General features: G+C 40.3%; 1 protein-coding gene across 29 annotated transcripts; it reads left to right on the top strand.

Moving 5' to 3' along the window:
* Positions 1 to 279,676: 279,676 nt before the first annotated feature.
* Positions 279,677 to 1,066,523, top strand: CELF2 (CUGBP Elav-like family member 2). Of its 29 annotated transcripts, none has more exons than XM_019738197.2 (15): positions 279,677 to 279,847; positions 468,198 to 468,235; positions 675,683 to 675,718; positions 906,146 to 906,342; positions 954,964 to 955,046; positions 985,118 to 985,166; positions 993,272 to 993,406; positions 1,001,734 to 1,001,813; positions 1,005,916 to 1,006,074; positions 1,009,511 to 1,009,574; positions 1,018,818 to 1,018,952; positions 1,043,884 to 1,044,003; positions 1,050,703 to 1,050,900; positions 1,055,496 to 1,055,639; positions 1,058,765 to 1,066,523. In XM_019738197.2, the coding sequence occupies exons 4-15, from the start codon at positions 906,165 to 906,167 to the stop codon at positions 1,058,890 to 1,058,892; spliced, it is 1,473 nt and encodes a 490-aa protein (XP_019593756.1). In that variant the 5' UTR covers positions 279,677 to 279,847; positions 468,198 to 468,235; positions 675,683 to 675,718; positions 906,146 to 906,164; the 3' UTR covers positions 1,058,893 to 1,066,523. The 29 variants fall into 29 exon arrangements, with proteins under 29 accessions (XP_019593756.1, XP_019593760.1, XP_019593746.1 ...); XM_019738201.2 differs by having other exon boundaries at positions 279,680 to 279,847; positions 1,050,721 to 1,050,900; XM_019738190.2 differs by lacking the exons at positions 279,677 to 279,847; positions 468,198 to 468,235 and adding an exon at positions 569,354 to 569,543 and having other exon boundaries at positions 1,050,721 to 1,050,900; positions 1,058,765 to 1,058,935; positions 1,060,280 to 1,066,523.
* Positions 1,066,524 to 1,153,433: the final 86,910 nt, after the last annotated feature.

Here is a 1,153,433-nt window from a genome sequence, read left to right as displayed (position 1 = left end):
GGGACCTGTAGTTTATTTAGAAATGCCTCCGAGTGAGAGGAAGGTCATGCACATAGCAGGCAAGTCCTCCATCCCTGCTATCTCCAGACCAACTTGCAGTTTATACACTTCGGGCGCTTAGTTTATGTGATGCCTGGATTGCCTTAAACATTCTTGTATATTTTATCCTTTGTCAATTAATTCATTTTGTAGTTAATAAAACTAAGGGGCACAGAAGAATTACAAAATATTCAAGTCATTAAGCCAACTGAGACCAAAATGCACTAGAGTACTTGGTCCCATTAATTTTTCACTAGGTCAAGACAAAAACAAAACAAAACAACAAACAAAAAAATCAAACAAAAAAACCCTAATACTTTTTAATTATTTGCTTAGCAGTCAGACCTATGCTTGAAGTAGAAAATACAATATTTATAGTTTCTTGGAGTTAAGAAAGGAGGTACTTATTTTTTGTTTCCGGTCAGGCAGTTCATTTTCCTGGGAGAATTCTAAAGTCAAATTCCATCTAAAATATTATTAACTTACTGGTTGGTTCTGAAAAATAAGTTCTTAAGTAATTTGACTCAGAGCATGTTCTCTTGACAGAGTGCTGACCCCTGACCAAAGGTGGTTACCTACTCAAATTCCTGGTGCTCACAAGCTTAAATGCAGGCTCCCTTTTCTTTTGAGCCTATTGTTCCCTGTGTCACAAGAATTGGGTATTTTATTCTCTAACAAGTTAGGCCATCAAATAAAATTCTGAAATTTTTTTCTTTTCCTTTTTCTAACACAAGTCCTTCTTTTTCTATTGTTAGTTTTGTCACTTTTCTAGCATTAGTTTTTTTGTGTGTGTTTTTTGTTCAGGCTGTCTTCTTTCCATCACAAAATTTAAAGCCTTTCTCACATAGCTGAATTTCTCCATGCTTCTGAATGGTCTGTATTGCATTCCCGCTTTCATTCTAACCCTAGATGTAAAGTACACAAGCATTTCTCGCATTATTGGTCAAAAATTAATCTAACTTGGGAATATCAGATATGTTTGTGTATAAAATTATTAAAATTCAAAGTATAGCTTCAATGGTGTAAATAAATTCAAATTTATGGCTTTGTTACATTTAGTGAGCTATACAAATGTGTATCTAGTGTGAATTTGGAAGTAAAAATACTTCAACAATCCTTTCTTCAATTACTTAGACCTTCCTATTTTCTTTTTACACTACATAATAAAACCATTGAGAATAATTTGTGTTACAGTATCTTTAAAAATATGCTGGTTGTTTACTATCTTTTAAAACCATTAATCCTTTTCTATCTTAAATGGCTTAAGATCATGAAGAGGGAAACATCAGAGGTATCTGGTCCTGAATATAGTCAGAAAATGTTCCTCCATTTAATTTAACCATCCTGAATTTTCTACAATAGTCATAAAAGACATCAGCCTCAGTCTCTGGGACCAGATTTTTTATCCCAACGTCCAGAAAGTACCTATTAATTTAAAAAAGAATGGTTAAATGATGTAAATATTTTCCCTCAATTATGGCATAGAGTGACAAGAGTGAGAAGTCAATAGCAAGACAGCCTTACCAGAAACATACAGAAAGAATAATCTTAACACAGAAACCATACCTTCCGCATTGCAATCTGGAACGAGGAAGGGTTGCCTGTTTTCACCATGGTTATTCTATATTATACTTACAAATTTACAAAATGTTATAAAACATGAAAATGAGATTGAAATAGTAATTTTAGAGACAAAACTGGCATTTCTATGATTGTACACATATAGACAATTCACTATTGGGCGAACTATTTTCAAAGAGAATTCCATAAGTTACAAGATCAATGTAAAATAACCAATTGTTCTCTGTATTCCAACAAATCAGTTAGACATATAATAGTAAAAAGCACAGTCATAACAATAACAAAATTATAACATACAAAAGGATAAGCATATCAAGAAATGAACCAGACCTTTATAAAAAACACATATTATGACTACGAGTTATGGAAGAACATCTGAATATGTGGAGAGAATGCTCAGAATTGGAAGACTTGACATTTAAAAGATGTCATCTTTTCAAAATAATCTGGGAATGCAATACAATTCAATTCAAAATTTTCAAAAATAATTTTTCATTAACTTGAAAAGCCAACTTAAAAATTTGTATGGGATGTTAAATATTTAAACTAGCCAAGAATACTTTGGAAAAAAATGGCAAGGCAATTCTTGCTCTATCAGATATGAAAATGCATTATAAAGCTATGTGTGATAGAAGTGTGTAGTATTTTTTGCAGAAGTAGCCAAGTATATCTCAGGACTAAAATAGGTAGTCTATAAATAGATGCCTATACGTGTATGTGTGCGTGTGTATATGTAAATTTGGAATATGAAAATAATGCCATGAAATTACTAAGGAAGAATGACTGAGTCAATAAAGGGTATTAGACAATGGACCATTTAGTGTGAGATAAAGACTTAATTTTATGGCTTGTTTTCCAAAAATGAAACTAAATTTCAGTTAAATTTAAACATTAAAATAAAGAATTCAAAATAAATAAGAAAAATAAAACTATAAAATTGTTATGAATACAATATGGGATATCCAGAATATAAAATCAATAAGGAAAAGATTGGTACTTTTTTTTCATTCTTAGTCATCCCCAATCAATTTGCATTTGATAGCATCAAAATAGAAACATCCCTGTAACATAATATGCCATAAATAAAATTAAAATAAGGGACAAGCTGAGAGAAAATATTTATAACATATAAAAGAGAGGTAAAATATTGCAAATATATAAATTAGTAAACTTATATTTGTTAATTATGGATACAAGATATATAAATTAATAAAAATGTTAAATAATACAGCAGAATACATGGGAAATATATGTAAGGCAAATAATAGATAATAAAACCGTCAAAAAGAATTTTTAATCAGCTAATCACCAAGGAAATGCAAGAACCATATAAAGTATCAACTCACAAATAAATTAACATTTGCAGAAATTGAGAATAAATGAAGTTTTGTGGAAATAAATCCGTATTATGGAATGCTATGCAGCAGTTTTAAAGAGTGAAGTAGTTCTGTGCATATAGACATGAAAAGATCACAAGGGCAAATAATTTAATCTAAAACCAGTCAGATTCAATATACATATTCTTGATGATTTTTTTCTTCTGCTATGTTATATTGGAAGTATGAACAAAAAAATGCAGAAACTCAGAGGGCGATTTTTAACTCTAGAGGACTGCAGAAGCTATGACCTCATAGCCCTTTGCTAAAATATGAGTGAATATTTGACAGAAAGTGGTGAATAGGACTTCAAGTGAGAGACCATACTCTGAATCCAAACTCTTTGTAATTGCTTCCTTAATCTTCCCTGTCAGTTCTGCTATCTCATCCATAATCAATCCCCAACTGCCATCCCCTCGCAGGTTATGCTCTTTCATGCCTTCTTGCCTTATACCAATCTATTCCCCTCTACTTAGCATACCCCTCCATTCTCCCATCTGTCTCTCCCTTCCTATTTGCCTGGTTAATTCCCTCTTCTACGCTGAGCTAGGGCACCATTTTCTTTATAAAGCCTTCCTTGAACCCCATCAACTCTCTATATATTTTCTTAGCACCTCATGCTTCTTTTTTCATAGACTTTATTCTACTGTTTGAGATCCAGAATCAAAATGGATTAAAGAGTGATTTAAAAAAAAAAATCAGTAAAATGTTGCTAATAAAAATAAATTAAACTCACCATGCTCACCATGTGCATGGTTGTGTGTTTCAATGAACAAATCTAGAAAGTGAAATATTAATAAAATAAGCTGAATAGTTCTGTAAAACTCACATTAATTATGCAAATGATGTCATGTCAGAATTAGTATAGGAACATTATTGGCCGCCTAACTTACCACTTGTAGTAACCCTACATAGGGCACATATCTTTGATAGACACACATAGTTGTAAAGTTTTTTGTTTGTTTGTTTTTACCTTTTCTGGAAATCCTGGTAGACTGCTAATCTCCTCCTCTCATTATGTTTACAAATGTCAAAAACAAAACAAAACAAACAAAAAACCCAGGAAATTTATAAGGTAAAACTTACAGATTTGCAATGTCAAACACAACAATTTTTAAAATAGTGATATTCTCCCTTGGGCATGAGACTGCAAAATGGAGGATAAAAAATGTCCCACAAATTTAAAACAAATGAATAACAGGTCAGTATATTTTTTTTCTCTTGTTATCAAGACTTGAAAAAAAGTGAAATCTATTGCTGAATTTAAGGAAAATAAAGAAAGCCATATAACTTTGATCATCCGTGAAGAAAAAAATATTGAACATATGTAATAATCTATGTAATAAAACTAATATAATTATCATAGCATTTTATTGCCACTTAGTAAGGAATGATCTAACTAAGCAAAGGGATTTCAGAGCCCAAGTGAATAGAGACTATAGGTGACAAGGCAAACAAGAAAACTACATAAAAGAAAGTAAAAGCAAATTTGAATATGTTGGAATGGCTTATTTATTCCAGGCACTATCAGGCACTTTCAGTTTCCTTATTCAATTTAATGTAGGTTGAGATTTAGATTATTGAGACACAAATGCAATCTATGTGGACTAGGGTCATTGTCATCAGTTAAGAGTTTCGATACATGTGATACCTAAACTCTGCCAATGTAATACTGGCTCCCTCCTCCCTCATGCCATTTTTTATAAGGAATAGACTAAAACTCAGATCTCCACCACCCAAGAAATAGCCACCAACTGCTGAAGCACAACACCATTGTCTAAATTTAGGTGATTACATACAAATCATATTTTGGGCCCATCATGTTATACCTCAAAGCACTTGTGTTTGTTTAATGTGGTGGAGGTTTCAGTGTACCCTTTAGATGTCTCAATTAATACATCATTAACATAGAAACCTTTCAATCCAGACAGATAGGAAATTAACATGCTGCTAAATGAATTACATCTATTATTTAGTTTAAAAAACAACAACAACAACAAAAGACTAACAGTTCCAGAACAGTGGTTTCAAAGAGTTACATATTGATTTCTATTGTTAAAGTGAATTCCAATATACAAAATACTAACTCAACAAAAATCGATAACCTGTTCCACTTAACAGTGCGCCTTTAAAAACATCATTCAGCTTTTCAAAGATTGGACATTTAATTCAGGACACATTCCTAATAGTCCCTGCCTTAGTTAAGAGGACACAATACAAATTGGCAGAATAAATAGGGAGATTCTAACAGTGATGTTTGTACATTCTGAGATCTAGTCATTAGGCTAATTCTGATAGTGAAGGAATAAATAAAGACTATGCAAAGCTAATGTTTTCTTTCATTCCCAAATTCCAAGGTATGTGAAAGTGTCAACACTTAATATGAAATAGATTTGTCAATTTGGGGGGAAGCTAAAGTTTCTTAAGACAAAAGAGTTTTCTTTATTATTTGACTATCAAAACACCAGAGAATTTGATAGCCCCTGCCTCAGGAGAAACTTCACTCACATTATGAAATTACTTACAACCCTACCTGGTTCTGGTCTCATCTGCAAAAGAATCATGTCCATCGCCTAACTCTGTAGAACAAAATTAAATAAGATTTGTTTTTCATTAAGCCCTTCTCCTTAACCAAGACATTATGCAAATAAAAGTTGTTAATAGAGAAATTCTTTAATGTCACTAGTAATTATGTATGCATAATCAGAAATAGTTACTTTAGTTTCACAATATATCTGAAATGTCGTTTAGTACTTAATATGAAGTATAATTTAGAATGTTTATTTTCAGTAATTATTCAAGAAATTCAGTTTTTAAAAACCATCACCATTTCACAAATGTGAAAACACATGGTCCTTTTTTTCTCTTCCAACTCTGGTTCCTTTCCTTAAAGAATTGAAACAGGAGAATGTAATCACTCCTAAAGGAAATGTGCTTTATTTTTATCTACTCAATAGTATAAAAATTCTTTCAATTTTTCTCCTGCAAGGAAAATTTAATGAGGCATATGTGCTGGTTTCCATAGTATTTCAGAGGATTGTTAGCTGAAGGCAAAAAGATGTATACCAAAACAAAAAACAAATCAAACAACAACAACAAAAAAAAAACACCTTGCAATAAGAGAAAAACTTTACTTTTCAAATAAATTCCATAGGGTATTAATTACTCATTTATAATCTGTAAGACAATGTCAACCATTTTGGATGTTATTTAAAGATCAGCTTTTTTCCTGAAAAACAAAACAAGGCAAACAAACAAACAGAAAGCCACAAGAATTTAATCTTGTAACACAATCTGTCGTTACAAAATTCAAAAATACCTCATCTTAGTAACAGACAGAAATTCAGTCTGCATAAGCTACTATATACATTGGAAAAAAAAAGGGGGATAAACTCCATTTACATTGTCTTTGATTTAATAACTAGTATGCTGAGCTTTTTTGTGTTTCAGAAATTTTGAGCACCATGTTCTATTAACTTTAAACTCAGACAGTTGCAAATCTAATCATACTTGAGGGAGATTGTTCTAGAAGCCATCAGCCAACATATATTAAACTCCTGAGGCTCTCCTTTATCTGCAAAATATATATTGGTGATTTGCTTTGTAATTTTGTTTTATAAGTATCTTGATGGGGTGTGAAGTTTGAAAGACAAAGCGATTAATCCAAAGATTCCTATAACCATTTATGCAGCAGTATTATAATATCACATTCATAACTTGTGATGCTGATTAAATACTATTCCATTAATATCCCCAATCTCTCTTTTACTATTTTGGATTGAACGAGTAAGAGGTCACATGTAAGTGGGGCAGAGCAGGTCTTAAACTCACATGTGCCTGACATCATAGGTCCTACTTTAGCATCTCTGCAAAAGAAATATGAAGCATGAGAAATGTTATGTTGATAATGGCAATTCAGTACATTGCCAATGGATAAAATATAAAAAACAAAACAAAAAGAGCATAAATCATTAGAATATATCAATTTGATGAGGCAGTATGCTCTGGTAGAAAGCACCCTAAATTGAAGTTAAAAGAAGTTAGTTTTTAATCTTAAATCTGTCATTTTGTAGAAATACGAAGACTTGAGCCTCAGTTTCCTCATTTGTAAAATGGTAATGGATTGGATGGATGAATTGGTTGACATCTTATGTGCCTTTAACTTCAGGCTAATATAAATTATGGGGGATGGGATGTGGAAGGAAGTGGTCAGTAGGTGTTATCTTTTGGGTTGTTGAATAGTTAGCTGTGAACTCAAAGGTTAGGACAGAAAAAGAGACTATAGAAAAAGAAAGCTAAACACAAAGTGGAATGTTACACCTTGACCTTTTCCTGTGTGCAGTCCGAACACCTCAAAGTCAGAAGGAGAGGAACTGAAGACTGGCTGGCTCACCACTTAGACCTTGTTTGTAAAGTTGGCAGCTACAGCACAGAGCAGGCATCCAAAGACATCGGATTCACTGGAGGTAATGCTTCCAGGGGTGGGTGTTAAAACCAGAGAAACAGGAGTTAAGGTGGTAAAAACAGGTTCCAATCAAGAACTATTGCAATAGGGGGAAAGAGATGTAAGTATACAACTGGGCTCAATTCCAAATACAACAGAAGCAAGTGGAAATCTATAGAGAAGGAACAGAGTGAATGGTTTGGTGGATGGGAAATTGCTAACAGGAGACACTGAAAGTAGGGGGGAATTCTAGCTAAAATGACTTAACAAGAGTCTTGCTGAAGGCAGGCCGGGGTGATTGATCAGACATCATCTGGGGGATATTTGATTAGATATCAAGGTGGTGGAAGATGATCAGATATCAAGGGCGGTGGTTGTCCATATGCTGTCTTAGCAGGATTCTTGCTAAAACTGAGCTATGCAGATCAGCAGTGATGGGAGTCAAGATGGAGGTCTAGTAGTTGAGGAAAGGGTCCAGAAGAGCCTGACTAAAGCTGAGTCAAAGAGATTGTCTGTCAGTGTGTGCAAAAGGACACAGAAGGACAAGAGTCACTAAGGTAAGTCCCCACAACAAGGATAATTCCAGCCTCAGAATAGAGACGGAAATTGTTTTAAGAATGAAAAACAAACAAACAAACAAAAAACCTTAAGCCAATATGTAGGTCTATTAATACACAACAAATATATAGGTGTGTATTTCTGCTGTTATTTTTTATTTTTTCCCTAGCAGAAGAAACAAAATTTTTTGTGGGCTTTACAACCCTGTCGATCTTACGCATTTAAACGAATGTCCTTCTTAAAAATTCAGATTTGAGAAGCTCTCTGTAGAAAAGACCAGTGCCCATTTGAATATTTCATGTTTGTTTTTTTGTTTTTCTCAGGCTAAGATTTTCTTGGTTAGTTGAAATCTTCTGAGGAAAAAAGACAGAGAAAAACTTATTCAACTAAAGTGTTAAATATTCTTGACTATGTAGAGTTAGCAACCTCTCGGCATGGGTTGAGCTGAATTTCAAAACCATTGTCATTCCTGAGACAACCTGTAGTTTTAAATGACTAGGCTGTCAGCCTTTCAGCTCTTTGCATTTCCCTTTTCTGCTTTAGTGAATAGTAACAATTACATTGCAAACAGCATGTTATTTCCAACTGTTTTTTTTTTTTTTGACAGAAATCTTTGTGTTACAAATATTGCAAACTATGATTCATTTTTTATGTAAATCTTAATGGTAGGGTTTTTTTTAAGGCTTCAATAAATTTGGTCTTTAAAATAATATTGACTTATCTTTATCACTAAAAAAAAGCTTGATGAACAGAAGGGTTTGTATAGATTTGGAGACAATTTTTAACATTTGTTAGGTTCACAATGTCTAACAATTGTTAGGTTCACATGGCAAGATTTTCTAATGGTTAGAATTCACTGATTGGGGGAAGTGATGCAATTTAGAAAAGGGAACCAGGGGAATTATACGTTATTTTTTCAAAGAACTTGTTGTCATGTCCCCATTCTTAAAAGGGATCGATTGATTTGTCTTAGATGTAACCAACTGAAAATATTTCTGAGAGAAGACAGACTTTAAAAATGAAGAAAGAATTTTTGTGTTATAAAGTGCAAAAAGCTTGGGGATGGCACTGGGATAAGTCAGACCCTTGAAGATGTTTATCTTTCAAGCTGATTTAAACTTTTAGCAGCTACTGATCTTTCAAGGTCTGAGGAGGAACCAGTAGGATCAAAACCTATGTTCTGATTTTTAAAAATACTCTTAAATATCTAAAACAGACGTTTCTTAGCACAAAGGCATTGTATCTAGCTTTTGTAGCACTATGTATGTAGTCATTTATATATACCAATTTGTGTATGTGTGTATTTATATATGTGTATATATGTGTGTGTATACACATACATATGTGTATATATATACATATGTGTGTGTGCATGTATATATATAATGAGGACATTGGATTGGATGTGCTGTAAGGTTTTTCTATGTCTAGCATTTTTGTGGTTCTAGTAACTGTTTACGGAGCACTAAGTATGCACAAGGTCTTTGCAAAGCAGGATAAGTGAATGGTGGATACATATGTTTCAGCCATTGACCACGAGGGCCTACGGTTCCCCTCATCTTGACTAAACTTGAGACAGGTTTCTTCAGGACTATAGGTCCCTGACTTCACTTTGGTTAGAGCTTTTACTTTAGGAAACTTGCCACTGTAAATTCTTTCTCTGCCCTTTTGAGATGTAAATCTTCTTCCAGCCTCTTTCAGTTTTATAACCCAAGAATGCCTGTCTTAAGGACCTAGAAACCATCTTTTCGAAATGTAATTATCACAAAAGATAACACCCCTAATTCCCAATCTCTGTGGGAGAGTAGGTGCCTAACTTTTGTCCAGGAAAGAAATTCCAGACCTAAACAAAGGTTTGTTTAAAGAGTTTATTTGAGCCAAAGGCTGAGAGCCAGCCCTGGAAGCAAGATCTCAAAGGACTGAGAAAATGCTCCCAGGAAGAGCACTTTTGCAGTTTATTTTCTGCATGAGAATCACAGGAGAAGATGTTAAAGAAGGTTACATGAAATCCATTGGTGGTAGATTACCGGAGGCAGGAGAAAGTAAAGTGAAGCAGGCTCTAGGATTAGGTAGGTAGTAGTATGGAGAGATACACATTTATTTTGCATTGGTGAGTGCTGGATAGTTAACATTTAACGTACAAGCTTACAGAGGTGTGCAAGTAGAAGATAACAATGAGGAATCTTGGGATCGTCCCCCACCACTGATGTGGGTGATGTTGGATCTGCCGGCAGTTTCTGAGTGTGGGCCGGGATCGTGTCTCATGAAGCCGAAGAATGGAAACACGGACCAGGGAGAGGCAAAGAGTTTTAAAAAGAGGATAGTTTATTAGAGGCAGGAGAAGAGGTTGCAGCTCCCGAGCCAGGAGGGGGTCCCGAATGGGGGTGCCCCCATGACTGAGGCAAAAGCTCTTACTTTTATACCTTCCCTTGCCTGCTTGGGGAAGGGGAGCTGTTTGAAGAAAGGAACTTGTTTGAAGAAGGGAACTGGCGCCTTCTAATGAAATTCGTCTACCAGGTTTGTTCTGCTTGCCCATCCTAAAGGAATTAGCAAAGTAACCCACTCTTATCTATCAGATCTGCTCCGTTTGTCAGGCCAAAATTAATTTTATGATTAACCTCAAGGACTTGTTACATTATGTCCTGGAGCAAAGGAGTGATTTCAAAACCTGAAGTTTTAGGATATGGCTGTCTTTGTTTATTCCACCAGGGACCTCCCTGTCTACCTAGGGACATGCTAACTCTCCTGTATCGCCACCACCCGCCATACTGGGGTGTTTACCTCTGGAGGTTTGGAGAAGAGATCGTTCTGACATTTTAAGTGTGTTATTCTAGATGCAAAGAACAATGGGCACGTCTTGCTCAAGGTGAACATAAGTATGTAGGCCTTAGGACATGACTTCCCATTATAGCCTGTTCAGTTAGGAATTTTATCATCAAAACAGCCCACGTAGTTACATTCAGTTACTGAGCTTGTCGGGTCTGCCATGCAGGCCCCTTTTTGTTCACACTTTGATAAGTGACAATTAGCAAACATAGATGGTCTCATCTTGTTGACTATCCTCACCCCTAATATTCTCCAGTATTTCCTTTCCACTTTTCCCAATGCTTAAAAATCCTCCCACCTTTTGTTTCAGTGGAGTTGCATTCAGTCTCAATCCCTTATTTCAGTATTCTTGAATGAGGTCATCCTTGCCGTTTTAATTCTGCCCCATGTAGTTTTTCTTTGACTCCCTCAAGGAATACAAAATCTAGGTGAATAAAAGTCACGTGTATAATTAACTTAATATGAAACAGGAGTCTTATGGACTTGTTATTACAGGAAAAGTGACCCAGGCATTCAAAAAAGAGAGATTTCACTTTGTAATCACAGATACAAAATTTACAATAAACATATAATCAATATGATTAACTTGAATTTTAATTCATCACAATGTATTTTTATTTCATCATATATACCTACTTTGTTTCCAAAATGATTTAAAGTGACCATAATGCATTGTAATTATATTAATAAATATACATTGAATTCTGAATAGTTAATAATTTCCTAAACTTAATAAAAATTCAGTCATCAGCATCTGTCTGAAACACTTATTATAAACTCTTTACACCTTTAAATTATGATTCTAATATCACAATTCAGTCAGTGTTTTCAAATTATCAACCCTTAGATCATCCTTTTCGTTGTACCCTATATTAAATTGCCACCAAATCTTATTGTTTCTTAGGTAAGCCTTTCTTCACTTAACCATCTGAGAGCGGAACCATCTGTAACTATGTAGTTTATTGTCAACATTAGCATGATACACTATCCTACTGCATGCATTGATATGCCTTTATTATTTCAGGGAACACTTATCCAGGTAGATGCAGAGTTGCAAATAATGGTATTTCAGAAATCTCCCCAAATCCATTTATTAAACACTAGAGGACTTGAAGAAGTTCTCAGGGCAATAGAGTTTTCAACTAAGATCATCAAAGACTGCTATGAAATCCTCTCATGACTTTGTCCATCAATCCGTCAATCCGACACTATATGTGAGAACTTTACTCAAGTTCTATCAGCAGTGCCCCCAACCACTGAGAGACCTATCTTTTCCAGTCATCACCCGCCAACCAAAACCCTCATTAGTATTCTGCATTTCTCTTTCCTCTTCTAAGAAGCTACTAAGAATCTTTTGGAGGAAATCATCTCTGAGACAGCAGTCAGCGATCCACTTAGCTTTGCTTTCTAAGCAGATTGATTGGATGGCGTTTGGGGGGAATCTACACTCAGTACCATGAAGGGCCAGGTCTTCATCAGTGCTTCCTGGACCTGGACTCCTGTTGTAGCTGCTGAAATAATCTGATTTTCAGCTTTTCATCTCTCCAAGATACTCTGCACACTACAGCTAGACGTATGACACAAGAGATTAGAACTTCAGCCACCAGATAAAATCCGTTTTACTGTCTGACTTGAAACATCTCTCAGGCTCCTTGTTCAGGTAGATGTTATTGTCTAGCATTTCCCCACAGTCAAGCTCAGTCTTAACTGGAAGACTCTATTCAATGTTCTGCCTCTGTTCTCCTCCTCATTTTCTGACTTTTCTGCGCCATTTCCTCTCTACCCCTATTTGTATAAATACTACTCAAATTTCAAACTTAATTCAATTCATAGTTCAACTAATAAATCATTCTTTATTTTATCTGTTTTCATTTTCTATGATCTGGACTCTACCCATTTTGAAAGTCCGATGTACAAATCATTCTTGTCCCACAGTTGGCCCGAATTTTCCCTACATGTGTTGCTCATCTCAGCTCTTTCTGCCCAAACGATTGGTTCCTTGCTGGCATCAATGAAGCTTTGTATTCCTTTTAAATTTTCTATGAGAAACTAGCAAAGTGCTTGGAAATACTAAACACATGCCTATATCCCCAAACAACTTCCTGACCCTTACCCTGTTTCCCCGAAAATAAGACCTAGCTGGACAATCAGCTCTAATGCGTCTTTTGGAGCAAAAATTAATATAAGACAGGAATAATATTATATCATATTAGATTAGATTAGATTAGGTTAGATTAGATTAGATTAGATTAGACCAGGTCTTATATTATAGTAAAATAAGACCAGATCTTATATTAGTTTTTGCTCCAAAAGACGCATTAGAGCTGATTGTCTGGCTAGGTCTTATTTTCAGGGAAACACGGTACCTGCTTGCACCTTCAGCATTGCCCAGTTGAACTCTCGGTACTGACTATACAAAAGATAACGCATGTTGACTTATAGTGCTGGTGACCTGGTCTCACCTGCTTTGTCATGCAGGTTAATATTAGGTTGGTGCAAGAGTAATTGCGGTTTAAAAAGATAAAAATAATTGCAAAAACAGCAATTACTTTTGTACCAACCTATATTATCAGATCCCCGAATGATGCAGAAGTAGGTAGTTCCAAAACTTATTATTTAACTGTCTTTTTCAGACTTTCTAATAATCTTTGTAGCAGCATTATACAATAAACTGCATGTATTTAAAGTGAACAGTGTGATAAGTTTTAACACCTGTATAAGAGGCCTGTCAATTAAGTTCGCAAACTTGTTGGAAGGATGTTGCTAACCTTTTTTGATATCAGACGGATTATTCATGATGAATTTGTACCAACTAGACAAACAGTTAACCAAGTTTACTATTTGGATGTGCTGAAAAGGCTGCATGAAAAAGTTAGACGACCTGAACTTTTCGCCAACAATTCATGGCTCTTGCATCACGACAATGCACCAGCTCACAGGGCACTGTCTGTGAGGGAGTTTTTAGCCAGTAAACAAATAACTGTATTGGAACACCCTCCCTACTCACCTGATCTGGCGCCCAATTACTTCTTTCTTTACCTGAAGATAAAGGAAATATTGAAAGGAAGACATTTTGATGACATTCAGGTCATCAAGTGTAATACGATGACAGCTCTGATGGCCATTCCAGAAAATGAGTTCCAAAACTGTTTTGAAGGGTGGACGGGGCACTGGGGTGGATGCATAGCTGCCCAAGAGGAGTATTTCGAAGGTGACCATAGTGATATTCAGCAATGAGGTGTGTAGCACTTTTTCTAGGATGAGTTCCTGAACTTAGTTGTCATACCTCATACATCTTTGAAACCATCACTGTAACAAAATAATAAACATATCTATCTCTCTAAAAGTTCCCTGATGCCCTTTTGTAATCCTTCTCTACCACTTTTCCCATCCTCATGCAACTGTTGATCTGCCTTTTGTAACTGTAGATTGGTTGCATTTCTTAACATTTTATACAAATGGATTCAAAGAGCATATTCCTTTTTGGGGGGCGGTTAGCGTCTTTCAGTCTGCATAATTATTTTGAGTTTCATTCATTTTGTTTCATGTACCAAGAGCTTACTATTTTTTACTTAGAAGTACCATAGATGTTTATGTCGTTTATTGATGTGCCAGTTTGTTTTATCATTGACCTGTTGGTACACACTTTTGCATTATTTGCAATGTTGAGCTTTTTCAATTTAAGCTGCTTTGAACACTCTTGTGAAAGTCTTTTTATGGACATATGCTTTCATTTCTCTTGGGTAAATAACGAGGCGAAGAATGGTCCAATCATCTGGTTAGTGCATGTTTAATGTTTAAGGAAATACCACATTATTTTCCAAAGTAGTTGTATCATTTTACATTCCCACAAGTAGTATACAAGAGGTCCAGTTCCTCCAAATTCTCACCAACAGAAACTTGGTATGATCACCGTTTTAACTTTAGCCCTTCTCTTTGATGTTTAGTGTTATCTCATTGTGATTTTAATTTACATTTTCTCAATGACTAATAAGTTGAACATCTTTAGAAGCATTTATTTGCAACTCATATCCTTGGTGCAGTGTCTGTACAAGACTTTTTCGTATTTCTAATTGAATTCTTGACATTATTGTTGAGGCTTGAGAACTTTATATATATTCTGGTTGCAACATCTTTATCACATGTGATTTGCAAGCATCTTTTCCCAGTCTGTAAGTTATCTTTTTATCCCCTTAAGCATGTCATTCAAAACCCCATCTATTTTAATTTTGAAAAAGTCCAATTCATCCTTTTTTTAAAAAAAAAATTGTTGAAAATCCTATTATTTCTCCACTGAACTGCATTCGTACCTTTGTCAAAATGACAGTACGTGTGTTGGTCCGTTTCTAGAAGCTTTATTCTATTATATTGATCTCTTTACAGCAATGCCACACTCTCCAGACTACTGTAGCTTCTTAATAAATCTTGAAGTCAGATAGTATATTTCCTCCAACTGTATTACTGGTTTTCAAATTTGTGTTGGCTATTCTAGTCTATTTTCATTAATGAATGAATTTTATTATTCCTTTGTAAAATATTCTACAAAAACTTACTGAAATTGTGAGTGAACTGATAGATCAATTTGGAGAGAATTGACATATTAACACTAAATTTTCTTATTTATAAATATAGCTTTTCTCTCTATTTACTGAAGTCATGTTTATTTTCATTCAGCAAGATTTTTTAATTTTAGTGCTCATGCTCTTTATATCTTCATGAAATTTATTCAAGAGTATCATATTTTTAATACTATTTTAGGTAGCATTTAACATTTTTTATTTCAAGATGTTTGTTGCTAGTATATAGGAATACAAATAATTTTCCATATTATGTAGCTTACAACCTTGTAAAGACATTTATTAGTTCTCATGGCTGTTTTTGTGATTCTGTAGATTTTTTCTGCATACCGTAGATGACCATGTCATCTGCAAACAAGAAGAGTTTAAATATTTCTTTTCCACACAAGATATTTTTCAATTATTTTCTTGTTTGCACTGGCTGGAACTAGAAGTGGCAAGAGTGCCTTGCTCCTAATATTAGCTCATATGCAGTCTTTCACCATTAGATGTATTGTTTGCCACTATTCCTAGTTTGCTGAGAATTTTTATCAAAAATAGATACTGGATTTTGTCAAAATTTTTTTTCTGTCCTCTAGATATGTTCACGTGGTTTTTATTTCTTAATCTTTTAATATTTTGAATATTGATCAGTTTTGGAGTGTTAAACCAAACTTGTATATTTGGGATACACTCCCCATTTAGCATGATGTATATTATCATTTTTATATATTGTTGGATTTGATATGTTATGATTTGTTAAAAATTTTGCATCTATGTTCATGAGTGATATTGGCCTGTAATTCCTTTTCTTGTCATGTTTTTGTCTGGTTTTGGTGTTAGAGTAATGCTGGCTTTATCAAATAAGTTGAGAAATGTTGTCCTCAATTTTCTGGAAGTATTTGTGTAAAATTTGTATCATTCTTTCCTTAAAAGTTCAGTAGAATTCATAAGTGAAACCATGTGTGTCTGCAGTTTTCTTTGTTGGAAGAGTTTTGAACTATAAATTCAGTTCCTTTAAAACACATGGGGATTTTGTGAATGTCTGTTGCTTCTTGATTGAGCTTTCATAGTTAGAGGCATTCAAGGAATTTTTCCATTTCATCTGTGTTGTCAATGTTATTACCATGGAATTGTTCATAATACTTGATAATTATCATTTTTGTATCTACAGACTCTGTAGGGATGTCACCACTCTCACTCCTGATACTGATAATATGTCTATTCTCCCTGTATTTTCCACATGGAAGTTAATTATTTTTATTGATCTTACTAAAGAACCAGCTTTTGGTTTTATTCATTTTTCTCTGTTTTTCTGTTTTCTATTTAATTGACTTCTGCCCTGATATTTACTACTTCCTTTATCTCTTTGATTGGGATTGCATATACCTTTACTTGTGGTTTTAATTTGCTTTCTGGCAGAAGCTGAGAATATTGCTTTGAAATTTTTTTTTCGTTTTTTTTACTATGTATGTTTTGCTTTTATTTTTTGGCTTCAAAATACGTTCTAATTTTTATGTTGATTTTTTACTTCTAATTTTTTGAAGAAGTTTGTTATTTAGATTCCAGATATTTCAAATTTTCAAGTTTTCTTCCTGTTATTTATTTCTAGTTTAATTTCATTGTGGTCAGATGACATATTTTATATGATTTGAGTACTTTTACATTTGCTGAGACTTATCTTATGGACCAGACTATTTTGTTTTTAGTACATATTCCATGTGCATTTGAAAAAGTACATTGATTTTTGTATTCGTTGATCTGTTACTTTTAGTTGGAATAGTCTGAAACTGCCAAACAGGTCAACCTAGTTATTGTTCAAGCCTTCTGTATTATTACCTATTGTCTGTATATGATAATAAGTTGTCCCGATGTTTAAATATTCATTCCTTTCTCAAAGAGCATCTTGGTGGCTTCCAAATTTTGCCAATTATGACCAAAATTGCTGTAAACATCCACATACAAGTTTGTGTGGACATACATTTTAACTCATTTGGGTACATATAAGGAGGATGATTGCTGGATCATATGGTAAGATTATATTTATTTTTTTTAAGAAACCACCAAACTGTCTTCCAAAGTGGCTATACTACGTTTCATTCCTACCACCATGAATGAGAGTTCCTGTTGCTCCACATCCTTGTCAGCATGTAGTGTTGTCATTGTTTCCGGTCTCAGATATTCTGCTAAGTGTGTGGCAGTTTCTTGTTTTAATTTGCCATTTTCTATGATATGTAATATGGATCATATTTTCATATGGATGCTTAATCATTTGTATAATATCTTTGGTGAAGCATCTGTTCAGATCTTTTGTTCATATATATATATATATATATATATATATATATATATATATATATCAGATATATATAGTCTGATTGCCTTCCCATTCTCTTTGTTCATTCTCTTTTAAAGAGGTTAAATAATCATAAATATACCCTTTTATATTTACCAATGTAATTACTAATTGTGATGCTCTTCGTTTCTTTGTATAGATCTATCATTTTCCTTCTACCGTTATCCTTTCATACAGTGTACCTCTTCTGGTGTTTAATTCTTTTAGCTTTTGTAGGTCTAAAAACTACTTATTTTGCCTTTATCGCTAAATGAATTTGTATTGGGTATTGAAATCTAGGCTGACAAGTTTTTTGTTTGTTTGTTTGTTTGTTTGTTTTAATCCCTTCAGTTCTTTGAATTTGTCACTCCACGGTCGGTTGACATTCATTGTTTCTGATGAGACATCTGCTATTATTCTGATATATATTTTTTGGGAATCGGGGGGGTCATTGAATTTTTGAATCTGTGCAATGATTGTGTTTCTTAAATTTGGAAATTTCGGTTTTTATTTCTTAAAATATTTTTTGAGGCTCTTTTTCCTTCATAGACTCAAATTAATCTGCATGAAGTTATCTCACAAATAATTGTTTTCTTCTTTGTTTTAGTCTTTTTCATCTCTATATTTTGTTTTGTATAATTTTTATTTTATAGTTCAAGTTTACTAATTTATTGTAATGTATAATATACTATTAATGCTTCCTGTGTATTTTTCATCTCAGACATTGTAGTTTTCATCTGTAAATGTCAAATTTCCTCCCCTCTCTTCCATGGCTCTCTTTAATATTCTCAATCATTTTCCTAGTTTTCTGACCATATTAAATACAGTATAACTATTTTGATGTCCTTGTCTACTTAATCTGTCATCTGTGCCATTTCTGAGTTAGTTTTTATGGACTGTCACTTCTCTTAATTATAAAAATTTGAATGTCTAATCATGTTTAAATTGATTTTACTCATTATGTGTTAAATATCTTTTCATTACTATAAATATTCTTGAGAATTTTGGGGGAGATATTGTTATGTTGCTATGAAATTAATCCTTTCAGGTCTTGCTTATCCATGTTTGTTGCATGGGACCAGAGCAGTATTTTTCCAGGATTTGCTTTGTCCACTACTGAAGCAAAGCTTTTCTGAGTGCTCTATGTGATACTCTGTGAATTATGAGGTTTTTTTTACTCTGGACTGTAGGAAAAGAAATTATTCTTAGCCATGTTTGAGCCCTATAAACTGTTCCTTTTCATCCTTTTACTGGCAGTTTTTCCAGCCACAGTTCATGTTTTCACATGGATTCACTGGTCAGTATTCAAATGAACATTTGAGGGGATACTCTGCAGATTTTCAGAGATTTCTCTCTATGTGCACCTCTCTCACTGTATCTTGTGAATTTTAGACTCCTGTCCTAAGCAGAATTGCAGCTTTATTACTTCCCAAAAGAGGCCTGTGGGCACTGCCATGATTCCCCACATAATGTCCTGGCCTGGAAACTATCACTTGGCAATTCACTGAGGAATGCAAGCGCTTATTTCAGTTGTTTCTTGTTTCTCATGAATCATTGTTCTCCGCTGCCTAATGAGTAGCTTCTTTAAATCACTTTTCATATAATTTGGCCATTTATTTTCAGTTGTCTTTAAGATAAAGTGGGAGGTATAGTTTGGCCTGGGACTTTATCTGGGTTGGAAGCATAAATGCCCCTCTCATTTTTAAAGCCAGTACAAGTTGTGTTTCTGTCATTCCATGCTAATTATCTTGTTTTGGGTTTTACTGAGTTTGAATATAGACATAAACAGAAAATACTGAAATTCTTAAAATACAACATCTAAACATACTTTACTCTCAAATTGTAGGGGGTAAGAGGTGGGAGATGAGGGTAAGGGGGATCAAATATATGGTGATGGAAGGAGAACTGACTCTGGGTGGTGAATACACAGTGTGATATATAGATGATGTAATACAGAATTGTACACTTGAAACCTATGTAACTTTACTAACCATTGTCACCCCAACAAACTTTAATGTAAAAAAATGTATAATAGCCAAAATCCAGTCACCTAGTCTTTTTAAAATAAGCATATATGTGTGCCCTAAAACAATTACTTAAAGCAAATTTCAGGTACTTGTTTTTGTTTCTTTTTATATGTAACATTTTTAAAAATAATTTGCCTGCAGGGTTTTGCAGTGCTATCGGTATTTACTGAAGAGTAAGTCAGTTGTTTTTCGTTGACTGGGACAATATTTGTCCAGTCCTCTCAAGACTAATGCTTTTTGAGGCCCTTTCCAGGATCTTTTACATTCTGTAATACAAAAGTTTGCCTTTGTTGATATGTTTTATACCCTCACATATGATTATTCTTTGCATTAACAACGCTAATACACTTTTTTAAGATTTTGTGTAGGTCTACATAAAACAAATAATTCCAAAGTTTTACCTTAAATTGTTAAACTTCCTTGTCAATAGTCACATTAATATTGTTATTGGACTTGTAAATATACTAACGATAGAGGAGGTAATTAGAAAGTCAATGTCCAGAAGTATCTTCCAATAATTAAAATATAAAAACCCAAAACACTCTTTACTTTTAATAGATACTGACTTATACAGAATAACAGTCAATGCTTAAGGGTATTTTGATTGCCAAGCAGCTCTACTTACAACCAAATCAGCTTCATTGATTTATTATTCCTTCCTTCCCTCCTTCCTGCCTTCCTGCTTTCCTTCTACCTCCCTCTCTCTCCCTCCCTCCCCCCACTTTTTTTCTTCCTCTCCTTTTTTTTCTACCTATTATTTAGGGGGATATTGGGATAATGATGCTGAATTATAATGATAAGTGATAATAGTAAAGTGTTACCTAGTAGATTTGCATTCTAACACAAATAAAAGTGGAAAAAGTGGGAAAGATTTACTTTAGATGTTTTCTCCCTTTTTTTTCAATTGATAGCACAAGGAATGGTTTTAGATTTCTATAGGTGTATGTCTCACAAATAAATGCACAGTGAAATAAATAAAAAGCAATTATTCATATAATTGAGGCCTTAAAACTCCCAGTTTTATCCGATATTTGAGATAAAAAATAGCTCATAAATTGTTTTTGTTTAAATTATTGAGATCTATGTCTCATCTGCACCATGCTTTTTTTTTTTTAATTAAATTTATTGAGGTGACAATTGTTAGTAAAATTACATAGATTTCAGGTGTACAATTCTGTATTACAGATTTCAATTAGTGTACAATTAGATTTCAGGTGTACAATTCTGTATCTATAAATCCCATTGTGTGTTCATCACCCAGAGTCAGTTCTCCTTCCATCACCATATATTCGATCCCCCTTACCCTCATCTCCCACCCCCCACCCCCCTTACCCTCTGGCAACTGCACCATGCTTTTGTGTACAAATATATCTTGATTATTTCTCAGGGTCCCCTTTCACTCTGGTCAGATTGAAGTTTTCTAATTGATTTGACTGTTGACCTCATAATTGCACTTACATATTTATACCCCAACAGTTATCAGGTACTAAAAGAAACTTTGACAAATGACAACTATGAAAACTTTTCCTTCTTGAATAGTGGCTAAGCTGAAACAGACTTGTGGATTTAATTATGTCTATACGTGAGGGGTGTGTGTGTGTGTGTGTGTGTGTGTGTGTGTGTGTGTGTATCTATATAGAGAGTATCCAGCTTTATACTTTTTCAAGTTTTCATCCACCAAGCAGCTTTGTGAGCAGATGCTGTTTATTATATCTTTGCCTTCTCCAAGTTGATGTTAATTTTAGAAGTCAATGTGAAACATTAACTCTGAAAGCTAAAAGCCTTTGTCAAATTAAATGTGGCAAAGAAGACATCAGAATATTAAAAGGTCTTTTGGAAATGTATATGTTCCTTGGTTCTTATATAGTCTTCTTTCTGCAAAAATCTATATTTATGCATGTTCCTTGTTTACTTCCTTAGAAATCTATAAAATATATCTATATCCATCAGTCTGACAAATGTATTACCTTATACACCAAAGGCGAATTTTATCAGGAGAATTTTAATGGCCTAGAGCTATTGAAAATAGCTGGTGACATAACATTTCTTTTGTTATTGCTGTGACACTTACACACACTCACACATGCACACATGACACGTGCACACACGCACGCATATTGGAAATCAACACTCATCTCCCTTCCCTTCAGGAGCTCTCCTCTGCTACCAGAGGCTGGAAGCTGGCTGGAAACTATATGTTCCAGAATTCTCAGTAGCAGTGTTCTCATTTAGATTCCACCAATAAGGTCATGTGTCCAAGTTTTGAAAGTAGAAGAGAAGCAAAAGTTATTATTGTGGATACATGGGTCTTTCAGATGACAGACATGAAATTTAGCCAGTGGTTTCCTGGCATTCTATCACAATCGTGCTGAAGGCAGTTGATTCTTGATTTTCCCTTATTGTTGTAATTTTCTGATTTCCTTAAAGCTACTGATGAATTTCCCTGACCTTCACTTCCCCAGACTTTCAAACATTCTGACCCCTAATTCCCTCTATTAAATCTTACTTTGCATCAAAAATATAAGCTTTCTCCTATCTGGTAAGTGATTTCTCAGTTTTTCTACCCCTTTCCATCTCATCTGTTGTGCTTTGTTTATAGAAATAATTCCTAATTTCATCAAAGATTGAGTTATTTTCTGGGTCTCAAACTTTTAAAAATTATTCATGTTAGCAATGATCTGTTATTCAAAAGGTACCTGAATACCAGCTTTTTTAAATAAAAAGCATAAATCCTTTCAGCACTTACTGTATTCATTAAGGCTCACATAGAATAAATGAAGTAGTAAATCAAGTAACTATCTCAATAAGTACCAAGGGAATTTATGAAGAAAAGAGAAATTAGTGTGCTCAATACACAGTCAGGGGACAGTGCAGAGGACAGCTGGCACTCAAACTGGACTCTTGATAAAAATACTTATTGTGTAGGTAGAGAGAAGGAAGGGCATGAAAAGTGGAAAACAAGATATGAGCAAAGACTTGGAACTAGAAATAATTGTAGCAAGTGAGAAGTAGTGACAATGAGATGGAATGACATGTAAATGCTGGTCCAGTTAGAAACGTGAGCGCAAGATTACTGATGGCTTCATTTAGAGCCAAAGAAAGGGAATCCAGAAACATCAGAGTTTGCCCCTGTCATAGGCAGAATTTCAAGTGGGAAACTCATTTATTTTTTAGCTGATAGCTTGTGGTATTTTTAGCCACATGCATGAAATACATAGTTTTATTTATTTCTGCAACAGTGAAAACATCACAATAGTGTTCTAATGATTGCAGAACATAAAAACAGAAAACTTCTGGCTCTTGGCTATAACTACTAATTCTGATACTTCAGTCCTGTAATCGCCATCCAGCTGGTACCTGGTAAGCCTGTTCACACACAGGTATGTATCTGCCCGACCCTTGCCCAACTTTGTATCTCTTAGTGTACATCTTCTTTTTGTCACTCATTCATGATGTGTTTTAGACATGTAGTCTTGTGTAGTTTCTTTGTTGTAGGTAATTACTTGTAAATTATATCTAAACTAAATCAAATCTATTTGCTTTCTGGCCATTTCCGGGGCTTTCCTACTTCTAAAGCTTTTGTTGAGTTATTTCTTTTATTTATTTATTTATTTATTTATTTATTTATTTATTTATTTATTTATTATATGATGGTCTCTTTCCTCACTTGGCCCACAATTCTTGGGAATTATTATGTAATGTGCAAACAGAGTCGCAGAGTTAGGAGAAGTAAATGTATTTCAGTGTACAATGGTTTCTTAGAATCAGGAGTTATAGCATATATCTTCCCCATTCATAGTATATATCTACATATGTATGTACGTACATGTACATATGTATCCATGTATACACACATCATAACTCTGTATGCATGTATACATATATTTATGCATGTCTATAAACATGTATATATAAATGTGATGTGTGAAGACACATAGTAAGGACATTAGAACATAGCCTCAGTTCTGCCACTGATTGCTAATTCAGTGGTTCTTTAACTGCACAGAGAATTCCATGGTGTCGTTACATCATACCTGTTGGAAGACACAATATGCCCCGTGAGGATCTTTTTATTAGAATGAGTTTCTATAGAAAATTACTTTAACCAGAGATCTTTCTTTCAACATATAAAGAAAGTCAAACAGCCAAACCCTAGAGAGGAAGAGCTGCACCCCCTCGCTTCTACACTACAAAAGAAATGTGTACCTGGACAAAGAGACTCCAATGCACGATGCTTATAATTTGCAGAGAAAACATAGTATGTCCACAGTTTATCTCTAGTTCAGTTGTAAAACAGATTTGGAGTTTTGTTTTTTTCCTCCCACTTTTGCTTCACTTCCCTGTCTTTGGGAAGTTCCTTTTGACATATTTTAACAAGTGTTTTCATAGTAATAGGGAAAGCTGGGATGTTCATGGCAGACCTACTACTTGCCATTCTGGGGCGATTCATCAATACGTCAAAACACTGTAGGGAGAAATAGAAACACAGCCCGCAATCTGCTCGCCCCACTCATCTAGTCCCCATCCCAACTTCAACTCAGAAAAAAATAAATAAAAAGATTTTGCTCAGGAGTTTTCTTTTCTTTCATTCAGCCAATGTACCCTTAATGACACCTCATTGATTTTGTAATGTTTAATTTAAAGGCACAGTCAGGCTAGTACATAATCTTGTATTGAATAAAGATTGGGTTATTTATATGGCAAAGCACCACATTAAATGTAAAAGTTCCAATTGACTAATAAGTACATAATTCAAGCCAAATCACATTAGGGGAACCCGTGTAGGCTCCAGCACAAAAACATCCCAAGGGACTGTGGGGAGAATAGCTTTGCATTTAAATCAAACCTACCCAAATTATACAGCTCTAATTGTTTGGATTTTTAGGAAGAACTTACCTCCCTGTGAGAATTGATTTGTGCCTCTTGACCAGAGAAGGGAGGTACTCCCGCTTTGTTTTTTGGGCCTATAACTCATTTCTTCAAATTATTAAGGGGCAATAATAAAGCCTTTATCATCCAGTTAGTCAGGGTATTAATGAAACAGGTATACAAAGTGCTGAGCTTACTGCCTGACACACCACACTCAATAGATGGCTGTCATTCATTTTCTTCTTCTTTATTCATTCGTTCAACAGATAATTACTGAGTGTCTACTTACTGCTGGGCCTTGGGCTCCAGGCAAACAACATTGATTACAATAGACAAATTCCAGGCTCTAGATAGATAGATAGGAAAGGGGTGGAGGGCCATAAATATCATATATACATATGATTGTTGTTATAGCAAATATATATATTGTTGCTATAACAACAATAACTATATATAATTATATACATAGTTGTTATAGTTATAGTTATAGTTATAGTTATAGTTATAGTTATAGTTATAGTTATAGTTATAGTTATAGTTAATGTTGTTTTTATAGCATTTTCATTACCTGACATAAAACATAAAGCAAAAAAAGAATCAGAGTGCTGGGTGGTGGTGCACTGCTATTTTTAAGGGGCCGTTAGGGAAGCCTTCACCATGACAGTGATGATTAAGCAGAGACCTGAAGAATGGGAGGGAGGGAGTTCAGCAAATGCCTGGGGAAGAGCAGGCCAGGTAGATAGAAAAGAAATGCAAAGGCCCTGAAGCTGGACACTGCTTTCTTGCTTGGAGTTCAAGTCCAAGTCAAATCCACGTCAGAGGGATGAAGGGGGAGAAGGAAAAACGGAAGGAAGGCTTTTTTTTTTTAAAGGCAGACATTGAATTCACAAGTAGCTACGAAATATTGGACACTGACTACATGCTAGATATAGTCCTAAATGTATTTTATGTATCAGCAAATGTAATCCCCACAATAAACTATACATTGGTGGTGAGCAACAACCATATAATCAGTCAGATGTCATAAATTATTAAACAGGTAGATTGATAATATGTAATAAACAGTAATCTAAATATGTGTTCATTTACATGAATGTCAACTACTTCTTTTCATATTTTTGATGGTCGCTAAATAATTGTCAGACTCACAGAAGGCATCATGATTTCACCCATATACTTGCCAAAGCCTCTCATGTCACCCTGCCTTCATCCGTCCAAGTCAGGGCATCCTTTTCCCAATGAACACTTCAAGGTAGACGTTCTAAGACAGAATGGACTCATATTCCACATAGCTAAAATAAAATCATCGACTTTCACTCTAAGCTCTTCCCCTGTTCAGCTTTCATAATTTGTAAGAGAGATAAAAGGCTCCAGTTTTTCAGGTCCCCAGAATCATCCCTGTCACATTGTTTCCCACTCTTCCTTCTCCGTTTCCCCCGGGTGAATCCCGGCACACACAATGGTTTGCTCCTTCTATCGGTTCTTCACACTCTCTCTCTGAGCCAGTCTTTCCTCACCAACCTCACAGCCAGTAGCCAAGCCCAAGATTATTTCCATTTGTTACCTTGTAAATCATTATACTCATAACCTCTAAAGACAAACTGGTTCTAATTTATTAATAATCTATTCAATAAAAATAACAGCTTCCGATTTTCTAGTGAATCGTATGTGAACTCTTTACTCATTATTCTGTCAGCAGGGAGTGTTAATTTTGCTTTTAGTTTCAGCAGTAGTTACAAAGATAGGGGGTTATACTGGGTCATGACATAAAGAGCTTTGATTCTTAAACTGATAACTGACAGCAGGGTGCAAGCTGAATGGACATCATGAGAGACGGAGCAGAAGGAATCGTCAGGACCCTGTTGTAAAAGTTCTGGTATCAAGTGAGATTTTCTAATTTAGTAACCACATAATTATTATGCACCTTTTACATGGCTCACAGTTTACTTTGATCAGTTCCAAATGGCAAGTCTGGGTCTCTTACCTTGAAATTTACATTTTTGTTCACGACAGTGCTTGTCACCATACTACGCTCACCTTATGCGTTCAGTAAATCGATTGTTGTGGTTCTGTCATAAATTAACCTTTCGCAAATATTTTAGACTCTTGCTGGATTAGATCTTCTCTAAGCTCCCATATACCGCAAAAAATCTACAGTTACACCTTGAGACAATAAACTGAAAATTCCCCAAAGATTGTGTTCTGAATGTATTCTCTCAAGAATGGTTCATATGGGCAAATATTAAGTATCCACCAACAGACGATTAGCTAAATAAATGATGGCACATTTAGTGACTATACAGTATCTAGTAACTGACATTCATTACTGAATGCAACACAGTTTATCAATCACGTATAGCATGACCTCATGTATGGAAGGATGTTAACCACAGAGCAAATTTGAGTAATCTCTGGAAGGAAGAATTTCAGATAAATTCTAATTTCCTCTCTATATTTTCTTTATTGTTTGATTATTTTTGCAGCGTTCCTGAATCATTTTTGAATTCAGATAAAAAAGCTATTCTAAATGTTGGAAAAAGTAAAATTGACTATATTAGATTATCAAAATAAACATAAAATATAACCCTATGATTATGTAAATGAATGTGCTATACCTCTAGGTATTTCAAACTATCCTTAAATTATCTATACTCGGAACAAAAATTCCATTTCATTCAAATATTAGAGCATTCTAATGGTAGAAGGGAGAATGTGTAATGCAAATATTTGTCTCCTATCATGATTATAGCTTTCTTGTCTGAATTTTTAAAACACTGCAGTCATTTTCCAAGGAGATGCAATAAGTCAACGAGGGAAAATCTGGTTCTCAATATACTAATCTCGCACTTCTTTTTATTTATTGGTCATAAGACGCAATTAGCACATTAGGAAGATCTCCTTGGGTTTCTCATGTGAAAATGTGAGCTGCTTTATTTCTTCCTTCTGCCTTATTAAATAAAAACTGCAAAAGACTCAGAATTATTGCACCTGAATCCAATCGGCAGAGCCCTTTTTGGTTTCAAAGTGGAACGGTTTAGCTTTTCAGTCTCTCCTGCTTGAAAATTCTGTATTCCCAATTTAGAATGTCAAAAAGCTATGCCTAATTATTATCATAGCAACGATAATAACACCAATTATGATTCTTAAGAGAACTGAAGAGACAAAAGTACAGATAAGACTCACAAAGACAAGATAGGAGAAAAAAAAGTACTTTCAAATGTTAGAAACCTGAACCTTCACAGACTTTTCCTCTTGGCAAGAATGTCAATTAACAATATATGAAAGGATCAAATTATCCCCATTAAATCTCCTGGAGATGGGGGAGCCATCCTTTGAATCATCATGGTTATTCCCACTCCTGAGGAGCACTGCCAGCTTCCTGATTGTAGCTGTCAAAACCCCATCTTCTTCCCACTTCAAAATTTAGCTAAATAAATAAATAAATAAATAAATAAATAAATAAATAAATAACCAAATGAATGAATGAATGAATGAATGAATGAATGAATAATAAATAAATAAATAAATAAATAAATAAATAAAGTCAGCAGCAACTCTAAGGAGATTAAAGTTATACTAGGAAGTATATTATTCAATCAAGAGAATTTATCTTTGGCTAACTCTATGGAAGCTAGTAAAAATTACAGATAAACCATGATTTGTAGGTAAATGCCTTCATCTACAAATGTACATAAACATGGTTCTTTTCCATTTTATTTCTAAAGACAAGACAACTTGTATTGTGCTGCATTAGTAGTAAAACACAGGGAAAATCATCTAGATTGTACTTTTAATCCATTCCTCAAATATTTGATAAATCAGTAAGGAATAGTTTTTTTGTTTTGTTTTTTAATTTCAAAATTGTACCTTGTATTTCATGTCAATTACAGTGATCAAAACAGGGTTGGGTTTAATTTACAATCTATTAAGCCTGCAAAAAAAGATTCATCTTCAACCAATTCTGTACTAGAGTCTAAATAGTAGGTAAGATCACATAAAATGTGAAAACAATTAGCTTGTTGAAACAGTGGACTATATTATCAGGAATGAAAAAAAAAATTTCTTATCCTTTTTCTGTAGGAAGAAACTAATTTCCTTTTTCTGTTTCCTATTTCTGTAGGAAGACAACTAATTTCCTCAGATGGTTTGAAGAAATTGCCATACTAGAATGACCCATTAGAGAGGACAGATTATGTAAAAACTAGTGGAAATGTGAATCCCTTTGTTTTAGTCAGGCCAGGCTGCTATAGCAAAGTGCTACAGACTGGGTGGTTTACAAACAATGAAACTATTTCTCACAGTTCTGGAGGCTGGAAGTCTGAGATCGAGGTACCAGCTAGGTGGGATTCTGACAATTGCCCTCTTCTGGTCCCAGACTGCTGACTTTTATCATAGCCTCTGTGGGGAGAGAGTCCCAGAGAGCAGTTTCCAGGCTCTCAGCCTCACGTGGAAAGCTGCTGGCAGGGGTAATAGATGGCCGTCAGCTGTGGCTAGTTGGCTATCAGCTGTAACCAGTTAGCCAATTAGCCACTGATATAACTGTCACGGCTGCTTTGGTTGGTGAGTCGGTCGGTTGGCAGTCAGAGAATTGGACAGCAGGATGCAGGTCGTGTGGATCCAGCCTCCAGTGAGACTATAGTGGTATGACTCCCCTACCTATGGCTCCGTGGGTATTCCTTTTTGGCTTAGCCATATCCTGTGTTCTTGTGTGGGGAGCGGGAGCAGAGACCCCTCAGGCCACCTCATATGACAGCCTCACACGGTCAGAAGCGCAAGCCAGCTTTCTGACCTCTTATAAGGGCACTAATCCCATCCAGGATGGCTCCACTTTCATGACCTACGCATCACACAAAGACCCCCACTTCCAAATACCATCATATTGTGGAGGTAGGATTTCAACATAGAAATTTTTGGGGGTGGAGAGACAGAGATGTACACTTCATAACACTCTTTAACTCAGTTTTTGGAATGAGGTGAAAAATAAATGAATGAATGAACTGGTAAGAATTTGCTGCCTCTAACAAGAACATTCATCATGGGAAGCCATGAACACACATGCAGATATAGAGTCCAGCCTCACTGTAAAAGACTAAGTAGCTAATTTAGGCAAAAATTGGGCTACTTCTCTGCTATTGAAGCTGCGATGATTTCCATCCCATTTTCTATCGACACTGGGTGCCTTCTGAAAATAACGCCAAGGGATTGATTGTGCTGCCATATGGCTGAGATCCAGGACTTTCTGAGTGTCACCCAAAGGAGGTTGCCGAGGACCCAGCCCTGGGCATCTCTCTCTCTCTCTCTCTCTCTCTCTCTCTCTCTCAATCTCTCTCTCTCCCCCTGCTTCTTCACTCCCCCACATACCCACCCTCCTATCACTTTCTCTCAAATGTTCTGTAGCTGTCAGGTTTCTTTTATAGAAATAAGTGAAATTATAATGAGACAAGAATTAGACGTGCTGGAGATGAAAAGAAAGACTTTAAGGAAATAAAAGGAAGAAGGAATCACTGCACTCTTTGAAAGCCTTAAAGAGGAGGAAGGCGATAGAAGAAGGGGCTTATCCTGCCCAGGAAGCTCTCTCCTTGCACGCTGAACTTTCAAACTGCCTCTGATCATTTCCCAGGCAGCTGGTGCTGAATTAAACTAGGTCCAAACAAAACTTCACTGAGGGGCTGAAAAAAGCTGAGACCCCAGGAGTCTCCTCCTTGCCTGATGGGCCATCATCTCTGACATGTCAGTCATGATTTCTGACCTCTTCAGGAAGTGTTTCATGGAGAACAGATGCTGTGGTTATGTGGGACATATAAGTCTTAAGGTGTAAAGTATAGCGTGATGACTATTGTTAATAAGACTATATTTTATTCATAAGGAGAGTAAATTTCAGGTGTTCTCACCACACACACACACACACACACACACACACACACACGAGCTAATTAACATGTCCATTCCTTCACACATTTACCTTTTAATGTATATGTATATTTAAAAAGAATGCCATACTCCTTAAATGCATACAATCCTTATTTAAATTTTTAAAATACATTTTTAATTTAAAAAAAGAGCAAGAACAGACACTGTCCCACTTCCTGATTTATGTAACCTAGCCAGGTAGTTGGTTTGTTGTACTCAAAGAGGATCGTCTCGTCCCACTTGATAACTGAAATTGCTCTTTTCCACACCCATAGAATGTGAGTTTTAGAGCTTTAAAAGAACTTAGAGATAATAATCATAAGAGCAAGCATTTGTATAATGCTCTATACTTTACAAGATGCATTCATCTTTATCCCTTTGAGGTTTTTCCCCCAACCACCTTATAACTTTGTGACGTTATAACCATTTTACAGATGACAAAATGATCAAAGTCCCATTGTTAATAAGTGGTGGAGTCAGATCTGGAACTTAAGACTTCCAGTTTAAAATATCCCATTCTATAGGTGATACAGTTTAGGCTCAAAAACTTTGTGATTTGCACAAGACCGCATTTAAAGGCATTGCAACGGTAGATGGAACTAGGGTTCATGGGAGATACTTGGACAGGACATAGAAACTTGGAATTCATGATAGTCAGAAAGAAATTGAATCTAGAGGAAAGGATAAAACTACCCAATGAGAGTGGATTGAGAAAAGAAATGGTTTTAGTATTCACGGCTGGGAAATGATAGCATTTAAGGTATGGGCAGGAGGTCATGCCTTTGAAGAAGAATGAGAAGAAATAGTCAGACGACTGGGTAAACTGGAAAAGAGTTTTTATCTGCAATCATTAATTAAAAAAATATGAAAATTAAATTTCAGTAGCTCATTTGGTAGCAAAACCTGACCTGAACTGACATGAGGAAGACATGTTTTAATTGAATTCCATGTTTTTTTCTTGGTTTATCATTCTGAAGAGCCACACCTGGAAAAGCACCTAGGACTGGAATAATGAACTATAATTTTATGCCATTCCAACCTATTCATCTTATGTGCCAATCAAACTAGAGTCAAGTAGGTTGTGATTGTTTTGGCCACTCTGCCTCTGTCACGAACTGGGTGAGGACACTGCCCTCAGCAGTTCCCGTAGCAAAAGTATTGTTTTGTGTGTATTTGTCTCTTCCTAGCTGAGCTCCTTGCTGAAGAGATCAAATGGCCATTGCTGAAGGTAGCCCTTCCAACTCTACACATAGAAACTCAGGAAATGAACTTGGGCAGGGTTGAGATACCGCTGAGCCTACTGTGAAGTTGACTTGAGCCCGTACTTTATTTATCGAACGACTCCTTTGAGTCTCTCACCCTGAAGCGTAGGTTATAGTAGTAACCTGGATCCCCAGAAAGGAATATTAGCTCAGAGACACACCAACAGCTCTGACTGAATATTTTCCTTATCCCAGTATCCAGTTATCCTGGGTGCTACAAAGCCCTTACTTAGTTGCTGGTACTTTCATCTTTTACTCTGGGCTTGTGAACTGACTGACATCAGAATTAAGCGAGGGGTTGTGACTTCAGTGAGTTCTTGTAAGCCAGGCCATTCTTTGGCCAACCTAGAATTTTCTCATTACATAAATCTTGTAGAAAACCCTTGAAGTGGGTGAGGGGGCGTTCTACATCTCTTTGATCCTGTGCAGCCCATGAGCATGCGGTTACATGTGGGCACGTGCTGGGCCGCTGCCTGTCCTGTCACCATACACCCCTATCTCTGCCAACTTAGTGCCAGTGTTTGGCTTCCACCACCCCAGGTCTTGCTATCCCCTCTGAAATCCAGAGAACCCATTTTAGCAGCAAATTTTCCCACTCCTCAGCAGCCAAGAGCTGCCAAATGCAGCCATCAAGCTGTTCCCTAAGGTCTGGCTTGCGACCCTCATTTCTCACAAGTACTTCTCAAAGACTTGAAATAGTTCCATCTCTTAGGTCCTTTCAGGGGCCACAGAGTGATCTCAGATGTGTGGGGAGATGGCAGTGATAGGCCCATTCTAGCACCCCTTTCTCTGTGGATGTTTGGGTCATTACTCCTGTCCTATTCCAAAAGATTTCTGGCATATTGTCTTCACTGAGACAGTTTGAAAGAGAAGGGAATCAGAGCAGGTGATCTAAGTGAAGAAGAGGAAAAGGGAGGGGGCAATTTTGAAGGTTTTCGTGAAAAAAATGGGACCACATGGGTCATTACCAGGCCTGTGCCCTTTCTTCAGTGAAAGGACATCAGAGGCAGGCTGTCTTAGTTTATTAACTTAGTTTTTTCTAAGGAGACACACATAGGGCTAGTAAGTATTTGGTATCCTCAATGGATATTTTAACACCCCCTCCTCTATGTGACAAAATAATTTTCCGTAATAACCGTGGAATAACCAGTATAGTAACTATTTTTGTTCAGTCTTTTCTTGTAAGATAAACAATTAACAATCGAAATAAAGAATACATTTCTGTTTTAAAGATATTTAAATTCAGCAAAAGAGTCCGTCCATGAACTAAAATTTAGACTTACTAAGCAAAACTGTTGCTATCTCACAGTTGGCTTGTGTCATTCTTGCAAACAGTAAACACAAATGAAAACTTGGGTGACTGCACAGACAGAATCAATGGAACTGGTTAGTCCCCTTGCTTTTGCAATCACGGTGCCATCATATTTATCCAAATCTATGGTTTAAGTGCAGAAATATGTAATATCACAGGGTTATTTGGGATATAAATTGGGATATATATTGGGATATAAATTGAAATAAGCTTGAACAACTCCAAATTTTTTCATATGTGCTTTTTTTTTCTTTTTTTTTTAAATTTAATTAAATTTATTGGGGTGACTATAAACCAAAAACAACAAAAGAACAAGACAAACAAATGAGAAACAGAAACTCATATGTGCTTTTGAAACACATATATGTGGATGAGTCTGTCTATGTCAGGTGCTATTTATGTGTGGGTACTCAGAATTTCCTTCCAGGGAAAACGCAATGCTTATTAAAGGATAAGTAACAATGTATGAAATTAAAGCTTATATATTATTAACATTCAGTGGTAGTAATTGTCTCAAACTTAGACTAACAAAAGATGTTATCAGAATGGAATATTTTATCACTGACATTGTTTAGAACTTTTGATGAATGGTAATAATAAAAAGCAGACCAAGTTTTAGTAAGTTTTATTATAGCTGTTAATTTTCTTAAACTATCTTCCTATTGTTTGAAACCAGGCAGACTGACCTCACCAGCCTGCCCTTGGTACGTTAGTGGCTATGCAATAGTTCTGTGGTAGGGAAAAGAAAGATTTTATAAGCCTTTTAACCCCTAGGAATGAGGAAACACGTTTTCTTTTTTTTTTCAGTTAGTATATGTGGCTGGATTGTGAAGACCAAAGTGAAAGTAGTAGAGTTGTAGTTTTAAATGATTAATCCGTGGCAGGGAGGAAGTGTGGATGGGGACAAGCTCGGGGAGGTCTCTCCTGACCCAGCAGTGCTGTGATTATATGAATCAGTTTCCTAAGTCTGGTGTCAGCAAGCACCCCAACTAATAGACCTAAAACGGGGTTTTCCTCAGGGTCTCTATCAGTTTGCCACCTATCAAGGTAGGTGACATCTGCCTCCATTTTCACCCTGAACTTCCTTTCTGGGGCTGTTCCTCAGCTGGGTGGGGAAACCTGGTTCTATTTACGGGCTGGGAGTGGGTCAGAAACACCATCACTGTTCCATCCAGGATTCAACTAACCATGAGTAGACTCAGCTCTGTCTACTCCAGTTAGCGCACTGGGTCACCAATCCCTGATTGATGGATCTCTATTGGTACATTCAACCTGATCCAAGATAAGACTTTACCCTCTTAACTTGGGTTTGAATGGGTTTCCACATACATTCCCCATATATTGGTGGAAAGGAGGGGGGGAATATATATATATATATATATATATATATATATATATATATATATATATATATGTATGTATGTATATATATATATATATATATATATATATATATATATATATATATATATATAGTCATTCAATTTGGAGGATTTGTCAGCTTTGTCCTCCCAGGATAAGGTTTGCATTTGTGCCACTCCTGACACACCTGTGATCTGGTCCTCATCAGTAGTCTTGACACAGTGAGCTGGTTACCACCAGGGCAGGAACAGAACTGGTGTCCCCTGCAGGTGACCATGAATAAGATATTCCCCAGTCTTTGGAAGGATAGACGAGCCACTCCAGATGAGGGAAAGGCTGCTGCTCATTTCACAAAGAGAATTAATGGGTGTTTGTTTGGGAGCTGCCAGTGATGGGGACAAGAATCCTTCAGGGAACTCGGAATTTTCTCGCGCTTTCCCTAGGATACCATTCCAATTCTCAAGGTCATACACTTCCCTAGTAAGTGTCCTAAAATTCTCACGACAGACCTTGTGAGACTGTAAATTTGAGTGAGTTTATAGCCATGGAGTCCATTGGATCCACCTTTCTGGGGCAGCAAGTAGAAAGCTATGTCATCCCCCGTGTGTCAAGAAACGAGAGATTCTCTTAACACAGTGATAATTTTTTTTTTTTTTTTTTTTTAGCACAGTCGTAGAAATTCAATCTATAACTCATTTGGTGGACTTAGGAACTTCAGATTTGCAGTCCTTTTTCTTTAGCTTCTCAACACTGTTAGAAAGAGCCACTCACACCCACAGTCCTTGAATTCAACTATCCCTTCCTGGCACGGTCCACTCAGTTCCCTGAATCTTCACCTTCAATGGCACTTCATTCCAGGTGACTGCAGGTGATAATTAAATGATTTCTTCACCAGTGCTTGCCATGCACTGCTAAGGTCGGATTCCCTCATACTGGCTGATTTTTATTGCCTGCTTCTCTAACCAAGCTAGAAAACCAATTCCAGCTCTCTTCCGTAATAGTTTGTTATGTGCAACCACACCCAGAACCAATTTCTGTGTCAGTCCAAAAAGAGTTTTAGTTGCTAGCAACCATTCCAACTTGGATGATTCAAGCAGAAAATAAAGGTTTCAAAAGGCTGTTAGGATAGTCACAGAATTACTGGGAATGCTGGAGGGTCAGGCAGAGGAAATCAGGGAACACAGAGGGACTCTTGATGAAAACAATGACCAGGCCCATGCTTGTGGGACAGACTTGTGGCCTTCTCTGAGCACAGGACACCAGAGCATGCTCTGTGGGAACTCCCAGCTCAGACCTTGGAAGCCTCTGCTGGCGCCTCTACCCCTAATAGATCTTGGCAGTATTTCGAGTTCCAAAGTCAAAGAATGTCAGTTGGTCTAATCTAGAATATGTGCTCGTGGTCCTCTGTCCACAACCTTATTTGGCATTGACCTAAAGAAGCTGAGAAACCAATAAATTTCAGTTCTTAGTTTCTACAGCAGGAGGCAACTTCTGCTTCCCACCAGAGGAACTCTGTAAATGTCAGGAAGAGGGCTGACAAAAATCAGCCAATGTTTATTATGCCCTCATTCTCAGTACCAACCCCACTGGCCACCTTCTTTCTTTCTCTTGAATATTCCTAGCTCTTTTTCTTCTTATGATCTCCACTGAGGATTCTCTTCCCCAGATCTTCCTATGACTGACATCTCCTTATCATTCATGCCCCGCCTTAAATGTTGTCTCCTCAAATGGTCTTCCTCAGCTGCCCCGTCTAAAGGAACAAGTGTCACTGCCCTCGCCCATCTCCATCAATCCCACTCTACCCCATTATTACTCGGATTTCTCTCTTGCATGCCTTCTCACTATCGGTAACTATCTCTCTTAGGTGTTTAAGTGCTTATTTCCTATCCTTCCCATCTAGAATATGTGTCATGAAATCAAAGATCTTGTCCGTGACCTCATTTGTTTTGCTTTTACCACTGAACGAATCCTTGGCATCAAGAATAGTGACTGTCACATATCAGAGTTCAATTGGTATCCGGGGGATAAATAATCAAGATTCCAGTGTGGAGTAGGCAAAGGCTCCTATGGGGAATCCGATGCCTGGGCAGAGCTGGGATGGCGGGATCTCCCACAGCTTGGGTGTGTGTTGTCGTTGGCTTTCATTCTTCCCTGGAGAGTGCTCAGGACTGGGCGTGAGTTCTGGAGCTCAGCCTGAATATAAATAATGCGTGATTGTGAGAGACTGAAAATATCAAAGACATCAGTGCTACATCTCATTTTCAGTGCACACAGATTGTTCTGCACTCACCCCTTTCTGGTCAACCGAAGCACACACACCTTTTATGTGACGTAGAGGTCCCACTGAGTAAATCTCCATTTCAGGGTATACAGAACCTTGGCAGTCTGGGGTTGAAAGGGTGAACTCTATGACATGTGCATTTACATGTGCTGGGCAATGTCACTCGTGTCAGCGTCTGTGCTTTTCCCATTCCCCTTAGCGAATGAAACGTCTTTTCTGGTGTCTCTGAGCACATCAAGAAACACAAGCCATCCTAAGATAAGCCCCACAGATTCTGAGACACCAGGCCCAACTTCCAGGTGCGACTGGAGAGGACAGTTGTCATACCCTGCTTCTGAATAGTTTACACACACATCGCTAAGTAAATGATGATGTCTTTGAAATAGTTCTGTCTTGGCTTTAGGTTCTCAAGTTAACCAGAAGGCAGGAGTGTAGTGTTCAAAGACACAGAACTAAGTCATGAACAGACGGTCTGCTCATTTCAGCCATTACCTAAATGTATGACCTTGGGCAAGTCACTTTACCAGCATGGACTACAGGATATTGAATGAAGTGATATCTAAGGACACATGGTATTGATATTCCTGTCTGGGCTCCAGGACGTGACCTCTGCATTGCTTATGTGGCGATGTCAGTGGCCACCTCTTCATGATTCTGAGATGAAACTTGGTTTGATTTGGAAAACCATCATGCCCAAATAATAGTATTTTTTTGGCATTCATTTCCTTCCCTGTGAATGATAAAGGTGATCTCTTTCTAGAGGTTTCCGCCTTCAGAGAAGTAGTGTTTATTAACTAAAATTAGGCAAACATTTTAGATTTCTGCTCTGAAACTATCTTTGTCAGTTTATAAGTAGCCAATGACATGAAGTCAGGTAATGATGATTGAAATACCCTCTAATCACTGCTTCCTTTAGTTCTACACAGGGGAGACTTGCCGTCTTCTATAGAATTTCCTTCTTTTTGTTAGCTCTGCAGAAAGCCATCTCCATTCATATTACTTTGCTTTATCAGTGATTACAGTGTAAGCCCTGATGTCACTGTGAGAAGCCCCTGGTCTGCTTTGGTTGATTACCTTCCAGGAGGAGACAGTTGAGGGCGATGTGAGCAGCTGTGGGTTTACTTTAGGCAGAAAGCAGCTGGGCCCAGCTGCCACGTTGGTAAGGAACAGAGCAGTGTGTACCACCCAAGAAGAATATGCAGTCTCCCTCAGAAATTGCTAAGGCAGAGAATGGCCTAAGACACATGTGACTAGTTCTGAGCATATGTGCTCAAATCAGAGGGAAAAAAAAAAAAATAGGGAAAAACTGCTTTCTTGTGCTAATTAGAAGTTCTTATATCATTCATGTGACTGGCAAGCCTATGTCACTTGAGATTTCTAAAATACATGTCTCTCACATATGGCGTGGGATATTTTTACCCCAAATCCACACTATCTCAAAAGGGAAGTTATAAAGATGGAACTATAGCAATATTTCTGGGGTACAAATTAGTCACTCTGAGGCAAAATCTTCCCTGTATCTCTCCTTATCCCATCCCGTGTTCACTCCACTGAGATCTGTGACCCCAATATCTGCACCCAATATTTATAATCGTTTAATTAAAATGGTCAAATTCGCTAAACATGCATCAAATGACCATTTCAATGGAGCACATGAAGGGAAGTATCCTTGCAATTAACTTGCATGCTGCAAAGTTTTCAAAATGGTGAAGCTCAGAGATTCTGTAAATTTCTACCAATTGCTGTTATTGTAAAACTAAAATCCTAAGTAGACATGAAAAGATACATTGTCCCTGCAGGCACAAATGCTTTATGAAGAAGCTGTTCAACTCAAAGCCAAGGTCACTTCCAGCATTGATATTACGTGATTACACATCTTTTCCTCAAAGCACACCGCAATTTAAAAATCTGTTCCATTTGCTGCAGAAACACAAACAGAACCCAAGCTTCTGGGTGTCACCTCCAGTTTCACTATAGTTTCCTCAAGGAGACACCTACTCACCTCTGCTAGTTTATGCCCTATAACTCAGGCAGCATACAGATAAGGCCACACCCACCCTGGAAGCCTCTGACAGCCTGTTCTCTCGCGTATGGATTTTTAAGTCACTGTTCCTCTGATATTTACCTGAATCGTCTCTTACATGTTGATAAAAAGCATGCTCCTCTGTGGACCGAAATGTAGAGTCCATTTCTCATGTCCTGGGTTCTGGGAGCAGACTCGGATGGTCTCTCAGGGGCCCCATTTAGTGGTCAGAAGGTGAAAGGCTGGCAGTTTTCCTAGCAGCACTGCAAGGAACCATGGCCACCTCCCCCATCCCATTAGGCCAGTGGGGAGATGGTATATCAAGCTGGGGAAGTGCTCTGTGCCTGATCCTGGATGCCTGAATTGACTCCAGCCCTACTGTCTGCTAGCTCAGGCAGGGGGCATGAACTCTCTGTGTTGTAATACATTGTCTAAGGCAAAAAAATGGAGATGGTAATAACAGGACTGTCTTAACGTTGGAGTGAAGATTAAGTGGGTTACAATATGACAACCTTCAAACAGTGCCTGGCACACGGTAAGCACTATATTAGTGTCCGCTATTATTGTTATGTGGTATGGCAACACTACTTAAGTTAGTCGTTCTCAAGGGCAGGTGTGACCTTTAAATTAGTACTTTATATAATGTCCACCATGAATAGACGTTTCGCTCCATTTGTACCACAACTATGTAACATTAATAGGAAAATAATCTTGCCCCACTTTACTAATGGAAAACTTGATATTTCTAACTGTAAACTATGAAGTTAAATAGAAGTAGGAAAATTTTACCAAAATTCATGTTTATTGAGTGCCAACTGGTCAGACGTAGTCACTAGTCCAAGGACAAGAGCTGAAGAAGGTATTCTGAAGTTTTATGCTCATGAGAATTGTATATTAGAAATACATAATGTCAGAAGATATTTGACATTCATGTGATAGTAACAGTTGTTTATTGTAGCTATCATGGCAGAGAAGAGAGTAAAAGGAGTAAAAATTTTTGACTGGGGCAATCAGGGAGGGCTGCACAGAGGAGGTGGTATTTTTGGATGGACTTTGGAGAAAATGTCAGACTTCTCTAGAAGAAGATGATGGCATTCGGGAGGACATATTTGGTGGCTTTTAGCTAGATTCCCTTCCATGACTAGTCTATCCTCATCAGCTAATAATGCCTGTCATTCCTGGGAGTGCTGAGACCAAGGCATGGCCAAACACACCTCTCTTAGTGTCCCAGTCATGGTGTTCCGAAGGCTTCATGGATTCATCAGGGCCATGGCTCTGGTCATAGCTCTGTCACCTAAGGGAGCAGCCGTTCCATTCTTGTAGCCCCATCTAATGCTTTCAACAAGAAGAAATATACTTACACTAACTTCAGTCCATCAAGCAACAACAAAGTGGCGGGAGGGGGGAGTGATCTCATAAGAAACATTATGTGACAGTAGCGTAACAAATTGGATAGCAAAGCCTTTAAGGTCCACCAAGCATTGCCTTTTTCAGGAATTATTTGGCTTCCATTCTTTCCTATCTAGTATCAGTGAGGCTGCCTCTGTATCTGTCTGCAGCCTTAAACTATTTGAATTTGCCACGTGATAATCCAAGAAACTACTACTAGCAGTCAGCCCTGTTGCCTGTTCAAGAGAAATGTTTATACCTGAAACATCCTGCCCATCATGGTCTTCAAAGCTTTGTTCAATTATTCCTTTTCCAACAAGCAGAAACAAAGACAGACCATTCTGGAATTATTTCTAAAACATCAAAAAAATTGTTATCCTCCTAAATTTCTGTTTTTGTGAGATATCAAGGCTAAGGCTGAGTTTCTTTAAAATAGATTCAATTCACTCTCTAATTTGTTTTGTTCCTTTGGAAATTATTCAGGAAGAAAAATGTTTTCCCTTATTTTTTCTCTTTCCATGTGAGTTTTTTTTTAAGAAATCATTTTTTTTTAGAGCAGTTTTAGGGTTACAACACAATTGAGAGGGAGATACAGAAATTTCTCATGTGCCCCTGTCCACACACATGATAGCGTCCTCTGTTATCAGCATCACTCATCAGTGTTGTACATTTTCTAGCAAGGATGAAGGTAAATTGACACATCATAATCACCAAAGGTCTGTGGTTTACCTTAAGGTTTATTCTTGGTGTTCTATGGGTTTGGAAAAATATATAATGACATATAGCTGTCATTATACTATCGTACAGAGTATGTTCACCGCCCTAAAAATCCTCTATGCTCTGCCTATTCTTCTCTCCTATGCCCCCTCCCTCAACAACCTCTGGCAACCACTCTGTTATTATTATTTCCATAGTTTGCCTTTTCCAGAATGTCATATAGTTGGAACCATATAGTATATATCACCTTTTTAGATTGGCTTATTTCACTTTTGCAGTTAATATGCATTTTAGCTTCCCCTGTGTCTTTTCATGGCTTGATAGATATTTATTTTTAGTGCTGAATAATATGCCACTGTCTACATATACCACAATTTACATGTCCATTCTCTTCCTGAAGAACATCTTGGTTGCTTCGAAGTTTTGGAAATTATGACCAAAACTGCTATAAACATCCATTACAAGTTTTTGTGTAGACATACCTTTTTAACTCATTTGGGTACATACCAAGGAGAATCCTTGATGTATCATACGGTAAGAGTATATTTAGTTTTTTTTTAAGAAACCACCAAACTGTCTTCCAAAGTGGCTGTACTGTGTCGCGTTCCCACCAGCAATGAATGAGAGTTCCTGTTGCTCCACATCTTCACCAGCATTTGGTGTTGTCAGTGTTCCACGTTTTTACTATTTTAATGGATGTATAATGATATCTGATTGTTGTTTTAATTTGCATTTCCCTGATGACAGATGATATGGAGTATCCTTTTTCCTATGCTTATTTGCCATCTGTATGTCTTCTTTGCTGAGTTATCTGTTTAGTTAATTGGCCCATTTTTTAATTGTGTTTTTGGTTTCTTACTGTTGAGTTTTAAGAGTTCTTTGTGTATTTTGGATAGCAGTCCTTCTTCAGATATATCTTTTGCAAATAATTTCTCCCAGTCTGAGGCTTGTCTTCTCATTCTCTTCATGCTGTTTTTGAAAACAGAAGTTTTTAATTTTAATGAAGTCCAACATATCCATTATTTCTTTCATGGATTATGTTTTCGGTATTGTTATCTAAAAAGGCATCACCAAACTCAAGATCATTTATGTTTTCTCCTTTGTTGTCCTCTAGGGGTTCTACAACTTTGCATTTTACATTTAGGTCTACGATCCACTTTGAGTGAATTTTGGTGTAAGGTGTAAAGTCTATGTCTGAATTCATGCTCTTGGGTGTGGATGTCCAGTTTTTCCCGCACCATTTGTTGAAGAGACTACCTTTGCTCTATTACATTACCTTTGCTCCTTTGTCAAAGATCAATCATATAAATATATTGGGGTTTTATTTATGGGATTGCTACCCTGTGCCATTGATCTTTATCTATTCTTTCACCAATACCACACTGTCTTGATTACTATAGCTTTATAGTACTTCTTAAAGTCAGATAGCCTCAGTCTTCCAGATTTGTTCTTCTCTTTCAATATCGTGTGGGTATTCTGGGTCTTTTGACTCTCCAAATAAACTTCAGAGTAAGTTTGTTGATATCCATAAAATTACTTACTGGTATTGTGATTGAGATTTCTCATGATTTTTTTGCAATGATTAAAACGGTGTTGTGCAATAGAGTAGCCACTACCCACAAGGGGCTAATGAACCCTTGAAATATACCTGGTCCAAATTAAGATATGTTGTAAGTGTAAAATACACACAGAATGTTGAAGACCAAAGGTAAAAAATAATGAAAATCTATTATTGATTTTTATGTCAATTACATGTTGGAATTACTATATTTGGTATATATTCATATAATAAAATATATTATTAAAAGTAATGTTTCCATTTCTTTTTGACTTTTTTTTTATATGGGTTCTAGAAATGTAAAATTGCCTCATGGCCCACATTATATTTATGTCGGACTGCAGTGCTTTAGAGAGCCTGAAAGAACAGCTGTACTCTGCTTTTATCACTAGTGCTCTTACCAGCTGGTTGGTTTCAACATCAAGGACAGTTTACAGAAAAATCATGTTATTATAGACCTGGATATCCTGCCAGTGTTTCTAAATAATCTAGAAGAAACCTTGGAACTCTTTTAGTTAATCCTATTTAAATTATTCTCATCCTGTGAACACATCTCAAACTCGAATCCCTGACATGTTATTAACCACGTAGACACTAAGACTGTCTAACTGAGCTTGCATCCTCAACTCTCTTCTTACTTGAGGTTTCACGCTTTGAAGTCTAAACATTTTCAAAAACTCCTTTACTCAGTCTCTCCATGTAGCTCAACATACTCAAATAATGCACTTTTAGCCAATGAGACATAGCTAAAGCCTATAGGGTATACTTTAGTAAAGGTTTTGGTTTTCTGACCAAAAAAAAGGGCAGTTGCGGCTCTTGAAATAGTCCCTTTCCCCCTTCTTTTTGTCTCCAGTGCACATGTATTACCTAACAGCTCAGCACCCAGCTGTGTCTAGGATGGAAAGGCCAAGAGAATCACACAAATCCTGTGTCTCTCTCTTTGTTGAGTCACTGAGTCAATTACAACAGTCACTCAACTTCAGATGCCCTGTAATATGTGAAAGTAATTTCTTAGTTGTATAAGCTGCTACGCATTAGGTTTCCTGTTACTTGCAGCTGAACATATTTCCAACTGATACAATGAAGCAACTAACCCTTGAGTGTCCAGATTCAGAAACTTTATGCCATCATTAGCTGCTTCCTTTTCACCAAAAAATACAGTCTGTCACTGAGCCCTGCCACTTATTCTCTTTGTTTTCTGTCCCAGGACTTCCCACCTTTTCCATCTCATTCTGCACAACATAATGCAATCCCTCAGTATACAATTCTTGGATGAAATTAGAGATGCCACTTTCCTCTTCAAACCTTTTCTAATTGATTTTACATTTCTAATAAAATGAAGGGCAAATGACCTAACATAGCAAATAATTGTGGACCTAACTCCACAATCTGTTCATGATCTACCTTTCTAGACTTTGTCCACGCTAACATACATATACTTTTTTTTATCCCATTCACATCATATTTCTTAAGAGTCTCCCTAAATACCCATGTTACTTCTCCATTTCCTTAATTATGCCTCTCTCGGTCTGGGATACTTTGCTTCTCCATGGCACTGTGGAAAGCCAGTCCATCTTTTAAAAGCCACGTGATATATATACTACCCCAGTCACATTCTCCGATTCCTCTCCAGTCAAAGGTGCTCCCACTTCTCTTGGAGCTCTTTTGGTCAGGCAAAAATTGTACTAAGGCCCAGAGACAAGCAGTAGGCTAGGTATTAGGAATGGAGCGATGAGTAATACACAGTCCCGACCATCAGTGCATCTAGATATGTGGAGGAGACAGAAAAAGATCATTTCAGTAGACAAAGGTCACTTAGCTCAACCTTAGAGGGTTGGCCTTTGAGAACGTCACGTCTGAGGTAAAATGAAGAGTTAGTAACCAAGTGAAGATGCAGACAAGGTCATTCCAGACAGAAGAAATGGTATGAGCAAAAGCCAAGAGACAAGAAACGCCATACTGGTTTTCATGAACGCTAAGGGCTTGGCTTTCCTGTCAGTCAATGAGCAAACTTGATAGAGATGAAGGGCAATTAGATGGACTACAGTGTCCTCAGATTTGTTTTTGTGGTGAAGACTTTTGTAACGCCACACCTTCCCCTATGTCAGGGCTATTAGTAATGCTTCCTTTTCACGTTTAGAAAGATACATGAAAGGCAATATGACCAGTACAAGTCATTTGGTAAAATTGTCAATCTCTCTTCCCTTTTTGCGCTCTTTCTCTGAATTCTCTATGGAATTCAGTCTCTGGTGGATATATATTATAAGAAAATAAGAAAAAAATATACAAATATGTTAATCCTTATTTACTAAACTATGCAATGATAGGCTATCTACATATGATAATGATGAGCTCCTATGGTTCAGTTCTTACACTTTCATATAAACTTGTTCTTGAGAAAAGAGTTGATTCATTGAGGTATCACTAACCATTGTAACAGATCAAGTCCAAGATGTCAGTTGGTTAGCACACTACATGTCTATTTCTAGTGTACTTAAACAAGCCAATGTGAGCCTCTCTGCCCGAGTGGTTCGGCAAGCAGTGATGCGGAGATCCCTCTCATTCTATCATGTGGTCCCATCTTTAGCACATAGTTCCCAAGATCACCTCTTTTTCATTTATCTTGCTGGTTAGAAAAAGAAAAATCCATATGGAATCTTGTGTAGATGGTCACTTCTACACACTACATCGTTTCTGCTCACCTTGCTGTATTTGGAACTCCTTTAACACAAGAGAGGTTTGGGTATGTGGTTGCATTGTGAGTCCTAGAAACATAGAAAGTGACTTTGGTGATCAGTAGACAGGTGGGCCACATGGGACGATTAATGGATAATCCCAGTGGACATGTGATGGGTTTATGCTCAAAATGTAAGGGTTTAATATCTGAGGAGAATAAAACTACATGTTATCATTGCATCACATTTTTCTTCTAAAGACATTTAATTTTATTCATTTATTGATTCACTCACTTGTTAATTTCAACAAACATCCACTGAGCATTTAACATAAGCTAGGCATAATCTCAGGAGTGATTGCAAAGAGACACATATCAGAGCTATTGATACTGAATAATTTCTCTCTCCATCTGGTAGAGCACTTGTTCCAAAGTAGGTGCTCACCTACTTTGTTCGTTTTTTTGAATTAATTATTCAATAAGTCATCAATCAAACATTACCAAATACATTGTTAAGGGCTGCAATGATTACCACAGAGGATACGAAGCTGACAATATTTTATATTGTATTGGTCTATCTAAATTCCAAAAAGCTACTCTGGGTATAGTTTGACTATTTGTTGTAGAGATAAAAACCTCATGTACTGATTTGCTTCCACTGTTCATTAATTCCTTAGCTAAATACGAAAACACCTAGAACAGTGCCAAATACCAAAGGAACACTCAATTATATGCTATTTAATGAGGGTGATGACAATAAAAGTTACAAGTCTGGAAAATGAATAGCAATGCTATGATCCCATTTTAACAAGCTGGATGGCTCTTCGACATTGCTAGGAATTGGGGCACTTTTTTCTTTTTTCCTAAAGACTATTTTCTAAAGGAAGTAGTTGTTGCCATCTAGTATGGCTGTTATAATTATTTTACTGATAATAGGTTGTTTCTGAAAGACACATGGGCATTAGTGAGGTAACCAGAAAGAGGAAAATTGTGAATGTGTGGCAAAGGAGTTTAGATTAGTTAATGTATAAGCTTACAAAGTTTTTAGAGGTAGGGTATGTCATGAGATTAACGAATCAGCAAGAAATATTTCTTCTTTGATACAATAAATGTATGCTTATACTCTCCCAAAAGATCTAAATATAGGACAAGTATACATATGACCTAAGTGAGATAGTCAACAGGCTATCTCTAGCCTCATAAACAAGGTAGACATTTCTGTGAATGCAAAGACTGCAGAAAACTGAAAACTGTAAGAGTGGCAGGTAGTGGCAGCTAGGAACTTTGCTCCTGCCAGGAACAAAGCCTGAGTGTTTCATACAATATGGCCTAATGAGATGAAGACCCGCACTTAAAGCCAGGGGTTGTAGTGGGCTTGGACAACATATAAGAAAGCCTGGAATAACTGTCACTGCATGGGTCCATGACTTCAGAGGAAACCCTGGGCTAAGGTAGGCCAGAAGACAAAAATGAATTCTGATGACAAAAAATGTGAGACAAGATAGCATCTACTCTGTGAACTGGTTTGTAAACATTTCAAGATCATTGCTGAGAAGGATCCCCAAGCCTAGTTTTTGCCTGGGGGCTACCAGCAATAAGGTAGAAATATCCAAAACTTTAGCTAACAAAGGGGATAAGGAGAAAAAAACAGACAAAATTCAAACAGTGAAGTTTTCCACTTAAAATGAATTTTTAACCCAAATTTAAAATACATAAAAAAAAATACTAAGATATAACATCACAGACTTAATCATAGGTATAGATATAATTTCAGATACAACATTTAATTTACAGAATTTGAAAAGCTTTAAAATTAAATAAGATTTTAATGCACAAAGTAATAAATGAAACAATTATTTAAAAGAAATATTTATATATAAAATAATAGTTTATTTTTTCCTTAAAAATAAGCATAGATCATGGGACAAAAACAGAAATTTTACAAGAATAAGAATTTTTTAAAAAAATTATTCGTATATTAAAAATGAAAAGCATAGTCTTTGACATTAAATATTAGATAGCATAAAACTATGTGCAAAAAGTATTCATGATTGGAAGATTCACCCAAAATTCAGCAGAAATAAAAAGAGATTAGAAATATGAAAGAGTAGTTGATTTCTGTGGAGAATAGATCAAGACGTTCCTGCACATTTGCATTGGATTTGTAGAATATGATGGTTCATTTTATGTGTCAACTGGAAAGGCTATAGTGTCCAATTGTTAGGTTAAACACCAGTATAGACATTGGTATTTTGTAAATGTGATAACATTCATGATCGGATGACTAAATAAAGCACATACTTCCATTATGTGGGTGGGCCTCACCCAGTCAGTTGAAAGCCTTTAAGAGAAAGAAAAACAGAAATGAAGGAATTCTGCCTCAAGACTGTAACAAAGAAATTCTACCTGAGTTTTCAAACTATTGTACTCCCCTGTGGATTTCAGACTCAGTACTATAATAGCAACTCTTACCTGAATTTGCCGCCTGCTACCCTGACCCATAAATTTCTGACTTGTCAGTCCCCACAATCACAGAAACCTATTCCTTACAACAAATCCCCTTCTCTCTCTGGATGTATGCTATTTGTTCTGCTTCTCCAAAGAACCATAACTGATATACACAGAATAGAGAAGATGAAATGAAACTGACATTTCAATAACATATGTACAGAATTTTCCCAGAACTTAGAGCATAAATCAGTGAAATCAATAAGGAAAAATCAACAAAACCAAAAGCTGGTTCTATGGAAAGATAAATAAAACCAATAAGCCTCTCTCTAACCAACCAAACTAGGAAAAATAAAACCACACAAATCACTCATATCAGAAATTAAGGAGGCAGCATCACAACAGATCCCATGGGCTTAAAGGGTAAAAAAGTAATATTGTGAGTAACTCCATGCCCACAAATTTGATAACCTAGATGAAATGGACCATTCCTTGAAACACACAATCTGCCAAAAATCACACAAGAAGGAATAGATATCTGAATGGCCTATAACTATTAAAGAGATTGAGTTGATAAATAACAACTTCCCAGAACAGAAAGCAGTAAGCCCAGATGGGTTCACTGGTGAATTCAACCAAACATTTAAGGAAGAAATTACGCTAGTTCTCTGAAATCTCTTCTGAAAGATGGAAGCAGAGGGAATACCTCCTAACTCACTTCTACGAGGCAGGGTTACCCTGTTACCAAAACAAGACATTGAGACTTGAATATTTTTATACCTAGCCCAATGTCACATGTGTGATAATTTCACACTCCATGTTCTTTCCAGCTACATCAGAGTCATATTTGGGATTTCTAGACATTCTTCGCTCCTGTAGCACTTTGTCTTTCTGATAGCTGAATCTCTGAGCCATGAGCCTGACCATTGTTTTACTTCTCTTGATCTGGTGTTTAACTGGGACTTGAAAACCTAACTCTGGCAGTCTGTATTTCATATGCCTCTTTCTGTTTTCTGCCTCATTGTTGCTTATACATCTGACCATGATGCAACTTAATCCAGGGTGTTTTGTTTTTTTGTTTTGTTTTAACCCCTTCAGATGGAACAATATTTGTAAAATTTAAAAAATAGGTAGCCAGAGTTAAGAGTACATTTTGTGGCCATTCAATAAAGTATTGTTGCATGCAAATGGAATTGTATTCTATTATAATATTTAGGCTTAAATAAGGAATAAAACCTTTCACCTTATTTTCATCTGTAATTTATGCCAATGATCTCAATAAGCAGTTTAAAATAAATGCTATTAAAAACTGAGGATTTTGGCATAAATATAATACCATCCTAAGAAATGTATATGTATGGTAGCTCTAAATTTAGTTAATAGATGCAACACAGAGGAGGAAATATAAATAATTGTATTTGGCACCTTTGCTAGTGTGTACTAGAGTGAGTTTTAGCATAACTCTTTTTCCTGGGAAAACATTTTTATTAGGTTAGATATGTCATTACCACTATTATTGTCACCATTAATAAATCAGAAAATAATTTCATGTAAAAGTTTCAAAGGAACTAATTACTCCTTTCTTCTTATTATTTTAAAATTCAGTGTCATTTTAAAGTGCAACCAAGTTCATGATCAAACATATAGATATCTTATAGCTCTAATTAAATACAAGCAATCTCCAATTTTTTTATTCCTCTTTTGTGGAAACACTTATCCAGTATTATGCAGTAATAACCTATATGTCACATGTCATTGCCACTTCCTTCTTTGTACTCTTTTTCAGTTATATTAAAATAAAGTAACTCAATACCATGTGTCTCATCAGAACATACATTTATTGATGAGATTTTGCTTTCCTATGATTTTTCTTAAGTCATAATCTTCAAAAGCTTCTTTGCAGTGCATACCTATTAGAATGACCTGAATGGCTTACAAAGAAAATTGACAGTATCAACTATTGTTAAAGATGCAAATCAAATGGAATTCTCATAGACTGCTGGTGGGAATGGAAAATGGTGTAGCCACTCTGGAAAACAGTTTGAGTTTCTTATAAAATTAAACATATACTCACTGTGGCCCAGCAATCCCACTGCTAGTTATTTACCCAAGAGAAATAAAAACATGTGTCCACGTAAAAAACATGCAAGTGAATATTTAGATTGGCTTGATTCATAGTTACCCCCTAAATATAAGAAACCCAAATGTTCATGAACCAGTAAATAGTGCATCTATATAATAAAATACATTCAGCAATAAAAATTAATGTACTACCAATGTATTTAATAATAGGAATACATTTCAAATGCATTATGTTAAGATAAAGAAGCCAGATTTAAAAAGTTGTATAAGTACTGTATGATTTCATTTATGACATTCTGGGGCGGGGGGCAATAATAACTGAGGAAACAAACAACAGATTGGTGATTTCCTGGAGGTAGGTCCAGGGGGAAGAGAATGACTGCAAGGGGACACAGGAGCATATTTGGGGGGATGAGGGAAATAAGGAGAGACTGATAAAAGACTACAAATGTTCAGTTATAAGATGAATATGGTCTGAGGATCTAATGTATAACATGGTGTCTATAGTTGATAATACTGAATGTGTAATTGAAATTTGCTAGAATAGAACTCAAATGTTCTCACAATGTAAATATGTGAAGTGATGAATGTATTAACTTAATTGGAGGAGTCCTTTCACAATGTATACATATATCACATTGTACACATTAAATCCTCACAGTTTATTTGTCAATTATACTTCAATAAATCTGAGACAAAAGACAGTGGACAATTTGCTTGTGCACCATACATGGCGGGTGGAGGGGTAGCTGTCGGGGCGTTTCCTTGTAATTAAAATCTTCCTCAGAAATTAAGCTCAATTTTAAATTTTGTCAAGAAAGTCACTACTGCACTGTGAAATCCATGAGGCTTTAAACTTTATTTTTGGGAAATACCTACACTAATCTAATGCAATAAGTTAAAGCAGACAACTATATACCCGTGTATGTCTTAGTGAATAACTGGGCCAGAGGAGAACATATTTATCACAGATTCATAAAAAATGACTTATATCCCTTTTTATCTCATATGTCTATGAGGTTTTTACCTCTGAGGAATTTGTAATATGCCAAGGAAGTATTGGATAGTGTTTTTCTTTTCATGAGTTCATTTTCTACCTTTTAAAATAAAGAAATTACAATAGCGATACAAGATTTGCTACTATAGCATTGCTGCTATTATGATAAATAAGAATACATATATTAGCTCTACTTATTTGTAAAAAAAAGAAAATGGCGTTAATACTATGATAGACTAACATGGCTACTGTGAAGTTCTGTATTCATGGGCACATCCTTCAAAGTGTTAAGACATAGAAGCCTTGCAAGTTACCTCCTAGGTTAAAGTCCTAAGAAACGGTCTTTCTGTTCTCATACATTCTCTTTTCTCATTTCTCTAAGATTCTGTCGAGAATCTTAGCTATACTTATTAAAGTACAAGTGATAATTGATAATTATATCAGGTAGATATCCCCTGAGGTTAAACATCACTTCAAGAAGTAACATCACTTTCAGATAATTTTAGATTTAGTGCTGTCAGTGTCTTGACACCTTACACTGAAAAGTTTACTAAACAGCTTTAAAACTGTGGCTATCGGAGCTTATAGAGACGTATGATGATGACACTAAACCGTCCACAGTTTTGCTGAATAGAAGCGTTCCTGTTTCTTCAGTAAATTCTTTTTCTTTTCCTCTACTAGAACTTTGTTACTGTATGTATTCTAGATAGTTTCATCAGATCTATTTTTCCAGTTCATCATTTTTTTTCAATATTTTAGGTATATTATATAACTGTCTATTGAGGTTTTAATTTTATTGACCATAATTTTCATTTCGTGTTTGTTCTTTTTTGATATAAATTTTGTCTTTTCATAAGTGGCTTGATTTCCCTCACGTATAATAATTTATGTCTTTGCCATTTATTTGTATTCTTTATCTAATGGTTACTTACATGAGGTTCTTGGGTTATCATCATGTTATTTCTTATGGGAGATCAATTTTAGCTAACTCTGCAGTCTGGGCTGAAGGTGTTTCCCTTATGAAAACTTTTCATTTGTTTCTACCAATTAACTCAGAGAGACTGTCAGGCTGGAGCCACTTTTTTTGTTTTTTGGAACCGCTTTTTAATCTTTTTAATGTTAATTTCCAGCCCACATTTTCCTATAACTTGCAGGTAGCACAGATTGAAACCCCAAACCTTTTTCATGGCAGGTCTAAGACCACAAATTCTCAAAACAGACCATGTTATCCCACCAAGACATCAAGCCAAGACAGTCACATTTCCTTGTTGTCTTTACTGGTGGACAGCTTTGCTAGTCTACCTTTTCATTGAGGATATAGCCATCAAAACCCCAGATGTGGGGGAGAGCTAAATGTAACTTTACCTCACCGAGGACCAAGCACTCATCTTTTGTTCCCCACAGCCATTAAAACTCTAACTCCTAGGTTGTCAAGACCAGAAATCTTCCCATGAAAGTCTCTTTACCAACCCATTTTGCTACTCTGCTTCCAGTTTTTAACCCCAGAAGATGTCCATTAATTTCATAAGAGTTTAATATGCGTCTTAATAAATGTTCTGTTTATTTAGAATTTCTCTTTGCTTTGTAATTAGAATTGTATTAGGTTATCGAGTATAAACATAATCATATACATACAAACATATCCAGTCGTAAACAAAAACATACTCTTTATTTGGGATATTCTGGTATCATTCTTATATATTTAGCTTCTCAGAGTCTGATGTCCTCCTCGGTCATCTCATGTCCTAAAACATTATTCTTTTTGACTCCAAGAAATACGTGCATCATTATTCTATGGTAGTGTAGTTTGTTTTCCTTTTTTTTTCCCTTAATTAAACTCTAGTCCATTAAAAATGTAGCATGCACAGATACTATAGCTGCATCCATAGACGTAACCAAAGGAGATGCTTTGAATACAGATGTAATGGAAATTCAGCTTCTTCATTAACATACTGCATTAGAATAATTGAGAAGTTTAACACTAATTTAAAATCTTTAATTTCTTCATCTGAAATTCAGAAAAATATACTTATAACACAGCTTGTCTGTAATGATTCAGTGTGTCTCTTAACATGTTTTTTAGAAATGCCACTCAAATTATTAATGCTAAGTATATTATTGCTGAGAAAAAAAACAAAAAAACAAGAACATGTTAAATATCAAGCTCATGATACTTGAGATAATAAGGCAGAGGCCATTCTTGGTAATTGCTGTTGAAACCAAATTGGTCAAAGTATTTATTCAGACTGTCATAATAGTGTTTTCAGTCTTTGCCGTATTTCATGATCACATTAGCCCTTAGCACAGCTATTTGAACAGAGATATATGTGCCAAATTAATGATGGTTGAGATTCAGAGACAAGAAAGGCCCACTGAGATTCACAGACATGCACTGCTGTAAGAACAGTATTACTGTGTTTCCCAAAAAATAAGACCTAGTCGGACAATCAGCTCTAATCATCTTTTGGAGCAAAAATTAATAGAAGACCTGGTCTTATTTTACTATAATATAAGGCTGGGTATAATATAATATAATATAATACAAAATACCGGGTCTTCTATTAATGTTTGCTCCAAAAGATGCATTAGAGCTGAGTTTCCTACTAGGTCTTATTTTCAGAGAAACATGGTAATAACACAGAGGTGGAAAAGTGTGGCGTGAGAGGAATGTGAGTGAAGATATCAAGTGAAGCCTCAGTGGGCACATTTGTGGCAGAGTTTAACAACATGAGCGATAATTAACTGTCTTTGCATTGCATAGGCAAAGCCAATGAGAGAATTAGCAGCATGAAGTAGAGACCCAGCTCAGGTTTCACACTTCGAAAAGACTAGGGAAATAGGTAAGAAGCATTGACAATACTTCTAGGTCATGGTTATCACTTTCAAGAGAATTAAAGAAGTATTACATAAAGGTCAAAACACAATTGACTTGGAGTGAATCTGGCAAGAACCTTGCTAAAAATTTTGGTAGACAATTCCCAGTGTAAGGTTAAAGTCTTTGTATTCCCTTTGTCAATGGCCAAATTGAACAGAAACAAAAATAGATATGAATCTTTAGCTATGTGTCAACAGAAGTGGAGGGATGAAGGGATAAAGGGCAGGACTATGTAGATACAGAAGAATTCACTGGAAGAACTCAAGGAAGTTAATCAGACAAAACACTGACTTGGTAGTGTTTGTTAGTCTTGTTGGATTTGTGCATAATCATAACACACATTTCAGTACATGGAGTTTTAATATTACAGTTAGCTCATTCAGTTTCCATCCACTTACTGGTAAAACAGGACATTTTTATTAATTCATTTTCATAATTGTGGCAAAGCAGACACTGCAGATGAATTTGTTTATTGGGTGAAATATGCTTTTGATAATAGCTATAGCTCTTTCTTATATGTTAAAACTATAGTTAGGATTACTAGATAATATAGTCTTAATAAATGGAGTGTATTTTCATTAACTATTCCTCAAGTTTTTAATTAGTATCTATTATGAGGCTGTTTCATATATTAATGTTATAAAAATCAATTTTCCTTCCACTATATCGCACAATTTATGTTTTTAAAGATCCTACCACAATTATCTTTGCATCTTATAAGTGTTTCGAATTTTTATATAAAGCTAAAGTTGTTGTATAATGGAATTACAGTTTGAAGTTATACCCAGAGCTCTCTGGAAAGTCTTTCAATCCCATAAATGTAAGTAAACAATAATCAATTTTAAAACAAATGAAGGCATGGGATCTCCATTTATTTAAATAACATGTTTTCTGTATCGTATACCAATGTGTCCTTCTCAATGGGAAAGAGAAATCTCTATCTGCATGAACCAATGTTACACTTCTTTCCTTTTTCCCATTAACTAGGAACTAAAATTTTCCTGTGAATTAGATTAATAATCTAAATGAACATTGCCATTTATATTATTAATCAAACCCTCATTTTTATTCACAATGTTTCTTGCTAGGACATCTATAAAGGCAGACCTATGAAGTGCTCAATATTTGGGAATGGAAATCCCCTAAATCCTCTTTTGACTTAGTCTGCATGTTTATTTACTTTTTTTAGATGGCCTCATATTTATTACTAAACCAATCTACTAGTGCAGAAACATATTAAGAAACAGAAAACTTATTTTTCCAATGAACCACACCCAACTGTGCAGATAGCAGCAATCTTTTTCAGTGCTATGGTAAGATCCAAGCATCCCGAACGCAGCATAGTACAAAGGTCAGGCAATGAAGTTCGCAAACTTTCTACCATATGAGCGCACAGTAGAAAGTTCTTAAACTTCATTGTCCAACTTTTTCCTATGTGCGCCATCTCATGTGACAGTCCTTGTCGACTCAGCTTGGTTCTTCTCCTGTGTCTCCTCTTGGAATTGCAGCTGATTTTATTACCGGATTTCATCCGAATCCACTGGGAATGAGCTGATTCTGCCTTTGTTTCTTGGCGAGGAGCCCCTTGATCCTGAAAGTCTCGCGAGAAGACCTGACAAGGGAAGGTCAACTGCATACATCATGGTGGTCTGTGCTTTTAGAGGGCCAGACAACCACTGTCTCAGTTACCTTTAGCTGTCTGACTGTGCACTCAAAACTATTACTGTTCTGCCTTGGTGAATGACTCTGTGACTCACACAAAGAATGTTTATACTTAAAAAAAAAACAACAGCAACAACCCGTATTTCCCCAAAAATAAGACCTAGCTGGACAATCAGCTGTAATACGTTTTTTGGAGCAAAAATTAATAATATAAGACCCAGTCTTATTTTACCATAATATAAAACTGGGTCTTATATAATGTAATGTAATGTAATGTAATGTAATGTAATGTAATGTAATGTAATGTAAATATAATATAATGATCAGGTCTTATATTAATTTTTGCTCCAAAAGATGCATTAGAGCTGGTTGTCCACCTAGGTCTTATTTTCCGGGAAACACCGTCTTTATTATAGTATGTGACTTTTAGTGTCACCAGATCTTGATTACTTGTCAGGTTTAGCAGAGACGGTAGATGTGTAGGAAATGCCAAAGAAAATGCCCAACATGATATTTCTATTTAGTTTTGGAGTCTGTTATTTGTTGGTTTTGCCATCAAAAGATAACTGGAGAGAATTGTATTGTTCTTTCTAATTATTTTCTATGCAAAGTTATATTCGATGAGATAAATTTTTCTGATTTGAAGCATAATGCACAAAATAACTTTAAGAACCCAACTTAGTTGAAAGACTGCCTTTTCCTATTTTATGTCACTGTGACAGAATACTTCTAAAAGAATAAGGATTGAACTTGTCTTTGGACTTTAAAATAAGCTACTATGCTTCAATTGAATTGTTTGAGGCAGAGTGAATTAAGCTTAATAAAGGCTTTCAAATCCTCAGTGTACAAGTAATGAGTGTACAGGAACATTCTAGTGAAGGGCAAATTTACGTTTGAAGCAACGGGCTTTTCTTCCCTTTGTGGTTTGAATTATTTTTCAATTGTTATGGTGAAAATAAAAATGCCAGAAAAAATCATGTTGTTTAGCTTGGAAGTTTGGTGTTCTGGAAACTACGGGACTGATTAGCAGAATATCTTTCCTCCTGAAGAATGTCACATACCTATATGTAGTGTATATAAAATGCAGGAATTGCCTTTCTTCATCCTCTCCACCCCTGAGAAGGAATGGTTAGGTGAGAGGGTCAAACATAATTATCTTCCTGCAAAGCTCTATTTGGAAGGTCTGGTAGAGCCCTCCTAGATGAGATTTCAGGCAGTCAGGAAGAGCTGACTCTTCCAAAATGTAATAGCAACATTTTGGTCCTAAACAAAAGCAAATAAAATGCCCTACACATGAAGGAATTACACTTAAGTGTCCTCTGCAATAATCACTACTCTTTAAAAAAATGTGAACTATGAAAATAAGACTTAACTACTTGTAACCTTAAAATGAGAATTAAGAACTTTTGTGAGAATGGTTGCAAAGGCCTATTTGCTATTTCTCCTGACATAGCTTATTGCAACATGAAACTTTTAAGAGAGGCCAGGAAAAGCTACTTTCCTCCTGCCTTGCAGGATTTTTAGCGTCACCAGATCTTGATTACTCGTCAGGTTTAGCAGAGACGGTAGATGTGTAGGAAATGCCAAAGAAAATGCCCAATATGATATTTCTATTTAGTTTTGGAGTCTGTTATTTGTTGGTTTTGCCATCAAAAGATAACTGGAGACAATTGATTTTTGAATGGAGACTTAATCTTATTCACCCTTGATCCTAAAATGTACATGCAAACCCACTGCACTTGTTATGACAGTTCTTCTACCTATGGATGACTCTTCTGGTGGGCATCAACTCACACTCTCTTCAAATCTTGTGTGGGGAATGTATAAGGTATGTTTGCATACAATTATTGATACAATCACATACATCAACGAACATATAAATAATGGAGAATTCCATTTGACTTTTGAGCCATCAAAATGGCATTATCTAATTAGTGCTAATGAATAGCTATTAAAATTTGAATGAAGGCCTAATTATCACATATATCTGTCTTTATTACCAAAACCAAGATATTTCATCCTCCAGAAGGAAAGGATAGGTGAGTCAATATTTTCCATCTTGCTGTTCCAGACCCTCTAAAATAATGATCTATCTCAGTCCTTCTTCTTTCTTTCCCCAGATACCTTCCTTCTTAAATTTAACAAAGATTGCTCAATTAACTAATAAATATAAAACAGTTTATTTGACATAGAGGAAGTACAAAAGCAAATATAAAAAGGCATGTGCTCTATAATAATTTACCTGCTATTCATGTGAAAATTTTTCTCTCCATGATGGAAAAGAGCCATGCTTACCCAGCTCTTCAGTTACCTCACATGTGTCTTATCACAAATGCCCACCCCTACATCCATGCATTTATCGTTTATTCTCCTATGAAATGGCCTAAACTTGTCTGAGTCCTGCTCTTTCAGTGCCACTTCAAGTCTCACTCTCTCTGTGAATCCTTACTTACCTGTGCCAATCATATCTTCCTCTTTTCAACAAAAATCAGTTGCTTTTGGTAGCATTCTTCTCTGCATTATTTTATCTTTTATGTGTAGACAGACCCTATCTTTACAAATTGATTATTAATTATTTACAGGAACAAATGATACTTTCTGCTTCACTGTAACTCTGACTTTTGCCTTGCAAATTTTTAACAATAAAAGAGAATTCGATAATGCAGAATTGAATCACAGAATGCAGAAAGGATGTTATTTTAAATTATATTCCCTCTTCCTTCATGTTCCATTGGTAACAGAAGTGACTCGTCGACAGATTTCAGATTCCATTGCCATATATGTGATGCTGTTTTAGTTTTACACACAATTTTTTAAAATGAACACTTAATAAGCAAATCTAAAATTTTAGTAACCTGTCACCAGGTGGTGACAAAGTCACAGTGGTGCATAGTTTGAGCAATTGCATTTGGTAAATCATAAACACACTCAAATGCATAACAACTTTACACACTTATATGCACATGTGATTTAAGATTCTATCTATTTTTGTTCTAAATTCTGAAAAGGCAAAAGTGGCCCTAAACTCAGGTTGGAAGAGAATCTCCCTTGTATTCCTACAAATCAACATTGTGTATGTACTCTTTCCCTGGCCACGTAAAATACACGATTAACATACCTGCCAGTTTCTCCTATTACTCAGCTCTCAGAGGAAGCTGAATATGTCAAAAAGGTTGGCCTCCATTTTCTCTCTCAGTTATAAATCACTGACACTTTCTGGATGCTTGTAAAAACTTTCTTTTCTATTTTTATAAATATTTTTCAAAATTAATTACAGTTGACATACAATATTATATTAGTTTCAGGTATACAGCACAGTGATTAGACATTGATATGACTTATGACGTGATGATCCTGATAAATCCAGTACTATATGACACAATGCATAGTTATTATAGTACTGCTGACTATATTCCTTATGTTGTATCCTATATTCCCACGGCTATTTGTAACTACCAATTTTTACCTCTTAATTTCCTCCCCCTTCACCCATCTTTCCAACCCTGCCCCCCAATCCAGCAACCATCAAAATCCTCTCTGTATCTATAAGCTTGTTTCTGCTGTGTCTGTTTGTTTATCCTATTCTCTAGATTCCACATATAAGTGAAATCATATGACACTTGTCCTCCTCTATCTGACTTACTCCACTCAGCACAATGCCTTCTAGCTCCATCCATGTTGTTGCAGATGGCAAAATTTTCATTCTTTTTTATGGCTAAGTAATATTCCATTGTATATATGTACCACTTCTTTATCCATTCATCCATTAATGGACACCCAGGCTGCCTCCATCTATTGGCTATTGTAAATAATGTTTTAGTGAAGATATGGATGCATATAGCCCTTCAAAGTAGTGTTTCTTTGGATAAAGTGAGATTGCAGGGTCCTTCTTTGTCCTTTGTTATAGCCTTTGTTTTAAACTACATTTTTTTACTGGTATAAGTATTGCTATCCCAGATTTTTGGTTGGTTGTTTGTTTCCATTTTCAGGAAATGTTTTTTTCCATATCTTTACTTACAGTCTTTGTGTGTGTTTTGATTTGAAGTGAGTCTCTTGTTGTCAGCATATGTAAGGATTTTGTTTCCTTATCCAATCAGCCACCCTATGTCTTTTGATTGGAACATGTAACCCATTTACATTTAAAGTTATTGTTGATAGATATGTAATTATTGTCATTTTATTGTTCACATTTTTGGTACTTTTTCTCCTCCTTCTTTTTCTTCTTCTCCTTCTCCTTCTCTTAAGAAGCCCTTAACATTTCTTTACCTTTTTCTAGTTTGAGAAACTTTATCTATCTTTCAATTCTAAATTATTGCTTTGCTGGGTAGAGTAATCTTGGCTGTAGGGCGTTGATTTTCATCACATTGAATATTTAGTACCAGTCCCTTCTTGCCTGCAAAGTTTCTGTTGAGAAATCAGCTGACAGTCTTGTGAGGGCTCCCTTATAAGTAACTATCTGCCTTTCTCTTGTTGCTATTAGGATTCTCTCTTTGTGCTTAACTTTTGGCACTTCAGGTTAGGTAAGTTTTCCATTATTATTTCTTCAAATAGATTTTCAATTCCTTGCTCTCTTTCTCTCCTTCTGTTACACCTATGATGCAAAAGTTGGTATGCTTGATGTGCTCCCAGAGACCTTTTAAGCTGTCCTCACTTTTTGGAATTTTTTCCCCCCTTCTGAATGGGTGTTTTCTGCTACCTTATCTTCCAAATTTCTTATTTGATCTTCTGTTTCTTCTAATCTATTGTTGATTCCGTCTAATGTAGTCTTCATTTTGGTTATTGTATTCTTCATTTCTAACTGGTTCTTTTTATGTTTTCTATCTCCATTTTTTTATGTTTCCTATCTCTTTGTTAAGTTCTCACTGAGATCATTGAGCATCTTTATAACCAATGTTTTGAACTATGCATGTGGTAGGTTGCTTGTTTACATTTTGCTTTAGTTCTTTTTCTGGAGCTTTGTTCTGATCTTTCATTTGGGACATGTTTCTTTGTCTCCCCATTTTGGCTGCCTCCCCATGTTTATTTCTATGTATTAGGTGGGCTGCTATGTCTCTCAAACTTAGTAGAGTGGCCTTATATAGTAGGTGTTCTGGGGGTCCCAGTGGCACAGTCTCCCTGGTCACTTGATCCAGGTGCTCAAGTGGGTTGTATGTGCCCACCTATTGTAGTTGAGCCTTGGTTGCTGTTTTCAGGTCAATGGGAAGGATTGATCCTTAGGCTGATTGGTTGTGAGGACTGGCCATGACTACAGTGGAGGAGGTGTAGTTCAAGGGCTGACCTTATAGAGCAGTACATGCTTTAGCAGAGCTCTGGTGCCAGTCCAGTCTGCCCTTTGGGTGTGTCATTTCTGGAGGTAGTTACGTGGTCCTGCAGTGTGGTCTGAAGCTGACCACAGGTGTGTTGGTTTTGGGGCCTCTTCAGATGGCCTCTGTTGCAAGCCCAGGTCAGTTGCTGCCTTTGTGCTGCCTGGGGACACTTGTTCTGAGCTGAAAAGTGAACTGCAATTAGCTGCAACTTGTGCTGGGCCTGGTGGTGCCTGGAAGAGGCTAAGCTGCAAACCAAAACTGGCTGCTGATACTACCGGGTTTGGAGATGCTCAGCAAGAGCTATAGGGCATGCCAACAGCAGATGCTGCTTGTTTGGGTTTTGTGAACCTTTGGAAGATTTCATGAAAGTCTGTATCATGAACCAAGACAGACCATTTGTATGGAAGTTATTGGAAGTGGCTTGGGTGGGTCTGCAAGTTGGATGGGGTGGGGGTGTCAGGGAATCACCAGGGTGGGGTGAATGGTGTTAACCATGTTGATGGAGACTCAGATATGGCAGCAGACTGTATGTGCACACTGGGTGGGGGAAGAGCTCAACAAAGGTACATTGAGTTCTGCCAGCACTTCTTTCTGGAAGGAAGCTGTTCCTCCAGACCTCACCCTAAAGCCAGACAATTCATTTCCTTCCCACATGTCCCTGAAGACTTTCATGCTGCTGCTCCACTTCTGAAACACAGAGTAAGTTAGTCTGTCAGTGAGTAAGTCTGTATGTGGGCCCTTTAAGAAGAGTGCCTGGGACTCTAGCATCCCTCTGTCTCACTTAGTCACAATCTGCATTGGTTTTCACAGCCAGAAGTTGTGGGGACCTTTCTTCCCAACACTGGAACCCTGGCCTGAGCAACCTGGTATGGGGCTGGGATCCCTCATTCCTCAGGGGGGACCTCCGCAGCTGAGGTATCCCTCCCAATTTTTAATCACCACAGATAGGTGTGGGACCAGCACATTCCACATCTTCACCCCTCCTACCTGTCTCAGTGTGGCTTCTTCTCTATATCCTTAGTTGTAGGACTTCTATTCAGCTAGACTTCAGGCAATTCTCAATGATGGTTGTTCTGTAGTTTACTTGTAACTTTGAGTTAGTCATGGGAGGAAGAGAGCATTGCATTACCTATGCCATCTTGACCAAAACTCTTTCCTTTTTTTTTTTAACACCAGAAGAAGACATAAAACAAGATACAACATATCTTTACTCAAATTTTCAAACAATTTTAAACTTCATAACTATTGTTTAACAATTAAAATGTGAAATTTGACCTCTGGTATAAAGGCTCTTATTCTGCAGTTTTTGTCCTACCCTTTCAAACTTACCTCCTACACTGCAGTATTACATATACTAATTAAATATGACTTCAGTTGCCATCCTCTAAACATACCCCATACTTCCCAGACTTTGCACCTTCATCCTACTGCATTCTGTATTCTTTCTCTGCCAATCAGAATCTTACTGTCATTTCAGATACCCTCAAGTGTTCTCATGTACATAAAACTTTCCATGATGTCCCCTGCGGGTTAGGATCCTTCCCCTCTTAAATGCTCATATCAGTTTGTTTATTTATGGCACTTATGGGATCTCCTTTTTGTATTTATTTTTATAGCCCTGTTTTACTTTCTGTTAAACTGAAAGCATCACTTAGCATAGACTAAGCTAACTATCTCTGTCTCTGTTCTTCTCGTAGAGCTCTCTTTATCTGGTTTCCTACTATTTATCAAACAAGATCCTACTTATCTTATTATATTATATACCATATCACTTAGTTTTTGGATTGTCTTGGGTCATAGACACAAAAACAAACCTGGGAATGATTTTAAAAATGGCTAAAATTATTAAAGCCTTCTGGGGAACAAAGAATACATCTATCAAACAGATTTTTTTTTTAAGTTTTTATATGCCAATAATATATGTAAGAATTTATTTTATCAATCACATATTTAAATATTACAATTTTTAAAGAAAAATAATTAAAATTTAAAAGTTAGAGACTTATTTGTCATGTGTGTCCACAGGTACACACACACACAGTGTAAAACTTAATCTGTTCAGATACAAGGATATACATTTTGGACAGCTATTTTTACGTTTTTTGAATGTCTCATACTAGGCAGGAAAACACAGGGAGAAAAGAGATCATTTTTTCAGGTTTTATGCTTTTCAAAATTTAATGATTTTTTTAATGAAAGTATTATATTGACAATAGTTGGTAGTTACATAGGTTTCAAGTGTACAATTCTGTAATACATCATCTATATATCATATTGTGTGTTCACCACTCAGAGTCAGTTCTCCTTCCATCACCATATAGTTGATCCTGTTTACCCTCATCAACAACCCTCCTCCCCCCTTATCCTCTGGTAACTACTAAACTATTGTCTATGTCTATCAGTTTTTGTTTCTTTGTTTCTCTTGTTCCTCTGTTGTTTTCAGTTTTATATCCCACATGTCAGTGAAATCATATCATTCTTGACTAGCTCATACAATTCAACAACAAAAAAACAATCCAATTAAAACCAAAGGGCAGAGGACGTGATTTTTTTTTTTTTTTTTTAATGAGAATTTAGAGGATATTGTGTGAAAGACCAAAGGAAACAAAGAACGGACGTGAAGAAAAAATTCGGGTGGGAAATAAGAAAGCACTAAAGTGATAGACTAGATGGAAAAATGAAAAAGAAAAGATTTTATGGAAATAAATTAGTAACTGAAGTAAATCACTAAAGGCAAGCTTAAGAAGCCTGAATTATATGTGGAAGGTAAGTGGGTGCAAATAGAATGATTCAAAGAGAAAAATTACATGAATTGAGTTGGAGAAATGTGTGATTTTATAGTAAAGCATTTTAAGTACACAAGAATGAAAGGAGAAAAAAAAGTCATATGCAGCTACAAAAAATAAAGTTCCCTTAATAAAAATGTGAACAATCACACACGGAAAATGATTCATTGCAGAATGAAGGGTGAGCCACGGATCTCTAACAATAATCTCAGTATGTTGACCTTTGTAGATTGAAGAACAAATAGGAAATGCCAACAGGGCATCCACCATCAGCACAAAGGAAAGCAAAGTTATTGTAAGAGCCAAAGATTTAAGCTACTATTGTGAAAAATCAGCTTTAAAATGACAAGAGCCACAGCACTAGAAAAACAAAACAGGAATGATTTCAAAAATGGCTAAAATTATTAAAGCCTTCTGGGGACCAAAGAATACATCTATCAAACATAGATTTTTTTTTTAAGTTTTTATGTTACCAATAATATATTTCACAATTTATTTTATCAATTACATATTTACATATTATGATAAAATTGATCTTTATTTTAATCACACCTTCTGTCTTTGTGATTCTGAGCATGCCATTTAAACTTCTATATTTTCATGTTTTTTTGTTGGTAAAATATGAGTAGTGCTGCTTATACTGATCATAATTCTTGGATGACCAGTGAGGTGAATTAGGTATCATTGAGCATAGAGCTTCAGAAGTAAGCCTTCAGTAAATTCTATTATATATTTTGGTACTTTGTAAATAATGCTTCTTACATGCTTTGTAAAGAGAGCTTTTATTTGAATATTTAACGTGTTAACTTTTTTTTTTTTAATATACTATAGTCCAACTGATATTCTCCATGACTTTTGGAGTTCAACTCAAGCTTAGAGATCAGGCTTCTTAAAAATTTAAAGGCCTGATTTCTTAAGCAATCTAGTCCATTTTCTGTAGATCTTTATTTTACTTTCACACTCCATCACAGCTCCCACACCACCACATCCAATACTTCCATTAATTATTTAGGAATGTAGAAAGAGATTTTGTCATTCAGAAATAAAGTGGTGCCAATTGAATAAAGTAGAGCCATCTAGGATACTAGAATCAACAAGCAAAATAAAGCAGAAAGAGATCAACTGGGACAATTTTTGCCTTCCAAGCTTGTATATTAGATGTTGCACCACAATGAATTACTTATTCTAGAAAACCTATGGTGTATGTGTGTTTGAACTCTTGTGAGTGCATCATGTGATTATATAAAAGTTAGGTGCTTGAAAGCCTATCACACAGCCCCATACATGAACACTAATGAAAGTGATGAGATGCTCTGTAGGTGCAGTAGTTATTACTTAGGCTCAAACAACTGACCAATAACATTACATTTATTGAACCAAAGCTTAGCAGCTGGGATACTATCTTGCATGTGCTTCAGAGATTCCAGAAACAATATTTACCTCCTTATAACTTCCTTCATTAAAAATGTTCTTTTTCCCCCCTATATGACATATGCTGGATACTCTAGATTATAATTAAGTAAGATAGAGAATAGGAATTAAACATCGTTTTGAAATTTGTGGGCCACTTAAGGGATTTCAAATAACTTCAATTCAAATGGATTTAATTCATTAAAATTACTTTCATATCCATTACTTGCATGACATGCTGATATGTGTGATAGAGTATACAGAGATAACAATCATGAATACAAATAATAATAATAGATCATAACTAGGTAGAGTTAATCAAAGGAATACTGGAAATATTTAATATCAAGAGACTGAAAGAATAAAATTATATGACCATGTTAATACATGTATATAATACTCAATTCACATTTTAAAATTTCTTAGCAAATACAGAATGAAAAGGAAATTGCTTAATTTAGTAATTATCAATCCCAAAAGTATACATCAAACTTCACGCTTAATAGTGAAAGCTTAGTGGCAGTCTCTTTAAAAACTGGATAATAAAAAGATGTCTACTATCACCATCGCTTTTCAACAATGTACTAAGAAAATCCAGCCAGCACAATGGGACAAGAAAAATTATTAAAAAGACGATAAATTGAGAGGGCAGAAGCAAAGTGTCAAGTTCCCTAAAGAGAAACATTAGGGATATTATTAGAATTAATAATTCCTGAGAGATGGGAAGACATGGGGTGAGCTTACAGCAGCCTGAAGAGAGTATACAGAAATCAAAACAAGGAGGGGGAGCCCAAGCAGATTGCAGCACTTTTCTTAGGTGAAGACATACAATTGAGAGCTCAGGTTGACCAAGGCAACTGGAGATTGCAAAGCTTTGTTCCAGACAGGAGAGAGCTACAGAAGAAGCTCAAGAGATCTGCAGAAGATTGTTCAGATAAGTAGTAATCAGTGTGTGTTTGCAAGGAAAGTATCTTAGGATGGCATAGGAACCATCCGAAGGGAGTAGACCTTCACAAGAATGGTATACACTTAAGATTCACACTTAAGTGTAATACACTTAATAGTATCATGATTAGATTTGTTTTAAATGCATAATGTATAGGGAATCACATAGAGCACTTAAAGCAGTAACTCACTAGTGAGGCAAGATTAACCTTAGACTAACTTCTTCTCTGATTCATCTGGTAAAGCTTAAAAACACACATCAAAAAGATCAAGCTATTTCCACATTCTTTTTTAAATCAATTTGACAGGAAAAAAGTAAGAAAAAAAATTAATATTAGGTTATCCAGAACATAATATGAAAAATCACAATGTCTGTCATCTATTCAAAAATTAGCAAGCACACAGAAAAGCAAAAATATATGACACAATGAGGAGAATAATAAATCAATGAAAACTAAGCCAGATTTCTTCTGCTCCAACACGTAATGAGCTTGGAAGTCACTCCAATCCTCAAAACAAGATAAAAGCTAAACAATCATGCAATCAACATGTCTTTTTAGATTCATTAGAGAACTGAGGTCACTGGGCAAATTTCTGACTCCCAATTGGAGAGATAGGTGAATACATAGAATTGCTTCTTACTAGAGCAGAAGTCTAGAAAAAGAAGCCCACCACAGGAGCCAGTACCAGGTTCATTTTACCCAGAACATCATGTCCAGCTCTCCAGAAAAAAAAAAAAAAAAAAAAAATATATATATATATATATATATATATATATATATATATATATATATATATATGACATATGAAAACAAAGAACAACACTATTTAAAAAGACAAAATCAGATTCAAATATAGCAGACATTGTGCAATTATCAGACCAAGGTTTCAAAATAACTATGATTAATATGCTAAGGTATCTAACAGAAAATGTAGACAACATGTAAGAAAAGATAAGTGATATAAGCAGAGACATGAAAACATTATAAGGAAGTATCAACACAATCACATAAATGAAGAATGTCTTTGATGCACACATTAATTAACTGCAAATAGCTAAGGTAAGAATCAGTGAACTTGAGAAGAGGTGAACAAAAACTTCCAAAATTGAAATGCAAAGAGAAAAAGATATTTAAAATTTTAAATAGACAGCCATAAAAAAGAAGGAAATCCTGACATTTGTGACAGCATGGGTGAATCTGGAGGGCATTATGCTAAGTGAAATAAGCCAGAAAGAGAAAGACAAATACTGTGGGGCAGCAGTTATATGTGAAATCTTAAATCAATCAAACAAACAAACAAACAAAAAAAACCAAGTTCTTAGAAACAAAGTTGAATGGTGGTTGCCAATGGCTGAAGGACAAGAGAGAGGGAGAAATGGGATAATGTAGGTCAAAGGCTACAAATTTTCAGTTCTAAGAAGTATAAGTTCTGAGGATCTAATATACAGTATGGAGACTACAGTGAATTATATAGTATTGTATTCCTGAAAGTTCCTGGAGTAGATCTTAAGCACTCTCCACCCAAAAAAGCAAAAACAAGCAAACAAAAAAACAAAATTTAAATATGTTAACTATGAGAGGTTATGGATGTGTTAATTATCTTGACCTTGTTAATCATTCTACAGTGTATATACATATGCACATATTATCAAATCATCAATACACTTTGAACATATACAGTTACATTTGTCAATTATTCCTCAACAAAGTTTAAAAAATTTAATATTGTAACAGAATATCCAAGAACCATGATACAATTACAAAAGCTGTAATCTACATCAAATGGAAATACCAAAAGGATAAGAAAGACAGAAAGGAACAGAAGAAATATTTGAAGGAATAATTGTTGAGAAGTCTCCAATATTAATGGTGAATATTCAAATGTAGATCCAAATGCAGAAGCTCAGAGAAGTTCAAGTAGGATAAATGCCAAAAAATATACGCTTAGGTATATCATATTTAAACGGCACAAAATCTAAATAATGAAAAAGAAATTCTTGAAAGAAATTCTGGGAGGAGGGAAACTGTACTATTGAAAATCAAGTATAAAAATTGCATTGGGCTTCTCTTCAGAATCCATACAAGCAAGAGAGTGGAGTGAAATATTTAGTGTTAGAAGAAACATAAAAAAACACCAAGTTAGAATTCTGCATCCAGTGAAATTATCCCTCAAAAATTAAGGAAAAATAATGACTTTCTAAAACACAAACATTGAGGGGATTTGTCACCCAGTGATCTACTTTGCAAGAAATATGAAAAGAAGTTCTTCTGAGAGAAGGAACTGACATACATCGGAAACTCAGCTCTACATTAAAACAGAAGAGCATTAGTGAAAGAATAAATGAAAGTAGAATAAGATCTTTAATTATCTATTCCTATAGCACTAACAGATAAATTTTGTCCAAAATGACAACAATATATTCAATGTTTTTAGCTTATGGATAATTGAAATGAATGACAATAAAGTTATATAGAAGGAAGAAAACTGGGAATACACGGTTTAGTGTTACGGTATAGTGGTACAGTGTTATTTGGAAGTGGGCTTAGATTAGTTATAAATATGTATTGGAAACACTAAGGCAACCTCTAAAATATTTTTTTTTATTGAAACCGAATATTTATTGGTTGTACAAATTTTTCTTCATCCTAACACTAACCCAGGAAAACATGTGAAGCTTCATATGTTAAACAGTGGTAAAAACAAATATATTGTAGGTGTTTCTGAGCATTAGATGAGGTTGCCTACGTGAACCACCAGATGAATGCTGGCATGTAGCAGAGACTTAAACATGAGGTGCCTCCTCCTTAACTGACCCTATACTGCCCAGGAACCTTGCATCTCTATCTTTGTCCCATGAATAATGCCTTTTTATTTTTATTATTTTTATTATTTTTATTAGTTTCAGGTGCACAAGACAAAGCAAAACTTAGACGTTTATCATTTATATCCCTCACACTGTGTGAACCCCCCTCCCCCCATCCACCCCCATGACCATCTTGTGGTTACCGACTATTTTTCAAAACCTCTCACCTTCCCCTTATCCCCACTCCCCCGCCCCTCTAGCAACCCTCTGTTTTTCCTCCATGTTTCCAAAGCTGTCTCTGATTAGTTCATTCACTTATTCTTTTCTTTAGATTCCACATATAAGTGAGATCATATGGTATTTGTCTTTCTCTTTCTGACTTATTTCACTTAACATAATGTTCTCTAGGTCCATCCATGTTGTTGCAAATGGTAAGATTTCTTTCTTCTTTATGGCTGCGTAATACTCCATTGTATAAATGTACCACAGTTTCTTAATCCAGTCATCTACTGATGGGCATTTCGGTTGTTTCCAGGTCTTGGCTATTGTGTATAGTGCTGCAATAAACATAGGAGTGCATAAAGATTTTTGAATTGGAGTTTTGGATTTCTCCGGATAGATACCTAGGAGTGGGATTGCTGGATCATAAGGTAGTTCCATTTTCAGATTTTTGAGATACCTCCAAACTGTTTTCCATAGTGGCTGCACCAATCTGCATTCCCACCAACAGTGCACCAGCGTTCCCTTTTCTCCACATCCACGCCAGCACTTGTTGTTTGTTGATTTATTGATGATAGCCATCCTGACTGGGGTGAGGTGGTATCTCATTGTGGGTTTTATTTGCATTTCTCTAATGGTTAGTGAGGTTGAACATTTCTTCATATGTCTGTTTGCCATCTGTATGTCCTTTTTAGAAAAATGTCTCTTCATGTCCTCTGCCCATTTTTTAATTGGGTTGTTTGTTTTTTTGGAGTTGAGTTGAGTGAGTTTTTTATAAATTTGTGATATTAACCCCTTATCAGATATATCATTGGCAAATATCTTTTCCCAATCAGTAGGATCCCTTTTTGTTTTATTGATGGTTTCCTTTGCTGTGAAAAAGCTTTTTAGTTTGATGTAATCCCACATGTTTATTTTTTCTCTTACTTCCTTTGCGAGGATATATGAGTAAAAATCTTACTCCGGGTAATGTCTGTGAAGTTTCTTCCTATATTTTCTTCTAGGAATTTTATGGTTTCAGATCTTACATTTAAATCTTTAAGCCATTTTGAATTTATTTTTGTATGTGGTGTAAGGAGGTGATCCAGCTTCATCTTTTTGCATGTGTCTGTCCAAGTTTCCCAGCACCATTTATTGAATAGACTGTCTTTACCCCACCGTACATTCTTGCTTCCATTGTCATAGATTAAATGGCCATATAGGCATGGATTTATTTCTGGACTCTCTATTCTGTTCCATTGATCTATGGGTCTGTTTTTATGCCAGTACCATGCTGTTTTGATTACTGTAGCCTTGTAGTATAATTTGAAGTCAGGTATTGTTATACCTCCCACTTTGTTCTTATTTCTCAAGATTGTTGAGGATATCCGGGGTCTTTTGTTATCCCATATAAATTTTAGGATTATATGTTCTATTTCTGTGAAAAATGTCGTTGGTAGTTTGATAGGAATTGCGTTGAATATGTATATTGCCTTAGGCAGTATGGACATTTTAACTATATTAATTCTTCCTATCCATGAACATGGTATGTGTTTCCATCTATTTGTATCTTCTTTCATTTCTTTCTTCAGTGTCTTATAATTTTCTGAGTACAGATCTTTTACTTCTTTGGTTAAATTTATTCCCAGGTATTTTATAGTCTTTGGAGCAATTGTAAATGGAATTGCTTTTTAATTTCTCCTTCTGATGTTTTATTATTGGTATATACAAATGCAACTGATTTCTGAATATTAATTTTGTATCCTGCTACTTTACTAAATTCATCTATCAGCTCTAATAGTTTCTTGGTGGAGTCTTTAGGGTTCTCTAAATATAGTATCATATCATCTGCATATAATGACAGTTTTACTTCCTCCTTACCGATTTGGATGCCTTTTATTTCTTTTTCTTGTCTGATTGCTGTGGCTAGAACTTCCAGCACTATGTTGAATAGAAGTGGAGAAAGTGGGCAACCTTGCCTTGTTCCTGATTTTAAGGGAATGGTTTTAGCTTTTCCCCATTGAGTATGATGTTAGCTGTGGGTCTATCATATATGGCCTTTATTATGTTGAGATATGATCCTCTATTCCCACTTTCTTAAGGGTTTTTATCATGAATGGCTGCTGAATTTTATCAAATGCTTTTTCTGCGTCAATTGATATGATCATATGATTTTTATTTTTCATTTTGTTAATGTGGTGTATCACATTAATTGATTTGGGATGTTGAACCACCCTTGCATACCAGGGATGAATCCCACTTGATCATGGTGTATGATCTTTTTAATGTATTGCTGAATTCTGTTCGCTAGTATTTTGTTGAGGATTTTTGCATCTATGTTCATTAGCGATATCGGCCTGTAGTTTTCTTTTTTGTGGTGTCTTTGTCTGATTTTGGGATCAGGGTGATAGTGGCTTCGTAAAAAGTGTTTGGGAGTCTTCCCTTCCTCTGGATTTTTTGGAAGAGTTTGAGGAGAATAGGTGACAATTCTTTTTTGAACGTTCTGTAAAATTCACCTGTAAAGCCATCTGGTCCAGGGCTTTTGTTTGTTGGGAGATTGTTGATTACTGATTCAATTTCCTTGGTGGTAATCAGTCTATTCAGGTTTTCTGTCTCCTCTTGAGTTAGCCTTGGAAGGTTGTATGCATCTAGGAAATTGTCCATTTCTTCCAGGTTGTCAAATTTGTTGGCATACAGTTGCTCATAGTAATTTCTTAAAATTTTTTGTATCTCTGCGGTGTCTGTTGTCACTTCTCCTCTTTCATTACTGATTTTATTAATTTGGGTCCTCTCTTTTTTTTAATGAGTCTGGCTAAAGGTTTGTCAATTTTGTTTATCTTCTCTAAGAACCAACTCTTGGATTCATTGATCTTTTGTATTGTTTTTCTGGTTTCTATTTCATTTATTTCCGCTCTGATCTTTATTATCTCCTTCCTTGTACTCGCTTTGGGCTTATTTTGTTGTTCTTTTTCCAGATCCCTTAAGTGTGAAGATAAACTGTTGATTAGTGATGTTTCTTGTTTCTTTAGGTAGGCCTGCAGTGCTATGAACTTCCCTCTTAGGACTGCTTTCACGGCATCCCATAGATTTTGGGTCGTTGTATTTTCATTTTCGTTTGTCTCGAGATATCTTTTGATTTCTTCCTTGATCTCCTGCTTGACCCATTCATTATTTAGTAACATATTATTCAGCCTCCATGAATTTGTGTGTCTTCCAGTTTTTTTCCTGTAGTTCATTTCTAATTTCATAGCACTGTGGTCAGAGAAGACAATTGGTATGATTTCAATTTTCTTAAATTTATCCAGACTTGCTTTGTGGCCTAACATATGGTCTATCTTGGAGAATGTTCCATGTGCGCTTGAGAAGAATGTGTATTCTGCAGCATTGGGGTGGAATGCTCTGAAAATATCGATTAAATCCAAGTGGTCCAATGTGTCATTTAAGGCTGTTGTTTCCGTATTGATTTTCTGTCTGGAAGACCTGTCCCTTGTTGTCAGAGGTGTGTTGAAGTCCCCTACTATGATAGTGTTACTGTTGATCTCTGTCTTTATGTCAGTCAATATCTGTTTTATATATTTAGGTGCTCCTATGTTGGGTGCATAGATGTTTACTAAGGTTATGTCCTCTTGTCGAATTGATCCCTTTATTATTATATAGTGCCCATCTTTGTCTTTTAATATTTTCTTCATTTTAAAGTCTATTTTGTCAGAGATAAGTATTGCAACTCCAGCTTTTTTCTCATTTCCATTTGCATGGAATATCTTACTCCAACCCTTCACTTTCAGCCTGTGTGTGTCTTTTGATCTGAGGTGAGTCTCTTGTATACAGCATATACAAGGGTCTTGCTTTCTTATCCACTCAGCCACCCTATGTCTCTTGATTGGAGCATTTAAACCATTTACATTTAAAGTGATTATTGATAAGTACATAGTTATTGCCATTTTTAAATTTGTGGTTAGATTGTTTTCATCTTTCTTCTATTTACAGAAGTCCTTTTAGTATTTCTTGCAATGCTGGCCTGGTGGTAATGAATTCCTTTAGCTTATTCTTTTCTGGGAAGCTCTTTATCTCTCCATCAATTTTAAATGATAGCCTTGCTGGATAAAGCAACCTAGGTTGTAGGCCTTTGTTTTCCATCACTTTGAGTATCTCATGCCATTCCCTCCTGGCCTTCAATGTTTCTGCAGAAAAGTCATTTGATAGTCTTATAGGAGTTCCCTTATATGTAACCCTTTGTCTTTCTCTTGCTGCTTTTAGGATTCTCTCTTTGTCTTTAATCTTTGCCATTTTAACTATAATGTGTCTTGGAGTGGACCTGTTTGGATTTATCCTGGTTGGAACTCTCTGCACTTCCTGGGCTTGTATGTTGGTTTCCTTCATCAGGTTAGGGAAATTTTCAGACATTATTACTTCAAATATGTTCTCAATCGCTTGTTTCTTCTCTTCACCTTCTGGTATACCTATGATGCACATGTTGTTGCGCTTGATGTTATCCCAGAGGTCTCTTAAACCATCTTCATTGTTTTTTATTCTTTTTTCTTTCTGTTGTTCTGTTTGGGTGATCTCTGCTAACTTGTCTTCTAAGTCGCTGATTCGATCCTCTGCTTCATCTAACCTGCTGTTAATTCCTTCAAGTGAGTTCTTTATTTCGGTGACTGTGTTCTTTAGTTCTAACTGGTTGTTCGTTATGATTTCTACATCCTTCTTGATGTCCTCTCTAAGCTCCTTAAACATTCTTATCATCAGTGTTCTGAACTCTGTCTCTGATAGTTTGGTTACCTCTGCTTCATTTAGTTCCATTTCTGGAGGTTTCTTCTGTTCTTTTATTTGGGATATGTTTCTTTGTTTCCTCATTCTGGCTGACTCTCTGTGTTTGCTTCGATGTATTAGGTAGATGCCCTGGAGTTCTTAGTTCTTGCTGGATTAGTATGTAATAAATGTCCTTTATATTTCACTTGCACTACTTCGTTCTTCTCCCCTGTGTGTGCTCCAAAAGTGACTCTTGTGTTGTGTATATTGTCCTTTTAAAGAAGATCCTTAATTGCTTTTCACTTGTGAGTAGGTGGGGTTAACTCCTAGGCTGACTAGTTGTGAGACTTGGCTCTGCCCACGCAGAGTATTCTGCTGCGTGAGGGTTGACCACTTAGATGTGGTTTGGCCTCTATGTGCCTGTAGAGAATCCCCTCTGGGTGTGTCACTTGTAGGTCAAACCCGGTAGTACTCTGGCTTGGTCTGGAGTTGGCCGCTGGGTATGTTGAATCTTGTGCCTCTTAAGCTGGGCACTGGTAGGGCAATTACAGAACAAAGCAAATCACCAAGCACAACAACAACAACAAGGAAAAAATCAAATACATTCACATGTAAAAAACAATCGACAACCCCTACTTGACACAGGCAAAGATGTCAAAGATATAAAGACAAATCAAAACAGAACAAAAAAACAGCACCAATTGTGGCTTAAGCCCACCAAGTAATCTCCAGGTTGTTCTCTGCTGTAGCACAGAGTCGTATTGTGCAGGTAGAGCCGGTCACCTGGTGCCCAGAGTGACGTTGGGGCTGCAGCTTTAGATGCGTGGGGCTGAGGGGTCTGGACAGTAGTTTTTACAAAGCCAGTGCAGTTTCTGCCCTTGCCTGCACATATGCACTCTGAGAGTAGCACCACCAGCCCTGTGTCCAGTTCTCCTGAGTCTTAGGGCACCTCTTCCCTGTATGTGTGTGTGGCGGGCGAGAGATTCCTCAGCTGCTGAAAGCTGAGAGCTGCGTCTGCCACTTACTGCTGATCCCTGGGAGTGCCTCCGCCAATGTAATTGCCCCGCCCTAGGCAGGCCAGAAAGGGTGGGGGCTGGGGATGGAAAGAGGGGTCTTCTCTTTCCCAGTCCAGCTGTGTCACACCCCACCCGCAGGCCAGAAATGGTGGTGGCTGGGGATGCAGGAGTCTCCTGTCTCCTAGGCCAGCACAAACCACACTCTTCTCAGCCTCTTCCCCAGGCCAGAGCCGCCCGCCAGTCTTCCCATAGCCCAAACCCCAAGGCTCCTCTGTAATCTGACACTGCTCTTCAGATCAGGAGCCAGTTCAAGTCTCTGGAAGGGTGGGGGTAGGATTGGAAGAGCGGGGGGAGGGGCCCAGGTGTGGAGTTTGTGTCCTTTGTCCGGCCTCAGGCTTAATTTGAGGTAGCTAAAGTTATTGCCTCAAATGCTGGATATGCTGCCTCCGCCGGTGGAGAGGTCTGCTGTGGGACGCTGAGTAAAGAGTCCGCCACCTGGCTTTTGTGTTCTCTCTTTTGTCCTGGGAACCCCTGCGTCTCTGCAGCTGGGGAGGTGGTTGCCCCGCCCTAGGCTGGCCAGAAAGGGTGGGGGCTGGGGATGGAAGGAGGGGTCTTCTCTTTCCCAGCCCCGCTGTCTTACACTCTTCCCGCAGGCCAGAAAAGGTGGTGGCTGGGGACGGAAGATTCCCCCCTCTCCCAGCCCAGCTCCTAGCCTCCTCCCTGGGCCAGAGCCTCCTGCCTGTCTTCCCAGAGCCCGGGCACCAAGGCTCCTCTGTAATCTGCCACTGCTCCTTAGTGCAGGGGCTAGATCAAGTCTCTAGAAAGGCGGGGGTAGGGTCAGAAGAGCGGAGGGAGGGGCCCTGGTATGGAGTTTGTGTCCTTTGTCTGGCCTCAGGCTTAATTGGATGTAGCTAAAGTTATAGCCTCAAATGCTGGATATGCTGCCCCTGCAGCGGGAGAAGGTCCGCTGTGAGATACAGGGCAAAGCACCCACTTCCTGGCTTCCGTGCTCTCCTCTGTCCTGGGGTAGCCTGCGTATCTGTAGCCGTGGGTGTGGGCTGGATTTTCACAGGCACAGGTGCGGAGCAGATTTCCACAACCCAGGGGTGGGGGCCGAATTTCTACAGCCACAGGTATGGACCGCGATTCCAACCCACGTCCCCACCGCCGCCGCAGGTGCGGCGTGTCTCCGCTCCGCTCCCTTCCTTCTTCCCCTGCTCACCCAATTTTTCCCACCTGTAAGTAATCACTGCGCGAGTCTGTTCGCTGTTCTGCGTGATGAGCAGAGTCCTTTGATGGGTTATAAGCTTCCTGTTTCTGATAAGATCGGATGGAGAACTCTAAAATATTTTTTTAACAAGTATAATTGATATGCTAAGAGAGGAGATTAAATAGCAGCAGATAATATGCTCCATTAAAACCAAAGGAGGTAGAAATAGAGTGAAAAACAAAAATGGAAAAAGAAACAAAGAACAAAGACAAGAAATAGAAACCAGTAATATATATTTGGGGAAATGAACTCAACTATATCAATAATCACTTTAAATGTGAATAGTCTAAATACACCAATTAAAAGGCAGATTATTAGATATCAGAGTAGATTAAAAGAAAAGATCCCTGTTATATGTTATCTACAATAACACACTTTAAATAAAAAGACACAGTTAGATTTAAAATACAGAAAGAGAATTACATGCCATGCTAATACTAATCAAAAGAAGACTGGTGTAGCTCCATTAATTTCAGACAGAGCCAACTCAGAGCAAGAATTATCAGGATAAGGAGGGGCATTGCATCGTGATAAGAAAGCCATCTCTCTCCAAGAAACTTATCAATCTTTAGTGTATGTGCCTAACAATACAGCATCACACTATGTAAGGCCAAAATTGATTGCACTGCAAAGATAACTTGATGAATGTGCCATTGTAATCAGAGACTACATTCCTTTATCAGTAACTGACATATCTAGTAGGCAGAAAATTAGTAAGGACATCGTTGAACTCAATACCATCAATCAACTGGTTATCATGGACATCTAGAGATTAATACATCCAACAACAGCAGAATACACTTTCTTCTCAAGCTCACACAAAACATTAAACGGGATAGACTACATTCTGGTACATAAAACATACCTTAAAAAGTGTAAGAATAAAGAGATTATAAAAGTATACTCTCAGATAACAATGGAATTAAGCTGGGAATCAATGAAAAAAAAGATAACTGGAAATTCCAAAATATTTGGACATTAACCCACTGCTAATTAACACATCGGTCAAAGAAATCTTGAGAGAAATTTTAAAATAATTTTGAACCAAATGGGAATGTGAATAAAATATCAAATATCTCTGATGTTGCAAAAGCAATCCTTAGAGGGAAATTTATAGCAATGAATGCGTATATTAGAAAAGGAGAAAAATCTAAAATCAATAATCTAAGCTTACATATTAATGGTCTACTAAAGAAGAGCACATTAAATACAAAGTAAGCAGAAGCAAAGAAATAATAAAACATTTAAGATAGAAATCAATGCAATTGAAAACAAGCAATAAAGAAAATCAGTGAATCCAAAAGCTGGTTCTTAAAAACAGCAATGAAGTTGATAAACTTCCAGCTGTACTTACTAAGGAAAAGAGAGAGACGGCACAAATTATTATTAGAAAAGGAAATGGAACCATCATTAATGACCCTATGGACATTAAAATGATAATAGAGTAATATTATGAACAAGTCTATGACCATAAATTCATAATCTAGATGAAAAGAACCAATGCCTTCAAAAGATACAGTCTACAAAAACTCACACTAGAAGATAAAAGCAATCTGAATAGGACTTCATCTATTTAAAAAAAAATGAATCAATAATTAGTAACCTTCCCAAATAGAAAGCACTAAGCTTAGCTGGGTTAACTGGGGAATTCTACCAAGCATTTAAGGAAATGATTATGTCATTGTTTTACAATCTGTTACAGAAAATAAAAGCTGAGGAAATGCTTCCTAAATCATTGCATAAGACCAGCATTGCCCTAATAATTCCATAATGAGATAAAGACATAAAAGAAGGAAAACTATAGAGCAATATCTCTCATGAAAATAGACGCAAATTCCTCAACAAAATATTAGTAAGTGGAATTCAACAATGTACAGAATGAGTTACACATCATGACCAAGTAAAATTTATTCCAGATATGCAAAACTGGTTCAACACTTGAAAATCAATTAATGTAATGCATCACATTAAATGGCTAAAGAAGAAAAAAAAATCACATGATCAAAAGATGCAAGAAAAAAACATTTGACAAAACCCAACACCCGTTCATGGTAAAAACCTCTCAGCAAAGTAAGAATAGATGGAACTTCCTCAACTTGATAAAGAACGTCTACAATAAGCCTACAACTAACATCAAACTTAATAATGAGAAAGTAGATGCCTCCCCGCTAACATCAGGAGCAAGAAAAGAATGTCCCCTCTCATTTCTCCTATTAAAAATCAGACTGGAAATCCTAGTAATGCAAGAAGACAATAATAGGATATAAAAGGTATACAGATTGAGAAGGAAGAAATACAACAAACTTTATTTGTAGATGACATGGCTGCCTATGTAGACAATCCCAAAGAATTAACAACAACAAATCAAACCCTCCTAAAACTAACAAGAAATTAAAACAAAGTTACAGGCTATGAAGTTAAAATACAAAAGACAGTTGATTTTTTATCTACTAGCAATGAAATTTGGATTTCAAAATTAGAAACACTACATAACTTTCATTAGAACCTAAACAATTATATAGTTAAGTATAAATCTAATGAAATATGTGCAAGATCTATATGAGGAAAACTGCAAAACTCTGATAAAAAAAAATGACGTGTTCCATATTCCTGGATAGGAAAACTCAATATTGTAAAGATATCAATTCCTCACAACTTGATAAAAATAATTTAATTGGATTTTTCACTAAAAATCCCATTAAAAATATCAGCAAGTTTTTCTATGAATATCTTCAAATTGCTTCTAAAGTTTATATGTAAATACAACTGTCCAAGAATAGGCATGGTGAACAAAATCATTGATGGCAAACAAAATCAGACAAACTCTATCTGACTTAAAAGACTTACTATAGTACTATAATAATCAAGACAGCATGGTATGGCAAAAGAATAGACAGATATGTTGATGGAACAGAATAGGGAGCCTAGATATAGGCACACAAATATAGTTGACTTATGTTGGACCAAGGAGCAAAGTATATCGATGGAGAATGGATAGTCTTTTCAACAAATACTGCTGGAACAGCTAGATATCCACATGTGAAAAAAATAGAACATAGACACAGAGCTCATACTTTTCATAAAAGTCAATTCAAAATGCGATACGTACCTAAATTAAAGCATAAAACTATAAAGCTCCTAGAATATAATATAGAACAAAATTTAGGTGATGTTAGGTTTGGCAATGATTTTTTTAGCTATAATACCAAAAGCATGATGCATAAAAGAAAATATTTATGAGTTGGACTTCATTAAAATTTAAAACTTTATAAAAAATTGTGAAAGGAATGCAAAGGCAAACCACAGACTCAGAGAAAATTTTTGCAAAACATATATCTCATAAAGGACTGGTATCCAAAATAGAAAATCAAATCAAATAAACCTCCTAAAATTCAACAATAAGAAAACAGACAATTCGATTAAACAATGGGCAACACAACTGTACAAACACATAAACATGTCACCAAAAATATGCAGATGCCAAATACACATCTGAAAAGATGTTCAACATCATATGCCATCAGGAATTACAAATTAAAAGAATGATGAAATACTACTGCACACCTCTTAGAATGGCTAAAATCTAAAACACCGACAAAACCAAATGCAGGTGAGGATTTGGAGCACCAGGAACTCTCATTCATTGTGGATAGGAATGCAAAATGGAGCAGCCACTTTGGAAGACAGTTTGGCAGTTTCTCACAAACCTCAACATGTTTCCATACAAGATGTCAATCATGCTCCTTGGTATTTACCCAGATGAGCTGAAAATTTATGTCCACACATAAACATGCACATGAAGATTCATAGCAGCTTTATTCATCGTTGCCAAACTTGGAGGTGACCAAGATGTCCTTCAGTAGGTGAATGGATAAGCAAACTGGTCAGTCCACTCAATGGAATATTATTCATATTAAAAAGAAGAGTTATCAAGCCATGAAAAGACGTGGAGGAAACTTTCGTGTATATTACTAAGGGAAAGAAGCCAATCTGAGAAGCTACATACTGTATGATTCTAAATATATGATATTCTACAAAAGATAAAACTACAGTAACAATAAAATGATCAGGGGGTTGCCAGGAGTCTGTGGAGAGGAACAGAGGGTTCAGTACTCGTATGTGGGGCACAGAGGATTTTGGGGCAGTGAAACTGTTCTCTATAACACTCTAAAGGTGGATGCTTGTCGCTATAAATTTGTCAAAACTCATAGATTGTACAATACAAGAGTGAACCCTAATGGAAACTATGGAGTTTAGTTAATAATACGCATCAATACTTTTTGCTCAGTTTTCTTTAAGTGAAAACCTGCTCTAAAAAATAGTATATTACTTTTTTAATATATATACATATATGTATATATATATATATATATATATATATATACATATATGTATATATATTTAAATTAGAGTTTATTGGGGTGACAATTGTTAGCAAAGTTACATAGATTTAAGATTCTGTAATACATTATCAGTGGTGATAGATGAGGGTAAAGGGGATCACATATATGGTGATGGAAAGAGAACTGACTCTGGGTGGTGAACACACTAAGTATATTACTTTTTTTAACTGACCCAGGAATACCATAAATGATAGGATAAGAAGACAAGAACATGAAAATAGATATTATAATTATTCTTTTTATATTTATAATGATAAAGATTGTTTTTGTCAAGTAGAAAAATAAAATTACAAAGAATTAAATTTACTGCTCTACACAAAATGCAACGTTTGAGATAAACAAATATCTTAGATGGATTAACAAAATATTAGACGCTGGAAAAGAAAAGACTAGTAAACTTGAAGATATAAATCAATCTATCCAAAATGAAACATGAAAAGACAAAACAAACAATTAAGGAGAACTTCATATATGTTAGGTACTATAATGGGGCTTAGGAAATCAGAAATAAACAAAAGAAAATTGAAAATAAAACAGGGAATGATAAAGCAATATGAAAAGATGTCTAGTGATATTTCAGTCCGAAGTTATAGCCCAAAAAGTTCCAAATACTCAATTACTTTTTACCAAGCTTTCGCTAGATACTATAGATTCCCCTGTCAAAATGTATCAACTGAGTTTTTTTTTTTTTAAAGGCACCATCACTGGGGAAGGAATTGAGCGTGTCTTATTACTTCCAGTGAGGAGGAGTCATCCATGACAGAAAGGTTTTGGCTGTGCCTCTACTGATAATAACTAATGGATATGGGAGCGGGGACAAGAAATGAAAACGAAATTGGTGATATAGACTTCAACTTCCAGAAATTGAACAAAGTCTCCTTCCCTTGCCTGTTTCAAAACTTTGATTACAAAACAGGGTCCATGTTTTTGTTTGTTGGTTTTCTATTTCATTCTTTGATATTCACTCCAGCCATTTTTTAATTGGATAGAAGCTATTCTCACAGAGACATGCTTAGTTTAGTAGCTTGAATAACATTCAGGTTCATGGTTGCTGACTCTGCTGCAATTTAAATAACTCTTTAGCAGTGTTACTCCCCCTGCTTTCTAGTGATACTGTGATCTCCTGGTGACTCATATTTCTGATAGTACTATATGAATTTTTTCAAGATTTTTATTAGAGCTGTTTTATCACTTACGATAATAGTAAAGAAAAAAAAATGACAAAAGATAAGGTCCCTAAGAACAAAATGAAAGATTTGGCAAGTTTTACATGATTACATTATTTAAGAAGATACATATCTAGGGAATATTTACTGATAAAAGAAGTGAGAAATTTATAGGATATACTAAAATTTAAGAAGTGCATGCGATGGTGTGAGTCTTACAAAGAGCTCAGATTTAAAAGAATCGTGTTAGGAAGGTCAGAGGCCAGACTATCTAAGCATTAGAAAATAGGAAAATGAATTATTTGGAGAAAGGAAATCCCCAAATGGTTAAATGTCGCCTTCTGCCAGTTGCCAAACTGAAGCTAAAATTCAGTGTTAGTATGACCCTTCAATTTCCCTTACCTCCCTGTTACCTAATTAATTATCAATTTCTTTCAGCTTCAAAAAATATTCTTTTTTAAAAAAATTCTACTGTCACAGTCATATTTCAGACCCATATTATCTGATGTAAAGCCAGTTTCTCATAACTGACCTCACTAGCCCTATGGCTTCAGAACAAGCCCCCTTATAGTTTCCACATGCATCTCTCTCAAATTCAAATCCATTATCATTTCCTCCACATAAAAATATCATAGCTAGTTCTTTTCTTTTTCCCCTTTCCTTCCCATTGACCTATGCTTCCCTTCTTGAAAATTCACTCCTAAATGCATTAGGTGGAAACCAGCATGGTGATAATGCCTGAGGGTATCAGGGCGCTGAAGAAGGGAGGGTACAGAGAGGGAGCTGAGTGGTTCTAAGGGGCTGTTGGCGGCAGCACGTGAGGCTTATTGGAGCTGTGAGGCAGCCTGCTTTGTGATGTCAGAACGGGAGAGATGAGGAAGGCATCCATGTAAAGTATCAGGCCAGGGGTGAGATGTGTGAGCCAAGACCAAGTACAGGGCTCCGGGTGGGAGGGCAATCTGTTGCATGACTTGGAACAAGGTAAGAAGATGACCCTTGGGCAAGCTGCCCACGACAGAGTTTCAAAATTCAAGAACGGTGACAGGGACTCCCCTGAGTTTCTGAGCCCAGGCAGTGTGAGGAGGACTTTATGCCCATGGGTGGTGATGGCTCATGCAGGGTGTTGGAACCACAGGAGGGTAAGGAGGATGCTGGTGGGGTTGGTGTAGGCAGGCTTGATAGCAGCAACAGCAACAACAAAAAATAAAGATTAGTATATACAGAAAGATTAATCGAATAAGTAAGTAAGGATAATGAAAGCCATGCTCCTTAATCTCAGAGAAGAGAATTACAAGAAGAGAAAGGGGTAAAAAGAAAAGAGAAAAAAACAAACAGAATGAGCCCTGTGATGCTAAATTGGAGTTACAGATGTTGGTGGAACTCAACATACATGTGTAGATAAAGAATCAAAACAAATGTGTGTAAGTATGTATGCATGGATGTATATGTAAAAATATGAAGTCTGACAATTAAGTTATGAACTCATCCTAGAAAAAGTGCTACATACCTCAATGCTGAGTATCACTATAGTCACCTTCAAAGTACTCCTCTTGGGAAGCTATGCTCCGATGCCAGCGCCTAGTCCACACTTCAAAGAAATTTTGGAACTCTTTTTCTGGCATGTTCTTCAGAGCTGTCGTCATATTACCCTTGATGTCCTGAATGTCATCAAAATGTCTTCCTTTCAATATTTTCTTTATCTTCAGGTAAAGAAAGAAGTCATTGGGGGCCAGATCAGGTGAGTAGGGCGGGTGTTCCAATACAGTTATTTGTTTACTGGCTAAAAACTCTCTCACAGACAGTTGTTGTGTGAGCTGGTGCATTGTCGTGATGCAAGAGCCATGAATTTTTGGTGAAAAGTTCAGGTCATTTTCGTCTTCCTTTTTCATGCAGCCTTTTCAGCACTTCTAAATAGTAAACTTGGTTAACTGTTTGTCCAGTTGGTACAAATTCATAATGAATAATCCCTGTGATATCAAAAAAGCTTAGTAACTTTGTTGCAACAAGTTCACAAACTTAATTGTCATATAGTCACAGGTTTCCTAGCTCTGTCCACTGAGAGAATCTAGGCGCAGCAACACCCCGATAGCTATGAGCAAACCTTGTGCTTAGATCTTGGTTAATAGACTAGGTTCCAGGTTGATTCCAGGTGTGGGGCAGGAAAATTGTAAGATGATATTAAAATATCTTGTTTCTAAAACTGTAGACGTGTGTTCTCAAAGAATGACAGGAACAAGTAACAGGACACAGGTGCCATCTTGGAGTTCCCACTGCTTGGAGCATCAAAATAATGAGAAGAAATTATAACTCACTAAATAAAACTGCATAAACTAGGACTCTGGGAACAAATTAAAATTTGATAAGGAATGGGAAATATATATGTCTGCAAATATACCTTCCTACAAAGTATGTATTGATTACATAGGCATGAAAAAGTAACTTTACGGTGGAAAGCTTTGTAGATACCACCTAAATGAAGTGATAAAGTTAGGATCACCAATTTGGGGACAAATCAAAACCACGTGTGCCACATGATAAGATGAATGAGAAGAACCATAAAACTTAAGTGAAATTTCTGTCAAGGATGTATAACCTGACTATAGTCATAAAGAGGCATCAGGGAGAACACAACTGAAAAACACTCTACACAATAATTCTTCCATGGTCTTCGAAAGGGTTAAAGTGAAGGAAATGAAGGAAAGACTGATTGTGAGAATCTAAAAAGAAATGACAACTAGATAATCCCAGACATGGTTCCCTGTAAAGGGCATTGACAAAATTTGAATGGGGTAGTGATGAATTAGTGTTAATTTCTTGATTTTTCTGACTGTATTTTCAGGAGAAAATCCTTGTTTGTAACAAAAAAATAAATAAAACTATTCAGAAACAGAAAAAAAAGTAAGTTTCAGTGACTTAAAGCTTGTGTTAGGGACATGCAATGGCCCGATTTACCTTTTTTAAACTTACTTCAAACACACATACCCTACTCTGCCACACATATCACGTATCTTCTAATACCACATTGATTTGCACATGCAGTTTTAACCTATTTTCTTTAACTTTTCTACTTTTGCTGGTTAAGGTCCACCTCAGTGGTACCTCCTGTATAAAAACTTGTATGATTCCATTAGGCACCTCACATTACTCTCTCCTTATTATACACATGCACTCTTTTTTCTTTTTAATAACAGTTAACCTGCTACTGCATTGTAGTAATTTGCTTGACTCTTTTTTTTCTCCCCTAGAACGCAAAGGTTTCTAATTGACATATTGTTATATTTCCAGCGTTCACTGCCTATAATATCTGATACATAGCATGTGCTGAAATATATTTTGAATAAATGAAGGAATATGGTGTCGACCCAAAGTGTTTCGTAGAGCTATCAGCCCTTCAATCTGCGCCAGCAATATTTTAATTAGATGAGTGTGTAGATGTTCTAGTGAACAAAGTGTGCCTGTCAACAAGCTTTTTAACGTAGATGATATTTTGTAATGTGTTTTAATACTATCCAGTGGAAGAGCATAAGGAAACTCACTGCTTTGTTTCCTGACGCGCTGCCAATGGCCGCTATCTCCCAGACTCTTCCTGCAGATAGCAGTCGAAGTTAAGAAGGGGAAAATCGGGGTTTGTAATGAAAGCATTAAATTGCATCTGCATTCTTGGGAGCTTCTTGGGGAATGCACTTACTATTTCTCCATCTGATTCTGGTGAAGCCAGTGTAAATAGTATAGCAGTTGATGGATGTACATATACACTGGCCTCAAATCTTCTGCCTGGTGCTACATGAAAAGTGGCTTCATGGGAGCAGAGCTGTTGATATTACGACACACTGCTGATTATTTTAAATAATAATGCATCATAAAAGAACTTTCATCTGACTATAGACAAATAAATCAATGATGATACAAGCAATGTGCAAAATGACAGTCACTTGATAGATTTTCCCATTGAGCCATCTGTAAAACTATTTGATTCATTGATGATAGTGTATTTAGGTTCATTAACCTAAGATTTCATTCATGGGGTGCAGTGGAATGAGCTCTCAAATTGTATGTGAATTATTGAAATATGAGTTTCTGTAAGCTCATTAATTTTCAAAAGTTATTTAGAAACCCTCAGGGGTTTCATTAAGCCCACACTGTAGCCATATCCTGTGGGAAGGGCGTAGGCACAAAGATTACTTCTATTTATATAACTTAGAGGTTTGGTGTCAGCTTTGAGTTTGAAGTCCAATTCTACTGATTATTACCAGTATGAACTAGTTAGAAAAATTCTATGTCCTGGTATCATTATCTGTAAAAATGCAGGAACTATTTATAAATTCAAATGTTGTCTGGATTAAATACAATCGAGGCAAAGCTTTAAAAGAACTGAAATGTATCCCTTATTTTGGGGGCTTCTGTAAGCTTTTATTTGCAAATGAAAAACTTTTTTTCTGTTTCTCCAATTATATTTATCTATGTAGATCTTTATCATGTGGCAAATGTATTAGTTTCCTTCTCTCTTTGTCTTTTTCTAGTGATTCTCCAGTGTGTGTGTGTGTGTGTGTGTGTGTGTGTGTGTGTGTGTGTGTGTGTATCTTCAAAGTTATAGCAACATGTTCCAATATATCTTTAAGCAGTTTAGTCAAACTCTTGACAACATATTCAAAGGGAGGGAGAGAGGGAACAGAGAAATTACCATAATGTTGATTTTGAGAAGTCTCAGAAAGGTAAATTAGTGGCATAAGAGTAAATTGTTCTGTGGCATCTATAAACCAGAAAGAAATCCATTTCTCTGCTCTAATCAGGGTCTTCATGAGTGATTTTTGGTAATAGTCTAGAAGATGAAAAGAGATCCCGTTCCCACTTGAGAATGAAATTCATAGATTGTAGTCATAGGTTGACATGATCTGTATAATTTTCCAAGTCTGTTTTTTAAAAAAATATTATTTATTAAGGCAAAGGGTATGTATCCATCAGAAAAAGCTAGGTAAGCTGTATTAAGGAACAGCCTTCAAATCTCAGTAGCTTAAAACAGTAAAAATCGATTTCTTGCTCTTGGTTTCTGATCTCATGCATAGTTTCCAGGATGGAGCCTCCACATGGTGTTTCCCTGTCATTCCCCCGTATTAACATGTGCGTGCAGTGTCTGACCCAGGAGAAGTGAACGATGAAGAATTACTCTTCGGCGCCCCATCTCACTGTGAAAACAAGTCACATGGTCACTTAACCTCAAGGGATTAGGGAAGCTCAATCTTGTGTGTCCACAAAGAGAAAAAAGTGCAAACTTGCTGAGTAGTACTAAGGATGATCATGGCGGCCATTGTAGCCTAGCTAGTCTTGCATCTTCAATGTCATCACTGACTAGTAGAATAGACAGTGTGGTATTAGATAAACCTGTTATTTGTGTAATTTTAGCACTTTATTTTATCTCTAAGTGTGATTTCAGTTGAAGTGATGGTTTCTTACGTCTAGCAATAACTCCTGAACAAAATTAGTGTTTACTTTTTCTCTGAAAGGATTGTGAATGAAATTTTTAAATTTTATTAGCTCAGTTGAGTAATCCTAAGTATAAGCTTACCGTTTTGTTTCAGACTTGAATGTTCAGTTCTAAGTCAAAGCAGCAGATAGCACCTGTGTAATGGAACACGGAGAGAGAAACTATACTGGACATGCATTCTGGAAAAATCCCCATAATCTTTTTTTTTTTCACTCTCCACTGTCATTAAACATAATAAATCGCTAAAGCATATTCTAATTTTTGGGTATTCTGCTATTTGGACAGTAATAGGAAAACAAAAGAAATCTCAAACTTTACAAAAATGTTGCCAAAACGTTTAGGGTCAACCTGATTGACAGAAACCTAGTTGAGATAATAACGTCTCATATGGAGAATATCTACTTTATTACCTAAAATATCATTTTCATGCAGAAAGCAGAAGAAAGTACATCACAGGCCTATTTGTGACAGTGTGAACACTTGAAGTGAAAAATCGTTTCTACCTGAATGTTTACCTGGATAGTTTATACCATCATAGATATTGAAAATAAAGATAAAATCTAGTTAATTGAGGCATACGTTTGTTTATCAGTATAACATCAATGCCTCTAAGAATGAATGTGATTCCTCTTTCCCACAAAATTGAATACAAACTCTTTTGTTTTAATGTCAATATGTGTGTTAAGAGATGCTTTGAGCATAGTAAAGAGAACTGAAACAAAGATGTGACTTGTTTTACAGAGAATTCATGGGTACGTAAGGCTCATCCCTGTACCCTTTAAAACACACTGACTCTGAGGAGAGAATTCTGAATTTCAAGCTCAGGAAAGCCACAATGTCTGATTGTTCATATTGTTTATTCTTCATTCTATTAAATAAACCAATATTTCTAGAATGTCAGAGGAAAGACTTGAGCACTAATATATTAAAAATAATTACATACCAGTGCAATTGTTTTTATGCTATTTTCTTATTTTTGCATATTTACAAGTTACAGTCATTGTCAATCATTTGAAAATCTTTGAAATCACTCGTACATTAATTTTGAAGTAAAACGTTCTTATAAATTCAGTGTATGTGTATAAACCAGATTGAGGATTTTACATTTGTGTGTGTGTGTGTGCGTGTGTGTGTGTGTGTGTGTGTGTGTGTGAAACCAGCTGTCTCTTGATGCACTACCAGCACTGGAAGTGGGTTTTTGAGCAGTCTTTCAATGATATGAAAGCAGTGGACCTCGGATTTAAGGAGTGATGGTAAGAAGATCAATTAAAAAGGCACCATCGCTTTGTTCTAGATATAATGTATTTTCCAAACTCATCTAACACTGCAAAGGCATTTCTCTGTCTTTTTCCACTTATTCACAGAGACACCATGGCTCAGTGGTCTGACATAACAGGCAGGAGGGTCAAGGACTGTGAGTGCTAATGTCCTACTGAAAAAAAATAAAATAATACAAATGTTGCTCTTTGGGCTTCTTAGATACCTTTAAAATGCTTCCTTAATATTGTGTTCCATTTATTCTTTCCTCTTCTGTTATTGCTCAGGTGGCATTTATCACATGGGTCATGGACACAAAAGCAAAAGCCAAGGCTGTCCCAGCGACTAAAAGACACCATCAGAATCCGTAGAGATGGCTCTCAGAGGCAGTGGCTTCCTTCTTGTTTGAGTAACACCTGGAAGATTCTCTAAATAGTTGCGAAGTAAGTACTGGCTTAATAGAAGGAATGGGGTGCAGTTAAGAAAGCTGTGATAAAAGCAATGGGTTATTTAAAAATTGAAACTATGGGGATATTTCTGTACTACTAATTTAAGATGAGGTCTGAGGAAATGACCCATTGGAGATGCCCATTTCCTTCTAGTTTCTCTAAAACTCAGAGTAAGTCAGTTCCCTTTTCAGATCATATGCAAAGGGAATATCAGTTCCCTTTTCAGATCCTACACAAATTCTAGTGTATTCTACAGAGAGATATCTGTAATCACGCATCATTTTTTTGTCTCTTTTTGTTTGATGTGGGCTTTCAGCATCCCAAATTACATGAAATTAAAAGTGAAGAAACTATTCAATAAAGGTATAAATTGAAACAGAGCCAAATAAATGCTGAATAGAAATGAGCTTCAGGGGTTTCTGACAGATCAGAGTTCGGCTTACTACTCTAATTTATAAGGCAAGGCCAAAGTACTCTCTCCCTCCAACAATTGTTATAGACAGTGGAAATTATTTACAAAACTACGACATGCATCATGTAAACATTTTCTTTCTGTTATAGTACTTTTGAAGGCCTCCTTTATGACCGTGACATATAATTAAACTCAATTGCGATCATATATATTTGCAGTCTGTTTTGGGCTAATAATGACTTTTAGCTTAAAGAATCCACAGTGAGATTTCTGGTGTGATTTCTAATGGTAGATGTCATGGGAACGAATTCTATTGTGTAAATATAAATTGCCAGTAAGAGTTTCATCATTGCAACACTATGTATTTTTTAAAAGTAAAATATTTATATGGCTCAGTCTATTTTTTTTTATTTCAAAAGAGGTTGTAGCATAATGTTGAAAGAAACTCAGATCTGAAATATTTTAGAAACTAGAAGCAATAGGAAATAGATGTGTTGTAGTAGTTTAAACTCTATGATTACCATGTTTACTTCAGCCTCCCTCAGGAAAAAAATAAATTGGTTCAGTTAAATGATAGATATGTTTTATTTACTTGGTATCTGGTCCCAGTGAAATCATACCAAATTTCGCAGCTTGGAAATTTTCTTAAATATGTTAAATTGTCCAATTTTACCTTATCAGAATAAATGCCTTACTTGTATTAGTAATAGTTCACCCAAAAAATTAATGCAGTTTTATAAAATTATACCAATATTTCGACTCTTTTTAATCAGTGAACATCTAGTGCAAAACATTTTGTCTAACTTTTTCAGGGTTGATTTCTTTTCCAGAAGTCTTAAAGCATTCAAATTATTTTTATGAACAATTTTAAAACTGCAAGCACTTCCATAGTTACAAAACAAATTTCATTGCTTAGAAATGCCTGTCATAAATCTTTGTATTGAAATTCATAGGAATGTTATAAGACAGCAGTGTTTGAAATGAATTCTTGTTAATGAAGTAATTTTATGTTGTTTGGGCCACCATTACCTTCACAGGATTGAAAACAAAATCATTGATGATAAAAAAAGTTTTAGAATAGTAAAGCATTCAACCGATATTAATTCTCTCTTTAGTCCTGGGAGGAAACTGATTAAGCAGCTCCTTATCCAATAATGTTCCAAAGGTAGTAATTCCACTGCAACATCTTAGAAATCAGAGGCATTCTATTTCAGGCTTCTTGTTTTCGAAACGGAAAACTCTGGTCTTATTGAAGTGATTAGACCAAGATTGCATAACTAATAGCTGATAAAGGACAAGAATCTAGGATTTTTTTATACCAAACCTACAGTACGATTTTCAAGTCAAGTGATGCTGAGTCCTTTGTCTGTTTCTTTTAAAAAGCATTAAAATCACTGAAAATCCTATTAGAACTAATGAAACCAAAGATAAACAATGATTTACGAGTATGTTTCATTTGTATTATAAAATATATGTGCTGCCCTTTTCAGCATTGGACATGAAATAAATTTGTTCTGATGCAGTCTGGCATGAGCATATACATTTACACACACACACACACACACACACACACACACACACACACACTCTCCAGCAAGGTTCAAGTGATTTCTTTCTCCAACTATTGTAGTAGCCTTCTTGTTGAAACTTTGTATTTAAACTCATCACACCACCCTTCCTTCTTTTCTCAGCTCCCAATCAGCCCTTTCCTCCACACTGCTTTCAATTTAATCTTTCTATAGTAAAAAAATGACCATATTTACCCTCGAATCAAAATTCTTTGAGTCTTACATGTGGCATATAAAATCCTTGCTGGTTATGGTCATTACCCTGCTCTTGAACCCAACTCTGCCCCATTCTCTCCTTGATTTTTCAAAAGAGATTTTCCATTTTGGAATAATTGTGTATTTGCATAAAAAGGGGCAACGATAGCACAACAGTTTTCATAGACCCCCCCCCCCCCAGTTTTCTCTAAGGTAAACATTTTCCTTACTTACCATGATGTAGTTAAAATTAGGAAACCAGTATTGGCACATGACTATGAACTAAACTCCGGATTTTATTCACATTGTACTAATTTTTCCCTAATGCCATTTTTCTATTCCGGAATTCAATCCAAGGTACTACATTGTATTGTCATCAAGTCTCCTTAGTCACTTCTGACAGGTTCTCCGTCTTTACTTACTTTCCTTGACCTTGACAGTTTTGAGTACTAGTCGTGTATTTTTTAGGATGCTCCTTCATATGTGTTCATCTGTTGTTTCCCGCATGATTAGGTTAGGTTATACGCCTACTTGTGGGGGAAGAATAGCAGAGATGAAGTGTCTCTGTCATGACATCATATCTGGGGGTTCATGATACCGACATGACTTGGGAAAAATCTTGGTGACTTTGTCTTCACAATAAAGTTACCATTTTTCCCTTTCCATACTTTATTTGGAAGTTGGGGTGTGTCCATGTACATCCAGGGGGGTCCCTTTTCTGGTCTACAGGAAAGACGTCTTCTACTATCTCATAACGAGGGCTGGAGAGGACGGTGATACTTTGGATCTGGGAGGGGTAAGAGGAGAATCCTTACCCCATCCCAGTACTCTGGTCCTGAGGATGAATAAGGGCCTCATTTGTTCCTATGGCTCCTCCTGGAGGAGCCCAGAGGAAATGATGCGCGTGAGCGATAGGGATGCTCCATTGGCTGCTTAGCCACATGAGGGGAAACCCAACCCAGACAAGAAATGAGGAGGGTTTGCTGCTGGCAGGGCCGAAGGGATCCAGGCTGTTTCTCTGATGAGGAGTTCCTTAACAATACAGAGAGAGGTTCACTAGTGCCCCCCTCCCCAATCACACACACACACACACACACACACACACACACACACACACCACCTCCCCGGAGACGATCCCTGAGGCAGAAGCCATCAGCACCACATGACTGAGCCAGACCACAAACTTCCTGCATGAGGCCCTCCTCCCCTGCCAAGGCTGTGTGAGCACTGCTCCAGGCTGAGCTCAGCGGACAGAATAGCCAGGCTCTAAACTTCTAAACTGATTATTGCACAGGAGTTTTGTGTTTATTTGTTTGTTTACTTTTAAAGTTTTTTAATGATTTTTTATTAAAAAAATTTAAGTGAGTATTTTAAATATTTATAAAATAGAAAATGCAATATCAGTGGACTTACTATTACCAACTACTCAAATCATCTTTGTTTTGCCATAATTGTTTGTTATTATATGCACCTCTATTTATTTCGCTTTAGTATTTGAAATAGTCCCAGACATCATGTTGATTCACCCCTAAATAACTCATAATCCATGTAAAAAACATATTTTCTTACATAGTCATAATTATTGCAATCACACCTAATAATAGTAGTTCTATAATGTCATCTAATACTTGGTTCATATTCATTTTTATTTAAAAGATGTCATTTTATAATTTTATTTTTTTATTAAAGTTATTGGGGTGACATTGGTTAGTCAAATTATATAGGTTTCAAGTGTACAAGTCTTCATCTATATAATCTGTGTGCTCACCACCCAGAGTTAGTTCTCCTTCTATCACTATATATTTGACCCCCTTTTACCCTATTATACTACTCTCTCTCCCCACTTACCCTCTGGTAACCACTAAACTGTTGTGTGTGTCTACAAATTTTTGTTTCTTTGTTTGTCTTGTTCCTTTGTTGCTTTCAGTTTTATATCCCACATATGAGTAAAGTCATATGGTTCTCAACTTTTTCTGTCTGACTTATTTCACTTAGCATAATAATCTCAAGATCCATCCATGTTGTTGCAAATGGCAGTATTTCGTCTTTTCTTATGGCAGAATAGTATTCCATTGTGTATATATACCACATCTTCTTTATCCAATCATCTATTGAAGGACATTAGTTGTTTCCAATACTTGGTCACTGCAAATAGTGCTGCAATGAACACTGGACTACATATATCTTACAGATAAATGTTTTCAGCTTTTTTGGGGTAGAGACCCTGAAGAGGGATTTCTGGGTCATATAGTAATTCTATTCTTAATTTTTTGAGGAACCTCCATACTGTATTCCATAGCAGCTATACCAATTTACATTCCCACCAACAGTGTATGAGGGTTCCTTTTTCTCCACAGCCTGTCCAATACTTGTTATTATTTGTCTTGTTGATGATAGCCATTCTAACTGGTGTGAGGTGGTATCTCATTGTGGATTTGATTTGCATTTCCTTAATAGCTAGTGAAGTTGAGCATTTTTTAATATATCTATTGGCCATTTGTATGTTTCCTTGGGAGAAGTTTCTGTTCAGGTCTTCTGCCCATTTTTAAATTGGATTGTTTCATTTTTTTGTTGTTGAGTTGTACAAGTTCTTTATATATGTTGAATATTAGCCCCCTTATTGGAGGCGTTGTTTGCAAATATCTTCTCCCATTCAGTTGGTTGCCTCTTTGTTTTGTTGCTGGTTTCTTTTGCTTTTTAGTTTCATATAGTCCCATTCATTTGTTTTAGCTCTTACTTCCCTTTCCTTTAAGGTCAAATTTGCACAGAAGTTTTAAAAATGACAGGATTGTGTGGCAACACATTTATAAAATGATTACACTTGCTTATCTATTTCCCCACCAGCCTGTTCATTCCTTGGAGTTAGAAACATATCCACAGCCTCTTTCAAGACTTCTCAACCTGGAAGGCAGTGGGCTGGTTCTTCCTCCTCTAGAAGTTTGGAAATGAGTTGAGGATTTTTTTTTTTTCCGTTTTGGTTGTCGCAGTGATTGGGGAATGCTCAAATCTTTTAGTTGGTGGGGACCAGTAATTCTAAATAGTCTACAGGATAGTGGTCTACAGTAGAGAAATGAATGAATGAATTTTAGTGATCTATTGTTTATATGATAAATGCAAACAATTTTTTCTAATAATGTGAAATATGGTTCCCAGAGCAAGTGAAAAGAGATTTTAGAATCTTTAAAACTCAAACATTACTATAATAATAAAAGCATACTTTGTATAGGACAAGAGTTAATCTACTTTACCATCCTCTATAGTCCCCTTTTAATGTGAATTTTATTAATTTGTTTACTAGAAGAAAGAGCATATTTTTAATCAACTGAAATTACAGATTTTCTTCAAGTATACCTTCTCAGAATCTCCACATAGTGTAGCTCACACATACACTGTCCTAAAATTAGAATTACTGTCCAATGTGCCCCTTTCTTTCCCATTTAACCTCTTTCTAGATGACCCTCCTTCCGCCAACACCTTCAGTGCTATCTTCAGTCATCCAACAGCTAACACTGCTATGTGGTTGCTATTAGGATCCAAATCGCAACACTGCTATGTGTTTTATTTTTGTTACCCAGTGCGCTCAGCTTATTCCAGCTGCATGATCTCGGCAGCCTCTGAGAACGCTAATTTCTCACCCTATTCTTCTTAGTGATGTGTGCCTAAGGAAGGGTGCGACTACCCAACCCTATATAAGGGACAGAGGGAGTCAAAGGTTGAGAGTGCTGCTGTTTCTTAAAAAAGTCACTGTGATCTCCTGTTAAGTGTCAATACCTTTGTCTTTTTTCTCTGCCAAATTGTGCATGTATGTGACTTCAGCTTTCTTTACAAGGAGAGCCACGACCCCCATAGGGCCTCCGTCTGTCTGCCTGGAACAGCTCACTGTGATAATAGCTCGTTAGAGGATGCGCTGACATTGATCTCAGGTCTTCACATTCAATTATGTTTTTCAACCTTGTTTACCTATACATTGAGGGACTGTGTGATGTAATAAATGGAAAAGAAATTCCCTGGGGTGTAAGATATGTTATTACATAAATGTAAACCACTGACATCTAAGGATATTCTGAAGCAGCACTTAAATAGGGAACAGTGTATTTTACATATTTCTATAATGCAAAATGTACAATAAACCTTGTATCTGACCAGTAGCTACCACCTCAAACCCAGACAAATAGGTAAACATTTGGAAATTCTTCAGAGTACTTCAAGGTCAAGTTAGCTTCCTTTCTTCCTTCACTCCCTCCCCTCCCAACCACCTCCTCCCCTCCCCTCCCTTCCTCTCTCTTCCCTTCCCCTCCCCTTCTGTCCCCACCCCTTTCTTTCCCTTGTCTTCTTTTCTTTTATCTATCAATCTATCTATCTATCTATCTATCTATCTATCTATCTATCTATCTATCATCTATCTATATATCGCTTCCTGACAGAATTAGAAAGCCTATATTCTTAGTCAAACCTGATTCAAAACATGACTAGAAATGGCATAAATACTGACATATTGGATATTTTGATTCCTAAAAGTTCCAGCTGGAAAGTCAGCAAAAAAAACACAAAACTGTTCTCTTGGCACTTCCTAAGAAATGTCACAGGTTTCAGAACAGCAGCTGAAATGGAGAAAAAAATGGGGACCCACTACCACCAAAACATAACAAAAAAGCTATTGAATTTTTTTTTTTTTTTTTTAGTTGCAGCAGGGTTGCTGTCTCACTTCCACAGGCTACAGGTTGGATAAGAACAGATTTAGGGACAGGCGGAAACTTTCTTGTCCCCTGGTTATAAAGCCAGCACCACAGGGAACATTTCGCATTGCCCTAAAACCTCTAGCCCCGCCCAGGCCCACTATATGCCCTCACCAGTGGACTTGTAGCACCACTTGGAACAGGAGGTGTGCATACAGGGCTCCCCAAACACACTTCCTTCCCCACAAGACATTGTGCTAGAAGAAGCACAGTGGTTTTGTCACAGTTCAGAAAAGCTCCTATCCCAGCCTTCTGTGCGACCGTTCTCCATGTCCCTGTCACTTACATATCTGGAATATTCTAAGAACCTATGTTTTCAATGTCCTGTCCTCATTGTTCAAAACTACCTTTGCACACAGTACATGTCACACGCTCTGATTTCTTTTACATTAGAATTTCATGCATAGTATTTATAGTAATTGATTGCCTGCGATGTTCAACTACCATTTTACTCTAAAAGCTTACCTTTGTAGTGTTGTCTCATATGTCCTCTTTTATATTGGAATTGAGGCTGTCCTCTGTGTGTGACTGTGTGTGTGTGTGTGTGTATGTGTGTATGTGTGTGTGTGTGTGTGTGTGAGTGTGTGTGTGGCTGAGTGTATGTGTGAATGTCTCTGTACCTGTGTGCATCTATGTGTTTGCATATGTGTGTGTCTATGTAGCTATGTGTGTCTGTGTATGTATTTTTGTGTGTCTGTGTATGTGAGTGTGTACCTGTGTCTGCCTCTGTGTGTGTCTGCATGTGTGTGTGTACCTATGTGTGTATGTGAGTGTGTATATCTGGTGTTCCTGTGTCTGTATGTGTGCTCATGTCCGTGTCTGTGTGTGAGTGTGTTTGTGTCTATGTGTGCATTTCTGTGTGTGCCTGTGTATGTCCATGTGTGTGTCTATATGTGTATGTGTGTATTTGTATATGTACGTGTAGGTGTATGTGGCAGGGAGTCGGGGACATTGCACTGGGGATAAGTTGTGAGAATATAGACCTCACGGAGATGTCTTAGAGGTTTTCTATATGATTATTCGGTGGCCTCAAATGTCACAGAGCTCCCCAAACAGATATTCTTCTCCAGCCAAACCCATGAACAAATGCTCAGCATGGTACTATTTTCTGTGTAGCGAAGGGGTAACGTTGCCCAGTGGGGTAAATCGTAATGAATCAGATGGCAATATAGCAGAGTGGTTTTCTTAAGAGAAAATCCTCTGTAAAATTAACACTTGTCCACAGTATAAAGACTAGCCCTCAATCCTTGCCCTAGAGGGCTATAGGAACCCTGTGTGTACATGGGCAGCTCTGAAACTCAGATAATGATCTCTCTGATATGGTAATATTGCTGCTCCCGTAGGCTCCCAGGGCGCTCGGCTAATTGTACGGTGTCAGACGGTAGGTGTGTCCGTGGTAAAATTTTGAGAGGCACATCAGTACATTTTTCTACAGCATAATAGGCCATGATTAGCCAGCCGTGTGGTGAGCTTCCCCACCGACTGTTAGCTGCGAGTGCTGAGGCCCACCTGAGCTACAGAAAAGCACAGTGGTGCGGGGGCGGGGGCGGGGGGGGAGCTGGCTGCAGCCCCCGTGTTATTCACCAGGATTAGCTGTTGCTCTGGGACAGGATGGGGTGAGGAACGATTGCAAAACCCTCCTTGCAGCCTTCTCAGATGCCTTCCTCACACTCTGGCCAGCTCTGATTTGAGCTGAGATCCCTTTGTTTGCCGGACTCACTGGGGCAGGTGGCTCTACACCAGGATGGGGTCCTATGAGACCGTCCGCCTTCTGCTCTCAAGCAGGACTGCACATAAACCACGCTGAGTCTTTGACATGCCGTGAAAGCTGGGCTGGACAGTTTTGCCACTTCTGTCCATAGACAACATTTCCCGACCTCCCAATATTATAATACCCCTACCCGTGCGTCCTTTATAAAGTTTTTTTTTTTTCTTCCCCAGATTCACTCCATGTTCTCCATTTCCAGGGTTTTGCCTCTAAACCAGGCCCTCTTGACTTCATGCCAGGATTCTAGGCCCAAGCAGTCACCTAAAGCAGGACCGACATCTGCCAGAACAGAGTGCTCTTAAAGAGCGGGTGTCAGGTCTGCCGCTGCTCAGCAACGACTCCCGCTTCTCTCCGCTGCCTCTTTCTCCCATTTCCTAAGCACAACCACTAATCCTGGCAGGCAGCACTGTTCCGCTCTTTTGCCCATGGTTTGCTGTCTTCCTGCAGTGTGTGTTTGTTCTTGCCTCTCTGGCCCACACTTGGAATACTTGCTTCTTTCTCTGTTATCTTTGGTGAAAACTACAACATGCACTAGCTACTCAAAATCTGTCTCCCTCAGCTGTCTTTCCTGACAGAATCATTTGGTTGAATTGCATGGTGTGCCCACTGCGGACAAAGTACCCCAAGGTTAAGCCCAAAGGCTCGGGCCCCAGTGAAACTCAGGCTAAAACCCTGCTCTCTTGTTAGTCTATGTCTCAGCTTTCTCATTCTTAAGATAGAGAAGACTTCACAGTATTCTTGAGAGGATTGAGGGATCGCTTACATGAAATGCTGACAAATGGTAGATAATCAAGAAGCATTGCTAATTACTATTACTGTTCTTATTGTTGAACTGGTCTTCTTATCCAAGTTTGTGTAGCACTTCTGTACATGGCTTGCCCTTACTTACTGTTCATTGATAAAGTATGCAAATGTGTAGATTCAACAATAGGGATCATACACCATCATCCCTTGACTCCTCCCCCAATACCTGCCCCCCAGATCACATAGCATCAGACTATGCTCAGGGGTCAACCTTCAGTCACTATGGAAATGACTGTCTGGTATTAACAATCCACAAACGAAAAAGCGTGTTATATTTCCATCGTCTATTCAAGAAAGACATTTTATTTCTTCATTCAGCTTACAGTATTTCTGTCTTATCTCTGTTTCCTCAGAACCTAAAAAATACATGGGAAAGAGGTGATTTGTATACTTTTTATAAAATTCAAATATTCAATATGCAATAAGCCAGACTTCTTTTTCTTTTAATCCTTTAAACTTTTTTCTTCACATCTCTAAAATTAGGATTTTAAATTTACATAAGTAAATTAAAATAAATAAATAATCCAAACCATGAATGATAAATCAACGCTTACATATTATTTTTTGTTGCTTTTTATATTCCATATTATTTTTAGGTGACCATATCATACTATTCACTATGACATAGGATTTTTTTATAACCTTGTACATGTTTGTTTGTTTGTTTGTTTTTCCTGATCTTGAGTGTATAATGTGAGCCCTCCCTACCCACAGGACTGCCACTATACCATCGTGCTTATGGGATCCCCTATTTTATGAATAAAAAGAATAGGAATAATAATAGTCACTATGAATCAAGTACTTGCTGTGTGGTAACCCCTTCACTTGTATTGTGTTACTAGGTCCTCCAAGGTGAGATTCAACATGCAAGAGGTTTATTGAGAAAATAGTTGAGAAAGATAAAGGTGGGGGGAGCCAAGAAGACAGGGCGATCATTTAGAGAGTGATGCAAGAGATTGGATAGACAAGTGTTAAACTGTAAGGTAGTTCTCAGAAACTTCAGGCAAGAATGAGGGGAGTCCTTAAGTCAAAATTGCCCCTCAGAGGTGTCTCTTGTCTTGCAGACATTGGGTCTGCATTAGCACCTTTGTTGAACACAGGATGGATCCAGAAAGTCAGTATCTGAAGCCATTAGTCAATTATGCTCCCTGCAGTGGGACATCAGAGTGTTGTATTTCTGTGGTGGCAACATGCACCAACTCACTTAATCTCACAAAAGATAAAAATCAGAAAAGTTACACAACTTACCTAAGTCAGACAGTTATCACATGACATGGCTGGATTTTAACACAGGTAGTCTGATTTCAGAGCCCATAACAGGTAGGTATGTAGGTACATAGGCGCATGGCTAGCTAGCTAGCTAGAATATATCTAAAACAAAGTAGATGTGGCAGATATCATACAATGTTATCAAATTCAAATTTTAACTGATTCTATCCCTTTTATAAATGTCATAAACCATTCATAATTTAACAAATTAGTCATAGGAAGTCATGGTCATTACCTTTGGTGAGTACCTTATACACTTCAGTATATATAGACAAAACACTGAAATATTTGGAAAGAAATTAGAATTTCATTTTTTTCTTTTGTCTTTAAAATCAGCCACTTACCTGGATGATAAATATAATAGTTCATCCTTCAAATAAATGAATAACATATGAATCTCCTGAAATGATTCTGTGTTTTTATCAACCAATTTCCTTTTGAAAATTCTTCTTTCTATGGCATGATACCCTGGGAGTACCAATAATCACCTCAGTTTTGTTTGTCCTATCTTCATTACTACTTTATGTGCTTCTGTTGGCTACTTGTATTAGTTAGGATAAACTAGGGTGAAATAACAAAGAAACCCAGACATAGAATTAGTCAGGTTGACAAAAGTCAGGTTTTCCTCCACATGGTCATACAGGGATCCAAGCTCCTTCCATCTTGTGATTACGCCTGTGGGAATAATTCATGGAGGTCCATAATCAATGGATTTTTTATGGACCAGACCTAGAAGTAGCACATATCATTCTTGCTCGCATCCCATTTGATGGTCCTAGTTCAGAAGACCACATCTAACTGCAAGGAAGACTTGGAGATGTTGTCTAGCTTTAGGCACAAAAGAGGGGTCAACAATTTTTGGCTAGCTAGCTAGTAGTTTCTGCCAAGTCATATACAAACAAGGTGTGATCAAAACTACAATGAACATTTAAATTAAAAAAAAATATTACAACAAAAGACACATTGACATTAATCCCCCTTAAAATACCTCCCCTCTCTTCGAACACACTTATCCCATCATTCTTGCCACTTTCTGAAGCAGTTCTGGAAGTCCTCTTTTATGAGTGTCTTTAGTGGCACTGTCATGGCTGACCTAATGTCCTGAATTGATTCAAAACTTTTTCCTTTCATGGTCATTTTGACTTTGAGGAAGAGCCAGAAGTCACACAGTGCCAGATCTGGTGGATAAGGTGGATGAGGACACACAGTAATGTTTTTATTTGACAGAAATTGCTGTCCCAGAAGCAGTGAGTGACAACAGAGCAGTCAGCATTGTCATAATGGAGGATGAAGTAAACACACTCACAAAAGAGGACGTCCAGAACTGCTTCATAAAGAGGCAAGAATGATGGGATAAGTGTGTTCAAAGCGAGGGGGAGTATTTTGAGGGAGATTAATGGCAATGGGTCTTTTGCTGTAGTAATCGTTTTAAACATTACTGTATTTTTCGAGCACACCTCATATAAGTTTCTTGTAATCTCTTCAGTAGTCCAAGTTAGATAGATTAAGAATGTCTTCCATCTTAATCTTCTCAGTTGTAGATAGTCCAAAGGTCTTTTTGAAGTTTCATTTAAACATATTGGTTAAAAGTTGTGTCTCTGACGCAAGCAGCCATTGCTGTCCTGGTTATCACAGCCAACTATTGCATTTGTTTGAGCAAGTTACTACAGAAAAATCTGGTTTATTTAGAAACAGTACTCATTCAAAAATGATCAAGTAAGCTTTTAGGGGAAAAAGCCTTAGCTCTCCCTTTTATTGACCATTTTTATTTTTGAGGCTGTTTGTTAAGGTTCCAATATGTTTGTGGCCCCTTCAGGATAAAGACGATCCCCTCATCCTCACCAGAACACTTTGAATGTTGTAGTTGTTATATGTGATTCAACAGAATAAACACCAGATTGAAATTTAGGAAAGAGTGGAGCTAGTTTCAGATCTGCCACTTTTTATCATGGAAAAGTAAAAAGGTGACTAATCTCTTAGCTTACATTACTTCATCTATAAATGGGAATCCTGACCCTCTGATTTCATGGACTTATGGTGGGTAAGGTATGTAAATTTGCTTTGAAAACCATGGCTCAGGTCCCAAGGGTGGCAGTCCTGGTTATATTCACGTCAGAAGATACCAGATAGCCTTTTTGGAGCTCCTAATTTGTTCGGGTTCTGTAAAAGTCACTCTAGAGTGATAAGCATGAATTAGGAGCCATAAGTTAAATGTTCAAGATAAAAGAAACCAGCACAAAAATATGATAAAAGATAAAATATAGAGGCTCAAAGAAAATATGAAAGCAATTGCAAACTAAAACAGGTTGGCAATGCTGAGAGGTACTAGAGCTAATCTTTTGATCAGTGTGGTATGGAATGAATTAGGAGAGCCTGTCTGATCGCCTCTGCTGCAGCTTGTGACCCGTGCCTGGAAATAACCGATACTGCTGGAGCTGCCAGCCCCACATCGGATTCCCTAGGTGTATCCCTTGGTTTTTACAAAGTCAGTAAGAGTTACCTTAAAGGACCCAGGCACTGGACCCTCAGAGAGAATCATCAGGACAGGGGTGAAGCAAAATTATTGATATGAAAACTATATCTTTGCTCTAACTGAAAGTCCATATATTTATAGTAAAACTTTTAAAACGTTCATAGAACTGCATGGGTTATCTGGCATTCTGATGTGTGCAATACAAGTTGCTCTGCATATGAGTTAAGAGACAATTCACACACTCACCAGAATGTGCAATAATTTGCCCTCTGAGGAAATATCAGGGAAGATCAGGGAAGTAGCCAGGATCACAAAAATAACCATTCAGGGCTGAAGGTCGACCAACTAAACAGTGCAGTAACTGGGTGATTTTATAGTTGCCGAGACACTGTCATACTGCAGGAGTGATTGTACTGTAATTATTGCTGACTTGTGCCTTTTGGGGTCCTTTAATTCTTTCATGTGTGCTCCTAAGAATTGAGTATTTGAAAGTGTGGTATCAACAGAGAAAGGCTGAAAATAACCAGAGATCTTGGGAGAAAAAATCATATTGGTTGACATTTAATAATAATTATTCATTGGTCAGTCAGGTATGAGGCTGTGGAAATCTAGAATATATATATATATATATATACACATATTAACAAAATAGAGATTTAGTTCTTACTTATTGAAAGTCCATTGGTTACTAGGATGGGATGTGGACTGTGTTCCATGTGGTTATTCAGGTACTCAGGCTGCTGAAGACTACCATTTTTCAATGCCTAGTAACATCTAACCATCTGATGTAAAGGCTTGTTTGGGATATTTTTTAGGAGTTAGAACCAAAAATATTGTCTATAATTTTCTTCTCTATCCATTCTGTTGGTCTTAACTCAATCATATGGCCACATCAAACTTCAATGTATGTTTTTAAGTATTACATATCTGTGCCCCCAGAAGGAATGAAATAGTTTTAAAGAAGAACTAATTAGGGTTTGTTTGACATAGGAATTAGTATTTATATAGTTATAGTATTATACCATTATAGATATCTTTCATCTGCTTTGAATCATTGGATTACAAATGAATTAAAATCCTGTGAATTATTTTAATCGTCACCCTTATATTTGGAAACAGAGATTTGGTGGCTACATGAATTGCCCATAACCACATACCTGGTAATTTGGGGATCTAGTACTCACATACAAGTCTTCTAACTCCAAGGCCCATTTTCTTTCTTTATACTGCCCCCTGCATTCTCCCTTGCCACGTGCTCTAATTGGAAAGCAAGAAAATCACAAGAATTAATGGATCCTGCCTTAATTTTTTTTTACAAGAATGTATGTAAATAAAGCTACTTAGAAGTAACTACAGAGCAATATATTGACAAACACAACCTAATATACTTAGAGGTCAAAAACAATGAGATTTGGTTGGATAGTTCATCTAAGGCACCACTCATATAGTATTTATTTAGTCTGAAGTCTGAGATGTCTGTCTAGGTTTTCAATAAGGTTTCTTGGAATGGAGAATGCTCTAAACATAGCTCTGGAAGCTATTTCTTGTCCTAGCTCTGAAAATGGGTTCCACCGAAGACAGTTTCCATCCCTGAGTTCTGGTATACTCTCAAACAGTCAGTCATTGAGCATGCTAAAAGAACAGTTCTGGAGGAACACACACACACACACACACACACACACACACACATGCATGCACACACACATGCACACAAAACAAACAAAAACCTCATGAGAAAAAAGGAAGTAGGTTTAATCGTTTTAGATTCAGCCAACATATATTGAGTACCTAATAGAAAACAGACACAGCAGATGATTTCACACATATTATTATGTTAGTTCAAATAAAATTATGTAGAAGCAAAATAGGATTTGTATTGTCTGGAGATATAAATTATTTATGTTATCCTTGGATCTCTTTAGTGTGGGTAAATGATATTTGGCTTTAGTATTTTTTGCTGGTTATTGCAAACTTTCCAAAAGTTGGCCTTATTTTTTAATAAAACCATAGGTCATGGAGCAGGAGAGATAGTGAAAGCACATCAGTTTACCCGCCTACCTTCAGGAAACGAGTGTCTTTCCCCTCCGCATTGAAGCTGTGGTGAGTCACGTTTGTCAGCCTGGGGATCTTCATGGTAAATGGAAGTCCTAATAAACCTCCCCTGCATCCAGCACCGATTAGCTGTAAACATCAAATGCCCATTGTGTTTTCTAAATTGTAAAACACTGTGTAGATGCGAGGTGGTATCTGGACAAATGAGACAAGCAAGGCGTGGACTGACACCGAACCTGTAAGGTGTCAGTCAGGCTGGAGGCTGTGGGAAATGGGCTCATTACTTCCAGGGCCACATGATTTTTGATCTGAACTATAATTGCTTTGTATTCAAAGGACTTGAACAGAATTTTCACAGTTTCTTTTGATCTTTCCCAAGATTAAAGTGAACAAAATATCAATCCAGAATCATTTTGCTCAGTAGATAAAAGAAGCAGCAGCGACAGCCTTCTCTATTATACTGAGCAGCTGGCCCCATGGACCATTGTTTGTTCATTGAAATCACAAAAATTTCTAGGGGCTCCAAATTAGCTCTATTTGGTAAGCACTTGAACGGGATATTTAGGACATTGAAGCCCTCCCTTCTTTTTCTGTGAATTGGTAAAATGGCGCCAATTTGTATAGGGGGCAAGTTCTAGGGATTCCTATGATACGCTTTTTGTCCTGTGACAGAAAAAGCATTAACCGCTCCCTCCACCCCTTGTATTCTCACTGCAGTTAGTGTCAGAAATCCACATCTGTGGGTCAACTTTGGGAATTCACCTCATGTTCTGGTAAGAATGAGCAAGTATCAATCTGGAACACAGAATTTTGGCTGAACAAGCGAATACTTGAGGCAAGATTTTTAAATAAATGGGGGAAAATAGCACATTGGTAAGTGTGCCCACAGTCATTGTGGCATTAGGAGCATTTTGATCAATTGAAATAACAAAAGTAATTAACTCCCACTGTGTATTACAGCCAGAATGAGCTAAATTGCCATTCTCTTGGAAGCCTCTGCCTTCCACAAACGCTGTGCAGTAGGAGACACACAGGAAAGGTCCCCGTGCTTGCACGCTGATCTCTTACAGAAACAAGAGGCCTGTAGAGCGTTCCTATAAATTTAAACACACATACAGAGGTCGGACAATTAAGTTCGAGCACTCATCCTAGAAAAAGTGCTACATACCTCATTGCTGAATATCACTATGGTCACCTTCAAAGTACTCCCCTTGGGAAGCTATGCATCCACCCCAGCGCCTAGTCCACCCTTCAAAGCAATTTTGGAACTCTTTTTCTGGAATGGCCATGAGAGCTGTCGCCGTATTACCCTTGATGTCCTGAATGTCATCAAAATGTCTTCCTTTCAATATTTCCTTTGTCTTCAGGTAAAGAAAGAAGTCACTGGGGGCCAGATCAGGTGAGAAGAGGGGGTGCTCCACTACAGTTGTTTGTTTACTGGCTAAATACTCCCTCACAGACAGTGCTGTGTGAGCTGGTGCATTGTCGTGATGCAAGAGTCATGAGTTCTCAAAAAGTTCAAGTCATCTAACTTTGTCACGCAGCCTTTTCAGCACTTCCAAATAGTAAACTTGGTTAACTACTTGTCCAGTCGGTACAAATTCATAATGAATGATTCCTCTCATATCAAAAAAGGTTAGCAACATAGTTGCAACAAGTTCAAGAACTTAATTGTCAGACCTCATATATATATTCTTGCATTCTTCCAGGAAGATTTTGGTCTCCAAGGATATTTTAAAGGCTAGGCCGATTCATACTTAGCTCTGCTGGACAACACCTTCTCTCTTAGATGTAGCATTTCCTTTGTTTGTTTGTTTATTTATTTATTTATTTATTATTATTTTTTTATTATTATTGGGGAACAGTGTGTTTTTCTAGGAGCCATCAGCTCCAAGTCAAGTCATTGTTTTCAATATAGTTGTGGAGGGTTCAGCTCACTGGCCCATGTGGGAATCAAACCGGCAACTTTGGTGTTATGAGAACTGTGCTTTAACCAACTGAGCCAACCGGCTGCTCCTCCTCCATTTTTTTAAGAGGCTTCTAGCATGTCAGTAAACAGTGTTCTTCCAAAACCTGATATTCTGGGCTGAATTGTATACCCCAAAATGTATATGTTGAAATCCAAACCCCAGTATCTCAAAACGTGTTTATATTTGGAGATAGGGTCTTCAAAGATATATTTAAGTTAAAGTGAAGGTAGTAGGGTGAGCGCCAATCCAGTAGCACTGGTGTCCTTATAAGAGGAGGTGATTAAGACACAGACATGCTGAGAAACGGACCTTGTGAGGACAAAGCGAGAGGACGGCGTCTGCAAGCCAAAGAGAGAGGCCTCAAAGAAGTCCACCCTGCCGGCACAGTAATCGGAGGCTTCCGGTCTCCAGAGTTGTGAGAGAATGAATTGATGTTGCTTAAGCTACCCACTCTGTGGCACTTTGTCATGGCAATCCTAGCCAGCCCATACACCTGAATTCCCATGAAGGACAGCATGTCTGAAGTTACCATTTTATTCTTATGTTGGAATTTTTGGCGTTACTTGAAAGACACCTTGTGTTAGATATTCAGGTTGGTGCTTAAGACGCATACGTGAAAAGGTGATGGTCTGTTCCCGTGGTATAATCAGGTTACCAGCTGGGCCTTATAGATACATACCAGGGGTGCCCAAAAAAAGGTACACATTTTAAGATTCCTCACGGGGGGGACAACTCAAGCCAGGCTGTTATGTGACAACATATATATACACACATATATATGTATATATAATATATATGTATATATATTATATGTAATATATATACACATATATATACACACATATATATGTCCGTTAAGCCAAAAATCATCATTAAATTATTAGATAGAAAGTAAATAAAAAAGAATATGAAATTTCAATTTTATTAACAAGCGAAAGACAAATTTTGCCTGGCGTCTAGTATTACATAATTGCTGTTTTAGATAATTTTTTCCATGTCTTTGGGCTTCAGTTTCCTCTCATACCCTTTCAAACTGTGATAGTCTCCGACTCCTGACTTTATGTATTTCATGAATGAGTAGTATGTTGTAAATATTAGTTTTAGGTTTGTACACTATTCTACTGCATACCTGCTAGTCTAATTGGAAGAGTGTGTTTTCTTGCTGGTTAGAAAAATACATACTTGCTGAAGACATTTAAAAAGGAGAAAGAAAAGTTACCTACACTTTCACTTCACAGAAAAAACAAACAAAGAAACAAAACTACAGTACATATTCATTTCAGGCTGTTTAAGAGTAGGTACAAATTTCTGTTTTATTTTCTCATATTGGCAGTTACAGTTGTTTTATCACAATGATTTGTAACCTGATTTTCACTGAATATTGTGTTTCCCAGATTTTCAATGTGGTGAATAGTCATTAGTGAGGCGCACCAAATATTTCTAGTTCTTCTAATTTCAGGGTTCCTGAAACATTAGGGTTTGGGTGGGGCTATAAGTTTAGTTTGGCCAGTGAAGTTTAGGTGGAAGTAACTAGTACTACTTCTGAGGAAGACCATTTAATTTCCAGAGTCTAACCCACCAAAGCTCTTTTCCTTTCTGCCACGGAGTCAGCAAGGATCAAAACAGAACCTGTTCTATTAGCCTGTGTCTTAGATTTTATTGCTACTGTAACAAACTATCACAAACTTGGTGGTTTTAAATAGGATAAATTTATTCTCTTAGAGTTCTGGAGGCCAGATGTTCTAAATGAGTCTTACAAGCCTAAACTTGAGATGTTGGCAGGGTTGTGCCTCCTTTGAAGACTCTAGGGAAGAATTCATTTCTTTACTTTTTCCAGAATCTATCGCTCCGTTCCTTGACTTGTGGCCCCTACCTTCAGGTTTAGGACCATCAGCAGCATCTTCTCTCTCTAACTTTGCTTCCTTCGACTTCTATTATACCATTCTCTTTTCTTCTGTCTGTAGACAAATCTCCATTGACTCCCTCTTACAAGAATACTGGTGATTACATTTCGGGTCCACCTGTTAATGGAAGAGCAATCTCTCCATCTCAAGATCCTTAACTTGATCACATCAACAAAGACCCTTTTCCACATAAGAAAACATTCACAGATTCTAGAGATTGGAGTCTGGATACCACTGGGGGTCATTATTCAGCCTTCCATAGTCTGTATCCCTTAGTGTGGAAAAGTGGAGCAGAACTCTCAATCATTCCACCAGAGACTTATGATGTGAGCAATATACAAGCCTGTTTTTCTATAAGCCACGAGGATTTGTTGTTTATTGTTATTGCAACATAACTTAGAACATACTGACTGATAAAGGTATAATTTAATATGCTTTGATAATTTTACTTCTAATGGCTGAATCTTTTCAAAGTCTGCCATATAACTATATCATAGTTTAGAAAATATCCCATGGGAATTCAAGTTGTGTCTAATGTGTCGATGAATATCCTAATAGATAAATCTTTATGCACATCTCCGATTACCGTGTTACAGAAAAGTTCTAAATAATGAACACCTGGATCAAAGGACATATGTACTTCTATGGATGTTCCACTGATGGTTACAGGACTTCTAGACATGTTATGCCCATTGACACCTCATCAGTAGCCTTTCAGCAGAACCATTGTTTTTCACCCTCTCTCAGGGAAGCCTTTTGAAAAAGACATAAGAATTTCAACTATTCTTTTAATTGAAGTAAATATATGGTGAGAGAAGGAGAACTGACTCTGGGAGGTGAATACACAGTGTGATGTAAAGATGATGTATTACAGAATTGTACACTTGAAACATATGTAACTTTACTAACCATTGTCATCCCCAATAAACTTTAATTTAAAGAAAATCATTTCAACTAGTTCAATAAGATAAACTTGGGAAATTGAACTGATCGATCCTATGTGAAGTTTTCCAATTCTCTTGTGGATTAGACTAAATTAGGTGGATGGTATATTCCATCCACCTAAGGTGGTTCTGTTTCTAAAGAGGCCTACCCTGATAATGTTTCGTGTATACAAAAATGTGCATAGTATTAGGATAAAGTTGGAAGGTGGGTGAATACAAAATAGAAATTGGTGAATGTATAACCTTGTTCCAATAGAGTCTGATTGAAAGAGAAACCAGAGAGAACTAGGCATACTGATCATTTTTTTATGGGGAGGGTCCTGTGTTGCAAACTGTCACCTACATTTTCAATGGCTTCTCTTCCTTGCCGACCCCTTTGGAGCTCTTGAATGCCATCCACTTTTGTTTGCAGGACTGGTTCTCTGATGGGAGGGAGAGAATTCTGTTGGGCCAATCGAGTGGTGACTTTCCCTCCACCCCATCGATCACCAGCGTTGAGCTGACAAAGCACAGCGACTCAGCCTCCATCCCAGCAGGAAATAAGCTTATCATCTGCCTGAGCACCTGATCTTCACTTGCCAGGGCAGCTGAGACAATCCAAAGAGCCCCAGGAAGGCAGATGTCGAAAACACATGCTGCCAGGTGGAGATGGCAATAATTTTTCCATAAATTGACGATTTCTGCTTCCGTTTGCCTTTCCCGTCCCTGCCACACTTTCCAGTACTATTTAGAACAGTCATTTCAGCCTTAGTCTGTTTGCTCACCTGTCCCCTTTGTCAGACCTAGTGAGCCATTTGGTGGGGATGGCAGGGGCCATCTGGGCTGTTAGAATGAGGTTCTTTTTCATCACCTACCTCTCTCTCCCATTCCAGAGTCTTTTGGCTTAAGGGAGTCAGGTGCTTCACTTTTCTGGGCCTGTTGCCACTGACTGGGTAGGTTTCAAATCTTGAGCTGGCCTTTCAGGTAGGAGAATCTATAGGGGATTATGTTTTCTTGGCAATTTCCTCTCCATTCCCAGAGTACTGAAATGTACTTGGCTGTTTCCCTTGGCTTGCTCTAATAAACCCTGCACTTGAAAGGATTAGCTCTTATCCTAAAAGTCTGGTCAACCAAGGCAAATGAAAATCTACATAATCTGAAAAGTAAGGAGTGTTGAATGGGCTGCTCTCTATTTCTTGGGAAAAATATGAATCCATGCTGAGGAGTGGAATTAAGATTATTGCACAGGGGTTTCCAGGTTTTAAAATACTATTAACAGATACTTAAGTTCATAGAACAGCCTCAATTAGGTATGGACCACTCACACTGTTTTAGGTTTTCTTGGGTCACATATACTTTCAATTTAGGTAAAAAGCAAGCTTGGAAAACCAAAGTTCTTCACTTTTGGACCAAATATAGAGGAGCCTGTTGTATAAAATTTACCACCTGGGAAAAATGATCCCCATATAACCCAGAAACTGTATGAGTTCAGGAGTATTCTACATGGATTAATTTTCTCTTTAAAAATATTGGCAAAGATCAGTACAATTAATGGTTAAATTGGAATATTTAAAATCTAAAAGATATTTGGTAGAGCAGGAGCCCCACATGAAAATAACCTTTGCAGGGAAAAGCACAATAACCCAGGTTGGAAACCTAGGTTCATGTCTTATCTCTATCTCAGGAGCAATTTTAACAAATCACTCAAAACTATACTTTCCTCTCTTCATTTATACCTAAACTAAGGGAAAATAATGTTTTTTTCTCCCTAGCTGATCGCAATATCATATGCATAAGAGTCACTAATAATTATGAAGACCATTGCAGACCATTGAAGACCATAAAAATGAGAAGAAAATGTATTAGACTGTAATAAATCTTCATTGATCTAGACAGGTTAAATTTAGAATATGGTTCAATATAAAGGGACACACTTCTGAAGTTTGCATCTGTATTAAATGAGGAAAAGTAGTTTGCTAAGGAAATTCAAAGGGGAAACAGAATCATTAGAAGAATCTATTTAAGAAATACATGCCATTGAAAGCTTTTGAGTAGTTATTTAAAAGTAAGGAATGAATATCTTCAAATTAAGTATCTATTAGCACAACCATACCTTTAAAAAGGCAATTCTTTATATGAAGTAAATTAGTAAAATAACATATTATTAGTCCTAGACATTTTTTACCTTTTTGTTGTTGTTGTTGTTGTTGTTTTCTTTTCCCATTTCTCCACCTTCATTTTAGAACTTGACTATAATGTGACCCCAAAATTATATTTTCACTTTGCATTAAAATGCAAAGAAATCATGGCTCACATCATAACAAAGGGCTACCTACAAGTGTGCAATGAATATGGTTGCAAAACAACATGTTATGATAATAAGAAAAAGGAAGCATTTGATTCTCACTAATACTTATATTTAAGTTGGACTTTGGAAATGAGTAGAATTTCAGTTACGTAGATGGGAAAAAGGGCTTTCTGAGGGGACAACATAAAAAGAAAGAATGTAAGTGCATGATGTATTAAGAAACTGCCAAATAGCTCACCATTGTTGTATAATAAGGTACAAAAATGTAAATAATCAGGGGCAACTTTGAAAAATAGAGCATGTGACATGGACCTGCTTTGGATTACATGCTATAAATTCCATCAGAATTTATCCTGATGAACATGAGAACACCTGGGTGTATTTAAGAAGAGGGATGATATAATGAAATATGTGATTTTAGAAGAGCATCAGAGTAAGACTTGAGAATGACCTCAGATGTGGAGAGGAGTTTGGGTGTTTGTATTAGGGACAGGGATCGGGAATCAGCAAGGACACATACTCCACACTTAGCTTGGGGAAGGTTAATGGTCTTCAATTCTGGCTGCAACAAAGAAGCCCTAAGATGAAGCAGTCCATCAAAACAACAACACCCAAATTTCATGTTTCCTGTATTGAGACACTGAGAAATAGTTCAGAACTTGTCTGTATAGATATAAAGGAAACTGAAAATTTAACTTGTTGGTCACTACACTTAAAGGATAAGTGGAAGAATAGTTTTTAAGTCCCCAAAGTGTATAAAATCAGAAGAAAACAGGGTTGAGGACAAATCAAAAAAGCTGGTATAAAATGGGAGGGAAAGAAGGGAAGTCAGTGAAAGAACTGTAGAAGCCATCTCCAGAAGAAAATTAAAAGGGTGAGAGGTCTGGAGTGTTATTGAAGCCAAGGAAAAAGAGAATTCAGGGAAAGAAAACATTCTCAAAACTTTCTGAGCATTAAGCCATTGATAGTTTATAAATATCAAGACATTGATGGCCTTTGAAAGCAAAATTTCAGAGGAGAGAATGAGAAGACAAAATAGATGACAGGGAACAGAGAAAACGGAGGGGTTAAATGATAAGCACCATACAGAATAGGAATTTTTCTCTTAAAAATAAAGGCAGAGAATGGAGAACTTTTATAAATGATAAAAAAAGTATCAGTGGAGAGGGTAAAACTAAAGATTGAAGAGATCAAAGATATAGTTCATGAAGGTAAGTCCCATGGAATGCAAGACTAGGTGGTTTGAAGAGTTCAAGTGCAGTTGTAAATCTTGGAAAGAAACAATTTTGGAGACAGGAAAAAGACAATATTACCGACGTTATGGAGTTTTGAAGTAACAAAAGCAATTGGAGGGATTCACATCAGTTGTACTGGTTTTTCTTCATTGAAATTGAAGCACAATCAGTGGAAAATAGTGAGAGTAGGGTGGTTTGGGCATTCAAGAAAGATTAGAAATATTCAGATTGTGAAATGGGCCTGGGAACTAACTAGGGATGAAAAGCAATATTGGACAGTAGCATCTTGAACAAAGCTGATATTGAACCACGTGACTTTTTTTGTGTTTCATTATGTGTATGAGGTCAGACAATTAAGTTTGGGAACTCATCCTAGAAAAAGTGCTACATACATCATTGCTGAATATCACTACCGTCACCTTCGAAGTACTCCCCTTGGGAAGTTATGCACCAATGCCAGCGCCTAGTCCACCCTTCAAAGCAATTTTGGAACTCTTTCTCTGGAATGGCCATCAGAGCTGTTGTTGTATTACCCTTGATGTCCTGAATGTCATCAAAATTTCTTCCTTTCAATATGTGCTTTATCTTCGGTAATGCAGAATTGTGCACCTGAAGTCTATGTAATTTTACTAACAATTGTCACCCCAATAAATTTAATAAAAAAATAAAGTCATTGGGGGCCAGATCAGGTGAGTAGGGAGGGTGTTCCAATATAGTTAATTTACTGGCTAAAAACTCCCTCACAGGCAGTGCCTTGTGAGCTGGTGCATTGTCGTGATGCAAGAGCCACGAATTGTTGTCAAAAAGTTCAGGTCGTCTAACTTTTTCACGCAGATTTTTCAGCACTTCCAAATAGTAAGTTCATTAACAGTTTGTCCAGTTTGTACAAATTCATAATGAATAATCTCTCTGATATCAAAAAAGGTTAGCAACATCGTTGCAACGAGTTCACAAACTTAGTTATCAAGCCACCTTTTGATCTTTCTCTTTTTTATAAAACTAAGACATGGTCAGCATAAGAAAGTGGAAAAAAGTGTAATACTAAAAAGAAGTGATCTTAGGACTTAGTGATCTTTTTATGTACTAATTAGTTTATACATGTGAGTGTGTGAGTGTGTGTGTGTGTGTGTAAGGGTGATTGTATATTGTAAGGGTCATGGCAGGAAAAAGGTGGCACACTGTTCAAATGTCGTAATTGGGGAAAGTTCAATAAGGGTTCATTTACAAAGATGTTGGTAGGGTAAGGAGAAAGCAAGGCGAATATGTAAGGTGTCCTTGGGATGAAGGACCCTAAAGCTAGACTCAGGTGAGGGAGGTTGGGCTGCTAAGAGGCTGAGGGACAGAACAGTAGCGAGATCTGGAGCTCCAGAGAGGGCTGTTCACCAGGAGCTCTGCTGCTTGGCAGTGAGACTGGGATTCAACCCAGGAAAGTCCATTTCCAGCAAGGCAGAAATGGGTAGGATGGATCTGGAGGGGCCAACAGACAATAAAGAATAAAATATGTTCTTTCAGGATTGGAGTTCAGCACCCCTGAAGCAGAAAGGATGAAATAGATGGCTGAATTTACCCAGTGGCTTAAATAGAGGAGGATGTGTATCGGGAAGAGCGGTAGGATTTCAGTGGGAGACAAGAGAATCTAGATTACTTCAAGAGAGCTTGAAAAACTCAGATCATAGCTCAACAGTGTTCAAAAGACAATCATTCAAGCTGGATAAGACCAGCATTTTTTTTCTTTATTATTAAATGGAGAGAGTAGCAATAAATGACTGGACCTAGAAACTCTTTCACTGGACTGGACGTTTTTCTGGAATTTTTGGAAGAAAATGTTAAAACAACTCTGGTATGAGGTCATTAAAACATCCCAGATAAAATGTAAGTAAGAAGTTGAGTATTGCTGTAGATTAGATGTACTTTTTCATATTTTTCCTTTATGAATCAAAATGTCTTACAATGGAAATAATATATTTGTTTCTTCTTCCAAAAAAATGTTTTTATATTTATGGTAACGGTTAAAATCAGAGACTTTAGCATACAGGAAGTATAGTGGTGGAGAAGTTATAAACACAAGGAAAACAAGAAAGGCTGAGGTTGACATGATAATTACTAAAACAAGCTTTCAATCACAATGCTTCTGAATATTTTTTTGGCAGGTGCTCATTGACGCAAATTGAAAGGAAAATGGAGTAAGCAGATTGCCATTTAAAACTTAATTAAATTAAGACTTAAATATCATTCCAATCTTCTAGAGTACTCAATAAACAGGGAACAAAACTAGGATATAACCAATGAAAAGAGGAACAATTAAGAATCAACTTCACTTATTTTTCAATTTATCACTTCCAACCCAAATGAGAGATGAGAAAAAGGAGATAAAGCAGTTTCTAAAGATTCTCTGGTGGCAACTTTTAAATCACACTATATTAGTGTCACTACCATCCATTGTTATAATATCCACACAACATAACTCCATAGTTTTCAGGAAACTCCGTCTTACTGATCTGTACATCTATTGGAAATGCAAAGAAACCTTGCTAGAGGTAGTCAACACATTTTGGACTTTGTTAGATTGGTATATACATTTGCTTTAGAGACCTTGCTTTGAAATCTACTTGGAATTGTGAAGTAGATGTCATCATTTTAATCTCTTTGCTTAGCCAGGTTTCCTTATCCAGTTCCAAATATTGGGAAACTAGCTGGTTTAGTGGTGGCCTTATGCAAAATCTGGTTTAGTCCATCAATGTGAACACTCGGTTATAGACTTTAAGTAGACTTCAAAGATATCCATGCCAGTCTCTAATACTCAGAGTTTAAATGACTTATGTGTAATAAAAATATAGTGAGCATCATTATAAACATTGCTTTACACAAGGCACTAGGTTTACAGAGATAAAACGTGGTCTCTCCCTGTTGACAAGTTTACATTATGATATTAGAAGCAGTTATGTAAATTTAAAAATGCCACACAGTGTACCACATGCTATAATTCCTGCAGAGTTCAAAGTGCTCCAGGAGGGTGACCACCCAGGAAGTGCCTGATGCTACCTATAATTACTTTCAGAAGCTTCTCAAATAGGATGACAGAAACTGAGTCCTGAGAACATGAGCAAAGTATGGCTTTTCGTTTCTATTTAATTCTAAGCTCTGTTTAGATTCTCTTGAATCTCTGTGTACTGATAAAATTTCTTATTCAGAGGTTAAAAGAAGTTGGTCAGAAAATTACTCCAAGAGCATTTTAATATAAATAACCCCACCTAAGCACAGGTCTACTAATAAAGGGAAATGGAGACATCTTGAGAAATTGAAATAAAAGATGATGTTATTAAATTATATTTGCCATACATGATATAAGGTAAGATGTGCTCACACAGAAAATCTGTTTCAAAAAAAAAAAGTCTGTGAGAGTAATTATGTACCAGTACAAAAGAGCTGTAATCTATTTATGGAAAGAGTGAAATTTTTCTCAGGAAGAAGCTCAGAAGTTTCTTAGAGGAAATACGTATTTCTCCTCACACAGTTTGAATTGTCCTCTTACCTACAACAGCTGAATTGCACCAGTGATGGATTGTGCTGATCCATGTCTGTCTGGGGTCAACTGAAAAGAGCATAAATTCATAAACTGAGCATCACAAGCATGTCTGCAATCTGTAAGAAATGCAATAATATGATGCCCCTATGCTAGAATCAACTATAACCTTCACCTTAATGTCCCGTGCAATCTCTTTACACTATGGTTCCAGCCGACACGAATGAGTCCCAACCAGTGGGGAAGAAGGAGTTCTCTGTGAATTATACACAATTTGCAAATTATTTTATCTACTCAGAAACTTCTGCTAATCTACCACAAGCAATGGGGGTGCATCTGCCAGTAGATAGGAATTTTTTCAAATAGTTATCAAGTGAAGGAAAAAAAAAAGTGTTGAGGATAACTGAAACCAATTGGCAAGAATAAAGAAAGTTTGAGGCATGTCCCAGGTTTAGGTTCCTGCCAAATCCATTTACTGACATTGGCAGGAAATGCAGAAGCCTCATATTCTCATACAGCGGACTTACTAGATCAAGCACTCGGATCCTTATGACACCATGGGAACTTCAAATCTTCAAGTATCCTTAACTATAAAATAGGAACAATTGGTCCGCCAGAGCTCATGAAGTAAATTCAAAATGACTATATTATTCACAATGGCCAAGACATGGAAACAACAAAAGTGTCCTTTGATAAATGATTGGATAAAGAAAATGTGGCACACACATACAATGGAATATTACTCTACCATAAGAGAAGATGAACTACTGCCATTTGCAACAACATGGATGGATCTTGAGATTATCATGCTAAGCACAATAAATGAGACAGAAAAAGTTGAGGACCATATGACTTCACTCATATGTAATGAGTGAAGTCATACGGGATGTAAGACTGAAAGCAACCAACAACAACACAAACAAACAAAGAAACAAAAACTCATAGACATAGACAACAGTGTAGTGGTTCCCAGTGGGTAAGGGGTGAGGGGAGGTGGTAGAAGAGGGTAAAGGGGGTCAAATATACGGTGATGGAAGGAGAACTGACTCTGGGTGGTGAACACACAATGTGATATAAAGATGTATAATAGAATTGTACACTTGAAACCTATATAATTGTACTAACCAATGTCACCCCAATGAATTTAATAAAAATATATTTTTTAAATGACTAGGCAGAGTGGTTTTTTATAAAAACAAATCCAAGTGCCATATAAATGCTAACTTGTCATATTAAATTTCTAGACACTACAGTGAGTGGCACTAGATAAAGGCTGAGTAGATTAGGGCCTATTTGACTTGCATTTAACTTCAAGAAAATAGAGTTTTTGAAGTAATTTTGTCTTTATACACTGTAGCTTCTAAAGAGCCATAAATCTTGTTTGTGTATCTGAGGTTCCATGAAACTCTTGATTAAAATGAAATGTATCATTTGGTTTCTGTGTTGATTCTGCTTCAACAAAGAAAGAGTAGATTCTCCACGCCACAAAAGCACATGAGATATAGTTGCACTTTTTCTAATGTAAAATTTCACTGCCTGTTGCCATGAGAAATGCAATTGTGCTTTCCTATAAAAACATAGTGGGGAAGCTTTCTAGTGTTTGGAATGAAAAGACACAACTGTGAAAGTATGAACTCAATTTTATTACTGATTATTGCAATTGGACCTATTTTATCACTATGGAGACAGTGAACATGTGTTTCAGTGCAAGACATTCAATTGTATATAATTTCTGCTCCAATAATGAGTTTATGGATTTTCTTTGTATACATTTTTAAAGTTAAGAACTAAATTTATTTGCCACATAAAGGATAGTTGCCCTGGGGAGTCTCCTGTAACCACCCTGGGAAAGAAAGAAGTGAGCTTTGTTATAAGAATCCCTTACAATGTAGGAGCTGTTTGTTTCTACAGCATAACCCCTCCTCTACTGACTAATACATCGCCATTAAACTATTTTTTCTTCTCATTAGAACAAAATGAAATCAACAGATTTAAATTATTGTCTCAATAAGGCATGCAATTTTTGTCTTGTATCCTTCAACAAGATGTAAGCAATAAAAAGAAAGATGCAAGTTTTGTTTATAATTTTTTTCCAATTAATGGTCTTTTAATATGGAGATTATGGTTGCTGTCTTCTTTGCATTTCTATAAAGTGGTTCCCAATGCTTCCCTAAAGCCCGAGTTTTAAATAGTGCCCTGGACAGAACTCTAGGGATGGCAGTAAAGCATGGGCGATCCTGCCATTTACCTCCATTCTCTATGAAAAATGTTGACATAGGACTCAAGAACCCTGTGGACAATTGAGAAATCCCACCTTCAGACAGAGAAATCAGGCAGGTTAGGCTTCAGGAGGGTGTCACCTGTGCCTTAATACAGGTATTCATAGGGTCCCTAGAATGGTTTAAAGAATGTATTTTGCCTCCCTCACTAGACAATGAAAACATCAAAGGCAATAGTATCTCATTTTTTATAGTCCCAGTTCATTGCACAGAGTAGGTATTCAGAGTCCCTAGAATGGTTTAATGCTTTGCCATCACCATTTTGAAATTCTTAGTAATTTTCAGACAAGAGACCCAGCATTTGCAATTTGCACTGGGATCTGTAGATTGTGTAGCTGGTCCTGATTTGGGGTAATATATTGTGTTGCCTAGAAAATTCTGGTCTCATTTTCATAAAAGGAAGCAACTTGTCTCCTTCTTCAGAGAGAGTAGGGAACCTCAAGTTTGATAGGTACCATGTAACTCACTTCTTCTTTGTTATTTCCAACCTCAGAAGAAGGGAAAGGAATAAAATATACCTTGCATTTGAAATACCCAAGGCCTGGAAAAATAAACACAAGTTCAGAAGCCTCCTGTTAGAGGTCAGCAGTAATCAATAGGGCTAATTGTAAAATAATGAAGATGAATTCGATAGTTATCGTTATATAAGAAAATAAGTTCATGAAAGTCTACTTTTAATGTAAGCAAAGCATTTAAAATTGTCCCTTCATTGTTTTTTAACTCCATATGGTTTTTGCTAACTGTGTAGTCTCAAAATCATGTTTTCACTTCACCAGGTAGTTCCTTCCAGTAAATAAAATGTGTTCTTCACAGGTTACAGTTGGACGTTGAATTTCACTTTGAATCATTGATATAGATCTCTGCATGTCTCATTTGCTATGACTCCTCCCCTCTCCCCCCACCCACACCCAGAATATTTTGCATTTCATTGAGTATTTTGCTTTCCTCACTAGCCAATGAAAACATCAAAGGCTATATTATCTCACTTTTTATATTCTCAGTTCATTGCACAGAGTAGGTATCAGAGACTATTCAAGTGACTGAATGAATCTTTCCACTGTCAACTTAGGAAAACTTTCAGTTAATAGGCCAGTGAAATAAATCTATGGAATTTTTTATAGTGAAACAATATGATTACCAATCTTTCTTTAATTGCTTTTTATGAATGTGCCATACATCTGTAATTAAGAATAAATCCTATTTAGTTAAAAAAAAGAATGTAATAATTTTAAAGAGAGAAAGCGGAAAATACCTACTTTAGGTATAAGAACAAAGGACAACCATCTTCCCATTAGCACCCACTAAGTAAATATTTAAGGAATGAAAGTCTGAACATAAACTATTGCCTTCACTTGGATACTAACAAAAATAATAAGCACATATAATATACCATGTGACAGAAACATTGCTAAATGTTTTATATGTATTATCTCAGCCCTAAGAAGTTAATATAACTACCCTAATATTACAAATGAGGAAAATGATATATAGAGAGATTCAGTAATTTGCCTGAGGTCACTTAGCTGATAACTGGTAGAGATAAAATTTAAATCTGGGCAGTTTATCCTCACACTCTGTAGTCTTAACCACTAGAAATAGGTTTTATTGTTGTCAAAATATTCATTCTCCTTCCCCACAGACCCACTTGTCTGGCAGGATTATATTTCTCATCAAAGTCACACTTGGTCATATGACATGCTTTGGCCAGTTAAATGAGTGGAAATGATATGTACCACTTATGAGCAGAAGATTCAAGAACTATCATGTTGTTTCTTCATCCATTTCACCCCCTCTCTTGAAGATAAGCAATGTCTTAGATTAGGGGCTGTTCCGTCATCCTAGGATGGGTCCTAGAATGAAGAGGCCAAGATAACCCATGATCAACCTCTAATGTTACAGCAAAATCATTCTTTGTTGTAAGCCACAGAAGTTTGAACAGTAGTGCTATGAACATGAGTGCACAAATACCTCTTTGAGATTCTGATTTCAATTCCTTTTGCTGTATACCCCAAAGTGCAATTGCCATATCAAAAAGTAAGCCTATTTTTAACCTTTTAAAGAACTGACATTCTGTTTTCTCTAGCAACTGCACCATTTTAATTCCTGTCAACAGTGCATAGAGATTTCCTATTTCTCCTCATCCTCAGCAACATGTACTATTTTCTAATTTTTTCACAGTAGCCATCCAAAGAAGTGTGAAGTAGTATCTTGTTGTGACTTTGATTTTGATTTCCATCATTGTTAGTGATGTTGAACATCCAATTCTGATACTACCATCCATGTATTTACAGAGAATTAAAGTGATTGAATAAATGCTTGGTGGATGGTGGGAGCCAGGTTTTTCAGTGTTAGAGTGGAAATATGCAGATAAACAAGGGAAGAAGATGAGAATGATCTATGTTGTAATAGGTTAGAGTTGGAGAGTTCAGAATGTACTCATACTTAGGTTGATATAGATACAAATGGTTACATATAGAAATATTTATACACAGGTTAGTATATCTACATATATTTTCTTGCTCGGTCAGTGAGACCCTAAAAGAAATGGCACCACACACAGTATGAACACGCATACTTAGTACTCCAATCCTGGTTTCTAATTCTAATTCTACAATAAAAAGAATGAGATTTCTTGGAGAAATGGCTGATTCCAGCACTGAAAATATGAAAATAATCCTGGAGCATCTTATTGTGGCATAAAGTAAGGAAATGCTATAAACACACATGTGCATATATGTGTGCATGTTTACACACACACACACACACACACACACACACACACACACACTGTTTGGTAGGAGTATGTCAAAGGGACCCCGGAGCCAATGAAAGAGCTCCCAATTCCCAAAGCTAGAATGGTTTGAATAACAACATAAAGTAGTATTAGATTATTATGCAAAGTATAAAGTATATATATATATATATATATATATATATATATATATATATATATATATATATATATATATATATATATATATGTATATATATGTATATATATATATATCCGTAAGTCCTTTATAATAAAAAATTAAATGGTTAAATCAATAAGTTCAGGAAAAAAGACAAATCTTCCATGCAGCATTCCAAATAATTTATATAGATCCATTACTCTCAAGAATGAAAACCTAATCCTCATTGCTTAAGTAGTGTGGACTGTGCTTATGACTTCCCTCAAAAGAGTATAGTATGTAGAGGTGAAAAAAATACAACAACAACAAAAAAAGTAACTTTCTAATGGTTTTATCAGAAAACTGACAAACCACCTGAGCCAGGTAATCAAGGTCAACACCAACAGTAATGTGTCGTATTGATAACATCTACTCTTAATATGATATAATGAAAATGGCTCTCTGTGTGAAATTCCTCCCAGTAACCCACAGCCCAGTCTAATCATAAGAAAAAAAATTGGAAAAATTCCAATAGTGGAAGGTCTTACGAAATTCTTGACCAAAACTGTCTAGATTAATTTTTTATTCATACAGGTATCCAGTCTTGTTCTAGCACCTTTTGTTGAAGAAACTACCTTTGCTCCATTGGATTATGTTTGCTTTTTGTCAAAGATCAGTTGACTATTGTGGGGACAGAGCCCCAGAAAGCAGTTTCCAGACTCTCAGCCTCACATAGAAAGGTGCTGGCTCAGGTAGTGAATGGCCATCAACTGTGATTGGATGGCCATCAGCTGTGGCTAGTTGGCCGTTAGCTGTAACCAGTGAGCCATTGGCCACTAATATAACTGCTGTGGCTACGCTAGCAGAAAAAATGGGGGCTAGCAAGTAGATGGCGGCTGGGCTGGCAAGCACGGATTGCAGTTAGGATGGCGGGTTGCGGACAGTGTGGACCCAGTCTCCAGTGAGAGAATAGTGCGGCCAGCGAGAATACACTAGTATGACTCTGTGGGGACAGAGCCCCAGAGAGTAGTTTACAGGCTCTCGGCCTCGCGTGGAGGGGTACTGGCTCGGGTGGTGGATGGCCGTCGGCTGTGGCTGATTGGCCGTCGGCTGTGGCCGGTTAGCCAATTGGCCGCTGGTGTAACTGCTGCAGCTACGAAGGACTGCCGAGGATTGCCGAGGAGCCGAAGAGCCGAGCAGAGCGGAAGAGGAGGACCGAGGAGAGTGGAAGAGGAGAGCCGAGAGAGAGGAACAGAGTCGAGAGAGTGGAGGAGAGTCGTCGGTCGGTCGGTTGGCGGAAAGGCGGACGGCAGGTCGTTATCCGGTGGGCCCAGCCGCCAGTGAGACCATAGTGGTATGACTCCCCTACCTATGGCTCCGTGGGTGTTCCTTTTCGGCCTCACCACATCCTGCGTTCTTGTGTGGGGAGCGGGAGCAGAGACCCCGCAGGCCGCCCCGCACGACACATGGCCCAGCGAGCAGGGTCTCCTGCACGACACATGGCTTAGTCGCTAGGATACGGTGCCGGCCAAAACTCTCCGAAGGGTGGTGGAGCAGTTTGTGCGTATCAACACTCAGTCTCAGGAAAACCAGGAGGAGCAGCTGCTGGAGAGATGGACCCCCGTGGAGGGGTGGAAAGACATGGATGGTTCCCCAACCAGCAAAGGCGGGAGAAAGCAAAGGACATTGCAGCCCTGTGGGCTGGGAAGTGCTTGCTGAGGCAGCCGGGATGCAGGACTTGTAGTCCCAGGAGGAAACGCTTGCTGAGTCCTCAGTGGGAAATGCGAGTGAGGTCAAGGTCGTCCCTCACCCCCAGGACAGCCCTGGTGAATGACTGTGGACTATGAGGAATTGCCTTCCATCCCTAATTTAATGGACCCTTTGACTGTTTGCTTGGGAACATACCACTATGTAGTGGAACTGGCGGATGTTTGTTTTTGTGTCTTGACTGGCCACCATAGAGAATATGTAAGCACCTTGACTATGAGCCACTGTTGTTCCAGCACGGTACCCTGAGAGGCCCAGAGAGAGTGGCACTGCCCTGAGAGCCCTGGCTGAGTCCAGGAAGCCTGGCTGTGCCCAGAGGGAGTAGCAGTGCCCTGAGAGGCCCTGGCTGTACCCAGGGAGATTGGTGGTACCCTAAGAAGTCCAGGAAGTCTGGCTGTGCCCAGAAGTACTGGTGGTGCCCTGAGAAACCCTGGCTGTGCCCAGAGAGGCTGGCTGTGTCCAGGATATTGCATTCACCTCCAGGCTCCTTACACAGGGCCCCTCGCGGAAGATGCTTGTCACGTAGATTGTGAGGTGAGAGCCTGTAGGGGTGGAGTGTGGGGACAGAGCCCCAGAAAGTAGTTCCCAGGCTCTTGGCCTCACGTGGAAAGGTGCTGGCTCAGGTAGTAAATGGCCATCAACTGTGATTGCATGGCCATCAGCTGTGGCTAGTTGGCCGTTAGCTGTAACCAGTGAGCCATTGGCCACTAATATAACTGTTGTGGCTATGCTAGCATAAAAAATGGGGGCTAGCAAGTAGATGGCGACTGGGCTGGTCTCCAGTGAGAGTATAGTGCCGCCAGCGAGAATATACTAGTATGACTCCCCTATCTATGGCTCCGTGGGTGTTCCTTTTTGGCCTCACCACATCCTGCGTTCTCTTGTGGGGAGCGGGAGCAGAGACCCCGCAGGCCGCCCTGCACGACAACTATATTTATGAGAGTCTATATTTGGACTCTCTATTCTATTCCATTGATCTGTGTGTCCTAGTCTTAGAAACTGCAATAAACAGGTCTTTAGTAATATGGTAGTGAGGTGTGTGGAGGGGGAGGGAGGCTGGAGTTCGCTAGTCCTCCAATCAGGTATCAATCTTTTAGTGAGCCTTTGCCTCTGGACTGTGAACTTCATCAGTGTTTCTTGTTTTTTCCTCCCCCCTTCGGTAGGACAGGATGGTTAGGGTGGGCTGGAGTTGGGAATTTTCCTTCTGCAGGTGTCAGCTATGCTTTGCTAACAGCTCAGCAGATTAGGTTCTGATTCATTAGTTTCACCTGAGGACAGAAGGGACGCACCCTCTGGAGTATTTCAGAATGGTTCCTTTTCACCTTCTTTGCCAGAAGCTCCGTGATGGTGGTGGTGATGGTGGATTTTTCTCCGATATTTACCTTGGGAACCTGGTCAAGCTCCTAAAGGTAAAACTCTCACTCTTCTGGGTGTCCCCTATGACTGGGTCCCTCTTGAGGTTTAACACTCCGACTTGTGTGCTCTGGGCCTCCAGCACTCCCTCATTTCCAGCTGAGGTTTTCCATCCTGCTTGTTTCTCCTTCTGAGTCTCTGCTCCAGGGAGCCAAGCGGAAGAGGAGTGTTTGCCTCTCTGTCTCTCCAATCTTGGAGGCAAGGTTTTCTACTGTGTCCTCTTTTCTCTTATATATCCAAGAATTGTTGACTTTGAAGTCTGTTTGTCTTTTGACTTGTTGTTAGGATGGAGTGGTGATTCCCAAGCTCCTCTCATGCAGAACCAGAATGTGGAAGTTAAATTGTGTGTGTGTGTGTTTAAAATCAGCTTTGCTACATGGTTTTCAAGGAATTTGATTAGGAAAGCAGCCAGTTGAATGGAAAAAAGTACTGAGATTTTGAGGCAGGCCACCTGATTTGAATGTGGCCTCAATTGTTTGCTAGTTGAATATGCTTGGATGTCTCAGATCTCAGCTTCAGATATTTAAAAAAATGAAATGAGAATATAACTTATTGGTTTGACCTATCCATCAAATGAGATCATTTATATCTAAAGGAATGTTCTGTGCCTCTTACATAGTAGGTTCTTAATATTTTTTTGGGGGGAGGGTCCACATTACATTTGGGAGAGCTTTTTTTTTAATAGATGAAAAATATGGTTAAGGTGTAATAGGAAAGTGGAAAATTATACTTTGTGACTGAAAATAATAATTAGTGGAAATGTAAAATCAAAATCCAGGGCCCCAAACCTAGTTTGAGTTCTTTAATATGTGTTTCTCCAGGACCTGAAGTGGGGAAGGAGGAATTGTTTATATTTATGAAACTTTATATACATATACATTTATTTATACTCTATATGAAACATATTAATACATATGCATGTGCACTTTCTGATAGAAATATAATTTCTTATAGACTGTATCCTAAGAAAATATGTGTAAAATAATATTCAAGGATGTTGGTTACAGTATTATTTAAAATAGCAAACATTGAAAACAACTTGACTGTTTAAGTAAATGAGGTACGAATATAAAGTGGAATACTATGAAGTTTCAAAATTATAGGGTAGTCATCATAAAGAAAAAAAATCCAGTTACAGACTGGGAGAAAACAGTCAGATTACAAAAAAGTCACATTTGTTTATATAAAGACACAGTACAAATTAATTAATTAAAAATGTTGATGGCAAACTATTTGAACACATACTTCACAACAATTGCTTTCTAAGGTGTTCAGCCTTTTTAATGGGGAAATGCAAAATAAAACCACAATGTGATACCAGCCCACACGTGTAAGAACGATTAAAATGGAAAAAAAAAAAGCCTAACAATATCAAGTGTTAGAACAGATGTAGAGTAACTATAACTCTCATACATTGCTGGTGTGAATATAAAACAGTATTAAGTCCTTAGGAAAACTGTTGGGAAGTTTCTAATAAAGTTAACCAGACATCTGTTCTAATACCCAGCAGTTACACACCCAGGTTAATATGCCCAAGAGAAATGAGTTCATATGTACACATGAACTCATGTGCAACAATATGCATAGCATTTTTACATAAAATAAAAACTAGAAATAAACCAAATGTTTATAACTAATACTACAGGAAATACATTGTGTTGTATTCGTAAAATGGAATATTATTCATCCACAATAAGGCAACAATATATTGAAACATTCAGTGGTATGGAGAGATCGCCAAACATTGTGTTCATCAAAAAAGTGCCAACTTCATGTTTTCTTTTACATGAAATTCAAAAGACAGGTAAATCTAATGTATTGGCAATAGAAATCGTGACAGTGGTTGTTGGTGTAGAGGAGTTGATTGGAAAGGATATGAAAAACCTCTGTGTTGATGGGAATTTTCTATCTCTTGATTTGATCTGAGGTTACCTGATTCATCAAACTATAACCTTGAGATTAGTGCAATTTCCAAGAAGTAAATTATATCTCATTTTTAAAAATCTACAAAGAATAAAGCATTCCCTGTAATAAAAAAACATGTGCAAAATCAGGATATCATTTAAGCAAACATTTTTGAGTGCCAGGCACTGCCAAGATAATAAGACCTCAAGGATGAACAAAAGCAGCAAAGGTTTTGTTTCCATGAAGTGGATAAATACAGATAGAGAAAGAGAGGTATGTGCTTCAAAAAGGAGAAGTAGGTAGAGGAAGAGAAAAACAAAACAAAACAAAACAAACTTAACTGTATGAACTACTAATCACAACAGTTTGTATCCTATATCATAATGGGAAGAAGGATTGACTAGTATAAGGTAATTTTTAGAAGCAATGATGATGACTTTGATCTCCCAATGTGCATCAGTTTTCTTTTCCACAACTTCTGTGCTCTCAGTTATATTCCTATTGCAACAGAATATGTATCCATTCTGCACTGTAGGGTGTTTTTTTTTTTTGTTTTTTTTTCAGATTTTGTCCAGTTTTATTGAGATAGAATTGACATATAGCTCTGTATAAGCTGTATGGTATAATAACTTGGCTTACAAATATCGTGAAATGATGGCCAACTTTAGTTAACATCCGTCATCTCATATAAATAAAAAAATAAATTTTCGTCGTAATGAGAAGTCTTAGGTCTATTTACTCTTTAACAACTTTTAAATATACCATATAGCAGTGTTAACTCCCGTCATCATACTGTAACATTACAGCCCCAGTACTTACTGATCTGTTAATTGGAAGTTTGTACCTTTTGACCTCTTTTAACCAATCCCCCCATCTCTCCAACCCCTGCCTCTGGTTACCCAAATCTGATCTCTTTGTTTATTTTTAGATTTCCGATATAAGGATAATCATACAGTATTATTCTCTGACTTATTTCACTGAGAATAATGACCTTAAGGACCATCCTTATTGCAAAAACAGGATTTCCTTATTTTTTTTTATGCCTGAATAATATCCCATTGTGTGCATGTATATATACCACATTTTCTTTATCCATTCATCCATCAATGGACACAGGTTTCGTGCTATTGAAAATAATGCTGCTGTGAACATGGGGGTTCAGTTATCTCTTTGATATTGTGTTTTTGTTTCGTTTGGATAAATACCCATAAGTAGAATTGTTGAATCACAGGATAGTTGTGTTTTTAATGCTTTATGGAACACTGTTTTCCATAGTGTCTGTACCAATTTACTACACCACCAACAGTGCACAGTGTTCCCTTTTCCAACATACTCACCAGGTTTTGTTATCCCACATCTTTGTGAAGATAGCCATTCTAACAGGTATGAGGTGATACCTCATTGTGATTTTGATTTGCGTTTCCCTAATAATTAGTGATGATTGGTATCTTTTCACATATCTGCTGGCCATTTTTATATCTTCTTGAAAAATGTCTCTTCAGGTCCTTAGCCCAAATTTTAATTGGATTAGTACGTTGTTGTTGTTTTTTTGTTATTGAGTTCTTTATGTATTTTGGATATTAATCTCTGTGGATGTATAAGATAGGGGTCCAGGTTCATTCTTTTGCTTGTGAGTATCCAATTTTCCCAGCACCATTTATTGAAAAGACAGTCTTTTCTCCCTTGAGTATTCTTGGTTCCCTTGTCAAATATTAATTGACAATATATGCATGGATTTATTTCTGGGTTCTCAATTCTTTTCCATTGATTTATGTGTCTGTTTTTTAATGCCAGCACCATGCTGTTTTGATTACTCTAGCTTTATAATATAGCCTGAAATCAGGAAGTCTGATGCCTCCAACTTTGTTCTTCTTTCTCAGGACGCTTTAGCTATTCATTATCTTTTGTTGCTCCATACAAATTTTAGGATTGTTGTTTCTACTTCTGTAAAACAAATGCTGCTGGAATCTTCAGAGGGGTTGCATTTAATCGTAGATCGCTTGGGGTAGCATAGGCATTTTAACAATATTAATTTTTCTAATCCACGAACACAGGATCTACTTATTTGTGTCTTTGATTTCTTTCACAAGTGCCTTGCAGTTTTCAGTGTACAGACCTTTCATCTCCTTGGTTAAATTTATTCCTAGTTTCTTATTTTCCATGCTATTGTAAATAGGATTATATTCTTTATTTCTTTTTCAGATAATTTGTTGTCACTATATAGAAATACTACTGATTTTTATATGTTAATTTTGTAACTTAAAACTTTAATTTGTTGATTATATCTAACAGAATTTTTTTGGTGCAGTCTTTAGGATTATTCATGCCTGAAATCATGTCATCTGCAAATAGAGAAAATTTTATTTTTTCTCCTTTAATTCTGATGTCTTTTGTTTCTTCCCTGAATTCTCTGGCTAAGACTTTCAGTACTGTATTGAAGAGGAGTAGTACAAATGACCACCTATGTCTTATTTCTTATCCTAGAGGAAAACTTTACCTGCTTTCAAAATTGAGTATAATGTTAACTGTTGAATTCTCATATATGGCCTTTATTATACTGACGTACATTCCTTCCACTCCTTCTATACCTAATTTGTTAAGAATTTTTTGTTTGTTTTGTTTTCTTTCTTTTTTGTTTTTGTTTTTTTTAACAGATATTAGATTTCGTCAAACGCTTTTTCTGTATCTATTAAGATGATCATGTGATTTCTTTCATTCCATTATGTAATATATCACATTTATTGATTTGTGCATATTGAACCATCCTTACATCCCAGCGATGAATTCTACTTGATCATGGTGTAATTACTACAGGTTTTTTCTTTGTGGCTACTATGAGGCTTACATAAAATATCTTAAAATTATAACACCCTATTTTAAGTTGATAATAACTTAACTATGGTAGCATTCCTAAGCTTACATGGTTACTTTTCTTGTCCTTCACATTGCATTGCAGTTTTAACTCCCTATTTGTAGACAGAAATTTACCAAAGAAGATACTACAAATGAAATGAGCCTCATTCCATAGAACATTATCTAGCTAAAGACTTGGGCAGTTTACAAATATTCACATGAAAAAATATATAAACCAATGTGGGTAACAGAGCTTATGAGAATCATCATAGCCGAGTTATGATGGGGGTCAGTTTTGGATTTTACTTTGTACGATAGGTATGGATAAGTTGGTAACAATATATGCAATTTTATGGTACTGTAAATATGTGAAATGCATTGTAGTTCAATTACACTTCAATAAAATTGGGGGAAGAAATCCCAAAATAATTGCCTGCAGAATGTGTCCCTTTTTGTAATTTTCACTTTAAGGTAGTCATTGTCTATATATTTATTTAGTCCCTACTGTGCTCCATAAACTGTTCTCCTTGCTGGAGATGTGGCCAAGATTGAGACAGTCCCTCCATAGGGCTCTAGCAGGGATAATCAAGACAAAGCAAGTAACTACAAAGTTGCTTAGTGCTACAAATGGGGAAAAGGGCAATTGGAGTCTACGAGTGGTGCCTGGTTAAGGCTAGCATATGGGACACATCCATGGCCAAGGAGCTATGTGTAAACAAAATCTGGAAAATGTATAGAATCGCCAGAGTTTTCCAGCTGATAGGACAGCACGATTCCTTGTGGTTATAAAGAGGATGGACTTTTTGAGGAACTCTACTAGAAGATACAGACAACAGAGAGAGAAATAACATGCGATTCTAGAAAAACAGGGCAAAAATAGATAGGGCTTTACAAACTGCATTAAGGATTTGGGTGTGTATCCTAATGGTGATAGAAATCATGCCGGACTTTAAAGTGATGCGATTAGATTTGCTATGGAGGGAGAGGCTGTGCCTACAGCACACCTCAAGTCTGGAATGGTGATCATAAATGCCATGGTGGGTCAGGCATTTATGCACGGCCCGAGATTGTGTGTCTTACAGAGACATTTTCTAGGTGGACATGGTTTTTGTGTGTTCATATATCAGAGATTCATCTTCTAGATCTCTATTTACCCACAAGTTCTCTGTTTTCCCACAACATCTGTGTCCCATTTACCAATAAGATCACCTTTTCCTTGAAGCTTTTATGCTCCTTTGCATGCCATGATCCCATGAGGGGGATAACACATTATATGTATTTACTAAAATAGTATAATGTTTTGTATTATTGGTCCTTAAAATACTTTGTTCCAGCTTCAATTGATGATGAGTGCTCTGATATACTAAGAAAGCTTGTTCATCTTCTATTTATGCCCTTTTGACTTAAACTCAGATTATGTCAGAAAAACTTGAATGGATGTCACCACCTTATAATCCTCTCACTAACCTTTGTTCTTTCCGCAAGCTTTGGAGGAAGCTGGAAAAGTCTTCTGTCCACAAACAGCTACTAGGCACTTTGTCATTTAGTCAATTACATCCACATTAAAGCTGACATGTAGAAATGGCTGCTTACTGCCAGCTCTTTCACTCTTGCCCTCCCCCGCCCCTTTTTTCCCCTCCCAGTTCCTTTCATGCATTCCAAATCATCTCATTTATAATTAGGTGGAGGTGAAAAGGGTAAATAAAAATCCAACTTGAGATGCTAATGCAGCATTGCCATTTTAGACGAGTACCAGTGATGGTCTAAAATGACGGAATGCACAATGACGGAGTTGATGGGGGAATTTTCAATACTTGCTGCCTACATTTATGTTCACATTTCAACCTTTTGTATGCTATCCCATGATGTGATCTGATATGATAGCAAAAGTTTTGCTTGCATACTAAGTATTAGAATTCTAAAAATGTATGCATGACCTCATGCATATTTAAATGTTTCAAATATGGCGTTCCATGTTATTCTTTAAGAAATAGTACATAATGACTCTTGTGTAATATTGGGGTGGATTAGTAATTGGAATATTTTGTGACACAACTTGTTAACTGTGGTTTGACTATGTATCAAATCATGCACACCCAATGTGAAGGAAATCACATAAAGAGTATTTGTTCGTTTTATCCAATGTGACGTGATTCAAAAAGTGTAGTTTATAAGAACTTTCTAATTATATTTAGAAAAGTCAGTATCACTACACTGTTTCAGTTGTTCTAAATTCAGAATATTTATCACGAGCTCTGCTTCATCCCCATAAGAATATGCGTATGTGTAAGACTGGAAACGAGAGGAAGTCCTATAGGATGAGGAAGACTTCCCCCAAAACCAACACGTGTAACTTTTTTAATTCTCCTGGGAATTTTATAACCCAGCTAAAGGTGCAATCATAAGCTTTGGTATTTGGGAAAGTTATGCTTTCCTTTTGAAAACAGGAAATAAGGTGAGTGAACTATTCCACTTGTCAAGTATTGTCTTTCCTAACTGCATTTTTAAAAATGGAATATGAATTCCAGATAAATTTGTGGATCCACTAATACATCAGGACACAGAATCAGGCCAGAAGCTTGTTTACCACCCAACCCTCCAGAGTTCCCTCCCTGACTGATAGACTTCCTCGGGTTTAGTGCCAACTCAGAATCCGGTCACCCCAAACATCCCTCTCTGAAAAGCACACTTACTCAAGCTAATGGCTGCAGGTCCCTTTTGGGAAGGAAAGGAGGGGGATTGGCAGGACACACTTGTGACAGCATAGAAGGGTAGTTCGTCAGGAAGACCTGCCATCATCCCATCATACAGAGGATGTTTGCACAGCTTCCCAAGGATGGCAGTGCTCCCCTCACCAAATATTACCCACACTTTTGTGCAAAGTGTCCTCTGAGCCCTCCCAGGAGACGGTGAGTCAGTTACACATTAGAAATCCACCCCGACGTTCCTGTTTCCTTCAGCCTTTACATTCATGCCTTTACATTATTGTAAGGAAATTGCACATTTCAACTTAATTTAATGTAGACCAAAATGGTATCCAGATTTTAGACACCTACTGTGTTTCCCCAAAAACAGGACCTAGCCAGACAATCAGCTCTAATACGTCTTTTGGAGCAAAAATTTATAAAAGATCCGGTCTTATATAAAAGTGGGAATAAAATAAAATAAATAAAATAAAATAAAATAAAAATAAAATAAAAACCGGGTCTTATATTAATTTTTGCTCCAAAAGACGCATTAGAGCTGATTGTCTGGCTAGGTCTTATTTTCGGGGAAATAGGATATGTGAGCAATTGTGAGGTCCTTTCCCACTTGCTCAAGCTAACATATAGAATCCAGAACCCCTCATAAATATACCCATATTGGTACATTTGGCCATTCTAATCTTATTTTCTCTCCACCCTAGACAGATACACTTATATGCCGTTTTTGCACATATCTGTTAATTTATGTTGATATAAACTAACCACATTGTGCAGTTTTGTTCAGTGTCTAAGTTGACTCCTCCCATCTCCCTTGGTTAGGTTGGATTTGACTGTACTGTGGGTCTGGAGGCCACGAGGGATAGTTAGTTTGAATCCGTTGGAAATAGTCATTCCCTCGCAACGGAAGGTCACTATAGCATCCTGATGTTAGGAGAAGCTACTTCCTCAGAGACAGGAAGAAAAGCAGTATCTGTTGGTGAGGAAAGCTTAAAGGGAAGTCAAGTTACTCATTCATCTCAGCCTACCTTCATTTATCTCCGTCCCATCACTCTCCTATCAATGCCCCAATGTTCACCCAAGAAGTTTGATAAGGATGAGGAATCAATGAATCACAACTTGGAGCTAAAAGAGATTATTTTATGATATACATAGAATTCCTTTTCCCAGACTCTCTTAAGTGTATCTGGAACTATTCATTTTCATTCTAGCATTTCCCCATTTCCCTGATGCAATAAAACACAGTCAGCATGCTCCACCAGTAGCAATATCACCATCACAATAGCCTTTGAAACAGTACCTCTGTTTTCTAAAATCTTCTTTTTGATAGGCACATTATTTAAAGAAACATCTGGGGCTAATGCCTTAAAAAGAAAAGCACCCGTTGTGGACATTGTAGTAGGTTTCGGTGGATAATTAGCGTAATGAAGTAAATACTAGTGTTCTCTATTCCGAAGTTACCTATCTCCGTATGCTGGGTTTTGGAAGCACATCTTTGTTAGGCACATGGCTTACAGTTCAGGATTTGCCACTAAGTAATGAGATGTCAGCTTTGAAGAGGCTCAATCTAAATTCTTTGACTAAATGTAAATATCAGAAACAGCCCAATCTAGCACATAATTCAGTTCCTTACATACTCATTATCATGCACTAATTAAAAAGTATGCTGTTATTTTGAGAGCAAAATCACAATTACATAGCTGAAAAAAGGGAGTGTAAGCAAGTGCAACTTGTGTCTCGTTACCATTCTCTGAGGTCAGTGCCCTTTGTCTTATTCCCTCCAGTTCTATTTCTGGCCAATTTAAGGCTTCAGTAGATTATAAACAGTGCATTTACTGGAAAGAAGACATTAATTTTCCTCCTTGGCATTCCTAATTATATCTGGAGTAATTCTCCATTCACAGTTGACAGCAGATGTAAGACTGGTGTGCTTGTAGTAGCCATCTCCTTATCCCATCTCTGTTTTCTTTCCATTCTTTGATGAGAAAAAAAGTCAATGCATCCTTTACTTCTTGCTGAACAATAGAAAAATGTAGGATTATGTCTGTAGACTTGATTTCTTCATGGTGGTCTATTTCAGACAAGTCTCCTAAGATCATTCTTCATAACTCATGATCCCCATCAATGCCTCTTTTATACAGGTTATTGAAGAAAATACAACATGTATCAACTACCTCCAAATAGTTTTATTCTATCAACCAAATTTCTGGCCAAAAATCATGATCAATTTGTTCCCTTAAATATTTTAAAAGTGGTTAAAAATATAATAACTTATACACAAAATAATAGAATTGCCCTATTAAAAATGGAAAATACCATGGCAAACGTTGAGGTAGGATTGTTTGAAGAAAAATCTAGAACAGACTCACTGTATGTAAGTATTATGATATTTTTTTGAATTATGACGTATTCTCTTGAATTATGAAGGAACAGTTTTCAATTATCTGTTAATCTTGTATATGATGGGTCAGCCAGTACTTAAGTAATTTAGTCTTAGAGATGAAATCATAAAACATCTTGGGTAAATTCATAGATATAGAATATTGAGAAAAGAGAAGCTATTGCAAATAAATAAATAAAGCAAAAATAAAAATACACACTAGTTAATTTTTCACTGCCAACTGTGAGATCTTTGTTATCTTTTAAAATACCTTACAAAATATGGTTTAAATGAGCTTGGAATTTCAATTTTTTCCAACATTTTTCCTGGGTTTAATTAGCATTCAGTAAAGTCCTTACACGTTTGAGTGGTTTGGTTATGGGAAATATGTTATCTTCTTCCAAATTCAGGGATATAACACCCTCTTTAAACACATTTAAATAAAATTTAAATACTTTAAAATCTGCAACCCCCAGTGTATGTTTTTAAGAGCTGTGAGTAATTTAAGAGGCTCCGTGGCTTTGTCTTGAACAGATGCGTGAGAACAATCTGAAAGGGAGTACATCTAACAGTGAAATAGCGGATGATGAAATTATGTATGTATTTATAGTACTTACATTGTTCACTAGCTCTTTATATAACTACCTTTTCACTTTGGGATTTTCTTCATGGTGCTTGTTGTGATCTTAACTGTTTGCTGTTCTTTTCTTTGGGGACAATGGGTTATTTAGTATCTCTTTTTAAAATGTGTTTAGGGGTGTGCATTTTAACAGCCTTTTTCTAGTTACATTATTTGCTTGATTTCCTCCTTGTAACATGCCTCCCTTATAAAGCAAACAAAGAAAATAATTTTAGGTTTGGATATAAGAAAGAGAATCTTGTGATATGAATGGGTATGGGACAATCCAAGAGAAGTTTTAAGTATCTTACATGGGTTTTGACAGAAATTCATGTGTTTTTTAAATTTGTCATAAAATTAATTTTAAGAAATTACTAACATAAATTAATTGTTTATATAATGATTTATAATTATTATTAAATAAATTATAAACCTTTACATTGAAGATACTATTCTCAGTGACATATGTATGTGTTATTTAATCCTCAGAGTAACTTGCGAGAGAAATGTTATTGTTCTGTTTTTTAGAGATAAATAGAGACACAGAATCCAAAATTACATGGTTAGAGCATGAAAGAACTGAGCAAGTACAGTAGCCCAATTTTGAGTGACTGAAAACTCTGTGCAATTAATGACAATCAGAACACATGAGCAGCAGATGTAAGAATTAGTTTATATTTTGCAACAGCTGTAGGTAGAAAAGGAGTCAGTGGTGAAAGTCGTAACAGAAGTAATAACAATAATAATAACCACTACACTGTTGCCATTTAGGACCAATTAATGGCCAGAAATCAATCTGGGGACTTCACATAAAGTATATTTATCTTCCTAATTACCCTGAGGAATGGCATTATTATTCCCACTCTAAGATCACAGAGTTAAAGTCAGGAAAATTAGGCATCTCATTCAGTTACATAGTGCATTACAGATGCAGGAGCCCAGCTGAGATACCGGTCCCAACTTTTATACTTAATCTCCTATCGCATTGTGAGCTGCCTTTCTTCTGAACTCGTGATTGTATCTCAGAAAATCTTCCTGCTGGAAGAGTGTTTTTGTGCTGTTGTTTTTTTAACTCCTCGGAAAATGTATTTATGCGGCGCAAATATCATTATATTTACAAACCTATTTTTCCCACTCATTTCAGTTAAAAACAAAAGCAAACAAACAAACAAACAAAAAACCCAACAGTCGGAAAATAGTGGAGAAGGGCTGACCACGGGTGTGGAAATCGTCCATGTGAGCCCCAAATCCCTTAAGGACCAACAATCTTCTCATTGGACAAGGATAAAAAGCATGATATCAGGTCACCAAAATGCTCTCACTGAAGGCCCCACCTGAAGGCAGGATTTAATAATAGGAACGCATCATGCAGGCCAAATTATGTGGTAACACCCTAGAAATACTGCAGCTACTGAGGCTCAGGATCTGAATCAAGAAGAAACAGATCATTTTTCTAAGCTTTCTTAGAGTGCTGAAGGAAAGAATCTTCAAGTTGTCATGTTAAATGTTTGGATTAAAACTCCATCAGATTGTATCTAGGAAGTTTTCCATTTTAGGTGAAAGAAAAAATATATATTAATGTGTGTGTGTGTGTGTGTGTGTGTGTGTGTGTGTGAAGTCAGCTTGGTCTACCACAACAAAACATCACAGAGTGGGCGGCTTAAACAACCGAACTTCATTTCCCACAGTTCCAGAGGCTGGAAGTCCAAGATCGAGGTGCCATTAAGGTGCATTATGTTCCAGGGACTGCCCTTGATGCACAGGTGGCTGCCATCTCTGTGCTCACATGCCTGTTCCCTGGTGTCTCCCCTTACAAGGGCACTAATCCTATCAAGAGGGCCCCAGCCTTAGGATTTCATCTCACCCTAATCACCTCCCAAAGGCCCATCTCCAAGTACCATCATATTGGGGGTTAGGTCTTAAACATATGCTTCGGGGGTTGGGGGGTCCCAAATATTGAATCCATAGTATTCTTCCTCTGGCCTCCTAAAATTGGTGTGCTCCTTACATGGAAAATACATTTATTCCATCCCAACAGCCCCAAAAGTCTTAGCTCATTCATTCAGTGTCAACTTTAAAGTCCAGAGTCTCATCTAAATATTATCTAAAATCAGATATGTTGGAGTCTTGAAATACAATTCATCCTGAGGCAAAATTTTTCTCCAGTTGTGAGCCTGTGAAACCAGATAAATTATGCACTTCCAAAATACAGAGGCAGGCCTAAGATAGACATTCCCATTCCAAAAGGGAAAAATAGAAAATATGAAAGGGTTGATGGGCCCCAAGAAAGTCTAAAACTCAGCAAGGCCAATTCTGTTAGGCCTTACGGCTAGGCTTGAGAATAATCTTCTTTGGTTGAATGCGCTGCTCTCCAGGGCCCCCGGGGAAGCAGCGTCACCCCCAGGGCTTGGCACCCTCCCATGTGGCTCTCTGAGGCCTCTGCCTAAGTGCATGAAACCAAGATGGAGGCAGCCTTGCTCCCCAGGCCTCTGAACTCTGGGCCGGTGCAGGGAGTGGTAACTCTGATGATTTGTGAGTCATCTTTGGGATTTTTTTTCCCCTTCTTGAAAGATAGCTCATAGTCACATGTGAATAGCTCTATAGTTCCATCTTGTAAAATCCACATCTAACAACTTTCTTTCATTCTGTCCCACCTTCTCTGTCCCCTTTAGTTCAAACTGGCAGTGTCTCTGCTGGTATAAGCCCATCTCTCTTCTGGGTTTATTAAATTCACTTTACACCCATGATTCTTTATCAAATTGTTTTCAACCACACCCTTAGTGTTCTGTTCAGAAGAAGTTTTCTCTATATATTATTGTATTATCATCATCATCATCATTTCGCTATATGGAGAGGCTGAGAATTTTCCAAATGTTTAAGTTCCTTTTTGCTTAACAATGTTTCTTCAGCTCATCTCTCTCTTTTCTCATTTTACTGTAAGTGGTTGGAAGGAACCAAGCTATACTGTCAATATTTTGCTTAGAAGTTTCCTGAGTTAAATATCCTATTTCATCACTCACAAGCTCTACCTTCCATAAAACATGAGAACCCCGTTTTGTCAAGTTGTTTGCCGCTTTATAACAAGGACCACTTTTCCTCCAGTTTCCAATAATGAGTTCTTCATTTGCATCTGAGACCTCACTGGAATCACCCTTAATGTCCATATTTCTACTACATATCTCAAAAATGTTTGGTCTCTACGTATTACTTGGTTCCTAAACCACTTCCACATGTTTAGGTATTCATTACAGCAGCACCCTACTTCTCAATACCAAAATCTGTCTTAGCTTAGGCTGCTAGAACAAAATACTGTGGACCGAGTGGCTTGAACAACAGAAATTCATGTCTCCCAGTTCTGAAGGCTGGAGGTGGCAGCAGGGTTGGATTCTGATGAAAGTTTCTATCCTTGGACTGTAGAGGGTTACATTCTCACTGTGTCCTATATGGTGGAAAAAGAGACTGAGTAAGCTCTCAGGTGTCTCTTCTCATAAGAGCACTAATCACATCAATTGTGTCCCTCCTCTGTGACACCATCTAAACCTAATCACCTCCCAAAGGTCTCATCTGTAAACACCATCACTTTGGGGGTCCAGGACAGAAGCATGCAGTGCATAACATGTATATATATATACACACATACATACATATATACACACACATGTGTTGATAGATCATATATTCGAACTATATATTTTGCTAACTATAGATACAGAAAGAACATTAATAGAGTCAGGTATAAAAATAGAAATGATGACACCTGCTTTCACTTTTTACTTATCTATAGCACATAAACTGTTTTTGAAACGGCTGGCAGAAGTGTTACTTTTTCTTCTGAGTGTGAAACTTAGACTTAGCACGGTGAAATCAGTCATTTCTTCCTAATCAGCATTAGAGACAGGCTGACAGCAAAAGCACCCAAAATTGAGCCCCCTCTGTCTCTTTAGAAGGGACAGCAGCACTCATAGCATAATCTTACATCTTAAATTTGACATCCACAGTAGAACCAACACTTTCAAGGTTTTTGAAGGGTGTTAGACAGTAAGTTCATTTCAAGCATGCTTCTCTGGAAGTAATTGTGAATATGTAAATATGTATACTTCTCTAATTAGGTCCACTATAGTGTTATTTATATTAGTAAAACAGTTGAGGTATCAAGGGGTAGGGGATGTTTAAATAAACCATGATGCAACAACATATCAAATGCTATGGAGTCATTAATATATTAATTTGATTTAAACAAATGAGAGAATAGAAATAGAAAAAGAAGTCGGAGGATGGGATTTTTTAAAAATGGTAAGGGGAACTCAAATATTTAATTTGCCTTCCCGCAAAATTCTCTGTGAAACGCTAGGTAATAAATTGTGTTAAAGAAAATAAAGTCATAACTACAATGGAAAATAAGGGAAGATTGGTGGAAGAACATTTCTGAAGAATTCCTAAGAACTAGAAATGATATGAGATAAGAGTCACAGAGAAGCAAGAATAGAGGGAATGAAAATCTAAAACTCATCTAGGAAGGGACCACAGTGGCTTAGGAACAGTTTCAGGTAAGCTCAAAGCTCAGATATAGGAGGTCTGACAAGGTCGTGAATCATCCTACGAAAAGTGCAACATACCTCTCTGCTGAGTATCACTATGGTCACCTTTGAAGTACTGCCCTTGGGAAACCCTGCACTGGTGCCAGCGCCTAGTTCACCCTTCAAAGCAATTTTGGAGCTCTTTTTCTGGAACGGCCATCAGAGCTGTCATCATATTATCCTTGATGTCCTTAAAGTCATCAGAATGTCTTCCTTTCAACATTTCCTGTATCTTCAGGTAAAGAAAAAAGTCATTGGGGGCCAGATCAGGTGAGTAGGGAGGGTGTTCCAATACAGTTATTTGTTTACTGGCTAAAAACTCCCTGACAGACAGTGCTGTGTGAGCTGGTACATTGTCGTGATGCAAGAGCCATGAATTGTTGGTGAAAAGTTCAGGTCGTTTTCCTCTAACTTTTTCATGCATCCTTTTCAGCGCTTCCAAATAGTAAACTTGGTTAACTCTGTCCAGTTGGTACAAGTTCATAATGAATAATCTCTCTGATATCAAAAAAGGTTAACAATATCATTGCAATAAGTTCGCAAACTTAATCCTCGTACCTGGAGCAGAAGCAGAAGGAATCACATTGAAATTAAAAGGGGAAATGAAGTCTGACGAACCATTGGTTTATTCGACCTCAAGTTGTTTTGACTGAGCAGGGAGCAAAGTGTCCACGCATGACCAAGCACCAGCTATGACTCCTGGCTACAGAGCTGCAGCAGTGCCCAGGTCACTCCAGACCCCTAGATGGGAGAAGGAGCTGTAAGTCCAGGGTGGGCTTTCCATTACAACCACCAGACACAGGCTCTTATAGTCAGAACCAACCTCAGCTAAGTCTGGAGAGACGGATTTCATAGGGAAACACAACATGGTAACCAATAATCAAAAGAACAAATACCATTAGAGGGTTAACAAAGTAGCACCCAAGCAAACAATGCTTTTACTGTTAACTGAATGCCTCAAAATAAGTTTACCTGACATCCTTCTGAGAGTTGTGTGAAATATGGAAATTTAAACATGTTTTCAAAATGAAAATCTCAGTTGAGTTGAATTGCTGAAAAGAAACAGCAATAAAATCAGTCAATGAAGTAGAATATCAAATAAAGTATTTCCCCAGCATGTAGCATATTTCTTATAAACTATACATAAAATATAAAAGAAAAATAAAGAGGCACATAGGATATATCCAGAAATTCTAGCAACCATTCAGAAACAGAATATTTTGAAAAACTAAAGTCATGTGTAGAGAGAGGTAACTATACATATTTATACATATAAAGACATAACAGAGAGACTGGAAATAAGACTTTGAAAAAAATATAATTCATAAAGATTCTGAAACTATTTTAAAAACAGCAAATGAAACTCTTGGGAATGAAAAAATAAAATGTAAAACCTCAATGACTGGGTTAAATTCCAGATAAATATAGATGACAAAAAAATTAGAAAACTGAAGTACATAACCCAAAAAGAGTATGGCTAAAAAAAGTCAAGGAAAACAAAGAGATTGGGGGAGAAAAAAAAGAGGTTAACACACAAAAAGTCAGAATAAAAAAATATGTATTTAATCAGTGTTTCAGAGGACATTTAAAAGAGAAGGGGGTATAGCAATATCTAAAATATAATAGCTAAGAATTCGCCTAGAATTATTAAAATTCACCAACCTTCAAATACTGGAATCCCAAAAAAATACAAGCAGGAAGAAAGAAAGGAAAGGGGGAAGCGAAGGAAGGAGGTAGGGGAGAGAAGAAAACTCCCAATGATCATCCCTAAGCACGTGCCGATGAAGCTGTGGAGCACGCAGGAAAGGTATTAGGTGATTGCAGTCACAGACATTGCGCTGATCACCTGCAAAGGAACGACATCAGACTGACAGCTGACAATACAACAGAAACCGTGGGAGCTAGAAGACAGTTGAATATTGTCTTCAACGTGTGCAGAACATAACTGTACGTTCCATTCTGTAACCATCAGAAGTATCTTTCAATTATGAGGGTGAAACACACGTAATTTCAAACGAAAACTGAGAGATGTTCTCTACCAGTAGAACTTCAACTTCTGGAAAGTCTAAAATGCAAAAGAATGGTGAACAAAGATGTTGGGAAATCATTAGGGAAATCAAAACAAACATTGAATCAAACAACACTTTGGAAGAAAAAAAATTATACTACAATATCATATAAATTGGGAAGTGTGTTGATTGGAGCTAAAGCTTTCTAAGGCCCTTAGTTTGGAGTGGAGTAAAGATACATAGGAAATTTATGTAAAAATTTCATCTGTTAAAATCTGTGGAAAATTGTAGCCTCCTACTGCCAAAAATAATACATAAAGGAAGGAAAATGAAACAGGAAGAAAGTTGACACAATCAGTATGGAAGAGAGCAGGAAAGAAAAGATGAGAACAATGAAAATTAAATAAAAAGGACAAGTAAAGTGAAAACTAAAGAAGAAAAATGCTTATTCAATCAGAAAAGAACACTGAAAGGAAGAACAAAAAAGGGGTTGGGGGAAGTCCGGACAAGGAACTGTTTCATGCAATGACAGAAATAAAGCCGAAATCAAATAATTGCAAATGAGTTAAATGCTCTAGAGAAAAGACAAAGATTCTCTGAACTGATTAAAAAATAACTAATTGATATTTCCAAGCACACGTTGTGGAATTTGGTTTGCTAATATTTATTTGGGGTTTTCATTTATGTTCATGAGTGATATTACTAGAATGCAGTTTTCTTTCTTCATACTCCTCTCACCTGATTTTCTTAACAAAGTTATATTAGTTACATAAAATGGGATAAGGATATGGCCCTGTTTCCTGTTCTTGGGTGTTTGTATAATAGTGGAATTATCTCTCCCTTGAATATTTGGTATAAAATGCCTAAGAAGTCATATAGACCTACAATGTTATACTGATTTTTTTGTTGTTGTTGAGGGATAAAGTTTTATCTGTGGATTGAACACGTTTAATCATCAGCCATATCTTCAGGTTTTCTATTCAGTATGCTTTGGTAACATATTTTCTAGGAAATGGCAATTTTTATCTCTTCACATTTGTCATAAGGTATATTTTTTTCATATTCTTCTTGTAAATATTTAAAACTTCTACTCTGATTAATCCTAGCTATAATCAACCCTCCCTTACATTTCTAATATTCTTTATCTCTGCTGTTTCTTGATCCCTGATTTGCCGTGCCAGAGATTTATCTACTTTATTAGTCTTTGTAAGAATTAGCTTGCTTCTTGTCGATTCTTTCTATTATATCTTTATTTTCAGTGTAATTAACTTCTGCTTGTATCTTTATAATTTCTTCAGCTTTTATTGGCTTTATTCTTTTACTGAAAGGGGAAAAAACTTAGTAAAGATAGGGAGACCTGATCTAGTCCTAGGCCTGACATTCTGCCACTCACTAGTCATTGGGGAATTATACAAAGCTGCTGGACCTGGGTATCCTCATTGCATAGGGGAGGTCTCCATCCCTTCTTCCTATGTCATCAAGTTTAGACAAGAAAAGACAAAAATTATGAATGTATGTGGTATTAATAGTTACCAGTTTAAAATACTAAGTTTGACAGCCAATTAGAATGTGCCTAAAGTTTAAGTCAGTGTCAGCTCACTTACAGAGATAATCCACCTCAAAATGCCTTGACTAAACTTTAATATTGCTTAAAACTTAAATAAAAGTCCTTTAACTACTAATTTCAAAATTAATCGTTTTATGGAGTATATATTTAAATAATTTGTACTTTTGTCTTATACCAAGGTACTATTAGATTATGTAAAATCTACAAAGGAGTTATATAAAGTTATATAGAGAGAGAATAGTCTATTTCCATTCCATAAAAGAAAATTAAATATTTGATTGATAAAGTTCGCAGCATGATGTTTTTGCACATTCCTTGAAAGATATTTTATTAAAACACCATACAAATTAAATTCTTAAATTAACATCGATACCCCTTCCTTAAGGGAAGTATATTTAAAATTAAATTTGTGTGTGATTACCTCAAACATAGCCTTATTAACAGCCACCTAGATGTTTGTGGGTTTTCATGCATTAAATTTTTGTCCCAGATTATTCACGGTTTGTTAATTGCTGTGATACTTGATGAATATTGATGGTGCGTATTGTGGAAATAATTTCCATATGAAAGGGGGTAAAAGCATTTCCTGCCCAGGAAAAACTCTAGAAATAAAAATGAAAGAATTCTAAAAGGCTGAATTTAGAATATCAGTTGATCCTGTTACTTATTTAACAGTTAAGGATTTTTTATAACTAGGCATTACAAATGTATGGAAGCCAGATTATAGCTAATTAGTTTAATGATGTCCAAAATAAATGAGTAAATTAATTGATTCATTAAGGCCCTGCTTAAATGTCTAATGTGTAGGTTAAATGTTTGCTTTATTTAAATGAGATGTTCAGGCTTTAGAAAAATCTGCTAGATTTAACTTCTGTTTCTAAAATACCATGTTCTAAGGGTGTTTATATTTTTCATTTTACATCTTTTATAGTAGATAGATTCAGCCAATACATTTGTATAGGAAAGAACTTACTCAACTAGAGGGTCTCTGTGAGCAGCATATGGTTATTATTTATCAGGCTGATGAATCCACAGAGTACTGTGTTTATCATAAGTAGTTTTGCAAATTTAATGAAACTGAAATATGTTCGATGTCTCTACTTTCACTGAATAACACATGAAATCCTCATAAATACTTGTTTTCATTTATCTCTTCAATATATATACTTTTTTAAAACCTGAGACTGGTAGATGACACTTAGCCATTCTCTCATTTAATCTTCACTTCACTGTAAATCAGTATAATCCTAACATTGCAGTGAGCAATTAAGACTTGAGAAATTAAGTTGCTCGTTGTTTTAATTCCAAGATCATCTTGTTTACGTAGCCATAACCTTCTTAGAATTATGAGTAGACTAGAAATGAAGATATTTTAAAGGTATCTCAGCTATTTCATCTAACGTAATTATAAAAACAAAGAAGGAGATTATATGATACAGTTCCAACAACCTCTTTCCTTGAAATTGGATCATACTTTCTAAGGTTCCATCCTTATAAGTACAGTACTTGTAATCGCATGTTAATTTTGCACCCTCAATTACTCCATAATACTCATGGAAGAGAGAGTTAATGGCAATGAAGGAAAAGAAAAAAAGCAGTCAGCTTGCAGGGGAGGGGGGTGGGGAGAGAACCGGTATGAAAGCCACTTCCCTGATTCTTGCATACATTTTGGCAGCAAGACACACTCTCCCAGAGCAATGCTTGACTTATGCTCCATTTGCGTTGTTTATCTTTGGTTTCTCTCCGAGGCAGCTTCCCATCAGTTCAGGTATCTCTTTACTTTTTAATCATATGTCAGTCCCTTGCCACTTAGTGTACTGTCCACTTTATCTTTTAACCAATAAAAATGAATTAGCCCTGTAAATTGTACCTAACACAGCGACCAGGTAGTTAGTCCAGGACTCAATTTCCAAGTCTAATTCTTTTCTCACAAACAAAAGTTCTTTTGAGATATCAGTCCTTTGAAGTCTAACCACATGCATTATTCTTGGTGGAAACATAACTTATACTTATTTTTTTAAAAAATAGACTATTAACACAGCTAAAAAGACTAGTACACTTTACATATCCTGAAATCATACTGGGTTTAAATAATTAAAACATTCCAAACAATTTTCTAAATTCCAAGCATATCATGCCTTGCCGCCATCATGTGGTACCAAGCCAATTACTTCAGGAAAGCCAACATTTTGCCAGCCTGCCCTGTCCCTGCCTATTGGGCATATGACCGAAGTTGTCATGTGGTAGGCAAGCCCAGAACATGGATTTCACTCTCCAAAACTGATCTGAATAGAGCCACCTCTGAGTGTTTCACTACCAACAGCAGGGACCAAAAGTGAATGTCAATACGGTAACATTCCCTGAGGCCACCAGCCAGCCACTTAGTGGCAGGATGATTACTTTCAAATACTTACTCTCACTAGAGTCACCCTAGATATGGATTTTCCTTAGCTGCTGGAATTTTTTCCTGCTGAAATCTCCATCTGTGGATATACAGAATGCCTTCATCACTGCCATAGAATCCCTTGCTTCTGACAAGGCAGCGCCATTGCTGCCTAACCAATCCAACCCTTAGTGGTTTAACAACATAGTCATTTGATGATCTTCAGTGGTGGTGTGGTTGGTTGCTCAACTGTGTAATTCTTGTGTTACAGGTGATGCCAGTTGGTACTCAGTCATTTGGCATCTCAAGGCTGGAATAGCTAAGCTGTCTGTCACTTAGGTGGTGGATGTCTCGAAGGCTGGGGTCAGCTGTCATGGCAGAGCTTCTCTCTCTCTTTTCAAAGTCTTGATTTTTTTAGGTGGTCTTTCCCCATGGTCTCTCTGTAAAGGAAGCTCAACTTCTTAGATGGCATCTCAAGACTCACAAAACCACAAAAAGAAAATGTTACCATGTGGTGCTTTTTTTTTTTTTTTTTTAAGGTTTAGACCCAGAACTACCTCAGATTGTTTAAAACATTTATGTACCGGCACAGTTTCAAGGGGAGAGAAAATAAATTTTGCCTCCTCTTTAAGGGAGTAAAGGAAAAAAAAATGTTTTTGACTTTTTAAATCCATCACAGAGAGGAAGTCATTCATGGTAGAACCAAGAGCATTTGTCTATTTTCTAAGGAGGAGCAAAGCACATGGTGTTTGAGAGTTGGGGTGCAGGAGGTGAGGAAAAGAGTAGCATGAGATGAGGCTGGCCCAGAAAACTCCATGGTCTTACAGGGCTTCTTGAGTCAGTGGGTCTTTATTATAAATGATCAGGAAGGAAGTTGCTCAAGGATTTTGATAGTGAGGTTAAAGGAATCGATTTTCACTTTGAGCAGGTCACTCTTGCTAGCATGGAAAATGGTTTCATAGGGAGCAGGGTTGGACATAGAAAGACCATTCAGCAAAATAGTGTGATAATATGGGAAAGGGATGCCGGTTTCTTAGAATAGGGTGGGGATGTGGAAATGGAGAAAAACAGGATGCTTCTAAAGATATTTAAGCAATATCATCAGCAGGCTGTTATGACTCATTAAACGAGAGGTGCCAAGTCTGTCTCAAATCACTAGTAGATGGTGACTCAATTAGCAAGACAAGAAACCTGCAGAAGGAGGTTTGGAGAAGAGTCGTCATTAGTTCTGTTTTAGATTTGTTGAGTTTAAGTTCCTCTGAGATATTCAGAAGAAAATGTTAAGCAGGCAAAAATCTAACTGGGTGTGGAGCCCAAAAGAGTGGTCTTGGGTTATAGAGTTGGTAAAATCATGAATGGTGATGGTATTCACAGCAATGGTTGTAGGGGAGGCCACTTCCTATTAGAGTAGAGGAGTGCAGAGGATGAACAAAGAGGATTTACACCCTATGCCCTGAGAGCCCAGTCATCTAAAGATTTGATGATGGGGTAGAGGGGACTTCATAGGCATTTAAAAAAGCAAAAGCCATGGAGATTAAGCTCCAAGGGAATGCGATGTCATAAATCGCATAAAGAAGATAGTGATTTAAGAATATGAGTCTAAATGATAAATGTGTAACTATTACATTGTTTTGTGTACCTGAAACTAATAAAAAAAAAAGTTAAAAAGAAGAAAGTCTAATCATCAAAGAAAAAAAAAACAAAGCAAAAAAAGAATATGAGTATGAGTCTAAGAAAATGCAAAGGATGATTTTGGGGAAGAGGGTGGAGTCATGAGAGCAGAAGTGCAGACAATTACCAGATGACAAATGGATAAATAACTGCTAGGACGTGTGTTAATACTCACCCAGATTGTGAGATTTTATCCGCTATCCCATCTAACAAGTTTGCCTGTCACAGTTTCCTGCACACTAACAGAAAACATGAAGCTTCAACAGAGATGAGCACCATGATTGTCACAACACTCACATCACTTCTCCCAGGTCCAACTCTCCCAGGTCAACGGGAAGAAGGCTGGTGACACCACCCTCACAGTAAGCCGTTTTACAGGGTCAATCCTGAGCTTAGGTTACCCAAATCTTTCTTACTGGCCAGTAAGCATGCCTATTCTTTGCTCTGAAAAGAGAACTATGTCTTCCAAGATTATTTGCTATATGACCGTTCTTGCAAAGATAGTCTGAAACAAAGTTATCTGCTCCCATGACATCCAGAAACACAGGAGACCCCTGGAGAATTATCTCTCAACTGAGGGAGCCCAAGACATTGGTAACTGGCTGAGTAAAACAGGCTTCTGGAACATTTAGTGGTGACAGTCTTCTGGGAGATTGGGGGTATTTGGACCTACTAGAATTCAATATAGTCGAAAGCTTCCCTTAATTATAATGTACACTTAAGCATTTTAATTCCTATCTGTCCACAGGGTTGTCAGCTGTAGTGAGACCAGCAGTGACTATTATCTGTAAATGCATAATGTTGGATTGTATAATAGCAGTTAAGGGCTCTGTTTCTGGAGGCAGACCACCTGGAATTTTAATGCATCTAAATTAAATATTTTTCTTTCGATAAAGAACACCAGATGAGTATTCAATTGGGAAAAAATATCTCTAATATGTGGAATAAAAATGTAATGTGTATACTCTAAAAAAAAAAAAAGTCTGCAGATCAGCAAGAAAGGTAAAGAAAGGTAACCAAAAGACACTAAGGAAAAGATGATGGTGATACAGTTTACAGAAGGAGAAACTAAATGTCCTAGAATTATTAAAAAATGATGCTTTAATGGAGTAGCAATTAACGATACAACTTAAAACAATGCGCTGTGATTTTAAACCTATTATCCTGGTAAAAATTAGAAAATCAGATGATAAGTAATAGAGAAGATGTAGAGAAACTGGAACCACAAGCACTGGTGATGGGACTAGAGAACGACGTAGCCATTCCAGAAAGCCATCTGGTGTATGATGTGCTACACTTAGCAAACCCCCTCCTAAGTAGGTACCAGAGAGAATCTCCCACAATTTCATAAAGAGACATGTATAAACAGTACTACTCTTAGGATATGTAGGGCTCAGGCAAACGTTTTTGGCAGTACCCTGGTCTGTATGTAGAATTTGATCAAGAAAGTCTATTGATGATTTAGAATAATGAGTAGAGGTATTTAATTATTTATTGTCTAACTAGTGCACGTGAATATTTTTCATTGTGTCCAAGTACCATGTCTTCTTGTTCAGATCCAACGGTCATCTCTTCATGCTCCTTGTAGTCAAACATGGCGTTTCTGGCCAATTTCTTATTTTCTCCCACAGAGAAAGGAATGACATGGTTATTACAGTTCCAAGGCTCTTTGGAGCATATTTTGTTTGTTTGTTTGAATCATACCTATTTGCCTCTGCACTTTCGTGATTTCAATTATTTAATGACGCTTCCATCATTACTCATGACACTACATTCCTCTGGTCTTCTATATATGAATACTGGTTCCCAAAGACTGTCTCAGAGGTTGTTCTTCTATTGCATTGATAATGACCACAAAGGCAAGGCTTACAGAGATTATGCAGGACACTATGAATGATAATTTCCTTGTTTTCATGTTAAATTTCAATTTCGGGATTTTTATAGTGAAAACAAATGCATAGCCAACCCCATGTCTTCTCTTGATATTTTTAGGCCATAATTACTGTATTCCTAGGGTGTTATTTTTTTTCCCAATGTTAACTATACCGTTGTAGTCCATACACTGCTCCCCATGGAGGATAGGCCAGGGCCCGTGGCTGAGTAAAAGGCCACTACCGTCTTCTCCAGGGATGTCTAGCCTCATCTGTCACTACTTAAGATGGACAAGAGAGAACATGACGTCATCATGTTGCTTGTAGGCAAGAGAAGATGCAGAGAGGAAGGACCTGTTACGATTGTGAACCAACAGTTTAGGTTACAAAGGCCCTTGGAGGAGACAGGCAAGGCCAACATTGGAGGACTTCCTGACATGCAAAGCCTGTGGAGTGACCAGTCTGGGTGCCAGCAGTGTGTGTGGGGGAGGGGAGAGCTGGATATGACACACAGGATAAAGGTTGGATGCCATCATCTCTATCACCTTAGGGAACCTTCCAAAATTAGTGTGCCAACACCATCCTGGCGACTCAGTTGCATGGAACTTGAGCCCCACAGGCTTGGGAAGACCCACAGATGTGAGTACTGGAGCTCCCTAGGGCGACTAGTTAACCCCACATTCCTGGGAGAAAATCAGAAATAGCTCCACAGGAGAGAAATGGGAACAGGATTCACACAGGTTGTTTTCCAGGCTCAGGGCACCAACCTTAGTGCCACTGCAGGCCTGTTTAGTCCCAGGCATCATAGGGGTACATTTCAGGGGAGGCAGTTCAAAGCACAGCACTGCATGCAGTTTGGGGCCCAGGGCGGGAGTCCCTGTCCCTAAATCCAAGGGCATTGCTGTGTTTGAGGGTGTTCACTGCAGTTGTGGTTTTAGAGAGTTAGAGGTAACATAAGGAGACTTGATAACTGAAATATGGTAGATGCAAGCAATGAAATATACAGTGGTCCAAACAGTTACATTTAGCAGCCTCGAGTATCAGATACCGCTGAGGGGTCACTCCCTGTTTTGTAGGTCTCACCAAGAACTCCGGTTCCTGCTGTGGCAACCACTTTTGCACTTCAGAGGGTTGTACCCAGGTGTCCCCTAACAGTTCCTGGCTTTGATCCATACAACAAACCAAGGTTTCTGTCTCCGGGGCTTCTCTGAAGCTGTGCTATGGGATGCCAGCTGTATCCTGCCAGCACACAGGCACATCAGCCCCAAAGCATGGGAAAATTAGTGCCTGTGATACCCCACTTGGCCAATGGAGGACAAAGGCCATGGATATATGAATGTGTCCACTTTGGTCCTCTGTGCAGAAAATCCTGACTGCATTTCATATAACTGCTAAGTGAGTTCCAATAGTCAAAGGCCCGTTGTAGGTAGAGTGGAGGTGATGCAGTAATGCATTCCTGCACTGACTTGCTTTCTCTGTTCGCCCTGTTGGCCCCTCATACCAACATTCTGGGATCACTCGCAAATAAACTGCCTGCACAGAATCTGGTCTCAGGCTCTCTTTCAGGAGACCCAGACTGAGACACATACACATTAAAAACAAACAAACAAACAAACAAACAAACAAACAAACAAGAGAAACAATGCTGACTGAAAAGAATAAGGAAAAAAGAGTGAGAGAAGCAGAAAGACAGAAAGAAAAAAGATGAACAGGGCTCACTCAGAGGAAGAAATTTTATGTCAAAACATAATTTTTAGCTTTGTAATGACTTTGAGGGAGAACATAACACTTAATAAGAAAAATAGGAGCGACCTAGGAGTTTCTGGATGTCATTGTCGTCTGTGCTTCTCAGTCATTCTCTGTTTACAGAGCTACCAATTCTTGCTGAAGCATCTTTCTCGTCTTTCCTGGTTTACACTCTAGCTGCTTCACAGAATAGTAGACATGCTGAATAGGGATATTGCTATCCTCCCAAGTCCAAACGATCCACCTCAACCTGTTTTATTTATTTCATCTGCTTATGTATTGTTCGCACATGACTCGCTTGCTGAAAACACCCCTTCGTGAGGTTAGGGGATAGGACAGGAAAAGAGACTTTCCATCCTAAAATTAGCAATGTTGCTTTGCTTCTTCATACATAGGCATTCTGAATTTTCTCCCAGCTTCTCTGGGTACATCAAGAACTGCTATAATTATTTTGCCAGCATTTTTCACATTTGCATTTGTTCTGCTTTTTCCTTAATGTGTGAAATGTTATCAGAAAAAAAAAAAAATCTTCAAGATACATGTGGCCTGTGCTTTGTGGTCCCCTGGGGAGATGCTCAGTGCTTTTTTGTTAAATTCCCTTACTGAGAAGGGCACGCTTAGTGGTTGATTGGGCACAAATTCTACTTTCAAGAAAATAAAAGAAACTCTGACCAAGAAAGATAAGAGGACTTCCTATATATATGTCGTGAGACACAACCAAGATGGTAAGCCACAGGATGGAAAGTACAGCACAGGGAATATAGTCAGTAATATCAGAATAACGTTGTACGGTTACAGATGGTGACTAGATGTCTCGTGGTAATCGCACGGTAAATGTCGAATCACTATGTTGTACCCCTGAAACTAATGTAATACTGTACTAATCAAATAAAGTGCCAATGGTATTGTAATAAAAATTAAAAGTAAAATAAAATACAGTCATTACAGACAATGGCTAGATTGTCCTGTTTTAATTTACCTTTGCCCCAACAAATTAGAGCCTTTTTCTGTCACCCAAAGGATGGGAAAGGAGGGCCTTTGTTTTCTGTCACAGGTGTGAACGGCGTGAGCAGGTGAGCTGAGTGTTGAAAAATCTAGGCCTCAGCAGGACTGTTTCCCAAAACAGGGGATGGGGCTGCTGTCAGCTTCACAGAGGCCTTTTAGGATGATCCCTGCTTCCTACCATTCATGTTTCTTATCCCTAAAAATTTAGTCTCATAGCTAAAATTGTATACATTTTGAAAAAAATTCCTTCAGTCCATTTAAAATTAGTTCCCCATTAAAAGGTCAGTTGCTGTAAAACTGCAGTGAGCTCGCTAGAAGTACCTCAGCCTTGCCTCATAATTTGTCCCCCCAGTAGAGAGCCAACTGGGGTTCTCAGAAAGCACAGGAGTTTGTACAAAGTACACTCCTCAATCTCATCGTGGCTGCAATGAACACTGACACATTTTTAAAATTCTGTGAGATTCTCCATGTCTACAGAAGTGGAGGTCATGATATCTATTTCCCATAGCACACAACAGACTACAGGGCCCACAGTGGAGTATCCGATTGTTCTTTCTTTCTTCTTTCCTACTACTCTCCCTGCCTTAATATTTAGGAGTTGGCGTCTCCCTTCCTATTGAGTGAAAGCCTATTTATGTTATTCATGATTTAGTTCCTTTTCTCTCCTTAATTTTTTTTCAAAAAATAAACTTTTTATTCATTACTTTTATGGGGAGGAAGGCATAGTATCTTTCCACACTAAAAAAGAATGTGTATTCAATTTTAAGAAAGTTTTAAATAGCCTATGCCTTTTTAAAACCATAAATACTGTGCAGGAGTACTGTAATAATTATAAAAATATTCCACAATACACAGATTGAAGAATGTATTATTCCTTTTTTTCCCCTCCATTTCATCTATCCTGGGACTCGACTCTCCTGTCTGAGAAAAAAATGCAACCTCTGCCGTTATCTAGTCCTTCCATTTTATGGAACAAGAATCCTGGGTTTCTACCACTAGGATAGGGCCAGGTCCCGCATCTCCAGTGTCACCCATCCTCACCATTACCTCCTGAGGCGCTGGCTCCAGCTGTCTGCCACCACAGCTACCTTGAGAGAGCCCCTCTCCCCAGGTTTCTATACTGCAGACCCCCAACGGTGCTCAGGGCCTCTGAGCTTGGTCCTTATCTGAAGTCCGGCCCCCTCCTGGGGACACTCCTAATCCCGGCTCTGACTAGAACTGACCAAACTTTGCCATGGAGGGGATGCTCTCCAAATTCTCTCTTCCAAAGGTTGGCCCACATCTATCTCTCACAATTTCGACTTTTCTCCAAAACAGAAGTCTGGATAGAGATTGTCTTTTGTGTAACCACCTATCTGTTTTTGGCCTGCTTGCAACAGGTTGATAAATCTTTGAAGACAAAGACCTCACAACTCAACAAAACATAACTATATAAGGGGGTGGGGATGTGAGATGGAAAATACCTCCCATCTTCTATCAGTCCTTTTGACCTCTTAAGCAAGGAGTCAATGCAAAAATCAGCCTTCTAATATGTTAGCTGACCCTTTTCTGAGCACTTCTTTTTTTTTTTTTTTTTTGTATCTAAATTCACCTTTATTATGTAAACAAAAATTCACTTAAAATGTAGGAAGAAAATAGTCACAGAATAAAATAACCGCTATCTGACAACTTAATTTTACCATGTAGAGCAATACTATGTGCAATACTTCTTTAGTGTGGTACTTTATTAGTATGGGAGTAGATCTTACTACATAATTTAATTTTTTTTAATCAAAATCCCTGGTAGTATTTATTTCTCAATATCTTAAAGTTGGGAAAATTAAAGGTCAGAGACTTTCAGTGATTTACCAAAGTTCACCAATCTAGTATATGAGGGAACAAACATTTAAACACAGGATTGCCTGGTTATAGAACTTGTACTCTTTTAACTGCATAATGTTATGTCACAGTCAGAGAATCGTGATGCTCATCATCCTTTTAATGTAACATTTAATGCAGAGGTATCAGTGGCAGAAAGTTCCAGATATCCTCAGCTGTGTGTCTTTTAGATTCCTTCACACTGAAACTCATAGTCAGAAACTTGGAAATATGCACTCGCTTGTTTTAGCAGACTTCACTTTAAAGCAATATGACCATAATATAGTAAAGAGAAGTATAATCAAAAGAAAGACAAAATAATAACAAATAGTTTATTTGTTCTAAAATAGTTTTCAACATCTCCCAAGAAGTGGCTAAATCATTTATAAATAGAGAATATATCTATGTGAACCACAAGTGTATATGCCATTGTCCTTTCATGGAATGGCCCACATATGATATATTTTGGTGCAGTTGCTTTGCTATTGTCACTTCTGACTTGGTTCACCATGCTGCCATGTTGATGTCTTGTCCTAATGTCTGATAAGTATAGGTCCAATGATCCAGATTATATGGAGTTCTGCGATCACCCAAGATGGTAGAACTTAAGAACGGAGTATAAAGTACTATTCAGAGACTGGAATTAGAGTACCAGTCTGTAACGTTGGTTCTACTGCCAGGTGGTATTACGTTAGATAAATTACCAAATATTTCTTAGCCTCAATTATATAATCTGTAAGGCAATGGTATCAATAACATCAAGTTCATAGAATCATGGGAGATTCAAATGGGGTAACGAATGTGATTTATCCAGGGCTCTAGTATAGTTAGATGTTAGCTACGGAAAGAAAGAACGAAGCACATGTGATCACAGCTATTCCATCAGAGACCTAAATCCTGTAGCAATTTACGTGATCAGGGATGTCCTCTTCTTTGGGCTTATGCCCTCAGTTTTAGATCAGCTTTCTCTTCTTCCTGGAGACTACCCTAGAAGTAGCTCTCCCTTAGAGCTCTGTATGGAATGCAGCTTTGTTGGATTCTTAAAGATCATGTGTAAAAGGAAGACCTGTTTTTACTGTAAAGGTGACATCTTGTCTGTTCTGAAGTGAAGTTTGTGTACTTTTAATCAAGGGTCCTTGACTTGGTCTTTCCTGACACTTTGGATGTATTGTCTGCAGCCTTTGATTAAAAGATTATAAAGGGATTTGTTCCCCCAACTCTCGCCACTGCCCCCACCAAAAAAAAAAAAAAAAAAAAGCACTAATTTTATGGTTCTCCTGAAACCGTCAGAATTTTCCTTAATTCTTAGTTCATACCATAGAGGCATGCACATTTGCTCATTATGCAAGTTTAAATGACTTACAACCCAAGTCACCTTAGGTGATACTAATAAGTTCTAGATAAGCAAGAATGAACATAAAAGTACATTAGGGGTATTTAGGGATAACTGCCCAACTGAAAGAATAACGAGGTAAATTGTGAAGGAAAGCTATAGAAAGGTTGTTAAAATAATATATCACACCTTCAATCCTTTTTAAAAATAGGTTCACCAGCTAATGAGTAGTATATCTGAACTGTGTGTGAGGAAGAAACTTTTCAGAATATTAAGCAATGGTGAACTTACTATGGTGTGGTCATGAAAGAGGGGGTTTTGTCTTCTCTAGCACCAGTCTCTACCCTAAAACTTGCAAAGTTGGTGATTAGAGATGTCAGTGAAATAATATTTCACTGTACCTAACAAGCATGAAAACCACTGAAAGCATTGACTCTTCCAGCCACATATAACTCTTCACCAAATATATGAGCCATCCTAGCCATATGGGAATTCAGACCTAAATCAAAGTGTCCAGGAGCCAAAACACCCAGAAGGGGCGTATGCTAAATGTATAATCAAAGAACACAGAGGAACCTGCCCCTTCAGGAATTCTCAGTTTGGGGGTCTGCTTTAATGCCCCTCTCAGAGCATGTTAGGAAGGGTTCAATTTCTAAGAAACAAAACGTTATTTTAGATGGTGTAAGCAGAAAGACATTTATCATTTAATGAAGTTTGAGCAGAAATGGTATTGAATGATTTAAAACTAGTTCAGAGGGTAAAGGAACAAACTCTAGTCTGAGTTTCCAGGAATGACTCCCAAAGCCACATTTCAGAACTAAATCACTAGACTGCAACTGCCTCTAGCAAAATCAGAAAGCTGTAGAACCAGGAAAATGTTAGGAAACTTCTGGATCCAGAACCACACGGGTCTCTGAGGCAGTCCACTTTACATTCATGCCCCAAGTCCAGCCTCTGTCCTCATTAAACTCCATCCAGGACTCAATGGGGAGAATCTGATTGGCAGGACCTAAAGCACCCCTGGAAACCCTAGCTGTAGGGGAAGGGAGTGTTGGAAATAGAGTTTTTAACTTGTTAGGGTCTGTGTACTAGAAACCCATCACTATGTGTATTGAATGAGCATGTTCATGGTGTCTGCCAAACTGCCATAGAAAATCCCAGACGGTCCTGAGTACGAGTGTGAGCAAAAAAGGAGTGAAACTGACATTTCTTGAGGGCAGGAAATGGTATGCAGGGAAATAGACCCACCCACATATGAGGGGGAAGATATCTCTCCTTGTAGTATTTACATAGTGCTTCTCTCTGACTTTGTCCTGTTATCAGTTTTGTGGTGGGATTTGGCTGTTTGCTCTAGCTGGGAAAAGATGACTGTAACTTCCATCCCTACTAGTAATGGCCTTCTTGGGTGGGCTGATATTCAGAAAATGGTCTTTATAAGGGATTCTTTCAGAGGTTTTTGCAGGAAAGCGTACTCGGGTACAAGAAGAGGTGGGTAAGGTGAGGCATCAAGCAGAAGCACTATCGCCGTGTAAATGTGTCTATTTCTTTTAATATTAAATGAAGCTAATCACCTTTATAATAGAAATGGAGAGCTAAAGAGCATCAAATAAGCTGGGTGATTATAATAAGAGTAGCTAACATTTGAAACAACAGAATAGTAGAGAAACATCTTATGTAAGCGTTCCATTCTAAAGGTGGCTCATAAAGGTAAAATTATGTGCAGTCAAATTAATCTTGAAAATGTTCAAATCACCTATAAAACGTAGTGCAGTGTGTGGCATATTTGTGTATAGGCCTAGAGTGGAGTTCTTATAAACCCTAGGGTTAGTATCCACTAAACTATACCAAAAGAAGAAATGAAAGGTACACTCAGATGTCTGGGTATTCAAACTACTGTGCTTTAGGGAAATTATCAAACTGTAAGGAATGAATGGAGGCCACATGGAGAACTTTAAAGTATTCCTGTTTGCCTGAAGGGATTAGTCAGATTGTTGCTTTTTAAATTAAGAATATTTCATTGTAATCAATATTACTATTTGTTATTATGAAAACTAATCAATACAGAAGAGTTAAATCTTAGAAAGGGTACAAAATCCGCTCTAAAATTATAGTGTGCTTTGGAAAGACACAACTACTTAGAATGAAGATGGAACTAAAATGTTTGGATATTATTCCCGATCTTATCATTAATACCCTTACAAGACATTCCCTTTACTTTTCCATATCATAGATTTCCCTCTGAGAAATGGGGTTATAACTGTAGCTTCAGTCACCTAATATGTTGTTACAGTGAATTTTCTAATCCTCCCGCCTACAAGACCTACTCCAACCGGGCCATTTGATGAAGCTGTCCCTCATCTTTCAATATTTAGCTCAACACTCACTTCTTTAGCTGACCTATCATCTGAATTGATCCTGTAAGACAGACTGTAATTACCTCTATTAAAGTTTGAATTCTTTATTTTAATTGTTCATTTGATTATCTTCAGTCTAGAGATTTCCTTATTATTATTAGCTGTTTTCCCATTTCTTAGTACAATGCTTGGCTAATATAAATGCTCAATGAAGGTATGTTCAAGGAATGGAAGAGAAACAGAATTGTTGGAATGAAGGGGAATATGTTTTTAAATTTCTGATTCAGTGTTGAAATCTCTTTATGATATTATGGATATATAGATTCCAGTCTTTTATATTTAATAAAATGGAAGCCCATATTCTCATACAACTTAGATTGTGACTTCTTCCTTAAGTTAAATGAATGATGCCTCCCTCTAACTTAAAAAACTACTATGTATCTCAGAAGATTTTATTGGGAATATTTTAGTTCTATTCTAGTTAACATAAGACCTTATCCCTGACCACAAGTAGCTTTTAAGTTAGTAGAGAAAACAGACGTGAAGATAAGTAATTATAACATTTATATTTATCAAACATGATATGATTTAAAAGCAAAGGTCTGTACTGTGAGAACAAAAGGTTGCCTCACGGAATTTTTTCCATGGCACACTGGGTGATGACTAGGACATTATGTGGAAACTTCTACCAGATGACATTCCAGATGTATCACAGAAGGAGAATAATAACAATTGTGTTTATTATATGCTAGGCAGTATTCTAAGCAATTTATACCATTAAATCATTTAATACTGACATAACACAGTGAGGTTGGTGCTGGGACACAAAGAAGCTAAGTAACGTGCCCACGGTCCTGCAGCTGTCATGTGGCGGGGCCAGGGTTTCCATGGTGGCAGTCTGGCACTTGACTTTGCACTCTTCATCACCATGTCACCCTGCAAGAGAGAAGCCCTTCCCCAGGGGAGCTTCTTAAACAGGAAATGTCATTTGCTTGAGTTCAGCTGTTACCTAGGCAAAAGCAAAGTAGAAAAATAATTATCTAGAACTAAATAAATACAGATTCTCTGTGTTGGAAGTTTGAATAATTGTATGAAAACAGAGATTCTCTGGAATTTGCAGATGGTGCTTGAGTGAAACGAGCAGCTATATTAACTGTCTCCCATGTAAGACCACACAGATGAGCTGGAGTAGAATCCAAGTGAGGGAATAATTATTCCCGGATGAAACAAGGCCAGACAATTACTATAGTCACATCCATCAAACGGTTGTGCCTATTGGTGGAGAAAAAGTAGGATATATATGATACACCTCACATACATATACACAATATATATAGAGATCATATCCATTGTTTTGAAAAATATTCATTGAATATTTCACAACATTAACCAACTAATAGCCCTGGAAAAGGCCAGCATACAAAATGATAATTATTTAGTAGCAGTCAAGATACTGGTACCCAGAAAGGACAGATTAAATAAGCAGCACATCTCAACTGATGCCTGAACACAATCTGTCTTCGTATGTGTTGTGCCACACATTGTGACACCACATATCACACTATGTTTATGTGATGTTATGGAAACAGAGAATTCAAGAGCCAATGGGAGCTATACAGAAAACCAATGCATTTCCTCGTCATGGTCCTTTAAATATTACATCTCCCTGAGGCCTTTCTTCTCTATCTTGATTGTTCTCTTGTCAAATAGGTTTATCCTTGATGAATATGATTTCCCAGGCTTTCACTATACTATTCATTCTACTGTTAATATATTTTCATTGACAATGTCGCCCTTCAAACAAAGCCGAATTGAACATAATACTGTACATGTGATGTATCCATGTGATTTCTGGAAGTCTGATTTGCTCATTGACCTGGAATCCCTTACCCAGTTCTGTCATTGTAGCCTGAGGTGGCATTTGCTATTGTTGTTTGATGCATTGCCAATTACAGTGTGTTGACCTTATAGTCTTTTTTATACGAATTACTATTCTGGGTCTCCTCCACTCTGGAACTTATTTCACTTTGTTAGGGTTAGCCTATTTTTCAGCTCCAGGGTGATGAGAGGGGGGTTGTTCATATTTCTTTGTGGCAATGAAATTGGTAACCTTCTCAGTTTTCAGTAATTCATAAATTTGAGTAGATCGTTATCAATTTTATCAACTTTGAGTAAATCTGTATCAACTTGATCAACTAAAAGTAGATCTGTATCAACTTGATCAACTAAAAGTAGATCCTTACCAGTAAAGTTTTACTGAAAATATCAAAACTGTGATAATTATTGCAAACGTTCTTTGAAACATTTGGAGGAAAAGCTTATTGCGAGTAAAAGGCATATTTTAGTCTATTTACATTTAATGTTATTATCAATATGGTGGTATTAATCCTACTATCTGATTATTTTCTCATTGTCCTCTCTGGTATTTATTTCTTTATTCTTTATTTTATGCTTTATTTTGGTTTATCAGATATCTTTTAGTAATTTATTACAATTCCTCTGCTGGTCATTTATTCAAACTACTTCCTTTAATTTTTTAAACTAGTTTCTTTGAGAATGCAGTCTCTCTCTCTCTCTCTCTCTCTCTCTCTCTCTCTATATATATATATATATATATATATATATATACACATATATAAATATATATGTATCTATATACACATATATACATACATATATACATATACATACATATATATGTACATACACATATAAACATACATATATGTATATATGTACATATATATGTATATATGATAGTGTATATATACATAGAGAGGGAGAGACAGAGACAGAGATATAGATCTATAGTATCTATATCTATATGTGTATAGTATCTGTATCTATATGTGTATCTAAGTATATAGACTGTATTCCTAAAGAAACAAGGTTAAAAAATTATACATCTATCTTTCTAGATACATACATATAGATAGATATGTTAGTATTATACTAAGTGATTAAGAATTTTACAACATGTAGTTCTGCTTATACAATTTCTTCTTTTATACTTTTGTATATAAACATAAATGTGTATATATATATAATATGTAGTCACCATTTCTGTAGATCATTTAATGTATTTATCATAGTTAAGAAAAAAAGCCTGCCTACAAATGAATATGTACATATATTACTTCTATATTCTGTAGGTCTATTTTTACAGACGGATTTTTCTCTTTATATATCTTCTTTAAAAATATGGATTATATCTTGTTGAGACTTTGTATTCTACTATCCTCCTCTGAAGAATCTGAAAAAAATTTATTCTGGTACAGTTAAATTGCTGCAAATCAACTTAGACTGCTAGATGTTTGGTTTTTAAACTTTTTTTAAATTAAAGTTTACTAGGGTGACATAGTTACATAGTTACTTTACTAGTAAAGTTACATAGATTTCAGGTGTACAATTCTGTAATACATCATCTTTATATCACATTGTGTTAAGGTGGGTCTGTTTGTTTTTTCCTTAATTCTAGTGTGAATACCTTAATCATTGGGTAGTATTCCTACTCCTTTTGGGATTTGAATGAAAAGCCCAAAATATTTACCAGGTCCCTCTAACTTGATGAGACCTGAATTCCTAATTCAGTCTTCTTTGTGATGCTCAGCAGTAGAAACCCCTGTCAGCTCTCTCAGCTTTAAACTACTGTTAGCCTCCTAAGCCCAATGGAGCCTTGTCTAACAAATAACACCATTCAAGGTTTGAAGAATTTGAAAGGAGTTTATATGCCAATTCTGGGGCTTCTCCCTTTGTACTTCTGTTCCTTTCAGGATCCCTCACCTCTCAATTGCCAGCCACTCTGCATCCCCAGATTTTATCCTTTTTACATCAGGCTAATCAAGCTGTGTCTTCCTATTTGATCTTGTCCATCCCTGGCTGGGAGGATTGCGGATTCCCTTTAGGGGAAAAGCTATAAGATTTGTAGTTTTGCTTTCTGTGGATTTGTTACCACCAATCAACTGCATTATGAAATATCAAATATAAAATTCCAGAAAGAAAAAAATTCATAATTGTTAAATTGTGCACTGCTCTGAGTAGCATGGTGAAATCTTGCCTAGTCCTGCTGTATGCCACCTGGGATGTGACTAATTGCATTGTCCAGTGTCTCCACTCTGTATACATTCCTCACTGCTTAGTCTTTTAGTCGCCATTTGAGTTTTTAGATCAACTGTCGCGGTTTCATAACGCTCATGTTCCAGCAACCCTTATAGTAGCCTAACTCTATGTCACAGTGCCTGTGTAATTCACCTCACTTCATCTCAACACGTAGGCATTGTATTATCTCACATCATCATAAGAAGAGTGATTACAGTACAACAAAATATTTTGAGAGAGACACCACATTCATATAACTTTGATTACAGTGTATTGTAATTGTTCTAGTTTATTATTAGTTATTGTTGTTAATCTCCTCCTGAGCCTAATTTATAAATTAGACTTTATCATAGATGTGGATGGATGGATGGATAAAATGCAGAATATATAGGGTTTGGTACTATCCGCAGTTTCAGGCATCCCCTGTGGGTCTTGGAACATATCCACTGCAGATAAGGGGGACAACTATAATACTTAGGTTTCACTCACTGTGGTTTCTCCTGTCAAGAGTTGGGCCCTCTCTTTCTACCTGATTTTGGTCACTCTTAAGTGCCTTCAAATACCTTTTTTAATATAATTGTTATCAGTAGGAAAACTAATCTAATACACGCTACTCTGCAATTACTGAAAATCAGAACCCAAAGATGTATTTAAAGCATGAATTCATTTTTATCTAAAAGAATTAATTATGTTTTTAAGAGAACAGAAGTAGATTCAGTGGAAAGATCTGGCTGTGAATCGCTGTTCTAAACTGGATCACATCTGTGACTGCAGGCAAGTTTCTTGTCTGTAAACTTCATTTTCCTCCTCTTTAAAAATGGTCCTTTTCCTAGGAATGCTGTAATTCTAAAAAAAAAAAAAAAAAAAAGGAAAAGAAAGAGTTTCTTACCCTATCCCTCAAGGGAAGAAGACTGAATTTAGTACTCTGAAGGGATATAAACACTACTGGGGAGAGGAAAGCTCTAAGAGTTAATATTGCTCCCCAGGTTTTCTAAAGTGAGTGACAGAGGTGTATGTGCTATAAGAATCTGATTCATTAAGTTCTATAAATGACAATGCATAGCCTTACTTATTTCTCCTTCCTTCCGCTTGACTTTCCCTCCTTCATAGGAAAGGGTGGGGGAAGAGGGATCCAGGTAAAAGTTGACCTCCCCAGTAATTGTAAACAGCAAGTAAAGGTGATGCTGTTGGTATATCTGCTCTCGTTTTCATTAAGTCTTCACTGAGAAATCAATTGGAGAAATAGAAATTGGTGGGGTTTTGGGAAAGCATAAGCCACAAAGAAAATTATGACAGTGAGATGCTTAATAAAATAAATAATTGTCTTTCTGTTTGGATATATTGTATAGGAGGATTAGTAGGTTAATAAAGGCCAGTAAGTATGACACATGACTGCTCTTTTGCTCAAAAACGTTGTTTTCCAACCTGTATGTTATGTGCGTTTTAGTCCTCTTAACTTGTTACTTTGAATTACTATATAGTCACTATTAGAAAATAGATTTAATAGCATTATATATAGGGGTGTGTGTGTGTGTGTGTGTGTACATATACATATATGTATAAATCATACTTATTACTAGGAGAAAATTGTACTTACAAAATGTTGGGTATTGAAGCTTATAAACTAGAATTTGAATTTGTGATAAAATTCAAATTCCTAAAGTTTTGAGGTCTCCTACTCCATGATTTTATTTATCTACATTTACACAAAGAAAACTGAAACTAAAATTGAAAAAGAAAGTGGGAACAAAGAATGTGAGTTCCCACACATTTTAGATTTGTGCTTAAGTTTGGGTAGGAAGAGGTAAGAGGACCATGGTGGGGAACCCAAGAGTGATGGCACCACTGTATTACAGGGGGATTTCATCCTTTTCATTAGCAAAAGAAAACAGCAACCATGCTACTCAACAATCTGTCCTGATAAATTGCTGTACTAAATACACTACTAAATATTGACTAGAAAGGAAGGTCCTTAGGCAGGAGAAATATACATGTGTGAAAAGATAGCAGGAAGAGAGAGAAGGAGGGAAGGAAAGAGGAAGGGGGAAGGAATAAAGAATAGAGAACAGTGGAATTATAAAACTACTGAAACACATGAAGGTGGAGTATAATTATATCATGAGACAAGGTAATGTCAAAAAAACAATAGTCTTTGTTAGCAGGCAGCTGGATGTGAATTTTGATTCTGCCTAATTCTTCATGCAATTATGAAAATTACTTTAGTTCTCTGATTTTGTAGCCTTATCATCTATAAAAATGGGAATAATATCCAAAAATCTATGTACATGTCAATGTTATTATGGGGATTAAATTAGTCAACTGGTGTGAAACAATGTGTCACAATATCATATGGTAGAATTTCAACAAGTAGAATGCAGATGAGTGAATTAAACCAGTAAGCCAAACTTCCAAATTCATTCTTATTCAGACATATGATTTTGGTACCTGTTTTTACAGAAAAGCACAACTAAAAAAAAAAAAAAAAAGAAAAAAAATATTTGATTCCACTATCTATATAGAATTGCTTTTTGTCCAATATGTAATTATCTTGTACAACACAGATATGTTACGAAAGCTATTTTAGCATTTTATGTTTTTCAATAAAGAAATTAGAATTTCAATTTCTAAATTTTAAAGAGCAGGCTGAAAGCCTCCTACTGCAAAATATATTTTTGAAATTATGTGTTTTGAAAAGGGTCAGAGCCAAAAAGACAGCTACAGTTATTAGAGTTTAAATCCTAAGTGATATTCCAGGTGGTGAAACAATACATGAGCTAATTAATTCGCTGATCCCTTTGATCAAAGCACTGGAAGGTTTAACTGCAATGTTCACTTGAGATGACCTCATGTCGACTGGAGCTACATTGCTCATTCCTTCTTTAGCTGCATTTTACTGAACATTTATTGGTCTAAACAATTTTATCCACGTGCCTTATATAACCCTGTCAACAACCCTCTAAGGCAGGCACTATTTTCTCTTCTTCACAAGAGAGGCAGCTGAGTGAGGTTCAGTAAGTTTTCCCAGAGTCACACAGCCCGGAAGAGGCAGAGCTGGATTCAGAATCAGACCTCTTGAGGATCAGAGCTCCACTAACATGTATACCCACCCCAAGTGGGAGGTCATGGAACTCTCAGTGGTTTCTGTTGGGTAATGACATCTGACTGAGCAACATACATTGTGTTTGTGCCCACTGTCCCACCCTGGCCCTTTCGGAGTTTTGTAAGTTGGAAGTATGTGAAACAGAACACAGAGGGTTGAGAAAGGAAGCCACAAAGTGACAGCCTCATGAGCATGTGAGTGTCTGTGAATGTGCTATCATCTGTGTAAATCAGGAGGGCTTCCAGCTACTGTGCTTTGGCCTCACTCATTGTTTGTGAGATAATTGTATGTATACTGATCTCAGGTGGTTTTGTTTCCACAACCACTGATAGGTGGAAGCTGGTGTCCCCTGTCCCCCAGGTTCTCTTCCCTCAGTTGTTACCTATGCACATTGACTGAAATTCCCATCTCTGCCCAGCCCCCCAGTGTCAACAGAGGGAGGGGCTTCAAAGCACCTGGTCAGATAAGGTCTCTTGAGCACATTAACCAGAGAAAGAGTTTGTCCCCTTCGTCAAACAAATGATTCCAAACAACACTCTCGTTCCATAGGCAATTAATGGTCACAATAGACACCAGGTACATTTTCCAGAGGAAAGAAGGATTTCAATCTAAATGCTGGGTAAACATTGCCTGTGTAGATGAATATACGTTGCGTTGTATCATACCCTTAACCTTTCAACACCCCCCCACACATACTTTGTGACCCCACCCTACCTCCTGTATTACTTGACAATGTCATGTTATCCAACATAATTTTGAAATGAAAGTAATACTGGACGTTTCTATAAGATGTCAGTAAATGGATGAAACAGGAAGTTGCCAATTGCCTTAAGGAAAACCATGAAGGAATAAGTTAAGAATGTTTGTGAATGTTTTATTTTATGAACGTATCCAGTTTCATTCAATCATAGCTAAATAAATTTTTTTTCTAGGCTAAACCTGTGCATAAATGATACAGTGTTGCCCTCTCAAAAATGAGTAGAGCCAAGTAAATAGGCAATTACAATGCATAGGTTCCAACCATTAAGACTGCAGCGAGCTTTGATAGCCCAGAAGAGGGGCATCTGTCTCTGACTTGAGAAGGATTAGGGACATTTTGGATAGAGTTGATGATTAAAATGAGCAGAGCAGACAAGTAGGAGATTTGCTGAGACAGAACCAATGGGAAGAAACACTATGAGGAAAAGACAGAGAATTCAGCTCGCACGTGCTGTCTTTAAGGAGTCTCAAAGACAAACTCATAATAGCTAATATTCTGCTGAGTGCTGATACTGTGTCAGACAAGTTTTAAATGTTGTCTTCAGTGATCTCAGCAGTCTGATGAAGTAGATATTTTGTATCCCCCTTTTTACAATGAGGTTGAAAACAATATTTGTGACCCATTAATGTGTTGGTGGTCATTAAAGCCATGGGAGAGTTTGAGGTTGCCCAAAGGGGACAGAAAGTGGACGAAGAAGAGGGTTTATGAAAGATCCTAAGAAATATCACAAAGAAAGCAGAAAATAAACAAGTGAAAAGAAAGTGCCATAAAATGGAAACGAAGGAAAAGTTCACATAAAGAAGATGGGAGAAGTCACCATGCCAGAGGAGCAGTCAGTGGCTGTGCAGACTGAGAGTGGTCACAGGGAGTGGGCACCATCTTGCTGGGAATTGAAGTGAGATGGAAAGTAAGGAAGTGGATGCAGTGAGGAGAAAAACAGATTATTCAAATATCAGGCTCGAACGGAGAGGAGAGACACAGCAGTACAAAAGTGGAATGTGGGCTTGGCGGCTTTGCCAATTTGTAAGCACGGTACCTATTGTAAGGTGCCTGGGGAAGCTGAAGAGGGTGAAAACTGAATCTAATCAGGGCATTGGCTTAGGCTGAACAGAGAGACATGTCTTTAGTACAGCAGGAAGGAAGGAGAGAAGGTTCCCTGTGGATATGGGTAGATTTATATATTCTACCTTTTCTGTTATAACTCCTCCTCATGTAGATTGTATTACAAAATTCAATTGAGTAATGAATTAGTCAACCAAAACTACCCCAATTCAATTGAGATTCACAGAAACATTGAGTTGTGTTTATTTGCTTCTTGTTTAGAGTCACTCACATACTAGTTAGTATTTACTTTCAGTTGCGAGGAGCATTTTAAATCAAGAGTGAGTATAAAATTAACATATTTCCCCAGCTCGTTTATTCATTTTTCCAATTTGGTCACTGTTCTTAAACATTGGGAAATGCTGTCAGGATTTCCTATCTGCATTAATCTTCAATTCAGGGTTGGGTGAAGAAGTTTGATGACTTAGAAATAACTTCGAAACAATCGTGTCTACACCATTTTGGTTCATGTATTGGAATCCTTTTCGTTCAGCATTGCCGCTGACATTATTTTCAGAACATCATATGGATTTTTCATTGAAACATCTGTGTTAACTTTTATTATCCCTGGTCTGCTTTGTAATTTTGGAAACAGATATAAAGAACTAGCAACCCAAAGCACCGTAATATAGTGGGAAGCATCCTTCATAAGTCAATTGAGGAATTTAATAATCTCTTTAGAAATAAGCTCTGAAGCTATGAGAAAAATGTGTGGGTTAAAGGCCTTCCAATTAAGAAAGGTTTCTCTGTGGATTTATAGGCTGGTGGTTCACTCTTCCTGTTCGTGTTTCCATAGCAACTGTCAGGTAGATTTTCTGCTACTTGCTAGGAAGTTGGAAATGTTGAGTCTGGTTGAGCCTTTTCAATTCAGTGAAGCTTAAATGAAATTCTTTGCAAGGAACTGGCATTTAGCTTGGGTCATTTATTCATATCTAGAAGAAAAAAATCAATTAAGTAATCAAATGTGCAAATTTTTATTGGGATTATTTTTGGTACATATTTTGTGCTGTAATCTAGTTTTAATGCCAGAGTACTAACGGTTTGAAGGGCTGCAGCTGGCCTCTTCACTATCTGATGACTGTGGCTTTAATTACAGCCCAAGACATAGGAAGGCATGCTTTTTTTCTGGTCTGCTTTTGCAAGCTATAATCACCCCTGGTGATAGTCAAAGCAAACTAGGATCCAGGAGACTCATTAGGCTGAGACACCTATACTACGTGAAATACAATACACAGCCCGTTATTCTTTTATTTTTCCTACCCCGTTGATTATTTGAATTACAGCCCGGAAAATAAATAATTTATATATCATTATTTAAATTTCTTGGGAGTACAGTATCTTCATTTACCTTTCAGATTAAACCCACTTGGGCGTCACTCATTGTGGTTTATTTCAACCCACATTGACTGATGTCTGACAGCCCTATGTAGAATGGTGTCCTTTAATCCTTTAAAAAAAAAAGAGCATGTAGTTGGGAGCACATGCCACTGCTCCTTGTGTAACATACAGTATTTGCCACACAAAGGACAGACATCTAAGGGGCATTACTTAGTGCGTTCTCTTGTTAGCATTGTTGTTCCCTGGCACAGAATCAGCAGCTTCGGCGGAAAATAAATCATGGTCCTTATTTCACACTGTGCTTCTATTTATATACCAGCTCCCCTGTGGACGTTTCTTATAAGATATATTATTACAACAATGGCTTTGAACGCATATTTCAGTTCATTTTGTTACATCCCTTTTCTCTTGTCATTTGTAGATCACACCTTTACCTATGGTAGTGATGCTTCATATTAGACACAATTGATTGTTGGTAAAATACTAATAAAACAAAGAAAGGGGGAGGAGGAAAGAGAGAAAGAGAGAAAGGGATGAGAGAAAAAAAGAGAAATTTTTTTTTTTGAAAAGTCCGAGCTGAAATGTCTTTTACTTACTTGCCTTGCCTTGTCTTATTTTCTTCTTCTTTGGTCTAGAAACTGTGCTTTCTTCGATTAAACTAAATAAAAACTTTCTGAGGAGAGCAATTGAAGGTGAAGGAAGCTCACTCTTTACTTGCTGTACTAGGAAGTGAAAATGAAGTCTCTCAGCCCTGCTCTCAACTTTATTTACTCTAAACGGTGGGCAATTTTCCCTTAAAATAAATTGTTCTTGTAGTTGCATGGCCCCGTCAGAAGGAGATACACCTACATCCTGGACCCAAGACACAGCGAAAAGTGAGGTTCTGAATGTTTGTCAGGACTTAGAGCGCTGGAGAAAGAACGGTCTCATGTCGTTATAGAAATATGCTGTGTAGATGCATAAAGGGATAAATTGTTGGACCACAGAGATCATTCTGACTCTGGGTTTGACACTTGGACACAGAGGCATTCTGGGTAAAATAATGAAGGGAGGTCACTATTGCTTTGGGCAATCAGTAAGGATTACATTTTGGCTGCAACTACTCAGGGGGAAAAAAGAGACTATCTCTACGGCTGGCGTTTGTACATTGGATCACAGCTTTCCTCCACCATCTCCTCCCAGGCAGAGGAAGTGAAACCAGACCCTGTGGCCCAGCGCCAGGCTAGGTGCCCACATGAGAGGGAGGACACACAGTCCAGCCTCACACTGCTCTGTTGCTGAGAGTGGATTTAATTACGGAGATGGGCCCTTCCAGGCCCTCCTGTTTTCCTCTAATTCAAAGTCCCTATGCCCAGTCCTCAAGGCCACGCCTGCCAGCAGCCTCCTGTCTATACTGAGCTCTCGTCTTCCGGACCTTCATTTCTGGGAAAATGGAGGTTTGTTTTGTTTGGGTTTGGTTTGTTTTTTTCTGAGTGGACCTCAGATCCACTTCCTCGGCTTCACAGTGAGACAACCTCCCCGGCGCTCCCTCCCTGCCTGCTCAGCTCTAAGCTGTTCTTCAGCTGATGGCAAGTGCCCTACTTAGCTCTGCTGAGCGGAGCCACTCAGTGGGCTAAGATGACGTTTTTCCTCCTCCTCACCCCCCCCCCCCCCCCGTTATTCTATCCAGATTTTGCTTGCTGCTATTGATGGCCGTTGCCCTAGTCTTTCTGCTGTGCCCCAGCTCATTTTTCCTTTTCTCTCTTAACACCAGTCAAGTGTCAGTTCCCTACAGCTCAGGTCACCACCACCCCTCACTCCACTGCCCTCCACCCACACAGACAAGGCTTTGTTTAAATGACATTTGGAATGTTACTTAGAATCTCTCTTTAGCCCTGGAAGCTTTCTTCTGATGTGTATTCTTTCAGAACTCTGCACACACAATTATTAGCCATGAGATCTTAGGCAAGTTACTTAAAGTCTCAGTGTCTGAGTCTCCAAAATGGGTACAATTATACATAAATCTTAAATCAGTTGTACGTAATTTAATGTAAAATTCAATAGTTAACACGTGTAAACTCTGTAGAACAGTGTGGGGCACTTAGAGAGTTCTCCATAAATATTAGCTTTTATTACTATTCTTGTGGGGATTTTTGATGGCAAAGAACCCAGGCTTTACAATCACAGATACATGTTTGAATTTCTTCTCTGCCATTTACTGCCTCTGTGAACTTGAAGATGCTTTAAAAATTCACGAAGCCTATTTCCCTTCTAGTAGAATGAGGAAAATCAGCTGCCTCCCAGGACAATTATGGGCATTAAGTGAGCAGAGTGATTTGTGGCATCCAGATGTAATGTCCATCTCACAATTTTCTCTCTTTCTTATGTTGATACACCTTTGATTAATTATTCCTTTTATCTTGTATTCCTAAAACTCTAACTCATACTCTTCCTCCATCTTTCTCCTTTCTTAAAAATGATCTCTCTTTCCTCTCTCATCCTGAGGGAGATCTATTTCCTCAATGCCACATATCTTAGAATACCGGGAGGCAAGCCCTCCAGCTCCTTCCCCCTTACGAAGCTGGAGGGCTATTTTTAGGAAGCTGCATCTAAAAGCAAACGAGCATCTCTACTCACTGGGGTAGGATGACAAGTCATGGGGCGAGCTTGTTCTACATTGGTGTGGGGGAAGGTGATTAAGAGGGGTGCCTTCTGAGCATCCCCAACCCCAAGGAGCCCACACCTGACTCCCAGCATGAAATTACCCTAATATTAGGGCCAGGAAGCACGGGGTGTTCTATGTCCATCCTACCTCAGTTCTACATTTGGAGTTTTAAAAAGTATTTTATCAGTGCTGGACGTGGTGGTCCTAATTCCCTTGTTACACTTGTAGTCTCTGAAATTGCAAAATTTGAAATCATTCTCGTCAAATCTGCCCCTTCCAGATTTGCTAACTTGAAGATCAGAGCTTTCTGCAGAAGGAAAGGCTTCCTGGCTTGGTGTGTCAGTTCCTTTCATGTAGCTCGAACTTTCAATTTGTAGCATAACCCCTGCAGCACTATGAGAAAAGATGAGATGTCTGTGACGCTGAACCACGGTCACCCCTGCCTACCATTATGTTTCCACAGGCTTTCTATAAAAAGTTGCACAACCAAGGGGTCTGAGATCTGACACCCGGAATGGCTGCAATCACTCAAAGGCACCCCTTTTCCTGTCTCTCGCTGATTGACCCCATCCCATTGTTCCTTTCAATACACAGCCCGCAACTTTAGATTTAGGGCAGTGACCAGCCATACATACAGGCTCCAAACACTTCTCACTCCTCTTTTAGATGGCTTCCCCTGTGAGTTTGGTGTTAGACTCAGAACTATGTTCCTATTTCAGCTCGGCCACTTACTGTGTGATATTATACACTTTCTCAGGGCTTTCAGATGTTTCATGCCCTATAAAATAACAAACACTAGTGACAGCTAATATCGTTGAGTACTTGCTGTCTGCCAGGTATTATTCTAAGTGTTTTCTGTGTGAATGCATGTGTACACCAATTCCTTTAAACCTCACCACAATTCTTATGAATGAGGCCCTTTTGCAAGAGAGGAAATTGAAGCCCAATCTCTCCCAGGTGGTAAATGGCCGAGCTGGGATTTGAACTCATATAGTCTTGCTCCAAAGCCCATGTGCTTAATCATAAGCTGCTTGTTTGTAATATATACTGGTACACTACAGCCAAGTGTCGTTATCCACAGTAGCTATGGTCTATAAAGACACTATGAACATGGTCCCAAATTTTTGCCTAATTCAGAGGCTCATGACTCTCCAAACTAGACAATCATTTAGTATCAGAAGTGCAAATATCTCACTTTTCCATTTAATCCCTCCTCTTTCCAGTTTCCTATTCCGTAATGGGAGGTAGTAGTCACTATATTTCACAGACTGTTGGTAAAGATCAAATTAGAAAGTGAAAAAGTACCATTAGAGAATCAAATGTTATGCAAATGTAAATTGTTTTTATTATTGTTACTGGCAAGGATAACTCACAGTGCTGATGCTCTTAAAATCAGCAGTTTACACAGGAGAATAGCGATGTATACATTTATTTTCAGACGAAAGAGTTTTGGTGTAATAAGTATTATATTTGTACAGTCACTAGTTGGAATCTATAGAGTCCAGCAACATCTTGCAGCCATTTGGCAGAGACTACGGGACAATTGGAGCAGACAGGAAGACATCCAATTTCTCATGCTGCAGTTTGAGGTTCTTGAAATTCACTGAACATGCACTTGGACCATTTTTAATGGAAATGTCATGCTGGATATTATTTATATGACCAGCCAATGCTCTTAAACACTTCTTTTCAAGTTGCCTTTGCAGCACCAATGGTCTCGATGTTAAACAGCCAGACATGCAGTCCTGCTGTGCACACACAGCAATATATTTTTCAAGCAAGAGTATGGAAGGTGGCAGTAGATAACCTTAACTCCTCCTCAGATTCAGAATTTGGTTGCCCCTCTGTTTTCAATAATAAGATGTGTGTCCTGTGGGAGGCCATTGTTTGAATAGATATGGAATGTTTCATTCCATAGATACCCATATAGGCGTTTAACCTGTATTGGTTAATGACCAGAAGGATCGCCAGTGCCTAAGTGATTTCCTAGTGGTAAGGGAGGTGTTTGGTGGAGCACACATACTCATCTGAGGCATTAGAATTCAATTTAGTGCCTTCCTGTTTCTGGAGAAGAATGTAACCACATCTGGCCATGTTGTTTAAACATTAAATGGCTCCCAATGGAAAGGAGTGATAGAATATACCATGTTTCCCCAAAAATAAGACTGGGTCTTATATTAATTTTTGCTTCAAAATACGCATTACAGCTTATGTTCAGGGGATGTCATCCTGAAAAATCACGCTAGGGCTTATTTTCCAATTAGGTATTATTTTCAGGGAAACACGGTATGTACTTCCCTGAGCCGAGAACAAGCTAGCAAAAGCCAGTCCATCACTGGGGATAACAGAACACAGAGGTTGCTCTTTGCCTCTTTTTCTTAATACTAAAGATATTGTTTCCTAGTTAATGCTATGTGGTTCTGAGATCAGTGTGCCCACCCAGCATGTGCTTCTTCCCTCAGGGAAGGTGGGTGACACAGAAATCACATGCTGAAACTACTCTCATTTGTGCCACAAGGAACAAGTGCATAGCTTCCTCTGATGACATTCTTCCTCCCGTCTCCACATTTTACACTGCCTTTCGTTCCAGGGTTCTATTCATTTTCTTTTTAAGTTTGGTTCAAAATGAGATGTCTGGTAAGAACTTTGGAAAACTTCATCCCTTCATTTAAAAGGAGCTGTCAGACAATTACACCAGAAGTAACTATCATATTAAAAACCTTAAACAGCCTGATATTTGAGCCTTTTAGGAGTTTGGCCCTCTCTTCTCAGGGAAGTTTGATGCTGGTTACTGAGGATTCAAAGGTGAGAATGACCTGTTCCTGACCTTGGGATGGTTCCACGTGAAGGCAAAGGGTAGGTTCCGTAGGTGATGGGCACTTTTCTAAAGGTTAGTAACAATCACTGTGGAAGCAGAGAGAATGGAAACCAGGCTGGTGTCCCAGGGCGGCTTCCTGGGAAAGATGTTGTCTGCATGTTAAAAGGATGAGGAAGAATTCCTCAGATGAAGAGATGAAGAAGGTGGGAAAGGAAATTCCAGGAAAGAGGACAAACAAAGGGACAGAGGTGTGAATCGTGTATAGTCAATGATAAACAGCTTGGAATTATTCAAGGACAGCAACCATCTGGAGAAGGAGGAAAGTGAGGGTGAAGGGGGAGGCAGTGGCAAAGTAAACGCCATGCACAGGCATTTCAACTTTATCTTAGGTCAGGGGCTATGTTTAAAGGGCTTGGGTGAGGACATGAGAGAATGGGAGTTTGTTGTTAAAGTCAGTGCTGCTCTGCCATCACTCTGAGGAAGATGAGCGTGAGGAGCCACGCCCAGAAGGTTGGAGGGAGTGATGGGGGGAGGGAGGGCATTGGAGGGAGAGAAAGACATACCAGTGAGGAAACTACGGTAGTTGCCCAGATAGGAGCAAATGAGGGCCTTATCTAGAGAAGCTGTAGTCAGAAAGGAGATGGAGCAATGGGTTCAGGAAATAATCAAGAGGCAAAAATCTTTATCAGTTAGAAGAAGCTTATTGGATGGTTTTGAAGGAGTGAGAAGGGAATCTTGACAGAGCGGGTATAAGATGGTCATGTTTCTGGTTTCTCTGGGTGGGTGGCACTGCCAAGTATGCAGGCAGACCAGGAAGGACAATTGTTAGGGGTGGATGGAGGCCACAACTTCAGCTGTGAAACATCCAAATGGAACCACATATGAGGGTGAAGCTCTGTTTCTAAGCTCAAGAGAAAAGCATAGAATATAATCTTAGGACACTTTTTATCACAGTGTTGTTTGATGAGTCTCCTAATTTATTATCTGCGTGTTTCAATTCAATATTTAAAGAACTAAGTTGAATTCACTGTTAACCAATATAATAATGGTATAGTTATTTCAATAGCTATAACTGCTATGTTTCCTTGAGGACTTCTTTCTTGTTTTCTTCGACAGTTAATATTTTTTTGCAATGAGGTAATTCTTGGTCATTGATTCTTTTTTATTTTTTTTTAATGTAAAACATGCTCATTTGAGACTAGGAATTATATATGACAAAGGAAAGCATTCAGCATTCAAAAGGTAATAGTCACATTTCTGAGTTTCAGATATTGTTCCCTAAAATAAATCTGACTTCCTTTCAGATCCAAATAGCAAAAACAAAATATTATTCATCCTACACTAGAAGGTTTCATATTATTTAGAAATATATGTCACTTGATGGGTTTTTGTGAATAGTTCAATGAGTTTTTATTAAGAAAGAATCTTCTATTCCCATTTTAACATATTCTTTCAAATATCTTAGATGATTGCAAAAATATTCTTCTAGACATCTATTGAAAGTTTATTGTAAAATATTTCAGCTTCTTCTTATTTTTCTTATAATAAAAAGAAAATAAGTGAATCTATATCCATTGTTGCTATGGTAACTAACATTTTATATATTGAGAAAGAACATGAACATTTCTAAATGCATTTCCATCCTTCTGATATATGTCTCTGTATATACAAGAGCATATACTTGAGGTGACTTTAAGTCCAGCCGACTCCAGCACAGTCTCTCTTGTAGCTATTCGGTACCATCATCCTCACATCGAGACAGATGCCACCAGATCTGCGTCTTCTTTAGTTTGCTGGATGTAAACTGTACACATTGTGCGTGAAGGGAACTGATCATTGTTATTTTCCTGGAATATTGGAAAACATTTCTATCAGGATATTTATGTTCCAGCTATTTATTAAATTGTATAAATATCTCAGGTTGTTTTTTTTAATAGGTTTCAAATCTGAGAATCATTGGTAAACCACCTATCTGCTGGCATCTTAGGTTGACTCTAAATCAAGCACCTTGCACATACATTCATTTATTAACACGTTGCGTACGGATCACGAGAATCTTCGTTTTTTCTGAGCCATGCGTTAAGGATGGATAACGAGAATTCTCGTTTTTACTGTTGACTCTTTTTACTTTGCACATTTTATTGAAGGAAGCTGCTTTCTGCAGTATCACACCAGGAGGGATTACTAACATCATAGGTGAGTAAATCCTAAAAAATTCCATAGAAAAATAATAAATGACATAGAAGCATTTACGCTTTATAGAGAAGAGTGCATTTTAAAGTAGTTTCTTTTAAAAACCTGCCGGAACAGAGGGGTATGAGGGATTTAAACCCCGCCGTACGCGATATGTTAACAAATATTTATGACAACTTTCTAAGTTTAGAACCTCTGCTATATTAACAACTTAGAAGAGGTAATGGTCACATACCAGATAATTATACAAGATATTGAAAACAATATGTGCCAGGATGGAAATATAAACAAGGTATCATAGGAACAGAAAAGGGTCAACTAAGCCTGAAGGCATCAGGGAAGATTTGGGGAAGAGTACGGAAGGCAATGCCTAAATCACATCTTAAAGAATGTCTTACCCTATAGGACTTTTATTACTACTATTAATAATAATGATAACAATGCTTATGTTGACAACCAAGCTAACATTACCAAGTACAGCAAAGAATACCCACTATGTATTTTCAAACTAGTTTGTGTGTGTATGTGTAGGAAAAACAGATTCAAAGCAGTTCAGTTTATACTTATTGAGCTTGTTTTATGTCGGACATTGGTACACTTTGTAAGCGGGCATTTTCCCACCAAATCGCATTGTAACACAGGGCTTTTTTGACATTTTCTCGCCAAAATTAGACTTTCCGTAAAATACTCATATCTTTCGATCTATTTGATATTTTTCTATGAAACTTTCAGTGTTTTAGTTTAAAAAGAGGTCTCTATTTATTTACTTTGCAAAATTTTTGCTGGTTCCAACTAGAGGCGATATGACGAGTTTACTCGTTTCCCACAAAAAATGTGTTCAGAGATGACTCACAAAGGGTTCACTTTTATGAAACTTAAATAACCAAACAAATGTTTGATGTAGCAGTTTCACCTCTCAGAACATATTCCAATTAAGTAGTTAAATAATCATGAACGTGTACAAAGAAGCAGTCAATAGGGTTTTCAACAAAACACTATTAGTAAAGGTGAAAAAAATACTATTACCCAAAATGTCCACACATAAGTGATTGATTAAATAAATTATAATATAAAGGATGCATTTGTTGTTATGGAGTAAACATTTTATTTATTATATATTTTTATTAAAGTATTTAATAATAATTTTGCTCATGGAATATTTTCATCAGAAAGTTTTAGTGAACTAACCAAGCCCAACAGTTATAGTGTGCTTATATTTTTTAATTTCCTAAATTCTCTGCCACTCTGAGATAACTATCATTGACACTGCCTATGTTGCATTTTGTTCTTTTCAAAATACATTTTATATGTAAAACTGAACTGAAATATGGAGGCTAAAAACATGGTGAAGAAGCAAAAGAAAACGATTTGAACATGTGGCATGCTGGAAAAGAAAGATTTAGCAATGAGTTAAGGGTCTCTTAGAAAAGGAGAATTCAGCTTGGAAGAGATTGTCACAGAACTGGTGTAAAATAGCTGGAATAAATTATAGCTGAAGAATTAGAATAAACTGGCATATAGTCTAAAGAAAACATGGCAGAAGAAGGCAAAGGCTAGCATATGAGAACAAAGGAGATTAACACATTGATTATTAATCTAAGGCTTCTGGCTTTGAAAGCCAGTGATGAGACCAAAAAACTAATCCGGAGAACCAAGCTGGAGGCTTAGGCAGAAAGGAAAAAGACTTTCTGAGGAATTGAAAACAGTGCTTATCGAGCCTCTAAAACAGTGGTGGGTAAACAACGGCCCACCTGTTTTTGTACAAGCCATGAGCTAAGAATTTTTAACTGACTGGAAAAAATCAAAAGAATATTATTTTTTCAAATGTAAAAATATAAGGTTCAAAGTTCAGTGTCAATAAAGTTTTATTGGCATACTGCCATGCTCATTTGTTTATATATCTCTGTGGCTGTTTTCCCACCACAAGGCAGAGTTAAGTAGTCACAACACATGGTCCTTAAGGCTTAAAATATGTAGTATCTGATTCTCTGCAGAAAATTTTCTGACCCCTGACCTAAATACTAAAGGAGACATGAAGGAACAGGACAATATTTAAGAAAGAAATTAAATGAGGATTGCTTTCTTGAAGTCAAGAGTAAAGGAGATCCTGAAAGGTTGTGATTGTCATTCGCGGTTTAGACAGCATGGATGATTAGAACCTTACTTTACACCCAGCCCTATTACCCACTAGCTCTTCACTAGCTCCATTTCATCCTGATGCCACAATCAATCCCACACTGTCTCTCAAGGGTCTTTTGGTTCAACCTGTCCTACTGAATCTCTAATATAATCAAGGATCTTTTAGTTTCAAGAATCAGAAATCTTCCCAGGTAACTCTAATGCAAAATCAAATTTGTGATGAAGTCATATAGTACACTTAAGGAAATGAAGTTCAACTGGACCTTATAAGAACTTGTAAGCTACCAAGTTCTGAGGCTGCCAGTTTCTCCATCCTCTTCCCTCAGGGTCTTGTATTTTCCTTTTTTCCTCCTCTCAAAGAAGACTGACTTTCCCTGTTTATTCTCTAACTTTCAAATGGCTAAAGATGGCAACCAACTCCTGGTCTCTATGGTAACCTCTCTGCCTTAGGATCTAGCACCAAAACAGGACCATCCTTCTGCAACCCTCCTCTTTCAGATTACTGGGAAGAGACTAAGATCCTTCATTCCAGCCAGTCGATTAATTGCACAGAGAAAGATGTGCACCTCTTACCTAGTCAACTATAGTGGGGTGGCTGAGTTACAGAACTCACTTCACACTTACTAGAGCCTTACATTGGGTAGATAATGATAGCTAAGGGGAGAAAATCGTAAAATATACACTACATATATACAGAAAGACCTCTCCTTCCAACTTCAGCTCAAGGCACCTCTTCTGAAAACCCTTCACTTCCTATGCAGTCTGATTTAGATGCCTTTTCTCCACACCTCTGTAGCACTTTGTTCATACCGCAAGCCTGGGCAAACTTCATTAAGGGTAAAATCGCATCTTTATCCTTTGGGTCTTTCCCACATTTCCAGCACCTAATATGTGATCAATAAAAGCACACTGAAAGGATTAATTAGTATACAAACAAATCACAAGCACTGTGTGATTAAACACAGACAAGGTTGATTAGGTAGATGAGAGATAGTGTTAGATATTTTTAAGGATGTTCAATTTTAATTAATTGGTTGTGAGCTATCCTTTATAAATCCTAAATATATATGATTTTAGAGAGGGAAAAAAGCTAGTGAAGATAAAAAATTATTTCCATAAGTTAAATTGCCCCATTGTGAGGGTAAAGCTGATTCAACACTCAAAATTCAATCAGTGTAATTTTCCTTAATAACAGACTTAAGAAAGAAAAACATAATCATCTCAGTAATTTCCAAAATCGCTCAGCAAACCAGAAGTAGAAGGGAATTTCTTTTACCTGATAAAGGGCATCTATTTAAAAATTCTATAGCTAATATATACTTAATGGGGAAATACTGAATAATTTCCCCTAAGATCAGCAAGAAGACAAAAATATCCTCTTAACACTCCTATTCAAAATCATACTGGGAGTCCTAGACAGTGTAATAGGCATATTAAAAACTTCTAAAATAATCTACGAAAACACTCAGAGAAGTAATAAGAGATTTTAGAAAAGTCACAGGATACAAAAACCAATTCTAGTATTTCTATATACTAGTATTGAAAATTTGGAATTCAAAAATTTTGAAGTGACATTTACAGTAACACCAAAATAAAGCAATACTTGGGTACAAATCTAAAAAACTAAATGCTGAATTCTACAAAAAACAATTAAATCAAAGATCTAAATAATTAGAGCAATACACCCTTGTATAAGGAATGGAAGTATCAGTAGTGTTAAAATGTCATTTCTTACCAAATTGAGCAATAGGTTTAACCCAATCCCAATGAAAATCTCATCAGGATTTTTGTGACTGTCACTGGCTAATTCTAAAATTTATACAGAAGGGTAAAAGAATTAAAATAGTGAAAAGAACTTCTGACAAATAAGTTGATCCAGAATACATAAAGAACTCTCAAAAGTCAACAAGAAAACATCACACAAACATCTCAATTTTAAAAAGTAGGTAAAATATTGAACAGACACTTCACTACAGAAGATATATACATGGCAAGGGATTGTGTAAAACAGATGCTCAAAGTCATTAGTCATTTGGGAAATGCACATTAAAACCACAATGAGATACCATTCTGAATATATAAGAATAGCTATTATCAGTACCAAAAGGCTGAAAATACCAAATTTGACAAAGGTTTGGAGCAATTGAAATTCTCACACATTCTGGTGGGAATGCAAAATTGCTCAGCAACTTTCGAAAATCGTTTGGCAATTTCTTATAAAGCTAAACATACTCTTACCATATGATCTAGCGATCCCACGCCTTACTATTCAGCCTAGAAAAGTGAAAACCTACATTCCCACACATACACACAAAAAAGTCAGTGTGAGGTCAGGATCACTCAAAGCATCATAATTTGTCAATCTTTAAATTTGATCAGAATAAAGAAAGAAAATATACAGAGTTAAATTGATAGAAAAAAAATAGTTGACTTCAAGTTTACCCTAAAAATAGTTAAGATGGAAAATTTTATGTTACGTGTATTTTACCACAGTAAAAATTGAAAATATTCAAAGATACTAATACTAAAATTCCAAAATCTCAAGTATTTTTTTATTTAAAATTAGAAATTAAAAATATTACAAAAAATAAATCTGTGTGAATGTATCGTTATGCAGTATAGCAGAAAACAAATTTAATCTGGTTTGGCCCAGTAATTAGATAAATAATATTGGTATAGTAGGTTCAAGATTAATTTTAAAATTCCCCATCCCTCACATCAGTTATATCATAAAATTGTGAGGATTGTCTACTGCATATTTCAGGAACAAATAGGCTACGAGTTGGGTCATTGTTATAGAACTGTGCACTGATTGGGACATTTTTGGCCTTACCAATACTACAATGTGTTATTCTAAAGAGCTTATGGATGCTTTGAACTGCACCCAGCTGGTTTTTGTAGAACTGAGTATGTTCCACCTGCTAGCACCCTCAGGAGGTCACTACAGTGGTTTCCTTAATGGATTATCAGTTTGCCATTAGGGTTGACAAGGCTAATATCCCACTGGGTTCTTTCGCTGACCTCAAGAGATAATAAAATGACATTCAGCAGATATTAGATGGTGAAACCTGCTGGTACTGTTAACCTTATTTTATTTTCCGGTTGCAAAGCTCACTGGATAAAAATGCCCAAGCCCCTACCCAGACTACTATAAAACAGTAAAATGGGAATGTGTTTTCTTTTGTTTTCCCCACTATCTAATGCTCTTCTCTTTAATGGTAAAACTATCCTGTACACTATTTCTCTATTTATAGCCCAGACAATTTAACTCCAGGCAGGTGGTTCTATGAAAGGTAAACAAACTTGTAACAAACCCCTACTGGTTTGTAAATGGCCAACTGTGCTGAGATGGCAGGCTGCAGGTGACTGAAGCCATCCATGGATGTTGGTCATTTACTACAGGGCTGGGGTCCCCACCGCGTCTTTGGCCAAGGAACAGCTGGTGTTCTCAGCATTTTTATATCTTCACAAAATGTGAAATCAATGGTCATGCAAACGGGTTAACAGGACCAGGTGGGTTTTTTCATCTAATATCCCAAACTCCAAAAATACCGTCGTCACTGACTTGGCCTAATGTACTTATTGATCTCTGAGCATCTTTTGGAGGATTTTGCTGAACTTTTTTGCCTTTGAAATGTGATTTGGTCCAGTCGGAGTGGCCTCAGGTGTCACAGGCCTCCTCATTTCTTCTCACACTGCCTTTTCTTTCTGTCTGCTCACCACTGGGATGAGATCTTGTATACTCTTATCTGAACGGAGTAAATAAAGAATGACAAGAATTCCTCTTGCAGGAGTAGGATTTCCGCATACCCTTTTTCAATTTCCCATTTCCATTCATGATCTCAATGGCTTTTTATACCTCTCAGATGATAAACTATTATGGATCTCCTTACCTCCTAATTAATAGAGTCTAGCACTATACTAAAGAGATATTTCGGGGCTCAGTAGTCCATCTTTTGCTATTATATGTTGGTTGCTTTCATGCAAGTCTTCTCTTCTGGTTTCTTTAAGTATCAAGAATTGCTAATGGCAACTAGTAACTTTCTAAGCTATGGCCCAATCCAATGCACAAACAACTACTGTTCATCAAGGAAAAAGAGAAATGGTCCTTGAAAAGCATACAAGGGAGAAACCGAGATAGTCAATGAAATATAGTTGGCATGTCTGGATGTGGCACAGAAACAGTACTTTGTGATAGCAAGTACATTTTTGGACATGAAAGGAAGAAGTAAACCGTGGCAAACATGGAAGAATCAATAGGATGATGGTGGAGAGTACAAAAATTTATAGCAGAAAACCAGCATCATCCGATTCCCATTTTAAGAGTACACTCTGGCAGAGGTACGGCAGCTGGGTGTGAGACAGATGGACCTGGGGTCAATAAAATGAGCTATTGGGTTGCTGTCATAATTCAGGAGAGAACATATGCTGAGAACAGTGGTGTAGGAAGATGTATCTGAAAGCTTTGAAAAATGATTATTTTATATATATATATTTTTTAATGATTATTTTATATTAGTTTTAGGTGTACAGAGCAGTGGTTTGATACATATAATCTATAAAGTGATCTCCCAACAAGTACCCCGATAAACCCATCTGACACTCTACATTGTCTTTACAACATTATTGATTATATTCCCCATACTGTATTTCACATCCTCATGACTATTTTGTGATTACTAATTTGTATTTCTTAATCCCTTCACCTTTCTCACCATCCCCCCACCCCCTCCCATCTAGCAACCATCAGTTCTCTGTATCTATAAGTCTATTTCTGTTTTGTTTGCTCGTTTATTTTGTTCTTTATAGTCCACATATAAGTGAGATTATAAGGTGTTTGTCTTTCTCATTCTGACATTTCATTTAGCACAATATCCTCTAGGTCCAATCACGTTCTTGAAAATGGTAAGATTTCATTCTTTTTTATGGCAGAGTAATATTCCATTGTATAAATGTACCACAATTTCTTTACCCAGTCATCTATTGATGGGCATTTTGGTTGTTTCCATATCTTGGCTATTGTGAATGATGCTGCAGTAAACATAAGGATGCATATATTTTTTTTCAAATTAGTGTTTTGGATTTCTTTGGATAAATACCCAAGAGTGGAATTGCTGGATCATAAGGTAGTTGTATTTTAGTTTTCTAAGGAACCTCCATACTGTTTTCCATAGTGGCTGCACCAATTTTCAGTCCCACAACACTGCATGAGGGTTCCCTTTTCTCTATATCCTCGCCAAAACTTGTTGTTTGTTGATTTATTGATGATGGCCATTCTGACAGGTGTGAGGTGGTATCTCATTGTGGTTTTTATTTGCATTTCTCTGATAATTAGTGACATTGAGCATCTTTTCATATGTCTGTTGGTCATTTGTATGTCCTCTTTGGAGAAATGTCTATTCAGGTCCTCTGCCCATATTTTAGTTGTATTGTTTATTTTTATTTATTTATTTGGTTTTGAGTTGTGTGAGTTTTTAATAAATTTTGGATATTAACCTTTTATCAGATGTATCATTGGCAAATATCTTTTCACATTCAATAGGAGTTTATGTTTATTTTATTCATGGTTTCCTTTGCTGGAAAAGAACTTTTTAGTTTGATGTATTCCCATTTCTTTCTTTTTTTTTCTTCTCACCCAAGGAGATATATCAGTAAAAATATTACTAAGAATAATGTCTGAGAGTTTACTTCCTATGTTTTCTTCTAGAAGTTTTATGGTTTCAGATTTCACATTTAAATTTTTAATCAATTTTGAGTTTATGCTTGTGTATGGTGTAAGAAAGGGTTCCAGATTCATTTTTTGCATGTGTCTGTCCAGTTTTCCCAAAACCATTTATTAAAAGACTGTCTTTACCCCCATGTAAATCCTTGCTTCCTTTGTCATAGATTAATTGACCATGTAGGTGTGGAATTATTTCTGGGCTCTCTATTCTGTTCCATTGATCTGTGTGTCTGGTTTTATGCCAATACCATGCTGTTTTGATTACTATGGCCTTATAGTATAATTTGATTATCAGGTAGCATGATACCTCCAGCTTTGTTCTTTTTTTCAGGATAGCCATGGCTATTTCGGGTCTTTTATGATTCCATTTTAGGATTATTTGTCCTAGTTCTGTGAAAAAAAAAAACATTGGTATTTTGATAGGAATTGTGTTGAATCTATATATTGCTTTGGGTATTATGGACATTTTAACTATATTAATTCTTCCTTCCATGAGCATGGTATATGTTTTCATTTATTTGTATTTTCTTTAATTTCTCTCTTCAATGTCTTATAATTTTCTGAGTACAAGTCTTGTACTTCCTTGGTTAAATTTATTCTAAGTATTTTATTTTTTTATGTAATTGTAAATGGGATTATTTTATTAATTTCTCTTTCTGAGAGTTCGTTATTGGTGTACAAAATTGCAACTGATTTCTGTATATCAATATTATATCCTGCTACATTACTACATTCGTTTATCAGTTCTAATAGTTTTTTGGTGAAATCTTTGGGGTTCTCTCTCTATATATATAGCATCATGTCATCTGCAAATAATGACAATTTTACTTCCTCCTTTCCCATTTGGATAGTGTTTATTTTTCTTCTCTGATTGTTATGGAAGAAGTTTTTTGTTTGTTTGTTTGTTTTGTTTTTGTTTTTTAAACCCTAGGTTCTCAGCTCCAAAAGCAGTCTAAATAGGTAATAGAGACAGGGACAAATCCCAGAACAAAATCTACTGTCTTTTTATTTTTGCTTAAAATTAAGATTATTATCTTGAGATGATAGAAGACAGTTTAGAAATGATATACAGAGTGAAAATCAAACAAATACTAATCAATTGTTGAGCTAGTGTAGCTCACAACAGGAGGAATTTAGGTAGGATCTAAGCTTTAAAATTGGAAGAAACTTTCTTAACTTTTAATCACCAATATTGTTGAGCAGTAGGATGGAGACATACACAGACACATAGTTTCTTGTCTATCATGACGTCTTACATTTAGACTTCTATGAATAGTATGCAAGATAGCCTCTCAATTCCACTTCATTATATTTTGAAACAGGAGGAAATTAGTTACATGTTTTCTAAAGACAGATTTTATCACACTTTTCTTCTGTTTTCCAGAGAGTAAGCTTATTTACTGATTTACGATTCTATCCCCCAATGTTAAGTTCACATTGTCCTAATGCTCTGTCTCTCTTGCTTCAAAGTGGTAGCCAGTTATGATTTCAAAAAAATATCAAGCAAACTAAAGTTTGCTTTAGTTTGGAGGTTTCATTGGATAAGCTATGGCACTACAATGCCATAATTGATAGTCACCATCTTCCTGCACTATTACGCATCCCAGTTTGCTCTTACAGTCAGTTGTATTTCTGCTGGTCTAGGTTGTTTGTTTCATGGGGTAACCCAACTCATTTGTGAAGGATCTGAGCCCCAAGTTACTGTGTACTCATTGATCTGTGGTTGTTTTAGTTAGCCATTCACATCTATCATCAGGTATGGAAGTACCAGGAGGGCCCCCAGCTACTCCTATGGACTCTAGAGATTCATGTACCTGCCCTCATTATATAGGTGTTACCCTGTATCTTCATGACAATCAGAGTCAATTTCTCTTGCCAATATAGGAATTCTTTTTTTTTTTTTTTTTCATGCCTGACTACTAGCGTGAGGAGCCCAAAATGCCTATATGGCAGTTATTGATTTAGTTTTAGTGGAATCCATCTTGTGTTCCCTGAAAGAAGTCCCTTTCCACCACAACTAGGTTTATGTTAATGTGGTACTTTATTAATTAGGTGACTTTTGAAAAGCACCTAAGGGTAGGGGCTGGTTGCTGAGAACAAACCATGTGGTTAGGGGGTTGGAACTTTCAGCCCTACCCCTCTGATTTCCAGAGAGGTGATAGGGGCTAGAGATTGAATCAGTCACCAAAGGTCAATGATTTAATCAAGCATGGCTATGTAATGAAGCTTCCATAAAACCCCAAAGGACAGTGTTTGGAGTACATCTGGGTTGCTGAACACATGGAGATGGAAGCTCCATGCGCTTTCCCCATACCTTGCCCTATGCATCTCGTCCATCCGGCTGTTCCTGACTATATCCTTTTATAGTAAACCAGTGATCTAGTAAGTAAAATGCTTCTCTGAGTTCTGTCAGTCCCTGTAGCAAATCAGTCAAACCCAAGGAGGAGGCTGTGGGAACCTGTGTCCTTTAACCAGTCTGTCAGAATTATAGGTGACAACCTGGGCTTATGATTGGCATCTGTACTTTCCAGGTAGATAGTGTCAGAACTGAGTTGAATTTTTGGACACTCAACTGGTGTATGAAAATTGTTGTTGATTGTGGGAGAAACCCAACCCCACACACATTGGAATTGGTTCCAGAATCACCTTTTAATTAGAAAGAATAATGTAAAGATAATCAAAAGATATCTAGTTATCAAAAGTTCTGGTTATTCCCCTTTCTCCATTAGACTCTGATAAACAGTCTTAGGGAAGGAACGGAAGTGCAATTGTACTCATGTACTTTCTGTGCTATTCCAGGGCCCTTTTGCTAGGGCCTCAAATTCTCTTTCCATAGATGTTGGGCTCTGGGTCTGAGAACCTTCTCATCTCTGGCATGTGAGGAAGAGATCATGATTTTCCATTGCAACAGGTGACATCTATCTTCTTCCTTGTTCTTAATTTCTTGTCATTGTTATCAATTCAAGTGGTATCCTTGTTGCTGGCCCATCTCTCACACCACAGATCTGGGCAAGTCAAGACACTGGTTGCCATTCTGAATATTCCGCATGATACAGCTATTCTATGAGTATTCACCTTGCTTCTGGTGGTTAAATTTGTCACTTGGCCTTGAGTGCTCTGGAATCCTCCCATCTCAAAGACACTAAGGCTGCTCAATTTCCAAGCAGCCTCTCCCATTATCCAGCCTGATTTACAAGGGATAGTCACCACCCAGCTTTCCCCACATATAAAATGAGATTGAAAGCAAAAAGAGGTGTGTCACTGGCTGATGTTTATTTTACAAAGACAAGATTAAAACACTTGACTGAATGTGAAGAAAGCGATTAATTGTCTGTTATAAAATGAGTTGGGAGTGCTTCTAATCCATGTCTGACATAAGGAAGAGGAAGGTCTTTAACGTGTTCCTCCCCACTGATTCTGTAAAGAAGCTACTTCTTGCTCTCTCTCTTCATTTGCTACCTGAAGAATCACGTTTTCCTTTCCAAGTAGCATCTAACTGGTAGAATATATGGTGATAAAATTGGTTAGGTATGGAGTGTGAAGGCAATGTTGATGTCGAATTTATTTAGTCCAGAACATTTCTTTTTGTACATGTAAGTGTAATTTAAACAAATCAATTCCATCTGATTAAGCTCACTTTACATGGTTAATGTACCATGGAGCGTCTTTCTTCTCTGGTGCTTTTCCCAAAGATCACAGGAAGAGCATTTAGGTGTTCATTTGGTGTGTCACCCTGATGCACACAAAATCCAATAGATTCAAAAGGAAACATTGCATAAAAATTAGTTCAGCTCCAAGTTCAAAGGCTCATCATGTACGATAAACAAAACCAAAGGAAATGATAAGATGTAGTGTCACATTTCATTTCATTTTAAATCCACTCACAACAAGGTAATACCTAATTTGCTGTAGCCTCACTGTATACTTATATGGCATAGCTTCTTAGGGAAAGAAAAAAAGCTCAAAGAAGCTGGTGTTGGCAACTACAATGTGAAGTTATAAATGATTTAGAGCAGTGGTTCTCAATCTTGGTTACCCTTTATAACCACCTGGGGAGCTGGCAAAATTCCCCATTCCCTGCCCTCACCCCAGACTAATTAATTCAGAATTTCTGGGGTTAAGAGCTGGGCATCGATAGTTCTTAAAGCTCCCCAGGTAATCCTGATGTGTGACAAAGGTTGAGAACCCATGATTTAGACAGTGATTCTTAAAGGTTCACATGTTTTAAACGACTTAGAAGGCTTGTTAAAACTCAGAATCCTGGGCTCCACCCCCAGAGTTTCTCAACCAGTAGGTCTAGGATTTGCATTTCAAACAAGTTCCCAGGTGGTGATGTTCTTGTGGCTGATCCAGGGGCCACACTTTGAAAACCACTCCTTTAGAAGAACTCATGAACCTCAAATAAGTAAATCCTATGAGATTGCCATTGATATGGTCCTAGAATGATGATAGAGGATACTGCTCAGTAATTCTATTGGGGTGGCAGGCGGTGGGCGGGTGGACAAAAACCTCTACTATGTGTGAGTTCTGTAGGAGACAGATAAATGGACATAAAGAAATAGATGCCCCAGTAATAGAAACCTGAAGTTCTATAGAAGGAAAAATTCAACAAGCATGAGACTTCAAGTATGAGTGTGGGGCTGGAGAGGATAGAGGAATACATTATTTTACAGGTAGCTTTCATTATATTAAGGGAACAAAACAAACTAGAAAATAATCTCCAATAATGAAGATGATTGTTAAAGTTTGAATTGATCTTGGAATAGATTTCATATGGTATATTTGACTATTCATGTTTTCATGTTCTGCAAATTTGAAGTGTTTCATAAACTATAACTAAGGATCAAACAGAGAAGGGACTATTTCAATTTCTTCTCCTACTGTATGCTGATACCAAGATTGGATAAAATCATCTGTATGGTGCCTATATATATTGACATGGAAACAACCAAGACATTTTGTAAAGAATTCAATCTCATATATTACATAGATATGAGACTGAATGCATAGACCTTAAACATTTACTTGTGTTTGTTTATAGGGAGGAATTTTAGAAGAACTTCAATTTTTATTTTTTCAAGTTTGTATTTTTTTATAGATAACTGCATAATGGCTTTACTTTTACATTGCAAAAACAGTAAATACAACTTTTAAGACTACATTACAAATTTGATTTAAATAAAAGATAAAAATAAACTGAGAACACAGTTGCCGACAATATTGACTGCATTTCCCAGCCCCCTTTGCAAGAAATTATGATCCTGTGTCCAAATTATGGTCCAGAAAAGGCAGGCACATGGGTCATGTGTGCCTTCCACTGAGTATATGTAAAGGAACAGGGGTATGTCTTTTCTCTCTTCCTCCCTTCCTTCCTTTTCCCATTTTTTGTTTGATTATTTTGATTTTTGTTTGTGTTTTTTATTGAGACTTCATTTTTTAAAGCAGTATAACTGAGAGTGTATAAATCTCCCATGTGCATCCTGCCCCCACACATGCATAACCTGCCCCATTATCAACATTCCCTACTAGAGTAGTACATGTGTGAGATAAACCTATATCGACACATCATAATCACTCAAAGTCTGTAGTTTACGTTGTGGTTTGTTTTTGGTGCTGTACATTCTATTGGTTTGGACAAATGTGTAATAACATGTATCCACCATTATGGTGTTATATAAAGTACTTTCACTACTCTAAAAATCTGCTGTGCTATGCTTATTCACCCCTCCCCCCATCCCTTGTCTTCTGGCAACCATTGATCTTTTTACTGTGTCCATAGTTTTGCCTTTTTCAGAATGTCATATAGTTGGAATCATACAGTATGTAGCCTTCTCCCACTGACTTCTTTCACTTAGTCATGTGCATTTAAGGTTCCTCCATGTCTTTTCATGGCTTGATAGCTCATTTCCTTTTCGTGCTGAATAATATAATAAAGGACATTTTGGTTGCTTCCAAGGTTTGGCAATTATGAAACAAGCTGCTATAAATATTCATGAGCAGATTTTTCTGTGGACATATTTTAAGCTCCTCTCAATAAATACTAAGGAATGCCATTTCTAAATTTTATAACAATAAAATACTTATAGTAATAGTAATAATAATAATAATAATAAGTTTAGTTTTGTAAGAAACCACCAAACTGTCTTCCAAACATCTGCGCCATTTTGCATCCCCACCAGCAATTAATGAAAGTTCCTGTTGTTCCACATCCTGGCCAGCATTTGGTATTGTCAATGTATTGGATTTTGACCACTGTAACACATGTATAGTAATATATCATTGTTGTTTTAATTTGCATTTCCCTGAGAAGAGATACTGTGGAGCATCTTCTCATGTGCTTATTTGCCATCCTTGTATCTTCTTTCATAAGGTATCTGTTATAGTCTTTGGCCCATTTTTTTACTGGAATTATTTTCTTATTAAATTTTAAGAGTTCTTTGTATATTTTGGATAACAGTCCTTTATCAGATGTGTCTTTTGCAAATATTTTCTCCCAGTCTGTGGCCTGTCTTCTCTTTGTCTTCATGTTGTCTTTCACAAGGAAGAAGGTTTTTATTTTAACTAAGTCCAACTTAGCCATTATTTCTTTCAAGGATAATGTCTTTGGTGTAATATCTAAAAAGGCATCATCAAACCCAAGGTCATCTACATTTTCTTCTATATTGTCTTCTAGGAATTTTATAGTTTTGTGTTGTACATTTAGGTCTATGATCCATTTTGAGTTAATTTTTTGTGAATGTTGTAAGGTCTGTTTCTGGATTCATTTTTCTGCATGTAGATATCCAGGTGTTTCAGTACCATTTGTTGAAGAGACTACCTTTGCTCTAATGTATTACCTTTGCTCCTTTGTCAAAGATCAATCAATTAATTATATGGGAGTCTGTTTCTGGGCTCTCTATTCTGTTCCAACGATCTTTGTCAATTCTCTCACTCTCTTGATTACTGCAGCTTTATAGTAAGTCTTGAAGTCAGGTAGCATCAGTCTTCCAAATTTGTTCTTCTCCTTCCATATTGTGTTGGCTATGCTGGGTCTTTTGTTTCTCCATATACACTTCAAAATTGGTTGATCAATTTACAGGAAATAATTTGGAGTTTTTTTGGGAATACGTTAAATCTAAAAAATCAAGTTTGGGAAAACCGACATCTTGACAATATTGTCTTTGTATCCATGAACATGGATATATATCTTCACTTATTTTTTTTTCATTTTGTTTGTCAAGAGTTTTATAGTTTGCCTCATATATATATGTGTATGTATATACACATATATATAATATATATATATATATATCATATTTCTTGTGGTTTATACCACTGTTTCATTGTTTTGGGTACTAATGTAAATGATAATGTGTTTTTAATTTTAAATTCTGCGTGTTTATTGCCTATGTAGGAAAGTAATTGACTTGTATCTTGTAACCTCACTAGAATTGCTTATTAGTTCCAGGAATGTTTTTGTCATTAAAAAAAAAAAAAAAATCCCACATAGATGATCATGACAAAGAAAAGATATTGTGTCTTTTTTCCCAATCTATATGCCTTGTATTTATTTATTTAATTTTTTATCATGATTATTTTTTGTCTTGATGCATTAGCTAGGACTTCCAGTATGATGTTGAAAAGCAGTGGTGAAAGGAAACATACTTTCTCTGTACCTAATCTTAGTGGGAAGGCTTCAAATTTCTGACCATTAGGTCATAATTTTCCCTGTTGGTTGTTTTAAAGATGTTCTTTATGAAGTTGAGGAAGTTCCCCTTCTATTCCCAGTGCACTAAGTGTTCTTACCATGAATAGGTGTTGGGATCTGTCAAACGCTTCTTTGGCATCTATTGAGATGATCGTGTGATTTTTGTTTTTTATCCTACTGGTGTGATGGCTTACAGTAATGGATTTTAGAATGTTAAACCAACCTTGCATTCTTATGATAAATCCTACTTGGTCATGATGTACGATTCTTTGTGTGTGTGTGTGTGTGTGTGTGTGTGTGTGTGTGTGTGTGTGTTTAGGACTTTTACCTCTATGTTCATGAAAGACATTGTTCTGTAGTTTTCTTTTCTTGTAATGTCTTACCTGGTTTTGATATTAGGGTCATGGGGGCCTCATAGAATGAGTTAGGGAATATTCCCTCTCCTATCTGCTGAAAGAGATTGTAGAAAATCAATACAGTTTATTTTTAAAATGGTTGGCAGAATTTTCCAGTGAACCAACTGGGACTGATGATCTCTCTTTTGGGAAGTTATAACTTATTGACTCAATTTCTTTAATTGGCATTGGCCTATTCACATTGTTTATTTCTTCTTGTGTGTTTTGATAAATTGTGTCTTTCAAGGAATTGATCCATATCATCTAGGTTATTAAATTTGTGAGAATATAAGTATTCATAGTATTTATTTTGTATTCTTTAAATGTCCATGTGCTAGTGTACTCTCTTTCATTTCTGAATTGATTAATTTGTGTCTATTTTTTTTTCTTAATCTGGCTACAGTCTTATCAATTTTATTGATATTTCAACAAACCGATGTCTGGTTTTATTGATTTTCCTCTACCAATTTCCTGTTTTCAATTTAACTGACTTCTAACTCTGTTTCTTATTATGCCTTTTCTTTTTACTTTGGACTTTATTTGTTATTTTTCTACTGTGCTAGGGTGGAAACTTAGATTCTTGATTTTATATCCTCTGTTCTAATGTGTGCATTCAATGCTATATATTTCACTCTAACCAGTGCTTTCACTGCATCTCATACATTTTAACAATTTGTGTTTCCATTTTCATTTAGTTCAAAATATTTTCCATGTGAGCATGAGAAGAATGTCTTTTCTGTTGTTTTTTGGATGAAGCAGTCTACAGATGTCAATTATATCTTGTTGCTTGGTGGTGGTGTTGACTTAAACCATGTCCTTACTGGTTTTCTGCCTGCCTGATCTGTTCATTTCTGAGAGAAGGCTGTTGAAGCCTCCAACTGTATACCAGATTCACCTATTTCTTTTTGCACTTCTATCACTTTTTGCCTCATGTAGTTAGGCATGCTCTGTAGTTAGGCACATACATGTTAAGGATTGCCAAGTCTTCCTGGAGAATTGAACCCTTTATCATTACATAAAGCCTTTGTTTAACCCTTATAACTTGCGTTGCTTAGAAGTCTGCTCTGTCTGAAATCAATATAGCTAGTATTGCTTTAAAAAAAATAGTATAATCATGATGCACATTTCTTCATTCATTTCCTCTTTTTAATTATTTTTTAATTAAAATATAGCTAACGTACAATATTGTATTAGTTTCAGGGGTACACAATAATTACTCAACATTTATATACCTAAAGAAGTTATCATCATGATAAGCCCAGCAACCATCTGACACTGGACCACACTATCACAATATTATTGACTATATTCCCTATGCTGTACATTACATCCCCATGACTTATTTGTTTTATACCTGGAAATTTGGACATCTTATTCCCCTTCACCCCCGCCTTTTAATTTTTCAAATACAATTGACATTCAATATTATTTTGTATTTAAGGTATACAGTATAGTGGTTAGACATTAATATAATTTAAGAAGTGATCACCTGACTAGTCTAGTACCCACCTGGAACTATACATAGCCATTACCATATTATTGACTATATTCCCTATGCTTTACTTTACAGACCTATGATTATTTTGTAATTACCACTTTTTACATCTTAATCCCTTCACCTTTTTCACCCAGCCCCCCAACTCCCTTACCATCTATCACACTGAAAGATCTAGTACCCATCTGACGCTATACATAGTTATTACAATATTATTAGCTATATTCCTTATGCTATAACGTACATCCCCATAACTACTTTGTAACAACCAATTTGTACTTAATCTCTTTCCCTTTCTTCACCCACAACTACAACCCCCTCATATCTGGCAACCATCAAAATGATTTCTGTAAGAGTTTGTTTCTGTTTTGTTTGTTTTGTTCTTTAGATTCCATATATAAACTAAATTACATTGCAATTGTCTTTCTCTCTCTGACACTCCACCCATCCATGCTGCCACAGATGGCAAGAACCAGTTCCTATCCATGGCCGAGCAATATTCCATTGTATATATGTACCACCTCCTCTTTATCCTTTCTTCCATGGACACCAGGCTGCATCCACATCTTGGCTATTGTAAGCAGTGCTGCAATGGATGTATGGATACCCACATCCCCTTGAATATCATTTGTGTTTCTTCAGATAAACACCCAGAAGTGAGATTACTGGGTCCTTCTTTGTCTCTTGCTATAGCCTTTTTAAAAAATCTATTTTATCTGATACAAGTATTGCTATTCAACTTTTTTGTGTGTTTTTTTTTTCATTTCCATTTTAGTGAAATAACTTCCCATCCCTTTACTTCTGTCTGTGTATGTCTTTTAACCTGAAGTGAATCTTTGTAGGTAGCATATGTAAGAGTTTTGTTATCTATTCATCCCTCCTGTGTCTTTTGCTTGAAACATTTAATCCATTTACCTTGAAAGTAATTGTATAGATACATAGCTTTTGCTATTTTATTATATATATTTTTTGTATTAAATAAGTGTAACATTCCTTATAATACTGGTTTGGTGGTGATGAATTCTTTTAGCTTTTTCTTGTCTGAGAACTTCTTTATCTGTCCTTCAATTTTAAATGATAGCTTTGTTGGGTAGACTTCCCTTGGTTATAGGTCATCACTTTTCATCACGTTGAATATTTTGTGCCAATTCCTTCTGGCCTGCAAAGTTTCTGTTGAGAAATCAACTGACAATCTTATAGGGACTCCCTTATAAGTTACTAGTTGCCTTTCTCTTGCAGCTTTTAAGATTCTCTGGTTTTAACCTTTGCCATTTTAATTATAATGTATCTTGGTGTGGGCCTGTTTGGGTTTATGTTGTTTGGGACTTTCTGTGCTCTCTGAACATGTATGTCTATTTCCTTGGCCAGGTTAGGAAAGTTTTCAGTCATTATTTTTTCAAATAGGTTCTCAATCCCTGCTTTCTCTCTCCTCCTTCTGGTACCCCTATGATGTGAATGTTTATATGCTTGATGTTGTCACAGAGATCTCTTAAATTATCCTCAATTTTTTTGGATTCTTTTTATTTTTTGCTGTTCTGATTGGATGTTTTCTGCTACTTGTCTTCAAAATCGCTGATTTGATCCTTTGCTTCATCTAGTCTGCTGTTGATTCCTTCTAGTGCAGCCTTCATTTCAGTTATTACTTCTCACTTCTGACTGGTTCATTTTTTATGGTTTCTGTGTCCATTTTCATGCTCGCTATCTTTCTGTTGAAGTTCTCACTAAATTCTTTGAGCATTTTTATAACCTTTGTTTTGAAGTCTGTCTATGGTAGGTTGCATGCTTCCATTTTCTTTAGTCTTTTTGTGGAGTTTCCTTCTTTCATATATATATATATATATATATATATCTCCTCATGTTGGCTGCCTGTCTGTGTTTGTTTCAATATATTAGGTAGATTTTTCTGTCTCCCAGTCTTGGCAGGTGGACTTATGTAAGTAGGTATGCTGTAGAATCCTGGCACAGTCTCCCTGGTCACCTGCTCCGGGTGCTCCAGGAGTGTCCCTTGTGTGAGTTGTGTGTATCCCCCCGTTATACTGGAGCCTTCATTGACATTGGCATGTCATTGGCCCTCAGGCTGATTGGCTGTGGGGTTTGTCCACATCCATAGCTTATGGGCTGCTGTGCAGAGGCTTACCCCACTGAGTGGGATTTGCCCCAGCAGTTTCTGGTGCCTGCTGGGATCGTGCCCCTTGTGGGGTTAACTTGGTGGTGCTCTACTGTGGTCTGAAGCCAATCTCCAAGTATGTTTATTATAGGGCTTCTTGAGAGGGGCTCCAGTGCAGGCCCAGGTCCCCCACTCCCTGTGACAGACCAGGGACTACCTGGTAGGAGTTACAAAGCAATCCATAGTTGTTCACTGCCTGTGCTAAAGGTGGAGGTATGTGGGTGAGGACACGTTGAAAATCAAGGACAGCTACAACCAGTACAGGGTCTGGGGTAACTCCAGAAAAAGCCAAGATACCCCAAGGCCTGCTGTTACATACTAGCTTCCTTAAGGTCCAGCCACTGATAAAGCCTCATACATTATGTGAGTTGGGTAAAGCTAGCTTTCAGGGAATCATAAGATTGGGAGGGTTCATGGTCACCAAGTTAATGTATACTCTGGTTTGGTGCCAGTGCTGAGCCTGGAGCTACTTAGCAAAAGTATCAGAGCACACTGAGGCCAGTAGCCACCTGCCGGGTTCCCGCGGGCTCCAATAGTTTTCTGAGAAATAGTGCAATTTGTGCAGGACTGGCTGCTCATGAGAAAGTGCCTCTGGCATTGTGTGAGTTGGGTAGGAGGGGTGGTCCCAGTGGAGCTCACCAGTCAGATTCAGATTTGTGCTGTAGTGGAAGGCTCAACACAGGAAAGATGGTGCCCACCTGCCAGCTGCATGGGAGAAGGATACCACACAGGGAAAATGTCGACTGTCCTCAAGCCCTCACTCCAAAGCAGCACACCTCAGCCTGTTCTCCATATGTTTCCAATGACACCCAAATCACTGTCCCTCTGCTGGAGTACTGAAGTGAGTGCCTGGAAGTGAGAAAGTTTGCACCCGGGCTATTTAAAAAAGAGGGTGTCTGGCTTTCCCGCAACCTTCCATCCCACCCAAATGATCAGAATCCCTATTCTTTTACACGGCCAGATGTTGTGGGAGCTCCTCTTCCCAGCACCAGTACTCCAGAGTGGGGAGACCAGCCAGTGTGGGACTGGGGTCCTTTGCTTTTCTGGGGGAAACCTCCACTGCCAATACATCCCTTCTTATTCTCAATCGCCTCATGGAGGTTTCATGTGTCCACCCTTTCTACCATTCTTGATATATCTTCTTCTTTATATTCATAGTTATAAAACTTCTGTTCATCCAGACTTCAGATGGTTCTCTAGGTTGATTGTCCTCTAATTTAGTTGCAATTTTAATGTGTTCACAGAAGGAAGCACGCATGGTGTTTATCTACTCTGCGATCTTGTATCTCCCTATTACTGCATCTATTTACTTTTATCTTTATGTGTCTTTATATTTAAAATAGGTTTCTTGTATACAACGTATATTTCAATCTTGTTTTTTGATCCAGTCTGAAAATCTGTCTTTTAATTCATGCATTTAGGCCACTGATGTTCAAAATGATTATATAATTGGATTAATATTTGCCATATTTTTATGGTTTTCTTGTTCTTTGTTCTATATTTGTCCTCCACTTTTTCCTTCCTTTTCGTGGTTTTAACTGAGCATTTTATATGATTCCATTTTCTCTTTTTTATCCATTATAAAGCATATCAGCATATCAATTTATCAAGCATATCAATTATAGTTCTTTTTGTTTGTTTGTTTGTTTTCTTTAATGGTTGCCTTAGAGTCTACTATACACAATTACAACTAATTCATGTCCATTTTCACATTATACCACTTCACAGATAGTGAAAATAACAAAATAACTTTAATTCCTTCCTCTCATTCTTTGTATTATTAGGCAGGTTAGGCTCTGGTTAACTAGTTTCCTATGAGGCCAAACCTTATTCAGGAGAACAGAGTCCTCTTAAATTCTAAAATGGTTCCTTTTCTCCTTTCCTTGATTGAAGTATGATGGGATTTTTCTCCACTATTTACTGTGACAACCTGGTTACACTCCTAGAGGTAAGTCTCACAGTATTGTGGGTGCCCCTACCCTAAGACTGGGTCCCCCTGGAATTTTTTTTTTTTTTAATTTTCAGACTTGAGCTTCCAGTAATTAGTCAATTACAAATCTGGTTGTCCTACCCTTGGAACTGGTTCCTGCAGAGATTTCTGCTCATGAATCTCTGCCTGTGTAAGCCATGACTCTCTGTTTATATCTCCAACATTGGGAGGAGCAGTTTCTCCTGTGTCTTCCCTTATCTTACTGATTCAGGAAGAGTATTTGTTTGTTTGTTTGTTTTTGTCAGTTCAACTTTCTACTTGTTGGTTAGAGTGGGTAGCGACTTCACAGGTCTTTACATTGCAAACTGGAAACTGGGAAAGGTCTTTCTTCACCCCTTCCTTTCTACAGGAATGTACATCTGATGGCTGTAGCATAGCAGCTAACTGAGCTCATGAAGGAAAAGCCACATGCTGAGGATGATAGAGATGTTCCTAGTGCCGTGGAGTGTCATTCTAGCCCTGCAGTTCCAAAATCCAGACTTCTATAACATAAGAGAAAACACTTTAATTGCTTTTAGCTACTGTTTTTTGGTGTTTGGGGTCAATTTGGGGCCCCTAAATGTTACAAAGATGAGAAATAAGGTCTATATTTCAAAACTTGGTTTCTAGAAGAATGTTGATGGTATGAACATAACATATAAGGATATCAAAACTAGGGCATGGTTTCTGGATGAGAGGATAAACATGCTATAGTTATTTCTGAAGTCTTGCTAGGACTCTGAGGATTCTATTACTGTTAACAGGGAAAAAATACACACAAACACACATACAGAGAGACAGAGAGACAAAAAAATGTATATACATTTTAAGAAAGGAGAAAAACTGTATTAAAATTGTAATACTCAACATACACCAATAACAAACGATGAATACATGTTCGACTTCTGCAGTTACAAGGGTGGTTATCATCAGCATAATTTTAATCCACTTTTTTTCCTTTCTTAAAATGTATGCATACTTTTTGGCTATAATATATACACATGCACATACCTATACAGAGGGTGACCAAAAAATGAAAAAACAAAATACAGTAAAGGACACATTGCCATTAACCCCCCTCCAAATAGAACTCCTTGCTTTGAACACAATTATCCCATCGTTCTTTCCACTTTCTGAAGCAGTTCTGGAAGTCCTCTTTTGTGAGGTCTTCAGTTGTGCTGTCATGGCTGCCTTGATGTCCTGAATCATTTTGGCTTTGGGGAAGAGCCAGAAGTTGCACGGTGCCAGATCCAGTGAATAAGGTGGATGAGGAGACACCTTAATGTTTTTATTTGACAGAAATTGCCATACCGGAAGTGATCTGTGACACGGAGCATTGTCATGGTGAAGGATGATTTATGGCACACTTTAAAATACACCTTCTGTCAACCGTAGCTCACACCCAACTGACTGCACCCAACAAGTTGAAACTTGTCACACACTGTTACTAAGGTCTGATGCTCCACTTCCCATATTGAAGATCCCTGCCTTTCCACTGGATAACACTTGGCAGCAGCATTCACCATATGTTTTGAGTCACACTTGGTGTGTGTGTGTGTGTGTGTGTGTGTGTGTGTGTGTGTGTGTGTGTGTTGCTGATATCATTGACAAGGTAAGTTGGAAGGACTCCTTTTGAAGTTGCCTTTCAGAGGCAGGAAGTGAATTACACCTCTCTGTTCATTAAACAAGATGCATTAATTCCTAAAAGGCCAGAACATTAATACAGAACAGAGGAACCTATGTCCCAGTGAAAATACGTTTAATTAGTAGAACTTCAAAAGTTACTTTTCTAGCTTTAGTTTTTCAATTTGGAGCTTTCTGAACAGCTATTACACCATCTTAACAAGAACACACAGAAAATCAATAAACTGAAAAGTTCAATGTAGTATAATATGGCTAAACTTCAAAATATTGTGCAATATTGTATTATAGTGAGCTAATCCTACCAGATTTTTTTCTTGTTACGACAATCCCTTTTAAGCATTAGAATCCTCAGATAATATAACTTTCACTTTAAAGTAAAGTCATTTCTGTACAGCAGGGAATGATCCCTTGAGGAAACTTGATCTCAAGTTCTTTTTTTTCCTAAAGTAAAATAAATGTCAGGTTAAGAATCTAGATAACCCCTGAAAAATCAGAATTCATCCACAGTGAATTTTCAGTGTGTAAAATCAAGAATTATAAAAGTGTAAAACAAAAATACATCAGGGTTATGTTTAGATTAGTAAGTAGTCTACACAATGCTGGGATAATTCTGAAGTATAGCAATATATAGATTTCCCACTTCTTTGAAAAAGAGAGATTTCTTAAATTTGAGGGAGAAGGGTTCTTTTCCGTCTTTGAATTTGGAAGTTGTCAAATGTAACTTGCCTCTTAAATGAGGATGATTACCAATTTAATTCATGGATGATGCCAAGTAACCGGAAACTCAAATGCTCTCAGTTACAAACAATTTCCTCTTGTGTTTTATATATCAGTATAACCCCTGCATTCCCCGCAAAAAAATGTTAAGTGAATATTGAACTATTCTGTTCAAAATGTTCAACTGTTTGCAAATTAGCCTACCTGCTAATGGACCAGTGTTGTGTATCTCTGGATGGTCCAGTGCCACTCAGCAGTGTGTTCCTAGACAGGAAGTGGGGCAGTGACACAGTGTTCTCCAGGTTCACCTTCTAGGATGAGTCAGGAACTAGATTTGCTCTTCCTCTTTTTGGAACTGACAGCAGAGAAAGCAGGAGGACAAAATACATAATGCATGGCATACGGTTGTCTCAGAACATGATCATCACTGGGTCTCTAATAAGTCAGGCAAGCAGAAACATCTGGAAGCTGGGTTCTGGGAAAGACAACCAGAAGAGGAAGTATGCATAATACAGCATATGCAGCTATTTCAAATTATGGAATAATTGCTAGAAGCATTCAGAAGTGTGGGTCATGTGGTTCAGAGTCAGAGGTAGTTTTCCAGGACCTGGAAAGTAGACTGGAAAGAGAAAGACAATGAATATTTTAGGAGAGAGGCTATCAGACAGGTACTCTGGAACAGGGACAAGGACAGATGCTCCTTTGAACACAAGTGGTTCAAGATGACGAATTCTCTTCCTGAAAGCCCAACATCAAAGTTGAAGTTAGCTTTGGCCTGGAAGCAATAAATGACCCCAGTGGAAACTGAGAAGTTAGAACTAAATGTGAAAACTTACTGATTATGATAAGGCCTCAAAAAAAAGGAGAAGAAGAAGGAGAAGAAGAAAGTAGAGGAGAGAGAAGAAGGAAGAGGGGCATGGAGTAGAAGAAGAGGAAGAGAAAGAGAAGGGGAAATGTGTAGTGATCCTTTATTCTGTGCAGGGCACTGTTTAAGCATTTTACCTGCATTCTTATTAAATCATCACAATTTTATTGTAGGGCATTGAGTGGTGGATCCCCCACAAGATATATCCTTTTCCCAAGCACCATGAATGTTATCGTATTTGGGAAAAAAGGTCTTTGTAATTAAGTTAATGGTGTGGAGATGAAACCATCCTGCATTGCCCAGTGGGCCTAAGTCCTTTTAAGGGACATACAGAAGAGGCAGACAGAAGGGGAGGAGGTAGTGTAACAATGGAGGTGGAGGTTGCAGTGATGCAGCCACAAGCCAAGGAATGCTGACAACCACCAGAAGAGTCAAGGAACAGACTCTCCCCTAGAGTACCTGGAAGGAGTGTGTCCCTCGTGATGCCTGGATTTTGGACTTTTGGCTTTCAGAACTGGGAACAGTTAAATTTCTGTTGTTCTAAGCCACCAGGTTTGTGGAAATTTGTTACAGCAGCTGAAGAAAATAAATATACCCATGATGTAGATATTACCATTGTCCACATTTCACAGACGAGGAAGCAAAGCCTCAGAAAGGATGGGAGAGATGCCCAAGATTAACTGGCTATCAGGAGGCAGGGCAAGGGTGGAAACCCATGCAGTCTAGCTCCAGAGCCCACATCCTCAGTCGCTACACTACATCATTGATTCACAAAACCTTGAGAGTTAGTCAGTATATAATCATATAAGGAGCTGCTTTCCTGCTTCCACCAAAGGTCAGGAAACAGTGCAGGCTGGAACTTGCAAGTTGTCAGTGACTTTAGCTGTGGGAAACTTGGCAAATAGATAAGCAAACGATGGAGGGGGTACACAAATGCTTCAATAATTAAACATGTTAGGTGCTCTTATGTTATCCTATCTGACTCACATAATCAACAAAGATTTAAAACAAACAAGCACAGCTTTAAGAATATAATATAAAGCCAGAAAATGAGTAAAAATATGAATCTAATCGAAAGGTTTTTAAATATCAAAAAGAAATTAGTTGTAGAGATTTATCATGTCCTTTGTCAGACATACAGTTTATCCTAAATATTACTGAACTGGCTCAGGAAGTGATAAAAATATCTATGTTATTTTAGTTCCAGAATAGAATTAAGATTAGAAATAAATTTCAGTAGAACTGAAACAGTTGGGAATGGATTTATGGACCACTACGATCTCAAGCTCTGATTCCAAGAGGCAGGAGCCATGAAATGAAGTAGAGTGAAGTCATGGAACATACTCGTACATTTAGCTCTGCTCTCGTCAGGGGTTACCCAGTCCCTTGAGATATTTTTCTTCTCTAATTGCTTTGCCAAAATGCCCTTGGCCACCTAACTTGTCTCTTAATCTCTTGAAATTCTGGCGTATGATCTAGGGAGTGGCAAGGGGTTACTAGTAATACTTCACAACCTGCTTTCTACAAAAATGCCCTATTTATAGCACGTGCCAATGTCTGTGGTGTAAACGTTTCCACTGTGGTCAATTTCAAGCTACCAAAATGCCACTACTGAATCTGAAATAGGGAAGGGAGACCCAATTGCACACCATTATATTGTATTTCCACATTATGGATTCAGTAGACATGAATAATCTTAAGCACATAGATAATATTAAAAGGTAGTAGAAACATTAGGAAGTGATGTTTTGAGTATTTATTACTTCTGTTTTTTATTACTATAAATTTGTATTCTTTCTTTTAAGATTTTTAATAAAAATACAGCTAATGTACAATATTATATTAGTTTCAGGAGTATACCACTGTTATACATTTATATTCCTAAAGAAGTGACCTCCGTGATAAGTCCAACAAACATCAAACATCATACTATGGTATCACAATATTATTGACTATATTCCCTATGCTGTATACTACATTCCCATGACATGTTTTGTACCTGGAAATTTGGGCCTCTTATTCCCCTTCACCTTCCCCTCACTTTTTTAATTTTTCAATTACAGTTGACGTTCAATATTATTTTATACTAATTTCAGGTGTACAGCATAGTGGTTAGACATTTATATAGTTTAAGAAGTGATTCCCCTAACTAGTCTAGTGGCCACCTGGCACTATCATAGTTATTACCATATCATTGACTATATTCCCAATGCTTTACTTTACATCCCCATGAATATTTTGTAACTACAAATTTGTACTTCATAATCCCTTCACCTTTTTCACCCTGCTCCCCAATCCCATCCCATCTATTACCCCAAAAGATCTAGTACCGATCTGACACCATTCATAGTTATTACAATATTGTTGACTATGTTCCTTATGCTATGCCCTACATCCCCATGACTACTGTGTAACAACAAATTTGTACTTCTTTTTTTTAAATTAAATTTTATTGGGGTAACAATGGTTAATAAAGCTATATAGGTTTCAGGTGTACAATTCTGTAATACATCATCTACATATCACATTGTGTGTTCATCACCCAGAGCTCCTCGTTAGTATAGTGGTTAGTATCCCTACCTGTCAAATTTGTACTTCTTAACCTCAATCCCTCCCTTTTTTCACCCACACCTCTAAACCCTCTCCCACCTGGTAACCATCAAAATGATCTTTGTGTCTATGAGTCTGTTTCTGTTTTGTTTGTACACTCATTTTGTCCTCTAGATTCCACATATAAGCAAAGTCACATCGTATCTGTCTTTCTCTGTCTTGACACTTCACTCAGCACAACATCCTCCAAGTCTATTCATGCTACCTCAGATGACAAGAACCCATTGTCTTCCATGCCCAAGCAATATTCCATTGTATATATGTATCACCTCCTCTTTATCCATTCATCCATCAATGGACATCCAGGCTGCCTCAACATCTTGGCCATTGTAAATAATGTTGCAATGAACATATGGTTGCACAAGTCCCCTCAAAGTAGCATTTTGGGTTTCTTTAGATAAATACCCAGAAGTGGGATAACTGGGTCCTTCTTTGTCTCTTGTTATAGCTTTGTTATAAAGTCTATTTTGTCTGGTATAAGTACTGCTACCCCAGCTTTTTTTTTTTTTCATTTCTGTTTTCATGAAATAATTTTTGCCATTCCTTTACTTTCCATTTGTGTGTGTCTTTCAATCTAAATGAGTCTCTCATAGGCAGCATACATAAGGGCCTTGTTTTCCTATCTATTCAGCCTTCCTATGTCTTTTAATTGGAGCATTTAATTGATTTACACTGTAAGTCATTGCTGATAGATATGTAGCTATTGCCATTTTATTATTCATAATTTTGATCTCCCCCCCCCCCATCTTAAATAAGTCCCTCTAACATTTATTACTGTTTTGGTGGTGATTAACTCCTTTAGCATTTTTTTCAGCTTGGGAGCTCTTTATCTGTCCTTCAATTTTAAATGATAGCTTTGCTGGATAAAGTACCCTTGGTTGTAAAAGGGTACTTGGTTGATAAATTGTCCTTTCTTTTTATCACATTTAATATTTTGTGCCAATCCCTCTGGCCTGCAAAGTTTCTGTTGAGAAATCAACTGACAATCTTATGGGGTCTCCTTTATAAGTTACTAGTTGCCTTTCTCTAGCTGCTTTTAGGATTCTCTGACTTTAACCTTTGACATTTTAATTATAATGTATCTTGGTGTGGGCCTGTTTGGGTTCATCTTGTCTGGGACTCTCTGCACTTTCTGGACTTGTATGTCTATTTCCTTGGCCAGGTTAGGAAAGTTTTCAGTTATTATTTCTTCAAATAGGTTCTCAATGCCTGCTTTCTCTCTCCTCCTTCTGGTATCCCTATGATGCGAATGTTGTTATATTTGTTGTTGTCCCAGAGGTCTCTTAAACTATCCTCATTTATTTGGATTATTTTTACTTTTTATTGTTCTGATTGAATGTTTTTTGCTACCTTGTCCTTCAAATCACAGATCGATCTTTGCTTTATCTAGTCTGCTGGTGATTCGTTCTAGTGTAGTCTTCATTTCAGTTATTATATTCTTCACTTCTGACTGTTTTTTTATGGTTTCTATGTTTTTGTTTTTAATGCTTGCTGTTTCTCTGTTGAAGTTCTCACTAAATTCTTTTAGCATCCACATAACTATTGTTTTGATCTCTGTCTCTAGTAGATTGCTTGCCTATCTTTCCTTAAGTTTTTTTCTGGAGTTTTCTCCTGTTCTTTCATTTGGGACATATTTCTTTGTTTCCTCATTTTGGCTGCCTCTCTGTGTTTGTTTCTATGTATTAGGTAGATTTGCTATATCTTCCAGTCTTGGCTAGGTTGACTTATGTAGTAGGTGCCTTGTGGGGCCCTGGCACATTCTCCCTGGCCACCTGCTCCAGGTGCTCCAGGAGTGTCCCTTGTGTGGATTGTGTGTGCCCTGCAGTTATAGTAGAGTCTTGATTGCTACGGGTCCGTCATTGGGTGGATTGGCCCTCAGGCTGATTGGGCGTGGGGTTTGACCACATCCACATCTTACAGGCTGCTGTGTGGGGAGCTTACCCCATTAAGTGTGATTCACCCCAGTGGGCTCCGGTGCCTGTTGAGACCACCCTTTGTTTGTGCCACTTGTGAGGCTAATTGGGCAGTGCTCTGCTATGGTCTGAAGCCTGCCTCCTAGTAGGTTGGTTCTGGGGTCTCTTGGGTGTGTGTGGGGGATTTGGTGCAGGCCCAGCTCAACCACTGCCTGTGACCTGCTGGGGAATAACTGGTAGGATCTGCAAAGCAGTCTGCAGGTGTTCTTTGCCTGTGCTGAACTTAGAGGTACATGGGAGAGGCCACACTGTGAACTGAGGATGGCTGCCACCAGTACAGGGCCTGTGATAGCCTCACAGAAAGCCAGGACACTTGGGGTCTGTTGCCACTGCCAGGTTCCTTAAGGTTCAGACTCTGATAATGCCTCATGTGGTATGGAAGTGGGGTAATGAAAGCTCCCAGGGAGTCATTATAATGGGAAGAGCTGTGGTTACCAGGTTAATGTAGATTCTGGTTTGGTGCCAGTGCTGAGCATACAGCAACTCAGCAAAAGTCTCAGAGCACACAAAGATCAGTCCCCAACTACCTGAGGCCCACGTACTCTGGCAGATTTTTTAAAGAAAGAGTGCAATGTGGGCAGGGCTGGCTGCTTGCTGAGAAAGTGCCTCTGGTATTGGGAAGGTGGGGGTTGGGGCAGGGACACAGTAGAGTCAGCAGGGTGGAGTGAATGGAGCTCATCAGGCCAATCAGATTCAGATTTGGCCATGTGGGCCCAGGCTCAACACAGCAAAGGTGGCATCCACCTGCAGGGTACACAGGAAGACCCCACACAGGGAAAATTGCAACTGTTCTCCAGCCTTGCCCCAAAACCACATACCTCCATCTGTCCCCCGTATGCCTCCGGTGCTCCCTGAGTCATTGGTCCTCCACCAGAGGCCAGGGTGAGTGCCTGTGATCAACTGAGTCTGTGCGTGGGCCCCTTAAGAAGGCATGTGAGTTTCCCATAGCCTTCTGTCCCACCCAGATGGTCCAAATCCCTAATATTTTTCAAAGCCAGATGTTGTGGGGGCTCCTCTTCCTGACACCAATACTCTGGGCTTGGCAGCCTGGGGCTAGGCTTTCTCACTCCTTCAGGGGGAACCTCCAAGGCTGAGCTGTCCCTCCCAATTCTCAACCACCACACGGAGGTTTGGGACCTGTTCCACGTCTCCACCCCTCCTACCAGTCTTCACGTGTCATCTTTATGTCCTTAGTTATAAAACTTCTGTTTTTACTTCTGGCCTGACTTCAGATGGTTCTCCAGGTTGGTTGTTCTATAATTTAGTTGTAATTTTAATTCATGGAAGGAAGTAGGCACGGTGTTTATCTTCTCTGCCATCTTGGATCTCTGCTCTTTTACTTCTGTATTTAACATAATTTATTCAATTATCTTTATGCAATTTAGTTTTTAATAATGGCTATATTTTGCAAGTATCTCCAAAAATTCCTGAAAATTTAACAATTGAGTCCCGTTGGCCAATACAAGCTGGCTCTAGCACCCTTGGGAATAGGTTATGTGTTCCTAATCATCTGTCTCTGAGCTCTTATTTCTCCTCATTAGTTCACCATCGCATGACTGCTGTCATCCCTTTGTAACCTCACTCAAAGCCCATTCTGAACACTACTTCAATTCTTTATTCTCTAAAATATGATTCATATAATTCTACATGAGTAATAGATGATTACAAATATTTGGGGATGATTGGGATTTTTATATTAGAATGTCTTATACAACTAAAAAATTAATGTTTGACTGTCTTTATTTGTGATAGTTTTGTGCCCACCCTGAGCCATGGAATTTCTCTCTGACCACCTATCTCTACAGACTTCTACTTTCTTCACCTTGAACCATAGACCACTTCCCTCTTTTTTTCTCTTGTTTATCACTAACTAAAAATTTATATTAATTTATTGTACAAGGTATATTTGTTAGCACTCTTCTCCGGTCACCTTCCAAGAAATGGCCCACAAGCCTCAAAATTTTACATCTGAAGAAGTTTATCAAAGTTGTTTCATTTTGTTTTGTTTCACATAAATGATTTTCTGTACGAGGGATCCCGGTGCTATTTGATAAATTAGTATTGCTGATCCTTGCCACGTCAACAAGCAAGGGTAAGGACCACTTCATTATCAGAAGCCATGACAGTGTGGTTCGTTAGAGACCTTAGTGGACACAACAGCAGGTAAGATATCCAGAATTAACAGGTGCCAGGGAAGATCAGCAGAAGGAAGGCAGAGCAGAAGGCAGTTGAGTTCACATAAGCCTGAGCATCCGTAAGTTCATTTCCTCAAAATGGAGACAAGATTCTCACTCAGGAAAGCACTTCTAATATGCTTCCTGTCCCATCACAAAGTAAGGGCAACCCAGCCTACAACGAAGCAAAAATAAGAGACTAGAAAAATGTGTAGTCTTTGAAAAGAGAAAATAGTCATCTTCCCCTACATGTTCATTACATGATTCTAGATGCCAAACAATTCATTCTCTTCATGGCACCCATACTACTCAGTGCAGATTATTTAATAACTCTGGACCTTCGTTTGAGGATAAAGTAGTGAAATCAAACATTCAGAACTGCTGAAATTGCCCAATTTCAGCCGCTGCCATTCATAGAGTCGGTAATATGAATGGCAACTTTAGGCATGCTGCCATTTGTCATATTAAAGTTATAAAGCCCCAAATAAACAGCACACATAACTTCTGTTGCCTTAACTATAATATACAACTAAGTCGCTGTGACATAAATAATAATATTTCTGATGTCAGAGTATAAGAAACCTAGAGTAATCCTATACTACATTAAAGTAGCTCATCACTTATAATTTAACCCAAATTCTTGTTTTCCATATTATAATTTTAACCATGCTTATCTTATGTCATTGAGATAGTACCAATTTTTGTATAAAAATAAATCAGTAGCCCTTAAGACATGTGTGTACGTTTCTGTAATCATGGAGTATTGCAGAATATAAGCACATTACCTGATTTCTGTGAAAATAATCCTCTCTTCCTGCATTTCATGTAAGAGAGGATCACACTATATTGGACAGGGCATGATAGGCATATTAGTTTGAAATCCATTCCAGGTAAAATTTCTGTTTTACTAAGCTTGGTTAAATATCAAAATTGCTACAGTGTAGTCAAACATTATCAAAATAAAAGTTGATTTCTAAGACACACTCAGGGGAGACTCTATTGTTTATTGGGTCTTATTTATTTACATAAAGCAGATGTTTACTGCACATTCCTTTTATAAACAATAACACCTCTCTACCTCTCTTTGGTTCTTATGCCAAAGGACCATATTGTGGATTTATAAACTATATTTCCTAAGAGTAAAAATACATTTGTACCTATATGGATCTAATTTTCCTCTACTTGTATTTGAATGCAGTATGAAAGATTCTAATGAAATTTAATGGTATCTAAAATGCACTCTTGGTGCTAAGTGTTATTTTTAAATGTGCCCATTATTTAAACTTGTGCCTATAAAGCACGCTTTCCATATTTGGCTCTAGATTGTGAGCTTTTTAGGGTAGGAATACATCCTATTGATCTTTGTATATAAGCAGATCTAGACATTTAACAGCTGTTCATAAATATCTGTTGAATGAACAGGATTGCAATAAGTCTGAACAGGATCCCAAATGCCAGAGCTATTTAGAAGAAAACTGAAAAATCTGGTAGGGCTACGAGGTCAAAATCAACACTGGCATGTGAGCGCGTTGGTAGAAGGGCAAAGAATAAGAGAATGTAGAAGGGGCTTTTGAGAGAAAACCTTGAAGCTGAAGGGTTGCCAAGGGGAGCAATATTAAAAGATACAACTCTCAGTTTTAGGGAATTGTCCTGTAGACCAGGCAGAAACCACAGGAGGCTGCACGACTTCTCCCCCAGGCTGGCCCATCCATGATTTCATTTATTTTCACACCTGCCAGTAACATTAGTATGTGCTCTGAAAATTTGGCCTCAAATCCTGTGGATACTTGCATCTCAGTCTCCCTTATTTATTCCCTCATACTCACATTTTTATGTTCTGTGTCCCCCTATCACGCCACAACTCTCACACGAATCATTAGTCAAGTGAAAATGAAAATATCAATGCAGTCACCAGCCTGTGAAACAACAGATTCTCTTCCCACAGGTAGTACTTTTAGTCAAAAAAAAAAAAAAAAAAAAAAAGGAAGGGAGGGAGGAATGAAGATATGGGGGGAGGAAGGAAGGAAGAGTGGGGAGAGAGGGAGAAAGGAAAAGAAAATAAATGTGTTTATTTTCTGTCTGTTTAAAGACAGAGTTTGGGGAAAAATCTAAATGTAAATAATTTTTACATCTTATCATGAGAACACATGTTAATATAAGTTTATACATAGACGTAATGTAAGAAAAGAGAATCTTACATTTGTTTTCTGCTTAATGACCAGAGATTTGTGAACACATTAAGAAATAGAACTTTTATTGCATCTTACAGCGTATTCCTGTAAGATCTCTTTAGAAATCGGATGCTGTTGATTTTCTTCTCAGACATCATGCCCACAGTTTAGGTCACTAAAAAAAAATTGAATAGCACTGATGGAATCAAGTCTAACTGAATTATCATGCACTGTTAAAAACAGATATAATCATAGAATTTTAAAATTCCTAAACATATTTCCCATCTTAAATGTAAGCAAATATGTTTTACATCTTTAATTATAGAGTGCTGATTTTTTTAATTGACATTGTTATTGATTATGGGGTAGATTTAGTAATTTTTAATTTTTAACTATGAAACTAAAGTTATAGAGTATTGATTCTCTTGAGACTTCATCTTCAATTAAATATCACTTTCATCCATATTATTTAATTCATTCAGTAAACATATATTGAAGTTTAACTCAGCATGAGAGTTACAGAGGTAAACAATATGGTTCCTGACTTGGATGAACCTACAGTCTAATGAGGAAAACAAAAGAACAGAAGACAAAGAGTACAGTCCGGAGAAGTCAGGGAACATTTCTTGGGAAGATATCATGTGGGAATGACCTCTTGTGTGTGTGTGTTAGGTGTCAGGGGTAGCAGTAGTGGTTAAAGCCAAGTGAGTACTCATGAAGGACCTTGCATGTTATGTTGTAAAGTCGCAATCATTTGACATGGTTTAAGAAGGGATTACGTTTTTGTATACTTGTATGCTCCATAGAAAGATGGCTGTGGTACCTTGTGGAGTATGAATTTGAGGTGAGCAAGAACAGTCAAGAGGACCAGTTAGGGTACCATTGAAATCTGAGTCAAATCAGTAACATCAGGAAAGAAAGAAGAGAGGGTATGTGGCAGCCATCAAGTTGCGATTGGGGTTAGTCTTCAAGAAACAACTTGATATTCAGCTGTAAGAAGTACAGCTGGCCAACTGGAATGTCTTTGAAATCTGCTACAGTGTTTGAATGGAGCTCACACTCATCCTGAGTAGCCCCAGGCAATGGTCAGCATGACTACAGCCCTGGGCTTTGGCCATTTCTGCCCAACATGGGACTCTTCTAATGGTCCGTCCCTAGTCTCAGTTCCCTACTGGGTTGACTTAGAATTTATAAGATCTACCTAGTTGTCTGAAACTCCCTGCCCAATCCTGTTTCCTCCTCCCCTTCCTTTCACGGGAGTCAGATCTGCAACACAGTCCAGTGGCTCTTCTTGTACAATTCTGCTTCATTCTCTCTTTATCTTTCACAAGTGATATACCTGAATGTGCTGCTTGCACTCATGTCTCCAGCTCAGCACCTACTTCCAGAAAAAATGAAAATAGCCACAAGGTATTTGAGAAATAATTAGAAGGTAGAATTGACAGGAGCTTTTCTTATGGCAGAGTAGTATTCCATTGTATATATATACCACTTCTTCTTTATCCATTCATATCTATCGAAGGACACTTTGGTTGTTTCCATGTCTTACCCACCATAAATAAAGCTGCAATGAACATCGAAGCACATATATCTTTATGGATAATTGTTTTCAGATTTTTTGGGTAGATACCCAGGAGAGGGATTTCTGGGTCATATGGTATTCTTAATTTTTCGAGGAACCGCCACACTGCCTTCCATAGCGGCTGCACCAGTCTGCATTCCTACCAATAAGAAAAGATGAAATAGTGCTATTTATGGCAACATGGATGGATCTTGAAATTATTAAGCTAAGAGAAGTAAGACAGAAAAAGTCGAGAACCGTATGATTTCACTGATATGTGGTATATAAAACTGAAAACAACAAAGGAACAAACAAATGAAGAAACAAAAACTCATAGACACAGACAATAGTTTGGTGGTTACCAGAGGGTATGAGGGAGGGAGTGGTAGATGAGGGGGTCAAATACGTGGTGATGGAAGAACTCACTCTGGGTGGTGAACACACAATGTGATATATAGATGATGTATTACAGAATTGTACACTTGAAACCTATGTAACTTTACTGACAGTTGTCACCCCAATAAACTTTAAAAAAAAATTGACAGGAACTTTATGTGCTGCACATAAAATAAGTCATAAGGATGATGCAAAGACAACTCAGGATCTTTACTTGGATGGTACTTCAGTTCACTGAAATATGTTTATAGGAACAAGAACAGGTCTGGATATGGTGGGTTTTAGAGATGGTGAAATTGAGATTCCTGTGGGACATGCAATATTTTGGCCCAATAAGTAATTGTATCCATAGGTTTAGAGCTCAGCAAACACTTTCAAGTCTGTCTGTATGCAATAAGGAGGCATGTCTTTTGCTCTGCAACCCTGATTGATTAATGAAGGTACAACTCTGGAATGCAGTAGTTGTACAATCCTATCATTAATTGGAGTAGTTGTGATGAATATATGTGATTATATTGTGACACACGCACATGTATTGTACAACAGAGACAGAATCCCGTAGTGCTTAGCACACAGCCTTTTCTACTCATTGTATACAAACTGGAGTAAACATTTTTGTGCCTCCATTTTGTTCTGTTTTCAATTGTAAAATGTGATCAAAATAATACTAACCTCATAGGGTTCCTATGAGAATTGAATGAGAAAACAGATGATAAGCCGTTGGAGTAGTGCCTGACATAAAGCTATTTTTCTACAAGCTATTACATGACTTTGTATCTCTTATAGTGCCTAGCAGAGTTATTTTTATATAGTCCACATGTAATACATACTTGTCAAGACAATTAATGGGATATAAGTGAAAAGAAAATAAGAATTTTGGAATTCCATGGATGAGATACCCTATGTAACAATAATTGACTTGTAAACATCAAAGTTTAATTCTAAGCCACTCTCTGCCATATCCTTTTCTGATTTCCTAGAATTCATAGCGAGAAAGAAGGTACGATGCTAAATCCTCCTTACCTCTGCATAAGAATAATGCTATTTTCAGAATCAATGTGCTCCCTCCCAAACCCCTTAGAAATTTTTGTCACACACTTCAGCCCCTCCATCAGAAATCTTAGGCTTCAAAGGAAGTAAGAAGTTGTACTTTTTTTAGTAGATTAGTAGGTGACATTCTTATAGAAATAATGAGTGAGTCCCTCACTATCAGCTCAACTAAACGCCATTTTACCTGTAAGTTTTCATTTCTGTCACAATTGATTAACTTTATCTGAGTATGTTTGCAATTCAGCACCAACTATAAGGGCTTGATTTTCATTCTAGGTCCTATATTAGGGATCCTAACTTGAATGTCAAGAAGGTTTACACATTTGACTTTGTCCCACTCTTGAAAATCCAATCACCAATTATATCAAAATCATTTTTTAATTTATATATAATTGACATACAACATTATATTAGATTCAGGTGTACAACATAATGATTTGACATATGTATATACTGTTAATCACCACAAGTAGTTATATATTTTTTCCTTGTTATGATAACTTTTAAGACCTATTCTCTTAGCAACTTCCACATATACAATACAGTATTATTACCTATAGTCACCACGTTGTACCTTACATCCCTAGGACTTATGTATCATATAACTGGTACGTTTTAAACATCTTTACCCATTTTTTCCCCACCAACTGTAGTAACTGGCAATCTTTTCTTATCTATGAATTTGGTTTCGTTTTGTCTGTTTTTTGTTTATTTGTTTTTGTTTTTAGATTTAAAATATAAGTGAGTTCACACAGTATCTATCTTTCTCTGTCTGACTTATTTCACTTAACATGATTCCTGCAAAGTTTATACATGTTGTTGCAAATGTCAGGATTTCCTTCTATTTTGTAGCTGAATAATATTTCATTATTCATTCATCCATCCATGGACACTTAGATTGCTTCCATGTCTTGACTATTGTAAATAATGCTATCATGAACGTGGGGGTGCAGATATTTTGGGGGTTAGTGTTTTTCTTTCCTTTGGATAAATACCCAGAAGTGGAATTAGTGGATTGTATGGTAGTTCTATTTTTACTTTTTTGAGGAACCCTTATACTGTTTTCTATAGTTACTGTACCAATTTGCATCCCTACCAACATTAAACAACTGTATCTTTTTCTCCTAATACTTGACAACACTTGTTATTTTGTCACAGTAAGCTGGTATCTCACTGTGGCTTTGATTGCCATATCCCTGAAGATTAGTGATGTCGAGCACCTTTTCACGTACCATGAGCCATCTGTATGTCTTCTTTGGGAAAATGTCTATTTAGATTGTCTACCCATATTTTTAATTGGATTTTTTTTCTTTTTTTTGCTATTGAGTTGTATGAGTGCTCAAATATATCTTGGACATGAGCTCCAAATCAAAAGAGATACAATTTGTCTTTTGTCCTATTCAGTAGGTTGTCTTTTCATTTTGTTGATGGTTTCCTTTGCTTGGCAGAAGCTTTTTAGTTTGATGTAGTCCATTTGTTTATTTTTGCTTTTGTTGCCTTTGCTTTTGGTGTCAAATTAAAAAAGATCACTGAGACCAATGTCAAGGATTTTGCTGCAAAGATTTTCTACTAGGAGTTTTCTGGTTTTTGGTCTTTCATTCCACTCTTTAATTTATTTTGAGTTAAATTTTGTGTATGGTAGAAGATAGTAGTCCCATTTCAGTATTTTGCATGAGACTGTCCAGTTTTTCTGACCATCATTGAAGAAACTATCCTTTCCCCATTGTATATTTTTGCTAGTTTGTCATAAATTAATTGACCATGTATGTTTGGGCTTATTTCTGGTCTCTCTTCCTGTTCCATTGATCTCTGTCTGTTTTTATATTAATACCATACCGTTTTAATTACTGTGGCTTTGTAATATAGTTTTAAATCAAGGGACATGATGACTCCAGTTCTGTTATTCCTCAAGATCACTTTGGCTATTTAGGGTCTTTTCTGGTTCCATAATATTTTTAGAATTATTTGTTCGATTTCTAGAAAATACCATTGGAATTTTGTTAGGGGTTGCATTGAATCTGTACATCACTTTGGGTAATACTACATTTTAACAATATTAATTCTTCCAACCTATGAGCACAAAATATATTTCTATTTGCATCTTTCTCAATACCTTTCATCAATGTCTTACAGTTTCAGTACACAGGCGTTCACTTCTTGATTAAATTTATACCTAGATATTTATTCTTTTGATGCAATTGTAAGAGGGATTACTTTGTTAATTTCACTTTCTAATAATTCACTATTAGTGTATAGAAATGCAACTAACTTTTGTATATGGATTTTTTATCCTACAGCTTTACTGAATTTGTTTATTAGGTCTAATAGTTTTTGGTATGTCTTTAGAATTTTCTATATGTAATATCATATCATCTGCCAACAGAGACAATTTTAATTCTTCCTTTCCAATTTGGATGCATTTTATTTATTTTTCTTTCCTATGTGCTCTGGATAGGGCTTCCAATACTATGTTGAATAAAAGTGGCAAGAATGGGCATCCTTGACTTGTAATTGATCTGAAAGGAAAAGCTTTCAGGTTTCACCATTGAGTATAAAGTTAGTTAGCTGTGGGCTTGTCATATATGGTCTTTATTATGTTGAGGTACATTCCCTCTATACCTTCCATACCCTCTTTGTTGAATGTTTTTATCATAAAATGGAAGCTGTAAGATCATAATTTCTAAATTGTCTAAACACATGATCTGACAATGATATTTTATTCCATTTAATGGTGCCTTTAAATGGTCTAAAAAAAAAGCAGTGAGGATCAAAATGGTGGCGTAAGGTGAGCCTCTGTAAATCTCCCCTGGAATTTACAACTAATCGAACAACTATAACTCCACAAAGGACTCCCTGCACAGCAGACAGGCAAGACGAAGAGGCCTAATACTGAATTCACCTAAAGGTGGGCAAATCACGTGAGCGGGGGAGGAGGGAAGGGAGAAGTGCGGAGACGGAGCCGCACAGGCGCAGGACACAGACCTAGCTCAGTGCTCCGAGCTCGCTACTTCCCAGAACTACCGCAGCTGCGGGAGAGGGAAGCACTCGGACTGCTAGGGCTCCACTTATGGCCTACAGGGCTGAGGGGGCAGCATATAACACGGCTGAACCCAACGCTCACGGCAGAGACCTCGGAGAAAAGACTGAGGGAAGAAGGCTGAAAACAGCGGTTTAAGCCCTCACTGCCAAGCAGAGAACCGAAGCCTTAGGCACTGAGACTAGACGCCCCCTCCCCACCCTCCCAGAGCTCGCCGCGCCCCCACCTGCCCGGTGCTAGAAGAGGAACAGTAGCAGTGTCAGATCAAAAGAACAGAATATTTGCTGTCCTGAGAACTGTGGACCACAGACACAGATTGGCAGCCCAACTAGTTCCGGCAAAGGGTAGGGAGCTGTGGAAGCAGGACCGGCTGTGGTGGTGGTCGCCACCATTGCTCTGGGCCACCTCTCACAATTCACCCAGCCCCTGGCACCAGCTATCTGGGCGGATTCCTGCAGGAGTAAATAGAACTCCTGAAACATACAGACTCTGAATCTGGTGCAGGAAGAGCTTTGGAACTTCAAAACCTCTCCGCATACCCACACAGACACTGCACCCTGTGACCCAGGAGAACTATTAACAGAGGAGAAGCCCATCTCCCAGGGAATCCCCCCATTGTGTGAGAATCTGGAATAGTACAGAAAAAACATAGCACTACCGTGTGAGAGAGAAAAAAAGGCTGCAGTCGGAGAGAAAATAAAACATTCTACCAACAAGTACTGGAAAACAAAAGAAAGACCTCTTCCTATCAACCTGTTGCAGAAGACACTCCTGTAGCTGTCTAGGAAGAGAAATAAGAAATCAGTAACTGCCATGAATAAACAAGGCAACTAGACAGCTCAGAAAGAAAGTGAAAAGTCTCCAGAAAAGGAACTTCAGGATATGGAAATATGTGACTAAAATGACAGAGAATTCAAGATTGCAGTTCTGAAAAAACTCAACAAGATGCAAGAAAACACAGAAAGGCAGTTTAATGAACTCAGAAACACAATCAAAGAACAACATGAGCATTTTATGAAAGAGATTGAAATTTTAAAAAAGAACCAAATAGAATTTCTGGAGATTAAGAACTCAATAGAAGAAATTAAGAATGAAATAACCAGCTTAGGTAGTAGAGTTGACCAGATGGAGGAAAGAATCAGTGACATCGAAGATAGAAACCTGGAAATGACACAGATGGAAGAAGAAAGAGACTTGAGACTTAAAAGAAATGAAAGAACTCTACAAGAACTTTCTGACTCCATCAGAAAGAGCAATATAAGAATAATGGGCATACCAGAAGGAGAAGAAAGAGAGAAGGGAACAGAGAATATATTCAAACAAATTGTCGATGAGAACTTCCCAAACTTGTGGACAGAACTGGATCCTCGAATCCAAGAAGCAAATAGAACACCTAATTACCTCAATCCCAACAGGCCTTCTCCAAGGCACATTGTATTGAAGCTGTCTAAAATCAACAACAAAGAAAGAATCCTCAAGGCAGCCAGGGAAAAGAAGATGGTAACCTACAAAGGAAAGCCCATTAGATTATCATCAGATTTTTCAGCAGAAACTCTACAAGCCAGGAGGGAGTGGAACCAAATATTCAAACTATTGAAAGAGAGAAATTATGAGCCAAGAATAATATATCCAGCAAAGATATCCTTTAGATATGAAGGAGGAATAAAGACCTTTGCAGACACACAGAAGCTGAGGGAATTTTCTAATACACGACCTGCACTACAAGAAATACTAAAGGAGGCTATTCGACCACCATCAACAGGGACAATTTGTGGCAACCAAAACATAAAAAGGGGGAGAGTAAAGGCCTGAACCAGAATATGGGAATGGAGAAAGTAAGCGTGCTGAAGAAAATGGAATACTCTAAATATCAAACTTTCTTTTACATAAACTTAAGGGTAACCACTCAAAAAAAATCCAGAACTGAAATATATACTGTAATAAAAGAAGAAACAGAGGGAAACATCATAGAATACCACCACACAGAAATAACAGACAACAACAAAAAGGCAAAGAAACAATAGAAACACAGCCTTACCAGAAAATTAAAGATGGAATGACAGGAAATCCTCACATATCAATAATCACCCTAAATGTAAATGGACTGAACTCACCAATAAAAAGGCACAGAGTAGCAGATTGGATCAAAAAACTAAACCCAACCATATGCTGTCTCCAAGAGATGCATCTCAGCTACAAAGACAAGACTCAAAGTGAAAAGGTGGAAATTGACACTCCAAGCAAATGGTACCCAGAGAAAATCAGGTGTAGCCATAATGATATCAGATGAAACAGACTTCAGGGTGAGAAATGTAACAAGAGACAAAGATGGACATTTCATAATGGTAAAGGGGACTATACAACAAGAAGACATAACAGTCATCAATATTTATGCCCCCAATCAGGGAGCATCGAAATATACCAAGCAACTACTAACAGAACTAAAGGGAGAAATTGACCAAAACACAATTATACTAGGGGACTTAAATACATCATTGACAGCTATGGATAGATCATCCAAACAGAAAATAAATAACGAAATAGCAGCCCTAAATGACACATTAGATGAAATGGACATAATTGACATATATAGAGCACTTCATCCTAAAACATCAGACTATACATTCTTTTCTAGTGTACATGGAACATTCTCAAGGATAGACCATATATTGGGACATAAAATCAGCCTCAGCAAATTTAAGAAGATTGAAATCATACCAAGCATATTCTCTGATCACAAGGCTTTGAAATTGGATATCAACTGCAAAAAGAAAGCAGGAGAAAACACAAATACATGGAGATTAAACAACATACTTTTAAAGAACGACTGGGTCAAAGAAGAAATTAGAGGAGAGATCAAAAGATACATAGAAACAAATGACAATGAAAATACATCCTACCAAGATTTTGGGGATGCAGCGAAAGCAGTTTTAAGAGGAAAAATATATATCATTACAGGCCTATCTCAGAAAGAAGAAAAACCCCAAATAAATAACCTCATGTTACACCTTAAAGAACTAGAAAAAGAAGAACAAATGAAACCCAAGGTCAGCAGAAGAAAGGAAATAACAAAAATCAGAGCAGAACTAAATGAAATAGAGAACAAAAAGACAATAGAAAAAATTAATGTGACAAAGAGCTGGTTCTTTGAAAAGATTAACAAAATTGACAAACCCTTGGCTAGACTCACTAAGATAAAAAGAGAGAAGACACTAATTCACAAAATCAGAAATGAAAAAGGGGAAGTTATCACGGACACCACAGAAATACAAAGGATCATCCAAGAATACTATGAAGGACTATATGCCACCAAATTCAATAACGTAGAAGAAATGGACAAGTTCTTAGAAACATATAGCCTTCCAAGGCTGAACCATGAAGAACTGGAAAATCTAAACAGACCGATCACCAGTAACGAAATTGAATCAGTCATCCAAAACCTTCCCAAAAGCAAAAGTCCGGGACCAGATGGCTTCACTAGTGAATTCTACCAAACCTTCAAAGAGGATCTAATACCAATCCTGCTCAAACTCTTCCAAAAAATTGAAGAAGAGATAGTACTCCCTAACTCATTTTATGAGGCCAACATTACCCTGATACCAAAACCTGGTAAGGACAACACAAAAAAAGAAAACTACAGACCAATATCTCTGATGAATACAGATGCAAAAATCCTAAACAAAATTCTAGCAAATCAAATACAACAATGCATTAGAAAGATTATTCATCACGACCAAGTGGGGTTCATCCCGGGGCACAAGGATGGTTCAACATCCGCACATCCATCAATGTGATACATCACATAAACAAAATAAAGGACAAAAATCATATGATTATATCAATTGATGCAGAAAAAGCATTTGACAAGATACAACATCCATTTATGATTAAAACACTTAATAAAATAGGTATAGAAGGAAAATACCTTAACATAATAAAGGCCATATATGACAAACCCTCAGCTAATCTCATAATTAATGGTGAAAAACTGAAGCCCTTTGCTCTACGTTCAGGAACACGACAGGGCTGTCCCCTATCACCTCTGCTTTTCAACATAGTGTTGGAAGTCCTTGCCAGAGCAATCAGGCAAGAGAAAGAAATAAAAGGCATCCAAATTGGGAATGAAGAAGTTAAATTGTCACTCTTTGCAGATGACATGATGCTATATATAGAAAACCCTAAAGACTCCACCAAAAAGCTATTAGAAACAATCAACAAATACAGTAAAGTTGCCAGCTACAAAATCAACATACAAAAGTCCATTGCATTCCTATATACTAATAATGAAATCTCAGAAAAAGAAATACAGAAAACAATTCCTTTTGGAATTGTAGCAAAAATAATAAAATACCTAGGAATAAACTTAACCAAGGATGTGAAAGACCTATATGCTGAAAACTACAAGACATTTTTGAAAGAAATTGAAGAAGACACAAAGAAATGGAAAGACATTCCATGCTCATGGATTGGAAGAATCAACATACTTAAAATGGCCATATTACCCAAAGCAATACACAGATTTAATGCAATCCCCTTCAAAATCCCAATGGCGTTTTTTTAAAGAATGGAACAAAAAATCATCAGATTTGTTTGGAACAACAAAAGACCCCAAATAGCCAAAGCAATCTTAAGAAAAAAGAACAATAATGGAGGTTTCACACTCCCTGACTTTAGCTTGTACTACAGGGCTACAATAATCAAAACAGCATGGTATTGGCAGAAAAACAGACACATAGACCAATGGAATAGAATTGAGAACCCAGAAATAAAACCACATAAATATGGACAGATAATTTTTGACAAAGAAGCAAAAAACATACAATGGAGAAAAGACAGCCTCTTCAATAAATGGTGCTGGGAGAATTGGATAGCCACGTGCAAAAGAATGAAACTGGACTGCTATCTGTCACCATGTACCAAAATTAATTCAAAATGGATCAAAGACTTAAGCATAAGACCTGACACAATAAACTGCATAGAAGAAAACATAGGTACTAAACTTATGGACCTTGGGTTCAAAGAGCGTTTTATGAATTTGACTCCAAAGGCAATGGAAGTAAAAGCTATAATAAACGAATGCGACTATATGAACCTTAAAAGCTTCTGTGCAGCAAAAGAAACCATCAACTAAATAAAGAGGCAACCAATTGAATTGGAGAAGATTTTTGCAAACAGTGTCTCTGATAAGGTGCTAATATCCAAAATATACAAGGAACTCATGCAACTCAACAACAAAAATACAAACAACCCAATTGAAAAATGGGCAGACGACCTGAAGAGACATTTTTCCAAAGAGGACATACAAATGGCAAATAGACATATGAAAAAATGCTCAACACCAGTAATCATCTGAGAAATGCAAATAAAACCACAATGAGATATCACCTCACCCCAGTCAGAATGGCTATCATCAACAAGACAAATAGTAACAAGTGTTGGAGAGGCTGTGGAGAAAAAGGAACCCTCATACACTGTTGGTGGGAATGCAGACTGGTGCAGCCATTATGGAAGGCAGTGTGGAGGTTCCTCAAAAAATTACGAATAGAATTACCATATGACCCAGCAATCCCTCTCCTGGGTATCTACCCAAAAATCTGAAAACATTTATACATAAAGACACGTGTGCTCCAATGTTCATTGCAGCTTTGTTTACGGTGGCCAAGACATGGAAACAACCAAAATGTCCTTCGATAGATGAATGGATAAAGAAGTTGTGGTATATATACACAATGGAATACTATTCGGCAGTAAGAAAAGATGATATAGGAACATTTGTGACAACATGGATGGATCTTGAGAGTATAATGCTAAGCGAAATAAGTCAGACAGAAAAAGCAGAGAACCATATGGTTTCACTGATATGTGGTATATAAACCGAAAACAACAAAAGGACAAGACAAACAAATGAGAAGCAAAACCCATAGACACAGACAATGGTTTAGTGGTTACCAGAGGGTAAGGGGGGTGGGGGGTGGGAGATGAGGGTAAGGGGGATCGAATATATGGTGATGGAAGGAGAACTGACTCTGGGTGGTGAACACACAATGGGATTAATAGACGTTGTAATAAACAATTGTACACCTGAAATCTATGTAATTTTACTAACAATTGTCACCCCAATAAATTTTTTAAAAAGCAGTGAGTATGCCAACATGTTGGAGTTTTGTGATATTTCAATTTTTAATAGAATAATCAAATAGGATATTAGAGTTGAAGCCTATTCTAGAAATTCTAAAGTAAGTGGTTGTCCTAAGTATGGGATCTATTCGCTAACAATTATCCTACAGTATTAAATCATTTTATGTGAATAAACTTAGAGCCTAAGTAAACACTTAGAGGTAAAATCTCACATTAGTACCCAGTGAATAACAATGGAAACAATAGTAGCAGAAAATAAAGGCTTTAATGTTGTTCATATAGCATATTCCCTTCAAGTAGCCCCACATTCATTCACATACCAACATTTTGCTGATTTTCTTTTAGTGGAGATATAATTTAAACTACAACTTCTGCATTGCTTTATTTCAGGCAACAGGAACATTGCAAGTTCAAATACAAAATGATTATATATTCTGAATAAAATATTGAGTCTGTTTAAAAATTCAATTTACACGATACTAACTGTAGCTATATTCTGTATTAGAGATTGTTTCCCTCTGGCATCCAGAAGCATCAAGTTCATTCTTATATGCTATTTCAGGTCAATAGAGGCTACTTAATTAGCAACTAGTTGAACTAGTAGCATTGCAAAGCAATTCTACTCTGATAGTTTTAACAACTATGATAATATCTCATACACAGTTGCTTCATAGAAATAACTAATAGTATCTGGCTCAACTTTCCACCCAGTGCTAAAATTCATTGGCAGTTGGCCATGAGGCTTCCACTTAACCTCAGTGACCGGGCCCTAACTACCTGATGAGGTTCTACAGTTTATGGTTTGACAGCTTCAGATTTTAGACAGCCCTTCAGCATTTATAGATTCACACAGTTCAGCATATCTCTTGGCAATTAACCTATGACAGAAATGAAATAATTCATAACATTAAAATGACAAGCTTTAAGTTAATCATATTAACTTAATTCCCTTTACATGTAGTATGAATTTTGTGAGAACATAAGCCTTCTCTCCCCTACTTCAAGGGTCTACGCTTACTTCTCAAAATTTTCAACAGTCAGCCCCCTGTGTTCTTGCCCCTAAACACTCAATTGCTGTTTGCCACTATTATACATAATAACCAAATTGCCTCACTCCAAATCCTTGTCCCTAGTTTGGTGGCAACAAAAGTGAAGGGTAAATTAGCTGATCAGCCACCCACATGAGCCATGGCCAAAGATGAGTGATGCTAGGGAGACCAATCTCACCCTTCATTTAAACTTGCCACTTTTCTCCTTATGCGAGCCAATTTTGGATGGGAATTATGTAAAGGAAAAAAGTGGTATATATGGAAGATGATGTGTGCTTCATGCCAATTAGTCACCCTTAATATTTCTTAGCTGGGACTTAAGTCTCAGAAATGAAGATCAAGCACACAGCATATTCCAACAAGTCCCACTGAGGCATGGGTGGCCCTGGAGCAGGTGGGTGTCTCAGGAGATCATTATCTGGCTGGAAGTACTTTAAGAAGAATGTCTATGGCAGAGATCTGAGGAGTTCACAAAATTCAAAGCAAAGTGTTTGGATCTCTATTCGAAAATGTTTGACACATGCTTCAAGGTGCAGAGGCAAGAATTACAAAGGTCCCATTTCTCAGCTTCCCCGCTTCCCTGTGGAGCTTCCACGTTGATTTCAAAGCCTTGCGAGGCTCGCATCAGCTCTGTGTGGCATGGACCCCGGCGAGAAGTGGACCAAAGCCAGGAGGAAAGAAAGGCTGAGCAGGAGAAAAGGAAAGTTCTGTGGATACATTTTAGAACAAAATAGTGATCCTTTTCTCTGACCCACATGAGTGCCAATGCAACAGATATAAGCATCCATCTATTATAAAACATGTTTATAATAGAAATTATATCATATGTATCATGTAGATATACCTGACTATGTACAGAATGAATACAATACACATACTCTTTTTTTTCTCAAAAATTTAATCTGAGGGAATTTTGGATAAGAGCAGTAAGGATATTAGAGTGCCACCGTAATACTAGTGTTTTGTTTTTTTGTGTTTTTTTTCTTACCAGTTAACCATTAATTACAATTTTTCATCAGCGAGACCACAGTGAAAGATACCATGTTATTCAAATTGATTTAGAACCTGAGTAATGGAAGCTCGGAGAGTGAGAGATTTGCTGGGGGGAAGAATGTATTCATATGCAGACTGGAGAATAGGTATATCTCTATTTCTTCTGTAAACCTTACATTTTAATTTTTACATCAGGTCTTTAATCCATGTGGCATTTATTCTTGCGTGTGCTGTGGAATGGGAATCTATTTTTCAATTTTATTTTATTTAGGTAATGATGTATCTCAAATAATTTATTAAATGACTTTCTTTACCCAGTAACGCAAAAGAGTACCTCTCATTTTAAGTTCCCATATATGCTTGGGTCCGTTTCTGGGCTCTTTACCGAGTGACATCTACTTTCTACTCCTATGTTACTACCAAACTATCTTAATTGCTAGAATTTAAAAACAAATGTTGATATATGGTTGTAACCCACACCCAAGCACCTTTCTCTTCTTCAAAGTTGGCTGGTATTTGTTTTGTCAGGGAAATTTAGGATCAGAGGGTCAAATTCCACAAAAATTCTTTGGGGATTTTACCTTAAATTACATTAAAATTATAAAATAATTTGGAGTGAGTTTACATCTATATACTAGTTCGTTTTTATATCTATTAATATATAATCAGAAGAGAATTTCCATGGATTCTAACCAGTACATCTACTGGACCACTGATGTCTGCATCACTACATTCTCTCTGTTGCAGCAGCTGAACTATCCTCGTTCCCATCTGAAGTCAGTCCTGCCCATTCCACACTCTTTTCCCTCATCAAGCACATATTTCCAGCAATCCTGTCCTTTTCTCTTACATCTCTACCAGATTAATTTCCATCAGTGTACAAAGATGATGCTATTTCTGCCATCTTCAAAAAACTGCCTTCTCTTGACCTCATTTCTCCCTCCAGCTATCAGTCCAGTTCCCTATTTTCCTACACCACAAAATTATTCAAAAGCATTGTTTCAACTTCAGTTCCTCTCCTTATCTTCCTTAAACTCCATTGAATTGGGATTTCTCATCACTCCATTAATATTACTCTTGTCAATATGACCAATGGCTGCCACACTGCTACATCCAGGTGAAGTTCTGTTTTTCTAGAAAATGGTGCAATTTACCAAATTACAAATGTGGGGGGTAAAAAAATTCATACTTGGCCTCCCACCTTCTAAGTTCTTCTAGTTAGGCTAATAATCAAATTAACAGAGATCAACAGGAGAGAATCAAATTTTAATATATGTGTACGGGGAATTCATATAACCATGACAAATTCCAAAGACACAGAGGCAAAATTGGGTATGTATGATATTTTGGACAAAGGAAGGGAGGGGCAGGCTATTAGACTTCAGAACTGAGAATTGGTGATTTACGGGTAGTTGAGGAAGAGCTGAATATGGCAGTAAAAGTATCACCAGCCAACTCAGAAACAGTGGGACACTCGGTATCCAGCTAACAGGCCTGGAGTCTTCCTGACTAATGCCAGGGTGAAGATGCTGAAGGTGATTAAGCCAAGGCTCCTTAAAGAAGCAGGTTCCTCTGTCTGAATCTCTTGGGTAGGAAAGGGCAGAAGCCCAAAGGTCCTTTGAGTCTTAGTTTTTAATAAACAGCTTAAAATCAATATCCCAAAAAGCAGTTTCAGGGTGGCAAAATTTTGGTTCCCTTCACAAATGTACTAGCATATCATTATTTAGTGTGTAAACTCCTCAATGTTTCCAACATCTGTAGAGAGTGATTTTGCCTTAATTTCTACCTTGTTCTGTGTGTGTGTGTGTGTGTGTGTGTGTGCGTGTGTGTGTGGTTTTTTTTCTTTCCTATCAGAGAATATGTTTTGTTGTTGATCTTCTTTTATCAGCTTCTACTCTTGCCTTCATTTTTTTTAGTTATACTTTCTTTGTACTCATTTTGTTATTCTTTTTCTATCTTCTTGAGATTGAGATGGAGATCCATCATTTTTCATCTTTCTTTTTTATAATGAAAATATTTGTTTCTAAAAGTTTTATATGTGGCATTTTATTACTATTATTTTCAAAATACTTTTCTAATTTTCAGTATAATTTTTTTCTATGACTCATGAGTTACTCAGACATGTACAAGGTCTGACAATTACATTTGCTAACTTGCCACCATGCGTTTATATTGGCAGCACTGTACAAACAGATCAATAAGGTTTCATAACCTTGGTATATCAGTGTCTCACAGCTGTGTCCCTGTCGATGTGTGGCTGTGTCTTGCTGAGTGGCGCTCATTATTGTTGTGTGTTTTTGTGTGCTGTCATGAGAATGTCTGAGCTTGAATTAGAGCAACGAACAAACATTAAATTTCTTGTTAAACTTGGCAAGAGTGGAATGAAATCAGGGACATGTTAGTCCAAGTTTATGTGGATAATACCATGAAGAAAATTGCAGGGTACAAATGGATTAAATGTTTTTTTTCTGAGGGGAGAGAATGCGTCACTGATGAAGAGAGGTCAGAGTGGCCAGTAACGAGCAGAGCAGAACTGACCAGAACATTGCAAAAATTCATCAAATTGTGTGTCAAAATCATCTGCTGACTGTGAGAAGCATAGAAAACCAAGTAAACATCGATAGAGAAACAGTTAGGAAAATCTGAACTGAAAATCTTGGCATGAGAAAGGTGTGTGCAAAAATGGTCCTGAAAGAGCTCTTGCATCACGACAATGCACCAGCTCACACGGCACTGTCTGTGAGGGAGTTTTTAGCCAGTAAACAAATAACTGTATTGGAACACCCCCCTATTCACCTGATCTGGCCCCCAATGACTTGTTTCTTTACCTGAAGATAAAGGAAATATTGGGAGGAAGACATTTTGATGACATTCAGGACATCAAGAGTAATATGATGCCATCTCTGATGGCCATTCCAGAAAAAGAGTTCCAAAATTGTTTTGAAGGGTCTCCTAGGCACTGGTGTTGGTGCATAGCTTCCCAAGGGGAGTACTTTGAAGGTGACCATAGTGATATTCAGCAATGAGGCATGTAGCACTTTTTCTAGGATGGTTTCGCTAATTTAATGGTCAGACCTTCGTATCTCTCACTTTCCAAATGTAAGGTTTCTCTGTTATCCTTTAAATCTTTATTTTATTGACTGGAGGTCAGAGAATATGCTCTATCTTACATAATTTCTTTGAAATTTGTTAAGACTTGCTTTATAACCTACCATATTATCAAATCCCATACAACTTTTATGTGAATTTGAATATATATTTTGAAGTATTAGGGTGCAGGAGTCTATATAAGTCACTAAAGTTTCATAATTATGACGTTCAAATTTTCTGCATTCTTATTTATTTGCTGTCTGCTTGTTCTGTCAATTACTATGAGAGTTGTATTAAAATCTCCAATTGTGAATGTGAACTTATCTTTAACCTCGTAGTTCTAGTTTTGTTTCATATTTTAGAGTCCATACCTACAAATATAGTTATAGTTTTCTGGTAAATTGGACTTTTTTTCACTACGAACTAATCCTTTTATGCCTAATAATACATTTGCTTAAAAGTTTCTTTTGGAAAGAATCTGGTACGTCTTTCTTCATCCTTTTGATTCAACCTTTCTGTATATTCTAGATATGTCTCTGCTAAGAAACTTGTCATCAGATTTTATTCATTATTGTTTTGTTTTCCAGCCTGAAGAATCTTTGGTTTTCTTTAGAGTATTCAGTCTATTTGCATTTAATATAATTAATAGTATATTTGGGTTTGTGCTTTGTTTTTTCCTCCACATGTTCAATATTTCCTTTATGCCTCTTTTTCTTTTTAATCTCTTGAGTATTTCTCTTTCTTTTTCTCTGTCTTTAGCATCATTAGATTGGAATTTTACACTTTCTTATTAAAGAACCAATTTTTTTCAGTTTATTTAATGCTGTAAGCAGAGTTCTAAGATGACCCCAATGACTCATGCGTTTGTAAGAACCCCCACATATACACTTGAATGTGGACAGGATTTGTGAATATGATGGGATGTCACTCCCTTGATTTTGTTACCTCATATGGTAAAAGGGATCTTTCAGGTGTAATGAAGGTCCGTAATTGTTTGACTTCCAGTTGCTCAAAAGGGAGATTACGCTGGAGGGGAGAAAAGAGGTGCTGACATAATGAGGTAAGCCCTCAAAAGGAAAAAGTAACAACAAAGAAAAAAAACACGCATTAATAGGAAAAGGATTTAAAAGGCAGATAACTAGCTGACTTCCCAGCAACAACAATGAAAATCAGGAGTTATTGGATCCATATCTTCAATGTGCTGAAAAAAGTCCAACTAGAATTCTATACGAGACAAAGATAGCTTTCAAAAATGAGAGAACAATAAAGAAACGAGATTTTTTAAGGGAGCAAAAAGTGAGTTTTTCACTAGAAAGTCACTAAAAGAAAATTCTGAAGTATGTGTACAAGTCAGAAGCGACCCATTCCAGGGGAATAGTATGAGATGTAAGAAAGAATAAAGAGTGAATAAAATGTAAGTGAGCTAGCAAATCTATGCATAAATGAGCTTTGACGGTATAAACCATGAAAACCACAATGTATCATGACAGTAAAAATACAACAAAATAGACTTAAACTTTGTTAAAAGTTTACATTATATAAAAGTTGCATTAGCTGGACATTAATTTTAAAATATGAGAAAATGAATATGCATTATGCTTTCTAATGCAATCACTAAATGTATTGGTTTTCTATCCCTGCATAATCAATTAGCACAAACATAGACGCTTGAAACAACACAAATTATTTCACAGTTTCCATGGGTCAGGAGTCCTGCAGGTGCTAACTCAATCCTCTGCTTAGGCTGAAATCAGGTTTGGCCAGGGCTGCAAGATCTGAAGCTCAGGGTCCCCTTTCAAACCCACTGTTTCTGGAAGAATTTAGTTCCTTGTTTTTGTAGGACTGAGGGCTTAGCTTCTGGAGGCCACCTGCCATTCCCTGACACATGGCCCTCTCTACAGAATGACAGCCAGGCAGTACTATTCCACTGCTACTTACCTACTAAAATAATTGTAAAATAATGTACAATGAACAAACAAATAGCAGGGAAAGTAAAATGAAGTTTAAAGTATTTTATTAACCCCAATAAATAGAAAAGTACAATTAAATGTTCCAATTTCTAGAAAAAGCAGCTCACAAAATTAGCAGAAAATCTGGGTAGATGTGTATATGTATTAAACATTATTAAATCTATAATTTAAATCCTTCCCAAGTTCAGATATATTCATCAATAAATTATTTCAAACACCGAAGGGAGAAATAACACCACAGTTTTCCAGAGACAATAAAAAGAGGTAACGTCTCCATTTTGTCTTGTGAGGCTAACAGAACTGTAGTGGTTGCTGTGTCACATTGATTTTTTGACTGAGTCACTGATTTTCTCCTTGATTTGAGTGTTGGCAGCTAATAGCTCTCTTGAGTCGCCCTAGAGGAATTTCTAGTGGCCAAAGAGACTACATTCTCTAAGGTCACATCACTCGAGACAACCTCATCAGAAGACTGGACTATTAAATGGTATAAAAGCTAAGCTCCCCATCCCCCCTTAGAAAATAATAATGCTGAAGGGTCATCCTGGCTCTCAACTCCTCTGGATTTCCTGGGGCCACTGTTGTGACTGTATCACAGTAAAACTTTTCCTTTCCCCACCCCCCTTACTTCCTTCAGTCCCATACAGGAGACTTTCATCTTCATGCAAATCTGTCTCAATCTTTTTCCAGGGGAATCCCATTTAAAACAATAATGTTGAAATTAAAATTTGAAAAGGACATTATAAAAAAAGACTATCACAAGCCATTACCTCTCTGTGAGTATAGACGCAAAAATCCTAAATAAAATATTAGAAGATAGATTTCAGCAGTATACAATGGGAATACCACCTCTTGACCAAGTTGAGTCCATTTCAGGAATTCACAGTTAGTTGTTTAACATTTGAAAACAATTGATATAATTCATCAAATTGACAGGAAGAAAAAGAAAAGTCATGATCATTTCAACAGATGAAGTAAAAGCCTTTGATAAAATTCAACATTCATTTAGGCCAAAAACCTCTTAACCAACCACTAACAGAAGCAGAGTTTCTTAATCTGACGGAGAGAATCTAGAAAAATCCTATAGCAAACACATATGAGGTGTAATAAAACAATATGGTGAATGTTTAAATTAAAAAAAAAACACACACACTACAGTGAAAGACACATTACCATTAACCCCCCCTCAAAATAAACCCCCTCACTTCGAGCACACTTATCCCATCATTCTTGCCACTTTCTGAAGCAGTTCTAGAAGTCCTCTTTTGTGAGTGTCTTTAGTTGTGCTGTTGTGGCTGCCTCATGTGCTGAATCCATTAAAAATGTTTTCCTTTCATGGTCATTTTGACTTTGGGGAACAGCCAGAGCTGCATAGGTCCACATCCAGTGAATAAGGTGGATGAGGACACACTGTAATGTTTTTATTGGATAGAAGTTGCTGTGTATGTGGTATGACAATTTGTGTCATATAAAAACATTACAGTGTGTCCTCATCTACCTTATTCACTGGATCTGGCACCGTGCGACTTCCGGCTCTTCCCCAAAGTCAAAATGATTCAGGACATCAAGGCAACCACAACAGCGCAACTAAAGAAACTTACGACAGAGGACTTCCAGAACTGCTTCAGAAAGTGGCAAGAATGATGGGGTAAGTGTGTTTGAAGTGAGGGGGAGTATTTTGAGGAGGATTAATGGCAATGTGTCTTTTACTGTAATATATATATATATATATTTAATTTAAACATTCACCATATATTTTGATCACACCTTGTAATTAATAGTGAAATATTGTAGAGATTTTCCTGTGGTTGGGAATGAGACAAAGAGACAAAGATAGCCTTTATTATTAGTTTTATTTAGCATTCTATTCTAGGTCTTAGCAAGTACTCTATGGCAAGAAATAAAAACAAAAATGTAAGGTAGGGGACAAAAAGGGAATATAATATTTTTGCACAGTACAAAATTGTATTTGTAAAAACAAAATATATACAAATGAAATGTTAGGATTAATAAGTGAAATCAGCAAGGTCATTGGATACAAGGCTTATATACAAGCAAAACAAAAAAATAAATTTTTAGAGTTTCAACTTATAATATCTCTAAAAAACATCAAATAAACTCAAAACATGTACAAGAATTATCCACTAAAATTTCAAAATGTTACTGAGTGCGATTAAAGAAAATCTAAATAAGTACCACTAGTATGATATTTATGGATTGGCAGACTCAATATTTCAAATTCTTCCCAAATTAATCTATAGATTCAATGTACTCCCAATCAGTCCCACAAAATTTTTCATATATCTTTTTTCTTCCTTTTTTTTTTTATGTGGAAATCGATAAGCATATTCTAAAACGTATGTAGAAGTGCAGAGAACCAAGCATTGCTAAGAAAATCTTAAAGAAGAAAGACAAACAGGAAAGTTTTATACTAACAGCTGTCAATACTTACTCTTAAATACTGTAATTAAAATAAAGCGTACCACTGGGGCAAGAACAGATACCTAGACAAATGGAACAGACCAGAGAATTCACAAGCAGATGCACATATATAGACCATTGATTTATGGCAAAGTTGACAGCTCAGTGTGGTGGGGAAAGAATAATCTCACAATAAGTGTATGGGCCAATTGGATATCTGTATGGGAAAAATGTTATGAGCCCTAACTCCTACCACATACAAAAAAATCAGTTCCAGATGGATTGTGCATGTAAATGAGAGGTAAAATATTAAAATTCTAGAAGAAAACATGGGAGAATCTCTTCATGATCTTGAACTAAGCTACGATTTCATAAACATGATACATTAAACATTAATCATGAAAGAAGAAAATTTTGATAAATTGGACTATATTAAAATTAAGAGCTTCTGTTCGAAAGACAACAGTAAGAGACAGTAACAGTAAATAGCAAACTACAGAGTGAGTAGTCAATCCTCATTATTCATGGATTTCACATTTGAGAATTTGCTTAATGAGAAAATTTATTTGTAACCCCAAATCAATACTCCCAGTGCTTTTGTGGTCATTCATAGACATGTGCAGAATGGCAAAAAGCTTGAGTCATGCAATGTACATATTCCCAACTGAGGTGAAACAAAGTGACACTTTACCTTCTTATACCTTGTTTCCCTGAAAATAAAACTTAGCCAGACAGTCATCTCTAATGCATCTTCTGGAGCAAAACTTAATGTAAGACCCAGTCTTATTTTAATGTAATATAATATAATACCCGGTCTTATTTTACTTATAGTAAAATAAGACCGGTATTATATTATATTATATTATATTATATTATATTATATTATATTATATTATTTTATTTTATTTTATTTTATATTATATTATATTATATTATATTATATTATATTATATTATATTATATTATATTATATTTATTATATTATACCTGGTCTTATATTAATTTTTGTTCCAAAAGTCGCATTAGATCTGATGGTCCAGCTAGGTCTTATTTTTGGGGAAACAGGGTAGCATCTATCCTAAGGTAAACAAGTGTGTGTTGTTGTTTTTCCAGTATATTTGTACCACATTTTTTTTTTTGCATTTTTCAGTGTTTTTGTTGTTGTTGTTGTTGTTATTTTATTCTGTCACATTTCCCCGAAACATAGTGCTGAAGTGCTGTTTGGTGTTCCTATGCACAAGAAGGCTGTTCCGTGTCTCCCATAGAAATTACATGTGTTAGAGAACTTCATAGGCATGGGTTATAGTGCTGTTGGCCATGAATTTAATGTCAAGGAATAGAATATATATATATACACACACACACACATACACACATATGTATGTATGTATATGTATATATATATAATATATATGTATATAATGTATGTTTATATATATAATATACATCAAATGAAGTGTCTTTAAACAGAAAACACATAAAATAAGGTGATACATTGATCAGTTGACAAAATGTTGTGACCAGAGGTTTACAGGAATCTAACCCTGTATTTCCCAGAATAGTCCATTATTCACTAATTCGGTGTTCACAGTGACTTTAGAAACATAATTATTGCAAATAACAATAATTGACTATACTTGTAATGCATAGGCTATATATAAGCAGTCATGTACAGACTACACAAAGAAGTCTTGTGAAACAATAAGAAAATAACAGGCAACCCAGTATAAACGTAGGCAAAAAACTGGACAGGTACTTCATGAAAAGGAATATCCAAATGGTGAATATACTTACAGAATGGTAGACTCGGATGTATATGCCTTATCTCTGCTCTGTCCCTCAGTTTCACTCATAAAAATGATAACCTACAATTTTGATAATATGAAGTTATTTTTAAATAGTGATTTTTAACTTGGTGGGCTCCTAATGCAAAGACATTGTGCTGTCTTTAGAGTAGTTTCGTCTACAAACAATGGAGGAACCATGCTTAATAAAGTCTCAACGGATACGACGAAAGATTAAACATATGACTATAATTATCCAGAGTCAATTAAATACCACTTGAGGCTATATTTTATTTATGGAGCTTAAAAAATGTTTGAAGAAATGTTTGCTGGGATTTGTATAATAACTAAATGTATAGGGTTTTAATTGAGGGTCTTAGTATTTTCTGAGAAAATAATGGGAATGATAAAATTAAATTCTTGTGCAAAAACATAAACAAACAAACAAACAAACTGAAAGATTTTAGGATTATCAAATTCTACCCTGACAGTTTTGCCAAGATCTCTGTGAATCTGCTGTGTGCTTTGCCACTGCTGGCTCTTTTCTCATGTGTTTCCCTGTATACCTCTGCCTCCTGCAAACTAACCCAAATCTGCTGCCCAGCTAAAAATGTCATCACTCCTTGAATTCTTTTGTGGTTTCTCCTCTAGGAGTAATTCCTTCAACTTTCGAGCTTCCATTGAATTTTTCAGACATTTAACCCTTTCCGTTCAGCTTGGCAATGTAGTTATTTACGTATTTATTCTATCCTCCACACTAGATTACAAGTCCCATCCAAAGTAGAGACAATGCGTAGTACCTACATGAATCCCCAAAGTACTGATCCCACACACTGACTTAAAACTTGAGAAGCATTCAATAAATATGTAACAACTTAAAGAAAATTTACATACTCTAAAATAAGTTTTAATCATTTTCTAGGGAATGAAAAATAACCAAAGGAATGTACGGAATATGTAGGACAAAAACAAACAAAAATCCCAACATAAAAAAAGAAAATAAATAGAGCAAAGTTGACCACAGCAGTTAAAGACAATGTGTGATCAGGTGAAAGAAGTTCCTATTCATTGCACCTTTCCTTCTGTATCCAGCTCTTCCTAGCTCTCCTATGCTTCTGGTTTTCCTTGTTTGACATTCACCTTTCACTCTGTCTTGGGCCACTGAGTCCAGCTTTCCCTCCCCTCACAGCCAACCGGGTTTAGGTTAAAGCCAGTTAGAGCTAAGCTTGGTTGTGGCCATGGCTGGTCCTTCAGACACGTATGCTTTCATCGTTTCCCTCACCCCCACCCTTCACCCTCACCCCCAGCCATACATTTAGTGCTACATTGGCTTCGTGAGTACCCACCCAGTGTACCATGAGACAAAACGCATTTCCTGTTTTCCTGGCTACCTTCAATGAAGCACTCTTTTTTGTTTTTGTTTTTTAATTTGGATAGGTGATTGACTGAAAAACAAGTCTAGATACCACCCACCACCTGAGGAAACTATCTACTTTGAGGAAGTCAGTTGATTATTTTAAGCCTTTAGCACAGTTTGAATCCATTTCCTCATATTTATCCCAATGGATTAACACTTTTATTTTCTGCACACAAAAATAGACATATTATTGGAAGTTTTAAGTTTTGACCTGAATGGGTCACTGGTCCGCTGGAATAGAGATAAATAACACAGCACCTGGTAGAGTGCCCGAGGCAAAGGATGATTAATGTTAGTGGGTGATGATGTTTTAAGCAATATTTTCTTTCTCCTCACTTTTGAAAGAATACACCACCTTCATGCTCTGGAGACAGCTGTTTTCCTCATGGCAACAGCTGGAGCAATGGTACCCTGTGAGCAGCCTCAGATCACTTCGTGGACCATATGTTTCCCAGGAGAAACCAGTTAGAGTCCCACTGCAAACAAAGGACACATCAAAGGAAACGACACAACAGAGAGGGCAGATAATTTAATGGAACCATCCCAATTGTTTTAAACCCAACCTCTGAAGAAAATCAGCTTTCCCTAAACTCTGTCATATGCTGATAAAGTACACATCTGATTACAGATTCATTATCGTTAGCACCGTAATTACTGAAACCATCAAAGACCTGGAAGGAATGGCTGCAGCGTCAGGGCCAGCTGGTCGGTAGGCTCAGGGGACACGCAGAGGGTAAGACACACACCCACCCTGCTTCCCGGATCACCAGATCTGGACTCTGATGGCTGACTAGGCAGTTGTCTCAGATGTGCCCATTAGTAGAAATGAGGAACCATTTAACTTAAAATGTTCAGAACAAACTTCTTATTTTCCTTTCCTCCTGTTTCCTTCCTTCTTTCTCTTATTGGTGGCACCAGCATTCACCAAGGTACATTCTGGGACATATTTAGATGCCTCCCCAACACCACCCCTCTCATTCACCGAGTTATTGAGGTTGCATCACCTAAATAGTTCTTCTTTATTCCCAGTTGCTGCCTCCTGAGTCATTTCTTATTGAATTTACTGCAAATATACACTGTCTTAACTCACTCAGGCTGCTATAACACAAATACCACAGTCTGAGTGGCTTACATAACAAACATTTATTTTTCACAGTTCTGGAGACTGGCCAGTCCAACATCAATATGGGGCAGAGTCTGCATCTGATGAGGACCCACTTCCTGGTTCATTGATATCTCGCTGTGTTCTCACATGGCAGAAAAGGTGAGAGAGCTCTCTGGGGCCTCTTATAAAGTCATTAATTCCACTCATGAGGACTCCACCCTCATGATCTAACCACCTCCTAAGGGCCCACCTCCTAAAACCACAGCATTGGGGGTTAGGACTCCAACGTATAAATTTGGGGGGACACAGACATTCATTCCAGAACACGCACGTTCATCCTCTACTTTCTTCAGTCCATTCTCCACACTTTGCCAAAAACTACTAATAATAATTCCTTTTGCTACCCTGTACAAACCATTGCACAACTTCTTTTGGCCTTAGGATAAAATCCAAGCTCTTAAGCATAATATCCAAACCCTTAATCATCTGAGTCCAACTGTCTTCCCCTGCTGAGTTCCACGATTTTAAATATTAGGCACTGCTGGCGCTAAACTACTCTCATTTCTCCAAATGGGAGACATTCCATGTTCCATACTTTTGCACACGTTTCCCTTCTGCCTGAAATACAATTTCCCTTCCCCCACCCTTGCCTAAGGAACCTCAATTTATCTCTGAGCTTATCACAGATGTCACATCTCTCAGGACCATTTCCTCATACCTCTGCCTTTACCTCTGTACATTCCTGCCCTGCTACCTGTTAACTGTGGCCTGACTTTAGTGGTTGCTCTTATCCCACTATACTGGATCATGTGCCAGCCTCCTTATCTATATAGTAAACTGCTTACTAGGAGCCAGAGACCATGTCTTGGATATTTATCACCAGCACCTCACACAGTCCATGACACATGATAGGTACAGATTAAATAGTTTGAGTGGGACTGAACTAAGCTGAATTGCAATCTGTTTGCTGAGGAAGTGCATGCAAATAAAAAGATCCAAATGCCAAGTGCAGATGAGTGTTTGCTCAAGAGAGAGCCATTGTTCTAGGCTAGGGAGAGTTGGAGGAGGCAGAACATTTGATAGCGTCAGTGTTGTATTTCATGGGCTCTTGCTTTCATTCATTCCAGTCTCCACAGAGATACAGTAAATATGGAAGTGGCTGATTCACAAATACAGAGATGGTTTCAGCAGATTCCTCTTCTGGTGTATAACATGCTCCGTAAAGTACTTGGAAAGTCACCCAATAGAGGTGTGTGTGCATGCTTCTGGGGGTGGAAGGAGGGGTCGTTTTATTCCCACAGCGGAGAAAACTACAAATTCTTCTCACATCAGTTTTTCTTCTGTTGTGATAACCACTGTTCCATCCCCACTGTGGAACATACGTTTGCATGAATGAACAAAATAATTACTATCCTGGCCTAGTACTTTCCTTTAGGTTACTTGGCCAATATCCAAAGTTAATCTAAGGAAAATACTTTGGTCCTTGTCTTGCATTGTCTGACCATGGAGGTGTACCAGAGTAACTTCTGTCAGATCCAAGGGTCAGCTTAGAAAACGGGTGGCCACTTCTGTCCCTAAAGCATAAAGACACACCTTTATGGCAGTTTGGGAAAAAACATTTTATCCCTTTTACCAGCCTTCGAGTTTTCGATGATGCTGAGTTCCAATTTCAGAGAATCGTGTTGCAAAATGAGGAATTGTAACTGGCAAAAGAAAGAAAAGAATATTTACATTTCTGAATTATTTATTTTTAACCAAAGAGCTGAATACTGGTTGGCCTTATGCAAATGTTGACGCCTGTCAACCTATAATGATGGTTCATTCAGGCACTCTCTGGTATAAAGACCTTCAGCAGAGTGAAAATGTCACAGATGTCAGCCAGGCCAGAAGGCTGCTCCCAGCTATCCCAGAAAACTGGGGGAGCTGAACACCTTGTCCAGCTCCGTTGCCCTTCCTGCCCCTGATAGCTTCTGATTTTATACATGTCCCACGGGAGCTCAGCAGTTCCTGGAACATGAGGCGAGGCGGGGAACAGGTCTGTTTTTCTTAGTCACAATGATTCAGTAGTTGATTGGGTCCGTAATGTCCAACCCCCTCCATCCTCTGGAATAAAGAAATGTGTGGCTGCCTGAGTGAAGGTCCCCAGCTGGTTTCTGCCCCCATGGCAAGGCTGTGCTCCACTGTGGTCTGAAGAGGAGGTGGGAGGATTTGAACATTTTCAGAGGAGAGGAAGTTGCTTCTGACCAGAAGCAAACACCACAGCACACAACTTGTGATTAACTAAGCTCCAGGCCCTCGTCCTTATGGGTTTGGGTTAGGGGCCCTCACCTTTTAGGAGAGGAGAACACAGACTTAACCTCTCATTTGTTCCCCTGCACCCCACAAGGCCAAGACCCAGCCTGAAAAGAAAAAACAAAAAATAACAAAATCATTGCCATCTTCACTGGAGCTCAGACTTTCCTCCCAGAAAGAAAGTCTCATACAGAGCTCTGCTAGAAAGCCTAAAATGTCCATTCTTTCATGAGCCCTCATGACTAAATTCTGCAGAAGAAAGGTGGCATAAGAGTGCCTGTACTGTTGTATGAAGTGGGGAGTTGTATGAAAGTTGAATATGTAATAGTTGCAGGCTCTGTGCAGACAGTTTTGAGAAGAGAATTTCATCCAATCTAAAAAATTATGTTGTATCATCCCCAAAAAGCTACCAGACATGGGAAGCCCTTTCCTTTTCTTCTCTGGAATTTGGTCTTACAGTCCTGCCCTTGGAGGCAAGGTCCTCTCTTTACTGCAGTTAGAACCTGCTTAGTAATTACTTATTCACTAGGAGGGGAGGCTGTGGATTTTCATGTCTGTCAAGGCTGTGCAAGACGGCAGAGACAGGACAGAGTCACCATCCTATCCCCAAATATGTCCTGCTGTTCTGGTCTTGCTCAGACTACACACAAGACGTACTCAATGGAAGGACAGTTTTCTAGTCAATGGTCAAGTAGATCTCTAAAGATAATACAGGGTAAGGCACATGTAATTTCCATGATATTAACACATATATGTATTATTTTATATACTTGTATAGTCATCTTCATTCTGGCTGCTGTCACAAAGTGGCTTATACAAAACAGATAGAGGTTTCTCACAGTTCTGGAGGCTGGAAGTCAGATGATGGTGCCAGCATGGTCCAGTCTGCTGAGGACCTTCTCCTGGGTTGCAGATAGTTGTCTTCTCATTGTGTGCTCACACAGTAGAAAGGGTAAAGGAGCCCTCTGGGGTCTCTTCTATCAGGGCTCTAATCCTATGCATGAGGGACCCACCCGCAGGACCTCATCAACCTCCCAAAGGCCCCACCTCCTAAATTTGTCACCTTGGGGACTAGGGTTTCAACATATGAATTGGGGGTGACACAATCAATCCTTAACAATAGTTATTCACATTTTTTTTCAGCTAAATAAGTTGTATTTTGCTTATTTAGTCCCTTGCATCAAGCATCGGAAGGGGGTCATACAGAGTTAGGCTTTCCAAGAAAGGTGTTCCTTTCTTATATCCAAAGGAGGGTGTTCACCAATGACCCTCCTCTCCACCAAGACCCTTCCTCCCACCACCCCTGAGATGTCTGTTTTATAAATCGCAGAGTCCTCCTTGTGCTTTCCAAAGCCTGCTCAGTTGTCCTTGCAGCAGGCGGGTGCCAATTATCTTACTTGATGACGGAGCTAGTGTACCTCAGTGCAGCCAGCAATGGATTTCCCCCACGGACACAGGCTGCTCTCACTTGACACTGGTCAGTTCCTCCTGTTAGCATCACTCGAGCTTCTGCAAATCAGAACCCACAACACTGTTGTCCTAAGGGTTGATTCTTCCCTGGGCCTGTCTTAATGTTGAAAGGACCACCACAGAGCTGCCAATGGCTCTTTCCTTCATATCCGGATTGGAAGTATGAGCTCTGATTAGATTATTTGTACTCCAAATATGACTCACATCCCCACCACATTCCCAATGAAAGGAGGATGTCTAGATTATTCTACCACATTAATTTAATACAAAAATAGATTTTTAAAAATCTGTTAGTATGTTTAAAGAATATATGCAGGGAGTGAATATATTTGAGTTTGTATACATGAGTCATATAATGAATACCATTTTTATCTTGTTAAAAGCCATGTAGGCTTGGGGATTTTAGCTAAGAACTCCTACTTTGTGGAATGTTGGATTGATATATCAAGGACATATGGACAAGCTAATTTAGAAGACAGGAATAGAGAGTCTCTGTAAGGTGGGGGATATCTAGTTCCGAAATGGAGTGGGGGTGATTAGAAAACCAGGGACATTATTGCCATTTAGTCAGAACTTAACTCTGAGGTGACTAGAGTGGGAATAGAAGTATAATCTAATGGGAGGGAATGTGTTAGCACTATTTCCCTTGGAAGAATAAATGCATAGTCAACAAGATTTTCTCCAAGTTTAAAAAGAAATGGGCCCTTCAAGGTTGAACATTTTTAATTGCAAATATAACACCAAACTCATGGTTGTGAAAGGTGACCTTAGCAAAACAGGGACTAATGTTATTCTATCACTGAATCTGGACAAAATCTTGCCTCTCTCAGAAATATCCCATGAAATTCTATAGCTGTTCTAATGCCAGATGGTCCAACTTCACCTTTTATTTCCCATTATTTATCGTTATGACATTTTTCAAGTCACTTTCATTAAAGTACAAATAAATACAAAAGTAATTGAAAACTTGGATTAGGGCTTTTTAAACTGCTGCCCTAACTCTTCATTTATTCATTGATTTACATTATGTTCAATGAATATCTTTAGTGTTCAAGGTCTATATTAGGGCTACGGGAATGGGGTGAAGGGTGCAGGAGGAAGCAAAAGGGGGTAGATACTAGACCTGCTTGTAGGTCCTTGCAACATACTGGAGGGAATTAGAGTAGAATACCAGGAATTACAATATGAGGCAGAATATCGTATGTACTACGAGAAATGCATGCAAAATACTATGGGGGTTTAGAGGATGGGTCAGTCAAGTCCAATAGTTAAAGAAGACAATACAGGATGTCTTATTTGAATTAGATCTCAAAAAGGTACCTGTTAAAAAATGCAGATCGTAGAATGGTGTGAAATAAAGCTATTAAAGCAGGAAGTGCAGGGTTATTCTATAGACCGTCATGAAGTCTACATACCCAACATAGGGAATTCTGTGTGTGATTTCTCTGTGGGGACAATCCCCAACTTTCATCAGAATCCCATACAGGGTTTATAATACATGTTTGGTTTTATGTGAATATGAAGATTATTTAATATCATCAAAATAAAATTCATGTTTTGTTCTTTGGTGAAAGAACAGCAACAACAAATCACATAAGCAGTCCATGCTTAGGAACCCCTTGTGTAGCTAATGCTGTGAGGGTAGCGAGACATTGGAGTTGTTTAATATGCAGTACACGTGTTACACTATGAACAATCAAGGCATAAAATCAACGGATAGTAGGCCAAAATGGAAACAGTTTCAACTGTTCATTTTTAAATTGAGGGGCTGGGACTCTGAGAGGTGATGGGTCTTATCATAATCACAAGGCTTGTTACTGGAGATAAGGCTAATTTTCAGAAAACCTTTCTTAAAAATATGTGGAGAATGAGCTTTATTTACTCAACAATAGGGAATCATTAAACAGTCTTTGGACAAGGAGCATATATAGAAGCTGTGTCTGGCAGAACTGCTGGTTGTATTGGAGTGGGCAGTATCTAGACTCAAGAATGCCAAGGAAAAATGTATTGCAATCGCTCAAATCCGAACTAAAGATGGTCTGAATCAGAGTGGGGGCCAAGGAAATAAAAAGGAGGTAATAGATCCAATAAACTTAATGAAGGTGAAATTCGTATTATTCATAATGGAATAGATATAAGTGGCAAGGGAGAGGTACACTCCAAGATGACTCATAGATTTCACTTTTGTAAATGGGAGATACTCCCGAAATGTGTAACTCCTGAAATATGGAGTTTCAGGAGGAAGGTAATACTCTGTTTTGGATATGATTGGTTCAATTAAAAAATTAATTATGCCAACTTCCTAACACAATTTATGGCTCTACAGTTAGTTTTCAAGAGAGATCTGACATTAGCCCAATGACAATTTTGTGGTCAGAGCTGACATCCATTTATTGGTCTGGTAACTTCCTATTGGGGTAACTACATCATGTGAAATAGCAAAAATAGAGTTAACTGGGTCTGTCTTGTGGCTATCATATAGAATAGTAGATACAGGAAAAGTCAGGATAAATAATCTTTTTATATTGCTCATAGGTTTATGAATATTTATTATAAGTATATAATAATAAATACTTAGAAATATATAAGTATTTATTATTATAAGTATAAGTAATATTTATTATTATAAGTATTATTATAAGTTTTAGACAAAGGTTCCAGCCTTTGTCTGAAACCCTAGAGCTCTGGACCAGCAGCTGGCCTGTGTCACAATTACTTTAGAGTTGCACTATTCTGAGAGCATCGAGAAATAATGAGATTTGCCTGAAAAATTATTATTATAAGTATTATAAGTACATTAATCCATATAGCTTATAAAAATCATGCTACCTATTCATTAAGTATTTAATGAGCTTCAATGATATACTAGTGACTGTAATAAGTATTTTTTAAGGGAGGGTGCAAAAAAATAGATATAGTCCCAAACCTTAAGTGACTGGTAGTTTAGTTAAGGTTGTCAGAAATAAATGCAATCACTTCTTTCCCATTGTTACCATATTTAAACCTAAAACGTTAGACACCTTGTAAAATATCCATTTCTCTTTATTATTCCCTTTTAAATCATTTGTTAGAATTTGAAGGCTGGTAAGGATCAGCTGAAAAGCCAAAACCAAATGTTGTCACTCCGGAATACAAAGACACATGCAATCTTGCTCCTTCAGCTTTGCAGTTGCTCTCCATGAAGTTGATGGTAGCCATTGGCCGCCAGAGTTAAAAATCCAGTTTCAGCCTATAAGTGTGTGTTCTGAACCCAACCATAATGCAACATAAATTCTCCTAGCATCTGATTCTTCTCAAGTTTATGTCTGGGCAAACACATAAGGTTTGACAAGTTCACTCCACCTTAAGCTCTCTAATTTCTGTTCTCTATAAAAGGTATGTTTCTTCATTATTCCTGAATTTCTACTTTAGGTCTCTCTTTCTCTGTTCACTCAGACTTTTTCACCTTCCTATCCTGTTGGCTATAAAAGTTTTACTTTTCTTTCAGTTAGATTTTTTTTTTTTTTAGGTCAGAGTGAAACTCAATGATTCGAAGTGAAACGATAAAAGCAGGATGAGTGCCAGTTACCGAGCACTCTCCTCCCACCACGCCTTTTGTCCTTCAAACTGCTGCTTTCTCTGAAGAGGTTCCAGCCTTTGTCTGAAACCCTAGAGCTCTGGACCAGCAGCTGGCATGTGTCACAATTACTTTACAGTTGCCCTATTCTGAGAGCATGGAGAAATAATGAGCTTTGCCTGAGAAATTATTATTAGCACATCTTAAAGACTTAGAGCAAGGTTTGCCTATTCTTATGCTCAAGTGTTAAATATGTTAATGGCATGGCCTGCAATGAGAATACTCTTCCTGGAAGTGTGAATGGCTGGAATAGATGGCTGGAAGTAAGAACATCTGAGCTGTGAATATATGAGGGGCCATTGTTAGAGTTGGTTGGGGAGCGGGAATGACCACTCCTTGATGGTAGGACTGAGAATAGAGGGGCATGCCTCAGGGGATGACATAAGCTTCAGAAGTAAATCATACCTGAAACTCTGTGGAACAACCCCATTATTTCAACACCCCATCTTACTGAGTTTTTCCAGCAGAGCTCCAGATGGTTAAGGCTTTCCTTCATAGGAGCAGAATGGCCTAGTGGGAAGCAGCTTTGCGAGTCTGAAACAGTGGGATATAATTACTAAAAAGTTAGTCATCTGGAGTGAGATGGCTTTAAGTTGAATCAAACTTCATTTGCTGTCACTTACTTGTTGTGTCACCTTAAGCATTACTTAACCTCTTTAAGCCAAGTTGCCCTCATCTGAGAAATGAGGGTAATAATCAGCTTTGCTTTATAAGGTTTTTGACAATTAAATGAGATAATACATTTTTAATTGCTTAGCAGAGTGCCTGGCTCTTAGCGAGTACTCAGTAATATTGTTGTTGCTATTATTATTATACATCCTGCATTTCTTATAGGATGTTCAGCTATCTCTTCATGAAACATCTCCCCTAGTGATTCAGCTCAATACACCCAACACATTGATGAATCTTTCTTCTCTGAGAATCTGCTTCTGTGTGTCATTAACACAGTGCTTTGGCACTCCAGCCATACCAACCTAAATCCTGCTGCCATGACTGTAGCATGTAACGTGATTAACTGATTGGCTCACCTGCTTTTTCTATTTCTTAGATTTGGTTATGTCTATCTCAGAGCTATATCTTCTCCAACATCACCTTCTCAAAAAGAATCAATATGTATACATTCTCCTGCCCACAGAAATTATCCTATTCTATGTCACCTTCCTCCTTTATTAATTTGACACTAACGAAGGAAAAGCAATTGGACTTTAGGAAGTATAATTAGAAAAGCAAAGCTTCTGCAAAGTCAGTATATTAGAACATATTTAATGTTTTAAATTTAAGAGCATAATTTACTATTTAGACTTATAGGAGGAAAAAAATCCCATTTTAATGATTCCTACTTTAAAAAAAAAGGGGGGGGGGAGTGTTTGTTCAAATCAATATCTAAGTCACTAATGGTGGATCACGATCCAGAAAGTTGGATCATGAAAATAACTGTTTGTTAATTCATTTGCAAACATGGATTCCACCCTAAGAGGTGTATAGAGTCTAGAAAGAGAAATCATGTGTATGTAAGTATGATATAAGATAGAAAATCAATTTTAGAAGATGTTTAGATAGAGTGCTGTGGGACCTCTGAGGAGAAAAAAATACACGCCCACTATAGAATTTGAGTCAGCTTCTTAGAAAGAGGATGAGTGGAGTCTTAAAGAATTGTGTTATGTGATTGAGGCTTGAATACTTGTTGAATATATTGCAGAGTGTAATATACACACTCAGGGAGTTTATCTATAGTTAACTGTTAAGCTCCCTTTCATTCTGGCATGCAGTATCTATTTTATTTTCATCTCTCTACCCCAAATATTCCAAAATCAACCAATGATGACCTGAGTTTTGGTTGCCTTCTTTGGTCCCTAACAAAGTCAGCAAGTTTTTTCGGTAAAAAGCCAGATAGTAAATACTTTATTCTTTGTAGTCCATACGGCTGCCACGACTCAACTCTGCTGTTGTAGCATGAAAGTAGCTACAGAAAACATTTAAGTGATCTGCATGGCTTTGTTCAAATAAAACTAAGTTTTCAAGCCATATTTGGCCTACTGGGTGAGCAAGTTTGCCAATCTCTGGTCTACAGCATAGGCTGACTGATGGATCCATCCAAAGAAAATATTTCTCTTATCTAATATTCATAGAAATGGTACTATGACAAGTAGGAATCAGCATTCCTGCTAGGCCAAATACCCAGCTGTCGAGAGCAGGAAAGGGCCTGGGATTTTACTCTACTTGCAAGGGAACTAGTTCACCAAACAGTTTCAAGGATGTTGGCATAAGACACAAGATCCCTGGGTCAGAGACAAAGGAACATTTATTATTCACAGTAATAGCAGTCAGAGTATCAGCATTTCTTGTGCCAGTTCCCCAAGCCTGAATTCCCACAGGACAACACAAAAAGATTGAGGTAATAACTGTGCACACAGTGCATTGCATTATAGGGGGAAAAAAACTGAGTCTAGAAAACACGAATCTTTTATAATAGGCAATAAACCTGCCTGACATTTGCCCCAGTGAGAGACATAAACTTTATTATACTAGACAGTAAGTATGCCAGCCCTTCGCTCTGGAGAGAGATACCATTCCTGTTTTCCAAGGCTGTTCACCATACAAATATACTTGAATAGATAATACAGGACAAAAGCAGAGAGAGCCTCTGTAAGACATGCAGAAAAGCCAGAGACTCACAGAGAATTATCTACAAAGCCCAGACTCCCAAACTATACCCATGTTTTTGCAGGTCTTGAATGCTTTGACAGAAATGCAGGGTTAAACCAAACACACTTAAATGTCCACAGAATTTATCAAAACAAGTATGAAAAACAAATCTAGAAAATGCATGGAAGCACTCTGTACCTTTTTAATTTAAGGTTCCTGCTAATCAACAACAATGATGGACATTAGCTTTCTTTCAATTCTATCTCTGGATCCATATTTCTTTAAACAGGATTACATTAAAATTAAACTATTTCAATGTCACTTATTCATACCATGACTTTTTAAAGCTTTATGCATGTGCATACAGGTTTGTATATGTGTGCACATGCATGGAAAAGTGTCCTGTGTGTAGTTAAGAGGTTACAGGAGAAAAAAGGGAAATGATATTAAACTAAAAATAAATTTTAAATAAACTGACTGGAATTTCAGACTTTTAAAATGAGAATCACCCTTTCAGAATTTTTTTATTTATTTTATTTTATTAAATTTATTGGGGTGACAATTGTTAGTAAGATTACATAGATTTCAGGTGTACAATTCTGTATTACATCATCTATAAATCCCATTGTGTGTTCATCACCCAGAGTCAGTTCTCCTTCCATCACCATATATTCCATCTCCCTTACCCTCATCTCCCACCCCCCACCCCCCTTACCCTCTGGCAGTGTCCAAGAATGAAGTAATCTATACCGTGTTTCCCCAAAAATAAGATCTAGCTGGACAATCAGCTCTAATGTGTCTTTTGGAGCAAAAATTAATGTATTTTTTTTATTTTACTATAAGACTTATTTTACTATAAGACCAGGTCTTTAATACAATACAATACAATACAATACAATACAATACAATACAATACAATACAATACAATACAATACAATACAAGACTGGGTCTTATATTAATGTTTGCTCCAAAAGATGCGTTAGAGCTGATTGTCCGGCTAGGTCTTATTTTTGGGGAAACAGGGTAATCACATTTACTTGGTTAAGAGATGACCAATGTTATTCCCAAGCTGCAGTGCTGGAAACTAGAGATAGATGCATGTAAAACTAGTTGACCAAGGGCCATAGGCAGAATTGGAACAAAGTCCTAATTTTAAATATTTGTCTGTTTGTTTGTTTTTAAACAAAAGATTTTATATATTTATCACTAAACAAAGACACATAAAAACAAATAAAACAGCCATCATTTTCCCCATAAAACATGCCCAACAATTCAGATAGTGCTGGCTGTTTCCATTTGATATGTTAAAATGGTAATGAACTTAATACAGCATAAATACATGAGCCATTCCTTATTGTCCCACCGTGGTTCTTCTCTGATGTCTCCTTTGGAGCTGTACTTGATCATACAGTTTTCATACAAATCCATGGGGAAATGGGACAATTCTGCTTTTCTTTCATAGCCAGGAATTGCTTGATCCTGAAAGTCTTGTGAAAACACATGGCAAGAGAGGAGGCCAACCGCACATGCCATGATGGCAGAGAAAGGGAGCGACGTCCAATCATTTTCTGACAGGTGACTATAAATTTGGAAACACAATGTCCAGGATATTTGATTGAAATGAAACATGGATGAATTTTGGTCTCATAGTGACTTTTTAGGCCTTTGTATATTGCTCTGACAGTATATTAGGTTCTGTGAAGGAAACAGGATGTGGGGTTACAGTCAGTCCTTGCCAAGAAGCTGTGTAACATCAGGACCCATGCACCATACACACGTATAAGCACAATACATAAACATGTGTTGGTCCACAGCAGCGTGGTCCACGACAAGCAGAATGCTAATGGCCGAGAGCTGAGAGGAAGGTGCCCTGTGCTACTCGGCTCCCTTCCAAAAACACATCTGTGCCTACTTAGAGAAATTCACTGAACACAAGGAGAAATGTGTGTGTGGGCAAAGGGCAGGCGGATGTAGGTGTGTGTATATTGTTGCTTGTAAAGACCTTTTCCTCCCTTTTTCCCCCATTCACCCTTTGGGAATCATATCCCTATAACGGTGTGACTTCAGTCATTTTTAACTTGGACATTTGGAACTGAAGACGACTGATTCATTTGACAGACACTGAATTATATCCTTTCCTGTGTGTAGGCATTTTTCAAGTGTGTCCCTGTTTATAGGTGTGGACATTAAGATTCCTGGAAAATGGTGCTGATGTGTCACTGTCACACGTCATGAAAGTGCTAGAGATGATTTGGCAGTGTGAAAAGAAAATGGTGACAGGCACCAGGTTTTAAGTTTTATTTTCACCCTGCTTGTACTTTGTTCCGCTTTTAGTAGCAGCATGGTGTCAGTCACATTTAAATCAGATGAAAACCTGAATTTTTCATATTAATTAAAGTTCAATGAATTCTTTATAAAGAATACATGAAAAGATCAGCAGTGATGGGGGTGGGGGGAAGTCACATGGGGTGGATTTTCTGCAGATTAACTGTGGCTGAGTTTAATTTCCTCCTGGGTTTTTTGGACTCATTCCAAATTTAGAAAGAGATTGACAAACAGTGTTACTTTACCCTGCATGATTTTTTATTCCTCTTGTGAAAATGAGCATAAACAAAGAGGAAGAAGAAATGCTTTCAATGAGTCATGTGGACAAATGTGTGTGTGTGTGTGTGTGTGTGTGTGTGTGTGTACTGCACAAATTTGTGCAAAAAAAAATCACTGCTCTGTAGGCATGTAACTCTAGCAGCACAAAACGAGCTATATTAAGGTCTGTGCCCCAAATCTCCCTATTTCAGTTATAACAGGTGCCCACGACTGTAGCCTAAAGATTCAATTAAATCAGTATCTGCCCAAATTACTGTAACATCACCATGTAACCAGTTAAACCCATCTGAGTTTAATTGTTTATACTCTAACTCATAAATGGAGATTTTTAAAAACTATTACATAGTAAAGACATAGATAAGAAAAATAAACACTACAGAGGTGTGTGTAGTCATATTAAAAAACTAACTTTGAACTCAAAAGAAATCCATTGCTATGACTCTGAAGGAACTGCCTGTTTCACACTCTGAAGGTTCATATGTCACTCTGATTGGGAGAGAGAGTCTTTGTTCTTGTTCTGATCTCCTTAGTTTCCACCTGTCCCCTTCCTTTTATCTGTCTTCTTCCCATTGGGTTTCCAGAAAAATCCTGACTACAGAGTATGCTGAGAGTCTCTGTGCCTTATAAACATCAGATTCCTAATGCCTATGACTTCCCACTTCAACAGTTACTGCTGTTCCAGTTGTTACCGTAGGCAGGAAGAATAGCGCTGGGACAGAGTGGGGAGAAAAGGAAAGAGGAGGAAAAGGTCAGCAGTTAAGGGCAAAAGCCCACTACAGTCTGTCCAGAACTGGATTTTGGCAGCCAAGAGGGTATCCAGGATGCCATCTTGCCACTTTAGGAGAACTTTAGCTGATTATAATACATTATAATGCTATTAGCATGGAAGCCAGGAAAATCTCCACCCCCTGTGTTGCCATGATAGTTCCAAGAGACCCATAAAAAGGACAAAAAATGCCCCTCTCGAGGAGAAGGAGTGGTCAGCAAGGACCCCCTAGGAATATCTTCAACACCATTAAATCCTGAATATTCCACCCTTTCATTTTTAGTGTAATAAATTCCCGAACCCCACTTCTCTTCCGGGCAGCAGCTCTTCTCCAGGTCTGCCCACTCTCACTATCTTGACAGTGGCCTAACCTTTTCTAATAAATCCACTACTTGCTTGGCTTATGTGGTTCATCCTTGAATTCTTTCCTGCGGCAAACACCAAGGACCTGTTTTTCAACAATATAGTCACTGCTGTGTTATTACTATTAGTAGGCCTACTTTATCTATCTGTCTAGTTATATTTGGACTGCTGATTAGAAGACATTTGTTTCTACTTAGGAAAACCTAAATTATGCTTTTAATACTTTATACTTTGCTTTTGGTACACTGTATCAATCTGTGATGGCCCTATTTTCCTACATTGAATTAATTCTTCTTGTGCTCTCATTTCAATCTTTCTCAAGGCTTTGCTTTGTGTTTGATCAGAGGGACTAATCAAAGTGGAGTTTAAGATATTCGGTCCTTAAGACCCAGTATATCTCTTGACAGTGGTTCTCCAATTATGGTGCAGGAACTGGTAATAGCACATAAAAGTAAACTAGTTATGACAGAACTTGCAAAGTCATTATTGAGGCATTACCAAAAAAATCACAGAAATATGCAATTATATTAATCTTAAAAAAAAGAAAAACAAAAACAGGTTTCTATCAAGGTGAGATTGAAAGTCTTTGATATAGTGATTGGTTGATATAAGACCTGTAAAAATTAAGAATTATAGCTCTGGTCACTGAGCACAATGTTTTCACTAGACCCACCTGCCTTCCTTACATGACCATCACATTGTCATGTTTTATTTGTATGTCTATTGCTATGTACCAGGAGGAACAATTTACCCTGTCCTTGTGCTTTTGATAAAACTGAATAACTTCCAAGGACAGTGCCTCTGTGAAGTGCCTCTCCACTAGAAACCACATCAATTTATCTCTGCTGCTTTTTGCTTTTTTTTTAATGTCCCAGACCTCCAAACAGCAGAGCAAAGGGTAAAATGCCATGTGAATATGCGTTTGAAGAGCTCTCCTAATAACAAAAAATTGTCTTCTAAATATTTTACTTTTTGATGCCTCTGCATTATTATAATAACACACCATTGAATTACCAGTGACAAATAAGTCAACTATTGGTAAGATTTAATGGAGCATGTTGATATCCACAAGATCTTTAAATTGTTGGAAGAGAGAGGGGTTTTTTAAAAACTGAATTAAATATGGTCTAATAAGTTATTTAAAAGAAAAGAAGAAGAAAAAAGAAACAAAGACAGGAAAGAGCAATAAAGTAGGAAAGGACCTTGGTAGAGCAAATGAGGAAGAAATGAGTGGTTTCTGTATCCTACAATTGTGCAACTTCTTGAAATTATTTCTTTTAAAGTCCAGTAAATAATTCATGTGATATAAAATTTGAAACATTAAATGATTAGACAAAATGAAGTTTTATGGTGTTTATCACTGGTGTATATTACTTGAGCTATACTATGCAAACCTGTTCATGCTCTCCTTCTCTTGGTTGCATCTACCTTCTGTACATCGCCATCTTGGTTAGCACTTAGTGAAACCAACAAGTAAATAATCATAACTGAATCAATTGATAAATTCTGTAGAAATAAGATGTTGTTGTTTTTTTTTCAAATATCGAGGGTCAAAATATACATTTCTAGTATAAAAATAAATTGAACTCAAGAAACAATTTTGCATGCTTACTATGTGCCTGTCACTGTTCTAGACTGGCATACCCAAAGTCAGCAAAATAAGGGTTAATCTCCAAGGAATTGTAAAATTAAAATATGTGCAGAATGGATATTTATAGTGAAAGGTTGAGCCTTTAAAAATTATGATGGTTTGTACTGATTTATATAATAAGAAATAGAATATTTCTTTTCAAAATTGTTTTTGAATGCTCAATGATAAATTTGAATAAAGCCAGCCATCATGAATGTGCTAAACTCACAATGAATCATAGCAAACAGGACACTGATGCCTTCCTTGACTTTAATAGTGAAAGACATGACTCAAATGTTTTATTTGATAATAATTGAAAACCTTGGTATTGAGCAAATTTATTTTCTGCCATGAGATATTTTTATGGAACAAATGCAATACATTTTCTGATTCATCATTCAAAGGCTATTTTCATTAATCAATTGGGAATGTACTTTTCTTTTTAACATCGCTTTGTTTTGTAAGAAAAAGGACAGAATAGAAAAATCTTCTTTATAATTGCATACGCATTTTTCTGTCTAATTGTTTGACCAAAATGAAAGTATGTTTTTATATCCTTCATGCTTTTGGTGGAGTGGAAAGCTAACTACTTCTATCTAATTTCCATCTTACTATAGACTGAATGTGTCCTCTCAAAATTTCTATATTGCAATCCTAACCCCTAAGGTGATGGTATTAGAAGATGGGGTCTTTGGGAGGCCATTAAGCCATGAGGGCAAAGCCCTCCTAAATGGGATTAGTGCCTTTATATAAGACACCCCAGAGAGCTTCCCTGGCCCCTTCAACCATGTAAGGGCACAGTGAAAAGGTTCTGTGAATCAGGACGCAGGCTCTCATCAGTCACAGAATCTACCAGAGAGTTGATCTCGAACTTCCAGCTTCTAGAAATTTGAGAAATAAATTTCTGTTGCTTGTAAGCCACCCAGTCTATGGTATTCTGTTATAGCAGTCCAAATGAACTACCATGTTTCCCTTAAAATAAGACCTAGCCAGACAATCAGCTCTAATGCATCTTTTGGAGCAAAACTTTATACAAGGCCCAGTCTTACTTTACTATAAGACCATGTCTATTATATTATATTATATTATATTATATTATATTATATTATATTATATTCCCAGTCTTATAGTAAAATAAGTAATAGAAAGTCAAAATAGATAATAATTTAAGAATCCATCCCTCCTGACAGAATACTTTATTAAAAGAAAACCAAGTATTGGGGTGACTTTCAGCTAATCTCTATAGGGGACCAGTATGTGGGTTAAGTATTTGAGAAAGGTGTATGCAAAAATGGTCCCACAGGAGCTCACCGATGTACAAAAGTAAAGGAGAGTCAAAGTTTGCCAAGAGCTTTTGGAGAGGCAAGATGATGTTTTGGGCCGTGTTTTCACTGGTGATGAAACATTAGTGTACCAATAAGACCTGGAAACAAAGCGTCAAAGTACACAATATAAGTCAGCCAATTCTCCATGACCAAAAAATTTCCATCAGTCCAAATCAAGAGTCACAACAATGTTGCTAACCTTTTTTTATAAGAGAGGGATTATTCATTATGAATTTGTACCAACTGGACAGAGTTAACCAAGTTTACTATTTGGAAGTGCTGAAAAGGCTGCATGAAAAAGTTAGAGGAAAATGACCTGAACTTTTCACCAACAATTCATGGCTCTTGCATCACGACAATGCACCAGCTCACTCGGCACTGTCTGTAAGGGAGTTTTTAGCCAGTAAACAAATAATTGTAGTGGAACACCCTCCCTACTCACCTGATCTGGCCCCCAATGACTTCTTTCTTTACCTGAAGATAAAGGAAATATTGAAGACATTTTGATGACATTCAGGACATCAAAAGTAATAGGACGACAGCTCTGATGGCCATTCCAGAAAGAGTTCCAAAGTTGCTTTGAAGAGTGGACTAGGCACTGGTGTCGGTGCATAGCTTCCCAGGGGGAGTACTTCGAAGGTGACCATAGTGATATTCAGCAATGAGGTAGGTAGCACTTTTTCTAGGATGACTTCACAAACATAATTGTCAGAGCTCATAAGACTTGTAAAATTCCTTTAAGAATGTTTAATATTAAAACAAAAAAAATCTCAATCTTTTATTCAATGAAATGTTGAAAGTCCTGTATAGAGATGTAAATATTTTGTATTGAGAATATCCACCAACATCTAGATATATGGAAAATACGTGCTGTTTAGAAAACAGGTAAACTATGAAAACTGCCATGATTTAAAAGATACTAAATAAAGAGCAAGCTTCCAGATGATTCAAATTTTATTTTTTAATTGGTACTTTTTTGGGCAATAATCAATATATGTCAAGCTTTGCATTGACTGGAAAGATACTTTTTTCCATATGTATTATATGGAATGTCATATATATATATGTAGTTTGCAAGTGACATGATTTGCTTATTTGAAAAGGGGAATATGGGAGTTTATTTTTTAAATAGTCTGGTATCTTGTAGAATTTAAGAAGAGAGATATGGTCGGGCTCATGAAAAATCAGAAGCACAATTGATATCAGAACTCTGCCTTCATCTCAACTTTTTTGCTCCTAATTTTCCTTCTCTCCCTCCCCTCTCCTCTTTCTTTGAAGGCATACTACCATTTTTTTTTTTTTTTTTTTTTTGGTTCATATGACAAGATTCATGATGACCTATAACACCCAAGCTGTTTTTCTTATAGACACCAACCATCTGGATTCTAAATTTATTTGCCTCCTGGAAGGGCTAAGCTTGAGCTAGCAGGAGTCAGACACTCTCTTTTGAACCAATCAGCTGCATCTTGGTATACTCAGGGTTATGTGTACAAAGGGATTACACCAGTACTTACGTGGATAGAGGTTGTAAATCCCCAAATTGAGGCGTAGACCTCTAGGAATAAAACCTCGTAGATGTCACTATTCTATAAATTTAAATTACTTCTACATTGCCAATCAGGGACAGTTAACTTATCCGTCTGCTCTTCCAGACCTTAAGACGTATAGGCCAATCCTACTTAACTCACCACAAATCAACAATCAGTTTAAGATGTTTTCATAGTTTGGACTTATGAAGCATTCCAACTGTACTTGGCACAAATTACTGAGTACACTTAAGGGAGCTGCCAAAATGTGCAGAGTGTCTTTGGCAGAAGAAGAAAACAGATGGTCCCATCAAATGGATCACATTCATGGGCATTAAGTTAGATTCGAAGAGAAAAGAGTGATCTCTACCTGGGGAATATACTTTAAAGGACTGAGTAGCTAAGTTATCATAAGTTTGGACATGAAGCTTCAAGAAACTGATTATGAATTTGGGCATATAGGCCAGATTCCAGATATTGACATAGTGGCACGCAGGTGTTTTGTGGTCAGAAATGCTACAGCAGAGCTTCTGAGGACTTTGGAGTGGTTGGCAGGTCACACTGACAATGAGTGAGACAAGCAGAGCCAATGGGAATAAAAACCATCAATGAGAATGACCACAAGACAAGGGAGCAGAACTTCTAAGCTCTAAGGTATGCAAGCAATATTACAGGTTTTGTCTCAAACACTAGAGAGATTTTAGAGCCTAAAGAGGACTTGGAGATCATTCTGTCTGAGCTCTGCATTTTGCAGTGAGGAAACTGAGCTCAAGCATCCAATGTCAGGTATCTAATGACAAGGATTGTGTTCTTCTTTCCATTATTAAAGACCAATTTGGGAGCTAATAATCAAAAAAGGGAAATCATCTGCTTGGAAAGACTCTTCACATGGATCCACCCAGTAATGAATGTAATGAGAGAGTCACTTGATTCATCAATGGAGGGTACTGTTGACAATCTTGGGACAGGTCTGAGCCCAATATTCCATTGATGGTTTAATGTAGTTGGTAACAATGCATGTGTGGGTACTCAGTAAAGAAGCACAGCGGCCGGAACATTAAAGGACAGACCTAACACAAGCCTCCCACTACACACTGATATGTCGTATGGAGCAGAAATGGCTGTCGACATCCATGCTTCTCTGCCATGATAGAGTCACTCTGGAAAGGAACTGCCCAGCCGGGGCCTGCATTTCCCAACTGCTTTTGCGTTATGACCGGAGTGAGAACAGAAGTGGTGTGCATCATGCTGCCTCCAGCCCAAGGGGCTAAGAAACTGCGCTTCCTCCATACTCTTCCCCCGGCGTATTGGCTGGAAGTACAGAACTCTAGGAACCTGAAGGATGATGGAGCTACAAATTGGAAGGAGCATCGGTACCTACATCACAGCAGGGAGAACTCTTTTCCATAATCCAGGAACGTCCACATTCCTCTGTTACTTGAGTAAGAAATAAACCTCGGCAGGGTTGCACTGCTGAAATACAAGGATTATTTGTAAAAACAGCTAAAATTACCCCAATTAATACAATAGATTGTTTCCCTACATGGATGCCACGTGGGCTAGATCTGAAAAATGCATGATAATAGGCCATGTTCCTAAAGGGACGTATTTGAATGAAGTAGGGTCATGAGAAGTGCGTGACGTCCAGGATTACAGGCCGGAGCATCTTCTTAATTCCACAGAGTTTCTTTAGAGCTTCAGAGATGACCTGTCTTTTTGTAAAACAGAAGATAAAGTTTTATATTAAAATAACGACTTATAATTTGAATCATGTCTTAATTCAAAGAATATTATTCTAATGAGATTTCCAATGAACTATTGGGAATTACATAGTTTTAGAAATTTCTAACTTCTCCAAATCATCTCTTTTAGGATCAAAACAGCCTGATTTGTTTGTGCCAACAACAAACATATATATATATATACACACACACACACACATATATGTGTATATATATATATACATATATATACGTATCTATATACATATATTATGACACTTAAGTATCCCAACAAGTGGAGCACAGTCTCAGGTGGTATGAATACAGTACAAGACACATAGGATATCATCTTAGGACAGTATCCTAACAATCATCTTGCTCAATTCCTTTATTTTATCGAGGAGAAAACTGGCTTTATTTTGTAATGTCAAAGAGCTAACAAATGATTTAAAAATTCTGAAACCTCTGACTTTTACTAGAAAACTAGAGAGTTTCCCACTGAGAAACACTATATCAAATTTGAATTTAGTCTCAAATCCATATTTTCTTTCAGTTATCTCTTCTCTCCTTTGTATCTCAAATTGGTTTCTTTTAGTTCCTTCTAGTGCATTCTTCATTTCAGTTATTGTGTTCTTCCCTTCTGATGGTTCCTTTTTATAGTTTCTATATTTTTGCTTTTTTGTTTGTTTGTTTTTATGCTTACTATCTCTCTGTTGACATTCTCACTAAATTCCTTGAACATCCTTATAATAATTGTGTTGAACTTTGTCTCTGGTAGGTTGCTTGCCTCCAGTTTGGTTAGTTCTTTTTCTGGAGCTTTCTCCTGTTCTTTCATTTGGGATATATTTATTTCCTCATTTTGGCTGCCTCTCTGTGTTTGTTTCTATGTATCAGGTAGATTTTCTATGTCCTCCAGTCTTGGCTGAGTGGCCGTATGTGATAGATGCCCTGTGGAGTTCTGGCACATTCTCCCTGGTCACCTGCTCTGGGTGCTCCAGGAGTTTCCCTTGTGTGGCTTTTGTGTGTCATCCTGTTATAGTAGAGCCTTTATTTCTGTTGGCATGTCAGTGGGTGGATTGGCCCTTAGGCTGACTGGCTGTGGGTTTTGGCCATGTCCACAGCTTACAGGCTGCTGTGTGCTTACCCCCACTGATGGGATTTGTCCCAGCAGACTCTGGTGCCTGTTGAGACCTCCCTTGGTGTGTGCCACTTATGGGGCTAATTGTGCAGTGCTCTGCTGTGGTCTGAAGCCCACCTCCAAGTTTGTTGGTCTGGTGACTCTTGGGAGGGGCTCTGGTGCAGGCCCAGGTCACCCACTGCCTATGACTGGCCGGGGACTACCTGGGAAGAGCTACAAATTGATCCATGTTGTTTGCTGCCTGTGCTAAACTTGAAGGAACATGAGAGAGGCCACACTGCACAGTGAAGACAGCTGCTACCAGTAAGGGACCTGAGGTAGCTCTGCAAAAAGCCAGGACACCCTGAGGCCTGCTGCCACCTGCTGGCTTCCTTCAGGTTCAGCTGCTGATAATGCCTCATGAGTACAGGAGTTGGGTGAGGCAGGATCTCACGGAGTCCCTAGAGTAGGAAGAGTTGTATTCACCAGGTTAATGTAGGTTCTGATTTGGTGCCAGTGCTGAGCCTGGAGCTACTCAGTGAAAGTCTCAGAACTCACTGAGGCCAGTGCTGCTCACCTGGGCCCACAGACTTTGATAGTTGTTCAAGAAAGAGTGTGGTGTGGGAAGGGCTGGCTGCTTGTGGAGATAGTGCCTCTGGCATTGGGGGAGTTTGGTGGAGCAGGGTCCCAGTGGAGTCAGCAGGGTAGAGAAAGCAGAGCTCACCAGACCAAACAGGTTCAGATTTGGCCATGCGTTGGAAGGCTCAACACAGGAATAATGGCACCGGCCTGTTGGCTGCATAGCAATAGGATCACACAACAGGGAAAACAGCAACTGTCCTCCATCCCTCACAGAAAAGCCACACACCTCAGTCTGACCCTGTATATCTTTGACACCCCCAGAGTCACTGGTCCTCCACTGGAGCACAGGATGAGTGCCTGGGAGTGACAGAGTTTGTATGCAGGACATTTATGAGGACATCTGGGTCTCCACAGGCTTTTGTCCCACCAGGATATTTGGAGTCCCCACTGTTTTTCACAAGCAGATGTTGTGGGGGCTCCTCTTCCCAGCACCAGTACTCCAGGCTGGGAAGCCTGGGGTGGGGCTGGTGTCCCTCGCTCTGCTGGGGGGAAACTCCAGGGCCGAGATATCCCTCATGATTCTCAACCACCACACAGAGGTTTGAGGCCAGCCTGCCTCATATGTCTGTGCCTCCTACCTCTCAACATTGGCTTTTTTATATCCTTAGTAATAAAACTTGTTGAGCCAGACTTCAGATTGTTCTCCAGGTTGATTGTTCTATAACTTAGTTTTAATTTTAATGTGTTCATAGAAGGAAGTACACACTGTGTTTATCTACTCCACCATCTTGGATCTCTAGGATTCTTGATTTTATGTCTTGTACTTAGTTTCTTAAGTTAAGAAGAATGCTAGCTACTTGTGTTCTAACCATGTCATTCAGAAAGGTATTTTTAGTGTTAAAAGAGCATGTTTGAGAATTGATAATATCACCTTCTGCATTGACAGCTCATAATTAGTTGTAGGGGAAAGAAATACTTAGTTTTCTTTTGCTTCTGAAGTGAAAGATACCATGTTAACAACATGATCCCAAGGGGAATTAAGGGAAGTAAGAGTTGTGCTTAATTCATCCTGATTATATTTTCAATCATTTTTTTTTAAAAAGATGACCACAGAGTTAATGCAGTAAAATCTGAAGAATTTTTATTTTTCAAGGAAAAAATTCTACAGTGAATTTTATGCCAGATGCTCATATTTGATTGTATAGACATTGCATAGTACCCCTTAAGGCGTGACCACATGCATGGCAGAAATAAATCACTCTGTTGACAAAATACTGGAAAAGAATTAAGATTTATAATCTCAATTATTGATCACTAAAATGACAGGAATATCATTCTCTGCCAAGAAAAATTGTGAAAAGAGGAGAGAAGCTGACAGAAGAGAAAAGAAACCATTAGAAAGGGAATTACAAAAGATACTATCAGGTCTTCTTTTTTCCTCTATATGTATAAAGAAGTGAAGATCATTTTTAGGCAAAAGAAGTAATTAATTTGCAATATCTGCTGTGGAAGCCAAATTACCCTAGAGTAAAATAAGCACCTTAGATGTGTAGTTCAGGATATATAAAACTACATTACACCAAAAATTTGCACAGTCCTTTGTGTACATGACTATATGTAGTGATTCTTAAACAGAGTAAAAACTGGATATATAATAACCGCTCATGCTGCCATCATAAAAATCGCCCTTGAGGCTTACACATACTGAATTAATGCTCTCAGCTTTAAATAGCAAGATGAGAGACCAATGAAAAAGAATTTTAAAACATTAAATAATGATACAAATCAAAATGGTTACAAATCACCCAAAGGACTCTGATTATTTTATAAACAATGGTCCTAAAACTTTCTAAATTTTTATTCAAAGTTTAAAAGTTTATTTAAAATACTAAGTATTATTTTTACCTCTATAATGACACAAAGACATAGTAAGATAAATCTGCCAGCACCAGTAATTAAGTCATTCAGTCTTCATGGGTATCTATCTGTCATTCATTGCTGTACACAGCCATATTCTTTTTAGAAATGTATGTTAAATAGACCTGTATGTTCAAAAATCCCCCAAAGATTTACAAACAAGGATGTTAATCACATTGTTATTTAAGTAATAATAAAAATTGGAAACTACTAAACATAAAATACAAAGGAATAGATAATAGCATAACATACTCATATATACATTATAATTCTAGTGTTGACATTTTTTAACTTTTGAAAAAGTTACATACACATGGTAAAAATATTAAAACACTAAAAGAAATGGGGGAATGTTCCACAGTGAAGTTAGTTTTATTTTCACTCTCACCTCCTAATTATTGTCTCTAGAGGCAACTGCTTTTATCATTCCCGAGATATTGTATATATATACCAGAATATATGTATACATATCCAACTTTTGATTTTTAAACAAATGATGGCAAACCATTCATATTGACTATTCTACAGATCGTTTTGTTTTCTTAACAATGTATCCTGAAAATCATTCAATGTAAACTCATGTAAACGTTACTCCATTCCTCATTTTAACTTTTTAAAAGTATAACATGCATAAGGAAAACTTAAAAACTCATAAGGAAACAACGTGAACTTTCAAAAAATGAACACCGCTTGGAACTCCCATGTAAGTCAAGGACCAGAAAACAACATGAATCAAAACAGCTTCTTGGACTTCCGGAAAAATGGCAGACTGAGGTGAGCCTCTGTAAAGCTCCCCTGGAATTTACAAAGAATCGAACAACAAAAACTCCACAAAGGACTCCCTGCACAGCAGACAGGCAAGACGAAGAGGCCCACTACCGACTGAAATCACCTACAGGTGGGAGATTCGCGCAAATGGAGGAAGGAGGAGAGGGAGAAGTGCGCGGAGACGGAGCCGCGGGGGCGCAGGACGCAGACCTAGCTCAGTGCGCCGAGCTCGCTGCTTCCCGGAACTACCACAGCTATGGGAGAGGGAAGAACTCGGACTGCTAGGTCCCTGTTTATGGCCCACAGGGCTGAGGGGGCAAAATATAACACGGCTGAACCCAACGCTCACGGCAGAGACCTCGGAGAAAAGACTGAGGGAAGAAGGCTGAAAACGGCGGTTTAAGCCCTCACTGCCGAGCAGAGAATGGAGCCTTAGGCACTGAGATAGCTGCCCCCTCCCTCCCCTCCCAGAGTTCGCCCCGCCCCCACCTGCCCGGTGCTAGAAGCAGAACAGTAGCAGTGTCAGATCAAAACAACAGAAAATTTGCTGTTTTGAGAACTGTGGACCGCAAACACAAATTCACAGCCCAACTAGTTCCAGCAAAGGGGAGAGAGCTGTGGAAGCAGGACCGGCTGTGGTGGTGGTCACCGCCATTGCTCTGGGCCACCTCTCACAACTAACCCCGCCCCTGACCCCACCTATCTGGGCGGATCCCTGCAGGAGTAAACAGAACTGCTGAAACATACGGGCTCTGAATCAGGAGCTGGAAGAGCTTTGGAACATCAAAAGCTCTCCGCATACCCACTGGGACACTGCGCCCTGTGACCTAGACGGACTATTAACAGAGGAGAAGCCCGTCTCCCAGGGAATCCCCCCATTGTGTGAGAAGTTGGAATAGTGCAGAGAAAACATAGCACTACCGTGTGGGAGAAGAAGAATAAGTTGCAGTTGGAGAAATAATAAAACATTCTACCAACAAGCACTGGCAAACAAAAGAAAGACCGCTTTCTATCAACCTGTTGCAGAAGTCACTCCTGTAGATGTCTAGGAAGAGAAATAGTAAACCAGTAATCGCCATGAATAACCAAGGCAACAAGATAGCTCAGAAAGAAAGTGAAAAATCTCCAGAGAAGGCACTTAAAGATACAGAAATATGTGACTTAAATGACAGAGAATTCAAGATCGCAGTTCTGAAAAAACTCAACGAAATACAAGAAAACACAGATAGGCAGTTAAATGAACTCAGAAACTCAATCAAAGAACAGCATGAGCATTTTACAAAAGAGATTGAAATCTTAAAAAAGAACCAAATAGAATTTCTGGAGATTAAGAACTCAATAGAAGAAATTAAGAATGAAATAACCAGCTTAGGTAGTAGAGTTGACCAGATGGAGGAAAGAATCAGTGACATCGAAGATAGAAACCTGGAAATGACACAAATAGAAGAAGAAAGAGACTTGAGACTTAAAAGAAATGAAAGAACTCTACAAGAACTTTCTGACTCCATCAGAAAGAGCAATATAAGAATAATGGGCATACCAGAAGGAGAAGAAAGGGAGAAAGGAACAGAGAATATATTCAAACAAATTGTCAATGAGAACTTCCCAAATTTGTGGACAGAACTGGACCCTCGAATCCAAGAAGCAAATAGAACACCTAGTTACCTCAATCCCAATAGGACTTCTCCAAAGCACATTGTATTGAAGCTGTCTAAAATCAATGACAAAGAAAGAATCCTCAAGGCAGCCAGGGAAAAGAAGATGGTAACTTTCAAAGGAAAGCCCATTAGATTATCACCAGACTTTTCAGCAGAAACTCTACAAGCCAGGAGGTAGTGGAACCAAATATTCAAGCTATTGAAAGAGAGAAATCATGAGCCAAGACTAATATACCCAGCAAAGATATCCTTTAGATATGAAGGAGAAATAAAGACATTTCAAGAAATACAGAAGCTGAGGGAATTTTCTAATACATGACCTGCACTACAAGAAATACTAAAGGAGGCTATTCGACCACCATCAACAGGGACAATTTGTGGCAACCAAAACTCAAAAAGGGGAGAGTAAAGGCCTGAACTGGAATATGGGAATGGAGAAAGTAAGCGTGCTGAAGAAAATGGAATACTCTAAATATCAAACTTTCTTTTACATAAACTTAAGGGTAACCACTCAAAAAAATCCAGAACTGAAATATATACTGAAATAAAAGAAGAAACAGAGGAAACATCATAGAATACCACCACACAGAAATAATAGACAACAACAAAAGGCAAAGAAACAATGGAGACACAGCCTTACCAGAAAACTAAAGATAGAATGACAGGAAATCCTCACATATCAATAATCACCCTAAATGTAAATGGACTGAACTCACCAATAAAAAGGCACAGAGTAGCAGATTGGATCAAAAACTAAACCCAACCATATGCTGTCTCCAAGAGACACATCTCAGCTACAAGGACAAGCATAGACTCAAAGTGAAAGGGTGGAAATTGACACTCCAAGCAAATGGTACCCAGAGAAAATCAGGTGTAGCCATAATGATATCAGATGAAACAGACTTCAAGGTGAAAAAGATAACAAGAGACAAAGATGGACATTTCATAATGGTGAAGGGACTGTACAACAAGAAGACATAACAGTCATCAATATTTATGCCCCCAATCAGGGAGCACCGAAATACACCAAGCAACTACTAACAGAACTAAAGGGAGAAATTGACCAAAACACAATTATACTAGGGGACTTAAATACATCATTGACAGCTATGGATAGATCATCCAAACAGAAAATAAATAACGAAATAGTAGCCCTAAATGACACATTAGATGAAATGGACATAATTGACATTTATAGAGCACTTCATCCTAAAACATCAGACTATACATTCTTTTCTAGTGTACATGGAACATTCTCAAGGATAGACCATATATTGGGACATAAAATCAGTCTCAACAAATTTAAGAAGATTGAAATCATACCATGCATATTCTCTGATCACAAGGCTTTGAAATTGGATATCAACTGTAAAAAGAAAGCGGGAAAAAACTCAAATACATGGAGATTAAACAACATACTTTTAAAGAAGGACTGGGTCAAAGAAGAAGTTAGAGGAAAGATCAAAAGATACATAGAAACAAATGACAATGAAAATACATCCTACCAAAATTTTTGGGATGCAGCGAAAGCAGTTTTAAGAGGGAAATTTATCTCATTACAGGCCTATCTCAAGAAACAAGAAAACTCCCAAATAAATAACCTCATGTTACACCTTAAAGAACTAGAAAAAGAAGAACAAGTAAAACCCAAGGTCAGCAGAAGAAAGGAAATAACAAAAATTAGAGCAGAACTAAATGAAATAGAGAACAAAAGGACAATAGAAAAAATTAATGTGACAAAGAGCTGGTTCTTTGAAAAGATTAACAAAATTGACAAACCCTTGGCTAGACTTACTAAGATAAAAAGAGAGAAGACACTGATTAACAAAATCAGAAACGTAAAAGGGAAGTTATCACGGACACCACAGAAATACAAAGGATCATCCAAGAATACTATGAAGGACTATATGCCACCAAATTCAACAACCTAGAAGAAATGGACAAGTTCTTAGAAACATATAGCCTTCAAGGCTGAACCATGAAGAACTGGAAAATCTAAACAGACCGATCACCAATGTGAAATTGAATCAGTCATCCAAAACCTTCCCAAAAGCAAAAGTCCGGGACCAGATGGCTTCACTAGTGAATTCTACCAAACCTTCAAAGAGGATCTAATACCAATTCTGCACAAACTCTTCCAAAAATTGAAGAAGAGACAGTACTCCCTAACTCATTTTATGAGGCCAACATTACCCTGATACCAAAACCTGGTAAGGACAGCACAAAAAAAAACTACAGACCAATATCTCTGATGAATACCGATGCAAAAATCCTAAATAAAATTCTAGCAAATCGAATACAACAATGCATTAAAAAGATTATTCATCACGACCAAGTGGGGTTCATCCCAGGGCACAAGGATGGTTCAACATCCAAATCCATCAATGTGATACATCACATAAACAAAATAAAGGACAAAAATCATATGATTATATCAATTGATGCAGAAAAAGCATTTGACAAGATACAACATCCATTTATGATTAAAACACTTAATAAAATGGGTATAGAAGGAAAATACCTTAACATAATAAAGGCCATATATGACAAGCCCTCTGCTAATCTCATAATTAATGGAGAAAAACTGAAGCCCTTTGCTCTACGTTCAGGAACACGACAGGGATGTCCCCTATCACCTCTGCTTTTCAACATAGTGTTGGAAGTCCTTGCCAGAGCAATCAGGCAAGAGAAAGAAATAAAAGGCATCCAAATTGGGAATGAAGAAGTTAAATTATCACTCTTTGCAGATGACATGATGCTATATATAGAAAACCCTAAAGACTCCACCAAAAAGCTATTAGAAACAATCAACGAATACAGTAAAGTTGCTGGCTACAAAAATCAACGCACAAAAGTCCATTGCCTTCCTATATACTAACAATGAAATCTCAGAAAAAGAAATACAAAAACAATTCTTTTTGCAATTGCAGCAAAAGAATAAAATACCTAGGAATAAACTTAACCAAGGATGTGAAAGACCTATATGCTGAAAACTATAAGACATTTTTGAAAGAAATTGAAGAAGACACAAAGAAATGGAAAGACATTCCGTGCTCATGGATTGGAAGAATCAACATAGTTAAAATGGCCATATTACCCAAAGCAATATACAGATTCAATGCAATCCCCATCAAACTCCCAATGGCATATTTTAAAGAAATAGAACAAAAATCATCAGATTTGTTTGGAACCACAAAAGACCCCGAATAGCCAAAGCAATCTTAAGGTAAAAAGAACAATAATGGAGGTATCACACTTCCTGACTTTGGCTTGTACTACAGGGCTACAATAATCAATACAGCATGGTATTGGCAGAAAAACAGACACATAGACCAATGGAATAGAATTGAGAACCCAGAAATAAAACCACATAAATATGGACAGATAATTTTTGACAAAGAAGCTAAAATCATACAATGGAGCAAAGACAGCCTCTTCAATAAATGGTGCTGGGAGAATTGGATAGCCACGTGCAAAAGAATGAAACTGGACTGCTATTTGTCACCATGTACCAAAGTTAATTCAAAATGGATCAAAGACTTAAGCATAAGACCTGACACAATAAACTGCATAGAAGAAAACATAGGTACTAAACTTATGGACCTTGGGTTCAAAGAGCATTTTATGAACTTGACTCCAAAGGCAATGGAAGTAAAAGCTAAAATAAACGAATGGGACTATATGAAACTTAAAAGCTTCTGCACAGCAAAAGAAACCATTGACAAAATAAAGAGGCCACCAACTGAATGGGAGAAGATTTTTGCAAACAGTGCCTCCGATAAGGGGCTAGTATCCAGAATATACAAGGAACTCATGCAACTCAACAACAAAAAACAAACAACCCAATTGAAAAATGGGCAGAGGACTTGAAGAGACATTTCTCCAAAGAGGACATACAAATGGCAAATAGACATATGAAAAAATGCTCAACATCACTAATCATCAGAGAAATGCAAATCAAAACCACAATGAGATATCACCTCACCCCAGTCAGAATGGCTATCATCAACAAGACAAATAGTAACAAATGTTGGAGAGGCTGTGGAGAAAAAGGAACCCTCATACACTGTTGGTGGGAATGCAGACTGGTGCAGCCGTTATGGAAGGCAGTGTGGAGGTTCCTCAAAAATTACGAATAGAATTGCCATATGACCCAGCAATCCCTCTCCTGGGTATCTACCCAAAAATCTGAAAACATTTAGAGATAAAGACACGTGTGCTCCAATGTTCATTGCAGCTTTGTTTACGGTGGCCAAGACATGGAAACAACCAAAATGTCCTTCGATAGATGAATGGATAAAGAAGTTGTGGTATATATACACAATGGAATACTATTCGGCAGTAAGAAAAGATGATATAGGAACATTTGTGACAACATGGATGGATCTTGAGAGAGTAATGCTGAGCGAAACAAGTCAGACAGAAAAAGCAGAGAACCATGTGATTTCACTGATATGTGGTATATAAACCAAAACAACAAAAGAACAAGACAAACAAATGAGAAACAGAAACTCATAGACACAGACAATAGTTTAGTGGTTGCCAGAGGGTAAGGGGCGCGGGGGGTGGGGGGTGGGAGATGAGGGTAAGGGGGATCGAATATATGGTGATGGAAGGAGAATTGACTCTGGGTGATGAACACACAATGGGATTTATAGATGATGTAATACAGAATTGTACACCTGAAATCTATGTAATTTTACTAACAATTGTCACCCCAATAAACTTAACTTAAAAAAAAATATTTAAGGGATCTCAGCAATGACAGAAAAAAAAAAAAAAAAAAGAACCATGAGGGAAATAAAACAACAACAAACACTTGTAGAGTTACAAGCAGAAGACTTGGCCATCATTTTGGTGTGGAGAGAGAGGAACATGAAGCGAGAAGATGCATGAATTCCTGAGCTATTGCAATAACTTGGCTGTCGGTAAGGGCCTGGAAGCAACCAAACTGAAACACTGGGAAAAAAAGAAGAGGAAAATAAACATGTGATAGATCCATGAGTGTGGGAATGATCTAAACGTACCAAAAGGAGAGACACTCAACAATTAGATAGGTTGAGTTTGGGGATAAATATCAGGCAGGCCTTAGCCTGGACCATCTTCTAGCCTTGCATAATTGGCCCAGAAATGGAGAAGTTATGGCCGAGGTGGAGACTATGCATGCATGAGCCCAGTGACTCTTTTTCACCAAAGCTCTTTCTCACTAAGGCTCAACTATCTTTTGCTTTTCCTGAATATCCAACTCGGTCAGCAGCAGAGACCAAACCTGAGCTCTCAATATGGTACCATCATGCAAGGAGGAGGTCAGCCAGCCCCTTGGGATAAAATCTATTACATCAGGCTCCTCCTATCCCAGAACTGACTCTTAATCAGGATATGGATTTTCCAATACTCTCTGTACTTTCGCAAGCACCACCCTCAGAGGGTTTATAGAATGCTCGGTTACTGACATACAATCCCACAGAACGAAAACTTGAAGTAAATGACCTATTTTACTGCAAAGTTGGTGTGAAAATGGACACCGATTTCCATGGATAGATAGACCTATTCCTAAGCTCTCTGTGTCGTTCCATTGGTCAATTTCTCTATCCCTCGGCCAATACCACAGTGTCTTCTGCTTTATAAAACGTTTTGATACCTTGTAAAGTAACCCTACACACATATACACATCTTATTCTTCATTAGAATTTTTTGGCAGATTTTGGCCTTTGAGTGTTCTAAATAAATTTGAGAATCAAATTATAAAGTTCCACATAATGTCATTTTAGAATCTGGATCAACTATAATTGAATCTATAAATCAATTTGAGCAAAAATTAAATATAATATTGAGCCTTCCAATTCACAAACGTATATTCATTTATTTAGAATTTTTTAGCAGCTCTCAATAAAATTCTCATATTTCTTCATTCTAGTTTTGCACAAAATTTGTTTGACTTATTTCTTTTGCCAGCTTCATTTCCCAACAGCTTTATTGTTGATAATAATTGATAAATAGATTAATTTTCATTTTCCTTATAGACAATCTTATGTAAAAGAATTTATTTATTTCTTGTTCTTATACCTCTGCATCTATTTGATTTTCAACTTTTAAGGTCTAGGGCATCCAATACAAAGCTGGAAAGATATGGTGATATTAGAATATTCCTTAAGGATTTTTTTTAAAGTTTTCACCATTAAGAATTATATTTAGTAGGCTATCTTTTATTAGATAGAAGTGCCATAGTTTTTTCTAAGAATTTTAAACATGAACCAGTGTTCAAATTATTTTTACATTTATTAAGATGATCATATAGATGTCTTTTTAAGTCTATTAATATGATGATTACTATATATACATTATGTGTGTATGTGTTGTGTATATATATGTATATATAGTGTATGTGTGAGTGTATATATATACATATATATATATATATATATATATATATATATATATATGTATATATAAGCTTAGTTAAAACTTAGTTTTATACAATATGGGATTAGGCTCTTTTACGGACTTTTAGATATATGATTACAATTGAGATTGATTTCAAGATGGTGGTGGTCTCATGGAATGGATTGGAGAGTGTTTTTACTTTTTACCTTTTTCTGGAAGAGATACAATGAAAGCAGAATGATCTTTTTTTTTTCTTCTTCTTCAAAATTTATAGAATTCATGGGCAAAATCATTGGAGCTGGGTGATGTTTTTTGAGATTAAATTTAATACTAAATTTTTCTGTGATTATAAGACTATGCTTGGTATTTCTTCTTGAGCATTCTGCAATAATTTATATTTTTCTAAGAACTTATTTGGCCCAAGTTTTCTAATTTAATGAATCAGTTTGTCCATGGTTTTCTCTATATTTTAAATCTTTCTTCTATCTCTAATTATGTCCCCTTTTGTTACCAATATTGTTCATTTACAAGTGATTTGTTGGTTTCATTATTCTTTTGAAGAAACAACTATTGAGTTTTTGAACATCTGTGGTATCTTTATGTTTTATTCTATTGGTTTATAATATTTGGTTTATTTATTGCCCTTTTTATACTTTCTTTTGGTTTATTTATCTCCTAATATAAACATTCATGACTCTCAACTTCTCTCAATTTACTATTATCACTGCATTCAGCATGTTTTGATTTATGATTTCATTTTATACCAGTATACTTTCATTTTACTCAATTCTAATTATTTATAATTTTATTGTGATTTTTTTACTGAAGTATGAGTTAGTGAGATGTGTATTTAATTTGCCAGCATAGAAATATAACAAAATCATTACATAACCTTACAATGGTAAAAGATTTTTTCAAGATGACTAAGAAAAAACATAAAGGAAAGAAACTGATAGATTTGAGTACATCCAACTTGTAAATTTCTTAATAATAAAGAGAAACTTATTTATAAGAACATTTAAGTTATTTGACAACTTGATATACTATTTACAAAATATGAGTTTCAATATCTTTAATATGTGAAAACTCTCACAAGTCAAACAGAACATAAACACCCTAAAGAAAGTGGGCAAACCACAAAAACAAATTCCCAATGAGGTAGATAGATAAATAGATAGAGCACTAATATGAAAGAAAAAGTGTTTTTTTAAATAATCTACAAATCAAATTAAAATTAGAATAATATGCAATCATTATAATTTATCAAATTAATAAACCCTTCTAAAAGTTAAAGTATCTAAAGAATTCTCATACATCAATATTTGAATGTACATTAGTTTAATTGTCCTGGAAGTAAATTTAGTAATACATGTAATATATGTCAAAATCTTGAGAATTATGTACAACTTCTAAATCAGTAATCCCTCCTTATAAATCTAACTTAAGACAAAAATAGTAATAAGGAAAATCTTATTGGCAAGCACTTCCATTATGGTATTAAAAAAACAATATGATAATTTATACATACAATTAATATTAAGACATGTTATAATATTGGACATCATATAGTCTCCCAAGCGAGGGCTCAAGTTCCTGTCTAAATGACCTCATCAATCTTGATTTTGGTTTCAGTTTATGTAGCTTTTTCCATCTTTTTACTTTCAGCTTTTTCGTTTTGTGCATATACCACTCATAATGGGGTAGAGCTGTAACTTTTGAGATACCATTCAAAATTTACCTTTTTTATGTGTAGCTTTAGTTCTTTCACACTTAGTATAATTATCATTATTTTGGAATTCCTTCCATTGCATCTCTTTTTAATTTATCTTTACTCCACTTTTGGGGGAAGAATAAGATATTGGTTCCAATAATAGATTTTGTCACCAAACTGCCTCATCCTGCATCTGCCACTTGAAATTATGTGTCACATAATAAGGGGTAGTGATAAAGCCATACTGTTGTGGTGAGGATTCAGTTAGCTAATATGTGTGAAGTGATTAAACTGTGCCTGGATTGTAGGAAGCACTATATGAATATTAGTTACAATTGTAATTCTCTTTTTGTTAAAACCTTTTCATTTTGCTTGTTTGCCTGTTTGATTTTTCATATTTTCCCTCTATTGATTTGAAATTTAAGCTCCCTGTTTCCTTTTTCTAATGACTACTGTTAAAGTTATCCATGAATATTTAACTTCATAACGGTAAAACCCCAATAAAGCCTTTCTGGAAAACAAGTTTCTATTAAGACTTTAATCACCTTTCTCCTGACATACCTACTACTTTTGTCTAACATTTAAATATTCACTTTTGATGAAAATCTTAGTAATTGGGCATTAATAATATTTTATACATACAGAATTTAATTTTATATATTTAGAATATTCTTGAATAAATAGGCTGCAGATTTCCTATTTCTTCAGTGTCAGGTAAAAGGAATTTTTCAAGAAATTAATGTTTTTATCTGATTTGTTACTGACATTGAGTTTTAGGCAGTATTCCCTTATTCTTACAAGGTCCAAAGAATAGATAGTGATACCTCCTCTTTTGTTCCTGACGTTGGTAATTTTTTATCTATTTTTCTCATCTTTTGAAATATATTAACCCATGTTTTATGGCCCAGGATATGGTATATCTGTGACTGTTCAATGTGCATTTGGAAAAAAAGTGATTCTTCAGTTACTGGGTGTAATATTCTGAGGTCAGATCTTCTGTATCCGTATTGATTTCTTGTCTACTTGTTCACCCCATTTCTGAGAGAAGAGTCAAAATCCCTGACTCTAACTTTGAATTTGTCTATTTCTTTCTGTAGTTCTGTCAGTTTTGCTTCATATTTTTTGACATTCTATTATTAGGTACATAGACATATAGGATTATATGTTTTCCTGTTGAGTTGACTTTTTTTTTCAGTATAAAATTTCCCCCTTTTATATCCCCTAATACTTCTTATCTGGAAATCTACTTAGTTTAATAGAAATTTAGCCTTTTATATGCTTTCCTATGTTTCATGATTTTCATATGCTTGATCTTTACATGGTATACCTTTGCCATCTTTTACTTTAAACCTAGTTCTGTCTTCTTTTAAAGTATATCTCATAGATTGCATTTTGTCGGTTCTTACTTTTTTATGCAGTCTCATAATCTCTACTTTTTAATCAGAGTATTTGATTCCTTTACATTTAATATAGCTATTGATATATCTGGGGTTAATTCCACCATATTTCTACTTGTTCACTATCTATCCCATCAGTTGTTGTCCTGTTGTTTCTCTTTTAATGCCTTCTTTTGGGAGACACACACACACACACACACACACATATATGTATATGTGTGTATATATATATATATATATATATATATATATATATATATACATATATATACAGAGAGAGAGAAGTATACACATTTAAGAAAGGAAATAACTGTATTAAAATTGTAATATATGCTAATACCAAAGATGAATACAAGTCATGTATTTTTTTGGCACCCTGGTATTTTCTTGCCTATTATAATGTCTAGAGAATATGCAAGAATGCTGGTTAGTGTGGAAGATCAGTTGTTAAAAGTCTGGATTATGTCTTTTTTAAAGAATGTTGAGTTTTGTTACAACAGGAAATTAATTTAATGGCATCTTTACTTGATTTTGTAGCAGCTTACTTTTTGGTTTCGTTAAGGAATGTTATAGTAACTTTGGGGGTTGGTCACCTATAAGGTATACCCAGGCTGGTGTCTCAGCTGAATGTCCTCCCATCATGACTGGGTCAGAACACCAGCATTTCCTAGATCTGTGTAGTCTTGGATCCACTCTCAGCCATGCAGCAGCCACTCTTTCTGCTAGGCAGTGCAGAATTTCACCCGCACCTTAATCAAGGAACTCATGAGTGTCTCTCCCCATTGCCTTCTCCTTTCTGGAAACCTGTCCTGCAAACTTCAGCTGCTTCAGTAGCCTTGAACTGTGTTGTCAGCCTCCTCATGTCAGTGTGACCATAATGCTCTGTTTTAACTTTACGTTTCTCTGCTGCATTTGGGAGACTCTCCCCAGGTGGAGAGCTGGAATGAATGCAGTGCTCGCCTCATGCGTTTCCCTTTTCTCAGGGATGACAATGCTGAGCTGTCAATGGGTTAATATCTGTACACAGCTGTTTGATGCATTTTACCCAGGTTTATCATTGTTCATGGCAGCAAGGCATGTCCAACAGTTAGTTCTTACATCATGGCTGGAAGATGAAGCCTCCTTTAACAATGTTTTTTCTTTTTGTCTTCATTTTGTATAATTATAGGTTTCCTTTTATTCCTTTTCTTCTTCCTGAAGCTGTGGTTTCATATTTTTCAACATAAAATAGCTGAGGAATTTTCATAGAGTAGCCCTCCAAATATTGCCCCTCATTTATCCTGTCTATTGTTACCTGCTGGGATTCTTATGATATAGATGGTAAAATCCCCTGTCCTCACCCACTATTTCAGCTGATCTAGGGAACTTGTTAGGTGGGCAATACTTTCATCCCTGAGGGATCTGGGATTTGGTTGCTTTGCCTTTGTCTTGCTGTGGATTCTGCAAGTGTCTGTTTACTCTATTGTGGACATGGAAGTAGATACTTATAAGACTTTATTCTGTAAACCAACAATACAATTATTGGTATGTACTGTGTAAAAGCTAAAAGAAATATGTAACAGAGTGTGTGTACTTAATATAACAGCAAAATAACTAGAAATGTGCAAAGATGATATGTGATAGATGTACTTTTTATAATAACCAAAAACAAACAAGAATCTGGAAACAACCTAAATATCCACAGAAGTGTAGAAAAATAATGTTATATGAACAATAAAATATTCTACATGAGTGACTATTCATTATCTACAACTGTAACATCTACATGCTATTAAAATCTAATACTAAGTGAAACAACATATTTTAGAAGACCAAATACAGCATGATACCATTTAAATAAAACTCAAAAATAAGCAGAAATAACATATTTGGGGAAGGATAGGGTGGAGGTATTCACAGCATGCCAACCCTCCTATTGAGAAGAATGTGAAAAGCCAGACACATTGTAAAAATAAAATATTTACACACACCATAGAACTGTAGAAGCAATAGGACTAAAAGGAGTCAAATTCTCAAAGGAGACAAACTTTCAGGAATGGAATGAGGGCTTGGAATAGCCACAGAGGCAGTTTGCATCAGTCTTGAGCATACAATAAAGACTAAGATCTGGCCATGACCCAGACGGAACACTGCTCCTGGGACAGGGCAATATGCAGAGATTTTGGTTATTGTCAGAGATGTCCTCATGTTCTATGATACTACCCTACAGCATCAAATATATTTATTTAAATGTTTACTGTATTTCTTACAGTACTCTGTTTTAAATAAGTTTTCACAGTTTTTTAACTGTCATTCTTGATAATTTTACTTCATCTATTGACATGCTCATTTTATTTTCCCCTTAATTCATTTAAATGTGATACAATTATTTAAATATTCCAAAGTTAAAACCTCTATTTTAGTGTACAGTTTAAGCAATGGATTGGGGATTTTTCCTGGGATCTAACATATCAGCTTTTGATTGAAATTGTTTTGCATTTATAGATTAATTTGAGGGAAATTGTCTCTCCATAACATTGTATAACTTAGATATTCATATGCCATTTTACATATTTCAATAATATTTTATAATTTAGTCCAAGAAGAGATTGTACATGTTTTGTTAAATCTATTTTTCAAGACCTCACAGTTTTGACCCAGGTAGATAAAGGGTTGTGCTTTCCACTGTTTATTGCTGTAGTATGGGAATATTCTTAATTTCTGTATATTTATTTTTGTATGAGTAACCTTGATAATATACTCTTAGTTATAACCATTTGTATGTATACTCTCTTGAGTTTCTATGTAGATAAGTATAGCATCTGAAAAAAAGAAAAAACACATTATTGAGTTTGTGTCTTCCTTCTCAAAATATTCATTGCTTATTTTTCCTCTTGTGTTAATTGTATTATCTAGAATCTCCAAGAAAATGTTGAATAACAAGTATAGTAGAAGACACTCTTGTCTTGTTTCTGACTCTAATAGGAATTCTTCCGAATAGCAATATTAAATACAATGCTCATTTAGTGATTATCAGAGGGTAAGGGGGGAGGGGGTGGTAGATGAGGGTAAAGGGGATCAAATATATGGTGATGGAAGAAGAACTGACTCTGGGTAGTGAACACACAGTGGAATTTATAGAAGATGTAATGCAGAATTGTATACCTGAAATGTATGTAACTTTACTAACAATTGTCACCCCAATAAACTTAAATTAAAAAATTTAAGACCAAAAAAAATACAATGCTCGTCATAAATTTTAGGTAAATGACATTGGCTGTACTAAGCAAGTATTATTTATTCAAAATTTGTTAGGAGATTATTTTTACTTATGAATTGGTTTAGAATTTGTTTAGATTGTTCTATTATAGGCACTAAAGATACAACTACTAACTAATTTGAGGAAAGTTGTCCACTTCTTTGTTCCCTTTGAGTGTGATAATTTCATCCCATTCCCCTAGTCCCTTCTTCATGTGGTCAGTTTTGTCTTTCTCTTCAGGATGCTACATAGACATCTTTCTTCTTGGAAGCCATCTCATTTCTCAAATCTGAGTTAAAATTATTCTTTCTTTGTCTTCCCATGTCATGCTATACTTTCCCCATTCTTACACTCATCACTCACTATTGAAGTTGTCCGGTAACTTGTCTTCACCACCCCTAGTCTCTGAGCAAATGTTGAGTCTTGTTCCCAGTTGTATTTCTAGTGACTAAGACAGTGCCTCGCATAAATTAGGTGCTTCATGTATGTATAATTGATTAGTTAATTTCTTACTATGTTTCCTATATTTGTTTTAGGGCTATGATGGAGCATTTGATTATTTATCTTTCAGCCTACAATTCCAATCGATTTGTGCTTTAATAAAGATGTTTGCCCCATTTATAACCAAAATCAGGGCCATTGTATATAAAATAAAAATGTTTGTGTTGAGAAAGTTGTATAATACACCATTCTGGGACCTCTCTGTGAGAACCTATGAGAGAACTGCCCCTCTAACTTCTCATGTCAAAGATCTGTGTTTCTCCTAAATAACCAGTTTGTTTTTTATCTTTCAGACAGTATGACACCTGAAGCTGATTGTGTTTTCTATTTCACATTATTTGGAAAGCTTAGAACCAAATTGTAGCCTAATTTCACCAAGGCTATACAACATTACAGTATCATTTTGTTCATTAATTTAATTCTTGATTTCCTTGTGTATCTGTACCCTTTTTTGCCCCTCTCCTTGATATCATTAGATTGTATTTTATGAAATTATATGTTTCCCTATAAACTACCTTAAGTCCTTTTTCAACCAATCATACTAAAATATTATCAATATGTTTATTATTGTAGGAATTCTCACCACTTCAACTTATTTAAATGCTGCTAGCAGATTTGTCTTCCAGTAACACACATATAATCATGCCTTGACCCTGCTTAAAATACTTTAGTGACTTTCCATTGCTTGTAAGATGAGATACAAACTTCTTAGAAAGTTGCACGTGGATCTTCATTGCACCTTTTCTCAGAACAAGGTTGATATATGATAATTTAAGCACATTATGTCCGCATTTGAATGAACCATTTGGAAAATAAAATTTACAAATAAGTTTCTATGACAATATGCTGGCTTACCTTCCCATCAAACTACAAAGTAAAGCATTTTCACAATAGTGTGATTGGGGGTAGACAATTCTACTTTTGTTTGTTTATTTTATTTATTCTTTGTTTTTTTTTCCACAATGATATATGTTGGACTGTATTTGGCATGATACATATTGGACTGTATTTGGCAAGGATTGGAAATTCTAGAAAGCTTGTGTCATGGTGCAGAATACGGAGAGGGAGCAAGAGAGAGCATGAAGGTATACCCATCGATTGTTCAAATGTTGTCTAAATAAATAAATAATAAAATCTTAACATGCTATGTATGCCCTATGTAGCAAAGTGTTATATATGTGGGTAAGTTAATTCAGAGTCCCGGAAAACTTTACCTGCAACCCCCAAGTTTGATTTGAAGTGGCTTTAAATTAAGTGAAAGTGATAAATTATTTCAGAAAAAGAAACAAGCAAAACTAAAGAATATCTTCAGGATTCAAATCTAATCTTCCTCATTATATATCCCCTTTGTTTTTCTTCCTACAATAAAACAGAGGAAACAAGGACTTTCTCACCTGTGGTTTAAGAAGAAATTAAGAGCTTTGTAATGAAATGCTGCATTCCTTTGCTAAAATGAGAAAGTCTTTTAAATCTACCTTACTAATAGTATCAGGAAAGATAATTATGTCAAAGAGTATAATCCCAGTTCAGACCAGTATGAAAATTACATAGTGCACTGTTAGAAGCGACATTATACATTTATAAGTGTGTGATTTCTGGAATGTTTATTTAAATACAAGGTGCATTATAGTGCACTTTGTGTTTATATACTTAGTTATCCAATGAACATTTTCTTAGACTATTAGGTGTGCCATAAATCCATCTCCTTTAAAATAAGTTATGTACTTCCCCAAAAATAAGACCTAGCCAGACCATCAGCTCTAATGCATCCTTTGGAGCAAAAATTACTATAAGACCCTGTATTATATTATATTATATTATATTATATTATATTATATTATATTACATTACATTATATTATATTTTATTATGAGACCTGGTCTTGTATTAAAATAATTAATATAAGACCCGGGCCTTATATTAATTTTTGCTCCAAAAGACGCATTAGAGCTGATGGTCTGACTAGTTCTTATTTAAGAGGAAACATAGTACTTATACAGTCCCTGTCAGATTGAACACCATATATCAGTAAGAGATAGTTATAGCATATATTATATGCATTTACATTTGCTGTCTTCTCCATCATATCACAGTTTTCTCTACACAAGATGAAAAGATTTCTAACATAAAACTTAAAATGCAATTGCATATATTCCAAATAGATTGAAAGTAGGAATCTTGAAGTCTAGTTTTTGTTGTTGTTTTGTTTTTTTAATATCTTTCATTAGTTACCTAACACCTAAACTCAAATACATTTCCAATAGGACAGCAGCAAGCCGGTTAAAGAGTTCTTATTCAATATAATTGTGTGCGGTTAACTCCATGAAATGCTGCCTCGAGCAATTCTCTTTTATCACCAATGCTATCTGGCAGCTGACCCCACCACTACAATGAAATCACTTTGCCAATAGCCTTCAACTGCTGTATCTTATTAATATTTTCTGGTGTAACCCAGTCCAGATTATAAATATTTGAAATCTTTGCAGAATTGGGTGCCCTGGAGTAGTCCAAATCATCTCTCTTGTTATCCCATCTTGTTCCACATTCCTTCTCACCTCTCATGCTACTTCTCAGTCTGTCACTTGAGCTCCTCCTCCTTTGCCACCCCAGGAAATTTTTTCATTTTTCATGGCATTCTCTTGAAGAGCTTATCATTATGTGGTTTCTATTATGGGCTCATGACTTATTATTATCATCTCTCCACTGATCACTTTCCTGAGACCTAGACCCAGATACTGTACTAGCCATCTCCTCTGCTTTCTCTAACTGGATTCTCAGATGAACGTATTCCAAACTGTCCTCACCATCACTCACAACGCAAAACTTGACCTCCGCAAGATGAATTGTGCTACTGTCCAACTTGTTATCCAAGCGAGACGTCACCCTCCTTTCGACACTGAGTGGTTCTACTGATCCTATTCTCTAAGCTCTGTCATCTGTTGTCACTTTGTCAGTAGAGGGGCTGCGATTTCCTTGGCCTTTCATCTTCACCTAAACTTTCTCAACACTGTATTTTATCAACTGATTTGCAAGGAAGTTTTGCTTCTTTCCAATATGCTCTGCAAAATTCTAGTAGCCAGTTTAGCCAGGTAATGTGCATTTTTGTGAAACGCTCTAGTTCTTTCTGCATGTCTGTACATTGGGTGTTGTCTGTTTCTGTTCCCGGTGGCTTATAGTGTTTCCTATTTATATCTCATATGTCACTATACCTATTAGAGGAGAAATGTATACTTTTGGTTTAGAAATAGGAATGGATATTTTGCCCATTATAAAATGCCATGAGATTTTGTGTATCACATGTTCCCGGCACCCCAGTAAAGGGACGTGTTGTTTAGCCATTTGAGCCTGTCACCTATGGGCTACCTTACACTTCAGAACTCTGAAAGCATAGTTCATTGCATTCAGTCACATTGACAACGATGAAAATATTCTTTCTTCTTCATTTCAACAGAGATGTTCAGAATATAAACCAACATGTGCTGCTCTGTGCATTTTTGTATATTATCTAACGTGCTCAAAGTGTGTTATATTATTCACAATGATATTGAAGTGTTTAATATTGGCATATTAGTCATAAAAATTTGTAACTGTAAAGTCAGATACCAATTTGAAAAGTCATTGCCATGTTTTTCAGCTCTACATACTTTTTCCTTCTACATATTTTTTCTTCTACGTATTTTTTCTTTTATGTATTTTCAGCTCTACCTATCTTTCTAGAAGTCTTCTTTAAAAGGAAATAATTGAGGAAAAGCCATATGAAATTACAGAACTCTTCAGGGAAATAAAATCTCTCTTCAATTAAATTGTTTGAAAAATCTATGCATAACACTTTCCAAGCTAAGGCATGGGTTGGTTTTATTGCATTTTATGCTGTGACAAAGTACCATAATTAGCACATTGGTGTAATTTACCACTGTTTCATTAAAGCTGATTGCCTAACTACCTGGGAAGTTAACATGGCTTCTTGGGTACTTGACCTGCCTTGTTTTTCAACACTACAGCTGTTTGTCAGAGTAGAGCAAAAGCATTTGCTGCCAACAGAAAAATAATCCTCATAAAATTTATAATATAAGGAAAATATGTCATTTTGCTCTTTGGCCCCTTGGCCCTTTCCATTTTTTTTTCTTTTTTATTTAAAGTTTATGGAAAGAGAACTGACTCTGGGCCCTTTCCATTTTTAATTGGTTTGGTTTTATGATGAGATCTCAAATGATAGCATGGCATTCCACTAATTATTTACCAATTTAGAAAGCTTAATTATGTTTATTTAATTTATATTGTGAATTATTTCTCTTTTGAAAATCTGACTTTAAAGAGTAAAGTCAATTAAAGTCCACTAGGTCAAGTCCATTCCTGGCTTTCAGGATTCTACAAGTTATGCAGAAATAATGAAATTTATTTAAATGGCTTGAGGTAGGGATAAGGGAAAAAATGTTTTTAAAAATACAAAAACTAAGAAGCAAAGGTAGATTTATTGCTGTCATGTCAATAGGAGTAGTTTTCAGCCACTGGCAAAGAACCATGTATATTTTATCCTGCCTTCCTTAACCAACCCACCCCCAACGACGTGACAGGACCCATCCATCAGCATGGTACTCTTATGTTAGAACAGTACGGTGAGCTAAGAAAAATTCCTTTTTTAATAGGAGAACCGATGCTATATACCATTCTAGAAGCAATGCTTCAGATCAAGAGGGAAACCTGTAGATATTGTGTACTATCTGCAGCCTTGGAGCGGCTTCAATACCAATAGCAGTCTACAGCAGCCTCCTCTGAAACATAGCATTTAGAAAACAACAATAAGGTGGTCAGCTGGCTCAGTTGGTTAGAGTGCAGTGCTCACAACACCCAGGTTGCTGGTTCGATTCCCACTTGGGCCAGTGAGCTGCGCCCTCCACTACTAGATTGAAAACAGCGACTTGATTTGGAGCTGATGGGTCCTGGAAAAACACACTGTTCCCCAATATTCCCCAATAAAAATTAAAAAAAAAAAAAGAAAAAGAAAAACAACAGCAATTTGTATTGTAAATTCTGGGTAAGCTATTCACATTCCGACAGAAGAAGGAGGGGCTTTATTATCTTTTGTAATTCCACTGCTACCAACTGACAGTATGCCGCCCATTAAGTAACCGTTTTATTTTTGTTGCTAAAATCAAAGTGGTTTTCTATAGGAGACACCTTAGGTGACATTTCAATGTAGACGGAATTTACCTCTATGATTTTTTTCAGCTATTTGCCCAATTCATAAATATGAAAATAAACATTTTGTATTTGGTTGTGAAGACTTTTTGCATTAATGTTTCATCCTTTTTAGAAGTTTCTAGTGTTATGGAGCCTTCTTCCTAGGCCTTCTGTCCTTTGAATAATTCTCAATACTATATGCTTAAAACAAAACAAACGAACAAAAAAGGTATCAAAGGAGAAATGGAAACCTTGCTAATCTTGATAGTTCTATCATTCCTGGAAATTTCAATGTTTATGAGTTAAAGCATAAGATGGGAAAGAATGTGTCTCAGAGAAGAGGAATGCAAAAGATGGCACCAAACAGATAATAATAGTAAAAACACAAAGAGTAACAATACCTATTATTGTTATACATCTTTAGCAAAAGAAAAGAGAAAAAAAAACTCAAAGCGTAATCAAACGCCATCATTGTAAACTATGGTGAATCAATTAAAATGGAAGGGAATCACAGGCAAATGCTTCCAGTAGAAAATGTAGAATACCTTTCCACTGATGATTTTTAGTTGTCAGGACAAGTGAGACCCAAACAGCAGACAGAATGGTCCCAGCATGCTTGTTGCCTTTTTTTGTTTGCACAGTAGCTGTCAATTCCAGGCTTGCAGGTAGTGGAACCCAGCGGGAAGAAGGGGCGGGACCCGACAAGGCAGCCTGAACTGAGAGCAAATTTAAATTACTGAGCCTTTTTTCCCCTTTTTTATTTTTCTACTCTGCGACAAACTGAAGATTCCAGCACGCTAATTTAACCACCCTGCTTTTTCTTCTTTGCTTTTTTTTCCCCCTGCTTCCAGGATAATTAAAAGAGAAACCTGTAAAGGCAGCATTCCTGTGAGCGAGTTGGTGCTGCAACGTGCTGGTAAGAAAACGAATTTAATTTTTTTAGATCTTTTCTTTTTTTGCTTTTCCTTTTTTAAAAGAGCTGAAGGCTTTGTCTGTCTAATGCAGTCATAAGCGTGGCTTCCCTGCCGTGAGGGGTTAGCATGTAATGAAAAGGTGTAATTGCCTGATATATGACCTCCGCGTCATACTTAGAATGGGTAATAGCAGCATTCCTGGGTACCCTGATGATGCTTCTCTCTGCGAATTGACTAGTCACCCAGTTGCAACAGGGCTAAGATTGTCGCACTACGGCAATGAGTTGTTCGTTTCAGGTTGGTGTTTCAGTGTCCTGTCAGGGAGAATTCTTAAGTTGTCCAAGTTACTCGTTTGCACGGGTGTTATAGGCTTTAATAGGTTCATGACAGACCATAACTGCTCTGTTGTTTACTCACCAAACAGGAAACACAATGATGAAACTTTTTTTTTAAAGTAACACTGTAATTATCATAGACTTCCTGAGTCCATATAATGAAACGGACTAAAGTGAGGGCTGAGTAAAGTTATTTTAATCCCTTTCATCTGAAACCAGTCAGGAGTTCATTAGACAGTTGTGGAAAGCCAAGATCATTCCGGGACCTTGAACTTGAGATGCTAACTTTATTCTTTAAAGGGACAAATTTTAATTCAACAAGTTACTTCTGTATCGCTGCCCGGGACTTGTGCTAACGATGTTCTTGCCCAGTATTCTGTTATGGAGACAAACTGAAGCTAGATGGTGTACATTTTCAGCAACCACCTATTCTCGCTGCCATTAGAACTGATCAGCTCATTTAAGACACATTTCAAAATGCATGACTGTTGACAATGACATAAAGTTCTCCAGATTAAATCTATAATCAATGTACTTCTATTCCTTCTGTGCATGTGAATTTTGTTGATGTCAATTTGCAACTAGGGTCAGTACATTTTAGACTGCATTTTGATATTATAAAGGGAAGAAAACATAGAAATTATGTCTTTCTTGCAAACCAAATGTGACATTTGAGACTATATCTGTGTGGCAAACTTTTTTTGAGCTTACCCAGATCCTAGCCTCTGAAGCTAGAAACATGGAAAGGCTTATTATGCTTGTCAATGAGTCTGCTTAGATTTGGGTCAACAACCTTAGGAACAAAAATTTTCTCTTTTTTTCTTTTTTTTTTTTATTCTTTGACCTGAAAAACACATATTAAATATCAAGGGATATTTTCTGCTGTTCTTCACTGTTATTTATAAACTGTGGTAGTTTTTGTTTTTGTTTGTTCTGGGGTTTTATTGGATAAGTAAAAATGTAATGGGAGACAGTCAAAAAGAGAAGGTCCAGTTGTCCATTAGGACCTTTTTCTAAAGAAAAACTCTCCTACGAAAGTTTGTATTGGATGCCATTTGCATCTGATAGAGAAGGTGGCATTTCATACACTGGGAACATTTGGTTTCTAGTCTCTGTAGCTATTCTTTCTAATTGTGTCATTTTCACATTTAACAGCTCTGAACTGTGACCCCACCCCCTTGGGTCCTCACCGATGCCCCCCAGATCACTTGAAATGTCTAAAAGGACCTTGGAGCATTAGAAAATGTCAATTGTTAGAATAATTTCTACCTCATACAACAAGAGATAATACTATGGATTTAATGGTTCATTTTTTTTAAACCTGTTTTTATCTACCAGTAACTGTCTATTAGGGACATTTCAGTTATAATTGGAATAAATTGTTGCCCAGTAACAAGCAAGTAACTCTGAAGCTACTTTCCATCGAATCAGTGACTAGAAATAGCTACAAAGAGCTAAATGCAAGTCAAACCGCAGCACTTGCTTTTATTTTTCTAAAGATTCATTTCTTTATAATTTTACCGTTGTACTTAAATTCTTAAAAGTTTTACTCCAGGTGCCTCTTCTGAGACTTTCTAATTGACCAGAATCCCATTTGTGAAGAATAAAAACCGAAAGACCTTTAAAAAAAAACACAAAAAACTCTTTCTGATTCAAAATAAGAATGAGAGGATAAGCAGAACCTCTCAGACTAGGAGTGTTAACAAGAGTCTGGGCTAGCAATACCATTATGTGTGAAGAACTGCTATCATCTCTTGCAGAATGTAATGTGAAATTATGGGTTTCACTATAGGACTCTGTCATTTGAACTAGTAATCAGTTCATAATTCTATAGATTGCTGCAGTTAAAATGATGCTCGCCCCCATTAATAAAATACTGAATAACACTGAAATTACTTTGGTGAGATTTTACCCTATTTTTTTTTCAATACAAAAAGAACCAGGAATAACCCCAAATTCTGATATCTAAGCATGAAGAATACCAGAATGTCTTTTCTTCCACCTCACTGAAGTGCTATGACATTACAATTTCAAAAGCAAAATTCTTTCACAATAGTTCTGCATATGCCATTTAGCTCTTACGACGTTTGGGATTAGTTTTCACCTTGTAATTGTACAAGTGTTGAAATAGAAAATACCTTATGGAGAGAGTAAACACTGTCATTTTACACACAGACATACAAACAGACAAAATAATATATCAGACAGTAATGCTTTCTGATAATATAACATTGGACATTTGTTGAACTCATTATAAATGTCCACTGGGTATCAATCATGTTAGGATCTATGGGAAACTGAAAAATGAAAAAGTCATATATTGGTCATCAGGGGAATTACCAAGTAGTAGAAGTTCAACTAGTAAACTAGAAAGTGTAATTTGATTAATTAGCCGATGATGAACTTAGCATTGTGTTAGGCTCTCGGGATCAAGAAAAATTATAACATATTGTTTCTGACCTCTTGGAACCGGCGTATTCTTTATTATATTAATATTTTCCACATTTGCTTCAGTTCCTTTTCTGTAGTCGTGTATGTGTTTTCTCTTTCTTGCATTTTTTCAAAAATTATTATTATCGATACAAATAGTCTTAATATCTGTGTTTTTATTCATTGTGAAAGAAAAGAAGCAAGAAGCACTTATTTCAATATCAGGAAATATCAATGCTAATCTGTAAATACCCACTGACTTTGTTCCTCAATCTTAGGCCTCTGTCTCCCCATCTTTACAAAAAGGAAATGGCTGCATCCAATAGTAGAATTTTTGGATTCCTCCTAGTTGACGATGGGTAACTTTCAAGGAAGAGAGGAAGGAATGTTACTTATGGCAGGTGTGGTCTAGTGGTTTAAACAAAATACAAGAGAATTATCCATGAAAAAAGTACAAGTTCTAGCCTCTGGAATTGTGCTGAGTTGGTCTGTTGTTATACAAATACCTTGATTTCATATACTCTTCTCTCTTTGTTGCCATGGTAGTGCTTACAAGACTAGAGAGAAACTGCAACAGAACAGTAAGTGTATATGTATAAAGAATGCTGTTCTGACATCTATTGAGATGCTTCCACATGTGACCCAAGAAAAAAAAGGGAGTGTCTCTCTCCTTAAAACTAAAATGTATAGCAGTGCTTTTCTTTTCTTTAATTGATGTAACGTTGGTTAATAACATTATATATTATAAATTTCAGTTATGCAAAATTATAATTTGATATCTGTATACTCTATTTTGTTCCAACACCAAAAGTCTAGTTCCCATCCATTACTATATATTTGACCCCCTTTACCCATTTCAACCTCTCCTCACCTCCCTTCCCCTCTGGTAACCACCATTCTGTTGTATCTGAATTTGTTTTTGTTTTGCTTGTTTATTTCTTTCCTTTTATGTTTGTTTGTTTTATATCCCACATATGAGTGAAATCCTATTGTTTTTTGTCTTTTTCTGCCTGACTTATTTCACTCCACATAATTCCCTCAAGATCCTTCCATGTTGTTGAAAATGGCAATATTTTATCTTTTTGATGGCAGAGTAGTATTCTAAGCAATGCTTTTCTTAAACACATAAAAACATTTTTATGTGTATGTATGTTAGTATCTACCCCTGACACATTAGAGTAATGAAATATTTTTTAAAAAGTCACAGTTTACAACCTATACATTAATAATATAAATTATATTATAAATGTAAATTTAGAATGTTTCTAATACCTAGTTCTAAAATTTTCTAATGTATCCATCTCTATTACCTGAGTGCATATATAAATACTTAGTTTTACTAAATCTCAGAATCCTTTTGTTTTCTTCCTGCCTCCCTGATTTCCTATTGTTTTTATAAAAAAGAAGATGGAGAGATACATGGGATACATATACATGAGAAACTACATTTTTTTCTTTATTCCCATCAAAATATTAATTAATTGTTTAGAAACCCTTGTTGGTGGGAGGAGGCAGAGAGATTTGCTGTTCCTAGGTTACTTCTGTTGGAAGAGGAGCAAGACGGAAGGACCTGTGATTTCTTCATTCATTCATTTATTCATTCAAAATTTCTTCTTATATGTCAGTTCTATAAAAGGCATTGATAGACACTAATTAAAGAAACATATATGGTTCTGTCCTGAAGAACCTTAAACTGTAAGACATTTTTAAACAAATGGTCACAAAATAAATAGTTACAAGTGGTGTTAAGTACTATAAAGGAAAAAGTCAAGTGTGGGATAGAAACTGGAGAGGAGACTAGTTAAAGTTGGTGGGCTCAGGGAAAGCTGTTTTAACCCAAAGACATAGCTGTTAATTCTTTCTAAAATTAGAAAAATATGTATACATATTTCTATTTTCTCATGTTTTTGGGTAGTGCAGTTAAGGAAGTTCTTTACTTACCTGGATTATTATAATAACTTCCTAACTGGCCCCATGCTTCCACGACAGTCTCTTCTTAATACAGCAGCCTGAATGATCCATTAGAAAGAGAAATCAGATTATGTCACTCTTCTAGTCAAACCACTGAAAAAAAGATGCCTTAGCAACTAGTAACAATGGTTGCCTCCAGAAAAGGAAACAGGATTCCTGGGATGCAGGGGTGAGAGAAAGGCTTGCATTTACTCCATACCCTTTTGCACCTTTGAAATTTGAAAATATTTCTGTATTACCAAATGATTAAATAAATGATTTTAAATTAATTGACATTTATAAAATCTCTTCAATGCTTTTTATTTCATTCAGAGAAAAAGTCAACTTCTTATAAGGGCATTCAATGGCTATACAAGTGTGAGTATGTAATTTTTCAGTTAAACCTGGATACTTTTGAGAGTGCAGGGCGATAATAATTATGATGAGACCGACAATATAAAATAAGGTTGTCCATGGCCAACAAGAATATACCTAACCCTGTACATCTCCCTGACCCCCTTACCGTACTCCTAATAACACCTGTATTCCAGCCACGCTCGTGGACTTATGCACAGAGCACACTAGGTATGCGCTCACCTCAGAACCTTTGCACTTACTCTCCTCTAGACCTGGATCATTCTTCTCGATAGCCATATGAATTCCTTGCTTACTTCTTTCATGCTTTGCACAAATATCACGGTCTCTGCCCACCCTATTTATAAGTACAATTCGCCCTAACCTTCCCTGGTTTATTTATCCCCATAGAACACATCACCTTCTAATATAGTATGTCATTCACTTTGTAATTTGTTCATTATTGGACTCTCTCAATTAAAATAGATGTTTTATGAAGGCAGACAGTTTGTTCTGTTTACTGATGAATTCCTAGCATGTAGGTAGACCCATCACATAACAGGTACTCAGTAAATATTTGTTTAATGAATGTTGGATGCTATCAAAAATGTTGATATCATCCTAATCAATAGACTTAGGGGTATGTTCCATGCTGGATTCCGGAAGCTGGGTCTGAGTGCAGAAGTGCAAGAAATTGTCCCAGAGTTGTGGGGAATGTCAGAAACAGAAAAGGCCTAAAACAAATAGAAGACCCCAATAAGTATCAATTCTAATGATACAGATGAAGATACAGAGATACAGAGGCATAAGACATAATCCGAGGTGATAAAATGCAATGATGGGTTTCTGGCAAATGAGGACAGTAATGGAGAGACTTCTGATGTTCTATCTCTGTACGGAATATATTGGAATGTGGGCTCTATCATCTGGAATAAGTTAGATCTTTCTTACACTTAACTGTGGCTTCGCTCAGATCTCTGGAAGACTTTCTTAAGGAACTGTAGTTGACTTGAATAGTCATGAGCTGATCTAATAAGTGATGGCCATCTAAAACAAAGTGATGTTCTAAGAAATTGGGAAGCATTTTACTGAAGATACTTTTAAAACCACATTGTACAGTATGACATTTTCTGTGTACTTTTTAAAGTAGCATTTGATTACCTATTTGTACTTTCTAATCCCTTCACCTTCTCCCCTATCCTCAAGCCCCCGTCCCGTCTAGCAACCATCAGTTTTAAATCTGTATCTCTGAGACTATTGCTGTTTTGCTTGCTCATTTATTCTGCTCTTTAGAGTCCACATATAAGTGAGATCATATGGTTCTCGTCTTTCTCAGTCTGATTTATTTCACTTAGTATAATATTCTGTAGGTCCATCCATGTTGTTGCAAATGGTAAGATTTCGTTCTTTTTTATAGCGCAGTAATACTCCATTGTATAAATGTACCACCATTTCTTTATTCAGTCATCTATTGATGAGCATTTCTGTTGTTTCCACATCTTGGCTATTGTGCATAGTGCTGCAATAAACATAGGGGTGCTAGATGGGCACTGGGCTTATCAGGGGGATCACTTTATAGATTGTGTAGATGCCTGACCACTGCGCTGTACAGCTGAAGCTGAAGAGTAGAATAATATTGAATGTCACCTATAATTAAATATATACGTATATATTCAATATATAAATATTTATATTTATATGCTGATATATGGTCATGGGATATAAAGTACAGCATAGGGAATACAGTCAATGGTACTGTAACAGCTATGTACGGTGTGGGGTGGGTAGTAGACTTGGGGGGTTATCACTTTGTGAGGGGGGTAAATGTCTAATCATTATGTTGTTCTGTACACCTGAAACTAATATAATAAAAACAGAGAAAAAAACTCACAGAACTGTATATTTAAGATGAATTTTACTATATGTACATTAAACCTCAATAAGATCTAACTAAAAAGAAAAACAAATATATAAATCAACAAACAGCAAAAACAATAATAAAAATAAAGTAGCACTTGAGCGGTACGTTCAGCATTCCTGAGGATCTACTTCATGGGATGATGTAAACCGGCCATGGAGAAATGGACAAAACAAGTTCTTTTTTCATCTTTGATTCTACTGTATTTGTATATTAAAACACCCCTTTGTTTTGCAGATGATATTAAAGGGAGGTAATGCTCTCTGAATATTCATCTCTTTAAAAGGTGATTATGAGAAAACAAAGGTGATGGCTTGCTTTTACTGGCCAGGAGATACTTTGCAGAGGTACAATTTTCTAACTATTTTTATTACGCTAGGCCTATTATCTATCTAACCCATTTAATTGAGGGTTGGAGATGAATCCCAAAAAATCTTTTTGAAAGGTATTTGGTAAGGATTTTAATCAACTAAATTGATTTGTAATTTGCATACAACACACTACACCCATGGTAGGTGCACAATTTGATGAGTTTTCACCAGTGTGTACACCTGTAAAACCACCACAGCAACCAAGATACATTTCCACCCATACAAAAGTTTCCTTCTGTCACTTTGTGTCAGCCCTATCCTCCACACCTAGCCTTTAGGCAAACACCAATTTGTTTTTGTCACAATAGATTAATTTACATTTCATAAACTTCTGTGTAAATGGAGTCATACCTACATTTACTCTTTTGTGTCCGACTTCTTTCACTCAGCGTAATGCTTTGAAATTCGTGCATTTAGTACATCAGAAGACTTTTTATTGCTGAGTGGCATTCTATTGCATGAATATGCCACTACTTGTTTATCCATTCACCTGTCCATGGACCTTTGAGTGCTTTTTTTAATTAGGGAGCTGTTATGAGCAAAGCTGTTGGAACATTCATATTCAAGGCTGTATGTGGACATAGGTGGTGTTTTCTCTCAGGTAAATACCTAGAAGTGAAAATGCTGGCTCTTATATGATAGATGTATGTTTAATTTCATAAGGAAAAATCAAGCAGTTTTCCAAAATGTGAAATTTTGTGCTTCCACAGGAATATAAGATAGTTCCAGTTGTTGAACATCTTCACCAGTTGTTGGTATTGCCAATCTTTTCCATTTTAATCATCCTGATGGGTATGTGGTGATAGTTCACTGTGGTTTTAATCACTGTTCCCCTGAGAAGTAATGATGTTGAAAAACTGTTCATGTATTTATTGCCTTATCATGAAGTATCTGTTCAAATTTTTAGTCCATTTTTTATTGTGCTATGTGTTCTCTTAATATTAAGTTGTAGGAGTTATTTTCATACGTTTTTCTTTTATGGTTCATAAATTTTACTTTCTCTGTAATAAAACTTTGCCTATCTGAAATTTTTTCACCTATGTTTTCCCTTATAAGTTTTATCATTTTAGTTTTCATTTTAATTTCTATGTTTGGTACAAGGTAAAAAAATAAGATTCCTTTTCTTTTAATATATGATTATCCATTACTGAAAAACTTACTCTTTCTCCTTTTAATTACATTGGACTATTTGCCAAAAAACAATTGACCATAGATGTGTCTATTGTTTTCTGGAATCTCTATTCTGTACCATTTAGTTGTATATCTATGCTTTACCTAATTCCACAGTGTGTTGACTACCCTAGCTAATAAGTCTTGAAAACAGACAGTGTAAGTTCTCCAACTTTGCTTTTCTTTTTCAAAAAAGTTTGGCTAATCTAACTTGTTCTCATTTCCATACACATTTTAGAACTGGCTTGTAAACATTTTCTCCAAATAAAAGGCTGCTGAAATTTTTATTAGAGTCTCATTGAATATACAATTCCATTTGTAGAAGAACTGGCATTTTAACTACATTGAGTCTTCCATCCATAAACATTTATTTAGTTGCTCTCCATTAATTTCTTTATTCCTTAGTTTCAGCGACGGATTGTAGTTTTGAATATTCAAGTATTTCACCATTTTTGTTAACTTTGTCCCTAAATATATAATGTATTTGGATGTTATTGAAGTGGAATTGTATTTTTTATTTCATTTTCAGACTTTTGTCACTGTTATATATAAATACTATTGGTTTATGTACACTGACCTCCTACACTGCTATCTTGACAAATTCCTTTATTCATTGTAGTGGGTATTTTTTACATATATGTTTCTTAGGATTTTAAAATACACTATCAACTTTGATCAAAATACTTCATCCTTTCCAATCTGTATTTTTTTTTACCCTTTTCTTAACTGATTGAATTAGCTAGGATTTTCAATAAAATGTTGAATAGAAGTAGTAAGCATAAATATCCTTGATTGGTTCCCAATCTTGGGGGAGAACATTCAGTCTTTCACCCCAGAGTATGATTTTAATTGTAGGTTTTTCATGCATACCCTTAAACTAGGACAAGAAAGCTCCTTTCTAGTCCTAGTTTGCTGAGAGTTTTTTACAATAAAAGGGTTTTGTCCTTTTATATACTGAGGATTTATTTGCTCATATCTTACCTAAGGATTTTTGTATCTCTGTTTCTGAGAGATACTGATTGGCACCTTTCATTTCTTGTAAGAACTTTGTCTAGTGTGCTCTCAGTGTAATACTGATCTCATAAAACTGATTAGGAAGTATTCCTTACTGTTTTACTTTCTGACAGATTTTGTGTAGGATTAATTTTGGGTTTTTTGTTTTGTCTTTCCTTCCTTAAATGTTTGATAGAATATTATCAGTAAGTTTTCTTGGCCTGGAGTTGTCTTTATGGGAAGACTGTTAGTTAATAAATTCAATTTCATTCATAGATACAGTTATTTAAATTTTCTGTTTCCTCTTACATTAGCTTTGGTCATTTGTGTTATTCAAGGGATTTGTATATTTCATCTGAGTCATCACAATCATTGCATTAAATGTACATCATATTCCCTTATCCTCTCAACATTATAGGGTCTTAGTAGTATCTCCTCTTTCTTTCTTAATATTAGTATTTTGTGTTTTCATCTCTTTTATAAAAAAAAATCAATGTATTAGTTTTCTACTTCTGCTACAGCAAATTGCTACAAATTCAGTGGCTTAAACAATACAAGTTTATCACTTTGTAATTCTGTACGTCATATATCTGACCCCACTCTCACAAAGCTAAAGTCAGAGTGTTAGCAGAGTCACGTTTACTTCAGGAGGCTCTGGAGGAGGCTCCATTTCTTCACTCATTTGGATCGTTGGCAAAATTCAATTCCTTGTGGTTGTAGGACTGAGATTCCTATTTCTTTTCTGGTTATTTTGGACAGTAATTCCCACCTTCTAAAAGTGACTCACATTCCTTGGCTTTTGGACATTTTCCACAATCTTCAAGCCAGAAATCGTGGGTCAAGTCACTCTTACACTTAAAATCCCCTTCCTTCTTCTTCCATCTCATCTTTTTAACCCAACTGCCAAAGGTTCTCCACTTTTAGGTCCCCATGTGATAAAACTGGGCCCACCTACATATTCTAGGATAATTTCTTCATGTCAAGGTCCATACCATGAATCCATTCATCACATGTGCAAAGTTTATCTTGCCATCTAATGTCACATTTTTATAGGCTCCAGGGATTAAAGATAGAATCTTTGGGGGGTCCATTTTTCTGCCTTCTGTTCAAGAGGCTTACATAATTGATTTGAGCCTTTTCCTCTTTTCCTAATATATACCTCTAAAACAATAAATGTGGTGGTTTCCCCCTAACCACCACATTAGCTGTATCCAAAAATTTTTAATTAATTTTATTTTTCTTATTACTTCGTTGAAAATAATTTTAACTTCTTTGTGTGTGACTGCTTCTTTTTCCCCTTTTCTTTTTTAAATTTTGAAAAGTGTGTTATTTAATTTCCAGATACTTGGAACTTTTTTATATGTATTGTTGTTGCTGATATCTAATTTAATTTCATTCTGGTCAGAGAATTAATTCAATAATATAATTTTTAAGTTTATGTCCAAACATATAGCTTTCCTTGGTGAAAATTCCATATATTCATAAAAAGAATGTGTGTTCTGCAGTTACTGGGTGCAGTGTTCTCTAATTGTCATTTGGGTTAGTAGTATTGTTCTCTTCTTGTATTTTCTTACTAATTGTTTATTTATTTGTTTTACCAGTTACTGAGGGTAGGGTAAATCTCCATCCATGATTGTAGATTTATCTATTTCTCCCCATTAGAGTCTCTTAGATTTTTGATCCATATATTTTAAATTTTTATTAGGTGTATATACACATATAATTGTTATATATTACTGTTGTGTTGACATTTTTCATCACGAAGCATCCCTCTTTTCTCACGTATTCTCTTTTGATTATTTTTTTCTTTCTTCCTTTCTTTTGTTTTAATCAGCTGTTTTTTCATTTTTATTTACTGGCTTTCTAGTTATATATCTCTGAATTATTACCCCATGGCAGCTTAGTAATTACAATATGCCTTTGAAATGTAATATTGTTAATATTGCAACATTACATTTCTATTCACCTTGTAAGCCATTATTGTCATATATATTACACTTGGATACATTATAAACTGATCAGTAAGTTGTATTTTATTTTGCTTTAAACAATCATTTTTCTTTTATAGAAATTAAGAGAAGGAAATATACTTATATAACTTGAATGCTTTTCTTTACATTATTTGTAATATTATATAATTCTGCTGGTATTTTCTCACTTTCTATTTATCTGAATGTTTTAATTTTATCTTTATTTTTTAAGTATACCTTCACAAAACATAGAATTTATTATTGACAGTGTCATTTCTCTTTCAGTACTTTTATTTTGTCATTCCAATATTACCTGGTCTCCATAATTTCTTAGAAAAAGCCATTAAATGATGGCATTTTTCACCTGTTATTCATGTGCATCTTTTCTCTGGCTGAGTTCAAAATTTTGTTATTTTTGGGTTTCAGCAATTTAACTACAATGTGTTTAGGAATGCTTTACTTTGTTTTAATCCTGTTTGAAGTTTATTAAGTTTCTTGTATCTGAATTAAATGTTTTCCACCAAATTTGGGGAAGATTCCATAGATATGTATAATGAATTTCTGCTCATTTCTCTCCCTCTCTTTTCTTGTTGGAAACTCCAATTACATGTATGATAGCCTGATTGATATTCTCCCACAGGTCTCTCAAGCTCTGTTCATCTTCCTTCAATCTTTTTTCTCTCTAACCTTCAACTTGGATAATTTGTGTTAATTCATCTTGAACATTACTGATACTTTATTCTGCTGTCACCGATCTGCTGTTGAGCCCATCTAATTAATTTTCAAAGTTTATTGAATTTTTAGTTGTCAAATTTCTATTTTTTTCCTGTAAATGTCTTTCTCTTTTGAGATTGTCTTATCTTTTTACTCATTGACTTCATACTTTCTTTAATTCTTTGAACATTTTTATAATCACTGCTTTAAAGTTTTTATCTGCTAAATACAACACTGGACCACTGAGAGTGACTTTCTATTGACTATCTTTGTTATTGTTTATGATGGGTTGCACCTTCCTATGTCTGTGTATCTGATGATTTTTGGTTGTAAACTGGACATTAAAGATAATACATTGTTGTGACAGTATGTTCTGTTGTGTTCTGAGAATTGTGCTGTTTTATTGCAATATTCAATTAATCTGCCCAGACATGGACTGCAATATGTGTGTTCTCTGTAGTAGGCAGCTATGGATTTCTGGTATGTTCTTACGGCTTCCAAATGCTAGTTTTGTTAGTCTGACCCCTTAAAAGTTTCCCCTGTGCCTGTGTAATTTGGCAACTAGGGATCTGAACAAAGATTTTACGTATATTTCAGGGCTCGCTCTTCCTATGCTTTCTTTACTTCCAGGAATTTCTTCTAAATATAATTCTATGTCACATCCTTAGGATCTCACTTCTGACACTTCAAATCCCTGAGGATTCAGCTTTTTGCTGCTATGTTTTATGTATCTGGACAATGTACTAAGCTTAAAAAAGCAGCAATACTATATATCTTCACCCATGCATCTTTTATCTTTCGAAAGTTGATTCCTCCCTGGCCTCTTTCTGCTTCATTACCAGGCCTTATAGAATTTCCCCCCACCATGCATAGTTTATTTGTCAGCCAGTCACTGGGTTTTTGGTTTCATTCCTTCACAATTATCTTGTTCTCAAGACTTCTTTTTTTACATTCCCTGGTGCTTTGCCAGCCCTGAACTCTGATTTCTGTAAATGTTTATTGACAGCGCTGTGTTTTTCCACCACCGTTTTCCTCTGCCATAGCCATGGGGATTGGGAAATAAACTATTCTTACCCTTTATAATTATTTTTCCCCAAGAATAAGTGTCCCCCAGCCTTCATCTGTTTTTTGGATACATCCCAATGTCTCTAGAACTATAAGAAGAGTCTTTTGAATGTTTTATCCATTTCTTATCATTGTTACCTGTAGGAGGGTTTGCACAACTGCTTAACTCCACTAACTTGACTGTAAGTTCCTTTTGTTGGTGAATGGATGTAGTTTCTCTTTCTGATATGTCACAGGGACTCTTTAAAAAGAAGGAAACAAACTATCCAGGGAGGTAGGACATTCTTTGACTTCTTCATGTATGTAAATTATAAACCTGCCCTTTGGTCATTACAGTCTCTTATAAAATGTTTACTATATTCACACATCACTCATTTGAAGAATTGGAAGCATTGAATTTTATGAAACAGTCTGTTAATGAAGAGTATTTTGTGAGATCATTGCCGTTGCACTTTTGGGTACTGTTGTGGTTTGTACTTTGTCCCCTGTGACGGGCCAGCCGCCACGAGTCGATCAGTACCTGAATGGGGGAGTGGGAATGAAATAAAAGACACACACAAATGCTAATGCGGCCGGTCTTCAGTCATGCTGAAGCCCTGAGTTTATTATCTCTAACCAATATATACAGTTTGAGTACGTGCAGTTAAACGAAGAAGATATGCATTATCTCAGCGAAAGTAAATCTTTCCAGCCTCAACTTTACTTTGACATAGAAGATACAAGGTCACTGAAACTCACAAAAGTAAATATCTCAAGGAGACAGAACCTACCAATTGTCCAGAAAGCCCTTAGTCTTCTGTGTCTGGGAACTGGCCGTTTCCACCACATTCCTCAGCAGACGTTAGGCGCCTCTCAGATAAGGCAGAGGCAATGTTATGGGGGCAGAAACCGAGCCAGTCTGCAAGGTTCAGGGTTGCAAGAAACCATGGCTCCCCACAGTCCCCCCCACCCCACCCCACCCCAAAAATATATTGAGGTCTTAATCCCATTACCTTACTATATGACCTTATTGGAAACAGTCATTGCAGATGGAATTGGTAAAGTTAAAATGAGACCATCTTAGTTAAGGTAGGTCCCTTATTAAGTATGACCGGTATCCTTAAGAAGATAGTGATGTGAAGACAGAGACACACAGGGAGAACATCTTGTGACGATAAAGGCAGAGATTAGAGTTATGCAGCTGCAAGCCAACGAACATCAAAGATTATTGGCAAACCACCACAAGCTAGAAGGAGGCAAGAAAGGATTTCCTTACAGGTTACAGAAGGAACATAGCCCTGCTGACACCATGAGTTTGAACTTCTAGCCTCCAGAACTGTGAGAATAAATTACTGTTATTTTCAGCCACCCAGTTTGTTTTACTTTTTTTATAACAGACCTAGGAAACTAGTAAAAGTGTCATTGCTAGATATGCACTTTGCAGGTTTTAGTAAAGATACTCATTTAGTAAAGGTAGGCACTCTTCTAGGGAAAAGTCTTAATCATGAAATCTTGTTGAAGATTGTATATGCCACAATATGTTACAGAAATGTTTGGTTGTTCTTGCTGTTCATGAGACTTCTTTTTTAATGTAATTGTTATATAAGCCTATGTTTATCGATCATATTTATTATGCATCTCAAGGGGAATAATCATTCAGTCATTGAAGGGAAAACTGAGGCTCTTTATGGTAAATTATCTGTCCAGAGTTACGTACTAAGCTCTTGGAAGAACTGAAAAAAAAAGAGAGAGAGAGAGAAGCATGCCATTTTTCACTTGCAGTGTGTCCTCTAAAATACATGAGCCATTGAACATTAAATATGTGATATTTAATACTGATTAACAATTTTAAAATTCAACATATAAAAGGGAAAGAGTTTGAACTTAGGCTGAGGATTTTATCTTAAGAACAAATTTCTTTTGTATTATTTTAAATTTTGTAACAATGCTATGTTCTACAAGATTATCAAGGAAGAGCTCTCTGGGAAAGGTAACAGATTCTAGCATGATGGAAAGAGAAGTCATAGGATATTCTGGAAAATAGTATCCAATGGCCAAAGGCATATAAAATATAAAATAGCACTATGGAAAGAACAAGTGGAAAAGAGTGAGCTATCAGCATGACTGGAGCAGAATAGCAAGGAGAAGAATGGTAGAAAAGGAGAGAGGTCATGCCCGTGAAAAGAAGTTGACAAACCTTTTCTGTAAATAACTGGGTAGTAAACATCTTAGGTTTTATTGGCGATAATATCTATGTAGCAACAACCCAGTTCTGCACTGTAGATGAATGAAGGCAGCCGTCGACAGTATGTAAATGAATAAACATGGCTGTGTTCCAGTAAAAGTTTATGGACACTGAAATTTGAATGATGTATAATGTTCAAGTGACAACCATTTTGAAATGTAAAACCATCCTTAGCCCACGGGCTGTAGAAAAACAGTATTTGCCACCCCTGCTGTGGGACATTGCAGGACATGTTGAAGATAGGCTAAAATTCTTTGCATGAGAGCAAGTCATCAGGAGGGTTTTGACCTGAGGCGTACAAAGATCCAATTTTTATTTTAAAAGATCATAGTGGCTGCTCTGTAGAGAATAACCTATTGGGGGAACACACATGGCAGCAAGGAGAATAGTTAGATTAGTCCTATAAGAGATGATGAGACAGGACAAGGATGTCAGTTCTGGATGTCTAACAGGGCACCCTGAGGACATAATTCAAAAGCAGATCTGAAAGTTTTCATCTGGGAATTGGGAATGGTGTCGCCATGGTAGAGGCCAAGAGGAGAGATGAAGAAGAAGAGGACTAAGATTTAAGGGCTGGAATGTCCAAAGGAATATTCCAGAAAAACAGTTCAGGAGGTTTCGTATTGGAAAGGACACTTATGAGCTATATTTTTTAACTCCTCCTTACAGTTACATTTCCAGAGCACTTTTCTATGAACACACAGTAATGACCACCTGATTTTGGTCGGGCACTTACTGCTATGCCCACTCTCAAAAGGAAGCAGCTGTACGTAAAAGATTTACAGAGCATGCTCAGAAGCATGCAGTGGGGCCTGTAGTCCTGTGCTCCCATGTTCTCTGAGACCTTGGGGACCATTTCTACCACACCTGTCTGTCTCTGCCTCACTCACATGTAGACATGTGACAAAGGCAACAGTATTGAGTTATCAATGTCACAAGTCAATTATTGGCAGAATTAAGCAAGCTCTTGTGTTTGGCCATTCAGAGAAAAAAACAACAGGAAAGTAATTTTCTCTTTTTGCTTCCAGATCACCTTTCAGGGTGGCATCATTATCTGAGAAGAAACAAAAATGAAGTTATATAATTTGAGGGTGTCTTTCTGGGAACAAGTGTAATTCAATCCATATCTGTGGGAAAAGGACAGAGAACCCATTGTTCTATAATATAATTAAAATATTCTTCCCCTACCTCAGAAGCTCGATATATGCTGTTCTTATAGATCATTTAAGGCCAGCTAAAAATGCTTCTGGTTACTTGTTAACACTTTGTTCAGGCCCTGTCGGTATTTTTTAATGCATAAGAGGCTTACCTTTTAAATAATGAATGCTTGCACTCCCAATTTTGTGCGGTTAAGATAAAGGATTGCATTTTTCTTTGAGTGGACATCGTCTTCCTTTTCTTCTTTTGTATGGTATTCCACTTTTAAGCTGTTTATCTTCTTCTTTTGTAGGGGTTTTGATAATTCTCTTTTATTTGTATACTGTTGCTTCTGAGTTACTTTGGCACCTGGTTCTACTACAGTTTGCTGCTTTCCAAACCAAGGCCTGCTGGGTTTTTGTGCTCTCTTGGATACCTGTTCTGAGGAAGAGAGTTGGTTAGCAAAGATCAGTAAGAAGCAATTGAAAAATACCTTAAGAAATTTCCTCAAACTCAAGAATGTCCTTGGCAAAATCCCATGATTTCAACTTGTTTCAATGCCAAACCATTCATGTTTATAAAGGAACATATTTTTTTTTTTTTTTTTTAACCCTACAGCTCTACTTTCTGATCTAAGTTTAATGCAACCCTGGTGCTCCTGATTATTTACCCAAAAGAGTTGAAAATGTATGTCTACACAAGAACCTGCACACAGATGTTACAGCATCTTTGTTCATAATTGTCAAATCTTTGAAGCAACCAAGATGCCCCTCAGGAAGTGAATGGATAAATAATACACTGTGGCCCATCCAAACAATGGAATACTATTCAGCTCTAAAAATATATGAGCTATCAAGCCATGAAAAGACATGGAGGGACTTTAAATGCAAATTACTAAGTGAAAGAAGCCGATCTGAAAATGCTACTCAGTGAGTGAGTCCAACTATATGACATTCCAGAAAAGGCAAAACTAGAGAGATAGTAAAAATATCAGTTGCTGCCAGAGGTGGGAGAGGAAGGGATGGGTAGGCAGAGCACAGAAGATTTCTAGAACAGTGAAACTACTCCCTAGGATGCTATAAATGGCTGTAGTGGTAGATACATGTCATATGAATTTAACCAAACCCATAGAATACACAGCACCAAGAGTAACCCCTAATGTAAACTGTGGACTCTAGGTGATGATTTTGTGTCAATGTAGGTTCACTGATTGTAACAAACGTACCACTCTGGTGGAGGATGATGACAGTGGGAGAAGGAGGCTGTGGGTGTGGGGAGGACAGGGGCTGTGTGGAAAATCAACATTCCTTCCTCTTACTTTTGCTGTGAACCTAAAACTGCTCTAAACAATTCAATCTTTAAAAATATAAAATTGTTAGAGGTAATGGATAACTAAAATTACAACTCTGCCCTGACTAAGTTAGTGCTTCCTCTGATTTACAGGGCTTTTGTGTGACTGCTAAAATATAATGGGTGAGTCCAGAAATATCTCATTTTTGTGGTTGCCCAAGTCATATTCACAGCTAAGTAGGTAGAGAAAATGGAAATACGTGGTGGGCATTCAGACATCCAAAATTTTGGAGGTAATCCTTTCTTAATTAAACCTCTCATCAATCACATTTGCATCCCCACCATATCATATTTTCTTGACTCAACAATTTTCTAGGGAGATGATTATCCTTACGTAATATCTCTCAGAAGTAAATATGATTAACGACCCGTATCTTGTTCTGGTGTGGGCCTTGAGCTAAAAGCGTTTTTACGTTTTTAAGGGTTGTAATTATATATATATGAATGATATGCAAGATGGAAGAAGAGAAGAAAGGAAGGCAGTGAGAAAGGAAGGAGGGAGGAAGGTAGAGGAAGTAGGAGGACAGGGAAGAGGAGAGAGAAATATGAGACAGAAACTGGATGTCCCACCACTTCTCGTTATTATCTGGCTCTTGATAAAACGTCTGCCAACCCCTGAACCATATGAGTTAAACTATTTTAGACACTATAGTATAGAATCTTTCCATGCCTCATATTATTTTAGTAAGAATATTAATAAATGTTCCCCAAGAAAAATAGATTCTGCATATAATGTGGCGGGTTATTTATGTCCTGAGAGTATCTGTAACATAACTTAATACCATGGACATAAGATTCTTTCAGAAGTTGTTTTGACTCACTGTTCTTATGGTTGAGTCATTCCCAAATATCAGGTAGAAATACAGTGGTACCTCGGTTTTTTAATGTAATCCACGAGCTCTGAAACATTTGAAAACAGCCGACAGCTGGGCCTCAGGATCTTGCACTCAGCAGAAACTGTGTGATATGTTGGACTTCTGAGTCATGTTCGAAAGCGAAGCATTTACTTCCGGGTTTACAGTGTTCATGAACCAAAATGTTCGTCAACGGAGACGTTCGAAAACCGAGGTACCCAGGTACCAGTTTTCACCCTTCAAGGAGAAAGATGGCCATCGGGTTTTCTATCCTTTGTCTGATCAATAGAAGAGTATGTTCCGCGGCATGTAAATTGCTTTTGTCAGCAAGTAAGCCAAGACTTGGATGGAAAAACTGTAGACACCAATGCTATTTAGTTCTCAATTACATTATGGGTTTCCATCCACCAAAATGTGAAATGTGGCTAATGGTAGGCTGTGTTTATTTATTAAAGCTTACAATTGCAGTTACACGTTGTCAGTATAAAATAGTATATTACCCATTTTGTACCTTTGATTTGTATCTACTGAGATTCAAATGTTTACCGAAAGATTCACTGAGGAGGAAGGACCTAATATATGCATTTCTCTTTATAGCATCTAATGCAGTTGGGGCATCATTACTATATCTATTTTTAGACGGAAAAAAATCACTTATAGAAGATAAAGCCCTCTCTAAATTTGGCAAATCTAAAAATAGAGTTGTATAGTGATTAGAGGAAAATAATTTTTCAGTTTTATTTGGACTCACCATGAATGTAGTGCATGAGAGAGAATTCTAAATAAATTATTAAATCAGAATGACAGAAGTGACTGCCATGCAGGGACAGTGGTTATAAGAAGTCAGCAGCTCATGAACACAAGTGACCATGCTTTGCTTCAGTCTCGGATTTTGATGGAAACAGACCTCTATCATTTATGACTGGGACAGTTTCAGCTTTAAAAACATTCACAATGAAGTGTTAATTACTGGCAGCAGCTGAATATTTTATCTAGTTTGGGAGCAATAAGAGGGTAGGAGCACAGGAATAGGTTATAGTAATTAGTTCTGTTTGGTATGGTTTGGCAAAACTGGAAGGATTTCTTAAACCGTTTATACCCTGCTCCTTGCCCAAGACCCCTGCCCCTTCAGCATCTCATTGGCAAGCCACTGGGGCAGCAGCAATTTTTTACATAGTTTCCGTTCTCTTCCAACAAGGACTGCCTCTCACATTCTGAAATGGATGTAGAAGTCAAGAGGTGTCCTCTTTCTACACTTCCCTCAGTCTCTATTAGAGACGATTCACCCAGATTGATTCATAAACCGCATGAAAGTGCAGGCAGGAATGACATTAGAATCGCAGTTACTTCATCAATGTGTCTGTAATTCTCACCACTAAGAACGTGCAGAGCCCTACATGTTCTAACGTGGGATCTGGATGGAAGCTGGGATTAAGAACATGATATGCAACCAAACAGATCTAGGTTTAGGTTCTAGTCCTACCAGTGGAACTTGGACAAGTTATTCAATGTCTCCAAGTTTCAGTTCATTCACTTGGCAAATAGGAATATTAATACCTCCCTCAATAGTTCATTGTGTTAAATAAATGGCAGAAAGTGTTCAATCCGGTAACTTATTGGTTCCTTAATAAATGAAATACTAAATGGAAATGATAATAATAATTATTATTGATTATTATTATTTACAATTTAACCCTGTTCACCTTTTTCTGTGCAAAGAAAGCCTAGCTGTGCATTAAATATATTAACCAAGCATTATAAGTTTCACCTATAGATCTGTTCTGGTTCCCAGGATCTCCCTTATAATTTTTGATGCCTAAAATCTTATCTGGTCCATGGAAATATAGTTCCCAGCCTTTTCTCCACTACATAATTCAATTGTGTTTAATCTTTTTAGAAAACCTTTTCCCAAGTAAAATCATATATGTATCCCCAATATATAAAATAGTCAAAAGAAGAATTACTCTAGCTTACACAGAAGTGGAGCCCAAAGCTTCACCCTACAGGCCTCTGACTAATGTTCAAAGGGCCCAGACTTCCTTCAGTCCCTTTAGAAACCCCCTGATCTAGTGGGTCCCCCTGACCTTAGCTCGTATCCTGGTTCACTGGAGAACCAGCTCTCCCATTGTCTAACTCAACTTCTTTCCTGATGCCTACAGCCCAGGCTCTGCTGCCCAGCCTTTTGTCCCTTCAGTTTGAGGGTAGGTCAGGGCAACACTGGGATACAGCCCTTATTATAGAATCCCTGAGGGTACAGATGAGGTATTTGTATTTTAACAAGCTTCCAAGTGAGTGAGATGCTACCGCATTTGAGAATCACTGCTATAAATGATTAAGAAGGTCACAGATTTCCTAACTCCTTTATAGAAGGGAACAAAGTCACTAGGAGCTTAAGCATTTGAAGATGATTGTTTAACAAATGCTTTTGAAAATGAGAATTAGAATAACTAAAATCCATATATTTTAAAGCAAACTCAAAGTGGAAAAAGAGTCATCTACATTCCAATATATCTTTCTTTTGAGAACCATTTTCTAAACATTCTGTTAGCTTATTTTTCATCCCCAAATTACATTAATCATGTTTTATTGTTTACACATCAATATTATTCAGATAATGAGGAATCTTGCCCAGTGCATTCTGAAAGGAGAAATATTTGATTGGAGTGCTTTATCCGGACCCCTTTTTGTCATTCAGTTTAAATTATCGTCTCCTTAGTGTACTTCTTGACCACTGAATCCACTGTAGCCAAAAAGTTATTTACCTTCACATCAAAATGTTAACTTTCTCTATATCACATTTTGCTCTATATGTTTATTTGTGAGATGAATTGTTTCTGTGCTTATCGGTTGTTCCCACTTCTCGAATCTGTTTCCATGAGCACAGGGACATTGTCTCATCAAGTGCCTGGCCATTTGGGCTCGTAGTAAGTATTTACTGAATGAAGAATAAATGAATAAGCTAGTTAAGAGAGCCCTGGCTTTTAACTACCATAAAGAGAATTCTTTGGGTGAGAAAAGCACAACAAAGGAAAAATTGTCTCCAAAGCTGTGGTAATCGACTTTCCTACTCTGTTTCCCCTTTTTGAGTTGAGTCATTTTAGACTCAGAGATATCCTTGTCACAGATATTCAGGAAGGACTAAAAGTTTTGCCAGTCCTTTTGCTATTTGTGTTACATATGATACTATTGGAAAATGTATAATTGGGTCACCAAGACTTGGGAAGATGAGGAAGAAGAAAAACAATGTTTTCAGAGCTCAAGATTTTGTGTGATGATTTTTTTCCCTTTTAATTGTGAATTGTCGACTCAGTTCCATAGTATGGGGGCAATCATGCAAACGTTATGCTTCATTTTCCTTCTAATAACTCAAAATAATTATTCACTGGCAGAAACACAAGCTTAGCGGCACGTGAAATAATACAGCATCAGGTCTTGTTGCATATGTAGAAGGCCCAATTTGGGCAAAAGTTATTTCTAGCAATGCATGATCCTGAATCCTCAATGCCATGTTTTGGATCTTCTTAAACTTATTAATGTGAAGAATCATTTTCCTATCTTTTTAAACAGATATAGGAGTTAGCCTCACAGGGATTGTTATCAATGGGGGAACAGTATTGATTTGCACATATACTCTGAAAAAGAATGGTGAATGGTTTGTACAGCAGACGGATATCTTTGAGGAGATGATTCCATTTTGGACATTTTCAGTCGTCTTCATACCTTTTGTTGAATGGAAGAAAATTCTGTTTGGAAGGATCATTGTTCCAGAATATCCAGATGCGTATGTTTAATTTTTGAAACATTATGTCATCATCATCACAAAGTGTGTGAAATGTGTGTTATGATTAATGTTCAGTAACAGATTTATGAAAACCACTGAATTAAAAATATGAAAAAAAAGTTTGTTAAAAACTATGGTTTTGTAACATTGATGTTCTTCTAAATGTTAATACATGTAGTCTGCAAAGGTCAAATCAATTTAAGGAACTCTGGGTTAAACAGTGTTAAAATGGTTACTTTACTGTAGGACTTCATGAAAACTTAACTATACTAATAGGCATAGCAAATGTTCAAGCCAAGTATAAAGTTTGCCTGGTTTACCAAGTCATACCAAAGACATTTTTTTTTTCAAATAACAGCGCTTTTTAAAATTTCTGTATTTTGTGACCTTTGACATCTTGGAGGTCCTTACTAATTCTTGACAGACTGCCCCTCCCAGGGCTAGCTATTAGGTTGGTGCAAAAGTAACCATGTTTTAAAAGGGTAAAAATAATTGCGAAAAACGCAATTACTTTTGCACCAACCTAATCATTTCTAAAGACAGTAAACTTTCTAGCCGTCTTTGCCCATTTGGGCTGTTATAACAAAACACCACAGACCATTTGACTTATACTCAACAGAAATGTATTGCTCACTTTTAGTTTTAGAGGCTAGAAGTCACAGACCAGGGAGCCATGGTGAGGACCTTCTTCCTGGGTCACAGCTAGTGATGTCTCCTCTGTGTCTCCTGTGTGGAAAGGGCTGAGGATCTCTCTGGGGTCTCTTTTCTAAGAACATGAACCCATTAATGAGCCTTCCAGTCTCATAACGTAAGAAGCCCCCAAAGACCTCGCCTCTTAATAACATCACTGTGTAGGTTAGGATTTCAATTAATGGTCAGGGTGACACTGATATTCAGACCATAACAGCTGCAAACATGCCTTTCATATGCAATAAGTCAGGTCTTCCTAACATCAGTTTCGATTTTTTATACATTCTACCACTAGCCCAGACCCTAGACTTGTGTTTTTCTGATGAGAGAATGAAAGGAGGACTCCAGAAAGCCTCAAATGAAATAATTCAAAATATTATATAAAAAGAATATTTCCTCCTTAATTCTACAAGTTATAAAAGTTTAGTTCTCTCAAAATAGCTTTCAGCTAACATAATTGTGACCTTTTGGTAGGTTAGGAATACAAGCCATTTTGCTATCTATATGCAACTAGCCATGTTTGCACATTTTAATGATCAAAAAGTAACTTGACTTCTAACATGTGAAGACTCTAAAAATTAAACATACCAAATAAAACACCAATGCAAATCATATGATGTCAGGAGTATAATGTCATTCTTAGTTAGTATGCCTAATTGTTAGACAGGCAGTATAGCTGCTTTTCTGAATATGGGTTTTATTTTAAAATTCTGCATTCCAAATTAATCATGAGAAAGAGGGTGTGTTCCAATGGAGACATGATCCCTTTGGTTAAATTTTTCTTTTTAGATAGCCTCTTGATGATGCTTTGTGGTAAGCCTGTACTTTATATCCCTTTATGTACTGTTTCTGATGCTACCAGGTGTTGCCCTCTGGGGACACCATGACATTTCACTGGAGCATTTGATAATAATTTTTATGTGGTCTGTTAAGGGGATTGGCCTCATATAAGAGTCAATTCTTTAAGTCCTTATTCAGTCATTGACAATAGATTTAATTATATCAACTGCCATTTCTGAGCTTTATTGCTAAGCTGAAATTCATGTTGTTACAGCGTAATCATTATGAAAATGTTAAAAGCAATGATGAGTGATGCCGAGATGCCAAGGGCCTGCATTTATAAGGTGTGGAGATCCAGAGGTTACATGTATTCATTTCCTTGTTCTACATGTGTTCTTCTCTAAAACAGTTCTACACATTCTGATGTCAGCATACCATGTTAATCTCTTCCAATCAGGTATGCAGTGGGGAGTTACCTGTGTTTGTAGAAACTTTGAAACTTGGGCTATTGCTTTTCTTTTGAACAAGTTGTTAGGTCACACTTGTGAGGGATCTGACAAATACACATAGGCTGGCATGCACATAGCAATCCTTTGGATAATTCCCCTTAAGAACTGTGAGGGAAAGGTTGTTGTTCCTCACACAGGGCGAGAACGTCATCTGTGTTCTATTTGTGGCGCCGCAGCTTTGTGTTCACAATGTTCACAGCACACCCACCTCATGAGCTGTGATGAGGACAGATCCGGCCATCTTTGCAGACTGCTTTGAGTTTACATAGCACCTCTTCCCAGAATACTCCCTGGGGTGGTGCAGCAATTGTCGCTGAAATTAACTGGATCTGTCCTGTCCACCTCCGGGAGAGGCATGAAAGTGCAAAGCCAGAAACACAGTATAATCAAGATGAAGAGAAAGCCTATCTGTGTAAAAATAAAACAAATTCTGAAGATTTCAATGTAGAGAAATACAGGAAAGCAAGTGAAAACACCCACATAATCATCAGTGTTTATGATCAGAAACTTCTAGATTCTATACTTGGCAGCCGTGTGAAGAAAGATACCATTTTAAAATGAATTAAATGCATCTAGTAGAGCATGGATGAGAATCATGGAAATGTAAAATAACAACATCTGGAAATTGAACAAACATTATAGCTTCTGCAGGCTTATTCTCTTTACTCTCCTGGAAAGGTTAGACTCCAAGGGTGTGGATAAGAGCTGGTAGTGAGGAATTGAGGGCCTAATCCTCTGTTGCTAACTTTGGACTAGATGAAGCAATAAGGAAAACAATAAGCAGATACTATGAACCCAGAAGCAAAGAACCCAGGTTTTTTCCTTTTCTGACTAATTAAGCATACATGGACATACATGTATTCACGCATACACACGCACACACATGCGTGCATGCACGCGCACACACACACACACACACGCACAAGCACAAACTTAGAAACTGGCCTGTATGATGACCTTTTAATACCACAATTTAGTTATTTGTGATGTAGAAATAGCAACTGGCAAACATCAGAGTTCAAATGAGTCTTTCATAATAAATTGTAATTTTGTCTTGTGTACAAAAGTAATGTATGCATTTCACACCACTGAATACTATTTTTATTTAATGTTTACTATCTTTATACTAGTGTTCTAAAAAAATTAAAGTAAATGCCCGCCTGAGTTAGCTGTCCCAGGGTTTGTACATGAATTTGGAAAGCTGTTGCCAGGAGGTTAAAAGCAAAAGGATCCAACAGTGATAAGGAAGAATTAGCTAGCTGAAGGTGAGTAAATGGAAAAAGGGAGCAGAGAGGACTTACAAAGAATTCAAAGCAACAAATTGATAAACAGATCAACTATGTTTTCCGCCTCTTCCTCTCCTCATGCTCTCCAATTTGAAATGAAAGTTCCCTCTCCATAGCATGTATCTGGGGATGGTTTTCATTTTGACTAGAGAATGTATAAGCATTTTCCAGTTAGAGTCGTCAGGGTGAGACTGTTTCAGGAGTGGAAAGGATTTCTCCTGTGATTTCTGGACTAGCTCTCAGCAACATGTGGGTGCTGCCCTGTCTTATTTTATCCTTTCCAGACACCCCTTCTTGGCCTACATTTTCAATTTCTATTATTATTATTATTATTATTATTATTATTATTATTATTATTGTTCATGAGTTGCCAGTGTCTCACTCACAACACAGATATAAAGTGTCAAGTGACCATGTGAGAAATCACAGTCACATAAAGGCTGGGTGGTTATTTATTGTCAGAAGCGTCCCTCTCAAAAGTCTCAGCTATTTAAAAAGCCAAACTCTTTTATTTATTTCTTTTTTTTTTTCTGATTGGTTTGCCTCTCATGGATTGGAGTGTTTCTGACGATTTGTACATTAAACCTGCAGAAATTTCAATACAAACACCACAGTACATTTGTGTTATTAACTGTGGGTAGTTTTCAACTGGCTTTTTCATTATTTCTATAACCCCACCCTTCTAGTGGATATTATGCTACTATATCTACTCTCTGAAGAAAGGAAAATGCTTTAGTTCTTTCCTTAGCTTTGGCTGTTTCATAAAGAAACAAAACATTATACTTTGATGCATATTTGAGAAGGCATTGAAATAACAATAGACTATTTAACTGATAAATTATAATGGAATCATTTAGAAATTATACATTATACCCACTTTTTTATCAAATTAATACATCATGATTAAAGGTCATCTAGTGAATACCAAATGAATTAGTAATGATGTTCTTTATGCATAACACTTTAAATTATACAAAAATATATTTGCAGCAAATAGCTCCACATAAGAATGAGAAATTGAAGTTAAGTGAGTTGCATTTGTATTACAGCAATTGCAGACTTTTATTTATGATCTTTTTAGGGCTCTATTTTCCTTTAACAATTTTTCATCGCATGGTTTCTTTCGTATAACAATGAAAACCAGTGTATTATTTATTACATAAGCAAATTTCAATAAATAGTTTGAGGGGAGAAAAATATCCCCAAAACAGTTATATTCTACTGTTTTTGAAACATTCATTTTGGTAAGTCAACTTGATGTAGCATTTATTTTTAAAAGCATTTGATGGACGTATTTTGTTATCATATTGCCTATAATACAATAAAGTGGATTTGGTAACCCTACTCCTCATTCTGAAGGAATCATATAGCCACCAAAACAAAGGACTAAACTAGTTAAATAGTTGAAAAACATGGGCCTACAGTTCGACAAACCATGCTTCGGATTTTAGGAGAGTCATTTATTCCATGTGTGACCTGGTCAGATTATCTAACGTCCTGGTGCCTCAGTTTCCACATCTGTAAGAAAGGAGCTAAACATACTTGCTTCATAGACCTGTGTTCAGCACAAATGAGATGCGGAGAATATTTATCCTTGTATCTAGATTTATTGAACACTTATTGGGTACATGGCCATATGTCATATACTACATATGCATTTTACATGTATTTTCTCATTTAATAATTGCATAATTACTAATATACCCATTTAATATATAAGAAACTGAAGAGATTAATTGTGCAATAAATGGCAGTTATTATTATTATTATTGTCTTTCTACATTGTTATTATTTTATCCATTGTCTCTCAACATAGAGATTTATTTCTATGGGAATACCATATAAAGAAACTGATCACAAAACCAAGAGGCTCTAATAGAAGAGCCCCAAATATAGGTCCAATTTCATGTGTGGGAAATTAATTAGAGTGAGGTTTCTTGTTTGCTATACCTTTTAAAAAGCAATTCCAAACACTGAGGTCTAAAAAGTTCATTATTTCAAAGATCTTCAATAAATAAATAAATAACATAACATAGACTCTGGGTGGTGAACACACAATGGGATTTATAGATGATGTAATACAGAATTGTACACCTGAAATCTATGTAATTTTACTAACAATTGTCACCCCAATAAATTTAAAAAATAAATTTAAAAAAAAGCAACTGAACAGATATATTCTTAGAAATAAGTAGTACTAACTTGAACTGGCAAATTCATGTAGATAATTAAAGTAGAATTATGTTTAATGCCAAATCTTTCAATTCTTCTTCTTTGACGCTTGGAAAAACCCACATAGTAGAGAGAATAGAGGCTTGGGGTCAAAATCCCCAACGAAGACACAGAAATGATACATCTGAACACCCTCCCTTACCAAAAGTGGCAAAATTGAGAGTAGGGAATGGTGATCATAACTAAATCAACTTCCAAGGAAAGCTGTGGGGAAGTCTTCTGTCAAATCTTCATTCAGTTATCGATAAACACAGTTCTGTATGCACCCCAAACAGCCAGCCCTGTAAAACATAACATTTCATTGATGAGTTATTTTCAAACTAACTTATTCACCAAAAATCTCCTTTATGTAACCCACACTCGGCAGAACGTGACTGTTGAAGGATAATAATTCAACCTAATAAGAATGACACCTCAACTCTGAAAAGCACCTTTCTTACAAAGAATCCAGACATGGAAGTCCTGTCATATTCTTTATCCAGAGTGACAACCAGCTCTAGGATTTCAGAATTTTAATTAGTAAAGTCTTTATATACTTATAGTGTACTGAGAAAACTTACCACTAATCATTTAAAAACTCGACACATTTTCAATGTCGGCTCACTCTAGCATTTATTGACAGTGTCCAATCACATTGTATTTTTCATGTTTCTTCACTCATTTGTTAATTCACATCATTTAATCATTTCAGATAGGGCTTCCCAAATCATGACATAATTTAATGAGGATACAGCATGTGTTAGAAATTCCCTGAATTTCATGTAAACCGGTGAAGTAAAACTAACAACTGTAGTTAAAGATTATCACCTAGACATAAGAGACCATAACTTTCTAATTTGGGGGCCATGCTTGGGATAGTCAATATTCTGAAGAAATTCTATCCTAAAGTAGACCATGAATTATTTGAGAGTCATTTGTACTAATATGTTTTCCATGGCTTGTCCTTAAAAATAGAATATGGGAAAAGTCAACAAATGGCAAGATTTCAAGAGCAAAGTTGACAAGTTCAATTCAGTAACCTCACAGAGTCTATAATTTCAGCAATGTGACTCTTTACTCCATTTATTTTCTTTAATTTTGTTTTTAATCTATATGACTATGTCCTAGATTTGGGGGGAAGGTGGGGTAGGTGTGTGTGTGTGTGTGTGTGTGTATGTGTGTTACAGTTGTCATCATTTAGAAGGAACACCCATTTTTGTAACTATTGGTACAGAGGCTCAGATGCTGGGGAGGCATACAGAGTATCTTATCACAGGATGCACGTCTTATACACCTTTGTTAATTATCTGAAAAATCACATTTGATGATTCTCCCAATAAAATGCTCTGGCATGTCATGGGGGAAAATCACTCCTGCCATATTATCAGAAAACAGAAACCATTAAAACACTTGAATATAAATCAATCGTTTATCATTTTGGGGGCTGGTATCCATTTGATATTAAGACATGGGTAACAAGAGCCTTTGCCTAATTACCAGTTAGTAGAGTGGGTCAATTTTTCCTGAATTGAACATAAGCCTATCATTAAAAGATATGGGGGAGAAAAAACACGTTAGTTAGAAATTTTGGTTTTAAGACACAGAATTGCCATGAGCAGAAATCATTTTTGTCCTTTATCACATGAAATCTGCCAGTTTCTCTAATAGGACTATTCTTCAGAAAATGTTCTTGTCTGCACCAGAAAGTTGTATTACTGTTACTTTTTTTGGACTCCATTCAGACAGACATACTAATCAGTATTCACCATGAAGTCAAGCCCGTCTTGGATGCTTTTGGAGAAGAAAAAGTGTCTTTAGAGAAATGAAAGTCCTTTCTTGTCATCCCCGAAATTATAATCCATAATCCATCTATCCAGGGAGAGATCACATATACCATAACCTGGGAATTATTCACACACACACAGGAGCACACAACTGTACATACACGTTACTGTAAAATATGCATATTATGTGGAATAAGGAGGAGGCAAAAGGGAAGGACGCAGAAACGTGTGTGTGTAGGGGGTGGCGGGGGTTACAGATCATTGCAAGGATCTGGGCTGAGACGGTGCACGTCCTCCCCGTGTCTGATCCTGTCACTGGGCTTGTCCTCATGCAGACACCAAGCAGCTGAAATTGACATGACTCGCCGAAGGGAATTTGTAAGGAAAGGCTACTTGGGAGTGAAAATAAACTTTGACTCAGATGGAAGCGTCTTAGAACTCGAGATATTTCACCTCCAAAAGATGACCTTCCAAACTGGAAATGAGAAGGCCACAAAAAAGTGCAGCATTATTACGGCAGATGGTATGAAGTTTTCATAAAATTAGTCATTATCTGCTCCCTGGTGACTATTGTAAAAAAAAAAAAAAAGAAAGAAAGAAAAAAATCAATGCTGTTTAAATGTCTGTAGGGGACAAGCTAAAGAAAACTTAAATCTGATCACAGCTGTACAACTACTTGATTCCTCCTGCTCTGAGGCAGTTTATCTTTCAAGGTTAAGGTTAGAGGAACTTGCTTGGCCAGAAGCTTCCCCAGCAGAGTAAACAAATGAGTCTAGGTCTCAATCCAGCCCCTTTCACTAACATTAGCATCTAGGCAATGTATTTTATTCAGTGAGATCCAAAAACTCCATCCAGACACATTCAATAAAGGCAGAATTGTCTTGCACAGAAATTATACTTGTTTGCACTGCTTATCCATTCTAAAATATGAGTAAATGAGGTTTCCAACCGAGTCTGTACTAGAAATGGTTTTGATTCGCTTGGTACTTTTCTGCTCTTTCTCCTTAGTATCCTTTGGAAGATAATCTTCATTGTAATCACTCTTCAAAAAATAAGTGCTGAAGGCCCTGTGTTTCCCTGAATGTGGATAACAACTGGACTATGTATCTACTCTTAGGATCTTCTCAGCTGAACTGCAAGAAGCCCGTTGCCCCAGATGTTTAGGGTGATTTTCTTGCCTTCATGATGGAGTATTTGTGAATCCTTTTGGAATGTAAATTCCTATCTCTAATCTCTGAAACAAAAGTGTGTTTTGCATTCACACACACACAAAAACCAGTGTGCTCTTTTTGCTCAGTTAAATAGGCAAGTCAGTAAAGCCACATGCTAAAAGTGATTGAGCTACCTGGGCCTTCCTAGAACTATCTCATTGTCGTTTGAGAAACATTTATGTCTCCCTTGTCTCTTGCTTCATCTACCACTTCTCAAATACATCTTAATAAATTTCTAAAAAAAAAATTGTGGTGCGTATAAGCGCATATGATCATCTTTTCATAAACATATACATAGGATCCATTTCTTCAGGTCTTCTGGTTTTTTTCCCCATTTTTTCTTAGCTTGCCCTGTCCCACTCTCTCCTCCTTTTCTTATCCCCTTGTCTCTCCTGTCCTGTCACTTCTTGTGCTACTGCATTCTCCACCCCTTCCAACGTAACTCTTGTCATAACTGAGGATTTATTCTTTCCTTAATTTTTCCCATGGCAAGGACTCATTATGGGTGATACCATTCCTTCGTGAAGCACTTCTCAAAGCCGCTCTGCAACTCATCATCTGTCCTTATCCACAGAGGACCAGCGTTAGTTCACATCTTCCTCATCTCCAAGCTGGTTACATGACACCCTAACTCCAGCCTTGCTATCTCTCATCCGTTCTCCACACAGCGGCAAGACAGTGAGCTCTCTAAACCACACGGATCTGCCTCTCACCAGCTTAAAATCCTATAAATATCAAACCTCATTTGGGCATGTAAAATTGTGCAGCTGCTGTGGAAAACATTATGGCAGTGCCTCAAAAAATTAAACATAGAATTACCGTATCATCCAGCAATTCCACTTCTAAGTACATATCCAAAGGAAACACAATCACTATCTTAAAGAAACGTCTGCTCCCATGTTCCTTGTAGCATTATTCACAGTGGCCAAAAGGTGGAAATAACCCAAGTCCATCAACCAATGAATGGATACAAGTAAACAAAATATGGTCTATACATACAATGAAAATTAGTCACTCTTAAAAAGAATTCTGACACAGGCTACAACATGGATGAATCTTGAAGACATTGTACTAAGTGAAATAAGACAGTTACAAAAGGAAAAATATTGTATTATTCCATTTATATGAGGAACCTAGAGTAGTCAAATTCATAGAGAAAAGAAAGTAGAATGTTGGTTGCCAGCGGCTGGGGTAAAGGAGAAATGGAGAGTTATTTAATATGTACAGAGTTTCACTTTTGCAAGATGAAAATAGTTCTGGAGATGGATGGTGGTGATAGTTTTACAACAATGTGAATATACTTAATGCACCAAATGTACACTTAAAAATGATTAAAACAGTAAATTGTGTTATGTATATTTTACCATGATAAATTCCATCTCATGGCCTTTAGCATAAAGGCCACATTTCTTAATAAGCCATTGGCTACTCTGTGCCCCCATCCCTCCAAACCCGGCTGATGATTTTGCTTCTGCCTGGAAAGTGCCACTGTGTCAACCTACTCTGACGGGCTCCTGACAACCCAAAGCAGAATCTATTGCTGTCTCCCTGGGGACCCAATGGCTCCCTGTTCTCAGGGGCCCTACAGCTTTACTACAGTAAAATCTCTGAGAGGTGTATGCTTGCATCTTCCACAAAAGAGAGTGAATTCCTGAAAACAGAGCAGTCTCTTGCCCAGCACAGAGCCATTGCTTCATAAACATTGAATCAGTGAATGAATTTTAATCTCATACTGTGTAGACCATTTAATAGGTAGATGCCACAAAATTAATGGCAGAGGATTATGAACTATTGGAATTAAGAATGTTTTCCTTTGAAGGTGAATTGGGTTGGAGTGAGCACTTCCATTCCTAACAACGTATGGACATTTTCTTTTGGTTGATTCCGTTACTGATTCTTTAAATATGAAGAGTGATTCTACGTCTGCGGCCATTCCCAGTCAAAGAAATGACATTGAGATCCCACAGTACCTTCCCACTTCTCTTAATCCTGGAGCCATTCACTTTCCAGTAGCTCATCCTATAAATCGGAAGATCGATACATAGAAAATCTGATAGATTTGTTTAGTTAATGTAAAAAGAAAGCAATATGTATGTGATTGGAGAATTTGACATTTTTTTCTTCAGCTCACCTTGATATACATACGTCAAACTTCCTCACCATTGTATCCTATAGGAAAGTTGTTATCATAAACTCTAAGCCAATCAACGAGGGTTTGTTTGGCACCTGTTATGTGTTCAGCCCTGCACTGGATATTGGGGAGAGGAGGAAGACGATGTAAAAGGCATAGTCCACGTTCCCAAAGAGTTTATCATCAAAATGTCACAATCACATGATTCAACTCTGGGCTTCTGGTATCCCAGACAAACATTCATATGAATTTATACATGCACTAAAATATATAAATTGCTGAATAACAATAGAGAAAAATCACACTAGGATGTATTAGGATACCATCTGCTTGAATTATTTTAAGTTAATACTGGTCTACAAGCAATCAAGGATCCAAAGCCTGCCTAGCCCCATTAAAAGAATTATCCCTTTGTAAATTAAAAGAAAAGAAAAAGTTCACATTATGTGTGGAACATTAGATAGCTATGGACCATGTTAGTAAACAGCTATGTGGCCCTAATATGTTGTATATTGAAAGGAAAATTACCCTTTCCACTCGAAAGAGTGGAAATATCTCGAAAGAGTCCCTTAACTAAGAACTAGCACAGAACTTAAGGTTACAAAAGCAATATCATCTTTTGAGGACCTCAAAGGTGTCCTGAAAATCACCTGTATTTTATTGCATGTTCCCTGTGCTTGAGTAGGCAGACTGGTCCACAACCAGAATTCCAGAATTGTTCCACTGAGCACCTCCTGATTTCTCTCCTTGTTAGGTGTGTGTGTGTGTGTGTGTGTGTGTGTGTGTGTGTGTGTGTGTGTGTGTATCAGAGGATATAGTTATCTGCTGCTGTCTGACAGTACTACAATTAAAATGACTCTAAGTGACTTTTTGGTTCAATACTTAAAGCAACATGGACTGGATCGAGAGAGAGAGAGAGAGAGAGAAAGAGAGAGAGAGAGAGAGAGAGAGAGAGAGAGAGAGAATCAGACAACAGACAGAAAGATAGACACACATGGGGACTTCTGTTTGCTGTATTCTGCAATGACTCCTTCTGTCCCAGCAAAGCAAACTCACTAATTATACATAATCCACTTTCCAAAGACTGTAGGCATTTTCCTTGTATCCACATATACCAGAAAATAGTGAATATAATCTAACTGAAATAAATTTTTTTGTTTATTTCTATTTGGTAGAGTGATATTTCAATCTGTTGGAAGTATCAACTTGTCACTCTTTAAATACTTACATTTAACATTATTATAGTAAATAGTAGTAATATATTAATCACTTAGTAACGATAACAGTGGTTAGTAACAATAATAATATATCGATCACTTTGTGTCAGACCTTGTGCTAATTATTTTACATGTGTTGCCTCATTTAATCCTTAAAAGAAAAAAAAGGCATGAGGTGGGCTTTGCCCATATCTCCATTTTACAGCTAAGGAAACTGAGGCTTGGAGAGGTTAAGTATTTTGCCCAAAGCCATACAGCTATTAAACAGAAGAATTTAGAGGGCTTCAAACTCAGATCTGTATAACTCCAAATCCTGAATTTTTTTTATAAGCCACTCCTTTCTTCTACGGTAAAACAGGTTGCTTCATTCATTCAGTAAATCCTGTTGAAAGACAATTCTATGTAAGCCTTTTATTGGCTATCTCTCACATCTGTCTACTTATTTCCATCGATACCACCCCTCTTTCAGAAGCGACCTTAATTTCTTGCCTGAACTGCAATAGTGGTCTCCTGATCAGTCTCTTCTTAGCTGTGTCTCTGATCTTCATAACTTGAAACCTTCAAGGTCTTTTGGTTGTTCTTACTGCCATCTCTGTTTCTATGTACTCTTCAGGTCCCCAGAGCCCTAGCACAGGACCTGACACATAATGGTTAGTCACTGAATATCTATTGGTGAATATGTGAATGGATGGATGGATGGATGGATGGATGGATGGATGGATGGATGCACGAATGGATGGATGGATGGGTACAAATAGGAACAGTGTATGATTCTGCCCCTAAACAAGTTACCACACAAAAGGAAAGAGAACACATGTACTTGTTCCTATACCACAAGATAGAAACTAAAAGTCTTTATTATAAACAGTACTGAAACCATCTCTCTGTGAATGCCACCTTCTTCTTTGCTCTTCTTCTCCTGCAGGATCTGGAGTGTGTATCACCCCTAATTATTGTCAGAGGCCTAGACTTTGTACCTCTGTGTAAGAGGGACGGAGGGATGACCGTGCATTGAAGGCAGGGGTCAATGGTGATGGGGGGTGAGATGGTAGGAGAAAGGAACCGGGAAAAGGAATGTCATAAAAGTTGAGAACACCACGGAGAAACTCTTGGGACATGCCTCCATTTATGAAACAAAGGGAAGGGAGCGGGGGGCAAGAGCGGAGAGGACGCAACAAAGGGACAGAGACAGAAATGGAGAGACAGTGACAGAATATAATCATTTATTCTGTTCTTACAAAAAAACTACCACAAGTCTACTATGTGCCAGGCACTAGTTAGGTGCTAAAAACACAATGAAAAACAGACAAAAATACCTGCTCGTTGACCTCAGAGCCTAATAGAAGAAAAGGACACTAAATAAGAATAAGGCAAATATACAATACGTGAAATAGTGAAAAGGGCAGCAAGGTGAAATAAATAAAGCAGGTCTGGGAGAGATGAAGTGTCCAGGATGAGGGTTTTTCAACTTCTACATAGGTCAGGGAAGACCTGGGATTACCGCTGAGTTCAAGCCTGGCAGAATAAGGAAGTCCGCCGACGCATGCCCTGTGCAGGGGCATTTCAGCCAGCAGGATGCCAGGGCATGCACGAGGTCCTGAAGGGGGGTCTGCTTGGTAAGAACTGGAAAAGTGGGGGGGTCATGTGTGGGGATGAGAGTGGAGAGTGATGGAAGACAGATGGGAGGAGCCAGCGGTGGAAGCCACCCTACAGACTGTGACTCTGGGTGAGGCCGGAAGCCCTTGGAGGGTTCTGAGCAGAGACTTGACCTGCCTTAAAGTGTAACAGAATCACTCTGGCTTTTCTGTTGAGAATAAATAGATGAGGGGCAATGGCAGAATCAAAGAGACCAAAGAGGAGACTATTACAGTAATCCAGGCAGGAGGGGAGGTGGCCCTCATGGGGATGGTGATGATGGAGGTGTAAGAAGTGCTAACATTCTAGATACATTTTGAGGAAAAGGAAACAAGGTTTGTTTATGGACTGGATGTAAGGAGAGGGAGGAAGAGGAATCAAGGATTACACCCAAGTGGCCCGAGCAAGTGGAAGATGAGAGCCGCCATTAACTGAAATGGGGAGGGCTGCAGAAGGAGCGGGTGTGTGGTCGTGTCAGCGGCTCAGGTATGGACGCGTTATGTTTGAAATGTCAATGACCTATCCAAAGGCTGACTGGGACTAGACAGTTTGCAGCCTCTTGTTAAAGAGAGCCAGGGAGAGCAGCATCCATGAGGAGGCAGAGAGAGAGTCTCAAAAGTAAGGAACTGTGGAATGGCTAACTGGTGAAATCAGGCCAAGTCTCTTGGGTTAGATTAAGGGAGAACACTCTGAGCTCAATTACTAGAGGCAGAATTCTGACTGCCAGTGGTTGAGAAAAGAGTAAGAGGCGAGAAAGAAAGCGTAGCATAAGAAGAATGCAGTTAGATGAAAGGGACTCAATAAATGCAGTGCATGATGGCTTCTAAGTTCACGAGACAATGCTTTCTTGGCAAGTGTTACTTTGCAGAGGGCAGTCAGGCTTTACTTTCCTCTTCTCTTTTTCCCATCACGGAGCTAATAGCTAATACAGAGGTACACTGTTGGAAAACACCACGTAACACAAGCCATGCAAGTGAGAGCAGTAACTCTGTAAAAAATTAGGAGGTAAGGACTTGCAGCTAAAATTTGAGTAATTCATTAAAAAGGACATTTACACATAAAATGGTGTAACACAATTAATCATCTCCTTAAAATATTTATTCACAAGATAGAGAAGATCCACAGGGAGGCGGACAAGGGTTGGAGGCAGAAGAAAGAGCTGGACAAGCATTTACTTTGACATTTTTCTAGCCCTGCCTCATTCTCCTCCACTCAAATCCAGGTGGGAAAAGTCAAACAGAGACTGCATTTTCCCTTCCCTAGCCCTTTACCACCACTGGACACCTATCAACAACTGGATCTTCCCCAGGCATTCTACCAATAAGAGAGTATTTTAAATTATTTTGGCATCTTTTAAAATAAAGATGTTCAGAAGGAAGGTTAAACTTACTGGTAATTCTCACGGGTTTATATTCTGCTCTGATAAGCTCAGGTAGTACCTAGGACAGGCAGGTCAGGTTGGAGCAATAGTGGGAAAGGAAGGAAAGAATGGTAATGTGTGTGAGTGTGAAAGGGAAACAGGATGAGATGACACTGTGAGGAAATGGAGATCCCTGCACCATTTATGGTCATATCAGGCACCAGAAGCCATGAGTAGGGCAGGAGGGAGAATGTATGGAAGTACGGCAAAATGAGTTTTCTTTTCACTTTTGCTAAGTGTAGTTTCCATGAAACATGAGGGTAAAATACAGCCTCACCATGTAAGCAAAAACAGGGGACAGCATTTCAGTAATATTATGTGAGTCATGGGAACCAAAGACTGTACATTGAAGCTTGTGACTATCTCAAGTCTCATTTGGGTATTACATAGTAGCATTTTGGGATGCTACTGTATTCACTTAGTTTCTGTTATTGCATGGCTTAGTTTCTATTACTGTACTCACTTAGTTTCTTTAATCATTTAATTGAGCTTGTAATCGAGATTGTTGTAGATTGGCATACAGTTGTAAGAAATATTATAATACAAAGAGATCCCATGCATCCTTTACTCAGTTTTCCCCAAGAGTAACATTTTGTGAAACTGTAGTACAGCGTCACAAACAGGATACTGACATTTCCATCACCCCCAGATGGCTCATGGTGCCCTTTTAAATCCACACCCCCTTCCCTGTGTCTCCTCCTAAACCCCAGACAACCATTAATGTGTTCTCTATTCCTATAAGTTTGTCATTTCAAGTAATCTTACATAAACAGAATGATAGCGTATATAACCTTTTGGGATTGGATTTTGTCACTAGCATGATTCTCTGAAGATTCTTCCAGGTTTTGGCATATAGTAATAGTTCATCCCTTTTTATTGCTGAGTAGTATTCCTTGCTCTGTGCCAAACTGTACCACAGATTCTTTAAACATTCACTCCTGAAGAACATGAGTTGTTTCCAGTTTGGGGCTATTATTAAACTTGCTATAAACATTTTTTGTGTGTGACCTTAGTCTTCACTTCTCTGTGATAAATGTACAGGAGTGCAATTGCAAGGTTGTATGATATTTATGCGTATGTACATATATTTTTAAAGAAACAGGTTAATTTTTCCAGATTGGCTGTACCATTTTACATTTCCACTAGCAATGTGTGAGTGATCCAGTTTCTTTTCATCTTTGCCAGCATTTGATTTTCTGTCTTCCTTCCTTCCTTCCTTCCTTCCTTCCTTCCTTCCTTCCTTCCTTCCTTCCTTCCTTCCTTCCTTCCTTTCTTTCGTTTGAATCATTCTGATAGGTATGTAGTGATACCCTTTGTAGTTTTAATTTGCATTTTCCTACTGGCTAATGATGTTGAACGTCTTTTCACATGCTTATTTTCACCTCCATGAAATGTCTTTTCATGGTATTTTTTGCCCACCTTAAAATTTTTTGAATTTGGGGTTGCTCTTTTTCTACTGTTGAGTTTTGAGCTTTCTTTGTATATTCTGGATAACAGTCCTTGCTCAGATATGTGCTTTGCAAAGATTTTCTCCCACTCCATAGCTTGTCTTTTCATCCTCTTAACAAGGTCTTTTACAAAACAAACGTCATTAATTTTGATAAAGTCCAGTGTGTCAGTTTTTCCTTTTATGGATCATGATTTTGGTGCTAAGTGTTAAGAATTGTTTGCCTAGCCATAGAAAATGTTCTTCTATGTTTTTCTTTAGAAGTTATATAGTTTTATGTATTACATTTAAGCTTGTGATCTATTTTGAGTCAATTTTTGTACAAGGTATGAAGCATAGGCTCAGTTTTTTGCCCATGGATGTCCAATGGTTCTAACACAATTTGTTGAAAAAATGTTTTTCCTCGATTGAATGCTGTGTCTATGTCAAAAACTGATTGGGCATATTTGTGGGGGTCTACTTCTGGATTCCCTACTATTTTGTTTCATGGATCTATGTATTGTCCATTTCTCCACCAGTATCATATAGTCTTGAATATCATAGCTATGTTATAAATCTTGTACTCAGTTAGACTTTACCTTTACACACAAAGTTTGGAATAATATTGTCTATATATAACAAAAAAACAAACAAAAAAACAACCCCTGTGGTATTGATAGGAATTGCATTTAACCTATATATCAACTTGGGGAGAATTGACATCTCTACTATGTGGAGTCATCAATCATTGATGATAGTATGTTTCTCCTTTTATTTAGATTTTTTTTAATTCTTTCATCGGCGTTGTAGTTTTTAGCATCTTAGGTCTATACATGTTTTGTTAAATCTTTCTGTAAGTATTTGAAGTTTGTTTGTTTGTTATCAATTGCAAATGGTATTGTAATTCTAATTTTGGCACCATGTTTCATTGTTCGTATTTATAAACACAAATGATTTTTAAATTTTTATCTTATATCCTATAACTTTGCTGAACTTACTAGTTCTAGGAGTTTTTTGTAGGTCCGTTTGGGTTTTCTATGTAGACCATCATGTCATTCGAAAATAGGACACTTTGTGTGTTCCATTCTGATCTGGATGTCTTTTATTTCCTCTTCTTGACTTAATGCACTGGCTACAGTTCCCGGCACTGCACAGAATAAGAATGGAGAACAGACATCTTTGCCTTGCTACTTTTCCAGGGTGGGGTGGGTGCTAAGCATTCAGTCTTTAATGATTTAGTATAAAGTTGGCTGTAGGTTGTTTGTACTGTTCTTTATGAAGTCAGGAAGTTTCCCTGTACTACTGTTTCCCAAGAATTTTATCATAAACAACTAACAAATGCCTTTCCTGCATCAGTTTGTACCATCATTTGTTTGCCTGCTAATATGGTGGATTACGTTAAGTGTTTTTCAGATAGTCAACCAGGTTTGCGTCCCTGGAATTAACTCCACTTGGTCTTGGCATAGATTTCTGTTTTACATTTTGCTGAATTTTGATTCTTGTCTGATTTCATTGTGATTGGAGAACACACTCTACATAAGTTCCCCCCACACACACACACACAGGATATGGACTATCTTGACATATGTTCCATGGGCACTTGAAAAGAATTTGTACCCTGCTTTTAATGACCAGAATATTCTATAAATGTCATTAGATCCCATTGATTGGTGATGTGGTTGAAGTCTTCTGTATCTTTGCTGATTTTTCTATCTAGTTGTCCTATCAGAGTCTTTTTTATATTTGTTTTATATATAATATCCAAAGAGTCCAGCAGAAGGAATAAGGAAAATTACATCTGCTCCAGCTATCCAAAAGCAGAAGTCCATATTCACTTATTTTTAAAAAATATTTTACTTATGAATCAATTGTTATACCTCTTGCTACGGTAAAATCAAGAAGAAAGACTTCCTCAGGGTGTCCATTTCAGCAGGAAATCATCAGTTCTTTGCCCCTGAATCTTGTGCTTTTCTGCTTTTTACCCAGTTCTCATCAAATCTTCAGGATGCTCATGTTGGGTGAGTGTGTGTGTGTGTGTGTGTGTGTGTGTGTTGTGGTGTGTGTCTGATGATAAATAATTCTGAATTTCTTCTACCAACTGATTTTGCTATGTATGAGGGTCCTCAAAAGCTTCTTCAAATAATACCAAACGTTCTTCAAATATTTATTGCTCTACAAGTAATACCAAAGTGGCATACCAGAAATCACTTGGTGGAGCTTGAATTCCAGAGACAGTCATCATACTGACTCACCCATTCCCTACCCTGCCCTAGTTTCCATTAAACAAGAGGGAAACTCTACAAGTTGGCACAGTTTAACCTTGGGAAGCATGGGTTGTAATCCTGGGCTCTGGAAGAATGCGTGGGCAGCACATCTGTCCTTCACCATACCACTCCATGTCCTATGCAGATTAAAACCATCTTCCATAATGGAGATCCAGACAAGGGATGTGCTTTGTAGACCAGACGATGGAGATTTGGGGGATGTTTGGTTTTCAGTTTATAGGATTGGCCAGAAGCAATTCACTTCTCACTTCAACTGCTTCTGCCTCAAGTTTCAAGGACTTCAACGTTATGTTATAATGAGCCCTTTTCTTTTCTTTCTTCTTTTTTCAATAGCCTGGCTGTAGTTATTTCCTGATTCTGTAGCACTCTAAGTCAAAAACATGAAAGGGAGCCTCTAAGCCTATCTCTACTAACATCTAGACATACTTCAGGGAAATCATAATTTTGAAAAGCAAAATATCCACTATGTTCTCACTGTTCCTACCACCAATTCCAAGCTGCACTGTGTTAAGTAAAGGAGTCACTTTCCCTGACCCCCTACTCACAGCCTCCCCTGTTGGGAGGGAGAGCATGCAAACCATTTGGCAAAATGCACAGGTCACACCTATATATTGTAGGACCCAGTTAACAGTCACCAATATACAAGTGAATAAGCAGCCACTTCATCTCCTAAATCAATCCCTGTCATTGCGAGGATGCTATTTTCATATGTGTTACAGTGTTTTCCTGAAAATAAGACCTAGCCAGACCGTCAGCTCTAATGTGTCTTTTGGAGCAAAAATTAATGTAAGACCCGGTCTTACATTATATAAGACCCGGTCTTATAGTAAAATAAGACCGGGTCTTATATTAATTTTTGCTTCAAAAGATGTATTTGAGCTGATGGTCTGGCTAGGTACTATTTTCAGGGAAACATGGTATAAGAAACACAGAGCATTCCTGGTTATTGTCGTTTGCCAAAATTTAAACTCTAAGTATAAATCAGATAACATAAAACAATTCTGGCCCAGGCCCCCTCTATCCCTAATTGGAAAAGATTGTTCTCAAAGTCTCAGGAGGTTTTTGCAAATGCAAAAACAAGTACATAAAAAATTAGGATTTAGGCCTGGGAGTTGGACGTTCTCGTAACTGCATAATCCAGAAGATACAGTATGCTTTAGCAAAATCCCATGTAATTACCTAGTGGGTAGGGTGGAGGAGGAGATACAAAATCTTCAAATAAGTGCATCCCCAAAACTGTGTTGAAAATGTGTGGCAAACTAAGGGACTAGGGTGGGAAACAGAGGGATTGTGGGAAGAGAAGGATGTGTAATATCAATGTGAAATTCATTTGAATGTCTTTGAATTCAATTGTCCTCCATCCAAGTGAAGGCTGACAATATAAAATAACATTTGGGGAGAAAGGTAGAAGGAAGAATAGTGCTAAAAATTAGAGCTTAGATAATATTGAGAGCCCTCACATTTAGCAGAAGTTTGAAGGAGTCAAGCCTTGTTCCTGGGGTACCATTTAATTTAGGCTATAGCGTTCTGAAGCAATACCAGATAGGTGATGTGATAAAATGGAAATAACTAGCTTTCCATAGCATTTACCATTGGTTCTATGCATTACATAGGGCATCAGGGGAAAGAACACTTGCAAAAAATAATTAAAAATTAAAATTAAAAAGAACAACTGGGGAATACTGCGTAAGTCTTGAACTAGTCCAAACTGGAACTCCAAGGAGTTGTCTGTGCTGTCTCTCACAGAGAAATCAAAAATTCATGTGTTTTGCAATTGGCAGCCAAATTGTGCATCCTGCCTCCAGCAGATAAGCCTTGACGGCTTTGCTATGCTGTCTAGCAGGTAAAAGGAAAACCACTGACCCCACTGAGCACCTCGCAATACTACTCGAACCTGAAAATACCAGATGGATTGAAAGTGACAGACCTAATAAGCAACTTCCCAAATCTGCATGAACCTAATTGCAGAAAATCCTTAGTGCAGCTGCTTCTATTTGCTTTCTCAAATCCTTAAGCCAAACAACCTAGATCAGAGAGCCTCAGCAGGCTCGAGAACTGCCCAAGCCATCTTTAATGTACTGTCGGATTTCTCTGAACCATGGCTCCAATTAGGAATTATTCAGGGAGATTTTCCAATATCCCACAGGGAGGAATGTCAGTTAGGGATATTGGTTGTGTCTAGGTCTAATTGCTTATAGTTTCAATATTTTCTTCACCTGAATTTCTTAAAAGGAAGAGAAGCATACTTTCAATTGGTGAAATAATGATCAAATGTCTTGAATCCTAAGGTAGCGATATGGTTGGGTAAGCTGAGAATATTGTTTCACTGAGAAACATGTGGTTTGTTTTGCGCTTTTTTGTTTGTTTTTGTGTGTGTGTGTTGTTTTTTGTTTGCTGTTGTGTTTTGTTTTGTTTTTGTTTTTTCAGAATTAGACACACTCAAGGATTAGAAGCTCTGTTGATCTCCTACTGTTTTACTTGCATGTTTAATTCCCCTTTTCTAAATAACTTCAGGTACTAGAAGAATAAGGAGGTGGTTGCCATGAGATGGGAAAGAATGGATTCATTCACTCAATCTTCTTTGAGTAAACTGTCCTACTTCCATCATGTCTGCTTGTGACATTCTACTATAGAAAAATGCCCAGCCTGTCCCAGGAGAAAAGCCTTCATTCTTGAGGCAATGTCTGAGACTCCCCTGCCATTCTTTGGCAGAGTTTCTTTGACATTAACTACACATCCTGCCAAGCCACTCTTTTAGCTTCGGTGCAATCTTGGAAACGTGGGACAGTACCCGCTGCAGTCCCACTGCAGAAAATCTCTATGATATCTTAAGAACACATTCCTAGAGCATTCAAGGAATTAGGTGTTGTTTTCAGTTTCCCTATAAACTAAAAATGTATACATGTTTAAGAAAGGAAAAAGCTGTATTAAAATTATACTGATGGTAACCACTTTGAGCGCCACTTGTAACTGCAGAAGTCAAATGTGGCTTGTATTCATCGTTTGTTATCAGTATATATTGAATATTACAATTTCAATACAGTTTTCTTCCTTTCTTTAAAATATGTATACATTTTTTTGGCACCCTCTGTAGTGACTTAGAAGGTGGAAGGGACACACCAGCGACCCTGCAGTCAACTTGCCAATGAACTTGATTTGGGCTATTTCTACATCAAACTTGCCAGCGAACTTGATTTGTGCTATTTCGAGCATCTGCATAGGCATTTCTACATGACCAAGGGTGAGTCTGGCTTCTGAACCTATCTGTCCTCACCCAGGCATTACACTACTAGGTGGCTTTCCCCTTTTTCTGGAAAAGAAATTATGCTTATCTGAGCCATTATTGCCTTTAATGCTAATTTATTAGATCTTTCTCGGTTGAGGCTTCATTTTAGTAACAATCCTTCTGGATGCACATTTCATCATAGTATTCGCTTCCTATTCACAAACCTTGGAGAGCTATTATCCTGAGTGAAAATTAGACATTTCCACTGATTAAAAGTCATCCTTTAATACTTGATTCAGAAGGCAATGGATTCTAGCCCCTTCTGCGACTATCTATCTAGAAAAAGTAATTCTTAGCAGAGCTTCTTTTAGGTTGTGCTGTTTGGAGATTGGTACAGAAAATATGAGACTGAGGAGAGATGTGTGTAAAATATCAAAATCTTTTAAAACTTATTTTCACCTTGACAAAAAGTTTATCTTCCCTGGGGTGATATTTTATCAATTTGTTCAGTCATTCACCAAATACTTTTCGGTACTGATAACGTGTAGGGCTGTCTTCTTGTCACTGAGTTTGAGGAGCAGTGAACGAAATAGATGTAATTCCACTCTTCTAGATGCTCATATTCTAATAGCAATGACAGAAAATAAACAGATACCTAAATAATAAATTGTCAGAGGGTGATAAGTGTCCTAAAGAAAATACAACCATAAGAGAACATGGAGGGCCAGGCGACGGAAGGAGCATTGCAGATTGTGTGCGAGGAGGTGATTTCTGAGCAGAGATCTGAATAAAGGCGTGAGCCATGCAGAGATGGGGCACAAGCCTTCTGGATGAAGGGCATAGCTAATGCAGAAGGCTTGGAGAGAGAACGAGCATGGGCATTCCCGAGCAGGAAGGCCAGCAGCACGAAGCTGCCTTGGCTAAGGGAGAGGAGTGCAGAGGAAGGGGCAGCAGCACAACGCGAAGGCCCCACAGGTCTGCGAAGGAGCGTGAGGTAGGTTCTGCAACACAAGGGTTTTCAGCCAGCGTGCCATATGATCTGTTTATAAAAGCATATTACTCTGCTGTTTGGAGAACAGTCTGCTAAGGGAAAAAGTAGAAATAAGAATAGACCCAGATAATAAGTAATAAAACTCAGAGCTTTTGGTCTGGGGGCAGTGTGTGTGTGTAGTAATCAATACAGACCTGGAACTGCTCTCCGGAGCTGGGAGACTGGTTCTCCTATGAGACCTTGGATAACGTGCCTCAGTTTCCTCGTCTATAAAACATGAATAATAATATCATCTACTTCAAGCTTTGTTGTAAGAATCAAATGAGTAAATATAAACTACTTAAACACTCTGCAGCCCACAATAAGAATCATATGAAGGCTTACTATTATTATTTTCTTTATTGAGGTCAATGCTTTGCACTTATAGTTTCTCTTTTCAAACTGATTAAAAAATTTTGCAGTGCAAGAATTATGTCATTTTCTCCTGACTAGTTTTTACGGGGCCAATAAGCGATTGCAATTGTTAGGCTTTCAATGGATAGGTATTTACTAAATTGAATTATTATAACCCCAAAACACATGGCTATTGAGACAAGTATATTCTTAAAGGACCATGAGAATCTGGCAGTTACACTCAATTTTCTGTTTGGTTATTCAACTTTTTATAAACTAACGAGCTCCTTGTTTTAGGGAATAAATAAAACAAGCACTTTAAGAAGTTTTGGTGACCAAGCAGCATGGCTCCTCTTCAGTCTCTATTCCTGTAGTAGGAACTCAGTAAATATCTCTATTTCTGATGGCCGCAACTATAGTGACAGGCTTTGGAATGCATGATACCAAATGTCAATTGTCCGTGTGGTAACATCAGGAGAAAAATGGTTTCTTTACTACCAGTGCACATTTAACACAAGACCTTCCTTCTTCTGAAAGGTCCAATGTAGATAGTGCTGGCAACTCTTAACAGGATCATTTAAAGACATTTTTGTTTCTGCTGCTTGGAAATCCCTACCCCCCTGTTCACCCACAATCATCTCTTTAGCTCCTCTTTGGAATTTTCTTTGTCATCAGAAGATGGAAAGAGCAGCTATTAGCCTTAATGAGTGGTCAAATCAGCACTCTGGCCTCCGTCTCAGTCTTAAAAGAAAACTCTTCTGATGATTTTAGCCTATTGCTTTATGAGAAGCTGCCTGTTGCTTAAAGGTGAGGTCCAACAGCTCAGTGATTCAGCTGACACAGTGGGTGTGAAAGTGGTTGTTTTCTGGAGATACTTAAGGTCACCCGGGACACCCACTCTTGCATTTATTGAGTATGGCACAGTGATAATAATCGGTGTCCATTGAAAAATTCAAGGTGAGCCTGAATAATGGACCAAATGGTGTGTGCTTTCACACCTTGACTGCCCAGGGGGCATGGGAGATTTTTGTCCCTTTATTTTTTTCTCATGGATTTGCTGTGACATATTTAAGAAATGATGTCACTCCATCAACTGTAGCAATCAGAGGGTGATGATGTCACAACCAGATCATCTTCACAGCTAGTCCTTATCATCCTGATTTGTTGAAGGAGCAGCATTTCCTTTATCCTCATATGATCAACTTCTTAAGGTCAGAAGAGTTCCCTCTTCTTTTTATTTCAAAGCTTCTTTAGTAGGAAGATGAAGTCTTCCAAACCCATAAGAGCAAATGCTTTTGTCTAATTACATGAAATCCTCCTTCTTCATTCAGGATAAAGTGGGAGAGAAAAAAACAAACAAACAAATAAAACCAAAAAAAAAAAAAAAAAGATAGAAACAAAAACAAAACAAAAAACATGGAATGCCGAAAATCAGGGTAATACAGAAATCTCAGTCTATCCTATAATTGCAAGATTGTTTGAGCAGAGCTACCCACACATAACAGAAAGTTCAAATTACAGTAAAATAGCCGAGATGATAAAGTCATTTCATCTAGAGCATGTATTATAAACCCAAATCATAAAGCATGTACTTTCTTTAAAGACTTTTAATTTTTAAAAATACAGAATTCAGATTCCACTTTGCTACAGACCGTTCCACCTTCTAACTGAGTTCCAGAGAAAGGGCAAAACTGAGGTATGTAAGCAAAGCCTCAGTTCCCTCTCTAAACAAAAACCTAGATTCTTTCTCTTGCCAGCAGACCTCCCACCTTCCATCACCTACTCAAACACCCTAAAGCCACCCACTGCCGACATTGCCTTCCTGACAGGCTCATTCACATTCTTTGCTACGGGCACAGAACCCTGAGGGCTTAAGAAGACGTTACCCCCAGGTCCTCAGGGGATATTCACAAACATGAAGTTCTCAATCCCACATACTGTGGAATGCGAGCTGGTAAAACTCAGTTTGAAATAGTGGGAAGGGAGAGATTGACAGAGCTAAATGGCCCTACTCTTGCTGTAGACTGATCCATTCATGAACGTGATTTTCCCGATTGGTCAAGTACATAAATGACCTACAGATGAGTGACAATCTAGTGGATCAAATATCGCTTTTGTTATGAATTAATAGTTATTGAGGAGCATCTTCGTGTTCAGCAAACTCTAGGTGAGGGGTGAGGTAAAGGATAAAGGAAATCACAAGACATCGTTCCTGCTCCTCAGGAACCCACTTCAAGAACATGAGCACATGAAACGACGAGCATAAGGCAGAGGAGACGATCTATGCTGGAAACTTCATGGTCCAGAAAGCTTCCCAAGGGCCGTGCCTTGAGTCCCGGCTGAGAGCAGAAGCCTAAGATGAGCCCCGGGAGAGAGTGGGATAAGCCTGTGGATTCACCACATGGTGAGGAGAGCAGCGGGGATGGTTGGAAATAGTTGGGGGCCTGGGATAATCACATTGGCCAGAGAAATGACTTTGGGGACCTGTTCCAAAGAAAACAAGTAGCCAGAGATCGTTTGATCCACGGATTAAACATAGAACTAACATAGAATCAAGAATGTGAGTGCTAATTCCTGACACTGCCAGTGTGTCACTATTTGGGGTCCTTCAAATTATTGCTCCCAGACAAATCTTACCCTCCATTTCATCAGCAAAATTGAGATGACCTCTGGATGCCTTGCAAAGCACAGCTAATTATCATTTATGACAAACAAGGAGTTACAGAAGAGATTAGGTACATATGTAATAGTGGCAAAGACCAAAATGTTTTGCCTGTGGCATTTTGACTTGAAAGGAGATCCAAAAATACAAAACAGTAAAACCCAAAACCCACCAACTATGTAGCATATTTAGTGGACAGCACTTTTCTTGCTTAGTGTTGAATGAAATAAAGGTGTATCTTAAAATCCATGCATCTTAGATTTGATAAGAGACAGCTCTGGTGAGAATATATGAGAAGGCTACAAACACAGTGAGTCTGAGCCTGAGGATTATTAGACTGGGGAAGTCAGGCCAACCAAGGAAATGAACTCAGAGTACCAAACACATGAAACACCCTCTGAGCTATCTGTAGGGACATTGAAATCTACAACAGTAACTGATCACATTTTTTTTAGACATCATGACATGTTCTCATAATCGATTCCATATATGTAACAAAACACATACACAAGCTATGTGAACTCATGAAATCACACCGTTATGACACGTACTAAACCCAGCCATACTCATACAATGAGATCATCCCAAATCCTCAATCGGAGTCCTATCATGTGTTATCTTAATTGCTTTGACCAAAAGTCATGCCTTTGAGCTGAAATCTCTCCTACTACCACACAATTTTCAAACCTTTATAGTAGTTGAACATTTATGTTTAATAATTAGGAAAAATGAACATCATTCAATCTGGTAAAAGAAAAATCAAGTGACCTTGAAAGGAGCAAACAGGATCATTTGACTGCAAAAAATCCTTTTTAGCCCAGTATCCCACTGTGCTTCACTAAGTACTCTACTATTATCGCTGTTAACTTCACTTCAAACAGTGTAGGAAAAAAATGCAGCACAGAGAAAATTCGTGACTATTCAAGGTCACAAAGCTAGACAAGCCAAGTTGGAAAGGTCTCTGGCGTCAGAATCAGGAGACTCTGGTCTCCTGTTTTGGCCACTCAGTAGCTATGTGAGCTTTGATCAGTCACACACTGGTATTCTCCTCTGGAAAGTGGCGATGCCATATTTCATGGATTCTAAGATTTCTTTTCTTTTTTCTCATTGAACATCTCTGAAATGGGGAAACATTTTAACAAGCATTGGTGTAGCATTCTTAGTGGGCAGTACTTTTCTTCCTTAGTGTTAAATGAAATAAAGGTGCGTCTTAAAATCCATGCGTCTTAGATTTGACAAGAGACAGCTCTGGTGAGCATATATGAGAAGGCTACAAACACAGTGAGTCTGAGCAGGAGGATTATTAGACTAGGAAGTCAGGCCAACCAAGGAAATGAACTCAGTGACTGGAATTTGCTTGGTGGATGAAGTTAACGTCTAAAAACTCCTCAAATCTTGGTCTAGCACTGACTTTTAGAATGCATGACTATAAACTCTGTCACCTTCAAAATAGCTGGCCATGGGTAAGAAATTGTCATCGTTCAGTCAATGCAAGCAAAGCCATTCAGAAATTTTATGTAATATATCTGAAAAGTCTATTATTAAAATCTGAATTCCATATTGTCTTCTCATTCTGATATTTTTGACAAGTGCACGTGAGGATTTTGACACTAAGGAAGTTTCTATATACTTTTACTATATATATATATCACACACACACACACACACACACACACACAGAGGGTGCCAAAAAATGTATACACATTTTATGAAAGAAAAAACTGTATTAAAATTATAATAATATATACCAATAACAAAAGATGAATACAAGTCACATTTGACTTCTGCAATTACAAGAGGTGCTCAAAGTGGTTATCATCAGCGTAATTTTAATACAGTTTTTTCTTTTCTTAAAATATGTATACATTTTTTGACACCCTGTGTGTGTGTATATATATATATATATATATATATATATATATATATATATAAATGTGTTTCTAAATTGCTACTGTTTATTTTAAGAAATAAAACATTCATCATCTTAAAATTCTGTACTTCTGTACACTGATTGCTATGTGGTAAGGGTGAGGGTGGCAGCAAATTATAGTCAATCCGGCAGCCCAGATAAACTGCAGCTGTTTTCAGTTCTGTTTCTGCGACATCCATAGTGGAATTCAAAATTTACTGAGAGCTGGCTTTTCTCATTTTTCTGGCAAAGGAATTGCTGGCTTAATTACCCTCGGGGGTCCTGTGTAAATTATGTACATAGATGTGGAAAGAGAAGATGGCAGAAAATAAATATTCAGCAGCACACAAAAAAAAAAAAAGGAAAGGAAAATTCACCTGTGCTGAGTTTGCATTTTTTTTCCCTTGACTCCTCTGAAGCTGGGAATGGGACAAGCTCCCTCCGGTCCTGGATAAATCATTAGTTCTACTACACGCCCCTCATCTCAGAAGCATCTCTCTCAGCCTAGTGCCTTCATTCGCTATGATCAAACAAGCCTGGCCTCGCTCGGATGGCTGCATTTTACTCCATTCTGCTAACCCAGTGCTGACATCCCCACCCTTTGACAGAGACCCCCATGACCTTGTACATGACCTCATTCATTGTCTAAAGCTAAAATTACTGGAGTGGTGCATGGAAACATTCGCGACTTAATTAAGGTTTAAAATAATTGATTCTTTCCCATGAAACAAGGACCAGTGACATAACAATATCTAACATTTATTGAAAGTTTGCTCTCTGCCATTTATCTCATCCAAGACTCACAGTCACTGTGGTCGTCGGCAGGCATTACTGGGCGTTTTCTTATTTGGTGACTGTATTTTGGTTCAGTTTGGATACGGGCATCCCAGGCTGAGTGTAACTGGCCTGAGGAGAAGAGGTGGAGCCAGTTTCCATCCAAACCCAGGCTGTCTGAATCTTGAGCCCACACTTTTAGCCAATTTCTGCATTTTTGCCTTCCTTTATGAAAATTCTGGGCATGAAGAAGGAATGGAGAGCATTGTAAGAAAAATGGGAAAGCTGTCAACCTTTCACAATCCTGATCTTGGTCAGCTCAGCTCGCATAATAAAAAATATAATGTTTTGACATGTGACTCTCTCCTGGCGCTCAGGCTGACACTCAGAGCCCATATTTTACACTTGAAGGCCGGATCCCATAGTCAAATTCATTGAAGACATTGGCAAGGGCTAATGACAGACTGCCTCATGAAATGAGCCCAATTTTAGGACGTGATTTTGATTGGCAGCATTAAAAGGATAGGTGAAGGGTGTAGGATGAGGGCGTAGTCTCATTCTGTGCTGAAATGCTGCCATAACTCTCAACAAGAGCTTTGAAGCTCTTCCAAAAGCAATCCCACTCTGGCAATTATGTGGGAGAGGTCTGCACTTTGCACAGAGCTCGCAATCCTGCTGAGGAGTTATGCAGTTAATGTGCTTGAAAATCCTTTATAAAATGGCATTTCCTTTACTGGCTCTCCAGGCACCCACACCTGTGGTGTGCCAGTTTCTTGTACAAATACAATGGCCTCACCGGCACTATTGTATTTCATTTCCATTGAAAAGGTGACAAGCTGTGTCATAACCACCCACTATCTCCTTGAAACCCACCCAGCTATCCAGACACCCCAGGCACAGTTAGCAGCACCTGTATGTCATTCACAGAGCAGGGTGGCTTCTCAGCAACAGCACCCAGCCCATCTTCTACCATCAGCCCAGAATGATGTTTCCCCTTGTTATAGCTTCTTCGTCTTTCTCTCTGATCTAATCCAAACTGTTGTTAGTGGTTGTGAGAAAATTATTCTTTCCGGGCTAACGGTATACCTAGAAATGGCCCTCAGACAAACATTGGGCTTTCTCCAGCCCAGACTTCACATCGACATGTGTAAATTAATTGTGACTGACGGGAACAACTGTGATAAAGGAAAAATACAATAGAAAGCAGGGGAATCTATCCACTTTTTGGTCTGCCACTGTGACCTCAGAGAAGTTACTTAGCCTCTCTGAGCTCTAGTCTCCTCATGGTTACTGGGAGAGGGTTGTACTGGAGAATGTTTATGTACTCTTTTAGTGTAATGATCCTATAATTCCAAACACTACAAGAGTAGGGGTTCTCTCTTATCATCTTGAGTTGCAAAGTATTAACCAAACCTCAGTGAAATTCTTCATTAAATACTAAACACATGCATAGACTCTGAAAGAAGCTAAATGTTTGAACCCAGTGTTGGCCCATATTTCTATCTGGTGGATGTCCCAGTAGATACAGGACATCACCAAATTGTAAAGGACAAACTGCACCGTACTCAAATGGGAAGAAGCCTTGTTTAGGGACCATCCAACTGGTGACCCAGGCCCCAAAGGTGCAGAAGAGGACAGGTTGGCTGAGAGGCTATGATCAAAGAAGTTCCATTGCTCCAGGTGGATAAGGAAGCACCTCGCCGGGAGCCCAGACACCTAAGGTGAGACAAAGGGAGCTCTTCAAGTGGACAAAAATTTGTTAGGAGTTCAATCCCAAAGGAGTTAGGAAGGGGATGAATGAGAGCCATCTTTTAGGGAAAATAAGCAGAGTTCCAGGAAGTCAATCAAACAAAAAAAATAACAAAGTAGGGTACTCTGAGGCTCTACGTGAATACCAATCTGAGGGCAGCCTGGCATGGCTATTTGAGGACATAGGCCAAGTAGTCAACTAGAAACAGAATTTAGCAAAACAGAATTTACTGCAGTGTCAGGACAGGAGTTGGCTATGTTGTTGGATTGTTTGGGGGCACGTTCTGTGTGTTCATGAAGCAGAGCCTCCGGTGATCTTGGGGACAATTGTCGTTTAAAGGGACAGGCACAGGAAGTCCTATTAAAATAGGGATTTGTGAATACCCTGGATGAATCTCCTAAGCAAATCAATACAGCCTGATGCTAGGTAAATCAGAGAAATAATTCAGACCATCAGTGAATGAGTTGGAATTTTAATAAATGACATGACCCACAACATTACTTTTGACAGCTTTTGTTATAGTGTGTAAGATGTGTCTGCATTATTACCGTTTAGGATAACCTTATAGAAGCTTTGAAACTTCACAAGTCAACAGCTAATTTGACTTCCTAGTGGGAGAAAAAGAAAAGAGAAATAATCCTGACAGATGTATCCCATGAAAGCAAAGTGCTGAAAATTAACGAATGCCTGCGATGTACCTGTCAGGTCCCATTCTCCTCAAGAAAGCCTCTGGTAGGCGAACAATTTCAGGTGGCTCCATTTGTAAAACCTACCTCCCAGGCACTGAGCGGGGCCAGACTCCAAGGCCAGTGCTGGCCTCAAAGACGAGTGAGAACGCTGAGTAGGACCTGGTTAGATTGCTTTCACTGTGTTGACTATTAAACCAGCTCAAACTCCGTTCTAGAGATACTCATGCGACATGATGGGTGAGGATGTCTGCTACCCTGGTTACTCCAGAGTGCCAGAATGGGTCTTTGTAGCCTGAAGGCAGTAAGGAGGCTTCAGTCTAGAGGAGCCCAGAACCTCTGGCTGGTTACTGCACAGAGCAGGTTAAGCAGGACAGCGGCCATGGCCCCCCCTTATTACCAGCTGAGGACATCTGCACCAGTTCCTGACTTCATTGTTCTATTATTCACTTCATGATTGGGTCTCCTAAATCTTTCAGTGCACCAGGCCAGGCAATGGACAAAATACGTGAGCCCACTTCACATTTTAAAAACAAAATGACACTATTACACGGTCCCCAGATAACTTTATAAGCATTTATGGAAAGACCTATGGAGAAACCCAAAGTTTCCACCAATTTTGGTGGCAGTAAGAAAGGGCCAAAAGAGCTGGTAGGAAAGCCCTTTCATACCTGATGCCATGTCCACCTTTCGCTGAAGTCGACAAAGGCCTGAGAAATCCCAGACCATGACCAAACACCATGGCAAGCTGTCCAGCCTGCTGGGTCAGGGTAGGCCGACTTTCCAGAACATGGTGGAATCTTTTAGATTTTGTGCTAAGCACTAGGTACCGTAAGAGCCAAATGTTCCCATTCTCCAGCGCTTGAGAGATTGTCCTCAAGCTTTCACCGGGCTAGTGATTCTGTGGAAAGCAAAATCCATGCTGAGTTTTAAGCTGCCGAGAGAAATGGACGTGCAAAGGGGAAATGAGGCCACAGTGCCGAAGGCAAGGCTAAGAGAATAGGGTGGGTGTGATATGGGGACCGCAGCCGGAAAGCCAGAGCATGATATGAGATGCAACCAGCAAAAGAAACAAAGGGCAGCCAGACAATATTTCACAAATACATTAGGAACAAGACAAAGGAGAATGCAGACCCGCTAATTAGGAGGGAGGGCAAAACAAATAGCAGATGCATCAGAAGGCTTGAGCTTTTAATACCTCTTGTGCTCTAGGCTTCACAAAAACGGTTAGCTATCATCAGAAGCTGAATATAAACCACAGTAATGAGCACATGCGGTGGGGGGGAGGGAAGTTTAAATGGAAACCAAACAGATTAGTAACTACTTAGTCAAGCTCGATGGTTTCACATCGGCCCTGACAAGCGCCACAGTGCTATGGGAATGAAACCGGCTTCTGAAATGCAAGTTCCTGTTAAAAATTCTGTTGAAGGAGTGGGAAGATTTCCGATGGCTGAGTCAGAGGCAAGCGTAGGGTCGGCACTGAGCAAGAGGAAATGAGAAGGAGCTGGAGACAAAAGCGTTGACTCCCTGAGTGACACTCAAAATGAGTGAAAGAGACAGAGTCCTCCGCCCCAAAGGAAGCATAGAAGTGAGGGAAACTCAACCGGCCAGGTGCCACTGGAGACAAGAGCTTGGGGTGAGGTCCTGGAAGTTCCACCTTCCGAAAGAGAATCGCCATTTCTTCATGAGCATGTCAGGCAATTGACCAAAGAAGGCAACAGTGGGAGCCTAGGACAGGCCTGGGAAGCCTCAGGTTGGGACTGCCATTGGGGAGGAAAGGCCCGGGAGGCTGGGTTAAGGTTCTGTGCCTTTTGGTCTCGGATTAATAATAGCTAAAAGAGTTTGCGTTCCAACTCTGTGCCATGCACTGTGCTCAGTACTTCATATACATTTTTGATTCAATATTCTCAATAACCGGACAAGATAGGTACTATTTTGGTCTGTATATTATAAATGCTAAATGTCCCTGGGCCTCACGACCTTCATGTAAATGATCTAAAGAGGTAGGGCTAGAATGGAGTGAGAAAGGCGAGTGGCTGCTCTTACCTGCTTATTTGCTCACCCGAAGATGCATTATCTACACTACCTCTTTGGTTCATTAGCTAAAGTGAAGTATGCAAAGTTAATTTGTTATATGATTTGGTCATCTACATACAACTCCCAGAGTCCTACCATGTTTCCCCAAAAATAAGACCAGGTCTTATGTTAATTTTTGCTCCAAAAGACACATTAGGGCTTATGTTCAGGGGATGTCATCCTGAAAAATCATGCTAGGGCTTCTTTTCCAGTTAGGTCTTATTTTAGGGGCAACACGATACCAAGGTGTCCACTCCATTTTAAAGCCATAAGCAGATGTGTTACTTTAACAAATAAAAAATACAAGGCTCTGGGTCGGGGGTGGGGGGTGGGAGATGAGGTTAAGGGGGATCAAATATACAATGATGGAAGGAGAACTGACTCTGGGTGATGAACACACAATGGGATTTATAGATGATGTAATACAGAATTGTACACCTGAAATCTATGTAATTTTACTAACAATTGTCACCCCAATAAATTTAATAAAATTAAAAAAAAATACAAGGCTCTGCAGACATATCCTTTTCTAACTACCAGATAACAAAGAAGAAATGAACAGGGCTAACTGGGGCACTGATGGTGTACACTTGGCTACAGTTAGTGAAATAAAATGGCCACAGTCCAGCCAGGGTCTCCCAAGAGGCAGCATCTTGGTGAGGTCACTTTTATATGGGGCTAAGGATGACAAAACAACTGTGCAAGTCCCTTGCCAAATAGTGCGAAATACTCCCAGCAATCTTTCTGTGGGGGCCCATGCTCCACACATAGTATCAGAGTCTTGGCCGACATACTTAAAAGTACTCTAATCAAGTCTTCCTGGTATCACATTGTCCATGGGCGTCAAATGAACTGTCAGTAGGATCCTTGATGAACATGGACCCAGGAAGTAGAATTCCTGGCTTGTTTTGTTTTGTTTTGTTTTTAATTTATTCATTGAACAAACATTGGGAAATGCTGGGCTCAAACAAGCAAAATAGATTTCTTTACTATATCACTTCTCAATCATTGACATGCTAATTTGAATGGTAAGTCTATAAAAAAAAAAAATTAAAATTGGATATAGCATACAGCATTTCCCAAACTCAGGGACCATTGGAATCATGTTCCCACAGAGCCTGTAACATCCTAGAGGGCACTCCACAGTCCATATTTTTGAAAAGTCAATAGCATATTCATATTGGGGAACCAAAGGTCATTAACTATACCAGTGTGTTTCTTCCTCGCATGACCTTAGCACAATGGTCAGACCTGGATTAAGGTTAGGATAGAACCGGGCAAACAGAAAAGATGCTCAATGTAAGGTCTAGACTAGAGGGCTGGAACTCTTTCAGTCTCCCCCGATGAGAATGAGGGTGGATTCTGGGGTCTCCTGCAGAACACTGTCTCCTCATGGAAGGTCAAAGAGTCCTCGTCTGGGAGATGAGCCAGGGAGGAGATAACAGCCAACAGTGACCTGACAGATAAACCCTGACAGAGTCCTACTGTCCGATTTCCATTTTTGCCTGCACCGTGCAGTTACTTCAGATCATTGAGTTGTAACGCAATTTATTGCATTACAGCATTCTTTAGCAACACTCCAGGCTTGACTGTACATATATCTTTCAGTGGATATCTGGAAACATTTTAGATACTTAACTACATGGATTTAAACCATTTCTAATGGTGGATTAATCTGCAGATAGCCCCTTACATCCATTGTACTCCAACTTCTGTTGATTAACAGTCAGAAGTTGACTTGTCCCCAGAATTTTGAGGCATCTTACTGGAGTGCTATATACATTTAACTATAAGTTGCTGGGAAGCCAGTGAAAACTTGTTAACTTAGTATAAAACCAGCATAGGAGACCCCCTCATCCTCTGCCACCAAAGCTTCCATTTCCAGTGTCAAAATAAGAAGTTGGTCCTTGAAGTTGGGTCAGGGGCATCATGGAGTTATCTGACCTCCATTCAGTATTCATCAACTCAACAAATATTTATGGAACACAATTCTTCATTAGTACTAGGAATGCAACATGCAAAACAGACATAGTCTCTGCTCTCACACAGCTGATGGTCCAGGTACAAGCCCTGTAGTGGAGCTGTGCAGGCGTGAGGTCGGAGCCTCCCATGCTATAGCCGGGGAGTTACCCAGTTTCCATCCATTACGCGAATGATTTCGTACTTCAATCTGGTTGCTCACACCAAACAATGAGAGCATCATAGACCTATGAGTGGCACCGTCCACCTTGCAATGCAAGTCCTGCAGCCAGCAAAGTTGCTACAACCCTGCATTTCTATAGGTAAACTGTAAGTGTTAACGATGCAGACAGATTTAGATTCAATTTTGCACAAACAGAAGTAATTTCAGTTTACCTGTCTATTAGCAGGAAAGCTTTCAGTGCATGAAGTCTTCTATAGACAGTTGGTAGTTAAAATGATAAGAAATATGGAGAGATCAAAATAAAATAAAATGGGAGGAGTAAGAAAGAACTAGAGTGGCAAAGTATATGGGGACCCGCAAGAGACATTTTCTCTTGAGCTAAATGCGTTTCTCAGCGGGCAAAGCCATTGAGAAGTTTGAAAGACTATGTTTCTCTCTCTCTCTCTCTCTCTCTCTCTCTCTCTCTCTCTCTCTCTCTCTCTCTCTGTCTCTCTGTCTCTCTCTCTCTCTCTCTCTCTCTCTCTCTCCCTCTCCCTCACTTCCTCCCTATCTCCCTCCATTCCTCCCTCCCTCCCTCCTTCCCTCCCTGTATGTGTTTGTGTGTTGTGTGTGTCTATATGTGTGTACGTAAATCTAAAGGAAAAATAATCTTCTAGGGGATTCAGAGAGCTTGAGGCTGCCGTCAGTCACCGCTTAGTGTGAACACAAGACAGACACACTGGAACAGGTGCTCAATCGTTATTAACACAGTCACAGACTTGGTGACTGTGGCCATTTGTATACACATGAAACTGCCAAGTGCATTGAAGGCAATTCACGACCTTAATTTTAAGTTGCATCAAAGGAGAATTTGCTTTCAGAAATACCCATTTAGGAGACAGTCTTGAGGAGTGATAGAATTCTCTCACTGATACCTTCCAGAATGGGTAAATGGCTTTTTTAGGAGATTGCAAACACTGTCTTGTATTTTCTATCATATCACAACAGTATTTAGATAATGCTTCATACTCTGTTTGAGGATGTGAGTATATACGTTCCAGCCAATAAATTACCAAGGTTGTCTTAAAACTTTGGATGAAACGTAAGAGTTTTTGTTTAGAAATATAGGCTGTATATTTTTGGAGAAGTGGGGCAATATCTAGCACTTATTTAGATAAATGCCCAGAGACCTAGAAAAATTTCATATACATAGTAAAGGTAAGTCCTTGTGTGTGTGAATATGTCTATATCCTTGATAGCATTGTCCTAGCCCTAACAAGGTTCTGAAAGGGTACTGTATTTCTAAGTTGCTCAGCTCTTTTTTAATAAAAATCTTTTAAAGATTTGCTTAATGGGTATGTTAGGTTTTTAATCTGGTTATTAACCAAGTATATACCTCTTTCTTTTCCAACTATCACCACAAAGATACTGTAGAATAAAAAATAATAGACTGTCACATGCAAAACAATATTCTAATTAAAAAAAAAAATCACTGTGATGAACTACATGAAATTCCCCCCTGAAGATCTCTTTTCTGGATTAAAACTTCAGATAAAGTTCTTAGAGAAACATCACAAGTTATGTTACGACAGAGCAAATGGAACTGGTCTTCGTACCTTTCCGATGACTTCTTGGTCAGCTCCTTCTGTACACTCAATTCAATTGTTACTGTCTGAATGGCTGTCGCCCCTCTGTCACCATTATTTGCCACCCCCCATAATCTCTCAGGGAGACTTCATACACTGATGGCTGCTAACCCACCGTTAGATCAGACGTGTATGTCCAGCTGCCTGCTGGGCGTCTCCATTGGATGACCAGCTGACATCTCCAACTCCACCTGTCCATTTTGAACGCATCTCCCTCCACTTCTTGTTCTTCGTTTACTGTATAAATGTTTGTTGAATAGATGAATGCATGATTTTCAATAGTTGCGAAATGAATGTCATATAGAAGACAAGTACTTACTTCTATGTATGATGACACTTAAGTCCGATGAATTCTTTCTAAATAGAGTTGATTCTTCTATAATTTTTGGAAATCACAGGGTAGACAAACACTCGGGAACTGGACTTCTGGTATCTGAGCAAAGAAGCAAATCCCAGTCTAGGACCAAAGGAGGCTATATGAAACTCATGGCCCAGTTTTTAGATCACTGGTCTTTTGAACCATCCAAGTAAAATATTATGGTTTCATTACAAGCAGAAAGAGATACGTTTCTTTGCACACACAGTGATATAAAAGGAAAGCAAGTCAGTTCCTACCCTGTTTCCCTGAAAATAAGACGTAGCCGGACCATCAGCTCTAATGCATCTTTTGGAGCAAAAATTAATAGAATACAAGACCGGGTCTTATATTAATTTTTACTCCAAAAGACGCATTAGAGCTGATGGTTCGGCTAGGTCTTATTTTCGGGGAAACAGGATATTTGGCTGACCATTTTCCATCGCTGCTATACTCAGTGGTTACACTGCAGTGATGTCTGAAACTGTGAACCGGACTCCTCTGAATTAAGCTGCAAGAAAGAGTAATGTGTCAATGCTTGATGCTCCCTGTAAGATAATGTACACTGTAGAGGATGTGGAATTTCACTCTTCCAGGCAACTCCAGTACTTGAGTTCTTCTAAAAGATCTCCTTATTTCTTTTATGAGTCTTTAACTTCTTAGATGGCGGGAACCCCAGAGGGCATTCTGGCTAACATCTGAGGCATCTCAAACAGTGACTGGGGAACCAATCATTGCTTCCAATGCATGGCAATGGTTCTTTACAGGAAGGAAAGTACTGTTGCTCACATAGCTGTTCTCTGGGGTTTTACACCCTCGTGAGTAAATGCATGGAAAGGGCCAAGCTATCAAGAAGTCACCACGGAGAGTCCTAAGTGGTTGACATGTCTTTGACTGGTCTCTTGAATGAACCTCATTCAAGAAAAGCTTTTATTTTAGGGAAGGCAGCAAATTGACTCTGAGACATGCATCTAGAGCTTTTTCATTTAGTTTTGTTAAGAGTTTTTCATACATAATCTCTTTCTGTCCCCAGAAAACTAAAACGACTTACCCAAGGTCACCCAGTTAGTGGATGCTCTGAAATTAGAACCCAGGCCTTCCTATGTCTTGCTCATTGTGCAACATCTCTAGACAAACCACCCACTGGATTTAACTTTAATTCACAGATGCTTGTGTTTTCACAGTTTGCGGTCTACCTCTTTTCTTTATTGTCACAAAGCAAATGTACCAGGGAGGGGTAAGTGAATTCACCAAACTCTCTGGGAGCAGATGATGATAAAATGGAAGACAGAGAATAAAAGGCACAGATTGCCGAAGGACAAAAGGAAAGCAGGTGTGAAGGCTTAGAAATGTGATCCTAGGACTACAGACACCTGTGGCCTTCCTCACTGTCATGCTCATAGCTAGTTGGCATTGACATTGATTATTGTAGAAGGTTTCCTGTGAAACAAACAATATCTGCATAACATAAGGCAGGGGTGTCCAAACTGCGGCCTGCGAGCCAATTGCAGCCTGCAATCCATTTTCAATTGGGCCACAGCAAATTCCAAAAATATATTTAGTTTACTTAAATGAACCAGGTGAGGCAATGCGTACTTCACCTCGAGTGAGTGGCCCGGCTGTTTGTGTATTTTACTGCATATGGCCCTTGGTAAAAAACGTTGAAAAAAGTTTGGACACCCCTGACATAAGGAGAGAAGCGTCAAGCTTAGAGAACTGACTCTTGAACCTAAGACGTGAACACACTAAACTGCCTTCCTAAATTAGCAGGGGACGCTGGGGGTGAGGGATCCTCTAGCACAGACCCCACTCAGGAGTCTGTCTGCAGTGCAGGCCGGTGTCAGTGCTGAATTGATGTTCAGCCCACCTTCGCTGTGATCTATGTCACTTTACTTACTGAGTGATGGTAGTTAACATGATGCTCACACTCCTAAAAAGACTTGTGCTGTTGCATGTGGCATGTGTGTAAGATCTTTTATCACCAAACAAGTGAAACAAGAATGCAAACAGTTCTCCCCTGATTCATTGGTATGGGAGGGACTTCAAGGAGTATATTTTGATCTTAAAAGGATTTTGTCCTCAAAAACTTTATCATTATTATTACTAGTTTTATTTTGACGCTAGTATTTACCCAAGAGTAGCTATCATAGCACAGCCAAGAATGGTAATTGAATGAGGAATTGATTTTTCTTTCATCTAATAAAAAGCAACTCTCTATTATTATTACAAATTGCCCATAATTATAATTGTCTGGAGACTGTCTTATCATCCTGAGTGGGATAGAAATAGCTTATGTACAATAGCACGTCCTTGTCTATGAGTTAAATGTGTATGCTCATTAATGGCAATGTAAATTAGCATTATAGCAAATTTTGTCCATTTTACTCTCCTGGACAGAATCTAATACTGATGAAAAATGATATTTAGTAGACATGTCATTTAGTCCTGTTCTGTAACATTCAGAGGTGCAAAAGGTGAGCCTGGTGTGTTCATTCTAGTGAGCCGAGATTCTGTCACTCTTCCCCATCAGGGCTTGATTCATAAAAGATTAATTAAGCAGCTGTCATGCTCTTTGTGTACGTCAGTCTTAAAGGTTAGTAAACTATTCACTAGCTATATTTTGGAGACCACTTATTTTATGAATGTGTCATCCAGTCGCCTTCACATCTGGTTCCTTGGTGGACATTTATTTTAAATGAGAGCTACCCCGTCTCTGTCAGAGCACTAAAGGACCCCAAGTGAAAGAAAGTGCAACAAACGTGCTCTGTCTCAGAGGCTCCATCATCATCCCTGAACCTGACTCTGAGGCAGTGCCAACATCTCTAAGCTGTGGTTCAGAGAGTGTCTAAGGCCTATTCTCTGTCCTCAAGATAATGTCCAAGACTTGTAGAAGCTGAACAATGTCTAGAGCTGTCCTGCTGCCTCCATGGGAGATGGGATGGATGTTTCCTTTCCCTACTCACCTCAGTCTCTCTCTCTCTCTCTCTCTCTCTCTCTCTCTCTCTCTCTCCCTCCCTCCACCCCACCAAGGGAACTCTCTGCAGGCTGAGAATGCAGGGAGGGTCAGGGCAGGTGGGGAGGGGACCATCCTTAGTTGCTATACAACTATCTCCTATTAATATCTGGTTATTTATAAAGTTGTTTGACAACAGTAAATGCTGAGATGTGCTGGGTGTATGGAATGAGGAATCGTTTCTGGCAGTGAATACAGCATGCTATTAACTAATTCTTATGAAAAACTCTTCTCAGTGTGGAATCTGTACTGTTCTTTTATCCCAGATGCAGAATAGAATGGTCTCTTTAATGTCTGTCTTCAAATTACATAGGAGTGAACCAGAGGGTGGACCTACACCTGCAGGTGGTGATTGTGTGGAGTATTTATAATGCAAAATAGCTAATTAAGATGATGGTCAAGTAGTAGTTTTCTGCTGATATTAGCACAGAATATCATGGTTGTGTCTCTATTTGCTTTTATTCTGTACAGTATCAGCAAGCTAAAAACTAATGGTCAATTTCAACACCAGAAATTTCCAAAAGGAGCTAGCCACATCTTTTAAAGAAATACATTTGAATTAACATTCACCTATAATTATATATCCTCTCAATCTAAACTTGTATTTGCTCAAAGTAGGACGTGATGACCAAATATAATATAATCCACTGGTGACATATTTTAACACAGAGATTCCTTGACCTCACTCTGGACCTACTGGATTAGGTTCCTGGAATCTGCATGTCACCAAGTGTTTCTGATGGACACCACCTTTAAGAATCACTCTCCAAAACAAAATGGAATAATTGACCAAAGTCTTGTAGTAGCTTCATGATGATAAAATAACCAGCACAAACAGTCCTACGAAGGGAGAATGCTGTTGACCAGGCGCTGACACCTGACCACATGTTCCAGATCCTGAGCTCAGATTCTACCCTTAGTCACTCTTTCTGGCATCTCTCTGGGCATCTCTGGACTCTGACATCAGTCACTCCTGAACCTCTCACACTGACCCAGCTCTGCCCAGTCCATGGGGCACTAGGCAAGGCACGCTCTTCGCATAGGTTTGAGACATCCTTATCCATGAATTGTGCAGTAAGAGGCTGGTGTTTAACTTTCCTATGTCCAGTTTTTCTTCTTACTCCTTTTTAAATAAATTTTGAATCAGCAGTAATCACCTGTACTGAAATATTTTTTGACATTGTTTATTTGGAACTTCATCACATTTGGAAAGAATATAATGTGCCAATCATGATGGTAGTCACCACCCTTCAGTCCTGTGGAGGCCCCCAGCATGTCACAGCACTCCAACCCCTCCCATGACATTGCAGTTGTATTAATGGCTACATCTACCCTACCTGATGGGGAAAGCAGGCGAGCCGACAGTTGACTGTTTAGAGATCCCTAGATGAATATGGCTAAGAGACAGGAAAGTACACAATATTTCAAGTCTTACATTCTGAACTTGCCTAATAACAAATGCAGTAAAATGTCCTCAAAAGACAGGCAACGTCTTTTCAACCCTCATTGTCACCACTGTGGTTGAGAAGTACAAGAGTGGACAGGTCTTCTTGATAAAGTCCAGTTGATGCTACTGTAAAACTACTTAGCCACACATTTGGAACGTCTTTAGTAATCATTTGTTCCAATCATTTAATTAAAATTTAAGCCACACATCTGTATGAAAATATATCGGCAGAGGTAGAGGGGCTTGAGATGGTGATTGACAGGGAGAAACAGATTGACTTGGCGTATATGTAGAATTCATTAATCTTCTTCAAGTACATTCCGGGGAAACATGGAGTTCTCACAACAAGCTGTTACCAAAACAGCACTTTTGTTTGCACAGTTGGAATTTTAACAGTTTAAATGGAAGTCACAAGTTAAGGGAGAGAGGCGTACTCTCCTGTGATCAAGTTTTCCATGATTATACAACCTAATATTGTAAGCAGCACAAAACAAGTTAAAAAATATCACAGCATTATTCCAGTTGCTGCAGTTTTAAAATCTAAATAGGATACAGCCAACATTAAGGTCAGTCTTGGATATAACTTGTTAAATGTTGATCCTTGCCTGTTAGTGCATTTTATAAATCCTTAAGGCATCACATATTTGTATTTCAAAAAAAAAATCATTTACTCACTAGAGATCTGGGAGCTTTCTGAGCTATCTTGGTATATCATTGGGAGATTAGGTGCTATAATGATACAAGAGGGAAAAATTAAAACGGAGCTATCATTTTCTTGAAGAAAGAAATCAGTCAAACTGAAACATACATGTAGACCAGCCCCCCTCAAATAGACACCCTACAAATATTGGCGGGAGATTTGGGTAGATGGAATTTTTATGAACTTAGCTTTCTGGCTTTCTCTGAATGCTGCCTCTGCAGATTTAAATCCATCTTATTTCAGAATGCTGGGTTTGTAACTGAGAAGAAATAGTGCAGATGGCTAAATTACCCTGACTTGTTCGAAACCATGACAACTTACCATAATATAGCTTTAAACACCTGAAATTAATTAGAGTATATTTGAATGTGGAGAATACGATTTACAGTCTGGGCTTTAATACAGAGATGTGTTTTGATCTCAGGTTGTCATCTATTACTTTAGTTATAAATGTTGATCAAACAGATTTTGTTTTGTCTTTTAATGAAGACTATTTTAAAGGGCAGTGGGAAGGGGGTATACTGTACAATATTTAGAGCATGTAAAATTTTTGAAGATCCAGAACAAAGTTTTTTGGGTTTTTTTTTGTTTGTTTTTTGTTTTTTTTTTTATAATCATGACACAAACCTTTACTGATCATTACGGGGAGGTAAGAAGGTATACTCACAATTTTTAGGTACATATTAAGGGTCATTAAATTTTTACAATAGTACTCTCTGAACTTTATTACAGGTCCTTCAAGAGCTGAAACTAGGTCTTATTAACCTCTTCACCTCAGAGTAATTTATAAAGGAAAAAGCACAGTGTGGTGGAGTCAGACCAACTTTGGTTTGAATCTTGACTCCACAGCTGACTAGTTGTGTGACCTTAGGCAAATTGCTTAACCACTCTCACAAAGACTATAATGAGATAAAGAGATAACGGGACAAAGAGATCTACAGGGAGATCTCTTTGAGGAAATAATTGGATAGTGTCTATGTGTGTTGAATCTAAGATGCTAATGCACCACCCAGGAAAAGATATATGACAGGTAGTGAGGACATGGCGGTCCAGAAGAGAGCTGGAGTATACATGTGTCTACTTGGAAGTCACTGACAGCTAATAGATTTTGTGAACGTGAATGAGATCACCAACGGAAAAAATAGAAAGAAAAAAAATATAAGGATAGCCTCGTACAATTGCAAGATCGCTGGCAATGAAAGAAACCAAGGAAGGACAATCTGAAAGTAGGAAGAAAATCCAGATGCTGCTTACCATTTCACAGGGTGTTTGAGAGAAAGTGGACCACAGCGTCAAATGCTTTCAAGTGGTCACAAAAGATCAGGACTGGGAAAAGAAAAGGCAAGAGGTTAGCAGTATAGTAAGAAATAGCCGGCACCAAGTATAGACACACTTTTAAGAAGTTTAGGGTAAAAGGAGAGGTGGAAAACAGCACAATGATTTGACGCAATCCAGAAAACTGCTTTAAACTTTGGAGACTAAACTATGTTTGTTGATGGGGCAAAGAGCTCAGAGAGAAAGAGAAATGGATCGAGAGTTTCTAATGAACCAAGGAGGAAATAAGGTGAGGGACTGAGAGTTAGGGTGACCTTGGAAAAGAGAGGATGTTCCTTTGAGCCTGAGGGAGAAAGGATGAAAGGAGATATAGGGAGATGCTATGATGGTTCGCTAAACTGAAATTCTCTTTCCTCACTTCTCTGTTGTTCTGTGCCTGTCTCTCCCCCAACCCCTGCTCCCTGCCCCACCCCCCCAACACACACACACACACACACACACACACACACACACACACACACACACTAACCAGATAGCAAGTAAAATCTGATGTTTGAGAAGAACAGAATGTGTTCAGTTGTAAGAAATGGTTAACTTCAGGCCACTGAGGCATTTCTAAAAAAGAATCCACACATCAGCCTGATACATCATTGCGGCCTCAAAGAGCTGATGCACTTTGAAAGGGGCAACTTAATTCTCCGCCCAGTAGTTTTAGCCCTGGCTGTTTTCTACAGGGCTGGCCAGTACAGAAGGTGGGCCCTCTGCTTGACTAACTAGAGGGAATTCTCTGGCTTTCAAAGAGCCGAGACCCTTTCCTGTGCTCCTTTAGGAATTCACTCACCCGTTAAAATTTCACTCATCACAATTGCAGCAAAACAAGTCGGGACAGGTATCTCACTTCCCCTATCCAGATGGAAAAGCAAGACATAGAAGGGAGTGTTCCCTGAACCGGGGCCACATGGAGCTTAGCTGCTGGAGCTGAACAGAAAATGCTGGAACTCCAACCCTTATGGGATTATTTTTATTTCTACACTGTGCCACTGCTTTTACTCAGCTCACACTGAGAACGCCTCCCAGTTAGAAATTGTACCAGCGGGCATTGGAACTATGTGCGAAGTCCATCTGTGAAAAAGGCTGAAGCATAATAGAACACATTTGAAATAGCTCAGCAAATACTCATGTTCAGTTACAGAACCTTTCAAAGTAAATGACTTGGCTACTTGAAGCAGAAAGTAAGAAAATAAGCCGGGCTAAATAAAGGAATCTTTTCTAGATTTTTATTTCTTTCCCCTCCAGTACTCAGGGAAGACTGCCAGGTGTAGTTCTAGCTAATTTCAGGAAACAGATTATTGCAAAAGAGGTAAAGGGAGAACTGAACTTTTCTGGCTCCCTTGTTTGTTTTTTGTTTTTTTGTTTTTAAATGTATATACTCCAACTCTTTCCAAAAAAAAAAAAATTGACGGAGCCATAATTCCTTTTCCTCCAGTGTCTCAATTTTGAACAGCAGAGTTGCTATTAAGAGCTCTGTAACGTCTCAGTTTCTCTTTGCTGGAGGCAACAGCCCTCCTCACTTAGGTAAAGAAAGACTTCAAGGTGACGTGTTAATTCTGTGTCACAGTCCAGGGTGTTTCATTGCATAGTCTGGATGTATGCATGTGAGCACACACAGCATAATACATCTAGCACCCAACCCGTAACCCAGGGGCCAGGTGCAGTTTAATGTGACACAAAGGACTGACCGCAGGCCCCTGGCTTTGAACACCCACTTCCTCCTTATCTCCTGCACACAGTTCTGGGCTCAAGGCTCTGACGCTGAGATGCTCTCGGGAACTTTTTGCTTTGGGGGATGTTCACAATAGCCATCAAGAGAACTCTCACGGCTTGCCTATTTTCTAGCTAAACATCTAAGTGGGCTTTGCCTTGAGACAGAGCAAAGGGTCTTTTCTATATTCCTAAACTCTAGATGACCTACCCAGCCCCACAGCAATTCATGACAGAACAGTAGGGGAAGGGAGGTTGGTCTCGTGTGTCCAAACCGGCGAATGTTACAAACAGTTGGTTCTTCACATAACTTTCTGATGAACAGAAATAAAAAAATCTGCAGAGGGAGGACTGGATTCCTTCCAGGGAAGGGGTCCGTCTACTTCCACCAATAAGGAAAACATGAGGCGACCAGGACTGCATTCATGTGAAAATCCTGGCCTCATTAAGTGGATAGGTTTCTTGGTGTTGGTATCCACAGTCACACATCCTCTCCAATGACCCCGTACACATCCCAAATAATCCAGTGTCCTCTTACTGTTCTGCCCCTTTGCTGTTCATCCACCAACGTTCCCTGTTGCCGACCGGAGTTCCTACCCGCCTCACAACCCGAAAGACCCACACAGGTAAAGCCTTCTTAAGTCTTGCTAATATCAAAGTTCAGGATTCTTCCTAGGTTAATACATGTTACATACTAATTCAGGTAAATTTGTGAATCAAAGTCAGCAGTTTCAAGTGCCACCTCTCCCAGATAGTACTTACATCTTATTAGATTTGTATCTGATAACTCAGGTCAAAGGAAGGGGTGAGAGGACAACGGACTTCATTGTAACAGGGCTGATAAAAATAGCTACCACCGTGCTTAGAATAGACAGTGTCCTAGGTGTTTCAGTGGGTATCATGTCATCTAACAAGCATCTACCTTATGAGGCAAATCTAGTTATCATCTTCATTTTACAGATGAGGGAACTGACACAGAGAGGGTTAAGTAACCATCAAAGGCCACACAGCTAACAAGTGTAGATACCTGTGTATAAACACAGGTAAGTGTGGTCCTAGAGCCCCACACTTAACTACTATACAACACAATGGGAAAAGACACTTTGGGGAATATAGAAAATCAAGCCAACGAGAACAGACAAAGGCTGTTTATTGAGAATTTACTATAGCAAATGAGTCAGTCACCACCTCTTGTGTCTTGGCGGAGACTCAAAGGCTGGGAGAGGAGTAGGAAAGCTTTGTAGGGGGAAAAAGTGTGTGTGTGTGTGGTGGGGGGATGAGGGGGGGCAGCTTCAGGAATGCCCTGACTAGAGGCTATTGGCATGGGAAGCTGTTGGTGGGCTGACTACAAGTGGGACATTCTGAGTGATTTGGTTTTCTCTGGTTGGTCCTACAAGGTGTGACAATTAAGTTTGCAAACTTGTTGCAAGGATGTTGCTAACCTTTATTGATATCAGAGGGATTATTCATTATGAATTTGTACTGACTGGACAAACAGTTAACCAACTTTACTATTTGGAAGTGCTGAAAAGGCTGAGTGAAAAAGTTAGATGACCTGAACTTTTCGCCAACAATTCATGGCTCTTGCATCACGACAATGCACCAGCTCACACGGCACTGTCTGTGAGGGAGTTTTTAGTCAATAAACAAATAACTGTACTGGAACACCCTCCCTACTCACCTGATCTGGCCCCCAATGACTTCTTTCTTTACCTGACGATAAAGTAAATATTGAAAGGAAGACATTTTGATGACATTCAGGACATCAAGGGTAATACAACAGCAGCTCTGATGGCCATTCCAGAAAAGAGTTCCAAAATTGCTTTGAAGGGTGGGACTAGGTGCTGGCATCGGTGCATAGCTTCCCAAGGGGAGTACTTCGAAGGTGACCGTAGTGATATTCAGCTATGAAGTATGGAGCACTTTTTCTAGGATGAGTTTGTGAACTTAATTGTCCTACCTCGTAAGTTAGAAATGGAGACAAAAATTAGGAAAGCTGTCACTTACTGATCATGTCCTGGTCATTTCATGTCAATTACTACAAGGGTTATGTTTGACTTCCCAGACTGTGTTCTACAAATAGTAGTTTGACTTCCTACAAGTATAACTCATGGAAGCTAGCTTCTTGAACTGGTTACTGAGGATAATGGGTTGGTTTTCTGGACTGGTTGCTGCAGATAGTGAGTCAGAGTTCTATTTTTATATATAGTCTGGTCCTGTTGGTTTGTATATTCAGTCTGTCAGGCAGAAGAACCTTCTGGGATCATTCATTTGCCTCCAGCATAGAAGGAGGCCTCCTTCTGGAAAGGAGTCTTCCAGCTAACAACAGATTCTTTCACTGAAACGGGTTTGTGAATTATGTTAAACTCTTGATTTCTGGCAAGCAGATGACTGTTTGTTCCCTGGCACTGATCTCTCCTACACTACTTAATTATTTGCCGGGTGGTGAGGAGCCAAGGGGCAAACACACTGTTAGTCTTATCCCTAATCATCCCCCACAGTAAACATCAAAGGTTGGTAAAGAGGGAGGGTAGAATGTTCTCTTCCCATTTCTTCTAAGTTAAAATGCAGATCTCAAAATTACTGCATAAGAGAACTGGAGGTGAACCAACCTGGTCAAGCTGCTTGCTCCCAGAGACTGTGGCCCTTTTCGGCAGCTGGTCACCTGCATAGCAGCCTATGACCTTTCATTATGTGAGCAGATGGTTCTGTTTGCAAGAGGACCAGGCATACCCCAGAGAAACTCAAACATAAACAACACAGGTGGGCAGTACATGTTTCCTGAGCCCTCACTGTGTGTTCATTGTGGTAGAGGAAGTAGAATGTACGTCTCTTGCCTTTATAGATTCTACAGCATTGATGTGGATACCATTTTTCATCAACTAGTGCAAATGATAAACAAATTCAACACTAAGCATCCAGTGAGTTTTGCCTTGAGAAATACATGAGCCCCTAATGAGATATGGCTCTAGCTGTGATTTTATTGCCTCTTTCTAACACGAAGTTAATATGACAGTGTTTGCATTTGGGGACCTGAATCAATTACATACCCACAACAACTATAGATGTATGTTCTAAGGACTAAAGGGATGCCAGCATGCTGTCTATAATGAACGTTCTGATATAACAAACACCAGTGACCAGTTTTAAAAATGGAATCTAATACAGAATACAACAATGTCTCCTTCCAGCCCTTAGGTGAGCACAAACCCAGAAGCTCATTCCCCTCTAGCAATGTAGATGAAATGCTGATGAAGGCAGAGCATTTGGCCAAGGCCATGATCTTACTCCTCTGGGCAGGGAGTAATTTGGGACCAGAGAAAGGGTCACGTGAGAGAGGATATGAAGACTGCATTGTTATGTAATATGCAGTTTGGTGAACCTGGGTTTTAACCTGACTCAGTTACTACTTAGAGGAGTGACTTTGGGCAAACTGCTTCCTTTTTGGGTCATCAGTGGACATTATACCTGACAGAGTTACATCGGTAAGATATGTGTGATATTTTTGTATAGATCTGTGCATAGACATATAAAGTGTTTTAAAATAAAATAAAAATATTGCCTATAGAAAACTACTAGTATTATATAATGTTGTTAGTATTATGCACTAAAATGATGGCTGCAGAGAAAAAAGGAGTGGACGATTAAAAGAAGAAAAGAACAAGAACAAGCCTAGAATTTTTTTTTTTTAATTGGGAAATATTGGGGAACAGTGTGTTTTTCCAGGTCCCATCAGTTCCAAGTCAAGTCATTGTTTTCAATCTAGTTGTGGAGGCCGCAGCTCACTGGCCCATGTGGGAATCGAACTGGTGACCGTGGTGTTATGAGCACTGCACTCTAACCAGCTGAGCCAAACGGCCGCCCCAAGCCTACAATTTTTTTAAACCATCTCACCATTAACTATGGAGACAGAGATAAAAAGGAAGAACATTTTCCTTTAGGAAGCCACAGATGTCATAAAAAAAGGAAGTGTAAGGGATTGCTCACATGCCAGCATTGAAACCAATCTGGTCATCCCTCCCAATGGCATATGTAAAATAATTCTCTAATTTGACATACTGTTGACAAAAAGTGGCAGAATAAACTCAGTGGTCTTTCTGGAACCTTTGAATGAATGTCTGGGTTTCTACATCTAAAAGAAAATATTTTTGTCCAAAGTCATCTTTAAGATTCTTAAGCCTGAAGTGCCTGAATACCAAATTACTGTAATGCACACATCTCAGTGGGTCTTCTGTTTCTCTTTGATGCACACATTGAGCTAAGCAATCTGCCCACACAACTCCTTGGCCCTTCTTGAACACTTGATGAATAAAGTAAGAGACCGCAATAAAACCTGTAAGATTATGCTTTCTATTTTTAACATAAGGATCCCCATTTCTACCTTAGAGTAGTCTTCCGTGATTTATTTTGAAAGCCAGACATGGTCTATGGAGATGCATGTAAGCAGTTTGTATGAGTGAGTGAGTGAGTGAGTGAGAGGGAGAGGGAGAGCGAAAGTTATAAAGAAATGCAATTACACATCCCCACGCAGGTTACAGCAGTTATTTTTACATATAAACATTCCACTTAAGCTAGTATGGCTAGTAATCTTATAACTGGTTAACTAAATTTCTGCATACAATCAAAAGAAACCCAAACAAGGCCCACTTCCAAAGAAATGGCACCAAGTATATTTCTCTAAGAAAAAGGATGTTTTAAGTAAATGAAATAAATATCATTTGATCACCCACTGCATTATTCTCAACAATGAGCCTAAACAAAATAAATAAATGAAACACAAGCCACAAATAAAGTTATGCTTTCATTACATTTCTTGACTTGTAATCATAATTTCTTATTGAGTTGATATTATCCTCAAAATGAAAAAAAAAAATGTATAAAAATATATGGTATGTATGCATATACACATATGTGTGTGCGTAGTTTTTCATGTTAAGAACGAGTAAATCTTCAAATAAAGACAATGTTTAAAAAAGAGAGAAGTTCAATACTTTTAGGATGAGCGAGTTAGCAAAGCCCCTCGAGGAGGCGTTTGGCAGCACACTGGGAAATAATAGCATCAGATGCATGAGTTCTGCCAGAAGCAGCCTTTAAATGAAGAGCGTATCAAAATAAGGCCATGTCTGTGGTTAAAAGCATCAAGACAAGTGGTAATATGCCTGCGGAGGAGGTGTGTAATTTGGACTATGTTCCTGGAGAAAGGTACCAATCCAGTGAGATGTTCAGAGAACAGGCCCTGCGCTGAGGACCCTCGGGATACAGGACGACACTGAGAACAATCAGGGAGAGGAATTTGATAAGCACTTTTAAAAAATTATTCATATCTAAGGTTACCTGGTACCAATAATCCACTTGAAATAGCTTGACAAGTACTGGGGCTATATATCCGATGACAGTGATCTGCAAGCTTGCCACTCAGCACTGACACTATTCTTACAGATTGTCCTGCAGTGAGTGTTACGCAAATTCACACGGTGCAGGTAACACAGTACTCATCACCGAGTAATCTCTGTATTACTAATTATACCCCCCCCCCAGAATTTTGATGAAGACTCTGTAAATGGCATAACATGCTTTTGTTTGCAGAGTTCAGGTAGATATCCTTCTCAAGAGTTCATTTTGATTTTGGTGAGTTTGGATGGGTGGACGCAGGCTGTGTGTGAGGAGAAAGTTTTCACGGTCAATGGTGAATTTAAGTCTAGGACACTGAGGTAGATGAACCCTGTATTTTTAATGGTAAACTGAGCACATTATAAATAACCTGGTTACAAGTGTTTGATTGAGTCAAAGCGTGTCCCACTTGTACTGTGTGTGGCCATGTGTGTGGGGTAATGAGCCAGCTCATCCAGACAATCACGTGCCGAAATCACTTTCTGGCCAAGAACACAATACATTAAAATGGATTTATATGCTGTGGGTAAATCACTTTCCTGACTTTGGTTACGAAAAAGCACTTGACACAATCCTCTCCCACAAAAAAAAAAAAAAAAAAAAAAAATTGGAGAAAGGAAGGCAAGTACCTAATAGACTTTCTTTTTTTCCATAATGATTCCTAGAAACTTGATGTTCAAGGAAGCATCTATGAATGAAAATAATGTGTGTATGTTGGGAAGTGGGGATCATAGAGAGACAATTATTTTGAGTCCTGACCTTACCCAAATATTTGCCTATCAAGAAATTACCATCTTGTCATTGTTTTACCAATGCAGCAACCCACCTGAGGCTCTCTGACCAGCCAAGCTGTATACTGGGTGTGCACCTTAACTGGTTCTGCAACTGTCAGAAATAAGTTTTGCATAGAGGGGATTTTATTTCCACTGACTTTTCTAGCAAAAGAGTTAACATGCAAATGTTGGCTTGCCTCACCAATGGATACCACATGACATACAAGAGCAAAGCCCAGAAACAGAGGTCTTGTGTCTTATAGCTCAGTGTCTTTTCAATATACCATTTTTCTTTAAGTGTACAGAGTAGTTCTCTCTTTTTTCACAGAAAGTCATTTACCCAGTTGAGAACCACGTGACCCCTTCTCCCAGGAAACATCACTGTCTTTGTTCTTAGGACACCAAAAAGTGCAAGTAGCCTATTTATAGTGTGATGATTTTTTTTCACCTCAGTGGTAAGTTCTTTTAATGTCCATTTTTGTGAACAGCTAAAAGTATCAAACAGGTGAAATTACCGGGTCTGTTTTCCTTTAAACTTTACTGTGCAGCAGGTTTTCCTCTGTTCTGAATAAAATACCTATCGTTTCCACCGTCAAACAGCTTATATTATATTACGAGACATAGAATACAAGCATATGCATAGATGAATCCCATTTGCAACATGCAGAGGTGAATAGCATTCATAAAAATTGTGGCTCTATCTTATAGCTTATTTTAGGAGTGTAACTTCTATAGAAAGAAAAGGCAGCACGTTGTCTGTGCTATTGCTCAGAGGATTTTTTTAATTATAAATAAACTTTGCATGGCAAAATAAATAAAAGAAGAAGAAGAGGAGGAGGAGGAGGAGGAGGAGGAGGAGGAGGAGGAGGAGGAGGAGGAGGGAGGGAGGGAGGAAGGGAGGGAGGGAGGGAGGGAGGAAAGGAAAGGCAGCAAGCTATCAGGAGAGAACCCCGGATGATCAACCTGGGACTGGGGACTATTGGTTCCAGTCCTGGCTCCAGCACTAATGAGCTTACAACTGTGACACATCATTTAATCTTTTGGGCCCCAGTTCCCTCATCTATTAAATGGACTAGAGAGTCTCCGAGGTCCCTCCCAGCCTAACATGCAATCCGAAATCATTCATTGTCACCCTCCCTATTTATAATTACTCCTGCAAGCACGCATTTGCTGGTCCTCGTTGTCTCTTCCTGAAGGGGATTTGTCATAGCCTCGGCTTCAGATTTCAACCTCCCGCTCCCTAAGCACCAAGAGAACCATTCAGCCTTTCCAAGCACAGAGAGTAATGAGAGTTGGAGAGGCGAACGCTTAAGCCATTCTAATAAGGTTTTATTTTTAATTATGTACATCCTAATAAATATCCTGAGAGTAGAAATAATTTGGTATGTTTGACATATTTGAACTTCGAGGACTTGAAGTGAAGTCATTATTATCTTATAGTTAGGGGAGTCACAGTATTTTGCAAAATTAAATATAAATAGTTTTTATCTTCCAGGGTAGATCAATAATATTCCCTGGGCTAAGATTAGGTCATGATTTCCCATTTCTTAGAAAATTCATCAAGGTTTTTGCCTAGTCTCTTTTTTGAGATTGGTTTTAAGTTACTATAGTTTTCATAAGCAAATGTGTGGTGTATACCTTGTAATTCTTTTTCACTGCCATATATTGCCTTGAATTGTATAGGTATACTTGGCATGGAGAAACATGCTATTTTTAATGAGTAGTAAAGTCAATAAACAGCAATTTGGGCTTGCTTCTCTTGCTCAAACCAAATTAGAAGTAGCCTTCTTTCTGGACAGGGGTTAAACAAGATTGAGTGTGAACTCATGTCTTAGGACCTGTCCTGAGGTTAACAGTTGCTACAAAGGGGTCAGCATGTGGCAGCAGGAAGTTTAGATTTCATCTCCTGTAGCAGAAATACATGGACTTTGGATCAGGACTTTTTCTGCTTTCTTGCTCTGTCACCTTAGGCCAACTATTTAACCTGTTAACCCTCAGGTTCTCATTTGTAAAATGGAGCGATAAAGACAGAGAAGATGTATTGGCTGGTGTATTAGTTTGCTAGGACTGCCATGACAAAATTTTATTTTCTCATGGTTCTGGAGGCTGGAAGTCCAAGATCAAGGTGTGGGCCAGGTTGGTTCCTTCTGAGGCGTCTCTCCTTGGCTTGCAGAGATGGCCGTCTTCCCTGTGTGTCATCATGGTCATTGCGCTGTGTACACATATGAAGATTGAGAAGTAAGTTTGCGAACTCATCCTAGAAAAAGTGCTCCATACCTCACTGCTGAATATCACTACGGTCACCTCTGAAGTACCCCCCTTGGGAAGCTATGCACCGACACCAGTGCCCAGTCCACCCATCAAAGCAGTTTTGGAACTCTTTTTCTGGAATGGCCAACAGAGCTGTCATCGTATTATCCTTGATGTCCTGAATGTTATCAAAATGTCTTCCTTTCAATATTTTCTTTATCTTTGGGTAAAGAAGGAAGTCATTGGGGGCCAGATCAGGTGAGTAGGGAGGGTGTTCCAATACAGTTATTTGTTTACGGGCTCAAAACTCCCTCACAGACAGTGCCATGTGAGCTGGTGCATTGTCATGATGCAAGAGCCATGAATTGTTGGCAAAACATTCAGGTTATCTGACTTTTCCATGCAGCCTTTTCAGCACTTCCAAATAGTAAACTTGGTTAACTGTTTGTCCAGTTAGTACAAATTCATAATGAGTAATCCCTCTGAAATCAAAAAAGGTTAGCAACATCCTTGCAACAAGTTCAGACCTCATATGTCTACTATCTCTCTCTGATTCCAGTTTTCCCCTTCTTATAAGGACACCAGTCCTGTTGGATTAGGGCCCACCTTAATGACTTCACTTTAACTTAATAACCTCTTTAAAGACCTTTTCTCCAAATACAGTTGCATTCGAGGGGGAGGGAAAGGAATAAGGACTTCAACATATGAATTTTGTGGGAACACTGTTCATAAAATGTGGGTTCCTTGGGTAACAGATTCTGAGATGCAGTCTGCATGCAGCAGATTTACTTGGGTAAGGAACGGTTTCAGGAACAAAACCCCTAAAGAAGGGAGGAAAGCAGAAGTGGGCAGTGGGAGAATTGGAAACAATAGAGTCGTAACGAAGGCCTCTGATCCCACGGAGAGCTCTGGAGCTAGGATGGCCCTTTGGAATTGCTCCAAATGGAGGCAAGGGGGCTGGGTCTTTGTATCCCAGTATTGACGAGATGCCCCCAGGAAAGGACCTCCCCCACCAAGCAAGGGAGGAGGAGTATCCTCGGGCCAGGAAGTCCCTGCAGTTGAAGGTCATTTATGTGAGACTCCATTTGGCAGGTGGGGGTGCTTGGTCCTGAAAGCGGAAGGCTGGCGGGTCCCCAGCTTCCGCTGAAGAGATAAATGTGATTTCACCATGTGTAGGATTTTGATGAGGGCTGACTGAGACAAGCAAATGCGCTAATATTTAGTCCCTGGTCTGTAGTAGGAGCTCTACTGATTTCATCCCCTCCCGTGGCCCCATCTGCGCATGTCCACAGGCTCTTCCTTAACAGCTCGATCCTCAAGCCATGGGAGAGCCCGGCATCCCACACACCTGTACTGAATGTTTTTCCTGCTCAAGAGAAACAGGGTCTGAGAAAGCTGGCTTGCAGGTACTTTCCAGTGTTGATATTTAACTTCCCTCTGACCTTCCTTCTCTCATTCAGGTAGCAGGAATCAACAATGTACAAACCATCTGAACTCTGGATAAATGGAGCTCTTTAGGGAGCCTCATGCCCTCACTGTACAAAGCTTGATAATTTTCTAGGTTTTTTTTTAATATATATGTATTTAACAATACCCTGCATTTAAAGTTTCCCATCTGCAGAGCCACGGAGAAGCGCGTGTGGAACATAATGCTTAGTGAACACAGTGGGGAAACAAAAGAGGAGTGGGTGGTTTCAGACAAAGAGGTTGCCTTGTATCTCTGACCCGACACTTCTGTGGTGGTTGTTGAGCAGTGCAAATGAAAGTCCATTTGGGAGAGCCACGTGCCTCTCCAAACTGTAAAATAATACTTCATGGTGGTGTGTCCTTGGGAGCCGTTAGGCTTAGAGACAGAAGCTGAACGGCAGCCCATTGTTACAGAAAATGTAACCTAGCCATGAATGGATGGGGAGAAATAAAGAATTTTAAGCAAAGAAAAGCAATGTGCAGAAATGAAAGAAATATGCAGCATCCCTTTTGTCTGCAGACCTCCCTAATGGAGACTAGCAGAAAATAAATGGGGATTTGCCCAGTGTATTTGTTCTCCCAAGGCCAAGACCTCATGCAGCCTTTTCTTCCACACCACGTGGGCATGGACCCTATTTGCAGGTGTAAACTCACACCCACGTAAGGAAGGATAAGGAAGCCAAATGTTTCGGGCCATTGAAAGGAAACTGTTCTGTCCTCACATGAGCCTTCTGAGTGTTTGGTAGGGTGGCATAAAACCGTCACGCCCTGCATAATGGACAGAGGGTAGAAAAGGCATTAAGTGAATCAGGGATCAGAGACAGATCCCAAGGGAGCATTCGGCTTATCAGACTGCCATTTCCCTTCTGACATTGCTCATTAATTCTTCATTTAATTAGTCAGCTCAGGCTGCCATAACAAAATCCCACAGACTGGGGTCTTAAAAATCAGACATTTATTTTCTCCCAGTTACAAAGGCTGGGATGGGAATACAAGATAAAGGTGCCAGCAGATTCGATTCCCCATTGAGGACCCTCTTCTCAGCTTTCACATGGCTTCTTTCTCACTGTGTACTTACAAAAGTTAGAGGAGGGAGAGAGGCAGTAAGCTCTCTGGTGCCTTTTCTTATAAGGGCACTAATTCCATCATGAAGGTCCCACATCATGACCTCATCTAACCTTAATTGTCTCCAGAAGGTCCTACCTCCTAATATCATCACGTGGGTGGGGGCATGTAGGGCGTCAACATGTGACTATGGTGAGGGGCATGATTCATTGTGAAGAGCAGACTGAAAAGTGGCCTGAATCGGAATGGATGCTGGGAGATAGTTGGAAGTAATTGCAGTAGTCCAGCAGGAGACAGAAATGGCTTGGAATTGAGTGGTAACCGTCGGAAAGATGTGTGAACTGATTCACGAGTTATTGAAAAGGTAAAGGCAACAGGATTTGACAATGGACTTGGTACTGAGGGCAGAGGAGAGGGAATTACTGGATCTCGTTATCCTTGACACCTGATAGAGGAGTCTAGCCCAGAGGTGTGTGCTCAGCACATTTCAGACATCATACCCCTTAGAGCTCCAGGGTATGCCTCCCATAATTAGATGGCACATATTTTCCATGGTCTTGACTGCCTCCTTATCGTTCTCTGGTTCTGCTCTAGATACAGAGGTTGGCCTTGCAGTCTTTCTTTTCCAGACTCACTTCTGGCTGCGTTTGGCCATTGGGAGGCACTGTAGAGTAGAAGAAGAGACAAGCCTAGGTGTCTCTGTGTCTCAGGCAGTATCCTCTGGGGTTCCAGCTCTGCAGAACAAGTCTGCCTTGTTTCCAGCTGCCCTCTGATGGCACGGCCCTCTGCTTCAAGGACTCTGCTTTTCCTTATTGTGCCCTAAGAGTTGTGGCAGTTTACTACAGTTAACCAATCTCTGGGTGATCTCTCTATCTCTTATTTGGCTTCTCAGCCCTCCTGTTGTCTGTATAACTACTTCCCTCTGTTTGCTTGGTTTGACCTTGTTTCACGCAGTTCTCAAAATCAGTAAGCCCAAAAATGCGTCCCTTTCACCCACTTGCCAATGCCTGAAACTCATTTGTTTCCTTCCACTATCAAATAGAAGGCTTAAGAGGCAAATAATCCTACGAGACTTTACAAATTGAATTATACACAGCACACGGTTTTTGCTTCGTTTTTCCCAGAGATCAGTATGTATTTGGTATAAGAAAACAACAGGATGCAGTGGGTGGGGTAGAGGAAAGCTAACAAGAATCACAGAGAGAAGGTTAAGGAATGAAGAGATTAGAGGGGAAAAGAAAAAGTGAAATGCTGAAGATTGACTTGCTTAAAAATTTGCCACAGGGTGACACTATTGCTGGACATATAGAGGAAAGAATGCCACCCAAAGGTTAGGTGAGTAATAGCAAAGGGTCGTTAACAGACAAGTGAAAATAGGATCTCAAGAGGAATAATTATAAATCTCCATCAGCAAAGAGAAGAATGTGAGACCAAAAGTCTATTCTGGTTTTTACTTTATCTATGGTAAAGTTAAAATAATTTCAGCCTAAAGTCTATGCCAAGCTATGGTATAGTTTTTCAGTCTCCATTCTATATTGAATGCTATTGCACACACAAAAAAAAAAAAAATGGCTGTGTAGTCTACATATAGTTGGTAAAATGCATGCCTAATGAACTGGGGCAGGAAGCAAAAGCGTGAATTGAAGGTACGTTTGTTCAGAGCTGGGACCTTTTTATACTCATGAAGATGATTCTAGTGTAATACAAAATTGGATTTGCTCAGTTGCAAATATAACCTATGTATTAGCAATTTATGCTGTGAATGACCCAGATTGTGGCTTTTATAAATAGCTCTCATTGTTTGGTATGTAGTGTACCCTGCACCATTTAGTACATCAAACAAGTCAAATTCTGCAACCTTTCCACCTCCCTTGTGAGTACACATACACACACACACACACACACACACACACACACACATACACATCTTACATCCATCTTGTACACACTTCATGTAAGATTTTAGAGTTACGTTCACTACAACAACAAATATTCTGTACACAAGAATGAAAGTCTTACCTGACTCTCTACATTTTCCCAGACCCTAGCTCTTCTATTTCCAGTCTTTCCAGGATTTGTGTGATTGTATACAATCTTTTCCCTCTTGATGGAGCAGTGTGAGAGAGAGAGAAGATAGGTAGATATAGAAAATATATTATGTATATATGTATTTTATTATGTGTAGTAGTTTACTGAACTCTAATGGTAGTCTGTATTAAAATGTACCAAATAAAAAACCTTGATAAATAATTTCCAAACCATACATTTATTTCATGAACTACGTCATTTATCAATGTGTTTTCATATCTTTATGTCTATGTCAGATTTTATTTTCATTTACTGATTCACTTATTCGCTCATAAAGTACGCATCTGCCAAGTACGGATTGGGAACCAACTGTGTCACGTGCTGGTCCTCACCATTGTGGCACCTCCAGCCTGGATCTGCTCTGTCACAGACGGCGGTCACTGGCCGGCTGCATGTGGCCACTGAGCCCTTGAAATGTGGCTCGTCTGAATTCAAATGTGCTATAGTGTAAAATGCACACTCTATCTCTCCGAGACGTACACCAAAATAATATCAACTATCTCATGAAAAACTTTTGTGTTTATTACATATTGAAGTAATAATAATTTTGAGATATTAAATTAAATGCTTGACGCATACTTCAAAATTTATTTTAACTGTTTCTTTTTAGTTTTTAAAAATGGGGCTACTAGAAAATTTAAAAATGCATATGTTGCTGAGGCCAGTTTAAATAAATAATCACCCACCAAACAACAAATTGTAATAAGTACCACAAAATTCAAATCTCTTTCTACTACTCCCTTTAAGCATGTCTGACCGACCACATCATTGGTGATTTGGGGAATGCAGTGTTTCCTCTGGGAGATTCGAGGTGTAGAGAAAGAAAATGAGATTGGTATGCAGAGCAATGTGGCTTTGAATCCAGTACTCACTAGCTGTATAGCCCTAGACAAGTCATTTAACCATCTGAGTCTTAATTTCCTCATCAGTTAAACACAATGCTGGATGGTAGAAACATTAAGGATAATGAATGTAAAATACCTCGCCCAGGGTTTGACCTATACTAGCTGCTCGAAAATAATACTAATTATTTTGTTTGTTTTTCTTTAATCAAGTATGCATGGGGACAGGTGGGGAACACACACTGTTTGGCATTAGTGTCACCATGTCAACTCATACAGCGTCAGTGGTCATAATACACAGCGGAAATACACTGACGTAGATAAAAGGAAGAGCCACATAGCAAGGCATTATTCGGTAAGGGCTCTCTTAACCCTTTGTTGATTACAAACCATATACATCTCCAACCCATTTAAATGTCCTACCTGGGAATTGCAGCGTAGCAGTTAGGTCAGTGGCATAAGAGGCATGAGCAACACATGAGTTCCTCTGCTCAGATGTGGACTGCTCTCTACTTACTACCTGCCAGGTTCTCCCCACATGACTAAGATCTCCCCACTTTAGCCATGATCTTTGGTGAGCAACTCTAAACTCTAGGAGGATAAAAATGTGCACTGAAATCATTATTGAATGCAAAATACCATTTGATAAAACTTCAGAAGTCTCTGTTTTCTGTACTTCTAAAAAATATACTACAAAGCCAACCGCACACTGCTGTAGGTTGGCTTACCAACCAATTAACTAAGTAAAAGAGAAAATTTTGAATGCAGCTCAATGTCATAAAATCCTCAATCTGATTTATGTCTATTATGACTTGGGGCAGGATTCCCAAAACCCAGGTCAACTTTCCAAGAATAGCTGTCACTGAATAGTAATCTGCAGCCTATAGAAAAGGAAATTGATTCTGAATCCATTCTTTCTAAGGTGTGTAGCTCTCCTCTTCCTTTTTCTTTCCCCAGAAGAACAATAGATATGTATAAATAAAATATAACGCATTCTAAAACCGACAGGCACATTGTTGTTTGAAATGTAGAATTTATGTTTCCACGTTGCTACAATACTTTGTATGCTTCTGGAACACACTGAGTATTACTAACAGAGAGTCTAACCACCTAGTATTTCCATGAGAAAATGAATCTAGAACCTAACTTAAGTCCAGCATATACTCCTTTGTGTACTGATGAGATTGGGGATAATGTTCTCTCACCCATCACACCCTTCTTTGAGGCTATCTCTTGTTTCCTCCACTTGTAAAGAAATTTTCAGCCTCTTCTTTCTCCAACACACCAAGGTCTAATTGCTCTCTATCCTTCCCAGATACACTACAACCCGATTCCTGTAGAAGACTTGCTGATATTTTCGGTTAGCATTCAAGACTTTTGTCAGGCTGGGGTTTATCAATTGCATGGTACACGGACCCGCTCCATATTCTTTGTTTCACTTCGTTCACTCAACAAATATGTGTTGAGTGCCTTCTCTATCCCAGGCACTGTTTTAGTGGCTGAGATAATAAAGCAATGAACAAAACAGACCAAAATGCCTTTCTTCATGGAATTTACATTTTAATCCTGAGAATGATGCTCAGTCAACAAGATGAATAATTTAAAAATTGAATATCTCAGATGGCGATAAGTGCTGAGGAGAAAAATAAAACAGAAATGGGAGAGTTGTAGGAGCAGCATTTTAAGTCAAGACAGACGAGGACAATGTCACTGAGAGGTGTCATGTGACCTAGGATCTCACTATAGATGCACCCATCTTGCTCCCACCTTCTTTTTGATTTCATTCTTTCATTCAACTGGCTGGAGAGTGGTGCTATCTCAAGATTAAATTCTGTGGAGAAAATCTAGACTGTGTGCTCCAATTCCAGCATTTTACCAGAGGACATCAAATCTACCATCATGACCAATCAACCTGCTGTTCATTGCCTAGAATGCACTTTGGAATTTCCCCCAATGTAGAGGTTATTAGCAGGGCAGGATTTTAAAATTGCTAGAGTTCCATCTGTAATAGCTCTAAAATAGCACTAAAACAATACTCTCTCACTCTGACACCATTCTTCTCTCCATCCCCCACCCCAAGCCTCTTTTGGGGTAGGGGAGCAGAACCCCAGTGTACAACTGAGTCCCATGCAGCTGAGCCTCAGTTTCTAGTTCAGAGAAGAATAAAAAGGGAGATGAAGAATCACTTAATTTTATCATTTAATCCCTTAACTGACATTTTATTGAAAGTCCTAAATTTCAGCACTTTTCTAAAAATTTACATGTATCATTTTATTTAATCTTCATACTAATTCTGTTGTGTGTGTATGTAATTATCCACCTCTCACATTTGAGGGAGCTGAAGCATAAAGAAGTTACATAACTTGCTGCTAGTAATGGCAGATCTAAGACCCCACCTGGGCCATCGGGCTCCAGAACATTCCTTTAGAGGCCATGCAGTATTTTCTCTGGAATACCAGAATATGGTGACTTGAAAGGAAAGGTTGTCATTGATGAATTTCTCATTGTTCCTTTCCCTCCTTTCTCTTCTCTTCCCTTTCCTTCCCTTCCCATTTATTTTATTTCCTTTAATTTCTGGCCAGACATTGGCTTCATATCTTGGCCCTCCACTGCCATAATGTTCCTTCCAGACTCTCCTTCTCAGACTCTCCATAGGCCAATAGCTACTTTTCTTGGCAGCATAGAACCTTTGGGAAGTCTTTCTAATGCTTTTTCTAAACGCTGGTAACAAAGACAAACAGAAAGAAATGTAGAGATTTCTTTCTAGAACCCTTGCTCCTCACCATCTTCTCTATTCTCTCTTAAATCCTGTTGAGAATGATGAAGTCACTATTGTAGGGGAGGAAAGAATATTTATTTTTCCTTCCTAGGTTCTCTGGCCAGTCCCTGTAAAGTGGACTGACAAAGCACAGATGAAAAGAGAAAAACAAACAAGTTTATTAGCATGTCCTTGGTGCATTCACATGGGAGGACCCAGTGATGAGTAACTCAAAGGGAGGGCAGAGGGGTGTTTAGATACTTAACTTAGTGGAGAATGAAGGGGAAGAAAGGCCCTCATGGAAAAGCAAATGGCTTTTTGGAAAGATATGTGGCCCCTTAGGAGAGTAGGAGGGAGACCTGATAGTTTGTGCCAATGTCTGGATGTGATGCCAGAAGAGATTAGAGTTGCCCAAAGGGGATTTATGACAGTTGAGTTCTTTCAGGGAGCCTCTGCTTTTATGCCAGTAAAGGATTTCAGGAACTCAAATGCCTTCAGCTCAAAATTGTTCTTATGCCAAAGTGGCATAAACTTTGGGGTGCCGTGCCCCAATCCCTTTCACTAGGTACATAAATGTTAAGGAAGTCCGTAGCTTCTATCCAGAAACCTGGGTCTGTGTGCCAGAGTCTCTGGATGAGCGGGAGAGCTGGAGAGGGAGTTTCTTGGCTGTTGGGAGAGAGAAAGGCTTAGCCTTCTGGTTTTTGATCCCTAGTTCTTTGTCTCTTCCAAGGCTGTTATCACCAGTCCTACCTAGAGGGCACCCAATCTGAAAAGGTCTTGGGTGAAAGATAAGGTGCCAAGATCACAGACTGCATAAAAAACGAAAGGAAGAAGAGAGATCCTAAGAAATTGCTGATGGCTGGGTGGGATCCTGCAGGGCTTAGACCACCATTCAAATGTAAGACCCATGCTGAGACTGTATATTCTATGAAGGCACATACTATAGAATGTGTATTCTGTCAGCTTGGGGTCATACAAAGGTGACAGAGCTCACCTCTCCCCTTCAAGGATCTCACAATCCAGATAAACCTAATAATTGCCTTAAAATATTTAACATTCTCACTTGTTGAGGTTTGCAAGAGGTGAATGGAAAGTGTTGATTTCAGTAGAAATGTATCAAAATTACACTCTGACCAACAGACAAGTGTGTTGTTCAAGGCTAGGGGCTTGGTGCTAGGCGTCTTTGGTGTTTTTTCATTAAACAGTACAAGTAGAAGTGTAACAAGATATTAGGCTAGTTTATTTGCATTTTAAAAAATCTTTCTCTCTCTCTCATCCTTCCCCCACCCCCACCTTTTGCCTCCAATATCTCTGTGAATATGAACCACTTCCAAGCAAGTTAAACTTGAAGACCTACTTAGTTTCTCAGGCTCATTACCAAGGATTTAAAACCTCTCTATTCATTCAACAACAATGGTTTCCATGGCAATTACTGCAACACATGACATCCCCTGCAGCTCTGCTTAAAAAACGCACCAGCAGAAATGGCTACACATCAACATATTCACCGGGAAAAGCTGGGATAGACTGGTCTTCTCACTGGCACTGGACATAGAAATTATTTTTTTATAAAAACACTAATCAATCATCTTGATTTTTGTGTGCAATATTGATTTTCTCCCCTTTTTATTTCAACCTATCACACCCTGTGAAGATATCATTCATTGTAGCAAATCATTTGAATTACGGTTATGTGAAAATGGCCCAGGGTAAAGACCAGTGCTTGCCGTCATGTCCGTCACCCTTTACCCCTTTCATCTGGTTCTGACTCTCGTCCTTACTCCTTGCTCTTTCCCCTTCCAAGAGAGACATAGATTCTGAGAGAATAAGTCCAGTCCCAAAGCACAAACACAAAGGGGATCACACTCTACCCAATCTGTCTGCCCTTCCTACGTCCACCAACACAAACAGAAGGTGCACTTAAAGTATATCCACAAGAAATAACTAGTCAAATGAATACACAAATCAGGAGCATCCCTTTGACTGAGTCCCTGCGATGGGCAGGTACCAGGTCGATGGCTGTATGCATCATTCCATCCTGAACCTGTGAGGCCTGTGTTTTCACCATCATACAAACTAAGAAATGCATGCTCAGAGACATAAAGAAATTTGTTCAAGATCAGGCAGACAAATGAGTCAGAATTGTGTTTTTTTTGTTTACTTCGTTTTTTTTTTAAACACAATTGGACTGACTCCAGAGCCCATGCTCTTGAAATAATTGATAAAGAGACTTATTTTCTCACTCAGGTTTGAGAGAAGATAGAGTGAGGAGATAAGTGCAGTCAAGAGGTCCAGGCTATTAGCTGAGCTCTCAGAGTCCCCAGACACTGGCTGGGGCGTTCTAAACAAGTCTCTGCCTGCTTCTTCCTTCATTTTTTCCAGGAAATGTTAAAAACAATGTTAACCTGCTTCCCTGGGTTATGTAACAAGAGACTGTGAAATAAACAATAGGTGAAAGTTTTGAAACGCTAAGCACTAAGGCCGGTGATCATAAACCTACAGGGACAGACATATGCAAAGGGAAGACATAGAGGAACCTACATAACAAGAATGCTTGAAAATGAATAGGGAGAGGGGCTTGCCCAAAGAGAATGCATGGTGTAATCCAATTACCCTCATTCTGTCAAGCCATAAGCAGACATATTGGAGAGAAAGGCAGCTCCTGATTCTAACTTCTGCAAGACCTGGCTCTAGAGGTGTAAATGGCCCCCATGAGAAGACTATCTGGGTCATTCCTGCTGTTTCTGGTCCAAGAATATATAAGACCCTGGAAGACTTTATGCATGTGCATTAATTTCTCCACAAGGAAGAATTTTGGACACCAAGGTTTCCTTTTAACAAGTATGGTAGTGTTACAAATATCATGTATCTTCAGCTTGGGAGCCAGGGTGTGTGATCATTAAATAAGGAGCCATATTAGCCTCATATTAGGTAATAGCTATGCTTATCTAATTTTGCATTTACTTTACTTAGGCTCAGTCCTTAATGATGCATGATACCTTTAATTAAGGGTTAGCAATTAATAAGGCAGTGAAGGTTACCATACTTGACTTTATGTTTATTTAGCAGAAAATAAACACGGTGCACCTTTGCATCATTTTCTCCTTTTCCTGCACTTTAGAAGCTATCTAAAAGACAGCTTTTGAAACGGCACAGAACTGTGTCCTGACACACAGTCACCCATATATTTATGTAACTATTTATTCAGTACCTGAAGATACAAAACAGAGCCCAGCATGGTCCCCACCCTCAAGGAACTCAGAGTCTAGGTATAACCACATAAGACATCATTTAAAAAGTAGGCCCCAGGGAAAATATGAACTATAATCTGTATAGATGTGATCAAGCCGGAGCCCAAGGACCTGAGGGTTTTGCAGGGTTTCCCATGCACTTATACAGAAAAAAATGTAGGAAAAATGTGTCTCTATTGCCCACGATTGTGCCTCTATTGCGCATGATTGTGCCAAGCCCTTCTAAGGAACTTCCATGACAGTGTAAATTAACTTTCAGAAAAAGAAGATTAAGCAATACCATTTTGCAAACTTTCAGGTTGGTCATTTTTGCCCATCATTTTTCATAAATAGATTATAGCTGAATTCTATGTTGAGTTCAAAAGGCTTTAGATATCCCAAGGCTATTATTTTGGGATGTTTTAAAAAACATTCCAGGAAATTGATTTAGCTTGGAAATAACTCTTTTAGATTGCGTCTCTTCTACATATGTTTCCTTAAATTTTTAGGTTTCTTCAAATTATACAAGCTATAGTCAAAGACCATGAATGGCATTTTGGCTTTCAGAGACATGCAGATTTAAATATACATATGCACAAATATGTATATTTAAATATCGGCCACATCTGCTACGAACAGCGAGGACATTCTCACAAAGAGGAGAGTGATCATTTAAGAAAGATTATCTTGATAATAGATGAAAGAGTAAAATTTCTAGATATATTTATTCTAAACTAAATAATAGATGCAAATAGATTTGATGAGTAAAATAAACATTTCCTTTATCTCTCAAGCCAGTTCTAATGTTAAAAAGAGCTGAAGAAAGAAAATAAGGGAAAGTTTATTTTATAACTAAAGAATTATGTAAAACTTCCAACAAGCAGACACAGGGAAGGGCATTGACTTTATAATTCAGTAGAAATTGAGTTGAATCCCAAGTTGCCATTTATAGTTGTCCCCTCTTATTCTCAGGGATATATTCCAAGACCCCCGTGGGTGCCTAAAACTGTTGTTAATATCAAAGCCTGTAGATAGTATGCTTTTCTTATGCATGCATACCAATGATAAAGCTTAATTTATAAATTAGGCACAGTAAGAGATTAACAACAATAATTAATAATTAAATAGAACAGTTTTAGGAATAAAATTAGGGTGATTTAGATGCGATCACCACGCTACCCCAATATCCACTTGATAACGCAGACAGCTACTGAGTGACAAATGGGCGGGAGTGTCCATAGTGTGGAGACGCTGGACAAACAGATGGCCCACGCCCAGGCCAAATGGAGCGGGATGCCACGGGATTTCATCACACTACTCAGATCAGTACACAATTTAAAATCTAAGAATTGTTTATTTCTGGAATTTTCCATTTAATATTTCCAGACTGTGGTGGAGCATGGGTAGTTGAAACCATGGAAAGCGACATCGAAGATAATGGGGGGACTACTGTATAGATCAGTGAAACTTTGGCAAGTGTCACCCATTGAGCTCCCTGAAGAAGCTAATTCTAAAACAGAGATTAGCCTATAGGAGATTTATCTGGTCTGTACGTGGGATAGATACCCCGGGAAAGGAAGGGCAGAAAAGAGATAGAAGCAAGATTGGGCAGAGAGAGAAGTGGAGCTTTTCGGCAATTTCACCAGAGACTTCTGCTGGCTCTACAGGGAGCTCTGGCTGGGATGACCGTTCAGAATGGTCCTGAGTTCAGGTGACTAACATCCACATTGATTATTCATTGGATGCAGCCTCCCCCAGAAGGGCCATGGCGTTGAGCAGCATGGCTCCCTTCAGGAAAGGCACCAGCGAAGGTATCCATGCTGGCAGCACACTCAGCATCTGGGGAAATCACTTCTAGAAAAGAGGATATGAGCAGCACATTGCAGTGTCTGAAACCACACACCGTATCCTTTCATGCATTTATGCAACAGGTATTTATGGAACCCCTACTATCTGCAATTAGGGTAACCAGTGATCACGTGATAAACAAAGCAGACCAGGTTCTAGCTCTCGTGGAACTTTCACTTCGTGGAATGAGGAAAGGGTATACAAAAAGAAAACATACAAATGAAGCATTTACCGCGTGTTAGTATTATAAAGAAAATAGAGTGATAAGGTAGAGTAATAAAAGGAAAGGTCACTATAAGTAGAGCCCTTTCACATAGAATGGATTGATGAATGAATAGAAGATGAGACAGTGGAGAGAATGAGAGCAAACAATTCATCTGAAAACATTGACTGTGAGGTAAAGGAGAGAAATGAGACCACAGATGCAGGAAGACAAGGTGTTAAAAAAAAAAGTCTAATATTTTCTTACATGTGCTTGCAAGGCAATGGGTCCAGAGGAAGGGAGGGATAAGTCGGGACGGAAAGGATAACTGAAGAAGCAAGTTCCCGGATCAGGGATCAGCAAACTAGGGCCCACAGTTCAACCCAACATCTGTTTTTGTAAATAAAGTTTTACTCAGCCACACCGATGTGGTTACTTGCTGTGTATGGCTGCTTTCGTGCTGCGACAAGCCTTGAGTGGTTGTGATAGGGAACGTATGGTCCACACAGCCTGAAATGTTTACTCTCTGGGCCCTAACAATGAAAGTTTGCTGACCCCTGGTTTAGAGGAAGCCAGATGGAGTGGGATCCAGTGCAGATCTGACGAGGTGCTGTTTGGGGGCTTTACTAAGAAAAAAGGGAAAAAAGATTCACATACAGGCAGGTAAGTTTGTGGATTTGGTAATGGGGAACAGAAAGCAATTTCGTTTCAATGGCTTTTAGTTTCTCACTGACAAAGAAGAGTGTGAAAGAAGGAGTTGGGAATACTTGAAAAGAGAAGAGAGGTTTTAAAGTTCTCTGTTTGGAGACTATTTACCACGGAAGTGCCATAGAATCAAAAGAGGCAGTGGTGAGTGCCCATTGGAGTCTGTGGCCATACATTTAAATCAAACTCAATTTAAAGAAGGGATTACTAATAAAGACGTTGTGCTTTGAGCATTGTTCCTTCTCTTCTGACCTATACAAGTGAGAAATAAAATATAAAAAGAATAAAGGTACAGACTTCCAGTTATGAAATAAATAAGTCCTGGAGATGGAATGTACAGCACGGTGACTATAGTCAATAGTACTCTTTTGTATATTTGAGATTGTTAAAAGAGTAGATCTTAAAAGTTCTCATCACGAGAAAAAAAGTTTTGCCAATATGTATGGTGATGGTTTAGAAAAAAAGGAATAAAGAAAAAAACACACACTTGGCTGAGCTGAGAAAGAGGAGAAGGCAATAAATGCAGTTGAAACAATAGTGCTGCTGGCAATCGGTCTAGAATCAGGCATTGATGGTGGGGAATTTGGGTTCGTTGGGGTAAGGTATAAAATATGTTTCATTAGAGACTCACTTTTCAAGCCGGGGTTTGGGTTGCATGTATCAGCCAGGTTCAGCAGAAGAAACAAAAAGCACTCTCTACACTTGAAGCATAGAGGAATTTAATGCAGATAATCAGGCATTTACAAAGCATGGGGAGGTTGAAGAAGCCAGTTCTAGGCTGGGTGGCTGTCTTGGAATGACTTCCAGAACACGATGGGATCAGCACTGCAATCTCAGAGGCTTCAGGAGCTATCCTAAGCCAGCAGGACACCCTGGACACCAAAAGAATGTTCACCAGAAAGTGTTTCAGGAAAGCAGCGCCCTGCTACCCAGCAGAGACAGACAGGGGTCAGGAAGATCACCTCTACCTCACTTGCACTTTCCAGATCTAACATGGATGTACTTTAGTTGGCAGAATCTAAATCATGTCTAAGCTATAAAGCATTTCATAGCTTTACAACCTCTCCAGACAAAAGGGAAAAAAGAACTGAGAAACCAATCTGGTATCCACCATAATGAGTTATCATAACACGAAAGGGCTCTTGATCCCAGGTTTGGGGTCTTGCATGATATAGAGCAGTGGGTCTGTGGGGGTGGTCAGGGGGAAGAGAAAGTGCGAGGGCCAGAAGCTGAGTCAGATAACCTCCTGGATCAGCGATGGTTTGGTGAGCACTGAAACACCATCATAAGACTTGGTTCTAAATTTTGCTTCCAAGAAGCAGGGTGGAGCCAACTGCTAAGTTGGAACTAGTGAAGAGAAAGTGAGACACAGAGAAAACAGAAAACTTTAACTAAAAATGAATCTAACAACCTAAATTTAATCTAAGAAAGTTAGCAACAAAATCAGCAATTAGAACACAAATTCACTCCTTGTGAAATTAATTTTATGCAAGTGTTTAGGGTGTTCAAAGAGATAAAGGAAAGACTATCAATTTAAAAAATGTAATAATGTGTAAAAGAAAAATGACTAAAAAATGGTAGATGTGAAAGAGATCCACTTAAAAATCCGTGAATTAAAAATATGATTGCTAGCATTAAAAACAAAAGATGCCTTAAGTACAAAATTATCACCGTTATGGAGAGAATTAGTAAAGTGGAAGGGAGTAGTGAGCATTCACTCAAAACATTGATAAAAATTTTAAAAACATGAACAAGAAGTTAGGAGACATGGAAGATAGCTCGAGAGGCTTTGACATACATCTAAAGGGAGTTTCAGAAGAAGAAGAGACTGCAGGATGTGATGGAAAAACATTTAGACACTTCTGAGCTTTTGCAAAAAGAAAAAAGATAAGTAGTTTTTCACAAGTTGAAAATAAACTGAATACTAACTAGCTCAAATAAAAATAAACCCACATCAAAATGAGTTGTAATTAAATGAAAGTACATCTAAGGACAATGTTAAAATCTTCAGAGCTTCTAGATAGAAACGAAAGATGACTTAAAAGAGACAGACAGGTACACTGCCATCAGAATCCTCATCAGCAGAATTATGTTTTCAGAAGTAAATGTCATGCTAGTTTCAGAAGACTGGAAAAACATAAATGGCAATAAGAATTCTGTGCCTAGATTGACTAGAATTTTTTATTATTATTATTATTATTATTATTATTATTATTATTATTTTTAGTGACAGCAAAAGAAAATGTTCAAATTCTCAAAGACAGAGTATTTACCACCGACAGACCTTTACTGAATCTATTATTAAAGAATACACTATAGCAAGAATAAAAAGTAAACATATTCAGTTGGCATGGGATAAAAGAAAAAGCTGCATGTAAGACATTGATGAAAATGTTGGTAAATATTATTCACTGTTAACAGTAAAAATAAATAATAATAATAATGTAAATCCAATTATCCAAATAATGCATTTTTCCTCCAAAATCTAGGCATTCTAAACAGCTCAAGTATTGGCATAAAGCATGTAAATAGTTTGGCTTTTACCACATGGAATCAAGAGCAAGGCAAAGAGGTAAAGTTAGTATGTACCAGGGAGTGAAAATAATGGTGGACCACAGGTTATAAATGGAGTTATGAAGAAAGTGAAGGCATTTGAGCAATGACAAACAGTGCAGAAGTGGTGGGATCTTTAGTTCTCAGTGAGGTCAAGGTTATGTTGCAGTCAGGATGCAGGTAGGAGGGAATGAGATGGGATGGGACAGGACGGGACGGGATGGGACGGGACGGGACGGGACGGGACGGGACGGGACGGGACGGGATGGGATGGGATGGGATGGGATGGGATGGGATAGGAAAGGATAAGGCTGGATCAGAGAGCAGATCCTTGCGAGGAAGTTCAGTATTGTTCTACTGGGGTGACCATGGGTATGAGTCAAGAGGTGAGGCAGAGAGAAAAAAAATTAGAAATGAGATCTAGAAAATGACAGAATTCTATCATTCCTCAGAAGGAAATGGGAGTGGGAATGGAGGAGAAGGCAGAGGGTCAGGTCTTCAGTGAGTGAAGAGAGTGACAATGAGACCTGTAAATGACAGCAGTCAGGAGGAGAAGGATGTGGGGAGCATGATGGAGTGGGATGTTGGAAGATCTTGGGTGTGGCTGCCATAAGGAGCAACTCTTGAAAGGGAGATGTTTCCAATTTCTCTGTAGAATGGATCTTTTAAGAATTCCTATTTGCAAGGCTTAAATTAGATAAAAAGGGAATCTGGAAATTCATTTTTTGTCATTAAGGGCAGTTTAATGTCTATTGAGGTCCCTTGTTCTTTCTGGATGTCACTAGATAAGTGTTATGACTTAATTTTAAGGTTCTTGGCAGTGATCTTATGCCTTGTTTGCATTACCTTATAATTCCATGAGTGATCAGGGGTTGTATAGACTTACATATTCTTTTTGGGGAAATAATCTGTACCAAAGAGATTCAGAATTCTCTTTATCAAAGAATCGAAAGTCCAATGAAATAAGAGCAGAAAATAGATCATGATACACACACTTGCATTTTTTATTGATTTTATTGATTATATATTGATTGTAAATAAAATATACAAGTATCCTATGGTATGTAGATAACATCTATAATATAAATTTAAATCTGTAAATAAAGCTCAGATTAAACAAGGTATAGAATATTCTCATTAACCAAGTATTTTAGATTTCACATGATTAAAAATAGTCAAGCAAAGTATTTATTGGGCTCTTTGCATAGTTAGGGTGATGTTTTTAATGTCACAGGTGATACAAAGAAATATAAGACAATGTCCCTGCTTCCCAGAATTTTAGTTTATATATTTTTAAAACATATGTAATATTTTATAAAAGCCAATACATATTATATGCCCAATAGAAGTATTACTCAGATTATTTGAAAAATTGCTCTGCATGTTCAGAATAGAAAACATTCAATATGGTCAAAGAGAACCTCAGAGAGAGTTTGTATTTAAAAGAGAAATTGCAAGGTTAAAAAAATAGGTTGAGTACAAATTTGGAAACAGATATTCAGAAGACATAATTTATAGAACCAACTTTCTCAAACGGTGTTTGTACAGAAATAATGGGAAAGAAAGATTACACGGTGAAGGGCTTTGAATTCCCAGGACATACTTATAATCCACAGACATTAGGCGCCTCTGGAAGGCACTGGGACAGATAAATAACGCTGTGGAGTCGGCAGTGTAGGACTGACTGACGACAAGGTACAAGAAGGGGTGTGTGAGACAGACATGAAGCCCTGTTAGTGGTGTGGTCAGGGCTAGGCAGGACGAGACACAGGCCTGCTCCAGACGTAAGGAGAGAAGTGGAGAATAAATAGTTGAACAAAGACGCTGTGATCAACCAACAGACTTTGTTACTGATTATTAGCAGTGAGGTGACAACAAAGACTAAATCAGGGACTCAAAAGTATCCACCAAGAGTTCAGTTTCATCAGGAAAATTATGACATCTCTCATGAAAATCGTGGGAAATAGGAAAGAAAGCTGTTTTAGCTCAAACAAGTTTTCTTGTGTGTGTGAAGAATAACATCTACACACAACCTAAAAATGAGGAGCTGGCAGTGTGCATGTTCATGCTTTATCTGAAGTGAATAGCTTTTGATTTTGTTGTTCTTATTAGAAATGCTAAGTGCATTTAATAACTTAAAAAAAATTGCTTTAACAGTGGAAGAATAAGTAGACGCACAATTGATCGCCATGCCAGGCAGAGTGTTTCACTGAGCCAGTTGCTCCCAATGATGACAACAAAAACATGAATAAATAAACACAAGATACACATAACACATTAAGTGATTCTTGATGGACACTAGACACTAAGTAAACAAGAATATATAAAAAGCCTGGTGTATTATAGAAAAGTCCAAATCATGGAAGAAATCCTAACAAATCTATGCTATATATTTAGATTATACTTTTCTTCGTGTGTTGCTTTATTAATAAAAGTTGTTGGTCCTGGTTAATTGGTGTTTCATATAGATTAAAGTACTGACAAAATTCTCTTTATGTTGGAAATTCATCCTTGTGGGAATGTAAAGAAATTTTCATTCACAAAACATCTGGTCCAGACAGGTTTTTCTTTTGTTAAATGTGTTTTATACACCATGTCGGGATTTTTTTCCCCCAATGCAGGATCCATTCTACCACCATGCAGAAGGAATGCTCTCTCACTCTGTGATATCTGTGTCTGACCAAACATCAAATAGCTACAGTCTCTTCCAAGAATTGAAAGCCTACTTTTCCTCTGGCTACTAAGGTCATGTGGTTAATTTTTTAGACAACGCATCCAATTAAAACAGGTTTAGTACAGAATAGACTATAAAAGGTGGAAACCTTTCAAAGGAGAAGACATTCATTTTTTTTCAGTTATATAAATAAGGGGGGGAAATGAAAATGGATGAATGGATTGTGGTGGGAGTGCTGAGCACTCTACGTCAAAATTAGTGACTCAGAAAACATTTTTCAAGATAGCATCAAACAAGTGCTGTGGCCCCTGGCGAGGTCAAGAGTCATGAACAGCCATTATCTCCAGATCTGGAGGAGTAAATCATATCAAAGTGATTTTAAATCAAATCAAAGTGGACATTTTATCAGTCTCATGGACTCGTAGAAAAGGTTCTGCATTTTGAATCCTTTACAAAAATGCAAAGTACAGAATTTACAGGCATCCGGCATTCAACTGCCTCTTTATCTGGCTGGGCCTTTACCTCAGAGTTTTCCTGTTTCTCACATGCCCAGAACTCCAAGAGTTTTGTGTCATCCCTACAGAGGGACAGAGACCAATTCAGGGGCTGCATGCTCTGAGAGAAGTTAAAGGGCATGGAAGGACCGGATAACTGGGGGTGGCTAACTGAAAGTTTCCTACCCACTGCCCTTCTCTGGAGTTTGTAGTTAACAGGGCACAAGCCACTGACCAGATTATTATTTTTTTTAAGTTTAGTTTCCTTTTAGGTTCTTTTCTCTAGCAAGAAGCATGATTGAGCACGAGGATTTGCTTTTCCAGGCCCATGTTTTGATATTTTATATACTCACGAAAGAAAAACTCAACGTCCCGGTCCTCTGAACTGGCCAGTCAGTGTACTATTGGCTATGACTTCCACTGTGGCTAGGTACAGGAGAAGATGTGTCTTTAAAACAAGCATGTGGTCTCACTTGAGTCAAAGTACCTGGGGCTGTGTCTTGTGTCTGCTATTTATAAATGCGTGACCTCAATAACAAAATGTTGAAACACCGTGGACCTTGGTTCCTCATCGGTATGGTGTAAATAAAAATAGTGTCTGCCAAAGAGTTGTGAAAGTTAAATGAACTCATACATATAACACATTTAGCCCAGTGGTTTTTCTCCCAGGAAGTGCTTGCTAAATGCCAGCAGTCATTATGTGGTTATGCTATGGGCTGACATTAACTCACAAGGAAAACTTGATAGTGCCACAGTAGTACTCTACTTGTGTGCAATTGTCTTAATTTTCCTGGGTTCACTTGCATATTCCCATCATTGTGCCTTTGCACATGCTAGTTCCCTTATCTGGAGCATCCACTGACCACCTCTCCACCAAACTATCAAACTTGCCATAAAATTCATCTCCTTCAGGATGCTTTCTCTGTCTCACCCAATTCTATCCACTCTGATTCTTTCTCTCCTTCCCCATCCACTTAACAGTTATTTATGCAATGGATGCTTCATTACCCCACATAACCTACATAAAACAAACTCACACTGGAGTTCCTCTTGCCATGGGGATGCTTAATTGTGTTGTACAGGAAATATAGTGTTGCATATGTGAGTAAGAGATCCATTTTCATTTTAGAAACCAAAAAGGAAAAAGCTATTCTCTCCCCAAGGAGGTTTACAAATCCATTCCCATTACCACAGCAAGAAGGAATCACACAAGGACAAAGCAGCCATCAAAGGAGAGGTCTGAGATCACAGAGAAACTCAGGCAGAATAGTGGACTTTGAGCAAATGAATAAACGAAAGCTAAAATAGGGGCCTGGAGCAAGAAGCAAACCACCTTCGGCCGTAAGTGAATGATGGGACTGTCACAGGACACACAGAAGACTATCTAGACTGGGCTAGATCTAGTCGCCGACCTCCACATCGTGTGTGATTCTTTCCTTAGTGGAGAACAGCTGGAGGTATTGTCAGTGGGAGTAAACCTCTGTGTTGTTCTTGCTGTGAAATTTGCCTTCAATTATTATCAACAAATCAATTTATCATTTTTCTTGAGATCTTCAATTTTCATACATAAGAGAAATAATCTAATATAAAGAAATATCTAGGGTTTGCCCTGCAAAACTATTTCAAGTGGATTATTGATTTACATCGTAGGCAAGACACCATATGCACACACTCAAACCACAAAATAGAATTGTCTTAACCAGATATGATTCTCTGGATATTCTTTCATTGCAATTGCACTTTTCACTAGGTGGTTTTAAATTGCTCCTGTTTCATATATTTATTTGGTCCTCCTATGGGTCCAGATCCTCTTTAGGCATTCAAATCTTTATATTAATTCTTCCCATAAAAGCTAAAACTAATTTTTTTTACATTGATCACTCTAATACTCGGGATTTTTATATATTGTTAAAGGTTAATAACTTTTACAACCATTAGCTATTTATCTTATATGTGTCTTGGCTTGTCAATGACATTGTAATCTCCATGTCTAGGACATAGGAAGTCTATTTTCTACTTCTCTATTTTCTACTTTTGAAAACTTCAAAATGCCTGGGGTTCTCTACACATAGTAGAACATACGTTTTTGTTTAATAAATGATCGAAGAAACAAATGTGTGAAAGAAAAGATAAGTGCCGTAATAGGGTAACACAGTTCTTCTAAGTACTGATATCTTGGAATTTCAAACTGGATATCTGTCCCATCAAAATGCTTCAGGGAGTGTTATGGACATGGGATCTGGGGTTCAAGAAGACTGAAAATGTGTGATGTAAACTTATGAAGAAACATATATGTAAGAGCTGTTTTACTCATGTTCTTTGTATCATTCTCCATGGGATGGAGGCTCTAAGGTAAAGAGGAAATGGAAGGCACACTGTGGCTTAGTCTGAGTAGATCCTCAAGGCTCAGTATAGGTTGTCAGGTGGTTACCTAGGATGGGTTTTTCATTGTGTTGCATTTGTTATTGGCCTTAGGACCTCTGTTCTTAAATTTGGACCTTAAACTTAGACTATTGCATAGCTTTGGGATTAGAACAAAAAGAAAACATATAATCTAGAATAAACTCTTCACCCCCACCTTGCAAAGGTGACATCTTTAAGAGAGGGTAAACATAGGCAGGCTCTAAATGAGGCCATACTGCCCCAGAATAACAGTGTTCATCTTTTGGTGCCATGTTGTTCCCTTCAGAATACACTGAGGATTTTTTAATCGCTTCTGGGAAACATTAACTTCTGCTACTGCAGAATACATAAAGGTTCCAAATATCTGAAAAATTAAAATTGTTTTTGAGTGGGAGCTGCAGAGTAAAAAAAAAAAAGATTATGTGCAAAACACATTGAGGTGTTGATGGAATAGCTTATAAGTAGAATACAGACGGGGAGAAAAGAGATTTGAATTACGGAAACATACGATGTCAGGCAATTAAGTTCTAGAACTTGTTGCTGTGATGTTGCTAAACTTTTCTGATATCAGAGGGATTATTCATTATGAATTTGTACCAACTGTATAAACAGTTAACCAACTTTACTATGTGGAAGTGCTGAAAGGGCTGCATGAACAAGTTAGATGGCCTGAACTTTTTGACAACAATTCATGGCTCTTGCATCATGACAATGCACCAGCTCACACACACTGTCTGTGAGGGAGTTTTTAGCCAGTAGACAAATAACTATTGGAACACCTTCCCTACTCATCTGATCTGGACCCCAATGGTGTCTTTCTTCACCCAAAGATAAAGGAAACATTGAAAAGAAGACATTTTGATGACATTCAGGACATCAAGGGTAATATGACGACAGCTCTGATGGCCATTCCAGAAAAAGAGTTCCAAAATTGCTTTGAAGGGTGGACTAGGTGCTGGCAACAGTGCATAGCTTCCCAAGGGGAGTACTTTGAAGGTGACTATAGTGATATTCAGCAGTGAGGTATGTAGCACTTTTTCTAGGATGAGTTCGCAAACTTAATTGTCTGACCTTGTAGGACAAAAATGTGAGATATGGATTGACAGCTCGGAATTTAAGAACACATCAAACAGGACTTCCAAACTTTATGTTCTGCTACACAGTGATAATAGGTGCCACACAAGGAGAATATACTTAAATATTTTCCTTTAAAATACTGCATCACAAAATGTGTTTTCATATAAACTTTAAAATGAGAGTAAGAGTTGACAAAGTCAAGCCATTTGAGAAGCTTACAATCACTCTTGGATCCATCAATATAGGGACCACTTTATACAGAGGAAAGGAGAGAGGGAGAAGTAGTCTCTTCATCTTCCAGATTTATTTGTGCACTTTGCAAGGATTAGTTTATTTAATGTCTTTGTTAATCTCAACCATGCTGGTTCTAGAACTCTGATTTTAATGAATTAATATATGACACAGATCATAGCACCTGCAAGAAAATAGAATCTAGATTATTGTATTTCCCAGTTACAAGCTTTTTCCTCTTAGCAATTCTGTCTCCTGAGAGTCAGAGACAAGGCAATGGGAATGGCTTAACAAAGGGCATTCCAGCAGATTGGTAAATAGTTACTGTATGATTGAATCAATGGTGAATTGATCTCATTGTGACTGCATGAACCCTATCGAAGACAATAGAACTCTGAAAATATAGCACGAGTGGTAGGGACTAATTTCCATTTATAAATTTCTCTTTCTTGTTCTAATGTCCACGGGAAGGTTCTAATTTCAGAGAAATGGATTTTTCGGGTCACCATTGCACTGCCACAATGACAGATCTGTGTTGGTCCTCACAGCTTAGTGTGGTCATTACTGCCTATATGTCAGAGATAATGTGATTTTAGTTTTTAAATGTTGGTGAATTGCACATATTTTAAATTTCCTGACTAGGATAAAATGTCAGTCCGTGCACATAACGATTGTTACGTGGTATTCACAGGCTAACACATGGGTCGCGTGCACACACTGAACAAAGGCTGTGGCTCTATTCATTCAATTTGCTAGTAGTTGCTCCCCAGACATCAGTTTAGGTATAATCTTTAATTGTAATTTGTGTATTTAAAACATTTCTAGAAGTAGCCAATCATCTGAGTAAAGGAGCAATCTTTGAAAGCTAAGTTGGAAATAATGCCAATTTTGATTCATTTCCTGTCAAGAAGGTACCTTGATGGAGAAGCCCGGAGTGCTGGAATTTGGATTGACCATTGCAAATAGGAGATGACAGTCAAGATGAGAGATGATGAGAAGACTTTGGCAGGGGTGGAAATTGTGTCAATAGTACTCAGAAAAGCTGACACAATAACACAAGTCACAGAAAAAGACCACTCTGTCTCCCCCCGCATTCAGGCAAATGGATATTTTAGTCACATGAGGCTTCCTTCAACAAGAAAGATTGAGATGGAGACAGAATGTTGGCAACACCTGCCATGAGCATTTCAGAGACTAATTCTCTAAAACCATCTTCAAGTCCTTTTGAAAATCAAGAAAATATCTTGTCTAAGATTTGATAATTATTAAGATGCCCTCCCATATTTCTGTTAAGGATAAAGGAGCCACAGTTTCTAACCAGCAAGAGCAAGATGAACTCATTTTTTGTGAACATTTCCCTGATTCTCTCTGTAACCCCATGAATCAAACCCCTTTCCAATCAAATTTTATTTCTACTTGACCCAATTTCTTGCATGCTACCCTGTGCTTGTGAATCCCATTTTGGGAGGTAAAGATAGTTTAACTAGCTGATGTAACTGTTTCTGCAGCAAATCTCCTACGAGACTTTAAAGGTTGCATCAAAATTTAAATATATTGATGAAACTGGTTGTTAGATACCTTGTGGTTATGTGTCTTTGATGATGCTTTTAATCATTTCTAGGTAATCAGGATATTAGAAAGGCTGGTGGCATTTTTGCTAATGTCTGGCATAGCTTCTTGGGAGTCAATTTTTTTTTCACAGAAATATGTAAATTGAAAATAGAAAGGAAACTTCATGATTATGGAGTCTTGGCTACTTACTTTATAGACCAATAAACTCTTCATTACCTAGAATTTTTAAAAATTTTATTTATTTATTTTTATTTTATTATTATTTTTATTTATTTTTTACTTTTTTACAGCCAGCCCTCCTAATCCTTTCCAATTCCAGTGACCAACAACATCATTATATTTATTTTGTAGTTTCCTCAGTCGCATGCCTTCTCTCTTAGACTTTTAAACAATCAATAAGCATTTTGTTGAGTACTCATCATATTCCCTGAGCTGTGCTAGCTGTTCCAAGGGATGCAGTAGAACTATTTATATCATGGAATTTTTCCTAAAATCATTAGAATCTGAGAAAACAAGGTAGAACCACTGGGCCACAAGCTTCTCCTGTATTCGGCCCATCTCTCTGCCTTCAACAGAAAGTGGTGGTGACATCTCAGATTTGTGTTAACAGAAATATAGGATTAAGAAAGAAAGAAGTGACTGTTTCATTCTATTCAAGGGTGATCAAACCACACCAGGACTGGACCCTTCAATTTAAGAGTTAGACAAGCCAGGATGTGTTCAGAGGATAATGAGAAATTCCAAGACCATGTAGTATAAAGAAAGACTGAGGAACAATATAGATTTTAACCAAAAGAAGAAAGGCTATAGGAGATAATGAAAACTGTCTTCAAATACTTGGAGGTTTTGCAGTGCAATAGTGTGAGAGGATTATGCTCCTATAGGTAGTGTAAACTGTGTCTCTAAAAGCACCAACCCAAGGGTATAAATAAGGTCCCATCAACACCTGGCTTGTATTTATCTGCCCCACCCTACTTGTACAACTGCAAGGTTTTACCCACCCTTCAGATTTGTCCCTGTTTATGTCTCTGTGCCCTGAGGGCATTTTTAAGTACTCACCATTTGTCTCCTCGTGTTTTATTTTCCCGCTCTCCCTTCTACTGCCCATGAACCCCGTGATGGAAGTACTTCACATCTACCATTGCTGTTGGTGGAAACACTTTATCTGCCAAGGATGTGGTCTCTTGGTGCCCCAAAACTTCAAAAACGTTCAAATGCAAAAAATGTCTGAGTAACCAAGATTGATACTGTGTTGCTCTAAATGAGGAAATAATCTTCTCTCCCAATAAAGCTCGAGACCTCGTAGCTGGGGCAAAACTGGACCAGATTCTCTCCCATCACACCCAAGGCTGCTCACCAAAAATACCTCTTTCCCAAAAGCCTTCCATAAAATATATTCATAGATCATGACACCTAGATAAGAGGCACTGGGGCCAGCATCAACTTCACATACCCAAAGTCAGCACTGAACTCTGACCAGAGAAAGCTAGGACTGATGAGAGGAAGCTACTGAGAGATGCTTCAATATTAGGGAAGACTGGTCAATAATCAGGGCTTTGATCAGATCAAATGTGCTACCTTGAAAGTATTTTCCCATCATCGCCCACTCCATGAGCACTGTTGGAAAGTTGTCTACAGAGGATTCAAGCAGCAAGTGAGTGTTTGAACTAGATAAACTTGAAGATTCCTTCCATCTCCAAAATGGCAGGAATCTAAAGCTTTCTACACACTTTGGATAATGAGTTAGGATGTTGGTGACAGAGACTGGTCAGTGGGGCAGTAATAACACAGCCATCACCACAGACCTAAAAACAAGTAGAATACGAGGGGTCAAGATGTCTTTTATGCCATTTTCTAAGCACTAACCTTAGTGTTTTTTCTCCAAGTGTGATGTGTAGACACTGCCTCAGAATCACCTGGGGAGCTTATTAAAATTTGAGATTCTTGGGATGAAAGCTTAGAAACCACTGTCTTAAAAGCAGCACTACCCAATAGAACTTGAATCCAGTAACCATAAGCCATGTGAGCCTGTTGAGCATTTCAGATGTGGCTGGTGTGACTAAGGAATTGAATTTTTGAGTGTAATTTTTTTTAATTGGGGAATATTGGGGAACAGTGTGTTTCTCCAGGTCCATCAGCGCCAGGTCAAGTTGTTGTCCTTCAATCTAGTTGTGGAGGGCACAGCTCAGCTCCAAGTCCAGTCACCATTTTCAATTTTTAGTTGCAGGGGTGCACAGCCCACCATCCCATGCGGGAATTGAACTGGCAACCTTGTTGTTGAGAGCTCACACTCTAACCAACTGAGCCATCCTGCCACCCCAAGCGTAGTTAATTTTAATCAATTTAAATAGTTACATGTAGCTGGAGGCTGCCATGTTGAACAGGGCAGTTCTAAAGTCTTAAAAGAAGGAAGCTTAGAGAGAAGTAAGTTTGTGATGTACAGAAATAAGGGTGGGCAGTTGAAACAAAATCATGACATTGGATCAAAATGCAGCAGAAATTAAACAAATAACAGGAAGGGACCTTAGAGATCACCTCATAACCTTTCTGGAACCCTTTGAGAATTATTGAAAGCAATGGATAATCACAGTCAGTAATGTGCTTGGACTAATATGATAAATTTATATGAGATTTGGGGGACAGGAGAGTTAGACAATCCCTAAAGCTCATCCATCATCTGCTTTCCAAACCACAAATCTCTGCTTGGGAATTCCTGACATAATAAAACACCCCTACATCCATAGACAAGAAAACTAAAACACAGAGTTTCAGGATTGACCCAAAGTCGTCCATTTATCATCAAACTTGGCTTCGCTTTTCTCCCCGTCCTGTCCTCTGTGCATCTTTCTTTACCTTCGGTCATGTAAACTTCATGTTTTACATGGAGTGTAGAACTAGCTAAGATTTATATGCAAAAAGTTGGGAGTTCAGCTGGCTGTGTTGGAATGATCACCCTTGGATTTATTTGGATGAGCAGTGTTTTTTGCAACACTTAACCTTGCTCACCTGTTTTTGGAAATGAAGTTGCCATGAACTCAATATTCCAAATGCAGGAAGAGCAACGTAGTGCTTTTGATTATCTTTCCTTTCTCTTATAAGAATGAAATGTGGTTAAAATGAAGAGAAGTCTTGCTCCTTGGTGTTTGATTAGGGGAGCCTTTATGCAATTGATTTTCCAAGCTCTTAGTGATATTGCAGAGGTCCCCATACATTTCAGGAGTATTAACTGTTAAAAATTGTTTTCAGTTGCTGGGCAAATACCAATTTGCAGCAATGGGGAAGAAAAATTTAGCATGACTGTTTACATATATTGTAGAGGGAATCTTAACAGCACTTTGAGCTATCTGTTGTTTGCTTGCGTATATGAAGAGACAAAAAACCAATGCTTAATACAACACGTGGAACACACATTTGCCATTGTATGTTCGTAAATATTAATCTAGAGAGATAATTAGCTCTATAAATTTTGCAATTAGCCTTTCAGAAAAGAAGTGGATGCTAATAAACGTAAGACATGCTTTTAAGCTTCTCCACTGCAAATGTTTTCACTCTAGCAACTTAGAGGCAGGGACTGTCTTTGTTTAATTTTTTTCCTGAAATAGGCAAGCTTTACACTTATTTCATCTCTCCCTTGAGACCATAACCTTGCAACAGGGAAAATAGGTTTTCTATTCTTAAAATCTAGTTACCATCTATTTTTAAAATCTTTTTTTTTTCTCTGAAATACCCTGGGATAACAAAAAGGCCATGGTTCACCCCATAGGAGATTGCTCTGATTCAGGCCGTTTGAAGTATACAAAAGTGTGCTGCCCAGGTGAAAACAATCTGTTTGTGTCTGTGTGCTCTTCTGTATGCAGCGATTTAAAGTAATACTCTAGACCTGAAATCTGAGTGTTAAGTCTTACAATTTAATGTCAGTCACAAACTAGGAAGAGGTTGGTCTCAAAGATTCTGTCAGCACCCCGTTTTACAAACTAAGCAGTGTAGTGGGAAAACTATTCAACTGGAAGTCAGCAGTGATGAATTCTAGTCTAATTGATATTAGCTAGCTTTGTAAACTTGGACAAATTATATGTATTTTTTTTCTTTGAAATTAAGAGTATCACTTGATCAGTGGATTCCTAATCTGCCTATACATTTGAATGTACTAAAATACAGATTCCTGGGCCCCTCTCCAGCACTTCTGAGTCAGAATCTCCAAGGAATAGGGCCTGTAAATCATTATAGGTTTTTTGTTGGTGGTTTTTTTTAACAAGTCCCCCGAATTGTTCTCAGACACCAAAAGGAACCAAATGGCAGCTAGTGAACTCAATGGTCTTCACGGTTCCTTCCTGTTGTAAACGCCTGTGATTGAACTGTGCCCGTGGCTTGATGCAGGGGACAGGACTCTGGAAGAAAAGCGTTGCTAGTCTGGATCATGCAAATCAAATACAAAATGTGAGCAGAACCAGAGGTGGGCCTTTCCTGTGCACTCAAGGGTATTTCTTAACTATACAATGAAAATGGTCGTAAGACTGCTCAAGCTTTTCCTTTTAGGCAATCTAGAACATTCCCAGGTTGAGGAATAGTTTCCCTCTCTCATGTCAACCTTAACCAGTCGGTGGTGAGGCCTGGAACCCCTTTTAAGAAAAACAGCAGAGCAAAGTCTAGGGCCTGCTGGGAAAGAGCCGCAGGCTGCAAGGTTAATGCAGCAGTGGTCACATGGTGTCATCTGCACTCCTTTTACACCTGGAAGAGGCTCAAACCTGAGCCCTACGATTCACGGCCATGTCACCTGTGGACGTCCGCTCCCTTGTCTCCACATTCATTACAAAGTAAGGATAATAAAATCTGTAAAATAGTTTGAAGACTTCACCAATAATGTTTGTAAAGCTCATAACATACCTAGCACTTAAAAGGTGAAAAATAATCATGCTTCATTCCCCACTTCCCTCAAGCAAAGGATTCATATCTGACCCATTAACATAGCTCCCAATTAAGCCAGTACAATAACCGGAACATGAGAGGTGTGTAAATAATGCAAACAGGTAGTGAATGGGTAGTACAAGAAAACACATATATAATGCTTTCTGTGTACCTGACACTAGTCTAAGCACTTGACAGACTCATTTATCTTTGACATCTGCCCTTTTACAGGTGAATAAAACTGAGGCACAGAGAGGTGAATTAACTAGCCCAGAGTTACCCAGTTAATAATTGGTGTTCTACCGTCCGTGCTCTTACTCACTTGTCATGCCGCTGTTTAGAGGAAGGGAAGGCAAAGGGGGAAAAGGGATTTCACGTCACTGAGTAGAACGAGAAGGCAGAAGGCCCCACTTGACAAAAAGCACATTTTGTGTGGCCTGGATGGGATTTATTAAAAATTCAATGCGACATCTGTAGGTAGGACGTGCATATGCCAATTGCTGTCGTCTCACTACTCTATTGTCTTATAGTCCAACTGCTTCACTGATTTCACTTATATATGTCCTTCCTGGGCCCAGAAGCATTTAAGTTTGCGATCATTCTTAGTGCAACTCTGTAGAGGCCCATGGAACCCTTGCCAAATAAGTAAGTGCCAGTGGACGGTAGAGTCCTTGTTACTCAACTAAAGGTTTTGAAAACCTCCCAGACATTTCAATTCATGTGATATATATATATATATATATATATATATATATATATATATATATACACACACATAATATATATGCATATAATATGTATATATATATATACATGTATATAACGTATTATATATGTAACATATATATAATTTTAAAATAAAAGAAAAAGAAACAAAGTAATTAATTCCAGGGGTTTATTTCCTTGTCTCTTTTCAAATTAAGTTCCTAGGGACTTGAAATAGCACAGCTCTCTAGTCCCAGTGTTACAATCTGAGATTTCCAGCTCAACTCTTTCCTTGTTCTTTTGCTGTTGGCGGTGTTTTTTCCCCTGGTTTTCCTACCGAAAAGTCTGACTTAGGGAGATTCAAGAGGAGAAATAAGGGCTTGGCTGATAGGTCATGTTCGCTTATGGCTTTTAGGGCTTCCTGGGGATGTTCCTAGGCCGTGTAATGAATAGTTATCTGCAGTGCTGACAAAGGTTACGAGAAGTCCCAGCCTCAGCACATGTTAAGTGGACCCCACTTATCCAGAGGAGGAAGAGCCAGGAGGAAAAACAGATTCGATTATTTGTTTTTACCTAATATAAAAATGTAACTGTGGAAGACAAAGATGTAAACCCTTCTAACACATGACATGTTACAGACGCATTAAAATGTTTCCAGCAACTGAGCCAGTAGGCCTGAAATGTGCATGTTTTGCAAGCGGCAGTCTCTTCATGGGCCGGTGGTCCCTAGACCCATTCATCGCTCCCAATCCTGGAAGCTTGAGGCCCCCTGGGATCTATCGATGACTGCTGTTGGAACACCGAACCACAGGAGGGAAATTGCTTTTACTTTGAAAGCTTTTAAGTGAAAGGAAAGGGAATATCAGAAGGACAAATGAGCCTGGCTCCAACCTTGTCCCTTGCTGAGCTGGCAGGCATGGTGACCCTCCACCTGTCATGTACTTCTTCAAACCTCAGATGAACCTCGCAGCTCTGGGATTTTATGACTGCGAGGTGGGTCCAGACATACCATTGCACTGTCCTGGGCTACCTGGAAGCACCAGGGAAACTGGCTGTCACCTTAGGATTTACCCCAGAGCGGCAGCACTCGATGCCGTGGTGGGGTGGGCGGGACTAGCAAGGGACAGCTCTTTGGGGGTGGTAGATGATGTAAGTTTGGTCTCGATAAATAATGTTGACATTTCAAACAGCATTAAAGAAGTACATGAGACATATTTTTATCAAAAGTGGTCATGAGTGAAAAAGGCAGAGCACTGTTACCTCAAAGTCGTTAAGGGATCCATGAATCCTTTGGCGGTTCTCAGGGTATTCCAGGCTTTGGTCACCTGATTCTGTAACAGACCCCTCCATCCAATATTAGCAGAGCACCACCCTTTACGTTGAAATGCCAATTTAAACTCTCTCGGGTGCTTTCACATTTATTAACTCACACTGCCCCTCGTGCTTCCGTGCACATTTACTTCCTGGGTCCCTCCATCTCTCAGTCCTTAGTGCTAGGTGACTGCGCCTGATGCTGTAAACCCCCATTTGATAGGATATGGAACCGAGGCTGGTGGATGCTCAGTGGGCCCCACAGGACCTGAGCTAGCCCCGGGCCCCGCTGGCGATGAGAACGTGTCGTTCCCACCACACTGGAGTCACTGTCTCCATTGTTCATAGGAAAAACCAAAAAACCCAGAGAAATCAGCCAACTTCTCAAATGCCTTTAAGCCTGGTGGTGGCAGAAAGTAGGACTATACCCCAGGTTTCCCACTCTTTTCTCTACATCATGCTGCTTCTAAAACACTGGCTAAGATCCTAGACCTCCCCCAGACTCTAGGAGATATGTCCTTAAACCCTAAAAATAATAGGCTTGAATTGCCTTACCTCTGGCCAGGAAGTTTTCCCATCGTGGCAGGAAGTCAGAGGCACTTGGTTGCAAGTTTATTCGTGGATAGCCTGGAACCTGTCCACACCTCCATAGAGGAGAATGAATGTGAGGCCGCTGGACTGGATGTATGTTCACCTCCAGGGTTAAAAAACACTCTTTGACCCGAAGCGTGATACATCAGGGACACACACACACACACACACATACACACACACACACCCCCTTCTATAGCCTCTCTCTACTAGGGGTGGAGGAATGTGAAGGAAAAGCTTCCCCAATTGGAGAGTAAATTATATAATAAAAGGCAGAATTATCAGCCCCAGATCAAGAATAAGCAGCATAATGGAAGGCAGACTTGTACTGGGCTGATTTCATCTCTCCTTCTCTTTTGGTAACTTTCTTGCACTGTTATTACCACTCACTCTGAAGGAGCCTGGACCTTCCTGTGCCATATTCATCCTCTCTTGACATCCCACCGTGTCTGCCAAACAGGCCTGCTCTTCCCAGCCAAGTTCTGCCCCGCCCCTGGCTCCACATTATATCTACGTACAAAATTTTAAAAATACCAAAACCTGCCCCCTCCAAAAATCAGTTAAGTCAAAATCTTCATAAATTCCTCAATTGATACTTTTGTGTAGCTGTATTTACGCTCTGGACATTTCTTTTTTTTCTTACCTTTTTTCATCAGAACGTATTTCTCTGTGTCTCTATTCCATTCTAGGGCAAAATGCATAATGAAGGGCTGTGGGAGCCAGCCATAAGTTAAACTGCTGTGTTAGACAAATAAAATTGTTTATTCCTACTAAGAGCAAAAGAAATGCAAATGGTGAGATAGACCTTTTCACATATCACATTGACAATTTCTTGTAATATTTCATTCCTAGTGTGTACAAGAATATGGTAAAGCATTCATTTCCATATACCTTTAAGTGAGTATAAACTGATACAATGTTTCTAAAATATCAATGTCAGCATCTGTACTGAGACCTAAAGGAGCACAAATCCCCTGGCCCATAAAACATATTTCTTTGAACTTATCCAAAGGAAATTGTGAAAGCTATTCAGATTAATTATGGGCATGTTCAATATGGTGTTATTTATAATACCAGAAATGATAAAGCAATGAAACGAGGCACTGATAATAACAGCACAGTTAGAGATAACACAGTCCACCCACACTATAGAATGATATCAAATCATTCAAAGGTACATTTAGAAAGGTAGCTAAGGACACTTTGGTTGTTCCCATATCTTGGCCACCGTACATAAAGCTGCAATGAACATTGGAGCACATATATCTTTACGGATAAATTTTTTCCGTAAAAATTTACGGAGAATTTTTGGATAGATACCCAGGAGAGGAATTGCTAGGTCATATGGTAATTCCATTATTAATTTTGTGAGGAACCTCCACTCTGCCTTCCATAGTGGCTGCACCAGTCTGCATTCCCACCAACAGTGTATGAGGGTTCCTTTTTCTCCACAGCCTCTCCAACACTTGTTAGTATTTGTCTTGTTGGTGATAGCCATTCTGACTGGGGTGAGGTGATATCTCATTGTGGTTTTTGTTTGCATTTCTCTGATGATTAGTGATGTTGAGCATTTTTTCATATGTCTATTGGCCATTTGTATGTCCTCTTTGGAGAAATGTCTATTCAGGGACTCTGCCCATTTTTTAATTGGATTGTTTGCTTTTTGTTGTTGAGTTCCATGAGTTCCTTATATATTTTGGATATTAGCCCCTTATTGGAGGCGTTGTTTGCAAAAATCTTCTCCCATTCAGTTGGTTGCCTCTTTATTTTGTTGATGGTTTCTTTTTCTGTGCAGAAGCTTTTAAGTTTCATATAGTCCCATTCATTTATTTTAGCTTTCACCTCCCTTGCCTTTGGAATCAAGTTCATAAAATGTTCTTTGAGCCCAAGGTCCATAAGTTTAGTACCTATGTTTTCTTCTATGCAGAAGAAAACTTCCCGTCTTATGTTTATTGCTTCCCGTCTTATGTTTAAGTCTTTGATGCATTTTGAGTTAATTTTGGTACACGGTGACAGATAGCAGTCTAGTTTCATTCTTTTGCACATGGCTATCCAATTCTCCCAGCACCATTTATTGAAGAGGCTGTCTTTTCTCCATTTTATGTTTTTGGCTTCTTTGTCAAAAATTATCTGTCCATATTTATGTGGTTTTATTTCTGTGCTCCCAATTCTATTCCATTGGTCTGTGTGTCTGTTTTTCTGCCAATACCATGCTGTTTTGATAGTGTTGTCCTGTAGTACAAGCTAAAGACAGGGAGTGTGATACCTCCATTATTGTTCTTTTTTCTTAAGATTGCTTTGGCTATTCGGGGTCTTTTGTGGTTCCATACAAATCTGCTGATTTTTTTGTTGTTGTTCTATTTCTTTAAGAAATGGCATAGATACAGACAATAGTTTAGTGGTTACCAGAGGGTAAAGGGGGTGGGGGTGGGAGATGAGGGTAAGGGGGATCAAATATATGGTGATGGAAGGAGAACTGACTCTGGGTGGTGAACACACAATGGGATTTATAGATGATGTAATACAGAATTGTACACCTGAAATCTATGTAGCTTTACTAACAATTGTCACCCCAATAAATTTAAAAAAGAAATAAAAAATAAGAAATGGTATTACGATTTTGATTGGGATTGAATTAAATCTGTATATTGTTTGGGGTAATATGGCCTTTTCAACTATGTTGATTCTTCCAATGCATGAACACAGAATGTCTTTCCTTCGATAGATGATTAGATAAAGAAGATGTGGTATATATACACAATGAAATACTATTCTGGCATAAAAAAGAGGAAATAGTGCCATTTGTAACAACATAGGTAGATCTTGAGATTACTATGCTAAGCGAAATAAGTCAGACAGAAAATGTCGAGAGCCATATGATTTCACTGATATGTGGTATATAAAACTGAAAACAACAAAAGAACAAGACAAAAAATGAAGAAACAAAAACTCATGGACACAGACAATAGTTAGTGGTTACCAGAGGGTAAGGGGGGAAGGGGATGGTAGATGAGGGTAAAGGGGATCAAATATATGGTGATGGAATGAGAACTGACTCTGGGTGGTGAACACACAATGTGATATATAGATGATGTATTACAGAATTGTACACCTGAAATCTATGTAGCTTTACTAATAATTGTCACCCCAATAAATTTTAATTAAAAAGAAAAGGTAGTTAACATAGGGATATACTTTCAATATATTAATATCAATGGGGGAAAAAAACAAGAGACAAAGTTGTGCATATAAGCATATGTATTTATATATAAATACATGTATATATAAATTTAAAGAAGATATATGAATTTTTAGTAGTTATTTCCAGGTAGTGGGATTGTAGATAATTTAATGATTTTTCTCCCTTGAACTTTTTCATTTTCTAAATGTTCTAACAAAAGAAAGCATTACTATTATAATCAGAAACACATAAAAAATGCATTTTTATTAAAATTGCTGTACAATTGGCAGTTTGATCTGGTCGCCTTCCCAGATGACATATTTGCACTTTTTCAGGAACCTGACTTTCATTAGGACAAAGGGTTTCCATGAGTAGAAATATAGATAGAGCAGATAAGTTCAGATAGAGCAGATAAGTCTGTAGGGGCTTTTCCCACCTCTCCACCCCCACTTTCAGGAGCAGCTTTCTTTGCCAGCCTTTCAGATACACAGCCTCTCTTGCACTCAATATAAGACCCAGGATTCCGGCTTCATGTGCTTTGCTACTGTTTTTCCCCAAAAATAAGGCCTAGCCAGACAATCAGCTCTAATGCATCTTTTGGAGCAAATTTTATAGACCCGGTCTTATATTAATTTTTGCTCCAAAAAACGCATTAGAGCTGATTGTCCAGCTAGGTCTTATTTTCGGGGAAACACGGTACTTGTCGGACTATGTGTGCTCTCACACACACCCACTTGTAATTGGACATGTATTTGTTTCAGTAAATTCACTCAGTCAGCAATTTCTGCTCTAAACAGTCCCTGCGGCCTAAAGGGAAGAAAAAAAAAATCGGTAATCAACATACTACTTTCAAGTACAGAGTACCAACCTATTTATAAAAGGAAATTAAGTAAAACCGGTAATTTTAACTAGCGGACAACCTTTCAACATAGTCAATGAGAAATTCAATTTGCTTATAATAATGAGATGCTCTGGCAGAAACACTGTGTTCGTGTACTGTTCCCAAGAGCCTCAGGATGCAAACGAAGCCCTGCCTGACATTTGATTCTGTCAGTTTATCAGCTCTGTCTCCCGGTGAGTTTTGCCAAGGTGCTGGGAGTTTGGGGACGAAGAGAGGAAAGGAAAAAAAAAATCTATTTTTTCTTTTCTAGCCAGTTACAGGAAACCTGTGAGAAAATGGATTCAGATTTCTATTTCGAACACTTGAACAAGTTAAATGATCTCCCTCTGACCTATTTTGGGTGGCTTTAATTTAACTACCACTCTTCTGCAAACCATCCAAACCAAAGGGTTGAATTTTCTGAGATATGTGCTCTGCCGGCTTCTCTCAACGCTCTTTGCCTCCAGTTCATCTGGGTTTTTCTTGCTGAGTTCATATCTTACTGAGTAAGACAAAGATATACGGAAGTTGAATTGAAGAGTGTCAACACCAACCGATATGTACTGATTTGAGGGCCTCCCCCTAGCTAACGACCGAGTACCTCCTGATTTCCATCATTCCTTCCTTCATTCAGTCACTCAACAAGTTTTATTGGCTACTGCTAAGTATCAGCCACCCTGCTAGATGTTGGCAGAAAAAAAAAAAGAGTGAACAAAGCATAGACTGTGTCTTCCAAATCCCATTTGTCTAGCAGGGGAGTAAACCAATAAACGGACCATTATAAAACTATTTGGAAGCGTGACCGGAGCTATGTTAAGGAGAGGTACCTACCTAGCCCAGCCCCACAGGGAAGGGTTAGGAGAGAAGTGTCAAAGAAGGGATAAAAAGATGAAATCTAAGCTACAGGTGTACAACATAATGATTTGATATCTGTATATTATTGCAAAACAATCACCACAATAAGTCTAGTTAACACCTCTCACCATACAGAGTTAGAAAATGTTTTTCTGGTGATGAGAAATTTGTTTCGACTCTCTCAGAAACTTTCAAATATACAACACATTATTATTAACTATAGTGCCCATGCTATAAATTCTAGTCCCAAGAATTATTTATTTTCTAACTGGAAGATTATGCTTTTTGACCCCCTCCACCCATTTTGCCTCCCTCCAATCCCCACCTCTGGTAACCACCAGTGTGTTCTCTGATGTATGAGCTTGGTTTATTATTTATTTTTATTTCTTAGACTCCCCGTATAAATGAGATCATACGGTATTTATCTTTCTCTGTCAGATTTATTTCACTTAGCAAAATGTCCTCAGGGTCCATCCATGTTGGCAAAATGTCCTTCTTTTATATATAGCATGTTTCCTTTATGTATTCATCTATCGATGGACACTTAGGGTGTTTCCCTATCTTGGCTACTATAAATAATGCTGCAGTGAGCATGGGTGTGCAGATACCTTTTCAAGTTAGTGTTTTCAACTTCACTGAATAAAAACACAGAAGTGAAAATGCTTGATCATATGGTAGTTCTAGTTTTAATTTTTTGAAGAACCTCCATACTGGCTACACTAATTTGCATTCCCACCAACTACGCACAAGGGTTTGGTTCCCTTTTCTCTACATCTTTAGCAATAGTTGTTACTTCTTGTCTTTTTGATAATAGCCATTCTTACAGGTGTGATGTTATTGATATCTCACTGTGGTTTTGTTTTGCATTTCCTTGATTATTAGTGATGTTGAGCATCTTTCCATGTACCTGTTGACTATTTGTATGTCTTCTTTGGAAAAATGTTTATTTAGGTCCTCTGCCCATTTTTTAATTGAATTGTTTGTTTTTCTGCTATTGAATTGAATGAATTCTTTATATATTTTGGGGTATTAATCTCTTATCAGACATATAATTTGCAAATATTTTCTCTTATTCAGTAAGTTGCCTTTTTATTTTGTTGATGGTTTCCTTTACTGTGAAGAAGCATTTTAGTTTGATGTAGTCCACTTGTGTGTTTTTGCCTTTGTTGCTTTGCTTCTGGTGTCAAACCTGAAAATCATCACCACAACTAATGTCAGGGAGCTTATTGCCTATGTTTTCTTCTAGGAGATTTATGTCTTATTTTCAAGTCTCTAATTCATTTTGACTTGATCTTTGAGTATGGTGCAATATAGTGCTCCAGTTTCATTCTTTTGCATGTTACTGTCTAGTTTTTCCAGCACCATTTATTGAAGAGACTGTTCTTACCCCATCATATGTTCTTGGCTCCTTTGTCATAATTAAATTGGTCATATAAGTGTGTGCTTATTTCTGGGCTCTCATTCTGTTCCATTTATCTATGTACCTGTTTTTATGTCAACACCATACTTTTTTGATTACTAATTACTTTGTAATACAGTTTGAAATCATCAAGTGTGATGCCTCCAACTCTGTTCTTAATCAAGATTGCTTTGGCTATTTGGGGTTTTGTGACTTCATACAAATTTTAGGATTATTTTTTCTATATCAGTGAAAAAATACCACTGGGATTTTGATAGAGATCATATTGAATCTGTAGATTGCTTTGGATGGTATAGACATATTAACACCACTGATTCTTCCTGTCAATGAGCATGAAATATCTTTCTATTTATTTGTGTCTTCTTCAGTTTCTTCAATCAATATGCAGGTCTTTCACCTCCTTGGTTAAATTTTTTCTAGGTATTCTATTCTTTTTGATGCAATTATAAATGGGGTTGTTTTCTTAAATTCTCTTTCTGATAGTTCATTATTAGTGTGTAGAAATGCAACACTTTTTTGCATCTTGATTTTGTATCCTGAAGTTTTAGTGAATTTGTTTATTAGTTCTAACAGTATTTTAGTGGGGTCTTTATAATTTTCTACCTATAATATTATGCCATCTACAAATAGTGAGAGCTTTACTTCTTCCTTTCTAATTCGGATGACTTTTATTTCATTTTCTTGCCTAATTGTGCTGGCCAGGACTTCCAATACTATGTTGATTAAAAGTGGAGAGAGTGGAGAGGCATCCTTGTCTTGTTTCTGATCTTAGAAGAAAAGCTTATAGCTTTTCACCACTGAGTATGATGCTACCTGTGAGCTTATCATATTTACATTTTATATTTTATTTATATTTTAAATGGATCAACCAGGAATTATAATTTCAGAGAAATCATAAACTCTCTGATAGAAGCTCATTCTCTGAAGACATACAGACCTGAATTTGCATTTGTCTCCACCACATTCTAAATATGTGACTTTGAGCAAGTTCCTTGACCTCTGCAAGTCTCAGTTTTCCCATATGTCAAATGGAGGTAATAACAACAAATGCCTGCCCAACATGGTTACGGTGATAACTACATGAGATAAAGCATGTAAAGCACTCCAGCATTGTCTACCGGATTTCAGTGTCACCTGTCAGCACCCATTAAACATTAGCCATTAGTACTTCATTATTATCATTATTACGGATTTGAAGGGGCAGTTAGGACTCAGATACAGAAGTTCAGGTAAGAGATGATAAAAGCCTGAAATTGGTATAGTTGTTGAGGCAGAGAAGAGAGGATTGGTTTGAAAAACATTGGGGGTTAATAGCGGAATAAAAAGGAAATTGATTGTATGTGGAGCTCTAAGGAGAAAGAAGACTCGAGAAATCTCCAGATTTTCTAGTTTATGTTACTGAGTAGACTGTTTTTTAACTAATATAGGAGGAAATGCTTATTTTGAAGGAAAAATGATGAGCATATGTGAGGTGAGTTTGAGACACCTATGGGAGTCTAGGCTAATGGGCACTCATTGGACAGACACTGTGAGTTCAAGTGTACCTATGTCCCACCATGAGATTACGTAATGTGGGGGGGTAAAAGAACTTTACCTTTAAACTCTAATTGTGCTTGCAGACAAAGGTTCATCTTTTTAGGGGTGAACTGAGCCTTAGTCCTCCATAAAATCCAAACCCTAACAAGCACATGTAGGTGGCTGGAATTCCTTGTTTTGTTCAGTACTATTTAATTGACTGCAGCTTCCCTAAAAGGCAAGACAGTGCTTACCTTGTCATCCCAGCAGAAGTCTCCATTGGAAGGGGCTTAGGTAGGGGAAATGCTCAGAAGCAGGGAAGTCCAAAACAAGGAAAATGGAGCAGGAACCTGGGGAAAGAGGGAGAAGATTTTGCCTCTTCTGGGAGGGAACAGCAATAATGACTGATCCAAACAAGGGCACTGTACATTCCCAATCAAATGATGAGAATCAAGTGTCACTAGGCAGGAAGAAAAAAAGAGCTACAGCTTTGCTTAAGAACCTTGGAACTTTTACTAGAAGTGTATTGAGTACCCTGTCAGTTCTCTAAGGAAACTTCTCAACCCTTAATTCTCAGAACTCTGGGACAACTAGAAGAAATCCATCTCTTTATCTCTTTCTCCAGAAGAAGTCACAAAGTCTTCTAGGCAGAAGAGATTTCAGAGGGTGGGCTGGTTGTCCTCCTTTGATATCTGGAGGATTGTCCTCTGACACCATAATGGAAGTGGTTGGTCCCTCTATCCTTGGGCTAGTGTACAGGGCAAAAGATCTGTAAGTACTGACACATTAAGTCATTAGTTCTTAAACTGATGAAAACCATGGACTATCGGGGCCGGCCCGGTGGCTCAGACGGTTAGAGCTCCATGCTCCTAACTCCGAAGGCTGCCGGTTCGATTCCCACATGGGCCAGTGGGCTCTCAACCACAAGGTTGCCAGTTCAATTCCTTGAGTCCCACAAGGGATGGTGGGCTCCGACCCCTGCAACTAAGATTGAACACAGCACCTTGAGCTGAGCTGCCGCTGAGCTGCCGCTGAGCTTCCGGATGGCTCAGTTGGTTGGAGTGCATCCTCTCAACCACAAGGTTGCCGGTTTGACTCCCACAAGGGATGGTGGGCTGTGCCCCCTGCAACTAGAAAACGGCAACTGGACTTGGAGCTGAGCTGTGCCCTCCACAACTAAGACTGAAAGAACAACAACTTGAAGCTGAACGGCACCCTCCACAACTAAGATTGAAAGGACAACAACTTGACTTGGAAAAAAAAAAAAAAGGCCTGGAAGTACACACTGTTCCCCAATAAAGGCCTGTTCCCCTTCCCCAATAAAATCTTTAAAAAAACAAACAAACAAACGAACAAAAACCATGGACTATCTTGCAATGAAAAATTTACATTCACACACAATTACCCATATAACTTCAGACTTGCATAAGCCTCTTAAAGGAATCCATGGAAAATTGGAAGATCTGAGGACTGAAAGCTAATAACCTGACATAGAAAGGGGGTGGTAGGAGTACAGGGGTGCTCATTCAAAAAGTTGTGCAGGGACCAAGTCAGGGCAAGGATATGAAAGAAATGCACAATTTCACCATGATGTTAGCTGGAATGACTGAGAGATTTGATAATGACCTGCCGGAAGTTATTCATAGAACCATCATTACTACTCAATTTTGGTATCATAGGTACTGAAGCTAATAGGATTAAGCTGGGTGAAAAAGCTAGGAATTTTGGAGTTTGAGAAAGGATTACAACTGCTACTGGGAAAAAAAAACAAACTAGTAATACCAAATTTAAGTCTTCATTGTAATGTTTGATTGAGAGAGACATTTAAGAAACTTAATTTTCACATTTTGGGGACACTCAGATTATCGTTCCAGGGCAGTCCACCCACTCTTTGCATTTGTCTCCGATTTGCACACGTGGCTCGGTGTCCTTCCAGGGAACATTGTGTGAGTGAGGCTTGGGTCTGCTGTGTTGTGGTGGGTGGGCAGCAATCTGTGCAGGCAGAAACCCAGTTGCTACTGCAAAGAGCGTAGGTGTCCCAATAGCAGCTGACAGTTCTGTGTTACAAAGCAAATAGGAACATAGAGGATGGAGCTTAAGCCCTCTTGGGCCACTTCACAACTTCCTGTTTTAAAGAGTTTGAAGTTCTCTGGTGTGGGCTCCTGCTCAGCACCTCTGTGTGTGGGCACTTTTTGACTTACTCTTTACCCAGTTCTCAGAGGGGAGAGAAGCCAGGGTCTCAGTTGTCCTTTCTCCTCCTCTTGAGAACTTCCCATCTTCTCCTCTCTTCATGAAGCATAGTATTGAAAGGTGTAGAGGTGGCATGGGATTTGGGGATGAGGGTTTCAGCCTCATGGGAGTGTAGCTGTCCTCTTCCTGTGCTACCTAACTTCCAGTTCTCCCACTGGTCCCTCTTCCTCCTCAGTCCACTGAAATGCAGTGGTTCCTCGAAGTTCATGCAAGAGACCAACTCCTCTCAAACATCCACTACTACCAACACACCAAAGCTGCGACCAGAGCCTACCCATGTCGCAGACACCTGTTTGGTTGCCCAAGAACGTCCTCTATTCAGATGAGAAGAATGTAAAATTTGATCCCCTCCAGTCCTCAAACCAAATCAAAGTGTTTTAAGTGTGTTAGTCAAGGATAGAACGAGACATGCCTCCAGTAAGTTAAATCTTGGAAGAAGATGGATGATTTAATCTGAGAGAATGAGGGACCCAACTTGTGGTTGTCCACACTGAACTGTCAATTATAGTACATTTGGAAATACCTTTCTGAACAAGAAGAATATTTTAATATAAGTCTTGAGGGTATAAATATTGTTTGCTTTACACCCAAATCTCCCGGAAAGTAAATGCAGGCAGCACACTTGAGCCTGCTGTGGAAAGAGTGCTCAGAGCTTTGGGCTTATTGAGTAATGATGACAGACCATGCTTCCAAAGCCTTCCCAGGCAGGCACAAATGTGATATGGACAACTCAACTCTAATGAACAAGAGAACACTTTGTATAATAACATTTTGATACTACATGGTAATTATAATTAACTTTAAAGGACTAGGGTGTGAGACACACTCCTCTCAACAATCCTTGTAGTTCATTCCAAGTTAATGGTAAGATTCAGCAAATGAATGCAATGAAGTGGAGCAATATTAACAGAAATCACATTTCAAGTGTCCTGATCCCTAGGCCTCTTCTACCAAGTGCTCCATGTTTTCTAGTCTTTCTCAAGTGCTTGTGCTAATGTCCCTCACAGTTGACTACAGAAAAAGCCACGCATTTGTCCAGTTAAATATTTTCTCTTAAACATTCCCCAGTGCATTCAAAAAGAAAATGGTGTCCAGGATTAACATATACATACTGCTTCTTCATGAATCCTTTATTTTAATGACTCACATCTAAGGAGACTACCTTTCTGTGCAAAGGGGGTATTGTTTATCAGCACAGTGCTTTCCAGTTAAAAGGAACCCCTCAGTGCCTAGACTAGAAAGCATTTCAAATAAAACTTTCTCTTAAACGGATAGAGATGTTGTGTCCCAAGAGAATAGGAGTGCTAATGAGTGGAACACTTCTACAGCATTATTTCAAATCTATATTCCACCTAAATATTTAGTGTGAGATACTGCTATGGCCAAAGATGGTGTTCTGGAACCTCAGATAGGCATGAATTACATATGAACATATTTATTACTTGTGGTCTCAGTCCCTCCTTAGGGAAGACCCTTTATAGATTTATGTCACTCATCGTCCTTTCGGGAGAGCTTTTTGAACTTTTACCAGTTCTTCAGGGACCTGGCAATGGGTTGTATGCAATGGCTGTGACTCATGTTGGACAGCTGTAATAATCAATATGGAAACATGAAACAGAGACTCTGCAGCGAACGCCTCGCCTCATGAAGTTGGGACATGGGGAAGCGGCCAGGGTCTCTGACCTGACAGCACGTTGGTCAGAGGCCATCTGCTTCCAGTTACAGGGTCGTAACACATACACATATGGTGGGAGGGTGTTCACATCTGTGTAAGTTGTTGCGAATGTAGATGGGTATTCAGAGCACACTATTTACATTAAGTCAACTGAAACTAAAGAACTTAGGCACGCTGAACAATCTGTGGGATTTGTCAACTTTTGAAAATCAAGGGCTGATTTTCTAAATTGTCCATAAGCCAACATTTTGCTTGTCTTCCTTCCCTGCGTGCACTTTTGGGACTGACTTTTAAGCTGGGTGGTGTATTGATGAAAATCATTAATTAATATAAATTGGGTGAACAGTTGCTATGGTCTCAATACCTGTGTTCTCCCAAAATTCATATGTTGAAATTTTAACCCCCAGTGTAATGGTATTAGAAGGTGAGGCCTCTGGGGCAAGGGGGTGTAGGAATTAGGTCATGAGGTGGAGCCTCAGGGTGGGATCAGTGCCCTTATAAAAGGAACCCCAGAGAGCCCCCTCACCCCTTCCACCATGTGAGGCTAGAGCGAGAAGTTGGCAGTCTCCAGTCTGGAAGAGGGGTCTTACCTGAAGTCAACCAAGCTGGTCCCCTAATTTTAGACTTCCAACCTCCAGGGCTGTGAGCAATAAATCTCTTCCATTTATAAGATACCCAGTCAGTCGTATTTTGTCACAGCAGTCCCAATGGACGAAGACAACAGCATAGAGAAGAAGTCATTAAGAACAATGGCTTTGGATGAGATCCAAATTGAAATGTTGGCTCCACCCCTTTGTAAAGTATGACCTGAGCCTGTCATAGCCTCTTAACTTCTCTGCGATTCAAGTTCCTTTCCTGTAAAATGCAGGTAAAAGTACCATATCCCTCTAGGGTTACTGAGAAGATTTAATGAGATGATGCATTGAAAGCACTTAGCACAATGCCTGGCTCAGAATATGTACTCAATACACATTAGCAGGCATGACGTGTACTAGCAGTAGACGAAGTTGCATTATACAGGATTTATTCTGTTTCTGAATTCCAGTTGACATCAGTAAGTGTGCCCATCAAGACTGTAAAACTAGGGAAGTTGACAGTAGGAGAAACAGTAGCTTTGAAGCCGGTCGGCATGCAAAGGAGAAAATAGAAAACATGCCTTAAAAGGGTGAAAAGATTATCACTATGCTCGTTGCTGCTCAGCCACCTGTGACATGTTTGTATTTTTCCTGTTGTCTCTATAGTTTAGTCTCTGCCCCTTTCCCTTGTCTGGCCTCCTGCACAAATGCACTATTAAAGTAACAGTTCTCAGCGGCTGATGTGGTGGGACTTAATGAACACTGGCAACTGCGTCATCAGGAAAATGCAGAGTAATTCACTCATGCACGCCAGGATGGAGACGCGAGGAAACAGGACGCTGGTTCATGATTTGAAGATATAGGATTCTGCGTAGTAAACTTTCATTTAAATGTTATTTTCTCCATTGGCATTCATAGGGGGCCAGTTACCAAAACCTGTTTTTAAAACTTCTTTATAGGAACCTGGCCTGTCTCTGAGGTCGTTCTGAAGACCATGGCACTGTCTGTAACAAGTCGAGTGGCCATTCTCCTTAGTATTTCTTTTAATTGAAAGGATAAAAAAGGATTTTGGCTTATCGTATTTTAAAAAGAAATATTTGGATAAAAACAGAGACATGGAAGTTGCCTGCGTGGTGATGATATTTGTAGCCATGGAAACAAATAAAATTCCAAAGTAGATAAGGAAGCATGAAATCTGGGTGCAGACCTTTGGGAAAAGGCTTCGTTTAGATGATGGATAGAGGAAGAGGAGACAAACCTAATACTCTGAGAGGGAGAAGAACCAGTATATTTACTTGACACATAAAGCAGGGGAGGGGCAAAACTTGAGCAGAGATTTCTAAACGTTTTTTCAACACAGATTCTTCTCAAAGGATTTTCCATGGAGTTCCATACATAAGCTAACAAGAGCAAAATGGTAGGACTTACTATGTGGCTGTCTGAAGTCCTCTGTATGAAGTCACTTATTTAATTTTTGTGCATACCTATAAAATAGGTCCTGTTATTACTTCCATACATTTACCTATTTTACAGATAAGCAAATTGCAGCACAGAGAGGTGAAGTAACCTGCCCAAAGTCACACAGCCTGTAAGGGGTATATCCAGCATCTAGATCTAGAAAGACTGACGCCAGGATGAGAAAGGTCTGGGAAGATATCATGGTGGAGTAGGAATGGACCTTAAAGGGGCCAGAGCAGCAACCAGACTAGGAGAAATGGGCATCAATAGAGAACAGTAATCTCTAAGCTCCAGAAAGTTTGGCCAATATCCCATCCTATTTGGCCAATAGCTATTAGAACTCCCTTTCCTCTTCATTGTTCACAACCAAATAGGGTCTTCATTTCCCTGCTGAAACCTGTGAAAGCTAGCCCCAGCCTCTCCATAGTACTTCAACCCAAATCTCAAAAAAATGTCCCAAGGGGGAACAGAAGGAAATGGAGAGAATGTCACTAAAAAACATTGCTGCATTGGGCAGAGAGAGTAGGGATGGGGAGAAGCAGCAAAGCAGATGAGAGGAAGATTTTAACTATGCTGTAAAATTGTAGCGCATCTCCAGTCAGGGTGATAGGATTTACTCGGAAAGCATAAGGACTTTTTGATAGCCCAAACCTGCACTGCACAGAGAGAGATGATGATGATAGATAGATAGATAGATAGATAGATAGATAGATAGATAGATAGATAGATAGATATAGATACAGATACAGATACAGATATAGATATATAGATATTTAAGTGGAAAACAGGCCACTCTCCTTAAACTTTGAGCCAAGAAAGCCCATAATAAATGAGGCACATTTAAACCGCAGTTGGTTTCTCTTCAAAGCATTCTGTCTCTAACCTTTTAAATGTCTAATTTACTGCATTGTAAATCTAAGGAATGGCCCATCTGTGCTCTCTTCCCTCTTACAAACAGGAAAGAAGTGTTGCTCCTATATTTGCGTTCTTAATAGTAGTTTGGCTTAAGCCTTGGGTTTTGTAATTCTGGGGAGTGGTGGCTGCACCCACTGTGATGGGCTGTGTACATGAGATGTCTCAGGATTTCTCAAAGCTTCGTTGACCTTGTACAGTGTTCCAGAGTCACTGAACCCTGGGTCCATGTCTGGTCTCCTTAAATACAGGCACTCACTCTTACTCATGTCTACGCACCGCCTCCCCCCCAAAAAAGATGCCATCACAGGTTTATGCCCAAAGTTGACACTTAAAAAATAGAATAAAACTGAATTGCTTGGAATAGTAATTTTTTGACCTGGACAAACCAAAAGCAATAGATACTGTGACTTGAAAAATCCTTCATATTTAGGTAAATTCATTTCCATTTCACAAATACATATTGACTATCTACTCTGTACCAAATTTTAGATTTGGTGATGAGATTTCAAAATTCAATAAAAATATTATAACTCAGATAATGATTTTTCTCCCCCCACCCCCTCCGCACACAAAGCTAGAGGGAGATAAGTAAATTTTATTCCCTAATATGATTTGCAGCTATTTTTTACTGATTGACTTCTGATCAGCACACATCCATTCATAAAACATAGGCAGGCATCACAAAAGTATCCGTGATGGTAGCAGGGAGCGGGTGTTTTGTTTTCAACAACTTGTCACAAATGAGCCACAAAATGTATAAACCATAGGCAGATAATTTACAGATAATGTGTCCTGTCTTTTCCTAACTGATATTGTTTGGAGATTTAGAATTGTCTCTAAAATGTGAGACTGTGCATGTCAAATAGGTATACAAACAGGAAACACAATTTACATTTTAAAATATTTTGAATCTCAATTGTATCTTTGCCAAGTAGTCATAAAGCTGCTCTTACACCAGCATTTTCATCAAATCACACCATAACCATAAATCTTCGATTTCATTTTCTATTATTTCTAACTTAGAGTCAGATAAATGTGTGCATATTGAAACACCTAGTAGATCTCTAATAGTGTCCTGCTCTGTTGAATGGAGAATTGGAAATTCAGTCTTGTAGGGAGACTTAAATCTATTTTAAAGCAATGTTAAGTGTACTGGGAAGGCCCAAAATAGCTCCATGTAGCTTCAAAATGAGAAAAATAGCCAAGAGGACAGTGAACTGAAGGTAGAATTATTTTCCATATATTTTGCAAATATAGGCAATGCATTCTCCATTCAAGCCCCAAAATGAGTGAACAGCTAAAGGGAGCAAGCCAGAGATGAAACCTCAAATTGCTTTTACCTTGGAGCTACTGCCTTCTGCTTCTTGGGATGCGTTTCAATCTGAACTCTTTTATTTTTTATCTTTTTTATTTTTCATTTTGGTAGAGTGAGGAGGAAAGGGAGCTAATTGTCACAAAAATGGATTCCATCGCTAATCTTATCACCAGAACTGAACCACGAGCTTAACCGAAAACTTGGAATGTTTCACTGTAAAATAAATCCCTTTTCAAAGTACAATAAGGATAAATGTCTTTTCTCAAGTAGTCTGGTAATAAACTTGGAAGTCCTTAGTGTTACTACAGGAAGTGGTCAGATCTCTTACTGCCTAATAAGGCAAAATAGGGAAGCAATGTCTGGAATATTTTCACCAAAAATAAAAAATTCCTTACAGAGAAAACCTTTAACTTCTAAAATTAATGTTTCGTGATATAAATTGTAAAGGGTGAAATGCTTCAGAGTGGGATAAAATGAAAACTTTGTTTAGAAGATTTACAAATAATAGCTAACTCTCACAAGGTAAAACAAATTAGCTTAAGGCGCTATATAGTTAGTATTTTTGCTATGATTCACTAGGAATTGATGAATCCAGTGTCGTGGTCAAAAAAAAGTTTGATGGCTACAAAGCCTTGACCAAAAGGATCAAAAATGTTGAAATTATTAGACTCCATGAGTTTACCTCCTACAGACAAAGTAAAATGACCTCTAAGATTTTTCATACTAACAGTAATAATAATAGTAATAATTTACTGAATCATTATGTAAGTGATGGTGAGTAAGCCGAGGAACAAATGTAAGTGCTTAGGAAAGGAAGATGTATTGAATTTACTCAGTTGTTGTTTCAGTGAAGAGCTATTCCGATAAAATGACCTACCTGCTGTAGCCAGCATCCAGACAGTGAGTAGCACAGAAGTTTTGAGCAGATAATGGAAAAATAGTCAAATAAGCACATCCAACTTCTTTATTGTTAATACATATGTTTTGTTCAAATTAATAATTACTAATGAGACCTTTCCCTTGTATAAAAAAATGGAAATATTTTTTATGTTTATCCTTTGATTATGTATATTTTATATCACTATTTCATTACTATCTTTCTAAGAGTATTGTGACAAGTAAAAATACAGAATTCTAATGATATACTGAAGTTTTGGATTTTCCATATGCTCAAGAAGGCCTCTGCCTTTACAGCTGAATCACCCCTAATAGGATTACTCTTTCGGCTGGCTTACTGGTCAAATCAGAGGGCATGGTTGGTTCTGTGGTTTACCTCAGAATCAAACATGGAATCCACTCAGAGCACTGCCTGGACCACACCCTGGCCAAAGTGAGCACATTGTATAGGCATCTTACTCTGAGAAGAGTGCAGGAAATAGAGACCGTGTGGGTTTGCACAAATGTTCTGTAAAACTCTGTGCGAGAACATAGGGTCACATCAGCCATGTGAGTAATAGCAAAGTCATATAACAAGCAGAAGGCTCGCTTTTGGAAGGTTTTCTTTCATCAGTCCAAGGGGCTTAGCACAGAAAGAGAATACAATGAATTATTTGGAACGGTACTAGAGCCTCGGAAATTACTGGCCTGTAAACGTGAGCCAAAAGGCATTTGCATCATGTGCCTGAAATGCATGATCTCTGCTGAGTGTTCTGCCAACATTTCCACGCTATAAGTCATTTTACAACCCTCCATGTGACTCAGACAGTTGGAAAGCGCTGGTGCTCTGTTGTGCCCAGAGCCTCTTCCTGTCCCCCTCTTTCTGTCCCAACCCTTCTCTCCCCTTTAATCTAAGTAGACGTGGCCTTGTTTTTCAGAGGTTGACAAAGGGCTAATAGGATTCACTGGATGTGGTGTGTTCTGCAACATAAGACACGTTCAATGGAATACCTGCTACACTGAAATATCTGTGTTTCAGTCAAAAAAAAATTTTTTTTTTTTTGACTGAGGAGACTTGGCCAATTTCAGTCGTCCAGGAGTGCTCCAGACTGTGATGGAAAATCCACTGGACATAGAATAAAAGACCTGAAATGTAGTCCCAGTCCTGAAACTAAAGGCAATTACATAATTTTTTGAGCACGATGTCCTTTGAAAATCCACATAGCGCTATTGACTCATGGTTAGTGGAGAATGAGCTTTAAATTGCATTTGCTTTACTAATGATAAATTGAGTGGAAGCAGGCACCATGGCCACCCTTTGGCTGATGGCACATATTCTTACAAGTTACAGGTGTCTGTTATGGTCATGAAACATAAAATTAGCATTGTATGAAGTTCAAATCAACAAACTGGGTTCCTTGTAACATGTTCTAACCAACTTATTTTGTGAAATAAGTTCTATTGGTCACTTTTTGAGTTGTACCTTAAATTCCTCTGGAGTCGGGTAAGGGGGATCAAATATATGGTGATGGAAGGAGAACTGACTCTGAGTGGCGAACACACAATGGGATTTATAGATGATGTGATACAGAATTGTACACCTGAAATCTATATAATGTTACTAACAATTATCACCCCAATAAATTAAAAAAAAAATTTCTCTGGAGTCACTAGAATAAAATTAGATACTGATATAATAATGTATTTGATAAAATCGGGATAGGCTAACTGCTAGAGACTGGAAAAGTCTGATTCCTCATTTATCTAGAGCTGCATGGCTTTGTGGAAGTATATCAAAACTGAAAGATAACACGTGAGGGTTTTAGACGGAGTCTGTTAAGAATCAACTGTGTAAACTGGGGAAAGATTATCCCCCACCTTCCTAGACCTTCCTAGGAAGTTCTTCCTAGACCTGAAATTCCATGAACATTTTAATCAAAGGAGACATCGGGAAAAATATTACTGAGATGGTCTTTAAACACCACTGTGGGATTACATGCTCCCCATGGATATTCAAAAGCTATCTAATGCTGGAAGATAACCCTTGACCTAGAGCAATTTTATTTCCTTACTCAGTTTATAACCTTAGTAATACTCCTAACACTGAAAAATGCAGTGAAGATCTCACGTCAACCAACTGCTTGAAATGAATAATGTAACTGCTCTTTGGTGCACCTCATCATTTGTTTTTGTTCAGGTGTTTCATTTTTCACAGTGTTACATTTTATTTATGTAAAGAGAATGTTAAAAATAGGAAACGGCAGCGAAATGAGCTACCTGACAGCCTAACAAAATGCCTGCCACAGGAATTGTGACTTCCATTTGTAACTTGTGGGCTTAAAATACAAGTATTGAAATTACAGGTTTATTCTTTGATAGATCTCAAAGCCAACCGTGGGTAGAATCAGGTTCTGAAAAACAGCAGGTGTTCACCCCTCATCCAAATCGGGAGCCCCCAAAACACAAAGGTATCAAAAGAAAAGCATTGTAAAGAAAGGCAGGGGGAAGCCTTAATACTGTTTCTCTTTTCATTTTAAAACAAGACTGTGAGGTATATTTTCTTCCTCAGATGCAAGACATCAGGGGAGAAGTAAAACTTTAAAATGAGTAAGTGACTCGGTTTTAATTAGGTTCAACTCCCTCCCCAAGATCACAGAAAATCAGAGTCCAGTTATTTTAAAGTGACACAAAACTCTGTTATTCTTGGATAACAACAAAGGAAAGGTCTAAATAGCAGTTGAATAAGAAAAAGCGTTTCTTAGAACCTTGGTTACATCCTGGAAATCCATGGAATTACACAAAGACATTTGGTTTGGGGATTTCCAGCTTAAAGTAGCTATTTGATTTAGATGAGAGAGAGAATTTTTGAACACCAGATGTGTTTGCTTTCTGACAACCGACTAATACTGGCCTGGGGACCCCAAATCATTCCTCCTCAGTGAGTGTCCATTACTTTAGGCAAAATAACATCCCGGACTTAGTGCCTCCCACAGGAGAAGTAATTAGTTCCAAAGACAAAATTAGACCCTGACGATGCCTCTGTTATTTCATCTTAGAGCTGGAGGGGTTGGATGGATCTGGGAGCCAAACTATTTCATCATCTTTAATGGGTGTTCTTTAAGAAAAGATTAAACTCTATCCAGGTTGAATTGGAGGCAAGGGAAAAAGATCTGGATGAAATAAGAGCAAATGAGGCTTGACCTCATAGACAGCATTCAACTTGTGTCCTACAAGCACCACTTGCCCCACTCTTCAACTGTCCCCAGCCCAACCACTTGCCTAATGGTACGTCTAGACTCAAAATGAGACCCAATAGATGGTATGAGTGAAGGGGTCTCAGGAAAGCTTTGACTCTCTGACAAATACTTTCCCCTGTTTTCTGGAATTTGTCAGAATTCCAGAATAATAATTCTGAACTAGTACTACCTATTTGGAAGTAGCTATCAGAAACACTTCAGGACCTTTTAAAGTACAAGTAAGACAATTAAGTTAGTGAACTCATCCTAGAAAAAGTGCTACAGGCCTCACTGCTGAATATCACTACCGTCACTTTCGAAGTGCTTCCCTTGGAAAGCTATGCACCGATACCAGCACCTAGTATTTTGGAACTCTTTTCTGGAATAGCCATCAGAGCTGTCGTCATATTACCCATAGTGGCCTGAATGTCATCAAAATATCTTCCTTTCAATAGAAAGAAGTCATTGGGGGCCAGATCAGGTGAGTAGGGAGTGTGTTCCAATATAGTTATTTGTTTACTGGCTAAAAACCCTCACAGACTGTGCCCAGTGAACTGTTGCATTGTCGTGATGCAAGAGTCATGAATTACTGGCGAAAAATTCAGGTCATTTTCATGCAACTTTTTCATGCAGCTTTTTCAGCACTTCTAAATAGTAAACTCAGTTGACTGTTTGTCCAGTTGGTACAAATTCATAATGAATAATCCCTCTGATATCAACAAAAGGTTAGCAACATCATTACAACAAGTTTGTGAACTTAATTGTCTGACCTCGTATACACGTGTAGTCACTGAATACCTTGAGTTAGCAGGTTTGCATTAGAAATTTCAGATGCTCTGGGGATGAGTGCATCTATGATGTGTGGCCAGAGTTGAGAACACTATCCTAAATGGACCAGAACTGAAAAGCAGCCTTCTTACAAATGCGATCTCCACTGAGAGAGCCATTGATCTTTCCCATCTTAATTGAACTTTGAATCATGTTCTCCTAAAATTTTAGAGTCAGCACAGTCTGAGTGTTTATCTAGTCTAGTGTGTCCTGCCTTTATTCCAGGTGAGAATTGATTCCAGAGAAAGAGGGGGGGAAAAAAAAGAAAGAAAAAAAAAAATATATATATATATATGTATATGTATGTATTAACTAAGGTCACACAAGTTTAGTGTCAATAAATAGCCAAAGCCAGAACCCCGTTATTTTATTTCTAATTCAGTAAAAATTCTACTTTGTCACCACCAGCACCACCATCATTAATTTGTTCATGCAGCATCTATCATGTATATTATAAAATATGGTCCCACTCCAATTAGTTGAGGTGAAGCTGGAATGACAAAGAGGTGTGACATACCCAGAGCTGCATTTAGAAGAGAGGAAGTGGTTACTAAGCATTTCCTTTATCAAGGCTCTCCTTTTACCAGCCGACTATGTGGATCCCTCTCTCAGAGCATCACAGGACAGGGCTTTGAATAGCTGATAGGAATATTGTGGTTGGGAGTGAAGGAGAAGAAAAAGAGGGGTGGGTGCATGGAAGGATAAGAAGTGGGGAAGTCAAGGCAAACTTTGCTGGAGCCAACTCTATCCTTACTAATAGAATCAACAGATTCTTCTGACAAAAGAACAGATACTTGGCTCTCAGAGTCTTTAAAGAACAGATGGGAGGTAGGAGTTGAGAACTCTATTCTGGGATTGCTGTAATCACTATAGATGCTATGGTTTTTGCCAAATCACCCAACTGGCTTCTGACTCAGTTCTCTCCATCTGCTAATGTGCTAAAATAATGGGCTGCCCCATCTTCTGCACCTACTTGCCTCACAGATATGCTTTGAGGAACAACATTTAAAAGCCTCTCAGGAACTTTGGATTAATTTAAAACTACTCAAGGTATAAGGAACCCAACTATTGTGAATGGGAAATTAGTTTTAACCTTTGGAATCAATGAGTTTCTGAGGTCTTTTCTAAATGTAAATATTATCTTCAAAAAGACAATTGATCTGGGACCTATTCATGTGGATCAATATATTTTGCTGTGCATCATATCAATTAAAATAACTAGTTCAGGCTGAAATACCCATTGATATTTTTATGAAAACTAAAAGCAACATAGCAACAATATGAGCCTCGCTTGTTTTCAGTTAAATAAGATCTATCAAAACAAGTATGCTACGAGCTTGACTGAACGTGCCATAAAACCCAGCATTACCAATTAGAGCTGCGTCTTTAAGATATCCATGGTTTAAAAAAATGAAAATATTCTTCCTAGCTTTACATTTCCTCTCTCTCAATGCTTCCTTAAAATGGTGCCAAAAATTTTTTGCATACTAAATTTTACAACATGTGTGAATGTGATTTTATTCTGTGAGTCGCTGAAAATATACTTTTTAGAGTTGATATTATTTGACAGTTCATTTAAAATGATTACTGCTCCAAGTTGTTTTTGTTAATGTAAGGTAACTTTAAAATCCTGCATTTCTCTTTAGGCAGACTTACATATGTTTTGAGATGAAATTACATGTTTCAAGAAAAAAAAATTACTTCTTTGATTGAACTCCGCTTAATTTAAAGGAAACTGTTCCTTTGTGCTAGTAAAGGTTCATGTCTGTATGATGCTTTAAAAAAGTGCAGAGTGGATTCAGAAAGGTCAATAAGTAGTTAAACTTGTACTGTGTTTGGTATAAAGAAAACCCGCTAACTGGTCAGTGTCTCACTTTTAGACCAGTTACAGTGGTTGAGGGGAGAAAGTGGTGGGATTCTGGGTTACAAAAAGAAAGAGATGAAGTTGATGACAGAGCCAATAGGCATTTTTGCAAGTCAATATTGGTCCAGATTACTAAAGCTGGAAGCAGCACGACCACACGGGCCTCAGGACTGCATTACTTTCTGTGTCTCAGGAGTGGGAGAGTGGAGGTAAAGGTGATGAGTTTGGAGGAGGGATTTCCGAATGCTCCACTGTGTTCTACCATGATCCAGCTATAATGTGTGTTGGAAAGGAGAGCATGGAAGTGCCCTGTCGGAGGCCAAGTCAGGTGCATTACTCGGTTCTGTGGATTACTGTGTGCAGGAAAAGGGCACTGCTACTAGCCTCCTAGGGACAGGCCAAAGCCAAGAAGACAGCTGGAGACCTGTGTACTCCGCTTTGCTGCCTGGACTTCCTACAGTAGGAAATCTCTGCAGTCACTGAGTCCTTCTAGAGGCTGAGTATATAGTCAAACTAGAGACCCACTGAGAGACAGCACACTGAGCACATTTATGTGTCCTGACTTCCTTTACTGCATTACTTTAAGGAAACTTTGCATGTGTCTGCGTCATCTCATTTGACTTTCCCTCTTCAAGCTGCAAGAATGCCAGCCATCTCCAGAAAATTGACCAGGGAAAAATACTTATATTTTAGAAGTGGCACCATAATTACATTAGCAATGCCTTCTAGAACCCAAAAGTCACAAATACTTGAAATGAAGACAGAGTTGTAATAAGCCTATCTGTAACAACCTGTAACTCTGATCACTGCCAATTACTGCCCCTAAAAACCTAGTGTGATTGTCGAGCTCTTTCCCTGAAAGAATCCTGAGAATCAGTGTCATCTCTGTCCATGCCTAACGTGATTTCCTTGATGAGACCAGAGACATAAGAGGCCCTTTAATTATATACAAGCACTCAAGTGCTCATGCGCGGGCACACACACGTGTGCACACATACCTATGTATGCATATATGCATGTGTACTATTATGTACCCATATGTAATCTCTTTTTATGTTTCTATCTTATTACCTCACAACTATCTTGTAAAGGCAACTTATTTGTCAGAAGGCAAACTAGACATGGACTTCGTGCAGCCCATTCTAACTGGGGGGAGGGAGGAAACAGGGATTCTGTATTCATCTACAGCATTAGCTAAACATTAAACATGACGTGAAGGAGAACTGTTATTTAAGTCTAATGTGTAGATAATTTGAGCAAAAACGATGCACCCTCTCTACTTGTTGTGGTGTTGTGTAGCATAAACAATCAGTGGGAGAAATGAAAATTTTCCCTCCACGTGGAGTTACTGCAATATGAAGCAGACCCACCCATAAAATGTGGCAGTGCTTCTACCAAAGCACGGTCAATGGTGTTTCCATAACAGAAATAACTTTTTAAAGGTCCCATTCTACATACTGTATGATTCTAACTCTGTGTTCATTCCGGAAAAGGCAAAACTATGGAGACAGTAAAAAAATAATAGTGATTGACAGGGTATAGAGGGGTGGGAGGGATGAGCAGCTGGAGCACAGAGGATTTTTAGGGCAGTGAAACTACTATGTGTGCTACTGTCAGGGTGAAAATATGTCATTATACATTTGTTAAAACCTACAGAATGTACAGCACCAAGGGTGACCCCTAATGTCAACTGTGGCCTCTGGGTGATGATGACAGGTCACTGTAGGTCCATCAGTTGTAACCCATGCACCACTCTGGTGAGAACGTTGATAGCAGAGGAGGCTGTGTGTGGCGTAGGGGTGGGGGGTGGGGGCAGTATGGGAAAACTCTGTACCTTCCTTCTGCTCAATTTCACTGTGACCCTAAAAGTGCGCTGAAAAATAAAGCCTACCAAAAAAAAAAGTCCCATTGGACAAAAAAGAAAGTCAATTTGTTTTATGATAAATCAGATCCAGTTATACATTACATTGTTCACTTCTTCATTACTTCCCCAGGAAATGATAAAATAGTAAATGGTAAGTTTTTATATAGATTGTGTGAAGAAGACGAAGCACAAAGTATTAGGCGAAAGACACACACACATAAATAAAGATGAGGTCCAATCTCAGATCTGTTGCTAATTGGCTATGTGACCTTGAGCATCCTATCACCAAACAATTACTAAGAATTCTATGTGCCAAGAACTCTGCTAGATGCAGGGACATACAAGCCAGAGAGAGAAAAGGGCAAATAAATCATTCTGATTAACAGACAAATCTCTGATGGAAGCAAGTAACTTAATTTTCCTGGATAGAGGGAACGAACACCTTGTGCAAAGATATAAACGTTCTGCAATGGAAAATTTTAAGGACATGACAGAAGGAGGGTGAGCCATACCGAGCAGGACTCTCCATTCCTCCAGACCTCAGTCACAATACTTTTAAAGTAACTGATTTGTATTGGACCCCCTTCTTTCTGCTAACCCTGTGATACCCTTTCTTACTCCCAACTGGGGGCACTAGATCTGACCAATTTACATATGCTTTCAGAGCCAGATTTTTGTCTTGGGTCCCCTGGAGTTAATGAAGGTGACTGAGCACTTTATCCTGATAAAAAGCTTAGTTTTCTACAAATAGGAAGGTCTTGTTGATGTTTGAGTTGCAAGGACAGTCCTAGCTGGACACTTCAATCGACAGTCAGATGAGTGCTATTGTTTTAATTATCAGATTGACATGAAATGACAGATTTATGGAAAAACACAATTAACATGAGAAGTAAAGCAGTGTAAGGAAGCTTAGATCAGTGTCGAAAATCAAACTTACTTAGCTATAAACAAACTCTGAGCTCAGTAACTTTTAAAAGCAGATTTATTATTTTTTTTGATATTTTCTTTTCCACAAATCATGAAACAAATGTCAAGTGGAATTATAAAGGGTGTTTTCTCTCTAGGAAAGGGAAGCAAGGGTGGGCAATGTGGGGGAAAGGAATATTACTGTTGCTTGACAACATTATGCTCGGAAAATATCAGAAAGCAAAGAGAGTTTAAAATGGGTATTTACATATAATATCCATGCATATTTACATTTAATATCATATTGGATTTAATTTTATTACTTTCTGGAAGGCAATTGGGAGCAAAATAAACACAGTGGAATGTTATCTCATTGGCATGCAGAATCAATATGACAATCACATGGCTGATATAAACTCATAAGAAAACGCTTCTGACATTTCATCGGAGCTTCTTAATTTAGTATTTACATTGTATGTGTGAAATGCTGTAGTAGTTTTATTGTTTAATTATGGAGATGGCATAATGTAGCAGATTCCTGACTTTTCCCCTTTACTATTAGCCTGCTCTCAAACCATTGAATGCTAAAGGATATAAGTTGGTCTCCTATTAGGGTTGCTATTGCTTGGCATTGAAATAATTTGTAATTCGCCTTGAAAATGCTCTTTAAAAAAACAGTTCTCCTCTCCAGTATGTGGACTTTTATTACGAGCAATAATGTAACACAGGGGCATGATTATGGTGAGATAATCACAGTGCAAACTAAAAACGATGCTTTGGAGTACCATAACCTGCCCGAAATGATTCTTCATCTGACTGATGTCCCTTAGATTTATTGACCCTTCCTGTTAGGTGATCAGATCATTTTGGAAACGGGCTGAATTTTTTTTTTTTTTATTCTCCGTGTGTATAATTTTTAAATGCCATTATTTGCACCAGCAAATATATAATAGAGGGTAAGTTAAATGAGGAGTAAAACAAATGCCTTGGTTCTCTCACCAACTAATATAGAATTCATGAGCCTGGGCTATAACCCAGAGTAATATCTGTGGAAAGGAGACTGAGCTTGGTTTCTAGAGTAATTTGGATTTGACGAACTGGGTTAACTGATCTCTAGGGTTGATTAGGTTGACCAGATGTCTCCTTTCTCCTCCATTGCTTTTTTGGTAATTTTAATAATTTTTATTATGCCCTTGGATTTAGCACCAGTTAGACATCTGTTAGCATTTCTACTCTACTAGAGTAGTAGAAATATGACTGTCCCTGCCCTCCCTATCAACACACTTCCCTCCAAATAAAGGATTTCTCCCCATCCCTGGGAAACAGGGTCTCACTCTGAAGCCAATGTGAAATATAACTTCCATAAAGCAATCTCCACAGAAGTTGTGTTTTGTTTTGGTTTTGTTTGTTTGTTTGTTTGTTTGTTTGTTTTTAAAGGCAGACTTATGGCAAATGACTCCATTTAAACAGACCAAAACCAAAGTTATAAAATTCCACTGTCTCCAGAACTGCTTGTGAGTGACTAACATTCCCCACAACTTCACCGAGGCTGCCACAAGGAACTCAGCAAGGGAGAATTGATTGAGTCACTTATTCAAGAATAAAAATGAACAGGGTGCCAGGCCTATTGACAGGGAGAGATATGAGTCCAGCCTTATCTTCATGTTATTACCCTTGCCAGTTGCTATCGCACTATTAAGATAAAGCAGGTTACCTGGGTTTATAAGCCACTGATTGGAAGTTGGATAGTGAATTCAGGATTTTCTTTTTCTCTGTAATTATTGGCCAGAGCCCAGACAAAGGTGAGTTGGTACATGAAAAATCCACTCTCTGAGAAACAGACATAAGGAGCAAACCAAAGCACTTATATAGCCAGATAGAGCTTTCACCATGAAATGGTGGGTAGTGATCAAGTGATGGGAACTGATGGAGAGGGAGCTCTGAAGAGTTTGACGGTATCTATAGGTTCAATTAAATAAGGGTTCAGTTTAGTCAGCCTGGCTTCCATCACCCAGCTGCTAGGAGCCATCTCCCCATCAATAAATGAGGTCTACTAAGTTCCTGTTATATGGCTGTGTGGACTATTCTCTGTTGCAATTTATGAAACCATGAAGTAGAGATAAAAAAAAAATACTCAGTGCAAGCATTGCGGCGATAAATTATGCATCAAAGTATAATATAGTCGATATTCATTCTGTTGATTCCATATTGTCAGTTGGCCTACTCGCTAAAATTTATTGGTAACCTCCGAAATCAATACTCGCAGCGCCTTCGCAGTCATTCATTGACATGTGTAGAGAAGGAAAACTCGAGTTCCCAGGTGTGCGTGTTCCCAGCTGAAGTGGACCAAGGCAGCACTGTACCTTCCTGTCTTTGCTCCCATACTGTGAGCAGGGCACGCCTCCCAGTCTGCCGTGGGCCGCGTTTTCTGCGTGTTTGCGCTTTCCGCTGCTGATTTTGCTGTTTCAAAGGGCCCCGCAAGCATCGTGGAAGTGCTGTCTCAGGTTCGTATGTGCAAAAGGCTGTGATGGGCCTTACAGAGAAGACGTGTGTTACAGTAGATCAGCTTCATTCAGGTATGCGTTGCAGTGCTGTTGGCCGTGAGTTCAATGTTAACGAATCAACACTATATAATACGTGAACTGTCTTTAAACAGAAACTCGGGTTTCTTTAAATGTCAAACACATAAAACAAGGTTGCGCATTGGTTGGTTAATGAAAATGCGATCAGTCTTGTAGGAACTCTGACCAGCTTGACTCTGCGCAGGTCTCTCAGGCCTTCATTTAGCCCCCACTATCTCATGCTTAAACCAGTGCCACAGCCTACTCTGGCTCCTAGACTTGCATCTTTCCAACCCATTATCTAAAATCTAGCTTGAAGGATCTTTTCAGAGTATACATTTGATACTTAAACTATTCAATGGCGCCCTAATGTTCCTAGGAATAAACCCACTTCAAAATGCATGATGAGCTGGACCTTTCTCCCTAGTCTCTTCCCCTGCAGCTCTCCCACTTTGGCTCAGGGTTCTGCTTTTCCTTCAAAGGGGGCATGCTCCTTTTGACCTCAGGGACTTTGCACTCGCGGGATCCTGGGCCTTCTGGCTTAAGATAAAACTTACCTCATGAAATCCCACCTGTCTTTTGCATATCAGGTGAGCTATCACATCATCCAGGAAGCTTCCCCCACATTTGATTGGGTTCAATGCTTCTATCATGCGAGTGCAAAGCACCCCAAACAACCCCTATTGCAGTGCGTCTTCACCCCCCACATTATACTGCAAGTTTCCTGAGGACAGGACCTCCCCCTTGCCTGCCACAGTACCCCCAAGGCTGTCTACAGGGCTTGGCATGTAGTAGGCAGGATGACAGTAAGTATTTGTTAAAGTGCTCTGCCACTTACGACCTATGAAAAAAGAGAAAGCACTTGGACTTTGAGTATCACTTTCAAGTGTGTAGAATTCATACCCACAGATCTTATACAACATCTTGCACACTGGTAGTCACTGGTCTCGTGTTAGTCCACAGGTTTGTTCTGTCCGTGCACACAGCAGTGTTTCTAAAGTGAACTCCCCAGGCATAGTATGGCTCTCCAGATAACCTCTAGTTTCTCTCCTCCCTGTATGCTCACCTGCCTGCTCTTCAAGGCATTAGAGTTTTTGACCACTGATTTATAGGGTTGTTGTGAGTTGATAGGAAGTTAATGAGGCAGAGAACATTCTATTATCTGAACAGTGCCAGAATCCCTTTTGCTTGGAAAAACATTTTCATAAGACTTTGGAGTAGAAGTTGAGACCCCAGAGATTTAGATATCATCTGATGCCAACGCACTGGAGAAAAAGACAGATTGCTCTATACAGGAAGAGAAGGGAACTTAGGGTTGTTGGTGGTAACTGGGGTGGGGGCTAGGATGACAAACAGACAAACAGAGAGGGAGAAAGAACCCAGGAAATATCAGAGAGAATAGCTAGTACAAGGTTGGCAATGTTTACCCACAGGCCAAAGCCGTTTTTGTTTTTGTAAATAAAGTACTGAATGCAGCCACACTCTGTTTACACATCATCTGCGGCTGCTTTCTCACTGTAAGGGCAGAGTTGAGTAGTTGTGACAGAGACCATATGCCCACAAAGTCTAAAATAGTTACTCCCTGGCCCTGCATGGAAGTTTGCTGAGCCCTGATCTAGAGAAAGAGCCAATGGGCGAACCCTTCACCTACTCAGGTGGCTAAACAGAACTTTTCCAACCAAAAAAGTCCTAATGTGCTGTTGAATATGCAGTGTAAACATCCTCGGCCTCCTTAATTCTTTGGGAAGAGCTACTTTGTTCATGAAGCTTTTATTGAGAGGACTTTGTGTGGCAAATTGGAGGAAAAGTTGAGGTTCACATCCAGGACAAAGCAGCATATTCTTATAATTTGAAATAGTTTATGTGGTTGTGAGAGCTACAATTCCTTTTCAAGATGCACAGAGATCCCTAAGAGGGACTTCCTGGTCAGGAATTGAGTAAGCTATAGGGGAAGGGGTGAGAAATCCAAATTTACACCCTTCCTGAGGGAGGAAAGGACGATTGACATGAGTTACATAAATAAATCCCCAGCACTGTACCTGGAGCATAGGGCATTCAAGAAAAGGCAGGAATTATTATTATTATCATTATTATTGTTATTATAATTATTATCGTTGTTGTTATTTAGCCCTTTGTCTCCTTTCATTTTATAGCTAAGGAAATGGAAGGGGAGAGAAAAAAAAACAGCAATTCCCCCAAGAATCTGAAGAAACTCACAATGAAATATACAGTGTGCCCTTGAACAATGCCGGGGTTCGGAGTGCCACCCCCCCCCCCCACAGTCAAAAACCCACATATAAATTTTGACTCCCCCAAAACTTAACTGCTAATATCCTACTGTTGATCAGAAACATAAGCAGTCAATCAACATATTTTGTTTGTTATATGTATTATATACTGCACCCCTAAAATAAAGTAAGCTACCGAAAAGAAAACATTATTGAGAAAATCATATGAGGAAATACATTTACAGTGTTTATTGAAAAAAAATCCATGTATAAGTGGACCCGGGCAGTTCACCCGTGTTGCTCAAGGGTCAACTATGTGACAAAAATATATTTGAGCGACATTAAAGTTAAATCCAAAATGAAGGAAACGAATATACCTGCCATAAAGCGATTGATCCTTAAATTTAGTGTAAGTTTCCTTACACCAGGTATAATGAGAAATACGTTATGTGAGTCTCTCTATTTAGCAGAAGAAATAAAGCTGAGTCATCATTAGAAAAAAAGTTTCCTCAGCCCTAAATTCTAAAAGGAGAGTCCCACATTGGACTTCAGAGTATTTGGAGTGCAAAGTGGGAAGCAGAGTGGTTCCCAGGTGGACCACACACTGCCAACCCTGTGGAAGTTTCCGGAAGTGCCCATCCCTAGGCCTTGCACCCACCTATTGACCATCTCTAGTGCTGAGGCCCAGGAGTCCAGTAAAATCACCAGGGGTGATTCTCAGGTGCAGCCCGGATCACAAGGAAAGTGCATTCACTGATTTAGAAAATCATAGAAGCAGATTTCAAGTGAATATATTTTTGGTTTTGAGACTTATCAGTATGAAACATCTTTTTACATTTTTTATTTCTTTTTTCAAGTTTAAGTTTCAATTACAGTTGACATACAATATTATATTGGTTTCAGGTGTACAGCATAGTATTTAGACATTTACATAACTTATGAAGTGATCACCCCAATAAGTCTAGTACCCATCTGTCACCATATATAGTTATTACAATATCATTGACTATATTCCCTAGGCTATACTTTACATCCCCATAACTGTTTTGGTAACTGACATTTTGTATTTCTTAATCCCTTTCACCCTTTTCACCCAGCCCCACTTCCAACTGGTGAGTATTAATTTGTTCTCTGTATCTATGAGTTTGTTTATTTTGTTTTTTTAGATGCCATATATAAGTGAAATCATATGGTATTTGTCTTCTCTGTCTGACTTATTGCACTTAATATAATACCAGTATCCTCTAGGTCTATCCATGTTGTTGCAAAGATTTCATTCTTTCTATGGTCAAGTAATATTCCATTGTATGTGTGTACCACCTCTTCTTTATCCAGTCATCTATTAATGGGCACTTAGGTTGCTTTCATATTGTAAATAATGCTTCAGTGAACATAAGGATGCATGTATTTTTTTGAATTAGTGTTTTGGATTTCTTTAGAAAAATACCTAGAAGTGGAGCTGCTGGATCATATGGCAGCTCTGTGTTTAATTTTTTGAGGAAACTCCATAGTGTTTTCCATAGTGACGGCACCAGTTTACAATCCCACCAGCAACGTACGAGGGTTCCCTTTTCTCCACATCCTCACCAACACTTGTTTGTTGATTTCTTGATGATGGCAATTCTGACAGGAGTGAGATGGTATCTCAGTATGGTTTTTATTTGCATTTCCCTAAAGATCAGTGATGTTGAGCATCTTTTCATATGTCTATTGGCCATCTGCATGTCCTCTTTGGAGAAATGTCTATTCAGGTCCTCTGTCCATTTTTTAATAAGAATGTTTGGTTTTTTAGTGTTAATTTATATGAGTTCCTTATGTATTTTGGATATCAACTCCTTATTGGATATATTATTGGTAAATATGGTGAATGGGAATTCAGTATGTTGTCTTTTTGTTTTGTTACTGATTTCCTTCACTGTGCAAAAACTTTTTAGTTTGAAGTAGTCCCATTTGTTTATTTTTTTTCTTTTGTTTCCCTTGCCCTGAAGAGATATATAAAAAAAAAAAAAAAAAAAAAAAATTGCTGAGAGCAGTGTCAAAGAGTTTACTGTCTACATTTTCTTCTAGGAGTTTTATGGTTTCAGATTAAGCATCTGAAAGGTGGAATTATTCTTTTTTAAAAATGCCGAGGTTCTTGCCATGTATTGGGAAAAGAATTGAGTGTTTCAAAGTTGAGATAAAGATTAGTAATGGGGCTAAGGAGCAGACTTGAGGCAGGATGTGTGTTTGTGTACCTGGTTTCAAATTAGTGGTTGGCGCTCTCTCTGCGGCCATAAGCAACCTTACTTTAAACAATTTGATGAAATGCTTTCACCCACATGGGAGATGCAGCCTATGGAATCCGCTCCTATAAATAATAGCATGGCTGTTTCTTTTTCACCAGAATTTGAAACTTGTCTGCACAGAGGATCTAGAGCAGGCTCTTCTTATCTCCATAGGGCTGCAAATGTGGGTAATCTGTGTCATAAACACGTCAGAAAAGAGCTCCATATTTTACTAAATGTAAAGGGGCAGTTTGCAAGTTGATTGTACAGTAATCATTTAATTTCCTCTGACTTATCTCTACTGATATTGTATTCTGATCCGCAAAGATGCTAATCTTAGCAGTGGGAAATTATATCATGCTGGCAGTATTTTAATGGCATCAAGCCTCTTTCCCTTGGGCAGAGTTGGCCATCACTCCGTTTCCCTGGCCAGAATGTAACCCAAAGCCACTGCAACAGGAAGCTGCCTGGAAACAACATGCCAGCCCCAGTAGCTTCTCCATCTCGGAGAAAGTATACCTAAGCCTAAGTATTAAGGAGCAGGAGGCGCCAAGACAAACCAGAGACGATGACAGGGGAAGACATACTAAAATAATGAGGATGATGAGGATAAAAGAAAGCTTATATGTACTGAGGATTTATAATATGCTGTAATAGTTATATAATTATATGACATTTATATAATACTGTACTAAGTGCTCTACATAATTTTATTTCACTGAATGCTTAACACAACTCTGTGAGCTACGGTCTAGTGTAACCAAATTAGTGACCAGGAAGGTGAGATGCAGAGAGGTTCCGTGAACTGCCCAGTGTGGGCCCATGAGTGAAATTGACCAGCTTGGCCCAGAACCGGCCTTGGGCTGCTGAGTGTTGTGTCCACACCCAAGAAGGTGGAGTGGCCATCTGATGAGGCTGATAAACTTGGACGCAGCACGTCTTTCTGGATTGTGCTCTTGTCTCTGCATCTCCACTCACTGTTTATCCAGTGCTTTTTCTTTACTTATCTCTGTGACTTGGAAGGAAAAAGAACAGATGTACTAGGCAGCACCAGCATTTTGCACTGGTGTCCCCCGTGTTCATCCTGGGCAGCAAACAGATCCCTTTCTCCATGGCCTTTGCTTCATTTACCATCTCCTCTATTTTAGCGATTGTTGATATGGCTCATGGCTGAGCTTGTGTACAGATTTCTATAATCCATACCAGAAATCTCCATATCAATTTCTAGACCATAAAGTCCTTTTAGCACCTTTAACCTTTCACCTTCATTCCAGTACAGGTTTGCTGCCCTGGAACAAAATCACTGCACAGACCTAGTATCTCCATAGTGCCTTGTGTTATTCTAGTCACTTAAAAAGACTTGGTCTGCATTTACACAATCAAAACGAATGTTGTTTCAGTACAATCAATTAGTACATCTAGCTACCTTAATCAATTCACATCACATTCAGCTAATGTGGTCAGTCGATGCATAACGGTTTGTAAAAATCACCCAGATTAATGCTGTACCATGTTTTCAGCATATAAACCTAGTCCTGATACAATTATATATGTTGATTTCAGAAAACCCTGGAGGATAGTCTCAAATCCCAATAGATCTAGAAATCTGTGAGTAATATTCTATGTTCAGATGTTGTCTTAGAATTTAACAAAGTAAGACAATCATCATGGCATGTAGATTTTTGAGAAAAACTACACTACTGAAAAAACTAGTGGATAGGCATCTGCCTCCAGGAACTGAGGGGAGAAACAGCAAATTCAGGAACCTGAAGGGACAGATGGCAGAAGGAAAGGTCCTGGTTCTGCCACTTTTGTTGTTGATAACAAAATAAGATGTCACAGAGACACATATCCACTGTGTTAATACACTTTGCCAGTAGTAGTACCATTGGCTATTCTAAGTGGGTGAGAATATTTCTTCACATTTACCCCCCCAAAAAAATATACAATAAAATAAAGTAACTGAAAAGTCAGTCTTTGGATTGCTTTTTTGTGACTTCTTTTCCCTTAAAGTTTTCAATGATTCATTTTCAGTTGAATTTGATAGCAAATGATAGGGGAGATTTTCCCTAATCCTATGAGTATAACATTAATAGAAGAGACACATTAAAAATTCCACCCATTTGGCCTTTAATCTACATGCTGTGTTATCATTTGCCGGCCTTCTAAGTGTCATGATTGAGGGCAAATCTTGCTATGGAAATATGGCCCTAATAACCAGAAGAACATCAGCTAAAGCGCATTGGCCTTGTCATATGGGAGGCCGCCATTATGCATTAATTCATTTGTGTTCGTGGCAAGCTTTTATAAGGTGCTTTGGTGGATACTAATATCAATCCCATTTTACAAATGCGCCAATGTCACGTAAGTTAAAAATGATATTAATGTCTTATATTTTCGTAGAACAAAGAGCATCATGCTTTGCTGGCTCAGCTGGAAATGGAATAAAGTTTCAAAACTTCAAATCATGAAGCTCTGAACAGCAGTTTCCCCATAGTGAAATAACCTCAGGGCCAAAGTGAAAACCCCCGACTTGATCATTTATAACTCAGGCTGGGTTTAGGAAGCGTCCTTGTAGGACCAGCAGCCTTGAGCTGCCTTTCTTCACTGCAGCCTTCCCTTCAGTCCTTAACCTGAGCTCACTCCATTGGGGTTTTTTATCCATTCTCTACTGAAAAAGTGCAAAAGTACAAGGCACAGTGGCAGCACGCTGAGCTCTGAAGGGGCCAGGTGCAGCCACGGGTCCGGGTGTCTCTGAGCCGGCGCCATTCTCTTCGTTCTCTTCAGTTCATTTGTTTTTGAAAGCTCTAGCCACTGCATCTATTTCATGTGTTTTTTCTTTCTTTCTGGAAAAATACCAAGTTGTCCACTAACCAGAGTCAAGCCCAGGATAGTGGAGTTACATCCAGTTTCACCTGCCACTTAGTTCCTGCTTTCACCTAGAAAAAGAAGAACATTTTGATATTTGCTCTCAACTTGAACCAAAATAAAAAGTTGATGTGGACTTTTTCTCACCTTGAATTTACTTTCATGGTATTCTTGTGTGTCCATACCCAATTGTGAAGCATGTTGGTTGCTTTATTGATTTGCAGTTATATATTCCTGGTTTGGAGCTTCACACCTTCTTCAAACACCTCAAGAATTACATCAGGGTTGTCATTCATCTGAAAGGAACGGGTTTTTGTCAAGTCAAGACTCACGTATTCACGTTAGAATGAATTTGTATTAGTAATGGGTATGAAATAAAAATGACAGATCTAGGGTAGTAAATAGGCCTGACTTAAGTTAGTTTCATATGCAGTTAACAGCATGTAGATTTCCTAAATGTGATTAACAGCTTCATGCATGTGAGACTTGTCAGCTACTGGCAGAGCTTTCATAAGGGAATGAAGAAGAAAAAGAAAATAATCACAAACAAACAGGTTTTGTTGAATTCTCCCTCTACGGTGGTGTCTTTTTGCTACAAATTTTTATTCTACTTTTTTTTTTTTTTTTTTTAGAACTTAATCTTTAATGCTTTTAAGGGTTCCTATACTATGGAGTAGAGGCAGAATAATTTTTCAGCTGGCTAGCACACAGCAGGCAGCAGTATATTTTCTATTTGGGGTACTTCATTGACACCTTATTAAAATGTGCTGTCTCGTGTATATTAATTTCAGAGTCCCCCAATCCTGAAAAATCAATTCTTAATCTGTTTACACCAGAATTTTAAGTTCTAAGTATTTTTGTCTGCCATCACCACTGGTGTGCTGATGTCATACCAAGTGTTATAGGGCTCAGGACTTTTTGGTTTTTTGATGTTTGTTTGATTTTTTTTGTGTGTGTGGGGGGGTTCTTTTAACATTCCTTAAACCCTAGCATGGAAGTCTGTGACATTAGCACATGTTCTTGGAAAGTCCCTTTAATTCCAAACTCTAAGTCTCTGGCCTTTGAAAAGCTACTGCTAAGTGACTCTTGTAATTTGGCAGAAGAATTCTAGCCCCAGGGTCACCCGATGAAAATTTAAGTGGGACTTTCACAGCCCCAAAGAAAAGCCTCATTTTTGAGGCAAACAAACTTGTTTTCATAGCAAGAATTGCTAGAGTTAAAACTTCACATGTCAGGACCTCACACTTCCCAATAAAACCTCTGAATAAATGCATCTTCCTTCAGAGGGAAGGGGTAGGGTGCAGTTTTGGGGTTGTTTGTTTGTTTGTTTGTTTGTTTTTGAAGGGGGATGCTCTTTAGGGACAATTAGAATTAAGGTTAGTTATGTTTCAATGTCACTGCTTGTCGGCTAATATTAAATTGGTGAGTGGTCGCAGGACTAGCTCCAGGGGTCCTCACTATGTCCAGGGGCTTGCATCTGAGAGCACAGAAGGGAAAGTTACTGCAGAAAGTCAGAGTGCCCTAGGGTGTGGGAATGCAGAGAGCTGAGGCGGAGGCCTTAAGTCACTTAAGTGCCCTGTTTCTGTCTAGCACCTAATCTATTCCAAAACTCTTTCACATATGTTTTCTCATTTGTGCTTCACCACCTGCCCCCAGGCAATCGATGATCTCAGTGGACGTGACACTGGAGTAGCAGGCTCCAGGGAGCTGTGCGGGATGAGGGAGGGAGGAACGTGTGTGATGCCATTCAAATGCCACCCTGAACCCAACAGACCCAGCAAGCTCCCTGGCCTCCTTGGTCTTTGAAAGTCTCAAAACACTGTAGCTTCTTCCCTTTGAAGGAAACTTCCTACAAAGGAACCTCTTAAAAATGGGATTCTTTTCCCCTTTCTATTTAACTATAAGCTCCAGAACAGTAGAACCATGTGTATATAATTTATTCATCTCTATATTCCCAGTGTTTAACATACACGGGATGTTGTAGGTGCCCAGTTCTTACCTAGCCCTCTTCAAAACAGTAATGCCAACGTGGCACAGTCAAAAACTTGTATCAGGATCCTGTGTCTGTAGAACCAAATATGTTATTATCATGTAGACTAAGCTGTTCCCATTCCAGAAAAGGAAATGGAGGCAGGGAGGGAAAGAATCTCATTTGTGGAGCACCTACCATATGCCAGCCACTCTGCGAGGTCCTTTCTGTATGTGTGTTTCAGCAATCCTTCCCAAAAATGTATGACGTGAAAAGCATAATCTCCATTTTGGAGATGAGTAAATCAAGTCTCAGAAACATTTAGTAGTTTACCCAAGTCACTGGGCTAAAAACAGAAGGCACCCATCCTTTCAAGTGTGACCTTGAAACTTTCCTCTTTACCCGGTGGCCTTCCCATAAATTTGTGTCTGTAGAGATGGGGATCCCTAGAAAAGGATCATGACTACAATTGACAGAATTGCCTTCTAATTTCAAGACCCCACGGCTTCTAAAGAGTAGAGAGAACCCACATTTTTAATCCAATAATGCCAATAAACTGTGATGTGAAGACAGCGTATTCCATTCTTCCCAGAGAGTCGGTTAGTGCCAAACCTCCTAGTTCCTGGACACTGGTGGGAAATTGCCCCAAACTTCTCAGCACCCAGCCCCCAGCATTCCTTGGTGCTGATCATCCTTCTCCTCTTACCCTGGTTCATTCTCCCCTCCTCGGAAAGGAGCCTCAAGTCTATTGTTTCCTCCCTATTGTTTTAGAACACAAATGTGCTCACAAAAGGCATTCCTGTTCCTGGAATCTAACTTAGTTTATTGAACTAAGTTGGGCATTTTCTGTTTAATGTTAGGGTCCTTTTATTCCCCAAAAAACCTGAAAACTAGTTTAACCTCCTTTTTTAAAATTTGAATTCCTTAAGTTTAATTAAGGCTCTCTCTACATCATGTTAGGTGAATGTCTGACTATCATGCTTTCTGCAACATACATCTCAAAATCATTATTCCTTGAGCTACATTCTTTCTGGATTACACGAACCAGGATACTTTGGGAATAGCAAACTCTCCAACAAAAGAACCAGTGTGCTTAAAGATAGCAGAACTCTTCCAGTGAGATGTTTTCTAACGAGAACATTGGAGTGCCCAGTGTGCTCTATTTCAAAATACTAATTGGAGGCATTTGTTTTAAGAATCTGGACACATTGCACATGATGTCATGTTATGGCTCTTTGCATAACTGAACCATTACAAAGCACAAATGAAGACAAAAAAAGCTATTAAACAATAGCCTATTAGTTGTCTTGGCCCTGAAGGACTTTACCTGATGTTTTATTACTGACAAATCTGTGTCTACTATTATTCTACATTCTCCCATTTCAGAAGTTAGATAATAAAGGAATAATGGAATAATATCTTGCCAAACAAGACACTCCATCTGCTTTTGTTTGTTATTTTTTCCCAACCCATCGCCTACTTTCCCCAAATGCTTCCTCTAATGCAGTAATTTTCCTTTAACACAGACCTATGATTTTAATCAGCCCATCTGTGTGGCTTCGTCTGGGAGAAGGGATTGAGGAATTAACATTCGTTCATTTCACATTTTGAATGTAAGGGCACTCAGAAGCATGCACTGGCCTTCTAAAACTCAGAGTTAGCAATTGTAAAGACCATCCCACAGTCCACAGGTCTTATCTACCTTTTCTTTTGCTCAGTGAGAGTTGTGCTAAATAGTAAGCAAGGAATTGTGTATCATCTGGGAAGAAAGATAATTTCTACACCCTCTGTCTGGGTCAGAGACCCCTCAGATCTCAATTAAAGAGACTGGTTCCCAAGCTGTGGAAAGACAGAAGCCAAAAACATGAGTAAATGTGACAGGACTCTAGTGACTAGTTGAAACCAGATCCACTCAGTAGAGATTGTCACTAGATGCTATAAAACATTGTGTAGCCATTAAACCAACAGCTCATAAAATGAGTGAGATTTGAACAAGTGTAAACATAGAACCTGTTAATAGCTCCAGAAGATCTTATAGATTGGAAGAGAAATTAATGAGAGTGGGGAAAATGGAACAGGAAAAGGTATTGATTGATATCTCTATAGCACTTAAAGCATATGCAATATGTTAGAATTACTGAATTGTAAGAACTGCGGAAAATATAGCTGCAAATAAAAAAACTGCATGGATTAAAACATTATAGCTAAGATTTCAAAGAGATGGCTCCCACTCTCCCCTTAAGTCTTATTCCCCCTACACATGCATTTGCTGTGGAGTGCCCGAAGTGCATGTTTCATGCCTCATTAGATAAAATGTGATGTCACAGAGTGACAGTTGCCAAGGGAGCTCTAATTTGGAACTGCCGATGTTATTACACCTTAAGATTCTTCACTATAGCACAGCATTAAAACTCTTCTCACTGAATTTCTTTAATAAAAAACACAGCTGTGAGCTTTCATTCAAATATGTACTTACCGTGTTTTATTCCTATGAGTAATTGCTTCCAGATTCAGCCTGACATTTGGAACTTTGTTTTTAAATGGAAGATTTTAGAATTAACAAAGGCACCTTCCCTCATTAGAAACAAAGCCAAACTCATAGTGAGTTTGAACAAACTACACAAGAACTAACAAAAAAGCTAATTCAAAGGCATGTACATGTATCTGGAAATTGTAATTTGGACCTGATACTCTTCTGTGTGTGCATGGAAGTGACCTGAAGGGCTCAGGACTAACCTACCATCTCCAACCCAGAAATATACTTCATATCTATCTCTAGAGGTCATGGCAATCTGAAGAATGTTAGCTTTAGAAAATTCTATAAGCTCTCAAAAAGCAAGAATAAAGCACAGTCATCCCATCATCAACCGTTCTGTTGTGAAATGATTTAAAATGTGAAAATAAAATTACCTCATGTGCTTAAAAATAACGAATCTACCTTTATTTGAGAAAAAGATGAGGGAAGCTATAAATTCCTGGGATGTGAATGAGTTGAGATTTGAGTGCACCACCACACTTTTTCTTTTTTTGTAAGAACATCCACATTCAACTCTCAGCTCCTTTTCTGAGTTCTTAGCATCATAATTGTCCTGAGTATAGGTGAAATTCTACTCATGAAGGAGGAATTAAGTTCTACAAAATGTGAGGTAAGAAAATGGGAAAGTATTGAATAAAAATATCAAATAATGGTCAAAGTGCTTGTGCATTGAAAATTGCAGGAAATGGGTTGGGAATTTGCTTTGCCTCTTACGTGATGCAAGGCTGCACTTCATATATAAAATGGTATTAATGATCCATCCCCCTTAGTGTTCTTGTGAGGAATAATTGAAATATCTATGTAAAATACTCAGCACAGTGCCCACCACACAGCAGGTATTCCTAACTCTTAGTTCTTTTTTCTCCCACATTCAACCCATTCTCATTCGAGCTCTCCCCTTCTGCTGTATTTTCAAATGCCAAAATGGTTTAGGCTATGATCTCACATCTAAAAACAAAGTGGAGAAGTTATTATTTCGGAATTGATTTCAAGACATAAATCTGCTCCATACCGTCCACCTACTACAGTAAGGCAGATGGTGCATTCTTCTTTCTTAGCAATAGAGACACAAAGGGTGGGGGTGCAATGAGGGATGAAATGGGTTTTATATTCAGTGTTTTACCTTGTAAGTAATCACCTGGCTCATCCAGTGATTTCTTTGATGTTCACAACTAATTCTCAAAGCCTTGTATTGCATATTCTACAAGCACAATTTTATTTCCAATTTTCCCCTAAAAATAACAAATGGATAGGTATCATGAAAATATTGCATCTGTACCTCACTGCTTACACAAATAGACATAATAGAGGAGTCCAAAAAAAGTATCAGATTCTACTACATGAAAGAGTAGATCATTTAGACCTACTAGGAAAGGTGAGAGTAAAGTGGAGGTAGTCGGTCATCTGGCAATTAGATCACTGTAATAAAGCTTTAAGTGCAATGTATTTTTTACGGTTCTATTAGAATTGCTAAAAGTTAATGACACTGCCATCTACAAAATCTTTAAACCTCCTTTTTGTTTATTTGTTTGTTAATCTTTCCTTGAAACAGTATTTAAATTATTTTAGTAGATGATAGAAACATGGAGAATGAAATTCACAAGGTAGAAAGGGTGTCTTCTTGTTACCTCTGAACCTAGTATTCCATTCCTGTCACCCAGCCAACCATATTGCCAATGTCTACAATATTTTTCCAGAATACTACTATGCACACACAAAAGTACAAACATATACCCCAATATCAGCATAAGATACACACTGTCCTTCACCTGATCCTTGCATTTCTCACTTAACCATCTAACTTTAGCTTACTCCAAATAAGTCATATAGAGATGCTTTGTTCTTTATCAAGGCTGCATAGTATTTCATTGTATGGACATACCATCCTTTTCTTTAAACTAGTTCTCTCTTTATGAGCTTTGAAGTCATTCTTCAATCTTTATGATTATTATTCTTATTGTTATTGTTCATTAATACAGAAATGATTTGAGGGGCTATATTTGGGCCTAACTAATCTCACACTTCTGTGAGTATATTTGTAAAAGAGATTTATAGAAGTTGAACTAATGGTTCAAAGACAATGGGAATTTTTTTTTTTTTGAAAAGTAGATACTTGCCAAATTACTCCCGTAGAGGTTTTGCCAGTGAGTTCCTATTTCCCCGTATTCTCATTGACACTTTTTGTAGGCTGTTTTGATTGTTGCTAATCTGAGAAAATAATCACTCAGTGTAGTTTTTGCTTGAATTTCTCTGGCTTGGTATCTTTTTGTATGTTTTTACCCCTTTGTATGTGCTTTACTTTATATCCATTGCCGGTGTTTCTATTGGGCTGTTGGTGTTTATATTGATTTACATCTTTTTATATTAAGAATAATAACTTTGTCATATGAGTTGCAATATTTTTTGTAGTTTGTGATTTACTTTTTACACTTGATATTTTTGGTCACATAGAATCTGTTTTTATTTGTATGTAGCTAAGTTTTCCATTTTCATCTTTTGTATCTTCTAGGCTGTGTGTCACATTAGAAAGACCTTTCCTACTCTGAGATTATTGTTTTTTCTGGTATTTTAATGATTTCAGTTTTTTTATCTTCAAAAATTTGATTCTTCTACTATGTATATTTGTGTAAGAAATGAGTTAGAGATGTAATATTTTCATGGTACCTATCTATTTGTTATTCAATGAATATTATATCTTTTATCACTGATTTAACATAGCATTTTTTATCATATATTAAATTCTTCTATGTATTCGGCTTATTTCTAAATTTCTACTCTGTTCCAATTATCTATCTGCCTATTCAACTACCAGAATCACCAGTTTTTAATTATTTTAGCTTTATAATACATTTTAGTAAGTACTAAGGGTAGATTATTCCCCATTTCTCTGAAGAATTTTCCTGAAATTTTTGCCTTTTTTTTAACCATATGTACTCTGGAATAAGTTTATCTTGAAATTTTAATTAGGTCACATGAAATGTACAAATTGACGTAAGAAAATTCTTAAATCTTTATAATGCCATGTCTTTGTATACAAGAACATGATATACTTGTATATTCATTCAAGTTTTCTTTTCAGATCTTTAGTAATGTTTTAAAATTGTCTTTATGTATATTATATACATAGCTCATTAATTTTATTCCCAAGTATGTTCTCATTTTGATAGTGTGACTATAAATAAAGATTTTTTTTCTACCATACTTTTATATTCAGTGTTGGTTGCATATATAAAGGCTATTAATTTTGTATATTAATTTTTCACCACTTTACTGAATTGTCATGCCGTTTATAGTAGTTTGTCAGCTGATTCCCTGTAGTAAGTAAATAACATACCAGCTGCAAACATTTCTTCTTAATTTGGTTATTAGCTTCTATTAATCAGGATATGCTAGGTTATGATACAATACAAAACATCCCCAAATCCTTAGAGGTTCAACACAACAAAAGTCTTCTTCTTGCCCAACCAAAGTCTGCTGTGGGTCCGTGATGCTCCAGGACAGCAATCCTGCATGCGTTGCCTCAGCACTCCATGTGGCATGACCCTTAGAGCACCTTCATATTAGCACACGCTTCCATGGAGGCCATGCAGCAGAAGAGATGGACAAAGAGCAGGGTATCAGCATCACTTCTGCTTGCATTTCATTGCTCAAAGCAAGTGACAGGGCTCCACTCAAATGCAAGGAGTAGAAAAGGATAATCCTACTGCATCCCTGGAAGTGGAGACAATTAGGATACGATGCAACATGCTGTCATGCAGGGAGGCCTGCGGGGTCTCTGCTCCCGCTCCCCATACAAGAACGCAGGATATGGTGAGGCCAAAAAGGAACACCCACGGAGCCATAGGTAGGGGAGTCATACCACTATATTCTCTCTGGCGGCACTATACTCTCACTGGAGGCTGGATTCACACTGTCCGCAAACCGCCATCCACACTTGCCAGCACAGCCACCATCTTCTTGCTAGCCCCCATTCTTTCTCTTCTCTCCCTCTCTTTGCATAGCCACAGCAGTTATATTAGTGGCTAATGGCTCACTGGTTACAGCTGACGGCCAACTAGCCACAGCTGATGGCCATGCAATCACAGTTGGCCATTTACTACCTGAGCCAGCACCTGTCTATGTGAGGCCGAGAGCCTGGAAACTACTTTCTGAGGCTCTGCCCCCACACATGCCTTCTCCCTTAATTTCGTTGACCCGGTTTACGAATCGTCCACTTGTCCCCAGCAGAATTAGGTTCTTAATTTATTTGTCATCCTGCAAGTAAAAAAATTTACATGTGAATGTTTTAAAAATTCACTTCAAATCTTGCTAAAAGGAATTCTTATTAAAGTCTAAACGTATTGGAGGAATAATCCCAAACCCATTTCCCTTTCTCTGTAGAAGGTCCCAGGTACAAGTTCATCCATGTTTTTATCCAGGAGGCCACTGTGCATTCTAATCTAATTCCGCTGTAGGGTTTATCTCCTTGATTTTTTCTTCCATATTTATCCCTTTAATTCTAAATTAATTATCTACCTTGGGGGTGGGGCGGGGCGGGAGGGAGAAGGACTTTCTTTCTGGAAGCGCTGTGTGTTATATAAAATCTTTGTGTTTAGAAGATACGTGTGGAAGGGGAATGAATGTACGTGTATGTGTACACATACACAGCCTTCCCCTTTTCCATCTACTCTCCTCAAAAGCCACAACATCAAAAATAAACATCCTCAAGTTGTCTTTAAATAATTAGCAAAATAAACAATGTTGGCATAGGAGAGGAATGATATCACATGCCTATGAAAATATTTTTAAGCATAATGTTTTTCAAATTCTAGCTAAAAACAAGGCATTCCCTTGATTGGTAAACAGATACTATCAGTATGACCTTCAGGTCCTTTCTTCTCAGTGGTTGGCGTGGTGACTTTGATAATATAATTTCTGACAACTCGTGCTATTTTAAAAAATGTCTATTATCTATTTAGGAAAATCTCTCCTTTTTCCCTAGACCCATTTAGTCCTATCTAAACAGAAGTGTATGTGACAAATACCCTGAGGAAAAGATTATTGGAAAGAAGTCTTTTCACATAAGAAATATATCAAAGAACCTAAAGGAATGCATTTTTAATACTTCCAGAATACCATCTTAATGACCAATTAGTCAAAGTTTCTATTTGAATTATTCCCTTCTGATCTATAATATACGCACAAGAAAATATCTATTTTAAAGAATTTCCTGCATGATCAAAACAGTGTATAATTGCTGCTTCACTTGACTTTCTTTGGAACAGAGTTAATATTTGTCTTTTCAACCTGTAATAAATACCTTTCGCTCTATTGTCTTCTGATTGTGCCATAATTAACACCAGGGAAGGACGAGTTTAACTATATATGACAGATATTTATTTAAAATACCTTCTGCTGCATATATTAACATTTTTCTTTCTAGTTTTTAAAGTAGCCTTGAGTTCAGCAATAAAATAAGATTCACATTTCTGTTATGTTAATAACACCATGCTAGGGCAGAATATATCATTTCAGAGGAAGTCAGTGCGTTGCATCCCAATAATTGTGTGTTTACTGCATTAGGCAATTTAAGTGGAAAAGATGCTATGGAAATATGGAATCTTCAGTTTTCTCTGCCATTGCCAAATACAAATGTAGAAGTCATATCCAAGCTGACTAACAATAATCCATTGGTTGGGTGTCCAACATTCAGTTTCTTTCTAATTTCTGAGAAAATGGAAATGCCCATGGCTTCAGAGTCTTTACCCTAACATTCTGGGCGTCAATAATTTAAGGCTGTTGTCAAAAAGACCTCCCTTGTGAGGATAACCTATTAACAGAGGTTATGAAGGGGAGTGGCTCACAAATTCTGAAAACCTAAACTTATGAGATATTTGCATGTGTGGCAATGAAATTATTAGGATAAATTGAAACAAGTGCTATTCCTGTATTAGGATATAAATTTTAAAATGTATCTCTAAGGAAAATAGATAGGTGGAACATATCAAGAAATATACCAGTCAAAAGATGTTCAAGGTAGTATGATAATTGCATAAATGAGGGACCAGATTAAGAGAACTCTGATCATCACACACAGCTTGTAGGCACTTGCACGGTCCTGGCCCATCTAAATCCACTACCGCAGGAGTGATCCGCCTCTGGTCAATTATGAAGAGAAAACAATATATGTTGGAGTCAAACCTGCACCCTGTAGGGATTTAGATTTACTGTGTCCCCTCAAAACATACTATAGTGTCCCAGAATCCTAGGCACAGAGACATGAAGATGAAGTATTTATCCAGCAGTAGGATTGGGAGTAGAAACCCAGACTTCCCAGATCCCAGGCCAATACAGTTTCCACCACAGAGGGAATACAACCGTTAGCCATCACGCCTGAGCTTAATGGCTTTCTCAGAGCAGGGGAAACCTTCCAGAGCAGCACTGGCTCTGGGAACAGGCGGTCGGAAAAGAACCTGGTAGCCATCACACAAAATTAGAGAACACAGTGCTTTCATAAGTCTGACACATCAGCACTTCAATACTTCAAAGTGGGAAATGTCCAGTGAATAGAACTGTGGGACAACTGTGCTTTCCCTCCGGGGCATGTGATCACAATGGTTTTCTGAAACTATCGGATTTCGCCTCTCAATTTAGCACTGAAACTCGTGACTCGAACTTGTCCTGGGGTCTCTTCTCTGCTCAGATTAATCAGAATAGAGCATCATTGGCCCATTTCTGTCCTTTGCATCAAAAGTGTCCTTGTTGCAGCTACACTAAACTCCACATCCTGAATAGGGGTTAAGTAGATTTTCTGAGGTCCTGAAAATAAGCACCGTATTTACAAGGTTCAATAATAATTAAACAGTGTACTTATTTAAAGGAAGGAAGGAAGGAAGGAAGGAAGGAAGGAAGGAAGGAAGGAAGGAAGGAAAGAAAGAAAGAAAGAAAGAAAGAAAGAAAGAAAGAAAGAAAGAAAGAAAGAGAGAAAAAAAGAAAGGAAAAGACAAATCATGTTATTATGTATGGTATCCCCTTTAGCTCAGTTGATAGATACTTCATCAAAAGCAAATCTTGAGAAATATTCCATTTAAATTAAGGACACCTGCACAGATAGAATGGAGTATCTTTAAGTATTGTAAGCAATGTTGCCAGCGTCTTCCTGGCACACAGAATATAACAACACCCAACAGCCATGTTGTTTCCTTTAGTTTATAGAAGCTAATGCAACTCCATGAATATTGTTGATACTCTTGATTGCTGAAGGGCCTAGGCTTATAGAAATCTCTGATCCTCTTGGCTTCCATATCTGAAGTTCTGCTTTAAATAGCCTCTGCTCCAAGCCTATAGTTAATTTTACCATCAAAAGCTTCATTCATTCACAGATTCCTACATACCCCATTCATTCACCTACCCATCCATCCATCTGGTTACAAATGAGGGGAAATGGTCATATTGTGATGTACGAAGAGCTTAGAACTGTGAAATTAATCTATATAGTCTCCTCGACTGGAAGATCATGAATATCATAAATAAGATTAGTTGCAGATTCTGCATGAGACATTAATGGAAAATAAACATGTTTGAGAAACAGCTATCTGGAGACTAATCATCATTGCAATTTCATCTAAGGAGTTTTGGAGCACATCCACTGCTGTTATGACACATATTGTTCTGGAAGTAGGTGTTCATAAGGAAGGTGATATTAAAAGTGTGTGAGGAAGAGCACAGGTGCCTACATTATAGCATCTGCTTCAGAGTGGCGACCAAATCCTCTCCTCTTTCAGGACCAAATGAACTCTCCAAATGCAGAACTCTCTTCAAGACCATGCATAGTTGGTTCGCATGTGGATTGAAGCTAAATGTCACTTAACTGTCAGATTTTTCAACCTCACCCTGACTAACAAAGTAGAAATGCCACTAGGAAAGTCACCAAAAACAGAGGTTCAGTGGATCCACTGTCAGAGGCCCTGCCCTCTCCAGAGTTTCTATTTCCTCACTTCCGAAGTTTGGATTGTCACATACTTTTAATTAACACTTCTTCCTCTAAGATTTCATTTTGTTCTTGGTTTGCTAAAATCCAAAGGAGAGCTTTGAATATCAGACTCTGGCTACCACTTCATGCCCATAAGAAAATAAATTAAGATATAGCCTAGAAAAATATGCAGTTGTTCAAGATTGTGTGATTAACAGACACTGTGAAATTCTTCCCAAGTAATTGAATACCCTGAGTATTTTGAGTATTTTTTTAAATTTTATTTTATTAAATTTATTGGGGTGACAATTGTTAGTAAAATTACATAGATTTCAGGTGTACAATTCTGTATTACATCATCTATAAATCCCATTGTGTGTTCATCACCCAGAGTTAGTTCTCCTTCCATCACCATATATTCGATCCCCCTTACCCTCATCTCCCACCCCCACTCCCCACCCCCCTTACCCTCTGGCAACCACCAAACCATTGTCTGTGTCTATGAGTTTCTGTTTCTCATTTGTTTGTCTTGTCTTTTGTTGCTTTTGGTTTATATACCACATATCAGTGAAATCACATGGTTCTCTGCTTTTTCTGTCTGACTTATTTCGCTCAGCATTACACTCTCAAGATCCATCCATGTTGTCACAAAGCTAATATATTATTGTCAGCTTGTGGCATATGGTGCTCTTAATTATGACAAAAGAAATAGTTTCCAACTTGGACTGTATCACAAACAGCACTATATCTTAATATTTCCTTCATTGGATCCTGAAAGAATTATTGCACTGTACAAGACTTGTACCTTTTTGAAAATATCCCTGTCTTTTAAAACATCAAATATAAAATGACAAACATGTAAGAGGGTTTATAAATGTTGGCAGAAATACCTATTTTCACAAATTATCGATGCAAATAAGTTCACTCTTATTTTTACTACTTCCACTTAGACTATATTTTACAAAAGAACAAATGGATTTTAATTGTCCTGACATATATCTTTAAAATTCTTCAAAAGCATTATTGAAATAATGAAAGTACTCCAGGCAGTCCCCAGTCGACATTTGGTAACAATTTTTGTTTAGTATAGTTTCTTATTGGGGCAGATACTTACCAAATTTTGAAATAAATCTATTTTATTTTGGCAACGAATTTTCCAGGAGTTAACTTCCAAAGGTAAAGACTTTCCTGTTGTTTATACCAAGCAAACAAGATTCACTAGGGGCACTCAATGAAAGTAAGACTGTATTGCATTACATACAGTAATACGGATGATATCAACACGCCAGACTCGTTTCTTATTATGACTCCAGTGTATGTCATGCTCCAACCCACAGGAATGGCTTCTATTCCTGGAATAGGTCACACCTTCCTGTCTTGGTGCAAGCTCTGCTTTCTACCTGAAACACCATCTTCCAATACTTTCTATTGACAAAAGCTTGCTCATCATGTAAATCCTATTTCAAATGCCTTCTCCTCCAAAAGTCCTTCCTGATCCCTTAATTAATTATCCCTTCTTCTGGAAGCTCAGCATGCTATTTTCACCCTGATTTAACACCATTTTCATTACATCTTTATTTATTTTATTTATGCCATTATTTATATATGTCTCTCCAATGAAATTTTAAATATGCTAAGAATGAAAACTTTACCATATATTTGTATCTTTGTGCACCTAACAATGTTTTGACCATATTTGGTGTTCAGTGAATGCTTGGCTTCAATGATTTCTGCAATTATGTGGAGGTATCATTCTCTTTCTCACTTCTGTGCCTTTGTCCATGCTGTTTTTCCCTCTGCCGGGCATACTGTCTCCCAAGCCCTACTTCCTTTTTACCCAAATCTCTTATTCATGCATCAGGACCTACCCAATCGCCATGCCCTTGTAGTAAGGCTTTTCAGATGATCACCTTCCCCTGAACCAACAACAGGAAAGTTCTCTCCTCTGCATTTCCATAAAAATCTCCTTCTTCCTCAATCATGGAAGAGATTGCATGATTCTATAAGGGCTTGTTTACACTGCGGTCTTACTCAGTAATTTTGTGAGTTCCTTGAGAACGGGGATCCTTTCTAGTATGTCTGAATTTCTGAGACCACCATAGTAGGCACTCAATAAAGATTTTCAAGATGGATGGATGGATGGATGGATGGATGGATGGATGGATGGATGGATGTTAAAGTAAAATTGGGTAGAGAAATCAAAGCAACTTGCTATCATTCTTATATTATTTTCTAAAAAAGAAAGAAAGAAAAGAAGGTATTTAACTGACTTAGCATATTACAAAACCCTTAACTTCATGTTCCTTCTACTTCTGCTACTCATTATGTAACTATATGATGCAGTTACAGCAGTGGGTGGCCCACCTATCAGAAATCTTCGTTTTCCTCCGTACTTTGCCTGCCATCCAATCCAGTCTACTTGGCTTTGAGGAGCGAAGAGATCCTCACTGGTTAGAAGTCAATTATATGAGTGTGATATACCTTCTTTAAGGAAAAAGAAAAGTATAAAAATCTCTGAATAGAATATAAACTATGCTATTGAGAACTTATGGTGCATCAATCTTAATCATACCTTACCAGATATTCCAGATAAATGCAAAATTTTACCAACTTCCCATAGTCTCATCTCATCAACAACAATAATAATACTTTTATTTCAAACGCAGCATGTATTTATACAAAAACTGACAGAATTTGTATACAAGCCGACTACGTTTTAAATTATATAACTCCACTTCTGGCAGGACCTTAGGCAAATTACTTAACCTCAGTTTCTTCACCTGTAAAATGAATGTAGAACTTTCTCATGTTGTTCTTCAGAACTAAACATATGTGTCTATGCTTGGCTCAATGTCTAGAACATACTAAATATTATTTTCCTTCTCATTACTGGTATAATTAAAGAGTTTTTGAAACAGATTGCTCATTATTTCCCTCTCACTTCCGTCACCCCAACCCCCTATTATCATTTTTAGATAAAAGTGGGTTGAAATAAGTATCAAGATTCAATTCAGTAACCCTCAGGCTGTATGCGGCCTCCCTCCTTGTTCTTCGAAGGCGTCCTGTGTTTTCTGCTGTCATATCATTTTTCTAGCTGTTTATTTTAATAAGCTTTCAAACTAGATCGTAAACCCCTTGAGAGGAAGGACACTACTTTTATTTCTGATTCTGAATGTCCAGTAAAGACCTGACAGTAGGTGGTCAGGAAATGATTGATTCACTCATTTATTTATTCAATAGCCAGTCAAGAAAAAACTGAAATACAAGAAAGAAAACAGGAAGCCTACTACATATAGAAGGCAGAACAGCAATGGGGGATTCCCTTGGCCTTGGTCCTGATTTTTATGAGAGTCGCAGGATTGCTGGATTTCCTGTTTATTATCTGAGGCAAGTTTTCCTGCCTCTCATTAATGCCCCATATCTTGTCACTATAATAGTGGAGCGAAAGGAACTTCGGACAGGTCACACCAACCGTCCTGCTCTGAATCACTTCTCCAGCAAGGTCCCAAAGTCAAATTCAGATTGCTTTCAAATCTGCATTACTCCACAGACCATTAAATAATGATGTCACAATCAGACCGAAATGCCATTCCAGGGAGGAGCAATGGGCAAAAGGAAACAACTAGGGAGAGAAAGTGCGCATTGGAATGCAAATGAAGTCTTTGTGCGTGTGCTTCAGCTCTTCTGAAAACACAAAATCAGTGAGAAGATAGCAGCATTTGTGTTGTCCTCCCTTCCTTGCTTATCTCTACAATGTTACAGGGCCCTCATAATGAGAATACGTAAGAATTTTAGAGAGGAAATCATTATTTTAAAAATGCATACTTCCTCTGAAGATAGCAAAATAAAGTGTAAAAGTTCCCAGAAGAGTAAATTAATGTTGGTTCAAAAATGATTATTTTTTCCAATGGGTCCGTGGGTAGTGGGGTGCAGGCATAGCCCTGCCCCCTCCTTGGTTAGACGGGAAGCTGGTGGCAGGAGTGCGGGCCTGGTGGACCATCTGACCTTGGTGTTATCACTGCACATATCTCAGCCAGCCTGGTGGCTGCTCCCCCTTCTCAAAAAGCAAGGACATAGCTCATCTGCAACCTGGTAAACAGCAGTTGTGAGAATAGGAGCTGGGACAGCCCTTTGAGTTCGGCTGAAAAGAAAGATCTCTTGAAATGTAAAATATTTATAAGAGTTTTAGCCATTACAAGGCAACGTTCACTGTAACCCTGAATAGGGCTAGTAGAGAAGATGTATGTTTCAACGTGTCACTTGAGTGACACCTTTGCCGGGTCAGGTTTCTGACAATGATATAATTATTGTAAATGTAAATTTGGAAAAAGTTGGGGCACAAAGTTTTAAATATTTTCTTGGTTTCTACCTGACACTGTTTTCGAATGCTCTCTTATTCATCATGGATCCTCTGAAACAACATGTAAATATTGGTCCCTATGGAGTTTCTTCTAGAGAAGAGAACTGCAGGGCTTTTCTATAAACCCACCCAACCTTCTAGATCTGAAATTGAGTATCAGTCTTTTACTTCCTGCCTTTATGTAGCGTCTGACAATTCTCAATTGTGTCAGTCTTAGGTGGTAATTTTTTGGTCTCCATTTGCATTTTGAACATCTGACACAGTTACGATTTAATGGGTTATGATTAACAGTAAACTCACACAGTCTCTAGTCAGAAACAAGCTCCTTCTCCCCTGTCTTCTGAAAGAGCATTTCTTGGATATTGTCTTAGCCCTGAGGTAAAAATGTGAGATTATGGACACCCTTCCCTCCCTGCACCCAAACCCAAACTTTGCTTTGTTTTCAACCGGGTGATGAAAGAGGTTTACAAACTTATGACTGGAAATCCGAGGCTGCCACTTGTGTTTCCTTCACAAAATCGGGTCTCTTCTCTACTACCCCATGATAAATAGGATCTGTACTGCCTGCCACTGGTGAACAATGGGTGAAATGGATATTAGAAAAATCTCATTTATCTTCTGCTTTCTTTCTTGATAGGGGTCCTTGTCACTGGGGCTATTGTGTGACCAGCTCCGGAAAGGGCAACTCATTAGTTTTTCTTATCAAGATAGCAAGGTCCTTTTAAACAGCAAACCACTTAGTTTTAGATTCAATTAGGAAACTCTGCTGTGTGTATGTGTGCGTGTGTGTGTACTTCAGAGATTCTGCTTTGAGACAGACTAGTGTCAGCTTTGTTCTTACGGATTTAGCGTTACCACGGTTGAAGTCAGTGGTCTGTCACAGTGAGCCACATACTGGCAACTCAGCATCCATCCCCCACAAAGGAGGGCTGCTCAGCTAACCTTCACGGGGTCCCCTGGTTTTGTAAGAGGCAGAGTCAATCTGAGTCAGGTAGGAGAAGCAGGAATCCATCTGCATATTGAGGGATGTTTGTAGCTTTCTTTTCTGAGGTGGTTTGTTTCAAAAATCACACAAAAGCCCTTTTCCCAAAGGTTACCCTTGGTTTGCTCGCGCCCCCTCCCCCCTCGCAGTGGGGTCTTTTGACAAGTGCACTTTGGAACATCTCACAGTTGCCACCCAGACAACTGGGAGAATGTCAACAAATCAGCAGTGATTCTGAGTATGTCAGATGGAATTCAGCTTTTCCACATCATTTCGAAAATCCTAATGACAGGCAGATGAAGTGGGACAACTGTACATCAGGGCACTGTGTAGTGAAGGTAGCGACACACTAAGAGACAGCTCCTCTCACAAGCAGCTGTGAGAACAAACTGAAAATGGAAATACCCTGCCAGGGTTGCGAACAATCTCCTGCGGATATTGGCCCCTTGGAAGCACAGTGATTTCTTTCAGGACAATAGGATGTCATGTGGCTCACTTGTTGAGTGGACACCGGATGTAATTGGCTTGTAAGATAGATTCCCCCCTTGTTGAATCCCCTCTTGTTAAATGGATGTTTCCGGAAGAAGGTCCATTCTTGGAATAGAGAGTCACCACTCATGACTCACACTCACCATAATTGTGATGAAGAAATGGTGTGCTTGATAGTGGAGAAGCTTCCAGAGTGCTGGATGAGTGTCTTGTTCATCGTCTCTCTCCCATGGCTAGCAGATGCCTGATGGAGAGCAGGCACTCAGGACATTGCTTTGTAAATGGATGACTGGCTGAATGCAAAAATGTTTCTGTCTAAACTTCCTTCCCCTCATTGAAGCAACTCCAGTCCCTTATTCCGAGAGCATGCCATCCAGGGTGACTGAGTCCTGGTTCTGGTTTGGGGCAACCTGGCTGGGACTGACGTCCGGACTCTAGCTTATGGGGCCTCAGTTTGCTCTCATATGATGAGGGGAATGAACTCAGACCTTTCCAGATGTTCTAGACCCTTGGATTTAGATCCTGGGAAGTTTGGCCTCTGACTCCCCTTCGAATGTGCAATTTCTCAAATAAAAGCTAATGCATGAGGCAATTTATTAGGTTATGTTGACCCTGTTTTTCCTTATCAGACAGGGCATCTGAGGCCATCTAAGTGTTCTGAGCATCTACAGAGAAAAGACCACTAAGAGAAGGGCTCTTGAGTGAAAACAGAGGGAAGCAGAAAAACCACCAAAACAAAAATTCACCTACTTCACAAGTTTCCCAATGGTCAGTTAACACCCGTGAATAAGGGCAGCGTGTGTTCCTGAGAGCAATGAAAATCAACAAACCTATGCAAATGAAAACCACATCTAATTGATGCTGATTCCACAGTTTTCCCCTAAAACATGTGGCTGTCATTTGTCACCTCCATAAAGAGTGCTTCGTTTCCTGCACATTGTCACTCGGCCCCTTACCTTGCTCCCACACTATTTAACCAGGTCTCTTCCATCGCTACAATACTTGACGGTGTTAAATATTGTAGCAGTCACATCCATCTTCATGCATAATTAAGAAGTGGATTAGATGCTTTGAAAATGAAAATCACTTCTACGATTTCCAAGGCTAGAAAACTTATCCAAATCCACTATTGCGTCCTGAGTTTTGTTTCATGGAATATTTATGACAAGCTGTGATAAAATATTGAACCAGGATGTTCTGACTCAAAACAGGTGCCATTGAGGTGCCACATTATTATGTGGAACTTGGACGACTCTTGTTTGCAAGAGCCCCTCTCTGATACGTCAGCTTGGCTTTGCACTAGCTTTGTCAGCTCTGCTTTTTCAGTGCTAAGACTGAAGAAATGGTGCCCAGAAAGGTGAATGTTTTGCCCCATGTTAATGATTTCTCCCTGCCCTTCAATGAGTTATACATGCTCTGCCCATTCAATTTCCTTTCAAGTCACGTCATTGGTGTGAGCGATGATGAACTGAAGAGTACATCACGTTCCCTGCCATCTGATAGCTCCAAGACCTTATAAATGGGGTCATAGAAATGAAACTGACTCTCCCCTCCATCTTGATTTCTGAGTTTTATGAACTGGCCCCTTCTTCCATATCTCACAGCCTGGCCCCTTGTTCCCCTCCCTTCATGCCCAACCCCTCTTACCCCATTTCGCCTTCAAGCTAAACCCTAAGCCTCCAGGGCTTGTCTGAAGTGTCCCCTACTGTAAGATTTTCTTGCTAACCCTGGTCCCTGAGGTTTCCTGTTCTTTGCACCCCTTTCTCACCCCACCCCATGTGTGGGTATGCACACTATCACTGCCTGTACCTACACTGCTTTTTAATTTGCTCTTAACTCTTCTGTGTTTTTGTTTGTTTGTTTGTTTGTCTGTTTGTTTTAAAGAGGGCACAGCTCACAGTGGCCCATACAAGCAAGGATCAAACCGGCAACCCTGGTGTTAGTAGCAGCACGCTCTAACCAACTGAGATAACCGGCCCTCTTCTGTGTGTTTTAACCAATTAAGAACAATTTCTAAATGTGGGTGGGATTTAGCCATCAAATTCCAAAGCCATGTTTCTATAGCTGAAGTGAGATTGCTTGGTGAGGTTTTGAAGACCTATCAGTAAATGATGATCACAAGTCAGGACTCCCATTCAGACAGCGCCCTACATTTTACCTAGTGCCTCAGTGCGCTGAACGTCTCAAACTTCCCTTCCCTGACACAGTGGGAGGAATGTACAGCCCGAGGGTCTGGGATTCAGCCCCCAAAAAGGCAGACAAGCATAAAATGTTTTACTCTCTTGCTTTACTTTAAAACTTCATGTGAACTTTTTATCTTCCATGATCAACCTTCTCTTTTCCGATTTTACAAAGTTTTCAATGAGTCACCATTAAGTAATAATGTTAGTCCAAAAAGATCGCATGGGTCTACAGTGCCAATTAGAATATCATTGAACTTGATTTTTTATACTGCTCTATGACACAGGTGAGACAGTTGTTATGAATTCTTTGTTACAGGAGAGAAAATCAATCCTCAGTTTGATTCACTTCCCTGGGTCACAGATTAGTGACAGGCCAGGATTCAAACCCAAATGTGTTAACTCCAAACTTCCTGCAAAAAGGTCTTTGGCCTTCAAGAAGCTTCCAGTGTTACTGGCATAATCACATATGAAAGTGTGTCTTTAATATAATATAATATAATATAATATAATATAATATAATATCTGTGTGTCATATATATTATTTATTATAGGCTATATATTATGTATAATATTATATATATAATAACATATATATATATATATATATATACAAATATTTTACTAGACTGTAAAGTCCTCAGACATAGAGATCATCTCTTCTGCACCTTATTGTTCTCCCTCGCTCAGCTCTGTGTCTGGCCTTTCTTAAGTACTCTTCTATACATGTTTATCAAATACATGAACTAGCTTCCTAGTTTGCTGACATTGGACAGAAAGGGTTAGGGTGGTTAAAAAAGAAAAAAGAAAAAGAAAATGTATCATTTCCCCAAAAGCCAAAGCTAAGGAATAACTGCAACAATGCGTACAGAACACTACTTTGCACCATGCCGGGTCACAGCTTTTCCTCTGTCCTATATGTCATGATACATCGTGTTCTGGAAGTTATGGTCTGCAGCTTAAAGGGGTCAGGTGTGTACTGTTCTGATTCCTTCTTACTGCCCGTTGAAAAATGTTTTACGGTTTTGTAATTTTGTTTCTTAATATCCAAGATGATTGACCATACTACCCAGCAGCCGGAAGGAAGACATCCTCAAACGTCATAATTGTATAGCCCCAAAATATCAGAACACTCGTATTTGAAATGTGAGCTTCTCAGAAATATTACTCTAACTGCATTCCATTTGATTCACTGGCTGAAGGAGGAAGGCGGGACAGGCTGCATCCAGGCAGTGCTCTTTGCTATTACTACACTTCCCTCCCCTGAGAGCCATGGAATTGAAGTGCTACATGTTCCTCATCTTTTCTTATGATATATTATAACTTCTCAAGGCTTGAGATTTCAATCCTGGATTTTCAGGCAATAGGCGAAAAACTAATTTCCCATCTATTCCTCTTTGAAAGAGGCGCTATGTCTACAGAAACCATTATCCTCTAATATTTTCACCATGGATCCTCATAGATAATCCTACACACACTTACACCCTCTTCATAGCCAAGAATGGTGAGGCTTCCATTTTTCTAAATGACCTAATAAATCAAAGGTTACTACGTTTTCTCAATATACTCGCCTTCACAATTTTAGAATAAAAATCAGGTCCATTTTTCTATGGAGAAGGTTGGAAATTTTTATAAGTAGATGGTGGATGCATCTTTTATATTTATTCAGGTCAATATTACCAGCAATTTTTTTCTGAAAAGAAAATAAGCTGGACCATCCCCAAGACTGTTTCCATATGCTTCACATTCTATAGGATGTAAACACATCCTATAGAGAGGCACGAAACACCAGAAGCCACACAGCTTGTCTTATTACTCACACATTACCTCTGTGGAATAACAGATTTGCAGAAAAGACTCTAAATCAGACGAGGAGGTGTAAGGATTCACAATTCTAGAAGAAGCAAGCAGATTCCCAGAACCCCCTATATCTCCAGAGTTCCCAAACTCTGGGTCCTGACTGTACACTTGCCAGTAAGTGAAAGACTCAGCATGCAGTGTAGACAAACCAGAAATCTCTGATTGTGCCCACAGGCTTTGGGGGAAACGCTGATGCCTGAGAGTCTGCATTCAGAATCCCACTGATTGTGGCAGTCCTTCTCACTTCACCACCTCCACGTTGACCTCTGTGGGGGATGATTTAAGTGGCCATTTAGAACCACCCCTGAGACAGCCCAACAGAAATCCCCACCCTGCCATAATCTGCTCATTGCTCTATGGAGAGATGTGGGCTTAGCTCCAAGAACTCCATTGCACTGCAAGCTGCTGAAATCTTTAAGAATGTTTAATTCTCTGCAAATGCTGTTGCCCAATCCAAGGAATAATAAAGAACAAGGTAAAGTACAGCCTTGTCCCTTAGTACTATTTTATTAAAGCCTCAATTTCAGGCACTAAAAGGAAATTGAAAACAAAAATCAATCAAACAAACAAAGCAAAGGAAAAAGCAAAGGAAAAAGGCCCTGTGGAAAGCATGGGCTTTCAGTCAGAGCCTTCACTTGTGTAGAAAGAGTGTGCAAAGAGCAAGCCACCTCAGTAAAGGAATCAAAATGACTTGCATTGAGCACATTCAAGCTTCAGCTATCCATCTTTATTCCAGAGCATTAAATATACTCATTTCACTCAAAGTCTTAGTTAAAAAATAATTACCATAATATTTTATAAAGTTAAAGATATGCATATCGTAAATATATTATTCCTAAGGGTGCACAAAGAGGTCCATGTAAACATACAACATTATTTTAAGGGCAAAAGAAGGAATAACATAAGGCTCTATGAATAGAAGAATGGATTTTTTTTTTTAACAAATTGGAATACTATACAGCATTTGAAAATGCAATAGCACAAGATACTGCTTCACATTCTCTAGGATGGCTACAATCAAAGAGACAGAAAATAATAAGTGTTGGCAAGGATGTGGAGAAATTGGAAACCTCATACATTGTTGATAGGAACAGAAGATGGTGCAGCCAGTGTGGAAAACAGTTTGGGAGTTCCTCAAAATGTTTAACATTCGACCTAGTGATTCCACTCCTAGGTCGGAGGTGTGATCAAAACATAGTGAATGTTTAAATTAAAAAAAAAAAAAAATGTTATTATGGTAAAAGACACGTTGCCATTTATCCCCCTCAAAATACTCCACCTCACTTTGAATACACTTTTTCCATTGTTCTTGCCACTTTCTGAAGCAGTTCTGGACGTCCTCTTTTGTGAGTGTCTTTAGTTACACTGTCATGGCTGCCTCGATGTCCTGAATTGATTCAAAATGTTTACCTTTCATGATCATTTTGACTTTGGGGAAGAGCCAGAGGTCACACGATGCCAGATCCGGTGAATAAGTGGAGGAGGACATACCGTAACGTTTTTATTTGACAGAAATTGCTGTACCAGAAGCGATGTGTGACACAGAGCATTGTCATTATAGTGGATGAAACCCTCCATTTACCCATTGGCCCATTTCTCAGGCCATTTTCTACGCACATCATTTCTTAAAAGCTTATAAATACACTCACGAAAGAGGACTTCCAGAACTGCTTCAGAAAGTGGCAAAAATGATGGAGTAAGTATGTTCTAAGTGAGGGGGGGGTGTTTTGAGGGGGATTAATGGCAATGTGTCTTTTACTGTAATAAAATTTTTATTTAAACATTCACCATATGTTTTTATCATACTTTGTATGTACCCAAGAGAAATGAAAATGTAGGTCCACACAAAGACTTACACATGAATGTTCATAGCAGCATTATTCACAATAGCCAAAAAAGTAGAAATAATCCCAGTTTCCATCAACTGATGAATTGATACATAAAATGTGGTCTATCCATACAATGGAATATTATTCAGACATAAAAAGGATTAAAGTACTGATACATGCTACAAGATGGGTGAACCTTGAAAACATTATGTTAAGTGAAAAAAGCTATATACAAAAGGCCAAATAAGGTATAAGTCCATTTATTTGAAATTTCCAGAATAGGCAAATCTATAGACAAAAAGGAAGTTAGTTGTTTCGTGTAACTTTGTGGAGAGGAAGAATGATTACTAATGGGTACAGAATTTATTTGTGGAGGGATGAAAATGTTCTAAAATTAGATTATGGTGATGGTTGCACATCTCTGTGAATATACGTAAAAAAAATATTGAATTGTGTAATTTAAATGGGAGAGTTATATGAGCTATTTTTTTTAGTTACAAAGGAAAACATGAAGTAGAAGCAAAGTTATTAACATTATTGATTCCTACAACATTGAGTAAGAAAAACAAAAGGATGCATGTAACACAGTTCTGACATAAAATATAAATATATACCAAGCAATACACTTATGTTAAGTATATAAGCACATCATTAATAAAGGAGGGGCAAGAAGAGGGAAAGGAGAGGCTGCTCTGGGAGAGTTACTCAAGATTTTCAATTCCATTTATAATATCTTATTTCTTAAGTTTGGTTGAGGATACAAGATATTCATTATAATATCCCTTATGCCATTTTAATTTTTGAGCAATTTTATAACAAAAATAATAATTACCAATAAGCACATTCATCCAGGAGGGGCAGCTGAATTTTATAAGGACCCACTTTGCCATCTTATTAACTTTCTGCTCCCATTAGGTTTACATTGAGTTGTAAAATCAAAGAAAAGTTAAATCTCCTATGATTTTTGGTTGCAACTTTAATATCCCACTATAAAACTTGGAGGAAATTAGCAAACACATCCCCACACTTGCCTCATAAAATGTCAGAATTTTAAGTTATCATCACTATTTCTCTGTTGAGAATCGTTACTGAAGAGTTTCTATCTAATGATCTGTTCTAAAATCCAAACCTTGAGTCTTTAAGAAAACCGTTATAATACACGGTTAGGTTGTGGACCACTAAGTCATTGTGGCCTCTTTTTGCTCATTTCCTCATCCCAGTCTTCTGCTGTTTGGCCTTAAGAGTGGTCAAATATATGATTGATCATAGATTGTCAAACAGTTGCTTAATCATTTTTCTTTAGATCAAATCTCCACTCTTTGAGACAGTCTTACATTTCAAGTCTGGATACAAAATAATATTGATATTTTTTATAGATATTATCATCCATTATGCTGTTTCATACATATCTTTTACTTTTATTAGGAAAATCAATGTAAGACGACATATGCTGGTTCTAAGGCCAGATCTCCCATAGATTATCTAAGGAACTTTGTGCATCCATCTAATAGGAAAGCCAGATCTTAACCTGTTTTCCAATGTCTATAAATGCATTTATCATCAAAGTATTTAAAGCCTATTTTTATGCCTTTTTTTTTCAAATTTTCTGCAGTAGAGAAACACAAAATGTATTAATTATTGTTACAGTTTCTGAATATATGCTGTATATTGGTACTCTTGTGTTGGTACTCTTGATGTTATCCCAGAGGTGCCTTATACATCTTCATTTAAAAAAAAAATTATTATATATTTTGGCTGTTCTGATTGGGTGATTTCTACTACCTTATCTTCCATTCTTCTGTATAATGTAATCTGCTATCGGTTCCCTCTAGTGTATTTTAGTTTGTTATTGTATTTTTATATAGATTCTATATAGATTCGATTCTATATTCTATATAGATTCGTTTTGTTTCTTTTCCAAGTCAAGTAGTTAATATTTTAAACAGCCTGATAGAATCTGGTCTTCACAGAACCTGGATTGTTATTATCCAAAACATGCCATTATGTCCTAGGACTTGGTGTATTTTGCCTGGATAATACAGAGAAAATGTCAGGGTCTTTTGGAGAGTTGTAGTCATCAAGACAGATGAGGGAGCATTTTCTGTGGTTGAGGAGCATCTGTAACATCTTATCTAGAGGTGATCTTGAACTCATAAATTAATCTGCATAACTGAGGTTCTTAAAGCAACGAATGTTCACCAGAAGAATGCTTAAAAATTATGCTTGACTTCTGATTACCAGAAAGAGCAAGCATGAGGTACCTAGTCTCTTGTTGTAAAAATGCTGTTCGAATTATTTTATTGAATATAAAATGACCTCAAGGGCTTGATAATAAGGGGTTTTGTTCTTTAAGATCTTCTTGACCTATCTAATCCCTCAATTCGTAAAGAAAACAGGAGTACATTAAAGAGATCATGCCCTGTATACAAATAATTTGTCATTCTTTTTATAATGAGGAAATCTTCTTTTGATCAGGTTAGTCAGTGAATTGTTTGTTCTTTAATAAAATATTTATGTTTCAAGTCTAAAATGCCCTCAGTTTTGCAATATTTAAAAGAAGTTCAAAGCATGTACAGTCAGACTCCCCATAATGATGTTTCCGTCGATGACAGACCACATTTACAATGGTGATTCCATAACGTTAAAATGGAGCTGAAAAATTCCTGTCGTAGCACAACACATTCCTCCTGTGTTCGTGGTGATGCTGGTGGAAGTATATCTACTGCGCTACCCATTATATAAAATATAGCACAGGCAATTATGTATAGTACTTAATATTTGATAATGATAATAAACTTCTATGGTACTGGTTTATGTATTTACTATACTACTCGTATACTTTTTAATCATTATTTTAGAGTGTACTCTTTCTACTTAGTAAAAAAAGTGTTTGCTGTGAAGCACTGTGCTGTATTATGCAGGCAGCATAAGCAGGACAGTTCAATGCCAGGCTTCAAGGCTTTTAGGGACAGGATAAGTCTTTCTTGAGGGTGATGTTGCAGGTTACAAGTGGAAACCCTCTGTGCTCTGGCTCCTGAGAGCTCAGGGCCTTCACGCATGTCAGTGAGCACACACTGCCAGGGCACAATGGGAGCAGAAGTAATGGATGGCCCAGCTCCTCTCCCAAGATGCCCTCCTGAATTGCTATGCCAGCCAGGAGAAATGTTGTTTGGAGAATAACATAACTTTCAAGATTTTGCTTATTGTTGTGAATGCCTCTGACATCCTCCTTTTATTGGTGATTTTTCTGCCAATGTATCAGTACTGTTTCTCCCTCCAAACACTACCTCTTGGATCCATTGAGGTATAGCAGCCTTTAAAGCCTGCTCCCTAGGGGGACGTTTGCCAAGGCTATGTCTGCAACTGAGGAGACACTGATGCCATTCTGGAAGGATGACATCATCCATGACTGAATCAGTAGTCTGGCTTGGGCTTGGGGTGATGTCACCAAGGAGTGTATGAACGGCATCTTGAGTAAGAGGTTCACCCATGACTTCAAAGGATTTGCCAAAATGAGGAGGCTGCAGTTGAGATGGCAAACCACTGTGACCTGGGTGAGGATGAGGGGGACACTGGGGAAATGACTGGTGAGGACTTGTAGCAACTGGACAGGAATGCATAGCTGATGCGCCTCCAAGAAAATTCACAGTGAAGGGTTGAGCAGAAGCTTTTGCACAACTCAAAAACCATCTAAGAAGTTTAAAAACATGGACCCCCAACATTGAAAGGTTTTCATCAATAAAGAGGAATGTTCGTCGTACATTATCTACTTATAAGCTAACCTATGATGACAGAAAAGAAACCAAGCAATAACTATACACATATTTCTGAAAAGAGTGACACCTCCTCAAGAGGAGCCTCAGGTCCTTCAGGACATACCAGAAAGCGCCATTGTTGTCATAGGACGCCATGCATGTCATTCACTTGGAGACCTTCCAGTGGGACAAGGTGTGGACGTGGAAGCCAGTGATATTGGTGATGCTGACTCGGCAGGCCAAGGCTAATGTGTGTGTTTGTGTCGTAGTTTTTAACAACAACAACAACAACAAAAACCCAAAATTAAAAGCAGAAAGTAAATATAATTTTTAAATAGAAAAAACGCTTATAGAATAATTGTATAGAGAAAGGAAATATTTTTGTACAACTGTGCAATGTGTTTGTGTTTCAAGCTAAAGTTTATTATGAAAGAGTCAAAAAGTTAAAATATATATAGTAAAAAAAAGATTTATAAAGTAAAAAAAAAATGCAGTAAGCTAAGGTTAGTTTATCATTGAGGAAAGAAAAAAATTTTTTATAAATTTAGTGTAGCCTGAGTGTACAGTATCTGTAATGTCTCCAGCAGTGTACAGTCATGTCCTAGGCCTTCACTCGCTCACCCACCCACTCACTCACTCACCCAGAGCAACATCCAGTCCACAAGCTCCATCCATGGTAAGTGCCCTATGAGGGACCATTTTTTATCTTTTAAACCGTATTTTTACTGTACCTTTGCTATGTTTAGATACATAAATACTTACCATTGTGTTACAGTTACTGACAGCATTCAGTACAGTGGCATTCTGTACAGGTTTGCAGTGTAGGAGCAGTAGGCTGTATCTGTGGGTGTGTGAGGGTGCTCTATGCTGTCCCACGACAAGTCGCTTATGAATGCATTTCTCCGGACGCATCCTGTCCCTCAGTGGCTCATGACTAATTACAAATAAATTGTAATAATTACAAATAATTACAAAAAATTACATAATTACTACCCTGTTTCCCTGAAAATAAGACCTAGCCTGACAATCAGCTCTAATGCGTCTTTTGGAGCAAAAATAATAAGACCTGGTATTATATATTACATTATATTATATTATATTATATTATATTATATTATATTATACTATACTATATTATATATTATTATATTATACCTGGTGTTATAGTGAAATAAGACCGGGTCTTATTAATTTTTGCTCCAAAAGACGCATTATAGCTAATTGTCCGGCTAGGTCTTATTTTTGGGGAAACACTGTAATAAATCGCATGAAAGTTATTTTCCTTTAGCGATTACCTATTCTGTCAAAACTGCAAATAAGAAACCCATGCTGTTCCCTCCCCTTCTCCTTTCCTCCTCCATCTTCTTTTGTGAAATCTTCTCCCTTGTTATGGTGATCAAGGATAGAATCCCCCTTGGGCAAGATTAAGAAAGTGGTGAACCTAATTCATACCTCACCTGGCCCATTGCAATGACTTCCAGGTTCCAGCCTCACCTCCAGTTCCCAGAATCTTCCTAGTCACACTCCACCCTGACCAGAACCAGCTCCCTAAATCACAGATCTCAGCTTGTCCTTGTGAGGCTTCTTTTCTACCTTCAGCTCCAGCTCCCTCTCAGGGGATGCAAGATTTTTCCTGCCCCAACCATCCTTTTGTCCACTCAGTCCCAAACAGCTTGCCTTTCTACTGCTCAGATTCTGCAAAGTGGCCTCACTATAACTCACGTATATTCCATGGAAGGCTGAATAATCCGCCCCCCAAAGGTATTCACATCCAATCCCAAGATCCCAGAATATGTTACTTAACATGTTAACGGGAACTTTGCAAAGGTGATTAAGTTAAGGATCTTGAGATGGCGAGATTTTCCTGCATTATCTGAGTGTCCTCAAGGGTCCTATCACGAGGGTCCTTACAAGAGGGAGGCAGAAGGGTCAGAGGGAGAGTAGGCACCCCCTTACCCCAAGGTAAACCTAAAGTACCTTGAACCCAAATGGAGCATTCAGACTCTATAGAATGAATGTATAGGGAAGCTAAAATATTGCTACTAATCACTCGGTGTGTCTCTGAGCTAACTTTGTCATTGTCCCTGTTCAACAGAACTTCATGATCAAAATAAGATTCAGAAAAAGAAGTTTCTCACATCAGCTTTTTCAAACAATTGAAGTATAATTCATATATAGTGAAATACTCAGCTCTGCATTGTGTTCTTCCATCAGTTGTGATGAATGCAAAGGAAAGCAGAATATTTCTATCGCCCCAGAAATTCCTTCCTGCCTCCTTTCAGTCACTTTCATGTCCTCCTCCAAAGAAATCACTGCTCTCATTTCTATCACTCTGGATTCGTTTTGTCTACTGTGGACTTTCATTTAAGTGGAATCATATAGGGTGTACTTTCTTGTGTCTGGCTTCTTCCACTCAGCATAGTAGTTTTGAGATTCACCAACGTTGTTGCATGTATCAGTAGTTCATTCTCTTTATTGCTGAGTTTAATTCCACTTTAGGAACACACCACAGTTTATGTTTCCATTCTCCACTTTATGGACATCTGGGTTGTTTCTAGGTTTTGGCTTGTACGAATACGCGTAAATCTGCCATGAATGTTCTTGTGCCAGGCTTTTTGTGGACACGTGTTTTCATTTCTCTTGGATAAATACCTAGCAATGGAATCACCGGTTCCAGTTGTAAACATATATTTGCATTTTACCAGATGGATAATATACATCTAAATTTTAGAATATGCAAGGAACATACAAATGATCATAATCGTCCCATGAATGTTAGTGCTTTGCAATTGTAGACTTGGTTACCATATCCTGGTTCACCCTCCCTTGCGGTAGAGGCCGAGAGGGATTCCTATGAAGGTAATGTACTAACAGTGTGCTGTAGAGGAAATTGTGAGGGACTGAGGGAAACAGGGTAGGACAGGGAAGAAGCTAAGCAATGAGGTGGTCTTAGCTGAAGCCCAGCTTCATCCTTATCCCACAGAAAGCTCTGGAGCACCTCATCTTAAGGTAGAAGAGCTGGGCATTTGTACCCACACTTCAGCCTGTCGTTTGGTGAACACTGCACCCTTCCGGGGTGGTGGAGCTTGCATGTAAGAAGTAACATCCCACGCATCTCTTGGAGGCAGTGACTTCTATAGGGGCCAAGGGAAATTCAGCAAAGAAGAGAGCAGCTGTGAGCCCTTACAGCCAACACTCACAACAACTGGGTGAGGGGAACACTGGCCAGGTAAACAGGATCTGGGCAGGGCATCCATAGCTCCGTTCTACCAGGTCAGTCACTAGAATATGTAACTTCTCTCCATCTCTCTAGCCCTCGCCATTCATCATCTGCTCTGCCCAGTACAGTAGTTACTTCTACCACAGTCCAACCAGTATTCTAGCTCCATATTAGTTCCCCTCAATTCTTTCAACACATTCTTTGAGGCTGAGAAATTGTCTTTATGTTTCTTGGCATCTAATTCAGTACTTGCAATGCCGTTAAGTAAACTACAAATGTTTGATAGAAGAAAATTAATGAATGATGAAACATTTTATATATATTTATATAAATTGTGGAATTTACCTGCACTTGTTCAGAATAGAACCATCATACAAACAAATTCACTCAGGCATTACACTGAGGCTCCCCTCCATGGCCCAGATCAGATAACTCTAGATGACAGGTATCTGCCTAGGCTTACTATACACCTGAAAACTTGCACTATTTCTCAAGGAGTAAAATACCAACAGTGGCTGCCGCCCTTTGAACTTCTGCCTGGTGACCTTACACTTCAGGATGGTGTGATTGTTCTCAGGTCTTTCAGTGCTGATCCATCTCCCAGTGGAAAATGCTCACCCCTCTATCCTACTGCTTCACTGAATATCTAGATTTGTAGCCTAGCAGGCTTGGCAGGAGTATGAGGAAGGGTACGACATGGTCTGAGGGAAATGTGTGTGCCTAAAAAGTGTCATTTTGTACTAAACACTGACCCCTCCTCCATAGACCTGTCTTTGGAGCAAGTGTTATCTTTCTCTGAGGGCTGTTTGAATCCTAAATTGACAGAAATAGATATAAAAGTAAAAAAGAAAAGGCCACAAAATGGCCAAAACTTAATTTATCTCCTTTGCAGCCAAACAAGGAATGGTGGAATGATTGATGGGCAAAGTGGACTGAGGAGCCATTAGATAATCTTTGACATAGTAGCTTTGCTGTCTGATGTGTTAATTGGAGTGCACGTCAACCACACACCCAAAGAGAGGAACCACGTAATGCATCCATGGCAACTCAATGTCAAGATGTCTTTCCATGACCCTTGTGGCACTTTGCATGAAGAAAGCCTCATTCCAGCTTCTCCATCTCACGGCTGTTCTGGAGGGTCTTATTCTCAGCAATATAAGGAGCTATTGTTCCACTTCTTAGAAATGAGATGGCGGTGGGAACAAGAGCTGTTATTGCAAACTCATCATAGTTTATTGTTTCCATCAAAGACAGGATAAAGTCCTCAGGCAGGCTTAGCTGAAATCGTACAGCGGCTAAAGGTGAACTTGAAAAATCTTTCGTTTTTAAGCTTCCCGCTGCTGTGTACCCTCAAAGTACAGTGAAGAAGAACTTGCCCAAGAACAGCAACTGTGAAACTGAGCGATGTTTATTAATTTCTGGTTATGTCTGCGTGGTTGTTCAAAAGCAAGCAATCACGAGTTAATATTTAGGGCCCAAAGAGAGGGACTATTCAAATAGAATAGTCTCATAAGTTGCAACGCCTCTCCAGTTTCCCAAAAAGAATAAAAGCACAAGAAAAATCTAGGCACACACTGATTAAGAGGAAGTGATTTTCAGGGACCCACTCATACTCTTTAAATTTTGGTCATTCTCAAAGTACTATGGTGTTGATTTTTTTTGGCTACTAAAGCTGTCCAACAACTGTGGCCCAAAGAACGTCTAAGTGAGCAGCTGAGCCAAGGGGAAAACAGGAAGGAAGGCATGCCCAAAGTTCATTATTTCTCACCTAATACCTCATTGGCAGAAAAGAGAGTAAGACAGTCTGTGGCTACAGGAAATCACATGGTAAGATGATAAGAAAAGCCTCAGATGGCGAGCCCATGGAAAAGTTTCCTAAGGCTGACTTAAAGTTTGAAATGACTGCTTCCTAATATCAGAGACTCCTGTCCCTGGCCCTGCATATCCATCCTTTCCCTGAGAGGTGAATCACGTCATGTAGCAGAAATATTATGATGTGTCTCACTCAACAGTAGTGACATGTTGTAGACTTAGAGCACAGATGGATTCCTCAGTGTGTGATCTTCAGCTTACTACCAGTAGTTAACCTACTGCAACAAAAGAAGTCCATTTTGTTGTAAATGACATTTTGAAAGAGATATTGACTTTGAAACCGTATGTTTATTTAGCCTTCCGGAGCTTATCTCAAATAACTTTGAACTCTCAAAACAAATTAGTTTAAGGATAAAAACCATTGAAGATATGTGCATATTAAAACATCCTTGGAGTTGAAAAGACTTATGAATCCATTCAAAATCTGGGTAAAAGATAGGTAGGCAAAAGCACAAAAATACAATTTTAGTGAACCTAGCAGATCACAAGCTGAAGATAAATTTTCAGCAACTAAAAATAGTCAACATGTTGATATAATGATGGTAACAGCAATAGTTGTCTTCAGAATGCGATGAGGCAAGACCTGAAACCAGGACTCAATTTCAATGTTCATTGTAATGCTCTTATTGCAACCAGCTTGGGACGTGAGTTTTAAAAAATAGATATAGAAATATAAACAAAGTGCTATAACACAAGCTCTGTGATGAAAGATTAATGCTAATGGGGGTGTTTAACTTTGCAAAGTGAAGCTGAAAAACTACCCTCAGAGCAACCCTTGGGTAGTTGAAGCCATAGTACAACAGGATACAAAGTGGATGTTCTCTATTTTTGCAAAAGAACAAGCATACGAAACAGTGCTGAAGTACAGTTTGGCTGGAAATCGCTGCACATACTTTTTTAACACTGGGATGGGCTATCAAGGGAAAATCTGGGATCCTAGAGATCTTTAAAAATAGCTAGGTGGAAAACAAACGGAGATAGAAAAACATCTGAACCATTTGCCTTTGGTTCTACAAAATATACAGTCAGCTGAAGAGAATTTTTGTGTTCGCCTTCACAGTAGGAGCCCAGGTGTGTGGTTTAGGTGAATCTATCTTCATATACATATCTTGCACTTGCATTCTTTTCCTCACAAAGTTGGATGGGAGTCGCGTAAAAAAATTATTGAAGTGGTTAAGGCAGTTTTTGCAACTGCAGGGAGAGATTCACATTAACTGCACAAACGAAAATCATCATCATTCCAACAAATCAAATATACCCGAGGAAAATAACAATACCAACAAATGAAGTCAGTGTGAAGCCAGTCGGCACTGTAGTACTGGATTAATCACGTTGCTCTTTGAGAATTTAAAGCTTTTAATCATGCAGTGCCGCAATCTTTGGTTGAAATTCATGGGCACTTCATGGGTTTATTTTGGCCCCCAGGGCCCCTGTATTGTTCGCTAAGTACAGTGAAAACCTGTTAAGAATAAAGAATAAAAATTAATGTCAAACTGCTGAAAGGAGCTGAAAAGGTCAAACCTTGTTCCTAAGGCCAAGGAATATGCCTGCCCATGGCAAAGACTTTGGTAATCAAAATTACATAGAGAGCTTATGCCCATCAATTTGTGGAAATAGCAAAATTATCTACAGATCGGCTTTCCAATGGCTCAGCATTACATACACCATACATAGTACGCATAGAATATGTCATGGATATATGTCAACATATGTAGAAAGAAATGTCATTTTTTTTTTTTTTTTTTTTTTTGGAATCCAAATGCCTTGAAATATCTCTTTAATTATCTGTCCTCAGGAAGATGGAGAGAAGACCCCCTTGGAAGACCCATGTCTTTCCAAATGGATAAACCTACCAACAGGCATTAAAAATTTGGTTCCTAATGATCATTAGAGCTAATAATCTAATCGATACCAATTTTGTAGTTGAAAATACATAATGCTGATATAAGAAAGAAATTGCAATTCTATTTATTTAACCCTAGTGTCAATCCATCAGGAATTAGTTTTAATAGAAGGGAGGTACTATAATTTCACAAGTCATTTATTAATAAATGCTAGGATTTGGGATTGCTTAGAGAGGTGGGGTTGGATACATCAACATTTTGCAAATTGTTCGTAAATTTTAAGATCCACAAATAGCTCATTTGGTAAAAAAAAATTCTAAGGAAAAAGAAAAAACAAAATGTTCTGCAAAAACTATTTGTGCAAGTTTATCCCACACAATCACCAGCAATTAAAGATCCACCAATGAAGCCAAGTCCATGAAACCTGTGCTAGGGTTTTGTCCTGTGCCAGGCCCAGGTGATTCTAATGGTTGGGGACTTTCTCAGCAGACTTCCTCCTTCTCCCTGCTTGAAAAGTGATCTTTCCACTGTTTCTGTCACCACCCTACATAGGCTTTCAGGCATCTTAGATTTCCTTTCTTCCATAGTCATTTCTGGGTGCCCAAATCTACTCTTCAACCTGACAGTGCAAATCCATTCTTTCCATTCCCTCAGAGCTTTGACCTTCCTCTATCCCCGGTGAAAAGGCCCAGCCAAGCACCATGGACTAAGTGTGTGCCATGTGTTGTTTCCACTTGTCAAATGAGTTCCAGGTGGAAGAGTGTCCACTGACAGTGTGCCTCCCCAGGGTAGATGAGTCTGGGGAGGGCAGTTCACTAATCAGTGCTCAGCTCAGCCCCAGGGAACTGAACGCGGGTGGCAGCTCCACCTGCAACCTGTACGTGGCTTCCAGCAGTCTGTACCCTGTCTGCTCCTGGCACGTAGTAGGAGAAACCAATATGGGTCTCACGTGGCAATGGGAGTAGCAGATGAGGAGAAAGGAAAGCCAAGAAAAGACTTGTCTCTGAAACAGCCAAGATTCCCATCTGAGGAGGAAGGCTGTGTGTCAGCGAGAGAGAAGCTGGTTTACCTTGTAGCCTATCTTCAATTCGTTTGTTTGTTTAACACACACACACACACACACACACACACACACACACACACACCACAGCATACATTTATAAGCCAGGGACTCTCAAAAATAAATCAGACAGGAACATGATGAAGAGGTGAATAACAGAAGGGAAAATGGATATGCTTTATGGGCAGTCCAAATGAATCCCTGTTTTATTTGGAGATGTTTTAAGATGTCAGGTTGAAAGGTGCCCTGCTATTTGAATAAATGAATTATTGATCCACTGGCATTATGGCTATGGCAGTTATGGTAACTATTAGTCAAACACTGACTTTTTAAAAAGTATGCAATAGAATCTGGAAAAATGTCTGGGGTCAGCTTCCTATTTTAGTGACTGCCTATCTCAATGGATGTTGTGAAAATCAACCAAGCATTTGTTTTGAGAAAAGTAATATATTCAAAGTGCATTCCTGCATCTAGCTCCTTCCAAGTGAAAGAAAGAAGAGGGTCAGTGACTGTGGGCTAATGTTCTCAGGTGTCCACATATTGAAATGGAGGTGTTTTGAAACCCAAAAGGCCACAGGAATAGTTGCCAATCTAGACACAACTATAAATTGGAGTTGAAGTGTTTCCCATAACTTAAAGAGCATGTAAGCTGGATTTATTGACTATGTTCCCCAGATTTCAAGGAGACTTTTTATTTTTATCTGCAGCAGTAACATCACGCTTACTGACGGATCTTTTAAGCACTCTGCAATGCGTGGGCTTATGCAAATTCGATTTTTCCAAGGCGCCTCTGTGAATGCACCTGCATTAGCCCCCAATCTGCTGGAACACCTGAGATAAGTGCACAGGTGGAATCAGATGAAGGTCAGATTGAAAGAAAATTGAGCCTTTCCACTCGATTGGGGCATAGCTTATACCATTTTCCAGTCAGGAGTGTTCTGGGCATCTGAGAATGGCAGTTCATTTTAGTTTTTTACCCTTAAAACTAGCCCTGTGATTTTCTGGATACCCCGGCTGCTAGCACAGCCCTTTGACTGCACTGACTGCTCAACTTGTGTGCCCCAAAGAGGCCCAGATTTACAAAAGCAGCCATACCCCTCCTCCAGTTGCCTCTACTATCCGAAAGGGTGAAATAGATCATTCAGGCAAAACACCAGCTTCGAGGGAAAGACTGAGCTACCCAGAGATTTAGAATGAGCACTTCTGTAGCTTTACGAATCACTTTCACCATTCACATTTTTAACAGCTTTATTGCAGTATAGTTATTATTCAATGAACGGTACATATTGAAAATGTACAGTTTGGTAAGTTTCATCAATGATCCATGAGGTCATTACCACAAGAAGACAGCACCCTACATTCTCCTCGGGCTCCTTTTCAATCCTTCCCTCCCACCATTCCCTGCACTAGCCAACCCTACTCTACAATTTCTCACCTTGACCTGCTCAGGAGGCTAAGCCAGCTGTCCTGCCAGAACGCCCCACCTTCTGGATTGGACGGGTTGCTTCTTCCTGGTGCCATTTAGGGTATCCCTCTATCTGTCGCATTTCCTGTGAAATGGAAGGTGTATTTCAAGGCCTGAATGGCATCATGTTAAACATTTTTGGCTAAAAGGAATGTATGTATTTCATGGGGCGTCACATCAAAAACACTTACTATCTGGTTGACCCAACTATTTCTGTTTCACTTTATCTGATGGCAGCTTTTATTTGTTGTTGTATTGTTATTCTTTGCTTTGCTGTTATTAATTTATTTTTTTCTTAAAAGTTGCATGTAAAAAACTCTAGCCACTTGAACATGAATATTATTGGGTTGTAGTTAAGGGAGTTTTGACTTTGCCTCTATCACAAAAGATATTTATATCCACTCTTATTTACTCCTTACTATGAAAAGAGACAACTTACTAGGGGTTTGGTGGCAGGAGACATGGATGTGACTCCTGGTTCTCTCATTGAAAGCACGTTGGCCTTGGACAATTTACTTTTTCTCTGGGCTACAGTTTCCTCACCTGCAGAACAGAGATTAAAATGTCAGCCCCAAACACCGGAAAAGTTGTTTATATGAACCAAGAGCAATAATATATGGGTTGATGATTTGTGAAGAGTAAAGTCTTAATCAAATAACAGTTTTTATGATGCTGATATTCCTTTGAGATAAGGAGGAATACAACGTATTATGCGCACGGGTGGAGCAATTGAAACAGAGAGCAACTGACTTTCCCTAGCTAGGGAACAGAACGCCATCTTCTTGGCTCCCACTATAATGGAGCCTTGATTTGAAATTAGCAAAGCCTCACTAGGAGCCAGCACCCAAATTCATGGATGGATAACAGCCCACAGCTCTGCCATCTGCTCTCACTCCAAAGTGCAATCTACAGACCACCCAAACTGGATTCCGTATTTTCTCAACACGCCCCCTGCTTAACTGCCATTGCTAGCGCCACCTCTTCCATAATGTCTTCATTTATCCTCACAAGATGTAATTTCCTTTCCCTCTGAACCCTACACACTTTAACCTGAAACCCTTTGAGAGATTTTGTATGTTTTTGATAGTATCATTGCTACTTACTTAAGATGGCATGCCTGTTTCAGATAAGGACTGAGTATTACGAGTATACACGCTTTAAACATAGCATATACTCAACATATATTTGTTGAATTAATCTGACTTTCACACCCGGACTGAGTTTCCAGTGAGAGTGCTAATATTCTTACTGATTGGCAAGCCTGGCTGTGACCATTAGACAAAGCAGATCAGTTCTCAAACAACAAAATTGTGACGAAACATTGATAAAAAATAAAAATAGATTGTTTATAGTTTAGCTCTTAATAACTATGAATGAATGCCAAATTTAAATTGGGGGAAATTAAATTGTAGCTGTGTTTATAATTAGTCATTATTCTAAGGGCCAGATGAACTAAATACTTAACCTTCAATTGCCTCCATTTATTAACAATATAAAGTCTTTTAATATAGTTACAAAAAAAAAAACAAACCCCGGACCAGCTTGGCCCAGCTGCTTGCGGTTTTATTTGATAGCTGCTGTAAGGTGATGACTGTAGCTATGTATGGTCTGGGGAAGGATGGGCCATGATTGCTCCCTGGGGACATTAGAGTATCCATTTACATGATGTTACCAAAGTACTTTGGGGGGCGGGGTCACATCCTTTACATCCTCAAAATTACATGGAAACTAAGTACATTTATACAATGGCCAAGTGAGTGTTGCAGCGTGGATACGACCACTGGGTGCAACTTTCCTACTGGGTGATAGAATGTGTGGCTGCTAATAGCTCCTGGCGTTAAGCACGCGGATTACACGGTGACAGTGACACCAGCTGCCCTCTTCGGAAGCCTAGGAGCAGTTCTAACTGTTTGGGCTACAGGACAAAGAGAAACTTCGTGTTTCTCGAAGGTTCTCCAAGACCATCAGTGTCAGAATGACTTAGGCACTTACTGAAAGTACATATCCCTGGGGCGCCGATACAGAAGACCAAGCTGGTCTCTCTGGAGTGGGAGCTAAGAATTCGTTTCCACACAAGTTCCATGAAGTGACTGGTAACGCACAATAGCATGTGAGAACTGCCATTTGCGTGTCCCAGCCCTGCCTGTGACAACCTGTGGTGGTGCCACCCGTGGTGTGTTCTTTACAACCATATTGTTTGCTTAGAAGCAGCCTGGTGTTTGTGCTTTAAATGCCCCAAATGTGGCGGACTCAGGCTTCAAGGGTCCTAACTGCTGTCTGCTAAACAATGAAACAAGCTGCCACAGGGTCAATTTGATTGAGTTGTTCAGTTGGCCAGAACAAGCCAGAGATCAATAATTATTTAGGGCCATATGACAATGGAATCAGGTGAAACCAGGTAATGCAATTACCAGGAATTGACTTGTGACAGCTGATCTGGGTGACTTTAAAAAGGCAGTCACTTTATAAGATGACCCAGTGACTTTCTGTCTGCAGTGTATATGTATCTGTCTGTCTGAGCAGGCCGCTGACGGAGGGAGGGCTGTAGCAAAATTCTGTTTCCTTGCCATAATTTGACTATTTTACTCAGTTAGTTACCAGCCATCTTTATTATCTTTTTTTCCCCTTTGTGACCTATACTTACTTATATTATTGTATAGGAGATACCCATGCTCCTAACATCTAGCAAAAAAATATTTCCAAAATGTGTTGACTTTGAATTATTATTAAAGGTCAATAAATTATATCAAATACCTTAAGGAGTTAAATGAATACTTAAAATGATCTCACCTTACTGTGAGCATATTACAGCATCACTATTTTGGGGCTCTAATCACCTTTGTGAGTCACTAAGCATTGGCGGTTTCAGAAGTTCAATGATCTGGCTATAAAGAATCATGAGCTGTTTTTGAGCTGCTCTTCCTGCATGGAGGATGACGGTGGTTTTTCCACATGGCAGCATTGTATGTACTGTGTAGACATACAATGACTGAAAAAAGGCCAGGAACTGGGCCTGAGTGGATCTCTGGGAGTACAGGGACTGACTGTTGATCGGTTCAAATCCTCCTTGTGGTCAGTCAATTTAAAATTGTATACATCAGCATACAGTGGTCCCAGAACTCAGAGAGGTGCTGAAAAGGGGAGAGAAATCCCAGTACCCATTGTGGAAGAAGTGACAGTCACCGTTCTGATCATATGTGACTCTAATGGGTAGTGGAAATTTTAAAGTCACTCGATCTAACCTATACAGATGGTGTTCATTCTGCTGCAACTAAGTCTAAACAAGAGACATCACAAACTCGGACCCACGGTACACAGATAAGCAGTGGGACAGAATTTCCAAGACTCCAGAAAATAACAAATGAAACAAATTAAAACCAATATTTTATCACATGACCTTGATTATAATGTTTGAACAACCAAGTGATTTATTCCTTCCTGAAAAATAGGCTATAGTTCTTGAGCAATAAGACTAATGACAAAATAGCAATCTTTTGTGAAGCTGAATACTTCGCTACACTGGACTGCGTGTGTGTGGGGGGGGGTGCACAGGTGTTTATTTAAATTAATATATTCTATGGAGAATTTTTTTCTCTTGTTTTAATATGGACCCATTTATAAATACAAGAGTACATAAATGTGTATGTACACCTTTACAATAATTATATGTTACTATCTAACCACCATCAGATCAAGAAATATACTATTGCTACCATCCTAGAAACCAAATTTTATGTACACCACCTGACCTGGTAACCACTTGCATAATTTTTGTGATATATATACAAATAAAAATTGTATACATATTGCAATTTTCAGGGTTCCCATGACCACCCTCACTTCTGATGCCAGTTGCAAGTTAGGGGTTCCCTAAAACCAACCTCAGGTTCTATAATTTGCTGGAAGGACTCAGAACTTATCCGAGCTATTGTGCTCATAGGTATAGTTTATTACAGTGAAAAGACAGATGTTAAAATCAGCCAAGGGACGAGACCTATGGGGGAGGGTTCCAAGTATTAGTTTTTGGTGGTCTCTCCCAGTGGAGTTGTATGGACAGTGCCTACCTCTCTCAGAAATGATGTGTGACAGTTTGTACACAGTACTGCCAACCATAGAAACCCACCCAAGCCTTGGTGTCCAGGCTTTTTCTTGGGGCTCAATCAACGTAAATGTGGTTGGTCATCTGCAGGGCTGACTTTGTTTCCAGCCCTTTCAGAAGTCAAGTTGATAGGGGCCACAAATCACATTGGTGGAATAGATTATCTGGTACGGCCCGAGGTCCCCAGGTAAACAATGACATTCTTTTTTTTTTTTTTTTAAGACTTTATTGGGTTAGGGGAACAGGACTTTATTGGGGAACAGTGTGTACTTCCAGGACTTTTTATTCCAAGTCAAGTTGTTGTCTTTTCAATCTTAGTTGTGGAGGGCGCATCTCAGCTCCAGGTCCAGTTGCCGTTTTCTAGTTGCAGGGGGCACAGCCCACCATCCCTTGCAGGACTCAAGGAGTTGAACCGGCAACCTTGTGGTTGAGAGCCAACTGGGCCATGTGGGAATCGAACTGGCAGCCTTCGGAGTTAGGAGCATGGAGCTCTAACTACCTGAGCCACTGGGCCAGCCCAACAATGGCATTCTAATCAGGCAGAATATTCCAAGGTTTAAAATCAGCTTCCAAGAGCCAAGGACGAAGGCTAGACCTCTCTTTGGGCAATGTTAATTCTTTACTGCACATATATGAATATATCTTTTCACTAAAAATATAGTTTGATCATGTCTGTTTTATCTTCATATAAATGCTTAAGTATTACATACATTATATGCATACTTCATATAAATATGTAAAACTTTTGGACTTCATATAAATCATTTTATGTGTACTTTTATATTGTGTTTTGCTTCTTTCAAGAGTTGTTTCTTATCTATTCCATATTGAATGAATGTTCTAGATGTTCCCATCAAATATTAAAGAGAGTCTTGATCTTATTATAAGATGAAAAGGGAATTTGATAAATAACTAGAGTAATTATATTATAGCAGTGAAGCCAGCCTAGAACTTCCTGCACAAACAGCCCACTACCCCATTTGTCCATGAGTGTTCCCCTGAGTCTGCAGTGAGCAGCCTAAATGATTCCAGAATGAAATACAGCCGTTTTTACTATAATGGTCTGAAAAGCTATCACTTGCCTATCTACATTGACCAGCTTCCGTTATTAGGATCTCATCACATCACCCTGCAATATCCCCAATGAAGATGAAATCAACCACAGCCTAAACCAGGGGTCAATGCATTTTTCGGTGAAGGACCAGAGAGTAAATACTTTAAGACTCTCGGACAATGTTCTCTGTGTTCCTACTACTCACCTCAGCTGTTGTGGAATGAAAACAGTCACAGACAGCATATAAGCAAATGTGTGTGGCTGTGTTCCAATAAAACTTCATGGACACCAAAATTTGAATTTTGTATGATTTTCACAATTAATATGAATAATGTGAAATATTATTCTTCTTTCAATATTTTTCAACCACTTAATAAGGTAAAAACCATTACTTAGCTCACGAGTCATATAAAAACAGGTAGCAGGCCAGATTTGGTTCTGGGCTATAGTTTGCCAATTCCTGTCGAGGCCAGTACATTTGGGGGTTCTACAAATTGGGCTTAGATTTTCCATTTATGAATGTAGCAGAATATTCCTCACTACTCCTAATTCATCAATCTTATACCAATGGCAACCACAAAAATGAGTTGTAACTCATCTGTAACATGTTAGAACTCAGTTTGTATTGCTTGGCCAAAAAATTTTACAATAAACAATTTTACAATAAAGCATTGGACCAGAAAACAACTAGCTAATGTTCTAGATTTTACCACCTAAACCAAGCATATTCCCATAATAATCCTCTTCCATCAAATTCCTAGATAGAAGGACATTCATTTTCATTCTCACCCTCAATTCAATTGATGTGGATAAAATAAAAGATAGACATAGGGTACCAAAATCCGCAAGGTAATACAGACAGACCCTAGTAAAAATCTTATTGGCACAAAGTTGGCAGAAATCAATTAATGCAGCACTATCATTTTATTCTGATGAGGACTGAACAGTTCCCCACTACTAAATTTCACTCCTGCCTTCACTTTAGGTCAGTGAGCACAATGAGCAATTTGCAAGAGCAATATTCATCTCACTTGCTTAACTGTTATATATTGCTTTCATTCGCACTTTTTCTTTAATAAAAAAATGAGCAATTTTTAAAAATTATATGTTAGCATAGACTCTCTCAAATTAAAGAACTGAACTTAATTGCTTTTATGTTTTTCTTCTTTAGGTCTACAGAGCTAGAGAAGGAGGAATCCAGACAAGCAGGTAAGAGCTTGCTTCTTTTGCAGACCTAATGTGGATTGCTTAACGGTACCTGCTAGAAGGTGGTGATGGTGGTTTACTCATGTGGATTACACTTTCTGTTTTTTATATTTTCTGGTATATAAACATTTCTGATGTTTCTCTTTGGATTTTTCTCCTCTGGATTTTGTTTACTGTTGAGTCTGATTCGTTGTCTCTTTGGATCACGTTTACATCAAAGCTCTACCTACTGTTGGATACTGGCATTTCTGTATGACAACTTGATTTCACATTCCTATACTACTACAGCTTTTGTTTTATTTACTAGTTTATCCAACACGCTGGCTTCTTTTAAAAAATAAATTTTGAATAAGGTTGTTGGAAGAACGTTCAGAAAATTAAGCCTGTGGGTATAATTTTGAGGTTGGAAGCAGTAGACTATATGCCAGCTTCGTCAGTCCTGAATTGACAAAATGGACCCCCGTGTCCAGTGACTCTGTCACTTCTACCTATTCATACTACTTAGCAAAACTGTGGAAAGAGGTCATATTTATTTTTTTCTTTTCTGTGATTTTGAATATCAAAATAGCGATATTCAAATTAAAAGAATAATTAATTCTCCTTAAATAATTCTTTTTTTGTTTGTTTGTTTTTTTTTGTTTGATTTTTATTAAATTTATTGGGGTGACAATTGTTAGTAAAATTACATAGATTTCAGGTGTACAGCTCTGTATTTTAATACAGGGGCACTTTCCCTAATGTAGCATTTCTATATCCAGATTGAGTGAAGATATATGCAGTGCCCAATTTTCAAGACAGCCCGGAACATACGCAGAAACTAATCAGCCATTTTCCAGTCACCATCACAGATAGGCTATTCAGAATCCTTTTCCTTCTTCTCTTAGGTTTCTAAACATCCTTGCAATTGAATATTGAGGGCCACAAACTCTGGAACATTGTTGCTGATAAATGATTCCTATTAATAGCAAATTCATTCATTAGAGCTTTTTCATTTGTTTTGGTTTTGTTGATTTTCATGCTTGTGTTTTTCTTTTTTGTCAATGCATTCCATTTTTCTGTTTCTTTTCAATGTTTTAATCCAATTACCAGCCCCGTAAACAAGCATTTGCCACATCTACAGTAGGTGCACTGAACTGTGAGGAGAAGTGATTTCTGATCACAGACAGGCTAATTTTCAAGGGACAAGAGGAACAAAATGCAGTGAACTGCATAAAAGAATAATGGTAAATACCTTGTTAGGTGACATATGGCACAGATTTAGAGCACAGATGGGAAAGGAAAAAGTTACTTAATCCTAAAATACATATGCATTGCATGGATAGAAGTTGCTATCTGGCTCTTTTATGATCTGCTTGGTTATGAGAGGGAAAAGATTTTATACATTTTATTGCTCAGGAGAATTCATTCATATGAGGTTTAGCTTCTCTAATTGAGAGGTTCACAAAAAAACAATTTAGATCATTTAAAACCCTAGACTTTTGTCGGCCAGACCAATGGCAAAGGCAGTTAGCCAAGTGTGTCATCAGGATCTCCGCATTTTCAATTTCTTATCCTTGTCCCTTTTTCTTGGTCCCCTTGCTTCACCCCTTTTTAGAATTTCAACCTTCATGGCCTCCTATCCCCACCACAACCACCACACACACAAGTCCCGCGTACTCCCTGCACCTTGGTGTATGATTACTAACATCTTAGGGAGTTATCCACATTACAACTGTCACGTATGACCTGGCACCCATGCCTTGGGATAAAGGGAGGAAGTACTGACAATGGAGGATTTTGATTGCTTCAATACAAGCCAACAGATGGGCAAATATACTAGGATGTAATAGGACCTTCACAGATCCCCTAAAATCATGGGGATCACACTGCAGAGTGGGTTGCTCCTTCATCAGTGTGAAGGCTGACCAAGAATATCTACTAGAGGCAGAGTCAAAACAAAGTGAGTTTGGAAATGAGACGCCACTCTTTTATGGCCCCATTCTCACCTGCCATTATGAGTGACGGGTATGGGGGAGGGGATGGACAGCCCTTTCCACTAGGAGAGGGTTCAGTTATATAAAAATCACAAATAACAAGAGCTTTGTCAAATTAGGCCACCTTCCATCACAAGAACAGAATATCCTGTTTTGAAGCTTCTAAGTCAGAAAAACAAGGGTCATAGGCTACAGAGCATTCAAGAAAACCAGCAGGTGCATAATAGTCACAGACTAGAAACTACTTCACTGAGCCTTTCACTATAGTGAGTTAAGATTCCTACATAATGATGACTTCTCCTTGGTCATAGCAAAGATAACAAAGACAGGAGATTTAAATGTGCAAATGACCACCAGAGACCAAAATATTAGTTTCTTAGGGGAAAAGAAGAGCTTGAAAGTGTTGTCAGAACAAGTGACGTGCAGTAACAAAAGCAGGTAAACACTTACCTGGCTCTGTGCATATTGTGGGTTCCATGACCCTCTGGGGATGGGTAGTCTAGAGGCAGACAGACCAGCTCTAACTTTGGCCCTGCCCTCCTCTCCTCAGAGGCCAAAGGAAACGGATCAAACATCTGCCTTCGGATGGTTTCATGCAGCATAGTCTGACTGTACTTAGTAAATGCAGCTTGAAACGTTTTTTTAGTTCTTTAGTTGAACATTAAATCATAAAACTTCGCACAGTATTTAAGAGACATTTAGCTGCCAAATGATGAATAAAATGGGTGATTTAGACACTGAAATCCAAAGCTTGCTGTCACTTTTAGCATCACATTTCATTATATACTGTAATATTCAGAGCAATAACTTATAATGACAATGGCCGTCACACACAATATATTCTGTAGATCCACTTCTGATACTAGCAAAATGTGTTTTATATAGACTATTGTCCATATGCTACCAATCCACAGAGTTCTGACTTTGGTTTCAAAGGTTTTATATGATATCTCAGGGGCCTAGACCTAAAGAAAAAAAAGAAAAAAAAACAAAAAAAAAACAGGAAATGTTCATTTGAATCCCGTCCTAATTTGAGGCTGACTTCTTGGCCCAGGACCCCTACTGATAAAGAAGACTGTTGCGGATATGGGTGTGAAACAGTCTGTTTCCTAAGAGACCAAAGGCACTTGCAGGAGCTAGGTAAAGAGACCAAACACAAGGAAGGCTTCAATAAATAGAAACTGACATTTAGAAGAGGAATAATCTACTTTGGTTTTCTACATTGATCAAATTCACTGATTAATTGCTTCGCTGTCCTCTTCCTATACTTGAGGGGTCAGAGGAAAGAGGCCAGTTCGGAATGGTAATGGTGGGGCGAGGGGTGGACTGCCCTCTGGGGCCATCCTCACCCACAGCTGTTACAGCAGTCTCTGCAAAGCCCGGCTCTGTGTCCAGGCCCCTGCTGCATGACATAGGAGGGAGTGTTATTGACAGTTCCTCTGTCAGCACGGTGACGATCTTATAAGAAGTTGGACTTCATTGTCAGCAGGTAATATTAGATTCTTTCCCTATGTTGAGAAGATAGGGAGTGTTTCACTTTGCATGTCCCTATGCTATTTGCAGATTAGCTGGAAAGGAGTTTGACATTATCACCATGGAAGTCTGAATCAGGTAGCTTTAACAGGAAACTTAATTACTGAAAAATAACAGAGAGAGAGAGAGAGAGAGAGAGAGAGAGAGAGAGATAGTGTGTGTGTGTGTGTGTGTGTGTGTGTGTTTCCCAACCTCTGTTCACTCATCCCTTCTTCTGTCGAGCAGGGCAAACTCCCCATCATATCATCAGGGTTGGTCTACCCTCCCATGACCCAGTCCTGTAATCCAGCTTTCTCACCTTCCTGTATTTGGGACACGAAGTCTGCCTTGATTTCACATTCTTGATTAAAGCTTAACTAATAGTTCTCCTACCTAAATTCCTGACCTCTGGTATTTATATACTCCTTAACCCTCATTTTAGGAACCTGCAGCTCTCACCTCTCATCTATTTTGGTTCTGTTTTCCTAGTCCTAATGTATCCTCAGGCTCATGAAAACACCCTAGGGGCCCCTTTCCATTTCATTTCACAGAGGAATCTCTTATACAATCATTGCACAGATGGGCATAGTTACAAAGCACCGATGCTGTGGATCTGAGCTGCTTTTTAATGGATGCCCGCAGTCTATGCCCAAAAGGACTGCCATGGAAATACTAAAGGTTAACATTCCTCCACCTCAGATTTGCTACTGAAATTAGCAGAGCTCATTTGAGAGATAAATTTCCTCTTTAAAAATTTATTTCCTCTGCATTCATTTTCTCGTTCTATAAATGGGAACATGGGCTCTCATAAAACTGAATTAAAATTATCAAATACTATTGAACCAACCTAATGAAAATTTTAACCAAAAGTCATTGTAAATTAGGTATGTGCTATACTGAGAACACAAGCCTTTGTAAAGTAGATATTGTTCTTACATAAACTTGTGAATGAGGACTTTCTTGAATAAATTACCGCTTAATAACATCAGAGAGTCATTGGCTGGGTAAATATCTCCCTGGAGTATTCACTGAGATTCTTGAATTTAAATATTCAATAGAATTTCATATTTGTCACCTTTACTAATGAGTTTTTCTTTATAAAATCATTATTAGCATGAAAAAGTTAAATTTTGTGTCTAATTTTTTGAATTAATGCTGTTTAAAAGACCTCAAGGGGTTGAAATTTGTCCTCCTGGAATGCAACATTTACATAATTTCTATTGCCCCACCATTTATTCTCCCCAATCCACTGTCAATTTACTACCTTAAGCAGGAAGGAAAAACATTATCAGCACAGCCAGATGTCTGGGAATTTCTGCTAAAGAGGAGCCATGGACCTTCTCAAAGGACCAGATAACAAAATCATGTCTTCCATTCTAATATGTGATTTGAGCATCTAAAACTTTTACAGTGGTTCTTTCTAAACCACATGTTCTCAGCAGGGGTTATAGCGGCTACTACATATATAACTCATGAACACGTTTCTCAAAACTGTTAAGTGATTCCCTGAGATGTACGAATCTGCTTGATATTTGTTACTCTGGAGTTTGGGGGTTTTGTTTTGTTTTTGGATTTGGGAATTTACCTGCATTGCTTTCATTTCAACATGGCAGCAGATACACTAAGTGTTCTCTTATCAAAACAAGAAGTGCAGGTCTGTAATTTCAGCTGGGACTTATGTAGATGGCCCATTCTGCAGAACCCTGGGAGGTTGAAGATGAAATGCTTGCTTATAAACAGACCTGAATTGCTTCTTCCACATAGGGAGTAGCAAGGCAATGCCATGAGATTTCACAGACGGAACCACACTCAGAAAGAAAGACATAGGCGCACTATAATCTCTGTTCTGTGCTGCTCAGATCCTGCCCAGGCTCCTCTTGTTTGCAGCTAACTATATTCCCAAATTCACAGGAGACATCAGACCCCAGTGGACTAAGCCAATAGGATATTTGATGCACGTCTACTACAGAGAAAATCCTGGGCACAACATTGGGACTTCAATGCACTCCTCCCTGAGCACTAGGTAGTCATGCTGTCTTTACAAGATTGATAGCATTTAGTTTCTCTAAAAACTGAATCAACACCTGAAGTCTAATCCATGATGATTTAATCGATTATAAGAAAACAAATGGTACCCTTTCTGAGTGCCCAATTTTTTAATCACCTTTGCAATATGTCAGGTCTAAAAAAAGGAAATTCAACATCATAACATGAATAATTAAAACTAGTATTTGAATATACTTCATAATACTGTGAAATTCTTAACACATGGGCTAAGTATATTAACAGAAAGTACTCAAGGATGGTTTTATGCCAATGAATTTGCTTCTAAGCCAACACCCAAGAAGGCCTGCAAATCACATGGTACAGGATATATTTGCAAAAAACCCAGATTAGCAAACAACAAAGTGTGCACCCCAACCTATGCAAAGATTTTAAGCAGAAGTGAAAGTTGTTTCCACCTTATGCTACAGATTCATTGAAATACATATATTCTAACAAAATTATATATATATATGTATATCATATTTTTTACTGAATTTTAAATCAAATCAAATCAAATATGACTAAAATCAAATAGGAACTCCCACAGAAAATATTTCCCAGATTGAATCATTCAACAAGTATAGGCTGAGAAGAATCTAAGTACGAGTCAGATTTTATTGGCAGGAGTCAGAGCAGACAAGTTTGAGGATGAACTTTAACCCGGAACCAGCTTGGTGGAGCAGGACGTGTTAGTTGCTAGGTGCTGCTGTCTCTGGCCAATACTAAGGTTTCTCTTTTTACCCTTTCTCCATCTTCTGAACTCTCTCCACTTCTTCATTACCCTCTATGACTGTAGGGATTTCCTCCATACCAGAAGATTCCCTGACCTCAAATTTGAAATTTCCAGGACTTTGCAATGTCCCGTCTTTTGACTGGTTTATTACAATGTCTGAGATGCAGGTATTACCTTTGAGGGTAGGATGTACTGTAGTCTGAAATTCCCTTATGTTTGAGGTTTCAGTTATATAAAAGAGTTGTTTCCTGTGTATCATTTTTGTATAATTAAAATTATGTGCATATTTAATGAGTTATCCATGTTTATCTGGAAGCAATATCCTACATATGATATGCTGATTTGCCCAAATAAAAGTAGAAAATTAAGTTAAGGATGTCCACTGCCCCCATCAGGTCTCCCATTATATATGCCCCTATACTGGTTGGCAATAGTGCAGGCCTTAAAGATAGAACACCTGGATTCCAAAGCCCATATCAACCTTCTTGAAGCTGTGTGTCCTTGGGGACATCTTCTTTTGTTGCTGTGGTTTCCTTTAAAGGAAAAAAAAAATGGAGAATCGCAGTATTTCCTATCTCACAGTGTGGTTTTATGGATTAGATAAAATATGTTCAAGATGTCTGGTATCATGACTGGGACATGTTGTCATGATGACATCTACCTTCAAACGTGCCTGGGACATGTTGTTATTGTGATATGTGCCTTAAAACAAGGCAAAGGAAGTAGTGAGCCACTTGGAACAAGCATCCAGTTGAGTTCTGAGGCTGAGTTGACTCTAACACCTGATTGTAGAGCGTCATAAATGATGAGACAGGAACACTAACACCGAGGCCTGGGGATCGCCGACATGGTACTCATTTTTTGCAGGATGTTTCCAATGGGACAGAGCTGTGGAGAATTGGTGATAAATTACCAAAACAGCTCTTGGATCACAGCTGTCCATTTCAAATAAGGAGGACCACAGAAACCCCATCTCATTAAGAGTGCTCCCAGCACTGCTTCAGGCAAGGTGTAAGAACAGGGCATAGTGTAGACCAGCTCTCTAGGCATCAGGGAGGGTTGATGTGGCAACCTCAAGCCCCGGCATGGTACTACTGTTTCATTTTGTAGATCCTAGAAACTTGTCAAATGGGACCGTAAATCTATGGCGGAATATTCACTTTGTCTGGAAAATGGCTCCAGGAGACAATCTTGAGCCAATTGAATTATTCATGGAGTCCAGAGTGGTAGAACAGAACAATTTTAATAGCAGGCTATGCCTGTTACATTATACAAGTTAACTGACTTCCCCACACTATAACACATCAGTATAACAATACCTACATCTCTAAGGATATGGGAAGGGTTAAATCACAAATATAAAACAAGTGAAAATGCTGAGCGAAGTCTTTGATGCAAAATAAATGATACATATTATGGAATGGTCCTTCCTTTGCTTTTTCTTGAAAGAGGAGAAACCCTACATTTTTGCAGAATCACATACCCATCAGTTCTCAGGATAACCCATCCAAGCCTTGGCGTAGCCTTCTCAGTAAACAGCAGGTCTGGGGCTCCAATAACGTGCTTGTGCAACAAACACATTTGAAGCTCAACTGCCCAAGTGACGTCTTTTTTATTCTATCTCACTTTACAGAAAAGTCAGCAATGAAAGACTTCTCATAGCTTCCATCTATTTATTATCAAAGCAAACAGCAAAAGACTGCAAAATTTAAAGAGCCATTTTCACACACGCCAACACATAAGGAAGGGCTGTCTGGGGTCAGTCTTTTCAATAACACCTACATAGAGTTTTCACTGTCCTAACCATCACTCTTAATTCTAAAACTCAGTAATGAATATATAATCTATAATGTATATATAATATATAATTATATAATATACTGGTAAATTAATATATATGCAGTATACATACCTATTATATAGTGTATTATATACTACATACACTATTTACTAGTATATATCTACTATATTTACCATACATCATAGAAGATACCCACTATTACAAACTAAAGTAAGATATATAGAGAGATATATATCTATATAGATATAGATATATATCTCTCTATATATCTTACTTTCTTCACAATATGTTTTATATTTCTCACAGATATTTTTTAATGAGCAAATTTGATAGAACATGCAGAAGGTCCTTTGAAAAATTAAATATTATCCCATTTATGCTGCACGTTTTGTTATGTGTAAGTATGCACATATGCATACCAAGCTTACCAAGGAAAATCATGTTCTGAAGACAACTATTGTATTTAAGTTACTTTCTTCCTCATTATTAAATTAATTATCATGATAATAATTATCCAATCAGGATAGGAGAAAATTTCTACAAAACTTCTCAGGATTTGAGAATAACTAGTCAGTCCTACAGATGAACTTGATGATATAATAAGTGCTTCTTATGGCAGCCCCTGGGCCAGGCATTATGCTGGAGAAGAGGACGTCAGTGGTGATTCATACACAGTCCTCGTTCCATAGGAATGGGTCCTTAGACAGTCAGTAAACATTCCTGGAGGAAGTGCTCCACTCTCTGAAGGGTGATTGCAGTGATCTAGACAGGCAGTTGGGGTGAGGGGTGGAAAGGAAGTGAGACAAGGATGCCCTTCCAGGCAGAGGTAGCTCAGACGTTCTTCTTTGGAAGAGGTGGATGCCTGAGGCAGAATGGTCAGAAGGTTGTGAACTGCAGTAAGGCTGCTTTGGGGGAGCTCCCAAAGCAAGAGGAAGGCAGGGTGCCAGAGAAGGCTAGACTCTCCTGGCGCATTACTGACCTGACTATTTTAAGATTGGGATTTTATTTTAAGAGCCAAACTAAACTGCTTCTGGCTTTCAACTGGAGTGAAGAGATTTGTGTTTTCTGAATGGCAACTCAGGCGATTGATTGTGAAGACTAGAATGGTATCTTCAAACTATTTTCCAGATTTTACACCTTTACCTTCATCTTAGGGGAGACTCGTCTTAAATAGATAGAAATAGCATCTAAATACTTAAATGTTGACATTTCAATATTTCCAGAAAAAAAGTCCAACCTTCACCATAAATTGAAAATATGGCTCCACTAGATGTCTGAAATTCCCAGACAAAAGGCTTACTCCTTTGGCTGAAAGCCTTTTGTCCCTATTAAAATGATTTTTAAGGACACTAAGATGTAGCACATAACCCCATCTGTCCATTATGCTTCAGTATAGATCAATCATTGAATCCTTTCATGGACAAGTTTTGTTTAGGAAGAGACAAAATAAAAAACCAAATATAGGCAAATGGATAGGGCAGAATTAGTAACACCACGGAGACAAAGGGAAGGCCCAAAAACCAAATTCATGGACTTTACAATTTATTCTGATCACCACCTTGTGTGAGGAACGTTTGCAAGAAGCCCCCGAATACCAACCGCTGGCATCGTTATTCTTTACATTGCACCTGATGCAAAGATCCAATCTGCACACCTCCCTTTTTCCTACTGTAGCAAATAATAACAATGAGACCTAAGCTCAGATTTATCAGTGGCTCTTCTGTATAGCGACTCATGAAAGCTCCAAGGAGTCTTTGCGTTTTTCCTGGAGTAGAAAAGGGAGGAGGGCAACTGCAAGCTTTCTGCCTATGCACAGACTAGGGCTGCCTCCCAACCAGCTCAGAAGGATTAGACAGACAAAACCCAAACACAGAAAAAGATGCAAATATCCCCAGGAAGTGGGACAAGTATGAGCCTCGGCTCCAAATGTCAATTACTGGAAGTCTCCAGAGCCTGGTTAAAAATAGATATGCAGGTTTCTTTGTTCACATGTCAGAGAGGGGCATCCCATCAAATCAGATTCCCATCACCCTCTTTTCACCCAATAGCTGAGTTGTCAACTATTTGCAACTGTGAATCTTGGTTACAGGGCTGTCACAGGGTCCAAATTAGCATGTGCCCTTTCAATTATATCCAAATACCAGTGTCTCCAGCTTTTCATAGGATGTGCCTGATATGGGGACACACAGAGACATAATATGTGTAAACATTGCAGTAACCAGGCTCCCCCCACCATGCCAACCCAAATTGCCTCTGTGTGTTTGTGTGAGGACAGGGAATAGGGGCGGACAGCAGTGGCGGATTGCTGGGGGGCAAATTAGGCAAAGCAGGAGGCAGGACCGCGTGGAGATGAGCGCCCACATCCTGTCTTCCATTTCTGCTGCCACCTCACCTAGGGGCCTTAGGAAATCCCTCATACTGCAATTTTCCTCTTCTCCATACTTAGGTGAATCCCTAGCTACCCACCCTTGCCCAAAAAATACTGTACAAATGAATTAGACTTAGACTGAATGACTCACGAACTTCTCCTGCAAAAGTGCTTAACTTTTCAGTCCACTCCGAATTAGACTTGGTAATTGAAGGAGCCGCAGTGCAGATATTCCCAAATAACAGACAATCTAAAAGTCATTTTGATTTGTTTCTGGTAGGTAATGTTTGATTTTTGAGGGGACCAGCGGATTCACTTCCCTAATTAGTTTTCACTTAAGCCAGCACTAAACTCATAGGTATTCTGCTCCGTGAGCCCTGCCTGGTTTGAAACAAAAGGACATGGAATAGGAAGAAGATGCCCAAAATGTAATTTTGCTACTAACAGGGGAACTATCTACCAAATGAACAATTTACAAATTCTCCGTAAATCTAAGTTTAACTTTAGCAAAAAGAATGGTGGTGGTATGCTTAACTTGTTATTTTTGCCAAAAGTTTCCTTTATACTTGACAGAGCCCTTTATGTGTCTCTCACCTCTAAGTCTTTGAAATTTAACCTTGCTGAGGAGTCCCCAGTCCTCCCCCACCAGCCCAAATGAATCACTCTAGTTGTGTCAACGTTTGGGACATCTTAACCAAGCTGATGACATCTCCGCAATAGTTCCTTCCACAGATAAGCAAGCATGTCTGAGAACTACTTGTCCCTGTACAAATCATTCCAGATCTATTTTTGGTGATGAACAAAATTTATTAGAGCTCGGATATACTGCTCTTTAAATATAAGCAATTGTATTTCCCTGACCATTTTCTAACATGTGTTTTCTTGCCCCAAATAGGTACACAATAAAATATTCTATAAAACTGACTGTTTCAAACCTTTATGGCGTCTACTCAGAAGGGCCATCCTGGTCTTCCTGACAGCTCTCAGCAGTCCGGCTGTCTCCTGTGGGCCTAGTTATCTCTTCTCAGAACCTACAGCCATTCCAGAGCAGCGGTGCCTTTTGCTTCCTCTGTCCTGCCCTCCAGATCCCTTCAAATCACAACCACCGTGTTCCCCCGAAAATAAGACCTAGCCGGACAATCAGTTCTAATGCATCTTTTGGAGCAAAAATTAGTATAAGACCTGTTCTTATTTTACTATAATATAAGACCAGGTATGATATGATATGATGTGATGTGATATGATATGATATGATATGATATGATATGATATGATATGATATGATATGATATGATATGATATGATGTGATATGATACTGGGTCTTATATTAATTTTTGCTCCAAAAGATGCATTAGAGCTGATTGTCTGGCTAGGTCTTATTTTCGGGGAAACATGGTAACAAGTTTACAGTTCTTGCCAGGAGCTGAGAACTATTCTGGACCCTTCAAGTAGATTAACTCAGTTAATCACAACTCTATAGGTAAGATACTTCTATTATGCAAATTTTACAGATGAAAAAAACTGAGTGGTGAGACATTAAGTAAATTTTAATACAGAGCAGTAAGTGATAGTAAGCAGTAAAATGACAGCTCAAACCCAGCCCACTGCTTCCAAAGCTCATGCTTCTACCTGCACCTACCAGTGAGACTGCCCCCTACCCTGCCTGGCATCTATACTTACCCTCACGGCTGTGGCTCTACTAAGGACCCATACTCCAGTCCTGAAGATTCAGCCCCAAGCACAGTTTCATGTGGGTCCTTTCAACTATCAGTAGTCTCGCAATGGCTCTCAATCATCAGTTATGACGGTCTGCAGATGGGAAATGGTGTGTTTAAGTAACTGCCCAGGTGATTCAGTGTACAGCCAGAGTTGGGAACCATTCATCAAGATTAATAGAAGGAAGAGACAATAGAAAGTGATGGGCAATACATGACTAGATGCTCTAGATTCTGAATCCCTCCTCTACCTCTGGGCCTGGGTCCCTTTACACACATAAAAATGTGTAGCCCTTTCTCAGATAAGGGACAATGGCATGTAATTAAGTTGGACCTCCTTCTTTCTTGAAGGAAGAAATCATGAAATCCTAATCAACACAGCAGCGTAATAGCCTAGGAGTTTGGGTAAGAGAACACATGTGAGAGCTCCTCTGCCTTGAAATATTTGTGATTGCAGAGAGAAAAATACACACATACACACACACACACACACACACACACACACACACACACCAGGGGTGCCAAAAAAATGTATACGCATTTTAAGAGATTGTTAACGTTGCTCAAGCAGTACTTCACCATAATCAGAATGTCTGGACCTCTTGTAATTGCAGAAGTTGAACATGACTTGTATTCATCTTCTATTATCAGTATATATTGAGCATTACAGTTTTAGTTTTTTCTTTCCTTAAAATGTGTATACGTTTTTGTTTTGTTTTTGTTTTTGTTTTGTTTTGTTTGGCACCCTCTATATATAGTGCTAACTCTAAATGGCAACCTGAAGATGGATTAAAATATCTTTCCACCTTGGTTCCTCACTTTGCATTTACAGTAGAACTTCCATCATTCTCACTTCAGTACTCTGTAAGCCAGATAATTATTTGAAACCCCCTGCAGTCCCAAAGCTATCTCTGTGCAAAGATTTAATGTCTGTCTGAGTTGTACAGTGAGATTTCTGATTACTGAGACTTCATTATCTTTATGAAACAAGAGACAATCCATTTACTGACATACAGAAAACTTTTATCATAGACTGTTAAGTCTGAACTACCATTGTCAAAACAAATAGATAAAGCATACGAGTATTGTGTGATTTAATTTCCTTGATTTTTTTCTGTCTGTTTGCCTACCCACTCATCTACAAAATTTGGTAATTCACAATGGGGCTATTGTCATTAGTCTGAATTAGTCAGGTTCTCCTGTATTTTAGAAATGAAGTCCTCAGGAGCTTGAAATTCTTGAAATTATCTAAGCGATTTTCATTATTGGAACTTAGATTTTTACTAAACAGAAATAATGAACAATAATATAATAATTAAACATCAAGGGGTACTTTATTTCAAGCTGCACAATTAAAAGGCTGGTGACCAGCAACGTGGCAGTGGAGTGGAGTCTCTGGTTTCTAGAGTCTGCAGTTGCTGGAAAATTTGGGCTGAGTTGACTCCCAGGCAGGCAGATTGCTTTTTCCTTCATCCTGCCATCTGTCCACACTGATGTCCTGGCATTTGTGTCTTTTGGGTCTCAGCACAGGCTCTTAACCATGAAGCAGAAGGTTTAACGATGATCATAGTATTTAATAGTAAGAGAATCCCAACATTCCCATCACAATGCCCCCAGACCATCCCAGAAGACGTGAAGGAGCTTATATAAGAATTCATTCATCTTCTCTCTCCCCTAGTATCTGTCTAACCCACTCCCCTTCCAGACTCTTCCATGAGTGAACATAAAGATACAGAATCAATTTGTGAAGCTCTCAAACTGTGTGAGATGCATTTTCTTCTCATTTCTCCTCCTGCTCAGCATCCAAGAACTCACTAGAGTATAGACATCTCCCTCCTTCTCTGTAGGAACTGGAAAAACTCAGGATAAGACTTTTCCATAGCACTGGAGTAACTCTGAAACATTTGCATTTCATTTCTGCTATGGATCGAAAGGCTATTTTGAACTTCAAGTTGGGGGCAGGGGGAGTAATGGCAGGGCAGAGTAAAGAAACATACACAAAAATCTAAAGAGGAGCCTCAGAACTTCTCGCTTATTCACTTAGCACTTAGGAGGTCAGAAAAGAGTATGAGTTCAGACTCATATCCTCCCCCAAAAGCTTGGATTTCCTGTTACTCCCCTGCTAAAATTGGGATGAAGTGCTTTTAACTGTTTTAAATGTCCTTAATTTGCCAATTATTCAAGGTATTGGCTCAGTCCGGGGCAGTCTCCTCACCTCCATGTCCCCTCCTCCCTGGCTTTTTCAGCCTCATCTCCCAGGTTATTTACTCTCACTCTTATTCCAGGAAGCCACATCTAGGCTTTCTGGAGCAAGAGTGAGAGTGCCCATTTCCAGTGGTACTTGATGAATCGTGCTGGTATCCTCCATGTAAACCATACATGAAGAGGGCAAGAGCCATGGTTACTTGTTCATTTTTATCCCTAGTACCTAGCACAGTACTTGGCACAAAGTAGACACTCACTAAATTCTTGTTTAATGAGAGTGAGTGAATGAATGAGCAGATGGATGACCGTGATACCTGACTCCCTCTCCCTGTTCCTACCAGTACCCCTGGTCCAGATAGCCCTCCAGCCCTTCTCATTCTCCTGGAGCCCTCCATCATCATCCTCCACTTACAGTATTTTAACTCAGAGTGCGTTCCATATGAAGGGAGACCTCCAGCCTTCAGCATACTGAGAGGTGGGAAGGAAAAGCATATGCAGAAATAGAAAGGTTCTGCCAAACAGGAAACTAGGGTTGAATTTATGGGCCCCTCTGTAAAAATGGAAAGCAAGACCTCAGGTTTTCCAAAAGCCAGATGTATCAAAAGCTAATAATGATATTGGTGGAGGGGAGGGGAAAAAGAAAAGAAGGGGAACTAATTCATGGAATTAGGGAATCAAGAGAAATCAGTGACATTGGCACTGATGATAGGTTTAAGAAAACTGACCAAATGAGAAGCTATATATTTAAAACGTGGATTGGCTATGTGGTTGCAACACAAATTGCATTCATTTGCATAAATTGCTTATAAATGTTGCCTAAATGTGATGTAATAAAGGAACAATTTTATTTATCATAATATACAAGTCAATGTTTATCCTTGTGGTCAGTCTTTACTAGGATGGCAAACCCAACACATACATTATTTTTCTTCTTCAATTATCTGTGTATTTAGCTTGGTCTATTCTTACAACTTCAGAAAGCTAGGAAGAACTCTGTGACTATGCATGTGTTGAATTTTGCAAGTCATTAAATGTTTTAAATAATTGGAATTGGCTTTATCAAAATGGCTTATTGAAATTGGCTTTACCAAAAATATAGGTAAAATCTCGGAGCTTTATTCCACTTAGGAATAAAGTAGGAACAAATGAAAAAACTTTTCTGTCAGGACCTACCTTTAATTCAACTGAAATCAACAAAAATTAAATGAGTACTTTCCATGTAACTGATTGTAAAAATAGCAGATACAGAAATTTTCTCAAGTCTCCTACCCCAGCTAGATCTTTTAGGAAAAGCAAGCCCAAAAGTAGCTAGGGCTAATCACAAGACCAGATAAATTGTCAATCCATTATCAACCTCAACCCATCCACCTCATTAGACTCACAGCATTTGTAGCACCAGTCCCATCCTCAGCTTCTACTTTCACAGTAATCAAAGTCATGGGCCTCAATCTGCTATGGAAAGAAGGTTCCTAAGTCATAAGTAATACTTAGCCAGTTCTCAACCAAATGCAACCAAACCTTTAGTTATTCCTGATAATGGGAAGCAAGAGGACACATGTATTAAAATTTTCAAGTAGTGCAAAATCCTTCCTTAACCATATTACTGTTGAGCATGAATGTATCTTAAAGGTACCCAACTAGAGCCTTTCAGATTTCATATTAGGAAACAAAGGTCCACAGAACTCAAATGACTTCTCAAAGGTCAGAGAAGCAGTTAGTAGTAGCTGTTAAGAACAATACCCAAGTTCCCAGATACAAGGTGTGATTAAAAAGCATGGTGAATGTTTAAATTAATAATAAAAAAATTATTACAGTAAAAGACACATTGCTATTTATCCCCCTGAAAATACACTCCTTGCTTGGAAAACACTTATCCCATAGTTTCTGCCACTTTCTGAAGCAGTTCTGAAAGTCCTCTTTTGTGAATGTCTTTAGTTGTGCTGTTGTGGCTGCCTCATGTCCTGAATCATTTTGACTTGGGGGAAGAGCCAGAAGTTGCACGGTGCCAGATCCAGTGAATAAGGTGGATGAGGATACACTGCAATGTTTTTATTTGACAGAAATTGCCTTATACCAGAAGCGATGTGTGACACGGAGCTTTGTCATGATGGAGCATGATTTATGACATACTTTAAAACACACCTTCTCTCAACCATAGCTCACACCTGACTGACTTCCCTGAATAAGTTGAAACTTGTCACACACTGTTAGTAAGGTTTGACAGCCGCTTCCAGTATTGAAGATCCCTGCCTTTCCATTGGATGGCACTCGGCAGCAGCATTCACTGTAGTTTTTTTATCATACCTCATATATAGTCCAGTGACCTTTCTCTACCTAGATTTTACAACTTTAAACTTTATAGTTGCACCAGAACTTTAGACAGAGAGATTTGCGAGCCACATAAAGATTCCCTCCCTCTATGTCATCTACTGATTTGAAGGAGAGAAGATAAAGCAGATGAAAATATCAAAGCTCAGAAAGCCTTTAATTTTACAAGTAAGAAAGCAACCATTCCACCAAGACTCTTGCTCCAACTTTAATCTTCCAAAAACAGGCCAGTTTTTCAATAAAACCTCTATTCTTGGGGTCAATACTAAAATCGTGAGCTCTGACTTTGGGGGAATTGCCTCTCCTCCAATTTATCAGTTAGAGTTAAATATTCAAATTCATTTGAAATGCTGGCTCTCTAAGTACGATCCGGCAGTGGAAATATAAATAATAATTCAATTTTAGGGTGCTAACTACAGAAGCCAGACTCTATAATTCGTGCACAATTTGATTTGGTAATTTTCCAATGGAGTGTGTACCCTCAATCTCCAGACATTTTATTAAATGTCAGCAAAAGCTTAGCCATCTGATACTAGTAGGGGCTTTTGATTATGTCAGGCAGGGTAAAAACAGACTTCTTTCCTCTATTTAAGGTAGGAAAAATTGGTCAACCGAATGAAGTGAATGTGAAGCAATGCTGAAATGATAGTTGTCATTAAATACTTGAATGATGAGAATGTGAGATGAATTCCTTGTTAATATAGAAACAAAATTTTAAAAATGGCTGAAATACAATGAGACCGATTTTTGGTTCACGTGGAGAACACAATCCCTCCCCATCAGAGCTGGTCAATAATATAAATGAGCCACCTCAAGAATCTGTGAGCAACTGGTCACTGCTGAAGCAGAAGCATACTGGGTGACCCTGTGTCAAGGGCGGTGTAGATCGGCTTTCCTCATTGGGCGCTGGGGTTGAACAAGATGGCCTCCTTTTTAATAATTTCCCTCTCATACCAGGCGTAGTGCAGTTCAGATGCTATAAATTGATTTTAGTAAGGTTTGAATTCTTAGTTTAAATCAACTATTAATAAGTATCTAAATTTGTTCTTTTCTAAACCCTGTACAGAAAGAAGTTCAGGGACACAGACCTAGCCCTTACACACTTAAATACCTGCACACAAACAAGGGGATAGGTATGATTTCACATTTTGTGCTTCTGGAGATCATCTGAGGGAGAGAAATCATGAAAATACTGAGTATTTGAGGCAGGGAGCAAAAATCGAAGGGCATAAAAGAGGAAACATCAATGCATTGTTAAATAAATCTTTCCTGTTGAACAATATTTCATAGTACTGGTTTGGTCCACAAGCCAAGATACACAGGACTATGTTTAGACACTATACTGAACATATGTTTTAATTAAAAACATAGGTAAAATCTCAGCTAGAACACAGTCTAAAATCCCATCATTTTGCTTTACAGATGAGGAACCTGAGACTCAAGAAGGTGAATGACTCCCCTATAGCTCACAGGATTATCATGGTGCTGGGGGATTGGGCACTGTTTCTAGCCAAGCTAATTACTTTATGTAAGGGCTGGTGTCTTGGGACAAAAGACAATGACATTAAATGGCTCCAAAGAAGGAAAAGCAGGCAAATGACTTGGCACGTATAAAACACCTCCAAATTCAAACAACAGAAGTTGCGTCAGTGCACAAAACTCAAGGCAAGAAGAAAACATTACAGAGCTTCATGATAAGAAAAGTCACTGACTCAAGAAAGAAGAGGAAATAATAGGGAAAGGGTTATGGATTATTTCATTTCAGAACTATTTCTCTTGTTTTCCTCTCTGTATTAACTATATCTCATTGTGAGATCTTTCTTTGGAGTCTGATACAAATGGTATTATTGAGCCAAGAATGAAGTCTAACATACATGAGTGAAATAATGTACTGTGAGTGGTTGAAAATGTTATTTAAGAAATAATAATCCTGGTAGCATATTGGTATTCACCTTGAACTTCACACACACACACACACACACACACACACACACACACACACACACTAAATTTTTATCTAAAACAATGAAATCATCTTTGCATAAACTCTATAAAGGCAAAGGCTATTTCTGGCCTGTGGTCTTTTAACTGCCTGCCCTGCAAGGTATTATATATGCAATATATGCTTAATAAATACTCACATATGAAAAGGATGATGATGATAACAACCTTTGCCAAATGCCAATTATAGGACAATCCAGTCAAAGCTTCATGGGTCAATACATCAGCAGAAAGGAAGCAGCAAATGGAATTAAAATAATGTATCTGTTTGTTCATTGTTAATGGCTGCTATGAATTTGAATTAGGCCTGTAATTGCTTCCCTGATATGAGAGCAAAATGCCAAGGTAAAGACTGTAATTAACATTCAGAAGGAAATGTAGGCCCAGAGTATGGGGATGGCTTTGAAAAGAAATCTCCAGTTTCCTCTGTCCCCCTTCCAAGTCCTTCCTAATTTCTTAGCATTCTTGGCTCTCAAAATTCTCTGTTTGTTATTTTTGATCTCTCCCCACCCTTCTCTTTCAACTATTGTCCCTGGTTTTGAAGCCAGCAAAATGCCTGTCTTTAAAGAATGCTATTTCTTTTCTGAGAAAAGTTAGGGAATAGGAAGTGTTTCAAAAACAAAATTCAACTAAGTAAATTTGAAGATCTAATTGGCTTTATTTAATGATTCATGAATCAGGCAGCATCCCATCTAGCAAACAGAAAGGAGCTCCCAAGAGCTGTAGAAAGGGAAAGGCTTTTAAACGCAGAAAAGGGGTGAAACAAGGAAGTTTTCCAGCAAAGAGTGCAAAAAGTGAATTGTTGTTGCAGGCTTAGGTCACCTCCCTGAAGGGGTCCGTAGGGGGACTTGCTCACTATTGTTGACCAGGTAATTCCAGATTGACTGGTTAAACATTACATTATTGGGAGATGCTGAAACTGCAATTAGGTTAGGTATTAAGTGTTGGTTTGCTGATGTGGGGCTTAGCAACAGTGACTCCATTTTTGGGTCTGCTGTTTCTCTTTTAAGTGCAGTAACTTCCCTACCAGCAATAATGGGAGTCCCGATGAGGACAGCATGGGAAGGCCTCAACACTTAGAATAAGACTTACTGTCCAAGCTCCTCCGTATCCAAGGGGGGAGGTGAGCTGTTTGTTTTCTTCTGTTACATGTCATCATTGCTTAACAGAAAAAGGGCAAGAATGTGACTGACCATCTTATGTCCAAAGGAAACCAATCGACACAGTTACATTTTTCAAGAAATACATAATAGCAATTACAATACAATTTTTAAATCAAGCACTTGGGTTTTTCTGATTCCCATCAGTTGGGATAATATCTGTGATCTCTTACTCCTTTCACTGGTTTGAAATGTTCTTGCTTGATACATAGAACATCCTCAATTTCTCCTCCAAATCACGAGATTCTAGAAAGAAGATCAGTCTCCCCAAGGGAAACTGATGGTTTTGTGCTTGAGTGAATAACAAAGCTAAGAGTATTTGCTTTGTCCATTCCTTCCCTCGTGCTCCCTTGCTCTGTGCAGGATTCTTCCTCCAGCTCATAATGATGTTTTGACTGAGGATTTCACAATCCAGTCCTGAAAACTCACAGAACCCCACCTGCCACTTTTCAAGGACTCAAACTCCCAGAGCACTAAAAGAATGCTTTAAATAGCAAATGCAAAACAGTTTTCTTCTCTAGGGTATGGGGTGCAGGAACAGTACATTTGAAACAATAGTGGGAGGGAAAATGCATTTCTCCAAGTAAAATCTTCAGGTATGTTGAAGTTCTCGCAGTCGTAAAGTGGGGTAGAGAAATGGATTTGCTATAAAAGACTTCATTGTCTGGGAATAATTAGTGTTCCAGGCAAAAAATTTCCTACGATGACGATTTCATATCTAAGTAGAAATAATTACAGGGAGACAGGAAGCACAGTTTAATCAGTGGGCGTCACTTATTTAAGAAGCATGTACTAAGCATAGGCTGTATGTGTAGCTCTGTCTTATGAGCATAACTGAACCCAGCAGAAGTATGTTTTTGATCGGATAATATGATTAAGGAAAGAATTGTTTGGTTGAAAAATCAATTGCACTGGATACCCATTCCCCAGTGAACTTAAAATCTGAATTTTGGTTTTTCTGTTCCTTTCTTGGGATGACTTTAGAGTGTCAAATTTTGTCTCAGGAGCAGTAGGGGTTTTATTTGCAACACAAAAACTTCACAAGAAATTCTAAAATGTAGTAATGGAATCAGTAGAAAGCGAGGGGAATTTCTGTGTACCTCTAATGGAATACCTTTCTCATTTGTTTTCCAAAAGTGAAACCAATGGCATAAATCTGAGATATCGATATTGTTATATAAGGGTATAACAGTCAGGAAAATGAACTAACAGGACTGTACTCTCAATCCATTTTAAAATTCAGACTACTGCTGAGAATTGGGTATTTTTAGAGTTTCTTTATGTCAAAGATTTTCACCCACAACATTATTGACATTGTGAGTCAGAACTCATTGTTGCGCGGGGCTGTCCTGCGGCGTGTGAGATGCGTAGCCCTGGCCTCCACCCTTCAGATACTGCAACAGCCCCTCCTGTGTGACAACCAAACCTGCCTCTGTCTCCAGACATGGCCAAATATCGCCCCTCCCACGCCCAACGTTGAGAACATCTGCTTTACATTGATGCCTAAGAAGACAGCAAACTGTGCGAGTGGCTATTGACCATAAGAGAAAATGTTGAATTCAATGCATTATGGTTGCTGTAAGTTTAACCAAGAAGTCACATAGGCCAGGAAGTATGATGTTATGGAATTGATATTGTTGTTGTGCGACTCACGGGCTTCTTTTCTTCAGAAAACGATGAAAGGCATTGCATGTATGGGTCCCAGGGATGCCTTTCTGGTCACATTGAAGCATCTGCTGCCAGGGTCCCCAGCCCACTCTTGAACTTCACTGAGCAAGGACAACCTGGAATACTGACTCCCGTGTGCACACCTGGGGGTTACTTATAAGGACTCACCACGTGCACCATGAGAACAGAGGGGAGTAGGTACATCTTTATTCTACTACAGGTTTCCCTCGTGGGAAGATGCCAAACTCATTCCCTCTGGATTTGCAAGGAAGAAAACACGATAGGAGTACTGAGCTTAAGCAATCTTTAATTTTTCAAGGCCTTCATTTTCCTATTTATAAAACAGGTTGGGGTCCTTGATTCTCTAGTTTTTCCCATCTCAAAAGAGTTTAGCCTGTCTCTGTAGTTTTATGGAGTCCCTGGGAGGTTGGTAAGATATAACTACAAAGAACTGGAATCTACCATAACAGGGGAAGTGCTTTTCTTTTAGGTGGCAGGTCTGCTCGGGCTTATGTTATTGATTACCCTCCCCCTACTTAATCCATAGATAAGATTTGCATCCTCACAAGATACAGGAAGTTTCCGAGTGGACAGTTAGTTCTTACTTAATGTTTCAGTAGCACTTGTCATGATTGAGTTCACGTTTCTTCTCTAATCACGTTATCTGTTGACTTCCATGATCTATCTACATTTACCTCGTTTTCCTACTACATCACAGGCCATTGTTTTCCTAAGCTCCTTGACTGGCTCCTTCTTTCTATAAACCCTATAAATATTTCAGTGTTTACAGGACTCTGCCCTCAGCCCGCCTCTCCTTATACCCACTCCTCCTGGGTGGTCTCATCCAGTGCCATGGTTTCAAATGCAATCCATGTGTCAGTGATGTATTTCCCAGCCCACACCACTCACTGAAGTCTGTCTTCTTTCATCCAGTTCCTATGTGGCATCTTTATCACGATACCCAGTGGGATCTCCAACTTAACAGGGCCAAGGCGCAACTGAATTTTTCATATTCACATCTATCTTTTCGTCCACTCACACCCCCGTCCTCTCCCAAATCTAATCATCATTTCTTTGCTTCACACTCACATCCAGCTCTCCAAACTATGTTCCAAATCTCACTGCTGCTGGCCTCCACTCTCACACCCGAGTGCAAAGCGCTGGCACCTCTCCCAGGATCAAGGCCATAGTCTTCGAACTGTTGCTCTGTCAATGAAGTATTTCTAAACCTTTAAATCCTCTGTTTCCCATAATACTCGGTGTGAAATCCAACCCTTACTAAAATCTGCAAGGCCTTCAAAACCTGGCCCTCACCTCCCTCACACGACCTTCCTCCCGGCACACGTCGCATCAAGTTTCAATCGCAATGCCTTTTTCCCTGCTGCTTGTGATACTCATACCCCAGATCCTTGTACGATGTCCTCTTCTCATCATTAAGGTCCCAACTCCAGCGGTCCTTCTCCAAAAGGCCTCTGTCACCTGTCAAAGCAGCTCCCATCCTGCCATCCAAGTGGAACATTCACCGTCTTTATCTTATTCATAGCGTATGTTCCTGAAATCATCTCATTTACTTGTTACATGTTTGTTGTCCACTCTCCTGGGTAGAATGCATGCCCCTTGCTGGTAGTGACTATTTTATTCATTGCTGTAATCTAGGGGCCTAGAATAGTGCCTGGCACATAAAAAAAAAAAAAAATGCTAAATAAACACTTTTTGGCTGACTACCTAGATGCAAGCCAAACAGCAGGAAAAACTCAAGAAAAGTCTGTGCCTGCCTACCTACCACCAGATGCATTTATCCATCTTGAGATCTGTAGATCATCCTGAATTGCCCTTCAGTCATTGTAAGGCCCACCTGTGAACGATGAACTGTTTTCAGATAGCTGCTTCAAATGCTGGGATAGCATGCAATTCTGCTTTTAGAATTTTGGTTACCTCTAAGACCCAGTGATGCCAACACTCTTGCAATTTAATCCAGGACAGGATGACTCATTGTGAATGAATCAAAATAGTACCGAAAGAAAATATTAGTATAGATGAGAGCAAAGAAATCAATAAGACTCTACTTTCAAGCAATATTTAGATAGTGATTAAAAACATAAATCCCCCCAAATATCAAACATCTTTTGGCCACTAGAAAATATGAAATTTCCTTCAAGAGCAACCTTTAAATCGAGGCAATTTTCTGAAGCTCTTTGTGCATTTATATACAAGGCCTGACAATTAAGTTCGCAACCTTGTTGCAACGATGTTGCTAACCTTTTTGATATCAGAGGAATTATTCATTATGAATTTGTACTGACTGGACAAACAGTTAACCAAATTTACCATTTGAAAGTGCTGAAAAAGCTGTGTGAAAAAGTTAGACGACCTGAACTTTTCGCCAGCAATTCATGGCTCTTGCATCACAACAATGCACCAGCTCACACAGCACTGTCTGGGAGGGAGTTTTCAGCCAGTAAACAAATAACCCTCCCTGCTCTGGTCCCCAGTGACTTCTTTCTTTACCCAAAGATAAAGGAAATATTGAAAGAAAGACATTTTGATGACATTCAGGACATCAAGGTAATATGATGACAGCTCTGATGGTCATTCCAGAAAAAGAGTTCCAACATTGCTTGGAAGGGTGGACTAGCCACTGGCATCAGTGCATAGCTTCTCAAGAGGAGTACTTTGAAGGTGACCATAGTGATATTCAGCAATGAGGTATGAGTTCTAGGATGAGTTCGCAAACTTGATTGTCAGACCTACCTATATCACTATTTTTATTTGTTGTTACCAACATCATCAGCATTATTATAGGTAAAAGAAAGTTGTATCTGGAAAAACAAAGTAAGCATGCAGTACAGTTACCAATATTGACCAATGAAATATAAAACAGGATAGTAGCTGAATTATAACTAGTTAAAGCCTAGCCATCAGAATTAGGTTAGACATGTTCAGCTTCAAGAGGACGGGAGAGTGTGAACTAGAGGGGAAAAAAAATCACAGAATCTACCTTGCATCCTTCCACAGTATGGCAATTAAATGAAATTCACACCAATTGAGATCAAGGATGCCTGTAGGCTGACACAATAAAAGAAGGTTATATATGCCCCTACGACATGTTGACAGAATTACAATCATTTCGGTGCTAGAAGTACAGGGAATTTTTGATGATTTCCTTACAAGGGATATCTTTTAATCATAGGAAAAATAACTTCTCCAAAATATAAAAGTGAGCATGTTGAAACGCTCTTTTTTATCTAATGCTTATATTTTAATTGGCAAATAATTATATGGGCTTACATTTACAGTGTGTTCTTCTTATCCTTACACCATAGAAACATAAACATTTAAAAAGCCATATATTCAGAAAACATTGAACTTATTGGAAATAGTTTATATTGCAAAGGGGTTTTATTTCCACCATGCAAAAGATTAATCACTGGATGACTTTATAAAGAGCTCTCCTGTCTTTTTAAGTGTGTGGTTGGAGATTATGATTGAACCTAGATGACAGAAAGAAGGAAATTTAAAGTTCACATTCTACAAGCCATAACCAATTGGAGAGCTATCAGAAATAAAAATAAAGCATCTCTGAAATCATTAAATGTGTCAATAGGAAAGTAACTCAACATTTTAAGAACATCATGGGTCATTTTAAAGAACAAAACCATGATATAAAACAGGACATTGGTAGTTAATCAAAAGCTAGAAAGGAGAGAAAACACACACTTTGCTTTCTCAGTAACTGGAAAAAAGCTATCTTATTGCACACTAGCTCCATAGAATTTTCAGTGCTTCAGCCTCCAACACATAAGTCAAGCACTCAAATTGCATATGTGAAATAAGTTTTCATATAGAACACTCTTGCTCAGTGTTCCATCGCCTCCGTTTACTTTCAATGGGTTAAATGTTCTTCTTGGCCAAAAACTATTTTTCATTCTTTTGTGAAACCATCTTTTTAAATATTGACTGCTACTACTTTTCTAATGCGAAGAAAAGTCTTAAATCATAGTTCTCTTTATTAATTTACGTTGCATAACACTATGGGTTCAGAAAGTGGGTATAAATCATCAGAGCATTGTTCTATAAGACCAAACACACCTGACACATTAGCTAAAAACTCTGGTAGGAGGGTTGGTGAGCTGGGATTGAGTTTTGGCCCCATTCTACAGCCATCATTTTATTTAGCAGTAAAATAACTCATCTATCAGCTTGACTTGTAGGGTTGCTTTAAAATTAAGATGGGCTGAGGTATCTGAAAACTCTCTCAGAAGCATCAGTGGTTGTGCACAAAGCTAGTAGAGACCATGATGTTTAACATGGGCAGGTCATCAAGTTTATAAGCGACAGATGATTAGAAAGTTTGTCCATGCTGTCCACGAAAGATGGAAACTACCCGCATGTCCTCATTTGTGGTGCAGGCTCACTGCCTCTGCCATGTGACCTATTCTTTGGAAATCAGCTACAGTTGATATAGTCCAGATATGGTTTGCTCTGTATTTTAAAAACAAACCTCATTCCCCACTACTTAGAAAAATCCTATTTAAATATCAACAGAAGCCATGTGGAAGGAAATAAGAATATGTATTCAGCTGATTTTCCTAGCTGGCCCGTGAATATGATCATGGATAGAAATTCCTTCACAATTGGCAATTTTATTCAAGTCATAGTTCATGAAAGTTTTATATTATACACACTTACTATCTGTAAAAATTATTGATACTGATCACTTAAAAACCAATTCCATAGGGTTTCTTCTTTTTCTCTTTTTCTATAAAAATTGAGTCAGTTAGTACTACTTTCAGCTTGTCATGCTGTCATCCCTGTTTTCATGTTAAACCGAGGCAATCACCATATCTGCATATCACACACCAAAGTGGTTAGCCCCAACCAAAGCACTGGCAACCATGATGTGTTGTTGGAACTCTCTTATTTCCTGCAGCATTTTTGGCTTTTTCTGGCTTTTATTGCTATGCCCAAAGTTTCTACCTAAATTTCATGACCCACATGCTTTAATTATCCCTAACACACTAATCAATACCAGAGAAATGGTCCCATAATTTAATAAAGCAGTTAAAGCCTGGATGTCTAAGGAAAAATCAGGGAACGTGTAAATCACAGTTTTTATCAGAGACTCAGTGGGATCATAATGCATTTTTTTCAATCTGTACCAAAGGCAGTAGCAGGAAGCTATTTTATAGATTTCTTGGTAATCTGAGCTGATGTTATACCTGTTACAGGACTTTTCCAATAAAATAGAAACACAGCAGGATAAAAAAGATACAAATGGTGATTTTATAACAGTCAATGAAAGCATGACTCTATAGTAATGGAAAATTTGTTCATGAATTGGGAAGTATCAGTGGCTCAGTTGGTGCGGTAATAAAATAATTTGTGTCCCGCCATTGGAATTTTTTTTTAATGTGCTAGCATGTACCTTTAATTTACTGTTTTTTCCTTCCCTTTGAGAGAACAGTCGCTAAAGGCAATGAAACTTATTAAGAAAATAATGTATCTTAGTTAAATACAGACACCTAATCAAAACAGCCTCTAGAATGGCTTTTTAAACTACTTTATAGGCCATTACTTTTATTCACAAAAGAAAATTTCAGTCCATTATGTGAAAAATAAATTTATATTTAGTTCTCTCTTTCATGTAAGTGGGAATAAACCATTTCATGTATAAAATAGTTAACCTCATGCCTCCCAAATTAAGAGCTTTCATTACCTTTTAAGTCACATGTTGACTTATAGGAATTAAAATGTAGAAAGAATGAATCGCCATTTTATGTGATGATTTAGATGAAAACAAGGAAATGCACAGAAAAAGGAATCAGGGACATTTGAGGGGAAAAGACAGAAATTATATGATAGTCTACTTGATATATCAAAGAATGTTCGATCCAAAAGATTTATCTCCAATCCTCTCCAAAGGGAGCACTATCATATAGTTTTCCATTAGGGTCTTTGTGGTTATTAATTTGCTATGAAAATTTCTTAACCTTCACCTTATTCCAGGGTTTCTAAATTATTATAAGTAATTAAAATAATGGAAGAATCCTGTCTATACTGTCAAATTTATGAACTATGATTATTCTTCTTCAGTGACCAGATGCATTCATTTAAGTTATGAGGTATAATCAAACAATACAGTGAGTGTTTAAATTTTTTTAAAAATTATTACAGTAAAAGACACATTGCCATTAATCCCCCTGAAAATACTCCCCCTTGCTTTGAACACACTTATCCCATCGTTCTTGCCACATTCTGAAGCAGTTCTGGAAGTCCTCTTTTGTGAGTGTCTTTAGTTGTGCTATCATGGTTGCCTCAATGTCCTGAGTCATTTTGACTTTGGAGAAAAGCCAGAGGTCGCATGGTGCCAGATCCAGTGAATAAGGTGGATGAGGACACACCATAATGTTTTTGACAGAAATTGCTGTACCAGCAGCGATGGGTGACAAGGAATGTTGCCATGATGGAGGATGATTTACAGCACACTTTAAAACACACCTCTCAACTGTAGCTCACACTTGACTGACTGCACCGAAAAAGCTGAAACTTGTCACACACTGTTACTAAGGTTTGACACGCCGCTTCCTGTGTTGAAGATCTTGCCTTTCCCTTGGATGGCACTCGGTAGCAGCATTCACTGTATTGTTTGATCATACCTCGTATACGACTTTATATTGGGTATTAAAGACAGGGAGAGGAGATAATTATTATCTCTAGAATATGGGAAATGAAATCTGGAAGAGAAAAGAAGCACCCTTAGAAATGCTTTCTTGTCTAACAAGCCAACCGAATTTTCTTTAAATTTCTAAGGTTTTAAATATATACAGCTGAGAGCCATATTTGAAAAAGTGGGTGCTATCTTGTTCTTAACAGAAAGCAAAAGAACACTTATAAATCTGAACCAAAGACACATCTATTCTGTCAACTCTTTTGCCCTTTTGGTGACTTTTTTACCCATGAATCTAGAACTTCTTACCAGTCATTTTTATGTGATGGAAAAGTTTTAAGTGCCCAGCAGGAGAGATCATGAAGAGCCCAGTAAAATTACACAGCACTGTGTGATACTGGTCATTCTCACCATCCTGGTCGGTTGTTCTGCTTAGCTTGTCTTCCCTCCTGTCAGCACCTCTCTCTTTCTCCGGGCTGATTGCAGAATGAGGCTCACCCCTCAGACCCACCATGCCAAGGGGACAGGAGCAACATCAAGAGACCCGCACTCCAGCTGGTAGTGTTTGCAGAGCCCTCAGAGGTGGAGTAGGGGCATGCAGCTCTGCCTGACTGTGTTTGCAAAATTAACAGAGTTAAATGTGCAAACAGCAGTAGAGTGCAGACAGCATGTCTCTGCAATCATCGACGTACAAGAGCCCCTGGTGCCTTGCTCAGAGGAAACCGTTGGGTGTTTGCCTGCCCTAGATTCATTTCATGAAAAAAATAGCTGTAGGAGAGACTTGCTGTTCTCCTGCTGAAGAGTTTGGCTGAAACCTAGGTGTCACTATGAAGTCTCCTCCAGGAGGCCGACCAAAGTTACACCACCAAACACCACACCCTGTGCAGTTATTATCTCCATCTCACACATAGGGAAAGAGCCACATCAGTCTGTTCCCGTAAATGGCAGTGAACCTGTCACCCTGGGAAAGTGAACCTGATTGCCCTCTGCCACCAGCTCCCCAGACATCTCTAACCTGAACATTTTAAGAATTTTTAAACTTAAATTTTTTAATTATTTAAATTTAAGAAATTATTTCAGTATTCCCATTGATTCAAAGGAACACTGACTAGCTTTTTTTTTTTGTAGAATAACCGATTGTTACAATCTTTGTATTGCTTTTGTATGTTGTATGACAGTGGCCCAGTGTGCCCTTCAAGTCTGTGAACTGAGTCATGGCACTAGAGCCAAATTATCTTGGCTCCTTTTCTGACGTGACCACTTATTGTCTAGCTATCTGACCTTAACTTCTCTGTACTTCATCTGGTCTGTAGAACCCCTACCCCACAGGGTCATTAAAAGGTGAAGTAGTATTGCATGTAGCACACAGTAAGCACTCAATAAATGTTAGCTATTAATTCTGATTTTGGTGCTGGGGATTATAGCAATCCATAACCTAATTTGAAAAGCATGAAAGCAGTTGTTGGTAGTCCAATGACAGCCATCCAGTTAGTCACAGTTGCAGACTTGTTATTAGCCCCTTCCTCTGCTGGATTTCATCATTTCTTAGTATCTTGTTCAATCTTAATAGGATACGATTTAGCTCAATCAAGGGGATCCAGTCAGGCTTCTTCTTATTAAGGGAGATAGGAGAATGTGATGGTGAGTACTAGTCCCGTGTAATCAGAGACCCTGGGATTCCAGCTTTGATGTAACCACTGGGTAGGATATATGGCAAGTAACTCATTTATGAACAGGGATGGTAATAATCCTACTTATCTCATAGGTTTACTATAGTAAACAAATCTTTAAACCATGATTTTATTAACAATAGAATACTAGAGGAAGATAAAGGACTGTCACCATCTTTAATAGCATCTTCCCTGCCAACTGTTAATCTGCCTGCTTCCTCCCTGCCTTTGAAGCTGCTGTCAAAACCCACTCCCATGAGGTAGTCCTCATTGGAAACCCAACTAAAAGATAGTACAAATGATGATATGAGACCACTTATGTAAAGCAGCTGGCAGACAATAGGACAGCTTCTTCAAGTGCCAGGTCCCTTCCCTGATTCATTTGTCCACCTACACCAGTTCCCCTGTGTTGGGCTAACCAGTGGTACAGAGGATCTGGGCACACAGATTTGAGAAGACGGGCAATGGCAAGGATTAGATCATCATAGCATGTAGGAAGTGCTGACTGGATGTTCTTGGTTAAAAAACAGTGGAGCAGTTCAGAGATAAGATGAGAAGCTAAAGAGTACCATTGAGGTCTGCCTAGCTAAACTGGGTTCCTGGACCCCATTCTAAGGTTTTTGGGGGGTGGCTTCCCTACACATCCATCAACAAACAATTCTCACACCAGCAGGGTGCCCAAGAAGTCCACTCAGTTCTGACACTATCTGCCTGGAGATAGACTCATTCCGCAGGTTAGGGGTTCCATCCTAAGAGTGTACCTCCTCACCAACACACACCCACATATGCACAGAGTTCAGACTCCGACTGTAGCCCAGGCTCTTACCTATGCTGCTGGATCAACTGGCTGTCGATTGGAGGTTTTGCCACAGAACTCAGGAAAACCCATTTACTACTCACTAGATTACCATTTATTAGAAAGGGTATTAAAGGATACAAATCAACAGCCAGATGAAGAGATACATAAAGCAAAATCCCAAAGAAAGGTGCTTGAGTTCTCATGGAGCTTAGGGCCCAGTACAGTGGCTCATGGTAGTGTTCTGGTTCCCCAACATGGAAACTCCCCAAGCCCCCTTCTTTTGGGTTTTTATGGAACTTCATTCCATAGGCATGATTGATTAATTCATTGGCTATCAGTGATGGAGTCAACCTCTAGCCCTTTTCCCCTCCCTGGAGGTAGGGCTGAGGGGATGGGACTGAAAGTTCCAGTTCTCTAATTATGCGGTTAGGTCTCCTGGCAGCCAACCCCCAGTCCTTAGGTCCAAAAGTCATTCATTAACATAACAAAAGACCTTGATCATTTTGGATACTTAAGAAATTCCAAGCTGTGAGCCAGGAATTGTGGACAAACACCAAATATATATGAGAAACATATTTTGGTCATCTGAATGAATTAATCAGAATTTTACACTATCTAAACCTTCGTATTCAAAGTAACCTTTGTTAATCATGAGTGCAGTCATTTGATCTGGACTCAAGTAATCTTTGTTTTTCACTATTCACAATTTGTTGAGGGCCTACCACGAGCCAGGCGCCATCCAAGGCTGTTTGCATGCAACATTTCTCATCCTCACAACTGCATTTGTGGTGACATATTGCACCTGGCCGACAGATGAGGACACCAGCCTGCCCAAACTCACACAGGGGGTGAGTGGCAGAGCCTGGATTAAAACCTTGGGCACAGAAACCCAAGCTCTTCCCCTATGCCACAGATCCCCGTGTGGGACAGCCAGCTGGCATTGGATCCAAGTCATCCTGATGAGCAACTGTTGCCAGAGCACAATAAAGCAAACGGCACTAAAATCTTAGGAAAGCCAGCTAGGGGAAAAATGAATGCAAAGTCGGAAACTATCATTTAAAACCTCACTGGATATAAAATAATGCTCTCCCTGGTAATACAGATGAATAAAATAATTAAGCCGTGTTTGACAGGTAATGCTTTCGTCATGTAGTGTGGGTCAACCACTCTAGCACAGATTGTAAGTCCTGCCCAGAGACTATAAACATTTGCAATGTATGTGTTTTCAAAAGCATATCTTATTTTAAATTCAAAACTTTAATGTCACATACAACTGCATTTGATGAAAAGTTATTCCTGTGCTATTTGGAAAGAGACACTGAATACTGGGTTTGGGCAGAGGTTTTGAAGTAGAGTGAAGTCAGTCTGTTAAAGTAGCTGAGTACATCTAGCCTGAAATACCAATTATTTGTTTATCTCTACTGAACGCATTTTTACCCCTGATAAACTACACCGAATCTCACTTGGAATTTAACAGCCAACTAGACCCAACCATCAAATATTTTTAGTGCCCGTTTAGGAAATGTAATCGATAGAACTCAAAGCTACTATTTGTTCTGTTTGATTAGTATTTTCCAAGTATTAAGTTGGTGCAAAAGTAATTGTGGTTTAAAAAGTTAAAAATCATTGCAAAAACCGCAATTACTTTTGCACCAACCTAATAGAAGTTTGGGAACAAAATAATCCATCAGTGTTCCACACTCGTTGATTCTCCCTTTGCTTATCAATACCTTATCGCCTTCTGTTCCTTCATCTTTTGAAAATGGAGCCCAATGAATAGTTTCTTGAATGAAATTTTAATTGCTATGAAGAATTTGCATTTCCCCTGGATGACAGATGCATCATCTTTTCAAAATTCACTCTAGGTAAAGTAATAGTACATCCACGTCTCCCTACTTGTTTGCCTTCTCAGAATAACTACAGTCAGTTATAGCCAAGAGCAGCATTCCTCTCTTCCTGGTTCCTTTCTCACTGCATTATTTCAGGCAAATGCTGTAACCTCTGGGACAGCACAGTGCCTACCCCCTGCTGTAAATTCAGGGTTTGATGAGTGAATTAATGAGCGTCCTCATATGTATATCAAGGATAATGGAGTCCATCTCGCCAGCTGAACAGACTATTTCAATGATTAAACAAGGAATAGTCTAGGCAAACATTTTTAAAATAGTAAAATGATATATAAACACACAATCTCATTAAAATTGCAGGCCTTTGAATAGCGCCTGGTTAAGAAATATCTGAAAGCAGTAGAGGGGTAGAAAATACCTGTAGGCTCATAAAAATTTGCATAGCTTAAATAACCTTGTTACCTAAAATAAATTTAATAAGTTAGCACAGTGTCCTTAAAGCCTGAATTGAAAAATTGAATACAAAGCAATGCCTTTTTCTTTTCTCCTCTCAACTCTGACTCAGAGAAAAGCTCTCATAACAAAATTCGTTTTGTAATTAAAAATTTTTTTTTTTCAAGAGTAGAATTTTGTAGCTTAATTCTTAAAAGTTACCAGTGTAAGAGTTTCAACAGGAAAAAATTCTGCTGTGTATGAATCATAAATGATACCTGATCTGCTAGGACCAGCCATCTAATGATGACCAGAAAAATTAAAATAACTGGTATGAGTGAATGGAAAGTGCTCACTGTATTTCCAGAAGCAGGTTTTAACATTTCCCTTCATAAAAATCATCTTGACTTGGTAAGGTGACAGCAGTAGTGAGATTTAGGGACTGGACAAACTAAGAGATAATGAAGCAAGGCCCTTCCTATTCTTACAAGGAAATGATATTTCTCTTCCTCAATTTAGGAAGCCGATATTAATCTTATTTCGATTCTTCTAAAAGGAAATGCTAGTCTTAACTGTAAAATTGATTTTTTCTTCATAAATCTTTATGTACTATGATATTCATGTTTTGTCTTTTCTCTGAATTTTAATTCAATGGTATTTATGAGGAATAGGGCTTTTGACCCAAGTGTAGTCAATTGGAAATACTAAACATCTGTAAATTCATCTTTTTTTTTTTTTTTTTAATGTGCCTATGTCTGTGTGGGCCTCAGGACAGCTGCTCTTTTTGTTTTAAAGGGAAGTGTTGCATGAGGAATATGTAGAAGTGAGTGTAGCTCTCTCAAAAAAAGGTCAAATATTTCTTGACTTGTAGTAAGCTGAAACAAGAGAGATTTGGTCTTAAAGATGTTTTAAGAAATGTCCCCATCATCCAAGAAAGGAAATTCTCCATGGCTACTCAGACAGATTCAATAAAAGAGAGCTCCATATCAGAGACTGGAAGACTCCTAAAAGTTTTGGAAATATGTTTTCAGTTCCTAGTTAATTATCATTTAATTTTGAGTTGCTGGAAATTGTTCCAGAAATTCCAAAACAACGCACCAATTAGCATTTGCCTTGAAATGTGAGCCATTTTTTTTAAATACATGTTTAAGCCAGCTAAAGTGTCCTACATCTTACATAGTCCCGTGTTTTTTAAAGCACAAAACCACAACTATTCGTCTGGAAAAGAGAATTGATCATGGTAGGGAGGATACGGGAACAAAGCGTAGAAAACTCGTGCAAGCGCCTGTGTACCATCCTGGGAGAAAGGGAATTCTAGAGGAGGTGAAAATTAAATGCAGTAGTATATACTTTAAGAAAAGCCAAAGCATTTGCAAATGACTTATTACATGTATTTAACACATCTCATCGGCAGTATTCTTCACATCTCGGTCAGCTGGTTGCTCTAAATATCATTGTAAGGGTAGTAAGAAAACTAGGGTTTGTTGTGGGTTGTTTGTTTTTTGTTTTTTTAAAGCAAACATGATACTTGATCTTTGTAGGGCCAGTAACATTACATACAGACCTGTTCAATCAAAGCAATCTGGAAAATTTGAGTTCCTCTCAGTTGTGTCCCAAGCCCAGTCCTATGATGACTGACAGAGCTGCAGAGAAACCGAGGCCTCACCCTTAAACTTCACAGCCATGATAAATCACTTCACCTCTGTGTATTTTCCATAGAAGTTCTATTTCTGTTATTTTGAGTGAAAACAAATCAAAAGGAAAGATAAAAATGTCTGGCTAGTAATCATGACACGTTTTTAGCCCAGGGTCATTTCTCGTAAGAGGTATAAATTTAAGGGAGTCATTTCACCTCTCTTGGCCTCAGTTTCCTCAACTAAAGATTGAGTTGATAGTTTAATCATGGATTATTTGACCCCTTTGTGCTTTAAAAGTGCAAGGTTACACTGCAACCTAATTATGCGATTTTTGTCAGTTATACTCTTCAGCAAGGCATTCATACTGGAAGGTACCAATTGTTCATATCTTTCTCTCAAGTTCTAGTCTCCTGTAAATGTTTTTAGCCCCTGAGTTTCTATAAATGCTCAAAATGGCCCTGTGGAATTGACTTAGTAATTGTGTCTGTTGGGATATTTATAAGTGACAGTGATTTTGATATAAATTTAGAAAGCTCTGAAGGGTGTGTGATTTTTAGTTTAATCCCATAATGTACGAGATGGCAGTTCTACTTAAAACATTTCATTCTAATTAGAACCACTTTACAACCCATGTTTTATGCTGCTTTAAAAACATGTTCAATCTCAGCTCTAACTTTTGTGAGTTATTCTTGGGTTTACTTTTGCTTTTACCAGAAGTCCAATTCTTAGCTCAATTATCAACTGTAATTTCCCTAAGGGTGGCTTTCTTTCTGTATTACTGAAAAATCAATTTCTTGTTTCTGGATATGAATGGAAAAGTGACTCTAATTAGCTGCTGCTAACAGGAATAATGATAATAACTACATCGGTAAGTGTTTACATTTATATAGGATATTCTTTCTATGAAAGGAGAATAGAGTACTTCTCTTGTTTGACAGAGTGATAAACAAACTTAATCGAAGTGATGGATTCAATCTCCTGGGGTGAAATGTAGTAGCTATAAATAGTCCACAGTAGTGCAGGATTGAAGGGTGAAGAACAAAATGATTTACTCATTGCCTTATGGAATGTATATATACTGCTGGTGGTCCTCCTTAGACTGCCAGAGAAAATCCCAACTTGGTTATAACAAAGTTCACCTCTACTAACTTGTGTTTCCACCTTGGATGCAGTTTTAAGACAGTGTGTTGAAATGGGACAAGCATGGGCTTAGAGCCAGATGGACCCGTTCTCTAGCTCCATTTTTCCACTTACGAGGTTGCCAACCGGGGCCAAAACCACAACCTCTGTGAGCAGCCTTGTCCCTGAGCGGTAAATGCAGGATGTGATGATGACTCTCTTGGCGGGATGTTATAACTATTAAGTGACGTACAATACTCGGGTCGCCTGGTGTATACTTTGGTACTTCACATGCGATAATTCCTCAGGGAGGAAAGTATAGAGTTGGCACCCAGCGCTGAGAGTGGGACTCTGGGTCTTTTCCATGGTGTTTGGCTGGTTATTGTCTACCAGTTTTCTGCCTCGCTTGTTTGCCCCTTTCCTGGTTTTTTGGCTAGAGAACAGACTTTTCTTCTGATTTTTTTTTTTTTTTTTTGGGGGGTCTACTCCCATTGAATTGTTTGAGTTATCACCTTCTACTGTCTCCAGTTGGGGATATTTGAGACCCAAAGAAAACCCAAGGGACTCACCACCTTATTGTTAATCGGGTCCTAAGGGACCAAGCTGTGTGGCCTCTGTCTCTCCACCTTTCAGAATCGTCTTATGTCTGTTTCATATACTTAATGTCCTGAGTGGTTAGCTTTACTTCGCAGGAGAAATGGAGAGAAATGTGTTTACTCCATCTTGGTCATGAACTTGGAACACAGATTTTCTGTTTTCGTGTTTCCTTTTGGAAAAAAGGGGAAAAAAAAACAAACACTTCTGAAGTATTTGCCTAGTTTCCTGTCTTTATAAGCATCGTATGCAAAGTTAATCTTTTCATAATTAAGAATAGTGCTATGTTGATTATTATAGCTGCGTGGTATAGTAGATATAGGTGCTGTAGGGGATTAGCCCCTATTGTAAATTAAATCCTACAAATTACTTTCAGGCGAAAACAAGGTCCTTGTAATAGTTAAAAATCTTTTCGCTTCCATTTTTCTATGCCACTTCTCTTTTTTTATGCAGCCACTTATCCTAATATTATTAGAGGTTTTTGTCTCTCCTTCCCGATATTTCCCACATCATTTCTAAACCACCCCACTTCTATTCATTTTGAACTGAACTCCTAGCTGGCTTTATAAATCCTCATCAGCAACAACACAGCACACACCTGCCCTTGATCGCTTTCTAAAGAAAAACAGGGTGCCATCTTAAAGATTCCTTTATGGTATAAAATAGCTTTGTCAAATAGGAAATATTTTCCATTTAATCCGATTCATTTTTTGTTGAGCATTACAATAAGCCAGGCATTAAGCTGGTAGGGACACGGACATGAATAAGATCTCCCCTAAGTTGCTTGCAGGAGAGGGAGGAGGAAGTCACACATATCAAGGACAAGGAGAGATGGCATGACTAATGCTGACCTGGGTGGGGAGAGCCTCTGAGGAGAAGTGACCTTTGAGCTGGATCTTGAAATATGGGAAGGACTGTTTTCCTTTCAGATAAGTAAAGGGCTAGAGAAAACGATACGAGCACGAGGACATGGGCATGAACGTGCCCAGGGAAGCCCAGGGCTTGGCACAGTGCCCGCTGCTCTGGAGGTTTCAGCAGATATTTGCAGAGCTGTTACGGTCCCATGGTGAATAGGAGAGGGGAGGAGAATGGTTTAAAGGGCTTTCGTGAAACCTTTCTTCTATGTCATTTTCCATTTTATTAATTAAGCACCTTTACCGCTTTCTTTCTTTGCACCTGCCTCTGGTATATAGTGATAATATACGCACATTGCAAACTGCACAAAGTGAGAAGTTACTCTTTTAGGAAAGCACATCATAAATAGGTTTCTTTATCTATATTTTTTTAAGCCATAAGAACATGAACTGGTTAAATTATTTTGCTGCCTCTAAATGTGGAATATAGTTGAGTTCTGGAGGGGAAAAGAATTGATTGCCATAACAAGGTCTACTGCTAAACTGAACATATGTTGCTCATAATGTCACTTTCTAAATCAATGAAATTATCATTATAGAACATGTCGACAAATTAGACATGTAAAGTGCCGGCTGTATGTGGGAGAGATGTAATTTGGCTCCATAAAAAGAAAATTAAACAATAAAATATCAATGACAGATGTAGTTAGCTAAAGGTTTTGAGGTTTAAATACCAATTTGTGGGGAAAAAATTATGCAGACAAACTGAGGATTCTGGATAAAAATACCAGTCTTCACAAGAGAGGAAAATTTGGTCTTTTGACCAGATGTTCTAAGACCTCAGTGGCGCCCTTTATTTAACAGATGAGTATACTGACAGTTCCTAACTTTCTCAAATCCAGATAAAGTAGCCTAGTTTAGTGATGATAATAGAAATAAAGCCAATCAAATATATCATGTGTGTCTCTGTTTTGAAAGCGTGTAGTAAATTAGATGAAATTAGTAAAGCCATGTTCTTCCCCACCAGGCTTTTTGAAATGGAATTTGTCTTGTGTTTCTCTCCTTAGAAAACAACATGCCAAAATGCCACAGGTTCCAACATTTTTCTACCTGTGGTTACTTATACCTAACAATAATAGCATTGTGGAATTATATAAGAGTCTTAAAGATAAGTATGAAAACAATCAACACAATTATTGATGATAAACTTACTGTTATGCAGTACTACAAAAATTATGTATTACTACTTGGACAGTAAAATAAGTGAAAATTAATCTTCTTTCATACTCCCACTACAATGGTTATTCCTCGAGGGTCACAGATTTATAGTGTCCATAGCTGGAAAAGTAGATAGACCTAAACTTTTCGCAACACTGAGGATATAAGCAGTAGAAAACACTCAACGATGGCCTTTATAACGCCTTCAGAATCAACTACAGATAAAATAGGAAAAGTGACATATACCAAGAATATAGAAATACTGCAACATGTCAACATCAGTAAGATTTACTAAGGGACTTCTCCAGTCTCTGGTAAGCCCTCTGCTTTCCTTCTCCAGTGTGCCCACTAATCTTGGCAACCCAGAGTGGCCTCATCATACTAGCCCCTAGCGCTTAGCATGGTAACTTGCACAGACTAGTAACTAAATAAAAACATGTTGAAGTAATTTACAGATGGCTAGATGCAGAGATGAAAAAAGGAAGCTTAAAATCTTTCCCAAGTGAGAACCATTCATCCTGTTCATAAAATAACTCTGCCTCTGCATGTTCCAGGCACTTGGGCGGGTTGTAAGCCTGGCCCCGCATAGCTGAGTGCAGCCACCTGAGTCATACTTCTACCAATGAGTTGCAAGGGATCGTGACCTAGGTCATTTCCAGGCTGGGCTTTCTAGTTGCTAGTGTGAGACCCAGCAGAGGGTTCTTTCCCTTTCTCAATGCTCATGCCAGTTGCTCTGTCAACCTGACTCCCAGTTTAATTATAATAAGCAGAGTCCCAATCTAACCTGTGAACATAATCCAAGAGCAAGAAATAGCCATTTGTCCCTGAGATTATCCTGGATGGTACAATAGGCAAAGATAGAATAGCTATTAATATTTCCTAAAAAACATTGCTTCTTCTGTCTTTCCACACAGTGTGTATCTTTCCAAATATCCTACCCTTGCTCCCATTCTCCATCCCATTCCCAAAGGGGAAGGTTTGACTGAATATTAAATATTGCTGTAGTCCACACCTGAAGATTTTCCTCCAGTGGAAAAACTCTTTCCAAAGTAGGCAGACTATGTGCTAAGGAGACAAGGATAATTCTGCAGCAGACCACACACACACACACACACACACACACACACACACACACACACCCCTAAGTAACTCCGTTCACTGTCTTCTTAGCCAAAATAGAAAAATATGACTTGATATAAATAACAGGAATATCATGGTCATTCAGGTAGATATTATTTTCTTGAATCTCCATGTGTACTGTTATAAATTTGATGGTTTCATTATATTCTACACAACACAATTAATAGAAAAGAAAGACAGATATATAAAGTGGGAAGAAATGAGGATCTAACATAAATGACATTCCCATCTGAAAGTTGTGGATAGGAAACTTCTCTAGCATCTGTTATGGAAATATGGAAACTGGTATTTTAAACTGCAGTGTGAAATGTAAAATAAGAGATAAAATGTGGTTCGTCCATATTGGAGGATCCTTGCTTGTCAAAATAACACTTCCATTTAAAGAAAAGAAAACCATTTAAAAAGGTTATCCCTCAGAATACTGCCACCAACAGTGCTACTTTCAATAAATAGTGTGTTTAGTATATTCATGCAGCATTCAGCACTGCAAACCTATCACCCCAAGACAACCCAAGAGGAACAGAAGAAGGAATGTACCCATACAAATAGGTAACCACCAGACAATGTGAAAGGAGCCATATTTCAGCAGGTCAGTTGACACTGGGGAAGCCACTCCCAAACTCCCCAAGAAGTGAAAGAAGTTATGATGGGGGTCATTTCACAGCAACAGTAATTAAGAAGGAAACATCAAGCAATAAGGAATGTGATGTAGCTCAGTATATAGTTGACCCTTGAACAACACAGTGGTAGGGCACCAATCCCTCAGTCAAAAATCTGTGTATACTTTTTGACTCTCCAAAAGCTTAACCAGTAATAGCCTACTGTGGACTGGAAGCCTTGCCAATAGCATAAACAGTTGCTTAACATGTTTTATGTTATAGATACTATATACTGTATTCTTACAATGAAATAAGCTTTTCTTAAAAGAAAATGTTATTAAGAAAATCATAAGAGAAAATACATTTATAGTACTGTTCATATTTATTGACAAAAAGTCCACATAAAAATGGACCCACACACTTCAAGCCTATGTTTGCATCAACTGTAATTATCTCCTGGAAGTTATAAGACCATTTTTTTTTAATTTCAAAAATAGCATCAGAGTGCAACTTAATAACATTTTATCAAGTGATGGAGACCACACTGCTCAGGGAGAAAAAGAGTGTGTGAAGCATATTCAGTACCTGTGTCTACTTGCCCACAGGTAGAATGCAGCCTGGGCCTATTCTGCCTGTCAGTTTCTCTGAGATTTGCTATTCTTGTTTGCATGTAATAGATCCATAATCACATCCATAATTTATATTTTTTCTTCAGAATTCCACTCCTTCTATCTGCCAGTAGAGACAAATGTTCCAACTGCAGTTTCATCAGAGAAACAAACTTGGAGCATGTAAAAAAATGGCAAGTGTGCCCAGGGGATGTGGCAAGTAGACGATAGCCTGTGGAACTCATCTCACCTGGGACCTTAGGTCCATCCAGGATGGTTCTAGGATTTTGGGGATCTAAAACTTAAAGGTGGTAGACCCCCTTTAAGAATAATACAAAATTACCAAAACAAAATAGCTTAAAACTAAATATCTATAAAAAGAGAAATCACAGGAAATTATAAATTTTGTAAAACATTACAAATCCAGAAAAATAATATGCATATATTAATAACTGTTTAACTTATCTCAAAAATGCCCTTTCTCCTGTATGATTTTTTGATCACCTTTTGAGATCACAACAATCCTATGTTCTTTTTTTATGAAGAAAATGGAAAGGTACCTGGTCTTTCAAAATGACAGATCAGAAACTGGCAGTGATTATTATTATTACTGTGAGTTCTTCTAACTTCACCACTTGTCATTGGTAAGCATTACATATTTAGGATTGTTGTTAAATTTGGGTCACCTCTTCAGGTTTCTTTGTTAATGAGCTGTGACATTAGCAAGAATTTTCCACAGCACAACTTCTTGATCTGTCCATTTTACATCCCGTTTGTCCTCTACCTCCACATACTTCCGGTGCAGGGTGCTGTTACGACACACGTGTGTCACGACAGACTTCTCTCTGTCCCTGCATCACCATGTCACAGGGCGAGGTGGGCATCGATCAGGGCAGCCATTCCTAATCCGGAATTGCTGGCAAACTAACTGTCCCCAGAAGCAGTTGCCGACCACATAAATCTATCCACTCATTGCAGCTCTACCTCCCCTTTGCGAAAACCCACACCTGTGGGGGGCTATTCCAGTAACAGGAGGGGAGATAAGGCAAAAGAGAAGAAAGTATGAGTGGGGAAAGGTGGCTATCTTAGCCTGTTTTGATCATAATATCTTACTTTTTAAATATTTTACAAACATACGGCCATTTATAATGGGGTAACCAACCATCCCAGTTTGCCAGAACAGTCCCAGGTTTAGCACTGAAAGTGCTGCATCTCAATAATCACTTTAGTCCCAGGTAAACCAGGACAGTTGGTCACCTGATCCTGTAAACACATTTCCGGGATACTTCCCAGGGCCTTGGAGGGGCCTGTGTGAGTGAGGGGTCCCAGAGCTCAGACCTCACTAGCCTCATGGTCAATCTAACTCTGATTCCAAATCTTGCCCTGCCTGTTACTAGGGTGCGACATTGGGCAATATATTCCAATTTCTGAATTTCCTTCTTTTAACAAGTATAAAATAGAGTTGCTTGAAAGGATTACATGAATTTATAAGTATAAAGTATCTTGCACAAGTGGGAATCCAATTATTATTGAATTATTGGCAATTATTATTAAAGACTATTATTAACATCAGGACCGATATGACTTCCATGGGTATATGGCTTCAATATTTTAATGTGAACTCAGTGATAAAAAAAAATTAAGAAGTTAAATTCTGAATTTAACTTCACAGTCAACTTTCAGAACCCCATCCATGTCATAGTTCATGAATTATTTCTACGTTGCAGTATGTGGTGGGGAAAAAAATGTCAGTATAAACACAGAAGCACAACACGTAATTATTTTTGTGAATTATAGCATCTCAGAGAGAGCAACAATGATTCACTTTATACCAAAACATAATTTTGTATTAAAACCTTTGCAATTAGTAGTTTGAAAGGGGGCCTCATGAGAAACAAATTGAAAAATTTGCAAGAAAACTAAAGTTGAAAGCTGACAAATATCTATTTTATTTGATGCTATCTACAAATCTCCTTGATAATTTTAATGCTTATTCACCAGGGCATCCAAAAAATTGTTTCTTATTTTCACTGAACTCCATTCTGCTGTAACATGAACCCATTTTTCCTGTTTGCATCCCGATGGTGGTAATAAATGGTCAACATCTTCCTCAGAATATTTCATATCCTTGTGGACAATTATTGTCCTTTAGCCTTTTCCAGTCTAACAATATTGTGTCTTTTCATCATTTATGAGAGAAGCAGTGTGACAGCCTGAATATAAACTACATGACAGCTTGCTTGCCACTATCTTTTCTGTGCCTAAAAATTCAAAAATACTCAGTACATACTCAGTATATAGCCAATAGTCACCTGCTAAAAGAATAAACCAACCAGCACCTCAATATATGAATTTAGATAAGTCACCAAACCCAATATGGATGTAATCATTCTCATCTTTAAAATAAGGAGATTGAGCACCCTGTCTAGTCCTAAAATTCTGCCATCTTAGAATCTGTTTCTTCATTCTTTCTCCTGGATTATTTCAGGGCAGCCAAAACAAGATGCAAAACCCTAAAACGGGGGTCCAGTCCAATATACCAGCAGGGCTTTATGCTTGCCCCTTCTGCTATTTTTCTATAAATGCTCATTAAAGCCGGCCTGCTTTTGAAAGAAAGGTGCTGAGAATATAAACCATTCTCTACCTCGGCATGTCTTGCTGCCAAGATCATTTCTGTTCATTTCTTGCCCATCTCCTGTTTTGCACACCTGGTTACAGAGATGTATCAAGCATGTAAAATTGGCAAAATTTGAATATCTGTAGATCAACATCTGATAAAATATGCACACTCCATAGTGACAAATAATAACAAATTAAGAGAAATATGTTGGAGTTTTTGTCTGTTTTCTTGCTTGCTTGTTTTGGCTCACAAGGTCATATCTACATGGTGAGATCATTGAAATATGGAGGGGGAAAAAAAAACTTGAAGCCCAGCTTTTTAAGCCCTTTTAGTGGCCAAAATATGCTGACCATCAATTTTGTAGGATTTGGTTAATAACAAGATTTAATCATTTAAGGAAAAGGAGACCACCCAGAGCAATCTGTTCAGTAGTTTCATATGAGTGTTGACTAATAATTTTGATCATGATGATGTGGTGTCTGACATTCAAGTTTCTAATATTCTAGGGGTTGAAAGAGTCATTGTGGAGGGAACTGGAGGCAAGCTGAACTGCCACTTGATGGGTGAGACACAAGGCTCCCTGTGCTGGGCTGGAGGTCAAGGATGCTTTCCAAGGAAGTTCTAAAAACATATTACCAGCCCCAACCATAGTTGACCTAGCAAGGGAAAACCTCACTGGATCCTCACTAGATCAGACCACATCTGTCACTCTTAAAAACTCTTCCCATCAAAAAGTATCAGGAGGGTGGCCAGTTAGCTCAATACTCATAACACCAGGGTTGCCAGTTGGATCCCCACATGGGCCAGTGTGAGCTGCGCCCTCCGCAACTAGATTGAAACAACTACTTGACTTGGAAAAACACACTTACAAACAAATAAAAGTTTTAAAAAATTTTATTTAAAAAAAAAGTATCAGGAGTGAAAATCTAAGATACATACCTAATACCTACCACTTCAAGAGAGTTCCTGTACACTCAACAGTTCAGCAGATCAGCTTGTTTCCTTGATCATCAGGCAGATGTACTCAAACTACCAACACAACTGAGGAAAATGTCTCCATATCGATGTTTTTCACATTATGTGTCATGAAATCAATTCTGTGTGTCACATGGACATTTTTTTAAGACAAAATAAAGTATCAAAAACATAAAGTCAATGAGCCTTCCAAACGGTACAACTTAATCCCAGAGAAAATGACTCAAGTGGGATGAGCTTCCCCTCTATGTAATTATAAATTATAAATAAGTAATTAAAGATTAATTCCAAATCTCAGTAGGCCCTATGACAGATGGGCCATCTGGTTGTTCCTGCGATGTTTAAAGAACCTTGGTACTTATATGTCCCAATCAATGTCAAGACCTTTTGCAAAGGAAAAAGTGCAAGAAGTTTTAGCATTTTGTTCTTCAATGTATTTTTTAGTCCCATCTAACTGTTCCGTAAATGCTCAAAGTTTTCTGATGAGTCTGTTTAATGGCTGGCATACTGCTCCTATAATTCTCTTTAATCCTCATTTTTGAAAAGCTATGAAGATTTAGGAGAGTCTAGTACTTTTTTATATGGGCCCTTTGTCATCCCAAGTGTGATAAACATTTTTGTATGAAGAATTACTAAGTCACACCAAAAGATAGATCTAGTATCTCAACAGAGTTATCTCCAAATAGCTCTTTCTGATGCTTCCTTATGTGCTCCTTATCCTGGGTGATGTATTTGCTGCCAAGGATTCAAAACTAGCAGAAAACTGTCAGCTGTCTGGATGTTGTTCCTTTTATCTCCTCATTGCTCTGTGTACAGCAGGCAGGGTTGACTTCATTAGCCGAGTCATCCAGACAGCCTTCAGCGATGCAGGAGAGTCTTTCCATTCTTTGCCCCACCCCAGCCCCTGCCGCCCAGCCCCCTACCTCTGAATAAATCATCATGGCAACTCCCTCTTCTCTTTCCAGCCCTACACTTTGTGCTTCTCCACTGGTGGCAAGTTGATTGGCATAAGAAAGAACGGCAGATCATCTGCTCATAGCCTTTTTATTCTGACCACCTTGAGCCAAAGCTGAAAGAGAAACACCCAGCCATAATCTAATGGACCATCTTATGAAACAAAGACATGGCACTCTTCACATTAAGCAGATGGGATCTCTCCCCTGCTGGCAAGTTTCCAGTGGCCTCCCATTACACTGAGAATAAGAGTCAAACTCTTGGCACACCAGGTACAATGGGGCCACTGCCCACCCATCTCTCCAACATCATCTTAAATCACGCTGGCTCACTTCAGCTGCACACAAGCAGTACAGAGAAATAGCATGCTAAACAATGCATGCTTCCTGGTGGGACGGTGAGTTGCCACAGATATTCTGGAGATCCATTTTGTACTACGTTTCAAATGCCTTGCTCTACATACACTTGGACCCAGCAATTTCACTTGCTGTTTATCCTAAGGAAATGATCCATGATACATGAAGAGATAAATGTTTTAGGTTAGGATGCATTGCAAGGTTCTTTGTTGTCATTAAAAGTGGGAAACCCTCTATATCTCTACCAAAAATGAAATTGGTTAATTACAGTGTGACACATTCATATTTCTGAAGCCATTAAAATTAACCATATCCTTAAATGTGGCACGTGCATAATGACTTCCGTACAAAGAATACTCTATGGGACAGTGAGGACGAGCTTACCTGTTACAGTGAGGAAGGCTGATCAACAATACCTCAGCCAGGCGATCAGTGTCAATATCAATGTGTTGATATGAATCATGTGTACACTTGATGTGACGTTACGACAATGGCACTTTACCTCTATGGACTTTCTCCTAAAACTCCATCACTTCAATCTTACCTTGAGAAAAACATCAAATTCCAGTAGAGGAACATATTCCAAAATACCTGACTAGTACTTCTCAAAACTGTCAAAAAATAAGCAAATCTGAAAAACTGTCACAAGTCTACAGAAGCCTAAGGACACATGACAAGTAAATGGAATGTGGTATTCTGTATGGGATCTTGGCACAGAAAAATTAGGTAAAAACTAAAACATATATAAATAAGGTATAGATTTTAGTTAATAGTAATGTATCAATATTGGTTCATTAATTGTGACAAATCTACCACCCTAATGTAAGATGCTATATAATAATAGAAGAAACTGAGTGTGGAGTATATATGAGAGTTCCTTTTTTATATTCTCAATTGTTCTGTAAATCTAAAACCCTTCTAGAAATTAAGGTCCACTTTTAAAATTTATTTCTCGATTACAGTTAACATACAATATTACAGTATTAGTTGCCAGCGTACAACATAGTGCTGAGACATTTATAAACCACACGAAGTCATCACCAATAAGTCTAGTACACATCTGACACCAGACATGGTTATTACAATATCACTGACTGTACTCCCTATGCTGTACTTTACATCCTGTGACTGTGTTATAACTGGCAATTTGTACTTCTTAAGGAAAAGGTATTGCTTCTTCTTTTATATATTTACATGAATATGAAGTTGTGCCATCCTATGGGTTATTATCCAATACCATTGCTCACATCATTCTCTGCCATTAGCAACTGCTTTTGGTTGCTGCTTTGTCCTTTTGACATGCCCCATCTGTTCTGTAGCAGTTGCTTACCTAGGGCACCATGAGATGTTCCAGGCTTCTCTTGTGTTGCTCCATCCTAACCCTGAAATCAACCATCTCTCCAAGGAACTCTGGTTTCTTTTGTTGGAAAACAGTGTTTAGAAACCAAAATCTAAACCTGAGATATACTATTAATATTGGAAAGTCATTGCTTCTATGATGTCTGAGCAGAGATAAGAAATATATGCATATATACCAACCCACATATACAAACAAACATCTGTACTTCTATATCCATCTAGTTGGAGAGAGAGAGAGAAAGAGAGAGAGAGAGAGATTGATTCTAATCCAACACCACAGGTTCATTTTCAGCTTCCTTCATTAATAACTTCTTTCTCCCAACAGTGAAAACCCCAGTCATCATTATCTACAGTTTATTCACTTATTTATTCAACCCTAATATACACATAAAGTAGTTTCAGAATTGCTTATCCGTATCCTTATACCAAATTTAATAACTAAATTTGTATGCAGTTGTGTGTTTTGTTTGGTTCTGTCTTTATATTTACACTGTACAATCAAAATGTTGCTTCCCAAAATTACTTTGGTTAGTTCTTTTCTTCCCTACCCTGTTCAGTATGTTTCTATCATGAATTTATAATAAATACATTTGTGGGTTCCTTTGTTATGATTAATATTTCCCTGGGGTTTTGCACACATCCTGGCTTAATTTTTTTCCCTGTTTTCTTTGTATGTGAAACAACACTGTGGTCCTAACAGTCAGAGCTATACAAAAGGTACACTCAGAAAGCATCAATCCCTCCTAGTCAAGCACCGCATTCCCACTCTTCCTCTCTCTTTCCCACCTGACCCTGTTGGGAAATCAATCTCTTTAGTTCCTGGTGTCTCTCTCCTGTACTTCTTCTGCACAAATGAGCAGACACTCATGTATTTTCTTCTATTTCCTCTTTCTTACATGAAGGTAGCATATGAGGTCTGACAATTAAGTTCACAAACTTTGTTGCACTGATGTTGCTAACCTCTTTTTTGTACCAGAGGGATTATTCATTATGAATTTGTACCAACTGGACAAACAGTTAACCAAGCTTACTATTTGGAAGTGCTAAAAATGCTGCATGAAAAAGTTACAAGACCTGAACTTTTCTCCAACAGTTCATGGTTCTTGCATCACGACAATGCACCAGCTCACACAGCACTGTCTGTGAGGGAGTTTTTAGCCAGTAAACAAATAACTGTATTGGAACACCCTCCATACTCCCTGATCTAGCCCCCAAAGACTTTTTTCTTTACCTGAAGAGAAAGGAAATATTGAAAGGAAGACATTTTAATGACATTCAGCACAGCAAGGGTAATACGACAACAGCTCTGATGGCCATTCCAGAAAAAGAGTTCCAGAATTGCTTTGAAGGGTGGACTAGGCGCTGGCGTCAGTGCATAGCTTCCCAAGGGGAGTGCTTTGAAGGTGACTATAGTGATATTCAGCAATGAGGTATGTAGCACTTTTTCTAGGATGAGTTCATGAACTTAATTGTCAGACCATTCATGATCACATGAAAACAACTTATATTCAAGCTTCTTATTTTAATTCTGTTAAAAATGTTGTGGCCTCTGTAAGGGAAGCAATGTTTTTCAGAAAACATTCCAAAGAATTTTTTTACTGTGAAGTGAAGTTGTTAAAAGTTGCAGAGTGCTAAGCTGTTGACAGACTTACTGTTAAATTATTGTAATAAAAATTGTTCAGATAAGCCCTGAGTCAGGAAACTACTGAGAGAAGGATTATTTCACTCTTCCGATTGGTGAAAACATGAACAGGAAGGGAAAATATGTATATTCTCCACAAAGGGCTGACTAATATAGTCTCGTTTTCTTAATGCGAGTAGAAAGGGAGAGTGAAAAAAACAAAAGACAACAAAATCTATGTGGAATCATAAGCACTTCAGTAGTGGGTCATAAATGAGGAAACTCTAAGCCTAATTCAAACTAGAAATGTCCATCACCTACAAATTTCAAGAAACTGTAGGTGCTACAGATTCTCTTCTGCATTTTGCTCTTTAACTTAACAGTATATTCCAGAAATTTCCTCATATCAGTTCACAGAAATGTGAACCTCAGTCTTTTTTCACAGCCAGTACAATATAATACTCCTTGTGTAGCCATGCACTACTTTATCCAATTAGTCTCTTATATGGGTATTTAGGTTGTTTCCAATATTTTGCAATGACAAAACATTCTACAAGGAATAATCATATGCTATATATTTCCATATTGTTGTAAGTGTATCTCCAGAGAAAATTCCTAGAAAGTGGGTCTGCTGGGTCAAAAGATAAGTGCATGTGTAGCTTTGACAGTTATTGCAAATACCCCTCAATCATTTGTGTATCAGTATATATTCCTTACCAGTAATTTATGAAAACAGAATGTGTTATTATTACACTTTTTAATCTTTGCTAATCTGAAACATGAAAAATATCTCAGGCTATTTTAAAATAAAAATTTCATTTAAAATTTAAGATTAAACTCTACACATATTAATGTTTTTTTCACATGTTTAAAAGCCTTTCTATATAGTTATCATGAATTTTTGGTTTGAGTCTTTCCCCTTTCTCCATTGGGGTTTCGATCCTTTGTCTGAAAATTTTTAAGAGTTCTTTACATATAAAGGATATTGCCCTTTGTCCATGATATGTTACAAATTTTGTTTCCCAGTTCATCAGTTGTCTTATATCACTTATTGGAAGTTTTTGCCATGCAAAATATTTTAATTGTTATGTAGTCAAATGTACCTATTTTTTATTACATCTAGATTTTAAGACATTAAAAAGCCTGTCCCTACCCCAAGGTTAAAGAACAATCCACCCGTATTTTCTTCCAGTGATTCTGTGCTTTGATTCTTACAATTAGAGCCATAACCAAGTTAAAGTGTGTGGCACACCCCCCTTCTCCACCATCTCCTTGTAAGAACACTTTCACTCAGGTAAAATCCATTTGGAATAAGTTAGGTTGGAGGAAAGGTGTAGCATTAGATTAGCTGTGGAGAAAGAGGAGAACTTGAACTTGAAATCATTAAAGGCGAAGGCCATGCTCACCATCATGGCCCATCTGACTGGGTCTGCACCTGCCTCTCTAGCCTCTTTTCTCCGCAACGAAGGCCATGTGTCTTCTCTAGCCAGGGTCTTGTACCTCACAGCAACGTACAGCATGGCACGATTTATGATCTCTGTTAGCCAAAAAGGAGAGTGGCAGCTTCCTGCAAAGGAGAGATTCAAGTTTATGTTCTTGGACCTGAGGCTGAAGTCTTAACTTTGTAGTGAACCATTCGAAAATTACCTAGTAGGCATTTCTGTCTTTGCCCTCGTGGTGTCTACTGCTACGCTCATAAATATTCATTGACTTAAATATTTTTTGAGCGACTATGACATACCCAAGATTGTTTCAATGTCTGGGTTAACGGTGAAACAAATGGTCTTGGCTCCCATGGAGTTTACCTTCTAGTTTAGAAGATATTTCCACAGTTCCGAGACGACTCTGATTTCACAGTAGTTTTAATCTTTACCCAAAAAAAATCCCTCCAAACTTGGAAAGATCCCAAGCAGTCCCACTGGGATTAATGTGTGAATGCAGCTGATAGCCTCCATTAGAATGTGAGGCAAAGCAAGCTTATTTGAACTGGAAGAAATTGGAGTATTTTTGATGAAAAGCAAAAACGACAAGTTACAGGTACATACAATAATACAGTTTTTCTGCAAAGTGTTTTGTGTTATGCAGTCAGATAAAGTACTGCCCTTTGAGAAACTGAGAAGAGCTCTAATCTCTAGATGGCTACATATAGTTGGGCCATTATCACATACCCTGATGAGAAGACACCATCTGCCCAAACTCACATCTGAGAATTCCCTCACTGACAGGCAACTTACAAGTGCAATGATTTTTTTAATTGGAAAATACTGCTGTTCCATTTTGTCTATTTCCCACTTGTTTATTTAATGCATAAGTAACATCTTTGTCTTCGTGATATTTCACTCCTGTTGTTTATTCCACACCTGAAGTCATAATCCTCTTTGTGACATTTTAACCCGTAAGTGGTTGCTATGGAAATGATTAGAATGTCACACACAGAGGATTATTACCTTTGGTTGGGAACTATCCAGACTACATAAGTTCTGAAAGACGCTATTTAAGGCAAATGTTCCAAAGAGAAATTAGGAAGAAAATAGATTTCTGGAAGCATAAATGTGTTAATATAAGTAAAATGCTCCGGTCCAGCATCATTGGTCACCTCTGATAATTCTAGGATGTGAAATATAAAGGTGACATTTTTCTTAGTAACTCCATTTCCCTCTTCACATTATATTCTACCCAGAGTTTGGGTTTTTTGTTTTGGTTTGGTTTGTGTGTTTTTTTAATGTTTGTAAGTGAAATTTTTCTCCAAATAATTTAGATAAAATAGTTTTACATATACTGAAACAGGGAAAATGAACCAAAGCTGCTCAGAGATACTCTAAAATCTCAAGCCCATATGAATACGTACAAATATCATCAGCTCACTCCACCACCTACATATTGAGAATAGCATGAGAAGCCACACTCTCTTCTAGATGCATATTTTTCCTCTCTTTGAGTTTAAAAAAGATCAGTGTGAGTTTACATTCTAAATCATTCAAATGCATATAATTTCGGTGCCTGGAAATGTTAGGTGCAATTATTCACATTTGCAAGAAATCTTTTGGTCATAATTGTGCATGCAACTTAGTACTTACTTATATTAGTGCATTTCCAAAGTATTTAAAGAGTACTTTCAAAGCAATTCCCTATGATAGTTACTTGTTCCCATTAAGGACAAGTGGGCACAGTGATTCTATTGGTGCTATGCCATACCAACCATCTCTAGCCATTGAACACCACTGTGAGTGGCACTCATACCTCACACCGCCTGTCCAAGCATGCCCCACCTTCCATGTCAATTCCCAAAATCCTATTTAATGAGAAGACATCGCCTTTCTTTTTACTACAAAACATGTATTTATGTCTGTGCGTATGTAAAAATGCTAGTAAAAATGATTCCATTATTTTTTTCAGCATGCATTTATTGAGTACCTGCTTTGAGTTGGGCGACTTCTAGTCTGATACTTAATTGGCCAAGATAACCATTAATTTTATTTTTCCCTCCTGCTCAGACTATACAATCAAGACTTGTAAGTCAGAGAGGCTCTCTGTGAAGAGGAGGGATCTTTTCCTACCTAAATCCACTCTCTATCTAATTGGTAGCCAATTAGCAAACTTTCCTGTGTCCAGTTTCCCAAATTTTCCTGATATATGGGGTTCATATATAGATCTTAAAACTCTCCACTCATAGCCAGACTTCTAGTATGTAACCAGAGCATCAAGGCTCAGGAAAGCCGACTCAGAGACATGAATATTAGTTTATTCCTGTGGGAGAAGCTTCTTCCACAGAAGATGCGTGGAATGTGCTTTCTGTCAAATCCATCAAAACTATGTCATGTACATCTACAGGGGGGAAAAAACTGATAAAAACTGAAGAGACATTTGCAAAGAGGCCTGTTTTATGGACAGGGCCTACTTGTGATCCCCCCCGCCCCCCACACACACACACACACACACACTCAGCAAGCGAGCAGAAAAGTTACAGGCTCATGTGCAAAATAACACTCTGTTGGTCAAAGCTACTGCTTCATGCATTACCTTGATTTTTTGCTGATTTTCCTTTCTTTACTCATATCTCTTTTTATAGTTTTCAAAGCAATTTTCTAGCCCATGCAAATTTGTTCAATCTCTTCTCCTAGATCCATGTAAACATTTTCACATGTTCATCCGAATTGTTCTCTTGGTCAGCACCCCGACTGAGCGCTCTTTCAAGTGGAGAACTTGGCAGAGTCTTCTCAGCAAAGCAGCATGCTTCCTCCTGGGGGACTGAGTTGTGTGTGTGTGTGTGTGTGTGTGTGTGTGTGTGTGTGTGTGTGTGTGTGTGTTTAACCTCCTCTTATCTGGCCTGCTTGCCAATACTTAGTATGATTTTAAACCAGTTCCATTTCCCTTCAATGGGTATATCTATCCCCCACAAAGACCACCTGTCTTGGCTCTGCTTCACCACTGATGGATTTTTCTCTTCTGGCCTCTGTCTAATGGAGGAAGACCCCTATAAAAGGACCATGGAGCTCCCTGATCATCAGCACTCCTTATCTTTGACCTTGAGATAGCTCTCTTTGGGTACATCACATAACCCTGGGCAACTTCCTAATACTTCTGTACTTGAACAGCAATGATAAGCTGTTCTTCCCATCGATTTTGTGCTAAAGGCATTTTTTAATATTGCCTGCATCGTGTTGACATTATTTCCTGGCTGTCACTTGGATTGGATGACATAGAGATGGTAATGAGCATTCTCAAAGATAGTGTCCTTATTTTGCATTTTTGCCTGATTTTTAATTCCCCAAACTTCTGAGCTTCTGCCTTGTGCCATTTCTCATTTTAATTAGTTAGCCAGTCCGGGGCATGAATCGTGTGTCACCTAAATCTTAACCATCCATCCAGGGCAAATCAGCTGCCTTGCCTTGTGCTGCTTTCTTACACTCTGTTACTTTTCAATCTTGCAGCAGAATTGGTTCTCATGAAAACCGAGTATCTGTGTTCTTGGAAAGTGACAAGGAAATCTGCCGAGAACTGGGATAACAGAGAATATGGCCAATATTGACACAGACTTTAAAAATCAGATATTTAATATTCAATTATGCATTTATGTGGCAAAATGTGCTATAATCATTCTGTTTGCATATGAATATAAGAATTTGAATAGTGCTGGCAGCCTCTTGGAAAGATGCTGTGTCAAAATGCTCAGCCAAAAAACAGACCTAGATTTGGGATTGATTAACCATCTGATAAAGATTTCTAATTCAAAAAATTTAGAAGTCTAAGCAAATTGTTTTAACTTTAACTTTTGAATAAGGCCAAACCCGACAAATAAGTTCCAATGTATGTTGTAAAAGAAATTGCATTCTCTTCCTGATATCTCTCTGCTTGAAACCAAACAGAAAGCAACAATCACTGTGAAACGTTTTTTGATTTTGTTACTAAATTTCTTAGACCTCAAAATTGGAGATTTACATGACATTGGTTTGAGAACTTCTCTTCTTAATAGGGAAAAAATAATAAAATAAAATAATTATGTTTTTCAAGTATTACAATCAAATTTAAATATCTCACACACACCCAAAATTGGTAACTGTCATACCAAGACTGAATCATGTTTCTTAACAGTTTTATAAGCATAGCCTTTGCGGTGTGGTATCGCCTTGTGTGAAATGGACAAATATGAGAGAAGTAAAGGATTATGTGAATTTCTAAGCAAGAGCTGCAGGGCGTCAGAGAGCAGCACCTTCATATGCCACGGTTCCCTTGAAGTAAGTGCTCAGAAACTATTTGAATTGTTAAACAGTAATCAAGCTCTTTTCAGGGATAGAATTCTTTCAGGGAGCTTTGAAGAAAGTACTGAAATGGTTCCTAATGCTGCCAAACTGGGAAAAGATGCATCCTTTGGGTGCCTGTCAGCTGGTGGACCTGCACATGGGCTGTTCTAAGTTATTCCTGCAGCACCCTGGGGGCTGGAACCTCAAGTCAGGTCTGTGTCGACACATACTCCTAAAGGGTCTCCTATGTCCCACGCACTGTGCTAGGCATTGAGTAAAACACTATACATAAACTAGATGGTGTGGCCCTTGCAGTTTTCAGTCAAATGAGGGAGATAAAGAATAAACAAGTAAGCCAATAAATGTATTGAGAAATCATGGTAAGTGCAGTGAAGGAAATGAAAACGGCACATTGACAGGGTCACAGGTGTTGTAGAAGGTGGTGTGGCGTGAGCTCAGATGTGAAGTGTGAGAAGCATCCGGCTTTGCCGAGGGCAGCAGTGAAGGCGATACAGAGCAGGAAAGGACAGCCTAGGTGGGTGCTCTGAGACGAAAACCTGGGATCATGACAGAACTTACTAAAGGGCCTGGGTGCAAATCAGGTAGTGCCTGTCAGCCGTGCTACAGAGTCTGAATTTGTATTTCACTAAAAGCACAGTGCAAAGGTCAATCTTCAGAAGAGGAGGAGCACGATCCCTGGCTGTGGGAAAAAAAGTCTCTCTGGAAGAGGTCAGCATTGGAGATGGAAAGGCGGGAAGGAAGGACTCACCCAGAAACTGATGATGGGGGCGGGGGGGTGGGGAGGGGGGGCGCGTGTGCTGCAGTGACCTGAGAGAAGTGAATGGATTGGAAGTGGTTTCATAAAGGAAGAGGCAGCCTCGTGGTGTGAGGTGAGGGAGATAAGAGTGTCTGGGATGATTCTCAGCTCTCTGGTTTGACAAAATGAGTGAACTGTGGCCCTGTTTGCCGAGATAGGGAGGAAGGAGAAGGAATGTTGAACTGTGTTTGTTTTATGGGAGATTCATGGTAGTTTTCAGCATATGAAGTTTCAAATGTCTGTAAGACTAGTAACATGTCAAACAGACACATGGATATTCGGTTTACAAATAGTTATTTAATGCCTACTATGTGTCATACACTGTTCTATTATGATAGAAGATACGTGATTCTGGATCTAAGAGAAGTCTGGGTTTGGTAAAAAAATCAACTTGGAGTTGCTCTGAGAGCTGGCTGCATCACAGAAAGTACACTGCCTTCTGGGCCCCTCTGATAGGCCATGACATGGGAGACATGGGACGTGTCAGGATGGGCTGGGATGTACTAAGTGCTCCTCAAAAAAGAACGAAATTACAGCTTTTCATACTGTCCATCAAATTGTGGATTAAATATCACCTGAATGACAGAAATCTGTCAACAATGTTTACTAACACTTAGTGTGCCAAGAATATTATCATTTATTTATAATAACAAAATATGGATACAGTTTAAATGTGTAACAGAAGGAAAGGTTAAATAGGATATATTCATAAAAAGGAATATTCAGTGTCCATTGTAAATAATAGTTTTGGAAACTATTTAATGACACGAGCTGAAATATTTAATGGCATGAGATAATGTTTTAAATGTATATGTGAAAAGTAGGCAAATAAGACATGTTTATAACATGATCTCAGTTTTCTTTCAAGACTAAAAGTAATATACGCATAGAAAAAATATGAAGGAAATGAGTAAAAATGTCAATTATAGTTATCAATAGGTGGTAAGATGTAAAATTATTTCCATATTTATTCCATGATTTTAAGTATTTTCAAAATGTTTTATAATGACCCTTCTCTACAGTTCTAAATTGAAGGTGGTGGTGATTATTTGCGAGAAAAGAGGACCATGATAGAAACTTTGGGGAAATAGGAGCAACAAATAAATATGACCCCTACCTTAAATTAAATGTATAGAATCAATATATGAAAAATAGGCCTATTACTGCCTCTTAAGTCATTGAAAGGACCAATACTTCTATTGTTTATAGCCATCCTAGCATATGGAGAGGACTCATAGGAAACATGCAAAAGTCTAGAGAGATATCCTCCATAAGGGAGGGAAAATAAGGTAACACGTGAAATTCTCATTATTAACTAATATTTATTATGCACTTACTATGAGTCAAGCACTCTTTTACGTGTTTTACATTTAAGAAAGATAATTGGAGAATGTTAAATATACACTGGATTAATTTGGGTTAAACACCATCCCTTTCCCTTTAAATGCTCTGGTATAAATCAAGAAATTGGAGAAGTTTAATTACTAAATAAGCAAATACATACATGCAAATGTATGTGTGTATGTGTGTTCCATCTACATATGAAGTTAGATAAAGTTAAAATTTAATTAAAACTTTTGTCACTAATTCTAGCCCCCATGATAAGTAAGGTGGAAGAATGTAATGGTTGTCACCTCTGAGTCTGTTGATTTATCATTAATTATAGCTTAGCTGGTAAGGGTGTCTGAAGTGGTGAGACATGGTTCCAGTATAGTTGCATGGGTGCAGATAGTGAGGTCCCTACAATCACTAAATCCATTCCATTCTTATGCCAATTTAGATACTAGCTAGCATCTATAAAATCCAAATCCCTTTGTTAAAGTACATATGAAGACCTACAAAAATGGCAAATATTATTTCTCCAAATAATTGTTTCAGGACTTCAAAGACATATCAGCAATGCCTAGACATCCCTGAACATTCCCTGGGCCCTTTGTAGAATCCAGCAGGCTATGATTCCATCGTGCTAACAATATCTCCCTCTCTAAGAAATACTGGAGTGTTGAACTTGTGGGAAATTTTTCTGTAATCATGTGATCTCCATTTGGGTGTCCATTTATAAATCAGATTTTCTGATAGTGTCTGCCCCTGTCCTTTTGTTTAAAAATAAGTATCACTGCTTTACAAACAATGGCACCAAATGGAGAAACTGTCCACTGTGTTCTATGAGGACACTTGCTATAAAGCAAGGTCACCTGACTGTAGTCTCAAAGTAGAGGAGTGAATGGCCTGGAAAATAAAAGAACATAATTCCAATTCCAATATAAATCATGTCTGAGACAGAATCAAGTTTGTACCTGAGAGAAACAGAGTAATAATATAACTCCTTAAGGGGAAAAAGAGAGCAGCATAGACAGAGCCGTTATGTGTGTCACCCATTTTGTAATTCCGTCCTGATGGTGCCTTTTGCCGTTTTCTTCCATAGCTCCTTTGAATAGAGCTTCGTGCTGATGAGGCAAAGCATTGCATTCAGTCTTAGTATTGATCAAATTACCTCCCTTTTAGGGCTGTGATTTTCATAACTAAGCTTTATTGTTATCCCCTGCTCACAGAGGAACGAGGTGAAAATCGAGATAAGTCAGTACCGATTTTGCATTGATTTTGGAAAAAGAAGCTTGACATTATACTTAGTTTAAAGTAGGTGTGTTAGTCAAATATATGATGTTTCCAACTTGTGAGAGGAAATTTTAAAAAGTTGAGTGAGAAATTACTCATGGTTTCCAGTGCTGATGTATTCTTGTGTTGCCACGCTCTCCTGACTTCATTTCCTTTGATTAAAGTTTGAAATACATTCCCAAATGAAGTAGACCAGTATCATTGCTAAGAAGAGCTATGCTAGTCACAACAAATGATGACCTGTTTAGATCATAGAATTGACGAAGGTGAGGTCTCACCTAATCCACTGGTGCTCTAACGGAAAAGACTCGGTGGATGCAGAGACGTATTGCTTTCTAGCATTTACAACAACGGGGGGGTACCGAATTCAAATCCTGGTTCCATTTGACTTATGCTCTTCCTGGGATAGACTCCAGCCTGTCATCCAGCCCATGGATACTTGTGTATGTTATATGTCACAGTCAACCATCGCTAACGTACACACCACATTGTTAGAATACTCCTTCTGCTCTAAGATGCCATTAGGAGCACATGGACAGCTGGGACTTGTAAATAAAGTTGGCTCTAGAAATAGGACATGGCAGGAGTGAGCTGCTTCAATGTTTCCTTGATTTTCAAGATATTTCTGGAGATCTAAAAGAATTCAGGCTAAATAATTTAGTAATATGACCCAGGAGGGAAAGGTGCTGGTAGGAAAAGTATTTCTATGGTGATATACATTAAAAATAAAATACTGAGTCTCAGAATTATTCTATTGGTAATTCCTGGTTCAGAAGAATCTCAGTTCACAAATCAGTGTTGCATGTTTACATATGTTACAATTGTCCACAAACGTAACACAATGTACCTAAAGACAGTGTTTTTCAACTGATGTATCCATTAAGTGAATTTTGAAACATTGAGTTACAGCTTTTTTTTTCTATTTTTGAATGAAAGATATTATAAAATTAAAAATTATCAGAGTGCATCTCATATTTTAAAAAGTAAGTATAACTTAGTGAAATGTGTGCATTTGAAAAGTGTGCAGTTTGTGCACATTTGATGGGTCTGTATATTTTATTATAATGTGAAATAAAATTTAAAGGCAATGACATAGCAAGTTTATGCCCCTTTGACAATAAAGAGTCACACTTTTTAAATTTCTCTTTAAAAATGAATGTTAATTTCCAGAGCTCTGTGTGTGTGCACACATGCTCAAAGAACAAGAGTGTGTGGGGGCTTTTACTTATCCATTTGTGTGTGTGTGTGTGTGCGTGTGTGTGTGTGTGTGTGTGTGTGTGTGTGTGATATTCTGTAACAGAATGAGTTACTCCCCCAAAAAATAAGTGAATATTTTACCACAGAGTCCCAGGACTCTCCACCATCACTTGCAGTCCTACCCACTGAGTAGTAACAAAATGTCCTTTCTTGCTCACTGGTAACTCTGTGGAAATTTGCTAACTAATAGCACTTTCTGAAAAGTGAACCCACTCCCAAAAATAAAATGTCGTCAAGGGTTGGGAAACAGAACACTGTGTTGATTGATTATAGCTTTTTATTCCTGGGCAACTAAACAAGAGTAGTATTTCTGACTTATATAAAGAAATTCAGAAGTTTTTTAAAAGAATTCCTAGGATGAGCAGTTGACTTTAGAAACTAAAATTTTTTTGTGAGGTTCCTACCTTGGGGATGCAGTCAGATGCCCCTGACTTCCCAAATAAAACTGAAGTTATACAACAGAATATGCAGAGAACATAGGGCCCCCCTAAGGCCATACACATCATTCCAGAGCAAAATTGCTCTGGCCATTCCAGGCCACATTGCTTAACGTGGATGCTTAATTTCTATCTTCAATATATACTTACAACTAAGGGTTTACTATGAATAGGATGTTCATCAGCTCAAATGCATGGGTGTAATTATATTGCTGCTGGTTGAGACATGTTTTATTCCACTTATTAAAAGTAAATATAAGTAGGGGCGGCCGGATGGCTCAATTGGTTAAGGCGTGAGATCTGAACAACGGGGTTGCCAGTTCAATTCCCACATGGGCCAGTGAGCCGCGCCCTCCACAACTAGATTGAAGACAACGAGCTGCCACTGAGCTGCCGGAGGGGCAGCTGGATGGCTCAGTTGGTTAGAGCGCGAGCTTTCATTCAACAAGGGCGACGGGACTTGGAGCTGATGGGCCCTGGAGAAACACACTGTTCCCCCATACTCCCCAATACAATTTTAAAAAATAAATAGATAAGTATTGTTTGGAGAATTGGGCTTTTTTAACATTTGACTTAAATATCATTTTAAGTTAACCATTTAAATGATAAAGCAAAAGCACTCTTATTCATGTTCTTTAACATAGTAGAGGAGAAATGAAGACACTGAGCCAGCTTTAGGTGATGCATGTGAGTGAGCAGAATCATAAAAAAAGAAAAAAATGGCCTTGGAGTGAACACTGCTGTTTTAGGATTTGATGATATAAGGGTGCTTAGTCACAGGGCTATTTTTGTTGTTCACAAGGTTAAATCCAGATTCTTTAGATCTTTTTTTCTAGGCTTCAGCCATTTGGGCCAAACTTAGTCTCCTGCGACACTATAGCCCGAGCCCTCTAAAGATCTGAACTCTCTTTGTTCCTTCAACCCCCAAGTCTCTGGGCCACTCCCAAGCCTCTCCTGGTTTTACCAAAGCCTTGAATCGTAACGCCCTCCTCTATCCCTGAGCTTCAATCCATAATAAGAATATACTTTGTGTATTGTGCTAGCTATTACTGCTTTTTAAAATTTAGATCCTTTGTTTCCCTAAGTAGAGTAATTGCTTTTTCTGAGCAATAACTATCTTCACTGGATTCAAAGATGATACTAATCAGTAAGGTTAAATTTATTCCAAGGTCATGTCTGCAAAAGACCAATACTGAAATGAAAACTTAAAAGAGAAATGAAGAAAAAAAAATTAGTGACAAAATGCAGGCTTATAATCTCAAAATGTCATACAAATCTTCATATTAAGATACATAAAGAATTAATGGGTAATTAGCAGATAATTAATACAACCTTTTCCAATTTTTATACCACTTAGTTGGAGTTAGTGTGAGATCATGTGTTTCTTGGACTTAGAGTGAGATGTGTTTCTTCCATCTCATTTTTATCTTCTATTGCCTTTTCTTCATAGTATAGTAATATTCCTATCATTTAGGATGACCCTGGTTATAAGTAGCAGAAAACCCAGCTGCAATTGGTGCCAACAATAAGAATATGTATTGGCCTAAAACTCTGGAAATCCAGAGATAAGACAGGTTTCACTTTGCCTTAATCTACTGGCTCTGCTCTGTTTTCCTGCAATTCATTTGACTGTGCCCTCCCGTGTCCCGGGCTTCCTCTTGGGATTGGTGCTGAGATGGCGGCAAACATGGCCAATGTTTGCACAAGACAAACTGTTCAAAGGGAAAATAGAAAAGCACGTTTTTTGTAACCTTTCCCAGAACAGCAGGGAAGAACTTTCCTAAGATGATCCTGCATGGAATGTTCATGTGCCCTGGTGCCAAGTTACATCACGTGACACCTCTGACAAACATAACTAGACCAGTCATGCCCACTCTTGGAGCTGTAGGTGGGCTCAGATTTACCTGGGACTCCTGAACTGAAAGGAAAATAACATACTTTAACAAAACCGAGGTTCTCTTGGGAAGAAGAAATGAAAGAAAAGATGACAGGCAACCAACAATGAACCCTCTCCAACTTGCCCAAGTAGAACCAAAGCATACCATCGAGTGACCGTTGCTCTCTATGGTTCAGTATGAATATGCATTGGCTTTGTTAAATATTAATGCTCCCTGGGCAAAGACTCTATGTTTCCCACAACAATTTCATAGATATAGTATTAGGGGAAACTAATTAATAACTATTTAATTATTTTGGAGGCATCTATCCCATGTAACATCAAGAATAATTTTCCCTCTGTCTTATCTGAAATAGTACCAGGAACATGGTGATTCATCAAAAATACTGATGGTGTTTCTTTCCATTTCTATGTATTTTCTTTTGGAAAAAGTCTACATTTTACAGATCATTTAATATTTTGATGTAGTAGACCTTTAAAAGGTGCTCAGTCTGTATTTAAAAGTATTTAAGAAAATTTAGTTCACTGGTTACTAATGATGAAAGTTATCTCTCACTATTGCCATGATTGTTTTTGATAGTAAAGAAATTTCATTTTCATATTTTCACTTACCATATTTTACCATGTATAATACACTCCCATCTACAATGTGCACTATGTTTTTAGCCCAAACATTCAGGGGGAAAAACTCTTTCATTTTAATTTTTTAATTCAAATTTGTATTTGTTTACATTTAGGTACTTGTATTTTGTATCATAAAGCAATTTTAGCATTTATTTTTTTAACATATTATGGTACAAGAAATTTTATGTAATAAATAATTACAAAACACAAGAACAGATACAAGGTACAAGAAATTTTATGTACCGGTAACAAAATTACGATATTTCTCATCATAGAAGGTCAAGAACTCTTCATGCAAGTTCATCATAAGTTCAACAAAACCAATTATCATATTCCGGGATGTTATTTTGCATATGGATATCGTTATTGATTTCTAGAGTTACACTTTTAACTCATAAGCATAAATAAAAGGATCAAAAACATTTATATAGATACAGAATTAATACTACCCATGTATAATGTGCATCCTTATTTTTCCCTCACAAATTTGAGCAAAAAAGTGCAAATTATACATGGCAACATACAGTATAAGGGATACAATAAGAAAATAACTGCTTCTAAGCATTAGCCCACAATATCTAACAGTCATATTATAAGATTTTTGAGGTAGAGTCATTATGCTTGGAGAAGAGGTTTCTTTTTTTTTTTTTTTTTTTTCCCATCCTGAAAATAAAAGCTCTCTCACAGTTTTCAACTAGAGGTTTTATTTTCAGTTCTCCTAAAGTAATTTTATATTACATCTTGATTTATTAAATCTATACTATATCACATAGGTTTGTTTTATATTTGTTTAGTAATTTTTCACTGAACATCAGAGGTACCCTAAAGGAAGTAAATTCCTATTGAATATGTGTCTCTGATATGTTGATTTTTTTAAATAAATTTTATTAGGTAATATTGGGGAACAGTGTGTTTTTCCAGGGCCCATCAGCTCCAAGTCATTGTCCTTCAATCTAGTTGTGGAGGGCACAGCTCAACTCCAAGTCCAGTTGGCAAAGCCCACTATCCCATGCAGGAATTGAACTGGCAACATTGTTGAGAGTTCACGCTCTAAGCATCTGAGCCATCTGGCCACCCCTTCAGCAGCTCAGTGGCAGCTCGCTGTCTTCAGTCTAGTTGTGGAGGGTGCAGCTCACTGGCCCATGTGGGAATTGAACCAGCAACCCTGTTGTTCAGAGCTCTCGCTCTAACCAACTGAGCCATGCGACCTCCCTATTATGTTTACTTTTAATGGCTCAGTTATATTGATTCAATTACATTAACATGATATGTTTATTGATTCTTTCATTTTTATTTTCTTGAATTCCCACTTTATTAAAATTGTAATTAGTAATTTTCTAGGAATCATTGTCCTACAACAATGTGAATATCGAGACCCTATAAATCAGAATAACTTTAAAAAATCATTTTTGTTAATCACTAGACAAAGGCCAATATCCATAACTTAAAAACTGCTATGAATTCACTGAATACAGCAATGACAACAACAAACACACATACATACATGCTTATATGCGTGCGTGTAGGTATGAGGTATGATCAAACAATATAATGAATGTTTAAATTAAAAAATTTATTACAGTAAAAGACACATTGCCATGTGTCTACCCATGTATTTACCCTTAAAATATTCCCCTTCACTTTGAACATTCTCTCTTTTTTTTTTTTTTAATTTATTGGGGTAACATTTGTTAGTAAAATTACATAGATTTCAGGTGTACAATTCTGTATTACATCATCTATAAATCCCATTGTGTGTTCACCACCCAGAGTCAGTTCTCCTTCCATCACCATATATTTGATCCCCCTTACCCTCATCTCCCACCCCCCACCCCCCTTACCCTCTGGTAACCACTAACTATTGTCTGTGTCTATGAGTTTTGTTTCTCATTTGTTTCTCTTGTTCTTTTGTTGTTTTTGGTTTATATACCACATATCAGTGAAATCACATGGTTCTCTGCTTTTTCTGTCTGACTTATTTCGCTTAGCATTATACTCTTAAGATCCATCCATGTTGTCACAAATGTTCCTATATCATCTTTTCCTACCGCCGAATAGTAGTCCATTGTGTATATATACCACAACTTCTTTATCCATTCATCTATCAAAGGACATTTTGGTTGTTTCCATGTCTTGGCCACCGTAAACAAAGCTGCAATGAACATTGGAGCACACGTGTCTTTATCTCTAAATGTTTTCAGATTTTTTGGATAGATACCCAGGAGAGGGATTGCTGGGTCATATGGCAATTCTATTCGTAATTTTTTGAAGAACCTCCACACTGCCTTCCATAACGGCTGCACCAGTCTGCATTCCCACCAACAGTGTATGAGGGTTCCTTTTTCTCCACAGCCTCTCCAACATTTGTTACTATTTGTCTTGTTGATGATAGCCATTCTGACTGGGGTGAGGTGATAGCTCATTGTGGTTTTTATTTGCATTTCTCTGATGATTAGTGATGTTGAGCATTTTTTCATATGTCTATTTGCCATTTGCATGTCCTCTTTGGAGAAATGTCTCTTCAGGTCCTCTGCCCATTTTTTAATTGGGTTGTTTGGTTTTTTGTTGTTGAGTTGCATGAGTTCCTTGTATATTTTGGATACTAGCCCCTTATCGGAGGCACTGTTTGCAAAAATCTTCTCCCATTCAGTTGGTTGCCTCTTTATTTTGTTGATGGTTTCTTTTGCTGTGCAGAAGATTTTAAGTTTCATATAGTCCCATTCATTTATTTTAGCTTTTACTTCCATAGCCTTTGGAGTCAAATTCATAAAATGCTCTTTGAACCCAAGGTCCATCAGTTTAGTATCTATGTTTTCTTCTATGCAGTTTATTGTGTCAGGTCTTATGCTTAAGTCTTTGATCCATTTTGAATTAATTTTGGTACATGGTGACAAATAGCAGTCCAGAAAACTACAGACCAATATCTCTGATGAATACAGATGCAAAAATCCTAAATAAAATTCTAGCAAATCGAATACAACAATGCATTAAAAAGATTATTCATCACGACCAAGTGGGGTTCATCCCCGGGGCACAAGGATGGTTCAACATCCGCAAATCCATCAATGTGATACATCACATAAACAAAATAAAAGACAAAAATCATATGATTATATCAATTAATGCAGAAAAAGCATTTAACAAGATACAACATCCATTTATGATTAAAACACTTAATAAAATAGGTATAGAAGGAAAATATCTTAACATAGTAAAGGCCATCTATGACAAGCCCTCAGCTAATCTCATAATTAATGGTGAAAAACTGAAGCCCTTTGCTCTACACTCAGGAACATGACAGGGCTCTCCCCTATCACCTCTGCTTTTCAACGTTGTGTTGGAAGTCCTTGCCAGAGCAATCAGGCAAGAGAAAGGAATAAAAGGCATACAAATTGGGAATGAAGAAGTTAAATTATCACTCTTTGCAGATGACATGATGCTATATATAGAAAACCCTAAAGACTACACCAAAAAAGCTATTAGAAACAATCAACGAATACAGTAAAGTTGCCAGCTACAAAATCAACGTACAAAAGTCCATTGCATTCCTATATACTAACAATGAAATCTCAGAAAAAGAAATACAAAAAACAATTCCTTTTGCAATTGCAGCAAAAAGAATAAAACACCTAGGAATAAACTTAACCAAGGATGTGAAGGACCTATATGCTGAAAACTATAAGACATTTTTGAAAGAAATTGAAGAAGACACAAAGAAATGGAAAGACATTCCGTGCTCATGGATTGGAAGAATCAACATAGTTAAAATGGCCATATTACCCAAAGCAATGTACAGATTTAATGCAATCCCCATCAAAATCCCAACGGCATATTTTAAAGAAATAGAACAAAAAAATCATCAAATTTGTTTGGAACCACAAAAGACCCCATATAGCCAAAGCAATCTTAAGAAAAAAGAACAATAATGGAGGTATCACACTTCCTGACTTTAGCTTGTACTACAGGGCTACAATAATCAAAACAGCATGGTATTGGCAGAAAAACAGACACATAGACCAATGGACTAGAATTGAGAATCCAGAAATAAAACCACATAAATATGGACAGATAATTTTTGACAAAGACGCTAAAAACATACAATGGAGGAAAGACAGCCTCTTCAATAAATGGTGCTAGGAGATATGGATAGCCACGTGCAAAAGAATGAAACTGGACCGCTTTGAACATTCTTATCCCATCGTTCTTGCCATTTTCTGAAGCAGTTCTGGAAGTCCTCTTTCATGAGTGTCTTTAGTTGTGCTGTTGTGGCTGCCTCGATGTCCTGAATTGATTCAAAACGTTTATCTTTCATGGTGATTTTTACTTTGGGGAAGAGCCAGAAGTCGCACAGTGCCAGATCCAGTGAATAAGGTAGATGAGGACACACCATAATGTTTTTATTTGACAGAAATTGCTGTACCGTAAGTGATGTGTGACATGGAGTGTTATCATGATGGAGGATGATTTACCACACACTCTAAAATACACCATCTCTCAACTATAGCTCACACCCAACTGAGTGCACAAAACAAGTTGAAACTTGTCACACACTGTTACTAATGTTCGACACAGGCCACTTCCAGTATTGAAGATCCCTACCTTTCTGTTGGATGGCACTCAGTCACAGTATTCACCATATTTTGTGATCGCAACAGAAAGGCTCCATGTCACACATCACTTCTGGTGTACGGCAATTTCTGTCAAATGAAAACATTACAGTGTATCTTCTTCCACCTTATTCACCGGATCTGGCACCGTGCGACTTCTGGCTCTTCCCCAAAGTCAAAATGACCATGAAAGGTAAACATTTTGAACTGATTCAGGACATCGAGGCAGCCACGACAGCACAACTAAAGACAGTCAAGAAAGAGGACTTCCAGAACTGCTTCAGAAAAGTGGCAAGAATGATGGGATAAGTGTGTTTGAAGTGAGAGGGAGTATTTTGAGGGGAATTTTACTGTAATAAAATTGTTTTCCATTTACACATTCACCATATTTTTTAAGCACACCTTGTATGTATACGAAAGGCCATAAAAACAAATAGTCGAAGGACTGGAAAAGAAAAAGGAGTGATTGAGAAATATGTGAAAAGATATTTAACAGCCTAACAATAAAAACAAATACCAATAAAATCAACCATGAATTGTTTTCTAAAAATACAAGAATAAGCTACTTGTCTTTATATAGAAAGTTTGAAGAGATTGAATATGCGCCTATGAAATAAAATCATAATACATTATGGCAAATCAAATACTCTTTGCTTTTAGCATTAAATAAAAGCAATGTAGACAAAAATAGAAGGTACAGTTCTTGTCCTTGTTATACTGCCACTGAATCTGTAACAAGATGGTTTCATTCTATATAGTTTAAAACGTTTAAAGAATTATTCGGTAATGAGGAGGCACAGTTTGTAAGCCAGGCCCCTGGTAGACCTGAATTGTTTGAGCCCCAGGACTTTCTCTACGTTTATTGATGGGTTCAGATACCTACACTCTGCCTAAAGGTACCACAAATAAAGTGTTGTTCACAGTTGAATGATATTGACAGAGCTATCAGCGATCTGCAGATTTTCATTTTGAACTGTGGTATCCTGATATAAGGTGAAGCAGGAATAACATCTGCGTTGAAAAATTTCAAATTCTTTTTATGATAGCTGAAGTACAGGACTAGATATGAGTGACTGAAGAATGTGTTGGGAGGGCAGAATAGCAAATGGGCAGCTGACTACAATTGTGGAAAGGAAAAACAAGAGGAAGGGAAAAGAAAACAGCTGTGTATTGGTATGTTAAGCTTCAATTCCCCTTAGTAAGGCTCCTGATCTGCCTTCCACCACATTTGCCTCTCTGCTTTATGCTCTTCAGAGCCCTAAAAAGAATGATCATCACCTCAACCCTTTGGCAACACTTACTGAGAAACCCTGGGAGGTCAGCAATGTGATCCAGTGTGATGACATCTTTCTACCTGGGACAATGACAGCATGTATCATTGTTTAAGTAGACATATGATGCTGTTAGACAGAAACTCAGCCGTGGATGACATCAGTGTCCCATATGGAGCTAGCCCTTGTCCCAATGTCCATATGGAGTGGGAATCTCAAAGCTGGATAGTGATACCCTTGCTAGAACTTCAAGAAAAAACCAATGCTCTAAATCAGTTGGTTAATTATCTGTGTCATTGACCTTGGTGCCTTAATGGGAAAAGATAGTTCAAACATTGCATGGCTGTAAAGAAGGAATTATAATTGGCATCCATTGCATAATTGACAAACTTGAGTGTGTTTAAATAATGCAGAATGAAATAAGCCACCCACTCCAAAATAAGTGTCTCTCCGTTTTCTTTCTTTATTTCATACACTTCTTGTTCTCCTGACATATGCCTCACTCAGTTTCCCTAAGATCAATACAACGTGTCTTCTAACTTCATTTGTCTTTTGATTGATACTGCCTTTGTTGAACAAAGCTACTCAGATAGTTTTCTCTATCTTCTAAGTGTCAGACAGTCCTCTGAATGTTTATGACCTTGACAAAAGCTGGAGTTCCCCTCAGTTGGCACAGATCTCTGCTTCACAGTGATATGAGACAACCAATTGTTGATTGCTTCATAACACAGTCTTGCCATCCATTCTTGGAGCCGGAGAATACATGCAAATTCATCACTGAAGACAAATCCCAATGGCATAATTCCCTATAAAACCAAGATGAAACAAGAACACATAGAGTAAAAGATGCTAAGCCTAACACATCCACCCCACAGTAAAGCAGGTATCAGAGAGTATTAGCTGAACTCAGGGTCCTCACTGAGCTGACAACCGTGGTTCACACTGGGCCTCACCTCTCCACTGGAGCCACATGGCTTTAGCAACACTTAGAATTGTCGTTGTCATTGAAGGTTCTTCCAGTGGTTTTATAAGTCTAAATATTTGTCATCCCTTCCTCACAAAAAAGTAAGAGTATCAATGTCAGATGCCATGTTTTTACTAGATATATATGCCTATTGGAAAACCATGCAGAACAGAAAAATTAGATTCTTAAAAACAAGACTTATTCTAATAGAAACAGTAGATAAAATGCCTGGGTGTTTTTTGTTGTTGTTGTTTTTTCTTTTATCATCTTTATCGTTGTTCTCCTGACTCTTTCTGCGCTGGCACATCCAGGTCTTTGCCCTGCCTCAGAACTCCTCTTTATCCCTGCGAACCTGGTACTCTAGGTGCCATCTGCTCTTGCCCTTTGATTCTCCACATAATTCAGGCTGACAGTGGGATGGAGAAGAGAAGCTGCTACAGTGACCTGGTTTAGTATCTGATTGTGGAGGAAGAGCCAGCGATTTCTTTGGTTCACTCATAGCATTCATTCATTTGTTGACTATGGTTTATTTATGCACTAAACGGCATGTTCTTTGCATGAGCCCTGCTTAGCTCACACAATGCACATACTTTAGACGGATAAAACTTACAGTCTGGTATGGGAGATGTCCGTTAAATATAATTACATAGGCAGTGAATTAATGATGCCTGTGATTAGAGCTGCAGTGGAGAAGCTTGGGGTGCTGTGAGTACACGTTCGCCATCACAGCACGCAGGAAGATTTCCCGAGAGAAGTGACATATAAGCTGAGTCCCGAAGGCTGTACAGAGCTTGTCCAGGCAAAGGCAGTAAAAGGCCAAGGGTGTTGCTAGCAGAAAGAACAGTGTCTGTGATAGAGTTTAGGAGGGAAAGAGTCCTGTGTGGGGGAGGAACTGAGAAAAACTCCCAGCGGGGCCTAGGGAATGAGAAAGATCCACACGACAAGGCTGATGGTGTTGGCAGAGGTCACCTCACGCAAGGCTTCGCAAGGGTTGTTAAGGAGTCTGGATTTATCTTAAGAGCAATGGGAAGCCAGAGAAGACTTTTAAGCTGAGTGGTAACATGATATAATGAGCATTTTAAAAGATTACTCAGTGCTTTATGGAGTATGGTGAAAATTAGAAGCCGGTGGATCGGTTCTGTCAAGAGTCTTAATATTATGATGACATGAGTTAAGTAACACTAGAAATGGAAAGAAACAGACAGCTGCAATAAATACCTACGAAGTGAAGTTGGCTGAAATGGATGATTTGGGAATGTGGGGAAAGGGAGGATAAAAGTGGGCTCCCAGGTCCTAACATGAGCAGCTGAATGGATGGTGGTGTCATTTTACAGTTTTCAGGAATATGTGAGGAGGAATACATTTGAAGAAAAAGATTATACTTGGATTCTTTGACGGTTATATTTGAGGGATTTATGTAAAATAAAAGTACACATGGCAAATAGTTTCTGAAAACTATTTTAAGTTTCTGAAAAGCTGTGATGGTTGATTTTGTGTGTCAACTTGCCTGGGCCATAGAGTGCCCAGATATTTGGTCAAACATTATTCTAAATGCATCTGTGAGAATGTTTTTGGATGAGATTAACATTTGAATTGGGGAACCTAATAAAGCAGATTGCCCTTCCAAATATGAATGGGCTTCATCCAATCAGTGGAAACTCAGAATAGAACAAAAAGGCTCACTTTCCACCCCCTTACCCACCCCCGCCACACACACACACACACACACACACACACACACACACACACACTCTCCATGAGAAAGAGGGAGCTCCTCCTGTCTGAATGCTTGAGCTACAATGTCAGTCTTTTCCTGCCTTTGGACTTAAGCTGAAACATCAGATCTTCTTGGGTCTCTAGAACTCACACCATTAGCTCTTCTGGTTTTCAGGCCTTTAGACTTGGACTAGAACTACACCATTGGCTTTCCTGGGTCTTCAGCTTACCAATTGCAGATGGTGGAACTTGTCAGACTTCCATAGTGGCATAAGCAATTCCTTATAATGAATCTCTTCCTATGTGTGTGTGCGCGCGAGTGTGTGTGTGTGTGTGTGTGGTCTAACAATGAAGTTTGTGAACCCATCCTAGAAAAAGTGCTACATACCTCATTGCTGAATATCACTACAGTCACCTTCAAAGCACTCCCCTTGGGAAGCTATGCACCGATGCCAATTTCTAGTCCACCCTCCAAAGCAATTCTGGAACTCTTTTTCTGGAATGGCCATCAGAGCTGTCGCCGTATTACCCTTCATGTGCTGAATGTTATCAAAATGTCTTCCTTTCAATATTTCATTTATCTTTGGGTAAAGAAAAAGTCATTGGGGGCCAGATCAGGTGAGTAGGGAGGGTGTTCCAATACAGTTATTTGTTTACTGGCTAAAAACTCCCTCACAGACAGTGCTGTGGGAGCTGGTGCATTGACGTGCTGCAAGACCCATGACTTGTTGGCAAAAAGTTCAAGTCTTGTAACTTTTTCACGCAGCCTTTTCAACACTTCCAAATAGTAAACTTGGTTAACTGTTTGTCCTGTTGGTACAAATTCATAATGAGTAATCTCTCTAATATCAAAAAAGGTTGGCAACGTCATTGCAACAATTTCATGAACTTAATTGTCAGAACTTGTGTGTGTGTGTGTGTGTGTATGAATTTGAACTGGGGAATTCTGAGAACATAGATGGTAAATGGAGCCACTGGAACTGATGAGATAGCGTAAAATTGGGATATAGGGAAGAGATCCTAAAACTGAGCTTGGAGGCATTTCAACATTAGAGTTGGGGTAGAGAAGGATGATTCAACAAAGGAGCTGAGAAGAAATGACCAGAGAGGTAGGAGACTAAGTGGGAGACTAAGCCATCAAGAAACAGATGAAGAATGCTGCAAGAAGGGGACAAATGGGTGTACACTATGGTGAATTTAAGGAGGTGACCGGGCACTGTTCATTGAATTGAGTAATACAAAAGTTAGTGCTTGTAACAGTATCTAATTATGAATTGTTCTACCAGATGTCACATGGAAGTAATTTGAGGAATGACTTGGAAATGAGGAAATAGAGATATTGACTAGGAAATGTATCTGAGAATTTGATGTAAAAAAAGAAAGGGAGACTACATTATAGCTACAGAGACACTTGGAGACCTGAAAGAGGAGTTACCTGTGATACAGTTTGACTTGTCAATAGAGTTCAAACTAGTACTCAGGAACTGAGTCAACATTCCAGAATGTTCTAGCTTTTGGAGGAAGTTCTCAGGTCTCAGGAATACTGGAATCATATGCAATATCTCTGCCAGGGGGCTTTTATATAAGTACAAACATTTACTTTCTCAAACAAACAATTCCAGAAGAATAAAGCAAAGAAATATTTGAAAAAACAACCACGGTTTTAAAGCTATAGTTTCTAGTTAGTCCTAGAACTTCATGTTAGAAATTATGTTAGAAGTTCTAGATCTTAATCCAAGATTTTTTATCTACAATCTCTTAGCCATTCTGAGTTTCAGTTTGCCCATTAGAAAAATACACTTGATGATACGTGCCCGGTGGTTCTGGGAATCTATTGGAATAGTGTATGGAAAGGTGTATTGCTACGTCGAAGATGCTGACCACATTTATGTTTATGGAGCAACTGTTTTCCTCCTGCGCACACCAAGTCATTAGAGTAGTCCTGTAACAGTTTGCAAAAGCTTTGTAACCCCTTGTTTACTCTACACAGAAGCAACCATGTCCCTTGAAGTGAGCCTCGTGAAGTTGAGAGATATTTATTTGATAATGGACCTGGAAATTGAGGTCCCAAGGAGTCCACGAGCCTGTAATTATGAGATGGAGGCCCTCCAGCTCACACAACCTGGGAAGGCTTCCTAGGTCAGGAAAATCCTCTCCAAACAGTCTTAGGACTGAATAGCCCTTTTGTAAGGAATCTCGTGCTCTCTGTAGAATTACGCTGAATATGAAAAACAGGAAGAGGAGGCAGAAAGGTAGTTAATGGCAGATGAAACTGAAATATATAAAGATTTCCCTCTTGCGGGTAGTTTTTGCAATTGGGTGGTTATCAAACTGTGGAGCTATTTTAACTAGAATGAGGCCTGAGCATAGGAACAGAGGGCAATATATTGTCACTAGACAAAGTGTAAAATCCAGCTGTAAAGAGACTGTTGGAACATGGAGAAGAAGGGTGATTAAAAATGCCAAACAGAAGGAGACTGTCTCCTCTAATATTTATTTGTGACAGGTAGGTAAGTCAGTCCATCATATCACCTGAACCATGGAGAATTGTGCTATTGTATTAATTACTCTCTTTAGCGACTCTCTGAGCTTTGGACTATTTCAGTCCTGGGATGAGAAAGCACTAATGGATATAGCATTGTAGATGTAATGAGTTAGTATTTCACGCTGTGCTGCCGTCTGAAAGAGTTTTAAATGGTAACCCACAGACTAGCAGCGCCCCATGCTTTTAGTGTTCATTCAGCCATCCGTTCCTATTAGTAACAGCAACTCTGGGGTCATGTAAAAATCCAAAAAGGAAGAAAAGGAAAGTAGGTGTCAGTGGGACACTTTGGGAAGATTAACATGTTTTGCTGTGAGGCTGTTTATGATACACCGTATTGTGTACATTGACAATACAACCCCAATAGTCACTGTTTGAAAGGGAAATCATGTGTCCTATGAAAATCCCAAATCCAAGCTGCTTTGAATGAGTTTTTTGGAAAGGCATACTTTCCGCAAAACTTCCATGTGGCAAATTGGCATGGATCGCATTCTGTGCCATCACAGTTAGCCATTTCTACCCGCCTAACCTTCGTTCCCACATACATCAGAAATATAAATAAATGTGCTTCTAGCAGAACACTTCAGAGCTCCAACACACTTGCTCATGAAAACCTAATCCAACAGTAGAGGGACACTGTACACAAGGTGACTTCTGGGTAGTGGCAAGGCCAAGTTCTCCAAGGACAGGAAGGAGCCTGGAGATCAGTGTCTGGAGGGAAAGGCACCAGGCTTACGTGTGAATGTCACCAAAAGCACATAAAATGTCCCCCTTCTTCAGTCTCATAATCTGACATTTCCACCCTTTCTGGTGTCTTTTTAATAATGTTATAAATAATCATGCCAATACTTCAAAATTTTTTGAATTCGAAAACACAATCAAGAAGAAAAAGGCATCCCCCACATTCCAGTCACATCTGTCCCACCCCCACTGCCTGCTAAATTCTGCTTCTAGGTCTTCAGTATGAACTAAATCCCCCTGCTTCAAATCTCTGAGTCCTTAATTCAGTTCTAACTTGGCCAGGCTCCCCACAAAGCAAAGCCTGAGTCAAAAGCTTCTGTGTTTTCTTAGGGAGTGCAATCCCAGGAAAGAAAGGTCGAGGGAGAAGAGGAGGGACGAGGGAATGGATGAGACTCAGTACCAGGGCCAGTGATCATTACCTGGCTGGCCTCCTTCTGGGAGCGAGTGTCCCTGGTTGCTTGATCTTACAAGGCTGTGTCCGAGGAGCCATATGAATAACTGGAATTTGAGACCCTGGGTCTGGGGAAGGAGGAGGAAGAATGTATCTGCCAGCTCCCACTTCCCATCAGTCAAAGTTCATTTTGTGGGATAACTGCCCCACACTTTTGAGTCGCACAAGTGTAGAACTGAGCAGGTCTCAAGGCCTCTCTTGCTTCAGTTCTTACAAAAATCCAAGTCTCAGGGCAGGAGGCCAGGGTGCTTAGTGCAATGAAAAAAGGTGTGGTTGTGCCCACGTGAAATTGGCCAGAGTGCAAGCAGGGCTGGCTAGACAGTGGTGGGTAAGCCGGAGCCAGCGGCCTGGGCCCTGGAGGTAGTGAGTCTGTCAGCCTCATCCATGACCTTGCATTGTATCAACTCCCCCTTTACGATTTTGGCTTCATTGCTGTAAGAACAAGATGCCCTAAGAGCAGGTAGAAAACCAGTCAGTCTCAGTGAGGTAGCAGCCAGCCTCAAGTTAAAAGGTGGGTAAAACACACTAGGATCCTTACTCCTGCACTTGTTCTGGAAGCCGTGACTTAACCCCGCCCCCCCCCCACCACCCTTTCCAGATTCCTTGACTGCTCATCCAGCACTGCAGCGTGTCTGGGTTGCCCTGGAGAACTGACCTACGCTGGTTGTCTTTTCTTCATCAGGCTCTGGTTGCTGCAGTTGCCCGTTTCTCATCAACATCACTCAGCATCAAAGCACCAAGAGACACTCCAGTGGGTCTTGGATCCCAGACATACTCCCCCTGCCTCACTGGGCAGCAGCCCTCCTAGGTCCTCATTATAGGACTGAGCTACAGATTTACAATAACTGCTTATTGGCCTCTGGCACATTGACCTGAAAAAGCAAGTGCCCCTGTAGAGGTGTACCAACTACCAACCCTGGGAACCAGAACTTCCCACCTGTTAGAAACTGAGATCACAGGGACAAGAAACATAAATCCCGTTATTTGGTCATTGAAGTGATGACCAGATGGGCCAATCCTATTTCTGTCCCTGTGGTCCCCAGGCTCATATATTCTGACTGCTGGGACCACAATATATATGACACTATGTAGTATGACCCACGTGTGTATTGATGTATGTAGGGTCAGACATTGACCTGCAGGGTGCTGTTCCTAAGCTGGTGCCTTAGCCAGTCCATTGCTCCATAAGGCCAGCTCTTCTGAGTGATGACTCATAGAGAGTGACGAGAGGATTCTCTTGTTCTGTGCCCATTGTTATACTCCCTCTGTAATAAAATGTATCTGAGGCAATCTTGGGTGGGATAGGTCAGTAGGTTGAGGCCTTTACCAGAGGGAAGGAGAACCACATATGGAGAATATATGGGTTTTGAGGAGGATAAACGGCCGCCTCCATCAGGATGGAAGGACCTCGTCTAAGTGACCTATACAAGTGTCCGGCTGGACTCCCTAAGGATGGTGCATGTGAGGGCGTAGCATCAATGTCTGCTGCTAGGAGGCTGGGTATTTAACAGCAGCAATAACTACATCAGTCTTGGTGAGAGGGAGCCCATGCTGTCAGACTCATGTTTAATCTCCATCTGTCCCACCATTGCCGTTCTATCCCTGGGCCCATTGCACCTGCCCTGGGGTTGCCAAAGGTGCAGAGGCTGTGTGACATCAGAGAGGAGTCATCCTGTCCCTTGGTTTTTGAGAGCCTCCAATTCACTGGATGTTCTCCTGGGCATGACCACGAGACACAAATATCTGCCTGCTTTTTACCCATTCACATCTGCCCATCCACATATGTCTTTTTCAGACCTCCATGTCGCTGATCCTCCAATTTTTTCCTTCTAAGCCCCTAACCAACCAATTTACTTGCCTTTCCCAAGGATCCATATATATCCATATCTCAACCCACTTCTCCGTTAATACAACAGGAACAACTAAGCTTAATGCCAGAAGTTCTGTACAGTGAGGGTATCTCCTTTCATCACTCTCTTTTGGGGTTATGCTTGATTGGGGCTGAAATATAGCACTAGTCTAGTTTGGGCTTGCACCAATATATCATGCTGACCTATCAGTGAACTATAAACCAGCCTCAACACATTCAGCTGAGCATAAGCACCACCACCACCACCACCATCATGATGCCTGACGTTGAAGAACAGATATCAGAACTTCGGAAGTAGATGACAAAGTGGACTGGGCCACCTCTTCATGTAATGTATTCATGTCTTCTGGGTCTGCTTAGGCCTGAGTCCAAATCGAGCATTTCCCAAATCTATCCTGAGAGTGTGTTTTCAAGTGTCATTCACATTTCATCATAGGTCCCTCCAGAGAGTGGAGCCTAGGATTAAAGCAGTAATAATAAAATAAACAAATACTTAGATGTGACTACTTTATTGGGAAATATAATGCAAGGGAAACAGGATGAGGGAACAAGGGAATGAGGCAGAGAAAAAGAGAGTATATTCATAGTGTTTTAGTCAGCATACCACTGCTTGGTATTCAGCATGCTTGATTACTCGGTCTCGTATCTTCCAAGGGGTTGTATGAATAGTTTCATCTTCACACAATCCATCTGTGGGTCATAGGGGGTAAGAATTGATCTGCCAGCTCCCATATCCAATTGGTAAAAGATTTGCCCCAGGAAGCAGTTGCTCCCAATTTTCTGGGGTTGCATACGCATGGGTTCTTGACCCATGGGGGGAATCATAGGTCTTGATGCACGGGAGCATCTCACTCCCCCCCGCCTAGGGTGGGGGATAAGAGGTAAAGTGGAAGGGACATGAGGCAAAGTGCTGGCCAGTTGAAGCTCTATGTATTTGGCTGGCACTCAGAAAGAGTTTGCTGAAGCAACTACTAGGCAGAAACAAGTGGCCGAAGGCCCTAGAAACCAGTAAGGTCAAGAGGATATGAAGAAGGTCAGATACAAGCTCTTTCTGCCTCTGTCATTTCCCTTCTCCAGATCCTGCTTCTCTTTCCTGATTTCTCTTTTCTACTAGAGTCTGTATCTCTGCAAATAGCTGTCACCTACAGTGATAGTAATGTATTCTGCCATCCATTCTACCATCTACCCTCCAAATATATGCTCTACTATAGACAAAATTATGAAATCAGCAAAGAAGGGCATTTTCTCCTTCTCAGTGTTGAGTTTTTCTTTATTCTCTTCATCTATCTGGCATTGCCTCACCAAGATATCTTCAGCTTAGTACCACAAATATCTGTTACAAGCTTAGTACGAGCTTGGCGTTGGTGCTATGGAATAAAAACATAGACATTAAAGATAGGGACCTCACCCTGATAAGTTTACAATCTATCAGGAGACATACCACAAAAGTAAATCACTTCTTCTAACCTGGAGGACTAACCAAGTTTGCCTGGAAAAGATGACTCCTGAGCCGAGTCTTAAAGGATGAGTAGGAATTGGTCCAGCTAAGAACAATGGAAATGCATTTTGAGGAGAAAGAATCAGCTGACCAAGGCACAGAGGCCAGCACAGGGCCAGAGAGAACTGCAGTCAGTTCTATGTTACTTGTACACGGATCCTGATGCAGAGACTGGGTAGTGTCCCCTACTGATAGTAGGTAAAAATGACCTTTCATATCATAATAAGGAACCAGGTGTTTATTCAATAAGTGAGGTCAATCCACCGTAACAATCAGAATTACTTCTTCGATACGTTACTCTGGCTGAAGGATTGAAGGTTAGAGGATCCATTTATAGCAGCAGGGAGACTAACTGTAGTATCACTGCATACTGCAGTTGCCCAAGCAAAGGATGATGGTCTGAACCAGGAATGTGGTTACAACGTATCAGAGAGAAAGAATTAAGTAGAGATATATTTAAGTGATAACATCAGCAAAATTTCATAATCAATTAAATACAGAGATTGAGATGAACAGAGGTATGTTGGGAACAGAGGTATATTTCTGACTTGGCTTCCTAAAAGGATACAGTTAGCTGGGATTGAGAATATAAGAAGAGACAAATGTTTGGCAGAAAAGCTGATGCAATCAGTTCTGGGTATGTTAAGATCAACGTGTTCATGGAACATCCAAGTGAGTGTCTAGAAGGAAGCCAGGCTGGAACTACTTAGGAACCATCGGTATGAACTTGGTGGTTAAAAATGTAAGAATGTATGAGATGACCCAAAATAATTATCAAAAGTGAGAAGATGAATTGATCATAAATATATCTTTAACTAGGTCCACTGTGTAAGCTGTGGGCAGGCAAAAAGTAACCCACCAAGAGAAAGAGTAGGAATGTGGAGAGAGATCAAACAGGACACAAGGAAGAGTGTTAAAGATCAGAAGAGCATAGCGATGCCAGCCATGAACAAGAGGAATGCTTCACTCTCTGAGAATAAAGAGAAAGAGATAAGTAGGTGTTCAAGTCTAGATGCAGATAAATTTAATCTTGGAGCTGGCCTGGATGACCCCAGTTTTTTCCGTAAAGTAAGGACTGAGGGGTATGATGGACGTGACATTCGTGTGGGTGGCTTTATGAGAACAAGGCAAGTATGGCTTAGTCTCTGACGGTAACAGGAGAAAGTGATAGCGTGATTAATCAAAGGTTGATGGACAGCCTTGAGGTCAAGCTGATGTCATACACCGTAATTTGGAGTGCCTTTGCACAATTTCCTCAACAGTGTATAGCAGCTGACAAGCCGGAGGCAATAAAGCAAAATGGGGACTGATAGAGGGCTGATGTCTGGGGGGCTGGGGCACTAGTAGAATGATGTTACAAAGTAGTTCAAGCAACTGTATGCTCTAGGCTAGTGGGAAAACAGATCTAGGCCAGTATGAATTTAGAAAACAAATAAGAAATCACAAACTACTAGGTTGGTGCAAAAGTAATTGTGGTTTAAAAGGTTAAAAATAAATGCAAAAACCAGTTACTTTTGCACCAACCTAATAGAAGTAGGAGAGTGAAGAGAAGTTATGATAAGAATGAGGATGTGGGAGAGCTGGAATGGTCAGAAAATGGAATCCGAGTTTAAGATCAGTGGACAGAGCCCAGTGGACAGGGCCCCACTGTAATGCCACATCCACTTCTCTACCCCCCACCCAGGTCCCATCAGTGCCAGCACCAATTCCTCTTTTCTTCTGCATCAAATTGTATTCATCCTGTATCCCTTGCTTTTGAAATCCAGCTAAAAATAATTAGGCTAAAATGTTGAACTAATTCATGATAAGATAGTGATGGCTGATGAATGTTTGATACGTTATCCATCCCAGAAAATAGACTCCGGATGATAATGACTTAAAACAGCGTTTTTAGCTAGGGATGCAGCAGAGAGTCCCCATGGTGCTGTTTCAATAATATTCCACCACCACCACCACCACCACCCTCCCCCGTAGGTTCCATCCTAAGAAATTCTGATTCAGTTGCTTTAGGATGGGAATGGGACATACGAATTTTCACAAGCACCACCATTAAAGAGATAGGTCAATGGAGAAGTGACTGGGGAGTAGATGAGCCTTCTTCCAGCTCCTCAAAACAATAACTTATTTTGTAAGTAATTGACTTTGGTAGTTACTGTTCTTGTCTCTCCATAAAGCTTTTCTATGCCCCATCTTCCAGTTTTGTATCCTCCCCTGGGCCAACTTGCAGTAACCTAGGTAGCATTGGTGTCCTTTTGTTCTGGACACAATGAGACATGTGACCTAAGCAGAGTCAGAGATTTTCTTTATTCGCGTTTTTTGTTTTGTTTTGTTTTGTTTTTTAAATCCAGAAATAGATTTGGAGGCCATTATTTACCACGGGGTTGCTAATCTGGTGTAAATCTCAGGCCATTGATGGCCATCTTCCCAGTTGTAGGAGTCTGTCTACAGAATGAAGCCAAGCAGAGGTAAGCAAAAAATGACATTTGAGTCCCCCCGCCCCCCCACTCCTGGCCTTGATTCTGGTTCCTAAAGTTCTTTCTTTAATCCTGGGTGTTGTTGCAGTATCTTTCCCAGTTATGGGAGCCAAATCTATCGATTTTAGTCACCTGCAACTGAAAAAGCCCTGATTCATACATATATGTAAAGCAAATCCTTCCTAAGTACATCAACCTGTCAGTCATTTCTCCAGGCTCATTTAGCTGCATGGAGATGAAAGCCTTTTACAATTACTAGAGCAGAGAGTGGACCCTCAATAATGCGACTGAACAGCAGAAAGGGAAATTAGGAAAAAGGTCCAGATTGTAGAACGTATTTCATGAGCAGTATTATTACGTTCAAGACCAAAACCAGCTGGAACTAGCATGAGAGTTTCCTGAGGACCTGTATTTGATGAGTAAATAAGAAGGTAGCGTGGCATAACAGTGAGTCTGGAAATTGGCCTTCTAAGCATTTTTTGCTACAATCCAGCTACATGATCTTGGGTAAATCTTTTGAGCTAAGTCCAGTTTCAACTATAAAATGTAAATTACGTGATTCTAGATTTTGTTTTAAATCAGCTTTCAATTACTAAGTATAAATTATATAAATGTAAACTTTAAATTATTTTTAAGTGTTTAAAGTTGCATAAAATGAGTTTGGTCGCAATTCCAATGCTATCTCTTTTATCTCATATTTCATTAAGTTGCTAAGCAAACCTTTGTGATACTCATGCCATGTATGGCAGCCTAGTCCCAATCTGAATGTTCACAAATCAGGGTCTAAATCAATGAGCTTGGGATGTACCCAAGTATGCAGGTGGGATTAGTGCTATTACAAAAGGAACTGTAAGAGATCTCTACCAATGGCCAAGAGCTATAAACTCACCTCTTCTTCTTATTCTGCCTTCAGGCAGAGCTATAGAGGAGACACTCTGGGTTTCCCTTTCAATTGTCCCCATTGAAATAATTAAACACAGATTCTTTATTTCCTAGGAAGTCTCCCATATGGGTAAAAGATGTGAAAGATCAAGGCAACATATGTGGAAATGTGTCAAGTAAAAAGAAAACTCACTTATTTGAACATCCTAAAAAAATCAAGATAAAAAAGACAGTACCCAGGGAGTCATGAAAAGTTAGCTCTAGGCCAGAGAAGTGTTGCTTTTAATTTCTATACAGTAGAAGAAATTTAACACGTGAATATCATTTCATGAACAGCTCTACCATGAAAGATTTATATCATCACGTTGGAATGGGGGAGACAGCATTAGGTAGTTCAAACTGACACATGCTGATTTAGCATTTATTCAGTAAACAAGATACCTCTTGCTATAAAAATATATAGAACATCTTTTTAAACACAAAATATGGTGTAGATTTCAAAGGCATATGAAACAAAGGAGGGAAAATTAACCCCTCCCACACACCTTTTATTTTTGCCCACCATTTAAGACTGTTCTCGAACAAATGGCTCACTGGCCCACATAACTATGTAAGTCTCTCTAATAAGCCCATCATTGCAAGGGTTAATACATACATAAATAAAGGTATACAAATTGAAAGAGAGAAATGCTACAACTTTTCAATCCGAAATATGTCAACTGAAAGCCTTTTGCTTCATTTTGTAGTTCAGGCCCCAGTATTATTTTTGCTGTATGGCTTAATGATGACATTGAGAATTCCTACAGGTATTTATATGTATATGGCCTTATTCGTTTGCTGTAAAGTTTAGCATGTCACATCAGTAAAAATAAGCCATTGGAACAGCTGAAGCCTCACTATTCACATAGCATGCTGGGTTTTAACTTAGTCGGTCTGATACATTTGTTCTCTGACTTCAGCGGTTTTTCACCCCTGGCTGTATATTAGAACTGAGTGGGGCACAGACATCAGTGTTTTTTTAACCCAGCCCTCATCCTCCCATTCTGATTCTTCATCCTTGACTTTGACCTTTCCCCTATCAATGAGTGTTCTGCTCTCTTCACATCCCTTCTCACATGGCCCAGACCCCACTGCCCATCTTTTCCATCATTTTCCTCCCAAGATTTACAACAAAACTACACCTCCAGTTCAGCTCCACATTCACCATTTTCTACTCTCATGGAAAGACTTAGCTGAGGTTGGTTCACAGTCCGAAATCCAAAGCAGGCCTTCAGTACTGACTGCTAACATCATTCAAGAGTTTTCTTTAAGTATTGCTTCCACTTTTCAATCAACCAAGAAATATTCATTGAACATATACTCAACATTGTTTTAGGTGCTGGAAATATAATTTCAAACACGATAGAGGAGCTTACATTTCATGGAGGGAAACGTAATACCTATAGAGAAATGAACTGCTGACATGAAGAGCCAACACACACTGTGAAGAAGCTCGAACAGGGTCATGTGGTAAGAGGGTGACATTGAATTGGGTCGTGGTGGTGTGTTCTGCACATTGCTCAGGGAAGGACTCTTGGGTGAGGTGACTTTTGAGTTGAGACCTGAAATATGAGGAGATAGGCCTAAAAATATCTGGAGGAAAGTGTTCCGGGCCAAGGGACAGCAAATACAAAGTTCCTGGAATAGGAATGACCCTGGTATGTTTGAAGGACAGAAAAGAGGCCCTGTGGCTACAAGGTGGTAAGGGGAGAAAGTAGGGAAAATGGCATCACAGAGATAGACAAGGGACAGAGCATGGGGCCCTTTTAGGTCATGAAGAGGATTCTTGATTTTGTTCCAAGTGTGATGGGAGACCCACGAGGGCTTCTAAACAGGGTTCCATGTGATCTGATGATGGCTTCTTTATGTCCTGTTGGCTCCTTGGCGTCTGGCTCGGGTTCCATCGTTCTTCTGACAATGATCTGGCGAAGTCACCGCGTCCTCCTTGAGGCTAAATCCACCACATTCTCTGCACTCCTACTCTATGGCATTTGCCCCAGTCACCCAATCCCTTCTTCCAGGACTCTTTTCGTTCCTTGAGTTCCATGACACCACTCTCTCCAGGGGTTAATTTGTCCACTTTATCCACTGCCCAACTTCTCAGTCTCTTTCGTGGAATTCTGTTTTCTAGTCACCCTTAATGGTTAGTATTCCTCAGTATTGTGTTCTGGGCTCCAATTTCTCCTTACGTTTAAAATCTAGTCCATAGTCTTTAACTACATCTCTGCACTAACGATATCAAGTGATCTTCATCCCAGATCTCTTTCCCAAGTTCCAGGCCTGTGTGTACAATTGGCCCCTCTGTATCCTCACATGGGTGTCCACCGGACTACAAATTCTCCATGTCCCAAGCTAAATTCATAAGCATCTCTCCAAATGATGGATATAGAAGCATCCTTTTACACTTCTTGTCGAACAAGGAGCTCAAGTTAGATAGAACTGGAGATGAAGTACCTGACTCCTGTCTCTCCCTCACCCCAACATCCAATGACTCACTCAGTTCAGTCTGATTCTACCTTCATAGCACCTTTGTATTCAACCTCCTCCCCTCTCCCCTCCCACTGCAACTGCCACGATTCTGATCCTCTCTCATGTCTTACCAGTGTCAACACCGCACTCCCTAATTGGTCTCCCTGCCTCAGGTCTTACTTCCTTCCAGTCCATTTCTGAACTACAGTCAGGGTGATGTTTGTAAAGTGCAAATCAATCATGCACTCCCCTGTCTAAAGTCAGTAAGTAGTCCCCTACCTTAGAACCTTTGTCTTGAGGATGAATCAAAATGCTAAAACATAACCTCATAGCCCTCCGTGATCTGGCCCCTGCCTACCCCCTCTCCAAATTGATTTCTTATCACTCCTGCCTTGAACTCCACACCGCAGCCATAATTAACCCTTGGCAGTCCCTTCACTATCTCCACCCCACCCCACGCCCCCTTCCCTCAGAGCTCTTCTCTCTGCCTGCGCAGCAGTCTTTGGGTCACACCTCTTTTCTCTTTGGCAGCCTTTGGTCTCAGCCTAGAGTTACCTCCTTCAAGAATTCTCCAAACTCATCCCCTACCTCCAACATTAGTTTCTCATATATTCTTATCCTAGTACCACAGACCAAGTTTTTGAGTGAAATAAAAATTTCATTGTCATCCTCCAAAATCCAGCCTCCTGATGCGAGTAGATGTTGGCACCGCTAGATTTGCAGATTTTGGTCGAGGAGAAACCTTGCATTCCACTTATTGGAAAGAGCCCAGCACAATAGCTACAAAACTGTGACTGAGTTTTTTAGAGGAAGCAAGAGGTTTCGGGGCATGGAGGATGAATCCTACTTTCTTGGACAGAGTGGGAGTTGGGGTCCATTTCCCGGGGAAAATTCAACAGGAATCTTCAACAAATACAGTGACCTGAGAAAGGGCACTAACCAACCTGGAGGGACTAGGTAGGTAAGAATGTGAGCTCAAGCATCAGGGGCCCCTCTCTCCTTCCAAACCCTAAGTTCCAAGACTAACCCTAGGAGAAGGGTAAGGAATTATGAATTAACTGAGATTCAAATGGGGGTTAACTGAGCTGCTCTAGTGAAATGCGATCTCAAAAAAAAAAAAAAAAAAAAAAACAAAGAAAAAACCAGTAAGTTAAAGAAAAATAAAGACATATTTCCTGTACACCTGAGTTACATTGTCCCACTCATCATGCTGAATAGCAATCATCTATTTATTGGTTTGTCTCTCTGACTAGACCGTAAGTGCTTTATAATATTATATGCCCTGCTTTGCCCAAAGCATGGAATCTGGCTAATAATGGGTGATGAATAAATCTATGTGAAAAGAATAAACAAATGAATACATGTTTTAGAATTAAAAAATGAATTATAATTAAGAACTCTGAGAATCTCAGTCAGTTGGAAAGAGAGACAAGGCTACGGGTAACTCTACAGCAGTGGGTTCTAAGTGGAGATGCGTAGATGGGACAATGGGAATGTAGGAGGGAACAACTGAAATTCTCGCTGGCAGTCCGCGAAGGCTTCATGGAAGAGATGATATGTGTGCTTAGATGTGAAGGTAGATAACAGGTCTTGATAACCGATTGGATCCCACATCAGGCCTACTATTGAAATTGCCCCATCATAATTTGAATACACACCATCTCCACTGAAGGTCAGTGTAAAAAAACAAACAAAACAAAGACAGAGCTTGAAAGGCACGAAGCACAGACCCCTGGAAGAGGCTTTTGGAGAGAACCTAACTGGATAGTGTGCATTTGACTGAGTGTGAGTTGCTCTTTCTTTGTTCACCTTTTTTTTTTTAACCTACCTCCACTGTGTCATCTCTCCATAACTTATGTTTGTATCATAGGCTACAGTTCAAAAAATGTGTTCCTTTTATCTTCCCATGTCACAGAATATCCCTAAGTTTTAAGGAATAGTTTCAACAGGCAAGAGCCAGAAATTGTTAGGCTAGTTTTATCCTATTTTCTCTGCCATAACATTTCCATAATATTAGTGTGAGTGCAAAATAAAAACGGGAGCCAAGTCCTTTGCAAATATAAAATCCTTACTCAAATCAGGGCCTGACTTGAGGAGCACCAGGCTTCTTTATTCTTTGGCCCTTTCCATTCCACCATTGCAAACCACGCCCTCTCCCCTTCCTTCCTTCTTTCTCTCCTTCCTTCCTTCCTTCCTTCCTTCCCCTTTTGTTTTGCCCTCTTCTTCTTTCTCTTCCCGGTGTCCTCTCTCCAGTCCCCCCCCCCCCCCCCCGCTTCTTGTTAGCCGTCAATGTTCCCAGCTCTGCAGGTCACAAATCGAATGATTGTCATCATCTCGCCCAGGGATCCATGCTTAATCTTCATCAGATTCATCTGAGGAGATTTTTTTGAGCTGACGCTCATCTCCTCAAGAGCTTTAAATTCAAATATCATAGGGTGACGTCAGGCATGGGTATTTTAAAATGCTTCACCAAGAGATTATAAAGAGCAGTCAGGGTTGAGAAGCATTGATCTGAACTCTCCCTCCATACCTTAATTTCCTTTTCGGTAAAACGGAATCATTGGCCTGGGTGATATTTAAGAAATCTGTTAACTTTCTGGTGTACAGTGACCCTCCCGATGTCCCATAGTGGTGGGTGCCCGGGGGCTCTGTCGGGATAGGGATTTACAGAGGACAAGCAGGGGAAGTTGGTTTCAGGTGAGATGGGAAGGGAAGAAGACCTGGGTGGATTCTGACTTTTCTGTCCATCTTTTGTGCTGATATTTCTGATAGAGAGGATTTTGTGGTTTTGTTTTTCTTTGTTTTGTTTTTCTCAAGAGAAAAAACCCACATTTTCTTTGAGGAAAGTGCCTTTTAAGTCGTATATTTGGACATCTGATATGATTTAAATACTTTGGCCCTTTTGTTTATTGTTTGTTTTGTTTTAATAGAGTCTAAAGCCAAATAGCTATTTTGTGGAGCTTCCTAATCCTGCCCATGTTTTGTGCATGTGACTATCTGGTAAGAATCAAGGATTCTTGGAGGCACTTAGGCATTTCTAATAAGAGGGTAGACACCCAATGCTTCTCAGTGTTGCCAGGTCAGCAATCCAGTTCAGTTACTCTAAAGCTCTCTTCCCTTCCTGACCTAAGAAAGTGGTGTGATAATGGAAGGAAACACTTGGAAAGCCAAGGAGCTCAAACATCTGTGGCCTCTAGTATTTGCAAGAGTTGCTATGCGTGATACTATTATCTAGAATCCTACAAGTCAACACAACTCTAATTAGTTTAACTCGTCAATAGGTGTTAAGGTGGGGTTATTATAGACTCTGAATAACTGTTTCACTTGGGGGCTTAATAGGTTTTAGGAAGCAAAATGCCTTGTTGATGAAACATTCTACTCTTCTTGAGTCATAACAGAAACAGTAAGAAATCAAGTAATTCCATCAACTAAAGCATTTTGTGAAAACGAACACTTTTACCAAAAAAGCTGGCCTCAGGGTCCTTCTCTCCCAATAAACAGTACTTATGGGAAGCCCATAAAATGGTAGCATTCTGTTTTCCTTTCTCCTCGGTGTCTCATCTTGAATGTTCCACTTTCTGAGGGAGAATATATTCACATTCCTTTGCCTTCTTGCAGCCAGACAATTCAAGTTCTTTGTGACGTCAGCTCATTAAATCTGGGGTTTCACAGCCATGGGTCCTTATGGTCTGTGATGAGTCAGGCTGGACCCCTAATTTATTTGGGGAGAAAAGTAGGTATGGCTGGAGTTGGACGACTGAACTTCAACCAGTGACACCCCCCACCTTTATTAGTTGTGTGGCCCCAGGTGTTAATGAAACACTCTGGTTTTAAATTTATTTAGTAAATCTAAAGGGCCACTGTGAATATCATGAGGGTGTCTATGAATCTTTTATAAGATTTAAAATCCTATACACATTTACGATATGGTTCTTGTCTTTTTTCAGAAAAAACATTTTCCTCTCATTAGGGATATTCACGATTTCTGGTTAGTGATAACTTCTTTTAGTTGGCAGAAAGTATTTGTTATGGGTTGAATTGTGTCATCCTAAAACATATTGAAGTCCTAACCTCCAGTACCTGTGGAATAGGGTCTTTGTAGGGGATCCAGTTAATATGGTCATTAGGGTGTGCCCTGATCCAATATGCCTGTGTCCTTACAAAAGGGGAATTTTAAACACACACACAGAGAGGCATAAAGAGAGAAGGCCATTTACAAGCTAAGAAATGCCTGAGGCTACCAGCAGTTTGGAGAGAGGCCTGGAACAGACACCCCACACACACACAGTCCTCAGAAGGAAGCAACCCTGTAGATACCTGGATCTGACTAGCAGCCTCCAGAACCGAGAGAGTAAATCTGCGTGTTTAAGCTCCTCAGTTTGTGGTACTTTGTTATGGTCTCCCAGGAAGCAATACATGATTATTTCCTGAAGACCGAAAGGCCCTGCAGCTGAAGTTCTAGGTGACAATGCCAGGCTTCAGCAGAGCTGTCCTAAAGCCAAGTAAGAACTGGAGGTCATGATCTCAAGCAGGCTGCCTTGGGGTTCACGGTTCCCAGCGTTTAGATGGCTTCAGAAATTTATCTAAATACACTTGGACCCATTTCACCTGTAGGTGTGAATACCTGCCCTCTGCGTACCCTCATCTCTACTGGCAGATTCCATGTTTGCAGGCCAGGATCTGTGAATACTCACAACTGAAACTGAAAATGCTTAATTACAAAATTTGAAGTTTTCAAATAGAATGCCACTACATGTGCATGCTGAAACCATGAAGAAGGATTGCTGTCAAACATAAACTTTATATTCATAAAACTTCCTTGTGTGTTGGACTCGAGTTTGAATCATACCCTGTCCTCATCTTGACTTCTCACAGTCCACGTGACACAGTGCTGTCAACCCACCCTGCATGTTAGCGTCACCTGGAAGTTTCTCCAAGTATGGATGTCTGGATGGTGCCATCTCAGAGATGCCATTTTAGTTGCATCTGGATGGTGTCCTAGACGTTGAGATTTTAAAGCTCCTGAGAACTAGTGGTAAAGCATGGGTCCCAGGTTTAGCCACAGGGGAGCATGACCACTGTTCCACCATTTAATGCTGCTGGTTTGGGCTTGCCTCCATTTCCTCACTTGTGAACCAAGGGCAAAAATAATATAATATGCACCGCCTAGTGCTTATGTGAGCACTAAAAGAGATAATGTGTGCAAAATGCTTGGCCCATCTGAAGTGTTATCAGAAGTCAAAATGTACTTTGAACTGTCTATGTATTGATTTCTGGTCAAGTTGAGTGTTCAGAGAGGCAATAAAAATGACCCTAAGCTACCACAAAGGCACACAGCAGGCCAATCATAAAACTTAGGTCAGGTGGATAAATCTTCAGTCATACCTTGTGATTCATCTGGAAAAAAAAAAATCCCTACAAGGAGTTAATTCTTTTAAAAGGAAGTCATAGAGCAGAAACCCTTGAACTATTGCTATAGTTCTCAATCTGCTCTGACAAGTTTTCTATACTCTGTGGTTCAACTCAAAGAATGGAAATCAAGTTAACAGAAAATAAATGGACTAACCTTATTTTCAGAAGGTCATAGGAAAGGAAGGGGACGATTGAGGTAATACATTTCCATACTGATCAGATGGTCTGTCATCTCATTGGAAAACTGCTATGGGAGTAAGAAGCATTCTGTAATTAAACAAAGGGAAAATCATAACCATAGTGAATTTAACCTGTCTTCATCCTTTTCCCCTTCAGGAAATATTTACGTCCTACTCATTTCAATCATTATTTGCCTATAAGGATTATGTTAGCAAAACATATACACGTATCTACATTAAAGGAAAGGCTATAGAGTAATCTACCCACATTTTCATAGCAAACTCATCATCTCAGAAAACTATTTTCAAGTTTTAAAGTGAGTGATTTCACGTATCTACTTTGTAGAGAGAAAACATAGACAAAATGGGGCAAGAATTACATTATATGGTTTGTGTTATAACTTTAATACATACTATATTTCTATCATAAAAAAGTTCCTCCATGCATTGGTAATTAGAAACTGACATACTCATTTAAACATTGTCAACAAGAAATCAGAATTCTCACTTTTTAATGCTTCAGTGGGAAGAAAGCCCTCAAGGTTTGATATCACACATTAAAAAAAATTCTCATTTAAAAAGTTATATCAAGCCTTTCTTTGAAAATGAATCACACACTGTCCTGCCCAATAACGTCAACCTACCAGCCAGGACACACTTGTTTTGATGCTGAAATAATTTGAACAATATTTATTTTCACTTTTTATTTAATATTTTTAAAAACACAATGTGCTTCCAGTATAATAGGGGAATTAGAAAAAAACAATGGCTGGTTAAAAATGAGAGCCAAAGTTTTCTCTGTTTTCCCAATTTTCATAAAATACAAGTTTCCTAAACAAGAGAAATGCTCAAAGGAGCTTGTTTCCAAGAAGCCTCGCTCCTTAAACATAAGACACATGGAGGGGGAGGTGTATAAAGATGACTGTATGTGTACAGCAGTGATTCTGTAATTAATTTGTTGTGAGCTTTGTGGAAAGCATTCTTTGTCCCTACATAGAGAGGGCTTTGTAGTTTTCGCCAGTTATTTTATCATAACCCTCAATCAGCTGAGCCTGTTACATTCTTTTTTTTTCTAGATTGAGTACTGTGCTTGTTGGTTACATTCCTTTATTCTTTTCTTAATCCCCTTTTGCAAGGTGACTATCCAGAGAAGCCTGTGTGGGAGAGATGGTATGGCAGTGCTAATTAAACCTTAAAGTTTTCTTTTCTGTTTCAAAAGCCATGCCCGTCCAGACAGTTATGGGATGTCCTAATATTTTAGATAACAAAAGACATTTTAGCCAGAGAACTGCCCAAACTGCACCATCAATGGACTCTACCACTAGATAGGAAAATTGCTGAACATTATTTAGCTATCATTGAGAAGGCTGGATGGGATGTATGGAGAGAAGAAAAATGCCGTGAAATTAGTTTAAAAATGATTGGGTAATCCACAAGGGAATGAAAAATGAGACAAATTTTTAGACTCCTCTTTTTCAAAGAAGATTCCAACCGCTTAGAAATCATAATTTCATAAATAATAACATGACCTATAACCAGGTAGATTTGGGGACATATTTAGAAATATAAGCTCAAAGACAAACTTCAAAATAGGACCCTTCATTTTTTTTAAAAAATACTACTTCGTATCTCTTAAAAGGATTAGTAAATAGATAATATTAGAAGTCATTACTTTTCTGATTATAACAGAAAATACAAGGAGAGAACTTAGAAAAGGTGTAAAGAAAATAAAATTAAAATGATTGAAATTATGCTAATAATTGTATCATTTTTGTATTTTTTTTCCGTTCATTTTTGCACAGTAAGTGTGAATGTTGGACGTCACAAACTTGAAGCCCATCGATGTATTTTGTTTGATCCTCACAGTGTGTGTTTGTGTGTGTGTGTGTTTCTATCATGTATATACAGAGGGTGCCAAAAAAATGTATACACATTTTAAGAAAGGAAAATCTGTATTAAAATTGTAATACAACAAATAACACTAGCATTCATTTGATTAACGCCATCTTGGTTTTTTTGTGGTTTTTTGTTTTTTGTTTTTCAATTGGGGACTATTGGAGAACAGAGTGTTTCTCCAGGGCCCATCAGCTCCAAGTCATTGTCCTTCAATCTAGTTGTGGAGGGCGCAGCTCAGCTCCAAGTCCAGTTGCCATTTTCAATCTTAGTTGCAGGGGGTGCAGCCCACCATCCCATGCGGGAATTGAACCAGCAACTTTGTTAGGAGCTCGTAGTCTAACCAACTGAACCATCCGGCCGCCCCCTGATTAACACCATTTTTGAGCAAACATCATACTACACATTGCTATGGTAATTCAATGCAACTTCAAAAAGTAATACATAGATAACATCTCTTAAAATGTATATATATATATGTGTGTGTGTGTGTGTGTGTGTGTGTGTGTGTGTATAATAGATAAATAGATAGAGATCATAGATTTAAAATGTTGGGTTTAATTATTGCATCAACAATTAAAATCAGAATTCACTTTAGAAAAAATTAGATTTCCGTCATCCCTGAATAAAGTGAAGGATTTGGTAACATTTCGGCTCCGCTCTGCCATGGCAAGAATAGATTGCAGCTGGGTATACACCTGTCCTCAGAGGGTTCCTCTCTCCAGGTAGCTCCACTCCCACCTTTGCATGTTGTTCCTTAATAGGATGGTGCATTTCCATTGCCAATAATTATACTTTCTTATAGTACAAATAAAAGGTGGGCAGTGGGCAGAAAAAAGATAATTGAAAAAAAGAAAGCTAGACCAAGAAGGCTGAATATTTCTTAAAAACTGCAGAAAGGAAAATGATTGAATTTTAATAAGTATCTTGCCTGCTGGCTTTACTCACTCTGATACTTCTGTGGACAGTTGGCAATTGAGTTTACAATCCCTGGTAGCAATACAAAATATTGGTAATACACCACATAGAACGTGTTATGCCCTGCTTTTTTCACTTATTTTATTTTGAAAATCTTTCAGATTGATTCCACCAAAACATGGTTTTAAGGGCTTCATAATATCCCCTTTTGTAGTTATCACATTGTATGCATATGTATTCTTAATGCACCTTTAATTGTTGGATATTTAGGTTGCCTCTAATAATTCATTAATATAATTAGTACTGTGATGAATATCCTTCCACATAAATCGTAAAAACAAAAATTTTTAGAGGTGAAATTTCAGGGTCAAATAGTAGGAATATTTAAAGTTTTGATACATATTGTCAAATTGTTTTCTGGACAACAATTAAACATTCACCAGTCATACATGAGTGACCACACTTAATTGTGACTCATTCTGCCTTTATATATAATCATTTAGAGGTGTTTATGAATTCGATGGGTAAAATACTATATCTCATTTTATTTTAACTTATATATATATTTTTGATTCTTAGAGATTTTACATGCTTGTTTTCACTTGAATTCCTTCTTCTGCACATTTTCTGTTGTTGGCATTTGCCCCCATTTTTCTAATGTTGTATCCATAAGGTTTTTCTCCATTATAGATGCATATGTTTTTTAATTTGTTGTTCGTATTTTAATGTCATGTATGATGTTTTTCATAAATGGATTTTTATACTCAAACATATGAAACTTTTCTTCATGTTTTAATAATTGCTCTTATTTTAAATTTTTCCTTAATAATTGCTTTTACATAAAAGCAGAGAAATTTGTCAAGACAAAGTTTTGCCTCCGCTATAGTATCCTTTAATTTTCTGTAGTGTCACCGTTCACATTTAATTCTTCAACTTATCTGCTATTTATTTTGGTTTCTAATATGAATTGAGGGCCTAATATTTTTACCTCGGTAGAATACCTACAATTTTTCAAATGACAATAGTTGAGTCACTATTCCAGTTCTCTGTTTTCTTTCATCTATTATTTTTCTATTCCAGGAATAGTATGAATACTATGAGGGCCCTATTCTCTTCCAGTGACGTATTTATTTAATTTTGTGCCAAAAGAATCCTACAATAATTATTGTCTAGATATGTCATCTTTCCTTCTTTTTTTTTTCCCCTTGAGAATATCTCCTTCATAATTGTACCTACATGCATGTAGACTTTGATTTCTATATGGCAAATAATAATTCCCCTCTGGGCGCCTGAAGTGATGTGTATCTTTGTTGCCAACACAAAGTCTTTGATGCTTTGTAAGCTCTAGCAGAGTATGTCTAAAGGATACACGCATGAGGGTTAGAGCAGGCATTGTTTTCTCCTTTAAACAACCAATCAGGGATGGATGTTTACAAAGAAAAGTATGAAGACAAGTGAGTGGTCATCATATTACTATAGCTATCTTACTCAGAAAGAACACAGAGAGAAGGGGTTTGTAAAGAGAGGTGAAATCTTCAATGATCAGTGAATCTTCAATGATCTAAAAAGAATAAACCTGTCGTATTTCTGCCTTCTGCCTTGATCTATGAATTGAATGTATTCATAGGAAAGTGTTATTGAAATCACAGTGCTCATTGATTTAATCGTCCAGTGGAACTGAATTTAGGATTTCAGGAATGCTTTACCCTTCTTTCTGATGTCAGTGAGATCATGCCCCTCGCGTGCGCACGAGAGTATGACTCCAAAGCCGGACTTGGTGTCACATCTTGCCTCTGCCAACCTGCTCACTTCAAAAGTCATTTATCATTTTTGTGGTTTAGTTTCCTCACCTGTAAATTGAAGATAAAACTCATAGATTGTTATGAGGATTCAGTGTGTTAATTTTTGTTTACAAAAAGGGTTTAGCCTTTAGAGAGGTGCCTGGTACATCAATAAAATTGTCCTCTATTTTCACTTCTAGTCTTTTCTGCTTAACAACTGTGTCTCAATTGTTTAGTGATTAAAACACACACACACACACACACACACACACACACACACAGAGAAAGAAAGAGAAAAACGCTTAAGTACATTAGTAGAAATTAAATATATTAGGAATCCTGCAAAATATTTTGTAATCTGAATGACCTTTGAGGGAATGCATTTGGATTTTTAGGGACTGAGATATCGTAAATTGTGGCAAACTGCAGTTTTGCTTCCTTCTCTCTAATTTAGAATAGGAATAAATAAATAAAATAGAAATTAGGGGAACCAGCTAGAGCTTTGTCATAGCTACTGATTTCCAACCTTATCAGTTAACAAAGTATTTTCAATGAACCCATGTCCCAATTTTTAAAGCATTGATTTAATTATAAATAATTTTTAAGTTTCTCATTAAATAGTGACTTTAAGAATGTTGGGCATCAGGTGGCTATTAAATTCATTGGTTTTAATTTACCATTTTTACTGGAATAATTGAGTGTAATTTTCTTTTTTATCAACGTATAAATGGAGGTAGTTTCTCTTCACCATAGCTCATAGAGGGTTTCATTCAATACAGATCCTAGAACTATTCTTTAAAAGTCTCAGTAAATTGTTTTCTTATTGCTGTTGGACACTTTTCATCAGTACTCCTCAGAGTATGGAAAGCAGACCAATGTAGGTCTGTGGATTGTTTGTTCATAACAAATCATATCCAAATGTGTAATAATTAGGAATAAGAGTTTAGACATACACAACAATTTTACAGAGTGATTTTATGTCTGTTAATCCAATAATTTAAAAAATCGGGGGTTACACATGAATTGGCTTTGGTTTTTTTTCTAGTAATTCAATTTTATTGTATTTTATAAAAGTACTGGTGAACACGTATTGGAAATTAAAAAATGAAAAGAAAAAAGAAACACGGTCCTTTACCGTGGTTAAGAAGCACTGCCTTCCTATTAGACAAATAGGAAAATGCTCTGGCACACAAATGAAGTGTTTCTTTGATTACCCAAAGAAACACTTTATACAATCCTTCAATAATCAATATTTCTGTTTGGGGGTTACAACTTTAAATTAAATTAACAAGTCATTAAGTGTTTAAATCTGTGTCCTCAAGTGAATTTGTTGCACACTTTAATCCCACTTAAATCAGCTGTTTTTTTCTTCTTGGGGGTAATAATGGAGGCCTATCCCTTTGTCTTGGTGATCAAGGGCGGTATTTATGGGTGATTCTGCAGTCCTCCGCCAGGAGCAGGTGTTGTTGACATTGTTTCATTGACTGGAAACTGGCAATATTGTTTGACTTTGCTCTAAAACTCCGATTTCCCTCTTAAAACCCTGTGAGGAGTCCTGTCTTTGGGCACACAAACACCCGAGTAATCCGAAACTGCCATTTAAAGAAAAACAAAACAAAGAAAGATTATAAGATCAATGTCGCAGGTTTTATTCCCTGGCCTGGGATACGGGAACTGTCTGAACAATAGGTCTTCCTCTGGGTACTCCTTTGTCCCTCTTGTTGTAAACTGCGAGTGCTCACAAAAGCAGACTGGACATTAAAAGAAGGACATTGCACCACTTTAAAAAATCTGATTTTCCTCGGCAGTACAGGAGTTAAAGCTCTATTTTTTTTTTTTTTTTTTCACTGTTTGTACCAAATTTGGCCTGTGATTCCTTTGAATGGCATGAAAAGCAGCCGGCTGGGTGTGAGTCTCCTCCCTTCTCTTCCTTTCTCACTTTTAAAATATGCCTGGCAAAGCCCCAACACTCCCCCTCCCCCAGCCTCAATCCGTTTTGCCCTCCTGTTCAGCTGAGTAAGACTCCAAATGAAAGCAGCATTCCCTCCCAATTGTACATTCTTCACCTCGTAGAGTGCTCTGTACTTACGTAGGCTCTGAATAACACATTTGGTTTTTCCCTTAACTTAGCAGGTTTTGTAGCATTCTCTTTAGAGACCCTTTAGAATTTTTTTTTTTATTTCCATAATAGCAATTTTTCAGTGTCCCATACTAGCAATTCTCAAGTCACTGACAAAGCACCAAAACACAGATCTTTGTTCATAGGGTTTTCATTGTATCAGGTGTTGTGAGCCAAACATGAAAGCACTTGAAATGCCATTAAAGTTATAAATGAATGCATTTATTTTAAAAAGGAAAAGAAAAAATCCCCACCATTTCTGGAAGTTTGTCTCTATAGACCTTGTTAAAGAGAATATGTACAATACACATTTTATGTAACTGAAGATGCAGATTTAACTATTCAGGTGCAGATTTCTTACAGTGGGAACTGATCCATGCTGCAAAAACAAGAAAACACAGCAGCTGAATTAACTGCCAAGTCACTCTGCATAAAATAAAATAATATAGAGATGCTCCAAAGTTTTACAAACCATCAGCCTCAGGGCTTCCAAGTATATCAGTGTTATCAACACTGAAAAATGCATTCAACTAGCCAGTCTAAAGACACGTCATTTACATAAAGGCCACACTTCATTTCCTAATTTCCAACATTGGAAGACATAGGCAGACTTTAATCATATCACTGCTTTGTTGTATAAGCAACCTCACATGGGCCTTTTTATGTTTGGCTTATAACCGCTAATACAATAAAAAAGCTTTAAGAACCTTTAAATAAATATATTGTGATGCCTCGTCAATGACATCAGGATGCCTTTACAGAATTCCATAAATGAAAAATAAGAATCACAGTGATGTTGCTATTTTTATTTAAACGTCAATGTAGCACAGGGTTGCCAGATTTAACAAAAACATAGGACGCAGAGTTAAAGTCAGATTAATAAGCAAATAATTTTCTTTTTTAGTATAAAAGTATGTCCCAGGCAATATCTGGGGGCAGACTTATAGTAAAAATGTACTCCTTGTTTCTCTGAAATCCCACTGTAACAGAGTGTGCTGTATTTTATCTGGCCACCCTTGTCTATCATTGTTGCCACATTGTGGTTTGCTATGAAAAGCATGCAAAACTGGATCCTCTTTCCAGGGTCAAGAACAAGTGCTGGAGTTTCTGAGCCTCACTCCATCTGCCAACTTTAAAACTCTGGCACATCCACAAGGTCAGGAACGCTTCTTTAACAGAGGTAGATTGCATTTCCAATTAGTCATTTCCGTTTCTTAAAGCGAGAGACCTTGCCCACTTGAAAAGGTAAGAGGTGGCAAATGAGAAAAAGAAAAATCTGGGATAAGCAGAAGGGGAAAGAATCTTTATCAGGAAGTAACATAACTGGGCACAAATAAGTTTGAGGCAAGACTTTCTAAAAGAAAACAAAATATTTCGGATGATCAGATTCCTAGGAATCAGAAATTGGAGACAGGATGAAAAAAGGAAAAAAAGTTTTGTATTTTTTTTCCCTAGGAAGACTGTTTTATTTATTTTTTTATTTTTTTAATTCCTGACCATCAGGAAGTTAGCCATTTTGCGGGAGAGAAATTTCCTGAGACATCGTACCTGTCTTTCTGAAGCTCTGTTTCACAGTTGGTCCAACTCCCAGCTGGTGAGAAGGAACGCTTGTTTTCCTTCTTTCTTTGGCTAATTCACACCTCCAAGTGCTTCTCGCTGCTCTATAATATACAAGATGAGCTTCCACAAATCCGTACCTCGGGCTCCAGTGACATGACCCACAACCACATGAAAACCCACCTGGAGTATCACATGATCAGTGTACATTTTCTGCTTCCTGACTCTACCTTAGCATTCCCCAGGGTGTTCTGTGAGCACCTAGGTCTTCTATGAAGTGCACGCGCCTTGGCTCCTGCTGGTGTCTCTGCACTGAGATTCTGCATTTCAAGTTGCTTCCTAGGTGGCTCTAATCCCAATACACATGGAAGCCTCAGGTTTACAGGGCTAGGAGCTGAAGGCTGGGGGCTTTGTTTGTTTGGATGAAAGAGATACACACAGTGGGGTCACTTTCGGTTTGGATTTGGATTTTGCTTTTGGTTTCTGTACCTGGAAAGAGGGAGGAATATCACCAGACATCTTATTTATATGAAAAGGAGAATTCTGAGTCTTGTTTCTGGTAATAAAGGGACGATCATGGATGTTGCTTTTTGTGGATGGGTTCTTTTGTAACACACAAGAGCTACTCAGATGAGCCAACTATTGAAGAGGCGTTATAAGCAACAACAAAATAATTTGATTTCTTAAAGGGGTAAATTTATCAAAATATGAGAAAAAGAAGACAGATAAAATAGTGTCATTCATACTGCAACATAAAATTATATATTTTTGCCTAGGCTAAACTCAACCTTTGTCAAGGCTAACCTTAACCTTTGAATTTTATATATAGGAAGTTTATTATTGCTTTTCCTGAGTTACAGATGAATAGTTAACCCAGTTTTAAAGAGGGCAGTATTTTTGTTGGTTGGTTGGTTGGCTGGCTTAGTGGGCACCCTCATAGTTGAAGGGTGCCATCATTCAACTGGGAATGGATCCATTTTCTTTTTCTTAGTAGGAATGGATCCATTTGATGAGAAGCTGTTCAGACTCAGGGAATGCTTAGGAGGACAGGGGAAAGGAAATCTGCAATCTATAAAGCATGGAATGAATCTACACTGTATTAAGACAACACTTGATCCCCAAAATTAAGAAAGAGAAGAGCAAAATATTCCATTTGTTTTGGACTTGGTACAACCTTTAAAAGATCATTTAACTCCCCCATCACCAAATACTTTCAGGTGTCCTCCTGAAGGTTAGGGTGTCTCTAGGGCGCCTTGGAATGAAACCAGGAGACACATGCAAAGGAGTGCCCTGCAGTGGTTGCTCTAGTGGGTCCCTTAGGGTCGCCTTCTAGGTCTCACCCCTCCCCTGTGGATGGCTAGCCTGCGAGCACAGGCCAGTTGCTTCCTTTTGCATGCCCAAATTCCTCATGTGCATTAACAAAACGGGGGTGCTCCTGGTCACTCACCTCACTGACAAGTGAGTTACGAGGGCTGAATGAGTTAACACACCTAAAGAAATTAGGACAGTTCCTATCACCTGGCGATAAACTTTCACTTTTACCTGTTTCTGTACGTGGACATGGTACAAGATTGTACTCAAGGGAAAGTTTCCACTGCCTTTAAAAAGTTTTGGGAAAGACAACTGCTTTAAAGCAGTATTTCCGTAACTTATGAGCATGCTTTTGTCCTTTTGTCTTTTGGCTGAAAGCTAAGTCCCTCCCCCTTTTACCTATTAACCCTGAACTCCAAGAGTTAAAGACTCATTCCCCTTCCTTCCCCAGATCTGAATTCAGGGGTGTGGTGGATTAGTGATATAAGGATGATGTCACTATAGTCACAGAAACTATTTCATATAAACTTGGTTTTTCTCTTGCTAACCTTCTAAAGGGAGAAACGCTTTATTATGTAAGCATTCAGGTCCCTTTGGAGGTACTCTACACAAATGCTGTCATTATCACCCATTTGTTGAAGTACCTGGGGATTAGAGGTGTTATGTAAATGTTTACACACTGCTACAGTGTGGCCCCAGATCCTTAGTGGGACAGCAAGACTGCCTGGGAAGAAGTATGAAGCCCCAGAGAGGCCATGGTGTTTGTAAAAAGTCTGAAATTCTCTTTAATTTTAGCTTAAAGATAGTTGCATTTCTGAAGAGAGTCATTTACAGCCATTAAGGAAAGTATATATGACGGTAAAAGAGAAAACACATCTACACTGAGTGTTTGCTGCATATTTTAAGGAAGGGGTCCTGAGAGAAAAGGGTAATGGGGAACAGATTGAAAATGCTGTGTGGGGCATTTGGAATGAACTCGAAGAACTCCTGACAGTAAAAGCAGCGTGCTTTCCAAAGCTGTCACCACACCTTTCTCTATGGATGAACAGATTCTCCTTCTCCTGAGTTTCTGCCTAAAGGCAAAAACTTGGAAGCTTTCCTCCTGGCTGAAGACTTTAGATACTAAGGTCATTACAAAACATTGAATTGCACTATATTTTCTAAATATTTGCTTTTTCTTGTGGGGAAAGTCTCTGGTTGGTGCAAGAGTGTCCTTACCACCCCCCAACACTCGCTAAACTCCTTTTAACCAAGAGAAAAAAGACCAGTATCAGTGCCTTTAGCCAGTCTGAGTGTCTAGGTACAATAAAAATTGTTTTGTTAAACCTGGGAAGATGATTTTCTATTCATGGTAAGGATCTTAAAAAGTGCTTTAAAAATAAGTGTAAGAAAAAGAGGAATTTGATTTAAAGGGAAATACCGTTACGGGAAGTTCCTGTGGCATGTAATGAAAATCTGGATGACCTGAAAGGCCATGTTCTAGAGGTCCCTGTTCTAGATGATTCTAAGGTCTTCTAATTCTAGGACCCTGTGAGGACAGGAGGAAGAGCTTCAGCTGTAGAGTCTTAAGTAGGACCTGGGAAAGCAGAAAACCATGCTAAAGAGACAGTGCTTATGAAAAGAAGAAATTGGTACTCAACAAAGAACCACATCAGGACAAGTCAAAAGAAAACTATAGACACTAGAGGAAGATAACCCTGTTGTTGATATTTTTTAAAAAATATCCTCTATTCATGGTTTCAGATGATTATCGAACCGATGTTTGGTTGTAAATAAAGGACAAAAGATATATACGTTGAGGGAGAAAAGCCCACTCCCTTTTCTCTTAATGTTTAGAGAGATTCTACAGCTCCCCTTCATGCTATTATTTAAAAACACAAGAAAGAAAGGAGAAAAAAAAAAGAACAGTGTAGCAAAATCTCTGCCAGAAAACACACTGTAAATTCTAGCTTGTTAGCAGCCGGGTTCCAAATTATTTTTAAAAAATAAATCCTAACAGTGATGTAGTTACAGCCTCGGAGGGAAGCTCTAACTAAGCCCAAGGCTGGCGTCCCAGACAGAACCCAAACCACAAAAACAGGGAAGAAAGAAGCCTAACCAGTCTTCTGACAGGAATATGAAAGCAGAATGGGAGCGGCGGCAGGAATGCCCCCAAGGAGGAGAGGGCGGCAGCTTGCAGCAATCTGTAAATGATTGCTGGTAAAGTCTGGAGGCTTCAGGCTTGATCTGTGTTTGCTCCAAAAGGAAGCCAAGGAGGACGGTGTTAATAAAGAGAGATTTAACGGACAGCTGTGCTTGGAATAAAGTGGGCTACAAAAAGGTCAAATTTGATCAGTTGGAGCAGATTACAAGGGCTGTCAAAGGTGGTGTGGAGAAATGAGCTGGGGCTGGGAAGTAATAATAGCGCAAGATTGATTTGGGGGGTGGAGAAAAGCCAGGACAACTGCTTATCAATCCTAGAAGTAGGAAGAGCTGTGCTGGGCGCCCAGTCGTGCTGGCCTGAGCCGAGAAGGCGGCCGGCGGGTTCCTTCCCCTGCACCCACCCCTCTGCCCCCTCCTCTCGGACTGGATTCGCCTTCAGCCGCTTCTTAGACAATGGTTTCCTTAATCTCTGACTTGGATCCACTCAAAGACTGGAAAGTTTTAAGGTAGGCCTGCGTTTCTTTCTCTCCCATCGCTGTTTCAGTTTATGGCCAAGTTCCTCCCCTCCCCCACCCCAGTTAAGGAGCGCGGGATGCGAAGTGAAATGCCTGTGGTGGGTTTCAGTGACGGCAGAGCTGCGTGTAGGAGGCACACTGCTTTGCGATAGGGACACCGCTTGCAGCAGATGGGCAAAGCCAGGCGTGAGAAGCCCTGCTTCACTCCGACAGGGGAGGACGGGTGCGTTTTAATGAGTGTGTGCACAGCCTGACTGAAGTGGTTCCTGACAGCAGCTCACTCTCAGGTACCCGCTCTGGTCGTATTTAGTGCTGCGTTTCATGCCCCCCCCCCCCCCCAAGAGATGACAGGCGCCGCATGAAACTTTCTGGGAATGCCTATTAAAAAACAAACAAACGAACTTTTTCCAGAAAACATTATTCCTGCTCCTCTTGTAAACAGTGTCTGGAAACGTGTGTTCTTTCTTTTACCTCTTCTTTTCCCTGGGTCAGTTTTGGAAAAGCTAGAGATGCTCAGCTGACCTTAACACGGACTGAGTAGAATTTATGAAATAAGGTCTTTCTCTGAATACACCTAAAAAGGTGAACTATGACCTTTGCTTCTCTAGGTGGCCCAAGATAATCCCAGCCACGGAGCTCAGAGTGGCAAAGGTCCCTCCACCCGAGTCTCAGCTGATACCTTTGCTAGAGCTCACGATGAATTTGTGGCCTTAATGTCACACCAAGTGATATTCCCCAACAAAAAGCACTTGAGGCAGTTTTTTAAATACAAAAATGTGTAATTGAGGGATTTTTATTAAAAGTGGGTTCTATGTTTTCCCAAATACCTAGCCCAAAATATAGTCCCATTGGCCTTAAACCAAGACCCAAATAAGGAATAAAAGTAGAAGAGTGTGGGTTACTGCAACCTCTTTCCTGACATACATCTTGTATTAATTAGCTATTATTTCCCTCTCATGAGTTCTGCGTTTGTGTTTGTCTACATTTCTTGTTTTTAAAAGCAGCAACATTATAGAAAAGAGCAAATAGAAGAAAAATGGCCACTATCCCTCTTATTATTTTTTTTTTACAAATTCTTGCATCTGGTTTTCTAGAACTTCACGTGTATACATGCTGTACAGTATATACAGAGGGTGTCAAAAATGTATACACATTTTAAGAAAAGAAAAAGCTATTCAAATTGTAATACAATGAATGAGGCTGGCATTCATTTGATTAACACCATCATTTGAGCGAATATCATACTACACATTGCTACTGAATTCAATTCAACTTTGAAAAGTAATTCATAGATAACATCTCTTAAAATGTGTATACATTTTTTGGCATCCCTGGTAGTATGTGCCATTTTATAATCTGCTCTTTTTCCAGTGAAATATCAAACATATTTTCATGTTTCTGCCTACTTCAGAGCCATGATTGTAATGGCTAAAATAAAGCGCCATAACATTGGTGTACATTGTTTACTAAATTACCATTTGTTGGAAATTTAGATTGTTTCCAGTCCTTGATTTGTATTAACAACGCAATGAACATCTTTGTGCATGTGGCTTTTTGCTTTTGTTCTATAATTCCAAGGATTTCTAGATGAAGCAGCACGAACAGTTTTATGGGTCTATCAGTGATGTTTCTCCTGTTTGTAGGTTTAAGTTTTATTTGTAATTGAGAGATGGTGAAGTAGTTCTGTAAATGTTTTTATGATGACACTATTAGAATGAATTTCATTTTTAGTTTAACTGGATTAGTAACCCATTTATAAAATTGAAATAGTTAAGAGTGCTTTTAAAAATTGTTTTGGGTGATTAACTTATTAATATGATTGCACAGGTGGAAGGGTGGGCCCTAAATTCCAGGAATGTGTGATGACGATTATAAATTTTGAAAATGAAGCCCTCCAAAGGCCTTTTTTGATAATGATCTCGTGTCTTAACCCATTTAAAATTCAGGGATAATGTTGCCTTTCCCCCAAACGTGTCCCTAACACAAGTGAAGTTTGCTTTATGTCTGGAGTACGCAAAGCCTCCCAAATTTGGACTGCAAAGCCCTGCCAAAGACAAGCATTTTGACATCGAGTACTTTGGGTACATCAAGTTCATTCTGTCCACACCTCTTCTTGGCAAACATTATTCCATCAGCTTTTTAACTGTGTAATCCTTTCCCGAGAAGTTACAAAGGGGGTAGTGTTTATGAATTGCATTTTAAATCCTTTAGTTGTTTACAATGAGGCATCCTTTTGGCTAGTGCTGATTCGTTGAACCACGGAGTCTCTAATAATAAGTCTCTGCCTGTCATATGTGGGAGAAGCAAAGATACAGCGTGACCTTGTAAATGGGATAATCTAGCAGATCAGTGAAGATGTGTGTGCTGATGCCATGCAGGGTCGTACGCGATAGGAGTCACAGCAGTAGAATGCTTTAGAAATCCAGCGGTGAGAGACCCCGTTCCAGCAAGGAGACTGTCCCTGCCCTTGTCTGATGAACAAATGGGCAGAATACTTGGTTTATCATGGTCGAAAGGCTATCAAACCCGCATAGACGGTTTTCAGATGTTTGCTGCAGGTATACAGCCTGGAGTTCCGCCAAACCTGTTGCTCATAAAAAGTGATCGCAAGGAATAATTTTTAAATCTGCTGACACCATAATTTAGTGTTTTCAGACATGATCTGCTGATGGGAAACAAGTTCAGGTCATAAACCTTTCTCAAGAATGATGTATTGGACAACATCCTTGGTCTATTTTGTCAAACGGAAAAGTCGAGGCTGGGAACGGAGTTGTTGGCTGTTTTTAGTTTAATGTCTACCTTAGGGGCATACAAGAAACCTTACTTCCACCAAAAGACCCGGCCGCAATTTTCAGCACTCCCCCCTTGATCACTGGGGAAGTGCAAACGCGAAAGCTGCATTCAAAGACAAAAATCAAAATTAGCTCAATCCAGAAAAAATATTCTCAGTGCACAGAAGAAAAAGGAAATGGCAATGTAGTCAACCTATGATAAAAAGAATAAAAGACAAATCTGGCATTATGAGTAACACAAGATTTAATGTTCATGGATAGTACTTGAGGGGGAAAAATCTGACAGTGAGAGCCCACAGGGAAGGAACTCTGAATACCTAGCATTGCTATACCCTACCCCAGCCCCTGCATCACCTCTGTGGAAGAGTCTGGAAACCTCACATCTAGTTTAACTCTCCCGTTTAGAGATGAGGGAATGGAGCACAGAAGATGAAGTGACAGATGAGGTCCCAGCACTCATTAACAGAACCAGTTGTCTCCACACCCCTTCTCTTTAACCATCTTGTCTGCTGAGGGGTTGTACTGGCCTTCACTTCTCTTCCCATCTCTCCTCCCACGATTTAAGACAGCTCAGCCCAGACCTTTCCTCAGAGCTCGCACAGTTCTCAGCATAGCTAATGGGATGTCTTAAAGATGACTCAACCGCAACAGGTTGCAAACTATATCTATAGTCTCCCCCTAGACATAGTGCTTTTCTGGCGCTCGCAAGTCTTATGAGTCACACAGCTATCCAGCCAGGTATTCAAATTGGAAAGCTAGGCATCCTCCCTAATCCCTCATTTTAACTTCTTAATTACATCCACACTATTATTAACAGCTCCTGTTGATTTCAACTCCTAAACGTCTATGGACTCTCCACTTTTCTCCACCTTTCCTTGCTATCGTCCTGTTTTGCTCAGATCTCTATACAACCTCCCAGCACATTTCCCTGCTTCATTTCTTGCTCTCACAGTCTGTTTTCCACACAAGAGGAATGAAAACACTTCAGAAGCCGTAAATCAGATCATGTGACTTTTCTATTTAAAAGCCTCCCCTTTACTGTTGAAATAAAAGTCAGTATCCTTATCCTAACCTACAAGACCCCATCTGACCTGGCCCTGACTACCTTGTCAGCCACACTCTGTCTCTGTCCCCACAGCCCACGTTGCTCCAGCCACTTGAGTCTTCTGTCTCTCCCTCAAACAAGCCGAACTTATTTTGGCCTCAGGACATTTGCACAAGCGACTCCTCTCCCTGCCTGGAAATTGCTGGTATTTGCAGGGCAGGATTATGCTTGTCATTCAGATCTTAGCTCAGATGTCACCTCAGTGAAGCTGTCCCAGACCCCTTGCCCCAATTTAAAGTCATCTCTCTATCACATCTCTTGATAGATTGACCCATGTAAAATTGTCAGTGTTAAATCATTTTTGGCCTATCAAAACATCAATTTCATATGGTTTAATATTCTTATCATAGCACTTACCAATACCTGCTATTTTTATATGTACTTATTTATTATGTCTCTCCTCCATCAGAATGCATGGTTTGTGTGGTTAACTGGTATATACCAGGACCTGAAATAATTCCTGGCACATAATAGGTAGTGAATGAATGAGTGAATGAACTGGTCACTGTCTCCCTCATTGACTTTACACGCCCACAGGCTTTACCTATTTTGTTCACACTCTAACCCTGGTATTTATTATAGTGGTGGTGGTGTATTATGTGGAATGAATGAATGAATGAATGAATGATTCATTCATTCACTCCTAATTCCCAGTTTAGTAAACCTATCTCCAGTTCCTCATTTCTATTCCAATCAACGAAGTATCTGGATTCGATATCATGGAAAAATGTTCAGTTCTCTGAGAATCTGATAGACATTATTCAAGCAGAATTCATTCCTTCTACACAAGAGAATGATCTAGGTTGCGGGGTCGGCGGGGGTGGTGTGTGTGTGTGTGAGAGAAATTTATTCTACAAAGGGCCAGATAGTAAATACTTTTAAGTTTTGCTGGCCACACAGTTTTCTGTTGAACAACTCAACTCTGCCATTTAAAGTGAAAGCAGCCACAATATGTAAATGACTAAGCTTAGGTGCAATCCAATACAACTTTATTTATAAAAAGGGCAGAGGTCTGGGTTTGGCTCTTGGTCCATTGTCTACCTCTCATCTATTATCTAAGCTAATGATTTGACCAACAAGAAAATAGAAGTGTTTGCAGCAGATAGTTGGAGAGATGTTTTCAAATCTCATATGACAAAGTATATATCAGAAAGTTGCCTCATTATTGGGAAAAACAAAAATTAAAGACGTCGGTGATATTTCAAAGGTCAGACATGTTTGGGGTCATGAGTACTTTATCTCACAACGATGATTACAATCTGGAGGAAATTTATGGCTTACCACATCCCTTAAATGTTTGGATGAGCCCTAATGCTATATCATAAAACACACTTTGGCCTATTCCCTTGCTGAGTGTGTGAGAAACTCCCACTAATGAGAACAGCACATGTTGATGGAAAAAATAGACCAGACTCTGACATGTTTTAAGTCACTGCTTGGCCTCGTTTCTTTCTTTTTCATTGCTTTCTCTAGCTCATTTAGGAGACATTTCCCTTTCACATGCCTGATAAATCTCCCAAGATGAATTCCAAATTCATGGAGGAAAGCTCACCGTGTAGCTTTGAATGAATGCCATGTGTAGATACTCTTCGGCTCACGTTACATGACATCTTGGAGATGTTTGGAGTAGGGGGAGGTTATGTGGAAGCTCTGTTGGTGTCCATTGAGGGTAGGCTGGCCATGTGAAGTTCCGGTATTAGTCTTCTTAAAGGATGATATAAGAATCATTAATGCTTTCTATGTGCCAGGCATTATGCTAAGTGCTTTATACTATTTAACATCTCATTTAATTTTTGCAACAACCCTATGGAGTCATGCTCCCATTGCCACACTGTGGACTTGGTTTTTACTGACTGAGCCAGAGCTCTTAAAAACGATGCCGTAGCCTGTTCTCACATAGCACCTTTCTTCGGTACATTGGTGACTTCACGAAGCATGTTGCCTTAACTCTGCCTCAGATGGGAGACGTTTGCACCACATTATTCTTCCTTTTCCCACAGGAAAGTTTGAAGAATCGTGACCTACTTACTACGGGGTATTTTTAAAAAAACCTTGCAGAGCAGGGGGAAGTAGACCATGAGAATATAGAGAAGATCCCATAATAATTCTCTAGGTAGAATGAATTGCTGATATGTTTATGAAAGTGAATGTAAGATGTGGGCCTTTAAAACATTTATGATATTGGAGAAAAATCTGTTTTTCACAAAGCATGACTGATGTAGCCCATGATATCACTAATAATGACAAAGGTTATTATAAGATCACAGAAAAATGCCACTGCATTTCCATCTCATTCCAGCATTCAAAAAACAAAGTACCCTCCTGAGTTGTTTCCACTTCATTGACACAAATAATCAGTAGGAAAATATTCACTTGACAATTATGTTTTCCCTTCCTGAATGGGTCCGTTTCCCGAGTGGGCTGAACCAGCAAGTATCAAGGACAAACCAACATATCCAGATAATTGGAAACCTCTGTTAAGAGAAACACAAGAAGAAATTTCTCATGCAATCAGATAAATGTCTCTGGAAGGTCAGAGGCCACCATGAAGCTATTTTCCCAAAATAGAGGAGAACCACCTGCAACATTTATTCCGCTATTTGGGAAGAGAAAGCAGAATGCACCACTTATCTCGCAATGCTCCGCAACCATAAGTTCAGGCTCAAAGTCCCAGAATACTGGAATCACATGCTACAGAGAGGACTCGGTGTACAGATTTCCCGTCTGTCCTCATGCAGATCCTCTGTGTGGCTCTCCTCTCTGCATTTTAATGCAGCTCCAGAAGGTACCTCAAGGGATCAACAAAACACTTTCCTTCAATTTATGTTTAAAAAAAATTTCTGCTCCCCAAATCGCATATTTTTCATGAGGGCATGGACTGTCTGTCTTGTTTACCACTATGTCTCCAGGAGTGTCTCGTCCTGACCCAGGTTTGCCACTCCCTCATTTCAGCTGAGAACTTCTCACTAAACTTCCCGCCCTGCCACCCCACCCCACTCCGCCCCCCAAAGGAAGGAAGACGTTCTTCCCCTGCGTGCTCATAGCACTGAATCTAAACCTAAGATTCTCAAATGCAAGTACCTATTTTGTCCTTGGTAATATTTAAGTTTATCTTCATTCCATTAGTAAGCTCTAAACTCGCTGAAGATAGATAAGGTCCATGTCCCATTCAGCCTTGTGTGTATTTGCATCCTTCATGTCACCAGACACTGCATTTTATCCAGCCAGTATTTGAATGGACATCGACATGCTCCTCATTTGTAAGAGAGAGATTGAACCAGATTATATCTAAGGATCCCCAGTCACAGAATGACACGATCAACGTGAGGTAGCACCCTCCCATAGGATCCCGGGCCCCACCTCTGAGCCGTACCACCATCCTTTGACCACACTCTGTTGAGATTTTCTCGAAGCAAGCCATTATATGATCATCACCTTCTTTCAAAGGTCTTTTATTCCCAACCTTTCTGTACAGTTGATGGACTGAACGCCGAACTTGTTTTCAGATGTTCTGTCTCTGAACGAGGGCTGTAACATAAATCAGATGTCGCAGAAATGAGCTCTGCTGACACATAATGACATGAGCAATCATGTGACTAGTCCTGCTGGGCTGACTATTGCAATCTATCCAGGTTGCAGGTGTTACCCTTAACCATGGCTTTGGAACTCCACTTGGTTTTTCATTGCACTAGTTTTTCATTCTTATAGAGACACAAATGCCTAAGCTAGAAAGAATTGTCAGGGGCCCATAGAAATGGCAGTTTTATATGTTTTATCATGTTTCCTGGTAGATAAGTGAAAGATTTTGTAAACTGGAAAAATGTTGTCTTCATTTCAGTTTGGCATTTAGAAATGGAACATACCGCTTCTTCTGAGCCTTGGCACATGACATTCCTTTCCCACCATCATTATCTTTATTATTAACTGTAACAATCATTACTGAGTGTGCTTCTCCATGAAAACATGTAAATTGAAAAGGTTTGTTCTAATCCGAGCTCCTCAGTGTAACTTTGCCTGGCAAACCTATTCAAATCAGCCACTTGCCTCATTGGAACTTCCTCAGCATTTAGTTTTCACTCTACAGAGATGTAGTTTAAATAACTATTTGGAATATGGTACTTTTGTTTTTCTATTTTTGTTTTTCTCCCCAGATATAATTGACATATAACATCTTAGTTTCAGGTATACAACATAATGATTCGGTATATATTGAGAAATGATCGCCACAATAGTCCAGTAATATCCATTACCGTGTTTCCCCAAAAATAAGACCTAGCTGGACCATCAGCGCTAATGCATCTTTTGGAGCAAAAATTAATATAAGACCCAGTCTTATTTTAATATAAGACCCGGTCTTATTTTAATGTAAGACCGCATCTTATATTAATTTTTGCTCCAAAAGATGCATTAGTGCTGATGGTCCAGCTAGGTCTTATTTTTGGGGAAACATGGTGTGGGGACAGAGCCAGGAGTGCAGTTTCCAGGCTCTTGGCCTCACGTGGAAAGGTGCTGGCTCAGGTAGTAAATAGCCATCAACTGTGATTGGATGGCCATCAGCTGTGGCTAGTTGGCCGTCAGCTGTAACCAGTGAGCCATTGGCCACTAATCTAACTGCTGTGGCTACGCTAACAGAAAATGGGGGTTAGCAAGAAGATGGTGGTTGAGCCTGCAAGCGGTGCAGTGAGGGTTGCGAACAGTGTGGCTCCTGCTTCCTGTGTCTCCAACCCAGTCGCCAGCGAGAATATAGTGGTATGACTCCCCTACCTATGGCTCCGTGGGTGTTCCTTTTTGGCCTCACCATGTCCTGCATTCTCTTATGGGGAGCAGGAGCAGAGACCCCGCTGGACACCCCGCATGACACATGGTACCATACATAGTTACAAATTTGTTTTTCTTGGGATGAGAACTTTTAAGATGTACTCTCTTAGCAACTTTCAAATATACAGTACAGTATCTTTAACTATAGTCACCATGTTGTACATTACATCCCCAGGATGTATTTCATAACTGGAAGTTTGTACCTTTTGACCCCTTGTTCCCATTTTTCCCACCCTTCCGAGCCCCCTCCCCCTCTGGCAACCACCAATCCATTCTCTCTATCCCTCAGCCCATAAGCTTGGTTTATTTGTTGTTGTTTTGTTTATTTTAGATTGCACATATAAATAAGATCATATAGTATTTGTCTTTTTCTGTTTGATTTATTTCACTTAGCATAATGCCCTCAGGACCCAGCCATGTTGTTGCAAATGGTAAGATTTCATTGTTTTTTTATTGCTGAATAGTATTTCACTGTGTATTTATACCACATTTTCTTTATTCATCTGTCAATGGACACAGGTTATTTTCATATCTTGACTATTATAAATAATGCTGCAGTGAACATGGGGGTTCAGATATCGTTTTGAATTAATGTTGTTTTCTTCAGATAAATACCCAGAGTGGAATTGCTGGGTTGTATGTATGGTAGTCCTATTTTTAATGAGCATCCATGCTGTTTTGCATAATGACTGCAGCAATTTACATTTCCACCAACAGTGCACAAGTGTTCCGTTTTCTCCACATCCTCGCCAGCACTTGTCATTTCTCATCTTTCTGATAATAGTCATTCTAACAGGTATGAGGTGATACCTCATTGTGGTTTCAATTTGCATTTCCCTGATGATTAGTGATGTTGAGCACCTTTTTATATACGTATAGGCCATGTGTATGTCTTTTTTGGAGAAATGTCTATTCAGATCTTTTGCCCATTTTTAAATTTGGTTTTATTTGTTATGTTTTGCTATTGAGTCATATGAGTTCTTTATATATTTTGGATATTATCCCCTTATCAGATATATAATTTGCAAATACTTTATCCCATTCGGTATGTTGGCTTTTGATCTTGTTGGTGGTTTCCTTTGTTGTGCAGAATGGAATGTGTTTTTATTTACTTATCTATTTATTTGAGTTATAGAGTAACTTCCATAAAAGCAAAAACCACATCCCCATTAGAAGGTCCACTATGATAGGGTATTTATGAAATGTGCACATTTGAATGACATAAAAAATGTAATTCTTTTACACGTAAATGGAAAGTAAGATTGGGTGCTATTAGAGCATTATGCTCAGGGAACCCAAGAATATTTGGGTTCTGCTATAGACTCCTCAGGTACAAGTTTCCAGAGGGACTGAGGATGAAAGGACTAAGATAGGGCCCATTGCTGTCTCATTGGTTTGGGGATCCGTGGAGGGGCTGGACAGTCCATGGTACTTAGCCAGGCTTCTCTACTGCCAGTTCTGCCAAACCCAGACCCTCATGGCCTGAGAGTAACAGTGACAAAATGAGGTAGAGTAATAGTTTATAACCAAATGTGCATTGGTTCAAAATCCCAATATATATAAATCTGATAAATTGGTCTGGACTATTTATGACACCCATTTTTCCCCCTAACTTAATCTAGATTGTCCCAAATAACTTTTGCTCTGTTTCACATTAAAACTTTAGTCTGCTAGGTAGGAATGTTTCAGCTGCAGGTAACCAAATATTGAATATTTTGACTCCATTTTACAATGGTCTAAACCAAGGCTTGGCAATTTTTTTGTGTAAAGGGACAGTTAATAAATAGTTTTGGCTTTGCTGAAAAGCCATACGGTCTCTGTTACAACTACTCAACTCTGTCATTGTAGCACAAAAGCAGCCAGACACAATATGTAAACAAATTGGCATGGTGGGATTCCAATAAAACTCCATTTACAAAAGTAGGCAAGGGGCTGGATTTGGCCTATGGGCCATAATTTGCTGACTCCTAGGTTAGCCAAAGGACCTTATATGCATCACTGAATTTCAGACGTTTGTGTGCCAAGAAAGCTGGTCAGCAATAGGGAAACTGAACCAGAGAAAGAAAGCAACAGGAGAGATTGTTCCCCCAGATACTATGGGCTGAGCTGGCCTAAGCTGCAGTGGGTTTTAGCCCCTGGGAGGAAGAGAGTGTTCAAGGAGTGTGAGAGGGATCGTTAGACTTTCTCTGACCCAGGATCACCTTTCATTCTGGCTATATTGAGGCAAGAAGCGAGCACACTACCTTCGAAGGATGACCCAATACTTCTACCTACCTGTCCTTGACAATGACTGGGTATCTCATCAAACCATAGCAGGAACTCATCCTACTTGGGAAGGGGGTCAGATCGTGAAATGAGACCATGGGAGGAAAGAATACAGGACCCTGAAAAACCTGCCCTGCAAGGGCGGATTACAGAAATTGTGGAAAAGAAGGCAGCTGGGATAATTGATTGCCCGATGCCCAAGAGAGCCAGAAAATAACTTCTGAGGAAATAAAACTTGACTCTCAGTGCCTTTGGTCTGCATCCACAATTGCTGCCTTCATTACCACAAAATCAACCTCCTCTTTAGGATGTGGTCACACATTTTATTATCAAACAAAAATAAAGGTCATTCCTGGATTGAATCCTAGACTGAAAACATGCGTGTTCATAGCAAGCAGTGAGATTTAGCATCTCAGAGTAGCCCCCATTTCCTACTTATAACAGGTCCCTCTCAGTCCCCACCGTGTTGGGACATTCATCACAGTCACTACAAAAAGAAGAAAAGGAGATATATATAGTAATTTTGAAGAGATTGAAGATTCAGAACTGGCCCTGGGCCAAATGAAGTAAAACGGCTTTCCCAGCTTCCTCGTGCGTTGCAAAGCTCTTCAGAGAGGTCAGTGGGTTATAACTTCCTATGAATTTAAACTAATATAAAATGACATCAGGGAATTGACATGTTAAGACTTACTTCCAGCTATGCAGCATGGAAATAGGGACAGGAGGGGGTGGCGGAAGGGAAGAAGTCAGGAATTAGAAGTTTGGTGAGGCTTCCTGTGTCACTGAAATCAAGCCCGTAAGTTCTGCCCAGAAGGCCTGAGTCAGGAACACTCGAGTCTGAGCTGAGTTCTTCCCTGGTTAAAGAGCTCTCCACTCTTGAATCTTAATAAATTACCACTTCACAATAAATTGCCCTTAAATTACTACATCGAAAGAGTCAATCTCCTTTGTCAAAGAACTAGAATTATACAAGAATAGGGCTTCAAAAAGATCACTGGAGAGGAAAGTAGTTTGAGGCAGAATTTCCTACTTAAAGACTTTAATGCCATTATAACTTCTTCCCAAAGGACAGAAGAACTCTCTTGAGCCCCTGCCCTGGACCAAATTCCAATCAGGTCCCTTCCTGGCTGCTGCCTTTGTCATCCTCCTTCCCTGCTGTCCCCTGCTGGAGCAGGAGGCAGATTGCACCTCTGGGCACCTGGCATTGGTGCCCGGGGACAGGAAGTGGCAGGAAGGAATTGTGCTGCCTAAGGCATCGTTTGTTCAGTTAATATTCCTGTAGAAAAGGAAGGAAAGGATCCTTAATTTCATCTTTGAAAGAGGGGTGAGTGCATGTGGGGAAAACTGCTCCTGAGAACATGGATTTTGTTTCATTAAAAACCAGTAACTGAGTTGGACTGCAAAAACCTGTGTCCCTAGTTCCTGGACTAGTGTTTGTGTCACTGTCTTGTCTCATTACCAAAGGCAAGCAGCAAAGGTGGTTTCCCATTTAGCGAACGTAACCTGGGCAGAGCTCTTATAACGGAAGGAGTGTGTTATGCTTTTGAAAACTGGTTTTAGGCTCTGTCTGCAATCAAGCAGAGCTCTCTAGAGGAGAAAGCTATATTAAGCTTTAATTCTCTACTTAAGTTTTTGTTGGTTTGTTTTCTTCTATAAAATTGGTTCCCTTGTCTTTTGCTTGTCTGGGGCAGCCATATCACCGCACTCTCAACCAGCCCATTAGTTGGACGGGGATCAGAAAGAAATAGTCTGCATGTACACGTCCAACAATGTAAAGTACTAGAAAAAGAGAGAGTAAGAAGATTTGGAGTCCTGGACTGTATTTCATAGCTTGGGTTTTTCACCCTGGTAATTGGCTTGTATCCCTTTTGATCATCATTTCTAATTTTTCTGGCAGACACTGTTGTTTTGCTTTGTTTTTTCTTTATAAAAACAGTGAATGTTTTTTCACTTGCGGTAACAGCATTCTCCCACATAGATCTTTTACTTTCATTGACCCTGTAACTATATTTGCTCAGAACTTTAATCTCCAAACTGTAAAATAAAAGTTTCAACCACATCTTGAGGCAATAACTTTCTGTCCTTGCCATTGGTGGGCTCAGAGTTTTTTGTTTATGAAAGTTCAGATGAGGGAAAAAATAAACCTGTTCCTAGAAGGTCACGAAAGATGCCCTAACATTTCATAAATCCATTGATTTACATTCTGACTTCTCTTTTTATGTGATTTTAAAAAATCAGAGGCAAATTTAGTTAATTTTGTTTTATAAGGTGATTCTAAGAGCTGCCTCTCTGCTTCTGACTTTAGAGAAACCTCTGTTTAAAAAAATATTTGCTGAAAACCTAATCTACCTGATTATAGCAATCAAGATGTTTCGGATATATTGAGTGTATTTTGCAAATGCATGGTTTAATTATGATATTCTCTGTGTCCCCTCTCCTATAATTATTTTCCTCTGTGTTATGCACATACTCAATAGCCAGAGAGCTGTCTGTAAGGGCGAAAAATGAATAACTAGAAAATTAAATGTCCACTGAAGTAGCAACAAGTCTCTGTACAGATATGGAAAACAAGTCATATCTTAAAAATACAGCCCATTCCTCTGTGGGGCCTTGGATAAACAAACTTAGTGTTACTCAATCTAATCATATGGTACTAATTTGCTGCCTTGCTTTTCCATTAAACTCTCCCCAGGTGACTCCATATAATAATTGGGTTTAGTATATTCCAGATTCAAGTAATGGATTAAAGTTAAGCAGAGATTCTTTTAAAAAAGACAGCATGTAACCAGAGGCTGTACTAGAGTTTTCAACATGAAAACCTCTAGTATGGGAAAGATAAAATATGTTAATATGCCCAACTCTGACCCTTCGTTAAGAAAGAAAATTGGGAGTTTGAAACAGAAACTGGAAGTCTGTAGGTCAGAGTTATGTGGTGTCAGCAAGTCAGACAGGTGACTTGGAAATGGGTTCCGCAAGTTTCCAGATGGTACACAGTAAACATGGCAGGATGTGGAGGGAGAGATTGTTTGATGCTTCACATGCATCAGAGACAAGAAAGAGTGTACATGTCTGTCTACATTAGGCTTTTTTGTCTTGACTTTGGGACATTAACACTATTATGTAGTAAAATAATAAGATTAGTGAACCTGCTGCCTTCCTCAGCTTTTCTTGTTCTAATTTGTTCCTGAGGCTTAATGTGTGGTGGGAGAGTGGGCTTCAGAGCAAGATAGACCCGAGTTCGGATCCAACCTGCCACTTGATGGCTATGTGACCGCAGGCAAGTATTGACTCTGACGTAGCCTAGCTTGAAGGTTTGCTGTTAAGCTTACATGCAATCTTTATAAAACCGCTGGTACATAGTCCTCACTCAATAAACAAGCTACTGGTGCTGTTAATATCACTAACATGTAAAACCAAACACCTCTGACCTTTCTGGGATTTACTTTGGGGTAAATAAAATTGTGTAAGCAGCATCTATACAGAAACTATCGTATTTTGCCGTGTATAATGAACATATTTTTGCCCAAATTTGTGAGGGAGACATAAGGATGCCCATTATACATGAGTAGTACTAATTCTGTATCTATATAAATGTTTTTAATTTACTTATGCTTATGAGTTAAAAGTGTAACTCTAGGAATCAATAACGATATTTGTATGCAAAATAATACCCTGGAATATGATCATCTTTTTTGTTGAACTTAATATCAAACTTGCAACGATGAGAGTTCTTGGCCTTCTATGATGTATAAATATCATCAATTTGTTACCGGTACGTAAAATTTTTTGTATCTGGTATCTGTCCTTGTGTTTTGTGATTACCTGTCACATAAAATTTCTTGTACCATCATATGTTAAAAAATAAATGCTAAAATTCCTTTATAATACAAAAACCAAGTACCTAAATATAAACAAAAATTTGAATTAAAAAGTTAAAACGAAAGATTTTTTACTTTTCCTGAAAGTTTGGGCCAAAAATGTGGGTGTGTGTAATACGCGGAATCACATTACACACGGCCAAATGTGGTATATTTTGAGGTTATCAAGCAAAATTTTAGGAGATGATAGTATGCCATTATTTTTATGTTAATAAGCATTCCTGAGACCTGAAGGGGCATTTCAGTGACCTCACATCTGCTCTGCCAGACGAACATCACCATGTCACTGGTTTGGGCACATTGATTGTCTGTATGAGGGGCCAAGAGCAGAGAACTCAAGCACGTCCAGCTTCCCAACCGCTCAAATCCTACGTCCAGAAAGAAGGGTTTTCACTAGAGATAAGGTTCAGCTTCCATTAAAGATGTGATCATAGAAACTACTTATTTACAGGGGCAGATAAGGAAAAAGCAGGTGGTCTTTTTCCTGGGGTCTGAAGAAGGTCTCAGCCGTCATAGCTCCACCAAGCAGCATGACGTTTTCCATGTGGAAAGTTGAACTTCTGAACCATGGCTTGGTGTGTGTGTGTGTGTGTTTCCTTTGGGAGAACTGTGCTTGCTTGATTCAGTTAATAGCATATCACCAAGTAGACTAATCAGAACAGCACTGTGGGAGGAGCCCAGATTCTAGCTAATTCTGATTTGCGGCATTTAACTGGTTGTATGATCCCTGATAAGTCCCTGACCTTCCTGAGCTTATAGTCTTACCTATAGAAATGGGGATAATACCTATCTTGTACACCTCTCCAGGTTGTTGGGTAGTCAAATTATGATAATATGAAGCATGTTCAAAATTACTCTTGTTTTGATTTAGTTTTAGTTATATTTTAAATTTTATGTTGATTTAAAATTTTTATTTTTATTTTTAAAATAACATTAAGAGAGAATGTGAAATACTTACATTTAACAAAAGGAGATCTGAGTAAACTAAGGTCAGAAACGGTGCTGCGTGGCACCCTATTTGTGGAAAATGTGCCGAAATCAACCTGACTCGAAGGCTGGGAACAGTGGGCTTCAGCATGAGTTTAGCATGCTGAACTAACTGATGCTGAATTCTGATGGCCAAATCCAATGGCCTAATTTTAATCCCTATTGTACTTGAACTGTCAGAAACATTAACACTGTTGATTCAGCCTTTTCTCCTAAAGAAGTTTTCTCTCTTGGCTTCCAAGAGCGTCATGCTCCACAGGCCTCTCTTCCATGATCCTTATTTCTTCCTCTCCTTTGCTGGCTTCTCCTCTGCATACCTGTGGCTTTATCTTTGACCTTCTTTACCTTCATTCATCATGATGTCATCAAGAGGGCAGAATGGAATTTGCAGAAGTGTTTTGTTTTGCTGTTAGGATGTTTTGTTTTAATCTGATTTTGCATGCCTTCTAGCAGAGCACACATTCTCCAGTTCACACCCACCACCTTGTGTTTCCTACTTCACCATTTCACACTTACCTTTTCTGGGTGGTCCCTGGAGGCATTGGAGCTTGCAGGTCTTCTCGGTACCTGCCCCCTTAGCACTGCCCAGTTTCAAGTACATATGCAGAATGACTTCCAGTTTCAATTTCTCTCTGGAAAGTATTTTGCATATATTCCACTACCTACCTGGTATCCTATGGAGATCTAAAAATAAAATCTAAACTGGTGTCCCAAATTGAATTCATCTGTCACCTCTCCATTGTCTAACTCTCTTCTCAACTTTGATCAGTGACTTCATCCATCTCCCTGTTCTTCCTTATTAGAAACCATGGACTTCTTCATTTAGTCTGTTTTTATTCAAATATTTATTGAGCACCTAATATGTACCAGACTGTGTGCTTGACAATTCAGGGCTGAGCATAAACAGGCCTGGCCCCTACATCATGGCTTTTACCCTCTAGTCAGGGAGAAAAACGTTGATGAGGTTAACACAAAAATAAATGCAAAGTGCCCCTGTGCTAAGGGGTAAATGCTGTAAGAATTATATATGGGATGTCAGGGAAGTGTCCTGTGGAAAGCTGAACTCAGAACACAATATAGGACTTTAGCAGAGGGCAGGAAACAACATTAAGACAAATTCTAGGCCACATTAAAGATTTTGTTCTTTTGTCCTGAGAGCAATGAAAGCCACTCACATTTTTATTTTTGTTCTTCCTCTCTCTCTCTCTCTCTCTCTCTCTCTCTCTCTCTCTCTCTCTCTCTCTCAATTAAAGTTTATTGGCTGACAATTGTTAGTAAAGTAACATAGGTTTCAGGTGTACAATTCTGTATTACATCATCTATAAATCCCATTGTGTGCTCACCACCCAGAGTCAGTTCTCCTTCTATCACCATATATTTGACCCCGTTGTGAGTGTCATGAAGAGAGTTACCTTTCTGGAAGTTCATTCCCACGGTGGTAGGGAGAGTGAGTACGGATGTGGGAGAGGCACTTTGGAGGCTATTGCAGATATCCAGGCTAGAGATGACAGCAGTTTGGCAGGGGACAATAATAGCAGAGGGAACTGGAGATAGATGGGTAGATTCAAATGATATTTAGGAAGTGAAATCTAATGATTTGGAGTGATATTGGGTATGGAGGTGAGGAAAAAGGAAGTATCAAGGATGACACATGGGTTTCTGCATAATATAGATGCCATTTGCTGAGACTGAATCCTGCAAGAAAACCGAATTTGGGGTTGATTTGGGATAGCTTGAGTCTGAGGTGTGTCTAATATACTTTAGAAGACATCTCAAGCTGTGGGTTGAATGGATGGATCTGGAATTCTAAGGAGATGGCTGGAGAAATCTATGTATAATTCATTTGTGTAGAGAAGGTAATTGAATGCTTATGTGGCATTGGCATGGAAAGAGAAGAGGACCTAAGACTGGAGCTTGAAAAATGCCCATCACCAGTGGCTGAGCGCGTATATTTAATTGCCATTAGTTCATTTTCTTTTTGGAAGCACCTCCTGGGTCAAGGCCTTTCTCACCTTCCCTACTCCTCCTGCCATAGTTGAGGTCTTTATTGTTTCTTTCAAATACTGTTAGATTACAACAGGGCTTATTGCCACTTTCCTTCCAGACTCGAGAGCCTCCCACGCTGTTGTGCAGTTATCTTCTTAAAAGACTAGTGTGATCTTGTTTCTCCCCTACTCAAAGCTTCTGGGGCTTCCTGTTTTTTCAAAACACACTGTTTATATGACTGCCTAGCAAGAGGCACATTGTACTGTGGCTGCTTATTCAGTGCCTTTGTTTCCTCTCCAGATGGAAAGCAACAAGCTCTCTGATAGAGCGGGAACTTCACCCACCTTTGGGTCTGCAAAGCCTTAAAAGGCATTTTGCATCTAGGAGGTGTGCAGGGATGTGAACTCTGCTGCCCTATGACCTTGACCAAATCGAATCCTCTTATCTGCTTCTGCCTTCGTTTTCCTCTGTACAAATGTAGATGCAGCTGTAGGCCTCTTACCTCTCTCAGAGGCACATTTTGCTGCAAGCTCCAGACATCTCCCGGCCTAAACGAGACAAGTTACAGAAAAAATACCTAAAAGAAATAACAGTAATATATATGCAGTCATGCATTTTTTTTAAGTCAATAGTTAAAACTGCTTTTAATGGGTTAGGCATGACATTACTTCAAAATAAAATGCCCTCAAAACCCATTGGATTAAATTCCATAGATTAATTGTATGTATTCAGTGAGAAAAAGTTCAAAGTTCAATTTGAAGAATCCCAGGGGAAAATAGGTCTTCCCTTAAGCAATTAAGTGTCTGTAGTTGTGCATAGACTCGGTTTACTATTTTACTGTTTTTTCCCCAGTTTAAGTACTTTGCTTATTTTCATATGCAAGAGACAGATATAGAGACAGAGACAGACGAGTAGTTAGAGAACGAAGTTTTGAAGAACTTTTGAAACCTAGTCATTTGAAGAAAATTAGATTTTGTACTTACTACAGATTTTTATTTTTCATCTTGTTTGGGAAACAGCTGGCTGGCCCTAGTAGCTTCCCTAGGATTGATGCATTGGAAAGAATCTACTTATAAAGAAAATTTCTGTACATTTTTAGGATCTTCACTTGTGAGGCAATGATGGATGCAGATAAATTCAAAATAGAATTTTTTAGAAATCATTAATATATTTGATAAGAGCCTAGATGTATGTGGGTTCTTGAAAATAAGATATTTTCTTGAGTTGGAGCAAAAAGACCCTTAAAAATGATATATGTAATTCTAATCTGTTGTTTTGTTGGGAAAAATCACCATCAGAAAGCACTTTTTAAAGCTTTTTTTTTTGTACATAGAAACAGAGAGAGAAATTTTATATATATATAATTTTATATATAAAACAGAGAGAGAAATTATGTACATATAATTATGTATATATATATATAATTATATAATGCATTATATATATACTGCCTGTACCCTCTAGAGTTCTGGTTAAAAATAAATGAATAATTAGCCTATAGTTGAAATTACATATGATTAAGTCAAAATTCAATATGTGAGCACTGTCTCAAAGCATTGTAGCTGCATGAATTCCACATGTACAAACCTTCCCAGCAGAGTCTTACGGGATGAGAGGGAAAGAATAAGGGTCAGAACTTTCAGGGATGGAAACAGTTACAGGACTGGAACCCCATATGGGTTATAGAAACAGGGAGTCATGATTCATCTCATGCTATAACCTTTCACCTTTAAGATTTCCCTCTTCCTCTGCACGTAATGCTTTTTAAACTATAGGCGAGAGTAAGTAAGGGCCTTTGTTAACTGAGCTGTATGTATGTGTATGTGTGTATAGATAGTTTCTCGGTTTGAAAAAACCAAACGTGTGTGTGTGCATTTTCCTACAAACAAAAAAGTGGAGTGGCTGAGTTGTGTTACATGTGTGTAAAAACCATCAAAGCAACTTTATGCACTTAAAAATACTAAGCTAAATGTATTAGGTTTAATAGTATTAATAGTCATCAATACTATTAATAATCCTTTATAAGTCTAGTATTACCTGCCATCTAAATAATAATCTTATGCCAAACCCTTTACTAAACATTTTACACCTTTTATCTTATTTCATTCTTGCAACAACCCTATGAAGCAGGTACCAGTATGATCCCATTTTATAAATGAGAGAAACAAGGCACAGCATTTGTCTAAACTCATATGATTAGTGTGCGTGCTTTTTTCAGATGTTTTGACAAGTAAATAACTTCATTAAGTAAAATATATATAATGTATATGTGTCGCATCCAGCGCAACACAGACTGTGGGGAGGCGAGAAGAGGAGACTTTGGGTTAAGCTTTAAGAAAGAAGCAGAGACTCCATGTGGTTAAATCTCAGAGGGTCAAGAGTCTTGCAGCCTCAAAAGACTGGAGCCCCGAATCGAGCCGACTGACAGTATTTATTGATTACACATAAGGAAGTTACATTGTTTTACACACAGTCTATGAAACTCATCCACTATGTCAGAAAATTACCTCAAACCGAAATTATTTGTCCCAAAACAGACGAAGCATATAGTCCCATGATGACTAAGGTATGGTATGCACCTCCCTGGGGGGCTAAGTCTCTCGTGGTGAAACAATTCCATGAGCTGAGCAGAAAGAGCCTGATCTTATCACTCTAAAGACCTCTCTCACAATTAGGTGAGAGGGAGCAGCCAGAGGCAGCAGCAGCTTTTCTCAAGCCTGGGGAAAGGGGAGGCAAGGCCCCTTCCCAGATCTCATAAGGCAGCTCATCGGGGGTCTCCGTGGGGTTCCGCCTGGCTTGAGTTGTTCCTCCCGTGGGGAATCTTGCTCGTCATTGACTGCAAACCCTTCTTTTGGAGACCAAACAGAGAGACACAAGGTGTAACAAGCTCAGTCCCAGAGAAGCACAGTCCCACAGACTCTTCTTTCCTTAAGGAAAGTTGCGGGGGGACGAACGGCTAGGCTGTTATGTGACTACATATATGTATGTAAAATATATATGTATAAACATATTATATATATATACACACACACACTGTTTTAGATATATTTATATATTATTACACACACACACACACACACACACACACACACACAGTTTTTTATGGCTGGTAGAATTGAAGCTCACTACCGTTGAGAGATTAAAGTTCATTTTCCTTTAAAGTACCATTTAGAATTTGTTCCTATTACACAAATAATCTTAGTCATTAAAGTTTAAAAGTAGAAAGTCTGGCATATTAAAATCTATGTAAGAACTTTATGAAAACCCTTTGTTTTATCGCCTATATAATGAGCTGTGTTAAATGGGTCAACTGCAGTGAGGAATGCTATTAATAGTGTGTGGTTATTTATTTATTTGTTTGTTTGTTTGTTTGTTTGGCCAACCAAGACAGAGTTTCTCAGAATTTTCCATTTGTCTCATCTCACAGTATTTCTCACCTCTCAATGTTATCAACAGAACCCCCAAAGTTCAAACACATATCTGGGACCTGAGATATTCTGCCAAAACTCTGACAAGAAAAGAATGAAAGTAAACTAAACTCGAGGTTATTTGGAATTCTTGTCAAACCAGCCTTCACATCTCAGATAGCCCTACTTCCTGAGCCCCATGTGACGTTGGGGTCATAATGATACACAGTCGCTAACTGGAGCACTAACACTATTCATACTTTTAGTAAGAATACAAAGTGTAAGCCCATTTAAAATGACCACTTTCTTAAGCAATGTCAGAAATATTTAGTCTCTGTCGCTGAGCAGACTGTGAGCCAACCTCAGCCAAAGGAGGTCAGCCCAGATATGTGCCTGCACATTCAAGCTGCCAAGAAGCATAAGAAAATGTTTAGAACAATGAGTTGTAAGTTGAAGGTTTCAGCTCTCATGGAAAGTTAACTCTCCAGCACTTACGCGTAACCTCTTTTCGCCTCCGATTAAGAGGGAAACTCAGAGAAAGAGCATGGAACAGGCCACCTAATGGAAATATTTCATCAGACGGTGGCCTCCCTCTCTATCATTGTTTATACTCCCTGCTTTCTTGGGCATACTGTTTTAATAAGCGTTTGTAATTTTAATCTGCACAAACATTTTAATAGTTTCCAAAGAGACTCAGATACTCATTTGAGCTGTTTTGCAATTGGAAATTGGCGTTTATTTGGAGATGGCTCTAGTACCATAGGATCATTAGCTTCAACCCCCCTGGTGTTCACTGTCTGATTTCAGTGGGTCTTTTTTGGGAAAGATGCCAATTTTTTATGTTTTCAACGGTGATGGAAAGATTTCTGTGTTCCTATAAACTTTAATAATGGTGCAGTTAATATTTGCACACATGTTTATGCCCAATATTTCTGCATTGTAGGGGTAAATCCTTCATGAATTATGTCAACCTGAGTAGCTATCTAGAGCGTCAGTGTACCTCTCCACAAGGTTACGTGACATAGCAGCAAAAAGCACTGAGGACACCAGGCTGTGAATCTACATGGCTAGGAAACTTCCCGTAAATCACTTCATCAATTAGACCTCAATTTTCTTATCTGTAAAATGATACACTTAGACCAAATCACCTCTCAGATTTGGAGTTCTGATGATATGATGCTTGTTAATCCATCTCCAGAGAATATCTTCAGGTTATAGGGTAGATTACTCATACAGAGATATTTTAAGAATTATTATTTCCCTTTAATGAGCACGTACTCTGTGCCAGGAGCCATACTCAGAACTTGAAGAACAGTCTCTATCATGAATCCTTAGAGATTCAGATTAGAGGGCTTAATTAAACAAATGCTAGAGTGATAAAATCATAAGAGGTTTGGTTTCTGATAAATTAATACCTCTCATTTGAACATTAATTTATTATTAAAATTAAACAGCTTACTCCTACTTTCACGGAATAAATTTCAGGCAAATGTTTAACAAATATTAATCAGATGGGGAAAAAGTCATTAGTCTTTCCAGGGCCCCCATTTATCTTGAGCTGGCCATCCTGTGAGGAAGATCGCCATTATTCACATTGGACAGGTGAGGAAACCCAAGAGCATGGAGGCTGTGTAAACTGCTCAGTTATTCATCCACGTGTGGCTGAGATAGACTTCACACCCACAGGACCTACCTCTCAGTAGTAGGAGATTGAACAAAGAAAAATACAGGACATCCAGTTAAATATGCAGTGCGTAATTTTTATCATGTCTCAAGCATTGCAGGAGACATGCTTATGCTAAAAATTAGTTGTCGTTCATCAGAAATTCAAATGGAAATGGGCATTCTGTATCTTTATCGAACAACCCCATCTATGTTAGAAGTCTGTGATACAATCTGGATTTCTGGCTTCGGTAGATGCCTCAGGGTTGACAGGAGGAGGCCTTACTTTCTGAGAAGTTTGAAATCCAGATGATGAAACTGAAACAGTAAATAGAGCGAAAGTGGAAGTATGTACAAGAACACCCCAGTAGCCTTAGAAAGTAAAGAACACTTGTTTTGCTTTAGGGGCCCAGTTTTGCATTTTTGCCTTTGGGGTCTAGGCACCAAGGCAGTTTGTGCAAAGTAATCACGCGGAAGCAGATTTATAGAATTTCAGAGTTGAGAAGTAGATGGCCTCAAGAATCCACAGATTCAGATCCCTTACTTTAGAGGAAAGGACACAAGCAAGTTGGGATGAACACACAGTGACCTGACTCCCCAAGGACCTTTCAGGGAATGGCAAGTGAAAGAACATTCCAGGTGGCACAGGACCAATCAGATAAGACTAAATAATCATGCAGCCTCCTGGAAACTGTACAGTGATCCCACTGTTTTTGTAGATAGTGAAGTAGAGAATTCTGCTCTCCTCACCCTGATCCCCAGGCCACGAAGGGGCACATTCTCCTCCAGTTTGCAAATACTTTTATATTCTATATATAAATATTACATTATATTCTATATGTTTATACTAGATGTTACTGTCTGCCTACTAGGGCTCAGGAGCTAAATACCTAGGTAGTAGGTTCCCCAAGGATGTTTGCCCTTCTTCCCTCATTTTACTAACTTGCTAAGAATTATTTCATGACTAACTCTCTAACCTCTCAGTAATGGCACCTTCTGAAGCTAGGGCGGGAAATGTAAATCGCTTATCTATGCAACCTGAGAACAGGTCACGATGGGAAAGCATCAGTAAGAACAAGTATTTAAAGAAATAGCTAAGCAGGGTTTATCCATAGATTTTACTAACTTATCATGTTCTTGACCCTAGCTACCAAAGATGTGTAGACTAGACTGTGGATATATCCACCTTTCTTCTGTGTATGGACGTCATTCCTGTCCCCCTATGGTAAGCCAGTGGAACTGGATTATGCTTGGGAATCAGAGTTACTCCTTAAAACACTTCTAAAAAGCACTGACTTCATTTTCCTGTATGCAGAGAATGTTATACAAAAATGTGTGTGTGTGTGTGTGTGTGTGTGTTTATTACAAAGAAGAAACAATGAAAGCAAAGGGTGCAAATCATGAGTGGAGACGTGTGAGTCACTAGTCACTCATTTTTCACTAGTATAAATGTCTCTCCAGAGTAGCATAAGATATCTTTGAAAATAAAACCAATTTGCATTAGGGGCATGCAAAACAAAACCACACGATACTACCTCACACCTATTAGGATGGCATTATCAGAAGAGCAGAGCAAGTGTGGGCGAGGATGTGGAAAAATTGGAACCTTCGTGCACTGTTGGTGGGAATGTAAAGTGGCACAGCTGCCATGGAAAACAGTGTGGCAGTTCATCAAAAAATTAAAAATACAATTACCATGTGACCCAGTATTTCCACTTCTGGTTATGTATCCAAAAGACTTGAAGGCAGGGTCTGAAAGAGCTATTTCTATACCCATGTTCACAGTGGCATTACTCACAAGAGCCAAAAGTTGGAAGCAACCCAAGTGTCCATTGGCAGATGAATGGATAAACAAAATGTGTATATACATACAATAGAATATTATTCAACCTTAAAAAGAAAGGAAATTCTGACATGCTACCCATGGGTGAACCCTGAAGGCATTATGCTGAGTGAAATAAGTCAATCACAAAAAAGACAAACACTGTATAATTCCACTTATGTGAGGTACTCACAGTAGTCAAATCCATACAGACAGGACATAGAATGGTGGTTTCCAGGGGCTTCAGGAAGAGGAGACAGGGAAGTTGTTATTTAATAGGTATAGAGTTTGTGTTGAGAGATGAAAAGAGTTCTGGAGATTGGTGGCACAACAATGTGAATATACTTAATGCTGCTGAACTGTACACTTACAAGTAGTTAAGATGGTAAATTTTATGTTACGTATCTTTTATTATAATTAAAAATAAATGAGTAAATAAAATTAATTTGGTCATTTGCTCATATATTAAACCAATACTTATTGAACTTCTATTATGTGCCAAACAATATGCTAGACCAAGAATGTCCAGTGCTAAGACTGATACTCTGAGATACTATGGTGGACATTCAGTAAGGAATTGTGGAATGAAATGACTGAATTAAATAATAGGAAAATGGATAGACTCACTGGGAATGACCCTGTGCGTACTTAGTAAGGTTTATCATGGGCGTGAGGACAAAGAGAAGTTGAGGAATTAGCTGCAGTTATTATGCCTATGCCTTCCATCACTGTCTACTGAGTCAAAAAATGAAAGGTAGCACATGCCTCCGAGAAACTCAGTTTAGAAGAGGAGGTAAAAATGGAAATAAAAAGTTGTGATGTGAATTTACAAGTTCTAATAGTCAAAATTAACTCATAATACTATCTCCTGTGTTGAAGGATGGTTAATTATTATCAATCTCATCTTCTTACGTTTGTTATCTTATAGGTGTATATGGGAAAGATGCATCTTGAATATTGGCTTTCCAACCTGCCCATGCTGTTCCTATTTTTATTCATTTTTGATGAAAGCTAAAACAAGCAACCAAAAAACAATATGATACACAAAAAGGGTCTTTGGTATTTGCTTATTAACAACAGAATTTTAAAGTACTAAATTTAAAGTTTAAAAGTACTTTTCATTGGAAATAAATCCCTAGTCCAGGAGTCAGGAAACCTGTGTCTTTGTTCCCACCTAATCATTAACAAATTCTAGATTTTAACTGGACATATCACATTCTCTGAGACTCATTTTAAGATCTACCATATCTTTCCATAGAGTCATGGAAAATGTTCTTTATATATATATATATATATATATATATATATATATATATATATAGATAAAATCATATATATATAAATAAATATATGATATATACATACATATAATTTTTAACCCTTAATCATTTTGTGGCATTTGGATTTAAATATCTTCATTTCTTAGCAGAAGTTAATCCAAGGAATTGTTCTGTCAGATTTGTAGGTACAGGAGGCTTGGGGTAAAAGGTACAGGGTTTCTTCCGGCTACCATTTTATCAAAAGCTTTTAAATTGTATTTTTGCCTCTAAGCCTTGGGGCAGCCAATATTGCCAGCGATAAGAAGCAAGAGAGAGAGACTGAGGTGACTGGAACACAGCCGCAATGCGCACGGGGGGCCTGGCAGGGCTGCAGTGGTTGACTGCTTGGTGGTGAGGAGGTCGACTTCTGCGGAAATCATGGCTGTGTTCAACATTCCAAGTGGTTGCTTAATCTTTGGAACCGATGCAGTATCATTTTTAACATACAACTGCATTTTCTAAAATCCAAAAGGAGCAACCTGTATGTAACCCATCGACCAAGTTCTATTTGTTTCTGCCATCGTCATTTTTGGTCTTCTATCGTATTTACTTCTCCGCCTGTCTGGCATCAGTATAGAAAGGTTATTGAACCGTAGCCAGTCGAGGATCAAGATATAGCAATTTCTGTTGAGAAGTTTTATAAGGCACCTTTCTTAAAAATGCATGGGTGATGTACAGTGATGGAAGTCTGCCCACTTGTATACATAAAAGCAATTGTTTAGCCTAAGCTGTGAAAAGATGTCCAAAGGGCAATACAAATTGTAGGCTATTCAATGTCATGGATTTAAAAAAAGATCAACAGAAAGGTGTTGTAGAATTACAATAATAATACAAACAGTATTTATAGCAGATTGCTGGAGTCTGAGTTACAATGTAATCATAGCTATTTTGTAGCAGTGATCTTTACTGCAATGCCAGTTTCTTTCCTGAAAGCTTTTTTTTAAAAAAAAAATTGTAACATAGTTCATATAATGTGTCACTCAATAATGAAGCCAAGATTGACTCCTCGTTTTATTTTATTCTTCCTTGGGTCCTTGTAGGATGTTTTTCTTTCTGTTTTTTTGGTTTCTTTCTAAATTAATAGCTTACAATCAATCCACTCCCTTCTTTTCTTTTTACAGAACTTCCCACACTGATACCCTGTGGCAAAGACTAACTAAAGGAACAAAGTAAAGGGGCTGGGGGAGAGAAGGCCGTCAAAACCAAGCCCTCCAAACTCAAGGGGCTTTATGTCTTTTATTTTTTTCTTTTACATAGAGAATATTCACATAAAGAAAGCAAGAGATTTATGATTCCCATAATTTGGCTAGAAGAAGCACACAAGTACATACTTCCTGTGTGTTAGTCATTTTTGGTTGCCTAGCTGCAAAACACAAATATATTGCAAAACTGGTTTTTTTTTCAACGCAATTGTACCCATCTGTCAATGAATCTACTCCCTTAACTTGTTTTTTAATGTGTTAAAAACAATAGATGTCACCATATCAAATTCTAAGTTTCTGATTGTTCCAACCTTGCTTAACTCTACGTTTGATCTCTGATCTAGCTTAAGTGTTGGGCTTGTCTGAGGCTGTTTGAGAGAGAATTGCCTAAAATAAACCCAAAGTGCTGGAAATGGGCAGTGATGATATCCTAGAAGAACTTTTTTTTTTTCTCAAGTCAATAGAACAAAGAAAGAAATGTTCTTATATGCTGAGATAAATTCCCAATTGCAAATTTCAAGTATGTTAGCATTATTCTAGAACAAATTGCTCCAGTGTTGATTTCTGATGGTGTCATGCGTATTGTGAGATACTTGAGTACGATCCCAGATTCCTCAGTGTTTACCTCCTCTGGGTTGGCTGAAGGTCATGGCTGACACAAAGGGTAGCAAAGGCACTTCTGGAACAGGGTTCACAGAGCCAGTCTGTCTTCCCTGTGCCACATGGTTGGCACAGGCTGATGTGTGCCAGCTTCCTATCAAACCCCACAGCCTAAAGAGATGATTCAGTAAATCCTAAAGTAAGGTGCTGGAAGAAGAATGAGAATGTGATAACAAGCTCGGTCTTCTTGGGCCTCCTGTCCACGGGGTAGGGTGAGGAGACAACTCTTCATCCTACCATGTACAAGGGGACCCGACTCACGAAGGTAACGTAGGGACCTGGGACGCTGCATTCGAAACTTGGCCTCTACCTTAGGCCACCTGTCCCACATTGTTATCTCCCAAAGAAAATGAGCACAGTGTCTGGCACATGGTAGGCGTTGTGTAGATATTTGCTGAATATACAACTCTTTGGGGAATTTTGTAGAAATGGGTTCAACACAGGAATACTACAGCTACTCACAGGTAGATTTGAATGTTCTGGGGCCTTTTGTAAGATACCAGGCATGAAGACAAATGAGATGACCTACAGCACAAGAATCATTTTCAAAAGGAAGAGAATCATCCGGGTCTTCTTTTGCAATGTTGCATTAGACTCATCTTCTTGACAAATGTCATTCCGACAGTAGAGCAAAGGAGAGAGTGACCCTTTCTAAGAGTGATTAGAGCTTTGTGATGGGCATGTGGGTGGCTGTCAGTCAGTTGATTACGCGGTCCATGATTCAGAGTGGAGGACCCACCTTAAGTTCAGGGTCTTCTCCCTAGAGTCCTTGCTAATAGTCTCAAAGTTACTTCTTCCTTCTGCACTGCCTTGTTTTTTAAAGTGGGTATTGTTAAAAACAAAAACCAAAAAACAACAATTTAAAAAACCACCTCTGAAAACATGCATTCATTGCACTAGAATTGGAGGGGAAAGAAGATGAAATGCAAATTTAGTCTATTAGTAAAAACAGCAAAGAATGAGTTGCCTTGATTATCAAAACTCGCTATATCCACTATCTAGGAATTGCCCTAGGACAGAATATGCGAGTTCTCTGTGGCAGGTGTAACAACTGTATATCACTTTTTGAAGTTTTTGAACTGGATATACACACAGCAGGGTTTAATGCATATAATTTTTTTTTTATGTGAGTTCTGCACAGCGAAAATTTTAACAAAGAGAAAGGGTGAAATGAGTTCTTCCCCTTCATAGTTTAGCGGATCCATTCTCATGCATAAAACTTTCATGATAATGCCTTATGTTTATGGTTTGTCTTCTCTCCAAAAAGCCTTGTGCCTTTTCAGAATTATAGCATGTAGCCCATTATAATCAACCCGGTTAATGTAAATGAAGAAATGGCACGCACGATTCAAAACCACAGATAATTTTAAAAGGCATCTATGCTTGATTCTGGAATGCACATGGTATTTTCCCTTCCCAATTGTGTTTATTAGACTGGTGTTCAGTTTGGACTCCTTTTCCATAGCACACAGCAACCAACTGTAAAGGAGCTGCCAAGATATCTCCTAGGGCCAGGATAAGGCCAAACCAAGAGTAAGAACTTGTTGTAAATAAGCTGCAAAGTGGGTAATTAGGAGCAGACAGCATTATCTCATTTATTCTCACACTGTCCCTTGAAACTAATCTAAGTGAGGAATTTGAATCATAAGGATCAAGGAAAGTCTGGAAACAAACCTGAGTTAGAAGGGATGAGGGTGGGTTGGAATGTAAATACCACACACAAGGCTATGCCCTGCCCAGGCCGTGTCCAGTGACCTGATTTTAATTCTCACAGCAGCATGGAGTTGTTAACCCCTTTCTTACAGGAGATTCCAAGAATCAGAGAAGTTCATTAACATGCCAAGGACACACACCTAGGAAGCAGAGACCTGGGAATCACCCCCAATTTCTTACTTGACCCAAAACCTTTCCTCTTTTTATAAGAACTAGGAAGCTTGCCAGACATCTTAACTATCACACTTAGGACAGAAATTTGGTTTTCTGTGATGTAGAATAAAATCATAGGCTTCATTAGCAGCCCCAAAAGAACCTTGCTATGTTTGTGATAGATTCCTAGTCACTCCTCTCAGATTCCTCCGAAGCAGGCAGTTCAGAGCACTCGTCCTGCTTCCTCTCCGGACACCTTCAGCAATCAGTGAGCACGTCTGCCCAGCAGCTCCCCACCTTGGGGTCATCTTTGTTCCTTTCCTTCTCTTTTCTCCAACCTTATCAAACTAGTAAGAAAATACTGTCTCTTTGACCTTGTTAATGTCTTTCACGCTTGTGCCCCAACCCCCGCACTTCTTCCCTTATGTAGGAGGCCAGAGTATAAGTCAGAGATATGGTGCCTGAAATACTGCAGTAGCCTCCTAATGGCTTTGCATGTTGCAACTACCTGTGCTTTCTGGCCAGATTAATGTTTAAGTGAGTCCTTCCCATGCAGCAACCCCTAAACTCGTGTGCTGTGGCTGGCAAACGCAGGTAGCCCTATCAGTTTGCAGCTTGTGATCTAGTGGGGGAGAGACAGAGACATGCCAGCAGATTCATAAGCATGAGACCACAGAGCTCTAAAGGACAGCAATAGGGTGCTGGGATGGAGATCGGTGAGGAACCTACGTAACTAGGCAGCCAGGGAAGGCCTCTCTGAAGAGGTGACTTAAGCAGAGATGGAGCTGATCTCAGGAAAAGTCAAGGGGCAGCCTGCCAGGTAATGCCAACCATGTGTGAAAAACCCCAGGGCAGACATTAGCTGGTCTGGCTGCATAATGATGACCCAGGGGCACTGTATCCTGACGTGAGACAGAACGTGAACATGGATCCGGTCACACAGGCCCTTGTAGTTTATGTCAGAGTTTTGTGTTTTGTTCCATGTGAGATGGAAGCCATCGACAGAGAGGGTTTCTGTATGTTGAGACTTATATTTTAGGTTCTCACAGAAAGCTGGTGTGGTTGAAGTGTAAAGAGCAAGGGGGAAATGTGAAGCAAAGTGAGGCCAGAGGGGGTGATGAGGCAAGGCTAGGTGGGGTGCGTGAAATATTTTGACTTTCACCCTTGGTGCCACAGGAAGCCACAGAAGTATTTTAAATAGGGGATGACTTAGCCAGCTTTGTCATGGCAGAGAAAAGGGACAGAGGTACACAAGAGAGGAAGTAGACGAGTTGGGAGGCTGTTTCAGGGATTCATGCAAGAAATAACAACGGCTTGGACTCAGGCAGTGGAAAAGAGAGGACCAATTTAAGGTCATTTTATTCTTAATATTTTTTCTTTTGTAGTGAGCACTTAAGATAATGTCTACTCTCTTAGCAACTTTTAAAGTATTCAGTAAAATGTTGTTAACTCTATATCCTGTGTTATACTTAATATATCTCTAGAATTTGTTCATCCTGTGTGACTGAAACTCTGTACCTGCTGACAGACACCTCCCCAATCCTCCCACCCTCGGCCCCTGGGAACTACCATTCTGCTCTCTGGTCCTATGACTGGTTATTTCAGATCCCTCATGTAAGTGGGATCAAACATTGTTTGTCCTTCTGTGTCTGGCTGATTTCACTTACCATAATGTCCTCCAGGTCCATCTGTGTTGTTGTAAATGGCGGGATTTCCTTCTTTTTTAAGGCTGAGTATTTTTCCATTGTATGTCCACATTTTCTTTAAGGTAACTTTTAAAAGTAAAACTGACAGACTGGCTAATGGATCGGATGGGTGGGAGTGGTGAGGCAAAGGGCAGAATCGAGAATGACCCCCAGGTTTCTGTATGGAACTAGAAGGAGGGTAATGCCATATATGAAAATGGGGGAAGATTGGAGGACAATTTGAGGAGGAGGAAGGGAGATAAAGAGTACAATTTTGGACATGTTAAATTTGAGATGGCTCTTACATAACTCTTAGGCCTCCACACATAGGTGTCACGTAGGCATGTGTATCTGCAAGAAAGGAACTCAGAGAAGAATTCTGGGCTAGAGATATAAATGGTGGAATAAAAATCAAACAGATAAACATGAACCATGTCATGGGAATGAATGAGGTCAACTAGGGAGAGGGAACAGAGAGAAGAATAGCGAAAGTGGGGACAAGAAGAGCCCCCTCACTTAGAGGTTAGATGTAGAAAGAATATCCAGCAAAGAAGAATAGCTGGAGAGATGAAGAGAACAATCAAGAAAGGGTGGTGTTACAGAACCTAGTAAACAACATTATTTCAAGGGGGAGTGATCAGTAGCGAAGTTAAATGCTGCTGGGAAACTAGAACTAAAACTAGCCCACACTCAAGAAGTAATGTGTTATATTCCACCTACTTGAGGGCAGAATATCTACAGAGATTATTAATTCTTCTGTATGAGGGATTTGTCTCTTGTTCTCCATTTATTTATATCAGGATGGATTGAAGGGTAATTATACTTTGGATGATAATCCATTGCTACTTTATTGTGTCCTTTTGACATACACCCCTCCTTGTGGGTTTTGTTTTGTTTTATTTTGTTTTGTTTTGGTGCATTTCAAGTATTTCCTTACCCAAAAACAAGATCTTCCATGTGCATCGTGTATATGTCCTGCCCCAGTCTTAGAATCAGCCATTTCTCTATGGAGCCCTGGTTCCTTTTATAGGAGAATGGAAACCAAGATCAGAGCAGTAGGTACGCTCACTGCTACCGGGTTGTCATTGCATCTAGGCCCTCTCAGCTGACAACAAGGAAATATGTATGTGTGTATTAACCATGCATATACGCATATCTCTAAATATTTCTATATATAACTATTCATATCAATATTAAGCTAAACGTAAGTTCATACTGATGTCCCCAGCTCTTATCCATTACCTTCTCCCCTGATTTATCTACAAACTCCCAGTCTAGCAGTGAGACACCTGGCTCTCACCTTCTGCCTTCCATTTACTTAACTGTTCAGTTGCACATATTTAGTGCTTTCAGAGTGTTAGCCCATACTTGTACTCCATTGAGAAACAACTGTATCAACTAGAGTACAGTGTTTATGCATATATCATTTTGCCTTCAGTCTTATAGAATGCACCTATTTCCAGAGTTCCCCCGAACTCCTGAATGATTTTTTTTGAAATTTGCATGAATTAAGGTTCACTCTTTTTTTTTTTTTTTAAGGTTCACTCTTTATGCTGTGAAGTTCTAAAGGTTTTGACCAATGTAGCTGCATGCATCCACCATTACAGTATCATACAGAATAGTTTCACCACCCTAAAACTTTCCCTGCGCTTCACTTAGTCAACCTTCCCATTCCAACCCCATGGGCAACTACCTACCTATACGTTTCCTATCTCTATAATTTTGGCTTTTCCAGAACATCATATACAGAGAACCATACAGTATGTAGCCTCTTCAGACTAGATTCCTTCAATTCACAACATGCATTTAAGATTCATTCATGTATTTGCATGGGAACTTGATAGACCATTCCTTTGTATTACTGTATAGTATTCTAGGATATAGATGGACCACAGTTTGTTTATTAAATCACCTGTTGAAGGACAGCTTGTCCCGTCCAGTTTGGGTCAATTATGAATACAGCTGCTGTAAACATTCAGGTGCATATATTTATGGATGCTTTTGGATCAGTTGTGTAAATACCTAGGAGTGTGACTGGTGGATCATAAGCTAAGACTGTTAAGTTTTGTAAGAGACTATCCAGCTATCTTCCAAAGTGGCTGTACCAGTTTGCATTACCCACAGGAATGAAGGAGAGTTTCTGTTGCTTCACACCCTCGCCAGCAATGGGAAATGTCAGTTCTTTGGATTTTAGTCATTCTAAACACATGCAGTGGTATCTCATGTTGCTTTAATTGGCATTTCCCAAATGACAAATGATATTGGGTATGTTTTTATATATTATACTTATTTGTCGTGTGTATATATTCTTTGATGAGGTGTCTGTTTGTATCTTTTGCCTGTTTTTAAATTAGGTTGCTCATTTTATTTTTTAATTCTAAGAGTTCTTGGGTATTTTGGATACAAGTCCTTTATACAATATGTTTTTCAAATATTTTTCCCCATTTTGTAACTTGTCTTTTCATTCTCTTAACAGTATCTTTTTCAAACTAGAAGTTTTTAACTCTATAATAAAGTCTGAATTGTCAATTTTTTTCTTTCACATATTGTGATTTTCATGTTATATCAAAATAAAACTTCTCATTCCAAACACAGTCATATAGATTTCTGTCCACTGTTTTCTTCTAAGAGTTTCATAGTTTTGTATTTGAGTTAATTTTTATGGAAGGTATAGGCCAATGTCTAGTACCTTCATGTTTGTGTATATGGATATCCAATTGTTTCAGTACTATTTGTTGAAAACACTATTCCTTCTGCATTGAATTGCCTTTGCACATTAAAATATTTTTGTTTAACTATATTTCTGTCTATGTCCGGGCTTTCTGTTCAGTTCATTGATTATATACCCTTTCACCAATACCATGCTATCTTGATTATTGTGGCTTAATTATGAGTCCTGAAATTGGGTAGTATGAATCCTCCAACTTCGTTTTTTCTTCTTCAGTATTGTTTTGGCTATTCTAGGTCTTTTGCCTTCCTATATAAATTTTAGAATCAGTTTGTTGATATCCACAAAATAGCTTGCTGGAATTCTGATTGAGATTGTATTAAATCTGTATCTCAAGTTGGGAAAATGTGACATCTTAACATTATTGAATTTTTCAAACCATGAACACAGGCTGTCTCTTCATTTATTTAAACTGATTTCTTTCATCAGTGTTTTATGATTTTTCTGTATACAGGTCCTATATATGTTTTGTTAGATTTATACTAAGGTATTTCATCTAGTTTGGTGCTATTATAATTTTAAAATTTTTATTTCAAATTTTAATTGTTTATTGCTGGTATATAGGAAAAAATTGACTTTTGTATATTGACCTTGTATCTTGCAATCCTGCTATACTTGCTCATTAGCTCTAGGAGATTTTTGCATATTCTTTGTGATTTTCTACATAGACAATCATGACATCTGTGAATAAAGACAGTTGTATTTCTTCCCTTCTGATCTGTATAACTTTTATTTCTTTTTATTGTCTTTTTTCATTAGCTAGTACTTCCAGTAGGACATTGAATTGGAATGGTGAGAGAGGTCATCCTTGCCTCATTCCTGATCTCAGAGGAAAGTGTGCACTATTTTACTATGAAAGATGTTCTGAACTGTAGGGTTTTTTGTAGATGTTCTTTATTAAGTTGGGAAGGGAAAGTTTCCCAGTATTCCTTTTTTAAAAAAAAAAAAAAAAAAACATAATGGGTGTTAGAATTTTGAAATGCTTTTTCTGCATCAATTGCTATGATTTTTCTGCTTTAGCCTGTTAATATGGTAGACTACCTTGGTTGATTTTTTTAAATGTTGAACCAGACTTGCATAACTGGAATAAATCCACTTGGTCATGGTATATCATTTTTTAACTACATCATTGAATTTGATTTGCTAATATTTTGTAGAGAATTTGGCATTTATACTCATGAGAGATATTGATCTGCAGTCTTCCTTTCTTATAATGTGTTTATCTGACTTTGATATTAGACTAATTATGTCCTTCTAGAATGACATAAGAAGTGTTCCCTCTGTTTCTATTTTGTGGAAGATAATGTAGAGAATTGGTATTATTTCTTTCATAAATCCTTCATAAAATTCACCTATGGGGCCTCCTAGACCGGATTTATTTGAAGATTATTAATTATTGATTAAATTTTAATAGATATAGGGCTATTTAGATTGTCTGTTTCTCATGTGAGTTATAGTAATTTGTATCTTGCAAGGAATTGGTCCATTTCATCTAAGTAATCTGATTTGTAGCCATAGAATTGTTTTCATTTTTTTAACTTTCTTTTTTTTTTAATTTAATTTAAGTTTATTGGGGTGACAAGTGTTAGCAAACTTTCAGGTGCACAACTCTGCAGTACATTATCTATACATCACATTGTGTGTTCACCACCCAGAGTCAAATATACAGTGATGGAGGGAGAACTGACTCTGGGTAGAATTGTTTTTAATAGTCCTTTGTTGTCCTTTAGGAATATTAAATACTGCCCATGGGATCAGTAATGATGACCCATTTTCATTTCTGATACTGGCAATTTGTGTCCTCTCTCTTTATTCTTACCTGGATAGAGGTTTATCAATTTTATTGATCTTTCCAGAAAAAAACAGCTTTTGATTTCATTGATTTTCTTTATTGTTTTCTTATTTTCAGTCATTGACTTCTGGCTTATTATTATTATTATTATTTCCTTTCTTCTCCTTGCTTTCAGCTTAAATTGTTTTTTCTTCACTTTAGTTCATAAGATGGAAACTAGTTATTGACTTCAGATCTTTCTTCTTTTCTAATATATGCACTTAGTGCTATAAATTTCTAAGCACTGGTTTCGCTGCATACCACAAATTGTCTTAAGTTGTATTTTTATTTTTATTTAGGTCAAATTATTTTAAAGTACTCTTGAACTTCTTATTCAATCCTTGTTTTATTTAGAAGTTTGTTGTTTAATTTCCAAATATTTGGGGATTTTATGGCTATCTTTTTCTTGTTGATTTAGTTTAATTGCATTGTAATCTTAGAACATACTTTGTATGACTTCTATTCATCTAAATGTGTTAAGGTGTGTTTTATGGCTCAGAATGTGGTGTGTCTTGGTAAATGTTCCCTGCAATCTTGGGAAGAAAGTGTATTCTGCTGTTGCTGGATGAAGTATTCTGTAAATGTCAATTAGATCAAGCTGATTGATAGTGCTGTTCCAATCATCTATAGCCTTTCTGATTTTCTGATGCCTGATCTATCAATTACTGACAGAGGGATATGAAGTAGTGACTATGTTTTGAACTTTGTAACAAAGTCACCATCCAGCACCGTAGATACAGCTTCTCTTTGGATCCACTCCGGTGTCTTTCCATGAGCTATGAAAATGAGCATCCTTGAAAAGTGATGATAGTAATTCCTTGGCATTAGATGTATGAAAAAAATAGTCTGAACAACCACTTGTGGAGGATATTGTGGAAGGGAACCACGAATCAGGACAAAATTGAATTAGATGATTTCTAAGATACCTCCAACTCTGGAATTCTGGATTCTCTTAGTGATATTTTTCATTTGACATTTCTAATTCTTTCCTCTTATTGTTGTTCCTGCCTCACCATCCTGCTATTGGCCTCAGTAATAGAAGTTATGTGTTAAATACAAGCTAATCTGTGACCTCTGAGCAATATACAAGAGTTTATTTTTTAGGAGACCTAGTGGGTCAAATATCTTTCTAGTTTTCCCTTAGATCATCCTTTAATATGAAGTGTCTGTCTGAAAACATTCAAACCAAAGGGAAAGGAATCTATACAGCCCCCACCCTATGAGCCATACTAAGTGGTGAGTATGTAAAAGTTGGAGAAAAATAAGGAATATTTATTAATACTCTGGCCAAAACTGCTGCCTTCTCCTGAAATAAAATTGTTGTTAAAGAAGAAGAAAAAGAAAAAAGACAGGGAGGGAGGGAGGAAGGAAGGGGCGAAGGAGAAAAAGAAACAAGAAACCTGAACTTTTTCTGTAGAAGATTCTGCTAAGTGGGGAGAAATAGTCCAGGAAAGACTTACTCTACTACTGTTTACACTTTTATCCCCAGAAATATGAAGAAACTGGGGAAATGTTGACACATGACTCTTTTAGAATGTCTGTGAATCAGTCATGCCAATTAGCATATGTCTTATGCCTAAAAGTAAATAAATTTCCTAATTTTCTCTGTAGGTACAGGGCCTCTGTAGGTATTCTTCAATGAGTTTTCTTGAGATTCTCTGACTTTAGGAAAATTGAAGTATGTTTTAAGTCCAGGAGGAAGGGGAGTTTGATTAGGGTTAACAGAAAACTCTGGCATAAGTCTGACATATGACCTCACAAAGGGACAGAAAATTTGCAATCATTATTGCCTTAGAAACTCAGGGAAGTACAGGTGCTATTTATTGCTAGCTCTCTCTGCTTCCAAGGACTTCCTTTTGAGAAAGAGCCTTGCAGCTATTCATTAGTTCTCAGAGCTGCATGCTAGATGGATGAATGACCAGAATTTTCCTTCCATTTTTGTAAACAAGAATGAGAAACAGTTAAGTTTTTAATTATTGGCTCAAGGATAGGACTGGTCTTCTAATTCCAGTTCCTGTTCACTGCCTAAGCAATCTCATAGCCTGTAATATTTAAATTACTGTCTAAGTGTTTTATTTAATGATGAGTGGCTTTTGCCATCATAGATGGGAAATAACTGTGTCCATTTTCTAGCTTGAATAACGGGAGTCTCTGAGAGGATAGGCTTATTCTTCCAGCGCCTCAAATGAGAATTGTGTTTTAAGCATGTGCCTTAAGTGCAGATTAGCTTTCTTAAAGGGAGAAAGAAGGAAAACACAGGGCTAGTTTTCTGTCCATTAGCCTTCAGCACATTGCTCCAAAGAAAATGGGAGTTGTTTTTGCAAATAACACTATGTTATTATGATGATATCTGTGGAAACTCCCTAAAACTTTGAAACAAAATAAAATAATAACACACACAGAGACAGAGACAGAGACAGAGAGAGAGAGAGAGAGAGAGAGAGAGAGAGAGAGAGTGTTGTGGCTAAAAGCCTACCACACATTTCTGAACTATTTCTTCCAAGAGAAAAACTGCCTTGGGAAGAGGTGTCAAAGGTAGATTCTGAAATCAAAGGATAAAATTGGATATTATCTAACCATTTGGTTCAGTGATAAGCAAATTATTATTAATAATTCAATAGAGTAAGTCAAGATGGAAGTGCATCTATGGGCCTCAGTTTCCACATGGGTAAAGTTGTTCACTATGATTGCAACAGATCCTTCCACGCTCCCCAAGCTCAAATAGGAGTAGACATTTCCTTTGACACTTTGGGACTATGTATCACAGTGAGGAAGCTGCTCTCACTTCCCCTTCTGCTAAGACCAGACATTTTCATGATTAATTCTGTATAGTACGGCCTTCTCGTATGCTGCGCTTTCAGTATTGTCCCCGGCTTCTTCCTGCTTTCTGGGACCTGGCTGTTCCTAGAGCGTTTTTTGCTGACAAGGGAATCTTTCCACTCGCTGTCCAGAATCTCTCACAGATGTTCCCTGTATCAACAGAGCAGCAGCTGGTGCCTGGTCAGTGAGAGTCTAAAGACTCTGCTGGTGTCCTTTCATCTTGGCGAATATCGTTCAGATAAGCAAATAACTTTCCAAAACTCCCAGAAGACTCTGTTTGTGATAGCTTCCCTGTCACTTCCTGTTCAGGAACTTGTCTTCATTTTGATGTTTTCATCACCTGGGATGAATATTTACAAGGGAACCGTACACTGCAAGAGAAAACAGTAATTGCCTTTGGAGTTGAGTGGAACATGCAAAGCCAGTGTGAAACCCTGAATGGTCCAGATCTGTAATGGATGCTTTATACCTTGAGTTCATGTTTCACACAAAGCAGAAAGACACCGTCATAGGTGTGCCTGCAAGCAGAATGCAGTATATAGGAAGCTTAAGAACAAGCTCTATTTTGCTGAAATGAGGTTAGGAAACAGTCTAAAGAAAAGTTGTGTTTTCCTAAAATAAAAATTGAGTTTGGGCACCAAACTATGGTACATGCTGTTTAAATAAGGTTTGAGCACTTTCAAGTGATTGCAAGTTTTGGCTTTCTGTTTGTAATTCCCTCTTGCAATTTCCCCATATGTTCTCGCCTAAGGTTAAGAAAGATACATCTGATGTGATTTCTTTTATTGCCCATATATTTGATGTACAATTTTGATAGCTAAGACCATTATTAACATTAAAGATGGTGATCTAAAAAAACTAAGCAGAACCTTAATAGAGAAAAATGAAAACAATGTATACACATTTTAAGAAAGGGGAAAACTGTATTAAAATTGTAATACTCAATATATACCAATAACAAAAGATGAATACAAGTCATGTGTATACATTTTTTTTGGCACCCCTGGTATTTCTCTCTCTCTCTCTCTCTCTCTCTCTCTCTCTCTCTCCATATATATATATATATATATATATATATATATATATATATATATATATATATGGAGAGAAAGGAAGAAAAGCACTGCATTAGGTGCAAAGGAAACTATGCTACTCCTGTCACAAAGATATTTCTAAAATGTCATTTCAATTCTCCATGATTCCTCATCAGTCTGTGAAAAAATGATACCATCTGACCTACTTATTTCATAGGCTCAAATGAGAAGATGTTCCAGGGAAAAAATATACATGTGAAGTTTAGGTGGTACTCCTGCGATGCACATGTGTGAAGAAATGCTCATTCATTCTACTACAGGCACCTCTCTCTGTAAACATCCACATGATTTAAAGCAAATACAATGTAAAAAAAGAATATAGATTCACATTTCTAAACAGGATCTGTATAGAATGACTTTCAGGATCAACTTCTAGTTTAAGGGTTTCCATTTCCAGGAGCATGTCTGTGGTAGAAAGCAGGGTGTGTCTTTTAAAGCCATGGGTCTTGTCCTTTGTTACTCAACACACTCACCTGGGCCCCACCCCAGAGACTGTCATCCATTGGGTCTCAGCTGAGACTCATGTGTGGTGCAGTTTTAAGCTCCTTGGGGGTTCTAATGGGCAGCCAGATTTTATAGCGTTATCTCTGAATGTGAAGCATCAGTATTTAACACACATCCAGGAAAAAGTGACTACATTAAAATGACTACATTCAAGACAATATCATAACCAGTGAATTTTAACCAGTAGGAGACTATCACAGCACATATATGGAATGATCTCTCTCTCTCTCTCTCTCTCTCTCTCTCTCTCTCTCTCTCTCTCTCTCTCTCCCCCTCCCCCCCCTCCCTCCCTCCCCTCCTCCCCTCTCCCTCCCTCCCTCCCTCCCTCCCCCTCCCTCCCCTCCTCCCCTCTCCCTCTCCCCCTCCCCCTCCCCTTCTCCCTCTCCCTCTCCCTTCCTCCTGCTCTTTTTTCTTACCCTCCAGTTATGTAATTCCATCAGGTAACTGGAGATTACAATTTCCTGCTATATTGTGCGTATCAGCTCAGACTAAAATGTCCTTTAGAGGAAATTTTATTTCCTGTGCCTATGTGAAGTTGCCCCTTTAAAACAAGTGCATTTTAGGTAAAAGCTTTTCTTTGTCATCTGTTCAGTCTGTCTTTATTGCAATAGAAAGTGTGTGGTCCTGACTAAGTCTGAGTGTTCTTGAGTGAAGGAGTGAAACAATTTTGTCTATCTAGTGTGCATGCTGGCACCTTTTCCCCTTTGTGAATTGCAAGCTTTACAATTAGCAACAGTGCCTCGAATATTGCGGTGGAATTATTCTTTTATGTATCACACTTTTTAAAAGGATGACATGTGAAACTTAAAAACTGCTAAGATTAGGAATGTTGCTTTTCACAGAAGACGCTTCATGTGAAATTAAAGTTTGGCTTAAGTTTATGAATGGGATTAAGACAGAAGTCTTTAATTAAAGCATTTCAGAGACACTCATAACAGAAGGCTAGCCTTGGCAAGAGTTCTGTTTTCTCTTGCTTTCTGGAAGGCGCCCAAGGTGGTGTGGGATTTTGCTGGTTTCTCTCCTTCAGAGTAGGAGGGGAAGTGTATGTTTTGGCCTTCCTGTAGCTTGGGTCATCCTCTGTGGTCAGTGGTGGAGACGGAAAAGAGACATCAAAAGATCAGGTTCCGGGGTGGCCAGTTGGCTCCAGTGGTTAGAGTGCAGTGCTCATAACACCAACATCACCGGTTCGATTCCCACATGGACCAGTGAGCTGTGCCCTCCACAACTAGATTGAAAACAATGACTTGACTTAGAGCTGATGGGTCCTGGAAAAACATACTGTTCCCCAACTGTTCCCCAGCATTCCCCAATAAAAAATTAGAAAAAAAAAAAAAAAAAGAAAGATCAGGTTCCTATTCCTGCCTCTACAAATCAAGTAAATTGAAAAAGTCTTTTCACTTGCTTCTATCAAGTTTCTTCAGTCAAATAGAAAATGGTCATTATAGCACAAAGGACTGTTGACCACCCTCACGTGGTCTTGGGAGAGATTGTCCAGGTATGAGAGAGAAGGGGGTGAAAATGCTCACAGCAGCCTCCTTCTCTGCTATACACTGTTTGTGTCCCTCCTCCCCCAGTTTATATGTTGAAACCTAATCTCTGCTGTGATGATGTTTGAGGTGGGGCCTTGGGAGGTGATTAGGGTTAAAGGAGCTCATGAGGGTAGAGCTTCCATGATGGGATTAGTACCTTTTAAGAAGAGAAAGAGGCCAGAGCTCATTCTCTCTCTCCACTTTGGGAGGACACAGCAGGAAGGGAGCCTTGGAAGGAAAAGGGCCCTCACCAAACACTGAATCTGCCAACACTTTGATCTTGGACTTCCAACCCCCAGAACTAAATTTGCTAGAAGTAAATTTCTGGTGTTTGTAAGCCACCCCATCTGTTCCCAGCAGCCCGGGCTGATTTACTCTCTAGTTTTGACTCCTCATTATTCTTCTACATTAGTAAAGTTCTTAATTTCAAAACACAAAATCCACTTTGTCTAATTATTTTTACCACTTATTTTTTATTTTTGTAATAACTTCAAACTTGCAGGAAAATTGCAGAATAATACAATGATACCATATACCAGTCTCCCAGATTTCCTATTTCTTAACATTTGCTTTACTATTCTTTCCATACATACGTTTTTCTAAATCACTTGAGAATTACAGACCGCATGCCCTTTATTCCTTAGTTGTTCAGTGTTTATTTTCTAAAAATAAGAATATTCTGTTCTGTAACCATAATACAATTATCAATATGAGGCAATGAATATGAAACAGTACTATGATACAATCCACCTCCTTCAGAATTTTCCAGTTGTCCCAATAGTATCCTTTATATGTAAAAATATTTTATTGATATATGGTTAAAATATTTTCTGTATGTGTGTGTATATATGTACATGTCCAAAATAATTGATCAATTTAAGCCATATATATGTGTACCTCCCCCAACCCCCCCCGCCACACACACACAGCTTTTTTCAAATTGGCTAATGTAGGTGGCAAGGGAAATTATTAAATAATAGTAGGTAGTGTGATAATCTCCAAAAAGGCCAGACAGCTGTATTCTGAAGCTATACAACTAGAAAAAGAAGCCAAAACAAAAGACAGGGCTCTCTCCAGGAAAAACAAAACCAGTGCTTCAGTGCTCAGAACCGAGGTCCTTGGAACTGAATTCTAGAACACGGCTAAGGCTGCCCCTAGCAGTTCTTCAGAAGACTGCATTGCTGCTCTCTGATCATTTGCTTTAGCTGCTCACTTCTGAAACCCAAGGCCTTCGTGGTTATGCCTGATTGGTAGAACCTAAGGATGCAGGGCACTACCCCAGCTTAAGGAGAGAGAGGGATGCAAGTGTTCTAGCTTCTTCCTGAGAGCTCCTAAAGTAGGACATTATCAGAATGTAGGAAGAGTGTTCACAGATCTGGACGGCGACAAAAGATACTGGTAGCATCACCCATTGCAAACAGTAAGAGCTAACCATGCTGACCCTGCCTTACATGCTAGGCATTCTTTTAAATACTTGGCGTTTCATTGCATTGAATCTTCACAGCAACCCAGTGAGGTGGGCAATATTATTGTCCCTACTTTATCAATGAGAAAACTGAGGCACAGAGATATTTAGTAAGTTAAGACTACAACAAAGAAGAAGCAGAAGCCAGATTCATGCAAGTTCTTAACCCTTAGGTGTTCCTTTTTCAAACACATACTGGAAAATAGCTTGGCACTTTTTAATAAAATTCAGCAATTGCATTCTTGGGCCTCTATCCCAGAGAAATGAAATTTAAGTTCACACAACAAATGTTTATTGCAGATTTTTGGTACCAGACTTGCTCTCCCACCATAAACAACAAATAATGATGGAACAATTAGATAGCCATATTAAAAAAAAAAAAGAACTTTGAACCTCATGCCAAATTTTAAAAACAACTCAAAATGATCACAGACCTAAGTATAGAACTCAAAACTATCAAACTTCTAGAGCAGGCATCAGAGAAAATCTTCATGGCTTTGGGTAGGCAAAGATTTCTTAGATATGACTTTAAAACCATGATCCAAAAGTTGATAAATTGGACTTCAATAAAACAAAACATAAAACAAAAAAAAGTCTTATCTTTGAAAGTTATCACTAAGACAAGCCACAGAATGGGAGGAAATATTTACAAATCATATCTTTGATAAATGAATTATGTCCAGAATATATTAAAAGCTCTGAAAACTCAACAATAAGAAAACAACCCAGTTTTTAAAAACAGGCAAAAGATTTGAATAGGCACATACCCAAGGAAGATATGTGGGTTACCAATAAGCACAGACAAGATTTCCAACATCATTAGTGATTAGAGAATGCAAATTAAAACTAGACTGAACTGCCCCTGCACACCTATTACCCTATATTCCCGAAAATAAGACCTAGCCAGACCATCAGCTCTAATGTGTCTTTTGGAGTAAAAATTAATATAAGACCCCATATTATAGTGTAGTATAGTATATAAGACATGGCCTTATATTATATTCAAATAAGACAGGGTCTTATATTATTTTTGCTCCAAAAAACCCATTAGAGCTGACGGTCCAGCTAGGTCTTATTTTCGGGAAAACACGGTAGAATGGTTACAATTGAACAACAGACTATATCAAGTGTTGGTAAGGATGTGAAGGAACTGGAATGCTCATGCCCCACTGGTGGAAAAACAAAACCAGTGCTTCACTGCAAAATGATGGGAATGCAAAGTGATACAGTCAATTTAGAAAACAGTCTTGTGGTTTCTTAAGTTAAATATACAGCTACCATCTCATGCAACCATTCTACTCCTAGATGTTAACTCAAGAGAAAGCAATTCATGTTTTCATATAAAAATGTGTACATGAATGCTTATAGCAACATTGTCTGTAAAAGCCCAAACTGGAAACAACCTAGGTGTCCTTCAGCGGGTCAGTGTTTAAACCAGCTATGGTATTGCATCCATACCATGGAATGCGACTCAGCAACAACAACAACAACAAATGAATCATTGATTTGCACAACAACTTGGATGGGATCGCAAGGGAATTAGGTTGAGTGAACAAAGCCAAAGCTAAAGGTTACGTGCTACATGATTCTATTAATTCTTCAGATGATAAAATTATAGAAGTGGGGAACAGATTAGTGGTTGCCAGTTAGGGATGGGAAGGGGTCACAAGAGAGATGTGTGATTATAAAATGACAACATGATAAATCCTCGTGGTGATGGAACTGTTCTGTATCTTGACTGTGGTGATTGTGGCTACACAACCCTACATATGTGTTAAAATTTCATAAACTAAGCATACACACATAAATGAGTACATAAAAACTAGGGGAATGTGAAGAAGGCCCATGGATTATATGAGTGTCAGTATCGTGGTTGTGAAATCATACTCTGAGTTTTGCATGTTACCATTAGGGGGGAAATGGTTAAAGGGTAAACAGTCTCTGTATTAGTTTCTATAACTGGATATGAATCTGCAATTATTTCAAAATGAAAAGTTTGATTTAAAAAACTATATGCACATATATATCAAGACAACAGCTTAAGATAAAATACTCTTATTCAGGACTTCAGTTTCCAAAGACTGACATTGGAAACAGGACTAGAGACATCATAATTTATTTTCATGTACCCTTTTTTAGAACACAGGATTAACATTTCAATTTTACTTGAGCACAGGATGGTCTATGCATATATGATGCAAATATCAATCATTATTTTAACTTTATCTTTTCCAACTTTATCAGTGTTGGATTCTTGGTTGCAGTCATAATAACAGGTGTTAATTATCAGGCAAAAAAGGGTATTTAGTGACAGGATCTGCGGAGCTCAGAGAATCTGCTGAAAGGCTACAGAGTTTTGGAAATGAGCAGAAACAAAAGCAGCTCTGGAAGTCTAGGAAACAGAACTACATAAATAGAGTGGTCTCACAGTGGAAACAGGTGGCTGGGGAGGCATGGTGGCTGATAAGAATGCACCTAAGCATTTTTCAGTCCTAGTATCATGGGCCAAAGTCTGACAACAATAATAGCAACAACAAGAGAATGCCTCTCATTGCAAGATTTACATCATGTGCCTTCCTCCTGGCCATGTAGAGACAATGAGACCAAGGAGCTGGCCATCTTGGTCTTCTCAGTGAGGAGCAGGCACCAGAATTTAACATTGCACGAAATTTCCCACATCATAGAAGGGGTGAGTTCCCTAGAAACAAATCAGGAAGTGATTAGAAAAGAGAAATGGAATTTCTTAGAAAGGCTGACCAGATGAGGATAAATGTCTGCTCAACAAGCATGTTAAAGGGGAGAGCAAGACTTCCACATACATAAAAGTCAAGTAGTGTGGTTTTTAAGGAGTGCTGGGAAGGCAACTTTTCTGCACCCCCCCAAAAAAAAATTCCTTCTTTGTGGAGTTTCTAAAATTCCATCCTTTGGGAATATTTTCCTGCTAAGCATTAACCCTCATTTGATAGTTCATTTAAAAATATACATCCTCCTGGTAGAGGCCAAATGCCAAGCCACAAATACCTAAATATTAATATCAGATTTGTCTGGGGAACATTTAGGATTTGTCTGTGTCAACATGGGATTTGTCTTTATCAACATGAGAACAGAACCTGGAACGTGGAAGTTAAAAAAGAGAGTGTGCCTACTCTGGTTTTGTCGAGAGCTGGCCCAGCCTAGGGACTGAGTTAGGGGCACTGGACCTGTTTTAGGCTTCGTCAGCTCCAGGCTAGGAAAAGCTGCAGAACAAGGCAGAATTAGGAGTCCCGTTGTATCCAGGATCTGACTACTAACAAGATGTCACGGCAGACCAGCAAAGAGCTCCTTCTGAATGGCCATTCACTCTAGAAATCAGTGTGTAGGTACCTGTCAGGAGCTAAGAGGCCACAGGTAAGAAACTTATTCTATTCAAACATAACCCAAAGAAACCCCAGGGTCCACATGGCCTGATCTCGGTGCAATAACTCATTCAAAGGAACACAGTCCAGGAAACCAAAATCATTCCTGACAAAAAATGATTCCAGTTTTATTTACATTTCCCCCCAAATAGATGAAAGGAAATGTGTTCAATTTATAACCGACATTTCCCCAAACCCATTTCTTTTGCATTTCTCTCTACTTTTCCCCTACACAGCAAACCTGGGGACTGTCTTTCTCCAACTTTCAACTTTGAATCCAAAACTCATTTTCATCTCTCATATTTCTGTCAACTGATTTCCCCCTTTCACATATAAATATGAAAACATCTAAATGCAAAGGAGGTATCACCGCTCCTCAGCTCACCCCACCTGAGTCTCCTAGCTGATTGTCTTGATGTGCTAAGGGTGAAGCGCACTTAGGAAAAACAAAGCACGTTTTTCATTCATAATAATGGTTGGCCCTGACACACAAGGATGTAGTCACACGTGACTGGGCAGCAAGTGAATTCCAGGTGCGGAAAAGTAGGGACAGCGGCACCCTGTCAAGCACGCATGTGTAAGTTCACATCACCAACACGACGCGGGGCTCACTGCTGAGGAGACGGCAGTCTGCTAGCCCACCTTTCCTGCTAGGACTTTATCTTTGGGTCATAACTGCCTCTCTCTGGTTCCTGGATTATTACCACTTTGTGCAACTACAGGCCAGTCCCAGTGAGAAACTGTGAGTGATGCACGAGCTGCATGTATTTCCGCAGCGCTCACATCAAGGGTCTTCAGTCCCCCTCTGCACACCAACATGTCCATTTGGCATCTATTCTCCCAGTCGCTTCCTCCAGCCATGTAACTCAGAGGTCCTTTTGGCCTTCCCATCTGCAAGTGTGATTGGGTGTAAAAGAGGATGGGACACCAAAGTGACACTGCTGTCACCTAGGATGGACTTCCTGCAGCTGACACGTGGACACACAACAGCAATGCACAGCCTGCTCATCTAAATCCATTGGCCCTGGGGTGGTTGTCAAGGATAGGGGCTCTGATAACAGGAAATATATTGCTATGTCACCAAAGACTAGCAGAGCATACAAAGATTTAATCCTTTCAATGTCCCTGGCACATAAATCCTACACAGATTGTGACTTTCAAAGGATTAGCAACCAGACTTGGATACAGCTTGTTTCTGACATGTACAGAGAAAGAGCTTCTCATTCACTGTGCTACAAGAGAAAGCCTCAACAGAGAGGAAAAGCATCAGGGTGGTTAACTTTAAGTCAATTATTCTCCATGACAGCCATTCCCAAAATGTGTTCTATGAAATACTAGGAAGCTTGGAGGTATTAACAGACATTAATGTTCAGCCTTGATTCCAACTTAATATTTACTGAGTTTCTACTGTGTGCTAGGCATGATTTTAGGCTCAGGAGATCCATCAATGAACAAATGATTCAAAATCGAGAAAGGTGGTAAGGAGATCTCAATTTGGGGAAACTGAATCTAATAATAATTCTAGTAAGGGTGTTTGGGTGAAAAAAGAACTAAATTCATTAGAATTCTTTGGTGGATGGTATCTAATATTGTCTTCCTAGTTAGTTAATCTTTCTAGAGAAATTAAAATTTCTAAATGCAAGACAGAGCTGTATGACCCAGGACTTCCACTACCTAGAGAACAGAAAAGAAGGAAGTTGGTCTTTTGGTAAGAACTATGGTTGGCAAACTAATCATATTTTCTGTGATTCCTAACATTAACCCTATTATATAGGTATTAATCCCATTTTATATACAAAATTGTGTTGTTTTCCTAACTGGAAAACAAGAGAATATTAATATATTTTGTTTTTAATTTTATTTTATTAAATTTATTGGGGTGACAATTGTTAGTAAAATTACATAGATTTCAGGTGTACATTCTGTATTACATCATCTATAAATCCCATTGTGTGTTCATCACCCAGAGTCATTTCTCCTTCCATCACCATATATTTGATCCCCCTTACCCTCATCTCCCATCCCCCACCCCCCTTACCCTCTGGTAACCACTAAACTATTGTCTGTGTCTATGAGTTTCTGTTTCTCATTTGTTTGTCTTGTTCTTTTGTTGTTTTTGGTTTATATACCACATATCAGTGAAATCACATGGTTCTCTGCTTTTTCTGTCTGACTTATTTCGCTCAGCATTACACTCTCAAGATCCATCCATGTTGTCACAAATGGTCCTATATCATCTTTTCTTGCCGCCAAATAGTATTCCATTGTGTATATATACCACAACTTCTTTATCCATTCATCTATCGAGGGACATTTTGGTTGTTTCTATGTCTTGGCCACTGTAAACAAAGTTTAATGTATTTTTAAAAGCAACCAGTGGACCAACATCAAAATCCAGAATTCATCCACCAGTCATACACACATAGTATTTTTTAAAAATATTTTATTTGATCCCTCTGGATAAAGAGATCCTCAAAAGAAAGTTTCTGCATAATGGAACAGAGGTTAAATACTTAAAGGCTTGTAATTGGGGAAGAAAAATGACTCCATTTTGACCAAAGATAAAAAACAAATGCTTTATCATACTTGCTCTTCTGCTCACCCAAGTCATGTGATCAAATAATAAAATGCAAATAGTCTTTCCATTACATACTAATTTTTACTTTATTAGTCTGAATTTATTAACATCTTACTTTAATTCTGAGTAAATAGATAAAAATTCCCATTCTCTTTATGAAACCCTACTTCTCCACTCATGTACTTGTTTACAATCATTCTCACTTTCTCAAAGGATTTGCTTCTGAAATATCATTTCTCTCAAGCATCATCAGAATTTCTTTCTTAATTGGATTATTCTTATTGGCATATAACATTGCTATAATATCTTCCATCTTCAAATAAATAAAGAAATAACAATCTTCTGTATTTTCACTTCCATACTTGTAGAAATTTGGTTTGGACTTGGTCTTCCACCAAAAGAACTAGAAAATAGGACAAAATATATAAGTCAAATTTGTTGGGATATTGGACAAGAGGCAAAGCAGAATTCTAATCCCTTAGAGAAGGGAAGCAAGTAAGATAAGCCCCAGGATCACCTCAGATTTTTGCCTGGGGGCCCTTTGTGGACCGCAGTCCAGGAAGTGGGAACCCAAGCAGAGCACAGGAGCCTCAATGAATTGAGAAGACCAAGATTTGAGTTTGCAGAGGCTTAGGTATGTGGAATTATCGGGGAAGAGAACCAGAAGAGAAGGAGCTTTACAGAGAAAGAGCTCCAGAAATTTATGAAATCACCTTGACTCTTTGGCTGAATTCTAAGCTTCTCATGCATTGACTGAATCTTCAGAAGACTGGGAATAGAACAAGCAGTGATCTATAAGCTAAAAATGTTACAGAGCTATCAGAAGGAGAGATAATTGAATTCCAAACAGATAGAGTAGAGACCTTGTTGAACACCCAAACAATTCAAAAGATACCCCCAAAGGGTTATTTCTTAATAGTAGACCTAAACTAGCTCTGGAGTAAAAGTTACTGTAGACTCATTCTAATAAAGCTGAACAACAAATCTCAAAGGGTCAAGATACCCGAGAGGTAACTGTCCACCAAAACACACTTTAAAGGAAGACAACACTGTAACATTAAAAATGCCCAATATCCCATTAAAAATTAGTAGATGTACCAACAGGCAGGAAAATGCAATCCAAAAGAAAAATAAGTCAATAGAAATAGATTTAGAAATGACAATGATGATGAAATTAGCAGGAAAGGACTTTAAAACAGCTATTACAAATATGCTCAAAAATTTGAAAACGTGAATGTAATGAGTAGAGAAATGGAATACAGAAAACACAACCAAAGGGACTTTCTACATTTGAGAAATACACTTTCTAATTTTTTTTAACTTTTATTTATTTTAAGTGTGTTTTCTCAGGACCCATTAACTCCAAGTCAAGCGGTTGTCCCAATCTAGGTGTGGAGGGCACAGCTCACACTGGTCCCTGTGGGGATCGAACTGGCAACCCTGGTGCTACAAGCATCACACTCCAACAAACTGAGTTAACTGGCCACCCATAATTTTTTTATTTTTATTTTAATTACTTAATTTCTAACAGCAGGTTAGAAACTATAGAAGAAAAGATCAATGAAGTTAAAGACAAAGCAATAGAAATTATCCAAAGTCAGGTAGAAATTCAGAGAGAATAAATGCTGGGGAAAAAAATGAACAGAGCCCCACTGAACCATGGACCAATTTTAAGTGGGTTTAAATGTAATTTGGAATCCCAGAAGGAAGTGAGGGTAAAATAAATAATTGGTGAAATAATGACTGATATTTTTCAAAACGTGATGAAAACAAACCCACAGATCTAAGAATTTCACAAACACCAAGCAGAGACTGGAAGGATGCCGAGGCCTCTCTCCACCCAGTCTCTCATCATCCAATACACTAGTCCTGGCTTGCTTAAAGGGTAGAAGGAGTAACAAGAGAGGGGAGAACCCAATATACAACTACTTTTCAGGACTCTGATTATGCCCATTTCCCGATGTCCCATTGGCACAGCAAACCACATAACCTGAGCCATATTCAAAGGCTAGAAAAATATAGTCTATCTTTTGATGAGAAAAACAGCAGTCACATTTCAAAGAGACAGGCGTAATGAGGTAGAAAGAATATGTGGCCATTTGCAATCTACCCAGTCACTCCATCAGAGAACCCTTCCTGACCAGCCTATATGTTCCCTTCCACATCCCATCACACTCTATGTTCTTGTTTTATTTTTCTGTCTTGCATTTACAAGGAATCAAAATTATATTAAATATTAATTTATCTGCTTAATTATAATATAAACTCCATGACATTCTATGTTTTCCAGTGCATTATTTTTAGTGCAGGCATATAATACTTCGTCAATAAATAGTTGCTGAATGAAAGAATGTGGGAATAAATGTGTGTTTTTTAAGTACATAGGATGTACTGTTTCTATGTTTCAGTAGAACATTTAAATAACATTATCCTTTTAATTCATTTAAAAGATTTAGAAAGCCAGAAGAGTTGAGAAACCCAAACTTAGGTTAGGACATTGTGGTCCCTTTGTCTTTTGTACAATTTTTGTGTGCCCACAAAGATGCTCAATAACTGACAGTTAATAACTAAATGTTTTTCTTTGAAGCACTGACTGTCAGAGAGCAAATTCAAAATCACGAGCAGGCGGTATAATAACTGGACTTTTTAAAGGAATCTTGTGGCTATTATGTGGGGATTTTTCTTTCTTTTATTTATTTTTTTGCCACACTTATTCACTTGGTTTTGAATATAAATGTGATTTTAAAGACCTGAAAGCAAGTCATTAAACAATAAAAAACAAATTGTGTATTCCCTTAAAACTTGATAGTCAGAACTAGTCTTGATTGAAGGCTCAGGTTGGTCAGGGTGGTTAATTTTTATTACCCTAGTTACAGACTAATTTCAGGATTTCTTAAAAGTAATTCAGCATTCTTATTTTATTGGTTAAGAGGCAGAGGGCTAAATGGAGTGAGTGTTAACAATCCTTTGGAACAAAAGGATCTGACCACTTTTCATATTACCTACTTTGCTAATCAAACACAGAAATAATGAATAGCCTCCATAGTATGACTCTCTTATTCTCGTCTGAAAAGAGAAGTGGAAAGAAATTTAGAGAGAAGACAACCTAATTCTTCAGTTGATACTATTTCATTCAGAACATTGTTTCTTGTTAATCTGCCATCCTATCGCATAATCACACACACACACACACACACAGATACACCCTTTTTTACACTAGCTAGAATCCTTGATTGTAAGACTTCAAAGAACTTTGGCCCACCTCAGTTTATCAGTTAGGCCATATGTTACACAGTGATGTTTCTGACTCTTACTAGAATTTTTGAGATTTGCAGCATAACACAGATTTAGAAATTTAAGGTTTTGAGTTCCCTAGAAGTATAGATGTTACTAGTTATTATCAGTGAAATAAGGTTTATTTCCTAAGATAAGTTCCTAACCTAGCAGTTCTTACACATTTTGATCAGTCCATTTTTGCATTTTAAAAACATTTTGATGGGAGGAGAGGGGTAATCACTGTGTGAGGGATATAAATGATAAATGTCTAGCTATTACATTATTTTGTACACCTGGACCTAATAAAATAAAATAAATAAATATAAAAACATTTTGAGGATCCCAAAGATTATTTGTTTTATATGTGCTTTGTCCATCAATTTTCACCTTAGAAATTAAAACTGAGAACAATTTTAAATATTTATTTATTGAATATAATAATTCATTACATGCTAACATTTTTAAGAAAATGTATTTCTTACTTCTTAATTGTATAAAATAATTATATTTTATGAAAAATGAGTGATAAAAGCAGCATTATTTTACATTTTTACAAACCTTTTTGATATCTTACATAATAATTCTGCATTCCATCTGTTGGATTATCACACACCATGCGGCCTCTAGAAAACACCACAGTGCACTCATGAGAGAATGAGGTGAGAAACAATGAAGGAAAACTTCACATTATTAAGAAAATAGTTTGACTTCACAGCCATCCTGAAAGGATCTGTGGGACCCACAGTTGTCGTCAGGCCACACTTTCAGAAGGTCTGTCCAAAGCAGTTCAAAGGCCTTCTCTCTGATGGTAGTCTCCTGATGGTAATTGTAGATTCATAAAAAAGCAATGAAAAGTTATCAAAGGTAGAAGAGAGAAAAGTAAATTTTATTTTTTTGCCTTCTATCACAAATGTTGATTTTAACTCAGTTGATAAATTTTATATGATGTGTCTTGGTACATTTTTATAAAAGAAAAATACAATTGCATGGTCTTGTAAAAGTTAATGATCCTAGAATGTTTCTCAGCTTTGAAAGGTATTATAGGTAAGTCCATCAGAAGAGCTAGCCTCCAGCCACTGCAACCACTGAAGAATGCCTCTGTGCTTTCCCAATACCCCTCCTTACTGTAAATTCTTAATATCTTCAAGAATTGGAACTTCCTACTTTGGAAATTATAAAAAATGTTTTAAAATGAAAAGTGTTCAAAGTTTCTCTCTTAACAGTTCCAATTCCCCTAGAAGACATGAGCAAGGCAGATAAAAATTATATCCTTAAGTTTGTGAAACTAAGATGGAAGTGAATTAATGTGCTCAAAGGTAGACAAAAGCCTTTGACTCTCTACATTATGTAATTAGAAATAATCTTTAAAACACAATGGGTCTAATAAAATGGATTAACAGAGTAAACCTATTTTCCTTTTTATTCTCATTTTGTCTAGCTCTCCAAAATGCTTACTGTCAAGGTTCTTGGGGCATTTTAATGAAATAAAGCTAGTTCTTCATATTAATATATGACTTCTATCCATGAAAGGATACATCTTTGGAAATTTAATATATTAAATATATTTCAAGGCTGTAATTTAAACCAGATGGCAGTGAATAGAGGACATTTAAGAATGTAGTGGCCTGTAATATCCATGTGTTCTGATTACCAGCTATGAACAAATTATCACCAATCTGAGCAGCTTAAAACCATCATTTTGCTCACAGTTTTGTAGGTCAGGAATTCAAGAAAAACTTGACTATACAGTTCTCACTTATAGTCTCTCATGTTGGCTGGGCTGCAACATGATCTGAAGGCTCAACCGGGGTAAAATCCAGTTTGGCTCTCTCCTCCGTTGGTGCTGGTGAACTGGAACTCAACTAGCCTGTCAATCAGAATGCCTGTGTGTGCACTTGTTAGTGTGCCGGTTTTGGACTTCTTATGTGGTACCTGGTTGTTTTACCCCAGAATAAGCTTCTTAAGAGAAATAGGCAGACGCTTCTCAGCCTTTTTATAACCCAACCTAAGAAGTCACTCAGCATCACTTCCATTGTATTCTGTTGGTTACAAGAAAGTTAGGGTCATTCCAGGTTCAAAAGGAGGGTACACGGACCCTGCCTTTCAATGAGAGCAATGTACAGTAGTTTACAGGCATGCTTTAAAATCAACATGCCATGTAAGGTTGAAAGTACCCACTTTAATGTCCTCAGATGAAGAGAACTATTTCCCATGAAGACTATGTACTATCAGTGAAATTCATTGCATCTTTATTGTAATTAAAACCATTCATGATCACATGAAAACAATTTATATTCAAGTTTCTTATTTTAATTCTGTTAAAAATGTTGTGGTCTCTGTAAGGGAAGCAACCCTTTTCAGAAAACATTCTAAAGAATTTTTTTACTGCAAAGTGAAGTTGTTAAAAGTCACAGAGTGCTGAGCTGTTGACAAAGTATTATATTAAAAATTATTCAGATAAGTCCTGAGTCAGGAAACTACTGAGAGAAGGATTATTTCACTCTTCTGATTGGTGAAAACATGAACTCAAAGGGAAAATTTGTATATTCTCAACAAAGGGCTGACTAATATAGCCTCATTTTTTGTGTGGAAGTAGAAAGGGAGAGTGAAGAAAATGAAACGAAAGAAAATCTATGTGGAATTGTAAGCACTTCAGTAGTGGGCAATAAGTGAGGAAACTCTAAGCCTAGTTCAAACTAGAAATGTCCACGTGGGGACAGAGCCAGGAGTGCAGTGTCCAGGCTCTTGGCCTCACGTGGAAAGGTGCTGGCTCAGGTAGTAAATGGCCATCATCTGTGATTGGATGGCCATCAGCTGTCGCTAGTTGGCCGTCAGCTGTACCCAGTGAGCCATTGGCCACAATATAACTGCTGTGGCTACGCTAGCAGAAAATGGGGGCTAGCAAGAAGATGGTGGCTGAGCTAGTAAGTGGTGGAGTTAGGGTTGCAGATCGTGTGGCTCCTGTTTCCTGTGTCTCCAACCCAGCTGCCAGCGAGAATATAGTGGTATGACTCCCCCTTCTATGGCTCCGTGGTGTTCCTTTGTGGCCTCACCATATCCTGCGTTCTTATGTGGGGAGCGGGACCAGAGACCCTACATGCCATATCGCATGACAGTCCATCACCCACAAATCACAAGAAACTATAAGTGCTTTGGACACTGGGTTGTCTGGAAGCCCGAGAACTGAACTAGATCCAGGACATATCGCCTGCTGAGACAGAATTTAGAGTGAGTTGAAATGAAATATTCTAATTTAGGACTGAGAATTAGAACACAGTTAAATTAAGTTGAAATTCTTAGTAATTTAGGGACAATATGATACTTTCGTTTTAGATGCAGAAATTTTCTAAGTCATAAGAAAAAGCCTGGGAATAAAACCCCATGTGAGTATTGGATAAAAAGTCCCCCTTTACCCATTGCCTGGATTCTTGCTGTCACCTCCTGACTACACTCCATGCTTTTACACTTGGCAGCAAAATTACTCTTTTGAAACCTAAGCCTGTCTCAAATTTTTCCAGGTAAATAGCCGAGGCTTTACAATGACCTGTGATGCTCTCCGTGATCCACACCAGTTTGCGTAGAACCACATACTGAAACCGCCCAGGTGGGACAGTGTTTATACATATTATAATGCAAACAATGTGTGAGTTAGTGTAACTTTTCTTCAGCATTTTTCATCTGTTCAGATCAACCCAAAGCAGGAGGGAGACTAAACTCATATAGAGTTGGGTTTTTCCATTGTCAAGAAACAAAACAAATAACACCAGGGTTTTAAAAAGATGCAAAACCAATTGTATGACCCTACCAGGCAAGAAAGCACACACCACTGAAAAGTACTCTAAGTAGTTGTTAGTTGGAAGAAAATGTCAAAGGTCCTCAAGCATTGAGAAGAGAGAATTCATAGTGATTATGTTAATTAAGGACAAAAATCTAGCATTCTAGATAGACTAGAATGAGTCCATAGGTCTGTACAGGGTTAATTTTAGAAGTTTCATAGCTTACTAGGCAGGGAAGAGCTTTCAAGTAGGTCCAGTAAAGTCTGGTGTTCTAGGTCACTCAGAGTTCGTTATCAGCTCCAGCTGTTAGAACCAATTGTGATAAAACACATTGCATTTTGACACTTCCCAGGCAAGGGCTTCTGTGATGAAATTTTCCCTTCTCCCATGTAGATGAGAAGGAACAAGGGACAAAGAGAATGACACTGGTGGGGGACCATGGAATGTAAGTTGGGTAAACAGGAAAGTGACAAAAAAAGGCTGAGAGAGAATTCCTCCTGTTTGGGGCAGTGGTTCTCCATTCACTTGAAGGGCAATGCCAGTGGAGCTCTTTATCCAGCAAGCTGGAAGGAGAAGAGGTTGTGATTAGAGAGTAAGGTGCGTGACCTTGGGATTGCAGACATGATGGCAAAGTCCCAGGTGTGATGGCAGGGTGGAGGTAGGACAGCAAAGGAGGTGATCAGACAAGATCTGAGCGCCAGAGTGTTGGATGTGTCATCTGCATAGACTTTAGAGTTCCTTAAAATGATGGCCACAGCTGAGGAAGGATAGCCCAGTTGTGATGTGTCTGGTGTAGCCAGATGCTATGAGATGCAAAGCAGTAGGGCTTTTGCAGTGATCTCGAGAGAGTTTGGATGAGCTCAAAAGATTCTCCTCCTTCCTCCCAGTGAGGCCACAAGGGGTGAGAGAGAGAAATGTTTTCATTAGAGTCACATTAGTCTCACATTAACCCTCTATTAGCCGTTTTACTGATTAGAAGATTACACAATTTATGTATTGTCGTTTCTGTTAATAGTATGTGAGGAGGTGCTAGGGATCTCCTAACCAGGATTTGTGTGTGATTTAATTTCTTCAAAGTTGTTTTACATTTCTTACCTCCCCAAAAACATTAATGTTTTAAGTATCTGGGTTCAAAGCCCAGCTCTGATTTTTTTAGCTATGTGATCTTGGGCAAGTTAGCAAATCTCTCTAAACCTGAGTTTTCTCATCTCTCAAATGGGGCAGGGTGGTTATGAGGGTAAAACAGATGTTCATGTAACCATTTATTGTAGTAGTTAGCACATAGTAAGAGCTCAATGGAAATTCACTGAGGGATTGGGTAAAAAATGTATTTATTCATATAAGTACACACAGAACCCACACATACATATAATCTTGGTTAGTATTCTGGCTCTGCCACCAACCATTTTATGACCCTGGGCAAATCACTTTAACATCTGGGCAGTTTCTTCACCTAGTCACCTATTAGATCTCAGAGAACTAGTTCCTTTCTCAGTGCATTGCATTAGCACCTCATGCATACTTCTGGCATTTATTGAAATCATGTGTGTACTACTTTTCCCACCTAGACTGAGCTCTTTGAGGACAGAAACTAGGGATTAATTAGCTCAGTCTACTATAACAAAATACTATAGACCAGGTGGCTTACACAACAGACATTTATTTCTCACAATTCTGGAAGCTGGGAAGTCCAAGAACACAGTACAATCCAATTTGTTTTTTGGTGAGAGCTTTCTCCGTGGCTTGCAGACAGCTGCCTTCTCACTGTGTCCTTACAAGGAGGAAAGAGACTGAGCAATCTCTCTGCTGTCGTTTTTAATAAGGGCACTCATCCCATCCTGAGGGCCTCACCCTCATGACCTCCTCTAACCTTAATCATCTCCCAAAGGCCCCATATCAAAATACCATCACGTTGGGGGTTAGAATTTCAACATTTCTTCCATAACAGACTAGCTTTAATTTCCATGCCCACCGGACTTCACATGTCATTTTTCCCTCAGGAGAAGCTTGTTGAAATTTTAAAGCTGCTCTTGACCCTAAATTCTATCATCCAGAAGTAATGAAAAAAATATATATCCGCAATATGGTATTTTCCCCTTATATAAAATAAAAGAAAGAACCTTGGGTGTTTTCAAAATCTCAGAGTGTGGTACTGTTTTGATATAGCAAGCTTAATTTGCTGTATCATTGCATATTCATTTAAAAATTCCATTTTAATAAGTGCCCTTGGAAGGAAAAATGAGGAAAATTATTTTTCTGTTAGATAATTTTCATTCACTAAACAGAGTAACCATTAAACAGAATTCACCATGTGCCTCACTTTCATCTGTTCTCAGTAGGAAATGTGGTCTGTTTCCTACTGTATTCAAAAGAAAATATGGAAGGAAGGCTTCTGGTGACTAACACAACACCTGCAAATGTCTATCTAATGGGATTATCATGGAAGCCACCTGGATAAAGAATGTCACAAAGCAGAGTTCAAGTGGCATGGAGGTTTTCTTAGTGCGTTTGTTCTCTCTCCAAAATATCACCCTGAATTCCAACATCAGTTATTACATATTCAGCTCTTCTAATTCTCCCCAAAATGAAACACATTAATGTGCTCCCATTTAATAGAAACAGAGCGAGTTAAAATGCTTCTAATTTTAATGAAACCTTTCAAGTCTATATGGCAATTCTGAGATGAGTCACAAAGACCATTATTATTCATTATATTCACATGTAAGTCATTCTCAGTAAGTTTTCATTGCATGAATGGGAAAAATATTAATGTACTTTAGTATACTAAGTAACAGTTCAAAATCCCCAGGTTTGCTTGGCCTAGCAGATAAAAATGTTTGTATCTCACTTCAAACTTACTAGGTGGAAATCCTCTGATGAGTGTTTTCATTCATATTCCCAGTGACCTTTTCTTTCTATTGTGATAATTCATTAATTTTTGTTACTATCCTAATGCAAAATGAGGGAGAAAGTATAATGCAGACAGTATCTGAAAACCGAACTGAAAGATTAATTGGGAGGATAGGCCTGTTTTGGCCCTAGATTATATGTGCTACACTATTGGGTAAATTGGGGAGGTTAACAATTTTTACGAGCAATTGATTTGTTCAGCATTTTTTTTCTGTGCCAATATGACAGTGTTTGCAAACTAAAGGCAGAAGGAACGTGGACATTTGGGGGGTGGATTTCAGGGCCTGTGATTTTCAAAGAGCATGGGTGGGCTTGGGAAATGTGTACCCTAATTTCAGTTCCTCTTCACCACAAGCTTGCCGAGAAGAGAGGCCAAAGAATGCTAGTTTCCTCCTCTTAAAATAGTCTTTTCACAGTTAATCTTTTTCTCAATTCCATCATTATTACAGGACCTCCATCTTCACATGGCTGAACTTTGCTTACTTCAGCTTGTTTTGTTGCCTTGTTCCTTCAGTCTTGGAATGTTCTGGCATAGGAAAGAGGGAGAAGTCTGTCTTCACATGTAATAAATCACTTATCTTGAATCCAACAGTTATGCTACATGCAGCTAATAAAAGTAGGGTAAAATAATCTTCCACTCATGCTTTTTGCAGAAGAAGCCATAAGTTAATAGATGTACATTTATAAGAAATGTAACAAAATTAAATTCTCTTTTCTGTGGTAAACTGAGTATAGGGAGGGACTAGGTAGTGAGTGGTATGCTGGTAAATGTTTAACAACCCACTCTCGGGGCAAGAAAAGCCCTGATTTTTGGTGTCTACAAATTTCTGTGGTGTAAATATACCACCATGGTCAGTTTCAAGCTACCGACATGATGTCACTGACCACAGATCTAGAAAGAGAGGGTCACAGCTAGCTCTCACAAGAGGACATGAGCCAGCCCCAGCACACCACTGCATGTGGGCAAATAAAACCTCAGTCTGACCCTCAATTGTGAGTCATCCTCCCTTCCAGGGGTGTTTACAAATTACTGACAAGTGGATATAGTAGCTGGTTTGGATTTTTCAATTTATTCATTTTTAAATATTTTATAGGTAAAACTCTTAATAACTAGTAAGGTTGCAGAAAAACACAAACATATGAAAGAATTCAATACTATTCTATTTCGGGATCTTTCCAACTTTCTCAGTCCCTTCTCTCACATAGCTCATCTTTTCTACCTAAAATTTCTGCACTTTTTTTTTCTTTCACTTCCTTTATCAGGTCTCTCCCAGTTTCATTTCCTTTCCCTATGCAGGCTAAAATTCATGATCCATTGCTTCAACTAATACCTACCAGAACCCACCGCTATCTCACTCTCTCTTTGCTCCTCACCTGCTCTTTAAAATTGCAATCCAAGATCAATCCAGTCAAACGCTTTCTCTTCTCTTAACCTGGACAGCTGAGCACAGATTAAGAAAATCTCAGCCCTGGACAGATGGCATTCTTCAAATTTACAGCTTACAACATCAACATGGCCTTCAAATATATCAGTGAACTCTTGCTGGGTTCTGTCTCCAGTTGTGTATATCAGATATTTTAGCTGTCTATCACCTTTTAAGCCCACTGTCCCATCTTTTTCTCTTTCTTACCAAATGATATTGCTTCCAAATCCTCACCTCTCATTTCTCACCCATTCAATATGTAACGGTGTCTATAATCTCGCTTGCTCTTGTCTCTTTCCTGCCTTCCTCCTGTCAAAGCCAAATCCGTATATCTGTGTTTTGATGCTTATTTCAGTCACCTGTTCCTGGTTAACGTACCACCCCCAAAATTAGTGGCTTTCCAACTGTTTATTGTTATCTCTTGTGGGTCTGTGTGTTGACTGGTTTCAGCTGGGCATTTCTCACTGGGCTCTCTGCTGCAATTGAAGTCAGATGTTGGCTGGAGCTACAGTCATCGGAGGTCTTGACTGAGCAAGATTTCCAAGATGGCACCCATGGTGGCTGGCAGTCAGATGGAGCTCAGCTGGGTGTGACTAAAGCACCGCCTGGTGGCCCGTCCATATGGCTTGGGCTTCTGTCGCCCAACCCTGGATTCTGAAAGAAAGCATACCAAGAGAAAATATTCCAAGAGGCAGGAAGTTGAAGCTACCAAATCAGTTAAAGGCTGTGCCCAGGAATGACAGTGTCCTGTCTACTGTATTTTACCAGTTAGAGCAGTTACAGGGCCCACCAGATGCAGTGAGTAGAAAAATAAATTCTACCTCTTGATGGAGGAATAGCAAGGTCACATTGCAGGAGAGCATATGGGATGGGAGCTATTTTGCTATTGCAGCCGTGTTTTGGACCTACAATCTGCCATAGTACCAGAACTCTCCTAGTTTTTATCTGCTTCTTTCCTGCTGGCTCCTCTCCTGCCTTAACCTATAAGCAAGCTCTTATCTCTGTGTTGTTAAAGAATTAAGTATAGATCAATGAATTCATCATTTATGATATGTATACTTTTCTCTGCATGTATTATACTTCAGTAAAAAGTTCATAGTAAAAAAAGGGGAAGAATTTGTGGCTCACTGTAAGCAAATCTGTTGGTCTTCATAATATGCATTTTTGCTAGGAGTGTCCCAAACTTAGCACTTTTCTTTTAGACTGGGGAACTAATTAATATTTACCACACATATGAAATTCAATGTTATAGTCAGACATACTAATATCATGGTAAATAAAACTACTACATGAATCTCTGTATCTATCACCAATCTATCAATACAGCTATTTATCTATCTGTCTATCTAGGAGAGCAAACATTTTCAATTTTTTCATGCTTCACTTTCTTTAATAGTACTATTAGGTGATAAACTAGCCTCTCAACTTAGATCAGGAGGGACTAGGTAAACTATAGAAAAAATGTTGAGGTCTAGGAAGAGAGAATGTCCATGCAGATGTGAGCTACTTGATTTCTATTACAATTCCAATGAAATTAGGTAAAATAATATCCCTAAAAAAAAGTTGAAAGAAAATTAGTCCTGCATATACATTTTAGGACAGAATTTCTCTCTGTCCCGGAAAGCAGGACAAAATAATTTCTAATCTCTGGTTTTAGGAGAAGTTACAAACTAATCAGTCTTTGGCATCTTCCCTCTTTCCTTCTGGCTTGTTCACTCCTCCTCCATATTGTATCCTTTCACCATGCTTTCTCATAATGGATCTCTTAAAAAATCACCTGTTAGTGAGTTTATTTCACCCTGACATTAGCTATCACAGATTATGTACATTTAAATCTTCTCTTTGACTATACAGTATTTGGGATTTTTTTGTTTGTTTTGTTTTCCCCACATTAAAGTAGTCTGAGCATCAGGGCACAAAGGATGTGTCCACAGGCCAGGCTCACCCTACTGAAATGCCACCGAGGTTCTTCTCCATGTGACTCTGTATCAGTGATTTCCAAAATACCAGTAAATCACTGAGCAGCTTTAAGGAATTCATACTTGAACCAGCCCTACGTGAACCAGTCCATTCTTCTGCTTCTCAATATAAAGCTATTTCCACACTGAATATAAATATATCCTAAGACCAAAGCTCAGAAGCAGAAGTTTCCAAATTAGCAAAATCCCTCTATAGATCCTTGAGTTTCTTCTTATTTCCATTTTTACGACTTCACCCTTAAATCCATGTTGTCCTTAGGCCATCACCTGCCCAGCCTTCCCCAACCAGGCATCAGCATACATGGGCTGTATATCCCAGGCAGAACCAGAGCAAAGTGGAAGCCATGCCAGCCTGAAAAGTCTCCAAAATAGAGAAAGGTGATATACTGCCTCTTTTCTGTTAATATATCTTGGTTGCCTCCAGCCGTGTTATTTTTCTCTAGACATTACTGGACTTAGGAATGCAGTGGCCTGGGGTAGACAAGAGACAGAATATACGCCACCCCACCCCCAGCTTGCAGAGAAGAGCAACTCCCTGCTATTGCCCCATAAATAATTTAAAAATCTCTTCCAGGCAACACAGTGAAGATGCAGATTTAATTTATTCCCTGAGAGGACTAAAGGTGGCTATAAAAGACCCAGTTCACAGTCAAGCTCAGTTGGGGACACTAGTTTCTTTCAAAATGTGTCAAACTTACAAAGCACATGCCCTGGGGTCTAGACCGTGCTTCACTGGGAGGGATGGTTGGGTTTTTGGTTTTTTGGTTTTGTTTCTTTTTTTTTTTTTGCTTTGTTTGGTTTTTTCCTGAGTACTCACCATTAGGGAAAGAAACTTTCTTCCACAACTGAAAGCTAAATAACACTGATGAAACTGCGTGGCATTTTGCATATCTGTAACTTCACAGAAGAATGTATGCACAAATTCTAATATTGACTGATTAAGACGGGGGACAGGTACTCTGGAGTGGGGGATCAAGAATAACACATACACAGATAAACATATTTGGGTCACTAGTAACTACAAAAGTGAATAAATTGATTTCTACAAATTGCCCTTCCGTGGATGTTTCATAAAAACATTATGCATTTCAAAGAAGCGTATATTTTAAAGGTCTTCTGGTCCACCTTTTAATTCCTCATTTTAGAAAATGCTGAATGGTTTTCATGCGAAGTATTTCCTTTTGGAAAGCATTCCTTTTACTCCTTCTCTGTATGAGGGCATTTGCAAACTATGTAGAGTATGACTGGAACCTTTTTGACAAGTACTTAATAATACTCGTTTGTTTTAAAATCTGAGTTGCTATGATTGTATTCCTAAGGAAGTTTGCTAAGTTTTGGAAAGACAATATAACTCAGAGGCCTGACCTCTGAGATGACTTGAAGAAGTGACTTCAACAAATTAACTTTTCAATTGTTTCTAAAGGACTTTGAGATACAGAGCTAAGAAAGTCACTGGTCACTACAGAAGTTCAAAGTAGTAATGTTCTGCTGAATGCTTTATAAAATTCTACGTAAAATTTTCCAAATAATGGAAAAGCATTCCAAATAACATGTCATCTGATTTACTTCACACAGCTGTCAGCTAACTGTAAACATTTATGGTTCCCATTAAGAGATTAGAGGTGTAAGATAAGGGTTACTTCTGGTCCATCCAGGCTGATGAAAGTCCAAAACTGTGCTGACTCTACTATAAACATGTAAAATAAATCCATAGAAACAACAACAACAACAACAACAAAATTCTACCAAAATTTTATAGGCTCTCCTGTAGGATGGTGGACTTTTTGGCTTTCTGGGCACATGGGGTGAGGTAAGAGGAGAATTTTGTCCCTTTTGTAAAAGCTCTTTCCATAGAGGACTTGTAACATGAACAAATATGTTATTTCTGGAGCGATGTCTTGTGCTTCATATTACACGTGCAGAATTTGGTGGGAGAATGCACTTGGTGAAGAGTTCTGAGGTCCCACCTCACAGGGTACTTTTCCAAGAGATTCTGAGTGACCCTTTTTGCTAGTTAAACTAAAACACAAGCCATTTAGGTTTCTCTCTCACTTGCGTTGAGTCAGCTCTCCTAACTCAGTGCATATTTGTGTAAATGTGCACACAGCCAGATATTGGCTTATGGACACACATATATCGTACCAAGCTGGCCAATGCAATATTTATGTTTGTACTTTGAGCTGCCTAAGATTTTGTCATAAAAATCTAAGGCTGCTGTAGGGGAGAGAGCACATAAAACTTTCATGACTAGTATAAAAAATACAAAATGTTATCATTAATATTTAATAAAATTTGCAGCAGTCAATAAGCAAAATCAATGTTTTTTAATTAAGTTATTCATTTGTAATGCGAGCTGTACCTTGTTGTGTGTTAGCGTGGAATTTAGTAGGTTGAACTTAAAATAAATAAATAAACCTAATTTTATAGCCCGTAGGATGATGGTATTAGTAATAAAACTATTAATTGGTTGCCTTTTCCTTGATAAGCAAACAGGGGTTTTTCAGTGACAACATCTTGTATTCCAAGGTGTTATGCCTCTCAAGCTGGATGCTGTTCAAGGTATTTAGTAAGATGAATTGCAGTTCAGACTGTTTATAACAGGTACCTCCATGCTCATAGCATATTGTCTATTCTCACCAGGTCTCTTTTATTAGGAATTAAGAAAGCCAAAGGGCAGAAGTTTATACAACATGAATGGGGTTTTAACCAAGGTTTGAGAGTCATCATACATTAAAGATATTAGCAATAAACCAAAGGTGTGTTAATCTCTCCACCTCTACCTTACTCTGGCATTCGTTTTTCCAACCTATAGTCTCTGTCCAGTTATCTTTTCCTCACTGTTAATTTTCAAACCCTTACTCCTTTGGCCAGCCTTCTTTCTGAGGCTTTGGAGGAAACAGTGTGCTCAAAGCAAAGGTGACCCGTGCAAGTGGTACACTACTTTTCCTTATTGCCATTTAAAACGAACATTTGATTGGCATTATGTGAACCCAGCTTCCGTACATTTCTTAAACGAAGGTGATATAAATAACATGTTGAAATTACATATTAAAAATCATGCTGCTATATTTACAATACACTTTACCCAGGTTGCGGAGAAAAGAAAATACCTCACCCAAATTATACAATGGTGTCTTTACTAGTTGTGAACCATGAGTTGAAAACAGGCTAAAGACTTCTGGCAAAAGCTTTTCAAGGTTTATAGAGGAAATGGGCATTTTTTCCCTCATCAACCATAAATTTTAAAGAAATACAAATTTTTACAAAAAGTTTTGACACATTTATTATATATTACTGTTGGTGAAATATACCCAGTGGGGGGCATTATGAAATCCCTAAAGGCTCAACTTGAACAAAATAATTTAAAATGAATTAAAAAATAATATATGTTGGATAGATATGGTGTGTAGAATTGGGATTAACTTCATAACTTCTAAGGAATAAGCAAAACAAGACAGGCATCTAAATAAATGTTCCAGATTCATTAATAATATGAAATTGAAGGTGTGAGGGACACAGTAGATTTCTATGGAGGCCACGCAAAAAAAGATTTAATTTTGATTTGTTTTAAGAATCTCAAGAAATAAATATCAGATGTAAACTTGATTTAATTAGAATAGAGCAAAGATGATTTCCTTATAATTGTCAAGAATAGTTAATATACCCCCTTTGGGGGTTGGGGGAGTGTGGGAAAAAAGTGTGCTAGCTTACCTTATGCTCAGCTTTTTTAGTTGTTTATTGAAATGTGTCAACTTTATTGCTGATATTTTACTGATGGTTCGTTCTTTATTTCTTCAATATAGAATTCAATTTAAAATAAAACTTGATATTCCATCTGAAAATTTCAATTCCCACCAGAAGTATAATTCAATTAAGTTCCAAATATTTCTTTTAAAAACACAAAATAAAATCATTCTTTCTACATATGCTATTTCTGCTCAACTCCAAAAGGATAAGAAACTGCATTTGTTCAGTTTTGGTTCATCTATCACTTTGTACATTTTTATGGATTTTTATGTGTAATCACATTTTCAGAGGGGATTTTTATATAGTCTGCTCCATTTCTGCAGAGTTATTATCTTTCAACCTTAAAATTATAAAAATTGATACACAATCTTTGGTTTCTCTCTCCTTGGCAATGTGATAGGTAGCCATTCATCATTCACTGTGACAGGCTCAACTTGCTTTGTTTACTGTAGTGAAAGATGACTTTTACTCTTCTTTTCCCTTCTTACTAACAGTGGTGGTGGTGACATAGTGGTTTTGATGTGTGTGTTGGAGTGGGAGGTCGGGAATAGCACCTTATTTCTAAGCCTCAGAAAGAATCTGCATCTCTCTTCTAAAAGCTAGATAAAATATGTTATTTAAAAGGAATTTATGAAAGAATTCAGACTTCCATCTGCCTATCCTGTGGAGGCCACTCTCCATACATGTCTTCCCCCTGCCTCTCTCTACCAATTTGTTCTTTACAAGATGATGGCTCTATCACACATAAAATGCTGCCTTTTTCACTTAACTATGCAACAGCCTCTCTCTGTACTTCTAGGGCAGATTTAATGGAGCATTTATATTCCTTTCAAAACTTGAACACAGCAAGAGAAAACCTACCCACAGGGATCATAAGTACTGGTGGCATTTGTGGGGATCTGAAAGCTTTGCAGATGGCATTATATTTACCCGAGCCATTTCAGAGTCTTATCATTAATACACAATTGTGCTTTCCAGGTGTCAGCTGGGCATAGAACAGGTTTAGCATTGTTTTTATGCCTCTTCCCTATGGTTTGTGTAGAGGCTTATTTTAATCTCTGCGTTGGAGCACAGGGCCCTATAAAAAAAGCCTCATGTGCATCCATCTCTTAGAAGGGAACCAAATGTCAGTTTTCATTTGAATTGCAACTGGAAACATGCTTATCTAACAATATGGTAGAACAAATGCCAAGTGGTAAGAAGCAGGGTGACACTTTGGAGGAAAGCTCTCACAGTGTGCCATTCTGGTGTATTCCATTCAACCCTCACAGTTACCGCTCAGAGACAAAATCCCCAGCTTACCCAGGGAGCCCAGCCACTGATTAGAACAGAATGCATCACAGGTGCCCTCTCTCACTCGTTCCTCTCACATCGCTGAGACTCTTCACACATGAACAAGCGTCACCCACAGATGAGATGTGGCAAAAATGCTGCATTTTATGAGACTGATCAGTTTTAATGCAGTTTGACCACTCAGATATTCTGATAGCTGCAAGAGAAACTTGAGAAACATTACAATGTCTCTTTACTGACCACTGCCCGCCCCCCCCCATATATGTTAGGTTGCCCACTCTGTGGAATGCTCCTCCACTTAAAGGCTTAATTCTTTTATATTCGCCTCTGCTTCCTTCCTCCCACCAAAATTTTGTGCTAGGAAAAAATTGTCATCATGCATTCCTTGGTATGAAGGTGAAATTTCAGGTACAGATTAAGAGGTGCTTTTTAAAGCATATCACTGTTTGGTTTGCATATGTATGTCTGCATGTGCACGTGTGTTTACAAGTGTGTAGCTAGACACTGAGGCGCTTACCTGAAATTCTTGAATCACATTTCCTCAGCTGAATGGCACCTGGAAAGTTTATTTACATTACTCATCTATTAGTGGCATTACGCTCCTTTTAGAAAAGTCCTAATCCGTGTATATCTTAAAAGTCTCAGCTTTGGCTCCATAAAGATGAGCAACTAGTGTAGTTTATCAACAGATAAAATAGAGGCCACTTCCACCACGTAGGCAAGCAATAATGCAGCCTTCGTTCGTCTTCACCTTTAAGGGAGTATAACCGAAAATGTTTTGAATAGATGGATGAATCTCTCAGCTGCCTGGAATTTGGGGAAAGAGAGTTGGTAAGCCGGGAGATAATGAGTGAAATGGAAGGGTTGGGTAGGAAGAGCCAGTTTACCTCCATCTATCGTGGCGGTTTGATAGATTCGTCATTCATTCACTCATTCATTCATTTCTTCATTCACCAGTTCTATTCATGCCTATTGTGTTCCACAGGCCTGGCACAGCCTCTGGCCTCCCGTAGTTGAGCATTCAACTAGAAAGGACCTCATTCTCTTGCAGCCTGAACCAGAGCATGCCAGTGAAGATGCACTCGTCCGAGACAGAACATTCATGGGTGGGTGGGGGCTGGTATGGACAAAACCAGCAATGGGTCGCTGGCCTCCCTGCCTTCACAGGAAGCTGAGGCAATCCAAAAGCTTGAGATTGCTGGCATGCGAGCAGGAGTCACCCCACTGTGCACACAAATGACTACCACCCTCTGCACTTCCAATGTAACAAGCCCAGAAGCCACCCCCTGCCCACAGTGTGACTCTATGAGGATCCTTTATCACTCAACTAGAAAGAAGAATATTAACGCCAATGTTAAAGTCAGTCATCCTGGACCCAAGAGCTGCTGTCTCCTCTGCTACATTGAGAGTTCATTCTCCTGCGCTAATCTGGTAGCCAGTCACAGATGGGGTATAAACCACAGAGACTCCATGAGTGTCTGAGCACTGAGTTCCCGTCCTGAAGGGAAAGAAAGACACTGAGCAAAGCCTTCCTGTGTGTGAGAACCGGTTCCCTTTAATGAAACCTCGAGTCCTGCCCTTCTGTGCTATACCTCAGTCTGCTCTCCTTCCTAAGCCTGTGATCAGGGCTTCTGTCCCCAATTTGAGGAGATGGCACGTAAAGATCTTGCATACCGATGTCCCAGTGGGCCGGCTAGTCCAGCGGCTCTGTCCTTGTAAGCACCGTCCGCAGTTGTACAAATGCCCTCAACTTCAGCCCGAGTTCTCTCGATGGTGTCGTGTGCTGAACAGACGCTCCTTGTCTTGGGTGAGAGGAGGGTTTTCTGAGCAACAGTACATAGCTGCTGTGGAGGAGAGAGTGTTTGTTTCCAATTAGAATGAGATCACAATTGTTTATGACAGAAAACATGATTTTTTTTTCCCCCTACAAATACACAGTTGAAAGCAGCTTTGTCCCAGCATCTCCTTTTTTCTGCCATTCTCTGGAAGAAGATCAGGGTCAGGGGAAATGCAAAGCTATGACTGGTTTGTCATGGAATCCCTCAAATGCATTGTCTAGAAAAACAGATGATGATTTTATCCTTTCCTTTACTCGTGCCTCACTCTCAGGGCTAATCCCACATCCTTTGCTGTTTTCGCAAAGATACATGAGGGACCATCCATTACTTGCCTCTCTATATTCAGTGGAATAGCAGGGGAGATTGTACCCTCAGGTAGATATTCTTTAGGTAATCAAATGAAAACAGTGACACACTTGCTCATAATGGAAGGTAAATAAACACTGTCGCTTTATAGCACAGCTGAACATTTGAAAAAAGGCCTGGCGAATCCCACTCCATGCAAGGACAGAGAAAGGAAGCTGGCCGCCTCATTTCTCCCCACCTGCCTGCCCCTCAACACTTCTCAAATCTGTAGAAGAAGCGTAGCCACATGCTGGCTGATATTTTTAAATGCAACCTGGTTAAATTCAAACTAGAAACTGGGTTGAGAACTTCACTTTGGTCTATCCATTAAAAGAGAAATTTAAATTGGTTGGAGCAGAGTTGTTGCACAGCTCATTCTTGACATTCCTCATATCATAGATTCTCTGAACTATAAATAAAATATGGTGTTGAATTTACCAATAGCCTCTTAGGAAGCCTGGCATTTAAACCATGCTGAATGGATAGATGGCAGTTCTGTTTTAAAAGCTCTCTAGGAAAAGAGTCTACAGGACGTCTGTCTAAATCCTTTGATACAGAATTCAGGCATCTCTCCTCCTGCCTCACCTGAATTCTGCCCAATGGAACAGAATCCTATTGTCTCCTGGCCATTCTGCCATCCACATGGAAAGCAGCGCTACCTGTCTCCAGTTTTCCTTTGTAACCTGTAGTCCTGTCCCTAAGCCTTCTCTTCCACAGGTAAAATATTTCCAGGGTTTTTAAGCTATTTTGTCCCCCTCCAACCTGCCACCTATGCATTTTGTGGACTCCCTTATCTAGCCCAGCAGTAATGGCACCACAGAGATGGCCGTCCTCCTAATTAGAAAACCTGACATCCGACCTCCTGAAATATCTGACACAAGGTGAACTTAAGCAGTTCCATTTTCATTTTTAAATGCATTTGGCAAGTGTTTATTCAGCCTGCTAAGTAGAAAACTGTGCTCAATCTAACAGTAGTCAGGAGGGGTCAGGAAAGGTTGCTATCTTCAAGGACCAGAAATCTTAAGTCTGTGAGTAGCCAAATCGAAGTACATGGCCATGAGTCTGTGGGGAGCACAGAGAAGGCAGGTCTATATTCACTGATGAAGGATGGGTTTCTTAGTGGTTCCATGGACACTGTCAGGAGCTGGGCCTCCCAGGGAGGATAAATATGGGGTGTGGGTTTGCAAATAGTTCGATTTTATTCCATGCTGCGGGCATTGGGGCATACATTGTGGTTTGTCCTGTCTTTAACTTACACCTGGCTGGAAAGATGGGCTCACTTACATTTGAGGTCTGAATACTCAGAGCGCAGAGACAGTAGGGCTGATAAATGTATTCTAGAAATTATCTCATTTCTGAAGATGGTCAAATAATGAAGGATTTAAAGGAGCACATGTCCCTGTCCACATCCTTTTAGGACCTGGCTCTAACCTGAACCTGTCCAGGAGGGCTCAGTTTCTAAAGCATGAAGTGCAGACTGGGGGAAATGTAAAGGAAGCCCTGTAATATTCCACACGTCCGTCATTACCACTCTTCAGAGGACGCAACCAGGCCAAAGCCAACAGACATAGAAACGGGTCCCTCTGTTCTGCGAGGGCAGTGAGGGAACAAATGTCATGTAGGAGGAGGAGGAAGAGATGACATTTGCTCCGGACCCCAGAAATACAGATCTAAATAACACCTCCTGTCCCAAAAACTGCCAGGGAAGAAACATAGGCAAAGCAGCATGGCTTTGGGGCCTGAGAGGGTCCTGTGGCTGTTGAGGACTGACAGACAATTCTCGCACAATACTGATTTTAAAGCACAGCACTTCTGATGTTTTTACCTAACCTGGGTGATGATTGTTGGTTTAAGATCTATAGATAGGTTTTTTTTCACGTTAAGGAAGACTACTTTTGATTCCATTTTACCTAAGGCTTTTGTTTTACACCTGTTTGTGGAATCAATGAATTAATAGGTTGCCAAATATAAACATCCTTACCTGTTGGTGGCAAATCTTATGAATTCTTGACTTAAGATTCTTTTAACATATGAGTATATTAAACGTGATTTCCTATGATTTTACTTAGAATAGCTTCCATCGATCCTCTTAAGGGAAATGTCTATTTTATTTCTATTTTAGATTTTGATAATAGAGTATGCTACTTTCATAAAATATACTGGTTATATTTTTCATTTTTTTTGTATTCTGGGACAAATAGTACAGAAGGGACTGATTGGTTCCTCAAAATTTGGTTTTGTTAAAATGTGGAGTGTTTAAGGAAAAAAGACAAACCTCACCAGTACAACTGATATGAGAGCATAATCAAGTCATTTTTTTCTTACTTCTGTTTGGTTTCATTTTCCTTTTTGTTTTTCAGCTTTATTGAGTTATAATTAGCAAATAAAAGTGTAAGATATTTAAAGTGTACAGTGTGATGACTTGAAATCCATGTACATCATGGAAAGATTCGCACAGCAAGTTAATACAGCCGTCACTTCTCATATTTACTTTTTTTATTTTGATAAGAAAATTTAAGTTCCACTCTCTTAGCAAATTTGAATTATACAGCACTGTATTATAAGTGTAGTCACCATGTTTTACATCAGTTCCTCAGACATTATTCATTTTATAGCTGAAAGTCTCTGCCCTTTTATTAGTTTCTCCCTGTATCCCCCAAGCCTCTACACCTGGCAACCACTTTTCTGTTTCTGTGAGTTTGACTTCTTCTTCTTCTATGCACTATTTGTCTTTCTCTGTCTGGCTTATTTCATTTAGCAAAATCCCCTCCTGGTTCATTCATGTTGCACAAATGACAGGACCTCCTTTTTTAAGGCCAAATAATATTGCTTTGTGATTATTTATTACATCTTTATTCTTCCATCCATCAGCGGACACAGTTTATTTCCATATCTTGACTGTTATGAATAATGCTACTATAAACATGACAGTATTAATACCTTTTTGAGAGAATGATTTTGTTTCCTTTGGATAAATACCCAGAAGAGTGATTGATGGGTCATAAGGTAATTCTATTTTTAATGTTTTAAGGAACCTCCATACTGTTTTCCATACTGGCTACACCAATCTGCAATCCCACCAGCTGTGCATGAGGGTTCTCCTCTCTCCACATCCTCACCAGCATTTTTTATGTCTTGTCTTTGATAATCAACAGGCTAACAGGTGTGAGGTGATACCTCACTGTGACTTTGCTTTGCATTTCCCTGATGATTAGTGATGTTGACCCCCTTTTACATACCCTTATATACCTTTTGGCCATTTGTGTGTCTTCTTTGGAAAAACGTCTGTTCAGGTCCTCTGCCAATTTTTTATTTTTATTATTATTTTTTGCTATTGAATGTTGTGTGTCCCTTGTATATTTTGGATATCAGCCCCATATGGAATATGTGGAATTTGTGAATATTTTCTCCCATTCAGCAGGTTGCCTTTTCATTGTGTTGAAGGTTTCCTTTGCTGTGCAGAAGCTTTTAAGTTTGATGTAGTCCCACTTGTTTATTTTTTGCTTTTGTTGCCTTTGCTCTTGGTGTCAATTCTAAAAAAATCATTGCCAATGCCAATGTCAAGGAGCTTACGCCTATGTTCTCTTTGGGGAGTTGTACAATTTGAGGTCTTAAATTTAAGTCTTCATCCATTCTGAGTTGATATTTTTGTGTATGGTGTATGATTGGGGTCCAGTTTCATTCTTTTGCATGTGGTTATTGATGGTTTCTTTTGCTGTGCAGAAGCTTTTTAGTTCAATGCAGTCTCATTTGTTTATTTTTGATTTTTTCCCCTTTGTGGTTTGCATTTTCTTAATTTATTTTTCTGCCCTAAATAATCAGTTCATTAATTGATTTCTGAATTTATTTTTGTTTTCTCTTTCTATAATTATTTCGGCCATTATTTTTTATATCTTTCTCCTGTTTTCTCATCTTTTTCTCACATAGGTATAAGGTTTAATTTATTTTCATTTTCTTTTCCTTTTTTTTTTTTTTTTTTTTTTTATGGAGGGTGCTGCTCGCACTGGCCCATGTGGGGATCGAACCGGCAATCTTGATGTTATCAGCACCATGCTCTAACCAACTGAGATAACCGGCCACCCCCCCATTCATTGTTTAATAAATGTACCCCATTTACAAATTTTTATATGTTATATTTCGATAATTTTATTCTTTAGTAATTGATAAAGCTTTAAATTTTTTTCTCTGTAATCTAAGAGTTATTTAGTAGAGACTTATTTTGTTTTGCTTTGTTTTATTTTCTTTTAATTTTCCAAGTAATTTGGTTTATTTGCTTAAATTTTCATTATTAATTTCTGGTTTTATTGCATTATTTTCCAAACATATGGCCTTTATAATTCCTTTTTTTAAAAGGAATTTAACATTTGTGGTAGCCTATTATTGGATCAAGGTTTTTGCAACAATTGCATAATGCTGATTTTTACAATGTAAAGTTGGATAGGTATATACTTATTTAATTCTATCTATTTTGTGATATTCAAATCTTATATCCTCTTGCTTTTTTTTTCTTCATCTGTCAAAAACTGAGAGACATGTAATTCTCACAGAATTTTGTTTTTGTCCACTTCTCTGGTTTCTAAGTTTCTGATTAACTGAAATGCTACTTGAATTGTCACCTACATGTTTGATAATTTATTTAAGGATTTTAACTTTAAATAATGAAAATGATGCTTTTTCTCATTTAGTGATTTTTGTCGTTAGTTCAAATTTACCTTAAATTATTATTTCCGCCTCTGCTTTCTTTTTATTTGTGGTTGCCTAGCACATATTAGCTCACCTTTTTTTGTCTTTTTTATATTTATCTGTCCTTTTGTTTCCCTTAAAAACTACTAATTGTGGGATCTTGTTTTTAACGAATTCTTAGAGTTTCCATTTTTAAAGGGGATTTTAAACTTTGTTCAAACATTGATTCTCTCTTATCCAAAATGTTTGGACAAACTTCTGTCGTGCTAGTTTATACATTCCATGTTTACATGCCTCTTTTCATAATTTTCTGTCTTTTTTGCTTTTGTTTTCTCCAGTGATTAGGAAGGTACATTTCTGTAAGGTAGAAAAGCTTTATTTACTTTAATGACCTGATTCAAGAACCATTATTTTAATTCCTCCTGATATATGATGAGAAATTTATAATGATTTTACTGCTTCCTACCCACCTTCTGGCTAGTCTTTGATACAGAATTCTAGAAGCCAATTATTACTATTTTATAATTTTTGTTAATAACTTATTAATTGTTGCAGTAAATAGATTTTCTTTAAAATTATTTTTAGTGTTCATATTTGATTTTGCAACTTTTTTTGTAACTGTTATTTGAATGTAATTCTGTGAGTTTAACTTGTTTAATTGCCCACCACAGTCTCTTCACACCTTGACTTTCCCAAGCTGAATTTCTTGCCTTTGATTCATCTTACTTATAACTAGAATAGATTTGCATAAATTTCTAGAATTGATACATGGATGCTGTATTTCCAGAGACCTTGCATATCAAAGCAAGAGTTACTATTGCTTTAAAATCTGACAGCCATCTGACTGTGTACAGAATTCATGCGTAACCATTTATTTCCTTCAGAAAAAAAGTTCGACTTCATTTTTTTCTGGAATTGCAGTTAAGAAAGAGGCATCTGAGCAAGAGAGGCCTTCTTTTATTAAAGTAGCAAATATTTCAAACCTCTGTCCAAAGATTAGTAAAATTAGACAAAGATAAACCCACCACTCAGACTTAATACAATGAAATATTTTTTCATATATACTTTAGATCTATTTCCTTTTTCAAAGCAATAAGATGTTAAGAGTTAGCTAAATTCCCAGTCTGATTTTTGATTGGGATATTTTGCTTTAGTCTTGATCTTTTTAAAATCTTGATATGTGTATAGGTCTCTTTACATTTGATATTCTTTTTTGGAGCACAAATAAATCTTTTCCTGTTGACTCATTTTCCTGAATTCCAAAAAAGTGTTTACTGAATGTTTTGTCCATTTTAAGATGCCACTAATTGTAATATACATCACTGATTTAATTATATATATATATATATATATATATATATATATATATATATATATATATATATCTCCAGTTGTTGGGTATGCCATGCATCATTTCTGCTGCCTAACAGCCATTTATCCAGGATTCTACTTCATTGAGTTTCAGAAGTCTAGGCATGACTGGGTATTATTCTTTCTTCAATAAGACCCACCTATTTTGTAGTTGGGGCAATTTCTCCCAAAGATTAGTGATGTTTTCAATTGACAGCTTTCTTTGCAAGGGCTACTGCACTTTTCCATCTTTTAATGTGTTTGGAAGGACATTACAGAAGAAACAGGCAGAAAGTGAACCTGGCACTGCTAGCTGGTAACCATCATAATTATGAAGAATATAGTTATTGTTACCAAATAGGTTGGATTTCTTATTTCCTCCAGAATGATTATCAACATAGTTTAGATTGCTCTTAGCTTCCATCTTATTACTCACACTTTCAGTCTTGCCTCATGAAAAGAAGCCATTATCAAGAGAAGGGAAGAAAATTAAGTAAGGGAAGGAAGAGAAGCTAGAAAGCACAGAATCTGTGGTGTGACCCTAGTGTTGCTTAAATTCCCATAGAATAGCAAAGTTGAAACATGGTTTCCCTCATAGTTTGTTTCCTTAAATTTGTCCCCACTTTCATTACTTGACCACAAAGGAAAAGTGTTCTGTTGTCAACACATTACTTGCCTAAACAGGAGAGGACGTTTATATTGGTTTAATCCTCTTTCAGAGCTATGAAAATGTGCCCTCTCTTTCTCATGAAAGTCAATTCATTATTGCAAAATCCCACTGCTAACATGAACAAATTGAATTATTCCATTGGGTTTTATTGCTCTAAAGAAGCAATTCCTTCACTGATGAGAGAGAGTATAATAGACCAAAAGAGAAAATGTATAATACTTAATGACAAGAATGCCCCACGTGCATTTTCTTTACAAAGGCTTTCTTGTGATTTGGGCCCTTGATAAATAAATAAAATGCATTTTATTATTCTACTTTGATTATTTTATTCTATGATTCCCAATTTTAAAACCTTGAATTATAACTGTCATGTTCTGCATACTAGTCTTTGGACCATTCATATGCCCCTCAATGCAACATGAGGCTAAGTAGCTTTGATATATGAACTTGTCATGATTATATAGTAACGCTCCAATACCCCCTGGTTATAAACTCTGGGTATTGGAGGATGGCAGAAGTTCTTATTATCACTTTCCCTGTCTCTTGAAATACTAGTTCCATACTTTTTAATTAAAATAAGATAGCACAGGGAATAAATAACAGTTTACTTTCATTTTTATTTTTAAAATTTTATTTTTAATTTTTAAACAGGCCATCATAGGATACCCACCAACAATACACTGTTATTTTGCTCACCTAGTAACAGACACTTTCACCCTTTCATGGGTAGTATATCTATGTCACTTTTCAAGAGGAATGCCTTCGGAAAGCTTCGCAAACTTACATACTGACTAGAGGATCGAATGTATATTTTTAAAAAGACATACTGCCAAATGGGAAGCGAGACTGGATGTTCGTGGAGTTTTATTGCATCTATTTCTAGCTTTAAAATTCCTCATAGAAATTAGGCTTTGAAGAAATAAAATGTGAGAAATACAGCATTTCTCCTGTTCCCAAATTTCATTCCCTGCATTATAAGGACAATAAAATATTTTATTCAAGTGATAATGTGGAGAGTCCAGTATCCCTAAATGCGTGTCCTGTTTCTGAGCTGCCCCCTTTGTGTTTGCCTGTATGTTACCATCAGGCATCTGCCGAAAAGAACATTTTCAGATGCTACTGGAGTGACCTGTGTGCCTTGCATGTTGGGTCATTCCCAAGAGTCTCTGGTAAGCTGGTGTGACCCTGTGATGGGACAGCTGGTTGGGGCTGTCACTGTCCCCATCACTGTGGTTGAGATGACACTGAGCCTGGAGGTGTCTAAGAGAGACTCACCTGGGGGAGAAGGGTAGGTGAAAGCATATCAACTTGCTGATTTTGGACATTTTTACCTGCAAAAAAATGACTATTTCATATAATTTAACCTGATACATTCCCCTTCTGCTGCCAGTGTGAAAGAGCTGCCACAGGCTAGGCCCTCTCATTAGGATTTTCCTCGTCGTTCTCCTCCTCGCCTTCCTCCTTTTCCACTTCGCTTCCTCCCTTCTCCCCTCCTCTTCTTGTCAGGAGCTGTCTGGGAAGATGATGTAGGAAGTAGCAAGGAACCCCACAGTCTTTCTCTCCTTTCTTTCTTTTTCTTTTCATTTTGAAAGCAAATGAAGTCTGATAATTCAACCAAGGCTGAATAAATAATCATCTTAAGGGTCTTTTACCATTTTCACAACTCTCAACAGTGACTCCATGAAAAATAACTGTAACTAAATGGGATTTTACTGGGAGCTGGAGCTGTGTATTCCCAGTGCCTGGCTTTGGGACGGTAGGACGTGTGTGTGCCTGCCGCTGGCAGTGATTTGAAGATCCAGAGCTTGACAAGTGATGTTTCTCACCCCAATCCCTAACTTAACCACTGTCCATTGCTAACACTGCAGTGCTTTTAAGTGTCAAAGGTCAAGGTCTGAGTTCACATGAGTCTGAATGACAGTGTGCTCAGAATTCTCTGATTTTTAATTTTATTATATACACAGTGAAATCCACCTTCTTTAGTATGACTTTTAAGACAATGAACAGAACATATCCTACCCTTATCCTACACTCTTAACACACACACGGTGCTTTCATCATTTCTTGACTGCCACTTCTAGAACATACCTTGTACTTAAATAACCACAACTCCTTAGTCATAATGTTTTCCTGAACTTGAGAAAATCTAAATAAATGAGGGTCCAGATAAAGTTCTGTCTTCTTTGTGAAGACTTTCACGATAAAAACCAGCCCTCCAGGCCTTTTCATTTATACACGATGCCAGTGCTTAGTACTTTGGGTCCCTGGGACATTTTTGTGTCAAATGATGATGTATGTGCACGTGCCTGTAGTTTATTCATCGTATTCTCTGCTCATAGGACAGTATCTGGCACATGGCAAATGCTAAGTAAGAGATTTTTAACATTAAATAGTAGGTCTTTACAGATGATATGTGGGTATCTACTTCACACGTATATATTAAAGGAAAAAGGTTTTCTAAGAGTGATAAAAAATGAAGCAAAAACAAAGGTATCAGTGGTTGTTCTTTAAAACTATATGAGAAATGTCAGTAGAACATTTCCAGTGTAAATCTTGAATCTAGGCTTTGGATTGGCAGGAAACAAGCAGAAGACAGGAATTTCACTGTGTTAAGGAATTTATTTTACTAAGAATGAGTTTCCTTGTCCTTTCCAGCTTCTAGAGGTGCCCTGCATTCCTGGGCCCATGGCCCCTTCCTCCATCTGCAAAACCCGCAGTGTAGCATCTTCAAATCCCTCTTTCTGTCCAACCTCTGCTTCTGTCATCACAGCTCCTCTGACTGAACCTCCTGCCTCCTTCTTTCCCTGGTTAGGACCCTCATGATAATGTTGGTCCCACCCGGATAATCCAGGAGAATCTCCCACTTCCAGATCCTTACCTTAATCACGTCTGCAGAATCCCCTTGGTCATGGAAAGTCACATATTCACAGGTTCCAAGGATTGGGACCTGGATATTTCTGGAAGGCCATTATCCTGCCTACCACATCTCATGATCCCAGAAGAAATTCAGTCTTCCCAGGTATTTTAATGAGCTGAACAGGTGATCTTTTATATTTATAAATCAGTGTTCTTTCTGTCCAAGTTCACTTTCCTCCCTCCCTCCTTTCTTCCCTCTCCGCCTCCCACCTTCCCTTTTTGCTTCCTCCCTTTCTCCCTTCCTTCCTTCTTTCTCTTTCTATAGGTATTTATTGAGTCCTACTGAGTGTCAGGGTCTGTTCTTAGCCCAGGTTAGTGGTACCCACAGAAGTCACTTGACCGTCCATCTCCCCTTTGACTGTCCCTTTAAGACAAAGTTATTGAGCTTCAGCTGTCACTAACTTGGTATTCCTTGCAGGAGCCTTCCAAAAACACGTTTCAGCATCATTACATTAGAGCGCGCAGACATTTCAAAAACCCAGAATGCTGGCACAGTGCTGACGGAAAGGCTGCCCTCCTGATACTTACACTTCGTGGCAGATAAGACTGGTGCAAAGAGATAATAATCAAGGAAGAGTCTGACAACCAAACAATCACCAAACATGCTGTGCATTAAAAAAGTAAATGAGTACCACGTTGACATTATTTATAAGCTGTTTATGGCATGCCAAGCAAGAAGCTATTGCAGGAACTGCATTTCTAGACAGGGTGGGATTTGGGAGAAAGGGTAGGACCAGATTTTTGTCTGGATGTCACAGCTTCCTGAATTTGCAGTTGACAACGGATGCCTCTGCAGCCTCTCTTAAGCCTTAAATTCTTTGTCGCCAGGTCTAAAATAACTGGGAACTGGCAGAAGCCGAGAGCAATTCCTTCCCAGATTTGTAGCTTTGGTATTTTTTTCTAACCTTCACTTGTGGAATGTTGAATGCCAACCCAGCTGGCAAAGGCATCTGATAAGAGCACATCATCCCATAAGCATTTCTGACAGTCAGTGTTACTATGCATCTTTTTTATCACCCTCCTTTTTACAAGGCATCACAAATAGCAGACAAAGTTCAACTGTGATTAATAGGTCCTCTCACCATTGGCTTCACTGGGCTCCAGTCTACACAGAGAAATGTGGCTGCTCATAAATGTCATGTGATAAGAGCTGTGTTCTGTGCGCAGTTTGGGCAGGCGTTTCAGTGCACACTATGGCGCGATGGTGGTTGCAACGTTCAGTTGAATCGACAAGGCCTCTTGTTCCATTGATTGTGCTAGGCGTCAGGAGCGCGAGAGTAAGACACACTTCTAGTATGAAACCTCTGTGCACGTGATAGAGATTAGACTCTTTGGCAGCTCGTACATTTTTGGGAACCACTTCCAGAGTATCATACACACGCTGAAAATGTTTTTCTAGATGTCCTTTTCTTTTTTCTTTTTTTCTTAGAAATTAATACATCAAAGCTTCTGGGGGAACATGAAGTTGAAAAATTAAAAATTGTCTGGGAAAGTCCTGGGAGCAAAGACAGAGTCAGTTGTTCTGTTTCAACTTGTGATGCCCCAGCTGTGTATGGGGCGGGGGGGGGGGGGCGGGGGGGTTGCTGTTTAGCATGTCGAGTTATATATGGGCATAAGATTTATAGATGACATGGAAAATTATTTGGGTTACTAAATTTCTGAATGACAAGAGATTGAAGTGGTGGAAATAACACCTCTGTTTTATGGGAGCATAAAGAACATTTCTTCAAGGCATGACTTGCTTACTGGAAACATTCCAAAAGAAATTTAATTGTCCACACAGGGTATTAAGGGGCACAGAGAAGGCTTTTCTGTGAATTGAAGTCTGTTGGGAGAAATGTTGGGACAGCAGTTTCATCTCAAAGCATAATGTTAAGCATGGCTAAAAACCATCATTTGGTTCTAGAACAGCATGCTATTAGAAGGACCAGTTAGATTTTTTAAATTCTGATGTTTCCGAACATACCAAGTGGAGAGCAGAGCCTTTTATTGGAAAGGCCTCCTCCAGCAGCTCTCATCTGTGTTCCATTAGCTCATAACTGAAGCCACACTGGAAAGTGTGTATCCCCTCTACTTGAACTTTTTCATGTCTCCGTGCCTTTGTTTGAGCTGGTCCCACTGCCTGAAACCTTTTTTTTTCTTTTCTCCTGGTGTCCTCCTACTTAAATTTTAAGACCAGAACAAATTTCATAGCCACCTCTCATCAAAACTAGTGAGTCTCTTTTTTCTGAAACCCATTAGCACATGGCACATATTTCTTTTGTAACCAATGCATCATTTACCTACAACATGGTCTGTTTATTCCCCGCCCCTCATAGATTGTGAGCTTCTTAGGGCTTTGACCCCCAGTGACTTTCACCAATGTATTCCTGCCCTGCCCAAGCAAATCATAGACTCGCTGTGAGAGTTTATTCAATGAGGGAATCAATGTGTGTCCAGAGAGGAGACACCAAACCATCGAAGGGACAGCCTATCACCCTCCTTATATTTTTTATCTACTTGAAGAATGTCAAATTCTTAATGTAAAATCTTCTCTGATGAAGAAAGCAGAAAAAAGGTTGCAGTACTTAAAATTTTCTAATATAAAATGCTCATGTGGGCAGACCCAACAGAGAAAAAACTAAGCCTAGGGGATTTTCACTCAAATCCATGGATTTGCTTTCTTGTTGTTTTCACCTCTTCCCAGTAATTCCATGTGATGGAGGCATTTTGCTGGGGTTAATCTACACGTAATGAAGTTTCAAAGAAATCTTATACTGTACTCGCTTCACAGGGCCCTGGGGTTTTCTTTCCTAGGCAGCATGGTACGAAACAGTGATAAATAAGCTGATGCTTATCACGTTAGGTAATACTTTCCTTTCCCCCCCACCCTGCTGTCCCCAAAGCAAGTATGTATTATTGGGAGTAGTTTCTTTATTAAAGTCAGAGGTTTTGCTCATGCTCTGGCAGAACTGGAGAATGTCTGATAACCAGAACCATGCAAGACCTGGGTGGCAAGTTTTATTTCAAAAGATGTCCAGTGGTCTCTGGCCCATGTCAGTCTGACCTTTGTTTTCTAATAACAGTAATGGGCACACGTCCAGGTCTAGCCTGCACTTGAGCTCTGGGATCAAGAACTCCATTCTGCCACCTCCCACCATGTACAAGCTCTCCAAGAAAGCATAGGGCACCCTCCCCTCTAGACTTGGAGCAGAACAGTATAACATGGAGAGTCCCCCAGTGTAACACGATGTCAACCCTGGTTCTGATTCTGAGACAAGTAAATAGCCTATCTGGAATCCTCACTGGATGCTTGGGGAGTGTAGAATCTCTCCTGTACATGGTAAATTTGGGGAATTCACAGATAGGAGAGTCCTATGCAAATGCCGATCAACTTTGAACTTCATCCTCCAGCCTAAAATCAGAAGTGCACAGATTCCTGAGATGTAAAGAGTGGCCTCAAAGTGATGTGAAGGAAGTTTTTTGGTTTTTGGTGTTTTTTTTTTTCCCAAATCCCAACTGATAGAATTTTAGTGACATATGGATATGGTTAATTTTAATGATTTTTTTTTTTCTCTTTGGTTTCAAAGTGAAAGTAAAATTAATATCCAAAAAAAATGAGAATAATTACCTACTGAGATTGGAGAGCATTCAATCCACTATTGTCCAGATTTCTGGAAATCAGTGGTATTTTCATATAGCTTTATATCTAGGTCTGGAGTGCCTAAGGGTGAAGTGTCCACACCACAGGAAGTGAGGTGTGGAGGAGGGACCACGAAGTCAGGGTTTGAGGATGTAGAACTACATGTCCCCTCTGCCATTCACCAGTTGCATTACAGTAGACCAACTTATGACATGGCTGAGCTACATGGGATATCTTGGAAAAAGTGCTGTATAAACTAAGAAGCATAATGTAGAAAGCATTCAGTTGTTCGTTATTAGTACAACTGAATGTTATAATCCTTGAAAATATTGCTTTATAATTTTACTGACTTTTCCACCCATCTAAGTAGCATGAATGCCATTTTGTTTACTGTTTGTCCATTTGTTGAAAGAAAATGTCCTTTGAAGCACTAAGTACCTAGCTGCCTTGGAAAGTAGGATATTTACTGATACAGGTGAGCTCTGCATGTCAATGTGCAAGGTGATACCTTCCATTTCCACAGCAGAAGAGACAGAGGAAAGCGATGAAAGAAAAGAGCATAGTGGGGAAGCTCAAGGTTCAATGAATTTCTCTTTTGTTTAAAAATATTTCCAGAAGATTAGACATACATCCTTTAAGTCAGAACAAATGTAAATAATTTCTATATTATCTGTTTAGGACTATTCGTACTGCTTTTCCCGTATGTTAGTGAGAACAGCTGGGCCTTGACTGTGCTGTGAACCCTCTCTGACAGAAATCCTGAGCCCAAGCGGGTCGTCTGCATGGGGAGGAAGCAGGACTTCCTGACCCTGATCGTCCAACTCCATGGAAGAATCACTACTCCTTCCTCTAAAGGAGGTTTGAAAGTGGCTGTGAGTGTTGGAAATTGAAAACTAGAAATGACAAAATCCAAAAGCTTTACCTTTCATCATCTATAACAATAACAGGCAACTTTTACTGAAGTTCTTCAGTGCGGGTACTTACCTACATTTGCTCATGTAATTTCATCCTGGCAACAACACTGAGACATGTGTATCATTCTACTTCCCATTTTTCAAATGAAGCAACTGTAGCTCATGCTGTTGGCATGACTTGGACAGCTTTTAAGAGGCAGAGCTGGGACTTCAACCCCGATCCAACTTCAAGCCTCACTTCATTCCACTCCCCTTTGCTGCTGCTCCCATGCTCCTTAGCTGGATGGGCTGGGTGCATGGATTCACACAGCTACAGCTTTAGGGTGAAATAACCTCTGGCTTCTCATCTCAGTTCTGTCACTTCTTACCTCTGTGGTCTTGGAAGAGTCTGTTAGTCATACTAAGCCTGTTGTTCCATTTGTGAAGTGTTGTTATTATGGGGCCTTCGATCCTCATTGGCTCGTTGAGAGAACCAAATGATGTAATGCATACTGAGTGCGAGACAGATGTAAGGTCTCCTGATGACTTTTACCTCTTGAGTGAGATCGTTGGCGAGGCTTATTCTTAAAAATACATTTGTCTTAAAGGTTTTGTATTATTTTAAGGGCGTGGATATTTACCAAGTAGTACAGGCAATGATAGGCAATAAAACCTCGAATTAGACCCCACATACACAGAAACTCTTAACTATATCATTTTTTGTTGTTTACTTGAACTCCACTTTTGAGAGCAAGACACAATTGCTAAGAAAATAAGTGAACAGCATGGGTTTGCTGAAAACCTAAACACCTTCCAAGGTATTTCTAGGGTCACAATTGGAAACTTTTAGAGCCGAAAGTTTCCCTTGAGACCAAAGACATAAAGTCACCTGTCGAAAATCACTTCCCCAGCTAGAAGCCTGGAACCCAGGTTCCCGTACTCTTTCCATCGCAGCCCATGTTTCTATCATATGTCCTTGGCCTGCTGTTAAGTGCGCACGGATGTTCAGTGGCAGCTCTTCAGCTTCTTTCCGTCCATGCTTTGCTCTTCTGTGGACTGTGCTCGCTCACGATGGCTCCGTTCGGTGTTAAAGGACTTCCGACCACGAAGGCTAGAAATGGAAATTCCAAATTATCAAAATGTTCCATTCCCCAAACAGTATCATTAATGTTTTGTTTTCATTGTTGTCATTTGCCTTGCATAGTAATGGCAAAACAAGTTCACATGGTAATTGGAACTGTCTGGGACACAGAGTGAACTTGAACTAGTCACTCCCATGAACCACTTTCAGGCTCTGCTTACTGCCCCAATTCGCCAGAAAACTGCCAATCTCACTGCTAAGTTTTGTGGAGCCATCATGGAGAGAGGCACTGCACTGCAATATAGAAGCACTGTGGGCTGATTTTTATGGTTATTGTATAAGGCAAGCATAGGAGAATGTTGTGCTTGTAGAGGGGGGGTTAGGCCTGGTCATTCCATACTGTCAGGTGGAGGAAATGGTACTTGAAAGAATAGAGGCAGTACCACGAAGTAAAATGTGGGTGTCATTTTTTGTGGTCCTTCTTTTCTTGTGATTGTTTCCTCTTGATTATTTCTTATGATGGCTCCTTTGGGGCATCCTGGATGGCAGAAGAACAGAACATTCTAATGTTTTGTTTTGACATGAGGATTAGAACTAACTGTCCTTTAAGTAATCCAGCCCAAGTCTTAACAAGAGAGGTCAAATTCTTATTTCGCAGATGTAAGCATTTCACACAGAGACAAAAGAGAGGGTAAATTACTTGCTCAAGGCCACACAGCAAGTTCCTGCGTGGCTTAGAAGCAATTACACATATAGAAAGATCTTAATTATTTGAGCCCTGAGATGATAGAAGTGCCATGATATCTGAGGCATCCAGGCGTTTTCTGCATTCCCAGTGGTTGTCATATCAACTGCCATGAGGTCAGCAGCCCCCAGCTTAAACCCAGGAGTCAGACAGGAGCAGAATGTAAGATTTATAAAAGTACAGAACTGCCATTACATTCTTGTCCCTAGCTATAGGACCTAAAACCGTGGCCAGGGTCCATTGGGCAGGGTTCCCAGAGCAAACTGAGTCAAGGAAGGTAAGCACCGAGTGCGCATCATGTTTGTAGAATCCGAGCTCTTGGACCAGAATGACAGTATTAACTGTTCCTGTAATGAATGTGAGTCAGAACCTTAAAGATACTTGTTAAGAAAATATGTTTCTAACCTGATTCTCATAGGGCAAAGGAAGTCCAAGTGATAGATTTTTCATCTGGGACCAAAAAAAAATTGGAGGTAATCTCGGAAGTTTACCTCTTTGGGCCAGAGGCCAAAACTTGCAGCTCAAAGAAGAGTATAATGTGAGCTTTAAAATGGATTATAAAGAGCCAAATAGAATAAAATTGGGGTCTGAGTATGAGTCGGTATCATGTTACTGGGTTTCCTGAGATGAATTGTCTGACCAGTTCAATAACGCTAACATGATGGTTTCAGTGTAATACCTAAAATTGCTAAGCTTTGATATTGTAAGTAGCCTGACCCATAGTGAGATTCTAAGAGTAACTTGATTTTGCTGGTATTGTTCTAAAGTGTATTCCCTTTATCAAGGCACAGCTACGTGGAGCAGTTTAAAAGGTAATGTGAAAATTCCCCTAGCATACACACTTCACAGTCACTGGTTTATATCATCAACTTTCAACCATACCAGTAGGTCTGGTTGATAGGCAGTTGGTTATAAAAGCATGTCTGAACTGAGGAAAAGGATGATTAACTAGAAAGAGTAATGTGTGGTCAACTATAAAGTGAGCCACCTGAACAAAAATCTGTATTAAAAATGGGCAGCCTGTCAGGCACAGGGTTTTGAAATGGTGCTAAGTCGCTCCCCAGATGTATTCTGCACGCTGCCTCGTACTGACTCCCCTCTGATGACGGACCCCTGGAAATCTAACACGATTTCATAGTCTCTCTTTATAAGCTGGAAAATGGCTGTCCATTGAGAAACCCAAAGGTGTATTTTTAAAGAATTTCTCCTGCATTCCTCACACCTGCAGTCTCCAGGCAATGCCGGAGAAGTAATAATAATAGTTAACACTTACTGAGGATTGGATGCTGGCTGTTCCGTGTCTGGAACTGTGCTGAGTATACTGACATCTGATATCACGTTAGTTCCTCACAACAGTCTAGACGTGTCTACATTCTATAGATGAGGTCACTGAGGTGCAAAGGTGAGGTACCTTGCCCGAGGTTATACAGCTGGTAGGAGACAAAACCAAGATTTGAACCCAGCTCTTCAGACTCTGAACCAAAATTATTATACTGCCTCCTACCATCCTTCATGATCTTGCCCTGTAAAGCTCTTTTCCTAAGAAAGAGACATTCGTCATTTTGATGTGATTTTGACAGTGTTACCCACTCTGCACATCTTAATTTTAACTATAATGATGAAATTGAAAGCTAATTTTCCAATTAAAGATAAGTCAGCTAGGGGATTTGTGCTTCTGACCAAGATGAAGTAAGAGGGATTGGATTTAGTTTACTGTCTGATGAAACAATTTTAAGAAATACAAATATATTTTATAAGTATAGTAAAAAATTAGATTACATTTTTGAAAAAGAAAAACAGTTTGCAAGGCACTGGACACCAGACAAAGAAAGATAGTGGTCTGTAAGAAATGGGAAACTAAAAAGGTGACAGGATGAAACAAAGGAAGACTGTCAGACTTGTGGGATTCTAAGCAGGAAACAGGCTGATGGAGCTATTCAACTACAAACATGCTCTGCTCTTCAAGGAAATGGAAGGGTGACTCTGAGGCTGCTGCAGACCCAGCAGAGGGGCCAGTGCTGCCTCCATGGGCTCAGAGGCAGCATCACGGAATCTCCACCAGCCCAGAGGCAGGAGCTGGCTCAGCCGTCATGGGCCCAGAAAGTGGATCAAGCCTCAGAGAATTATTCTTAAGCCCTGACACCTAATGGAACTTGTCCTGACAGGCTTCAGACTTAGTTAGACCAGTGACCCCCTTTATTCCTCCAATTTTCTCTCTTTTCTTTTTGGAATGGGAATGACTATCTTATGCCTGACTCACCATTACACTTTGGAAGAGGATAACTTATTTCTTATCAGGTCCACACATGGACAGGTAATGATATTTAGGTGAGATTTAAGATTTAAAGTTAGTGCTGGAATGGGTTCAGACTTTTGGGGGTGTTGAGATGAATACACTTTGCAAGTGATATAGATGTGCATTTTGGAGGTCCAGAAGGCAGACTGTACTGGGTTGAATTGTATCCCCCTAAAATCGTATCCACCCCAAACCACAGAATGTTACCTTAATTGGAAATAGGGCTTTTACAGATGTAACTAATTAAGATGACGGCACACTGGGTATGATCCCTAAATCCAATATGACTTGTGTCCTTATAAAAAGAAGAGAGGAGACACAGTGACATAGACACACAAAGGGAAGATGGACACGTAACAATAAAGGCATAGACTGGAGTGATGCAGCCGCAAGCCAAGGTACACCAAGGATTGCTGGCAACTCATAGAAGCTGGGAAGAAGAAAGGAAAGGTTCTCTCCTAGCATCTTCAGAGAGAGCATGGCCCTGCTGACATCTTGATTTAGGACTGCTAGCCTCCAGAATTGTGAGAGAATACCTGTCTGTTGTTTTAAGTCACTCATATTCTGGTATTTTGTAACAGCACTCTTAAACTAATACACTATGGTAACACTAATCAAAAGAAAGTTGGAGTGGCTATATGTTTAGTAAGAATACAAGCAGAGTTAAAGTGAGGTTTTGGTTATGATAAATGGGTCAATTTATCAGTTGATCAAGAGGACACAGAAATCCTAAACTTTTATGTATCTAATAAGAGAGGTTCAAAGTACATGAAGTAAAAACTGACAGGAGAAGTAGACAAATCCACCATAGTTAGAGATTCCAACATCCCTCTCAAAAATTTATAGAACAAGTAGACAGGAAATCAGTAAGAGTATAAGAGATGTGAACAACACCTAAACCAACTTGATCTAATTGACATGTGTAGAACATTACATCCAACAACAGAATTCATATTCTCTTCAAGTGCATCTAGAACATTTAACAAAACAGACGTTCTCTGAGCCATAAAACAAGTCTTGATGAGTTTAAAGGTATTCAAGTGATACAAAGTACACACTTTGACAAAATAGAATTGAATTAGAAATAATAACAAAAAAATCTCCAAATATTTGAAACTACAATAATATGTTTACAATAGTCTATGTGTTAAATAAATCAAATGGAAAATTAGAAAGTTTTAAACTTAATAAAAATGGAAACATAGCATACCAAAATCTGTGGGATGTCACTAAAACAGTTATTTTGGGGGACTCTTTAGCACTAAACCCCTTTATTAGAAACAAATCTCCAATCAATCACTACAATTTCCACACTAAGAAACTACAAAGAGAAATGCTAATTGAGCACAAAATAAGAAGAAAGGAAACAATAAGGATGAGAGTGGAATAGAAAACAGACAACAGAGAAAATCATTGTGACCAAATGTTGGTTCATTGAGAAGATCAATAAAAATGCTCAACCTCTAGGTAGACCTATTAAGAAAAAAAAGAAAATATAATTTACTAATAATTAAAATGCAAAACATGACATCATTAGGGTTTCTACAGATACCTAAAGGGATAATAAGGGACATTATTAACAACTTTAGGCCAATGTATTTGACCACATAAATAAGATGTCAACAAATGTTTTCTGTAAAGGTACAAACAGTAAAAATTTTAGGCTTTGAGGATCATATATAGTATATGTGGCCCTCACAATTTTATTCAATTTTTATTGAAAAAAATATTTATTTTTCTATCTTTAAAAAGGTAAAAACACATACTAAGCCTGAAGGCTATAGACCAACTGTTAACTTAGATGAAATAGACAAATTCCTTGAAAGATTAATTATTCAAGCTTACTCAAGAAGAAATAAATGACCTGAATAGCCCTACATCTAATAAGAAATTGAATTTGTAGTTAAAAACGTTCTCACAAAGTGAACTCCAGACCCAGAGAGCTTTACTGATAAATTCTACCAAATATTAAAGGAAGAAATAATACAATTCTACACAAGCTCTTCCAGAAAATTAAAAAGGAGGGAATACTTCCCAACTTATTCTATGAAACCAGCATCACCCTCTTACCAAAACTAGACAGACACTACAAGAAAACTACAGACTAATATCCATGTAAACATAGATGCAAAAATTCTAAACAAAATTTTAGCATATTGAATCCCACAATATATAAAAAGGAAAATTCATGACGACCGTACAGGTTTTATGCCAGGAGTGCAAACTTGTTGCAACATTTAAAAATTAATTAATGTAATTCATCATATTAACAAACTGAAGAGAAAACCATATGATCATATAATAGATGCAGAAAGTGATCTATTTAATTTAACAGATCCATTTAAAAACAAAACAAAACAAAAAAAACACCTCTCACCAAACTAGGAATAAAGAGGAACTTCCTCAATTTGATATGAAAAATCCACTGCTACTATCATACTTAGTCGTGAAAAACTGAATGATTTTCCTCTAAGATCAGGATTGAAACAGTGATGTCTGCCTTTCCACTTCTAGTCAACATTATACTGGAGATTCTAGCCAGTGCAATCAGGAAAACTGCAATATAAAAGGGCAATATAAATGAATACCTATATGGAAAAGGAAGAAGTAAAACTATCTTTTCAAAAGCAACATGGTTATCTAATTTAGAAAATTCTATAGAATCTGTGAAGAAGCCACTAGAACTAATAAATAAGCTTAGCAATTTGGCAGGATGTAAGATCTATATGTGAAAGTAAATTTTATTTCTATGAACTATATAACATTTATGATACCACCAAAGAAAATGAAACATTTGGGAATAAATCAGACAAGATAGGTGAAAATCTATACACTGAAAACCACAAAACAGTGCACAGAGAAATTGGAAAAGACCTAAATAAATGGAGAGAACACTCATTGATGGCTCAGAAGACTCAACATTGTTATGGTGTCACTTCTCTCTGAATGGATCTATAGATTTAATTCAAAACCAGTCAAAATCCCAGCAGGATTTTTTGGTAGAAATTGGCTGAAATTCATGTGGAAATATGAAGGGCCTAAAACAACCAAAATAACTTCAAAAAAAGAATGAAGTCAAAAGGCTAACACCACATGATTTCAAGACTTATTGTCATGCTGCAGTAATCAAAACAGTATGAGATTGACACAAAGATAGACAAATAGATGAAGGGAGCAGAACAGAGAGCCCAGAAAGAGACCTGTACATATATGGACAGCAGGTGCAAAGGCAATTCAGTGAGAAAATGGTAAGTTTTTCAACACATGGTGCTGGACCAATTAGTCATCCACATGCAAAAAAATAAATCCTTCAATCCTTACACTGTGTAAAAATAAGTAAAACTATGACAGGACTAAATATAAACCTTAAAACTATAAAACTTCTAGAAGGAAGTATTGGAGAAAATCTTTGTGACTTTGGGTAGGCAAAGATTTATTTCTTAGCTACAACTCTAAAAAGAATGAGCCAAAAGCTGGTAAATTTGGACTTCATAAAAAAATTCTTCTCTTTGAGAGAAATCATTAACCAAATGAAAAGACAAGTCCCAGACTAGGAAAGACCTTTGTAAATTATATATTTGATAAAGAACCCTGAAAACTCAACAATAAGAAAATAAACAACCCAAGTTTAAAAAAAAAAATGGGCAAAAGAGTTGAATGGGTACCTCTCCAAAGCATACAGGCAGATGCCAAATAAGCATATGAAAAGATGTCAATATTGTTAGTTGTTAGAGAAATCCAGATTAAATCTAAAATGAGCTACCACTACTATAACCTATTAGCATGGCTAAAATTTAAAGACTGGTCATACCAAATTAGGTGAAAAGGGAAGTACTGGAACTACCATATATCTCATGCTCTGATGGTGAAATGTAAAGTATTACAGTCACTCTAGAAAACAGTTTGGCAGTTTCTTAAGTGAAATATACACCTACCACATGATGTGGCCATTCCACTCCTGGATGTTTACCCAAAAGAAAGGAAATCATGCAATGTCCATGCAAAGGTGTGTACATGAATATCTGTAGCAGCTTTATTTGTAATAGTCAAAAGACAGAAACAACCCACATGTCCATCAAGATGAGAATGGATAAACAAACTGGCATATTCATACATATTCCTACTATTACTGATATAGGCTACAACATGTATGAATCTCAAAATGATTATGCTGAGTAAAAAAAAGCCAGACCAGGGAAAGTAATAGTGTATGATTCTATTTATATAAAATTCTAGGAAATGCAAACTAGTGTAGAGTGACAGAAAGCAGATCAGTGATTACTTGGGGATAGGGGAGATGAGAGAAAGGGATTACAATAGGGCAGGAGGAAACTTTTGGGTTCATGGGTACATTCATTAATTGATTGTGGCAATCTCAGATAGTTTCATGGATGTATACAGATGTTGAATCTTACCAAATCTTGCACTTTACATCTATGCAGGAGCTCGTGTATCAATTACATCTTAGCAACGCGGAGAGGGACTCTTCCTAAAGGAAGAGGAGTAGGGGGAGAGAGGGAAGGGAGGGAGGGAAATTTCAGGGCTCAGAGAAGCAGTCTGGGATGTTAGGTTAGTAAGAGGAACATGAGAACGTCCTTGAAGTTCCCCAATATCATTTTCTAATCTGAGTAAGACTGGCCCTAACACATATAGGCTAAGTGGCATGTTCCATTGGAATGTTTGATCAAATGGTTCCATTCGCATTTACTTTTTACAACTTTTCTCTGATATTTGTGGATCATCAGGGTTCGACCAGCCCACCACCTCAGAAAGAGCTAAGCTTTCCACTCTATGATGTTAGATGAAAAAGTGGAAGACAACACATAGAACCCAGGACTCAGTGGTCATCTAAGATTTCTTTTATTTTTATTACTAGAACAGCCTTATTTTCTACTTAACCCTTACTGCAGAGAATTTCCAATAAGCAAATCTGACTTATGAAAATACAAATGTGTAAAACAAGTGAGAGATCACATTCCTTACTAAAACGATCCCCAAAGGGCTCCTTTAAGTGGGAAAGCTTCTTGAGGGCACCTAAAATTGATTCAACACATAAAAAATTGACTTTGTACACATCTCAGGAGCCTATCTGCATACTCTTAAACCAGCCTTACCAAGCAAAATGAGTTTTTAAGTAAGATGCATTTTCTGTGAATGAGCCTCTCTGGTCATAGGTCTCCACCCTACGTGCCCCCAAACTCCCACTGGCAGCCCTTGGTGAAGGCCCACCAGTAAAGCTGTACCCAATGTGCTGCTGAGCAATCTGCAGAAGGGCCTCCTCACGGCTGTCAATAGCGCCCCTAGTGGACGGGAGGCTCGCTGAGCAGCTTTTGGGAAGGCGACCTGGACACCCTGTGGTCTTGCAGGAGGTGCTGATTCCTAGGCCCGTGTATACCCCAACACCATAAGCGACCCACTGGCAGTGTGGCTGGACCTGGCTCGGGCTCGATAAGGGTCCCCTCCACAGCTCCATAGGCGGGTATAGCAAGTGGCAGGCAGGTCTCGCACAGAGCACGATTCTTGTCTCATACTGGGCAGAGGATCTGTGCCCAGCTCCTGCTGCCCTTCAGGAAATGCCACAGTCAGCTCGTGCACCTCAGAGAGCCCTGGCACTTCTCTCTCCTGAGAGCTGGAGGCCCTGCTCTCCTCTAGGCCGTCAGGTTGGCTGGAAGGCCCTTTAACAAAACGAGTTGTGTGTAAGACTGACATTTTCTATGGCCCCCACCCTCTACCCCATTTCCACAGAGGCATCACTTACCAGCCTACTGAGTTTCCTTCCAGGCCTGTTTCTATGCATTTCGTACTCAGATGTACCTATGGAGCATCTTGTTCTATGTTTGTTTATAACATCAACAGAGTAAAACCCAACATATTATTCTGCAACTTATTCTTTTTATCATTCAGCATGCCTTGGAATTCTCTCCATTTTAGAACACAGGTGGCTATCTCATGCTTTCTAACCTTCCCACAACTATTCCATGGTGTGCCTGTAGCCAGGTTTATTTAGCCATTACCTTATTCGTGGGCATGTAGATTGCTCAGTTACACTCGGCGTTGTGATTAATGGCCATGTCACTGCTGTCTTGTGCATGTAGGTGAGGGTGTCTACCCAGAAGTAGTCTAAACTAACCCTTGACCCTAGGCCTGATCCTGAGAAATGCCCTTTCGTACACATATTTGCTCTCAATACCTCTAATATATACAGACCTTTTCCATAGACAGTATCCATGTTGGAGAACCAGGAAGAGAAAAGCTTACAGATGTATAAATGAAGTTGGGGAGGGATATTTTTTCTTAGATCCTGTTTCTCTCATTTTGGCTATTAGATTTCTATACCAATCCACCAAGATTATCATCCTATTTTTAGTGACTTTGGACCATGATTAGCCACATGTTTTGTTTTCTTGTTTTAACCATTTATATTAGAGTTAGACAAGCCTGGGTTCAAATTTACGTGACTTCTCTGAGCCCTCAGTCTCTTTATCTTAAAAATGGGTGTCATGATAACCATCTAACAGTTGTAAAGAATAAAAGAGAATTTATGTAAAGTGCAAAGCAAAGCAATGGAAGAATGGTAAGTAGGTAGTAATTGATGGGTGTTATGGGATAAATGATAAATTTTTATAATATAAATCTCATCCGAGTCTATTTCAGTGTTTTGAATATTGAGGGTATTTTTAACAAGAGCAATTCCTCAGTGTATCAGTATCTTTGATACTAACGGTTAGTTCTGTGGATGGAAATGTATTTATCCATCCCACACACAATAACACATGCCCTTTTAGATTTATGCTAATTGCGTTTAAGATTTGGTCTAAGTTTGTTAAACTATTAGATAATCTCAAGGTTGTAAAGGACCTTAAAAGATGATCTGTTGCAATCCCCACCCCCTTCCCAGGTGCACAGCCTTTGTATAACAATTTATTTCCCAAGACAGCTAATTCAACCAGATAAGTGGTGAAAATAGCCTTAATTTCCAGAGTCGTATTACCTAATTTTCTTCCATCTTCAAAGTCATTCAGGTGATTAATTTTCAATTATTCCCAACATAAATGGGAAAGACCTGAAAAGAGCCCTCTTCATTGATTCAACATATTCAATTTATTGAGCACTTTATGACAGCCATTGTCTATTCTGGATGCTGGTGATGGGGATGGACATGAAAGAGCATCCCTGTCCTCATGGGCCTCACAGTCTAGCAGGGGAGACAGTGATACAGCGGCCTTGACTCAGAGTCTAGATTTATGAGATGGTAGGACTTCACTGATCCTAATTAGACACTGATCCTGTTAGGCTGATGTTGACCATGCACTCTGTGAGTTACTAAATGAGAGGCAGATTTGTCACAGTCCAGGGACTTCTTAGTTTGGGCACTGCATAAATATGCAGCAAATAAACAAAGAAACGGTGTTCTGTAATACAGAGCTGGAGGAGACACCTTTCTAACACAAGCAATTTTTTCCCCCAAAATTCTTGAGCAAGAAAACATACTCTACAAATATAGCATTTCCTTTTATATTAAAAGACACCACACACACACACACACACACACACGCACGCACATGCACACATGTATGCCTACATGCATATATTCACACATACATACAAAATTAAAAGAGAACATTTTTTTTTTTTATAGCTTGCAGCAGGCCCTAGAGCTTTAAGTACTGAAACCTTCAATTTGTACCAATAATTCATATACAGCTATATGGGGTGAAAAAGGTTAATGATGGAATTTTTTTTTAAATACGTTCCATTGACTATAAATGGCAGATCTGACAGTTAAAATGAAAATTGTTCCAGAAGAAACTTTAGTCAAACTAATTATTTGAGACGTTATAAGGATATATAATTATATTCTTCACCTTTAAAAAAAAGTTTTATTACAAATGTGCTTTTAAAGAACAAGTAGAGAAGTAAAAGCTGTAATTGTTCTTAATTATAGCTAACCGTAATTGCACTCAATTGCAATATGCTGAATATCACCAATGGCTAACGAAATTCTGGCATACAGACAGTGCACCCACATTCATGGGATGAGACATAGTTTTATGAATATTATGTTATCTATAATTTAGCTCTGTTGGTTCCATTACTGTTGGTTTTATTGTATTTATTTTTCTTAGTTATTGTAGAGATATAATTGTCATCTATGGTATAAATTTGTGGAAGGTTGGAGATTTCATCTGGGGTTGCTTCAAACTTCCCATTGCCACAAAAAAAGAAAAACAACCATATTGGCGATTGTTAAATGAGAGCCTTGGATGTGTCCCTCCACGGTTGAATACACAGATTTGAATTTGCAGAGGTAGTGATGAATACCACATTTAATTTACCCAGCAGGGTCCAAGAAGTGACCTGGAAAGTGTGAATCATCTAAAGTAGCATTAACTGCCCCTCTGCTGATAGCTCTCAGAGTCCTATTATTTCAAGTGGGTAAATTTATGAAGGGTGATCATGTTCCACGAATGGGAGAATCTTCGTCTCGCTGTCCTCTGTGCTCAGAACTCAGATTTAGGTCTATATTCCTGCCTACATCTCTGATGTCACTGCCCACCTTTATAGTCCCTCGAAAATTCTCAAACCTCTTCACACCCCAGTTTATTCAATAGTGCTATCCTATTCCACACCCAGGACTGCATAAGGGTAGTTTTTTTGTTTGTTTGTTTATTTGTTTGTTTGTTTGTTTGTTTGTTTTTAATGAATATGCTATTGGAGAAATGTGGATTCTATAACTTTTGGAGAAAGGGGCTTTTTGTTATGTGTTTATAGCCACTGTTCTGAAAAGTTAAATAAATACACAAACAAACAAACCAAGATTCTCTGAAACCACATCAGAACAGCCTTTATTACTTTTCAATTTTCATGGGTGGCTGCTATGATCTTTCAACCCTATGGCCTTGACACAATTTCTAGTGTATTTTTTAATTAAAAAAAGAGGAGGCTGACCCCTTGGCCTGAGCCCCATTCCAACTGCAGGTGGAGGCTGGGTGCAGCTGGAGGAAAGTCCTCTGAAGGGCTAGCCTTTCGGCAGAGGTCACAGCTACACGACTGTCCAAACAGAAGCACATGTGTTCCTTACTTTGGATCATCAGGTGGAAGCAAGGCCAAGAGTCCAAAGTTCCAACCTGTGTTCCTCTAGCCTACAGCACCCAGTGCCTGCAGGGCCCGCAGGTAGCGTCTGTGAAAGGGGAGGAAGTAATCGCTCTCTTAGCTAAGCTCCAACAGACCAGGGGTCCAGGCATTGGTGTGACACATCTGCATTTTCTTCAAGTCACTTTATCCCATATGGATTTTGAGTGTGGTTGTCAGAAGCCACCTTCCTGTCCCTCAGTCCTCCCAGTATCTGGCCTTCTGCCACCCTCCCCCAGGCTGTGCTCCATCCTGGAAAAGTGCAGGAACGTCCTGCAACTTCTCACATCTACTTCAAACTGGACAGTGGCTTTTGTATTTCAGATTCTTGGGAAGGGCAGCATCTGTAAGACAAAATATCCTTCCTCTCACTATCGGCAGCAGCATCAGTCATGACCTTGGCCTTATTATACTAATGCAGTCTCTGGATTGGTTTCACTAAAAGCCTCCCCTGAAGGGAGTCCATCCTGGGGTGGGGGGATAAAACCTCATCCTGCTACCTCCAGTTAGGCACTCATGTATGTAAGCCTTTGCTGCCAAGGCTTCCCCACTGGATGGTCAGCCTTGTGAGGGAGGGGCTCGTGTTCATTTCTTTCCTGCTCAATCCCCCGCACGGGGAACCTGGCACATAGTGGGAGCTGTAGAAATTTTTGTTGGGCAAATTAATAAATAAATGCTGATGAACTCAATACCAATAGTTATTGGTTCGTGGATTAGGCCATTAGTCAAATATTACACTGCAGGCTGGTATTTGCAAATCCTTCTTTGATCTAGAAATTATCAGGCGTGGGGATGATTTTCTCTCATTAAAAGGACTGATTGGTGATATTATGTGGCTGGGAGCTAATAGAGAAAAAATAGGCTTTATTGAAAAATGGGGGGGGTTGGTAGATGAGGGTAAAGGGGATCAAACATGTGGTGATAGGAGGAGAACTGACTCTGGGTGGTGAACACACATGTGATATATAGATGATGTAAAACAGAATTGTACACCTGAAATCTATGTAACTTTACTAACAATTGTCACCCCAATAAACTTTAAAAAAAAATGGAAAGAAAAATGGGCATTCTTTTAGACTGATTTATCCAAGAAAAAATTTTGCTTCAATCAATAACTTTTTGGTATATTTTTCCTTAAGCCCACTTATGAATTACAAGACACCTTCTAGCACAATAATGAAGAAATATTAAATGCAGAGGTCTTTTTGTAACCTGATTACCCCCCCCCACACACACAGTAGCATAGTATTTGAAGAAAATACACCTTTTTTATTTTTGTTTTTTGGAGAGATGTTGTTTTGTTAACAAAGCTTTGCAATCACACACACAGCCTTACATGTGTATTGTCTGGTTTTTGTTTGTTTTTGCCTTTGCTTTTCCATCTCTGAGAGTACAAGTTGGTGAATGAAATGTAATGTGCCATTTCCAGGGTCTGGTCACATTTGCCACTGCGAAAGTCTACATCAGTGAGTTATAATGAGCAAGAATGGTTTGTAATGGCTAATTCAGGTCCTCCCTGGATCACATCATTTAACTGTGGTGGCTTCACAGAGTGTAAGGAGTGTGAAGATTAGTAGGTAAACTCAAATGTGTATGGGGACATACTCCTCCTTGCTTCCTAATGCCACCAGCAGTCTCCTCCTAACGTGCATTCCTGAGCTAAGTGTCAAGATGACATTTTTGAAGGAAAACAAAAGCTCTTAACACCACCTGGAAATGTTGGAAGGGACAGCAGTGCTATTTGAGCAGTGGCCCCCCTCCCAGATGACAGTCTGGACCAGATGGATGGTTTTGCAGAGTTGATTAAGAGAATTTTGACAATTTTATTTTCAAGGCACTTGAGCACAAGAATACAGACAAAGGCACAAGTTTGGGCTGTTTTATATATAGAATACTAAAAGAATCTGAAGAGATCTCGAGGCAAATAAAATCTTAGCAAGGACTCTGAAGACTCTCCTATTCAGGAGGCTGGATAGATCAGTGGTCAGGTTAAATTAATCTTAATGCAGCAAGTCTCCTGACACCCCAAGTTGCCAGCAGGCCTGTTGCCAGATGTGAGTCACTGGTCACTGGTTCTAAAGACCCCCCAGTAGATCCCTGTTTCCTGAGGGATCTGGTGGATGGAAGTCCCATCTCCGCAGGATGGCAACCCTCAGCCTGAGGTAAATACCAAAAGTGGTTTAAAGAGAAACTCCGCCTTGTAGACTTAACTTTTTTAAACGAGGTGTGGAAGGGTTAACCCCTGTGAACACAGTCCAGGCAGCAGAACCCTGGCGTCCTACCTCTTGGGAAATTGGTCAGCAGGTGGGACTGACCAGGTCTGTGAATGTTGCTGGCTGGCAGTCCATGCACGCCCACACAGGCGTGGATTTGAGAGGCCAGCCAGCCTCTAGTCACGTGAAGTATCTCTTGTTGAAACTTACAGTTCTCTAAGTGACTAGTAAGTTTATCTGAGGGTCTTCTCTCCCTTTTTAGTTTGTCAGCTTTTTGAGTTTATAGATTCAGACCGCCTATCATTTTTTTAAGAAACTACATCAACAGAGCTAGTCCTGTGTGCTCTCTGCAGTGGGTACTAAGTACGTGGTAAAGAGAAGAGTGAAATCCAGGAGTGCAAAGAAAAGAAACAGGCATGAGAACTTGGGATGGGGGTAGAAGTGGTCGTTTCATGCATTCACATACTCACCCAGTTTCCTTATTAGCCCTTCCTGAGCACCCTATAGGGAATAATAGCCCCCTATGACCCCCACTGTATTTATACACTAAGTAGCAGTATAACGTAATGATCAAAAGCCAGGACTCTGAGGCCAGAATACCTGAGTTCAAATCCTGCCTCCGTCTGTCATTAGCTATGTGGCCTTGGGAAGCAATGGAATATTTTTGTGTCGTGTTTTTCTCATCTCTATTATGATTTAATCATAGTGACAACTTTATGAGGCTTTTATAAGGATTAAGTGAGTGAACACATGGAAATGGCCTAGAAAATTAGCTGGTGTTAAATAAGTACCCAGTAAGTATGTGTGTGTCTGTGTGTAAGTACTCATATAGATTTCACCATGTGGGAATAATTGCTTGTGTACGCTCGCACGTGCCCACACGCGCGCACACACACACACACACTATTTTAGTCATGTGAATGAGAATTGAGGAAGGTTAAAAGTGGGAGAGCCAAAATAAAGAGAACAGAAAGACAGATCACTGATTGGAGAGAAAGTGGGAGCCAGAGGGAGGAGCGGTGTCCTGAGGCTTCCTTTATCAGAGAAGAAATTTTAATCTCTGAGGTGTTTTGGATTTCCCAGAGCTAACTTCACCACATAAGAAAAGTTAAGTGTCCTAAATTAATATACGGATTAGTAATGATGCCTTTAAGCTAATCTTCTTGTCTGCGTATTATTTGGAAATAGATCCAACTTTAAAGCCCCCAAGCTGGGACAAAAAAAGAAAAGAAATCTACTTGATTGTAATACTCTCACCCTTAATTAAGATAAAGGAAATCTCAGCCCTTCTACAACCAGAATATTAAATCATTTGCAGGACAGGCAATAAAAATAGGTATCTGAACATTTTTAAAAAGTCTTTTTACTTTTGGAAAAATCGAAGGTACCACTGGAGAGCAACATTCAGGTCTTAAAAATATTTATCAGGCTGACACACAATTAACATGGGTGCTCGTTTCCTCTGTTTTATAGTTGTCAGCTAAGTTTGGCAACTGGTGATCTGCACAGAAATAGATGGTGTGCCCTTGCTTCCACACTTCCTAAAAAAAGAACCGTTTGCACAGTTCAGGAATGGGAAGGAAGAGGAGCTGAGGAGGATGGACACAGTTTCAGACAGCTGATCACTGTGTGCTGGCAAACGGTCTGCACGTTTAAAATTAAAGTGTTTTGTCTTATAAGGAATGCTAAATCTACAAAAACTGTAATACATATGGGACACTTGTCTGCTTTTTGAAAAGTACTTGTTTCTTCCGTTTTTTAATTTTGAGAAAATTGAATTTATAGCACAACTTCAAGTTTGCAGAGAGCCTTCTCCTGTTTGTTCCTATCGATGGTTGCCCCAACCACTCTGATCAGAGGGCAGCATTATTATCACATTCTGGGACTTAGTGAGCCCTATGAGGCAGAAGGAATTGCCCAGGGATACGCCACCTCTCAGAAGCGCAGGTCTCCATCGTTTCAATCTGCTTCTTAACCCCTAGGGCACCTCTGTTTCTTGGAATGTATAATTTCACTTTGTCATTTTCTTCATCATTGTTTTCTTTCAATTTTAGCATTCCATTCTCTTCATGAAATCAGATTATCTTGGTAATGATAACTAGGAAAGGAGATTAGTGCAATTAAATTCCGAATCATGCTACAACAGGCATTTTTAAAAAATGAATTTAAGGATTCAAATGACTGAAAGTAGAAAATGTGTCATGTTTCTATTGCACTCACATTTATTGGGTGTCTGGTGTGTGCCAGGCACTGAGTATTTAAAATTTTGAATACGATGTGGTCTTTGACTTAGAGAAGCTTTCAGTAGTGGGAACATACAAAGTATCCACCACTCCGTACCTGTTATAATACCCTCTCCTGGAGAGAAAATACTTGGAAAAGGTCTGGATCTAATTCGTCCTGGTGCCTTTCAAAGTACCAAGCATGGTTTGAGATAAACATATTCTGAGGGCTCAGTGATTGTGTTGGATGAATAAAAATTAGTGATGAAGACCATTTATGCTTAGAAAACAATATTAATAATGGACATTGTAGGGCAGCTGGTTAGCTCAGTTGGTTAGAGCATGATGCTCGTACCACCCAGGTTGCCAGTTCGATCCCTACATGGGCCACTATGAGCTGCGCCCTAGATTGAAACAACTGCTTGACTTGGAGCTGATGGGTGGGTCCTGGAAAAACACACTTAAAATAAACAAAAAGTAAAAAAATAATAATAGTGGACATTGTAACCATAAAGATTCATTGAGAAGAGTATGCTCTTTATGGTGCCTTCTTTCTTAATAGACTTTGTTTTTTAGAGCAGTTTTAGCTTCATAGAAAAATTGAGGGGAAGATACAGAGAGTTCCCATGTCCCCCCATCCCAACACATGCAGCCTCTCACACTGTCAGCAGCTGCACCAGAGCTGAACCTTTGTGAGAATTGATGAACCTACATTGACACATCACCACCACCCAAAGTCCATAGTTTAATCATAGTGACAACTTTATGAGGCTTTTATAAGGATTAAGTGAGTGAACACAAGGAAATGGCCTAGAAAATACAACTCTCTCTTCCTCACACCAGATTCTGAGGACTCATTCTTGTGTTGCACGTTCTCTGTGTTTGGACAAACATATAATAACATGCATCCACCATTACAGTATCATGCAGAGTAGTTTCACTGCCCTAAAATATTTCCATATGTCACCTTTTGTAAATTCTCTCAGTTGCGTTATGAAGGAGCGTTATCCAGGTGAAACATCGCATATCTGCTAAATTTATTTTCCTCAAGGTTTTTTTTCTGTTTTTTTGTTTTGTTTTGTTTTGTTTTTTACAAAAGATACAATTTCATGAAAACATGAATGATGCAGATTGTTAGCAATAGTAAACAGTTAAAAATAAACAAGTCATCATCATAAAAGCTCTAGTGTTTTTGCAGATCTCAAAAATGGCGATTGATTGGTGAGTCTTGGCTACTCTGGTGTAATCGGGCACAGTTGTTTTTTCTTTGTATTTTTTTTAATCATGTGGCTACATGCTCCAATGAAATCATCAGGTTTTTAGGTGACATCTTTTCACTTAACCCGTGTTCATATTCATTCATATTCACCAAAAATTATTTTTCCTGTGAAATAGTGTTTATAATTCTAATGTAAATTTTTGAGTACGTGGTTATACAAAACATAAGTTTCCCCTGGTATTGTAGTACGTACTTTGTTGAGAACATAAGTTTTTTTCCCAACATTTGTTGGGAAAAAGTTAAGGCCAACACATTTTTGCTGTAAAGTTAAGGCCAACACATTTTCTTTGCGTGTGTGGATCTACTGAATGGAGTTGGGCATTGTCTTCCCTGTATAAATCACACCCAGAATACACCAACTAGGAATTTCTAATTTATTTGTTAAGAAGAACAAAAATTGTAAAACACTTGTGAAAATATTGTCTTTCTTCCCCTGGTATTTATAGTTGTCCCTCCATCTAATTTGACATCAGCTTTTGTTAAGCTACCTATTATTTTTAATCTTTCCAAAGAATCCAACTTAGTTTTCAAAGAAACAAGAATTTTTTCATACTCATAGTTCATTGGTTTTGTATCATATTGAATTAGAATTAAAAATTAGAATGAGTACCACTAACTTAAGTGGGTTGGGGAACAAACACACAGACTCTCAGTAACTATGCAAACAGGTGGCAGGAGCCAAAGTGAACCAAGCATTCTTGAGAGGGCTTGGTCACTATGTTTTTCCATGGGAATGGAGAATGTTGGTTAACACAATCAGACTTTGAAACAAAAGTCAATTATGGACCCTTTAATTTTATTTCTCTATTGCAGTGGTTCTCCATTGAGAGCAGTTTTGTCCCTAGGAGACATTTTGATTGTCACAAATGAAAAGGGGGTGGAGGTGGGTACTACAGGCATTGTGGGTAGAGGTCAAGGATGCTGCCAGACACCCTACAATGAACTGAACAGCCCCTCACAACAAAGGAACACCTGGCCCAAAATATCAGTATGGTGCGAGGTTGAGAACTGCTGCTCTCCTGTGACTTAAGTGGATTTATTATAACGTATGTCCCACATAGTTTAAAAAGATACCGGGGGGACTCATAATATTAAAATACAGACAATCTGGAAAGTAAAAGTAAAGAGTTAAAAGATTAGAAAGAAGGAGAGGTAATTGACCTCAACCCTGGGTTACTACTATTACTATGAACAAGTTCTAAACATTGATCTGACCCCCAAGGGCAACAGAAGCTCAGAAAAGTTCATTAATTCATTCCTTCCAATTTGAACAAATATTTATTGAGTATTCACCTATGTTGGTCTTAAGTGACAAAATGAGAAATAATAAAATAAAGTTTAACAAGATATTTCTGTTGTGATGAATGTCATAAAGGGAGACTAGAGGGGGCTACTTCTTAGCTGGGGTACCCACAATTCCAAGTTCTGTTTAGAAAGAGAAATTTCTTCTGCAGGCACTGAATTCTCAGAAGAGATGAATACATGTAAAGCATTCAACAGCACAGTGGACAGAGCTTTCAAATGTGGTTTTTGTTGAAGGAATGGAAACTTTCTCTCAAAATCCAGTTTCTATAGCAATGAAAGCTGAAGGTTTAATATTGTATGGTTATTTAGGGAAGAGCGTTTCTAGAGGAGCTGGTCTTAGAATAACGCATGTGTTTAAGGCAGTATGGATGGCTCCATGGGAACCAGCACATCGCTACAGTGCCCAGGTACTGTCACAGACAATAGGTACGAGAAAGTTCTAGAAGCCAGGAGGGCCAGAGACAGTTCATGGAGGAGGAAGTCCTTTGTTTGGATGGACAAGATGAGTAAAGACAATGTTAGTTTAAAGCTGAGATTCCTAACCCAGCATTGATGTATTAGCTTTAGGAGGTCCATAAACCATCTACAAATGTACTCCACATTTTGTGTGTATATGTATGGGTATATTATTTTTTTCTATGTAAGGTGTTCATATCTTTAATGAGATTCTTTAAAGAATCACATGACCCGAAGAAGTATCTGCACTACTATTCCTAAGAATTACACCTTTAAGCCTCCGTTTAAAGTTGAGCCCACCTCCACTTTTAAAATATTTCAACATCGGGGTGGTCAGTTAGCTCAGTTGGTTAGAGTGCGGTGCTCTGAACAACAGGGTTGCTGGTTCGATCCCCACATGGGCCAGTGTGAGCTGCGCCCTCCACAACTAGATCAAAACAACTATGTGACTTGGAGCTGATGGGTCCTGGAAAAACACACTTAAATAAATAAAAGTTTAAAATAAAATAAAATATCTCAACATCAAGCCTCCATCACTTCCTCCTCCTCCTCGCTCCCTATAACCTCCAAGAACACATCTTGGATTGAAGGATAAGATATTGCAATTAGGAAAAAAGTTAGTTTTAAAATTTGTGTCTGGCAGCTCTTAATAGTATGCCATAGAGCTTTCAGTCAGTGACTTGTCTTTCGTGCCATTTGAATTATCATAGCATCTGCCTTCAACAGTTCCAACTGGCAGGACACTACAACAAAGAAATAGAAAACCATAATTTGCTACTAAAAGAATTGCATTTTGTGCTGTTCATGCTCCTTCATAAACCTCAGGTGACACAGATCATCCACACAAAGACCCATCAAAGGAATTTGTTCCTAAATGGTTCTTAGAAAGAGAAGACAGGTTCTTTGTTTAACTGGAAAATATCTAAAAAGGTAGTTTGAGAGTTTGTTTGTTTTATCCCCCCTGCTATTTTCCTTCTGTATGTTGTACATTTCTAAATTTTAATGTTTTAAATTCGGTTAAGTTCTACCTCCAGGAAGCAGAGGCAGATACTTTGCACATGTATAAAATTTCCTTTGAAAGTAACCATTGACATGTTCATGGGAATTAATCAGAAATGTGATTAGAGTCCATTTTAAATTTCCAAACAGCTACGTTTACAGTATCTTCTGCGCACATGGGCTAGCATTACGCCTTGGCACATTATATTACGGTTTTATTAAACACAATTTTAGAATTTAACAAAATAAGCTCCTCACACTTATCTTCTTTTTCCCCTCCAGAGAGACGACTACAGAGTTAGCGGGAAGCCTACCAAGGTGAGTACGCGCTCTGCTTATTCTGTGCAGACCAAGTGCTGTATCCTCTTGGAGAGGCCTTCTTCACTCTCTCTTCCTCACATCAGATTCTCAGACCTCGTATTTCACTATATAAATACAGAATGCTGTGTAGGAGTCACATAGAAGTGATACAACCGAGAAGTAATGAGGGTGACATCCGTATATGACAGAGGAATCATTCTCATTCCTTTGAAGTTCTCCCATATATCTGGAGATGTATAAACGAGCTGTATTTTTTACAGAAATCATCAGCACGCTGCCTCTTTTATTATATTTATGGGAAATGGCAATCTAGAAACACATTGAATTTTGTTTTTCTTCAGTGTATCCATTATTATTACTGTGTTCAAGGATTTACAGATTTATGAAAGAATCCTGAGCTTCCCCTGAAGAACTTGCATCATAGTTTTGATGATAATCTCGATTTGTATTTCTTATCATCATGAAAATACCTACTTAGTAATAGTATCTCACCAAGAAAAGAAATCAATATATAAATTGATCAATGTATTTTATATATTTTTGATATTTTGTCACTATATGAAATAAGATATGATTAACAGGATGCAAATTATAGACAACTAGCCATCACAAATGATTACCACTATTTATTAGTAGAAAAAGAAAGGAAAGAAAGGAAGTGGCTATACTTTGAGATTTTACTGGGCGTGTATGCCGCACTGGGCATGTATTGTGCCTCAGTCTCTGAAGGTGCTCAGTAGCCGTTTGTGAACAAATGAGTAGGGCATAGGGTATCAGGAACTGTTGGAAATAGAAATCAAGAGAATCTCAGGAACAAGAAAAAGAAGAGCGTGCAGAATATGATGAACAGCACTAGGGAACAGGAACAGCACATATCATCACCATCTGTCACAGGAGATAAGCATATTTGGTTGCTTTTTTTATGTCAAGAAAATCTTTGCTTATAGGATCGTGATTAATATTGCCCAAAAACTGTTTACTGTGATCCAAATATTTAAATTACTCCATGTCTTAATACTTTGGGTGACGTCCTGAAGAAACGTTTCAACTGTGTGCCGGTGTACAGGGTTAAAAGTGGACGTGCGTTCTGGTGTTTGTAGCCCCACTGTTTGTTTGTCATTGTGCTTTCACTCTGGAGAAAGTGCACTGTGAATATGTAAGCATCCAGTCCTTTTCGGGGAGAAAGAGAGTCTTGTATCTGCCTGTGTTTGTGGTGAAGAAGTTAATTCTCCAATATTGGAATCAAGAATGACTTTCAAACTTTTCTAGAATGGCTGAGGAGCAAATCACCCTCATAATGTCCGATGAGACCCACACAGGGCTCTAATCATGGAGAGAAAAATTACTCAGATGCCTGAGAAATCTGGTGCGCACCCTGAATTCTATTAAGTTGTGTTACTACCAACCGGCCCTCCCTGCATTCACTGCTAATGATGTCCTCTTGTAGCGGGTTTATTACCCAAGGGAGCGTTCGCTCTCTTCTTGAGTTTGGTGGGAGATATTTTAATAATGAGCCTACTTATTATCTTTTCATGAATTGTTGTTATTCTAATGTTGTAACATGTTTAAAATACACATGACAACAATTCGATTCTAACTGCAATTCTCAGTGGTTATAATGCCATGGCAATAAGGGCGTGAGAAATAATATGTCAGTTGTTTCTCAATTATGTTTCTAAAGAAGCCTCGGCTATTCTTTTAACTTCCTCCATGGGCGGTTCAGGACATATTCATTGACCATCATGTCCCTTCCTCACATTAACATGAAACGATATATTTATTTGATGGTGGATACTTCTCGTGGCATTCAGAGTATTTCTTTTGCTAGCATCGGTGTCTTTGTGCAGTCTTGTGGAATTCAATCAGTTATTCAGCTTTCAGCCTTTTTTCACATTTCCTCAGCCTGTCACTGGGAAAGTTCAGATGAGCCCTGAAAAACCTTCATACTATTGAGAACAAGGCACCTGTAGTTACATTGTTTGTTTGTCGGCTAATGATTAGTGGAACATGACACTTTGGGGTTTTTTTATCCTTTTCATCATAAAAGCGTGCTTATGCTCTGACATCTAGGAAAAACAGAAAACTGCAATTCACGCATCTGCTAACTAGTGATATGTGCCTAGGAAGGAAGATGATGGCATTTTATAGCAGCTTAGTGGTTTGGTTTTCATTGGCTTTGACTGTCTTGAAATTTTCCGAAAGGCCATTTACAAAGATGGCGCAAGGGTAGAGTATTTCAACTTTAATTGCCTAACGTGGCATTAATGTAAAGTTGCTGGCCTCGAGTTGATACTATTCTGTGAAACTGTACAAACCATGTAGCAGTGGATTGTGTCTTGGAAGTTCAAAGTGCTTGAAAGTTGAAATGAGATATGTGCGCACGGTGTGTGAACAGGCAGCAGGTTTGGTTCTCATTGCTGATGATAACCTAAGTGGGTCCCTGAATTCTTGCCACTGCTGAAATTAAAGCCTCCTAATAATATGTCACCAGGAAAAAATTAGATTATATGAGCAACATGCACTAAGCGTTGTAATTCTATTATAAATATCCAAACCGATGATCTTGTTGGGATTAAAACAAATATTTAAATGGGCTACACGCCACTACTCGCGCTGTCCTGTTTATCTTGAAGTGTGGTGGAAATGAGACGTATGGCTCCACTTCTTGAACAGTAAAAATGATTGTTTCCAGTCTTACATGTGACTCTTCACTTTTATTTTGCTGCAGCAAAGACCAGTTTAGCGATCTGAATAATTTTATTTTTTTCTATTACAAGTATGTGTTTCCAGATATTTTTTAATGACAAAGAGTGTTTAGGTAGATGTGTTTGAATGAAATCATGGTAAAACCCCAATTGTTCAACAGAGGCACTCAATTAGTTATGATAAGCTGAGGTTTTAATATAAATGCCTATACAAAGATGCAACTTTATTTGGATAGCAGCGTAAAGGTATAAACAAAGTTTATATTAACTGAGATTTTAATGTAATCATGCAGTATTAGTGGCTGTTCTTGAAAAAGCGAGCATTTTAATTCCTTGCTAACATAGTCTACTGTTTCTCAACATAAACTAAACAGTATGGAAAATAAAGCGACTTAATAAACCTTAATAGACGTCTCTTAAGTTCTACAGCAGAGATTCACAAGCTGGTTCTTAAAATGCACCACCCAGAAACCAAGATGCTCTTCAAGGAATGTGAAGTCTCAGTAAATGAAGCGTCACATAATTAAGTATATAAATCAGATGCCATCTTTTACTAGATTTTGCATAAACCCGGGGAGGCAGGGGCAAACGTGATGGAAGTTATGGAAGAAAAAGTGAAAGACTTAAAAACAACACAACTTTTGTTCTTATATTGTAATCTAATAACTTGATGTTTTTTCCTATGCCTTCTTTGAGGGGAATAGGGAACTCAAGTATTCAACATAAACAACGGAAGCCCCAATTCCTAGGGTACCACTGCACACCAGAGAAATCCTATTTGTGACCCTCTGCTAAGCTGATAGAACTGCTTGGTTTGTGTGACTATGAGAGACAGAAGTCATTAATTGCATTGCAGTTTCACGTATGGAATCCTTGTTTAAAAGATTGATCTTTGTGACCTGAAATTTGAGCTGAACAGATTCCATGTAGTGAGACTGAACTTTCTGATTGACCACATTCTCAGTCATAGGTGTGACTGGTCAGGTGACAGCAAGGGGAAAAAGTGGAAGCAAAGAGAACCGAAGCAGCTCTGCCAGCTCAAGTCCCCACTTGTGTTTCTAGAAGGGTTTTAAGTTAGCTGTTCAGTGTCGTGTGGAGGGCTGTGGTAGGTAACAGACTCTCATATTTCTCATTGTCCTAAATACAAAATGCTATCTTCTGAAAGACCGTTAGAAATTAGAAGATAAAAATGTTAGTGACACCGAAACCAAAAGGAACAAAAGCAAAAATAAACAAGTGGGACTGCATCACACTGAAAAATTTCTGCACAGCAAAAGAAACCATCAACAACATGAAAAGGCAACCTACTGAATGGGAAAAAATATTTGCAAATCTTATATCTAATAAAAGCTCAATATCCAAAATATGTAAAGAACTCACACAACTCAATAGCAAAAGAGCAATCTGATTTAAAAATGGGCAGCAGACCTGAATGGATATTTTTCCAAATAAGACAACCAGATGGCCAACAGTTACATTAAAGGGTGCTCAACTTCACTAGCTATTAGGGAAATTCACAATGAGATATCACCTCACACCTGTCAGAATGGCCATCATTAAAGACAAGAGATAACAAATCTTGGCCAGGAAGTGGAGAAAAGGGAACCCTTGTGCACTGCTGGTGAGAATGTAAAGTGGTGTGGCCATTATGGAAAGCAGTATGGAGGTCTCTCAAAAAATTTAAAAAAGAACTACTATATGATCCAGCATTAAAAGTTCTGGGTACATATCCAAAGGAAATGAAAACAGATCTCAAAACAGATATCTGTACTTTCATATTCATTGCAGCATTATTCACAACAGCCAAGATATGGAAACTACTTAAGTGTCTGTCAATGGAGGAATGCATAAAGAATGGGCTAGATACACAGTGGAATATTATTTGGACATGAGAAAGAATGAATCCTGCCATTGTAACAACATGGGTGGACTTTGAGGGCATTATGCTAAGTGAGATAAGCCAGACAAAGAAAGACAAATACCTTATGGCATCGCTCGTGTATGGAATCTTTAAAAAAATAAAAAATAAAAAACAATGAAACTCATAGAAACATAGTAGAAAAGTTGCTCCCAGAGCCTCGGGAGTGGAGGAAGTAAGAAAAACAAAATCTTAGTAGTTCCAGGCCAAACTCTTACTAAGTAATCTATAACTGATGAACATTTCTTGTCTCCTTTATAATTCCCTAAGAAATTCCTTCAACTTACCTGGGACCCAAGACTGGTTTAGTTCAGTATTTACAAAACCCGTCATTTATTCATTAATTCAACAACGGTGCATGGAGCACTAGCTGAGTGCCAAAGACAGTTGCAGGTAAGGTGGTAGAAAAGAAAGAGAACACATCACCTCCCCTAAGTAGTCTGATCCCGTGTACAGGTACAGCTAACCATAGCACTAGTAAAGTATTTAATGCCAGAAGAGAGGTAGAAAGACACAAGGAACTAAGGGATTTCAGCAACGAGATAGGCCACTTCTGATGAGTGGAAGTAAGGACAGCATCATGAGTCAACCATCTGAGCAGGACTTGAACAGATGGGTCAGATTTAAGCAGGTGGCAGTGGAGGGGGCTGTGCAATCCACACAGAGGGACCCTCGTCTTGCAGACCAGGGGAGGTGTGCAGGGACAGGAAGTGGTGACATCTTGTTGGCTGGAGTGCAGAGGTGGGAAGAGGAGCTTGGGGAATGTTCTAAGCTGTTCTTTAAGAAGAGTAATCTAGGCAAATCAATAGAATGGATTTGGGGAAAGAAAAGAAGAGTTAAAATTCTCCCCCATAGAAACCCATGGTACCCCCAAACCTTGCAATCCGCTCTCTCAGACTCACTACTTGGGTAGCAATTAAAAATCAGTCCCTCTTGTGATTGGTGATTGGTTTCCAAACCTTACACTGCCTAATTTCCAGTTTCCAGCACCCAGCCATCACACTGCATATTGACTCTGAGGCCACAGTAGTGAGTAAGATGTATCTTACTCCCTGCCCCACCTCCTAACCTTTTACAATGCACCCCCCACTTGTAATCTGTGGCTGAATTATTTCCGGCATGAAACTTTCTCTTAAAATATTCCTCTTTATTATATTTCTCAGGTTGAATCCATTTAAAAGGAACTGGAGCTATATCAGGATGGAAAATGGAGATTGTGTTTGTAGCTATCGTTCAAGAGGTTGGAGAAGGCCCAAGGTTAATTCAGCACCCTGGTACCTTCCCTTTTTCTCCTCTTCCATCCTTGATGTTGAGTATGGTATGCTTCATGCTTACAATGTTGCTCCAGCAGCTCTAGTCATCACATGGGTATCTGACCACATCCAATTTCTCCTTTATTTTTTCCTGACTGCTGGCCTTTCTTCCCTCTTACTTCCTCAGAGACCTGCCTATTCTATGTAGTCCCCTCCACAACACAGTTACTCACTGTCACATAACCATATGGTATTGTCCACAGAGCACTTGTCATTATCTGTTCATTTATTTGTCCATTTATCTATTATCTCATCCCCAGAACAATGTCTTTCCTCCCCAGAACAATGTCTCCTTTGCCTTGTTTATTTCTCTACTCACAGGACTCAGAACAGAGCTGGCAGTCAGTAGATATTTGTTGAATGACTATGTGAGCTCCTATTTTAGAGATAAGAAAACTGAGGTCTGGTTTCCAGTTCTTTGCACTTCTTTCTCCTTCTACTTGAAAATCCCATCATTTTTCTATTCTTTTTCTTCCCTCCTAAACTATCTCCCACTCATTCTTCTAGACCAGGGTCGGCACATTCTATCCTGCAGACCAAACCCAGCCTGCAGCCTGTTCATATAAATAGATTTTATTGGAAAAAAGCCATACCCATAGATCTGTTTACATGTGAATCTATGCCACAGAAACTGTATGGTTCAGCAAGTTGAAAATATTTACTATTTGCCTTTACAGAAAAGTTATTCCACCACTATTCTAGTTACATTTTACATGCCATCTCTCCTACAAAGCTGTATCTGCCCTGAAGGGTTTTATGCTCCTTCTGTCAGTTTTCAAAGCCCTTGGTGCTAGCACCTATCCTGGCATTTAAAGTCACCTGATAATGTAACTTAAGAGTACTTTTATCCCTCTCCAAAATAGGGTACACATTGAGATCCCATTATTATTTGTTATGTATCCTCACTGCCTAGGAATGCCTGGAACACAGTAGGCCCTAAATAAATATTTGTGTAAGTTGGTCTATCTGAGTGAATAGATGTTTAAATGAATTAATGAAAGTTTGAATTGGGAAGTATCTTAGCTTGGGCTGCTATGACAAAAGACCAGAGACCGGGTGGCTTAAATAACAAAGATGTGTTTCTCATAGGACTGGAAGCTGGGAAGTCTAAGATCAAAGTGCCGGCAGACTCAGTGTCTAGGTGAGGACCCACTCCCTGGTTTGCAGACTGCCCCCTTCTCCCTGTGTCCTCACATGGCAGGGAGAGTGCGAGCAAGCCTTCTGTTTTCTTCTTGTACGGGCTCAAATCCCATCATGAGGACCCTACCCTTAGAACCTCATCTAAACCTCATTACCCCCAAAGGGGGTGATTCTCTCACATGGGGATTAAGAGTTCAATATTGAGTTTGGACAGGGGGACACAAACATTCAGTCCATAATAGGAAAGGAGGGAGGGAGCTTTGAAAAAATCTTCTCCACCCAGAGTCAGTTCTCCTTTCATCACCATATATTTGATCCCCCTTACCCTCATCTCCCACAATTGTCACCCCAATAAATTTTTGAAAAAAGAAAATACCTTCTCCCAAAGAACCAGTGTTAGACCAGATAGATGATTTCTGCCTTCTGTCATCCTTCCCACTCTGCTCAGTGTTTTATAATCTTGGCACCCAGAAAGATTCATCTTATTGGCTGGAAAGTTATTAATCTAAATTTAACTGTTACCAAACTGTTCAGAGCCTTTGTTGTTGGGTGTACATTAGTATAGAGGTTAAGAGATTGGGCTTTGGGCTCAGACACACTTGAATCTTGTATCTGCCATTTCTTAGTCATGTGACCTTGAGCAAGGTAGTTAATACCTCTGCCTCCATGTTTTATTTGTAAATTTGGAAAAAAGTGTGATATCCATCTTATGGTTTGGTGGTTGCCAGAGGGTAAGGGGGGTGGGGGGTGGGGGGTGGGAGATGAGGGTAAGGGGGATGGAATATATGGTGATGGAAGGAGAACTGACTCTGGGTGATGAACACACAATGGGATTTATAGATGATGTAATACAGAATTGTACACCTGAAATCTATGTAATTTTACTAACAATTGTCACCCCAATAAATTTAGTAAAAAAAAAAAAAAAAAAAAAAAAAGAAAACATCAGTGAGACTTCAAAAAAAAAAAGATAATCTTTATAACATATTTAGCTCATAGTCTGGCACACAGCACGCAATCATTACATGGCAGCTATTATAGTGGATTATTCAAAGATAGCATTATGCTAATTTTTTTTTTACCAACACCTGGATGGTGTCCATATCCAAAATAGAACCCTTATGGCATTATAAGAAGCAGCCTGGTGAAGTGGTTCCGCACATATGCCCTCGAGCCAAACTCCAGCATGTGTTCACATCCCAGTTTGGCCACTTACTGGCTCTGTGACCTTGGATAAGTCTCTTAACCTCTCTGTGCCTCCTGGTCTTCATCTGTGAAGTGGGGGTAATGATACTGTTCTGAGAATGAAATTGTTCTGAGAATGAAATGAAATGATACATGTAAAGTGCTCAAAATTGTGTTTACCTTGTTATTTTACTATAAGGCAATTCGAGTTGTGTGCTGGTTGAAATTTAAGGTGGGGAATGAAGGAGGATCAAGCCATAGGCCAAGTGAGCCTCTGATTCAGATATTAATTATTCAGTGGCTAGATTTTTGCCTTGCTATGAAATATTATTGATTTAAAACAAAATACCCAAACCTTAAATATAAAATTCCCTTGACCTTGCTATAATACATGAAAATAACAATTACCCAAAAGAATATTATGCAAATACTCCCCATTTATCATGGCCAGCTCTATCAGGAACATGGTTTTCATTAATTCTCTAAATTACCTAAATCAAAACATTTCATTCTTTGTAGATGTATATAAGAGTCCGTACTGATTGAATTAAATTACGCTTGTTTTATAATATAGTGTTCTGATGTGTAACTGACTATCAAAGAAACAATCTTTACAAGGAAAACTTTAGAATATTGTTAAGTTACTCACTGCATGACCTATTTAAACTGCTCAAATTCTTCTTGCTGTAGACTACATAATTAAATTTTAAATGGAACATGATAAAGAAATTATACTGGTGGTCTCCAGAGATTCTGATACCCGGTTTGGCTCTTTATAAGAGTATAGCAAAGGCTTACTTTAAAATTTAATAAAGGCCTGCCCTCATTTTTTTTTTTCTTTTAGATTTTCCTTATCTGCTCAGTAATCCAACGCTATGCTATATTATCCACAAGTGTTACCTGAAATAAATGATCAAAATAAAAATCTTAAAAGCACATTTATCCCAATTTGAGAATTTTATTATTTGCACATGAGAGCGTTTGTGTAGCCGTTGAACTGCTTTAAGATAAAACCTGCTGTTTCCTGAATGTGTCACCATAGAGAATCGGGGCTTTATTCATTCTGTTTGTGGAAGCATTCATGTCTCCAGAGCTTCTAGAGCAAGGGGGTAGAAAGTGGTTACCATGGAAGATAAAATTTTGCAATTAGAATTCCTTATTTGCTATGTAAAAGTTGCACCTCTTGAGAGGATTGAAGGGAAACACACACACATGCACACACGTGCCTGCATACACATGTATACGCACACACGTGCACACACACATGCAGCCCACAGAAAGCAGAACCAGTGCAGAATAAAGGAGAATTCCCGACTTGAGCTTCCTAAGAGCCATTACAGTCTCTTGAGTAAATAGTTTTGTGTCATTATCTTCCATCGATCATTTTCTTTTGTATTTAAAGGGACACTGCCAAGATAAAATTCTGTGTTAGATGTAGCTTTGTCGTATTTACTTAATACTGCGTGGGTGTAGGAGGCATCTGCGATCAGGGTGCTCTGGCTTCCTTGAAGGCTCTCCGATGCTGCTGTCCACTGAGCTTTGACAAAATGCCAGGTGAGAGAGCTTCCCTTACTATTCAGGGCTGGTTCAGTTTCTATACCTTCTTAAACATTTGCCTCCATTGATGTTTGGAGTTGTCAAGCTACGAACATATAAATTAATAAAATTCACTCTCATTTTTAGACACATAATTTTAAACCTTGTAAACATTTTTTTGTAGATTAGGTTATGTAAATGTTTCTGTTAGGTATTTCCCTTTTCCTTCTTCTGGCAAATATACAGATTTCCTTTTGGGCCCAGACCACTCAAGCATCGTAAGCTGTTTTCATTTTTCAAATAAGCAACATTAAACTCACATAACACTATATAAAACCAAACTGAGGCAGTGACACAAGCCAACAGAGAAAATAAATTCACCATTTAGCCTGACTGTTCATCCTTAACCCTCTACTTGTAGGAGTTCATCCTTATTCAGCCTTAACCCCCTCCCCCCCCCCCCCATAGGATGTAACTTGAAGGAGTAACGCTGAGCTACATAAAGGATTCTAAAGAGAAATCCAGACTGGGAGCGTGATTATCCAGTGAATAAGTGGAAATCCTGTTTTAACACCACAGTGCAGCGTTTGAGACCCTCCCTCACCATGCAGACCTGTGGATCTCAGGCAAGCATCTGCAAGAGTGACACCTGGTGGCTCACAAGTCATTAGAGTGTACCAAGTTCTTCCAAAGTAAAGGGAAATCACCCCCACATTAGGCTTTCACATTAGTTTTCTGTGGATAGTTCATGATTTAAATATTTACTGAATAATGAAGATGCTTAGGGAAATAATAAATAATAAACCTTTAAAATGAATCTGTGGGCAGTAACAATATCATTATTACTAGTTGCATCATGGAGCCCCCATATGGACAGGAAACATATGAGGTCCTGTGGAGGATACAAGGTACGGTAATCCCTGCCTGTAAGAACCAAATGATTCTCAAAGTGGAAATCTGATTTATAGTAAGAGAAAGTATATTCGTCCTTAGATCCCAGTGTCTGTCATGTGATAAGGTGAAAAGATTTTTATTGCATACATTAAGTACCGTATAAATTGACTAAGTTCACAAGAGACAGATAATTTTTTTTTTTTTTTTTTTGTATGGCGATTAGAAAAATATCACAATGGAGGATGTAGATCTTCTGGGAAAAGAAATAGCAGTAAGATCAAAGAGCAAGGGATGTGGAGTGTCCTTAAACGGAGATTCAGCCAGCTGGTTTCAACCAGATGGTTTGTTGAGACAATAATGAAATATGAGATTAGAGAAGCTGGTAGAAGCCAGCCTGCAAGCTTTAAAAATGACAGATGAGATTTGCTTTGGGTTTGCGTTGTTTTCTTTTCAGGAGGCCATTGGAGGCATTGGAACAGGATGGGTATATGATTCAGAGTGTGTTGGCAAGGCTAATCAGATGGTATCCAATGAGAAGAGCTCCACCAGCCCATCAAGTCCCGGGGGAGTAGGACCAAATCCATTTAGCTCACCTTTTTATCCTCAAAACTTAGCACAGGGCCTACATTACATAGTAGGGGTTCAAATAGCCGCCAAATGGCTTAGTGGGTAACTAGGAGATAAGGATTTTTGTAAATAGTCCAAGTGAGAGTGATAAATGCATGAGCAAGAATTGTCATTGCAGAAAGGAAAAGGCACTGGTTGGTTATAGAAAATGGTGGGGAAAACACATCACTAAAACGTAGGTGATGAAGGAGAGAGCAGCCCAAATGATCAAGTTTCCAGTGTGGGGTGTCGTAGTAACACCACCAATAATCAGGGTGGTCTGGATGAATTGCTTTGGGGAAACATGGGCCTACAAAGAGGGCTGTTTTGTAATGAGTGAGAGACAGAGGCTTGATGTTTTGCGGTGGGGGTGAGGGCACTTCCTAACACGGAACTGGAGGGTCTGGGAATAAAGCATCTTGGAAGTTGTCCATGGGAGTTTCGTCGAAGTCACTTTGTCCACAAAAATAGGTTTTGCAGTTGTCTTTCCTGGGGGCACCCATTGTCAACTTAGGCAAGATGCAAACTGGGGAGTCCTTGAGGACAAATGTTGAAGCAGAAATAAATGTAATGTTCCAATGGCTTCTAGGTCATTCTAGCAATTTCTCAGGAGAATAAACAGGAGTTCTCTGGGGGTAACTTAGATAGAGACTGCTCTTCCCTTTTAAGTGTGCATGGACCTTAATTGCTATCTCGTTCCTGACTTTCACAATAAAACTTGGGTAGGTGACACCGTTAGAGGAGTCGTGCTGGGAGCAGAATAGTGCTCGCTGCCTGCTCGCATTTGGCCTTTCTCAGCTTGGCCTGGTACTTCTTGGCTAATTCCATCGTGTCTGGAGTTTCATCTTTTCTGGGTTCTTGCCGAAGCTCTGGCAGTTGACACTGTTCAGTGAGGCAGTCCTGTCCAAGTTCAGCTTGCATGATGCAAGAGTTCCCTTGAATGCCAGGGTGAATTGAAACCCAAGTTGAATGTGACATTTTAGCTCTTCATTTTGTAAGCCAGTTCCACTATTGCCTAAATTCTCTAAATCCAAATTTCCTATAGAAGGGCAGAGATGAGTTTGAGGATGCTTTGGAACAACCTTATGTGTAACAGTTAAGGGGAAAACCTTATGGATAATACTATAAAGTGGCTACCTGGTCACTTGTACAGCACAGAAGCCCAGGGGTTCTTGAGCCATGCAGATTTTAAATTGTGTTTGTTGGTGTGTGTGGATATTCACTCATCACACAGGGATGCTGATGAGGGTGACAAAGTTATCCTCCTGTTCCTAGCTACAGTAAGAGACCATAGGACTTTAGAGTTGGAAAATGAGACCCTGTGAAAAGGGCTAGGCCTGGAATACAAAATGAATCAGTGGTTTTCAGGAATTTTCATAACCCAGTGACTGCAAAGATTTCTCATATGCTTCACCCTTCTCTCTTCCTCTTCTACTCCCTTTGGATCCTCCCCCTTCTCTGATATACAAGTGCATTATAGTTGATTTTTGTAAAGTGGAAAGAAGCAATAAAAGACCTTTAGAAGGAACAAAGGTAAAGAAATGGTTACTCTCACTCCATAAAAATAATAGATTAAATTTCTTTCAATAAATAAGCACTTTTCCTTAAAAAAAAAGATAAGAAATAGTCACTGTCAGTGGAATAATGATCACATTTTAACATAAAAATTGTCCAAGATCACAAAGTAAGCTCCATGGAAATGCGTCAGTTTTCTTATGCTGTGGGAATGTTTTCCCTTCAGTACACACCCAGCCTGTTATATTTTGAATGTTGAATGGTAGACAGAGCTGACTGGAAGTTACTTTATGTCATCCCCTTGTTTTACAGACAAACAGACTGAACATCAGAGTCAAAAGCAAGTCCTTACAACCACACTGTGTGGGCTTGGTGGACAAGCCAATATTTGCTTGGTGGAGGGGGAGTCCCGTTATTATTTCAGGGCCTGTGGGGAGAGCCATAACTGCTCTCTGGTTGTCTGCACCTCCCCACCTCCTTTGGTAACTGTCCCCCTCCCACACCTGCCCCCTGGGAACAAAAACTTCATTTCCAGTATGTCCACCATAGCCTTGTTCTCACTAAGTGAAAACCAAGTGCCCAAGCAAGCGTTGTGTGCCACAGTGCTTCACACGTCTCAATGTGCATGTAGGTGGCCAGAGGCTTTTATTGAAATGCACATTCTGATATACGTGGGCTGCGGTGCGACCCAGAACTCTGCATTTCTAACAGCTGCCGTAGGAGTTCTGAGGATTCTGGTCTTCACACCACCCTATGGGCAGCAAGGGACTACAGAACCACCAGTCACCTCTGTCTGAAAGAAGTAACAGTCCCTTTCCAAGTTCAACATCCATGTCTTCAGGAATGTGCTTTTGTTTATATCATTCTAGCTTATCTCAGGTTGGCTTGTTACAATTTACTTTTTGAGAAGATGCTACGAAGCGTTTTGGAAACTGACACGGCAGGAATAATTTCTCTTCAAACTCTGAGTTACCATAAAACTGTTGTAGAGTCTATGGATTGAAAACTATATAAAGGCAATGCTGTTGTTGAGTTCATACAAGTTTAGAATACAGTGCCAATCAAGATTTGACTTTCAGTTCTGAGTTTCTGGTGAGTAGCTATCATTGAATCAGAGACAGAGTTTGGCTATTAGAAACTTTTATTTTACATTTACGAAGTCTTATTTATGCCAAGTAATTGAGTCCCCAGATAATCTCATTCTGTATCCATGACTGTAGACAATCTAAGTCTAGGTGGTATGACAGTATGAATATATACGTGTGTGTGTGTGTGTGTGTGTGTGTGTGTGTGTGTATTCATATTCAGGAATCTGTTTCAAAACTATAGTCAATTCACAGGCTATATAGCAAATTCATGGAAACTGACATTTATTGACAGCATGGATGTTAAAATTGTCTTTGTTTTATTTATTCTATATGAAACTGAAAAGTATTACAGAAGCAATATTACTTCTCTCCTTTTTCCTCTATGCCCATTCATCCTGTCCCCTCTACTAAAGTAAACTGGGCTGTCTTGAATATAGCAATCTAATTTGGAATGACTCAAGAGAGACAGAGAGAGACAGGTAACATTGAATATTCAGAATTCAGTAATGAAAAATAATCACTTTAGTGAAAAGCCAGCTGTTCTTTGTTTTCTAATAGGCATGTGATGTTGATGAAAAATAGCATCAAGTAAAGTGTACCAAGTAGAGTTTGGCTGATTCAGGGTATTATTCTGTTTTGCAGAATAGGAAATGTTATTTAGGTTTAACAAAAAGCTGAACAGTACAGCCAGTTCAAAGACCCAAATACCAAAGGATTATCTTTAAATTTGGAGAATGAAAAATGCTAGTGCATTGTATTTAAGGCATTGCATGGTAATTCTTTCAGAGGATATGCCTGTTTTCTACATTTTTTTCAAATGTCATTTGAGTAAATGCTTTATGGATTTTTGTGACTCTCATGGATATGTTAAAATGCCATTGCAAACGTACCAGGAAACTTAGGTTTAGAAGATTCTCGGTTAGTATAATCGCATTCTGCTGTTTTCCTTCTTGGGGAAAAAAAAAAAAATAGGAGTTTTGTGACAATTCAGAGCTACTTTTCCCCATTGAATTTGTAAGTTCAGTGAGTTTCCCCCAAAGCAGAACCTAAGACAAGGATTGAAATCCAAGAGCGTGAGGGAGTAGGGAAGTGAGGCATGGAGGGAGGACAGCCAGTAAAAAATATGTTCATGAATGGGTTACTGCCTGGGCAACAGGGACTCAAGACCACAGGGACCCTGTGGAATGCTCTTACAGTATTTCCTATAATGCCTTGCCCTTCAGTGGTTAACATCGCTCCAGGGGCATTTGTTCTTGGGTACCCAGTCTTCCCCAAGCTCAGATCAGGCCCTCTTAGGGCTGGAGAAAGCCCTCTCTGAAGGCAGAAAGAGGCAGGAATCCATGGGTTTCCAGGGAAGGATCTGTGGGTAACCTTCAGGGCAAACTCTGGGCATAAAAGCAGGGCACTGGCAGTATCTATATTATCAGTGTGGTCACATTGTATTCCCAGCACCTCTTATGGTGACTGGTACCTACCAGATGCTTAATAAGTATTCATTGAAGGGAGGGAGGGAGGGGAAAAGGGATGGAGGGCAGCAAATGCATGATTCAAATAGAAGTGGAAAAGCCAGCACTGGCTACGTGTCAGCCAACAACATAGATAGATCAAAGATTAGCAATAGTTTTTGAAAATTGGTATTTCACTCTTGACTTAGGTCCCCAAGCTAATATCTAAATTTTATGCCATCCAGATTTATTATGCATGAGGATATGAGAAAAGAAAAGAAAAGGTAAGCATGCGAGAGCACACAGCTCTGTGTAGCAGCTACCTCAGCACTAAAGGCTGGCACAAGGAAACTTCGATCTTTGGACGTCAATAGTTCTATTATATCCAATTAGCTTTTTAAAAGATTAACAGTGTGTTGATCTTTGGTTATTCGATATATATGAGTCCCCAATGTTCCAGTTGGTTCCCAGTTATCAACGAATCATTCAGAGCGGTGTGGATTGTCTGGGACTATCTATATCCTAGACTGGAAAACAGGGGAAATGACTGGCTTCTTGGTGGTGGGGGAAGAGGTGTGGGGTGAACAGTTTGAGGTAAGGACAGCAGATGTCCACGATCCAGACAAAAATGGAAAAATTACTTCTGGTTATTTACAGATAGCAAGGAGTTTAGTGTAACCAAAGTGGCTTTCTGTGCATCCCACTAACGTATTTGAATGAAGAACACAACATTCAGTAAATCATACAGATGTTTCAAATGCATGAACCGAAACAGAGGAATATATAGAAATAGCATGTGGTTACTTTCATTCATTATTCTGATACATCTCATGATGCAGGTAGTTATCACCTGAGAGCATGTCAGCGTGGATCTGAAGGTGTTTATATGTGTGTGGATGTGGGGAGGAAGTGTGAAGGGAGGGACTCTTCACAAAAATAGATGCTGTGGGATTTTTGTTTCCTTTTCTGTTTATTTTCTTTTTCTTTTCTTTTTTTCTTTCTTTTGGCTTATTTGCTGGATTTGATCATGTAACTTTTGTAGCACTCATGATTGTTTCTTGATTCAGTGAATGTGAAAACCTCAAAAGCCCATTTCTCTATCGAACAGCCTTCTCTAACTCCAACAACTGGCTGTTAACTTCGTAACTTACAGTCTGGGTGGCCTTGTGTTCTTTTTTCTGGGGCCTGGGTAATGTTCTGGAGGAGGGAGGGGTGCCTGGGAAAGCAGCATCGAGGGTGCGGAGTTTGACAGTATCAGCAAAGCGTTGATAAGTTAGAAAGACTTATTCCTTGCCAGAAACGCAAGCAGAAGGAGCTGGTCCTTGATTACTTCCCTTTTTCCTGGAGGAGTGGAGAGATGTGATACAGAGACTCGGGGCCAAGGTGGATGTGGAGCTCTGAAGTGTTTTCATGCCCCGGGAGCCTGCAACCGTCTCTCTTGTCTCCAGGCCTCTGTGGCCCCGGCCCTGGGTGGCCGGCCAGTCACAGAGTGGAGTGGGAATTCATCCATACACACTTGTTTTCATTAGAAGGACTCTTAGCTCAGCTCCTCTTCACAATTTCTTCATCCTGATTTATTGATTTAATTTTTCGTGGGCGATGGTGGTAGTTATAAAGTAAATTTACCCCAGAAAAAAAGGATATTTGGGGAATTCATTAATGCTACCACTGCACTTGGATGCTAGGCTCACTTTCCATTTGCCCAAAACAGCTACTTAAAAGAAGTAAGCAACAACCAAGCAAGCGACAACTAATTATCTCTTCCCTTTATTCTGTTGGGGTGGTGATAAGTGTTATTTTCCTCTTAATGGTCAACCTTAGAAATCAAAAATCAAATGACCCTTACAAACACCACATTTGTCATCCTGTTTGAATTTCAGCCATTTATCTTTCTTCATTTTGATTTAGGATTCAGAAAAAAAAATTTGTCTTGGATATGTCCTTCCCTACTCTTGAAGCTGTTTTTGTATAACACATTACCCCAAAACTTAGAGGCTTAAAGCAACAAACATAGTTTATCTCAACTTCTCTGGTTCAGGAACCTGGGCATGGCTTGGCTGAGGGCTTGTGCTTCCAAGTCTCTCACAGAGCTGCAACCAAGGTTTAGGCTGGGGCTGCGATCTCATATGAAAACTCCACCGTGGAAGGATCCACTTTAAAACTCATTCACATGACTGTTGGAAGGATTCTGTTTCTGTGGGCTATTGGATTAAGGGCTTCATTTCCTGGTTTTCTGTGGACTCTGGCCTCCCCTACTTCCTTGCCATGTGGGCCTCTCCATAGGGAAACTGGCTTTCATTGTAGCAAACAAAAATAAGAATAAGATAGGGCCAGCAAGATGGCAGTCACAGTCTCTTTATAACCTAATATTGTAAGTGACATCCTATCACTGTTACCGTGCTCTCTTTGTTATAAATGGCTCAGTCCACACTCAGAGGAAGGATGACACAACGACACGAGTAGGTGAGGATTATCAGACGCCATTATAAAGGCTGCTCATACAGGTATGACTCCAAATTGCAATCTGATGGGGAGTTATTTTTGCTGCAGGTAAATGCTGTGTTCTAAGACAAACTCTTAGTTATTTGTGGTGATGTGGATTAATACCATGAGGATGAAGAAGAAAGAAATTACAGGGCCAAGAAAAATGTGGTAATTAATTTTTTTTCTTTGTAATTGAAAAGTATGCCATTGTGGCTAAGAGGAACCAGAGTTCAAGCCCAGGGAAGGCTCCCGGCAGGCCCCATATGTCTGCTCTAGTGAGTGAGGACACAGCTATCACTATCAAATGACTCCGTGAGGGGCAAAAGTCCCACACTGGGCTGAAAGAAGAGTTGGTTGAGCTTCAAAAGGAGAAGGGTGTGTAAATCTGGGACCTAGATAAGACAGCAGGAGCAGAAACTGAAGTGTGTACTTCTTACTAGAATGAGTAGGTTACAATAGGGAACAAAAGGGTGACTGACCTGGGACTGGATTTAGAAAGAGTAGGGTCTTCTGGAAGGACTCCACAGCCCTGGGCAAATCACTGTTCTCACAGAACTAGTTCTGTCACCTACCCAAGTTGGCTCCTGAATGGATTGACTCTGTAACTGGCCGTGCCTTAAAGGGAAGTAATCTGTACACAAAGGAGGAAAGCTCAGTCTATACTGACTATGAAATAACATCATCAGCGTGTCTTGGGCACATATTAAATGGGTAGTTAAGGGTCCCTATTCTGGCACTGGTGTGTGACTGAGCCTCTTCAGTCACTTTGCCTCACTGGGTTTAGGTAGCAAATCCGCATGAGACCTATGGCCCTAATCGCCACCAATAAAACCTTACAGAGGTTGCCAGTGACCCATGTATATAGCTAAATCCATTCACATACACGGACACATCAGTACATATATTGCTTGGTCTCTTGGCAGCATTTGGTACTGTTGACCACTTCCGTGGAGCTATAATTTTGGAAGTCATTAACAAACAGATTTTCTTTGAAGCGTGATGGCATTTTTGACCGGGGAAGGGATTTTGCATGTGAAGAGCAAAGGGCCTGGACTGGCAGCTCAGTAATTATATGCACGGAGGAGCAGTGAAGAGGTGTGTCCAGCAGAAGTACTGACCTGAGAGGTAAGGAGATAGCCAGATTGGAGTAGATTTAGATGTGAGTTGGAAGTGAGCAAGTTTAGAGGATTCATTTAATAAAGTCAGCTTCAAAGGGGACACGAGAGAGACAGGGGTGGCTGGTAAGAAATAACGGACTTTGAGGTGGGATGTTTCTTAAAGACAGGGGAGACTTACACATGCTTAAATGCATAAAGGGAATCAGTAGGAAGGGCAGGAAAAGAGGAACAGTCCCCAAGTAGGTAAGGAGGCATGGGATGTAAAGCACAGTTGGAGAATGAGCCGACGAGAGGAGAGTGAATGCTTTTGTTTAAACAGGATAGAAGAAGGGAAGAGTGTGTGTGGATTCAGATCAATCCGTGGGACTGGTGGCATCGATCAGTCACCTGGATGTTCAACCCATGAGTAGACTGGAGCAGTAGGGAGATGGACCAGGAGCAGGGGATGCTGCTAATAATGAGCCTGACACTTGGGCAGGAGGGCCAGGATTGGAGGGTGGCGGATGGGGACAGCTGAGCTGACTGCCTTCCCCCTGCCTCCTGCCTGGCCACCTGCACCTCTGCAGTGTCATGAGGTGTTGTATGTGTGCAACAGCATAGATAAGAAACGAAGACGAGGAAGAAGAAGAAGAAGAAGAAGAGGGGGACTCCTTCCTAGTGTGGCCAGGAAGAGAGCAGTGAGAGCTAGCAAGTCAGGGAAGACCTCATGGGGGAGGTGGGAGTCGGCCTGGGCCTTGCAGGATGCTCAGGACTTCGGTGCTCCTGGGAGGGGACGGAGGGGAGTAGGTAACATGTACTGCGAACCTGCTGTCTGCCAGACCCTGGCATATGTCACCTGTCCTCACCACAGCCTTTTGTCAGAGAAGGACGAGACTTGCCTGTGGTCTTTAGGCTGGAAAGAGGACGAGCCAGCCCCTACCTGAGGCCTGTGTAGTCTTGAGGGCTGTGGGCAAGTTGAGAGCCACGTGGGCTGGACATAGCCGGGCTCCCCAGGACAGCTTCGACAGTGGTGCGGTCTGAGCCTCACTGACGCAACAGTGGCAGTGAGCCTGGGAATGTCACTCGGGCTAATTGGAGGTGGCGAGAGCTCTGTGCAGCCCTGTGTGTATCTGAGTGGCAAATGGCGTTCATGGCAGTCACTGGCATTAGACACCATGGAGCTGTGGATATCGCATACCTGATGTCCAGGAGTTGGTGACATCAGGGGACTGTCTACAGCACCAGCAGCTGTTCCAGGATGGAAGCCCAGAAAGGTGGCAGTTAAGTATGTTGACAAATTTCTAACTGGGCTATTACAGTATGTTAATGTGCATTCTTGAACAATATGTTTCCATCTTCCATTTTTTCCCCCTGCTGGTTTGATTGAGAAAACCATAGCGACAAAAGTGCAAGATTTATACAGATGGCATAGCAGGGGATTGGGGTCTGAGTGGGGGGGACCCCTTTGGGAGGAATTTACCTTTTAAAACTAGAGGGGGAACAGGTGCTCTGGAAATGGCTCATAACTGCACGAGGGTGGGGATGGCATTCCTGGAGGGAAAGGTTACTTAGATTAACAACACTCGGCTGAAAATGATGACATCCTGGCTCTGTCATTAAAACAGGTGGCTGTCATTATGGCTGCTCGCTCGTAATGGGAAGATAATACAGGCAGAGAGAGATTTATATAGGCCCCAGAAAGATGAAATTGCACATAAAGGAGGAAACAAGGCATAAAGAGGGCCAACTGGGGGGCTGTCTCTCCCCTCAGGACTGCACGTGACCCTCGTTAATGGTGTCGCATATGTGTCACTCTATCCAGAGGGCTACATTACCTACAGAGCTTTCATTTGTTTAGGTTTATTCAAGTATCATTTGGGAAAGATTTTTTTCTTTCCTATTTGGATGTTTTTCTTCCATTTAAGAGAGTAGTAAGTATAAAAATTGATTGTATACCACAAAACTTACCCCTTTTCTTTTCCTCTGAATTATGTTGGCTGCTCATTAGACTGTTGGAAATTCGGAGTTGGCTCCAAATTATGACGAGGTCAGAAAGGGTTCCCATGCTGTGTGAGGTCACTCACAGGCCTACGTACCCTATTTTTCTTTTCAGAAGGTGAAGTTTAAAAAAAGATGAAATCTAAAAAAAAAAAAGTTTTAGTCTAATAAACACTTACATGGTACTAATTATTACCAGGCGCTGTTCTAAGCATCCTATAAATATTAACTCATTTAACACTCACAATCACACTTTTAAGGTAAGTATTGTGATTATCTCCATTTAAAGTGACTTGTCTAAGATCACACAACTAGTAAGTTGTGGAGTTGGGGTTCCAGCCCAAGTGGACTTACTCCAGAGGCTGTGCTCCTGACCACTACAATACATTGCCTACACTGTGCCCATTTTGTTCATTTTCAGTTTTAAGGTCATTTAAACAACTCATCTGTCCCCTCTTGGAGTCTCTCTTCCGGTGAGAACACATTTTAAAATCTCAGCATGTTAGTCGTCATCGTATTAAAGGTCAGTAAGAGACCAGGATTGCACTGGAGCTTGAGCAGATAGTGCTGCTTTCCATTTCACGGGGCGTCTTCCACATGTGCAGCACATGTCACCGTCAGACCTTCTGAGCCCTGCTCTGGTTGCTGTGTGTACAGCCAGCCACGCTGAGGTAAATCCATTAGAAGTAACCATGCTCTCTTTCAAACGCAAAGGATTAACCCAAAGTTTCAGACACACCCGCACACTTACTGCAGCCAGCCCCTTCCCTGCATGCACCATTGAGAGGACCCTCCTTTGGCAGCCCTCAGCACATTTTTCCTGGAGATTTAGACCTGAGTGGGCACAGATGGAGGCAGGGTAATTTACCCTTTTCCTTCCCCTCCCTGTTCACCATTTGACACAAGACATGAACAGCTCTTTCGCCTTACAAGGCCTAGCCAGATTGCCAAGTAATTACCTTGATTTATGAGGGTGGGAGTAGAAGTTAGCACAAAACATAATTGTGAACTGAGGACAGTCGGATTATCTCTCCCGTAATTTGTAAATCATTTCATGTTGTGTTGAATACCTGACAAGTATATGGAAAAGGGAATGGTAGCTCATTACCTTTGTGGCCTTGGTGCCTAAGACAATGTCTGGCTTTCAATGTTTGTGAAAAAGAAATTAGTGAATAAATGAGCACCTAGGTACCTAGCACCCAGAGTACTACCTACTAGACTTGAAGAGATTTCGAATTCCTTCAAAGTTCTGCTTTCAGGGTCATAAGTAGGATAAAAATACACACCTGTATTACAAATGCATAAGAGAAATATGGCACTTTAGAAGAGAGAGAAAATGCTGCTAGTGTGGGGGACTAAGAAAGCCTTCTTGAAGAGGGTTTCGGAGACAGCTGGAAGAGGACAGGTGGGACTCTAAGGGCATGAGGCAGGAATGTGCAGGATGTGGTAGAAAGTTCACAAGTCATCTGTCTGGAATGTTCAATATGTACAGGTTTTACAAGGGAATAATGAAACGGGGCCAGATTTTGACATATTGTGGACCATCGTGACTGCCAAGCTGGGGCACTTGTGTCTGGTACGCCAGGCAATGAGGGATGGTTGAAGATTACGAAGCTGAGATCTCAGCTTGCCTAGAGTCTGCAGTGCAGTGAGGGGCAAATCTGGAAGCAGGGTGACCAGTTAAAGGGCCATTGGAGTTGTCCAGAGGAAGGGAAACTAGAAACAAGATGGTGGCTGTGGGAACAGAAAGAAAAGATGTCTCAGAGGCATAATTTATGGGAATCAGAATTTCCTGGATGACAGCAAAAACCAAAGGAAGATTGAGTTACAATTAAAAGTCTGAACCAGGATAACTGGTGGTCAAGAAATAGGGTGGCCGAGAGGAAAAGTGGTGTGGGAGGGGGAGCCCCAGAGGTGAGTGTGATGCGATGGGAAATAGGAAATCTTAAATTGCACTCTTGGAAATTAGAGAAATAGATACAGGCCCCAGTTATGGAGCTCAAAGTCATCTCCATGGAAGTAACAGGTGAAGAGAGAATGAATCAGAACCTTGGGGAAAAACAAGTGAGATGAGGTATGTGACAATGGCTTGTACACAAGTCAATAAGAATAGCAGTCGTTAGTATTTCATGAGCACTAGGTGGCCAAGAACAGAAACTCGTATTTCCTCAGTGGTGACCAGAACTACCCCCGTCCTCCCCAGCGAGTCCTCAGGGTTGTGTGAATAGTGAAGCCAACTGGGCCTGCTCAGCCCAGTGGCCACGTTCACAGACTTCAGAATGGCTGGTGACAGTTGTTGGAAGTCTCCAATCCCCTCACTAGTTTCCTGCTTCAACCTTGAGCTCCTTAGTCTATTCCTAAGATAGCAATAAGAGCAATGATGTTAATATGAAAATCAGACCAAGCCACTCCTCCCTTTAGACTCGCCAAACCAAAAGCCACAGCTTATCTAAGCATTTCAGAACCCTCTGCGGTCTGGCCAGGAAGCTCTGCCCCTCTCCTGAAGCCCCTGCATTTTCTGGAACAACCTATCTGGAACAAGCCCACACCTTCAAGGGCTTGTGTCATGTTGACTGTGTGGCTTCCGGAATGGGCAGTGACGCTAAGGGGTCCCTCCCAAACCTCGTCTGACCACTGTGGACGAGAGAGAGGACACTGCGTGTAAAGTGAAGGACAGGCAGGACGGCATGGACAGGGGATGGCAGGCGGGGTTGTCACCCAGGAGTGCACACAGTTTTTTGAAAATTCCACCAAGAAAGTCAGATTCAGTTCACACCACAAGGATTAGCTTCTGGCTAAAAATCCTTATCTTATCTGCGTAAGAGATTCACATTCTTCAGGTTGACAGACCTTTGACTTTTTTTGTGCTAAAAGGACATGTGTCCCCTTTTTGACCCTGGGTTCCCTGAGGGGTTTCTCTGGTGACTTTGACCATGCAGGGGGCGATTCCTCATCATCCCTGAGTTTATCACGCTCTACAGGAGGAAGTTTGGGGGAGGGCTGTGAGTGGGTGTCAGGCCACACTTAATTGATTTACAGGCTCTGAGTGCCTCTGCCCTCATTTTGTGTGCTTGAACAGAGTGGAAGCTTGAGCTGGGGACAGACCATGATCTGAATGGTGATTCGAGTGTGTTCTGTGTCTGTGAATGGCTAGAGCCCTAGAGAACATTGCTCTGAAGGGACACAGAAGAAAGGTGTCGCAGATGAGAACGGGTGACTCCCAGCCATTTAGGGCCTATGCTTCTGTCTGTGGTCCCAGCAAACACTGGATCTGAGCGACTGGGACAAGAGGCTTAAACCTGTTGAGATTTCTGATGGGAGCCTGAACAAAGAGCAATGAAACTATGGAACTACTATACATAATAGCAACCACAGGGTGAGATAGGTATGGGCTGTAATATTCTGCTCATTTTGTTTGGGGGCCGGGGGCATATGTGATTTCTTTAATGCCAGAAGGCTACCCAGGGACGGCCCTTTTCAGGGAATTACAGAAGAATTGTAAGGATTTCACAAGGGAGATATGAAGAGTGACGATTGCTATGCTTTCCCCCTGCTGCACCCTCTTTTGGAAATTATTTACCGTTTACTAATTTATCATTTTTGCTTGTAAGAATTGCAACTTTTGTGATTAACTTGCCTCAGGGCAGACGTACAAAACATAAAAGTTCAGTTAAAGTACATAAGACAGAACAGCAGCAGCTATCAGTACATATTAAAATATCTACGGTTAAAAATGCCTGTTAAGGGGTGGCTGGTTAGCTCAGTTGGTTAGAGCGTGGTGCTAATAACACCAAGGTTGCCAGTTCGATCCCCACGTGGGCCACTGTGAGCTGCGCCCTTCTTAAAAAATAAATAAATAAATAATAAAAATAAAATGCATAATAAAAAAAAATGCCTGTTAAGAAGGTAGGTCACGCTTGGCGTCCTACCATATAGGCAACAAAAGAATTTCCACGAAAACTCCTTGTAAATCAGGTTTGAGAAAATTTAGATTTTAGCTTTGTGGTATGAGTACATAGCAGCAGTTATTCTCTCGCAATAGTATTATGGTAATTCATGAAAAATAGCTCCTGTCTCATTGGTAGCCTTCGCTGTCCCATGATCTGCTCGTTAGCTAGACGCTGGGTGTCTCTAAAAGCCAGTTACCAGAGCCATGAGAACGAATTCTTCAAGCCTACTGGGAGCTCACCTTCAGTACCATCATCATTCCTTATAATTCCAAGTACTCAAGCCCTAATAAGTTTCTGTTCCGTGAACAGCCACCAGCTAAGGAGAAGGGTCACTGGGTGGGTGATCATGGCTTCATGCTGTTTTACTCCTCCGAGGACACGAGCTGTGGAGGCTGAAAACCACAGCCCTCCCTAGTCCCATGCCTTCTGTTCAGTCTTTCCATTTCAGCTGGAAAGCTCGCCCTTTCACCCTTGGGCAAAGAGGAAAGAAGACAGCTCATGCTTTTCCACTGAAATTGTGCTCTAGTGGCCTATAGAGAGGGGAGAAAAACAATAAAGGGATTGTCTTCTGTTCTGTCCCCCTCAACCCCCACATCTGTCCCCTTTTGGCCCTGTAGCCCAGATGTCATGAAGCCATGGCCAGCAAACAGAGCAAGAGAGAGGAAAAGGCACTCTGCATGGAGAGGTGTCTAGGGCCAACCTCTAAATGACAGAGTCCCCCTTTGTCCTCTGCACTTTGAGCTTCTGGGTTGTCCCATTGGCCACAGGGCACCAGGCTCCACCCTCTGAGGAGAGGAAGGAGAGTGGAGGGCTAATGGGGTCAGGATGGCACCTAGCCAGAGCAGTTTTCTGGGTCGTGCCAGGTATGTGGCTGCCCGCAAGCATGGGAGAGAAGGCCTCAGAGCTGCTCCGCAGGCATTCTCCAATGTCTGTGGACACTTTCACACGTCAGGAAGTAGCACCAGGGAATAACTGTGTCCCAATTACTCTCTGGGTTGTATGTTCTGAGGGAAGAGCCATATCATAACAAACTCTGCATCCTTACCTATCAGAGTTTTGCACCTATTACTACTTTTAGCCTCACAGCTGTGCAATCCAGACCAACTCGGAAAAGAGCCAAACTCCCATCCCTTTGAAAAGTGGAGTATTGGACCAAACCCCAAAGAAAGGAGCTACAGTTGCAACATGGCTTCAAATTTGGATTCACTTGAGGTGGAAAAGGAAAATGTTAACAGAGGAGGAAGACAATGAGTGAAGAAGCAAAACAGGAATTGGACTCAGGGAGAAAGGTGGCAGGGCATGTTTCCTGAGGAGTGACCTTTCCTGGGGAGTCCCAGAGTCTATGTTTATTGTTCCTTTCTCTACATAAATATTTTAACATTTATCTCTTTCTTGCTACATCTATTTATTTATAAAGAATTAATGAGTATGAAAGGGTCCAGAAAAAAGGATTACAATTATTTAAGTGGCTACTTTGAAGTTATTTTTATCAGTCATTTTTATAACATAATTATGGCCTATGGCTTTGTGGGAGAAAACTATAGTTTTAAAAGTTAAGTAAAGACAGAGGAGTGATGCCCTGATTGTTGTTCACCATTTGGTCCATGTGTAGTTAATTTTCCTTATTTTCCTATAATCAGGCATCCAGAATAATCTACTTTTTTCAAGGGCCCAGGTTTGGTGATCGTAAAAGATGATGGTAGAGGAAAACAGATTGGTGAGTTGGTTCTGATGTCTACATAATAGAAAAACAGTAATAAAAATGCCATCACCTACATATTGTGGGAAGATAGAATGCAGTGCTCATCACGGATGAATGCTTTGTCTCATTCTGTCCTCGAGCCATAATCAATTGTACATCATTAACAAGACACAAAATCTTTACTAATTAGCTTTTATGATTATATTGTTATTGCACTGAGGCGTTTAAAGCACTGGAGATAAAGGGGATAGAATGCCCACACACACAAAAAAAGAAAAGGAATTCTTTGAAAAAGGGGGAAATAATGCCATTTCAGAAATTTTCACTCACTACTACCATCTGTAATTTTTAATTCAAGTCACAGTGAAGACTAATATTTTTCATAAATGAGTGACAACTGTTGAAAAGCGGGAGAAGAATATTGAGTATGCTTTCACACCAGGAAATGGAAAGAAATTCATCTGTTGAAGTTATCTAACAAGAATAATTGTTAATTTTCTCTTTGCTTAAAATCTTCAAGGCTATTTCAGTCCTACCCTACGTATAACTTCTTATAAATTGTTCTTCTTATAAATATACGAAATAGACTTCAGCCAATTAAAAGAGAGTTTGATCCTTACCTTCCACCTAGATCCATTTCCGATGGAGCAAATATTTTAAACATAAAGTATACAACAAGAAACTTATCAGGAGAAGCCATGGGAAAATTCTTGGGTAACGTGAGAGTGGGGAAGCCTTTTTAAAACCATTGCACAAAACCCAAAAGCCATAAAAGAAATATTAGAACGATTCAACTCCAAAAAAAGAAAATTCTGCGTAGCACACTAACAAATACAGACAAAACAGCAATAAGCAAAGTCAAAAAATAAATGACAAGCTAGAAAAAAACATTTGCAATTCATATCACAGACCAAGGCCTTCCTCAAATATGTAAAGAGCTGCTATAAATCAAAATGACAAAGCCCAACAAACCAGTAGAGAAATGGGAGGCAAAAGATATGAATAATCATTTCCCAGGAAAGGGTAGCAAATTGTTTTAAAACCTAAGATAGGAGAATATATGCAACTGTTCGCATAATAAGATAAATGCAAATGAAGCTACAAGGAGACACCACTTTTTGATTATCAGATTGGCAAAGATCAGAAAGTTTGACAAGAGATTGTGCTAATGAGGGTGTGAGAAACAAGCTTCCTCTCACTGCTGATCTGAAGATAAACTCGTACAAAATCTACAGAGGGCAATTTGGCAATTTTTAACAAAATAACAAATGTACAAACCTTCTGATCCAGCAATTCCACCTCTAGGAATTTATCCTACGGATACATTTGTGTGAAAAGATTTATTTAAAAGTTATCCATTCCTGCATTGTTTGCAAAAGAAAATGCTAGAGAACAACCTAAATGCCCCTCAATGGAGGACTGGTTAAATCATAAGACATCAATTCAGTGGAATAGTATGTTTCTGTAGAATAAAAATGAGGATCTTCTTTTTGTACAGATTTGGAAAAATCCCCAAGATATATTGTTAAGTGAAAGTAAGCAATATGTACTGAAGAGTACATAAATATGTTTTGTTCAAAAGGGGGAGGGAAATGGCATACAGATGTATTCGTTGTTTTAAAAAGATAAATCATAATTCATAGTTCTGAGAAAATCAACTCCCTGTTCCAAAGGCTCCAGATAGCAGCATTTCTCCCATTTCTATTATGTTTCCTTCTGGTTTGAGCAATTTATATAAAGATTAGTGTACATTTTTTGAAGCATCATTTATTGATTGACTGCTAGAGCTTGCATAGATCTCCCTTCAAACCGCACAACACTTTCAGAAAGATTGTATGATCTCCATTTTACAGATAAGAACACTGAAACTCAGTCAAGATAAGTAACTTGCTCAGGGCCAGGTGGCCAGGACATTGCAAAGCCAGTGTGTGAATCCACATCTGCTCACTCAGCCGAGCTGAGTAGGATGTCTTGCCTGGCTCTAGGGGCCCATGTGAACGAATGCAGTGGAGTTTTCACCTCTAGCTGTGTCACTGGGTCCCTCAAGGGCTTTGCGGTCTCCTAGACCCCAGCCCAAAACTATCGATCCGACCTTCCAGAATAGAGCCTTTACATGTGGGCTTTTGAAAGCTTCTTGGATGAGCTTGATACACAGAGGTTCAGAACCACTGCCACTCACAAATAGTAATACTAGCACACACTCACATTCATTCATTTACTTGTCAGACAACCATGTGAAGTAGCTACTGTCACAGATGCGGAACCTCGGGCTGAGAGAGAGAGGCTAAATACTTTGCCCAGGTCACACAGCTAGTAATGGGGTGCAGGCTGAGATTTAAGGCCAAGTCGTCTGGTTCCCAGGCAGTTTTCTATTATGCTATATTCTTAGCCACATAGCGCTCATATACAGTCATTTCAATCATAAGACATGACTTTGGGGTATTGTTGTAGGGGCTTGCTGGTGTTCACGGAGGCTGAGGTGAAACGGACCAGAGGGGTTCCTTCCTATCCCTCATAAGGAAACCAAGCTCAGAGAGGCAAAGGGTGACAGTAATTGAGACGCTTAACAAAACTCCCTGCTTCTTTCCAGGTCCATCACTGCAAATCAAGTCATCACGTGGAATTGTTCAGACCTACGTTAGGAAAGATTACACTTGTTAGAAAGAAATGGGGAAGAAAGGGCAACCGAGAACCCATTTGCCCTGCCTTTTAAAGTTGTCTTCTGTGGATGGATCAGTTTACAGACATTTTTATAGTGACATCTTTCTTCCCTTTTTCCTCTGTGTTTGATGGGGAGCTTACCGAACATCGATGCAGAGTTGTTTTACTTTATGGCTGCCACAAAACTGTCCTTAATAAGATGTGAAAGAAAGAAGAATGAAAGCTTATGGTCCCTCCACTCTATTTCTTCAAGAGAGGCTCATACTCAAAGTTGTAGGGTTTTAAGATTCTTTTTAGAGAGAATGCTTTCCTGTCACGAATGGAGAAGGTTCCAAGTGCCATATTTACTTGCATATTTCTCTCCCTTTTTAGCAGTTATTTCTCCCTGGGTGGCTGCTGTTAAATGGGCACAATCCTGGGAGTAGCCCACACTTGTATCGAATCCTATTTCTGCCTCTGACAAGCAGTGTGACCTGAAGCAAGAGTCTTAACTTCTCTGAACCCCAATTGTTCAACTCCTCTGCCATGGTGTGACATACTGGACAGGCTTGTGAGACAGGCAGTTCAGGAAACAGCCATTTATCAAAGCACCTACCAAAGTGGCTTGTGCATGGTAGATGCCCCTTCAATCTTCGATCCTCTTACAGTGAGACAAACTCAGTGACCAGACTTAGCTCCACTCTCTGAGCACTCAGGACCAAGTCTAGAGTCTCCCACAGGGCAGCTCTCAAAGTTTTTAAAAGCAGCCCTCTTCTCCCTTGAATCCTCTCTTTGCTTCAACACTCTGGAGTTCTTGACTTTTCCACATGTGCTCTTTCTTAGTCACTTTATCATTTAATCAGTTTTCTCATTAAGTCACTCAAACTGGTTTGTTTATGTGTTTAGCTATAACCTAAGGTACTGGTTAATTCATTGAAAGAAGTACATTACTAGTAATGGTACATTAGGGCTGTGATAGAATTAGCATTCTTTTTGTGTGTATGTGTCCTTCGGGAGCCATTCAATCTCTGAAGAATGATCCCAGAATGCTTTTTTTTTTTTTTTAATCGGGGAATATTGGGGAACAGTGTGTTTCTCCAGGGCCCATCAGCTCCAAGTAGTTGTCCTTCAATCTAGTTGGGAATTGAACTGGCAACCTTGTTGAGAGCTCATGTTCTTACCAACTGAGCCATCCGGCCACCCCCCAGAATGCCTTTTGTTTGAAGGTAAAAGGATAAATTGATTCACCTGTGAAGCAATGTGAACTGAGGCCATAAGAAACCCAGTTTGTGCTTTAAGCAACCATTCAGGCCTAGTGGATTGATGAATAAGTCTCTCTCTCTCTCTCTCTTTCACCCTCCCTCCCCCCATTTCTCCTTCTTTCCCTCTCTCCCTCTCTCCCTCTCTTCCTACCTCCTTAGAAAGAAGCCGGACAATTCCCAGGTCAGGATCAATGAGTGACCTTTGTGAGGGAGAAAAAATAATTTTCTTTCTACCCTTCTAATTCTACTGGTTAGACTAATAATCAAATCGACATGTGACAGATTAACAGCAGAAAATAACCAAATTTATTACATATGTACATAAATCAGGCAGTTGCAGCTTATATGCCACCTTGAACTAAGAAGAAAGGGGAGTAGTCGTTTGGACTTCAAAGGGAAGGTAGCCAGTTAACAGGTAGGTGCAAAGGAGCAAATATTTGGTGACCCAGAAACAATGGGACACAGAGGGGACTCTACCAAACAGACTGCGGATTCCTCCCTGTCTGCCACACTTCCTTGTATCATGCTAAGGTGATCTCCCTTCCTTAGGCAGGTTTTTCTTTCCTAATTCTTTCAGGCCAATGAAGGGGAGGGTCTTTCTGAGTCTTTGGTTTCTTAAAAATAATGAGCTTAAAATAATCAATATCCCAAAAACATTTGGGAGTGGAAAACTCTGTTGCCCATCACCTTATCTGGAGAAACCTTTAAAGGATGAGTTCTGCTCTCACTGCCTCATAGTAAAATGACTGACAATTGACTGAGTTGGCCAGCTTTTCACTGCACTCAATATTATGACTCCTCGAAAGGGTTGGTAGCTGGTGGGCAGAAACTAGCTAGGAGGTAAGAACAGACAGAAGCCCTGTACTCACAAACTAAGTTTTCCTTTAGTTGTCCCCATCTTCCTGCCAGGGATCATATTTTCTACTGCATTTTCTTCACACCATGCCATGCTGCTCTAATATGAGACTAAACACTAGAATCATTTCAGATGGTTCATTTTGTGAAGTATTGTTAGTGTTGCCATTTTTGTTAGCTGTTTCAGAGGAATGTCAGTACTTCTGGGACGTTATATGAAGTGTTCAGCAGGCTGGGATGAAGTCGACAGATTAAATGTGAATGATTCTTTAGGAGTAAGTCATGGAGCCTGGCTGAAAGCTGTACATAGTCAGAGACATGTTTATGCCAAAACAGCCTGTATCTGTCTCTTTGTCCATCCATCTTTCTAGAGAGTAGAGTGTTTAGAGGGAATTGAACAAGTTTCTACGAGAAGGAAAAACTTGCTGAAGCATGAGGGAGATGTTTCACAGAAATCTGCGCTTCGCTCCTTCCCAGAGTTGGTGTTTTTCCCGGGCTTTGCTGCTGCATTCTCCGGGACCTATCCACATGAGTCTTCTTTGTACCAACTCATCTGCTTCTAGAAGGAACCACATTATAAAAGGGGAAAATCAAATGAAGAGTGGAGCCAGGGAGATGAAGGGGAGAAACCGAGCCATCTGCCCAAGATATTTCATCCTCCAAAGTGAGGGTCTCCAGAAGCACACAGACCATGGAGCATCCTGGTGGACCTGTGACCTAGGGCCCTGATTCAGAAAGGCACTACCTCCCACTTTGAAGTGCCATCCCATTGCTCTGTCTTTTCGAATAGGTTAGAGGACCAAGACTGGGGATACAACATTCCCACCCTGAGTATGGACCCTGCTTGCTTGGCATCTCAAAACGAAGGACAATACACTTTTCTAGTTCAAGAAGTCCCTGTTCCAGTTTAATATGCCATGGACTGAAGGTTTGTGTCTGCCCAAAATTCATATGTTGAAGCCTTAATCCCCAATGTGATGGTATTTGGAGGTAGGGCCTTCGGGAAGTGCTTAGGTCATGAGAATCAAGCCCTCCTGGATGGGATTAGTGCCCTTATAAAAGAGACAAGAGAGAGACGATCTGTCTGCCATGTGAAGACACGTCTGCAAACCAGGAAGAGTCCCCTCACTGAGCCCCCAGACCTGCTGGCACCCTGATCTCTGCCTTCCAGCCTCTGGAACTGTGAGAAATAAGTGTGTTTTGTTTAAACCACCCTATCTATGGTATTTTAGCTGTAGCAGCCCGAACGGACTGAGACAAATACCTTTCGTGCCACTTCACAGCCCTGAGCTTCTGTAAGTCAGTCATCAGACTCATCTGTTTTCTTGTGGCCCCCTAGTTTCCACATGGCCTTTTCCTTTTAACGGGAGATGGGAGATTGTGATCGTCTTTCATAAGTAATTACAAAGTGTTTAAAATACTTGGAGTTCTGCTCAGAAGAAAACCAATTTAAAAAAAAAAATGTTACATGTGTTTCGCAAGGGAGACTGATAAGACTCTAACTGGGTGATTTGTCCAACATGGAAAACCTAGCTGGGATTCCAGGAATGTTCTTGAATGTCCAGCCCGTGTTATTTAGTGCAGTCTTACTGTCTTCCTGCAATTGAATATTACAGTTTTCCTCTTTGGATATTTCTGGTCTATCTGCAGAAGGTGCTGTCATCACACAGTTATTGTCTGGCCTTTTCAGAGACAGAGAATGACCCCAGACCCCAGAGAGAGTTACTTTAAATTATTTTCCTTTGTAAAAAATGGTTTTTTTGTCTTCTGGATGAAAAAGCGTGAGGTGGGCGCAAACCGTTATAGCATTGAATTATCGTTTTCCTTTTCAATTAGCACTGGTAGCTGTCACCTTGTGTGACCCACACTGCAAACATTATCATCAGCATGCTTTTATGCCAACACAGTGGTTACCTACCTACGCATGAAGCTGTCAGGATTCCCGCTGCCAGCTCCACACCTCTTCAACCACTCCAGATGGCTTTAAACCAATGTTGTAGCTGGATAATAAACTTCCTCGCCAACCTTTCGGCCTGTAGCATACTCCTCCGAGGGGATACTGGAGCTCTAGAAGCATGAGATGGTTCCAACTGGAAAAGTCTCTGTTAAGTGTGCTACAGGAACAGTGGTGGAAGAATTGAAGCAACTGTACTTCTCTCTTCTTTCCTACCCAACTTTAGTGGCAGAGAGTCTTCTTTCGGCAAATCTTTGTATCATTCTGACCACTGGAAGCTAGTACTCTTTGAGGCACTGAACCAATAGACTGCCATTCTATGCAAAACAACCATTTGGTATTCCGATTTTCTATTCTGTTGAGTACCTACCTACTCAGTGGAAGCCATATACTGTTAAAGTTAGTTGTTCAAGCGTTCTGTCAAATGGAAACCTTTGTTAATTGATACAACCATACTTCACTAGACATTATGAAAACTGAAGATACTATTGGTGACCTGGAAGCAAGGACATTTCTTGAATCATCAGTGAAATATTAAAAGATGGTTAGTGTTGTCTTAGTGTTAAGTGTATTTTCTTGGATTCCGTATCTTGCAAGTTGGTAATGCATACCTAGGATTTCTGATAATACTTTGTTAAACAGAGTGCTTGATTTGACACAACATCCCGTTGCCCGATAGAGCCGAGTGGCAGAGACTTCTTGTTAAATCTGGCTGGTCGTTTGGCTGAAGGCAGAGTTGGGTCATTCTGATGTTTTAGAAGGAACCTAATAGCTGTGAGTTAGTATCTGCCTCCTTTTTCTTCTTAATTAGGCACTGGCTTTATAGATTTGAATATGCTAGACATATTTTAGACCAAGGTATTGTAAGTAGGTGTGCCCCCAGCCAGATGACTCCCAGCTCCTAAATTTCTCTAAGTATAGCATTCTCTTTGGCTAAGCAAGCGAAGAGACCAAAACAACGATGGGTGTCTGTTTCATGGCTCTAATAGCTCTGCTTATTTAGCACAGCCCCCAGCTGCTCGATGGACTTTGAATTCCAATTGTGATCCTGTTATTTTAGGCCTGAGGAAGGCCAATGATTTAATTTGGAATTTAAAGGTTTTGTGGCTTTTTCTCCCTAAAAAAAAGAGTTATTTAAGTAACTGAGGGGATTTGGAGTAGGGAGATAATGATCTCAAGTTTTGAAGGAGACCCAAAGGAAACCCAAAGGAAAACTGACCTCATTTTATTGACAGAAGACTACGCTGTGTATTTATAGTTTGTGATATTGACTTCTTGACGACAAAAAACAAAAAATATATTTCCAAATGTTACCATATTAAAGAAGGAATACTTGACATTCCCATCCAGGTAAATTTCTTCATTTGACTAATTAAACAGTGGTACCAGTAACACCAAAGATTTAGTTTAGTTTGTTTTTTTTTGTTTTTTCTTTTTTGTTATTTAAAAAAACATATTTGAAATTTTTTCCACATCATTTAATTTGGGCTTTTTAAGTTCATCTTTCATTGTCTTCCTGGACATACTTTTCCCTCATTTTGCCCCTCAAATCTTTTTTTCCAGTTCAAGTAAGGATGAAACACAAAAATCTAACCTGAAATTAGAAAAGGCTCTTTCTTCTCTCCCATTTTTAGACCATATGCCCCATGGTACCGCATGATGGAGTTTTCAGAAGAAGCAAAATACATCCCAGCTCTGTCCCCTCTTCCTTCCTATGGTCACGCACAGGCTTTGAAGACCTCTCTGAACCACTACATGTTATAGGATAAGACCACAATTCTGCCATAAGAGGCTTTTGTGCTTGAAGTAACAGAAAATATGCGGTAACAAAAAAACTCTCTTTTTCAACAACTGGAGTGAGAAAATGGAAGAAAGAGGGGAGATGATAGGGGAAAAGTAAGAGACAGAATGTAATATTTCTTTCAAGCCTTCCAAAAGTCATCCAAACCTTTGGCCAGTGCTGAAATGGGTTCTGCTTTGTTGCATGGCCATCTGAAACTGTGTTCCACGTGTCATGTCTTCATCAAATGTGAAATACCATCTTGGAAAGTCAAGCAAATTAACCTTCTCTATAAGTAAATTCTGCTTTAGTCTACATGAAAAAAGCACTTCCTTCTATCCCACACTTAAGGTTGTCATCTTTAACCTTGTCTGCATAATGGGGTCTTTAACGTTTCTCACTGTTGAGGGTTGGAGCTTTCCTTTGAAATTTGTCAGAAGTGTATGTACACGCAATCCAGAAAGCCGAAAACTGGAGAAACGTATATGAAGAATTGGAGGGCAGCACATGACGGCTGGCTTTTGCCTGACACCGTGAAACCTCCACATGGTCCCTCTATGCGTGGACCTCTATTTATAGGTTCATTATAACCTATATGTATTTTTAATGATGAATTATTACTCTTGGGAAAGCTTTTAGTCACTGGTTTATAGGAAAATGATAAGGTAGCTTTTGAACCAGACGTAATTTATGACTTTGAGGTAAGAGTGCTGAATTGAAGTGAGATTTAATATCACATGAATTGTTAAGGTGCCCATCTAAGGTGAAGAAAAGGGTTTAGCCTTCTGAAGCTGTCACCCTGACCATGTTGATCCAAATATAAATGCAGCAAGGAATTCTCAGCCATTTCCATTCTAGGACACACACCTACGCCCTAGATTCTCCTCAGGAGCAAGGTTATTGAGTCCCTACCATATTCACAGTGGTCTACAAAAATTCAGAAAGTGTCTCTCCTACACCAAAATCTAAATTCTAATACCATACACTCTCACTTGGCCTAAAAGCATAAATTAGAATCAAGGAGATATTAGACTAGATGCCTTCATTAGCATCATAAAACATGGCTAATGAAAAAGAAATAGCAACATTTGTATGATATTATTTCATAATTAGTGGACAAATTTATAAATAAAATCTTCTTTGAAAGCCAGGGTATTTCTTTAGCTCACTAGGGAAATTCTAAAAACTTTTCTTCAGGCTCTCCTCCCCCATCCTAACAACAGTGGTAAGGGTGAATTTGATAATGTCAATAAAAGTGCTTTATGTTTATCAGAATCTAGTGCTAAAGAAATTGAAGCTATTTGGACTGATGTTATCAGTGATTAAGAGGTAAACAGACCACTTTTTGAAGGTGATTTAACACTTTCAGAGCTTTAAGATGTCATTTAGTGCCTTGGAAGAGGTAATTTACTAAGTGGTACTTTTGTAACTTAAAAGAATTAACAACCACCAAAAGTGAGCAAATTATTGCTCTTTGAGTTTTAGGATCAAGTCTATAGAATTATATGAGGCAATCCACTTTTCAAAGGGGTTTGATTTTATGTCGTTTCAGCAACTTAAAAAAAAAAATGTCACCTTGATAGCAAAAGAAAGCCTAGGGTTTTTGATTTGTCTGTTGTGCATTTTCAGACACATCTGCAAAAGGGATAAGAAAATAAACTTTTTAAATTTTTAAACTGAATGTGAACCTTCCCTTCTATTGTCTTTTTAGAATAAACAAAATTCATTAAAACCTCTCCTTCAGAAGCAATGCCACTCTTTAAATCAAACAATAATAATAGCACTAATAACAGATATCTTTCTTTCATACCCGTTTTAAACTTTACAAAATGCTTTCACATCCCATTATCTCGCAGTGTCAATTATAAATTAGGTATGAAGAGCTTTTTTCTGGTCGGACAGAAAAGATTTTAGCTGGACATGAAAAAACTCTTAGCTCTCACAATGGCAAAATACTGGCGTGGTTTCCTGAGAAAGGCTGTGGAATCATTGTCTTCAATGAGAAAAACAAAGCACATGTAGAGGCACAGTTAAATTTACCCCAAACCAATTGTTGGGGTCCAGGAAAAATGGTTTTAGCCTCTTGTTTCTCATTTACTAGAATAACATCATGCCTTTCCATCAATATTAATCATATATTTGTAAGGCAAATGTTGAATCATATCCAAATCAATATAGTCCAACAAGTACGGTCCTCTCCCTTGAATGCCCTTTGGTACTGTTTGATTTGCACAAATTTCATTATTTATTGTCTATCCATTTCCCGTTAATTTCATGTGCATGAGTTCCTCCAACTTGCTCGTAAAAGACAACACTCATTCTTGGAGCTATTTTTGCACTATCCACAGGGATTATAACAAATAGGACACTGAAAAGGGCTTTAATTGACCCATGATTGATATAATCTCTGGCCTAAAGACAGTAGAAGCATGAGATCAGTGGTTTCCAAATTTGAGCATGGATCAGATTCACCTGGAGGGCCTGTTAAAGCAATATTCTGGGCCTCCCCCCAGAGATTCTGATGCAGAAAGGATGGAGTGGGGCTGAGAACCCACATACTCTGTTTCCCCGAAAATAAGACCTATCCAGACAATCAGCTCTAATACACCTTTTTGAGCAAAAATTAATGTAAGACCTGGTATTATATTATATTATACCCGGTTTTATATTATATAAGACCCAGTCTTATATTATAGTAAAGTAAGATGGGCCTTATATTAATTTTTGCTCCAGAAGATGCATTAGAGCAGATTGTCTGGCCAGGTCTTATTTTCGGGGAAACATGGTACCTAGTGATTCTGTCTGGTGCTCACGCCACTGCTGCTGAGACCACACTGTGTGACCCATTGCACTAGACTCATGTCTAAAGTGTCCTCCAAATTTTATTTGATGATATTTAAGATCTTTATCAATTTTGAATTGGGATTCAAGAGCACAAAGCAACATTATTCATAGAAACAAATGCAGCCAAGGAACTTACTGCTAAACCCACAAGTTAAAAGACCTAAAAGAAATCAAGCTGGGTTTCAAATAGATCCGCTCTGAATGATTAACTCTAACTGATTAATGATCATTTGCTAAATGAGGATGTATCCCACATCATTAGCACAGCTATTACCTAACTTATGAATGGATCATGTTCCACAGTTTATTTGGCGTCCGCTGTTTGGAACTCCAAATGTGTTTTGCCGCAGAAGAATTGGGGTAAGCAGTTGTAACTGATGTCTCTCTACCTCATAATGCCCCCAAAGATAGTTCTAATGGTGCCCTGGGTCCTAATCCTGGGTTTCTAAGGGGAAGTCTTTAGGATTTACAGGTTTGCATCCCCACCACCTGAATAGGGTATCTGGGTAGGTGAGCAGGGAACAAGGGGATGCAAGTTCCATTCTGGACACAGGAAGTCTGAGTTTTCTTTGGCATGTGCAGGCAACAGGCACTATTGTGGAGCTAACCCCCCACACTGCAGCCGACTCACAGACCCCATTTGCCTATCTCCTTCTGTCACCCACACAGTGATGGGGAGACTGAGGGTACCTTTCCCCCATGGCTGGGTCAGTGAGCGTAGCACAGACAGGCTGAACAGTTCAGGGAGAGCTGCATGCTATGTGGTATAAACCACTGAGGATACTTCCATTTTTCCTTTTCACAGTCTCTATTTTTGCTTCTGAAGGTCCAGCAATGAACAGGTATATCAGCACCATCAACTAGACCTTTGCTTCCTCTCACACCTTCTCCTATAGGTTTCCTACTGGATCCCAAGCCCTTTCCTTTTCTTGTTCTTATTCAGATTTACAAAGGACTTAGAACTGAAAAAGATATTTGAGGATACCCATTCACCTCCATTTCAGGGGAAAACTGTGGAGCTGAGCAGGTGTTCTCTGTGTCTAGGATTAGGAAATTGAGGAAATGGGCAGAGGACAGGACCAGGTGACCAGAGATAGGACAAGGAGAGCAGCTGTGCACCACGGAGTCAGCAGAAGTCCTGTATGCCCATATCACTGCACGAACTGCCCAAGAACTTGCACTAGATCTCAGCGAACAGCGGGTTCTCTGTCATTTCCAGGTAAGGGAAAGGAGCAGAAGAAAGCAACCACTGCTGGCAAATCAGAAAGAAAAACTAATTCCTGTAGCCATCTGATTCGTATTGTTTAGGGTGAACCAAACAGCTATTCCAAGTTGGCCGTTGGTGAACCAAGGAATTCCTGAGTGCACACACGCACACAGTGTAATGCCTGAATGGATTTCCCTGATTACCGAGTCATACTTTCCCACACCTGATTTCCCATAGAATTATAGACTGTGTGAGTCTGGGTACTTTGAAATGTATGCACCAAGAGGGAAATAACATGCAAGGATTTTATTAGGGGAAATGCCAGTGAGAGAAAATGGGGAAGGAGCCAGAAAAGGCTGAGAGAGTGGCCAGACTGCTATGCATGCCAGACCCTGAGGGAAGGAAAAGTTGAATGGAAGCTTCCCAAACCTCACAGTACAGCCTGAGGAAGATTCCTCAAAGGCTCTGGGGAGTCCTTGTTCAAACTTGACTTCCAGAGCCATCCTGTGTCCCCCAAGGCTGGGTGGCCCTGCCTTAACATCCCTTCCTTGCAGCCCATGGGAAGCGTGACTAGAAGCAAACATGCTGATGGATTGCAGAGCACAGCAGCCAGCCCTGTGCTCATGGCACCTCCTGTGGTTGGAGTTCAGTGAGATGTGTGTCCTCCACGTAGACCAACAGCCAGAGTGTCTGGGGTAAATGTACAAGCTGTGCTCTGCAGTGGGAATGGTGCGATATTGGTTATTAAAGCCAAAAAAACAAAAAAAGAGAAAAGACAAATGCTTCATTATCTTTAGTACTTAGAAAGTAGAGAGCGTAGGCCACTAAAATCTCCCATGATCTGAAAATTTTACTTTAAACCTGCCGTTTCAGCCTATCTATCCCTCTGGACTGGTATTAAGAGCTGGTAAGAAGTTCAAAATGAACTTCCTTGGCCTCACTTTTCTCTCAGTGCTTAATGAAAGGGCAACAAAATGCCACAGAGCTGGCAGTCAGGGGGAGGGGGAGAAGATGGGGAGGGGAAGCCTGGAAAAAGCACCAACTTATTAATTGCTGCTTAATAATCAAGAATCGGCAGTGCATCTTTTTTTTGATTGTTAAAATTTTTACTCTTTTGACCTAGAAAAAAATCTTGGCCTTTAAATGTGGAGCACCTAACTTTTCATTTTATAAATAATCTGTGTTCTGTTCCACTGGGTGGAATGCATAATGATGTTTAGAATACCAGCTGCTACCTAGTGAAGTTCCCAAAGTGAAATATACATATATCATGCTGGATTTTAAATTATGTAAATAATTTGCTTTCTGTCTCTTCTGATGTTGAAATGGAGAAATGAGGAGTTATGATTTCCAAACCCAACGCGCATTGTATATTTTATGCTGTTTATAAGAGGTGGGGATGCATGGGGAGCAGGATTTCTTTGAGGTAATTTTTGAAATGCTTAACTAATGCAAAGGTTCCCATGACGATCCGTGTGCATTGTATTTTAATTGCATCTCACTTCTCTCTGCGTTCTTTTAGGCTTAAAATAATGTGTAACAAAAATGATAACATATAGATGGATTTTGCTGAAAAAGAGATAAAAGACATTCAGCCATCAGAGAGAGACAGTCGCCTAATGTTTAGTGTTCCTTTCCTTGGTAAAGAATATATAATATAATACATACACTGCTAATGACTGGAGTTACAATTCGTAATAAGATAATGACTCCAAGAATAAAAGACTTTTTTTTCCCTTGTTCAGAATGAAAATACATTAAGCAGCCCTACAAACACAAATGAGATGTATAACGACCTTGGTTTTTCTGAGAGAACAGCTACGCGAATGATTATGGTTATAACGAAAGTATCCAGACAGTTTCAAAGTGTGGGAGTTGGGCAAACCCCAGAAGGCATGGAGTGAATTCCAGTAAGTCACAGACAGGCTACAGGTGGACACAAGCGGTGAGGTGTCTCTAGGAACTGTGACTAGTAGGAGCTCCCAGTATTTCCCGAAGGTGAATTTTCTTATGTGAAATGGAGATTTAGCCATTAAGTAAGGCAATTAATTGCCTGTAGATGAACGAGGCTATCCTCTTAGTTTACATAACAATAGTGAACAAACTACAAAGGTTCCTATTTTGCTATGCAAACAATATTGCCTCTCTCTCTCTCTCTCTCTCTCTCTCTCTCTCTCTCTCTCTGTTTCTTGCTCTTGCTCTCTCTCTCTAGCACACACACACACACACACACACACACACACACTCATACTCCTAGGCACATTCATTCATTCACCCACCCACTACACAAAAAGGAAGGAATGGTCTCTTCTTTGCCTCAGAATATGAAATACAGATGAGTTCCCTCAGTTATACATCTGAAATAATGTGTAGTTACTTGAGGTCTATTTATAGAAGCTTTTCCCGCATAAATGAAGATACTTATCCTTAGATAAGCTTAATTGTCTGTGGCAATTAAAGATATGTACATTTAATTGTCCTGTTTTCAATGGGATGTTCGCTGATGCTGGTTTATAGGTTACCAATTTGCCACCTAATAATTGTTGTTTAAATACTTGTTTCAGAAGGGGACCAACCTTCCCCAGCTGTTAGCGGAGACTAACAAGGAGGTATCATGAAGCTACTGAGCGGGGCAGCCTGATTAAAACAACACCTTTAATACAGAATCATTTCCACTTCTGTCATTATTTTTTAATATAACTTTAGCTAAAGCATTGAAATGCAGTGTTATAGAGGAAAACAACTGAGAAGCTTTTGTTTATGCAGTTCGCCAAGAACAAAACCGTTTTGTGGAAACGTCTTCTGAATATGTCCAAACCGCAGTATTCATGCTTCCTCCTAAAAACAGCAGACAGGCAGGGACTTCTTGCTTTGAATTGCACAGGCAAGAAAACCTCTTCAAATAATTGTTTTTAAGTCTATTACCAAAAACACTGATGATTTCATACCTTTAAGTGGTAAACAGTAATCACCAAGAACAACTCCCGTTTTTCTTGTCTAGAAAAAGATGTGACTCCAACAAGGTGGAAAATATAATCTTGTTCAGTGATATTACAAACTTCTTGTTCCAGATTCTGGTCTTGCATAAGTCACTTGACTCAACTCTTAGTTCCACATTAGCAAAATAAACAACATATAATTTCTTAGCTCATAAGATTTTGGTTGGTTTTGGCTTGGCTTGTCCACTTAATTCTTCAATTCACCAAAAATAAACTGTGTGTTTCTTGACTCTCTTTTCTCTTTTTAATAGAAAAATTGGGTTGTGTAACTTTAGACACTGGGAATCAAGGAATAAAATAGGGCCCCCAATTACAAATGACAGGATGGATGAAGCACGTCAGTGTTAAGGATCCTGTAGTCAGTTGACATCCTGTTCCATGGCACCGATGACATGTACCGAGAACTAGCTCAAACTGAAAAGTGCTAGGACGCCAGTCCCAAATGTCCTTTGTTGGGCACACTCTGTTCTTTAGCTCTCCCGCACCTTTTCTTCTGGCTCCTGCCCCTTTGCAGTGGCTTTCATTTTCTAAATGCCTGTCTCCTCTGCTTCCCTCCTGCTCCTTTGCTCCTTCCAGGACCAAGTCAAAGCCGACCTCTTATGAGGAGGCTGGCCCCGTCGTCCTAATCTGTACTGCGCTCCCCCTCTGTATGCTCATAGAGGAGCACTTTACGTGCACACTCCCTGTATTCCAACGTACGTCTGCTTCCTTTCCATATGCTCATTACCTTGCTCCAGCACTTATCCCTTCACCCCTGTCTCTCATTCACATATTCTTGGCTTTTTTCTCTCTGGTTTTTTCCTTTCTGCTTATAAATTTGCACAAAGCTCTCTCATCCTGAAATATCCCGCTGATGCTACATCCTTTCTAGTTCCTGTCCTCTGTGTCTTGTCTTTCAAACTTGAGTGTCTCGGAAGAGTAATCAACATGCACCGTTTTCACATCCTCACTTCTTATATATTGGTCAGTCCCTTGCCACCTTGCCTCTGTCCTCACTGTTCCTCCATACTGCTCTGATACAGGCAATCCAGGACTCGCTAATTGTCCAGATGCAGCCCTTATGGAGCCCTCATACGTCATATCTCTTCGTGATACAGATGTTGCAGATAGTTTCTTGTTTGAGGAAACTCACTCTAGGTTTCCCCAAAGTATGCCCCAAGGACCATCAGTTTTGAGAGGTAGGCATAGGTTTTTATGTAAAATGAAGACTTCTGTGGTCAAATAATTTTAGAAAGCTCTACATACTATAATCACCTTTAACGATTTACGATACAAATTAGCAAGCCAGTTTTACTTTAATCTGTAAAACTCAGCTTATGATAAAACTAGGAATACCCTTTGGGAAACGCTGCTCTTTAAACCTGATTCCTTCATTTCTGTCCCCACCCCACCCCCATCCCCATGGTTCTCTCATCTCTATAGTTGTCTTCCTGAGCTCAGTTCATTCTCTGTATGGTATTAATTTCATCTCGTAAATACTGATGATTCTCAGACTAGGTCTCTGGTATTGAACTTCCCATGTACTTCAGACTCACATATCCAGTTTTCTAACCATACATCTCCCCCTGGATACTCCTAGATAATCTCTTTACTTGCATGAGATTCAATTCAAACTCAACATGTCTCAAATTGACATGGTGATTTCCACTCCTACCCCTCATTTTTGGCCTGTTTCTGTTCCTGAATAGATGGTGTCAGTTAGTGGCAGCCACAGAGTCACCCTCATCAGAAAAGGTGGGGGCACAATCAGTTTTGTGTGGCTTCATTCTCAGCTCAGTCAGCACTGCAAGATTGTCACAACAGGATGATCACGTGATCAGTGGAAAGCTGTGAATAGAGGACAGAGTGTTTCTTTAATGGCAAAGAATACAGAAACTTAAGGCAATGGTTAGACAAAGCAGAAGAAACATATTCCCAGATGGGATTATTTTGGGAGCCCAGCTCCCCAGGGCATGCCCTCTCAGGAGAGTGGGCATTCCACTGAGTGTAAGAATTTTGCCCATGATGTTGTTAATTTTGCCCCCATCGGGCTCTTCTGGAGACCATGCCCATAATCCTGCCTCCTCACCCTGTGGGTGAGGCACCAAGATGGGGAAGGTCAGCCACCAGCTCTTTAGAGACAGTCTTGATATAAAATTATGACAGTTTGACCCAGGTTTTCTTCTTGAGTCTCTGGGTCCCACTGCCTTCCTGCTTTGGGCTTTCACTTCACAACTCCGTGTTTTGGTGCCTTCCCCACACTTCATTTTTATTTTCTGATTAGACATACAGTGATTGCAGAGCAGTGTAGGCAAAGGGAACCTCATGGGTCGGCCAGATGGCTCAGTTGGTTAGAGCACGAGCTCTCAACAACAGGGTTGCCCATTCAATTCCTGCATGGGATGGTGGGCTATGCCCCCTGCAACTAAAGATTAAAAATGGCAACTGGACATGGAGCTGAGCTGCGCCCTCCACAACTAGATTGAAGGACAACGACTTGGAGCTGATGGGCCCTGGAGAAATACACTGTTCCCCAATATTCCCCAATTAAAAAAAGGGGGGGACCCTCATGAACTTGGGTTCAGACATAGCTATGTGTATATCCCTGTTCTCTCACTTCAGATCATGTGACTTTGGACAGCACATTTAGCATGCTCTGTAAACCGAGTATGGAAAATATCTACCTTCCAGGGCAGCCGTGACGATTGAATGAGATAGTGCGCGTTAAGTGCCAAGCACATGATGGTCGTTCAGTAAATGGTGGTTACTGTCATTTACTATGTTGGATTCATCTTTGCTTCGTGGACTGGATCTCTTCTACACCCCTTCCTTCACCAGTACTGGCAGGTCACATATTTTAATAATATGCTCATGATTCCACCAAAATACTCTCATCTTAATTAAGAGTTTTCACATAATTTTTTCTCTTAAGTGCTGGGAAGATGTCAGAGACTATATGCCTGGAATTCAATAGTTACATAAATTAAAAAAATACATGGTAATTTAGAGTCTCCATAAGATAAACCGGATTTGGGTTATAAAGCCTCGAGGCTCTCCCATAATAAAAATCTATGAAATGTAATTGATTAAACTCAAGATGATGAAGAGTCATACAGACTCTGCTGGGATTTGAACTTGAGGTTTTAAACAGCCTCAGCATAGCAAACTTGAAGCTCAGTGCACTAAGCTATGCCTCTGGCTATGTGATTATAGAGAGCAATTTACTGTTTGTGAAAAGAGGAGAAATGCTTGCTGTGTTGCTATTTTCCCTAGTCCCACCTCTCAACTGTGGTAACTAAACAGAAGATAACGTCTTAAAGAAATATTGGGTCCTGCCTAGGCAAATTCTCATGAACCAAGACTGAAGTTAATTTTCAGATCACGATAGAGAGTCAAGCTTCTCTTTTTACCATAAAGTATATAGTAGTTTTACATTGTTCTGACTCAAAAATGTATCTTCCCACATTGGCAGAACACTATTTAGGTATTTATCTGAAAATGAGTAAGAGCCACTTGTTGTAATCAACAGCAGATTGAGGGTGACAAAGAAAGCCAGCAAGTTTTAGTTTTCACCAATGGTAAAATGTATAGACAATGTTGTCTCTCATCTGTTTTCTAGCTGTGTGACTTGGGACACATTATTTAAATGACTTATTCTCCAATAAAAAGATCCAGGGATCAGAAGTTCAGAGACCTGACCACTCAGTTTCAATTTTTCCTTACTTGTAGAATAGGAACAACATCTAACTCATGGAGCTCTTAGACTTGAATTGGTTATACTGGAAAGCATTGGTAGGTGATTGGCTACGAGGAATCTGATTATCATTTTCAGCTGACATTTTTGCATGCCTCCGAAATGCCAAGCAATTCCACAGATGCATTTGCGAATATAGATCCTGTTACTCCTGCTTTGCAGATAAGGACACGTGGGCTTGGGTGTGGTACGTGACACGCCCAGCGCTCCACAGTTGGTCACTTATTAAGCCAAGTTTAGAATGTGGGTCTCTCACTGCAATCTAAGGCTTCTTCTGAGCATTGCAAGGCTGTGCTGCAGACAGAGTTTGTGTCTGTCTCAATCTTCATGAAATGAACATGTCTCCTCTCCTGTCAGGCTTGGTGATTCTTTCTACGTTAAGCTATTTTACCCTTTCCCTTTCACATGTCTGTAGTTTCAGGGAGGGAAATTGAAACCACCTTTAATTTTGTTCTTCTTCTCTTTTCTTCCCTCTTTTGGTTCCACGTTGCAGTCCCCCGTCCCTAACCAGCCCAGTGACACACTGCAGCTAGTGAGGCTTTGGAACTGGCACAGTGCTTATAGACCTAAGGTACTGATCATCCGTGCTGTGGCTGACCTGGCATTATGGGATGCTGTTTTCCCTTGCCTTCCAGACTCTAGCTTCTAGAAATTTCCCCTCTCTTCTCTTGAGGGAATTCAAAATGCTGCTCATTGGCCACCCTGGTTCTCTCTCTGGGCCCCCGGTGTGTATGTCACTTCTCATCACTTACTGTGCATTTTCCAGTGTTCTGCCTGCACTGCTCAGCCTTAGTTTTTCTGCTGTTCCCACCACTGAGTTATTTCTGAGTACACATTCCACCTACAGATCTGGAAAGACATTCTGTCACCTAAAAGTTCCCTCCGGTTAATTTCCTTGTGTCAGGAGCATTGCCCTGATTCGGACCAACTCTTGACAGCTTTCCACAGGGAAACACCTGCAGAAACCTGTCCGGAGCCACAGGTGGATTCCAGGACCTGCACTGTGTCTAAGGCTCCTTTGGGAAGTTTCAGTGAGGATGAAAACTGAAACTGTCCTGGAAAGGTGAGGGGAACCTCAACTCCCTCCAAGTCATTTTGTTATTCAAAGGGAGCAACAAACAGCAAGAGCCCCGAACATCTGTTGTGTCAGACGCGTTTACACAGACACTTAGGGATGTGGCAGGTCCAATGGTGTTTGCGTGGTGTTTCTAAAGACTGTATCAGCAAGGAGTGTTTTCAGTCTCGGGTGAATATTGTACACAGTACACTCATCGTCGACATCTGCCTGGTTCATGTGCAACCACTGAGATCTTCCAAAACAAGGCTGTTGCAAAGGGTATTTAAACTCAGAATGTCACTTGGGAATGAAATGTTCCCTTCTCCGACTGTCTTTCCTGGTGTGAGATGTACAAATTTTAAAGATTAGGAGTGAGTCAATTTAGATATTCCAAAGCACAGAAATAGAAAGAAAGCATTTTTCTGAATGTCATCTCTTTTTCTGAAATTATAGGGGAAAACTGCAATTTTCTTAAAGGAAGATAGAAGGATTTTGTGCACTGTCTTCACTGGGCTTACTCAGGTACATTATTGCGTGATTGGTAGTTCAATGTTGTGTGCCCTGGAGTTGGGTCAGGATCAAATTCTGCCTCCAGTGCTTCATGGGTAAATGGCCTTGAACATGATGTGAAACTCCTCGGGGCTCAGATTCTTCTTCTGTAAAACAGGGAGATCTATAATCCCAATCTCCTAGGATTGTTGTGAGGAGTAAATGTCTTACCTACAAAGAGTTAAAACCAGTGTCTGGTGCAGGAAGTAAATGCTCAATAAATTTTAGCTGCTGTTTTCCTATTATGCGGAAGTGAATGCACTAACGAAGGTATAAGTATTTCTTTTTTTTCTTTTCAGAGACAGGTGGTTAACATTAGATGATTCTTTTTTGAATTTGTTAATAGATTTACAAAAATGTTTCTATGAAATCACCATTGAAATTATACAATTCAAAAATCAAAATAGAATAACTGTTCTCAGAACATTTCCATACTTCCCAAGACACTGGTTTTATACCATTGTTCATTTATTCAGAAAACGAAAATCCAATGTTAGCCTCATGTTTTGCAAAATCCATCTCTCTTTGTTTAACCATTTCACTGCCTTCCTGTATCTCGATAATGAAAGTCTTGGGGGAAAGCAATCAAATGTTAATCAGATAGGATTTGCTTCTTCTTAGAAAGCTGTGTGAGAGAGTAGTCTAGCTCAAGATTTTTTGTTTATGCTTAAGTTTTTATTGATGACCTCAATGAATAGCATTCGCTATAGCACTTAGGTCTCTGAGGTGCTTTTGTATTTTCAAGACACAAAGATGACAGGAGACTGGCAACTAAAGGGAAGCAGTGTCCGGAGTCATCGACTGAATTAGAACTCAGAAGTCGTACTATACATGCCAAGAATGCAATAAAACAATTTGGAATATTATAGTAGCTTATGAATGGAATACCAGAACCATATCTAGCAATTGCCCAGGAAGAAGGGGGCAGGAAAAATTGGCAAGACTCAACAGCTACCGATTACGTTGGAGGCTATTACCCTAAGCCTGAAAACTGGCTATGAAAAGAGGAGAAAAAGAGTTACAAAAATAGAAAGGGACACTTTTAAAAGCCACTGTTCAAATAATATCAGTATTACTGATGCATAAGAGGAAAACTAACAAAAATATTCATGAACAAGGAGAGCCTTATGTAAGTGGATTTCATGCCTTTTGAGAAGTCAGTAACTGGGCAGTTTTGGCTCCTTGGTAGGCCTGACTTTGTGGTTACCTCAGAGCCCGTTTCCAAGATTCCAGGCTTCTTATTTCTAAAACTCTGGAAACTACTCCAGCTTTCAAGTTCTAGTCTCTTCTTTGCCCTCGAAGTTCCTCTGTTCACTTTCTGGCCCCTGGTTTGGCCACTATTTTCCAGGAGAAAAGGTGATTGAAACAGGGCAGCCTGAGAGCAAGGAAAGACCAAGACAGAGTGTGTTTGGGGTCCTTCCTGCACCTCTGCATTTTGCAACAGAGTGAGTGGTATCATTTCTGTTCTCTTGGCTCCAGGCATGTACCTTCTAACTGTCCAGAGAAGAGGAGGCCCAGACAGTCACTGAGCAGCAGCAAACGTTAGGTTGTAAATCCAAGAAGCCATGATAGCGGAGAGCTGTGGGAATTGCTTAAATCATCGTTAATGATAATAACAATTGCAATAAAAATCACATTGAATTATAACTTTATAATTTGCAAAGTGCCTCAGCTAAAGAGCAAATCAAACTTTATGATGCCTGTAAAAGAACTACATCAGAACATACGTATTTCGTAAAACTTCTGAAATGGAGGGAAGTGGAGTATTGCTGATAATAAATCTAAAGGAAAACTCTAATTGCAAAGATTTTAGTAACTATGTCTCAGGTCCTTTTTGTTACCATGGTTGTTTTTTGTTAGCATGATTGCTTTAAGAAAGTAAAGGGCATTTTCAAGAGACTGTTGACAGCACTTGTGGAGGCAAACCAAAGGGGACAAATAAGGCTGTGTTAAGTAAGCAGTTGGCAAGCAGGACGCTGGGCCTCATAATTCAACTAAAAGACATCTGACTTTTTCTTTTTCCTAATAACTTACTAAAAACAGGAAGGAGAGATGAATACAAGGAAAGAGAAATTGCGGTAGCTTCACACGTCAAAGAACAGTAACCACGGAGGAGCAATCAGAGGTTCCACCTAATAGATTTTTAAGTGTGCAGCCCAGTCCTGTGACTGTCGGCGGGCGGTGTACGGCAGACCTCCAGGTCACTCATCCTGCATGACTGACACTTTATGCCCATTGATTAGTAACTCGCCATCCCCTCCTCCTCCAGAACCTGGCGACCACATTCTACAATCTCCTTCTGTGAATTTAACTATTTTAGATTCCGCATATAAGTGGAATCACACGGTATTTGTCTTCCTGTGACTGGCTTATCTCAGCATAATGTCCTCAAAGTTGATTCATGTTGTCACATATTGCAGAATTCTTTTTTTAAGGCTGAATGATATTCCTGTGTGAGTGTGTGTGTGGGTGTGTATGTGTGTGCGCGCGTGCACATTTTCTTTATCCATTCAACCATCAGTGGACATTTAGGTTGTTTCCACATCTTAGCTATTGTGAATAATGCTAAAATGGACATGGGAGTGCTAATATCTCTTTGAGATCCCGATTTCAATTCTTTTAGGTAAATACCCTGAAGTGGGATTGCTGGATCACGTGGTAGTTCTAGTTTTAATTTTTTGAGGACTCTCCATACTGGTTTTCACAGCAGCTATGCCTTTTTGGGTTCCAGTTTATCTCCACATCTTTTCCATAGCTTGTTGTCTTTTGTTTTTTTTGGTTCTTTTGTTTTGTTTTGTTTTTTATAATTACTATCCTAAAAGGTGTGAAGTGATGTCTCAGTATGGTTTTCATTTGCATTTCCCTGATGATCAGTGATGTTGAGCATCTTTTCGTGTACCGCTTGGCCATCTGCAGGTCCTCTTTGGAGAAATGTCTGTCCACGTCTTTCGCCTATTTTTTAAATCCAGTTGTTAGTTTTTTGCTTGTTTATTAGTTTTGCTATTGAAATATAGGAGTTCCTTACATATTTTGGAAATTAACTCCTTGTCAAACACATGGTTTGCAGACGTTTTTCTCCTGTTCCGTAGGTCAGTTTTTCATTCTGTTGGTTGTTTCCTTGACTGTGCAGAAGTGTTGGGACCTTTAGCTTGCAGCACACCCACAAGTCAACGCAAGGGGATTAAAGACTTAAACATAGGACCTGAAATGGTAAAACTCCTAGAAGAAAGATGGGGTAGAGCTTCATGACATTGGTCTTGGCAACGATTTCATGGATGTGACCCTGAAAGCACAGGCAGCAAAAGCAAAAGATGACATGCAGGACTCATCCAGCCTTGGTGTGACTTTTATTCCTACTGTCCCAGGGTCTTTACTGCTGCTCTCTCTTGCTGCACATTAGTTTCTCTTCCCAAATTACACAGTTTTATCTTTACAGATGTAACAGTTTATTTAAAAGAAGCTGTATCTTTTTTTCTTTTTCTTCCCAAGAGGGTATTCGTCTTATTTGACAAGGGATAGTATGTTCAGAGGTCTTCAGTATCTTAGACTCTGATCTATCTCCATTTTCACTGTGTCCTACGAAGTCTCCGCTTCCCACTGCCAGGCTTTTTCTTACCACACTCTGCTTAGCTCCCTCTGCTCAGCTGCGCTGGTCACCTTCAGGGCTCTCAAAAGCCAACTCGGTCCTGCCTCAGGAGCCTGTACTTGCCTTTCCCCAAACTGGAATGCTTTTCCTGTGGCTCATGTGCTCTCTGTCTCTCTCTCTGTCTCTCTCTGTCTCTCTCTCTCTCTCTCTCTCTCTCTCTCTCTCTCTCTCTCACACACACACACACACACAAACACACACACATACCCACACACACTTGTTAGTCAAGTATCTGCTCTAACGTCCCTCCTTCTGAAAGGCCTTCCTTTATCAGCACATATAAAATATCCTTTAACCCACCCCCACCCTCTCTCATCATTTGCCCTCCTTTTCTCTTTTTCTTTTAATTCCACTACTCATTACATGTCATGAGATCACATGTTAATTTGTCTGTATTTACACATAGGTTTTTACGACAAAGATTGTCACAAAATCCTGAACTACTAGCTCATGGGGATTATAGGTGAATGGCACATCCGGCACTCATGCGCTTGTGACATGTCAACCTAATTCCCAGAGCTGGTATACATTAGGTGCCTAATAAATATTGTTGAAAGAATGAATGTTTCCTACTTATTCCATTCCTTTCTTCCACTGTATTATGTAGACTTCTATAAAATACCTGTAAACAAAGGTCTTGGCCCTTTAGGCAGAGTGGATGTCAGGACAATGTGATTTGTTCAAACACTACACATGGGGAATGAGCTCACTAGACTGTACCCACTGCCAAAAACGTTTATTGGCCTTTGCCACGTACTTAGCAATACCCAACTGATGCTGCATTTTGCGAGCACTAAAAAGTAATAGCTGGAAGAAGTACACTGCATATAGTCTAATACATTCAAGGTTGGGGAATCTGTATCTACAGGAATAAGTCCTTCACACATTGGCATCCATATTTTTAAAATACTGGGTTTGTATACCTGTTTTATAAATAACAAAACTATATGCACAGTTGTCTATTGTTCACGTGTTATTTTCACCATGACTCTTAGAAATGGCAGGTATTTTTAACAGGGCTGGCCATCGCTACTCTCCTTTCTAGGATTTTGCTAATTTTATTACATTTTGCACTAACCCTTTCTTAGCGAGATATTATAGAAATAATAAGAATTGCTAATGTTTTGGGGCACTTTCTATGTGCCAGGCATTGTCCAAGCTCTTTTCATGCATTTCCTCGTTTAATCCTCTCTACTCTATTAGAAAGGTAAAATTGTATTATTCACATCTTAGAAATGAGAAAACAGACTTAAAGAGACCACACAGTTACTCGGGGTTTAAACCTTCGTCTGCCACTTTTCTAAGCCTCTGCTCCAATAGGTTTGTAGGCCACCTCCTCTATTTCCTGGCCACCTGGCAATCAAAACTCCTGGTACCTGGTGTCACATAGAAATCATGAGTAGAGATGTAGCAGGTCTTCTGATGACCCAGAACCCCGCAGATACACACCCCTCATGTTATATTTCTAAACTGACAAAAGAACACCAGCTTCCAAACTAACTTGGAAAATGAATCATTAGCTGCTACAGAAATTTCTGAAACTGGCTGTCTTGGGACACAGGTGAGGTTAATCATTCAGCTTCTGGGTCCCTTGGAGAAAAGATGGGAGACCAGAACGCGGCTCCCCAGACTAGAGGCCCAGGAGGAAGGCCAGGCCAAAGCAAATAGGGATTTAGTCCAGGGAAGAGCTCCTCCTCAAATGAGGATGTTAACACCTTCTTATTACCCTGTGCTTTCAGCTTTGATCTGGAGGGAAGAAGTTGGTTCCATATCCAGACTAGATGCATTTTATGACCTGAGGTATATTCATTCAGGCAACTTGAGTGTTAACATTTTCCCACAGCGATTTTAAAGCTAATTAATGTATCAAGCACTTGCCAGTTTTCCCATTCTTGTTTATAACTACCTCAACTCTTCAGTTTCTAAAATGATTTTGGTTTTGAAGTTACTTTCATTTCTTATGGTCTATTAGAGCTTTCCTCAATTTTTTTCGTGTTTGAAATTGTACAGGAATACGCTGCTTCTAGATTTAGTCATTTAAATTGTCAAAAAGTATGTTGCCAGGATTATATGCTGAAGAAGTAACCCCAACAGTTTTGCTGTATTAATGGGGTTATTAACCCTTTCCTGACTTCAAAAATGCATCTTAACCCATCAGGTTAGCTGAGGTACTAATTTTTTAAAGTGATTTAAGCCCTTTTTCAAGCTATTTTTTCCCAGTTTTTCAGAAGATGAATTCAGACACATGGGCTTGTACAAGGTGAAAATATTAAATAAAATGAATGATACATTCGAACAATGTTCTTTAGATGTTTTTCCTTAAGAAGTATGCATTCCCACGTAGTATTACATGCACACATCACAGTAAAATAAACAGGGTGTTTGGCAGATGGTATTCAGTATGTTACCTGTGCCTAAGTTGACACATCCTCCCTAACCTAAAGAACCAAAGAGCAAACACATATATAGTATAGTTCTTCTAGTGGACCCAACAGTTCAAGCTACAATGTTTGATTGCCTATTTAAGGTACATATTTTCTAATGTAGATTTTTATTCTTATCCTCAAGGACTTAGGAACCAGCATTTCAATTTGCATGTATTTGTATGTTCAATTACTGAACTATTAAGTAACAATGGAAAACTCAGCTACATGAGTTTGCAGATTTTTTAAGGACTCAGGTCAAAAAAACAGCTGATAAGGAACAGTAACCCTTATGAAGTATCTGTTATGTGAAGGTTCTTGACATCTGTTCCATTATTTTATCTTGGTAACATTTTTATGTAAGGTATGCATGATCCACAGTTTAGAGATGCGGAAATATGTGCAGATAAGAAACTTGCTCAAGGAAACACAGATGGTCATTGAGTCAGAATTTGACTCTGTGCTTTAACTTCCTCTAAAATCATCTTTCTGTTACACTTCATATTCAATCATCAAATAGAAAATTAAATAAAGATTTGATAGCTATTTAATATGATCAATGCAAGCAGCCAAATAAAATAATTAAGAATCTAAAGTAGCTATTTGGCTTTGACTGTTTGGCTTATTTGACTGTCTTACAGCTACAAGTTAAACAGATAATTGTAAAGTCGCTAAATTACTTTGGGTTATGTGGACATAAGCCCGATGCTGTTTTATTCTGATTCTAATTATAGTTAATTTTATATTCATTATAGTTCCTTGTCTAATTGGAGTCCTAGAGGATAGGGAACGATCCATTTTGTGGATGCCGCTGTGTATGTTCAGTAATCCTTAGAGCAGGACGAGTGTGTCTCCCTTTAAACATACTCTGTCCAGAAACGTCAGGCTTACAAAGAGCTATACTAGGAAATACAATTTGCTTATAAAATGACTCTTCTCTCTTAAAGGGATTCACCACATAATTTGTTTAATTAGTAAAATCTTCTAGCATATTAAAACATTATTTTAATATACGCATATTAATTACACTTCTTTTGTGGAAATATATATGTTATTTCAAATCTTCTGAAACTTTGGGAGGAAATGTAATGCTATGTTGCCTCCATTCCTTTTCTAACTTCTGAAGAAGTATTTTGACTGGGAATTCGATAAAATTTATTCTATATGTATTATACATGTAGATGTTTAAAATGTAATTGTGTGCAGTTTGGAGGAAATGTTCTTTCAGTGGAATGAAGATTGACCTACTCAAGAATATTAAAATGTACAGGGGTTCACACTTTTGTGATAACATTTTATCATTTTGAAAACTAACTCTTAATAAACCCCCACATTACATTTCAGTAAAGTGGTTTCATTTTCTTTAACAACCATTAATAGCTATTAGAGGTAAAAAAAAAAAAATATGTAAGGCTTTTTATAGATCATTAAAGTACACTTAAGTAATTTAAAATTGACAATTAAATCAGCATGGCAATGCATTATCATAAGTTTGATAGATCTGCCTTTATGTAAAGTACTGAGAAGAAAGGGCTCCTTTGTAAGACGCCCCACTACAGACTATTCTTGCGTTTTAATTGACCACAAAGAGCGCATTGTCTCCATATATGCAGTTGGTAATCATCTTTTACAAGCTTCCTTTTGTAAGGATTTCGATGCTGTGCGTTGGAGTTTGGTTCATGGTAGAAACAGGGTCCTTGGTGACATTTGGAATGACCAGCAACCACTTTTAAACCTTTCTCCTAGCCATTGTCATAATATATCAAAGAAAGAGTTAGAGCTTTCTACTTTGAAAGCCGATTCCTCACTTTCTCTTTTCCTCTCCTTTTCCTCCATCTTTCTAAAGATGATGAATGTGTACTAAGGAGGCTGCATCTCAATGTTGTCATGACGATGACCACACTGATTGGGGGTGGGGGTCCATTCCTGGGCAACCAATGGGCATTGACCTTATCCTGTCAGCCTTGTAAGGAGTATGCAGGCTGTGTTTGTTGTCAAGTTTGGACTCTTTCCCCAACCCCTAGGAAATTTGTGGACTTACCATCTAGAAATTCTAGTTAAAATAGTTTCTCTGTTGAGATCAAACTACAGAAACATAACTCCATTTGAGAGAGAATGCTAATCATTCATATAGTTTTGTGTGTTTTTTTTCCCTTTCTGGTGGAACTTTTAAAAACTTCATAGATAATTAATTTTCACTTTTCTTCATTTCCTTACACCATACACTAACAATGGAACTATCCATTTAGTGTAAACCTTAAAAAAAAAACATAGAGTATGTTCTATGTATATTTCAAATTATGAAAACAAAGAATTAAAAATATTAATTCCCATATAATTTGCTGCACTCTAGGATAGGCAAAAGTAGCTTTTCCCCCTCTAATATCTGATATCTAATATCTAAGGAAGATATTTTATAATATGGACATAGTTAAGTTTTACGTGAGTCTGATTACTTTTGTAAAGATTTATCTACTTTATTACATCTTCCTGCTACTATTTAGTTCATAGGTTTTTATGGATTTTCATGTGAGCTAAATGCATCACATTAAAGGTGAAAGGAGGATGGGTGGTTTTTAAGTAGTTTTTAAAATATTAAAATTAGTTAGATATTGATACCCAGTTAATAGAAATTAAAATTTTAATTTAATCAGGAAGGAGAAAGGAGTTGTGCATAATCAGACTGAGTATCTTTATACTGTAATATAGTTCCATGAACACAACAGCTACTCAGTGACTAAAAAAATAATAATAATAAATTGAATTAATGAATTTAAGGGTTCAAAGCACACTTGCAACTTAATGGGTAATTCAACAGATCTTCCCATGCCTATATCACAGCAGCATGGTTAGACTTTCTGGGAGGAATGTATGAAATGAATGCTAGCAGTCACATCACATGGCCATGTATTCCTATTGCTACGTATAATGGGTAATATGAGTACATAAGGGGGGGGCACTGCACTCAGCGAAGGCCCCCTGCCCTGAGGACTTTCAGTGGTAGTAGGAAGGCATAAATCCAAAGAGTAACTGATGAAAACATTAACAGAACACTGTAGAAGTGTATAAATTGTTTATTTTATGTGAAGAAGCTAAAAGTCACTGAGAGATTTTCTGAAGGTCAGCCATGGAGAGACTTCTTGGCAGAGGGGATCTTTAATTTTCAAATTCTGCCATCTCAATTTGATCCTACTACTTGAAACATGTTTCAAGGTACTAATGAAAGAAATTAAGATTGGCAAGGCTGTAGAGACTCTTGACGGCAAAAATCAGACAGCAAAATGCCTGATAGCTTCAAAATATCTGCTCAGTCATTAGTGAAAATGTTATAAACGATCTTCAGAGATATTTTTTTTTCCTGCATTTCTGGTAAAGTACTAAAACCTCACTAATTCAAAACAGTCTTTACTCAAATTGGAGATTTCCCAAATGTAAACTATTTTTGTAAATATTATAGTAAACTAAGGCAAACATATACTACTTAGTTGAATGAAGTACATTAAATGAAAACAAATATGTCAGAACAGGGCTCTATCAAATGTGTTCCCTAAACTTTAAAAATCAAGTTACATCATTTACTTTTTAACATTTTACTCAAAAAGAATTACATATTCTTTGGGATTTCGAGTTAAGATGGTGTTTTAACTTGTGGCCTTTCACATTATTCAGAGATAGAGTACATGAAAAGAATCATTCTCCATAACAATTTACAGTTTGTGCCAAGAATAAAAAGATGTTTTTGTTGAGGAAAATATGTTAATATAATACAGCACCTCAGGAGGCCTATAAGAAAAAAAATGATGTCAAAAGATACTCAATAATAAGCCCTTATATTCCTAGGAGAAGGTAAAAAAGACTCTTAGACAACCAGCGATACAAAGGAACTTTTAACACTTAATAAAAGGCAGCTATCTTAAACCAACCTTTGGATGACAGATGAGCAAAGGTACAAGTTATCATTCATTAAATTATGTTGTGGAAGCTCTGATCATAGCAATAAGACATGAATTGAAATAACAGACATGCTAGTTAGAAACAAAGATAAAAAATTTTATCATTTACACATGATATGATATAAAGAAGGAAAAAACCAAGATAATTAACTAAAAATCTCTAAGGATTTAAGGAGAGTGTAATAAAAAATGTTTCATATCAATAAGTTTACTTTAAATCAGTAGTAACAGATGTGGAAACCATTTGAAGAAAACATTAAGTCCTCCCAGAGAGAGGAAGAAATTAAGATTTTAGTAAACTTAGAGTTAGGCTGGGTTTCCAGATGGAAAGAGCGAGTACTATAACGATGTTAAACTTTCCCAAATAAATTTAAGGATTCAATTCAAATACCCATCAAAATCTCAGTAGACATTTTTTTTTTTTTTAATGGACAAGGTTATTCTAAACTTCCACTTGAATTACCCTTTGCAAAGAGAAAGTAATAATAATTAGGGTAACTTGCCATACTGGATGCTACCAAATTTTCCTACTTAAACAATGAGACACCAATATAAGAAATGACAGAGAAATTCAGCAGCTCAGAATCTGATATACCAACACACACAACACTCCCCCCAAACCACAAGGAAGAATGGATCATGTAATAAACGGATACTGGTAAAACTGCCTATTTGTGAAAGAGGGGCATCTCAGATTGGAGTTGCCTCTCCAAAATAATCCTAAATGAACCAAATAGTAAAAATAAAAACCAACCAAATACAAAAGTAAAGATTAATCTAGTTTCTGGGTAGGCAAGACCCTTCATGTAAAAAGTAAAATGATAAGGGAAAGAATAGAAATAATTATATAAAATTTTTCAAATTCAGTACCAGAAATATTTGTAAAAATTATAAGTAAATGATGATCTTGGGAAAATTTATAAATTTATAAATCTTGGTGTGTTTTTTGTCAAAGAATTAAACTACAGAAGTATATATAGAATGGCTACAACTCAGTTCAAAAATCTTCAGAGTATGGCTAAGGCATGTAATCTGACCAGTCATAAAAGAAGATAAATGACAGTAAACATTGGGGGAAAATATTCCTCTTCATTAGGAAGAAATGCAAATAAAACAGTGAGGTTACATGTTTCACTCCTCACATTTGAACATTTAAAATTAAGGAGGAGTCAGTGTGTTTGTGAGAATGGCAGCCATGCACTCTTGTCCTGTGGATGAGTATCAGCCATTGCCAGTGCAATAAATCTTAACAATATTTAAGATTTAACATCATTCTCTTCTCAGCAGAAAATCAGAAATGCCCACAACATTCATATTTAAGAGTTTTCATCTCAACGTTCCATATAAAAGTAAAAATCTAGAAATACTGCTAATATCTCATCTTAGGGAAGTGATTAAATAAATTATAGGACCAGTAAATCAGTAAAATGAAATAACGTAATCCTTGGAAAACGTTTTTTCAAATATCATTACTTATGGGAGAAAAATGGCTCATGTTTTAAAAGAAGGACTAAAAACTAGATGATCAGTACAACCCAATTTTATATAAAAAGGTGAAGTATCTGCATTGAAAATGATTAAAAGGAAATGTACCAAAAGTTAAACAATGTTTTTTTCTAGTCAGATTTAGGTGGTGATCATTTTTCTTTATACTTATCTATATTTCCAAGCAATATTGTGAACATGAATAGCTTTCATAATCATTAAAGACAACAAATGTTATTTTTAAAGGAATCACAATCTATGTCCAAATTATCACTAAATCTAAGTTAATGGTATCTAAATTAGGAACATTTTAATTTTAATAGTAAAGCTTTAATAGTATAATACACACTTAGTGGAAATTCAGTATAGTATTATATTGGTAAATTTTATTTGTAGCATGATGCTAAATAATGGCTAAAATAAACAATTATTTTCAAGAGGTATTTGGATACAAAATTGTTATAAAACACGTTTCACCCAAAGCAGCCTGGAAGTAGGATTCAGTAAATTGCTCACAAACATCCCAATTGACAAATGTTTCTCCATATGTCAACATGGGTTGGGTATCATTTGGGGCAGTTTGTGTTTCCAGTGGCTTTTACAACCCTGATGGCTTTGCAGATGTTCTGCCACCGAGCCTTCATTTAAACATTCCTGGGAAATGCTTTTTTCAACTATAGAAATAGAAATGAACAGGTGTTTACAGCATCATCTTGAGCTGTGTGTGTGTGTGTGGGTGGGTGGGTGGGTGGGTATGGGTGTGTGTGTGGTTTGTTCAATGTAAGAAAAATATTTGAGAAGTTCACCTGCAGACACTAATGAATTTGGCATCCTTCAAGCTGTGTCTCGTAAGGAGCAATTCTAGTGACAAGCCCATGACACAAGCTCTAAAGGAATGTGACAACTGTCTCACTGGGAGGACTACTGCTGTGGAGACCTGCTTTCATCTTCCAAGTGTGTTTGCCCAGGCTGCACAGACCTTCGGTGACCAGGCTGGGAGCTTCAGATATGCTGTCACACCAGCCTTTCAACAACAACAAAAACCAAAAACCAATCAATGGGTCAGAGCTACCATAAACTGACCACACCAGATTAGATGATTACACAAAGCCAAGGTCACCTGAGGGAAGAGGAGGAAAGTTTTACTTCCCGGAAATTTTGTTTTCTTGTTGTTTTTCTACTGGAGGAGGTTTAGGCTGCTCATCTTTTGTCAGTTTCCATAATGTTGCCCGTAGCCACAGACAGACACTACAGCTGTCATTGCCAGCTGCCCCCAAAGACTCATGAGAGTTTAGAGTACAAAAAGATGCCCTTCAAATATTACTGGAGTCACAAGGAACCTCCATGGCCTTTTGACCATCTGATCATCTGAGAATAAAAGGCAGTAAGTAACTTTTTATCGCGTGACTGTGCATGGATCACATTCTGGTTACACTCGCTTCCAGATTCGCTTCCTTCATTTCCATTTAATGTACCTCTGTCAGTTTTTTCTTCCAAACACCCCTTGTGCGCTCTCCCTGTGTAGTTCTTTGATCAACGGATCATTTGTTTATTCTAGAATGCAGCAAACATTTATTGAGCACCTGCTATGTACCAGGCCTCTTAGCAGGCACTGGAGAAATGGAAATTGTCATCATGGTCCCTAGTCTCAAGGAGCCAGCCCTCTAATTGGAGCACAGAAAGGGAAGGTAATTTAGTCCGTTGCTGCAATAAGCCTGCATGTGAATGATTCCACAGTACAGAGGCTTGTAACAATGCACACTTATTCTTACACTCGTGAGTCTGCAGGTCAACTGTAATTTGGCGGGTCTAGGTTGGGAGGCTGTCTTTCAGGCTGTTAGTCAGCTGTGCTTGCCTCCAGACTGTGGATTGGGCTCAGATCTACTCCATGTGTATTTGTTCTGAGGCCCAGGTGGAAGGGGCAGAAGATTCTCTGGGGCATTCTTTTCTCATGCCAGGTAGGGCACAGAGCGTGAAAACCCAAATTAAATCCACACAAGCACATTTAATATAATGCCGGCAACTTTTTAACATCTGAAGCAAGGCACATAGTCAAACACAATGTCAGTGAAGTGGGGAAATATATTCCACCCACTACAAGGTCACATGATAGAGGGAGGGCGTGAAGAACTGGCAAGATAATCTAATCTACCACACAAATTGTGACAATGAAGTATGATAAATGGAATAAAAGAAGTATATTTAAGGTTTTGAGAAAGTACAGAGACATATCTCAGAGGAGGGATATATCGGTCAGGGTTTAATCAGAGAAGCAGAGCCGGTAGGATAGATAGATGGATGCTAGATGGATGGATAGATAGATAGAAAATAGATGATAGATAGATGATAGAAAGAAGGTAGATGATAGAAGACAGATGATAACTAATGGATAGAAAACTGATAGATAGATAGATAGATAGATAGATAGATAGATAGATAGATAGATAGATAGATAGACAGACAGACAGATGATATATGACAGATAGACAGTTGTTACAGGAATCTGACTTTGCACAGCTGTGGCAATATGTTAGGATGTCTCTGTAAAGGTTTCCTTCTCTGCATCCAATGCTGGAAGTGGACATCTGCCAGCCAAATAATCAAGCAAAGAAGATAGATGTAAAGTGAGGGAGATCGAGGGCAGACTAGAACCCAAAAACACAAATTGGAACCCCTCAAGGATGAACTGAAACACATTTTGTTGCCTCTACCTTGGGGACCTTGGTGACAGAGGTAAATATGCACACATAGCCCAGAAATCAGAGACGGTCAGGGAGGATGAGCGGTAGGCAGAGCAGCTGCAGGCCCAGGGCAATAGCAACAATGAGTGAGAGCTACAAAATGGCAGTTGTTCCCCTTCTGTCCTTCACCTCTGCCAGGACTCTCCCTTGTGGCTTACCTTCACCAGAAACATGAAAGGGAGGGAGGGAGAAACCAGAAATTAATGGAAGAGAATTCTGGGAAATGTAGGTCAGCCCAGCCAAATTGACACATTACAGAGCTCTCACAAGGGAAATCCGATTCTACTACTGAAAAGAATAAATCAGGAAGTTTTCAGGGAAGGTGATATTTGAACTGAATCTTTAAGGATGAACAGAAGTAACCAAGAAGGAGGAATATCAATTTAGGCAGGCACAAGTCATGGGAAAGGTAAGGCTCATGAATATGGAAGCTCCTGGAGTGGAACCCCAACAACCAAAGCTACCAGGAACACACCCCAAGTCAAAGTTGGGTTTATTTAACTTGCTGCAGCAAAGTAGCATGCACACCAGGGGTATGATGGGGTGCCTTAGAACAAGGAAGTGGGGAAGGGTGTGATATAGAAATATAGGGCTTGTGAGCATGCTAGGAAGTTTTTACGGAAGCAGACATCAGTTCTCGATTGGGTGTTTTTAGGTAGCATTGTATTGTTATGGACTGAATTGAGCTTCCCCCACCAGAAATTCATATTCTGAAGTCCTGACCCCCAGTATCTCACAATGTGACTGTATTTGAAGATAGGGACTTTAAGGAGGTAATTAAGGTCAGTAAGGCCCTAAGGGTTGGATCCAGTAGGACTGGTGACCTTAGAAGAAGAGGAAGAGATACCAGGGTGATAAGTGCACAGAGGAAATTCCATGTGGGGACACAGAGAGAAGGCAGCCATCTGCAAGCCAAGGACAGAGGCCTCAGGAAAAACCACACCCACCTGATGACATCTTGATCTTGGACTTCTAGTTTCTAGAACTGTGAGAAAACAGATTTCTATTGTTTAAGCCCCCCAATTTGCAGTAATTTTGTTAGAGCAGCCAGAGCATCTTGGGAGTTTTTATCTAGAGATTAGGAAGATTAAAGCAGAGCTAGAGTCGTCATTGGGAAATCAGCAGTTGGAAGTAGGGGATATTTCATTATTTTTGCAGTTGCAATGTCTTTGTCTTTCTCTTGTTCTCCCACGATGTCAAAGTCTGAATATTTTTTATATTCTGTAGGAGTTGTTTATGTTTGGTTGGAAATGTCATGGCCTACCTATCAGCTACTAGCTATGTTTCTCACTTTCTCATTGGCGTACTTGGAGAGGATTCTCATTTACTGATGCAGAAATTGCACTGAATCCCAATCGCTTATTATGTTGAATCCAGATTCCTTTGCTCAGCTTACAAGATTCACAGTCTGGCCTCACTCTTCCTAGTTTTGTTTATTTTCCCATATTTGTCAATACTTGTGCTATTCTATTCAGACTTCCCTTTCACTGTCTCCCACGTAAATTATCCTCAGGCTGGTCTCCCTTGCTTGGAGTGTCCTCATATTTTCCCTCCATGGCCTCTCCAAATGCCAGCATACTCCCAGATTCCATCAAGTTTTATTCCTCCGTGAAAGACTCTTAGATTACTTCAGCCAACTCTTATCATCTCTCCTTCCTTGGAACTCCTATGGCTCATAAAATATCCAGCAGTAGACACTGTATTATTATCCTTTGCTTCGTATGGGTAAGTCCTGTATTTCTAATAGGATCAGAGGAAGTGTGATCAACAAATACAGTGAATGTTTAAATTAAAAAATTATTACAGTAAAAGACACATTGCCATTATTCCTCCTCAAAATACTCCCCCTCACTTCGAACACACTCATCCCATCATTCTTGCCACTTTCTGAAGCAGTTCTGGAAGTCCTCTTTCATGAGTGTCTTTAGTTGTGCTGTCGTGGCTGCCTCGATATCCTGAATCATTTTGACTTTGGGGAAGAGCCAGAAGTCACATGGTGCCAGATCCAGTGAATAAGGTGGATGAGGACACACCGTAATGTTTGTATGTGACAGAAATTGCCATATACCAGAAGCGATGTGTGACACAGAACATTGTCATGATGGAGGATGATTTATGGCACACTTTAAAACACACCTTCTCTCAACCATAGCTCATACCCAACTGACTGCACCAAACAAGTTGAAATTTGCCACACATTAAGTTTGACATGCCGCTTCCTGTATTGAAGATCGCTGCCTTTTCATTGGATGGCACTCAGCAGGAGCATTCACTTGTTTTGTGATCACAATGGAAAGGCTCCATTCTGTCAATTAAAAACATCACAGTGTGTCCTCATCCACCTTCTTCACCAGATCTGGCATCGTGCAACTTCTGGCTCTTCCCCAAAGTCAAAATGACCATGAAAGGAAAATTTTTTGAATCAATTCAGGACATGGAGGCAGCCACAACAGTGGAACTAAAGACACTCATGAAACAGGACTCACAGAACTGCTTCAGAAAGTGACAAGAACAATGGGATAAAGTGTGTTTGAAGTGAGGCAGAGTATTTTGAGGGAGATTAATGGCATTGTGTCTTTAGCTGTATTTTTTTTTTAATTTAAGCATTCACTTAAATTAAATGTACGCGAAATGTATGACGTATGATATGTTTTGATCATACATCATACATTTCGTGAGGGCAGGGTCCATGACCAGTACCTATTTTGAATTCAATGTTAGATAAGTAATATTGTAGTCCCTCCAAAAAGAAAGAAAGAAAAAGGTGTGGTTGATATGTTTAATCACTTTTTTTTTTTAACTGACATCTTTGTATCTCCTTTGCTACTGATGGCTTCTACTTATTCATGTATTCAGCCAGCCATCCAGAAAGTAGTTTCAAGCACCATTTTAGTCCTCAGCACTTGTTGTTTAAACCTAGTCCTGCAGAATATACAGAAATAAATCTGACGTGGCGGGGGGCGGATCACCAGGAGAGCTATCCAGGAGTAGGAAACAGCATGAACAAAAGTGCAGAGGCAGGAGAAATCAGGTATGTGAGGACATGAAGAAGGTTCACAGAGCAAAGTGAGTAGTGTGCCAGGTGAGAAAACCCATGAAAAGAGAATGGCGATGTCAGTAGGTCTTAGAAACCATTCCATGTGGTTTGGACTTCGTCTTCAGGGCGGGGGAAAGCTCTGATGGGTTCTGAGCAGGAGACAGCTATGACCGCATTTCGGTGTCAGGGATGTAACTCTGTGGAAATGTGTAGCATGGGTCAGAGCCAACGAAACTGGAGATAGAGAGACTCCTAGGAACCATGAGAGTCTGAATCAGGATAGTGTAGGTGGCGAAAAGTAGGTGGGTTCTAGGGAAAGTATTGTTCAACTGACTCTCATTATCTCCCAAGAAATTTTTACTCACAAGCATTCTAGTTCCTATATATTTATGTTCATCAAATCACACTTTGGTTATGGAATTACAAACAGACAGAGGTTTTGATGATTTAGGTACTGATTGCACAGGTATGTTCCCACTGTGAACATACTTATGGGTACTTCTGTCTAAGCATATAATTTCTCTAAAGAGTATAAAACAGTTGACCCAGGAAGTGTTGTCAAAGTCTGCGTTTATAGTTCCTGATAACTTCTGGAATCCTTATCAGGTAAAATCCACAGATGCCTTTAAAATTGACTTCTGCTGTTGCCCTGTTGAACTGTTGGATACAACCAGCCTATTGGAAGCATAAGAGCTATAAGCTCGGTGCAAGGATGGAGGCCTGCGTCCTCTTCAAACTAAGCTGCCCTCTAGTTCCAGTTCCCAACTGATTCCTGGAACTTTCTGAACCCTCCTGCCTTTTATTTGTACTGCCCTACTTCTTCATTTAGCATCTAAACAAATAATTCATGAGATCATACATAGCAAGGTAGCTCGGAATTTGATGTGCGTGTTTTCTCTCTCCAGCTAAGTTGAAGCCCTTTAGTGATGTGTTTGGTCTCTTTTCACTAGAGCATCTTTCTTTGCCTTTTCAATTTTTGATTTGCCCTGGGGTTCTGGTCTTGGTTTATTTCTCATTTTGTGCTATCAGTACTCTTCTGGCTGGTCTCATCCATGCCATAGTTCTAGCTGCCACCTCTACTCAGAAGACCTGCCTGTGGCATGTCAACCTCAGTGTATCCCCTGTGGAATCAGTTATCTCCCCATCTACCCTATTTTGCCCCTCCCTTCTTTTTTTTTTTTTATTCTTTTGGGGGCGTTTCCATCTCAGTTAGCAGTGTCATCATTTTTCAAACTATCCATGTTAAAAATATAAGAATTATTTTTAACTCTTCTGTTTTATCCATCTGCCTATTCAGTTGTTTATATAATGATTCTACCATTAAAATAACTTTTTTTACCCACTTGCCTCTCTCCAGAATTTAATGCCTAGACAATATGGAATAATGAAGAGGGTTAAGCCCGACTCTCATCCCTGCCACTTACTGAATTGTCAGTTTGGGACTTTCTTCATTGCCCAGGCCCCCGACGTCCTCACTTGTACAATGAGGGCAATAATATAGATTGGCTGGATTGCTCTGATAATGGAGTGATTTAATCTTATATGAAGTGTCTCGAACAAGGCTAACAAGTGGGCTTCGAATAGAGGTGATCTCGCAGGCCGCATAGTCTGTGACCTGTACCGTAACCTCCCCACTGCCTCCCTGACTCCACACTTTTCCTTATTCTAAGTTCATGCTCTATACTGACACCAAAGTTACCTTTCTCAAACTGCTTTAGAATCTCTCATGGCTCAGTGTGTTCACTGTGGAATGCCATGTCCTTCCTCCCATGGCTGCACGCTACTTCGTGCCTCATCTCCATCACCCCTGTGGCCTCTAGGAACTTTCCTTTGAAGATCATGATTTAGTCATGTTCTTAGAACATTTTCTATCTACACCATAACAATATGTATGTACACACAGACAGACAGACAGACAGACAGACACACACACACACACACACACACACACATACACACATACAAGGTTCTGACAATTAACTTTGTGAAGTCATCCTAGAAAAAGTGCTACACACCTCATTGCTGAATATCACTATGGTCACCTTCGAGGTACCCCCCTTGGGAAGCTATGCACTGATGCCAGGGCCTAGTCCACCCTTCAAAGCAATTTTGGAACTCTTTCTGGAATGGCCATCAGAGCTGTCATCATATTACCCTTAAGGTCCTGAATGTCATCAAAATGTCTTCTTTTCAATATTTTCTTTGTTTGTGGGTAAAGAAAGAAGCCATTGGGGGCCAGATCAGGTGAGTAGGGAGAGTGTTCCAATACAGTTATTTGTTTACTGGCTAAAAACTCCCTCACAGACAATGCCGTGTAAGCTGGTGCATTGTCGTGATGTAAGAGCCATAAGTTGTTGGGAAAAAATTCAGGTCATCTAACTTTTTCACGCAGCCTTTTCAGCACTTCCAAATAATAAACTTGGTTAACTGTTTGTCCAGTTAGTACAAATTCATAATGGATAATCCCTCTGATATCAAAAAAAGGTTACATTGTTGTAACAAGTTTGCAAACTTAATTGTCAGACCTTGCGCACGTATGTATACACAGACACACATATACATATATACACATATATACATATATACATATAGGAATAGAGAAGTCAAAGTGATGTTTAATGTCTATCCCTGCAATGTAAAACAGAATCAAATTAATGGACTTTTACAGGTGAGGATACATCTCATTAGGAACTGACTTAAGGGAATGAGTGTGGCGTTTAATAATGTTTACTGTTTTGCTTTGTGGTTTTTTTGGGTTTTTTTGGTTTTTTTTGTTTGTTTGTTTTAATTTACTGGGATGACAATTGTTAGTGAAATTACATAGATTTCAGATGTACAATTCTGTATTACATCATCTATAAATCCCATTGTGTGTTCACCACCCAGAGTCAGTTCTCCTTCCATCACCATATATTTGATCCTCCTTACCCTCATCTCCCACCCTCAACCCCCTTACCCTCTGGTAACCACTAAACTATTGTCTGTGTCTATGAGTTTTTGTTTCTCATTTATTTCTCTTGTTCTTTTGCTGTTTTTGGTTTATATACCACATATCAATGAAATCATATGGTTCTCTGCTTTTTCTGTCTGACTTATTTCGCTTAGCATCATACTCTCAAGATCCATCCATGTTGTCACAAATGTTCCTATATCCTCTTTTCTTACCACCGAATAGTATTCCATTGTGTATATATACCAAAACTTCTTTATCCATTCATCTATTGAAGGACATTTTGGTTGTTTCCATGTCTTGGCCACCATAAACAAAGCTGCAATGAACATTGGAGCACACGTGTCTTTATGTATAAATGTTTTCAGATTTTTCGAGTAGATACCCAGGAGAGGGATTGCTGGGTCATATGGTAATTCTATTCGTAATTTTTTGAGGAACCTCCACACTGCCTTCCATAATGGCTGCACCAGTCTGCATTCCCACCAACAGTGTATGAGGGTTCCTTTTTCTCCACAGCCTCTCCAACACTTGTTACTATTTGTCTTGTTGATGATAGCCATTCTGACTGGGGTGAGGTGATATCTCATTGTGGTTTTGATTTGCATTTCTCTGATGATTAGTGATGTTGAGCATTTTTTCATATGTCTATTTGCCATTTGTATGTCCTCTTTGGAGAAATGTCTCTTCAGGTCCTCTGCCCATTTTTCAATTGGGTTGTTTGTTTTTCGGTTGTTGAGTTTCATGAGTTCGTTGTATATTTTGGATATTAGCCGCATATCGGAGGCACTGTTTGCAAAAATCATCTCCCATTCAGTTGGTTGCCTCTTTATTTTGTTGATGGTTTCTTTTGCTGTGCAGAAGCTTTTAAGTTTCATATAGTCCCATTTGTTTATTTTAGCTTTTACTTCCATTGCCTTTGGAGTCAAGTTCATAAAATGCTCTTTAAACCCAAGGTCCATAAGTTTGGTACCTATGTTTTCTTCTATACAGTTTATTGTGTCAGGTATTATGCTTAAGTTTTTGATCCATTTTGAATTAATTTTGGTACATGGTGACAGATAGCAGTCCAGTTTCATTTTTTAGCACGTGGCTATCCAATTCTCCCTGCACCATATATTGAAGAGGCTGTCTTTCCTCCATTGTATGTTTTTAGCTTCTTTGTCAAAAATTTTCTGTCCATATTTATGTGGTTTTATTTCTGGGTTCTCAATTCTATTCCATTGGTCTATGTGTCTGTTTTTCTGCCAATACCATGCTGTTTTGATTATTGTAGCCCTGTAGTACAAGCTAAAGTCAGGGAGTGTGAAAACTCCATTATGGTTCTTTTTTCTTATGATTGCTTTGGCTATTCGGGGTCTATTGTGGTTCCAAACAAATCTGATGATTTTTTGTTCTATTTCTTTAAAAAATGCCATTGAGATTTTGATGGGGATTGCATTAAATCTGTATATTGTTTTGGGTAATATGGCCATTTTAACTATGTTGATTCTTCCAATCCATGAGCACGGAATGTCTTTCCATTTCTTTGTGTCTTCTTCAATTTCTTTCAAAAATGTCTTATAGTTTTCAGCATATAGGTCCTTCACATCCTTGGTTAAGTTTATTCCTAGGTATTTTATTCTTTTTGCTGCAATTGCAAAAGGAATTGTTTTTTGTATTTCTTTTTCTGAGATTTCATTGTTAGTATATAGGAATGCAATGGACTTTTGTACGTTGATTTTGTAGCCGGCAAATTTACTGTATTCGTTGATTGTTTCTAATAGCTTTTTGGTGGAGTCTTTAGGGTTTTCTATATATAGCATCATGTCATCTGCAAAGAGTGACAATTTAACTTCTTCATTCTGAATTTGGATGCCTTTTATTTATTTCTCTTGCCTGATTGCTCTGGCAAGGACTTCCAACACTATGTTGAAAAGCAGAGGTGATAGGGGACAGTGCTGTCGTGTTCCTGAACATAGAGCAAAGGGCTTCAGTTTTTCACCATTAATTATGAGATTAGCTGAGGCCTTGTCATATATGGCCTTTATTATGTTAAGGTGCTTTCCTTTTACACCTATTTTATTAAGTGTTTTAACCATAAATGGATGTTGAATCTTGTCAAATGCCTTTTCTGCATCAATTGATATAATCATATGATTTTTGTCCTTTATTTTGTTTATGTGATGTATCACGTTGATGGATTTGCGGATGTTGAACCATTCTTGTGCCCCTGGGATGAACCCCACTTGGTCGTGATGAATAATCTTTTCAACGCATTGTTGTATTCAATTTGCTAGAATTTTGTTTAGGATTTTTGTATCTGTATTCATCAGAGATATTGGTCTGTAGTTTTCTTTTTTTGTGTTGTCCTTACCAGGTTTTGGTATCAGGGTAATGTTGGCCTCATAAAATGAGTTAGGGAGTACTGTCTCTTCTTTGATTTTTTTGGAAGAGTTTGAGCAGGATTGGTATTAAATCCTCTTTGAAGGTTTGGTAGTATTCACTAATGAAACCATCTGGTCCCAGATTTTGCTTTTGGGAAGGTTTTGGATGACTGATTCAATTTCGTTACTGGTGATCGGTCTGTTTAGATTTTCCAGTTCTTCATGGTTCAGCCTTGGAAGGCTATATGTTTCTAAGAACTTGTCCATTTCTTCTAGGTTATTGAATTTGGTGGCATATAGTCCTTCATAGTATTCTTGGATGATCCTTTGTATTTCTGTGGTGTCCGTGATAACTTCCCCTTTTTCGTTTCTGATTTTGTTAATTAGTGTCTTCTCTCTTTTTATCTTAGTGAGTCTAGCCAAGGGTTTGTCAATTTTGTTAATCTTTTCAAAGAACCAGCTCTTTGTCACATTAATTTTTTCTATTGTCTTTTTGTTCTCTATTTCATTTAGTTCTGCTCTGATTTTTGTTATTTCCTTTCTTCTGCTGACCTTGGGTTTCACTTGTTCTTTTTCTAGTTCTTTAAGGTGTAACATGAGGTTATTTATTTGGGAGTTTTCTTGTTTCTTGAGATAGGCCTGTAATGATATAAATTTCCCTCTTAAAACTGCTTTCGCTGCATCCCAAAAATTTTGGTAGGATGTATTTTCATTGTCATTTGTTTCTATGTATCTTTTGATCTCTCCTCTAATTTCTTCTTTGACCCAGTCATTCTTTAAAAGTATGTTGTTTAATCTCCATGCTTTCTTTTTGCAGTTGATATCCAGTTTCAAAGCCTTGTGATCAGAGAATATGCTTGGTATGATTTCAATCTTCTTAAATTTGCTGAGGCTGATTTTATGTCCCAATATATGGTCTATCCTTGAGAATGTTCCATGTACACTAGAAAAGAATGTATAGTCTGATGTTTTAGGATGAAGTGCTCTATAAATGTCAATTATGTCCATTTCATCTAATGTGTCATTTAGGGCTGCTATTTCATTATTTATTTTCTGTTTGGATGATCTATCCATAGCTGTCAATGATGTATTTAAGTCCCCTAGTATAATTGTGTTTTGGTCAATTTCTCCCTTTAGTTCTGTTAGTAGTTGCTTGGTATATTTTGGTGCTCCCTGATTGGGGGCATAAATATTGATGACTGTTATGTCTTCTTGTTGTATAGTCCCCTTCACCATTATGAAATGTCCATCTTTGTCTCTTGTTATCTTTTTACCCTGAAGTCTGATTCATCTGATATCATTATGGCTACACCTGATTTTCTCTTGGTACCATTTGCTTGGAGTGTCAATTTCCAAACTTTCATTTTGAGTCTATGCTTGTCCTTGTAAATGACATGTGTCTCTTGGAGACAGCATATGGTTGGGTTTAGTTTTTTGATCCAATCTGCTACTCTGTGCCTTTTTATTGGTGAGTTCAGTCCATTTACATTTAGGGTGATTATTGATATGTGAGGATTTCCTGTCATTCTATCTTTAGTTTTCTGGTAAGGCTGTGTCTCCATTGTTTCTTTGCCTTTTTGTTGTTGTCTATTATTTCTGTGTGGTGGTAGTCTATGATGTTTCCCTCTGTTTCTTCTTTTATTACAGTATATATTTCAGTTCTGGATTTTTTTTGAGTGGTTACCCTTAAGTTTATGTAAAAGAAAGTTTGATATTTAGAGTATTCCATTTTCTTCAGCACGCTTACTTTCTCCATTCCCATATTTCGGTTCAGGCCTTCACTCTCCCCCTTTTTATGTTTTGGTTGCCACAAATTGTCCCTGTTGATGGTGGTCAAATAGCCTCCTTTAGTATTTCTTGTAGTGCAGGTCATGTATTAGAAAATTCCCTCAGCTTCTGTATGTCTGGAAAGGTCTTTATTCCTCCTTGATAGCTAAAGGATATCTTTGCTGGGTATATTATTCTTGGCTCATAATTTCTCTTTTTCAATAGTTTGAATATTTGTTTCCACTCCCTCCTGGCTTTTAGAATTTCTGCTGAAAAATCTGATGATAATCTAATGGGCTTTCCTTTGTAGGTTACCGTCTTCTTTTCCCTGGCTGCCTAGAGGATTCTTTGTCATTGATTTTAGACAGCTTCAGTACAATGTGCCTTGGAGAAGGCCTGTTGGGATTGAGGTAATTACATGTTCTATTTGCTTCTTGGATTCGAGGATCCAGTTCTGTCCACAAGTTTGGGAAGTTCTCATCAACAATTTGTTTGAATATATTCTCTGTTCCCTTCTCTCTTTCTTCTCCTTCTGGTATGCCCATTATTCTTATATTGCTCTTTCTGATGGAGTCAGAAAGTTCTTGTAGAGTTCTTTCATTTCTTTTAAGTCTCAAGTCTCTTTCTTCTTCCATCTGTGTAATTTCCAGGTTTCTATCTTCGATGTCACTGATTCTTTCCTCCATCTGGTCAACTCTACTACCTAAGCTGGCTATTTCATTCTTTATTTCTTCTATTGAGTTCTTAATCTCCAGAAATTCTATTTGGTTCTTTTTTAAAATTTCAGTGTCTTTCATAAAATGCTCATGTTGTTCTTTGATTGTGTTTCTGAATTCATTAAACTGCCTTTCTGTGTTTTCTTGCATCTAGTTGAGTTTTTTCAGAACTGCAACCTTGAATTCTCTGTCATTTTAGTCACATATTTCCATATCTTGAAGTTCCTTTTCTGGAGACTTTTCACTGTCTTTCTGAGCTGTCTTGTTGCCTTGGTTATTCATGGCGGTTACTGGTTTACTATTTCTCTTCCTAGATATCTACAGGAGTGGCTTCTGGAACAGGTTGATAGGAAGAGGTCTTTGTTTTGTTTTCCAGTACTTGTTGGTAGAATGTTTTATTTTTTCTCCAACTGCAGCTTATTTTTCTTCTCCCACATGGTAGTGCTATGTTTTCTCTGCACTATTCCAGCTTCTCACACAATGGGGGGATTCCCTGGGAGATGGGCTTCTCCTCTGTTAATAGTTCGTCTAGGTCACAGGGTGCAGTGTCCCAGTGGGTATGCGGAAAGCTTTTGATGTTCCAAAGCTCGTCCAGCTCCAGATTCAGAGTCCGTATGTTTCAGCAATTCTTTTTACTCCTGCAGGGATCCGCCCAGATAGGTGGTGCCAGGGGCGGGGTGAGTTGTGAGAGGTGGCCCAGAGCAATGGCGGCGACCACCACCACAGTCGGTCCTGCTTCCACAGCTCCCTCCCCTTTGCCGGAACTAGTTGGGCTGTGAATTTGTGTCTGCGGTCCACTGTTCTCAGAACTGCAAATATTCTGTTCTTTTGATCTGACACTGCTACTGTTCCGCTTCTAGCACCGGGCAAGTGGGGGCGGGGCGAGCTCTGGGAGGGTAGAGAGGGGGCAGCTATCTCAGTGCCTAAGGCTTCTGTTCTATGCTCGGCAGTGAGGGCTTAAACCACCGTTTTGAGCCTTCTTCCCTCAGTCTTTTCTCCGAGGTCTCTGCTGTGAGCTATTGGTTCAGCCGTGTTATATGCTGCCCCCTCAGCCCTGTGGGTCATAAGCAGAGCCCTACAGTCTGAGTTCTTCCCTCTCCTGCAGCCGCGGTAGTTCCGGGAAGCAGCGAGCTCGGAGCACTGAGCTAGGTCTGTGTCCTGCGCCCGCGGGGCTCCGTCTCCACACTTCTCCCTTTCCTCCTCCTCCCCTGCTTGCGCGATTCTCCCACCTGTAGGTGATTTTGGTAGTGGGCCTCTTCGTCTTGCCTGTCTGCTGTGCAGGGAGTCCTTTGTGGAGTTTCTGTTGTTCGATTCGTTGTAAATTCCAGGGGAGCTTTAAAGACGGCTCGCCTCATACCTCCATGTTGATCCGGATCCTTGCTTTGTTTTTAATAGCAGGCAGGGGATGGAACTAGTAAGAGGATAACTTGCTGTGGACCTCTAGGGACCCCAGTGAGGTGAGAGGGGAGTAAGCAGCACTTCCTTGGGAGAAAGGAACGATCTAACTAAGTTTTGGAGCTATGGCACCGTAAACTGAAAAGGTCAGCACATAGGAGAGATCTGTTCCTGAAAATGAATGAAGCAAAAATTAGACTGACTTCTCATTCTTGTTCCTTGCTCATAAGGACACTGGCATTTTCCAAGAGATCACGAAAATCTCCCTCCGACTTGTATTGCCCCTAATTCTAAAAGTTTTGTCTATTCATTTCATTTTCAATGCCCAGTCCTACCTGCCTGCCCTTTATCAACTCCAAACTTTGGCACTATGGAAAGTAATGAGGAAACTGTACGCACTTATCACTTTATTTTCTATGCACCCATATGGGTGCCTTAAAGTTCAAAAAACATTAAAACAACAAACATATCATTCCTCCTCAACAAATCTGTAAAGTCCTCAAAGACAAAACCTTTCTAATCTCTCTGTCCCTTAGCCATCCTAGACTCATGACTGCTCACAGTTGAGCATGACAAGTTTTTCGTAAATTGTGTTATATAGCTGTAAGCCACTGAGATTGGGTCACTTAACAAGAAGAATGCTTCACGGAGAAACCCAGCAACTGAACAAATGTTTATTAAGTGTCTACCATATGCCACACATTGTTCTAAAGTGGTGATAAAATGGAGTAAGTCCCTGCTTTTATGCAACTTAGGTTCAGAGACAGGAAAGAGATAATAAACAAGTAAGTAAGTAAACAATTTCAGAGAATGATATACACAGAAATTTAACATTTAAAGCACCTGCATATTCTCTAAGGGCCGTGAACGTGTTGTAGCTGTTTTGAAGGCATCTTTCCCAGACCATCTGGATTTCTCTTGCATCTCTGTCACATAATCATGTCAACCCCCATCTTGGTCTCACCGTCATGTAAGGAAGACTTGTCTACTCCACCCATGGTCTTCACTATACTTGTGCTCTTGACCTCTTAGGATTGCCTAGGATCAAAACCAGTAAGAAAGAGGGATCTACAAGTGCACCAAACTCTACATGTCCATGGAGGAATCATGGATAATAGTCAAGTTATGGAACCTTTCCCACATGCCAGTTTGCGCAGGCAGAGAGGCAGCTGTGTCATGTGCATGAGTCTGTCTTAAAAATAGCAGTAATAAACTTGGCCCATCTTCCATGCAAATGTTCATGCCTAACTTATATATAGTCACCTGTGGCCTTTTCAAGATTTCCCATCTGCCCAAGGGTGACTTTTGGCAAAACATTAGGCCAAAAATAACCTCTCAATTGTGAACATGTTATTTGCTAAGTTGGAAGAGTTCACAGACCAAGTTAGTTATTTTATCAACTATGGTTCTATTTTTGTGGGAAATCCTTTACTTTCTTCACTGTGTCTTTAACGGACCTTTTCCTACCTACACAGAAAGAGTTCTCCAAACCCACTGCATGGTATCTGTTTTCATAACTCCTTTCCTTTATAACAAGCAGTCATTATTGCTCTTTATAATCATACCCATTAAATTCATGTAGTGCCTATTTTCAAGTAGCTTCTTTGAGCTCTAAGTACTTTATGGTTTCTTATTTACACCTTCTTATGGATAAAGATGACACTTCATAATTTTAAGGGTCTTTACAATTATTCTTGCCAATTACTATCCCCATGCCCCCTCATCCTAGTAAACATCTCCATTTTGAAAGTGAGTGAGTAGTCCCACAGCTTGTGGAAGGAATGTCTGTCTGGAAGTTAGGACCCATGGACTCGTTACTGGGATAGCGGCCTCCTGGTTCTAAAGTGTGACTTGGAGGTGATTTTTGAGTGCTCAAGTGAGAGGAACTCATGTTACGGAGGTCCTCAAATTACCATCAAACTCTTTCTTTACTAACGCTGCTGAGGTTTTACTTTAAGCCAACTGTCAGTTTTATGTTTCGGGTTGTGATTTGTGATACCTGTGTCCTTTTGGCTTTGAAGGGGCTTCCCCTCCGGGCAAGCGGGGAGCACTGCAGTCTGGAGAACAGGATTGTCCCTTATTCCATTTATTCCAGCTCCTGTCACGTATTGTGCAGACGTCACTGTCATGCCTCGTTTACCCATAGAAACTCTTCCTCTGAGGCTGACAAAGCTGGTCAGAAGAATTTTGATACCTGCTCTGGGTGAGAATTCATCCACTCACACACAGACTTATCAACTTTACAGAGCACCTACTATGTGTCACTCTCTGAGCGTGCTAGAAATCCATTTCTTATAGACCTTGGCATTGCTTCATATTTACTTCATGAATTCTTTCCTTTCAAATCTTTCATAATGATATGGTATGTTTCTTAATTAAACCTGGCAATTCTTGGTGTCTGCTATGGTCTGAATGTTGGTGCCCCCCTGCTCCCCTAAATTCATATGTTGAAATCCTAATGCCTGATGCAATGGAATTACAATGTAGGGCTTTGGGGGAGATAATTAGGTCAAGAGGGCAGAGTTCTCATGAGTGGGATTAGTGCTGTTATAGTAAAAGAGAGCCCATGGAGTTCCCTTGCCGCTTCCACCATGTGAAGACACAGCAAGAAGGTGGCAGCTATGAACCAGGAAGAGGGCTCTCATTAGAACATGACCAAGCTGGCACCTTGATTTTAGACTTCTCAGTCTCCAGAACTGTGAGAAATAAATGCTTGTTGTTTACAAGCCACCCAGTCTATGGTGATTTGTTGCAGCAGCCCAAAGAGATGAAGATAGTATCTGAAACTAACAAGTAAATGTATTTAATGTCCTTGGTACGTCTAGATTTCAGAATTGTTCTTTTAGAGTGAGAGGCAGGCTAGATATTTGTCGTATCCTATCCTTCATCAAAGAAGGAATCAATCTGTACTTCCCGACCTTACATATCTAGCATACTTCATATTACACACTTCCATAGAAATGGCGCTTTCTATTACCTTGGCTACGTACATGTCAAAATGTGAAGACAGGACAGGCATTGGAAGCAGAAAAAAGTTAGAGTCATTACTGTTGCATTTAGAAATTTAGCTTTATGTAGGAATTATCTACAATATATAAACGCACATATAATTTACCTTTAAAATGTTTTTAGAACAAGAAATTTAGTTGATTCTCATCTCATCCTCATAGCCTCACCTTGCAGTACTTTTCCAGTTTTTCTCTCACTAAGTTTGCTTTACTAGCTAAACATTTAATTTATGTTGTTAAAAACATATTTTTGGATATAGAGAGCTTTGAGATAAACAGGTTTTTTTCTTCTTTGCCAATTAGCACTAGAATCCTTTTGAAAAATGTTCCCTACAAACCAAGGTTAGTAATAATCAGGATTGTTAAAAATTAACTGCTATTGCAGATAACCCCTCAAAATAATAATAAAGTTCTCCCCCAAAGTGCTTAGTTTGTCTAGTTTCAACTTTCTTCACAACATTTTTACGTCTAGCTTCCTTTATTGTAAGAATACAGTATATAATATGAGTTAATCGACTGTTTATTTCATTTGAAATAAAGTTTAGATAGATAATGAAAAATACTACTAGCCAAAACATAACCCTTACATAAATTTTGCATTGACTTACTATCTGTCCTCTAAGCTTATTACTTCCACATTAGAGAATGTGAGGTTCTCATTACACTGAACACTTAATAGCCATGCCTTGCCTGGGGTGACTGTAAACCCCTGGTAAGGTGGGAGTGTGGATCGCACTGCAGTGCAGGTGAAAGGACGCAGTCCAGGGGTGTAGGCTGAGCCCCCACTCTTGGTCAGTATTGTACCAACAGTGGGCAAGTCACTCCATCTTTCTGCACTTGAACTTTTTCAGCCCAGAAGATAACAGTACCCACACTGCACACCCCACGTGTTGTTATGGGGATTAAATGAGCCGCTAAATGTGAAAAGGTCTTGAAATTTAAAACACAATGACATGTAAGGAATTCTACGTGTTATGTGCTGTGCCAACTGAATGCCTGGATTAGAAGAAAAGGTGTCTTTTTTCCCCATGTATTTGTTAAGGAAACTACATAAAGTAATTTTGAAAATAAAATACAGTTGATCCTTGAACAATGTGGTGAGTGGGAGAGGCAGGTGGACGGGGGCATGTTAGAGGCACAGTCAAAAATCCACATATAACTTTTGATGCCCCAAAAACTTAACTAGTAATAGCCTACTGTTGACCAAAAGACTTATTGATAACATAAATAGTCGATTAACACATATCTTGTATGTTACATGCATTATATGCGGTATTCTTACAATAAAGTAAGCCAGAGGAAAAAAAATGTTATTAAGAAAATTATAATGAAGAGAAAATGCATTTATAATACTGTGTGTATTTATTGAAAAAAAAAAAATCCACATATAAGTGGACCCACACCCTTCAAACTTTTGTTGTGCAAGGGTCAACTATAGTCCTCTTGCCCAAGTTCCAATATGTTCTATGGATGGATTAAGAAGTACAAAGATGAATCCAGTGTGAATTTGGAATGAAAAACCTTCAATACAGTATGTAAATGTTGGAAATAACATACTTCTTTCTATCCACTCATTTTATAACCACTAGTTTAGCACGTACAACTAGTGGATGTAAAACCCTCAATCTGTCATCACAGTGGAGTTTGGACAAGTACTAAACTCTTAGCTCTATAACTTTCTCATTGGTTAGGTCCCTAGACTAAAAAGGAAGTAGAGAGAAAATAAAATATTTAATGGTTTGATTCCATTTCACTCCTTACTTCTGTGCACCCGTAATTCATTTCATAATAGGAATAGCCCCATACACTGGAGCACTGTCTTCCTATGCCAAGAATCTATTTATGAATAAGCAAACATGTTATTGTTATATGTTAGTGCTTGCCTGGTAGTTCAGGCCCAATAGAAATTGGATGGAAGTATTAAGAAAAGGAATTTCTGTCTGAGCAACATATTTTTACCTTTCTTTAACAGACCAAACCATGGCCGATAGCAGTCTACTCATTCCACTTTTTATTAATATTGCGACTGACGGAACACACCCAAGTTTCATTACAGACTGTTTAGGTACTTGCAAACATATTAGCATTTGTCACCCCTATTTAACTTCTGGGGCAAAGAGAGCTATAGAGAGGTGAAGTGACTGCTGCGCCAACCACAAGTCCCCAGGGGACTGGCTCAAACCCTTTATCTCCACTGTCTCTCTGGTTCTAAGCTCTTTCACGTGATGCTTCTCTCCATCAACAGCATCTTAGATTGCATGCACTGTCTTTGCCTGGCAAGGTCATTCATTTTCATATATTCACTCTGTAATTTTCATATTCGATAATGAAGGGAGGAAATGGAAACATATGGCTGCTTTAGCAACAGCACTCTGATTTCATGATTTGACCTTTGTCAAGTTATCCATCATGTTTTCTTATTGCCATCCAGAAATAGCTATGGTGACTGCTATCAGTCTGCTATCAGTCACCATGGCTTACTGTCCTCAGTCCAAGTGATAATCTAAGCAAGGTGACTGTGCCATAGAGATTAAAGCACCTTCATCACCCTCCAGCATGTCTCCATTTCCCTAGCTGTGGGTCAAGACTAAGTTCAGAGGTCAGAGATGTAGCAAGATATCACGGTGTATTCCCCATCTTCAAATAGGAAAGAAACAGAGCATACCATCATTTTCCCCATCACACTACGATTCCCACAAATGCTTTAACTCCAGTTATTAGTACTCAGGGGCCTGGTTGAGTTAAATAGGTGCGTGGTTTTTAGACTGGGAGGGCGGAAATCAGTACTCAGTGGTCCGGGCCTGTTTCAGGCTGTGTTCTGTGTTGTCCATCCAGCATGAGAGCATTTTGGGCTTCCTGTAAGCACACACCTCCTGGAATGGTGCCTTTTGGATGCTTGACTATGTTGTCTGTAGCATCTTGTCTTTTCTGTGTGTGTTTGACTAGCTGTTTTACTTGGCTGATCTGCACGGAATTCTTCTAATTCCAATAAACAGAAGTACAGTGTGTATTTTCCTGGCTAACTATATGCTAAGCCTGGTGAGTATAATGAAGACAGGAAGCAGGGTTTTCTTATTTTGGAGAAGAGCACCTAATTGGTCTTTTGAGGTAGATGCTGCACTGTCAGAATTTCAAGGTGACCAAACAACCTTTCCCTCGCCTACCTCCTTAGGTGCCCTGCTTCAGGTGCATGATGGCTGCGACCTGAAATAGTTTAACTCTGTGGGCAGGACGTCTGGTGCCCACAGAGTTAAACTATTTCCAGGTTCCCCAATCTCTGTCCTCTGATTCCATGATGGGGGTGGGGAGTGGGGGTGGCTAAAGGTCTTGACCTTGTCACTCTTCCTCAGGACAAGAGGAGAGGAATTGATGAATCCAGCTGTGAATTCAGTGTCCCAGAAAAGAGAAGCCAAAATGCTTTCTAGTACTCCGACCTTTCCACATCTTCTCTTAGTCATCTGTGATGTTTGCTGACAGTTGATAGCAAAAAGCAAGTGTGAAACTGGATTTGCTATTAAACGTATAAGAGAAAGGTAAATGAGTTCCTTATTTTTCTTTGATAATTAGGGGCACTAACACCAGGCTTGAGTGAATGCAGACAAGACCCCTATAGGCAGTATAATGTATTAATGTAAAAATATGCCTAGACAACATAACTTGTCAGAGAGGATTATTTCTACCTAGTGAATCTGCGGGAGCCCCTTGGCTCCACCATTCAGAATTTGATGAGAGAAGAGAGTGGGGAGAGAGAGAGAGAGAGAGAGAGAGAGAGAGAGAGAGAGAGAGAGAGAGAGAGAGAGCGCGCGTGCATTAGTGAACAGCTACTGTGGCATTGATGTTTGAGCGCACTTCTGAACTGGCTTTGTTGAGACTATCACTGTTATCAGTGTAGAAAGCATGCGCTGTCCCAAATCCGCTGTTACTATGAGAAATGAGGAGCTGCTTTTAAGGTATGTTGTGGTGTCCTTTGTTTTAACGTATGCTTTTCTCGTTTCCATAGCTGGCTGAGACAATAATCATGGTCTAAAGCAAGTGGGTTCCTTATCTTAGAAGGGGAAAAAAAAGGGAATCTAGAGAGAGGGGGAAAGGAAATCAAGACTAAGAGATTGGAAGAAAGAGAGCAAATGAGGGAAAGGAAGAGAACTGCTGTGTGCGAGTTCGATTTGCACGAGTTGCCTTTTGAAAGCATGTCATGTTTTTGCTCGCTGTGATTTGCGAGTGGCCAGTGGCTCATTTTAAAGCTTCTGACTCTGGCTCTCGGTTTGTCTTTTCCTTTGCAATGTCTAAGCCTCTTTCATTATTATGCACTCTGCATGGAATAATCACCGAAAAAGGAGCTAAGGAGACCCCATATTAGACTTGCGTTCCAAATACCGCTCTAATCTGGACTTAGCCTACCTAGATAGTCCTTCTGTGTTACCAGGTTTGGATCACTTTATCCTGTGTGCCAAAATGTGTACCTGTTTAAGGACCTCTGTTCATGCATGGCGTCCCGGGTCCCTGTGTATCGAAAGCAAATATTTGTTTCCTGCATCTGTGTTAGGTTTCTTTCGCGTACCAGGAATAAGCCAACACTGACCTTTCGGAAAGCAGAGAAAGAATTATGAGAGAATTGGCATCCTGCTTTGAAAAATGTAGTCTTTTGTTTATTTGGTAGCAGACATTGTAGCACTGAATACATCTTTGGGTCTGACAATGGGACCGGTTGAACAATGGAGCTGTCAAACTAGCTTAATGCATGTCTGCTTTTTTTTCCTTGCTTTTTTTTTTTTCTCAACACCCTTTTTTATCTGCTATAATCTTGTTTGTATAGACTATACAGAATGAAGAGCTTTTAGAACTGCTTGTTTGTGGTTTTGTGCATTTAAAATTTTACTATCTGCTGTTCGTAGAGCTTTTTGCATTTTGTAGCTATGTTGGTTGGATTGAGTTAGAGATTTATTGCTCACCTCTCCGTTAACTACAGAAAGAAATGTATTGATTGAGACTGCTTGTAATACCATTATCATTCTGACAAATACCTTATGATCAGACATGCCTCTACAGTATTTATGCTTGGGGATTTTAAATTTGCCTAGTTGGTGGACTTACGGAATACAGCATGAGAGAGAAGTTACGGGGAACGTTTCTGGGTTTAAGTAAATTATAATGTCTAGTCTCTATCTCCCCTTTTGGCATCCAGGTAGACAAACAGTTTAGAAATTCAAGGACACATGAGAACTTTTGCCCTTCTAATTTTGGTCTGAAACTATTACTATATGTAGCCTTTAAGTTCTTAAGTTAAAGGGCTCTATGGAATGCATTAATTTTTGATATATGGTTATGTGCTCATAAATGCATTTCTATGCAAGGCAAACATTCCTCATGTCTTCAAAAATTTTTCTTTTTATAAAATAAGCATTGGTTTCTAAGGTGAAACAGTGAGACTTCAAAAAGAGAAAATGGAAAAATTCCTTTCGAAGTTCTCAAATATTGAAACCATTTTTGTTCTCACACTAGATATAAAAGGACTGGTCCTAAAATGTTAACTGGTAATTGATTTACATGAAAATCATCTCATTGAGGTTGGTTTCCATAAAGAATATATTTTAGCTAACATTTTAGTGTTTTGCTTTAATTAGATGCCTGTGCCAGCTATTGAAAAATGTTAGTAAATTTATGGAGAAAGATTAAGGACCTAATTTTTAAAAATAGGAAGGGAATCATTTTAAAGGGCAAAATTTTAAATAAGGTTTAGTTACAAATACTTCCTTTTGGATTATATCGTGGTTCAAATTAGTGATGTTACCAATAAATAAGGAAGAAAATGTATTCCTTATGAAAACACAGTTATGAAACAACTATTTTTTAGAGTTTGGACACACATTTCATTTTTTTAAACTTAAGTTGAAATATTATGAAATACTTAATTCAGAATAATTAAAATTAATGTTACAGGCTAAATAAATTGCCTTCTCAAATACCGATTTTTCTATGGACAATATATTCAGAGCCTGAGTGGACCCAAAACGTATCTGTGGTAAAATGATATTTTAACAGTTATCCATTGTGAATAGAATGGATTTTAAATGCAGACTTATTATATTCTCTTACTTCCGATGGGATCTGAATTGCTCACTGCATCGGGTATGCCAATAATTGCTTTTAGGAGGAGCTCATAAAAGGTAATTGGTGAAGCTTTATAACTGAAGCTAGCCCACTGCTACCAGCACACCTGGATTCTGCTTTCATGTGGAATTTTTATTCCAAAATAAGGGTTGCAAAGCAATTTTTTGTGGTTTGGAAGAAAAGTAGTCTCCTATGCTCCCTAGATAGCTGTCAGTATCATGCTCGAATGAAGATATAACTTGGGAACCTCCATGCTGTATTTTTGACTAAATTATAATTATTTACCTATGAGCTATTCCCTTGGATTTCTAGGTGGTCTTAGGTCCAAGAACAAGGGAAATCCCTTCTCACTTTGTTTGCTTCGCCTGTGGTTTGATGCACTACCAGCTAAAATTCAGAGAGCCCCTGCCTCCCCATTCCAGTATCCCACATACGGATCATCTTTTCCTTTAGCCTGATGGGGCAGGTAGAGATTGCTTGAAGTCAGCAAACTTGTCTACATCTATTTCCACGACAGTAACAAGATATGTAATCTCTGACCTGCCATCAGCCTCTATGTGCGGTGATCCCCTCAATAGTGACCTAAACAAATACCAAAGTAAATTTTAATTCTGAGTCCAGACTTGCAGAAAAGGAATAGCAAAAGATTCAAACTGGGAAAATGGCTTCTTTCAATAGAGTAATGATGGCACCCCAAGTCCCTTCACGCACGAGCCCCCGGGGTACCCACATAGATGAGTTCAGCAGACCACAGGCTGGGCTCCGGGACCTCAGTGCTTTAGTAATCCTTTTTCTGTTAAAATGAAACCTGACCAGTTTTCATTTTTTAAAATATGAGTGTACACATTGCAAAATATCCTTTTGGGGCTGAAAAGCAAAGAAGAGCATTTGATTAATATTCATATCTGGAACTTTGTAGCAAGTACAGACTGTGCTTGAACGCCTAGGAAGTCATTCCAAGAGGGAATCAATACTAATTATTGTAATCAGGGGGTTAATTAGGTGAAAGTGTGGCTGATGGAAAGTTCATTCCTCACAGCCCTGGAAACACCTAGGATGATGAAAAGAAAGATAAAATGCAAATGAAGAGTGTTGTGTGGGAATGATTGCTCTCCACTCAAGGGGTCAGGATTTGTACATGAAAAACATACCTTGATTTGGTGGCATCATGGTAGTGAGGAAATTAGAAATACCCAACTTAGGTTCTTCTGTAGAGATTTCTGTAAAAGTTATTGGCAGAATGTAGTTGGTTAGTGGCATCTTGTGCCTCTCCAGAACATTTTTCTGCACCTTTTTGAACAGTAACAAGTACAGTCCATTCAGTTGCAGTCATGCCTTCAACCATCCTTATTAGTCTTCATGAATTTCTTTCCACTTTTTGGTAATTCCTGGGGGAATCTCCTTTTTTATAAAACTATTGATTGCCTCTCTAATGTTTATTGGCTTTGGGAGTTTTGCTGAACTCACAGTGACTTTTATTCTGTAGGTTTGGAGAGAATTAACGTTTGTGGCATTTCAGTTAACTGACATTGGAAGAGGGTGTCCAAGGAAGGAAAGCATATGTGAGGTTTTAATGTTGTAGGCCATTAAGGCTCAAAATGAAGTGTCCTAGAGCTGTAGCACCTTTCCCATCACGTGGTACCAGTCTACAGAGATCAGACGGTGATGGAAGCCAGATATGCATGTGTGGGGTGTGTGTGTGTTTGGATCTCCACTCAACTCAGAAATGTGCTAGTTAAGCCTGATTTGGGATGAAGTACACTTTGTTCCCAAACGCTGTCTTCTGCTTCCTATGATGTTGTTAGAGATTATTGGATACAGCTATGTTTGTCTTCTCCATGGTGTTCTTCTCACTGTGTGTCTGATCCCAAGCACATTTTCTTGTAGTCCAGAACATCAGGGTTGACAGGAAATGGCACCTGTGGGGAGAGGGTGACACCAGCCCATGGTGACATGTATCACAGGACAGCTCGGGCTGCCACCTCCGCCCATTCCGAGCTGACCCTCGCCTTACTGGCTGCTTGCATTCTGATCAATCACTGGCATTTGTGCAGCCCGACTAGCCAGCATGCCCTCAGGGAAAAAGAATCAGAATTTTCCTGTAAAATCATTTGGTTCCACCAACTTTGTTGGGATAGTTGAGAAGAGCTTGAGGTTTGAGGTTATGAGGCTGATACACCTATAATATCCGGGGTTTTTAAAAATCCCTATCTTGAGAAAGATGGCAGCTGCAGTCAGTAAAAACTCTTTGCCGAAACCTACGGATGGCATTGCTGGTTTCCAGCTGGTGTGTGACCGACCAGAAGGGGCACAGTGAGCCTGAGGCAGACATGGAATCACATGCCTCCCCCCACCCCCCACCGCCCCGAAGCCATCTATCTCAGTAACACAAGGGCTGTGGGCCCCGCAGTGGCTTAGTCTGTGTCCCATTATGCTTTTTGAATACCTTGGTCTGGGGCCCCAGCTCTCTTGTGGGTTCTGTGAAATGGCTTACTGTTTATTCAGAGATGATTTAGGGAGCTCCTCTGTAAGTGAAAACACATAGACTTGGGGGTGGGTAGTATGAGTTCCTGGTGGCAGAACTTAGGACTCATTTTGATCTTGTCTTTGGAAACGGACTTAATAAAAGGGAATGGTGCCCTCATTCCAGGCTCTGGTGCTCAATGCCTGCTGTCCATAAACCAGAACCTTCTTGTTGCCCGTGGTGTAGGCTGCTGGCCTTAGATGTAGATGTGCCAGTGGAAACCTTAATGCTACAGGACAATATGATTAGGACTGGCTTTCTCTTTTCCTCCCCACCTGCCAGTTCCAGGATTAAACAAAGATGGGGGTGGTGGGGAGTGTTAAGATTGGAGGTAAGGACTAAGACCAAAATGTATTAACTACTTTCTCTATGCCCAGCATGACATTAGGTGGTTTCTTTTATCTAATTTAATACTCACAGATATCCAAGAGTTAGTAGCAGTTCAGTTATTTCCATTTTAAAGATAAACCGAGACTGAGAGAGGTGATGTGGTGGTTCGATAGACACACAGCTCATACTGGGAGTGGTTCTAACTCCAGACTCAGCCAAACTCCTTCCCTGGCTAACTTGAAAAGTATAACGATTGAACATTTGACACTTTAAAGTCAGACCTTCCTCTGGGGCTATGTTTCCACTGCGGACATTGATTTCTACACACCTCCTAGTTTTGCCATTCAGTACGCTGTACAAGAAAGGAAAAACAAGGAATAAGAAAGGAAAAATCTCAGCAGTTTTCTGCTTCTGAGTTCTCACCACAACTCTCTTCTATATCCCCACTTATTCATGAGGTCTTTGAGTTAAAGCATCCTATGCCTCACTTTTTTGAGGCTTTCATCTGTATAATGGGAACAGATGTTGGGAGGAACAATAGAGAGTTTTAAAGATTGATGAACTTGAAGTGTGACTTTTTATCTGTGTTAGGGGCCAGAATAGGTCATACTGCGATCATAACCAATCAAGCAGCAAAGATATTTTGTGCTCAATACAGAACACAGTCTCAGCCATCAAGAAGCTCACAACAGTCATGAAACAGAACAGTAGGTAAGAAAATATCAAGTGGAGGGGCACTTGAACTGGGTGGAGGAGCAGGGGAAGGTGTCCTTAGGACACTCTGGATTTATCTTTGCTGTTAAAAGAAAACAAAATCCTCAGCCTGATCACCTTTCTTCCTCAGATACCCAAGGTCATTCACATCTCCTCCCCTCTAAGCTTGCCTTATTCCTATGAACTAGGGCAAATGTAGCCATTCGCCTCCAGAGAGTATTGAGAAAGTAAGCTGTTGGGTAACAGAAAAGTTTATTCTACACAGTAGAGATACGACAAGATAGAACACATTCTGCTTAGCTTCGGTAGATAGCTACACCCCCTTTCCATGAACATTTTGGGTAGGTTTTGTTTTTGTTTTTGTTTTTTTAAGAGAAAGAAAAAAACATTTTTTTTTTCCTAATGGACTTAATGGGAATTAGCATCAAAAGCAAATTTAAATACAAAGTCATTTGGGATTTTCAAAAACCTCTATCATAAGCTCAAAATGGCTAGAGAGTTGAACCATATTATAGGGAAAAAATAAATTTCCTGTGCTCAAAACCTTAATGTATTTTCAACCTCTATGTCACTTTAATAGCTTGGTTACATAATTGCTGTAGGAATAATTAGGTTAAAACATTGTACTTCTTATGTGATGCTCATGGTCGGCTTTGACTTTTCAGCCATTCATCCCTATGAGGGAATGAAGGCCATGCATATGACAAATGTCTAGCTGATGAATCAGAAAATTATATCACATGTTCCCTCCATCAACTCTTTGGCAGAAACAAATGCAGAATTCAACAGGTGTGGTTCTTAAATCTTATAATCATTTCCACTCCGAATGCAAGTACCATTTGCTTTAAAAAGTCTGGTCTGCTTGCACCATCTCGAATGACTTCTGATCCTTGTAACAAAAGCTCTTTGATAGGGCTTGGTCATTGTTGTGGCTAAAGTGGATTTATGTACTTTGTTTTACTCTCTTAATCCTCACTCTAATTCATTTGTTCAGGAAAAGGAAAGACATTCAGGCAAGTGGGGCTGTCATGCCTCCAGAAATTTCCTCTTAGGTCAAGGTTTTGATTCTTGCCTAGGTCTGTCTCAAACAACCCCATCCTAAGGCTAAAATTTCCCTTTCTTTTTCTTTCACCCCCACCTGTTGCTGCTTTCTCTGTGGACCTAGTGTTATGCCTACTTACAATATCCACCCAGCTGTTGCTGTTCAGCTGTTGCCGTTTGTCAAGCAATCATTTCTCCTTTTTAAATTTAACAACACGTGACAGTAAGATGAGAACTTTTGGCCAATTGGGGAAAACATTTTGTGGGGTGGGGGTGCTGAAGGGCAGACTGCCAGGGAACTAAAAACCTCATTCTGATGGGTATAAATTTTGCTCCTGCCGCCAGGCTGGCACCAGATAAGGGTACCTGGTATAGTTTGACAAATCTCGGCATCTTCAAGAGGCCACTGGAACATTCCTTCAGAGGTTTTTTTCCTGAATGCCTTTGTGTGCAAATCCACCATGATGGACAGACAAGCCTTTTTCATCTCCCCATCCTTTCTCCATTCTTTTCCTTCCCAATTTTCACATCCAATTTACTCACTTGGTGGAACACAGTCTTATATCCTCCCCCTCCCGCCCCCTGGTAATATCTGGAAGGAAGCCCAATTCCAGAGACAGCTGTGCCTAGGTCAGAAATCAGCTTTGGTCTAGGCAAAGCAAACTTGATTTCTCTCGCAGATAAGCAACCCACAACAACTCACTTCACTTTTGTAGTCACCCAGCTCTTCAGGCACACAGCTGCAGAGGGAAAGCTTCTGGCATAATCTGGCTTCCATTGGAGAGAGAAAAGGGGAACACGGAGAAAGAAAGAAAAGGCTGAAAGGTAGGGGGAGGGGGGAACAAAGAAGGCAGCAGCAGTGTAATGGAGAAAGGAGAGAAAGGGAAGGGCGAGTTAGAGAGGGGAACGATGGGCCGGCTGGGCTGTGGGTCTGCCGGTTCCACAGCGCTAGCGTTCCACCCCCTCGGAATGGAGGCTTCTGAAAACTCTAGAGGAGCACCTCACTTCCGAGCACGAAGGTATGTATGCAAAGACCATGTTCAGTCGGAGGGCCTCTTCAGGAGGGAGATAAGTTCATGCTTATGTATTTTTGCTCTATTAAAAACAGATTCAGAAAAACACAAGATTGCCAAAAGCCAGTAGCAGCTGTTCTCAAGGGAGAGTGACTACTTAAAATTCCCATAAAAATGTAAAAATATGAGTTTAATAATGATTTCATCTTTATTGGCATTTAATTTCACTTAAGTTGTTTTAAGAAGGTGATAAAAATCACCATTCCAGAAGCTTTCCAAAGTGTGTGTGTATGGGCGGGGGGGGCAGGGGGAATAATAGGGTTATCATTTTAAACTTATGATTGGTGATCTAAGTATTTATTTCTTAAGTGACACTTTTATGGAGCTAAGAAAAGATGTATTTACAATGTATCACTTGAGGATCTATTTCAGGTTTCTAATTTTATTATTATTATTGCAAGTTGCTAATGAAACTGGGTAAGCCAAGAACAAACACATGGCCACAAAGTCAGATACTCTCTTAGGTACTTAAAATTCATGTGGGTTTCAAAATTATTGGCTGGAAATGATGGGAAATCCCCTTATAGGGCCTGCATTTCTTGCTCCAAATGGCTCTGAGCACAGTGGGCTTTTTTTTTAACCAAAACAGCTATGTTAATAAAATTTGAATTTGAAAATGTGATTGGGGAGAGATATTTTGGATTGTAGTTTGTAAGGATGAGCCAGAAGTGACAGGGGAAAAAACCCTTTTGTGAAGGTGGCTTTTTGAGTGGACAGAACAGCGCTGGTGCGTCTATAGTTGTTGCGTAGCTGACAGTCTGCTTTTAAAGAGATTGCAATGCGTGAGGTTATATATATGAATGTTTTTTAAAATGGAAATTTGTCATAAAATATACAGGGTTGTCTGCAGGAGAAAAAAATTAATTGTTTGGTTATAAACATCAATCAGTCTATGTCAGGTACCAGTGTCTCAGTTATAATATACACTTTGAGCAACAATGTTGAAAGGTCAAGGGACTATATTCTGGTTCATTGATTTAGTGGGGTGACAGGAATAGGATTCTTTGAATTCAAGCAGTGCGTACTCTATGTATAAATGCATTTATTAGCGCTCTGTTTCTATTGAGAGTGTTGTGTTTTTGTTTTGTTTTTAAATGTCAGTGATAATTCAGTGCTCTAACAATGACCATTGGACAAAATTCAGTTTGAGATGAGGCGTGAGAGGGAAAGGGGTTTTGCTGAAATAGCATAGTGCAATGGATTGCCTTGGAAGGCCTCATCTAAAATGAGGTCATTCAGAAACTTTCCCTTGAAGTGCTTCCAATTTTGAATTGCCTTTTGTTTGGGAAATGAATAGCAAGTTGATTAAAAAAAGAGAGAGAGAGACAATTAGGGAAGGTAGGGGGATGGGCGTAGGGAAGCTCTTACGGTTTTTCTACAATGAAGCTAAAACTATGAGGAAACTTCATGGTTCCCAATAGCCCCGTCCACGGTGATGTCAGCACACGGTGGTGTCACCAACCAGGTCATGTCCAGTAGAGGAGCCTGCCATTGGCTCCAGCCTCTTTCATTGCTGATAAGATCCTTGCCTCCAGAACAGCTTCACCGAACCGGCGTGTTCAACGGTGGCCCAGTGGAGCTGTCTGCCAAGTAACTGCAACTGCCAAAACATGACACCTGATGGCTCATTACTGCATGGAAATTAAAAAAGGGACCCCATCGAGTTGTTTTCAGTTTGTTTGTTTTTTTTGGTGGCGGTGGTTTTTTTTATTCCTTCTGCCAAAGCAGTGAAATGAGAAATTTAAGCTTTTCATCAGGTGGTATTTGGTGGGGTGTTTTGTTTTCATTTTCAAGCTCAAGAACTTTTGAAATTTGTATTTTTGAAAACAGCTATTGTACCTGTACTGTGATCATGGAAACAAAACCCTACGGTGTGTATGCATGTGTGTGTGTGTTTTGTTTCTGGCGCCTGCATCAAATGCCTATGCAATTGCTATGTTACTTATGTATTTGGCAGCCAAACTATTTAAACTCAGCCATCCCCTAGAAGCTTTCCCTGGTTCACGTTGTCACTGTGTCCCACGGAAGAATGATTTTTATATTTGACCCTGGTTTTGCTTCTAACTTTCAATGGCAAAGCAAATGTGCTTTGAAAAGTCTGGTACACTCTAGTTGTTAAATAAGGCAATAACCTGTGCACTCGTAATTCTTTCTCTATGACCTACTTACACACTACTTCACCCTCCTTATAGTGTGATTAAAAGCTGCTTTGAATCCGCGATCGCCTCCAGGGACTGGAGGCAAGAATTTAACAAACTGCTGAGAAGGCTTAAGTCAGTAAGAGGGCTTCCAGACAGCTTCTCCCAACGAATTCACATGCAATTAAAGGGAAAATAAATATTTCAGAAGTGTGCATGTTAATGAAGCTTTTTCTACCTTATGGAATGTAGACATTAGATGGAGCTTTATTCCATAGGTGATTTGAAAAACAATTTTTTTTTTCTTTTTGATTAATGCTGTTAATCTGCTTCTGTTGTGGGGACTGGTTCTGATTGTTCGTTCTTTAAATAAATGTGATACAGTCAGCTCATTCTATACACTTGGGATTGATGTAAATAATGTATGGAAAAGCAAGAACTGTCAAGGTTTGTCTAATTTACCCAGCTAATTACTTTATTCAAATTATTGAAAGACCAACAAAATTCTTACAATTGCAAATGTAGCCTGCCGTAGTTGGGGTAGGGAATAAGTGTAACAGTATTATGTATTAGGAAAAGTTTGGGCATTTTGGATATCAGAATTAATTTTATTGCATCTGTTTTTCAATTCCTTATAAACCTAGACCTGGTTCCTCAGAAAGGCAATGAGTTCCAGCCCTACATCTCACTGTCTTGGAATTAAAACTATCTCGGTCGAAAGCCAGACATATTGTTCAGCAGAAGAAGGAAATCAAGTAAATTGTGTATTCATGGTCTTAATTGAATTCTCAGGCTTATTACTCCATATTGCTCAATGCATCAAGCCTGGATTTAAAATTGATATGTGGGTTTTAAATTGGTGTATAAATATCCATTTTCCTTCATAACCGCTAAAGATGGTCAGTTCTCATTATCACATAAGAAATTGGTGAGAAAAAAAATGATATTTTTCTTCATATCTGGTGTGTGACAGATTTAACTGCACGTGACACATTTAACTACACGTGACTTCGTGGTTTAACCCCCTGACTACCATGATGATTACCAAAACAGGCAAACTCTTAATGTCTGCCATTTATGATGTTGTTTTAGGATGTGAAACAGGCCATGAAGAAGTTTTACATACTTGCCACATTGTGAAAAGTTTGGTTTCGTCCAAATAAACAAACAATACAGTAATGAGAATGCTAAATTAGAATGCCACCGCATAATCTACTTATCTTTCAAGAATTTGAGCACATTAAACTCACCTGCTTTCATTCCTTTGTGCTAGTTTTGTCCTTTTTCTCAATTCCTAATGACTCACGAATCTTAAATGGGCTTTTATAGACCTAACAATCTTTCATAAAGTCACTGTTGTTGTTGTTTTAAAGATTTTATTGGGGAATATTGGGGAACAATGTGTTTCTCCAGGGCCCATCAGCTCCAAGTCTTGTCCTTCAGTCTAGTTGTGGAGGGCGCAGCTCAGCTCCAAGTCAGTTGCCATTTTCAATCTTTGGTTGCAGGGGGCGCAGCCCACCATCCCATTTGGGAATTGAACCGGCAACCTTGTTGATGAGAACTCATGCTCTAACCAACTGAGCCATCCAGCGGCCCTCACTGTTGGTTTTAATCATAGTATTAAATACTAGGAAATGACAAATTCATGATTTATCTTCTTAAAAGAAAATGTAATTTATTGCTGTTTCTTATTTCCAGTCTCTTATACTTCTGTTTTCAAGATGATCCAAAAGGAAACATAGCTGTGCAGAGATTGATTTATCTTCCTCCTTAAAGCACTGAGATAAGTCCTTGAATGTCACTTGGGGCATTTATGAGATATTTACTTTGGCTAAACAACGAATGCTACTTCAGTGATTACTGTTAGTTCATACACCGGCAAGCATATCACACCGAGAGCACTGAACAAACACTCGGGATGAGTCCGTGCCTCGTGGCTTTGGGAGTTTGGTTTTGACCGGGAAGTGCCCTAGGCTTTGGCCATGCAGTGGCACGAAACCTCCTACCCGCGGTTCTTCGTCCTCGTGCCGGGCCCGTGGAAACGGGGCACTGAGTGGAACAGGGCAGAGTCGGCGCGGTGAGCGTTTCTGGATGCTCGGGGACCCTAGGCAAGCGGGGCTATTTTTGAAGCCGGTGAGCTCCGCGGCCCCGGCCGCCTGCCTGGGGCCGGTCCCTCCCCCGGGCGGGCCCGCGGGGGTTAAGCGGCGGCGCGCGGGCGCCGAGCTCCGCCCCCACTCGCCGCACCTGGCGCTCCGCAGACCGTGGCCGCGGCGCTGGATGCTGAGGGGATTGGCGGAGCGCGGGAGGGGAGAGAATGTGACAAGTGCCGGCTCGGGCGGCCGCCGCGGGGAGGCCACGCGCACCTGTCCCTGTCCGTCTCGCCGCCCGCGGCCGCTCGGACGCGCGCACCGCCGCCCCCCGCCCGCCCTCCGAGCGCCGCGTGCGCCGCGAACATGACTTCTGCCTTCAAGCTGGATTTCCTCCCGGACATGATGGTTGAGGGCCGCCTGCTAGTTCCCGACCGAATGTGAGTGGGGCCCCGGGGGAACGTGGGGCCGCGAGGGCGCTCTCCCCGCGCCCCCGGCCGGGCGGCCGCCTCCGAGTCGCCTTCCCGGAGCCCCGAGAAGGGCGAGGCGCGCGCGGCGGCTCCTCCGCCCGGGGCACCGCGGGTGGCGGCTGCGGACCAGCCGCCTCCCGTGGGCTTCCGAGCCGGCGCTGGACCTGGGGAGGAGGGAGAGTGTCCTGACGTGCGGAGCGGCGCGGGGACAGGGATCGGGGCCAGCGGTACGCGAGCGGGGACCGGGGACCAGCGAGCGGGAACCGGGCGAGGAGCGGCCAGCGGGGCGCGGCGGCCCGGGGTGGGGTGGGGTGCGCGCGTGCACGCTGCTGTCATTGGAAATGCCGGGCTGATGGAGCTGTCTTGGCCCATTTAACAACCCGGTGTTACCAAATGAAGCCGCTCATCTGACTTTCCATTTGCAAAGATTCCTTTCCTACGGTTCGGAGAGTGGAAGGAGAGAAGAGGAAGAAGAAGAAAAGGGAGGGGGGATACAAAGCATTAAAATAGCCAGGTGTGCTCTACTGCAGAAATGAATGGTGATTTTTACGTAATCGTGGTGGTTCTGTCTGATATGCAGCCGATAATTTAATAATTGATGTGCTTCTGGATGTTTTACATGTCGTCAAACTAGGGTGAGAGTTTATTGGGAGTAGAGAGCTGGGATTCCTGAGGAAAGGGAAGTATGCCTCATTTTTATCTGGCTCGTTAGTGTTGATAGGAAAGTTTCTCTTACCAACTCAGGCATTTTCACCTCGGTAGGATCTGCTTGTTTGTCAGACGTGTTGTGAAAAGAAAACCCGAAGAGAGAAAAGGGATTGCCAGAAGTGGGTCTGAAAGGGCTGTGTCCATTTTAGACATGGTAGATGTGAAACTCTCAATTACCAGGCAAGAAATCTGGTAGTGAATTGAGGCTACAATTAATCTGGTGAAAAGCACTGCTGTCCTTGGTAAGAGTCCACATAAAATGTTTCCTGTTCTGCGCATTGTAAGACTTAACATCCGTATTCTTTCTGGCCCGTTACTGTACTTTGCAATTTTCATGCCATTCTGAGCTTTATGATCCATTTACCTGGCAACTAACTTTCCCCTACGGTGCTAGATTCCTTTTTTCCTGTGTTAAATGTTACGAGTTTGTGATTCTTGAGAAATTCCGCAGTGGCCAATTATTTGGGCCCCTAGGATTTTTTTTTTTTTTTAATTGGGGAGGATAGAATCTGTTAAATTCGAATTGTCCTTTCAGTGGGTATTAAGAATATTAACTTGTTTTACACGCAATAAGGTTCATTGTCTCAACTAAGATGATCAGATAACATCAATTTAAAATATTAGGTTTCCTTTGGGCAGCTTTCTCGGAGAAATTAATGTTGGTTAGTAGCACTCCCATGGTATTTGTTTAAAAGATCTCTGTCCTGCCCCCCGTAAAAGATATATCTGTAAAGATATATAATACATGTTTGCACATTAGCTATTGAAAGTTTGGTGTGTTTCCTTGTCTCTAGAGGAGTGTGGGGCTGAACTGAAGGATTGGCTTGGTCGTGGTTTTCAGTTTATGGTCACCTGCTATATAAGTGGCCATAATATATCTAGCTAATGAATGCTCTGTGGATTTAAAGTGTTAGCGACCTCTGAGAGATGCTGCCTCTTGTCCGTTAAATTATGATTTATGAAAGTTTAGTTTGTCCTTTTCATTAGGTGGATGAATGTGACTTGTTCCAACTATTTGCTCTGAATAGAGCCTTTGTATTTTAACCACGGACTATCATAAAAATCCTAATATAATTTCTACCCCCACTTCTCCTCTGGATGTTAGTTTTTTCCAAATGATCTCCTTTGAAATCAAACTCAAATTGTTTTCACTGTCAACTATTGCTTAACTGAACTTTTTTTAAAGAGAAGATAAATAGAGGATTTGTAAATGATATTTTTATTCTTTGTTCCCAAGATAACTATTCTGTGTCTCCTTATCCCAGAGAATACTGTAGCATGTTTTCCAAAAAGAGTTTGTAATTAACTCACATTGGAGATGATCTTTGGGGAATAGAGAGGGATGTGGGAGGGCAAACGGAAAGGTTGAAAATGCTTGAAACCCACCTAGCAGTGTTTTGGATCGCCTCATGCATACAGTTGAGAAGATAGCTGTGCAGATTTATTGTTTCCCGGACTGGTTGTTGTGTACGGTATATTGCCATTTGCATTAAATTGCAGTCGGCTAGATATTGGCCTATTCTTAAAAGGAACTCACAGCATAGGGACTTTTCTGGTGTTGACTTTTTAAATCAATAGAGCATATTTTCAATGGCCTTTTCCCACAAGAATATATTAGATAAGTTTGAAAGATGTAGTAATATGTTTGAGTCCTCAAGGCAGATGAACCAATAGCTTTGGAGATGAGTTATTACGCTTACTGGCCCCACAAACCATCCAGGGTAAAAAGCCCAGGTCATTCAGGGCTCTGGGGAGGTGTGGAATTGTTAGGACACATGCTTCAGTCTTGGGGTTTTAAATATTTACTATCAAAACTAAGTGGAAACGCACCTTTTAAATCATCTTAACTATTAAAGTTTTGTTCTCTTTGTGTTACTATAGAATATCATTTTGTAATGAAGTATGATGAAAAGAAAATAGGAATTTTATGTTAAAAATTTTATTAACATTAAAAAAATCTGTTTTAAACTGGGGCAGCTGGTTTTGGATTGGGGTTGGGGGTGAGGTGTTCCTTCCTTTGGTTTACCTTTTCAGTCATATATATGCATTTAGGGTTTTTTTTGTCTTTTTAAACAAAAAAGTCCAAACAAAGTTATCTGGAAATGAGGAAGTACAGGTGGAAAAAATATCTGTAAATGCATCTGCAAAAGTATTAGTTCAGATTTGTAGTGTTAGAATAAGATACTGAGAAGAAGCTACCAGTAAATTAAAATGAAATCTTGTTTTTTTCACATTCGGCAAATAACCTTATTGAAAACAAGAAAAGTCATCCTGAGTATAAATTCAACTTCGTGAATTCCCCTCTTTGTGTTCATGAAGTCCTCCCAAGTTAACTAGAAAAATGTCTATCAATGTCTAATTGGATTGAAAGGTGATTCTAGGGACATCATTTATAAAGGTGAAAGGAGCTTTAGAGACCATCTCATCAGACCTTGTTTTATAGATTAAGAAACTACGCAGGGGGCAATGTGATCAGTCTAAGAAGGCAACAGAATTATTGCTTTCTCCCTCCCACCCCCCAGTATGGCAAAAGTGTGAGTCATTAATTGTCTGCTATGTGCCAAGACACTTTAGTTACACTCTCTCTAACCTTCACAATAGATCTGCAGGGTGGTTATTATACCCATTTTAGAGGTGATGCTTAAAGAGGTTGCGTACTTGCCAGGAAGTCAGGAAATGGCAAAGCTGTGGTAGGCTTGTGTGTTATAGAAACACATGTTCCCATGTTAATGGGAAGGAAGAGAGAGCCGTGAACTGAGCATGACCTAGGTTTTTGTCAAAAAACCAAAGTGGTGCCACATGAGAATGATTGAGCACTATAGGAAATACATACATATCACCTTTTAAGATTTGACTCTGATTTGATGCAAATTTACACTGTTTTTCCTTATGTCAGTTAACTAAAGAAAATATATTTTATTTAAAACTATGTCGATCAAATATATGGTGATGGAAGGAGAACTGACTCTGGGTGGTGAACACACAATGGGATTTATAGATGATGTAATACAGAATTATACACCTGAAATCTGTGTAACTTTACTAACAATTGTCACCCCAATAAACCTTAATTTAAAAAAATGAATAAAATAAAAATATTTCGGGGTTTACAAAGTACCAGAAAGATACTCAAAAGCAGTGGGTCTCTTTTTTTTTTTTTTTAAGATGGCATTTATATTGTTTTTGGAAAATGCCATTACACTTAATAAAATACAGTGATAACAGATTTATCACCTGACTCCATGACGGTCATGAGAGGAAATTAAAATGAAGAGACACTAAAAGAAAGGGCTGTGCATATTGTTCTTTAAGGAAATTTAAAATATATATTTTCAGGTGGGATTTCTCAGTTAATACTGCATATTTTAGTATCAGCTGCTTCCTGAGACCCAAAACTCATCCCTTGTTGGCATTTTAGAACACTAATGTTATCTTTGATCTGGGTTAGAGGTATTATTTTAATTGGTAAGTCTTGCTATTTAATTGTAATTTTCTAGATTGAAATTACTTTGGCATCTGTTGATGAGACGCAATGAACTGGGGGGAACAAGAACCTTGCAGAACAAGATAAAAAGGAGATAGGATTTTCAGATATGAACCTAGTAATTAAGATTTCATGGGATCGTTTCGAATGTTTTCCACCTCAGTGTTTTTCCCTCCAACTGTTATAATGACAGTATATTTGGCCTCTGATAAAAGACTGCAATCTCCCCCCCACACACACACTTTTAACACAAATCCCCAAACTTTAATTTCTCTTTATCCCTTCCTTGTGGTTTTGTTTCTTACAAGGTAACACTCATTTACTTCTCATAAAAAGACAGGTAATGTTTTGGCATGCAAAGTAATCTGATCAATTGTCAGACAACCTGCACACAATATGATCTGGCTACTGTGCCAGAATTCGGGTTGTGTTCCTACTGCAGGCTTATATGTAGACTCCGGACACCAACTATCAATGGGGGTCTGATGACGCTGTAGTGAATTAAAAACAAACCTCACAACTGTGAAACAACACTGTAAACATCCCTTCTCTTATTTGCATTTCAATGAAAACTTAATATTTTCAGTGCGTTGCAAGGAGCTGAATAAATAAGTCCTTGATGTGTGGCACTTCCTCTGCTGAACTTCACCCAGTCTTAAAGTGTTTTTTCCAGTTTAGAGTGTTCATGTCAAAGGGTTTTGTTTTTCCGGGGGAGGGTCCCATGTTGCTTTTTGTTTGCCCATTAGGACACCACAAAGGAGTTAGCGAGCTCTCGGTGTAATATGTGTTCTAGAAAACTGCAGAGGGGAGCGTGGGAATGTTCACATGGTTTCCAGTTCAGCACCTACACGTGCCCATGTCTTCCTGTCTGTCTCCACTGTCAGGGAGGGACTGGTAATGTCACAAAGCCAGCATCCGCGGTGTGCTACTTGTGTAGCAGTGCAGAAAATGTATTTTTATTTTTTCCTCAAGAAAAAGCTCGTGCTAAATCTAAGCGAAATGGAGCCGTGCACTCCTGGAAAAACCTTTGTGGGAAACAAACTAATAGCGCAGTAAATGTGATGTTCTCAGGTAGTTGTCAAATAATGATTCCCCTTCAGCGTCATCGCTGTTTAATTGTGCCATCCAATATCCTCCTGCCCCGAATGTGGATGTGAACGGATGGGAACCTGGGTCTTCTCCTGGGAATCCCTTTTTCATTTGCTGAGAGCTTTCGATTCCTAGTGGACTTTGAAAGGAAAGGGGGGAACATTGAGGGAGATTTTGGGACGCCTCTCCCTTCCCATTTGTTCTAAATAACAACAGAAAGTGACTCCTCCCACTAGTTTTATCGAAATGCAATTCCAGTTCCACTGTTGAAATGCCCTGTGAGCATGTTTGAGATTTCCACTTTCACTCTGACACCCAGAGCTTTCCAAACAGTCTGTTTTATGAACTGCAGGTTGTGTATTATGTTCAGATACTGAGACTGATGCTTTCAGATCAGCTGATAATTTCAAATGGAACGCTAATAAATATGTAATCATGTGGCTCTCAAAATGACAGATGAGTACAAATTCGGTTTTTGGTTAAATTTTAATTACTCCTTTGAATGAATGCCTCAGAGCTAAGTTGCCAGCACATTATTAGATCCATTTTTTTTTTCCTCCCGAAGGTTTATGTAAATTAAGTTTAGGCTGCATTTAGACTAAAATACCATTTCGGTTTATTATTCTGGACTTTTCTACCAGACTCATATGGCCTTTTACTTAAGGTCAGATTATAAATAAAGAAATCTATTCTGAAGAGATCTCAGTTCAATGATTTGTGCTTTCCTTCTGTAAGAATCGTACAGAAAGACGACCGATTCATGGGAGCCCTTGATAGGAATAGCACTTTTAAAATGGGTCACGTGGAACGTTTTGATTTTAAACATTAATAATGAAAGAAGTCAACGAGGTTTTTATCTTCATTGAAACTGTTTGTGGCTATCTCTGTCATAACCATGGAATTCAAGTTCCCACAACCCACCAGCTGCTTTGTCTGACATTTATAGGCTCAAATAGGACTGAAGATTTTTCTACTTTCACGGTGGATGGCGGTGACTCACTCCTCAGAGAGAATGCAGTTAATTTCAGCTGATGGATTTGACATTTTGACATAATTTTTGGACAGCTTGAAACAAATGGTGTTTGAGTACCATAGGAGTGAATAGTTCTTCCGCTTCCGTAGTGGGGTCAGAATTCTGTAATGTGCTGAAAGGCTCACTCTCCATGCTTTTTCTTAGAGAAAGTTCATAGCTTGGTTTAGGCTCATTAAATTTTAAGGAATTCTATATTCTTTTCCATGAATTATGTCTTTGTTACTCCTACTCTCCCCCTGTAGCAGGAAAGTTGTACTACATTCATCTGATGCCAATAAAAGCACTTGGTCCTTTAGGCCAAAAGAGCCAAATATTTTGTTATTCACTTGGCTGGGGTCAAAAGGCATAAAATGTGTGTGTGTGTGTGTGTGTGTGTGTGTACACATGTATACATACATACGTATATATGTGAAAAAATATATGAAAAACTACCTTATTGGACATAATTCTTAAAATATCTTCCATTTAATAGTCTTTGGCTAATTAAAGTTATGAAAATTATTGCACAATGCAACGTGTTTATAAATAGATTATTACCTTCATAAACTGAAAAAATTAAAAATTCAGAAAGCTTTAACATGTTAACCAAAGATGTACCTCAGAGTAGTGACACTGCTACTGTGTTTCCCTGAAAATAAGACCTAGCCAGATCATCAGCGTCTTTTGGAGCAAAAATTAATATAAGACCCCGTCTTATTTTACTATAAGACTGGGTATAATATAATATAATACTGGGTCTTATATTAATTTTTGTTCCAAAAGACGCATTAGAACTGATTCCGACTAGGTCTTATTTTCGGGGGGTCATGGTAGCTGTAGGTCACAGGACTATGTTTGGACACTTTGGCCCAGAAAACCAGAGTATCTTCCAATAAAGGTGATGAAAGAATTTCGCTCTGATGATGCTTCATAACTTACTAGATGAGAAGCTGAGACCCTTCCCCGTTTAGCAGCCCTTTCTATCCTAGCGACCCAGGGGCCCCTTCCTTTTCACAGTTGCAATTGAGATATTGCTACTATCAAGATCTTTTAGGTTTAGAGTAGGAAGAAAGAAAGGCTCCTCACAGAAACATCTGGACAGTAGACTCTAAATCAATATTTTCTTGGGGAGACCCAGCTGGTCCTGGTCAGACCAAATTCCTGGCTGCTGCCACGTGGTATGTGACCCATGTATTACTCCATAGCTTCCGGTCACTGTTGAAAGAAGCCCTTACGATTGTGATTCTACCTAATGGGCATCCAGCACATAAACTGAACGCTTAGAAAGGCTCAAGCTACAGGAGACTGATAGACCTACAAGGAGTTAACTGGGGTAAACCAACTCACACACGCATACACTCTCACACCCACTTGTCACACAGGTGAACAAATGCAGGTTGAACTTGGACGCATCACGTTCTCCTTGAACACTCTTAGAGGAATAATAAAAGGGAAAGGTGCTATGTAAAAGCGTAAGGAAGGGCAGCTTCAGGTAGAGGACGCACGTCTCTCTAGTGAAGCTGCTGTGTTTTCTTCTTCCCGCCTGATTCTTTGCAGCCCATCCTAGGTTCCTTCAGCTTATGGACACTACAGCTATTTCTGAGGTTTTCTTTCTGCTTTTCTTGTGTTTTTCCTCATTTGTATCTTTTCAGTTCTTTGTCTCTTCTCCAAGCAGAAATGGGCTTCTCTAAGCTCATTTTATTATCCCTTTTCCGAACGGTTTCCTAAATTTCAAGAGAAGGGGCCACATGTGTCCACGAGCCAGGTCTGAGAATTGGAGCCTGGAGTGGAGAGCGGGTCAGCACTGCTCGGTCATCCCGGGTAGTGATTCCACTGGAGCAGCTGCGTGTTTCTGTGCACAAAACTGTATTTTGATTTCCTACATGATGGAAGGGGTGTGGCGTTTTCTGGTGGAGCATCAGGGTAGCACATTTCAGAGTGATTAGCTCCATGGATGTCGTCGTCGTGGCCAGCTATATTTGGCGCTGCTGCAGCTGTGTTTGCTTGCACGAAATTGTCACCAGGAGGCCTCCAACTGCAATTATTCCCCTCCGTCCATGCTGGTGACATCTTTCCTCGTGACTCCCATTGTCCACCCAGCCATCTTTCCCGGGGGTCAGGATTGAAAGGCCACACACGAGTCCTTTGAAAAGCCTGAGCGCTGCTGGTTGACACTCTGGCAGCTGTATCGCAAAGTGATTTCTTAATATGAAGTCATCTTTATTTTACATCATAATGCTCCCTGTCAGGATTCTTCTTTCTTTTCCCCAAAAAGCCCAGATTTTCCTGGGTCTTTTTTTCCCTCCTCTTCACTTACTCTTAGATGTCAAAAAGGCACCTCCAACATCTCCTATAGGCAGTATTGCTTCCTTTTCTCTGGGACTAGAACACTCGGAGCACATTACTTCTGGTTCTTAGACGTATCTTACAACACCCTGCGCTGGAGAGGAGAGCGAGGCAGAGTACTTCCTCATAATTGAGCACTCGCCACAGAATTTACTTTCCTCTCAGGAAGAATTTCGGAAACATTTTTTCTTCGTACAGCAACCATTTTAAGTCCATTGGCTGTTGGGTAGGTTTTAATTTGGGGTTAGAAATAAGGTCCTCTTGCATTGTTTCTGCTTGTCAGGGACCCTCACCTGCCTCGGGGTCTGCTTGTCTGTAGTAGCAGGATGGAACCCCTGGGAATTTAGCTCTAGGGTCTCCCCAGCAGTGGCTTGGAAGGTGGTTCCTCACGGCTAAACATCCTTCGCTCAGCAGCCTCCTCGTGTATTCTCTTGGCTTGGCTTCTGTGCCCCTTCAAGGCTCAGGTGACTTGTCAAGATACCTCATTGAGAAAATAAGGATAATAAGATACGCTTCTTACCTGTCCCACAGTGATATTGTGAAGCTAATGCCGGGAAAGGAATGACAACCTAAATATTTTATACTTTCACGGTACTTCAAACTGACCACAAGTTCACCTGCATTTCCTGGGAGAATCAAATACAGTGGAACTTCATTACAACTGGCCAGCTAATGTTTCCTCCCTCAGAACATTGATGCTTTATAAAACCTCAGCCGCGGACCCATAAAGCAGTATTGCTCCCATATAAACTTTCAGAAAATGCTCCGTCCCCAGGACAACATTAAGAAGATGGATTTTTTTTTCTCTCTCCTCTTTCTGCACAATGATTGAGAAAGACAGTGCAGTTGGTAGTCCAACCGTGAACTTGTGGTCAGACCTTCCATTCTGGAATGGGGTGAAGCAGAAAGCATTATCTCCATCCAGCATGCCCAGATGCGTGTTCTGAAAAAGTCCATCTCTAACCAGCTGAAATGGATTTTGATTTTCTTGTGGGGTGAGCGTGAGCCGCACAGTGTGAAGGCTGGCTCTCGCGTGATGGGACCGCGAACCCTGCAGAAAGGCAGCCATTAAGAAAACAATTTTGATGACATGAATATGGTGGGGGGTAGTGTAGGTCCCACAGCCTGGTGGCCTCCTCAGGTGCGCAGGCCACCAACTGCCTGGAGAACAAAGGAGGAGGACAGCGTCTGCAGGAGGAAATGGTTTGGGAAAGGAACCTGTGACTGTTGCCCGAAGAGGTGGCACAGTGGGTTGAAGGTGTGTATCCAGGCAGTGCCCAGCTGTGGATGCATCCTAGTTATTCTGGTCACGTGCTTTCCTAAGCAGGCACTTGTTTCTGCTGACATGGCTGACAGGGTCCTTGAAACCTCCGAGACTAGAGCCACCACAGCTAGTGTGAATATTGGCTCCTCACCTTCTAAGTCACTTGGTTCGTTAAGATTAGGCACGATCAGATTCAGCTGGGAAGCTTAAAGCCTGGGCTGAGGCACTTCCTCCGTGGCGGGCCAGGAAAACACTCAGCACCCACGTGTCGTCTCCGAGAAACTCTCCAGGCCTTGTATGTGACCTCCAAACCCACCTCCCATAACACACCGCTTTGCACTAGGGAGAGCCAGGGACGTCCCCAAAGGCAGTGGGAACTTGGGGCGTGGCTGAGATGACTGCCGTTTCTGCGAAATCGAGCACTTAGCAGGACCTTGAGAGGAGGCTTGTCACACAGATGCTACAGATGTTTCCGGACAAATTAATTGGTGCTTTCTAATCAGCACTTTGTATCTTCTCAGTTGAAGAAGTCTAACGTTACAGGCAGACTTTCGGTTGGGCCAAGATTTTGTGTGCAGTTATTATACAAAAGTGACTAAAACAGGGCTGTTGTCAGCCTCAGAAGCTACATGATGGCCTTTATCTTGCCTCTATGTCTTGTTTTTCAGGTCTTTTCAGAACGTGATACTTTTGATTCAGATTGATTTCTAGTTGTATGTTCAATAAAGTGATGTATGCCCAGAAGCCCCAAAAAAAGGTTTCTAGCATCAACAAAACTGTAATTCATTGACAACCAAATACTTTGTTGCATGTGTGTTTCTCCTGCTTCTGATAACTAACATTTTAAAGGATGCTGCTTTCCTGTAGGTACATTTCCTGAAAACTTTTATAATATTAGCTATTCTTCCTTTATGACATACTGTGGGACAGCTGTTAGGCTAAGGGATTTATATCAATTACAGTAATTTTCAGAAACATTTTGCAACATAAATTGCATTCCTATTTTGCAAGTGGGGAAACTGAGGTTCTGGAAGGCGGAAGGTAGCACAGGATGCTGGAACCTGTACCTGTCTCTGTTCCTTTGCAAAGCCTGAGGTCTTTCTGTTGTGCCACCTCGCAGGTTGGCCCCGGAGGTTGCTTGTGAGTCTTTTGAGGGATTCTAAGAGCCTTCTAAGGCCACCAACAGGTTGGAATTGTAGGTATGTTGGGGAATTGGCAGCTGAATATGTGGATTTCAGTGTGAAATATAGTTTCTTAGGTCGGACCTAATCATCTGCTTTTTATGTTCTCTTTCACATAAATTGCTTTTTCATGATTTTATTTCATAACCAGACCAATCTGGGAATAGAAGGCAAAGGTGTTATAAAGATGTCCGTAGAACGGGGTGCCATAGCGATGTGATATCAGGGTCCCCTAATGCCTGACGCAGATCCTCACTCACTGAGGAGGTAAGGAAGCAATCAGTATTGAATGTGAAGATGAATCCCTAGTCTTCATTTAAGATAACTGTATATTTTGTGAAGAGGTTTCTTCTGAGGATTTCATTAGAAACCTGGCATTCCCTCCACTTACTTCCAAGATCTTGGCTTTTGCAGCTGACGTAGGTGACCACTTGGCCTTTCTCGGGGACCCATCTATCCATAGCCTTTGTGTGAATTAGCAAAAGGCTTTCAGATGACATGGAGTCCCCACTGTCCCCCTCAGTTGGTGACTATGCAGTGTCCTTTCTAGAGTCACATGCAGATTTACCTCCTTTTTCATAAGTGAGCAGATAAGTAGGCAATAGAATAAGTGCGTCTCTGAGCAAGATGATACATGGATTTAACGTGATCGACAGTTGTGACCAACTCAGGGACAGTACCTGGTCCATTTCAAGTGTCAGCACACTTTTGAGCTCTCCATAGCTTTTCGCTCCAGTGCATAATGGATTTTCAGCAAGTCACAGATATTTACTTCATGTGTAGATGCCCAATGGAAAGGAAGAGATACTGGAAAGTTAGAGTAGAATTCATGCATGGGCTGGGTTCACCCACAAAGCATTTCGACCAAATATTAACTTGTCGAAATGCCTTTACTCTTGGCAGGAGACAAGCGTTGTAACCTAAGAGGATGTGATTTGAGTGGAGTTTTCATGCCCTGTGTGCTTATTGTATTCTTGCTACTGATGCAAACATTATCTATAATTACATTTTCAAGTGACTGAAAATTGCAGGCTTTGTTGAACAAAAATACAGCCAAAGAATGGAATGTATATCCACTCCACCCTCATTATAAGGCTTTCAGAAATCAGACTATAAGGCCCAATACCACGGCTCTCAACTACGCAATAGCAACTCCATTCTCTGATGTTTGAACACTTTGTCGAAATGCTGGCTTCTCAATGATGATCATGTAATTGGAGGAAGATGCTGTTATTCTTTCAGCACTTTGTTCGCTCCATTGTCAACTCAGTCACAGTGGCACCTCCTCCCACAAATCCTCTTCTTTCCAGGATGTAAGACAAGAAACCACAATTTGATTTAGATCCAAGCATGATGGACCCTGTTGAGAGAGTTGGTTGAGATACAGACACTGTTGCCTTTTGGGGGCAGATATGATTATGTCCTTATGACAGTGTGTTGTCTTGATAATGCCTTGCCTCCCACCTAGGGTACAATTAAAAACTTATATACTTGTGTGTGTGTGTGTGTGTGTGTGTGTGTGTGTATAGTTCCTGTAGGGACCTACTACAAGACGGGCTTTTCCCTTGGTCTTAGAGCCTGGCTGTGGGACAAGGAAAACATCATTCTGGCCAATTTTGCTCTTCTAGACACAAGATCCTATTTCTAATTCCAGCAAGAGCTTAAACCACTTGGAATTTTAAAAAGGGAATCTGTCATGTTATACCTTAGTATTTTGCTCATCGCTGATTAGCATCTTAAAATCCGGGGAACCCATGAAATAGAATACGCTCCTTGGTTTTGGATGGAAAGCAAATGGGGGAGAGAAGTGATAATGATATTGTTATTCTGTTTCTAATGTATTAAAATGGTCATAGGTGAAGGTTCACAATGTTACAACTCACTCTCCAGGCCGTAGTAGAGGTTAACTCCCTGAAAAACTAAAGCAAGATCATTGTGATGCTTTAATCCAAAGCAGAAGCAGAACCTTATTGACTAAGGTGACTCAGAAAACCCACAAATCCCAGATTCAACAGAGTCCTGCCTGCCCTGACAGGTAGGACAACATGTCAGCAGACAAAGAAGTGTTGATTGGGTCATAATTAAATTGTGAACAGTCAAAATCTATTTAGGTGTATAGGTATCTAGTGAATTGGATGTGTGTGTGTGTGTGTGTGTGTGTGTGTGTGTGTGTAGTGTTACCTTTTCTAACATAAATTCTAAACTCAAGTTGGGTTTGGAGCAGACCACTTTATACTGCAATGTGAAAGTTAACAACTCTTCAGCATTTGTAACATTCATAGAGCTGAAAGTAGATACCTTTGGCGTCCCAAGTAAAACGGGTTCTATGTAGTATAACACATCAACAAGGTTGTGGGTTGTATTTGTTTTGTGTTGTTTTTTTTTTTTTTTTTCATGTTTTAAATGTAAATGGATGATTGCAGCTCATGAAGCAAGGTCTCTGTAGTGAAAATTCTGAGACATAGCCAGTCTCCATAATGTAATTGCCCAATTGTGAGGTATAAATAAATGAGGGCAACTTAATTTGTGTGTTTCATAAATTCCCTCTGTGAATTACAAATACTCTCTCTTCTGTTCAGAGAACTTTTATGACAGGTTATATGTTTATGTCTCTAAGTGCCTGAGCTTTTGATAGCTTGGATTCTTAACCAATCAGCAATTCACTTTAAGAAATGTAATTAGCCGAGAAACAAAGTAAATTAGCGTTTAAAGTTATCTAATTCTTGGTGTTTCTTGTTTGCGTCTGCAATAACAATGGATTCCACCGTGGTAAAGTAAATGCAGCTCAAGTCCGAAAGCACATGGCAGTCGTACTACAGATTCAGTAGTTAAAAGTAAGTGGAACCGCGGAGGAGTTTAGGATTTACGAGTCACAACTGAACTGTTATTTGGCTGAATCGATCCATTCTTTTGTTGTCATGTGGAAATCACCTCAACATTTGTTCCTTTTTTGTTTTTTCACTCTACAATGCCTGCCAGTGAACAAGGGTTGCAGCTTACGTTGAGCATCTTTCGCAATGCGAATATTTAAAGTATCATGGTCGTTGCCTGTTCCAGGTGTTACAAAATGGTATAAAGTGCTACCAATACTCCCTAAGTTAAACATTCGTCACTCTGAGTTTTAGTCTGTCACTGTTGACTGTCTCCTTCTTTGGGGAAACACAGGTTACAATGAAGGATCTGCATTGTTGTGTCATTTTGGGCTAATAAAGGATTTTCTTGTTTAAACAAGAATGTAATTGTTCCATCTTTCTAAATACCTTCATTCTTTATCCTGTACTGTACATTGGATGAAGTGTATATTACAATATTGCCTCATCCCTTTTTTTTTTTTTTTTTTTTTTTAGCTATATCGTGGTCCTTGCTAGTTCCTTTAAAATAGCATTTCGTGTGTTCTTTTTTATGAGAACACAGTGGAGGAAACATAATTTCTGAGTAGAAAGGTGCGTATTCATTAACAGTTTTATGATGTTGGCCCTTTGGATTGTAGAATCCAGGTAGCTTGAGACATGGGAGGAAATCAACATTGATTGAAACAAGTAATAATGCAGTTCTTTTCCATCTAAAACTACAAGAGGAGCAATGCCCTAATCCAGTAGGTCAGATTGGATCTGGTGTGATCCACAGAATTGATTGGGCAAGCAAAGAAATCTAGATTTTTATCTAGTCTACCCCTTTGCTCCCTGGACTTTTAGATGAGTTTGTTCGTTTATACGCGATCTAGAATCTTGAGGACAAATAGGCACAGAGGGTGAAAAAAAGATGATGGGATAGCAGCCACTTGATTAGCATCACAGATATGACCCCAGGCTCCTTTTCTTGGTATTCAAGATACCGTATGTATGTGTCCTGGTTTGCTGGGAGACTCCCCATTCATACCTATCATCCTGGCATCCTCATTAATAGTGTCTCCCTTTTACTCTAAAAAGTGTCCCAGTTTGGATGTTAAATTCTGTGGTCCCCCTTCGGGTGTCTGATCCTGTATCACTGCCTTTCTTAAATATAAATGTGTTAGCCAATTTATAAAAGTCTATGCGTAGGACTAACCCACACCTTTCCACAAACATGGTTACCCATTCTTTTAAACATTCAGGAAAAGCAATTTCTAGCCTCTTTCTCTGAGCCATCCCCTTACCTAAGCCTCATAAATAGAAAAGTTACTCAAAATTTAACAGAAGTTTATTTGGTGCTTCTAATGTGTTAGCACCCCCCTGGGCACTCTGGGATGTGCTGTCTCATTAACTTACGTTTCTTTCTGATCTAAATGTCTTGTGCTACAAATCCCTATCCACAGCTTCGTATGAGCACCCTTCCCCCAGCACGTGGTTTCAGTGATGGACCCTGAGATGAGACCTTCAGGTCAACCTTTCTGTTCAGTTCCATTACATTCTGACGTAACTTTTCCCCATTCTGGAACGCTCACACAGGAAGTTCCGTTACTTGCATTAACCTTCACCTGGAGCATGACTAGAGCCAGAAAATGATCTGGCGATACAGCCTTTGTTCTCACACTGCCCTTTGTGAAACAGTCACCAAAGAGCCCAGCTAAGGTAGAAGCACCAGGGTGCCCAGATCGATTTTTGAATTTTAATCTCTGGGCTACTTTGGCACTCCTCCGTCATCATTGCTCTTTCTCATCCAGTGCTGGAGTTTCAGAGGATTGGTAAAATATGTCTCTAAACCCAATTTCCTGATTTTTACATTTATACCCAGCTGTTTGTTATTTTAGTGCAGCCATCAGCATCTGAGACTCAGCGGACCATGTAATACTCAGCTGTAACCAGATGTAACGCTTCTGCTCCCTAAATGTTTCCATTAGAAGCTTAAACAGGCAGGCTATAGGCTGCTGATACCCACACTGCCCCCATTAATTTACCCTCTGGAGCTACACACATTCTGCTTGGCAATTGTATCTCCTGACAAACAAGCCCAGCAATGTTTGCAATCTCCATCCCTGGTAGTAATAGTGATGCTGTATGTATCAAGTGTGTCTGCACTGATAGGTGCAGCTAATTCAGACCGTGGGCAGCTGTCTGATCTACATGCGTAAAGCAAGTTGGTACTTGAGGAACATCAGCCAGGATTCACACCACACTTTGGCTTAGATTAAAATACATCCATAAACTAGTCTCTTGAACAGAGCACTTCTTAGGAAAAGTAACTTTAGAATCATTTCAGTCGACAGTCAAACCTTGTTTCTAATTTGCATGTATTATTCAAATCTGCGTTTCCTTTTGTATTGGTGTGATGTATCTTTGTTTAGAGGCTACAGCTTCAACTAAATTTAATTACTTCCCTTCAAGGCTTTAAATTGAGGGCAGCGTCTATTAATTGCTAATTACTTTCCCCTGCCATTTACACAGCAAAGGTACAGTTACTAATTGAAGGTCTCTTCTGTACAATGACAAGAGGCTTCTTCAGTCTCAATATTTACCTTTCTTTGGGGACTGATTTTTATTTCTCTAATCTTACCTTTATTAAACATAAAAGTAGACATTCCAATGATATGTTGGCCATTCCTGTGATCCAACATTGTTATAGAGCTGGAGAAAATAAATGGAAATCATATTTGGCTCTGTATCGCCATCTGGTGGTGTCCTAAGACCAATTTCTATTGGGAAAATGGCAGCCCTGGGTCTATTTCTGTGCTAGTTTTACCCCACAGCCTCTCTGGGAATTTAAAGTCAGCTTCGATCCTTACTGGTGGCTGATAGAAGCATCAGTATGGCCGGTGCTTTTAATGTCATTGAGTATCCAAGGCATGTCTTCTAGATGTTTGATCATTTTGACTGTCTCCTTGAAATTCCTCCCTTGGCTTCTGTGTCGTGTGAGTCTTTTTGCTTTTCTCTTTCTTCTTGTCTCTCACCCTCCATCTCTGAACACCCAGTTCTTCCTGCCTCCTGACTGGGGGCATCTTGCATTAGTCATTCTTTGGCTCTCAGCTTGTTCCTCTCAACCTTCCCTTTCTAGCAAGCTTACATCCTCAAGCACCCTCTCTAGTCTGATGTGGTGGGGTTGGGGGGAGGGAGGGAAGCTATGTCTCACATTTGAGCTGTTATTTCTGTCTGAATGTGTTTCTGCCTCAGTAGCCTGGGCTCAGAACCAATCATGGAAGATGATGGGTGGCGCCTGTCCACTCAGCGATGGCGACTTCCCAAGTGCTCTTGGTTTGCCCACAGTCCCATTTCAACAAGTTATTAAGAGCATTAGGCATCCCATGAAGGGTTCTGTAATTTCCAGAGAGAACAGTAAGAGTTGTTTCTGCATTTACTTATTAGACTCAGTTTTTCACAAGATGAAGTTACTCCCCAGCCCAGCTTGGGCTATTTCATTTCTTCCTGCCAGTTCAGTCTCCACTTGGAAATAGGTTTGCTGGTAAATACTTGGCCTTTGTGTTGTGATGTACTTCTGTTCCACAGTGCTAAAACTTTTAATTTTAAAGCATCTTAAAGGTGTAAAGAGCAAGAAAGAACCAGGACACAGGTTGAATGAATGAACAGTGGCAAAGTGAAAAGCTTTAGATCCTTCGGTACTGGGAAGCTTGGGTTTTATAGCAAAACCAAAGTCATTTGTGTCTGTGGTTTGTATTGGGTTTTACCTACAGTGCCTAGAACTTCAGATAGGTGGCCATGTTAAATTACAAATCTACCATCTCCGATAGTAATAATGGGCCGAGCAGCCAAAGTCTGTATGGGCAATGCTGTGTGACCCTCTGTCCTTGGAGGTGGCCGCCTCTGGGAGGACCAAGCCACATCAGCAAGGGTGGGCACAAGACGGGGTCCTGGGGGGACGTTTCAGTCTCATTTGAGAAATGACTCCCCTCTTCCCCACCTGTATCCCGGCTCCTCCTTATGGAGACCTCTTGCATAGTCTCTGGCCTATCTTGGTAAGAGAAAAATGCTTCTTTTCTTAGAAAGACCCTACCTAAGGTGGCTTGCATTGTTATGACATTGCCAAACTGCTGTGCTCATTAAGTGATTGATACAGGACAGTTGTTGATTTAGGCAAGGTGTGAAAATAATCCTATTATAAAGTGACCACTATTCTACCAAAATGCATTACAAGAGTAGTAGTTATTGAGCTGGGACAGTAGGAATTCTGTCAGGACTTCTGTGATCAGTCAAATATGATGCAGTACACAGCTCTACGAATGAATTCTGGAGTGAAACAAGGAATATCCACTGCAGCACAATTTTGTACATATTACACATATACATTTACATGTCATACGTAAATTACAAATGGAAGTGGGATAAAACACTCTTTCTCAAGGATTGTGATTTTAAGATGTGCTGTAACCTTTGTATAAATACCCCACATAAAACTATTTTAATATTTGGAACCCCATATATGGGTTTGAGATCATGCTAATTATTTTAAATTATACTGGTTGGGTTCATTTTTATTAAAACGTTTCTGGCAGCAGTAAAACTTACTTATTAAACATGATTTTGAAATTAAAAATGGAAACCTTTACAAAGTCTTTGAAAGGAAGGCGGGAGAGGACCTTCGTAGGAGGCCAAGTGCCTCATCTCCTCATTCAGTCCCCACCCCTACCCTAAGCCGGGTGCCCCTGAGCCCTCACGGAATCCTGTCCACACACCGTGTCTCCCCCCCCCCCCATGACGTTACCGTGTGATGGCAGCATCCTGAGTGCGTTCAGTCTCTCCTGGTAGACTGACTGCAGAACCCCGAGAGCAGAGACCTTCAAACCGCAGCACCTAGTATCCCCCATGGCACAGAGCAGGTGCAGGCACGTTAACCCGAATGAAAGAAGAGGAACGGTTGAGAACTAACGTTGCTATTAATAGTATTGAAATGAACTGAGCAGATTCTCCCAGAGCCCCTGCCATGCCCAGGACACAGCACCTGAGCCCCAGGGGCATGAGGCTGCCATCGGGGCTTCCCGAAGTCCTCGGGTTCAGACCCGGGGGCAGGGAGCGCTAGCCACCAACCTCCGTGCTCCAGCAATGGCCTTAATTACTGACCTCAAGGGACAGTACTGTGTTGTGCCTTCTTTGTCTGTGCACGTGCTTTCTTCCTCGCATAAACTTTATAAGCTTCAAAATGGGCACTGCTGAAGAAACAATTTCGAGTCACAGGCTTTTTTTTAAAGCTTTATTTAAAGCCGCTCCATGGAAGAGAAATGTTACGTGCTTCATAACTTTGGTCATTGAGGTAGGAACTTACAGATCAGTTTGGGGGCCTAGTTTCGTTATAAAATAAGGGATAATTATATAGTTATTACATTTTACACTTTTATGCCTGTGCACCTGGAGGAGACCATCTGTCCAAACCATTCAGGTATGCAGATGAATATATATATATATTTTAATTCCTGCTGACTTTGGGATGTAGGACGTGTGGGGTGGGGGCTGGGGCAGAGAGGACAGTAGTATCATCTCCGTTACATTTCATCAAGCTCATATTATGTCACCTCTAAGAAAGGATTTCAGAAACATCCTAGGGACTGAGAAGAACAAAATGTGTCGACAGGCTGTATTCAAACTATTACAAATTGATTTTTAATTGAAGACTTCTCATTTTTAGGGAGTTCAGTGTCTCTCACGAAAATGGTAAATTTTTTTAAAAAGTATAATTTTCATGTCCTTGACAATGGGACCACATGATTCTAAGGGAAACTGAGACAGGAGAAAGTGAAAGGATTGCCATGCCACTGTGAGGCAGAAGGAAAGGGCAGCTTTCATGCATATGACCGCGTGGTCACCACGGTCTCCATGTGGAGTTCCTCCAATAATAGGGAGAGTGCAAAAGAAGCATTAACAAGACTAGACACGGTGGTGGAGGAGAAACAAAATAGGTTCTCTGTTATGTAAACACCGACTTCTGTTTAGTGCTTGATAAGATCTAGTCCGCTGTAGTAGATTTTCACATCTGATAAAGTGCATCATATAATAAAAGTAACAATAGTTTACTGAAACTTTGAAGATATAGTTTGTGTGGAACTTTAATTACGGAGCAATAAAACTCTGAGCTACCAAGCTAAACCCAATTTATGGTATATTTCCTGTGTAGTAACGTATTTTGTTGGAGGTTTTTGTCATTCTGGTCTGGTTGGTCCATCCCTTTTCCCAGTATAATAACTAAATAATCTTTAGTTATTTCTTGGTTCAGCAAATATTTATTAAATACCTGCCTGTGTGTCAGTTAACCAGTCTTGCTGCTGGGAAAATCCTGCATCTCTTTCACAGAAAAGATAAATTTTCACTTCCCTCCTATCTTGTGAGTTTTCCTCTTCCAAACATTTCACCTTGTGCCTTTCAGAGTTTTCCATGACCCAGCTGTATCATGGCTGTTGTTTAGCTCCATGTCTGTGATAGGTTGTTATGTTCTTCTGACTTCCTGTCACTAACTGTCTTAATCCATTCAGGCTGCTATAACGAAATCCCCCGACTGGGCAGCTTATATAACACATTTATTTCACACGGTTCTGGAGGCTGCGGTGTCCAAGGTCAAGGTGCCTGCAGATTTGGTCCTTGGTCAGGGACCAAGGACCCTTCCTGGCTTGCACACAACTGCCTTTTGACTGTGCTGTCACATGGCACAGAGAAGACACTCTGGTCACTCTGCCTCTTCTTCTAAGGGTGCTAATCCCATCATTGGGGCCCTCCCCACATGACCTCATCTCACCCTAATCCCCTCCCAAAGGCCCCACCTCCCAAATACCATCACTTTGGGGGTTAGGGTTTCAACATATGAATTGGGGTGGGGGTGAGGGGGACACAAACATTCCATCCATAACAAGTAATGAGAGATACTCCCAAGACATGGAAACAGACCCCTTGGGAGAGTTGGAGGAGCCGCAGTCCATACTCTGAAGTGGGATGGAGTTGGGAAGGTGGCCGTGGAGCATCAGGCCCCAGGAGCTGTAAACACTGGTTACGGTCAACACGCATTCGTTGGGGTTTCCCTTTCAGACCGGAGCAGGGGCGTCCGAAAGCCACGCCAGAGCAGGCCCCGCGCCTCTTGTTTCAGGAGGCTGAGAAAATAACATGAAAATTGCAGATATAGATGGCCTCGCAATCGTAAGACTACATATTAGAAATGGGACTTGTATTTCTTAGTTTTCTTGACACATTTTTAATTTCTGCTCAATCAAGTTTCACAAACTTTTCTCATCTGGTTTTTTGGACCATTTTCTTGAGAAGAGTACCTTATGTAAAGTGATTTCTCTGGGCTTTTTCCATGTTGTTTACCCCATGGGATCTCTGTAACCCTTCCATCAGAACATAGCAGTAATCCCTTTGGAATGGAATGCATCCTGGAGAGTTTACAGTATGTAAGCTGATATATTTGTTCACAGTTCTGTTACTATATATATAAAAAGAATTCTGTCAGGATTATTTGGATTTTCATATATTTGGCCCAGACCTGGCTCTAGCTTTCTGTGATTAGTCCCATTATCCTGTATCTGGAATTTACTAAAATTAATTATATTATGATGGACTCACTGGGGACACAGTTACTGGTACACAGTTAGCAATGGGTAGAGTCAGGATAAACTAGAATGTTTGTGATGAACTATTTTTGCATCATCAGAATTTCATTAAATGAAATGAAAAGGAAAGCTGGGGGCTTAGTACTATGCTGATCCATCCGGAAATTACCAGGAGGTTGGTTTTCTGTTGGAAAAAAAGAAATTTTATATTTATGCCCTTTTCTTTCATATTTCTGTTTTTATTCCATAGTAGACTATATTTAATCCAGAGCTTTTTAAAGCCTGTAAGCATTGATGTAAGTTGAACGACATTAAACTGGGCACTCAAAGGTTCAAGTTCTTTGCAAGCAAGGGTCATAGTCAAGGTGGAAATGAGAACACGACTGGCAGGCACCATGGCCGTCCCAGCACACAGATGGTTTTATAGTCCCTCTTGCCTCAGAAGAGGCACATTGAGGTTTCTCCTAACAACACATTTCCACCTGGCGTTCTTTTCTTTTTATCGTAGTAGCTATGACTGGCTCTCTCTCCCCCCCCCATATTTTATGTGACAAAGATATAATTCATGTACCATCGTAGTCGCCCCTATGAAGTATGCAGTTCAGTGGATTTTAGTTATTCACAATTGTGCAGCCATCATCACTATTTTCAGAACACTTTCATCACCCCCAAAAGAAAGTCCATACACCCCAGCTTAGTTGTCACCTCCCAGTACCCCCTCCCAGTCTGCTGTCCCCTGGGCAACCACTCCTCTATCTTCTGTGTCTAGGATTTGCCTATTCCATATAGTTCACGTAAATGCAGTCGTACAATATGTAGACCTTGGTGACTGGCTTCTCTCGTGTGGCATGTTTTCAAGGTCCATCATGTTACAGCATGTCTCTGTATTTCATTCCGTATATGGCTGAATATTATTCCATTGTATATCTGTACCCCAATTTGTTTATTTGTTCCTCAGTTGACGGCCATTTGGGTTGTTTGGGCTGTTATGAATAATGCTACTATGAACATTTATGTACAAGTGTTTGTGTGCACATATATTTTTAGTCCTCTTGAGTATATACTTGGGAGTGGAATTGCTGGGTCGTGCGATAATTCTGTGTTTAACTTTTGGACGGATTGCCAAAGCATTTTCCAAAGTGACCGCACCGTTTGACCTTGCTACCACTTCTATGGTTAGGGTTCTGGTTTCTCCACAGCCTGTGGACACTTACGATGGTCTGTTGCAGTATCATTGTTAGATATGTTTATTTTGGAGATGAAAAGGGTAGGATATCAAAGCTGCACCCAGAGTGTCACAGGAAGGGTGTCTCCTGATCATACCCACCATTCTTTCCGCCACATTGTTTCAAGGAAAACTGGGTGAGAAAATTGTGACAAAATAATTGTTCTGGAACTACCTATTTTTCTTTCCCCATCATAAGAATAAAGCCTGTTTTGTGTCTCTAATCTCAAACTTTCTTTCTCAACACCAAGCTTAATCGCCAGCCGCTTGCTCCTGTCTTCACTTGGGTGATTATGAGTCATCTCAGAGTTGACTGTCCTAAACCAAACTCTTGGTCTCCTCTTGTCCCCATCTCACTAGATGGTACCCAGCCGCTCTGGCCAAAAAAACAAGCTGATTTTTATTTCTCTTCCTCTCCTCCTCCACCTGCAGCCCATCAGAAACTCCTGCTGTTCTGTGCATCCCGCAGTCTCTCCTCTTCAGGCCACCTCTTTCTCACCACCCCGACCCAGCCACAGCCACCTTGCTGGGCATCGTCCCCCTGGCCTTCAGACCATGCCAGTCCCCTGCTCACACACCCCTTCCCCCCAGTGGCTTTCTTTCACACCTAGAAAGAAATCCCAGGTGCTTGCACTGTCCTGAGCCCTGGCTGCCCTACTGCGCTCATCCCCATCCCCCGCCATTTTCTGCTGACTCCGCTCTCAGCGCCGTGGCTCCTTTGCTCTCTGAAGACGCCAGAGTCTTGTCCGTCAGGCACTTTGCACCGTTGTCCCCTCCCTCCTGACCCCTCTCCCCCCAGACGCCCTCCCTTCCTGGAAGTGTCTACTTGGAATGTCACCTTATCAGAAGACTGCCCTTGACCCCCATTATAAAAAGGCAGCCCGTTCTTTTCTAGCGTCTCCCCCTACATGACATTTCTCAACATTTGACAGCGCAAGCAGTATGTTTATTTGCTTATTTGTGTATTTTCCTTCTCATCTCCTGGGACGGGACGCAGGCGCTGAGACGCAGGGGTGCTGAGGATTAGGGTTAGGTCCCCAGAGCCTGGAATGATACTTAGCGCATGTGGGGCTTCGGTGAATTACTGTCCAATGAGCAGGTTGTCTCACTCTTCCGGCATCACTCACAGTCTGCTTGCTGTCAGCCTAGATTGGGTGAGCTTTTAATCTTTCCTACATTTTGCAGAAGACATCCACATATTTAGGTGCATACTTGTGTAAGCCTTTCTGTAGCACACTTTCTTCATTTATGAATTTGCCGTAATGCTAGGCAGGTGCTTTGAAGCCTCATCTGAAAAATGTTTTCCCCCCAAGTACCAAAGATTATGATTAGATTATTGTCATTTTTATGACTCAGTCTGGGTTTACTACATTATAACAGTATGGACACTATTAGACAAGTACGTGGTAATAGCTTCGTATTGTAATACCCTAGGATATAATATTGTAATGTAATAATGTCTTATGACTGTGGTTCTACTAATAAGGATCTCACTTATATACACACAGAGCTCTGGTAGTTTTATAATATCCAGGGGTAAGACTCTGCTGTTGAGAATCTTATATAAAACATAAGACACCAGAAGGGATATCAACAAAATACGTCCATGTAGTTAAGTTGTACCTTCGGCGTTGGATCCACTCGTCTTGCTGTGTTGCACATTGCTACCGAAAACCCCGGAGAGTTCAGTGTCTTCCAGCCTTCCTCTTGTCTGTTGATTCCATTTCATGAAATTGCCAAAAATAGGTGAGGCTAATATTAACTTGGTGAAGACAACGTTCCAGTGCCTCCCAGTGCACTAAATAATTCAAGAGAAGCTGGTGCCGTGGGTGGCACTCGCTGTCTGCACTCAGCTTGACCTCAGCTTGCATCTCACCTTCAGTGAGCGCTGTGTATTGGCAAGGCTCTACCTTTCTGTCTTGCGTCTTCAGTTCCCTCACCTGTAAAAAGGGATGAGCAACAGTAGCTACCTCGCAGGGCTGCATGAGAGTTAGATGAGATGTTTCCTGTCAAGTACCTGGCAGTAAATAAATTGCTCCCTAAGTGTTACCCTAATTATTATTACTAGTCGTGCCGTAAAACATCGGTGCAATACGTGTGAAGAAATACTGTTGTGCAAAGTGAAGCTGGAATGACTCTCAGGCAGAGAGTAGCAAAAGGTGGTCGCTTATGAGGGGTGTAAATGTCTAATCCACTATGTTGTTTTTTACACCTGAAAGTAATAACAAAAAGTAAAAAAAGAGCAGTAAAAGGGCTTTAAATAGGGCAATAAAATGCAAATGTATTCCCTTTGCCTTCTCTCCCCAGAATTGTATCTCCTTCTGCTGGTTGAAAATAACAAATATTACACAGATAGAGACCCCCTTAAGGTACCATATATGTTTATAGCCTATTTAAAGAACAAAAATGGATCATTCTGTAGCACTGAATCTTGGCTGAGACACTCAGAATACCCTTTAGCTTCTGTGCTCATTTAGTTGTTATAATGGGAGTTCACATTCTTTCCTCCTCTCATCTAAGCCTCTAGGGGTGGAGGTGAGAGGAAGAGACGAGAGATGCCCTGGGTTTGTTTTGAAAGGCCAGCACTGATCAGAAAGAGAGTGGCCGGTCAATGAGACTGACAGCGCTCGAAACTTTTCAGCTGCTGTCTGATGATCTCCTGCCTCCTTGACGGATGCTGCTGGTTCTCAGACACAAACACCACCCATCGGTCACTGCAGGGTTTGTAAACCCTGCATAAGGCTAGTCCCCAGACCTGCTGATTCCAGGGTCCCAGCTGGGACGGAGAATTTGCATTTCTAACCAGTTCCCAGGAGATTCTGCTGCTGCTGGTCAGGAAATCAGATGTTGCAAACCTCTGCTGCTTGCCACTTGAGATGCCCCCAGAGTGCTGGGCCCAGAGCTGGGCACCGAGTATGCACTCGATAAATACGTGTTGGTTCGCTCTCTGCGTCTAATGACACCGAAATGAAATATAAAGGGAAGATAAAGTATATTAAGGTTCTCATTAGGCACTCTGCCTGATTCTCATTAAGACTGTCCTGATTTCTTTTATGTCCTGGGCATATGGGCTCGGTGCTAATTTTCATGGCTTCTCCGTCCCTGATGTACTATCATTTTCATCTGCTCCACGGTTCTCCTCATTGACCCTTTCCTTTCTTGACTCATTTTAGGCTGAGCAGAACCCCCAGGACTAACGCGTGAATGAGAGTCCTTCTACTTCCCTGAGAGTTTGTCTAAGTCCCTCATCGTTAATCTCATTTCACTCTGTCTCTCCACCCTGCTAGCATCAAGCTGGAACTCTGGGCTTGTAATGCTTCCTTTTCTAAAATTTTAAACGTGATCTAAATTGCCTCCACGAAGCCAACATTTGATTGAGTCACTGGGGAGGAGGAAAAGATTTCTAGAGAAGCGATATAAAACAAATTGGACTTGTGAGGAATGGTAGTTTGGGATTATTATATTGCCAGATTCATCATTTATTTCACTGACATGTTTCTAAGTGTGAGTACTTGGCTATTTCTTCACCAGAAAAGAATTTGGCAGGGGTGGGGGGTTAAGGGGGGTGTTCACACGTGCTTTACACTCTTCCTATTTGAGCATCAACACATTTTAGAGAAAAGTGATGTTTTCCTTTGCTAAAATAGAAAAAATGTATCTAAGTTTCAGTTTTTACTGACCCATCAGTACTTACAAGGGGACCTTTTATGCAAAGTTATGAAAGACCTGTAAATATCTTTTCCACTAAGTGTCTGAGTATAATTTTCACTCTTTGCTCTCAGCCAAGACGAGTTCAGTTTTTAAATTAGTGTTTTCTAAGGAAGGTTCCACAGGACACCAGGAGGATGTGAAATGGATGGAAGGGATTCTGTGGCAAAAATGCAGGAAGCTTACAAACACAGGTTTAGACGAAATTAAACAGGTGTCTTTAATTCTTTAATTCTGGACTGTCAGAATCTCTACTATGACTTTGAGGCATTGTGGATGGAGGAGAGGGATATTTCTCCCTCTCTGTGGCCCTGGAAGCTTTGGCAGAGCCTGTGTGTGAGTGCAGAACCGATTTGGGGAGTACTGTGTGAAAATGCTTGTGATGGCGTCCTACCGTCATCATCGTTGATTCCTAAAGAAGCCTCAGAGGCATAGAAAGCTGCCGTTCTGTGCAGTCAGATATGGTGGCACCATTGTGGTTGCTTTTCGAAGCAGAACAATAAGTAATTCTTTTTAGAAAATTTAAAGCACTAAAGAGATCCTTTTTGCTAGTAATTCTGTCACTCCTTAAGACCTCCATGCCCCTACTGAATGGTGATTTCTGGTTAAACTTTCCGGGAAAACAGACCTTTGCATTCTATATTGATTATATTTAGACAAAATCTCACTGCCCAATTCACCCAGCATTCTATTGCCAAATGTACTTGGAGGGTGAAGGATTGAAAAAGGGTCATGGGCTTGTTTGTTTGTTTGCTTTTTCTCCCAGATGTCAGCTTTCAGAATTATGGAAAATTCAACATCATGTTAATTTGAAACTGAGTCGTTCATAATTTAAACAAGCCCGTGAAGCCATGCATCTAAATGTAAGAATAGCTGCTCGTGTGATTGCACTTTTTCACATTCACTGTTTTTCCCATACCCTTTCCTCCGAGCCCACTTCCAGCCCCCCACCACCACCCCCAGGGCTGTATTCCAGTTAGCAGTTCTCTGTGTGTCACATCACTCTTCTCAGTCCCCAGAAAACGTCATGGAAGTCGAGTTTGAGCAGTGGAGGCTATTACTCTCTAGACACTGTCAAAGCAAAGAGTGGACTTTCATAGCTGTAGGGTATTAACACTACGGACAATAAAATAGTCAACTTTTTTTTTTCCCCTTGCACTTGGGCTGTTGCTTTTTTTAAATTGACAATGAACAGAATATGCATTCGTAGGGTTTCAATAGTGTATATGGGTGTGGTGAGAGGTGAAGCCAAATCTGCACTTTGTGGAGATTGTGGACTTTCTAAACACAGCGTTCTCAGCGACGCTGTGCAGTCTAACTTTGCATTTTAAAGGGGTGATTTGTGACAGTGAGTGTTTCAGCGCCACCAGGCCTTGTTTTCTGTGGTACCCCCCCTCCACGCCCACGTGAGGAATATTGACATCTGGGAAGAGTTACATCACCCCCTTTCGACAGCCGTGTTATACTTGTTAAGATCCAGCTGTGGAAACAGCCATAAAACATCAAAGGTGGCACTTAAGGACACGGTCTTCCTCTCTCTCCTCGAGGGGCCTTCCAAACTTTTCTAAGGTGATGTATCACAGAGCCCTGCCATCGTCTGTTTCAGCCAGTGTGGTTCTTATTCACTGACTGTAATTACACGTGTAGGTGTACAAATTAGTTGGTTAGAACCTCCAAAACGCACACACAACATAAATGTGTTGCGTGTGACAGTTCTGAGTACAGAATAGCTAATTTCAGTGAGTGACAGAGAGCATAACACCATTGAAATGGTCAGGAAAACAGAAATGAGGTGTTTTACAGCCCTTTCTTTGTCTCTCTGTGCTGCTGTCATGTATTAGAAGCCAGAGGGACTGCAAAATGTGTACAGAATTGAGTAAGATCTTGGGTGTAACCTATTACCCTGAAAAATTGGCAAGAAGGAATCATTTCTTGTTTTCTGCGTATTCTTATGTAACCATGAACACACTGTTCTGTTAAAAAAAGGAAAAAGAAAAAAGGTCTTTTCCCTTGCTGGAAAAGAAAAAAAATCTAACTTCAGCCTTATTTGTGATAACTGCCCTAGTTGTTTGCCTTCATGTTTTTGAACTGCATCTCTCCGTGAGCTTCCCTGCCTCCCCCCGTCCCCCCCCCCACACACACACACACAACTTCCCAAGTGTCCGATTGCAGATATGAGAGCCTGGACCAAGAGTCCCAGCAACTTGACTTTTAGTGATATTTTAATTATTGGAAAGATTACAGCGTGTTCAGGTGAGCTGGACTCCATCATCTCTCACTGCTGCCTTCTGATGTCAAGAGGATTGTGCTGGTCCCAATGCCCTGCTTGTACCTCATCATTTTATGGCAAAAATAGAGGAGGAGAGGTTAAGGCCAGTCTGTGGAAACGCAGCGAGCCTGGACCTCTGCTTTCACCGAGCCTGAAGCACTCGGCCAACTGCCTTTATTTGGTGCATTCCATTCCCTTTCCATTTTTTCTTCCAACTTGACATTTTCTGCTCTCTCCTCTCTTTGGCTTCAGTTCTGATCTCTTCGTTCTTTTTCCTTTCCCAAGTGATAAAGCTTCATCATTCTGTTTCTGCATCTCTCCTTTTCCGCACCATCCCGTGCTCCTAGTACAGGCCCAGGCTCCATGAGTTCAGACTAGAAAGGTTCATAGAGAAACTGTTCATTACAATGTTTGGCCTGCCTCCTTCCGGGGGTTGAGTTTCTTGGTTTTTCTTTGCCTGGGTTGTGTGTGCACTCCGGGAATTAAGGGGTGGAAAATGCTGTGACAACCTTCACAGACTATCTCTTCACATTGGGGGGGAATAGAATGTCCTAAGGGGAACCTCAGGAGAATGAGACCAAGCCAGTGGACAGGTGATGTCCTCGGGGAGCTCTGTGGCTGTGGGTTCCCTCCCAGGTGTAATAAACATTGCTGGTCCCTCCCACACGCCACCTGTGGGTCAGGCACCGTTGCAGCGGCCTCACGAGGCTCTGTGGCTCAGCCGGCTGCCACAGCTCTCTCCCTCCCTGGCTCCCTTGGCGTTTCCTGACAAACTGGCGACCTGCTAAGGGCAGGGGGCCTCCTGGCAAGGGGAGGAAATGTGGGTCTCTGACAACAGAATGTTGCCTTGTGTCCCAAACTCTTTGTCCCTGCAGTTTGTAGGGAGAAATCCAGTGTAAGGAGCTTAAAAGCGTCCTGCTTGTGTGGCTTGTGTGGATTCTTTGGAATGGTAAAAGAAAACGCCACCTTTAAAACTCATCACAGCCCATTGTTTGGGCATCCTGTTGGTCTTGGGTTTCAGATGCTTTTGGGACATGTGTGAGATTCTTGACACTCCAGAGAGGCAGAAACGGGCATGTAGGAGACAGTTGTCTTCTGGGCACTTGGCCTGGCTTGAGCTGGGGTGTTGGGTCTAATTTGCTTCTTCTGAACTGGATCAGCTCCTGGGGGCGGGGTCTCACTGACTGACAGCTGTGTGCGGACACGTCTTAGACCTTATTCCAGCCTTTGTGTTTTCTTTCACATTGGGTTGCGCACTTGGTTCCATAAGCCTGTGTCCCATCATTCCTCTCCTCCTTGTTCCAACATGGCCACTCTGTGCCCTGGACTGTCGTGCCGTCCTCCAGGCCCTTCCCCCAGCATGGCCAGATCCGTCATCTGCAGGCCACCCGGTGGGGCCATGCTCCTTGTCAGAACGCAGACGGTTGCCTTGACCTCCAGCGCTGAGAGCTCCCTGCAAACCGCTGTCTCTCACCCAGGCACCAGCCCAGTGAGCACGCCCCTCACTTGCCTGCCTCCCGGCCCAGGGCCTGACTCCCTCTCAGTAAAGCGCCAGCCTGTGAGGAAGGGGAGTTGAACAAAACCCTATACCACAACAGAACCTCATCTGTTCCCCACAGCGATGTCCTCTCTCAGCAGCCAGATCTCCACCCATGAAAGCTGACTGAGAATGCAATGTGCTCGGTGGTGTCTTCTGTAAAGCACCGGACAGTTCCTAAATGTGGGAGGTGAAGGGGCTGGGAGACGTGAGGCTTCCACGCTAAATCTCTGTGATCTTTGGCGTCTCGTTTTTCTTAAAAAGATAACTTGTCTCGAAAAGATCAGCCTTTTAGATCCTTTGTAAAAGAAAACTTGCATTGGGTGGAATAGGGGCCATACAGTGATGTGAATGGTCACTGGAAAACATCCTCGACTGCATTTCCTGTGAAATGCTGACTTACATTTGGAATATTGAAAACAACTGAAACACATACAGTTCTGTTTGATTATCCATTTATTTATGGAAAATATTTAAATCTGACAGAGTCCTAGCCTGCGTGCTTTTGCGTTTGCTTCTCCAACTCAGCTGGCTTCGATGAAACATAATAATAACCTAACGAAGCTGTGCTGGTTTGTGATACTCAACCCGATGCCTCCCCAATCAGATCTTGCATTTGATTTATTCCTTCATTGTATATTGAACACCTACTAAGTGACAGGCACCACACAGAACAGGTATGGCGACAGCTTTTATGGAGTTTACAGTTGAAAGGGAGACAGATACTAAATAATCACACAAGTAAATAATTACAAACTACTTTAAGATGTATAAACAAGGGATTTGATTTGATTGGGAGTGGAGCTTGTCAAGGGGATGAAATGTTTAAGCTTCATATAAAAGAGCTTCATGTTGCCTACGATACGTAGGACTGCCATACAATTTAATAACTAACTGCTTCCTAGACTTGCAAGATTTCTGATCTCATATGTATTGCGTGTGTGTATTTGTTGTTGTTGTTGTTAATACTTTCTGCATTGCTAAATTGGGTCTGTAGCCCCATTTAGGGTGAAAGCCTAATGAATTTGGGGGAAGTCTGAGAAGACTTGACCAGTAGAGACCATTACCTCTTTCCAAGGACATTGTAATATGTAGCTCAGATAATCTAGTTTTTAGTTACTATGATCCAGCCTTCCTTAATCCAGACAGCTAAGATAGATGTTTCTTTATACTGTAACCAATTCTAGATTGTTGGGTCCTAGGAACCACCAGGCTGGAAAGTGCTGAAGCATGTCCACGTTTCCTCAGGAGACGGGCATTGTTGCAATGGCCTTGGGAGCTGTCCTGTGGGTTTATCAGATGGAACCAGTACCCTCTTAAGAACCAAGCAGTGCCATCTGTAAAAATGAAAAACTAACTGCAGATAAGTAAAATGTAATGCACTTGACATAGCTTAGTGGTCTTGTTAGTTGGCACTTCTCTAGATCCTTATAAGTTTCTGACAATTACAGTAGAGGACGTTGTCCCTTACAAAGAGATATCCTTTACAAAGGAAGCTCTTTCACAACCATCATCCTGTTTGATCCAAGCAACAACTTGTGAATTAGACAGTCGTGTTATTATAGTGGGATTTACAGGATGAAACTGGAGCCCCGGAAGATTGAGTAAGTGGATTTAGGTGCTACAGCTAGTCAGTCATGTGGCAGAGGTCTTCTCATTTCAGAATCTAGTATTTTCTCACAGTATCACACAGTCGTTCTACACTAACTCTTCAGAGCTTGTTACTGTCCTCTGGGTGAAATTCCATGTTGTCTGATTTAACGTTTCTCCTGATTGGAACCTGAGTTGTTGTTTAAAAATATTTTCTTCTTCAATATAATCTTGTGGCATTGAGATCATTACTTCAAAGATTTTTTTTCTTTTATGGAAAACCAAGGTCGTAATAGAGTAAGTTGTATTCTCACAGGTTGGAGGAAACCTTCAGAAGAATCTAGTTCATCTATGCCTTTAAATTTATCCATAAACACTGTGATTATGTGACACATTCTCTGGACGTTAAGTATTATCACAGTCACTTTCCACCAAAAAATACCACACAAGACCATTCTTTTGTTTCTTGGATCAACTGTTAAATTCTTCAATAGACCATCTCCTCTGTTAAGTAGATAGGTGCTCTGGTCTCGTTCAGAATTTTCTAGTGCATAGATTCTTTCCTTAAAATTACCGTTCGTTCGTTCTTTCACCTGAGCAACATCTGAGGAAATTGCATTCCAACACATTCAAAATCAATTTCAACTATGTCTTGTAGCTGGATTAGGAGGCAATGTCTCATGTTGTTATCTTTTTCTTTTTTCTCTCCTTTCTGTAGGCTAAAAGATTTTTTTCTTTTGCATCAACACATTTCTGTCATTTTTTTTTGTTCCAAGAAACACATGTTTAAAAAAGACTAAACCAATTTATTAGAGCATTCGTAGACATACTCTGATTTCTGTCTATATTAGCTCATCTTGAATATACTTTGGCAGTTTATATTTTTTGTTAATGGTATTATCATAAATAATGGAACTACACTTGGATAATTGGGGAAAAAAATAAATATTCCATTTTGAGACTGCTCAAACATAGACACAGTCTTAATTTTGATGTATAATGGCTAATGTCTTTAGAAAGCAACAAATTCTTCAACTCAGCTCCTCAAGTTGTGAGGATTAATGAGACACTGTCCATAAACAATGCATGAAGAGCCTGACACATGGGCATCAGACAGGAAATGCTCCCTCTAGTGATTCCCACAAAGCTGGTGCATATTTACATAGCAGTGGCCATGGGACACACAGCCACCATGCCTTTCTCTCCATGATGTCTTTCATGCCCCAATGTTCTCATCTTTCATCTTTTCTTCTTTGGCTATCCCATAGTTACCGCGGTGTCATTAGGAAGACGTCGTTGATATTTAGGGCCATGGTTCGTAGATTAGGAGGGACATGCATTGGTGCTAAGATTATGTTTTGATGAGGAAGGACATTAAAAAAAAAAAAAAAACCTGTCATGAGTTTTCATCATAACTTTTAAAGGAAGGAGACAATCTCAGTGTGTATTAATAGGATGGCCTTTTAACTTAAATAATTTCAATTTTTGAAAAATCTGCATTATCCTTATTGATCTCATTTCACAATGGACTAAGAAAACTGGATTGGTATTGCATAGGTGAACTGTGAAAGTCAAATGAAGGTCAGGACAAAAGAATTAAGATACTGTTAAGGAAGACTATAAACTCCCCTTTCTAGAAATTTGTTCATAGATGTATTCTATGAGAGATACAGCCATGAGCTGTAGAGATAGTACAAATTGAATTGTGGATATTACCATAATGGTCATAATCTATAGTCCATGTGTTTATATAGTACTTATACAAATTTCCAGTTGCCCTGAATAACTGAAAAAACTGTTAATGGAATAGATGTTAACTCACATTTCATCTGTCCTTTTCTCCCTGTGTACTTTACTAGTGCAGAATGAATATAGGTGAAAGATAGATACACACACATTCGCACAGAGCAAATAGACTCTATATTTGTGGAGTGTCTTTAAAAGTCCAAATGGATACCCATTCTTATTCTATACTTACTGTGTTTCCCTGAAAATAAGACCTAGCCAATCAGCTCTAATGCGTCTTTTGAAGCAAAAAATTAATATAAGACCCAGTTTTATTTTACTATAATATAAGACCGGGTCTTATATCATATCATATCATATCATATCATATCATACATCATATCAATTTTTGCTCCAAAAAGACACATTAGAGCTGATTGTCCGGCTAGGTCGTATTTTCAGGGAAACAGGGTAGTACTACAATATCATCATAATCAGAGCACTTTATAGATAGGACTGATTCCTGATTCTACTGAGTTTCTAAATTGAAATAACTGAAAGAAAGAACAATGAAGGGAATTATTTGGCTGACAAATCTGATCATTTTATATGGAATAGTTTTAATAGGGATACAGATAATGCAAGCTCACATAAGTGCACTTTCTCCTTTCAAAATGTTCTTTGTCATCCAGGTGCCCTCATTTTTCACACTCCTGAGTGGATAAGTGGGATACATGTGCTAGTCTTACATGGTTTTTAAGATCTATTCTTACACAGATATTCTGTGCAATGGGTTCTGAGGAGGAAAAACATTTTTGCTAAACATGACCTAGTTTAGATCCCAGTTGCTCACTCAAACTCTTGATAGTATTCAGAAAGCATGGCTGATTCCGTAAGCAAACCCAGACGCCATCTTGAAAGCTCTTGCATGTGAATTTTTGCTTCCTTTCCCTGCTTCCATACGGTGTAGCCCCTATCTGGTCATTTCTAAAGGTTCCTTTTCAGTCCCAACTGCTGTATTATTTAAATCCATCTACAGCACTCACTACAAGTAATGCTCAAATCTGCTTTTGTGTTTGAAAACAAAGCTTTAAAAGCAGCCAGGGGAGCCACACAGAAGAGTAGTGATTTTGTGACAGTGGCTTAAATCCAAGAAGTGCATTTAGAGAGAGTTTTTGTTTGTTTTAAGCAGAATTGGTTTCAGCATGTTTGTCCATTGAAAATGGAGACTACTGAGCTCCTATACAGATTGAAAAATCTGAGGGAAATGAGATTTTTGTTACAGGTAGAAGTGTATGTGCCTCATGGTACCTTTTATTCCACAACCCTATAAAACTATTAAAATGCATTTTATAATCATGCAAATAATTCATTCTGCATATAGGATTGCCCTTTCGCACTCCATGTTATTTTTCAGGTTATTCTGTACATGGGTCTTTGTTGTTCCTACAGGATATAAATGGTTAAACTGTCTGCCTTTTCTAAAATGCACAGCTCTGAATAGGTGGCTGATAGCATGCTCTGTAGTTTGTAATCAATCAGGTAATAATGGTTTATTACACGTGTACAAGCTTCTCAATACTGTGACAGTCTCTGTAGAAGATAAAGAGAAGTGTAAGGTGCCATTATAAACATAAATTATAAAATGCACTCGATGCAAATTGAGAGAGAGGAGGGGAGAGCAGGAAGGAGAAAGAGGGAGAGGGAGGGGGAGCGAGACACACAGCGGGAAAGGAGACGCAGTTGGATCTTTGAGGAACTCTTATGCAGCAAGGGAAAGTATTTGAATTGTATGGGAAAGGAGTCAAGGGTTATACATTTTACGAATAAGAATGAAATGTTTACCGAGAGTGCCAATTTATTCCTCCATAGAAGCATCACAAAATGTCTAAGAGGAATGAGGGTTGGAGGATTCATAGACCGCTACCTCAGAAGAGGTGGAGGACACTAGAGCCAGTGTGAGAAGTCAGTCATTTTGATCTATCAGGCATTCTAATCAAATAAAAAAGTTAGAAGCCAGAAGAGCACAGGCATGACGCTATAGTCTTAGAAATGACCCTGTAACTTACAGTAAAAGACACAGAAGTTACAAGACTGGGGCAATTTTATATACAGTGAAGGGTGAGGCCTGGAGGAGGAAAACCAGGTCCCACGTCCAGGTTCTTAAGCACACACTGTAGAGGGGACCCTCCATCCCCAACCCCACCCCACTCCTCCACAGAAGAGGAGAGGGTTCTAAACCAGCCCAGTGAGGTATCCAGTCACCTGCTCTCAGCTGAGTCCGGAAAGTGGGTGGGGGGAGGGGGCTGCACTAGGAAGATGAGCCAGCAGCCTGCCAGTAGGCTCTGCAACCATCTGTAGAACAGGGAAGCAGGCTGCCCTGATGAAAACTCGATCCCAAGAGGCAGCATATCCAGCCCTACAAGAAAAGAGGTCCCAGACCTGCCTTGTCTTGAGATGCAGCTGAAGCTAATGAACCCGGATGGAGTACCCTTGGGCCCTGAGCAGGTGGGGACAGGTGTCCCCCAGGAAGGGCAGCAGGGGGCGCTCCCAAACCCACTGCCCTAGTTCTAGTGCTTTGTGGGCAGAATCCCTCGTCAGAGGAAACAGGAATTTTTATGAAGACCTGGAAACACAGCCAGGTAATTACCTAGAGGAAATTTTCATTTTGCTAAATGTTAATCTCTAGAGAGAACAAGAGAAAAGAGTAAAACAAGTTCATGGCCTGATAAACTCCTACTCTCCATGGAGCTCTTATAAAGAAGCCCCAGACAGGGCCTTATGGGGGAGGAGTTCATTTGAATAAGTGTTAATCCAAGAATGCTTGGCCTTTATGATACAAACACTAATTTGTATCATGGTTAGAGCATTGACACATGATTCCTTTTCTTCTGATGAAGTCCTTGAAGCTGGCTTGTAAGTGTGAGGACCTAACTAACAGACGCATTGGAAGCTATTGCAGCAAACGCGATTATGACATTTGTTAGCAGTCCCCCACCAAGAACAATTATATTTAGCAAGACTAATTCTGCTTTTTACTGTTATGTTAGTAAAACATGTTAAATAGAATTTTTCTTTTCTTCTTGTGGTCTTAGATTGCCTGGAGAGAAAAAAGAGACTACACAAAATGAAAATACTTTATTCCCAACCAAGTGGGAATATATTATCTGAAGGAATTATCGGAAGGAAAAAAATCAAAATACAGTGTTAAAACTCCCTCTCTTGGAACCTCAGAGAATTCAGCCTCCTTGGGCTAGGTTTTAATATTTAAATGCAATTCTTTATGTCCCACATAGGAGTGAAATCATACAGTTCTTGTCCTTTTCCGCCTGACTGATTTCTCTTGGCAAGATACTCAAGATCCATCCATGTTGTCGCAAATGGCAGTATTTCATCTTTTCTTACGGCAGAGTAATATTCCGTTGTATGTGTGTACCACATCTTTATCCAGTCATCCACCCAAGGGCACTTAGGTGGTTTCCATGTCTTGGATACCGTGAATAATGCTACAGGGTGCATATATCTTTATGGGAAATATTTTTTACATTTCTTGGGTAGAAATCCAGGAGAGGGATTGTTGGGTTGTATGGTAAATCTATTCTTAATTTTTTGAGGAACCTCCATACTGTTTTCCAGAGTCACTGTACCAATTTACGTTCCCACCAACAGTGTATAAAGGTTCCTTTTTCTCCACAGTCTCTCCAATACTTACTACAATGTTTCCCTGAAAATAAGACCTAGCTGGACCATCAGCTCTAATGCGTCTTTTGGAGCAAAAATTAATATAAGACCCGGTCTTATATTACATTATGGTATTATATTATACCTGGTATTATATGTTGTATTATATTATATTGTATTTTATATTGTATTGTATTATATTGTATTATATTATACCCGGTCTTATTTTAGTAATCTTATATTAAAATAAGACCGAGTATTATATTAATTTTTGCTCCAAAAGACACATTAGAGCTGATGGTCTGGCTAGGTCTTATTTTCGGGGAAACATGGTATTACTTGTCTTCTTGATGATAGCCTTTCTAACTGGTATAAGGTAGTATCTCATTGTGGTTTTGATTTGCATTTCCCTGATAGCTAATGAAGTTGAGCATCTTTTCAAATATCTGTTGGCTGTTTGTATATCTTCTTGGGAGAAGTGTCTGCTCAGATCCTCTGCCCAGTTTTTAATTGGATTGTTTGTTTTGTTGTTCAGTTGTATGTGTTCTTTACTATATTTTGGATATCAGAGGTATTATCGGAGGTCTTGTTTGCAGATATCTTCTCCCATTTGGTTCGTTGTCTTTTTGTTTGGCTGATGATTTCTTTTGCCATGCAGAAAGCAGCAAACAAAACAAACTCATAGACACAGATAATAGTATGGCGGTTACGGGGTGGGAGAGGGTCGGGGGATGGGTAGAAGAGGGAAAGGGGGGTCAAAAAGGTGATGGAAGGAAACTAGACTTTGGGTGGTGAACACACAGTGCAGTTTACAAATGTATTATACAATTGTACACTTGAAACTTACATAATCTTATTAACAGATGTCAACCCAATAACAATTTAAAAAATGAAAATAAAAATAGATACAATGCAGAAGAGGATCAATAAAACAGGAGACCAGGTTAGCTTGAACTCAGCCGTGTAATTACATTTTAAGTACTTTCTGTAAATTGTCCTATAGGCGGAATGTATTCAGCTGCAGCTGCGCTCATGTGTTTTTTGATAAAAACTTTTGAAGGACTCATTGCACTACAGTTCCTTCCCACTTCACTTCTGCTGGCTTGGAGAGCACTGTCTTGATGTTTTACATTAAAGGATAAAGCATTATTTTTCAACCATCCATGTGAACCAGTTATGTGAGGCACTGCTTACTTGATTTTGTATGTGAGAAAATGAAGCTCCACGTGGGTGAAGACTCAGGCTCTACAGCAGTGACGGGACAGGTGTGTGAGCCTCAGTCACCGCTTTTTCCGTTCGCCTCACCTCACCTCACGGTGTCGCTGTTTTAAGGAGGCAGCTGAGGTAGTGCGCATCCTGACCCTTAACCCCTGACCTTTTGACTTGATGTGAATCTCATGTGTGTTTTAAGAATGGAGAGCCTGTGCTTGAGTTTGCCTTAGCAGTGGGCTCAGTCATTTTGGCCTGCTTCACAGGAACCTGGGGAAGTTTGAGCCATTCATGAAAGTGGAAGAAAGCAAATAATTAAGAGCCCTTTCTAAACAGGCGCTCCGTTAAGTGGATGTTTTCCACACAGTGAAGGGAAGGGTTTTGCTTGTATAGCAAGTCCTTCTCAAGGTCAAACCTGTGTGAAGGAGAACTCGGGTGAAATGGTGAAAACATCCCATGCCACCGCCTTCCTTTCTCTTACATCAAGGATTTTAAACCTTGAGAGGCAGTCACCAAGTCCAACCACGATACACACGAAGCCGCACACTCCGAGGTAACAACTGTCAGGGCAGAGGAGGGAAGATGCAAGACTCCTCTCAGCCAGAGGGGGGTTGGTTGGCTTTGGCACTGTGAGAGTATGAAAGTGGTGCTTTCACTTAAGGAAACTTAAGTCCTTAGGCCTCCCAAACCCATTTCATTGAATATCCAAAGTTTCTCAAACATGCCATGCTTTTATCTTCTGACAACGTGCCTAGGACAGTGCGAGGCCTTAGCATTGACACTGTGCCATTTACCTGACTAAGTAGTGGTGTCAGCCTCCAGGTGCGGACGCTGGGCGCAGAGCACATACTCAAAAGGAGTTCACTTGGCCGTAGTGCTTTCTCTTTTAGTCTCTTCCTTTAAAATTTTATCTGGGGGGCAGGCGGTTAGCTCAGTTGGTTAGAGGACGGTGCTCTTAACAACAAGGTTGCCGCTTCGATCCCCACATGGGCCACTGTGAGCTGAGCCCGTCACAACTAGACTGAAACAACTACTGACTTGGAGCTGATGGGTCCTGGAAAAATGCACTTAAAATAAATAAAAGTTTAAAACAAACAAACAAAAAAAAGATGTTGCTAAACTTAAAAACACACACACACACACACACTTATCTGGAACGCCCATCTTTGCAATTAGAGGCTTGTAGCTCAGAATGGAAGAGGAAGAAGCGATCTAGTGACGTCTGGGAGCCGAGGCTGTCGGCTGCCTGTGCACCAGCGAGCGAGCACAGGATTTTAAGACTCCCACTTCCGCTTTGGCCCCAGTCACCGCACAGCCCTGCGGCGTCAGTGGTGCCTGCGGTGGTTGTGCTTTCTTCTAATGCCCCCGAGAACACAGAGCACATCTTATAATTGAACTCTGTCCACGCTTCCAGAATTGGGCAGCCCAGAAAGCCACTGTCCCTTCGCAGTACCTCCATGATCCAAAAGGCATTTTGTACTTCCTGAGGCCAGATTCGGTCATTAGAATCCAATGGTATAGGAAAAGTTTAATTCGAAGCTTTTTATGTGGTGGCGTTTCTTAATGTTCTAATGTCCTCTGCATTTCACAGCCCCACACCTGCTGCCTTTGGCTTTCTCCTTTGCCACACAGACTATGAGTGTGTTCCTTCTTTGTACCTTGAGATAGAGTATTTAGAACATGCTGCATATAAAAGGGAGGTTGTCTTTTCCGTGTTTGCTCCCCGTTTGATACCTATGAAGTGATTTGAAATCATTAAGTGAGAAATGCTGATTTGAGATGGGCAAGCAACCGTCACAACACTTGTGATTTATCTACAAAATCTAGGTACAGAAACATGGAAATGGCAACATGTAAACTGTAGGGTTTTATTTATCACTTTTTATTTGACAGCGCCACTGTGTGTCAGGCAGTATGCATAGCACTTTTATTTCAAAGTACTTGGGGATGATATTGTAAGTTCAAAGATCATCCATGTAAGGTTTATTTCTTGACTTGATAAGAAATAAAATGTTCTTAGAACCTACTTCTGGATTTTTAAATTTGAATATTCAGATTATTTTGAAGTGTTACACGAGTGTGGCAGGTGTCTTAAATAAAAAAAGAATGTTGCTTTCTTTTTTTGCTTGTCAATATGGACAAAACATTATTATATAAAAATGTTTAGATTTATGAACTCAGTGTTACATAGATCAGTGGTCTTCATTTTTGGCTACAAATTAGAATCACCTGGGTAATTCTTTAAAAACACTGATGCTTGGGTCCTGCTCTGAGCAGTTAAGTCAGACTATCTGAAAGGTGGAGCCTGAACACCTTTGGGATTTTTGTTTGTTTGTTTGGGGGAAGTGATTTGTGCTTTTGCATTCTATGTAGATATCGCTCCTGAAGAACAGTCTCATCCAGTGGCGTTGTATTCACTCAGTTGAACTACAGGAAACTCTTTATTCATGAGTCTGTTCAACAAATATTTTAAGGGTCAGCTGTGTATCAGACACTATTCTAGCACCTGCTGGGTAAAGCCTTGATCCCTTCCCCCTGGAGTTTATATATTTTTTTTGTTTGATTTTTTGGCAAAAAGTATTTATTGAGTCTTCTCAAAGACTGAATGGACCACTAACAGGATCAGCTCGCTCCATTGGTAGATTTAACCTCATTCTCAGGTCTGGGCTAGGTTGTCAGAATCACTTCACAGTGCTTGACCCTTTTTCTGGCTTTTGGATTTTGTTTCTCCTCAACCGTATTCAGTATTTGGATGAATTCACTATTTCCAGCAGGTCGCCCTGTACTACGCGCCCCTCAGAGTGTTGTGTGGTCATTTAACCAAGGAATCATTTTTGTTTGCCTGTTATAAATAAACAAATAACACATCGCTTTTATTTTTCTAGAACCCTAAGATTCAAGGTTAAAATCAAACTATATATCTTGGTTTTGAAAAAAATATTTAACACTGTGGAAGAAGTAGTAGATAAGCCAGTAATACGAATTAATGGTATAAGTAATTCAGTTTCTAAGTAAACGCATCATTCAAGAATAAGAGACTTTAAATTATTCCAGTATTTTGAATTGTTCTGCTTCAAACAGAGTATGATTATCCGAGTTCCTTCTGCATCCTGATAGCAATATTTTATCCCTTCCCATGCCCCAATAACTATCTAAAATCTTGATATATAGAGCATGAACGCCAGAGATAAAATGCACATTCAATTAGGCAGAGACTCTCAGCTGACCTAAATAGCAGTTCATTCATGAGATAATGTGACCTGCAGTCACAGAGATGAAAATCTGTTGCTTGAGCTTGGGGTAAACCTGGCATAGTGTAAACTGCCCAGTGCTCAGAGAACTATCTAAAATTAGACCAGGCAGAAAAACACTGCAAAAGCTTTGCCGGCCTGGTCTCAATTCCGGGAATATTTCTTTCTCAAGATGTGTGTGTAATGTGTTACCTGGACTATCCCTGGTAATCCTTTAAAGCTCATCCTTTGGAGTATGAAGTGCCTTGGTATCGACGAATTGAACAATTAAGCAATTAATGCATTTTAAGGTTGGTCTTCTGTTCATAATTCAGGTCCCGCACCTTCTGTTGAAGTTGGTTTCCTCTTTGGAGCTGGTGGATGTATGTTGGGATTTGGGGTACACAGAAGTTTGACAACCATTGCCATTACCAGAGCATTTATACCTGTCCTAGAAACGAATGCTCTGCATTGTGTATGCAAGTGTGTAGTTCTTAATCAGGATAGTTCGTGTTACAAAACTGTGAGGTTATCTCTTTGTTCCTTCAGGTTTCTCCCAGTAGATCTGACAGTAAATGTCCTATGCTGCTGAAGAGACATTCCGCACCCCTCAAACTATCTCAGAATCTTTTTGGAAAGAGATGGGTAGAAATAAATTCAATGCACAAGTTAGTTTACTACCTACGGAACAATCTAATGTAGTGGTTACAGGATTCCAGGATCATTTGAATCATGAGACATACTAGCATTAGTAGTTTTTTTTTTATGTATCAATGTCAAAATGGAAAAAGGGCAGCAATAAGGTTTTTCTCTTTGAACCGGTATGGAGAAACTTAAAGGAAATCTAAAAGAATAAGCTCAGGCCTTTATTTGATCAAAGGTATTTATGGAGCATCAGTGAACAAGACAGACAAATCCCCCAGCACTTTTGGAGCATACAGTCCAGTGAGGGAAATAGAAAATAAACACTAAATAAAGTGAATGATCTGTGTTAGAAGGTGATGAGCTCCACGGGGGTGGGAGTGGTAGCAGAACGGGGAAATTGGGAGTGCCAGGCCAGGTAGGAGAAGGGCAGTGTTTTAAGTAAAGCTGTCAGAACGGCCTTCATGAAGAAGCTACTGGGACAAAAATAAGTAGATGAGGGATTGAGCCAGGTGATCATGTGGGGTAAACAATCCAGGCAGAAGGCACATCCAGTGGAAATGCTCAGAGCGTGTCTGGCAGGTCTGAATAGACCTGTGGGGCTAGATTCGAGGGAGTGGGGAGGAACTGGGCGATCAGGTCACAGAGGGCTGACTGACCTGGCTTCCCTGTGTGTCATAGCACCCAGCGGACGTTTCGCAGTTACTTTTTATTCTTAAATTTCATATCTCTTCTGGAACCACATGCCCCGTCCTTCGTTTTTGTCTCTCCAGAAGTTGCCCATGGCTAAGATTTGCTGTGTTGGGAAAGCTGCCAATCACTGTATGCAGATTGCACCCCTGTGACCCTTACAACAGGTTTAAGCAGTAGACGTTATTATCATCTCCACTTTGTAGGTAAGGAAACGGAGACTCAGCACACAGGACTTACCCCACGACCTTGGGCCGCGTAAGTGGACAGTCAATATTCCAGCCCAGGCCATTTTCTCCAGACTCTGGCACTTCAGCACAGTGGTAAAATGCGCATGCCCTCCCCACCCTAGGGCACCCCAGACTTCCGGTTGAGCAGCTCACTGGTCCCCCGGCCCTTCCACTCCCAGACCTGGTCGGCGGGGGGACCATCTGAAGCCACCTGGGCATTGCAGCGTATGGATCTCTCTAAGTGTCTGCTGTTGATTGTGTCAGAGTCATCTGGGGGATTTTCTCCAATTATAATCTCCCAGTTATAACAGTTTCCTGTGTGTCAGATAGTGGGGGGAAACAACACCTGTGTGTGGATAGTACACGAAGAACCCCAGTAATGCTGGGTCCCTTCATTGAGAACACTGGTGTAAACGTTGCTGGGTTGTAAACAGAACACTCGGGGTGACACCCCTCTTGGGTCTGCAGGCTCTGTCATGTAACCTGATCGATACTCTTACCTACAGGTAGAATTTATAATGAGAGAGTTGAATTTGCAACTTCCACTTCCCTCTCCGTTGCCTCCTACATCCAATGATTAGTTGCGCAATGTCACTCTACCCTTTTTATGGCTGTTGACGATGGCGTCTCATGAATTTGGTTTTACGCTTGGAAAGGAGGAACCTCAGCATCTAATAGAAATGCATGAAGTGAAATACGTTGTAAGGAGGGAGCCATTATAACCTCTTACAAGAGTACATAAATGTATACGTCTTTGACGGATTTAAAAACACTGGGCTTACTTTACGTCATTATAGTTTATGGAAACAAGCATTATGATAGCCAGTGGAAATATATTTTTGAGGTGCTGGTGAAAGGCAAATCCCTCACTGGGGAACTTTCTTTCTGAATTTGCTCAGGAACACTTCCTTGCAGATGTGTGGCATCTGTAGCACACTGCTGTTCCCAATATGTTGGTGCTGACCTCCTGCTTTCCAAGGAAAATGAAAACGCCGCTCAGTGCCTGTGTGGCATGCATTTCACTTTTAAATAAGATTCCACACACAAGGCAAGAAGGGTACAAGATTTGCAGAAGCATTGAAAACAAAAAAAACCTGTGCAGATAACTCAAATCTAAACATTGATTTAAGTTGGATCATAACTCTAGACAACCACACCTGGTGCCCATTGCTTCCCCAGCAAGAAGCTCAGTGTTCTGGATGCTTGTACAAGAAACAGAGCATGCTCTCTGGGTCCTTCAGTGACGGGGTGGACAGATCACAGAATGCAGTCAGGTCAGGCATGGATTTGAATCTCTCTTTTCCTGTTTATTGATTCTGTGCCCTTGGGAAAGTTATTTAACCTTCCAGTTATTCAATCTAGTTTCCCAGCTGTACAGTGAAAATAATGATATTCAGTTTGCAAGATTTTGAGAATTTTAAAACAACAAAAATAAATGTAAATCACCTGACCCCGTAGGTATTTAGTAAATATTTCCTTCACTGTTGTCAGGGATCATGTTGTGGGGTCAGGTGGAGGGAAGGGAGAGGATGAAAACGTATAATCTGGAAGAAAAAGCGATGAAGCAATAATGGACAATTAGGGATATTTCACATAGTGTGGAGATAAAAACAGAACTGAGTTTGGGTCCATTTCCCTGAGCTCCCCATGGAGAACCCACTGTGCGCCACGCTTAATGCCGGGTGCTTAAAATACACTGGAAGTGACACCCAGATACGGTCCTGCCCCTGTACTGGGCAGCTCTGTGCATAAGCAGGCATTGATTGCATCCCCATGCTAATGGGACCAGTACATGGCAAATTGGAACTGTGCCGAGTGCCAGGAAAGAGGGCAATGGTGGTATAAAAAAGTAGAATAGGGAAGTTGGACATAGTTGGGGAGACCCAGAAAACCTTTCCTGAAAAAAATAGCAACAGTACTGATAACTTAAATGTGAGTGGGTGCCTTCAACCCTATCAGGGTCCATTGGACCCCATTTTGGTTTTGGAATTTCCTTTTTGAACAGTCTCAACTTTTTTTATAGATTGCTATTTCATATAAATTATCTTTCTAAGAGGTCTTCCAAGGTACAAAGATAAAATTTACTTTTTGCTTTTAAAGCAGAACACTCATTCTATTTTACATTACCACATAGTTCCACTGGGCTCTTGTCAACCTAAGATAGGTTGTGGGATCATAGAGATCTTTCGTATAGCTGGAAGCATTGTGCTGTTAGGTTGGTGCAAAAGTAATTGCGGTTTAAAAGGTTAAAAATAATTGCAAGGGGCCGGCCCGGTGGCTCAGGCGGTTAGAGCTCCATGCTTCTAACTCCGAAGGCTGCCGGTTCGATTCCCACATGGGCCAGTGGGCTCTCAACCACAAGGTTGCCGGTTCAACTCCTCGAGTCCTGCAAGGGATGGTGGGCTCCGCCCCCTGCAACTAAGATTGAACATGGCACCTTGAGCTGAGCTGCCACTGAGCTCCCAGATGGCTCAGTTGGTTGGAGCACGTCCTCTCAACCACAAGGTTGCCGGTTCGACTCCCGCAAGGGATGGTGGGCTGCGCCCCCTGCAACTAACAACGACAACTGGACCTGGAGCTGAGCTGCACCCTCCACAACTAAGACTGAAAGGACAACAACTTGACTTGGAAAAAAAAAAGTCCTGGAAGTACACACTGTTCCCCAATAAAGTCCTATTCTCCTCCCCAATAAAATCTTAAAAAAAAAATTGTAAAAGCCACAATTATTTTTGCACCAACCTAATATTTCATCATCTGAAATTACTCATTCCCAACCATGATGAAAAAAAGGACTAAAATAGTAAGAAAAGCAAAGAATGATGGAATTATCTATAAAGATGATGCAATAGTGAAATAAATGTTCACTATCCTTGAGTTTTCTTGCTGTATTACCAGTTTTGCATCATCTTTCAAGAAATTATAAAAGAAGTCTAGAGACACCATCTGTGTAAAATCTTTAGTTGAGTAGTTGAGCAAAATTTAAGAGAAGGAAATTGACGGAGGAAGACTTGTCACGATTATTACATATTTTTAAAATAAATGCAAAAAGACATATAGAAGCACTCTAGACTAATGATGATGGTGAGATTGACTGTGTAAGTGACATCTCACACTGATTCTTCAGATAAACATATCCTAGATGAATTTTCACCAACTCTGGAATCAGTGAGTCAACAATTTGAAAGGAAATACCACATTCTTACCCAGTTAGTCATTCAATGGGAGGTATTGCGTCATACATTGTGCATCAAAAATCTGGATCATCCTATTTTGCAGAAAGTACATGTGGCAATATTCTTTCATCTTTTAAGATGTTTATGCACCAAAAATTTACTTCTTACTGTTTAAGTGGACACATGGAGGTGTTTACACAGGGGTAGTTGAAAGAAACAGATGATCCAAAAATGAAAATAAAAATCATTGGATTGACTTCTCGTTGGTGTTACTAAACCTAAAAATAAAAGTGTTGTGCAGTTATTAAGCCAAGGAGATGACTGCCCTCTCGTCAGCAAGCTTGCAAGCCGTCAAAATGTCAAGGGTACTGTTTTGATGATGCAGCTGCAAGAAGAAGACTCAGAAGCAGTGATCAGCTAGTACTAACTAGAGATGTATTGGAAACCTGGAATTAGCATTTGGAGACGGGTATGTTCCAGGTTCACTCAAGCTATTTGATGAGCTGTCAGTTGTACTGGAAGGGTGTTGCCCTTCGAAGCCAGGAAAATATGGAATATAAATTTGGATTTGCTGTTTAAGTTCTAATGAACATTTCTAGTAAAGTTTCCACTCTCTCTTTATTCTTCTATAGATTGTTCATTAAATTCATTCAAAAATGTTTTAAAAATTTAAAGGGCCCATTGGACACAGATGGTAAATGGTGATGGTTATTTCTCTTGGAATACGTAGGGTTCAGCAGTCAAAATGTGAGGGAAGAGAATTTCAGGCAGAAGGAATAGCACCTGCCGAAACTCTGAGGTAGGAGAGAGAATGATTTATTTCAGGAACTGAACAAATGCTCATGTGGCTGAAATACAAGGAGGGCAGGAGAGCAGAATGAGGCTGGAAAAGGGAGTGAGGGTGCATGTGAATGCTTTGTAGGCCTGGTGAGGATTTTGTCTTCATCCTAAGAGTAAGGAAGCCAAACAAGGGCGTTCAACAGATCATCAGCCTTATCATATCACACTTGCATTTCAAAAAACGAAGCTGCATTTGAGGTAATTTTTGAAGTATCTAAGTTGATATATCAAGTAGGCAGTTGTGTGTGTGGGACTGGACCTCAAGAGATTTCTGGGCTGGAAATTTTCAGCTGTGCTTCATCTACATTTAGCCTGATTGAAAATCTTCAGTTATTAAAATCTTGACAAGTGGGACATCAGCCAGGAGACAATGAAGTGAGAGAAGATCTAGGACGCAGTCTTGGTTCCAGCCAATTATGTTGGGCCCTGAAGAGGAAGATGAGCTTGTGGAGGAGACAGAGGAAGGAGAACCGGTGACAGGAAAGAAAACCTGAAGGAAGACAGAGGAGGTCAGTGTTGCATCAGCGCGGGGACCACAGCATTGATTACTGCTGGGGCAGGGGGCATAAAATAGGAGTGAACTTAAAGAGCTATTTTTGAATTTAGCGATGTGGAGATTTGGGGTAACCTTAGGGAGAGATATTTCAGTACAGCAAACAGGCCAGATAGAACCAGCTGCGGAAAAATAGGTAGTGAGGAAACAGAGATAGCAGAGATAACTGTTTGGAGAAATTTGGCTGTTTGAAGGGAGTAGAGAGAACAGACAGTAATAGCAAATGGCCAGATGACAAATATGACAGTGTACTTATTTATTTTAATCTTGGTTACCTTCTTATTTATCAAGGCTAATTTTGCTTTAATCTTAATTGAAGCACCTTGAAATAGAAATGTTGAGTTTATGTTGACAGCCACGGGTTTAGAGACGGCTTTGCACGTTATAATGTTATGATTTCACAGCAGGGTCAAGCTGACAAGAGCGTGTGTAGTTGGATTACACATTTCCAAGTAAAACAGAAGAACGAGTTGGCAGAGATGAGGTACAGCAATTCTGTTCTTCAGTTCTCTTGGTTTTTCTTCAGGCTCAAAGTCCCTGTTAATACCCATTTTCAGCCTATAGGAGGCCCTATTTTGAATGATTTGTGCCTATTTCTTTCAGAGAGTTTTGTTCCTCTTACATTTCTCTCACGGTAACTGACAGAACTTCTTTTAAGTGCGTGTGACAAGGTATTTCCTTGCCTGAAGGGGACTATTTTGGTGTCGCAATCATAGTAAATAGTGTTAGGACTTAGGCATTTGTTTTCTGCTCGTTGCCCAGACCACGATCACAGTGTAAACTTCTGATGTCTGCCCTCCCTTTGTGAGGCTGGATGGTGACTGCTGGCCCAGCTGGGCTACAGCAGCCTTGCCCTCTGTTCTTTTGCAGCCAGCCACCCCCGCCTTCTGAGGCATTTCAGACTCGGGCCTAGGGACAAAATGATGTTGTTATTTTTTGAGTCTGATCTTCCCTTTGTCTGAATTTTCAAACAAAGATTTGTAAAGAGGCAGCCCCTGCCATAGATACACAAAAGTACAGAGGACTGCCCTTACCCATGGGGGATATGGTCCAAGACCCCCAGTGGATGCCTGAAACCATCAGTAGTACCAAACCCAACATATACTGTGTTTTTCCCTCTACATACACACCTATGATAAAGTTGATGTCCAAAATATATAAAGAACTCATACAACTTCACCACACACAAAAAAAAATCCAATTAAAAAATGGACAGAGAACCTGAATAGACATTTCTCCCAAGAGGACATATAGATATCCAAGACATATGAAAAGATGCTCAACATCAGTAATCACCAGAGAAATGCAAATCAAAACCAAGAGACGCTGTCATACACACACACACACACACACACACACACCATGGACTATTATTCAGCAATAAAAAAGAATGAAATCTTGCCATTTGTAACAACATGGATAGACCTAGAGGGTATTATGCTAAGTGAAATAAGTCAGAAAGACAAATACCATATGATCTCACTTATATGTGGAATCAATAAATCAATCAATTAACCAATGCATACATAAATAACAAAACAGAAACAGACCCATAGATAAGAGGACAAGCTGATGGTTGCCAAAGGAGGGGGATGGGAGAATAGGCATAACAAACTCTTAGCTCAATATTTTCGTTGTCTTCATGGCTCATACAGTTTCAAGTAATACAAGGAAACCCCATAGCTCTTCGTGCACACAAAAAGAGCAAACACATCCATCAAAGACCTAAAGAACAAAAAGGTTTTATCAGGATTGCATCTTTGTTACTGGGCGAGGCCCTAAAGGAAGAGGCCAGTTGTTCCCGTTGTAATGGCGCCCAACGACCGTCTCCTGAACGTACCGTGGGTTCATGGCAAGCTCGGGGCTGGCCATGCCACTGAAGTCGGCTAAGGCCTATCATTCAGGGATTCCTAAGAGGAAGAAATATAAATAGATTAAATAAATAATAAATAAACTTTTAAAAATGTATACATCAGGCCCAGTAAAAGAGTAACAATAAAATTATTAACACGTGTAACAAAAGTTGTGTGGATATGGCCTTTCTCTCACAGTACCTTACATTTTGTACCTTACATGTTGGGCCTGCTCTCTTGCTTTAAACAGGATCCAAGTTTAACGAATGCCTGTGTGATGAGGTGGACTGAGGTAGATGACGTTCGCGTGGTGACGTAGCATGAGGCTACTGCTGACCTCCTGACGCTAGGTAGCAAGCGCTTCACAGCCTCTCTGTGGCACCCGTATTGCCCGCATCGCTGCTCTTGCACTTTGCGGCCACTGTTAAGTAAAATCAGGGTGACTCGAACACAGGCACTGTGACACCGCAGCAGGCGTCAGTGGCTCTGATCACCAGGATCACTACTAAGTGACTGATGGGCAAGTGAGATGACGCGAGATTTCATCCCGCTCCTCAGAACAATGTGCGGTTTAGACCTTATGAATTGTTTATTTCTGCAATTTTCCATGTACTATTTTCCAACCATGTTGGACCACCAGTAACTGAAACTGTGGAAAGCGAAACCATGGATAAAGAGGGACTACTATAGTTTTCTACCCCCATGGAGTTCACAAATGGTAGCTGTTAAGTTTAAAAGACACCTTGAATTAGCAGTGTCCGTTTAGGTGCTATTCATTAAGGTGAGTTCTGTTTTCCCATTATAAATCAGAAGTACATTAATGGGGTGGAATGCCTCTGAAATACAATAAAATTAATTTTAAAATGTAGGAAGAGAACATATTTAAAATAAGTATTATTTTAAATACTAAAATATTTTATTTGAATATTTAAATATTAAAATATTTTATTGGAATATTTAATCATTAAAATATTTTTTGTAATCGGTATATTATAATTATATTACATTGTATTATACAAATTATAATACCCTTATAATACATATATTATATAATGCTAATACGAGTTATAAATTATGTATCATACAAATTATATAAATTATATTCATGATTACACATTCTACAATAAATATGATTATTAGTGTAATTATACTAAAATATCAATACACCAAATCATATAACCATGATACTTTTAATTGTAAAACATTTAAAAATCTCAAACATTAGAATATAGTATGATGCTTACTGGCAGTACGATTCATGGTGCTTCACAGATTATTCTCACCGTGGGTGGAACTGTTCCTTACACTGTGACCAAGTGTCCATTTGGTCTCCAATTACTATAACCTGTTCCCCTATGAAGGCTTTCTCTTCGGTGGGGAGGAGCGCAAGGTGGGTCTTCCCTTCCCCCATTCTCATGATTTTGTCTTTTCAGGTAACTTTTTCTAGGAGTAATGATAAATTTATGTTTAATGGAGGGATGGAAATAGCAGCAAGGAATTAAATGTTTCAGTGAACTTTTAGGAATCTCTGCAACACATATCAGCATGGGAGGTTTTCTAGCAATTAGTATGTATTGTTAGAAAACGAAATGCACCTGAGTAAATTTGAAAGCTCTTATTGGCTTTGTTCAGTGATTCATGAAGCAGGCAGAGTCCCACCTTGCAGATAGGAAGGAGCTCACAGGAGCTGTACCACATGGAAGGCTTTTAGGCAGAAGGGAGCAGGTAAGACAAGGGAGCTAAACTAGGTGAAAAAGCGGGTTGGTTACTGCAAAGTCACTTTCTTTTAGGGGCTGGCAGGGCTCTGTCTGGCGGATGACCTTAGGGGCAGGGCTCTGTCTGGCGGATGACCTTAGGGGCAGGGCTCTGTCCGGCAGGTGACCTCACTAGTGCTGATCAGCTGATGCCTGATTGACAGGTTTAAGATTCCATTTCTGGGAGAGCTGAAACTATAATTAAGTCTCAGTTTGGTGATGTGGGGCTGAGCATAAGCAACTCCATTTTGGGCCTGTTGTCTTGCTTTGAACAGTATCCAAGTTTCATGAATGACTAGCTGGTGACCATTGTAAGAATAGCCAAGTGTGCTAACACATGTATCAGTCACTGTGCCTAAACGTTATACGTGGACTATTTGGTTTCAAGTGGAATGGCTTTTATATTAGACTCTACTGTGGTTTTCTAGTTAGAGATTGTCATGGCATTAAATTGGCCTTGAACTTCTCAGCCTGCTGATCTTAATAACACCCATCTTGCTGAAGGGGCGGCTCTCCCAGGGGTGCAGGTGAGAGAAGGTGGCAGACAGAGTGGTGGCATGGGACCCACAAGTGTTCTTTGTGTGGTGCATAGTTTTGTGAAACAAAGTTATGTTCTAAAGCAGAATTTCTTTACGGTCATTATTTTGGCAATTTAAAAATAATTAAGAAAATACTTTTACAATGTAACCAAGTATAAAAGTAGTAAGAGAACATAATTTTTATAAGAGTCATAGAACTTGGAAGCTTGTGATTTGAAAGACTATTTCAGAGCAATATTTCCGGCCTCTGTGCCCCAGGCCCCAGAGGGGCCTGCACAGTTATCACCAGGAGTTCTAAAAATCCTTGAACACAGCAGGCATTTTCTGTAGACGGAAGGATATGTGAGTATATGGGTGTTATAACATTCTAGTCCATTTGGTTAGAATCTATCATTTTGAAATGTATCACTAAATTCAAAGTAGCTTTATATCTTTTTGTATTTTCTCAGTCACCTGATACCACAAGTTCTACTATTATCACATAAGAGGACTAAAGTTGTTTTAAAATATATATATTCAAAAAGAGTGGGAATTGCCGTTCAAGGGAGTCTTTAAAAAAATAGCCAAAGATTGGGAATTACCTTTGGCTTCTAGCCTAGTTCTACATTCTTGGAAAGTATGTCAGCTTTTTCTGAACTAAAATTTCATCATTGAAATGAATACCTCAATTCTCACAGTATCTTAGCACTGCCTTAGAAGCAGTTGGAAGATTTCCAGCCCATGTCTAGTTGCTGTTCTTTGGTTTTCCTAATTAATATTCAGTGTGAAATAAATTACCTGCTTTCTTTGCAGCATGCGGCTAGCTCCCTCATTCCCTGCGGTCACTCTGTGAACCGATGTCATTGGCAGCACCTGTGTATGCAGAGAAAAAGCATGTGGTACAAAAATATATCTGATGCAGTGGCGGTTCTGAGTGCTACGAAAGGCATAAATCATGCATGACAGCTCTGCCTGATCAAATGGGGTTGGTAGCTCAGGTGGATCCTCTGCCTAGGAGAGCATCCATTGCTTTGGTAAAGACCCCTGGTCACCTTGCCTAGCTCTAGGAACTGTGAGGCATTCTTATGGTCAGATATCTAAAACAAAACCATTTGGTCTCAAAGTGGCATATTAGCCAAAAGGTCATTTCAAGTCACATATTTGAATTTTGAAACTTATTTTCCATAGAAATGGTTTGCGTGCAAGTTCCCAATTGGACTATTAAAAAAACAAAAAGAAAAAAACCCTTTTTTGACTTAGAAGGGAATGGAAGACTTAGAAGAGAATGGAAAGATGTTTTTGATAACATTCTACTTTGCTACTGTCACTGTGGGAAGAGGTTCCTCAGTTCTAATTTCTTGGCCTAAAAGTGAATGATGTTTTCCCCTCGCCAAGCGTGACATGACTTGTCCCCTTCCTTTGCGACCACCTCTGAGTGGCAGAGGCTCAGAGGAGCCCCCCTGCGTGGCTCTCCTTTTGAAAGGGAGATTCATAAATCATGGGAAGCCTTGTTTATATTTCTTTTACAAAATAGTGCAAGAAAGCATAATGCCCACTCCACCTGTATCTTTCATATTCCCCAGCTTGTCTCACACACACACACACACACTTTTTAAACACGCAATAAATGAAGGTTAGTGTGAGAACTGCCCAATACAAAGATTACATTCCACTGTAGAACACCTTATTAAAGTTTAAAGGTACAGTGAGAGTGTGGAGTCTCAGTGTGGAAATCTATGAAAGGCGTGATCAGGAAAGTTTTTCGGAGATGGTAACTTTGCCCTGAAGACCACTCTGTCGGAGGTGTTTGGGTCTGTTTATAGTAGGACCTATAAGAAGCTCAAAAGAAAGCTGCTGTGTAAATTGGATTAATCCTATGAACACAAGTATTGACTCAGTTGTCCAGGGTCTAAAAAGTAAATATACATTCTCTCTCCTTCATGGCCATTTAGTTTAGTGTTTACTAGAAACCTGTCTTTTGGGGGATGAAATATTTGCAGCAAAGCTGGCAACATCTGTCAGCAGTGATGAGGTGGGGAGTGAGCAGCAGTCAGAATCCTTAGGAATGAAGAGTGACGTTCATAAAGAACCCAGGCAAGAAGATACTCGGAAATTATCATTGGAAGCATCCTAGGCAAGAAAAACTTACTAGTGTTGGAGCAAAATCTCCACTGAAGTCTTCAATTTACTGCTAACATCAACATCTCAGAATAAGCAAAACAAAAACAACTTCTTTTTCTTCCTGTTTTTATTCAAACCATTTTAAAAATGATGCACCTGTATACTTTTCTGTGTGTGAGAAAACACTGATTATTTCAGATGAAAATTTTTTGTGTAAAATTTTTCTTCAGAATTATTCAGAAAGAAAAGTCATGAATCTCTTATTTAAAAAAGAAAATCCAGTTAGATTGTGATTGACATAAAAAAGTATTTTTAAAAAAGTAGATGGAATATTTATTGCCTTAGATGGAGAGAACTTGGCCCAGTGGACAGATGCCACGCTTAACTGAAGCAAACTTGACTCCTGCTTGAGGAAGAATATTGGAGGATAAAGATAACACTATACGGAGCCTGTATCTTACAATCTTAAGTGATAGAGTCTAGATTTAGCCACAAGCAAAAAGGGACAGCATTTTTCCCTTGGACCGTGAAAAGAAGGGGCATTGCAAGTATACACAGGAGCTGGGTATTGTGGCCTGAGGGCTGTAAATGTCTGGTGCCTTTTCTAATATCTGTGAACAGACCTAAGATCTAGACCCACAGCTACTTTTCAGTGCACGCATGTGTTCTTAGAGGAGCCTATAAAAATGTTTTACAACCCAGAATTAAGTTAAGCAGGGATTGATTCCAAGGAGAGTTTGAGTTGGCGCTGTAACATACAGCACCTAGCATTCTTTGGGAAGAACGCTGGCTCTAGGTGAAGTGGTGTATTGAGCCTCTCCCTCGGTGTGTGCTAAAATGATGTGGATCATTAAATAGAATTTAGGGGACAAGAAGCAGTGCTTGGATGGTGGGCATGATCTGTTTTCAGCTTCCTAAACCTGAGGAAAATTTCAATTACCTGGTTTGAGTTCCACAAATCAAGGCATTGGTAGTCAATAGTAGAATTTCAGGCTTACAAGTGATTGACCGGAGGACAGCTTGCCTTGCAAATCTGACTTGGTTATTGATAGCATGTCATTTTACAGAAGGAAAGGTTATGGTAACAAGAGAGACTGGGAAAGAAATATTGGACTTGTAGCTATGATCTGGCTCTGAATTCTTGCTGTCATTTCATGCTCAGTAACCTTAGGCAAGTGACTGTATTTTTCTGGGCCTCGATTGCCTCACCTATAAAATGGTAATTTCCCAAGTCCTTTGCAGTTTTAAAAACCATTAACTCTGAGATAAGTTGATGTCTCCTCGGTGATTGTAGTTCACAGATGCCTAGGGTTATCATTATAAATATCAGATTTTCAATGTACAGAGCGGTTGTGGGAAACGTGGGGAAGAAGGGACAGTATGTGCCGGCACGACAACATACCCACAGCAGAAGGCTTCTGTTTTGCTGGTTTTGTTTTGACTAAACTTTTATAATGATGATGATTGCTAGTATTTTCCTCTTTCTTCTTAAAGCTACGTTCAGATGACGTAAGGAAATACTACACTATAAAAAGAAATCCTACATAACCCCAAGTGGGTCAGTTCTGATCGGTCCAGTTCTTAAGGTGTTTGGATAACTAGAGACTTGACACCGTAAAGGTGAGCAAAACACCAAAAGTAATTAGGTCAGCTTGTCGGCATTAGAAACTTCTATCTTCTGAATACGCCGTTGTGAATATGTATTCTTCGGCCTTCTGGAAAATAGTTCACATCCTCTGAGCCACATAAAAATATGTATTATTAGTTGTATTAGTAAAATTTAAAGTTGAAACCAGAAAGTCATTAGTTTCGAAGTTATTTATTGCTGAGTGTGTTAAACAGTCTCGTGCCCTCTGAGATTTATTGAAATACAGGGTAAGCCTCATGACAGATGAGTTATGAACAGTTTGTGCATAGTCTTAAGCATACAGTGCACATCAAAATACAGTTAATTTTAGTTTTACGGGCTCTAGTCCCATAGCTCTAGAAATTGTGTGAGTGGAAGGAAAATATAGAGGGGTCTGATTTTCAAACTGTTACATCAGGACTCAGATATAAATAATACTTAGGAAAGCATATGAGGAGTTTTGCAATTAAAGCCCAAATAATCCTTGAGGAAAGCATACCAAAGGGAATGAAAAATACAAATTAGTGGTTGGGAAATAACCTGCTTAGGTAGACTGGAGCCGACCATTTTCTGCTAGTTCAAGGTCATTCCCTCTTACAGTACTTTATGTTTCATCCCCTTTGTTTCATTCCCTTGGAGGACAATTTCACAGTCTAATAGATAGAGGTATTTGGGAGTTTCTTTAAGACATTCAGCCTAAATTTTCTTTTAATTTCCTCTTCCAGTTTCTACATAATTGCTCTTCCTGGTATTATCCTATAAGGAGTTTGTGGGGAATCAGAGTTCAACAACATATCTCTCTTGGGTGCTACAAATTTCACCTTTCATAAACGTATGCTTTGCTCAGAGAAAATGATTACACAAGGAATGAATTCACTGCTTTTCCAGAGTTGAACAAGTTTCAAATAGAAGACAGAAATTCCTTAAATGTATTTTTCGCTGGCCTTACTTTAGTGCTGGACCAATTTTCTGGTCACCAATTTCATTTATTTTGAACCTTCTTTCTCTCCCAGTCCTCCGTCTTCCAAGATCTAGCCAATACTCACTACAAACTTACTACTCAGAAATGTAACACTGCAGTGGTATACACCCATGAAACGCTTGGTGAGGGAATAATCCTTTCGGATCCCCCAAATCTGGGTGGTTCTGTGTCTTCATGCACTGCCTACAGAAAATAGAAGAATCATCCAAGGGAGCAGTTCTCAGTTCCCCACTTCTGAGGTATCCTTGACCTAGACAGGAAAGACTGTAAACCTTAGGATGCCCAGGAGATAAGATCTGAGAGTGAGAATGCTTTGGGCGCGTCCATTTTTTTCCGTAAATCTTACAACTCCCATTTTCAGTATAAATGTGATATGATAAAAGAATTAGGTAAGCAAACACTTTTGGACCAAAAGAGATTTGTTTAACAATTGATTAATTCACTGGAGCAGACGCCTTCGCCTTTCAACTGTCATTTGTATTCCGTGTGTACAGTGGAGGTGTGACGGCGCTGTGTGTCCATTGTATACTGAATGTATAAAACCACCGTTCCTCCTCTGCCTTCCCTCCCTGCCCTCGCTGCAGTTTTAAGGATACTCTTTGCATTTATTGGCCTTGAAGTAAAAATGGAAACAAACTTGTTCAGAGGAACAGGGCAGGGAAGAGCATCAGAAAAACACATACATTTCATAAGCTTTTAGAATCTACTGGAAATAAAGTCCCATCCCCTAAGTGACCTCTTATTCCATAACTTCTTATTCCATCTGCAGACTTTGGTGTTAGCATACACCCTGCTTTTTTGGGTTGATGTATAGCTGTCACCTCAACAAAAATATGGAGGAAATGCTGATACATGAATTTAGCCATTCAAAATAGAAAGAGAAGTTGTCAGTCAGCCCTCTCTTGGGTCAGCTTCTGCTGTCACCCAGTTGTATCATTGTGTGTACAACCATCGTGTGTGTGTGTGAAAAGAATCACCACAATACAGTACAAAGAGCAATCGCATTTAGTAATTTAAAAAAAATAGACAACTTTTGGATCTGTTAGTTGCTAACCATTTGTACCAGTCCTAACATGAGGAAAAAAAGAATCTGGCTGAATAATGATTATAAAGCAGCATCAGTTGCTCCCGGTAAACGTTTTCGCCATATTTATGAGAGCTAGGAAGGTGGAATGGAAAGAGTTTTGCCCTTGGCAGATTCTAGTTCAAATGCTGGCTTTGCTGCTAAATGTCACCTTAAGCAAGTCACTTAACCTTTTACAGCCTTAATTTCGTCATCTGAAAAAATGGAAATAATACAGGCTCATTATGAAAATTAAAGTGGGGTAATCTATGAAAGGTCCAAGTAGGTTACATCAATGTTCCCTTTGCTTTTTCTGTCTGCGTTTAAGTAAATCTGTCTATTTGCAAGTCTTTTGCCATCCTTGACGGCTTATTCCTTAGTAAGTGTCTGCTTTCTGGTTCATCCTGACTGCTGAATAAATGTCCACGGATTGAGTGAGTGGACGACGGCATATGTTTAGTGGGATGTGGCTGTTATTACTTCCTCTGTTAGCCAAGAAACACAGAGTTTGCAGTTTACTCAAGTTTACCCAGAAAATGGATGCACTGCCTATATAGGCATCTAGAAATGTATAGACTCAGTAAATTTCAGGCCAAGCCAGTATTAGACTTGAAAGTTTCTGTATGCATTCGCCTTCACCTTCCTCTCACACTCATTTTGTGATAAAATGATGTGGGTATGGTGCTGAGTCAGATACGAAGGGCCTTTTTATTGTGTATTGTGCACAGAAATTCCTGTATGTGCTTAATTTAAAACTTGTGGAATAAGGAAGAGAAGGTCTAGAAGTGGAAGAGAATGGTGGACGGCCTTGGCTGGAACAGTGTTTGATTTGAATCAAAGTCCTAACATGCACTTAATAAAAACGAAAGTGTATGAACTGTGATTTGATCCATGTCTGTTGTCATTAGAATTAAGTCTGGCTGCTGCCCGTTTCTGGAGGCAGACAAGCTACAGTTAATCTGTTGCAGCATCCTTCCGTTTTCAGTTTTGAAATTGGCTTTGTTAGGTGAGTTGTTTTGGTAGTTGAAAGAAATAGGTGTCTGTTGAATTTCTAAAATGTTGCATGAGTGTCCATTTGATAGAAATCAGACTTTCAAATTGCTCTTTAAATGAAAAGGTGCTTATTTGGGAGGAAAGGGCAACTTCAACCTTGTAATAAATTATTTAGTAAAGAATTATTTATTTACTTTTTTAACAGATAAGATTTTTCATACAACAGGGCATGGTCTCATGTTAATAGCATCAGCTAGAAGGTAAGATGCTTTGAAGAAGCTAACTTACTGAGTGATTTCCCGTTGACTAGTTTGGCAAAAAGACCATCGGGGGAAAGGAAGAAGAAATCTTGAGGGTAGGTGTCTCAATCTCAGTATAGTAATTGAAAGTGTACCTTTAAAAATTCAAGTTTAACTAGCATGCAAGTTCATATTTTCACATTTCCCATCAATTTAAGTCACACCTGGGATAGTTCAAGTTTTAAAAAACTGGCTAAAGGGTGTTAGGACAAGAGCATTTACGTGCCTGATAGAATTTGTTCCCAGGAAAAATGGAAATTCTCCTGGAGGACTCTGCTTCACTATGTTAGCACTGCGGGCTCAAATACCAGCCAGAACCTGGGAGGGTTGGGTTGGAAAAAAATAAGAGAATTTATTAAACTGACATGTTGGAACCTCTAAAAAGGTTCTCATGGGGGATTCATTTAGAAAAAGATGAAAATTTGGACAAGGGTATTTGGGTTGATTTGTTTTATTTTTCTCTGAAGTACTGACAATTCTCTTGCCCACTCTGGTAAATAAGTATTGCTAAAGGGTTTCCAGTGTGGATCAGCTGGGCATCCTTGTTATTCTTTTTCTTAGGAAAGAAAGTCTTTCAGGGCACATTGGGCATTTACTGATGCATTTCCCTGGATTCTAATTTCCCGTTATCCTGGTGCTTTCTTTCATACATTTTTAACTCACAGAGAAAAACAAACAAACAGCAACCTTTATTCTGGGGCCAATAGCGTACCACCCTGACCTACTTTGCTTTCCCTGGAGGGACTTTTGAATTTGCCTGTAACTTGGGCCAGTTTATCACAGACCGGTCAGGATTCCGGTGGGCTATGGGCTCTGGCTTCCGGTCGGAGTCAGGGTTCTGTGCAAGAGAGGAATAAGGACGAGATCACACTTTTTGGATTCCAGTCCTATCTGCCTCATTACCCTTCCCGCCCCTCCCCTTCCCAACCCTCTGAGAGTTCAAAATCAATCATTCCCCCCAAAAAACTAATATCCAGCCCTTAGCTCCTTCCAACAGACGATCCTAAAAAAATCTGCCTAGTTGCGGCCAACGGGTGAACCCCTATCTTTCGCTGAAGTCATGGGAGAGATGAATCCCCTGCCCTGGCCCAGGTCTCTCTCCACACTCTATTCCCTCCGTGTTTTCTTGATTTCCAGATCACACAGCTATTTATTCAACAACAAAGTATTGGCAACTGATGTGGGCAAGTCAGTGTGCTCGGTTTCTCTGCAGAGTGGAAAACATGGCAGCCTGAGAGTCAGACAGCTGGGGTTCTAGATGTCACTTTGCTGAGCCGCTCTGTGTAAATCTCTCCTCCCTTGCTCTTTCTTCTCTCATCTGTGAAATAAAGGGATTACTTCCATGAGCTCCAGGATCCCTCCTGAGTCAAAAGGGGCTGAGATTTTCTGATGACCAATCTCTAGAGCCAGTCTTTCACATTTCCAAATTTAAGCTGAAAACAATTCTTTCCACCCTGGCATGAAGCACATGGCGGTCTATGAATAATAGTTTTATGGTTTGTGACTTGGTTGTCTCAATTGTGGAAGATGGTGACGGGAGGCAAACCTCCATGCAAATACATGATAGTTTTGCCGTGCCTCGGTACGTGGCCAACAGCCCCTTTGCGTTCATCTAATAACTAGCCGTTATGAAGTCACTAGTGTCTGAATATTACTTAGAACGGGACTTCATTCTGTACTAATATCTCCAAATAGATGCCAGATAAAGTAATCCATTTATATAAGAAAAAATATTCTATTCTCCCTTCCCAGAAGAATCACCTGTGAGGATGGATCCTAACGCCAGGTCCCATTCCAATATGTATTATTTCCTTTTTCTGTGATTTTTATTCTATCCTGACTGGCAGTGAGGTCTGAGGTCATAATGACCCTTCTGTTCATCTCACAGTATCTGCTAACAGCTGACACCTCTGTTGGGAAAAATAAAAACTAGCTGGTGAAAGGACTGTTACCATTTACATAGATGCCCATTTTGAGGGGCTATGCCAACTGGCAAATTCCTAATAATAGGAAACAAATGTGTATTTCAGCTTCTTGACTCACTTCATGAATGGCTTATAGGAACCCTTGAACTAAAATGTAATTGAATTTAAAGAACTGAGAGGTGGAGAAGCCAGTGGAGGCTGGTGCTAAGGGTAGCTTGGTGATTGTCATGTGTATTTCTTCCTGTCATCGACATGAGTGAAGAAGTGCCAAATGGCTAGCCGTGAATGATGGAAAATAACTCGAGTTTTACGTGAAAGCTTTTACTAAGGTGATGCCATGTGCCCTCTCTCTAAACCCTCAGTTCAACCCTCTGCTTTTTCCATCTTCTCCTTTCCCTTTGCCCCATCCTCCTTTTCCTGCGGTGGCTGAGAAATGCATTTATGAGCCCCGTCAGCCAAGTTTAGTGGTTCAGGGCTCTGGAGTCCACTTACTTTGGACTCTTGCTTCCCTAACTTACTTTAGCAATCCACTTCTCTGTACCTCAGTTTCCTCGTCTTTAAAAGGGGGGTAAATAATGCTTTTCTCATTTAGTGATAGGGAGGATTAAACCGGAGAATGGATGGGAAGGGCTTTGAAACAGACCCTGTGACGTAGTCCCTACAAGTTCACTGCACACTTCCCATCGCCGGTCTCCGCAAGCACAAAGCTGGAGACTTTATTTACCATTTTCAGTCAGGTGAGCTGAACCCCAGGGGTTTCAGAGCACTGACCAGCCCACCAGGAAGATCCCGTCTGTGCTGGTTGTCAGTGATCTGAGCAAAAAATTTTTTGGCAAAGAAAAGTGTTCTACACAGATGGAACCATCCACTTTCTTGTTCTCTAGTTGGCTATAACCCCAATAAGAGAAATTGTGTAATTCTACAATTTATTTTGAGCAGCAGCTTTGCGGATGGAATGCCCTAGCACTGTGGGGAAACACACATTAATTAAACATAGCCCGTGTCTTTTTGGATCCTACTGGACAGATAGAGGAATACGCATTTACTGTATCTTTGAGTAAATGGGTTAAAGGTGGTCCCTACGCTTAGAGTCTTTTTGGCTGAATTGAGGATTATACCAGCACACAGTTAAGGTTTTGGGGTGCTGAGAAGGGAGAAATGAATGTCCCCTGGAAAGGCTAAAAATAAAAGCTTGGAACTTGACTTGGGCCTAAAAAAGACATAGTCTGTTAACATACGGAATCAAGAGTAGGGTTGGGAGACAGAAATGAAGAAATCACACTCTTGAATTCTCAAGTGGTGTAATTTACAGCAGTGATGTCTGCTTTTAAATGGAAGATATATTGCTGAAAAAACTAGCCAGTTTGCTGGGGTACATTAGTAATCTCAGACTGTACCTGGTAATTAAGTAACAAGTCTCTGGGAAAAGGAAAAAAAAAAAAACACTATTATTTTCGAAGTTCTGCCAAGAGAATATGAAAATTATGGTCTAGAGAGTATAAACTCCTTCACCAAAAAGTGCTTTATTATCTAACTGCTAGGGTCATCAGCATATATGCTTTTAAATAAACCCAGTGATCCTCTTAATGCCATTATGGAAATGCAGGCTCTCGCACATTAAAAGTATCCTGTTGGGACATTTTCCTATTCCTGTATTTTACAAAGTGTGTTTTTCAGAGGCTTTGACTTTTTCAATTTCTGCAAGCAAACACCCTGGGTCTTTATCAGTTGGTAGCATAGGGATCTTCTAAGGATCCAAATCCACCTTTGTTAGGGTTTTCTTCCATTCATATAAAATTTCCAGCGTGTTGCATTGATTTTGCATTCACGCCTGCTGTTGTTCCTCCCCCTAAATTAACAGAAAGACAAGTAGAACTTACACGGTTACGTGACACTGTTGCTGATTCGAGCTCATTTTCCAATCCTGTATTTTATGGGCAGAAAACTACACCCAGAAGTATAAAGTGCCTTGACCAACATCATACCTAGTTGGTTCGTGACTGACCTAGGTCTAGAAGCCAGACCTTTTAACTCCTAATTTGGGATTCATCCACTACACCCTCATTCTTTCCATTGAAAAAAACGAGAACTCACAGATTTGAACAAGCGTATTAGAATACCCTGGATCAAAAGTCCTGGAGATTTCAAGTACATTTCCACTGTCACGTGGTTATTTAAAAATAACAACAATAGGTAACATTCATAAAGTTTTCCTAAGCACATCACATGTGTTCGTTCATTTAATCCGTCACAAGGATCTTGTGGCATGGGGACTGTTATTTTCCACATTTTACAGGTGGACCATTAAGGTGCAGAAGGTTTACCTGGCGGGAGGCAGCCTGGCTCATGGTCTTTGCCCTTCCCCAGCACTTTATTCTGCTTCCCCAAAGTGGGATCTGGTCATCGGGGGCTTTTTGTCCACACCTCCCATCTGCCCTGTGTCAGAAGCAGTCTTCGTAATTTCATGTTAACTACAGTCGTAACAGTACAGAGGCCATTCTACTGAAGTTTCCTTTGCATCCGGGATCACAGTTCTGCTTCCAGAGATGCCTAGCGCACAGCATGGTCCTGAATCCAGGCAGGCGTTCAGAACAAAGGTCTGTCTGTACGTGGTAGTGCTTCTGCCATACGTAGCACCCCTGGAGCCGTGGAGCAGTCCCACAGAGGAGAAAGCCCCTCCTGGGATCAACAAGTGACGGACACCTTTGACAACTGAAGCACTAGCAGTCATATTTTTCTCCATCAAGGCTAAATCTGGACTTTGGGACAGGATTCTTAACCACATAATAATCATTCTTAACCATTGTTATTTGTTTCTGCGCTTTGGGTCATGGAGGGTGTAAGCTAAACACTCCCTACCTGGGTCTAAAGCAGAATGGGGACTAGACTCCAGCATCATTATATAAAATAATATCACTGAGGGGTGGGACTGAGCAATCTAAAATATTTGATAACATTGAAAGAGCTTTTTTCCTCTTCCACAATTAATCCATGTCTCCATTTGCATTTGTTAAAAAAAAAAACCCTGACAGCACCAACAACACAAGGAGAGAAATGCACAGCCTGAGCAATAAATCTCCCCAGGCATTCAGCAAGTGCCACAGGGCTCATTAATCTTGATTATTTCCCGTAATAGATAACTTCACAAATCAGCTATTATTCCTAATCACGCACATAAAGATAACGGACAGATAATAGCTTCCTGCATGAGGAGACCAAAATAAAATTTCAGTTAAAAATATATTTCTGCAAATTCCAGGGAAAGGTGGTTTCTGCCTTCTTAAAGGGGCAGGAGGAGAAACGGGGAGCAACCACCCAAATTAATCCTCGTGAATTGGGTTTTTAAAAAGAATTAGGTGTGTTGGATTTCCTCGGAGACGCTGGCAGGCTTGTGTGTCACCGTATCAGCGTGAGATGAGTTTGAGAGACTTTGGGTGACAGGAGACAACAGCATAGTGCAGTTCTGGTCTCTCCGTGGAGTCTAAGGAGAATACCCGAGAACAAAGGGACGTCAGGGCCATGTTGTATCAATAAACTTGGCATTTGGATTTCAGAAGTTTTGCTGAGTTTGGTGAATCCATTCATCTTCACGGGGCAGGCGGATTACCATAGCAGAGCTCCTCAGATACCAGCCACCGAACAAAATGAACAACAATAAAAGGGTTTATAGGCCGTGAGAGATGTGTTTCCTACCTATTTGGATACTAGATGGAGGATTGCATGTTTTTTGAACAGGTGACACCAGATTATGTTAAACCTAAAAGCTCCCAGCCCTTTGGCAAGGGGCAAACACGCGCATGGAATTGAGTGCTGGAGATAGTGCTAAACTAACTAAAGTTGCCTAGGTGAAGGAAATTAGCAACCACCTTCCCCTCCTAACTTGTGGCTTTCTGGAGACATCGCGATCGAGGAGGGAAAGGCTTTCTCGGACAACAGTAAGCTGCCCTGCCATCACTTTATTATCAAATGCCCGTGCATTGCAGCAGGGCCTGGAATGAGATGGACCACGTGTATGATGGGATTTGACTCCACATTAGTCAGGAATAATTGACTTATCACAACACATACCCACAGAAACAGGGTCTCGTAACGTCCGTGCTTGTAAACCAACTAACTGCATTACCAGATAGCGCTAGCAGAAGTCTGTTCTTCCCGGACCTCTGCTCCAGGCACCTGCAGTTACCATTTCACTCCAAACTGCTCTTTTCACCTCAAGTGAAGTACTTCTGTTTTCTCAGACCTTCCAAAGGGGGAAGTAGAAGTGGGCATTCCCATGGCCTTGTACATTATTTCGTACATTAAATGTTCAGGCAGAAGACTTTCCATAGCAGAGGATAAAAACGTTTTCCGGCCAATGACGTCAGTGAAAAACTGTCCCCTTTATACGGGCACAGCAGCGTATTACGTGATGGGGAGAGAGAGATGTTGGAGACATGATCTGTGCTCGTAATGAATGTGGCAGTCCAGCAGAGGAGCCGAGACTGAAACCCCAGGTCCATGCAGAGCAAAGGTGGGGTGGGCCTGAACGGAGGTACTCAGTGCTGAGGACAGTCCAGTGAGGCCGAGCTGTGCGCTGAAGGAGGCGCCGACTTACACCCCTGGCTCCAAGGCAGAGCACTGGAGGCAGAGCCGTGGAAGGATGCTGCACGTCTCTGCAGAAGACTAGCGGCTCTAGTTGGGTTGGAATGGGTGGTGTAAAAATGAGAAGGCAGAGAGTGTGAATTTGGGCCAAGTTATGGCGGATGTTGCTCCATAGATTTCCAAAAAATAGATTTCCAATGAAATCTATTAAAGGGTTTGTAGCAGGGGAGTGACATGGTTAGACCTGTGATTTTATAAGATGAATTCAGCAACTTGCAGAATGGATTAGAGGAGGGACAGCATAGAAACACAGCCAGTGTGTGTATTTCTGCTCACCTGACTCAGAAAATGATTACCTGCCTCAACTGTATAAGTGGGTAGACAGCACGTGCCTGGGGCAGCGGGGGAGACAGGTGGAGTTGGTGGCTTTGTTGGGTATAGTGGTTTCCTGTCGTTGCGTAACAAATCATCCCAAACTTCATGGCAGAGAGCAACCACCACATGTTACGGAGTCTGTGGGTCCGGAATTTGGACAGAGTACAGTGATGAGGGCTTGTCTCTCCACCATGAGGTCTAGGGCTGCGGCCGGAAAGATTGAAATGACTGGCGGCAGCTCCAGGCTGAGGACCAGAATCGCCTGGAGGCTTCTTCATTCACGTGCCTGTGTCAGAGATAAATGATGCCAGTTAAAGAGGGCAGGACAGATTGGAATCAATAATACACTATTGCAATAGGAAGAGTCCAGTGTGAACTGAACTCAAGTTCACTTTGTACAGAGGTGATTGGGTAGTTTAAAGAGCGAAAAGGGATCCGGCACGGGTCAGGGGGGCTCACAGAGTCAGGGAGGTAGGAAATTACAAAAAACAGGAAGGGGGGTTTGGGCCAAATGAAACCCATGTGGATTGTTAACTGAAGCTTGTGGAAGTTAGACTCCTACCCCCGCCCCCCCACGACCTATGGAGACAGAGACCATAGGTGTTGGCTGGAACAAAAAGTTTTTTGGCAGCTGTGAGCTTTCCCAGGCAGAGCCATCCTAGGGATGGAGCTGTTAGAAACTCTGTTAGTGTTTGTTCAAGTGTTTATAGGCCAAGGCAAGGCCTAGTGGAGAAAGGGCTTCCAGGAGCCTGGCTCGAGTTTGCTCCAGGAGAGATTTTACCACCTGACACTTGGTATGGGATTCCTTAAAGGCCGGGCTCCGCTCGACCTGGTGAATGAAGCACATGCCAGGCCTCTCCGTGTGGCGTGGCCGCTGGGCTTCCAGACAGAGCTTCTGCAGAGGGAGTCTTCCGGTGGGACCGGGTAGAGCTGACGTGTTCTCGAACACAGCCTCCAAAGGCACACAGTGCCCCTTCTGCCACCTTCTGCTGTTACAAGAGAGTCACTAGAGTCCGTCCAGATTCAAGGGAAAGAACTGGAGTCCCACTCGAAGGGGGGCTGGCAAGCTCCCAGTGCGGAGGATCATACAGGACAGGGGTGACGATTGCAGCCTCCTTGGGAAAACACAGTCTCCGCAGGAGAGGCTGGCAGTTGACAGCAGCAGAGATGACTGGCTCGCTTTTGCTCTGGCTGGGTGTGCGGTGCCCGGAGGACTGGGGAGGTGAGAAGAGCACAGTAATTGAAAAGAGAGGAATTGTGCTCCAGTCTAGAGGTAGTGAAGAATTTCCAGGAAGAGTGTGGGCTGAGAAGAAGGTCAAGGATAAACAGCTCCTTCAGGCAGCCCTACATCAAGGGCAAGATGAGGAGCCCAGGAAAGGGCAGTAGACTCAGGAGGATACATTCCAGGACGCCAAGTGGAGGAAGAGATAAAAAGCAGTGGTAACATGTGAGCTTGAAAAATCAGGCAAAAGCCTACGGAGCAAGGAGACAGTGAAAAGGTAGGAGCCTGTGGGGAGTTGCGACTGTAAATAGAGACTTAGCAAGTGAAAGAGGAGATTTTTATATATATGTACATTTAAAAGAACAAATAGCCATTTCTTTCCACATCGAGACAACTATTTTTCATGATCTTTGGAGAAGATCTCCCAATTTCTCTCTTCAAATTTCTCGTCTACCTCCCAATTAAAACAAAAATTTTTGTTTTTTCTAGTAATTTCATAGTTTAACAAGAAATGTTTACAGGTTATAATACTCAGACATTTTAACGGAGTCCCCTGCGAGCACACAGGTGACTTTGTAATTTAGAAATGTAGGTAACTGACCCTAGGACAGCTGCCCGCCTGCACGGCCAAATTCAGGGGTGGTCATTTTAACAAGCTGCTGTGGAGTCAGGGCACTTGAGGGCATGAAGGGAAATCATTTGTCTCTCAGGAGATGGTGGGTAAGGCGGCTGTACCAATTCTTCAGCAGTGAAGAGTTTTGTGAGAAACATGGCCTCCTATATGGAAGTGAATCAACCTCTTCGCGCCTTGGCAGAATACTGACCCACCTGCCCTGGATTTGAAAGAAATACGGCCATGCACACGTGAGACAGCCCCTCTGAGAAAATCTGTGTCCCCTGCCATTTCTTTTAATGCCTTTTCCAGGTTGGTTCTAAGGAGCTAAACTATGCTTGTGAGGAAATATTAAAATGCAGGTTTCTGTAGTCAAATGAGCATGTCCTCTGCTGACTGGGGAACAGTAGGAGGGAATGTAAATCAAAGATGGTGGAAACCCCCCACCTGGCTGCCTAGTCATTTCTGAACTCATTTTGTAAAATTGAACCTGTAGAAATATTTAACCCATAGAAAAATAGAAAAAAGTAAGCAATAATGTCCTCTGAAGTGACTGAAAGTCAGCTTCCCACTGTCGAAAATGTAACGCTCAATCAAATATAGAATGTACACGTCCCAAAGATTTATTTAATTTATCACCAGGGAAACCTTGTAAGATAATAACACAGGTTTAAGGAACTGAATATTTATAGGCATTTAGAAAAGAATATGAGAATAAAATTTCTTGATTATCTATAAAACAGATTAATGTCTAGAGAGTGATGAAACCATAACCTTTCGGCCACTCTTTTCAACTGGACATAAATGTGTAAGCTGTCCTACATCTTCTACTCAAATACGAAATAGCAAAATCAGACACAGGTACATTCTAGAGAATTAAATAATCTTTGGACTGGCCTGTTAAACAGTGTCCCACTATGACGATGTAGGGACATGCCATCGTACCCCCCACCTGTCTAATTTTAAGTTTTAGGTCATTTTTCCTACCACCACATAGTGTTCAATTCCCCCCCACCCCCCACTGTTTGAACAGTTTTAAGAAATTTAATGCAACTCTCAGTTTCCTTCATTAGAAAGGTAACCCTAACAGAGCTAGGCTCTTACAAGAGGGTCTTGTAGATGCTTCATCTTTCTTTTGTACCCTAATTCAGGCCGAGGCATCTGGACATGATAACTGAATATTCACCCCATGGCTGAGTGAATATCCATGGTACCCACATACCTTATTTTGCAGTGTCTCTGAATTGGCAACCTCACTTTCCTTTGCACTTCTTGGTAAAGGGGAGATGCCTGCCATGGCATTTGGAGGCTGCCTGGTGCAACCCACCCCTTCCAGTGTGGTGACAGGAGGCTTGCTTCTTGACTGGCATCAGTCGTAATTTCCTATTCTGTCATGGAATTAGCATGCAGACTGACGCCCTCGCTTGCCATGGTCTCCTCTGGCTTTTGTTGTTTCTGTGGGGCTGTTGACTTTCTTGACAGAAGAAGGAGTTAATGCTGCCGTCAATCATTCTGTGGGACCCTTGGCCTGTTCCCTCTTCAGAGAGTGCTTATCCTATGGGAACAGTTTGGTGTTTGGGAATTAGTTAACCTGCAGATCCCAACCGACCATGCCCAGGATTGGAGCTTAGTCCTGCAAGTCCTGACAGGTAACGTTGTTTTCCCTCCAGGTGTCTCTGTCCTCACAAAGGGTACTCTCAAATTCAAACTCGTATCTAGTTGAACTCTGTCAATATTTAAAGTAAATGTACACCATACAAACTAGGAATGTGGCAGAGGGGGGAGGAGGAAAAAGGGTATGAGACATACAACAAAAATCAAGCCAACTGCCATAATGCGTATCTCAACTTTTTAATGTTAGGGAATCTCAACCTTGATGTCACCAAATTGGGCATCGCAGCAAAGCTGTTCCAAAGCGTCAAGCAAACTTAGACAAACCTGATATTAATAGTAATCCATAGGACTCACAGATGGCCAACAGACATATGAAAAGATGTTCAACATCACTAATTATCAGAGAAATGCAAATAAAAACCACAATGAGATATCACCTCACCCCAGTCAGAATGGCTATCATCGACAAGACAAGTAGTAACAAGTGTTGGAGAGGCTGTGGAGAAAAAGGACCCCTCATATACTATTGGTGGGATTGCAGACTGGTGCAGCCGCTATGGAAGGCAGTGTGGAGGTTCCTCAAAAAATTAAGAATAGAATTACCATGTGACCCAGCAATCCCTCTCCTGGGAATATACTCAAAAAACCTGAAAACATTTATCTGTAAAGATACATATGCTCCGATGTTCATTGAAGCTTTATTTACAGGGGCCAAGACATGGAAACAACCAAAGTGTCCTTTGATAGATGAATGGATAAAGAAGTTGTGGTATATATACACAATGGAATACTATTCGGCGGTAATAAAAGATGATATAGGAATATTTGTGACAACATGGATGGATCTTGAGATTATTATGCTAAGCGAAATAAGTCAGACAGAAAAAGTCGAGAACCATATGATTTCACTGATATGTAGGATGTAAAACAGAAAGCAACAAAGGAACAAGACAGAAACTCATAGACACAGAGGGGAAGAGGGAAGGGGAATCCCAAAGGGGAGATGGTAGAAGAGGGTGAAGGGGGTCAAACATATGGTGATAGAAGGAGAACTGACTCTGGGTGGTGAACACACAATGTGAGATATAGATGATGTAATACAGAATAGTACACCTGAAACCTATGTAACTTTACTAACCATTGTCACCCCAATAAACTTTTTTAAAAAATAGTAATCCACGTATATAAAACAATTGAACAATTTTGAATTCACCAGGGACCAACTTTTCACCAAGGCCCTTTTTTCCACCTAAATCAGCCAGTCCGTTCTGTGACTGGGAACCGTACTGTCACCGTGAGCACTGACGACTTGATATCTGTTTTCCAGGTAGAACCCCAGGATGGCTAATTAATAAGGTCAACCTTTGATATAATTATGATGGCCTCAGCCTGTCTCTCTAACCACTCAGGCAAAATTAACTCTTCTGAGCTTGAGTCAGTATTTTCCATCATTGTCATGGGCAATTAGTAGCCACTTACAATGGGTTCCAGTTCATTTCTGCTAATGGTATTAGGAAGAGATCCTATCGACCACATGACAATCCACGTGAGTTCTCAGAGACTGGACACCTAAATGGGAGACTGGAAGCCATTCCGCTTCGCAGGCCAGTTTGGAGCACTGCGTTTCATGGATTCCAGTGCTTTATTTGCACTTGTGTTTATGAAAACATGTCTTGATGGCAAATTAACGTGCTGGAGACATAACTGCCTGACTGGCTTGCACTGAGAGCAGTGACTTTACCCTAAGTACATAACAGTGACAAGAATGGCGTGTTATTTTAAAAACCTGAGAATCTGGGTTATTTTTCTAAAATGCCACCATTTGTAAGAGTGGCTTTGGAAGAAAAGTGTGTGAGAATCAGCCTTTATCCAGATTCTAGCTACTAAGCTGTACAGTCCATTTATGGGCAAAGAGTTGCATTGTTGTTTTTTTAAATCACCTTATCTGTCTCTTCCTCATTCTTATTGTAATGAACTTGGGAATGTTTACTGGATCAGGTGACTTGAAATGGTTGAATGTTTTCCAACCTTCTAGTACGGAAGTGGGTGACAGTAAAGCTTCCATAGCAACCAGCCTTTTCCTGAAAACATTTTCTCTGCAAAGGGAAACAAGCAAAAGGAAAGCAAGAGCCATGTCTCTATGTTAAATACATTTGCTGATTTATTCTTAAAGGTGAAAAAGGGAGCCTTTCAAGCACTGTGGGAAAGGACCGCCTGCCATGTGTCCATGCCAAGTGTGTCTGTCATTTGGTTGTGGAATCTTCCCGAGGAAGAATATGTCCCTGGCAGATAAACCTTCAGCATCAGATAAACATACGTGAAACTTCTTGGTATAAGCTCCTAGAGTAGGGGACGTTGGCAAGAATTCTAGTTCAAAACCTTGAAAGATGCACAGCACTTGTTTTAATCGAATATCATTTTGTACGTTAATTAATATGTCCGTTCTAATTTCCTGAAATGGCAAATAATGATGTGTGAAAACAGTATAATTACATTTTGATATTTTGGGTAGAGTAATAACGGGATTCGATGTGCTTTTGATCAGGAAAGTTATTTATTATTCTTTTCAATCTTGCATCCTTTTGAATTGTATTTATGTTCATTTTCTGTTTTTGATTGTGCACCGAGATCAACACAGGCCGCGTCATATTGCCCAGTGACACTGTGAGGACATTGGCAAGGTGGAGTTTTTTCCCAGTCTTGTTAGCAAAATACTTGGAGATTTCTACTGTAAGGTATACTCACAGGTATACTCACACACGCAGGCTTATTAGCCAGAGTTTGTGACTTAATTAAAATGAGAATCTTTGGCTTTGTGTGGACGTAGCCAGCTGTCTGGCTGTCTGCTGCATGATTCCAGAATCTGTCACTTGGATTGAAATCTCCGAGCACCGTCACAGAGTTGCCTGTGTTTCAGCCCTCCTGTGTTCCAGTTGATACTCTCAGTTTGCTTGTGGTGATTTTTAACTGCAACCAGGCGACAGCCCAGGGACATTTTAATCTGTGACCCTCAGAGGGTCAGGGCAGCTGAGGTTTACCAGAGTGATGTAAATCTCTCTGTCTTTTGCTCACATTTTAATGGTGACAAAGAATTGTCATTTGGAAATAGCCTCTCAGCTTGGAAAAAGGCCTTCTTGCCTTTCAGAGGGAAAGAGGTGGTTGGTTGGTGGAATTTTTGTTTGGAGACCAGAAAAGAGTGACAGAGGCAGACGTACAACACTCCCCAATAGGAGAAGCAAGCTTCAGCATTTATCATCATGACAGGAGACTCTCTGAAATGAAATTCTTACAAAATAGGAGACCAGCACTTAGAATCAGGAAGCAAGTGATGGAACCACTGTGAAAATCCAGGGCGAAAAAGTGTGTGTTTGTTTTAGCTGACTTTTTGAGGAAAACTGTTTTTAAATTTTAAAAAACAAAACAAAACCATTTCCTTGTATTCACAATGTATTTAACCATTTTGCCCTCTTCACCCTTTCTTGTCATGAACGTGTGTTTGTACATGTACGTCACATCGTTAGATATTAATAGCCCATTTCAGCTCCTCAGTCTTCGTACTGACAATCAGATCTGATTCTGCAAAGACAAATAAGGAACCTCATTGGCCTGCATTTGTTCGAGAGGCATCGTGTCCCAAATGCAGAGGACATGCGTTTACTTCTAGCTGCAAACAACTAAGGCTTAAGTTTAGCAAGTCATCTATTAGGGCAGCTCTCATGAGGAGTGTTGTGTTATGAATGGATTGTGCGATCAGAATAGCCATTGTGTCGCCTCTCCCCCACTAATGACTTCTCTCTTTGTCTTACCTCTAGTTTGTGTCCCTTAAGCACAAGAGAGGGAATCTGGTTGGTTGCCTCCTCCTCACAAATCCTCCGACTTAATAGCAACTGTAATGTTGACTTAAGCTCATTTCTGTTCAAGAAAAACTGCGTTGCCGAGGAAAAGATGCTCACTAATCGCTACATCTAATTACCAAGAAGAGTAAATCACTAAAAACACATTAGATATCTTAAATAAAATGGAAAATAAAAGCAGTTAACAATCAAAGAGGCGAAATGCTGCCTTCTCCCAAGTCTGTTTCATTTGCTAATTAAGGCAGCCTGGGTTTGGATGGCTGGCCAGACTGGGGGTGGCAAAGCTTTTCCCCAGGGAACCCCTTTTAGAAGTATTAGTCCAAAATGATAACCAGAAAAACAACCCACCCACCCCAAATAACCACCATAGATCCTAGCAATTCTAAGTATCTTTTATAAATTAGAAAGCCTCCGCAATCCTTTCTGTTGCGCTGTGTGGATCTGCCCTCAGATTCTTTTCCTTTTCAGCCCAGAATGATGGAGGTGACTTTCACTGTAGCCCTAATTTAATAAACTGGAAACTAATGAGAATTTTATACTTGGCCTTAATCTGAAGAGGTCTGTAATAAGCTTATTACTAAACTAAGCAAATCTTCCTGCTCCTTCTTGCATTTTCCTTTCTGTCTGTGTCTCTCTGTCTCTCTGTCTCTCTGTCTCTCTGTCTCTCTCTCTCTCTCTCTCTCTCTCTCTTTCTTTTTTGGTACTAGCTCCTGTGTCTTCAAATGCATGTCAGTCTTCTGATGTTACAGCCAACAATGAAATGAAGGTTTTGATCAGCAGTTCGGTGTGGTCTGAGGAACACTGTTCCTCACAAAATTCTCCTGACCATGGTTTAACTTGGCCACTTTCCTACTTTTTCTATCTAGTGCACCTTCGTGATTTATAATATTTCCTGTAAGTATCCCAATGAAAGTCGGGATTACCATTCCATTCATTTCCATGATATGCCTGTGGATATCATAATAAAAATCAAGAGAACATAGAAAACTATTTCATTGAACCTGTAATATAAACAGTTTGTCTTTAAAAGTGTTAATACATCTTCCTTTTACTGGATATCCATAAAGGAGTGCCATTTGCTTTTTAAGGGTTTTGTCCATTCTTGATGAATATAAAGAAAGAAAGGTCAGAATGCTTTAAAGTAAATTTCTGAGTTGGAGGGCATAGGAAAAGAGAGGTGGATGGGAGATGGTCTGGGAAAATTTAAATACTCAATAAACTGACCTGCTTGGTTCCATTTCCTTTACTTGGAAACTGTTGACCCCAACTGTTAGAAGGTACCACTCTACCCTGAACTCCAGGACCAGGAGATGCGAAGGAAACAGTTCTGATTCAGTAGTGAGGTCTCCTATCGTCTCTCCTGTCTGTCTGTCTGTCTGTCTGTCTGTCTGTCTGTCTGTCTGTCTGTCTTGGACCTCATGCCTCAATTCTGAAATCTGAGTCTTTGCCCTTGTTCTTTGTGACCAGGTACCTACACGTTCTGTGCAGCATAGTTGGTTCTTCCATTCCTGCTTTTAGAATCCAGCTGGGTACCTACATTTCTCTGGGGTTTTCTAATACTATGCTCAGCCCGCGAGGGGCATGTCCAAGCAGTGGATCTCTTTCTCTCTCTCTCTTACCAACTGATAAACTGTACCCCAATGACCACCCATCATCGCGGGCCTTCCCGCATTGGCCGTAGGTTGGTCTCTGCTCCGGGCTGTGGCTGTGTGTGGTGTAACCCAGCCTGCCACCAAACCTGTGAAATCCTTAGTAACACAGTAAGCCACACAAAGCTGGGTGTTGCCCATCATTCATTAAAAGTCTGACAAGCAGTGAGCGCTCACCAGAGGCAACAAGGCCTGGTCCATGAGCCACGTGTCCCCAAGTGCTAGCCAGAACAGCAGATTCAAAGGAAGTCAGAGAGATAGTGAAGGTTTCAAGTTTGTCTTTTGGAAGGGTGGCGCGTGTTTTATGTGCCTATATGTTGGATTGATGGACCACGTGGGCCTAGGATAAGGAGGCTGGCTAGTAGAAGGTCCCTTACTGTGGACAGAGACAGGCCCTCAGGAGCCAGCACCTTTCCTTTCTGTGAAGGGTCGGGACCCAGTGTGCTCTTGGCTCTGCTTCAGCCCGGAGTGGAGATGGGTCCACACGCCCCTCTGTCACAAGCCAGCCCATCTTTCAAGACCTACGCAGTATGCCAGTAAGTTGGAACTATTTGAAAAACCAAGGGATATGTGAAATGTGACTTTATGAGGAAATAAATGTACTCTCAGAATACCCTCACCTTTTTTAATAGCAGTATGTTGCATGGGCTGTTCTGCTCTTCAGTAAAAATGATTAATAGCCCCCATCCATCACATTGTACACTGTGGTACATCTGAGTAGCAGAGAGCTTATAAAATATACTTGGCAATAAGTCACAAAAACATTCGTATTTTTAATAACATTTTTGAAGGAGAAAAATCTGTTTTCAAATAAATTCTGGCATGGCTTCCCTCCAGATTTTATTTCTTATTTAAAATTATCTTGGGGGCGATTTTTTTCCCCCTGTTCATTGGTTTTGTACTGGTTTCTGCCTCAGACAAATACATTTCAGAGCCGATTAAAAAGAGGACAAGGGAATGGACAGAGAATTCCAGGTTTCCTTCTATTTCTGCTTTTGGCAGTGATGGAATTAACACCAGTGCAATCACCTGAGGTTTCCTGAAATTTTGTAGTCACTGTTACTGAGGATCAGATAAAATTATTCCTGGACACCTCCCTACATTATTGCCCTATGTAATTTAGCTTTTCTTTGTGGAATATTTTATTTCTAGTCACCATTGTGTAAATTACAGTCCCTTTTATAAAGTGGTAGAATGCTACCATTTTTGGTGGTAGGATTCTGAATTTCTTATATTTGCATAGTTATTCCCATCATTGGAAACTTCCGGTTCCTACTATTTAAAAACATAAGTTATATTTGCAATGTATAATCGCACTGGGCCAACAAGTTGGTGCTGTGCAGTGTCAGCTATGGAGGGTGATACTAATTGTAGAAACTCTTTCCCCGTTTCCATTTCTAAGATGTCAACACATTATTATTCATAAGTGACATGGGGCTGCTTTTGTGCAGGGCCAGATTTGCATTCCTAATAAATATATGTGGCTGATACTGTCTAGGAAGTGGAAAATGAGCTTTTAGAAGTCTGCGAAATTCGTTCTTATATCTGAAAGAAAAGGTGACACTTAACCCCATTTTTCATTAAACATTAAGTCTGTGAATATGATAATATGTGTGTTACTGCCCAGAAAGTGGTCCCACAGCATTTTATAATCTGAGACATTTTTAAAGCAAGGAAAACGATGCTAGCACACAGATAAACATTGAAACCCTTTGAACAGGTAGCTTGAGGGAGCCAGGAAAAGCTAACTCTCCTGTGTTGATTGTAATGGGAGGTCTCACATACCAGCTGTCGGGTTTTCTTCTCATACTTCTGGGAAATGGACGGTTTCATTCAATGAAACAAATTCCACAGTAAAATGCAAACGGCAAAATGGCGGGAAAAATGGGCAAAGAGAAAGAAGGCAGTTACTCCACTAAGTATTGTACCTTTGGTGCTGTCTGGTTAGATTTTGAGACTCGATGGGTGTTTCTAAAATATTTTGTTTCTGAATCCTGCATTTCTTTTAATTGGACGTTTGAGAGCTATTTAGAAGGTAAAATCAATAGGGCATTGTGATGGATTATATACGGAGGATGACAGAGGGAGACATAAGTGATGGCTGCAGGGTGTCTTGTGTCCTCAGATGAATGATTGTGGTAGTCAAATAGAGGGCGAGTGACTGCGCGGGAACCAGGTTTGGAGGAAAGTGATCAGGAGTGTTCGATTCCAGAAATGTGCAGCGAGTTGCAGTACTGTGAGACATCCCAGTAGAGATGTCAAATGGGGAATGGGATTTACAAATCTGGACGACACAGGAAAGGCCTGAGTAAAGATACACATTGGTACCATGTGCATAGGAATAATTTCAGTCATGAGTGTGAATGAGATCGCTAACCGACTCATTAGCTGGTAAGAGGAAGAGGAGCCTGCACAGGAGGTGGACGAACAGCCCAGGAAGTGGGGACCGTTCCAGGACAGGTATGTCACAGAACCCACGACAGGAGAGTATTCCAAGGCCGGAAGAGTTGACAACCTACACAAGAAAACATGTGGCTTTCTGTATTAACTCAGATGCTGTTAGGTGTTGGTAACATGATAATGTAAACCTCTTTGTAGAAAGTCAGCTATGCCTTCTAAACAGCCAGGATTCACCCTTTCTGGCTGGCGGACTGGTATGTTTTTACCACTACGACACAACAGAAAAACTTCTAACCTCTCTATACCAAGCATCATTTCTCCCTCGCCTGGAATCATTTTGCTTTAATATCACCCAGTGGGAAATATATCTAGTTTATTGCGCCATTCTTTCTATCTTATATGGCACCATAATGATCTTCCCTTTTGTTGGCGATTTGGATAATGACAGGAAAGTGTCATTCTTGCCTAGGTATCCTGGTTCAAAGCAGTTTCCTGGGAGAAAGCATCAAAGTCCCATAATAAAGTTTGAGTCCAAATTTAATAAATGTATTTTTGTAAGTGTTTTGTCTTCTGTTTAGAAGCACTGGGACCCTAACTGGACTAATTCCAATGGCAGAACTCTTGGTGGAAGTGCTATGGTTGAATCCAGCAAGAACGTCCTCTCTCAATTTTACTTACCCCACTGAAGTTTCAAAGTTTGACAATCACACTTAGACTGTAGTCCAGTGAATCCATTGCATAAGCAAAAATAAATTCATAAAAATAGTAATTGTTGTTTACTTAAGATTTTCAGTCCGTGACAAAAACAGCCCATTGATAGATTGCAAAGTATTTTCTCCAATGTGCCAGTTTTCAAAGCATCGATTGAAAGAAAAAGGCATTATTCTTTTCTGGTGTATGAGGTAAGAAAAAAATGTAAATATCTAAGCAGTTCTCAGTTCATGGAATCACTTTACTTTCCCCATATATAAACAGTTTCTGCAGTAGCTGAAGATAGGAAAAATGCATATGCTATTGATTCTGTTGGTGAGTTAAACTTTGTGTTACTCCCTCAGTCTTGCTTATTATACCAAAGAGTCTTCAGATTTTAAAAACAGGACTTCTCTTCTGGCATCAGATGCAGAGGATTGCTTGGAACTTCTTTGGGGATCTGTGCTGTTTGTCCCTGGAACTCGGAACCCCATTAAGCCCCCCGTCCCATGTTCAGCCACCCTTGTGGCTTTAGACGTCATCTGTACTGCAGTGACTTCCAAATATTTATCTCAAGCCACACTTTTTTCTTGAAGTTTAGTAATTTTCGATTGGAAGTCTCTACCTCTGTGTCCTCCAGGCAGCCAAATCTCATGTAAAATGGAACTTGTAAACTTGTAACCTCCCGCCCTTAATTTGTTTCTCCAGAGAAGTCTTACAGAAATCACCCAGGAATGCATCAGAATCTTTTCTCTTCCGCATGACCCACAACTCATGAGACCCTCGGCCCCACCCATTTTTCTTCCTAAAGGCATTTTAAAAACTCAGTCCCCTTCTCTTCATTATGCGTGGACAGCCCATCTCCCCTTGTCCATCCCTCCCTGCCTTTACACGGAAGTCACCGATGTTTCTAAAACGCAGGTCCCATCATCCCACTTCTATTTGAAATTCTCCGGGGCCCCGTTGGCCTGCTTGATGAAGTTTCAGCTTCTTAGCATGTCCTAAGTTCACCTCCTAGTAAGGCTCCAACCTCGCGGTTAGCACCTTGTATGCACTCTTCACCCAGCTCTGTAAAACCATCTAACAGTGTTTGAAGAAGTCTGGGCCTTGTCACAGCCGACTCCATGCCACACTTCCATCTTGGAGCTTCTGCTTATTCAAGATGCAACTCAGATGTAATATTTCCCCGATGGCTTCCTGTCCATTTGGAGCTCCACTTTCCCTTTTATCTCTTTTCAGGCTATTATATAAGCATGTATTGAGTACATTTTTTTGTACATTTGAATTAACATTTCACAAGAGGTCATATAGCCTGGTATTTTTAAAAAAGAGTAGGATTTTTAATCAGATAAACCTGACTTTGAAACCTGATTTCGCCATGAACTATGAAACTCAAGTTACTTGACCTCTCTGACCTTCATTTACTAATCTGTAAAATGGGTCTCATAGTAGTAGCTCTCTCAAAGGGTCATCAAAGTTGCCTGAGATAAGCTGCATAAAGCACTTGGCACATTAATAAAATTCCACACTGTACCTAGTATGTATTTATTTGTGGTGGTGGTGGTGATATGTGTCCTCTAGATTGTGGGTTCCCATAACTGGTCTTGGGAGAAGCCCAATAAATATTCAACGAATAGATAACAAGTGGTTGAATTCACATATGAATGTAGTTTGGTACTCCCAAAACTTAAGAACTATTCTGAGACATGATATTGTTATTGGGATCCAAAGGCTAAAATTATTGAGTATCTTAAAATTTGGATGAGCGAAATGTATTAACTCCTAAATTTATTGTCTCCTGAAATGTAAGAACTTTATGGTCGCTCCATCTGTTTTCATTCAGCAAAATCTGAAAACTATTTAGACCAAGAAATGTGGACTGACCTCACCCTTTGGTTCTTAGCATTTGATGTCCGGCACTAATCTTATTCTTACTGATGTTGACCACTATTCGTATCCTTTCGTGATTCACATGCCATAAAATATTGAGACATAGGAAATACCCTTGAACTAAGGAAACAATCCACTAAGTGCACCAAGAAAAAACATCATTAAAAACCAGTGACAGTTCATTTTCTAATAATGCTTTTCAGAGTTGATAAGGACAAGAGTCTTTTGAGAAAACAATGGAATGCTCAGAGCCTTAGCGTTAGTGTGTGTAGTTTGTGTGATTCCATGACACCATCAGGCACAGGTGACTTGGTGAAGAATGTAGAATGTGAGACCCTGGAGCTGACAGCCAATTACAGTTGTGTAATCACCTTGTCTGAAGATCTATATTCAAAGAAGGAAACCCCTGGTTCAACTGAGATGGAGTTGAGCCAAGCATCTTATTTCCAACCCTGTGATTTTATGATTAGCCAAATTAAAACAGTGATCCAGATACCTAACCCGTTGGGTTATGTGATGGGATATAAAACTTTAAGTCCAGACCAATCAAGACATCTCCTGGTTTCCACTGGGTGGAACATGGACGTCATCCTTTAGACAGTCTCAGCAGTGGTTACGGCAGAATCTGCAGTCAGACTCTCTGGGTTTGAACCTGGCCTTGCAGCTTCCTAGTTGTGACCTTGAAATAATTTGCCTCTTGAGGCTCTCACGTCCCTCGTCAGTAAAATGGAATGATGAGGTACTTTTATGAAATAAGTGTAGTGGAGGTTAAGTGAGATGATGTGTTTGTAAAACTGCAATAGTTCCTGGCACAGAGTCAGAAGTGTGAGCTGAGACTGCTGTTACTTTTCAGGATGAGTCAGCCATGACTTCATTTACCTCCAGAGCACCTCTGACCCCTGAATATCTCTTTAGCCCCTGCCCTTTTTGACATCCAGTTGTGTTTTTCAATTACCCACAAAAGATCAACACTCTTGTTTCCTTGGGGGCTCTGCATCCTCTGCCGAATTCATTTTCTCTTTCCCCCGCCCAATTGCGATGTTCTCTTCTTCCATGTTCCTCTACTTGGTTGTCACTCTCCCGCTGTTGCTGCACCTGCACACTGGCCGCCTTGTGGTTCTTCAGACACCCAAAGTCCACCTCTGCCCCAGGGCCATTGCACACGCTCACCCCTCGCCCTGCACTGCTCGCCGCAGATACCACGTAGCTTCCAGCCTCGCTCACTTGGTTTAGATTCCTACCCCGGTGTTAGGTCTCTCTTGGCTCCTCTGTACATTATACCCCAGTCACACTCTACCTCCTACCCATTCCAAGGTTCCTTCAGAGCCCGTACTATTGCCTGAGTATAGTATGTTGTTTACCTACAGATTCTTTTTAATGGGAGAAACTCAAAACAAAGCATATACAAGTAGCACCTCGCCTGTTTTGGTAGATGGGGGTTACTGGGTATCCGGACTTTATATTTGAAAGAATTGATGTAAGGTCCTTGTCAATTCCGTCTGTGTACCTTAACAGATATGCCCTGATCATTTTAAGAAGGCCCTAGCCACTTTAAAGAGAGACTTTAAAGCACAAAAGGACATTTAAACTCAGAACTTGATCGTCTTGGCACTTTTAATATTAAGCATAGAGCGTGAGCGGTCCTTTCCTTTCTGTAAACTGTGGAATGGGGACCAGGACCCCGCATCCTCAGCGCATTTGAAGCAGGTGTTTTAAGCAAGGACGAGAGAGTTAATGTAAATCAAAGAATGAGTACTGTGTGGAGCAGACAATCATTGCCTGTGTTTTTGTCATCTTGACAAAAGGAGATAACACGTGAGCAGGGAACAAGGCAATGGTTAGAGTTACAGGTATATTTACTGTGAAGGGGGTGCTGCCCTGGGATCATGGCTACCCAGCAAGCAGGAGTCTTCTTACGTCAGGCTGACTCGCCACCCCCTTTTATAAAGGTTGTTAGGAGCCTCACCTGCGTGAATCCCTTCCTAACCGAAGGACCCACTACCCTCCTTTCTTTGCCCCATTTCCTCCGCTGGTTCTGGTGCATTCCACAGGGAGCAGAGCCCTTCCACAAGTCCCACCTGAATGGAGCTCATGCTTGTTTTCAGCTGACACCTCCATTGCTCTCTTTAGTGGCCTGCGTGCACAGTGACCAGGGCCCTCTGGCTCAGGTGGCCTCACACACTGTCCCGCCCGGCAGTGAGTGACTAGCAGCAGTAGCGGCGTCACCAGCTCCCACGTCTAGAAAGGCCTGGCAGGCAGTACAAGCTGGGAGCAGAGAGGACCGGACCTGTGGCAAACCCGGCAGCCTGCCTGCTGTGGGAAGGCGGCCGCAGCGGTCCCGGCAGGGCTGACCGGTGGGCCTGCGGGCCCAGGGGCTTCCGTTTTCCGTGAGAACTGGGAATCTAGCCTTAATGTGAAACCTACATATTGGCAGCTAATTCGGGAACGCGATCTACGTTAGACTGGACCCACGGCCCACCAGTTGTGACTTCTGCTCTTGAAAACAGACTTTTCACTTTATCCAGGGTCACCATCAGATAAGGAAAGTTGGGTTGGGCTAAGCAAATGTATATAGGTGTGTGCATATACATAGTGTATATAATGTAGTGTACACACAGAAGTGTGTGTGCATGTATGTATGTGTGTGCACACACTTCTGAGCTCCCAGGAGTCTTCTCGCACCCACCCACCGCAGCCACCTTCCCTTTTCACGTGCAGTCCTGTAGAGTGGGGGCTTCAGGCAGCTGTCTTGTCAGACTGTAGGAATCGCATCATGTCCATAGTAGAGTTGGTTTTAGTTTGAATCTACACCGACTACAATCTAGAGTATCTGGTAAATACTTATCGGTTGAATGCCATGCTGTATTTTCACCAGACATGTACTTCCGGAAGTGAAGATATCTCACTTCTCTCGTGTATCCTCTCTTAATGTCTTTTAGCCCAGTGCTTTGGCCTCTTCGCCCTTCATCCTGCCCCATGCCAGTGTTCAAAAGCAGCATGCAACACCACCCTCCAGCCGGTTCCCTTCCTTGCCTCCCCCTCCCCCCTGGGGACAGAGGTGGTTCATAGTCATTCTTCTCTCTTCATATCACGTCACCATCATCAGGCCATGCAAGGACCCTCTCGTCTCATTCTGTTTCCCCTCGCAGCCCCCATCTCCATTCCCATTCCCTTCAAAGGTCAGCACTGCGGTGCATTTAATGGTGTGCCGATGTATATATGTCCTTGAAAAATACACGTTTGCATGGATGGATTTTATAATAGACATAAAAGGTATTCTAGAATCGGGTTCTTTTTTTCAGCCAGTCTTGCTCTTAGAGCTGCTTGCATTGCTGGCTGTGCGTCTGATTCCTTCCTCCCGGCCGCTGCACGGCACCCCAGCAGACACATGCTCCACACTTTGTTCATCCATTCCCCTAGTGACAGCCACTCGCAGTGGCCTCCAATCCCAGTGTTGGCTGGTGCTGGGTGTGGTGCACCCCACATCCTCTCCGGGCTTTGCAGGCCGCTTTCTGGGATGTATGCTTGGGTGTGGGGCCTGAGCACCCTTAATTTCACCGAGTGCAGACGATTGTTCTTCAGAGTGGCAGACCCAGTTCATCCCCCCAACAGCTGGCAATGAGCCTGGCTGGGTCCCCACATCTCCGCACCACTGTTTGGTTTTCCAGCTTTAATCCCATAGCCGTATCATTGTCATTTAAATGTGCATTTCTCTGATTACTAGTGAGATTGAGCTTCTCTCTATGCACCTCTTAGCTACTTAAATTTGTCCCTTTCTGAATCGCCTGTTCGTACTTTATGCACGTTTTTCTACCGGGTTTCTTATCTTTCTTTTTGTCGCTCTCTTGTACAGACTGGATGTGAACCCTTTGTTCACATTCAGAGGTGGCAAATATCGTCTCTCAATTTTGTCTGTGGTATTTTTTTTGTTGTAGGCAGATCCATCAATGTATTCTTTTATGACTTAAAAAAAAATCATGTTTAAGGAATTTTTCCCTATCCCAAGCTATCAAGAAGATTTTCCAATAGCTATTCCTGTTAGCTTCAAGGTGGCACTTCGTAGCTAGACCTTCACAGCGTGGGAAAGGGAGATTTGGGGGGATTTGTTGTTCTGGTGGTGAGTACTGATCCCGCATTTTGTCTCTACCGTCAGCTTGGTTTTTACACTACCGTCCCCTAAATGGCCTGTCCGTTTCCCACTAATCGGTGTCACACGTACATGGATCTATTTTAGGACCCTGACTCCCTTTCCAGAACAGCAAACGGACATGGGCAGGTTATGAGAACCCCTAGGATCTAAGGCACCTCAGAAATGTACTCTGGGAGTTTTCTGTCTAGAATTTTAAAACCTAAGGGCCTTCAAGTGGAATCTGCTTTGTCCTGTCATTTTTCCATGAAATGTCTGAAGTTTCGATCAGAGAGCTCAGAGTCACCAGCTGGTGACAGATGCAGACGCTTCTCTTGCACAGCCCCAGGTCTGTGGAGTTACCCCAGGCTGCCTCCGTGTTCTCCAGCACAAAGCAGGGTGTTTGCAGCCTCCCTTTCTGCTCCTGCCTGTCATAGTTTTGTGAGTTCCTAATGACTTTGTTGAGTGACCTTGTTTAGTGACCAACATTTTTGATTGATATTTAGGGTGGTTTTCCTTAACCACAGGGTGCAGATGTCTTGTGTTTTCCTTTCCTTTCCTTCTCCCCCACCCCCCCACCTCCTTTTGTAGCAAATTTATTAGTGCCAGTCTAGGAGGCAGGTGGGAAGTCAAGGCCAACTGGAGAGCAAAGATGGCAGGAATGGCCTCTTGGTGCTTTGTATTTTAATATAGGTCTCAGAAAAATTAATCTCAATGTTATTCTTTCCTAGATGCATTGTCTTTAGATGAATTACAAGAGTATGTTTCTCTGTGTGAATGTATCTCTGTCTCTCTCTGTTTCTCTGTCTCTCTCTCTCTGTCTGTCATCAAATGAAACTAAAAAAACAACGTGTTACAAAACAGAAAGAATTTGAAGAAGCCATTCACGCCTTCCTTGCACTTTTCCTCATCTTCTACCTAAGCCTGGACAGACCCTGCCTAGGCAGCTGCACTATTGCTCAGCTTGTTCTCACCACTGCTTGGATAATAAGTATGTTAATTCATGAAATAGAAACAGGAATTTTAACCAGAGGAAACCTCCCGAGGCAGAGAAATCAGAGATGAGAGGGAAGAGGGAAGCTTGCTGACTGTTGTGTGCTGTGTGGTGGGGGAGGAAGGCAGGAAGGCAGCCGTGTGACCCAAGGTCCTTGGATTCTCAGAAGTGCACCAACAAAGGGCCACTTCTTCTGGAATACCAGACCCCAATGTGCGAAAGGGGGAGTCTCATCTAGTCGTTTCCACCCATGTCTCAGATCCGCAGGCCTGGCCGTCACCACCTCCTCGTGTAACTAATGCCTGACACCCCACCCCCCCACTAGGCCCAAAGCCCTTGAGAATGCATCACAGCCATGCTAGTTTGACTGTACCCCTATTTTCAAAACTGCATAACTACAGGGACGTGTGGCAAGGCGGGTTAAGAGAGGGGCTGGCAGACTGGAAGATAATCAGCTCAGCCTCTCCCCACGCTGCGAATATTTGTTTAGGATGTGCTTTTCTGTTCTGTTGTCTGCCTCTGAAATGGGAGCTGTCATTTGGGAGTGAATTGAAATCCTTTGATGAAATAATGATATGTAGCGTTTCTTAATGGAATTATTTGTTTGTTGTTGTTTTTTTTCTTTTTTACTCAGGGGCTCCAAAATCTTCTGGGCCTCCTAATATTAATCTTCATCTTTCTGCTGGGCGTTTTGTTTATTTTTTTCACTTTCCACGTTAAGGATGGGCAAAATGGCCAAACAAAACTATTGACCAACTGACCCCTTCTCCAGGTGGGTCATCTAGTGATACTTAAAAAGGAAGTAGCCATAGAGAGTGGATGTCACAGTTTGAGGCTTTTGTTTATGACAGACATTTGTCAGTGTAGTTAAGACAGATTCATCAGCCTTGTTTCTCTTTGGTCCACCGTCAATGAAATCTGCCTCATAAACTAGGAAATTTCTTTTTCTCAGCAAAGCCTAACAGAGTGATACAGGAAAGCTATTTTCAATTATAAAGAGGATTTATTTTGCTCTTTCTTTAAATGGGAAACTGTTCCTGGCTTATGGACGGAGGAGGATTCTAAATGCTTGTCTGTCTGTTGTGAAAGCATTCTCCCTTTCACTAAGCAACTTGCCCTTATGTCATAGAGGTTACAGATGAAAAATGATTGAAATCGTATGAATGAATCTTCCTGTGCTGTGTCTGTAGTACAAGCAAAATGCCCCAAGTTTGTGGTGGACACATTGAAACTCAGATTGTTTCCACAAGCAATTTGAGAACAAATCAATAGCTCAGACAGTAATGCATTTTAGCGAGAGACTGCTCATATAAAGCAGCAGAAGTAGCAACGTAAGACTTCGATTGACTTGTAATATTCAGATATTTGGGGTAGGAGAGACCTGCTCTCTGACAAGAAAAGTCATTGCAACCTGTGTGATAGGCCTGGTTTTTGTAACGCAAACACGCCAAGTATTTGGGGTTACCCCAGAGTAACTTATAAGTGTACTTAGCTGTTTATTTCTTGCTTCCACTTTTGGCTTTCACGGGGACCTCTTCCATATTTGCCCCTTTAACTACATGTGGAATCTGAAAGCAGAATTTTAGAAATGTCCTGTGTCGGTGCAGATTCTGAGCTGGCACTCTTCTGCATATGGCTTTTTTAAGGGACACTGATGTCTTTTCAAGAAAATCTTCCCTTGTGGGCTCTTTCATCTCCTCCATGGGGGTATAGTATGCTTTTCAGTTTCTCTAAGACGTATCCCAGGAAGTGCAAAGCATCAGCAAGACGTGATTTAACTGGGGATGCATCCAAAATTCGAGATTATAGGTTATTTGATAAGAAAAAAGAATCCAAAACTACTTACTATAGGAGTTGAGGAGAGAGAGGCCAAATTGATCCTCTCAGGGAAGGGTATATAAACATATATACATAATACACATACATATGTGCGTGTCCCTAACTTCAATACACACACGCACACACACACACGCACACACACACACGCTTACATTAGAGGGACTAGAGCTATTGATTGATCAATTGGTTCGTCAGTTTTCCAACTGGTAATGAAAGTGAAGGATTCAAAATAGGCTGTGTTTTTGGCTTTTTGGTTCGTTTCTGTATTTATCACTAGCACAGGAGGAAATGCATGTGGTGGACAGCCAAACAGATGCCATTATGGACTTAAAGAGAAGGAGTTCAAGTGGCGATAAACTGGGGACAACAGTATTTGTTTGGGGAAAGCAACAGTAATAATGCATTTGAATGTAGGCATCTGTGAGGCAGGCGAAGTTTGGGCCGCAAAAATGGTTTATAGACAGAGATGGCACGTGTAAATGAAATTATGATGAAAGATAGTTTTGAAACTGAGTCAAAATGAGCGACAGCATTCCATTGCCACATACATAGCCCATGTCTGAAGCCTGTGCCCGGACTTAAAAAAAGATTTTATTGCCTTACGATCAGTATTTGGAAAGCCAGTGAACAAGGAAATGCAGTGTTCAATTGCTCAGTAAATCAGTATCTTCTTATTTTCAAATATAGATGGTTTTAACTTACATTCTGTCCATGGTGATTCTTGTCAAGGTAATATGAGCACTTTATGTTTCTTGGGAAATGCATCTGGAAGGAAAAATCACGGTTCTGTTTCACTCACTGTTAAAATGGCCTTTTTAGGTATTTCAGATTCACTGAGAATCACATCGTCAGCGTCATCATTACTATTAATATAATTATCATCACCACTAGATGGTGCATGGGGAATTGGGGCACAGGATATTACAGTATTCATTCTCCTGTATGCTATCACTAATTGGCTGTTACGGGAATATAGAAATGTATCAGAGGGTGAAGGAAAGGGGATGATAACATTCGATGGACTTTGCTCATTAATTAAAATTATGCTGCAGCTGCAGATGTGGAGATTGGCATGGCAGGAGAGGTGGTCTTCCATATTTGTTCCTGTAGATATACATGGAATACTCAAGTAGGTACATGATGTCTCCTTGTTACAAATGCCCTCCATTGGAAGCAAGTATTTCTTACATCAGAACTGGAAAGGGCATCTGCTTTGCTGGTGGAGCTGGGTCCGTATTAATCACAACAGTTGGTCTTGACCTGGGTCGCCAAGAGGCCCCCACATGCAGAGTTGACTGAGTCAGGGTCCTGGTTGTGCCCTCCATGCAGCTGGCCCAGGAACATAAGAAACGAAGTCAGGGTTCTGGATTTCACAGGTGTCATTTTCCGGTACCATCACTTCTGTTCGCTTCTTTTTTCTAGTGCCTTTGATAGACTTGAGGGAGTCTGCTGTCAGACATGTGCTCGCTTCTGGCTTCTGGTATAACGTCTTGTGTCTCGTGTTTTCTAGACTAAAAATATAAGTAGAAGGAATTATAGATGGTTCAGTTAAGGTAGTCATTGGGCAAAACGATACAGGAGAATGAATAATGATGAAAAAAACCTTTAAAAATGTCTTGAACACAAAAAATGATAATTTCTTTATAGTTACAAGCATAATCGGTCAATAGTATTTATATAAAATGCTGAGATAAAACAGATGTGAAGGGGTGTTAATGAGAAAAACTGATGGTCTCAGTAAATGGATGGTGTGTTGAAGACAACTGGACAGTTTTAGATGTTATACCAAACCTTTTGATTACGCCAAATTTCAATAAGTCACAAGGCACTTCGTGGCTATTTAAAACTACCTAACACTCTTAGCCATAGCCTGAGTCATAAATCAAAAGAGGACTTCAAGTTAAGACACATGGATGGAATTTCAATGCAAACACCGACCTTTGTGTGCGATTGAGTGAGTAGATGAAGGTGGTGGGTTCTGAAAAGAAAAGATTCTTATTAAGTGATTGGCTAGTTGTAATGGGCTGACAAAAGCCCTTTAATTCTTTAGACTTGAGACATTTTATATGTATCTTAAAGACTCAGACCTCACAAAAATATGTATATTCTGGAAAGATCATTACCTTATCTGAACACCCACAGCAGAATCTGTAATAATCGTAATAAAGCAAATAATGTTAAGCTTTGATTAGGTAAAATATACAACCAACACGTCAAAGTTATGTTTTTATCTTAAGATCATCGTCAGTTCAGTGGGCAGCTGACTTTCTGTATGCGTTTCTGTGCACGTTGTGTCACCACTGGGTTCCCAATAGGAAGCATATAGCTCCTGGCACACAGTAGGGACTTCATACACAGTTTTGAGTGATTGAATTCAAATGACACAGCCAGAGAACACAGGTGGCCGTACGTAAACGTGTGGAGATGGACTTGTTGCAAATTGTCCAGTATGCAGATGAGCCACGTGAGAACCTAGAGGTGAGGGAGCGCGGGCACGGAGAGGTGTGTACACACAAATTAAAGTTGGTTTCCAGCTTTACTTTGATTGGTAGCATCAATTGAAATGGGGTCACGAGCCACATACTAACGGATTTTTAATGGCTGAAGAGGACGTCCGTCTTACTCAGCTTTTCACATCCAGCCCAGCAGCTACAGCAAACCTGTTACCACAGGCGTTTAACCGATTTTTGCTGGGTGGTTGGAAAAAGGGAAAGGAGGAATGTGTTGGGTCGGTAAGAATCCTCGCCCTTTCTCGTATGGACAAGAAAGGGCTTGCTTGTAGTAGGAGGGAGTCGAATGTGTGAGTCCGAGAGACCCATTACCCATATCTGCTGAAGGGCTGTCAGATGTGAAGTAAATTTAGAGACCTACTTGTCCCTTTAGCTATTCATCACTGCGGATTGGCTTCGGTGGCAGGCAGCCGTATTTTTGAGAAGCGCATGATATGGAATTTCTTCATGTGCAGAACATTAGCTGATCCCATTACTCAAAGCTTCTCAAAAAGTCATAGCTGACACTTGACTGAGCTGCAGAGAAAAAAACAATAGCGCTAAGAAACAAAACACTGTAATGTGCGATGAAAATCAGGTAGATTCAAGTTCCTCATCACCAGGGTTCATCCAGTTTGGAGCTGCTGGTTATCAGCGGCATTACAAATCTAGTTTTAATAGCAACTGATTTTGTGTATGTCTCTTCATCCTATCACAGAGTGAAAAATAGGTTGATTTTTTTTGTATCTTGTACCACCCTCCTTGGAAATATATCTGACATTTATGCTTTGACAATCGGAATGTGAAGCCAAAGCACAAAGGAACTTTTTCCCTAACAGCAGTCAGCACGGTGCTAGTATTTCCTGGTCTCCAAGAGAAAAATGCAGGAAAACAGCAAATAATTATTTTAATGGCCACTGTCCTGTGGGACGGTGCTAAATTAGTAATATTGAAGATAAAATCCTTTCAGTTTGGTTCTATAAATTCATACATTTGAATTGCTTCTCTGCAGGAACTCTAGATCACAGAAATTTACAGACCAACTTTCAGAAGAGCAAAAGACCAAGCCATGTGCGATTTTAACGGGCAATAAATGGCTGCTTCTTACCAAAAGTAAATCCTTTTCGGCACTCTAGTCTCTGACTTTGTTTTTGAGACCTTATGATTTTTAAGATGCGGAGATCTCGCTGATGAGTCTGTTAGGTTCGTTCAATGAGAGGTCGCTGTTTATTCACACACGTGCTATTTATATAAGGCCTCCAAAGCTGGGGGACTAACCAAAACCTGACACTCAGGGCTGCACGTCACAAGCCACAGTGCACTGGTACTGCAAGTGGGAGTGGGCGACCGCGTTGGCTGAGACTTGCTTTGTTTGATCAACCCATGTAATTACATGGTGAAATAGTAGTTTTCCAAGCTGTGGAGAGGGGAGAGAGACCTTAGTAAGTCTGGGAAATAGGTTCAATGGGCAGTTGTACTTGCTTTGCTAGTCGTGTGGTAAAGAAAAGCATCGTGATTAGTCAAAAGGAACTTTTAGCAACGTATCAGGGAGGTGATGCTATTAAAAACGCATCAGTAAGTTGTTCATGCCAGTTGGAGAGCACTCCACGTCATAACAGAATAACTCATTCATTCATCCAACCAATGCGTATACAGCGGTTATTACATGGCAGATGTTATTCTAAATGCTTTACAAATGTTAACTCATTTAGTCACATGAGGTAGGTTGTGTTATTACCCTCATTTTAAAGACAAGAAAACTCAGGCACAGAGAGTTAAGAAGCTTGCCCAGGATCACACAGCTAGTACTGGCAGAATTTGAATTTGAGTCTGGGAGTTCTGGCTCAAGACTATTCTGAAACCACTACACTCTGCTTCCATCAAGTAATACAAGGCATGGTTTGTAAATCACACCGGCAGCCAGTGACAGAGAGTATAGCATGGGTCTCTATTCACATCTTTTATTAAGACCATCAAGAGATTTTGTTGAATGCCAAGTATGCTGGTTTAGAAGACCTGTCTTTGAGTTCTGTGTGGCTTTGGAAGAGTCACCTTTCTGAGTCGCTTTCATTGCCAAATGGGTATAATGATATAAATCCTATTGATGTCACAAACGGAAAATATTCTGTAAAACGCAGGGCACTGTAGATATAGGTTAAGCATCAGTCGGAAAGACCCGTGCTTTTCCAGTGCTGACAGTGTCCCAAGGGGCCTCTGTCCTCCTGCGCTTCCAGCTTTCCTGTCCTTGCAAGTGCTCAGGAGGCCACCTCTATACCTGGGTCTAACATGAGGTCACGCTGGACATGATAAACATTCAGGATAAAAACAAAGACCATGGCTATGACAGTATCAAGAAATAACCACGATCCCCGTTCACATTAAAATGGAGAATGGAGTCTCCATTCTAGGTGATAAATAATGCGTTTGCTCAGATATTTTTAAAATGCATGACTCTCCAGAGAGGGTACCTTTGAGTGGCTCTGCTCCTGCCCCTGAGTGAAGTGATACTGAACTTGAGCTGCATCAGGCTTAGGGTGAATAGTGTTCATCGTAGCTTCTGGTTGTGATCTTGTAAGCGCTAACTCATGCATGCACAACGTGATGGCCGTGGCGTGCCTCACAGCCTTGCTCTGTGCGATCCTTTTATACATTTTTTATAAGGCAGAATGGATTCAAAGCATTCTGCCTCAAAAGGCATTCTGCTCTGATGGTTGTGTGTAAGTGTTTACTCTCTGCTTCTTTGTTTTTTAAAAACAAAAGGGTAATCAGAAGCATTTAATTGTCTTAGATGCTCTACAAATAGTAATTAAAAGCTATTTTTTTTCAGTTTTGCAGCAGTATAAGCATGTCTGTGAATTAAATAAGGCCCCGTATCAAGCCTGATTTGCACAGCAAAGGTAATATACTTTGGTAGTGCCAAACGGAGGGCTCCTTGCCCAGCTGCATGATAAGTAAATGTGCTTGTTCTTCATCTCTGTCCTCAGTAGTCCCACGCCAAGGTGCAGTGTACTGTTTTCAGGATGTCACCACCTCTTGATTCTTGTTTTCAGTGTGAACAGCATGCTCAAAAACCATATTCGTATCTTCCATTCCCAAAGCTTTGAGTAACAATACTCAAGGATATGTTACTTCCGTTAAAAGATTAGTATCTTCAGTGAGGAGTTCATAATGTTCCCATTTTATAGAGAGAAAAACTGAGGCTCTGCAGCCTCAGATTTTTGCATGCGGTTATAGGTAGTCACCTGAAAAGCTGAAGTTATTAACTTTTGGGTTCTTGGCCTTCAAATCCTCCCTACCCCGAATTCAACAGCCTCTCATTTGGATGTCCAAGGGAAATGTTAAACCAGACAGATGCCTTAGCTCCCCCTGTTCAAGGCTGAGAAAATCAAAAGCCTGCTGTGTTATTTTACAGCTCAGGAGTCACTTCTCTTGTCCTTGAATCATCTGAGCAGGAGACAAGGAGGTCAGCAAACCCCGATTCTATTTTGGTCCTGACCACTGACAGTTGCTTGACCTTTCACAAGCCACTTAACTCCTCTGTCACTCTCTGTGAAATGAGGATGGAGGAGCCCTGGGCCTGACTGTCCCAGAGGGTGACTTCATAAGGAAGGTGAGTGGAGATGCTCAGACAGTGGGCTGCCGAAGGCATTTTCCTGAGCCACCATCCGGTTGGCCAGGTACAGACGAGGCAGAAACTAGACAGAGACTAGTAGGTTTCCAGTAAGAAGGGGCACCAGAAAGGCAGTACAACTGAGTCACCTTCTGTCCCCGTATGTTAATGAAAGTGTGATGGTCCACAGGTGTTATTTAATTTTTTTCCCCTGAAACTTAGATATCTTAAGTAAACGTGAACAGATGCATTTGGGAGAGTTCAATACAATAGAGAAATAAATTGAATTCAGGGGACATGCTTCCTAAAACTCAGATTTTCCTCTTCAAACATCCACCTTTCTTGAGGAACAGTGGTTGTCAACCACCTACCTCTGAGCAAGGAGGACATTTCCTGGGCTTCAGGGTAGCAAACATAATTTCTTGTGAAAGCATGTGACGAGCACTCTCTTCATGGACTCTTTCATAGCATTATTTTTTTTTAATTTTAAGAGAAAATTTTTATTATAACACCAATGAAATTTATGGTTACCTCTAACATAGTCTAATCATTAACTTATTCTATCAATTTCAGGAGAAATGTCTTGTTCATACATGTCACGTCTGTACCATAAATCTTTAGTTTCTTTTTATTGGCAAAATTCATTTTAATATTTTAAATCTTTTATAAATCATAGTTTAGAATTCAAAGCCCCATAAAGACATGGACAAGGGCTATAAATAGCCTTTTCACAGAAGAAAAAGTGCAAATTGCTAATATGCACATGCAAATACCTCCAGCCTCACTCTGTAATGATCAAAAGGCCGGGACATTCTGATGGTCAAGAGGATAGGTGTAGCTGGGTTCCAGTCCTCACTGCACTGCTCCCGTGGCTGGTGGATTCTGTTTGTTATTTTTTGTACAGTGTGATGAAATTTGTTAATTGTATACAATCTTGTGACACCACCACAGTCCATTTCATTCTTTTTTTTTATGCTTCAGTTTCCCAGCAGTTAATTTTCCCGACACATGCAGAATTTGGATGGAGGCAGGTACAGTGCTAATCCTACAGGTGAATGGAGAGGCTTATTCAAGTCAGCAAATATTCTTGGAGCATCTGTTGTGTGTCAGGCACCTTTGCCAGGTGCAGGGGAAACAGTGTTCAAGGAGTTTCTGTACCAGGAAGTGTAGGCAGTTGCAGTTGGAAAGTGTGCACATGTAGTTATTCATTTGCACCCCGAGGAGGAAGAGGAAACCTGCTTGTTAGTGCCAGGGAACAGATGTTCCCGGGATAGGTGACGTAGCAGGCTGCGAAACTGTCCACATCCCCAGGACTCCCCCCTGAAGAAGAAAAACCGCTGGGCTTTGCTCTGGGTTCATGTTCTAACAGGATTTCAGGTCTGTTGTTTTCATTAATGTGGAATGAGAGGATATGTACCAAGAGAAAGTTAGACTTCAAGCTTGCTTCACATTTAAAGACATGCTAACCCCCACCATCTTTGAAATCAGAATTCATCTCTGAAGCTGAAATATCAAGCATCTCCAAAGATCTGTGTCCAAGGACCAGCTTCCACTCTGGGACGATGCTGGCTCTTCAGAAATCCGGAGGCCAATGGGACAGCTCCATTCGGCCCTGAGATTCCGAGGCGCGTGTTCTTTCTCCTTTCCTGCATCTGGGCCTCTTGATTGATCCTCCCGCCCACGCCCCCTTCTCCAGCCCTGCAGCCCCGCCATCTGCCATCCTCTCAGGTGGTGCGGGCCCTTGATTTCCTGGCTTATTATCTAGAAAAGGAAGAGGCCATAGCGGGCCCTGCAGTAGCACTGGAGAGAGCGTTGAGCCTCTTACTCACACTTCATTGCGGTCCTCTCTGAAGCCTGCAGGCCTTGAAGTGCCAAACGACTGCAGGTGTGGTGCAAACAGTGTGCAGGTTGGCTAACCCGTGCCTCTCAGAGCCACAGCTTTTAAGGGTGCCCACCTGCACATGTGCCGGGAGCTTGCAGGTAGACGTGCAGCCGGTGACGGAGCTCAGTGACAACGGTTTCTATGACTGAGACCCAAGGTGCCTTCCTGTCACGTACAGAAATCACCAACGTAGACCCCGACCTGGCTTGAGAAGTTGGCGCAGTTAGACTTTCCAACTACATACTATTTTGCAAATTCAGAAATAATAAAAGTCCCACCCATCTCCAGGCATGGAAAACCAGTTTCTCCCTGGATAGGTCCAATTACATGGTTGGTATAAAATTTTAAGACCTTAGTGTTTCCCAGGGCTGGCCACTCTCTGTGAGCCTGTGAATAGATAGCACCCAAAAGATATCTGAGTATTCATAGGTCTGGATATTTGCCTGAAGGAAATTAGGCAAATTCTTCCAGTGCCAAACCAGTAAGCAGCGTTTTCTCTTTCGCAGTGAGCATCCTTATCTCCTTCTTCTCTGCTGTCTCTTTCTCCTTTTCCTCTTCCTTCTTCTCTTCCTTCCTTAACACATATTTGAGGCCCTGCTGAGCGCCAGACTCCATGCTATGCTGGCATACAACAATCAACAAACGCCAAGCTGCTTCCCGCGCTCATGGAGCTTGTGGTCAAATAGAGGAGGCAGACATCAGCCTAATCATCACAAAAATAAGTATACGTTACAAACTCCTGCCGTGTTTCCCTGGAAATAAGACCGGGTCTTATATTAATTATTGCTCCAAAAGACGCATTAGGGCTTATGTTCAGGGGATGTCCCCCTGAAAAGTCATGCTGGGGCTTATTTTCCGGTTAGGTCTTATTTTCGGGAAAACACGGTATTAGCGCAATAGAGAAAATATGCTCATGGTGAGAGGTTAGGGTCTGTCCTTGTTGTCACTTGGGGAAAAATGGTTTTGCTGTGTGTCTGTTTCTGAATGAAGGGGGCCCCCACAGGGCTTTAGTGCAGGCACTGTCTTTTGGGAGGTCTTATTCTGAGAATGCAGCGCCTACCATGCTAAGAGAAATGCTCTGATGACAGGGGAGAGGAAAGATTTTTATGTCTCTCATGGAAATCATTATGCATTTTACTGCAGAGTTGACTCTTCAAGGAAGACCTCATGCAGACAGATGAGGGGGTGCTGGTTATTTCATCCATATTTGCCAGATAACTAATAGCCTAGAATGATGGCAGAATGTGTGGTCATTTTAAAGACCTGGTGCACTTACAATCCAGGTGAGACATTCTAGGTGGTTCGGGCATCTCTGGGAACTGCCTTTGGTTTTTGTCCTGTCTTTTAGGAAGCCACTGAATGGAACATTCATTTTTGAAATGCATAGCACTGCTGAGCATTTGGAGCAGTGTTTTCTGAAAATGGATCTCTGTAGTAGCTCTTGGCCGTATCCATGGGTTCTTTCTGAATGTGACATCCTGTCATCCTCAGTGCTCTGCCTTGCTTTGCAGCCCTTCTCACACATCTATTTTCTTTCTTTCCTTTTTTTTTTTTTTTTTTTTTTGCAATAACGATGGCAACCATTAGAATAATATAAACCACTTACTAATCAGTTTAGTAACCAAGGACATCTGCTTTACACAATATGGAGCCAAATTAAGAAGGCTTTTATGATGTTCAGAAATTGCCTCTTAGACAAAGTCAAAAAAACCTAATGGTAAAATCAATTGAGTCTTTGTGCCAATTTCCAACCAGCTGTACCCTCCAAACACTGATTGCAGAAAGCCACTGATTTGTGGTCATTCAAATTCTTCAGAAAGTCATCCCTTCATAGGTAGTGCTCCAAAACTTTCCTGACTTGATAATTTATAGGTGGGAGTGGCGCCCCCTTTTTCCTTCCTCTTGGATTTACTCCTCTAAAACTAGGAGGAATGGGCCTCTTAAAAACAAGCAATCAAGGAAAAAAATGGTCTGGTGCAGATCTGTCACAATACTTGATTTATGCATATCAAGTATTGGTGATGGCCAAGCTCAATGGCCAATAAAATGTAATTTTTGTCCTCAGGAAACTTATTATCTTGGACACCAATATAGGTAGTTGTTTTAAAGTCTGAAATTGCTGGCAAGAAGTAACTAAATAACTGGTCTATGGGACCTGGAAGCAGGGCTCCTGCTCCGTGTAGGCTGGGGATTGGAGGAGTAGGGACAGCATCCGTCCTGTGACCTAGCAGGACACTTGCAATATCTGGGGCCAAAATTTACAACTTGGAATACCAGTGTCCCTAAGTGGCTGACAAAAGGGAGAAAAACAAGGGCAGGTCAATGTGCGCTCTGCTGTTTCCCATTCCTTCCCAGTCCCTCAGCCTCCAGGTGCAGGCCTGTGGGGTAAAAAGTCAGAGATGGGAAAGGAGGCGGTATCTTCCACAATCGGGAAGGGTCTTCGGCTCTAAAGTGTCCTTGTCTATAAGGACATTCTGCAAGGCCACCTTCAGATACATGCAATGGGCAGTTTCTAAGTACCCCTCCACACACACACACACACACACACACACACACACACACACACGGTTTCCGGTGGGGCTTCGTGAACCGTGCTTTCTATCTTCTGGCATTGTTGGATTAGCCCTTTATGGTTTTTGTTCTGGCATTGTTCCTTTCCTCTCATTATCCACTATAAAATCGATCCTGTGTCAGAAGCGAAAACGGAGTTAAAAGTAGTAGGTCCCAAGAATACTCAGCTGTGACTCTAAAAGCATACCAGTAGTGTTTGGGGAGCCCAGTTCGGGGACAGGGTTTTGATAGGTGCCAAAGACAAGATTTGGTGACAACACTCTGTAAATATTGGTAAGAGCTCTGGTGCTGAAAACTGTAATGGGCTGATTCCTTAATAGTGAGGGAGGGACGCCTGGTCTCCAGGGAGGAGATCCTGCTACTCCTGTCATGCAGGACAGTGGCCTGCCCGCTCCAGCCATGAGGACAGGGGCAGCTCACAGCCTGGGATGCTTCTGACAAAGCTAAAAGGCGTGGAAGCAATTAGAAAGCTGGTATCTACAGAAACATGAAAACATGTGTCTTCTCTCGCCGCCCCTTCTCTCCCCTCCTCTCCCCTCTCTGGCCCCATCTCTCCTCTCCCTGCATGCTGAGAGGCTTGAGCTTTATGTGTGTGTTGCTACCTACACACACGTCATGTCATCGTGCTTGTCATTTTAGGTGACTTTTCCTGTGAAAAGAGATTGTTTCCAACTGTTTTTGTGCCTGTTTGAGGAAAGGATCATATCACTTAGCTTCTTTATTCCTAATAAAGATGGAAATGAGTTGAGGTAAAGGTTGCTCAGTTGAAATTAAATTGCAATACAAATATGCATGTAATTCACTTCTGTTTTTCATATCTTAAAGCAGAAACTGATTCAGCATTTTAAAATGCAACATTCAATGACAGTGTTTAACATCCTCCAAAATTTAGTAATTATTTATGTCAGGCAAATAGGAAATTAAAGAATGTATTATTATTCATTCATTTATTCAACACATGTGTTCTGATGCCCGCGACGTTTCAGGCACTGTAATGCGTTCTGTGTCTACACTGACTCATGTGACATTCTTGGTCCCTCCTCTCGTGGAGCTTACAGTCTGTCATCGTATATGACATTTCAAAAGATGTTCAACAGATTCAAAATCCCTTTGATATGTTTTCATAAATTCCTCTAATAACTACTTTCTGTAGCTTATGGACAATATAGTAATTCATTCCAATTCACATATATGCTCGTTTTAAAGAAAAACCCGAGGTGGTTTCTTGTCGACCAGGATGGAGGAGGAAAACACCTACCGAAATTCTCTTTCTTGCCACACAAGAAGGTCACTCGTGGGCATAAGGCACATGACACGACATTGTTTTATAAGTCCCTTCCATCTCAATGACTTCCTTTCTAATGCAGCCACTTAGCTGGACCATTAAGGATGATGGTTGCACATTCAACAGGCTCTCTCTTGAAATTGACCTGATCAGTGGTGGAAATGGCCAAGCACATCCAGAAACGGAGTGTGAGGGCCCCTGGGCTCCAGCCGAGGGTGCAGCATTAAACAGCAGGTGGCCAGTAAACCACACTCCTGAACTGTCACACACTCGGGATTGAGAGTGGGAAAGAATCATCATTTCTCTTGTTGGCTATAAAATTGACTTGCTTGGGCATAAATCGAAACTTTGTGAGCCAGGAATTGGGATTATTCCATGACCTTTGTTATTTATAGTGTGGCCACAGGGCAACAAGACCCTGAGTATGATACATTGATAAAGAGAGGCCAGTGTAGGATGGGTAATTTGTGAAAAATGAGAGTTTCACTAAACAACAAAATGGCTCAGAAAAGATAACTCACCCTTCACAATTAAATTCTGAAAACACTCTTCCTGTGAAGGATTGAGTTCCTCCATTCACTCTCCTTTGTAATAAACCAATGATCTGTTATCTAATAACGTGCCCTCTTCATTTTAAGTTACTCTAAAATGGCACAGTGGTCCACAGCTGATGCTATTAAAATAGTGATGGTGACATTTTTGTCATGCTGCCTGTCACCTCTCAGTTTCGCTACCCACCTTCTTTGTCACTACAGCCTTAAATCCCGGCTGTCCCCATTAAAAAGTGTCTACTTGTCTCCCAAAACTCATTTATGCTGTTTGTTTTTGATGCCTTCCTTGGCAACTTAATTTATATGTCTGCAATTTTTCAGTAATGCTCTGCGCTTACTCTAATTTCCTGTTTTTAATACCACAGCCTTTGGGTTTGTGTGGCTTCTACCAGTGTAAATCATTCATATCATTCCTCCATCAACACCTGCGTATAATTTTCAGTATATTCCCTCACACTTTCTTTCCATCACTCAGAGTAAGATCTTTCTGTCCATTTGACGGAAAATATTAAATCCTATGATTCTGGTGGCTTCAGTCACTTTTACCCTCTTTGATTAACCAAAATGTACTGTCTAAAAAGTAATGACCACGGAGGGGCAATTCATTGATGACGACCAGTGACTTAGAAGAGAGTAATGCCTGTACCTAAGTTTCCAATTCTCCATTCTATATTTATTTCCATTAGCTTTCACGGATTTTTCTGTAATAACCAAGGAATCCCGAATCCTCACAGAACTGCGTGTCAACCCCTGTTAAGCACTTGCTTTTTCTCTCTCCCATGACTACTCTTACGTTTTAAGATGTCAGCAGTGGACCAGTGGACTTACAATAACGATACAGCCCTTGCAGACTGGATTATATTAAGCAAACTTGGAGTAATAGAGGAGTTTGACATATCCCCCCAAACTTCCAAGATAGCATTATACATACAAGTACATCTGCTTTACACAGTATGGAGCCAAATTAAGGAGGCTTTTATGATGTTCAGAGATTGCCTCTTAGACAAAGTCAAAAAAACCTAGTGGTATATGTGTATATGTTTTTGTAGGTATATCAGAATACAGGAATTATGTCTTCAACTATTTTCTGAATAAAACATTGAAACATTGGTAATGTGTGTAAAAAATTGCATTTCCCTTGATTAACTCTGGTTGCAACTCATTAATATCCACAGAGCTGTTTCTAAAGCAATGATGTTGAGACACAAATTGTAAGGTATTAGTGAGAAGATAGAAGAAAACAGTCATACCTGTGCACATAGAGTGAGTCTTTGAGGTTTGGCCTATTTCATGATGTACATGTTTTCAGTGATCAGTATTCTATATTTGCTATGGCCTTGTAATCTGAATGTTTGCCTTCACAGTTTATTACATACCCCGGGGAACATTCTCGCTCTTCAGTCATCTGCGCTCAATCATACTTTCAACCATTCATTCAACAAACACTTTATGCCAGCGTGTTTCTGCTTAAAGTTTTCCTGATCCTAAACCATTAGGGGTACAAAAATGTCTCATTAGATCACTGAGGAGGTAGGAACCATTTCCAGCATATGTATTAAGTGTTTAAGATTGTCCCCTATTCCCTCTTCAATCAACACAGTAAAGTTTTGTTTTCTTACTCTGATGCCCCAAAGCCCTTCATTCTTCTAAGGCATTTATCATTCTGTTTTAAAAGTACTGATATCTGAAATGTATACAGAGGGTGCCAAAAAAAAAAGTATGTACATTTTAAGAAAGGAAAACTGTATTAAAATTGTAATACTCAATATATACTGATAACAATAGATGAATACAAGTCACGTTTGACTTCTGCAATTACCAGAGGTGCTCAAAGTGGTTACCATCAGCGTCCAGACACTTCTGATGACGGCAAATGTCTGCTTGAATAACGTTGACCAAAGTGTCCACTTGTGTACATTTTTTGGCACCCCTGTTATATGTGCATGTGTGTGTTTATATGAACACATATGTGTATGTATCTATTTATATGTGATACATGTTTATATCAATGGCCCTGAGTTCTGAAGTGTAAATGCTTTTCATATTTCTAACCAGATTACACATTTTTGAGAATACAATCTATTTGATTTGTTTTAATTCCCCACAGCACCACTAGCATAACCTTTTACATCCCTATATGTATATTTGTACATGTGTATGTACTTGTATATGTTTATTTGTATTTGTAAATGCTAAACCAGCAACTGTACTGAAACCCTGTCCGTTATTCATCCACTAATGTCAGTTCTTTCTTTTTCTGTTCTCCCTGTTCTCCAATAATTTGTATGTAACCAGATGTTGATAAAGGTGAGCCATTTAATGTTGGAAATACAAGAAACCCCTAAAACTTCATTTTAGTGCATCTGCTTGCTAACAGAGATACTCATTGAACATCTGACATGAACTCAGATATTGTTGTTACATGTCAGTTGTGGTTTTTAACCAAAAAATTAACGTGAAATAAGTTAACATAACTTGCATCAAATTGCAGTTCCACTGAAAGCAGTTCACAATAAAACAGCTTGAAAGTTTGAATACTTGACTTCTTCAAAACCTTGGCAGGACAGCGATTGAGTAATTGAGTTGGAGATAATGTTGACACATGCCTCAGCAGCCTGTTGACAAGAGGACACTTTCAGAGACCACAGTGCCCCTTGAAGTGTGCCCTAAAGGAAGCCACCTCTCACATGTTTGGTTTCGTGGAGGATACACTGTACCCAGAAGCACGAGAGCCCCTGGGCCTCATGATGGACCTTGTACACTTGGTCACAACAGAAGAAGTGCCATGACATTTGTTCAGGCCTTCTGCCCAGTTTCAAGCTCTGAGATTCATCATCTCAGCTGAGAAAAGGTTTCAGTTAGCAGCTAGGGCTTATCGTGCCCTTAGGAAGCCCGTTCTGAAAGCTGACTTTGACCCCCGTCTTCATAACCGGTTCACAAAATTCCAAGATGGAAGGAACCACCACCAATTCCGTTTTTGCTATGGGTTTGCCATTCGTTTGCCATTCTTCAGGCTCAGGCCTCCTCCCCAGCACCCCCTGTGTCCTGTTTAATGCATGCATGAAGTAGGATGCGATGTTCTCAGCGGTGTTGGGGGGGCAGCCATAGGCTGCTGCGGGAATGACAGACAAGCACAAAGTGTCACACGTAGGCTATACTTGGCAGCTCTTGCAGCTCAGAGGTAACTTGGCCTTGGGGTTTCCTCAGGAAAAGAGGATTCCGTGCTGAAAGAGCGATCACTGAGGGTGGGGCCAGGAACCTAGTTTCGCGGCTGCTTGGACGTACAAGCCAGCACTCTGAAATTATAAAGCGTAATAAAACAATTGGCTGTCTGCTAACTGGTAAATAAAACTCAGAGCAGATTTTGAGGACTGTTTGGGTAGATGTTGAATTTTAAGTCTTGCATTCATGGATAAAACTAAAAAAGAGTGGAAGACTTGTGATTATTCAAACATTTTTTATGGAACGCACAGTTTATATGCAAATGTGTACCCGGTTTAGTTTTCCTTTGGTTATGCTGTTGTTCTATCCAGGTCTCTTACTTTCTCCTTCTTGCCTTGTTTTCAAGAATTTCACTGCCAATTAAACAGGCCCACGGTTGTGTAGTCAAGAATACGGAAGAAACAGAAAAGATCATCCATGTTACTTCTTGCAGGTTTATCTCTTCTTCAAGATCTAATACTTAAAGTGAGCTTCTGGGCAGGTTTTAATTATTGTTGTATTTCCCCAGTTGTGCCAGTTCTTGCAAGCAGACCATGCTTTTAGGAGGGCACAAGCCTTTTGCAGAAGAGAGTAGAATACCAAGGGAAGGAAATGCAGACATACGTTGGTCAGAGTGAAGCTGAACCAGCTCAAGAGCACGGCAGAGGAATGTAAATAAACCACATTCACCATTCAGCGCATGTGGGCAGTAGAGGTAGCGTCTTAGAAACCCACATGATCCTGAATAGTCAAGGGACTGTGTGTTAAACAGTGACAAGGCCCAATGAAATTGTCTTTGTGTTCTAAATTTTCAATTGCAGAAAGTTACAGCTCATTCAAGATCTAATATCCATAATGCGATCTGACAGCAGAAAAATCACTCCACCAGCAAAAGACTTAAATGAAAAGCAGTGCTAAATGCCTGCCTAAGAGAAGAAGTGACACGGTGTCATCTAATCACATGTCCAAAGGGTGTCATAGAGCACAGAAGAACAGGGCCACCAAGGGGACCCATCGGACAATGTTAATGATGGATCGAAGATATGGTCATTTATGTGCAGGGAAATTTGCTTTGTTTCGGCTGCAGTAGAGTTTTCTCAGCCTCCCAACAGAACAGATAAGGACTCTGAATAACCTCAGAGGTGAGACTGGTGGTGTCTGTCATAAAAGAGATGGCAGAAATGTTGGGCCAAATGTAAGTGATGAAAATGCCATTAGAGAGTGCTGTTCTGTTCCAATGTATATTGCTGTTTAGGATCTGAAAGAAGACAGCCCGGCTACGTGTGTGCTCTACTTGAGAATTCCAGCGAGCTTTCCATCACTAGTAGGAAAGTAGGGAATGTAAAAGTCTAGGAAAGAAGGCAAACACCCCTCATTTCTCCTAAAGAAATCCTTGAGTGCACGAGGAACTGTTAGGAAGAGAAGGGCCAGGTCAAAGAACGGGTTTTGGGAGCCTGCGATGGGTGATGTCAGGAACCTAGATTTCTTACCTTAGATAAGAATTCTCTAAGCAATTTGAATCTAGAAAGCGAGAGCCAGGAAGTGCACCTCATTCAAATATTGATCCTCCATTCAAATGTTGTCCTCTCTCTCCATTGAAATATTGATTCTTTGATCCAATAGCTTCTGCTTTGGGACCAAGAAGATCAATAAACGTACAAGGTTCTTCACGTCTCATAATGTAGAGGGCTCTGCAGTGATCCCACAGTTAATGGTGACAGCGACACTGGTAATTGTGAAAGGGAAATCTTGTACGTGTGTGTAAAAGTTCTGGAATGTGTTATTACTATCTGAACAAAAGGGCTAACAGCTTCTTCCTTAAAAACAAGGGAAGTAGTGTATAGTAGGCTACTCTGAAACACATTTATGTCACTTTGTTTGTTCCTCACTATGATCCAGTGAGGATCCTTAACCCGCTTTGTAGAGGAAATCTGAATCTCAAAAGGGCCCAGAAGTTTCTGTGCTGAAGACTGTTCCTCACTTGTCACACCTGTCACTTTGGCCTGACTTCCTGGTCTTTATTGTCTCTTATCCTTGGAGGTCCAGTAAAAGACACAGCTTTCTCTTAGAAGAGGAGTAATTCCTTAAGGGTAAACCTGCAAAGGACTTTGAAATCTTTGAAGAATGCTCCATCCCCAGTCATCAAGGTTAAGCAGAGGCTGGAAAACCCAATACTTGCACAAATTCTGTTGTAGTTACACAGTTGCCTTTCCTCTGTACAAATAGGTTCTCTGTGTGGTTTGTTTGTTTTTTTTCATTTGGTTTTAGGGATTTTTTTTTTTTTGGTTAGAATTGTATGTTATCAGACATTTTCTGCAGAGCGTGGGCTCACTGGCATAGTGATACTTGCATATGTTGGACAAAGGAAACACTACAGTCTTTTCAAGAGATGAATGCAGCTGTCCTCTCCTCTCTCCTGCCTGAATGAAGGGTACATTGCAGTGAAGCCCGATGAAAAGGTGCTCCACTCCAGGAGAACTTTGGCCTCTCCCATTTTCCTGTGAGTCTAAAGTTACAGTTCCGAGGGCTGTGTTCGATCCCACGGTTCTACTGATTCATAGTGAAAAGGTGTGGTGGGTTTGCTGCCGGGCTCTCTGACAGCACCGGTGATGGCTGAGCAGATAGTTCAGTGTCGCCTCAGAAGGGCGGCATTTGAGAGGGCCACAAGGAAGGCTTTAAGTGGAACTGGCTCTTACCTGAGCCAAAGCCTGATGGGGCATCACAGGCTCCCTGGCACCGTGAGCTTTTCCTTTCAGCAACCCGCGTTTGTGGAGTTACCCCTGGATGAGCTAGTCCTCCGCGCTCAGTGTGATCGCGAAGGCAGGGACCCAGTGCTTCTACTTTACCGTCGTCCTGGTCCCTCGAAGAGGGTGCCTGCTCAGTGCTGAATGAACACTTGTTTCTAGATTTTAGTGCTTCTGCTGGCAGTGAGACGTGAAAAGGAGGGCGGGAGGAGGGGATAGGGAAAACTTGGGTGACATGCCTTCCACACAGACGCCACCCTCACAGAGTCCTGCAGGTTGGAGGAGGTTGCTTGAGTCTGTAATTTGAGTGGAAACACTTTTAAATAACTGAGATAGCTCTGGCTAGCGGCTTGAGAGGATGTCACCCAATCACAATCATATCAGTGATGCTGGAAATCTGAGGTTCTCCTTGATCCCCAAATGCCCATTTCTGTAGCTGCACAGAATTTCTGAAGGTTAAACGTTTATATTGACTGATGCTTTGAGAGGTGTGTAACACCAAGAGGAAGACTGGAATTTCTAGTCCTGACTCCCATGTACTTTTTCCTCCCAAGAAGTCACCTCCACCCAAACAGTTCTGGTATAATTTATTGTGACATTATTTTGTGCCCTCTCTCAACTTAAAATACTGCCTGATTTTTCTCCCACAGTGCCACAGATGTCTCAGTAATTGTTTAAAAATAAATTACATGCAGCTTCTACCGGAGCCCTCACTTTTTTAGCCTCGTCTTCCTTCCCTGACACGTCTCTAGTTTTGAACATGCCATGAAATAGCAGAGGTCAGCAGCCTGGACCAAGTGCATGGCTTATACATTGTTTCTTTTGGCGGGTCAAAAAAAAAAATTGAATTCTCATCTATTAAAAATGTGTTTCTCTGACCTGTCTCCACTATCGTTCACAACTTAGCAAACAGATTTTCTCAAAATGAAAATTTTATCAGTGCCCATGAAATATGCTGTAAGAAAGACCCTGGCCTAAGAAATAGTCTACATATCCACAGTCGTGTTTCCCTCCTCCTCAAGAGATAATAAAATTTGAGGTTATAGGGGCAACAGGTGCTCTCAGATGCAACTTTTCGCGTGCGTTTCCCCGTTATAAAAGTCATTATCACTGCTCCCTGAATTTTCGTGGAATAGCTTGGGCTGCCCTGACCCAACACCCCCAGCATTATCCTGGCAGCGCAGGGGCAGGGTTGGTGCTCTTCGAACGATGGCCAGATGTCTGAGGACCAGCGTCACGGCACAGCAGGGAGGTTCCAGGTCCTCTGCCTGGACCTACAGACTCAGACTTGGCTAGTGGAGTCTGGGATTGTGCACTTCTGCCAAGCTCCCAGGTGAAGCATGACCCTTTGAGGACAGTGACAGCCACGCAGCAAGTATGAGGTAGGACAATTAAATTCACAAACTCATCCTAGAAAAAGTGCTACATGCCTCTTTGCTGAATATCATTACGGTCACCTTTGAGGTACTCCCCTTGGGAAGCTATGCACCGAGGCCAGCACCTAGTCCACCCTTCAAAGCCATTTTGGAATTCCTTTCTGGAATGGCCATCAGAGCTGTCGTCGTATTACCCTTGATGTCTTGAATGTCATCAAAACGTCTCCCTTCAATATTTCCTTTATCTTTGGGTAAAGAAAGAAGTCACTGGAGGCCAGATCAGGTGAGTAGGGAGGGTGATCCAATACAGTTATTTGTTTACTGGCTAAAAACTCCCTCACAGACAGTGCTGTGTGAGCGGGTGCATTGTCGTGATGCAAGAGCCATGAATTGCTGGCGAAATGGTCAGGTCGTCTAACTTTTTCACGGAGCCTGTTCAGCACTTCCAAATAGTAAACTTGGTTAACTGTTTGTCCCGTTGGTACAGATTCATAAAGAATAATCCCTTTGATATCAGAAAAGTTTAGCAACATCATTGCAACAAGTTCGCAAACTTAATTGGCAGACCCTGTCTGTATGATGGACTCTAAAGGCCTGGGAAGACCTGGGAAAAGGACGCCCAAAACCAGATGTGGAGCCTGAATGTGCTGCTTTACACCTGGTTAGAAATGTGACTCAGCCTTGAGTGCTGAGGTTCTCTGAACTGACATTTCCAGTCAATCAGCCAATTAACATATTTATTCAGTTCCTAGGAAAAAAGGCACTGGACTGAGCATTTGAGATAATAGAGGCTATAATGTGGTGCCTGGGCTCCAAAGGTATTATAGTCTGGGTGGGAAAACAGCATATGAAAGTTAAATAATACCGTGTTTCCCCAAAAATAAGAGCTAGCCGACAACCAGCTCTAATGCATCTTTTGGAGCAAAAATTAATATAAAACCCGGTCTTAATATAATATAATATAGTATAATTTAATATACCGGGTCTTATATTATTTTTTGCTCCAAAAGACGCGTTAGAGCTAATGGTCCGGCTAGGTCTTATTTGTGGGGAAACACGGTAGTAGCGGAGCCAGATAATTCAGTAAGACAATGCGGAGAAACCACATCTAATGCACGATTGATTGCTAAGTGAGTGGTGCTAACAATAACTCTGTGTGTCTTGTGCATTCGTCTCCTTCCATCGGAGTTTTTACCCACCTTGAGGCCATCCTACTTCTAGTATTAAAAAATATTTTTAATGTATAATATTAAATATCACTCTTAAAATATTCCATATTGTGTTAGAGAATATTGGGAATTTTTGAAACAGAGGTCACCTCTGCTCCACATAGCATGTCATTCTGCTGACTTAACGTTATCCAACTCTAGAGAAAAGGTTAATTACCTAATTGTGTAGAGATATACTCAGATAAAATAGGCATTTCCTTCTCAAAATGCTGTCTAGTTTGAATATGTGTGCATACATACTATAGACATGCCAAAATGTACACATTTTAAGAAATGTTATCTGCTTTTTTAAGTTGAATTACGGTGGCAATGTGTTGTATGACATTCACTCAAAAGATGGCGTTAATCAAATGAATGCTAGCATCATGCATTGTATTATAATTTTAATACAGTTTTTTTCCTTTCTTAAAATGTGTGTACATTTTTTTTGGCATTCTCTTTATATACACATACAACATATGTGTATGAGTGTGTATGTATGTTCCTATATAGGGTGCAAAAAAAATGTATACACGTCTTAAGACAGGAAAACTTTATTAAAATTGTAATAATATATACCAGTAGTAAAAGATGAACACAAGTCACGTGTGACTTCTGCAATTACAAGAGGTGCTCAAAGTGGTTCCCATCAGCATCAAGACACATCTGATTACGGCAAACTACTGCTTGAGCAACATTGACCAAAGTGTCCACTTGTATACATTTTTTGGCACCCTCAGTATATCCACACACTCGAAAAATCTAAGGAGAAACAAGAAATGCTTGGAAAATATAATGTGGTTCCAGAATACAACTCAAAGTTATGATATAAGAACTTTTTTTTACTATTTGAGATACTAGAGATTGCTACAGGTTGGCTTTGCGGAGGAAGCTGGAGTGTCCTCTCCTGGGAATTTTAAAGAAATGAATGGAGTGAATTAGAAATGTTCTGTCACCCTCTGCGGTAGGTCTCCTGGGGATGCCTTCTGGGGCATAAATGCTTTGAGTTTAAGGCATATTCCTTGAGTTGGGTGCTTGTACATCCCAGAGGGCAGAGGACACATCAGGATGGTGGTGTATCCGGGTTTTGGTGTTCGAGTCACACACGTCTGTGCTTATGTCAGGCGCTCTCACTGTGTGGTCAGGGCACTTCGTTCTTAGACTCAATTTTCCAATCTATTAAATGGCCTGAATAATAATCCTTACCTAATAGGGATACAGAAAATATTACTGAAGTTAATAAATGTTAAGCAGTTACCCCAAGAGCCTGGCATAAAATAAGCTCCCAATAAATGTGAGCTCTGATTATTATCTTTATTTGTAGTTAGTTAGAGAACCCACTGTGTCTTTCCTTATGTGCCTGTCCCTGAAAAATAAGACCAATTGGGTCCTTCAAAATTACTTACTGGCCTTTTTCAACAAATGATCCTGCATGTATTTCAGCAAGTGGGAAAACATGTTTTTATAAATAGAATGGTCTATAATCTTTCTGCTATCCAGAATCTTGTAATCGTGGAGACAAGCTTCACGTGTGTGTTCCTGTCATCTACACCAAGGGAGGGTATGAGTTTACAAATGCATAATTTAGTAACTCATAGTGCGTATACCAAGCAGTATATGCTCAATTTAGGACAGTGAAAATCATTGGAACACAATTAACACAGTGTGAAGCTTTACTAAAGCAGAATCTGACAGTTCCCATAAAACAGGCCTGGAAATATTGACAGTAATGATGATGGAATTTTCACTTCCCAGCAGCTGTTGTTTCTTGGAGCTGCTTGCATGTTCAATATTAGAACATTTCTAAAATATAAACTGAGACGCAAAATGGAATGACCTTGGTCCTGAGACTAAAAGGCGTAAGGCCCCAGTGGGGACCTCTCCATGCTGTGTGACGTTTCCTAGGTGTTCCGCCTGTGACTCTTAACTATCCAGGCCCAACTTTCTGAGCAGCCAGTGCTGTTAAAAGCCACACAACTCTTACATGTTTGTCCTACTAGCTCAGACAATTAAGTTCACGAACTCATCCTAGAAAAAATGCTGCATACCTCATTGCTGAATATCACTATGGTCACCTTCGAAGTACTCCCCTTGGGAAGCTATGTACTGATGCCAGCACCTAGTCCATCCTTCAAAGCAATTTTGGAACTCTTTTTCTGGAATGGCCATCAGAGCTGTCATCGTATTATCCTTGATGTCCTGAATGTCATCAAAATGTCTTCCTTTCAATATTTCCTTTATCTTGGGTAAAGAAAGCAGTCATTGGGGGCCAGATCAGGTGAGTAGGGAGGGTGTTCCAATACAGTTATTTGTTTATTGGCTGAAAACTCCCTCACAGACAGTGCCGTGTGAGCTGGTGCATTGTCGTGATGCAAGAGCCATGAATTGTTGGCGAAAAGTTCAGGTCATTTTCGTCTAACTTTTTCATGCAGCCTTTTCAGCACTTCCAAATAGTAACTTGGTTAACCGTCCAGTTGGTACAAATTCATAATGAATAATCCCTCTGATGTTAAAAAAGGTTAGCAACATCCTTGCAACAAAGTCGCAAACATAATTGTCAAACCGCATTTATCTTTCTGTAGAGACTTGACTCGCTCTGCAGACACGTGTTCCGAGAGCACAGAATGAGCAAGACTAGGCTGGGGGCCATGGCGGTCACCAAACCCAACCTTGCCTTCAAAGAATTTATGATCTAACAGAAAAGATTAGCCTGAATACATGCTTCCAAATTTCTATTTTAGAAAAGATTTGGTGAGTGTCATGAACTGCCTTTGTTTGATGTATATCAAACCTTGTTTTCTTTTAGGAAGTCAGGATACGAAAATGAATGGCATGTGTTCAATAGAAGACAGTCTCTTGAGTGTGCTAAATAGAGCCGTTCTCCCTCCTAAACAATTTATAATGATTTAAGATGGAACTTTGGGTGCTGTGATTGAAAAAAGCCAGAAATTATCAAGTCTAAGAAAGTTAGTGCTTGTCATTTAACTTGAGCCTGGAACGTATTGAAGGTATTAAATGCAATGGTATGTGACTGAACTGATGGGAGTTAATATGTAATTACTGTATTTTACAGAATGGTTACAGTGATTATATTCTATTTATTCTGTTTTCTTTTGGAAATACAGTGTAATGTAATTATAATTAATAACTCTAAAGACAGGCTCAATTACTTAAGTCATGAAAATGAATTACCATCAGCACATTGAGAATTTTTCAACCACCCTGTATAGAAAGCATCTATAGAAATAATAATGTTTCTGAGAATGTTACTTGTGAAGAAACTGAAATGAATAAATGCTGATTTTATGCTGAAATCAGAAGAGTTTTAAGCAATAAAAAAAATTGCCAGAATTTTGTAGCTTGCTTTTATCCTTAAATCCTTTTACGTATTTTATGAAACTTTAGTTGTAACTTTACATTTTTAAATTATAAAAATTACATTTCGAGAAACCTTATCTTTTCAAAATATAGTTTAAAGTTGTTTAAAAAGAATGAGAAAGGAAATCCTGTTAAAATTCAGGATTATTTTTGAACCATTGATCTATGTTTTGAGGAATAATTTTAAATATCTAAAAAACTTATATTAATATTAATGGCATTATGTGCTAAAAGAGGCCATATTCATGTTTCCTTATAAATATTCAGTTAACTTTTGGGATGAAACTTTCATGCAGCTTATGTGATTTTTATGTAAAAGTGAAACCTACAGGGAAGGCGTTATGATCACGCAAGTTTGTGAATTATTTCAGTGCCATTAATATATACCTTTTCTCCATGGTTCTGGTGGCTCCTTATGGCACCATGACCATCAGAGATCTAAGAGGAGTCCTCTTGAGTCTCCCAGGTTGTAAAGCCTATCAAATCTCTACCTTGTTGCTCTTCTCTCTCCCGCCACCCCCACCCCATATCCTGTTCCTTGCCTTAGCTTGTCAATTGTAGTTTTACAAATATTATGCCTACTCTTTTTTTTTTAATTAAAGTTTATTGGGGTGACAATTGTTAGTAAAGTTACATAGGTTTCATGTGTACAATTCTGTCATCCATCATCTGTGTATTACACTGTGTGTTCACCACTCAGAGTCAGTTCTCCTTTCATCACCACATATTTGATCCCCTTTACCCTCATCTACCATCCCCCTGCTCCCTTACCCCTACTAAACTATTTCACTGATATGTGGTATATAAAACTGAAAGCAACAAAGGAACAAGACAAACAAATAAAAAACCAAAAACTCATAGACATAGACTGTTCTTTATACCCCATTCCTTTCCTAGCACCCCAAATTAGACCTCCTCATTCAATTATGTCTTAGTCAACAAAGCCCACCCCAAGTCATATATTCCAGTCACTCAATAAAGCCTTCCCTCTGCCCCTTTCAGTAGGTCGCTTCTCTTTATCCCCACTGTTACCACTCTAGACTGAGTCACCTTCAGTTTTTCATCTGCATTATTTCCTAGGAGGTTAAAGGTAGAGACCGTTTCTTGGGATTTCACTTAAAGTAAAAGTAAAAATGAACATTTCCACTTTATATGGGATGGTGAATGCAACATATTTTGGGAAAACGTCCTGACTGCTTAAATCAATTAATGAAAATTACTGAACAGGAACTGAATTTGCCTTAAAAGAAACCACTTCTGTAGGTTTTGACTCTTCCCCAGGTACAGGTACCCAGCAGGACTAGAGTTATACTTTAGACTTCATCTTTTGGTGGGTGGCCCATTTCAGTGGTCGCATATGAGTTTCTGTGAAATACGGTGGGTGTAGAACAGTCTTCCATTCTGCCCCATCTACCTTTTAGCCTCAGGAAGCTCTCTTTTTTCAGTGGTTTCATTCGCTTTGACAAAACTCATTTCATTTTGTGAGAATATATTTCTAATTGTGAAAAACATATTTGGGTACGTTGAAAAAAAAAATCTGTGAAACACTGAGTTCTTTTTGCAACATTCTGGGACCAGCAGGATTGGAGCAGCGACTTTGAGGGGTAGAGCAGCAGAAGTGAGGCTAAGGAATTAGCCACAGCCAGTTCCTAAAAAGCCTTGATCATTCAGAAAAGCTTGAAGATTATCTAAAGGAGCTTTAAAAGATTTTTAAGGAGCCTGAGCAACAGAGGCAGATTTACATTCTTGAAAGATTCCTTGAGGGCCTAGTGGAAAATGAATCAGTGTGAAGTAGACCAGACAACCCCTGCATGCAGGGGAATACAAAAGCAACAAGCCCTGGTTCCTGAGGCCCTTTTGCTGTTGACTTTGAAGTGCAAAATAATGAATCATTGCGTATTTATTTACTTCCCGATGCTGCTTGATACATGAACTTGAAAATCCAAGGAAGCACTGAACCCGGTTCCTGCCCTCAAGACATTCGGAGTCTAGTTGGGAAGAAAGACAAAAACACAATGTATGGTATATAGTCTTTTAGTAGTTTGCACAGTACTTTCACATATAGTATCTCCTTTGATCCTTAAAACTGTGCTATGTCACATTACTGCAGTGGACATTTTATTAATAAAAGATTGTCGTGCAGATCTGTCCACGTTCTGTGGCCAGCTTGTAAGTAATGGAGCGGCAACTTCCGCCTTGGTCTTTGGATTCCTAGGCAGGAGGGAGGTCTTGCCACTGGGCCACACTGTCTCACTGGTTAAATAATAACAGTAATTAGGTAACTATAAGATGTAAATATATGAGATGACATAAAATGTGATTATTCATCAGATGGCTTATAAAGATAAGAACTGTGTGGTGAGTTGGGAAAAGAATCAATCACTCTGTATCTTGAATGGTAATTTGCTTCTTGATGGGGTAGGAAGCTAATTCTAGGGAGCAAAAGTGGGTGACGAAATGTGCAGAGGCAGACAGCAGGAGGGAGATGCTTGTGCCCAAGGGCTCTTGTAAGGGAAATAAGGAAAGCACTGACTGGTTGGAACCAATGGCAAAGCCCTTGAATGTCAATGTTAAACATGAGAGAGTGGTGACTGCAGGGCCTTAGAAGTATGTCATTAGGAAAAAGCACTCAGCGATGGTGCATGGAATGAATGGGCAAGTGAGATGTGCGGTCAGGTCAGTTGCGAAGAGATTACAATAAAGCCCAGGTGGGCCCCACTTCTTCCTCCCCTCCTGTTCTCCTGTGTAGCCCTCTACCTGTCACTTTTCTTTCCCAGGTCCCTTCGGTAGGTGAGATCATCAAGCTAGTTCCCCTCAGCCCACCAATCCCTAAGGGTCTTCTTGCTGTCACTTTTCTAGGATCCTGCTGTCCAGTTCAGTGAGATATTTTGCTGATCTTTAATAATCGTGATTCTGGGACACTGACAATCTTTCAAGCCTTGAAATGCTGGTGACTTGCTGAAAAGATATGTTCACTTCTCTACTAATCCCCATGGCAGTGGAAGATTTCAGTGCTTGTTTTCCCTGTCATATTACGTTCGTTCTGCCCTGGCTTACTGACCCCCTTGCCAGGGACTTCTTGCCATGAGTCTTCCCACCTCCGTCAGCATTTAGGTGATTTATGTTGTGAATGATTTTTTTCACCCAAGATGGGTTAGTGGGGAGTGTTCTAATATGCATGTCATTTTTTTTTTCTCTTCTTCCCTTATTTCTAACGCCTTGCTTGCCTCATAGGTTACTTTAGTCCCCACAGTTTAACATGCCCTGCAATATTTTATGCTGGTTAGTCTCCATTTCAAAATCCCTACCAAAGGCCCTCATCTTAGTCTAGGCCTTGCATTTACCTTTAATGCTCTAGCAAACATCTCTTTACATTAGGAAGTCTTTAGCTGTCTCTTTGAGATTTACTATCGTTTTATTAAAATCTGTTTTTTTTCAAAAAATTTTTTTTTCAGAGTAGTAAAATGTCTACCTTATTCCTCAAAAAAGGGAAAGTTTTGAATAAACTGTGTAGACTTGCAGGAGACAGCTCTTTAAATAATATACTTGCAGCCCTGCCATATATCAGTGACGTCACTCTGTGACCTGAGAGGGTCACTTGCAGCATTTTCACAGTTAGTGTGTGGCCACGTGTTACATTTTCTGTGAGTTCTCAGGTTTCCTCTCGAGGCCTCTGGGTGGAGTGTGTAATATGGACATTCCCCTGGAAATGCCCCATTTCATACTGTTGGATACAGCTTCGCCGTAATTGCCTCTGAAAGACACTCGCAGCTCAAGGTTTGCAACTCAGTATCTCACTCATTTATGGCAAGGGCAGAAAAGCAGCAGGCTTGCCAGTAAGAAAAGATGAAGACGAAGATGAAGGAGAAGAAGAGAGAAAACTCGGTCCTTCGTGCTCATCACGATTGGCACAGTTGGGCAATTAGGCAAAATATCCTAGTCATAGTTGGGCACTGCATTAATAGAGTTAGCCATGGGATGTCATCTGCTCACGACAGAACACAGTGCTACGTGCACACTTGTTCGTATTTGGCCCCACAAGATGAGCGGTGTGTACTTCCCAATTAGTTAGGCTTCTACCAATGCCTTCATGGGCTCGATGTTGAGAAAGCAGGTCACAGATGTTAAACAAAGGAAAGAAATTTCAGGAGCAAACTTACAGAAACATTGACTTGTATTGGTGGCGGTTTTTTGTTGTTGTTTGGTTTTGTTTTTTTAAGAGCCTTCTCTGCCCTCCCCCACAGTAAAGCCCCCACAGGGATGTGCCGCCTGGGGGCCAGGCAGTTGAAAATACACTGCACACTAAGCCTCTCTTGTTTATTTGTGTGTTGAAGGCAAGGCAGCTTAATAGAATTTGAATATGACTAAATCCAGCCACTTAGCGTAACTGTCTGTATCCCTATAATGCAATAGCCGAAGGTAATGTGCTTGTTAGGCACTTTCCTTTATGATCTCAGCAAGTCCCACATTCTGGGAGCAAATGTTGTATTTACCATAATCCACGAAAGGAAAAAGCCGGGGCTAAAAATACAAAACAGAACAAATGTAAAACATTGCTGCCGCTCCGGTCCTGTAATTGGTCTGTAAATGAGTCTCGGGCATCTGTGTGGCAGAGATACTTTTATGTACCATTGAAAGAGCTGGCTGCGCGTCAGATAGGTTTTTAGGGGCATCAGGATCCATAAGCGGCTCTGAAATGCGTTTTGTGCTGACCAAGCACATGGTAGCGGGCTGTGTGTAGGACTCCCACATTTGCAAACACGTTGCCCGGTGAGTGATTACATTTAATATGAGAATCAGGTAAAATTGTTTGCACAGAACCAATTGGTGGGGTGGAGATATTGAAGCGTAGAATTGCTCTGGGAAATCTATATTCTCCAGTCAGCTACTGAAGAAGGGTGGGGATGCTGAGGCAGGAAAGACAGAGAGGAAGTGAGCGGTGGGTAGATGCATGCTGACTACAGAGAGGATGGTAAGCAGGGAACTCCCTTCAACCACAGAAAAACCAAGTAGGGTTTAGAAAATCCATCCAGGCCTCTACAGTATAGAAAAAGTTGCTTAATTTATTTTTCTTCCTTTAGCATCATAATTAATACTACTTAAGCTTTATTTAGCCTTCTGGGTGCTTTGGGATCACGTCAGGCCATGTGGCTTCTGTTTAAAATCAGGCTCTTATACACTACTGCTTCCCTTGTATGAGAAACAGTTATATTCCTTACTCATTTATGCTTTTTTTTCTGTTTTCAGTTACTAAAATCAGAGAACACTGTATGCATACCTGTACTCTTTCCAAGCACTGTTAGCCATTTGAAATAGCATATTTAATCCTCACAATAGTGCATAGGTAGGTCTCATTGAGTTCATTTTCTATCTGAAGAAACTTGCCCAGGATTACGTAGCAAGAAAGCTACAGAGCGAGCTGGAATTTGGACTTGAGTCTGGCTAGCATCAAACCGTACCTCTTTTCCATTCATTACACTGCCTAGAAATATTTTGTGATGTTTTATAGGCATTTAGTAAATGTTGAATGAATGGATGAATGAATGATTCGAATAATGGTCCTTTATTAGTAGTATTTTAGATGCATTCATCTGAAGTTTTCCAGAAGGACTCAAAGTGTAATTGATCAAGCTTCTTACCAAGGTATCTTTTTTAACATAAGGAATATGCCTGCCTCGCTACACATATTGTAAAAAAAAGAAAAAAATATATATAAAATAATGACTTAAGTATGTTTCGAGTCTGAACAAACTTTTAATTTGAATTTTTATTTTTTCCAGCTTTATTGATATAGAACATTGTGTACTTTTAAGGTGTACATTGTAATGATTTGAATAATAAAACTTTCATAATCAAAAAGGAAGGAGACATTTTTGTTATAGTCTAAACAAGAAACTGTGTTTGTTATTATTTGTTATTGTCCCTTGTGTGGCCTGTGTATGTACCATTCATCCTTAGCTGGCTGAAGGAAATTAAGTACAAAGTGGATTGGAGAAGAATATGGTTGGATCACTAAACCACATTCCATCATTCCCTGATGGCCACGTGCTCATGTGTTCGATCTGTGAGCTGTTGCTGTTCACATTCCTCAAGAATGGAATCTTTCCTATAATCTAAGAGGCCTTTTCAGGATACTTTCCTTCTGAAGCCCGAGGCACCTTGACTTTCTCTGTCATTAGACAGCTCATCTTCCACTTACAACCCACAGCTACATCTCTGAGTGTGTTTATCTACATAGGGTTATCTTCTGATATCTCTCAGGTGAGAAAATAAGGCAGTTTAGCAGTCATCCCCAGGCCAAGGCGCGTGAAGACAGAACTAGATCAGAATGGATGTGTTCATTTTAAAAGAAAAGGAGGGAGCCAAAGTGGTAAATGTATTCTCCAAATTGGTATTCACATTGAATGGTGCCTTAATAAAAGTGATTCGAAGTTATTAGAATTTTAGATCAGCACCTGAACTAAAAGACAGGTTACTATATCCTATTTATTTATCTGATCTCTCTCTCCAGGCTGGCAGGAGTGTCACTGACAGAAAACTGGTGGCTGGCCACATCAAAAAGGTCACATTTTAGTCAGTGTCTGAACATTTATAGAACTCTTCATTTTAAGATTGTTAGCTTCAGAGGTAGCAATAATTAAAAACCAATGTGACTTCTCTCCTTTTTTGTTTCTTTTAATATGATGAGCCCCAAGAGCTTCTGTAGTCATTAAAAACTAAAATGCTTGTGCAGAGCTTGTCCCCATAAGCCTTTTTGAACGTGGCCCCCCTGCATACAAACCAGGATCTCATTGTTAAGTAGGGTAAGCCTGTTAAAGCGATTGAGCTCAGTGTTTCATCATCACGTGGCAATAGCTGGGAGGCAAGTGGATTTCTCTTGCACAGAGTGTAGACTCTAAGTTACAAAAACATATATACTCACTGTTTGCGAATTTTGTGAGCAGGACATTGCTGATCTCTATTGCATAGAGTAGAGATTTCAAACGACTAAGTCACTTGCAAATTCATTTCTATGAGTGCCTGACCACAAGTGTGTGAAACTGCCCAGCAGAGCTGCGCCTGTGCTTCACATGTGCTGGAATGTCCTTCCTCCCAGGAGGGGCGGTGATCACGGTGGCAGCAGAGGGGTCCTCTCTCCTGAGCCACACATGCAAATGACGACTGACTTGCCAGTGTCAGACATATATGTTAGGTTAAAATAAATTCTACATTAAAGGAAGACACGCTTAGCACCATCGGAGCTGCCAACAAGAACACATTCTGGTTTATCTGAATAAGTGAAGCGGCAGTGAAAGTGGAAATTGTACCACCAGGAATATTATAAAAATTATTTCTAATAAGGAAGGGGCGTCTATGCTTTTCCTAACTGTGTTCCTTACAATCCTTTCTATTAAAATTCAATCAAGTAAAAGGTATTCCAACCATTCTAAAATTGATCATTTTAGCAACAAAGAAGCTCCCACGTGCTGTGCATCATTCCGATTTTGTCAGAGGTGGTGCCTGGGCTCATTTGGACGGTAGAGGACGGGTGGAACTGCTTTTGCTGACTCGTTAGAACAGGCAAAGTGTAAATATTAGCTGTGAATTTCGACCCACAGGTTTTTTTCTCCTGTCTTTAATCAGCAGAAATATAGGACTGTGAATAATTGAAGCTGAGACTCACTCATCCAGCGCTAGAGACATATATGAATTTTAATAAAATTCAAGGACAGTTGATACTTTGGGCGGCTGGCAAAGTGATACACTTTTTATATCTTGGGTCAAAATAACATTGTGTCCTTTCTGATTCTTGAGATGCTTGGCTTCCTAAAATGACCATCTTTATTTAGATTAAGGACCCATTTAGAGTGGTTTTAATAATGTATGGTTTCATACCTAAGTGGTTCCATAATTTATTTCACCATTATTCTCTGTCACGGTTTTGAATGTTATTGTTAACTAAGGAGAAGAGAGAGAGAGAGAGAGTCCAGCCAGTCAAGCTGGTTGCTTTTGTTTTTATCAATTGTTGTCTTAAAAACAAACCAAAGAACAGCCCTAATTGCCTGTCAATAACATCGAGTTAGTGAATTAAAAATTTCCCCAGTAAATCTCATCATTCCAGGTTCACAGGTGAACTGCCTCTGAGCTGGAACCAATTCATCATGAGTAAGCCATTTACCAGAGGAACTTTCTACTGATTTACGCCCAATCCCTCCACCCACACCTAAATTGTTAACATGCATGTTAAAAAGATCCCCTGCCTTCACCCGCTGATGCAATTTGATTTTCCCACACAGCTGAACCCAGAGGTCTTTAGGTTTTATGTCATCTAGGTGCAAATTCTAGAAGAACAAACCCTTTCTATAAATACGAGTGCACGTGAATATAAACTCTCCGTGGCCAAAGGAGGTGGAATTTCTGGAAGCAGCATCTGAAATTGTGGGGACAGAGCCCCAGAAAGCAGTTTCCAGGCTCTCGGCCTCACGTAGAAAGGTGCTGGCTCAGGTAGTAAATGGACATCAACTGTGATTGCATGGCCATCAGCTGTAATCAGTGAGCCATTGGCAACTAATGTAACTGCTGTGGCTACGCTAGCAGAAAAAAATGGGGACTAGCAAGAAGATGGTGGCTGAGCTAGCAAGACCGGATTACAGAGAGGCGGATGCTGCCAGTGAGAATATAGTGATATGACTCTCCTACTTATGGCTCCATGGGTGTTCCTTTTTGGCCTCACTATATCCTGTGTTCTTATGTGGGGAGCGGGACCAGAGACCCTGCAGGACGCCCTGCATGACACATGGCGCAGCGAGCAGGGTCCCCGGCACTACAGAAATAAACACCAAGGCTTTGCACTTTCTGAGTATGGCCTCAGGACACAGCTGGCATTCCTGTTATTTCTAGATCTTTCTGTGCTCTGCGCTGCACTCGTGGCCCCTGTGTGCTGAGGTGGACGGCTGCCAAGCTGTCCGTAGAGATCAGGATGCTTTGGGTTGCTAATGAAAGCTCTGCGCCTCCGAAACAAGGCGATCTCAAGGCCTGTGTGCAGTCGTAGGTCCTCAGCTGGGCGGTTAGCTCATCGTCTTGGATTCTCCCTGATTCGAGTGTACTCTGTCCTCAAGGTGTTCACTCACTGGGGTATTCTCCAGACAGCTGATCTCCACAAACCCGAATGCCTTTCTGCCGTTAAATGTGTTCATGATACTGTGGACACAGAAAACCTCCCACAGTTATGTTCCCCCGGGGAAATGTGGTTTCCAAAATGGATACCATATGAGCTGGGTGGGGAATTGCAGTCATTTTCACAGTGATTTGGGGTGTTGTTTTTAATATTTCTGTATCTTCCTGTCCTCGATGAGCTTTTGGGTTTCAGTATCAGTAGTGTTCTGTTTCATTGTTGTTTTCCATAACAGGAGACAGAAGTCTTCCCAAGTCGTTTGCTTTCCCTCCATCAGTCTTGTAGAAAAAGCAAGCAAACACATCGGGATTTTCACAGCAAACGTGGAGCTGAAGGCAAGATCCTAGGTACCGCACTTTGTGTGGTTGTAATCTTTGTTTTGGCGTAATGACTAAATTTGTGACACCATGTCCAAGGTAGTAAGTGTGTCTGTTTTTACCTAAACACGCACCCTTGTTACCCCCTCTTAGAGCAACTTACTGTTCTAGTCCATGTGGTTCTGGAGAAGCCTCTTTCATCGTAGTGCTGTCATGTCTCCATGGACGTGAGACTCCCTCTTCAGTTTGATTTGATCGCCCTTATAACTTTGTCTATAAAAACAAAGATACAGAATTCAATCTAAAAGATGCTTCAGCACCTTGCAGAAGAGAGGGTGTTGGTGTGATCACGGTGGGCACTTTTTGTGCCCCCTTCCCCAACAGCAAAGCCACACCGCCTCCATGTAGTCACGCCTCTCAACATCACGCATCAAGAAGAAAACAAAAAACCCAGGTGGCAATTACTTGCTTTCGGCTTTCGCTGTTGAGTTCAGCATTGAAGCTGTGCCACACGTACGTGATAATCTGCTGTTTATTTCCCACATGTATAACCTCCTTCTCTTCAAGGAGTCCATTTAGCAAATACTGTCGATTCCGGAAACTTATGGTTGTAATTTTGGTTGCCCCAGTTTAGAGCTGCCACTTTAAAAGGGAAGAACTGTCGTAATATGCTGTGTGTTGTTGTTATTAAAGGTAACTAATTATTTGAATAATTTTAAAATACCATCAATAAGAATTCCCGGTGACTTTTCAGTTCTATATTTGACTCCCCAACACCTTTCAAAGGAGATCTGAAATCGAGAAAAGTTTTCACAGGAACAAAAGTAAGTGAGGACTAATCAAAAGAACGTTCCTAAAAGATGAGGATATTTAACTGATTAGACAAAGGTGTGCTGTTTATATGACCGCAGATGGTTACTCCCCCAGTTTTTAGTAACATAGTGTTCAACCTTGATTTACAACTGAAAAGTTTTCAACCTGGGATCCCATAGTCCAGGTTGAATTATTAAATTTAAACCTCATGACTTTTCCTGTGTAGTCCCTGGGTCCCACTTAGGCCCTATTGAAGAATCGTATTGCTAGTGCCTTGGGTTTTGTGTGTTTCTGAATTTTTTCCCTTCCGTAGCTTTTCCATGGCTGGGGTAACAAGCAGTGAGACCAACGAGCATGAGAGTCCATGATATTTTAGGCTGTTGTTGTCGTTGTTGTTGATAGTTTTTAGTTTGTTTTCTATTGTTTTATTTTGCCTTGAGGTAAGGATATATTAATTTCTTTCATTTGAGTGAGGAGGATAGGATTTTACACTCCAGAGTCTTCGCTCCGCTTTCCCACTCCTGTAGACGTACCGTACTGTATGCATGGAGACACTGTGTGTGGCCATGAGCCATGGTGTGGAACCCCCGCTGCTGGAGAATCAGCATGGCCAGAGGGCAACCACAAGTTCTTTGTGCCCTGTGAGCTAAGCCTTAAATGAAAAGGAGGCCTGCAGCTGTTTCTTCTAACCAAACCCTAGCTTGAATCTTTGGGTCTTTACATCCTCGTGCTTAATTCAGCAAGGGAGGAAAGAAAGCCTCTTAGGAAAAGTAGTGTAACCTTTCTCCAAACTGAGCATCTGGCTGAAGCCATTCGTTCCCCGCCCTCCACCCCCCACCTCCCAGATCTCAGCCTGCCATGTTAGAGCTGGCAGTGATGGGAGAGGCACGGGCCCTCAGGGTGGGAGACAGCCTTAGTACATCCCACACCAGCCATGTGCAGTTACGAGGGAGCATTCCAAAGAGAAAAAGAAACACTTTGTGGGGAAATCAGAACTTGCGTTAGCTTCTTCAAAAACTGCACTGGAAGTGACCCCACTGATTTTCCTCCTGAAGAGTGGCGTGGGGGAAAGGAGTCGAGCGTGGGAACAAGTGTGCTATGGACTGAATGTCCGTGTCCCCCCCCCCCAAATTTTGCATGTTGGAACCTAACTCCCACAGTGATACTATTAATTGGGAGGTGATGAGGCCATGAAGGTAGAACCCCCATAATGGGATTAGCGTCCTTAGAAAAGAGGCCCCAGAGAGTGCCCTCCCCCCTCCCTCCATTGAGGACACAGTGAGAAGATGGCTGTTTATGAGCCAGGAAGTGGGCTCTCACCAGACACCCAGTCTGCTGGTGCCTTGATCTTGTACTTCCTGCTTCTAGAACTGTGAGAAATAAATGTTTGCTGTTTATAAGCCACCCAGCCTATGGTATTTTTGTTATAGCAATCTAAAGAGAAGGTAGGTAGAGGAGCCAGCTGTTCCGAATGCAGACCTCTGGCAAAAAGAGCTGCCTCACCCCAGGAAAACCTAGTCATGTAGTCACTTCAAAATGGACCAGACTTTGGAACAAAAAGAACATTGTGATACCTTGTTCGTGACCTTGGCTGTTCGGTTGGAGAAGCTACTAAACAATGAGAAATGTAAGGGCAGTGACAATGTCTTACCTGACTCTCAATAAACAGTTTAATAAATGAAGGCAAAATATGGTGGAATGAAGGAAATAATAATGGGCACTATGGCAAGGTCAAAGCGTGTTAACTATGAGGGAGTAAGTCATCTTTTCTAGATAAAGGAAAACGTATTTTTCCTTCACTTTCTTTTTCTAGAATCTTACCTTGAACTGTACTAGAGTTCACATTTCCACAGTCTCAACCTATGTATTCAGAGTGCATCAAACTTACATAAAAATCCATAGATGTCAATTTGTTTGACCTGACAGGCATTTCCTGATAAAATTTTAATGGCACATATTTGGCTGGAGACTAGTCAAGGGTGGTTCAGGATTCTGAATTCTGGATTCTGGCAATGGAATTATGGTCGCAGCATCGTGGAGTGAAAGCAGGAAGAGGTGGCTTGTGTCAATCCAGTTACCATGAGGTTTGTTGTAGCATTAAGGTCTCGGAAGCGTACAGTCTGCCATGGTCAGACTTAATGAGTTGAGCTCCTAGCTTCCAGAAACAAAAGAGATTACCTTAACCACGTTATAAGAAAAAAATTCTGTCTATTACTGGGTGAAGTAAGGCATTTCTGGATGTCAGCTAAAGCATCATTGACAGCCATGACTGGTGCCTAATTTTCCCAAGAAACCAGTGATTACTTTTATTTTCCTTGTACAGGTTGACCCACCAAATTTAAGCCACTCTGGAGGGGTCTCCCCTCTCTCTTAAATATAGATAGATAGATATTTAATTTTTAATATTCTCTTCCAGGTTTTTTGACAGGTTACACATATGTTAATAGAAATAAGCTTATTATTTGAAGCACAGAGCTCCTTGTCACCGAAGCTTCATTAACACCGTTATCACTGCCTGACATTTATCTTATAATTTTCTGGAGCTGACTGTTGTGTCTCCATGGAAACCCAAATTGCAATTGAAACAAGTACGATAATAAAGGCATCCACTGAGATTGACAGCATGCAAAGCCTGGTTACATTTGTTTATAGTTCCTTCAGTAGCTACAGCGAGAGATAGAGAATATGCACTTTGGGTATTTAGAATTAACTCTCGTGTCACACGTGGGACCTGACACCGCGTCTATGGCAAGTTTACCGTAGCATCATTGGTTCTCATGTTCGTAATTAGGTCTCTCGTTTTTACTGGAATCGTCTCAAGGCATTATGAATATTGGATGTAAAATTAACCGTGATTCTATTTGGATGCAAAAGAAAATTCTTCCTGGGTGATTTGGGCACTGTGAACGGTTGGTCAGGCCTTAAACCACCAGTTGGTGATGCCTGATGGATTTCTTTCTGGGCATGGGGGGTAACCACACACTTGTGCTAGTTTCCCCCTTGATATACAGGAACCTGTGCTCGCCTAAGTTCATGACTTCACATCAATTTGGTTGGAGCTTCAAAGCGAGGAGTCATGAAACTGGAGTGGGTCCAGAGTGAATTAATCTGAAATTAATTTGATTCAGAAAGACTCCATCTGGCTATGTTTGGGAAAGGCAGTTAGACAGATATATAAACAAATCTGTATTCATTGTGCCAGATGTAGTGTCAAAAAATGAAGAAATGGCTTTAAAAAAATCAGCTATGGGGAATTTTGATGTAATGATATTCAGTCTCTTAGAATAACAGCCATTATAATTTAGCACATAATCCTATTTTTATTCTTATTTGTTTAGGGGCTTAGAGCTGATGGGGCATCTTTTTAAGAAATAAGCAAATTAAATGTCAGAGCCTATTTTAATTGATGATTTAAGATGTTAAATGAAATTTATGACACGCTGATAAAGAGAGAGAGGGCCTATAGATTTTCGAATCAAAATGTGGTGTTTGGTATTGATTTCATCTTAAGATGTGATTTAGGGATTTAAAAACTAGCAAAGTAGAATGTCATTTGGACTTTGCCTCTTGATGTGTGTTTCTGTAGCATGACAAACTGGTATGCTTGTATCGTAGGGGACCAAACACAATGACCTGACATACATAGAATTCTGGGAGTCTTTGAGTAAAATATACAAACTTGGCAGTCTTCTTTTCCGTCACTTTTGCAAATTTCTTTAAGCAGCCTACCAGAGAGGTACATGTTTTGCCTTGCTATCTAGGAATTTAGTGCAATCACTGTAGAACATCTCATTGCCTTTTCTTATGGCAGGGCAGAAAGATTCTAGAAAATTCATAATTAGCCCCCCTGAATTGTATCACAGTCATCTAATATGGACCTTTCATTTCTAATTTTTAAACCTCCAATATCATCTTTTATAATGCCTTAAAGAGAAAGAATTCAATTTACTTCTTAATCAGTGAACAAGCATAATTTACTTGACAAAAGCAAGCTCCCAAAAGGGAACAACTCATTTTTCCCCAGGTCCCCACCTACCTCCCTCCCTTCTCCCAGCCAAACAGCAGCAAGTACAATAATAACAGGAGGTAAAATAAAAAAATTAAAAAATAGAGAAGAATGCTTAGCAAAAATTAACCCCTGAAAAGCTGAAGAGTCTTGGCCAAATCGGTTGCTACATGTAATGACAACAAATTAGATGTTACACAAATCTTGAATTTTGATGCTCACGGGAGTGTTCAAATGCATGAGAAAGTAAAATCTAAAATACCTGGAATCCCTGGGGACCGAGTCAGGCTATTGAGCTGAGTTTGCAGTAGAGATGAAAGCTTATCCTTTAAGGCACCCATTCTCTTTATTGTCTATTTTGAAGGAATTCTACCTAATGATAAATTACATATTTCTTTGCCTCCTTAAACAGAATATATTGAGCACAATGTGACTTTTTGATGAGACAAGATTTTCGTTATACAAATTAATTACTCTGCTGTGCTGCTGTCCTTGGGAATCTCTGGAGAGTATCAGTGGGCCCAGCTATGAGTGGGCTTTCCACTGCTGGGCCATTCAGAGTCTCATGTCTGTGGGCTGTCACTCCACGGGCCACCTATTGCAAACCATCCCATTTGCCACTTCTAATCTGTATTCTAATCTGTATGTCTGAAATGCAGATGATGAAAACTGAAAAACCAACATAAAAATCAGAAATCTTTGAGGAACAGATTGAGACCCTCCCCAAAGGGTTTAAAGAGTATAAAATCAGGGCAGGAACTTTGTGACACACATTTTGACTGCTCTGAGGTCCTTTATTTCTCAACTCTGTTGGCTGGCATTTCACAAACATAGGAGTTTGAAGGCATTATCAGAAAAAATGAAACACATCTGAACCTACTAAAGTAGGTTAGCCTACAGAATCACGTATCATTCTTCACAAATGGATTTTGTTTTCTGACCTTAACTACAGTCATTTATATGATGTAATTAGTTCCTATACACTGTCAACTTTTGATTTTCCAGATCCGTGGGAGGAAGCAGCGGTGTTACTAATCTCCCACGCATTTGTGTCTGCTGGCCACATCCCTGCTTAGGCTGGCATTCCGTTTAAGTTGTGTTCCTTGATTGCACGCCATCTATGACTGAGGAAAGTTGGCCAAAAGCAGGTTGAGGAAAGACCAGCCTGAAATTAAATTCTGCCATTGATAAATGATAAAATGAATAATGAATGGACAGATAATCAATATTTAACGGAAGGGGAGATAGAGTTCTGAATGCCAGGCAAGCAAAAAGGTCAGTGAAGTCTTTGTACGTTAGTTCAAAGTAGGAGAGAGCTCACTCAACGGTTTTGCAACGGTGTTATCAGCATAGCCAGAATAAGGGCAGTGGCTGTGCCGGGGCAAGTGGACCCAGTGGGCAGTTAGTTAAACATAGGTGTGACTCAGTAACTCATTGGTTAAATGGTATATTGACCCTCAGATTCAATAGAACAGTACTCACTGGGATAATGTGGGTCTTTATAATAGTGGTGATGAATTGCATAATGTGTGGTCTAATTTTTACAATTTTTAAGACTTCTCTTAGAATTAAATCTGTTCATTCAGAAAATATGTTGAGAATATACTGAGACTTGAGTTCGAAGCATCACCCTTGCCTTCCAAATGAAGTCTTCTCCAAACACCTTATTTAGAATTGCAGGCCTGCACCCAACACTCCCTATCTTTCTTCCCCACTTTATTTTTCTTTATTGAAATGATCTCTTTCTAATCTCAGATTTATTAGGTTGGTGAAAAAGTAATTGCGGTTTTTGCAAATTTTTTTTAACCTTTTAAACCGCAATTACTTTTGCACCAACCTAATACTTCTTTTGCTCATTCTGTGTCCCCCTCTAGAATATAAGCTCCACAAAGGCAGTTTTACCTTATTTTATTCATTGCTGTGTAATGCCTGTACTATGGGGTCATTTCATAAATACGTGTTGAATCAATGATGAAGCCATTCCTATCGTCAGGAATTCTACAGTCTCACCATAGGTACCTGATTCGGAGCACAGTTAAATATTTTCCCTGTAGGTTCAGTGGTCAGATAAGGAGAGAGGTCCTGGCTAGCGTGTTCTGTGGGAGACATTGTTCCTCTTCTCAGGCTTGGGGCAGATGGGACAGTTTGAGCCAGTAAGAAAAACAGGGAAGTTGAATATGAAACTGAACTGATTATTTTTAGATGTGCTGAGTTTAAGGGGGGGCTGGAGCCTTCTGTCAGCTGGAGAAGGTCAGATTGGAGGGTTGCATGGACAAGCCCAGAGAAGTGATTTTTCACACCAGTGGTAGTGAGTGACAGGAGCGCTGGCCAGCAGGTCCCCTCCAGAGGAACGAGTCCCGAGGGAAGCACACAGATGGACAGGCCTCCTGGGTGGCGGTAGGCTCCCAGCTTATGGCAGTGGGAGCTGGGTGGGGGACCGGGCTGTGGCCCCCTGGGCAGGGCCAGCAGTGCACGTGAGGCCGTCCGCCATGGCTCTGTGTGGGCGCTCTCCAGTGTCGCTCAGGTCCCCTGTGTCACATGTGTGCTCTGTGCAACAAGGGAGGCGCCTGCGTTCTCTCAAGTCTCTGTACCTTGTCACAGCCTTCTGTCAGTTGTTTTCTTTCAATCTCTTGCCAACGCAGGGAAACTATGTAGTTTATCATCATCTGCCTGTGATTCTTTTCAGATTCCATTTAAAATATTGACCACAGGGATGCAGTGTGGTTTAGAACGCGGAATGCCAGCCCCGTGGCCACATTACTCACGTTTTGCTGGCTGACCGCAGGCCCTGTGTATTGCTCATGTCCTGGGCCTTCTCGCTTTGGAGTTTGCTTTTCTGTTGCACCTATACCTGTCTCTTCTCTTGGCTGTGGGTGGCTTCAGGACATAAACTGAATATTTTTCAGCTCTCTCTCCTTCAAACCTAGCACTGTGACTGACAGAAAGCGAGTCTTCGATTCCTGTGTAATATGAATTTAAGAAAAGGACTACCTGTGAGAATAAATCTTAGTTGGGTTTAAAATCCACTTTCACCACCAGTATTTCTTAAGTGAGTGGAGGGTGCTGTGAACCCCTCCGTACTGCTTCCTCTCCCATAAATAAGTCCTGGCACACTCTTCAGCCAGTGCTGAAAGCAGGAGCCATGTGCTTGGAGAAGCACCGTTGCTAAAGCCCAGGAACAGGGTCCCAGGCACCTCATCCGTGGCATTTGCCGCTCTCAGTGTGCATCCCTCATTTTCATCCTTTGCTGCTAGAACAGGAATACGGGAGACATTTTTGCCGAAAATCAATGTTCCGTTTGGGAAGTTTGGACTAGTATTGAGGTTTTCCCCACAATTGTCTTCATTTCATAATGATTTACATTTCAGTTAATTGATTGGGCCAAACCGGTGTCTTCTCCATCATCTGGAGGGCCATTTACAAGTACTGGCCCAAGGAAACAGAGGACTTCTGCAGCATATAGCTGTGGGCACTTAAAAGGGGTGTCCACCCAGAGCCAGGTCACCCCCTCCCTGCCCTCTGTTTCCCATCAGTAAAGTGGGGGCAGTAATCCTGCCCTGGGCCATGGAGGGAGGGTTAATTAATGCAAGCTCCTGCAGCACTTTAAAAATGTGAAACCCTATAGAAATCATCTGTGTATTATTTCCTTGTTGCCATTTCTAAAAGTTCATCTAAGAAACCTCTCCCTGTGCGAATGCCTTCTGCTCTGCTTTGAAGTCCACTGAACTATTTCTGATAAATCATGGAAGGAAATGCGTCCCCCAGACAGGGCTACCCAGGGGCCATGCCTCACTGCCTTCCCAGCGAGGCTGCTTGTGTGTTCAGTCTGCAGCTACCCCCTGGGTGCCTCCAAATTTACTTCTTTGTGGGGGTTTTCCAGCTTTCTGCTTTTTACTAGTAGTCAAGTTGAGATAAGGTAATAAGGTTTCCCTTTTCCTTGGTGAGTCTAAGGCCCGTGTTCTGCAGCCTTTCCTGCAAGAAGAGTTTCCAAGTCAGGGTTACAATTCACCCTGAGTAACAAATGCACGGCGGTCCCAACTCAACGATGGTTCAACTTGGAATTTTGTGATTTTATGATGCTGCGAAAGCGATAATGCATAGTCGATTATGTGAGATATCCAACACTTTATTATAAAATTGGTTTTGGGGAGGATGATTTTTGCCCACTGGAAGCTAATGTAAGTGTTCTGAGCATGTTTAAGGTAGGCTTGGCTGAGCTATGATGTTCGGTAGGTTAGGTGTATTAAATGCGTTTTCAACTTACGGTATTGTCAACTTATGATGAGTTGATGAGGACATAATCCCATTGTGAGGTGAGGAGCATCTGTATAGCTTTTAGACCTCCAACCAAATACAAGTTAACATTAGCTCCATCAATCCACCAGAATGCCCCTCACAAATGTGTTCTTTCCTAGTCATCTATGCATGTAATTGATGTCCTGTATATTATTAATAAAATTTTTTCCAACTTTCAGCAAAGCATAATAAACATATTACATGTAAGGAGTAGGAAACCTTTTCTTCAGAGAAGCACAAACTAATTTATTTACAATTTGAGCATTTGAAGAAAGCCTTTGCCTTCTGCAGCTACTTAGGATAGCATTTGATACACAGTTAATCCTGTGTGAGTTCACCAGCCAGTTACTGATGTCTCACCCCCAAGACATGGGACCTCATTCTATGTTGGTGTGGCCACGGCTCACATAGCTTTGGCTACACTTAATAAACAGTAACAATACCTCCCAGGTAAATACAGGTACACCATTGGTTTGATTCTCTTACTGGTGAGAAAACATGTCCGGAGAGTTTTGTGATGTTTACCAAAATCATTTGGCACCCAGGACCCTGCTACAGTCACCATGTAGCTGTCAGTCCAGGGGCAAAGGTGTTGTGTGAAAGGCAGTCACAGAAGGTGGATGCTCGCTTCATGGTGACCGGAAGTGGTGCCTTTTCAACGGGGATGCAATTCCTGGAGCATGAGGTTGGATGACAACTGATTCCTTTTCCCGAATCGAGAGGCTGTGGTGCATGTAGAGTAGACAGTGGTGGCCCCTGACCAGGGCCTCGTCCAGGCGCCTGCTGTGTTCCCCGTAGTGCGCTGTGGGAAAGAGCTGCCACTGTACCCCAGCTGCCACACTGCCAGGCAGCTGAGGAGAGAATCCCATTCTTAAACAATAAGCAACAACAACATGGACAACGTAGAAGACGGTTCACAGTACTGGATCCCGTGCCCATCCTGTTGGCCGCCAAAATGCACCAGGCCCGTCGCCAGGTTCTTTCTGCTTTTCCCTCATTCAGCTCAGTCTTGGACAATTTCCTGTGATCACCAAACAAAGCCTGTTTCTTCGTGTGCTGTTGTTATTTAAGTACAGCAATATTTTTTAAAAAAACAATTCCCGGGCCCTTTGAAAGAGTGGCCTGTCAGCTGACTAAAATGATGGGACTGCAGTTGCGATATTAGAAAGAGTTAGTACAAATTGAGAGAGATGGTTCTCTGGCAGTAACCCCAAGCCACCAGCCACTCAGCAGCTGCATCTGAGCCTGCAGGCCTCTCTCCACAGTGTAGGTGACACCTTGTCAGTTCCCTGGCCCATGCCTTGGTCACCTGAGAGCCCTGGGGACTAAATTAGACACAGACAGGGAATCACCCCAAGGTTTCAGGCAGCTGGTCATATTATCTAAATTATCTTTTCCATACATCATCATCAGGGTCCAAACCATAATCGTAAAATTATAGAAATTAAGAACCAGATGGAAACGATTTTTCTCTTTATTTTACAAGTGAGGAAACTGAGATACAGAGGGGTTGTGTGGTTTGCCTGGGGTCCCACAGTTGACTTAGTGCTGAGCCAGACAGGAGCCCAGGCCTGCTGGGCCACGTCCCACTGACCTGCTGTCACGAGCCTCAGGCCTCCAGGTCGTTTTCCTGATCCCTCATTCCTGTTTTCTCAAAACAATCTCCTAGTGGAAGAATGTTTTGGTGAATCTCAACTCTAGTTTTGTTTTGGTTTTTTTCCTAATTAGTTTTTTTTTTTTAAAGGTATATTTGCCTTTAGAGCTACTGAAATTCAAAATAACTAAAGTTAAATAAAATTAGAATTTTGGTTTCTCATTTGGACTAGCCACATTTCAAGTTTTCAGTAGCCACACAGAAGTCATGGCTACCATATTGGATTGTGCAGATTCTGGAACATTCCCATCATTGCACAGAGTTGCACAGAGCTGGACAGCCCTGACACAGGGCCACGGAACAAAAAAAAGTAAGACAGATAAGATGTTTGGGAATAATAAGATTATTGATAACTACCAGGGAGATTAGCTATCTTAACACAAATTTTTTCCCAAGGCAAGGCATCTTTGTGTGTTAGTTTTAGGTTGGTATATCTTCTGAAGGTGACATTTTCTGTCCTTTTTTTTTTTTTTTTTCAGTATTAATATAATTATAGTCACTTGGCATTTCTCATACCCATTTTACCAGTTTGTTATTCTTTTATGTAAATAAAGGAGATACAATGCCATCCAAGGAACAAAAGAAAGAATAAAAATATCAATTCTTTTGTATCCATTCTCCAAAAGAAAACCTGCAATTAATTCACTGGGCCTTATAAAAGCTTGTTGTCCTGGAATTAATAACGATAATAATAATAGTGCATTTAACTCAATGATTATAATTTAAATATTTTACTGCTTAGAAGAACCTGTGACTGTTTTGCATATCTTCTGTTGATCTATTTCTCTTTACTTGAAAATAGAGTAGGGAAGTAGGTCAGTGGCTGTGCTGAAAGCAAAATGTAAGCGCTCTCATTTTTTTCCCCAAACATCATTATATTTTCGTCTTGGCTCTGAGACTGATACCACCAGTGCCCGCTGGCTTAGTGCTCTCTAACTTGCGATCTGGTTTCCTATGGCATCTGTTTGGGAGGAGCCTTGTGGTGGGCTCCTTGCCAAGAGCAGAAGTAGATTTGGCACTCAAGATCTTGCTGTAGTTTGTAGGAGAGGTGCTCACAGAGATGTATGTGCTTGTGTGGGGGGCCTGCAAGTGGCCACTGAGTCAGGAAGCATCACCCTAGAGAAACCCAGTTTATAGAATATTAAGCAACAACAGCGGGCCTTCGCGTCTTAATGTGTCCAGATTCTGCAGGCACCTCTTCTTAGGGGTGTGACTTTACCTCCTTGACGCTCAATTGCTTCATTTCCAAAATGGGGATGGGGATAATGATTTCACCTTTTGGAACTGTTATGATATTGTATATCAAGCACCTGGCAGAATTATCTGGAAAAGAGTAGGCCCTCAATAAATATTATTTGAATTGGAATCTAATCCCTGCACTGTACAGCTGAGAATGGCTGGGGAGTACAGAGAAGTGAGCTAGTCTAATTTTCTAAGCCTGAGATCAGATTCTGATAAATAGACAATCTTACTCAGGATCTTGCTGAGACTTGGGGTATCTGTTCCCATGATTACTCCTCTGTGAAGAGTACATTGTCTCTCTGTGACCTCTGGCAAGTACCCCCACAGGTTTAACTACAGGACACACAATTTCTGTCTTCCTTAGAAGTATCAGCACTGACAGCCCCGTGAGGACAAAAAAAGTCAGTAAGTCTCCACTAGAAATGAGCCTCAGCCAGGAGGAAAGTTGGGAGTCTGAAGGAGGGGGAGCTCTTGGGCATTAGAACGAAGTTAACAAGGATCCACGGTGGGATAGAGCCACCTGCCCTGCACAGAAGCTTTCGGGAAGATGCACTGTCCTCGCTGCTGATTTGCATAATTAGACACTGTTGGATTTCCTTAAGGAAAGGATCGTCATGCCCTTGGCATTTGATGTAAATCTTTGGGACAGTTGTTTGAAAAATGGCAGGTACACAGGCAAGATTTTAGGTGTGGATGAGAGACACTCATTGATGTGACCCTGTGGAAACAGAGAAAGGGAATCTGTGGAGATGGAGCCATCTATGGTTTTTCCCCAAAAATAAGACCTAGCCGGACAATCAGCTCTAACGCATCTTTTGGAGCAAAAATTAATATAAGACCCGTTATTATATTATACCCAGTCTTATAGTAAAATAAAACTGGATCTTATATTAATTTTTGCTCCAAAAGATGCGTTAGAGCTGATTGTCTGGCTAGGTCTTATTTTTGGGGAAACATGGTATGTGATTATGGAGAAAATGTGGACTATGAAGTACTCCTAATGGAATCTTAAGGTCAGCATTTTGCCCTCTCCTTCCTGCAGATAGAGGACAGGTGTGTGTGTTTCTTGCAGTGCTGCCTTTTATTTGGCAGTGGGATTCCAGGGACTCAGCAGGTCTTGCTCTTGGACTTGTCTTCTCATAGATTTGCCACGAGCTGTTCACTCTCAGCCCAAGGCAGACCTAATGCAGTATTTGGCCACCTGATGGATTAGAAATATTTTGTGCTTTGCAGCCCATTGGGCCTAGGTTTGAATTCTACTTCTATAATTTATAAGCTGGTAATTACAGGAAAGGAACTTATTTCTTAGATGTTTGCATCTGCAAAATAATACTTTCTCATAAGGTTGTTAGAAGGATTAGAAGTAATGTATTTAAAGCACCTGGAGCAGTATCTGGCCAATAAGTGCTCATTAAAAGATACATATTATTATTGTTATTATTTAGGATAATACTTGTGTTTGAGTCTGTACTACGGTGTTTCCCTGAAAATAAGACCGGGTCTTATATTAATTTTTGTTCCAAAAGACATATTAGGGTTTATGTTCAGGGGATGTCATCCTGAAAAATCATGCTAGGGCTTATTTTCCGGTTAGGTCTTATTTTGGGGGAAACACAGTATGAGAAAATTTCTATTGAAAAGTAGACTTGTGATGGTCACTTATTTCAAGTGCATCACAAGTGCAAAGAGATTAAAAAATAGAAATAGCTAACACGTGTTAGACACTTACTCTGGACTCATGTCCTGAATACTAAGCAAATAACTCTGTGAGATGGAGTCCGCTGTCCCCATTTTACAGATGAACAGCCTGAGGCCCAGAGTGGCAGAGTTAAGAAGTGGTGGTGCCAGGATTCGGAGCCTGTGCCCTGAGCCCTGGCATCCTACTGCCTCAGGATGATAAGAGGTCTCTAGACATCTCTGAAGGATGGCTGATGGGAGAAGGATTATAAATATGCACTCATCAACACAATACTAAAGGTATAAGATGTAAGCCCTCTTCTCAGTTTCCCCTCTTTTATGTACCTCAGTGAGTGTGTATTTTTGAGAAAGTAAAAATGGCCCCTCATTTGGAGATATATTAAGGAATGCTTGTTCTAGAATTCTAAGTTTAGATATTAGGACTGATATACTCTCACCTAGTTCTTCCGTTGTAGAAACTGCTCTGTACAGACAAGGTGCAACAGCCCCATTTTTTGAATTTCCGTTCTCTGTTAGCTGAGACCTGTGGTAATGCCTTCCTCTTTTTCATTCTAGCTGATTGTCAACAGCAGTAACCACAAGTCCTTCCTGCCCCAGAAATAAGTCTTGCCACACTCTCAGCTCTCAAAGAGCTGTGAACACTGTATTCTGTTCTGTGTGGGGCTCTGTTAACCCACCACACCAAAGTCAGCTCCACATGGTCAGAGTGTTTACTGAATTCTCAAAAGGTGATTTGAGAAGAAACACAGGGGGCGTAAGGGCAAGGAGAACATGACCTAATATAAACGAGCCTGACATTACACCTAAATTGTTGAAAGATTTTGGGCTTAATATTTTATTTAGCAGAACATTTTTTATAACAATAAGGTTGATTAGAGAAAGCTCCCAAAGTGCTTCAAGATCGACAGTCTGATCGTTTATCTCAAGGAAAAAAATATAAAGTGGTAAAATAGGGGGATAAGAAGTAGAAATTGAAGTCAGGACCTAGTGAAGAGTATGTGCCATCATTTTCTTCTGGATTAAATCGAATTCAGGATTTCTCTTCTCTATAAGTTGTTTGTTTGTTTGTTGCCACAAATGGCTTTTTATTCAAGGACTGGGACTAGCCTAGATCTACAGCAGATTTAAGGTGTATTGGTGTTTTTTGTTTGTTTGTTTGTTTGTTTGTTTGTTTGTTTTAACCAAATAAGAACCCTGCTTAAGGTCTTTGAATACCTTCTTATCATTACCCCAGAGCTACAGTGAAATGACACCTGCCACTTACAATGAAGTTTTAATTTATATGGGCCCTTTTTGACATTTCTGCCTCCTGGGCAGAAGGACACTCATGGATGTGGCTCTGAAGATACTCTGTGTGCTGGTGTTCGCTTGTTTTATTTTCGCAGGCTGGAAAGCTAAACCAAGAGCACAGCACTGCAAATGAATGCTGCTCAGAGCATTCAGCCCTGTCACCTGACAGAGTGGGTGGGTTTAGGGTGCACTCAGAGTGGGGTGACATGAAGAGAGTATGTGGTTTTGTTCTGTTGTTTACTGAATCTCTAATGGGGGGATCCACGTTAAAATGGTGACACTTTCATCATCATATTACATGATTATGACTAGAATTGCAGGCTCTAAACAAGCATTTTCTCTTCCAAATGGGGGCTTTGGAAATCTTAAGGAAGACTGATATGTAAAGGCTTATGTTCTTGCTCTTTGTACCAACCCCAAATATTTACTGAAGCTAAGAGAAGAAGAGGCAGACTTTCCTTTTTTCTCTCCCAAACGTGTGATTGTTTAGAACTCAAGTGCAACATCTGGAAGTCAGACATACAGAGAGCAATTTATGGAGTGTGAAAGATTTGAAATATTCAGTGTCCTTTAGCGGGAACTCAACTTTCTGGGGCTGCATTTTTTTTTTCCCCCAGCACAAAGCAGGCAATTCTGAGATTGCCTTTGCCTCTCTGAATTAAACCCTTTGTGCCCGGATCCCATAAACAATGTGCTTTTTAAACGGGAGCCCCCTCCCCGCCCCAGCCCTTTTCTCCGGTGTAGGCAGCCAATCGGCTGCACCCAGCTGCATTGCTGGAGCGCTCTCCATTCTGAGCAGCAACAACGCACTAATTTGATGCACACATGGATGCCTCGCGCACTCTGCAGATTCATCATCAGCATCTTGCATTAGTCATCTGACGGGCTGCCAAGTGTTTCATTTTCTTTTCATGTGACTTTATTATTACCACCTCTCTCCTCTCTTCCAAAAATCTCCAAAAGGGGAGGGGAAGGGGGGAAAATCCATCAGCAATCCAGCCCTGCCTTTCTTTCCACACGAGAGCCAGTGTGAGGCTGATAAGGCTGCGGATGCATTGATGGCAGCCTTGCAGAACGAGACCTGCACTTAACTTGCAGCTGCCTCCCAAGCCGGGTTTCAAGATGTCCACGCCCCGGGTGACAGCCGGCGGGGCGCTGCCCTGCGCTCAGGCGGTGCTGAACAGCAGCAGTCTGCAGTGAGAGCTTGCCGCTGCCGCCGAGGAGCAACCTAATGGTGCCTGTGCTTTGTTTTAGTTCATCAAATTTCTAAGACTCATTAGGCACTTTGCCCCGCGCTCCTCTTCCTCCTCCTTCCGCCTCCCCGCCCCCACCACCCCCCTATTTTTTTCTTCCTGTCCCTCACCGTGCAGCCCTAACTCTGGCTCCCGGTTCCCTTTTTGACAGTAACGGCACAGCCAACAAGATGAACGGCGCTTTGGATCACTCAGACCAACCAGACCCAGATGCCATTAAGATGTTTGTCGGGCAGATCCCCCGGTCCTGGTCGGAAAAGGAGCTGAAAGAACTTTTTGAGCCTTACGGAGCCGTCTACCAGATCAACGTCCTCCGGGACCGGAGTCAGAACCCTCCCCAGAGTAAAGGTACAGACAGTGGGGGTGCACGGTTGGGGTGCCTCGGGGTTGTGGGCCTCCCTGGGCGTCGCGGGAGGGAGAGCTGCAAGGGGGAGCCATCCGCTGCCCCTGTACCCCGCGGCCAACCGGCTCCTCCCCGTGCCCCCGCCCGCCTCCAGGGCAGGTGGACCGAGCTGGCCTGGGAGGCAGGGAAGGAGGAGCGGAGGGAGGGGGCGCGGCCGCTCCTCTGTCCAGGCGCGTGATTGCTCTCCTGAGGTCACTTTCTAGGCAGTCCAGGCTCTTCTCTGGCAGAGTGGCTGCCTCTCTAAGGAACTGTATTTCTCAGCCTTGCATTTCAGGAGCTAACTCTTTCTGCCTATACCTTCCTATTATTGCTCATGTAATTACAATCGCATCCCACTTTTCCGTAGCCTGTGGGAATTCTGAAATGCCTTTATAAACAGTTAGTGTGCTACCACTGGTGTGAGGAATAAAGGGTACACTTTTAGGAGGGATATCAATTCTTGAGGTCTAGATGGGGATCATTAGGTGAAGTGTGCCTTTGGGGCGGGAAGTAACACCCTAGCGGCCTGAAATTGTTAGCACACCTTCAAAATGCTTGCGGTTTACGCCCTTACCAGTGGTAAGATTCACGTGTACAATCTGGTGGTTTTTAGTGCCTCCATTTTAAGATAAGGGTGATGTTGGCTGGGGGTACAGTAATTAAAATAGAAGCCAGAAACCTCTTCCACATTAAAGCTTCTGTGTATTAGAGTCATCCTTTGTATGCTCTGTGGAGACTGAATTTAAAATATTTTCTCTGCTGCTGCCACTTAGTCTCTGTTGATATTTTACCCTTGCTGTAGTAATTTTGTTCTTTCTCTGTTCTTGATCTCTTGGTCTTTCTACAGAAGGCTCCTCTGTCTTTCTGTGGGTCTCACAGTTTCTTTTTCTCTGTACCTTCATATGTCTGTCCAGCCTGTTATTTTATTGCTAGGTAGCCTCTCATAAGAGCTTACACAAGCTCATTGTTTGGCTTGTACATACACTTTAGTTGGGCACGTGAACATGAGCACCCACTTTTCTCTGAGCCTCTTCCGTACTGTCAAGGTGAAGGGATAGGACTAAGTAATCATTAAAACGCTGACGTTCTGTGACTCTGGGAAATGGACCATCTCTTGTTCCCTATAGTTGTTGAGGTCCGATAGGACTTTTTGGAACCTTTTAGGGAATTTAAAAGCTTAATACTTATTTTATAAAGTATTTTTAAAGCCTAATATTTATTTTATACCTTCAGATTGTGTTCATAAAACTCTCATTTTCTATCTCAAAACATGTAACACCGAGAGTGTTTTCAAAAAACATGTATAAAATTTTCTCACCACAAACTTAATTGTCCCATAACTTGAGAAATAGAAAATTAGATACCTAAAATAGAAGGATTAAAAAATCACACAGTGGGGCACTGTTCAGAACCTTCATTGGTCATGTTCCTAAACTGTTTACTGACGTGTTTCCCAAATTGAAAAGACTAGAACTTGTTTTTTAATACTTAGCTTCTGAGGAAAGACAGTATGATGCACTGGACTGGACTTAGCAAGTAAGGGTGCTCCCACCATGTGGCATATCACCCACAGCAAACTAGGCCGAGGCAGTAAACTAATGCTTCAGAGAAGTAACCGCTGTTCATTCTTGACTAGGATAATGTGCCTACAAATTTCATTTCATTCAGCGTTTTTCAAAATGACCTCTGATAAAATGATCAGAGCACATTTATTGTTATGATGCCCAGTTTACTTGCATTTTATCTTTGGATTACACGTGTCTAACTTTACCCAAAAAGATCATTCTCTCAGGCAAGTGAATACTGCTGCATGGCCTATTCTTCTAGTATCTGTCTTTTCCCCAGTGTTCCTCTGAGCAATCTCTTTGTCAGGCTATATTTGGGACGATACATTTTGTAAACTTCATTCACAGGGTCTTATAACTAACTTCATTAAAATAGTTTGCATAAGCCCAGAGTCTTAGAGGGGAAGGGAGGCCTGATGAGGGAACTTACTTTTTTGAGCCCTTGCTGTGTACCAAGTCCTATGTTAGGAGTTTTACATATGTTATCTCGTTTAGTTCTTACTGAAATCCTGAAAGCAGGTGGTATTAGTCACAGATGAGGCTCAGGAAAAGTTAACAAATGTAGCCCAGGTTACCCAGATAGTAAGAGTCAGAGTAGAAATTTGAGCACAGTCTATCTGTCTTCATGCGCTACACCATCTTGCCTCCCCGTGAGATGAGGCCACAAACCAGCCTTGTTCTGCTCCATTTCAGGGTTGGGTCAGTAGGCCTTGTCCTTTTCCTAAGTGTTTCCCAGGTGAAAGGAAGGAATTTTGCCCTTTAAAAGCAGGGTTGATTCTGTTTCTGTCTTTGTGTTTAGTTTTTGTACTCATGGGTTTATATTGTACATCACTCCAACTCATGGTGTCATGGGATAGAAATTATAGATGAAATCATTCAAATCTTACCTTTGGAAATATAGGTCAATCCTTGTTACTGCGAAGTCCAGGTCTCACACCAAGTATTGCTTGAAGTACGTGGACTGTCAGCCAAAGCTTGAAAGGGTTTTTGTTATACAGACATCTCTGTCTTAATGGTATGTGTCGTGATGGGATTTGAGCTGTATAATGATATTCCTCTCAGAGGATTATAGCCTTTAGCTTCTTACGTATAGAGAGCATCAACCACCACTTTTCTTTATACTGATGCCTCTGTGTGCCATACATCATTTGCCTGTTCACTTGTAAAAATAGGTCCTCATGTTTACATTGGTCCTGACTGCGCCAGCAGAGTACAATTACCGTGTTTTCCCTGGAGTGATGTCAGGGCCTCAGAAATTTGAATTTTGGAGGTGCTCTCTAAACATAGTTTAAACAATCTAAGAAAGGCTTTTGGAATGGCCTTGATTCATTGCCTTACTGACGTCAGTGGTTCCAAAGAAAGAGACTAGGTCAAGGTATTACCTCATCCAGGTGAATCAGATGTTCTGCTTAGTCTTGAGGTATGAACACTTCATTCCATTTTTGAAATCATCCTTTAAGGGTTAGAGCCTAAGCTATATGTTTCTTCATTCTATGAATGTATGTTGACCCAGCAGGTTCAACAATGCCGGGGAACCTGGCTAAGTCAACTATCCCACCTCCTAAGACTTATGGAGAGAATGTTTTATTCCATGGCTATTGGCAACCCTATGGATGAAGATAACTACCAAATAGTAGTTAAGGGCATGGCTTTTGAAGTCAGACAACCCTAAATTCAATTTCTGTCTCTACCACTCCTGGGTCTTACCCTTGGGCACATAATTTAATCACATCTGAAAGTGGAGACAGCCCTCATAGTTTGCTGAAATGAAGTTATATGCTTTGCATAGAGCTGGAATATGGTAGGAGCTTATGGGGGTGATGGTTATTATTACAATTATTATCATCACTGTCCCTAAGAACTTGAAATCTAATAGGGATAATGAGACCAGTATACAGGTAACTAAAACTTAAAAGAACATGAGATAAGAATAAGAAAGAGAGGAGCATATTTGACCTCTGGAAATTCAGGGGAGAAATGGATAACTTGCACCTAGCAAAACAGGAAAAGATGGCCTCTTTACCAAGTGTTGAAAAAAAAAAAAAAGGATTTCAATAAGTAAAGACAATGTTGAAAATTACAAGTGGAGGGACTGGCCTGATTCAGGTATGGAGGTGAGAAAATGCAGGGTGGCCTTTGGGAACTATGAGTTCTCCCAGATTCAGAGGAAGCGTGAAATACATTAAATGAAATGGAAGAGGGGAAGGTGATGATGTGTAGAAATACAGGCTCCATCCATTTCTTAGCGGGCCTTAATTTTCAGGCTGAAATATTAGGATTTTATTTGGTAGACAACTGAGGGTCTCTGAAGGGTATTTTAGCTAGGAAGGAACAGAGACTGGGAGACTGGTGCTCTATGCTTCTAAAGTACATGGGGCCTAAACAGGGACGCTGTTTGTCATGGCAATTGAGTGACACAGACAGACATGACAGTGGTGGAAGGAAGGAGACTAGATAACTAAATTGGGGCAGTGATGACACGGAGGTTTGGGCATGACTGGGAGAAATGGGAAAGCGGTCCATGATGGTGGGAACGGGGAAGAAGAGGAATATTCAGTTCATTTTGGATCGTGTTGAGTCTGAGGTGCCACACAAGAGTCAAGAAGGACGGGGGCCAAGAAAAGCCATCGGACTTGGTGTTTGGAAGGACTGAGAGCGTTTCAGAAGAACGATGGGTGTTGGGATTGGTAGAGGATTGTGAGGTTTCCATGCAGGGCTGTGACTAGAAACTACCCTTTTTTGTAGCCTGGTCATGGAAGAAAGGGCGCTTAGATGTAGCTTGTTTTTAAAACAAATGATGAGAAGGTAGAGCAAAAGATGATAGTGAAAGTGTAAGGACGGTAGGAATCAGGGTCCTTGAAGGGCCTGGAGGAGTGGCTGAAGAGCACATGGGAAAGGCCAGGAAGATCCTGTGTTTGAGACAGAGCCGTTAGGAAGAAGTAACAGCAGAGCAAATTTCAGTCTAATGGGGGGAAATCGACACTCAGTACAGATGCCCTGGGTCTTTTCAGTAGGTAGTAAGTATGTTTCTGAGACGGTCAGGTGGAATTGAAGACTTAGGAAGGGAAAGGGTGTAAAATGACAGCTCTGGAGAATCTGGTTGGGGAAGGAACAGCAGCATTCTTGAAGAATGAGATTGGCCCAGTTACACTTAGATTGTGTGGATTTAGGGCCCTGATGGTTTGGTTCTGTGGCTGCCCATCAGGAGCTGAGCAGACAAACGGAATCGTAAGGAACCTAGAGTTGTCGATGACCGAGACAGATGTGGTAGAAAGTCAGGGAGGGTACTGTGTGCACTAGAATGTTCTCTGAGGTCATAGGTAGGGAAGCTGGTAAAGGCAAAAAGTAGCTCCTGGTCTACAGAAGAAGGAAGGCTGGAGGGGTGGGACATGTGAATGAAGGGCCGTGGAGGAGGTGGCAGATACGGAGACGGTTCAGCAAGACCAAGCTCGGAACCTCCACATGACCAGTAAATCCTGTGCCTCGGATCATGGCTCTTCTTGATATTTTAGTTTTCATCAAATTTATAAGCTAGGATCATAGCCCCCTGAAAAACCTTACTCTAATGAATGCTAGTTACATTTTCCTAAGCTCAGCCACTTAGGCATTGTTAATCTGACTTCACAGGAAGAAACACTGAGGAGCCTAAGTGATTAGAATAAAATCATTTGACATTTCAGATTGGATGGTGAAACAGACTCTCGGTTCTAACCTATTGCCTCGGTGATCCCATTTTACCCTCTGTCTTTGGCGACTTCTCAGCCAGAGAACTGAAAAAGGGGAAGTGGCTTATGTCGACTCTCACTGTGCCACAGGCTTGAAGAACAAAACTTCCTTTTTTCTCGAAATGTGCTCAGAGGTCATGGCGTAACTGCGGTGCAGCTGCAGCCCTCCCAGTGCTTCGAGCCCGGATTTTCTGGGTGGAACAAAGGTTAAATTCAAGGCTCCTCTGGGAAGGGTTATTAACTTTAAATTTCAAAAGAGCAGCTTTTTTTGGTGGTTCTGATGCTGTTACCATTTCGTATTCTTGTTGGTCAGGCTGCAGTTCGGGGGACACTGGGGACGGGCCTGGGTAATCTGATCCTCATCCCCACCTCCAACTGAGTTTAGACTATGACAGAATATGAGTCGCTTCTTTCCATCTTCAACCCTTTACTTCAGTCTTCAAGAATTCATTAATAAAATCTCAGTTTGTCCTCATCTCTTCCCAGTTCAGGACAATGGAAAAGTTTCTGGAGCATGAGATGAGATGAGATGGCTGGGAAGGAAAAGGCGAGGCAAAGAGGAGAAGGATGAAAGCCACAGAGCCTGTGAGTTTTACTCATTTCAGAGTCTGGCAGGAGGACGGCCCTGAATCCAGAAGATTCTTCTGTGCTATGGTAGAGTGAGAGTAGGCCCTGGAGAGTTAGGAGACTTAAAAATTTATTACAAGCTAGTTGAGAAAACGCACCACCATTTTTTATCCTTACAATAACTGTAATACCTACCTCAGAGTTTTACATATGCAATGAGAGAACAAACCTGAATGCTGCTGGCCTAAAGAGAGTTGATAATCTTATAAACTTTATTCTTCCGTAAAATGTGAAAGATTTATAAAGGAAACCGCCTACCTGTTTATTAATGGAATTGTATCAGAGGAGTGGGGTGGGAGCAGAGAGGTTCATTTTCATGTTTTATGCCTTTCCTTTCCTCCAAAAGAAAAAAAAAAAAAACTCTTGTCAGAAACTTCCCTTAAGTAATAGAAATGGTGTTGGAACCAGCTTTTTTTAAGCAATGTCATCTCGAAATTAGTAATTGAGAAAGAATTCAAAATGTAGGAAGATGGGCCAATTTTACATTTTAATGCATGCAAGAAGGGGATAGTATTTCTCCCTAAATTTCTCAAAATTAGGGTTGCTACCCTAGATTTTCTGTGACAGCCCCAGTTTTGATAGAGCTGCCTCAGTGGCCTACAGGAAGGATGCTTTCACTCTGAATTAATTTTACATGAACAGAAACCACTGTATAACTTATTGTGACATCCGTTCTTCGTCGGCTGACTGAGGTCCTACCGCATGAACATAAAATGCAGTTTTTGTACTGCTGCAGGCAGGGTCCCTTATCACATCCTAGGGAGAGATGGAGTCATTCATTATACCATATGGTTATATTAAAAGATTTAACAACTCATTTTTTTTTTCAAAATGGAGATTCTAATTATTTTGACTTGCACAGGCTGCACCTATTGAACTGATTGAGATAAATGACAGAAATGTTAAATAACCCTCTTTTAAATTATGGTGAGAAAGGATCTCTTTAAACACCCCATACCCTGGTGCTGACAGACTGGACTCTGCCTTTGCAGAACAGAGCAGAATTTCTGTTGCTTTTATCAAAGGGCGGCTTCGACCCTGGCAGATAGTCTCTCTCCTGGGCACATTTTGCTTCTTACATCTCTGGAGAGAAAGAGAGGAAGCAAGAGAAGGAGGGAGATACAGAGGACACACCGAGAGAGCCAAAATCAGAGAAGAAAAGAAATTATGTAAGGCTGCTTCTAACCGTTTTGTTTTCTTCTCTGTCTGGGGGATATCAGCTGGTCCCCAGTCGTCTCATCCCCGGTGGATTTTCTAGAATTAAAGAAGCAAAAAATGAAGAAAACAGGCTCTGGATGAAAAGAGGATAAACTTCTTGGTAGAAATTTGACATGGAAAGTAAACCCAGGGCTTCATGGCTTGATGTCTGCTGCGTTTCCTCCAACGCATATTACAGGTTGACTGAAAAAGCTGAGTGTAGGTGATCGCACAAAGTGCATTTCCCATTGGTGCATTTATAGTGTGCCTGCCTACAGGTCTTAGTCACCTTTTTATTATTTGCATCCAATGAGATTGCTTCCCATTGGAGATGCTCCACCATCAGCTACACCACGGCACCACTCTGGGTCATTATGAAAGCAGTGTTTAGAAATGAGAAGTCCAGTTTTCAAGCCAGAAAGGGAAGTGTTAGTGGGTAATGCTGTTGGTTACTCTGAAACACGCAGGTATCACCTGGGAATCAGCTTAGCGTGACCTACTCTCCTTTACCCACTTCTACTCCAGGGGCCCCGGATAATCAGGCAATCAAGTTGCAAGGTTTACTTTCTCCCTTCTTCAAACTTTGCCTCTAATTGCAATTTAAAATGAACCATAGCTAAGTTACATTTTAGAAGTGTTCAGAATGTTAGCATTAAAATATAAATGAAACCATTACATACCTTTTGAAGTTTATTATCTGTAATAATTTCAACTATAGTAAAATGTACTATACTGGTAGTACAGTTGGCACCATTTTTCTTATCTTATATTTGTGTGTGGATTCTTAGGCACTGAATTTTCGTGCTTGGACATATGGTCCCAGATGCTAACAAGATTTAGCCTTCAGGTCTCAGGTTCTTTGTTCCTTGTCCAAATTTCACAGGTCTTCAGACCATCCATTCTCATGCTTTGTTTTCTAATATTGGCTAGCCCAAACCTCTTACAAGAACAACTCTCCTTCCAGTCAGACATATGTGTGTCACGATGTACTGCCATGAATAAAAGCAGAATAATAGTTATGATCTTCACAACCATTGGAAGCTAAAAATGGATGAAAAGAGAATTGGCCAAATGGAATAAATAGAAACTAAGCTGAAATAATATGATTTAGCAACCAATTGATATAGGTTTACATGCTCTGGTGGCAGAAATGATGGATGATAGTACATTGGCTTTCAGGACAATTGGTCAAGAGAATTAAAGATGTTCTGACCCACACTGTGAAATTCAGTGGAAAGTCAGACATTAGGCATCTCAGTGATACATTAGGTGTCACACTAAAGAAATTTGCAGTGAACTAGACCAATTACATATATTAAAGAATCAGGTTCTTCAAATGTCTGAGGATATTTTCCAGTCTGCTGAGGTGAGCGCTTGTGCTGGAGAAAGGAACATTAAAAAAAGGCATGTGTGAAACAATAGATGTGATACTCTTGGATTTTACAAGGCCTCTTTTTTTGCTGAGTCATGTAAACAGACATGTAGGTAGCAAGGAGAAAAAAGCAGGTTTTGCTATAAATGGAAAAGGGAGCTGAAACGGGGGCAGGTTATAATGGTAACAATTAATGGGTCCAGGAGAATGGGGATGGCAATTGAAACACCGCAGGAACTGGTATGAGGATCAGTATGTTTTCACTCTCTATGTAAATGATCGAGAAAGGTGTCCCTAATCCAGGATGCATGTTCTGGCATTAATTCAAATCGGAGAGCCCAAATTGGAGAAATACACTCCAGACAGTGATCCGTTGGAAAAATGAAGGACTGTAACTTCTCTATTTCCATTAGAGAATCATAAATTGGAATTCGAGAAATGAATTAAAAGATTGAAAGAGAATAGCCACTCCTCAAACTCTTTAAATGACCCAGAGTCTGATCATTGTAAACTATTCTGAGTATATGAGGCCTTTGTACGCATACGGCAAGTTCACAGCCTAACCTGCTTGGGAGTCAAGACCACTCTCTTCGGAGTCGCCTTCAGTGTTTATATGTCTTGCCAGCCAAGTCCATGAAATGCTGCTGCTTTTGTTGCCTTCTTTTTAGTTTAAGGTGGGGGGAAAATGCTTCCCAAACTCCTATGTGTAGTGAGTGGAAACTGCATCCTAGACACGTAGAAAGGCATCATAATAGTGAGGGTAAGGTGCATAAGATACAAGAGCCTCTGTCAAGTTAATGGTCACACGGCCCCCAAATGGTAAATATCACAAATAAAGACACCAGACACCAAGTATTTTGGAGCAGGTCATTTGTCACTTGTCACAAAGTGCTTTTCACTCCTATGTAGGCCACTGTGCCCGATATTAGGAAACATTATTGAAGAAAGTTCAAGGAGATGGAAGCATTCTAAGGGAGAGCAGCGTGAATCTCAGAGGTCCAGGAAGGTGAGCCCAGATGGAAAGGTCTGGGAGGTTAACTTAAAAGGCCTGCAAGCACTGAGTCACAAGAATGAAAAGGGGGAAAGGCTGTAGCAAAACATAAAAAGAGGGATTGTGCTGTCAAAAAAAGTGTTAGAAGAGAATATGATTGAAGTTTTGAAGATGGTGAAGTACAGAGTGAGCTCTTTCAATTAATGCCAAGCCCCAGGATTCTGCTGCTTGTACTTCAACTGTTGGAAAGGCGGGCAAAGTATAGAGTTAGAGCTAAACTTTTACACAGAGCAGGTGGTGAACTTAGGGGACATGACGGAAGTTACGGAGATGGGGGCAGCTGACTTACTATCCCCTGGGAGTGGACCTCTGGCCAGCACCAAGGGGCTTCATGACTAGCCCTTTTGTGGCAGGGATTTGGAGCCCAGGGTCACCTTGAAAGCCCTGGGTCCCATGTAATGTTGAATTTAACATACAGCAGTAAAGAGGAAAAATGTGAGCCAGAAAGCTAACAGAGTGTTTACCAAAGTCCGAGCCATTTGGCAATAAATATTTATTGACGCCTACTGTGTGCAAGACATTGTACTTCATGCTGAGAATAGAAAGATGGACATGACATATTCTTTGCCCCAAAAGGAGAGAAAGAATTTTATGGCATGTAAGACAGGACTGCAGTAAAACGTAGACCCAACTTTGGGTTAGTGGTGTCCATTTTGTACGTGTGTGTGTGTGTGTGTGTGTGTGTTCTCTTTTGAAAAATGTACTCTACACTCAAGAGGCCCCGTGCCAGACTTTTTTTCTTTCCGCAACATGCCCCATGTATCCTCTTTCCCCTTTCTCTTCATTTTCAGTTTTCCTCCTCTTCCCTGTAGGGAGTTTAGGACAAACAGAGGCTCCAGTTCACTAAATGAAGCTTACTGAGGGTTCTCCATCACATCTAAGGATATACAGTTTGTAGTGCTCCTGCTAGCTTCACTGAGACGTGGGAAATGCATCCGGTGCCCGTCACTACCCTCTTCCTGTGTAACAGTGTTTGGTGCCAGATCCTAAAGGAGAAAGTCTGGCCCCCACCTGATGGAGGTACATACAGGTAACACTAAAGAGTGACTATTAGCGTTAACCCTCATGGGAGAGATGCATGTACATGTGTGTACATGTATATAACAGACACACGTATGTTTTAAACTTTGTGGTAACCCAGGGTTAATTTCTTTGAATACCATTTCTTCAAATGGATGTACAATTGCCCACATGACAGACTTCTGAGGAATAAATTGTATATAGATTCTCAGATGTAAATTGCCTCAGGCAGTGCTGGGGGTACGGTGGGAACTGAATAAAGGATAGTAAGTCACATATAGTAGATATAGTAGAAGAAGACAAAGATGAAAATTAGCCACGGCAGTAATGGTACCTTGATGTTGCAGACTATGTGTATTAGGAAGAGTTATTTTTAAATTTTTGTGCGTGGAAATCTTCTAATGCTTCTTTCTCAACTAGTTTGCTAGAAAATACTATCTGAGTAAATCGTATACAACTTACGAGTAAATCGGCATTTTCCGGGGAAAGAGAAAGACGTGGTAGAATGAGGCAGGGGAATGGGCAGTCAATAAAAAACAGTGATGTCCACGGGAAGAGTGTCAGAGCTGGCAAAAGTTTTACAGGTATGTAAAACTCAGAATCAGAGACTCTGGAGGGCCTCCTAGAGATTCCAAACCTCAGGAATTACTCAGGATTCCAGATACTAGTATCCCCGGCCCTGACGACAACAGACTCTTTCAGAATAAGTGTGCATCTGATTGTCTGTGTTTGTCCCAAATTCTCATGGACATTCTTTAATAGCTGTCAGCCTCATGTCATATTTCCCAGCACATTGGCCTGCGTCTAATATTGTACTAGACTTCCTGTTTGGGTTTTTCAGGTGTGCTTTGGTTTTGTCTTTGGCACACAGACCTTTCTGTACAAGTTGTTCAAAGTTGACACTGTTGACAAGTTGACTAAACTACCATCAACAAGTGGTTACTTTTGAGTTATTGTTTTTCACCTTTATCGCAGTTCCTTCATTCTGCTTTACACAGCCTCTCATCACAAGCTGTACTGAGCTTTGAAGATGATTGACTGGTGTTTGAGCAGCATCGTGTACACAGATGGTGTACACAGCATTGTGTGACCATGAAGAGAGTGAAGTTTACTCACTTTCATGGCAGGAATCTCTGGGCGTCCTGAACTAACCGTCCTCACGGAGTCATCTCCACATGGAGGCTAGTTGCTAACCCGCCCCTACACCCTACCCAGACTCTCCGCCAGTACAGAAGCCTGTCCAGGGTAGCTCATTTTAGACACAGTATCATTAAGATAATCATTAAAAGAGTCACAAATTTGAAAAGGAAATGAGTGCATTAACATCAGCTTTTGTGCACATTAACATCCCTCTCTCCCTAAAATATATTATGCGCGTATTACTAAGGCGTCCCTTAAACATGGGACTTACATTCTATTTAGTAAAGAAATATTATAATAATTGATGCCAACTCTGAATTGGTTTTCTTAACATATTTTGTAGTTAATGGAACCTCATAAGGAAGTGGAGTTCTTATATGTCACTTTCCACGTTGCTTAAAGATTCTCCAAGTCAGGTAGTTGGTGTTTAGTTGGGTGTTTGTTTATGTGTGTGTGTGTGTGTGAATTTTATAAAAAGAATGTTAGTTTATTAAAGAGGATGTGAACCAAAATATTTTAGTGAATTAAGAAAAATCAGTGAAAAGGCATTGCTTAGTTTATATACTCCACTGCTATGCAGTGGACATGCCTTGCCTTCGAATTCCCGTTAAGGAGGGAGGAAACAGACCCACTTAGTTTCACTGTCCAGTTTGAATCACATGCCTCAATGGCAAAACAGCAAACAGTGCGTCCGTTGTTTTGATCCTCCGTAGGGTGCTCATGAGTTGTCCAGGTACATAAGACATTTTGTAGTAAAGGACCATTGTTGTTGCCTCTTCTCTTTAGGATTCAACAAAAGTTTGTTCATTTGGGGTCAGAATGCTTATTAGCCCAAAAAAGGTTAAAGGGGACCTCTTTCTCTGCCTTCCATGCTCCAAGTGCTGTCCCCAATACTGTAATGGAAGCTGATGAGAGAGGATGGCAGTTGCCACCTCCATCAGTCCCTGAGTGAAATCAGTCTGTCCTGGTGATGGTTTGAAGACAACGCTTATGGCTCACTGAGCCGAAACCTAGTGTGGGAAACATGGCTTCGCGGTAAGATAAACGAGACAACCTCTGAGAGTGCTTTGAGGCGTTTTGTCAGGGGTTAGATGGCTCAATAAACACAGAGTTTTCCTCTGAGAGTTGCTGCCACACTGTGTGCCCTCCTCCTTCAGGCTGGCCGCGGCTCCACTGAGCAGGCACGCTGCTTGGGCACAAGGCAGTGCCCTTCCCACACCCAGTCCGGTCTCCTCTTGGCCAGGCAGGCTGCTGAGTGCGGTGCTCTCTTTGTGAAGTGGACATCTGTCTAATGGGACCTGGACTGTGACCACCAGTTCGTTTTACACAGGCCACCATACAGCTGCCAGGTGGTGATGGGTCTGAGCTACTTTGCAAGTCCAATACGGCCTGTTCCATTCTAGTGGTGGGAAACCATGCGTGCCTCCACCCAGCCCATGTCCCTGCAAAGGCAGTGCTTCCAAGAGCCAAGGTTTCATTCTGATCTCATCGAAGGAAGGAAAAGACTTAAGCAAAGGTAATGAATAAATTAAAGGCACATTTTTTCAGTCGGGTCTTTTGGGTTTTCCTTCCTCTGTACCTAATTGCTCTCTAATCTGTACTTAGGAGCGCAGTGTTTAAGTGGGACGTGCCAGGCTCTTACGCCACAGATTAAATTCCAAGGCAAATGAAATTGTGACAGTTTAAGAGGCGACAGGAAGAGCCTGCGTCAAATGGCAGAGTTTGATTGTTGAACGTCGACTAATCAGTAGTTGGAGGGCCTGCCGCATGTGTTCAGGATGCCAGGCCGAGTGCCCAGAAGATAAGAGTGGGGTCGCCTCTCTGTGGCTTTCTCCTTCTCTGCATTCACTGACGAGCTGCATGAGGCTGTGTAAAACTATTGGTTGGATCACCCTAGCAACACAAAACGCTGTGTTGACACATATTCCATCACACGTTTGCAATGAAAACGCTGTATTTTTAGAACACTTCAAAGTGAGGAAACCGTTAAGCCATATCGCATCCTCCCTGGCCCTCTGGCCACTTCCCCCTCCCCCCAGGAACGTCACCCCCATTTTATAGAACAGGAACCCAAGATAAAGATTAACTGATATTTTGAGCAAGGCTGATAATGCCAGGGAATATTGCTGATCTAGCCTTAAAATCTAGCACATCCTTCGAAGTCGTTTTTATAATGCTTCTACTTCTTTTACCTACGCCATGTGGGTTCCATATGACCTTAAGTATAAGCCTAAATATTGCATATGGAGTTCAAAAGACAGCTTCGTCTCCCATGGACTCTCCTGGCATTCATTCAAATAAAAATAGGCACAAAATATTGGACTTTAAAAATCAAAGCACACTTTGAAACTCTTTTAGAATGTATCACACTTATTTTCATAAGGGCCTTTCATGTGAGTTGCTTAGATCGCTTATTAGGTAACTGTCTTCTGTATGTCTGAAATGCCTGTACCTAGCTCAGTGCCTGGCACAGAACAGACATTCAAACTTCACCGCAGACTGAATAAATGAAGTAACTACTGCTTACCCATTTTCAGTGACTGCTGAAAAGCAGAGAGAGGCCTTCATTCATTTTTAGGATGTTTTTTGAGACCCTTACTTACATGCTAGGCAATGCGCAGTGTCCTGGGGCTACAAAGACAAAAGTTGTGACCTGTGTCCTCAGGGCACTCAGTTTATTGGGAGTGGGCTAGGGTGCCCGAGGGCTGTGTGTGTGTGTGTGTGTGTGTGTGTGTGTGTGTGTGTGTGTTGGGGAGAGAGTCTATAATAGTCTTCCTTTTTCCCCTGAAAGCTCTCTGACCCAATAAAGGTTAAGAACAACAGCAACGTACATGTAGGGGAAGGGACATCTGAGTTGTTCAACTTGTATAGCATTCTACGAGGTACATTAAGTCCTCACTTAACGCCATCCATAGATTCTGCAACTTTAAGCAAAACAACGTGTAATGAAACCAGTTTCCCCATTGGCTAATTGATGCACAGAATAGTGAGGTTCCTAGGGGAGCTCATCAACGTTATAAAGAGACGACGTTGAACAGATACCATTATTCCAGAACCTGCTGTACATGCCAAAAATCAAGCCTTCAACGAGGAAAGCTTATTAGGTGTTGGGAAAGGCTGTAGCTGCTCTTAGTCTCAGCACTGTTCCAAAACAAAAAATATTTCACTCTGTCCCCCCACCCCTAAGTCAGCTCTGTCAGCACCCCCAAATATCTGGGGCTGAGGTGTTTCTTATGTGAGGTTCTCTGTTTGTTAGCCTGTGTATGGCTTTCAGGAATTTGGGGACAGAAGGGAAAAATAAAGTCGATCAAAGAAGTAAAAGCATTTTGTAAATTGTAAAACTCCATGCAAATGTGGGATGTGATGTTCAGGTGTGTGCTTTTCCTGGTTTCGGTTAACCTCCATGCTGAGCTTCTGTTTACCCTTTAGCTACCCCACCAAGCACCACCATCCAGGCACGCCCTGACCAAAATGGCCGGTGGTGGAACCAAAAGGCAGTGTGCTGCAGTGCTTAGCGACAGGCCTTGGAGGCAAATTGGCTACGTTCTGACTCGCCTCTCCCACCTACTTTCTTTGTGTTACCTGACACCTCCGTCCTCAGTTTCCTCATCGGCAAAATGAATAGGGTTGTCATACAGGCTGACTGAGATCATTTATGCAGGCACCCAGTGGGCTGTTGTTTTTCCCAGTCTACTCTCAATGAGAAAACTGAAGGACAGAGAGTTTTGGGGAGCCGTTACAGTCTAACATGGACTCCCAGCAACACCTCTGCATACAGCCTGCATTCCTAATAAATTGGCCTTTCAGTGAAAGCAGGATCAATTCTCAGAAGTATTGACAACAACAACAATAACAGCTCATATTTATACGGGATACTTGCTGCATGCCAGGTTCTATATTAAGAGCTGAATATACAGTATCTTATTATAGCACATATTCTCACAACAGTCCTGCAACGCAAATACTATTTAGTGCACTCATTTTATAGCAAAGAAAACTGAAGCATCTTTGCTCCTGACCATGACACTGTCCTGCCTCTGGGGATCCCGCAGCACTCTGGGTGTGTCTCTATTCTTGGGATCTGTGATTATTATACAGAAATTGTCTGTTTCACTTCAAAATCCATGCTCCTTTGGGGTATGTGTTGCCTGTGACATCTCTGCCTGCCTGTCGCTGTGCACAGAGTGTGGTGACCTACAGGTGCTTAATGATGTTTGTTGAACAGTATTGAATGATGTCCGGAATGCTCCTTGGGTTTCGGCTCCTGTGCCTTGAGTCCTGTCCGTTCCCTCTTCTTAGAGGTAGTATTTCTGCTTCTTCCCAATTCTGATTGTTTATGTCCTGGCATTTCAAAATCAAGTGCAAATGCCATTTCATCCATAAAGGCCCCCTCTGAGACACCCCATCAAAGAGTAGTGTCCACTCCACCGAAATTCCCATGGCCCTGTGCGACTCTCACCATGCAGACTGCTTTCTGTGTCGTGTTGCAGTTGGGTATGGACTGGTCTTGAACTTCAAGCTTCTTGCAGTCGGGGGCTATTTTAGTCGGTATACTTTATATAATAGAACCTTGCAGAAATTAATGCAGTGCCTTCAAACTGTAACAAACATTAGTTGAGTGAGAGAATGCAGAATATTCAAGGGAAAGGGATGTATGTTTTTCCCCACCAACGTATTCTACCTTTTTTTTTCTTAGTTTTGTTTTCATGGCACGTTGAAAGAGAGCGCCCCATTGCACTCCTGGTTTAGAATCAGCTGCTGGGCACTCTATGGAGCATGAAAAAATATTGTTTGAACTGAAGCAACGGAAGTAAGAGAGAATCATTTTAGGGTGTCACTGTAGTGTGAAAAGTTTGACATTTGAAATAAAATAAAGAAGGAGAAAAACAGTCCCCCTGTAGTTGGAGCCCTCTCCACAGCACGCTCACCTGAAACCCCGCCAGACTTGCAGGTGTTCCCTGTGACTCTGGGGGGAGGAAGCACGCTGCCCTGGCCGCCCTGGCAGGAGCCATGCAGCGGGGTGGGGGCGGCAAACAGAGCAATGACTGCAGAGGTCTTAGCGTGGCTCCTTGCTTGCAGCCTGTGGCGCACGTTACCTTTTCCCTTCGAGCTCTCATCCATCACTTTATTTGCGTAGTGCCAACATACACAACCTTTTTGTGAGGCTGTGAAAGCTCCACTGAACTGAGTGCAATTCTGGAACTCGGTGAGATGAGGACCCGATAGACTTCACCGCTTGTGATACTAGAAATTCCCTGAAGGTCACGCGTAGGTGAATGGAACTCTTCCAGACTTGGATTTTCTCCCTTCAGGGATTCAGATGATAACACAGAGGAAAATGGATCCACCTGAGGGGAACGCGGGAGGAAGTGGAAAGTGTGGAGATTCCAAAGGCTGTGTGTCTTGCCTCTGGTTTCTAGTCCCAAGTTTTCAACTGCCCCTTGGAATGAGGAGTTCTGCCAGCATCCAGCACATACAAAACTTGAGCTTAACCTCTTCTTCCTTTGGTTGACCCTATTGCCATTAATGGTGCCACCCTCTTTCCTGTCAGCCGGTCTCCAAATCTACCTTTCCTTGCCTTCACATCCAAATCTTGTGACTTGGGAGTCTTATATTCTTACAGCCATACCATTTGTACCACTTCCTTAGGATATTGCAAGTAGCCTTTCAAATGGTCTTTTCTTTTTAACAGCTTTATTTGAGGCATAATTAATATATAATAAACTTCACATAGTAAAATTGTAAAATTTGGTCAGTTTTCACATATGTCTATACCTCTGAAACCCTCACCACAATCAAAATATCAACATATCTATCACCCCTAAAAGCTTCCTCATTTTCCTTTGAAATCTCCCCACTACTAACTTGCTTTCTGTCACTGTAACTTTCTGTTTCCTAGAATTTTATATAATTACAGTCATACAGTATGTGCCTTCTTCTTCTTCTCCTTTTTTTTTTTTTTTTTTTTTTTTGGTTTGGCTTCTTTCACTCAGCATAACTATTTCCAGGTTTAATATGAATAGTTCATTTATGTTGGTAATTTTCATCTCTGAGTAGCACTCCATTGAATGGATATAGTGCAGTTTATCAGTTCTCCTGTTCATAATCGTTTGCGTGCTTTCCAGTTTTTGACTATTAAAAAGTAACGCTGCTATGAACATTCACGTACAAGTATTTATATGCATTTGTTTCTCTTAGCTAAACATTTCGGGTGGAGTGGATGGATCATGTGGTAGGTGTATGTTTAACTTTTTAAGAAACTGCCAAACTTTTCTAAAGTGACGGTACCATTTTGTATTCCCACCAGCAGTGCAGGAGTTTCAGTTCCTTCACTTCTTACCAACACTTGCTATAATCAGTATTTCTCATTATGACCATTCTAATAGGTGTATAGTGGCGTATGTCACTGTGGTTTTAATTTTCATATGACTGAAGATGCTAAGTATCTTTTCATATGCTTATTTGATACCCGTATATCCTCTTTGGTGAAGTCTTGTTCAAACTTCTGCCGAATTTTTAGCTGGGTGGTTGCCTTATTGTTGAGTTTTGAGAATTCTCAATATACTGTATATTCAAGTCCTTTATCAGATACGTATTTGCTGTCAGTCTGTCCTGTCTTTTCATTCTCTTAACAGTGTCTGATAAAAAGCAGAAATTTTTAATTTTGATTGTCTTTGGTTTTGTATCAAAGAAAACCTACCACAGTCACACGAAAAAGACAGTTTCACTTCCTTTCTAATTAGGTTGTTTTTCTTGCTTGATTGCACTGTCTAAACCCTCCAGGACAGAGCTGAATACAAGTGGTGAGAGAGGACATCATCGTGATCTAGATCTTACAAGAAAATCATTCTGTCTTTTACTATTAAGTATGATGTAAGCTGTGAGTTTTTCACAGATGCCCTTAATCAAGTTGAGGACATTTTCTTTGTATTCCTACTTTGCTGAGAGTTATTATCAGGAATGGATGTTGGGTTTTGTCAGATGCTTTTCCTGCATTATATACTTTTCTTGTTTACTTTGTACATGTGGTGACTCACATTGATTTTCAGTGTTGAAGCAGCTTTGCATTGCTAGGAAATAAACCTCACTTTATTGTGATGTATGATCCTTATGTTACCGGACTCTCTTTGCTTAAATTGTATGCAGAATTTTTGTATCTGTGTTCAGGAGGAGTATGATTATGTAGTTTTCTTCTAATTTCTTTGGCTGATTTTACTTGAATGTAATCCTGGCCTTATGAGTGATTTGCAAAGTATTCATCCTCTTCAATGTCCTGGAAAAGTTTGTATTAAGTTGTATTATTATCTCCTTACATGTTTGGTAAGAGTTCATCACATAAGTCATCTGGGGCCCAAGTTTTCTTTGTGAGAAGATTTTTAAGCACAAATTCAATTTCTTTAGTACATACAGACCTAAATTACTAAATGTATGTACATATGTACCTATACATACCTATAGGTCTATTCAGGTTATATATTTCTTCTTGAGTTTCTCTCCTTTAGAGAATATGTTGTCAAATTTATTGACATAAAGCTGTATATAATATTCTTATTTAATCTCTTTAATATCTGTAGAATATGTAATGATGCCATCTCTCTCATTCCTGATAGTGGTAATGTGTGCTTTCTCTCTTTTCCTTATCTGGCTAGAAGTGTCTCAATTTTATTTGCTCAAAAAAAACTAGCGTTTGGTTTTATTGTTTTTTTTATGGGTTTTGTTTTTTTCTATTGATTTCTACTTTGATTTTTATTCTTTTCTTTTGCTTACTTTGGGTTCAGTTTGCTCTCATTTTTCTAGTTTTTAAGATGCAAGCTGAGGTCATTGATTCCAATCTTTTTTCTTTTCTAATGAGCTCATTTAATGGTATACACTTCCCCCTAAATACTGCTTTACCTACATCCCACAAATTTTGATAATGTTGTGGTTTTATATTCATATTCATTTATTTTCATTTCATTCAGTTTGAAATACGTTCTAACTTCTCTTTTGATTCCTCCATTGACCCAAGGTTGATCAAAGTGTGTCTACTTTCTAAATAGCTGAGGATTCTTCAGAGATTGTTTTATTATTGATTTCTAATTTAATTTCATTATGGTCAGGGAATATAGCATACCTTGAATGTACTTGAAGACTTTTGAATTTATTGAGAATTGTTTGAATTCGGCCTATCTTGATAAATGTTTTGTGTACATGTGAAAAGAATATATCTTGCTTTTCTTGAACTAAGTGTTGTGCAAATGTCAATTTGGTTGCTAGTGTTGTGCAAATAAATCTTCTCTATCCTTACTAATCACTTAGTCCAAGAAAAGCAAGATATATTCTATATACTCGTTCTATCAATCGTTGAAAAAGGATATTGAAATATCCAAATATTATTGTGAATTTTTCTGTTTATCCTTGCAGTTCTATTAGTTTTTGCTTTCTGTATTTTCAAGTTCTGTTACTCTGTATATGTAAATGTTTAGAATTTTTATGTCCTCTTGATGAATTGATCCCTTTATTATTTTGAAATGATCTTCATTATTTCTGGTATTACTCTTTGCTTTGGTATTAATATAGGCACTGAAGGTTTTTGTTTCCTTTTAAGTAGTTTTACACTAGTATATCTTTTTCCATTATTTTCTTTTTAACCTAATTGTATCTTCATATTTAAAATGCATTTCTTGTAGATAGCAAACAATTGGGTCTTCTTTTTAAATCACTGTAACAAGTTCTACCTTTTAATTAAAGTATTTACATAATTAACATTTAATGTGATTGTTGATAAAGTTGAGTGTAGGTCTGTCATTTCACTATTTGCTTTTTATTTCTCTTTTATGTTCTCTTTTTCTGTTTCCTCTTCAGATTTTTTTATTTCATTTTATCTCCTTTACTAGCTTATTAGCTATAAAATTCTTTGTATTTTTTATGTAGGGATTGCCTTTGGATATAGTATTTATCTTTAACTTACTGCAGTTTACCTTCAAATGATAGTACACAACTTCACATATAGTTTTAGAATCTTACAGTAGTGAGCTTTGATTTTTTTCCCTACCAGACTTTATGCTATTATTGTCATATATTTTACTTTTACGTATATTATAAACCCCACAATACATAGTACAATTTTTGTTTAGGTGGTCAAATTTATTTTAAAGAGATTTAAATAATAAGAAAAATACCTTACATATTGACCCATGTAATTACTATTTCTGGTGTAGACCATTCCTCTGTGTAGACCCCTAATTCCTTCTGGTATCATTTTCTTTCTGATGAAGAACATTGACACTGCTTATAGAGTAGGTCATCTATTCGTCAATTTTCTCACCTTTTATATGTCTAAAAACATTTATCTCGCCTTTGTTTTTGAAATATATTTTCACTGGGTATAGAATTTTAGGTTGACAGGGTTTTTTTCTTTCCACATTTTATTTATATTTGCTTTTTATTTTTTCCAGTTCTATTGTGATTTAATTGACTGTAACATCATATTAATTTTATGTATACAACATGATGATTTGATATATGTATATGCTATGAAATGATTGCCACAATAATGGATGTTTAGTTAACATCCATCATCTCACACAGTTAAAATTTTTTTCTTCTGATGAGAACTTGTAAGATTTACTGTCTTATCAACTTTCAAATATATGTTACAGTATTGTTAACTATAGTCATTACATTACATCTCCAGGCCATACATTACATCCCCAGAATTTCTTTATCTTACAACTGAAAGTTTGTACCGGTCACCACCCATTTCACCCATTTCACTCTCCCCCCAACTTTTGGCAACTGCCAATCTGTTCTTTGTATCTATGAGTTTGTTTCATTCAGTATTTTAAGGATGCACTGCCTTCTCACTTTTTCTTGTTCCTACTAAGAAATTTGATGTCATTCTTTACCTTTGTTTCTCCATATGAAGCGTTTTTCCTCAGGCTGCTTTTAAGATTTTATCTTTATCGCTGGGGTTGAGCAGTTTGATTATAAAGTGTCTTGACTTAGTTTTCTTCGTTATTTCTGGATCTTAGGTTTTGTAGAGCTTCTTGACCTGTGAATTTATCGTCTTCATCAAAACTGGAAATTGTTCAGCCCTTACTTTGTTCAGATATTTTTTTCTGTCCCCTTTCTCCTCTCCTTTAGAGACCCCAATTGCTGACATGCTTGGCCACTTGAAGTTGTCCTGTGGCTCAGTAATGCACTTTGCTGCTGCTGCTGCTGCTGCTGCTTTTCAAATTTTTGCTTCTCTGTGTTTCATTGTGAATGCAGTTCACTAACCTTTTCTTCTGCAATGTTTAATCAGCCACTAATCTCATCCATACTTTTTTTTATTGTATACGTAGTGTTTAATCTCTAGAAGTCAATTTTGGGTCTTTCTTTATATCTTCAAAGTCTCTACAGGGCCTTTTGGAACATAGCAGATACAGGGATAATAACTATTTCAGTGTCTTTGTCTGCAAATTTTAACATCTGTCTTAGTTCTGAGTTGATTTCAATTCATTGATTTTTCTCACTGTGGACCATGTTTTCCTATTTCTTTGCATGCCTAGAAATCTTTGATTACCAAGATACCAGACATTATGAATTTCGTATTGTTAGGTGCTGGATATTTTTGTATTCTTAATAAAATTTTTTGAGATTTCTTCTGCAGTACAGGTAAGATACTTGCAAACAATTTGATCCTCATGAGTCTTGCTTTTTTGATGTAGTAGGCAGGTCTGGAACATTATTTCCAACCTCTAAGATAAGACTTTCCATGTTCTCCACTGAATTTGCCGTGCATTATAAATTTCTCTAGTCTGGATTATGGGAACAGCACTATTCTTAGCCTTTAGTCCCTTTGTATGGTCCTCACCCCACCCCCACCCCAACCCCCCATCCTTGGTAATTTCCTTACTGACATGTATTGATCAGTACTCTACTGAGTAGTCCCTAGGGACACTGTTTAGATCTCTAGGGTTCTCTCTCTGTGTAGCTCTCTCCTCTCCAGTAGTCTTTCCTATAAATTTGGTCTTACCTCCCCAGACTCTCAGCTCCAAATCCTCAACTCAAGATGTCTACCAGCCTCCACCTGGCTTTCCCCTCCCTGTGCTGTGGTCTGAAAACTCTTTAGGGCAGTCAGCTGTTTTCAGGCTGGAAGGTTATCCATCTAGACCAGAAGCAGAGGTCTACTTTTCTGGATTATATTTATCTCTGATTCTTTTCTCACAATGCCTTCCTGTTTATCTCAAGAGTCATAGTACTGATTCTGGTACATGAACATTTAGTGGCACCATTTGCCTAGTACATAAAGCCCAGATTGGGTGACTATGTTTTACAGATCTTCCACAGACCTTTGTTTTTCGTTTTTTGTTTTTTTCTAATTCTATTAATAATCTCCATTTCCACAGATCTAAGCTAGAATTCCTGTACTCCATCTCTTTCTCTCAACAGCCTGCCTTTCTTTAGAACCTACCATTTCCTACAAAGTTATATCAAATCTCCCAAACTCCTATAAAGACTTCTGTGTGCCTCTTTAATTCAACCTATCACCTTCAACCATGTATTAACTTATTTATGCACGTCTTGCTCTTTTAACTATCACTCCTTTGAGGACAGAATGTGTGTCTCATTCAGATGCTCTTAGAAACATACACTATATACATATTAAAGCAATCCAGACATGTCCATTCAAAACATATTTATTTGGGAATCAACATTGAATAGGTATTAATGAAATTCTAGCCCAATAACAAAGAATATCGTAGGTTAAAAGTAATGGGAGATTCAGTTGCCTACTCCTAGCTTAGCTGATATAGCTTCTCTTTCTTCTTTGTGTCTCAGTTTGCAAACGAGAATTGATGTTGTATTTTGAAAGAATGATTCTAAAGCCAAGGATTTTTATATGGCTGTCTTGGTATTCCTACATCCCAGTACTATACCTGGCTCAAGAAGTAGCTTTTTAATCACAGCGGTAACTCCCAATAGGAGGGCCTCTCAAAAGAATTATTCTTTAAAGTAAAAATAATTTCACAAAGTAGCCTGGACGATGGATGTGGTACAGAGAGCTTTTGTCTTCCAGAATCTGTCTGCAATACTGAAAGCATTCAAAGAAGGAGAAAGTACAAAACTACCCTCTGACTCCATGGGTTTTCTGTCTCTTTTTAAAAATCCATTGAAATGATTCTACTTATGTGAGGTGCCTGGAGTATTCAGATTCTGTGACAGAATGTAGAGTGGTGGTTGCCGGGACCTGGGGGAAGGGTGGAGTGGGGAGTTGCTGTTTAATGGCTGCAGAGTTCCAGCTGGGGAAGATGAAAAGAGTTTTGTGGATGGATGGTGGTGATGGTTGCTCAAAAATGTGAAGGAATTTACTGCCACTGAACCATACACTTAAAAATGTTTACAATGGTAAAGATGATAGATAGATAGATGATAGATAGATAGATAGATAGATAGATAGATAGATAGATAGATAGATAGATGACATATTACCACAATAATAAAAAATGTCCTCGTCATGTTTATGGGAAGGTTCTAGGTAAACCTGTGTTCAAACTCCAGCCCCCAACACTTACTAGCTGAATGAGGTTGGGTAAGCTCCGTATCCCCTCTGAATCTGTTTTCTCATCTATAAATGGGGCCTGATGTATTTAGGAGTTCCTGGCCTAGTACCCAATACCTGGTGGGCACTCAGACATTCATCTTGTTCTGTCCTCTGCAGCTTTAGAGTGGACTTCTTGTTACTTTGAAAATCTGGTGTGGGCTTGCAGAGTGAAGAGGGAAAGATTGGTGGCCTGGGAAGAGCAGCATTACGTTTAGCACAACCTGTCTTCATGTTTCTAAGAGGCTGAACCGCCCCCCAAGAACCCTGACAGTGTAGGCTTAGGAGGTGTCCCCTGGCAGGGAGACTCAGAAGGTGTGCCAGCCCCTGGTGTCGCTGTGGGACAGAGACCTCTGGACTAGTACTCACCATGAGACCAGCTGTCAACCTGGTGGTCTCAGGAAAGTGACTCATCAGGGGGCAAAAACTGGGGACATGCCTCAAAATCTGAAGTCACTGGCTGGAGGAAATGAGAGCTTGGGGTAACCCTCTGCCTGTTCTGGCATTTCATTTCATTGTGGATGCCCCAGGATATATGCCTCCAAGCATCCTCATTTTCAAAGCTTAGATTTTTTCCAAATCATCAGACTTGACTGCCTTTGTAAATAAAAAATAGTTAACGTTTGTTTCATTAGTGTTTAGATTTCTGAGCAAAGTGATCATCCAAAGTCTGAATATAGCGAAGTAGGTCTCACGTGAAAGGGAAGGGGAGCGGTGTGCACCAGTTCCACGTCTCCGGTTTACGCTGCCCTCCCTACCCTCATGTGATTCGCCGTCCTTTGTTGCTTTGACTTCTTCAATCTCGACAACCCAGGCACCTTTCCGGGGAAGGTATGGAGGCAGTGTCAGTTGGTGGCTTACTGCTGTTTGCCCAGAAGAGCCAGTTAGTAATGAGGGATTGTCATCTGCTTGTGCCTGGCCTCACGTGCCTCCGTGTAAGCGCATCCGTCAGTGTTAAGGAGCCAGCTGTCCCTCGTGTGTAGCGGTGCCGGCCCTCAGGCTGGGATCTTGTCATAGTCATATACAGTAAACGGGTGCTAGAGTCTGGCCGTGGATCCATGGGGCTCTTCCAACCCAGTCCCCAGATGCCCAGCTCCAGGAACTGAGGAAACACGGCCACCTGAATTAGGAGCCCCTGTGTCCCAGCAAGGTTGCAGGTGAGAAGAAATGATGCGGTTAGTTGACAGTTCCAGCCATGCTGCCCCCCTTATTCTAGTAGCATTACAGGGCACAGATGCCTTTGAATCCCAGGAAGCCATTTCTCACATGCTGGGTAGGCTTGAGGCAGAATGTGCCCCACGGTCTTGCTGGCCTGGCCACCAGGCCACTGAGCGTTGGAGAGGAGACTGTGTCAGCCATAATACCGCCAGACTAGATTGCTGGAGAACTGGGACTCCGTGACGTCAGCCATTCTGCTCCTTACACCGCCCATCACAGCTGCCCCTGTGACAGTCTGTCACAGCAGTCACAAGTGAGCCCTGGTTTGGGAAAGGCATCAGGGACGCAGAGCTGACCAGACTTAGAATTCATCTCCTCTGTGACCTGGACTAAGTTGCCTACCCTCTCTGAGCCCTTTCCACAAGGTCGATATGATATTCAAATGAGACACAGTGGTTTGCAGCACTGTCTGTACCTTAGCATCACCTGGTGAAACTGAAAACCAAAATACCAGGACCCGGACTCCATCCTCAGGAATTCTTTTTTTTAATTTAATTTTATTTATTGGGGAGACATTGGTTAATGAAGCTAGATAGTGCACAATTCTCTAAGACATCATCTGTCTGAATGAATACCCAGGTAGCATCCAGAGATGTACTATGTAATGGCTGGGTGATTCAGATGTGCAGCCAGAGGTCAGAAGGATCAAGATGGACAAGGCAAGAATCCTGAGAAAGCATGAGGCACTAAATAAACTCAGTTTGTGTTGCTGTCTTTATAACACTTGTTTGGGCGATGTCGAAGAGTTTGAACCCTACTCCTGTAAAGATACTGTAATCATTCATGACCTTGTTTGTTTGTTTGTTTGTTTGTTTGTTTAACGTTGCTTCCAATCCCACCCCAGGTCATTTTTAGTGAGAGTTAGGCCACTTCCCTGCACACAACACGCCCCAAATCATCACCCCCAACCTGGGCATGACTTTTCCGTGGAATTCCATAATAGCCTTTCCTTGGGAGAAGGTGGTTTTGTTCTGGACTGTGGGGAGCCAGGCTGGCCTCTCAGGTGTTGACTTCAGGAGGTAACTGTTGCTTTCTGGTTGGGAACCCCTTGGGCTCCTACAGAGAGCCAGGTGCCCATGTAAGGGGGTGGGAGGGTAAGAATGGTTTTGATGGAGAAGGTAAATTTCCGTCTCAAAAATCATACAACTAGGGGTCTGAAGGAGATCACAGGTTTATGTGAATGTGAAGAGAACAACTCAAAAGTTTCGCAGTGACAAGATAAGCGCAGCAGCTATATGTAAATGAGTGAAGAAGAAAATTTCACCACAAACTGCTTTAACTAAAGAAGGTTTTCTACAATGGGTATAATTGAATGAGCGTTAGGTCTTTGTTCCTGCTGTCATCCAGCGGGTTCTCTCTGGGGTCAGTCCACCCTTCAGCAGAGCCCTCCTGTTTGTTCCACAGAGAACTGGGCTGGAATATGGATCCAGCCTGACCGACGGTGGATTTGTAGCAGAAGAGAGAACACCTGCTGAGGGTCCGATACAGTTTTTGCTGCAAGAAAAAATAGTTCAGGTTACTGGCAAGCATGTGCTCGTTTAAGGCACTGTTCGATTCTATGTGTGTTTGTATTACTTCGGTAATGGAATAGCTTTTCTTTTCCAAGAAATGCTAAAGTACACGTGTTTATATGGCGCTTCCATTTACAGATTTATCAAGTATTAATTCCCAGCATAATCCTGGGAAGGAGACTGAGGAGACTTCCTCAACTTATAGATGGGAAAACTGAGATTTACAGTTTAAACAAGAGTCACCTAGCCAGGAGTTTAGCCATTTGGAGAGCACACTCATGATCTTAAGACCATCATTTCGGTGTTTTTTCTGTTTTATGGTTTTTCACCTTTTTCTTTTACTTTGAGCTTTAAAAACTACCGATTACATTGTTTTTATTTTGAAATGGGAAGATTGGTCTTTGCACAGTAACCCAGATATGTCTACACCTTTGCATGAGTCCAGCCCTTTAGAATCATTAAGTCCTTTTTCTGCAAAGAGTACGCTGCAACATCCAAGGTCCAAATATTGACCACAAAAGTACAGGACACTGCCTGGATCCTTGAAATAAACGCTTCCTAACTTCCCTTTACTATTATTATCAAAGATCAATTACATGTTAACATATGCTTTTTTACTAGGAATATAATGTTAAATTTTAATAGAGTCAGATAGCATTTTCTGAATCTGGAAGAAAGAGACATTGGTTGCAAACACCCGTAGGTATTACTTTCCATGGAGAAGTTCAATTCAGTTTGTATTGCCTGTCTGTTTCACAGAAATCGAGAAACCATCATATTTTATAGTGCTGTATGGGTTACAAAAATACCGATGGCTCTTTGATAGACAAGCCAGAATCTCAGGAAAGAATGGAGGTGAGCTTTGATCTCCATGGCCTCTGCTCCGAATTACCATTTTCATCAGTCCACTTTTAGGCATCCTGTGGCACTAGTCCCATCTCCGGATAACGCGGACAATAATGACTTTCCCTTGCGTGGTTCAGGAGTTTTGGAAGTGCCCTTTTGGAAGCTGTAGAAATCTATGATATTTATTGTCCATGTTCCACTAAGAACTTAAAATCATCTGCTGTCACCTCTAGGTGTGATAATATTTCTCATTCTGTTACAACAGAGTAATGTCTCACTTGGTACGTTTACTCTCCTTTTTCTAGAATATTCCCAAAGTGCTTTCTGAGAGTGTAAACTGCTATTTGTCTCATTTTTCTGCACCAGAGAGAGCAGAAGTGCACCAGGCACCCAGGGGAGATTTAGTGTGCAGTAAGTAGGTGGTCCTGTAGAGCAGGGAGGAAAATTAGGCATTCCCTGGCTTTTCTACACAGAGACACCAGGTCCTGAGAGCCATGCTTACCTGCCATTTCTTTTCATTCCTCACTCTTCCCTAATCATCAGACGTGGTTCCACACCTGCCACATCCATCCAGGCCAGCAGCCACGTGTGTGTAAAGCAGTGTCACCAAAGGAAAAGTGGGCTGGAGATCAGTTGTGTTTAAACCTTTGGCTGGCATCTGTTTAGAATTAGGACAAAAATTAATTCACCGTTACCTGGGTAGTCTGTTGGCGGGCCTGGGTACCACAACTCTACATCTGGAACAGAGGGGAATAAAGGAGTCCCGGTCACGAGGACCAGAATTGGAAATCTGGTAATATTTTATATGAGCTGGCACTGGTATGCTGTCTATCCTTTATCTTCCGACTCCTGGTTTTACATGGCCTCCCACTTGAGGCCGAGAACATTACAGCTGTGCCAAAGAGTGGGAAAAGATCCTTATTATTAGCCTATGTTGAAAACATATCGTTTTTTTTTAATGTCTTCATTCACAGATGCAGTGACACAAGATACTAATGCCTTTTCTTAAACATGGCAGAACTGAGTTTTCATTTAAACTTCCTCTGTCCATCTTGTGGGGAAAAAATTAGCCTCTTGAAAATGACTTTGTCTTTTACATTTTCATTTAATAGTTGGAGTTTATAATCCGGCTATTTTTATTGGTTAGTAGTTGTATTATCATATAAATCATGAATATGTAATTTAGAGTCATTTAGATCAAACATCCCACAGTAAGCCTGTGAAACACGTAAGTATTGTCAGCCTCTTTTAGAAAAAAAAACAAAAAAAAACGGATACTAATTTTCCGAAAGATGCTCAGCTTCTTCTACAGCTGATCCAGGTTTATAAACTAGAGTTCTGATACCGTGTTTGATAATAACTTCCATCTGTATGGACTCCATCTATTTACGGAGCATTTTTGCATCATCCTGTCATTTATTCCCCATGATGACTCAGGGTAGGCAGAGTGGGCTAAGCATCTTGCTTTTATACTGAATAGGATCTGTAGTTGAAGGTCAGTGACTTGTCCCAGTGAGGAAACTTGAGACTAAAGCCACCCTCGCAGACTCAAGCCATTGCTCTTTGTTACACCAGGCAGCCTGTTTCATCCAGGTCCTTCCATTATGAGGACGCTGGACACCTCTTCCTCTCTCCATTCGCGTATGTAAAAAGGCCTTGTGGCTTTGGTAGCGTCCAATTTCATCTCAAGTTTCAGTTCCCATAAAATAAACAGATACTAAGGTCACAAATGGTCTGTTATCAGATGTCACAGGGGAAAAAGAAAACCACAGTCATTTTCTGTACTCTCCAGAATACAGTCGAGGGTCCAGGTTGCCTGATACCTCCAAGGAGAGCAGCAGCAGTTGTTCACCCACTGTCTCTCCATGGGCCCCTCTTCTGGGAAACACTGCACAGTAGACATAACAGACTGGCCTGGGACCGCCCTGCTCAAGACACTGATAGAAGCTCACGTCTGTTTGACTTGCATGGTCGGAGGCAGAGACGCGGAAGCAACTCTGAAATCTTCATTCCCAAATGGGTATCTGATATTTAGGTGCTTGTACACAAACTCTGTTGCAATTTCCACATGCTTAGTTCATCGGTACATGTTTACTGCTGATTTTGATTCATGTCTTCCTGAGGAATCGTCTGTATCTTTTTTGATGCTGACAGTTTTATTAAGGATAGTTCTTTATGTTTTGGTGTTGTTACTCTTTTAAAAATGTATAGTTGTGGCAGCTTCAAGGCAGTTTCAAAGTACTTTTTTTTTAAATATGAAAGTTGGATTAAAACGTACAGTAATTGTCACCTGGTGACCAGACCTCATATAACTATGTCAACATTTGCCAGTGATTTATTACTTTAAATTGGAATCAGCTGATATTTGGTTTCACAGTTTTTAACTCTGCAGGGTTAATCTGGAACCTGCTGGTACACATGAAATAGTTGTTTTATCTGCTGTTCTAAGACTGATGAAATGTTTAAAAGATGGCTGTGTAATCAGTCAGTTATCTCTTAGTGTTACAGCTTATTCTGTGCGGCAGTGTGCAATCTCAGAAATAATTATTCTGCTGTAGTTAAAACATGGGCGCTGAATGCAGCAACTGATAAAGGCTGCATTCGGCCAGTCCTTTCCCGAATTGGGTAGTTCTCCAGTATTTTATCTTCTTAGAGGAAAAATACAGGTTGTGATGCTCAGACCTCCTAGGAGCCTGAAAGCTTAGGGCAAGGCCTGGGAGACAGAACACTTAATCCACTGTCAGTGTCTTTTTCTACCTTTGATCTTTTGTTTTTATATAAACTTGATTAGACTAGACTTTCATTCACTCATCTAGACATGGGTAGGCCCCTTGGAAATAAGGATGCTTGTGCTTAGTTTTCTTATGTTCTGAAAGCAATCAAAAGATATCTAAGGTTATGTGAATTTTTAAAAAAAAGATTCTAGACCTGTACCCACTTTTTAACATTCTTCTTTCATAGCCAGCTATTGAAGAGACCTGAAAGGAAGAGGTCATTTGGTTTGCTCGAGACCTCGCATTTTCTACAAAGCTCATCTGAAGGAAAAGCATCATAGACTTTTTTTTCATAAACTGTGTCATCTCTAGAGATAATTATTCTTATTTACAAAGATGTCAGCAGTAGTCCATAGACGACTTACTGATGTTTCAAGGAAGACCCAAGACTCAGAATAAAATCTTTTAGATAAAAGTCTGCTGATTAGATCATACTGCCTTTGAACTGGAAGGAGAGTATGAGCTTTACAGTTCATAGGGGGAAAAATACAGTGCATTGTATAATATTATAGAGCTATTCTCAGCTTGGGGACCAAGAGCAGTTTACCTGTCAGGTAACCAAGGATTCCTCACGAGCAGGGCCTTGGAGAGCTGGGAGTAGTATGAGTTACAATTGTATGATTTCCATATAGGTGACAGATTATCAGGGACAAAACGAGAGTTTTATTAGAACCCAAGTATATTATATCTCTGTCACACCATCTTTAATTGGAGACTAGTGAGAAGTCACTTGATTAAGAAAACAATACAAGATGCTTTTCTTTGTTTCTGTGATGTTTTCTTTTTTTTCATTTCTTTTTTTGGGGGGCGGGGAACAGGACTTTATTGGGGAACAGTGTGTACTTCCAGGACTTTTTCCAAGTCAAATTGTTGTCCTTTCAATCTTAGTTGTGGAGGGCACAGCTCAGCTCCAGGTCCAGTTGTCATTGCTAGTTGCAGAGACGCAGCCCACCATCCCTTGTAGGAGTCAAACCAGCAACCTTGTGGTTGAGAGCCTGCACTCCAACCAACTGAGCCATGTGGCATTGGCCCATGTAGGAATTGAACCGGCATCCTTCGGTATTAAGAGCACAGAGCTCCAACCGCCTGAGCCACTGGGCCAGCCCCTGTGATGTTTTCTTATTCTCCCTGATTCAATTACTAGTCATCCCTTTGGCACTTCTTCTTTCCCTCTTGAATATATATAGCAAATTACTTACAAACAGACTTGTATCCCTCTAGCCAAACTCTTCCTCTGTCATTACATGAGCTGACTTGCTACTACTACCCGACGAGATGTGTCAGAAGTAGATTGTCAAGCTCGCCAGCAGGCCCATATATTTCCACACTGTCTAGAGTCTGGGGCCCTGAAAGGGGGATTGATGGGTGTTGGCCCCCCTTTCTGAGTGTACCTTTTCTTGAAAAATATATTTAATTACATGGAGTCCACTTCTAGTCACAGTTAAGAGCAGGCCCTCCGGACTCTACTCGGCATGTCTGTTATGAGGAAATAGCCATCAATATTTTAAAAGCTGCTGACAGGCAAGAAGTTAGCCTTGATGGCTAGAAATTTAGAATTTTTTTTTTAACTCTCTCTAAAATCTCTTCATTGCTTCTCTAAAGCAGTACTGAGGGAAGGCTTAACATAGATAGAGCAAGGGATGTGATGAAGAGTAATGAGATAAAACCAATCAGAGTCTTCAGGCTTCCGATAACCTAGATGTGTCCTGATTGTATGGCCTGAATTTCTTACCTGGGAGCTTTCCAGAGCAGCCAGCACCCAGCAATGCCCCAGCATCAATGTCACAAAACTGGGTCGTGGGAAGTGTGCTCCAGAGAGTATATTTTAGGGCAAATCTCCTAGGGACATTCTGGATTTCTAGCTGTGATCGAACAGAATGAATGATGTTCAAATTCACCCATACTTTCCAGATATCACCTCAGAGGTCTGCTGAGGTGCTTGGCGAGTATATTCACTCTTTGTTGCTGCTAGAGAAGTTTTGCAAATAGTTGCTAGGTTATATGATTTCCGCTCTGCCTACAAACTGTTCAGGGGTCATGTTTATGTATAGGTCGGTCGGTCTCTGTCTCTGTCTCTGTCTCTGTCTCTCTCTCTCTCTCTCTCTCATGCAACCTCACCCTTACCTCCATTCCAAAATTAGTTTTTCTTTGTTCCTATATCACAATGCTAAAAGACTAAAAGCATCTTCCTAGAGCAAAGTTACTTAGTATTTTGTACACTTGTTCAGAGTCACATGAAATCCCAACTGGGGGCGGGGGGGCAAAAAAAGAGGTGAGTTTATTAACTTTTCAAAATACCTGTGCCCTGTGTTTCCATAGCATCTACCTGAACCGCTCATATACTCTGTTACATTTGGGCATGTGCTTATTTCCATGAATCCTTTGAAGAGATTCAAAACAGTCGCAGAGCTACCTAGGTACGAAAAGGACTTGAAGATATTAGTTGCTAGCTTATTACCCCAGGAAAATGGTACAAGGCACTGCCTCTTTGCTTTGTCACGATGGTCCAGACCCCGTGAGACTCCCCAGGTCAGACTTTCGCACCATCTGCACAGACTCAGCTGAGAATAACTGGTTAGAGAAGCAGGAGAGGAAGGGAGTGGGGCATGAAACTGAACTACTGGATCTATGCTTTGAAAAGTGCTAACAAACAGAAGCGAGGAAAGATTGTAAAAGAAGACAAAAAATACCTTCTATGTGTACTTGTGGACTGCATCTCACCGTACAAGCAAATAAAATTAGGAATCAGTGATCAGCATGGACTGAAATGTTAGACAGGCCATCAAGCATTACATCCTCCTCTAAGACTAGTCAATTTTACTAAGTGGTTTATTCAAAAAGAGGACATTCTTACCAAGAAACTGTCAAATACAGGTTTAAATGCATCACTCATTTTACCTGATGTCTCTATGGACATCCACCAACTTCTAGTTTTCTGAAACCAAATTCTAAAACATGTTCATTTCAGTTCTGCTCGTGTGTTTATAATACAGCCACTTCCGGGTGAGGGGTGCTCAGGGTGAGGGGCAGAGAGACACGCTGCTGCTCACATGTGCTAGTGGTGTGAGGCGTAGCACTGACACGCTCAGAGTCGTCACTCTTTTAATTATGTTTTTGTAATTTTGTTTTTCTTTCTTTTTTACCACGTGGCGTTGTAGTAATCAGGGTACACTAAGCTGCTGTAACAAATAGACCCAAAAATGTATTCAGGCTTAAAACCCAGTAGAAGTTTCTTTCTTGTTCATGTCAGTAATCCTTTCTGGGTATCCTGGTTGGTGGGCAGCTTTCCTCTGCCTGATGTCACAGAGACCACACCTCCCTGTGGCTCTACGTTCTTGTGCTGTTCCCCAGTCTTCCTAGAGGAGAATCATGGGGGACACCAATCTACAGATTACGAGGCCTTTCCCCTTGAAAATCCACATCTTAGGTCTGGGTTGGTTCCAAGAATCTACATTTTTACAGACACTCCAGGTGACTGTCTTCAGGAAAGTCTGAGAAACACTGTGTAAGACGTAATTAGATTGTGGAGAGAGATTTTGGACATTTGTTGCCATGTTAGGCTGAGAACGCCTGTGTTGGAAGAAATGGTGGGCAGACAAGAGGGATGAAACCTAACTCCTGGCACCTTGTTTAACTATCTTTAGTCTTAGAATTTGGCTACTGGCATCGTTATATAGACAGGATTATACTGTGATTCTACTATGTGACACTGATACATCTGTTCAAACCTGAATTTGTCTTTGAATTAGCTGATTGCTTCATTCAGTTGACCAAGTTTACCAGTCATCTTGACATACAGTTGTTTTATGGTTCATATCAGATACTTGGGATATATCACCTTATGACAGCTCTTTAATACGGAGGTCAGTGTGTAAGACTGACTAGTCATGAAATCTTGGGAGTTCTTGGCCCCTCCTCCCATAATGTTGAAACCTTTAGAAGCTTACCAACATGGAAATTAGCAGCATAACTACATTGGATGAATAGTCGTTGAATTATTTATCAGTGACCTCTGTCCAAAACTGAAGGATGGAAAGCTGCTCCACCCAGTCTTTTGAACGTGCCAGAAGAGTGACATGAGATGTGTGGAATTTGTTTCCTGTGCTCCTCACAGCATATTCGTGTCCTAGACTTAAACTTTCTCTGCGCTACCCAACAGGCATGAAGACTGCGTCCCTTTCCACAAACTGGAATGTGCTCAGCGAATTCAAACCAAGTTTAATATTAGCCTTAGATAGTTATATTCAGGAAGGTAATTCTTCCTCTTAAAAAAGTATTCCAGGACATACTTGAAAAAATATTAGGAATATCTACTATTTAGGATTGCCTGAGCTATTGATTTTTTTGTGACAGAATAAAACTGAGAACCATGAGGACTTTAATGGTGGGAGAATATCTATTTTGACTACAGAGAAATATTATTATCGTTCTTTATCGGCACAATTAGGAAGCAATAGAGTACAGCAGAGACTTTGCTGTGTAAATGATCTTTGTTGCCTCAAGCCTCTTAGCTCATTGAGAAGTGTTTTTCCTTCCACCCCCATTGTAATAATTGTGTGTGTGTGTGTGTGTTTGAAATCCACACAGACCGTACCTCTTGAGTCCAAAAGGGCTAAAGACTTGGAAATCCATCTTCATCCAGTCATCGGAGGATGGAATGGGAGCCTGCGGGATATTTCTTTCCTATTTTTTCTAAAGGTTTAACAGAAGAATGAGTGTCGTTGACAATGATTGAGAAAAATGAAAGTTTTGAGATCAAACACTGCTTCCGTGTACTCGCAGTGTGGGGAAGGCTGATAGATGGCGGCGGCGTCTTAGAGCGAAACCAAATAGCTGCTAATCAGTGTGTGGCGTGTAGAGTTTTCTGTAATCTTGAAATCAAGGAAATATTTCATTTTACCTCTGAGGTTTTCTAGGGAGAGAGTCCGTGGCAAAGGAGATCAATCTTCTCTCCACCTGCTGGAGAATGGGCAGTTAGCTCTGCAGCTAAATTTTAAGCACGTCAAGTGCAAGGACCATGTATAATATTTTTCTTGTATCCATAATCGGTTATACTTATTTGATTTTCTGAGAAATGGAAAGCCATGCTCAGCATATATCCGGGTTGAGACTTAGAACAGGGAAACAGCATGGCGGTCTCTGGCACGCAGCCCACCTAACTGGACCCGGGCCCAGGCTTTGTCAGGATCCAGCCTCTTTGTCCATATACCAAACACCTCTCCCTGCCTCAGTTTCTTTTACTGCAGACAGGGACTTAAAAGAGAGAGTTGCTAAGGTCCCTTTATGCTCTTCAGTCCAGCATGTCTAGTTGATCTCGGTCAAATCAGGACCAACCCTTGTTAAAATTAGGATAGGAGTGAAGTTTCTTTCCCCCGCTCCCTCCATTTTTCCTTTTTTTTTTCCTTTCTCATGAGACTACCTTATGCCTCAGGGCCTACGCCCTCACTGTATAACGTCTTACCAAAGTCTGTCATCAGAGATATATTGATACCATAGTGTAAATCACTGGAAAATATAGATCGGAGTGTTGTTTTCTGAGGAATTTTTATTTTACTATAAATTGGAGCTTCCAGGTCAAAGGATGATGCTCAAAGAAGAAGAGGAAGGACTGGGATAGAGAAGGAGGGAGAAGGGTCTGTGTAAGTCTGCCTGCGACAGCCCTGTTTTAATCTGTTGTCCCAGAATCATTAATATTTACCCCCTTTCCCCTTCCAAAGCGTCCCCACTTGGATGGTGACTTATTTGATCACCTTAGATACAGAGGAAGCTTCCACGGTGCCCCTATAATTGTATCATACATAGAAGGAAGAAAAGAAGCCACACTTTACTTAGTGTTTTCTGCATGCCAGGTTCTGAGCTTGGCGCTGTGCATACGTTATGTTACTAAATGGATTAAACAAAATCTATCTCACCTAACCATCAAAGCACACCTCTCTTAGGCTAGAAAGTGGTCAATTATAGCAGAGTCATTTCTTGGAAAATGGACTGAAGAGTATCACATGGGCTGTTTTGACCACGAGCCGCCCAGATGTGGAAGGCTCATAGAACATGAAGTGTAAACCAGATGCTCTGGGGCGAGCAGATGGGGAAATGCCTTTCAGACAGTCAATCAATACATATTTACAAAACATCTACATGCCTAGCAGCGTGCCATGCCTTGTGGAAGGGCCATACCTTTAGGATATGGCCCCCCTACCCTCAAGGAGCTTCGATGGTCTGAGGTAGCTGATAATAAAGCAATAACTGAACTGTGCTGAGACAGCAATTATCAGGCAGTCAGGTTTTTCCCGTCTTATCATTATGTGATGGTAGCTGCTGGGAACGCCTTTTCAGGGGTGCCTGTGTATACCTGGGGGGCACATACCCCAGTTCTCCTGCCCCTTTCCTCTCCTGATCCTAGACATTTAGAGTGCTGCCTCTTCAGGCAAAGCCCAGTGCCACTGCTTTTTCTCCCCCTTTCCTGTTGCGGAAATAAAGGGCAGTAACAAACCTGTGGTTAAACTCCTTTTATAGTAATGAGGCCTGGGTGTGCTCATTAGACAGCAACAGGTTTTATTTCAAATAACAGACTGTTTTAGGGAAGTTTTGCCACTTGGGGGAGTACCATCAAGTGTACAGTTGGGGAAAATTTTGTTGTGCCCCGAACGGGGAAGTCATCACAAGTATTCCATTAAAATTGATGGACTGTTTAGAGGCCATATAAATGGATGTGCAGAGTACTCGAAGGTCATGCAAATGGGTGAACTTGGCTAGTTTGGAGTAATTACTTCAGAAAGCAAGACAACAAAATCAATTCCAAACCCTATTAAAGGGTGTGTGGTCATCATTTACAAAAGAGTCTCACTCCGTCTGCCTTCCACCCGGAGGCCGGGGAGGGGTAGAGGGGCAGCGTGACAGTGTGGCAGGGGGTTGATGCTGCCTTTGGGTACCCTGGTTTCGTTTGTTGTAACATTGGGGTAACGCCTCCTGTCCCCCTCCCCCCTCCTAAGGGAACGTGCATAGGGTCTGCCTGGCTTGGGGCTTTAAGGAGGAATAAATTTAACGTGGACAAAAATCTCTAACATTTATCAAGCACTTTGATAGATATGCCAGCAGCTGTGTCATACATTTTCATAACTTGTTTAATATAATAGCCCTATGATATAGCTGCTGTTATCAACCCCATTGTATGAGTAAGGAAACAGAGGCTTGAAGAGGCTAAGAAATGTGTCAAATACCCCATCTGTCTGAGATGCTGATAAGAGATGACTGCTCATTGGAAATTTTATGAATGAAGCAAGACAGACATATCCAGCGTGACTTTGAAAACTGCCATAGTCGCTGCCATGAGAACTCTGGGACCTCTTATTACTGGAACATCGTCTTATATTTGGCTGCAAAAGTGCTTTTCTTACATGAGTTCCACTGCTCCAGACAATTTGTAAAGATCTCTCCCTCCCTGATCCACATACACATGAAAAATGACTTTGTTGTTATGGGAGGGAATGAGGCAGTTAGAGTGGCCATAATATCAACTCTCCACGGTCACGTGCCACAGGAAACAGCCTACGGTCAGTGCAGATTTTCACTTCAGCCAACATACAGTTTCTGTCGCCAAACGGTTTTCCTCTCTGTTTCACTTTGGTTGTAAAGACCAGAGGCAGGAAGTAGAGAGGAGTCCTCACTCAAATTCTGAAAAAAAAAGAATACCTCGGTCCTACTTTAGATTCAAACGCCACTTGAAAGTCCAGCCCCACCTAGAACAGGCCCATAACAAGTTAGAATGCCAGTGGGGCCACTGACAGCTGCCGAAGGACAGAGCTGAGCTGCGTTTTACCCAAGCAAACAACAGGGGTCTGTACTCCTGGTCTCCACGAGTACAAGTTGCCGCACATGGAAGCAGGACGATGAAGTTGAGACTTAACAGACTGGTCTGGGAAGCATCTAACAGCCCGTGTGCTGAATTGAGAATCATAGGAAAAGAGATAGGATTTTAACCTACTCTCATTGCTACTGTCTCCTAATTATAGTGCCATCCTATCCTCAAGAGCATTCATACTATGAAATAACTTGATATTAGAAACTTCCTTTTAATGAGGTCCCTCCGTACTTAAGAAACAAAATCCTTTTTAATTGGATTCGAGGCAGAACTCCCTGCTACCACAGTTAGCCGTGGGCTGCCTTCCTTAAGCTATGTGAAGGGGTCCTGGTGAGTTCAGCCCGGTCAAGCCATGCGCCCTTGGAGAAGAAGCAGTCACTGCCGTCCCCCTTGGTACTGTCTCTGCCTCGTCACCAAGATGCCTGGGAGACCGACCGGCCAGTCACACCAACTTTAGGGAAACTGCCCAATATGGCCTTGTCAAGTTCAACCTAAACTTATGCTTTTCTTACCTTTAGAGGAAAAGTGTGGTCCTCCTTCATACTCTATAATTAGTATTTTAAAAATAAAAATGTAATAACTCCACAGTTTGATTATTACCTTGTTTTCCAAAGGTCAAGCGACCTTTCCTGTAACAAACGAGACTGCTTGCTTCCTTCATCCTGTCCCCCACGGCTCCTTGACAAATAGCGCATCATCCATAAACCCACCTTCCAATGCTTAGAGCAGAGTGAGAAACTCAAGAAATGGCTGAATGCATTGAGTATCCTATAGGGAAAAGGGTGACGTTAAAATTCTTCACATACTTGGGCGGCCGGTTCTGCTCAGTGGTTGGAGCACAGGGCTCATAACACCAAGGTCACCGGTTCGATTGGACATTTGAAATGGTTTAATGTACTGGCTTATTTCAGAGGCCCAGGGAAAGGGGGAAAGCAGATCCCAGCCATTTGGCTCTTGATTCCTTTTCTAGCTGTGTTCTGCTTCCGTTGGGGTTTATATAATCATGGGTGAGGAAGTGTTGCAGTGTGCACATCCCTCCTCAGTTGCTTTCCCAAAAGGCTTGAAAATGCAGCAGATTTAATCTAGGTCAAAAAAGAGAAAGAAACTCAATTTTCCTGGCAGAAGATTGAGAGAGCGTGCCTGTCTTCCCAGAGCCATGGGACCATCAGGAGATGCTTCCTCCAAGAGAAGTGCCCAGGGCAGTAGGAGGCTGGCAGTCGCCTAGATCTTGTGGCCGCTTCACAGAACATGGTCACAGCATGTCCGGTATGGAGTCTGAGGAAAGGGGGTGGGGTTGCAGGGAGCCGGTGATGTCTGCGTCCTCTCCCTGATTGACAGGTAGGCTCAGATTTGCTGTGTAGATTCAGGGTTCTGGGAGGAACAGAGAGGATCTGGCCCCAGGCTGCCAGAAGTAGGAAGTACAGGTCATGCTTTGTCAGTGAAATTCCCAGGGGGATTCCCTTGGGTGTGCACTTGGTAGTCTAAACGGTGACAGCCACATAATTCAAGCCCCGAAAGCAGAATGGCAGCCTTGTTCCTCTGGTTCCTAGGTAGTGGCCAGATGGCAATCCTTTTTACATCAGGGTGCCAATTATATCACACTATAAAACTAAGCTAATTGGATACAGTTTCATTAAAAGTTGATTTCTACAGGATGTGGCATTTGTGCTGGGTAGTCGTTACGCTAGCTATGGAAGACCCACTTTTAGATAGAGAAAAAGGTTTGTCTTAGGAAACTGTTAGAAGTTGAAAACCAGAGAGGGTTAGGTTATAAAAGGACCTTTTTGGTGATGTGGAAGGTTGAAGGAGCTTTGGGGATCCTTCACAGTAAGGCAGAAACCATCTGGGGTGGTTCGTGTGATAGGCACTGACTTTGCAGGGTGCTGTCTACCACCATTATTAGGACGGCCTTGCCTTTCCTGTTAGTTGCTCGTTAAGCTAGTAGAATTAGTTAATTGTAAAACTCAGTGATTCCACAGAAGGGGCCTAGAAGCCAAGAGAAAGAAGCACCATGTTAACACCCTCTTAATTTCCTTTTTCTTGGTTTTGAGTTTAAGGCAAAAAAAGGTTGGGGGAGGGGGCTTGCGAAACAGAACTCTGTCATCTTCTTGCAAGTTCCCCCCAGAGCCTTTTTTTTTTTTTTGCTTTGATTGCTGCTTTCTTCTCTCCTTTCCTTCATTATCTCTCAGTGCATATCGTTGCTCCACCTTGGTGCACTATCCAAAAAGAGAGCAGCCCCCATAAGGGTTGCCAGGATACATAACGGTGTGTAGCAGCGCGGGGGCTGGACTTTAAATGTCGCTGTGAAGTCAGTAGCATTGCTTGTGAGGTCCCATCTTCTACTCCTCTGAGGCAAGCCATATTTTGAGGACAACGTGAAAGAAGTAAACACCTAGGACCGTGGAGGCCACGAGTTAATAACAGTGCATTTGAAATGATCTGTAATTGGCAGCACCAGGGCTTCATGGTGGGAGGGCACTGGGCCGAGGAAAGGGGTACATATACCCGTGTTTCTCCAGGGCACTAGTTCTCCTCCTAAAGTATCTGTGTACTTTCAAAGAATGGCATTTTGTCATTGTCTTTTTTTGTCAAGACACTGAGGGTCACCTTCCAGACCAGTGGAAAACTACTTCTTTTTTTAAAGTCAGTGCTAGGTTTTCTTTAAACATAGAATTCAGGGGATTTTTGATGGGGTTCTTGAACCTTTAACTGCTTTGGAGAAACTGAAAGTCAAGGGTCTTAGCAGGCGTGTGGTCAATGATTGGTAGTTGAAACCTCATTGCGTGCAAGATTCGCTTGAGCACAAAATGCACCGCTGAGATCAAGCACCTTTGAACTCTGAGGGAAGTATGAAATTCTATATATAGTGGAGAAGGTTGAGGGAGAAAATAGACTACAAGGGGAATCAAGGATGTGAGTATGTCCTCTTTAGACTTCAACTGGCCTGTGTGCTCCTGACTTGACAGGAAGCCAAGATCCCCGTTGCAATGCAACTTGTGTAATGCAGGCCCATGCTCAGCCTGCAAATGTGCGCTCAGAAGAGAGCTTCATTCACAGAAAGAGAGGAACCAAAGCGGGTTCACTAATTCAGCCTTCCTGGGCCTGCTTCCCTTCCTTGATCTGCCGGCCCCTTAGAATTCCAAGGCAGCCGTTAAAGGTATTTTCAGTTCACAACATGATCACTTCCTTGATGTCCTGAATTCAAATATAACTTGAATTGAATTTGTCTGCCAGGACTGCTACTTTGTTTTGAAAAGAAAGAAATAAGTACAGAGTGCAACTGTCCCATGGTCATTCTGTGGCTGTTTTCAAGTGTTTGTTTGCTTAGATTTAGAAAGGAACATAGATTTCTTATGTGGAAGACATTGAATGGCCTTAAAGACATGGACAATCCCTTCTCCGTACCCTGTGGACAGAGTTCGCTGGGAGACAGGTGTCCACAGTACCATAAACTGTAGACCTAAAATACATTGTATTTTACCAGCTTAGCTAGAGTTGGGGGAAATCATTTTTTTCTCCTTCTTTCCTCCATCCTCAAGTTGCACAGTTACTTGTTTGTATTTCAGAAAAAAGTTCCATAATTTTTCACGGGAACCTATTACTAAAGAGTGGCACCAGAAAAATAACTAGCAGTTAGAACGTTCTAAAAAGGCCCTTTCTCCCATATGAGAGTAGCTTTCACGGGAGAATTTATGCTCCGCCCAGGCTGGTGGCTCCAGGAGAGTCATCAGGAATGTGTCACTAGGCCAGCCACACAAGGGGCTGGCTTCCTGTGCCCTTGAGTGTAAATTGTTGGCCTGTGATCTGAAATGTCTACACTATAGCTGACGGGTGACTATTTCAATAATTGAAAACCATTCAAGTCACTGACCTGCCGTCTTTCTACCTGGATTCTTTCAAACAAACACACAGATATTAATACAAACTGCCTTCTTGTCTATATTTTAGAGTCAAGGGTTTGGACACAGTGCCTTTTTAAAATGGTGTCTCCAGAGCCTCAAACCTTAGCTCCCTTCCTCCCTAATCTGGTAAGGTGTGGACGCCTGGGAAGGGGTCTCTTTAATGAGTACGGTGTCAGTTTTCTTTGGGGCAGAGTTAATTTTAAAATCTGATCTCTGGTGACATTCTCTAGGGCTGTGTCTCTACTCCCCCCACACCGACAGATGAACACAAATTGCTGTTTGACTCAAGACAAGCCATGATGTAAACTGGTTATCTCTGTATACGCAGTGCATTTTTAAATTCTGCGAGTATTATCACCAACAGTTTCCAAGCAAAGATTTTCAAGAGAAACAGCTGTGGTTTGAAAAGATTTGTGATAATCCAGATGGTTTCATTGAGGATAAATCTACTTGATCATTTAAAATTAAAGTCTTTCAGTACAGAAGAGTATCTTCTGTATGATTTTAAATACACTACGTGTGTGTGTGTGTGTGTGTGTGTGTGTGTGTGTGTGTGTAGATACCATTGGCCTATCTTGTTTGGGGCTTTATCTTTGGAAACAGCAAAAACCTTATAACAGTGTCTGAAATTATTCAGCCATTAAGCCAGCAAAATACCTGAGGGAACCCTTTGTGAAGCAGAAACTATTTGTGAAGAGATACAGTCAGGCGCCAGCTACCCTATCTGGAGTACGTAGCACTTAGCCTCTCTGGGAATTGCCACTCTCAACTTCTGATACAAGATGGTCTAATCATATTGCACAATTATAATACTGATTACACATCGCTTTACAAGCTAAACATATAACTAGATTGCTAAACTTGCCAACTTCTGGGAATCTGGGTGATGAAAGGCTTCCAGTCCCCCTAATGTGGCTCTGAGGAGCCAGGAGGGTGGCACACGGGACACTGGAACCAGGTTACTCTTCTGGACCCCTCCTGCCCTCGCTGCCCAGCTCCCCTTGCTAGCTGGCCACCCAGGCAGACTCACTAGAGGCCTCGCACCATCAGCCTTTACAGACGACGCGGTGCACCCAGGACATTTCTCTCCTGGGCCTTCTCCACCATCAGATTTCATCTGTCTTACGCTGGCTCCTTGGGGGCTCTGCTACTTGTCAAGCAGCAAAACGAATCCATGGGCAGGTGGTAATGGCCGGTGTGCTTTAACGTGTTACCCGTAAGGTATATATACAGAGCTCATTAGCATCTCTTGGTCATGAAGAGTGGCCGTGCGAGGCTCTGTGTAGGCCTGAGGCTGTGGTATTTGGTTCTGGAAACACCTCTCGGGTTTTGCCACGGAACCTGTTTCACCTGTGAACTTGCAAAGTCCTGCTGAGGAGCAGAGGGCCAGGACTGATAAATGGACACGTGCAAGATGAATTTTTTTATTTTTTATTTTTGCTCCAAAATCCAAAGCTCTTACTGATACAATTCACTGTATCAATGAACCTGTTGAAAAACATGAGGCCATCAAGTAGCCTGGGTGTGGAATGTCATGTTCATCTTTCCTACACTGGCTGCTGCCACGGGCAGAAACTCCTGAACGCGTGGATGAAGGTGGCAGAGCTGGGAAGTGCAAGCGCTTATTAGCATCCAACGAGCAAAGCAGAAGAATGTGAAGCAACAAAAATTAGCAGCATTCAGCAGAAATAGGAGGGTTGAGGTCCATCCAACTGTGTTAGCCTCTGCCGACTGCCCAGCGTCCCCTGGCAGATCATTTCTCACACTGGACAGGGAGGAGCACCTTCTCCGCACTACATGGGTGGCAGGAAAAGGCGGCTTCTGGGAATGACCCTGGCATCCCTGAAGCCGGAGGGGTTGTCCCCTCCAGGCCGTGTTGTGACCTCTGACCACCAGAGAGCACCTGCGGCTCTGGTACGTGTCCCACCACTCACCTTCCCATGGTGTTGGAAACAGAACCTGCTAAAGGAGGGAAGTCGGTCCCCAGAATCAGGTTGCCGAGCCATCTGCTGTTGCAGCTGACCTCAAAATGCATCCAGTAAATTTCAGACCTGAGCTACAGCTGGTGTGGGGAAAGCTCAGAGACAGGTGGTTCCCCTAACAGCTGCACATGCTGTTAGGGGCGGCAAGAAAGAGAATTCCATGCTTGTTGAACCTCGGTGGGTCTTCTGGGGTCTCTGGCAGCCCCCTGACCTTTTGCCATGATAATCACCATATCAGGGCAAATCATAGTTCTCCCTTCCTTTGTTGAAATAATCTCTGCGGGTCAAGGAATCTAAGATTTTTAAGTGAGCATATCAAGTGATAATGGATAAAAAAAGAAGACTGTGATTGTTAGCTGGGAGAGTACTCACAGAAACAAGAGTCTTTCAAACACATTCTCATTCTGGAAGTGTACAGACGAAACTCCCAGTGGGGGGGAAACACAAATTGCTGCATTTAAGGTGACTATTTAAATTCATAATTCTGTATTCATCCTGCAAATTTTAAGATAACTTAATCAAACACTGTTTTCATTAAGTGAATTGTATGCATGCTAAATGAAGTGCAAGACATTTTTAGCCCAAGAAAGGTAAAGAATAATTTTGACTTTTGACTTTAAAAATTTGTTCTGAATGAAACATTTTGGCTCCGTAGCCACGTAGCTCGTGGGGGAGGATTTGAGGCAGAATTGCTTTCCATTCACTGATTTAGAAGTGATGAAACGAAAGTAACTAAGGTACAGAGGAAGTAAGGTATTTTCCCGAGTCACTCAGGATCCAAATGTATGAAACCAAAAGGGAGAATCTTGGGGTGATTCCCAATCATATCCTTCCCCAGAACCCCCACATTTCTGCAAGTTGTTCATTGAATGAGGGTGCCCAGCTGAGGCTACAAGTATAGCCAGAAATTCACCCTGGGCTCTGCTCGCTAAGTCATGGGCCGAGGCAAGAGGTGGTTTGCACCTGGAGATGGGACATCTTTCTCAAAGGTGCGAGGTTTGCTTGCCAAGCCCAGCATCTATGGAAATGAGCTGTTGGGTTGGGGGTCCATGGACTGTGATGGAAGCATGTCACCAAGGTTATGCAGGACATTCTCCTGTGTGTTACAACTAAATCTAGAGCTGATCTTGATGTCACCTTAAAAGACTGTTGTTTAAATGGGCATAGAGTAAGAGTTAAGAGCTGTGCATAGTTCGGAGAGGATTGGTAGTGAGCCATGCACAATTTCACCGTATCAGTTGCACAGGCAGAGTGGACCCTGGATGAAACTGAAAAGAGTGTGGGATTTGGGGTATCTTCCCATCTGCCCTTCTGTGCATTAGACTCCTCTCTTCATTCCTTTCATCTCTTCACCCCCACCCCACTCTGCTCAGACATTAGCTTCAAACTTGGCCATTTAAACACACACACACACACATACATACATATATACACACACACAACCTTCTGTTACTAAGAACGTTGTTCAAGAGGAAAGCACTTTAGCCAAATTTATACTAAGATGTAAATAGCTAGGAACAATAAAGTGTAACAAACCCCAAGGGTGCCATTTTAATACTTAAATAGGAAATGAACTGCACTTCCCCAGTGGGTTTCAGGCAGTGGGAAATGGTGTGGATTTTGTTTGGGTGTTTACGCCAGGGGAGGCTTCTTTGTTCCTGAGTCCACTGCATATTGGTCAGAGCTCTTCAGGTTGGCCCGACATACAAGATTCCCTCAGTTTGCATCATCTTGGTTCCTTGCTGCTTTGATCTTATCGCTGTGTTTACTTACCCATTCCCAGTGCCCTTGGCATTCCCCTGCTCTTTAGGCCAATCTAAGGACTTCATTCTTAGCTCTGAGTATGGCCAGACTGACATTTGTTTTCTATCTTCTTTAATTGCCTTTTTCCAGGCAAGCAAACTGCCTTATAACTTTTTACTCTACCCCTAAATCTTACTTTTTTTAAGCATCACACCCCCCAAAATCCATCTGCTTCAAAGTATCAGATTCTACCTCTTTTTTGAAGCTATGATTATTAGGTTGAAGTTCAGAGGTTCCCCCATTGCTTCTTTATCTGGGAGCTAACCCTGTGAGCCCAGGAGAGGGAATGGAGAACTTGCTACTGTGTTTCCCTGAAAATAAGACCTAGCCGACCATCAGCTCTAATATGTCTTTGGGAGCAAAAATTAATCCAAGACCCGATCTTATTTTACTATAAGACTCGGTCTTATATTAATTTTTGCTCCAAAAGACGCTAGTATTAGAGCTGATGGTCTGGCTAGGTCTTATTTTTGGGGAAACACAGTAAGAGTCTAATAGTGAGAAGCTTTTAGAAGGCAAATGTATCTTTTTCTGCTTTTCTTTCTATTAGCATAGTTGTTATTTTTTGATCTTTGTAGAGTGATTGCTGTAGGTTACTGGAAGCTGGGACTTGACTTTCCTGTTTTAAGCTCTTCCTTGTTCTGAAGCAATGCCTATCGCTTTTCCTGGGCTTACGTTATGCCAGTGAAGCTAACATCACTTGCTTATTTCATCAGTTCAGTAAAAAAAACCTACCATCGGGTAGCATGGCTCAGTGAACTCTGGAGAAAGGAGTCCACATAGCTGAAGTGAAAAGCTCAGATAAAAATGGTCTGTCCATCTGTGATCCTATAAGGGAACTTCGTAATTTTGCATGTCCTCCATCATGCCAATAGTACATGTTAAGGGCTTCTGACCCTTGGGTGCATGGAGCTTTCTGAATGCCAGGAAGCTATGATCGTACTCTACTTTGTCCAAAAGGTCAACGTTTTGCATATTTAATCTCAGTAGATGCCAACGAAATCACATATATGACGTTTCCCAATTTCTTTGTAAATGAGGATGAAGCATCTTCAATGCATTTAGAAATGCTATATGAATGGCACTCCACTTGATTTTCCCCTACTCCTTTAAATGAGCTTTTGTTTAGAAAAATCGGAACCCAAGCTTGTCATTCTAAAGATGGCCTATGGCGTCAACGCTCCACTTTCCAAGTGTGCCTTCTCTTTTATTTTCTCTTGATCTTATTGACATCATTTCCCTAAATAGAACCAGTGTTGATGCCTGCGTGTTGGGTGTTTCTCGCCTGCTCCTTGCTGTCCTTGGTGGAGAGCACCCCTCAGAGCTGCCCCATCGCTCTGGCGCCCTGCATTTGGATCCTGTAGTAGAGGCGGGTAAAGCGTGTACAGTCTGGATGAGTACGTCTCGCAGCCCGGTTCACCGGGGACAGACAGCCGGGCTCTGAGGCAGCATCTTTTTTCTTTACATTTCTAAAGTTTGTGCCCTCCCCCCTTTTTCAAGCCTGGTTGTGCTAAGAAACTATGCTAATTAGCAGATTGTTAACCGATATCTTTATCTGGTTTAACCAGATATGTTAACCGGTATCTTTAGCTACAGAATGAAGAAGGGGTTAGCCATGCTTCAGAATGCAGAAGGAAGGGTCCAGGGTTTCCACACCGTTTTCTTTGGTAGAGGGAGCTGGTTGGGAAAAAGGTAAATGCTGGCCTCTCCTGGGGGGACATTCAGCCTAGACTCCCACCGGCTCCTCGAAATAAGGAGTCAGGAGGTTGCCAGTCACTGTCCTACAGCCACCAAATACATGGGACAGAGTGCTCACACATCTGTTTGGGCATGTGCCCACCTGTATTGTAACCGAATTGCAAACTGGTTAAAATAGAGTCTTTCATTCTGGCCAACAAATATTGAGTATCTCATGTACGGAATTTGCCTCGTGTGCTGTGATGGAGATAAAAAAGAATAGAGTATTATCCCTGCTTTTAAGAAGCTTATAATCCAGTTGTCTAAGCCATTGAGTTTAGAAAGTGTTTTAAAAGTGTGATGTTCTAGAGATATCCTGTAAGGAAATTATACTTAATGTAAGTTTCTGCTATTGTTGTTGTGATGAAACACGTTTCTTTCTGCGGTTGCGACACCACAAGTCCCATTAACAACTCACCCACCACCTCCCACCCTCATTTCTGAAGAGCTGTATTCCATATAGTTGGTGCACAGAGCTATGAATTGATCGCCAATGTGGGGAAAGCTAATAAATATGATTTAGGATGAAAGGCACTGTGTAAATGCTTCAGATGTTGTTATTACTGTTCTCATGCACTTTATTATTTTTAAATTGTGCATCCTTTTAAGTAGATTATTTGTTCACCACAGTCTCCATTATATCTAAGCAAAGCATTCACAGAAATTTCTAAAACCTTTTCATTTCTCTCTGTAGGTTGTTGTTTCGTAACATTTTATACAAGAAAAGCTGCACTTGAGGCCCAGAATGCACTGCACAATATTAAAACTTTACCTGGGGTGAGTCGGTTTACTTTTGTACCAAAATCACTTTATTGCTTGAAAATGGTCCTTTCAACTGAAGGTTCTAGTAATGGGCTCTTAGTGCCAAAAATGACTTTGGTCTTTTGAGGAGTGTGGGCTGACCCCTGTTCCCTTGCAGCAGCCAGACCAGCTGGCTGGCCCATAAGGAAGCACTGGCATTACCACTGACAGAAAGAGCTCTCAAATAGTATGTCCCCTGGTTAGAAAATCAGAGTGACCCCACTGGGTCACAGCGGCTGCCAAACAGTATTGGGTGGGCTAAGATTTTAAAAGGGAGAAAAAAAAACCCAACACATACAAGAGAAGCAAATGGAAAAGGAAAAGCTTTTACTCACCAGGAGCCCCTTTTCAAATTTAGTCTTTAGATTTTCTTTTGAAAGGGCAAAGTGTACCCTGTACAACCATCATATTAAACCTCCTAATGGCTTCTAAACAGTCAATGGTGGTTAACAAAGTCAGTGTTTTAATGTCCTGTTGGTGGCTTCGTGTTGAAAGAGAACAGAGAATACAAAGCTTACCCTTTTTTTCCATTTTCTTCCCAGTAATATTTGACGATGAGTGCAATTCACTAGAAATGAACTGATGTTGTATGAATACATGAATACATGATTTCTGGGGCTTTGTGGCAGTTTTATATATTATATAGTGCATACCAGTATAAATTCCCCTCTGCCATTTGGATATTTTCCCCATTGGCCCGAAAATCAGTGATGAGGTCATTGAATATCATGATGGTATACGTTGGTTATATGAAGAACGTGTGGTAAGCAGTGCAAAGATAATGATTTTATTGAAACCTAGTTTGACAAGAACAGAAGAAAGATAACATCATGTCTCTAATGTTTTCAGGGTCTAAGTCTTACTTTGTGTCATTTAGCTGTCCCTGCAGACATACACACACACATATGCACACACAGTAATGGGCTCTTAGTGCCAAAAACGACTTTGGTCTTTTGAGAACTGTGGGCTGACCCCTGTTCCCTTGCAGCAGCCAGACCAGCTGGCCGGCCCATAAGGAAGCACTGGCATTACCACTGACAGAAAGATCTGTTACCCCCAGAAAAGAAAGCCATGGTTTAACTCACCTTAGATCCATTAAAAATTTTATAATATTTGTAGTGGCAGATACTCCACAGAAGGCTTTCAAACCATTAGCTTCTTAATCACCCACAAGTAATAAACTGTGAGCCTTGGTCTGAATCACACTGCTTTGGCTCCCCCTCTTCATGGCAGCCAATCAAAGAGAAGAAGGCTCAAGAAAGCAGGCATTTGGTAAGAACTGTCCCTCCTGGTTTAATCTCACTGCTTCTCCCTGAAACCTCTAAGGTGGTTTTTAGTAAGGCATCTTTTAATAGGTCTAAGTGTGTTTTGCTCAGTGACAAAAAAAAGAAAGGTATCTGAGCTTCATTTTCTACATAAATGGGATTTTTCCGGTGTAAATTTGAGATTGTAGCATTAGGTCACATTATCGAAAGAAACAACCAAGGCAAATATTTACTAACTCAGCCAGTGCCAGAAAAAAATAATTTTTATTTCCCAGGCTCCTCCTCAAACCCAAATACCACTTTGTATTCCTTCTCTTAAAAATGAAATACTTTGCAGAAATTAGCACACAGAATTCCTTTTGTGTTTAAAAGAACACTTGAGATGATGAATTGCCATTTAGCATTTACAGTGTATTGATGCCAAACCACGTCTCATGTTAAATTAGCACAAAGCTTGGTTAATTTGAATTCGTCCCCTCCAGTGGCACAGCCCCCAACATGCCATCTTCATATGTGAAGCTGCTTTCAAGAAACCCAGAGTTAATATGAATGAGCCATGTTGAAAAACATACAAGTGACTATTGAATGTGCTTCTATTTGGGACTTCTCACTCTGATCCTTTTCTTAGCAAACAAACAGCATCTACTGTATTTAAAAAGAAAAACAAAATGTTGCATATGTCTCTCCCTTCTCCTTAAAAACTCTGCATGCAAAACAGCTAGGAAGACCCATTAGTAAAGACAGTGATCCTGGGGTTGGAAAAGATGGTTGGTGGATTGTTTTTGGGTTTCCTTTTTGTCCAGTTCAATTTCATATACCCAATTACTTGAGGTGGGTTAAATGAAAATTTTGAAAAGTCAGGTCGAATTCATAGGCTCACGGTCTTCCCAGCATGCACACTGCTGCCACTCTCGCCATTTCCAATTAGGTAAATAGGAACAGAGTTCCACATCTTGCATTTGTGTTTAGCTTTATCTGATAAACATCACCCTTCACAGCTACAGGGAAAACATAAAAGTGATTTCCTTTCAGCTGTGAGCTTTGGGTGGACAGGAAGAAACGGGACCAGACATAAAAGATTAATGCATATTCTTGGGGAAAAAATAATACAGGGTGCCTTGCTGTTTGATTACAAGCCTTGGAATTAGTCAACATTTCCATAATTCTAAACCAATATACACCTGTTTTCCCACTGTGATGTGAAGGCACAACTTAATTTAACAGAAACCCTGCTGTGCTCAATCTCTCATTAAATACCAAGTGAGTTCGGTAATTTAAAGTTGTACCACTACTATTTTAACTGGTTGCCTTCATATTATGAAATTAATAAGAAATTAATGATGCACTTTGCCATATCTTTCTGGATAAAAATAAAAGAGCTAAAGAAAAATGCATCACCAACTGACACTTTAAAGCTTTTCTGCTTGTAATCATTTTCCTGCGGATAAAATCCATTAAAAAGGCACTTGCTGCCTTTTTTTCTAAAGTGTCCAAAATATTCAATTTAAAATGAGATCAAAGAGTGCTGGGTGTTTGCGATTCTTTGATTTGGTTTTGTTTTGTTTTCTGTTTTCTTTTGTAGTTGGTATTTTGTATCCTATGGAACTTTCATCATGCAAACAAACTTGGTTGTTTAGGGACCATCTTTCTTTCGTTCTTGAGAGAAACAAAGAACTTGGTTAATATGGGAGAGGAGAAAGAAGCCAATGGGACTATCTATCATGCAGTTGACTGCGTCTGCTCTCATGTTTTTATGTGACAGCACCCTCCCTCTTGTGTTGTGTGTGGATTATAGAGACCCCTTACCTGGAAGGTGCGGGGCCTGCGGTGAAGTCTCAGGGCCACACTCAACAGTGCAAAGTCCGTAAAGGGCCCATTTCCCAAGCCCCCTGTGGGGACAGAGCCCCAGAAAGTAGTTTACAGGCTCTCGGCCTCATGTGGAGGAGTGCTGGCTCGGGTAGTAGATGGCCAACTGTGATTGCATGGCCATCAGCTGTGGCTAGTTGGCCGTCAGCTGTAACCAGTGAGCCATTGGCCACAATATAACTGCTGTGGCTACACTAGGAGGAAAGAGAGGAAGAATGGGGGCTAGCAAGAAGATGGCGGCTGGGCTGGCAAGTGTGGATGGCGGTTTGCGGATAGTGCCGCCAGAGAGAATATAGTGGTATGACTCCCCTACTTATGGCTCCATGGGTGTTCCTTTTTGGCCTCACCATATCCTGCGTTCTTATGTGGGGAGTGGGAGCAGAGACCCTGCAGGCCTTCCCGCATGACAAATGGCGCAGCGAGCAGGGTCTCCCGCATGACACCCCCACTGACCATGTGATGGAGGAGGACATTGGGTCTTACATGCTCAGAAATGCCCAGCATGAATCCTTGAAATAGAATATTAGAAATAATGAGAGCAAATTCGGCAGCTCCGCCCAAAGACCGAGGAATGGGATTCTGGGGATCATTTCCCTGGTTTGACCTTGTTCTCTTTTGGAAATGGTGGCTTGACATGTGAGCAATAGATCAAATCTTAGGTATCGTGTCTTGTTGATGACTGACATTTTATTAGATTAACACGTACTGTGTACTGGCACTAAGCTATTACACACACACACGCACACGCACACACACTTGCCCTTGAAATCCCTGGTGAGTCCCCCAGCATAGCCTGAAGAGCACACTGTGACTGTCTGCACAGGCTACTTGATGAGCCATTGGGTTTGGTGCAAAATCGTTAGACTGACTCTTTCCACAGCTGAGCCATAGTGTTCTTGGACAAATTATTTTTGCCTTTGCTTTGAGGATACAGAAAACCCGGCTTGGGGGAAGCTTCCTTTGTGTAGAGCTTCAGGTAGGCAGAACCTCACTGGTAGAATTATTCAATAGAAATGTCATCATCTGCCGTTGTTTTCCCCAGAGAAAAATCCTTGGAAAGGCAACTTGCAAGATTCATTTTGTTTTCACTGACCTAATTTAGCTTAATTAAAAAATAAAATGAAGACCTTAATTGAGGCACAGAACAACTACCACGATCTTTTCAATAATCAGATGTCAGGGCCAAATATCCCAGTGCCAGTGACAGCACTGCGCCTTGTGTCATTCATTTTTCAAGGTCTTCACACATAGTGTCTCCAGCAATAAGGCGTTTTGATTGAAAACCTACAGCAGTATCATTAGAGCATTCACTGTATAAATTAATTTAATTAAGGATGTAATAACAGAGGAATACAGTTTTGAGAAAGCTCTTAAATTTTAACAGCAAGGACGAATCGGCGGGATCTGAATGTCTTGTAAAATATTAATTGCAAATATCTTCCAGACATTTCCTCTGAATACGCCTCACTCCATTCCTTTTTAGAATCGCTACCAGTTTTATTAAATGCAGTTTATATTAAGGAGTTACTACTCTACAAGAACATTCGTTTTGAGCACTCCATTTTGGCAGTGGCATACTGAAAGGTATTTTATAATAACACATGCAGTGTGCGCAGGGACATTTGAAATATAATTGTGTAGATTTGAGATATAAAAACAAATGAGCCTGATCCAGGAGGAAGAGGCTGTAAATAAAATGGCCTCTTGGGACAGGTTTGCTCACCCACAGGAAGTGAGTGAACCCTTCCTGGCTTGCCCTGGAAGAGATCATTTACCTCCGTGGGTAGGCCCTTCCCTCCCAAGCGGCCTTTAACTCAACTCTCCATAGAATTGTCCCCCACTGCCCTTTAATAGTGGAATGCTAGGGTTTTAGTATTCTTTCAGAACTGGGCTTTCACTGGGACCAAATTCAATTTGTCCATTATAATGCATTTTGAGGTAGCCATTTGCTTTGAACCACCTCTTCTAATCACTACTATGTATTTAACACCTTGTTCTCAGAGTCATAATAGTTATTTTATCATCATCATCATCATCATCATCATCATTATTCCTGTCAAAAGCTCTAAAAGCCCATGTCATCATATCATGGAAATTTTTCCCCAAACCACCCTATTTCAATCAAAGCCTAACTAGGTCAAACTACAGAAAGTGTTTTCACAGATGCTTTTGATTTAAAATTATTATTTAAAAAAAAAAAAAAACAGCCAAAACATTTGTACAAAGAGGTTTGAATCCTTAGAATTATGTACCGTTTAGAACATTCATATACATTCAATATGAACAAATATTTATCGTATTTTTATTGTTTGCCAGGCATTGTTCTAGGTATTAGGGGAATAAATAGCATCCTTGCTATTTATAACTGAATCAGCAAAAAGCAAAGCCAGTCACCATGTCTGTACACAGTTAATGTTTCATAATTAGTTCCGGGATATTTAATGCCAGGATGGGTTAGTTTTATAAAATATTTCCAGAAGAGTCAAATTTTATTCCAAAAATGATATTTCTACCCACAGGTATTCCAAATGCTCCAAAACAAAAGGTGAACGTGGATTTGTTGTTATATGTGTACATGATATAATTCGTTTCATTAACTCGGATCTATGTGTGTATGTATATTTCTGTATACCTACAGATAGATTAACATTCACACATCCCCATGTAGATACCAGTTCAGCCAAATAAATACTGGAACATACGCCTTAAAATCCATTTTCTCTTTGGCCTGCCAACATACTCTTAGTTACTATGGAGCCATCTTTCATTTTGACTGTTGTCTTCATGAACTGCCTCAATGCCTTAGTGTAGCGCTTTGTCTGTCTGTCTGTTTCTGCTTTGAGTCAGGTCGTGGCATAGGATTCTTGAGAACTACCATTTAATAATGATAATGCTGCCTTCCATCTTCGTAACCGAAGAGTAGGCTGAATAAGATAATGTACGACCAGGTAAAGCTTTGAGTCCCTGAAGAAAGGATGCTTAAAAAGCCTTGTTGCCATAGGTGTGAATGCTCCTTGGGTGGCAACCCAGCATATAAATAAATGTGTTTGCTGTGGAACGTATCACTCAGGACCTCCGTGAGGTGTATGTCCTCCAAATGTACATCTGCAGAATTTAGCCTGTGCTGAAATGTTTGACCTCTAGGACTGCCCCAAAGCAGCTATTCCTGTTAACCTGTGTTGTTTTAACATAACATCAAGTCCCAGGGAACTTGCAGCTAAACAAAAAGTAAGGCCTTTCTTTTAAGAGGACTTTAAAGGACTGTGATGGAAAGTGCCACGGTGTGTCTCTGAAGGCGCTCCTCTGAGGGGTGCTGAAGCCAAGGCCAGGAGTGTGAAGGAGAAGGGTTCGAGGTGGAGAACCAGCCCCAAATGGGACTCAACCAGATGGCAGGATTGCTGGCCAGCTCATCACATTAGACCTAAGAGAGAAGGTTGGAGGGTGGAAGGAACCCGGGGCCCAGTGGTTCCCAGTCTGCAGGCCCAGGCCCCAGAGATCTGGGAAAGTGTATTTTGATACTTCATAAAAAGCCATTGGATATTGTCTTTTTCACCCACCATAAAGTTATATATGGCCCTCGAATAGAGGGCTTTTATGCTTCAGGCTGACAGTCAGTCAGTTCAATAACTTTGATTGGCAGTTACTTATGTGTGTCTCTGCTTAACTAAGTGAAAAACGAGTTGCTTCTAAAAATATGGCCTACTCAATGCAAAGAAGTCTGTAGGAGAAAATTAATGAGAGGGGTCCTCGATGGTGAAAAGTCGCGAATGCCAGAGCCAAACAGCCCAGCCAGCAGGGGGTTAAAACAGGGAGCAGCCACACCACTTTCTAGTAACAGAACTCAGGAGAGAGCCCACCATTTTGTTTTGCAAACAGCATAATCTAAGCTACATACCTAATTGGTAGGACTGTTGGGAGGGTTTATGAGAGCATGTGTGCAAATGAGGTGCCTGGCTGGATGTGCCAAATGGCCCTTTGTCATTGTTTGAGGAATACTCGTATCTCATTGTTATGTGAGGGCATAGTACAGTGTGGCACAGTGGCAAAATGAAGTAACAGTTAGATTTCAAAGACAATCATCCCTTCATGATATCTCAAGTTTAAATTGGAAATATTAAGTTAACTTGCATAGAACTCCATTTCCAAGAGGTTGATAAGATTTCTAAAGACGATTGTGGAAGGGAAAAAAAATGCTGTGAATTTAATAAAGGTCAATATGGTACTGCAGAGGAAGGAGTTACGGCAGTCAAATGAACGGGGGAAGAGTTTGAAATCAAGCTGGAACTTTGTCCACATTCTGTCTTTAGAGTATGCGGTCTCCATGAGAATTCATCACCTGAAAATATTACTCTTGTACTGGTCAGAGCTTGAATCTTTCACGTGTGGGCTGGGCACAGCCCTGGAGACTATGTCCAGTTGAAGTGGTCTGGCCAGCTCAGAGCCTTAGGCTCTAGGCCACAGAAAAGCACAGCAGGTCCTCAAATAACGTCGTTTTGTTCTAGCAGGGATGAGATGCTGTAGGAACATAACTCTTATTTATATCAATTAACCTATGGTAAAATTGGTTTCATTATGTGTTTCGCTTGAAGGCATAGAACCTATTAACGACATTACGTGAGGACTTACTGTATATCACATGGGTAGGTGCAGAGAGAGCGCTCCCAGGAGCCCCTAGGTTCTTCCCCACCCACCAAGAACTAGCGAGCGGCTGAGCTAAAATTAGGGAGGCCAGGATCAGAGAGCGTCTAGAACCACAGCACTGGGCCCCATCCGGACTGGTTGAGTGCAAGGGAAGCATACCGACCACTAGGAGGGAGGGCAGCAGGGAAAGCATTGTCATGTATCCTTCGCTTGTGTTAGCCATCAACTGTCATCATACACAGGTGCTCAGAAAGTCCCATTAGTATTATGACATAAGCTATTAACGTTGTTTTGATAATAAAGCCATATTTCAGAGCCATATCATTATTGTTCTCACTACCCACACGTCAACAACATGAACAAATAAACAGCACCTGTGGGAGAGTGCAGAAAGGGGCACTGTGACAAATGTTCTCTTGTACTCTATCTTGTTTCTGGCTGTCATTACTTCCATCAGTACTCAAAGAACATATTTGTGTTGTCATTCCCTCCTCTACCAGTACTTAAAAATACATGAAAGTCTATCCTTCCTTCATCTGCAAAAAGAAGTGATGGACTAAGTGATTCTTAGAGTACCTTCCAATATTACAAAACTGTTTTTTACCTCCCATGCATTACCTATAGGAATGTCCTATTTAAAAAGTCTATCTCCATAGGTTAGTAGATGGGTGAGTAGATACATGGATGGATGGATATGGATAGATGGACAGACGGACGGACAGGTAGGTAGGTAGGTAGGTAGGTAGGTAGGTAGGTAGGTAGGTAGATAGATATGTGGATGGATGGATGTGGATGGATGTGGATGGATGGACGGATGGACGGATGGATGGACATACAGATGGTCAGGTAGGTAGGTAGATAGGTGAGTGTGTGGATGGATGGATGGACGGACAGATAGATAGGTAGATAGAGAGGTAGGTGGGTAGATGGTTGGGAGGGTGGGAGGATGGACGAATGGACAGATGGACGGACAGTTAGATTTGCATGATTTTACTCATACTTGCTTCAGGTATCGGTTAGTCATTTTACAGTACTTCGTATATGGGACCCTTGCAGGTTTGCCTACCCACTTTGAGATTTTCTGGGCATCTACTTCCCTCTCCTCTCTGGTTTAGGACTGACAGGGAGCTTATCATGAGTAGTATTCCCACCAGGGCACAGACAAAGGAAAGGGAAAGTGATGAGCTCTAACAAGTCAGCCTAATTCCTTGCTTACAGCCTTGATTTGACAACTAAGAGTGTTAAACCTAATGAGGCTTCAGGATTATTGGTAGTTTTCTTTTAGCTGTTTGGTGCTTGTCCCCAGTTCCCATGGATAAGTGAGTCACCTGTGTTTGTAGGCAGCTTTATGGTGCTGTTTATTTGTTATCCCTTCTAAAAATATTTCAGGTGATGTATTGATAGCATTCCCCTTGTTATACTGAGGACACCAAGGTGCCGGAAGATTAAATTAACTTCTCTGACCTCCCCTGGCAAAGCAGTGACAGAACTAGAATTAGAAGTCACAGTTGCTAACACTCCCCAGTAGCTTGGGCTCCTGCCGGTGGATTTCGCCATGACGTTCACCACATCTCAGTGAGTGGGGAGCGTGACTCAGGAGGTCAACATGGCACAATAAAAATCACTACAAAAGGGACTATTGATTGATTGCTCACCCATCAGGCACCACATGCAGTCTCCGAGACTGTATTTGAATTGTCACAACTCCACAACACATGTGCCATAAAACCCCATTTACTGAGGAAAAAGCAGAAACTCGAAAGGAGTGACCTGTCCAGGGTTACACAGCTGGCAACTGTGAGTTGATAGCTAGTCGGAGTCAAACCAGTGTCTCTGCCTTGGACACCTAGGGACTGTCCACTCTGCTCTTCACAGGGTGGAGGCTGGCAGGTCCCAGGTCCTGCCAGCCCCCCGTCTCAGGGGCCTTCCAGGAAATGTGTCCCTGTGGTACTTGCATTGCTTCACTGATAAACATGGTCAGAATGGCCACGTTTGCTCCCTTTGACGCTGTCCTTAAATAAATCCAAATTGTCAGCTCATCCACTATAAGCTGCCGTGTCGCACAGTGAGCTCACCGAGGGGCAGAGCCCAGGCCTGGTGCTTTGCTAAGTAGACCTGGCTGGAGGTCAGCCTCCCCCACCTGACGCCACCTGAGCACAGACACTGTGGCACACAGCTTTGCACGAGATGTGAAACCATGCTTTCCTGCACAGGCCGAGGTCACTGGAAAGTGTGTGGGTGAGGCGGGGTGTTGGATACGAGGTGACCGACACAAGCTCTCTAAGAGGGAGGTCCAGATCAAAGGGCATCCTTACTAGAAGGAGACCTTTTTGCCAAAACGATTATAAATGCAGCACCTTTCTTCAGCGGAGTGTAGCTTTAGCAACATCATCTCATTAACATTCATGTTAGGAGGTGCTTTTCTTTATCTGCATTCGCAGGCTTGCGGTCCCAGTCCCCAACCTGCATTCTGATGCCCTAGCTCCATCCAGCTGGCCTCTGCCTGCCCCATCTCTCGTCCATGGGGATGGCAGACAGGGTCGGGCTCATCTCCCCATCTCAGAAGATGAAGCATAAACCCTATGACTTGCCACCTGAAGCACGAAACAGCAGGACCTCAAGCCAGCTGTGGCCATAGACATAAGTATGGGGGAAACCAGCAGTTCTGCCCACTCTCCATACCACACCCTGCTGCCCTGAGGAGACTTGGGGCCTCAGAGAACAACTGGGCTGAGCCCCTCATTTCACTGATGAGAAAACTAAGGTCTAGCCAGTGAAGTCTGCGTGGCCATCCAAGAGTCTGAATCCTCTGCTTCTGAAAATCAGAGACCAGACTCTCCACCATAAACACAGGCACAAAGAAATCTGCAGCAAACACCACAGGCAGGATTGTAAACAGTCCCCTCAGAATGGTAAAGTCAAGGGCAAGGAGACTGGATCAGTGGGGTCCAGGTTACTCAGGAGTTCTGTCACTCAGTGTCCCCATCCAGCCATCTGCTCTGCTCTCCTCTTTCATTGGGAGGCAAGTTAGGATCAAAGGCCAAAGTATTGCCTAAGCTATCAGGGCAAGTGATGTGGTTAATTCCATCTGGTCATCACTGTGTGATTTCTGTGTTGATGTGAATGTCGCTAAATGGATGTGTCGTGGAGGCTTAGACTTATGTCACCTCTGCCACCATCTTGGTCACGGGAGCAGGAGCAAAGATGCTGTGGGACTCTGGCACATGGGGTCAGACCAGGACTTCTGTGATCTCTAGGCCGCCACTTGCTACATTATGTCCTGCATCAGGGTCAGGAAGGACCGAGTACGAGGGAAGAATTGGTTCCCCGAAAACATACTTCCACGCCTGGAAAGGTGAACTGAGTGCTAGCAGCTCAGTAGAGTACATTGCAGTGGTAAAACTCAGTGCCTATTGTACATGACCACATATATACTGTGTTAGAGTTTCTTCAGAAGAGCACATACTTAAACACATACCAGGAAACTGTGCCAGATGGTCTGTCTTAAGTGGTACGTGGGGTCCAGTGTACAGTAGATGAATCGTTAACAAGTCACAGGGATTAGGAGATAGAGAATTAATTACTGTCATTGCATGTATTTTAAATGCTGGATATGAAGTCAGAAGAGTAGTTATAGAGCTCCAGGATGTGTATGTTTCTAGCACATTTTGGTTCCCAAAATGTTTTATCTACGTGACAGATAATTTTCAATGGCTTTCAGAATTTAGACCATTTTAATTAATAACAATAAGTGCTAATTAATAAAGAGAATAGTAGAAGTGAACATTTATTGAGTGCTCCTGTGTCTTGGGCACTGTGCCCAGAGTTTTATATACACCTGACCTCGTGTGAAGAATAACATACTAAGAAAATAACAAAAGAATAAGTAATAATTTGTCTTCCCACTCTGGTTGCCTTTCAACTAGAATTCTGTTGTTCCACCCCCAAGAGAGTTAAAGTAGTATCAGAGCAAGTTTCTCTAGCTCTGACGGCTAATAATTGGCCTGCTCCAACTAGGTACAAGTATAATGCAAAAGACTACTGTCCGCCAACTCCAGCTTACTTTACCCTGTCATCCTAATCCATTGCTAATATCTGATGTATGATTTACTAATATTTATAAGCTATCATTTCAACAGGAAGATAGCTTATATCTGTAGCCTAGATTTTGTTGAGTTCTGTCTTACATTCCTTCTGCAACTTATGGAGGCCTCAGCTATAATCACAACTCTTAAAAAAACTCACAAGCACCATTGAGTCATTTATTGGAGAATCAAACGCTAAGTTACCTGAATCACTCCTGAGTCCAAGTTGCCCAGATGTAAAGCCCCTGGAGCTCACTAACAAAAATGAAACATCAGTAAAGAGAATAAAAGTAAGGCTGCAAGCCAAGGCGATCCTGGGGCAAATTTCAGTAGGTTCTAGTTTATTTGAATGTTGTTCTGTGGGTCAGAGGAGAAAGAGAGGGCATATGGAGGAAAACAGACCAGATCTCACCATAGGTCATGGACTGCAGAAGCCGAAAGTATTTTTAGAAACAGTACAGTCCAACCCAGCACTTTGTAGATGAGGAAACTGACACCCATAAAAAGGTCACACAGCCACTTCATAGTGGAGGTAGGATAACAACGCATGTCTCCTAACTCTGAGCCTGTTGCTCTTTGGGGCAAATGATGCCCCCACAATTTCTCTACAAAATTATGCCACACACATCATTTTAAAAAATCAGAGATTCAGAGCACAAATCACCACCAGTCTGCCCATGGCATTCTACCCTGCGATGTGAGGGCCATTGAACAAGGTCATTTCTTGTAGTCATTCTCTGAGAAAGACCCAGAGAGACAATAGCAATATTCCCATCCATTTACCTAACATGAAATGTGAACTAGATAAATTAGCAAAGCATAGGGAAAGAAAAAGGAGAGTAGTCTTAATATTTAAGTCCATTTGCATCTACAACTAGGGCAGTGATCCACAACTCTGCACAGTAAGCTCACTGGGGAGCTTCTGAAACTACGTATGCCCAGGCAACACCTCAAGCAAATGAAATAAGCGTCTCTCAGGGTGGGAGCCTGGCATCAGTACTTTTAAGCTTCCCTACGTGATTGCAGTGCTCAGGCAAGTTTGAGAAGCACTCTGGGAGAGTGAGTCTTCATCAACCCCCAGGTTCCCTTTTTCCTTCTCCCTCTGTTCAGGTGGCTGCATGGTAGGACTCTTACCTGCTGATTTTCTGCCCACATGCACTGCGTAGCCTCAAAGTGTGGTCCGTGGCCCGTAGCCTTGGCATCATCGGGACGTGTTAGAAATGCTGACTCCCGGTCCCCGCCCCAGAGCTGCAGTGAACCTGGACCCCTGGGCGATGTGTGTGCACAGTAGAGTTTGAGAAGCATTGTTCTGTAGGAAGAGACCTCGCCAGGCTGGGATCTGGGAGTCTGTCACAGTTCACTTTAAGACAGTATAGAATATATGTGCATACATACCTCTAGCAACCATCAAATTGATATGTGCTCTCACCTGAATGCTCAGAGGGTCGAGCTCCACCTTGCTTGGTTGCCTTGTAGACAGACGAAAGGTGTGCTGGCATGGCCTGACCATCTGGGACAGGTAACTAAGGAGGTAAAGAGGTAAATGGGCAGGTGAGGCGGTCTTGTTTGCCTGCATATTTGTGTGGGCAAGTGTCGTTTTTCCATCCCATCTCAACACTCATAAGATCCGATGGAAAATCTCGCAGGAATGAGACTTACGTAGAATTAATGCATCCCAGTCTGTAAGAGGATGAACGGAGTTGGTGCTATTTTAAGCCCAGTTTTTTTTCCTGGGCAGAATAAGCTCATTCTAAAGCAAAAGGAGCAATTTTCTGTCACAAAGAGTTAATCTGTAATACTCAGCAGCCTGGTCCCACCTTGCAGAAACCATAGCTGTGTAGAGTCCCTGCTGTTTCATCATTTGTGGACGTGAAATTCCTTCCCAGGAAAGCAAAACACTTATTATCCCGTTTCTCTTGATATCCACAGCTTGACAGATTTTTGCTGACAAAGAAAATTTAACTACCACACAAATGTGAGGGCAGAATAGCCTATCTCCTAATAAGGGATGCTTGATGCACGTATTTTTCTGCAATTCGGGAGGCTTAAAAGGAATGTCATCTGCCCCAAATAGTGAGATTTTCCCCCTTGAGCAGACTCCTGTTTTCTGTCCATACTTGAGGATCTGGAGATATTTTTCCCATTTTGGGTTATTCCTAATCACTTAAAGTACAACAGACGTCCTGGAGAGCAGTCTATTAGCACAGAGTCATTTATTGCCACAGAAAACTAAAACTTCCCATGGCCAGCATTTGCCGAAGTCTCAGCTCTGCTTGTCAGACCAGCATCAATGCACGAACTGCAGCTCATTGACCAAATAAGAAGCAGACAGTAAATAGATGAGCTGGACGGAAGAGGGAGGGAAGTGGGCAGGACACGAGATAGTGTGCCCAGAGAAAGAACAATTCAGTGTAATACCTGCTGGCGGGTGTCAGACCCGAATAGGAATGGCAACCCACACAGAGTCTATCGAATGGAAGAGACAAGCTACCAGCTTTCATGGAACTTATACAAATATGTATCTTGTGTTTATTTTGCTTATCATGCATACGGACTAAGCCTTGAAAATCCTGTCAGCTGAGTTTGTATACAGTCGATACCTTTATGCTCATGTTCCTCTACCCATTTTTATATTCCAGTATCTGATTAGAGCTGAATTAATAGATTTGGGGTTAAAAAGTAGCCTCTGCCTCTTAATTATGCATTTCTGGAGATTCATAAATTTTCTTTTCTCATCACTGTTGATTGTGCCTCTGACTCACAGGAGTCGAGTCCGCTCGCCCTTGGTTGCGGAGAGAGTTAGAAGGCAGTAACTCCGGGGCAGCAGGGGCCACTGGTCAGTCGGCACATGAGCTCGTTAGTGAAAATAAGCTCTAGACTCTCAACCCCATTGACTCACCATGAAATCTCCCTATTGCTTGGAAAGGATGGGAAATAGCCACACTAAGGATATTTCCGTCTCTGTGGCACTCTTTGGTCACACCTTCTGGGAGGTGCCTTGATGACATTAGCTAAGTAGAAATATGCCTGATTTTAAGGACACACCTATGTTATATTTCCATGTAACTTGCTTCACAGGTGCTGACCTCTCACATTCATGGGTAGAAAAAGGAAAATGCAAGCAAGCTTAGCATACAAGTCAGGGATCTCAAAGTCAACTGTGCCAAGTGTCCAGTTTTCAAAATAGCATCCCAAAGTGTCGAATGAACCGTGACCTCCAGTCTCTGACAGCATTTGAATGGATAGGTGTATAGTTCAGATTCTTTGGGTGTGTTCATAGGCCTATTATCCTGATTTCTCCTCTAAACGTGATGCGTTCTTCAAGTTCATGGTAAGGCAGACTTTAAATATTTCCGGGGGTAACTTTCAAAAGCTTTACTGGGAAAGAGAAAATTTAATTTGGACTGTGACAAAATTCTAAGGAATGGAAGAATAAATACACCAGCTGGTTAGGCCCAATATTGATTTACAAAAGGAAAGGCGGGATATGGCCTAAAGTTTGGAACATTGAAGAAGGTGGATCAGAACAGAGCTGAGTGTAAAGAGACTGCTTAAAGACATCTCAAGCTATGTGCTTTCCCAGGGCCTTCGTTACACAATGAAGAGAAATTATTAGCAACATAGTTTCTCCCAGTAAAAAGGAATTTGTTGTTTTTTGTAACGATTGCCAGCAAAGAACTATGGCTTACATGCTGGTGTACCCCAGGGTTCTGTGTTCACCCCTTTCTTCTCATGCCATATGATTTCCTTGGGTGTCCGTTATTCGTTTTCATGATTTCTACTACCTTCTGTAGGCAACTGGCTCCCCAGTCTTGATCTGAAATCAGACTTTCCTCAATATCCAATATCTGTTATTGGAAAGTTCCATCTAGCTAGTCCACAGGAAATTCCAGTATTCAAGTCATCTTCCCGTCACCAACCAGGCCCTTTGGTGTATTACCAGTCTGAGGGGATGGATGGTCCCACCAAGCTGAAATCATCCTCGACTTTTCCTATACCTCCCCTTTCTACTGCCTGTTTCTGATGAGTGAGGAATCCCTGCACTCTACCTTAGTAGCATTCTAGAATTCTGTATTCTTGATCAGTTGGGACTTATCAGTTGTCATCAAAGCTAACAAAGGCACAGAAGGGATATGGGGACTTTTAAAGTTAGCCCAATAACAACTGCACTCAGTAGTCCTCCAAATGCTTTTCTTGAATGGAAGGTGGCATTACAGTCAGGACTGGAAGTGACACATCACCCCTGGCACACTAAGGGCTTCTTGTGTTTTGTCTTATTGCAGAAAAAAAAAAAAAAAAAAGGATGCATCTTCCGAGTCTTAAGGGTGGGATCTGAACTCTATACTATGTCCCTTCCTTTTTCTCCAACTTCTATGACACTTGTTCCCACGCTGTATTCCAGCCATGGGACACTACGTGGCTGCTGTTGCATACTTCCAGGAAGGTAGCATTGCATATGCCTTCATTGTAATCCGCTGTAGCATGTGCTGAAATCCATCCTGTCCCCTGCGGTATTTTATTCCCCCAGTTATTTACATCTCACCCTCTCCCATATTAATCTCCACATTCCTTGAGGAGAGGGAACATTCTGAGAGCCCAGCATGTTCATCCCACAGGTGCCGCTCCACAAATGTCTGTTGAATAAATGAACTCTCAAGGGTAGCTTTTATTCATAGACACTCAATGTAAAAATACCTCGAGTTCTTTACAAACCAGTGGGGCAGAAGTGGGAGTTGGGAGGGTGGGCTCAACACTTTCATTCCCCATCACAATCCATTTGGTCAGGTAGACTCCCACTTGACAAACTAGAAGCACAAGGTCAGACACAAACCTGAATGGCCACGGGCATTTTTTACTCTAATTGTAATCCTTAAATTAATTAAGAAAATAGGAGCTTACAATCATACAGAACTTCACAGTTTACTGTGTACTTTCACATATATTGTCTGATTCAGTCCTCCACAGCCATGCAAAAAGATCATTTTCCAATATGATCCTGAAATGATATGAAGTTATGAGGCTTAACAAGATCAAGTGGCTTGACTGTAGGTACTTGGAGTTGGCAGAGCCAAGATTCAAACCCATACCTTATGATTCTACATGTGATGGTCTCTCCATTAGAAAACAAACGTAAAGCAGCTAAGTTTCCTGAGGCCTCATTGCGTGCTACGTGCCCATCAGATTTGCCGTGGCAGACCAGTCTGTCCAGAAACAGTTCTTACTTTGTGGCTTTAGTATAAAATTTCTCCCATCTTCTTGTCCCTCGCATCCCCTTTGCAAGTTTACCTTTGCCCTTTGAACTTTGGTTCCATGCCCTATATTCAAAGGCGTAAGCCTTTAATTTGATCTCTAAAAGACTGAGCTTCAGGATAAGGGTATTTTTAGAACAATTGAACCGTCATAATTTCCCGAAGCTCTGCCAACAATCATTTCCAAAGTTGGTAAATGATCTTGCACATTAGAGGAGAAGGTGGAAATCAAAATGAGACAGTGAAATTAAACTCAGACTCATAAAGAATTAGTAGCACTGGAGGAGAGATCTTCATTTGGCAAAATATCAACCAAAGTTTAGTGCTACTGCAGAAGATGAGATGAATAAATAGAGCTGCTAAAAACAATATCAGATGTCTTGCTCAGATGTTTAATGGATTCGCATTTTAAACATGGATAATATGAAATCGCCCTTAAGGCATTTTTTTCAAGCTTGCCATCTATTTTTAGTAGGGAATTTTGTGTGTGTGTTTTTAGCCAGCCTCATTTGTTCTAAAGAGAGAGAAAGATACTTAATCATTTTTGCTTAAATATGATTAAGAAAAGAATATTGCACTAGTTATCTACTTTCATTCACTTAGTACAAATCCCATGGAGGTCGTTAAATAAATAAATGGGGAAGACTGCTGAGTGAGGTGTGGTATTTATTTGTCTGTTGTAAATGAAGTTGTCATCCTAAGCCAATCAAATCATGCATTTTTTATGAGAGGTTGCAACTCGCAGAGACATGGAAATGTTAGACACTAATTAATAAACGTGGCTGGCAAAGCAACTCAACTCAGGACTCAGCAACTAAGCTGTGGAAGGATCATTAGAATACGAAATTCAGGGGCGCTTCTCTTGATTTGGTGAAATGCCTTACATCCTGTCAGAAGGTTCAAGATAAAATACAATTGGCTTAAGTTTTCCAAGTTAGTGTTGAATGAGAGATTTTAAAGATTTGCTGGTTAGAGGGGTAGTCTTGTGATGGCTTTAGTTTGCCTTAAAGTTGAAAGGAAAGTAGAGATTACTGGATAAAGCATCCCTAATCTTAACAGAGCATTGAAATTGCTAAGAGTGGGTGAAGAGTGTCTAGTGTTGTACACAAAATAACTGTCAGTTCCACGGCCGGCTTAGAGGGGGTATTTTAAGTTATCAAGTTAATGTTTAATTTAACTTGTACAACTTTTAAATATTGCACATGAATTACTGGAAAGCTCTCCAAACTTTACAAAGGAGATAACCTACATTTTTGGGATGTTTTATGAGTCATGTGAAAAAAAGATAATGCAGTTTCATTGCTATGTGAGATATGAGGTTGCACCATGTGAAATTGTCACTGTTCAACCACTTTTAATCTACAAATATGGCAATTTCACATTATCCACCCTAATAGCATGACATGGCAATGTTTCTGAGGAACAAATACACAGCGGTTATATTGGCAACAGCAGTAGTGTCTGTGCATGAAGAGGGTCGTTGTGCCGTTCTGTGGATGAGCATATGGCAGAAGTTCCAGTCAAAGGGAGTTGTCCAGTTTGACTAAAATGAAGAGAAATGTAGGGCAATCATGAAAAATAAGCCTGAAAAGGTAATTTGGGGTCAAAGCATGGGATTCCTTGAAAGATAGGCCAAGGCACTAGAATTTAATTTGGCAGGTAATTGAAAGTTTTTGAGCAGGGGAGAGAAATTATTAGACCTGCGTGTTAGACAGATTAAAAACAACAGTGATGTCTAAGATGGTTTGGGGGGCAAGGACTGGCAGTGGTGAGGAGGCCACTGCAGGAATCTGAGCAGGAATGAAGATCAAGGAAGGTAGCAGCAGTAGAAATAGAAAGGCACATAGAAGAAAAAGAAATTTAAGGGAGATAGGTCTAAACTGAGAATTCCAAGAGGAAGAAAAGTAAGCAGATTTAGGGCAAAGCCGGTGTTACGGGAGAGGTCTGGGAAAGGAGACTCTTCCCATCCTGGAAATGACGTCCCTCAGCAGTAATCTCAGTCCAGCACCGCACGTTTCCAGTGAGTGACTGAAACGTAAGTGCAGTCAGGGCAGGTTTAACTATCCAAGGCTATTTTCTGTGGGGAGGAGGCAGGGGTGCGGCTGAGGGAGTCTGAGTAAAAGAACTCTGGGAAGCAGTACCAGGGATTGTCAGTAACCGAGTCAAGCCCTGGGGAAAAGGCAGAGAGAACCAGGGGAGGAGATAAACTCCCAGTTTGGCTAAGACTCTGAACTGGGTACTCAGGGAGTAGACAGGCCCTGTGGCCCCGGGCGGCAGGGCCAGTTAAACAAAAGGGGCATCACCACACAGTGAAGGTTAACAAGAGAGGTGCAGTGACATCCACTCACCAGCATGCAGGGCTTGATGCATCCCAGTTCACGGGCATTGAGAACTGGGTAACGGTGAATGATCTGAAAGCAGCTGGTGCTGGGAAAGGAGCCACCAGGAGCCTGGCAGGCTGGGTTCTCATTTATTCCAAGGCTATGTAAGAACCGAGCCCAATGGTGGTCATTCCGGGCAGAGACCAATGTCAGAAGGACAATTTATATTTAAAACAGACTCATTTGTCTTAAAAGATGAGATCATACTAAGTTTGTGGCCTGTAGAATCATAGTATTGGGAATGTAAATGAACTTCCAGGTCCTTAAACCACTCCCTAATGGGCAGGGCAGGCATTATTACTATTTCAGTGTCATTCCGCATGGATCAGTGAGGCAGCGTGTCTAATTTAGCATCTGGGTAACGTCTGGAAGAATGACTCTTGGAACATCCATCGTTGATTTTGGAAGACAGTTCCACAATCAAAAAGAAATCACAGTTAGAAAGTATATCTGTATATTTCCCACTTAGTGATAAGGGCCAAATGATTACCTTTCTCTTAATTTTGGCTCCTTAATCAGCAGTGATTATGATATTCCAGCTGTCGCACACGATCGCCGTGTGGTCTTCTGCTGTCATAGTATTGCCACAGCAGCACAATAATCCTGCACACCTTCTCTAACATTGAGTCCTTCTATTTATTTCCATGTCCAAAATTGTTTTATACCCTCCAGTTTTTTGTCATTAAAACGTACACATCTAAACAGAGGATTTTAGACAAACCTAGGTACAATCTTTTAGTTGTAACTACTTTTGCTTTGCTTTTCACCGGATTTATTTGGAAGCTCAACTGACTGGATGTATTATTTATTCTATCCCAAAGATTCAGTGACAGAGAGGGAAGAACTAAAATGTTATCAAAAAAACTGCTTTCTGCTCACAATAATATTGCTAAACACGGTAGCTGCTACTGAAATAGCAGCTAGTTAGGTACCAAATCCGACTCGAGGGTTAAAAAGTATCATAGACTTACCTCTCTGAGTAATATATTTTAATAGTCCCAAGAAAAATTAAACTAAGAAAGGATTAACATTCTTCGTGAATAACAGTACTTCTGAAAGCATTATGTTCGTACTTCGTTATAACAATTATTTTTCATTCACGTTCCATGCCTTCTAGGTTGAGCCTATTCATTTTTCTTCTCATTTTGAGAATAAATGAAGCAAAATGGAAGCCTGTGTTATTATTTAGTGTGAAAACACAGAACCTAATCATAGCTAATGAGTGTAATAAATGTCAGGCTGTATCTACCCCTCTTATTTGTATGTGTTTTACATACAGAAGGTAACACAGGCTGAGTAATGAGGACGCCAAGTTACAGATGGGGTTATGGAATGTTCTTTGACAGCTGATTAGAATAATCTGTCAGAAATGATGACTTAATCACCATAATAGGCTCCAAATTCCCTCATAGATTCCCACCCACCCAGAGTAATCTAATTTTCCAGCAATATTTTATTTTATTTATTTTTTGCCAGGACTAAATGGTTTCACTGCTTGTATTTCCCCCTCTGGTATACCCCATGATTGTAACAGAAATGTGAATGGGTAGTGTCATTCCAGCTAAGAAAAATTCTGCCTTGAAGCCAGATAAGCCAAAAGCAGATAATATAATTGGGGTTCTAGAGGGTTTTCTTCAGCACTGGATTATTAGTATATATGAGTACGAAAAAAGCTGGGAATAGAGAAACATTAGCTGTTTACTTCTCAGATGACCAAGAAAGGCCATTCTTTCCTGTATGTTCTATTAGCTTTTGAATGGGACCTTTTCCTTTGTCCCTCAGGGAAACTCTGATGTTATGTAAAATAATACTGACAATGATCATTTTTTTGACCCCTATTACACAGGCCGTGCTTTAAGTTCCTCCCATGTGTCAAGCACTGTGAGGAAGCAACATTCATTTCCACTGTGGTTTTTGCCCCAGGTTGCTATTTGCAACAAGGAAAGATAACATATGCTCCTTTGTTGTCATTCACGCTCAAATCCCCCTTTTCGGTCACTTTTATAAAATTGTATGTCAGCATATATTGGTTGAAAGCTTTTTATGCACCTGCCATGTTAACGCATGCAAATGAGCAGTTAACAGCACCATGACCCAAAACAGACGGATCCCATACAGCCAGCTTCCACCAGTGAACTTCAGAGAACAATGAGGCACTCTCAGCTTCCTCCGGAACTTCCAAAGCAGTATTCACATACACAAGCTTTGTACAATCCAGTCGCTTAACATAAAACCAAAATGCCGGAGCCTCCTGGTGTAAGTACTGGCTTAGCCAACAATGAGTGGTCCACGCTGATGAATTCCCTGGATTCCAGTGTGCTTGTTGCACTATCAGCTTGTGAAGAAACCACAAAATGTCGAATCTATTCATGTCAGCGATTCAAAACTGTTATTTTCCTCTCACATAATGATTGATAGCTGATCTTGCTAACCACCGATCTGCTTCTCATCAACATGGGCATAAAATGTTTTGGAGAGCTTGGGCTCTCCCTCCCTCCCTCGTCCTCGGCTCCTCACACGTACCCATCTCAGGGTTGCTGTGAGAATTAAATTAGTTAACACACCTAAGGAGCCTACAACAATGTTTGGCACAGGAAAATTGAGAGTGAAAGGAAGATTTACCTCAGTTTTCACAAAAATTGCCTAAATTCTCCACTTGCTAGGTATAGTTATGCGCTCCAAATCTGGCTTTGTCCCCATGATAAAAGCCAGCTTTGATTGATCAAACACATTTTTTTTGTTGTCTGTATTCTTGCAGAGGTGTCATTCTACTCAAGATGTCTTAGCAAGTTTACCGTCTTGCTACCATTAAACAAATCACAGAAATTCAAAAGTTCTTATTCAATACTTATAAGTCAATATCACGAACGCTGCTTTCGTTTCATCCCAATCTTTCTTCGGGAGAGTAATATAACAGTGACTGAAATGGCACCATTACCTGCCTAGAGATACAGAAGCCTATAAAGTTTTGGGGGCTCCTTTCAATAATAGAATATCCCTTCACAATACATACACACAGTCATTTGGGGGATGACGTGCCTCCAGTTCATGGCAAGTCTTACGAAACTTACCATTTATAAAACTTTTTTGAGAACAATTCAGAAAGTACAGGAGCTTTGGGTAGTTCATAGTCTACAACAAGATACAAAGGATTCTGCATGAGTCATATTTGTGTTGTCGTGGAGTGAAAGAAAAATTCCAGTTCGTCTTTATGGCTGGAGTCAACTTTCTCATTTAGCGCGTACCTCTTTTGTGAAATTCACCTCTTCCCCTTCCGTCTTTTTCTCCCTTTAAATTTTTTATGGGCAGTTAGCTTATAATATGTGCCATCACGGCTGCTCTCTCAAGGGGTCAGGATAGGTCTAATAATCAGATGCATAACAGTGACTCTGTGAAGCCCATTTCAGGTTAAAAAATGGCATGTTTTATTGAATCTCGTGTTAAAGGTGGTTAACTCATCAATTGGTGATATCTGGGGTTAAACAAGTTTTAACATGAGCTCTCCTATGTGTGAGAAACCTGCCCTGTCACCTTCCTCTCAACCCATTTCCTTCCTCCAGACTTGGCCTGTGTTAACATTGGCTGTTTAAACTCAGAATCTCCCCCTTACTCATCACCAGACTGAGGGAGAGAGGTTTGCAGCAGTCACTCCGGACTTTGTATATAATGGAAACTCTAGAGAGTGCAAATGCTGGTGCTCTGCAGCCCAGCCTCAGCTCTGTCACTGTGACATGATGGGACTCGTAATGTAGGTAGTGACAGCTGTTGCCAGGGTTATGTACAGCTCCCTATACGTGAAGTCACCCCCACAGACTTCGGGTAATGGCTTTGCTGTGCGGATATATCCGCATTTTCATTTTCATGAGCCACAGCTGGGCTCTTGGCTGCGAATCAAAGGTCAACACATTGAGGGGTGAGAAGCGTCAGGTCCTATCTGAGATCTGCCATTCTGAAGGCCAGGGGTTGGAAACCCCAGTTCTGGGGCCTTCTGTGTATGTGGGGGGAGAAGAGGAGGGAGCGCCAAATGACACTCATTATGAGGCAGGATAAAGGGTGAGGCTTTGCCCTGGAAGGCTGGCATGCTCTAACACTAACAGCTCCTCGCCAGAGTGGAAGCTTGGCATGGCAGCTGTGCCTGCAGCAGATGGGAGCAGCCTGCATCGTGTCATCGAGGCCCTGCTTGGCTTTGGCATAGAAGGGGTGGCAAGATACGCTCCTTGTCCTCAAGAAGCTCCAGCTCACTGAAGCCTAGTCAGACAGGCAAAGCAGTGGCCCCTCGGTGAGCTGCAGTACCAGCCCTGTCCTCTGAGAGGCTCCACCTTGCTGTGCGTGGGTACTTAATACACAGATGCAAGCCAAGTCAAATGAGAGGTTTCTGAAGACCACGCTTGGCTCCATTCCCCTCCCACCCAGGAGGGAAGGAGCTCTTAAAATTTCCCTTTTCATTAGACTCCATTGGTTTTTAAAGAAACAGGACTAAATAGAGACCAAGACGTTAACCAGTACCTTACTGTGTAACTTGAGCAATAAAATGAAAAGGAAATTCACGTGCACTCAAAGAAATCTTCAAGGGAATGGATTTAGAAGGCTTTCTCACAGAAATGTAAACATGAGGAAATACGTTAAGTCAAATTTGCTGCTATGAATCAGGATCTATTTCCAAAACAATTGATCTTGGGTTCTCCCTGAGACAAGCGTTCTGCCAAAGCCCTCCTGTTGTCTCAGTATGCTCCAAGGACACAAGATTTTTTCAGGCACAGTCAACCCAGTATGGCTATGGAGACGCAGCATCAATTTAATTCATGCACGTCTCTTAGACTTCTTTGCAAAAATTCTTCAAGTTCAGGTGCTCATTTGCCATAGAGAGAAGGAGGAGAGAGCCCCCGTTGGAACTAGCCTCAACCCTGACTCTGAGATTCCCTTACAACCAGTGGCACGTTGGGAGATTGGAGGAGTGACTGCTCAACACTCCGGTCTGCTGCTGTCTGCTGGGAACTCCAAGTGCAAAACACAGCACAGAGCTCCAACGTCCGGCTCCATCCAGCTCTGGCAGCAGACACCTCCAACGTCCCAAGCCACTACAGCAGCAGTGTCAGCAAGCAGCCATTCCGACACCATGGGTTTCATCCTTAGTTGTTGAGGAATGTGGGGAGGGTGGGACCATGGGCTGCCAATACTGGTTCCTAGGGCAGTTTTCATTCAGGGTTAGGCCGCTTGCATTGTTGTCTCCGAACTTGAAATTCTCCGTTCCATGAATATATCCCCCACTCTTAGTCATGTTGTGCTTCGGGTGTTTTGTATTTGGCGAATGACCTTTAGCAACTTCTAATGCTTCCTCTATTGGTTGGAATGTAGTATCATCATTGTTTAGTACCAACATGACCTATTTTCTCTTACTCTGTGCCTTTCAATGTGCTCTCCCTTCCCTGAAATGTCCTTCACTCATAGCCCGATTAGCATTAAGAGACTTTCAAGATTGAACTCAAATGTTACTTCACTGAGACACCTTCTCCAGCTTGCCCTCCCTTGGTCTCGGTTGGGCATGTCTCCCAGGGGTTCCTGTGCTGTAGGTCTTAGCCCAGCACACAGCATCACCTGGTGGGAAGTGGCTGGCAGAGCTCAACCACTGCATTCAAGCTCCATCAGGATGAGAGCTCTTCCATCCGTGTATTCCCAGCAGCTAACAGAGTGTCTGGTAAAAGCAGAAATAAGGGAATGAGTGACTAATCCTACCATCACACTGGGTCAAGTCTTTGAGACCGTTTCCTGTTGTAGGGAAAGAATCCCTTTATTCTAAGTGGGAACTGGAATAGAATGTCTGTTCCTTCCCTACTCCACTCAGCAAACCTTCCAGCAGTCTTTGGAGTCATGAGATTCCCAGGAACTAAAACAATGTTATGAGAATGTCTCCAAACCATTTTTTGTCCTCCTTGACATTTACATCCTGTATCTGATCAGAAATTTGTAACTCAAATGAACTGTTCATGATAATGAGCCATTCTTAACGCAGTACTGATTGGACACCTCTCTCCAAGAAGGTCACGTTGCTTTACATACGTTAGCTAAATTGTCTCAGTGCAAACCTAGAGCAGGGTGACCACCCATTCGGAATCCACCAGGGTCTGACAATCAAGATCTCTGCGAAGTTGACTTTCAGTCCTCCTGGGTCCAGGAAAGACCAAAACAAAGGTCAGGTCTTCGGTAGCTGCTTTAGTACAGTCATGTGTCGTTTAGCAATGGGGATACATTTTGAGAAATGCATCGCTAGGTGATTTCATCATTGTGTAATATCATAGCGTGCACGTACACAAATCTAGTTGGTACAGCCTACTACACACGTAGGCTCTATGGCACAGCCTATTGCTTCTAGGCTACAAGTCTAAGGTTACATGTGCAGCACGTTACCTTAGAAAACAACGCGAAATTCAATCAAGCACAAGAGAAAAGGATGCAATCAAAAGATGTATTAAACACAAGATGTATGAGGCTGCTGCCAGCGTAACGTGGCACACTGTTTGACGGCAAAGTTTATTATAAGTAAAAAGCATATACTCTAAAATAATGATAAAAAGTATAGTATAGTAAGTACATAAACCAGCATCATAGTCATTTATTATCGTTATCAAGTAGTAGGTACTGTACATAATTGAATGTGCTACACTTTTATACGACTGACAGGTTTATTTACACCAGCATCACCACAAACACATAAGTGATGTGTTACACTAAGGTGTTACCATGGCTACAAGGTCATTAGGCAATAAGAATTATTCGGCTCCGTTCTAATCCCACGGGACCACCTTTGTATATGCAGTGCATTGTTGACCAAAACATCATTACATAGCATGTGGCTGTACTCCCACATCGCGTTCCTGAGCCTTCTGGATAGTCCTAGGATTCTCTCAGGAGCTGCAAGAAAACCAAGAGTCGAGTCTTAGTGTAATGCTGGTTATCCAGCTGTGGACAGAGTGTTTGGGGAATTGAGAGGAGGGAAGAGTGCTTTCACTATGGAAATCCTGCAGGCGTCTTCAAACGAGTGTCTGGCATCCACATTTCTCTATCATGGGCTCAGGCGTCACGTCCCACGTTGGGCATTTGGTGGACAAGCAGTGTGACTGGAAAATCAGCACCGGATAAGCATAGGGAGCTTAGATTTCTGATCCCAGCTCTGTCATTAACTAGCTGTGTGTCCTGAGTGGAGTCACTTAGTCCCTGAAGACCTATCAATTGAGAGCATTGGACTAAATGATTGCCAGGGCCCTTAACAGCTTTAGACTAGACTGATTCTGTCCCTACAGAGTTACAGCTCCCAGATTTCCTCCTCCAGACCTCCATGCACTTCACAGATTGATCTGAATGCTCGTAGCCATCTGTCTGAGGTTGGTCACCATTTTTCTGCTTTATATATGTGCATGTGAGCCACCATGATGGGTCGTCAGCTCCCTGAGGGCCAGAGTCCTAGTCACTTCATTTTTGTGTCCCATACATAATGTAGGTACACTTATCTCCTCTGTCCTATACCTTTAACCTGTGAATCTTATCTGAGTCTTTTCAGCACATTAAACTGTACAAGTGTTTGCTACCTGGAAAGGAAAGACTCCACCCCATCCTCCGTCAAGCTCCCTGTATCGGCCCCCTTTGTAACTACTCTTCTTGAAATAGTAGTTTGCATTTATCTTATCCGCTGTTACCTTCCCTGTTACTCCCCCGATCCCTGCAAGCCAGCTTTCTGGCCCCCACCACTCCACAAAAATTGCTTTTGATTAATTCCCTAAAGAATCTTTCATTGCCAAGTCCCAAAGGACTCTTGGGCATTTTCATCGTAGCGTCTAGCGGCACTTGCTCTGACCACCACCTTGTCCCTGAAACTCTCCCCTCGTGGCTGCTGTGGGACCAGTGGTTCCTGCTCCTCTGACTGCCCTTTGCTCTGTCCCTCTCGGCCTCCATGGTTCTGTCCCTGACTCGTGGCTTTCTCCACTTTGCAGTCCCTCTGTGGACAGTTTCATCCATGCCTGTGGCCCCCACTGCCACCTCCCCAAATGATCACGACAGCTTGGGACACACAGTCACAGCTTCTTTCTAATCCAGTCACATCAGATGTGGGCTGTTCAAACCTGTCCACATCAGTCACCCCAAAACGACTTTCTCATTTTTTCTGTTCAGGCAATGATCCACGTTATTGCCTGGGGTTCTCGCTCCCCCTCCTCCCCACAACTAGCCAGTTGCCTCTGAGGTTTAGACTTTCACATGGATGTTTGCAGTAGCCTTTTCGTTGTTCTCCCAGTCTCCTGTGTTTCTCTTCTATAATCCATCCTCCGCTGTAGCCAAAAAGGGCTTTTCTAGAATTCAAATTTGATCTCGTTGCCTTGGCTACTTAATTCCTCTATGCCTAACCATGGACTTTTAGACAAAATTTCCGTGTCTTAGTTCACCAGATCCCGTAAGACCTGCATGCCTACTACCTTGCAGCCCCTTCTGCGCCCCTCGCCACATATATTTTGGCGACTTGCTATGAGAAGCTGTGTTCTCTCACCACTGTGTCTTTACATGGGATGTTCCATTGGTTTCAAATGCCATTTCCCCCTTCTCTGCTGGCAAGGCCAGCTTGGCCTGTAGGACAGAACCAGATGCCAGCTTTGCTGAAAAGCCTTGTCTCGCCTCGTGAGGCAGAATACAGTGTGGGCTCCCACTGCACACCACCTCATTCTTCTGTAGACCACAGCACCTACCATTTGCTGGGGGTAGCGGTGTTTACATGTCAGTGTCCCCCCCACACTGTCAGGGTCTGAACTTGGCCTTCGTTCCCCATTTCTCAGCCGAGTCGGGGACACAGGTACCTCACACACACACAGTTGCTGAACAAGTGGATAAAGGCAGACTGCAAGGACAGCTAACTGAAAGACTCAGTCCAACTTCCCCCAACCTTTCTTTTGTTTTTGGTCAGTCTTTCTATTACCTGTAAGAGGCCACATTCCTTAGCCCAAATCAGGAGTTCCCACAGTTGACTTTTGCCTGCTTTTTAGGTGTCTATTCCAGTCATTTTGGAAAAGTCTGGTCTGCTTACTGACCCCTAAACATTCCATTCTCATGCTAGACTCTCTTCTACAAATGGAACAGATTAATGAATGGAGTGAGAATACAAGTAGACCCTGCATCTCAGGGCCTGTGTTCTATGCAGAAGAGCATCTTGCCTGGTAGAATAAACAAAGCAGCTCTGAATTATTTAGCCTCTCCTCCCCTGACAGTGCTGCCTCTTTTCTCTTCCTCTTGTGTTTTGAAGACCCTGGCAGGCGTTAGCTGCACATGGTCCTGACTGCCTGATAATAATTTCCCATCATTTAAGTGCCAGAGCCAAGTACCATTCCCCTTTCATTTAAATTAGATAAAACCCAGAGCTGTGGCTTACAAGTGATGGAAGTCCACTGGGGAAATTAAAGGTTCAGAGAGAATGGGACCCATTATAATAAAAGCATTTGCACAGCCAGTGATTCTGTCTACCCTGTAGCTCTGATGTTCCTTGGGGTAGGATGAAATATGAAGCAAGAGGGCCTTTGGAAGTAGTTTGAGGAATTTATTTTAATTGGAAATGGTGGCAGCATTCTGCGCAGGAGTAAACTGTGCAAACCGTGCACAGTGGTGTGAATGGCATTGAGTAAAGGGCCGGAGAGGCGCAGCTCAGCCGTGACTCGGGATCTGGGCCACACTTTGTGTCAGGTTCTTTCTACTCCTACGTGTGCACTGAATGCACGGAATCGGAAGGCCTGTGCCTGCCTCCCGCTCCCTTTCCCCCACCTTCCCTCCCTCCATCTCTTTCCCCCTCCCTCCCTCCCTCCCTTTTTCTCTCTTTCTCCCTCCCTCCCTCCTTCCCTCCTTCCTTCCTTCCTCCCATTCTTTCAGTGGCTCTGCATTCCTATCCCATACTTTGTGTTTAATAAAAGTTATATGATGGCCCCTGATTCATTCAACTACTAGACCTTCAAATCACTCACAACACCGAGACCTAAGAAAACCTATGCAGCAGGCAGAAGGGCCAGGAGCAAAACAAAGACCGTCTGCATTCAAATTTCTAGTAACACGAAGTAACCGTAGTTCATTTTATCCTGCGCATCCTATGCCCTGTTAATTAAGTGCTTTACATACATTTTCTCCTTTAGTTCCCACAGCCCCACTGTACAGGTCTTCTCTCCATTTGGCAGACGAGAAAACTGAAGCTCGGAGAAGTTAAGACACTTGTCCAAGTGAATGGCAGCACCAGATTTACCTCTGAGGCACAGGCAGAAACCGTATTGAGTGACAGAACCAGGTTTCAAACTCAAGTCTGACTGCAGAGCCCAAGCTTTAAAAGACTGTCCCAGTGCCCCATGAAGCAAACGGGTTCTTTCTGTTCCTAAACATAAAGCACAGGGTGCACTTTAATGTGCTTGCTTTTACCTGGGAGAGGTCTTGTTATGTATGCATCCTGTTAACAATGTCAGTGGTCAAGTTTAATAGTGTGGGATTGCTGAGACTGTTTATACAGTTGTTCAATCTGCCTTTACTTTCTCACTTTTGTATTTTTAGATGCATCATCCCATTCAGATGAAACCTGCAGATAGTGAAAAGTCAAACGGTAGGTGGTGACCGACTGTCTCATTTAATGTCTGTTTCTTTAAGTTGAGAAGTCAGCTGGGGGAGGGAGACGCCAGCCCCAGTGGCTTTTTCTCTCAGAAAGACAGAGGGAACTGCTGCAGGAAACATGCACTGTGGTTGGCACATCTGGAGAAAAGTGAGCTTCACTTTCCTGCCTCATTTATGTCTGGTGTAAAGGTCTGTGAAGTCGTTCCCAGAAATGGTTTTCCGTGTCCCTCGGTTGGGGCCTTGCTCTGTGTGGTGACGCAGTGGCCTTTGGCTCTTGTTTATTTGCTCCCATAGGGTAACACTGGCCTCTGACAGGGATGAATGACCTTACGCTGCACAGGGGAAGCGGGGAAAGCGTCTCCCGCTAAGAACTGGCCTATCTCTCTCCTCCTTTCCGTTTGCTCCGCTTTGGCTCGGAGGCTGCCTTACTGCACTCTCCTCTAAATTGTACCAACGCATTTGCATCCAAATTCATTCAGAATTCAGTCTGTTGATGACATAAACACACACTCAGTGCAAAAATCTGCTTTTGATGAGGTCCGTGAAATAACTGAGATTTGGCGCTCCAACACACCAGAGGATTGATAGCCACATTTCTCTCTGTTAAGCTGTTGCTTCCATTTATACCCACCTTCTGTCCCTGTTTTGTCCTTTGAATTTACTGAAATGGATGTTAAAGGATTCGTCTGCCTTCTTGTACCTCAGAGCTTACCGTCCCACCAGACTGACATAATCAGCTGCTTTCCTTCCACGGGCAGTTCTGCACCTCATTAATTAGTAATCAGGCAGAAGCCATGCACTCCGAGATCTGCATATCAGCGCATGTAAATGATGAGTGGGCTCTCAGTCTTTCCACAAGGTATTGTTTGCTAATTGTAGTGCAGCCTGCTTTCTGGCTGCTTCGCAGACTAGGAAGTTTTGAAGAAAATCCCATGTGGCATCGTGGGCTGCTGGCACCTGATTTGTGTGTCGGGGTGTAGACTGCCGTGCTTTGGCCCCCATCTTCTCATCAGCCACACACTTTTCTGAGAGTTCATTCCCTGTTTCCGCCACGGCTTTATCACAGACATGGCATTTAGTGTCGGAGGGTCTAAAATCTGCCACTGCTTTGTTGGGGGACCTGGGTCAAATCACTTCATTCCTTTACTCGACAGTTACTCCGTCAGTACTTACTGTGTGCCAGGCATGTTGCTAGCTAGCTGGGGCTGCAGAAATGAATTTTTTTAAAAAAAAAAAGACTGCAAAGACACTGCCCTGACCTCATGGAACTTGCATTCAGTCTACTGATCTAATAGGGTCTACTGGTCATTTAAGGACTGAACTTTTAATGTCCTCATTAATAAAACAATAACGGTAACTGCCTCACATCGGTTGCCTTTTTTTTTTTAAGAGTCCTACGAGATGTTTGTAACAGAGCTTTGTAAATGATAGAAGACGTCTATGCAGTGTTGATTATTGGTACCATCCAGATTTTTCCCTGGCCTTACAAGGTGCTGCCCTGAGCACGTCCACCCAGGCCGAGGCTGTACACCCACGCCAACTCCTAGAACCCTGTTGCTCCAGAAGTTCACGGCTGCAGTCTGCTCTAGTCCTCATGGGAGAGCGGAATTTTGTATTCGTGGCATGAATTGTGTCACTGGAGGTCATCTTGGAGCTTCTGGCCACCACGGGACGCCCCCTGCCCTTTGACTCCATAATTCTCTAAACTGTGTCAGGGCAGGGGCCACAGAGTGAAAGTCTGTGGAAAAGAATTTGGTCTTATTTCTGAACCTTAGGTCATAGTGACAAAGATGTGACGAACTAGACAACTGAGTTGGCAGTGTTGGACCTGAAATACCCAAAGAGCTGAACCATGAAGGGATTTCTTCTTTTGCATTTTCTACTTGCATTTCATGAATCCTAGCTTAGAGAACCCCTTCCATAGGACAGCTGCTGGCAGCTATCACAAATGGTCCGTTGCCCTGGCTGTCCTGTGTCAACTCCGGACACTGAGGGTACGTTTGCATTGGGTCTAGAACCACAGCAACAGAATAAACCTACTGTCAGCACACCCGGTTGTGCATGACACCGAAAGCCAAACAGGACCGAGTACTGGTTTACTAAGAGGAGAGACTACCTAAAAATGCCATTTTTCAGGGAGCAATGCGGGGTACATGTTAAAAACTATTTTGAAGAGACTGGACTTGCCCCTGACCCTGCACTTGCTAGCTGCGTCCTTCATCACATTCCATAGCCTGACCCAGCCTCCTTGTCCGAAAGCCGCTTTCAAAGTGTGCTTCTCAATGGAGGCTCCAGTGGGACCGCATCATGCGTAGACATGAGCAAGGTTCAAGGTTCTCCTCGGACCTGATGGAGGAATCAGGAGAAATGTATAATTTTTGAAAGCAAGTGATAAAAGCTGCAAGCCTTTTCTGATTTCACATGGCAGTTTTGACAGGTAAGCATAGTTTCCAAAGCTCCAAGAGCACAAAGATTTCTTTGGCTCAGATGCTCGAAATAGCTCCTGTGGTTGTGAAAGAAGAATAACGAGCCCTAATTGCACTTTTATTGAGTTTGCTGACATTTATGGATAGCACAAAGGGCTCATCACAGTGAGACAGTTACTGCCTTCATTATCACCATGTTCCGATATCTAAAACTTTGTATTTGCTGAGCAAGAAAGGGCTGCTCGTCACAGATTAATTAGTGATGGACACATGAATTCCAGACACACAATCACTCTTTTCAGCCTTTGTCGATCTAGAGATCCTAACGAAGGGAACCTCTGTGGTGAGCTCAGCAATGTTGGATCTGCCCTCTGCATCCGCATTGCACTGAGCGGGGCTTCCGAAATCTCCCTGGCTTCCTCTAGCCTGCCCTTTGCGTTGGCTCTGATTTAAGCTGCAGCCTCTAGCACATTTATACAAACCCACTCGTGTTATTCCTGCCTTCATGCTTCTACTGTGCCAGGTGTCCCCAAAAAGAATTTTTTTTAAGCCCACTGCATTAGCAATAAAATGCTGAGGCCTTTAAGAACACTGAATCAATACCCAGATTTCAACAGAATCCAACTTTTTTGTTATTCTTCAGTTGCACACAGCTGAATGTTGGTGCGGGAAGGGCACTGGAGGAGGTGTGGATTTCAGTACACACAAGTGCAAACCTCGTTACTCTCGTTAATTCTCCGTATCATTGAAGGGCCTGTTTTCCCTCTTTTAACCCATCACCGCTATGCAGAAAAAGGAACCAGCTGTGCAAGACTGAGAATTAAATGCGGTTGCTGGACCTGCAGTTTGTCTAGCCCTGAGTGGTAAGACAAGCAGTGAGGTTGCCTTTGGCTCTGAGCATGGGGGTTCAGTGACTGTGGTCAGTTCACTTAGGCCATGCTTCTTGTTGAGAGGATTGCTTTGGACTCTGTACACAGAGCATAAATCCACCCTATTTTAACCTTCCAACCTCACAACTTGCCTGAGATCCTTGAAACCTCTAGTCCAGAAATGCCGTCCATGCCCCATCTCTTTTCTCAAGGCCTCCGAAACCCCCAGTGCCCACGTGTCAAGTTCAGAGCTTGTGGGCGTCAAGATAACTAAATATTTTGGGGAAGGGAGAAGGCCTGCAAGGCTGCAGTACACACAGGAATCACAGCCATCCAGTCACGTTCTGATTTACTGGAAGACGAAGAAATAATTTTAAAATTCAAAGTGGAGAGACTAGCTTATTTGAAGGCACTAATTAAATGCCATATGTTAGCACTAACACATTGAAAACCTGTTAATTAATTCAGGCCACCCCAAACCCAGGTGTGACTTTGACGGATGTATACCAGGGTGTTAGTACAGGCTTACAATTAGGGAATGTTTAAAAAACAAAGTTTCTATTCCCCGAACTTAAAAAAGTCCCTGCTTCTAACGTTAACCTTTTCTTATTTGAGCCACGGAAGGAGATCTTGAAATGGCACCTGGTCCGGAGAGCCTTCCAGATCTCTTGTTATCTGTGATAGTAACCCCACCTGTATAGTACATTATAAAGTGCTTAGAAAAGCATTTGCCCTCATTTATTCATTGGTTATCCTAGAGGAAAATAGACTTTTCCCCACGAGGGCAGGGACCTTATCTTTTCAGTCTTTTTAAATTTCCCCTAAAGCATTTAGCATAATACTATGAACATGGTAGATTTATTTAAGCGATCAGCATCATTGTGGATTAAAAAAATAAGTGAGATACTTATTGCCCGTGAATACTTAGGAAAAACCCACCAAGACATTCATCAAACATTGATGAAAAAGTTAAGTGGATTCAAGACAATTATAGTTATTTGAAATGTTGACAAAGCTGTTTAGGGGTCCTTCGCATGGGAATCCCAGGAAGAAATTGTTGAATACATTTTCACTGGAAAAGAAAAGCTGGATATGTGTGGTTGTCAGAGAGAGAAAAGCTGGATATGTGTGGTTGTCCACATTTTGCCATTAAAGCCAACATGGCCCCAGCTGTCAAAACCACAGAGCACCCTTGACGAGCAAAAGATTGCCTACAGCCAGCCTCCTTTACGCGTGCACACACACACACACACACACACACACACACAGGAAATTAGCATTTGGAATAGTATATGGATGGTCTAGGTTCCATTTTTTTCTTAGCTAATACGTGTTATTGAAAAAAGTTAGAGTTACCGTCTGTCCCCCTGCCTGTCTGAGTTTACCCTTCATGATGACGAAGAAGCCAGTCTGTCCTAAATGGTTTCCAGTTTCTTAAGATTCATCTTAGTAAGGAAACCATTTTCCAGCTTACTGAAGAGCTACGTGTTTTGTTCAGTGTCGTACCCCTCTAACGCTCAAAACCTACAAATTGTTTTAGCTAAATACCATAGTTATAGGTTTACCAGTGAAACCAAGGACCGACTGGGAGTGTATCATGTTCTTTTGTCTCGAAGAACCAAAATCACATTCTTTAGGATCAGATGAAATAGAATCGGAATTTATTTCTACTCTCGTAAAGATATCAGCCATAGCTTCCTCAGGTGGGAGCCCCAGGAAGGAGGAAGGTGGGAACTGCAACTGGAAGTCATTCCCGCCCTGCTGCCCACAGCAGTCAGTGCCACCCCTGTCCCCTTCTGGTTCTAGAGAATGCTGCATCCTCTCACATGTGAGGGGGTCTGGCGTCATCCGTCCTGCCACCACAAACACCCATCAGAAAGGAAGCTCCTTTACCAGGGTACCTCATGTTTCCAGTACTTAGAACATCGTTGTGCTAACACTGCCCTTGACTTCCTGTGCTTTCCCTAGCTCCCAGGAGATGGTCAGTGGCAGTCACTTACTCTGCAGGGAGAAAAAGGAACCTACATTTAAAATTTTTTATCTACATACAGGAAAACAGGTCCTCAGTGGCCCTCCTCCAGAAATCAGCCAGTGACCCCCCCCTCCAGAAATCAGCCAGTGACCCCCCTCCAGAAATCAGCCAGTGACCCCTCCCTCTCCAAGAATCAGCCAATGACACCCCCCTCCAGGAATCGGCCAGTGACCCCCCTCCGGGAATCGGCCAGTACCTCCCCTCCGGGAATCAGGCAGTGACCGCCCCCCCACTCCAGGAATCGGCCAGTGACCCCCATGGCCCATGTCTACTTGATGAATCTCAACACGAGCAGAGGCCCTGGACCGTCTGTCACCTTCCTGATACCTTGAGCCCCTCTCTACAGATGAAGCAAAAAATGGTGTCTGTTGTCAGGCTGCTGCCCTCCATCTGCCCCAAACATGGTCCTTACTTTTTGCTGACTCTGCACCTTGCCCACTTAGTACACGTCCCACCTCCCGCTACCAGTCTATCCAGCCCTGCCCGAGCTCCTTAAGGGCCAGCGTAACTGTCACGTTTTCCAGCAAGCCTCTCTCAAAGTCTGTGAAGCACAGTTTATCATTGTCAAGTACTGTGGAGTTGTGGTTTCAAGCTGTACTCCTTGGAGCCCTGGAGTTTCTCTGCATTATCTTCAGAGTGGCCATAAGTATGGAGAGAGACTGGTGGGAGGGTTTCTGGGCGCCAGCACCCCCCAACCCCCAAGTACTCAGTCAATCCCAGCATGTGACTGGGCCACCTTCTCTCCAGCATTTAAGAAAGAGAGAAAGGAAAGAGAAAAAGGGAAAAACTAGAGTCTGATCCTTCGTTTAATAGACGACATTTGCTGGAGCTAGGACCTAAGTCTCTTAGTCCCAGCATGGCTCTCCCTTTAAGCATCATCTGCCTTCTCTGGGCTTGCAGGAAACACAGTAGTGGGAAAGCACCCTGGGCTGGCAGTAGGTCAGGGTCCAGGTGAGGCCACCTATGTGTTGAAGACCCCAGGCAGGTCCCTCCCCCCTGCCAGGCCTCGCGGTCCCTTTTAGAGTTAGGCCAAACGTCTCAAGTTCCTTACTTCAGTCTGGGGCTCCGTGACGAGGAGCGCTTAGCTGTCTCACTCAGGCCCCTCAGAACTACACTGTCCAATATAGCAGGAGCATGTGGCTGTTTACATTTAAATTAGTGAACATTAAATTACATTAGAAATTCAGTCTCAGTCACAGTAGCCACTTTGCAAGTGCTCAGGAGCCACGCATGGCTTCAGCTACTGCAGTGAACGTCTCTAGAACGGTCCCCTTCCTGCCACATTCTGCTGGAGAGCGCCTCACGGGAGCAAACGCCCTGTCCCCTTCCTGCTGCATCACTGTGAGGTCTTCACAAATGGGTCTTCTGTCCCAGCTCCCAGAGGGCGGAGGCCATGCAACAAGTCTAGAATGCATTCTTGTGGGGTAAACGAAAATGAGATGCTGTCCAGGAAAAGAATAAGAAAAACAGAAATAAAAGCCAATTAAATAGCAATGACAAGATTATAATGCAGATTTTTTTAAAAAGGTCTCTACATGGCGATGGATGACATAGTCCTTCCCATAAGCCAGGATGGTCTAAGGAGCTGGGGCAGCCAGCTGTCTTTCTTTTTAATTCAAAGAAATGGATTGAAATGAAACATGTGCAACAAGCAAGACTTCTCCCTGAGAGATTCTGTGACAGTCTCTTGCTTTCTCTAAAAAAAATAAAATAAAATAAAAAGAGACTGCCAACACTGTCCTGAACTCTGCTGTAATTACGCCTGTAACGCTAAATGTAGGCCAGCCGTCCTGAGCACAGCTTGCAGATTTTGAGGAAAGTCTCCCAGGTCATCTGAGTAAACCTTCCCTTCCCTCGACTTCCATCAGATTCCAAGCTTAGAATTTGTACATTGTTGTTCCGACACCCAAAATGCATTTCTGTTCATCCAGAGTCCTGCCTCTGAGTGGGTAGAAGAGAATGGTTCCCTCCGTCTTCTTTCCTTGGTACGCATTTCACCCCCAGCACCAGGCCGTCCTGACATGATTCTCAAGAGCCACAGCCCATGCTCTTCACTAGGATCTCCTTCCTCCTTCGTTGGAACATGCAGAGCACATGTGCTGCCCCAGTTAGGGCTGCACAGCCCAAGCCAAGGACCAAAGGTCATGTACTGGCTTTGCAGAGGAATGGCGGTCTCTCCCCTATGCTAGTCTGGATCCCTGGGGACAAAGCTATTTGAAATCGGGGGGGTGGGGGGGGGAGAAGGATGTTTTCTTCCATCCAATGCTTTGTTGTAAGTTTTATTTCCTGTTCTACTACATCTGCTCTTGTTGTTTTTCCTCTCCTGACCTTTTTCTTTCCCTGTCACTCAAGTTAAAAGAACATCTACACACACACACACACACACACAAAAAAAAAAAAAGAGAAAGAAAGAAAATCCGTGTCCAAAAATACCTCCATGGAATGGTAGTGTTTAGCAATTACACGGAACTTGAACGATCTAGTGCACACATTAGGGTCAGTTTCCAAAGGGGGGAAGGTCCACATGGTGTTTTGTGTCCCTATGAAGACCTTTCATGAGTAAGAGCAAGCTCACAGAAGATGCCATGTTCAAGCAGGACCAGGTGGGGGGAGCAGAGGTGAGGTGGCGTGTGTGGGGGCAGCTGGCAATCTTAAGAGTCAGCCTTGGGACCCGGGCACAGTCTCACCCGGTTTGATGTGGTCTTGAAGCATTGATTTCAAGGAAAAAGATGACAATGGCCTTTCTTCATGCATTATTTTTATCTCCTAGCTGTGGAAGACAGAAAATTGTTCATAGGAATGGTTTCGAAGAAATGTAATGAGAATGATATCAGGGTGATGTTTTCTCCATTTGGCCAGATAGAAGAGTGCCGGATTCTCCGGGGACCCGATGGGCTGAGTCGAGGTGAGTGCGCTGTGGCCCAGGTCTCTCTCCTGAAGTGCTGATTGGAGGTCTGTCACAGTCAAGGTAGCTGTAGGCGCCGCATGCACAAGAGGTTACCCTGTAATACATCCCAGGTGATAGAGTTATCCAGCCTGAACTTTTCACCAGAGCTGAAGTGATCACCTTTTATTTCTCAAGTCGGGAAGGTCTTGGTGCCAACATATTAGCTCAGGTTATCACTGCCAGGCGGGAAGCCAGCTGGCTGCCCTGTTACACATCCCTTTTCAGCCTCAAATTGAAGTAGATATTGGGGGCGGGGGAGAGAAATGTGGAGGAGGAGAGAGAATATTTGTTGTTTTCATCTTGGTTTCTGGCCATGCCTAAGAGAAATGTGAAGGGTATGGGCCTCTTGACAGGGATGCAAACCGAGAAAAAAGGTCCATGTTCCCACGCAGGGCAGGGCAGATACGGACTCAGAGTAACCGGGCCCATCTTGGGGTATCAGGCTTTTATTTCCAAGTGGAAAAGTCCTGAGTGCAGGGAGTCTGTTTAGTGACAAATAAATGACTTTCACCCAGAATAAGGTTATAGGCTCCTCTTTGTCACCGTGATAGAAGCAGAGGCGGTGGCTCCGAGCATGGATGAAAACCAGCAGCTGTACAAAGTAGCTGGCAGTAACTCTTCTCTCCCCATGTTTGCCATCTCCCTTAGCAATGCCACACACCCCCTTCCTTAAACCACTCGTAGGCAGTCACGGACTGTGAACACCATCTGACTGCAGTTTCCCCATCAGTCCAGGGAGGCCCAATGGGAAGCAAGTATGTAAAACATCGTTTTCAGTTCTTCTAAGAAATCCATATGTTGGCAACACGAAGAGGATTTCATTCTACTAATGTAGTTATCGGTGCGAATTCCATGGGGCTAATTAGAAATGTCTTTTCATTCACAGCGTCTGGTTCTGGGACAGAACTGGTATCCCAAACCAAGTGTGGAAAGAAGAGGCAGGGCCTTACATATCAAGGCATTAATTTTCACCCGTCTCCCTAGTCTTACATAAAGTCAGCACACGTGAGAAAGAACACTTGTTCTTTTGACTTTTAGACAGAACGCTTCACGATGTCAGCTGCTAGAATTGCAGGCCCAGAGAACAAAAGTGTTCCACCCACATCCACCTCCCGCTCCCCAAACGGAGGAGTCTAGAGGAAAGCTAGAAGGAGGTGGAACGCACAGTTCCAAGCTTGTGATCCCTGTGTTGTCTTCTGAAGGTGGTTAAAAAAGTAGAAAAACGGGGAGGAGGCTGGAGAGCAGAGTGTATGCATCCTCTGACAGTCTGAACCCCTTGTTACGAAACCCTTGCTAAAAAGATGGGGTTCTCTAAAAGCTGACTAGGATACAACATTGAGGGGGATCCCTACACAGCAGACCCAGTGCCCCAGGCTCATCGGTGGCCTGCCCCCTGTGCCATCACTGGTGTCACCCCAGGCTGTCCATCGTGCTGGGGACCTGCCCAACCGCAGCCCCTGTCCAGCCTCACTCACCAGCAGGATGCTAGGCTTCCGTCCTGGGCCCTCTGTGCCATCCCAGCAGATGCATGCCATGTGGTCATACCTTTGGTTCTGCTGCTGTTATGATAGACATGTGCCCATGGAGGCAGGCAAACCAGGAGAGAGAACACGGGGCTGGGGGGAGGCAAGGAGGCTAAACGAAGACTAAAATATGCAGGAAATACACAATAATATTTTTGCAATCCCTTTTCTGCTGCCAACTTTGTAATTAGAACCACCGGTCTCTCTTTTTGTTATTCTCAGTTACTCTTCTGTGTTACCATTGCATTTTTTTCATTCGCCAAGGCATATGGCAAGAACAGAAAAGCAGGCTCCTGAATTGCATGTGACATTCATAGCGGCTTGGAGGTCAGTGACCTCAAGGTCCCATCCCAGAATTTCTCCTGACATGAAATGCAACCATAATCCACTCATCTTCCTACCTGTCTACCTCAGTTTCCCCATTTGTTAATGCAGCAGTCATCTGACCTGCATTTGTCATAGGGCCTCCTTAGTCAGAGACGTGGAAGGTTTTTCTCTACAAGCATACCATCCGTGTGACTTAGTAGAGAGACCTTGACCATGAGTTAGGAAGACCTGGCTTCTGTCGTCCTTCTCCTGGGATGGGCCAATTCATGCAGCAACCCTCCCTTTCATCTGTCCTGTGGGCATAGTAATGAATGGCATTGGTGCCCACAGCAACTAGAGCTCCTTGAGCACACATGAGTTATTTCTGCAGATAAGATTTTTTAAAGCAGCCCAAACTTTCCTAGGAAGGAGCAGGACACAGGACTTGACAGGGGACTCTGGCCAATTTGGCCATTTGGTTGATTAGCCAGTGCTAGACACAGAAGCAGCGTGTTTCTGAAACACGTTATGGAAAACCCTCATCAATATTTTATGGAATGAAGACTCAATGGAAAGAGTAGAATCTTCCTCCTGCCCATTTTTGTTTTTTATTTTTAATGGAAAAGTAATTTCTGGTGAACTGATGAGAATTCCCTATGGCACAAAAGAAAATAGTCATCTATAACCATTTGTTCTGAAATATAAAGACAGACAGTGGTAGACTTTTCAATTAGCAGGACCCGGGGCTCCTGGGTACAGAGGACCGCTCCTGAATCAGTGTATTTGTTAAAAGAACAATTCTCTTGCATGCTACTATTTTGCTTTCATTAAAGAATTGCAGTTTCCAATCAAATATTAATAAGTGTCGCTCATTAGTGGCACTGCAGATAAAGGGCGCTCAGCACTTCTGGTCTCAGTGCCTATTGCTGGCTCAGCTGGTTCAAACATAAATAGCTAAAAATTAAGTGAAATGAAAGCTTGGCTGCTCTGAAAAGTACCTTCTAATACTAAGTGAGGGTATAAACTAGTCAATCAAAAAGTTTTTAAATCAAACCATTTGGTTATGATGAGGGAGCAGTGTCATTGAGTGGTTCACTTTTTTTTCTTTGCTTTTCCCAGTTCAGCCACAAGAATGGTGATGACAAAGGGAGCAGTGAGTGTCGAATGTCATTTCTTCTGTGACACGTCACTGGTTTAGATGCCCCCCGATAGGCAGTAAGCTGCGATTTCTCCAGGTTGTTGACTCAGTTCCCCCCACAGAACCAGGCTCATGGCTGCCAGGGCCTGCACCTTTGCACCTGTGAGGCCCGGCTGTACTCTCAGTTAGAATCACTGTCTATTACTAAAAAAAAAAAAAAAAAAAAAAAAAAATTAGGGTTTACCAATTGGTGAGGAAGCCTATATTTCCAAGTCCCACTGTTACTCACTGGCACACAGGTCTATGCCAAGTTCCAGGACTGACCCCCCCACACACACACAAACCCAGGAAATTGTCACAACAACACAGATGGCACCTAGCTCCTGCCAAGCACATTAAAGCCACTCAGCCAACAGCAGGACTTTGCCTCACGGCACACAGTATGCCCACATCCGTACATACATTTTCCCCTTTGAAGGCAGTAACCCATTCTGCCCTCTTTTCTAATTTGGAAAACCTGGTGTGACATGCTTTCAAGCACCTTCATGAGACTCAGCTCCTTCTGCAATGGCAGATGCACCTCTTGAGCATGAGAAAACAAGACGCACAGGGCAAGGAGCCCACACAGGGCAAGTCAATAGAGGTGTGTGCTCTCAGACTCAAAGCTTGAGGCTTCTGAGCCAGTGCATTCATGTGATAATGTCACCTTGGCATGTTACCTACAATGCACATGTTCTCATGTACCCATAAGCCCACAGTCTGAATGAACTTTTTGGGTACCATCTGCAGGGTTTTCTGCACCATGGCAACTCAATATCTATAACTCAAAGACAATGAAGGAATTTTTTCATTTTTCTGTCCCATAAAATGGATTCAAATCTTCACTGCCATGTAAGGTAACTTTCTGCTTGTTTAAGAATATTCCAGCTGTGTTTATGGTGTTCCAACATTCTCCTGCCAAAACCCTTGACAAATGAATTGGCAATATTTTCAGGGGTGTTGGCGAGCACAGACTGGCCTCGTTTGTTTTTTGTTACATCTGATCAGAATGTTAGGATAGGACTTTTGACTCTTAAAACATGCACACAGAGAGGGACCCAGTGTTGATTGCGACATTTTATACTCACCCACGTAGTACCAAAGCATTAGATATGTAGAAACTTCTGTCAGACGCACCCTGGATTGTTAACTGCATCTTGTCGTCTTGGTCCCAACACAGTCGTCCCGTCTCATCTCGGGGATGAGATTTTGCTAACTGTTAAGCCCTAGTCAGCACTTAACCTCTGGAGCTATAAATGAATGATCTCTCCACGCCAGTTTTAAATAAACAGACCCATCATTGGCGCTGGTGTGTTAGAGTGTGACTTTTTTTTTTTTTTGCTCCAATATGATACTGATAGCATATGTTTAATAACCCCTGCCACTGCTAAAAAGATGCAGTGAGGAAATTTGTCTGCATTGCGATCTTTTTTCAGCTGCATGGAATCTATAAATGAGTTTTCTCTAGGTTGAAATCTCCTCCTTGCTGCACAAGTTATTTTAAATCATGCTTCCTTCAGTGGAAATACATCAAGCTGCTGTACCTCTTTCAAAGAAGTAGCAGAAAAGTAAGAGGCCCAGTGCTTTTAAAAGTGCCTGTGTTTTTTATGTGTGTGTGCAGAGAAAGAATTCATCTAGTTCCCTAAAAATTCTCTTGCAGCCAAGAGAAAAGGTACAACACCTGAGTTAAGATATCCTTTCAATTGAAATGACAAGTGTAATAGATGGGTTCCAAAAGCTTCTCTGTGACAGGGCTGCAGCTCTCCTTAGATCCTGTCTGTAGGAGGAAATTACTTTGTGAAACCTTTCCCCAGTCAATCATTTATCTGTTTTAGCAGCAAGAAGGCAACCTAAGAAGAATTCAACTCCTTTTCATTTCTATTAGCAATCTCTGACATTCTGAAAGTGGAGACAATAAATAATTGCAAGGTAAATGACAGGTTAGCCACATTTACAGATGGAAGTGTTTTTTTTTCTTTTCCTTGTTTTTTTGTTTTTTGTTTTTTGTTTTTTTTTAGTATTATTATATATTTGGAGTTTTTAAGACAGTAATATACAGGCTATCTTACCTAACCCCTTACCTTATCCCCCCAAAAATGTAGCTTCGTTATTTTGGTACCTATATCTTTTCTCCCCAGTCTACTTTCTCTTGTATTTTGGTCAGTAGCCAGAGAACTAACTACTGAGACAGCATATCCATCAGTCTAGAAAATCTGAGGTGTGGACCGTACACGAGCAGAGCATTTTTCTGTCCAGACCAGGGTACCCCACTGTGCCCAGAAGCTCGTTCTTAGTAGGAGAAAGGGACACTTATGACCTAAGTTATTTCTGTCCAATGGAAAGGCTTCTTGTTGTCTTGTAGAAGGAGCTGGCAGCCAATCTCAGTGTAGGAGCTTGTTAGTAAAAAGCCCCAGATTTGGGGCCTAATCCTAAAGCCACCACAATGTTGTCAATGGTGTTGAAAAGAAAATTGAAATCTAGCCATAGGACTACCACTTTCTTCAGTTTTGGAGAAATTACAAAGGTTAACAAGCTACCAGTCCATGAAACATTTAGTTCTGAAGTTGCTTCACTTCACCCAGAGTAGCATAGAGAGTGAATTTTTTTAGCATACGCTCTCACTTATAAATGACAGTAATTTTCCCTCTTAAACAATTGAACACAGTTCAAGAACACAGTTCAGAACTTGACAGAGCCCCTAAGGAGACAACTTCTCTCTTACCGCACCACTGCCAATAGAATAAAAAGGTTAAGGAAGTCATCAGATGTGTCAGATCATTTTTTTGGATGGGATAAGGATCATATAATTAGAAGCATCATTCAGGCTTTAATTACAGGTTTCACAGATGAAAGGGCAATGGGTTGAGTTGATAGAGATATAATTTTATTGTTCTATTGCTAACACTTTTCTTTTGAGACCTGCTAATTACTATATCTCTCTCTCTAAGTTATTTACAAAAGTTCTGCTTGTTCCAAAATTGAGGTAAATGCATAAACTGTGCCTGATTGATTTTTGTTGACATTTTATATGTTTTTTATGCATTCTTAATCCCCATTTGGAAACTGTCAGTTTAGCACATCGTCCTGGATAATAAGAGCAAATGAGATGAATGAAACAATCTTCTTGACTGTTAAGAGCAGAGTTAGTCCAGGCTTTGCATGGTTTCAAATATATCTCCATTAGACTATTTGCTTTGGCCTTCATTGTAGTCTCAAGATACGAAATGAAACAAGAAAAATCTCTGAGTGTTATTTTTTCTGTTAATAACATCAGTGATAATGACAATGGTTTTGAAGAAAGACACTTTGAAACGGATGGTAAACTTGAGACTCTAGCATTCAAGAGCCGAGCATCAGTATGGAAGCCAGCAGAGGTGGTGTCATCTGTCTCACACTCTATTACACACATCATCTAGGTGCCTTAGAGAAGGTTGCCAAATTGCTTTTATTGATGACAAACGCTGCAGCCAGTATAGGCGCAGGCCGCATGTTTAAATACAAGCTTCACCAGCTGCTCTAGTGTCAGGGAACTATAGGAAACATCTCAGCATTCAGAACAAGCTATAATTCAGGCTTCAGAAGGCCAGCTTAACTGGGAGGGGAATGGGAGCGGAATCTCCCATGCACTGAGAGCTTTTGTGTGTTAAAAATTACAGCACAATGCAAAAAAAAAAAAAAAAAAAATGCATTGACTTATTTTTATGACTGGATGTTGTTGTGCTTTGGGATTAATGGGCAGGCGTTGCCATTTGATAAAGGTGCTAATACAGTATTGACTTGATAATCTCACCAGGTACACATGCAGAGCCAAAGAAGGAAATACAGTGTTTGGCTCCCAAACTGGTTTACAGACACCAAACAGTCCTCTGGTTGTTTGGAGGCAGAACTTCTCTTTGGCTTCCTGGCTGCAGGGGCAAACGTCCCTCACTGTGGATGCCAGAATTCCACTTCCTTTGTGTTTACTCTGAGATGACAACAGGCTGCAGCCTCTCAGTGTTTAGATCTGCTTCATTTGGAAACCTTCTAAGTAGTAATAATAGTAATGTTTTGAGGAAATTGAGTGGAACACTAAATTATTCTCTGATACCTAAGTTCAAACTGTGCAAGGCTAAAGAAGCTGAAAATCAATGCACTATTAAAGTCATTAGAGATCATAAGTGAAATAAGTCTGCATTGCTTTAGCTAAGCTTTTAGTGTGCTGTGGTTTTATTATAAAATCAACCTGAATCGGCATTAATTTCACAGCCTTTTTCTCAAAGAAGCCCAAGGGTGCATGATGAATAAAATGTAAATTTCTAAAGGCAGTGTTTTTATTAGTGAAAAGGGCAGTGAGCCGTGTAGTTGGAGCAGCAACCTGCATGGTGACCAACGCTGCTGCCAGGAGCAGAAACGCACTATACATTCCAGTTATTTTGTAAAACGCATGAAAAAGAGCCAGGGGAAGTTTGATGGATCTCACAGGAGACATTCAAAGAAATGTACATTGTCTGGAGAATGTTAGATGTTAGGTCAAATCTCTGATATGTATCAGAAAGTCATAACTTCCAAAAGTCATGAAGATGCTGTACAAATGAAAAAATCCAATGCACAGTTTAAAAATTTGCTTTATATACACTGTTGAATCTTCTCAGAGTAATAGAGCATTTGTTTTTGTTCGTAATTAATAAGCACTAGATAGAATATGCAACATTTGGTGCATTGGTTCGCACTTAAATGGCATCAATGTATATTTATCCATATATATTTTTAACCACCCAGCAGAGATTAGATATATTTATTTGCTGACATTTCAAGCTCTTGGCATTTATTTGCTCATTTGCCCTTGGTGTGAGGATTTTACTGTTTGCTACTTACACGTCGATGCTAAAATTTAAAATCCAAAGCCGTAATGTGTGGATGCCCCAAGTAAAGATGATGAACCACGCAGAACATGTAAAATAGCAACTTTTTATTTTAGAAAATGCAAACTAGATCTTGCTCATGCCAAACCCCATGGCTAAAACGAGTACCCAACTTCCTTCCCCTCGTCTCCATTTTAAAAAATAAACTAATCAATCAACAGATCTTTCTGCGTTGGTCAGATTAGCAAGTCAGCACTGTGTGTTAAAAAAAGCAAAATAAGATAAAACCAAAGAGAGAAGTTGTTTATTTTTATGTACTACTGAGAACAGTGTCGTCCTGTGGCAGTTCTCGTAGACCGTGTTGGTTTAACAAGCGTCCAACCCTTTTGTCTTGTTGTTTTTTGTCTTTCCTGCTCCCTGTCCCCTTGTTTCCCACAGGCTGTGCGTTTGTCACATTTTCTACAAGGGCAATGGCACAGAATGCAATCAAAGGCATGCATCAGTCTCAGACCATGGAGGTACTGTATCGTCTGCCCTTTCTTTGTTTTCTCTGTGCAAATGATGGGGAATGGTGACGCAGCTGTCTCCTGTGTGGATTGTTCACATGGCAATCACAGATTTAAACTTTCACCATCTCTCTTCCTTCATTCATAGTCATTCTCTCTCTCTCTCTCTCTCTCTCTCTCTCTCTCTCTCTCTCTCTCTCTCTCTCTCTCCCCTTCCCCCTTTCCCTCAACTTCTCCCCTAATGACTTGAAGTACATTTAGGAAAACCTTCCCCCTAGTCTCCATTATTTTTTTTTTTTTTTTTTGAGCCTTTTGTTGCAGTGGCCCAGGGCCCGCAATGTAAAGTCATGATGCAGTTTAAGCCAGCTTATCGTTCTGTATCTAGAGGATCGGATCACATCCGGGCCTCAGCCCAGAGTGGGCACGATGAGCCATGAACAGCCCCACCCCAATCACACCTTGCCCTGTGCTAACTGACAGGATTGTTTTTTTGGTTTTGGTTTTGGTTTTTAATGTGGGGTCAAGTTATCTTTAGTCAAACAGAATTCTGTTTTTGCATTAAGAATATTGGAGAAAGTTACTACTTCTCCCACTTCGTTTAACCGGTGACAATGTTCATGGATGACAGTCCCCTTAAAAAGTAGATTTGTCTCCTAACTAAAAAAATGACCAATTACCAAGAAATATAAAGGCTCAAATTTGGTCTCCTAATGAGAGAGTGGCTTTTGGGGACAACGAATATGCTGGCGTGGGTGTTCGCCCACCAATGCACACAGAGGACTCTTACTTTTGTCTGGGATTTGGGTCATGGCCTTGCAGAATTTTGCACAAAAGCATTCCAAGAGTGACATGCTGTTCCTTATTCTGTACTGTCTGATAGAACCATTTGGGAGTGCATGTGCTGCTGTATTACGTACACTGTATCTTTGTGTATGGATGATCTTTTCCACAGGTGGCCTTGTGGTGTTATCTGAAGTTATGTTTTTCATCCTTTGGGGGAAAAAATATATTTTCAATTTTATGTAATAATGCAACATTTTCTTTATCAATTGAGCTTCTTTTTTTGCCTCCATCTCTTGGGGGTTTTATTTTTTGTTTGTTTGTTTTTTGCAATGCTGCATCTCCCAAAGCATGCTGGGAGCTAAGTGCTCATTATGCGTCATGTTTTGTGGGCAAGTTTTTTACAGTGAGCTAAAAGGTGGGTGGGAAGGGGGGAAAGGAGTGTGCATGGCATTGTCATTAAGTGTTTATTGTACTTTTCCGAGTTTTGACATCAGCATTGCAAAGCCTATTGTCTTTTTCAAACTTCATTTTGACTTTGATATTTCTAACATATCTTATATAATCACTGTGTTTTCCTTTCAGTGCAATGCATTTTTAAGACACTCTCACCCCCCTACCTGAAGGCAAGCTCAGGTGAAAATCGGCCATGATAGGAGATAATTAGCAGGATTTGAAATATCTAGCAATCCAGTCTTACACAACATGCTGTGACACATGTGATACTTTTTGTCCCCCTTTCTCTAATCGTAGGCTGCTCCATTATTGTGGATCAGTCTGATTTCCAGCTTCATTTCAGTTTGGAGATTAAAATGAATGCTGTTAGGAAAAAGAAAGTCTTCACCTGTATTTATTACCTTCTATGTACGTGTTTCATTCTTATTTTTATTTCCTGTAATCTAGTGATTTGTACCTAAATTAGTCTCACCTTAGGTAATTATGTAGCCTAAGTTCTTTCAGCTCTGTCAAAAACATTGTCGCCCCAGTTCCTTTACTCAGAGTGGCCCAAGTAAAGCCACACAGAATGCTGACGTGGGGGTCTGGCTTCTCCTATGTTAACACAGACGGAGAGCTCAAGGACAGAAAGCAGAACTGGGTATGAACCCGACCCAAGGAAAAATAGGCTCTCTAAGTGAAAAGATTCTGCTACAAAGAATGGGGCATATTGAGTCTTAGGAATTCCTTTGTTATTAATATCTCTATTATAAAAAATCATATTTAATGTACTTGTTTTAATATGGACATCCATGGTTAAGCAACAGGGCCCTCACACACTTAACTGTCTTGTTTAATTCAAATACTACTGGCATTTAAATGGAAAATTGTGCATTATGCAGTTACATTTCAGTTGTACAACTGATGCTTGTGTGTTTTTTTTAATGAATTACATTATTTTCAGGACCCTGGCTCACATCTTTAACCAAGATGCATTGTCTAAGAGATTCGAATTCAAAAGGACATGAATGTTACAGTTTAAAAGAATGCGTTCTTTAAAACAATTTTTTTTTAATATCGTGCCTTCTGTTTTTCCACTGTCCTCCAATCTGTCCCTATCATGGTATCCCTTTCATGGTTTAAGCAAGATTTTTGTTCTTTTTTGGTTTTTTTAAACTATAATCATTGGCCTGATTTTCTGCTTTTATGTCATTTTTTTTGGTATTTAAGGAAGAAAGAAAAACAACAGTAAATGTACTGTTAGGAGGAGATGCTATAGTTTGTTATGGAACAAATTTGATACAACAATAGCAGTCCTTTTCCATGCAAAACCCTTTCTCTGTATAATTTTCATCTTCAGAATATATTGCCCTCTTTAAAGCATGAAGTGCTGAAATATGGGGCAGATTTAAAAAATGAAGTGTAGATCTTTTTTAATGATGGAAATACTACTTTTATGCAATTTACTGACCTTTAACATTCTGTACTGTGACACTGGCTACCAGAGCTGAAGACCGATACCCTGGAAGTCCAACACTCAAACAGTCACCTCATTTTTCTCGCATTTTTTGTTTAATAGCAGACATGATAGCCTCACGTACTCATAGTTACATCCTTAATAACTACCCAATGGTGATAAGAAAAAAAAAGAAATGCAAGTGTGTTTTCTAGGAGAAAGAAAAGTGACCCAAAGGGAAGAGAAAGGAAAAGCTCATTTAAATAGGAATATAAAATTTCTGAGAGGAATAAGGGAGGTCTATTATGCTGAGTTTCAGTAAAAGCTTTTTTTTTTTAATCACTTGGGTAGAATTACTTCTTTTTACCTCAGCAAATTTTAACAGCTTTAATTGTGATGAAACGTGTAAGCAAGCTATACTAAGAAGGAGAAAAGAGTGGGGAGGGAGGAGAAAATGTCTCTGCTGAGTATTTACCAAGTGCAAATGTTTAAAAGGTGCTTTCCAATGGAAGTCTTAGGCCCTTATTTTCCCTAATGATTTTATCTACATCAAACGTGAATTCGTCCTATCATATAACCCTTGGCCATGTTCTCTCACTACCCCTACTCCTTGCCTTTTAAAGGAAATGAAAACTGAAAGAAACTCCTAGAGCAGTGAGGAAAAGAAGCCAAGTACAGTCCTCTTGCCATTTAAGATTCATCTCCTTTGACTAATTAATTTTTTTTTTTTTTTTTTGGTTTGCAGTAGCTCTGGGGACTGTGGAGAGTAGCGGTGATACAGAAGGAAGAGAGATCTTTCTGAAAACATGGGAACGATTACGTTGGTCAATGCCTATGTTCCCTGAGGATCTCCTTCCTTCATGCCCGTTTCTTTCTAAAACAAATCCGCTTCTCCCAGTTACAGTGCTGAATCAACGTGATCCCCACAGTTCCACAGTTCAAAAATGTGTAACCTAAACTTGAAAAGAGTAAAAACACAAAGAATGAGAGACATCCCATTGCAACTCTTCCCCCACCCCCTCAGCCCCGCCCCCACCCCCGCTCACATGTGGGAACAGGCAGACACACAAAACAGGTCTGTCTTTCAGACAAGCGAACCGGGAAGCTTAATTAAAGAACCTTGATAAGGTGTCTTGTCTCTGAGGAGTCCTGGGAAGGTTGAAGGAAGACACAAGAAGAAGGAAGGAGAGGCAGTTTAATAATCAGAGCAACAAAGTAAATGGCTTCACCGACCACCAGGTCCCCAAAGAAACCAATGACAGTATCTGGAATTTTCTGTTGATGGTGCTGTTCAGAGAAGAAGGACTATGAAACCATTTTAAAACCATTCCAGACTCTCCCATGTGCTCCAAGATAGTTCAGAGCACTAGGCCCCGTGCTGAGTCTCACGCGAGGATGCGACCAGGCTGTAACTCCTCCACTTTCCGCTGTGTCTGACCACAGGGCTGCTCTTCACCTATCGTGGTGAAGTTCGCTGACACTCAGAAGGACAAAGAGCAAAGGCGCCTCCAACAGCAGCTCGCGCAGCAGATGCAACAGCTCAACACTGCCACCTGGGGGAACCTGACGGGTCTGGGCGGACTCACCCCACAGTACCTGGCGGTAAGTGCAGGAGGCCGGGCGGTGCGTGGGCCCCAGGAGACTCTTACAAGCTACTTGCCCCCTAAGTACGCTACAGACTTCATTTGGGGGACATTTCGAATCCCAGGAAATTACTGAAATCAGCCTGATGCAGAATATTTTTCCAAGTTACATCCATTAGCATAAGCACGTGACTCATTGAATTCTTGCCTGATAGAGGCTAAGCAGAGTCCCACAAGGCTAAGCCCATGTTTCAGAGACGTCATAAAATCCTGCATTCGAAGGGGTGCAGCATGCTTCATAGATGGTTGTGTCAGGATGCCGAGGCAGCTGTGGTGGGAGAGCTCACTGCCTCGGAGGTCAGTCCATTCCACATCAGGACCTCAAATGAAATCCCCGTGGAACTCTGTTTCAGTGATCCTGGGTCTTCCCAGTGGAACTGTATCAACAAGATCATATATTTCTTACTTTACTATTTGACACCAAAAAATTAATCCTGTTTCAGGCCAAATAGACCCAATTTTTTCAACCATCCCTCCCATTTCATTGTTTCTGAACTCACTTTATTGGTTTCCCTTTGAGCCACCCATTTCACTCTGTCAATGTCTTTATTCAAATACAGTCACCAGCATTTAAGACAATTCCCCGAGTAAGACCCAAACAGCACAGACCCCTAGTGTGGATTCTCAAATCTTTTAATGTAGCTTCAGAGTGGCATTTGTAGTAACCATGTCCCATGCAAGATGGAAGGCAGCTAACAATTCTCTAAGTTTTTATTTATCTTTACATGAACTACTGCGAAATCCTGCCACTCTACCCCATTCTTCTGTTTTGGGTCCCAAATGCTGGACTCCGTGTTTATTAATATAACTTCATATTGTGAGATTGGTCTTTTACTCCAGCCTCTGTCTGTGTGTGTACATGCGTGCGTGCAGGTGTGTGTTTGTGTCCTGATGCTGTCGTTTCACCTTTAACCGTTCCTCTCAGGATTGTATCATCCACTAGCCTTACTTTATAGCAGAACACATACTGTTCTATAAAATAGTCCTCCAGTGGCCTTGACAGCTCAGACTCCCCTACTTGTACAGGTGAGAAAAAGGGAGACTCAAACAAGTTGCATCACGTGACCCAAAGTCATGCTGCTGGTACTCAAATGGGGTTCACCCCTCTGTGTGTCCCTCCATGTTCTCAGAAGACAGACATGGCTCCTAGTCCACATTTTCCCCACCTCACCCCAGTGCCTTTTGGGGTCCAGCGTGTCATAGCCACTCAATACATGTTCAATTAACGAACGAGGAGCATTCATCTCCTGTCTTCACCTGAGCACTTACCGAAAGCCTTGACCAAGTTTGCTGTCATCTCGTCATTTCTCCATCTGATCCACGGAGACACCATCAGAGATATTGCCTGATGTCTTGCTGAAATCTCTATGTGCTTTGCCGTGTCTTCTTTGTCTATCAGTCTAGAAATTTTAGGAGAAAAATGAGTCTAAGTTAACAATATTTGTTTTCCACAAACTCGTGCTTTTCAGTTGTGCACAGACCATCTGTTTAATTGCATACATAAGAATTTTTATTAGAAATTGAAGTCAAGCTCACCTCTTCACATTGTCTAAGGATCCAGCTTCCCACCCCACCATTTTCAAAGACATGTGGCTGTCTACATGTCCCTGGTCTTCTGGCACATCTCCCATCCCCCCTTGGCTTACAGAAATCTCTAGTACATGTTTCTTTAGTCACATCTGCAAATGATTTCTGTACCCTGAAAGAGAATTCATCTCATCATTTATAAAACACGTTTCTATACGCTCTTATCTATGTGTTCTCATGAGCATTCATCCTTTCTTTGCCATGTTTGTTCTACTGCTTTCGAATGAAAGCCCATGTCTCTGAAAGGGCCCTTGGCTTTAACGCATTCCCCACCTCTGTGTGGAGGGGCTGACCCCTGCTCCCCACAGAACGGTGTTCAGTGGAAAGAACCCTCGGTAATAGTTTCATGACACTCCAGGTATGTCCATTTACCTCGATAGATTTTATTAATGCCTCAAAATGTCTTCAAAGCTGTTTTAATTTTGCTTAACTTTAATTTTTAAAAATATCTGATAGGAGGAGGGAATTAAGGGGTCGCAACCACAAGAGAATGGAAATATTAAGTAATCAAACCATCATAATAAGGGATTTCTATTCATCAAAATGTGTAATCCCTACCTTCTTCTTCCTCCTCTCTTCGTGTGTGTCTATGTGTGTGATTCAGAGGTAATCTGTTCCAACAAGTCAAGAGGGATGAGTGAACATTAGATACACTTTTCTGGTGACTGAATGTTAGTCCCCAGAATAGCATTGTCACTAAGTCTTTGGTTCAAACAGCCACTGATACCCTACTCCGCTTGGTGTTTCTAAGTCAACTGACAGATGCCCATGTCTAGGTCATATTCATCATGGAGTTTCCTTCCTGTAGAATTGACTTACCCCGAGGAGTGGCTGAGCTCTACAGTTGTTTCGCAGAGCTCCAAATAAATTCTGAAACCTGGTTTTTAAATAGTGAATGCATCTTATTCCCCCAAGGCACATAACAATTTATCAATAATAAATTTGGTGAGTCTATGCGTTGTGGTACCCATGTACGTTTGAGTAGAGGAGGTAACTATATGCTTGCTCCTATATACAAACTGTGTCTGTATTGATCTACCTTATCAGAAAGAGATCAATAAATCTAGTCAAACAATATAGCACCTCAGTGTTAACCTATAATTCAACTCAATTGGGCAAATAGAGGGGCATTTTAGGACAGTAGCCACATGCGTTTACCTTGTGGTACCCACTGATTCTATGCGAGGTGGGGGGATGTGTTTGGGAAAGCTCTAGGGAGAAATGCAGACACCTTTTCACAGATATGTTCATTTCTTTTTTAAAAGATGCTGACAAATAGCATGTTTCTCTCTGCCAGTGAAGATGGTCTTAAAGTGAGTGACCATTGTCTTGGTCATGTCGCCATGGCTTCACATGCGTTTATGTCTGACTTGTGATGATGTCTCTGTGGAGCCAAGAGCCACTGAGTGCATGTGCTTCTAATAAGAGGCTGGAGGAAACCGAGCTGTGAGGAATGTAGAAGAGACCAGAGATGGACCTTGATTGACAGAGCTGAGTTACAGTAACTACTAGATGACAGAGAGATAGCACTAGTCACCTATGTCGGTTTCAATAGATTTAACACCTGGTTGTTAAATAGAGTAAATTGGTTAATTGTTTTAAGGCAGCAGCCTTATTGAGTTTCCCCAGTGTCTGTGTTCTTAGTGGAGATTAGACATTACTATGGATTTGCAGCCCCAACTCTGGGAACCTTCAGGCCCTTAGGAGACAGCAGCAGCCAACTGTATCCACACAGAGGAAACCGGATGTGTCCCCGGTTTCATCCGAAGTCCCTTTGCCCCCTCTCATACTTTCCCTTTCCTTTGCAGCTTCTGCAGCAGGCCACCTCCTCCAGCAACTTGGGTGCATTCAGTGGCATTCAGCAAATGGCTGGTGAGTCATGGACCCTGCCTTTCCTTGTGACCGGCTTCTGTCTGAACTGGGGGCGGGAAGGTGGGGAGGCAGGGGTCAGAGGGCAAAGAAAAGCCTCAGGGGAAAAGAACAAAGAGCAATTAGCAGTCCTACTCACTTTAGCTTCTACCTCGGGTATTTCTAACACTTATAACGTGATGGGGCTGAGAATCCCTGCATAGCACACTTTTTTTATTTTTTTATTTGTTTATTTATTTATTTTTACTTTAAAAACAAAATGGGATTGGGTACTGGGGAATTTCCAACAGGATTCCTATATCCAGAGCAGCCAAAATGATTAATAACCCTCTAAAATTTTAATAATAGGCAGTCAATAAAAATGTCCTGACCTCCATCATGAAAGCCAAGATTGCAGGCCTATCTTTGATACAGTTCTAGTCCCTTGATAACCAAAGACAATTAACAGGGTGCCTTTTTTAACTTGGTGCCCCAGTTGACAGAATTGGGCATCGGATGCTTTTGTGTGGAAGTGTCATCTTTGTTCTTCAGAAAATCAAAGTGTGGCTGGATTTGAAAGCCAGCTCATGAAGGGTTTCTTTTCCTAATGAGCTGTGTCAGTAGTAACTGAGGTGCAGTGATTAGTGAAAGGTCATTCGTACTGTGTCACCTTCCAGGCTGATACCCGAACTTTCCACGGGGCCAGGGGAGGCAGCCCGAGCAATAAATCAGAGCACAGGTGCCATTAACCTGCCAAGAGGAACAGTGAGGAAGCTCTTTCCTTATTGATTCCAGAGGGGTGGGGAGAGAGGGCAAAAAGAAGAACAGATTTTTGGCACATGAAAATCAGGCAGTTTGTTTTCATCAAGGGCACCGTGAGTCAATGAAATGAAACCTGAGTGTGCAGAAGAAAAACCAGATTTCTTTAGCTATCACTATGAAACCTCCTTTTTACCCTCTCCGGTTTTCCCCCCAAATACATATCCTTGGTTTTGGTTTTTGTTGTGGTTGTTGTTGTTGTTTCTCTTTGAATGCATCTGGAAAGACTTTCGATGAGCATACACAGTTTTCTCCTGATATGTGTTCTGTCACTGTCAGCCAAGTTCTCTGGCCTCGTGGGCTAATGCTGAGTTGTTGTCTAATGGGGCACACTGGCCTACAGTAGAAATACTGCAGAATTATTCATTGGCTTTCAATCTCCTGGCACCACCAGCTTGTTCTGTTGCAATTATAGCTTTTGGATTATTAGAAAAACATATATATATTCAAATGATAAGCAGTTAAATCATTCATCTGTATCTTTACGAATACAGTTTGGGGAGCTGGCCTTGGAGCTCAGAATCACTTTGAATGGTGAATTTATTTTTAGTCCTATGAAGGGAATTGGAGTGACATAAGTAAAATATTCAGAAGTTTTCTATTTTTAAAAAAGAGAAAGACCTCCAGATTGCGAGCTCAAAAATAAATGCTAAGATTTGTCACCTTTTCAGCCAATGCAAGATTTGTTTTTCTTCTAATAGTATGGACCCACCCTGATCCAAAATGAGGGTCTTTGCTTCAAGGAAGCCTCAGGCTCTCCCACTCCCACAGTGGAATTATGCAGAGAAGGTCGCTGGGTCCTCAGGCCGCTGCCAAGCGCGTGTCCTGGGTGGACAGAGTGCCCTGTCATTTTTCATGAGGTGTGTGCCTCTCTGCCTCCTCAGCCACAGGTCAGGATATTAGTGCTCACATGCTGTGTGTGCTCATTTCAAAACGGAGGCTACATGGGGAACACCTTAGAAGGTGCATCAAGCAGATGGCTGATGTAAAGGCATTCAGTAAATGCGCTGGGCTTTCCAAATTACCCCTTCCTTGAATCTTCAGCATATTAAATTCAGCACCTCAGGTCTGCACAGGCTGTGAAATCAAATGCTGAATGATCCCATGCATGTCTGCCAGTCACCTTGAACATGGAGAGTGTTAAGGAAATCAATGTCAAGGCTTTGCCTGCTGGGCGATTTTCCTGTAAAGGGCACCCTCCATTCAGATGCAGAATCAAGTCTCATCTGCCTCAGTGTTTGAAGCACCCTAGTGTGGGGTGTATTTTTTTTTTTTCAGTGATGCAGTTGAATGGCCTTCTGCTCTTTCATCTTCTCCCAAAAGTAGGGCTTATCTTTTGTCTTTGCCTGTCATCTCAGGAGTGTTCTATAGGGAACTGGTAATAGAGGCTACTTTCTAGAGGAAGCTTTCTCAACTCCCCAGATGTGGGAGCACTCCCCACCCCCGCCCTGCTCCCCTAAAGCCCCTCCCTGCCTCACCTTCCTCCCTTACCTTTCTGATACCACTGAGTCTCAGTGCTTCCGGCCGTGGCCCAGGCCAGTGAACCCAGCCCTCACGCCACTAAAGAGGTGCTCATGACTATGTTTGAGTGGACGAGTAATTAAATTTATAAACCAACAAACTCAAATTCATGTCTTGGATACGTTCCCAATGGCACTTAAGTTAAATGCCTGTGTTTTGGTTTTTTTAATTAAGAAATGTGGCGTTTGCCTCCTATTTAAGCCAAAAGGAAACATTATGTAAACTAAGGACAGTATGCTTGCAAATGCGCTGTCGAGGGTTTGGGACTCGAGAATTTTCACAGCATCACACATGCTAGAGCCCACGGTACATGACACATGCGGTAGAAGGGATTGGAGCAGCCCAGGGGTCCCTGATCCCAACCCCACTTGAGGTTAAAATGCCTTCGAGTGATTGACATAGCGCGAGGGGGCACCCACACAGTTCAAATGCCAGTTTTGTGTCTGCAGTGCCGTGTAATAAACACCACATGGAAATCCAAGGACTCCAGCTTGGAGCACCATCACCAAAGGAGTGAAATATCATTTCAGAAACCAATAATATTTTGTGTGAACAACTCTCAGAACATAATGGTCTGTCCTTCAGGGGACTGAGGTTTATCCACAGAGTCTGAAACATCTCATTTGAATGAGCCTTGCTGTTTGAGGAGAAAATAAAATAAATCCCACTCCCCCCTCCCCAGAAGAAAACAGAAAAAGAAATTTTAGATGATAAGCTACTAAGTAGTTGCATCAATAAAACTGAATGAGACGCCCACTACACTTTGTTTGGGGGAAAAAAAACTTACCATTTCCTTTCAAACTTAATTTTAAATGTGTTCCATGATTTTATAAAAGAGATGGAATTTAAAAGCAGAAAATAGATTGGGATCAAATCTTTATACGCTGAATGCTTTTATGTATACATTCTGTGCATCTTTGAAGTTGATTGATTTTTCCCTCTTAAAACTTCTAATAAAAACTTGTCCATTTTTCACTCAACCGTGGTATTTGTTACACAAGTTTCTGAAACCTCAGACACTTGAGTCTGAGTTTGGGCTCAGAATCTGGATTTTTCCTGAAGAGAAAGGAATTGGCAAAAATTTCTTGGTAGCAGCTATCATCCCAAAAAATCATCAAGTTAGAAAACAACAGTACTATTTTACAATTTTGACAGAGCTCCTTGAAATAATCATGCCTTTTATCCTCACAGTATGCCAAGGATGGAGCCACCACTTTGTTACAGCATCACAATTGAAAAAAAGAAAAAGCAAGTATAAAATAGTTAAATAAGTTATGTGAGACCGCAACACCAATGAGGAGCAACATACGGGCTAGGACACAGAATCCCCAAATATCACGACTTTATGACGTAGGGTCCATTAGCATCCCATTTTGCAGGTTGGGACAACTGAGGCTTAGAGAGGTTAATTAATGAACTTGCCCAAAGTCACTAAGCTAGTAACTGGCTGATTCAAATTTCACATCCATGTCAGCCTGATCCAATACCTGAGCTCTCTGTTGCCCCCCAGCTTATAAAACAGCGCTCAGTGTCCAGCAAATTCAGGTGTGTTTGCATATATCCAGGCTGCAGTGACTGGCCACAGTTTAGTTGGCCATAACCAGCAAGGCTGAGCTATAGAGAGAAGTAATGCAGCGAGAGCCCCAAATCCGCTCAGAACAAAACAATTCCGCGACAGTACCAGGAAAACTGCCTCCCTCTCATTCAGGACAACATTTCAAATGCGTTAAGAGTGGGTTGCTTTTCCCTAGGGTGAGAGATTGTTATTAGGAAATTATAGAGATTATGAAGCAGTGGCGGAAAAAGAGGAGAGTTCCACTTTGCTTCTGATACTCAGTACAGCTGGTAGTAAGTCCCTTTCAGAATGTCTGGTCTGCGTTGTAAAAGTAATAGTAAAATTGGAGAGTGCAAATATTTGCATCAAACCACAACATGGTAAGGCTTTCATCAATTTGAGATCCATTCCCAGAGAAAACTGTCTAAGGATATCTGTGACGAGTGGAGAGGAGGGGAGATGCTTACAACGACTGCATTGGAGGGCTGAGAGGCTTGCTTGGGAGTCTCTTCCTGGGTGTGAGGTGTGCCTCCTGGACCCACAGGATTTACGTTCTTCCCAAGGCCTGTCTCCTACCCTCGCACCACACACACTTCCTGCGAATGTGCTAATGGGCCTTATGAGAACTCCATAACCACCCATCTGTCACTCTCTAACAGACCTGATTGGCAAGCACTTGTAACAACTGACATCTGTTCTCACTTATTGATATGCAGATTTATGGTAATTGCTATGAACAATAAGACACAAAATTACCTAAGGTGAACATTAAATTAAATTTTCATGCCCTCTCCTTATAAATAATTTTTTTAAAATCTTAAGTTTCAAGTAGGCAGATAGCACATCTGTTTTCTGCATCATTTCTTCGTTTTGAGAAGGACCTTCTTTCCCCAAGTAATGAATGAGCTGTGGAATCCCTGTATTCTCAACTTTTTCTTCCTTTTTTTTTTTTTTGGCCATCTTGATCTTGGCACACTGTTGGGTTTCATAAAACTTATTTAAATGTTTTGCACTTCTAGTCCCCTAGATTGTCACCCCTCGTTTGTGGGGTGCCCATCTGAGCAGAGTGCTTCCTGAGGTTCAAAGTGGTGGGTTTTTCCTCAGAAAAGAGCGGTTGCCTACCCAGAAGCAGCTTTCCCGTTGCCACCGCCCGCTGTCCGTCTGGTGCCCTTTCTGGATTATTGTGTGGGAGCAACTGGGAAGTAGAGCGTGGGCCTGGGCGGGCGGAGAGCCACCTGAAACAGGAAGGAACAGGATGTGCTCACACACCCCCAAAAGAAAAAGGAAAACTGAAAGGAACCAGAAGTGGGAATTGGAAGTGAGCAGAAGCAGAAGCCCCCAGTGGAGACGGCCGCAGGGGGGCCCCAGTGCTGACCCTGCACAGTTAAAGCCAGGAGGAGCCTCCTTCCCACTGGGAGCAGGCTGTCTAAGCAGCCTGAGTCTGAGGAGAGGTCTGAGAGAAGCAGTCAGTGTGCCAGCAAAGTCTGGGGCAGCTGAGGGGCCGAGGAGGAAACCCTGAGCCAGTCCACACAGCGTTCCCAGCTGCTCCCTGATTCTGGGCCAATGAGTTTTCTGGAGATACTGTGGCCCCCACACCCCCCACCTCTATAGGAGCGGGTGGTACGTGGAATGTCCACAGCCGGGATGAGGGCTCCCTGGCACTGAGGACAGGAGTCCCCATGAATGCGTGCTGTTGGCAGGGTGCCTTCTGTTCCAGGCCCACCTCACAACTGAGAATCCCAGGCTCACACAGGGTGAGGCAGAGCCTGCACCGCAGCTCATGGGTCTGAGAAAATGCGGTCTGCACTCCACTTGACCAGCCGTGCTACCTCCAGTAAATGGCACTTGTCACGTTGTCACCCGCATTCCAGGCCTAGGAACACAGGACAGGGTGAAGAGGAGAAGCTTCTGCACTGAGGAGAGCAGAAATGTGGGAGTCAGGGCTGGGAACGGGGCCCCCAACCCAGAATAGTTGGCCAGGAGGCTGTGCCTTCCCTCTCTGGTGTACTGAGCACTCCTATTGGGGAATGAGAGGGGGAGGGGGTGCCGGGAGAGCCTGCTGGGGTCACCTCCCAGGACCCTGGAAGAACCAAGGTAGGACAGGTGTGATCCCCGCTGGGAGGCCTCCGCCTCCATGAGCTCCCTATCAAACCAGAGGCCACTGAGAATGAGTTTCTGAGTCTGGACCTATTTCCAGAAACTGATGAAGTAGGATTACCCCACCAGCACCAAATCCCTGGCTTCTCCCTGCTCTGATTTACTGCGGCTTCCTCGGGGACAGGTGCTTAATCCTCAGTGCGTGCCCAGGGCCTGCCCCATCGTGGCCACTGGGTAACAGCTGGATGGATGGACGGACACATGGACGGGCTGATGGATGGATAGGCAGGCACATACTCTGCTGGCTTCTCCGTCTAATTCTTCCCCTCTTCCTTTTCCCCCAAATTCCTCATGAGCTGGGGCTCGTGATGGCCTCTCCTTTCCACCCATCATCTCTGCTTCCTGTGGCCCATGTTTTTCCTTTCCTTGCAGTATGATTGTTGAGCAGAGTGCCCCCTACCCCCACTGTGGAGCCCCAGCGCCAAAATCCCTCTGCCTGGGCTTTCTAGTGGAGGGAGGGAAAGGCTGGACAGGATGGCACTCTCGGGTGGTGAAGTGTGGGAAGGGGAAATGCAGACGAGACCCTGAGAGGGGCCCACAGGGTCTCGCCCAGGGTTTTTGAGTGGAGATGGCAGTGGGCTAGAGAACCTGAGTGGGGTCGGCTGGGCTCCGGGACCTGTAATGAGTGTCAGTGGCGAGATGAGGAAAGGACATGTTCTTATAAGTATTTGTAGAATGGATTAACAATTGCAGAAACAGTATTTGATATCTCATATATACAAAAAACTGACCAAAAATGGAGAAAATTAAAACCTTGGTTGGGTCTACTGTCAATACTCTTTATGGCAATTTATGAAAATCTCATATACTGCTTGTTACCCTGGTCACTCATCCATCAGTCACCTACTATATAGATAGCAGTGTGTGCGTACGTGTGTGTTAGCTGGACTTGATAATGAAGAAGATAACACCTTTGTTCTCAAGGAACTTCGTATCGAGTTCTGAGGGTAAGAAAGACACACCGATGGTGCCCAAGTGGGATTTGATGAACGAATGCCCCAGAGCTATAAACAGGGAGATGAGGAAGTTTGCAGACCACGTGCAGAATGCGAGCATTACTGTACACCTGTCAGCCTTCTGCGGTGGGCAGGGGGAGGTGTGGCTGAAGGTCTCCCCAGCCATGGGCTCCAAGGCCTCGGCTCAGACCTGAGCCCCGGACAAGCTCCTTCCAGCTCTGGAATGCTGCCGTGCAGGCACTGTGGCTCCTGCCTGGAACGGGTCTGAGGAGATATCCCGGACGAGGACCCTGTGACCTAGGCTTAGTCGTGGTTCTGGGTGTCATTAATCAGTGCCAGTTGTGCATTACGGGATGTACTTTGAGCGCTAACCCCTCCTCTTGTCTGCGCAGCCAGCTGTTGGTGATGTAGCCTGGTCATCTGGTTTACATCACTAAAACATGAGAGGGGACGTTATCACTGCAGGGCCCAGAGGGGACAGCACACGTTCCCCACTCCTGACAATATAACTCAGAGCCCGCCCTGGTCACACTCAAGTGCCAAATGCGCCCAGGAGTCGGCCCCTCCTGGCTGCAGGTGGGTCGGCCCTGAAGTCCAACGGCTCCTGTTACATACATGCACAGGCGCACACATGCACGCGTGCACACACACGCTCTGTTTGCTCAGAGAAGCCTGAGACGTGAGGCCAGTACTTTCCCAACTCCCGCACTCTCACAGGTACGACCCTGTGTAAAGAGCGTCACTCCCAGGTACCTGTGCTGCAGAAAGCAGGGTCCGAAGTCACAGGTGCCTCCAGGGCTTATGTCCTGCCTCTGAGAGTCCCCAGGAATGGAGGGAGCTTTGAAAAACAGGTGTTGAGCTTCCACCCTAAGCCAACAGGCCTGGACATCTCCTAGAAGCAGACTGAGTGTCATTTTGCGCAAAACGAGAACCCATTTGGCATCAAAGACATCGGGAACTCTTTTTGAGTAGACATGAGTCCTGATTGAGGGGCTCAGGTCGTGGGAGCGGGGTAAGTGAGCCGTCCTCAGGCTGAGGCAGCGCAACTGCAGCTTGGGCCTTTCACAGGTATGTTACTAGAACATTCTCTCTCTCTCCCCGTGGGTCTCTCCCCTCCACCCACGACCCAAAAAACACATAGGGAAGTTGTCATCTGGCCACTCTCTCCGAAGCAGATTAAATTTGCTAAATAACATTTATTAAGTTCCTGGATTTGAGACATGCGAACAAGGTAAAATTAAGTTGATTATTTAATTCCAGTATTTTTCTGTATAAAATTTCTCTGTATAAGGAGAGAACTGTTGTTTCCTGCCTCTCAAATGTACATTAGTGTGAAATGAATCCTGGAGACCCATCCTCGTGTTCTTGCAAAGTTTCATTTCTCTCTGCTATTTTTTCTCAATTGTCACTAGCCAGAGTCACTCTAGTTAAAAGTACTCCCTCCTTAAAATACAAATACCTTTAAAATGTACATATGAATATTTTACAAGTGAAAATATGAGCTCCTGCCATTGTTACTTATTCATTCTTTTAGTCCTCAAGTATGACTGGCTACACTTTAGAGTTCACATTTAAAGTGAGTCTGGAGAGAGGTGTTCAGTAACAACACAAGAGTGGTTGCTAACCTTTGTTGAGCGCTTCTGTTGTACCAGTGACTGTACTAAGTAATGTGCTTCATCACCTTATTTAATCTACACCACAACTCTTCGAGGTAAGATACAGTTAATATTACCACTCACTAAAGAAGAAGTGAAGCGGTCAAATCGTTTGCCCAGAGTCGCACAACTGGTAAAGTGGCAGAGCCAGGAAGCCCTAGCAGTTCAACCTCTGAGCAAGAAACTGTCATTCCCAGTAAACTACCATTTTTCACCAGTAAACTGTCATTTCCTCTCTGGTACCTTCTCTCTGTGCAGCTGCAGAGCTTGGAGACTGAGAGTTTGCCCTGAAGCCCTTCCTCGCTCTGCCCAAGCCCCAAGCTCCCCGTTTCATGACAGCTCCCCGGGGGAGGCCCTGCCAGGGCTGGTCTCCACACAGAGCAGTCTCCACCTAGCTTTTCTGGGGGTCTCTGCAATGCAGCTGGGAAGAGTGCCCTGCGTTAGGACAGACAGCCCCACAATGAGGCAACTGCTGAGGAGAAGCTACAAGGCAGCTGGGCAGAGTACACCATCGTAGGGCCTACAGCCCTTGTCATCTGTCCTGTCTTGTTGGGAAACAGGCAAAGAGGCCGGTTGCTCAAGTACCTTCGTCTTCCCTCCACAGGCATGAATGCTTTACAGCTACAGAATCTGGCCACGCTGGCGGCTGCTGCAGCCGCGGCCCAGACCTCAGCCACCACCACCAATGCAAACCCTCTCTCCACCACGAGCAGCGCCCTGGGAGCCCTCACAAGCCCCGGTAAGAGGAGGGGGTAAGAGGAGGGGGAAGACGGGTGCACAGGTCGCCACACAATGGGGGATGGTGGGAAGGCCAGGTTAGCCAGGCCGTGGAGCCCGGGAACTTCAGTGGTTTTTAAAGAACCAGTTTGAGTGTGTGTGTGTGTTTTATTTTCCAAGGATAAAATGAAAAAATGTTTTCTGTGAGAGAATCCACCTTGCTGGTGACTCTCACGTGTTCATTTAGTTTCAAAACTGTGTTGTCCATTCCGTCCTTCCATCTTCACCGGTGTGAAGAGCCTTGCTCTCTTAGTCATGCATTTTTTCTCCTGCCCTTTTTTTTCCAAAGCAGTTTAAGAATTCTCTGTTAGATCTCAAAATTTCTGATCATTCCAGTATTATATTTCACACCAGCTCCATCCTTTGATTTTAAAATCCACAGTCTAGAGGGACCATCTTTGTTGTTTGTTTCTGGTCATGTTCTGGGCTATGTCATTTAAAGTCTTTTTCCTCAGAAATGTTGGTGCCTTATTCAAAAGCAGATGCCATTTTTCTTTCATACAAGCCAGACATAATGTGGTTGCTTGGATACCATCATTTGTTTGTTAAGAAATGTTTCGCTGGCTTCTCTTCCTCTCTGAATTTTTGAGACCTTGATAAATGATCTCACTTCGTCCTCTGGTGCATGGAGGGTTTGGCCTGGACAATCTCCAGACTCTCTCTAACTTTGAAAACGCCCATGACCCTCTATCGACTATGCCCCAAAGATTAGCTAAGTGTTGAGAAAACTTATGTAATAGTGTGGGGTTTTCTTTCAGAAAAATAGAAAATGAAAACTACAGCATTCCGTGGACCAGATTTGTTAAGGCTTTTGACATCAGGGGGCAATGAGTCCCTCTGGCAGGTTCAAAGGCAATAACAGCCCTTTGGTTTGTTTATAAAACACTGTGTATCTAATACATTTCCCTCTGAGCACAGTTTGGAGGGAGAAATCTTGGAGATATGTAGAAGAAGCTGGGGGATTTATCCTTGATGTGCTGTAATCTCATAGCAACAGCTCGTAGATGCTTTGACTTCATGCTCTAGAATGTCTTCATTACTCTACGTGGGCCTGATCTCATGCAACAAGCAGTATTCCCGAAATATCAACGTTGTCATTCTTTTCAACAAATTAAACGATAGGTCTAATGTTATATAATACATTTGTTATTTAAATAAATACTTCAGTGACTCTTTTTAAGAAAGAAATATTTTTGACATGATAAATTCCCCCTTATATGAATACTAGTGATTTTTCTTAAAAACAAATTTAAAAATGGACGTGTCTAATATATCTGTTTTATAAATAAGATTGAAAAGTATTTTCTCAAACAAGAATTTTTATCTGCCCTCTGAAGACCATGACATGATTACAGAGTATTATACACACATTTTATTGTCTTTAGTCAAAAGCTGATATTTTCAACTATATTTTGTTTGGACAGAAAACACTAAAAGTCATTCAAAATCTGAACACTTTTTATTTGTTTATATAAAAATGAAGGATTAGCTCTTTTTTTAAGAGAAAGCAATATTAACTTTATTTTGGCAAAAGTAAATATTTGTAATTTTTCCAACCTTGGCCTTTATCTTCTCTTTTATTGAAAATAACCAGCAGAAACTGACCAAATCATTGGTAACAAGATAGAAAAAAGAAGACTCTTTTTTATGTGAAGACTCTCTTCCTTATATGGCAAGGAGCCATCTAGCCCCCAGCCATAAAGAATTTAACTTAGTGTAGTTACATTAAAATCATTCTGCTGTTCCTTCCAACAGTTAGGTTGAAGGGTATGTGGCCTGTTGTTTGCTCAGGAGGCTTCATTTGACTTTACTAAAATGTGTTCTTCTGTTGTGTATTTGGGCTGGAATGCCTTGGTTTCAGTGAATCGGTTTTAATATCTGAACATTTCATTCTTCTTTCAAAGAAGACTTGTCTGTTTAAGGAGCCAAGTGCAAAAGCAGATGTGAGCTGATCAGCGTGACAAAGTGATTGACAGGTGATGCTTTTTAAGGGCTGGAATCGTGTTGGGTGCTGCCCAGGAGCTGCGGGCGCTGTGAGCAGAGGAGACATGCTCCCTGCTCTCAGGAGCTGCCTGGTCTATTTAGGGAACCTTGGAGCATGTGCTCTGTAGTGATGGACAAGAGCTGTAAAGAGAGACCAGGCCAGTAGGTGGAGAGGGTGACGGGGATTAAAGGAGGTTTTCCCTGTGAAAAGGTGACATCTGAGCAGAAACCTGAATAAAGGGAAGGAAGCCACGCAGATACGTAGGGCAGAGGATAAGCGAGTGTAAAGGCTGTGAGGCAGGTGGGAGCTTGGCAGACTGCACACTAGCAAGGAAGCCATTCTGCTGAGCATAGGGTGGAGTGAGGGATGAGGGGTGAGAGGTGAAAGGTGATGGGTGAGAGGTGAGAGATAAGAGGTGAAGGGTGAGGGTGAGAGGTGAAGGGTGAGGGGTGAGAGGTGAGGAGTGAGAGGTGAAGGGTGAAGTGTGGGGCACGAGAGGTGAAGGGTGAGAGGTGAGAGATGAGGAGTAAGAGGTGAGGGTGAGGCACGAGGGGTGAGAGGTGAAGTCCAAGTCCATGGACCCACATCCATTCCCTCCACTATGGTCAGGAACACAAATATGTCACAAGCTTCTTAAAATGCAGGGTACCCAGAGAGCCTAAGAAGATGGCAGAAGTAGTCAGTGAACTTTAACCATATTTTCCGTTTTTTCCTGAGACCTTAATGAAAGAGGGCATGTATCCTAAGATGTATTTCCTTCCTTTCTGCTCTTGTTAGAACCCACCACTGGCAAGGTGTCCTTCCCTTTACTCTTAAGGTGCTTCTGCCCTTTCGTAAATTCTGCAAACTGAAGTAGCATTGAAAGTGAATTTTCTGTTCTCTGTTGAGGAATGCTTTGCATAATAGCTGAAAGTATTGCTTCAGAATCCTGAAGGATAGGTAGCAGCAGAAATGATTTAAATCTACATTTCAATTATTTTTCTTAAGTGTAACTAAAAAATCTAGCATTTAAGTGAAAGTAAATTATTTGTCTACTTTCCATCAGAGACTTTTTCAAAGTCACACAAAACGTGGTTAGTAGAATTCATAAGTCTCCACTTTATCAAAGCAATTTCCTATGAAATAAAAAGGGTTGGAAGCAGTTCCCAAGGCCAATACCATTACTTATTTTTTAAATAACAAAAACCTGGCTTACTATTGTTCCATTAACAAGTCCAGTCAAACTGTGAAATGCATCACTCCCGCACAGGCCTTGGTTTTACCATGTTTTTAAAGATGTCTCTTATGCTTCAGACAAATCTATCTCGAAAGGAAAGGGACAATTCAATCCCCCAAACTATTAATTCTTTTAATAATTGTAAATTTATCATTTCAATTTTGCATACCCAGGAACAGTCTCCCTACAGCATTATTATAAATGATATTAAACCGTCTATGCTTTAAAACATGAAAGATTAAGCTTTAATTTTTGTTAAAAAAAAAAATCCCCTTAGGCAATAAATAGGTTCCTTTGTCTCATGGCCTTGAAATAAAAATTAAAATGGTCTAAATTGCCCATGGTTACAATAAGTGTTTCATGCAATTATCAGATGGTAGTGAATAAAATTAGAAATTAAATCATGAAAGAATAAAAAACAGGTAAATGCATATTATGTCTTTTATAACTTTCTCCCGGGTCTTTTGAAGCCTAATTTAATTGTGTTTCTTGTCTTTTATTTCGATATGATAATTTTTCCTTTGTTTACTTCAATCTCCTATTAGGTAATTAATTCTTGGGTCATTTCTTCTTACCCAGTGTTGAACCTGTTTTGGGGGAATGTGTGTCTGTATTGGTATAAAGAGGCAAATTGTCTCTAAGGCGTGCAGCTAGGTCTTAAAGAAAGATAATAATATTTGTCTTCTACCCAGCTTGTTGATGGGTTGTTTAATTTTGAGAGCTTGGGAGAAAGCATTATTACCACATATGAACATTTCTTTGCATTTTCTGCCTAAAATGTAATATTGCGTTCATGTACCACATTATTCCACTGACCTTCTTCTATTTCCCTTTAAAAAAAAAAATGTCTTAAAATTCTCCAAATGCTCCCGTAAGTGCACGCAATCTCGTGCACACTTCTAGATAATAGGTCATTTCTTTCGATAGTGTAAGGCATTTTAAAATGCTAAGGAAGCATTTTTCCATCCCCACCATTGACTTTGCAAATAGTTTTTACTTTAAATTCTAGGCAATAGTTTTTCCCCATCTTCAAGGTGTTGCCTGCCTCCTTGAGAGCTGTGAGAGAGACAACAAAAACCCAAGGAAATGGTGCCTTCCTTGTGGACTGTTTAAGGTTCACAGACATTGGAGGCGTGTCGTGTGAGTCAGGCTTTTCCTGCGCCCCTCACATAAGGACCAGGGAGGGAGTGGTCACCTTCAGTGTCACACACGCGTGTCACCAGGGCAGTGGTGCAGAAAAGTAGCCGGTTGAATGGCTGGATGAGCAATGGGAAACAAGAAATCGACCCCACACCTTTCAGTGTTACGAGAGGCCTCCATCCCTGCCCCCCTTAACTTGTGTGTTACTCTGGAGCTCGCGTCATGAGAAGAGATGGGATTCATGTGCTGACGTCATCCACATTTTCAAGCCTTATGCTTTGTGCAGGACAAGGACATGCAAATGAGTTGGGCCCCCTCCAAGCCATCACACACAAGGGACAGTGAGATGGGGTGGAGTCTAATGGAGCCAGGAGGGAGGGACGACAGACAGAACAGGTGCTGGGAGAGGCCTCTCCCCGCAGCTACGTCAGTGATACCACAATGTGGAAGTCGAAAAGTACATGTCTTCCACAGACCTGTTCTTTCTCCTGTAAGTGTGTCGTCATCGTCACGTCACCTTTCCTCAGCCATGGGAGCAATCTTTACAGCCAGACTCGAGTTCAGTGGCACAGCTCATCGGTCGCCCCACGCACTCGGTTCTGTCTCTGAAACACCTCTATTCTCCTCCAGTTAACACTACCTGGGTGAGGCCATTTTCTCACTCCCGCTGTACTGTTGGGATGGCCTCCTACTCCACTCCTGCCCTCCATCCATTTTGCACACTGTTGGCAAAACAAAAGAGCTCTGTTCACACACTTTCCATGTGGTTCATCCCTGTGTGGATGGAGTAAACAAACTCCTGAGCATGGCATTTGGGGTGCTCCCTGCTCGTCCCCCATCCTGTCATGCCAGAACTGTCACTGCCCCAAGCAGCCCAGCTCCAGCCAAATCAGGTCACTCTCCAGCACCCACCCATCCCCCAACCCAATGCGTAAAACACCTTCTCCCTTGTTTTCGCCTGTGAAGATCTTCTGTGTCACAAATTTATCACTTCGGAAGATTAATGTCTAGGTATAAAATCGGAGGTTTCAATGCACATTATAAAAAATACAGTTTATACTTCTGTCAGTTAAGCTGTAGTACAAGATGTTTTCGAGTAATTAATGAAAATTGTGTGTAGAATGCTAATACTTTTAAGAATCAATGTAAATGCCACCTCCACCATAAACCCTTTCAGTAAGAATCACTTCCGCAATCTATTTCTAACAAATACTTAACTTACTGTAAACCTGAGTCCCATGCAGACACCTGGGTAAGGAGCCATATTAGGAGCTCCCTGAGGGCAGAGCGGAGGGAAGGCTGACGTGTGGAGCAGGGGAGAGGGGTGCTCTGTAAGGGCCACCATCTGCCCTTCTGTTCTCCCAGTCATTCTTCATACTTCTACTACAACTCAAACACTTGACATGTTTTCTTTGTGGGACAGTTGAGTACATGCCTTATCTCTAACCTTCTAGGTGGTAAGTCCTTTCAAAGTGGGAGCCGTTTACTTACTTGTAATCCCACCTTGCATTTGGATCAATACCTTACACCCAGACACTCAAATGCTGTTTAATTCCATCGAGTAGCAAAGTGACAGTGTTCTAAAACAAATGTTTGGAAGCCATTTATTCAGTCTAGTCCGGTGCCTGTCTCTGAGAAGGACCCCAGTCCGTCATGGTGACATTAGACAGGGTCGACAGGTGGGTATCCTGATGACCCCCGACTTGCTTCTCTCGAGGAAGCTTACAGGTGGAGATTCAGGTCTGACAGGTTTCTGAAGAATGGATCAATACTAATTTACATTGGAACTGACTTACAGGGAGCCATTTTTTAATCCCAATAATTTTACTAAGATTGGCTTTCAAAATGTCCCGATGTCATGATATGGAATAAGGAAGAGTCTCATGTCGACTAAAGGCATTTTATTTTCAAAAGAGCCATCTACTCTTGTGTGGGCTTTTGAAATCTCGTCCTACAGAAGCTCTCCTTCCCTAAGTCCACCGTCCTGAGCTCGCCTACACTGGGGAGATAAAGCAGCACCCCATTTAACTTGTCAAGGGGTGTTTCTTGTGCTACACTTCAGCATTTTATTAATTCAGGGACAGTTCTCTTTACCACTCCCCGCCCCCCCATTTGTCTCCTTAGGCCCATCTTGTTTCATTGCTTATCAAGGACAAGAAATAAATCTCAAAACAGTCAGTTTCCCCCTGCATTAACTAGACATTTAAGTGTTTTAGTCAGGCAGTTACGTCAGTTATTAAAGTTAGCTATTTATGTATGAGGTCGAGTCAGTCAGATGGCCCTACACCCTTACTGTCCCAGAAGGACAACTGACATCCCAGTCTTTGCTCATTTCCTGCAAGTCTCAACATTTTGTGCTTTTTTTTCTAGAAGGTTTCAATGTGTAAACTTGTTCTTCACATTACGGGGCTCATTTGATTTTCCTCAGTGTTAATGGAGGTTGGACACTATATAGTGTTTAAAATGTCACTATAGTGACTATAATTTCCTGATATATTTTTCATTCATTCAACAAATATTTATTGAGCATCTGCTATGTCCTGGCCAGGGGCTATTCTAGACATTTGAAGCATATCAGTGAATGGAGCTGACAAAAATTCCAACCGTGTGTAGTTTATATTCCAGCATTGGCTTTTTGAAAAACATTATTTTACTAAATTCCCACTATAGGAAAATGATTTGGTTAGTTTTTAAGCCTAAACCATAACTTCCAACACCGTTTTAAAAACCTTTTCATAACCAGTATTTTTGTATACCTTATGTTAAAATGTGAAGTACACCCCAGGCGGGGGGTGGGGAGGGAGCAGAGAAGAAAGGAACCTCCTTTCTCTACTTTTTTCCTCTTCTGTAAGCTGCACCATTTTTCTAAACATTTGATAGTAAAGAGCTCTGAGAATAGTCACCATTAAAGCAGATATGCTAAGTGACAAAACCAGGAAAAAGAGAAAAGTGTACTTGGCACGCTGCTCAATGGCTTTTCAACAGAAGCATTTCATGAAAACCAAATATTTCAAAAGTTCTTAGGCCTTTCAAACATTTAAAAAAAAAAAAAAAAAAAAAAGATTGGCAGGGATCTGTCTTTCTAGTAAACAGTTCTTTATTTATCATTGATCATTCTGCTTCTAGGGTGTGTTTTAAAAAAAAAAAAAAAAAAAAACATGGAAATGCCTCTCACCCGGGAGCTTTGACAGCCCCCACATGTGCTGGGTGTTTCCATGAGGAATTCCCTTTAAATTTCACTTATCAAGAAAATGAGAAGTCTGTTGGTCCAAATGGAACCGCAGCTAATTCTGTGATTCATTCTGGGGTCTTGATCTGCCAGAGGATCCCCAGCTCCTGCTGTCAGAACAACCGCAAGGTGGGTGGGCAGCCCCGGCAGTCATGACATGCCCTGACCTGGAGTTTCTTAAAAGTCCTGACCTAATTTAAAGCCCAATAAGGCCACCCCCACCCCCACCCCCCACTGAGGGGGACAGATATTTATGGCTGTCACTTGGTCACAGAGCCCGCACTCGGGATATGCATGCAGCTTCCACCTGTGCCAAGGGCTGTCCATTGTCACGTCAGTGGGTGGGCAGATCCCTGCCTGCCCTCCAAGGGCTGTCACTAACTCGGTGCTTTGTTCTTGCTTTGTTTTGGGTGCACTTTTCCATGTTTTTAGTAGAGTCTCCGTAGTGCTGAGTGAGGGGCTCATGGTAAACACTGCCCGGCCCGCCCCCTGCATCGAGCAGCCCGTCCACACCAGCTGCCCTCTTGCCATGTGTTCTGTATAACACAACCATCCAGTTTTTTCCCCACTAAATTATGTTGCTGTCTCATCTAACCATTTATCAGGGCTACCACGGGTCCAAAGCATTATTTGTTCATTGCTTAAGTGCATTCTAGATGAGAAAAACAACAAAGCTTTATTCTAGTCACAACTCCCCAGAGGTTCATGATCTAAGGTCCATGTTTGAAGGTTGGAAAGCAACAAAATAGAAATGGTCCGTTCATGTGTGGTTTAATCCCATCAATCGCTATAGACTAGATGCGGTGGCCACATACAAAAAAGAAGCAAAATGCACCAACCTAGGCAACCTATTTGGAAAGTGGAAAGTCAGATAAGGTACAAGGTACCAGTGACAGGAGAGATTCTGTCTTCAGGAAATGGGGGACTTTTTCATAGAAGGGCTGACATTGGAACCCAAATTTTAAGACTAGGTAGGACTTTGAAAGGGAGAGATGAAAGGTACAGCAAATGTGTCAAACACGAGAAAATGCAGAAAAAGGATTTAGTTCGCAAATGGAAATTCATTTCATTTTTCACAAGCACCAGATATGTGGGAAATAGCAAGCACGGAGGACGCTGAGCCACGGGCAGGAGCTGGGGCTCGCTCTTGCAGGCAGCTGAGGGCTGTTTCAGGACTTGGAGCACAAGAGTGGCGGTGATGGGACTTGGGTACTGAATGGATGTGAGGAGAACCCGGGGAAGGGGTTGAAGAAGACGGGAGTGTGTTTAGTTTAAGGGACCAGTGACAGTGTTTTCATCAGTAAGAGAGTAGAGTCAGAAGGAAACGTGCGTGCTGGAAGCTGATTTGATTTAGCACGTGTTGAGCTGGAGCACATGAAAACAGGCCCCTTGTTTAAATACATCTAACAGTTGGATATCTGACCCTCGAGCTCATCACAGGTTGGAGCTAAAATAGTGGATGGAGAATAAACTGCACAGGTGAGGCAGCCTGAGTTAGATTTGGGCACAGGTGAGATCCTTAGGCTGGATCCAGTCATCAAACACAGCCGAGGTGGGGGCTGGGTGTACAGCCTGACTGGTGCCTGTATTTGTGGGACACACAGGAAGAACCACCGAGGTGGCGCAGTGTCACAGAAACCAAGCAAGTGAGCTTCTAGCAGGAAGGTGATAAAGGTGAGAGCAAAGTCATATCCCCTTATCCACAGTTTCCCTTCCATGGTTTCAGTTACCCACAGTCAGCCTTGGTCTGAAAATAGTAAATAGAAAATTTCAGAGCTAAAATTCACAGATTTAAATTGTGCACCGTTCTGAGTAGCGTGATGAAATCTCGCGTCATCCCACTCGGTCCGGCCTAAGATGTGAACCATCCGTTTGTCCAGCATCTGTCTCCACGCTGCACATGCTCCCTGCCTGTTAGTCACTTAGTAGCCGTCTTGGTCACCAGATTGACTCCCAGTATCCAGTGCCTATGTTCGAATCACCCTTATTCCACTTAATAGTGGCCCCAAAGTGCAGGACAGTGAAGCTGGCGATTCAGATATGCCAAAGAGAAGCTGTAAAGTGCTTCCTTTAAGTGAAAAGGTTATATAGGAAAAACACTGTGTACATAGGGTTCCTTCCATCCGTAGTGTCAGGCATCCCTGGGGGTCCTGGAATGTGTCCCCTGCAGATACGGAGGACCACTGTATTTGAATTTAGTACTTAGGTAGTCAGTTCATCCTTGAGTGGCCAGTTCACTGCAATGGTGGAATAAATACCACAGTTCTGTGGGCAATGAGAGAAAAGGGATGTGAGACTCGAGGCAAGAATTACATATTCATATATGGCATTTCCATGACATGTAGTGTTTCATAAAAGCAGCGGGTGAATAGGAGGAGAAAGGTGAAGATGAAGAAAACTTACACCTATTTCTAAGGTAAAGAGAAGAAGCCAGAACAAAGGAGAAAAGGAAGAGGCCCACAAGTGGTGAAAATGGATGGACAAAGTCAGAAGGAGGTTGGAGGGACGGGATCAAACTGCTAGGAGCAGGGCCGTCCTCGCAACGATCCGGCTCGTGTGGGTTCCTGCACTGGGAGGGGGCTCTGCCGGAGCCGGCCAGCTGCCCCAGCCTTGCCTTCCCGCTCTCCCACCGTTAGGTGTACATATTAACATACGTGATGGGTCATAAACCGTAGTAAGTGCTGAGCAAGCGATGGTGTGGCCTGATAAGAGGGAACCCCTTGTGTCAGAGGCAGGAGCAGGTCAGAACTGACCAGGGTGGGAAGAATTTCAGACAGACAGCTGTTTACATCACATGCAGGTCAAGAATCTAAATATTCAGAAACAACCAAAGAAAGGTCAGACCCAGGGCAGAGGTTTGAAAAATCTTAACCTAAAGAATGTACCAGAGGAGTTACAGTTTTCTTTCTTTCTAGGGGATATGGACATCTTGACCTAAAACTGTGAAAGACTGAGATTTGGAGCAAGTCATTTAATCTGTATTTAGTTTTCTCCTTTGTAAAATGGAGTTGTTAGATTTTACTTTTCTTATTAAAATATTGAGTATTATTAATATGTATATATAATACATATTGTTGCCTTTTTTTAAAAAAAAATATCATATGAGAAAGATTTCATTGTTTGATAGTGATACAAAATTCTGCTCTTCTGGACAACAGAAAACGAGGTTAAAACTGGAATGAAATCCAGTGATTTTCTCTCTGAATCTGGCCTTTGGCAAACAAACATGCCCACCCTTCCTAACAGTGTTAGAATATAAATGCAGACAGTAGACCCTGTCCTTACGTCTTTCTCCTTGTGACACAGCGGAACAAGTTGGCTGTGAACTTCCCACAGTGGTGGGAAATTGGACTCGAGGTTACAGAACCAGTGCACCCTACTTACCAAAGACCCAATAGCACTACTAGATTCAATAGTAAGACACCCATGTCCAGCCAGGGTTTCCTCGCCGCTGTCACCACTTAGAGTTCGGTACGATTTCAGGCAGTGCCTGGGCTTGTGCTCAGAGGTCGGCCATTTGCGTGCTGACCTAGACCTCCTGTAGCGCACAGCTTTTCAAATCTAGAGCTTAGCTGGATGCTCTCCTGACCCTGGCCAACCTGACTATTGTATTATCAGGAAGGCCTGTGTCCTAGAAATGAGAGTGTTGCCCATGTGGGCACATACCTCCCTTTCTAGGACACCCTAAGACCAGGATTTGGACGGGTTCCCAGCGACATGCACTTGCTTTCCACAGACTCCACTCCCCTCACTCTCTCCCGAGTCCAGAGCCTGGTCAAATCATCAGACTTGACAGTTGTAAGGAATCTTCAGGATAATCTGTCCACATGCCCCCCTTATAGTCCAGGTGAGCTGTCAAGCAGGCCTACCACACCATGAAATACTCAACAGCAGGAACGCCCAGGAAACCAGATTATATTTCTGGATTTTTCCACTAATATGTTCTCACCTTCGTGAGGAAATCACTAACTTTCTTTTCTTCAATCTCTGTCTATGACCATCTATAAAAACAAACATCTGAGGTCAGCTAAGGGGAGGTATGTACTTTTATTGTGGTAAGTTATAAGCAAAATATCACTGGAAGAGAAAACCGGTCTGATTTTCCTTTGCTCTACTCTTGTTCAATCCATATATATTAATACCAAATTTATATAAGCTGACTTTTTTCAAACCTGTGGCCCAAATTACATCTTCATTCTCTTTAAGTGTCTGCCCTTGCTGGGACTGGGAAGGATACTAAAAACAAGGTAAAGGAAAGAGGCACCCAGGTTTATTGACAGCTAATCAAGTCGATTTCTGCCTTAGAAAATCAACTTGTGAGACCTCCAATAAGCATTTGGAAATGGAAAGTGAAGGAAACAGTGGGACTCCTTCAGACGTTCAGAGTACGATACTACCCACTTCCATTTCTGTAGCGCTGTCTCATCTTCCAAAGTGTTTGTTATCAGGGAATCCTGCCTCAAAAGGGATTCAGAGTCCAAACAAGGAACTTCCTTCATCCAGGCCTTCACGCTCTGAGGTTTCCCCTCACCCGTCTTCTAGAGAACCAGCACGGCTTGTCTGGCCCAGTTTGGCAGGAGGCCACGCTCCTTACCGGTGCCTTTGTGAGTTGGAGGTGGTGTGGAGAACAGACCCGATAACAGAAGTTTAGGGGGTAAAAGACAGTATGCCCATTACAGATTGTCAGGTAGCGAGGTCAGAACCCCGCAGAACTTTCCAACACCATTTTCTAACCCAAACAGCCTCCTCCTACCCTGACAGCCTTCCTCTTCGCACACACCCCCTTACCCTCCAAAAAAGAAATCTTTTAGGGAATAAATTCAAATGAGAGGTGTGGTTATTGTGGGAAAATTAGACCCCGTGGGAGAAGAGCCACTGTGTTTTGTTCACGTTCCAGGGTTGTGATTAGCTAATAACGATACAGCCTGTGTCGCTGCTGACTTGTCCCATCTCCTCAGCGGTCCCTTCACTGTCGGACTCCGCCATCCAGGCTCGTTTAAGGCAGAAGAGCAACCGCAGGCACCACCGAGCTTCCTCAAGTCTGTTTGGTCGAGGCAGGCAATTTTCTGTGCTTACGATGATTTTATTTCCTAAACCACAAAGCCACAATGCTCCCACCATCTAATTGTTCTGTGGAAAGTGTTTAATGAGTGCACCAAAGGCAGATTCTTGCTGTCTTCTGTTAATGTTGTTTCATTGCAGCTTTAAAAAAAAAAAAAGACAATCTCTCGCTGTCCAGGAAAGTGGGAGGAGGAGTAATATGAGGAAATGAATGCGTTTGGTTCCTAGAAAGCACAGTCATTTCTGGGTTAGACTCAATGCTAGACAGGACCTGCAATAAAGGGCGAGGGGGAAAGAGCAGCATTCGTATGTGAAGAATGATTTAAGTGGAGAAGTGGTAAATGTGAGGTTGATAAGCCCCGAAGGGCCATTTTTCTGCTCTTCTTGTTGGATCCGAAATCTGCAAAAGGATGGAGAAATAGCCGGAGTCACCACAGCCAGCAGTCAGCTTTCCCCAAAGTGGAGGTCTTGGGCATCAGCCCCCCTTCTACAGAGAAGGAGGAAGGACCTGGCCTTTACTTTGCTGTCCCCAATTCCAGGTCCACTGAAACGGCAGATAAGGGTATCAAAGCTGGTCTTTGCACTTGGTCCTATGCGTGCGAATGGTTCCTCCTGCGTAAGTTATGTCAGCGGAGTGGGGGTGCCTCTGCTCCCGTCCTGGTGACATGGCAGCAGCTGACTATCAATTCTATTTTTAAAAATATCCACACTCTTTCTCTGGCACATAAGCAAACAGGAAGGGGTTCATGAGTCGTGACTCAGCCGCAGGCTCAGTCCTGTCGTTAGAGACCCCCCACCCGGCCCCAGGAGGGTATATATAGTCTGATGGGTCCAGCTCGCTCCGCCTGCAGGCTGGCCTGGTCCTAAGAGAAACTAGACATGCAGCCTCAGGGGCATTCTCATCTGCTCATTCACTCGGTGCCTACTATGTGCCAGTTACTCTAGGGAGTAAGACAGGCCAAACTCCTGCTATTCAGCAAGCTTGTCTCCAGTGAGGCTTTCTCATATCGAAGACACCGTCATAACTTACTACCCTCACGTAGTATTTTTTACCTCTGGTTTCCTGCCGCCCAGCATCCATTCCCCTTTCTTATCACAAACCAAACCTTATTTACCCCTAGAGCCTTCCGTCTTCTCATGCCACAAACTCAGTTTTCTACCCAGCCCAGATGGAATTTAATGGCACTGGGCTCGGAACCAGTAGTTCTCAAGCCTCAGTGAGACACAGACGCACCAAGAGGGCTTGTGAAACTCAGAATCCTGGGTTCCTCCAGAGATTTCAGGTCAGCGGGTCTGAGGTAACCTCCAGGCGAAAGTGATGCAAGAGGACCTAGACTCTTAACTTTCAAAAAGGGTCCTTTCTCCGTTAAATGCATGTATAGTTACCATGCCCCCAAGTGTGTTCCTTGCCTCCAGCAGAGAACGATTCTGACCCAGTGGCCACAGAGCATCTCAGCTCCCCTGGGCCATGGTCAGAGGGCTTCACACCACAAAAGTCTGGCCTTTCTCTCCAGGACCATTTTGTCCATGAGTCAGTCATTCAGGGTTTAAGTGGGGTATGCTCAGTGGGGCCGCTGCTGCATGCGTGTCTGGGAAAGGAGAAGGTAGGAGCTCCATGATGTCTTTAACTTGATCGGGCTTGTGTTTATGTAGATCTGCTTTGGTCTGCGGCCTCTAAACACACCTGGGGTTTTCCCATTGCTGTTATGGGAATGGACCCCTCACTGGAGTTCTGCCTTGAACCTATGCAATTCTGCCTTGTTGCCATCCTTGTTTTCCCTGCCAGAAGGATGCAGCCAGCATGCGTTTGGTACTCCTAGAAACAGGAGTTTTTCACACATTAGTCCATTGGACCTCCGAGGCCAAGCCCAGCCTCAGGGCCTTCGGGAACCCCGTGTGTGTGACCATCCAGAGGCCTTAGCTTTCATATTTCCACAAACAGGGAGAACGTGCCTCTGAGGCAGCTGGGCTCACCCTGGAAGACTTCTAATCCGTGGACAGTTCTCCCCTACGCGAGTCTGCCTCCTTACAGCCAACACCTTCTGGCTCTCATGTCGGCCTCTTGAGCTACAGAGAACATCTTTCTGATGTCAAGACCTGAGACTGTCTCTTCCCTTAGTCTTCTGCTCTCTAAGCCACATTGTACCTTTTTTATCAACTGTTTCTCTCTCACTCAACCTGACTTCCAGGCCTGGCCCCCCTCTTTTGGACTCCCAAAACTATACACACAGATTAGTGTCCTGATGACCAGACTTGTGATAAAGGCTGCAAAATCTGTCATCATCTGTGCACTTGCCTCGCTGAGGGGGGGAATGTTCAGTCTTCAAGTGTTTCAAAATGATGGGGGAAATTCCTGCTTTTGAGGACAGAATAACCAGATTCTCATCCTTCAGATAGAGACTCAGCAAATGTTTACTGCCCATCACTAGATGTCAGACACCAGTGCCTCATCATTTGATCACTGATTATCATGTCACTTCTCGGAGGTGAGTCATAGCGTTCCCTTTTGGCACATAAATATGACCTCCACTAAGTTAAGCCCGAGGTTTTACAGATGGAAGGGACAGAGCCAGAAAATTAAGGGGCCTCTGAGTAACTGCAGATTCATTGCTTCTGTAAGTAAGTCTCTCCAGTAGGCACTAGGTCGGTGCAAGATGCAAAACAGGAATTTAAGTTCAATGTCCGCGTGACGTGAAGTCTGTGGAGCCAGGCCGCTGGGTTAGATCCTGACTGACCGTCCGCACATCACCTCATAGGACAACTGTAAGTGATTAAATGAAGTCCTTAGAAGATGCCTGGCACAGGGGACGCGGCCAATAAATATAAGCTTGTCATCACTGTTAGCTTTGTTCCTGGCACAACTGAACTGGAGTCTATATTAGTTTTCTGTGCTGCTGTGACAAATTACCACAAACGTAGTAGCTTAAAACAATGCAAATGGATTACCTTACAGTTCTCTAGTCAGAAGCCCAACACACTCACTGGGCTAAGATCAAGGTGCCAGCAAGGCACATTCCTTTCTGGAAAGTCTAGGGGAGACTCTGTTTCCTTGCTTTTCCAGCTTCCAAAGGCCACTGGCTTTCCTTGACTCCTGGCCCTTCTTCCATCTTCATAACCAGCAATGTCTGGTCGAGTACTCCTCACACTGCCACCTCACTCGTTCTCTTTTCTATTCCCACTTCCACTTTTAAGGACCTTGTGATGACATGGGGCCCACCCAGATAATCCAGGATAATCTCCCCATCTCGGGGTCAGCCAAACAGCAACCTTAGATTCCTCTTGGTCGTGTTCCCTAGTTTCGTCACAAGTGCCAGGAATTAGGCCATAGGCGTCTTTAGGGAGAGGAACCATTACTCTGCCCCCCCACAGGGAACACAGGTAATTCTTACCTGCCTCTCCAGATATAGCTCTGGGGACCCAAAGAAGCTTAATCTACCTTCCCAGGAATGGAGAAGTTAGAACAGAAAAGGAACCGAGGACGGGGGCCTTATCAAACACCCACTGGTGTCTTGTGTGTGAGTTCAGTGGCCCCTGGCCACTGTGCATGTCCGGTCTCTCCAGTCAGAATGGTCACTTACCCTCCCATAAGGGAAGTCCAGGCTCGTGTGGGCTGGGAGGCTGGGTAGTGCAGTTTGTCCAGAGAGGGACTTTTTCCTGGGACATGGAGCTGAGCTCCTTTTCTCTGGGAAGCGGAGGAAAAGAATAACCATGGATCTCTGACACAAATAAACTTAGTAAATGAATGAAACTCTTTTTTTTTTAATTTAGGTAAGATTAGGCTTGCTTGTTATTTGGGTTGGTTTCAGAACATTTTCCAAATGGCCCTCTCCCACCACCGTTCTGCGTCTCCAAGGCGGACGCCGTGTGGCCGCCTCATCACGCGCTCGCCCGCACGGCTCGTGCTGCAGCCACACCCCAGGTGCCCAGGCAAGGCCCCCGGTACCTGCCTCCATATTTGTTGCACGGTTTCCTGGGATATGCCAACCGGAAATGGAAGAAGATGTGTGAGAGACTTAGTATTGTTTGTTACTGTTGATGGGGATTGAGGAAGAGAAAGAAATCCTTGGGCGTGTGGGTGAGGCCAACTCTCAGCTCTGTCTTATCAGGCACGTTATTCCAGGGGCTGCTGTAGCACTGTTTGCTTTCTCTCCTCCCTTCCCTTTCTCCCTTCCTTTTTCTCCCCCTCTCCCGCCTTTCTTTCCCCCTTGCATAGCAAGGGACCTGATGACCTAAGCCCTCTGTGACCTACAGTTTTGACCTGGACCAAGAAACTGTTCGAGATGTATTGTTCATCTAAGACACAGCACAGACCTGAGGAGAAAGGACATGGCCCCTAGACTGGGATAGGGGTTTGGAGACTACTCAGCCCCGTCTTTCCAACAATGAACAAACCTGGTCAAATGCGCAATGAAATTCTGTAACCAGGTGAAATTGGACACAGCCTCACCACCAGTGTCCCTTTACCCCCCGGCTCCCCTCACTGTCTTAACACCCCACGCCCCATCACACAGACACACACACATTTTTCTTCTTTAAAAAAAAAAAAGCACAGAACTATGTTGCCATGTGAGGTAATAAAAACATGGCTTCCATTTATTGCACGACCAATTTGCTGGTTACTCATCTGGTCCTAACATCTTCGGGCTGTTTATGAGCTTTGAACCAGTGGTAAAATAGGCATGAAACATGACGTATGACAAGTTACGTCTGCCATTCTCATGAGCAAGGTGCGACAGACTTAGCTTCCCCACCAGCTTTCCCGGTGGCTGTGTTGTACAACCTCTTTTTGCAAGGAGCAGCCTTCCACTCAAAGAGGCAATTATGAACCAACATTTATTTACCACCCTTCTCCTGAAATGTCCCCTTGGCATTCTGTAAACAGTTTAATTGAGAAAGCAAAGGATACAGTTCTCAGTGGAGACTGAAGGGACTGTTAGTTGGGCAGAATGCAATTACCCAAGGCAGGATCTTGCCAGTCTGCCAACACGGAAATAGGGAAATATGTGTGTGTTGGTGGCATTTAATTTGTCTCTGTCTGTTGTGTTTAGGGTCTCTTCCTCTGTTGTGCGTCTGTTGAATATTTAGTTTTGAAGTATTTGATGGAGGTTGGCTGTGTGACAAATTCAAGTTTTTCTTTTACTTTAAATAGACTATTTGCTAGCATTCAAAAGGTTCTTTAAGGCAGCTGGATGCCCAGTCGAGGTATCTTTTTCGACTTAGACTCAAAGTGGGGCAAATTTGCAGTGTCATCAAAGATAGGGCACACATGGCGTCGTCTCACTTTTCTTAGTCTCAAGCTTGAGTCCTCTCCTTCCTGTTCCTCACCCTCTGCCCCTCTGTCTGCTGGAACTGTCCAAGGACAGCATAATAAGGGTCAGAAAACCACATTCAGTCCAGCTCACTATAGCTTGTCTCCCTGCGTTTTTAAGTAAATAGAAAACCAGAACCTAAGAAGACCTCTGATCTGCATGTTGTTTCTTTATTCTCAGTCACCAAATAGGCCCAGTGAGTTTCCCAGCTTCGTGCAGCTCTCCCTTGGCCCCCCACACCCAGGCTTCCTCTGGGCTCCCATGTCATGTGTGTCATAATGAGTGCTCTCTCCAGCTCACTGTTCACCGTCCCAGCTATAAAGTCTCCACATGAGCAGAGTAAGACTTTAGCCCACCTCTTCCTCAGACCCGCCTTACAGATCTGAAGGATGTGAAAAACCACCCATGAACCATGAGATCGGCCAGTTTCATTGTCATCCAGTTCCTTTTCCCTCTTGACACTGAGTGAAATGCTAGCTAGAAGCAGGTGACTGACGAGTCTCCTTCCTGCTACTTTGATTTCTCTGGGTGAGAGGGCCTGTGGCAGCCCCTCGGCCAGCACTTTTCACATGGCCTTTGTAGAAAGACAGCACCTGGGGGCCCCTCTAGGATTTCCTGTGAGGTAGGAGAGGGTCGTGAGCAGGTACAAGACCAGTGGGTGTGTGGTCCTCAATAACCGAATGAGTTTCGACGGAAAGTGGAGAAAATCATATCTAATTTTTTGTTGTTTTGTGAAATATGTCCTGTATAAGCTTATCTCCTCAGCTCAACCTGTACCCAGTAATTGATGATGGAAAAATCCCCAAATGATGCTGGATACTGTGCCAAGTTCATTACATGGCCTACCTTACATAATCCTCACAACAACCTTTTAAGTTATGTATTGTTTCCTCCTCACAACCTTTTAAGTTATGTTTGTTTGTTTTTTTCTCCTCACAAAAACCTTTTAAGTTGGGTATTTTTTTAAATGGTGGAACAGAAGCCTGGGGACACAGTTGGAGTCTAAAGCACTCTGTCTCAACAGCAGTCCCACTCTGCCTCCAGTTTTGTTTTCAGAAGTGGGTGGTGAAGTTATAACGTGTTATTTACTGAGAGCTATAGCCTCATGTTTAGTGCCTGTAGGGCCTGGCTCGGGCACTGTTTCCTGCCCTTCTCAGGGCTGCCCTTGCTGACCAACCTTCATGCTCCTCCTCCTGCCATCACAGATTAGATAGAGGGTGACCCACCCAAGGCTGGCACAAAGGATTGGAGAGTAATGAGGTCTGTGCTATGAATGAGGTCTGAAGATGTTAAGCTGCAGACACTAGGTAAGAAGGCCCTGGCAGGTGTTTTGTGCCTCGGCAATTGTAGTGAATCAGCATGATGGCAGGTCCATCGTAAGGCTTTCTAGAAATGTGGTGGTGTCCCTTCCTGACAGGCGACTTTCCCAGGTTATTGCCCTCAGTGCGTTGGCACCCGTAGCTCTCCCCCGTCGGTGTGAATGGCCACCGAGTCTGGGGGCCTTTCTAATAGTAACAGCAGCTCCTGCATGTTTCTCAGAGGAGTGCCAGGACATCCTGATCCAAGCACCCACTTCCTCCCCTCCACACCTCACCCCCGTTTGTTTCTCACTCATTTCCTGTGCTGTCTGGGGGATGTCTTTTAAAGAAACTGGAAAAAGAAAGGAGAGCAGGTAAATGTGAATAGTTTGTTTGTAATCCTCTTATTTACCGTTTCTGTTCCCTTCTCCTTCTGTGGTTACTACCTGGCGTAACCTCCTGGCTCCAGGACAGCACTGTCCCCCCACCTACCTTTGTGCTTTTATTATCAAATATATTACATTTCTATATATTACAGGCCCAACAATGAAATTATATACACATTATTTTAGGTAACTGATATTTAAATCAGTTAAAAGAAGGAAAAAATGCAATTATACATATTTTACAATTACCTACAAAATTACCTTCAAATTTTGTTTTCGTTCATCTAGGAATGTCGTTACTTCTCCTTCGTTTTTAGAAAATACTTTTGCTGGAAATGAGTTTCTTAGTTCATAGATCTTTCTTTTCAGCACTTGGAATATGTCACTCCATTTTCTGGTCCACTGTGCTGAGAAGTCAGCTGTTAGTCTTACTGGGATCCCTTGTACATGAGTCATTTTTTGCTCTTGCTGATTTTAAGAATTTTCTTTTTATCTTTGGTTTTCGGTGTTTTTACTATCATGTGTCTGAGTATGGATCTCTTTTTGTTATGCTACTTGTGGTCTGTTGACTTTCTTGGGTGTATAAATTAACGTTTCTTATCAAATTTGGAGATTTTTTTTATCATTATTTCTTTGAATCTTTTTTCTGCTCTTTACTTTTGGTACTCCCATTACATATGTATGTTACTGTGCGTAGTGTGTTCCACATTTCTCTGGAGCTAAGTCTTCTGCCTGCTCAAATCTACTAATAAGCCCTACAGTGATTTTTTTTCATTTCTGTAATTTGCTTTTCAATTCCAGAATTTCCATTTTGTTCGTTTTTATGATTTCTATCTCTATTGATATTATCTGATGAAACACTGTCATCATACCTTAATTTAATTCTTTAGCAGGTTTTATTTTAGTTCTTTGAGCATATTTATAATAGCTGCTTTGATATCTTTGTCTGCTAAGTACAATATCTGGGCCCTCTCAAACACAGTCTCTGTTGCCTGTTTTCCTGTGCGTGGACCACACTTTCCTGTTCCTTTGCACATCTCATAATTTGTTTACAACCAGACATTTTAGGTATATCATATATCATAGTAATTATGGACACTGAGCCTCCTCCCCTCTAGACCCCTTAGCCCCAAACCCAGTGTCTTGCGGGAGACCCTGCTCGCTGCGCCATATGTCGTGCGGGGAGGCCTGCGGGGTCTCTGCTCCCGCTCCCCTCATAACGCAGGATATGGTGAGGCCAAGAAGGAACACCCATGGAGCCATAGGTAGGGGAGTCATACCACTATATTCTCTCTGGCGGCACTATACTCTCAATGGAGGCTGGATCCACACTGTCCGCAAACCGCCATCCACGCTTGCCAGCCCAGCCGCCATCTTCTTGCTAGCCCCCATTCTTCTCTTTCTGCTAGCGTAGCCACAGCAGTTATATTAGTGGCCAATGGCTCACTGGTTACAGCTGACGGCCAACTTGCCACAGCTGATGGCCATGCAATCACAGTTGATGGCCATTTACTACTTGAGCCAGCACCTGTCTATGTGAGGCCGAGAGCCTGGAAACTGCTTTCTGGGGCTCTGCCCCCACACCCAGCTTCTTCTTGTTTATTTGCTTAGTGACTTAGCTCGACTAGTTCAATAAAGTCTGTTCCCAGGCAGTATGCTTCTGCTGTCACTCCTTAGAGGGCACAACCTTGAGTTGTGAGTGACATTCTTATGTTTCCTTTTTTCAATGGCATAATTCTTCCAAATGGCTCTCTGCCTCCCTCTCTGCCTGATCTCCCTGTTAAATTTCTGGTAGATCTGTTTCTATTGTAATCACATGTAGCTGTTAGCTTCCACTAATTTCTAGTTGCTTCACTTGTTGTTTTGGCCATGGGGCATAAAATTCCCCCACAGCCTGATTCAGTTAAAGTCAGGCCCCTTCACTAGGAAAGTCTTCAAGGCTATTCCTTGTGAAGCTTGCTCTGACTCCAAGAGGACTCTTCTTAGCTGTGTCTTTCTCTGCTTCTCTCTGGTAAACTCCTAGCTGGTCTACCATTTTTCTGTTCCGGAACTATAAGTCTCCTCTTAATTGCTCACCACCAAAATTTTTATTGTTTTTAGCAGCACCTTATGCTTTTATACCAATGTAAATTTGAAAATTTAAACATAAAATACACAAATTCCTAGAAAGCTATGACTTAATAAAAGAGATTTGTGGGGACAGAGCCCCAGAAAGAAGTTTCCAGGCTCTCGGCCTCACATAGACAGGTGCCTGGCTCAGGTAGTAAATGGCCATCAACTGTGATTGCATGGCCATCAGCTGTGGCTAGTTGGCCGTCAGCTGTAACCAGTGAGCCATTGGCCACTAATATAACTGCTGTGGCTACGCTAGCAGAGAGAGAGGAGAAGAGAGAAAGAATGGGGGCTAGCAAGAAGATGGCGGCTGGGCTGGCAAGTGCGGATGGTGGTTTGCGGACAGTGTGGATCCAGCCTCCAGTGAGAGTATAGTGCCGCCAGAGAGAATATAGTGGTATGACTCCCCCATCTATGGCTCCGTGGGTGTTCCTTTTTGGCCTCACCATATCCTGCGTTCTTGTATGGGGAGCGGGAGCAGAGACCCCGCAGGCCGCCCCGCAGGCCGCCCCGCACGACAAATGGCGCAGCGACCAGGGTCTCCCGCATGACAAGATTGAAGAGGAAAAAGTTGAATAATCCTCTTTATTAGAGAAATAGAATCAATATTTTTAAATCGTGCCATAAAGAAATATCCAGCCCAGATCATTTTTACTGGCAAATTGTACCAAACATTTAAGTTACAAGTAATTTCAATCTTATACAATCTATTCCAGAAAATGGAAAAATAAGGACATTCTCCCAGTCATTTTAGGAGGTTAGCAAAAGCTTGGTGGCAAAACTAAGGACAGTATAAGAAGGAAAAATAAAGGCCTATCATACACAGATGAAAAAATACCATAAACGAGATACTATCACATAACAAATCCAAGGAATCATTGCTAATTTTGTTAGGTTTAATAATGGTTTGGAGTTTTAAAAGAAAATGTCCACAATTTTTAGAGCTTCATAATAAAGTATGTAGGAGTGAGATGGCATCATAAGGTCTGAAATTTGCTTTAAAATACGCTTAGAGAATGGGGGTGGGTTGGTTCTCAAATATTCTAGAATCTGGATATGTGTTTATGGGAGTTTGTTGTGTTATTGTCTTTGCTGTTGTGTAAATTTGAAAAGTTTCATGATACAAAAGGACTATAAACATTGCCTTGATTATATATAATTTTCTTTTACAAAAAGAAACAAAGTACACACACATTACAAGGCGTCAGAAGCTAATGTCATATATGGACAGAAATGTGACAGGGTGGGAAATTCAGTTTTAGACATTTGATCTGGCCTCATCCAAAAGGGATGCCAGGTGAGGTCCATTGTACGCAAGGCTGTGTGGTCTGGAGACAGAGCAGGGATGAGCTCCCGCTGCACAGCAACCTCCCAGGAGGATGGATGAGGTTCCTGTCCAGGCTACATGGAAGGGAAGTCCTCATACAGTGATTTCACAGCTAGAAATGAGCAAAGGTCTTCTTTTAGCTGTGGTTAGAGTTGAGTTTAGCCTTTATCTCCATCATTAGGATAAAGATGATGTGTGTGGAAAAAGTCAGCAGATTGTAAGTGTTGTGCGGGGTGTCAGGCGGGGTCTCTGCTCCCATTCCCTGCACAAGAACACAGGTGTCGTGCGGGGCGTCCTGCAGGGTCTTTGCTCCCGCACCCCACATAAGGACGCAGGACATGGTGAGGCCAAAAAGGAACACCCATGGAGCCATAGGTAGGGGAGTCATACCACTATATTCTCGCTGGCAGCATCCTCCTCTCTGCAATCCGCTCTTGTTAGCTCAGCCACCATCTTCTTGCTAGCCCCCATTTTTCTGCTAGCGTAGCCACAGCAGTTATATTAGTGGCCAGTGGCTCACTGGTTACAGCTGACAGCCAACCAGCCACAGCTGATGGCCATGCAATCACAGTTGATGGCCATTTACTACCTGAGCCAGCACCTGTCTATGTGAGGCTGAGAGCCTGGAAACTGCTTTCTGGGGCTCTGTCCCCACAGTAAGGCTCTACAAATGTAAAATACTTGAAATGTTATTTACAGAAGCTATTTTAAGTGTAAAAAGGAGAGAAGACAGCTGCTTTGGAAAACAGTTCCATGTTTCTTCAAAATGTGAAAGATAAATTTATCACATGACCCAGCAAGCCCAGTCCTATGTGTATTCTCAAGAGAACTGAAAACATGTCCACACAAAAACTGGTCCACCATGTGCATAACATCATTATTCATAAAATGTTCCCAAAGGGGAAACAACCAAAATGTCCACGACTGATTAATATTTTTTAAAACAACAAAAAGGGAGAAAGCACTGACACAGGCTACAACAGGGATGAACTTTGAAAATATTTTTCAGAGTGAAAGAAGACAGTCAGTGAAGGTCCCATTGCGATTCCATTTTTGTGAAATGTCCATACTGGGCAAATCCAGAAACACAGAAAGCAGATAAGTGGTTGCCAGTGTCAAAGGATATGGGTTTCCTTGGCGGGTAATAAAAATGTTCTAAAATTAGATATTAGTGCTGGTTGTACAACTCTGTGAATGTACTAAAAACCCCTGAGTTGTACACCTGAAGGGGGTATATTTTATGGTGTGTGAATTATATCCCAATAAAACTGTCATTTAAAAAGGGGGGGGAGGAGAACAGGGGAAGGAGAATTTGGCCCAAAATGATTTTATCTCATCATTCCACCCCTCTATTCCCACCCCCACCACCACCAGGGTCCTGAGGTCTTCTGTCCAACTCAGGATGATGTGTGCTTTGTTTTGTTTTGTTTTGTTTTGTTTTGTTTTGTTTTGTTTTGTCTTCATTGAAAAAAATGCCACATCCAAAGCAGAACCAATAAGCCAAGAATTGCCATTTGACTCCCCCACCCCTTCGCTGGTTACCCTGGACGAGGCTGTCCTGAAGTGGTGCCACTGAGAGCTCAGCCCCCCAGCTGGATAGGCCTCCTCTTCTCAAGTTGCGCCTCCTAACCAGCAGTGAGCGCATTCACTGGTGATTTGTATTAATCACCAAGTCTAACTTCAAACTGCCACAAGTATAACCCCATAAGTCTTCACCACAAATACAAGCACAACTCCGGCGCCCTCTGCTGTGGTGAGACTGAGCGCTTCCCAGGCCAGCTGCCTTTTACTCATCTTGTGCTTTCTCTCCCATCCTCCTCTTGTTTTCCAGTGGCTGCGTCAACTCCCAACTCCACTGCTGGTGCAGCCATGAACTCTTTGACCTCTCTGGGGACTCTGCAAGGACTGGCAGGAGCCACTGTTGGACTGAACAATATTAATGCACTAGCAGGTACCATAAACAGTGAGTACTTGCTGCTCTGGTGGACAGCCTTCCCCCAAATTCTCCACAGGAAATGGTCAGCCGGAAGTGACCTAAAAGGGATCCGTAATGGGAGAACTAAACTTGGGATGGAGGAGCGCATGCTTTAATAGGCAGACGCTGTCTAGGTTCATTTTGTCTCAAAAAAAAAAAAAAAAAACCCTCCCACCCCATTTTTTCTAATATATGGTATGTGCAGCTCCATCCAGAGATTTCTGTGGTTGGCAGTTTTGCAGGTTTTGAGGGGTCCGGTTTGGTTTTGTATTTGTGCTGTCCTGAGACAATGTTAATAAGAGAAAACTTGACGGACAGGATATCAGGACGTCTGGGTCCGGCTCTGAACCTGCCAGCAGTTACCTGCAGAGTCTTAGGCAAATCACTCCCAGCTCTGAGTTGCAGAGTCCCATTTGAAAATTGGAAGTTCTGGATTCGATGGTCTTAAAACGTTCTTAAAAGTGCCCTGTAGCTCTAAACTGCAGTCATGACAGTGATTCATGTAGGGGGCGCAGTGAGGCCTTGGAAAGAAGGGAATTCAGCTGAGCAGAGAGGAGGTCTGAAGTCTTACTTCCCACCCATAGGCATGGGTCAGTCTAAGCAGTGCGGCCCCAAAGGGGCGTCGCATACAGAATTAACTTAGTTCTGAAACCTAGGGACTCACCGAAGGACTGTAGGTTCTTTCCTACATCGCTTACCCACTTCTGGCACGTAGATCTCTGGGGAGAATTAGTATCCAGCCAGGAGACAAGTATACTGTAGGCTCATGCTTGGCGGTGGCTCCTGAGTGGGTGGGGGAAGGGAGGCGTGGGGGGGGCAGTCCTCAGCCCAGAGGGGCACCTTATTTGCCTTTCCCTCAGTTTGGTCCCCCTTGGATGCCTGAAAGTAGCCAAGCCCCACAGGTCCATGACAGCCTAAAGAGATTCTGATTTGGGGGTTCAACTACATACCATGCAGCCCAAGCAACCCAACACTGCCCATTTTAAGCATTAAAAAGGGACCTTGGCAAGCTGCCCTGTTTTAAGCCATGATTCAATAAGTGAACTGCTTTTAAAGGGTGATCAGGCAATACAATTTTCTTAAAAAGGCAAAAAAAAAAAAAAAAAATCCCAGTAATCCTATACTTTAAAAGCTTAAAAAGAATAGCTTGCAATTTATTTGGTAAAAAAGAACCTAGAACTCATCCAAATGAAGACTAACTTTTATAATCCTGATAAGAAAACAAATCTTATAGAGGTAGGAAATTTTCAGGTTTTATTAAATCCTTTTATTCAGATGTTCTGGAGAAAACAAATAAAAACTTAGACTAGTTTTACTTGAACAGAGGCCAAAAAAAAGGAAAGAAAAGAAAAACATGCTTCCTTCCAGCTATGAGGGCTCTTGATTAGCAAATAGTACATGAAGTGGTAACCCTAGGACAGCAGAATATTTTATTCCAGTAAAACTGCCTCCAGCTCCCCCTTCCCAGCAGCCCAGGAGCCTTCACTGCCGTGACCCATTTCTGACCTTGTTCTGCAGACGCTCCAGCCCACTTGCCCTCCGTTGCAGGTGTGTGTGTTTGCACACAGCCCTTCATGCCGCTTCTCTTGCCCCAGGACCTAGTTCCCCTAAAACAAGGACTCTGATTTGATCGCCTGCCTGTCCTTGGTCTGCAAAGTACCAGGCCAGTGGGAGTGGCTGTCCTCCTCAGCACGCGCTCATGACTGCTGTGTGGTCTCGTCCTCTCGTCTGTGCATCCCGCTCTCGCCATCCTGTTCTGTTGTACTCTGCGGGGCTTTTCCATTGTTCTGAGGGGCTCAAGAGGGTTTTGGTTGAATGGCAGGAAAACCATGACTACTTCTTGTGTGGGGTCTGTGTTATACAAATTTTGCTTCTGGCAAGGACAACAGGCATACGTTGTTTGGTTTTTTAAATTCTTTGCCATTGAGTTAAGAGATGTATGTATGGTTCATGGGAAATTAAGCACATTTCCAGTGTCAAGTTACCCCTACCAACCAGAAAGTACGAGGAGGAACCTAGGGAATGTTTAACTAAACCAAAAAGTCATGCCCAAATACAAACCTGTTCTTTCTGATTTGGTGAATATTACTAGCGCAGGGTTATTGAACGATCCCAGCAATGGCTCGGAGCTAGTATTTACTTCTTGTCTCAAACACCAAGGAATAACCTTTTAATAGAGTGCCCTCTTTCAGACCATTCTCCCTCAACAGATGTGCTGCTACTTGCCCTACCAGCTAATTCTCAAAGCAGGCAGTCAAGAGACGCTGACCTGGACAGAGGCAGCTTCTGAAACAGTTGGCCTCAGCTTCCATCTCATTGCCGTTTCTTATCCCACTCCACCCAGAAACCATTACGAGCTTCCAGAAGAAGCGTTTTCTGATTTTTTTAATAGAGCCAACTCTTTTCCATGGACAAAGGAGCCAGGAAGAAAGTGGATAGATGGAATCTAATTTATTCCCGAAGTAGCTTAGTGTAAATTTTACCTTCTTCCCTGCCAGATGGCCCCTCACTGCCCCCCAAAATAAAGTTTTGGTTCGTAGACATGTAGCTATATTGAACTGAATTTAACCTTCTTTTTCTTCCTTTACACATTCATGAATGGAGGGGCTAAAAAAAAAATAAAATAAAAAAAAACAGGATCCTAAAGCTAAAAGCAGAAATGGGCCAGATGAGAAGGAGGTGGGTGATTCACTCTCAGAGCTTTGAGTCATGGATCATTTGAGGGTCCTCCAGGCGTGTTTTGCATATTATGTCTGTCTGAACTGAGATTAAGAAAATATTTTTTGCAGATATGTCACCGAGAGTCTGTATCTGATTTTGTGTTTAAATGTATTTTTCCTTGTTTAAATGGCACAATTCTTCCAAATGGCTTACCCATACAGTGCTTAAAATTATGATGGTCTGAGTATAACCAGCCACAAATGCCTGGTGAATAGTGCTTATGGAAATATTTCCTGTAAAGGAGAGAAAAGAGAAGATGCACTGGGCATATTATTGTGGTTTGTCACCCTTTATTTGCACTGTGAAATGACTGCTTTAATCTGTATTGTTGGACTCTATAAAGACACACGTAGTTGGATCGAAACATAAGCGCACACAACCTCACACTTGTGACCAGATGTCACAAGTACAAATGCCACTAATTGTACATATTCATATTCACCTACCCTGGTTCTAGACACTTGATACTTAAGTTCTCATTAGCAGCTTGCAGCTTAGAAGATATACTTCATCTGCACAGGGCAACTTATCCCAGTGACTAGATGACAGAAGGGTGAGACTATATGAACACTTTCCTCGCTTCTGCTCTTTATTCCGTACGACGCCTGGCAGAGTGGCTTGCGCAGTGCTGTGGTTTGCTGACAGGGCTCTGCCTCCAGCTCCCCGCTGCAGTGCCCCCTTCACAGCGGCCACAGGTGTTCACGCTCTTGTACGTGGGTTGGTCCTTCTGTGTCATTGGCACAGATTTACTCAGGACTCTCATAGCTCCTCGGGTCTCCCTCAGTTGGAGAAAAATTAAGTTTAAAGCACTTAGTAGGAAAGATACACATTGGTAGACCATTTGCGAAGACCTTCCCTTGGCGAGGTTTGGCACACCTGTCATTTGGTCCCAGCCCTCCTCATCCAAGTAGCTTTCAGGGGAACTAGATTAAATGTGACGAAATGATCAATCCATTTGGCCTTTTCAAAGAAAAGCCCTATTCTTTTAAGGGGAAACATTTTATTCAGCTTAACCTTCAAGCCCCTGTTTCTGTGGTCCAAAGTTTTTAGATGTAACCAGATACCACCAGCAATTGACAAGAGTTATCTTTTATATAATGATTATTTAATACAGAATAACGTTAGGTAATTCCCAGGAGTAACTCTCAGAGGTTGAAATCTTCCTTTGATGGTCCTTCAAATTCTGCCAGGTAACCAATGGCCTATTCTGCCGTGGCTGTTGGCAAACACACACACCAGAATTTCCAGGAGAGTTTTGATCTGATATATTCTCTTATAAATGCACTTGTACTTGGTAGGCTTTTCGTCCTTATTTTTTGTTCACAAGAGTGGTTAGACAGGGGAGGAGAGCCCTGGGCTCTTTGGCATCAGTGCCCCTTTCCTCAGTGCCTCCTCTGCCAGCCCCCTCCCCATCCCAGGCAGGTAAGGCCACCCGTGACCATCTCCCACACACGTGGACTCAGCGGAGCAGGCAGAACCTTCAGAAAGCAGGTTTGCCCTGAGGTGTAGGCCAAAGCCTCGCTAAGCCGTGTGGAATGTGGGCAGGAGTGAGGGTGTAGGACTATCACTGCTGGAGCTGTAAGCCACCCAGGACTAGTCCTGGAGCATCATCCAGTCTTTCAGGAACATGACGTTCACTCGTGTTTCATGAGAACAACACAACACATGGCAAAAAGGGGGAAAGAGAAGATAATTCACGTGACAAGGGAGTCGGGCACCAGTGGCTATGGCCGTGGCACAGTGACTGTGTGGCAGCCCTCGGCGAAGCCGGACCATGGAAGCTGCAAGCACAGGAAGGTAGCCCTGGCGTCTCACAGGCAGGGCCCCGAGCACACAGCGCAGGCCAGCGATGCTGTGCTGTCAGCCATCCCACTGATGGCAGGGAATTCGGACACCTTTGTAGTGGCGCTTCCGTGTCCGGCCCAGGTCTGTGAGGCCGCTGTGCCCACGTAGCTCTGCAGGCTGCCGTGCACACCTGGAGAGTGGCACGTCACTGCTCACTTTCCTCCTAGAATTTCTTCCCACGCAGGAACCATCTTTTCAGAGGGCTGAGCCACGACGTGACCCTAGCACCTATTAACAGCCTGACAAAAAAAAGCAACACTTGTCAACTGTGCCCCACTCTTCCTGAGTTATTTTACACCCTCCTCTCACCTCTCTCAGAAAAGACACACTGGTGTTTCTTTGCACTCATACAAGTACTGGGAGGTGAGGATGAAATGAGACCGAGAGGAAAAGAGCAGTTGCTCCCCATCTCCTCAGTAGCCGTAACAATAACGGGTGGGGGGAAGAGTCAGACAGGTAAATGGGATTGGTTGGCGTCTGAAGGATCGTTTAATTAGGACAAGCTATGTCTAAGCTCCCCACAGCACTTATTTGCATAACAGAAAACAGTTACGAAGTGAGAGGGAAGAGACTCCTTCCTGATACACTTAGAGCAGAGCCAGCAGAACCCCTGCTGGCCAGCACCTCCATCTGTGGGGTACCACTACCCAGGACCCAGCTCTGTCTCCTCGAGCCCCCCAGGAAGGCCGCCAGGCCTGCGGCACTGGGAGACCCGTCTCCTGGGGCATGACGGTCTGACTCCGAGCTTGTGTGGAGTCCTTTCAATGCAAGAGCCGAAGTCGTCCAGATGCCAGAGGCACGTCTTTCCTGAGGACAGCCAGGAGAAACGGCAGTGGGGTGTGGAGGTGACTCTGGCACAGGACCCCTCCCTCCAGGGACTTTGGGCCTCCTTACCTTAGTTGTCTGTTCTCACTGCACTTCCTGCCCCTCGTTCCCCGTCAGTCATCTTGGCTATGGCACCAGCCCTGATCAATAACCCTAATCCCCTCAAAATTTTCATTAGTGTTTTCAGTTAAGTTCTCCCCAGAAACAGATCTTTTTTAGAAACACGTTTTAATCATAGACGGAACCAAAGGCAATTATGATGTCACCTCTTCCATTTCCTGAGTTCCTATGGAAGTTAACACTCTATAAAGCCTTGCTTGTTTTGACTCAGGACTCAGGGAAAATATGACACACTCAGCAACCATAATAGAGCCAAAAAGCAGCCAGGATACAAGGAAAAAAAGCAAAAAAGTGTGCTGGCCAGCATCCACTTCACATGCGTGAAGAGCAAAGATCCAGCTTGCAGCCCCAGGTGTCACTTCAGGTGACTGAAAGGCATGACACGGAGCTCCGCCACTGGCGGAAGCCCGTTACATGGGCACTGATTTGCAGTCGTGTGCCTGCCTGCCTGCCTGTCTGTCTGTCTAGCCCAGCATACTGCATAAGCGACTTCAGTTCTCTGCAGCTGAGGGAAGGGTCCAGGCTTTTCCCTGTGCCTTAAATTTTCAGCAGCGAGGCTGTTCCTGAGCTTCTGTCCTGAGAACGTTCGTCCGCTCAGGAAAGCCCGTTAGTGGAACTGCCCATCCACTGGGTTATGGAGAACAGAGCTGGTCTTCTCTGCCATTTCCCCATCAGACAGCTGACAGGAGAAAAGCTGTATTTTATCCTTCCCTCCTGAACCCCTCGAGCCATCCCTTGACTCCTCAGAATGCCCAGTAAATGGATTTGAGTGCACGGCTGTTCCCAGCCTCATCTCGTCATGTGCCCACCTGCTTCCAAGCTCTAAGAAGCAGGAGGGTTTGTCTCCAAAGCACCACAGTACTTGCCAGTAGCACCTGCATGGGAGGGGGGTGAGCTGTGTGAGTGCAGCGTGTGGGTGACGTCTGACCGCCGGTGGGGAGCAGGGGGCCGGCGCTGGGGACGTGGGGGTGCTGCTGCTGTCGTCTGTGCCGTTGCCATTACCGTGGCTGAGTCACAGTTTCATTTTTCCTCCATGTCGGCTTTGTTGGCGCTGGCTGCATGCACTTGCTGTGTTGTACTGTGTCAGATGACTCTCTAACTTCCTTTGGAAAGCACTAATGAAAAGTGCTGTTTCTCTTCTCTATTGTTGGGTTTTTTGTAAAGTTGCTCAAATGCTCTCAGGTATGGCGGCTCTGAATGGAGGACTTGGCGCCACGGGCTTGACGAATGGCACGGCAGGCACCATGGACGCCCTCAGCCAGGCCTACTCAGGGATCCAGCAGTACGCGGCGGCCGCACTGCCCACGCTGTACAGCCAGAGCCTGCTGCAGCAGCAGAGCGCCGCGGGCAGCCAGAAGGAAGGTACGTGCCACCTCGGCCCGGGCGCGGCCTGGCCGCCGGCGGGCAACGCGCGCCCTGACTGCACGTTTGCAAAGAAACTGCACCGAGCCAGGATCACAGAGGCAGCAACTGTATTATTTCTGCTACCCGACAGGTTTTATGAAACCTGACAAGCCTAAACCATTTGTTTAGTCTTCTTTCCAGTTCAGACTTATATTTCTTTCATCTTTTAATTTTTCACCTACCTCTTAAGAGGGAATTCTCACCCACTGTGTGTTTATATGCAATTACTTAGTAGTTGCTGCCGTCAAAAAATTGCCAGGAACCCGTCCCACGTCAGCATTGCCTCCCCTCACTCCTAAACTCATCAGGGGGTCGACCCAGTCCTCTGTCCTCTGGGCTGACGCTCTCTCTGCAGGCCCCAGGCCTCTCAGAGCCCACACAGCTGAGGCTATAGCTGGCCTCTTACCGTGTTTCCCCAAAAATAAGACCTAACCGGGAAAGAAGCCCTAGCATGATTTTTCAGGATGACATCCCTGAACGTAAGCCCTAATGACTCTTTTGGAGCAAAAATTAATATGAGATCCGGTCTTATTTTAGGGGAAACACGGTAGTAGGTGATGCTTTCCACGTTAATGATAAAATCCACCATGAGGATTGACTTGGTCTTTAATTGGGGGTCTTCTGGGGAAGGAAATAAGAGATTGATCGCCTTGCTTCTCTGCCAATAAAGCAAAAGAAACGTCAGCAAGTTAATGCTACGAATAAATTAAAGCTAATTATAAAAGAGTTAATAAGCTATCCAAGTAGGAAGAGCTTGTCTTTTTCTTCCCGTTGGTTTCTTCTTCCTTAACTGAAGTTGCTTTGAAGCGAAATCTGCAACGTGGTATTATTCTCTGACTTGTTTAGAATCTGGGCAAAGCAGTTAGAACAGGAGGTACTGCCTGAGAAGTTTTAAATTTCTTTCCCTTCCGCTTTTCCCTCATCCCTAGTTCCAAACTGGTTTTTCCTGAACATTGTGACCTTAAACATGGTATTCTATAAAGAAATAGTTTTCCTTTGTGAAGTTGTGGATTTTAAAGGGGACACAGCTTTAAAGATACTCACATGTAACAAACGTTTTTCCTGTTTATAAGTAACAACATTAAAAATGAAAGATATGTGACAATCTAAGTTATTTTTCAGTATTTCAACTTTCTCTTTACTCTTGTTCATGACTGATTTTTTTTCTCTTGGTTATGGTAGATCTTGTAACACAGGCACAATTGTCCGGACAACTGTGTTTCCCCAGGCGTGTGGAGATGCTGTCATAAATACACCACTTCCCAAAGAAAAGCCTGTTTTGGGGTCCCTTTGTCGGGTGTCTGACTACCATGGTGACAAATTAGGGCTGTAGGATGGTCTCGTAAGATATTAAAATCCTCAGAAGAGACCCTAAAAGCCAGCTCCCTTGTATGTGCTTTAGAAAATCTTGGTCATCTCTCCATTACCCACCAGTGCTTTACAGCAAACTGCAGAGCCTGTGTCGCTGAGAAAACATCACCGTGACTCAAAATTCAGTGATTTAAGGATAAAGTCTGGGCCCTGAAACAACATTTATCTCAGTTCCTTCACCCCAGCCCACTGCCATAAAGTTAGTCCATGCCTTGAGTTTCTGGAATGGCCTGAGCAGTAATTAACCCTCGGGTATTCACGAGAAATAGTTTGAAATGATGGCTGCCAGCTCCGGATTGTATCTATTTAGGTCTGCAGGCTACCAGTAGCATGCTGTAGGGGTTTTGATTTGTTGTGGTGTTTTTTTGGTTCAGTTATTTTCAGTCATTTCTCACCTTCTCATATCTCTCTTCTGATCATGTTCTTCTCACCCAGTTAACATGAGCTCAAGAAATTTAAACCACCTTAACGTTAGTTTAACTAAACATAATGTAAAAGGCAAGTTACACTGGGAAAGAAGGAACATCCCATAATGAATCTAAACAGATTTCTAGATCTATTTTCTACCACATAGTTCTGTCCTTTAGTCAAGACACTTGAAAGTCAACTTGATCTGCTTGGTCAGGTACCCTGGTTTATGTTTTCCCACAAGAACACAAGCCAGTCTGGCAGCTGGTTTGAATACGTTCCCCAGCTAAATCTTCTGAAGCGTTATGGCTTCCCTATAGATCCAAATCCAGGAAAGCCGACCACCTTTGCTGCCATTCCTAAGTATCCTCTGATCTCTTTTACACCTTCCGTCTTCCCACATCTGCAGGAGGCAAGTCACACACACAAGCGGGTAGAGACCTGGGCACCAGCAAGAAGCTGGTGGGCACTGGCGTCTGATACAAACGCCCCCAGTGCTTTCTGCTACATCACATGCCCTGTGAGAAACACAAAATAGGAACAGCAGCTGCCAGCCAGCTGCATGCAGCCAGCAACATAACACAGAGAACTCTAACAAGTTAAAATAACATGTACTGGGAGAAATGGGAGGAATGTGTGATTTGTCAGCCGGTTTTTACTACAGGGAGAGTTGAGGCGAGGTGGAACCCTCAAAACAATTTGTTTTTGTTTATTCACCCTTGACCCCGATGGCAGCAGCTGCCTTCATCGCATATAAGAGAGGTGCTCCCTGTCAAGTCTGTGTCTCATTTTAGTGTTAACAGTGTTAGCGGTTTGGAAAATCAAACCCTTTCTTGGTGATAGGAAAAATGGGGGTTCAACAGTAGGACCTGGTGACATTTTTCCTGGCAAAATGATGACTAAGAGGACAAAGCCTCCTTGGGTTTCCCTGTCTTCAGGTCGTCTAGGACGCCTGTCGCCAGGGGTACGTTCAGAATGTACAGCCATCTAGAGCCTGCGGTCAGCTGTCATAGTGCCTCAAAATGGCACTTTCTCCCAGGCTGCAGGAGGTGAGATGACCTCACACTTCACACTGGGTCCCATTCATCCTCATTTATGTATTTGGCTCTTTTCCTTGGAAGGGATATTCAATCGGGGCAGTACCACACTTGCCCAGCATCCACATTGCAAAGGATGAGTGTGCCATAGTACGCTCAGAACACCCATTTCCAGTGCTAGGATTTTGTGGCTATTCACATCTAGTTTTCACTTTTTCAGAGTGTTGTTTTGTTTTGTTTTTCAAATAAAACCAGGAGACATTTGGGGACCAAAGCCTGCAATTGTGTCCCTTTAAATGCAGACTGCCTCCTTCCTTTGCACTGGAATGTGGATAAGTCCATGGGAATTATAAGCAATATAGAAAGTTGGAGAGGCCATGTTGACAAAGGAAGAAATGCTTGGTCTGTAGCTTCAGAAATCTGTCTCAAGTCTTCTTTGTGAAAAGTCCCATTCATTAGAACACTTAATTTTTTTTTTGTAGGAAGAAACTTGGTTTGACTTTTCTCTGTTTGTTCCTTTTATTTGTACACAGTTCTTTTTACCATACTTTTATTTCTCTTGGATGCAGACACAGGGATTCCCACCCACTCACTGACCCACCCACTGCAGCCTGTGCCCTGGGGCTTCCCCACGGGGCTGCCAGGTCCTGGCTCCTCTCCTGTTAAGGTTCCAGGACCCAGCTGCAGAGGTTACGTCCCCAGTTGTCCGAGCTCCAGGACACCTTGCCCAGAACACAGGACATCCTAGAGGCATCCTGCCCTGGGGCCTCCCCAGAACCATCTGGGAAAGGATGTGTCACCACCCCTAGCAGCCTCGGACCTGAACAGCTTGCTTGCCTGTTGTCTATTAGAACATGACTGCCTTCCATCAGGTCACTTGCGTTCTGTCCTTTCTCCTTTTTGCTTCTTTTAACCTTTGGGTAGTTTTTGTACCGGCGGCTAGAGAGGAGGGAGAAAGAGATGGAGAGGCACTTGAGAGAGCTTACCTTTCCAACCAGGCTAGTTAAGCTCTTCCTCACTCTGTCCTTGTTTCTTATATGTCTGGAAAGTGATGGGTAAGAGTGAATTGCCTGGCTTAGCCTGCTCTTTGACCAGCTGCTGCAGCTCATGAGTTCATTTTCAAGGCTAACCCCCAGTGGTGTAGTTGCTACCACAGTTGGGAAACACTAGCTACCTGTTTTTCCCTGCTTTGACTCATTGCCAGTCATTTCTAATAAACACGATTATTAGACTGTGTGTTAAGAGATTTGGCAAATCAAAACTGGATGGATAATTAGGTAAATGATTAAGAAACCCAAGCAGCATTACTGCTCTATCCATTATTCTAAATTGCTACATTTTGCTAGTGCACAGGACAGTATATACGTACTGCACCGCCACCCAGGCCAAACCCACAGCTGCACTGTCCTCCCCCACATGACCCCATCACTGCCACCTTCACCCCCATGGAGAGGAGACTGAAGACATGTGCGCACATGCAGTAAGCACGTGACACACACATCAGTGCAAGGGAGCCATTTGTAACAAGTGCCTCATAGGAAACGATGGGAATTTAAAGGATGTTTGCTTTCCTGGAAGACACATAATCACTTGACATTGTATCTGTCTACTTTGTCCCCTTGTAGTGTGAGGGAAAGGCAGGGACATGGCCTCCCTGTTGTTACAGCATTCCTGAGAAGAGGCTGTGGGAACTCAGCAGCGAAGAATACCTTACTCTGATTTCTTTTTCCTCTTTAGGTCCAGAGGGTGCAAACCTCTTTATTTACCACCTTCCACAGGAGTTTGGAGACCAGGACATTCTGCAGATGTTCATGCCTTTTGGAAATGTTATCTCTGCTAAAGTCTTCATTGACAAACAGACCAATCTGAGCAAGTGCTTTGGTATGCAAAAGAAACAGCCAGCACGTTACAGCGCACCCCGAGTGCCGAGTCACGCGGGCGGGAAGGTGTAATGGCAAATACTTTACAAGTCAGGAGAGGGACAGCCCTGTGTGGTGGTGGTTCCATAAGCAGACTGGGCAAAGTCGTTTCACGAAAACATGAGGAAGGGGATGTATGAGAAGGAAGGATCTGGGAAGTTAAAGCCAACGTTAGGTAACGTTCTGCACTGCACCACGGACGCGTCTCGCCGCGTATATCCACTAGTGGCTCATTGTAGAGCAACAGCACTCAGTGTCTCTGAGCCTCATAGACTGAACCACAAACCACCCGAGGGGGAGAGTTTACGGGCGGTATGTAGTTGAGGCCGCGCGGGCCCAGAAAGGCACTGCAGCCACTCTGCCACTAATCCCTCCCCGCGCCGGGGAGGCTGAGACTCCGCCCGCTGTGGGCGGGGCGGGGCGGGGCCTACGGCTCAGCCTCCTGATAGGCGGCTGCGCGTGCCTTCTGGGAGGGGTGTGGTCAGCTGCCCCCCACACTGCAGCTCCAAGGGCAGGCGCGCACACGGGTGGACGCGTCGCCTGGTCACATGAGGCGCTGGGTTCAGGATCCAGGACCTGCCTGACTGGACGTAGCAGGTGTGCTGAGCACACTGGGGCGCCCCGCCCTCCGTGGCCCCCAAGGCCGTCCCTGCCCTTCGTAAGCAGCCGGACCCTGCCTCCGAGGTGGGCGCTTTGTGCCCGAGAGAGGAAGGCAAGCTCCCAGCACGCACTGCTGTATTACAGCAGGGGAAGGGCACTCATTACCTCCACTGCTTGTATTTTTCAAACCCTTTTAGTCCCCAGAGTAGTTTAGAGGCCAGAATGTTCAGAGTATATATAACTCACTTGACAAGTTCTGGCCCAGGTTGAGAAAGAACATTTGCTTGAGTCACTCCTCCAATTTACTAATTCACGTTGGTAAAAGGTACAAACAGTAGCATAAAACAAAATAGAGTAGATAAGGGCCAGAGAAAATACACATAGAACCGTACGGTATGAAACACCAGAGGCAGGAGTGGTTCTCAGCCAGCCAAAAACGCAGTGTGTGGCTGAGGGTGATGGGCAACCAGAATGTTTTGGCTTCTAAAACTCCATTATCATGGCGTCTCTCTAACTTCTGAGCTACGGCCCAGGAAGGTCTGAAACTTCTGTGGTTGTGGAATTAGTACCCTTTAAGTCACTGTTTTTCCCGAGTGGAAAGGCTGTCAGCTTGAGCCCATTACACTGTTGCTGCTGCTGTAGCAAATGTGTCAGCCCTCTTGGAATGGTTCACAGAGCGAAATGGAAGTTGTTTTATGGGGTGGGGTGTGTTTCACTGAGCTTGCCCTTGGGAGCGTCCCTGCACAAGTTTTGAGCCAGACTTTTATATTCCTCCTAGCCAATGCCCTGGGCTTATCTGGAGGTTGGAAAGGATTGAGCTTTGTAGTTTGCTTTTGAGAAAATATTTATTGCTTTGAAAAGAGCTCATATCAGCCCACAAGCTACTTAACCAGCGTGTTCATAATGCAAGCCTCAGCTGAGTACCCGCAGACACTTGTATTTGGCATAATGGACTGTGTTTTCAATTTTTACTAGAAGCCGTAGCATCCTATACCAAGGTTTCTCAGCGAGCCAGTATCATTTCTTGGGGTCCCAGGTTTGCTAGTCATAAGGTGGTACCCCATTCTTTCATTCTAACCTCTTGGCCCAGTTTCATTATCCATCTCGCCCTTGAGCCATTTCCATTCTTTAATCATCTTGCTACTTCTGGATAAAAACCCAGAGGGAAAGGAAACAGTCTGAGCAGTTATCTTGAACTCATGATCACATTTACTGGGAATTAGATTTTATAAAAATTGAAACCACCATTGGCAGTGCAGCTTGCCTGTGAGAAACTTCTCTGCTTTCTACCATATGCTCATGTTTGTCAGCTGAGAACTCTGCTCAAGGTACATTTATGTAGTGTTTTTCCTCCTCTAGTTGGTAAAGGAATTTTGTCTTTAACTTTAAACTATAATAGTAAGCAGATGGAGAAGCTTGGTATAGAACCTTCGGACCAGCTGATGTTCAGAACTGAAATTCAATCAGGGCAGTAGCTTCCTTTCACCAGGGAAAGTAAGCAGGAGCTGTACAAGCTAACACGCTGGCATTGACTAAAGGACGCTTTGCAGGTCCTACCACCTCCTACCCCCTCCCACCCATCGTGTGAGAACAAACATGGTCAGAATTCTGTGCCTTGGTCTTTGCAGGGCCTCGTCAGGTTTTTTTCAAAAGCGTGCCCTCCCTCTCTTTTAGTGGTGAATGTCGGAACGGAAAGATACTGGGGAACTCTGCTAGGATGGTTAAGTCCTGAGCTGTTTGGACTGTTTATTCCCCGAAGCTCTTGGGGATACAAGGGGAGCAATTTCCATTCTGTTGAATTCAGTGGAGCTCTGAGAATGGAAGTGAGATAAGGAAGAAGACTCAGCATTTCCCCTGGGTCCCTAGGTCCCTCTCAGTAATAACTCCAAAATGTTAAAAATCAAGTTTAGATATTCGAGAGTTAATTCACTAACCCCATCGCCTAGCCAGACAGGTGCAGGCTCTGGGAGCTGGATGGAGAGCTGGAATGAAGGGCGGTCGGGGTCTTGACAGCCCACCCTATCAGCCAGCCCTTCCTCTAATTATCCTGCCTTGTGAGCTCAACCGACTTGAGTCTCGGGGAGCCCCTGCCACCCTGGAGTATAGGCACCACTGCTTAGATGAGCAGCAGTTACTCGTGGGCCTCAGGTTCTTGAAGAAGGATTTGAAGAAACCTTAAACACAAACAGACTTGACTAAAATCAGCAAGAGACTAAATTCATTCCGACAACAACGGAGTGTGAGATTTTAGCATTGTACACAGGGTCTTTGTTCACATCATCCAGTTACCCGTCCAGCTAGCTTTCCCGCTGCTGCTCAGTGGCCATCCCCAGTGTTGCCCTAACGCGTGCCCTGCTCATCCATGGGGCGGCACACATTCCTCACCACTAGTTACACTGTCCAGCTCATCCACGGGGCCCTGCCCCCTACTCTCCTCTGCTGCCTCTCCAGCCTGACTCCAGCCTCCCTTCCCCTTGTGTTTTCCAGGTTTTGTTAGCTACGACAATCCAGTGTCTGCGCAAGCTGCTATCCAGGCTATGAATGGCTTTCAGATTGGCATGAAACGCTTGAAGGTCCAGCTGAAGCGCTCCAAAAACGACAGCAAACCTTACTGATCCTAACCCCAGAGGCTCCCGCTCTTATTTTAGCTTTCCTAGGGTAAGTCCCACGGGCCAGCCTGTCCGCAACAGGACAGGCAGAGGAGGACCACATTGCCAACTTTTACCACGAGAGACGGTTCTTTTTACAATAAGGCCTCCATCCCTTCCCTCCCCCACCCAGTTCGCCATATTTAAGACTCGGGCTACCTTGTTTCTAGCGAGTACACTCCTCCAGTGCCACTGTATTCTCCTTTGTTTTGCAATTCGAATCTCCTTTTACCTTTTTCTGTTTAGTTTTTGGTTTTTGCTTTTAAAAAAAAAAAAAATACGTACACAAATAAATGCCATCTTGAGTATTTAAAAGGCAAACAAAGGCTAATGTGCACTTGTAACTCTGAGAGCTGGTGCCCTGCCTGGAGAACGCAGCCTCCCGTCCCAGCTCACCCATGGGCGGGCACCAGCTGTTCAGATGTCAGGCGGTGGCCTAGCAAGAGAGAAGCCAGGAGAAGCACTTAAAACAATCCACAACGTCTTTCCACTACATTTGGTTTGTTTTAATACGTAGGATTTTATTTTAGGGTTCAAAGAAACATGACATCCATTGGTCAGGTTATTACACTGGTTGTCTATTTTGTTATTGTTTTATTTTAGTTCTTAGAAAGGATTAATGTAAAAAAAAGATTTAGAGATCTGTTTCTTAAAGCTACAGGGTTTAAAAATAAAATAAAAAGGAATGAAAATACTTGATGTTTCTTGAAAGATAAATTTAATAATAAATAATACATAAATAATACATAAATAAAAAAAGAAAGCCACAGGCCTGTAAATTTTATTTGTAAAAAAAGCATTTCTATTTTTGTACAAAATTTTTACTGCCTCAGAAATAATGGAAGTTCTTTATTGCCTATTGTTAACTTATTGGGAACCTAAAGAGCAGTTCTCCGCACTAGCTAGATCCTTCTGAAGTAGTCTCTAGAGGAATCGTTCTAGGAATGGGCTTTTTGTCACCGTTGAACCCTAGGCCTAAAGTTCATGCTTTACCCTCTTGTCGTTTGTATCTGTCTGATTATTTTGTTGTAACTTCCATTACCTAGTTTACAGTTCAGTTGTCTGACTCTCCCCGTATGTTACATTCGTTGAAACTGGATCCTCTCCCCTGTCCCTTGCCAGCCCCTCACCCCAAAATACCCAGAATCCATCCTCTCTCCCTCTCCGGATGGATTCTTGGGGTTCCATCATGCTGTGGATAAAGATTGTAAGAAATGCAAATTATGTGGATGGCTCGTAGACTCCCTAATGACCTAAGATTTGCATTAGTTTTCCTCCTGCACCCTTAAGACTGATTTTGTTGCTGCTGCGTAGATTCTGTGTAACTTTTTACTCTCCCTTGTTTTCTCCCTAGACATCTTCATGCCCGTTAGTTCACCGTTTGCCTAGCATGTCCCTGTGGCGTCTCAAAAAAAGTTTCATCGTCCCGTCATTGTTTCTGATGTCTTTCTGACCTCACATCATATTTGGTTCTCCTACTGACCTTTGATCTAGTTTGACCTTTGAAATTTGCATGTGACCTCATCTAGCTATGAATTCTGGGAAGTCAATGTGAAAAACATTGCTGCATTCATGCAAGACTGAAATTTATTATTAGAAAAATTAATTATAGAAAAACAACCTGTGGCAAAAATGTTTCTTTCTTATTTCTTTTTTCTTTTCATAAAACAGACTTGAAAGTATTATACAGGGATTGGCATTCTTCCCGGTCACTGGTAACAATAGCAATATGTGTCCAGGGACACAGAATGTTGGTTTCTAACAGACTACTTCCAAAAACAGTTTGAGAAAAAAACTGTCTGATTTTAAGTCTCTAGAGGTCTGTAATAGTTTTTACATTTTTCAGGCAGTGTAAAGTTTTTTGATAAGGCCATTTTAGGTGGCTCACTTTCTCATTAAGATATATATATAGAACCACTTTTTGTAGGTTAGTATAAGAAAAATATTTACCCTGTTTTGGGGCAAATGCTACCTATTTGTGTCACCTTTTGCTGAACTGACTCACAGTTAGACAATCCATGGTTTAATGCACATGAAATTACCTATATTTTATACTGTTTCAATGTACAGGAGAAAGGTTACTGTAAACTGTGTTGCGTTGGTGCTTCTGTGAATTAAGTTGTGGTTTCATCATGAGTCTTATGGTCTTAATGTTCTTTGTTGATAAGACAAGTTTAGAATTGGTTTACTTAAAAAAAGAATTTCAAAAAAAAGTTGTTTGCTTAAAAAAAATTTCATGTGAGGGAAAAAAAAAAAAACCTATTCCAGAATAAGTTTTGTGTTGGCTTGTAAAGCATTGATGTCATTTTTTTTTTTTTATTGTGGACTATTTAGATGTGTTTGTGTTCAGCAAAATGTGATTTTTTTTTCTTTTAAAGAAAAAAGTGAAAATATATAGTGCCAAATTCCAAAGGTACTTCCTTCCTAGAGCTTCAGTGTGTTTCTTGTGAGAAGTAATTTGATAACATGGGTATTTTATTATGTGTTTTGTATAAATCCCTAATATTTAAAAAACAAAAAACAAAAAAAGAGGTTAAAAAGTTTGTTAACTTGCTATCCTGTGGTCTTGTTGCCTGAAATTGTTATCGTTTGTTATTTCTCTATGATGTTTTTTGTAAGACACTGTATAAGTGCCCATGTCTCACTTTTTTAACCACTCTGCACATCAACGCTGTGACGGCAACCTCACAATGTATTTTCTTCATAATACATGGAAACCTCTAAGGTGAGAAAGTTTTGAACTTTTAACCCTTTCTACCCAGAGCTATCGGGAATGTTGGTAATTTTTTATACTGTCATCATTTTGTTTGGGGGTATTTCTAATTTGGATTTCCTGCCCCACCCCCACCCACCCTGCTCCACCCCCACCCTCAGCATCTATCTTCTCTGAGTTGCTTTTTGTCTTTAGTACTTTACCCTTTGGTTGTGATCCAAAAGAAAAAACTCCACAAGGCAAATCTGAAGGAAAAAAAATACATACTTTTTCTTTTTTTTTTTTACTTTTGACTACTTCTGGTCATTTTCTAAAAAAGAATTCTTAATTTGCTGCAGGAATTCCTTCTGTTTTAATTAAGAACAGTTTATTGGCTAACTCTCTGAGGGGAATGGAAGGTAGATTTAGCACCTAAGTGAACCTGAAATTCTCTGTGCTTCTCAGACCAGGTTTAGTAGCCTGCTCCAGTTTAGAACAGTTTTATCTCCCTTCCAGTGAAATGACTGTGATGAAGTAGTCTTTTGAGGTATTTTTGCTTTTGTTTCTGAAATACTCCTAATTACTATTTCTAATCATCCATTGTGCTGGATTCTCTGACCCCGGTGGATACTTCTGAATAAGCAAGGTGTCTGGAGTTAGAAGCTGATAGTCCTTTCCCTTTTTATTTCTAATTCAATGCATGGACTGACCACATAAGTCAGTCAGTTCTTTGTCACAGTTACTGACCAAATACCTAGCACCAGTTCCTGCTGCCACTTTTTAATTAAAGTGCCATATTACTTTGACTTCATGTGAACAGATCTCTTGCTGTCTTGACAAATCCCAGTATCATCCCTACAGCCCCAGCACAAACTCCTGCCTTCCTGAAAGCAGGCCCTGGAAGCTTCTTTGTCACTAATGGAGTTCAGAAACTGCTGGCTGCCCTCCCTCCCTCCTTTGCCCACTCACCACCCTGCTGGGTTTAATGTGTGTGGATGTGATAGCCCTGGGATGGAAAGGACTAGCCTCTAATGATGCAAAAAAAAAAAAGTTTCCTTCTTATAGCACATGCACTTACAATGAAATGATTTGTATTATCCTCACACGTGTTTACTACTGCTGGGGCCTTCCTTCATCCTTCGAGGGCTATTTTGTACTTCCTGCAGCAGTCCGCTGAGAACCAGAAGTTACCCACGTCGTGCTCATACATATCCCACGGTGGTGTGCAGGCCGTGCGCAGGAACACGAGCGAACACACACCGCCGGAATGGCTCACACTGTCTCACTCTGAATTTCTTCATTTACCAATTTCTACATAAATCTCAAAACACACTTTTTCCCCCATTTCTTCCCTCAAGCAAACTGCCCTCCTCTCCTTTCACCTACTTGCCTCGCCCCCAGAAAAGCTGAGTATGGGGGACCAGAGGCCCGGGGTGGCACTTTAAGTTGATTGGTTCTTAGTTTGCAGGCAACCAAGACACATTTAGGGGGAAAAGTCCTTTTTTTTTTTTTTCACGTCTCATTGTTAAGATAACCCTCCTCCAAGACAAGTTGTCCTTCTAGTCACTTTATCTTTTAATATCAAAAGGAAAAGCTGCAAGGGTGCAAAGGGCCTGTGCCAGAAGAAAAAACACACAGGGAAACTGCTTTTTTAAAAATCAAGTGTAGAAAATAGTCATTTTTAAACTAAATTAGAGAATTGTGATAAAAATGGCAGTCCTCAAGGCGTAACAAGTTCATCTTTCTTTCACCATAGGGGTTCTAGTTCTTTGGCTTGTGCTACTCTGGACTCATTTTACTGTTTCTGTTTTTATTATCTTAAGTGCTAATTAACAAGAAGAAATAAAATTTTAAAAAAACCTGTAGTTTCATTACCTTTTTGAATAATGTCATACAAAAAAATGTATTTGTTTTTTTGTGCTGTGAGAATTGTTGTTTGTAGATTAATAATATCATTTCGTTTAGAATTACAAAATAGTTTTTAAATATTGTCTGAGAAAAGCCAAAGTTAATGCAACCTAGTGGAAACTGTAAGACCATTTGAGTATTGTTTGTTTTATTGATGCATTTGGATTTTGTTGTTTGATGGAATTTGAGCCAAAAAAAAAAAAAAAATACACAGGCTTTCCTATTTCTACAACTGATTGTACTTATGCATTTTGTACCAGTGGAACTTTTTATACTGGAGATTAAAAAAAAATGGAAATTTTTGTGGCTTACTCTAGTGGGCCCCCTGACAATGACTGATTTCAAGTTTGATTTCTGATTGATAGAAAGAAAGTTGCTTTTCTTTTGAGAATTAAAAACTTTGGCTTGATTTCTTTTTTCCCTTTGCTTATATCTAGCATTAGAATTTTGTCTTAAAAAAATACAGCGGTAAGTTTCACTTTTTATTCTGTATCGTGCAGTTAGTTACACAATAAGGTAATTAGATTTAGAAGTACTCAGTCACTTTAAGTGGATAAATGTATTAGTTAAAACTTTAGGGGTTTGCTTTTTTGCTGTTTAGATCAAAGTTTTTTCTGATTCTTCTGTCCTCATTGTGAACATAACCGTGTAGTTGAAACAGTCAAACTTATTTTTGTAACGTATGTTATTGTGTGATGCAGTTTTTTGCTTCTGTCTCCAATATTAAACCATTTTCCTAATACTTGTTTCTCTCTCTGCGTGTTGTATTGTTGGTAGTCATTACATGTTGGTGATACATCTACACACCTCACTGTTTCACGTATCTGTTTTTTTCTATATGTTGTGTAAAAAGATACAGTCGATTCCACCTAAGTGAATATCTGATTTTGGGGAAGGGAAACTGCACACCAACCACTTCTGACTTATGTTCAATGGCCCGTTTTAAGCATGCTTCCAGCAATTCACCTAAATAACTGCCTACAGAGTTGGATTTGCCAAGACCTTCTATGGTCTTTTGACCACACTGGTAAATGTCTCTTCTATCCTCTTCTGAACCTCCACCCTCTCCTCCTCTCTCCCCTCTCCCTCTGTCACGGGTTGTACGCATTTCTTCACATTCATTTAAAACTGCTGCAGCTTTACTGCATAACCTTAAAAAACTTCAGAGAAGCAGCAGAACTCCTATCTACCCAGAAGTTCAAAGGCAGAACACTGCAGTCAAACTCTTCTTAGAAACTAATCACATTTTTAAAAGAGGTGCGCTGTCGAGGGCAGAAAAAACAAACTTACCTGGTCGATAGAAAATGTGAAAAGGGTTAAGTACGTGCTGCCATCAATCAAGAGAGATGTTTAGAAAAGTAATTTAAAGTATGTATTTTTAAGAGCTAATTGAATCCAGGAGCAACTTTAAATTATTAAAACTAATGGAAAAGAAAAGAAATAGTTCCAAGTGCTCAAATGGAAGCCCTACTCAGCCGGGTGGGATGGGAGAAGGTTAAGTTTCTCATGCTCCAGTCTTCATAATCCTTGGGGTCCATTTCCGAAGGAAAGCCAAGATGCCCTATGCATCCACACTCCTTCCTGAAGGAACGCATGTTTTTTAAAAAGCCTTGTCCCCTGCTATCACACCAACCCCGAATTATCAAAAAGAACTAAAGAAAAAACTACTCCTTAAATGCCCTCTAAAACTGAGGCCACTGGCCATCTTCCCACATGTGCCCCTCTCATGCTCAGGAATCTGACTGCTCTCCAAGTGCTCTTAAAAGATTCCACTGATGTCTGCTCCCTATGTCTGCTCGCTCCCTCCAATTCTTCAGACGCACGAGCTCTGTCTGACTCAGGCCACGCAGCACTGGGCCGCTTTCCTCTGGCTGCCAATGAGACTTTCCCTGCAGGTGTCAGGCCCTCCACCCTCTGGTTGTAGTAGCCCCTGTGACCCCTAGATTGTCTAGTCGGCTCCATAACAGAGGGGCCTGGTACGGGGGGAGGGCAGGAGGCTCCCCCCATAGGCCGAACCTCAGTGAAGTGACCCCACCAGCTACACACCTGCACACATGGGAGCTGACTTCCTGCCAATACTTCTATCGTAAATATCACAGCCTCCACCAGTTTGCCTCTGAAAACCCACAGCTTACATTAGTGGGAAAAGATGGCTATGGGTGTGATTTTTCTTTCCTTTTTTTTTGGTGGGGGAGGTATGAGGGAGGGTAAAGAGGGTGAGCAATTCCAAGATGAAAGGGTATATTTTTAAAATATGTAAGTAATATAAGATATACATCTACATATCTCCATCATTTGGCACAAGGCAAAATACTCATGCTAAGTAAAAGAAGGGAAAGACAAAGCCAGTTTTTTTGGTTGTTCTGGAAAAACAACAAAAACAGTAATTCTCCAAAGAAGGGGACAGAAACTACTAGTTCCCGTAAGCACTGATGACTGTCCAGTTGGTCCCTGCTTGGGATCGTAGCTAGCACTCTATTCTGTAACACGCGCTACAGTGCTAGCAAGGCAGACGTGTCTGCCATGCGCAGACCACCCGGGGATGACAGCACCGCCGGCGTTTACCCTGCTGATGGAAGCCACATGTCTGCCTGGCCCGCGGCAGTTAGGCGCAGCCCATGGCCGGGACTCTTAGCTGGCAGGCTAGGAAATACAGTGAACGTAAGGTACTGTGAATCGTTCCTGATAAGTGAATAAAACATTGTGAGCAAACAATCAGCTTATTCACTTATCAGGAATCGACTGTTCTGCTAATTCGCTGTTTCTGTTTTCCATCTCTGTTGTAGTTCACTATTCTTGCTGTGTTCTGTTTTCTCCTCTCATGCTTGGGCAAAATCACTGGGAATATTATCTTCATGTGACCATGAACGTTTATATCGAGTGAAAATGATATCTTAACAAAATCTATGCACTTGCGATCAGGAACACAATACTGGATGTGTCTTATATATATTGAACTATATAGTACTCGATTTCTTAAATAAAGCTTAAGAAAGGACTCTTGCGTGTAATGTTAATGTGATTATTTTTCAAAGCAGTGTTTCTAGGGGGTATTTTTGTTCTTTTAAGTCTTGAGTGATACAGGATTATTTTTCATTAAAATTATATCATTGGCTTTATGACTTAATATTCAATAAATTGACTTTGGAAACAAAACTGAGTGGGGGGACGTTCTTCCGAGTGCCCCATAGCAGGAGACATCTGGAAAAGCTTTGCCTTCCTGGCGTGCCTGGCAAATCTCTGCTCAGTGGCTGTGGGTGGCAGAACGGCGCGACCCCCACACCGCCCAAAGCCCCCTGGAAAGTGTCCAGAACATGCCTTAACCTAGAAAACCCAACTGTCTCTCTGAATGTGACCTCTTTAGGCTCAGAAGAGAGAAAAAGAAAGGCCTACCCGAGAATAACACTGGTTACATCAGTGCTTTTCCAAAATGATGTGACACTAAAACTATCCCCTGCTGGAGAGCAGTGGTGGTTCTGTGCAGACCTACAGGATGAGAGGAAGCAAGAGAAGGCATTTGATCATGCAGGATGAGAAGGGAAATTTCAAAGCAATGTGTGAGACACACATCCTAGAATGGTTGTGGAGCTTAAATGGGAAGCCTGCTGCGTGGCCCTTTGAAGGAATAGTTTTGACATTTTTCCTACAGGCCATAAGTCTGAACAAAATGGCATTTTCTGTTGGATTTCTTTTAGCTTTGGGGTGTTATGTTAGATTTACTTTTCTTGCTTAATGTTTGAGTCTAAGAAAAACTCCTAAACTTCTTGCAAAATGGCACAGGCCTCCATATCCTTTATAAAACAAGTCTTAGTCCTCCCTGATAGCGAGAGATAGAGCATCATTCATGAAAACCCACAGAAAAGCTTCCAGGCTCAGCTCCTCGCATCCCAAACCTCCTACTTACAAATCTGTCAACAAAAGCAAAAACTAGTGGAAGTGATGGATCAGAGAAAGCCCCAAGGGTAGCAAATCAAAGGGTCCAGATGCACTGCATTTGCTGGAGCCATGCAGTTTGGGGTTGGGAGAAGAGGTTTCGGGGGGACGTTTTTTTTAACAGTTTGAAAGCCGCTGGTCTCCATGCACTGGGCTCGAGTGCTGGAGTTGGCTGCACGCGGAGGTGCCCTCAGAGCACTTTTCACAGTCCTTCCTTGAGCAGCGGTCACATAGCTGGAAAGCATCCTCCGCTTTAAAGAGAACACACCCAAGGCAGTAAGGGTGGGAGAGCGCCGAGGCTCAGGGAACAAAGAATGAAAACCAACATGGTCCCCTCGCAGGCTGCAGTCCCCACCAGCCAAGCTGCGGGCTAGGAACCCCCCATTTCCCCCTCCCCACCCAGAGGGCCAGCAGGAGGGCCTGTCAGGCGAGAGCTCCTTTAGGGGAATGTTACATGTCTTGTAACCTTTCTGTGCTGAGACAAAAGCAGCCTGGCACCAACTTCTACCTGCCTACATCCAGAGGGTTGTTTTTTTTTTAAATAAAAAATAAATAATATAAGAATACATTAAATATATGTTAAATAGACAAATATAAAAGATATATTGTGTTCTGCAACAGGTCAATTATAGGTGAAGTCCCAAATAAGAATGTCCAGTTCTGAGACACTGGGTGACACTTCTGTCACAAAGCTGGAGTTGAAGCTACAGAAGGCACTCAGCATTCTGGGAGGAGCCACACTGCCTCAGCCTGGATGCCAGCTCTACCTCTGGTTACCTGGGTGAGCCCTCTGGGCTTTAATTTCCTCGCTGGCATGTTGTGTGGGGTGGTTACGAGGCGTAACTAAGCCCACACGTGCAGAACAGACCTGGGTCGTCCCACTGGAAGTACTCGCACAGGTCAGGGCTCGGGAGCAGTGGCAGCGCCGACACGGCCAGCTAAGCGCCCCGCTTCGGGCCGGTCTATTACATTCTCCTGCCAGGCACCCTCAGCCAGCCCCAGGGGGCCCCACAGCGCTCCTCCGTCCCTTGGACAACTACAGACAAGGTCCGACCAGAAACCACAGCTCCTCCAGCAGAGAGCTGCACTGGCACGTTCCAGAACAGGCTTTCCCCTCATGAGAAACTGTGCCCTGGAGACATGCGTCCCTTACAGGCCAGCACTCCTACACAACTAACTCACTCCATCCTCAGAAAGGGAACCTGAGTCCGCACTAATCCACCCCCGGTTCCTACCTATAAGCACCACACGTAGAAGTAGGTATCTCCCTCAAAGGAAAAGCACAGCTGTCCGCTGGGGTCCTGGGTGGGAACGACAGACCACCTGGACATCTGCCTGTAACAAGCCTGACTGAAGGGTCTAGGCCCTTCCACGGCAAGTCTGTGGTCTCAGAAGCCACCAGAATCGATACACCTCTGACCACCTCGGGAGAAGCAGTGGTCAGGACTCAGAAGTCTGGGTACAGCCAAGCGGCGAGCTCTCTAGACCACCTCCCCCATCTGCTCCCCACCCCCAATTTAATCCAAGGCATTCTGCTTGTTTTATTGATTGGTGGTCCATGTAGGATTTAGAAAAACAATTTTGCTACTAAAAGCACAAAGACGAAAGACCACTGCTTTAGAAGCGGGTCTCAGGAAGCTCAGCACAACCTAAGCGCGATGATAAATATTTAGTGTCCTCGGAGTCCGTCTTCTTCCTTCGTCCCTATCCCTTCTACATCCCCAGGGAGCTCTGTCTGCCACGCAGCATAACATTCACTGTTTATTGTGCACTGCTTACATGTTGCTTATAGCTGTCTCCCAGGCCAGACTGGGAGCTCTCTGACGGAAGTGACTTTGTTTCATTCATCACTGTACCCCCAGTGCCACACACTGCCCGCCACATAGCCAGTGTTCAAAAATGGTGGATGGGTAGGTGGATGGGTGGATGGGTGGATGAATACAGCGGGTAATCTTGCGGGGGCTCGAGAAAAGCATGCTTTAGGAAATGGACAACTCGGGAAACATTTCATTATGTTATGGGCTGACGATGGCAGAAATAGGAGGCACAAGTCTGGAGCCATCATGGGAGGCCTGGAGCACAGGTGGGCATGAGGAACACTCTCCTGCTCGGGAGCCCCAGAAATGCAGGTTTTGCCTGTTGGGGTCCGGAATGGAAGGACATTCCCGCCATTAAGGCGAGCTACTCTGGGTGTATGGTCATCTTTTTCAAGCTAGATTTTGCACCCTCTCAGGAACATTACAGCTAGGGACTGTCCTTAGATGGGTTTTTAACATCTAAGAGACCAGAAGAGCCACAGGACTGAGTACCAATCAATAGAAAACTATGAGTAGAGGCACCTGATTCTGAGGCATGCCCGAGAAGCAGGCCAGGTCCCTTGCACCTTCTCTCCCAGCTGCAGCTACTGCTCAACCCAAGTCAGTACGTGGAGCAGGATGGGGCCTGACCAGCCCACAGGCAGAAGAGCACAGCTCTGTCACTCACAGCCTTGCGAAGGCAAGAAGTCCAAGCTGCTGCTGGGATGTCATGTAGCTCCAAGAAATTTATGCGAATCCAAGTAACCTGTCCCAACTTGTCAACAGCTACCGTAGGGACAGGGCACAATCCACTCATCATTCATTTGTTCAGAAGACAGGTACCCCATGCGAGGCATGCTGGGAGCGCAAAGGGGAGTCACCCATGTCCCGCCTCCGGGAGCATGCCCTAATCGGCGGGTCTGCCGAGTAAGGGGAAACCCTTCAAACCAGCCAGAGTGGGTGGTCCACACAAAACCTTCTCTCCCGCATGAACACTGTATCACCACGGCGCCCACAGGGATTCTACACTGCAGAGCTGCAGCGAGGTGGCAGCTATCAGACTTTCTCGTCCTTGGCTGAGCTCAGCGCTCCTCAGAGCATCTCCCGGCTGAGCTCAAGGGTCTGTCTGGGGGGGAAGGAAACCCAATGGGTGATGAGGACAAAGGCGCTGCCCCCACAGTCCTCCCCACACGCAGAGCCCTCCCACGGGCAGGGCTGAGCAGAGGGCCCTCTGTACCCAAGAGCGGAGTCTCCCAGCTGGCCAAGCATGCGGCACGCTCTTACCCGTGCACAGGACGTGTTCGATCCACTCATTTCACCTCTTTACACACTAGGACCTGAACAAGTGGGGGCCTTGCCATCAGGGGGATGAGGCTGGGAGGCGACTGGAAAGCAGACACAGCCTGGGTGGGAAGGAGCTGGGGGCTAAAGCCTGACAGGACGCCCTCCAGCGTGACGGTGCAGTCACCGCCCACCTGCAGCTCCAGGGCCCCAAGCCCACAGCTTGCTCTCCACCCAGTTCCCACTCTGCCCTCCTTCCCATCCCACTGTGTGTCTTCTGCCATCTCGGTGCCCCATTCCATTTCTCCGGTGGGGCGGGACACGCCCCTATTCCTAGCATCAAGTTCAGCCCAGTCACAGCAAAATGCCAGTGACACCTGGCAGCTTTCCCTGGCATCCGGCCCTCGGCAAAGCAGGCTTCAGAGAACTTCACTGTACCTGCAATGAGAAGGTGAGAAAGGCAGTGCTCTCGGGGTGGCTAGAACAAACCAACAAAGAAATACTGGGGACTCTGTCATTAAAGAATGTGCTGAGAGTAACATCACCAAGGTCGTGACAAAGGTCATTCCCCACTTAGCTCCCCCTCACAAGAACAGGACAAGACACCACTGAGAGAGTCATAGAACAGGGGGTGAGGCTGAGGCACCCCTGTACCCCAGAGATCAAGACAGACCACCTGCAGAGGCGAGAGGCGCAGCTGCACACACACCACAGCGCCCCTCTGAGAGGTCTCCGAGCCTACAGCCCCTCAGCGAGAGAAGGGAGCCCACGGGTGACAACCAGCCCCGCCCAGCATTGTGGGTCACCCACGGGTGACAGCCAGCCCCGCCCAGCATTGTGGGTCACTGTGGGAGTCCCTACTCTGGTTTCGGCTCCCGGGGATCACAGGGGACCCTACGGGGCTCAGCCACTGGGAATCTGACTGCAACTTGCATTGTGGCAGCCAGTTCCCACCTGCAGTGCCAGGTAGCCGTCCAACCAGTGGCTTTGCTCATCTTCAGAAGCGGGTGGCGCAGTCTGCCCAGGACGCAGCAGGGGCAGCGCTACGTGGTTCAGGTCCTGGAATGCAGAGTGTTGCTGGCCCGGAGGCTAATCTGTTAGCGCCCAGGGAGCTGAGCCAGCCTCACCCACTGGGGACACAGCTCCCGGCCCCTCCGGACCAGAAAGCCTGTTTGGGAATATTTGGGAGTTGCCTCCAGGGGGCCCCCCAGCCCCTCCCAGGCAGGAGAGCTGAGTCATGGCCGCCCCTGCTATGGAGGGTAACCCAGGCCCCATCTGACAGGAAGAGCTGGCGAGAATACCTGGAAGCCGCTGCGGAACGCAGCCACACTTGAGCCGAGGCAGGGGCAGGGCTGACCGCCCCCAGAGTAAAGCCAGGGGCCCTGTTCGGCCAGGGAACCTGGGGCCCGGGGCGGCTTGCATCAAGACCACAGACACAGCCTTAGCGGCTTCAGAGCTGCTCCTCCGGGTGTGAAGGGAGATAACTCATAGCCTCACTTAGCGCTGGGCGCAGCCTCAGCCTGCCTGACCAGGAACCTAACCAGCGCACCCACAAGCTGCGAAGCCCACCCTACAGCCCTGCTCACCATGACTCTCACTGTCTGAAGAGCAAAACCAGTAGCCTCACCTGACCAGGATATTCAGACACTCATGCCCGCTTGGAATCCCCAAGCAGCAGAGAAGCAAATTCATAACCCCACCTGCTGCTGAGTATAGCAGCCAGTCCCAACCGTCTAGGAAGCCTGACAGAGACTCCGACAACCACGGAGCCCATCCTACAGCGTCACTGGGGCAGAGAAGCAAGCCAACAGTCCCACCCAGCTGTGCAGCTATTCTCAGCCAGCGGCACCCCTACCCCCACTCCTGACCTCAGAGTTCAACTGCCTCACCCAAAACCAGACCCTAACAGCAAGTCCTACCTGCCCAAGGACATTACCAGCAGACACGTACACAAACGGAAACTGAGCGAACTAGAGAAGAACTGTCTCTGCCGAAACAAACCTGCAAAATCGGAAACAGGAGACCACTTACTCAAACGTGCAGACACCGATGTAAAGAATCAAGGATCACAAAAAATGAAGTAGATGTGACACCACCAAAGGAAATTAATAAAGCTATAATAACTGACCCTAAAGAAATAGAGATCTAAGGACCATCAGACAAAAAATTCAGAATAATCCTCTTAAAGTTTAGTAAACTACAAGGAAACAGAGACAACTAAATGAAATCAGGAAAACAATGCATGAACAAAACGAGAAGTTCAACAAAGAAATAGAAACCATTAAAAAAAAAAAAAAAAGGCAAAAATCCTAGAGCTGAAAAATACTGTAACTGAAGAATTCAAGAGAGAGCTTCAAATTCAGACTCAACCATGCAGAAGAAAGAATCAGCAACCTGGAAGATATGATATTTGAAATTATCCAGTCAGAGGAGGAAAAAATTTTTTTAAATAGAAAAAAAGAGTGAAGAAAGCCTATGGCACTTATGAGACACAATGAAAAGAAACACAGTTCACATTATGGAAATTCCAGAAGAAGAGAAAGGGTCAGAAATTATATGTAAAGCAACAATGGCTAAAACTTCTTCCCAAACCTGGGGAGAGAAATAGACATCCAGATCCAAGAGGCCCAAAGGACCTTAAATACAATGACTCCGAATAGGTTTACAGGAAACACATTATGAACAATTTGTCAAAAGTCAAAAACAAAGAAAGACATTTTAAAAGCAGCAAGAGAAAAGACAGAAGTTATATGCAAGGGAACCACCATTAGACTATTGGTAGATTTCTCAAAAGAAACTTTTCAGGCCAGAAGAGGACGATGTATTCAAAACAATGAAAGAGAAAACTGTCAGCCAAGATTACCATATCTAGCAAAGCTGTCCTTCAGGAATGAAGGAGAGATAAAGAATTTCTCAAACAAAAGCTGAGGGAATTCATTGCCTCTAGAGCTGCCTTACAACAAATGCTAAAGGCGGGTGCTTTGAGTGGAAATAAATGAATGCTAGTTAACATCATAAAAACAGAAGGTAGCATAAAACTCACTGGTAATGGTAAATACTTCGTCCAAGTTAGATTCTGTAATATGGTAATGGTGGTGCATAATTCACTTACAACACTAGAAGTTTAAAAACAAACATAGTAAAAATAACCATAACCACAACAATCTGCTTTTAGTTACATAATACGAAAAATATGTTAACTGTTAATATCAGTAAACTAAAACGTGAGGGAGAAGAGAAGTACAAGTATAAAGCATAAGAATTCCATTGAAGCTGCTATTAGTCTAAAATATGGTGTTCAAATTTTAAGATATTTTATGTAGGCCCTATGGTAACCACCAGGAGAAAACCTGTAGCAATTACACACACACACACACACACAAAAAAAAAAAAAACACACACACACGAGATAAAGAAGTCAAAACACACTGATATCACAAGATATCAAAACACAAAAAGACAGCAGGATAAGAAACAAGGAACGATGGATTTGTAAAATGAATAGAAAGCAATGAACAGAATGGCAATAGTAAGTCCTTAATCAACAATAATTACTTTATTGTTAGTAATATTAAGTGTAAATGGATTACATGCTCCAATCAAAAGACATAGAATGACTAGATTTAAAAAAAAAAAAAAAACAAGATGCAACCATCTGGTACAAGAGAATCATTTCAGCCTTAACGACAAACAGACTGAGAGTCAAGGGATAGAAAAAAATAATAATAATAAGGGGTACCTATACTTGTATCAGACAAAATAGACTTTAAACTAAAAATGGTAAAAAGAGACAAAGAAGGTAATTATATAATGATAAAGAGGCCAATACAGCAAGAAAATACAATTGCAAATATTTATGTGCCCAACATCAGAGCACCTAATTACATAAAGTAAAAAGAGCTACAAAAGAAATAAATAGAAATACAGTAACAGTTGAGAAATTTAATACCCACTCTCAGCAATGGATAGACCATACAGACATAGAAGCACTAAGGAAAGTGTATTTGAACACTATAGACCAGGTGAACCTAACAGACATACATACAGAGAGCATTCTATCCAACCTCACAATATACATTCTTCTCAAATGCAAATGGAACATTTTCTATGATTGACCATATGTTAGGCAACAAAACAAGTCTTAGCAAATTCAAGATGATCAAAATAATACCATGCATCTTCTCTGACCACTATGGCATGAAACTAGAAACCAGTAAGAGAAAACTGGAAAATTCATAAATACATGAAAATGAAACAACACTCTCCTGAACAACCAATGGATCAAAGAAGAAATTAAAGAGGTAATAAAAAAGTAATTTGAGACAAATGAAAATGAAAACACAACATAAAATTTAGGGGGATGTAGCAAAAACAGATATAAGAGAGAAATTCATAGTAATAAATGCCTACAGTAAGAAGCAAGAAAGACCCAAATAAACAGTTTACCTGCTTTAAGAAACTAGAAAAAGAAGAAATAACTGAGCCCAAAGTTAGCAGAAGGAAGGAAATAATAAAGATCAGAAGAGAAATAGATGAAATAGAGAACAGGAAAACAATAGAAAAGATTAACCAAACTAAGAGTCGGTTCGTGGAAAAGACAAAGTTGACAAGCCTTTAGCTAGACTAACCATGAAAAACAGGACCCAAATCAACAAAATTATAACTACCAAAAAAGACATTAAAACTGGTACTACAGAAATAACTATATACCAATTAACTGGGCAACCCAGAATAAGTGGAAAAAGCCTTAGAAACATGCAAACTCCTAAGATGGAATCAGGAATATGCCTGAATAGACCAATTACTAGTAAGGAGATTGAATCAGTAATCAAAAATCTCCAAACAAATAAAATCTCATGCCAAAGGTAAAAGACAAAGAGAGAATCTTAAAGGCAGCAAGAGAAAAGCAGTTAGTTACCTACAAAGGAGCCCCCATAAGACTGTCAGCTGATTTCTCAACAGAAACTTTACAAGCTAGAAAGGAGAGTCATGAAATATTGAAACTGATGAAAAGCAAGGACCCACAACTGAGATTACTCTACCCAGTAAGACTACCATTTAAAATCAAAGGGGAGAGAAAGCATTTCCTAGACAAGAAAAAGGTAAAGGAAGTTCATCACCACTAAACCACTATTACAATAAAGAAAAAGATAAAGGGACTTCTTTAAGTAAAAAAGATCAAACATATGAATAAGAAAATATAGGAAAGAAAATTATCACTGACAAAGGCAAACACTTAATAAAAGCAGTGAATCACCAATGATTAAGCTACTACAAAGCTTAAAAGACAAAAGGAGGAAGGTCATCTGTAATTAGAACAATAAATTAAGGAATACACACACAAACACACACACACACACACAAAGTGAAAAATAATGACAAGAACATAAACAAGGATAGGGTGAGTAAAATCTTTAGTGATTTTAGAATGTGTTTGAACTTAAGCAACCAACAATCTAAAACAGACTCCTATAAACTATAAACAGAGCTTGGTATATATGAAGCACATGGTAACCACAAACCACAAACCTGTAAGAGATACACAAGAAAAAGGAATCCAAACATAATGCTACAGAAAGTCATCAACAGAAAACAGGAGAGCAAGAGAATAAGAAAGGAACAGAGAAAACAATAAAAATAATCAGAAAATAATTAATAAAATGGCAATTACTACATACCTGTCAATAATTACTTTAAATGTAAATGGACTACATATTCCTATTAAAAGAAACAGGGTAGCTGAATTGGATTTAAAAAAAAAAACCATATGTATGCTGCCTACAAGAGACCCACTTCGTATTGAAACACACACAGACTGAAAGTAAAGGAATAAAAAAGGTATTTCATGCAAATAAAAATGAAAAAAAAAATCTGGGTAGCAATATTTATATCAAACAAAACAAACTTTAAAACAAAGATTGTAACAAGACAGAGAAGGCCATTTCATAATGATAAATGGATCCACCCAACAAGCGGACATAACACTCTCATAAATATCCACACACCCAACATAGGAGCACCTAAGTATACAAAGCAAGTGTGATGTACATAAAGGAAGAGATCAACAGTAATACAGTCATAGTAGGGACCTTAACACCCCACTGACATCAACAGATACATCATCCACACAGAAAAACAAAAAGGAAACAGTGGCTTTAAATGACATACTAGATTAGATGGACTTAAATTTTAGGACATTTCATCCAAAAACAGCAATATATACATTCTTTCCAAGTGCACATGGAACATTTTCCAGGAGAGACCACGTTAGGCCACAAAACAAATCTTAATAAACTTAAGAAGACTGAAATCACGTCAAGTATCTTCCCCCTCACAATGATGTAAAACTAGGAATCCATTACAAGAAGAAAATTTAAAAACAAGCAAACATGTGGAGGCTAAATAACATGTTACTAAACAATGAATGGGTTAACAATGAGATCAAGAAGGAAAACAAAAGATATCTCGGCAAAAATGAAAATGAAAACACAACCACCCAAAATCTACGCACACACAGAAAGCAGTTCTAAGAGGGAACTTCATAGCAATACACGCCTACCTCAAAAAAACAAGAAAAATTTCAAATAAACAATATACACATATACCTAAAGGAACTAGAAAAGGAACTAAAAAGAGTACAAAGTGAGAAAAAAGGAAATAATAAAGAACAACAGAGCAGATATAAATAGTCTTTTACAAAAAAATAGAAAAGATAAATAAACCCAAGAGCTGGTTCTTTGAAAAGACAAACAAAATTGATAAACCTTTAGCCAGACTCATCAACAAAAAAAGAGGGCCCAAATAAATAAAATCAGAAATGAAAGAGGAGAAGTGACAACTGACAACGTAGAAACACAGAGGATAAGAAAATACTATGAACAACTATATGCCAACAAATTGGACAACCTGGAAAACATGGATAAATTCCTAGAAACATGCAATTTTCCAAGACTGAATCAAGAAGAAATAAAAAATAAAATTTGAAAAACCAGTAACTACAACAATATCCAATCAGTAATCAAAAAACTCCCAAAAAACAGATGTCCTGAACCAGATGGCTTCACAGGAAAATTTTACCAAACATTCAAAGAATTAACAGTATCCTTCTCAAACTATTCCAAAAAAAATGAAAAGGAGGGAAGCTCATTTTAAGAGGACAGCATGCCTCAACATAATCAAGGCCATACATGACAAACCCACACCTAACATCATACTCAACAGTGAAAGCCTGAAAGCAATTTCTTTAGGATAGGAAATAAGACAAGGATGCCCACTTTCACCACTTTTATTCAGCACAGTACTGGAAGTCCTAGCCACAGCAATCAGACAAGAAAAATAAACAAATGGCATCAGAACTGGAAACGAAGAAGTAAAACTCTTATTTGAAAATTACGATACTACAGAGAAGCCTAAAGAATCTACCAAAACACTACTAGAACTAATAAATAAATTCAGTAAAGTAGCAGGATGCAAAATTAATATTCAGAAATAGGTTGCATTTTATACACCAAAAACAAACTATCATAAAGAGAAATTAAGAATCCCCTTCAAGTAAAGCACAGAGAGAACATGGTCAATAATGTAATGCCAGAGCATGGTGCCAGGTGGGTGCTGGACTGGTCAGGGGGATCATTTCTTAATGTTATAAATGTCTACCCACTGTGCTGTACATCTGAAGTTAATATAAAATAATATTGAATGTCAAAATAAATAAAGTGTAAAAATGCTGAGGAGAAGCAGAAGATAGAAAAGACTCTCAGGACTTAAAAATCTTACAGTATTCTCTCTGACGGCGTGTCCAGAAAAAATAAATTTATGTAAGACTGTTAAAATAATAAAATAATAAAAGGCAGTCAAAAATAATATGAAAGAAAATCATTCAGCCCAGTATGAGGAATAATATCACAATTAGAAATAGAATGGAGAAAACAAAGCCTCTTCAATAAATGGTGCTGGCAGAATTGAAAAGCCACATGCAAAAGAATGAAACTGGACTGCTATCTGTCACCATGTACCAAAATTAACTCAAAATGGATCAAAGACCTAACCATAGGACCTAAAACAATAAACTGCATAGAAGAAAACATAGGTACTAAACTTATAGACCTTGGGTTCAAAGAGGATTTTATGAATTTGACCTCAAAGTCAAGGGAAGTAAAAGCTAAAATAAATGAATGGGATTATATCAAACTAAAAAGTTCTGAACAGCAAAAGAAACCACTGACAAAATAAAGAGGCAACCAATTGAATGGGAGAAGTTATTTCCAAACAATGCCTCTCATAAGGGGCTAACATCCAGCATATATAAGGAACTCAAACAACCCAACAACAATAACAACAACAAAATCCAATTAAAAAATGAGCAGAGGACCTGAATAGACATTTCTCCAAAGAGGACATACAGATGGCCAATAGACATATGAAAAGATGCTCAACATCACTAATCATCAGAGAAATGCAAACAAAAATCACAATGAGGTATCACCTCACCCCAGTCAGAATGGCTATCATCAGTAAGACAAATAATACCAAGTGCTGGAGAGGCTGTGGAGAAAAAGGAACCCTCATACACTGTTGGTGGGAATGCAGACTGGTGCAGCCGCAATGGAAGGCAGTGTGGAGGTTCCTCAAAAAATTACGAATAGAATTACCATATGACCCAGCAATACCTCTCCTGGGTAGCTACCCAAAAAATCCTGAAACACGTATCCGTAAAGATATGTATGTGCTCCAATGTTCACTGCAGCTTTATTTACAGTGGCCAAGACATGGAAACAACCAAGGTGTCCTTCAATAGATGATTGGATAAAGAAGTTGTGGTATACATACACAATGGAATACTATTCTGCCATAAGAATAGATGAAATAGTACCATTTGCGACAACATGGACGGATCTTGAGATTATTACGCTAAGCAAAACAAGTCAAACAGAAAAAGTCGAGAACCATATGACTTCACTGATACGTGGGATATAAAACTGAAAGCAACAAAGGAACAAGACAAAGAAAGGAAGCAACAAAAACTCACAGACACAGACAAGTTTAGTGGTTACCAGGGAGTAAGGGGGGACAGGTGATAGAAGAGGGTAAACGGGATCAAATACATGGTGATGAAAGAACTGACTCTGGGTGGTAAACACACAATGTGATATATAGATGATGTATTACAGAATTGTACACTTGAAACCCATGCGCTTTTACTAACCATTGTCACATCAATAAATTTAATTTTTAAAATAACAGAATGGAGATCTATTTCTTAAATAATTAAACTAAATTTCCTGTAACAAAGAATTTTGTAATTTAAATGACTTTTAAGTAACTCAAATTCTCATTCTTAGTTCTCTGTAATCTACTTCTGCATTTAAGTGTAAATAATATGATGACTTTCATTAATTATAGCTGTCAATGTGTCTGCATTTTTGTTCACATCTTATACATGAATGTTAAAAAAGTGAACTATACTTTTACACAAATATGACAAACATGAAATATTTAAAAATACTTATAATTCTGAATGATGATACTACATTAAAATACTTTTAATACATACCAAAAAAATCCCATTTACAATTGCATCAAAAAGAGTAAAATACCTAGGTATAAATTTCACCAAGGAAGTAAAAGACCTGTAATCAGAAAACTGTAAAACACTGAAGGAAGAAACTGAAGAAGATACAAATAAATGGAAGCATATACCATACTCATGGATAATAAGAATTTACATTGTTAAAATGTGCACATTACCCAACGCTATCTATAGATTCAGTGCAATCCTTATCAAAACCAATGTCGTGTTTCACAGAACTGGAACAAATAATCCTAAAATCTATAAGGAACAACATAAGATCCCAAACAACCAAAGCAATCTTGAAAAAGAAGAAAGTTGAAGGTATCATGCTACCTGATACCAACTACACTACAAGGCCACAGTAATCAAAACAGCATGGCACTGGCATAAAAACAGACACATCATCAATGCAACAGAATAGGTAATGCAAAAATAAAACCACACCTATATGGTCAATTCATCTATGATAAATGAGACAAGACTATACAATGAGGTGAAGGCAGTCTTTTCAATGAATGGTGCTGAGAAAACTGGACAGACACATGCAAAAGAATGAAACTGGGTCACTTTCTTACACCACCTACAAGAATAAACTCAAAATGAATTAAAGACTAAAATGTAAGACCTGAAACCTTAAAACTCCTAGAAAAAAACATAAGCAGTAAACAATTTAACACCACTCTTAGCAATTATTTTTTTGGATGTGTCTCCTCGAGCAAGAAAACAAAAGAAAAAATAAACAAATGGGATTACATTAAACTAAAAAGGTTTTACACAGCAAAGGAGACCATCAACAAAATGAAAAGACAACCTACTGAATGGGAGAACATATTCACCAATGACACATCTCATAAGGGGTTAATATTCAACATATACAAGGAACTCATATAACAATTCCAAAAAACAATCCAATTAAAAATGGGCCAGAGGACCTGAATAGACATTTCTCTAAACAGGACATGCAGATGGCCAACAGACACACGAAATGATGCCCAACATCTCTAATCACCAGGGAAATGCAAATTAAAACCACGATGACATAGCACCTCACACCTGTCAGAACGTTTATCATCAATAAGTCAACAAACAGCAAGTGTTTGTTCCGAAGACCAGGAGAAAAGGGAACCCTCGTGCACTGTGGGTGGGATTGCAAATTGGTGCAGCCACTATGGAAAACAGTATGGAGGTTCCCCCAAAAATTAAAAATAGAACTACTTTAAGACCCAGCAATTCCACTTCTGGAAATATATCCAAAGAAAACAAAAACACTAACTCAAAAAGATATCTGCACTCCTATGTTGATAGTAGCATTATTTACAATAGCCAAGATATGGAAAGCAACCTAAGTGTCCACTGACAGATGAATGGATAAAGAAGTTGTGGTGTATATATGTAATGGAATATTATTTAGCCATAAAAAGTGAGGAAGTCCTACCATTTGTGACAACATAGATAGACTCTGAGGGTAGTATTATGCTAAGTGAACTAAGTCAGACAGAGAAAGGCAAATACTGTATCATCTCACTTATATGTTGAATCCCCCCACCAAAAAAAGCCAAACAACAAACTCACAGGAAAAGAGATCAAATTTGCAGTTACTAGAGGGAGGGGGGAAGGTTTGGAAGAAGGTCATCAAAAGTTACAAACTTAGGGGGCCGGCCCGGTGGCTCAGGCGGTTAGAGCTCCATGCTACTAACTCCGAAGGCTGCCAGTTCAATTCCCACATGGGCCAGTGGGCTCTCAACCACAAGGTTGCCGGTTCAATTCCTCGACTCACTCAAGGGATGGTGGGCTCTGCCCCCTGCAACTAAGATTGAACACAGCACCTTGAGCTGAGCTGCCGTTGAGCTGCCGTTGAGCTGCTGTTGAGCTCCCAGATGGCTTAGTTGGTTGGAGCGCATCCTCTCAACCACAAGGTCGCCAGTTCGACTCCTGCAAGGGATGGTGGGCAGCGCCCCCTGCAACTAAGATTGAACACAGCACCTTGAGCTGAGCTGCCACTGAGCTCCCAGATGGCTCAGTTAGTTGGAGCGCGTCCTGTTAACCACAAGGTTGCTGGTTCGACTCCTGCAAGGGATGGTGGGCTGTGCCCCCTACAACTAGCAACGGCAACTGGACCTGGAGCTGAGCTGCGCCCTCCACAACTAAGACTAAAAGGACAACAATTTGATTTGGAAAAAAGGCCTGGAAGTATACACAATAAAGTCCTGTTCCCCTTCCCCAATAAAATCTTTAAATAAATAAAAAAAAAGAAAAGTTACAAACTTAGAGATAAGTAAGATTATGGATATATATTATAATAAGGCCTCACTTAACATCAATAGGTTCTGCAACTTTAAGTGAAACAACGTGTAATGAAACCAATTTTACTAAAGGCTAATTGATAGAAACAAGAGTTAAGTTCGTAGGGCATCTCATCAATGTAACAGAATGACCTGAACAGAAGTACATTATCCCAGGACCTGCTGTAATGTACATGACTATAGTCACCACTGCTATGGTATATGAGAAAATTGTTAAGAGAGTAAATCCTAAGAGTAATCATCACAAAAAAAATTTTTTTTTCCTTTTCATTGTGTCCATCTGAGATCATGGATGCTAACTAAACTTACTGCAATAATCATTTCACAACACATGGAAGTCAAACCATTATGCTGTGCACCTTAAATTGATACAGTGACGTATGTCAATGATATCTCAGTAAAATGGGCCGGGGGGAGAATGTGATAAATATGTAATACACACGTATATAATTACAACTGTCAACTTTAAAATCTGGATAATTTATTAACTTACAGTCTGGTATGAATTTGGAAATACTGATCCAAAGCAATGTTTTCCAAATTACATTTCACAGACATTAACCTGCAAGATAATCTACGGGGAAAAATAGGGTTTGGTAGCCAAGGTGTGAAAAATGCTGTTAACTATATTTCCTTTTGGAAATTCACAATGTAACATTAACATCTGACCCTGCAGTCAAGACCCACCTATTTAACTTTGTTTAACCCAGTTAAATAAGGCAAAGTTCTTGAAACTCTGTACCATATAATACCTATCAACCTAAGGGGAACACAGTGTGGGTAAGTGTGGCCTTTGGAACAATACCGCCTGCGTTCGAATCCTGGCTGGCTCTGCCATTCATTAGCTGTTACCTTCTTCATCAATAAAATAGATATGGTAATAATAACACTACCTGACTACGTGCGAGTGTTTCTAACAGTATCAATAACACTGTAAGCACTACGTAAGGGTTGATTAACATTCAGCAGAACTAGTGTTGTAAGACACACTTTGGGCAATCCTGGTAGGGAATCTAAGCTCATTCCCACGGGCTCCTGACTCTCCATGAGACCATCATAGACTAGTTGGAGAGAGGGGTATATAATTATAACACAACATTGAAGTCCTGAGCAAGGATCAAGTAAAGACTCTGGAGCCCAGAAAAGGAAAGAAATAAAAATTCTAATGGTGAGGGAGATTTCAGGAAAGAATTCACAGCCAAACTGACAGAAATCCTAAAATGCAGGTAGAGTTTCACCAAGAAGAAGAGTGGAGAATGATTATCAGCAAAGCCCGGCCTGGGTGGGAAACAGGAAGCGGCCTGATCTGGCTAGAGTGCAGTGGAAGTTAGAAGTCGAGGGACGTGCTGGAAATGAGGTTGAATTAGATTGTTAAGAGTCTTGTACTTCAACTAAGGACCTTGGGATTTCTTCTACAGAACTAAGAAGCACGAACATTAGGATGAGAGAAGGATCAGAGGATCAGTGGCAAGTGAGTAGAAGAGAGAAAAACACTAGGCATAAGGATATTTCAACAGGCGTAAGGTAAGCAGAGAAGAACGGAGCAGTCCGATTAGAGAAGGGGAACACAGGTTTAAAGGCTTTTCACACAGAGTAAAATATCAAGTGTGACATTTAGAAAGAGTTCAGGCACGGCAAAAAAGAAAAGCACCATAATCAGGGGTAGGGAGTATGGGGTGAGAAGACCAAAGGTGGTAGCAAATATCCTTGAGATGGATCCAAGAGGAGCGGAAGCGTATCCTGGGAGGGGCTTGTGGGTCATTAAATGGGTGCATGTCAGGTTCAGATCTCTCCTGGTCTTGCTCTCAGGAGGCGGGGGTCAGAAACAGATGTGGGACGCACGAGAGTGGGGTAGTCCTTAGAGTTACTGGAATGACTGGGCTCACTCTACATGAGTGTCCAGAGGAGAGAAAAGAACCTGCACCGAGAACAATAAGATGCAGGTTGGGGTTGTATTTCTCCCCTCCCCAAAAGGTGGTCAGCTGGGCACTGTGGGAAAGCTGGGGGGCAACATCCTGAGGCTACATTCCATTCACCTTGCGCCCCTCCCCAAGTGTTGACAGAAGCTTGGGATTTCTACCAAGCAAATAGTTTTGGTCCCTACTCCCTTGCATGCTGGCCAGGAGTTTGCCAAGCTCCACACTTATCCATGAAACTGTTTGAAATGGCTACTTTACACAGGGAAATACTGACATAGCTAACTTTGTAGGTGTATCCGTTTCCAACATTTATTTTATCACCAGCTACTATGCTCAAAAACCCCTCACCCTGTCCCTGACACCCCCACCCCTGCGTGCTGTAACTCACCCCTCAGCTTTCCTCACTAGACAGGGATGAACTTCGGGATGAGTTCAAGTCCGCAATGGCTGATTTGCATGTTACTTGGCAGTAAAAACACTTCTTTTTATTTTTCTTTCTGCCATGCCTTTATCAAGATGGCTGCCTCAAAACCTCCACAATAAAATTCCCTACCTTGCGCTAGGATGCTATGCCCACCTGGATCAGCTGAAATCTCCAGGTAGAATTAGCTCATCTAATTGGCTGCCTTCCCTCTCCTGCAGCTGAAAACCTGCACCAAATACACATCAGTCATGTCCCTCCCTGTGTGAAGGCCCTGTTCCCTTCCTGCTGACTTCCCACTTTGAGGCTAATTGCCCCAGCCAAGAATAGACATCTGCTGCAGCGCGGTCCTCAAAGTCCACAGGGTCACAGTTTGGAGTTTTGCCTGCCAGCTCCCGGCACCCAGGCGTCTTCCGGCCAACTGCTGTAGACACATCACCCTGTGCCAGGAGGAGGGCCTAGCATTGTGCCACCTCGCTCCTCTTAGACTGCACCTGCCATCTGCTAGGATTCCCACAGCGGGGAAGGGCGCCCTGATCCAAACACTTCCTCCCTAACAAGCTCCACTTAGAAACTGAAGCCCTGCATTCCACAATTAGATAAAAGGCAAAAGGCAAGGATCCTGGGAGAAGTTAAACAACAAAGGTTCCGCCGGAAAGCCTGAATGGCCCTTCCTTTGTGAGGTGATTTTAACGGAACAGGATAAATGCCACAAAGAGCCCCAAAGGAGGAGAGCGGGTGATGGGTGGCGGGGGGACCTGCCCAAAGACAAATTGCTTCTGCCCAATAAAGCTGACCTGTGGCACCTTTGCGCACTACATTGGCTCTACAGACATGATCTCACTTAATCCTCAGAGTGACCCAAGGAAGGGGGCATTATTGCTTCCATTTTAGAGACAAGCAGACTGAGTTGCAACAGCTAGTATTCGGGAGCAACTGTGGCACGGCGTGGTTTCCCTGACCACTAGCACGGCGCACAGACGGTAAAAGCCTGGATGGGGGGCGTGGTTCATTGCCACTGCCCACTGGTGCGCCCAGGTGGCCACAGGAGCACCGTCCACCGTGCAGGGCGACCGAAAGAGCGCTGCGCCACATCCAGGGGCTGGGAGGACGCGCCCGCGCACGGCGCAGGGGAAGGGCAGCTGCTAATCCTGGCGGACGTCCCCGGACCCCGGCCTTGGTGGCGCGCGTGACCGCGTGGTTCTGGCCTCCTTACGCCCACACGGCGACGGATCTCAACTCCGACCAGGAGTTCAGGTTCTCGACAACCGTCGTTACTCTTCCCGCTCACAACCTCTCATCTGGCCTCTCCTGATCACCTGGAATCTCGTCAGTTTCAGGTTTTTGCAGGTAAGTACAGGTGTCAGGGTTTGTTTGTCCCGCTGGCCTCAAGCTAGACACGTGGGGCTCGGCTCACCCGGGGGTAGGCCAGGAGGAAGCTGGGCGCCAGGAGGAAGCTGGGCGCCAGGAGGAAGCTGGGCTCCAGGAGGAAGCTGGGCGCCAGGAGGAAGCTGGGCGCCAGGAGGAAGCTGGGCGCCAGGAGGAAGCTGGGCTCCAGGAGGAAGCTGGGCGCCAGGAGGAAGCTGGGCGCCAGGAGGAAGCTGGGCTCCAGGAGGAAGCTGGGCGCCAGGAGGAAGCTGGGCGCCAGGAGGAAGCTGGGCGCCAGGAGGAAGCTGGGCGCCAGGAGGAAGCTGGGCGCCAGGAGGAAGCTGGGCTCCAGGAGGAAGCTGGGCGCCAGGAGGAAGCTGGGCGCCAGGAGGAAGCTGGGCGCCAGGAGGAAGCTGGGCGCCAGGAGGAAGCTGGGCGCCAGGCGCACTTCCCGCTTCCACTATGCGGGTGCTGCTTCCTGCAGTCGGCCCTTGACCTCGCCCTTGACCCTTGACACCAGCTGAGGCAAAGTTGGTCCCTTTCCGGAAGGGCCACCCATAGAGATGAGGTGCACCTCCCTCCAGACTGGCTAACCCTTGAGGTCGCGAGGAACCCTGGGAAGCGGGGCATTCTGGGACAAGGGACGGGATGGGACAGTGGGCGGGGCCGCCACAGGCCACGCCTGCATCCCCTGTTCTCACCTTGGTTGCTCCTGGGTCTCCCAGAGTATTTAGCCAATCTGTTGCTATTGCTGTCGGTGGAACAAAGAGAGGCTTAGGAAACAGCTGCAGTCACCACTGTCTCTTTCTTCCCTGGCTCCAGCCCTCTGCCCCTTCCCTATGCCAGTCTTTTTTCTTCTCATGCAGAAAAATAAAACTCGTGGACATAAGAAACATCCAAACCTGTAAAGAATTTTAATGAGTTTATTTGAGTTAAACTGACAATTGCCAGGAAGCAAAACCTCAACAGATTAAGAAAATGCTCTGGAGAGTGGCAGTTTTGCAGCTCATTTTATACATTAGAATCAAAGGAGGAGCTATAAGGAGAGTTACATGAAATCCATTGGTGGTAGATGAAGGGGGCAGGAGAAAGCAAAGTGAGGAAATCTCTGGCATGGGATAAAAAGTAAGAGAGAGACACACACTTCTTTTACATTAGTAGGTACAGGATAGTTAATAAGTAACATTTACAGCACATAGAGATGGTGTGTGGGGAACAAGATAACAATGAGGGGCTCTGTGGTCTCCAGCGCTGGTGCAGTGGGCTGTGCCCTGAGGGGTCCGGAAAAAGGGATGACTCTGACATTCCAAGGGTATGTTATCTTAGATACAAAAAGACAATAGGCAGGTTCACTTAAGGTAAAGATTAACATTTGTCGAGGAAGCCACAGGCCCAGGATGTGACTTCCGGCCATGACCCCCTCTTAGTTAGGAGTTTTATGTTCAGACCATCCTATGTGTTTAATTTCAGTCTCTCAGTCTGTAGGGCCTGCTATGCTGGCTTCCCCTGAGCTTGTCAGCTTTAGTATGTGGCCCTTTTTCGTCTACAAACTGACTCAGCTAGAAGTCTTCCTAGCATTTCTATCCTATATTACACCACAGTGTTTAAACTTAAAAGCCAAGCATTTGTTACTTTTGTTCTTTGATTTCATTTTCCTTTGGGGTAGGCTTGCCAGAGAAAATACAAGATACCCAGTTATATCTGAATTTCAGATAAGTGACAAAAAAATGTTTAGTGTAAGCATGTCGCAAATATTGCATAAGATACTCTTATACTAAAAAAAATCTGTTGTTTATCTGATTCAAATTGAACTGGGCATCCTGTATATTTATTTGCTAAGTCTAACAACCTACTTTTGAAAAGCAGAGGCCTGTTTCCTGGTACCCTCAATCAGGGTAGTGCCGTGGGGTAAAAGGTGTGTGTGTCCCTGTGAGGTGGGAGATGATGTTACTATTTCACAATATTGTATTCCCACACAAATAAAAATGCACACATTTCATGAACATTTTTAAAAGAAGCATAATAGGGGTATGTTATCTGCAGAATCCATAGAGTTAGATACCACCAGGAATTTATTTGGGGGAAATGAAACTGTTATATGATGTAAGGTAAGAAGCGTACATTTCTGCAAGTACAGTTCCTGCAATCTGATCTCTTATAACTGTGTTTCAGTCACTGACATTCAGACCGTGTAGACACAAGGGAATTCAACGAAATAAAATTCAGCAAAGCTCCGTAGGTCCCTCGTCACCCACATATACACTGATGCTTGTTTAAGCAAGCAGAATTGCGAAAGTGCTCTTTGCATGAACCTGGACACGTTACTTCACATCTCTACACCTTAGGAAAGGGCCTGGCATGAAAATAAATACACTCTAATATTAATCTGTATAGTCAGAATTGGTGACTGAATTGAAGTAATGGATGTAACAGTTTATAAGCAATTTCGATCCTATTGAGACAAAGGAATCCACTGTGGTTACTCACCCTTCTCAGAAACGTCTGAGTGAGAAAGAATGTGGCTAAGATGGAGCATTTCAAAAAGGTGATTCATAAAAGCAAAGTCAGTACTTGGGAATTAATGCACTTTGCATTGTGGTTGTTTTTTGCCCACCAAATCTCTAGGTCTAGAGGGGCTTCTGTCCTAGGATTTGGGATGGACATCTGAGGAGAAAAGAGGGGCTCTGCAGCAAGACATGGGAGACCCAAAAGATACGATGTGCTTTTTCCAAAGATAAACCCAGAGCCAGCCTTACCCAACTGTCTGAGACCTTTGTGCCACTCACATCCTTCACCCCACCCCTCCACCCACCTGATTAATATTCCTTCCATTCCACACTCCACCCTCGGGATCGAAGGTGCCATAGTCACAGGCAGCTGCCTCCTGTGTGATAATATTGTGACCGTTCACACACTAACCTGGACCTCCAAACCCCTGATTGTACTCTTTATCCTTTCTTTTTAAGTGTGTGTGTATGTGTGTGCGTGTGTGTCCATATGCAAGAATTTGAGAAAGAAAATAACTTTGACCTTGAGAGAAAGGTTGACTTTTCTTAGCACTGATGGTCTTTTTTTTTGCCTGCATAGTTGACCTCACCAGGGACCATCCTACGTTTGAGTCTGTTGTGACCAAAAACAGACTTGCACAAGAAAGGGCCTTCCTCCTGCCCTGGTCTTTAGACCTGCCTCAAGGTCCCCTGGATATTAAAGGACAATAGCAGGACATTCTTAAAATCTGTCATCACCTAGGGCCTCTGCAGCTCTTATCCTTTTGCATAGTCACTAGGTGAAGTTTCCCCAAGTTCCCACCTCCACCATGTTCTTCCCCAACAAAGAAGAAAATAAAAACAGATCATCTGGAGGCCTCTTCTAAGAAGGGTCACAAATATCCCTTTCATTCTATTGTCTCTGGAACCACAGACACTCTAAAATGGGCATAACTCACCAAGAGTTGTCCGTTTTTAAACACATCTTCCCTCACTACCAGGAAGGAAACTATCTTTAGATCTCTCATAACAATGACCCGGATAATCAGTGAATGAAGTTCTTCGTGAGTTCCTCGAGTGTGCCCAGCATTATTCTCGGACTTATAGGCTGATAAATAGAAGAGGAATAGCGCCTGCCTTTAATGAGTTTACAACACCAGACAATCCCAAGCAGGCATCCACTTAGGTAAACTTATCTAGTTAGTGGGGGCCCGCCAACACACCAGACACACCATTTACACCACCCTGAGGCCCAGCAGATTATAGCTTATGATCATTGGGGCAGTAAGGACCTCAATCAAAGAATGGCCTCAGCTCTGAGAAGCTGAGTACTTACTTTGGGAATAAAGTAGAATGGAAGTAGATAGATCTTCCACTCCACATCCTCTAAGACAAAAATTCCTCTAATTCTTTCTTTGACCCCTCAGCTTCTCTTCATGTCTCCCAAAGGATACTGGGCCCCCTACTCAGGTTTAGAGGGAGGAATGGGGCAGAGAAAAGAAGAAAACTTTCTCCAGGGCCTGATTTGTTTCTAACCAACACTGTTGACTTTAAAGAGCTCCAAGGGTTGGGGCGTGAAGAGGAGGAATAAATGTAAGCAGTGAAGAGATCATAAAGCATCCGACCTAACCTCCCTCTTCCTTCCTGCTCAGAACTATCAGAAAAGTCAAGGTCAAAAAGCAAAACCAGGTTAGAATGATGAGCAGAAACACCACAAGGCAAAAAGCAATAGCGGTTAATTCTCCTTAAGCAAATGTTAAATACACTTATTATAGCAATACATAATAATGCAGGATGGAGTGTACATGGTGTAAACACCTTTAATACAATTCTAATTTTCTCTTTGCTTCAAGAGCCACAGATTGTTATGGCAACAAAACAGAAAAACAGATCACAGTATTAATTTGATATCTCGGCTTCATTTGTTCCACATTTGCAATACCACACATGCATAATAAACAACCCGGGCTGAGCCAAAGCAGAGAAAACATTAAAACCACAGAAGGGCACAATGGAGCACCGTCTCAGCCTTGAGTTTTGTTAAATAAAAAATAAATAATAATTTTCTACAAAGAATAACAGTTTGGTCGCCCACACAATTTGTTATGTGGTTGATAACACTAGTGAAACAGATAATTCCATTCTTGCCAGCCCGATGATACAGGCAGCACAGCATGTGCAGAAAGTTCTCCACCACAAGCTTTGAGCTGAGGAATCTTACCTCGCTGACTCTCAGTTCTCCACGTGTCTGGTCCCCTGTTGCACCACTCCCACCCCCTACCCAACAACTTTTTACTTTGCAACCAGATCACTCTTTTCAAAACAAAACTATGATTCTTTTATGTGGAGAAAAAGGAGCTGTCGTAAACTGCTGGTGGGAGAATAAAGTGGTAGAATTTTCCTTGGATAGAAACTTGGTGATTGTCTAGGAAAGTTGAATATTCCCATGACCTTTGACCCATTAATTCCCTTCTTAAGTAAAGAATTTTTGAGTATAGATACTTTGGTCCAAGTCTCCAAGGACACATGTGCAAGACTGTTCATTCCAGTATTGTTTACAGCACAAAAAAATTTGGAACAATCTAAATGACCATCAACAAGTGATAGATGAATTATGGACATATAGTCATAAAATGGATTACTCTTCAGTTATTTAAAATAAATGAACTAGAACCACATCTTCAGCATATACAGATTTCAAACACATTGTTGAGAACAAAACCAAGCTGCAGTATGATACATACAGTGTGATACAATTTGCACAAAGTTTAAAACTTCATAAAAAGAAAAACAGTACCATATAATGTATATAGATCCACAAATACGTAGTACTATATAAAAACACACAGAAAAGAAAACTGGTAACAATGAGAGACGGTGTTAGTTTAGCTCTGACAGAGAGGCTTTCTGAGGACATAACACGTGACAGGAAAGGGCAGAATGCTGAGATGGCGGTGGGAGTACACAGTCCTGCACAGCCCAGAATCACATCCTATCTGTCACTGTGTGACCGCAGACAAGTCATATAACCTCTCTGTGCCTCAATTTCTTTATATATAAAATAGCCACGTAACAGTCATTACCACATAGGATCATGGTGAGAATTAAATACGTTGGCGTGTATAGATTAGAACAATGCCTGGCACATAATAATGGATATATGAAAGTTTGCTATTATTTGTATTCCAGGTGGAGGAAACAGTAAACTCAAAGGCAGGGTAAGAGGGAGAAGGGATGGGCAGAAAAGACTTGCGAATTCACATACTAGCAAGAAACACATGTGACTGGAGCAAAGTGAGCCACGTAAGGAGAGTGGACAACAATTAAGGTGGGAAAGTCAGGCAGGAGTCAAACCCCAACAGGTCTTAGAGGTCATAGCAAGAAGCTTCGCTATCGTTCCATATGCTACTGGAGAGATGTGAGCCATGGAACAATGAGATCCAACCTGTATACTTGAAAGATGACTCTTACTCAGCCCTGAAAAAGAACAAGCTATTAATACAAACATTGGATGAAACTCCAGGGGATTACGCTGAGTGAAAAAAGCCAAACCCAAAAGGTCACATACGGCATGACTGCATGTACTCAACACTGCTGAAATGACAAAATTACAGATAAGAACAGATTAGTGGTTGCCAGTGGTTTGGGAGGGGTGGGGGAGGGAGGGAGGTGGGTGTGCGTATGAAAGGGCAACACAGGAAGAGATATGAGTACACACATGTGCACAGAAGCCAAAAGGTGGAAGCAAACCGAGAGTGCACTGACAGATGAATGGATCAACAAAATGTGCTCTACACATACGATAGAATATTATTCAGCCTTGAAACAGAAGGAAACTCTGACATATGCTACCACATGGATGAACACTGAGTGAAATAAACCAGTCATAAAAGGACAAGTACTGTATGATCCACCTTATAGGCGGCACCTAGAGCAGTCAAATTCATAGACACAAAGTAGCATCGTGGGTGCCAGGGGAGTGGGGAATGAGGAATTATTGTTTCATAGGTACTGAGTTTCAGTTTTGCAGGATGAAAAGAATTCTATGCATGGACGGTGGTGATGGCTGCACAATTACGCGAAGGTACTTAATGCCACTGAGCTGTGCACTTAAACATGGTGACAATGGTAGATTTTGTGGTGTGTGTATCTTACCACAATTTTTAAAATAGATAAGTGAAGTAGCACAGGGATCCTTGAGGAGCTCGGACTGTTCCCCAGATTGAGTTTATCAATGTCAGTACTCTGGGTGTGACCTTGGACTACTATTTCGTAAAATGTTACAATTGGAGAAACTGGGTGAAGGGCGTACGGACATCTCGGTATTATTTCCTACAACTGTTTGTGAGTCTGTAATTATCTCAAAGCAAACAGTATAATTTTGTTTTTTTAAATCACTCTGGCTGCTGGTGGAGTGCAGACTGGAAGAAGCAGTGTGGGGTCAGAGACCCCAGTTGGGAAGCTGTTGCAGTTATCCAGCTGAATGCACTTGGCCTGACCATCACAGGAGAGAAGTAGAGAGGAGGGTGGACACCCAAGTTCCAGAAAATAGGCTGCCAGGGCTGGAGGTGGTGAGGTCCTCAGGGAAAGAGAACGGAGTTGCACATGATGCCGAAGTCTCTTACTAGGAGGACAGATGCCCAATGTAATCACAAAAGTACTGACGTGTGGAAGAGAGAGGCAGAAGAGTCAGTGTCAAGAGAGGTGCCATGTGAGAAAAACTAAACCCGCCATGGCTGGCTCTGCAGATGGAGGGAGGCCATAGGCCCAGGAATGTGCCCAGCCTCTGGAAGCTGAGAAAGGCAAGGACCAGATTCTCTGCAGAGCCTTCACAAAGGAACACAAGCTGGACAACACCCTTGTTTTACCCCAGTGAGCCCTGTTTTTGACTTTTGGCTCCAAAACAGGATAATAAGTTTATGTTGTTTAAGCCACTACATTGTAGTAATTTGCAGCAATACGTAGGAAATGAATCTTGTCCTTGGGTAATACGCGACCTGGCTTGAGAAGGACCTGGGGAAAGTCTCGGTCTAGTGGCCAATCCCTCAGTGAGGAAGGGAAGACCAGGGGGATGAGAAGGGAATTGAAGACAACACAGGAGTGTAACTGGATAACAAACCTGAGGCTGGCCTCATCCCCACCCCACGCACTATTCACAGAGACATGGAAAATGCTAGAAACATCCCTGAAAGGAAAAAACAGCAACTGAACCACCAGAAATATTGGGCAAACTGCTCCTTTTACTGGCCTCACTGAACAAATTGTACCATCTATGGCCCACGATGTAGAGGCCTGAGGCCCTTTCTCTCCCCGGGCTGCCTGAGAAAACCCTCATTCCGTTTGGGGGAAAGCAATCTGACGGCCCAGGAGTTCACTGAAAATGGAGTTTCCAGCTTTTTTTTGTCCTGCAGTGTATTTTAGCATTGAGCACACTGGTGGGAATCAGTAAATCCAGCTGGTTGGATAGATCTAAATGTGTTTGCCTCCCTGTCTCTCCATTTCCCCCCTACACACCCTGTTTTATTGAGAAATAATTGACATATATCATTATATAAGTTTAAGGTGTACAGCATAATGGTTTGATTTATATATATTGTGAAATGATTACAATAAGTTTAGTTAACATCCATCATCTCAGATAGATAAAAGAAAAAGACAAAAAATAATGTGCTTGTGATGAGAACTCTTAGGATCTAGTCTCTTAACAACTTTCCTGTGTATCATATAGCATTGTTAACGGCAGTCACCATTCATCCCTAGTACACATTTATCTTATAACTGGAAGTTCGTAGTTTTTGACCACCTTCCTCCATTTTTCTGCAGGACCCACCATGGTTTTTATTCTATATATATATGTCCAGATAGGATTTATAGGCAAAGAGTTGAGGTCCAGGGAAGGGGAACAGAAGTGGGAAACCAACACTTAGAATATGGTAAAATCCACAAATGACAAAGCTTTGAAAATTCTGGGCTCTGTAGCTCAAAGTGGGTACACTCAAAACTGGGAGACCTGAGACTACAGTTTGGGTAAAAGAAGTTTGGGTCACATTTCTTTCCTCAAAATCTCCTAGGAAATAGCAGAGTTGTGGAGGGGGCCCTGGGCATGTGACCTTGCTCTGCCACAAATTTTCTGAGAGATGTTGAATAAATCACATAATTTGTCCACATCTCATTTTCTCACCGGTAAAAGGAAAAGACTGAATTAGACTTATAGTAAGAAATGACCAACTTAAGCGACCAAATTTAGTGTGACCAACGAGGGCATACACCAAACAATACAAATTTAGATATTTATGCATTCGCTAATTCCTTTAGTCAACATTTCACTTGTGTATTTCAGTAACTCTTTGATACAGAAAAGATTTAAAGCTATTAGTAACCAACATATAAAATGGAGTGCTAAAACAAGAATTAGGCATGGCTGAGAAAGAAGAAACAAAGGCACAGGGAAACAGGAGTGGGAATAAAATGCCAACAAAAATGACACTAGAACACAAGTTAGGTTCAATGTGTTTGCCAAAAGCAAGCCAAAAATTGGGCTCTGAATTATCCAGAAGTCAATGGAAAAGGGCAAATTCGATCAAAAAATAAAAACAAACCAACCACTCAACAGAAAATAACTGGACACTATACAAAGAGAAGACAAGGAAATTCTCCAAAGGATCCTTGCAAGAGAACATTTAATGTACTGAACAATGTCCTCAAAAGCTTCCTTACAGGACCCACACAGAGTTCCTTGGGACGTATGACAGGCTGCTGGCATCACACCGGTATAAAACCCAGGACTCAGGAACCTAGTGCAATAGGCTTCAGGTCTGCAGCTCTCTAGGGCTCTGGCTAAATCCAAAGGATTGTTTTAGATTATCTAGATGTAGGGAGGACTACATATCTATCGTTCAGTGTCTCCACTAAATATTGTTTCCAACTAGCTTCAAGATATCAGATAAAGCCATTTCTGTCAGCTTTTTGTTTTAATTAAATTTACCACAAATAGTGAAGGGGGGAAAAAAGCAGAAATACAGACTTCCTCTTCAATGAAACTTGGAACAGAACAAAATGAAGGCAAAAGGCAGATGGAAATGATCCAGCTGGGTGCAGGAAGGTCATACCTCGGAGCCTATGGGGGGGGGGGGGGGGTTTCTGAGAAAAAGATTTACAGCAAAGCCCAGCAAAGCCCAGCAAAGCCCAGGCAGCCTTCGGAACTGGAGCCCAGGATACAGCACAAGGCAGGGAAATCGGAGAAGTGAAAGCAGGAAGATTGTTTGAAAGTCTGTAGAAGAACTTAGACTCCCAGGCCCTAACTGCACCCATTCAAACAACTCCCCCCACTCCCAGGAATGCTAAGCCCTAGAACCAGCTCACAGTGGCCAGGCATTGTTGAGGGCGTTGGTGGGAGGGCCCGGGATGGACAGAGGGGAATTCAATGCAGGCTTGTCCACTGTCAGGGGAGACAATTAGCCCTCTGCTACTTCACATCCCAGCAAACAGTGTTACACTCCCAGACATAAGGATCCCTCTCTAGAGAAACCGAAACATCCCCTGAGATAAGAAAGACCCACAGATAATGACACATGGGGGTCCACCCATCAACCCTCCAGTTCAGCTCCCAATACAATGAGCCCTGCACTACATACTGGGCTGTGATCAATTTCTTACCCCTCACTCTGAAACAGGAATGGGATGTGGAGGGTCAACAGGCATTGGAGAGTTACCTTCAGTGGGAAAAACATACCAAAACAAACATAAAAACAAAAGCCAGGTGAAATAGAAATTTCAAGGAATAGAATAAAACTTAGGGGGAAAACTGCCTATAAATAATATTCTCATCTGGATAAGAAAAATCTGAACAGATGACAAAACAATGCAGTTATTAACTCCAGGAAAACCAAAAGTTGAACAAGAAATGAAATAGTGTCATAGTATATTACTTGACTTGGGCGTCAACAATATTCACAGAGTCACAATAGAAAATACAAAATAACGATCTAATAAAAGATGTGATTTAACCATAGCGAGAGGATAGGAAAGGAGAAGATAGGTGTAAGAAGGTAAAAACCCTCATGTTCCATAAAACTGATAAATCACAATATAGAATTCTTACATTATGTGGGAATGTGGCCTTAAATACTGGAAGAACAATAAAGAGAATGAAAAGTATTCTTTGAGGAGGAGAATAGGGTAGAAGTAGGATTTTTAGCACCATTTAACTTGTTTGACTATGTGCATGCTATACTCAGATAAAGTAAAAATTAATTTTAGACAAATGCAAATCAAAACCGCAATGAGGTACCACTTCACATCTGTCAGAATGGCTATCACCCATAAATCAACAAACGACGAGTGTTGGTGAGAATGTGGAGAAAAGGGAACCCTTGTGCACTGCTGGTGGGAATGTAAATTGTGGCAGCCACTATGGAAAACAGTATGGAAGTTCCTCAAAAAATTAAAAATAGAACTGTCATGTGATCCAGCAGTTCCACTTCTGGGTACTTATCAAAGAAAACAAAAACACTAATTCTAAAACATAGATGCACCCCTACATTCACTGTAGCATTATTCACCACAGCCAAGATATGGAAGCAACCTAAGTGTCCATCAATAGGTGACTGGATAAAGAAGAGGTGGTACATTTATACAATGGAATAATTACTCTGCCATAAAAAGAATGAAATCTTGCCACTTGCAACAACAACTGGATGGACCTAGAGGATATAATGCTAAGTGGAATAAGTCAGACAGAGAAAGACAAATACCATATGCTCTCACTTATATGTGGAATCTAAAGAACAAAATAAACAAACAAAGAAAACAGAAACAAACAGACTCATAGATACAGAGAACAAACTGATGGTTGCAGATGGGATGGGATTGGGGACCTGGGTGAAAAGGGTGAAGGGATTAAGAAGTACAAATTGGTAGCTACAAAACAGTCCTGGGGATGTAACAGTACAGCATAGGAAATACAGTCGTTAATATTGTAATAACTATGTATGGTGGCAGGTGGTACTAGACTTATCGAGGGGATCATTTCTTAAATTATTTAAATGTCTAACCACCATGCTGCACACCTGAAACTAACATAAAGTAATATTGAATGACCACTATAATCAATAAATAAATACTTGATTGACTGATTTAGAAATGTAATGTTTCAGCCACTCGCGAAATATCTTAAAGGATGGTCAAGTCAGAGTTCCATTTTCTAGGATTCCCCCTTTGATGTACCCAGTGAAGCAGGAATCTTATGATAGCACCGTCAGCTGAGGTGGTGACCTAAGGATATACCTGTAGGTAGCACCAGACTGTAAGCTCCACGAAGGCAGCAATCACAAGTATGTCCACTTAGTACTGACCACCACACCTGCCACGCTACATAATAGCTAATGTTGTTATTCACATCTTACTACAAGCCAATCACCGATTCTAAGCATTTTACATGTGGTAAGCCATTTTATCCTGCCAACATCCCACAAAATAGGGATTACTGCTATTCCCCACCTAATAGATGAGACAACCAAAGGACAGAAAAGGCAAGGCATTCATCCAACACTGTCACCGAGCAAACGGTGAAGCCAGGATTGGGGTCCCTCTCAATGACTGTGCTCAATAAGTGTCTGTGGAAAGAAGACAGCCGAAGGCAGGAGGGAAGACAAATTAATAGGGAACAGAAAAAAAGGAAAGAAAGACCAGCTCTCCTTGGGAAATAATTTGGAATCTGAGATCACGCAGAAACTTCAAAATTCCACATCAGAGAGGAGGAATACAATAATTTTAGTCTGGAAAAGGCTGCAGGCACATCTACTCAAAAGATGCTTCCAGGCTGTCAAAACGAAGTGCCCGGAGGCTGGCCAGCTTTGGGCAATGCTGCTTCCTGGCATCCTCCCCAAAATTATCTCGCTACAAAGTAGAGCTATGGGGATGACAAAAGCAGCTCACTCCACAGGGAGGAGGCTGGTAGGACAGCTGAGAGTCTGTCCTCATGGGACTTTCTATCTAGACTTGAAGACATCTGCATATGTAATCTGAGTCTTCCTTTTAGCCAAAGGAATCAACATACCAGTTATAACACAGGATTTCTCCATCCACCCCCCCTGCTACCCCAGGGCCTTAGCAATGCCAACCCCACCCCCCAACCCCTGAGGACGAGGACCGCTCACGTGTGCTCATGGGTTCTGGTCCTCCAGCCACCACGGACTGGCCTTTTTCCTCCTTTCCCGCTTCAGCTCCAGTTGCCACCAAAGGTTCCAATGTTTGTGCCAAGGTCACTGCTGCGGGCAAACTCCCATGTGTCACTCCACATGTGCTGGGAACCACGGGGCTTTAGCAGGTGATTCCCTCGCCTACTTCACCCATCTGTAGCCCCCAGGCCACCCAACAGTGAACCCACGTGGAACAGGTCACTTACCAGCCACCTTGTCTCCCAGCACCCTTCAGAGACGCGGAGAAATTGCTCCCCCACTTTCTACTTGCAGCCACCATTCCCCAGAATTGGGCACAAAGTCATGAGGATTTAATTGAATAGATCCCACCTGTCTCCGAGTGGCCCCACCCTGTCCTGAATCTAGCCTGGGGCCACGCCCCTTTCTTCTCTGGGGATATTTTTTCTCCTTAGTTTCTCGGCCAAATAGAACCCTGGGAATGAGTCTAAGGAGAGATGGGGAGGGGAGGGGAACTGTGAATAAAATCATACAGACTCTCCATTTGGGAAAAGACTTTACCCAGCTGAGTTGGCTGAGGATGCTTCAGGCAGCTGAACCTCAGAGTAGGATGGGATCCAGACAGCGGTGTTCCGGGCAGGGGTGTGACAGAGCACGTGATAGCCCAGTGTTCACAGGTGGGAAGCTGGGTGCGTTGAGCCAGAGGGACGCGTAGGAAAGAATGAGACAGGGCTCCAGATCTGACACCTTGAATACCTTGAATACCAGGTCAAACAGCTTGAAGTTAAAAATGAAATCCAATTCCAGGAATCTCTCCTTCACACATCCTGGGACAGGTAAACTCTGCAGATAGCTCACATACCACTCCAACCACCTTCTTCCATGCCTTCCTACACAAGTGAGTCTAAAATAAATCCATCTCAGCCTCTTTTAAAATTCTCAAAAGCAGAAAGCCTCTGGCTTTTGCCCTTCGCCGTCATTCTCCTTCCCTCCTGGCCGAAACGCAGGGGCAGGCCCTGGAGCTGCAGCAGCCACCTTCCCACCAGGAAGATCAGGAGAGCTCAGGATGGCAAAGCAGGAAGACATAAGAGCATCCCTGAGCAGGCATGGACCGCCTACCTCCAGACTTCCTAGTCCATTTAAAAAAAGGAAGGAAGGAAGAATCTTGTTTAAGCCATTATCATCCAATTTGCCTGTATTTATATTTATACATTACTTGCAGGAAAATGCATTCCCAGACACTGGAACATCATCTGTAATATCATAAAATGGGGACAATTGACATGGGAATGGTTACATAAATTATGAGCCATCCACACTATGGAATCCTATGTAGTAACGGTTAACAGAGATGATGTAAACACATGTATGTACAGGGATGTGGAAAGAGCTCTATGACACACTGTCAAGTAAAACAAACAAATCAACTGCACAAGATGTACTGTTGATACTTTTATGTGATTTTTAAAATTATGTGTGTATGTATATTTCTCTTTTTCTTTCCATCAATCCATCCATCCATCCCTCCCTCCATCCATCCATCCATCCCTCCCTCCATCCATCCATCCCTCCCTCCATCCATCCATCCATCCATCCATGCATCCATGCATCCAGCCATGCATCCAGCCATCTATCCATCCATCCATCCATCCATCCATCTATCCATCCATTCATCCGTCCCTTCCTCCCTCCCTCCTGCCCTCCCTCCCTCCCTCTATCCACCCATCCATCTATTCATCCATCTATTCATCCATCCATCCATCCATCCATCCATCCATCCATCCATCCATCCATCCATGAGTCAGGAGCATTCCTACTGCTTCTCCACAGCACCAAGAAGGGGCCTGGTGCTAGGGCATCGGCCTGTGGGTCCGCCAAACACCATTAGCAGGGTGAATGGATGTGACCTGTGAATTGCACAGCTGCTCAGAGGGATAATTGCTCTGTAATCTAAACCATAATGGGTGTGAGGGAGAGAGTTTTCACCAGTGGCTGCACTGCCTGTCTGAGGACATTCACAGATGCAATTCCCTGCAAACAGTGCGTGGCTGGGCATGTGGGGCCCCACGGTGGGAGAGCCGTACAGGGCCAGTCGAGAGCACTCACATAGAGGCATTCTGTCGAGTGGTGCCCGTTAGTAACAGTGCACATACGTGCATGAGAGGTGTGGGGCAGACAGTTTCATTTCAAAGATGGCACAGGGCCTGCAGGAGAAGCGCTCATACGCATCGGTCCCTTTCAGCAACTCAGAGGCACGGGCCAGCCTTTAGGTGACTGCCAGCCTGGCACCTCCTGGAGAAGGAGGGTGATCCCGCCGTCCCACTGCGACTCCTGACTCTTAGCACCAGGTGCCACTTCCGTCCAAGACTCCAGCCCTTCCACACTTATTGGCCATCTACTGTGTACACAACCCCAAGCTGGGCACATGCAAGCTTGGTGCCTGTGCACGTGTGGTCAGGGGCTATGGTGGGGCTTCACTAGTGGGGCAGCTGCCGAGCATGGAAGCAACGGCCACACCACAAACACCGACTGAGAACCTGTGGACATGGAGAGCTGGCTCAGGAAGGCTTTGCAGAAGGCCGCACCAAGAGCTGTCCCTTGTCACCTTCAGGTCACTGCGGGGGGGGGGGGGGGTTGTCACAGCTAGGACTGCATGTCCTCCCAGCTATTGCTAAGAATCGGTAACAAGACCAAGGTCTCCTTCTCCTCATGGCAGTCTTGGGGTTTCTGCAGAGGCTGAAGGGTCCATGGGAAGCACGTGATGGGGGAGACAGAAGGGCTGGGGGGGGGGTGTTGAGGACACAGTGTGGGCACATTACACGGCCCTACTTCATGGTGGTCCCAGAGCACCCCAGGAAAACCACCCCCACCCGTTTCTGCTCCCCAGCTCTTATCACGTCTCCCTGACCCTCCTCACGCAGGCACCACCAGCTGGGCTCTCCTCTCCTTCTCCAGGAGGGTCGACTGCTACCGTTTGCTGAGGGCTTGGAGGATGAGCAGACAGAGGGGCGTACAGAGCCCCCCACCCCAACCCAGGCCACCTCTCCCGACTTGCAGCCCTGACATGCTGAACTCCTGCATCACTCTCATCCTCTGGCCCATCTGCCCCCTGCGTTCCCCGCCCACCCACCAAACTGGTGCTTTTCAAGGAATCAGCTTAAAAATGGGGGAAGAAACCCAAACCCCTCCAAGTAACAAAGAATCATATAATTACTTTGCAGCTACTTGACCTTGGTAATTTGGTGCTTGTGTTGCTATAATCACACATTACGGGGAGTTAGAGAGTCACAGTGCTTCTGTGGCCGACCAGTGACATCTGCAGTATTTTCAGCAGAGGAAACAGTTCTGAGGGCGCCTGGCTGATGGAACACGGCAGACCCCAGGCCTGGGGGCGGGAATGGAGGACATGAGTGCAGATGAGACTCTGGTTGGTATCGGCGGGAGGGACCAGGCCCACTGTGTGCTGTGCGGGAGGCCCCGTTTACCCAGGACACACAGGGGCTGAGTGTGGAACCTCGCCCCGCACACACACCACGCGGCAGCCCGGCCATGTGGACCCCTGTCCGAACCCACTCGTCTTCCTCTCCAGCGAGGACACGGCTGCTCAGTCCCACCCACAGTCCTGCTGCAGCCTCCCCGCCCCCGTGTCTGTCCCTTCGTTCTCCCCACAGCCCTCAGATGGTCTCTATAAAAACACAAACCTGACACTGTGACTTCCTGCCCACTGCTCACTGGTTTGCACTGCTTTCAGGAGAGAAAACAGAGCCCGGCCTGGACCCTCAGGGGACCTGGCTGCCCGCCGGGCTCCAGCCTCACCTCTCACCTTGCCCTCCTTCCCTGGGCTTCCCTAGAAACTAGGAAGCAGAAACGCCTGACTCCAGGGCCAGCCTCATGGTACGTTACTCCAAGCCCATTCTCCCACTCTCAGTGTTGGCTTTAATTCGGTTCAAGGGAAGGTCATATAGCGAATTCATTTGACACTGGAATGATACTAGATACTCAATAAATTATAAAAACATGGACATTTAGAGCTGGGTAGGAGCCTGGAGGTCAGGGCCTGCGGTGTCCAGCCACTGGGCATTAGACTCACCCCCAGGCTATGCAATGTGATGCCAGCCTCACGGGCCAAGGGAATGGGCCTGGGGCCAGTGGGCCTGGGCATGGAGAGACTCTAAAAGCTCCCGGTTTTATTAAGGAGGCATCCAACACTGGAGATCTTGGGGAACTCGCCTCTGTCAGCACAGGACTGCGCAGGGACCACAGGCAGGCCTCCCAGGACACTGATGTCCACTTTGTGCCCTGCGTCATCCTGAAGAGGCCACCAGGCATGGAGAAACAATCACCACAGGGCCTGGGAAAACTAAGGGTGTTTGGAGTTTTCCTCCAAAGAGCCTTCAAGTCCCCTTGGCCTCAGACAGTCTGTGGCGGGGGGGGGGGGGGGGGGGGGGGCGGGACAGACTGACATCATTGCCCCCTTTTACTGATGTGGAGAACTGAGGAGCCAAGCGTCTAAGGGGTAGGAGGCAGTGCAGCATAGTGGTTAAGACCCCCGACCATGGGCTCAGACGGCCCTGGTCTCAGCGCTGGCTCTGTACTCACCAGCTGTGTGACCTCTGTCAGACCATTGAACCTCTCTGAGCTTTGGGGTCCTCGTTTGATAGGTAGGGACTAGTAAGCGTGTTGCGAGCCTGACAGGGTCTGGCCCACGGTGAGCTCTACTCTGACACAGGGCTCCCCAGTCCCGTGGTCAGTTCCGGTGCTGCCAGGAGCAGGATCCGGATGACTTACGAAGAAGAAAGCTGAGACCCAGGGAAGTCGCGATTGGCCTAAGGTCACACAGCGAGCCAGCGACGGGTCTGGGACTGGAACACAGACCTGGCACCTCCTACTTGGCCTGCAGGCTTTCACAAACGCCCTGATCCTCTGACGTGCCCCTTGGAATGAGACTGGAAAGGCAGCTCTGTTAGAGCTCCTGTGGGGTGAGCCCATGAAAGGGCACAGGAACCACTAGCCCTGCAGCCTCACAAGACACTCAGCCCCTGAAAGAGAAGTAATTAAAGCCATGAATCCTGGGAGCAGTGGCTGCATCACCATTCACATGAGCTCGCCCCCCTCCAAGGTCTCTCCATGGGGCCACCGGCCACGGAAGAGCTGAGTTGCACACAAGCGCAAACTGCTTAGCTTTGGATTTACAGTAGGATCAGGGGCCATCCGTCACGTTTATGGGGTGACAACCACCTAGGAGCACAGAGCAGCCGTCTCAGCCACCGCGGGCGCCAGCGCAGCTGGGCCTTGGGACAGGCTGTGATGGGGCCGCCTGTGGAATCAGAAGAGAACAGGGCAGGGGCCATCTGGGGAAAGAGAGGGGAAAAAACCTCTCTCCCATTCCCCATGGGTGTCTCTGCCAATGAGATTTGTTCATGCTGAATTCATTTCCCCTTCCAGGAGACAGCAGAAAGAACTCAGAGGAACATTAATCAAGAAAGCTGCACTTAGGAGAATAACCACTATGCTCCCAGCACGGGAGAGAAATGAAGAGTCAAACGGTGGAGTGTGGCCCCTACCCATCCCCCCCCATGTGTGAAGTCCCTGCTCAGCCAGTAACTGGCTGTGTGACCTGGGGAACACCCCTTGCCCTCTCTGGACCTCACTACCTCCTTTACAGAATGACCATGTTAGACCAAGCTGTGAGCTTCCTGCTCTGAGGCCCGGCAGGAGGGCCAGGTGATCTAAAGTGAGGGAGCCATTGCCCAGCTGGGGCCTTCACTCCAGGCCCTGGGGGTGGGGGGAGGACAGGAACGTCATGTCCCACTGGTAACTGTGCCCTCAGAAACTGGGCTTGTTTGGGGTTGGAAGAGCACGAAGCCGGTGTGGGGAACGAAGGCTCCAGATCTCTGAGAGCAAAGGTGCCACGCAGCCTGAGTTACAGGACCACTGAAGCAGGAGACCTGGGCCGACAGAGTCTGGGCTCAGTGCTTTCCAAAGGCAAGGGACGGGGCTGGGGGCATCCTGGAGCCCCTCCAATCAGCCCTATGTGTTCCCATTACATTTGAAAATTGGAGCCTACCTAAGGCTTATTCTTATTACTCAGTCTTTTTTAAAGACTTAAAGGCATGAAAAGCAAGGGAGAGAGGGAGAGAGAGAGAGACAGGGAGAGAGAGCAAAAATGTGCATCTGGCAGGAGGGAGCTTTGCTTCTAATAAGACGAGCCCAGAAATCACCCTTCAGAAACTGGCTCTTCAACCAGAAATGCCAACAACTGTTCAACCTTTCATGGAACCCTGCTGCCAGCCACCTCTGGAGCCCGAGCCCCCAGGAAGCAGGCGGGGGAAACCAAAGTACCCCAGCCATGCGATTGAAATGTCCACTGGGTGCCACCTCCGCCTGTTAATTACGGTGTGGAGACTGCCCCTCCCCCAGCCTTCCTAGCCCTCTGCTTCCGCAGCAGCCCCTCCTGCACTGCGTGGGAGTGTCTGTTCACCACCTCTGCTCTCCTGCCTCCAGCAGTGGCATCCGGATCTCGGTCCAGCTCCCAGTCTCGCTCCTCAGCTGGCTCCACTCCTGGCCGCATGGGGCAGAGGTTCAGCTTTGGAAGCGGTGGTGGCAGGTGGTGGCAGCTCCTAGAGCTGGGCCCCAAGCACAGTGGCTTCCTCTCCTGCTCAGCTGCGCTTGGGTGGTCTGAAAGTAGAAGGCAACCTGGGGTGGCCACCAAGGGAATCGTGACTGTGGGGACTCTGGGCCACCAGGCAACATCTGGTCTCGGCCCCACAAGGACAGGAGGGGAGCCATGGAAATGACGCTGCCCACCACGGATGACTGTGATACTGTTTGTAATAAATACATACTTGGTCTCCCAGTCCAGGCCACAGAGCTCCTAAAACCCTTGGAATTTCCTAAGTGATGAGAGTGATACAGGTGTCTTTGTTATGTTAATGAAGTGACTTTTGGAAAACACCTCGGTAAGTAACCCAAGGAAGGAGACTGGTTGCCAGGAGAACCAGCCTGTGACTAGATGGTTTGAACCTGCAGTCCTACCCCTCCCCTGGGAAGGGAAAGGGACTGGAGATTGAGGTCAATCCTCAGTGGCCAATGATTGAATCAATCGTGCCTGTGTAAGGAAGCCTGCACAGAACCCATAGGATGGGGTGTGGAGAGCTGCTGGGGTGGAGAACAAACACATGGAGAGTCGGGGAGAGTGCTGTACCTGGAGAGAAAACGGAAGCTCTGCGCCCTTCTCCATGCCGTGGCCTGTGCGTCTCTGGCTGTTCCTAAGGTATATATATATATCCTTTCATAGTAAAGCAGTAATTTAGTAAGTAAACTGTCTTCCTGAGTTCTGTGAGCTGCTCTAGCAAATAATTGAACCCGAGGAAAGAGTCATGGGAACCTCCCATCTATAGCCCGCTGATCAGAAGCATAGGTGACCACCTGGACTTTTGACTGACATCTGGTGTGTGTGTGTGTGTGTGTGTGTGTGTGTGTGTGTGTGTGTGCGCGCGTGTGTGTGTGTGTGTGCGTGTGTGTGTATGGGGGCAGTCCTGTAGGACTGAGCCCTTAACCTGTGGAATCTGATGCTGTCTTCAGGTAGATAGTGTCAGAATTAAGTTAATTGCTTGCTAATTTGGAAAAACACACACAACGGAATTGGCATCAGAATCATAGGAGGGAAGCAGGATTGTTTCACCTGGAGAAGAGAAAACAGGAGGGACAGACCTCGGCTTCTCATGAGAACTGTCGTTACCATAGAAGGGATCAAAATGACTGTGTATTGACCCTGAGAGGTAGAACCAGGATCTCTGGGTGGAAGCAACAGGAAGGCAGATTTCATTTCTGTAAAAAAGAGATGTGTTCAGCACAGGTGTGTGGGTTGCCTCTGGGGATGGCGTGTTCCCCATGAAGGTGTCAGAAGAGACCCGGCACCACTGATGAGGAGTCAGAAAGCCAGACTCGGCCTAATTTGAAATGTTTGGGTGCTGCCTGAGCCCCAGAAGTGTGCCTGTCTGAACAACTAATCCTAAAATGTACTTGGAACCACAAAAGATACCAAATAGCCAAAGAATCTTGAGAAAGAACAAAGTGGGAAGTATGCTCCCTCATATCAAACTATAGTACAAAGCTACAATACTCAAAACAGCACGGTACTGGCATAAACACAGACATATAGATCAGTGGAACAGAATAGAAAGCCTAGAAATATTTCCTCGCATGTATGGTCAATTAATCTATGACAAAGGAGGCAAGGATATACAATGGGGTAAAGACAGTCTCTTCAATAAAGGGTGTTGGCAAAACTGGATAGACACATGCAAAACAATGAAACTAGACCACTTTCTTACATCACATACAAAACTAATTCAAAATCAATTAAAGACTTAAATGTTAGACCTGAAACCATAAAACTCCTAGAAGAAAACATATGCAGTAAACTCTTTGACACCACTCTTGGCAATTACAGTGGTACCTCCGTTTTCAAATGTAATCCATTCCAGAAGACCGGTCGAGTTCTGAAACGTTCGAAAACAGCCGACAGCTAGGCCTCAGGATCTTGCACTCAGTGGAAGCCAAGTGACATGTTCGACTTCCAAGGCGTGTTCAAAAACTGAAGCATTTACTTCTGATTTTATAGTGTTCATAAACCAAAATATTCGTCAACAGAGACGTTCGAAAACTGAGGTACTCCTGTATATTTTTATCTCCTCAGGCAAGAGAAACAAAGTAAAAAATGAATAAGTGGGAATACATCAAACTAAAAAGTTTTGCACAGCAAAGGAAACCATCAACAAAACGAAAAAACAACCTACTGAATGGGAGAAGATATATGCTAATGATACATCTGATAATGGGTTAACATACAATATATAAATAAATCATATAACTTAATACCAAAAAAAAAAACCCCACCAAATAATCTGATTGAAAAATGGGCAGAGGACCTGAAGAGACATTTCTCCAAACAAGACATGCAGATGGCAAACAGATGTATGAAAAGATGCACGATGTCACTAACCAGGGAAATGCAAATTAAAACCATTGCATTATTACTTACAATAGCCATGATATAGAGGCAACCTAGATGTCCATCAATAGACAAATGGATAAAGAATGGAGTACTACTCAGCCAAATAAACAGAATGAAATATTGCAATTTGCAACAACATGGGTGGACCTAGGAGGTATTATGCTAAGTGAAATATGTCAGACAATGAAAGACAAACACCATATGATCTCACTTATATTATACATGGAATCTTTAAAAAGCAAAATAAATCAATAAACAAAACAGACCCATAAATATACAGAGGGTACTAAAAATGCATACACATTTTAAGAAAGGAAAACTGTATTAAAATTGTAATAATATATACCGATAACAGAAGATAAATACAAGTCACGTTTGACTTCTGCAATTACAAGAGGTGCTCAAAGTGGTTACCATCAGCGTCCAGACCCTTCTGATTACAGTGAACTCCTGCTTGAGCAACACTGACCAAAGTGTCCACTTGTACATATTTTTGGCACCCCCAGTAGAGAACAAGCTGGTGGTTGCCAAAGGGGAGAGGGTAGGGGGATGGGAATAAATAAAAACCTGGTCTTATATAGAATAACATTCAAAACAACTCTTGCATTCTGAAAGTAATTCAGTTTTTAAATAAATAAATACGACATAAAAACAATAAAAATAAGAAGTGTACCCATCTGCAACATGGACGGGAGGGAAAGAGCAGTAGCTGGAGGGTCAGATGGGTAGTCCTGCTCCCAATTCTGCCACTAATTTGTTGACAATGGGCTTTTTGGCAAGTCACTTATCCTATCTGAGCCTCAGGCTTCTCATTTATAAAACAGCAGGTCTCAGAAACCACTACCTCTGAGTATTTCCAATCCAAATTGAGGCAGCGCTGGCCGGCCCCAACCCTCACCCCTCTCTTACAGCTGGAGAGGGGCTAGGCCTGAGGCCCTTCAAAACCAAACTAATGGAAGAAGACTTCGCAAGGTAACCAAAAGTCAGGAGGGGCGGGGGTGTATTGGAAGACTGGAAGACTTTTCGTGGCACAATAAGGTCAATGTTAGGCTAGCAGAGAGGCTCTGCGTCTCCGATGTGAAACTGAGGACGACTCAGGGCAGCAATCACCCCTTGCAATTTGAGATGTAGCTGATTGGTTTTAGGAATTTAACGTAAATAAAAGGAAAAGATGTCTGCACATGGGAGCTGAAAGTCACCCCCGCCAGGCCTCCATTCCACCAACCACAGAATGGATGACTGGAGTGGCTCATGCTGTATCAAGAGGCGGTAAAAGCTCACAGACAGTGGAAGAAACTTGAAACTTCTCAATTCTGATGGAGGCTGGGGGTGGGGCGTGCAGAAGGAGGAAAAAGGGTTTGGGGGAAAGAGGAAGGAGTACAAGGGCAGAAAAACTGTGTGGGGAGGGAAGAAATAGCTAGTGAAGCAGAGAGGGTGCCACATGTGGAAAGGGGACATCCCGAAGGTCTGTGCCAGGGTAACACACTCCTGGATGATGCAAAGACACAAAGAGGCCAGACCACAACTGGGGGTGGATAGTAGCCATCTCTTACTCCCTCCACACGGCCTCTCTTCCATTCTTTCTTTACACCCCAGTTCTTGCTCCAGCCGGCATTCCAGACCAATGCTCGGCACAGAAAGCATTGTAAAAAGAATTCCCTAAATGCATCATGGACAGTGTGATGTTTCTGGGAGCCCAGAGGGAGGGAGTCTAATGAGTGTTAAATATGATACAACATGTACAACCACTAATGAAAAATTCAATAATGAAAAAGAACTTTTTATTGATTATTTCTCTTAGGCAGAGAAATCGCTTTAAAATAAATATTTTGATAAGTCACTTACGGTGAGTAATGTAATGATCAGAGATGATTATAAAACTGCCTTTTATGGAAAATGGGTCTGGTTAATCCCATAATTCTGTTGCACTGTGGTCTGTACGGGGTGGGGGGCTTGAGCGAGTTGGGAGTAAAACCTGGGGCAAAGCTGATTTGCTCTGCTTGAAAGAGGAGAGGACCCAGGTCAGACACGGCCTGGGGATAGGGAGATAGGAAAATACTCCAAGAAAACATTCTAGAGAAGCAAAGCATCTAAAATGGAGCTTTCAGTTGTTAGCAGTGATGTAAACCCCTGTATCTGCCTCTCTCATGAGAGCTTCTGAAGATGCTACTCTGCTCACTCCTGCCATGATGTGACAGGGTTGTTTTTGAGTTCTGCTCCCAAGTTGGCCCAGGATAGAAAGAGAGGCCATTCCCACAAACGCTGGCCCGAGGACGAGGGACAGCCAACATCAGGCACCAGTTCATGGATCATGGAGTCACCCATGCTGGATGTGACCTGAAAATGTCCCTTGGGAGGAGACAGGGCTGGGGAGAGGCCGGGCAATGGATGTGAAGACGAGGGTGCACAGCGGTGTCCCTGGGGGGCAGCTGTAGAATCCAACAGCATGCTGACCCATCAGTTACCAACGCCACACCCGCTTGCGTCACTGTCTTCTCCATATGTGCCATCATCTTTGATTCTCACAAGTCAGCAGGCGAGCAGGGGGCAGGAGGAGAGCAGGAAACCAATGCAACAAAGACTCAAAGGAAGTTTTGTCGTGGACAAAAATAATGAATGACAGGCTTTCATACTGAGCACAGCTCTGGGAATCCAACTGTCTCCGCTGTATTTTAAGTGTACATTTATTAAAAAGAGAAAAAATAAACCAGATAAAAGGCGTTGAAATCCTCCCGGAAAGAAGACTGCCCCTGCTTGGACCCAGCTGTGACTCTGTCATCCTGTGACTCTCCGGAACTTGGGAGAGCTAGCCACAGAAATGGAAGGTTGCAATTAAAGTGAGTCGGGCTGATGCTACTGCTCAAATTAAACTCCTTAAAAAAGTGAGAAAACATTTGCAATAAAGAGAGACTAAACTCAGCATGCTTTAGTCGTTAACTATAGTACTTTTCTTCCAGGAGGATTAGCAAATCTGAAGGGCCCAGAAATTTTGATCAAGCAAAGTGTTTTAAAGGGTTTTATGTCCTCCCCCTTTCATTAAAATTGCACTACTGCGAATCTATTCTACACATAACATAGACGTACACACGCATGCTGTCGCTTCTGCCCAATGAGGACAATGGGAACCTCCACAGGAATTGATATCTGTCTGAGGATCTGGTGGGGAAAATCCACACATATAAAAATATAAATGAAAACAGTCTTGGATATAAATGTAAATGTATAAAAACAAGAGGTTTCTTGCCATTGCTCGGGTGGTGGTTTTGAACTTGGGAACACAAGAAAAGGACATTTGTTAGTTCAAAGAAGCAGATCTAGATTTGGAAACATGACTCCTGGGAGGCCAGAGAGAAGAGCCTCGAGGCCCCGCTCCAAAGGCCTGGACCTGAGTGGCACTGAACCCCAACTGGACCCCTGAGAGGAAACCCAGGAGGGAGGGCTGCTGATCTGGAGCAGTCTGGAGCCTTCTGTCCTCAACACTCTCTGCCCTGTAGGCTCAACGAGTAGAAAGGAAGGGAAGGAAAACGAGAGAGGGGAGAGGCGAGGAAGAGAGAAGCAGGCAGGAGAGAAGAAGAAAGAGAGTTCGAGGGAGAGAAGGGAAAGTTTACAAGGTGCCTTTGGTCTCAAGTTAGAGAAACCAATTCCAGCAAGCTTAAGGGGAAAAGGGGTGGGTTATAAAGACAGCCGGGGTGATTCCTGGAAATGCACATAGGCAGGACTTGGGAACGTTCTGGAACAAAGACCTAGGAAATCTTCAAGGTAGAATGGTGGAACGAGAGAGGATGGGGAGTGGCGGGGGGGTGTTGTGGAAAACTTTCCTTAGCATAATACGGTCAGTGTTAAGCTAGGGGCAGGATGTTAGGCTGGGTTTATCTATCTGGAGGGCATCGGTGCCCTGGTGAGAGTCGTGCCAGGGAGTGGGGCCCTGACAGTCTTGGCACCTTGGGGCTGGGCGAGGGAGCAGAGGGAAGGGGGACAGGTCCCAAAGGAACTTTTTAAGGGGAGAAAGGTTTGAATGATGTGGGAACAGAGCCAGTAGAGAAGGAACATTGGATCCAGAGGAGGCAAGAGGGGACACTGGCCTTGGGAAAGAGAAGGGACAACTCTTTCATGTCAACACAAATGCAGCCAGAAAAGAACAGCCATCAGAGCCTATAATCAAAGCGATGGAATCAGGCAAAGTGGCAAGTGCCAAGAAAGCTTGCGGCAGAGAGATGTTTTATGTAGATCGTGAACGGAGCTTGAATGAATGAATCAATAAAAAAATGAACCGACGACTGAATACCCAACATGTTTGGCAGCAGACATATGGATCAGGCCTGCCATTTTTATACAAGATTTGTCCTCAGATGCCACCTGTGCCCCTTGGTCATTTGGAATCTAGACTAGCAGACAGGAACCAGCCCATCGCCACATGGAAGTAGACATTGAGCTGTCCACGGGCAAACCAAATTTTCTCCAGAACATTTTGAATGAACCATAAAACCTGGAGGAGTGTGATTTAAGCCCTTTAGCTGCACAGCACAGAGCAGGCAAGAACTGATGCCTGGGGCCTGGTTGTTTTAAGGGCCATTGACATGAGCAAAAACAAAAGGCCGTGCTTCCTCTGAGCGGGGTTCCTCCTCCTCCCTCCTCGCAGGCCCTCCCCACCACCACCTCAGGTACTAACTGCAAAGGACGCCCCCACTCTGTGGGCCCTGGGGTCCGGGATAAAGCCCGCTAGAACAACTGGGCCATTGAATTTCAAATTAAATCGCCCCCACAGGCCCTTCTTCTCCAGTTACTGGGCTCATTAGAGCTCAGATAATGGAACATGTCCTCCTGCTAATGGCCCATGAGCAGGCGAAGGAGAGAAACCTGCCCCTCTAGAACTTCACTGAAGAGAGGCGGAGAGGGGAAGGTCACTGACTGGAGCCCCAAAGTTTTTAGTGCTTTGGAAGAACTTCCTCCTGACCAGGAGCGATCTGGAGCATGAAGAACGGATTTACCGAGATGAGCTGGTTAGAAACAGAACAGACATCATGTGCGCCCCCTAGTGACTGAGGTCCAGCGTTCTGGAATGGATCCTTTGATAAGGTTCCCGGCGGACTTCCCTGGCAGGCTGAGATCGCTGGGGCCAGAAGAGGCCGTCAGAAGCGGTGGGGGCGGCAGGCCAGGAAAAGTGAAGCCTGTGAGGAGCTGCCTGGTCTGTGTTGACTTCTCCCACATGAACTACAGGGTCTGAATAAGGACACCCTCTGCCCCCCGACCCCGGGGGACAGTGAAGAATATGACAGTGACAGGACAACTGGAAGAGGGAGGTTTCCTGAGATGCCCCTAATATTCAGCCTGGCCCCACACGTGTGCGGCGGCTGCAAAATGCAGCTCGTAGACATTCTGGTCTAAGAGCATTTTCTGGGCCCAGAACCTACCAGCAGCCACACCAGGGGCCATGAGAAAAAGCAGTGCCCTATTGTCCAGCTGCCTGACCCTGAGCCCTGGCTGCCTCCAGTCACACTTACTTACTTAGAAATCAGCCGACCTTTAGAAGTGACATCTACTAAAGCAGAGGAATTGGATCTGGGGGTCCCAGGCACAAGAAGGCAAAGAGCAGCGCTTAATTACACACGGACTGGACAGAGTTTCCTTCAAGGATAACAGCAGAATGTGCATCAGTACAAATGAGAGGCACAGGCAAGTGCCTTGCACACATAGGTGAACTATTTCTAACTGGTCCTGTTAAAATCATTCACTGAAGCGAATGGAAACAAAGATTCCTAGTTCTGGGCCCTTCCTAACCCACCAGGCTGGGGGGAGTCATTTTCCACAGTTGAGTGACATCAGAAAAAGAGAAGGGCACTCCCTAACCAAACTCCGCTGACCAGTGCTTCCTGATGTCATTCTGAGGTGCAGGTGGCCTCTTTCGGGCCAGCTGAAGACCATGAGCAATGCAATGACCCCACTAAACCACCTCCCTCCCAACTCCCCATTCATCACAAAACCCACGAAGGGATTGCCCAGAACCCTGAAAGCCCGCTTTTGGAGGAAAGGGGAAGTGTGGGGTGTGGGGTCACCAGTGGGACATGCAAGTTTCACCATCAATGGCCTTGGCGAGCTCAGTGACATCACAAGATGTGGGGCTGGGAGAGAACCATCACCATGGCAACCAGAGGGAACACAACTAGGGCTCAGGAGTCCCCAGTGATCACCTACTGTGCTGCAGATGCGCTGAACACGGCCAGGCAGGGAAAAGGTGGGAAGGCGGAGGTGGTTACTGAGTGGGAGCTCAGCAAAGACCTTCTTCCTCCTGTTCCCTGGTCCCCACCACCCACTCTCACACTTGCTGTGTCCCATCTGTCCTAATTCCCCCACCCCCACCTCTCCTAAGGACCTATTGTGGCCCCATCACTCATCCTAAGGAAAGGTACTAATTAATAAATCAGGTTTAAGACAATATGAGACAGCGTTTGTTGAGCATCACTTTGTACAGGCATTTTGCTATCCCACACAGATCACTTCATTTCGGGCTTGAGAAAACCCCAAGGATTTGGGTACTGTGTTTATCCCCATTTTACAGATGAGGATGCTGAGGTTCAGAGAAGCTTGCCCAAGTTTATGGCTTTCACTCTTGCACTTTTTCTTCATTTCAACTCCCATGAGCACTTGAGAGCTAAATGGAGACACTTTGGACGAGAGCTATGCTTAACCCCAAGCCTTAATCACTAATGATGATTTTGCACAGGGCATCTACATAGAGACACGGTTTGAGAGAGAACCTTTCTGGACCCACTCAAATCACTCCACAGATTATCACCTATCTCCCCCACTGCTAATCTGGAGGGATGGAAGGCGATTCCATACCTAATCTCTTGCTTCAGTCTTTGTCTTTTCCACGTGTTCCTTTCCCAGGGTCCCTGCCCCAAGTCCCACAGCTGGCCTGTGTGAGGCCAGGATGGATCCCTGGTGGGCTGCTGCCCAGGCAGCCCCACCTCCCATCTGTCATTCTGTCCCTTCATAAATCACTCTGCCCTGAACTGAACAGGACAAAGAGACAGGGAGGCCCCCAGTACCTCCTTGCCCCATCCCCCAAGGAGTCCTGGCCCCAGCAGTGGGGACAGGGCCCGGGGCTCCTGAAACCTCAGCAAGGCCTGGGGTTCTGCTCTGTCTCTGCCTTGTGAGACAGCTTCTGGGAGCTGCCGACATCCCTCTGAAGGCTGATTTGAAAAAGCCAATCTGATGACAACAGTATCCAGTTAAGGCTGCAGAGGGAGTTTGACTGGCAGAATGTAATTACGCAGCTTGGATTTGGTCCAAGACATGCTTCCAGGGAGGCCATAGGCCCTTGGAAGCAGTACAAGGCGGCTCCACCAGCAGCCCCGCTCCCTGAAATCTGAGCAGAGAGAACAGGAGGCAGCCCCTGCCAGCTGCTCATCACAAAAGGCACTCATCTCTGAACCCCCAGAGCAGAGTAGGGGCTCATGGGGTACCTGGATCCAGAGCATGACCTAGTGGGAAGGACCTCTGGGATCATTTTGGTCTCAGGCCCTCAATGCACTTGACTTTGAGAAAGGGATTCAGAGACAGCAGCTCACGGCCATGGGAACAGCGGAGGGTCTGGATTCTGGCTGACATTCCCCTGGCCGTGGTGGAGGCAACATCAGACCTGATGGAGGGCAACGCTGCCCCTTCTTGTCCAGACCTCTGCCCTCTGCTTTCAGTTTGTGGTCAATCCCTGACTGTCCTCACCTGCCAGAAGAAGGAGGGGCCATCCGTTTATAACCAAGAGGCAGGCTTTGAACCCCTCCTTTGTGGGGAGCTCTGGGCTCCTGAGTGGACCTTGCTCCCAAGGGACACGTGGCAGTGGGGACAATGGACCGAACAGCACCTATGGAAATGCAGCTCACATTGTGATCCAGGCAAGAGATCTGAGTGAGGAGCCTGGGAAGCCCTGACAAGAGCACGACTGTTCTGCCCAGGGGAAGCCGGGAGGCTTCACAGAGGAGGTGACCTCGGAGCTGGGAAGACCAAGCAGACCATTAAGAAGACAGTTCCGCCAGCAGGTCTGGGGACAGCTCTCAGCTCCCACAAGGCAGAGGAGCTGGTCTGCAGTCAGGGCCTGGCTCTCCAGAGCAGGGGTCCTGCCAGGTCACATTCCGCCCACATGCTAATGGGGGGTCAAGGGTTTGTACTCAACCATGCCCCTCGTCTTCCCTCATGCCCTCATCCAGCTCTGATTTACTCATCTTTCCCTTCTGAAAATGCCCCATTCATGCACCGCTTTCCATCCTGCCTCCAACATCATCACCCCCCTTGAAGCACATTCGCAAACATATGCAAATGTAGAGGTGATCGTTAAATGCATCTCTGTCACCTAAATTCTTCAAGTCAGTCTGGTTTCCTCCAGACCCCCTCCCGCTTCCCCAGCCTCCACACCAGACATCATATCATGTCATCTGTAAATATTTCAGAAGGTACCTCGAGATCAGCATTTTTCTTAACGCACATCCACACTACCACTACCATTCCTTTAAAAGTGTTATCAATTTCGAATATTATCAAATATCCAGTCGGTGATCCGCAGTCTAGATTTTGCAGAATGCATCCTTGAGATAACATTGAACATGCTCCCCGGCGCCTTGAATTTCCTGTCAATTAATATTTAGATCTAAACATTTCATTGGAATCAGTGTGATTCTTTTTGGCAAGAAACGAACAGCAAAGGTGGCAGAGTTCCTTCCATGGGAGGCACACAGTCTGGTGGGCTCTTTCTGGGACGTCAGTAGGCACAGAGGACCATTGCCAGATCCGTTCATCCCTGAGAGCATGTCACATGCATGGTCCTGATTCCAGAACTCCTTCATTTATGAGCTAGAATGCTTCTAAAAGAGAAACTTGCTAGGGGAGAAGCAGAATGAATGCTTGATTCTTTCCTTTTTTATACCAGTTTCCCAAAGAACGAATTGCTTCCCTGACAGTCTCCAAAATCGACCAATGAGTGTTTTATTTTTTTTGCCTCGTTAAAAAGGCTTGCATTTCAACCTGTGTGATATATTTCCATCCATTGCCGTTCTTCCCTGACTGATGTTTGAATTGCCTCGTCTTTGGCTAGTAGGAGTGTCACTTTGACCCCTGTGTCCACGTTAATAGTTTCCTTGCTTTCTGGTGTGACGCACGTTCCAGGCTGACCTCGTACTGTCCTCTGTCTTGTTTAGTTCCATAGCAAGGGCCCGGACCCCATTCTCCAATCTGCCCGTGTCTTCACTGCAGCTAGATCCATCTTTCCTTACGTTAATTTTAGTTCTGTTTCTCTGAACAAACAGGAGCTTTGGAACTTGGGAGGAGTTTGAAAACTGGCCGCGTCAGTGCCAAGCTGTGCAAGCTGGCTGCTCACATCCTCTCTCTGGGCCTCAGCAGCTATTTGTAAAATAATAATAATATCCTACCTTACAAGATCATGGTAAAGATTAAATAAACGTAAAGTGTCTCCCTTAGAATCTGGAGTAAGTACATATTAATACATGTCAATATCCGTTCCTTTTCTTCTTGTTCTTTTCTAGAAACATCTAAGTACCCAAACTGCCAAGCCTCCTTTAGTCTGATCCACTTTATCCCCCCTCAGTCTTGTTTCTAGGACTGTTTTCCCCATCCTCCTGCCAGTCTGGCCCCACCGGAACCACTGACTCCCTCACCAACCTTTACTTACACGGCCCCCTCACTTCCGTGACCTGTGTCCTCCTTATTCAAATCCTTCCTATGTGAAGACCCAGCTCAGATCCTTCTGTCCCCCAACCGCCCCTTCAGCCCTCAATTTCTTCCCATCCCATGAAAGCCTGACAAGGCTTTCACAGAATCACATTTCTGGGGCTCTGTCCCCTCCTCAGACTTCAGCCAGGACGTGGGAGTGATGTAGGGAATTTTTTTCCTGAGTGAGTGCCAGGATCCTGTCTCGTGAAAACAAAGAATGAAAACACAGACCCAGGAGAGGCAAAGAATTGTAACAGAGGATAGTTTATTAAAAACAAAGGGTCAGAGCTCCTGAATGGGGCGCCCTCTGACTGAGGCAAAAGCTCTTTTTATATCTTCCCTTGCCTGTTTGGGGAAGGGGATTGGCACCTTCTAATGGAATTCATCTATCAGGTCTGTTCTGTTTGCCCATTCTAAAGGGATTAGCAAAATTACACACTCCTATCTATCAGATCTGCTCCATTTGTCCGGCCAAAAGGGATTTATGAGATAATTTATTAGCCTCAAGGCTCCGTTACATTTTTGTCCTGGAGTTTCAGGATATGCCTGCCTTTTGTTTATTCCACCAGGGACCCTCCTGTCTGCCTAACAACACGCTAACTATCCTGTCTCAGGAGAACACTGGACCTGATCTTTACAGAGACCCAGTGGGCCTCAGTTTTCTAAACCAGATGTGACTCCATCTGGAACATGAAAAAAAGCCCTAAATTACTAGGGAAAGCTTCCGTGTCCAGACTTGGTGGCTGGATCCGAAACCAAAGATGAACTTGGCACAGAACCTTTTTGTGGAAGAACCGTCCTATAGAGTGGTGATGAGTGAGGACACACGGGGATACTCAGCCTCCGCTCCTCAAGGCAGGACAACCCTGAGCAACTTGACAAACTGCTCCAAGGCACCACAAAATCCAGAGAGGCAACTGGAACACATGACGGCTCCGTGACCCTTCCCAGGCCCCCAGGGTCTGGCTGAGGATGGAGCCCACAGGCAGACCTCAGTCTCGCTGTGCAGAAGGAAGAGAGAAGCACTGCTAGGGGTGCAGGAGAAATGACAAACGGAGCCCAGGGCCGGTGGTCTTGGGTTTCAGAAAATAACCGGAGGAGGGCTTTCTTGGGTCTTTGGGGTTTAAAAGAAATGCCTGCTCCTTTCCTCAAAAGGCATCACCCAGATAAAAGAGCTTTAGCCAAAGCAAGGCTTCAAAGCTCAGTATAAAACAGTGATTCAAGCAATAAAACTGGGATTTCCCTGAAGGTCTGGAGGGACAGAGGGAGCCCCAGGATGAGGAGAGGGGCTGGGCAGCACCCCAAGAGGAAGATGGCCAGTGAGGAAATTACTGGAAGTACTGGCAGGGGCCCTTAGGACAGGGACCGTGACATCTGAAGTGGCCACCTGTCTGCTCTGCACTGAGTCCATATCTGCTGCCCCAAAGTGTCAGGAGGACGCCCCCAGCTGACGTGCTCCAGGGGATGGAGGAAGTGGGCAGAGCCCCAGCTGGTGACTCTGGCAGGGGCATCAGAAGAGCAGGCCACAGGATGGCCATCACTGGAGCAGGGGTGAGAAAACCCCAGTGATTTGGGAGGACAGTGGCCCAAAGCATGCATGGGGATGGGGTGTTCTCTTTCTACAGCAGACTATAGATGACCTCTCAGGTTGTTTCATGGGATATTAAAGAGTGCCACCCTCCCCCTAAATGGGTGGAGCACGTGGGGACACCATATGTGGCCCTGCTCTGAACTCAACCCACTTCCAGAGCTTTGGAAAGGGAGGAAGAGGTTCCCAGGGAGGGACGCAGCTGATTATCACTTGCCACCCGTGATAAATAACATTTAACAGCAGCGCACAAAGCTGCTGCATTCCAACAGCAGCAGCTTGAATGCCAGCCCCCTTCCTTCCCAGGCTTGTCACAGGAGCAGCATCTGGGAACTGGGAAAAGACCACTGCCCCAGTTGCTGGCGCGACCCCAGCCCTGCAGGCCATTGGTACCAGGGAGGCTTGCCCCAGGGGTGGGGCAGGGACAGCCTGCTGGAGACAAATACCTGTGCACAAGCCTTTAATGGAATCCTGTGATCTGCTCTCTATTTGTGACTTACAAATAGAATCTGCTTTTGTTCGTCTTTCTAGAGCAGGCCACGTGTACACGCTCTCCTACCACGCCTGCCCCACACCCCGGCCACTTAAAAGAGGCAGGGTGCCCCTGGGCCAGGTCTCCTGGAGACTCTGACCTAAAAATTCTGAGAGATCCTCTCCCCCGCTGCCAGCCATGGGAATCAAAACTTAGAATGGCTGGCTTAGGGCACTCCCACTGGGGTGCCAAGAAACTCTTTATTGTCAGCTTTTTTACTGAAATTATTTTTATAGACCCTCTCTCCTTGCTCGGGAAGGCTGCACTTGTCCAAAGAAATGGCCCCCATGAAGTTTCATGCCGACTTCCACCCCAGAGATGGCTCACAGAATCCCAGGAAGGGCCACCGGCCACGTCCACCATCACCCAACCAGGACAGGCCACACCCAGTAGCGTGTACACACGCGGCAGACAAGAAGAACTCCAGGGCTGCTCCGGAGGGAGAGAGAAGCCTCAGGAGATGGTGAGTGGCCAGCTCAGCAGCAGGTGGTGCAGGTAGGGCAGCCCAACTCGCTTCCAGGGCGAAGCCTGAGTGAGCGCCTCGCCTGCGAAACCCGCAGCTCCTGGACGTTTTCCCAAACGTCCACCTTACATTCTGCTTCAAACTGAATGAGGCCTGTAGCTCTTGTGGAGAGAGAGTCTTACAGACACAGGAGCCTGACTCTCCCAGCTCTGCCAAATGCCCTCAGTGGTGTTCTTAGGTGCTTTCTCCTCAACCTCATCTTCAGTTCTGATTGTTTTCAGCCTGATCTCTGCACATCTCTGAAGCTCTGCTAAGGGAATGAGCTCCGTGTAACTCCCCACCAGCATCCCCATCATAATGCGTTTTATTTTCCTTACAGCTGTTTAACCCTTTGAGTCCCTTCCCTCATTCATTCAGCATCAGGCACAGAAGGTTGCAGAGAGCAGGGCTGAAGGAGAGCTAGGGGGTTATGACATCAGTACACTGAGGGTTCACAAAATCAGCAAGCTCAAAGGGGACACAGTTTGCAGGGTCTGTCTGCCCCCAGGACCGGCCTTTGGGACCATAAGCAGGGGAGGAAATAGCACGCCGTGGGCTGGGACGCTGCACCCAGTAGCGTGTATACACGCGGCAGAAAAGAAGAACTTCGGGGCTGCTCCGGAGGGAGAGAGAAGCCTCAGGAGATCGTGAGTGGCCAGAAGGAGGCCCTGGGGTCCTCCTGTCTGTGGAAGCTCTGTGCCCACTGGGTTGGGCTTTTCTGTGCACACGGACCCTCAGATTCTGCTGGCCAAGGTGAGGATGTCCTCCTGGGGCCACCTCCTCTAAGCTCCAGCTTCTGGTTTCTTGGGGAGGGGGGTACACAGGCGAGAATGGGGATTCTGAGTCTGAAAGCAAGATGCCGGGGACAGGCCAGGGTGGGGAGACAGTCAGGGCCAGAGGGACAAGAAAACTCAGTTGAAGGCAAACCCACCTCTTTAGAAATTTAAGAAAGATCTTGGGAAGTCTGCAGAGGAAGCTCAGTTCATACCACCCCAGAAGTGGCAAGGGACCCTGGCGTGCAGCCTATGCTGGAGGAACCCAAATATTTCACCTGTCTGTGCTCAGAGCTACAATTAGGGGTGCTCTGGGCATTAGATCACTACCCTAAATTCCAAATTACATGTAATCTATTGGAATAGAAACATCCCCACTAGAACATGGATTCTTGAGAGCAGGGACTTTGTCTCGCTCTCTCTCTGTTTTTCAATTGTGGTAAAATATGCATAAGCTAAAACGTACCATCCTAGGCATTCTTACGTGTATGGTTCAGTGCATTCAGTGCACTCACACTATTGTGTGACCATCACCACCATCCAGCACAGGACTCTGTCATCTTTGCAAACTGAAACTCTGTGCCCATAAACACGAACCCCCCTTCCCCATCTCCCCCAAACCCCTGGCACCCACCCTTCTCCATTCTGTCTCTACGGACTTGACTTGGCCAGGGCTCTCTTATAAGTGAAGTCCTACAATAGTTGTCTTTTTGTGATGGCTTGTTTCACTCAGCATAATGCTCTCGGGGTTTATCTGTGCTGTGGTATGAGTCAGAATTTCATTTTCTATGACTGTATACTATTCCATTTTGTGTATAGACCACATTTTGTTTCTTTGAGGGACTTTTCTCTTGTACACTGCTGTCCTGCAGCACATAGACCCTTGCTGGCACACAGGAGCTGTTCAAATACATGTTGAAAGAATGGTTTACATGAAACAATCCACCAAAAGCACTCCTTTGGGGCACTTTAGAAAGTAAGCTTTCTAAAATGATTAGCCACTGTGATCTGCCATCTTCATTCTAAATTCATCTGAATAAACAGTGCACACGAAAGAGAGCAGGTCTTAGCACGGCCAGGAAGTGGTTGCATTTCCTCCCTGCCAGGCCGTGAGCACACACAGCGAGAAGCAGCGGAGCCACAAGTTACAGTGAAAAGGTGCAGGTGCCTTCGACGTGGTTCCAACCGGAAGTCCTACCAGCTGCTGCCCGAGGAGGCACTTCCTGGAGCCAGTCTGCGCCCTTCCATCTCGGGGACCTCGTTCTAGAGGCGCACTGCGCGGGAGGCCCTGGTAGCTGCCCTTTGTCACCCCCATCCATCCCGGGCGCCCCCGCTTTCCTCGCAGATGAAGTCCCCGTCCTAGAAGGTGCAGTGCAGCGTGGGCCGTGCTGTCCACCCGTGGGGGCATGAAACCACGGCCTCCTGTTCCCCGCGGGCAACACCTGCAGAAAACCGGGTTTTGAATAGGCCATTTTTCACTCCAGGGAGAGAAGTCGTCTCCGCTTCCTCTTTGAACAAATTCCAGGAGATTCAGATTCTCTGTCCTAACGACGCGAGGCGGCAGCCCAGGGCCGTCTTCTTGTCACGTTTTCATGGCGCAGACCCAGGTCCCCAGATGGCCTCTGCTCAACGCAGAGAGAAGCTGCAGGCTGGGGGAGCGGGGCGGGCACGGGAAAGAGGCCGCTATGTCGTTGCACAGAAAACTCCAGAACCTTTAACCCTCCGCTGGAACCTCATGGCTCAGAGTGTGATGGGGGCCGTATGTCTTCTCGCGTCAGATTTACACAGCTCAGTGCCGCAGCCTTTTGACATAAAGTAATAACTGTCAGAGAGGGTCAGGGCTGCACCAGCTGAGAAAACAGCAGCGTGACCCCTGAAAGGCAGCGGGCCCTGCCGAATCAGGACACAGTCCATTAGTGGGTCGGAGGGCCTTCCCTGCTGACATGCCTCCGAGCTGCCTCATCAGGAAACCTGACGTGGGACACAGCCTCCGCGTGGTCACTTTAATGGGGGCGTGTGCCCGGCCCTCTGCAGAGGGGCGCTCGCTTGCAGATGGCTTTAAACGCCATCATAAAAACACAATAGCAGGCATTTCGCAGTTACTTTTCCCTTGATACAAAAGGAATAAATAACCATAGAAATTTTGGAGATTACAGAAAAGCACACAGATGGAATAAATCAACCATAATTTCACCCTTAAAAGATGAGATGAGAGCCATTGCCACTGTGGTGTAGAATTCTCCGATCTTTGTCGAAGTATACACGTGTGTGACATACAGTTGTCTGTATATGCATATGTGTGTGCGGGTGTATGGACGTGCATGTATGTGTGTTCTGTGCATGCATGTAGGTGTGTGTTGTGTGTATGTATGTATGGTTGTATATTATGTGTGTACGTGTGTGACATACAGATGTCTGTATATGTATATGTTTATGTATATGCATGTGTATATGTATATGTATGGGTGAGTGTGTGTGCGCGCATGTGCATATGTATGTATATGTGTGTGTATCCCACCTTATCCACGGGGGATACTTTCCAAGACCCCCAGTGGATGCCTGAAATCTTGGATGATACTGAGCCTTATATATACTATGTTTTTTCCTATACATGCACACCTATGATAAAGTATAATTTATAAATGAGGCACAGTAAGACATTAACAATAATAGCTAATAATAGAGCAATTATAACAATATACAGTAATAAAGTTATAATAAGATCTTTTTTCTCTCTCTCCAGTAAGTTGTGTATTTTTCAGTTCCAACCGATGCCTGAATCTGTGTCACCTTCCCTGACTTACAGTAAATGGCTGGTGTCATTCATTTCAGGGGATCCCTTGCTCATACGACCTCAGTGCTTTCTGGTGGCACACAATGACTGTAGTTCTACCAAAAATAATTCTAAAGTATTCACAACATTGATGCTTTTGGCTGTTCCTTGATATATTTAACAAGGAAGTTTGCAAGCAAAGATGGAGGGACACAGCTCTGCTAAAGGAAGGCCACTCTGCCTGTGGCCTGCAATCAAACTGGACTAAGTGATTGGAAAAGCCAGCTGCTCCTGCACCCCAGCAGCTGCCAGCTCAGAGCCTTTCTTGGAGGCTATCTGTGGACCCTGCTTAGCCAGACAACAGCATCCACTCCGGAAGTAACAGCCAGAGTAAAGGTGTTGCTTCCTACTCCAACTTATTTCAGATGGCTTCAAGAAAGCTTCTATTATGAGGAAGAGGGGGTTGGCAGTGTAAATCATTTCAAAAAAGAAGACCTAAGGACAGGCTGAAGGACTGCATCCAAAAATGATTTTTGAGTAGACTTTTTGCCCATGGAATAAACCGGAAGCAAACAGACACACACACGTCTTGGGGTGGGGCGATTATACTATCGTTCATTCCCTAAAATCGCCCTCAGATGCCAGCCGGCAGCAGCAGGAGGAGTTGCTCAGTGTGGCCTCTGAGTCCCTTTGGCCCGATGTCAGCATCTGTGATATGCCCTTGCGCCCAGGTGTGACAAGACAGCCTGAGCTCTCCTTGACATAACCCCATCCCATACTTGGAGTCAGCCCTGGTTTCTCTTAGCGGGAAATGGTTTTAGATATTTAGATGCTCTGATTTGGCTTCCGGAGCTGGTCACTGCCTCTTGATTGGACAAAGTCATGAAACACTTCTCTTTTTGGAGATAAACTACATGGGCTCTTCTGACAACTTCCAATTCAAATTCAAAACGATGGGGTTTTCATTTAACTCATGAACGGCACATCTGCACGGCCTTCCTTCCGTCCTCGGCGACACCAATGAAAGAACACATCGGCTTTATTCCACAATGTACACACAGTGGTTTCAGAATAAAGGTGCCTGATACTACCACAAACAATGCAATTAGTGAATCCAGTTTTTAAAAACGTTTTACAGTTGTTTTTGTCCTCAGAACACAGCCCAACTCAGGAGGCTGAGATAAATCACTGTGTTTTATAGTCACTTGAAATAGCTTCTCTCTGGGTAGTTGCTACCCGTTCAACACCCAGTTCTGTTCACTTGTTTCACTTTGCTTTCAACGTTAGGGACTATTCTTACATTTTAATCTTATTTCATAGTTATGTCAAATATTTATATGATTCCAAAGTCAAATATACAAAACAAGGTGAATTTAGTAGACTGCCCTTAACACGTGTGGGTCCTGGGACAAAGTTACAGAGGCCCACATGCCACATGTACACATGTTTTAAAGTTACAAATGGAGCCAACAAATTCTTAATTAGAGTATGTCCTAGCCTCCTCTTTTCAAATGTGGAGGCTGAGTTTCAATTTAGAATTCCTGGCTCCTTAGAGACCACACTGGACTATGATGGCATGAGGACTATGACGCCTCTTCCCGTTTCTCTTCCCGTTCCTCACTCCTTCCCACACCGCATGTGGCCTTGCACACACATATGTGAACATGCCAGGCCCTGGTCAGCCCTCAGGTCGAGGGGCGTGCACACCTGTGGTGCCGTCTGCCCTCAGCAGGAAGGCAGGGCTGGGGTCTGCCCAGGTCCTCCATACGGGCTTGGGAGTGTGGGGGTAGGAAATCCCACCGTCCTGTGATCTAGACAGGAGGGTACTATCTCCACTTCACTTGGCCCCATGTACTCCTCACCCAACAGGAAGGTTGCTGGCGGCAGGCCAGGGCAGAGGCCACTCTCATCCAGACCTGCCGCTGCCCTGACAGAAAACTCACCTTCACTCCCGTCCCCTACAGTGTTCGATGTATCATTCCATTTCACCAATATAAACAAGTTTTATGTATAAGTATATATATTTACACAGTCATTGACATGCAGACTTTCCACTCTGTGGCTGGGACTGGAGGGAGGGAACAGGAAGCATGTTATCACATAAGCAGCCTCCTGACAGCTGATAAGGTGTGGCCTGGAGCCAGCAGGCAGCAATGACCCCAACCAGCAGACAGGGGATACAGGGAAACTGCTTCCTGTCATTCTGAGGTGATTCTGTCGAAGGAAGCAGATATAGCTGAACTCACATTAACCAGCAGAAAATACAGTCTTCTTGATGCATCGAAATTGAGCAAATTGGAAATAAGGGAAGCAGATCCAGTTCAGGTTCCATCAACAACACCACCACCTTCAACTGAATTGCTGGTGGGGCCGACTTCTTTTTGCTTCACAAACATCTGAAGGGATTGTGTCTCTGGCCCTGCCAGAGAGAAGGAAGTAAGTAACCTCTCCCCAGAGCACTGTGCATGCTGAGGAAACCGAATTCATTCACCTACAGCCATTTACCAACTGCCATCTGCAGCCCCTCGGTGTTTCATGTTGTTCTGTGCCCATACGCCCCACTTGGGGAACTTGCTTTATCTTCCTCAGCTCCATTTTGCACCAGCTCTTATCTGAGATAAGAGTGGAGTTTCACGGCACTACAAATTGCCAGCTCTCCGCTGAAGCGCCCTTTCCTCAGCTGTCAGGGAGAGAGCCTTAAACGCCCTGCTGAATGATTAGGGGGGCACAAATCAAAGTCTAGTCAAGTTAGGAGGATGAAATCAGAAAAACAAAAATCGGAATCCCAGGCGCGAATCAGCTTATGTGTCTATCACTAAAAAAGAGCTGAATTTGTCAGGGATGCCCCTAGGGGATACAGTACTTCCCTCTGGACACTGCCATTCACATTGTGGCCACTAAGTGGCCTGTGGGGTTGGAGGGGAAGCACCTCCACCCACCCACACCCACCCCCGTAAAGCTGAGAGAATTTGGAAAATCTCTGAGCCAGTGAAGGGTTCTGGTTTTCAGTATAAATAAATAAACATATATATTATTTAAAACTTACCATAGGTTTTATTTATAAGAACAACGTAGAGTCCACTCACTAAAAACATCCACCTCTTATAAACCACCACCTAACTTTATCTTGGGTTGAAAATCTTTCTGAATTTCTTTAGAGTTAGAAATATCAGGAGCAACGTTCACTCCATCGTAGCCATATGGGAAAGAGGCCTCCCCAGGCCTCCCTAAGTAATAATGAGCAGAGCTTCACTGGAGGCTCTTGAAATCTCTTTCCTGAGAGAAAACCAATAGCTCCTCTGCAATGGGCTCTTATCCCCTAGCCTTTGTTTTCTTTCCATTTGTGTAACTAAAAAGAAAAAAAAAAATCTACACGGAAGCATGGCAGCCAGACCACCATACCCTCGTCATGACTGGCTACCCAATCAGGGATAAGGTTCCACTTGGTTACCGTGGGCAACCACCACTTGTCCCTCACTCTCTCAGGCCTTCTCACAAATACGCATGTCACTGGGATTGAGAAGATTTTCTTTGCTAAAGAAGGACTTCACTCCTTCATACTTTCAACTTCATCCTGACACCTCAGATCAATCTGCTTTGTTTCTTTTCCAAATACTCAAACATTTTGTTTGGACCAGCTGAATGTGGTGTGAATGTACAGGCTTCCATACGGGAAGATCAAACCACTGGGCTGCCCGGCGGACGTTGATATTTTCACTTGTAGAAACAACTTTGTCTACATGAGACAGCTGGTGAAAATATCCCACTTGCTCTAAAGATGGTGTCATAAACGAATTCCAGTCTATAATAGTCTGCATGGAAATGTGACCTCAAAACTGAGCTCAGACCAAGCCACCTGTTGGTTGCCTATGTGACATCCAATCTCCGTTTCTTGCTCTTTATCTACAGTGGCCACATGTCCAGCATCAGATAATGAGTCCTAACAATCCTGTTTCTCGACTTCCCAACTCCTCCTGAGACTAGGGCTAGCCTGATGACCTACTTCTGGTCAAAGAGACCTAAATGAAAGTAGGCTGAGAACACTTCTGGGAAAATACGTACTTTTCCTATTAAAGGGACAGACATGGCTGATTCTATCCTTGCCTCGCTTTTTTCTTCCTGGAACACAGACATGATGTCTGGGGCTATGGCATCTATTTTGCAACCACAAGGCAAAGAAAGAGCTTGGTAAGCATCACAGATTAGCGGAACCAGTGGCAGCAAATGCCTCCCTCTGAACACTGACAAAGCAAACCCATATGTCTTCAAGCCACTCCAGCTGGCTTTCTGTTACTTGAAGCTTAACTTAATTCTAAGCAGGATACACCATGCTTGGCTCACTTTCCATGAATTCTGCTGTATCTGAAGGCATCAAAAGCAGAAGGAGCAGAATTTCCTCCCACCTTCACTCTCCACCACTTACCCTTTGTGGAACAAACTCACAAAAACCCAAGCTGGGCAGATGAGATTGTGAGATTCTCCAAAACGGCCCAGGGATTTTTGTCATTGACAAGTTCAATGGGTGACATTGAACTTTAAGTCAAAGAAGATGTTAATTATAGGACCAGCCCATTCCAAGGACAGCATATCTACATCTTGGGTGGGAGCGAACCCCCAGGAGCCAGATCACAACCCCAACCAGTTACTGTCAGATGGAGACAGAACAGTCTGCCCAGCCACCCCTACTGCAGCCATGTGGCATTGCCATCGTCAGCAGGTGCTCTGTGTAAGTAGAATACGTTTGAATGGGGCCTGAGTGGATTATTTTGAACCAATTCACAATGTCACCTGGTCCCAGCAACTTATTCAGCACCAATTTCACAGCTTTAAGGGGGAAAAAAAGGGTGAAGAAAGGACCTGGAATTTATGTAGCATCATCCTATACATACAAGGTAAAGCAATTAAGTTTGCAAACTCATCCTAGAAAAAGTGCTACATACCTCGTTGGTGAATATCACTATGGTCACCTTCGAAGTACTCCCCTTGGGGAGCTATGCACTGATGCCAGAGCCTAGTCCACCCTTCAAAGCAATTTTGGAACTCTTTCTGGAATGGCCATCAGAGCTGTCGTCGTATTACCCTCGATGTCCTGAATGTCATCAAAATGTCTTCCTTTCAATATTTCCTTTATTTTCAGGTAAAGAAAGAAGTCATTGGGGGCCAGATCAGGTGAGTAGAGAGGGTGTTCCAATACAGTTATAGGTTTACTGGCTAAAAACTCCCTCACAGACAGTGCTGTGTGAGCTGGTGCATTGTCATGATGCAAGAGCCATGAATTGTTGCTGAAAAGTTCAGGTCGTCTAACTTTTCCATGCAGCCTTTTCAGTACTTTCAAATAGTCACCTTGGTTACCTGTCTGTCCAGTTGGTACAAATTCATAATTAATAATCCCGCTGATATCAAAAAAGTTAGCAGCATCGTCGCAACAAGTTCGCAAACTTACTTGTCAGACCTCGGATATTAGGGTTTCTGATGATGATAACCTCCAATGGGGCAGCCTGGCCTTATTATTAATCCCACTTAAGTGACTTTTTAAGCTGAGAGAATGGGTTTCTCTTGGCCAGGAAGGCGCCATTACCAGTCTGTGCTCTGGTGGCCCAGTGTCCTCAGTCGGACTCCCTTCTGCCACTGGAGCAGCGAGATGCTAGGGCACCGGCGGGGCCTGCTTTACTAGTGGAGGACTGCTGCTGTACATGCTTTGGCCTCTTTCCTCTTCCACACTGCCCAGTGGGCAAGCTGGGACAGGCCTCCAGGCAGGTTTTTCTCTCCTGCATGCCGCTTTGGGCACCCCAGCCACTTTCATTTCCTCTGGGTGACATGACAAGATCTGACATGTTGGGGTTGTGGGGTGATCTCTGAGCTGCTTCAGCAGGCAGAGGGCATGTTGGCACAGGCACCAGCGTTTGGGATCGGCGCTGCATGAATGGGCCCGCTGGACCCTGTGTTCTGACCTCTACTTGTCAGCGCAAGCGCAGAGGGTAACAGCAGAAAAGGGGATCCACTTCAGGGAGGTCAAACTGAGCTGGCAGGAACAACTTTTCTGGGGATAGCAGAGGTGCCTTGCAAAGGCGTTTTCCATTCTGGAGGGTGGAGTACATGAGAAGAAGGTCACAAGAGACCCAACTCTAAGGAGCAGAGCTTTGCAGCTTTCCACGAGCTGTGGCCACGGCTCGCTTCTCCCTCTTACACAGAAAGCAAGGAGTTGCCAGAGCAGGCAAGTTCCGTGTGTGGGACGTTGGCAATGTGGATAGTCTTTTGTTTCTTTTTTGTTTTAAAATTAAAACTAAAATGGAAAAGGGAACCAGGGGTCTGCGAGATGCTGCTGTACCAAAGTACCCCAAACGGGGGCTCAGAAATGTATTTTCTCACTGTTTTGGAGGCTGGAAGTCCGAGATCCAGGGTGGGTTTCTCCTGAGGTTGCTTTCCTTGGCTTGTAGACGGTCGCCTTCTCCCTGGGTTGTCACAGGGCCTTCCCTCTGTGTGTGTCCGGATCTTCTCTTCTCATAAAGACACCAGTCGGAGCGGATTAGGGCCCACCCTACTGACCTCATTTTAATTTCATCACCCCTTTAAAGACCCTACCTCCAAATACAGTCCCATTCTGAGGTCCTGGGGTTAGGGCTTCAACATATGAATTTTAGGGGCCACAATTCAGCCCACAACAGGATGCACGTGATTACCTAACCCCCCCCCCCCCAGATAACCAGATAACCCCGGATAATCTCTGTATTTTAAGGTCCAAATGACATCTGCAAAGTCTCGTTGGCCATGTCACATAAGGGAGCTACAGGTTCCAGGGATTAGGACACGGGCGTCTTTGGGGGCGACACCCCTCTGCCTTCCACATTATGCTAATCACTTTCCATACTTTGTCTCATCGGTATGTGAGCAGGTTATCCTATTATCCCAAATCCATAGCTGCAAACATAACTATTAACACATGAAGCAACTACGAACGACCCCAAGTGGCACAGTTGGTAAATGGTGGCGCTGTGGCTTGCCCACGGCCTGACTCCAGGGCTGCCCATTCTAACTGCCACCCCGTGAGGCCTTCAGCTCCGGACCCCAAGGCGACTGCCCCCCAGCACAGAAGCAGGATAAGTGCACGCGTTCCTCCTCGCTCACCCTCCAGCGCTCCCCGTCTGTGTGGCTGGAGCCCCGCTCCTAAACACCGGGCTCCCTGTAGCCAGGCCAGGCCAGGCCAGGCGGTTCATGTCACCGTGAAGTTGAAGGAGGGAGCTCAGCTGAATGATGGGCTGAAATGACACCAGAAGGGCTTTCTACCTCTGCTGCCACCTTGTCAGTGGGGGCCCCGTTCTGCGTCCACCTCCACTGGACAGGCAGGGTGGCCAGTCTCCAGCCCCAGACATGAGGGCTCCTAGCTCAGAAGACCAGCAGAGAGACACATGCAATGCTGTCTCCATATTCCCCCCACACACTGTGGTCAAAATCGTCAGCTTACTCCAAACACCCCAATGTGCAAGAAGAGAGAAGTTGGCGGGGGCTGTAATTTTTTTGAGGGTTTAATTTCTTTAAAGGAGGAGGGTTAATTTTGGACTTTCATTTTTTTTTTTTTTTGCAATATATCAGTTAAGGTCCAGTCTAAAGAAACAGACTGCTGCGGTTATTTGAATTGGGAAATTTATGAAGAACGGTTAAATAAAACTATTAGAGGGGGTGAAAGACCACTGGCATGGGTGCAGTAGTGGCAGGTACAAAGGGCACGATTACGTCTTGGCTGAGAGAGCGCGGGACGTAACGGAGCAGGACTAGGCGGGGGCCTCCCCTCGCCTACCCCCGCCCCAATGCTGCGATTCTGACCTCTTCAGGGACCCCGAGGTTGACGGGGAAACACTGACTGGAAGAAGCTTGCTGGAGGGTCAGCTGGCCTAGGCTCTGGCACTGAAGAACAATGGACGCAGGGCGGAACCCGGAAGGGAGGTGTCCTTCTGGCACTCGGCTTTGCGGGACCCTCTGGTGCCCTCTGTTGACGAAGCCTAACTGTCCTCCAGCCGGCAAAGGAGAAATGTTGACAGGGTCCAGCTCCAGCGTCACAGGCACAGCAGAGAAGGATGAGAGGTGACACATTAATAACTGAAACACGGGATTTCATCTGTTGGGACTTTAGTTTCCCTGGTGTAACACCCATGGGAGGGGCGCCTCCTGTTTTGGGCTTTGGATCTGGGCCATGCTATCAAACGGTCATGGGTCTCTCGGGGAAGCCTGGGTGTGGAGCTGGGAATGGGGACTTGACCTAAGGTAAAGTGGGTTCTCGGCTTCAGTCAGTGCCCCTTCTGACCTACTCTGGGGGGACAAGAGCTGAACTTTGCACTTCACTGTCCTGCATGGAGGCAGGGGAGGCAGAGTTGTCGCTCTCCACCTGCCTTCCAGGCAGGAACGGTTGCCTGGCCTCACGCAGATCCCGACCGGGCTGCATGTGCTGCAGGCAGGCTCACGGTGCCTGAGGACACGCAGGTGTACTTCCCTTCAGTCTCTGGTGGGGCAGCGTCGACGGCTGAGCCCAGCTCCACGCTCTTTCTCTGCTTGGCCAAGATATCTGGAGGTGCTCTGCTTTGGTCTCCTGCATGAGGTACCAGGGTAGAGAGTGACGAAATCCTACATTGCCAGACTGTGGCTGCAGGAGAGAGAGGCCCCTGCAGAACCCAACCCAGCTCTGTGAGACAGGCCCGCTCGGAGCCACATGCATGTACCCAGCTTCCACTAAAGTGGCACCTGCTTCCCCCACGCCCTCCTGCTCCTTGTCACATAGCCCCCTTGAAAGTTGGCACCAGGACTGGGCCCAGACAGCACTGGGTGTCCTTGAGCTCCTTTCCCCAGTGACACTGACAACGGTCACCCTGATTCCTCGCCACGGCTGCTCAGGAGAACCTGCTGTCAACAGACCCAGTCTCGAGCCTAACAGTCCTTGGAGCGGCCAGGCTCCAGGGTGCTTGCAGTGTACTTGGGGCATGCATGCACTTGCATCCCAGTTCCATCACTGCCGCGGTAATTCTCAGAGGAACTTCTGACCGTCTGGATTCATCATGATCAACTACACGAATTTAGCACACACCTGGCTCTGAATCTGGCACAGAGGATATCCTGTGAAAAGCAAAATGCGTGCATGAATGAACACATATTGGGAGAGCTGGTGGCACTGGCAAGGCTGTGCCCAGGTTGTGTTAGCACTCTAAATAAAAGAGGAAATGCTAAGCCTCCATCCATCATCCGGTAGGAAGGCAAACCGATCATCTCTCCAAACAGCACTTCTCTTCAACAAACAGTGGCCATAAAAGCACAGGCTCCAAGACTTTAAAAGGCCATAAACCCTTTGGCAATGGCACAGGCTCTGAGAACACACACATGAATAAATAAAAACCCAAAGCTGCCCCTGAGACATAGCTGCAACTAGAAGGACATACATAAGCAGACTCTCAGAGGAAAGAAACACAGGCCACTCGCCTGACAGCATTTCACATGAGCCATGGGTAGTGGCCCACCTGGCACCCAGGTCCTTCCAAGCCCTGAGCCAGGTCAGTAGTTTCTGTCCAGCTAAACAGAGAGGACGCACTGCAATATAAAATCCGTGCCATTTGTTGATCAACCAAATAGGGACCTCGTTGAAGGACTCAGGACCACAGAAGCTCTGCTCTGAGAAGAGAGGGGTCATCCGCGTGGAGGGGTGCAGGCACATATCGCCCTGGGTTATCAAGTCCACGTTCAGACGCCAACATGCTTTGGGGCAAAGAGAACCACTGGTCTGGGCTCTGCATTCAGCGATGTGATGTATGTGGGAAGGCTTTCCATGTGGAAAGTCTGGCATAAAACGCTGCACTTCTCTCCATTGAGAGCTGGCTACAAAGACCCTGCAGCTTGCTCGTACCACGGTTTTGTCCTCATTTCAAAACATTCTTTCCCCTGCAGACCTCTGAGCGCGGACTATAAAGAATGGCAGTGAGGCCCTTGAATCAGACAGAATGAGTATGGCTCATTCCTCCTGCTGGGTTGCCAGGGGACACTCACATCCCAGCTGCATCCATGTAGCTCCATCCCCAGGACTGTGTGTCAAGGCTGGCAGCTCGGCTCAGCTTTGGGGGTAATTTGCAATAGAATTAGAGTTGAGGGTATTTCCTTTGGCGGGGGGGGGGGGGGGGGGAGTCTTTCTCTTTCTCATCTTCTTTTCATCTGCAAGCACATCTTTCCAATCAAGTGCCCAAATACACATTTTATCAGGGCTGAAAAAATGCATACAAACCAGGACTCAGAAGAGGCTGGACAGATAGAGACTCCATGAAAACCACTGGAAGGAGGCAGAGTGTGGCAAATAGGAATGAGGCAGAATGAGAAATTAACCTATTAGATAGTCATTCTAGGTTCTCTGAGCACTGATTGTGTGCCGGTACCATGCTGGTCGATGGGACGTAAGCAATTCAGGGGCAGAGGAAAAAAAGTCTGAGAAGGTGGTTGTACCTTTGGAATTATGGGCTGTCATCCTAAGAGGGGCCTGTTTGAGAATAGGTGTATCCCTTCACCTTCTGGGTAAAGAAACTGATGCACAGATACAATAAATTAAACATAGCCTTTCCAAACATAATAATAACGTCTGTGACTGCTTCTGAACCATAGGACTATGGTGTCAGGGAACCTCCGATTTTATCTGGGTTCACGTTAGCCATGTGGACTCTCTTAGACCGTTCAGGCTGCTGTAACAAAAACACCACAGGCAGGCAGCTTAAGCCCCACTCATTGCTCAGTTTGGAGGCCAGCACATTCTGTCTTCCAGCTCACAGCAGTGCCCTCACCTGGCGGAAGAGGCAAGGGAACGCTCTGGGGTCTTTTCCACAAGGGCACTAATCCCATCTCCGAAGGCTCCACCCCCACGACCCAATCACCTCCTGAAGGCCCCACCTCCAAAACCGTCACACTGGGGATTAGAATTTCAATATATGAATTTTAGGGGGGTCACGAACACTCAATCCACAACATGGACCAAGCAAGAAACATGGCCTGTGGATCATCTGATGGTAGACAGGAGGGGGCTGCCACAGTTCTTTTGGGGGGGAGGCACAGAAGTTCAAAGGTCCTGCAATATCTTTTTCTACATCAGCTAGTAGAGACAAGCTAGCTAATTTCTTTTCCACATTCTTGAAAAAACTCCATTTTTCCCCCAAATAAAAATCTTCTTTCTTCCTTATGCCTAAATAAGGAAACTCACATTTTTGAACACCTTCAGTTTGCCCAGTACAGCACCAAATGCTTTATATTTAACCCTCACAACACTTCTATGAGGCTGGTATCCCATTTTGTGGATGAGGACATGGAGGCTCAGAGAGGTTAAATCACCTGCCAAAAGTCACACAGCTAGTCATGAGCTAGTCAACTTCAAAGCCGACATATGCCCCTTCCAATATTAGCAAAACTATCACAGCTTTACTTGCTGCACATGGGCAGGCTGTCATGTATCCTTGCACGTGGCAGGAGCAGACGGAGTAGATAACTAAACCCCACTCCACTGGCCCTTCTCTGGCAAGACTGCTCTCAGAGACAGGGCAGGGGAGCAAGTGCTGCTCCCTCCTGCCGACAGGTGGGGTGGGAAACTGTTTCCAGCATGGGCCACGACAGGGCGGCACTAGCTCCCTCTGACTGCCATGCATGAAGAGGGCTCAGGCTGTGGGACGCCAAGGGGCCATGACATGGAGGGGAGGGATGGCAGTCGCTGTATCTGGCTCCTTGACAATGCCTGGACTCACATTCCGATGGCTACAGAAATGGGACACCTGAGTTGATCCCTGTGCGTCTCTCCCAGGGTACATGTGGTCAACCCAATGAGCCTAATCGGTCACTAGTGTTGAGCTGGACTTCTCTGTCCTAAGCTCCTGCAGAGGACAGCAGTGTGCATTTATACCCCTCTAACAGAAATCCCCCCGGTGTTTCCACATAAAACCTGGGGATGTTACAGAGCAAACTGAGAGGAAGCCCTTCATTCATTCATCAAAGACTGAGGGGCCCCCTTAAACAACCTGCTGCTAACGTGGTAGAAGGGTCACGAACCTCCGAGAAAGACTTATTTTCAAATCTTGGCTCTGCCACAAGCTGTGTGAACTTGAGAGAATCACGTGGCCTTTCTGTGTTCTCATCAATAAGTCTACTTCATAAGGCTCTGAAGGAACGAAATGGAATGTCACCTAGAGTGACAGGTGGTGTGGCGTGTTCGATGATGCAAGTGACCCCGCCCTCCCACCGGACAGGGGTCACCCCCTTCCTCGTTAGCATGGACTTCCGGTGGCCTCAATTCTCAGCCAAAAGTTTAAGGGATGTGAGCTCTGCGTAAGACAAGAAGACTAAATGACATCTGAGTGAAAACTAATCAAATGTACTACCCCCTCCATAAAAAGAGAGAAACAGAAGATATAAAAAGAGGGTTGGAAGGGGAGGGGCATTTGCAGGGTGAGAGTGAGAGGGGTTTTCAGAGAAGGGACCCTTGTCTCTTGGTAGGGAAGTTCCCAGATAAGTTTGGGAAAATTTCCTTGTGGCTTTGGAACCTGGTAGTGAGCAGAACCTGGAAGGACTTTGAGGAAAGTCTCAGTAAAAACTTCAAATGCCTTAAAAAACTGTTTGTTTTTTTTGTTTTGTTTTGTTTTTGTTTTCGTTTTGGGGTATCATTGATATATAATATTATGTTTCAAGTGTATGACACAATGATTTGATATTTGTATATATTGCAAAATGATCACCACAGTAAGTCTGGTTAAGATCCATCACCATACATAGATACAATTCTTTTTCTTATGATGAGAACTTTCAAGATTTACTCTCTTAGCAACTTTCTGATATGTAGTACAATACTGTTAACTGTTATTTATATCATAACTGGAAGTTTGTACTTTTTGACTTGTTTACAGACACATGATTGTCTTTGAGGAGGCCTCAGGAAAGGGCTTAAAGGAACAAGGACAGATTTTATTGTAAACTGTTACATTAGCGGCAGAAACTTTACCAGCACTGTTGCCTGGAATCACATGGAAAGTAAAGAAGGTACCTTTATGCACAAAGCAATCTGGCTAAGGAGATGGTCCAAGCAGAGCACTGAAGGTGCCATCTGATTTCTTCTTGCTGCTTCTGGTAAAAGGTAAGATAAGGGAGCTAAGCTAAAGGAAAGACTGATAAACAAAAGGGAGACAGAACTTCCTGGTTTTGGAAATTCTTAATCTCTACAGATGACAAATGAGGGCTCTCGGGCAAAAACCAAGTACAGGGCCCCATCATGAAAACCTGGTCTAAAGGTGAATCCAAAGGTGTCAGTGTCTTAATCTGAATGGACTGCCCTAGGAAATAACAGATGCCACAAGCTGGGGGGCTTAAACAACCCTGTCTTCTGCAGGATTTATATTGAAGATATTTACAGGTGAGACTTTTTATCTAATGAAAGGAGCCCCAGTAAGATTCACAGGACACCCACAAAGTTTTTCAGAGAATTATACTGAAAGAAACATCACCAGCTTGGGCTGAAAGGAGCAGACAGCACAAACTGAAAAGATGCCTTTGGACCTTGAAACTTCTACAGGCAGGAAGCAGGCTGAGAAAACTATGTAAACACAGGAAAAGGGAGGATGGTTCAGAGGGTGGAAACAGAAGCCCATGGCGTGACCGAGAACCATGAAAAATTGTCCTGAAGAGCTGTCAGTTTGTACCCAACTGGATTCCAGAATTGCTATGAACCAGTGACTGCAATGCATCCCTAATTTCCATCCTCATTGAACAGAAGGGTCTCTAGCAATTATCTTGTGCTTGTCCTACCATTGTATGGTGTTGAGTGTCTTAGGGGGCCAGGCGACTTGTCTCTCTCATGCAGAAATTTCAGATAAAAAGAATAACTGGATTGGAGGACTCCAAGAACCACACCCAGGGAGGTTCACCAACACACGGACTGGTTAGGATAAGAAGATTCTGGATGTCAAACTGATACTATATTGGGATGAGACTTTCGGGGGCCTTGGGAGAGGCTGAGCACATTCTGTGTAAGGGAAGGAAGGCTGGAGGGAGGACTGTGGTAGCCAGCCTCCAAGATGGCCCCTAACAGTTTTCAGCTTCTGGTCTTCTCTCCCTGTGTCCACCCTTCCCACACTGCACAGGACTGACCCATGTAACCAACAGAATACTGCAGAACTGAAGCATGGCGTTTCTAAGGTTAGATATTGGGGCTTCCTCGGGGTCTGTCTTGGATCACTTGCTCTGGGAGAAGCCAGCTACCATGTCACGAGGACACCAAGTGGTCTATGGAGAGGCCCCTGTGTGAGGAATGGCGGCCTCCTGACAACAGTGAGCCCTCACTTGCCGTCCGTATCAGTGAGCCATCTTGGAGAAGAGACCCTCCCGGCCCCTTCAGGGGCTGCACCCTGGCTGACATTTTCACTGCACCCTCATTAGAGACCCAAGCTAGATCATTTTAATACAATGCTCTTGAATTCTTGATCCACAGAAACTGTGTAAAATAAGAAACGTTTATTATTGGTTTAAGCCACTAAGTTTTCAGGTAATTTGTTGCCCAATAATAGAGAATTATTATAAGATTGAACACATGCAAATATTTAATTCAATTCATTAATTAATAGTGGGAAAAGAAATATAGTTCCAAGAGCATTTGAGGAATTCGATAATTTAATAATGGATCGTAGAATGTGTCCCAAGTTGTATGAAATCAGGTTAGAAGAATAAGAAGTTGTCCAGACGGACCCGGAGGGTTCATGTGGGGGTCACTTTGAGCTTCCCCACCCCACAGCCAGAGGCTCCTTTGTCCCTCACTGTCCCCGTACCCAAAGCGAAGCTTACGCTACTTTGCCCCCTTCCTAGGCTATGTCAAGCAGCTCAAACAACCGTGCTCAAGAATGTGGCTACTTGGGGATAAAAGAGCCTATGCAGGATCAAGTATTGTCACTTGCTACCAGCTCAGGCCCCCGGACACATGAGAGCAAAGAGACGAAAGGGAGCCCAGCAGCACACGAGGGATCTCATCTGCTGTGAAAGCCTAGCTGGGGAACCCAGCCACACGCAACGTGCATGGTTTTCTATACATAAAGCTGATTATCTGCCATTACCTAGAAACAAAGAAAAATTACTTGTAATTATTCTAGACTGAAAAATAGCAACTTCTGAAAGTTTTTTGACTCCCCTCCTACAATGCCCATTAATGGATATAAAGAGGAAATAATACCGCGCTGATTTAGAGTAACGCAATAGATCAGGGCGTGAGTCACGTCTTAAGAGGAGGTGGGCGAGAAGGATCTACCTTTAAAGAACTCCAATTAAAGTAATTACCATTGTTACAAAAATTACTGTTTTTAAAAGACTGAAGTCCTCTATTGGAGAACACTTCAGAAAGCTGGGGGGAAAAACCCCACATGACCAGCGTGATTAGGAAGAACAAAAGCCAAGCATTGTTTAAAGTGAGCTGCTTAAATCCTCCCATGCCTCTGTGCCTTAGTGGGAAGTCACCATTCCTGAAAGCCTGTCAGACTTTCTTAGGTTTTCAAGGAGCTGTCAGCAGTATACCAAGGGTGGGTTGGGGACAGACACGTGAGTGGCGCTGCACGTGGCAGGCTGATGCTGTTGCCTCCTTTCTCCTTTTGAACTTCTCTGGGGACAAAGTGGCATGTTATGGCTCCTCGTTCTGGACCAAGGTGTGGAGGGGCCGCTGCGAAGCACTGGGGCCTGAAACCCTGCACCCAGACTAGAAAATTCCAGGTGCAGGAAGAAACAAAGCAGGCGGGGCTGGCCGGCCTGCAGGGGCGGGGGACGCGGGAAGGCGGGCAGGAGTGGGTCTGGGATAGCCTTTGTGCAATCTCTCTGCTCTGTTCCTGACGCTCTAGGAAGACCTGACGGGGGTTTGAGGTTGGGGGGAATGCTCACAAATTATGAGGGGAGGATCGTTCACAAAATTTTCAGTGTGCTGCAGATGGATTTTTTTTTAATTTGTAAAGTACTCTAAAAACTAATTATCAGGGACATGAAATTAATAAAACAAAGAAATACAAAATATAAACCCCATGACTTTGTTATTAGGCTCAACAGACAATAAAAATTACTCTGTCCAATTGCTGTGAAAGTTTCTAAAAGCTTGTCTCAGTGTCTGTGCTTACCTCGTTGCACACCACCAGTCCATGGACCGCTCTCAGAAGCTCTGGTCCAGGCCAGCGTATCCCAAAGTCATCACTGGAACACTAAGCCACCCAAGGTGATTGGGATAAAATGGTTCCGATGGTCAAATACAGTGTGAAAAATGCAACATACATATCCTTTTGGACGTTCACAACACATGGTGGCTTATCAAAGGATCTGAGAAATCCTGTGTTAAAAAAAAAAAAAAGCAAAAAGTATTTTACTTGTATTGAACTCAGTTTTCCAAATTTATTTGCTCACTCTCTCTCCATTTTTATGTTATTTGTTTCCTTATTAATTTACTTTTGCATAACACCTGCAACCCTTGCCCTACCTCTCACCAACACACACTAAGAAATGCTTTCCTGGGTCTGGACCGCAGGACTTTGCCTGGCCGGCGAGAGGTTGGTCTGTAACGCTGGACCCCCCCACGTGGAAAATCTCCCAGGTCAGTGGTCTGTGGCTAGTTTGAGTTGACCCTGCGTTGGTGACGCTGGTCCCGTTCACAGACCTCGGCAAACGGTCCGAGGAGTAGCTTCCGGGGACGCTCAGGTGCCCCTTTCGTGTTTAGCTGCAGCAGGTGAGAATTCCAGCTGGCAGTACTACTGCACTTTGGCAATGGCCTCGCACGCTGGGACACGATGGCCGTTAGCAGAAGTCTGCACGTGGCATAGACTCAGTCAAGTGGAAGGAGGCTACAAGTTAGATACGGGGGAGCTCCAGCACACCAGCGACGCGACACCATTTATCCTTCCCTGGGCTCACTCGTGCTAGGCCCAGAATGCATTCTCCTAATTAGTTGGCACCAGGCAGACACCCCATGGAGCAATCTGTCCTTACAGGAGGCTTTCGAGTACTGCAAGGGAGTACATTTGAACCACTAAGCCTCCCAGCTCCCCTCTAAAAAAACAATTATCTGTTGTCCAATTTCTGCACAAGCAAACCCAAGCACCGTTCACATTGGGGTCGCTGAATGACGGGTCTGTGTACCAGGACTCCACTCACTGTTGGTCGTAACGGTGGTGGAGGCCCCGGGCTACTCCAGTCAGTCTAATGCTACTGTCTTTCAAAGTTTTAGAATTTTCTGCTGTTGTAACACAAGTCAAAGGCTCCCCAAAGGCTTTGCTGCTTCCTGTCTTCTACTCAATCTCCTTACTGTTTTCTGCTTTCCTAACACTATTTTGTATCCCCATGGGATGGCCACTTTACATTCTATTCTGATACACGCCATACAGAGCCACAGGGAAAATGTTTCCAGGTCTGGGGGTTTTCCTGGTGACCACATAGTATCTAGCCTCAGAAAATATAGCCACTTGTCTGCACAACACACCATCCCTCTACACGTCTGGCATGAATTGCCAGCCACTGCAGGCACCAAGAGACTTTCCACTGACACGGGGTCTATTTAGGAGGTCCCTAGACTGTGTCACGGGTTTCTGTTATCAAACATACCCGCAAGTTCTTGGATATGCCAGGAAAAGTGGAGTCTGATTCTCCTGCCCGTGAATAAGGGCCAGCTGTGGGCACTGATGCTGACAGACAGACTGCAGCAGAAGAGAGGGCTGCCTTTTCCCCCGAGGCGAGGTCAGAAGGGGGTGAAGCTTCCTCCTGGTGTCTAGCTCTCTGGGACTCCCAGCTTTGGAACCCCGAGCTGCCACAGAGGAAGTGTCGCTATCCTGAAGACATCATGCTGGCAAGACCATGGGTGGAGACCACATACAGAGAAATGCCCACGGGTGAGGGGCCCCAGCTTGGGAGGTGAGAGTGAGGGGCCCCAGCCCAGGTGCCAGACTTTGGCGTGAAGAAGCCCTGGACGTGTCCTCAGCTGACTGAAACATGATAAACAACCATGTTTTCAGCCACTAACTTGGACAGTTTGTTACCCAGCCGTAGGTGACTAATACACTTCTTCAATGGGCACAATTGGACCCTTTTTACATCTCTTCTTCTCAGCACACACCATTGGCCTCTTTAAGACTCTCCCGGCAGGTATGGCTCACGTATCAAGGGACACCAAAGCACACCCAGTCTCAGACGGAGCCTTGAACCTGCCCCTCCCCCCACACACACCTTGTTTCATGCTGCTCACCTCCTAGGTGCTGATTCCTGTTTTCTATTTTGGATGCTTCTAGTTAAGAATCCCGCTTGGTCACGACTTGCTCGCTGACCTTGGGCATTCCGTTCCTTTGGGTTACCGAGCACAGGTCTCCAGCACCAAGCATGGGCCTGGCAGATGTGTGCACCCATCCCTGGGCACAGCCTGAGAGCTTTCCGGGCGTCTCCTCCCAGGTGAGGAGCACCGCAGCGTCCAGGCCTGCGGCTGGCACCCACACGTGCCCATGCTCACTCCCTCCCTCACTCACGTGGTATGGAGCAGCGCAGGCTTCGGAGCAGAGCAACGCCGATGCCCTCTCACTGCGCTTACAGCAAGGAGAAAATGCCGGTCTTCATTCCCAGTGTGATGAGGCAACACCAACCAAGACAACCGTGCAGGGGGACAGAGACACTAACAGGAAAGAGCTGTCTTCTTGTGAGGCTGTGAATGGGCACAACTACTAATTTTCTTCTCTCTCAAAGAGAGACAATAGTAGTGCTTTTGTAAGGATGAAATGGGGCAATATAGGTAAGACGCTTCAGCCAGCGTGCGACACAGAGGAAGAGCTCAACAAATGCAGGCCATTCTCATTCTTATTACACATCATCTCGAGTTTAATAGGCCCCGTACTGGGCTCTTCACATTTCCTCTGCTCCACCCACATCTTCCCCAGCCCAGTAGATGGCACGTTATTCTTCCAGTTATCCCCCAACAAAAGCCCAAAACTAAAGTGGTCCTGTCTTCTTTCCTTCTCTCACATTTCACATCCAACCCAATGGCAGAGATTTGGGGTTCTGTCTTTAAAATATTCAGAATGCTCCGCGTCTCACCCCTCACTGCCCTCGCCCTGTCGGCTCTCACTGCCTCACTCTTCTGTCTGGGGCCACGCGCCCTCCACACCACCCCGCCCGGCTTTGCAACCAGCTGCCAGGAGAACTGTGTTTCCACAGAAGCCATACCAACATGGTGGTTTCTGATCACTCTCAGATTAAAGCCAAGTCCTAACGACCTCAGGCTCTAAGGATCTGGCCCCAAAGAGTAAGAGCAGGGTTAGAGGTCAAGACTTTCTGGGATGCTAGTTCTTAGGGAGGCCCTTTGGTGCCGTCAGTGGCAGGTTTCTGAGTTAATTTCCTACCAGCACTCCCTCACAGCGAGGTAAACGTGGGGGGGCACACATTTCCTGACTGTTAAAAAGCATGCTGAGCTGGGGGGAATCGCAGGGCATGGGTTTTAGCCCAAGCTCTAGTACTGACCAGACCCATAAAGTCTACAACCTAAAGGAGCCCACACTGTAGCTGAGGAAGCTGCCACGAAACGAGTTACTCTGCACCTCCTCAGGAGGGTCACATCACAGATGCCTCCGCAGGCTCCTGGTGTGAGTAAGACAAGAAGAGCCTTACCTATCGTTGGTGGGAAAACAGGAAAACGACTAAGGCATTTTGTGGTGACATCCATGCTTCATATACAATAGCTTCTTCCTTCTTGCTCTGTTGTTTTCATTCATTTATTCATTCAACAAGTGCTTACTGGACGTCTGCCTAGGTTACAAAGGTAAATGTGCAATGGGCCTTACCTTGAGGGCCTCTCATGTCCTGTCTGTCTTTGCCTCCATGTTTTCTTTCTCTCTGAGCTGTACACCTTATGTCACTCTCTGTGGTGACGCTCAGGGCTCTAAGGCAAGAAAGGTGGTTGGTTTCTGTGCCAAATGGTCAATACGAATGTTCTCTTTGGAAAAGTCCTAGCTCTCAAAAGGCCCAGCTGATATCTGCTGGCAGAGCCCCATGTTCTGCAACCCCATAACACATGACAAATGGGCTGGGCAACCTGTCTCAACGCGGACTTCAGGAAACACTTGAGGAGAAAGCAGGAGAGCAATGACGAAAGATTTCCTGGAAACAAATGTGTCAGGAGCTCTGGGTTCTGTAGGGAGGGGCTTGTCAGAGTTGGCATCTTCCACATGGCACCAGGCCCAGGCATAGCAGGTGGCATAGGCACAGCCTTAATTGATAGTTTAATTAAGGAATTAGATAGGTTATGACTTCCAACCTACAGCTTGGTTTAACTAAATTTTATGATCTTCCTTTCCCACAGAAACATACACATAGAAGCAAATGAGGAGTGGGTGTCATCCACCCACGAATTGTTGCTACAATGGTTTGGCCTACCAACATGCATGGAAGGAGGAAAAACGATGTGTTAAGGAGAAAATGTCCACAGGCACTTCCTCCACTTACTGGAAGCTGCTCCAGGACCATCCCCCACCCCATGCCCCCGACAAAGGCAATGGTTTACCCTTTTCCCACAAGAACTTCCCCTCTGGAGATGAGAAGCATCATCTCCAACATTCAGACTAGAGCCTTCAAAGGCTCTAGGCCTGTGAAATAAGTGAAGTCTGCAAAGACGGGGAGGAAGACATACAGTCACCTCGGTTATGTCCGCAAGCTGTACAGAGGCAAATCACTGTGCTTCCTGAGCCACACGGGGCAGCCGCCTCTGGCCCCAGACGCCCCCCCCCCCCCAAGTTCCTGACGCTCTTCAGGGAGGCCTGGCCTCCGTCCTTGCGGTGCCCAGTCCAATGGCGTCAGCATCACTCAGGAGCTTATCAGGACTAGAGACTCTCAGAACAAATCACAGACCTATGGAGCCAAGCCTGCATGTTAACAGGATCCCCAGGTGATTTCTATGAACACTCAAGTTTAACAATCAATGACCTGGAAAAATAGATAGTACAGTCCAACTTCCAGTTAAAACAAACCCTTTCTAAAAAATTCTATGTAACTTGAGCCTGTAAGAAGAAGAGCAAGGTCTATGAAAATTCTAGGCCACTAGATAGGGACCCATAACTGAGATGTGACACCCTTATTTAAACATAAATGTGACGCTGGGGTTTGCGAGAAGCGATCCCAGGTGGTAAGAGTCTTAGGTACAGGAGGTGGAGAATAGACAGGGAGGGATGGGGGACACTAAAGCCAAGCCATGCTTTGTAGTTTGCCGCTAGCCTGGTGGGTGAAGTCCTTCATGGGCACCCTGCAGATGGTCTCCCCACTGGGGGACGCTGTGGAGTCTGGAACATTGACCAAGCTACTGGAGCCTGTAAGCCACGCCGCTGAGGCCAGCTGTACCTGTTTGCCGATCTTATGCCAGCAAAGCCCCTTAGTTATTTTCATACAGACATCCAACTTTGCTACTCCCAAACCCACCACTGGCTCAGTTATTTCCAGTGAGGTCCTGTGGCCCCGGAAAGCAGGGACCGTGAACCCTGCTGCAAGGACATTCACAGCAGATGTGTTGGCCAGCCTTGAAAACCAGGCTGAGGGAGACACTGAAGGTTTTCAGCAGGGAAAGGATGTAACCCAAGCTGGGCTTTAAAGGTACAATTTGAGATCATACAGATGAGTAGAAAGTTATTACAGGAATCCAGGCAAGTGTGACTGAAGACTTCAACTAGGGTTTTGTGACTTTTTAATTGAGAGTGTAGTGAACAAATGTAACTTTATTCTGGACACTTATGGGGACACAGTAGACATTCAACAACACCAGGTTGAATGAATGAATGTATGAGTGACTCAGAGACATCGTTACATAGACCAATCCACGCCGTAACGCCGTAGGCTTAAATTTTGTTGAGCTCTTTTCACCCATATTAACTGGGCCAAAATACCATGTCTTGAATATTTGCACCTGGGGTCACTGTTTGGTTGCGTTTACGCACACAGGTCTTTATTCTTGTCTCTCATGCTCAGGCGTGGGCTGTCAGGTGACTGGATTCTGGATCAGGAGGTTGTCCCTGCTTCTCGCCAACACAGCTCATCGTAAAAGAACATCTGGTTTTCTTTGCATGGATCATAATTTCTTGTATCAGTTTCCATTAGGTGCTCCTTTCCTATACTGCACTCAGCTTATCTCACATGTAACTCATAGATCACAGTGGATTTTTAAAATACATTGTACAGATTCCTTCTTGGGACTCTGATTAAACTCACACACTCCATCTGTGTTACAAAAGCTGTTTCAAGCCTGGATTCCTTCTCTGAGGTTGCCATCAACCTATCCATAAATTAAGAGTTATGGTATATTTATTAGTTTCCAAGACTTCTAATAGTATATTGATTCTGGGCAGAAGCTTAGCATCTGGTTTGGCGAAAGAATTTAATTTTCTACAAACCACACAATCTAATTGTATCATCCGGTACTGAAACAAACATTTATTCAGTGGGCTTTAACGCTGATGTGTGCACCGGAGCTGAGCCATACAGAGTTTTCACCAGTCTGTAATGAGGTATTTACCAAAAAAAATGGGAAAAAAGGTCAATATAGTGGGTTTTTAAAAAGGGTAACTCTATTCAATTTAAAAGCTGTCCATTTTTCTGAATGGATGCTCTTTCTTCTTTTTCATGTGTGTTACAGTAGTCTTTAAATTTTTTTCTTTTAATAAATGTATTTGACAAAATAAAATGGACAACTCTACGACAATGTGTCATATGTGGGACATTTCACTGATACCTGAAATCCAAAGGACTAGGCTATCCTGGACTAATAGAACCATTGGTGATTTTTAAAAGTTGGGGTGAGTCCCGATTTCAAATCTCCTCCACCCCTTTCTGGTATCAATAAACATGTGCCCCTCTTTCTCATCAGGGCCGGCCAGGGATGAAAAGATGGGCTTCCCAGACAGGCTTTAAAATAGAAGCCTTTGAGTCCAACATGGAGTTACTCAGCAGGAAGAGAGTAAGAGGCGTCTGACTCCCACCCCCACCCCGTATTTCCAGGTCTTCATATTTCTGAGATACCTGCCTTTCAAAAAAAAAAAAAGTTGTTGCCAACTTCCACTCACAAGGCATCACTGCCCTTCAGCTTCCACGGTAAGAATGAAACCGTGCCCTTTCACCCCAGGCCACACCAGCCTCAGGCAATCAGGGCATGGCTTCTGCTTAGTGTGTCCTGTGCCCACCTGCTGCCTTCAGGGCTGTCCCCAGGAACCTCTTGGATGTTCTTGCCTCTCCTTCCTACCTGGACTAGAACTGGAAGGAACCAGCAAGGCAGTTCAAGGACTGGGCACGGCACACTGAGTCTCTCTCCACTGGGGACCGGCATTTGCCAAGTCCCACGCAAAGCTGTCACGCTCATTCCTGGTTAAAGGCTAAACGGTGGCTCAGGTGGGGAGTGTACATTCTGCTTCCTCCCACCCCCCACCTGGGACGTGCTCCCCTACCCCGTTTAGGGGTCTTTGCTGCTCACTTACCTAATTCTTACATCCCAGATGCCTGCCCATAGTTCTAACGCCTTCTTCCCTGTCTGCTCTAAAGGCTTCAAAGCCTTCGTGCAAATAGAACTTCCACGGCCTTGACAGTTCCTAAACCTATGGTTAGCAACTCCCATCCCCAACCCACCCATGATCTTCGAGGTCTCTGGGGCAAAGCCAGAAGCTGGAACGCCAACCACGGGCTGTGATTGATTACTGCTTGGTAGCTTTCTTCACATAGCAATAAATCATGGGAATCTTCCATGCCCGAGACATACAAAGCTACCTATATATCGCTAAAGGGTGAACATTATTCTTTTATATGGTTAGAGCATAATTTAACCTATCCTCTACTGATGGACTTTCAGGTTATCTTTTCCCACGGATCTTTTCCCCCTTGTGTGTGTTCGCAGAAGCAGCAAGCTGGAGCAAAGAACACAAGCCGTAAGCGCTGGCCCTGGGAAGGGGGTGCTTGGGGAACATTCTTCCTTCACTCACAGGGCAGGCACAGGCCTCCAGCCAACTGCCTCGCCAATCATTGTTTCAATTTCAATTTCTCTAATTAATGGGAATATAGGATATGTTTAATAGCTTTGTACTTCTTTATTTGTCCATTTTCTTTTAACATTCTTTGCCCATATTCCATTTAGGATTCTTTATAAATCTAAATGGGGAAAAAAAAGGCTCTTTAAATATGAATATTCACCCTTTCCCTATGCAAACATTTGTATTCATCACTTAACATTTTTATAGAGCCTCTATGTTTCAGGCACTGTTATCTAAATTAAACTTCAGAACAAACTTGCAGGAAAGGCCTTATTTTTCCTATTTCATTCATGAGGTTGAGGTCCAGCAAGGTTAGTGGAAAAGTTTTTCAAGCCTCTGTTCCTTCCTTCCATTACACCATTCAAAAACCTCTAAATAAAAATCCCCTAATATGATTTTGGGGTGGTTTCCTGATTGTAACAGAAGGATGATATGGCAACTAGAAGAACAAAGAAATAGAGGTGGGGAGAGTGACATCTCCTTGCTTTCCCTGTGGTCAAAACACTTCACTTGTTAACAGAGGCAAGTCATGCATGGTTTCTCATCCAAGGTTTCAAACCCAAAGCTCTGATTTCTTGTAGTATATCCCTGTACAATTGCCTTCCATGGTTAGGTTCTAAGGGATCGATTCCAGAACCACGAAATGCTGGGCTGTGTAAGTACCTGACTTAAAAAGCACAAGCCCTAACCCCTGGACCCACCCTGGGAGATTCTGCCTTAGCTGGCCTGCGTGGGCCGGGGGCAGTATTTGGGCAGCTGCCTCCGTGACTCCTCAGCAGCCAGGGTCACGATCTGCTGCCTTGGGTCGGTCATCTCCACTACCTTCTCTGGCTCCGATGACCACACTTTATAGCTGAGGACAGAGAGGCACAGAAAGGGAATGGGACCTGCCAAGGTCACACAGGTGAGGAGTGGCAAACACAGACCTCAGTGTGCATTTGAGGGCCTCCAGTCCACTCTGCCAAACTGCCACTGTACAGGGCCGTGGCTCCTTCCTTTCCAAAGGTAACTCTGCTAATGGCGTTGTGCATGGGTACGGACATGGCTGGAGACTTAAAACTGTCTCCATGTTAGCAACTCGAGCTGTTTGCATCAATCTTTGTCCCTCTGCTTTCTTTGCTCCCAGGCGAGAGCTGACGCATCTCCCGTGGCCGTGAGCCGTTCTCCTGCTTGTTATCGTGCCTGCTTCCCCGACGCGTCCAATGCAAGTGCATCGTCTCAGGAGCACCATCGTGCGCGCCATTGTTCCAGGAGCTGAGCGCACAGGTTCTCCTCCTCCCTGGTCCTGGCCACAGATGTGGGTCTTCACTTGTGCTGTGACCACATAATTAACGTCCGCCTTCTTCACAAGACTCTCCATTCCATGAGACCAGGGGCCGTCTGGTCTTAGCTACCACTGCTCTCCTAGCACTTGACACAGTACCTAGCACACAGCACACAAACAGGCCTCAGGTCGGGGCACCCTCTCCTTAGAGTTTGGGGCAGAACCCTTTACAAACTCCCCTCCTACCTCCAGAGTTTACAGGTCAGAAGACCGAGTCCCAGACACGCCCAGGGACCTGTCCAAAGTCACACCATGAATTTGTGGCAGTTTGTTAACTCATTCAAGACGGATTTAGCTTTTGGGGGAGGCATAGTTCACTGGTGATTCATACGTAGCTCACAGGGAAGTTAACCTCTCCATCCATCTTTTACACATATGCTACCTCTGAATCACACCTGTTAGTGTACTACACGTGACAGCAACATTTAAATAAGTGCTCTTCAAAGTCAGTGATGTTCAGAGGCAGTCCCTAAGAGTTTTCTTGATGCAGCCTGCTTCGTATTCAGATTATGCTGATTTTCCTCCAAATTAAAGTGAAAAGTCTGAGTGACAGAAAGCTTAATAATTGGTGTTTTAATACGAATACATAAAGTAACAAACTGGAGTGAAACCAAGGGCTGACTTGTAGAAGGACTTGAGAGTGTCTGAACGGTCAGAACTGATTTCTGATTCGCGTTATTTCTCCATCCCCCCCCCCCCCCCCGTGTCCCTGCCTTTACCCACCTTTCCCTCCAGCTCCTAGTTGGTAACGGCCTGTCCCCACTCACGCACACCTCTGCAGAGAGCCTATCACCTCCCGCGGATGCCTGCGCCTACTACAATCTGATGTGGCTCTAGGAAAGGCAGCAAATGACAGCCAGGCTCCTAACTGTCACATCACACTGTCTTCAGTGCTGGTCACTGTACCCTTTCTGCTGCGTTTTACACTGCTGAGCGTTTCCTTCTCCTTGGCACTCCTCCAGCCCTGGCACCGTCTTCTCAGATCGCCCTCTGTGCCTCTCCTCTGACGCGTCACGTGTAACTCAAGGTCCGTGGCTCCTGGTCACTAGAACCAGCACTGTGGGGTCACGTGCGCACAGACCACCTTCCAACTCACTACTGCGTGACGACACTGCGCTGAACGCTTCATGCAAATGAACTCATTCATCCCCACAACTCCATGAAATAAATACCGCCGCCTTCCTTTTACAGATAAGGAAATGGATGAGAACGTACACTGCATGAGGCCTGGGCTTTTGTTGCTTCGTTACATCACCATTTCCCCAGGACCAGGACAGCGGCGGCCCATGGATGCAAGGTTCACACTGGCGTCAGTGCGACTCCAGAGATCAGTCTTCAGTCCCTGGGCACTCAATACTGAGGAGGCTGTCCCTGTGTGCTCCCTCCCTCTGGCACCTCTGACACATCAGCGACCCCCAGGCTCCCCATCCGTAGCTTGCTCAACTTCTCCCCGGGCAAGTGCTCTCTCACGGCTTTGCCTCCTATATGAGGGCAAGTCCCAAATCTCTTTGGAATTGCCAGCTGCCTATCAGCAACACCATCTGTCAATCCCCTATTCCTCAAATTCTACTTCTCAAACATGCCATTTTCTCACTAAACCTAAATCTGCTCCTTCTCCTGAGTTCTTTTTGTCAAATGGTGGCTCCACTATCCCCCCTACCACCCAACCTGGGAATTGTAAAAATCAACCTTGACCCTTCCTCGCCCCGCAACAAATGTTTAAGCACACAGGCTCCAAAGAAAACAATTCCATTCACAAGAGCAAGAAAAATAAAATACTTAGAAATAATTTTAACAAAAGAAGTGTAAGACATAGACCAAAACTACAAAACATTGTTGAGAGAGATTAAGGAAGATCAAAATAAATGGAGAGACATCATCCTATGCTTATGGATTGGAAGATTCAACATTAAGAGGGCAATTCTCCCAAATTGATCTATAGATTCAAAACAATACCTGCCAAAATCCCAGCAGGTTTTCTTCAGCAGAAACTGACAAGCTGACCCTAAAATGTACATAGAAATGCAAAGGCCCCAGCATAGCCGAAACAATTTGAAAACGAACGAAGTTGTAGAATGTGCACTTCCTGATTTCAAAACTTGAAAGAAACCTTTATATATATAGAATCAATTAATTTTGACAGAGGTCCCAAAGCAATTCAATTGGGAAAAGCATAGTCTTTTTAACACTTGGTGCTGAGACCACTGGATACATGTGGATACATGACGTTGGATTCTTACCTCACACCATATATAGAAATTAACTCAAAATGGCTTATAGACTGAAATGTAAGAGCTAAAATTATAAAACTTCTAGAATAAAACAGGAAAAAATCTTTTGTGACCTTAGGTTAGGTGGAGAGAATACGATACTAAAAGCATGATCCATAGAGAAAAAACTGATAAATTAGACTATATACATACACATAGATAGCCCACATACACATAGAAAAATGGTCAACATCACTAGCTATTAGAGAAATGCAAATTAAAGCCACGAGATAATGTCTTCACACCAAAATAACAAAACAAAAAAAAAACCAAAACAACAAGTTCTTTACGAGGATGTGGAGAAATCGGAACCCTCATACATTACTTGTGGGACTATAAAATGATGCAGACACTTTGGAAAACAATCTGGAAGTTTCTCAAAAAGTTAAATATAAACTTACCATTTAAGCCAGCAATAGCACTGCTAGATCTATATCCATAGGAAATGAAAACATGTCCACACACAGACTTGTACACAAATGGTCATAGTAGCATGTGAAAACAATCCAAATGTCTATCGGCTGGTGAGCGAATAAACAAAATATGACGTAGCCACACAATGGAATACTATTCAGCAAAAAACAAAGCAATTACTGATACATGCTACATGGACGAACCTCAAAAACATTATGCTAAGTGTGAAAGTAAGATGCAAAACAAAACAAAACACATTTGGTCTGATTCCATTTTTATGAAATGTGAAAAAAAAAAAAAAAGGCAAATCAGAAAGATAGAAAGTGGATTAGTGGTGGCCTGAGACTGGTGGCAGGAATGCATACAGATTGCAAATGGGCACGAGATCTTTTTGAGGTGATGAAAATGGTTAAAACTGATTTTGTTGAAATGGTTGAACAACTCTGTAAAGCCACTGAAAAAATCAGTGAAGTGTCCACTTAAATGGCTGAATGTTATGGCAGTTAAATTACACCTCCTTTCAGATGTAGGAGTGGAAAAGCACTGGCTCCACGTTCCGGGACTGCTTGGCGTCAACTCCAGGCTCAATTACCTGCCACTGTGTCACCAAGTCATTCAGCGCATCTGTGCCTTGGCCTTCTGTTAACTGGGCATTCTGGTATGGACTTCATAGTTATTGGGAGAATTAAATGAGTGAATGTGGGTAAAATCCTTAAGCACAGTGCCAGACACGTAGTAAGCATTCAGTAACATTAGCTTTTCTTCTTATGATTATATTCAAACAATGACCAAGTCTTGCTCATTGTAGTTCTCAAGTTAATCACCTTTTCTTTGAAAACTCTTCCTGGCCATAAGCTCTGTATCACCTTTTAGACAGAACACTTGCCACAGTTTTCCTGACTTCCGCCAGTCTTGTTCCCTCACATCTAGCTTCCACAGCCTCTAGGGAATATAAATCTGGAGGCTAATATATTACTGTCTGGTCACTCACTTGACCAGTCAACAGAGGGTTGAATGACTTGGTGACACAGGTAATATAAACCTAACCATGGCAAAACCCACTCCAGGATCAAGTTCAACGGTCTATAAGACCCTCCAAGATCTGGGATCTCTGTGGAACCCCCCACTGCACCCACACACAGACATGCAGCTGCTTATGCCACCCCTGTGGAGAAACGTCCCTCTCCCTCCCTTGTCTGTCTGTCCACGCTATGAACCCTCTGGGGATCAGCTGAGGCGACGCCCCCACTACCTTCCCCAGCCCCGAGGCGTGGCCTTCTGCATCTGTAATAATCACCCATGCCTGTCTCAGGCACTGGATGGAGACACGACTACAAAACATGTCTCCGACCTTGAAGCATGAGCCAGCACATCCCTAGGACTAGTCCACTGTAGGGGCTCAACAACATGTTGACTGGCCAAGTGAGTGACCAGACAGACTGAAGAATTTCCTCAGTTCCTCTCATAGGGAAAAGCACTTAGGCTATCAAACAGCATGGGCCTGTTTCTCAGCATGTCACTTGAGGAAAGTGACAGAGGTTGTCTAGGGAAATGGAAATCTTAACAAGGCTCTCGCTATTCTGTAGAACTATTCTAAGCAGTAATGAGACAGTGCAGGGTCATGCCAGCTTCTGTTTGAAGCCAGTTATACTTTGCACAGCCATCTGTAGTTCACCAAAATTTATAGATTGCTGGTAATGTTCATCTTTCCAGTCGA

Source organism: Rhinolophus sinicus, linkage group LG02, assembly GCF_036562045.2.
Source record: "Rhinolophus sinicus isolate RSC01 linkage group LG02, ASM3656204v1, whole genome shotgun sequence".
NCBI lineage: Eukaryota > Metazoa > Chordata > Mammalia > Chiroptera > Rhinolophidae > Rhinolophus > Rhinolophus sinicus.
This window is presented reverse-complemented; position numbering and strand designations above follow the sequence as displayed.

Coding starts and splice junctions, on each gene's coding strand:
- CELF2 (XM_074324993.1), top strand. CDS start 764,291: ATGGGCCGGCTGGGCTGTGGGTCTGCCGGTTCCACAGCGCTAGCGTTC. Junction 764,401..906,145: donor CCTCACTTCCGAGCACGAAG/GTATGTATGCAA, acceptor CCTTTTTGACAG/TAACGGCACAGCCAACAAGA. Junction 1,018,953..1,043,883: donor GGGAGCCCTCACAAGCCCCG/GTAAGAGGAGGG, acceptor CTTGTTTTCCAG/TGGCTGCGTCAACTCCCAAC.